The sequence below is a fragment of the Anser anser genome, assembly GCF_964211835.1.
Source record: "Anser anser genome assembly, chromosome: 16".
In the NCBI taxonomy this organism is placed as follows: Eukaryota; Metazoa; Chordata; class Aves; order Anseriformes; family Anatidae; genus Anser; species Anser anser.
Window position 1 is genome coordinate 11708274 of NC_139737.1, and position 1135981 is coordinate 12844254.

At 45.4% G+C, this 1135981-nt stretch overlaps 8 protein-coding genes and 4 long non-coding RNA genes across 50 annotated transcripts; 6 read left to right on the forward strand and 6 right to left on the reverse strand.

Moving 5' to 3' along the window:
- Positions 1-82560: 82560 nt before the first annotated feature.
- LOC310882426 lies at positions 82561-91569 on the forward strand. Of its 2 annotated transcripts, none has more exons than XR_014572956.1 (3): positions 82561-82658; positions 85257-85374; positions 85638-91569. It is a non-coding gene; the product is annotated as an uncharacterized lncRNA (long non-coding RNA). The 2 variants fall into 2 exon arrangements; XR_014572957.1 differs by having other exon boundaries at positions 86066-91569.
- Positions 91570-130154: 38585 nt separating this feature from the next.
- LOC310882463 (ER degradation-enhancing alpha-mannosidase-like protein 2) lies at positions 130155-138597 on the forward strand. The gene is made up of 11 exons (XM_083801252.1): positions 130155-130453; positions 130573-130683; positions 130757-130796; positions 131038-131143; positions 132205-132330; positions 133048-133259; positions 134437-134578; positions 134907-135031; positions 135736-135880; positions 137025-137146; positions 137912-138597. The coding sequence occupies exons 1-11, from the start codon at positions 130170-130172 to the stop codon at positions 138395-138397; spliced, it is 1899 nt and encodes a 632-aa protein (XP_083657378.1). The 5' UTR covers positions 130155-130169; the 3' UTR covers positions 138398-138597.
- A 4937-nt stretch (positions 138598-143534) lies between these two features.
- On the forward strand, positions 143535-179433 carry TRPC4AP (transient receptor potential cation channel subfamily C member 4 associated protein). 2 transcript variants are annotated; one of them, XM_083801250.1, is made up of 19 exons: positions 143535-143693; positions 152889-153017; positions 153275-153391; positions 155937-155994; positions 157143-157198; positions 158796-158924; positions 160098-160299; positions 162517-162705; positions 164354-164496; positions 168397-168528; positions 169194-169252; positions 171687-171788; positions 172877-172960; positions 173299-173389; positions 173737-173877; positions 175519-175627; positions 175973-176085; positions 176325-176531; positions 177381-179433. In XM_083801250.1, exons 1-19 carry the CDS (start codon positions 143550-143552, stop codon positions 177516-177518), a joined length of 2343 nt encoding a protein of 780 aa, XP_083657376.1. In that variant the 5' UTR covers positions 143535-143549; the 3' UTR covers positions 177519-179433. The 2 variants fall into 2 exon arrangements, with proteins under 2 accessions (XP_083657376.1, XP_083657377.1); XM_083801251.1 differs by lacking the exon at positions 143535-143693 and adding an exon at positions 152675-152772.
- A 1144-nt stretch (positions 179434-180577) lies between these two features.
- On the reverse strand, positions 180578-208841 carry MYH7B (myosin heavy chain 7B; the record flags this gene model as incomplete). Of its 3 annotated transcripts, XM_083801248.1 has the most annotated exons (43): positions 180578-180699; positions 180801-180938; positions 181084-181179; positions 181546-181650; positions 181876-182046; positions 182205-182330; positions 182416-182619; positions 182713-182905; positions 183051-183166; positions 183446-183570; positions 184179-184528; positions 184698-184894; positions 185130-185248; positions 185701-185827; positions 186259-186648; positions 187271-187361; positions 187917-188062; positions 188418-188594; positions 188979-189221; positions 189780-190035; positions 190458-190594; positions 191097-191220; positions 191817-191934; positions 192403-192490; positions 194147-194223; positions 194717-194849; positions 194934-195113; positions 195841-196011; positions 196348-196497; positions 197294-197412; positions 198263-198401; positions 198983-199086; positions 199913-200011; positions 200133-200196; positions 200980-201072; positions 202426-202449; positions 203315-203411; positions 204419-204446; positions 204612-204768; positions 204873-205016; positions 206863-206966; positions 207885-208040; positions 208794-208841. In XM_083801248.1, the coding sequence occupies 42 exons, from the start codon at positions 207979-207981 to the stop codon at positions 180691-180693; spliced, it is 5826 nt and encodes a 1941-aa protein (XP_083657374.1). In that variant the 3' UTR covers positions 180578-180690. The 3 variants fall into 3 exon arrangements, with proteins under 3 accessions (XP_083657374.1, XP_083657373.1, XP_083657375.1); XM_083801247.1 differs by lacking the exons at positions 206863-206966; positions 207885-208040; positions 208794-208841 and having other exon boundaries at positions 204873-205226; XM_083801249.1 differs by lacking the exons at positions 200980-201072; positions 202426-202449; positions 203315-203411; ... (4 more) ...; positions 207885-208040; positions 208794-208841 and adding an exon at positions 200445-200552.
- A 6525-nt stretch (positions 208842-215366) lies between these two features.
- On the forward strand, positions 215367-223638 carry GSS (glutathione synthetase). The gene is made up of 13 exons (XM_083801255.1): positions 215367-215406; positions 216204-216334; positions 216480-216625; positions 217345-217420; positions 217675-217814; positions 217902-218018; positions 218292-218372; positions 219326-219403; positions 220545-220611; positions 221201-221395; positions 221573-221654; positions 221881-222070; positions 222633-223638. Exons 2-13 carry the CDS (start codon positions 216206-216208, stop codon positions 222754-222756), a joined length of 1425 nt encoding a protein of 474 aa, XP_083657381.1. The 5' UTR covers positions 215367-215406; positions 216204-216205; the 3' UTR covers positions 222757-223638.
- A 1351-nt stretch (positions 223639-224989) lies between these two features.
- ACSS2 (acyl-CoA synthetase short chain family member 2) lies at positions 224990-258053 on the reverse strand. Of its 2 annotated transcripts, XM_083801253.1 has the most exons (19): positions 257851-258053; positions 257434-257629; positions 240352-240443; positions 239546-239649; positions 239179-239251; positions 238294-238369; positions 237118-237232; positions 235494-235532; positions 232616-232753; positions 232220-232390; positions 231193-231326; positions 230550-230682; positions 230120-230176; positions 229928-230008; positions 229156-229264; positions 228944-229012; positions 228032-228208; positions 226954-227028; positions 224990-226746 (listed from the first exon to the last, which is right to left on the reverse strand). In XM_083801253.1, the coding sequence occupies exons 1-19, from the start codon at positions 257972-257974 to the stop codon at positions 226619-226621; spliced, it is 2091 nt and encodes a 696-aa protein (XP_083657379.1). In that variant the 5' UTR covers positions 257975-258053; the 3' UTR covers positions 224990-226618. The 2 variants fall into 2 exon arrangements, with proteins under 2 accessions (XP_083657379.1, XP_083657380.1); XM_083801254.1 differs by lacking the exon at positions 235494-235532 and having other exon boundaries at positions 257851-258051.
- A 5853-nt stretch (positions 258054-263906) lies between these two features.
- MTCL2 (microtubule crosslinking factor 2) lies at positions 263907-289973 on the reverse strand. 2 transcript variants are annotated; one of them, XM_083801257.1, is made up of 15 exons: positions 289576-289973; positions 283634-283858; positions 282505-282663; positions 280226-280288; positions 277132-278361; positions 275771-275887; positions 275469-275594; positions 274912-275142; positions 274688-274795; positions 274358-274525; positions 273393-273644; positions 273167-273238; positions 272704-272774; positions 271019-272468; positions 263907-270930 (listed from the first exon to the last, which is right to left on the reverse strand). In XM_083801257.1, the coding sequence occupies exons 1-15, from the start codon at positions 289705-289707 to the stop codon at positions 270781-270783; spliced, it is 4554 nt and encodes a 1517-aa protein (XP_083657383.1). In that variant the 5' UTR covers positions 289708-289973; the 3' UTR covers positions 263907-270780. The 2 variants fall into 2 exon arrangements, with proteins under 2 accessions (XP_083657383.1, XP_083657382.1); XM_083801256.1 differs by having other exon boundaries at positions 275771-275890; positions 289576-289965.
- A 30365-nt stretch (positions 289974-320338) lies between these two features.
- Positions 320339-892358, forward strand: PTPRT (protein tyrosine phosphatase receptor type T). Of its 29 annotated transcripts, none has more exons than XM_083801726.1 (42): positions 320339-321048; positions 322503-322561; positions 323952-324101; positions 326591-326778; positions 342023-342234; positions 350743-350875; positions 352074-352342; positions 385539-385590; positions 559141-559266; positions 607588-607859; positions 613453-613534; positions 616959-617074; positions 619434-619608; positions 665845-666138; positions 734649-734945; positions 737532-737641; positions 770388-770589; positions 773924-774026; positions 792421-792694; positions 801382-801418; positions 816437-816571; positions 822671-822737; positions 830108-830155; positions 832581-832729; positions 839220-839267; positions 849158-849345; positions 855403-855490; positions 863131-863207; positions 864143-864179; positions 865518-865615; positions 867382-867498; positions 868792-868946; positions 871724-871859; positions 872868-873017; positions 876064-876237; positions 878382-878513; positions 881593-881718; positions 883111-883274; positions 883777-883912; positions 884611-887192; positions 888520-888617; positions 889491-892358. In XM_083801726.1, the coding sequence occupies exons 8-40, from the start codon at positions 385545-385547 to the stop codon at positions 884662-884664; spliced, it is 4413 nt and encodes a 1470-aa protein (XP_083657852.1). In that variant the 5' UTR covers positions 320339-321048; positions 322503-322561; positions 323952-324101; positions 326591-326778; positions 342023-342234; positions 350743-350875; positions 352074-352342; positions 385539-385544; the 3' UTR covers positions 884665-887192; positions 888520-888617; positions 889491-892358. The 29 variants fall into 29 exon arrangements, with proteins under 29 accessions (XP_083657852.1, XP_083657851.1, XP_083657849.1 ...); XM_083801725.1 differs by lacking the exon at positions 320339-321048 and adding an exon at positions 321714-321784; XM_083801723.1 differs by lacking the exon at positions 320339-321048 and adding an exon at positions 321791-321937.
- A 145044-nt stretch (positions 892359-1037402) lies between these two features.
- On the reverse strand, positions 1037403-1063709 carry LOC310882670. 2 transcript variants are annotated; one of them, XR_014573075.1, is made up of 5 exons: positions 1063508-1063709; positions 1044782-1044939; positions 1042791-1042827; positions 1042386-1042453; positions 1037403-1041884 (listed from the first exon to the last, which is right to left on the reverse strand). It is a non-coding gene; the product is annotated as an uncharacterized lncRNA (long non-coding RNA). The 2 variants fall into 2 exon arrangements; XR_014573074.1 differs by lacking the exon at positions 1044782-1044939 and having other exon boundaries at positions 1042791-1042831.
- A 5294-nt stretch (positions 1063710-1069003) lies between these two features.
- Positions 1069004-1076817, forward strand: LOC310882811 (uncharacterized protein). 4 transcript variants are annotated; one of them, XM_083802074.1, is made up of 11 exons: positions 1069004-1070593; positions 1070986-1071107; positions 1071223-1071280; positions 1071645-1071941; positions 1072323-1072467; positions 1073058-1073221; positions 1074045-1074176; positions 1074641-1074748; positions 1075061-1075139; positions 1075752-1075864; positions 1076203-1076817. In XM_083802074.1, the coding sequence occupies exons 3-11, from the start codon at positions 1071230-1071232 to the stop codon at positions 1076719-1076721; spliced, it is 1608 nt and encodes a 535-aa protein (XP_083658200.1). In that variant the 5' UTR covers positions 1069004-1070593; positions 1070986-1071107; positions 1071223-1071229; the 3' UTR covers positions 1076722-1076817. The 4 variants fall into 4 exon arrangements, with proteins under 4 accessions (XP_083658200.1, XP_083658202.1, XP_083658201.1 ...); XM_083802076.1 differs by having other exon boundaries at positions 1069004-1070381; XM_083802075.1 differs by lacking the exon at positions 1070986-1071107.
- Positions 1076818-1085378: 8561 nt separating this feature from the next.
- Positions 1085379-1089779, reverse strand: LOC310882380. The gene is made up of 3 exons (XR_014572930.1): positions 1089612-1089779; positions 1089031-1089170; positions 1085379-1086340 (listed from the first exon to the last, which is right to left on the reverse strand). It is a non-coding gene; the product is annotated as an uncharacterized lncRNA (long non-coding RNA).
- A 3625-nt stretch (positions 1089780-1093404) lies between these two features.
- LOC310882381 lies at positions 1093405-1098809 on the reverse strand. The gene is made up of 3 exons (XR_014572931.1): positions 1098699-1098809; positions 1095941-1096136; positions 1093405-1093811 (listed from the first exon to the last, which is right to left on the reverse strand). It is a non-coding gene; the product is annotated as an uncharacterized lncRNA (long non-coding RNA).
- Positions 1098810-1135981: the final 37172 nt, after the last annotated feature.

A 1135981-nucleotide genomic window follows, 5' to 3' on the forward strand; every position in this document is an offset into this window, starting at 1 on the left:
GGCAATCCCCACACTCTGCAACTCGCTTTCTGACCACTTCAACTTGCCAAAAGAATTTGCTGAGACACAGTATGGGGAGGACTTGTGGGGGAAGGCAGGCTATGGATGATGAAAATCAGGCTTTTAGATGGAAGTCAGGTTTAGGTTTAAAAGAAGTTAGGTTTAATGGCTTCCACTCAGCAAGCATGCATGTGCTGGTTGACACATACACATGCAAAACTGGTCCACACTGAAGTTCTGAAACACCCACGAGCTCCTGTTCCCACAGCTGCTGGAGGACATCGTGTGTGACCGCAGCAGGAGGAAGGAGGACTGACCCCATCCTGATATGCCAGGAGGAATTGCTGGGAGGGGGTGGCACATTGCACTGACACAACCTTTTTCCACCATCACACCAGGCTGTGGGCAATATATCACAGCAAGAAGTTCCCTGGGATCTCAGGATCTGCAGAAAGCAAGGTTTTTCCACATAGGATCACTATAACAAAACGCCAGATAAACAAAATACTTCAATATGGTCATGAGCTGGAGGTATAATGTCTTTTATTTTTTCCCCTGTTATTCTTGTATTTTTTGTTTGTTTGTTTTGTGTGTTTTGTTGTTGTTGTTGTTGCTTTAAGCAGATAAAATAGTTTCAGCAAATTAAATGCAAATAAAATCAAATCGAGACATTGTTTCCTGTGGATGCGTTGCTGCCTTCACCCACAGGCTCTGGGCTGGATGAGCCCCCCAGCTGTCACATCGTGTCCCAGGCCATGGTGTCAGACCAAGCACCACAATGCAGAGCAGAGCCCCCATCTCCCGGAAATTTGTGCTTTCCCCTGAAAGGGGGAGTCTCGAGATTTCAGACAAACCTCTGCCAGCTGACTGTGCAACTAAAGAAAACACTGATGTAATTCAATGAACAATGAGGAACCCAAACTTAGCACAATGATCATTCTGGCTTTGTTTTTGATTTCGGCAGCTCTGCACAACATTGATTACATTCACAGGGGCCGTGCTTGCTGAAACCAGGGGCTGCAAAGGAGCACATTCTTCCCTTGTATAAGAATATATCCCTACTCCATGTGAATGAGCAGCCTTTTGCAGGATGAAACCCACTCACACAGCACAATTATATCAAGTTTGAGCATGTGCAGCAGCTCTGCTTATTCTTTTTGCCCCTTTATGCAGAAGCTCAGCCCCAAACGATATTGAAAGGCACTGGGCTTGGACACAGCGCTGTGACAAGCGAGGGCTGTGGGAGCTGGAAGGGATGGAGAAACCTGCTCCATCCACTGAAATTCCAGTAGTGAAATCAGTCCTGGCCCAGGCTTCCCCCAGTCTGGTTTCTAGCACGAATTTCAGGATTTCTGCAAGCAGTACCCTTCAGCATAAAGGTTCTTGCATTTGTAGGCATTTGTGGTGTGAACTGTTGCAATGCTACTGAGCACAGCAGCAAACACTGGCCACTAAATCCATGTTAAAATCCAGCAAACAAAACCCAAAGTCAGTCTTCTCCAAGTTTTTGAATTTAGTACACACATATATATGTGTTTTTGTTTTCTTTTGTTTTGTTTTCCTGCAAGAAAATACTTTTCCCTCTCAGATTTTAACTGGGAGCTAAAATCAGCTGACAACATATCTTAAAATAATGTCATAAACCCAGTGTGAGTCTTTCCCTTGGCTGGCAAGACAGGGCTCCCAGCCTGTTGACCATCCTATTCCAAGAGCTTGTATCAATACCAGTCTATCAGCATACCAAAGGCATGGTAAAGAGGACTTGAGAATGATGGAATTCAGCTCTTTCAGCTGAATGCAAGTTTCTGAGATGGTGGTGTGGAACAACCACCCCAGTAACTGAATTGAGTGGCAAGAAATGAAATGACTGCAAATGAGAGAATAACACCACCAGCCTTACTTGCACAACCATGGCTCTAGCATCACATTTACTGGTCAGGAAAGATCCCAGAGCCATGCAGGTGGTTCTCCAAAAACATCAGCTCAGCAATCAGGGGTGGTCAAAAACATGACAAGAATGCCAGCGATTGTCAGGTGAGACAGAACAGAAAAATTCAGTTTGTGTCTAAATTCTTGCTGTGCCATCTTCTTAAGTACTGCAAGCAGTCCTAATGTCACCTTCCAGAAAGGATATGGAGGAACTGAAAAAATTAGGCAAGTTTAAGGCATTATCAGAGTAGTGAGCAGGTTTCACAGGGGGAGCAACTGTTAGGGTAGGTAAATACATCTAATTTTTGGCTGAGAGAAGAAACCATTGAGGGTGTTCTGATACAGACGTCTCAAACCATGAACAGTGTGGAGAAAGATGCTCAGGAACAACCATTTATTAGCTCTTATAATGGAAAAACCATTGGGACCTGAAGGAAATTATCCTAAAGAAAGTAGTTGTCCATCTCATAGGAAATTAAATTGAGGAATTCATTGCTATAGGGCGCTGTGGGAGCAAACATACAGGTGGGTTTAAAAGAGACAAGTCCTTGAAAGCAATTAGTAGTGATGACCTGAATATTTAACTTCGGGAACTCTCTACATTCATATTTCCCTAAATCTGAGATAATACCCTCGGGAGGTGTCATTCAATACAGGCTTTGTCTCTTTTACGCTTTCCTTAAGCAGTCACTGACTGTCACTGCCAGAGATAGGATGCTAGGTGACACGGATATTTAGGAAACATTTATGGCTTGAAAATCATGGAACCAGTAGGAAGAATGTAGCTGTTATGGGCCTTGACCACCGAAAGCAAACGAGATGATCAATTTCTGCAATTCTGGGTTCAGACTGAGAAGAAAACAGGAATTGAGTATTAAATGTGAGAAAGTGCTATTAAAAAAATACAATTTGTATTATTGTTGATGAATGTGGTTGTTGTTTATTGATAACATATTTGAGGAATATTTGAGGAATATTTACATTAGGCTAGTGACAGAGTTTACCCCAAAACATAAAACTTATTCATGCTCTGATTTTTTTGCTAAGCAGCAACAAGACCCTGTCAGTAATTTGTGAAGCAGCCTCCCAGCCGCACAGGCCAGGCAGAACCCCATCAACAGCATTTGGCTACACGATCCACTTCTGCAAACAGTGGGCCAGAGGTGTCTCCTGTGCACAAGCTTGTCTGTGTGGGGTTAGACAAGAGCAGAGCCTGCATCTCTGTGCAGAGTCATGTCTCTCATCCTGCTAAGCATCCCTGCACTGGGACTCTTGGCCAGGGACAGGGACCAACAGATTTAACTGAGGTTCAGGTCATGACCTGAACTGAGCACCGCTGGTACAGGATACCCGTCCTCTCTTCACCAGGGTATTTGGTATATATATATATATTTTTTTTTAAAAAATAAAAATTGCATCTTAATTAAAAATCTTTAAACAAGATCACACCCCTTATTTATTGACTGACAACTTCTATATTTATGTTAGAAATAGGCATGAAATAGGCATGGCTCAAGGTGTGAATTCTTTGTTTAGAGCTGCACAGCATTTGCTGGTTTAATCCTGATGTGCTGTCCTGAGCAATGGGTGTTTGCCTTGAAAGAGCAGTGCTTTGATGGGTAAGACAAGACCTCAGAAAGTTGAGCCATTAACTAATCTATAGATGGTTTCCTGACTGTGAGAATTCACTATCATAAAATAAATGAACAAAAAATGACATCTAAATTATACCTCTGATATTAAGAGCAGCTCTGCTTGCGTACAGCTTTTAAGTTGCAGAATAAACAGGGAGTGAACCAGGAGCCGTGCAAACCTTCCAGTTTTGCATTTACAGACCCGCAGATCTGAGACGAGACTTAAGTTGGGCATGTGGAGAAACGCAGAAATCTTTAGATTTGCATATACAATATTGAGATCATGAGAATGTCACATTTAAATGCAAAACTCACGTGGCTCATGAATAAAGCATGAATGGTGGCAAGACTGATTTATTCTCCCCCCCGCCCCCTTCCAATTGTCATCTCCCCCTTCCCCACCACTGAACAGACACTGATCTGCCGAGCAGACAATTCCTCCTTCCCTTCCCCAGGAAATGCATTGATAGATGAAGCTTGATAAGAAGCTGAAAGCTCATCCAAAACAAAAACATGTGCGTGTGTTTCTTGTTTATACTTGGCTAGGAAGTAAAGAAGCATCATTTCCTCTCTTTTTTTTCCCCCTCTTCTTTCTCAAGAGATACCTTAATACCATGGCAACAGCCTTCAACCCTTTTCTTGTATGACACAACCAGATTTGAAAAAGGTTAGCTGTGTGTTGTAATCAAATCCAGGCAGGTCAATCATGTAAAGAGATGACTTCCCATGCACTGTGGAATAATGAATGAACAGATCACAGAGGTCTCCCTTCCTTCCTTCCTCTCCTTCTCCCCTCACCATCTGAAGTGCCGGGGTATTAGCATTTTGTCTCTGGTGAATAAAATGGAAGTGAACATTTCCAAAGGTTGCAGGAAAACAGCGCTGGAGAGATGGAGAACTGGCGGGTATAACGACAAGAACAGGAAAGGTATCCGACATGGGCACATTCCTCGTTGCACCAGTAATGAATAGAGAGGTTGTATGTGCAAATCAAAACAGAAATGTGTTGATGCTGTGAAACATGCCATCTCACAAACTAAGCAGGTCCCCGCTTCCTCTTGCTACATGTGTATCATTCTCAGGCTTAAGATATCACTGCCAATTTCACGCTTTGAAAACAGCAATTCAGATCTCATTAACATCAGGACGTTGTTGGGTTTTTTTTTATGACACTTTCAGAAATCAGACATTTAGGACTCATCCAACTTATGGGAATGTATTTATTCTGACACAATTTGTTTGCAAAAAGATGTCTCTGGTCAGTGATGAAGTTTTGATTGAAACTGGGAACACTCAGCCCCAGCTACCTAAGCTCTGGATGAAGGATGGGAATATGGGATGGAGGGTAGGGGGGATGTACAGCTCTCCCCATATCCCCTGCTGAAGGATCTCTACATGGTAGACATAAAGCCTTCATCAATTTGGGGACTTGAAACTTAATTTTCCATACCCAGGGCTGGAAGTACTGGCCACTGACATTCAACCCCCAAATCAACCCTACCAAATACGAAGCTCTGTGGGAACAGCTGTGCCCAGCCCGCCCTGTTCCAGCAGCCCCACAGCCAGTCCCACAGCTGCTGCCTGCATCACTTGGCTCCGAGCTCCCAGCCAGCTGGTCAGAAGTATACTTTATCTAAGGTGCTTCATAGTTTAAGGGATTATGTGCTTATTCTGGGGTATGAGGGAGTCTCTGCCTTCTCCAGCGTTAGTAAACCCCGAAATACTCGCAAAGGACTCTTTGTTCTGATGCATGAACATTTGGGGAACGTTAGAAGGTTTTGTCAGGCAGATGTTTCTCACTGAGCTATACAATATTCTTACCACACATTTTTTGTCAACAAAGAACTCTGCAAGCTTTCCACGTGCACAAACCTGGTATTTGTCAGGGCAGTGCATCAATTTGCAGAGAGCTTTCAGCATGCGCGTTAGTGTCACCAACCCTTTGCTGCCTGCACCTGCAGCGTGGTGCCGCTAACACCTCCATTTGCAGCAGGAGACTGGATGAAGGCAGTGACTTGATGGCCAGAGCCACGCACACTGCAGCAAGCGGGCGAGATCCCATAGCAGTGGTCCCAGTGGTATCAGTGGACTGGTGGCAGTTTGGCAGAGTCCTGCTGCCACTTAAATAGGGCCAAGGGGGGCTCCAGTTGCCCCCGTGGCTGTTTCTCTTGTGAGCACTGCGTTATCAGTCCAAAGGCAGTGGGGTTGATCCATCAGGTGCTTGCAGACATTGATTTCAGGTTGGTGTCCAGCAGGGGACAGAGATGGGGAAAGCAGAACCCCAGAGGCCCCCCGCACCACCACTTCCAGGGCTAATATTTCCAGTGTACTTTTTTGTGTTAATCAACGTATCATGTTCTGCATGTAGATAATATGGCTGGGTGTTGGGATTGTACATTGTCACAGATGCTTTGTTTCACCCTAGAAATGGACTAAATAGTTACAGCATAATCAGGCAGGACCTTCACCTCCCTGGTTCCCTTCAAAACATATGTATTTAACTGCATCTGTATTGTATACATATGCTTTTTTATGATTTTGATTCAAGGATCTCCATCTGGATTGCTGACCCAGCTATTAGCTCTAGCGAAGTTGTACTTGCCAAGTTCGTTGTGTTAGACCAGTTTCTTCCAAATCCTTGGAAGAAACTTTTGAGATAATAATATAAACATATCTATCTGTTATTCCAGTGGGAATTACACTGAAAGACCACTGAATTTGAAAAGTCAAGTGTTCAAGTCTACTTGTGCGTCCTCAGTCAATCTCCCAGTGAGTACATAAGGGAAAGTTTGACCGCTAGTTAAAGCAGGTGATCTTTTAAGCATCTTAGAATGGTCTTGCTATAAAAGCAAGTAGCAACCTTAAAGCTAAGTTCACCTACAGCTTTCTCACCTACTGGAAACTTTCAAGACCTAATTTTGGCTTAACTTCAAATTACAAAGACGGCTTTGATCTCTGTTAGCTACTGTAGAAAGACAATACATAAAAGTAGAAATTTAGAGTGAAAGAAGAATCTTAGAAAAGTATGCGATACTATTCCAAGAGAAGGCCTTTTAGTTAATATGCTTTGTTCAATCTACAGTAGGAAAATATCTATGAAAATTGCAATATTAACCAATGCTTGAAATTGAAATTCATCATTTTATTTTGGAACAGCTTATCTTCCAGCACTGGATCCGAGTTCTGTGTCAGAAAAATTTTTATCATTCCTCCTCAGCAAAGGATAAGAATGGAGAGCGTAAGAGGGATTAGGATGAAACCATTGCTGGCTTGATAATGGCAGAGAGGTTTTTAAAGATTGACTTTGAAGTGAAAAATTAAGCAAACCTTTAGAAAAGATTTCTTCTTAATCAGAAATGGTGTATTTATAAGAGGCATCAAATGTAAACAACTGAAATAGCTAAATGCCAGGCTGAATGAATGTCATCCATCCCCAGTAACCTGGAAGCTGAGTTCATTTTTCTTAATTTACATCCTGAAATTAAGGGAAGCAAAGTAGAACTGCTCAGTACTGAGCAAACCTGGGCACTAAATGTTCTGGTGTCATTACTCCCATCCCATCACCATCCCATCTGAAGCAGCCAGCTGCAGCTTCTTTCAAGCTCCCTTCTCAAAGAAGTTATTATGGGAAAAGATGATTTTAGTCCAGTTTCCACAAGAAGCCGTTGGAGCTCACCACAGGCCCCAGACAGAAGAGTCTTCTATCTCTGAGGACCACTTCATTTCCAGGTGGGCACCAAAACTGCATGGGGCTTTCTCTAAAAATCACATCTGCTAACATGGTATGGCTCAAGGCACAAAGCCTCACACAGCCAGGCTGCTAGATGGGCTCGTGAACAGAGCTGCAGGGCTTGGCTGGACAGACGGACCCAATAGGTAGTGGTGCTGCTGAACATCTCCAGGAGATATACAACTGGATAGCTCAATCATACACAATTTGTTTTAGCCTCTAATTAGAAGTCCAAAGCTTCTTTCTTTAAATAAATATTTTCTAGCCCCAAATTATAGGCACACATTCTTAATTGCTCTGTATTAATGTCTTATGTGACTATTAACAGTAGCAGATAGAGCTCTGCACACTGGCAGGGGGAATTCTTTCAATCCCTACACTTCAGGGTTCAGGGAATAAACATTCATACTGTTCTTCAGAGACCTCTTCCCTTTCCATGGATTAAGTTAAAAAGTTATTACCTCAGCTCTGCACCCTTAAACTTACTACCCCTCCTCCCTCTTTTTTTTTTTTTTTTAACTACATATACCGGCCTGATTTTCCCTTCTGAGTGTTCTCAGACCTTGAACCCAAAAGGCACAAAAGAGCCCCAGAACAACAGAAAGCCAATAGCATGTACCTACCTGGTCTGCGAGAGAAAGAGTCACGCATATCTTGTAAAGCTGGAGAATGAGCCCCTCGTACGGCTGTACATTTTTTCCCCCTTTCTTTCGGACGATGAGGCCTTTTCAAAACACTGCTTGATAAAACCCCTCCCCTTACCTCACCCCACCACAGGACCACCATGCCACAGCCCCACTTGCAGGATGTCCCCACGGCCCATGACTGCACCCAGGGCTGGCTGCCCAGGGCTGTCACACAGCGACCATGCAGAGCCCCCTGCTCCCCAGCAGCAGGCGAAGGCTTTGGGTCGTACGGTGCCAAAATCTAGTTAAAAAACCCTTCTCGCTCTTTGCTTCCTGTTATGCCCCTCTGCTTAATCGTCTGTTGCCTTTTCAGTTCAGTTTGGTGCTTTTAGGAATTGCTCTATGTGATGAGCAGAGTTTAGTCCCTCGTACTTAATTAAAAAGATTTTGTCATTTCAGCTTTACTGCTTTCTCCCTGTTATGCCCACTTACAGCCAACAGTTGTTCCAGTTTTGCTTGAGGGATCATTGCTGGTCATGGGCAAGATCAAAATTAGTAGACGTAGGGAAGCACTTCGATATGCTTAATTTTAAGGGTTTGTTTATGTTGCACTGTTTTCAAGGAATTCTGTCATGAAAATCAGGTTCCATGTAAGATTGAAATCCTGGTCATGAGATCTAATGGGTGCAATACAGGAGGAGCTGACCGCAATCTTCTGAGAATAAATATCTCTCACATTTAAATACCAGGTGTCTTCTGAACTGATCTGGCCATGGTTTTGGGTGCAGTGTAGAAGTCCTTTGCTACTGCAGCTTGGCCTTTCCCATAGCCGGAGCTCATTTTAATTTATTTTCCTGAATTTTAACATACTGAATCCCTATTCAGCTTTGAAAGTAATTATTTTGTCAAAGCATAAGGTATTTTGAGACCTACTAACAGATGCTCTGCTGTTATTTCATATCCACCTACAGCACTGAAGCCTCTTAGGCATTAATGAGTACCGTCTCTGAAGGGGACTCGTAAGCAGCCATGTGGGAAGGAAACAATTTCCTAGGCTTGATCTCTCAATAAATGCAAAAATCATCCCTGGTATCTACTCCTCCCTTTGGGCTGACTTCATTCCCCTCTCATTTCCAAAGGATCACTGCATCAAAGATGTGAGAGAAGATCCGAACTAGGAGTGCTCGTTTCAAATTCAAGCCTAGGACAAATGAGCAGGATTTCCAGCAAGGTTAATGATAGCAGGAACCACAGACACCAAAGATGCCACTGCGCCTCATGCTTCAGTGAGCTCTGAGTCTTTTTGTATCCCCTGCAGCAGGGTGGATGGAGATACTTAACGCATGTTTGTGCTCTTTGATTTGTTTAGCAAACTTTGTTTTTCTCGTGGTTCCTCCAACCAAGGAAATCTGCTGATTGCCAGGTGCCCTTGTGGGACCAGCACTGATGTCACGGCTTGTGGGCACTGGAGGGCTAGACCATCTTTACTTGGAGCTGAGATCACAGAACAGTGTCATTCCCTCCCGTGGTTACCTCAGTGCAAGTCTCTGTGCAGTCACTAGCAAGGAATCTGGGTCCCTGCTCAGGATACAACTGCATTTTAATTGAACTAAGCTATGTCAAAGTAAGCCAGCCATCATATAATCACACTCCAGTCTTGCCCTGAAATAGCTAACGGAGTGATTCACAGCTCACGCTCCCAAGCAGAAAGGACAAAATGAATTTTTCCCTCATTTACAGAGTGAAGTTTTGGTACTTCAGTTTTTCAGAAATGATTTTCTGCATTCAGAAACTGCGGACAGCAAAGAGCCAGGTGAAGAGTGGGACATGGAAGTTCACACCGATCGCAGACCCTCTTAACCTCTTTCAGCACTTTTTGCTTCCTAATGCTCTGAGAAAGTTGCAGCTCAGGCTTATTATTTCCTTTCATTTGCACCTTTTACATTGATCTTAATTTTTCTTGTGTCTCCGATCGCAGAGCGCCATGCTTTGCTGCAAACACAGACAGTTCTGCCTAAAGGCCACGCGACCAATGCTCATTTATTTGGCAGAAGAGGGGAAGATGAAGGCAGGTGAGGCATCCTTGTTTGCTCGTGCCCTTTCTGTTAGCTTTCTAAGCATCTGCTGAGTCCTCTGTGATGGGCACAGACCAGGAGAGGAGCCTCTGACCTGGCAGCGCAGCGTGTCCCCTTTCCCCGATGTCACCCGAGCACTGAGCGCGGCGTTCCCCATGCTCGCTTGGCACAGCGGGAGCTGAAACACATCCTGGTGGTCCTAGGGCCAGCTCCCTGATTTCTGGGCCACCACATGGTGTGCCTCAGGCAAGGCTGGGTGCTCTTACTTTTAGGTGTAAATCCTGTTTCAGTTTCAAACTGCACCTCTCAGTTCCACTTCCATGGGTGCACTCAGAGGGGAAGCTTCTTCCAGAAGTAACTCAGTCCCCACATGTCGAACCCTACTGGGTGGGTGGCGCTGGCTTAAAAGCCCACCTGAAGCACACCAGGGTCATTCGGCATGGCTCCTTTGGGTGCCTCCTGACCGAGGGGTGATTGTCCCCGGAGGGGTGGCACCGGGGAGGAACCAGAGGGCTCCAAGATGACCTCGCCACCGGCAAAGCTCACCGCTGCTGCAGGGAGGTGTTGCAGAGCCCCGAGGCCATCATCCCTCCATCTCGGGCTGAGCAGGTGGGACCTGCCCTGCCTTCAAGCCTCGGTGGCATCGGTGCTGGGTCAGGCGTTTCATCGTGACGTGGTTGGTAAGGCAAACGCCACTAGGCTACATTTTCCTTCCAGTTTGAGGAATTGTCTGGATTCGACTCCCTCCTGCCCGCCTGCTCTCCCACAGAAACCAGGCAATTGTGATTCATCTCTTTTTAATGTACTTTCTGCTGCGGATTTCAATATGATTATCCCAGAGCTTTGGCCAACCACTTCTAGCCTGCATCCTTGGCCTTCTTCTTTCATGAAAGGCTGCTTTTAGCTCTTTGGCCTAGTTTTAACCCTCAAAGATAATCTCTCTGCAGCACTTGGCTTGTTGCCAGTAGGATTAAAATCTGCTGGGGTTATTTACTCTCTTAATGAAATGCAATATACCCAAGTATATCAGTTCTAATTAACACCCCGTCCGCAACATCTCTCCCTAGCTCTGATAATTATGAAAAAAATCCACCCTCTCGCAGTCACCCTGCCCATTAGAGAGGAAATGAATTTCGGTAGTTTTTCACTTTTATTACTTGCAAAGAGCGCTCTTCCCAAACTTCATGCTGGCTCACTCATCGTTCTCTAAGCTGAATTGCTGCCAGGAGTTGTCTGACACTTTTCAATTTTATTTAGGTTTTGGCTGAAATTTGGTTTGGATGAGGCTGGGAAGCTCAGCACACCCTTGGGCCACCAGCTGCAGGGTGGCATGGGCATGGTAGGTCAGCAGTGGTGGGTGTCCCAGGGAAGACGTGGGGGCTGACTTTGGTGTGCAGTGCGTCTGAACAGTCCTTGCCTCGGGGCTGGGGTGGGTGAAACCAGCCTGACACAGGGATGTGGGAAAAGGGCTCCAAGGATGCTTTGGCAAAGCCTAGAAACCCTGCCTTAACTTTTCACTGTCACAGCTGCTGATAGAACACTAATATATTAGTAATTTGGAGGAGAATAGCTCCAAATAAGCACTGTAGCCTCTCAGAAGCCCTCATCTGTGCTAGATTACGTCAAGGGCTCTTGAATTAAACAAATCTGAAGTTTCTAGGCCAAGCCATATTTGAGATATGACATGAAAAAGCATTAGGAGATGCTTCAAACACTCTGATTTACACTTTTTTTTTCTTTTTTTTTTTTCCCTAAGACCTATGTCTCAGAAACGGATTGCCTGATATGCCTCGGGTTTTGCCAAAAACCTCCCTCCTCTAGCTATATATCGCATGCATGCTGTCCAAAGCTGCACCCAGCCTTCATGCATGTCCCCAGCAGCTGGGCCAAAGCCAGCCATGGAAAGCTCACCATAAGCTTCAGCATGGCGAGTGGAGAGAATTGGGAGAGGGGGGTCTCTGCCAGGCCCCAACATTTCTCTCTTGGCACTTTATGAGAGCTGATCCCCCTGTTGCTGCAGAAGAGGATGTTGTTGCTAAGGTGCCAGAAAGAGAAGCATTTCTGATGACCTCCCTCCCAGGAGGGGTTTAGGGAGGTAGAAGAAAGCAGAGACTTTGGTCAAACACCCATGTTCCCGTGCACTTTTACTACAGCAATGAACTGCCAGCAGAGCCCTACAGACTGCTGTCACTCAGGAAAACAGTGGCATACAGAGACAGAGACAAAAACAAAAACAAACGAACAAAAACAAAACAAAACAAAACAAAAAAGAAAAAAAAGACAACCCCTATCGTGTCCATCAGTGACCTCTCCACACAAGGAAGGGCACGCTGCAGACTTATCCCTCTGCTGGGCCCTCCCCATGTCTCAGCACCAGCAGCAGCGGAGCTGGACTCGTTCCTTAGGAACATGGGGTGCCAGAGCCTGAGAAAGAGGAGAAATGGTGTTATGATAGCCCAAGGCCAAGTGCTGCACTTGTTCCAGGGTGACAAGTGCACACAGGCTGGGCTTCTGGCAGGGGCCAGGCAGTTGGGTGCTGTGGTAATTCAGCAGAACTTCAGCCTGGCTATTTATGGACAGAAATTATATCCAGAATCCAGGCTACAAACGTGTTTAAGTGCTCTTTGGGTATCTTCCAGGCAACGTCAGAAAATTCTGACTAGACAAAATCAAGATTTTTCAGGGGAGCGTGGCAGGATGCCCCACAGCAGAGAATGGGATTTCTGACAGAAAGCAGAGCCAGGCCGGGGCTGGGCAGGCCGCTGCTCGCAGGGAGAAGCTCCTCCAGGCCTGGGAGGGCGGCTTGCTGCTCCTCCGGGACATCACGGTGCCCCTCGACATTCAGTCCCGAGGGGATCAGCCCTGAAAGCTCCACCAGAGAGGTGAGTCTGAGGAGAGGGGGCGTTTCTGGCAGGACCATACCCTTGGACGACGGCTCCCACCTCACGTCAGGACTGCCACAGAAGGCTGGGTGGGGGAAATGAAAACAAAAATGAAATTAAATTCAGCCACTGTGTGAATGTTAGTGAGAGACCGCAGCTTTAGGAGAGGTGCTGCAAGATGCCCTTTTACTGCAACCCTATGGACTAAACAAACGTGAGTCATATAGCCCCGAACTGAGTCTCTGCCTTACAGAAACAATCTGCATGTATTTATGCATATCTCTGTGTGAAGAAGGGATGGGGAAGTGTTTTTAATTTGCTTTCTGAATTTTGAAGACCATATTTTTAATCTTTTCCTGGCAATACTGAGGCTCAGGTTTTTTTTGTTTTTTTTTTTTTATTAGAAGCAGAGACTGCTGGGCAGTCACCAACTGCAGGAGCCCCAGCTTCTGAGGAATACCCGTAATGGAGAAAACAACAATGCCATCGGAGATTATTTGCAATCATGCAGCCAGAGTGGGATTTCATTTGAGGCAGAATTCTAAACACATTCCAAATCAGGAGTATGTGAAAAACCTCGTGGTCCAGAAGAACTGATTTTCTCCTTCCCCTGTTAAATGCTTTCCTCAAATTCATCTTCCCTGATTTCTGGCACTGAGACAGTAGGGACCTTGGTGGGCTGGGAGCGCAGGCCAGGTGAGGAACCCACAGCATCTCAGCACTCAACAGAGAGGAGCAGCTGTAAGGGCAAAATCTCTGCGGTGCGGTGTCTTCCGCCAAAACCTTAAGATCTAATCTTCTGGGTAAAGTTTTCTGTAGGGTGGTGAAAGCCTTGGCGTTGTTGAGATATCTCTTGGAGCCATGCTCACAGGTTCTGTTCTGGGTCCAGCAAAAGAAAACTGGGCAACAGGGAGCACTGTCTCCAGCCATTGCTGTGCATTTTGCAAACACACCAAGCCTCAGGCATCAAATGGAGCATCCAGGCGGGCGTGTATGAAGCCATCGAATCAACTAGCGTATGCTTCCATGCCTTAAATTCACTTAATCCTCCTGAAATAAGCAAGGCAAAATTAGGCCTCAGAAGAGTACTTTGGGGCAAAGTATTTCAGCAGGGTATGCCACGATCAAGAGCAGCCTTGTAATGGAGGCGTGCGTACAGCACCTGCAGGGCTGCATGGCAGCCCTGAGCCCCTCACCTCCCCGCTCCTCAGGTCCAGATAATTACGTTACCCTAATTGCTGCCTTCTGCTCGCGAGTTATGAGAGGTGTTTACCCCAAAACAGGCAGCCGGGCAGGAGCACTGCATCCTAGGAGAGGGTTAACGCGGCGCGGGAGGCAGCATGCCCTCATGGGAATGGAATGTGTAGTGGTGTAAGTGGTGGTGCCCCAGAAGCCTTTGAGAGCCCACTGACTACTGCATGCTAACGATTGGTATTATTAAAGAACAATTGATGGCCTGTAACCAAACAACAGAAACTAATTACTGGAAAACTTTTATTGTCCTTTAATTACTGGGCCTCTTTGTCAATTAGCAAAAGAGAGAGAGAGGGGAGAGAGACAGACTTGCTTTAGAGCAACAATAAATTTTCTAAAACTACAGTCATCAGTAGCTGAAAAAGCGAGTCTATTAACACACAATATTAAGGCATGATATTTACTCTGGCTGCTAAACGTAGGTGCTTTTCTTCTGCAAAAGCGCAGAGCTCCAGGAATACTAATCAGGGCTTTCTTCCTGGGGCCCTGCTGCTGCCCGACACCACGGCTTTCCTTTTTCCGAGCAATTTTACCCCTTGACCAAGGGGTTCTTTCTGGAAGCCTCCTCTGGCAAGCTGGCCCTGTGCCCACCGTGCAGCATCGCAGCGGGAGGACAGGGGCGCAGAGCTCGCCGCTCGCCCCTGCCCTGCCTGCCCGCAGCACCGGGTCCACCAGGAGCCCGTGGCACGGTGGCCCTGGGACCCGCTGTCCCCAGCGGCCTGGCTGCTGCGAGGACCCTCGTGCCCACTGCTCCCTGCTCCTGCCTTGCTCACGCTATCCAAAAATAGGTTATTCAACCTTTTTTTTACTTTTTTTTTTTTTTCCCTCTCGTCCAATGCCAAATGAATTATTTCTGGGCACATTGTCATGAGTAGTTAACCTTCTCTGAGGAAGTCTGAACTACAGTTACCCCCCCAAAATGAATCACCATTTTTTTTCTGTCACTTGGCAAATAGCGTTCACCAATATAGCTTGACTTTCTCACATTAACCAGTTGCTGCCTGCTCCTGAGGAGGTGCCGTGGCTACGACCGCCCCTAGCATGGTGCGTGTCACCAGGGCACACATCCTGCTCTGCATCCTGGACCTCCTTTTGGGTCCCCTCTCCTACGTGGGGCTGTGGAACCAGACCTGGAGGCACTTTTCTCAGGGATGAGATGCTTCGCTTTGAACAAGAATTTCCAAATTCTTAGACGCTCCAGAAATTGGGATCCATCTTTTTTTTTCTTGTTTTTTTTTTTTCTTGTTTTTTTTTTTTCCTTGTTTCTTTCTTTTTTTCTTTTTTTTTCTTTTTTTTTTTCTTTTTTTCTTTGAACACCAAAGAGTTTTACAAAGTTTTACATCAGCTCCTCCGTGTGTGTTGACAGAGTCAGGGCCAGCAGTTATTGCAAGGAGTTAAATTACTCCCAAGAGTAACTGCTCTTAAAAGTAGCTTGCGAAAGAGCAAAGTACCAGCCTTTTATCATAAAACAAATATCACTTCAATTCGCAATGGCAAATAACAGGAGACGCCTGGTTTCCCGTAGCTGGCCTGCCGAGCCCATGCCCATGCTGCCAGGATCTGCTCCAAGAGGCAGAGTTTGTGGCTGTGCCAGGACAAGTGATGGAGAAGCAGCTCGTGAATTTGCCATGGCCTGTCTTGGTTTATGTTACTTGAATAGACTTGGGTTTTGTGCTATCGGAGAGAAATCCAGAATAGCTCCTGCAGGGATGGGGAATCCTGCACACCTATCCATCACAGCTGGTTTGCAAGCTTCGTGGACCCACAGAGCCTCCAGAGACAGCACAAAACAATAAGCTGGGAGGAAGAGGATGGTTTTTCTGGCAGAGGTCCCACGGGCTGCTGTGTGCAGAGCAGGGCAGGATGTGGGCATCAGCAGCACGTGGCTGCACAGCCCCGCAGGTATGGGGAAGAGCTCCCGGTGCCAGGTGGCTTTGTCTTCCCCCACACCTTCATCCCTCCTTTTTTCCTTCTTCTTGCAAGCCCTCACCGTCTCCTTCCCCATTTTCTTTCACTTTTCGAGCTATTATTTTTCCTTTTTCTTTTCCCCTCCCCTTCTTGCATAACACTCTTTCTCCTCCTGTTTTGTAATTTTTTTCACGTTCTGAGAAGAAGGGAAGGTGGAGGATGTCCCTTTGTCCCAATTTCCTGGCAGGACTGATTTGAGAGCTCCCATTCCAGAGAACTTCTCTGCGCTATACCTGCACCTGATGCTGGTACAGATGGAGGTGCACAGCCTCTGCAGCATGGGTGACCTTCTACAAGTAGGAAACTCTTTGCACTAGAGTACCTTCTGAGGAAATTGTACAAATAATGTTATCCAAACTAAGGGATAGGAAAAGTGGAAAAGGGTTGATGGACTCCCTGAAAGCTGGGAGGAATACTAAGAAAAAACACCTATGGAGGCAGCAAAAGTTACACAGAAACTGAACCTGAGTTTTGCCTCCCCAACTCCGTAGAGCCTGTGTCACGCTCAGTGCTAAGGGAGCTCTCCTCTGGGGGCAAAAGTGCCTCTTTGCCCCAGGCCAGTGCTGGCACAGCCTGACAGGAGGAGCTCTGATGGCAAAGAAAGCCCGGGACCATCCAGGCCAGGTGTGAGTGCTGCCAGCAGCTCCTGGCACTGCCATGGGGTGGGGGGAAGAGGGGGACACTGAGCAACCTGGGCTGGCTCCGTCCCTCCCTGGTTTGCTACACCTGCCTCTCCTCCAGCATTCATCAGGAATGCAGGTCGAAGCACTCCACCATGGACCCGTTTTACAAGTGGGGAAACTGAGGCACAGAGGCGCAGTGTCTTCCACAGCAGATTTGGGGATCCGATTCCGTCAGCTTCAGCACTGAGTATGGCACTGCTTACCTCACCCGGCCTTCTCTGTGAAGGTTACATTTCCAAATCATGCCTCCACCATCCCTGAGATGCGACCATGCCTCATGCAGGAGTACTTCAGCACGAGCCAAGGATTTGGGAGACCTAGGACCTATTTCCCACATTTCATGGTAAAAGGAACATGCTTCAGGACTTATTTCCCTGGCAGGGGAGTGTAGGTGGTGTGCCGGTGTGTCTGTGGAAGCATCTCTGGCAGTGCTGCTGTGCCTCCAGAAACTCAGCTGAGAGCATGGGGGCTGTGGGATGGGTGTTAAATGGCAGTGCAGGAAGAGACACGGGATGAAATGCTGGCTTTGGCTGGATCGTGTTTGGTTTGGGTACCCCTAAACACAGCATGGTCACTTTCAGGGATGAGCGGACACATGGGAGACTATCACTGTTAGGAAGCGATTAAAAAATTCATTTTTCTTCTTCTGGGGCTTTCTCTGGTGTTTTCTGGGGTTCTTTTGGCTGCGAGCATCAACAGCAATCACGTATCCTGCTCTGGCCACTGCTGTCCTGGCCCCCAGGGCCACCAGTGAAGGTGACAAGCCCCATCCTCCCTGCCCTCACTGCAGGGACGTGTGAACCTCACAGCTCGCCCTGCCCCACTTAGCACAGGTGGTTTTCTCAAAGAGCAGGAGGAGTAATTTCCTCCCACGGAGCTCAGTGGGAAAGGACAAAGCTGCATTTCTGGAGCTGCTCAGGGGCCGAGGAGCAAAGAGCAGCATGAGGCACTGCCGCGGTGGGGTGACCCCTTTTGGGCACCTGCCCCATGTCACGATGCTCCCCCCCCCACCGTGACATTTCGCAGAACCCCCTCTCCTGCAGACGTGATCACACGAGAGGCTCAAGTTTTGCTTGTAAAAACCAGACACTTTGTGCTTCTGCGACGCTTGTCTCTGCAGATACGAACACGACCTAGGAGCTCGAAACCAGAAGGAAAATAAGAAGGAGTCCCAATTAAAAATGAAAATCTCATGACAGTTTGGCCGGTTCTGTGGTTGGGAACCTCAGAATTTTTCAGCAGTTGGGGTTGGCAGCACTCTCAAATTACAGGGAATGACTTGCCTTTTTATAGAGTCTTTCATCTCGAGGATCCCAGCCTGCTTCACCAGCTACACCCAGAAATATCTCCAGCCCGGCACAGCAGCACACCTCTCCCCTCCACACCGCAAGGTGAGACAGGGCTGGCAGGGCACAGCTGCCCAAACGGCCAGAGGCTCCCTCCCAGCCAACCCTCAGCCCCCTGCTCTGTGTCACGGACCTTTGCTGACCAAACCCTGCTTTCAGAGGGGCTGCCAAAGCTGGGAAATGCAACCCAGCCCCACGAGATGGGGACACCCGGGTGACACGCGGGGGTGCTGCAGCGGGGGTCCTGCAGCCCTCCTGTTCCCTGGGCTCTGCACGTTGAGAGCTGTTCCCCAAATTGCTGCTTTGCCTGGACCCGGAGGACATCGCGTGTGCTCTGGTGCAGCCTTCTCACAGCAGACTTGATTTTTAGACTGCTCTGTCCCGTGCTTTCACAGTCACTGGATTTAAGCGTGAAAGCTGAGGGACACATGGATATGGATGGAACTTGTTTTAAATGCAAGCTCCATACAATAATGAACACAATTCACCAGACTTATTTATATAAAACTAGTTCATTATCTAATTAGACTACAATTTAATCTTAATTTTCATTGGAATTTATAACTATAGGAAATTACCAGAAACACACAAAATTCATTATGTCACGTAGTTAAATGTTTCAGAACCTGGGTGACTCCCCAGATACCAACCTGAGGCTGGCAGTTTGGGACACACACTTCTTACCATGTCCAAGGACATGAGAAACCTCCCCGGAAAGCGGGAAAGCAAAGATGCTAACTACTTCACACAAGAAGCTGGTTTCAGGTCAGCCTCCGAAAGGACTTTTCAAATAAATTTGTCAAGCTTGGGCAAGGAAGAACTACCCATTGCCAAATCCCAGCATGCAGCCCCATAAAGTCCTGCACCAGATCATTTTGAGATGCTGCTGATGTTAATCCACCCAGCACCGAGCTGGTTTGCTCCTGTCTCTTACGATGGCTGCAGTAGATGCTGGAGCAGGAATCCCATACAGAGTACAATAGTACAATAGACCTGCAGTATATAATTATCATGCTGTATCTGCTTTCATATCATAGGTATTTTTAGATGTGTCAGTTTGAAATCTAGGATTTAGTGCACAGAGCCTAATGGATTGTTCTTTCTTTCTCTCTCTTTTAATGTCAACTCTCAATATGCATGAAGCAGACATAAAAGCACTTTTGTGCAGGTGCTGTGAATCTCTTAGCACGGATGACAAGGGGAGATGGTTTTCTAGATTCATTGAGCTTCAGAGGAGACAGGGCTGGATGATCCAGCCTGAGCTCCTGCATAGCAATAGCTCAGGTGTCACCCACCGCCCCTCCACAAGCCAAGCAGCTCTGCACACCCCCTGAGAGGCACAAGGGGTGTCCCTTTTGGTGGCTTGTTCCTCCTGTGTGGGACCACGCTTCAAGCTTGCACAGGCTAGGAAGGAGAAGACGGAAAGGACTCCTGCTCTGTGCAGTCCTCCAAGGCCACCCAAATTCTTCATGGCTTAAATTCAGCAGCATCTCAACAGGAGCCAAGAGCAAGAGATGCCGTGGCCAGGTGACAAGAAGCCCTGCACACAGAGCTGTATCCAAAATCCTCCCACCTAGCATCAGATTTGGTCTCAGAGACTTCAAACGAAAGGCAGGTCTTCTCCAGTCTGTGGGCACTTAGCCCTGTCCAGAAGGCAAATCACAATGCAGCGCCAGGTATGCCCTGTCCCACTAGGTGCCGTTCTCTGAGGTTTTTTGTCAGGCACACCAGAAATGTGTTGCTTTGACAACCGACCTTGTGACAGTCCAATTGTCCGAATTGCACAGAGGCCACAGCCACTTTTACACCACTGATCCCCCACAGCACCCAGCCGGCGGGTCCAGGCTTCCCAGGGACCTCTGGAGGTTTAAGCACAGGAGCAAGTTCACTCAGCCCAAAGAAGCATCCCAGACCCAGCTGACCCCACTGACACGTCATACAGATTAGGTTCATACACCTCACCTTTCAGTGGAGCTTCTCCAAGCACTGCACATATCCTGCAGACCCAGCAGGCTCATCCCGGAGCGCCCTGGAGGCTCTGTGCAATGCGCTCTCTGCAGCCACGTCTGCCAGGACAGGCACACAAAGCCAAATACTCTCATTTATTCCTAATTGCACCAAAGATTACCACCAGGTAGACTCCTTATTTTACTGCCGTTTTATCTGGTTTCTCAGTTCAACCTCAGGTAGGAATCAGCCATGCTTTTTTTTTTTTTTTTTCCCCCATCTTACTATTTTTTAAACCAACTCAATATCAACACAGCTTCAGAGTAAATAAAGGGGCAGCTCTAACTGGCAATTGCAGTACCCAGCACACTGGCAATTTCTGATTGTGTGAATGATGCTCGGGGATCGTAGTAAAGGCATAATTGAGACAAAAAAGAAAATCCTTCCAAGAAATTTCTGCTTATTTTAGCTGTCACTACCATCTAACTGAAGCCGCTGTGGAAACCAGTAATTCATGGGAACGGATTTTCAAAGTCCCCCTATTCATGCGCTGCAGCCCAAGGTAAACAACTCCGCTCCGATAGCTAACCCCACCCTGTTTGAGGTTGAAGTGAAGCACTTTTTTCCAGCGCGTGGTATTTACTTAATAGCCACTATCGGGCTATTATGAGATCCCCCCCTCCACGCCCACGGCTGTGTGCTCCAGGTGCCCCCACCAGCCCCGCAGCCAGGAGGCACTGAGCAAACAAGCAAAGAAGGAGGTGGCCAGAGATAAGGTGGAGATGGGGGAGGGAGAAATTCGTGCTTAGCCATGGTGCGAGGACAGCAAACGATGGGAAACCAAAATGATCTGGAGCGAGTTGTGTGTGCGCAGGTCGGCTGCACTGAGGAGCGCTTTGGTTTGGCATGTCCTGGCTTTGGCCTGGGATGCACTTGGGTGAATTTGTGCTCCAGCACACTAGGAAGAGGCTTTTCTGGGGGGTGCTGGAGTGGGGAGAGTCCTGTGAGGACCTCCTGTGCTGCCTTTCATAGCAGGCTCTCCTGGCAGGGACAAGCACAGAGCCCAGGCTTTGGGTTTAGGACGGAGCTAATGTTGTTCAGCTACGAGGGGGACCAGAAACGGGGTCCTGAGCCCAGCAGCCTGCACCTGGGGGCTGGACCCAGCCCTGTGCCTCACCACCCACAGTCCTACCAGACCTGTGGTCGGGCATCAGATCCAGAGATGTACACCAGATGTGCCGTGTTAGTCATGATGCCAAGTGCATTCTTCTGGGGAGACAACAATACCGGTTGGTCTATTTTTAATTCAGCTCCTTGACAGAACATTTAGCTGTTCCTCTCAGAGAAGAATTTTGTAATGGGTTCCTATCATGTCAATTTGGAAAGCGTTCCAGCCTCCCACTACTGAGAAGTGTAAAACTATTGGCAACATATGGCATCCCCGTGGAGCTATTTAATTGTACAAAGGGCTGCCAAAAGATAAAAAGGGACTCAGAAAAAAAAATATAATAAAAATACTACAGCTCCATTCTTCCCCTTTCAGCATCTAACAGCAAAACAGCTTGCTAGATTTCCTAAATCCCCTCTCAAACAAAGCTGGCCTGCTGCTTCGGTGCTTAATAAGCTGGGACTCATGGCAAGACAGAGGCTCTGACCCCAGACCAGGATCTCTCACCTGGACGTGCCTCCGAGTAGACCCCAAGACACACCTTGCACAGGCTGTTTTTCAGGGCCTTAGGACATGTTGTTATTTAAGGACACTGATGTGCAAACAGACAAATGCCCTGGATCTCTTGCTGCCTGCTTCGCTACGGATTGCAGTCTCGGCTGGGACAGGGGCCTCACCTTCACCACTGCCCCCGAGCCTGGGTAATGCCTCCCCTGCTCCATGGAAACCTTGTGAGCAGAGGGAATGAGCCACCATCACGGGGACTTGGGGGCTGAAACTGCATGAAAATGTGGGTGTTGAAAGCACCTGTATTGGGTTAACAGTTTCTGGGCACAACGGGTGGGAGCTCCCCCTTACACAGGGGTGCAGCCCCCCAGGATGGATTCTCCCTACCCCAAACCTGCCAGTGCAGCGAGCAGGGCTGTGTCCTAGCCCCATACCAGAAGCTGCTGCTCTGTGCTGGTCACGGGGCCTTAAAGCTGGTGTGGGACACACCACCCAGGGGTGCACACCGGTGTCACGCTGCTGGGGGACACAGCCAGTGGTCAGGAGCACCACATCAGCCTCCCAGGCACGAGGCCTTGCTCCCTGCTTTCCCACTCAGCAGAGCACCACCTCCTACCCACCGATGTCACTAGACTTCAGGAGAAATAGTAATGCAGGGACGTTATATGAATCATATGTATAAAAAAGAATTTCAAGTAACTTGAATCCTTAACCTTCTCATGAAAAAGACAGCAAAGAAGCAAGAGAGCAAGCGAAAAACAAGCCCCATTTAGTTTAGTGAGAAGTTCAAGAGATTATTAATCTGCAACCATTCTCCTGAAAATGGAAATCCAACTTTAATTAATCCCCTAAAAGGGAGCATTGAGGATGACAGGCAGCAGGTATGTTCAAAACTCAGGTTAGGAGCGGATGGAGGCTGGAGGCCAAAACAGACATCCACAGAGAAGCAGGCAGCAAGAGATCCTATTATATCAGAAACTGGAAGTCCACAAGAAAATTTGCAGCACCACTGAAATGCCAGGAAAGGGAAGAGAGGAGAACGGCAGGGAAGCTGCATTATTCATCAGGAACAGCACGAGCCCCACACAGCCTTGGCCTGTTGGTGGGCAGAAAGGCCAAAGCTCCATCGGGGTTTTGTAAAGGGACATGAGAGGGAGTTTAAACAAGAAACAAGAAAAGAAGAAAAAAAAATAAAACCAACACATGAGGCAGAGAAGGTGTCAGCCAAAATCTCAGAAAGAAGAGGTGGAACTAGAGCCAAAAATAACCAGTCTGTCGCTGAAACCTCCCCCTGTACTGCAAACCTGGAGAGCCACAGACACAGACACGAAGAGCACAGCTCTTCGGGAGGAGCTCCTGCATCCACCTGGGCTATGCCCAATCTACTGCTCTCAGATGGGGGAAAAAAACCACTCAGATGGATTTTCTGATAAGCTTTTTCCCGCATTTCTCAAAGTTGGTTTTGAGAAATAACGTTCTCCTGTTGCAGAGCTAAGGCAAGGAGCTGGCACAGGTCAAGGTGAGTCAAGATGAGTCCTCGTGCCCATCACAGCCCGGGGGTCAGCTGCCTCTCCTGGGGTCTCTCACAGCATCCCTGTGGACAGTGCCTCTGAGAGCATCCTTGCCCTCCCCTCCTCTCCTCTCTGGGGACATGCTGGTGCTTACTGGAGTGACTGGGAAAGCCCATGGGAAATCCTCCTCTTGTCCTTGTGGAAAACCCCAGCGCATCTTTTTGCCTGCTTTCTGCTTTTTAGTGTCTCCTGCCAATAAAGGAAGAAATAGCCTGACGGAGCTATAAATATCCCGACTGAGATAAAAGATATCTAAATCCCCATGACTTTCCTAAAATGATCCTAAGTCACTGGGGTGGTTTTGAAGAGGTTCTCCTGTGGTGCCAGCAGGGAAGTCAGGTTTGGCCTCTGCAGGAGGAAGAAAGCTTTAGTGCCTTGCTCCATGAAGGGCCATTGCGGTTCCCTTTGGCGTGCATTATTTATAGCAGGAATAGCAGTAAATTACTAGCTGATGAGCTCTCGGATTGAGTCTTTTTGTTGGCTCCCTCCTGCTAATGCAGCCTATGGAAAACTCAAATTTACAGAGGTGAGGTGGTGAGCTCTGTTATGGCCAGGACTTCCCTCTGCTTTTAACGAGACAGTTCTCTGGTGCTTATAATATGAATTGGAGCAAAAGGTGTCATTGTCAACGCTAAGCTGGTCTTTATCAGTTGTTGCACTTCATTATGGAAGGCTTTTATATTTTTGCCTGGAAAATAAGTAGATCTTGAAGATCAGATGGAAAAAAAATACTCAAGAAATTACATGTTTGTTTAATCTGAGGAGTTACAAAAACATCTGTTGAATGGAGTTACTCCCTTTTGTTATAGTAGGTTGGATCGTATCAGTGAAGAAATTATTTTACTCTGAAGGGAGATGAAAGTTTGAACAAAACTAGAACTCTGCTTGACCAAAAGCATTTAAAAAATTCTCTCTCTCCACCTTCCCTTTTGCATAAGATCTGACTTGTCTTTTCAATAACGGATTTATTTTGTTATTCTAACAACATCTTGCTTTGGATTGGATTCAGTGCTGGTAGCACCTTCAGTGAGGTCTGCAGCACATCCTTTGGCAGACACAAGCAGGGGGGGAGCCTTCTTCAACAGCCCTGGTTTACTTCAGCATCATGGTCGGACTGGGCACCCAAAATGTTCACCAGAAAGCATCCCCCCCCAGGCAAAATCAACAGCTGGAAAATCCTGGGCACCAGAAATTGCCAGCACCCATGTTTTTCTATTCAGGTACAGAAATGCAATGTTCCAGCTCTGTTGCTCCTCCTTGTACAGAGGGTGAGGACAGCTGGTGAGTTATACCCCATTTTCTGCAGAATATCTGAGCATGGAGCAAGACTACCAGGGTCTCTCCTATGCCCTTGACCTATCTTCAAATCCCTTCTCTATGGTCACTTTTGGCCCTTTGAAAGCTACCCTGAGACATGAGAAATCTGCAAGTAGAAGAAATGCAGATGAGATACCTCAGCTTTCTACAGAGGAGACTTTTAAAAATCAGACCTGAATTGTAGCATCAGCTCATTTAAACATTAACCAAACCACAAGGGGAAGGTTGCTAATTTCTTAGAAAAGTTTCTTGCTTCCTTTTTTCTTTGTTGGTGCTGTAAGACTTTGCTGTAGAGCGAGCAGATGAATGAAGTTGTTCTTATTATTACAGAGTAAGATGTCCTCAGGTGAGACCATGAGGTGACCATGAATCAAAACCACGGAATCAGAGGAATCAGAGAATGCTATGGCAGATGTTCCTGATGGCGGCCACGGATGGCCATGATGGAAGTGGGAGATCTGCAGGGAAGGGGTGGGAGCAGGAGGCAACCTCCAGAGTTCCTTGGGAAAGTGAAACCCACGTAGGGGGAGCTTCTGCCAGTGCTAGGAGGGATGGGAAGAGTCGGGACTTCTCTCTCCTAGAAGAGAGATTGCCAAGAGGCAGAGGGCCTGAAAGGGACAGAAGAAGAAACAAATCTTCAAACCCCTTCAGAGTGCAAAAACCGCAAGACTAAAACGAGACATGCCAAAAGTCAAGCTGAGTTACGACCTACAAATAAAACATGTAAAAAAAAAAAAAAAGTAAAAAATCTCAGGTCACACAGCCAAAAAATAAAACGAGAAGAAACATGGAGCTGCTGTACTGGGAGAAGGATGAAATAAAAGATAAATGTAGTTACAGCCAAAAAACTAAATGAGTACTTTGCTTCACTTTTCAATAAAGATGATGCTTCAGGACACAAGGGCAAAGAGATGATGGCTAATGGGCATAAGATTTATAAAAATGGAAATTTCAGCATCCAAGGTGAAAGCAAAACTGAAAGAGCTTTAATGCACTGAAGCCAGGGGGAACAAATAATCCAGCCCAGACTCCTGAAAGAACTGGCACATGAAATCATGAGTCCACTGTTAAGGATTTCTAATACATGAAGCGAGCAGGAGAGAATGGCAACCCCTGTTCTCCTGCTTAAAAAAGGAAATAAAGGACCCAGGCAACTAGAGACACTGAGAATATGCAAAGCTTGGAATAAATTTGCGAGGAGAGAATAATTAAAAACCTGAAGGTAAATGGAAAATAGGATCAAATATAACAAATAAAACACTTGGATGATCCTGACGAGGGAAGTAATAGGAACAGAATGAAATGTAATGGTACAAAGTGCAGAGCTGTGCACTCTGGGACTAATAACATGAATTTCTGTTTGAAGCTTGGGCTTCATCACTTGGAAATGACAGAAAAGGAAAGAAACTTGTTTCTGCTCATCTGTCACAGGGGGACGGTGAGCTGCCAGCACCGTGCAGCTCTGAGGAAGGCGAACGTGCTTGTCCCAGGCAATGTTTTCCCTCCAGGAATGGGTCAGTATCTGTGCCATGTTCCTGCCCAGGTGCGACCACATCCAGGAGGACATCCCACCACCCCTGCTGAAGAACAAGGAATGGAGGCTCAGAAGGGGCCAAATGGCCTGAGAGGAAAGGCTTGGAAGGTGTGATAGGAAAAAGCAATGGCCAAGGGACATGTGGCTACAATGAGGGAAAGGGAAATACACAGAGCAGAGAAAGGAAGATATTTGAGCTAAAGGACTAACCTGGAACAAGAACAAATGGAACGTGATGGCCATGAAAGTGTTTAGGGAGTTGTAAGATTTCTAAGAGCAGAGTTGTAATGATCTGGAAGTGTCCTGAAGATTAGGGCAAGGAGAAAGGTAAAACTGGCCTTGGAGAAGAGGCGGACACACTCCTGGTGGGCTACACAGTGTGGACGCTGGACGTCCTTCCTCATCCCAAGTCTTACAGCTTGGGAAGGGAACGTGAAACAAGTGGCTGGCAGGAGGTGATGGGTGGGGGTCCCAGCTCCTGCAGCCCACCCAGACGTGCCTTGAGCGCTTCACCTGGTGGTGGTCACGGTGCTCACCACCCAGATGCTGCAGTGTCTGGGCACATTCAAGCCCTTGCGGGCCTTCATGGTGACCTTCCTGATTCAAAGCACATAACCAAGACCTGAGCAGGGTTAGCTGAAGCAGGAGGCAGAACAGAGCCTTGATCTTTAAGTCGCAGGTGGGCCATTGATCAATAGAGGTGGGGACACCACGGCTGGACAGGCAGGATGAGGCCCTCATTGTGCTCCCACAGACTGAAGGCACACTGACTTTTCATCACTTGGAAGCAGGTCTGTGAAAAGTGCTCTTCTCCGTCACTGGAGCCACTCTTTAAATTCACTTGGATCACAGGGTAATTTTTCCACTCTGTTAAAGTTTTCTTTTGTAAGTGCCACTCCATGTCTCTTGATTTGATTTCCTTGTACCTTTTTTCATCCATTTTTAATAGGCTTCCAGATTTTTAATAGCTTTAGAGATTTCTTTTCTCCTTCATGTCTATGTTGTTGATTGTAAGACTGGCTTTTGGATCTCTTCTTTCTTTGATACCCCGCTTGCCTGGGCCGTCTTTGCACTTATCCTTTAAACATATTCTCAATGTACTTGGTTTACTTCATTGAGCATTTTTTGAAAGCGTTGCCTTTGCTTTTCCTCTCAACTCTGTTATCTGAATACATCTTAGGTAATTAATCAGCTCCCATTGATCTGAACATAAATTTCCAGATTTTTCAGACATTCATTACATGTGCTGAATAGATGTGAGAGTGGCTGGATGAGAGAATTCATACCTGACAAGCAGCCCATCCAGATCTGAGCTGTTCCTTCTCCTCAAGCTCCTCTCCTCTTTGAGTAGCTGGGTGGAGGAGGGACACTTTTCAGACAGCTGTGAGTGAGAAGTAAAAGTTCAGTATACGAATTCACCCCCTTAAGGGCTCTTCTCCCCTGCTCCTCTAGATGAGCAGCCATTTCTGAATTAAAACCTCAGGACCAGCTGGCCTGCTAGTTGCTGTTTATTGTTAACCCCACTCTCAGTTATAATGCATTTGGGTCCCACAGCACTGGTGCTGTGGGCACCAGTCTCCTTCTTTCACCCTGAATGCCAGACAGGTCCTACAGACCATCCTGCAGCTCCTTCTCTGTGCCCACAGAAGAACCAAGGACAGATAACAAAAACTCACATGAGATCCCAGTTAGAGTTCAAATACAGAGGCAGAGGAAATCATGCAGTAATCTTTGTCCCTCTGTGCCCACTGACATGGGGGAGCAGGCTGTAAACGAAATTAAAAAAACCTACGATTTACTGTATCATCGAAGAAAGTTTGCAGCCGCACAGCAAAGCTCTTACTGCAGCACATTAACATAAGGGGCTGAAGACGTATCTGCATAAGCCCAAGATTCAGCCGATGTAGGCTTGTCATCCAGCTATAACATACTGATAATATTATCCTCCTTTCCACCATCTTCAGCACTCCTGGAGGTGCAGGACTTCCCGACAAGTGGATTATGATTCATCCTCAGCTTCCACTCGCCTTGGCCAACTGCGGCCGCCGTTATCCCCAGTGGGATCCCACAGCCCGGTGGCACCAGGGTGGCTGGGTCTGCTGAAGCATTCCCGTGCCACCAGCACTGCACAGAGCGGCTCCACAGCAGGGAATGCTCTTCGTTAGGAGAACATTTCCTGCATATTTAAAGAGCTTTAAGTCCTACACGCATGTACGTCCCTGCGTTTCATTGCCAAAAATGCCATTAATAGGTTTGCTACTGCAACACAGGGCAGCCATAGCACTGCCTTGCTTCTTGGGCTTTATGTACACTCATGCTGTGAATAATGAGGAAAGTATTGTCAAAGTGAAAAGAAAAAAATACATGAATTGCACATCTTCCTGAGTGGGCAGGAATGGCAAAGGCCGTAGGTGGGGTATGGATCAGATAAACTATGGAGCATCTCATCCTTATCTCCCTGGCAAATCCAAGTGGAAAGTGTTTGCAAGGCAAAGAGCTCAATTTAATTAACTCTCTCTCTCTGTATATATACGTGTTTATATGTATACCAGCTAGTTTATCCCTCCACTTTGGTTTCAGCAGGGACATTTTCAGAGTAAACTGCAAACCAGCATGAATCAGGGTTCTTGAAACTGGGGCTGAATTAAAAAAAAAAAAATGCAGTTTAGCAACAAAAGGAACAAAGCCACTCCACATCAGCCCAGGATGGCCAGTACCACGTTGCAGAAGGACCATGTTTTTCAGTATTTAGTTTTGTGATGAGCTATATCACTTATTCATCTTCTCTTGATCCTTTTTTCTCTAGACATTGAATTTGCTCATGCAGTACAACTGCTTATCAGAAATCACTGTTGCAAACTGATTTCCTGTGGCAAGGGCCAAAGGTATTTTTATTTTAGTCAAATATTCTGTTCCACTAATTCATTCTGCTCAGCCACAAAACTTAAAAAAACCCTGATTTTTGTCCTACAACTACTCCAGAGAATGTGCAAATTAATATGATTTTCCAGTCTTCCTGCAGCTCTGTGCATTGCTTTTTGAAATGGCCTGTGCTTGGTGTCTGCATGAGAGTGATTTAATATTTAAGGGGAGTGGAGAGGATTTGAAGAATCCTTACAGCTGAGGAAGTTTGTGAAAAATCTCTTTTCTGGTTTAAAATGGATCAGAAATATGGATCCTGTGTATTACTGTGGACACAGTTTTTTCAGTGTTCAGACTTGGAGACAGTCTAGGAAAAATATCTCTTTTCTTTACGCAGCATGGATCTGATCCTGCAAGAGCCTAAACAACCATAAAAAGCCACTGAAAACAGTGGAAAGGTTCCCATGCATGGCAGCAAACAGGGTTTTCCATGCATTGGGGTGCGGAGACCAGATTGTTCAACATGCAAAACCAAACCATAAGGTACAAGCTTGGGGAAAATGCTTTTCAGGGCTTGATGGCAGGCGGTGGGTGGCTCTTGCTTCATAGCCATCTCCAGCTGAGCCTCACCCAGAGGAGCCCTTCCTGCCTTCTGCAGAGAGCATTGCAGAGCGTGGACAGGGAGAGCACCCTGCTCTGCCAACACCTTGCCCACCTCCCATGCCCTCTGTTCTGGTCTGGCTCTGCAGACGTACCCAGTTTTATTCCCTGGTCTCCATGTCTTCTAATGAGCTTAGCAAAAGCCCTCCACTGCATATGGTCAGATTGCAATTCTTAAATACTTGTAGCATGGGCAAATCAAACCCAATTTCCTGCAATACAAAGCCCTGCACTGCTCCCCAATGAGGGCTATTTTCCTGCCAAATTGCATCTTTCAAACCACAGCCAATTCAGCTGTAGAAAGCTGCCAAGAAAAAAAGGTCAGAAGGATTTAAAAAAAAAAAAAAAAAAAGAATTTCTCCTCTTTCCTGTATTCAAAAGGAGCTCTCCTAATTCTTCTAAAACTTTCAAAACAAGGGAGAAATCACTGCGGGGTAGGTGCTGATTATAGGCAATTTCAGCCCAAAGGACAACATTCTGCAAACCTATCGAGAGTATAGGAAAATAGCAATTTGTAATGGGGCCAGGGTTGGGAACACTTTCCGTCTACTCCTGTTTATGAAGAGTTGCTCCAGTGAAGTCAGTGGAATTGTGCAAGGGGAAGTAAAAATGGGATCTTCCTTACTGCAGTCATCGCTGCTATCTGCACAGTATTTTACATACATCAGTTTTATATGAAAGACTCTACCATGAGTACCTGCTTAGCAACATACTTTATGAAATAAGTATGCAGTAAATGGGAAGATGGGAAAAGCATCTCCTTTTTCTGTAGGGGGGAAAATGGCTGCACTGGAAGGTGATTTGAGCAAACAATAAAATATGAAGAAAGAGCAGAGTAATGGAAGACTTTAAGTACCTAGGCAGAGAGTGCAGGACATTAGGGAGAGAATGCTAGCTGGAAGCTTGTTTATGGGATTGGCATAAGATTGCTTTTTAACTTACTGTGTGTATCAGCTGAAAAGGAAGAGAGCTACGTGACTCATATTAAGTGCTGCGCTACATAGGTGATTGAAGACAAGCTGTACTCAGAGGGAAAACACGCTGCCAAGCACCCATGTCCATCGTGATAGGCTTAGATTAAGGGAAGATTTTGGAGCAGGAAACTTGGAGAACTTGCAATGTCTGCTGACAGGTGCTCTAGCAGCCAGCACAGAAAGCCAGCATGAAGGTTTAGGGTCTGATGAAATCGTAGTAAAAAGCTTTATAATCTAAAGCACCCAAAGAGATATAAACACCCAAGCCAGACAGATCATATTAGTGTGAAGGCAACTGTAGGGTTCAGGGCAGGTGAGGTAGGAGCCTCTCCATATACAGAAAATGTGAAGTTTATTGTTGGCTGAGGTGGGGGAAAGAAAAAAAAAAAAAACAAACTTACGAAAACCACTGAAGGCTCAGCCTAGACAGCTCTGCAGGCAGCGCAGTCCGAGATGACAGAGGCAGAAAGGTGACGGAGGAATCCATGTGGAAAGGGGTGAGGCACGAGAGGTGAGCAGGTGCTGCTGCCTGGGATTCGCTGCTGCAGGCTTGTGTTTTCAGATGTAGGAATGAGAAGGTCACCTCTCAGCGACAGGGATTCATTTTGCCAGAGCAAGGAGCCTGGATAAGCGGAGAGTAAAATATTAAAATGCTCTACCACAGCTCTTGAGCAGATAATTAGGCAATTAGTAGTATTAAAGGATGACAAAGCACCTGGCCTTGCTGAAGGACATTGCTGGTCCCAGGGCCAACAGCAAGGGTGAGGGAGGAGCTGCCAACTGTGGAAAAGCCTCCTGGAGGGTTCCCTATGTAGTGTTCTGGTATTAGCAGTGCACAGGACTGGTGCCTGAGTTGGTTTGATGGAGGATCAAGGGGAGGAACAGCAAGGGCAGGTGTGAATAACCCCCCCAGTGCAGGAGGACATCCATCCCTAAAGCAGAGATGCACGTGCATCCTTCAAAGCTGGAAACCAGGGACTTCTCCCAGCCATGGGTGGAGCAAGGTCTGGAGAGCCCTCTCTTGGGGCTTTTCTGTTCTCCAGACTCCTGCTGTCGCGGACGAGGGTAGGTGGCAGCAGGGGTTTGCAGCATGGTGCCAAGAGGAGGGGATGGGCCTCCGAGCAAGGAGGTCTCCACCAGTGGGACCTGCCTGGGCTGTTTGCCTGCATTTTTGTGAGGCTGCAACTAGATGATCTTTAAGGTCCCTTCCAGCCCAAACCATTCTATGATTCTATGATTTTTTTCTTGCCCCCTTTCTTAGCACAGCTTAACTCACAAATTTGGTTTACTTTTTGACTGCTCCTGCACACCAAGCAGATGTTTTCATTGCATTTTCACAGTGACAATGAGCTTTTATTGAGCAGTTACAGTCAATTTAGAACCCATTAATGGATGTGAATAGTTCAGATTGTCCCTTCCAATTTCCATTACTTTGCCTTTTATGCACCAAATTTGTTCAGCCACTACACTGCCCCATCGTGAAACTTGTGGCATTTCCTAAATGAGCTTTCAAGACTTGATCATTACATATTGTTTCATATTTATCCACAAATTTTCTTTTCACTGCCCGTGTATTAAAGTGAATGCTCAGGCATCTGGGCTATTAATAAATACACTTGATAACAATGGTCCTCGTGTGAACCATCAAGACATCACAGTATTAATAGCCTTTCCTTTTGGAGAAGGACTATTTATTCTTACCCTTTTCCTTTCTTCAGGCTGGATCTGATTGAATTGTTCATTGTGAGTAATCTCCTTGGAGAATAAAGTTCTTATTTCTCTGTGAAAATCATTCATTAATTCATCCTGTGAACTTTATGCAAAGAAACTCAGCCTTTTGCTTTCACTCCTTGCTCCTTATTACTCACTGGTGAGTCTTGGCTCACCTTTGTGCCGCTGTATGGCTCATCCTACGTAGCTGTATGATGAAATGATTAAGCAAAGAGTGACTGGTAGCCAGTAGCCAATATGTTTCTTCAGTGATTGAATCAGTCTTTTAGCAAAGACATGAAGCTTTAGTGGCCTGTGAACTTTGACAGACCAGTAGTTGTCTGCTTGTCATGAAAACCAACACGATGACTCGATGGGCAAGTGAGTGGCTGCTCTCAGCCTAGCACAGAAAATGTCTTTGGTATTTCCAAACCACAGCAGCAATCTTGAGACATTTTCTGTTATTTGCCAAGACAGTGTAAATCACAATGTTTTGGGGTGAGATTCAGCTCCCCACAAGAGGCCCGCAGTGTTGGTGATGGCTGAGCAGTGCCCAGACCTCCAGCTCGTCCTCTCCTTTGGGTGAGTTATTCTGTGGCCTTCTTTGTGTGTGCATCTGAAAGCATCTCTGCAGGGGCCTGGAAACGTTTCCATGGGTCTCTTACCAGCTGCAAACCTGGAAGAGCCCCAGAGGAGTGAACCCAGCCCAATGTGGGAGAAGATATTTTTCTGTAGGGAAATTTTAGCTAGACTTTTCCTTAAGTGGTGGGATAAAAAGAATAAGACGGGGTATCACTGGAATGCAGCACTTTTCCATGATTCCCTAAAGGTTCATGAAAAGGGTTGGGGAACCAATTTTGCCATTTTTTCCCCCACTTTCCAGAGCCTGGGCAGAACCAGGAGCACCTTGAAACCCTCTGATCAAAATGCAGCAGTTGCCATCCAGAAGTCAGTATCTGCTTCTGCACATTTCCTTAACACTCGCCCCCTTCCCTTCCAAAAAGGTGCCACATCAGTCACGCCGTTTGCCTGCCCATTGGTAAAGCCCATAGACTATTTCTTCTGACATTAGCTCTGTTGGTTATTGAGCGTGCTTTATGCAAAGGGTCTGGATAAAACAATCTGCCCCCAGCGTGTGAGGGGACCTGACAGCTCTCTCTCTGTTACAGTTTGTGCCTTTACGCTTTGTAATTTAGAGCACTGGTTGGTGGGGAATTTATTTGCAATCAATGAACTATAATTTCCTGAAGTGCCAAGAAAAGAAAGGTTAACTTAAGAGCATCTTGTATTTACTTGGATTGTTGCTGTCTGACACCACACAGGAGCAAAGACAAATAAAGAAACAACCTTAATTAACCACAGGTTAAGCACTGGGCTTACAGGCTTGAATTCCTGTGGCTTTTCAGCTCACACTCTGATAAATTATTATACCTCTTTAGACATAGATAGTAGTTTGGGATGATCAGCGTGCTCAGTCAAAGTGCCTTCAGGCTCCCAAACCTGACCATTTTGACCATGGTTCTCACAAAAGCCAATAAGTATGTCAGTGTTGATTCAGCAATAGAAAAGCTCAACATTTGTGTCCCTAAATTATATTACAAGACAAGGGGACAACTGTGAAGAACAAAGGAAAATATCCTAGTCATTCCAGTGGGAAGTAATCTAAGCACTTATTAGCCAGCACCCTCATGTGTAGATTCACCAATCAAAAATATGTCACAACTAATTTAAAATGTGCATCATCAACATCATTGTTATTATTATTTTGATTGCACCTAGGAATTTGATTAGAAGACAGCACCTCTGAAACGTACAGCATGACAGTAAAACAAGGGGAATAAAATAAGGAGTACAGACAGGAGGGAGTACAAGCAAACAAGTTGACTTTATGGGTGAATATGATAGACGGTGCTTATAGTGCACCCAGGACCTGTGGGTTGCTGCCAGGGGAAAGGAAAGTCTTCGGGGTGGATTTGCAGAATGGCAGTGAGGTGGTTTGAGGATATTCATGAAGACAACAACCCAGAGCAGACATCTCTGCCAGGTCTTGCAACAACCAGCTCAACAAGATCTTCCTTTTGCCAGTCAGAGATGCTCACCGTGGCTTGCTGAGCTGCACCCTCCTCGCTGTGCAGCTCCCTGGGGAAAATGGTGAATGTCAGGCAAGATCATCCAGGGTAGAGTGTTTTCTGACCATCATGCAAGAGCAAGTGTGAAGCCAGGAGAAAAATCAGGAGACCTTCTCTTCAAACCCCAGCCTTGGTCACAACCATGCACAGCTCCCAGTCCCAGCCTGTCCTGGATCTCTCTGCAGAAGAAGTCCTCACTTGGGCCTGGCAGTCAGGCAAAATAGTAGCTTCTGAGAGGTTAAAACTGTGGAATCCACTTTTTGCTGGGTTTGAACGTCCCCCCTCCACCCCTGTTTGTGGTAAAAAAGCTTTATATGGTGCTTCAACCCTTGCTCTTTCATGGGTACCAAATGCAAGTGCATCGTTCTAGAACAAAAAGGCACAGCCAACAGCAAGCAGGAGCTGGTTTATTATTTCAAGAATTTCATTCTCATTTTGAGGTAGGTGTAAGTCTAAATTTGCTGTTACGTAACAAACTGCATTTAAAAGCAATTGCTTTTGAAAATACACCATTGAACTTTGAAATTACTGTGATAATGCAGCCTAAGTCTGTGAATGCTCCAGTCTGGGAGGAAGCACAACAGCAGCTTTTGATGAGGACATGAATTTGTTATGACAGGCTAATTTTACAAATCCATGGCTGCCTTATGGCAAAATTATAAAGGTATATATTAGAAAAGCAAAGCCCAAGAACCAAGAAATGTATCATGTCACTAGTGAGAACATGTTCTCACGGAGTCAACTCCCACAGGTCAGTTCAAGGTAGTATCCAGCTGCCTTTGATAGCTCAGGGATCAAAATGTTGTGTACGCTGTGCTTGTTTAGACTGATGGGTGACTTCAGCTGTTTGGTACGTGTGTATGTGTCTGTGCACACTGCGATAGGAGCAGCCTCATGTAAATAGCAGAAGACAGATCTTTGGGAAAAGTGCAAGGGGAAGAAAAAAAAAAAAGAAATCAATCTACCAGACCCCCAAATAAAATCTTAAACAATAGAAATCCTGCCCAGGACCTTCCCGCTGCCTCTCTGTGCCTGAGCAGAGCTGACAGTGTGAGTTAGCATCAGAGTGGTGTAAGTGGTCTCCTAGAAATAATCTCATTGCAGATATCCTCCCTAATCCTCTGTTGGGAAGGGGCAGGAAGGCTTTTCTGGATAGGGTTGGGAGAGATGTCTGCCGAGGAGGAAGTAAGTAAAGAGGCAGGGAGGAGCATCTCAAACGGCAGCCTGGAAATGCAGGGACAAATCTGGCTGCCTGGAGAATCAGCGAACAGGGACCCAAACTGGAGGGTCTCTGCAGGGCTGGAAGAGACATCCTGATGGCACAGCTGGGGCACAGACAAGCCAGGGGCCCTGCAGCGAGAGTCCTGGCCAGCCTCACCGGGAAACAGGGACAGCAGAAAGGTGGAGAGCATGCAGGAGAGAGGACTCGCGTGGAGGTGACCTTATTGAGTGCTCCTTGGTCCTGTGAAGCTTTTGTGACCAAGGGTGCATCAAAAAACCTCTTAGCAACGTCTGCTGCAAAGGCGAGCAGAGCTGTTGAGTTTGAAGTGATCCACTGTGGATGGGAGCCAAGCTGCACTCAACTCCTCGCCACTAATTTTCGCAGCACCCTATGATCGAGTGGCCAAAGCAGCCCGGGTTGTGCTGCTGACAAAAGCTGTGAGGCTCAGATGGTGACTGGGGGAGCTATTACGGCGAGCTCACATCGCAGTGTCACTGCGTAAATCTCTCCAGCCTGTCACTGACGGAAGGGCCTGCGTGACAGGTGTCACCCATAAATCCCATTTAAATACATCCATTACAGCACACTGTATCACTCACAATCACCCATGAAATGTCTCTTTGGAGTCAAGAATCAGACAGGGGTGATTTAGGGCTGTTCTGCTCGTGCAGTGGGATTAGCTGGGTCTCGCAGCTGTTGGGATGCCCAGCGCCAGCCCAGGAGTGAGGAGGGGAGCAGCAAGCAGCTCCAGCAGCAGGTTTCCTGCGGCCTTTCCCGTGCGCAGCCGGAGCTGCTGCAGAACAAGTCTTTAAAAACTGGCCCCGGAGGCTTCAAAACTGGGTTCCCACGGGAATACACGTGTGATTGCTGCAGGTGCCTCACGTTGTGCCTCTCACTTTCGGTCATTATTTCCACCTTCGCGAGAGGAGCGCAAGCAGCTTCCCACGCACACCCCCAGGCAAATGTGCACCCTGACTCCCGCACAGGGGTGAGAGGTGAGACACGGACAGGATGAGGCCTGGTGCTGCTCAGCAAGTGGGTTTTCTAGTTTCTCCTGCACATGGAGCAGACAGTTTGAGACATCAGCCTGCTCCAAACAGAAAATTCGCTAAGGGTGTCTCTGTTCAACTCAGAATAACACAAGAAAATTTGTGAACTAAGTAGGGCAGCTCAAACAGGCAAATGCTCTTTGCGAGACAACGGTCCGATATTTAAGCCTTTGCCAGACAGGATCCGTGCTGATACAAGAGGCTGGGAGACATCCCCGATGAGCAACTTTCTTAGATACAGCTGGGTAAAAGCAGAGGAGGAGAGGTGACCACGTATCCTGTCTGCGGGCCTGTCTGGCAGCAGCAGGTTCAAAGGACGAGGAGCTGAGAGCAGTCCCCACACGACCGAAGCAGCCGGTGCATTCCTGGCCCTGATGAGAAGCTTCTGCCCTGAGCACCCTGCTGGTCTCCAGCCCAAGCACCAGAACTTCATTCCCCTGTAGCAACTTTTCTCGTTATCCACAGAAACATCCCATGCTTTTTAGAAACCTTCTGGCATTACGGCCTCGATAACATCTCTGGTGCTGAGATGAAATGAGCATTCATTTACAGGAGAGCAGCTGGGCCTGAGTCACAGGTTCAAGCAGCAGCAAAGGGTGGCCAACGTCGGTGTGAGGGTCGTGGGCTCAGCTCAGCCCAGCTTTGCCAGAAAGGCCACTCTACAGGAAAAGCTGTCACCATTTTTTTTTTTTGCCCGTGGAGCTCAGGATAAGCTCCTGGACAGGGATCGGATCACCCAGCCAGAAGCTGGGGGAGATGGGAGGGAATGTCAAGCAGTCACACGAGGAGAGGGTGTGGGCGACGTTAGGAGCAGGAGCACTGTCACTTTTAATGAGGAGGGTGATTATGTCCCAGCAGCTGCTTGCAGATTAGACGGAGGACTTGGTCGATCAGGGATAATTATGCCTCCCTGGAATGAGGAGATTTGCTGTTTTCTGGCAGGGAAAGGAGTGCTGGGCAGCTCTGTGCCAGTGTCCAGATTTGCCATCCCAGGGGGGAAGCCATCAGTATCTCTCTCCCCAACCCCAGCGGAGGAGGAGTCCTGTCCTCAAAGCTGCCCAAGAAAGATTTTATTACAATCCGTGGATTAAGCTGGTGTCCTGGTCGTCCTTAGCCCCGCAGCATGGCACAGAGGCATCCTGGCATCCAGGCAGCTCTCTGCGGGGTCCTGCATGGGGTACTTACAGTCTGTAAAACATCCCGACCGCAGTGCACCGGGACGATCTGTGGTGTAGGTCACGCATCTGCAGGAGCTGGTAACGGGTGAGAGCAACACCAAGCATTTCTGAAACGGCACCCAAAGGTGATTATTTTTTTCCCTATTAAATATGGAAAAATAGGGTATCCATTTAACAAAAAGCCTGGTGCCAGCAACAGTGGATTTGTTGAATGATTTACTCTAGGAAATAAAATATTCAGCTGAAAAACAAAAGTTTCTCAGAAGAAAAGCCATTCATTTTAGTTTCACCAGCAATGCAAACTGAGACAGTAATTATGGCATACTGAGAGCATTTCAGCTAGCTTTTATTAAAATCCTAACCCCGACTCTATAGGTAGCATGGAAGTGTAGAATGTGATCTTACTGGCTTAAAAGCTGTAAGCGTATCGGCTCATCTACTGCCAAAAACTGAATAGAAGGGATCTGTTAGATGTGCTTCCCAAGCACGTTATGGGTGATAGATGATCCATCTTTTTCTGCTTTAATTAAAAGAGGTTGCCTTGATGAGCTGGTTCCTGACCTGCGTGCAGTGCTGAGCTGGGTCCAGGCCCGTGGTCTGCAGGACGAGTGTGGCAGCGGTGCGGGTGGGAATGCCTCCCCATGGGGCCCTCCTCACTCCTCTCCCCTGGTCTGAATACGGCGATTATACAGAGGTTGTAATGGCAATCTCACCCGCAGAGCTGAGAACAGCCTAGGCACAGTGTTAACGTCTTTGTGGAAAAAGATCCTGCAAAAATTATTGCTCCGAGATGTTGAAAATCTTCCTAAGCTTGGCTTGAAAAAGCTGGAGGTGAATCCAGGCTTTTGCCAAGTGGCCTTGCTCTCGGTACAGGATGAACAGAGGAGCCTGAGTAGAAGACAGTACTTATGGGAGCACCTCTTCTCCCTCTCTCTTCTATCTGGCACCGGCGGTTAATAGAAAATTCTCCCTATTACAGAAATGTTCTCCTCCAGAAGCACAGTAGGTGGGGATGCAGACCCCGAGGAGGTGGCAGTGAGGAGCGAACCCAGCAGGGCACAAGAGAGCAGGTGTCCTGAGACAGGGCTGCTCTGGTGGCAGCATGTCTGGGTCCTCGTCCACCTCCCACAAATTTCTGAAGTGAGTGGGATAGTCATAAATTAGATGATAATGGTGAGTGTTTCTCTCTGCTCTGCGTGACACAGTGAGCTGACAGTTAGCTCAGGGACTTCTCCCATCCCTGTGCTGCTCACTGACCTTCCTGCCTGCTTCCCAGTGCACTTACGAAGCTGCAGGGAAGGTACCAGACTTCCTAGATGCACTTTCCTTGCATTGTAAAGGTGTAAGACCAGACCCTGATCCAGGTTTTGGTACACAAAGGACTCAGCAGAACTTATTGCCCCAGAGCACAGACCTTGCCCATTAGAGATGCCAAAGGAACGAGCCCAAGGCACGAGGTGAGCAGTCCTCTACAGGAGCTGGCCCTGCATCAGGCGCCCCAGATGTGGCTACACGAGGCACTTTGAAACGTTGCCAGATCACAGAACATACAACATAATGATACAATTCCTAAAAAGCAGGGCTAGGAGAGACTTCACAAAGTTGATCCCAAACAGGATCGTCTCCACTTATGTTCTTTCTAACAGGAGTCCACCTAACCTATTTCCTTTAAAACTCAGTGACGAACGCTCCCAACCACAACCAGTCCCACTGGGTGACCCTCCCAGTGCTTCACTACCCACGGAGCCGAAAGCCACTTTTCCTTACACCTTTACTACCTTACTGGCTCTTCCCAGAATAAGCAAAGCCTCCCCTTCACAGGCATGGAGAACAGATGGTTACTTTCCTGTTTGGAACTCATTTCCAAATTGAGGACATTTCCCCTACTTGTTTTCTCCCCATCAATAGGTTTACTCAGCTACAGGTGTGTGGCTTACCAACAGTCCAGAGATCAGTAGAAAGTAGTCTAAAAATAATAGAGAAAAACCACTTGAGGAGTCCCCTCCCTTACTCAGTATTGCACTGCCATGCAGATGACAAGTCTGTTAGTGCTGACTGGTAGGCGTAATTGGCAATGTCTCACTGAAATGCTTTTAATTGCAACACTCAAATTATGATTTTACAAAACAATACCATTTTGCTTATCTGAAAGCTAAGTATTTATTATTCTCTAACTGCCAAATATTAGCCAAGTACTAGCACACCCCTTGGATTTCTCTCTGAACGACTGGGTGATCTTTGCTAGCAACAGGCTAAGAAGTACAGGTGCAGGATAAATAATCTCAGATACATCTTTCCTGGAGCCTTTTTCCTCCCCTGCCTATTTGGGGTTTTCTCGTCTGGGCTCTCTCCTAGGTCCCATTCCTTCTGGGCTCCCCTGCACACGGAGAGGACACCTGGGGATCCACCAGTGCTGAGCCCAGCAGAGGAGCTGCTGCTGCTGCCGCCTCCCAGGTGCCCTTCTGTTTGAACATCTCAGTGTGACATCCCCCTGCAACATCTGCCTCCTTTGCACCAGCACCAAGCCTCACTCACCTTGCAATCCCCCATTTTTCCAGGTCTTTGCAGTAGTTGCTCATTTAGTCTGAAATATGTGGCCATTGTGCACTGCAGAAGCCCAGCTGTACTTCCTGCAATCTGCTGCAAGGATCTTTCGCCTTTTCTCTGCCCTAAGAGGTCAGGATGTCAGCTGCTGTTACCACCAAGTCTTTTAGAGCTGATGGATCGGAGAGAGAAAGGGCCCCAAAGCATCAACAGGTGGATGAACAGGAGTGCTGAGCCTGTGGTGCTACCGACAGAGAGGGACAGGGCCAATGCTGCCGCTTTGTGCTGCATCTAACCTGTTTTTTGTTTAGTTTAGTTTTGTTTTGTTTTTTCTGCCACACCTTGAAGGGGCCCTCTCTGTGCAGGTCAGGAAATGCGGGCTTTGAGAACAAGCAACCAAACTACTCAGTGCAGCTCACTGGCAGAGCCCTGCAATTCCAGCCCCTCACTGGCAAAGTTAATTTATTTTCTTCTGTCAGTGCATGTCAGATCCTTGATGACCCAGAAACACTGCAAGAGACACTAAGATTACTACAGCTTAGAAGAGGACTTTCTTTCCCCTGCAATTATATGACTCCTTATAAAATATTTTAAGCGGTTGGCACACAGTTTTGTGTACGGCAGTGACTGACTTTGGAGAGGGAAGGGACTGGGAGAAAGCAGAGTTTACGTTTGTGAGACTGCAGTGTGGGGGAGATGGAAAAACATGTGCTTTGCAAATTCCTCTTATTATGCTCAGTGAAATAAGCTCTTAGCCTCTTTGGCATATGACAAGAAATGCTCTGTTAGGAAACCATGGATGTATTTTCTGCCTCTGTAGCACACACATACACACAGACATAGAGAAGCAGCCTTTTTTTTTTTTTCAGCATTTTGTTGTATAAGTTTTGTGTTTTAGAGCAGAGGTGATACATCATCTTTTTTCTTCTACCCTTTAGCTACCAGACCAGCTACCAATTCTGCGAGATTAGATCTACAGCCAATATATATTGAGAAGACATCAACCTCTTGCAAGAGTGACCTAAATTACTGTTAATTGTAGTGGCAGGACTAAATAGCTGTCCTCGGTCTGTTTACAACTGTAGCAACAAACAGTTTGTTCTCAAGATAATGACAAACCGCTTATATTTGGTCTACAAAAGGACTGTTTGTTCCCTAAATACCTGCACCAGGATCTGGTTTGTGATTGAAAAACAAAATGTCTTTGTGACCAACCCCCAGCCTGCAGCTGCCCAGCTCTGGCCAGCACTGGGAAGCAGATCCAGGTCTCAGGCAGGGAATGGGGACCTGGAGCAAGCCCTGGGCATGTCACGGATGTCAATACACAGCCTCTTGAGCTCCTTGGAGATTTTTTCACAAATTTCTCAGGACTTTTAACCACTGGAGCAAGCCTGATCCCAGGATTCAGCTGCCTCTGAGATGCTGGCACCCCTGCACCAGAGGCTGGGTGGGAAGTGCAGCCCTTGTGAGCAGTGCCCCTCACTTGTCAGCACAACACACATCCCTGAGAGCTTCTGCAAAATCTTGCAAGATGGGTTATCCAAGAAGGCACCCGCTGAAACAAGCTGAAAGACAAGCTGATGCTCCACAATCTACCCGTAAACCACAACTGATCTGGAAACCCACCCTCTATCCTGTAGTGAAGACGTGAATAAAATGTCTCTTTCCGAAGCCAGTGTGATTCCTTGGTTTTGAAAGCAGCTAGTGACCCAAATGCTGATACATCCTGCCCTGGGTGAAAACCCCAGTCTGTGCCCATGTCTCACCTTTCCTGGATTGTTATCAAGCAGGAGAAAACCAACTTACAGAAAGAATGATTTTCTGGACTGGAGTCCCTTAGGCCTGTAATTCTTAATGCAGACTCAAAACTGAATTCACTGTCAGACATCTATGTGTATCTCTCAGACATGTATCAGAGACTGAGCAATTTATTGCAGCAGCAAAAATACATCTGCTCTGATTAGATGGAATAAAATAATGCCACAGAGATGGAAGTGAGTACTGAAAATCTTTAGCAATGTAGTTTTCAATCCCCTGCACGAATACACATGTGGGTATGAACTCCATTGCATTGTGCATGCAGATGACTCCAGTTTAATCTTTTCCAACCTGTGACACCCCCACAGGGGCCACGTTTTAAGTTCATGTCTGTGTGTGGGGCCACCTGGCAGGTGAGAATCTATAGCAGAGCTGGGGGCTGCCAGCTTCCAGATATCCTGGCAGTCCTTTTTCCCATGCTGAATGGCATCCTTAGGGTCTTCCTTAGCCACAGGGGAGTTCAGCGGAAATCTCAGGGATGACCCTTCCCCTCCACTTGTGCCCCATCCACATCTGCAGTCAGGCTGCAATTGCACCGCTTCTCCTTGCCCCAGACCCATAGGGGCTGTTGCCAGCAGCCCTGTGCTTTGCTGGCTTGCTCCTCGTGGCAGGCCTGCGGGTCTGTGTGGTCTACAAGGAGCTGGAAAATGTTCATGCACACTTGGGGCTTGGCACAGATGTCACTCCTGGGAGGTTGGGAAGTCATGGTGCTTGGTGCACGCAGCGCTACGGTGCGCATGGTGTGACGCTGGCTGCTGTGTTGGCAATTTCCTGGGTCTCAAAAGTCTCTGCAGGTCTCCCGACAAGCCCAGGGGAACTAGATTCTTCCTCTGGTGTCACCCGCAGGACGGCACATGAAGGCCAGCACTAGTGAGACCATCAGTCACCAGGCAAAGCTGCTCAGCTCCGTAAATAATGAGCTTCTGTGCTGCTTGGACTGCTCCAGGCTCGTGGAGCCTGGTTCCACCAGAGGTCTGCAGTGCTTCCTTAACACCAACTTGCCTTTGAGAGTGATTCACCTTGAAAAGTGAATATTTTATTTAGTGTCTTGTTCTGACCGGAGCGTTTCCTCCAACCTTGTAATCTGCAGCTCCCGTAATGCTCTAATGGCACCCGCTTACCCCGGCCGGCGGGACGGTGCCGGAGCAACCTGCCCTCTGGGACTATGAGCTCTCTGGGGCTCTCTGGGAACCCCTTGCTGCTGACTGCTGAACAGTGGGACTTCGTTCTGCTCACTGCAAAGTACAGGCTTACAGACCCCTCACCGCTGCCTGTAAAAAATCACTGCCTCATTCAGATCCAGCTATTTACACTTCTGTTGTTGGTTTTTTTTGTTTGTTTGTTTGTTTGTTTCCCCCCTAAAATTGCCTCTTTTGTAGGACAGAGCTTTCTTTTTCTCCTTGCTGCTGGGCTGTCCATATGCATCCTTCGCCAGGCTGCTCAGGTGCATTTCCTTCAAAAGCAGGAAAAGAATCATAGAAATAACCACCTTTAGTATCCCGACTAACCCTGCCTCTACTCCTGTGCGCCTGGCAGGAAAGGCTGAACCTGTTCTCATTCTGCTGGAACTGTATTTCCAATGCTGGCTGCAGCAGCCCAGATCTCTGCAGCTCCCCAGCAGAGCTACTGCAGTATTTAGGTCTCCAGCACATAGTCCTGTAATGAACAGTCAATATGTATTTAGGGCCCCTGCTTTCATTTCTTGGCTTCTACAAAAAATTTGGGTGCCTTGAATACAAAAACCTTGCAAGTGCACAGTTTGTCTTATTAAGAGGCATGCGGCAGTGGGTAGGACTAGCTGAGTTTAACATTTCTTTCCCAAGCCCTATTTTCACTGTGCTCAAAGGAAGTCCTTGCACTAGTTTTTGCACTGCTGGCCTTGCAGACCTGCATTTACCTCGCCCTGAGAAAGCAAGGTGGGGTTAAATGTGAAATTTAGAGTCAAATAATGCAAAGGGTAGTTCGGATGTTTGTGGGAGAGAGAGCACAGGCCATTGTGCTCTCACTGCCTCCGGAGCATCTTCAGCTTGAAATTTCCAGTCACTGCTGCATTCTCTGGCAGCCCAGACAGAAGAAGTACAGATAACATAATATGGCACAGTGCATCGTCTACTGGTCAGGAGTAGGAGGAATTGATTTCTGACTAATAAAGAAAATTCATTACCCGGACTGAATGAGTCACAAGGAAATGAAGGCTGCTGTAAAGGCAGAGGATGGACCTGTGCACCCTGTTGTTTTGGGTTTGCTTGGTTGCAGGAAAGGCCTGTCTGTACGGCAGCACAGTCTGCTCAGCTTTGGCCAGTGCTCTACAGCATGCCCAGAAGGATAGGTCTTTGGAGTAGCTGAGACTTCAGCACAGTTTGTCTTCCTTTCAGCAGACTCATACCCTCACACATTGCCATTGCTCTGCGAGGGCTGAAGGAAGTGTTTTACTTGCCAGGCAGAGCCAGCAGGCACATAGAGGGCAGGCTAAAGGAGGTGGCTCCTCAGGAGCAGGGGGATGCTGGAGAAATGATGCCTGCTGCTCCTTCACTCCAGGGTGTGCTCGCCTCTGTAGCAAGGCAGACCTCAGGTCTGCCCTCGGGTACATGAGATTAGATAATGATCTCATGCATGGGATCTCATGATGGGCTACGTCAGGTCCAGTTTTGGCCCCAGGTGAGGTTTTACTTCCTCAGCAGCCTTGTTGGAAGATGCTGCAGTGTGCGTCAGGGGCTTGGTGGCTGCAGCGTGGGGATTTCTGCATTCTGCAAGGCAGCGGCAGTGCGGTCTGAGCGACCGGAGCAGACCAGGGGGCTCCTCCATGCCCACAGCTCTGCAGTCTCCCAGGACCAGTGGAGCCTGGCTGCTCGAGGCAGGAGCATACATGGCCTGCTCATGGGGCATCGGTGTCCTTGCCTCCCTCCCAGGCAGGAGAGGCAAAACATTGTCAAGGGGCTGTGGGATTTTTGATCATCAGCATCATATTTAAATGTCTCTTCTCCTTGAAGACATCTTCCATGTCCCTCACTGCTATTTGTGTCAGGACTGATAGCATCTCCCGTGGCAGAGAACAGTATCTGCTTAGTTAAAAGCCTCCTTGTTTAGTCTTACAGCTGTCAATTAATCCCACGTTTTTGCTATTCAGACTAGCTGGTGGGCAGCGAAGTTTCCTGCTGCAATGAAAATTTGTTGTGAATAAGGGCTGGAAGGGGAACAGCATTAATATTTGACAGCAGTTAGTGCTGAGGGAGGCTTTGCACTTTGCAACTCCAGACCCACAGGGGTTTCTCAAACTAGCAGTAGTTTAACAGCATTTAAAGAGGCTGCTGCCACACACAGCCCTGCTGGGGTTGCTGCTGGCCCAGGCATGCTAGTGCTATCCACTGCTCAGCCTGAACCAGATTTTGGGACACGGGAAGAGTAAAAGCAGCCGATGAAATCTGGATGCTTTTTTTTTGCCCCCCGATTTACATTTTTTTTTGCTGCTGGCCACATCATCTCTCTCTCTCTCAGCGTCTGCTGATTTCTCTCCAGTTTGGAGGAGAAATCGGCCCCTTCCCAGCCCCAGCTTCTGGACTTGTGGAGTTGGGGACTGAAGAAATGGCAGTTCTCCTGCCAGTGGAGAGAGATCCAGGGTTTCACTCCAAAAGCCATTGTGAATAGGCAGGAATGCCTGTTTTGTCTTTCTGCAAGTTAAGTTTTTCACATCTCAGCTTGAAATTTCTTTGTAATTTTCTTCAGTTTTCTATATTTCAAACAGGAAGGGTCTGAAACCTGGCTGTGTCTTAAATTTTCCCTGTTCGGTCTGATCATTTTCTAGTAACAGGCATAATTTTCAAATCCTCATGCTTCTCTGCGGGGTTTTATAGCAAGACCTGTCCTAGTGAGTTTTGCGGGAGCCTGACATGTAAAGGTTCATTTTACCAGCTTTTGCATTATTTGAGATTGCTATTTTTTAGAAGGGAAAGTTTACATGATATATTGCCGTGAAGAAACTCTTCCATTTAAATCCGTGGTAACAGAGAGGCCGAGAAATGCCCATGGTCCTTTTTAAGACCATCAAGAGGGGCTCCCCTGTCCCCAAGACAAATGGATGAAAGGAATTGCACACAGCAAAAGTAAAACTGCACTTGCCTGCAGGTGCCCAGAGATTGGGTTTAGGTGCAGGATGCTGTTCTTGTGGCTTCCTCACCAGCAAAATTGGGTAAAAGGGGTTAAAATAGGAAGTATGCCATATTAAATGGATTTCAAGTTGTGGAAATAACATGGATTTGGACACTGTGAAGGTCTCTTGAGGGTGTTGGGATGGGACCAGGGAAGATGGGAGCAGGACTTGCATTCACATCAAGGTCAGCAGGTGTGCAGTGAAGGGGCTTATGACAAGTTTTGTGCTGACAGGGTAACAGTCACCATTTCCACTGGTAAGCCAGGCGTCTGCAGGGCTCAGCTACTTGTGGTGTGCATGCAAGGCCCCCACGCTGACTGTGGCTCCGAGCATGGAGCCAGCCAGGAGACAAAACTGCGTCTCAAGGGGCCACGGGTGCATTTGGTTCAGTGCTGGCCACAGGTGAGTGGCAGCAGGTGAGTAAGTGTGTTCTTGGTTTGCAGCCATGGAAAGTAAAGAGGAAAAATCCAGCCAGTGAGTATAGGAAGAAATCTTCATGGTGAAACTGAACGTTTTGTTTGGCCCAAAATAGCATCGTTCATTTCATTTTTTTCTTCATTTTTACAATGTTTTGAATAAAACTGCATTAACTTCAAATCATAAAAGGAATATGTTTTGTGTTTTTCAGAATTTGAAAAAGCTTTCATAACCATAATGAGTCTGAATGCATTTCATGTTTTTAGATACCTGCAATTTCTTCACCCAAATAAGGCTTTCTCTAAATACACTCACCAGTCGTGCTGCTGACAATGTAGTATTAAAAGCAAAAGAAAATACACAAAATGCCCCTACCAGCTACTCAAAAAGGTAGAAAACACAGAGGTGTGAAGCGAAACCCACCCAGTGTTTTAGTTCCTCTGTGAATGTCTGTGTAGGGCAGAGCTTGTCCCCAGCCCTGCACTCCAGCCAGCTCCACACCCCCAGAATGCCCCTTTTGCACTTACCCCAACCCTTTTAAACCATGCTGAGCTCAGGGCAGAGAAGGGGAAGTGTGAGCATGCTGTATTTGGGCTGGGACATGGGAAACCCACTCTGAAATCAGCCTGGGGACGGAGTTCCAGGGCCTCAGTTTCCCCCTTTTGGGAAGCAGAGGAGGTGGCTGCAGCCACCCGAGGAACCTGGGGCAAGGCTGTGCCTTGCAGGAGGAGTTTCCTTCCCATCACCTCATGGAAACTCCCTCCGGGAGACTCCTGAGGCCATGGCAGAGCAGCGGAGCCTCACGCTGCCTCCTCAGCCCGTGCCAGACATTCACACCGCCTTCACGCCCCCAGGATGGGAGCCCAGGGGCTGAGACAGCGCGTAGCAGACAGCAACAAGTGTGCGAAGCAGCCGCCCTCCTCCAGCAGTGCTCCTCTTGGCAGAGATACGGGAGCCCAAGGAAAGACCTTGGGAGACGAGCCACGGATTTATTTGGTCTGGAGGCAGCGATAGGCTGTTGGCTGCTGTGCGGTCTTTGATAAACCCAGGGATGCAAGCAGCCACGAGTTCGCTGAAGCCCCTGCCAGCAGCTGACACAGATGCTTTCTGGCACGGCAGCAGTGAGCGGTGACACTCATTTCATCGTATGTTTACCCACATGTCCCACACACACTGATATAGTCACCGCGATGGCCTCTGGCTCTGCCCTCGCAAACAACGAGCATCTGAATGGCTGTGCTTGCACACAGGTTTTGTAAACAGTGCTCTTCAAAGGCCTCTGTGCAGACCTTTCCCAGTGTCACTGGGACCCAAAGCATGGAAATATAGATTCTGTCTTTGCTATGGGAGAAGTCATGTGAAGGCTGGGCTTTGTGAGGGCCTAGTCTGAATCTGCTCCACGGAGTTTCTCCAGGAGTGGCTGAGCATTGCCGTGCCCAGGTGTTAGCTTCACATTTGCTGTTTCTACAAAGGATTTTTGCATTTTTCTCCCTTGTTTCCCAAGCCCTCCCTGCTGAACATACTCTCATTGCCAAGCAGCCCCAGCACGGTGCTCCTGCAGCCCCACAGCATGAAGACAACAAGCCAGCAGGGACCTTCTGGGCCCTGCAGGACTTCTCCCATCGCTCTGAAGCAGCAGGGCCCGGGCCAGCAGGCTGGGCGAGCAGGCGATGCTGGCTGTAGGCACCCAGGGCTGGAGGGTGTCCAGTGGGGATTTGGACCTGTGCTTTCCACACGTGTAGCTTCATGGTCTCCCAGAGCCAAGGCATGCTGTCTTTGGATCAGTTGCATGGCCAGCTTCGCTTTGTTCCACTTATAAATTATTGCTAGTCCCCATAGCTGTTGTCAGAGCTTCTCCATGTCTTGAGGAGATGTTGATTCACACACCAGCATGTCCAGGCTTAATTACGCTCATGTTCCCTTCCTTACATCCCTTCTCTTCTGCATGCACGGAGGCAGCTGTCCTGCTTTTGGTCAACTGCAAATGCACTTGTCCCATCTCCCCTGCTTTGTGCACCCTGTGCTAGCTCTGAGCTCAGGCTGCATTGAATTTCAAAAGTTTCCATCCCAACTTGAAATGGGTCCATGAGCTTGCTTCGTCTGAAGTCCTCTGTTCGCCTCTGCTGTCCTGTACCTGTAGCCCAGAGCCTTTGGGTGCCCAGTTGTCTGGGCTCAAGCCACACTGGCCTTTCATCGCTGGATAGGATTATTCTCCACCTTGCTTCCACCAGCCATAAAAAAATGGTGTATCACCAGCAAACTTGAGATCAAAACTGACAAGCAAGCTTTTTAGATGAGCCTGTTCTGCTGTATGTAATTAATGTGTCTTGTTTTCTTCATTTATATTTTATTTATATGCTTTTATGTATTGTGAGAATTTCCAAGAGGGTTTTCTTTTTATGAATTATGCTTTGTAAAACAGAAGAACTGATGTTGATGAAATAGTTATTATCAGCTAAAGACTGCTCTCCCAGACTGTGCCTGTCTTCCCACCGGCAATCTGTCACTCCTCAAACCGCACCAGCTCCCCCTGACCGACAGACGGACAGACAGGCAGCTCCTGCAAGGAGTCTCTGAGCCAGGAGGGGAAGGATAAAGCAGAGATGATGATGAAGGTGATTAAAAATAGAGAAAGATTCCTTCACCACAAATCACAGAGGGAAGTTTCAGAGAGGAATAGAGTGAAGCTAAAAAGATGTTGCCTAAGGGGGCTTTTACTGATTTCAGACAGTGTTGCTCAGCTTAGTTCACTCCAGTGAGTGGATGCACCAGGTTTTTAGGATGGAAGAAATAATTGCCAGTATGGGGGCTGGAGGTAGAATTTTTTATTCTTAATTTAGTACCCCCAAACATCCTTTCTGCAGTTAAGTCTTGGGAGCAGAAGAGTATCTGAGGGAGAAGATGATTGAAAATGGATCATTTAAAACCTAGTTCCCGTCCCTGTGTTGATTAAGAATCTGCCAAACTATTTCCCCAATGGGAATTTTGTCACTCTTTATGAGAACCCCCTGAAAAACATGGGTTTCAGCTGGGAGGATGGAGGTGGCCACCAAGGCTCGAGGGCAGAAGCAGCAAAGAGGAGCACAGAAGCTCTTTTAAGTCATTCACCCAAGAAAAATGAGAAACACCTCCCCCAGCTCAGCAGCATCCTTCCTGCTCGGTACTCGGCTCACTGGGACAGCCGTTCTCCCAGGGAAAACCCGAAGCCTCACTGCTGTGCTTCCAGGGCAAGGCAGCAAAGCGGGGTGGGAGCCAGCGTCCCCCTCCCAGGGCTGGGAACCCGGACTGAGCCTGAGCTGTGCCAGGAGCAGCGCTCGGAGGCCTGGGGTGAGCGAGCAGCAGCGAGGGTGGTTTATATCCAACCCCCGCCCATGAAGTGCTCTGAGAGGAGCCCAGACACACTGCGGCAGCCCAGGGCAGGGCAATGGAGAGCAGTCCCTGCAGACACCCCGAGGAAGGTGTTGTGCCGTGAGTCAGGCTGAAAACACCCCCTTTTAGGCACAGTTTTGTGTATCAGGTGCCCTTTACCGCATGTCTTCCGATGAGGCTACGCTCAAGAGACTCGGGCCCTCTGACAAGCTCCTGTGAGCGCCTGCTATCGAGATCGCTGCCTTGAATAATGCTCTAAATGTCACTGCCGGGGCAGGAAACCCAGCCATTCTGATACTGTTGCTTCTGTCCTGATGATTCACGTTGACATTTACATGACAAAATGAAGGGGGGAAAAGCTGCCGAATGTGTCGCAGCGCCTGTGGAGAGCTACACGGTAACATGATTCAAACCCGCAGAGCCCCAAAAACTCCCAGGAAATACCCTCAAAAGGCCAGAAGAGCTTGAGCAGGCTGCGGAGAGCTGCATCCCCTCCCTGCTTCATGAGGGGCGGGTTTTTTGCCCGTCGTGGACTCCCCAGAGCGGAGGATGCCAGCAGGCACCCAGCCTCCAAGACCACGGCGCCCTGCTGGCTGAGCCCTGCACCGAGAGGGGTGAAAGATCATCCCAGGAGATGTAGCACGTGGGATAGCGTTTGCCTTTTTAGGATGCTTTTCACTACGTTATTTTCTACGATCTATTGGGGTGACCCCCAAGCAGGCCGTAGGCAGACAAAGAGATTCAGGTTGGTTTAAAATATCTTTTGGGGAATGTTTTTTGAAAACTGGTGGACTTTCTACCCGTGACCCTATGAGACAGAGGTTGTATGACCATTTTATAACAGCTCTTATTGCCCAGCCTCCATTTATTGTCTTTCCAGTGAGATATCAATAACTTCCATTGGTGAAAAACACCTCCCTGGCCATGGCACGCACTGAACCTGTGCCCACAGGAGCTGCCTGCGGCTGCAGGCTGGGCAAATCCAGACTGCAACGAAGATGGTTTGCAGCAAAAAGCCAGGGGTGGTGGGGAAAGCAGCCCCACCAGCAAGCAGAGCGGAGCAAGGAAGCCGCCCATCTGCCCGGTACCTCCTGATCGTCCCTCAGCTGATGTCGGAATACAAGTGGTCGTATAATCCTGGGCTTCTGCTATTCAGAAATTGAAACTTATAAAATCTTCAGGCAGAAAGAAGGGTGGGTGAGCTCACCCAGCACTCAGGTAAATCAGCAAGGCATTGGAGGAAGAGGCCTCCACCAGCCTGGAGTCACACCATCAGGGGGCAAAGCCCACAGACCCCTCCCCAGCACCTCCCATCATGTCAGCAGCTCCTGCTTTGCTCTTTTATCAACCCAGCAATAAAGCATCTTCCTGACCCTTGGGTACTTCGGGGCTAGCAGGCAGTGAGGTCTCATCATGCCGTACATGAGGGGTTTAGCTCCTGTCTTACAGGTAGCGGCACTAAAATGTAACCACTGCATCACTGAGTCTTTCTTCTTATGAATTTAGGCCCCCGTCTTCATTCCTAGCTCTATATTTAGCATGTTGAGCAATCACAAACATATGAGTTCTTGTGCCATCTGCATCAGTTGTTCAAAAATAAGGCAAGTGAACGGCAAGCCATGCGGTACTCTAGGAAGAGGGATGCTTTTAGCACATTGTTGAGAGTCTTCCTTCTTCTGTTCATTTTTTTTTTCATTATTTATTTTGCTCTGAAAGAGGTATCCAAAGACACAGAAAGCTTTCATTCAGGCAGCAGGCCCAGCAATTTTATTTGTCAATATCTGGAGAGTGGCTGAAAGTGATGTATTTGCCACATACATGGTCCACTGCCTGATTAACTCAGAATGAAAACCACCCAAGCTTTGCACTGAAATCAGTTAGCAATACAATATCTCCAAAGATTGTGCAATTACTTTTATTTTTTTTTTCTGAATGGATGCCAATAACTGCAACTTTCACAGAAGATAAAGATCTTTTCTGCTTCATTACTTCTGAGATGGCACATTAGGATCAAATGTACCATCCTATTAAATAAAACTCCAGGAACACTATATATAGCACCATACCAAATGTGGTCTGCTAAGCAGCATTGATCAGATCAGCCCCGAATGCTGTTTACATGTTGAACAGTTAAAATATTCTTGCTATTAAAATGTATCCTCTTCTTGGTAAACCTGTGTGCACGTGTTGCATGCTGTGCTCACACAACTGCTACTTGTCCCCTCTGTGCTTTCAGCCTTCAAGCAGCCTGGCACAGCCTCTGGGGGGAGAAGAGGTGATGTTGTACCCCACTTAACCTCCTCGTGATGTGCACTGCTAATTATCACGGCCATACGTGTTTCACCAGTGCAGATCCTCTGTTGGCAAAAGCTGGGATGGGTGAAGAGGCTGTGTTCTTCCTGCGCCTGGAGAGGCTGAGGTCCTCTTGCCCTCGCGTGCATTGTAAGGAGTGTTATCGTGTAATATTTTTGTGGGTGAGGAACCGACAGCCACCTAAGAAGAGTGGGTCAGACTAAAGGCTTGGATCCCGGGTAGCAGCCTGGTCTTTCTCAGAACAGCAGAGGCCTACGAGTCATTTCTCTCAGCTTTACCACCCCAACCACATTCTTGTAGATCAGAGCCTGAATCTTATCCTGGTTTTGACCCACTAGAGCCCACCTTACTCTGGCAGGTTATGAGCACATCGCTGGGGGTCCTGAAACGACCCTGGCTTCACTCACTCAGAGACGGCCAGACACAGCCGTGGGGCAGCAGGGCCAGGAGGAACAGCGTTTAGACAGTCAGCAGGGTCTGGGCACGGACCAGGCTCACTCATCTCTCATACCTTGCTGCTTGTAGAGCGAGCAGAGAGAGCAGGCTCTGCCCTGCTGCACGGGGACTAGATCCTTGTCCCGGCACCTCGCCGGCCCTTGCTGCCTGCCGGGTTGGAGCACTGCAAGCTGGAGGTTAAAATATGGCTTGGGTTGTGTGAGCACTCACATCATTAAGGGGCAGATTCTGAAATGCAGAACCCCCACTCCCTGGAATTATATTCCAGTGCATACACAAATTAAGTAAAGGCACATTTGACTGGATGGGCATTTACATATTAATTGCTCTCTAATTGCACTAATTGTACACCCTCACAGATGTGCTATTGCACAAACAGGTTTTGCACATGGGTGTCAGGTGTCTGCTTTGTTTTGTAGCAAAGATGGCTTTAAATCAACAGGAATTATTGGTACCTCTCTTGCCAGCCCATGGCTTAGATCAGCAACTGTCCAAGATGTCTAGGAAGACCTTTTGAAGTGATTTTCCAGCTTCTGTCCTGAGTCACCCTGATTTCATGCCCTCAGGCTTGCAAGCCTTCCCTTCCTTTCCAGGTCATAAATACTTGTCTTGTATCAGGGAAACATTTGTTGCCATTAGGTACTAAGGGCACGGTGTAAAAGTCTAATGTCCTGGCTTTTATTTTTATATTGGAAACCAATCAAATAGTAAAAATGAATCTTGGATCAAGAAAAGTTTAGAAAATAGTAACCAGGAGTTAATGTGCCTCAATAACATCGTTTTTGTAGACTCGTTACCTCTTTATTTACCCTTCAAGATATTTGCTCCTGGTTTATAGCACAATATGTATTGAGGAGAGACATAAACTGGGCAGGGAAATGCCAATGAAATGAGAAAATAGAAAGTTAATGGTGAAACTAGAGTAGGCTAAATTAATTTACTGATTATATGACCATATCCCATCAGTAAGACATGAATTATTTTGTTTACAATCTTCAGGTTGTTGCCTGGCTCTGCTACCCTTCACTGTTTTCAATTTAAACTGCAGTGATTGTAAAGAGAAGAGAAAATAAACCAAATGTTCCCATTCCACTTATAAATTTTATGTTTATAATCTTGTAGCCATCCATGGAAACCATGCCTGTTATTCAAGTGCCTCGCCTCCCCAAGCTGAGCATAATTATTACTGATACATCTGGATGTTTAACTACCTACTACAGACTCTTGAATTCCTTCCAGATTTAAAATATCCATTAATACTGGAGTGGAGAAGAGTGGAGTCACAGGGGGAAGAAAAGAGGGGAGGGTTATGTCTATTACTTCAATTCTCCAAGGATTTATGACTTGCTTAGCACCACAGGGAGTAAAATACTGTTACCTAAGCTAGTGTCATTCAGTTAAAAGGATGCAATGTGCTTCTTTCCACATAATTTTACAAAGAGTTCTTCCTAATGAGCCATGCAGGTCTGCTCTAGCCTGGTGTCCGGTCAGGATGGAGATGCCCTACCATTGCCTAGCTCCCCCAGCCCAGGGGTGTCACTGGAGACACATCCCATGTACAGGATTGAACAGGCAGGTTTTTTAAGCCCTTTGAGTTAGGCTTTCACTGAAAACACCCATTTTTGTAGCAAGTAGATCACTCTACAAAAACACAGCTCATCGTTTCAGGCCTTGCAATGTGCCCTCCTTGCTCCAGTGCTAGCTCCTGGGCAAAGTCACTCCAGACCTGGCAGCTCACAAACTGCCCATGAAGATCCCAACAAACAAACAAAGAGATGTCATAAACGAATGGAGTTGCTTTTGAGCAACATCACTGCAGAAGTTGGTCCCTGAGTCGACAGTGATGTCTCTAATCAGGGAAGACCCAGCTTTTCAGCAGCATCTGTGAAGCCCCCCTCCAAGAGGTGCATCCCCAGGTGCAAGGTGTTCTGCTCAGCCCCTTTTGAAGGCAACCTGGAAGCCCCACATGGGAATTTGAGCTGTTTTGCAAAAATTGTTCTGCTTCCCCATGCTTCTTCACCATATCAGCTCCATTAAGGCTACCGTCCAGGCTTATTGATTACTTTCTAATCTCTGCCCTATTAAATTCACACATCCGTCTCACAGTTACATACGTGGCATCATTTACTCTGCAGCCATGCCCCATTAGTTCCTATTATGAAGAACACAATCGTGGTTGTGTTGTCACTGCCTCATTAACAGCAGGATGTACCTGATCCACGGCACGTCATGCTGGCCCATGTCCAGGCAGTGGATTCACCACAAAAAGCGAAAGGTGACTATTTGCCTGACACCCAGCGCTTGGATCACGATTTTCAAATGTTCTGTTTGTGAGCAACACTTAGGTACAGAGAGCCTCGGATCCTGCTCTGTGAAGCTATTATTTGCCTCCAGATAGAATGGGAAACAACTCTGATCATAGCTGTTACTTATAAGCTGCCAGACTGGAGGGATAAGTGAGATAAATTAAACTGTGAGAGCTTGCTTTCCAAGAAACAGTTCAGTATATTTGCTCACACATTTAAGTACGCACACAGCTTTTAGCCTGTAATCAAAGCATGGTAGCTGAACCAAAAGGATCATATTTATTACATCAGTTCAAACAGTAGGTACCCTGGAGTCATCTGCCAGTACAATCCCTCCTGCTTTTTCAGCACTCACCCACTGCCACTGCTACCTGAAGCAGGAGCCTGCAAGACAGTTGCATTTTGCTGCCCGCTAGACCTTATTGTAAATAGGACTTGATCAGACTCGATAAAACAAGCAACCAAAACCTTATTCCTTCACCACCTCCATCTCTTCCAGTCTCATAAAAATTTTCATTTGGCAGCCATGAGAGAGGATGCAACTGGTATTATATGAAAGGCGAGGTTTTTCTGCTCCTGTTCCCTGCAGTCTTTGATGGCGCTGTGAATGGAGCTTCTGAAATGCCTTCTAGAGCTACGTAATTTGTCTCCACATAAATGTATTTCAAATGCACATGGTTACCAGATGGAATGTCACATTCGGTGTATGAAGGGGACCAGATGAGTATGGAGAGGCTGCACAGGCCATGCATTGTGCTTCTGATATTAGTAGATTCCTTCTCTCAGAGGAAGTGGCCTGTAATGGGAAGTCCCATCTGTCACTAAAATACTTGTTGAAATTGAATGTTCAGATTGAGTGGTGTTTTTTTTTTTTCTTTTTTTCTTTTTCCCATGGATGGAAGTACTTTTGCCCCATAAACTATCCCTTTAGCTCTAATCCCGCAGTGGAGGTACACAAAAACCACAAGAACATTTGCTTTATTGTAATCACCAAAAGGGACAGTGCTTTGCTACTAGTGGTTACAAGTTTAAAAGGTGGAACAAGATCAACTTCACGTGACCTCGAAAACTTTCTTACAGGAGATATTGATGTGCTTGGTACTGAGATTTCTGTGGCTTTAATTTTTTAACTGAGATTCCCAAATCCTTCTGTGGAGCCTGCCCAAAATCAGTTAAATTGGAATGATCTTTAGCAAAAAAAACCAAGGACATATGAAGCTGAATGTTTAGAGCCAAAGGGGACTGAAGGTACACAAAGAGGACAGGAGTCTCGGGAGACTGCTATTAGTAAACAAAGCTAATATGAACATAAAACCTATTAACATTCTGGTTTAGATCAAAACTGTCATGCTGTGTGAACCCAACTAAAGTTTCTGAAGATTTTCTAGAAGCCAGAATTTTAATGTCTAAGGTAATCCTGAATTCAGTTTTTCCTTATTTCGGTTTCAGTTTTGAAGAGAAAAAATTGCTGCGAGCAGAAGGCCAACAACATCATAGCTGCGTCTGGAAATCCTGCTGGCAGGATTTGGTGAGGAAGAATTGTCATCTGTGAACCAGATCGGGCCATCCACCGTGAGCCTTTCCACCAGGTGTTGCTCAGCCCATTCAAGTCCCTGCTTTGACTTCTGCAGAGTTCCTCTAGCAAGCCAGCATCTCACTTGCCTGGCTTACAGCTGGGAGTTGAGTTCTCAGTGATCTTAATCAGCATCATCTCCTGACTCAGCAGCATTAACCCAAAGGGCCAAACAACAAGGGAAAAAGAAAGGTTAACTCAGTGAGACAGCAACAACTGACAAACAAGGCAAGATTGCCATCACCCACCAGTACAAGCTAATATTGGACTAGTCCCTGAAAGGGGTGGAAGGCTGTGGAGCTGTGCAGACACTGCTCTCTTGTACACCTTGGGGGCAGGATGGCCCCGTGCCCTCACAGACAGGCTGTTAGTGGGGCTCTGCCACCCAGCCCATAGGGAGCTCAGTCGTGACATGCTCCTTGCAGGTGGGACACCACAGCTACTGTGGGAAGGGTTTCAACCCATGCTGATGGTGCTGTCACCTTCCTCACCCCATCCTAGCAGTGCCTCGCTGCCTTTGCCATGCCTTCTCTCTGCTAGTACCTCAAATACGCTCTGCAGGGTCTGGTCCTGTAGGAAGGAGCCAGTGGCATGTAGGACTTCCCTTTCCAGAACAATTACCACTGGGTGGACAATCCCTTCCATTTCTTTGATTTCAGCTTCCCCGGTGTTGCCACCACAGGGGCTCTTTAGGGATTGGGCTGAGCACCCGAGACAGCTTCCTTCTGTCTTTGTCTGGAGGTACTGCATGCCCTCCTTGATTTTCCTGCCATTTGCTTTTCTTTGAGCACTCCGAGGCCCTAGGCACCCTCTGTTCCCCCAAGGATACTGTCACGGCCTTGCCTTCAGGGTGCCCACTTTCCTTCCTCACTGCTCAGTTGATGGGACAAGTTCCAAAACCCAAGCAAGATTGTCTCTGGTCTTGTCAACAACAAGTGATCCCAGATCACAGTTCATGCTCCAGATCACACTGCCAACTTGAGTTTTAAATATCATGGGATTTAAAAATATTTAAAAATGGCATTTCTCCTTTGCTGTCAGGTTGTCCAAGAATCACATTCTTAGAATCTGCTTGGTGATTGGAATGGCACTGAAAGAGAAAGATGAGATGAGTTAATAACACCTGATAAGCATCCTGGTAACAACAAAGACCCATCCAATCCTGAGTGCCAAAGCACTGTCTTCTCCCTGACCATTGCACCTCTCACCTGTGCTATCCGCTGGTTTGGAAAGGAGCTTCCCTCTCCCAAAGCAAGAAGGAGCTCTCATGTCCATATGTTCTCTGCAGCCTGGAATTCACAAGACAAGAGTGACCTTGGGTCAGGTGGCACTTTGTGCCATTTAGGACCTGATTCCAGGAGTCTCAGAGTACAGATGGTGAAAGAGCCTCAAAACACATGAAAACACAGACTGCAGATACCTTTTTCTCACCTTTACATTGCTGCCACATTGTAGTGGGAGGGAAATAGAGATAAGAATCTCTTTTGCGGTGATGAGCTGCTTTATAACCTGTTCAGGGACTGGATTCTGCACCTGAGTACAAGGGGCACAATCCCTCCCACCCCTGCAGCAATTCTCCTCCATGCTTCTTCCCTTTCCCTCCTTCCCCTGGAAGTGAAGCGTGGGGAGATAGGTCCAGCCTGGCCATGCCCAACCTTCTTGCTCATTTGCTTTCTGGGGGAAGATTACAAGAGAAGAGCTGCAGAAAAGAGCAGGGAAAAGCAGAATCTGTTCCAACAGTGCGTTCCTTCTGTGGAGTGAATGTGGATCCCTCCACAGCTGGCAGGGGTGATAGTCCTAAGAGGGCCCTTCGTGTCATCAGCTGCACCCATGCAGGTGAACCTTCAGTGGGAGAAGCAGCACGTGTCCTTTCCCAGGTACCTACAGGCCTGTCCATTAACCCATGTGGAAAGAAACCCTGGGCTGGGCTCAAGATTGGGGAGCCATCGTTTTCCAGGGAGGTCTGATAAACGCATCAGCTCCGGAAACTGCCGCGCGCAGAGAACTGTGACTTTCCGTTAAGTCAAGATTTCTGTGGCTAAAAGGCTGCTCTGTGAAGGTGCCGATTTCTTATTCCTATCGCGCCTACCCCTATTTCTGATGACTGTTTTCGTCTCAGACCAATACTGAAAAACCCTATTAATTAGTGATATCTGCATGTGCTGTTCTCGGCTGGTGCTAGCCAGGGTGTAACTTATTAACTGATTCTAGCAAAGTGAAAATCGGTGTGTGGGAAGTGAGCGCTTTATCACCAAATGACCTTTTCACTTGGTGCTGTGCTGCTTGCCTCAGCTCAATGCTTCAGTGCTGTCAAATGGCGCTCCAAGACCCATTGGCAGGGAAGAGGGAGGACGGGACGGCCTGTCCTGCCTGGGCCAGAGGGACTGCAAGGACTTATTTTACCTGTGGCAGCATGCCTGCCTGACAACACACCAACACACACTTCTTCTGACAGTGGGCCCAACAGCAGCAGTGAAGACCCCAGTGGGGTCCTTGGGCAAGCACTGCCCCGCAGCAGTAGGAGCTGAGAGCTGCGGTGTCTTGCCCAGCAGCAGGGAACACCCACTCCACACAGATGATGGAAGAGAAAGCCTTGAGTCCCAGCCAGATCATCAAAGGATGACCTGGGCTGGAGTGAGTCCCCCAAAGTCCTACAGGATTGGACTTTTTAAAAAGCATGAGGTTCAGCTCGTGATAAATACCAGTAGTGGGGAACCAACACTGAATCGTGCTTTATCTCCCCTTCACTATTGGAGGTCTGGTGCTGTAACACGTTCTCCCTGCAGAAACAGTTGTTTGAAACCAGCAGCCTTCATGCACACCTTTGAAATGGGAGCGCAAATCAGAACTATCCCTAGGAAGGCTGGAAAGCACTTGGGATTATCCATCATGTTTGCTTCAGTCTCTGTATAAGGCTTAGCAGGATTGGACCCCGTTCCTGTGAGTTCTGCTGACCTCCATGCAGGAAAACTGTATGCTAGCAGCTGAGGAAGCTGGGACAACAAATATGTTTACAGCAGAGACTTCAAAGCAAGGGCTGATTTACTTGAGCTAATTGCAAATCATCTTGTTCTACTGGGTCCAAGCATCCCAAGACCATCTTTCAAAGATATAAGCTGTGAAGATAACTTCGACTGACCTATTTGCAACTGCACTCTGCCATTTGCTGGGGTTGTGTCCCTGTATTGAGTTACATGCCCCATTAAAGCAGACAGCTCTTGTGTACCCTTTTTTCTTGCCACAGGTCTAGAAAGGAAAGATCATGGGCTTGCTGTTGTAAGAGAGCTCTCAGGGACTTCCGATAAGCCATGTGTTTCATTAGGGCATTTCTATTATTGTTCGTTTTCTCCCCCGTGTAAGCCCTTCTCAACATGACAAAATCTTTATTCACCCCTCTAAAGCAGTTGGTTTAGTCACTCAGTAAATATACCTCCTATCTTTTAAAACTATTTTTCTCCCCTATTTACCAGTCTCGCATTTTCTTTCAGAACTTCTGTGAATAAAATGGTGATTGTTAAAGGATGTTATCAAAATGAAACCAAATCTCCATCCTGGATTGAAGTGTTGATAAAGTAGTTTCCAAATGCCTTTGTTACCTCTGAGCATTTAGGGGCTCAGGTGCTGCACAGGGAAGGAGGTTTTCTACCACTTCCCAGCAGCCCAAGTCTTTGTGTAGGGAGGGCCTTCAGGGTCTGCAGCCAGCTCCCTCCAATGCCTCCCCATGGCAGTATCCTCTAAAACCTCCTCTAAAGCCTTGAGCTCACAGTCATGTTAGATTCAGCCTCCTTTAACACTGGGTTCCCAAGTTCTCCTAACTCAGACCCCATAAATCTGCATGCTGTACTGTTCTCCTGGAGAAACTGCTCCTCCCTAACACTCAGGAAACCTGCACAGGCACTTCAGAAGATCCCAGGGCACTGGTGCCTGCAAACACCTTGGGATCAGCCAGCTCTGAGATCAAATCTCAATGCACCCAAATCCTGTGCAAGTCCCTAGATGGTAGCAGAGGGGCTGTCTGGAGCACATCCCTTCTTATGGTTTGGACAGTGTTTTTCACCTTGGCAACTTGCTAATTCACAATTTCAGGGAGAGGCATGCCGAGATAATGAACTTAAGTGAGTGAGGAAATGGAAAGAGTAGGACAATTTTATGGGCTGTCTTCTATGTGCATTTTCCACCCAGCAGCTGAAGCACAGGCAACTCGTCTCTGCAATTTGTGGCACAGCTTGTAGACAATGCTCACGTGCCTATGCATGAGATGGGGCTGCTGGAGATGGTCTTGCAGCAGCAGGATGGGGTGGCCGTGTGAGTAGTCATGGGGAGCACACAGAGGGGGAAACTTTGTCTTTCCGAAAGAAGCAATGGCAAAATTTCATGATAATGCAGGCTTTCTAGCTTCATGGTGGGGCCCGTGCACAGCTTATTAGCAACTTTTTTGTACACAACAGACACCAGAGATACTTTCTCGAATCTGTGTGGGCTACTAGCTTGTGTTATTATTTTCCACTGTCTTTGCTCTCATTCACATTTTAAGCCTTTTCTCCTTTTTATGTGCTTGAGACCAGAATCCCACGCAAACATTTCAGAGCCCTGAAAAAAAAGTTTCAAACCCCTATTGTCTTCAAAGGTGCCTTTTATTGTGCTTTCCCACTACTTTAGGGAAGAAAATGTCCCTGGCTTAGGAACATTTTGTAGACACAAGTCGTGCCAATGGATGTTAATCCAACTCTCTTGAGCAATCTCTCCTGAGCACCTTGTCGAGCTGCAGGGAAACGCAATACCTCTTTGTTCCATTTTGCACCATTTGTTCCATTGCACAATCAGACGAGCAGAGCACACTCAAAAAGGAGACTGGTTTTGTCCCTTTCACTGATTCGGTTCTGGCTTCATGAAATTTTTAATTCTACTGTGAACCTTCAGAACACTGCTTCTCAGTATGCGCACCTGGTCCTTGTTCTTCCCTGCTCTGACCTCCTTATCTATTTCATTTCAAGGCTCCATAGACTTCCCTTACAGACTTACAGGCTTTGGAGGAAAGTAAAGAGTGGATGACTCGAGAGCAGGCCCCATCACTCATCCTTAGGCTTTCAGAATCCTATACAATGTTAGGGCTGCCTTTTGAGCTAGGACTCGTTGGCATGCAGATTGCAGACTGACTGAAACATCAACATTTCAAACACCGTGAATCTGAAATTCAGTTCATACAGTTTGGAATAGCTACAGCTTTATATTTTGTGATTCTATTTTTGATTTCTTACTAAAAGCCTTCATGATTACTGTACTTTCAACATTTGAAACCAAGGAATCTATTCGAAGACTTGCAAGATTTTTTCTTACATTTTCTCCGAAATAAGTTTTTACACACAGGAGTCATTGAAACTGACCCTCAGTCTCCACAAAGATTAATTTCTAACTTTAAAGAATATTTTGTTGAAAATATCTTTTCCCCTTCAAGGAGCCCAATGGAGTGAGGCAGGAAACACTGGTCCTTCCAAACTAAAAAGTCAGAAGGCAAAAATAATTAGAGTGACTTAAATTCCTGTTCTGTTTAAACCAGCATGACCCTATATTACCATTATCTTTTTTGTTGTTGTTGTTGTTAATGGGTGAAGGTGGATGCCCATTCAGATAGGACTTCAGTACCTATAAGAAATCCAAGCATATGGGCAGGGCTGATGGGGAAAGTCAGCGAGTGCATGGATCAGACCTCCTGCCCACACTGTGCTTCAGGAAGGGCTTCTTGTTCAGAGAACTGGATGATCCTTGTTGGAATCTCTTGGACTAAACCAAGAGGGATAAAGCCAACATAAGGTGAGACACTGCTCTGTGTTCATCCCAAGGCTGACTGCCTGCTTCATCTGACGCAATGCCCAGGTTCTCCATGTGCTCTGAAGGAAGCTACAATTTCATGTAGACCAGAGCAAAGCCTGGTGATCCCATCGCAGATGTGAACTCAGGCTGTTTTCCAGCCACTGTCAGTGACCTTAATCCAGAACAGAGTGGAAGGGTGGCATTTATGAGTACATCAAAACCTATGGAAAGAACTGAAAACAACATATTTCCTGCTCCAGGTCGTGACCTGCATCAGAAAACCTCCTTCCTGTGTTTTACACTCAATAGCTAATTTCACAGTCTTTGTCTCGGGCAGCACTGTCTGTTACAAGATAATATGCCGCTGCCTTTAGCTGCTGGAGGCTTCTGCGCTCACCCTGTGCACAGGTCCATGGCTATTGATTAACTCCAGAAAGATTTCTAATAACAGATGGAGAACTGCCTCCACCCCGTGCCCGAAGCGGGCCCTCTCCCCTGTGCGGAGGGAGTAGGCCTGCCCGCCATGGGGCCAGGCCCTGCCGGGGAGGCGTCGCTGCAGGGAGGACACAGGGAAGGGCGGCTGGAGGCTGCCACAGGGTTTGGTGGTGGGCAGAGGGATGCCCCCTGCCACCCCTGCCACCAAAGGCCTGAGGTGCACCTGAGAGGCCTGCCGGTCGCAGCTGCCGCTCACACAGAGGCAGGGGAAGCGGTAAGCAGCAGGGACCGGGCCCCATACGCAGCCCCATGGAGCCATCTGGGTCACCTGGTAAACCGGGACTGGTTAAGGAAAAAGAAAATAAAAGCTTTTTAATGCAGCCAAGTGCAAATTTATCCGGGAAGAAAAGAGTACAGAGCAAGCCTGGAAAAGAGGAGCTCCAAGCAGGATCTCCCCGAAGCCCACCCTCTTCAGAAGAGGCTCAGGGGGGGTCCTGCTGGCACGCTGTGGCACACAGGGCACCTCCAGCAGGTAGTGGAGGAGGGAGGAAGGGAGGTTGTGCTCTTATCTCTGGTCCTGGCACTGCTGACACGAGTGTGGCAGAACTCTGCAGAGCTCTGGCATCCATACTTTAGATCAGATGTTGAAATGTTCAGAAAACAGCCAAAGAAATCATGACAAGGCAGGACAAAAATGTCTTGAAGTGAAAAGTTTATAGAAATCTTTGTTTATCTTAGCAAAATGAACAATGAAAATCAACTTGATGACAGTGGTAAAGAGAAGTCTGGTATTAAAGAGCTTAAATGTCTGGCAGGGAAAGACAGGACAAGAGGCTGAAAGCTGAAGCTGGACCCTTTCAACTTAGAAACAAGGCACACATTTTCAGAAGAGCTGGTTGTTGGAATTACTGGGACAAACTCCCAAAGGAAGAGGTGTTCCTTCAGCTTTTGATGCCTTCAGGTGGAGCCTGGGGACCTTTGCAGAAGATACAAGTGGTCCAGAGGTAGTTGGACTGAAAGAGCTCAGCTCTCCAGCTGTCATGAAGACGGCCACCGCCACTCACAGCAGAGTGACTCAGGAAGAGGATCAGGGCTGGGAAGGTGGCACGGGGCTTGCACCTTCCTGGTAGCCCACCACAGAGAGGTTCTGATGTGGTGCCAAGCACGGTGGGATCCTTCATCCCGATCTTCATCCCAGATACGCACTGCCTCATCAGCAGAGAAGGGGAGCAGAGCAAGAACAAACAAAATGCGAGAAAGGGGTAAAAGCGCAGAAAGCAGGGGTGACAGAAAAGAGCAAGGGCTGAAAGGGAGAGGGACAAGGTGGTGCGGGAGAGCAGGCAGCACAGTGCAGGACCATCCCAGTGGCAGCCCAGCGCCAGTACTTTGGGTGCAACATCCCAGCATGAGCACACAGTGCTTTTGCAGCCCTGTCTGGTCCTGGCGGCTGCAGGCACCACTTCCCTGCTGCAGGTCCCTGGGAGGTTTCCCCTGCTGGTCCCCGGAGTGGGAGTGTGGCAGAGGCTGAGTCAGCCGCCCACCGCCTGGTTCGAGGGCTGGGTGAGACAGGGGCCATGTGAGGGGGCTGCTGGCACTGGAAATCCCTCTTTCTAGTTTTCATTTCCTCGTAGACACGGGCTGCCTCGCTCAGAAATGAAACTTAAAGACACGCCAGCACTGCCTGAAGTGCAGGGAGCTGTGATGCCAGGCCAGCAGGTGGTGGGTGAGTGCAATGTGGGCACAGCCCTGGGGAGCACATGGAGCTGGCTGAGCTCCCTCCCAGCTCTAAAGGAGCGGGCCAGCGTAGGGCAGAGGGGTCTAGGAGGGCTGGAGAGGTGATGCTAGAAGGGAAAGAGCTTTCCCTCTGCCTGCCACTGTAGAAGGTTGTGCTGGAGGGGGCAAGTCTATGGTCATTTTGAAGATGTTATGGATTTGGAGTAGCTTTTACAAGCCTGGAGTATGCCATGAGTGCTCCAGGCAGCTGCCTGCCTTGCCTGTGTTACATCAGGGCTGCCATGTCGTCTCCCATCACCCATACCAGGAAATGCAGCGTCTTGCTCTGCTTTGTTTCAAGGCAATATCATTCAGTCTTAGCCTCAATAATACATTGCAATGCTCCTTTCCCACAAGCAACTTCTGTCTACCAAAGGTTGTCTTCCTTGCCTAGTCAGAGCTAGGTGTGGAGACCATCTGGTAACCAGAGCCATGCTGGGTATGAGCGCTGCAAACCCAGGCATCCCTTACATGAGGCTGCTTGGTGTCCATAACAGGAACACTGGGAAAATGCAGAAAAGGAAGGCAGAGACGTCTAAATTCAAATGTCTATCTAAAGACAGAGGGAATAAAAGACAGATTTGGTGAAATAACTCATAGTTCATTTGTGTGGTGCTTTTTCCTGGTGGGGTAGGGGAGAGCTATGTTTTTACTGCTTAATCTCATAAGGAAGAACTTTTCTCTTAGTGCTGTTTATCATCATAGAGAATAATTTCTTTTGTAAAGCAAAGACAACATCTGTATTCCTTCTCTGTGCACTGCTCAAACAATAAAGCATTCAAAACATAAAACCAAAATGAGCAATGCACCAACACACTGAAATGTTGAGTCTTCAGGCAGCCTGAGCAGGAGTCCTGTGTCCCACTCACAATGTGATGCCCTGGTTTTCTTGCTAGCCATAGGCTTGAGACAACTTGCTAACAGAAGCAATAGGGCTGATCATGAGAAGAGAGGGGTTAAAACTAGAATTTATCAATGAGAAACAAGTGGAAATGCCTGTCTCATCCCAAATACATGCCAAAGACTGAAACACTCTTTTCTCTGTAAGAATCAGACAAAGCTCCACAGTATCACTGTGCACCCACTTTGAACTGGTTTCGATTTCCCGTGCGCCCCTGTTCGTTCAGAAAGAATGAAGACTAAAATAGTTGTCCGAGTGAACTCGAAGGGTCTTTACTAGATTAAACAGATCTACTGTTCAGAAATGAGCATTGTAATGGTGGAGCCATGAGGCAGGCAGAGGTATGGTGTTCAGTGGTGCTTCATAAATCTCGCCGATTTGTACAGTTAGCTTAAAATGAAAGCTGTAATTAAAAGCAAAGGAACAGCTAGTCCCGTTACAGACTAAATGATTAGATTAGATATTATGCCATATCTGATTATTAATGTGCAGGATAACTGCTTAGTAGCTCGCTATTTGTTCAGCAGGTTTTATTAATAGCACCATGGCAAATATTTCCCGTAACGCAGGTTCCTCGCACCAAAGTCAAATATGAAAAGTTGTACAGTTTTCCTTTTGTGGTTTCTTTCTGCCTGGTGATTTCCACATATTTTCTGCATTTTTTGCTCTCAGGTTTAGTCAATGTGACCCCAGGCCATGGCTTGGCTGGGTTTTTTGGCGGGGGGAGAGGAGCTCTCCCATTCCCGTAACTGCAGAGACACAAAACAGTCTGATTTCATTTTTCCCCTTACGTAAATGGAAGGTCCTGCTCCCTGTGACGCACGATCCTTGATTTCAAGAAGAAATATCTCCAAGGTCACCTGAGAGTGAAGAAGCCCATCCTAGCCCACCCCGGCCACCCACCACCAACAGGCAAGGGTAGACCATACGTTGAATTGAAGGTGTGAAACCCCAACCAAGAAGCACCACAAAAGCACCAAGCAAGGAGGAAGAGTGAGATGTGGAGAGGGCTGTATGCCTCCACGCAGCAGATGAGCAGCTGGCTGTGTTAGTTCAGTTTCAGTAACCTCAGAGTCAGCATTTCAGATGTCAGTAGTTTCCACTGACAGCAACTGAGCTCAGGACAAGTCAGTGAGGGACGCAAATAAATAGGGGTAAAAAATTATGCTTGATAGATGGAAAAGTCACATTAAAGAGAAAAGTGACCTAGATGAATTATTACTCCACCCAGCCCACTTTCCTCACGTAGACTGCCAAAAGAGGCCTTGCCCAAGAAAAGGCAGACAACTGACTTATGCTTGTCTGCTAAGACTTCACCACCACCCTGGTCCTCCAGCCATGCTTGGAGGGAGCGTTGCAGAGCCAGCAGTGCCTGGGGCAGGGCTGGCTGTGGCGAAGGAGCACCTTGTTCCTGCATCAGCGTTGACTTCCTCAGCCCTGTTCTGAGTTGGGCAGATATGGGCACAATTTCAAATAACAGTGTCTGACTGTGGGCAGCTCCAGGGCGGGCAGCAGTCATGGAAAGTCGCATCCTCATAGTTTGGGCTCAGATGCCTAAACTGAAGCAAAATGCCTTATTCATTGGGCAAATCCAGTGTTTGGGTCATGGCTTTCTGATCATCCACCTCCTTCTGGGAACTGCTCTGCTCAAGGCACAAGGCAATTTGCCAGGAAAAATCTGTCCTTCAGGTTGTGAGCTCTGACAAACCAACCCATCTGGATGGCTGCATTCAGAGAGTTCAAGGCAGGCACACACCTCCCTCCTTCCCTGACGCCAGCCAAGCAGGAGAGCCTTGCATGGCACCAGAGTAGTTGCATTGGCTGATAAAGAAGTTTTAAATTGATGAATCCCTAAACTATATGTCTGCAAGCTAATTGATGCTCAGGATAAGGAAGAGATGCTGTGGGAAGGACTCTCCACTTGCAACCTTATTACATGGAGCACCATGAGCCCTGGTGGGATCATCATCAGGGCCCCAGGGGGAGGTTTTCTGCTCAGGGCTGGCAGGTCCTCCCCATTGTCATTATTAAAACTTATTTTATTTTAAATGTCTGCCCAAAAGGAACCCAACAGAAAGTCTTACAGACTAGGAAAGAGATGCCATCAAGATGGTGTTGAGAATTCTTATCTCAGCTCCAGAGGATACCATAGCTTTATAGTCTCAGGCGTTCCTTTTTCCAGGAGCTGGCAGGCAGTTAGAGGCCTCATCCTATTTAAGTGTGCTCAGCCATGGCCACCCTCACAAACCTGGGGAGTGAAATACCATCGCCTGAGTTATCAGGGAGGGGGGTGGGAGTAGTTTAACAGGGAAAGGTGAAAAACAAAAACAAAACAAGTTGATAATCAAGGATGTCTATAATGAAGGACCTTGGATAAAAGCTTCTGATTCTCCACTGCCTCGCCTAGGGCTCTCTCTCCCAGCTATAGACCCAACTTTCTCCCCCACCACTGCAGGGGACAGATCTCCCCTTTGCACAGTCCCTTATTTATAGGCAGTATTTCCTCTGCATCCACTGTCAACGGAAATGTCCCAAATTGCTGCAGAACAGAGAAGCAGCCAGGGCCTGGCCAATACACTTTGCTCTCTTTGTCCTCCAGCAGATCCTCCCTTGCATAAGGGCCATCTGGAGACCGTAGGATGCTCCAGACTTCTCTGGTCCTTGCTACGCACAAGGGGCTAGAAGTGAGCTCTCTGCTCCTGTAGTGCTTTAAGCTACTACATAAACCTATGAAATAAAACCATGGGAAATAAAATGATAACTGTCTACCTTTGTTCCCCATCATTCTCTGCTTCACAGTGCTAACAACAACATACCTTGAGATCTTGGAAGGCTCCCAGCAAGAGATGTCATGATGTTTTTATTGCTGTTGTTTTCTGCAAGGGTGGGCAGTAGGCAATGAGAAGGACAGAAAACCAAGAGAAATGTATTTAAGTCTTAACTATACCATCCTGATCCTCTTTTTCTGAATTTCTTCGTGTTTTAAAGTCAGTGCCTGCACCTCCAAAAACTTGCTCTTTGAAGCTGGGTCTATATTATTAGTTGATACTCTAGATATGTTTCCAGATATGTTTTAAAACTCACCTCTCCCTGGGACTCCTTTCCCCAGGCTGTGTAAGGAGAAGAGTAATGAAGGTGCAGGTGTATCTTGCTGGAAGAATCATTTCTGTTAGTCCAGGGAGAGAGAACAGTTTCTAGCAATATTTCAGCTGAATGCAGGAGGAGCTGCTGGCTTCTCAGAATAGCAGGTGTGTCCCCTGAACAGCACAGGTTAAATGGTTTTCTTCCTACCAAGAAAGAAACCTCAGTCTTAATGAGGACCTCGCCAACTTGCATAGCTGTGCTAAGGTTCAGATTAATGCACAGAAACAGTTCTTGGGGTCTCAGCGTCCTTTTAATGTACTTGTGAGTCACACAGTGCTCGCCAAGGTTATATAGACTGGCAGTTCTCCTTCTTAGTGTGCCTGTGGGCTGAGTGCGTGTTTGTGAATTCCCTTGGCAGAGCAGGCTCTGAAAACCAGACCTGATGGACACTCCAGGACCATACATTAAATAGCAGCAGCCTCATGGCTGGGACATCCCAGAGACCTCTGATGGGCAGGTTTGAGTAAGGGCTGGACGGAGGGCTCAGTCCCCCTGAATCCGTTGGTTGCTGTACGTGATCCTAGTGCCCTCAGCTCGTACATCTTCAGATGTTCTTGGTTCTTGCGTGCTACCACCTGGGCAATAAGTGCCTAAAATATGCCCCTCTGCTTTATCTCTGCCTCGTGCGTCTCTGCACATCACTCAGGGCGCCCCATGGAGCTGGCAGAGCCATCTGGATGCTGAAATCGAGAGGAGAACAGGAACTGAAGGGGAGGTGAGACAATGCTGGTGCTAGGGGAAGCAGCAGGAGCACAGACTGGCGTGGCTTCTGCTCCTGCTCCCAAGTCTTGTCACCTCCACAAATGTAACAGAGGGATACGAGGGCTCCTCAATAACATTCAGTGTGGCTCCCACTCCTACAGTCCCTTCCCTTTCTTCCTTCCTATGCTATTTTACTTTAACCTCTCTTTGTGAGGCCTTCCCCAATCTCCTTTGTAATTGTGGCAACCTTTTGGCTAACTCTGAGCTCTCACTTTTCCCTTATCCATCCCTCTTCACTGAAGCTTTCAATTTCTCTCCCTGTTCTACCGTATGTTCTCAAATTACTTATTTCCTGTTTCTCCTTTTCCTACATCTTCAGGAGACCTGCCTTCTCCCTTCTTTACTTCTTCTAAGCCCATGGGGAGAGGAGCTGGAATCCTTCTTCCAGTGCATCAGTTCTTTTTTTCCTAAGTCCCGATCTCCTGAAACCTCCAAAAAGCCGGTGGTGACAACTGTGACTGTACAGGTACCTAGTGATGAGTTTTTATCAAGAGTGTCATGGACCTGTGGGAAGAAAATAGCCCAATGTGAGTCTCTGGTCCTAGACCACACCTGCAAGATGTGCAGTGGTTGGGTTTGTCCCCTCACCCCTTATTTATTTATTTATTTATTTATTTATTTTTAAGTAAAAAGCAGATCTTTTGGGGGTTTGCCTTGTTATCAGTCAATGAGATTAATCCGGAACCCACCTTTTGCCCCCACCCCTGCAGGAATCCAGGTTGCTTGCAATGACAAGCAAGTCTAATAAATAATTTGGATGGAGTCAGTGCATTTAGTCAAACAAATAACTTCATTCAAAGGGCAGAATGGATTTTGTCAAAAGCCTTTTTTCATTATGTCAAAATGAAGAAAAAATTGTGCAGCCCTTTCATTCTGTCACCGCAAAGGCATTTGTTCAAGCTTCTGGCTTTGCTTGATGTAAAAAATGTAGTTGTCAAGCCCCACACAGAGAATTGCTCTTCCCCACCCTGTTAGCACGAGCACATAACCCCTCACATCCACGCAGGGCTGAAGGGGGACATATCCTGTCTCTCCCCAGAAGCACTGCTCGGACGGGGCTCTGGCACGGAGAACCGCAGCAGGCCCATGGGGGAAGAACAAGCACTGCACCCTGAACCACGCTTCAAGAGCAAGCTCACAGCCTCGCTGCCTGCCACGGACATGAGCAAGAGGACTGTTTTGCAGAGGTCTCACTGCAGCATGCACGTGGATGTGGTTGGTGAAGGGGTGAAGCTGTCCTGGCCTCAAGGCCATGCCCCCTGTGCCCAGGATGGACACGGACAAAGGGCAGAGGCAGGTGAGGGTGCTGCACAGGAGGGAAGGAGACCTTGCTCAGAGGTAGCTCTGCCCCAGCCTCCCATCAGCATCCTGTGTTTGTGTTTCCCCTTCGTTTCTCCTGCCTGGATGGCGTGGTTGCATGCTCTGAGCAGTGCCTTCCAGGAATGGCTGTCCTTGCTCAACTGGAAGCACTTCTAGCAGGCATGGTGTTCAGCAGGGCTGTACCCTGAGCAAGCCCTTCTTTAGGCTGCAGACTCTCAGGACATGTATGCATATAACTCTTACACACATATATATATGTCTTTCCAAGTATGTGCAGGCACATATATCTATTCAGATTTTAGTTGCCATATCTATGAATTGTACATAAGCAAATGTACCAGCCGTAGCTTGATGGACATTTTTGTAGCACAAATAGTCCTAATTACAGCCCCACAAGTCTCCCATGAGTGACGGGCGGCAGGTTGTCTCATCAGCTCCGTGGAGAACCTGGGACACAGTGTCACTGACTTCTCCAAGACTGTGCTCCAAGCCGGTTGGGGGGCAGGAGCTGGGGTGCGCTCAGACCATCAGGCTATGCTGGGAAAGCACAAGCACTTGTGTAACTGGAATAAAGGTTGACTGTTTCTAGTGCTGAGGAAGACTCATTCCAGTCATCTTGGGCTTGTGCTCATCTGTCACTTCTGTATGCCACCTCTGATGACCAGCATGGCTCCAGGACTTCAAGGCAAGGCAGACCCTGCTGCTGGTTTTTCTGGAGATTCTGCTCATCTCTAGCCTTTCAGCCCTGGGGTGTGAGCAGAGAACAGTGCACTCACTGAGTGCCCAAAGGAAATTCAGACTTCCTGTATCTTTTTGAAAAATCCTTCTCTGCTTCATTGAAATCACTTTGTTAAGTTAAGCATATGCACATCAAACAAACATGTGAGCAAAAACTGGGAAGTGGGAAATATGGGTATTTTTGGCATGTCTTTCATCATATTTATTAAATTAATTAAAAAGAATACTAGAACCTATGGGCAAAATGCTGGACAATAAATCCAATTTTATTTACAGTCAAAGATGAGAGACAAAGGGAGGGTCTGACAAGCAGACCAGGACAATAGGTGATGGAGCGGTGTCATGGGCTATAGCTCCTGTGTTTCTTCTCAGACTAGCTGAAGCCATCCACGTGCACCGTCTTGGAGTTACATGAGTTGCAATTTACCCCATAAGTCTTACTCGCTGCAGTCAGTAGCCAAATTTCCAGCCTGACATTCAAAGCTAGAAGCCCTGCAGAGGTCTCTGTAGCAAAACCTACAGCTGCCCAGCTAAGCACAGCGAGTCTCAGGAATGGGGCAGGCACTGTACAGTTCCCTCCAGCAAAGAATGGGGCAACCAGAGGGTCATCACATCCAAAAGTACATGCAGAACTTGCCTATCTTTGTGCAATAGGTTCCTCCGACATAAAAGATGCTCACACATATGGCAATAGCCTAATGAGGCAGCTTACTCATAGCTGCTGGGGGAAAGAGAGAAGACATTAATACAACATGCTATTTTTATTTTTTGAGCGGTGCTCATTGCCATAGGGGACACGAAGAGCTCAGGAAGACATGTCACTGTATCGGATCAGTGCAAGATCATGCTACAGCATTTTTCCACCTCACCTGAAGGATCACCACCACCTTCAGCCTCCTCCATCATCTCACATCCCACACCAATGAGCAGCTCCAGACAACTGGCCCTTTCCTCCTAGCCCAAACTCACACCTCTCGACCTTTTCTTGGGCACCGTGGCTCTTGCACTCCAGCCTCTCTATGGCTGCTACAAAGGAGGTCAGTGCTGAGCCCTCCACGCTACAGGTGGTTGGGGCACAGGGAAGAGGGGGTCCACCGTGACTCATGGACACCCACCCACCCCCAAACCCCACAAGGTTCCTGCATCCATGGACAGAGGGACAGGAACTACTCCCCAGGCTGGGAACGGGGCATTTCACATCCTGACCAGAGAGCTTGGGGTGTGAGCATACAGCGCCGCACCTCCACGCTGCGCTACATCTACATACAACCACCAGGAGGATGGCAAAGCAGCCCTTCACTCAGATGCTGCGAAAGAATAATGAGTTCATTAGATACCAATTGATTGATAAAGAGGGATTTATTGAAAGGTCTAATGTGTGTAGCCAAAATTAGTTTGCCATGTAATTAACTAAAAATGACTTAAGCAATGCATTCTTAATTATTATCTTAGTACAGCCAACTTGTAAGAAATTTCAAGCATCTAATTGGCATTTGATAGAATAGCTATAGCAAGCTAATTAGGTACCAAATTATGGAATGCGCTAATTGATATTTAATAAGTATGTCAATTGGTATCTAACTAGCCAATATGTTATAGCTATCTTGGAATATGTCAATTAAGTGCCTAAAGATCTCTTTCAAGTAGATTATAAATGTAATCTATTAAGGATGTAATTTGCAACATTTTTTGATTGTGGATTGTAACTTATTTGCTTCCTGATGATGTTATTGCTGTTCGCAGGCTCATTCATACCACGCACGGAATTTTGCCTACATGAGCAACTTCGACAACCAGCATTTGTCTGGGCTCCACTCCTCTCTCCCTTACAGTGGTGTAAAGATGTGCGCTGCCTTCACAGGACCCAGAGGGGGATGTCCCAAATCTATTTACCAGCGCAACCCCCGCAGCTGAGCTTGATAGCGCTCGCATCGCATCCGTCAGTGGGGAACCAGGGGGAGCTGGGTGCCACCGAGGGCTGGTGGCATGGAGGGAGGCGAGGTGGGCAGCGCCAGCAGCCGTGGCACTGGCTCAGCTCCCAGCCCTTCAGCGCCTTCACCAGTACAAGCCAGGGGTGCTATCGGAGTCGGTGGCATTGCCCGAGTCTCAACCAGGTTCCCCACAGGTTGGTTTCCTTGGAGGTCATAAAAATTGCTGGTCTTGGGACAGGAACACGAGGGGGTGGGGTGTAAGAAGGAGCTTAATTTAAAGGGTAGGATGTACTGGGTACCTCTCAGGAGGCAGGCGTTGCACCTGGGGATGCCAGGCTAGCTCGCCAAGCTCCTAACGGGATTTACCTTTACTTGAACACTGCAGTCAGCCCAAATCCCCAGGGAATCTCACTAAAGAGTTAATTTAAAGCGCGGTGATGACTGTGGTTATTTTCTTTTGATTTCTTTGATACAAGTTGCCATTTACGCTATGCCTTCTGAGGTCTTTTCCCTAAAGCAATCCACACATCTCTTTGTATCATGTGTAAGTATAAGGCTTGTATTATGAGAGGTGCAGCACATAACATTAGTGTTGGAGCGATCTGAGCACTTTATCTTCATGAGTAAAGTACCCAGCTGCTCTTGAATTCAACTGAAAAAAAAATATGCTGCCACTCGTAACAGCAATACATTTTCAGTTACTAATAACAACTGTTGTCATGGAAACAGCTGGTCCAGCATGAATGTAAGGATTTGCTTTCAGGTCAGTGCTGTATTAGTCAGCAGCCTTTCAAAACCTCATCTCCCCGGCACAGAAGTCTCCTCTCCAATTTACTCTCTACAACACTTTTTCTCCATTGTGAATTACTCAAAATTAATTACATTTTATGACAATTGTGAGCAGATCCTTTTCAACTCTACTCTTTGTACAATTACTTGGAAATGTTTTATGGAGGCCAAAATAAAATTTCATAACTATACCCAGGTTCGAGAGTTCTTTTTTTTAAGCTTTTTTTTTTTTTTCCCCCCACAGAAACAGTGATAATAGTAATGGGCTGAATTGTGATTATGATCATTAGTAACAACAGAGCATTCAGTATACAGCTGGGCAAGCACTTGGCGTGAGCCTGGTTTCTGCACCCCTTTTTGGGGCTTTTCCCTGAGGAAGGCACTTTGAGATTATTGCTACCCACTTCTGGACTCAGGCTTCAAGAGTGTCAAATGCCCAGAGCTCCTGTTGATGCCAGGAGGAGCAAGAAGAGTTTCAGCCCTTTTTATTCTGCATTAAATGCTCTGCTGCTCCCACCGGAGATAAGCAGCCCTGTGCAAAGTGTGGGCACACCGAGCCTGGGAGCCCCCACACTCGGAGCTCCTTCGCACTCGAAGCTCCCTCCTACACAGGCATGTCCCTGCTGTTTCCTGAGAGGCAGAACAAAAATTGCATCTATTTTCTGCCCTACTGGCATAAAACTTGCTTGGAAATAACCCCAGACAGCAGTGCAGAATGAAGGGGCTGATGTTACTCCCGTCCATCGCCTGTGACTGTGCTCCACATTTCTCGTGCAGTGAGGAGCAGGGTTTGGTCCTTTTCCCTTCCCAGCCCTGCCCCATCCAGGTTCTGTCCTTGTTGATCCTTTCTCCATCTCCATGTGTTTCTCTTCTCATTAGTACTTTATTTTTCCTCATAGTCAGACCTGTCTCCTCCCTTTTCAGGACCATAGCTCTCCCAGTCAGAGTTTTAGTGACCACAGTTATTATTCAGTCTAAAAAGTGCTGAAAGTCACCCCATATTGGTCAGCTTTGATGACAACATCTTTCCGTTTTCTCTTGAGGCACCAAAATGCTCACCCTAGTTCAGAGCACAACTGGTGCTAGTCTCCCTCTGAGCAGCTCTGTGGGAAGGGGATGTCTCTGAAAAAGCTCCTGATTCCCTGCACCCCATCAGCACCTTGATGCTCCCTTCTGAGATGACCTTGTCTTCCTTCCTGTTTATAGTTTCCCATATAGCTCTTTCCCATGACTTCATCTCCTTCCTCCCTGCTTCATTTTCTACTGCCCTCTGCTTCACAATCCCCTCCTTTCCGTCCTTTAACACTTCACTCACTTTGTTTTCTTCCTCCCCACTGGTCCTAGCTGAAAGAAGGCTGAGTTGAGTGCAAAGAGATGACATTGGTCTTCATCTCCACATGATGACCCACCTGCTCACGTGCTCTCCAAGCCCCATCTTCCAAGGTAATTGAGTGGTCTGAGAGGAGCAGAGCATCCTAGGGAGTGTGAGGACCTGTGACATCAGCTGTTGTAATGTTTGATAGCATTTTTGCTCTGGGACCATGCTGGAAACCTCTGGTTCCAGCTGGAGGCAGGCTAGGCAGAAGCAGCAGTGCAAACATTGATCCTAGGTCTGATGCTCACTCATCCCCTCTGAGGCATGTTGAAGGAAAATTGCTTCTTCTTGTCTTGCAGAGAAACTCTGTAGGTGGACATGGTGGAAGACAGCAAGGGGGTGGTGGTTTGTGAAGGTGTTCTGACTAAAAAGGCAGAATACACCTTTGGGAGCGACTGACATTTTGGGGGAGCTGCAGATTTCAGTCTTTTGGCTCTTTGGCACTTTTTCAGTGCTTGTTGCAGTGGAGTGCCTACGGTGGGGACACATTCCTGTCTTGGAGGCTCACTGAACACAGTGCTGTCCTGAAGCTTCACTGGAGGGTACGTCCCAGCTCTTCAGGGAAGGAGGAAAGGAAAAGATGAAAGACCTCAGACAGAGCCTTTGTGATCTGGATTCAAACTGCAAAGGGAGGAAGGGCTTCAGCTGTCAGGGCCAGGCTACTGCCAGCAAAGAGGGGGCAGAAAGGTTGGGGCTGAAGGGAGCTGAGCTCTCAGCAAAGGCAACACAATGTTCAGCCCACGTACCTCCGCCTCGGAGGTCAGTCTCCAGGCCTGCCTCCTCCACACCTACCCCAGCAAGGCCGAGCGGTGGAGACAGTTTGTTTAACCTTGAGCGCTACGTACCAAATCAATACAGATAATGATAACGGAAAGGGAAGGAGCCTGGCAAAGACTGCTGAAGAAATGTTTGATTTCTCATTTCACTGAAAGTTCTGCTCACCCAGGTGGAACGCATAGTCTCACCGTTTGCCTATTAACCCGATCCTTATTGATTTATTCATGGGTGCTTTGAGGGGCTGGGGGTCCCTGTAGGTACTCCTCTTATATCTCAGGCTGCAGCTGCTGCATTGTCCGCACAAAACCAGGCTGTGTGCTAGGTAGATTAGACTAGATGTGTCGGGTCTGTTTTGATCTTGTTCTATTACCTGAACCACAGAAAGACATTCTGGTTCAGGGAGTCCCTCTGCACCCAGCAATCATCCCCCTCACTCCAGAAACTCTCCTCTTTGCACAAATCACCCAAGGAAATGTAGCACCCATACTGCGCCCCAAAGATTTCTTTCTTCTCTGCCTGAGCAGGACAGCCTCTTCCTCTCACTTGCAGATCAAGACAAATAAATGTGGGGCAAACAGGAATCATGGGATAACCTCCAAGCTTCACGTATTGCTTTACATTTTATAACATTTGACTCTTTGGGTCTCTGCTGAGAATATCTGGGAGGTGCTGCAGTGTCTGTGGTCAGCTCTGAGGGTCTCCACTTGCACGTTAAGAGGAACTGAGCTGGATCAGCACTTGCTCGGGTGCTCAGACACATCTGTGTGGTGGTGGAGGGCTGGGCCTCAGTTCAGGCCTCAGTTCTTCACACTGAGACTGCAGCTGGGGCGGGGGTTACAAGCCCAAGCTTTGGGCTCTTCGTACTGACGGTGGAGTCTGCCGAGGGGATCTCGTGTCCTGGCTCAGACCCAGCTCCAACAACCACCCTGTGGAAGCTGTCAGAGGGGCACGGCCTGGGCCACTCCTGCCAGCACCGCAGGAGGGCCACCAGCACGCAGCGCGTCCATGGCCTGCCCGGGGCCCCTTCATGTCACCGCTCAAGTGGAATACCCCTAGAACCATCAAATGGATCAGGTCGGAAGGGACCTTAAAGATCATCCGGTTCCAACCCCCTGCCCCTGTCATCCTCTCGAAGCCTACTGCAGCTTTGAAACTCTTCTGACAGGCCTTCAAGCAACGGATGGAAGCTGGTCCCAGCAGCAGTTTAATAAATTAAATTTAGAAGCTTAGAAAATCCTGCTCATTCCTATATTGTTTATCATTTACTCAGTGATTCTAAAGCCTTTATCCACCATACATGAAGTAATCTGATATAAAAAATCGTTAACTGAATCCCCAAAACAACCTCTTTGGAATTATGTAAGACACATCTCATAGTATCCCAAACCTCTTTTCACAGTCAAAAGCAGAATGAAAAACTCGCTTAGAAAACATATCCACCATGCCTTCTTTTCAGCTAGAAGACCTACATTTTGAAACCTAAGCTTATCGAGGACCTAAAATTAGAATATAAATATGACCTGTGTCCTGAGAGTGGTCCCAAAGGGCTGGGACACCCAGCCAGCCAGACTGGCCCATGTCGCCTCTCAGCAACCACCTGGGCAGCCTGTGCTGCACTGCAGGGTCTGTGACTTTGCTGTTGAGAAAAACCCTTCATGCTGGAGAAAGTACACATTTTATTCATAGCTCACTACTTTCTGCCTTTTTATTATTCCGTTATGTGCTCTGAAAAGCTTGAAAAATGTATCCTGGACAGAGTGCGGATGAAGTTTTGTTCTTACCAATGTATGGCATTGAAAAACAAGATGACAACAAATTGCGAGTTAAAAAAAAAAAAAAATCTTGGCTCTTATATAATGTACAGGATGCACTGAAATAAATGAGTGTTCAAAATTATAATGTCCTTATTCCCCAGGCCTGCTCTGCCGTGAAGCTGGACTTCTGGCGCAGGAGCTACATTTGCAGCTTGTTATGTATGCTGGAGTTTTTCCCTTCTCCTTTTTTGAATTTGTTTGCAGATTGTAATGGGACCCTTTCTGTTTCTTCCTCATATCCTCTGAATTGTTTTATAGGAGTGAAATGGAGGTTTTTGATATATTGAATATATTTAATATTTAAATTCTGAGAATTTGCAGGACAGAGCAGAGACTGCCTCTTGCGATAAGATACATTATTGTTGTGAAGAATTCCTTTAAGATTCCATCTTAATCATTCTGCTATTGAAATGGAAGAATAAAGTAATAAATGGTTTGAATAGACTTGATTAAAAAGAATAATTATATTGCTTGGATGGGTTAAATATATAAACTCTTTGTGGTTTTGCATTCTCTTAGCATGTGCCTGCTAGAACGAGTTTTTCTTTCCAATAAGAGCATGCGTTGCAAGTGGGACGGAGACGGGCCTTTTGGTGGGCAGGTTTTGGGTTCCCAGTCACCTCCTCAGGGCAAGGGGAGGACCTGTGGCACACAGCAGCCCGTGGCTGAAGCCAGTATTTCCCTGCACTGCTCCAGGGCCAAGTTTCTACCAGAGGTCTGTTATGACCTCTGGGAGGTGTGTCACCTCCCTTGGGACCTTCCCTCTTCCACTGACACTTTGGGGCAGACACTATCAGGATGTGCTACAAGGAGGAAAGACCCACGGTGCTCCCGTCTGCCTTGGGAAAGAAGCAACCCCAGGAATCAGGGTGAAAAAGACAGGTTTTGCGCTGCCCACGCGGCAATGCGCAGCCCCTGTGCACCTTCTGGCACGAGCAAGCAAGTGAATCACCATTTCCCAAAGGAAGCTGCTCTTCCAGTCCAAAAAGTCACCCCCAAAGTCTCCTTTTAACCCCCATGGCACTGGGTCTCCCCAGCTTTAGTCTTTGAAAATTGTTGCAGTGAAGTATTTGCTTCCAACCTACATTTCATTTTCTGCTCACGTCAGAGAGCGAATCTCTGCCTATCTCCCCCTTCCCCTGCAGATCTGATTGTAGATGCTATACTACTAAGGCTTCATTATTTTTACAAAAATCTACTCCAGTACAGTATGAAGTGTTATAAATAATTAAAGAAACACCGGAGTTGTCAAAATAAATGAACAAAGTACATTTTGAGATGCATGCTCTTGGCTTATTTGGGTTTGTTCAGTTGGCAGTTGAATCTGATAATTCAGTCCCTGGAAATACCCACCAGAAATGCAACCAGTGAGGTTCAGCGATGTCAGCTACCAACAAGGAGCATTTGTCTTTCCCCCAGAGTCATCTAGGAACAGGGGTGGACATCAAATAACATGTGCAAAACTCCAAGTGCCAGTTCCCTGGCTTATCCAGGGAAAGTGAGGACCCAAAATGCATCCAACCATGCATCCAGAAGTTAGCAAGACCTCCTGTATGGTCCGCTTTGTGTGATGCTAATGTTCCAAGTGAATGCCTCATTGCTCTGCACAATAAACCTTCTTCTCTCCATTCAACGCTCTTTTCCAGAAGGTCTTCTTTGTCTCCATGACGACAAATAAATTGCTTCTTGTTCACTGAAATCTGCTAAAAAGCTCGTTATTAAGCTAATGTGCCCAGGGTGGCAAGACAGGAGAGAAAGACAGTTGTGTTTCAGCCGAGGACGCTTCCTCCTTCATGGTCTCTGTCCCATGTGGACACCACTTCTCCGGGCTCTCTCAGTGTGACTGCTCGGAGCATGGCTTTCAAAGGTGCTCTGAAAAATTAAAGACATTTCAGAGCAAGGAGGAAAAGCTCTTGGGTGTGAGCCAAAGACACTGATATCTGCCTACTCACCCTTTCCATCTGCCTCTCTGTCGACTGCTGTATTCTTTCCGTGCCAGGCTTCGTGCTGTCCCCCAGCACGCAGACACCCGGCGTCCCCAGCACTGGTGCCGGTGCCACCACAGTCCCGCTCACCCCCCCACCAGTGTCCCCACAGCCTCCCCATACGGCACCGCGGGGGGAAACGCCGACAAGGGGAGAGGATAGGAAGCCAAGTGTGTGTCGGGGAGCTGCCTGCCAACCCGGCCGGCACCGTGCATGGGGGTGAGGACCTGGGCGGGCAGTGTTGCCCCTTTCGGAGGTCTCTGGTCTGCTGGAGGAGGGCCCTGAGAGCAGATGTGCAGTTCAGCAGGGCACGAGTGAAGCTCATGAAAATCCCCAGGAGCTGGTGTCTTCTCATGGGTTGCCCATACCATTTAGCATTTCAGGGTTAGCTTGTTTCTTTACCAACCACAGCGTTTTTTACCGGCTTTCTTGCTCTCCCCACAATCCAAAGTGCTAAAAGGTCCCGTGAGAGTAAATGTGAGAGCTTTCATGTGGTTACTGTCACTAGGGAAACCACTTCCTTGTGATTCACATGTTCTGTGAGCCTCTCCTCGTTTCTCTCTGCATTCAGAGAGGTAATATTGTGCTGGGGCATGTCGGGGGGATGGGGCCGGGAACAGGCAGCAGGAAGATGTATTAGCATGTGATTGATTGTAGGGGGTTGAAAAAACCTGAGCATCATGCCAGGGTGAGGTAGAGGTAATCATTAGGAGAGGGTAAGTATTCAAAACTAGCAAAAACAAAAATCAAACTGACTGTATGGGACTCAGAGTGACAGTCCCACAAAACAAATGAAAACAAACAAACAAAAAGCCTTTTTTCTCCTTCTGATGCTACTTTCCTTTTCTTTCCAACCTGATCACAACGGTTTGAGCTCACAATGAGAGGAGGCAGCAAAATTCAAACAGGTGGGCCAGGAGCAGGCTGCACAGGCACAGCGCTGTGGCTTCTACAGCGCAGGGGGCACCTGGGGCTGGTACCCCAGAAAGTAACAGCAGCGTGTTGGAGGAGCAGAAGAAACTCAGGATTTGAAGAATGTGCCTGAGTGCCCATGGATCTGAAGATCAGAGCCCAAGAACAAGACAGCCCCAGTTCTGCTGTGCATCTCAACCTCCAGGCGGTGACCAGGGCAAAGATCTGCTGAAAGCACTGCTTTCTTCCAACACAAGCAAGTGTTTTATTCTTGCCTGTCCAATAAATAAATAAATAAATATATGCATATATGTATATATATATACATATATATATATAAAATTTTTGATTTTAAGGGTTTTCTTTTCATGGAGATTGATTTTGATCCAAAACTGGTTTCCCAGTTATACGAGACTTCAACAAACGTATCCTTTTTCACAGGAAAATTGTGATTTAGGGTAGGCAAAGTGATGAAACATCTGAAAGCAGAGGGGTTCATGTCAACCCTCTTCTTGACCCATTGTAGGCAGGAACCTGGCTGAAGGAAAGCTGCCAGGCCTTCTAAGGAGCTCCCGTGCAGATCCCCCCAGGTGGGGATGTCCGTCCTGGAGTGGCATCATCCGTGTGCCTGCTCCATCCCTCGCTTCCCCTCCCAGTGCCCTGCTGAAACCAGATTCATGCTGACAAGGGTAGAGTGGGTTAGCATTCAGGTACCTTTCATAGCTGTAGAAGGTGGGTGCTTAAATCAAATGAAGATGAATATATCTGCTGACATATAATTGTTTTCTTTAGTAATTGCACTCAGGCCTCTTTACATCTGATCATTAATGCTGGGCGAGGATTGTTTGTGAAATGTCTTATTGTTTCTGATGAACCCTATGAAAAGTGACATTCTTGATTATTTTGCCATGCAGCGGATTACACCGGGTTTTACTGCTAAGCAGTATTGATGGACCTTGCGCTGTCTTTTACCGTTTAGCTGCTACCAATAAATCAGAACTGGGTTTGTCCTCCATGTGCTGAATCCTTTATCGAGCCCACGATGAGAAACGGGAGCCTTTGGTGCAGCAGCTTCCTGGGGCGTTTTCCTGCAGCGGCTGGGGCGAGGAGTGGGGCAGGGGCTGGACCTCGGCGCTGCCCCAGCATGGGGCTGAGGAGGGGGCCCTGAGCCCCCTTCTGGTGGGGGAGGACAGCTGGGGACAGCGGGTGGCCATGCCTCGGAGGTGACCGTCCTGTGGGGGACAGCGACAAGCTGGCGTGTGCTCCTCATACCCTCAGGGCCTCCAGGAGCAGGTAAGCAATCGGAGAGGGAGAGAGAGAAGAAACATGCATGCACGCCTCTCCCTCCCTCCCAGCCTAATTGAGCTAATTAATTTAGCGAAGACACAGTGCACCGTAATTTGCTTAATTCAGTCAGAAGATCCGCAGCAGCAGAAAGCCCTGCTGGTAAGGGCTGTGGTCCTGCCAGGGGCTGAGCGCCCTTGGGCAGCTGCACAGCCCCCGGGGGTCCCACTGGGCGCATCGGTGCCCATCGAGCATCAGCACTGCACCGTGCCTGGTCCATGTGCAGATACAGATAAAAACATTTAATATTCCTCGTGGCAGAGGCTGCAATTTCTAACCTGAACGAAGTCACTTGAAACCGAGCCTCTGATTGTCAAGAGCAGTTAAACTCTCATCTGCTGGCGCTTGTTTATTCCCCGCGCTAGGGTCCCTTTCCTGTTGTGATTAGAAAGCTCCTGGCAGAAGGGGTTTTGCACAGATCCCCCTCTTCCAGAGGCTGCCTTCCTGCCTTTCTTCCCTTTCTCTCTCTCTCAATGAAAATGTTGCTTGCTCGTCAAAAAAGTGTTTCTGGCTATGGATGAAGATGTAGAAACTGCCATAATAGGAGACCGAAGTGAGCAGGCAACCGCACGCTGATTAGAGACCATTAAAATCCCTTCTGCGACCAGCACCGGTGTAGGAAAACAAGAGGGACTTCTATGCTGAAATGGATTGCAAAATAAAAATTACATCTAGCTGAGGTCATTTCTTGCATGATGTATCTTGGGAAAAGAGGGGTTTCTCTTCTTTCCCTGAGATATTCAGAAATTCAAAATAAAAGCTTTTAGTTTAGGGGAGCGTCGAGGCAGAACAGCACAGACAGAACCTGAGAGCAGTGTTAATTTTGCCTTGATTTTTTCTTTCTCTCTATCTGACAATCTTTAGGAAAAAAATATCATGACATTTTTGTTTCCTTATTTGCTTGTCTTCTCGATATGTCAGGAAGCAGACAAGGTTATAACACAATCCCCGCTTTCAGCAAAAGACATACATTTACCATCCAAACAGGTTGGTTTTTCCCTTTTAATGTAAGCTATCACGTTTGCCCAAGTTATTACTGTAGATGTAGCAAGCTATATCTATTTTAATCAGCTTGTTTATGAGTATCCTTACATTTCCAAATTGCATGGGAGCTCTCTTGCTAAACATCCTTTTCTTTTTCAGGTAAGATAATTTCTAGGACAAAATGTCAGAAAGCTCAACACATCCCTTCAATTACTGCTGTACAGATTTTCTCTGAGCTTCTGGACAATAAGTAGCTTTCAGGGAAGCATTAAGTAGATTTGCCCTCAAGGGTTTGCATTTCAGTAGAGTGACAGTTATTTTTGTAAATACACACACACACAAAAAGGAAGAAAAGAAAAGAAGAGGAAAAAAAACACATACATAATGCCTTCCCCCATCCCCAGTAAAATAGACAGACATGGGCTAGACAACTGCTTATTATCTAGGAACCTTGAATCAGATAGGAAAACCAGAGTTTCTAATGTCTTCAAATGTCACAGCATTATGATTTATACCAGTACACAGTGTACCATGCTTCATTATAGAGAAGAAAAAAAAAATTGAATTACGGCTAATGTCTTCCCCCTTTTTTTGGAAGGCTTCGCTACTAGTCTGAGGATATAAAATACATCATTAGTTGTTTTTAAGCATGTCTCTAATGATGAACAAAATAATGGGGCATGAAACCCAGACTTAACAAAACAAAAATACAAAACACAGCATTTTACAGACTTTACGTAAACATAATGTGACAATGCACTTCCTTTCATTCTCTGCTATGACAGTTAATTCCAGACCAGGAAAACTGTCAAAAATGTTTAGTTCTGCTTGGGTTGAGTTAATTACAGGCCCTGGAGCTGTGTTGACTTTCTCCTGCTAATGGCACTGTGCTACAGGTAAAAATCCATTTGCAAGAATGTTTTCAGAGCTACAGATCTAATTTACTGAATATCAAATATTTATGCCATTGCAATTAAAGTGACAATGTTCCACCCCTCTTCACCATGCAAGCTTGGGCTTTTTAATAGAATTTATTATACAGTAAACATTTGGTAAAAAGTTTTGCTCGAGCTTATAATGTGAAAGCTTTGAATATTTTATTGATTTTATTTCTTTTGCACTCAATTCCTATCAACACTGGAACGTTATGAACTTCTGCAGCACGTAAAAGACCATTTTTTACTGTCAGAGCCCTGCAAGCATGCATGGAAAGGCTGGGGCTGAAGGACTGAGGCTTCGTTATCGCTGTAGTTTTTGCAGGGAGGAAGAGAAGGAACTGAGGAGGGACAAAGTGTCGGGGCCAGTCTGCCAAGACTGGGGAAGCACAAGGAATGCCATTTTTACATTGACACAGGGGATGGGTAGGACCCTTGGGGACCTGCGCTGGTGGCACCGGATGCCCACAGACACCCAGGGACCCGCTCCTGGAGCCCCGAGGTTTTAACGAGCGCCTCGGGAGCCTGCGTGGCTAATGAGGCCTTTGGTGACAAACGGGAGAGTGGAGAGAGGGGAGAGGATTGCTTTCTCCTTTGCTGTTTTGTTTTGCTTTGTTTTATTTAACAGCAGAGATAAGGTTGCAAATTCTGCGCTTGGGGCACTTTGTGCAGCTCCTCTGGATTTACCAAGCCCTCCCCACCCTCACCAGGAGAACATCTGCCCACTGTTTGGCTCTATAAATCTGGTAGGTAACTGTTACTTTTTTCGTGTGACTTGGCGGCCATGAATTCATGTCAGCCCCTTTTGACCCTATTGATATCACCTGCCTTCATGAGGCAGGCAGCTCCAAAACCTCACTGTTTGCTGTGGGAAGCTGTTTTCTCTTGTTTTAACACTAAGCTCCCACCTGCTTTACCGAATTCCCCTTGCACCACTCTGCTCCTTCTTGCTCTCTGCACTGCTCCTTTAGCCAATTTACCTCATTTTTACATAATTCTCTTTCCAAAGCTGAACATCCACATAGCATGGTGGTTTCTAACACGCCAAGCCTGACCGAGCTGTGGTCACCCATGCAAGAGGGATGTCCCACAGGTACACGGTGAGTCCAGACCAAAATCAGCCCAGCATGGCTCCTCGCAGGTCATAGGGCTGCCTGCCCTAGGACACAGTTTCTATCACGTCCCAAAGTGCAATCTCTTCCTTTGGACCCAATGAGGCACTGACATGGTCGGTGTGTGGGTAGCTGACATTTCCCACTGTCGCTGCCTGGCCTAAATTTGCAGCTTTTCTCAGCCCACTTCTTGTTTCCTCACCACCGTTGTGACCGTAGTGCAGTCCTGCAGCACATTTTTATTGCTAGGGCTCAGGTTTTCCACCCACAGGGATTCTCTAGGGCTACTCTTTTCACCTAGCATTTTAATGCATGTTTTTTACAGGCCACCCTCCCACCTACCCTGGTTCCCTGCTGTGTCATTCCCATAATGCTGGTAACACAGCATGACCACGTTTCGTGGGTATCCTCCCTCAACCATGGCTGCTCGATGCCCGTTCAAGGGGGACTGGTGTGGATGCCAAGCAGTCTGGGCACCAATTTTAACAGCAGACCTCGGATGCTGGTGCAGGAGCTCGTGGAGGTTTTGCTATGGCTCTGCTGCTTCGTGTGGAAGTTGCTGGTCAGCTGTACCGCAGGCAGCCTCATTTCCCACATTCATTTATTGCAATCGTGCTGCTCTTGTCCCTGTTGGTCCTTCTGGAGATGCATTGAGCTGCAACCACCAAACAGAACATGTCATCTCCTCCACATCTAGTCCCTAGCCCAAATGTGCCCCAGGACCATGCATCCATGACCCATCACCCTGGCTCTGCGGTGACCAAGGTCCAGCCCAACCCTCCTGCCCTGACTCCTCCATTCCCACCTCTGCCAAATCTCTCCTCTGGGCACCTTCACACCAAGCCTCCTGCCTCCTGCCTGTCTCTCAGGCCTCATGTGGCATCACGGTGTCGCTGAGGATGCTGACGAAGTGGTCCGGGAAGCCAAGCCCCTGCCCAGCACCCCAAGGACAGCCTTATTCTTGCCAGCATCCCTGCTGGGGAGGGCAAGGAGTGAATGAAGCCAGGAAGATGTGAGATGAGTTGTGCTTGGGGCAAGCCAGGTGTGGTGGGACCCCGGGAAGGGGATGGGCGCAGGGCTGACAGAAGCCTTTCTGGGCAGTGAAAAATCTGGAAAATTGCTCCAAATGAAAGGGTCTGAAGATGGTTTGGTCGTTGGCAGTTCAAAGTTGCTGTGGATGCTGCTTCAAACACAGGCTGCTCAGGTGTAATGCTCGGCAGGTATTTGTACATCCCACCACCTCGCATCCCTGCCAGAGGCAGAGGGCAGCGCAGCCTCTGGGGAGAAGCAGGGGAAGAAAGGACATGAGGATCCCATCCTGGAAAACATCCTCCTCGTGGAGCCAAGCTCCGATGGATCTCAACCTGCTCCTGTAGACTTTGTGTTACTCATCAGGGTCACGAACTGCTCACTGCCACCCTACTGAGGAAGATGTCAACGTGGGACAGTCTGTCCCTCACGTCCAGGCTTGGAGGTGACTCAGGTAAAACCGGGGGAGAAGAAAATCTCACCTAACCATTACTGGGCCCCATGAAGTCTCTGTCAGCCTGGAGTCAGGTAGCCAGAGGTCAGGACATTTCTGTCTCTAGTAATACCATCGGGTAGCTGCAGGATGGTGCTAACCCCAGGACATCTCTGATGGGGCTTAGCAGAGGGCAGAGCAGCCATACCTACCTTACCCTTGGATCTTGCTTCCAGCCGTTCCCACACCAAAAAAAAACACGGCCCTGGGAAGCTGCTGAACCACCTGGTGCTGGCCACCACATCACAGGAGGAGCAGAGGAAACAGCATTCATTCCTAAGGCCAAGTGCTGATGTAGAAGTCACAAAAAGTGTCAGCTGTGATGCTTTTCCGCCTGAGCAGCCACCATATAGTTGTTAAAGATATTTGCAGGAAAGTGTGCCCAGAGCATGAGACGGGGATGTCCTTTCCCAGCCTGACCATGGGTTCGGACGGAGGAGAGGGTGCATAGGGTCTGCAGGGAAGGGGGTGGCAGTCTGGGAGCTGGGGAGGACTCCCAGGCCTGGAGCCTGCTGGAGCAATGAGCAGTGCCAGCAAATTTCCAAGATTTCTGGGCTTTAGCCCCAGCTTGGTTGTTCCCATAGCAGTCCTCCTGCTTGGGGATAAAAGCTTGGAATGGGCCTTATGGAGACACCAGGTCCCTGAAAGAAGGACTGGCTGATAAAGCAGCGCTGAACACTCCCTTACCCCTTGGTGTCCAAGCTTGCAGCAGAATGACCAGAGCCTCGTCAGGAGGCTGCCCTACCTTGCGTCTCTGCCTGGTCCTTGTGCTGCGAGGCCGGTTCCCGGAGAGTCCTCCTGAGCCACCGCAGGGAACAGCTCGTGTCCTGCCTTCATCACAGCCGTGTTTTCATGAAAGTTTAATACGTCTCTTATCTCTCCCTGGAAGTGAGCCGGCTCCTGGTGTCCTGCACGGAACAAAAGCCAGGTGCATGGCCAGATCCAGCCCTGCCTTCTGCCTGGGGCTGAGCTGGATGGCTGTGATGAAAGATCAGTGGTTAAATCCTGCCCGCCGGTGAGGAGGGATGTCATGAGGAGGCACCACACCGCTGCTTAAATAACCAGGGCCAAGGCCCGGGGGAGCTTCTCCGAGGTCTTGCCGTGCTTCAGGAAGCAGTAGGACTTAATGAAATCTTTCGTTTGTCAGTAAATGCCACTGTATGAAGTGTAATTAATGGATTTCCTAGAGCTGGATGTAGCCCAAACTGAAATGTAAGCACCCGGGGAGCTGGCCGGGAGCAGCGTCTTCTGCACCGCTTCATTACAGGGTCACTGCCAGAGCGGTGGGAGCTTTGCTGAGCCTCCCGCTGGGGAGGCACCTTGCCAGCTCCGAGACCTCCCCCAGCGATGCCATGGTTTCCGTGGCCGGAGGCAGGGAGCAGAGCATGCGGTGCAGGGGTTCGGGGCCGTGCGGCGCTGCCGGGCTGCAGGCAGAGCCCCGCGGTGGGGCTGGCGGCGTGCAGGGCGGCCGGGACGTCCCGGTCCGGTCACAGGGACTCCGGCGTGCTGTCAGCTCTGACACACAGGGACATTCGGGTGTTCTCCATGCCTGACAGGTTGTCCATCTGGTCCCCCACGGGGTCTGGTCTCACCTGTGGGCGGTGGGAGGGCGTGGAGGATTTCCTCCCCTTCTGTCAGGCTTTCAGCAGGGAGAGCCGGCTTCTCAGCACCGCAGGTCTCCAACAGCAACTTTTTGCTGCCTGTTTTCTCTTTTCGCCGTGCCCCAGCACCTCACCTCGGCAGCCTCCATCTGTTTGAAGGGTGGCCTTGAGAAGAGCTTGCCCTTCTCTGGGGAAGGGTGTCCTCCCAGCACAGCCCCACTTCTCCGTTTGGGGAACCGAGCATCAGTAACTCCCATCCCTGTGGAGATGGAGCCCCAGTTATTCTACTACAAAAATCCTCAGTGATGGTCAGCAAATGGCCAGAAGTGGGCAAGAGACAAAGGCAGACCCAGGCGCAAGTCTCCGTAACCTGCTGTATCCCCAGATGAGGACGTGCCTCCTCCGCAGCATTCTTCAAAGGACCCAAAGCCCATTATGAGAAACAATCAGCAGCAGATTTTAATAGATGCATTTTGCACTCAGCTGTCACCATCTGCGTTTCCCCATTAGAAATGCGGGATGAATGAGCTCCACAGCCACAGCTGCGAGGCTCTGGGAGGGACGGCAGCTCGCAGCCATCCCAGGGAGGATGCTCCCAGGCTTGGGGCATTGTCCTGTGTCCCCTGCCTACCTTGGCCACGGTGAGGGGACGGCACCTGCAGCGGGCTGGGGGACAGCCTGGGCAGGGACACCTCAGCTGGAGAGGGAGGTAAAGGGTGCAGGGGGTGCCCAGGCTGTGGACAGGGACATCAGATGAGCAGCCCCAAAACAGCCCCAAAGTTCGGCCAGGGGAAGAAGGTGATGTGGGTTGGAGATGCCCAGCCACGAGCAGACAGAGCCAGGGGAGATGGAGGAATCCGGCAGGAAGTGGGAGCCCACAAGCCAGTGGGATAATTACTTTTTTAATCAAGTCTTTTCAAAACATCTAATTTTATTACTTTATTCTTCCATTTCAATAGCAGAACGATTAAGATGGAATCTTAAAGGAATTCTTCACAACAGTAATAATGTCTCTTATCGCAAGAGGCAGTCTCTGTCTGCTCTGTCCTGCAAATTCACAGTATTTGAATATTAAATATATTCAATATATCAAAAAACTCCATTTCATTCCAAAAAAAAAAAAAGGGGGAAGAAAGAAAGAAAGAAAGAAAGAAAGAAAGAAAGAAAGAAAGAAAGAAAGAAAGAAAAGAAAAGAAATAAACATATAACATATGTTTTCCCCTGATGAAAAATAATAATAATAATAAAATAACACCCAACTCTTTTCCCCTCCAAAGTGGCTTCTCAGAGAGGGAGCAGGACAGCGGGGGCTGTGGGGTCACCGGGGTGCTCCCAAATACTGCGGGATGTGTTTTCCAGGCCCGTAAGTGGTGAAAGGAAAAGCCATTGTGCAAGTGGCCAGGGGAGGAGGGGGACACTCGTGGGGAAGGAGGAGTGTGTCTGCTGGGCAGTCCTGGGTTGTTTCTGGTAGCTCCGGGTTCCCTTTGCAAGCCCAGGCTGCTGGGCATGCAGACTGAATGGAAGGAGAAAAAAAAAAAAAGAAAAAGAAAAAAGAAAGAAAAAAAACCCACCTCACTTTGAAAAAGCGAACGAGGAAATAAGATAAAACATTGGAAATAAACACAGATGACCCTGAGCTACTGTCTCATTCCAAAAGCACGCCTGTAATTTCCTAGCTTGTTTTGGTTTGCTTTGCTTTGCTTTCCCTTGCTTTTTAAAGGAAAGAGGTGAAAACAAATTCCCCTCTGCCAAGCGTCCCTTGGGTGACCTGCCTCCCTGCCCCACCTCTGCCTGGGTCTGCCACGGGAGCAGGACCCCCAGCTCCGGCACCCCCTGTGGGGAGCAGCCCAGCCTGGGGAGGGGGCTGCTGCCCCCAGCCCTGCGGGACAGGACAGCTGCTGCCCCCAGCCCTGCAGAGAGGGCGCCAGGACCCACTGGCACCGGCCTCTTCCCCCGGGAGCCCAGGGGAGACCTTGGCCGGCCCCTCTGGGACCCGGCTCCAGGGGCACTGGGGGTGGTTTCAGCCCAAGCCGCAGTGGAAAGCGAAGGGGAAATGGCAATTTAGTGATCAGCTAAAGGCGGTTTAGGTGCTCGCCCCCTAAATCGTCCCCTCGGCTATTTCATAGCCGAGTCCCACATCAGGCCACCGCCAGCCCACACCCAGGGCACGGTGAGTTTCAGGTCTGACAAATGCCCTTCGGGGCCCCTTGCAGAGCACAGGACTACCAGCCGCTTCCTAATAGCTGGGATTAAGGACCTGAGGCTGGAATCACAGAATATCCTGAGTTGGAAGGGACCCACGAGGATCATCGAGTCCAACTCCTGGCACCGGGAGGCTTACCCAAAAATTCAGACCATATGACTAAGAGCACAGCCATATGGCTGCTGAAGGGCGAAGGATCCCACAGGTGCTGGCCTGCAGGAGCAACCCTCAGGACCGCCAGGTTTACTCCTGTGATGAGCTGTGGATGGGTTACCCACAAGGGTTTGGCAAGGCTTTGCTGTGCCTCAGTTTCCCCACCAGCAGGATGGCATTTTCACTTCTCCTTTGGGCACGACTTCCCTGGGCTGCTGGTGGGGGGCCCTTTGCCACAGGTCTCCAAAACTCCTCCCCAAACACAGCACGAACTGTGGAGGTGTGATGACCCAGGAAGAAATATCCCCTTTCAGCAGCTACCGCAACAAGCTGACCACAATATCATTTCATTTTTAGGGCTGAACAATGAATCTGGATTGGCTATTTAATGACCCAGTTCTGTATTCTGCACCCTCTGCGTCAACGCTGCCTTAAGACGAGTGATTTTGAATTGATGTCTATCTCTAATAGACTTTCCTCGGGCTCCCCTCACACTAGCTGCTGGTTGGAGATTAAAACCCACTCGAGCCTGCCCGGCAGCAGTTCATCAATGCCAGTTGTTTCATTAGTTGATGCAAACCCGCTTAAAATAAATTCTAATTAAAGCAGGAACTGAAACCGTACATTTTTGGAGCAGGGATGGCTCCTGCGCTGGTGCCACTCTCCTCCCCGCGCTCTGCTTCCAGGCCTGTTATTGCTCAGGCCCTGCCGTGTCGCTGGAGATGTGGTGCAGATGATGCTAAATAAACTGCGCTTTCATTAGAGTCTTGGGCAATCCAGCAGCAGATTGGGTCATTGGTTCCTCGAGCTTCCCTGTGCACGTGAGCGAGAGGGGGGGAAAGGAAGAGAGAAGGCAGAGCCACTCAGATGTCCTCTCCTCCCTAGTGCTGCTGCCTGAAAAAGGGATTTAAAGAAAAGTTTCTGCCCCAGACGTCAGGAGCCCGGTGTGTCCCTGGGCTGGGACAGGTGCCTGCAGCTGCTGTTAGAGCTGAGGCTGCTTTGCCCCCATTGCCCTCGGGGAGCTCCTGCTGGTGGTGCTGGCACACCTCACGGGTCACGGCCAGGAGCCGCACAGCAGCTTTTGCAGAAAGAAATCTTACATTTTTATTTTAAAGGTGCGTTTAAAAAAGAGCTGCATAAAGAAAAACCCTCCAGGAGGAAAGCCTTTCCAAAGCCAGCCTGCGATGCTGCCCCCAATAAAATGTCTCAGATGGGAATTTCTTCCCCTGGTTTCTCGGTCTGGGGCCTGTCCCTCTGCTGGGAGGGTGTCCCCATCCCACGGGAGACCCCACAAGGCACAGAGCTGGGACTGGCGGCCACTTCCACGGCCAGCACACCCACCAGAAATTCCCCTCGTGCTGACTGATGTGTTTGGGACACCGGGACGGGGACTTGTGCAGAGCCAGGCTGTTCAGTGTGTTCCCACAGACTGTGCCTGCAGACTTTCGGGGAAAGAAAGAGACAGAGAGGAACACTCTGATTTCATCAAAATCAGTTTTCCTGCCCAGGGAGCAGCTCCTAAGTCTCAGGAAGACGATTCTATTTAAACCACGGGATCATGTTGTAGCTACTTCTTATTTACCAGACTGGAAAGTTACATTAAGAAGTTATCACTTATCTTGCAGGAGAACAGATTAGGAGTGAAGGACCGTTCCCTGGTTTGCATACAGCTGCACTTCCCAGGTTACTAAAAAGACAATTGATGTACCAGTTCAGGAAGAAATATGATTTTCATTATGATATGCAGGCATCGGGGATTGTGTTCTAATGGTCCCCTGTCACCAGTGAAGAGCAAAATGGCCTGTGACCACTGTAATGGAAAAAAGGTTTCTGTGATATTTTGCATAGCATGGAGGGCTTTTTTTTTCTTCTTTTTTTTTCCTTGTATCATCCTGATGGCAACATTAAAGGGAACGGCACCTATTTTTGCTAGAAAATGATTTTTTTTTTGTCCCATAGTGAGAAATGTTTCTCCCATGTTTCTCCCCACTCACAGAAGTATATTTATATTTCAAAGTAATTTTCAGTTAACTATAAGACTAATTAGTGGGCCACCTTTACAGCAGTCTAGGGGGGCTCCTGGAGATCTTCTGTGCATGCACATTTATTTGGGCAGAAATAAGATGATTGCATGATGCTACCTGACGGCACCTCCCTTTTGGGAACCCTTCAAGCTCTTCTGACAGTGTGGTGGTGCCCAGGGGCTTGAGCCTCTAGGAAAGCATCAAAGGGCAAAAACCGATTCCCGCTGCTCACGCCTCCTTGGCTGGGTACCAGCATCAGCCGGGCTACAGACAGGAACGGGCAGATGGCTCACGCCACCCATGTGAACCAATAGCAGTAGTTGAGTATTGACTATTCCACGTGAATTATCCGGGAATAACTCCCAGAGAGAAAAAAATTCCCGACCGCATTTGTGGATTGCAGAAATTCTTAACAATTGGTAAGTTAAAGAATTCCACTATTAGCTTCAGGACAACAAGAAAGCTGTGGAAGATCTCTCAGTAAGTGATTTGCTGTGATTTTTTTCCCCATTTAATTACTTGACTGCTATAAAAACCAAACCAAGTTTCAAAGACAGATAACTCCAATTCCCTCCTCACTAGACAGCATGCAGCCCTTCCCATCCTGTGAACCTCCAGACAGCTGGGCTGAGCAGCTTTCCTTTAAACCCACCTAAGTTAAAGACAAACAATTTAGGTCCATTGATCTGGAGCTGCGGAGCCTCCTGTTTAAACTCGGGGAGATGGAAGAAGCCTAAAGCTAGTGCATAGGATTTTCTTTGCATTGCTTAGATTAAAGGACATGAGGATGAGTGGTGTGTGTGATGATCAAAAGATTTAACACACTCTGCACCTGTCACAGGTACGAGCTCAACTCCTTATAGATAAAAACAGAGTGGAGCTGGCATAGCATGAGAGACTTACAGGAAGGGATGTGCAGGGAGTATATTTTAAACAGGCTGAATATAGGATTAAATGCCAGTATTACATGATAGAATGCTAATTTTCCTTAATTAGGCCATTTCTAGCATGAAGTTCCCGTTGATCAGAGAACTCTAGCAGATAAAGAGGGGGATCAGGAATTGTCCTCATAGAAACATGAAAAAGTTTCTAAACACTGACTTGGGAAAAAAAAAAAAGAAAAAAAAACAGTAAATGGCTGTGTAGCTTAATGCCATTTGCACTGAGGCTCCTCAGCCTGACTAAAATGAAGGAAATGGAGGAAAAATTCCTATCCCAGGCAAACTTGCAAGCTGCAATACGAGAAGTGAACCTCCCTAAAAAGGAATCCTTTGTTAAGTGATCTCCTTATGCTAAATTTACATTTCTACATGCTCACGGCAAGTTAAACATAAATAAATTAAGTATAACAATTAGGCAATTAAACAACACCCAGATAAAGATGGAAACCGGCATGATGCCAAGGAACAGGCTGCTGGGAGATGCTAATTTTGCAATACCATTGTTTTTTATACTATTTCTTTCTCATCACACATGTCACATCAGGCTCACTGTCTTGTCACATCCGTGGTCCCCGTATCTATCAAAAGGCACTAACGGGGACGGGAAGGACGAGCTGGGAATGAGAGGAGGTGCAGGTGCAGCGCCTTGTGCTCAGACCATGGCCAGTGTTTTCCTTTTCTACTCAAGGACACTTGAATCAGTCCCGAAGTTTTTGTTTCTCTAAAAATTAACTCCTTAAATACCAAACCCTTAAATTCATTAGAATTAGAACTGGACACAGAACCCCTCTTAAAAGACATTTTTTTAAAGGAGTAAAATGCAGAAAGGGGCTGCGTGGGACACTGGCACAAAGCAGAGGACTTGGGCTGACCCAGCAGGCCACCTCCTGCCTGCATCTGCACGGACCACCCTGTATCATTGCCATTCTGTGCACAGGCACCCCATGGAGGGGCTCACAGAGACCTGGAGGCAACACCCGTACTTGGATTTTCAAGGTACTCCAGGAGAGTAAATGACTCATTGATGCCTTCTGGAAAACCCAGACCTGGCCTGCGGAGAAGGCTGTGGGTGTCGGGCAGAGAGCCCACCGGCACAGGCTGAAGGGGCGATCTGAGCAGCAACAGCGTGCTCAGCCTGTGCCCGGCTCCTCCCCACCCCAGGGTGCCCAAGGGCAACGTCTCTGCGTGGCAGCACACAGCAGCCCCTTCCCTCCTGCAGGGATCTCATTGCTGATCCCAGGCTGTGGATCCCAGCTCAGGAGGTGGCCGAGCCGTAAGCCACCACAATGAGGTTTCCCCGTTCTGGTTTCAGCAGGTGCTTCACCAAAGAAACGTATTTCAGGCAGAAATCCTGCCTCTGGTCAGTCCTTGATGCATGACTCCAAATTATAGCACTTTACAATCTGATCAGCACACACAAGCAAAGTGGCCAGATAATTTCTGCCTGGGTGTTGGCCTCCAACAAGCAAGTTCACAGCCCTCTGCAGAATCACAGAACCATCTAGGTTGGAAAAGACCTTCAAGATCACCGAGTCCAACCATCAACGTCCAAGATCACCAGCCATTACTAAACCACGTCCTGTAGTGCCACATCCACATGTCCCTTAAACACTTCCAGGCACGGGGACTCCACCACTTACTTCCCTGGACAGCCCCTTCCAGTGCTTGACCACCTTCCCTGTGAAGAAATTCTTCCTAATATCCAACCTAACCCCCTCAACCTGGCACAACCTGAGACCACTACAGGGTCATAAATAGATTATAGAAATATATATAGGTGATAGAAGCATCCCTCCTTCCCCATGCCCGACACTGGGAGGTGACACAGAAACAGCCACAGCTCTGCCGAGCCACTGCAAGCACCCGAGCACACATCACGGGCAGCCTTCATTGCTGGTAAATAAAGCCATCCCTCTGCTGGGCCTGGAAAGGGTTATTCTTCATAGAGAAAAAAGAATATTTAAGACTGCAAAACTTCCTTTGACAGGGCTGTCTTTTAATTACCCTGTGGAATGATAAAATCCCAGCACTGAAAATGTGTCTTTACAAATCTCTAGCTGGAGTAATTAGTCCCGTGCCTGGCTCTCCTGAGAGATTATTGCTGCCTTCTTTTCAGATTACTTACCCAAATAGAAGTGGAATCACTGCTATGTTTGACAGTGAGATATAAAATATCAGATAAAGCTGTTAAAATACTGTTTCACACGCTGCGTTTCTGCAGAGTAAGGAAGCATCTGCTCTCAGTATCAGCAGCAGAGCTGAGCAAAAAAAATCACAGCTGAGGGCTGAGAAGACGGATCTCACTTCTTTTTTTGTTCCTGGTCATTCCTGGAAGTAATCAAGAATTTAGTCATTATTCAAGTGACTCAAATGGCACAGTTTGCAGCTTGTGTCCATTTTAAGGCTCAAACATGCTCACAAGGTTTTAGGTCTGATGAGTCCTCAGCTATGGTCTGAGGAACTTGGCTGCAAATGCTTCTGAGACAAAAGCAAAGTTACTTGGGGGTGACACTGAACTCTGAGAAATCCAGGTTTTATAACACCCTGCGGAGGTGTTAGGTGGGTACCTCTGTAAAAGCGTGTCCCTTTATACTTACATATAGGGGATGCAAAATGCAGGTGGTGTCCCTTCTATCATACACCTAACGGCGTGAGCTCAGAAGGAAGTTTTCATTTGATATGGCACAGATCGATGGTCACATTTCCTTTAAGGAAATTTGGAAGCTCCTCTATTTTCCAGTGTCTGTTCACCTGGCCATGGTAAGACCTTGTAGTGTTAGGACAAGTCACCTCGAGGGCTGGGAGAACAGCCCTTGTAAGGGGGTAGCTGCTGGCTGGCTCTTGAAGCCATGAAATGAGGGAATCTTATAAAAATCTGGGTCAGAAGTGTGCTATGAAGGCCTCTTCTGCAACCTCTTGCTCCAAGCATGTCCATCTTGAACAGCTCGCTCAGGGCCTTGTTCAGCTGGGTTCTGAGTATCTCCGGGGTCAGAGACTCCCGTTTCCCTGGGACTCATTTCCAGCGCCTCAGCACCGCCTGGTGATAAAATCCTGCTGCCAGCTTCCCCTGCTGCACCTTGTGCCCATCGCCCCCGTCACGCCAGCGTCTTCCTCACCCTGCAAAGCCCCAAAATGGGCACAGCAATATGAAATAGTTGGGTTTCCCACACCGGGAGTCGAACCCGGGCTGCCTGGGTGAAAACCAGGAATCCTAACCGCTAGACCATGTGGGAGCTGTGGTGCTGGGCTGGGTGTCCGGCCCTGGGCCTACAGGGCCAGCTGGCCCCACTCCTGGGCCTGGAGCCCTGTGGCAACCCTAATACTGACCCCATCTTTTTCTTTCCTGCTGCATCTTTCCTGGGAAAATCACAGCCAAGTGGAAAAATAAATAAATAAGTGAATGAAAAAGCAACGTCTAGATTTCCTGGATCCAGCTGGGGCTCTGCTGGGACCCTCCTGCAGCTCCCCCTCAGCAACGTGCGGCCCCACGTTGGGACATGCAGGGACAGAGCTGGGGCAAGCCCGGTCCCAGGGGTGTGTTGGTGCTGTCCCCAGCGCCTGCCCACCGGCAGGATCTCGTGGATCTTCCCAGGGAGTTACGGTGCTGCCCAGCTGCAACGAGGTCCCACACGGGGCCACACGGTGTTACTAGCGATAATTGGTGGCAGAGCATCGCAGGAGCTAATTCCACCCAGCACGGAGGCACACTTCCCCTTTATTTTATTTGATTACACTTTTTTTTTGTTGTTTTTGCATGATTCCCTCCAGTAAGTAGCTCATAATTAACAGAGGATGAATAACATTTCTGCCACTCTGCGTATTAACTTTTCCCACAACAAATGAAAACATAATTGCCATCACGCAGCACCCTTATCTGAGGAAACACACTGCAGTTGGGATGATGGAGATTTACTGATAGGCACACGCACTTCAGCTACTTAGAGATGAAAACAAAACCTTTGTGACGGGCTGGGGCTGCTCTGCACGCTGAAGAGCTTCCTGCAGCACCTCCCAGCCCTCGCCCCCACTGCGGGCTTGCAGCCACGATGGCAGGGGACAGCTCCATGGAGCTCCTGTGGAGCAAAGGACAGGGTGAGGACACCCAGTAGGTTATCTGTGGGACACGGTCCCTCCTTCCCCTGCCCAGGGAGACCCTAAAACTGATGGCATGAGCAAGGTCTGAAGGGACCCCTCCCAGGAGCCTGGTATGGGCACGTCCTCCTAGCAGAGGAGATGCTGAGCAGGGCCAGACCAAAAGACTTGAATGACCAAAAGCTGCTTCCTTCATCTTTCAAAATAGTCAAAGTTTTCTGAGCTCATCCCAGCTGGAAGTATGGAGGAGCATCTGATGGAGGTGTGTGATGTTCACAGCATGCTCCCTTTGCTCTTCTAAAGCTCTTGTCCAGCATCAGGCAGGGCAGAATTCTTCATAGCCATTCCCAAACATCACACACCTTCCTCTTCCTCTTCTGCTGCTACTAAGCCTTGGAAAGGCTGGTCTTTGCTCACTTTTCCTTCCTTGGTAGCTTTAGGTGAAATACAGCCTCTTCACCCATGTCAGCTCTGCCCTGGCTGAACCTGAGGCCTCTCCAAGGACATTTATAAAGCTTCCCCAGAAGAGAACAACCTGGAGCATTTCTTGGTGTCCTGCTGTTCTTTTTTGCTCATTTAGCAGCCCAGGCTTCCCAATTGCTGTCATAATGCTGGTGTAGCATTGCAGACAAAATGTTCAGGGAGGATGTAATTGCCAGTTGCTTCATGTGTGGCCTACCAACTTATTATCTGAACTCCTTGAAAGTGGGTTCTCATCACAGAATAGGAGAAATGAGCTTCTGAGAACAGACCTGTCCTGGCTGTACTTTCTGAGCAAATGGGGGCACAGAATACAGACATGGCAGAAAATGCTGAACTGTACTGACGTGTTTCAGAAAAGAGCTTGATCACCCATGCAGTGGGTGTAATTAGTACTCATTAGAGCCACTTATCATACAGACGCTCCCAGAGGCCCTGCCAGGATTTCTGCTGGGCACTGAGCAAATCCATGGAGAGAGCCTCTCTGCTCCCAGGCTGTCTCAAAAGGAAATCTCCCAAGGGCACAGAACAAAGCTAGTGTTAAGGTGGATCTTGGTCGGCTCACCAATGTGACACACAACAGGGTTTCCTGGAGAAGCAGAAGACAGGAGCTGGTGTCATGGTGCTCCTTTGCTCCAGTTCTCCTCCAGACCCACTAGATTGATTGTTTGGCCTGGCAATTACCTATACCCAGGCCAAAAAAGTATTTCTTGTCACAAAAGCTGTTGGCCCCATTGTTCTACATCCAGTAGAGCATCCCCTCTGGGATCCCATCCCTTGTGCTCTACAAGGTAACCCTGGGCCCTTGGAGCAATTGTGGGTGAGTGGACAAAGACCCCCCAATATTCACATGAGATGATGCAAGCAGAAGAGTTGCAGTAGCCAGAAAACTGCACTGCAGCCTCAGAAAGCAGCAAACGGTTGATCCACGGGCACCTCTGCTCTGAGCTAGCTCATACCTGGCTCAGCAGCGAGGCTTATAAGGGCCTGCTGGAGGTCCTCTGCCACCACAGCTCGTGTCCTTCCAGCAGCATCCCACCATGCCTCCTGCAGGCGAGCTCTGCACACAGGGACGGCTCTTGCAGTTTCCCTGGACATCCAGGAAAATAACCACTCGTTTAACATTTTGGAAAATTTGTTGGAAGCCTGATGCCATCTCTCAAACAAGTCAGCTGCATGCTTTTCTACTCGTAGTTTTTAGGCTGGATTAGAAATAAACAGAAAGGTATCAAAATAAACTTCAGTGCTCTCAGCACTTTATTCCAGTGTGAGTGCACATACTGCAGGCTATGCCTCTGTGCAACGAAACCAAGCACATTGCCTTGGGAGGGTGCCTGCCAGCCCCCTACCAAAAGCTATTTCATTTTTATTTGTCAACCGCAAGTGATGAGCTGGAATCCAAATAAAACACAAATGAAAACCATCCCTCCCAAAGGGATTTACAGCCTTTCGAAGATTTAAAACAGATCTTCCAAAATGTTCTGAGGGCTGGGAGCTAAATAATTTTCTCCTCACATAAACTTTCAGGATTAACACGCTATTTTCAGCGTGGTCGCGGGCTGCGGAACAGCAGAGGGAGTGGCAGATCTTCAACGATAACCTTTCAATGCTGCAGGGGTACACCCTGTCCTCAGCAATTTGCATGTGGATCTCATCAAAAGGCTCCCACTGCATGTCAGTGAAGTGGCAGTCTCAGGACATGTCACAATAAAGTACTCTTCCTAATTAAAAGAGAGATCTCTATGCTTTTGGAATAATACAAGAGCACCTAAGAAGCCAGAAGCAAACAAGAAATTGTTCAAGATCTTTTGAAAATGAAGAATTCTCTTGATAAATAAATCTCTTAATGAAATACAAGCAATTAAACTAAAAGCCCTATCGAATACTGCTTGTCACTCCACACATTGACATTTAATTGAATTTTTTTCCATCCCCTGGTCCCTTTTCCCTGATAAACAAATTCATTCACAACGGATCAGGTTTCACTAACCCAGAAACCAGATGATAGTCAATCAACTAATTGACACAACAAAGACTTTTATATGAAAAAAAAAATATGTCTAATTAAAGCTCAAATGAAATTTAATGATACACAGACGTCTCATAATAATGAACAGTCTTCTTATATTAATTACTCCGTTTTTAACCCTTTCCCTTCTTCTGGTCACCTAAACTGTGAGAAGTATGATGGAAGCACAGGCAGGGCTGTTGGGCCCAACCAAGCATTCGCACCATCACAGCTGAGAGATGCTCCAGATAGAGCAGGATGTGCCTGGGTGACCCAATAGCCCTTTGCCCACACCTGGTTGAATCGACAAGGGCCATCACCACTTCTTCTTCCTCTTGACCTGCTGCCCTGGGCAGAGCAACTGTCCCTCTGCTTGCCCCATGCCCCCACGGTGCTCAGGCCTGGTGGTGTGGGGCTGGAAGGGGCGGCCCAGCTGGGTGGAGGGAGGGGGAGACCCTTTGCTCCCACTGCCCCCTCTCCCCATCCCACCCTCTGTCCCTTTCCCGATGTGTCTCAGCATCTAAACTGAAAAATGCAAGAGCTAAGTGGATAAAGGGAAGCACAGCAGGTATTTCGTCCCTAACTTACTTCAGATCTTTGAAAAAACGTGGGGAGGTGAGGACATGGTGCCCAGAGGGGTGGCAATGGTGCCTGGTGGGGCAGCAGCACACAGCCCTTGGCCAGAGGGAAGCTTCGCCCACATCTTTCCAGGGCTCAGTTTCTGGGTGCTCCCAAGACACATGCATTCAGTCCTGATCAAAGGAGGAGGGAAAAGCGTTCCAAAAATAATGAGCAGCCGTTTGACGAAGAGTCAAACAGAAGGAAGAGAGAAAAGCTCACCAAAGGGAATAAGAGTTACATTTCTTAAAATGTTTAATTGCTTGTGCAAGCTGAACCCACGAGAGATGTCAAGTGCCTTTTCCATTCCAGCTCTTTGCATGCAGTGCTCTGGCCCTTCTTGCTGCTCTTGGCTCTCTCATTAAGAAGTAGCTATTATTTTCACAATCATTTTCTAGTGCGCTTTGTACCATTAACGGAGCAAGCTGTTGTGAATGGTCATTTTGTTTGCAAGCAAGTTTGGACACAAACAGCATCCAGCTCTTTCACCAGCTGAAAACACACTGGGCTCCTCTCCGCACACGAGGGCTCAGATACCCGCAGAGCTTGTCAAGTGCCCAGGGCAATCCCGAAACACGCTGCTCGCTGGGGCATGCCGCTGCCGTGAGAACTCAATTATGCTAAACAAAAGCTAATAGGGCACCAGAGGGAAGAGGAAAGGGGAATTAGCAGCCCTGTCAGACTCCTCCAGGTAATTATGGTTTTTCTGTCTAAAAATTACAACTGCTCTGGAAATGCTGTTTTGTTATGCTGGTGCTTTTGGCACAAACATGAATGGAGAAGATTTGGTTCTGCAGAAAAACATTTATCTTCGAACAGGTTTGGCAAAGGTAAAATTACTGCAGAACTGATTGCCAGCAGGAAGAAATCAGCTTTTGGTTGTTGCCTGACCCATGAGACTTAAAGATACCTGAGCACACAGAGCCCTTAAATAGCTGGATGAAATCCTGCCTCACCATCCCAAAGGGGAAGTCCTCCATCTCCACCCCCTAAGGAGCTCAAAGCTGTGTAGCCTGGATAGGAAGTAAAAATGACACTGCTGAAGAGGAGAGAGTGATGATGCAGGGAGAGCATCCCTAGAAAGAGCCCACCAGCCTTTTTTCAGAGCCCTCGATAAGCAGGACAACTTGTCCTGGTCCCCACACACTATCAGCCCTCTCCAATGAGTCTCAGCCCCCCGTCCTAGCAGAGGTTCCTGGGCCCATCCATGATGTCCCCAGACGTGGCACTGGGACATGTCGGGAGGGGGGCTCAGGCTGCCAGGCAGAGACGTTCAGCCATGGCTGGTGGCTGAGCATGATGAGAGCCCCCCAGGAGTGTGCCAGAGGTGCCCAGCACTCAGGGATGCTCCTTCCAGCATCCTGGGGAGGTCCCTTGGGGAGGAAAATGCCAGCAACAGGGACTGCAGTGCTCGTCTGCGACACAGTTGAATTTTCCCTGGTATATTTAAACACGTTGCTTGGCATTCATGGAAGTGGCAGCCTGACAAATGCTAGTACTCTAAGGGTTAAGCTCTTTTAAATGTCTTGGGAGTTATTTGTAAAGCTATTACTTCTGAGTTTGTTAATAAATCAGGATTTAATACACCTGAGTTACATTATCTCCTGGTTCTAATGTATAAATCCTGTCACTAAACCTTCAGCCCCAAGTGCTGTGTGCTTTTAGTCTTAGATTTAGCTACCTGGTTTCTAAAACATTAGATTGTTTCACAAGTCAAGAGATGGATTTTTAAATCCTTCAAATCTCACAGCAAGTATACAAATCTGTGTCTGGAGTTACAAATCCGATCAGAAGGTTTGTAAATCCTACAAAAGATTTATCTGAAAAAGTTTTCATTTACAAATTCTTGCTTTGCCTTTGGGACACGTAAGTGACTTATTTACAAAGGAGGATTCGGCAGGCCTGCCGCCGTTTGGGTTGGATTGAGAAATCCCTCTCTTCCATCGTCACACGCAGCAGCGCTTGGCCTGAGGCTGTCGGTGACACCCCCACAGGGGGGTCCCCCAGCCGTGGACACGCCGGGTGTCGCTAGGCCCAGGCTGCCACCCCCCAGCAGTGGCCATTTCCCCCACAGTCAGCGCAAGCCTGGGCAAAGTCACCCAGAGCACAAACCCAGGTTTCTACCCCCAAAGCCAGGCTTCTTCCACCATGGCTTGGCTCTTGCGAGGTAGGGGCAGTCATGCAGATGAAGTCAGGCCAGGGGTGGACACGCAGGGTGTAAGAGCAGGCCTGCAGCAGGATTTCTGCTCGTGCATCCAGCCCATCTCAACCCCAAAGCAAAAAACCTCATGAATCAGGCAGGCTGGCAGAGTGGTATATCTCGCTTTGCAACTAAGTCAGTTCCCACAGCTCAGTCATTTCTGTAAGTGCTTGGATAAGCAGTATGCACCAACATAGGTAAAGGAAGCAGGAAGATCAGTTTGGGTTAGCTTAAATGCTAGAGTTTTTGTTTGTTTGTTTGTTTTCTGTGTTGCTTCCCTTTCTGGTTTCAGGCCCTCTCATTTGTCCTAGAAAACATTGTTAAGACAGGGACCTTGGATGACATGAAGACAAATACAAAATGAGAGGAAAAAAATGCAGGAAGGTTTTATCAAAGTAGATCACATTAGACTAATTTAATATAATTTCAATAGGAAAACAGACAGGAGCAGAGGAGCTAATCTGTCTAGGTTTAAACAAAATATTGCATACAGGGTCTGATGGGAAATTATTATTTCAATAGAGATTCTGGGAATGAAGACAGGAGTTACCAAGTGGATGTGGGTGCAGTTACAAGAGGTTGTGCGGAATGAAGTTCCCAGGCCAGAGAGCAGCACTAAGTGCTGCTGCTCAGGAGCAGGAGGAGCAGTGCACTCTGTCTCTGAGCTGTAGGAGACCAAATCCAGGGATGCTGGGAATGTTGGGGGTGCTGAGGATGCTGAGGATATTGGGGATGCTGGGGATACCGGGGATGCTGGGGATGCAGCCGCCCATGGTGCTGGCTACCCGTGTCCTGGGCTGTCTGAATACAGCAGCAATAAAGACCAGTCCATCTGCACCCCATCGTTCAGCTCCACAGCAATAAGGGTGGCCTAATACAACAGGGCATTTTTAATTATTGGATCACCAACAGCAAGTAAAAGACATATTAAACCTTCCAGGAACAGATGCAGCTTTAAACTTTGGCTTTAAATTAAAATAAAAAATAAAAAATAAATGCAAAAAGCTAGTTCAGTGCTGCTTCTCTGTGTGCTTGAAAATCCGAAATGTCTCTGCCGTCTCATACTGCTTCTGTTTGTCCATTCTTCCTGTCTCTGTTTTCATGTTTTCATTTTTCTATGGCTATGTGGAACACATTTCTCAGTTAAGTACTTGCTTTTGAGAGTTGTTGCCATAACAACCGTTTCATTCCACGATATGCACACTATCTCTGAAATACAGAATTTCTCCTTAAAGGAGCATGTGCCACACACATCAAAGAGGAATATGGACTCATTATTTTTACATTATTTTGTGGGCAAATAGATGTTTTCCAATACATTTTTTTTTCCTAACTGGATTTTCTTGTTCAGTGGAACTATGGCAGCTTTTTTTAAGCATTCCTATCTTATAGTATAATTTTTGCCTGAAACCCAGAGCATTAAGAGACAAGAATCTTTATTGTAGTTTCTTTTCTCCAAAGGTCTGAGGTAACTATGCTGCAGTTAATGCATTTAAAGCCCATCTTAATAGACAGAAGAATTATGTAAATAAAATCTATTAAAAATGCACAGCTCTTGAAGTAAAACCTCTACTGTACGAACTGGTGGTAATAGGAAAGAGGGGGCCGAGCACAGGGAGGTTTACTGCATTTTTCATCGTCTTGCTTTCAGTGGTCCCTGCAAGGCACATTACAGACGCAGCAGAACTGCAGCTCTTTCCAAAAAACTCCCCTGTCAAACTTTTTTGGGTCAGAAAGACCCAAAACCCAGAGTTTTGCAAAGCAGCAGGACCTCGCTGCAGGGGCTCCCATTGGCTCTCAGTGCAAATACGAGCCTCAGGCTGGCCAGGAGCCGTCTGGGCTTTGGGACAAGGGTTTGGGCAGAGGGCTTGGCTCTACCCTTGAGGTGTGTGCACCAGGGTCGTGGTGCTGGGTGTTTGCTGCCCCCAGGGATGCAGACATTTCTGCTTGGGGCAAGCCCCCTGCCAAGGGGAGCGGGGTTGAGCTGCGGGCTGAGCCACGACCAGCCGAGCTCACAGAGGGCTCTGCTATCAGGTGGTGCTGCTTGTGCTTGGATGAGACCATGGAGAGAGGCACGCTGAGATGTGCTGCTCAGACACAAGTCCTTGGCGCATGGTTTGGTCACTGACGAGGCACGAGGCTGTGAGCACCAGACTTAATTTTTACTTATTACATTAATTTCTAGCATTTTTTGGAAATTCACAGGCTTCAGACTACAAACTCAGGGAGATAATGGCCACAAGAGCAATGCAGGGCGTGCATCCTATGCCCTGTGCTAGAGGACCTGGGGCTGGTGGATGGCTCAAGCTCTGCAAGCAACATGCTATGGCCCAACCATTTGCCAGCTAACGTCCCCACCGGAGCCATGCCCATGTCACAGCCGCTCGCCGTGACAGTGCCATCAGCCCGCGTTACGATCACAGGGGGCAGCTCGACTGCAGCTCGTGCGGCATGGCCCAACAGCACAGTGAAGGCAGTGTTCCCCTGATCCCAAAGCCTTGCTGCTGTGCCACGGGCAGGATCAAGGAACTGCAGTTCACACCAGTCCGTATTTTAGGGTAGCCAAGCTGAAAATCCCAGCAGTGAAAGGATGCTGTAGCTAAAACTGCTGCCAGGATGGGAGCTCTTCAGAAGCAGGGAGACACCCAGGATGTACTGAAAAGGTGTTTTGCTCTGCAGGCAGTGGCTGCCATGGAGGGGAGGGCAGCCAGAAAGCACCTTTATTTCTGTCCTTGGCTGGGCCTGCTCCCAGCCCACTCAGGCAAAGATCAGGGATCTGCAACCCACAGCTAACTCAGGACAGGAGCAGCTTGCCAGCTCTGTGGTGAAACCTCCCAGGGTTTCTGTGAGGTCCCCGAGTGGGACAGGGGAGGGCTCCTGCCCATCCTTTAGGGTTCAGGAGCCCACTTGGTCCCTTGGGTGTGCAGAAGGTCCCGCAGACAGAAACCATCTCTGTCCGTCAGGTAAGCAGCAGCAGAAGTGCTGAGAGACCACTGGAGGGAGGCACCAAGAGGAGCAGTGGAAGTTCAATCAATTATAAGAAAACTTACATTTATAAAGGGACATTTCACAGGTCCTTCTGGCATGCAAGCCCTGTGTGTGTCTTCTAAATTTCTGCCTCCCTTGACCCACGGCATTTCTCCAGCTGTCTGCCAGGCTTAGAGACCTCTGTAAAGAGACCCCTGGAGACCTTTGCACAGCAGATACAGGATGAGAGGCAGGAGTTGGGCTGCTGGTCCTGTGTGCACCCCACAGATCACTCGCTCTGCAGGCAGTGCTCTGCAGCACCGTGTTCCTGGCAGCCAGCTCCCAGGGCCATGACCCTGCGTGGCTGCTGGACACCAGTGGAGACGCTGGTGTCCCTGGGTGCCCCATGGTGTCCTCCCCACCCCATCAGAGGCACAGCCACCTCCCCCAGCAGCCCGAGATGCAGCCACCTCCTCTGGCAGCTCACCAAGGGCTTCTTTGAACCCGCTGCCAACACGAACATTTCATTGATTTATTAATGAAGGGTGCTCAGAAACACATGTTTGGGAGCTCTATGGAATAGCCTTTAGCTTTTGATGATTACTCATGTTTTACATCAGACTGATGTTTTCTAGATGCATTTCAATCAATACAATAGCTTTTTTAGCACACATTACTGCTTGCCTTTGGCTAACCAACCATCACATTTCTTTTCAAGTGCCCATTTGCATCAGACGAACCCCAAAGATGCATCACATCTCCCTTGACTGTCACCTGAGCTTTGGCAAACACTCCCATTCAGGTTTCAAAATGCCCTGCACACTCCAGCTTCATTTCTGAGTGCTTCAGACAAGACGCTGGATGTGTTGTGTCATTCATGTCAGACAGGAATTCTCTGCACAACTTTCCTTGCCATGGCAGCATGAATATTCAAGCTTACTCTTTTCCCCAGCCTCATTGCTAGCCCACGCTGCAGTTTGGGGGTTAAGGCAGCTCAAGGAGGTAAGCCCAAGAAGTAAGCTGAAAGTAGGGGAAATATCTTGAGCAAGGATGTGCTGAGTTGCGTGCTGCTGTGGTTTCACTGCTTTTGGTGCCCACGGGGACCATTTCCAGGCCAGCTCAGATCCGGCCTCAGCAGCTGCTTTTGTCTCCTTCACTCGGCACAGGCATGGTAACCTCTGTTCTTTTACTGCATCCAAGGTCTTCATTGCAAAGTAACTGTTATGAGATCTGAATAACCTTTAGAAATTTAGTAACAATAAAGATATGGTTTTTGTTTTGCTTTTTTCCTACTTTGGATCGCTTCTTTGAATAACCACCAATCCTTAAGGTTTGCCATTATTGCAATATGTGGCAAACAGCTCAGCGTAATCGTCCTTTTGATCATCACTCAGATTAGTCAAGCCAAACCCAACCATCCTTGCCACCGACTATATTTTTAATGCTCCAGCTGCACTTTTATTGTTTGGGTCATTCTGTCCAAACCTGCAATTCCACTTCTCGCTGGAAGGGCACACAGCATTTTGCATGTTTTAAAGGACCGTTCTTTGTTGGTAGCAAAACACACTGTTAAATAACACAGCTGTTGTCTTCATTTGCTCAGTGGTAAAATGAAGGCAGAAGTTAATGCAGTGGAGGGAGGGGGAAGGGACCTTCTTCTGCTGATGCTGTGCGTTGTGGACCAAGTGTGTTGGGCACGTCCAGCATTTCCTTCGTTAGGTGGTGACTCTGGTGAACTCCTCCAGCCACAGCTCTGGAGCCTGTGGGCATATATTTAAACCCAGCAGCCCCCTGTCAGAGTGACAACAGCCCAAGGACGGTGGCATTCCTGCTTCTCCCTCCCACCTCCACTACATCCATCCCCACCACGGACCCCGGCCATCCAAGCCCGTGCGACCTGCTCCCACTGAGCTGCTGTTTTCTCTTTGGCTTCCAGAGAGAACGTGTTAACGCCTTACACCTGTGTAACACGTGCAGTGGGTGCGCTGTAAGGTGACCGTGGGGTAGGACTATGGTCAAACACTGACCTAAGCTGTGAGTGGTTTGAAATAATACCATAGAAAGTCTTGGCGACAGAAATACTCTTGCAGGGAGGCTGGACTGACGTGATGAGGCTGGATTAGGAGACTGTTGGCTCACCCATCGTGCAGTCTGTTCGTGTCATGTTTCCAGGCTTCTTCATCACCTTTGTCTCCAGCCTGTTGCTCTTCCCCAAGATTATATCAAAGGAGGAGAGCTCCACCTTTTCCTGCCTTTTTGAGCATCTTTCACAGGAAGCAGAGGAGTGTCAGTACCTGGTCTCAGGGCTCACCCAGAACATCTCTCTGCCTTGGTACCAGAGCTGAGCTTATGACTAGAACCAGTTCTTTCTCTAGGTTTTCCATGCAAGTTTTTCTTCAGACCCCAAGACAAGAGGAGGGTGAATATTCCTGCCTTCCCAGACTGCTCTGAAACAAGAGCCAGTGCTCCTCTTTACTCCACAGAGCTCCCAAGCATTCCCTGTGTCAGTGTCTCCATGGGATGCACTGTAGCAACCAGATGTTTGAGGACCTTAATCCTTGGAGATGCTTCTGCTGTGCAGGGATATTTGGGACCACAACCCTAACACGGGTGCATCCTTCTTCTCTGAGCCCAGTAAAGGTTTCTGGGGAGAGGGGTTCAAGCCGTGCTTCCACATGCATGGCACATGGGCAATACGGAGGATACGTTAAATATATTTTTACTCCATGAAGAAGGTGAAAAGAAAGACCACCTCCATTACTGGTGGGCTCTCAGCTTGGGCAGATCCTTCCTACCCACAGCCCCAGAGGTGCTGACCAGCAGAGGCATTCACCACTCGCTCTGGTGAGCTTCTTCCCCTGGTTTCTGCTGTGATGCAGCTGGTTCCTATGGGCCTTTTCTCCTGGAGTTGTTCTGGCCTCCACACGGGCTCTGGTTTCCTTTCCTCGGTCCGAGCTGCCCAGTGCTCCGTGCTGAGACAGAAAGAGCTGAGCGTTAGCAGCCCCTTCCTGCAGGCCAGGGCTGCCTGCTGCCTTCGTCGGCCTGGGGAGCTGCAAGGGGACAGGGCAGGGGCTGGAGGGGCTGCCTGTGCTGCAGAACCCGCCGTGCAAAGCGTCTCCTCCTTCGAGAGGCAACATGTCAAGCTCAACTGAAAACACTAAGCATAATTGCAGTTTGCTCTAGCAAAACACATCTTCAGCCGTCTGCAAGAAACATTTAAGCACTGAGTGCTCCCGATCTAAAGATTAGCACATTAGTGGGATCGCAGCCTCATCCCACTGCAGATGCGAGCTTTCCCACTGATTACAGTGGGTGGTTGAGGGCTGGCAGGGCTGGGAGTGGGAGCCCAGAGACCCCAGGGTGGGGTTAATGCATTTCTGGATGCAACGGGTGAGCAGCATGGGGTTGCAGTTCCTCCAAGGGGAACAGGATGACCAAGAAGGTCTCTCCAAGCCCAGAGCACTTGTCGTTGCCCTGCACACCACCAAAACCACTGACTTCAGTGGGAATGAGCTGGCCCACGAATTCCAAAAGCTCCTGCAAATCCAAGTAGGGGCTCTGTCAGCAGGGAGGACTGGGATGGCTATCAGCCACAGGGTTAGAGCTGGGAATAATGAGATAAGTTAAGAAAGGGAAAATGTGAGGTGAGTAGCAGGAAGCATTTCCCAGAGTGAGATCTAACATCTGTTGAAATAATCTCTCCAGGGAAACAGTGGCAGGTCCATCACTTTAGAAATTTAAACTAAATAAAGCACAAGGCAATGCAGAGGGAAAAGCTCATGCTGGATGGTGAATTACCTGGCAGTATTTCTCTCTCACTCCCACACTTTCCCTGGTGCCACACTACTGACACGGTGTCAGAAGAGCCCGGCGGTCCCGGGCAGCAGCAGTGCGGGGCAGGCATCACCCTTCCAGCACCTGCTGGCTCCAGCAAGGAGACTGCACCCGGCCGAGGACCGGCCCCGGGGGGTGAGCTGTTGAGTGAAAGATGCTCAGGGGCTGAGCTGATCTGTGAAAGGTCTGCCCAGCGAGAACTGTCTTTATTTCTCTGCTCCCAAGTTAAAAGAGCTCCTCTCAGCACGTAGTTGTGAAAAGCTGCCTCCTCCATCTCTGTCCCCTGAGAGTGCCAGCCCTCCTGCCTCCGTCCCTAAATGCGCTCCCTGGATGCAGGCACTGGGCACAGGACCAAAGGAGTCAGAAACTGAGCCCAGCTCCTGCCCAGCCCCACCGTCCTGCAGACGAGGGGTCTGGGCGAGGTCCCCATTTCAGCCCCAGTGACAACCCCTCCTGGCGCTGGTCTCAGGCTCTGTGCTGGTGCTGCTACCTGACGTTTTCCACTTCCAGCTCCTCTTGCAGAGGAACAGGAAAAAGCCATCTCCCTGGAGGCCAAGATGAGCACCGCTAAGCTTCCAGGTTCCTAGGAAGGTTAACACACGAATTATTTTACCTGCTGAACATGGAGCCTGAACCTATGTTTCCAACTATGGTGAAAACTCACTTTGACATTGTTTTTTTGTTGTTGTTGTTGCTGAAAATAAGACTGAACTGAGGGCAGGATGTTGTCTCTAACTAGGCTGAGATGACTAATTATTAAACTCATTTTCTAAAGGTTACCGTATACAGAAAAGCAATTATACAGATTAAAACAAGTTCAGAAACCTGATTCATTCTGAAACTATGGTAAACCCAAATCTTGTACTATTTCTGATTTTTAATGACCTCAGGAACATTTTATTTAACTTAGATGTCAGAGACAACTCCAAAATGAGAGACTAAATATATTTCATGCCCTTATTTTCCTAACACAGTGCAGTGCACGAATTCCCAGTGCCAATCCTGTCAGCAGATTCCAGCAGGCTGGATGCAGAGCGGTGCAGGGAGGGACAGTCCTGGCTAACCCCTACATGCCAGCACCGCTCCGGGACACCCAGCGGGGTCCAGCACCTTCCTGCGGTGCTGGTGCAACTCTGGGTGGGGTATGGGACCGTGCTTTGGGGGTGGAAAGCGAGGTGGGTCTGGTGATGTTTCTTCTCAGCGGTGCTCCCTGCCTGTCCTGCCAGTTTGCAGCTCCTGTGCTGGCTCCGTGCTCCTGGGTGGGCTGGGGGCAGCACAGGAGGGCAGAGGTCTGCACGTCCCACGTGGTGCTCTTGGGCATCTTTCCTCGGTGGGTCTCTGGAGGAGGATGAGGAGGGGAATGCCTGGTTGTCCCGTGCAGCTCTGTGCTCCCTCCACAACGCAGGAGCTCACAGGAACAGCACCGTGGCAGATCCTGCAAGAGGACAGACATTGGGCGAAGGCAGACGAACACCTCTGCGTGCTCCTCAGGCTGCCACCCTACCGCCACGTCGAGACAACATCCCTTTCTGCACCAGGAGAGGAGTGCAGGCTGACAAGGCCAGTCCTGCAGAGTGTGCCGGGGTGATGCCCTGCAGATCCCCTGGGACCCAGCAGATCTCCCCCGCAGCTGTGCCACCAGGCGTGAGGGGCCCAGCAGCGGCTCATGAAGCCTGACATTTCCCAGCTGGAATGTCCTGGGTTAAACAAACCGGGGTCACCTGGGGTCTCCAAAGCTCTAGGCAGCAGCAAGCCCCAGCTTGGCACAAGGAGAATGCTGGGTGGCTTACACCTACCTAACCCCACGCAGGTGGCTGTGGCACGGGGCTGTACTGCACCCCTGGCCTTCTCTGCCATCAGCTGCCCTGGGGCAGCCCAGTGAAGATGCCTATTTCTGAGTAAGCAGAATACTTTCTACCAAAGAGGTTGTGAATGGGAAGACAAAAACATTCCTAAGAGGAGGAAAGAAAACATTTTGGAAGCCTGGTCTCACAAAAATGAAAGCAGCTGAGCAATAAACAAGGTTTGATGTGATATCAGCTGTGAAGGAGGAGCTCCCCGAACATAGCTGCATTAAGGAGGCGATCACGCAGCACAGCACACATCCCAGTGCCGCCTGTGCCTCCCACCACCGACCTGGGACCCCAGGGGCCTGGGGCTGACAGGGAGCTCCAGCTCAGATGCGCTCATCACAGGACATGTTTTAAAAAGCTGCACGTTTCATCTGGAGAATTGGTTAAAAAAAAAAAAAGGTTGTGTTATTGCTTCAAAATGGACTTGTAGGGAGAAAGGTGCCTCGGTTTGCTGCTGGCGATGTCAGGATGAAAGCTGCTGCAGAACAACGTGAAACTCTCCATCTTAACGTAAGCCAAGGGTCACAATGGCCTCAGCAGCTGACTTTACTTTTTGGGGCCGCATTTAGGGCGCAGCCGGAGCAGCAGGCAGGCAGTTGTCTGCCCACCTCCAGCCTGGAGCTCCACTGCCGAGCACGGGTGGTGGGAAGGGATGGGGATGCTGCGGCAGGTCCCGAGCCCAGGCTCCGGCTGTGACAGCGCTCCAGGATCTCGCAAAAAGTTTCCAAGATTACACAGGACCCAAGGCTGGAAGGTTTTCCCCATCCCGACACGCTGCTAACGCCGGGCAGCCGCCTCCTGGGTCCCGGCCAGCACCCCCTGTGCAACGAGACCCCCTCCTGCAGGCAGCGTTGTCCTCCCAGCAGGCGGTTATCAATTAGCGCATCGGGCGCTGGATTTAAGGTGCACACTGGCCTCTAGTGGCGCACAGGCGAACCCTTTGCGATATAACTCGGTGGGTGGCAGCACGAATGGTACAGATAGCGTTGATACAGATATATACACATATATCCCTATATTTGTTCATTTATTTATGTATGGACACATATATGACATATTCTACGCATGTCATGCATAACTGCGATGCACCCTGGCATGCAATTTCTCTCACTGCCTGAACTGCAAGAGTTTCCTTTTGGCTAAACCCTGGAAAGGAGGATGTCAAAACTGGAAGCAATTTTGGCCTGAGCTTATAATGCTGAAACACAACACAACAAAACAAAACAAAACACACCTTTTTCTGTGAAATTCAGGACGAATAGCAGTGTGATGAGGTAGTATTTAATGTTTTCAGAGTGACAGTGGGAAGGAGAAGGAGAAGGAGAAGAAGGAGAAGGAGAAGGAGAAGGAGAAGGAGAAGGAGAAGGAGAAGGAGAAGGAGAAGGAGAAGGAGAAGGAGAAGGAGAAGGAGAAGGAGAAGGAGAAGGAGAAGGAGAAGGAGAAGGAGAAGGAGAAGGAGAAGGAGAAGGAGAAGGAGAAGGAGAAGGAGAAAGAGAAGGCTCTGGTGGGAGGGCATATTCAGAGCCCTCTCCTCACCCAGCACATCCTGGCTAGACAGGTCAAATTTCAATTTCCAAACACTAGGTTTTACTTCTTATTCTTTTTCTCCCCTATTAAATATTTCCAGACATTGGCATGAATTTCCTAATATTTTTGCCATGGAACTAAATTGGCAAAGATCCTTGGGCTCCCCTTCCGAGCTGGACTTTACGACTCATGGCCACACAGAGACGGCGCCGTGCTAAGACCTCCAAGCCCATCCCCATTGTTCTCACACTGAGTCCAAAGCCAGAACTGACCTCGTATCCCTAAACCTCTTCCTTGCAGTGTTTTCCTGACATTAAGCTAGTTTGGGGTGATTCCTGCAGAGATGCTGAGGCTCCCTCGGGTATTTGTTGGGCTCTTCTCCAGGGGAACACCCCGCCCCAGCCCCAACATCAGCTTGCAGCCAGGGACGTGGCAGCACCGGAGGCAGATTTGGGCACAAGTGCTCACTTCCCATGAGCCTGGACAATGCGAGCTGAAATGTGAGCAGGGGACACCATCTCAGGGCCAAACTTCCTCTGCACAACTTCTCCCCTTACCCGTGGTGTGACAAGGACAGCACACCCTGGGCAGCTCCATAACCCAGGGCGGTGCCGCCTTCCTTGCCATACCCAGCTGGTGCCAGGTCTGTGTTTGCTCTTTTTCTCCTGTTATTGTGCACACACTGAGATGTGCACTGGCCACCTCCTCCTCAATGCCCTGAGGTGGTGTTTTCAGAGTCCTTTGCCCTGTCCCCTGCTTTGCAGGACTGTCAAAAGAGTTAAACCCCCCGATCCCGGAGCTCTGCGCTAAATGTGTGCAAGGGTTTTTGGGGCTGGCATGATGGGGTCGGGGCTGAGCTCGAAGGCTTTGCCCAGCTCCTCTGGGGAGCTCACCAGCACCAGGCCCACCTGGCGGGGGGCTGAGGCACAGGACACATCCAGCAAGAAGAAATGTGGTGGATGTGGAGCAGGCAGGGCAGCTCTGGCCCTCTCCCAGACATTGCAGACCTCCCCCCATGGCAGGAACATCTCAGTGCCCTTCTGCTCCACAACGGGAGCTCAGGAGAGGTGATACAAGTCAAGCCTGAGAAATTAAAAGATATCTTTCAAACCACAGCACATTAGTCTGGATATCATTGTGCCAAGTAATTAACCTTATTAATCAAAGATGATAATAAACTTCATATGGTCTACCTCTAATTGCTGCTGCGAGGTATCTAGGTGAACATTTTTCGTATCTATGCATGCATCGGGCTTCTTCTCATCATCTTCTGGGTTCAAAGCCTTTAAACTACATCCAGATCACTTTGCGCTTTTCTCTGAAAACATCAGGACACAGAGGTGATGCAGAATAGAAAATGAATCTTGGTGGTGCCTGCCAGCTTGGATGCTTTAGGAATGAACCATTCTAGTTCACAAAAAGCTGCACTTTTGATGGACCAAAATTTTAAGATTCTGCTACCACCAGAGAGTTTTGTGCAAAAACATTCACCAAGCTCTACTGGATTTTTTCTTCAGCTGCATATGGATTTTTGGTACACTTACAGCTTCAGGAGCTGCAGCTATAAGAAAATTACTGGATGTCATGAAGATCACTGGACAGTTCAGGAATTCCAAGGACCAGGTATATCGACAGGTAGGATAGAGGGGCTGTTTGCCAAGGGGTTCATGCTCAAAACTCCTGTCACATCACCACGGTCCAAGGGCAAGCTGCAGTTCATCAGAAGGCGATCTGCCAAACCACTGAACCCCCTGAACAACACTAGAGACAGTGGATAAACATTTGTGGGTCTCTACAGTCTGGTGACTATTAAACTAGGCTTGAAGTATTTGTAATTCTAGCAGCCAAAGCTGGCAAAACTTGAGCTTCGCTCACCTCAACGCAGGGGTTTCCCCTTTATTGCCCCAGTCCCGACCTCCCTGCAAGGTGCTCGGAGAGGCTGTGGGTTTTGCTTCAAGGGCTGGGTGTTTGCTTCAAAAACGAGCTGAGCTGCAGCAGCCGTGCAGCCCCCGGCCCTGGGGACGTGAGGCTGGAGGGGACGCCCAGCGGGGCTCCATCCTGCAACGGGGTTTGGTAACCACACGTCGTTATGGGCAGAAACTCAGGGCAAAACGCTGGTCCCTGCGCTTGTCGGGACTTTGCGCCTCCAAGGCTTTGGGCAAGTTGGCTGGGAATTAGTCATTGGGTTTAAAAGCTCAGTGGGGGGCTGACAGACAGATGGCAGAAAGACAAATAGGCAGCTGGCACGACTGCAGCACTTTGTCACCTCGGAAAAGCAGAAAGAAAATGGGATGTGTGTTGTCCTGAGGCTTTTTAGAAAAGGCTTGATGCAGCCAGAGTGGTGGTGGGGAGCTGGACCAGGACCGCAGGGATCGGCAGCGCTCGAGAGGATGGAAAGAACAAGGACCGGAGAGCCAGACAGGTTATGGAATATGAAAGGCTTGGAAAAGCCAAAGAAATTGCTCTGGAAAAACCTGCAGGAGGTGCAGGGTAGACCATGGACTGGAGCAAACGGACACAAAAAGATTTCCTCTGGCTTCTTCATCCTGTGGGATGCCATCCTATGGGATGAGAAGCCAAAGTGAGACAGCCGCAGAGAGGGAAGGTAACAGCAGAGGACCTGACCCCAAATTAAATCTGCCTCCACAAAGTAGATTTGACCAGCTAGCGAGCCACACGTGTTGTCACAAATATTCCTACTTAGCGGCCAAGAAAAAAGTGAGCAGCAGTCCTTGATTCAAGCCCCGCAAGGACAGGTTTGTTGTTTTGTTTTTGCGTTGTTTTTTTTCTTTTTTTTTTTTCCCCCAGTGAAACAGGGCCAAAAAGCTGAAAATGTTTTGACTCCCATGGAAACATTTTGACTTCCCCCAGAGAAACTCCCATGCAGCGCCTGGGCATTATTTGAAACCTGCCGGCGTGCCTTTGTAGTTTGAGCTCACACGTGCAGGTGCCATCTCTAAACACAAGTGGGAAGGTTTTGCTTTGGAGACTTTGAACCATTTTTTTTTAATTTTTTATTTTTGTCAACTACCAAGTGAAACATTTTGTTTAAAAAATGCCTAAACACAATATTTTGACATTTTCAAAATGTTCTCCTGTTCCCTTTAGCCAAAACATGCTGCTATGTTCAAAGCAAATTTGCAGATCCCTTCAGCCCTCCCAAAACACCCGGGTTTTGCTGAATTTCACACTAACTGCCACTGGGCAAGGGGCAGGGAGGAGCGGGAGAGCCAAGACGGGGCTTTAGGAAGCAGGGAGAGGGAGAAACGAGGGGGGGCAGAGGTTTTTGGGGTGCTAGGAGAGTGGTGGGGAGAGGCTGGGAGGAGCGGGCGGGGGGCGAGGGGCTCCTGGTAGGGACGGAGGGAGCCTGGGAGCCAGGCAGCAACACGGATGCAGGGCAGTGGGGCTCAGGGGGGGGCACGGGGGGCAGAGGGGCTTGCCCCAAATGGGGCCAGACACAGAGGGGCTAAGACACAGCTCCGGTGCCCATCACCTGCGGGACAGCAGACAGCCGGTCCCTGCAGCCACACAGGCACCCGCGCTTTGTCGTGCACCCTGGGCTGTGAGCCCCTTTCTCATGGCGCACCCAAACTCGCAGCTTTCCCCTGGGAGGGAAAAAAGAAAAAAGAAGGGAGAAAAACAAAATAACCACATCTGAGAGGCTGTAGCGATGCTGCTTACCGGCAGCCGTGCCCTGCCACTGCCTGCGGCGCCGGCACAAAAACTGTGTCAGTGGCAGCAAGCCGCCCCGGGAAGGGTCCCCAGCGCTCCGGCCTGGAGCCCCTCCACGAGGAGGGATGGAGGTTCGGGAGCTCCAGGCTCAGCACGGCTGTCAGGGCTGGGTGGAAGCTCTCTGAAGTCCTCCCCGCCGGACCGGTGAGCCGAGCAGGGAGGCAAGCCTGCAGCCTGAGCTCGGGGGAGAGGTATCTGCAGAGCGTTCGCCCCGTTGGGTCCCATCCAAACTTGCTCCCGTGGCAAAGGGCCGAGCACGGTGCATGCTGTCGGCACAGTCAGCAGTGGGGTGACATCTCGGTATGCCTATATTTCCTGTTATTTTACCGGAGTTACATGTGGATTCAGAGGTGATTCACGGGGTTCGTGACCTTCTCAGATACTTCATTACTGGGGACACTGTGGGCGGCTGCTATAATTAGCAACTAATTTCTTGAATTCGGTAGCACGAGCATCACATCGCCCTCCCAAGCCAGTCGGCTGCATGCAGACCACGTGGCGGGTTGGCCAGAGGACACTGCATGCTTCACATCCCACCTCTAGTGTCCCTGCTTCACAGCATGGCTGTAGGGACACACGACAGGAGGGTGCTATGGGGCTGTAGGACCCCCGAAGGGCTCACATCCAGACCCACAACAACCCTTTCTAGCTCTGCTCTCATCACAGCTGGGGCTGTCCTGCCCCAACACACAGCACGCAGCAATGACGACCTACACGTGGCCAGCAGCCCCACGGCAAAGCAACCCCCAGAGATGGAGAGACCACGGAGAGGTGAAGTAAAACCAGAAGGCAAAAAAAAAAAAAAGAGTTTGGGGAAGATAATGGGGTATCCTTCTTAGTTTTGCAGCAACACCATTGGAAGACAATTTGGAAGTCCAAAATTTGGCTTGACTTCATCCCAGGATGGCTAACAAAGATGAACCAGACTGAGAGCTGCAAATAAAAGATGTGAAGTCTGCTGAAGTGTCTGAGTGAAGACGACCATCGTCTCTTGAAGCTTGGGGAAAACTCCCCATTGGCCAAGCCAGATCAAGGAGGCTCTGCAGGAGGCTCTCAGCCTTCCTCTGGTACAGATCGTGAGCCAAGATATGACCAGGTGGGTCCTCCTCAAAAGCATTAAAGTGACCCAGATTCCCAGAAAACGCAGAGCTGACCTCTAATCCCTTTACCACCCCTCTGGGGTCACCTGGTACCACCAGCGCCTCCCGTAGAACAAGGCAGGGGAGGGTGATCTCCCAGGGAGGCCCCAGCAGCTCCCCATCCCAACCATGCCACTCCTGGGCCAGCTTCCCCAACAGAAATTCTGGCCCAACAGTTTATCCTCACATCAACAGCACAAAGCTGCACAGATGGAGGATTTCAAGGGGAAATTATTTAGATAAGAGATTATCAGGTATACTTCGATGTCAGCTGAGCTTCTGGGCTTAATGCAGAATGATGGATCACCCATCCAAATACATATTATTTTCCCTGGAGGCACTGCCCTGCGAAATTTATTTCCCTCTGAAGGGCCTTGTAAATCATTTGTAACAAATAATCCACAGCATCGCCAAGCCCACATGCTCAAAAACCAGGAGTCATGTGTTAGGAGATTGGCCTAAAAATCATGAGATTTTTCTTTTCTAGCAGTTTAGGAGGTGGACCTTCCTCTGCTTTGTGACCCTTTCTTGTTCACTTGCCTATTTCTCAAGCTTTCCTCTTCACCCTCTAGTCCTGGCAGCGTATTCCCATATGTTAAATGCAACCTGGGGTCTACTTCATACCTCTTAACTCCCATACCTGGACCTTTCAAACATGAGCACCACCACGCTGCTTATTCATTGCTGCTCTCAAGGGGCTGGAGAACATGGTTTGCCCCAAAGCATTTGCCATCCAAACCCAGGCATCAAATCACTCCTGCCCCAAGTGTTCACCATGGCTTTGGTATCACCCTTCCCCATTACAGCTGCCGGACTTGCGGACCAGTGGTGGTCTCACGTCCCGCATGCACCTGAAGCGAGGAGAGCAGAAAGTTTCCTTGCCGAGGTGCTGCAAATGTTCAGCATTTCAATGGGCATCACCAGAGGATGCTTCGTGCTGAGCAAGGGCTGCAGCAGTTTGCTGCCCCTATCTGATCATCTCCCACGACTGGCCCTCGGCCCTATCTGATCCTGCAGTTATTGAAAACTCAGCTGGGTGTGACTGGGATCATTTTTCAGGGTTTTCATGTTGTTCTTTGACCACAGTGAAAATTAAAGAGCCAGGAACAGGAGAAAGCGCTGTACTTTCACTATGATACCTTCTGGTAATGAGATATTTATTAATGTTCATTTCTTCTTAAAGGAAACAAACCAAACCCAATCCCTTATCTCTCCCTCGGTGTTTAAGTTATGAGTAACACAGGAAGCTATTAAGCCATGAGACAGCAAATACACCCTGCTCAGGAGCCTGTGGGTGTAGGAGATACAGTGATAAAACCAAGATATATCTAATCACTCCCAGTTACCTTGAGCTTTCTGCAACTCTTGAAATGATGTAGGGATCTAAAGATGCTTTGTCTTCTTTATGAGAAAAGCAGCTGTGATTTAGCAGTTTAATCACTTTTGTCACAAAGAAATGCAAAACAAAACGCATCACCAGGATATATTTCTTTTCAAAGCCGTGTTTTGTTTCCCATCAGTAAAGAACAATTGTAACACCTAACGGTGGGTTGAGATAGATGCATGTTCAATAAAGCTGATACAGTGGCCAGGCTTAGATCAGCTCTCTGAAACTGCTGACCCACTGAGGGTTTAGTATTGATGGCCACGGCCAAAATCTACTGACTTTGGGTGCTCACCAGGTCTTGAGAGGCAGCTGGCTGACCTGAGGGTACTAGCCACAGTATGAGGAGCTGTCTCAGCACCGGGCAGGATTTGGTTCACAGGATTTTTTCAACCCATGTTGACTTCCAAACAGCCTTGTTCGACCTGCAGGACTCAAGCCATGCTGTTGCAGCTCTTGCCCTCACCGATGGTGCAGACGACCTGCGCTCCGGCAGGCTGGGCTCACTCCCACACTCTGGATATGCAAACCTCTCCCCGCTCTGCTAACAGGCACCAGGGTGTGAAGAGATGGGTTTCTGAAAAAGAGAATGCAGTGGAGTAATTATTTCCTTTGTCATTATAATCACACCCATGTGGTTCATTAGCAGGGCTGGAAACTTCACAGACCTCTGCCAAGGAAGCTGTGGGTCCCACCGAACCTCGTCAGCACCGCTCCTGCCCCAGCCCCAGCTCCCTTACCAAACAACATCCCAGCTGCCCGGCTCCAGCCCCAGCTCCCCACAAGCTTTGGGATTTTTTTCTTCCACCCCTTCCCACGTCTTCTTCCTTGCTGCGGCCCAGCTCTCCTGCTAGGTACCCAGGAAAGGGCCAGGAGCACCCATGGGAGCCCATCTCCCAGCCTTGGCCAATGCAGACAGGAGCTATGGAGTTTTTAACTGCTGAACTATTGCCGAGCCCCCTGCTGAGTGTATGTGCAATGTGGTTTCCCCAAAGGTTTGAGATACAGCCAAAGTGTGGTGTGTTTCCATAGGAAAAGCAAAACATCCCCACAGCAAAATGACTACCCCTTTCCAGGCTCCAAAGCCTCGCTGAAAATGCCCAAAGAAAGGGCCACCAGTTCATTATGATTTTGTAATGTATCTTTTAATCCTGTGCCTTAGAAATAGCAGCTCATAAGCTGCTGCCAGCCCCTTATACAGGATCCAAAAGCTTTGTTTCCTCAGTAGCCATTTTCAAAATCAATTTTGTATTTCATGTTTGCTGGCTTTGATGTACGACTGCATTTCCCTGTGTCAGGCCAGGGCAGTGCGATAAAAGGTCTCGGTGCAATGGTTGCTGGACACGTGTCCAGTGAGACTCGGGACAAAGACTGGAAGAGGGAAAAGTCTTTGCATGGCTTTTGATGAAAATTCATCCTCTGACTCTTCTCCTCAGTGGCCAGTGAGGGATTCCCACCTGGGCACTGGTCAGGTTGGCCATTGGTCCCCAAGTCATCCCTTGTAATAAGGGGACAATGGTCCCAAACCAGGTCCCTAAACACCCTGGTCCCTGCCGGAGCACACCTCTGAAGGACTGCAGCAAAGTTTGGAAATGAACAGCAAGGACTCTTGGAAATGAACAGCATGGCCTCTGCAGCCATGATGAGCTCATGGACGTGTTTCAGCTCAAGTCCATGTGAAGGAACAGTGATTTGCAAACAAATCATCCCCATTCTTCTTCACTCACTCCTACTCTCCTCATCACTGGTGATGTTTTCTGCAGCTGCACCAACGGGACATACCTATCTAAATAATTTGACCTTTTCATAAGTCCAGGTCAGGCAAGACAATTTGTGTGGTTGATGGTTACAAACAAAGCGGGTTATGGCACCAGCCCCCGCAATGCCACCATCCGGAGATGGTCTAAGCCACAGCTGGCCTCAGCAGCACACTGAGGTTGGAGGAGCTGGCAGCAGCCACGCTCTTAATGGAGTAAACATGCAAACCCAGAACTTTCTATTTTAGTAAGACGCAGCAAGGTGAAGCCAAATGGGAATTTCCTAATTACCCTGTTTTGAGGTTTTTGAAAGCATTACTCTATTTTGGAAAGCATGGATTTTTTACAACTGGATTTTTTTGTAACCTGTGATGTGCTAAGTTTTCTGAAATTTGTGTTGAAAGAGGTTTCTCTGGTCTGAGAAGACAATCTGGTTAAAATCAGAAACAAAATCACCATTGCTTAGAGGCTCTCATTATGGAGGCTGATGACCAAGTTTGAACTCACTTCTCCAGCAAAAGAGCATTTCCCTCTTTTTGTTAATGACACGGAGAGACTGGAGGCCCTCACCACAGCACGGGCCTCACAGGGGATTTGGGGAGCACCACACGAGGACCCCCTGGTTCCCGGTGGGTCTGGAAGGAGGCAGGAGACCCGCAGGAGGCACAGCCCCAGCCTGGCCACCGGCCATGCTGTGGCTGGAGCGGGCAAGTCGTGCTTCTCATGAGAAAAGTCAGAAAGCCACGTTTCCACCGCAGCCCATCACGGGAAGGTGTCTGATATCACACGGGTGCTGCAGGGCAGAATAACCGCTCCTCACCCCCCGCCCGCGGTGCTGCATGGAGCACGAGCACCTCTGATCTCTATCGCTGCCTCGCTTCGCTTCCCAGCGCCGCGCAGCAATGACAGCAGTTGTGAGATGAGCTGGCCAGGCTGCCCCAAGGCGCTGCTGCAGCTCTGGTGGTGGCAGGTGTGACACGGCTACGGGGCAGTGTAGGTGACACCAGCTTGCACCCAAAAAGTCCCAGCTCCAAGCCCTGTGGGGTGGCGGTGCAGCCCCGCACATCACGGTGCCTGGCTCTGGATGAGGCCCAGGCAGTGTGATGTGCCCCGAATTCCTTCTGCCTTGGGCAAGTACCAATGGTTCCTGTGAGACTGGCTTTTTTTCCTAAAATCTCAGCCCTGTGGGTCAGTTAAAATTCTCATCTGTCAGTAAAGGAAAATGTTACATTTCTAACATTGAGGGTAGCAAGAGAAAGTTGGACAAATTTCAGTCTTTGACCCTTCAAGACTCTGAAACAAGGAGACAAAGAGGACGAGCTCAAAAATTTTAAAACTTCATAATTTTGCAGCCCATTCCCTGATTTCAAAGTCCCGAAGCCTAAGGATCATTTATCATCAGCTCAAAATGGCCTGCTAGGAACTCTTGCAGAACACAGTTGGGGCTTTCTTTGACTACAGGTTATCAGATCCCTCCCTCAACTACAAAAGAAACCTCTCAGAGTGTTTTCCATTGGACTTTTTATTATTATTATTTCGGAGAGAAGGGGGAAGTTTCAGAATTTTGGACAGGTCATATTTTCCCCTTCCAGCTATGAAAACTGCTCTTTCACCTGAACACATGTATACAAATACAGAAAGTATATGTTGGTACAAGATACTACCCACAAAGGCTTGTTAGATAAAAATCTAGATAAGCAGCCAAGCTTAGTCAGCTGAATTTTAACTACATTTCACTAAGCTCACTACATTTTGAGAGTGAATGATACAAAAGATGTTCTCCAAAATGCCTTTAGAGCATCCAAGCATGGTTCAGTAAAGCCCTAACCCATTTCTAATGTTAAGCTTCACAGAGTTTTGACACATCATGAGAAAACAAGGAAGAGGAAGACAGGAAACGAGCCCCAAAAACTAGGTCTCATAATGAGCAAAAATCAATTCAGATCCGTTGGCAGAATCCAAAGAAACCTGGTCCCAAAACTGCAGTGTATTTTTGCAGTAGGCTGGTATGTTGTTGTCGTTATTTGCTTGTTGGTACTCACCCAACAAGCCTGAGAAATCACAACCAAAAACTTGAAAGACAGAAGCCACAGCGCTAATATGTTTGGCACAGAAAAACAGATGTGGCACAGGCTGAAATGGGGACTTCACGAACGCAACAACTGATCAGGTATAAATGCAGTGCACCCTCAAAGTGCTGCGGGAAGGTTCTGTGCACCGACTGCCCACAGTGTCCTCTGCCTGCTCTGAGATTCAGATCTCCGTGCCATAACGGAGGAGAAGCTGGGACGCCCCCTTGTACCACTGCTGGCTTCTTCACCGTACACAGCTAAACAAAATGGTTGGGCTCACCGTGGATGAGAAGCTCAGAGGCAAGCGGTGGTTCTGTCTTCTGCTCAGTCACGTCCAGAGCCACGGCCCACCTCCAGATGTCAGACCTTCTGCCGTGCCGACATCAACAGGAGCCTGCTTCTGTTTCAGTGGAGCTGGGAGGTCATGGCAGGGGGTTCTGCACGGCCCTTCACATTGCCAGCCCGTCATCTTCCCCTCGGGAAGTCTGTCTTTTCGAAGCTCACTGCCAATGTGCCACCTCACTGTCTCAAATTTGCTCTGCAGCTGGAGCTGGGAAGGATGCCTCAACGCATGCATTTTGTCTGAAGGGAAAGCAGAGCCAGCACTTGTCTTTGAGCCTCTCTAGCAGGCTCTAGGAAAAACATCAACAGAGTAGAAATAAATATCATCTTCAAATGAGAGAGGCAGGAGCCCTTCAGCCCAGTGACACCTGAGGATGCAGACAGCAGCAGCAGAACTGCCAGGAAAACAGGCCTCTTGAGACACAGAAACGATCAGACCACTCATAACAACAACAAATGCACGCAGTCTTCTTTAAAAATAATTTCCACGTTGACAATTCTGGTGGCTGCCTGAGCTCTCTGCAGTGCTGTGGCTGTCCCTCCGCACACAGACAGTGGCAGATCAGGCTTTCCCTGGGAGAAGAGAGCATCAGCAGGGCCTAGCAAGAGCAGTGATGCGCCCATGGGCCAGAACATGAAGAGCCCAATGGTCACTGCCAACACCCAAGAGCACAAGCGCTACTCCAAAGAGATACTAAGACCAACTGGAGCACCAGCACCCCTGTGTTACACATGCCAATCTCTTGTGCTTCAGAGGAAGCTAAAATAAACAGCAGTTGCCAAATCATCCTTCCATGAAAGAGTCTGCAGGCAACCAGCAGAGCCCAGGCCAGGCCCTGCCAGGGAAAGCATGCTCGATTTCTACCAATAATACCAAACTAACAACTGAAAACTGAAAGTTTTGTTTTTAAAGCGAACTTTTCATTCTTTCTGTTCTCTATAAGCCACCAAGTGTGGCAGAGAGCTGTCAACATAAACATCTTTGTGAGCAGCTCACTTTCTGGCTGGCACCTCTGTCCAAGCTGCTGCAGAAGTGGCCAATTCCGGGTGGGTTCTGGCCATCAAAAGCTGTCCTTGTCCACAGCTTTGCCAGGCAGCATGAAAAAAAAAACCTATGGGAGAGGCAATTTCGCTCCATTGAAACCTGTGACAAAACCCTGCAGACCTCAGCAGCGACAGGGCCTCCCTCTGCTCTGATGTCCACCTGCAAGCCACCCCACTCCCAAGCACCGCAGGGCCGTCGCTTCTGCTGATGAGCACTTACGGAGACAAATTGTGCTGTCTTCACGGTAATTTGAGCGTCACAAAATTAGCAGTTATTTAATATCAAAGTGATTTTCACAGAGAATACAACCAGGGAGGAGCTTCCTATTCACTCCTGTCAAAAAACAGGTCTAGCAACAGAAGGCAGCCATCGGGTTGCCACCTGACCAGCCGTACCGTGACATAACCGGTGTCGTGGCAATAAAGTAATTTTAGGTTGAAAGCAAAAACAGGAAATCAAAAAGGAGAAGAATGCTGGACAGAAATGGCTCCAGTCCCCAGGAACCCTGGGACAAAATTTGCATTTCCCCAGCTCCTACAGCAGTTCCAGATCCACCTGCCCTGGCTCCCCAGCCTCAGGCAGCATTACCTGCTCATGCACGTGGTCCTTGTCTCCTGCTTTGAAAAACAAACTTACCTTTGTTCTGACCTTTACCTAACAGCAGGAGCCCCCTTGTTCTGTGACAAGTTTCAGTGGATTTATTTTACACGGTCATAAACTAGGGAATAAAATGTCTCTGCGATCTCTCCATGTTTACAGACACGGAAGGATTTACTCATTGCTTCTTGGCAGCTGTAAACTCCATATTTTTTACCACATTCAACATGTGAATGTGAAAGCTGGGTGACTTTCCCAGACAAAAAAAAAAAAAAAAAAAGCGTTTTGAGCTTCTAGGTCAAAATCCCAGCTGCACTGGAGCTGATAACCAAACTGGATTTCCCAACCCTTTCCCACCATGCGTGGAGTAAGGCTGAATTTCTACAGTCTCAAGGCCCCTTTTTTTTTTATATCTTTGCTGACCACAGGCAGACCCACGCCTCTCCCTGATGGCCGTGTCATTTGGGAACATGATGAACTGATGTAGAAGGGAAATGCAGTCTGTCCTCTGCTCTGCCTATCTGCATTCTACAGACACCAATCAACTCAACATCTCTAAATCTTCGTGGTAAAAGAATATCAAAGCCACAATCCCTATGGGAAAATCCTAGCACTCAGATCAAGAAAATGAAACCTCATTCGCACAAGTTGGCAGCTTTGGACTTTATCAATGTCATGTAACACAGGTGCCATAAATCCCCACACTAAAAACCAAGACACATTGATGTTAACTCCATTTTATTTTTGCTTTCTCACTTGTCAAAATCCCAACAGTAAGCCAGACTTGCATAAGATATTCAATTCTATATGGAGCCATAGTTCTTTGTGAACACAGTACAAACAGCTCCTGCACGAGCCCGTTTGGAACAGGAGCCCTCACTGCATTAATTCTCTGCTTGCTGCCCACCAACAGCTTCTGCAACTACATGTCAGTTAAGTTAGTTAAGATAGTGAAAAAAGAAGCAAGGATGCGGAGATTTAAAGAAAATGAGCTGAAGCCGAAGCTGCACAGTGGAGTGCTGCAGCATCAGCTCACCTTTTCTCATCTTTTGCTGTCATTTCTAAATGCCGTCTCGGTGGGATGTTCTCTGTTCACCTGCCTGGGAGTGTGGAGCTGCGCAGCACTGTGACACCTTGCCAGTCACAGCTAGAGTTCAGATCCCAGATCTTTCTTTTTGAATTTGCAGCATGACTTGATATCACAGTGCCAAGAGGAAGGACAGAAACCTGGCAGCCTGTGAGTTTTCTGTCTTCTGTTTGGCCATATGTCTTCACTCTTTTATTATGTTAGTCAGGTGCTAAACAAATAAAATCAATTCTGAACTTATAAAAAGCAATTGGAAATGTCTAGTCTTTTATAGTGAAATCTCAACTGCAGCAGCCCACAGCACTTGGAGAAAAATCAATCATCGTTTCCATCCCGCTATGCGTGCTACTAAAATTAAGAATTGATGTTTGGTTGCAAAGGAAAATTATTTCAAGAGAACCACCTTAGCAACAGTTTTCAGTGTTCATAGAACTCCTGTTTATGTTTCTTCTCATAACAGACAAACTCCTACCTTCCACCCTGAATTATAAATATTAATGGTTGATCCTGATTTACATATAGTTTCCGTCTTAATGGGCATCAAAATTGCAAGCAGGGCAACAGCTCTACTTACAGTAATAGCAAGTAGTAAACAAGTCGTCATCCTGAAGATGTCATAAACCCTGTGTTAAACGCCCCTATAATTACGCTCTCCCCCACATCCAAATCAAACTTTGTATTATTTTGCCAGTGGCCTTTTCATAAAGACTGAATGCCTGATGAGCTGGAGACATCTGAAGAAGCACTTATCTCTGACGCAGCCTAAATATTTTAACGTGCTATGTCCATTTGAAAGCACCACTCCCCACATCTCCAATTTATGGCATGAAGGCCAATATAACTTGCATGATCTGAGGAAATATGCATACTACATTAATATTCCTCTAGTATATGCTACGGCCACATCAGAAAGCACCTATTCCTACAAGTAATTCTGTTTTACCAGCTGTATTTGTGTTTATTTACATGCAGGTGCTTGCCGCAGTGCCAGTTTATTCCAAGCAGAGGGGCCGTGCAGCATCTGCTGCCCAGGCTCTCCAACCCGGCCAGCCCCAGCACAACGCGCTGTTTCTGGAAATGGGAGCTGCTCCTTCCCGGCTCGCCACAGCCACTTTTTTCAGCCTCTGTATTGTGGAGCTTGTGGTGTAACAGCACATTCCCCTTGTTCCAGTGGGGCTTGCAGTGAAGCTGCAGCTGTGTCAGGAGACAGAACACCAAGGGTGCATGAGGAGATAGCTCCCTCTGCTTCCCAAATCTGCCCCAGGGTGCGCAGCAGCCAAAAGTACTCTCAGAAAACGAAGGTGATGGGCACTGCACTAAACGGGGCTTTTTCACAGCCAGCTCAGTTTCGATCCAGCTGGTTCTCCCAGCCACTGCCCATCGGTGTCCCTGGAGCAGGGAGAGTCTCATTTGCACCATCCTCTGCTCGTTTTGGTTATGGACACCCACTAGCCCTCACAGGTTTAGAGACAGAAAGCTCTTTTGTGATTGTCTGCTCAAATCTGTTATAGTTAGGATACAGCTATGCTTTTTCCACGAAAATATTTTCCAAACATTTAGTGTGGTGCATTGACTGATCACCAGGCTTCAGTTAGTGCCCATAATGTGGCACCCATGGAATTTACCTACCCAGTGGCCATGGTGGCAACATGCTCCTGCCTTCCCTGCTCTCCCTTTGAAGCTGGTGGAGACACGCACAGCTCTGTCCTCCTGTTTTTCTTTCAACTCACATGCTGTATCTGTTTGAAAAACAGTCAACTTTTAGAATTCAATAACTGACTTTGATAGAGAAATTACTGTTCCAGTATATGGTAAATGACAGTGGTCTAGAACACTGTTAAATTTAAGTCTGGAAAATGAACTTTAATAAAATGTGCTCCAATAATGTATTGTGACAGCTTTTAGTGAAATCAACTCCAATACTTTGATTCTCCCAGGAAGGCAGTGAGATAGATATACTCCAGCAGCCTTGAGCCATGGAATAAGAAAGCAGACAGCTTTGTGATAAATGGCCCTAGAAACCTAAATTACAGCTGCAGCAAACGAACAATATATCGAAATTACTCCGTGGCTTTTCGTTGCAGCCACCCGGCAGAGCCAAGGGCAGCGTGGCGGTACACGAGTGTGCACTGACACCTAGTGGGATAGCCCCGGGCGAGGAACCAGCCCCACACTGCCCTGGAGCCACCCTGCAGGGAAGGCTGTGCCCCAAGGAATTCGGTGCAGGAAGGCCCCTGGTTCCCAGTACCTCACCAGAATTTGCTGTGCAGCACTGCCTCGGGATAAAGACGTTTTATTTTGCTAAAGAACATCAACAACAGCCCTCTGCCTTGCTAAATGCTAGCATGAGGTGGCAAAGTGTTAGGTTGTGTCCCTTCTCCTGTGAGCAGGCTGGTTTGACTTTGCCTTCTACACGCTGCACCTTTGCCAGCCTAAGGCCTCTCCTCTCGCCTTCCTCCTTACTTCTGTTCTCCCTGCCAGGGTCCCACCTCGCTGCCCCCAGCCCTCAGGCACAGAGGGGGGAGAGAGGGAAGGATTTGTTGTGAATCAAAGGCTGACAATGTTGGAGCAGAGAGAGCTCTGCAACCCCGAAGAAGAGTCAAAGGATGTTAAATGTAACCTGTTGGTGCAGCAACAGCATGGTCCTGAACCATGTTAGCTAATCCCACTGGCACTGGGTGACCCACAGCAGCACCCTGAGGTGGAAGGGTGACACGGCCCCATTTTGAGGCATCTGAAGCCCCACACGACTCACAGAAAACAGGGTTTTAAGCAAGAGGCGGAAGAGTCTGGGGGCAGTTTGCCAGGAGGAGGACTGACAGACCACCAACAGCTGCTCTGTAAGATTTTTGCACCACTCCCAGCCTCCTTTCCAGGCAGAAAGAGGGACCAGCAGCACCTCCCCTCAGGGCAGCCATGACCTGTCCCAATGGTAATCACAGAATCCCAGAATGGCCGAGGTGGGAAGGGACCTCTGAAAATCATCTAATCCATCCCCCTGCCAGGCAGGATCACCTAGAGCACACTGCGCAGGATGGCATCCAGGCAGGGTGTGAATATTTCCAGAGAAGGAGACTGCACAGCCTCTCTGGGCAGCCTGTCCCAGTGCTCTGTCACTATCCCAGTAGAGAAGTGCCCCCTCGTATTGAGCCGGAACCTCCTGCTTGTGCCCGTTGCCCCCCGTCCTGTCGCTGGGCACAACTGAAGGCACACCGGCTCCATCCTCTCGCCACCCTTCCCCCCAGATATTGATGTACGCTGACGAGCTCCCCCCTCAGACCACGCGGCCGCCGGCCCCGGGGCGGCGCAGGGCGGCGGTGCCGAGCCGCGGCCGGGCGGAGCCCGCTGAGGCGCTGCCGGCGCAGGCGCTGCCCGCTCAGCCCGGCTCGGCTCGGCCCGGCCCGGCGCGGCGCGGCGCGGCCATGTCGCTGCTGCGGGGCCTCGGCTCCCTGCTGTGCCTCTGCGCCCTGCGGCTCCCGGGGCCGCCGGCGGGACCCGGTGCGGCCGCCCGGGGGCTGGACGTGGCTTCGTACCGGTGAGCGCGGGGCCGGGCGGCGGGCTGGGGGCGGGCGGCGGGGTAGGGGTAGGGGTAGGGGGGTGCGAGCAGGCTGAGCCGAGCCGAGCCGAGCCGAGCCGTGCTGTGCCGTGCCGCAGGGAGCGGGTGCGCGCCATGTTCTACCACGCCTACGAGCACTACCTGGAGAGCGCCTTCCCCTACGACGAGCTGCGGCCGCTGACCTGCGACGGGCAGGACACCTGGGGCAGGTAGGGGCCGCCGGGCTGGGCCCGGGGGGGCCGCCGCTGGGCCTCGCCTCAGCTCGGCCCTCTCCCCGCACAGCTTCTCCCTCACGCTGATCGATGCCCTGGACACGCTGCTGGTGAGTAGGAGCCGGCCCCGGCGGGCAGGAGGCCGGAGCTCGCTGCCCCGACACCTCCTTGCTCCGGTGTGAGGGCCTGCAGCGCTTCGGGATGGGGGGAAGCTGCTCGTGCGGTGTCAAGTGAAGATAACTCTTGCACAAAACCCTGAAACGAATCTAACGTTAGCCCCTAGCGTTAAATTCCACCGTTGTTTTCTTTGCTTTGGACGCTGAGCCTTGTTCTCTTGTGGCCCCGCTGCAGATTCTGGGAAACGTTTCGGAGTTCCAGAGAGTCGTCACCGTGCTGCAGGAAGGGCTGGATTTTGACATCGATGTCAATGCGTCCGTCTTCGAAACTAACATTCGAGGTGAGGTGTGGTTGTCCGTCGTGGTTGTGCTGCTTTACCTGTCTGTACAACTCTCAGGATTGTAGGCAGGGGTAACACAAGGTAGCGGTCCGAGGGAGTTTGTAATGCTGTGTAATACAGCATGTAAATGCACAGAAAAACACTAAACAAGTGTCACTTCCTTTTTGTCTTTGTCCTGCACCTTTCTGCTTCCTGCCTCAGTATAAACGGATGCAGATGTGGTGCTTTCAGTATTCTGGTGCCAAGCTTTAAGCTTTGGAACAGATGTATCTTTCTGCTGAAATGGTACAAATTTAATACTTTATTTTCTTTACGTGCTGTTTTGAATCAGAGATTATTAATTTCTTGCTTTAACTCTGTAAAATGAAAGTTGTCTTTTTTTTTTTTCTCCTTGAAAATCACAAAGACCTTTGCCTGCAGCGGGGAGGAATCTTGTACCCTATTGAGCACCTCACTGCTTTTGCACCATGCAACTCCAAAACACAGGCAGCGAACATAACAGTTATGCTTTTTTGTTTCTCCTTTCGGCTACTACTGAAACCGTTTTTGCAGCGCTGCAATTTCTTCCTGCTTGTTATGCAACAGCAAGCAAGGCTGTAAAAAGAATTAAAAACTCCCAGCTTCTGTCAATCACACTAAAATTCTTGACTCTGACCTAGGCATTTTCCCGTAAGGAATTAGGAAGGAATGCTGTATTACATTACAGAAACATGGTATTAAGCTGTCTGGAAGAAGTGAAACAGTTTCTCTCTTAGAGGTTCATGGTCAGTATACTTTTAGCTTGTTTTGATTGTCTGCAGAACAGTGGAGGTGTAGGAGGGCAAATAGGGTCTGATGTGCATATTCTAATAGAAGTAATATATCTGGGTACCTACTGCAAACAGACAGGAAGAAACAAATGATTCTTCTTCTGTGGCATATTGAATTATGCCATTAAAAATAAGCCATCTCACTTTTCTTCTCCATGAACATTGTCCCTGCATCACAATAAAATAAATCTGGTTTTGGATTTTGTTCCCCTCCCAAAGTGTTCTTTAATGGGCTTCTTGCTTGTCTTCCAGTGGTGGGTGGTCTCCTCTCTGCTCATCTGCTGTCGAAGAAGGCTGGCGTTGAAGTGGAAGTGGGATGGCCGTGCTCTGGACCTCTCCTGCGGATGGCAGAGGAAGCAGCTCGCAAACTCCTGCCAGGTGAGAACTTGTCTGTTTTGTGCTGCTGTGTTGTAGCTCCTGAGGTAACTGGTGCGTCTGAGGAAGATGGCACTGCCTGATGCGTAAGCTCACACAACAGTCCCATGTTCCATGAGCTCAAAGAATGTTCATCGTGTGGGAAAGCATCGTGTAAGCGCGTAACACCAGTTGTCTGCGTGCGTGCCAAGTGTTGTATGTGCTTCACACATCAATTTGTTAAATACTCATTGGGGGGAAATATATTTTATTTACATGATAAATAAGGGCTTTGAAATAACAGCTTGTAAAGACAAGACTGTCCCTCTGTGGGCTGCTGCTAGGATGTGTGCTCTGATAGCATGACACCATTTCCATGTCTGTTGTGAGCCCTGGGCTACCCCTGAGTAATTATGAGCTCAGTGTTTATATGCTGTTGACCAGCCTGTGCAGTTGTCTGTTTAATTGACTGCTCTGCTTGTGCTGGAAAAAAAGTAGGGCTGCAGTCACCTGCGCTGGGCAGGGGGGAAGAGATGGAAGATATCAGTAGCTTCCCAGGATTGCGTGTGTAGTTTGAGAAACCCCCTCCTCTGTCCCCTGCAGGATCACGCTGGACTTCTCATTTGCAGTTGCTGCAATTGCCCCATTTGTTACCACTGTAGGTGCGGGGGAATGCAAGGCACGGGTACCTGACAGCTTGTCAGGTGTAACAGTGGATGTGAACCGAAAACTTTGTTTCAGCTTTTCAGACTCCCACTGGGATGCCATATGGAACAGTGAACTTGCTGCACGGAGTAAACCCTGGGGAGACCCCAGTTACCTGCACTGCTGGGATTGGTACGTTTATAGTGGAATTTGCCACTTTAAGCCACCTTACTGGTGACCCGGTGTTTGAGGATGTTGCCAGGAAGGCTCTGAAGGCACTGTGGAAAAATCGCTCTGATATTGGACTGGTGAGTGAGGAAACAGACTCTGAACTTACAGGCTACTTTTTGTAAAGTTTTGAGGGATGCAGTTCCAAGTGTAAAAAGTACAAAGAGAGGAGACAGCACTGTGTTTGTTTATCTAGTTCTAATTGCTGGGCTGAAAGTTGTGTGTTTGACATTGTTCCGGAGCACCTGCAGCACGCACATCTCTGCTTTAGTGGTACAAACCAACATCATGCCATTGTTCTGTTCCATAACAGATGTGGCTGGGAGACAAATGTCTTGTACTGGGCAGTGCAGTTTTTGTAACAGCAGCCGTACAGGATTAAATAAAAGGTCTGTCTAATGCCTGCGTGACAGTGGCCTATGGAAGAAAATAAGAGCATAGCAAGTGTACCAGAATATTTCAGGCCTCTGCAGCTTTGGTGTTTGAGGGATATCCAGAGCTGGAAGTGTCAGCTCTGTGTTCACTGTCTTTCGATCAGTCTTCCATCAGTTGATGCACCTACCTGCTTTTAGAACTTATGTGAGCTAGGGCGCTGCATATGTGAGGTGAACAGATGTATTCATGCGCTATATAAAGAAGTGTTTCCTTCTGATTGCTTTGGGATCTGTTTATTTTTTGCCCCTGATTTTTTTTTTTTACTGAAAAGAAAATAAATTTTTGTTGTTTTGTGAGGTTTTTTCCATCTGTGCAAGGCAAGTAGCAATCGTGTGGTGAATTCTTCATCAGCTGGGCCTCTTTCCAGGCTGAAGAGTCCCAGGTGTGAAGGATCTATTTAAATATTAACATGGCAGCTGTCTCATGCCTCTGACAGCCTTGGCATCCTTTTCTTTATCTGTAGCTCTTCATTCTTCTCTATGCTTTTGTAATGTGGGAATGGGTACCAGACGCATCATGTTGAAAGAGTGGATTTTTACAGTAGCATAATGGCATTTTGTTTTGGCCAGTGCAGTGTTTACAGTGGAAGCGTAAAATCCCAGAGTGACTGTTTTCTATGGTTTGTACTTCTGTGGTACTGATGAAGATGTCTTGTACTAAAGAAAATGCTCATTGATATGATTATTCTGAGTCTGTTCCCCTGAAAAAGGTCAGGGGCTTCTTGTGTGGTGGTGGTATGGGAATTTCTTTAAATTATCATTTAGATGACAAGCTTTATTTTAACTTTAATTCCCTCTTTCCTTCTCTCCGCACTTTTTCCAGGTTGGTAACCACATCGATGTGGTAACTGCCAAATGGGTGGCCCAAGATGCTGGTATTGGGGCAGGAGTGGACTCCTACTTTGAATACCTTGTTAAAGGAGCCATTCTCCTGCAGGACGAGGAGCTGATGTCCATGTTCCTAGGTGAGCAGAGTTTTTTCTGTGTGAGGGGTCCCAGTAATGCCTCCTCGACTGCACCTGTAAAAGTTTCTTCTTCTCCCACTGTGTGGGACAGTGGGAGAATAAGAAAACTTGAATAGGTTCCATTAAGGACTGTTCCCAAAGTCTTTGTTTTAAGGGTTTGGAATGATCTGTGGTAACAGAATTATCACAGCACACATCCTGAGAAGGAAGAAAGTGTGAGACATTCATTTGACATGGCTCAAGTGAAACAGGGGCTTCTCTCATGCTTAAAAGATTTTTTTTTTTTTGGATTACCTACCCATCTATGCCTTTTTTTTCCTTCTAACAGAATATAACAAAGCCATCAAAAATTACACGAAGTTTGATGACTGGTACCTCTGGGTTCAGATGTACAAAGGAACAGTGTCCATGCCTGTTTTTCAGTCCCTGGAGGCTTACTGGCCAGGCCTACAGGTAAGAGCTGTCATACCAGGAGGCATGTAGTGATTTTTTTCATCTGTCTTAGGTCAACCTTTAAAATAAAAATTAGGAATACTGTGCTAGTTTAAAAGTTTGTTCCGATCTCTGATGAAATCTGCAGTATTCTTGAGTCTGTAAAAGAGCAAATGTTGACTCCATCTATGGTCTACTTAAAAAAAAAAAAGTCGTCATAACGTGACAAGAGAGCAGTTTTGTTGTAGCAAGCTCTACTGATAGTGGTCTCATAATCCAGATGGGAACCTAAAGGAAAAATGGAGCTCTTTTACCACCGCAACGTACATACTTTCTTTTTGTGAATGCTTTCCATCAAAATACACTTAGAGGTTTGCTTTCCCATCGGTGCTTGTGTTTGGTCTGGGACTTGGTTATCCCCACTGAAGCAGAGTGGATGTTGTGACTGACTAAGAAACTTAGACTGAAGAAACCGAGCTTTCCGTAAACTAAAAATCAAGGCGACTTCATGTTATCTCAGGTGTACAGAATGTGATCCAACAGAAAAGCAGCATGTAACTCCTCTTTGGTACTAGCTATTACTAAGGCATCATGCCTAAATACTAATCATACCATTCAGACTTCCTGAACAACCCATTTCACCACCCCTTGCTTTGACTATGGCAGTGTTATTGAATAAATTCTTATGTTGTTTCTTCTTCACCCTGATGTTCCTCCTCCTCCAGAGCCTAATAGGGGACGTAGATAATGCCATGCGGACCTTCCTCAACTATTACACTGTTTGGAAGCAGTTTGGTGGGCTGCCTGAGTTCTACAACATTCCCCAGGGCTATACAGTGGACAAGAGAGAAGGATATCCACTCAGGCCAGGTAAGCAGAAACGAAATAAAAAGGAACGTAGAGTTCTGCTTTTGCTCTGATGGTGAGGTCAGACGTTAACGATAACTGCCCTCCAAAAGCTCCTCCCCAGTTTTGCTTTGGCTTAGTTCCTAAATGTGTTTTACCAATGATTTCCATGGTCAAAGCGAAGTATCTTGGTTCCTATCATTCACAAAGGCACGGTTACCTATTAAAGGAAGCAAACACTAGTGTTACTATATAAAGGGGTCTTGTTAATGAGTTGTGTTCACAATGTAGGATTTGGCAAGTTTATGTTAGATTTTCTGGTAATGGGATGTTTTTAAAGTCATGTGAAATGTTACCGTGACTGTATCCTTTAGATTTAGGAAGTGAAAGTGAGTATGAGTAGACCACTGTAGTTCTTCTGAGTTCCTGAAATAAACTAATTCCAGTTACACTAGTAGAGTTCAATATGTAATTGGATTAATGTTGTCTGTGATACTGCAGTGAAATTATCCTTTTCCTGTTGTGCTTTTTTTTTCTGACAAAAGTTTCACACCTGATTATAGGCCAATAAAGCTTTGTAATGTGTGTAAATTGATTTTGTTTCTCTCTTTGAGTGTTAAGATGAAATGCACATTAGACACTTCCAGCAAAAATACTCACTAGTGTTAACAGCGTCCAAAAGAAATCATAAAGAAAACAGTGTATGTGTCACCTACATAGAGTATGTCCATATTGCTTGTTTTCATGGTGTTTTAGATACCCCTGTTTCAGAAGCTTAAGACACTGTTTAAAGATTATATTTGAGAGTTTGAGTTTTATATTTGTTATCCTTTCTAGAAGTATCTTTGTTTGCCAATTTCAACAACTGAATTCTCTCAGTTGCTCTGAGTTTCTCTGTTGCTCCTCTTCCCCTTCTTGAATGTGGGAGGGAGCATTATTCAGTCTTACCTGAGCTGATGAAACATTGTTAGAGTGATTTTCTTTGTAGCACATCCTCCGTAAAAGCTTGTGTTCTTTGAACCAGAGGAAAAGCAAGGCAAACCAGGCTACTTACCTGATTTTATTAAAATAGTATTGTTAAATGAATTCAAGGAGCATTTTTTCTTCACCATATGCATGGTTGATAATATATATGCTTGCAACTGGTTTTGGTTTTTGTTTTTTTCAGAGCTAATTGAGAGTGCAATGTATCTGTACCGTGCTACACGAGATCCCACGCTCTTAGAACTGGGAAGAGATGCAGTGGAGTCAATAGAGAAAATCAGCAAGGTGGACTGTGGATTTGCAACTGTAAGTGTGGCTGCTAAGTGTCAGCTTTTAGGTAGAAAGGCTTCTCATGAATGATGGTTTACCATTGAGTTAAATGATCACTTTGGCTGCAGTGTGGCTTCTTTTTTTCAAAGAAATCTTGTTTTCCTCTGAAGCTGTTTGGGTAATTACTGGTCATGTTTCTGGGAGTTAACTTCTCCTACAGCCTGAAAAGTGGGCCAAAATCTACACTTGACTGTCACACCAGCGCATTAAAACATGAGAAAGCATCAGAATCTTCTCTACTCTCCTGTATCTTGGTAGATACGAGGTGTCCCAGATTGGCAGGAAGGCTCATGTGCTCTGTAGAAATGCAGGGATTCTCTACCTGCCAGTTGTGTGATTCTGCTTTCCCGTTATACCTTGAAAATCTGATCAAGCGCAAGACATCTGCAGTAAGGGATTTCTTTAAAATCTGTTAATAAAAGATTTCAAACATGCTATCAAGCTCCCTTTTACAAAAAAAAAAAAAAGCTTATTAATATTGGGAAGGCCTTGTGATTTGGGAAGTAGGTAAAGCCTTCTCCTGACTTAGTCTAGTGACTAGGTACTGAAAATTATGCTAATTCAAAACGTAGGAAAAATTGTTGATGTACTTGCATACAATCACTTGAAATATGGAGTGAATTGATACCACACTGTGTTGTTTGACTTAAGTAAATTGCAAGCTGATCTTACTCTTTCCCTAAAGTTCATAGTTTCTTGAATTTGATATAACTGTAACCCACTGGTTCTCTTTTCCTATAGATCAAAGACTTGAGAGATCACAGACTGGATAATCGTATGGAATCCTTCTTTTTGGCTGAAACAGTGAAGTATTTGTATCTACTGTTTGACCCAGACAACTTCATTCACAACGATGGCTCGGTCTTTGATGTGGTGATCACACCATATGGGGAATGCGTCTTGAATGCTGGAGGGTACATCTTCAACACCGAAGCTCATCCCATCGACCCTGCTGCACTGCATTGCTGTAGGAAGCGGAAAGAAGAGCAGTGGGAGGTGGAAGACTTGATGCAGGAATTTTACTCGCTTAAGAAAAACAAGAAATTTACTTTAAAGCGAGCGTCTGAACATGGTGAAGGGGAAAGTACAAAAGATGCCACAGATGCCTCTTCAGGTGGAGAGAAAAGAACCTCTAAGAAGAGCTCACACTCCCTCTTGAGTTGCCCCAGTCAGTCTTTTAACTCTAAGCTTGCAGTACTGGGACAGGTCTTCCTAGACAACACCTGATCCTATTTTTATTGTCAGTTTAAATTATTGAACTTGATTCAGACTCTGGGAATATATTTTTATAGTTTCATAATGGAAAAAGTTGTACCTCACACTGAATTGTATGAAGTGAAGCAGCTTCCCATTAAATTCTGCTGCTGTTGGTTTGTAAAATGTGATTCAGACATCAGCTGTTAATGATGTAAAGTTGCTAGCCTCAATCCGACTGGTTGCCTGAATAACAAACACGTGTTCAGAAAGAAAGCCTCTCCAGGGTTGAGAGGTGCTGTGTTTAATTCATGGTGAGTTTGAAGTTTTACAGACTTATGCAGAGTTCACAGCTTACCCTGCCCCATAAAAGTGAGCCTAGGTGGCTCCCGGTTGTTAGGGAAGAAGCACAGGATTACTAGCTCTAGTTTTAATTCTGAGACTACAGGTCTCCTCTGTGATATGTTCTACTTTTATCATTGCCCTCTTTGTGAATATGTGGTTAGCCTGTGAGACCCATGATTAGTCAGGAAAACCTTGTGATTCATGAGGTGAAGGCTCAGATTTGTAGATCTGGCATGTCTGCCGAGCACGAAGGGTGGCGTGGTGAGAGGAAGGGACGTGTGACAAAGGAAACTGCTGGGTTCCTCCATATGTAGCATCAGCGTGGATCAGTGCTGCCCCCCTGAAACAGTAAACATCCAGGTAATGCATCTGCAAACCAAGCTGGAGCATGGACTAGCACAGGCTGATTTACCCTGTGGCGGAGCTTGCTCTCTTCTTACAGAACCTGATGGGCTTTTTCTATGAAGTTTCCCTATTTCCTTCCTCTTTTAAACTTCCCTTTGGGGGCTCACTCACATAACTCCACATCAGCCACCTCAGTCAATGAAGTAAGCCTCAGAGCATGCCTGCTGAGCTGTGTGTAGCACCTGTGAGAGTAAAATGGAAGGAGACTTGATTCAAACTGAAATGCAGCTTGCCCTTGATGCAGGAGACAGCTGAACACAAGTTCAGGAGCTGCTCCCTGCAAGAGGAAGTGAGAGAGCTGGTTTTGGTAATTCCTGTAATGGAAACCAAGCTGCATTTCCATCACTGCTGCAACAGGTGAAAAGCATGAAAACTTCTGGCATTCAGCTGACTTGGCAAACCGAAACTATTGTTCGTGTCTGCTTTCAACAGGTGCATGCAATGATGAGAGAGCAAACTCAGTAGTGTTGTGAAGAGGTTTTTCTTCTTTAAAGAGAATTAAAAAGGGGCAGAAAAATGATGGTCTTTCTCCACGCCTGCTGGATGGCAAGCAGCCCGGAGCAAGCACAGAGAAGCCAGAATCTGGCAGAGAAGCTCCAAGCTGGCAGTTTGAAGAGAATGTATGGATAGCTAGTAAGAGGGTATCTGGTGGCCTTACAGAAGCTTTTGCATAGATTAGTACTTAGACAACCAGGAAAGTCCTGTGCCTCCCTGTGTGCAAGCCACTGCTGCCTCACTGCTGTATGCGTTACAGCTGTTTCTTGTGCGTCTTTAAAATGCACCCCTGGCAGCCTAGGAATGTTTGGTTTTGCATCTAACACTGTTTTTTTTTCCTCCTCTGTGTTGTCTATTACAATGCCGTCAGTCTGACATGGCTCTGTGAGGTGTGTTGTAGCCTCTTATCCTGTACCTAGCCCACTCAGATAAGTAAATCCATCTGGCCAGTGAAATACTGAAATGGAACTGAGCCAGGGCCCAGTCTTTGCTGGTGCGGCAGGATTACTGCTTTGAGGAGCTACTCTTGTTGTCTCTAGCAGCACTGGTGCTATAAAGTTAGATAAAACCTGAACTCCTACACCGAGGATGGAAATCCTGTTGCAGTTATGAGTAAACTACAGTAAGAGGCATTTCCATCTGCGGACAGACAGAAGATGTATTGGATGCATTGGTAACTTCTACAGTCCCTTCTAGTTGTGTGCTTTTCAGCCGATAGGACAGCTGTCCTAGAAATACTGCATGCAAGTGTTGCAGGCAGGTACTGAGAGTGGAGCACCCTAAAACATTGTTAGACAAAGATGGAGCTTTGCTTGTGGCTCCTCATTGTAACCACAAGGTTATATTTTTTTTCTTTTCCAGCTGTTCGTATCTCTCACTATTCACTGCCCAGCTTGTAGAACAACAAAATACAGGTGTTCAACAGCTTCACTCAGTGCTCAGTCCTGATTCTCAGCATTGCCCCACCCTGAGGAACATGAAGGACTTACAGGATAGGCTGCAGATTACCAACGCAGTAGATGTGTGGTAACAGTGGAATTTTGGTACCCTCACCTAAGAGGCTCCATGGCAGAAGCAGGGGCTAATAGCCTTAGGAGGTAAGATCTTTCCTCAGCACAGCTGCAGCTGAAAGAATTAATCTGTCCATAGATGTTGTTCTACTGTGAGAAATTAGGTCTTGATTAGCGTTACAGGACAGATGAGTTAGAATAATACAACCTCAATTTTGGCATGCTCCAGTTTGGAGTGACTACCATCTTAGTAAAACTTTATTTAACAAAAAGTTCTCTGATGTGGTTTCGTAGGATCCTCAGTAAACCTTTTCTTTAACTGGAAAACTGACTTGGCCTAGCTGCTGGAAGGCAGGCAGCGTGCTCAAACCTTGCTGACGTGCAAGTTGTACTATTTCGTAGGCAGGGTGATGAAGGACAGATGTTTGGAAATCCCTCCCTAAGGGATGGCAGGATGAAATGGCTGGTGTCTCACTGTCCCACTAGAGGTCAGATTCCATTCCCTGTATGCGTAGCTTGAGAGGTTCTGCGCTTAGTGAGAGCCGGAATCAGAAATAATATCACAAGACAGTTAAAAAAAGAAGAAAGATGCGGCTTGTAGTGTCCTGCTGCCTTTCCTTCCACGAGCCTTATGATGAAGGACATCTGTGAGAAGAGATGGCAGGTCTGTTTTGGCATATTCCAGCTGGAGGGAGAGCTCCAGTCAAGCAATATGGTGCGCACTTGGTCACGTTAGCAGAACGTGGAGGAGTTTTGTCAGGAATCCAAAATGAGATGTGCATGAAACACAGATGGGTAGTGGCAATTCTGGATGGCTTCCAAGTGAGGCAGGTCAGAACTCAGAAGGTCCCACCTACAGTGCATACTCCTGGCAGCTGTTGAAAGCTGGAAGGAAACTGCGGATTTCGTTGAGCTGTGAAAGACAGCACAGACACCAAATTTAGCATTTGTTTTTGATGTTGCCCTTGTAATTGTCTTATTATTTTTCTCCACTGTAGGCAGCCTGCAAAGCTTAAGACCAGATTTTTCAAGGTATTTTGAAAGGAATTGTTTGGATTTGGAGGGGCTAAGGATGTGGCAGGATTGATGAAAGGTCAGAGAAGCATCTTGTGAAAGACTATTTTAGTGGAGCTAACGAAGGAGAAGATGGAGGAAAATGAGTCAGACCTTCGCATGGATTCCTGGCAAATGGCAAAAACATACGTTCGTTTAAAAAAAAAAGGAAGGGGGAAGGGATGTAGGGGAAGCAGTAAGAAAGTGGACTGAGAGCTGCATTTTTTATCTATGAAGCAGCGGGAGTTAGGTAGTAGGTGAAAAGATGATTGTGCTTGCATTTCTTCAAATGCAGTGCTCAGTGGTTTTCTGTGAACAGCAATTCATGTAAAGAGCAAGTCATCCATTAGCAGATCGTGCATTTTACCTATAAGTGTGATCAACAGCAGGCCCATGGGTTACTCATGTTGGTGACTAGTGAGGTAAGATGTGATGCTGTAAAACTATAAAATACCTCACCTGGATCTCACACCACTGGTCAGACAATGCTGTTAAGCAATATATTAATCCCTGGTGTCTTTACTTTCTATTGTTCTTTGTACACCAAGGGCAAGTTAAAATGGAACATTGCAATCCTTGCTGTCTTACAAGAACCCCATCTGCGCTGCTTTGCTGGGCAGGAGACAGTAGTAAAAGTCTAGGAGAGACCGAAGGAAGCAAAGGAGGGCAGCTGCCAGTGATCTTGGGGACTGTAATAAGGAGCCGCTGTCTGTATATGTGTCAAGAACATGCTTTCAAGTGTCTGCAAAGTGCTGTGACCTCTGGCTTGTTTTTGCTTGCTTTGTTAACCCTCAAGTATTTCATAGAATGATAGAATGGGACCTCAAAGACCATGTAGTTCCAACCCCCTGCCATGGGCAGGAATGTCACCCACTAGATCTGGTTTGCCAGGGCCCCATCCAGTCTGGCCCTGAACACCCCCAGGGACGGGGCACCCACAGCCTCTCTGGGCAGCCTGTGCCAGGGCCTCACCGCCCTCAGAGTAAAGAACCTCTTCCTAACACCCAATCTAAATCTCCCCTCTTTCAGTTTAAAACCATTCCCCCTCGTCCTATTGTTATCTACACAAGTAAAGAGTCCCTCTCCATCCCTTTATCTTGCACCTGGTTAGCAGCATGTGCGAATCCAACTTTTTCCCTTTTCTTCCAGGGGCAGAGCAGCTTTGTCACGAAGGCCTGTCTTACGGTCTGGGCTCTTCCACTTGCCATATTGTACTTGAGTCAAGAAGCTCCTGGGGTGATGCACTATGGATTTCCGTTCTGTGTCTGAATTGCTCCCCTCAGCTAGCAGTAGGGAAGCATGTGGGTATTTTAACGGAAATAACCATGTTATTGTAACACGGCCAGGCTGTTTCTGATATTACTTTCTTCATAGGGACTGTTCTTCATGTGCTTATGTAAGAAGGATATTAGATTGTTAGAAAGAAATGTATCAAAACAGGACCCTCGTAAGTTTTAGTCAGGTTTCTTTTCGTAGGATTGCAGCTGAAGTAACAGCTTTACAGGGTGTGGAGCGGCTGTGGTGAAAAAGGTGCGATTCCCCCATCCTGACTGCTCTGGGTGCCGTGCGGAAGGGAGGAGGGCTGACAAGCAGCCCGCACGATGCGAGCCAGGGAAGACCTTGGCTGAGCAGACGAGGTTATCTGCGGCTGGGCTTGCCTGATGTTACTTAGGGCCAGCTTCCCCGGTGCTTGCCACGGTTTCCCCGCGGCTCCAGCCCGGCGGGCCGGGACTACATTTCCCAGCACCCCCCGCGGCGCCGCCCCTTCCCCCTTCGGCGGCCCGCGCGGGGGCGCTGCGGAGCGCGCCTCGCGCCGCTGGGTCCGCGGCGGGGGGAGGGGGCGCTTCCTGTTTGTCTCGGCCGAGCGGGGCAGCGCCATGGCGGCGGCGGCGGCAGCGGGGGGCGGCCCGGGGCCCGGCGGCGGGGGGGGAGGGAGCCGCCGAGGAGCGCCCACCACCAACATCCTGGCGCAGCTCCGCCGCGGGCAGCTCAGCGGCCGCGGCCTCACGAGGGGGGCGCAGGTACCGGGAGGGGGAGGCCCGGTGTGGAGGGCGGGCGGGCGGGCGGGGGGAGGTCCGGCGGGGCCTGGCGGAGCTCGGGGTGCGGGGTCCGGCGGCGCTCTGGCGGTACGAAGGGGGGGGCGGGGGGCTTGGTGGGCCCCCCCCCGAGGCTACCGGGGGCTTGGTGGGCCCCCCCCGAGGCTACCGGGCACTCCCCGAGGCTACCGCCCCCACCCCCGAGGCAGCGGCTGCAGAGCGGCCTCCCCCGGCCCCCCCCGTGGCGGCCCCGACCCGGTGAACGAGGGGCGGCCTCGCAGCCCCCCCCCACCGGGCCGTGAGGGAGGCCCCTCGCTGCCCGCCCGGGCCGTGAGGCGGTGGGGCCGGGGGAGCCGTGCCCTGCTCTACCGGAGCCGTTTGTGGCCCGGTTGGCACCGGGGGTGGGGGGCAGCTCGTCCTGCAAACCGAGCCGAGCGCACCGGGAAAACGCGAGCCGTGTGTGCGGGCCGAGGGGAGCCTCCTGAGGGAGGGCTCCGCAGCGGCCGAGGGTTCGTGCTGGTGGTTTTCCACGAAGCCGTTCCAGGGCTGTTGGAAATCGTCATCTTTCCCAGCTGATGCTGTTGGGAAATACCGAGGAGTGAAATCAGCTCGGCTTCTAGCATAGGTTGCTTTTTGGAGAAGCTGCCGGTGGGTACTGGCCTCGGCTCTTCTTATGAGGAACAGCTGGCACTTATTTTAAAGATTGAACGTGAAACCGGTGCAAAGAATTGGAACCTGGAGCATGGGATAAAGAATTTACATTTTGGTGGTGATTCATTGAGCTAAAGTATTATAAAAGGGTTGAAATTTAATTTAAAAAAAAAAAGGATTTATTTATGTAGTTTTCATTAGTACAGACAACAGAGTATTTTTCTTGATTAATGAGGATTCTGAGCAATTTCTACAAGAAGACTCGCTCACCTAAATAAGCGCCCGTACCCATAAGTGAGGTAGGTAAAAGAGCAGGGGGTGATTTTTAACTGCTCTTTTTGCCCCGGTTGTACCACTCGCTCAGATACTGCTTTGGTAAATACTTCAGAAAAAGCAAATCATCTGCTTGAATTTGACCCTGTAACTCTCAGTTTTTTAGGAAGCTTTTTCTTGGGATTGTCTCAGGAATGTATTTTGCAGGGCAGGCTGACGCAGCGGCATGTTGTCTCACTACCGTGCCTGCCCACCTCTGTGGGCTCGCTTGCTCGCTCCCATAGCGATTTAAGTCAAATAAACCCATAACAATGTCGTGTGCCAGCGTAACGCGTTGGGCCGCTGCGTTCGCTCCAGGCTTTGTTTTGCTCGGGAAGCACAGTGGTGCTGGGTTTTAATTCGGGGCTTTTGTGAATTGTTCGAAACAACTGCTGAAGCAAACGGCAGGGCTTTCACAGAAATCAAGGAAACTTCTGCCCGCTCTGCCCTCCTTCTCATAAGGCCTTGGTTTGGGGCGGATTTTGTTGCTTTCTTGGTTTGCTTTGTAAATTTCAGTGTCGCTATGCTGCACTGAGAGAAGCTTGGACACCTTGGGCTCCCAGTGCTTCGTAAGTTCTGTAGGAATGCATTTTTAAATCACTGAGGGGAAAAAATCAACTCCTTGAACGATTTTCAACTTTGTAAATTGTCTATGTCCTGTTACCTTGAAGCAGTTTTTTGTTTGTAGAAGGTCTAAATATAAAACACTTTGACGTAATTTTTAAAGAAGTACGAGGCAGGTTGGGGTACTTTCTTCTTTGAAGTTTTATTTTTATCAAGATGTTAACAGTTTTCCTTCTGTTGACTCCTCAGTAGCAGCGTGGAGCCCTTGCTTAAGTTTCTCAGCTCATTTGTTCCTGAAAAGCACGAGAGCAGATCAAGTTTCCATGCTGCCGTGTTGGGGTCTCCAAGAACAAGTCAGGAGAATGTCCTTCCAGTTCGTCGTACTGTTCTTTGTAGGGAAGTTCTGAGTCACAAGCTGCACGAACTGCACCCCTGGCATCCTGTGAGGAGGAGAAACTCTTCAAAATCTTCGGAGAGATTGGGAAACACCAGTCTGTGTCGTGGCGCTGCCATCCGAGTCCTGTTCTCCCACCATACTGTCACTATTTTAGCATCTGGTCTTTGAGAGGCAATTAGTACTCTTCTGTAGGCAACAGTACTGATTGTTTTCCAGTGAAGCTCGGAGTACTAACTTCAGGTGATCTCAAAATCAATTTTTTGAGGGAAGTGGGGGCTTACCCTCGACACAGTAAGGATAGTTCTCGACAGGCCTGTATCGGAACATTCATTGGTCTGATCTTAGAAGGACACAAAAATAGTTTGGACAACAACAGCCACCTGAACGTCTGGCAGTTTTGAAGCCAGCTAAACCTCTAAAATCTGCATCTTTGTCATGTGTTCCTGCTGTGCTCACCTACCCGAAGTCACGGCTTTCTTGTCGGTTGGTCTGTCAGCGTTAGGGCTAAGAAGGCTGATGGATAAAACACGTTTTAGTGGACGTTGCCATTATCTGTTCGTATATCCATTTTAGCTGTATTGCTAGCATCAGCGGCTGCCCTGGATGTAAGCATCAATCACTGGTATCAGATTGTGTAACCTTGTGCTGAGCGCAGAGCAAGTGAAAGAGGCTTTTCAGATACCGGTAAACTAGGAGTGGGCCAACTTCCCAGAAGTGACACGCATTTTCTAATAAGGAAAAACACTGCTTGTGAGCTGGCTGGCCTGGCACAGCTGTGCTGCGCGCACTGCACTGTAAGACGTGGTGGGGTTTATGCCGCTGTTCTGTGAAGGCAAAGGAACATTTTGGTTCACCTGGTCGAGCTCAAAGCAGGACTTCATCCCTGTGGCAAGAGGGCACAAACTTCATCTGCTGCAAGCCGACTGCGAAAAGCACATATGTGACATGAAACCAGGAGATGTTTAGGTGCAGCTATGTGAATCCCTGTGGAGAAGTAGTATAATGACGGATTAGCCAGAGATTTGCTGGCAAATTAGCATGCTTCTGGTGCAGCCCCAGGAGCAGGTCACCAGCGCTGGTCTCTCAGGATTGCCAAGGCTTAGCTGAAACAGTCAGAATGGAAAAAGAGTCCATTTTTCCAGCTGTATTTCATGATCTGCTATTCCTAGGCGTAGATGCTTCCCTTAGCAGCGTAGTCCCTAACCACTCTGAAAGATCTCTCTGTGAAAGGAAAACATTTTCCGCCTCATCGTTCAGATTTCCAACTCCTACCACCATAAAGTATCAGTTGTATGGAGTAGTTTCTCTCCAAGTCCGAGAAAATACTTAGTTTTCTAATCGATTTTTGTTTCTTCCTGACAACAACAACAGCAAACATTCACGTGAATATAATCCACTTTAGTAGCTCTAATTGTATGGGTCTTAGCAGGCTTATGGCTCTTGAGGAGAGGACAGCTAGCTGGTATTGAAATCCTGGACACGCTTTTTATGTAACGGGGACAGGAGCTCTGTCTTACACTGGAAATGTTCAAAAGTGCTAGTGTTAGACTTCGGTAATGTTATTTTGATTGACTGGAGACTAGTGGGAAGAGAACTGTTGCAGATGTGATAGTTCCTTGCTTTGGTGTTTTTGTAGCTATCCTTAAGATTTTTATTTTTTTAAAAAGCAGCTTAGCACTCTAAGGAAAGAGTGATCACCGAAAAGTTAATATAATTTTACATACTTGTTGATTTATTTTTCTCTGAGCGTAAGATCGTCAGAACAACACCAGCAGCCTAGCCAGGAAATTCTGCAGTGGTTCTGAAGAACTGCTGCTGCTGGTCTGCTCCGGAGCTGCTCTGCTCGCAGGACTGTGGCTCTCTGGGATTTGCAGACCTGTTCTGTCTCGGTAGGCCAGCTCTTCCTGCAGTGCCAGCGAGTGGCACACGTCTTGGGGGTTGCAGGGATGCTTACACCTGGCTAGCAGCTGCAACAGGGCTTGTCCTGGGGCACGGTGCCACCGGGTTCATCCCCTGCTTTTGGGGTGGCCGGAGAAAGGCCTTTAGAGAAGCGGTGGTGATGGGAAGCTTGAGCCGTGCTTTGAGGGATCTTGGAGCTGGCGGGAGGCTGGGAGCGGGGGGTTCTTCTGTGGATTTTCACGGTGTTAATTCCACCTGCAGAGGGTTTCTTTTTGGAAATAAGCGTGGGGCCTCTTACTTGTTCTTATTTGGAGCGTTGTGCAAAAGACCCGGCAGGTAACTGGCAGCAGTCACTGTCCTGCAGCTGCGGGGTGACCACTTGCAGGTGCAGATTCACCACTTCTGCCTTAAAACACTTCGAGAATCGCTGCGTCAGCCTGCAGTTGTATTCCTGTGTGCTGTTAACGTGAAAATGGGGGTGGGGGCTGCTGTGGTTCTAGGCTTCTCTGCGAAACGTCATGTGAGGAAAGAGACGGCGTAGCCAAACGCATGGTTTTTTTAGTGACTGGGAAGGAAAATATAATAAAGAACTGAGATGACTGGGCAGTCCCCGAAATACTGAATAATCATGTTCCTGGCAGTGCGTCAGAGACAACTTCCTCAGTTATTAATGTTCCGAGGAAAATTAAATATTTAATTGCACAAATACTAGTTTCCTGTTTTTATAAAGGTGCAGCCCAAAAGGCTTGATGGAAAGGGATAGAAAGGCTTTGATTTTTGTTGAAAATACAGAGGCCACGCGCTTGCATGTTTCTTGGGATCCATAATCTTACGCCTCATTTCCTCGTAAACTTGCAGAACTTTTGAACGCGCTTCACAAGTGATCAGGAAGAATACTGGGAATGGAAATTCTGCTTTTTTTTCCTTAGAGAACTTCTGATCTTAACTTGATGCACAATAGCAACAACAAAAGAATTTAAAAAATTACGAATTATGTGCCTCAGCTTGAAAATCTGTCCCAGAACGAATGCTGTAGCAGTGCAGAGGATGCCTGGACACCTGGGTGAACTTTTTTTCCTTTTCAGAGATCAGCCTCGCAGAAGACACTGTTAGAACGCTCTCCTGTAGTGAGTGTTGAGTAAGACAGTGATGTTTTTGAAGGGTAAAACGTGAAATCAAGACAAGATTTTATTAGAAAACTGTTACCCTCCCTCTGGAGAGCAAAGGGGCTGGCTCACAGTGCTTCTGGAGCTGTTGTCGCGGGCTCCTCGGCCTTCGGTTCGTCAGCATCTGCGGGAGGGCATGGATGTGTCCCTGACCACAGCTCAGAAACGCGGCGGAGGCCAGGTTAGCAAAAATAAGGGCTTCTTTTGTAGGATGGTGAAGATCGTTGGAAAAGAGGAACACAAACAGAAGGGAAAATTGTTGCTGGAAGGGGAAGCAGTCACAACTTGGAGAGACCTTAGGCTGGTAACAAAAGTTTGAGCACGTGGTGCAGCTCTGTGCGTGTGCGAGGGCGCTGGCACGAAGCAGCAAGTGCTGTAGGTGGGGGTGAGAGGAAGGCATGGATTTAGGTAAATTTTAACGTGGAGCTGCATATGGCTTGGTGAAGGTTTAAGCGTTGTCTGTTATACTTGTTGACCATTAGGAACTGCTCGTGGATGCTGGATTTGCCTTAATCCTAATGGATAAAGGATTTCTAACACAGGAGGGGTAAAAGGAAATTTAAGAGTGGTGCACTCATCTACGGTCTCTATGTTGAGTACTTTTTATACTTCGAGGAAACATTACGCACAACAATCAGGTTGAACTGTGGTATTCCTGCTGTAGCTGTCGGGCTCTGGAATAAACCCCTGGAGGTGCTGGGCTGCAGCCCTGTGGGAGAGGCTGAAGAGAAAAGGCTCTGTGTGCTCTACCTGCAGGCACGGGTGGACGTGCCGACCATTTCAGCTCCGTGCTTGAATCCTCTCGGCAGTCGGATCCCTCGTGCCCTCCCAGTGCGCCCATGCTGGCTTCAGCAGCGTGGGGTGGCTGGGGTGCATCCGCCTGGCGGGGAACCTCCGGTGTCCAGCCAGCTCGGTGCAGGCACTTTCGGGTGCTTGACGTGAGGTGGTTTGGCAGCTGGGTGCTCAGGCTTGTGCCGGTGCGTGCCGCTTCGTCCCGGAGGCTGCCCGGAACAAAAACCGCTCCGAGAGCTGGGGCTCTGAGCTGGGATGAGTTACAGCAGGCTTCTGGGAAACGTGCGCTGCCCGGGTGTTGGTACCGGTTTGGTGAACTGTGCGTGGGTGGCAGGGAAGTTTTGATGTTGTTTCTTTTGTTTTCCCAGTAATTGATACTTTGCCGTCTCTTCCCACTGCCGGTAAGGCCTGACAGCTCATAGCCCCGGCCCCCGGCCTCGAGTAAACCTTTTACTTTAACCGATGCCGCTTCCAGCTGGGCTTCTGCAACCTCCTCTTCGTGCTAGCTGGGACCTAACTTCATGGGCTTTGTGTGCAGCTTTGTGTGCAGGATCTCCGAGGTTTTCTCCACGGCTACTCGGTGAGCGAAGAAAAGTCCTGAAATACCGGTGTTGGATTGGGCTTATTCCACTCGGGTGAGACCAAAAAAACGGAGAGAGGAGGGGGCCCCAAAAGACCCGCTGCCAATTCGATGCGTGCTCGCTGCCGTCTGCCCAACAGGAGAGCAAGAGGGAGACCAGCTCCGCTTGTAAATGAAAAATGGTGACTCACTGCTCTTACAGAACTCACGAGATGCAGATCTTAACCAAGATGGTTGCAGGGAAAGAGAGCTCCATCCCATTTAATTGAATTTGAATCCCTCCGCAGAATCCAAAGTCTTTCCGCTGGCAAATGCCGCCCCGCCACAATGGAAATACTCCGAGCCAGGGCAGCCTCATAAGGACCACAGGCTGGAGCTTGCAACGAAACCAAAGACGGGCATTAAATCAAGAGAAAGAAAGAAAAGCTTTTTTTTTTTTTTTTTTTGAAAGCAGTTACAAGGAGATGAGAGCAAGGAAACGTTTACTTCAGTCTTTCAGAATTTCACGTCTGGAAGTTTTCTGCAGACCAGCACAGGCGGCTGCGTATCAGAGGCCAGGATGGGGAGAGGAAGCCCTGCTGGTACAGAAGTGAGGACGGAGATGGGTTCTGCCCCAAACCAACACGTGTGTGTGTGTGTGATTACCAAATGCAGCATGAAGCCCAGGGCAAAGTGAAGCACAGAACAGCACTTAAGGGCTTTTGGCCTGTTCTGAGAGCACTTGGATGCTGAACTCTGCGCTGCGCCGCTGGAACCTCAGGCTGCAGCCTGCTCGCGTCATCGCTGCCTGTGGTATCTCCCACATCGGCTGGAGCCAGATAGTTGGATCCTGTCCCTGGCATTTTGCTACGTGTTCTTTGCACTTTACCCAGCAATTAATTGGGTTCCTCCTGCAGCTCGTGGGGTTGGGGTTGTGTGCTCCTCCCGTGGCGGAGACGGGGTGGTGGCAGAGCTCCTCGCCCTTTCTGCGCTGGGTGTTACAGGGAGAACTGGGGATTGGTGACTTCAAAGAGGCTGATCCATTACTCACAGTCCAAATAATGCGAAGCCATTTCGACTTTCTGGTTTTCTCCTGCCATTTCTTGTAAGGGCGGCCTCCGCAGAAGGAATTCTGCCACATTCTCCAGCGATGTTGGTTGATGACTCTTACTCCAAAGTCAGAAATTAGAGAAAAGTTTAAAACTGAAGAGAGTGTTACATGCCAGGCTTGCTTGTATTGCTTCAGTCACTCCTTGTAGCAAGAAAAACTGGTGCTTACGAACCTTGAAATTCTTAAAGTACAAATTTGAGTATTTCATCAGGAAAAGAGCCCTAAGGATCTGGGAAGCAAGGACGGGAGAGGACCCGTAGGAACTAGTGTCAGTCTGAGGTTTTTCATGTGCTTGCATCAGTTTTCTGGCCTTCCCGTACGCTGTCTTACAAGCAGAGAAAAGGGTTAAATTCTCAGTCAGAAATGGGAGGATATTTGCATATAATTGTCTAATTGGAACCGAATGGCCCATCCCTTTGGAATGGTACGCTGAGGTGTAGCTGAGAAGGATGTCTTGGCTGAAACAATAAGGAAGGCGATTTCCTGGCTGTTAACTATTAACAATGAGCATTAAAGCAGGCTGGAAGGAAACAATGCGGGTTAACTGACCCAGAGTGAGAGCAGCTGAGAAGCGTGGGTCTAGGAGCGAGGAAAAATTCACCAGTGTGGCACTGAAGTAAGGTCTTGCTGGCCTGAGGATTGGCTTTTTTTTTATTTTTTAATTTTTATTTTTATTTGAAAGGTATATAAAATTTTGTAAAACCAGCCAGAGGTCTTGCTGGCTTATTGTTGCTGGTTATTGTTGTCTCCTCTCCTCTTCTCTACAAGGATAAATCCTCACTTCAGGTTTGTCTCAGTACCTCCAGTGAAGTAACGTTAAGCAGAGGGGCTAAATTCTGGTTCACGTTAACTGGACCGGGGACTTGATGAAGAGTTCCTCCTTCGGAGCACCCGCTGGAATTAACCTGCAGTGTTCAGCCTTTGCAACGCCTGCTGTAGATTTTTCAGTGCTCTAAGCAGAGTATTCACTAGTCTTGTGCTGCTACTTCGTTTGTTCAGGTGTAAAATACTGTGGAGGAGGAAGAAAATCGGAGGACGTTTGCAAACACTGCAGTAAGAAATGCTAAGGTGTTGTTGGTGATCGCAGCCTGCTTCCCAGGGGTAACGGCGGTGCTGTTCTGCCGGTGCAGCTGTCGGTCTGCAGTTACCAGCAGCCCAGGGCTGCAGAGGGACTTCTCACTGGGGTGTTGATACATTCCTCAGGAGTGCTTGTACATCTTCGTGGTTTGGGCCATTGCTAGGACCAGCAGTGGCTTCAGGGATTTGACCGAGGAAATGCTCATTACTGGTTGAACGTAACGAGTAATGAAGTCTTTCTGTCTTCAGTGCGTGCTCTCTGCTTCAGTCCAGTGTTGTTTGCGATAGTGTCAAGGTCCCCAGTTTCCTTCTTCAGTGACCTGTCAATCAGAGGTACACTAGTGGAATTATTTAGAGATTATTATGTTTCCATAATAACTAATAACTAAGTATATATTTGAATAAGTAAGTATTTGAAGTGATAACATCTGCTTTAAGCCCTGTCCCACACGAGATACGTCGACCATCTGTAAAATTCTGCTGCTACCAGTCCTGGATAGATTGCTGTTTGGGAAGAGGTGCTGCATTTTCTGATGGTACAGACTACGACATGTGATTGTCTGTGATATTCCAATATTGGAATTATGGGCAGGTTGTTTTCCTGGGTGTTATGCACTGGACATGTGGGAATTATATTCGTCCTTTGTTGCAGATCACAGAGGCCTTGTTAAAGGAAAGAGATAAACAAGCAAAATGGAATGGGATTCCCTTACTGTTGCAAAAGCTGTACGAGCATAGCCACCCAAACAGCGACTTCTCCCAGTGCCAAAGCATCTTAAAGGTATTGCCTGCTGTGTTCTGGAATGGGGTGGTTTTTTTGTTGTTAACTTTCTTTAAAGGCTAGTATGATGATACACTGTGACTTTTGAAAGTGTTTGCATGATAGTACCTGTGAACTGGATGCGAATAATAGCTAGGAATGTGTGTAATTGATTAGTCACTAGATCACATGGATAGTCTGAGAAAGTTGTGTTTATACTGATGAATAGTTTTCTCTATGAATCATTTCTTTTGTTTGTATTTTTAAACTGCATACAGGAAATTTCTCCACTTCTCTCGATGGAAGCCATGGCATTTGTTACAGAAGATAGAAAAGCTGCTCAAGAGTCCACTTTCCCAAATACGTACACCTTTGATTTGTTTGGAGGAGTTGATGTAAGTGTGGCTGGTTGTGTTTTTGTTTGGTTTTGTTGCTTTTTTTTTTGCTTTTTTTTTTCTCTTTTTTCAGAGATACCAGGGCATTTCTGTATGGTAGTCATGCAGTTGCTAAATCTGTAAATGACACCTTTGAGACTCGTGAAGTTTCTAAATGCAAGCTACAGAAGCATTTTACTGATTTGATGTTAGTAATTACAGTTGTGCCTATTTGAGTTGTTCAAAATGTGAAAAAGGTGTATTTTCCAATGTATTACATCATCAAAAGCAAAATACTGTTTTTTATGTTGTAAATTTGATTGTTTCTTCAGGTAGCCTGCTTGTAACTTGAGAGACGAGACCTCTAGGGTCTTCAACAGTTTCAAATGATTTCTAGTTGAAAGGTTAAATACTACAGTCACTACTAAAGCACCAAGAATGACACTGAAGGGAATGTCTTTGTTTTTAAGCATACTAGTACACTCCTGGCAAGGTTGTCTCTTTATTTCTGCCATGCAATGCGCGCTGCTTCATCTATGGAAAAATTTTTAAGCAGGGCTGCTAGGTTTATGTGTAGATGTTTTGGCAATTTATCTCCTTGTTTATCTGTTGTAGTTTGGCATTACAAATATATCCAAGTTTGCTCAATTTTATTGTGACAGACACTAGGATCTTTCCTTAGAAATGTATGATTTGTGTTTTTCAGGCAACTGATGAACTTCAGTTTTGTTTTGTCTAGCAGTCTTTGCTACTTCTCTCTTGTTACGCTTAATGGGCCTTTATTTCAACAAGACATCTATTTAGGATATGTTATTTTGAAAATAACACTAGCTTAGTTGCTGGAATCATGTCATTTGAGGACAACATTCTTCAGCTACCCAAACAATTTAGAACGTAGTATGAAAATGCTTAAAAACAATACTTTTTATTTTTAAACAGAAAAAGTGATGCTTTCTATTAAAGTGTTTTTACCATAAAAATGCACTGAAAAAGGCCTTGTTTCATATTTAAATGTGTATGTATATTTGTTTTTTTGATAGTTAAGGGGAGTGATTTGGTGGTTTGTTTTTTTTGTTTGGTTGTTTTTTTGTTTTTCTTTTTAGCTTTCTTGGGTAACAGTCAGCTTTCTGACTATAACAATAGATACCTGGTTCCTAATTACCTGGTACTGTGGTGAGAGATTTGGCTGGTCCAAGTGGGTTTAATCTGGTTAAAGGTAGTGTTAGAAGGTAGCGGTAGGTGCTTTTGAAAGTCCTACTTTAGGACCTGAAAGGCAGTTAGTCTGATCTACTAGTTCTGTGTGTGCCACGTACTGATTCTGTGTTGGGATATTTCAAACCATGAAGTATCAGTAACTTCGGAAGACACTAGACTTGCAGTGTACTCCATAGCATCACACTAGAATGTGTGATAGCATGTTTGTGTAGATACTTTCAGATTCAGACAGCCTTTACATCAAAGAAGAACAAAAGCACATTTGTGCATCATCCCTTTATATGAATTATTGTAAAATACTGCCTGAGAGTACGCGAGCATGTCAATTAATACATGAGCTTTAGGGACTTTGGACATGAATGTGACCCATTTCAAGAAATGAGATCTCGTAACTCCATTTCTGTGGTTTTTTTTTTGTTTTGTTTTTTCTCTGGGTAAGTGAGGCACCCTCTTACCTATGCTCTCTCTGCCTTTGGCCTCTTGCACTTCTTGCTGCATATTGTCGCAGTTTCAGTAGGATGGCTGAAGAAAGCCCTCTCCAAGGATTGTCTGACACCACTGCAGTCCAGTCTCTGGAGTGTATGTGCGAAGCATACCAGTGCTCAAGGATAAGATGATAACTATGTGGTGGATTATAGTACTGAAAAAGAAAGAGATAGGGTATGCTTCTGTGGCAGGATAGAAGAGATCTATACTGCAGCCACTCTTAAAAGACACACTGCTTGCAGTAGATGTTCTTTCCCAGAAGAAGAGCAGGTGGCCTGCATCCCAAGTGTTTATGGATATCTTTGTGTGCTTATCTCGGATACCTGGCCTTGAGGTGTGCATTCTCCTCCTAAAAATTAAGCTGTTAATATGAGCACTACATTAGTGCTGCTGTCATTTTGCTACCCTATTAATTCAACAGTTGCTCTAACAAACACTGAAAAATATATTTTCCTCTTTCAAGTTGAAATATATTTTGAAATCCAGCAAGATTTAGGAAGAGCCCTTTCAAAATCTGCATTTCTTTGCAGATTATTGCTAAAGATTCATTATTTTGGGAAATGCGTGATAGTCATCCTTGATGTTATCTGGATATGTGTGAAAATACATTCTTTGCAGACTCGTGCTTAAAAACTTGCCGGTGGGAGCCTATTTTATACGTATGTTATTCTTTCTGCAGGGTAAATACAACTATTTTTTGGGAATGTAATTTTGACACCACCGGGTTTTTGATTGTAAAATTCCCATCATTCATCTTAGTGACTTCAACAAAGATGGGTCTAAGTTTGAATTTGTCACTGACAAATTAACTATTTATTTGTGTCCCAATGATTATTCCCTTAATTCTTTATCTATTGTTTTACAGCTTTTAGTAGAAATTCTCATGAGACCAACCCTTATGACACAAAAGAAGAAACAAAAAAGTAAGTAAATAGATCTGCTCGTTTTTTTTCCATTTTTGCCTTTTACCCTTTAGTTATTCTATTATATCTAAGGAGTTATTCTATTTTTCTGTTGCTCTTTTCCTTCTATACCACGGATTTCATGTTCCAAAGTGAATCATTGGTTTCTTTATTCTCTGTAGTAGTGATTCATGTTGAGAATTAGGGTAGTAACCTGCTGCAAAATCAGGAGTATTCATGCTGTCAGCATAACTTTTCTCAATGCAGCAAATCTGTAGTCACTTGAAACTTCATCTTACTGTGGCTATAGCTACTGTTAACAATTATTAACAATAAGCCACAAAGCATTGTTTATGTAATAGGAGTTATAGAGATTGTGAGATAATGAAAAATATGCTGTTTTCCTGACCAAGTCACAGTGACTAGTAATTTCCAAATTGCCGTAAAGAGAACTTGCTAATGGGGAGCAGTAGCTTCAGGTCAGCTTTCCTGCTGGAGCAGCTTCAGTTTAGTGTTTCCATTTCTCTTGTCTGTGATTCTGTTGACTCCCTGCAACTCTCCTGAGGAAAGAAAATGTCATGGTATGCGCCGTGGTCCCTGCCCACCAGCCAGGGAACTTCAAAGGTGAAGTAACTTGAACTTGAGCTAGAGGCAGCTGTTCTATGCCCATATGTTTTTTAAATATTAAAATGCTGGAATAAATCAGATTGAAAGCTTTTCTACCAATTCCTGATGCTGCCTGGAGAAAAACACATGGACTAAAGACTGACTTCTTTTCACGTTTAATAATTGGAACTAATTTGTCTCTTATAGCATTTTTTCCATATTGATGAATTTTGAGTTGATTTATGACTTCTTTCCTTCTCTAAAATACTGTTTACAAACCCTGTAATTTTCTGTGCGTGACTAAGAAGTGTGCTAGACCTCAGGTACGTCTCCATCTGCAGTCCTAGGCAGTGGTAGTTCTGGAAGAAAGCAAGCAAACAGAGCAGTTACAGAGTAATTTACTGTGTTTTTTATCTGCAAGACGTTTGCAGGTATGATCCAAGTCAGTAGTTAGCCTGAAATTCTCACTCAGTTTATAGCTATTCATGTCACTACTGTGGATGTTACTGAGCAACATTACTTGTCAAGATAAGACTAGTGAATGTCTGTTTTCTTCTTTGCAGTAAGCGATGACCTCATCAAGGACTGTTTAAGCATACTGTACAACACGTGTATATGTGTAAGTGCAACTGCTATGAAAATGCGTTCTGGCTAGACCAGTGCATCTGCTGTTTTTCATTTGATGTGATTGTTTTATACTTGACAAGACAACAGACAGACTCTTTTAAACATAATTTAAACTTACTCTGAATCTTTTCATTAGAATTCCTTTAGTTAAATATAGGACCACCCTGTATTTTGGATCATTGTTCAAATAATTTGTGTCGTCTTAGGTACGTTGTTAAGCTTAATCTCTCTTGTTTGGATCTTTGTGTGTCCGTGTTCCCATAGGAAATCCATGTCAGCATTTGTTGTATTCAGGCTTAAAATTTGAAACTAGAAATGGATTCCTACAGTCTAACCCAAGCTACAGCTCATCTTGTTCAGTAACAGTGCTCGCAAGCTCTTTAAGTTTGATCCTGCAAATTCTTTGTATGTTGAATCAGTCCAGTTGCGCATTGATGGCAGATCAGTGCCAGCTATTGAAATAGCTTCAGAATTTTAATGGAGAGCTAGAAGGGCATGCCTCTGATTATGCTTACAGGGAACATCCTCAGCATTGTTTAGTTAATCACACAGTTTATTAGGTCATAACCTAGGGAGCATTGTTTAATGGAAAAAAAAACAAGATGATAGTCACTGGACTGGAGCTCTTCCAAAGACATCAACCTTATCTGGAGAGTTTGAGTACTAAGTATCTGTGTACAGATGGGAAGGAGAACAGAGGGAGCACCACCGCCTGCTTGACTTAATAGGATTTTATTTTTTTCCTTAAACTAGAGGTAATGCAACTTCTGCAAACTGTGATTATTGTAATAGTGAAGGAACAAGTTTGCATTTTTTTGGATTAGCTGCTGTTTGATTGATTCACTTTATTATTACCACTCATTTGAATGAGAACTGTTCAGGATCACAGAGGTCTTCTGTGTGCAACATAAACTGTTCTTATGTTTATCTGTAAATATTTAGGAAGTATGTAAGCTAGTCTATTTCTGTGAGCAGTGGTGATAGGTCAGTCACAATAGCCAACTTTGCAAGCACTGAGGATGTAGTTTAAGTTACATTTAATTCCAGAAAAGACTGTCCGTGCTATCAGCAGAGATCAGAGCATGAAAGCTAGCATTACTTAACTCTGTGATGAACCCAAAACTCATGCCTTAGTGTGCTGTAGCATGGCTGATGTGTTCATCACTGAATTCATTAAGGCTGATGCTTTATTCTGGTTGCTTGAAGTCTGCCCAGCTGAGAGGAATGCTAACAGTTAAGGAGGAATCTGGGGACTGCATTTGCATATTATGAAATGGAGCTGATTATAATTTGTATGGGAAACTAGAGGCAAGCCTCTCTGACATGTTTCCAGGCATTCAGTGTTTACTCTTGATTTAAGCAAGTAAACGACTTGCCTTGAGTGAAGGCTCTCATCCTGGAGCCTGTAGTTTTTGCAAGCCTCTTGTTGACTTCAAGCGAGGATTGGAGTTACATTTGGTCACTATAAACACAATGTTTTCAGGAACGGAGGATTTGATAATACATCATCTTAAAACTGTTGTGCATGTGCCTGTAGCATGATGTGTCAAGGTGGGCCCTGACTCTGTGCGCTTCTTGTTGCTTTCTAGACGGAAGGAGTCACAAGGCGACTGGCAGAAAGAAACGACTTTGTGCTGTTCCTGTTTACACTGATGACAAACAAAAAGACATTCCTGCAAACTGCAACACTCATTGAAGATATCTTGGGAGTAAAAAAGGTTTGTTAACTGGTTTCTTATTTTTGCATGGCTTTTCAGGCCAGTGGAGAAAATACAGCTGTTTCTGTGAAGGGTTGCTGAAAATAATTCTCAAAGCTAGCATTCTCACTTCTTGTAGCTTCTTTGAAGCATGCCTGTTTACACTGATCATTAGCTTTAATCACAGATCAGACAGAAGCCAAACTATGTATGTGGTATCATATTTGTAATGCTTTTGCGTAGCTTGCAGAGGATGATGGGGGGAGTGGATACGTAGCTCATTATTAAATCATGGCCAATATTTCAAATAAAGAAAATGGAACTCATCCAAATTCATCTTTTTAGTCCTTTCCTTTTGATTACGTTCCAGATATTTCAGTAGTCTTGCAGACATCCAGAAAGCTTCCTGTGCTTCTTTCCCTTACCTTGGGTTTTGTTATCTCCCTGAGATTACTTGAGGTTGTTTGCTGTAGGCAGGGGGAACAGACAATGAGGTCTTCTGTGTGAGCTGGGTTTTTGAACTTGTACTGAAAACCTTGCTGATGTCATTACAGCGTAGTACCCTAATGTGGTGCAAAGAAAACTTCAGAGGTGGAACCCTGGGAAAATTGTCAACAAAATGTATCAACAAAATGTACATTATGTGGAGAGGGTCAGGGTCTTGTAGCTAGCTTGTCACTGTTTTTTTCAGAGTAAAGTCGAGGATATTGCACTTCTAAAGAAGTAAACAAGCTTAGTTTATCTGAATGTAAATAACAAATTTTGAAAATAATTTTTATATCTTTTAATGAACAAGACTGAGGGAGGGAAATCTAGGAGCCTGTTCTCATCTGTAAGCTTCTAAGAAACTACAGGCAGAAGCGGAAAACTCAGATTTGAAACTTTAAATGCAAATGGTCTGTTAAATGATTAAAAAAAAAAAAAAGGCCCCCAAATTTGACTTAAATGCAGAGCCCTTAAAGTCTTTAAAGGATAGATATATATGCTTCTGGAATTAATAAACATAAATGACACCAGTTGTAAAGTAACAGCTGTTTTCAGAGTTCATTTGCCACTGCTTGTGTGCTTCTGTTTTACTAACATTGAAATAACACAGATCTCACCACAGAGAAGCTGTAGATGAAGCTTTCAGGCTGTGTTGTACCTTCTCCTATTGAACATCATGCACAACTTAGATTACATTGCCTCTTTCAGGAAATGATACAACTGGATGATATACCCAATCTTGCAAGCCTTGTGTCTAGTTTTGATCAGCAGCAGCTTGCAAATTTCTGCAGGATCCTCGCTGTCACAATTTCTGAACTTGACACAGGAAGTGATGACAAGCACACGCTGCTTGCCAAAAATGCTCAGCAGAAAAAAAACTTGGGACCTTCTCGAGCTGAAGTTAATCAAGGTAACTGTTACATTGTGAACAAATGCAGAATAATCACAATAATGTAAAATTTCCCTCTTCTCAACCTTAGATCTATAATGTGTGTTTTTAGCAGTTACTGTAAGCATTCTGTCTTACAAAGCGTTTGTCTTCAGTTTCTTTGAGCAATTCCTGGAGACAGTCTCTGTTAATGAAACTTCCTAGCTTTCAGTTTCAGATGCAGTTAGTAGTTAGGTGAGTTGAGTCAGTCATTTCAGCAATCTTTGATCAGCTGAATGGCTTAAAATAATTGGATTTGTTTTCTATTGCTTGGTTGCTTCCATGGCCTTCCCTTTAGCAGCTCTCAGTAATTTCATGTCCTCCTTAACATACGAGTTCCTGAACTAAATCTCTACAACCATCACAGTTGCTGTCAGAGTAGTTCCTTCTCTGATTTTTATCGGGCATTGTCATGAGCAGGATGTCTGTCTATCAACAAGAAAAGTATGTTTGTTAGTCACTTGTCTACCCTTACCATGCTAGCCTTTGAAATCTGTGGGTCTAATCTAAACTTTAACTGTGGGCAGAGTGCAGATTTTCTTATTTTTCCAAGTACAGACGCAGGAGCCTTGCTCAGATGCAGAAGTCCTAAATTCATACTCAACCTTCTAGGCAAGACATTAAATTAAAATACCATCAAAGGTGGAATCTGCTGTTTTCAGCTCTTGATATACTGAAAATCTTTTGAGCTTCTGAAGCAGACATTTGCATAGGTCCAGGTCACACCATTTCAAGATGCACAAAAAGGGGTTTTGGAGCTGTTTTTCCCGTCTTCTAATGTTCTGTATTAGCCATGAAGAAGAAAGCTCTGTTCACAACCACTGCCAGCTATAGAGCATCCAAGTGAAAGATGGGTAGAATAATATGGCAGGTGGAAGCTGAGAAACTTTAAAGGGGGGTGGTGGTGTATTGTCTTCTGCCTTGCGATCACCAGAGCTTGCTTGTAAAGAGCAATGCACAAGTATGTCTAGGTGTGGGTACAAAGTTTAATTTAAATTAGTTGAACTGAATAAGCTTGGACCCTGTAGAGCTGAACTTGGCTGAGCAAATGTTTAACTGACCATTTTCTGTTTGCACAGTCAGAGACTGTATCTAAGACTGAAAAGCATATTCCATTTAAAAATCTTTATTAGGGAGTTTATTCTTTCCAAGATGGTAATAGTGGGCAGAATCACAGCTTTTTTACATAGTGTTCATGGCTAAATTCTTTGTCCTTTTGTACGTTATGTTGCGAGTATGAAGACTTAGCCGTATATTTACCTCAGTGTGACTTGACTTCTTTGCCCAGAGAGGTTGTGGATGCCCCATCGCTGGAGGTGTTCAAGACCAGTCTGGATGAGGCCCTGGGCAACCTGATGTAGTGGGTGGCGTCCCTGCCCATTGCAGGGGGTTGGAACTGGATGATCATTGAGGTCCCTTCCAACCCAAGCTGTTTTATGATATAATAAACAGGTCCTGTAATTAAGTCATTCTGTGAAAACTTTAGGACAAAATGCATGTACTAGCACACACTAAGCCACCCAGAGATTTTGCAGATCAGTGACTTCTGTCCTTGAACTGCTGTTTCTGAAGGTGCAGTTCACAACAATTACAACGCTCTAACTTGGAGCTGCCATCATGTGCTCCCCTCCTATTCTACTTTCTGATGAACTAGTTTGGGAAACAAATACTTAAAATGCGAAGAGCTTTCCAGCCAGCTACAGAAGTGGGCTAGTTCAGTTTGCTATGAGGCAAACACCGCAGGAGGCAAAATGAAGGAGGTGGCATCACACACAGAAAGGAGGAGGGTGGAGCTGGCCCTTTCAAGGGCTGCTGCTTTATTTCTGCCTGCTTAATTTTCAGCCAGATCGGTTTCTTGATATTGACTCACTATGGGTTAGAAAACAGCAGTGTCAGCGAAAGGGAATTGTCCAGAAACAAGCAGTTAGAATGGGTAGAATTGTTTTTTTATCCAGTGTAAGTCCAACGTAGACCAGTTTAGTGCTGATGGAATTATGCCTAGCGTATGTACGCTCTCTCCCAGTTCTTAAGAGGAGAGCGTACCAACTACTTCAATCTTTGGATCTTTTTAACTAGATAGAATTTGTTCATGTGTACTTTTCTGTATTTCTAATGTAGGTATTTTGGTACCTGTCAGTAGAGAGGTTTTAATGACTGTTGTTGGTGATCCTGAGTCATAATATAATTTTTCTTTTTCAGCTACGCTTCTGAATATTCCAGGCTTCATTGAGCGATTATGCAAACTGGCAACACGGAAGGTATCTGAAACAAGGGGTACTTCCAGCTTCCTTCAGGAGTTAGAAGAATGGTATACCTGGCTGGACAATGCGCTTGTGCTTGATGCACTGATGAGAGTGGCAAATGAAGAGGCAGAGCAGAGCAGTACAGGTATCTGGCTTGCATTCCTCTAGCCACCATTAACAGTGCATATTTTATTTTCTTCAGTATTTGTCATTTGTTGCTTTTCCTTTCAACCAGTATTGATTCCACATTTCTTGCATGCAAGACTGCCATATCAGCATTTAGGTCTGCCTCTGTTTTGTTCTCATGTAGCACTGATTAATTTTCACGAGCTGAAGCTAGCAAAAGGAAAAGAAGTGTTCCAAGGTAAACTGTGCCCTTTGTATGGCTAGATAACGCTTACTTATAATGCTTACTTGTAACACTACATCCTTAGAATTAGTCTTCCCCCAGAGTGACAAGAACACGTCTGAGGTAAGTGACTTTACCAGAATTTGCTCTAAAACTTAGGCTGATGGAATTTATTCCATATACTTCATACCAAGGAAGTGACCCCTTCTTTAAAAAGGAAAGGTTGTTCCAGAGGAGTGTATGGAAGTGTTAATACAAACTTAGGAAAAAGCTTTAAAGCAAGTGCCTGGTTTGTTTTTTTCACCCTTCAATATTACAAAATTGCAATGTATGTTTTACTTAATTCAAAGCACTAAATAACGGAATGAAAATTATCCCCAAAATTTGATAGCTAAATCTTTGTTTTTTACTTCTTTAGAAGTTTTCTTCTTTATCCATCTTTGTTAGTTTTGCAGAAACTATTTTAAAAAATTGAAAGTGCACAAAAAATGAAGTATATGCTCCAACAGCATCTTGTACATACCTTTATACACCATCTTGGTGCAAACTGGAGACCGCTTAGTAGTCTGAAACAGAATTCACCAGGCAATTTCGCAGAGGTGCAACGTGCCCTGTTGCAGCTCTTGACCCACAAAATCAGTTAGCAAGCAAACCTAGACATACTTTCCCAGAATACTGCCTCAGTCTCTAGTGGCTTGTGGCTTAGGGATTTATGAGTCAAAGGTAATGTCTATACTTTTTAGCCTTTGATGGTTTTGTTCCTCTGTGTTCTCGTCTGGTGACTGTTCCTTCCCATGGGTTTAAAAAGCATTTACACTGTCCTCTGGCAGGGCAGTTCGTGGCTTAGTTATGAATTGTGTAAAGAGCTAACTCCATTCTGAACTGCAACCTGCAGATTTCACTGTCCCCGTTTCTGTGTGTCACTCATGATTTCATCACATTTTCTACTTACAGTTGTGGCATGTTACATCCAATTTCTCCCTTTAGCAATGTAATAGGGCTATGAAAATACTTAACTGTGGCCTCCGTATGCTTGTATTGAGGTACAAAATGGAAGTAGGCGAATAATAAATGCTTCTGATAATCTCACACTTATTTTTATTACCTTTTCTGCCAAGTTCTTTCTGATGCAGTATTCTATTATTCATATTAGGTGATCCTAGTTATTTTATGTAGGTGATGCCATTTACCTTACTATAGAAAACTTAAATAGTTTTAAAAAATCAAACTTTATCTCTTCTAAAGTTCCAGCTATATTTTTCCTCTTCTCTTGCATTTAATTTAAATTGGTTATTTGTTGTATGCCAATAGTTTTAGTTGTGAAGAGGATTCAGGCAGACTTGCTGGTCTTACATCTGTGGTGTCTGAGTGTAAAAGTAATAACTGTAACGAATCCTTTCCTGTTGAAACTGCCTCAGGCTCACATCTTTGCCATCTTGTTCAGAGTCTTCTGATGAAAGTGGATTGGCCAACACCTCAACACGAACACAGCTTCCACAGTCTATGAAGATCATGCACGAGATTATGTATAAGCTGGAGGTGTTGTATGTTCTCTGTGTGTTGCTCATGGGGAGACAAAGGAATCAGGTGAGCATTTGCAAATGATCACACATGCAAAAGTTGATGATGTCTCTGTAAACCTAAGTGCTTATTAATTAGGTCATGGACAGAGAAACATGAAGGGCAAAGCTCAAGGCATAAAGCTGGACAAATCCTATCATTGCAGTGATGCACAAACAAATAGGCAGTGTTTTGTTGCTGAGAATGAGCCATTGGGCAGGACTTGTTCAGCACAGCTTGTGACAGCGTGGGGGTGGAGAGCTGCTGTGGAGCTGCTGCTGTGGTGCGAGATGGATGCAGAGCAACAAAAGCTAATGGCAGGCCTTGACCTGGTACATACGTGAAGGTACTCATGAGCTGCCCTAATCTGCAGCATTAAGTGACAGAAGTGCCTCATCCAGGAAGCCTCCTGGATCTGGTTTTGAGAAAGTGTGTGGCCATACCTGCGGGAGTTGCCTGGTAGGGTTTTCCTCCTCCTCCCAACATGCTGCTGACCTGCTTGGACAGAACCCCACCAGGCATTCCACTTGGGCTTCTTTCACTTTTGGAAGTCCTCTGGGGTCGTTTTTACACTGGTGACTTTTGTGGTACATTTCCGTGCCTCAGCCAAGTGAGCATGTCATTAAACTCTCAGCTGAGAGGATACACTTCAGTTTTGTCAGGACTAACTTTTCACTGCATAGAAATCCCACTCATCTGTTCCTTTTGCATTTCTTGCCTTTGAAGTGAAAAATTAATAATTTGTTCCCTACCTTACGTAACTTCTGGAGAACCAGTCACTGCAGCTTGGCTATAGTTGGGATTTAAACAGGTCAAAAGCATATTGTGAAGGGAAAGGAGAAGCAATCTGTTGGTGCAGTTTTGACAGATTTCCAGTGCTGGCAGTCTGCTCAGCTCAGCAGAGCAGCTTGGAATAGCTGGGTATTAGGATGCCCTAGAGACTGGGAGGATCACATTTTTTCAAGTTCTTGCAGGGTTGTTGTATTGGGCAAGAGTAGCTGTGTTTGGGGGCTGTTGCTTGAGCACATTCATCCTGAGCATTTTGTTCTTTGCTAGTAACCTCCCACCCTATAGGACTCACAAATACTCATTACAGGCAGTCCTTTAAATTTCTTAATCTGAATTCAAAGTAAAAGTGTGTTTGAAGTACAGTTTTGCAACATAACTAACCTGTTGACAGTAAACCTACAAATGGATACTTAGCATTAAAATTAAGTAGATTCTGTTTAATACTAGCCAGAGGAAGCTAGCAATTCTTGCAGAAACCACAATTGCTACCATAAGAAACTTTTATTCCTGTTGTTAGTCCTTTTAGGAGGAAAAAAAGGGTAAAACTGGCATGCAGTTCTCTTCTTCTCCAGGGTTCATTCAGGACTGGAGTTGAATTGTTGTGAGATTTAAAGTTACTCACTCCCAAATGTTTTTTGTCCAGAGTCAGGTCCTTTTGTAAAATCCACTGCTTCTGTTTGAACATAATAATATCCATCGTTCTTTATCTGCATTTCAGGAACTTGTGTGGCAGATGTAAATCTATTCCCCTTCTTGAGAGGAAGTCAGATTAAGAATCAGAACTGAGCTGTTCCTTGTTGAGCTGAGCTTCTGTAAGCAGGTAGTGGCAGTGTCTGCGACAGCACTCATACTGACAAGCATTTCAGCTGCTCTCTTTTTCTATCAGGAGATAAAAGCATAGGATCTGTAACATCAGTCTTCCAGTCTGAGCAGCCAAAGATCTTAATAGTTGAATATTGGAATAATTTTGTGCAGTTTCTAAAGGGCGTCACAAATCTGCTTCAGTCCGCTGTGGTAATCAATATAATGGTCTGACATTTGCTTGAAGCATGATGCAGCTTCCTAAACTAAACCTGCTGCTGGATGTTTACTCTAAATCCTTGGTTTGAACTTGACTGACTTGCGTAAATTGAAAACTGCTCACAGTGACTTGGCTCCTACCTGCTGCCATGTTGGGAATGATCACACCCTTGGGGATAAGTGGTGTGTCACTGCAGATCTCTGCCTCTGCTCCCTTCTCATTATGGTCACACCCTAAATTACTCTCCTCATACATTTTTCTAGGCTGTCTTGCATGTCTCTATTGTGACAGATAATCAGTTGTTTTACTTGCTCCTGCTACAGGGAGACAAACCGTGTACAGTAGAAGCTCGTAATAGCTTTAGGGGCGAGAAAGTAATAGAGCAATTTATGAGGCCGGGCAGCAACAGGGGAAAGAAAGGCAAAGGAGTTTGAAGGATGGGTATGGAGCAGGGATTGTCTTGGCATCCCTGGATGCAGTTGTTTAATGAGCTTGGGGTCATGGGGGGAGCATGATCCAAAGGCAGTGACTGTGACTCAGGAGCTTTGTCACGCAGCAGTCTGTCAGGGGAGAGCTTAAGAGTTCAGCAAACTAAAAGTAAACTGAATACATTTCAGATCAGGGAGGTGTCAATTGGATTGAGTGGTTCACGCTCTGTGTGGGAAGGAGCAGGTTCCCGAGCTAAAACAAGGAATGCAGAGAGCTCCTTCTGTAGCAGGGGACTGAGGCTTTCACAGACAGCTCACACACTTGGTTTCATCCTGTGGGGCTTGTGCCAAGCTGGCTGCTGAGGGATGGGACTGCAGGGGAGTGCTTTGTCCAGACATTCATAGAGTCACAGAACAGCTTGGGTTGGAAGGGACCTTAAAGACCATCAGTTCCACCCCCCTGCCACGGGCAGGGATGCCATCAGGTTGCCCAGGGCCTACGAGCTGCTTTCCTCAGAGCTGCTTCTGTTGGAGGCTTGTGACTGGATCAAAGGACTAGAAAGTGCCCTCAGATAAGGGAGTGCAGGACTCCAAGCTTCACAGTCTGTCAGGGTGGCTTGAGTGCGGTGGGAAGGAGCTGCGTGCTTCCTCCAATGCGATACTCACAGAGATGCCCAGAAGCAGGAATGTTTCCAGGTAGATGGGAAAGTTGGTGGCTGCAGCCAAAAGGAACACAGAAGCCCATCAGCTATGCTGCTAACAAGAATAAGAATGAAAAGCTGTAAAATAGTGCTGGCTTTAATACTTTTGATTCATTCAGGTACTTGAGGAAAACAGAGCAAAGTTGAGTGGTCTGCTTAAGTACTGCTAGTTAGGATGCTACATCTCAAGGACGGCCTAGCTTAATGTTTAGGTGACTTAATTTTAAGGAACATAGCCTTTACTGCATTGGGCAGGTGATTTTTACGGCTTGTTGGGCTTCACAGTCATGCATGATTTTCACTTACACTGCCTCTCAAGGGATGCTGCTTGTCATAGGCGTCCAACTGATGAGGATCCCATTTATATTTCTCATACTCCTCATCCTCCTAAGTGCTTACTTCAGAAGTATCAAAGCTTGGACTGTAGGTCCAAGCCGTTCACACCAGAATTATTAGCTCTGTAGTCTGTTTCAAATATGTTGAGGTTGTGTTACTGCTAGGCTCTGCTTTGCTAAGGACTCCTGCCTAGGTTACATGCACAAAAAGTGTATCAGTATTTTATGTTGTCTTCAAAGGGCTGCCTCGGCTTTAGCTGTGTGAACTAGAAGGGCAGAGGATGCTCAGTGGGTGACTGGCAGCAGAATGTTTGCAGCTTGGTTTTGTGATGGCACAGAAGTTGTGTGTGGATGTATTTTCAGTGCCTTACAAGTGATCGCCCAATTTCCAAAGCTTGTCCTAGAGTCAGAGTGGTTAATTCAAAAAGCAGCTCACAGTTTTCTCACAGAATGTGTTTCCTGTCCATGACCAACAGATTGAAGCTAATGATGCATCATGATCAGTATGCATGCTACCATGCACACATGCTATTCAATAAAGAATTGACTTTCTGTTGTCAGAGGATGATGTAGTTGTGCACATTTGTTTTCCAGACTGTTATATCTGTATTTGAGGCTGAAGCAAGCGAGTACTTCCTTCTCTTCTCTTCCAGGTTCATAAAATGATAGCGGAGTTCAGACTGATTCCTGGCCTCAATAATTTGTTTGACAAACTGATCTGGAGGAAGCATTCAGCATCAGCTCTTGTTCTGCATGGACACAATCAAAATTGTGACTGTAGCCCAGTGAGTAACTTTTTAAGTACTGTGTTGGATTTTGATGTTATTACGTAATAACTCTGAGGGATTGTACTGAGTAACTGAATGCCTTTATAAGTTAAGTGAGGTACAGTAGGACTCAGGTTTTTTGGTTTTTCTAATGCAAATTACTGTTTTCACTGAAGTCTTTATCTGTGGTTCATTCTAACAAGTTAGCAGAGGGCAATTTAGCCTCTCTCCAATCTCTCAGTTTGGGAGTTGTGAAAGGGGTAAATTTTTTTTGTCTCTGGAGGCAAAAGTGGAAAAAGACCAAAACTAACGAAATGATAGCTGCTGGGTCTAGCAAGGAGAGCCACAGAGCAAAAAACAAATTGCAAAGAGTTGCGTTGTTTTTGTTATTCAAAGCTAGATACCCTAAACCAGTAAGTATAGTGAGGATGGTTTTTTTGTCTTTGTGGTGAGAAGAAATTAACTGTTACATACATAGGCTTGCAAGTAGCCTCCTCTTCTGTTCTATTTTTGGGAAGCCTGCAAAGTGCACCCTTCTCCTTTTATGCAAGTCATTTGCTCTACTGTCCAAATGGGTTTGATTTGGATAGGTTTTCAATTCAGCTGTTTCATGTCAGCGTGGTAATTAATGATGGCCAAAAATACCAAAGCAGTTTTGTTGACCGTTATTCTCTCTTTTTTAGGACATTACTTTAAAGATACAGTTCTTGAGGCTTCTTCAGAGCTTTAGTGATCACCATGAGTGAGTATGAAAAGCTCCAGTAAATTGTGGCTCGGTGCTAGTTTGTCTGGTTGCAGTTACAGCAGGTCTCCTAGGCACGGTGCATGCTCTGTGAATGGAACATTGTACAGTCCTTAAACATTTGTTCAGATGTTATGTGCTTTCCAGCTCCTCTATGAAAAGGCTGTGCTCTCCAGTGGGCAAGTTTAATATGTCCACTGATGATTAAGACGAGCCTGTTTTGCTTAATGTTGAATTGACCTGAAACATTTATGTGATGAGTTACCACTTCGTGGCTGCAGGATGAAGGTGGCAGCTTCCATGATGCCGTTTCTCTCTTTTTCCTGAGAGTCGGTAGTGAGGCAGTGTGCTCATAAGAGGCTTTTTCCCTGTGTGTACACATTCAGGCTTAATTCAGAGTGGAACAAGCCAAAAAAAAGTCTGTTGAAAGATCAGGGCGAAAGACAGCACATCTGAAGTTAACCTGAAGAGGAAGATGCAGTTGCTGTCTAAATACCAGCAATGGAGGAAGACCTGATTAAGCCTGATTATGCAGTGGAAAATGTTAGGGGAACAATTATCTGGAAGCTAGGTTGGAAATAGGAAGAAAGGCTCTGTTTGCCTTCAGAAGGCATATTTGTGAAGCTTGATTCTGCCATAGTAGTTGAGGGGTGATGTAGGGTTTTTTTAAATGCCTCTACTCAAGAGACGTACCTCCTCTGATGCAGAGAGAATTGTTGCTGTAGTTTGACTTGCAGAATCGCATTTTGCGTTCTGTAAGTGTCCTGCTGCTCTAATTCAGCCCCGCAAGATGGTTTCATGTTCCTTAGCAAACCTCTGCATTTGAGGCGTATTGCACTAAATACGCATGTGCATATTCACTTCTTGCCTAGCTGGTGTTGTTTACAGCCAAGGGTAATATTTTTTATAGGATTTACCAAATCCCATTAAATTTTTTAGATATGCATATTGGAAGTGGCTGTCTTTTTGATTAGGGAATATTAGTTATAAGAGTGGGGAGCTGCTGAACATATTTTACATGCAAGGGGAAGGCTGACCTGTCGTAGATCCTTCATTGAAGACATTGTTTGCTGAGGAATCACTCCAGGTTTTCCAGTAGGATCTCTCTAGATTATGTTCTTACTGAAGTGACTACTACAAAGACGTCAGGCTTGTTTAAATAGAAAACAGCTTTCATCTGTAGTGTTTGAGCAGATGGAATGTGTGGAATCTGGTTAAGGTTTTTAAACAAGTGATTGCATAAACTCTATGAAATTACAGTCTGGTGGAGTTAGCTGAGAACACAATGGGAGTAAGTGCTTATATACTGGTACTGACTTCAGTAAAATTGTGAATAAGCTAAACTTGCAGAACTGTTCATGCATGGAGAGAAAGGCTGTGTTTTCATTACAGAGACCTGTTGATCCAGATCAAAAGAAACTTCACATGACACTTGTTGAGCGCTAATCTGGAAGATAGTGTTTGAAGCAAGAGGGCATCCTTGTCGCCTCTCTGGTCTAATAGCTTACCTTCTTTGTAGTTGCTGTGTTTTTGATGAATAGGTTCTACTTCGTACACCCTCACAGCCACCACTGCATCATATGCTCCCCTTGGTTTCTTGAAAATAAAACTTTGTTGGCTGATTCTGAGCAATTTGCAGTAGGAGGGCATTAAGGAAACATGCTGGAACTGGGGAAGGAGTTGGGCAATGGGAGCATCTGGAGTACGTTTCTACATTGTCAGACCTGTCCTGCTAAACTCTGGACACTTCATTTGTTCCACAGATAAACTCACTGGCTTTCATAAAGAAAAAAATATCTCTATTTGATAAATCATTTTACACAAATTCCTTGTTCTAATATCCGTTCCTGTTCTCTATATTTTATAAAGTCTTTAAATATTTCCAGAGTAAACAGTTTGCTTACAGTTTGCTTAAAGTAATATAATACTAGGAAGGCTGAGTACTCCTTTGCAGTTTCTTCTTTCTAACTGAGGCTAATTACTGATGAACAGCAAGATCACTATACGGCAGAGAAAAAGTGTTGGAAGCTGTGAAAAAGTTTGCTGTTTAAGTCTACTGAAACTCAGCAAACGCTGAGATTTTCAGGAACTTGTGCCATCTGGAAGCAAATATTTACAAAACAAACCATAAGATCCTGAACAGATCAGCAAAGAATAGGCATCTCAAAGCAGGTTGGTGTTGGCAAATTGTGTTTGGCAAATTTCAAAGACAGCTTACAAAACAGCAGCTAGTTGGCCTAGTTTGGGAGTGTGCTGTGGTAGAGGGGAGGTAGAGTGTGAAAGGCTGTGAGAGCTGGAGAGGTGAAAACTTACTGCCTAGTCCTGCAGCCCTTATAGGCCTGTGGCATTTCTTTTCATAGAGTTGCACACTTGTCTGCCTCTTGAATGGATTCATCATGTTTTTCTCCCCTACTCCCCAACTGTCTTGCTTTAGGAACAAATATCTCCTTTTAAACAGTCAAGAACTTAATGAGCTGAGTGCTATCTCCCATAAAGCCAACATCCCTGAAGTTGATGCAGTTGTCAACACCGACAGGTGAGTAGGGATACAGGATTTAAGGTCAGCAGCTTCTAGCATTGTGCAAACACTTACATTGGAGGTTTGGTGTCACCTATTTTGTTTGAGATCCCACGGTCCACAACACTTGCCTTAATTTCAGTAACGTGCTTCAGCAGGAAGTGTCTAGCTGGGTTTGTACAGTGTGGTCATTAGCAAATTTAAACTGTGTTGCGTTGTCTGAGTAAGGCCCTTTAAAAACAGAAGCAACTTAAAATGGGCATTTTGGTTTCATGGCCCAGACTTCATTATTATGTGCTCAGTCTTCCTGTTTGTCTGGCCTTTCTCACTACTAGCATTGCAGACACAGCTGGAAAGTAAACTGTGATCCCTCCAGTACATGAATTGCTGCTGTTAATAAATCTTAGGTTTTTTTGAGAAGCAGTGCACACACAATGTCCATTACAGGTCTGCATATTTTAAGAACAGCTAATAACTAGAATAAGCTAAATTAGGTTAATGTGTTAAAACTCCTTACAGAATCTCTAGTATTATATTTGATTATCTGTTCAATTGACTATTTTGATTTAATGAGCACTTTAATATACAACTCCGATGCACAGACCTCACAAAGTGAAAAATTTTGTTGAATTCAGTTGTCAGAATACTCCTAGATTACCAGCAGGGACTTGGTCTGCACAGAGCAGACTTAACTCACTTTGAAAGGGAATTCTCTGAGATTTCTAGATTATAACTATTATCATAATAATTTGCCTAATTGGTAAGAAATGGCATCCGTATTACTTGGATCGTTTCCTTCTAAGCACAGATACCTGCCTGACTTTGTCTGGAATAAGTTGAATAAGTACTTAAGGGGAAAAATTCACCCTGTTGTAAGTGCACAGAAAGGAAGTAGAACAAGGGTGTCAGCATCTTTGTCTGCCCTGCAGAACGCTCCCACTGGTAGAGCTAAGTCACAAAAGTTAATGAATATTCATGTTGTATATTTAATTCTAGTCATTAATTTATCATTCCAACCTCTGGAGAAGAGATTGGATTCGGTGTCCTACAAGGGGCAGTAGAAACAGCCCTTCCACTCATACTGTCACTTCTTCATGTGCCTTTAGGAGTCTTGTCTGTGATGGGAAGAGAGGTTTGTTGACCAGACTTCTTCAGGTCATGAAGAAGGAACCAGCTGAATCCTCCTTCAGGTAAGTTCATTTTACATTGCTGTGTGCTGTTTTGAGTTGATTGGAAGGTCAGTTTGTTTTCATACAGCTCACAACAGTTGAAAATGCTTGAAAACCATAAGCTGTGAAGAGCATGTGGCTTTGTTGCACTTGGCATTCTCCCTCACCTGCACTACCACTGTAGCCAAAGTTTGCATTGGACCTCATACCCAATACGGTCAGTGATTTTCTGCAGGATCAACAGATCTCTCTCCAGCTTCAGAATGGAATGAAACTGGTTAGGAAATTTGGTTAAAATTGTAGTTGTGATAAATTCCTACCCTTGCTCCAGAGTTAAAATGTCTTCTTCCATTTCTTAGGTTTTGGCAGGCAAGGGCAGTTGAAAGTTTTTTGCGAGGCACCACCTCCTATGCAGACCAGATGTTTCTGCTAAAGAGAGGACTACTGGAGGTAATGAAGTGCACATTCAGCTTCTTCTGTAACACATCTCTGTAGCAATCAAGAAAGATTTATCTGTAAAGAATTCAAAGGGGGGTAAAAATACAGTTTTTATCAGGCAATTTTTGAAAGGTATTTGTGAATTCTACTTGTGGCAACCAGGCGTGCATGGGGTGGCCCGCTCTATGGCCTGCATCATTGGGAAGTTAATTTCATAAAAGACTTGTCTGAATTGTTGTATTTAGTTCTGTTATTTAAGAACTAAACCTGCAGATTAGTGTTTGAAATAGTGATTAAATCAAAGTCTGTGCTGTATTTGGGCTAAACTGTGGCAATAACATGTTTTCCTCCCATGACAGCATATTCTCTACTGCATTGTTGATAGTGAGTGCAAATCACGGGATGTGCTTCAGAGTTACTTTGACCTTCTGGGAGAACTGATGAAATTCAATATTGATGCATTCAAGAGGTTCAACAAGTACATCAACACAGATGAGAAGGTAAATATTTGTGTTGTCCCCAGCAGGTCAAATTACACCCTCTTATAACAAAATACAGCACTAGGAAACTCAGATTGGTTTGCTGCTTTTAGTGCATCTGTTGAGCCTGGTGCACAATAAACACAGAGGAGTGAGCTGCCAAAGTCTCTTCACAAGTGCGTATGTTGCTGCATACAATCGTGTTCTTAGAAGTGTTCCCAGCTGCTCTGAGTCAGCAAGTGCTGAGCTGTTCAGAAAATGTTGCCCGTTACATGATCACGCAGGTCCAAGGTCAGGGCTCAAAGATGGTAGAACAATTTGTGTGATATCACTTGGTTTGGGGTTAAGCTGATAGTTACAGAAACTCAGACAGGCTCCAAAAAGTGTTTCACTGGAGCTTCTTTAAAAAAGAGAGGGAGGGGGGCTGATTTGATGTACATGAGTTAAAACACTATTTAATATTTGATAATGTAAAATTATATACCTTTTCTTTGATATTATTTGAAGTTCTGAGCATTTTAAGATGTCATGGTTGACATAGTTACCTAGAAAACTGAGTTGTGCATGTACATCAAGAATGGGCAGCTCTCTCTGCAAAATGATTTCTTGTTTTTATGCACTTCTGTGTATGTAACATCAGCTGTTGGGAAGGTTTTGAATGGTCTCACGCTCTTGCTTACGATACGTTAATTTTTCTCTGGTTGCTGTCAGGTCTGGCAGATCTTGGAAAATAGTAGCAGAGATGCATTTCCAAGAAAGGTGTGTTTAATATCAGGTTGTTCTTTGGTGAACTGGCCTCACACATTCTAGAGAATCTATCTATATACTTCGTGATTTCTACCTTCTGATCTATAACTTCTTAAAATTTTGGGTTGGTAAGAATCCCTCACCGTATTCCTCCCCAGCACTACCTGATGTGCAAAGCAAGTGTAGGGAAATAGGGAGCTAGAGGAACTGCAGAGCCCAGCAGCCTTCTGTCTCATTTGTCTCTTTCAGAAGAAAGTGTGAAATCCTGATGTCATTGACATGACAGGGATAGCTTCATAATAGATTTTAGTAATGCCAGGACTGTCTTGGAGGTTTTTCTGATCTTTAACGTTTTTAAGGTACTTAACCGTAGGGATCCTTTGGACGGCCTTCAGTGCCAGTATTGGCTTCAGCCGGATGAGGCAGATCGGGAGTGTGTCTCTCCTGTTACTCTTGTTAGAGTTAATAAAAAATATCGAGCATATGTATTGGTGTGGTAAAGAAATGACCGGGTGTATTTTGGCATTCAGAACCTACCTTAGGTCTTGCTCTCCTTTTTGAAGGGAAGGGGAAATTGTGTGCATCAGCGTTTGCTTTTGTTGATGTGTGTGGTTTAGGTGTTGGTGCTCAAAATTCAGGGTGTGGTTTCTCCTGTAACCTTCAAGAACTGTGTTCTTCCAATGTTGGAATGCACTGAGTGCCCGACTCACCAAATCCTGTCTGTAGCTCCTCCTGCTCAGGTTCACTAGCCTGTTCCCCTTGTGCCAACGAGGTCATTGGTTAGTGCACCTCTTGGCCATACACATTCTGAAAATGTTATGAAATGCTGTTCCGTCAGGCCTTATTTCTTCTGAGTGCTCGTGTACAATGACTTTGCATTTTTTTAATGCGACACTATGAATTTCTTCTCTTTAGTTCCAGATATTTTTGAATCAGATCAACAGTTCATTGGTTGACTCGAACATGCTGGTTCGCTGCATTACACTGTCCCTGGACCGATTTGAGAATCAGTCTGATGCTAAAGGTAAAGAATAAGAAATGGCATGGGTATGTGGCTGTGATAATGCTCATTTTCACAGAATCGTAGAATATCCTGAGTTGGAAGGGACCCACAAGGAGTATCAAGTCCAACTCCAGGGTCCCCAAAGGACTACCCAAAAAAACAGACCATGTGTCAGAGAGCATTGTCCAAATGCTTCTTGAACTCAAATTTTAAGCCTGGGCTTTGAAAATTTTGGTATCAAACAGAAAAGGTCACCTTGCAGGTTTGTTCCTACAGCCTGAGCACCAATTCTTACTGCTGAGTTGCTTGGATCAATGTGTCTGAACTGTTAAGTACCTGATGATTGTCTTTTTCCTCTTGCTGCAGTTGCAGAAGTCCTATCAGAGTGCCGCCTGTTATCATATATGTCCCAGATGTCCATGAGAATGTCCTTTCTTTTCCGTCTCATTAATATTATTCATGTACAGACACTTACACAGGTAAAGAGCTGACAGTAACTTCGTTGTTATCTTGCTGGTACTGTGTACGGATGAACTGGGCTGGGAACAGGGAGGAACCTGGCTTCTCTGAGGAGACCCGTGTCCCTTCTTTCTTGATACAAATAGGAGCACTTCCTCTGCATGCTTACTGTGAGCACATTTTGTAAGGACATGTATACAACTGATATCTCAGGGTTTGTTGTTGTTGTTGTTTGACCTACTGTCATTTTTATTTTTAGGAAAACGTCAGTTGTTTGAACACAAGTTTAGTTATCCTAATGCTGGCCCGAAGGAAAGAAAAGCTACCTTTTTATCTGCGCACTTTGCAACAGATGGAATACACAGAAAAATATCCAGGTTTCATCCTGAACAACTTCCATAGTCTTCTGCGATTCTGGCAACAGCATTACCTCAACAAGGATAAAGACAGCACCTGCTTAGAAAATGTACGTGAACCTCTTACTGTAGCCAGAATCCACCATAGCAATATCTGTCTATTAGCCACCCAGCAAAAATGGGGTGGCAGGGTGCTGTGGGTCCTACAGCGCCTGGACCCTGGGTTGCAATGTTTGTGCCATGGTTTGCAGCGACCCTTCTGTGGCTTCCTGGGCTGCAGACAGGAGGAGATGATGCTGAGAGCGAAGTGGCTGCCGTTGCTGCGTTTCAGGGTGCTGTGCTTGCGTGCTGCAGTACTTGCTGTTTTCAGCTGCTGCTTGGCACTTGGAAGCGGCTAGTTGTCCTGGGTGCAAAGGCTTTGGGCAATCTGTGGTGTAGACTGAGACTGCCGGCACTTGGCTGTTGCAGGAGAGGCTTTTTGGCCTTAAAAGAATGACATAAGGGGGATGCGAGCAGGGACGCTGTCTTGTCTTTGTGTGCTGCCTAGGAGCGGGAGCTGCTGCCAGCACTGGCTTCAGCTGCGGCCCTGCAGTGTCCCAGTTTGTGTTTGGACAACAGAGGAGGAGTTTAGGCTTGTGTGTGTGCGCACTGCTCCCAGACGGCCTTGCCTGCCCACCCGTGCGGGTGGTGTTTGCCCTGGGTTGCTCCCAGCAGGGTTACGGCTGCCCCCGCTGCTGGGCGTCCCTGCCTGAAGCTGGGCAGTGCGAGGCTGGCAGGCTCGGCACCCTGCTCTGCTGCCCCGGGAGGGCAGGCTGGGTGGGAAAGTGCGTGGCTGGGGAAGTCAAGCTGAATAGGAAGCAATTTTCAGTTTTCTCTGCTGAATGCCTGTGAGATGTCTCTTCTGCTACATGGCAGTACCTGCTGAGCACGCTAACCGGTTTCTTCATCTCTTCCCGCAGAGCTCATGTATTAGTTTTACCTACTGGAAAGAGACTGTATCTATACTGCTCAGTCCGGACCGGACATCCCCCTGTGCCATAGTTAGCTACATCGACGAGGCATATATGGACATTGACAGAGACTTTTCTGAGGAGTAATTCTTCGCTCTGGCTTCTGATGGACAGCGCTTGGAGGGTACCTCGCAGCCCGTGGATTTTCAGGGATACGCTGTGTAGTGTGTGTGTGCGCGTGTGCGGCTTGGAACCGCTGACTGTTACTGCATTGTCAAAACCCCGGTCCCCATCTCTGATCTCTAACAGATGAGACTTTGAGAGCTCTCTGGGCAACACATTCAGGGATGTATCTTCCAGTTGTTCTGGGATAAAAAATAATCACCCGCAAAAACTGATCTTTTTTTTCCCCTCCTCCCACCCCCCTGCCCCGTTAAATGTGGCTGGTCAGAGCTCTTTGTGCTGACGGACGAGGATTCTCTGTACGTGCCAACTTAGTGATGGCTCCTTTTCATGGCTACCAGGACTAGCAAGTCGCAAAGCACAGAAATTGCCCTCCAAATGTGAGGTCCAAGGAGCCAGTCTGCTTGGGACCCTGACACACCAGCCACATGCAGAGCCACCACGAGGACTCCCTCCAGGTGCACCTCTTCTGTTGGGGTTTGGAATCGGGGGTTTAGGGTTGGTTAGTGTGTGTGTGTGTGCATGTGTGCGCGCGCGTGTGCGCTTTTAATTCCTGAGAGCCCTAGCTCCAGTCACCTCTTTCTCATCTACTTTTGGATCGTTTGGTACTAAATCTGTTCAGCCGCTGTCTGTGTGTTAGGAGAGAACCTCTGCTCCTGCTGTCCTTCCTGCAGATCCTTCCTCTCTGAAGGTGTTTCACAACGGTGCAGAGAACAGAGACATTTCAGCAGTGGTGGAATTGCAACAGGGGTTGGCTTTTTCACAGAGCACTAGCATTAAAATATACTAATTTTTTTAAACTTGGGGCTTGTCCCTTCTTGGATAACTAATTGGGTTTTAAAATACTTTTCAGGACCATTGCTCTTAATGCTAACCTGCTGTGCCTGGAAGTCTTATGTCAGTCTGCTTTCAGCCCTTAATATCAACACACACACATTAATCTTGAAGTGCAATATTTATTGGAAATGTCAGTTTTTCCTGGATCTGTTTTAATGAGAATGTGTTAAATGCTGGGAATAAACACTCCTAGTTGAAAGTAACTTTGCAGGATGTGTTGGGAAAGGGAGAAAGCAGGTTTTGGCGGTCACGATTGCCAGACCTGTGCACACCCTGCCTGCTCACTAACAGTGTGTTGCTCTAAGACAGTCACATTCCCAGGAATGAAATACAGCCTGAAGTCCTGAGCCACTGCATTTAAGTCAAAATGTATGAATCTTGCAGCTCCAGCTAAAAGGAAACCGGTTTTCTTTTTGAAACATGCATCTGAATTTTTTAAAATATCTGTTATTTGATGAGACAATTTGGCTTCAGCTCTCTCTAGGGTGTCCCCGAGCTGTAGCATTTTGTCTCTAATCCTTGCCCCGGAATGAAACCCCCTCTGAGGGGTCCCTGTGGTGGGGCCTGGATGAGCGGACGAGGCTTCCAGCCCCCAGTGCAGGACTTGCTCTCCAGCAGTCACCCCTCTCCTCTTGCTTATCTCACACTTCCATGTCCTGCTGCAGTCCTGCAGTCGGAACTCTGCTTGCAGGGTGCTCAGAGCTGCTGAGCTTGTGCATAAGCCTGGAGCCTCGCGGGAGCCCCTGGGGAGCCTTCGGTGTCCCAGGGGCTGAGTCCCTGGGGCAGGCTCTGCCCGGCTCTGGTGAGGGTCCCCAGTCACCCCCCTTGTGTCGGGGACCTCTTCCAGTGGCAGCTGCACCTCCCTGCTCTTCATCAGGTCACCCCCAGCCTGTCCCCTCCCTCCCCCCAGCTAATTTCTTTCTCATCTGTACTTTTTTGTTCTTGGGTATTTGTGTTTTTGGTGTATCTTTGCTTCTTCTTAACTGTAATAGATGTACACTTAAAATAAATGCTTCAAATTAAAAGGCTTTTAAGTTAAGGGATGCCTTTTCCATAGTCTAGTTAATTGGTGCATCCAGTGATTGCTGCTATGAACCTGCAGAGTCTCATTTACATCTCTGTATTTATGTAACGTACCGTTAAGGGCCAAGCTGTGGCTGTCCTTGGCTATGGGCCTGCGTGAGGCTGAGCTGAAATGACCCCAGCCTGCCTTCTAGCTCATGGGTCCCTCCTCCCCAGCATGGGAGCGCGGCCATTTACACTTGGTCCTGCATTTTGGGTCCTTGCCTGCTAGAGGCAGCTTGGCTTTGCTCTCACCTTCAGGCTTGTGCAGGAGGCTGAGCTGGCTGCCCGCAGAGGGCACGGGCAGGGAAACCGCGGCAGCTCTTCCAGGGAGGGAGCGCCCTGGGCTCCGCGGAAAGGCTCTGCCCACTGAGGGCACGGCCATGAGCACGCTGAGAGGCTGCTGCTGCGAGCTCATGTGTCCACGCCAGGTACCTTCAGCAGCTCTTCTGAGAGGGACCAGACCGCTCCGTCCTTGTTGTGTCTTATTTACGGAGCGCACAGGGAGGAAGGGTCCTGCGCGGGGCCGGGGGGCGCTCGCTGACCCCAGCCGAGGTGGCAGCAGCTCTGCCCAGGGACGGGGTGGAGGTGGGACCCCATCACTAACCTACAGCTGGAAGTCTGCACTATCCCCACGGATCGCTGAGGTGCGTGCTGCCCAGATTAATGCCAATTTACTAACTGCAAATAAACCTATTAAATGGAAACTTATTAAAGAAATTTATTTTAAAGAAACAAGTGGAGATGTCTTTCTTTGTAGGCATGTTGCCTAAGCAATCAGCAAGCCCTTTGCCCTACAGGACTGTATTTTACAGTCTCCCTGGGAGTAATGGGATTAATAAGGTCTGTTTTGCCCTCTGCCCCCGTGCCCCTACCCTGCCTTGGCTCTGGCCTGCCCTTGCTGAGAGTGGGGTGGAGAGTTCTGATGCGGGGAATGTGGGGGCTTTTCCCAAAGCCCAGCTGAAGCCCAGAGCAAACCAGCACCGCAGAGCAGGGCCCGGGGAGGCCTGTGTCCCTTCTGCCCCCGCCCGGCTGTGAAGCGTGTTCCCCAGAGACCCCAGCTCACCCATCCCTGCTCGCTGCAGCAGCCCCGGTACCCATCACAGACACAAAGGAGCCGCCCCGGCAGAGCTACGTTTATTCACTCAGAGCAAAGCTGGCAGTGGCTGTTGCAGCCATTGGCCTCCAAGGTGCAGCAGGTGGCTGGGGACAGGCAGGGCAGGCAGCCCGGCGCCTGCTACTCGTGCTGGTGGAAAACAGAAGGGTGTTGGCAGCACCGTGCAGCCGCTCCCCTGGCAGCAGTGGGGGGTGGGGGGGGTGGGGGTGGGCTGCAGCGCCGAGCCTTACCTTGGAGGTGATCGCCTCCCTGGTGCGGGCGCGCAGCTTGTTGACCTGCGTCTCGGCGATGTCAGCCCGCTCCTCAGCGTCATCCAGCTCGTGCTGCACCTTGCGGTACTTCACCAGGTTGGAGTTGGCTTGCTGCTCCTGGGGGGCCGTGGATGGGGTGAGGTGGGGGTGTGGGTTGCGCTCCCCACTCCAACCCCAGTGCCAGTCCTCCCAGGCAGCCCCGGGGAGGGCCAGCGCTGCCCGGCACTCCCGGAGGAGAGCTGAGCAGGGGACAAGCACTTACCGCCTCCTCGAACTGGCGCTTGTAGCTCTTGACCTTGCTCTGCAGCTTGTCAATCAGGTCCTGCATCCGTGTCAGGTTCTTCCGGTCTTCTTCAGTCTGCAAGTGCCCCCGACCCACTCAGCAGGACCCCACTGCTGGTGCGAGCCCCCTCGGCCCTGCTCGGGCTCCAGCTGCCCCAGTACCAGCAGTCCCAGCGGTGCCAGGGCCCTCTGCAGCCACCAAGCCCATGCCCTGTGGGCCGACCCCCGTGTGTCCCACCCTCAGCCAAGGAGGTGCCACCAAAAGGGGCGGAGGGACACAGAACCGGAGAGAAGCTGGAACAAGCCTGGCCCCTTGCCCTGCAGGCCCCAGCACCAAGCCCAGGGGCCGGACTGGGGGTTTTGGCTAACGTCAGGGGCTGAGAAAGGGGAGAGCTGGGCCCAGATGCCTGCGGGGCCTGAGCTGTACCCGGTGCTGCCGTACCTGGTAGGTCAGCTCCTTGATCCGCCGCTCGTACTTGCGAATGCCCTTCTGGGCTTCAGCCATCTTCTTCTGCTCCATGTCCAGCTCTCCCTCCAGCTCACGCACCTGCGGCAGGCAGAGGCCAGCTCACGCTCTGCTCCCCAGGCAGGGGCACCCAGTGCCAGCCCCAGCCACGGCCACGCCACTTTCCCAGCTGCAGCTGAGGCTGAGCCACCCCAGGCTTACAAGGCCCTGGGGCCTGCCCCTCACTGCGCAGCAGGAGGGATGGGGCAAATGCAGGGCCCTGCAAAGCCCAGTGTGACCTGGGGGGGCTGCCCCCTGCCTCCTTACCCTGGCTTCTAGCTTCTGGATCTGCTTCTTGCCCCCCTTGAGAGCAATCTGCTCTGCTTCGTCCAGGCGCATCTGCAGGTCCTTGATCGTCTGCTCCATGTTCTTCTTCATCCGCTCCAGGTGTGCACTTGTGTCCTGCTCCTTCTTCAGCTCCTCTGCCATCATGGCAGCCTGCAAGGCCGGGGCACAGACATCACCCTGAGGCCGGGCAGCCCTGCCAGACACAGGGACTCCACGGAGGAGCCCTGAGACCCTCCCCTCTCTGCCCAGCCCCCAGCCCTATGAAGGTGCTGGGCACCCTTGCACCACCATCCCCACCCCGCTCTCACATCCGTGATGGCCTTCTTCGCCTTCTCCTCGGCATTGCGGCACTCCTGCACGGCGTCCTCCACCTCGCTGCTCAGCTGGGAGATGTCGGTCTCCAGCTTCTTCTTTTGGTTGATCAGACCGGTGTTCTGCAGGCAGAGACAGGCAGTGCCATGAGGACCGGCCGTGCCAGACAGGCTCCTGGCTCTCGGGTGCGGGTGGGCAGCCCCTCACCTGTGAGTGGAGCAGGTTGACCCTCTCGGTGGCCTCCAGCAGCTCCTGCTCCGCCAGCTTCCTGCTCCTCTCGGCCTGCTCCAGCGCCGCCCGCAGCTCCTCCACCTCCGCCAGCAGCAGGTTGTTGCGGCGCTCCAGGGCGGCCGCCTGCTCCTTCAGGTCATCGTTTTGGCGCTGGGTGTCGTCCAGCTCGATTTGCAGGTCCTGCGGGGCAGCGTGGGGTCAGTGGGGACAGGGGGTGACAGGGGTGGCCCCGAGCTGGTGGCAGCAGGGCCAGCAGCAGCCCCTCCGCCCAACCTTGATCTGGGCCTGCAGCTGGCGGCCCAGTTTCTGGAACTCGGCGGCCTGGCGGTTGGCGTGGCTCAGCTGGATCTCCATCTCGTTCAGGTCTCCCTCCATTTTCTTCCTCAGCCGGACAGCCTCGTTCTTGGCCCGGGCCTCAGCGTCCAGCGTGGCCTGCATGGAGTCCATGGCCCGCTGGTGGTTGCGCCTGCAGGAGGGACAAAGCGTCAGCCCCCTCTGCCTGGGGACACCCGGCCCGGGGCAGCCGCGGGAAGATGTGCTTGTCCCATCGTGGCCGTGGTGCCAGCTCTGCCCCGCAGCGATGGCCCAGCCTGTCCCCTCTCCCCACACACCTCAGGTTCTCAAACTCCTCATCCTTCTCTGCCAGCTTCCTGTCCACGTCAGCCTTGATCTGGTTGAGCTCCAGCTGGATGCGCAGCGTCTTGCTCTCCTCGTGCTCCAGGGCTCCCTGCAGACAGCAGCAGCTGTGGGAAGGGGCCCCCGGGGAAGCTCTCCGGCCACCCGTCAGCCCCCAGCCCAGAGCTGCAGGGAGCCACCCCAGTGCCTTGCTGAGGTCGCGCAGCCCCCATGAGCAAGACCCGGGGAGCACCCTGGCTCTCAGGACTGTCACATCATCAGAGTGGTGCGAGTTGCTGCTCCAGCACCACCCCACTGGCACTGCAGGGTGGGTCAGGGGCTCTCAGGAGCAGCAAGCACCTGTGAGCATCGGTGGGAAGCACAGACCCACCTCGGCCTCCTCCAGCGCTGCCTGGATATCGCTCTTCTCACTCTCCAGGGCTTTCTTCAGCTTCTCCAGCTCATGGATGGTTTTGCCACTCATACTGATCTGGTCGGTCAGATCAGCGATTTCCTCTGGCAGGAGCAGAAGGTGTTTGGTCAGGAGCAAGTCTGCGGGGCCAGCCCCTCGCAGGATTTCCCTTAACCCCCACCCAGGCTGGGCCTACATCCCCCCAGCCCCTCCGGGAGCATCAGTCTGGGTGCTGAGGTTGTGCCTGGAGAATGGGCACCGGCCCCCTTTGCTAGGCTGTGCTGCACTCCCCTGCAGCCAGGGTGAAGGAGAGGGAGAGAAAGGGCACGGGAGAGGTGTGAGGAGCCAAGGAGACCCACTTGTCAAAGAGCAACACTCCCAAGGCAGTGACATGCCACAGCCACAGCCCTTGAAGCAAAACATACACCATTTGGAAACAACAGTCAGCTGTCACTGTCCGTCTGCCCAGAGCGTCCCCATCAAGAGGACAGGACCCGTGCTGGTTTCCTGGAGAGATGCAGTGCCTCACAGCCCAGCCCGAAGAAAATGGGCCACATGTGGCTTAGCACCAAGGTCTGTTCCCTGCCCAGAAGGACGCCCATCCCACCACACGTCTGGCTCTGGGCTGAGGACATGGGAGCCACAGGCTGCCCATGCCAGCAGGGCCCCGGGGAGCCTGCAGCCCAACAGGAGAGCCTTAGCCCAGCCCTACCCTGCAGGTTCTTGTTCTCCCTCTTGAGGGTTTCCAGGTTGTCCAGAGACTCCTCATAAGCATTCTTGAGCTTGAAGAGCTCTGTGCTCAGGCTGCGCGATTCCTTCTGTGATGCCTCCAGCTCTGCCTGGGTCTCCTCGTACTTCTGCTTCCACTCAGCCAGGATCCTGTCAAAGTTGCGCTGCTTCTTGTCCAGGGCAGCGCAGGCAGAGTTGGCTCGCTCCAGGTCCACCGAGAGGTCCTCAATCTCTGTCTGCAGCCTGTGCTTGGTCTTCTCCAGCGAGGAGCACTTGGCGTGGGCAGCCTCCACCGCCTCCTCCGCTTCCTGCAGCCGGATGGCCAGCTTCTTCCTGCAGCCAGCAGCAAGGGGTGAGCGCTCCCAGCCCCAACGCCAGCCCACCCTGCTGCTCTGAGGAGGGAAGGCCACGGCCTGCCCAAACAGCCTCAGATCTGGGAAAGATCCATCCTTGAATGGAAACCTGTCACCTGTAAGGAACCTACTCCTGGCATGAGACTTACTTGGCTTCCTCCAGCTCCTCTGTCCTCTGGATGGCATCTGTCTCGTACTTGGTTCTCCACTGGGCCACCTCTGCATTGGCCTTGGACAAGTTCCTCTGGAGCTCACTCTTGGCCTCCACCTCCTCCTCATACTGCTCACGCAGCAGGTCGCAGTCGTGGCGGGAGGCTTGCAGGGCATGGGCCAGGGCATTCTTGCTCTGAGGAAGGGACAGCTCATGAATGGAGCAGCTCCTGGATGTGCTGGGATGCAGGGGTGCTGGGGCAGCAGGGGAGGACTTTGTTTTCCCAAGGCTAGGGGCTTATGCATGTACTGTGTGTCCCACCTCGTCAGTACCAGAAGCTGGCTTACTGCCACAGGTGTACACGTGTCCCTTCCCCTGACATCTGCGTCACTTGGAGCCACTCAGATCAGCTGTGCCCCAGCAGCCTCACCTTGGTCTCCTCCTCTAGCTGCCTCTTGAGCTCCTCGATGTTCTGTGTGAACGAGGTCTTGCCGCGGCTCAGCTGGTTGATGAATGACTCCTTCTCCTCCAGCAGCCGACTCAGCTCCCCTGGGTTCAGACAGAGCCAAACAGCCACGTTGGGGCTGAGCAGCCACGCATGAGCCCGCGCACAGCTTGTGGCCTTCAGCTGTGTGGAGACCTCCAGCCCCCCGTTGTATCCCCAGTCAGGCAAGCTGGGGCTCATGGGCAGAGGCGTCCCTCTGCAGCTAAAGACGAAGGAAGACAGCCAGGAACCCTTCCTTCTGATGTCGGACATCACAGGACGTCCCGCCCAGCACCAGTCAAACCAGCATCACTGCAGAAGTCCCCCCCCTTGCCAAGCCACACGGCACCTGCAAGGCCTGGCCAGAGGCACAGCATGGACACCCCGCCCCCTCCCCGCCAGACGGAGCTCCCCCTGATATTTGCCCGTGGGAGAGGCAGGACAGCCTGCACAGCTGCACCACGGCTTCCTAACTCGGATGCCCCAGCACAGGAGCAGCCACACGACCCCCACCTACCGTTCTCTGTCTGCAGCCTGCCACGCTGCGTGCTCACATCAGTCAGCTGTCGCTGCAGCTCGTCCACTTTGGACTTGGCTTCGCTCAGCTGGTCCTCGTAGGTGCGGCACAGCTTCTCGGCATTGGCCTGCGTGCACCAAGCAAGGCCCACATGAGACCCAGCTCTGCCCCAAGGGGCTCAGTGACTGCATCCCCCTGGGACCTTGCTGCCCTGCTCAGCAAATCCCACGTGCACACGATGCAGAGAGGAGGAGCCCAGCAGAGCTCTCACGTCTCTGCTAGGCTCAGAGCAGGTCTCTGCAGTCACTCTCACAAGTAGTGTCTTCCCCAAATCCTTCAGACTTGACTAGGACAAGCAAAGCATCCTGCAAGCACGGCCACAGTGGCATGGGGACATGCTATACTTAGTGAGTAAGAGGGACGTGGCCATGGCAGAGAGGACAACAGCCCAAGGACACGGCCGTGCAGAACACACTGCAGCAAGTCGCACTGATGCCAGAGTCACAGCTACCTGTTCACAAAGGAGCTGAAGCTGCCCTTTACAGAGCTGGAACCCACCTTGTTCTTGGTGAGGTATTCGATGTTGGACGACAGGTCGTCCACCTCCATCTTCATCTCGCTCTTCTCCTTCTCCAGCTTCTGCTTGACGCGCTGCAGGTTGTCGATCTGCTCGCTCAGCTCCGCCACGCTGTCTGCGTGCTTCTTCCGCAGGGCGGCCGCTGTGGACTCGTGCTGCAGCGTCGCCTCCTCCAGGTCCCTCCGCAGCTTCAGGAATTCTGCTTCCCGCTTCTTGTTCATCTCCAGCTGTGCAGCCGTTGCTCCACCGGCCTCCTCCAGGCGCTCGCTCAGCTCCTCCAGCTCCCGTGACACTTCTGCCCGCTGCTTCTCCACCTTGGCTCTAGCAGCACGCTCAGCCTCCAGCTCCTCCTCCAGCTCCTCAATGCGGGCCTGGCAGAGACAGGATGAGGCAGATGCTCCAAGCACCAACTGAAGTTCCAGCATCTTTGCTCCCCACAACAGAGCAAGGCATCTCCTCTGATGCTGGGGAGCAGCAAGGCACTGGCCCAGATCAAATGCTTGGGCTGCTTTGGGATTCTCGGAGGCCGATATGCCCAGTGCCCCCTGGTAGCCTACTTCACTGAGCTTCTGCTCTCCTCTGTACCGTGCAATCCAGGCTGATATTAGCTTCCCATCACTGGGAAGCCTCCATGCAAACAGCCTGAATCTGAGCATCTGTCTCTGCTAGAAGGAAGCCCAACATACTAGATTTGGTCTGGAGACCTTGGGGACTGTGTTCATGATCTTAGTCTGGATAAAGAGCTACACCCCAGAAGCTGTTCCTCATGCTGGTGCTAGTGCTCACCTCATGAGTTCATTCTTTCATCTTTCTGTCCACCACATTTAGACTGAGGGCTTTCCTTCAACTAACATTGCCAGCTTTTTTCATAGTTCCACTGCTGAAGAGATGTCCCCATGCTCAGAGAGGAACCAGCCCATGCAGATTCCCCCCACACATTCTGTCTGATGAGAATTCAGGACTCCTGGGCTGTGAGAACACTTCCCACCATACCTGGAGCTCCTTGATCTTCTTCTGTAGCTGGGCCTCAATCACTTGCTGATCTTCAATCCTCGAATTCAGTTGACTCATTTCAAAGTCTTTCCTGTACGGAAAGAAGGCAGAGCCTCTGGTCAGACAAGCACTGTCCTGCCAAGACCCTCCAGGTCCTGAAGCCAGAGGAAGATTGTTCCTTGCACTGTGACGCCCAGATCCAGAGTCAAAACAAACTAACCCACACAGGAAAGTGGCCGCTGGGGTGAAGAGCAGTGCATGGACTGCTCTGAAGGAGGCTTGGAGTGGCCATACTGGCAGACAGCCTGGCTGAGTTTTTCCCTGTGATGTCCCTCGGTACTGTTCTACAGTTCCCCAGCTAGAACTGGACATGAGGTCCCAGCCCTGCATTAGGATCCTGCCAGACCAGTTCGTACAGAGGAAGCGCTATAGCACCATGATCTGTTCGTCTGTGCAGCTGAGTTCCTCAGGAGAGCAACTCCCACATCATCACTGCATAGTACCCCGAAAAACTAAGCCCATTTGCTTGGACTGCTCAAAGCCACATCCCAACACGCCCTGCAGAGAGCACGTGTCCGCTTGGTTTAGGAGCGGGCACTGGCCTGGCAGAGTAAGAACACAGCCCCACTACATGTCACTCACTCACTTTTTGAGTTTCTCCTCCAGCTGCTGTTTGTCATTCTCCAGATCCATTATAGACTCCTGTGTCAACTTCAGGTCTCCTTCAAGCTTCCTCTTAGCTCTTTCCAGGTCCATGCGGATTTTCTTTTCTTGTTCGAGAGAGCTTTCCAGCTGGAGAATGAAGGGAGACAGGCTAGGGAGGGAAAGGACCCCTGGTAGCCACTGACCTCCCCCTTGTCCATTGCTGTGGGAACTTCACCCAGCCCTGAGAGTCACCGCTGTTTCCCAGTTACTCCAGTTCCATTCCCTCAGCCCAGGACTGCTCTCCATGGGGTCCTCTGGACCATCTCGTGGTTCAGGGGAAGTTTGGCAATGGGGTTATTTATCACCTGGCCATATTCAACAGGGATCTAATAATGATCACACTTTCCAGATCCCACTCAGAGGCAGCCTTTGTGCTGGAGATCATCCTGGAGATGTGTGACTCAAACCTTTCCCACTTCACTGTCACTGGCCCATGACTCACATCATCCACTTGCTGTTCCAGTTTGACTTTGGCTTTGGTCAGTGTGTTGACCTTGTCTTCCTCAGCCTGCAGGTCATCCAGGGCCTGCTGATGGGCCTCCTGCAGTGCTTTCTTCTCTTTCGTCAGCTTGGCAATGATCTCATCCAGGGCAGCCATCTCTTCAATCAGGTTTTTAACCTAGATTAATGAGGTCAAAAATTGAGTGCATCTTCTCTGAGACAAGCGATGCAAAGCTAGTACAGCAGCCTGGCCCATGAAGGGCAGGAGTTCACGTTCAGCAACAGCTCGGCACCTCAGCAGCAGCCAGCTCCTCTCCACTTGGCCAGGCTTCTGCCAAAACCCCAAGTCACTTGCCAATACACAGAACCCTTTGCTCATTCCACTCCTGTGCAATAAGGCAGGACACTGGAGGGTTTTGCCCTCTCCCACACCTTTTTGCCCTCTGCCCAGCCTCACCTCCCTCACACCAGCAGCCTCGTCCCCAGCGATTCTCTTTTGTGCCCCCACAAGCACTGAGGCCCGTTGGCAATGAGGCTGTTCTCTACAGAAAGGGCTACTGACCTTGTTCTCCGTGGCATGCTTCTCCTTCTCCACCTTGGCCAGCGTGATCTCTAGGTCATCGATGTCTTTCTTGAGCTCTGCACACTCATCCTCCAGCTTGCGCTTCTTGGCAGTGAGGTCTGAGTTCATCTCCTCCTCATCCTCCAGACGCTCTGTAAGCTCCTTCACCTTGGCCTCCAGCTGGATCTTGGACTTGATCAGCAGGTCGCAGCGCTCCTCTGCATCCGCCAGGTTGTCTTGCTCCTGAGAAAGGCAAAGGAGAGTAAGTGCTCACCCACTGCCCCAAGAGCATACTGGCAGGATCAGTCACACTGTCCTGGCTAAGGGTCAAGCTCTCCTTGTGGAAGGGGCAGAGCAAACTCGAGGTTCGCAGGTGTATCAGAAGGAGATCCATGCAGGACCATGGGGCAACAAGTAACACTGACTGGGGTGAAGAGCTAATGGCAACCAAATCTTTCCAGAAGCAGGAAATACTGGACTGACACTTTGTGACACAGAAATGCCACCAGTTAGCCACAACTGAGAGAGCAAACATTCCCATCCCTCCCACCTCCATGTGAGAAGATCACCCTTTCCAGAGCCAGGGGACCATGAATTCCCATAGCAGCCCTAAGACAGCAAGTCTGTGATGTAGCTTCAGGTTTCCACTGAGACCGGCACTGCACTTCAAACAGATTGTGGCAATGAGTGGGCCTCAGAACTGCAAGAGGCTGAAGGAGGGATCTGGTGCTCTCTGCTCCTTCGTCCACCCATGGACCCTGCGCTGTCTGTATGCTGCCAGGCACACGGTGAGGCACTCACTGCTTGCAGCTGCAGAGCCAGGTCATTCTTCTCCTGGATCATGGAGACCTGCTTCTCTTCCAGCTCCTTCCTCTTAGCCTCTGACTTCTCCAGAGCCTCCTTCAGCTTCTGGAACTCCTCCTTCAGGTTGGACATTTCCTTCTCAGTCTGAGCAGATTTGAGTAAAGGCTTGATCTTGAAAAACAGCTTCATCCAGGACCAGTTCTTAACAGCATTGAAGGCCCGGATGTTCCACTGGATAGTGTAGAGGGCTTCTCTGCAGGGATACAAGCACAGCATCGTCATGGGTGCAGATTCCCATCCTCACTGCAGCAGAGCCCTAGCCTGTGCAGGATTTTGGAGATGGCTCTGTTCCCCACCAGCAGGACAAGTGGCAGAGAGTTGCATAAATGGCACACTGTCAGCACACTGTAGTGGCCTTGGTGGGATGAGTGGTGTGGCCTGGCTGCCACTTCTCCATCTGCATCCCACTGAATCCTCCCAGTGGAAACCAAATTTCCCCAGCCCAGATACAGGGACTCTCCCTGTCAGGCCTGTGCTGCACCCTGCAGGTCTGCCTCCATCCCCTCCATTCCCACCCACTGCCAGCCACAGGCAAGACCCACAAACCAAACCCACTAAAACAGAGGGAACAAGAAGAGGTGCTCACAAAGCTCTGTCTCCCCCTCAAAACTCTACCTCCTGCTGATGATCTTCTGATACTCAATGCGCATGAGGTGCCCACGGATCCTGGCCTGCAGCATGGTCAGGATCTTGGCCAGCCGCTCATCTCGCATCTCTTCCAGCAAGCCCAGCAAACCAGCCTTGAAAAACACCTGTAGGCAAGGGCATGAGAACAGAGTCAATGGCACAGAGGACAGAGAGCTCAGGGGTGACGTGACCTGTCAGACAGGTCTATAAAACGTGACCCAAAGCAGGGATATACAGAGCAGAAGGAATACGCCCTGCATGGGCAGACACCCACGCTCTGTACTGGTTGAAGATTCACCCACACAGGACACAGAAACAGCTGGGCACCAGATCTCCCAGCCCCATGCCCTTCCCCTCACATCGCCCGTCAGGGACTAGCCACTGTGTTGGATGATACAAGCTCAGGCAGCAGTGACCTTCTGCTCAGACCTGTTTCTGCCCAGCCTGCTTCTCCCCCTGCCCTCCTCAGTCCCTTCAGGGGCCACACTCAGCCCACAGAGCATCCAGAGCTTCAGCAGAGCTGTGGTCAGGCAGAGAGCAGGCTGGGCAGTGACAGCAAGCTGGGGTTGCAGAGAGACAGGAGCCACAAGGTCTCCCTCTTGAGGACAAGCAGTTTCCTGACCTCACCTTGGTGTGACCAAACTTGTACTGGGAGTGATCCAGCTCCAGGGAGCTCAGCAGTTTCTCTGTGGCCTTCCTGCTGTCCACAAACTTGTCATCTGGAATGGCTGCTGGGTTCAGGATACGGTAGCTGCAGGCACAGAGCACAGGGACGGCATGCAAGAGAACCCCGGCACAGAGCTGATGGCTCTGTCACTGTCCCCCGGGCCATGCCACTTCCCCTGGAAGCTGTCACTGCAGCATGTGCTGGAGCTCCAGGGTGAAGCATGGGCTTTACTGCAGAGCAGACCCCAGGGATCCCAGCCAGAACTTAGTCCCTGTACCCAAGGGGACCTATGCAGGAGGAGGTCACTGGCCTCACCTTGCCTGGGCCAGACCCAGCCCAAGCAGGGTGGATGGGTTCGGTCTGGGGAATGATAAGGATCCCAAGTGCAAAGGGAAATCAGAACCAGGATCAGAGGTCCTGAGCCTTTCCACCATCCACCTGCATCAGCCCTGCATGCAGCATCTTAAATATCAGCAACCCTGCTGTCTCATCAGGCCTGGCATCAAACTACCCCTGACTGGCACCCCAGAGCCAACAGCAGAGCTCTCCTGAGCTGCGCACACCCTGTGGTGGTGGCTCACAGCAGCCCTGCACAAGCTGAGGAGCAAGTCAGAGCCACGGCAGCCTGCTTCCCCCCAGAACACGTGCTGGCAGCTGGCGAGGGGAGAGGAGGCACTTACCGCTGCTTGAAGTCTGCGTAGAGGATCCTGTTGGGGAATCCCTTACGGCAGATGCGGATACCTTCGAGGACACCATTACACCGCAGCTGGTGCAGCACCAGGAAGGCATCCATGGCTCCTAGGGGGGAGAGCAGGGATGGAGCAGATGCTCAGCCCAAGCAGATGGGGAAGTGCTGCTGCACCATGGGCCTGAGCTCTGCAAACAGCCTCTGGTTTTGAGCAGGGGTGTTAACCTGTCTTGCAAGCCTATGATGAGCACCAGTGCTGCAGCCTAGGCCCCACAGGATGGAAGTTGGTCTGAAAGGTTCATCTGTGCCTGGTGCCAGACAAGCACAAGGCAGCCCAACTGCCAGTGCAGAGCCCAGCTGGGAGCCTGGCAAAACTCCTGTTCCCCAGTAAAAGAGACTGGCAAGGGCACAGTGGCTTCCACACAGAGATGGGGCCGGGGCTCAGCAGCAGCAGAACTGCTGCGAGGAAAGGCTTGGGGAGCTGGTGGGTGCAGGAGCTGGGCAGGACACCCTGCCAGCTGCTGTGCAGGGATGTCACCCGAGGGACCTGCCAGGGCACTCTCTTGTGCCATGCATACCTGGGGTCTTTGTCTCATTGGGGATGATGCAGCGGACAAAATGGGGCTGAGTGGAGCGCAGGTTGGTCATCAGCTTGTTAAGATTCTCCTGTAGGGCAGACATGGGGGATGAGGCATGAGGCGATGTCTCTGCCCCTACAACACTTCTCTCCAGCACCTTCCCCCCACGGGCAGGAGAGAGCAGACCCTGTGAGCCCCTTACCACCGCTCATGGGAGAGGAGGGATTTCCCCCTGCTTCGCTGCTCTCAGTGCTGTCCTGCTATCTGGACATCCCCTGCCCCATAGCAGCACCACTTCCGCCAAGGTGGGTGCAACAGCAGCAAGGACTGGGCTGGCAGCCGTGCCGATAGGCACCTGCTAGTTTTGCTATGCCAGAGAGGAGCCAGATGCTTTGCGAGTATTTGTAAGTAAAATTTGGCTACAGGGAAGAGCCAGGAACACAGGACTGAGCACATTTCTGGCATACACCTCTGCTGGTGTCCACCAGCCCTCCCTTCAGCACCCTGCAAGTCCAATGCTGGCATCCACACTGCCTGCAGCCCCCATCTCGTTGTGTTTTCCCTGTACCCCACAGTGCTGCCCATGCCCTTTGGCTGTGACAAGGCCCTGCGAAGCCAGCCTGGGCCTTCTGCATCCTGCCAGCCAGCTTTGTCCCAGGTCTGGCTCACGGGGGTTGCTCTGTGAACACCTGCTTCAAGGCCTGTGTGCCCTGGCTGGACTGTGGGATTGGGTCACTGGGATTAGAGCCCTGCAGAGCATCGTGATGGGCCCTGAATTCTGGGATGACTCCTGGCTCTGCCTTTTCTTGTGGAAAAGACATCTGCATCTCTGGTCTTTCGAGGCGGCCTTTCCCTCCTCAGAGGCTCAGCCTGTCCAGGACCAGCTCTGGAAAGCCTCAGTGTGGGGCAACTTCTCACCACAGGCACCTTCCCCAAGGTCTGTGACTTGTCCAGAAGGAAGAAAATCACATGCTTCCCTGGACAGGGCTGGGTCAGGGACCTTGCCCTCAGGAAACTCCTTGGCTACCAGAGCTGTCAGTGGACCTAACAGAAATGCTGCCCTCTTTGAACCATAAAGTTGTCACAGCAGGACTCGACTTTGGGCTCACAGACACCCCTGAGCTATTTTTCAGTTGCTTAAGCTCTGGGGTGGACAAATAACTTCTGTTTCGAGCATGGGATCAGGGGTGTGAGCTATCCTGAGCTGTCACATAGCCTTCCCTGAACAGGAGAACAGAGAGCCGCCTGCTCAGAGACCCATAAGATGCTCCTCCATTTTCTTCTGCCCAAAGGCTGGCCTTCCCGCCGACAAGAATGAGGAGAGAAGTAGCACAGACTTAAAGTGATGTTCATGTAATACATTATCTAAACATCACTACAAGTCTTAACTGCCGCTCTCTCAAAGGCGAAGGAGCTGCCGGGCAGCACAGGCATCACGCGGGCAGAAGCAGCACCAGCCCCAGCTCAAAGGGAGCCATCGCTCTCCCAGCCTGGAGCCTCATGTCCTTCCCTAGCAGCACGGGGACAAGGCCTCTGCCAGGATCAGAGCCAACCTTTGCCAGGGGCAAGAAGATATTCAGGAGTTTTTGCCTAGCCAAGACAACTCTCTGGAGGCTTTGGGGTTCTTCAAGGCCCAGGAGTTGGTGTGTAAGATACCCTGGAGTCTTGAAAGGGAAGTGGGATTGATACTGGGATGCTCTGAACATGCTTCCCTCGTGGGTTTGGATGAGGGTCTGGCTCTTACCTTGTGTAGCTGGGACACTGTTTGGAAGGAAGCTGCCTTCTTACGTTTCTCCTTGGTCCCTGGCTTGTGAGGTTCCTCTGTAGGGTTGAGATATTGATTAATTACATGACCAAACATGCAATTAATGACAAATAATTACATGTCAGCTTGCTTTGGAGGACTCAGGAGCACCTCCAAGCAAACCTGCAATGAAAATGTCAGTGAAATGCCCACAGCCCCTGCTCTCTGTAAAGTGGAGATGGTAGCACCACACTTCAGAGCAAAACCTTAGACTGCCAAAAACTCCTCCCACAGCACCCAGCTCTGGGTAACAGGACTGCCCTTCACACATCCCACGTTACCTCTGGCAGGGCCACCAGCACAGCACTGCACAGGCTCAGCCTGGTCTTGCCCACCCGCCTAAAGCCCCTAGGCCAGCACTGCTTATCCAGAGCCAATGTGGGTCTTGCCTTTGCCCAGGCTGCTAGGTGCAGGAATGCTGCACCCACAGCTGGGTGTGCATATGATAAGGCTTTGCTATAAAAGGAGGGAGGGAGGAACAGCTAGAGGGAGGATGAAGTTGTTCCTCACCTGAAGTGGAGCTCACATAGTTCTCGTAAAGGGAGGCCAGAAGCTTGTTTTGGGATTTTTGAAAGACGGACACCACTGTCTCATTCAGGGGGTCTTTGTTTTTGTCCAGCCACCCAATGATGTTGTAGGGCACCTGTCAGCAAACGAGAGAGGCAAAGGTAAGCACAGCTGTGCAGGAGGAGTGCGAGTGCTGCAGAAGAGCTGACAAGGGACGTACCACACCAGCATAGTGCACCAGCTCAAAGTGGGCCTCGTATTTCCGCTTTTTATCCGGACGGGGCTTCTGGAAGTTGGGTGATTTCCCAATGTGGTTGTCATAGAGCTTAGCTTTGAACGACATGTCAGAGGCTTTTGGGAACATGCACTCCTCTTCGAGGATGGATAGGATTCCCAGTGGCTGCAGGGAAAAGGTGGTATAAAGAGGTCTGAGTTCAGCGTTGCCAGATGCCATCCCAGAACGAGGGATTCTCTGTGCTCCTAGGCAAGGTGAGGCAAGGTCTAACCCAGGAGGTCATGTCCTCATTCAGACAAATAGTGCAGAACATCTACCACAGGGCAAGCTCTCACTGCTCCTCTGGTGTACCTCAGGCTTCACGGTCTGCTGCTGTTTTCCAGCCAGTCAGAGTGGGACTGGCCAGGCCTGCAAGACATGGGTCTTGCCCAGATCCATTCTATTGTAGGGGAGGCCCTCTCCTGTATCCTGGCAGGTGTGCCCCTTTCCAAAAAAGGATGGGTTTCCTCCATAAAAGGTTTCCAAAATTTAATACAAGCTGCTCTGAATCAGTAAACACCCCAATGAGAAGCAATGAGGGTGGGGAAGAGGGGGAAGAGATAACTGTTCTCTAGAGGAAAAGGCCCCACTAGGTGAGTAGGCCCCACAAGGCTCACCAGTGAGTAGGAACAGAATTTCCATGGTTTTACGAAGCCAAAATTTGTCTCAAAAAGGATCTAATGAGCTGCAGGTTCAGAGTTATAAATACAGGGAAAACAAAGTTGTGTACTTGCTACTGACTGGGGGAGGGACTTGCTTCATTTTTGGTAGCAGAGCACCTCTCACTGTTCCAGTCTTTGCAAACAAGCTGCCTACCAAAAATACCAATTTTGTGGCCTGGCTTATACTTTACCTTCTCAATCAGGTCGATGCAGGCCTGCAGGTCCAGGCCAAAGTCAATGAAGACCCATTCAATGCCTTCTTTCTTGTATTCTTCTTGCTCCAGAACAAACATGTGGTGGTTGAAGAATTGCTGCAACTTCTCGTTGGTGAAGTTGATACACAGCTGCTCAAAGCTGTTGAACTGCAAGAACAAAACCAACCTGCTTCAGCAGGAGGAGCTCCAGAGGTGAATGGAGTCATTGTGCTGCTTTGTCTGGGTGTGAAGAGCAATCTCTGCTAGGATCAGCTGGATTGCTACATGAACAAGTAGCCAGGAGCTCACTGGAGACGGGCCCACAGCAATGTTAGAACAGTAGTAGTGAGCTACTTGTTTATTCTAGACAAATGAATTCATGCAAGAGCTCTTTTTGTTATCAAGGCCAACAGTTTCCTGGAGGAGATAGAGCTGTCGGACACTAGGGGACCTAGCTGTCTCATTACAACATTCCCCTGATTGCAGAGGGCCCACAGAACTCACATCAAAGATCTCGAAGCCTGCAATGTCCAGTACTCCGATGAAGAACTGTCTGGCCAGCTTGGTGTCTAGGGTCTTGTTGATCCGAGTCACCAACCACTTGAACATACGATCATAGGTGGCTTTAGCCAGGGCTCCCACAGCATAGACAACCTGCCGAAGCAAAGAGAGACGAGGTCATGAGCACTCATGCTTCTCCCTGGTTTTGTAGGGAGTAGACTGCAGAAGAGAGCTCCTCTTAGTACGCAGAGGGGACAGACTGGCAGATCTAGGGAGTTCACGGTTGCCATATATGCTCAGAGATGAGCTTTCACATGCTCACCAGAATGTTTTTGTGCCCCTGGCCTTGTGAGCACTGAGACAGCCTCCAAGGTCTTGGGATACAGACTCAGTCCCAAGTGATACTGTCAGAAGCCTCGTGCATGGCTGGAGACTACACCTCACTGAGTTTGGACAGGACTCCAGTCCATAAGGTCCTCTTAAATTTTACTTGGGGATCAGCTTGGACCACCCGTGCCAGGTCTAGATTCCTAACTGTGATGTGGCCGACAGGATGCCTTTTTGCTGCATTCGAGTTTCCCACAAGATCAGTGATTTAGATGAGATTTCTACTGTCCAGAGCTGAACTCTTCATGGGATTGGGACTGACTCTGAAGAAGATCCACAGAATTTGGATTTCTTCTGGCTGTGATCCAGCCCACATTGCAAGGACACTGAACTGAAACTCCAGCCCTGGTTAACACTCAAAATTATCTGCCAGCCCTGCCACCAACTTTTGCAGCTACTAAAAGCCAGTAACTGTAGACTGGCACTCTGGAGTCTCTTCCCAAGCCCAAGAGAGTGAACTGAAGCACGATGCACCCTGCACAGAAAACATTACACAAAGGACCTGACCACAGAGGAGACACATACTGGTATGAGCAGGGAGCCTGTGTCCTGGCACACCCACCTGTTCCACATTCTGACCTTTGGTCACGTATTCATTGCCCACTTTCACACGAGGATGGAGCAACCCCTTGATGAGGTCAGCTGAGCTGATTCCCATGAGGTAGGCAGCTTTGTCAGCACCTGAAAAACAATTAGAAGGCATGAGGAAGCCAGCAAGTAAGCCATGAAAAAAATATATATTACCAGCTCTTCTGCTGATCAACACTAACTATATCATTTTATCCAGTTGCTTCATAGTCTGCTCCAGTCTCTGTATTGTGATTTCCTACTTTGGGTATCATATTTTACTTTTAAAGTCTGGACCTTCTGCCTGAGAAGTTAGAGTTTGTTGGAGATAGCCTTAACAGACCTGCTGCTCCCAGTACGGTTTCCAGTCTTCTTGATCTAGGAATCTCTGTGCATTTTCCAGTGGGAGCTTGGATTCCCATGCGGAAAATTTCAACTGATCAGATGAAAAGCGATTTTCTTGCTTATCTTTCATAGACTCTTTATAGTAGATTGTAGCAAGAAAAACAGCTCTGTAGGGAAATAATTTCTACTAGATCACAATTTTCTTTAATTACCAGGTAGCAGCAGAATCCTGTGTTCACATTCCTGGTGAGCAAGGGCATGAGAACACTGAACAAGGTGAAGTACTGGCAGGTTTCTCAACATCTGTCCAGCAAACAATCACAGCTCTGTGATGGGCTGTGGCTGAGACAGGTCTGATGCAAATGAGAACACCTACTTCTTGCAAGAGTCTGTCCCCAAAAATGCCTGCTTATAGACCAGCCCCTCTGTGTACCCAAAGTAGGTCCAAAGACCTACTGCTAGGGATCTGACTGCTGGGGATCGTGATCATGGACCTTCACAGACCAGGCCAGGGGTGTGATCACAGTCTGCTCTCAGAGAGTTTTGCATGTCAAGGCCAAACTGGGTGAATCTGGTATCATGGAGAAAATAAATAAATAAATAAATAAATAAAACTTACTTTCAGTGCCGTCAGCCTCTGCCTGCTCTTCCCGCTGCTTTTGCTTGAACTTCATGTTGCCAAAGTGCATGATGGCGCCCACTATTTTATAGGAGCCGTATTTCTCATCATTGCTGAAGCCCAAGATATCCATGGCATGCTGAGGAGAGACAAAGCAGCATAAACAGGACGAAGTCATGGATCTGAGATGAGGGTCGGTGCTCCTACTGCCTCCTAAGGTGCTCTCCCTATCCTGAGGCTCTACTGGCTGAGTGGGGCAGGATGCTCTAGTTGGTGGGTACCTAGCTGAGCAATCCTGCTCCACAGGAGTTCGAATGTGAGTTCAAGAGTTCAACTCTCATAAGATCCATTTGAAAAGAAAAAGACTAGCCTAGCATCCACAGCTAGGAAGTTTTCTGAGTTGAGGTCTAGGGACCGTATTTCTCATTTTCTCATGGAAGCTCTGTGAAGTGCTTATGCACTACAGGCTCTTCTTACTGCAGAGACTTCCTGTCCCTTCTGTGCCTGGGAGAGGCTGTTCACAGGGGATCAGTCACCCTGCCATTTCTTGTAGGCTCACAGCACATGCAGAGCAACTGCCAATGAACCAGAGGGAGCTCATAACTAATTTAGAGAAGGACAGAGAAATGCCAGGACATGTCCTTATGAGTGTGGTTGTGAGGTCGTGCTCTCCCTAAGGCCCCTACTTCTAGTTCTGTGGCATGAAGGAAGCACACGTACATCTGTCGCCATGAGTTCCTCGCCATCATCCAGGTTGTCCACAGTTGTTACACCCTGAGAGCAGAAGTGGTAGTCGTAGGGGTTGAGGGAGAGCAGCAGCATATCTGTAGGGGGGAAGACGTGCAGGGGGTGAGGCCAGACAGAGATGAAGCTGGGTAAAAGAGGGGTACCACTGGATGTAGATGAAGAGGTAAGGCTGCAGTGGCCTCAACTAGATGGCACCAACCAGTGGGACAATCTCTGCAAGCCCAGGCAGGCCCTCATATGGGTCAATCCCTTCTGTGATGTTCCTCCTGCTTGCTATCTTGGGAGATGGCTTGGGTGTAGACTGATTTAGAAGTGGCCTTCCATGCCCTTGTGACCACCAGATAAGATTACTGCTCAGCACAGCTCTCCAGAACTACCTAATAAGGTATCGTACTGGAGCCAGCAGCAGGCTCAAGAGCCTGCAGCCAAAAGGCTGACCACCCCAGGGCATCGTGCCAGCCATCCTTCTGCAGTGGGCAAAGGTTTCCTGTGCACTCTGTGCAACCTGGCACCTGGAGGGCAGGGCTGCCCAGAGCACGAGAGTGGCCCCAGGGCAAAATCAGGGTCAGCTGAGACTGTCCTGGGGAACACATTCAGGATATGTCTGCCCTGCTCCCAGACAGTTGCAGAAAGGGCTTTAATTTTCAGACTGAAGTGACTGGTTTCTCAGTTTGTGAAGATAAAGGAGGCCAGACTAGACAACATCTTGAAATCCCTTCTACCCTGAATTATCCAACAATCCTACAGTCCTGCACAGCCATCAGAGCATTTGAGGGCCATACCTGCATGGTAAGCTGGGTTTGTTCAGCTCTGTGGAGAGCAGGACCCTGACAACAGAGCTTTTTCTGGCTATTTTCAAGCTGCCACACTGTAAAGGCTATGCTGCAGCTTTTGCTGCCTTACCTTGCAGCTCTGGTTTCTTCCCAGAGAGGATCTGGTAGTAGATGTGGTAGCTTCGCTCTTTGGGTTGCTGGAAAATCACTCTTGATTTTTCCAGAAGATCTAGAAGCAAATAGGGTAGAGGAGTTAAAGGAGGACTTGCTTTTCCCTGGAGCTGACCCAGCATCAGCAGAAATAGTGAGAAAGAAATCCCTCCCCGCTGCAGCTGGCACGTGTTACTCACAGATGTCGATGTCTGCAGAGGCCAGCTTCCCTGAGGGGCCAAAATGGATGCGGATGAACTTGCCCTGAAAACGTTTACAAGGAGGTAAGCACTGGGCTTGGCTACACAGGCACGATTCCAGGCAGCTCCTAGAAACCTCAGATAGCTACAGGACACTGGTAATTCCCCACTTCTTAGGTTTCTGCTGATACCAGGCAAATTACTGTGCTCAGTGAGGGATAGGTTGGTGAAGTTCTCTTGGTTGTAGTGTGCTGAGGGTCAGTCAGTATTGCCTAGGTCTTTAAACACTGGGTAGGCAGAAATTCTACTCACAGCAGATAAATCCCTGTCCCCAGGCCTGTTCCTCCTGCAGGGCAGTATGACACTGAGTCTGCCCACAACCTCCTGTCCATCGTGTGCTGGGCAACCTCAGCCCCTGAGCCCCTCCTTTCCTCTCAAGGCACACAAACAGCCATCAAAGCCACCTGTGGTCAATGAGCTCCACATCCCAGTGCAGACCCAGTCTGGGCTTAGCAAAAGGGCTGATACTGCTTGGAAGTGGCATGCCTGTCTGCCCCAACTCCAGCACTCCAAGCTGTGCTTTCTGGCCCCTCAGCTTTGGTCTTGTAAGGGACTTGGCTGCAGCCCCAGGCTGTGACACGGGCGATTCACACTGACCACCGCAGCACCCACTGCGTTGATTTAGCCAGCAGAAGCCTGGCCCTAGCAGTCCAACCCTACTAGAGGAAGAGCTAGGTGTCTGCTCTGCAGCTAGATATTCCACTGAACAAAAGCACTAATACCACAGATGATGCATTCAGTTACATAAACGCTGCACATCAGCACTCTGTCTTCGTACGACACTTACAAAACGCGAGGAGTTGTCATTTCTTATGGTTTTGGCATTGCCAAAAGCTTCCATAGCTGGGTTAGCCTCAATGATTTGATCTTCAAGGGTTCCCTGGAAAACAAAATCAAAGGATGTGTCAGCTCCCGCCCAGCTGGAGGGGATCTGTCACCAATGTTGCAGGGAAAGGGAGCATGAGGCTCCTTGTCCCGTCTGCGTGCTATGCTCATTAACTGTCTTTAGAGCCTGCTGCTTTTGAGGCCTCTCCTTTTCTCATGAGGGGATGCAGCTGGATTTAGGGGCAGAAGAGCTGGATTTTGCAGCAAAGTTCTCTCGGAGATTCTCCTTGCCTAAACTCACCTCTCTGCACAAGGTCCTTAGCCCCGTTCCTAGGCTGCTGCAACATGCAAACCAAGAGCAAGCACACATTGCCACCACAACAGTCGGAAGCATTTCAGGCTTTTTGCCAGGCATTTCCCCTTCCACCAAACCAAAGTCTTGGAGAGTTCCAATCACAGCAAATTGCAAATAATATTTGCAAATAATTGCAAATAATGCAGAAAAGAAGCTTGACTCCCTGTGCTAACAAAATGCACAGCAGGGCCACAGCGTGATGGGAACACATTGCTGGTCCCAGCTGGCGTCATCTTCTGAACTCTCTGGAGCTCTTTGGAGAAGATTTATCTCCCCAAGATTTATCTCCCCATAACCTTGTTTTTCTATTCATGTTTCATACACATAGCTCAAAGAGACAGAGACAGTCACCACCTAACACAGACAAAGCAGGAAAAGAATTAGAAAAGAGAGAAAGAGACTCCTGCCAAGCCACATGAAGGACAGTGGGGTCTGACAACTGCAGCAGAGTTTGGTAGCACAGGCACCTGCAGGACTTGTCAGGAGAGAGCCTTTCAGTGCCCGCTCCCTGACACCGGGATCACAGTGCCTTCCTGCTGGGCGTGAAACACCAGCTCTGGGCTTCCAAGGCTGGGGCCACAACTGGTCCCCACCTCTGCAGCTCCAGGCGTGTAAAGGGCAAAAGAAACAGGAAGCTGTTGTGAATCACGGCTTTACTAGCAAACCCTTTGATCTATTGTATTTAATTTTAATCTCATCAAAAATTGCCTGCAAGATGCCAGGGGGGCTGCCCCATGGGCCGCCCCAGAACCACAAGCTCAGTCCTCCAACTAGCTGGCTCTTAGTAATAGTTCTCCTGAGTGGCCTGAGCCTCATGTATTAACAAGCATCTCCCACCCAACAGGGCATGAATGCAGCTGGCCATGTGCATCAGCTGAAGCCACCCCTCAGTGTTGGATGGAGAAGCTGGGGGCCAAGGGCATTGAAGTGAGCTGCTGAAATGGCTGAGCCAAGACTGCTGCCCCACATTGGCATTCCCCGTTGTCCTGCTGTAGCTCTGGTGCAGCTGAACTTTGCCCTCAGCGTTAAAGATTAAGAGTCCGTAACACTTACCCCAGTTTTAGTGGCAATAGTTGCCTAGAGAAAAGAAAGAAAACTGTCTTTAGAATCTGGAAAAGCCAAGCAAGAACCACAAGAAGCATGGTCAGAAAAGCAGGACACGGCCATTTAGTGTCAAAAACGGTCCAAGAAAAAATGGGAGGATTAAATTTTTTAAGATATGCCAAAAAGTTGTTAAATAGATTAGCTCAAGAAAATGAAGAAATGCATCAAAAAGCAAGAACAGTTAAATCCAAACCCAAAGAAGAGTAAAGAAAATAATGCTGAAGTATGGCTTGTCTGATACCTAAAGCAGCCAGTTTGCTTCTGTAAGGGAAAAGCAGGCTGGAGCCTCAACGTGTCAAGAAGAAATAAGCAATTGCAAGAGCAGCTCAAAAATAACCAGCACCAAAGAAATGCAAGAATCAAAACAAAAGCAAGAAAAGCACAAGGTAGAAAAGGGTCAAGATGAACAAAAGAAAAAAATAAAAAGGATAAAAGGACGAAAAGCAAGGCTTAAAAGAGACAAGGTGGGTAATGGCAGCTTTACTCCATTTCTTTAACGGTCCTTAAGAAGATTTGTAGGGTGTGGAAGAAGGAAGAGAAGATGAAGAGGGCATCTAACGCACCTCTTCCAGGCTGCTCCATCTGAGCAGCCACTTAAAAAAACATCCATTCCCCCTTGAGCAAGATTGTTTCAAGCCTTGCTTGTTCAAAAGTCAGGGAAAAGCCAAGCCCTGGGTGGGTCAGACCAAAACACGCTTCCAAATGCAAAAAGTTGGGGGAAGAAAAAGAAAAAAACAAAAGTAAAAAGAAGAAGAAAGAGGGAAGGGGAAAAAAAGGGAAAAAAAAAAAAAAAGGAAGGAAGAAAACAGCAAGAATTTCTTTCAAAAGAGGGTCTTACTAATTTCTTGCCCGGTGTGTCGCCCAAGGCTGCGACAATGGCAAAGTACTGAATGACCCGCTTGGTGTTTACAGTCTTACCAGCACCAGATTCTCCGCTTAGAGTAACAGAAATACACAGATCAAGGACATGAGGCAAAGAACAGGCAAAAACACTTCAAACAGAGACCCTGCCAACCTGCCGGGGCTGCCCAGCCACCCCACGCATCATGCTAGGTAGGAGAAGCAGAGCACCAGGGAGAGACGGGGCTATCGACTTGCCATCCTGGGCAGCAGTTTTCGAGGCGAGGGCCTCTGCTGCGGGGCCACACGCAGCCAGCTGTCAGGGGGTGCCAGCAGACACCGAGGCGGTGCCGAGCTTTGTCTGGCGGGCACACAGCCCTCGCCCCAGGGCTTCAGCTGTCCCGGATCAGCGCGGGGCCGTGTGCTGGCTGGTTTCAGCACGCCCCGCTTTGTTGGGGGAGCTTGGAGACGGCCAGGGTGCTGCGGCGGGGCCGATCTTGCCCAGGCTGTGCCCACGCGGGGCCTGATGAGCATAGGGTCTGGCTGGCTGCACAGGCCCGGTGAGCTCATCCCTATAGATAGCCGCTCCCCTATTGTAATCCCAGATGACAAAGAGCGGGGGGAGCTGGGGAGCGCAGCGCCGCAGGACCAGAGCCAAGCATCTCTCCTCAGCCCCTGCGTTACCTAATTAGGCTATGGCCGAGGCTAAAAATGTCCGTGGCTCCTGGCAGCGGCCGGGGGTCCTTTAGAGTCCTTTATATAGCCCTTATCTATATGTCACTTGAAATTAACCTGGCCTACATCCTCCCACATCGCCCGCCACCCCTCCGCCTGCCGATGCCGCCATCTCCCTCCGGCCTCAGCCTCCATCTCCGCCCGCCATGGTCCAGGGACAGGCACCGGTGGGTGGACGGGGAGCCCGGCGGCAGCTGTTGGGGTGCGGGGCAGCCTGGCACTGTCACCTGGCGTGGGACGGGCTGACAGCTGCCGGGGGGTGTGTGAGGTGCCGGGGGCCCTGCTGAGGCAGGGGGTGCTGCTGGTGAGGGCAGCTGGATGGCGGCTGGGGGCGAGACGGGGGCAGGAGGCGCAGGGAGAGACTTACGTGATGAGCATGGACTGGTTCTCTCGGTCTGCAAGGGAAGGAGCAGGCAGTCAGTTGGGATGCCCGAGGGTTTCGCCCACTCCACCATTTTCACCCCCCAGGCTGGCGGCAGTGCCCCCCTCGTGCCTCAGCCTCCCCCCAGCCCCACAGCCGCCGCCTCAGCGCCCGCCATGGTGTCCGGCCAGGCCCTTACTGCGCAGCATGTCGTTGTAGGCGTTGTCGGCGATGGAGTAGATGTGAGGGGGGGCCTCGGAGCGCCGCTTCCCCTTGTAGGCTGCCACCACGGGCGCGGTGTAGACGGGTAGCCACTTGTAGGGGTTGATGGTGACGCAGAAGAGCCCCGAGTAGGTCTGCGGGCAGGAAGGGGGCAGCTGAGGCGCAGGGGAGCCCCAACACCCCTTCCCTTCATGGTGGGGCGAGGGTGGCGGGGTCCCCCCGGGCAGCGGTGGCTTACGTAGATCATCCAGTGGGAGTAGCGGCGCTTGAGGTTGTAGAGCACGGAGGCCTCGTTGAGGTGCGTCAGCATGGCCATGTCCTCAATCATGTCAAACTTGGGGGGGTTCATGGGCTGCAACTCGTCCTCCTTCACCACCCGCGTCTGCCAGAGCAGGGATGGGGGCGTTGGGCCTGGCGCCAGGGCACCTTTTCCCCAGACCAACAGGCTGCCCCCCATTTTGGGGTGGCAGGGTGGTGGCACCCCAGGCTGGGAGGAGCAGCCCCAAACCTGTCCCTCCCCAGGGACACAGCTGAGAAGGGCTCCAAGCCTGGGGGCACCAAGATGCCCCCCCCCAAACCTCCAACCCTTCATTGTCCCAGCTCCCCCATGGAGACATTCCCCTGCAGGTGCCTCCTTCTGCCCTCCCAGAGGTGCCACCAGGATGGCCACACACAGGACAGGGGAAATGGCACTGCACTGGCTCCGCGAGGTGCTCAGCACCCCTCAGCCCACCAGAGGGGTCTCTGGTTATTTGGGAAAACAGCTGAAATGAGACCCCACCACTTCTAGCTGGGTCTGTTTAATCCCATAAATCCAAGCCCTGAGAAACTATCGCCTCACATATCTGGATGGAAGGAGCTGGATTTAGCAAATGGGCTTGTTAATGCATATGAAACAAAATCTTTCAAAGAGATTTTTTTTTTTACAGGTATTGAGCATGTGATGTTAAAAGGTGTTAGGTGTTAAAAGCCAGAAAGTGAATAGAAGAACAAGGGTGGGGTTTCTCTCTTGAAACTGTTTCTGTTGGAGCCCTGGATCCAGTGGCAGCAGGTATAGCTAGAGATTTTGCAAATCCATGACAAATTTTAAAAAAATATTTCCAAGAGGGAACAGCAACAGGGTTTGGAAAATTTTTCGTTTGCATAATCTGAAGATCTCGAACCAGAGCATTTTAAACAGCAGAATAAACCTTTCAAATTGACACCCTCCTCCATAGTAAATTATCTTTCATGGAGGGAAATTTTTCTTTTTTTTCCCCCAATTTCAGACAAAAATCTTTTTAAAACCTTTACACTTTTCATAGGCAATTGCATACACTTAAATTGGGCAGACATGAGCACTTCTCAGTGTCATTAAGACTAGACAAGAAATAAAAACAACCACGTCTATCATTTACTGCCAGGTCAGCACCTTGTTCTTTTCCCCATTTTACACCAGCGCAAGTCTCTGCACAGCAGCAACGCTGCATGGGCATGCAACTCCCATAGCCGAGAAGGGAATATTAATTAAGCCCATTTGTGGCTATCAATAATGGATGTTATCTTGAGCAATACCAGCTGATGGCTGCCTGCTTTGCCTTCCCCCCACTGCTGCGGAGCTGGAGCTGCACCTCCCCAGCCCGCCAGCCTCAGCCCTGCTCCCCACGGCAGCGGTGGGAGCAGCCACTGGGCTGCGGGAGGGAGCACAGGGCTCAGAATCAGGCCCTCAGTGCCCAACACTACACTAGCATTTGGCTAAGAACAAATCTTCAGTCATGTTCACGCAGCAAGTGGCATGGTGATGGCTCCTGTACGGTTGTTCTTTGTCTGTTCCCCCAACAGCACCGCTGTCTCTGCTGCAATTTCAGGCTAAAACAAGCAGGACTTGGCTCCTTACCTCTGGTTTCAACCTTCGAGGTTAGCAAAGCAACAGTTCAGCAGCACAAGGGGCTGTGCTGGAGTCGGCCCGCTGTCCTGTCCACCCATCTCGCCCGGTAAACTGAGTTTGAAAGCAACCCCTCGGTGGGGGGATGTTGAACAGTTGGCATGCTCAGAAAGCCATTGGCCTATGTGTGCCAACACACCGCGGTGTGACAAACAGCACGGCCAGCCCTCAGGGGACAACTGACTGCTGAGCGTGGATGGGCTCTCAGGGAGAGCTTGGCTAGGTCCAGACGTGATCTTGTCCCGCGTATCCCCCCTCTGCACACACTTGCTGGCTCTCGGAAAAGGAAAGGTATTTTGCTTACTTGCTTATCTTTGGTTTCCACAGTGACTTTGCCACCGGTGCTTTCTTTGATTTCCACTTCAATGTAAGCTTCTTTCTCATCTGGGATCCAAGCACGCTTCTTTCCTAGAGGGTGGAAAAAGAAAGGAAAGGAAAGGAAAGGAAAGGAAAGGAAAGGAAAGGAAAGGAAAGGAAAGGAAAGGAAAGGAAAGGAAAGGAAAGGAAAGGAAAGGAAAGGAAAGGAAAGGAAAGGAAAGGAAAGGAAAGGAAAGGAAAGGAAAGGAAAGGAAAGGAAAGGAAAGGAAAGGAAAGGAAAGGAAAGGAAAGGAAAGGAAAGGAAAGGAAAGGAAAGGAAAGGAAAGGAAAGGAAAGGAAAGGAAAGGAAAGGAAAGGAAAGGAAAGGAAAGGAAAGGAAAGGAAAGGAAAGGAGGAAACATATTGAAAGTGTCAACTGAAAGCTGCATCAATGAAGTCTGATAACATGGCAGGACAGCGATTAATCCTTCCTACGCTCTTGGTCATAGGAGTGGGGATTTATTTGCCTTTTCCATGTTTGGCAGCTGTTTAATTTGCCTGTATCAACTTTTAGTGTGACAGAAGTCTGCTGCTTCCCATGTGCTTGCAGTCAAAGTCTAATAAAAAAGGAAGGTGAGAGGAAGAAAAAAAAAAAAAAACCCTCTCCTGGTTTGTAGTTTTGTAGTGCCCAGAAGTGTGGGATAGAGCGGGTTGCCTCACAGCAGGCTCTGCACACCTCCAAAATGAAAGGGAGCAGGAGAAGGCTTTGCCACCACCAGTCCCTCAGCCCATCTTCCCCAGCCCTTCTGCCCCTCAGGGCCAGGGGAAATGATGGGCCACCTCCTCCCACACCTCAGAAGAGAAGGGGACAGTCAGAAACCTTCTGAGATCCTCCTATCCTCTAGGGTGCTGGGGGCAATTCTGCAGCACCTGCAATGCCCCGGGGAGCAGCCCTGGGGAAGGGATGGGGAGAATCTCCAAGGAGAGCCATGGCCAAGGGTTCCTCTGGGGCTGTGCCTTGGGGCTTACCATCAAATGGAATTGTCTGAAGCTTCAGCTGCTCTGTGTAGCTTTTCCGGAGGTATTCAGCAGCCTCCCCAAACTCGCTCATGTCCAGCATAGACATCTTGCCCGGTTGGAGGAGGACTTGCCAACAGCAAAGGAAGAGTGAACAACACCTGAATGCTGAAAAGAGGGAAGGGGCAAGAAGTCAGTGCACAGAGAAGGCATCCACCGCTGGGCTGCTAACCCAGAGGAACAGTCACCAAAAGTCCTTTTAATTTTAGAGAGTGAGAGAAGACAGCGACAACAATACTAGCTAATAATAACCATAATAACAACACAATCACTGAACACTTCTCCTTCTGCTGCTATCAGTCTCGCACTGCAAGTCCCCGCTATGTGAGCCTGCATTGCCTTGGTATCAAAATCATTCACATTTAGGGCTTGACCAGAGATCATCAGCAGCACCCCTTTTCTTGATAAGCCCAGCTAAGAGCTATTCCAGCTCTGCAGACCTGCTGGAGCCCTGCTGCTCTGCACAAAGCCTCTGCAAAGACCCGTGTCCGTGCTGCAGAGCAATATTGCAGGACAATAAAAGCAAGAACGGAGGCATTATCCCTTGGAAGACCCCTTCTAGAGGACCGCGCTGACAGCTGCTTGGAAAGGCACTTTTATGACACTGCTTTCTAACATCCATCTAACGCAGTGTCCCGCGGCAGGACGCCGAAACGCCGCCGCTGTCACGAACGCGACCAGTGCTGCTAGCCGGCGAGTTGGCAAAGTGCACAAACCGTAGCAAAAATACTCTTGATTCGGGTCTGTCCCACCCTGTACCAGCAGTCAGCTCCTGTCTTCCAGGAACATCCGCCCTGCGGAGGTGAAGCGGGTTAGTAGCAGAGGAGAAGCGTGCACACAGCCATGCTCTTTCTTACTAACCTTGGTGATAGGACTGAGTGGCTGTGTGCGTGCCGCAAAGCCCCTTTTTATTGTGTCTGTCAAGGTCAGAGTGGGAAAAGATATGTCAGAAATTCCCATGTGTCATGTCCACACAGCTCCATTGGTGCTGCTGTCCCACTGCCCGGAGAGACACAAAAGGCAAACTTCGCTTTTATCTCCCTGCAAATGCAGCCTGGTTATTTTTACTCCTGTATTGTCAGGCGAGCACAAAGGCAGAACGAGGGACTGCAGCCCCGGGAGGCAGCACAGCTCCGTGAGCCTGCTCTGTCGGGAGTGCAGGTTCAAAATCTTTGCTTTCCGCCTTCCCAGGCTGGCACATCCAAATCTATGGCTCAGCTCTGGTCCAGGCTCTCCTCGCTGGACTGCCCGGGAGCAGGGAACCAGGGCAAGGACCTCGGGGTTGGCCCTTGATACCCCCTTGCCTTCTTCTCCACGGGCTTGGCTGGTTTGCCCAACCTCACTAGCTGCTTCCCATTTAACACCAAATGTCATGAATTTGCTTTTCTGGTTATAGGCAATGGAAATGCAATGGTTTTGCTGGAGGGACTGATTCTGGACGGGCTCTGCCCAGCACTAAACCCCTGGGTCCTGCTTCCTAAGCATGCTCACCTCAATGCAGGAGCTATGTCCATGGCTGAGACAGATGAAAAACCACTCTGTACAGAGAGACTTCTGGGTTTCCTCCACATCATTTTACCCAGTCTGACCCCAAAGAGTCCATGGACAACGTGGTGACCACCACTCAGAGCACAACTCCATCCCAGCAGCAGCACCATGAACTTTCTGAGATGGGAATGGGCCCGGTGGGAGCAGCACAACCCAACGGCTGTGTCACAGGAATTTCTGTGCCAGGCTCAAGGAAGAGCCATGTAGTTGCTGGCATCTCAAATGGTTTCTGCCCTCCTGGCTGGCACTGGCACTGCCCCCCAGAAGACCCCCACACCTCCTCCCAGCCGGCTCGCAGCTGGTCCCCTCTGCAGCCCAGCTCTGCTCCGTCCCAGGCACCTCACCCCCTGGGGAAGCAGGTGGGCCTCAGTGCAGACATGGGGGAAAGGAGCTGCAGCAGCCTCCAAAGCTGGAAATGAGTCTAACCAGAGCCAGGTGATGGGGGTGGTGCCTGGCCAGGAACAGCTGGCTGCTGCCCGCCTCCTCAGCTGGCGACACCTCGGTGCTGAGCTGCCTCTTGGCTGCCCAGTCCTGTGGTCATGTCCCGGGGACACAGAAATGACAACTGATCCCACCAAGGTGACTCTGGAGTGAAGCCTGGGAGGTTCGTGGGATGGAGGAGGACTCCAGACCTGCCCCCTGGGGTGTGAGCCCTGGTGGAGGGGATGGCTGGGCTCGGAGATGGGTCGGTACTGTCTTCACTGACTGCACAGTGTAATGTAAGGGCTTTGCGTGGTGCAATGTAAGGACTTTGCATGGTGCCAGTCTTCCCATGAATTAAAATGGAGATGAGGCTGTGGCCTGGTGCCCAAGGCATGTTGCTTTGTCACTAACAAGGTGACCTTGAGCCCATCAGGATGAAGCAGGCTGCAAGCCCCCATCTCCAAATACCATGTGGGCACTCCCCCACTAGGGTGGCCAGAAGTCCATGTCTTCATCCATCGGGATTTGAGAGCAGCTGCTGCAGAGCTGGACTCCACAGATGTGTCTACTCCATCTCCCCTGGGGAGACCATCAGGGGTCCTGAGACCCCACTTGGCTGTGGTGTCGCAGAGGTGTTCAACCTCGCCAAGATGGCAGAGTTGCAGTATCTGGAAGGACAACAGGCGGTGGTGGGCCACAGGTTCCTCTGAGGTCAGCCTGGTGGTCTTCTGCCTCTCCGTCCCAAGCTCGGAGTCGGGTTTCCACCCACGCCCTGGAGGGGCCCGAGGCCTGAGGCGGGTGCGGTGCCAAGTACCTTTGCCACGAGCACCCCGGCAGTGGGACGAGCGCTCGGGCAGGGCCTACCAGCTGGCCCGGCCTCGCACATTCTTCTCAGGGCACGTACCCACCCCGCGCTCTGCTCACCCCCTCCCTGCCTTATCTTTAAAGCGATTTTATTTTTGGAGATTCCTTCTGCAGTTCCTTCTGTTCGCCCTAGTTTCTCTCCCTCTTTGAAGGTGTTCCAGCAGGGTCCATCAAAGGCCGAGCAGATCTGTAGAAAGGGAAATGTGGAATGGTCACTCCGGCAGCTGCTGAAATGCACTTCCTTTGGGTTCGGGTGATTTCAGAACTGGCCTTTGTGATGTGGTTTTCAGGGTGGTAGGAAGCTCATCCTCCCATTCCTGGCCAGGCGTGAGCTGTGCCCTGCTCAGACAGGTGCAGCGCGGCACCCTCAGCGGGGCAGCGGCTGGAGAGGGCTCCGTGAACCTCCCACGGAACCCCACGGGCACGACGAGGAGCCCACGGCTGTAGCTGGAGCAGAGAGGACTTGCTTTAGGTGGCTATCGCCTGATGCCAAGTCTGCTCCGACATCCCACCAGCTCTCCACCACCACCCTCAGCACTGTGAGCATCTCCCCTGCCATCGAGGCACCCCGTTTCTTCCCCCTACAGCTCTCTGCTTGACGTATCGACATCCCGTGAGGTGGTAGGTGAGGATGGGGCTCCTTGGGCATGCCCTTGAGGGCTGGACAAGCCTCTCCCCATGGGCCAGGACACCACCAGCACCCAACTGTTTGGGTGTTTTGCAGTCAGATCAGCTCCTCATCAGTCCCAGAGAGCCAGGGGGTGCCAGGGGCTCGGCCACCCCCCTGTGACCTCCCTGCTGCTCCCCGACCCCGTGGGAGGAATGCTTCCCATTAGCAGGCTCTGATAAGTGGCAGGAAGGAGAATTACTCTCCCCGTCGGGCCATTCGCTAGAGGTTTCTTTCCACACTTAACATATCACTGCTATCAGCTCCCTGAAATGCACTGGAGGGGAGTGCGAAGGCGTCTGATTAGATAAAGACAATCTGCAGAGGGGCTATTTCAGGCATATTTCCATGCAGCAGGAATGTCTGCGTACAGGCGGAGGTGACAGCCCAGCGCTGCCACCCGCCAGCGTCCCTCTGGCTCAGCCTGGCCCCCGAGCCTGCGGCTGCGAGGCTCCCTCCAAAGCCTCTAAAACCCTGGCTGTGCTCCCTGCAAAGCACTTTTTCACCAAAAAGCCTTCAGGAATAATGCTGCTGCTTGCTGTAGCATGAGGCTTGGGCAGCATGAGCACACCAGAGCCTCTGGGCACTGTACTCCCACAGTGAGTGAAAGAAATGAATGTACAAAATGCATCCAAAATGAGGATCAGGACTGAGAATGTACCTGGAAGAGGCATGACATGGGAAATCAGGGGCTGGAATTAGTAAGCAACGTGCTGGGAAGGTCCCACTCAGGCAAAGAGACAGCAAGGTCACCTGGAGATGGGGAAAACTGGGGTGTTTTTATTTGTTTGCATTTAATTTCCCAGCTTTGAGGTTTTAGGGACGTTCTTCTCCAGAGGGATGGCCACTGGAAAGACCCAGCATCTGTTTAGGAACAAAGGTTGTAACAAACACTGCAAATATTACAGGAATGTGTGAGCCGACTTCAGTGAAGATGCTTGAGGTTTTGGCAATGCATTACAAAAAGAGATGAGAGAAAAGAGCCTCTCGCCCCACTCATTTGAACACTTAATAGCACCTCAATTGCAACTGGCTTGCCGGGACAGGCCCCGGCACACAGCAGCCTTTGGAAATGAAGCCCAAGAGCTGCCTTGGCCTTGATTTCCAAGGTGTTTCAGCACGGTGCGGGACAGGACACACACTGAGCCCACACCACCCAGCTGCTCCCAGAGCATCGGTCCCCGGGCCCAGCCCAGCCAAGCCCCCTGCTCTCTGCTCCTCGCACACCTCCCTGGCTAAACGGGAAGCTCAGTCAGAGCCATGGTGAGGAGATACCTGACAGAAGGGGCCATGCCAGGCTGGGACTTCAGCATTTGTCTCCTCAGCCTGGCAAAGGCCATGGCTCTGCCCTCCCGGTCCATTAACCCCGCACTGTGCTCGCTGCAGGCTCAGAGCTGCTCAGCCTGTCTTCTCCGCTGCGTTTGGTCGTCAAGCCTCCCACTTGATCAACCTCAGCTCAGCTCATGACAGGGGACAGCAGTTCGAGACGGAGAGGCGACAAACGTGGGATTTTCCCATGGGACCTGGTAGGCTTGGGCCTTCCTCAAGCCTGGCCGCCACCGAGGAGGGAGCAGTATCCCTGCGTGTCCCCACGCTGTGCCAGGAGACCTCCCCACGTCGCTGTGGCCCATCAGGCGGTCACAGCAAGGAGGTGGCTCACTCCTGGCTGCCCTGCCCAGGTGAGGGCAGCAGGAGATGGTGGCCACCACCCCAGGACTTCTCCTGTTTTGGCCGTGGATTCCAGGTTTCCAGTCACCAGCCTGGAAACACCCTGGTGGGCTGCCAGCTTGAGGACAGCAGTTTTCCTCTACAAGATGTTCTCTGTCCCCAGGCAAGACCCATGGGGCTTGGGCTCAGGGGCTACTCTCAGCACCCCCAGAGCAGCAGCTGAGCGGAACACAGCCTGTGCTACCCCATTTGTTACCGGATGGATGAAACAAACCTCCCAAAAAGCACCCCCAAGGAGCAAGTCCTGGTGTTGGAGGGACCCTGGCTCCATGCATGGCCAGCATGGTGGCTGTTGGCGCTGGGGAGCTGCTCCCCGCAGGCTGAGCCCAGCAGAAGTGGGTGAGCATCCGTGGCTGTGGAGCAGGGCAGAGTGCTGGGCCGTGTGTGTCCCCATCTGGGAGCTCGGGCGTCGCTCCGGGAAGCAAAAGCGCAGCCAAACTCAGGTGGAAGGCCCCAGCTTGGTTTTCCACCCGCTGGTCCCGCTGGCTCCCTCGCAGCCCGGCTCGGTGCTATTTATACCTCTCTCCACAGCACAAAAAGGCCTGGTGGAAAAGCTAAGGAAGTGAAATTACTTTGGGGAAGAAATGACACTACCCGTTTATAAATAACCCGGGTTTCATTGATCTTGTGGATGCTCCCTTGGCAGAGAGTCCAATGTCATCGCTCCAGTCATGCAGACAATACTTGGGCATTGTTTTATTCTCAGTTACAGCGAAAAGGACAGCACCAGCTGCCTCGCTATCTTTAGCCCATGAGAGCACCCTTCAATTGTTCTGCACTTCAAACAATAGGCACACGTGTGGGGGGTTTAAGATTGCTGGCCTTAGCAGAGCATTTCGCATTGAAACGCGGCCTCAGAGACAGTAGATTTCTTTCATACCCTTGCTGAAGCTGGCATTCATACGACAGAGAAGCCAGGGCGCAGGAGCTCTGCCTTGTTTTTCTCCTGCAGGACGGGCCAGCGAGGGGCTGGGCTCCCCGGGGAGCCCTCTGAGCTCTGCCCACAAAAATAGCCCTATTGTTCTGTCTTTATTTGGCTGGTGTCACACACCACATCAACCCCTCTGCTCGTGGGGTCAGGCCAGCAGCTCCGCTCCTACTCTATTGCAAAATGCATGTCAGCACCGGTGCTCAAGTGTCTCGAGATATGAGACCATCGGCCAAAGCCCTATGAACTCTCCCTGCAGCTGGAAGAGCAAAGCAGGATGTTTATTTTTGTTGGGTTTTTTTCCACTTTTCTTTTCCACGGGGTACCGGGGGGACCATGCGCGGAGGATGAGCGATGCTTTGAAGGCACGGCCGGGCGGCCAGGCACCCGTCCGGCAGCTGCGCTGTATCAAACGCCCACACGCACCGTGGCAGCGCGGCCGGCACACGGCCCGCACGCTCTGGGGGCTCGCACCCCGCGCACCCGGGACCTGGGCACGCCGCGGGCACCCCGGGGCAGGACGGGGCCACTGGGGTGGCCCTGCCGCTGGGGCTGCTCTGGAGGATGAGGAAAGCGGCAAAGCCTCCGAGCTGTTTATTCCCTCCCCGCTGATGCTGTGCTGAGCTTCTGCTGTCTGCACCCTGGGGGGCTGTTTCTGAGGGCGGCCGCGGCACCGACAGCCCCCTGAGCCCCCAGGCCCAGCGGCCGGGGGAAAGGTTTGCCGCCACAAAGCGCTTTTCCTCTCGGCCCCGCTCGCCTCTATTTTTAGCACGTGAAGACAACGGCCCAGCTGCTGTTGTTCGTCTGTTGTTGCGCGGAACGTGCCAGATGCTTCCCGAGCCTGCCGTGTCTTATCGGTAACCTCCCCCGAGCCGCCCTGCGCCCCCCCCCGACGCCGCAGGCCCTCCGGCCCTCCCCTTCCACACCCGCGACTGATTAATTAAGCCGATTAACGGCGTTAATTACGGCAGGGACCCACAGCTCCCGACCAAAGGGAAGAAAAAGGAAGAGCCCCAGGAGCAGGAGGGAGGCGAGGCCGCGGCCTCAGCCCCCACCTCACGCCGGCCTCCCCCACCCCCCCCGGGGCCTCCCCCCCCCCCCGAGGCCTCCGCGGCCGCACGGACCGGAGTGACGTCACGGCGTGACGTCATACCACCGTGACGCCAGCCCCGCCCCCGCCCCCCGGGCCCAGCGCGCGCGCACGCACTAAGCCCCGCCCCTCTCCCTCCGCCGGCTGCCAATCAGCGGGGCAGGAAGCGGCACGCGGCCAATCAGCGTCGGGTGGGGGCGGGGCGGGCAGGGAGCACTGGGAGCAGGTACGGGACGGGCGGGGCTGTGGTGGGAGGGGGTTCGGGGGGCTATGGGGGCTATGGGGCCTATAGGGGCTATGGGGGTACCGGGCGCAGGGGGCTGTGGGGTGCAGGGGGACCACCGGGGACCGTGGGACCACGGGGTCTGGGGGGGCTGCAGGGGACTGGGTGGGCTGTGGGGTGCAGGGGGGGGTTATGGTGGGGTTATGGGATCCTGTGGTCGCTATAGGGGCCTGGGTGGGCTATAGAGGGCAGGGGGGCTGTAGGGACTGCGGGGCCGTGGGGTCCGGGGGGGCTGTAGGGGACTGGGAGGGATATGGGGTGCATGGGGGCTCTAGGGGACTGTGGGGCCGTGGGGTGCAGGGGGCTACAGGGGGCTGGGTGGGCTACAGAGTGCAGGGCTCTGTGGGGTGCAGGGGGGCTGGGGGGGACTGTGGGGTCCTGGGGTCCGGGAGGGCTACAAGGGACTGAGTATGCCATGGGGTGCAGGGGGGCTATAGGGGGCTGTGGGGCCGTGGGGTGCAGGGGGGCTATAGGGGACTGTGGGGCTATAGAGTGCAGGGGGGCTGTAGGTGGCTTATGGGGCGCAAGTGGGCTGCAGGATGCCGGGGGTCTATAGGGGGCTGGGTGCAGTGGGCTGTGGGGTGCAAGGGGCCGTGCAGCCAGGGCAAGGGCTCTGTGGGGCACCGGGCAGGGCAGGCATTGCCGCTCCCTGCCCCCCGCGCTGGGACCCTGGGTTTGGGGCCGGCGGGCGTCCCCCCGCCAGCGGTGCGGGGCCGGCGGGTGACGCTGCCGTGCCCCAGCCATGGCGGGGCTGTGGGACGCGGCGCTGCGCGGTGAGGCGGCCGTGTGCCGGGCGGCCCTGGCGGCGGTGGATGCGGCGCTGCTGGAGGGCGTGCTGATGCGCACCGAGGCTGAGCCCAACACCTCCGACGTAAGCCTGGCCTCCCCCAGCCTCCCCCGGCCTCTCCTGGCCTCCCCCAGCCTCCAAACCCACGCAGCCTCATGCCGGGTGGGCCTCGGCTGGTTATGGGGGGACGGCCGGGATCGGGGTGGCACTGCCTCCGCTCCCCGCACAGGTGGTGAGCTACGCGCCCTTCACGCTGCTGCCCTCGGCCGTGCCCAGCGCCCTGTTCCGGCAAGCGTACGCCGTGCAGCAGGACTTCAACCTGCTGGTGGACGCCATCAGCCAGGACGGGGAGTTCCTGGAGCGCGCTCTGGCAAGGTAACGCTTTGTGCTTAACTGTGTTTAACGAGGTACGTTAATTGGGAAGTGTTTGTCACCCTCCAGGCGTCCCTGCCTTCCATCCGCCGCCGTCTTTTGAGCTGAGGGGTGCCGTGTGCGCTCCTGCCCTCGGCAGGCACCCTCTCCTTTCTGCTTTGTTTGTCCTCACGTAACTCCGTCAGTCTTGGGGTCTCCTTGGGCCAGCAGTTGTTTTTTTGGGGTCTCCTTGGGCCAGCAGTTCCTTTCGCTTTGCCAGTGTCTGAGCCTTGTGGCTTCTCGCTCAGGAGCGTACTAGCACCAGGGCTTTGAATTCAAGTTGCCTTAGGCTTCTTTGAGTCCCGGACTTAGGAGCCTGCTTTGGCCTCATTTTGCCTCTGCCGGTGGCCGGCCGACCCCCGTGAAGCGCTCGGCACCGCGGTGTGTGGGCTTTGGAGCCGGGCAGGTCGGGGCGATCCAGCGAAGCTCTTGTAGTCTGGTTCCTCTCCCGTATCCGCAGACTTCTGCTGTATTTCTTTTCTTTTGCTTGTCTCTTCTCTACCCTGCAAGCCGATGTCCCCTCTGCACAGAGGGGCTTTTCGAGGCGCTCGGTTACACCGCGGGGCTCGGCCTGGCCGCTGCCCCGCAGGCTGTGCTGGGGAACGTGCCCAGCAGGGCATCTGCTGGACTGATGTTCTCGTTCCCCCGGCGAGGGGGCTGACGTGGTCCTGCTGTTCCTCCAGCACTATCAAGGTTGATGACTTCACGGCCCGGCTCTTCAGGATCCACCTGCAGGTTCTGGAGGAAGGACTGGCGCAGGTAGCGCGCGGGGGCTCGTGGCTGCTTGGGACCCGCAGGGCACCGGGGCTGTGCCTGCCGCAGGCTCCACGAAGCCCCGCACCCCCAGGCTCGCCTTGTGTGGGTGTTGGTCAGTGCGAGAGCGGCCAGATCTGCCTCGGGAGGGTCTTGGTGCCTGGCCGCCGCACGGGCGTGTGGTCGGAGGCAGCAGGAGAACGGTGGGGCTGGCCCGGAGGTGGGCGCGGGTCCCACTTCACCCCTCCTCCCCGCCTCAGTCCGTGTTTTTAGGCATAAACCGCTCCGATTACATGTTCGACTGCGGGGCGCCCGGGGCACCAGCACTGAAGCAGATCGAGATAAACACCATCGCCGCCAGCTTCGGCGGCCTGGCCTCCCGCACTGCCGCTGTGCACGGGTGAGGGAGCGGCCGCGGCCCCGTGCCCCAGCCCAGCCCTGCGGGGCTGCCCACGGCCAGGCACTGGGAGCCGCTCTCGTTCCACAGGCGGGTGCTCAAGGAGCTGGGGATGGCCGAGGAGGCGTCGCGGCTGCTGCCCAACAACCCCTCCGAGGGGCTGGCGTCGGGCATTGCCAAGGCCTGGGAGCTGTACGGCTCGCGGAGGTGAGGAGCCCGTCTTGGCTTTACATCCATGCGTTGTGGACGGTGCCTGTCGGGGTAACGGCCCTGCGCAGAGCTCAGCTTCCTCCTGCCTTCCCCTCTGTGCACGTGCCCAGCGTGTGGCAATCACGCGGGATCCGTCCTGCTCCCCGTGCCAGCCCGTGGAAATGCTGGAGGAGGCTCGGGGGAGCCGTGCGGGAAGCCTGGATCACAGAGATCAGTGGGTGGGGGTCCCGGGGTCTCTGGGTTTAACGGTGTTCTGGGTGTCTCTTCTAGCGCTGTGGTGATGTTCCTGGTGGAGGAGGTCCAAAGGAATATCTTTGATCAGCGATGCGTGGAAAATGAGCTATGGAACAGGTAAAGCAGAGTCCGTCGGCTTCTTACATGGTCACCTACCCGAGGGTGAAGCCAGAACATGTCACGGTTTCCGAGGCTGTGAGGGGGCGCGCCTCGGTGGGTAACGGGGCAGCCTCTACCCTGGACTTCCCTCCGGGGTCTCTTCAGCCTTCCTTTGCCGGCCTCCCGCCTAGCCTCCGCGCCCACCTTCGTCTTCACCCGAACCTCCCAGAGCCCCTCGCTGGCTCTTTGCTGGAAGCACCGGCGGCCTCCAAAGCCTCTGGTGTCCGGGGCTGGTTCCTTGCTGATGGGGTCCCCACGCAGTCCCCAGAGCGCGCTGGGACTAGCAGTCCCGTGGGCCAGCCAGCAAGGAGCAGAGCGGGGGTAATGGGGTCCTGCTCGCTCTAGCTTGGGACTGGCCAGAGGGTCTTTCGCAAAAGCTTCGTTAACGGAGCTTCCAGCCCGCTGTGGAGGATCTGTGCAAAGTAAGCAGGTCTGTGGGGCGAAGGGCTGCAGAAGGGGGCGGTTGAGGAGCTCGAGCCCCGAGGCTGAGCCGGGGAGAACCCCGGCCCCACCAGCAGTGGGGTCTGCGGGGCCACACTGCCGCTGTGTGGAGGACGATAAAAGGCGCTCCCAGGGAGCACAACGCCTGCTGCTGCTGGCTGGGAAGCCGGCAGTGAGCGACTGCGTCCGGTAGGGATAAAAAAGCAGGCTGTTGGCTTCCAGCAGAAACGCTTCAGGAGGTGAAAGGGGAACGCAGGCGTTTCGGCACACGCTCTGCTTCCTGCGGCGTTTGGCCTGGGGATGCGGGTTGGGTGCGGGCAGCAGGAGCTGCTGTGACCCGCCTGCTCCGCGGGGTGCGTGCCGAGGTGCTTGGTGAAGGGGCAGCAGCTCCTTGCTGGTTCCACCTGAGATTTCCTCCTCGAGTGCCTCCGTGCCCAGCCTGGTGTGTGACCGTCCTGCTCCTCTTTTAGGAACATTCGGGTCATCAGGAAGCGCTTCCGAGACGTGTTTGAGAAGGGCTCCCTGGACGAAGCCAGGAGGCTGTATATGTGAGTATGAGCTGTGTGCGCGCCTGGCTCTGTGCTGGCACTCAGGGTTGTGCCTGGCAGCGTTCAGTCGCAGCCAGTGACAGTTCTGAGTGTAAATAGCGGTGTTCTGAGAATGTGCTGCTTCTCCGTGCTCCAGCCTGCTGCTGCTAATTCCCCTTAGAGCTGAATTGATTTTGTTTTCACTGTGCTAGGATTTTGCACACGCACATCAGTCCCTTACAGCTGGAAACCCCATTTCCCTCCTCCAAACCGCAGCCTCCTGAGCTCTGCATGGTCTCCTCTTCCTCCACGTACACGCAGCGAGAAACCCTGGCTCTTTCAGAGGTTTCCTCCAAGACGCTTCCTGTTGAGCCTCCACGTGATGCCCTGCCGGCAGCAGGGCTGGGTTACCCATGCTCAAGGAGGAAGCGCCGCGCGTCCTTGCGGCCTCCCTTGGCTCTGAGCGCGCTCAGGACCTCACCCCGCGGAGGGCTGCCTGTGCCGGCAGCTGATCCCAGGCGTGTCGCTCGTCCCGTTCCCAGGCTAACGTGCTTGGAGCCGCACGAGGAAGATTGGTTGCCTGCCAATGTTTTTCCTCTTGTTAGCTGTTTTTTTTTATTTTTTTTTCCATGCTCTGACCTTTGGCACCTCTGCCATGTTTAACGAACGAACGTTTGTCATCACCAGACAGTTAAGGGGAAAGTATCTGCAGATACTTCCTCCAGAGCATCCTGTCTCGCTGTGAATGCCGTTATGTCGTGCTGCCTGGCTGTGGCAGCGTCTGTGCTGCTTTCCCTGCCCGTGCTCCGCTGCTGAGGCTCGTGTGCGTGGTACCACGGCTGCCTGGCAGGCTGCTCTGGGGCAGGTTGCTGTGTCCTGCCTGGAATCGCCATCCAGGAAGGATCCCGTCCCCACCTCAGCTGCAAGAATGCAAGGCTACTAAAAAATGAGGTTCTCGCCTCCCTCCTGGGCTGGGTGCCTGAATTATTGAGACGTTGGTTAGGGCAGAGGCCTGGCGCCAGCTCCCCATGCCTCAGGCTGGTGCGCCCTCGAGGAGGAGCAGAGCAGCTCGGGAGGCCAAGCAGAAGGGGCAAACACCGTCTGAGCCCTGGCAGCCCCCTTGGTGGCTGCTGGCTCTGATGGCTGCTGCTTTCTGTTCCAGGGATGGCCAGGAGGTAGCAGTGGTGTACTACAGAGAGGGCTACGTGCCGAAAAACTACGATCAGCAGGTCAGCACCCACTGCTTGCTCCCAGAAGCTCTGTGGCAGTGCCAGAGGGTTTGGAACACCCTGTGGTCCTGCCCCAGGCGGGTCAGTCCCACCCAAGTGGCTTTGGGAAGCTGACACACCTTTGCTGCTCATGCAATGCTCCTGTAATAAGAAAAATGAGTGGATTTCTTCCCCAGTCACCATGCGTGTGGTCACCCCCCTGTCTGCAGCACTGAGTTGTGGCTGTGTGATACGGGTTAACACGGATTAGCGCCTGCTTAAAGAGTTTAGGCTTGAACTACAAATAATTTTCTGTCCTCGATTGTGCACTGGGACTATTGGCTGCAGGTGGTAATAACGCATGGCAGATTGTGCTGTTGGCTGAAAACACCAGCGCTGGACGAGCTGGGGAGGGGAGCGCAAGGGAAGGCAATGGAGCAGCCTGGCTGTGCTGCTCCCCGGGGCTGTGGCAGACCCACGTGTGCCGCTCTGTCTCCAGCACGCCATTGCCGTCCCTGCCAGGCAGGGCTTCTCTGTCTGTCAAAAACTGAAGAGGAAGGAGGAGAGAGAACCTGGCTCTGATGGGCCGGTCGCTCTCCCTCTCTCTCAGAACTGGGAGGCGCGGTTGCTGCTGGAGAGGTCGAGGGCAGTGAAGTGCCCCGACATCGCCACCCAGCTGGCCGGCACCAAGAAGGTGCAGCAGGAGCTGAGCCGGCCGGGGACCCTGGAGAAGCTGCTGCCCGGCCGCACCGAGGCCATTGCTCGCATCCGAGCCACGTTCGCCGGGCTCTACTCGCTGGACATGGTGAGCGGGGCGGGAGCGAGGGTGCAGGCGCTCTTGGCATGCGTGGCGCTCCTCCTTGGTTAAGAAACACGAGGGGCTTTGCTGTGGCCTCGGGAGCCTGGTGGTCCTGCTCACAGCAGGCCATCAAGGAGCTCCTGCTCCTCCCTGATGCATTGCTGTTGCCTTCTTTCCTGCCAGGGTGAAGAGGGTGACAAGATAGCTGCTACGGCTATCGCCAACCCCGACCAGTTTGTGCTGAAGCCGCAGCGGGAGGGCGGAGGTATGAGCTGCAGTGGGGTCTTGGTGTGGCTCAGGGCTCGGACAGCCTGTAGCTACTTTGGCCATGGGGACAGGTCACAGCGGGGAGGGAGCGCTGCTCCGGGTCCCAGACCTGGGGGGGAAACACGGGCAGCACGTGCAGAGCAAGCACTGCATCTGCTCGGGCTGCTGGGGCAAATGGCTGCTGCTGCGCTGGGGGGTGCCTGACCTGCCCATCCTGTGCTCAGGGAACAACCTCTATGGCGAGGAGCTCAGGCAGGTTCTGGAGAAGATCAAAGACAGCCCTGAAAGAACCTCCTACATCCTGATGGATAAGATACAGCCACAGCCAACAAGGAATTACTTGCTGAGGGCTCACAGTCCCCTAAAAGCATCCGAGTGCATCTCAGAGCTTGGTATCTTCGGTGTTTATGTCAGGTGAGAAATCAGCTTGTGGTACGGGGCGGTTCGTGTCCCTGCTGCAGGGGAACATCATCCCTCGGCTGCCTGAGCCCAGCAGCAGGGCAGGTGTCCCGGGGAAGGGACGGGACAGCAGTGGCTGTTCGGCCTCCGTACCTGCCAGCAGCTTTCTGAGCTCTGCATTCAGCCACAGAGCCGGTGGTTACTGGTGTGAACTGGAGTGTCCCATCCCTGGTTGCTGGGGGGGGCCTCTTGGGACTGCATGCCACTGTATGCTTTTCGGGCCAGCTCAGAAATCTTGTAAGGCTTAACGTGGTTGTGCCCAACCCTGAATAGCTGCCGCTTTTGTTTAAAACTCTCGGGCCCACAGAAATGTTTCCATAGGTTGTAGAGTGAAGCTCTCGTGCAATTTAAAACAAAAGCGCTCTGGCAGCACACGCAGCCCAACGTTGCTCGCGGGCAGAGCAATCCAGCTGCAGTGCCCCAGCCAAGAACGGGAACATGGCTCAAATTGTCCCGGGTGGTGGAAATGCCGTGGGCTTTCTGCTCCAGCGCTCTCCAGCTGCTCTCCTCTTTGCAGGCAGGGCAAGGAGCTGGTGATGAACGAGGCGGCCGGCCACCTCCTGCGGACGAAGGCAGTGGAGCACGCGGACGGTGGGGTGGCGGCCGGGGTGGCCGTGCTGGACACCCCCTACCTGGTGTGAACGCCGCGCTGTGCTGCGCCCAGGGCCGAGCTGCTTTCCTCAGGGTGCACTTACCGGGGGGGGACAGGCTGGGGCCGGCCCTGGGCTGTGCACGGGGTGGGGGGTGTCCCCTTGGGGTCTGCTGCAGGGCCAGAGGGTGGCCCTGCCCTGCCCCAAACTTGCGCTGGTCCCGGGTTCATGCCACACTGTCTGCAGGCACCGAAACCCAAAGCCCAGGGAAGGGGAGGAGGAAGGTGAAGGTGCGAGGAGCAGCCTTCAGCTGTGGGACGCGTGGCCCCTTGTGCCTCCCCTCCCTCTGCGTTGCTGCTTCCATGGCGAAGGTCGGAGACCAGCTCTGCCTGGCCCCGGCCCCTCCAGCCCTGGCTCAGGCGCTGCTGCTCGGATTTCCACCTTCCCCTGTGTCTGAGCATCTTCGTGGCTCCTGCGCAGCAGCCGGCTGCCCTGGTTTAACTTTGCCAAGCTTCCATCACAGCCAACACGTTCGCTTAGCTTCATTGTGGGACCATCACCGGTGGGGGGACGCATCTCTCCCTCCGGGTTGCCTGACTCAATGGGAACAGTGCGGGCGCTCCAGCCCCCAGGCTCGAGCCGCTCCCTCCAGCACACCCCTCTTCCCCCCCGGCCCTTCCTCAGCCGAGGAGGTGCCCTGGTAAAGCAGCCTGAGCTCTGCTGTGTCAGTGGCACCTGTAAAGCCACTGCTCCTGAGGACCGACCTCGCTGGCTGCGCGGCCACCCAGCTCTCGGGGTGCTTCCGTCAGTCACTAACCTAGCACTTTGCAGTGGTTCAGTTCTGTGGCTAATCCCACAACTCCCACGTCAGGGTTCATGTTGGGGGGGGCTGATTACCCCCAAACGGAGATTAAAACGTACGTTCAATCTGAACACGGGTCTGGGGGCAGTTCTGTCTGACAGGAGCCGTGGGAAGCGGGTGCCCAGCTCGTTGCAGGGTGCCCAGAGCATTGGGGTGAGGGCCTTTTGTGTCCTTGGGGTTACAGCTGGAGGAGTCTGTCACTGCCGGCTGTATTGTAGTGACCGGACGCACAGATGGGCACAGCTGCCCCCGGCTGGGTGGGCACCCAAGCAGCTGAGCTGTGCCTGAGGCTCCAGGTGAAGCTGTTGGGGCTGCTGGGGGCTCTGGGCCCTGCTCAGACAACCCCCATCTCCTCCCAGCAATTTTAGTCAAGGTGGTTGAACTCACTGCTGGGACTCCAGGGAGCTGATTCTGCTTGACATGACCCCTGCGAAGCCCAGTCTGATCCAAAAAGCCCTAGCGGCAGCTGTGAGCTCGCTGGAGCCCCTCAGCTTCTCGTTATCCTTCTGTTCTCCCACCTGGCAGGAGCCAGGCTCAGCCTTTAAGCAGCTCCTGGGCCAGGCCTGGCTTTTGGGCAGCTGCACAGCTGTGCACAGACCTTACACGAACCTTTATTGCAGGGGCAGTTTTTGCTCTGCTCGGTGCAAGTCTGCACAGCTCTGTGTTGGAGAGGTGTCCTGGCACCCAGCGCTGCAGCTCCAGCCCAGCACAAGCAGCTGCTGGCGTGGGGTGAATGCTCTCCAGGAGGAAACACCTTGGCCTGGGTCTGCGGGCGTGCGGTTTGCTGGAGCAATGCACAGCAAGAGCACGAGGTTAGCAGCAGCTGGGAGAGGCAGGATGCAAGCACTGGAGCTTCCCTGAGCTGCTGGAGGCAGCTGCCTGGGAAGGCTGAGCTGAAGGTGAGGCTGGGGACCGTGGTGCAGAGGCTGCTGCCTGTCACTGTGCCCAGGTGAAGCCCCAGGCTGCTGTGAGGGAGCAGCAGCTGTCAGCAGTGCCGCACCCCCTGGCTGCTCGCAGCACGTGCTTTCTCCTGGGCGTTGCTCCCGCACCCAGCCTGCATGCAGGGGCTGCTGACAGGCGGGTGGCACAGCCTCGTGCTTTCCCTGCACCTTGGTAGAGCGATGATGGCTGGAGACCCGTGAGAAGCCAAGGCTCAGGCTCCGGCCCTGGAGCTTCTGCCCTCTGCCCAGGGCAGGGGACAGCACAGCCAGCCCCAGCCTTCATCACCTACCCCTGTACAGCCCCGAGCCCAGGAGAGCTGCCAGGGGCCAGCCCTGGTGCAGGGCCCTGCCCCGCGATGCTCCTGGCTTCCAGGGCACTCCCTGCCTATGGCCCTGAGGTCCAAAGAGCACCCTCTGACCACACCAGCCTCCCCCCAGACCAGCACCTACAACCCCCACACATGCTCTAAGTCTGCTTCCATTTTGTTTCCTTGCATTTTATTCCATTTTGCATAGAATTCTAGCTGTCTCCAGCCAAAATTACGTAGCAGACCGATAGTAACATAGGAGGAGGGCAGATGTAGGAATTCTTGTCAAAGAGGTGGCACAGAGCAGTAGGTGGCACACGGGACACACGACTGACATTACAGATCACAGAACAAGTACCATGCCGGTGGGAGCAGCAGGTAAGAAATGAGGCTCCGACAACAGCCCTCAGAGCACCTGCAACACCCCTGAGCCTTGGAAGAGCCACCTCTTCCTTTCCAGCCCAGCCAAAAGTCAGCTCAGTTTACAGGCAGGGGTGGCATTTGCTAAACAGCTGTTGCAGCAAGATTTAAAGCCCATTTCTCCTTTGGTTTGAGTATAGGAATTCCAACAGCTCACGTGTGATTTCTTTACAGACAGTACAAGGAAGTAGCTCCCAGCTCAGCCCAGGGCTGGGGGTCAGTGTGAGCGATTTGAAGAGGAAATGCTAGCTGTGGCAGTACCCGGGTGATGCTCAGACTCGGGAGCTGGAGGTGTTTTCTCTCATCATCCTAAAGCCATGTCAGATTAAAGCAAAAGATGGCTTTAAACATTTTTTTTTCCCCTGATGAAAAATCACCTAGGACTGACACAGCCTTGTGAGCCTTGGGTTCTTTGCTGTAGCAGGGGTCACAGTGCACTGTAACCCAGACGTGGTTTGCTTGCAGTGGGATAGGTGCCTGGGGACAGCTTTGTGCCCCTGCCTGCTTTGGTATCAGCAGCACCCACCCCTGCCTGGGCTGTGCTGCCTCGGCCAGGCTGAGCCCACAGCTGGTGGCAGCAGCGCTCCATGGAGCATGTCTGATCACGCCCCCTTCCTCTGGCTCCTTATTTCCACAGCCAGAGCAAAGGAGCCAAGGCTGTGAAAAAATAAACCAGCTGACACCATGCCGTTAGACAGAGCAGATCTTGGTACAAGAGAGCTTTAACTCTCTTTATAAACTTTATAAAGTCCCCCTAAAGCACAGAGCTCCCTCAAGCCTTGCCTCACTCCCTTTCAGGCTAGGGGACCTCCACTAGCAACCAGCTTGGACAGTGGATGCAAGACTAAAACTCAGTTGTAGTTATGATGTGAAAGTGTTTTTAAGTCCTTCCTCAGCTCACAGCAGTCTGAAAAGAAAAGGAAGCTTACTCCGTATGTGGGCAGTAGCAGATGAACTTCCCTTGTCTGCCAGCGTTGAGTAACTCCAGTACCACTTCCCCTACAATCCCCCAGTTCCTCCCCACTGAGGGGAAGACACCAGGGCCCCTCAACTACATAAAGTTAATTATTAACACCCCATCTCCCCTCCCAAAAAGAACAAAAAAATAAATCAAGAACAAGGTGATGAAAAACAGAGGAGCACAAGTCCCTGCGTGAACGAGGCCGAACCTCAGGCGGACGATTCCCACCTGCGACACAACACGCGTGCTCCTCCAAAGCATGGGCACGCCCACGAGATGCTGCCTCTCCGGGGCCAGCCTTCCCTTCGTCTCTAATATTTGTACATTCGATTCAACAGGTGAAGGTTTCTTTCCCAGGGCAGACAGTGGTTATTTGAGGGACCTGCTCATCAGGATACCGCTGCTGCTTCAGCTCATGCTGCTACAGTTTAGTGTCGCATCTGCTGTTGAAAAGATGGTTTATGATGCCTGGGTTTGCCAAGGTGGAGATGTCCCCCACATCTCTGTCATTTTTGGCAATCTTCCTTAATATCCGTCGGGTGATCTTCCCTGTAGAAACAGCCACAAAAGGAAAGCAGGACTCAGGATCTCTTCAGCAGCCCTAGCAGAAGTCGGTGCCCAAACCCACAGCATCCCGCTTGCCCCGGGGTTTCTCCCCGTGGATCTGAGTAGCCTCAGACAAGCAGTTTCGGGATAATTCCCTTCCACTGGCAGGAACTGCTCAGTCCTCCCCAGCACAGTAACTGGACCCCTTACCTGACCGGGTTTTGGGCAGGCTGGGGGCATACTGGATGTAATCTGGCGTTGCTATCGGTCCAATTTTTTCCCGGACTAGGGAGAAAGAGGGGTGAAGGGAGAGAAAAAAATATTTTAATTGTAGGTGCAAGGAGATCCCACATATCCCTTTCAGGCAGGATGACTGAGCTCAGACACCCAGAGCACAGCTCCCAGGGGAGCCCGGCGCTCACACAGGGCAGGGCCCAGGGCTGCTGCACCCCAGCCTCAGAGCTGTGGGAAGGGGCAGCAAGGCCTGCAGTGCCAACAGGGGTGCAGCACATCTTCCCAAAGGCAGCAACACTCCTGTTTTCATTCCCTCAATTTTCAAGAGCCCTCTGTAATGGCCGTAGTAATCGCTGTTACCATTTTGACAGAGCACTGATTCACTACTGGATTGCTGCAGAGACGAAACTCCCGTGGATGCATTTCTTGCAGTCCTTTGTGGCAATGTAAGAGCTGCCTCGAGCCCAGAGCACAAACCACCAGAGCCCCACCCTAGGCGGGGAAGTATTTAACTACGGCAGTGGGGGACAGCGGACTGGATTTGAAACAGTTTGCATGAACCCCGTAACCTCAGTCTGCCCTGCTTTGCACACCCACAGCAGGAGCACGCTGGCCTGAGGACTGCACTACAGCTGATGTTCAAATGCTGCCTGCACCTCCCGGCTGCAGGAGACAGGCTTGCAAACGTGCCCCTTTCCCACCCAAAGTAACCAAGCAGCTCTGTGCAAGTCCCAACCCACCAGGGAGAGCCACGGGAGCCATGCCCACAGCTGCAAACAACAACCCGTTGGCCACCCCAGTCCTCGGCGCGGCCGCCAGCTCCCGAGAGGCAGAGATGGCATCACATGAGCAGCCAAAGGCCGGCAGAACTAATTTTAGTCTTTGCCAGCCGTGCTCTCTAATCAGAGGGGGCACCTTGTCACAGTTGTCCATGCTGCATTCCCCAGACCACACGCACCCTTAAGCGCCCAAGCCCTTAACCCCTCCACTGCCTACCCAGCACCGCCCTCCCTCTCCCTGCTACACAGCCTCCCAGACGTTTGGCTGTTCCTACCTTGTTTTTTCAGCTCATCTGCCAGGTTCTTGGTGAACTCGTGGCCATCCTTCAGGGTCACGAAGCAGTAGAGACATTCCCCTTTCAGGGGGTGTGGGTGGCTGACCACCGCAGCCTCAGAGACGGAGGCGTGCCCAAGCAAGGCTGACTCCACCTCCGCAGTGCTCAGCAAGTGGCCTGGAAGGAGAACGGCAGTGCTTCGCAGAGCTGCGTGGGGCTGGGGGCCTGCAGCCTCCCAGCAGCTGGCAGGAGGAGCTCTGCAAGCCCAAAAGGCCCCGAACTGGAGGTTTGAGAGGTCGGGTTCCTGTTCCTTGAGAAAACAGCTGGAGAAACTCATTTCAGCAGTGCAGTGGTTGGGCTGCCCCAGAAGGCTGCCAGGCATCACTCCCAGGAGGACAGGCTGCAGAGCAAGGCCACCTCCCCGGCTGTTCTCCCTCCCATCTTCAGGTTTCTTTCTTTAACAGGTCTGTGAATTGTCTCTGGCCGCAGGATTAAACAAAGCACAGGCTGAGAGGGAGCTGGATTTGGAGGGAAAACTGTCTCTGGGGACACAGCACTGAGCGGTTTGATGCAGCTTTGCTGTTAGCCCTACCTGGAGCTACAGCCTGGATCAGAGACTGCAAGGTCCTGCCCTCCCTGACTGAGATTCCCCGTGGCCCCACATGCTCCGACACAGAAGCACGTATGCTGGTTGAGGACCTCCTCTAAGAGATTACAGAAGGCTCCCTCCCTCCAGTGCACCGTGTCTGGAGGCATTAAACCACAGTCACCAAGTTTCAGGCTTGTCTGACTTGTGGACAGGTTGCTGGGCAGGCTCACAGAGGCAGAGCTGTCCCCCATAAAAGCAAGGTGGCTCTTTAACTAGCATCACAAAGCACACCGGCTCCCACTGAAGACAAAAGTTGTTCTTACCAGAAACATTCAACATGTCATCAATTCGCCCTGTGATCCAGTAATAGCCATCTTTATCTCTCCTGCAGCCTAAAAATAACCAGAAATGACAGCGTGAGGAAGCAGTGCCAGTCCTCAGAGCAACCGATAAGGGATCCTAAGGCCAGGGCACTGCAAGATTTTAATTGCTGTCCTCAGGCCTCTGCACCCACACGCCGCCCAGACCCCCTTACCGTCGCCTGTCACGTAGTACCCAGGGAACTTCTTGAAGTAGGTGGTTTCAAATTGCTGGTGGTTTCCATACAGCGTGCGCATTATTCCTGGCCAGGGCTGCTTAAATACCTACAAGGAGAAATGCAAACCTGAGTCAGTGGGAGCAAAACCAACTCTTAACCAAGCCAGCTCTCGGCCTCTGCTGTCGGTCAGTGTTTCTAAATCTAATTCAACCATCAGTGGCCAGCAAGTTCAGTTCCCACAATGCTCCAGGGCTTGTTGAGATTAACATAGCCCTTCTGCGGCTCCTGGGGACATGGAGGAAACCACCTCACTGAGGAGCTCTTCCAAAGGCTAAGGTAATACACGCTGCTTTCTACCTCCCCCAGGGATTTTATGAACTATTTCTTTTGTAAGGAGAGGGAAAATAACCTGGTCTTTCCAGTGCTGTGCAGCTACAGAGATGCTGCAGAGGCAGCCCTGAGCGATGACGCTCAGCTGCTGCCCTGTGCTAATCTATTGGGAAAGTCTCTCCACACTTGGCATAAGGAAAGGAGCGTGGCTGACAAGTTGTTCCCTTCCTCCTGCCTTGCCCGTGTGTGCAAGTGTTTTCATGGATCAGTTGAACAGCTTGTTCACAGCACAGAACTGCCAGTGAAGGGCAGCTCCTGCCACCCAAAGGGTGCCTTGTTTGGGTCCAGCGTAAGCAGAGAGGTGCTTACGGTACCGGGAACGTCCTGGAGCTGGTGGGGGCAGACAAGGGGAGGGTGGGGGAGATCAGCCCCTCTTTACCAGGTAGCCTTCTGCTTCTCCTTCCAGCTCTTCCCCCGACTCATTCACGATGGCAGGGACCACGCCGAAGAAGGGAAACGTCTGCCACGGGGACCAGACAGCAAGGAGACAGGCTGGTGAGCCCAGGCACTGTAACGTGCTAACTAGAGGGAGTGGGGATCCTTCCCTCCGGGGAGGAAGGGAAGTACTCACAGCAGAGCCTGGCTTCATGGGGGTGGCAGCAGGGAGAGACGTCAGCATGTGGCCACCCTGTAAAGGGAGGCAAAAAGGAATGAGTCTAGGTGATGCCAACCTGCTGGGGAGGATACAGCAGGGGACAGGGAGCCCATGTTTGGGCATAAAGCTTTGGAGATGCTGGAGAAAACAGAGAACAGGGTTCAGAGCAGACCTTGGCAGGGAACCTTTTGAGGTCTCCCCATGGACTCTCTGAGGCCCTGAGAGAGAAGGGGAACCAACACTTGCAGGCTACAAAAGCCACTATAGGAGTAAGCTCCTGGGCAAGCAAAACAACTAGTCCCCACAGCAGCACAGAAATATCACAGCAAACCTGCCGAGACACCCTGCTGCCTGCCGGAAGCACAAGGGAAAGAGAAGTCCCAGAGACACCCAGGTGAGGACTCACCGTCTCTGTCTGCCAGAACGTGTCCACAATGGGACACCTCTCTTCTCCCACCACACGGTAGTACCACAACCAGGCTTCAGGGTTGATGGGCTCCCCAACGGTCCCCAGCACCTTCAGAGTCTTCCTGCTGTGCCTGCAGAGAGGAGGGGGCTCGCAGGGGCTCAGCAGGCCACGGAGGGAAGCAGCTGTGAGCCTATGGCACTGCAGAGCCTGCAGGAATCCCTGGGCCTCCCTAACGTATCTGGGGTTCAGCCCCTTCTCTGCCCTCACCCGTGGGGGAAGAGGGGAAACCTCTGTGGTTTTGGTGTCTGCAAGATCCCACTTGGCTCTGCTCCTTCCCTTCCCTTGGCCAAGTTGCAGCACAGAGGGGCTATCGGCCCAGCTCACCTCCGTGAGCTTTGGGTGGGGAGCAGGGAAAAGCCGCAGCCTCCAAGCTGATCCGCAGCTTGGAAAAGAGAAAGAAGAGCCTGTTCTGGAGCGCCATGCTGAAGGGAGGGCTGGGGGCAAAGCAACACAGCCTGCAAGCTGCTGGGTTGAAGGCAAAAGGTCCTGGTTTGTTCAGAAAGCGCAGTGGGGAAGCCGCTGCTCCGAGAGGAAGCTACGCCAGAGCCAGGGGCCCCCATGCCAGCGGGGACTGACTCACTTTTTAACGGGCTCCTCCCCGTGCTTCATCAGCAGCCGGATGGCTGTGGGTGCTGTGTAGAACTTGGTCACCTTGTACTTGTCAACAATGCTCCACATTCGCCCGATGTCCGGGTAGGTGGGGACACCTTCAAACTAAGCGAGAGAGGGCAGTGACACAGCTGATCCTTGCTGCTCCCTCCCAGCGACCTGAGGCACCTTCTCGAGCACGAGCAGCTGAGAACAGCTGGACCCCAGCAGTGTCCTTAGAGGCATGCCAGGGGCACCATGCATGAAACCAGTCCAGCTCAGGACTCTTCGTACTGCTACCTCAGGATGGATTTAGCACCCTCCCGGTGCTGGTGTCCTAGCAATTGTCCCCCAAAACACCCTACCAGCAAGGGCAGCTGGGTGGCTCTCACAGTGATGTGGTCCCATCAGCCCAAATGACACTGCCTGTATCACATGGCGCAGGTGATCGGTCCGAACAGAGTGAGGGAACCACAACCAAAAGCACCCAGAACCCTACTAAGAAGGGTTCTCCCAGCATGACATTTCCCTGTTTGCATTTCCTCACGAGAGTCTCGGACACAGGCCTCTGGTTCCCGATTTGTACGCTGCCAAAGGAGATAGAGGCACAGGAATTAAATGCAGATTGCCAGATCCACCTCAGATGTCAATAACATCACTCCCTGGCTCCTGGTCCAGCTTTCACGTTAGTTTGCAGCAACCCTGGCACCCCAGTACACAAGGCCTGCATTTCTAAGGGAAAGAAACATGGGAACATTTGCAAAACTAACCACCCAGCCGCCACGCAGAGCCTAGCACTCCCCAGCACCACTGGGAAGCCACCCACATCTTCCCTGGGGACTGCCAGCTCTCTGTGCAGAGCACAGCGCACTGTGACGTGGCAGACAGCGCAGTGGGGCTTTGCACGAGGGAGAACAGCACGTCCTGCTGCATTACCACAGAGCAACGCAGGGATGCAGCTCAGCGCCACCACCTCTAATTCCTTGGAGTCGGGCCCCCAGAGGCTGCCCAGCACTTACTAACACGCTAGTCGCCCCGTTCGCCAGGGGTCCGTAGGTGAGGTAGGAATGGCCCGTTATCCACCCGATGTCAGCCGTGCACCAGTACACATCCTCAGGCTGGTAATCGAAGACGTACTTAAAGGAGGTGGCAGCATACAGCATGTATCCGCCCACGGTGTGCAGCACGCCCTGCGGGGAGAAGGCACAGCGCCGTCAGGGCGAGCTCCACCAAGGCCCCCATCCTCGCAGGCCGAGCTGAGCACCACTGGTCCCCTGAGCTCCAAGAGCAGCTGAGCAGGACAACCAGCAGAGCCCCTCCACAGCTCCTCTGCCCACCGGGGCCCCCCGGCACACCCCTCGCTGTTTCCCAGCACCGAGGGGTTGCTGTAACTCAGCATTACAGGCGAGGCATACCTTGGGTTTCCCCGTGGAGCCGCTGGTGTAGAGGATGAAGAGTTTGTCCTCCGAGTCACACCACTCGGGCTCGCACTCCGTGCTGACACCGCTCACCAGCTCATGCCACCACATGTCTGTGCCTGGATTCCAGGGGGTCTGAGAAAAGCACAAGATTAGGAACAGCCCTGGCCCGAAAAGCAGAGAGAGGGGACAAGGGGGCTGCAGCCCCAACCTCGTCACCCCTCTTGGCCCAGAGTACTCACAGCATGGCCTCTGCCCAGAGCTGCTTGCTGCAAACCGTGCATCGGAGCTGCAACTCCCACTCCGGCAGCTCCTTCCTCAGCCTGCAGCCAGCAAGGAAAACCTTTAAACGTTGTCTGGCTGCGAGACTTGAAGCGGATTTTCCGAACCATTGGCAACACAAACAAACCCCTCTCAGGAGTGGCCAGGAGAGGTGCTGCAGCTCCAGCTGCTCTGCGCTTCCGCAGCAAACAGGCCCTCTCCTGCCTCCGAGCTGCAGTCAGACAGCGAAGCAGCGAGCCTCAGCACACCGCGTACCCACTGGTGGGCCCCGGTCCCGGCCACCTGGCAGCGACCCCCATGGCAGCGCAACCCGAGACCAACAGAAACACATCAGGCTCATACCGTTTTGCCCTGCAGCCCAGAAAATCTGTTACATCCAGGTTTTAAGCTAGTTACCCTGAGGAGAAGTGACTGCTCTGACAGGGAAACACCCAGCAGCAGCTGCCCAAAGGTGCCAGAGCTGCAATGGGGCTACCAGCACCCATGGGTGATCGGCAGAGGTCACCCTGAGAGCCGCGCTGGCTGGCTCCGTCTCCGGGATGGCACGGTTCAATGCAAGACCCGAATCCACCTGACCTTCTCTCCTTTCCCTGGAGGAGCCTGGGGACAGCCGCGCGGGCAGCGCTCCTCAGCCTGAGAGCAGACCCCCACTTTGCGCACCTCCGCGAGGCCAGGCACGCTGACCCCGAGCCTCGCAGCACCAGGAGGCCAGCTCACAGCTGGGACACATCTCCGGGAAGAGCAAGGGTCCGTGGTGTGGGACAGCCCATGCACGGCCCCCAGGCTGCCCCTCGGACAAGACCGCCCCACGAGCGGACAGGGCTGGAAGGTGCCTTTGGTCCAAGAGGCAGAAACGCAAACAGGAGGACGTCACCCCAGCAAAGCAGGATGGAAACGTGGGTTAAGGGAACTTCTGGTCCTCAGCAGTGAGCTGGATCCCAGTGGCTCCGAGCTGCAGGCTGCACGAAGCAGCCTGAGGGCAGCAAGTGCCAGTGCTGCAAGTCTTGCACCCCAAAATCCCCTCGGCTGGAGCATCTCTGTGCAGAGAGCAGCCACGGGGTGGCACAGCGACTCTCTGCATCCCCAAAGCTGTGTGTGCACCGTTTGGAGGCGCTGGGATCCCACAGCCACATGGCAGTGGTGGTCAGCGTGCGGCTCCTGCGCACGTGGTGCAGGAACACCAGCTGCTCCGGCCCTTCGCTGACAGCACAGCATAGCTGAGGCCACTGGTAAAGCTCTCACAGATCCCCAGGGCACCTGTTTGGGTTTTCTTTACCTGGGAGAGAAGTTTCCACGCCTCCGGCGCATCAGCAAGCTCCCAGCAAGGCACCACGGCACACACTCCCAAGCTCAGCTCGCAGCGGCCCAGCAGTCACCTTCCGGCACCCCTCCCTCAAGGCCCCCTCAGCTTTAGCACCGCACTTCCACCGCCCCACGGAGCAGGTCAGAGCTGCAGCACAGCACGCAGCCCCTGGAACCAGGCCTGCCCGACAGCTCCCAAACCAGGGGGCCCAGCAGGACGTGCTGCCTCTCCCCGACCCAGTTAAGCTGTCAGGGTAAAAAGGAAGGAGACCCAGAGCTGAGGGATGGAGCAGAGACAAAGGTGCCTGCCGTCTGAGAGCTGCCCCGCACACCTGAGCTGGGCAAGCCGGGCTGCCCTGATCTAGGTAGGTTTTTAGGTAACTAGAGCTCGATGTAGCCAGGCCAGGAGCCAGCACTCTCCGGAGGCATCCCACTGGGGCAGTCAGCAAGGCCCTGGGGCGGCTGATGCTGAGGGCCCCCAGCAGAACTGGGGAACACCTGAGCCTCCAACAGCAGGCGGCGATGCTGATCAGTAACAGCCCATCCCAGCACGCAAGCCCGGGCTCTCAGGGTGCTCCAGCAGAGCACCCGTGCTGGCGGGCCTGCGCTTGCTTTACGTGGGGCCCTGAGGCTGCAGCTCCTCGGCCTGGACGAGCAGAGTCCGGGCCCTGGAGCCCCAGGCTTCCTGCCCCCAGCACACCGCCAGGGCCGGGGAGCTGCACGCGACTCCTGCCAGCCTTGCGACGAAGGGAAGCACATTGCGAGAACTGCTTTTAGAGGGAAAGGGGTAAAACGTCATCCCAGAGCTGGCAGCAAGTCCCAGTGGTTCTGCACTTCACCTTGCCAGCACGCTCATGTGCATTCAGGTGGCTTTACAGAAGCAGATTTGCTTCTGGCAGCAAAGTCGGTGCCGCTAACCCCAGGCTGTGCCGCACGGCCTTCGTGAAAGAAAACGAGGGGGCTGGACTGCTCCCGGTGAAGAGGAAACAGAAGGCAGGCAAGCAGCCCTGCACACACACACCTCCTCACCCTCTGCTTCTCCTTCCAGAGGCCGTCAGAGCCCCCGCAGTGCTCCGACCGCCCTCATTCATCGCTCCCGTGCCGCTGGGCAGAGGGAGGCAGAGCCCGGTGACTGCAGCCAAGCAGCGAGTGAGATCTATCGCTAACATGCAACTGCTGGCAACCCGATTAGGGGGGCACGTGTGGCCACGCAGAGCCGGAGCGGTTAGAAAGGTGGAGGGCTGGAGAGGGGAGGTGCTGAGGGGAGAAAGGCAGAGCTGTGCGTAAATACCTTGGGATGGAGTCTCTGTGAGCTCTCAGCCTTTTTTTCCTGTTAAAAATCCACAAAGAGGGTGTGAAAGTTGAGAAGCGGAGGATCCAGACCAGGCTTTGCAGGCAAGGAGTTGGAAAATCGGCCTGGCAGGCTGGAGAGGGCACGGCCCCAGCACCCAGGCCAGGAGAAGCGCTCTAAGCAGCACCCTTACCACTTCCATCACCTTCCCTAGGTACCCGTCACCTCCAGGCAGGTCTCAGGGCCAGCTGGGTACAGAAGCACAGGGCAGGCACGCAGCCCCCTGACAGCGTTACACAGGCAAACGAACAGTAAAAGTGCACTCACAGGGGAGGGCGATCTTTATTAAAGTGTCTGAACAAGAACAGCAGCAAGACCCAGAGGGTAACAACAGGCAGCCCTGCTCCTGCCTCCGCCGGGAGGCCGCTCAGTAGCCTCAGATCACCAAAAGCAGCAGCAGCGCGGGGGCTGGCTGCGCCGCAGCTTCCCAGCTGGGTAAGCACAACAAATGCCGGCCTGCTCCCGCCTTCCCACCCCTTTGCAGCTCCCCTCTCCTAGCGAGAGGAGGGGCAAGGCAGGCCAGCGTAATACGGCCAGGCTGGCAAACAGTGAGCGACACCCCAATAAAATCAACACAGCTGAACAAGCAAAGTCAACTGAAAGACACTTCATCTGCTGGGCTTGTGCCAGGGTGTGCAGGGACCTTCCCTTTGAAGGCAGAGCCCAAAGCTCAAACACGTCCCCCACCCACAGCCCATCTCTGGGCAAGCGCCAGCCTGCACGGGCCGTATCCCAGCACCTAGGGACAACTCGATGCACTGCTGTGAATTAATTACCAAACATTTAGGAATTGCCAAATATTTAGGGACAGAAGACAATGCCACGCGACACGGAGCACGCTGTTAGTGCTGGGTGGTGATGGGAGGATGAAGGCAGTACCTGGCTGCCAGGTGCAGCAGGGCTGAGCCCAGCCCCAGGAGCTCAGCAGGATGCCACGGCTCCTGACACCTTCTCCTCCTTCCACCCCCATCTAGCCACATGTCTCTGGCCCACATCCTTTCATCTGGTTTCAGTTGCGAGGGAAAGCCCCAGCCCCAACAGCTGACACAGTTCCTGTGCCAGCTACACAGTGACTGCATTATTCCCAGCTTACGATTGTTTCCGTGGGGCCTGGGCTCAGGCCCCAAGAACAAATCTTCTCTCTCCCGTTCCCACCGTCACAGCTACAGTGCAGGAAGTCATTGCTCCTTGCACAAAAGGGGAGATAGACACAGGATTAAAATGGGAGAGTCCTTCACTGGACAGAGGAAAGCACCATCTTGTCCTCGTCCTAGCAGCATCCAGCCTGGGGAAGCTGCGCCCTGCTGTGCTTTCAGGGATCCCGCAGGTTGGCGGCTAGTGATGGTGTTAAAGAAAGCTGCAGGGAAGGGATCTTGGGGAAGACAAAGGAACCCTTCTTCATACCACTCACAAAGCAACAACAGCAAGCAGGGAGAAAGCAGGAACAGGAGTCAGAAAACAGGAGCATCCAGGGGAGCTCTACAGTGGTTTCACACTGAGCGATTTGCTGGGCTCTGACTTACAGAAGACAAAACGCCCCCAGCCCCAGCCCCAAGGAGCATACCTGTACGTCCTGGCACAGCCTTTTGAGAGGGGGAGACTTGCTGCACGTCCCGTCCGCTGCTATCTCTTCCCTCCCCATGTGCTTCACCACAATGCACTTTTTCAAAGGGGAGCCCCTGTAAAGGGAAAGGGGCCATCAGCTCAGGCTGCTCCAGCTAAGCCTGCCCTTCGGGGGTTTTATGGGCTGCACTGAAAGCAGAGCAGAGGCCCTGAGCTGCGTTTCTTAAGCATCATATGCTGCCTGTGTGCCCACACTGTCAGCAATGTCAACAACATTTTTCTACAAATTTGTTGCTTTTATTCTACCTTACCAAGCCAGGAACACTTCGCCTGCTAAACAAAAGGTTACAAACAAGTCATTACCAATGCCTGTCTTCCCCCATCCCAACCCCCAGGGAACGCTATCTGTTATCGTGACCTGCATCTCTTGCCAATGAAGAAGGGAGAGCAATCGGAAGAGGAAGCTTTGGTGTGGAAGTGTAAGGATCTAGGTGTGGTCTCCAGTGTGCCAGGCTTACAGATGCGGTCACTATCAAAGTCATTTCACCCTGTTTATTTCCCTTTCAGTAAAGTGTGATGGTATCTGCCTGCCTGTGACGTACCAGTATTTCAGCAAAGACCCTTTTAAAATGGAGCACCTTAACCACACACCTGTGCGCAGCCAGGCACTGATCCTAAGCACACGTTGGTGCATGCCAATTAAAGTGCTGCTTCCTGTTACACAGCCATTTCCCAGAGCTGAAATAGTTCTGTTTTATTTCATTATTGTAGAACAAGTGGTTTTTAGGCAAGATTTAAGCCCCATCTCAGCATGTACCACAGCGTTGTGTCAGACCACGCACACTGTGTACAGAGGTGTGTTATTCCCTCCCGCTCTACAAGCTGCTGCTACAGCACTGGGAGATCTGCCACGGGTTGCAGGGATTTGGGATTATACAGTACATCTCCAGCAAATCCTCCCATCCAACACGCGGGCCTCCAGGTCAAAATGGACAAGAGCAAAGTTTAAAGATAATATTTTTAAGACAAGGTAGTTGAACTGCGTGTTACTTTTGAAAGGCTTACTGCAGCTTGTGTCAGACCTGCTCCAGTCTGCCCATCTACAAAAGTTTCCGTTCCCAGTTGTGCGGGAGCAGATTCCAATAAATGCCCTTCTCACAAAGGAATCTGAACTTACTTGTCTTTACATTTCTGGAGGGCTTCGTCTGCAATCTGCTTCAAGTTGACCAGCTTGTCTCCTCGATAAAAGGCATCTACAAAACAGTAAGGAAAACTTGAGAGAGGCTCCTCAGCCAAGGCAGCCTGGGACAGCTAGAAACGACAGGCAGCTTCACGAGGGCAGAGCAGAACTCATGCACCAGAGGGAGGGAAAGACGACAAGCAGCTGATGGGAAAGGTTTCCTAATATATCCCTTTGGTCTAGAGAAAAGGATGCCAAGAGAAATGGTGAAATTCTTTCCCTGGGAGAGGTTCAGATTTGACCCAACAAGGCTTTTGGGAATATCCTGGGGGAATAATTCAATGTGGCCAGAACGCAGATTGTAAAGTTTAGCGGGTCCTTTCCATGCCATGGATCTATTAATAGTAACAGCACTGTCTCAGAAAACAGCTGTGGAAAACGCAGTGGGCTTACATGCAAACACCACCACTTTCCGTATTCTTTGCTTTACAAGTTTGGGAGTTGAGATAGGAATTTCCTTGAAACCGGGAAGGGAGGGAATCCTCATATTTGGACTGCCCCATAAATGATACATCTTGCAAACATCTGGCTTATTTTGGAGAGAAACATGGATGAGAAGCATTTGGAAACATGTTATTATCAGCTGGTGACATCATGCTGTACAGGACAAAGTGGGCGGGCTGCTTAGATGCTCTGCTGTACATTCAAAGTGGAAAACTGTGCTCAAGCACAGCTACAAGCAGCGTAACTGCCTCGCAGCAGCTCAGCTGAAGCACCGCCCCTTCCTCTCCCAATTCCAAGCACATCTGGCTTTTAAAATACAGACCTTTCAGACAGCCAACAGAAACAGCTCAGGGTCAGGGGCACTGAAGCGCGTTTTACCTGCCGTAATGAGGAGAGAACAACCGCAGTCAAGAATCCGCTCACAAAGAGAGTTCGCTGAGAAACCTGCAAACTGACAGATCACACGACCAAGTTAACAAGCGACGCAACAGGGATGGCCACAGCTGTGCTGCTCCCCCACCATAAACAATACCACCCAGCATCGATGGAGAGCACTAGAGGAGCTCATTCCGTGGTGCAGAAGAGGGCTAGGAAACAGAGCATTACTTTAGTTTCCATCCATCTTATGGTCAGTGCCCCTCTTTTCAGCTCTTCCAGCTTCTCTCTCTCCTCACCCTCCTAAAACCAGGAGCTGCTCCCCCCCAACAGCCCTGCACTGAGAGCGATGCGCAGGGCTTGCTCCTACCACAACGGAGTGAAGAGCCCCGATCCTGGCACAGGCGAGCATGGCTATCACCAGCTCCAGGATCATCGGCAGGTAGATGGAAATTCTGTCTCCTTTCTTCACACCTGTGGAGGGAAAACAGACATGTCATTCATCAAAACGAACACGTTACATCGAAGGAAGCATCTATACAGGAAAGTCAATGTTTATATACACACAGTAAAGCTTCAGCTGGAGCTAGAGCTGAACCAGCCTTGCGTGGAACACCTCAGCTCTCCAGGCCAAAGCAAGTGTCCACAGGCATGAGCTTCCACTGCCATCTCCCAGCAATGCCCACGCAGCCATGGCAGACACTTGAAACGTGAGGAACTTTACACCAGTGGTGACCAGAAAGAGAGCCCCAGCCTGTCCAGGAACATCAGGCACGTGCACTTTGCCTTTCAAGCCCCACAGCTCTTGTAAGGTGACTGCAACGAATGCTCCACGTTCTGATCAGACAGGTTCGGTCCCTTGAAGGAGGCAGAAACGTAACCAGTGCCCACTGCTAGATGGAAAAGTCCAAGAGCAGGAAGCTTTGAGCACAGGTTCTTCCCTAGTACAGCTGACACGAGCAGCACTGACGATCTTTCACATACAGAACTGGAGATGAACGTGCAGAGCAAACCTGCACATACCCTCCTCTACAGCTGTGGAAGCCAACGGAGAAGTGAAGCACTTTGCACAGAATTACTCAACAGCCTAGCAGCCACGCAGAGAACAGACACAGTGTCAAAAGCCAGCCTAATGCTTTCCCGGTACTCAGCGCTCCTGTTGCTCCAGCCGCCTACCTTGGTTGCGGAGGACATTGGCAAACTGACAGACTTTGTGCAGCAGCTCGCTGTAGGTGATTTTCATAGAATCCCCAGGCTCGTTCCCTTCCCTGGAAAAAAAAAAAAACCAACAAGGTGGTGTTTGTTACTGTACAGGCACTACAACGTAACAGTGATCCTGCAGACTCAGAGGTACTTACCCTTGTGGGCAACACCGATGTCCTCACCTGCCCTTCCAAGCACAGAGTAACCAAACCCCAGAAATCCAATTCCGGACTAAAGTTTTCCAATAGTGGGACAATTTAGTCCAAAGTCCCCATCCCCACGTAAGTGACTACAATTAAACACAATCGAACGCCCACAGTGTAAATACGTGGTGCTTTCAGAGAGCAGACGGAGGAAGAAGGGGCTAAGAGAACCAAAGCCGAGAGTGCACAGGTCACGAGGAAGCTGGGATCTGTGGTATGGCACCCCTGCTCACACACACTTACGCCTGCAGACTTGTCTGCATGAGACATTGGCCAGTGTTGTCCTGCAGCACCACCCAGCCCCTGCATGCCTACTGCCTGATGAACTGGGACGGGATGCCAAGGGCTGTCTTATATTCCAAGGTCATATATTTATACACACGTGTATTTGTTAAGTGCCAGGCCTGCTCTGCATTATTTTCTGCCTGTGGTCCTCCCTGAATGGTTGGACTTGATGATCTTATGGGTCCTTTCCTAGCTCAGTTACTCTGTGACGCCCCGAACCAGCCCCGGGCTCCTGTAACTGCGGTGCCAGTCCAGCGGGACCTTGGCATTAGGCACCCCAGTGAGAAGGGCCAAGAGCTGCACCCAGAGATGGAACAGAAATGTCACATCCCCAGGGAAACGGTCTGTTACCAACATAAAAACACACCTAGTTTTAACGCAACACAAGGCTTCAGCTACTGCAGAGAAGGAAATGAGGTGGCACCCCCGACAGATCAAGAGATTAGCAAGGAAAAGTTGACGTGACTTCCCACGCAGCAGGGCAGCAGTCTCCCACAGCCGGGAAGGAGGGAGACACTTCCCCTGGTCTCTCCCCAGGCAGCCAGCACACCAACACGAGTGACCCCTAGAAGAATAGCCGTGGCTCTCAGCTGACAGTTCCCCTTGAGAAGTGTCCCCTCGACTACGTGCAGGGGAGTGAAAGACAACACCAGTGCTGGGGAGAGGCCAGGGCGCACCTCCACGCGGCTCTGTCCTCAGGACTGCGGCCAGGCTCCCTCTAAGTCGGGAACACAAACCTCACACCTTTAGCATCCCAAACAGCCCCGAGCACGCACAGACACACCAAATTCTAGCTAAAAGCAGCCACTGCTCTCCCCTCCCCCAGCAAGGCAAGGGGAAGGAGAGCTGCTCTGGCACAGGAACGGGTAAGGGAAATACTCTCATTTCTCACGTAATTCCCCAGGAACGGCTGCTCTGCGTCGGCACGACAGCAGCAGGGAGCCACGTGCTCTGCTGGCAGATGCGCTCCTGCTGGGAGCGGCGCAAAGGCTGGGGGAGCCCCACAGACGCAAGCCCCGCACCTCCGCCCCGGGCAGGGCCTTTCAGGACCGGTGGTTACACGCGCACGATGCCCTTCGAGAACCGCTCGTGGATCTGCCACCTACAAACTCAGCTCGTCCCATTTATTCCTGTGGCTGCCACTGGGCTCTAGCAATCGGCTCCGCTGATACCTGCGCTGATGTGCAGCACACCTCCAACCGGCCACTCCTGAAAGGGGATTCCCGGCCGGATCCTTTAGGCAAGTTTGCCCCTTTGTAAGCACAGAGGAAAAGAAACGTGAATACCAAGACTCCTGAGAAGGAGCAGCAGTGTTTGGGGCAGGCAGCTCAGCCCTGGCCTGAGCAGCTTCCTCCCCTTCCCCTCCCATAACCGAGGGCGTTGCTTCACGACAACTCAGCTGCGTGACATGAGACCGTTCAACGGGTTCCCTCGCAGCGGGGCTCTTGCTAGTGGAGAGGAACCAGGAAATCAGAGGATTTCCTTTCCGATTTTATTACTCGAGGGTCAAAGAGCTGGGCCGAGCAGCTGTGGCTCAGCTGACTTGAGGGAAGAGCATCTCCTCCCGTTACTGTCCCTCCCCGCACACAGGGCTCCTCGGGGCAGCAGCGCTGGGGTGAGCAGTGCTGACCAGCTTGGGCCAGACACGCAGGAGCACTGCGCCTCAGGGACAAGCCTGGTTCTAAAATCTCTCTGCAGTACAATTATAAAGCTTCCCGAGAGGAGCTGGAGCACTGCAGCCCACTAACCCCTCACCTGAAGGCCTCGCTCCCAGGGCTGCTGGGCGTTGTGCAACCCCGAGCCCAGCCCAAGCCTGAGGAACGGGGCAGGGAGGGGGCACCCTGCCGTGCCCACGCTCTGCCCCAGCACAGCGTTACAACCTTCACTGGAAGAAAAGCTCTTCAGGAGGAAGGACTAGAGCAGGCTGCCCCAAAAGACGGCTTCCCCTCTCGGGCAGGCAGCCCACGGCTGCTGCAGCTGCTTGGGGACTGCACGAGGGGCAGGAGCTGAGCCCTGGGGCTGCCTTAGCCAGGGGCAGAGCAGAGAGCAGCCAGCTGCCCGGGGCAGGGAAAGCAGCTTCGCCCATCGGGTCAGTGCCACGAGAGCGGCCCGGGAAGGGGCAGGAGGGCGCTGCTCCGGGTGTACAGCCCGGGAGGATCAGGGCCGAGCCCGGCAAGGTTTGGCTCCCCACTTCGAGCACTTGCTGACCGCGTTCCTCCCGCGGGTTGCGACAGAGCCTGCCCTGCCCTGCCCACAGACAGGCCTCCCAGGCACCCATTTGCTCCGCGGGATGAGCTGACGGTGGGACGGGGCTGGGGCCAATGGGGACGGCACAGCCCGGGGCCGCCGCGGAGCACAGCTGCTGGGGTGAGCAGCACCCGTCCCGGGCCTGGCACCTCCACGCTGCCTTCCCGGGCACAGCACCCGCTGGGGACACAACCCCACCCATCCGTCCTTGCCCCCATCTCACGTGTCCTGTAGCCAGGTCCTACTCTTTTCCAGGCCATGAGGAGGGGCTGGGGACGGGGCACACGGCCAGGCTCATCCCTAACGCCAGCACCCACAGGGCACGGCCAGAGAAACGTGGGGAGGGAGTGCGAGGCCCGAGGGAAGTTTAAACTTTTGCAAGGGTTTTCCAAGGGCTTTTCAGAGTCCTCCCTGGGCTTCATTCTCGTGACTGCAGAAGAGCTCCACCAGCACGAGGAGGGGGAAACATCAGGCTTTGGGACGATGAATTCAGATTAGGGCGGCCCTCGCCTTCAGGGAGCCACGGCCACGCTTCTGCAGAGGACACCCGCTGCCAGCGCGCCTCCTGCGGAGACCTCGCGGACCTCTCAAGAGCAAGCGATTGTTTCGAGTCTCCCTGCGTCTGAAAATAGCTCGCAGTGCCCGCAGCTACACTCAACGGGCTGCAAGAGCACTCAGGGATTGTTCTGCCCTCTTCTCTGGCACAAAAGCCACCACAATGAAGCATTTCAGATGGGGCATTTAAAGGAATGCCTGCTTGCATGCTACGAAGTGCTGCGTGCGTCAGAAAGGAGCTTGTGGATTCCTGGAAGCAAAGTTCTGTGAGCATCTTCCCTCTGGTGCCCAGCAGGTAAAAGCAAGAACCATCAGTCCTGAGCATCTCACACAGACTCACTTGTCCAAAAAAATCAACTGAAAGATACATAAATAGCACTCAGAAACAGCACGAAAACATGACCAGAGTGCTCACCTCTGAGCAGCCCAAGTCCCCAGGTATGTCTTTAAGCACTGCTGATGAAAACAGATGACAGTGGTGGTGCCCGCGACTGCCGGTGTGTGATCTTGGAGCTAACAGCAAGCCTGCCTCTGAAAACAGAAACCAATTTGCAACCCCCCAGGCACACCGCTAGATGAAACACCCGGCAAAACCCAGCTTCAGCTGAACAGGTTTCTTGTCTCCCCCAAGCTGAACCCTGCATTTAACAGCTAGGGATCCAAGTGTCACAAGGTCATCTGGACCACAGCAGGGACGCACAGAGGTTTTAGCACTGGAGGAGCCCTCAGGTAAACGGAGCCTTAAACCAAACCCCCAGCTACGCCCCTTCCAAGGCCGGGTGTTGAAAACCTCCAGCTCTGTGCACAGCTGAGGGCTTCCCAGCTGCCCGCAGCCATTTGCCACCAGGAGCAGACAGCCCAAGGGCAGCCGGTGCCATCGCCACAGCGGCACCGAGCCCCGCACAGAACGGAGCCCCGGCCACGCGTCAGGGGCAGCGCGGGCTCTGCAGAGCTCCTCCGCCACGAGCGGGGCCCAACGCTGCGATGTGAGGGAGGAAGAGAGCTGCAGGTGGGAAGCCCGAACAGTTCTCGCCTCCGCAGCTAAACCACGCTTACAGCCAGGCTGCCTGCTCAGCCGGCAGCCCGACGCTGGCGATGCAGAGCCGCAGCCGTATTTCACCTGGCACACACATACGGGGAGGCTACCTCGAGGTCGAGCCTCCCCGTAAGAGTGATCACACAGGCTAGCGAGAGATTTAGCATTGCACATTCACTGCACAGCAGGGAAGAGGGTTTGTAGGAGCAGCTACGCGACCTGAGACGCATCGACTCCAGCAGGGACCCTGGGGAGCCGCGGCGGCTGAGGAGCGGTGGTGTGGGAGCGGGGCTGGGGCCAGATCCACGCCCGGGCACCTGCGGCGCAGCAGGTTAAGGAGTTCGGCGCTCCCTCGAGCATCGGGACTGACTACAAGGTTTTTTAGAGCACCGCTCTGCTCCAACCACACATAACCGAGAGGGCACTGCGCTGCCATCCCAGCCAGCTGAGCCCATTTTAGCTGCCGCAGCTCAGCCGCAGGACAACAAGCGGGACGGGGTGGGGACTTCTGGACCCGCTACAACTCCCCGGCCAAGGGGACGCACGCTTCCAGAGCGCCCAAGCGGACCGAGGGGAGCTGAGCCAACAGTAAGCCAATGCTCTTTGGTTTCTCTTTCATCACATTTCTAAGTAACAATTATTTACATAACCTGGTTGAATCCAGCTCCCTTATGCAATGACGCAGCGTTTGTGTGGAACAGCAGGAAGCGCAGGTTGCATCAGTGGAAGTTATGGTTTTCAGGGTAATTGCTGATGATAATTGTGGTTTACAGGGGTTATAACACCGCTAAGAGAAGCTGGCGCGCAGGAGAAGATGATGGAAGCTGAGCAACTGAAGTGTTAGGCGTCCTCAAGATCTGCCAGAACATCCGCAGATCTGCAGGGTGTCAGTTCACATTAGACAGGGGAAGGAGAAAAAAAAAATAAAATCATACAAACCACTGCAGACAAAGTGGGGCACAATGCCAGAGCCTACCCAGCCCCTGTAAACACTCCCCCTGAGGACCAAAGGGGCTGAAGATTATTTTGTTCCTCCCTTAAGCTTCTGTGACCGTATTACTCTCACATACAAGCTCGGCCCGGAGCTCACAAGCAGAGGGGTCCCAAATCACCGGGACTGCCAGCTGTCAGTCCCTGAGGGCAGTGGGGTTTGGGGCATGGCTTGGCTCCGGGCAGAATCCAGCAAGGAGGTGGCAGCAGCAAGGAAGAGAGCCCCAGGGAGCCAGGTAGAGCTCCTCTCACCTCCCCTTAAGGCCTGCTGGAAGAAGGGGGAGAACCAGGAGGGTGTGGACGATGCAGAGGAAGTGCTCCGGGGATGCTCCTGCAGCAACCAGTCCCTCTGGGGACCCGGCAGGTGTTTCCAGAGCAAAGCAAACCACCTCGAGGCCAGCAGGGGTCATTCGGCAGGCAGCAGGGAGGTTGCAGAAGCTCCCAGAGCAGCTCTGCTTAGTGCAGGGGAGAGGCTCTGCATCTTAGCTAGCGGGGAGCACCCTCCAAGAAACAGATTCCAGTTGGAAGGAGGTGGTGGGAGAGCAGAGGACCCTTCCCAGTGATGCAGTGCGATGGGGAGAACTCGCTCAGCAGAGACCTGCAGAAAGCTTCCCGCAGAGCAGACGCAGGCACTGGGAGAAGGTCGCTGCAAAGCACCCCCGGTGCCACCCAAACCGGAGCACGGTCGGAGCCCAAAACCCCTCCTGAGCGAGGGACCAAGCTGGTGCACGAGGGGACGCGGACAGCAGTCTCCCAGCTCCTCCCCGGCCAGCAGCCCGGCCCCGGAGCAGGAATACAAGGAGGACGGAGCGCTTCCCGGAGCGCTTCCCGGGCCACCTCACGTGCGAGGCCGCAGGGGGCAGCCAGCCAGCCCTCGGCTTCCCGGTCACCCCGGCTCCAGAATTAGAGCCGCCGAAATGCCAGGCAGAGCTTGGCCGGGCCAAGCCGCTGCCGTGTGGGGAACGGGCTCACGTGCACGCCGCGTGGGCGGCCGGAGCCCCAGGCCCTCGGAGCCGGCGCTGACACGCGCAGGCTGCGTGCAGCTAGCGGGGCTCTCACCTGCTCGCAGCCTCCCCCGTGCCATCTGGCCTGGGCTGCGCTCAGAGGGCCGGGAAGCCGGTGGCCTGCAGCAGGGTCTGAGACGGCCTGGTGGCTTGGGACAGCCACTGAGGCTAAAGGAGAGGTGGGTTCGCACCCTACACCTAGCCTTGCTTATCCCAAACGGCACAGGAACAGTACTGGAGTAGAAGGAACCCTTTAAAAGTCTCACTCCTTGCAAGAACAGACGAGGCAGAAGTGGAGGTCTGGGGAGGCCAGCTGGGCGAGCTAACCCGAACAAGACAGCTTCACGGAAAACAGAGGATGTATTTGCTGGCACATGGGTTGTTCAAGATGGGAATGCTCCTAAACAGACTGCTCGGAACAGAAGTGCTTCCAGCAGGGTTCTGCACTCTGGGAGAAAGCTGGGGAGCTCACGCAGGTTTGCAAAAAGCATTCATGAAAAAGTTTCCTAAGAGCAGGACAGATTGGCCACCCCTGCCGTGCTTACCGCCCCTATCACCCACCTCAGTGCTGATACACGGCAGGAAATACCCCGAGGAGTTCTGGGAAGGCTGAAGGTTTTTACGAGAGGTTTGCCAGAAAGCTCAGCCTCCACATTCCCTGCAATCACACTCAAATCCTGTTGCGTCATGACACAGATCGAGAAAGAAGAAGTTGTGTAATGACAGAGCATAGCCTGGGAGGGACTGGTGAAGGGGCTTTCAGCCTCTCCAGAAACACTTGGCAGCGCTTCACGAGAAGACTGCTAGGCAAACCTGGCAACAAATCCTGGGGAAAAGAAAAAACATATCCACTTAACACCACCACTTTTCAGATCCATACAGCTATCTCAGAAACCCTATAATTTTCCACTCCAGTGCCCCCATACACACAGGTAAGACCTAAGACAACTCCACTGCCAGCTCTGTCTCTGAGCCAAACCTTTTCAGCTGGAAGTTGACCACGTAGCTATGGAGAACAGGTTCCTCCTGCTGCAAAGAAACCCAAACAAGGCCGGCAAACAGTGCCCATGCCCTGCGCCAAAGCAGCAAAACGGAGCTCGTTTCCAGAGGGACCCTGGGCCACCGCCTGCTTTCTGGCCAGGGCCTCGGCCCGCTGATTGCCTCTGGAAGCGGCGGGATGGGAACAGCCTGCAGTGAAAACACCCAGCACCCTGCGAGGTTGCTAGTGTCCCACAGCAAGATCCAATCCATCTTGCTGTCCTTCCTTCTCATTAAGGACATTCTCAGCTCCTCGCAGCCCTTCAGAATCTGAACAAGTACCAGAGGCACCTAAAGAAATAATATTTATTTTTTGCAGTCCAAACACCATTCGCTTCGCTGTGCCCTGAGCACCGCCTGCAGCACACAACCCAGCCCGAGGTGGACACACAATTCCCCACGATTCTTCCACTCATCTCCCTGGCTGTGCCCTAAAACCTGCTCCAAGCCCCTTTCACCAGGCTCTAGGATGCTCGGACAGCTCTGAAGGAGCCACCACCAACTGACAGCACCGCCGGTGTCAACCAGCCCACATCAGCAAGTGAGGAAAGCCGACGGATGGGGCTGGTGCTGCTCGTGTTCCCACCTGAGCGCCTGATGCTCGAGAGGCACGTTTTTAGCACTGCCAGCAGCTGCTGAGGCCCTTTTCAAGGAGGATCTTCTATTGCTTTGGCACATTTGCTCAAACAAGGCAGAGAGCTGACAGCCCCCCCAGACGAACCCCCTGGTGGTGGTGCCAGCGGTCCTCCTGCGCTGACGGGAGCGGGTTCAGCAGCGAGGGGAGGCCTCCTGTCCTGCAGCTTCACTTGTTCCTGCCTTTTCTTTTTTTTTTTTTTTGAGTAACCATCATGTAAAGAGAACGCGCATTAACCCTAATTAAGTTCTTTAAGTATTTTACAACACAAGACAGCCAACGAAGAACAGCAATTGCTTATTACCTGTTTTATTTAGAGCCAGCTCCATTCACCCTTAAAACAAAAGGCCTGGGGATCACAGGGCTGTGACAGAGCTCCTGTGCAAGGTCAGAGAGCTTGGCCGACCTCAGCCACCGCCGCTAGCCCTGCGAGCCAACCCCTCTGCATGCTGCAGGACAGCGAGATAGTTTGACACGGGAGGAAACATTTTAGATGTTTACCATAAGTAATATTGTCAGAGGAGCACGGACTATTTTTACCAGCCCAGCAGAAGGAGAGCTTATTTCCAGCACCACACAGCTGATGCCTTGTTTAAACAGTTTGCAGCCGGGCTACGAAACATATCCTGGGCGAAGCTGGGGTAAGTAAACTAGCCAACAGGCTGCCCGCAGCTGGTGAGCACCCCGTTTTGGAAAGCGGTGCAGCTCTGGGTGAGCATGCTGCCGGATTTTCAAGACACAGAAACACTGAAGGCCAAGTAAGCTGGTTTCACTGGGGCTCAGAAGATATCCACCGAGCCCACGATGAGGAGTCGTGCCTTCAGTCAGGTTTTTGGAGGGCTGTCAACATCATGCCTCAAATCCCTGCAGGTGATGGGCAGGTGTCACCTGCTGGCCTGCCCTCTCACTCTGTATCACACACATCCCCCAGAGGATGGGCAGTGGCACCAGGAGGGCTGAACCAGCGGGTATGCGGATACAAAAAGGCAGCCAGGAAGGCGGCTGATCTCCCTGCGGGATTCCCCTGCAGAAGGGAGGTGGCACCTGCCAGCAGGACGGGCTCTGAACCCGCAGAGAACCGCCAGGGCTCCTGACTTCATCCCACACCACCTGGTGACATCTCCAACAAACAGCGTGCAGAAACGCAGAGACGGAGAGCCTGCCCCAGGCAGGTGTAGCAGCTCTGACACGGGACTGACTGAACGTCAGCTCCTCGTGCTGCTGAAAGACTTCATCAGCGCCTCGGTAAATTGATACTGCAGCCTCACAGCTCCGGGCACAGAAAGCCCCCCAGGCACAACAAACGCAGCTCCCCATGAACAAACTGCCACGCTTGTAACAAGTACCCATCTGCACTTCTTGTAAGGCCTGACCACTCTGTCCCCTGTAAATGCCCCCACTCTGAGCAAGCCTCATCCGCTTCAAGCCTAATTCCTTGCCTGCGTCTTTGCCTTTCACACAGCGGTGCTGGAGGAGAACACACAAACCATCCACGCAGCCAAAATAATCAGGTTTTCTAGCCCAGTGAGCAAACTGAAGGCTCTGATCTTCCCTGCAAAGGAGCACGCCCTCGATCTGTACGGGAGGTCAGCAACCTCTCTGTCCTTGAACTCCATTTATCCACCTGCAGTTTCAGTTCCTCTGCCAATCCTCACAACGTGCAACCCTTGCGTAACCCCAGCGTCCCTCCCAGCAGGGAGCAGACTATTCTAAGAACATACCCAGGTGCCTACAATGTCTGCCAGAGTTGCAAGATGCAAGTTTCACAGGCTGTGAGAAAATCCAGGAGCTCCCGTACTTCCCCGGGTAGTTATTGTGCAACGACACACCCAGAAGTGTGCACGGAGGTGGCTTTGGGAAGGAGCGTTAGGGCAGAGGTACAAGAAGCAGCTCCAGGAAAATTACTAAGTTGCTTGTGCTGAGCTACAGCCAGACCCTGTCAGTCCAAAGACGAGCATGATAAAAAAAATACCAGCTAGTAAGACAGAAGCAGCCGCAGGTCTCACTTACCCTGCTGCACTGCACTGCAGGCAATGGGACGCTGACAGCCCCGCAGGCAGGATCCCGTTAGACGAAGCCCCAGCACCGCGCCCGTCAGAGCCAGGCCCCGGGCTTGGTCTCACCAGCAGCAGCAGGAGATGCTGGAGGGGGCACATGAGCCTGGCCCCCGTTGCCAGACCAGACAGCAGCAACACTGGGGAGCCTGCTGTGATCCTGAGAGGTGACCGCTCAGAGAGGAAGCAAAGGGTGAGGCTAAACCAGCTTGATTAGAAGGCCTCTCTTCTCTCCATGGCTAAATTAGTCTCTTGATTAATATCTTACAGGAAACCTCACGAAGGCTGCCTGACGACAACTCCGTCCACATGCTCACCATCACCGCAGCGAGCCCCAGCAGCTCAGCACGCAGCCCTTCTCCTCGCAGCAGCCCAGACAGCGCAGGGGGCTCACCCCCATCCCGAGGGGACACGAGGCAGGTCACCCTGCTGCTCCCAGCGCCAGGCAGAGCCCCGCCAGCGGCAGCAGCACGCCGCACACCCCGGCCAGCAGCCCCGCAGCTTCACATTCAGCTTCCTGCAGTCCTCTGGAGCACGTGCCATCTAATCCTGGGCACCCACTGACACCCAGCTTGTTTCTCTGTCAAATACTTCCTGGCTATTCCTTCATATTGCTACAGACAGTGTAACCCTGTCAGCAGCAGCTACCAAGAGCTGCAGAGCAAGCGGCTGCAAACAGACAGCTGGGACGGCCCAAAAGCAACCTGCTCTGCTCAGCGTTGCCACCAGCTCGTGCTCCCCAGCAGGAGAGGCTGCTCGTACAGTCCCTCCCTCCTCAACAATCGCACCCGCGCTGTCCACAGGCTCCCTTTTGTTAAAAGGGGAGAAAAAGCCCCATTCTGCCAGCCTTGGCCTCGCCAGCTGCTGCTGCAGCCCGAGAAGCCCTCACGCGTTGCTGCGCCCCTGCACCGCCGCCAGCGGCCTGCCAGCTGCCGGAGACCTCCCGGCAGAACCAGCACAGGCTCCGGGCTGAGAGCACGTCCCAGTTCTCCCTGCTCTTGTTCCTGCCCTGCCAGCTTCCCAGAGCACATCCTGAGCGGGACAAGGCTCTGCAGAGGGAGAACAGGGCTTGAGATCTCAGAAACAAACAAAGCATCCTTCCCAGCACTTCTCAGCCAACTGGCACGTGCACCTGCTGGGGACAAGTCGAGCTCTGCTTCCAAATCTGCCCTCAGAAGGGAGCAAACTTGGTGTGCCTGCACCTGCCTGCTGTCTGACTAACGTGGGGCTTCAGCACTGACTCACAGCACCCAGGAAAGCACAGCCTGCACATCGCTCCTCTGACTGGAAGGGACAGCAGCAGCCCGAGGAAGGCATTTTGCTGTTCTCACACGCTCAGTTCATCCTTTGGCACAATCTCTTAGGCGGAAACTGCCTCAGACTTCACTAGAAACAAAGAGGATGTAGGACGCAACATAGTAAGCATGAGCCATTAACAGAAACGCTCAGGACACAACCACCTCAAGATACGAGAGCAGAAAGCTGGCAGATGCCAGATCTCAGCACAAACACGCAGCCCCCAGAAACAGGCTTCCGACCCCGACCAGTGTTTTCCATCCCCTCGGGCCAAACCCTCGTGCAGGTCTCACGAGGCTGCCCTGGGGCAGCACCACCTCCTCACGGCACCTGTACCTATCAGCATGACACCAGCCAGCGCTCGGAGCAGCCCGCAGCTGAGGACAGAGTGCATCCAGCAAGAGAGAGAGGCCCCAGCACTGCAGCCGAGGACGAGCTACCAGTGCTCCTGTCCCAGCCCGCACTCACACAAGCATCCAGACAGTCACTGCTTGCACAACTGCCACGGCATTAACCACACCGGGGTGTGACTGTCCCTGTACTGGTGCAGGAAGGATTCCAAAGAAATAAGGAAAACCCCTCCTCGACACCTGGAAGCATCCGACCTCCTTCCTTTGACACCAGGCTTCTGCTGCCGCTCCCCATACCCCCAAGCAGCAGAGCCGGGAAGGGCCGCGCAGAGCAGAGGTGCCCTGCTGGAAGGACGGAGGACCCTTGTTCTCACGGGCTCAGGTGCAGCTGCTACAGAGAGTTCTGTAACGCCCCCTGCCATGCCGAGAGAGGCCACAAAACCCACCAGCGACAGCTCTGCTTCCTGGGGTGGAAAGCTAGGGCTGTCACTGCCCTTGAAGGAGCACACAAGATGCGTGGCTTCACAGAGCAGGAGCACACTCAACGCACGTTATTACCCGCTTCTGGGGCACCTAACCCGCCTGCCTGCTGGAAGCAGAGCACTGTACCGCCCAGCGATGCCTCCAGGATAATTAAGATCTGCCAAGACCACAGATCGATCACCCTGCTCTCAGCACGCAGCAGGGAGACTACCCAGCCCCCTGAGGACGTACCCCAAAAGGCCCCTCTGCTCTGACCAGTAGGGTCACCCCCCTCCCCAGTGCGCATCCCCACCCAGAAGGGAGCTGTGCAGAGCCTGGGTAAGACCCCAAACACACGGAAACTTCTCCATAATGGCCCTCGCTGCTGCAGCACTTACCTGGGCCCCCCTGCAGCAGCACCGGGTGCAGCTGTTTGGTGGCAGCCACGCTTTGACTGCTCTCAGCGGCATGCAGGCACACGCCTGGAGGTGCGTAGCAGCAAACACAGCTTTCCCAGGGCTGCTTTGATTATATATATATATTTTTTCCCCCCTCCAGACCAGCTGTGTGATTCAAGGACGTGCTTTCACTACCAGAATAGTGTTGAAAGAGGCTGTGTCACTCAAGTATGACAAATCATCCAGGAAGTTACCAAAGAAAAGTCAGTTTGGCACAGGACTTTCGGATGTCCTGAAGCCAGCGGGAGTAGCAGAGCTGAGAGCACTGCGTAGAAGCTGGCTATGATTAAGTGCCTCTGAAACTCTTGGTGTTAACAGCCACCACCTTCAGTCACAGCATCCGTGTACATGACAGTAATGGAACACGGACACCTGTGAAGTTATCTAAAGGAAGAAAAGAAAAACCAAACACAAACCCACACTGGGTTCTGGAGGCAAAGCACTGATTGTTCTCAGCAGTTTAAGGCAAGCTCATTCCTGCAAGCAGAAGAGATCCAGATCTTTGCAGAAGTGCAACTGAAATACAGCAGCATCTGGCTTCATTTTTGGCTCAGAGGTGGCTCATCCCAGAATCAAGCACTCCACCGTGAGCTGTGGGCTGCCACTCTGCTAACAACAGCCACCAGATCAAGTACACAGCAGTGGAGACATCGTCCCACCGGGCCCCAGCCGCATGCTCACACCAAACAGGCGTTCAGCTTCGGCTGAGCACTGAGCTTCCGAGGACAATCTGTATCCTCTCTGGAAGACTGCTGCCAAAAAACAAAACAACAAACAAACACAAACCACAAAACTATTTCCAGTTTCTTAAAAAAATCTAGTAGCGATCAGGGAGTAGTGTTTTGCTTTCCAGATGATTTTATTTTACTTAAAACCATTCTCTAAGTTTATTTCTTAAAGAAAGATTTATTGGAAGAAGTCTTACGACTACAACCCCCTAAATCTTCTTCTACATTTAGAAAAACAGCTTCATTTTATCTTTGCATGTTACACTTGCTCAAGATCCAGATTGGGATCGATTAGCAGCTATTCTCTCCTTTAAATAAAGCTGCAGTAAGCTCTGGCTGCCTTCACTACCCTTCGCTTCTCCTTTCTAAACGCGTTACTCCATATGAAAACACAAGAAAACAAAAAACCTACGTTCTTCCAAAGCTGGCAGAAACCAGCACCCTGCTAAACCCACGCACCTAGGCAACAAGGAGACAAAAAGTAGCACACTGAGCTCCATCTCCTGCCCCCTAGTCCCACCAGGGCTGCAGCTGGGCTGACTGGTTTGGGAAACAGAGCTCAGAAATGAGTGCTTCAGCTGTGCCCAGGTCACACAGACAGGTCACACACAAACTTCCTCTACGTACCTCTGCACCCCAGAGCCTAATTAGCAAGAACATGGCAGAGCTCCACACTAGGTGTTTGGCTTCTTGAATTCCCACCCGGTTATATTTTTACTTCCACAGCCTCACCAGGCAGAGGTTTACACTAGATCATTAACAGGTGTTTCGACACAGACGTGAGGGTTTGTCTGTGCACTGCCCCGAGTCCCACGCAGATGCCCTGTCCCAGCTGGCTGCGCAGAGCCACGCGCGTGCAGTGCCCACGAGCGCCAGGGCAGGTATCTACCTGCAAGCAGCTGCAGCGCTATTGCCTGCAGACTTTCCACACAACGATGAAAGAGATGTCGCTTTTCAGACCAGCACTTTATCAGAAACATTTCCTGGCTCTTCTGTTCCTTTTTAGGCCACCCCAGCAATACCAAGCAGAAAGAGGAATCAAAAGCAGAGGGGACAGAAATACTTGTAACGTTCGCAAGCAGCAAGAGACATCGTAGCGAGACAGGCAACAGAGAACCAGCATCTCCTACAACTCAGGGTGGTCATTTTGAAGTCAGCAGCGCTAACTGCACCCAGGGGGTGATACCACAGCAGCGTCACCTATGTACAAGTCCCCCAGCGTGAAGCAATCTCACAGACCGTCCTCTGTGCCAACAGAGCAGCCCCACGTCTGAGGCAAACAGCTCGCCAGTGAACCTGATGATGGCGCTGCTCCAAGAGCCTGGTGGCCAACGCACATCCCTGGGCTTACACCCTCCAAGCAGGGCTGAGCTGTGCCCTCTGGGACTGGCAGTGGTACAGGAGCCTTCAGAGCAGCTTGGCGAGAGCCCATGGGGATGAGCTGCCAGCTCCTTCCAGCCCACGCCAAACTTAACACAGCCATAGTGAGCTGTTCTAACTTTTGTCAGGACACATTTCTCCTCAGATACACTCAGCGATGCCTGGAAATGCTGTTCATTTTCCTGCTTTCTCTCTGAAAGCAAAGACCATGACCTCGCATCTTTTCAAAGCTTTCATACAGCTGGGGCAGTCAGTGATACCTCAGGGTCATCTCAGCCCCTTCTTCTCCTACCCAGCTCTACAGACATCCTTAGAAGCAAGAAGTTGGCCAAGGCACTTCAAAAACCCAAGTTTTTCCTTGGAAACCTCTTTGGCTTGCAGAGGCTCTCATTCCTCTTCTGACCTTTCAACCAGTCTGACAAGTCTCAAGTGTTTTTAGAAAGCCAGGCTTGTCCAACAGAGTTTTTAAAGGCAAAACGTGGAAGGACAAGATGACAACAAGTATATTTTGTTACTGAAGATAAAAGCGTGTCTCCAGAGAGGCATGTGCATGTTCCCTGAAGAGTGATTCTACAGTTAACAACCCTTAGCCCTGCTCCTTGTACCACAGGTTTGCAGGTCAGCGCTGCACACATCATGCTCAGTGTGCCTCTTCCACCCCTTGCGCTATTACCTCCACAGCTGACAGCTCCAGACACAGAATCAGCCATTCGCAACAGACCCAAGTTGGGAGAGTTTATCCCAAAGTTGTCATCAAAAACCGCCTGCTAAGGATGAAGACAAACTTGTTTTTAGCATTGTAAACACCACAACTGACACCCACCTATGCACTGCAAGTATTGCTCAGCATCAAACACCCCGCTAAGGCTGCCAGAAAAGCTAACAAGAAAAGCCTTTACTAAGACAAAATTAGAGCTGTAGGCTGCTGCCTAACTGCCACAAGGAGATTTATGTGCACGAAGAAGGATGCAGGATGCGCCCGCTCCCTCCAGAACAGCTGGCTGCTCTGGCTGCCCAGGAGGCTGCCAAATGGTGCTGTTTGCTGCCACACCTTTACCGGAATGAGTTTACAATTTCATTCAGAAGCTGAAGTCATTTTACATCTGAGTGAGCTGGCACATGTGTTTGACTAGCAGGGAAGTAAATACTTTCCACCATTTCACCTGTGTACTATCATCAGTATGATTATTTGCTAGGCAGCAAGTGTAATTTTCTTTTGCTGAAGCAGTAGCTGTATGGATAGAAACAGCTTATATGAACCCAGTTTTACAATCACAGCCACAACAACACTTTATAAGCACGTTTCTTTTTGTAGTAGAGTAGCCACAAATCACCTCAAGGTAACAGCCACACATGGTGGGGATGACTCTTCAGCTGCACACAATCACTTAGAGGACCGCTGATCACCATTAGAGCACCTGGTGTTTTTACTGAAATAAGGATAAGACTTCTACAGCAGCCCCTCTGAAGGGACTCAGATTAACACAAATGATTGCATCCTAACAAGTTGTATTTGTTTCATTTTGATTCTGCGCTGCCCCACACAGTCAGGGGAACACGGATGCAGAGTAAACACATACTAATTCAAGGGAGCAGCCAAACACGAGTGGGCAAGGCACTGTTCTCAACCTGGGGGCACAGCTATGATGCCAGCTGAGCTCGTTCTGCAGTGGAGCATTGGTTCTAGACCTCACATATCACTAGAGAAGCTTATTTGGTATCAACATGAAAAATTCTACTCCACAGAGCTTTTCAAACTATGAACTACTCTGGGGGTAGAAAAAAATACAAGCACATTTCAGATAAGGCTGGGAGTTAACTTTTCTTCCCAAAAGGTAAGCTCTGAAAAGCCAGGCTTTTAGACGGTATCACAACACCACATATGCTCAAGTGCAAGGAATCAATACAGAAGGTTTGGGAAAGAACCTTTCTGCCACAGGAATGGAAGCTTGCCAGACCCACGGAACACAGCAACAGGCTTAATTTGCTTTTTGACTGTGGATGTTGGCTGTTCCTGACCCCATTTCTTCCATCCCTGTCTTCCTACTTCCCAGGGGCTTTGTGGCACCTGCCAGGAGAGCACCCGAGGGCTCCCAGCAGGTACAGCCCAGGAGAGCCGGGAGCTCCCCGCCACCACGCCGTGCTGGGCAGCGCAGCTCGGTCACACAGCCCCTTTCGAGCACACAGAGAGCAAACACCTGCTGTATCTATGCCAAGATTAAAGCCTCTCAGGTTTTATCGTGTTTTAATTCACCTTGACAGCAATCAATACCATTTGTACACTTCAACATTATGCTCACACACTTCCCACATCGTAATAAAAACGGGTATTTACCAGTAAAAAGCAACTTTGTCCCCAAGCTTCTTCTCGCCGACATTCCTATCCAGGAGGTTGTAGCAGATGTTGGTCGTCGCCCCTTTCATCCACTCAATGAAGATCTTCCCCTTCGTCACATCGAAGTTGTACTTCAGAAACGGCCCCGAGTGCTGGCGCTTCCAGTAGAACTCCTTGGCAATGTCACCCCAGAACTCTGCAAAAGCAACGGCCGGAGCGTATCACCCGGGAACCCAAGCGGATGAGGGGAAAAATTAACAAGAACGCTTCGCCTCCCCGCGAACACCTCAGAGAACTAACGGGCAGCGCGGCCGCCCCCTCCCGCTCCCCTCACCGAGGCCGCAGCCCCCGGGCGGCTCCGGCGGCGCCGTCTCGCGACCGCCCCCCGCGGCCCCGGCCCCGGCCCCAGCCCCTCACCCTGCGGCTCCTCCACGGAGCGCTGGTAGAGGCGCTCGTAGTGGGGCAGCGAGGGGACGTGCGCCGCCGGCAGCAGCTCGGGCCGCGGCGGGTAGAGCCGGGCCTGCTCCTCGGGCTGCACCATGGCGGGCGCCGGCGGCTCTGAGCGGGAGGGCGCCGCCGAGCCCGCTTCAAAGCGGCGCGGAGCCGGGGGCGGGGACCGCGACGGGGACGGGGACGGCGGCGGGGACCGCCCCTCACCGCCCGCCCGCCCGCAGCCCCGGCACCGCCGCCGGGCTCGGGCGCCCCGGAGCAGGCGCGGGCAGAGGGCGGTCGCCCGCACCCGGCTGCGGCCGGGGGGACGGATGGCCGAGTGGCCCGCGGCGGCGCGTCCCCGCCGGTGTGCCCGCCGGTGGTGGCCTCCCGTCGGCCGTGTCCCCGCTGCCGGTCGAGTGTCCCTGTCAGCCGTGTGCCCCTCGTCAGCCCTGTGCTCCTGTCAGCGGTGCGGCCCCTGCCAGCCGTGTCCCCCCGTTAGTGGTGTCTCCTGTCAGCCGTGTTGTCCTGTCAGCAGCTATGTCCCTGTCAGCCGTGTCGTCCTGTCAGCCGTGTCCCCCTGTCAGCAGCGTCCCCCTGTCAGCAGCTATATCCCCATCAGCCAGTATGTCCCCCTGTCAGCCCTGTCCCCCTGTCAGCCCTGTCCCCCTGTCAGCCCTGTCCCCCTGTCAGCCATGTCTCCCTGTCAGTGGAGTCCACCCAGTCAGCCATGTCCCCCTGTCACTGGTGTCCCCCCACCAGTGATGTCCCACCATGCCATCGGTGTCCCCCCCGCTAGCAGTGCTGCCCCATCAGTGACACCTCTGCCATCAGCAGTGTCCCCATGAGCTGTGTCCCCTCAGGGCCAGGTCTCCCCTTGCCAGGCACAGGGGAACAGCACAGGGTGCTGTGGCTGAGAACCTCCTTCACCCACCCCAAATCCTTCTTCACCCACCCCAAATCCTTCTTCACCCAACAAAATTCCTCCTCCAGCTACCTCAAAAGCACTCAAAGGACAAGTCCCTGAGCAGCCCATGCTCAGGGGCCAGCTGGAGCAGAAGGTTGGACCCAGTGTATCCCGAGGAACCAGTCCGATTCTCTGCTCTGAGGGAGAGGAGCTGGTGCCTACCTCAGCAGACCCATTCTCAGCTTAATCCTTACTATTTCCTGCCTTGAGCTGGGGTGTCCTGATTGCATTGCCTGGGAAGCCTTCTGAAACCTCGAAGGTCCCTTCTGCAGTGAGGAATATCATCCCTCCGAGACAACTCCACTGCGTCTGGGGAGCCGCTCACTCTGGAGACAGAGGCAATTTCTGTGGTGGTTTGGGCTGAGGGCCAGGAGCACTCAGAAGATAAAAATCCAGAATCTTGAACTTGGCACGTATTCCTGTCAGCGATTAGGTCCAGCCTATTCTGGGATCCTTGCTATTTTCCATGTTTAACGCACTCCCTGGGAGCTTCGTGTTGCTGTACGCTACAGGAACACAAACCCACAGTTTCCCAGCCCAGGCTCTCTCCACAGGCAGATGTGATACAGACACAGCCAAACTCTGCAAGGTGCCTCCTCCCCCCCCCCCAGCCAGCACTATTGTTTCCTCCGAGTTCCCTATTACAAAAAGGTGTTTCTGAAGAAAAATTGAATTCATCCCTGCAACCTGGGCACCCTGGCATGGATGTTTTAGGAGTTATGGGACACCCCATGGAGATGTGGGCCAGGCACAGCCCCAAGAGCTTTGGGGTACACATTGCACATTGTTCAACTGCTCCAGCTGGAAAGTGGACTGGTCCTGTCCTGCAAAGAGGGCCAGTGTACCCCACTTACACTTAGCCCGACACTTCTAAAGCCCTTCAGAAGCCACCTCACACTGAACATTTTCCATTATGAACTGCCAGCCCTCAGAATTAGCAGCCTCAGTCTGGAGGATTTTGCATTTACAAGCAGGGCTTGGTGGTTCCCTAACGAACCTCCTGGCTCCCCACGTGCCAGGCAGGCCCCCCCCCAGTTCACCCCACTGCTGGGAATGGGCTTTTTGCTCTTCTGCCCTGGGACAGGTGCCCTGACACTGCTTTGCATGTTTGGGAGGCACCCTCTGGTTTCCTTCCTTCCTTTCTGCTTTTGCTTCCAGTGATTTGCCCAGCTGAAATTCTCCACCAGGCTCGGTGACAGCATGATTTCTCACAAGCAACTGTTGCCTGCTGTGGGCAGGACGTACAGAGCCCCGAGGCCGGGGCAGCGCCGTGCCCCAGCTGTCCTCCATCCAGCATTGCCCGGCGTGGGCTGCCACGGCTGGAGGAGTTGTTGTTGTGCTGCAGCCGTCCCCAGCTGTGGCCAAGAAGCTGCCTGATGGGGAGCAGTCACTGCACCTCTCGCAAACCACCTGCAAGGAGGAAAACTGAGAATAGCCTCCTGGGCACATTTTCCCATGCTGTCTCACAGGAGCCCGATAATCCTCCAAATGCCAGTGCACAAGGCCGGGAGCCACACTGTTGTTTAGACAGCACTGTGGCATAGACATGACCCTTCCCAAACTTTCATTTCAATGGTCCACAGCCAAAATACGGACATGTCCTGGCCTCCCTGCAATGATTTCTTGCTGCGTGACCATACTTTGCTGCTCCAGCTCCCTCTGCCCCAGCGCAGCTTGCATCCAGCTGGGCTCCTGCCCTGGAGCTTGGTGGGGCCGCGTGCTGCAGGGCGTGCTCGGAGCTCAGCTCCCAGCTCTGCTCCTGACTCACCAGGAAACCCCAGGAAATCAGCTTCGCTTCAGGCCCTTCGCTTCCTCTTCCTGTAAAGGAAAAAAAAACCACATAAATAAGACACGTTAATGCACATTAAGGTTGCTTGCAGAAACTCAGGGAAAAAGAAACCAGTGCTGGGCAGGTTATGTGGTGCCTTGCTCGCCCTGTCTGCGGGGGTGCTCTGCCAGCAGCCTTTGCGTGCAGCTCCCACCACAGCTCAGTGGTGGCTCTGGGACACTTTACTCCACGGTTCCTGACATGCAGAACCTCAGTCCTAGAGATCCTGGAGGGGGAAAAGAGAAACTGGAATAACAGAAAATCAGGCCTCCCGTATGAAGCAGTGCATGGGAAGCATCTTTGCATGGGGAACTTGTGTTAACTGGGACAAAGCAGTGCTGCAGTAGAACAGCTGACTACCTCACCCGGGTGGCTCCAGCCAGGATTGTGGGGTTGCCCTTCTTGCTGGTCTAATTACCCAGAAATGGGTGGGAGACACATCCTCATTCTTGCAAACAACCAAGCATATCAGAAGTGTGGTAGCTTGAAACAAGCAGCATTCTCCGCCCTCCACCCATCATCCTCCTTGCTTCATCCAAGCTCCCTGTCACTCTAAAATCTGCTTGCTGATAAATGCATGTCAGCTAGCAGCAGCTTAAAACCCCATAATCTGTTGAGTGCCCGCTGCTGGTACACCTAAAGGGGCTCCCCGTGTTCCTCACCCCCTCTGCCACCACGAGGACCCTGATGAGGCACATCGCAGGGGGGCTGCGTTGTGGTCCTCCCGCAGGGGTGCACGACTGGGTCACTGGGCTGTGCATGGGGACAGGGTGCGCTGTGCTCGGGGCAGGGCTCTGCTGAGTGTGAGATCTGCACAGGGCATGGCTCGGGTCAGCTCTGGGGTGTTCTGGGGGTCAGCTGCTTTTGGGACCAGCTCTGAGCAAAAGCCATGACAGGGTGTCTTCTGCAGCTGGATGTCCTGTCTTCTTTGCCAAAATGCGGGCGTGCAGGATGCAGCACAGCAGAAAGGGAGCAGCTCTCAGCCATGGAGGAAGCAACCCAGGGAGGCACTGAGGTGTCTGAGCAGCACCGAGGTCACCAACCTTCTCTCCTGCTGGCTGTCCACTTGTCCCAGAGCTCCCAGAACGTGCTGAAGGACTCAGCACATCGCTGCAGTGGGGTTAAATGCTGGAGCGTGCGCATTTTGCCACACTTCTAACTCCTCTGCGTTGGCTGCAAGAGGAAATTTTAATCAGCACCGCGATAACAGCCTTTCGGTCCTGCTGGGAGTTATCAGTGCCTTTGTTTGTAAATGGAGCTGCTTGATACTGCTGCGGCTCTGGGCATGGCTGCAGCCCTTGGGCTTAGCAGCCCCCTCCTGCTACTGGCCTGGGGAGCAAAAATGGGCCCAGCTGGGCAGAATCAGGCCCGAGCCATCCCATCCCTGCCTCTGCTCTCACAGGGAGACAGACTGCTGGATTTCAGTCCGTTGCAAGCTTCAAAGGGAAGCTGATGAATATCAGAACCTGGTAATTTAGCCTCTGCAGAGCACACACAATATATTCATAATCATTTTGCATGTAGATGAGCTAATAACACAATCATGGTTATAAATCAAACCCAGGAGATGCATTACTGCTATTCGCCTGAGCTTTATGAGTGTGCAAGCCAAAGAAAATGTCTGTCTGTCTCCTAGATAGGGCCAATTAACCTTATAAAGATGCTCTCCCCTCTCACAGCAGCTTGTTTGTTTACTTGGGCGCTGCTGCCTGCTGTTATTTTCCATCTGGAAGATGGGACAGCGTTGGTGAGGGATTCAGTGGAGGCCAGGGATAAAGATAAAAGGAAACCAGGCTCAGGAGAGACAGTGCCTTGATCAGCAACACGTTAGAGAGGCTGGGGTTTAATAGCTGCTTTCCCCATAAGGACAGTTGTCCCAGAATTGGTGACCCAGAACTCCAGAGAGTGTCCTTGCCCGGTCATAAACGCAGCCACCTTCTTTTTTTCCCTGTGCATTGGGCTGCAGGGACAGCTGAGCTTGGGCGTGAGCGATCCCTGCGAGCTCCTGCCTGGCTTCGGGCAGCAGCAGCCCAGGCAGCGCGGGCAGGCGGCAGCTGCGTGCCCTCTGCTGCTGAGCTGCCAGCCCTGCAGGGGCCGTGGTGGCACGGACACAGGGCCCTCGGTGCCAGCAGTGCAGGGTCTGCGGTGGCAGTGAAGTGGGCTCTGCCACGCTGGCAATGCGTGGCCCACGGTGCCAGCAGCGTGGGCTCCAAGGGGCCAGCGATGCAGCCTCCAGGCATGAACTCATGACAACCATGTGGGGCACACCCTGGGCACAGCATCTGGGCACACATCTCCCTGCGCTGTCCCCCGGCACCATTTGCTTCTGCCCTGAGCCCGGAGCAGCCAGGAGCTGAGCTGCACAGGGATGCTTCTCCAGCTCCCCGCGTTAGGAAGGCCGCTGGCTGCCTGCACAGGGGTGACCCCAAGCTGCTGCCCAGCCCTCCACCCCAATACCTCGCTTGAGCATGAAGCATGGGCAAGGGGGAGGGCTTGTGTATGGGTGTACAGGAGCCCATCCCACACTCGGGGAGCTGGGGGGTGGCAGGACTGCACCAGTGCTCGGACTACGAGGGCTGGGGACACTGGGGACACAGCTGCTGTGAAGCCCTTGGTCATGGCTGGGCCACCCTGTCTGATTATGGTCCTATCCTACCAGCCTGGCCAGGTCCCACATTTGCTTCCATCACCCTGAAATCAAGATATCTCCCTGCAAACAGGGTCTGCACCCCCACAGCGATGGGTGCAGACGAAGGCAGGGAGCACAGCTGGGCTCTGTGCACCCTGGGGCACCTGGGTGGGGATGCTGTGGTCCCTGAAGCAGCAGCAGGGACCTCTGTTGCACGACATCCTCCACAGCCCTTCCCTGTGGCACTGCAGCCTCCCTGCACCCATGGGAGATTAGGGACAGGCAGCAGCGATGTCCTCTGGACCCCAAAAGCAAGCTCCAGGCATTGCTCACCACAGCTTCAGCTGTGCCCTGCCTGGGTGCAGGCACGGGTGAACCCCCACATGCCACCAGGCACCTGGGGTTCAGGGCCTCCACAGGGCCAGGCCAACACTGTGAGGTGGGGACTGTGCCCTTCATCGCCCAGGACGTTACAAAACCACAGGAGCTGTGTCTGCACCGTGGTCAGTGTCCCCCAGGGCTGTGGCAGGCAGGGGCCAAGCAGCAGAGGGAACAGGAGAGGCAGCACTGGAGGTACGCCACTGCTTGACACATCGGCGAGAAGACGACTTGGAGGCAGCTTTTCTTTCTTTTTTTTTTCATAGAGTTTTTTAATGTTTATTTTTTAACAGACTTGGTTTAGATTTTTGTTTTCTACAATAATTCAATGTAAAAATCCCAGTACAATATACAACAGTTTGAACGTTTGGAATAAGAAATCCAGCTTGGGGAGACACGTAAGTTCAGCTAGTTTCTAACACAGGTAGCAAACTCCCTCCACCCTCCCCCAAATTCACCAGCCAGGAAGGCATTTGGATGGGAACCCTCTACAAACGTCACCCCCGCCCCACCAAGACACTGGCTGCCCTGTCCCTGCCCGTGCCACAGTAGGACACAGCATGTGGGATGTGGCAGGTCCCCTGTGGGATGGCTGGGAGCCTCCAACGTTGCAAGGCAAAGTCTGCAGTCAAGTGAGGCCGCCTGGCCCTTGTGCGTGAGTGGTGTAGGATGCTCTGAGCAGACCCTCCACGAAGGTCCCTCAGGGTCCGGGGCTCCCACGGGATGGAGAAGAGGCCTGTCCTCCCCTTGGCAGCAGCGCCAGCAGCCTCGTGCCCTGGCGCAGCCGTAAGGTGGCTGGAAGGGAAAGGCCTTGTCCCTGCACGGCCCGGTCCGAGGGAAGGAAAACAAGGAGGTGCGAGGGTTCCTGGCTCTGGGGTCTGAGGGGTCATCTCAGGGGGATCTCACTGGCCTGGGATCTGGCAGTCTTTCAGGAAGCCACTTTGGCTTGGCTCATGGTACTCAAGCAACATGGGGTGGTCCTGCTTGAGTAGCCCGGAGTGGTCCTGCTCAAGCTACATGGGGTGGACTTGCTTGAGCAACATGGGAATGTCACGCTTGAGCTACATGGGATGATTCTGCTTAAGCAGCCTGGCATGGTCCTGCTCAAGCAGTGTGGTGTCATCCTGCTCAAGCAGCCTCGGCATGGTCCTGCATGAAGAGCATGGAAGGGTCCTGCTCAAGCAGCCTGGGGTGGCTGTGTTTGAGCAGCATGGGATGGTCATGCTGGAGCAGTATGGGGTGGTCCTGCTTGAGAAGCACGGAGTGGTGCTGCGCAAGCAGCCTGGAATGGTTCTGCCTAAGCAACACAGAAAGGTCCTGCGGGAGCAGCATGGGGTGGTCCTGCTTGAGCAGTGTGGGGTGCTCCTGCTCGAGCAGTATGGAGTGGTCCTGCATGAGCACCATGGAGCAGCTGCAAGTGGCCAGGATGGTTCCTCACGTCCTGCAGCATCCCAGGCACGGCACTCAAAGCCATGTCTTGCCCCTCTTGGGCAACCCTCCACTGCTTGGAGAAGTCTCCTACAGACGGGTGTGCTTCAAGAGATCCCAGGAGGCTGAGCTCCCTGGTTCCAAAGGGTATTGCTGATGCAGAATGAGGACACCGGTGGCTTTATCTAGCTGAGTGTTGAAACCTTCCAAGGGCAGAGGTCCTCCCACTTCCCCAGTGACCAGTTCCAGCTGCACCAGCCCCAGGGAGAAGTGTTCCCTGATGTCCAGCAGGAATCTCCCACCCTGCAGGCTGCGGCCCTTACCTCTGCTACGAAAATGCCTCGAGCAGCGGGGATGGGGCGGGAGGCTGGTTCTCCATCCGTCCTAGCCCCACATCCCATCCCCAGCGGTAAGGGCCCCTCCTGCTTGCAGCAGGGATGGCAGTGCTGGGGGTGGCTTTCCTGGGCTGGTAAGGGATGGGATACAAGGCACGGGAAGGAGAAATAGGTAGTAACAGCAGGGGCCAGATGGGCTGGGAATAACAGAGTGCAGGAAGAACAGAGGAGAGGAAGAATGGCAAGAGGTCAGGCTGGGAGTAGAGGGGAGGTCAGGATGGAGTTGGGAGGTGACGGAGAATGAAAGGATGGAAAGGAAGGGAAGGGTGAGGTAAACGAGGATGGCTGGAGGTCAGGAAGAGGTGGAGGGGAACCCATGTGGTAGGTGGGACACGTGGACAATGAGGAGGGATGGGGAGATGGGGAGAGGTGGAAGAATGTACAAAAAAGACAGGGATCTCCTGGAAAGAGTCCAGCAGAGGGCCACAAAGATGATACAGGGCCTGGAGCATCTCCCCTGTGAGGAGAGGCTGAGAGACCTGGGGCTGTTCAGCCTGGAGAAGACTGAGAGGGGATCTTACCAATGCTTACAAACACCTGAAGTGTGGGAGACAGGGATTTGGCCAACCTCTTTTCAGTGGTCTGTGGGGACAGGACAAGGGGCAATGGCCACAAGATGGAGCCCAGGAAGTTCCGCACCAACATGCGAAAGAACTTCTTCACGGTGAGGGTGACGGAGCACTGGGACAGGCTGCCCAGGGAGGTGGTGGGGTCTCCTTCTCTGGAGATATTCAAGGCCCGTCTGGACGCCTACCTGGGCAACCTGCTCTAGGGAACCTACTTTGGCAGCAGGGTTGGACCCGGTGATCTCCTGAGGTCCCTTCCAACCCCTACAGTTCTGTGATTCTGTAATGTGAGAAGAAACAGTGAAACTGGGAGGTGAATGATAACCAAGGATGGTGAGATGGCTGGAGGTCAGGTGTGAGGAGACAGGCAACGGCAAGAGCTGAAAGTGCATGAAAAGGGACGGGGAATGATGGAAGGGGGAGGTTGGCAGGACAGACAGGGAGACTGAGGTGGAGGAAGCAAGGGTGGGAGATGGAGGATGAAGAAGGTATAGGAGATAGGGGAAAGCAGAGGAGGACAATGAGATACGGGATATGAAAAGCGAAGGATGATGAAAAGAGAAAACGGGAGGTTGGAGGAGGATGAGGAGAACCAGGCAGGTGGGAACTGGAAGATGAGGAAGAACAGGCAAACGGTGGGAGGTGTTGGGAAATGGAACTGGGGACAGCAGGAGGTGGAGGAGGATGGAGTTTGACAAAATGATGGACAGTAGAGGAAGAGGAGGGGAGAGATGAGAGGAGATGAAGAGATGGTAGGTGGTGGAGGACAAGGAGGGAAGGAGAGATGGATGAAGAGGAGGTATGAGGAGATGGGAGATAGAGGAGGATGACAAGGAGGGATGGAGACATAGTTAAGGGGTAGGGGAAGACAAACTGGAGAGAGATGGAGGAGGACAGATGAAGATGGTAGGAAATGGAGGGGGATTGGAAATGTGTGGGTGTGAATTAAGAGGAGGACTGGGAGATGTTGACAACTGGAGGGACAGGGTAATAGTGGGAGGTGAGGATGGATTGGATGGGGAAGTGGAGGAGGATGAGGAGATAAGAGGCAGAAGAGGATGAAGAAAGATGGGGAGAAGATGAGAAGTGGAAGAGGTTAAAGCAGGTTGCAGTGACTGGAGGTGAAGCAGGTGAGGACAGATAGGACAGGGTGGAAGCGGAGGAAGACGAGATTAGGAGATGGTGGGAGGTGGATGAGGATAACAAGGGATGGGATGTGGCGGATGGTAGTGAAGCACGGCAGGGAAGGATGCACCATGGGGTGATGGAGGGGCATTAGGAGGAGGGATGTGACGTGGTGGGTGATGGAGGAGCACAGGAAGGATGAATGGGAGGCGATGGGCGATGGAGAAGCACCGTAACGAGGGATGGGACATGGTGGGTGTTGGAGGAACATGGCAGGGAGGGATGGGGTGCAGGGGTGACAGGAGCACAGGAAGGAGGGATGGAGGCAGTGGGTGATGGCAGAGGACAAGAAAGGATAGGATGTGAGGGAGGACTCAGGAGCTAAGGAGGAAGAGGATGTGGCAGGGATGGAAGGACACGTGGGACGACACAGATAACAGGAACGTGGCAGGGAGGGATGGGACACTGGGTGACAGGAGCACGGGAAGGAGGAACGGGACGGGTGGGTGATGGAGAAGCAGGGGAAGGAGGGATGGGACATGGCAGAAGATGGAAGTGCACAGGAAGAGGGAAGGAATGTGGAAGGGGTGGGACATGGGAAGCAGGAATGAGCTGGGTGGGTGACGCAGAAGCAGAATAATGAGGGGCAGGACATGGTGGGCAATGGAAGAGCACACAGAGGAAAGAGATGCAGCTGAAGATGGAGGAGAAGAAGAAGGAAGGATGGGACACGTTGGGGGACTGAGGAGCAGGGACAGAAGGGATGGTACACAAAGGATGATGGAGGAGCAAAAGGAGGGGTGTGACACGGGAGGTGATGGAGGAGCTCAGGGAGGGAGAGCTGAATGTAGCGAGCCCGGAGGAGGCTGGGACCTCCGGGTGACGAGGGGCACAAGGGTAGGAAGCCAGGGCAGTGATGGGGACACAGCTGGGCAGGCTGGGACAGGGGAGGTGTGGGGAGCACCAGCGTCACAAGACCACCACGGAGCCGAGAGGAGCCCACGTGGGGTGAGAGGCCACGGAGGACCCAAGGGTGATGGCAGGGAAGCCACGGTGGTATGGCAGATCTGGGGTCAGTCAGCACACAGGGATGGGGAGAGGATGGGCCACCGCGTGCGGGCAGCTGGCGGGGACGGGGTCTGGGGGCACCCCCGGCCACGGGCCACCCCCCGCTCCCCTCCGCAGCCCGCAAAAGCGGCGCCGAGGGCACAAGTGAGGGTCTGCAGGGCCTTTATTCATGACACGACAAGCAGGCACGGCACAGGGTGCGGGTGGGCGCCGTCATCGGGGCAGATCCTGCCCTTCATGCGACCTTGGGGGGGGCACAGGGACCGTGGTGAGGACGAGGGCAGAGGCTGCAGGGGCTGAGGCCAAACCTGCCGCCTCCCCAGCTAATGATTTGTTCCCATTGCCCCGGGCTTGGCCAAAGCAGCTCCTGCCTCTCTGCAATGCTGCCTTTGCAAAGCCCCTGCCGCCCCCTGTCCCCGTCCCCATCCCCGTGGGAAACACCCGGCACCGCTATTTACAGAGTAAGACAGAACTGACCGATATTACAAATAATTAAAAGGCAGTTGTAAAAATGAGAAACCACATTCCAAAAGTAGAGAGTCTTTTAAAAACAAAACGAAAACAAGACCTAGTCTTCGATGAAAATGCTAAAAAACACCCCGAAAGGATCTATGTACAGCAGGAGAGTGCTGGCGGTAGCGCTGCGCCCGCCGGGGACGTGGGGGTGGCAGGTGGGGACGCTGCCTGGCCCTGGCTGCTGGTGACGGAGGGCAGCGCCTGCCCCACGCCCGGGGGACGAGGGCCCCGGGGGGCCGGCCGGCTGCCCCCAGAGCGAAAGGCCATCGGTGCTGGGCCGGCTGGCCCTGGCTGATGCTGGTGTGTCCGGAGACACAGGCAGTGAGCGGCTGTCGCGGAGATGCTGACGGAGGCTGCGACGTGGCAGTGATGCAGCCGTCCTGCTGCGGGCAGCGTGCGGCTGGACGGGAGGGGGCAGCAGCTGCGGCAGCAGGAGCATTTTTTAAGCGTGGCTGCAAGATGACAGCAGTGCACAGAGCCCCTGGAGCGATGTACACAGCCTCAGAACAATGCGCACAGGCTCTGGAGCAGCGCACAGAGCCCCCCAGGGTAGTGTACAGAGCCCCTGGGGGCTTGCACAGAGCCCCCAGAGCACTACACACAGCCCCTGAGCCATGCAGGAGCCTTTGGAGCTGTGAATAGAGCCCCCAGGGCACTGCACAGAGCCCCCAGGGCACTTTCCAGCACCCTTGGGTAATGCACAGAGCCCCAGGAGCGATGTCCGCAGCCTTAGAATAATGCTGAGAGTCCCTGGGGCCATGCACAGAGCCCCTGGAGCAGCGTACACAGCCTCAGAACAATGCCCAGAGGCTCTGGAGCAATGCCCAGAGCCCCCCCGAGCAATGCCCAGAGCCCCTGCAGGCACAGGCACCTGCAGGCAGCTCCATCTGTGCAAATCCTGCCCAGCCCCTGGCACGCAGCTTGAAAATGGGTCAAGCAGCCGTCTCCAAAATCACCCTTCTCGCCCTGGGCTGCGCACAGGGGCACCAGCGCTGCTGGGATGCTGCCCTCCTCCCTCCCCAGATGAGGCTTTTCTCGATGGCGACCGCCCGACCGCTGTGCGGCGGAGGCTGCGAGCCGTGCTGCAGCCGCCCAGCCCACAATCTCTTAATCCAATTGGTGCATCTCCAATTTAGCTCATTTCGGTATGTTTTGTTTTCAAAAAATGCACTTGGTTTACATTGCAGGCTGTCCGGAGTTGGGCAGAGCCAAAAGAGGAGGAAGAAGGGGGGAAAAAAAAAGGGGGAGGGGGGAAGGGAAGGAGGAATATTTAAACTCAGCACTTGGAGGAGCAAATAACTACACGTGGCCCCGGGCAGGGAGGTGGGCGCTCCGCAGGGTGGAGGCTGCTGGGGGGGTCCCACCGCGCTGCTCCCAGCCAAGGCCCCTTGGGATTAGGGTAGGAGAGGAGACAAGGACACGCCACACATACACCCAGCTTCCCCACCACGCCGGGGGCTGCCCAGACCCTTCCCAGCAGCGGAGGAGCCCGGCAGCCCCCCTGCAGCGGGAGGGCGATGGGGACAGATGGGGACAGCCTCCACGTGCCGCCCAGCCCGGGGACTCTCCCCGCCTCCCCCTGGCCTCCAGGATGCAGCCGACGGATGCGGCTGATGCAACCGCCCCGCAACCGGGGCCCTCAGGGACACGCCGGGCAGGCAGCGCTGGTCATGGGGCCGGATCCAGCCCACGGAGCTCCAACCCTTGACTCCAACCCCGCTGCGCTTCACCCCTGGCCGAGCAGCACCGCCACCTCGCACGGCGGCCGTCCCCTTCCCGAGGCCACCATGGGGACCCCGCCGCTCCCCCCCGTGCCGGTGACACGGCCACCCCGGCGGGACGCCCCGCTGCTGCCGGCAGCCTCCGCCGCCCGGCGCCCTTCGCCATCTGCTTCTTAAGCGTCCCCAAGGGTGAGGGGACGGTTAGGAGACAGATGCGTCCCCGAGAGGGGCCCCGCGGGCGCTCTCGGGGCAGGAGAGTGGGAAGCAGGCAAGGCTGCGCGCCCCGTCCCGCCGTCCTCACTCACTCAGGGGCCCCGGCTTCTCCTCCGCCCTGGGGGGGTCCGCGGGGTGCAGCCTGCACTTGGAGGGCGAGTGGCGGGCGGCGGAGCGGGACGGCCGGGCGAAGCAGGAGGTGAGGGACTGCGAGCTGCAGTCGCACGCCATGTCCTGCAAAGAGAGAGTGGGGGGCGGTTAGAGGGTGCCGGAGCCGTCCCCGCGGGACACCCCGGTGTGCGGGGGGACCCCGCCTCGTTACCTCGCTGGCTAGAGCCGAGATGAGGTCGGGGTCCCGGGGGGCCGCCTCCTTGCTCCCTTGGCCGGGGGATGACGGCTTCGGGTCCTCGCAGCTGCTTTGTTTGAGGACTTTCTTGCTCAAGATGCGGGAGGCGCTTTCGGCCGGGTGGTAGGCGGCCAGGCCGGGGTGCTCGGTTTTCTTGGCACCCTCCTCCCCGCTGCCGGCATCCTTCTTCTCTGGGGGGCCTGTGGGGCTCTGCGCCCGCCCGCAGACGTTCCTGAAGAACTCCTGCACCAGGCCGTACTTGGGGGCCTCAGGCTTGGCCCTGCTGCCCTCAGGGCAGCCCGGCTTCCAGATGGACTCAGTGCTGCCCGCGTGCTCCACCACGCTGAAGAGGCTGGACAAGCCGTCGTTGATGTTGCTGAGCACGGGGCTGTCGCGCGTGGTGGTGGAGCGGGCCCAGGCAGAGCCGTTCTGCTTGCCCTGGTGCAGGTTCCAGAGGCTCCTGTCCTTGGAGGCGTCCAGTTTGGAGGAAGACCTCCTCTGCAGCTTCGGAGAGCCATATTTTGGGGAGCAGCAGGGCCGCTCGATTCTGGAGTGGACCTTGTCCAGGGAGGAGGAGATCTGCTTGCTGCGCACGGAGACGAGGGAGGAGCTGCGCGGGGACCAGCTCTTGCTGTGCACGCCGCTGCGCGGCAGGTCCGTCTGCAGGCCCACGCTGACCGTCTGGATGGTCTGCGTCCCCACGTGGGCCAGCCCCACCGTCTGGCTCGAGGCGCTCTTCACCTTCCTCTCCAGCGAGCTGGAGCGGATGGCCTGCCGCACGCAGTTGGTGATCTCCTTCATGTCGTCGCTCATGTTGCCGGAGATCTCCAGGTCGTGCAGTGAGGGCGGGAAGTGGGGCACCGGCGGCACCGCGCTCTCCACCGCGCCGCCGTCCAGCAGCTCCCGCTGCTGCTTGGAGAAGTTGCACAGCCACTGGCTGTACGTGCTCTCCGCGCTGGCTGACTCCTCCGGCTCCTTGGGCTTGGCCATGGTGAACAAGAAGCCGGGCTCGATCATGATCTTCCCCTCCTTGTTGTGCACCAGAGGTGCCTCCAGCCGCCGCGCCACGGGCGGGCTGTAGTAGATGCGGATCCCCGTCTTGTCGGGCGCCGTGTAGCTCCTCTGCATCTGCTTCTGGGCCGTGTCGTGCCCCGAGAAGCTGCTGGCCCGCGAGTAGTCCCAGGAGGAGATGCCCAGCTTCTCCTTGGCCAGGCCGTCAGGGGCAGGTTGCTCGATATTCACATATGTACAGTTTGGGGGAGGAAGGCCGGTGCTGTCCCGGATCCCGTTGGGCAGCAGCTGGGCGGCTGCAGACACCTTTTTGCCTCGGGAATGGTCGCCCAGCCCGGGCGCAGTCTTTCCAGGGAGGTAGGGAGAACAGTCGAGCAAGCTTTCGAACTCTGACATGGAGGAAACGGACTTGGTCCTGCGGGAGAAGAGAGGACAGGGCTCACCGATCGCCCACCCAGCAGGACAGGGTGACGGTGTGGGGACAGCTGAAGGCACCGCCCCAACTGGACCTGCTGGGCACCCAGTCCTGCTTCTCGCCTCCGGGACAATCCTGGGCCACGTCTGTGTCCAGTCAGAGCTGGAGGCAGGCCTGGCCCTGAGGGCTGCTGACCTCCTCCACGCCCTGAGGATCACACCACTGACACACTCACCTTTTTAAGTTGGTTCCCTTGGCTTCTTCTTCAGAGATTGTCTCTTTGTCTGTGATTTTTTCATTGAGAGCCTAGGAGGACACAGAAGCAAGCTCTGGTGGCAGAAGGCACAGGCCCATAGCACACGGATGTGCTGGAGCAGGGGCTGCACCCTGCTCCTTTCTGGCACCTCCCCAACATCCCCAAGTCCTGCACCCCACTCCCAAGGCTACACAGGGCTGGCTGCAACCAGAACTATTCTAAAATCAACTGTCTGAAGCCCATAGGGTTTGCCGCAGCAGGATGAGCCATGCTCTCTGCTGTCTCCATCTCCCTAATCCCAGGTGGCCTCCCTGCAACCATTGCTGGGAGACTGCTGCTCAAGGGGATGCTATTTTGGGGTGCGTGCAACCTCCTCCTAATTTTTAACACAGACCTGAGCCCAATGGGAAGCCAAAAGACCATGCCACCCTCTCTTGCCCACCTCTTTCCAGTTGCCACCGTGCTTCTCCATTTCAGAGTGCTTCAAAGCCCATGGGTTGGTTCCTTTCTGCAACTGGAGAACACGCTGGTCACTCAACGTGTGCATGTGCCCCTCTGGGCAAGCAAAGCATCTGCTGCTCGCTCGCCGGGTGTGCCCCAGGAGCATTCAAGCACAGCGAGCAAGCAGCAGAGGCTGGAGGACACGTGCACGGTCGGGGACACCATACCTGGTTGAGTTTGTTCTGCAGGTCCTTCGCTTGCTGCTCCGCCTGCTGCTGCTCCTCCTTGAAGCGGGCCAGCAGCTCCACCTTCTCCTGGTTCCAGTTCTTCTCGCTGATCTGCAGCTGCTTGGTCAGGTCCATGACGGCGCTGTACGACTCGGCCAGGAGGTGCTGGTGCTCCTCGCGCTCCCTCTTCAGGGCCACCTTCCAGTCCGGCAGCGCCCGCTCGGTGAGGCCTTTGCCCGCCTTGGCCTCCAGCTGTGGGGACACGGCGTTGGCAGCCCCGTCGTGCCAGACGGACCGACGGACAGTCACCCAAGGGGACGGGGGCTGGATGTCCCCACGGCACTCCTCCCCGCCCCGTGAGGGTGGCACTGCCTGCGGGGCTGGCAGAGCGCTCCCTGAGGACACTGCCGCTGCTGGCCCTGAAGGCATCTGGAACAGGGCTGCCGCCCCCACGGTGGCTCTGCTTGCTTTTGGGGAGGAGACAGGGGAATTGGGGACCGTGGATGGGCACCATGGAGAAACACCGCCCGGGAAGCGCTGACACTGCTCTGGTGAGCAGATGCACAGCCACCGGCTGCTGCCAGCGTGGCACCAGGGAGCCAAAACCCCTCACCACCACGAGAGCAGGGCAGAAGGGGCCGGGGGACCGAGAGGACAGGAGAAGAGGGCTCTGGTGCTGCTCCAGCAGGGGACGGGATGAGCGTGGTGCATGGCCAGAGCACGGTGAGCCCCGGCACCATCCCACCCCCCCAGACAAACCCAGCAGAGGAATAAAGAGCATCCTCTGCTCCCGCAGTCGGGATTTTCGTGCCAGCCCCGTTGCTATAGAAACTCGCCTGCCGGAGCTGCTGCTCATTGTGATTCCCGCCGTGCCATCCTTCCTCCCAGCCCTCCCCAGCAGCCACGCTTTGGCACCCGGCGCGGGCAGCCCCCCAGCCCCACATCCCCCGCCCCACGGCTCCCACCTGGGCGATGTGGCACTTGAGCTCGGCACGCTCCATCTCCCAGGCGGCCTTGGCCTTGGTGAACTGCTGCTGCAGCTCGCCGGCGCCGCGCCGCTCCTCCCGCAGCTCGGTGCACAGCTCCTTCAGGGTCACCTTCATGTCCGCCAGCGTCTTGATGCACTCGTTGGGCTGCCGGGGACCGGGCGGTGAGCGGGGGCTGCCGCCTCCGCGCCCCGGTCCTGCACGCTGCCAGCCCCGGGGGGAGGGACGTGGGGTGCCACCAGGGTTTGGGATCACCCCACCGCCTGACAGTGATGCCCGATGGGGACCGATCCTGCCCACCCCGCTCACCGTGTTGGGGGTCCAGGCGTCCCCAGCGCAGGTCTTGTTGTCCGCCTGCTGCTGCGGGGCGAGCTCCTCCTCCTCCAGCAGCAGGTACAGCTCCTTCATGCTGTTCACCTGCAGGGGACGGCACAGGCAGCTTGCTGAGGGTCCCATGGATCCCGTGAGGATCCCACAGCACCCAGACGGATGTCCCCTGTCCCTGAGTGTCCCACCGCCCGTGCCCACGGTACCTCCAGGAAGTCATCGCCCTCGCTGTGCACTATCTTGCCCTGGCGCCAGCGCTTGAGGAACCACTTGAGCTTCATGAAAAGCAGGAGGAAGCTCTGCCTGAACTGCTGCGACTCCTGCACCAGCAGGTTCTTCTCCTGGCTCCAGAACTTCTGCTCCAGCCGCCTCTGCAGGTTCAGGCTCTGCAGCTCGAACTCACGCCGCAGCAGGGCTTTCTGGTGGTCCTCCTTCAGCTGCGGAGGGATGCGTTGAGCCATCAGCACCCATGCAGACTGTCGTGTCCCCTCCCCATAGCCTCAGCCCAGCATGGGACCCCAGATTTAATGTCCCCAGCTCAGCCTACAGGTAGCTGCAACCCCCCTGGGACAGCGGGGCCATCAAGGCAAAAGGTGTGAGCCCTGCACGGCTGCACGCCCACGTGCACAGAGAGGCACGCTCAGCCCCTGCGCCCCTCGAGGATGGGAGGTTGTGTGGTCTGGGTGTCGCCAGGGGGGTCACCAGCCTGGGGCCGCGCACGTGGGGACCCTGCCTCCCGGGGCCACCACCACCGCCCGCTCACCTGGCAGATCTTCTGCGAGAAGTTGTCCACCTCGTCCTTCCGCAGCTGCCTCTCCTGCGAGAGCTGCTCCTGCAGCCCCCGTAGGCTCTCGTTGGCCTCCGACAGCACCAGCTGCAGCTCCTTCATCTGCAAGGGCACAGGAGGGACGGTGGGTGCCCAGCGGGCAGGGGGACGTGCTCAGCACCCCCTCTCCAGCTCTGCAGCCCTCCCACCAAGCTGCTCCCCGGGCAGCCCTGACCCTGCCAGCCCCGCTGAGGGGACACGCACGGCTCCCTGTCCGTGCTGGGCAGGTGGCTCCATACCTCGGTGGCGTAGGAGTCGTTCTCGTCGGGCCGGCAGGTTTTGTAGCTCCGGGGATGCGCGGGGTCCGTGTCCTTGGTGTGGGTGATGCGGTAAGGGTCGGCGTCCCTAAAATCAGGCTGCTGCATGCGTGGGCAAGTTAATGAGAACAAACCAAAAGAGCGGGAAGAAAAGAAAGCCAGAAAACAAAACAATGGGTCTCCGAAACAGTAAAGGACTACAAGACAACAAAAAGGATGGTGAGGAGAAGGAACTTCATCACCATGGTGGGAGACAATGCGGAAACCAAAAGGAAACACAGGATGACGAGACACGTGGCCTGGATTGTTTGGGGAAGGGGAAAAAAGAGAGAAAGAGGGAAAAAATGTGCAAACACCAGTTACGGTGCCATGCAGTGACTGGGGGAGACCGGGACCTGGGGCTGGTGGGACTGCGGTCCAGCAGCATGCAGAAAAATAGGACTCTGAACAAGCGAGTGTGCTCCAGAAAGGTGCCCTGTGTCCACAGTGGGACCTGTGTCCCCAGCCAGGTCCCCATCCCCGGCTGTCCTGGCATGAACTGGCCTCCCCAGGCAGGAGGGCATGGGCTGCTCTCCATGGGAGGGTTCCCCGTTGGAGACAAAGTTGCCCTGGGGTTTTTGCTCTGCGAATTACCCTGCCTGGGAACCGTCTCAGTGCACACCAATGGGGATGAAGCTCCTTCTAAGTTGGGTGCTTGCAAGCCAGGTTGCAAGGGAGGTTTAGGTTGGATATTAGGAAAAACTTCTTTACTGAAAGGGTTGTTAGGCATTGGAATGGGCTGCCCAGGGAAGCGGTTAAGTCACCATCCCTGGAGGTCTTTAAAAGACGTTTGGATATAGAGCTTAGTGATATGGTTTAGTGGAGGACTTGTTAGTGTTAGGTCAGAGGTTGGACTGGGTGATCTTGGAGGTCTCTTCCAACCTAGATGATTCTGTGATTCTGTGAACTTGGGGTGCTCTTACGATGCCGACTGGACAGGCTTTCAAACCAGGGGCCCATCCCAATCAGCAAAGAGCATCACAGGTGGGGACGCTTGGCTCTGCGAGGAGCCTGGCCACAGATGGAGGAGAGCAGCCAAGCCGCCCCACCGGGGTGGGACATCGCTGTGAGCCCCCCGGCCCCACCTCCCGCCCGGCGCACACTCTGTTGGAGCAGAGTCCTATCCTGTCCCGGGTGCCACGGCATGCAGCGAGGTGAGCGTTAGTTGGGGGATTGCTCTGGGGAGCCACGAGGAGGGGAACGTTACGGGTCAGGGTTTGTTCCGTTAAAGCAGGAGAACAGAGCAAGAAGCAGCAAATAAACCAACAAGTGCTGCGGGGCAGCCGTGGGAAGAAGCCCCGTACCTGGAAGTCGGAGCCGTTCTCCTTCTGCAGCCCCTCTTTGGTGGCCTCGTGGCTGCCGGAGAAGGGGAAGGAGTCCGCGTGCTCCTTGAGGCTGCCGGCGAGGTGGTCCACCTTCCTCATGAAGCAGCCCAGGTCCTGCTGCAGCACCCCCAGCCTCATGAGGAGCACGTTCATCAGCTTGGCGTCGCTGGGGCCCTCGCTGCTGTTATCCACCGCCTCGGCCAGCAGCCCCCCCACGCACTCGTTGTCCAGGCACAGCTTCAAGCCGGAGGTGAAGCCGTTGGCGTCCGAGATCAAGACGTCGATGGCTTTGCTGACGAGCGCCGCTTGGTCCCGGATGCCCAGCAGGGTCTCGAAGTCCTTGACCTTGAGGAGCTTGGCAGCGGGACCGCCATCCAGCGCCTTCCCCCCGCCAGGCGCCCTGTCCTGCTGCTCGGCCTCGCCGCCGTGCCCGTCCCTCCAGCCGGCGGTGGGGACGCACTGTGCCGAGTCCCCGGCCTCGGCGTCGGTCTCCAGCATGGGCCGGGTGGTCTGGCAGGAGGCCAGGTCGCAGCGCTGGAGGTTGGAGAGGAGGACGCGGTTCTCGTACTGCAGCTTCTTCACCTTGCCGCTCAGCTCGCTGATCTGCACCTTGGCCGTGGCCAGCTCCTCCTGCGAGGGCTCGCTGACCACCGAGCAGCTGTCCTCCGACAGCGTCACGTCCAGCTCGTGGTCCGACTTGTACTTGTTGAGCTCGTTCATCAGGAGCTTGTTCTGGTCCTCCAGCTCCAGCAGCGAGCGTCGCAGCAGGTCGGCCTCCTCCTCCACGAACTGCAGGTGCCGGCGCAGCTCCACCACCGTGTCCCCCGCATCCCCGCAGCCCGAGGGGCACGCCAGGAACCGCAGGTCCTGCCCCGGCAGCTCCCTGTCCCCCTGGCCCTTCATGTCGTCCATCTCCGCCCGCAGGCCGCGGTTCTCCACCTCCAGCTCCACTATCCTGCGGCTGAGGATGTTGGCTTCCTCCTCCACCAGCTTGAGGTGGACCTTGAGCTCGGCCTCACGCGAGTGGGGCGAGTCGGCCAGCTCCTCCACGGACAGGGAGCTGTCGAGGTCCCCATAGAGGGACCTGTACTTCAGCAGCTCCTCCTTCATGCCGTCGTTCTCCTTGGCCAGCTTGGTCAGCTTCTTGCACATCAGGGCCGACTCCTCCTTGGCGAAATGCAGCTGGCACTTCAGGTCCGCGCTGTCCTCCTGGGGACCGAGCGGGGACAGGCGTTAGGAAGGTCCTGGTGGATCTGAGGGACATCGGGCACCGACACCGAGGTGGGACGTGGGGACCCGGCCCAGCCCTGCCACCACGTGTGACGGGGAGGGAAAGCTGCCGGGTGCCTGCAGAAGTGGCTGGAACGAGGCCTTCTTCTGGTCGGGTTTTGTTTTTCACGAGGGCTGGAAACCTCCCCAGGTCCCACCTCTCGCCCAGCCCCTTTCCTCCCAGCCACCCGTCCCTGTCCCTGTCCTGTCCCTGTCCTCGCTGCCCCCCCTCACCACGCCGGGGGGTGGCAGCCCCAGCCAAGCCCCCAGCCCTGCCTGAGCCCTTTTGCTTCCCGGAACCGTGCATGGGGTTTTGCTCAGGCTGCTTTTAAATTTATCAACAGCCAGCTCCGCTGTTTGCCCTCAGAGACCGTTTCTCAGCTACGGAGCAGTTTTTGGACAGAGGGCCAGGATTTCCTGACGCCCAGCTCGTGGTTTCCTGTGCCGCGGGGTCACTCCAGCCCACTGACCGCCAGGAGGGGACCCGCTGGTGGCACCCACCGCCAGCTCACCCCGTCCCCAGCACCCCAGTCCCCCTCCAGCACGGGCAGCGGTGCCCACACGGCTCCGGGAGCCACCAAACGCTGCGGTGCCTCCAGCCCCGAGGGGCTGCCCTGGGCTCGGGGTGCTGCCTTATTCCCCTGTATGGCCACGGGGACAGTGGAGGGGGGGCCAGCGCCACAGGGCCGCAGTCCCAGCTGGGCAGACGTGACCTCAGTTCCTGTTTTTTCCAGGAAAAAAAAAAAAAAAAGCCACAAGCGGGCGCCTCCCCCTGCCCCTGGCATGGCCGGGGGGACGCCCACACCCCAGGCAGCACGGGGAGCACCTCGAGAGCTCCTGGGGTGGGGGACAGAGGGGACGGAGCTTGGTTTTGAGCCTGCCCCTTCCCCAGCTCCATGTTCTGTGAGAGCCCAGCACGGCCGGGCAGGAAAGGGGCCCAGGAAGGCACCGCTGAGTCACGGGCGGCTGCACTGGGGCGGGAGGGAGGGAGGGAGGACGGGGACCTGCTGCCAGGGCATCGGCACCCCGGGGAACCCGGGGATGGCTTCGGCTTTGCACCCGCTCCTGCCCTGCCCCACGGCCAGCCCCACGGCCCCGCAGCGGGGCTCTCAGCTCCGTGAAGACGACAGCGAGGGGAGCAGCGGGGTGTGTGCTCGGCTGCGCTTTGCAGGGACACGGGGACATGGGGCCAGCCAGGAACCCCGGGGTCCCCGTGATGAGACCTTCACGGGGCTCCCCGCCAGGCTTTGGGGGAGCAGGTCTGCTGCGCAGAACGGATCACACGGGTCTGCCTTCGGAAGGGGACTCAGGGGGTGTTAAAGCCCTCGCGCTCCTACCGGCAGCAGGCAGCTCTGCCCCTCCCCGCTGACAGCATTAGGACTCACAGCAGCTCAGCACAACAGCGAGTGACAGATGAAATCCTCCTGCTGCTGGCACGTCCCCCTCCCCGCGCTCGCCCAGCAGCCTGTCACGGGGCAGGGACAGGGACAGCGGCCTCCAGCTGCTCCCCACAGGGACCCCGGGCCCCCCGGGACCACCCTGCAGCCCAGCCGCTGGCACAGGCAGCCCCAGCACGAGGAAAAGGTTCAAGCCACTGCCTGCTCTGAGGCCCCATTGATAAAGGGAGACAAGGGATCCTTGAGGACAAGGAGGATGGCCCAGCACATCAATCCCTGCCTTGTGCAGAAGACAGAGAAGCCCTGCGAGGAGGGGATGTCGCCGCCCTGCCCGGGACTCCCCCCTGTGCCAGGCTCAGCGGCCACTGGCCGGCACCGCTACCTGGGGCGGGCACCGCAGCCCGTACCTGCACTGACGGCTTCTTCTCGGCCTTCCCGATGGAGCGAGACCCCCTTTTCTTCAGGGAATTCTGCAGGGAGAAGAGAAGGATGTTACCCACGGATGCAGCATGGCACGCCAGTGCGGACACAAAGAGCCACCCGGCCACCCCCCAGGGCTGGGGACACCGCAGGCAGGGCAGTGCTGACGGCTCCACGGCTCGTGGCAGCCAGAAAAATGCCAGGGCCCCACGGGATGAGCCCCTCGCCACGGGGGAGCCAGCCTGCCAGGCGTCGTGTCATGGGGCTTGGCCAGAAATACCCCTGCGGGCACGAGAGCAGGGAGGGAGCAGGAAGCGAGCGGTGGAGAGGCTGAGTCATGGCGGGACGGAGCGGGGAATCCCAGGCCGAGATGGCTCTGGGGCATCCCAGCTTGGGAGCAGCAGCCGATGCTCCCCACCACCTCTTCCCTGCGTGCAGGCAGCAGGGGGACACGTCCCTGGTGCCTTTCTCCCTGACCGGCTGCAGCTGCAAACGGAGACCTGGGATCAGCCACTGGCTGTCACGCTGCTGGGGACAGCCTGCGAGAGCGTGACAGCGGGATTCCCATCCCTAAATCCCCCAGAAATCACCCTCCTGTCCCTCGGACTGCCCCGGCACGAGAAGCACCCAGCGGCAGTCAGCACCAGCGTCCCTGGGGGCACAAGGGATGACCCCCAGGCTAGCGAGGACAGCTGGGACACGGGGAGCCCAGGCAGAGCCATAAGGGTCTAAAAAAACCCACATCAGTGTGAACCTGTCCCCGGCCACGCACCCCATCCCGCTCTGCCGGGGTGGGCGACGCAGCGGGGCCGAAGCCCCCCCAGGCACGGGGGGCCGGGGGCCGCCCCGGGCGTGCTTCCAAGCTGGCGCTGAGGCCCCAGCAGCCAAAGAAAGCAGCTGTGAAATGTAAGCGGCTGCCTGTGCCAAGGTGCTGGGCTCCAGCTTTCCTATTAAGGCCAAGACCAGCGCTGGAGCTGCTGCACCCCCCCGGGGGCTGCCTGTGCCACGTCGGCATCCCTCGGCCCGGACCCGCTGGGGACGAGTGTGCCCTCGCCCCGTGTCCCACGCTGGAGGTGCTGCGGTCCCTGAGGCTGGCATTGATCCCAGGGGGGCGAAGGCACCTTGGGGGACACACTGCACGTCCCACCACGGAAAAACCTCGTGGAAGCGAGAAAGAACCAGCCCGAGGGGCAAGCCCAGCCCTGCCCAGCCTCCTCCTGTTTGCCTTGCTGCTAACAAGCTGTGCCGCTGCTCTGCACCCTCCGGCAGAAGGGAGGAGGCGGCTGAGGGTTGTTAACTCGCTCCTTTGCCTAATTAACGCTCTGGAATAAGTGAGTAACCCCAACGCCTGGGGACGTGCCCTTTCCGAGAGTGGAAGCAAGCCCCTGTGCTCAGTGCGGAGCCCAGCAGGAGCTGCAGAAGCACCCAGCACACCCGGCTTTGTCCCCACAGGGCTCGCCTGCAGTGACAGCCGGATTTGTCCCCAGCGATGTCCTAGCACAGGCCTGCCAGCAGCCCCACGCACCCCAGAGAAGGTCCCGTGCCAGCCGGCAGCGTCCCCTTCGGGCTCACGTGGCTGCAGAGGGGCAATCTCCTGTCCCATGCGTGCAGCCCTCTGTCCCTGTCCCCACTCCTGGTGGCCCCAAGCAGGCAGCAGGGCTGGGCGATGCCACCGCGTCCCCCCCCCGGCACACTGCCCTGCGCTCAGCCAGCGCCGCCTCCCCAGGCTCCCCGGGGACCTGAGGCATTCGGGGCAGTAGGGAAGTGGGTTACAAGCGCCGTGATTGATTGCACGGCCGCGCTGGCACCGGGATGCCTTTCCTGTCCCCGAGGATGGAGCGGATGGGATGTCCCCTTGCTGCACGGGGACCAGCAGCGCTTCTGGCTGGGAGCTTGTCCCAGACCGACGGCGCGGAGCACCCTGGTCTCGTGCAGACACGCACGTGGCTTTGCAGGACACCCGCAGGGGACCACGTGTGTACCAGCCGAGCCCAGTCGTGCCCTAAGGGGACGAGCCCAAGCCACACGAAGCCGTGGTGCAGGAGCACATCCCTCCCGCGGGCGGTCAGGACAGCCCTGCTGTCTGCACATCACGGCGCTCGCCTCGCACAGGGCAGCGCTGCTCGAGTTTCACGAGCATCTGCAGCACGGTTTGGGTTTCAGCGATGCGAGCAGGGCCAGGGGCTGCCGCGGCACAGGGCCAGGACACCTGCTAGGGGCTGAGCCCCGGGGCCGCCCGCTGGTCCCCCCTCCGTGTCCCTCTCACCTCTCGGAGCTTGTCCATCTCGTTCTGCACCACCTGCTTGGCCAGCTCCGTCTCGATTAGCCGCTGGCGCAGGTCCTCGTTCTCCTCCTCCAGCCTGATCCTTTTCTTCTCCACCACCTCCAGCTCGTTGTGGAGCCGCACGGAGACGTCCTTGGCCACCTGGGGACACAACGGGGCTGTCATCGGGCCGGGTACAGCAGCACACTGCGGCCACAACACGTGGACAGGACCTCGTGGGCACCTCCCATCCCCAAACAGCACCCACAGAGCTCACCAGGGTGCTGCTGAGACCCTTGGGAGCAGACACCGCGCTGGGTGACACCCTGTCCCCGGGCCACGCGCACCGCGTGTGTCCCCTCCATCACACGCTGTGACCACCATTCCCCTGCCCCTATTTCCACTGGCCGAACCCTGCTTTCCTCCATCGTATCGTGGTGCTGCGGGATGCTCGTCGCCTTTTTGAGCTTTTTTCCAGGCCACCACGCTGGAAAAGCAGCGCCAAAGCCGGGGGCTCGCCACGGCGCAGCAGCTGCACGGCCGGGAGGGGGGCGAGCGGAGCAGGGAAAGGCGAGCTGCTGCATCGGGTTACGGAAAAACCTCACAAGAGCCCCAAGAGCCGAGCGTGCCCTGGCTCCAGCCCCTGCGGGAGGCATTGCTGGGGGTCAGCACTGCATGAGCATCCCTGCACGGCCCCCGAGCCCCCCCCCCGGTGCTTGGTCTCGGGCTCCTCTGTCACCTCTCGAAAAACCGAGCTGCTCCTCGAGCCACCCCCCGGCGCCAGGACGTCCCCGGCTGCCACCGCACCCCTCCGGCAGCGGCTGTGTGGGAAGGAGTGCTCAGCAAACACTCCCCGGCACCGGGCTGGCGGCTGGGGAGGGCGAGGCAATGCCACCCCACAGCAGTCACCTTGTCCCCATGCCAGCCCAGGGCTCTGCAAGGTTTCCACGATGGCCAAAGGGAGAAGCAGCTCCCAGGACCCCAGCTTTTGGGGGAGCTGCACCCCAAGACCTTGCACATCTCACCCCAAACCACTCTGGGACCAATCCCCCCTCGCTCCGCCCCTTCCCCTGAGCATCCCCCAGCACCTCGGGCTGGGGACACGGGGGGACCGCCGCCCTCCGAGCATCACCTTGACGTCCTGCTCCAGGCTGTGGATGAGCTCGCCGTCCACCTGGCCGGTCTGCGCCACGCGCAGGCTGCGCCGCTCGGCTTTGCGCAGCCGGTACTGCAGGATGCGGCACGTCTTGCTGGCCTGGTCCAGCTGCTGCCGCAGCTCCTGCAGCTGGTAGACGTCCTCCTCCATGTAGACGTCCCTCATCTCCAGCATCTCAGCGCGCAGCTCCTCGATCTCATCCTGCGGGGAGATGCACGCGGCACACGTCAGACCCGCAGCCCGTTTCTCGCTGCCTGGGATGGCACCGGTGGGGACACGATGGGACGTGCCAGTGCTCAGCCTGCAGATGGGGGCTACCACCTTGGTCTCCTCCTTTTCCCCCAGGACACCTCCCCGCTGTGCTCCCCATCCCTCCTGTTCAACCCCCTGGGTCAAGCCCCCACTGTCCCTGCAAACGGGGCAGGACTGCTTACGCCAAGGCTTGGAAAGACCCCAGACCTACGGCTGGCTCCCTCCTCTACCAGAAAGACCCGTGGACACCATCCCCCTGCTCTGCACACGGTTGGGACACCCACGGAGCCAGGGGACGGCACCGGAGCGCCTGCAGCCCATGCACATCAGCCCGGGGAGTCACCGGCACCGTGCACGGCCCACCTGTGGCACCGGGGAAGCAACCAGAAGCACCCGACGTGGATGTGAAATCCCATACAAGCCCCGCACAATACGCAGCCCTGCAGAGCCACACACCAGGGAAGGGGGTTGGATTTTGCAGGGCTTTGGGGGCTGCGGTGACGCCGTGAAAGCCCCAGCAAGCCAAGGGGCACGTGCACCACTCCCGGCAGCGCCTGCTTAAATAAACTGAAATAAAGAGGAAGATGGGGGAGGAGAGGATTCACTGCAGGAGCAGCCCAGGCAGCAGCCGCAGCGAGAAAAATGTAGGTCGTCTTGGAAAAGATGTGTCAGAAGGAAGGAGGAGACGGCAGGCGCGGAGAAGAGAGGAGAGGCAACGCGGGGACAGGAGCGAGAGCCTGCCAGCGCCGGGGACCTGCGGCTTCCCCTCGTTTTGCCACCGGGCAGCCATCGCCGAGCCGGGTCCTCCTCCACCTCCTGCCCGGCCCCATTAGCTCTCACACTGACAGACCTCTCAGCCTGGTGAAAACCCCCGATCTCAACCCAAATCTTCCACGTAAATGCTCCAGCCACGGCAGCGGGTGTTATCCGCCTCGGCAAGACCCGTTATGATCCTGAAAGGGCCCGAGCATCCTTTTCCCTGCCCCCATTTCAACGTGAGATGACAAACCGGGGACGTCACCGAGACAATCCCCGATTATCCCCGAGCCAGCCAGCGCCACGACGGCTGCGTGGCTTTGTGCTGGGGCTCCGGAGCGGGCAGGAACGGGGGTGAACCCGAGAGGGAGCAGAGTGGGAGCGAGATGCTCCGGGAAGAGCCGGGACGGCCCCACCAAAGGGCATCAGTGCAGGCACGTGGCAGGCACTTCCCTCGGGCTGGCTCAGCCATAAAACCCCGCGGGGACGAGACACGGGATGTGCACGAGTCAGGAGGCAGGGCTGCGAGGGCTGTGGTGCCCCCGGGGTGACAACCCCGATGGAAACCCACCACCGACCTGGGGAGACCAGCAAAAGCCCAGACAGCCCAAGGAGCTTTTGGGGTGGGGTTGGGAAGAACTTGGGAGTTTTCACAGAAAAACCGTGTTATACGTCACAGGTGAGCAGGCAGCTTGCAACAGCGCAGGGGAAAACAACAGCCCGTGGGCAGGGACTGCTGGAGGGCACATCCTGCACGGCAACCGTGAGCACTTTAAAACCAAACACCCTGAAGTGCCTGCGAGAAAAGAAGGGGGCATGAAATCAGCCTGGGGTCCGGTGGCTCGGGAAAGCTTCCACCACCAAAGGCATTTGAACACCTGAACACGGCTGCTGGGGCAGCCGGGGCGCTGCACGGGACGCTTGCCCCGTGAGGCCGGCCGTGCCTCTGAGCCGTGATAACTGGATTACGATGGGAGAGCGGAGAAACGCCACCAGGCTGGGGGAGAGCTTCGGATGACCAAGCTGATGCCCTCGCAGGCAGAGCAGCCCCGTGGCACCACCAGACACACTGGAGAAAACTCCCGGGAATGGCATCTTTGCAAAATCCAACCAAAAAAAAAAACAGATGGAGGCGAGGACAGAGCCAGCAGCTGGGAGAAACCCTTCGGAAACAGCCCGGATTCAGGGCTGGCATTGGAAGCGTGGAGCACCGTAAAGCGATGCTGAACAAAGCCATGGAGACGAGGAGGACAAGGAGAAGCAGGGGGGAGAACAAATCTCCAGAAGACACAGTGAGATGGCACAGCTGCGGGGGACACGGGGACATGAGGGACAACAGGAGTGACTTCTTCCCGACACGCCGGGCTGCAAGGCTCAGCCATTCCCCCGGTAACACGAGGCACCACTTCTACCCAAAGCCCCCGCGACCCTCGGAGCAAGCGGGTCTTTGGGTGACGTCCCCGCAGGGTGGCACGGCCGGAGCAGCTCGCAGCTCCCCGGCGGGATCTCTCCCGTTATTTAGAAGCAGAAAGCAGCCGGAGATGCAAAACAGAGCCACGCAAACAGCGGCACCGCTGGCAGCGCCGGCACCGCCAGCTTTGGGGCACAGCCAAGCAGCAACCGCCGGCACCCAGGGAGCAGCGCCACGTGCACCCCAAAAAGCACCACGTGCACCCCAAAACCTCGGTGCAGGATGCAGAGGAGGAGAGGGGAAGGATGCGAGCCATGGGTTTGTTTTGCATCGGGGCCTTTGTGCCCGGCGCCTGCCGTGCCCCGTGCCGAGCCGGGGTCACCGCCCAGCAGCAACAGGCACCGCTCCCTGCGAGATTACAGGGCACGAGCAGCAGCTTCCAATTAACTCCGAGCCCCCGCCAGACAGAAGAGGGAATTATGCTGTAACTTGTTAGGGGGAAAAAAATAAAAATCAATATAAAATCAGACTGGATTTCTAAGGGAAATTATCCAGGGTGCCCTGCCAGCGAGGGGGTCCCAGCACAGCGCTCGCCCCCAGCCCCCAGCGGGGTGTGGGATCAGCGAGGGACGCCCCACGGGACAGCCCCGGGGGTTCCTTTAGGTGCAGAGCAGCAGCTCTGAGAGCAAACGGCAGCCTCCCTTCCCTCTGCACCAGGCTCGGCGCAGCAGCCCTCGCCTTGCACCCTGCAGCGAGGGAAAAAACCACAATTCCCAGCTTTCCACCTGCCCCAGTAAATTATCAGGCAAACAGCCGGGGGCTCACTGGGCAAGAGCCGGCGGGCAGGATGCTGCCAAGCCCCTCGCAGGGTGGCTGCTGGGGGGGCTCCCCCATTATCAGCACCTCGAGCTGCATCCCCACAGCACCCAGCACAGCAGAGCCTCCCTGCCCGCCGCGGGGCCTCAGGAGGCCGGCTGGGACGATCCCGACCCAAATCCTCAACCCGAAAAGCAACGCTTGGGCCCCAAGGGCAGCGGCTGGCAGCGGCAGCCCTGTGGCTCGTTTCAGCACTGCTGGTGTTTTTCTGAAAGCCTTTGTCATTTTTTTTTTTTCCCCATCCAAGCCTCGTGAAATCACTGCTGCAAGGGGAAGCGGGTGAGGCGTGCTTAAATATGTACATTTGATTATCACGGCCGGGGAAGGAAGCGACACGAGCCGGCGCCTCGCCCTGCCGAGGCTCGGCAGCCCGCTGCGCACCGCGGCGGCGTGGTGGCACCCGCACGGCCCCCGGGGCGCGGCCGAACGCCCTCCTGCCCCAAACCCTCACCTCTTTAAACACAAATTTCACCTGGCTCCAACAAATTAAAACATCACCTGCAGCTATTCTGGTGAGTCCCAGGACGTGCCACCGCCGACAAGTTGGGTTCATCGGTACCCGAGGGGAGGGGAGCTGCTGCCTCTATAGGGCCCCTTCTCGCTGCTCAACAGGGACAGGTCCCACTACCGTTTGGTTTGGGGTTGGCTTTTTTTGCTCTAAAGCCCCAAATCCACAGATTCACAGCCAAGCCAGCAGCTCCCCGTACCCTGCTGCAGCCCAGCCCCATGTTCCGCTCCTTGCTGGAGAAGCCGGGCACAAACTGCCCAGCGACTTCTGCTTTGGTTTTTGGAGCCCCACGGGTGCACGTGGCCGGGGTTTCTGCCCAGCTGGAGCCGGCGTGGCGTGCCTTCGAGCTGGGAGAGGGGAGCAAAACCCCCGAAGCTGCTGCTTCCCCACCCCGTGGGACAGCGGGGAACCGTGGGGGACAGCTGGCGGGACCTGCACGGACGTCCTGACCGCAGCGGGGGGGGGACACCAAAGTCCCTGCAATGGTCCTGGGCGCCGTGCCCTGCCTGCCAGGAATTGAAGCTGTTGCTCCTCACGGCTCACAAAATACCCCGAGCCCTCCAGGCCCGCAGCTCGCCGTGAAGATCACGTGAAGATGGAGTAAGCAAGCGCGCGCTCGGCCGGAGCAGCAGCGTTTTCACACGCATTCTTGGAAACTGGAGGGGCCTCATCTGTATTTTTCCAGCTCTCAGTAAATCAAAGCCCTTAAGCTCTCGCTGCTAATTCTGGCAGGAGTTTGGACACCAGCTGCGAGCTGGGGCTTTGCTAATGGACAAAGGGCCTGGCTGAGCATCTCCGGCGCGGCACCCAGCGCCCAGCCTTCACCTCGCAGCACTAATCCCAGCACATTCGCAAACTCTGGCACCTGTGCTCGGGAGCTGGCCCGTTTTCCAACCTGCCACATCGAAGGAGAAGCCACCGAGCCTGCTATCGCCTCCTGACCCCCTCCCAAGGTGTTACTGCAGCCCGGGTGATGGCACAAACATCTCACCCAGAGCTGCACCCTGAAGAGGAGCAGAGGATACAAAATGCCTGCAGCCCGTCCACTGTTTGTGCCTCCCTGTGTCCCCAGCCCCTCGTCCCCAAGCCCGCCCTGGCTCCACCACGTGCCTGCGAGCCAGCCAGGCTGGAAAAAGGCCCCAGGGAGCTGCGGGCCCTGTGGAGAGCGAGCACAGGGACCGGTGGAGGGAAATGAGCTGGAAAATCTCCCCCTTGGGGCCTGGCAGCGTCAGCAGGCAGAGAGGACAGCAGCTGCATCCCACCCTGTGCCGTGCCGAGCCATGCCACAAGCTGGGCCGTGCTGAGCTTGGGTTTCTCCTTGCTGAGCCGAGCCGAGCCGAGCCAGGCCATCCCCAGCTGCACCAGGCTGAGCTGAGCTGGGCTCAGCCAAGCCGTGCCAGGCCATGCCTGGTGATGCCATGCCAGGCCCAGACAAGCCAAGCCCTGCCCCAGGCATGACACCAAAGCGAGCCGTGCCAGGCCGTGCTCAGCGATGCCATGCCAGGCTGGGCCAGGCCACGCTGGGCTGAGCTGAGCCGAGCCCACCTGTGCCATGCCCACCATGCCCGGGGATGTGACCCATGCTGTGCACAGGGATAGGAGCCATGCCCAGGGATGCCGTGCCTTGCCCAAGGATGGCCAGAGAGGCTGAACTGCACTACACCCAAGGGTGCTCTGCCATTCCCAGGGATGTCATGTCACGCCAAAGCATGCCATGTCCAGCGATGCTGCGCCACGACCAGGGGTGTCCTGGGATCCGGTGCCATGCCCGAGGATGCTCCGTTACGGCCAAGGATGCCCAGGGATGCTGTGCCATGCCCAGGGATGCTGTGCCATGCACAAGGATACCTAGGGATGCTGTGCCATGCCCAGGGATGCCCAGGGATGCTGTGCCATGCCCAGGAATGCTGTGACATGCACAAGGATACCCAGGGATGCTGTGCCATGCCCAGGGATGCCCAAGGATGCCCAGGGACGCTGTGCCATGCCCAGGGACGCTGTTATGCCCAGGCACACCCAAGGATGCCCGGGGATGCCCCGGGATGCCGTGCCACGCCCGGGGACCCCCAGGGATGCCCAGGGACCCCGCGTCAGGCCCGGGGGCGCCGTGCCCACCTTGAGATAGTCGTTCTCGGAGCGCAGGTCCTCCAGCTCGCGGAGCAGCCCGTCGGTGCCGGCGTCCAGCAGCTCCTCGGTGAGGTCGGAGAAGGCGAGCGAGGTGCTGAGCTGCAGCCGGCTGCTGGCCATGGAGGCGGCCGAGGGCTCCTCGGGCAGCGGCGAGGCCTCCCCGGCCGAGGGCGGCGGCGGCGGGGCGCCGCCGGGGGACTCGCCGTCGCTCCCGCTGAGCTCCAGCGACAGCAGCTTCGCCTCCTCCGAGGCGCTGCAGTCCGACGCCTCCGAGCTGCTGTCGCTCAGCCCGCACCCGGGGCCCGCTCCCGGCGCCGACCCCGGCGCGGACCCCCCCGGCCGCTGCCCCCCGGCCGCCGGCCCCGCCCCGCGGCACCTCCCCTTGGCCCTGGGCGCCCCGCGGCCCGAGGGCCCCCCCCGGCCGCCCCCCCCGCCCCGGCCCGGGGCCGCCGCCGCCGCCGCCGCCCGCGGCCGCTTCTCGGCCCTCGCCTCCTTCCCCGAGCCGCCGCCGCCCCCCGCCCGCCGCGGGGCCGCCGGGGGGTGCGCGGAGCCCCCGCGCCGGCTCCTGGGCAGCGACCAGCCCGGCACCTCCTTGGGCCGGGCGGGCGACGGCGCCCGCTGCAGCTTCTTCTTCTCGGGGAGCGGCGGCGGAGGAGGAGGAGGAGGAGGAGGCGGAGGAGGCGGTGGGGGCAGCCCCGGGGGGCCCGGCTCCGGCCCCGCGGCCTCCATGTCCGTGTCCCCGCGGCGCGGCGCTGGGCTCGGCCCCGGCTGCGGCTGCGGCCCCGGCTCCGCCCGCCCCCGCCGCCGGGCGGGGACGCGCACGGGCGGCGAACAAAAGGCGGCGGAGGGGGGGGGGGGTGAGGGAAGGGGGGGCCGTGCTGGAGGCAACAGCGACCCCTCCGCCCGCCCCCGGCAGCCTCGGGGTGAGGGGGGGGCGGCCCCGGGGTGCGGGTCTTTGGGGTGTCCCCCAGCACCCCCGAGCATCCCTGTGGGTGCGGGTCTTTGGGGTGTCCCCCCCAACACCCCCCGAGCATCCCTATGGATGGGGGTCTTTGGGGTGTCCCCCAACACCCCCCAGGCATCCCTGTGGGTGCGGGTCTTTGGGGTGTCCCCCCCAACGCCCCCCGAGCATCCCTATGGATGGGGGTCTTTGGGATGTCCCCCCCAACACCCCCCGAGCATCCCTATGGATGGGGGTCTTTGGGGTGTCCCCCAACACCCCCGAGCATCCCTGTGGGTGGGGGGTCTTTGGGGTGCCCCCCCTAACACCCCCGAGTGTCCCTATGGGTCAGGGAGCTGGTGGTGTCCCCAAGAACAGGGGTACCCCCATGGGTGAGGGTCCCCCGTGGTGTCACAAGGGTTGGGGGGGCCTGGGAGATGCCTAAGGGTGAGGGTCCCCCTGGGCGCTGCAGGTCCCCCGGGGGTCCCTGCAGGTGTGGGTCCCCTGGGGCAGCCTTGGAGGTGAGGGTCTCTGGGGTATCCTCAGCAGTGCAGGTCCCGAGGTCCCAGGGGGTTGGTTGGGGTCCCCAGGGTCCCCTTAGGATGAATGGGACCCCCCCCCAGGCATGGGGGTCCACCAGGGCACCACTGTAAGCACAGGGCAACCTCAGAGGCAAAGCTCCCCGGGGTACCCCACGGGCGGGGGCTCCTGGGGACCCCCACCCCGCACCCCAGGGCCGCCTGCCAAGCCATCGGGGCGCGCGTGGCCCCGTGGTGCTGCTGCACGGTGCCTCTCGGGGGGGGGGAGGGAAGCGCCAGCAGCGCGCGCTCCCACCCAGCGGCACGCGTCTCGTACGTTAACAACCCGGCCCCAAACCCACGGCGAGCATCCAAAGGCTGGTTTTGAAAAATGCTCCCGCGTGCCTGCGCCCGCAGCAGCGCAGCACGAGCGTGGTGGCCGGCCGCGTCCCTGCAGCAGGAAGCGGAGCCCCGGCCCCCTGCGCCGCGCGGTTTGGGCTCTGCGTGCCGGGCAGCGCGACCCCACTGCACCAACAACACGACCCCAACGCACCAACGTCTCTGCTCGGGGGGCAAACCCGAGGCTGGCCAGGGTGCAGAGCCCTGCATGGACCTCAGTCAGTTTCTGACGTAGACCCATGTCCCCCTCCTGCCTCAGAGCCTCGGGGACGGTGTCCCCGTGTCTGCAGCAGTTATTTTGGCTGTGAGTAATGGAGAAATGGTGAACTGCGGGCTACCCCTGTGTGCCAGGGAGTGACCGATGTGCTGTCTCCACCAGCCTCGCCGGGGGACTCTCGCCTGCCCCAGCATCGTGCCCAGCAAGGCTGTGCTGGTCCCTTCTGTCCCCAAAGTGGCTGCACAAGGCACAGCCCCCCCAGCAGCTTCGGTGCAAAGACAGCAAGCAAAGGGCTGCGGCCCCAGCTCGTGACCTCCAGCATCGCTCTGTGGGTTTGCTCCTGCTGCACGACTGCCCTGTGCGGGGTGCCGTGCCCTGACTGCCCAGTGCCGCGCTCATTAACGAGGATCGTTATTGTTCCGCTGAGCAGTGGTTAATTGCACAACACAAGGCACGCCGTGTGCTGCCCTCACCGAGCCACGGCGCAGCGGGGGGGTGCAGGGGCCAGAGGCGAAGTCCCCAGCCCTGCACTGGGGACAGCCCCCATGGTGCCATGAGGATGGGGCACGTGCTGCGCTCCCAAAACTGCCCCCAGCAAGGGGGAGAGCCCAGCGCTGGGTGAGCTGGGGCTGGGGCTCCCTGCTGCCTCCCGCCAGCCAGGCTGGTGCAGCACAGCGGGTGGTGGCTTGCACGTTGTCCCCCGTGCTGCCACGTGCTCCCAGGGGACACCATGTGTGTCAGCACGTGCACAGCTCCGGCGTGCATCCATGATGCCCTGCTTGTACCCGGGTGTCCCCAGGCTGTGCACCCAGCGCGTGTATTTCCCCACATCGGAGCCTGGTGAGAGCGGAGCCAGCCACGCCAGAACTGCTGCCCCAGGGGAAAACCACTCAAAGGCACAAACAGGTTTGGGGTGGAGGAGGGAGGGATGCTAACAGGCCTCAAAATGCTCCCTGGGGCTGGAGTCAACGCAGGCAGCCAGGATTAGAGCCGAGCCAACGCCGCCCCGAGCCAGGCGCCCGGTCCTGCGCTCGCCACCCCCTTGGCACGGTGGCAGGGATGTGCTGGGAGACACCGAGCCAAACCCATCTCATCCAAGGGCTGGTTTAGCGGCTGGCCTTGAACTAGCTGATCCCGGGAGAATTATTCAATAAATTTGAATTAAAAGCGGGCGGGCGGCTTTCTGAAGCCTCTGGAAGAAAAGCAATGAGCTTAAGCAGCCCCCTGGGCCCTGGGGAGGTCTGGCTGGCAGCCAGCCGGAGCCAGGATGCGGCACGGCCCCGGGCAGCACCGAGCAAGGCTCCGCTCAGCTGCCCCGTGCCCACCTGAGCACCCTGCTGGATAAGGCTCCGGGCACCGACTGCTCCCAGCTCCCTCCCTGCTGGCTCCCCTCCAGACCTCTGAGGCTGCTGTCAAGTGCGTTTTGGGTTAAGATGCTAAAGATCTCATAGCAAAGAGCCCTGGAGCAGCAGCAGCAGTGGGTGTAGCCTCCGAGGCTGTAGCAGGCCCCCAGGTGATGGCCCAATTCCTACCAGCTCGACCCAAAGCCAAGGAACTGAGGATGCCATAATTTCTTTGGGAGGGGAAAAATATTTACAAGTCCTTAACGTTCGGTATCTCCCTTATCCCAACTACACTTGAAACTGCCATGGAGCACCTACGTGAATATCTCAATGACAAAAATCCCAGGGGGGTCATTTCCAAACACCCACACGCACTGCCTCGTGTAAGCGCCGTGCGTGGATGGGGTTTTTGCTGTTTTTTGGGACAAGGATGGGGATGTGCCGCCGGGGGAGCAGCCAGCACCTCGGGGAGGCTGAGGCCGCGGGGACGGAGGTGCTGGGACCCCTGCCCGGCCACACCGCGGTGCCGTGCTCGCCCCCAGATGTGCCAGCCATGCACGTCCCCGTGCTGCTCGCGGCAGCCTCACACCAAGGCCGGCTCTGCGGCAGCCATAGCAACCGGGCTGCCTCCCTTCTCTACCTTTCCCAGCACGGATAACGCCGACTTCTCCCAAATTTGCTGCTGCCTGAAAGACGCCAGCAAAAGCCCCTGCCCAAGGCAGGGGACGAGGGCTGATGTGCCCCCCGAGCCCTGAGCTGCGCCCCGCCGCCCGGCTCTCTCCGTGCAGGGGGTGGGGAGCGCTGCCTGCCTGCGAGGGGAGGAGAGGAGGGAGGAAAAGCCGAGCACCAGCATCGCTGGGGCCAGCGTGCAGCACCAGCACGGCCTGGCGCAACAGAGCACGAGGGTGTTTCTCATCCAGACGGCTGCTGGGGTTTGGAGATGGGGTCCTGAGTTTGGGAACGGCCACGGGGGTTTGGGGGGATCAGAGCAGCCCCGCAGACGCTGACAGCGCCCTGGTTTCCCAGGCACGATACCAGCACCTCCCCAGCCTGCCCTGAGGTGTGAGAATCCCCAGGGACGAAGCAAACCCAAGACCCACCCTGGGCTCCCCCTAAGGTGTGCTCGGGGGGGCTCTGGGCTGTGCTGCTGCCGCCCGGAGCCCCCCTTTGCAGCAGCAGCAGGAGGCCCCCGGCCTGCCGGCCCCCCTCGCTCCTCCCCAGGGGAGCTGCTCCGCTGGTGGCGGGGACAGGGACAGCGCCAGGGGCCAGGGGCTCCCGCCACCCGCCAGCCTTCCCCTGGCCCCAGAGCAAACCCGGGTCCCCGGGGTGCCGCTGCGATCCCCGCCCCGCCAGCGCCTCCCGCCCCGTTTCGCACCCGGCGTCGCCGCCTGGTGGCCGAGCGGAGCAGCGCAGCTGCCCCCGGGGTCCTCGGCAGCGCTCGGAGCGAGCTCCCGGCGGCAGGTCCCTAAAAACAGGGCACGGAGAGCAGCTAACAAAGGGAAGCGAGGCGGGAGGATTTATGCACGTGGATGGGCCCGTATCGGTGCTGGGAGGACCGGGCCGGCGCCTGGAGCTGCCCAGGGCAGCCCAGAGGCTGAGCCGGGAGCGCGGCTGCTCCAGCTCCCCGCAGCCAAAAGCGGCTGGGGGGGACAGCAAACCCACCCCTCAGGCAGGGGGCCAAACACAGATAAGGAAAAATCAAACCAGATTCTTCTCCTTCACTAACTCGGCCGTTGAGAGGCCGTACCAGCACTCAGACCTCTCGGGTTTGACCCCTGGGCGAGCCCCGCTGGGGTCACGCTTGCCTTTTGGAGATTTTGCAGCCCGGGGTTTGCACGGGGCAGCCCCTGAGCAGGGAGGGCTGCAAAAGCCACCAATGCCTTTCTGAGATGAGGTCCCTTAAGGAAAGGCAGAAGTTGCACTCTGTAGCTCTATAAGTAGATCACATCGGGCCAACGTTTAATACCAGAATACAGAAAACAACTGATCATGAAGGAGAAAAAACACCCGTATTCAGTCTTCCCTTTGGGTTGCCCAGTGCATCCTGGCTGACCTGCTGCATCAGCTGGTCTGGAAGGAGCACATCCGAGCCAGACTCACCTAAGCAGCACCTCTGCCTACCAGACCTCTGCCAGCCTGCCCAGAGGGCACTAATTCACCTGCACTGCCCTGGTGAGCCTCACCTGGGACCCTACTCACACCCTCCACGTGCGGGCCAGAAGCTCTGTGTAAGCTCAGACCCAGGTTCCTCCCACGTCCTGGGTGAGGTGTCTGCTAGGAGCACCTTCCTATGGTGCCTTCTGCCCTTGGGGCCCTTTGTTTCAGCCTTGCTCTGCCTCTGCTGCCCTTCTGGAACGTGGTGCGAGCCCTGTTGTAGTGGCTCTGGGGTTTAGCAGCTGGCTTGCAGGCAGCCACCTCTGTGTGTGGCAGAGAGGTTTGCAGCTACCAGGCTGAAGGTGGGGGGAGCTCAGGGTGTGCTTGTGTGGCTCCCATCGGGAGAAGAGCCCCTAAGGGGAAGCTGAGCTGCAAGGAGGGTTTCCTCGAGTAGCTGGCCGCCCTAGGTGTGGCCCTTGATGGGACAGTTCAGGTGGCTGCTGCTCCTTGTCCTGAGCCCCACGACTTGCTGTGGTCTGTGCCTTTGTGCCTGGTGCTGGTGTGCATCCTAGGGACGCTCATCCCAGGTGTCTTGGTATGGTTTTAGTTCAGTGGGCAAGCAACCTTGTTCAGCATGAGCTTCTTTTGGGGAAATCCTGGGCACAAACCATGAGGGTTTGGAAAAGGCGGTGAGTGTTTCTGCACGTCTCTATACCTGGGGCCTCTTGTGTTCAGGCAGATATTGCTGATCTGGGCCCTGGAGATCCCTCCTGCCCTCGCAGGGGAAGGGGAGAGGGCTGGGAGGGCTGCGGGTGGAGGCTGGCAGTGAATCCCCGTGAGGAAGAGGAGTGAGGGGTCTGTGCGTGGGGAGGAAGAGGAGGGCTGGCTGTTAGCGAGAAGCAACCTAATGACTTCAAATTAACTTTAAACTTTAAATATAGCGAGGTGTCTGTGAACAAGAGAGGGAGCCCTTCACCGCCCCATCCATGTGTCCTAGGTCCACCACTGCCTCCTTGCCTTTCACACCTGCTTCGCGAGCTGCCCCAGCAGCGTGGGGCTCAGGCTGCGAAACCCAGAGAGCTGGCGCAGAGACCAAGGGGATGTTTGAGGGGACTTGGTTCAGCCAAAGAGAATGGCCTGCTTACCAAATCTCTGTGAGTTTGTTACCAGCAGCCTGTGTACCCCAAAGTGCTTGCCTTCAGGGTACGAGGAAGGCCCCATCTTCTGCAATTTGAGTCGGGACCCTCGATCCTGCACCTTTCTCTCTCTCCTTGTTAGTGAGTGGGTGCTGTACAAGCGTTGCTTTGTCCGATGCTCTCAGCTCTTCTCCTAAGTTAAGGTGCTTTTTGTCAGGTCGGTGTTAAATAGGGGATCTGGGGTTTCTTTATAGGAGTGCCTCTTCAGGAATAAAATTTACACATGCATCACTTTTTCTTGAACTTGAAAGAAATGGGATTTGTTTAAGATTTAAGGCATTTTAAAGCCTTTAGAGTGCAAAACATCAGTAAAATCAAGACAATTTTAAAGTAAGGGATGCTGTGAAAAGCAATCATATGGAATAAAAAACAAATACCTGATAAAAAAAAACAGACTTCCAATCCACTTACTTACAGCCTAAAGCCCATCTCACCTGGCTCAGCTCTATTACTGCATCCTCTTCACCTGGCCCCTGTCTGTGGTGTGGGGGAAATGCCATGGCAAGAAGTGATATTGGCAGCACCAGTTCTGCATGGTTTTGGTGTGAGTGAGGCTTCCTGAGCAGTTGCGTATGGTGCTGGCACTGCAGCACGCACGGTGAGGGCGTGCAGGAGTCTTCCTTGTGCCTGCCCCCAGCTGGAGCTGGGGCTGGGCTGGGGTTCCCAGGAGTTTCTCTGCACTGTGTACGTAAGTATTTTTATGTATACATAGATGTGGTGTAACCAAGTTCTGGGTGCTCTGCCTCATCGGGAGCCAACGTGCCTGGCCCATGTCTCCCACTGGGTGGCTGGTGGCAGAGGAGGGGAGAGGTGTCTCTGATGTTGTCTGTGCTGAAGATGGCAAATAAAGCAGCTGTAATGAGCTGGCCAGTGCACGAGAGCACAGCTCCCAGCTTTGGGTAGAATCAGAGTTGCTCGGCTCTGCAGCAGCCCTAATTACTGCTCGTTAATGGAAAGCCTATTTTGGGTTAATTTCTGGGAGTTTGTGCTTCTGAAATGGAGGGTCTAATCTCAGCTTTAAAGCTCTAAGCAAGTCCTGTGGCATAGGCAGAAATTTTGGTCTCTCACCTGATCACAGCAGAGTTTGAAGTGGGGTGGAAGCTTTTCCATGCGGTATTTGAATTCCCAAAGCAAACCCCTTCTGTCTTTCCTCTTAGCCACATGTCCCATAAACAAAGTGTGAGCCAGGCTCAAATACGTTGTGAGTTTGGGGTTTGGAAGCACTGGGGAGCTGATGGGCTGCTAGGCTGACAAATTGTTAAATAAACCTTGAAGAAAGCCCATGAGAGTGGGCTCCTGGGGTGTTTGGGGAGGTTTAAGCTTGCAGCCAGTGCTCTGTAAAGGCAGGTCAGACTTTCCTGGGTGGTAGAGAGCACAGGTGCACAGGGCTGAAGGAAAATGTACAAAACCAGCCTCAGGACGTGAGCTGGGAGAACTTATCTGCCAGGGATGGCTTGTTGAGAGCTTGGACAAAGCACTGGGGTGAGCCTTGGCTTTGGCCACGCTGAGCCCCGCAGGGTGGGTTTGTGGTGGCCACGAGTCTCCGCAGAGCTCAGAGCGTCTGGTGGGGAGGGATAAAGCACTGCCACAGCATCCTCTGTGCTGGCCCTCTCCTTTGGGAGGTGTAAATGGGGAAACGAAGGTGCTTCCCCTGCTGCCTGCACATGGTACTGGTTTGGGGACCAGCGCGTGCAGTGCTTTCCCCCTGGCCAAGATCTCTGAGCTCAGAAGAACAAAGCGGCCTGGACGCTAGCTCAGCAGGCTGTCTGAAAGCTCAGGGGATGCTCGATACACCCCGCTTCCAGTGTGCTGGTATAAATTGAGCACGCTAATAACCCTTTGGGGCTGGTGTATAAAGGACCTGGAAGCACTGAGCTCCTACAGTCACAAACCGGAGGCTAAATCTGAGTTTTGGGTATGTGTGTGGGAGCCCCCGAGCAGATGGCTGCTCCCCAAATGGGAGTCCCAGCACGTGGCCGAGGGCGATGTGCTGCTGGCTGGGGTAGGCTGAGGCATTACTACGGAGTTGTAGGGCTAATTTGATGCGCTTTATCTCAAATGCTTGTAGCAGACGCAAGGCAGTGAGCCGTTTGCCACTCCTCCTGTGTTCCCACTGCAGCGCTGGCTCAGGAGGGAGATGTTTTGTAAAAGGCAGCAGGAGATGTTAGTGCCGAGGAGCTGGTGTGTGTGTACGTGAGGAGAAGTGGTGTCATTGAAGTGCCCTCAGGTGATTCTTTTCTGGGAGGAGGAAAGCCACAAGTGTCTCCCTGCCCTGAAGTAGGACCCAGGCAGTGATCTGTGGCCCAGGAGACCTGGAGTGTACCTTCCTCTGATTTCCCTTGTGTCCAAGTGAACTGTCTGCAGCTGCAGGCAGGCTTTTTCCCATAAACCTATGCAGAAAATAAGAGAAACTCAGTTAAAACCTGTTTTTCACCCTTCTGTTGCTCTGAGGGGTGGGGATTACACCCTCCAATGTGCTCTCTGGGATGCCGGGGAGGACCCTGGCACAGCCCCGGGCAGGAGCAGCCACCGGGTTCCTCGCCCTCGCTGTATGGAGTGCTGCTGTGGGAAATCTCTTAAAAATGGGGGAAACTGGGTGAGCAAAGGCTGCTCTGCTTCAGTTGTGGCTGCCAAGCAACAGAACCATAAACAGAATATTTCAGAAGATGAAAATCTTTTCTAATCCAAATTTCTTTTTATATCCCAAAGATGTGTGCTTTCGGGTTGACTGTGTGATCTCCCAACCTGCCCAAAGATGCTTCATGAAACTGGAGAGGCTTTTCAGGGATATTTGGAGCTACGAGCTGAGCAGTTGGAGGCTTTGCAGGCTGTTGGCATGACCTGCAAGATGCGGGGTCTTTCACGGGCTCTTCCTCCCACTAATCGTGTCCCAGGAGCTGAGCACGCAGAGCTCAAAGGGCTTCAGAGGGAAAAAATAGAATAGGGCACTTCCTAGGTGGGCTAAATGGTTGCTGAACTTCAAGCTTCTGCTCTGAGCCCAGACCCTTCCCAGCATGTTAAAGGCCATGGGTTTTGCAGTGTGGTGCAGGATGCTTGGCTTTCTCCTGGAGAAACATGCTCTTGGTGATGCTGTGCCCTGGTGGGGCTCTGTCCCTCCCCCTTTAGGATGCGCTCAGGAGGTGGTGTGAGCCCTGCAGCGTTGGTCCTGCTGGGCTGCGGCAGCTTCTTGAAGGGTCTTGAAGCCTTGGGAAGGGCAATGAGATGCTTGGAAGTAGATTTAATCTAAATTGGTGGTTTTGCTGGTTCCTTTTTATCAAGCTGCAGTCTCCCACGAGATGGTGCTGTGGGATAGGGACACTGCAAATAGACGTGCCTGCGGGGCTTTATGGCACTGAAACACAACAAAATTAATTTGTGGCTTTGGCGGCAGGCTTCTCGTGGTCTTTGCAAAGGTTTCTTCAGGGAGCACAGACGGGGAGCGAGCAGTGTCTGCTGTAACTGGGAGAGTTGTCTTGGTGGGCAAACCCAGGCAGAGGGAAAGTACCACCAAATCCCCCTAAAAGTTCTTAAATGACCTGTGCTGAGCCTGTGTTCACTCATGTTAATTGCTGCTGTTGGGCTCAACGTTTTGTAAATGGGCAAAGAGCACGCTTTATATGTAAGTAGAACCAAGAATATATTGTTATATATAATCATTTTTAAAGTTTGGTTGTAACAAGAACTAACAATTAAAATGGTTTTATGCACCGAATTTTCACTCACGTGGGGGCTGTGCTCACCCCTGCCCTGCTCCTCTGGCTGCTAAGGCCAGCAGTTTGTCTGGGGGTGATGTGGGGGCGACAGCAAGTTGTCACCAGCTGAGCCCTTTGCTGGCAGGAACACGATGTGCAGGTTGGGGATTTTGTTTTGCTTTTTCTGGGATCTTCCTGTGCCTTCCCCTCTGTTTTCATGCTTTCTGCACAGGAGGGCTCTTTGGAACAATTTTTATTTGATGCTGGGTTCCTGATCTGAGTCTTCTTACAGGAAAAGGTTTTTCTGAACATGTCCTGTCAAATGATGCTCTTCATTAATAATGACGCTTTTGATCAGCATCATGAAACATGTGGACAGTTCTCGGAAGGTTTTTGTATTACAAAGTGAATGAATGAACAAAATGGGTTCCTGTGGCAAACTTCTTTCTTGTCAAGCAAACGTCTGGGTCATCATAGCTTTTAAAAAAATCTAGAAAATACGAAAAGGTCCAGGTGTGAAATGCTAACCTGAACTTTATTTTAATTTCAGATGTTCACTCTGTAGAAATAAAGTTATTGGGATTTGATCTGGAGCCCTCTGAAGTCAGAGGAAGGCTTTTTCCTCAGTGACTCAGTAACAGCCAGTACTGGACAAAGAGGCTGAATAATTTACAGAGCGTAATTCCCACCGTTTGCTATCCAAACAGGTTCTGAGCCAAGGGGTGCACTGAGGCGTCCCCAGATGCATTGCCTTGCCTTCCAGTACATACGCTGGGGCTGGTAGCTGCTGGCTGGGCTTCCCGTTGGCACAGGGTGATCTTGTCTGGGTCCTTAAAACCTCCACCTGTGGCAGCTGCGGGGTTTTGCCCCTGTTCCCATGTGGTGTGGGGTTTGTCCCAGCTTGGTGTGGACAGTGGTGTGCGCTGAGTGGTGCTCGTGTCTGTGCCCAGGAGAGCTGCTGGGCTGCCAGAGGCAATGAGGTTTCATTGGTACAATTAATTGATTCAGATGAGTTTGGCTTTTTCTTTTTCTTTTTCTTTTAATTAATTTATTAATTTATTTATTTCTTTTTATTCTGAGGAACAGGTTGGCCAGGTAATACACATCACAGCAGTGGCATTTGATAACATACCAAAATCCAAGTTTGGGTTCTTCCTCCTTCGGGGCCCTTTCCTAGTGCCCTAACAATGATTTTCAAGGTCCGTTGCTATAGCAGTGAGAGATGATCAGTTATATTTTTCAAAGCATTTTTCCTCATTTATCTAACCCTGTCTCTCAGGCGTAACCTTCCCACAGATTTTTGCTTTAATAAACAGCATTGTGGCTTTTCCGCACGTCTGCTCTAGGACCGAGGTGACTTGCCCCTCGCTGCTGGAGCGATGTGGCCACGCCGGGCTGTGGTTCTCACCTCGGGGCTACTCGGCAGCAGCACGACCTGGCCCCACACCGCGGTGCAGTCCTGCTCGCTGACTTTGTGGCGAGGACATCCACTTCTGACCAGCATCTGCTCCTCAGGCCTTACCCGGGAATAACCTGCTGCAAGGAAACATCCAGGTCCCGGTCTTGTACTGATGCTCCGAACCTCATCAGGCCTGTCCTGTCTCCCGTGCGCAGGGAGAGCTCAGGCTGCCTGTCTCTCCTCCAGAGGGGCTGCCTCTCACCAGCTCAATCCCAACACTGCTGAACGAGCCCACGGTCTCCTCCCCAGGCTCTTCCCTCCATCTTCCTCCCTGATCTGCCTCTTTCTCCCTGCCCTTTGCCTCCTGCTGCTCCCAGCCCCGGGCTGTGAGGTCTGGCCCCCAGCCCCTCTGCCCCCTGTTAATTCCACGTGTGGTACCTTCATCTTCCAGGGAAGAAGTTGTCCTTGCTCAGTACACTGAGTATCTAGCACAGCTGAGTCAGAGCCCAGTTTAGGTGTTAGTGCAAATAATTACTAATTACACCCCTGAGAAAGCTGCCTGTCTCCTGTTTTTCTGCAGCCAGAAGCTTCTCTTATCAGTACGCGGGGAGAAATTGGGTGTGCTGGGCAGGGGGCTGTGGCCCAGATACCTCTGGCTGGCTTTGTCTGCGCATCTAACAGGCTTTGTTTGCTGGTGCTAAGTCACAGTGCCTTCGGTCACCACAAATGCAAAGTGGAACAGTTGAGACCATGGAAAGTGGGTCAGATTGCTAGAGAGGAATACAAAAGAATAGTGTGTGGGCCTGGGAGAACAGGCCGGGGACTGTCAAAAGGCCCAGGCACAAAATGATTACAGAACTAGGAAGGGCAGAGAGGATGAAAAGCTACTGTACGAGCATATTAGATGCAGGAGGAAGACAGGGAGTGTTGGTCTCAGTGAGGAGGGGAGGCTGTGGTTGGGTGATGCCCAGCACATAGAAGTATTTCGTGATGAATTGGCTTCAGCTTCAACTGAGATGTCCAGCAGCTAACACAGAAGAATGCAAGAAAAAGAATGGATTGTTTTGAAATCAGTTAGGTGCACTGAAAATCACTGTGGGGTATGTAGAGAAAAGCCTGGAGCAACCTCAGAGCTGTTCACCACTGTTTTTGAGACCTAATGAAGAATGAGGGATGTCTCCTGGCAAAGATAAAAAATAATTCTCTTTAAAATGGGGCTCCAGGAAGGTACAGACCAGCAAGTTTAATTTTAATTTCCAGGAAAATACTGTAACAAATAATGAAAGTTAGCATATAAGGTCAGCAGCACTTTTTAAAACTGTGTTGATTTTCTCCTGTGACAGCATCATCCAATTTTATGTTCTAAAGAAAAGCAGTGGATATCACGTAACCTGACATTAATGAAGCTTTCGATTTTTATCCCATTATATTTTCATAATCAAGGTAGGGAAACTTTCATTTGATGGTTGAAATCTGGCTGGGAAACCATGATAAAAAGTTGTTTCTTGTGAAAACAAGACTTGGTAAAGTGGGGTCCTGCAACTGTTTACTGGGTTTACTGCCAGTCAGTGTTTTCACTAATGATCTGGAAGATGCCAGAGATTGTTCTTATTAAATTTGCAAATGAGGTCAAACAGAAGATCTCAGCTGCAACTAGGTCAGAGGAGGGTTAAGACTCAAAGTCTTGAACAAGAAATTTCTGGACTAATGCATCTCATCACATTTTTTCACTTCCAGTTTTGAACTTGAAAAAGATTTCAAGTTGAAAGTGAATTTGATAAACAAGGATTTTCCTCTTGGATTCTGTTGGTAAGTTTTGCTGTGGGGAAACTCTTGTTGTTTTCTGGAGTGGTAAATTTGTCTTCAGGACAATAAGACCACCCTTTGGTGCAACGTGATGCTGAGATGGAGCGAGACCTGACGTCCTCCAACGTGGGATTCACTCGGCAGCTGGGCTGTACTTCTGCAGCAGGAAGCCCTCCTTCCCAGAGCCATGCAAGAACCTTCCATGGGGCTTTTGCAAAACCTTGGGTTAAGTGGGTTTTGGAAGTTGGACCAGATCCTCGTTTTGAATCTACTTTTACAAGGAGAAGCTGTAAGGGGAATCTACAGGCAAGGAGCACACTGTGCTACCATGTAATAAGATTTGAGTTTCCTCACTGTTCAGTGCTAGTGCTTGCTGGGTGGTGTTACAGGCTAAGCAGATATTGCTAGCGCCAGCTGTTGCTTTATAGCAGTTCTTCATGCTTAACAGTAGGAAACTAAACTATAGTACCATGCAGAATAGAAAGCTATTATGAGCCATGAGCAACACAGTATGATAAATGCATACAAATCCTCCTTTACTCATCAGTGGGTGTTTGACTGCCTCGAGGAGGGGCAGCCTGGTGGTCAGGGGCTGAAAGGAGCAGGCGTCTCCCTGCTGCCAGTTTCTGCGCAACTTGGACAAATCCCTAAAGCATAATTTTAAGATAGAGGCTCACAGAGGCTGTTACTTTAAGGTTGACTAATGCACTGGCTTTTAAAACTCCAGCCCTTAGACGTCTTGAGGATGTTATCTAAGTGTCTGTCACATATTACTCCCTCAGGCTACGGGATGCTCACTCCTTGGCCCTTGGGCTGGCAGCATGCAGTTCCCTGGGGCCTTGTCACAGTCTGTACAAGTGGTACCAGGGAAAAGTGTCCTCAGGGTAGGTGCGAGTGACCTGCCCCAACCCGCCTTCCATGCTTCTACATGCACTATGCCTTCTCCTTAAGTCTTATTCCTCTCCTTTGCAGACAGACCCTGTAGGTCTCTGTCCTTTTCCCAGCAAAGCAGAGGCTTTGCTTGCTTCTGCTGTGAAGCCCAGCCAAAGGCTTTGGCTGGCACGCAGCCTGTCCCGGGGCCACCAGCAGCGTGCTGCAGCCAGCATCAGGAAAGGTGGATCCAGTGCCCCAAGGGTGCTCCGTAACGGTTGATTCCTTGAATAACCTTGCCCAAGCTACCCAGTTGCTCCAGGTCTGCGTCTATTATGTAAAGCAGTAAGTCTTCCTTCTTCTGTTCACTGTCTGCCTTGAGTAGTCAAATAGAGAAACCCAGTCTCAGGACGGTCTTTTACTTTGTGATTGATCCACTACGTAGGGGAACTCAGGTTGGTGTGATTTTACAGCTAACAGGTATAAAGTGCTGGGACTGATCTCCAAAGGGGGGTGGCAGTGGGTACTTCACAATCCAAGCACAGCTAGTAATCCCCTTTCAGATTTATGTTCACAAAGCATCTATGGTAATGTTAAGAAAAGCTCTTTTGACTAAAACTACATGATGCTCTGAAGCTAGAACCTGCTTTGGTCGCAGGTCTGCACAGTGAAGTCTGTACGGTGTTTTCACAAGTCTCTTACCTGAACGGTTAAGACATGGTCATCTCCCCCCTCACCCCCGTTACTGTTAATGGCACCACCTCGCTCCCAGAGCTTAACTTTATGGAAGCATTTCTTTTGAGAACAGGTCTCCACGTTGACTGCCCAAAAGCATCAAATGACAGTTAAATCAGAGTTCAAAATTTGTTGTAATCAGGGCTCTTTGACGGTTGCTGTTCCTAATTTGTGTAAATCAAGATGTAAGAGTGCTTCTAGTGTAACTTTAAGCTTTACTTCTGTTGATTTTTCTTTTACCAGAAGACTAACTTGGGAATTGTTAAATTCTACTTGTGATTTGTGAGGGCGAGGGGGTGACACAGAGCAGCAGTTTGCATAGGCTCTGGTCAAACGACAAGACGGTGCATCTGCAGGAACGGGAACACGCTGGGTTATGTGCTGTTCGCTGGGGGAGGAAGCAATCTCCCTGTGGTGACTAAAGGCCTCCATTCCCCTACCAAGGTCAGCAGAAGCATCCCCTGCCCTTGGCTACATCATAATTGCATTAATAAAGACTGCGGCTCCCAGGGGCAGAGGCTGCAATTAGAAGCTGTTTCGGAGGTTTCATTGCTCTCCGCAGTGTTCCGCTGCAAGCAGAGAGGCTGGCTGGATTTATTGAAGCCATTCCCTGCCTTTGAACATGCAACTCCCACTGTGCTTCAGCCACCTGGCAAATCTCTCTGTGGTTGGCAATAGGCGCTGGGGGTGCCAAAGTGGAAACCAGATCCTCTCCCCACTGTCTTCAGCGCGGGGAGGATGACAGAGGAGCTGTCCTCAGGCTAGCAAGGAAAAGTGATTTGGAGGATCAGCTGGTTCCTGTCAGGAAGGAGTGACTGTCATCACCATGTGGGGGTGTCTTGGTGCAATTTCTGCCTGCTCTGAAGTTCAAGATGTGGCCAGGAAAAATATCTGCACAGGCACGCTGTGAGGGGCTGCAGTCTCTGGCACCCACTGGGGCTGCCAGCACGTTGCAAATTTCAGCTGGGTTGCCTGCAAGTGTCTTTCCATTTGATTAAAAATCCTTGCATATCATGTTTGAAGAGCCGTTCCTGCCTAAGAGCTTGTAAATGTGTGTACATCCACATGCATACATACAAGTAACAGCATATACACATGGAGGAAGAAAGGCACAAGCCCGTATGAGCACGCAGTGCTGGGACCATCAGTGACCCGAGAGCTGTCCTGCCCAGCCTCCTGCTGTCCGTCTGCCCAGCAGGTGAGCTCTCCGGGGGAGCTTCTGTCTGTCAGAGCTGCCACAGAGCTTTCCTTGTCTGAAAAGTCACTGCAATGTGCTACTGCGTGCTCAGTAGCTCATCAATTTTCTCCAAGAGGTAAAGACACTGGGAAGGTCTCGAATAGGTTCTTGGCCTCTGCTTTGGAGTTGTTGCTCTCCTTCATTTTAGCTGAAGTAAACCTCCTTTTAAAGAAAAAGGATAGAAATAGAATAGTTTGGTAGCTTACTCCCTACCCCCATGTAGGAAGCGTGGGCAGATTTGAGGGACAAACTGCAGGAGAAACAATATGCTCAATGTGTTTAACAGTTTGGTAACCTCCAGTGAGGAGGAAAAGAGGATGGAGGTGCAGGAGACTGGAACTTATCCATAGCTGGAGTGAGCCAGCCAGGTCTCCTGCCGGCTTCAGTGGAAAAGAGGGAAGAGCTGCTACCCAATAACACCCTCTGAGAAAATGCGTACTCATACACATGAGCATCGAGCACTACGCTTAGTCTGTAATGCTGTTTCATCCCACGTCAGGCTCCACAGAGCTGGGAAAATACTCCTGCTTCTTCCTCCCCTCCCCATCACCACCCACCAACCTGATGCAATGTGCCATTCCTCTGCCTTTTCCCCTTGCCAGTCTGAAGAGCTCAAAAAAAAATTAAATCATCAGACACCATCTGGCTCCCACAATTGCGATCAGATCTTGGGCCACTTCCTCAGCGTAAGCTGGCAGGGATCCATCCCCCACAGCGGAGCAGCTCCTCTTGCTCTAGGTTTGGGTTCAGTCCCAGGGAGTCGGTGCCCAAATTATTTATGTTTATGCTGCTGTTGTGCCTCAGGTCCAGGACCTCTTTATGGTGGCTGCTGTGCAGTCAGAGCAGGAGACTGGCCCTGCACCAGAGACTAACGCGTGTTAGCACCGACTACGTTCATTTACCTGGATGTGGTTTTGGGTAATTTCCAGGGAGCTCTGTATGCCTTCTGTAGCCAATCGTGGTGGCTCAGAGCTTTCCTTTTGCAACATTTGACCAGTTTCTTCAAATGCCAGGTTCTGGAGTCATGTATTTATACGAAAATTGCTGCTTTTAAAGGAAACTTAAGGTATCTCCATGATTTGTTTTGAAGTCTTAACCTCCTAAAGACTCAACCCAGTGGGTTTGGCAAACTGCATGAATTTCTTGTAAGCTCAAGGTTAGGGAGACATTGACTTAGTCCCAGTTCTCATCTTAGTCTAAGGTTGACAAATAATCATGACTCTACTCAAAGAAGGTCTGTTAGCTTGCTATGGAGTTGTTCACATTTTTCAGACTGTTTTGTTATCCAGTAATTGGATAAATGGATTAAATGATGTTTATCAAATGAAATATCTGTAGCTTTCTTCCCTGCAACAGTCAATGAAGAAGCAGTTGGAAACGATTTCTCACTAATCCACCCGGTCATTCTGGCCGAGGTGTCTGCTCTTTGAAGATAGCAGCAATCGAGTTGTTCAGACCCGCAGAAACGTGGACAAGTTTCCATGCCTTTGGTGGAAGCTGAGGACTTTCTGATGGCCACTGTGACAACTCACAACTGTATCGCACGGGTCAGTGGAACTGAACAGAGCATGGAGGGAGCTGTTTTACTTCTCGTGGTGATAATGGAAAAGATTTGCATTTTCTAGATACTTCAGAAGAGGCTGCTGGGTCTGGGGTTATCCTAGTTGTCCCCACCCAGAACTCAGAACCAAAGCAGTCTTCTAGATTTGACAGATACTGAGAAGCACTGACGACAATGAAGAAGCCAAAGCTAGGCAGAAGCTGTTTCAGAGCTAAGCGAAGTCTCCACAATCATCTGGGTATGGAAAAGTTGATCAGGAGGAAGGGTGGAAAGCAGCATTACTGGAAGGAAAGCTTCTCAAAATTACTTTGTTTTGGTGAAATAATCAAACAGTGCAGCCAAAGCGAGTAGCAAAATAACTTCAGATAAGCTTTGATTATTAGACAAACACTAATAATACTGGATCAATTCTTGAAAGTCAATTACATTTCATTTAAGCTGTGGCCTTTAAAACCTCCCGGAATTGCACTGCTGTTTTCTCCAGCGACACATTGAAGCTCCCAGGTCTGCTCAGACAGTGGGAAGCTATTTTCACTTCCAAAGCCTGCACTTACCTCTTTGATAAAAAAAAGAAAATAGTCCTTAGAGTTCTTTCTTCTGGAAGAGGGCAGAATTCCTTAGCAGCTGCAGAGTTGTCAAGGAAAAGTAATGAAAAATCACTTGCCCATCTGAAAGAGAACACTTTGACATACTCTCCTACCACCTCCCATAGTTGCTCGCTAAGTGACATCCATTTGTGCCCTTAGAAATGAAGCTGCCACCGACAGTGTAGAGGATTTACCAATCCAGAAGGCCTCTTCAAGAAAAAAAAAAGAAAAAAAAAAACACCTGGCAATTTTATGACCATAGGCCTGTTGTATAATCTACTTCTCTCCCCGCTGCCACCAGCAGATTTCAAGCCACATTTCATAAACTGTTATTAAAGCTTTTTGGTAGGGGCTGCTTCTTTCCTTCCTTATGGAAGACAAAAGCATCTCCCGGGGAAGGGAAGCTGCGGAGTGTAACTGAATGTGGAGCTCAGAGAGGCATCAAAATGCTGGTACTGGGACATTCCCAACAATCAGCATTACGGGGCAGTCTTTGTAAACCTTCCAAGCATTTCTTTTTCCAGTTTAAACATATTAGATCGGTCTTAAAACTCACCGAGGAGTCAAAGTGGGTGTGGAGAGCTTAGTGGAGCCCCCGGACCAAAAAGGGGTTACTGATTTGTGGGAACCTGAGCTTTGCCCAACATGTGCTGAGGTGTCCTTCATTATGCAACAGAAGGCACAACACTTGGATTTTCTTTTTGCTGTTGAAGTATTAAGTAAGGATTTCTGCCGCAAGGACTGTGTGTAGGACAGCTTATGGGGTGGTGGGAGGAACGAATGGTCTGGATGCTGCCCCCTGCACCAGCCCCAAGCGCAGCACTCGTGCCAAGGTCTTGCTGATGAGCCATGCAGCTCCTCTATCTCCGAGTTTTGGGTCTTAAGGAAGACCTGACTGTTTTAAAAGAAATCAGCACTGGAGGATTGTGCCCTGGTGAGGACTGAGTATGGCACATCAGCAGGGAACTGCGCTGCCAGTCACTGGGAGCCAGCAGGCGCAGTGGTGTTTGCAGTTAGGTACAAGTTGGGGGTAGGTATGGATGTGGAAAAGTAGCACGTTACAGTGAGATTGCTCTGCAGTGAGGCTTGGTGAACAGCTTATTTCTCAGCCTGTGACTGTCCCATGCTGGTTTTGTTGTGTGTGATGAAGCCTCCCCGCTGCAGGCTGCACGGGGTGCGGTGGGGGCGTTGTGCTGTGTGCTGCGGCTGTCTCTGACCGTCTGTGGCTCACGGCAAAGGGAAGGGGAAAGATCTGTCCCTAATCAAAAGTTAGTCTGTGCACGTCCTGCTAATTATGCTGCTGTACATAAGGAAGTGAGCGAGCATCTATATGCACCTTGACCACGCTGATGCACTAACGGACCTGCGATGCTTTATACAGAGCAGAAAAAGAAGCTTCTGGAAAATGTTTCTGCTGAGGCTTTCCAGTTGCTGCTGTCCTTTTTGGTTTGTTCCGTTTGCATTAAGTTAGATGGGTTCAGAGATATCAGGTTAGCCAGGACGATAAATTAACCTTTATTTATTAGACTATTTAGGATGATTAATCTACTTCATTTCAGTATTTGTGATTCACCAGTACTGTTTTTTTGCTCTGTCTCTGCCTTGCAATCTGTTTCTCTTAAATTTCAGTTTATTGTTGCATCTGTTTGGGATCTTTTAATATGGGAGAGAGTTATGATTCTATCATTACAAACATATAAACAATACACGAATAAACTGAAAGGCTTGGCGTATTACCGTGGGCTCCATGCCATGCTAACAGGACTACGAGGACTGTCTGGCCTAGAGGTGCCTTGTGTCTGTCTGTTTTGGGGAAAGTGTTGATAACAGCTGTCTGCATCTGTCCTTGCTGGTGTGTTTTGAGCATGGCTGCATCCACCTCAGGTCCCGACATACCCGACTGAACAATTCCTCCCTGCCCAAACCAGGAATCGCTCCCTGCTGGAAAAACAGCACAGGCTATAGCACGTGGCTACCTCTCGGTAACCTGGTTTTGAAACTATTTTTGGTTCAATGGATGCACATCATGCAGTTTGTTTGGATGCACCTGATGCTGAGCAGAACCTTCCTGCCTCTCAGTTTTGTAGATGTGGACAGAGGATGGTCTGAGCTCTATTTCAATGCCGTGGCAAGGCCACAGATATGAAGAGCGAGGCTCAGACCTGGGCTGCCCTCCTCTGCCACTCCTCTGCCTTGAGCCCCAGCCAAACCCTCCAGCAGACAGAGATAAGCCCGGGGTCGCTGTTACTGCTCTCACCTTGCCAGCAGAAGCAAGTGAAGCTTTGATAATTATATTTGCTTTTCTCTCTACTCCAGGCTTGTCCTTATTTGTCTCTTCCCGATGAGTTCAAAACATTGCTGAAAATGTATTTCCAGGATGGATCTTGAAATGCTTCCTTTAATTGTAGGAAAGCTGCTTGGGAGGGGGATTCAGGGAGCTAAAAGGCAGCTGTTCCACCAAGTGCAGCTTGTGCTCTGCAGGCCTCCGAGCAACTGCATATCCCAGGGATTTGGGTGCGTTTCCTGAAGAGAAGAGGTTTCTGGTGTGCACAGTCTGTTATTCTCAGAGGTCTGACTTAGCACTGGCCATGCTCCTAGTTATACCACGGGCAAATCCTGGAGGTCCTTGCAGCACTGTGCACACAGCCAGGCTCTGCTGCCTATTTATCTTACTGCTGGGGTTGAGCCTGTCATTGCAGAGAGGTTCTTTATCATGGACAGTAAAGCAGTGTCTTCTTCATGGGATCAGGGTTGTGTTTTGACAGGCTCTAATAAAGCCATTTTTCTTCTGCAGCCTCAACCAGGCAGGTCTGCTCTGGATGCTGGTCAACAATTTACCTCTACTCGGGTGACTTGGAACAAGCCTGACTCTTTCAAGGCCAAGTGGAAAAGTGTGCCCAGCATGTCTGGGGGAAGACCCCAAAGATCTGCCTGCAGTTCCTAGGGCTGGTACATCCCACTGTGCATTTGATTGCCATGTTTAAATTCTGAGCAGAGAGCCTTCACCACAATACTTTCTTTTGCAACCCCATCAGCATATCTGAGAGCAGTGTTAATACTTGAAAGCAAAGGTTCCAAACACCCCGGCTCTGCTAGGAGTAAGCAGCAGGCTAAAGCACCCCCTGCCATAAGCTTGGCAGATGACTTGTAGGGAGTAAGGAAAGGGCCATGTTGGAATGAAAAACATGCATCTATTTGCTTTTTCAAATTTTCTGGAAAGACATAAATGGTTCGCACATAGCACTTTGTAGTTTGCATGTCTCTGGTTTGCTTATATCAGTATTTGTCTAACAGAAGACGTCTTATACTTCCCTACAAAACTTGCCTTCTTCAGGCAGCAGTAGGTGTCATTGTATCACTGCAGCCCAACCAGACATTTGGGTTTTGTGCGTGGTTCATGTCTTAAGGTCTGTCTTTAGACATTCCTCTAAATAAATGGAGATATAATGTAGACTACCTCTATATAGGGTGCAAATGGGCATACAATGCAAATTTCTTGATATGCTGCAGGGATGGACATGCTCATTCCCTCCGGAGATGGATGGGATTAAATCCTCTTCAGTAGTGAGTGCTGCTGGGCTTTAGCTCAAACAATGGCTCTATCTCAAGCTTTGAAGTGTTGATTTCTTAACAAAAATATCATTAGGTTATAGCTAGAGTGAAGTTCTCAGAAATCTAACCTTGGAAACGTAACTTTTCTGGAGAGCGCGATGAATTCAGTTGTCTTTTAAATGGATAAACTACAAATAAAAAAAAATACAATCTTGACTCTAAACAGTTTTTAAAATTACTCATGGGATGTCAAGGTTGCCTTTTGTCAAGATAGGCTGGTGAGACACGAGCTTGTATCAGTCATACTTCAGTGGTTTTGTGTGTTGAGTAGGTGAGAGGGTAAAGAATACATACAATAGAGGTAGTTTTGGCAGCTTGGTTAATGGGACCAATAACTCCCTTCCACCCACTCGTCCCCCTCCCCTCAGGTTCCTGCAGGCAGAAGTCAGAAAAGCAAGAATTTTTCTTTTTGCCTGTCCCTTACAACTTGAGCTGTGAAACCATCTGGATTCGTAAAACAGTAAATTCTCATCTGGTCTCCTTTGCAGGCTGTTTTTATGGGCAAATAATTAATACCGCACAGGATTTGAAAACAAAAGTGATAGTTACAAAAATGTTTGCTGGCAGGCTTGCTTCACTTCCAGCAGCCTTTGCTTTATGCCCAAGGACTGGAATAGCATACAGCTCCTCTCCTGAAATAGCCACGGTTAAACATGCCTAAGGTGTTTTAGCAGTGATGCCGAGGAGGAATTGCTAAAATGTTTTTCATCTCAACAGTGAGTGGCCTCTGTTGTGTATATACCCTGCAATTAAATGGGAAAGGGGAGACCTTGGATGAAGTCTGCATCCTCAGACCTAAGGCATGGCCACACATCCCTGTGAACAGTTCTTTGCTGTGGCTACTTAGGAATTCAGATAAAGTTTTCTGATGAAGAGCTTCAACTGGCTGAACAGAAACACAAGCATTACGGTGCTGAAGAACCACTGCTTGGCGGCTCCTTCCCCCTCTCCAGGAACACAGGCTTCTGAAAGAACAAGATTTTGATATGCTAATATTTAGTATCATTAAAATATAATGCTTGTTTGTCCTTTATCAACAAGCTTGTTCATCTCTGAGGTTCCTGGGCTGTATCAGCTGTCCTTTGAGGCCATGAATGAGGGTGACTATTAAGACCAGTCAGAGCTAGCTAACCGCACTCGCTTGGATCTCAAATATCTCTGTCTGTGCCAAAAAAAAGGCCCTCATCGCGGAGACTGAAACTGGGGAGGAGCGTTGGGGGGGTTGTGAAATGGCCTCCAGGAATACTTTCTGGTCATGCTGCTGAGCTGCCAATCTGACTTCAGTGCTTTGCTCTTGGTTTGTCAAAGGCAGATCAAACCACAGCACTGCTTTACCTCTCTCACTTGATGCATCTGCCCCAAGGTTTGAAAAGAACAGCTTGGTTTTACAGAGAAGCAATAGGTGTGTAACTGCAGAGAAAATTCCATTGGTGGAACTGGTGTTAGCACTGGGATGGACCAGAGCTGATAATTTGGGTCTCTGGGTTTGTAAATATTCTGGACTTTAAAGATTTGCCATCTGCAGTTATATCAAAGCAATGCGATGTCATTTGTTTCATCCTTTTACAAAGGTCAAAATTGCCTTATTCCCCCCTCTATTATTCCATGCTTGTCCAGCAGTGCGTGGGGTTAGCTCCCTCCTGGCATCCCAGAGCTCCTCTGCCGATCTGCGGAGCCAAGGCCAGTGCCAGCAGCAGGGAGCAAATCCTGTGCTGGGGCTGCTGGTCCTGCGCTGCTTCCAGCCCCGGTGCTCATCCCTGCAGCCTCTGCCCAGGCGCTGTGCAGCACTGGGGGAATTTACGAGTTCTCACCAAGAGCAAAGGCGTTGAGCTGAGCGGCTGCTGTGAAGTACTGAGTTTGTCCCTGACCATCCTGAAGCTCAGGGAGTTCCTGAAGCTCACGGAGTTCTGTGTTGGTCTGGACCAAGACGGGTCATGTGTATGTGGCTATCTGGCCATAAAATGACTCAGAGGCAAATGACTTGGAAAAACAAGGCAAAGGGTGATGCATGTGTTCGTCCAGCCTCGAGTCCTGTGAGGATGAGTGGAGAGTGGACGGAGCTGCAGCCTGCCTTTACCTCCAAGGGGCAGGGCCTGGCTACTTCTGCTCTGCCCGTATCGGTGCTGGTGGGCAGAGCCTCAGCCACCCACATCAGCGCCGCACCGAATCTCACAGATTTCTGCCCATCTTGTGGGGAGGGATCCTTGATCTAAAAAAGTCCTACAAAAAGGTTTTTGGTGCTGATCTTTCTCACACGATAGCTTCCTGTCTCCTGCACCACATATCCTGGAAGACCAGAGTTCAGACTTCTCCCCAAACCGTTCGTTATAGTTTTCCCCAGCCTCTGCTGCTGAGAGAGGTGGTGTCTGTCACATGAAGACACAAGTAACTCATCCATTTGTGGCTACAGGAGACAAATCAAAAGCTTTTTCAAAGCACAGGTGGGCGCAGTCTGTGGAGCACCACGTTCACATGCCATTGCTGCTCCAGAGAAAACCTGCCGAGCACCACGAGGCTGCTGCTTGGCTGACTTCATCTACCAGGCTGGGTTACTGGAACACAAAAAGGCTGCCTGTATGGGAAAGAAGGGTTTCCAGCACATTCGCCGTCTATTTATGCTGTGAATTTGCAAAGAGTGTATAATCGGGGGATTACTTGAGGAAGATCTCCAGCTCCCCGCTTCCTCCATACTCCCAGCACTGATACGCCCAGGGACCCCCACGTCCCCTCGCTCCCCTGCCTGTCCCCGTCCAGGCAAAAGCCCCCAGGTGCTGTGGCAGGCTGGTGGCATCGCTGAGCGGGTGCCCGGCCGGCCGGCGGGAGCTAGGTGCAGGCAAGCAGCCGGGGAGCTCGCCCCTTGTGGGGCCCAGTCCCTCGCTGCTCTGCTGGCAGGAGGTGGGTCGAGCAAATTGCTCCGGCTGGCAAAACAAATGTTTTGTGGGGAGCAGCGCGTTGTGCGGGTCTGGCTCGGTACAAAGTGATATCGATCCTGGGTTAAGGTATTCAAGAGCGGCTGCAATGCAAAGAAATAAATGTCACACCCATAAATAAGAGTCAAAGTAATTTAAATTACCCCTGCAAGATAATTAGAAGCTATTGCAGTTCTAGACCTGTGTGATCTGTTTGCAACGTGTCACTTGGCAAGCAGAGTCCCCTTCCGCTCTATTTGTTCTTTTTGTAGCCGTTCAAGGGCCATAGCAGTCATAGTGGATAGAAATGAGAAAGATGCTTATAGCATCAATGGTACTTTCCTACAAAGCACCCTGAAAAAGCTCTTTCCTCATTCAATATCAATAATAATAAAAAAAAAAAGCACTAAAGATAGAAGGCAGAGAAACAATGCTTGAAGCTTTTAGGAGCAATCTTTCTAAACTTGCTATCCCATACTGCTTTCTGTTAATTAAAAAATTACCTTCCAAATTATTTCTGGTTTCCATTTGAGCTTGGCATTTGCTTGCCTTTCAGCCTGCTTGAGTGCTGGCACCCGCTTTAGGAGGGGAGAGGCGCGGAGGGGTCAGTCCATGTGCTCCTTGCTGTCAGCACGTGTCCCCCTGCTTACCTGGGGCCTTTCATCTCGCTCCCCTGCTGCATGTGCTCAGCATCTGGCTGCTAACCAAACGTGCTTGACTACTGTCTACAAATAATGCCATTCCAAATATAAAATATTCTGTGACTCATGGTAATTAAAAAAAAAAAAAAGGAACCAAAAAAGTGGATTCTAATGAACTGGAAGCTTTCCTGGGAAGATGAAGAGATCTATCTGATTGCCATGAGCCAACTAAAGAAAAAATAAATCCACAGAGGGAAGAAAAAGAAATCTCAATTATAATATAAAAGGCAGTGTGCTACATATTTTAGATAATAGATTTAAAATTCTTCTGTCAGGCTCAGTGATGGCAAAACAGCTGGGGCTGAGCATCAGCCACCCTGGAGCTGTAATCAGCAGGGTTAAAAGCAGAGATGCTTTTCTGACAGCTGTGCTGAGGGGCTGTGCTGCGATGTCCCCATTATGTTTGCTGGTGCTTGCTGAGCCCCCTGCAAGGAGCCACAGCTGATGGGAGCTGCCAATTGCATCCCCCTTGCCTTGCTCTGTGCCCTTTACCAAAGCTAAGAATAATCTCTATTTATTTGCAGGCATTTGGCAGTCCAGGGCTATAAACCTGTTTTAAATTTATTTTGTGCACCTGTGTCTCTTAAAGGTTGGGGTAACGTTAAATTATTGCAGCTGCCCTTTCTGCTGCAGCCCTGGGTTAGCAGAGGGGACGTTTCTCCAGCGCTGTGCCTTCTCCGAAGGCAGGCTCCTCGTTGGCAGTGGAGGCTCAAGCCCGTATGGAAGGGCAGCTCAGGCTTTGTCACGTGGAGAAGGTTGTGTATGATGAGATAAGAAATGTTATTTTCCAGCTTATAGTCAAGTATTGCAAATAATTACAAACTTGAGCTCTATATTTATGTAGCTTAGTGATATTTTAACTCGTATCGATCAATGCTTGCCTCCAATCTAATGCATGAAAAATTCTATCAAGGATAATGCTTATTCGGTGTGAATCTCAGTTAGAAACAGATCCTCAGGTGCTGCATCCATGATGAGCCATTTTCAAGAGGGTATTATACATCTCTCAAAGACTTTCAGGAGGGAGGAGGAAAAAGTACTTTGAGACAAGGGAAAGCTGATTCAATAGCTGCACAGCGGAGAGGCAGGCTCGTGGTGCAGCCTGTGCAGCACGAGCAGAGTGCTGCAGCGCGTTTACGCAATGCAAATGACTTAGATGCAATGGGGAGAAGAAGGAAGAGAAACAAAGGCCAGACCCAGTGAAGGGCAGTTAAAGTGAGATGGATGCAGATCTCTGCGGGAATTTGGAAGGAAATCTGCAGAGCTGCACGTTGCTGCTGCTCCTTGCAGAGATGTTGGGGTCAGACTGACAGCCGGGGCAGGTAGCAGCAGTGCTGCTGTGTTCTGACAATGCGTGGTTTTGTGGCCTCTCCAGGACTGCCTAACAGACCTACCAGGCTGGGTGAGCCTCAGACATGTCTCCCCCATCAGGGACTTGCTCAGGCTTTCCCTACACACACAGGAAGCCCCCAGTTAACAAATTTTAGCCAAAAAAGCAACATCTGAAAGATGCTTTTCACCCTTCTCTAAAAAGTACAGCTGAAACGTGGCACAGCTAGAACTGATTTGCTTTAAAAGCTCATGCTGGTTTGTCTACCTGTATCACACCGCGTAAGTCTCTCTGCTTAACTAGGAGCAACTTTTGCAAGGCAAAGCAGTAGCACGTGCATCCAAATGCTAGGTGGCCCAATTGATGTGGCAGTGCCGTGCGGAGCGGGGATGCAGCTGCATACAAAACACATGCAGGCATTTAGGGGACTCAGCCCTGCTGCTGGGTTCCCACCCTCAGCCTTGCACAGCATACCCCTGGACACTGCGGACACCCCTGCAGAGCAAACCCAGTGACGACACCTTCGAGTCTGGTTAATCATCCCTGTATGAAACCGTTTTGATTTTTCCCTGAATGCCCTTTGCTATTACAGGAGTTCATGACTAGGAGTGGGTGAGACTGAAGATAAAATTAGAGGTGCATTCATCACTCCTGCTGGTAATTGTTTTCTAAGAACCCATAAAAAGAGAAATTATTGCCTTCTGAAGTGCTCCATAGTGCTGCAGGTATGAGCTGCAAGCGCTGTGAAACGGGTGGTCCCTGTCCCCGTGATGGACCCCACCAGCCCCCTGTGTCCCTGGGGGAGGTGGGGGCAAACTGGGGCTGCGAGTGCAAGACAAACAAAAAGCCATTGGGAGAGATTTATGGGGCTGGAAGGAAAACCCCTGCAGTCACCACAGCGCTCAGCATTGCCTTCTGAACTGCTGAAGCCTGCAACGTGCAGGGTGACAAAGCAACGGAAAAGGTAGAAAAGGAAACAGAAGAGTTTATTCAAGTTTGGGATTCAGCCTCCACTCTCTCTGTGACAGCCTGCATCAAAACAAATTTATGTTAAATAACTGACTGGAAATAATGTGTTTCTTGATCTGGGGGTGGGGGGAGAGGTTTAAGAGTCTCCCTGTGAAAATGAGGCCAGTTGATCTGTGCCTTGGTTGTTTTTTCCACTAAATCAAAGTGGGTATAAAGTGCTGCTGGATCAGAATGGCACCACTGCTACCAGCTGCAGTGCCTCCCCTTGGCTCCCCGTGCTCCAACGTGCACTGATACCCCTCTCACTGGGAAAAATGCCGGGGAGAAGCAGCCACATGGGGCGGTGAACACTTCTCAGTGATGGACTGGGACATGCAACTCATATGCTGCTTTTATAAAAGTTTATTTATACAGAGCTGAAATCAGTGCAGCGGATTGTGCAGGATAGCATGCTCCTGCTTGCTCTTCAAACATGTTACTTCTACTGAAAAATGCATGCCAGCATTTTAGGAGCCTTTTAATGGGCTGTGCATTGCATAATGCGTATTATTGTACCCTGCAAAATAACTTTATTGTGGTATTCCAGCACGTGTCATCAGAAGGGGCTTGCTGCATCCCTGTAAATGCTGAGTTTTGCACTTGGTGTATGTGCTGAATAGAAAAATCCATTCCTCCGTGAGCTTTCCTTATTAGTAAACACTAATAAGCTATTGAGCATCATTTAGTGCAACTGTCAAGAAACCTGACCATAATAGCAACGCCTTATTGAGCCCCCGGCACGCCACTAACAGACAGCCCAGTGCTGTGCAGCAGTAGATGGTGCTCGTGCTTTGCGTTAGCTGCCTGCAGCCGCAGCATCAGCAGACGGCCGCTGTTCAGCCTGTCCCTAGCGAGACAGTCCTTCTGGATGCAACACTGGAGATGCCCAAGCTTTTTATGGGCTGTGCTGAGCCTCCCGATGGCTGCAGCACCCAAATGCCCATGTAGACGGTCCACCACCGTGTCTTTCAAGAAGGTGCTGAGGCTAAAGGTGCAACGTAGGCAACAAAGCAGCTTTTCCAGGGCTTCTGGCAGCCCCAGAAAGCTCCAAAAAAAGGGCAAAAAAAAAAGAGGGAAAGGGCCCTCTGCAAAAGAAAGCTAGAACCTCAAGAAAACGCATCACGGGTGCAGTGTCGTGCACGTGGTGTGTCCCTGCATTGCAGCCCGCTTTAATGTTTTTTGGTGCCCTCTTCGTAGGAAGTGGTACATGAGTTGGCTTTGGAGCGGGGCTGGGAAGTTTGAGAGAATTTGGTAAGGCTTTAAAAAAACAAATGTGCTGTAGAAGGCTTGGGTGCCCAGCACTCCCATCAACATCTTTTCAGTTCAAAAGTACTTCTAACCCAAACGTGCTCTGTGAGTGAGTTACTGATTTATATGAACTACATGCGCACACTGTTGTCCATGGATGAGCACCATTGGTTTAAGATTATATATAATCTACAAAGAATATTTCTGCTTAAGCAAACAGTGCTCCATCATAAAAGAGAATAGCTGTGTGTGGATGTAAAGGAGAGCAGCGATGGTTATATGTGTGCAGATGTATGCATGCATATGTGCCTGCATGCATATGAGGCACAAGTGGTGTCTTTTAAATCCACCCTGTTGCCTGGACATTAAAAGGCTTAAAAAAAAGAAAGAAGAAAATGAATGCTTCTGCAGTTTCATCTGCACTAATTGAATTTCTGTCCATAGCATTTACAGACTTTAAGAGGAGCCCGCATAATTACCTTTTCTCTTGATTTTTTTTCTCCTCTCTGTTTAAAACTCATTGTATTGTGTCATTTTATAGGCGCCAGGAATAAATCTTTTGTCAGCTCTATTGCATTATTATGCAAAGTACACAAAAAGTGTAGGAATAAAACAGCCCAAGAGAAGCTGAGTGCTGCTCCTTTCAGCCCTCCATTCTGCCCCAGCAGCAAGCCTCCAAGTTTGCTAACACAACCTTTTTCTCAGAGAAACTTCCTCACCCTTGGCCATTGATTGCAAAGAGTTCACTTGACCATGCTAATGCCTGCTACGAGGAAGTGTATTTACTGCAAGAAGAAAGACTTGATGAAGGAGCCATCCATTACCTCCACAGAATTGATCCCAGGGGGGTGAAGGAGCCGCTGAAGATTTCTTGGCAGCATTAGAGGGGTCAGTCCGAGGCAGCTCCCTTCTCCCTAGGAATGCAGAAGTGTCCCAAGAACTGTTTTAGGACAAAAACAACAACAAAAACAACCAAAAAACCATTGATGCTCCACAGTATTCTGAAGGACAAAGCTCAGGAGGTATGTGGGAAGCTGTCAGCTCCGTCAGGTGGTCTCCATGGGCTTTGATTGATTTGAGGAGCTTGATGTAGGAAGAGGGACCTTAACCTGGGGCTGACCCTGCCCCGTTGTGCCACCGCTGGCATCTTCCAGCTGACTGCAAAGCTCCAGGGAAGAACTCATTTAAACACATTAGTGGGTGCTTTAACTTCTCTCTGAGGCTCGTTAGCATTGCTGGAACGGAGCTCTGCTCCCACAATGTATCAGCAAAATGGAATTAAGCAACTTAATTAGGCTGGGTTAAACACAAAGAGGGATGTAAGGGGGGGGGGGATGTCAGGCTGGGAAAGCTCACCCACTGCGCTTGGCTGCTGGGAATTTCCTCTGCTGGAGGATGTCTGCTCATGATTTGGGTTTTGGGTTACCCTCCCATGACACTGCAGAGAGTGAGACCCATGGGGCAAGAACGTACAGGAGCTCCTGTCACCCATTTCCCTCCCCGTTCTTGCTTCACCTTGTGTAAATAACAGCCCTTTACTTTGGAGAAGAAAAGCACGGCGACTGGCTGTGCTGGTGGAACGATGAAAAAATCAAGAGAGAAGATTCAGAAGAGGGCCAATGGTAAACTTATTTTTTCTTGGGGGATGATTCTATGGTCACTTGGGAAGCTGTCTGCAGGGCATCACCCCAACATTTATCCACTCTCACCTAGCTACCATTGTCATTACTTTCTGAGTTGATAGCATGGAGATTTCAATATGGTGGGAGCAACCCATAGTCCCCGTGCCAAACTGAAAAGTCTGAATTACTCGATTCCTCATTAATTATTTACTGAAGAACAGCTTCAGACAGAAGGTTGAGCGCCCTGCACGCATCTCCCAGAGCCATCTGCTGGCATGGGCCGGCGTGGAGCACCTCTGTGGCGGACCCCAGGCACCACCATCAGATCCTGCTCAGGGCTGGGTCTGAGCAGCGGGGCTGAGGTCCTGGGAGCCTGATGGTGTGCAGCGGCCTACATCCACACTGCAGCGCCCTGGGAAAGGCAGGGGGCTGCTGAGGTAAGCGCCCGGCACGATTTCTTGGACAAATTTGGTGTTTCTGGAAGTTGAGGCGGAGACAGGCGTTGTGGGAGATGGTGGCTGGCTGTGTGGGGAGTGTGGTGCTTGCTGGAGGGTAGTCCTTGCTTGGTGTGGGCTGGGTACCACAGGGACCCCCCTGTGCTGCTTCTGCTGCCTCCCATCTGCAGAGCTGGAGAAAAAAAAAAAAAAAAAAAGTCCTGACTTTCATAGAATTACAGAATGGCTTCGGCTGGAAGGGACCTCAAAGCCCACCCAGCTCCAACCCCCTGCCGTGGGCAGGGACACCACCCACTGCACCAGGTTGGCCAAGGCCCCACCCAGCCTGGCCTCGGGCACCCCCAGGGACGGGGCATGCACTGCTTCTCTGGGCAGCCTGTGCCAGGGCCTCACCGCCCTCCGAGTGAGGAATTTCCCCCTAGCCTCTAACCTAAATCCCCTTTTAGTTTAAAACCGTTTCCCCTCGTCCTGTCAATATCTGACTGAGCAAAGAGATGCTCCCCATCTTTTTTACAAGTCCCCCTAAGGAAACGAACGAATTTAGCCCCGGGGCATTCCTCCAGCTCCGTGCCCTCACACACAACCCCCCCCGACCCCCCCCGCGCTGAGCCGGGCACGCTCCGGGGCAGCGCCGGGCCCGCCGCTATCGCGAGAGCGGCTGACGGCACGGGGACGGGGCCAGGGGCGGCGGCACCGCCCCCTGCCCGCGGCAGCCCCTGTGAGGAGCCGGGGGGGTCTCAGGAGGGAGCCCCTGCGCCATGGAGCCGGGCCGGGGGCGCTGGGCCTGGGGCAGAGAAGGCCCCGGGAGAGCTCCCAGCGCCTGCCCGGGCCTGAGGGGCTGCAGGAGAGAGGGGAGGGACCCTGCCAGGGGGTAGGGACAGGCCGGGGGGGATGGCGTTACACTAGAAGAGGGCAGGCTCAGCTTAGATGTGAGGAGGAAATCCTTCCCTCTGAGGGCGGCGAGGCCCTGCCCAGGCTGCCCCAGGAGCTGGGGGTGCCCCATCCCTGGGGGTGCCCGAGGCCAGGCTGGGTGGGGCTGGGGGCAGCCTGGGCTGGGGGCAGGGGGCGGCCCTGGGTGGGCCTTAAGGGCCCCTTCCCACCCCAGCCGTTCTGTGGTCCCATATCACACAAAGTGCCGATGAAACCGGACCGATCGCCCTTTCCCGTGACGGGAACACCCCTCTCGCCGTGCCTTATCTTCTCCCTTTCTGTACAGCCGGTGGCAGCTCTTAAATCTGCTTCCAGGCTGCTGCTTGAGAACAGCGATGGGAAGGGGCTCGAGTATTGCTGCACAAACAGATTTCTGTTTGCATAGCTGTTGGGGAACGGCTGCGCCAGGATGCGCAGAAACAACTATTTATGAATTATTTACATTTCTTTAGTTGCTGCTCATCGTTTGTTATTCCTCTGTTTAAACAGTTTGTCCTCTGTTCCAGGAGCAGAAGGAAAGCCAAAATGACTTCAGTGACAGCTCAGATATCCCACAGAATGACTAGTAAGTAGTCAAAGTAAACAACTTAGGAAGAAAATGCAGCCGGAAAAATTATTCATCTCATCCGCACAGCAGATTGGTCAGAAAGAGGAATTTCTGTTCTGCAGAAAAACTTTGAGTTTAAAAAACAAAGAAGAGAAAAATTGTTTACCTTTCCGACAGAATGAAAGTGTTACAAAAAACGTTAGTGATATAATTGTGGTTCTTTCTTTCTAAAATGTGAGAACATCAGAAACACGCAGGAAATTAAGAAAAAAAAAAGGATTAAGTGAGTTAAATAGGTGATGTGATGTGTTTTTTTTTTTTTTCCTTATCAAAATGAGAGAGAAGTGCTTTATTTTGACTTTTTCCCATCAAAAATTGTGTGGAAATCAGTGGTTTGCTGTGCAACATTTGGATGAAAATGAAATATATATTTGCTAATAAAACATCACTACAGCGACAGCTCTAGTGCTTTGTTTCAAGTTACAGGTCTGATCCTGGCACTGATTTCCCCAGAAAGTCTGTCCAGTTAGGTGGAGCTTCTCTGGACATGCACAGGGCTCTACCACCTCAGAGATAACTCTGATAACAGAGGCTTCCTGTGCTGGGAAGGGTCTGTGCTCATCGCTAATTTATTCACCATGAATAATTCAACCACTTCTTGTCATTGCTTTGCCACACATGTTTCTGCCATAGCCTGCATTTGATTTTATCATGAAAACCTCAAAACTGGAGACAGAAAGAACGTAAGATGTTTTCCCACCCCCCCAGACAGAGATGCTCCTCACATTGTGCTGGTGGGATGGAGTGGAGAAGGCAAACACGGGATGTAGAGAGCTACGGCATTATTAGTTTTGAATATTTGTATTTTAGTTACAGTGTTAGGCACAAAAAATAATACCTGGTTTCTAAGCATAGGTGAGATACAGAAAAAATTGCATTTTTAAGTAAACAAAAAAAATGCAGAGGAAAAATCAGTTCTTCCTCTGTCTAGCTTAAATATGAAAACATACTGTAGGATCTATTTTCCAGGTGAATTCTTGTTGTTTTAACTATAAATAAGCCTAGCTCCATCGATCTCAATGGCGCGATGCTGATTGACACCTACTGAGGATACATGCAGAAGTATTTTTCCTAATGAGCTCCTTCTGAGCCCACGATTGCCAATTGATGTGGCAATTACATATTAATGTGTGCGGCTGTGCACAATCAAACTGGGCTAGATGCAACCTTTTGTTTCTTTAAATTAATAAAATATTTATTGCAATCAACTCATATCTCCCAATTTGTTGCCAATTAACTAAAGTGTTTGGCGTGCAGCTGATTGAGGCTGCGGCACCAGAGCTGCACTCAGGGAACAAATCGGAGGCTTCTTACGCTGAATTTCTCTCTTTTCCTTCTTTCCGGGTAGGAGCAGAACAGCAGGAGCTAGAATACAGTGAGGACTTTCCCCTCCAGGGAAAGCCATTTCCAGTCATCAAAAGGAGTTGAAGGTAGCAGACGGCCAACATGCCCACCATCAAGGCAAACTTCTCTTGGTGAAGACCAGAGATTTTGGTCTGTAAGTGCGATTTTTAAAAACTTTTTTTTTTTTTTCAGGAATATTGACTTAAATGGGCAGAAGGTGGAGAGGGTTGCAATGCAGAGTGAGACCAAGTTTTGAAATGCGTTTGTCATGGAAATACAAATCTTGTTTTTTAGCTGGCCTGGTTAATGGAATAAATTACTCCAATTTTATGGAACCCCAGTATTATGAGACTTCAAGTCATGGTAGCACATGCATATATTTATACAGCAGCTAAGAAAGGACAGGGAAAGTACTAGGGATGTTATCTTGGAGTGGTAAAGTACCTTCAGAGCTGCCCTAGGCTGCACCAATGTTGCTGGAAAGGTGACTTGGCTGCTTGGAAGGCAAGCAGAGGCTTTAGTGGTGATGTGGCAGCTCTGGAAGTCAGTGACAACAGGTTTGGCTTGAGTATGAGTATTTAGTGAACATCCACCCCTGTCCAGTGCTCTCCTCCTGGTCCTTTCTGAGCGTGCCTTGCCCCTGGGACTCAGCAGGAACAGCATGTCTGATGTGCAAGCCCAAAAAAACCCCAAAGCCCAAGTTCTTCCACTGCCCCAATTCTCACTTGTGTCCCATAGAAGTCTGTTATTTAAATTATGTTCGCAGCCTTAATGCTTTGATGGCTCCTTTTTGGAGCATTTTCCTCTCACTTGTTTGTTTTAATTTAAACTAATGAGATATTTCTTCCTCTGCGTCAGAGAGCCGGAGAGATTCATTAGAACTCCTGCAAATTCTGGAAATGAGTTTTTAAAATCTTTATTTGGGACATTTCAGATGTGCACATACCTGCTGGAGGAAGAGCCAGACCCCCTTTTTTTTTTTTCTTTAAACAATTTTTGTTCAGCTCGTTCAAAGTCTGTGATGAGGGACTGTCTCTTCATAAAATCTGTCTAATAGGATCTTTGATCTCTGTTAGGAACTGGAGCTAAACGAGGAGGGAATCAGCATCAGTAGCGTATTTCATCCCAATTTCACAGCTCTGATGCAGGAATGGTGATTCACCCCCCAGCCAGGCCAGTTCTTTCAGTGAGCCTGCCATTCATGTGAACTAGGTCTAGTGCACGCTACCATTGCTCACATAATTATTAATAAACTGAATGTCTGCATCTAGAATAAAAGCAAATCACGTCTTATTTTCCAAGAATGGCTAGGCAGAACAAAGCTAACTTTGTTCTAGCTAAATAACAATAATAATAAAAAATAATAGATAATAAAAGCAGCCTAGTGCCAGCAGGGTGAGTGTTCAGTGTGGACTCACACCAGCAGAGTGTGAAGAGCCGGGGGACATGTGAGGTGTCAGCACTGCCACTGCTTCTTGGCTTGCACCCTTGATGAGCTGCCTTGAGCTGAGCTGCAGACTCGGGTCTGTGGAGCTCTTCAAGTGTTCCCTTGGAAAAAGAGCATGGGAAGAGGCATGAAGGCTAAGGGACTGGAGGAGGACAGAGATTCTTGTAAATCTCCCCTCCTTTGCTTACGGTAATTCCATTTCATCAGCCTTCTGCTGTGATAGAGCCTTCCTCTTTTTATATGAAATTAGCACTTCGTAACCTCTGTACGGAAATGGGGCATCGTTTAAATACAGTTAGTGCAGAAGTTTTGACTGATTACTGGATCAGAGCCAAGGAAACTTAGTGATCAGATATGGATGGCTATGCAGCACTAAGTGCCAGGGAAACCATCCCTCTGGAGCTGTAAACAGGTCAAATATGATAAAAGACAGCAACCACAGAATTCCTTTTTGCCAATTTTCAAAGGCACTTTTCAAGAGTAGAAAAGTACTTGCAGTGGTCTTTATTGCTTGCGTGATACGTCTCCCAGTAAATGCACTGAGAAACGTGGTACAAGTATCTAACGTTCAGCCAGCTACCGCTAGGTGTGTGCTTTTACAGGCCGTTGTCATAGAAAGTAGAAGAAAGTTTGGTTTTGTTTCTGTTTTTGTTTTTGTTTCATCTAGGTGTAAAAATAAGTCAATCTGGCACAAGCTATGGTAGAAGAGAAGGAGCTGGTGGTTTCTTTAAGGATAGAAAGAAGTAGCATATAAAATAAACAGTCCCTTGCAAGCATGCTATTGCAGCAGATACTTGCTTCTTTGCTCCGTCAGGGTGCAACCCTTTGTATACTTCCCACTGCAACATTATTTCTGATGAATTATTGAGGTAGGAAAGATATTTTACCCTCCCAACCAGCTCAGGCGAATCATTAAGTGCATCAAACCCTCTACTATTATATCGAACCTGAAAACATTTTAAAAAATGAGAGAGGCATGTCTGCTTTTAACACAGATTTTATCCTTTTTACATTTTTCCCAAAAGCCCTCTCTGGACTTGGGGAATTTTCTTCATTGTTCATGGGGCTTTGGTTGTTTTTTTTTTTTTTTTTTTTTTTTTTTTAAGACAATGTTGAATTATTGAAAAACACTAAAATATTTATTTTCTGATCAATAATACATTGGATGCTCTGCTACTTATTTTTATTATTGACAGAAGCAAGTTGGCCGCCTGAGATGAGAATACACTAAGATGAGGAAGATGCTGCTGTAATCAAGGCAACAGGGAACCAGATACGCAGTGGCCACAGGCTGGGCTATGGACGTCCTTCCCCAGTAGTGAATATTCAGTCTCTTTGGAAAGAGGTGGTTCCTCTTCTGCGGAGGAAAGTCTCACAACACAGGGTATGTATGTCCTTACATCAGGCTATACATTAGAGCTGAAACAGTCTCAGGGAGAGGCTATGATGGAGTGAAACACAAACCCCTGATGTGCATCATTCCAAGAGTGGTTTTGGGAGATGGAGATGGAGTTGGAGATGTCCCTGCCAGCACATAGCGGCCAACCTTGCAGGTGGCACAGCGCAAGGGGCATCCATTTCATTGAACAAAACAGGTTTGTGCAGGCTTTCATGGTAGAATATGACCTGTATGTTTATGCAGTACAATCAGGTTCATATTAAAGATGTTTTATACATAACTGAACAGAAAGCATTAAAAAAAAAGAGATAAGGCAAATTAATCAAATCCTCGCAAAAATGTAAAACGCATAGAGACCAACTAATTGGAGAGCTATGCATCCTAGGATGATAAAGGGATTACCAGATGGAGTCACTTATTTGAGTTATTTCTGAGAAATTATATGAGGAGGAAATGTATAGGAAAGGAGGAAATGTAAATACTGTCCTACTCATCAGAAAAAGTATGACACAGTCAGCTACCATCCATCGAATTTCTAAATCTGAAATAAAAAAGGAGAAAAATATTCCTTTGACGGTGGGTTTATGCAGAAAAAAATAATAATCTTGAAGACAAATTCAATATCTTATTAAAATAGAGTTACAGTTACTAGCTGAAGGGAATGTGGTGGGCACAGTCTATTTGAATTTTAGAAAAGCATCTGATGCAATCTCTCATAAAATTTTAATCTTGAAATAAATTAAAACTGCCTTTGATATAAGCACAGCAACATGGATCCATAACTGGCTAAAGAATCATTGAAATAAGAATGAAAAGTGGCATTTACATTGCACTGCAGGAAGTAGTGGTTCTTAATGCAACCCCGATAGGAATAATTGGCCTTATTTATTATCTCCCTAGCAATAGAGAATAGGAAGTGCACCGGCATGTTGCCAGACCAAACAGGAAGGCATATAATGGACACCAACACTGGGAGGAGGTAACAGTGTTTTTCTGCCCGTGGTGGACCGTTACAGCAGGCAGACAAAGTGCTTTAAATTCATGGCTTTTCTTATGCAGAGGTAGCTTGGGCAGGCAGAGACTGGCGCTGCAGGCAGCTCTGCTGTTTTAAACCAACATGAATGCAGGAAAATGAAATGCTTGTCTTTCACAAATGGTAACGTATGTGGTATTCGTGATATTTATACATTTAATGGTGTTCTCCCTTAAATTGGTATTGCCTGCAAGAAAGAACTAGCGGTGACCCATTAGGAGACCCTGGGGGAGGGGCCGCATGTGGTGGCTCAGAGCTGGGCTGGATTTTGACCATCTGCTTTTGGGGGAAAGCTAAACTCTTCTCCCCTTTTGCAGAGTTCAAACCAGATAGGACTGGGGTTGCCAGTAACTTAGCTTATGAAGATGACATTTGGACCAAAGCGCACAAAGGTATTGGTGAGGTGTTTTATAATGCAGTACAGCAGTTCTGGGATTTGGGACTTGTTTTAAAGTTCCTTGCTCTAGTTAATCCATGTGCACAACAGAGGGGATCCCTTTCTAGTTTGTCTGGAGAAAAAAAAAAAAAAGAAAAAAGAAAAATTAGAAATTCTGGGGAGAGCAAAAGTTGAGCTGGAGAGTCCAGATGAGACAGAAGTGAGAAGCAGCTCCACACAGTGGTAATTGACTCTGAAGACACTATTCATCTGAATTACTCGGTTTGCAAGGATTGCCATCCTTTCCATCTTCACAGAGGAATTCAATATATTCAAGAGTAAAGCTGTGCAAAGAACTGATTTTTCTCTCTGTTGCACAACCTGAATAAGGAAATGTAAAAGAAAATCATTTCACATCAACTTGAAGCAATTCATAAAATCCACTTAGTGAAATTAAAGTAAAAAATATTTCTCGTGAAATTAAAGACTTTCATTATGCAGCTTTTAATTCTTTTAAAATAAAATCAATGTCCTGCTGTTATGTAGCTTAAAAGGCTTTGTTTAAAGACATCAAGAAAAAGTACCCTAGTTTAAATATTTTTTCCTAGCAATTTCTTTTTCCAAAACAATTTCTCAAATCAAAATATATTAGGAGAATCTTATCTTTTCTTCAATTTCAGTCTTTGTCTTTCTGATGGAATATGTTCCAAGGAAAGTCTTCCCCAACTCCAGCTGATTCTGGAGGCTCCCAGATGCTTCTTTCACTTTGTGCAATGCAATGGCCGTGGGTAGGCACTACCTTCTCATTGCTATTTCTTAGTAAAAGCCCCAACGGCTTTAGTGTCAGAGAGGTGGCAGGGTCACTGGGGTTGATTTCTGTTACCGAAGTCAGCTTCAGATCATCTGGGATCTCCACAGACGTCCTGTTTCTTCCCACCCATCCTCTTAGGCCTTCCTTGGCAAGGCTCCCATTGCAGCATGGACTGAGGCTGAGCTCGTTAGCACAAAGAGGAAGCAAGTTCATTAGTTCATGTTTAGCTTGATGGAAATCACAGCTCTGGGTCTGTGAGCCCATAGCTTGTGTGACACCACAGCCACATGCCTGTGCTCTATCTTCCTGCCCTATAAAGCACCGATTGTCACATCTGGAGCTCCCCGCTCCGGCAGCCTTTACTACATTCTTCATTTTGATGCCCCGTTCCAGGTTTTAAATTGCTGAGTCCCCTATTGCTCATTAGCAGGCGCAGAGAAATGGCTTTTATAGACCCATGTATTAAACAAATAAAAGACGTCAAGGAAACTTAAAAACAAATCCAGCTGCTCGCAAATTTACTGTGTGAACATTAAACTCTCATTAAATGTACTTTCATAAAGGGTGGCTTTATTTTTCAACTCTGAATACCTGTGACAGCAGGAAGTAGGGTTATCAAAACATGCCAGCTGAATGAAAACGTCACCCGGCCTAGGGTTTATAAGTCTCAGTGATGGTGCAAAGAAACCAGAGATTTCTGCCTCTTGTCTTCCTTACAGCCAAGGCCGATAGTGCCCCAGGAAAGGGCTGTGGAGAAGGGACGGCTGGTGCCAGCTCGGGCAGTCCTGGCAGAGCTGCGGGTGCACACACAGCACAGAGCGCGGCGCTGCCACCCGCATTTGCACTGTGCAGAGGCAGGGAGAGGAATCTGCTTGCTGTGGCATATTTACGCATCAGACGCTGTATTGATATGGACATATGTGAGCAAATAGAATTGGTTTATTCTCTATTTGAATTTTTATCTGCAAGAATAACCCATTTATTTCTGAATAATCCAGGCTATTGAATACTGAAAGCCTTCCTTTGACTGCGAAAGTCACTGCTCCACAAAATGCTGGCAGAAGATGCTCAGCGAGCCCTGGGACGCATTGGGCTTGTTCCTACACGGCTCCTCTGACCCCTGACCAGTGCCAGGCAGACCTGCAGCCTGATTCGATGTGGCCTTGCTCATTTTCTGATAATATTTTTCTAATGTGACTCCTTTATTCCATTTCTGGTTGCAGAAGTAAAAAGTGATTTGATATCAGAAGAAGGGATTTATATCTTTGGGACCCAATTTTCTGAATACTGCACAAAAATGTACATACAATTCTTGGCAATGAGCTGGATTTTGTATGCAAATTGGGTTGCTGTGTGTGTAATTGCCCTTTCAATGCATAATTGCCCATGGGCAGTTTTTGCAGAAGATCCTATCAACTGCGTGTGTAGATAAGTCCTACATTTCTATTCACTTCAGGAAATGTGCCCAAGCAGGAATTTAAAACCAGACACCCAGGAGGGATGAGAACTTCTCAGCGATCTGGAAACAACGAACATGCGGGCTGTAACCAGCAGGCAGGATTTTGTGGACATGATGAGCCCGAGAAATGGAGAGAATATTTCTGCTGCAGGTTCAGGACAGCCCGTAGCAGCGGCAGGCACCTGGAGGGGACAGCAGAAGCTTCCCAGATCTCACCTTGCGATTGCAGCGCTTGGAAAGCATGGCTCAAATTAACCCTTCCCTCTTCTGCCCAAGTGCTGTGCCACAGATGAGGAAAACCCCCAAAATTATTTTTGGGTATTCATTCCTTGTGTGAATGCTGAGATAAGGAGGGGCTGAAGCCCTTTCCTTCAAACCAGATTGGAGAAAACCTGCTGCAGTGCCTGTAAGGAATTTTCAGAAAACTTTTGTGAGTTTTTACTGAAACCACAAGCCTTTATTTTTTTTTTTATCCTTCCACAATTTTTCTGTCTAACTTTTCAAGGCACTTTTACTGAAGATTTACTGATAGAAAGCTTCTACTGAGTGCATTTGATCGCTCCATATTTCAGAAACAATGTAAGAATGGAAAAAATCTCTCTCTTTAGGCTCCATTATCTTACACTCCTGTTGTCAGCACTGAGTTATAAAGAACCGGTGCTACGCTTAAAACGCTGAATGCCTTAACTGCTCAGAACATAAAATGAAAGCACTAAACTTATCAGTTTTGTGTAAAAAACATGCACTTTTCCCTTACAATAAACAAATAGATATATAACAGCAAGCGAAATAAAGCAGGCAAATGCCTTGTCTTCTCTCCTTGTTGTGCTGGGCTGTAGCTGCCTGCTGTAAGAAAATACATCGCTGGCATTGACTTTAAGCTCCATGATGGGAATGAGAGTTGCCGTCTATTCACAGCCTCGGTGGCAAATTGGGTCATTTCCAGGGGTAGTACTGTAAGAGATTTTGTCTCTGAAATTAGAGCCCCCTCTCCAAATGCACATGTCCAGCATAGCTGTAAGAGAGCACCCCAATTTTGTGTTGCGGTCATGATCGTCCTGCCAGCGATGAAAATCTGCTGGGCAAGCTGTGTCTGCTTGTGATAAAATTGATAAGATAAATGATTTTTGTAGACAAAGGAAATGCAGGATATCTCATCTATCTGGACCGAAGAAATCATTTGATATAGTGCCACATGGGAAATTATCAGCTCAGCTGAAAGCGTGGAGAATTTATACAGGAACTGTAAAGCGGGTACAGCACTGGCTAAAGGGAGGCCAATGACAGGAAACACCTAAAGGGGAATTATCGCTCTGAAGTGAGGTTACCAGTAAACATCCCCCAGGACCAGGAGCGGGACTGAACATATTTCATTTCTGCACTGACCTTGGAAGGGAACGTGGGAGTGTGCCAATGACATTTACAGCTCATGCAATGTTGGGAGCATCGTCAGTGCACACCAGGATGGGGCTATTAACTGACGACTGACCTTGAAAACTGAAGTAAAATAAGTGGGATAAAATGCAATAGTATATAACGTATGGACAAGTTCTTATGGAACAGTAGCAAAAATTTCAGCTATTTGTTAGAAGTGACCAAGTGTATTTGAATGTCATGGGTTAACCATTAATGGCCAATTATATGGTCTCAAGAATAAAATGATTAGGTATATCCAAGTGGGATTTCCAGCTAGTGCTGGAAGTCCAGGGAAGCACTAATTCAATTTGACAAAGGTTGGCCTCATCTCATCAGAACTGGGTGCGCAGCTCTTCCAAAAAGTGTGAGAGCTACGAATTCAAACTGCAAATGGTCCAGTGAAGGGATCTGGGACAGCCAGAGGAACACAAGGACTATTCGTCTGAGAGAGGAAGAAAGCACTTTGTTGATTTAGGTGAAGACTGGGTGTGCAAAGTATGGGAAGGACAAATTATTTAAATAAGCCAGGAATTAATTTAGGCTTGAAATTAGAGGAAAATCTCCGTAGCAAGAAGTGAGGACAAAACCCTCAAACAGCTGTGTCAGTGGTGTGTGAGCGGTGCCTGACAAAGTTCTCTTAATGGAGCTGCAAGTGGCCAACAGGAGCTGGGGGTCAGGCCAAGGAAGACACTGTACTAGTTGGCTTTATCATTTTACACCTGGATCTGAACAGCTCAGTTATGCAGTGAACGGGGCCAAAATGAGACCACGAGATTCACCTGCCTGCAGGCCACGTGTATTGAAAACCCAAAGGGGCAGCCTGGGCACCGCTGTCAGCTCAGCACTCTTCAAAGGATTCAGAGGATACATACAGAAAACGTGTGCATTTGCCAAAACCGGGCTCAGGCCATGAATGATTCATGAACAGAAAACAAGGCTACATTCATCGGATAATTTATATGTAAACCACTCATTCCACCAGCTACAGAAAAAAGCCCAGATCCCTGCAGGTCAGGGCTGTAAAGAGCTGCCAGCGGTGGGAAGGATGCCCTTGTATTTATGCCCTGTGAGGTTTTCCCATCAGGCTGTCACCAGCCCCTCGCTCCCCAGCACTGGGGATGCTTGTGCCCGTTACCACCATGGACATCCTGGGTGCACAGCTCTGACGTGCAGATTTCTGGGGTGCTGAGCTTGCTGCAGGTGCTTTGATTTGAGCGGTAATGGCAGCGCTCACCAAAAGCCAAAATCCTCACATCCAAAGTCATTGGGGGGCTGTTGGCATGATGGCTGAGGAGACATATTGCAATTTATTGGGATGGAAAGAGGCTTTGGAGGCATCTGTCCACAAACCTGCTGTATAACAGAGATCAAGGGAAGAGGCACTCGAACACAATCCACATGTAAAAGCGGACTATTTTCTGTGCTGGAGGGTTCTGGGGTCTCTGCAGATAGGCAACACTAATTACTGTGCTCATTTTAGTGTTGCTAACATCCATTCCTCATTATGAGCATGGTCCAGGGTCACCAAAGCCTTCTTATTAATTCCACAATTCTACGATGGGTAATGAACTGCAGATAAAGCAGGAAGGAGACCTCAGCTCTGTGTTGGGAGTTTGCCATTGCCCTGCCTAGGACAACCCCAGCCTCGTGGAGCTACATGGTTCCTCCAACGTGAGTCATCCTGCTCATCCTCCCCAAGCTCTGTTTGTTAGGATCCTGGCTCTTTCTGTTTGCTTTCTGTGCAATGCAAGCATTTGCCCAGCAGCTGGTCAACAAACAATCAACAGCATTCTGTTTAAGAACATGTTTTTAATATCCTTCACTAGTATTGATCCGACAGTTAAGTCACTGAATGGTCCCGAATCTGCTGAAGAACATAATAGACAGCAAAAATATATTACGACCTCAAGCAAATGGCTTGAAACCTATGAAATTTACCTGAATGTGGTCACTGACCACCACTCACCTCATACCAATAGGAGAAGCAACTCCACCAATTAGCGTTTTTAAACCTCTTTATAGCAAACGGGGCCAGATGGACAATGGCTCTGCCCCAGTAGTGCTGCTGTTATTTATCTTTTATTAGGAATAGGCTGAGCTAACAGACAGTTTCTACTAACTTGCAGCTGGAGATGCTCCAAAGCTGTCCAGCAGCAGAGCGGTGAGTTCATCGGGGAGAGGCAAAAATACTCAGAGTATCAATGGGCAAACCAGGAAAACCTGTGGCTTGGAATTCCTTGTAGATCATCTGTCTTGGAGCTAGGATGTCAGCCAAAAGGCTTTAAGGTCATTGGTAATGGGAGTGGGATCTAACACTGCTTCGTCCTGACCGTGGAGAAAAGCGTGTGGGCTGAGCCCTGCCGCATGGTGTGAGCGATGTCGGGCAGCCACGACCGCCCCTGTTGGCTCATCGCAGGGACTTGCTGCTCGCGGGCTCTGCTCTGCGCTGCGTGCACCGCACGTGCTGCTCCTGCAGTCCAGATGTAGGCAGAGGTGCCGACCTTCTCCTTAGCAGATACGTCAGACCATTTCTTTTGGTTTTAACTTCTGAGAGCGTGATTGCTGAGTTCTGATGAATTTCCATTTTTTTAAGAAATTAATTTCATTTAACATCATAAGCTTCCTAAGGCATTTGCTTTCAAAGGCCTGTCATATCTGCCTGTGTCTGCTACGGATTTCCATTTTTTCACATCCATATGGTAAGAAATAAATGAAAAAAAAAGCAAAAATGCCCTGTTTGATTCTAAGTTGCAGGCTTTTGATAACCAAATCTTTTTTTTTTTTTTAAACTGATAGAGGCAATGGCCACCTTCAAATTCACAGCATTATTTCCGTTCTGCAATCTCCATGGCCCTGTGCCGTGCTGCCAGAATATGCAAAGAAGTTTCTTGATTGTCATCTCTACCTTGCAAAGCTGTTCTTGACTTTGAAACTGCTGCAGTTCTTGCAAGGCTTGTTTTCAACCTGAATAATTCTCAGTATTTTCCCCACAGTTCTGCATAGCCTTCTGGTCCTCACTTCAGTGTTGGCTAAGCTGTCACTTACAGGAGCGATGCTGTCATTACAATATTTGATTGTTTTTTAGTATAGCTATCATTGAAAGCATTTCATAAGGAAAGTAGTTAGTTATTTCTTGTAGTGGAGCTGGTGGCAATGCCAAGTAGTGGGTGGGGAAGAACTCGTCTTCAACTTGAGCATTGCTGTAGCATCAGGCACACAAGCTGCCCCTGCCTGCATCTGGACCTGAAGATGGCACCTGGCAGAAGACACACATCTTCACTTGTGCTGCATTACTCCTCCAGACCCCCCAAATGCACTTGCAATGGACACCATTACCACTGAATGCTTTTTGCAATGCAGAAGTTAAACAAGGATGCTCCCCTGAGCCCCCAGAGCTTGCTCTGTAACAGTTACTGGTTTTTGGCTTACTATCAGTGCTGTTTTGATTTGTTCTTATGGTAAATATGTGGTCTTATGAGCCGAAACACAATACTTCTCCCCCAGGGCTTACCATAACCAACTCTTCCATTTTGCTGAGTGACACTGCTGAAGACCTTTCCAGTTTACCAGCTATTTTTTCTTTCCTATTTGGAGCATGGAGCCATTTTGCTGTTTCCTTGCAAAGCTTTGCCAGTCCCTCATTTTGTAGAGCAGTCATTTTTTTTTTCTCCATGTTCACATTCCAGCAAACAGTCACCATTTCAGCAATGCTGATGGACTTCAACTTTGAGAAAACTGCTGTTGAGTTTTCTATGTAATATTTCACTGCTGTTTTTATTAATGATGAAAGTTTGAGTTATTTTCCAAGGTCACTACCTTCATGGACCTTCTATCACATAGCTTCAAAAAGCTTCTACCTGCTTTTTAAAACTGGTTTGGGTGCTGCTTCTTTTGTTTTGGTTTGTCATTGTTTTTTTTTTTTTTTTTACTGTTAAAATCTTTCTTTGTTAAGGCGTACAAGGGGGTCCAGCTGCTGTAACCTGAGAGTTACAACCTTAGCGTGTGGATGAAGGGTTTTTCTGTCACTTCTTTGAGAAGCCACTTTGCCTTCATGATCCATCTCCTTCCTCTGGTCTTTACTCAAACGGCATTTTCCAGCATTGTTCTTTATTTTGTGGGGAGCTTCTCCTGCTGCTTTTGTGAGTGTATGTTGGAGAAGCTGTTATTGCCTTTCACCCACCCTGACTCTAGGGTTACTTGCCTGTAACCTGGCAGTGGCTGTTGTGGTTGACAGCAGCCTGCTGAAGATGCGTGACCTGCCAGTCACAGCCTTGTAGCACCTGATTTACTCTTCAGTTCAAACAGACATTGAGTCTGTGCTCGTCTTACAGCCTTACACTGTTGATTTTGTTAATTTTATTTGGTTCTGTTATTTTGCGGTGTTTTATTTTTTTTGTTACACTGAACTTTTTGGTGCAAATTATGGTTCCTTCTATTCTAATTCTGTTTCTATTCTGTATTCTATTCCATATTCTATTTCTATTCTGTATTCTAATTCTATTCTAATCCCTGCCAGTGGTCATTCTGGAGCTGTGGTTGTGATAGCAGGTAAATGCCACCAGTCTTTCACTATTTTGATTTTCATAACCCAGCCTGCTATTTGATTGCTTTTCCCTCACACTGGTTGATTTTTCCTGGCTGAAATATCTCATTGTTTAGAGGAAGTCATGCCTGGATTTTCATTAGAGCCTGGAGACAACAGAAGAGCTGACCCTTACTCTCATCCCCATAGCTTTCCGTAGGTGTGTGATATTAGATAAATTACAACCACCTAACTGCCTCACAGATTATAAGCAATTTTTTCTGACATGCAAATTACTGCAAATTATTAGTTGTGTAGATGTTGTACTAAAATCAGAATCATCCATATAACGTAAAGAAGATTTCAAACTCAGTGCAAACTTGTGCAGAAGCGTTCCTGCTCTCAGCAGTGCTTTGTAGTTGCAGTAAGGGCAACTCCTGAGAAGCACACCAGCAGACATTATGTTGTTTTATGGGTCACAGGGCCAGCTCATCACACATCTCGTACATTTATCCAGTACAACGTCCTTGGTATTTGCCTGCATACCGGGATCACAGGCTTTCTGCCTCTCCCTGGATATGTCTTCTCTGAGGCTGTAAAATTGTTTGAAATCAAATACAACATTTTAATGATCTTATGAATTCTTGGGTAAAGTTACTGCCTAAAATAACCCATCACATCCAGTCAGAAGCAAGTGTCCTGATTCAAGTCTCATTGCCTCAAATGAGAGGCATGTAAGGAAACCCTCTGTCATGTAAAGAAATTCTTAGAAGCAGTGTGCCTAAATAGTTGCAATAAAGGGTGAAAGCTAAACGTTAGGTCAGGGTTGGCACTAAAATTTGCTGGTTGAACACTCCATTAATGATAATGGTTTAAGATCTGGCTTCCATACCAGGATGGATTTCCTGCATCTTCTGGATCCCAGTAAATACCTGCTTGGAAGAACAACATCCCTGTCAGCTCCAGCTTTAGAGCTCTGCACTGTGAGTGTACAAACAGCTCAACCTTGAAGTTCAGTGCTTTACATTCAGTTTGCAGTTTGGGTGGTAGAGGAAAGGCTCTACCTATTCTGCTGAGAATTGTCATTCCCAGTGTTTTGGAAGTGGCTCCTTCCCCCATCCCCAGCTGCACGTGACAGGCTGACATGCCAGCTGAAGCCCTGAGTGCAGCATCTGCTCTCCTCCCCCCTGCATCACATGCGCTGGCCCTATTTATAGCAGGAGAGGATTTTTGCTCTTATGCATCATTCCATCCAGCAGAAAGCAAAACAGAAGGAGAAGCTGGTGCACGAAAATGCTCCCTTGAGCCAGATTTTGAACAGAGAAAGGAGGAACAACCTCCTGCCCCTTGCAGTGCTCTCAGAGCAAACAGAACCGCACGTTGGCCGCTGTGCAATGCCCAAGAACCTCTTGGAGGCTACCATACCATAGGGATGAGCAAATTTGAATTGAGCCAAGTGTATTTAGTTTTTAGAAGACTGGCATAAGTCATCTTTATTGAATATAATTTAGTTTTAACATATTGCTCTGTGCTTGAGTTATTATCTTCACTGTGCTTGGAGAAATAAATTACATTGAAGCCTTTATTTTTGACCTGTGACATCAATACACGCCATGGACAGATTCCAAAATCTTATCAGCTTTGGCATGGCTATTAAATTACAGTAGTGAACAAACCTCTTTAGAAATGAAAAATGCTTTTGGAGCTTTGACCTTTTACATTTCAATTCGTAAAGAGCCCAGTGCAAATGGGAAATGCTGATCAAAATCCAGTTACTTTAATCTTGCAGGGTGTCCTTTCTGCAGAAGAAAGAACAAAATGTATCTTCTTGCTTTTTAGCCCTTCAGATCTCGACACCAAAGTTTGCCTGGACTATGATATCTGGTGCTAGAAAGCAGCACTTATCAGCAGAGAACACAGCAAATTAGCCAGAGACAGAGAGTTTCCAAAAAGAAACCTACTCCAAAATGAAGATAGGAATTAAAATTGGACAAAGGCACACAGCTATTCTTCTGGCAGGCAGTCTGCCTTAGTTGATGTGCAGAGAACACGCACGAGGAATCTGCAGTATTTTAACCTCCGCTCCAGCGCTGCCTTCAGCGTGCACCGAGGCTCCTTCTGTTTGGAAGATGGGGAATTGAACCGAAACTGGCATTTCGTGTGTTCTTAAGCCAGTTAGCAGTTCGCCAAGATTTGGGTTGTTTTCTCACTTCTCCCACTGTGGCTTCTGTCTTCACAAACCATTTTCCCTCTTCCAAAAATTCTGCATTATTCCTTGTACAGCACATGGCAATGTGAAGCCTGCAGTGTCAGATGGGGAAATAGATTGGGATCAAAGGACAAGATTTAGAAGCTGTATTGCGGAGCAATGTGTAGCAGCTTGAGTGAAATAAGGTGTAAATAAAGGTCTCTGTAGCAAAATTGACCGGTTTACAGAAAATATTATCTAGCGTTCCCCATGTTTTTTGACTTTTTGGCTCTTTTCAAGCAAGTGGAGTAAATGCCTTAGTGTTTCCAAATCTTTCAAGGAAGCCTAAGATATCAGGTGCTTTTCAGAGGGGTGTTGGGTATTAATTCCTTTCTCACTACTTCTCCTAGCTCAGCTTGCTTTCAACATTATTCAATAGTGCTTTATGTGTTTCTGACAATTTTTGGAGAGAGACAACGTTTCTACTGTCAGTAAGAACAAAAAGCAAAAGTTACACTTAAATTAATGAATACAACTGGACAGTCTTCTACAAATTTGTCTTTCCCTACTAAGCTCTAATGAAGCAGTAGCACTAAGGAGATGCAGAGGAGTTTCTGGATTGTTTGTGATTTTTCAAGAGAGCAGTTCCATCCTAGGACATCCATCAGCAGCATTCATTTATATTCCACTTTAATCCTGTATTACCTTTTAATAGCTGGTGAAAATCTTGACATTCACTGGAAGGCACTAGCTAGTTTCCTTGCTGAATCAGAACGAGGTGAGGTGCAACTGTCTGGGGCACAGGAGGGCCCCTACGTTAGTGAAGGCAGCAAGATAATTGAGTATACTGATGCACCAAATGGGACCTGCACTTCTAAATGGATAATTACAGGCCAATAAACTCATTAAGAGCAGCTTTGCAATTAATTTTTATTTATCTATTAGAGGTGCAATATTGGACCTAAAATTATGGACAGCAAGTAGTTAACAAGTCTGCAAGCCAGGTCTGTTAGCCAGACAGTTAAAATAGAGCACTGAAAAGCCTAATGTATGTTAATTGAATGCCAGTTGATTAAACATATTCATTGAGGTTTCACATATAGGTCATAAGTAATCTATCTATTACATACTTGTTAAACCTCATTAAATAATTGCCTAGTGGTATTTAACATGCAATAAGTATCCCCTGAAATTCAACTAAAATGTGTTCTTGCATCTTCTTATGAATTTGCCTAAGTGAATCGATTGAAGAATGTTAAAAAAGACTTGTTAAATCAAATACTGCAAGTGAAGTTTTTAAACAGGAGAGATCTGCTGTTCTGTAGTGCAAGATATTCCAGTAAGCCTGCTAAAAGACATACAGTATCTGCACAATTATCCATGTAATTCTGTGCTGAGGAAGAGGATTAGTCGCTGCAAAGCCATGCTCAGGAGCACGGAGCTGGAGTCTGCAGGACAGAAGCAGAAACCAGTGCCTAGGTCGGGAGAGGCATTGCAAGGCATTTGCAGGATGAAAAAGCCTGGAGCTGCAAACCTGACGTCTATTTTCATAAGTAAAAAACATTTGCTAAAAATCTGAATGTTTTTCCACAGGTACAAGGCTCGTTCATGCCACTTGTCCCTTCTGGATCATTAATATGATCTTGCAGTTACAGACTCTTGAGCGGAACAAGCCAAGTCCCCTTCCAAACATAAATTAAAGCCTCGTGGAGTCTGTGGGAGGCACTCACTTTAAACCACACATTGCTCATCAAAGGCTTGAGTAAACTTAGGCACCGTGTCTAAATGATTTGCCTAGACTGTCTCAGAAAAATAGATGGAGAACATCATCAAAAACCTTCAGAAATCTAAACCTTGCACCTTGGTGGTGTCAGGGAACGCGTGGAGTGCACTTAGCCTCAGCTTGGGAACTGCTTCTCTTCCTCCAGAACAGACACTGCAGCAGAGCTTGAAAACTTTCCCCTCCTCCAGCCAAATGCATGTGGCTTGCCTCAGCCATAATTGATAATAAGCAGCAAAAAAAAAAAAGAAGAAAGTTTATCAGCTAGAGCTTAGTTGTTGATGGATTACCGAGACATCTGGTTGTGGCACAAATGACCAGCTCATGCAATTTATAATACTTTCTGTGATGCCCAGCATCATGGACCAGGCTCTTTTTAAGAAGATAGATGCAGTTTATTCTTCCCTGGGTCTTCCCAGTGTGTTTCAGAGCCCAAGAGCACTAGCAGGCCAAAGCACCCCCTGCCTCCTCCCTCCAGGTTATCTCCAGGTGCCGGCAGTCTGGGGGCCATCCACGTTGGAAGTGACAGCCCTGGGAGCTCCTCTCTTGTCTCACACAGGGCCAGAGAGCCAGAAATATGGCACTGAATTAGAAACCTGGAAATCTTTTCTAATATCTGAGAGACATTTGGCATTTAATACAGATGGGATAGAAATTTTGCTGAAATCTGCTGATTTTTTTAAACTTACAGGGAATTTTTAGCCAATGTTATACCATGAGAATGAGAGCAAACACCTGGGGGAGCACGTAGACTGTAACAGGCAGGAACCTGTTATTCAGTGCAGCTGGCTAGTATACCTGAAATACCCATTTCAGAGGAAGAATGTGCAAAACTTTCAAAACTCTGCTTTGCTCACCACTTGCCAGAAACCCAAGATGCTCAGCAGAGCTTTCTCCAGGGGCTGTGGGGACCCCAGGGTCAAGTTTCCGTAAGTCTCAGTATCCTTAGCAACAAAGAAGTGCCAAATGGGGAAGCCCATTTCCACTAGCAGCCATCCCTACTTTGTAACCAGCTCTAGTTTTGGAAATATATTTCCAGTATCCTTTGCACTTGTTTTAGCTTGCCTAATTGCCTAGTCTTTAGCATATAGCTCAGAAAAGTTGCCTCATTTAGAAAGGCACCTTCTAAAATGTAGTTTTGAGGCTTAAGTGGGTATTTGGAACGTCCACCATGTAAATGAAGCATGTGGCCACCATGCTAAATATCCTGTGCTTGCAGACTGGTTTTGTCATGTTTCTGCGGTAAACATTTGTGAAATAGGTGTAATGATTTAACGTTTGGTGTAATTGCAAAGAGAGGAAATCTAGGAACATTGCTTAATACACTTCTAAAACATAAAAACAGCCATTAAACAATATTATATAATTAAGTTTCCATTTAATGGTGTTTGTGCTTCTAATTCTAATCTGGAAACGTGATATATGCACCCACTTCATAAAAGGTGTGCTGTGAGGTTATTAGTAGGCAGTGATGATAAGACTTTGAGTTTCTTTAATTTTTGCATTATTAAAGAATCCCTTCCTCTTGCTCACATAAAATAATGGCAGAATTACCCTCGCAGAGGTGAACACCAGTAACACAGGAGCATTGTTTCCGTCCCTCTGCTATTTCAGGAATAACTTCTGCCTTTTTGCTTCACCCAGGTGTTGCAGCTCCTCCATCCGCACCAGCCTTGCCCCTAACGAGGGACTGCGGAGTGACTCTGCCTTGTTTAATAAGACCCAAGAGAGACAAAAGGGAAGGAGAGAAAGGCTTCTTGTGCACACAGAGAGGAAATCACACTGGAGCTGCATGGTTGGAACAAAGAAGTGATTCATAACTGAGGCTGAGGAAGAGTGTGTGAAGGGAGAGGAAGGCAGGTATTTTTCTTACCTATTGGAGTGAGGAGTTAATTTAAGTCATTGAAATCAGTTATTCATTTAACTTATTTATATAACTAGTTATTTTTCAATGTTAATGCATTCAGTAACACTCCAGAAATGGGCTAAAGGTCTTACAGCAAGCAGCTGCAGATGTCAGATACCCAAAACTTTTATCACATGCTGGCTTAGGCAGGTGGTGAGTGCTGTGGTCCCTGGAAGCCTATAGGCAGGCTCTGGTGCCTACACAGCCTCCTAGGGTGTTCAGAAGGCTGTGTTTATGAAGTTCTTTAAACGACAACATTTCTTGTCCTCCTGTCACTGACGTTGGGATGAAAGAGGAGAGGTTTACTGGCAGTCAGTAGGGATAATGAAAAATCAGAATGATGGTGATTTAAGAATCGGTTTTATGGAAAGACAAAAAGACATGGTAGCATGTGCATGCATCAAGTGGTTAGAGGCAAAGGGCTTTATATTGTGCTTGGTGTGATGGGTTCAATGCGCTTCATAAAAACAGGTCGGTATCATCTGCATTAGCCATAGAGGGAAACTGAGTCAGAGCGTGTGACTTCTTTGCGTTTAGTACTAAGTCAGCGTCAATCACACGAGCTTACTTACACAGCGTGAGGTGCATAGCATGGTGAAGGACTGTCAAGTACATAATATGTGCAAATTTCTCATATCAGGAATCATCTGGACAGCACAGAGAAACAATGCTCACTTTAATCAAATAAATGAGCTAAAAATACACTAGTTATGAAGTGCTCCTTAATGTTATCTCCTGGACAAAATTGTGCTATTCTGTAAGAAAGAAACCACTTCTCTCCAGTCTATTACACTTCTTTGTGTTCCTGCAGCAGGGTGGAGAAAAAACTATCTTTCAAACGTTGCCATCTGCAGCAAGGTTTTAAATGGTCTCTTACAAACATTTATTGGGAGGTAAGCAGCTACGTGGGCATCAGTCCTCTTATGAAGGAATGACTGATAAGCATGTCAGGACAAGGTTAGTGGAGTGACGCTCCAGGACCTGCCCCACTGCCAAGCCAAAATAATGATTTAGATTGCCAACAGTATCAGTGAGGTAGCAAATAATTTTGGTAGATCCTTAAGTAGGCTACGTTTTTCCTGAAAGGAAAAAAGAAGAGTTTAAACTACTCGTATGTGAACTTGGTGTTAAATTAACCGTAGGTAGTCAGGAAAGGTGTAAGGCATCATTGCCAACAAAATATCTATTCACCAAGAAACAACAGCCAGGGAAGCCAACGGAATGTTTGCTTGCATTAAGAAAGGGCTAGCTGATAGTACAATATTGTGTTGTAGCTTTTATATGAAGTGACACCAGGACACAGACACTTTGCTCAGTTTTGCTCTCCAGTCTTAAAGAAGGATTGGGCAAAAATAAAAAAGGTCCAGGGAAGGCACTGAAAATGATGAACAGAATGGAAAACTGCAGTGTGTGGAGAGATTAAAAAATTAGAACCATATATCCTAGATGTTAGAGGAATAAGGGGTAATGATAGAGAGAGATAAAAAGTAACAAAGTGTTTAAAGAAGGTAAGGCAAGAACTCCTATTCCTCGAGCAGAAGGCACATAAAATGAAATTAAAAAGCAAGTAGTTCAGACCTTTATGGATACCGTGCAGCAAGGTAGCAATACCCTGCAGAAGACTGACATCTGTGTAAAGTGTCCAAGTGTACATTGGGAGCACTGACCTTACTATAACAAATAAAACCCCTCATGGTCCTGAGCTCGGCCCAGCCGTGAGTTCCTGAAGTCCGAACGATTATGAGGCAGCTTAGTTCATTAACAAATTTGCTGCCTCCACTCCTCAAGCAGCAGACAGAATAACTTTCAGAGAAAAATACAATTTTATGTATCTCTGTACTGAGATAGAGATGAGTCCCCCCCCTTCCCTTTATTTCTTTGTAGCTAATGAACTGGAAACCTCTCTGTGTGAAATCTGCAGTGATAGGAATTATCCTCAGTGGCTGGTGCAGCAGCTATCTTAGACACCACATTAAGTAAGGCACCCCGTCTCTGCTAGGAGACTGTTCTGACTGCTAAAAGGGTGAGCGGTTTTCTAAAGCGCGTCTCAGCTTCAGCTGACCGGGTGCTCCCGGTCCTGTCCTGAGCAAACCCAAGCACCCTGGGGTGCGACAGCCGCAGGTAGTGCAGGGGTGGGTGCGGCATGCTCACACCAGGTACTGCGGGCCTGCTCACAGGAGGGCAGTCAAAGGAAGGCACAAATTCCGAAATCATGTGCTCAGCCTCACAGCGAGGGCCCTGGGCAGCTCCTTTGACTCTGTTTCAAGCAGCCTGGGAGACTGATGTGAGTCATGGGGCACTGCCGTGGGCTCAGGGAGGAGCTGTAATGCTGGTCCTGCTCTCTGGCGTTTATTAAATTATTTTTCATCGCAGCAACGGCACTGTGGGCTGAGCACTTCCAGGGAATTGTTGCACTTCTCAGATGGTTAATCACTTGGCCTTTGGCCTCCTGCCTTATAACTCAGTTTGACATGTCCTATAATTACTGCTTGGAGAGTTTTATTACTTAATTATGGTATCAGCTATTGCAATTTAACATGCCATCAATCCCTCCATACCAGCCCCCTATATACCCCCAAACAAAACTCCCCTTTCAATCACACTTTTCTGCAAATTTCCACAAGGGAAGGAAGTGCAGATTTTGTCCTTTGATCCATACCTTGTAAAATTTGCTAAAGTAAAAAGTTCTTGCCCATTTTCCATGCCTCGCCCACTTCTCCACTGCCGAACCCTTTGATTTTCAGACTTCCATAATATATGTACATCAAGCAGCCAAATCGCCTCATCCTTTTTAATATATCTCCTAAAAACAAATGAAGGCTCCACCACACAAGCTGTTGGTTTGGTTGAATGTCTGTCTGGTGCTTCACAGGCTGCATACTGAGCGTGCTTAATGCTGAACTGTGTCCTCCTGGGGACTGGTGGCCCAGCCCTCCCCAGCCAGCACGTGTCTGCTCCTGGCACAAAACATTTCAGCGTGCTTTAAAGACCAGCTTCACCACTGTCGTGTCGCAGGAGGTAGAAACCATTGCTGTGCCGTTTGGTCTGGGTTTTGAGGAAGAGGTTTAAGCCACCTCCTATTTCTTGTGGTCTTTTCTTCAGGGGAAGTGTGAAGCTGAGGTTCTGTAGTGGCTCCTGAAGGCAAGATACTTGTGATAGCTGAAAGGAAAAGCATTGGTGAAAGATGATTTTAAACTGTCTTAGCTCTCATCAGCAGACCCCAAAGCGAGGGTGCGCTGATTTATGACAACCTCTCAGAGCTGCCCACAGACTGTTTGACAGACCAGACAGACACAGATTTTTAATAGCACACGGTGCAGCTCCATCCCCTTCCACCTCCAACATCTCTCCTGCACCAGGACCAGAGCTCAGCATAAATCTGCTGTGTGTGAGCCAGGGGAATTGTCCCCCGGCCTCCTGCGGCTTGGAAGGGCTGCTTCAAGAGATAGAATTAGTACCTTGATGCCCAGTATTGATCTCTCTTTGATTTATACTCCCTTGATCTGATTTCCTTCTTGGCGTCATGAGTATAAATCAAAAGTAACACCCACAGGAGTCAGAAGTTAGGCTGGCATTAAACTTGTGTAAGTGAAATTGAGGTTCTGCTTCCTTAACTTCAGCCTCTCCTGGTGTGAAGGGAAAGCAGATTTGAGTAACGTCAGCTGTCTGAATCACGGGAGTACAGCACAGCCAGGCACTGCAGGATGCAGTCTTCAGCCTTTCTTTTTATTTACTTCTTGAACCTGGATTTCAGAGGAATTAATCCCTGGATTCTCTCCCATAGCATTAGTCTTTCACCCTGAAACATCCCTGCCCACAGCAGGCAGCAGTCCTCCCTTTCAGACTTCATTTGGGGGTTGAATTAAGTTCTCCTGGTGGGATGTGAGGAGGGAAGTGAGCAGGGACAAGAAAACTACTTTTGCAGAATGATGTTCGACGCGTGACCATTTTGTGTTGAGTCATTTGGGCAAGAGCCCACAAAGAGAACAGAATTCCGTAACCACTCAGTTTTCATTCCCAAGGTAGCTCAACAACTAACATTTCTCCTCCAATTTCAGTGGCGTTTCATAGCTTTATCCAAGGGATTATTACAGCCTTGAGACTCTCCTTAGGAAATTCACTCTGTCTTTCTAAGACCACTCTTTGGATGTCCTAAAATATCCATTAGTTTGTCCTGAAACTCTCTCTTATGTACTGAAGAGGTGCTGCGTAGCGAAAAAGAGAGGAAGAGTGGCCTAGGTGTGCTATTTTTCTTCATCATGGCATGAGCACCGAGGGTTGCTGAAGGTCTGGGGAGATCAGGCTATATTCTTACGGTGTGGAAGTCCACTCTGAGTAATAGAACCGGGGTGAAAAATTTATAAAGGAGAAAGCTTCCAGCACTCCCCTGGCAACTCTCAGCAGCAGCCCTGAGGTTGTGATGCGACTGATGGAAAAAGTAAGTGGATATGAGCAAAGGCCGTGGACCGTAAAAAGGCTTTGTAGACAAAATGGGCCTTTCTAATTAAGTTGTGTTTTTTCACTTTGCTGGGAGGGAGTACTGCTTGGCTGTCAGGAGTAAACAGCCTGCTCCTCACTGGTTCTTCTTCCTGCCCAGGTATTCTTCAGCATCTCCCTCTTGGTGCTCGCTGTCAAGGCACAGAGACAGCTTTTAATGAAAGCATGGCAAGATTTTGAAAGTTTTATTTATTTTTATATCAAACATTTAAAAAGCAGGTACCTGTGGATTTACAGCTGATTATTCTTACAGTACTAGTGTTACCATGATTTATCTAAATATCTGTTAAATATGAATGGTCTACAGTCACAACACTGCTTTTGGGAATAATTCCAGCCTTTTTAAATCCTGTACATTAAATTATTGACTATCGTGCTTAACTCTCAGAAAACACAGTAAGGCTGTTGAAGAAATATATTTGCATGCCAATGGTCTGAAACTATGTTGAAACTGGCTCATTAGATTATTTGAAGTTTTGTCTGATATCACGTTTTTTACGACAAGCCTTGAGACAGCTCCACCACTGGGAACGTGCCCTGGGGGAAGGCTCTTCGTGCTCAAAGACCAACCCGGGGCTGGAGGCAGCATGCCAGACTGCACATGCATGAGAATTTTGCAATATGATGCCATGAGTATCATCTTATAGCCTAGGGGAAGGATAAGAAGAGAATCAATGCAGGCAAAGTGATGCCCGTTCAATTTGTTTTCAACACATTGTCAGCTCTTTCTTATATTCTCTAACCTCTGGTAATGACAAAGGGAAAAGAAGCTGATGAGAGATTGGTTTCTCTGGTGTAAACCTCCAGGCACCTCGTGTGAGCAGCACATTATACGCACCGCGTTGTCCTAGGTACACGAAAGCACTGGGATCTTCCATTTTGATGATGCCTCATTTCTTAGGGTAAATAAGGAGCATGTTTGGTGGAAGTCCAAAGAGCTTCTCTGATTAGTTAGAGCCTCTGCTGAGAAACCAATTAGTCTAAAGTTTGAATGCTCTTTAGGATTGTGACACTTGCTAAATTGGGTTCAGAGAGCACTGGGTGGCAAAAAGGTGCCTGTTTTTATTATTCTGTATGGGAGCATTTGTTTGTGCTCAGACAAAAAGGGGCAGGTAGAAAAAGCCGTTTCCCTTCAGACACCAGCCTCCATTTCCAAGCAACATCAGAGGGAGCTGAAAGGAACAGAGGGACAAGAAGAGATTTGTGATGAGTTTTGCTCGTCGCTGCAGGGTACAAGATGGAAATATGAACGGCTCCCTTTGATTAATGTATGCCCAAGGTCACACATGCAACTGTAACAGTCAATAGCAATCAGATTAGTGTAATGTATTATTCAGTGTTTATGATGGTAAATTTGTATAGCGCCCGTGAGGCAGCTTTTATCCCCTTGAAATGTTTTCTGAATGCCATTTGGGATTGACACAGAGCTGAGAATCTCCAGCTGACGTTCCTCCTGTATAATTACCCACTTCCATTGTTTCTGCATGGACATATGCTTGGATGTAGTTGTTCTGCAGTTGGTTACCAGCCTAATGGTTTTTGCCCTCAAGAGTTATAATATGGAAAATAATAAAAAGGAATGCTTTCTACTGAAGGTCCCAAGTGCTTTACAAGTACTGCTTATTAGGCTTTGCTGCAAATTGGTGATAGCTATACGTACGTGCAGTTCTTGGCCCATCGGTGAGCACGCAGGATGCAGTGCTGCTCCGTGTGAAATCCCTGTCACCCCCTTGTTGCCAAAAGGGCTGTGGATCCTGGGCAGGGCCTGATGGGGGCAGATCCAGGCAAGAATGGGAAATCCTGAGGTGCCCCAGTAGGCAGCTAACATCCAGGTTAATGACGTGCAGCAGATAAGTGGATCTGCATAAAACTCAGGGCGGAGGAGAACTCACTGGGTTAGTCATTTTATGAAATTTGTAAATGTAGACACATCAAACCTTTACAGGGTTTGGTCACTTTGAACTCCAGTAAATAATTTTATGCAGTGGCTCTCAAAACCGCTCACTTGAAAACTAGCTCTTTTTAATTGGCTTGGAGGCAAGCCATCTCTCGTGGACTGCGAAGCATCTAGAAAGCTGTTGGCAGTGCACAACAGACATCAGCATGCTGTAGCTAGTTAGGGGAAGCAGTACTAGGAGTACTGTGGGGACTTTTATTATATCCAGTCGTGTTCAAAAGTGCTGTTAATGACCTGGAAAAGCAGATAAAGAGCACATTAATTAAATTCCCAGATGATACCTAAATTGGGAGGCATAGCAAACAACAATGGGGAACCATCCTGTAAAAAACTCTGCTGGACCAAGGGAGAAAATAGATGAGGCAAGATGCAATTAAGTGAAATCTGTGGATGGGTGGATCGGTGGGTGGTATTGGTTGGTGTTGGTACGTGGAAGAAGAGGCAATGGGGGAAGTCCAAAATGGCTGATATTTGACAGTATGTTGTTGGCAAGGCAGCATGGCCACGAGTCAGACTGTCACACAGTTAGGTCTGAGTGAGCAGAGGCATTGCAAGGGAGAAAGGAGGTAAATATTGTCCAGAAAGCACCAGCTGGGCACAAGTAGAAAATTGCATTCAGCTATGACCACTTCAACACCAGTAAGAAGCTAACAAATAAAAGGTAATTAAAAAGAAGTGACAGAAGGTATCTGATAGGTAGAAGATTTATAATGGCAGTTTTGCTGAGCTGAAATTTGGATGGAGGAGGGAGAAATATAGTGAGCATCATCCATTTAAGATATAGATAGATGTATTAACATGTAGATAGAAAAAGAGGCAGGGATTCCTGATGGCAGCCAGAAAGCGCTCACTAGGGAGGATAGGAAAATATTGGCTGAACATCAGTGTCAGTTTCCTATTATCAGAGCAATTAGTCCTGTTGAATGAGCTCTCAAGAAAAGTGCTGAGTGGTTTTAAACTGGTACAGACCGAGATGTGGGAAAAAAAACATACTGCAGAAAACAGCTTTCCACTGGCAGCAGGTTTTAAAAAATCCTCCTTTTCTGGCAGTTTTGTTTATAGCTCTGACAGTTAAGTCATCCTGACATTCAGTACTGTGACTCTTAGGACTTTGCTATTTACCATTTTTAGTTTTACACATAGGAGGGCAGCAGTTAATAAGGAAAAGCCTCCCAGAGCAGGTGAAGGACCTCCCCTATTCGTTCCTTGCAAAATTGCTAGCAGGGGAAGTCTCCACAAACTTTTATTAAACTTTCTGCAGCTCTAAGCTGGTGGGAACGCTTCTACAGCTCCCTGGTGCCCTTCTGGATGGCTCAGGGCCCCTCATGCTTGCTCATGGAAAGCTGTAGGAGATAGGTAGGAGTATTTCAGCATGGTGCACATTTGTGGTTACAGCATTACTGGGCCCCCAAGACACTGCAAGCCCTTAATGGTCCTGAGCATCCCCCCGATGCCGGGCTCGACTTCATATCTGGCCCCAGCACCAGGCCAGTCCTGGGGGGGGCAGGTTTCGTCAGCAATGAACCCTCTTGTAGATACTCCAGGGTAGCCCTCTGTTTCTTTTTTTGGTTGAAATAATATCAATCTTTGGCTTTGCCTTTCTTTTTGTTCCACCCCCAAAATTATGAAAAGAGTGAGCATTTAAAGCAAGACCTACATCCTTTTCCTTTTGCAGTAGATATTAGGCACTGAACACGGGGGCTTCAAACATAGTAACATACTTGCATGGAAAGAGTCATCTACAGAATGCTCATTTCTGTGGCTGCAGGAGAGAAAGGGGAGGTTAGATTTCGGAATGGTGTTCCTGTGGTCTGAGATGTGGCAGAGCCTAATAATAAGTTCCTGAAGCTCATGAAAATTCAGTTCCTTTTTGATTTTACAATACTTTGAAGTTAGCCCTGCTCTGAGCAGTGGGTTCCAGTGGCTTGTGGATGACATCCAAAGGCTCTTCCAGTGTGAATTATTCTGATTTTGTGATTGTTATTCTGCCCTTTCATTTTGCAGACACAGACAGAACTGCCCAAGGAAGAGCAGGACTGGTCCCACAGTATGTCCTGCTGACCACCTCATCCTGAGAAAAGGGACGTACTTGCTCCTGAGACTTCCAGACCTTTTTAAGAAACTCATAATGCTCTGTGTAAGTCCCCAGTATTTGGCATTCAATGTCAGTGCAACCTGCAAGGCCAGGTACCAGAACCAGAAGGAAAATTTGGCCTTCCAGGGCTGCATCAAAGCGAAACTGAGTGCTAAGCTCTGACCCCGTGTATGCAGGAACCTCCCCGGCATGAATCCTGACCCAGCGTTGGGATCAGGATGCCAGACCATGACCTTCACCCATCCCCCAGGCACAAACACTGTGGAAGTGGTTCAGAAGGGTCTCCTTGCACAGTGCTGGGACGAGAGCAGCGTACACCACCAGCCTCTGGCCGTCCTCTCCTTCCTCACTGTGTGTCACCCTGTCTGCCATGGCCCGCCCGTGCTGTCACCATCCAGCGCTCCTTGATCCCTTCTCCAGCGATAACACACAGCCCCAGGGCTGGTACTGGACTTCAGCTCTGTGTAAGCAGGCAGGCAGCAGGTGTAAGTGCTCCAGCAATCATATTATTGCTTACACAGTGATTGTACTGCACTGCAGGATAAAAAGGTTCTTTCATATCAAGTACAGGAGCCAGACTCAATCCCTATTGTACCCTCTCACTCACTTTATTAAGTTTACTTCATTTCTGCTCTGTCTCTGTACCTCTGTGCCCTCTGCTGTGTGTACCAAATCTTATTGACATTTTAATATTAAATTATTATGACAAGAAGATATTCCACTTGCTAAGTAATTTGTTTTATTCTGAGGAAGATTGGAAGCTGCAGAAAAACCATTATGAAAGATTTAGACAATGGAGTGATACTGACTGATACAATATAAATTATTATTTTGTCGGCAGCACACCCAAATTCCCTACTAAAAATTTAAGTGATAAAGGCAAAAAGTTAGAAAATTAAATTTGGGGGGATGAAGAGAATATTATGCACAGAGGAAAAAAATGTAACATTCAGACACAGATATTAAAGAAAAACATACCCCAAAGAAATCTAGAGCAACAAAAGGGGTAATCACTAGATGAGCACTTGGCCCCAGTTTTGCTCGTTCAGAGTGTTTTTGATGAAATTGTCATTGACTTCGGGACACAATTAGTTCTCACAAATACAGATTTGTAAGAATGAAGTGGGGATGGAATTTCTTCCTGTTTGTGTTGAGAGGTATAACAATATGTTATTAGTATAATATTAAATAAGAGGCAAAGTAATAAGGACGTATTCTGTCTCACCTTCTCTTTGTGTAGGACTGACGATCAGCTGTCATAGAGGAACACAGCTCCTGCCCCTTACCTCCCTCCGCTTTCCCTCTCCAGAAACCCTTGAGGAGCTCCAAGAACCAGAAGTTTTTGCATCCTGCACTGGCCCGAGTGAACCTCACATCCTGAAAACGAGGTGACCTGGCACTCGATATTCCATTGCTTGAAGGCAGGCTGGGGACCAGAGCACGTGCCCTCGCTGTTCCTGTGGTCCGTCCTCAGCTGGGGAAGCAGCTGGTGGAGACAGTGCTCCGGCAGTAAGTAAAGCTCATGGGTTTTGGTGATGTCTTCCTGCTTCCAGGGTAAATCCAAGCTCATAGCTAGCTGAGAAATAAACACCCGGTGAACATGGCTGTTAAAGAAAAGATTGTTGGACTTATGCTCCTAGAGCATCACTGCCAGGCCTTGCAGTTGGGATTTCATTTCAACTGCATGGCCTTTTCTATAAAGAATGATTAGCCAAACTGTTGCTCCCACTTGGCAATTAACCTAGATACCAGTGGAACTGTAATTTAAACAAAAGTAACTCATTCTTTGTCATCGTGATATTTTTAAGAGTAAGGTTGCTGTTGGCTTTCTGGATGGAGGCGAGTGTTGGAGTCACTTCTGATTTGAAAGCACTATTGTGTGCTTAACTTAGATACAGTTTTCTTTGTTGAAACAACCTTGATAACACCCAAGGGAAGCAGCTTTTTTGTATGACCGTATTAGAAATACTGTGCATGGCAGATACGTTTGGGAATGAAATGTCAGGATTTTTCCCATCTGTCAGTGGTCTGAACTGGGGAAAACTGGCAAACGCCTCTGTCCAACTGTAACCTTGTGTGGAAGCCGAGGAGTCATATTGGGCCAGCTTTGGTGAAGTAAGGTGAAATGCTGAAGGTTTCCGTGAGAGTCAGTGGAGCAGGCTGGGGAGGGACGAACACCAATTACTGAAATCCAGCCCGCCTTGTAGTGAAAACCACAATAAACTACAAAGGTCAGTGCCCGATGTGGGTATGAACCTGTCCCACACAGGCTTGTGTTCAGCACCTCGGGAGAAACCTGAGGGTCATCTGTAGGTACCTGCTCACGTAGCATCTAAGGAAAGCCTTCCTACAAGGCAGAAGTTAGGCATGCGCATTTTTGTGGACCTGATAGATCACAGGGGCCAAAATTCTCATATGGATACACTCTATTTGAGGAAGGTGAGTTGATACAGGCATCATACCTAGCTCTTGACTCTACTGGGATTTTTTCTCCTAGATGATTACAGCAGCTCTGTGACTAGAAGTCACTGTATAAGCAGCTTTGTCCTCTACTAGTTGGATTTATTCGTAATCTCACTGTAGATTAGAAATGAACCCTCAGTACTAACACTCACTGTCTGCAAGGCTGATTTGTTCCAAACTGATGGACACGTTCCTGCTGTAAATCTAAGCACAATGGGGGGTTTCAGGATTTTTGGGTGGCTGGAACGTCTCACCTTGGAAACAGTGATCGTTTACTTGCTAGCAAGGGAAACGTGACTACTGGTAAGAAGGTAATCAAGTCTTTAACTAACTGGGTTTGTGCCTAGAATCGTGTCTTGCATGCAGCTCTTCACACTCTGTGGTGTGAGATTTCGAATTGCGTTGTGCAGGGAGAACAGAAAGGAGGCTGAGAGCACCAGCACTGCGAGAAGGACTCACTGCTGTCTCCCTTTAGGGAAGAAGCAGCAGGCAGTCTCGAGCTGGCTTGGTCCCACCTGTGCTTCTCAAGAGGACTGTGACACCAGGGGTAATGTGACACTTTCATGATGAGTCAATTTAAGATTTTGTCCTCTCTTTTCCTGGGCAGCCTGGAGCAGTTATGTTCTCCCTTCTTTCATGGAGAAAAAGCAGACTCGTGCTGTCTGGGGAAATACAAATTACGGCAGCTATAAAGCAAGGGGAAAAAATCTAGTACATGGACTCTTGCCTTTTCTTGTTGTTTGTAAGTCTTAGAGACTGAGCATCTGCAGTGTTTGAATGACATTCCTATAATAAGGACATCACAAACATTCTCCTGTATTAGACAAGGGGTCCCAAGACCCCTAACAGATGGAATTAGGTCAGCACTGTTTCCTTTTAATCTTGGGATGATGACCTCAATTGCAAAGGTATTACCTGTCATCTTGTCCTGAGAGCGATCCGGTTCCTCGCAGCATTTCACACTTAGAACTCAACAGTGCTGATATGAGTTGAAAAGAAAATAGACAATTAAAAGTGTTAGCTCATTTTTTAAGACTCACAGGAGCACCACCCTTGCCTGTAGAAGACAGCTGGGGAATTTAAGAATCACCGTGTTCATAAGGTATTGTTATCATATTGAAGTCTAACTTTTGTAGGTCTGTGATGATAAAGTTTTGAAGATGAAAGATTGGCCTGTAGAAATTACATTACAGAACAGCCATTAAATATTAATCCTTGCGCACCTGAGAGATTTCAGATTAAAATTTATGATCCAGAAACAAAACCATGCTCCCTTCACATAAAAGCACCAATTGTCGTGGTAAATGCAACTACATCCGAGCAGAGAAAACAATCCAGGTTAAGACACAAGTGCAAATAATCTTCATGTAAAAATCTGGGGATTCGTGGTAAAGTACCAGGCTGTGGCGTGGCCACAGGAGGGCAGCAAGGAAACATTGTCATCTCCTGCTGGGCTGTTCACAACAGGTACGTCCCAGCCCGGAGCTCTGTGCCCAGGGACAGGGGGCTGTGGAGCAGGGAGGGGACAGGCGGAGCTGGGGGGGAGCTTTGCCGTGCCCCCAGACCTCGGGGAGATGAAGGCTGTGCAAACGGCTGACGTCCCGGCCAAGTTCGTGAGAGGAATCAGCTGGGGTGGAGCTGCAGTGAGAGGTGTGCCGACATTTTTGGTGAATGAGAGCAGAGAAAAAAACATCACTTTGGGTGGAAAGATTCATTTAAGCTCCAAGTTTCCCTTCCTACTTTTGAAATAACATTAAAATAAGTCTCAAAATTAAATTTTGTTTTGAGCGTAGAGTAAAAAAAAATAAAAGCAAGCTAGACTTGCTACTGCACGTATCCAGCTGAGCTAGTTTGGTTCACCTTGCTTTTTGTTTGCTTTTAATATGGTCATGTTTCCAAAGTAAAACTGGAATTCATGGCATGTTTTGGGGCATCCTGTCAGCAGCGGCCCCGACCTCGGAGCTTTGCTGCCCCGTGGCACAAGCCTGCAGCAGGCAGCCCTGTGCGAGCCCTGCCTGCCGCGCAAAGCATGCTGCAGCCCTGCTGCCGCTAACTGGCCCCAGCCTCGGGTGAGCAGTGACAACCAGACCCTCCCAGGCAGCAGCGTTAAGAAGAAATTAAACAGGATAAAAGGGCTTCAAGAAATGATGCGCTTTGGCAGGCGGCAATTAGGCACAAGGGCTGAGTGAAGAGCAGCTGTTTAATAGGGCTCCAGTGTAACAAAGATGATGTGCTGTATTAATACTTTTTTTTTTTCCATTTTCTATTGATCTGAAAAGCTTCAGCCCAGCAAAAGGGAAAAAATACCGTCCACTGCAGACTGAACAATATACTGAGCCTTATCTTAACTGAACATTAGGGGATATTCACGTGGCCAGCTCAGGGCTTTTGCTAGTTCAGCGTTCACGATGATATCTTCCAATTTCTGCAATTAGCAGTGTGCTTAGGGGAAGCGGTTTAGTCTTTTCCAGGGAAGCTGAGCACCTGGAGGTGTCACTGTGGGTGAGCAAGGGTGCGAACTTGCAATTTGTTAGCTACTCTGGTGTAAGTGCCCTTGTAGCTGCTTTTAACCTCCTGATAAATGCAATGTAGCTCACCTGTTTTCTTCCTGGTGGTAAGATGTCTGAAATGACCTCACACAAGGCTGTGGCGTTAAAGCATGTGTGCGGGCAGATTCCAAGTTACTATGGAGAAGACAGCAAGCTGTAAACTCACATCCCACCGTATACTGCAGTAACTTCTGTACACACACAGCCCTTTCTACCCCTCACCTCCAGCGCTGCAGATCTGAAGCTGCCATGGTGACTGGACTACTGAGAGAACCAGCACAGCCAGCAGTGCTTTTCTGGAGGCAATCTCTGCCTATTTGCACACAGGAGTTTTGCTGGTTTATTGATTTACCTATTTCTTCTAGTCAGATTCATTCCAATACCAGAAATCCAGTTTGTCACGTTATAATTTCCCCTTTAGAAATGATTTGTGACTAGAGCACTACAAAAACATATACTGGCTGCAGAGTTGTTGGAAAAATGTATTTAAAAATATCTATTCTTTCACCATCCAAAGCTTAAGGAGACGGTTTTCTGTTCATCCACTCCTTTTCCTGCTGGGTGGAAGTGCTGTGGTACTGTGGCTGTCTTACGTTATGACCAGTCTTGAAGACAGCAAAACAGATATTTTCCTGGTAACTTCGCTCTTTCCTGCCTTTTGGGGATGTTGCGGTGTGTAGTAACTCTCCCCAGCTTTGTTTTCAGCCGGAGAAGTCTCTGTTCTGAAGGCTGACGGCTGGTGTGCCGAGTCCATGCTGCTGGGCTGGGTGGCGTGCAGCCTCAGAGGTTTTGCTCATCATGCTGTTTCTTCGCCAAAATACTGAGGATGACGTTTTTCTCAGTTCTTTCCCAAAGATATGCACAAAGTGATAGATGATTGTCATTTTGGATAGCTGATTGCCACCCAAGAGCTGCGAGTGAGTGCTCGCAGGCAGCTGCATAGCGCGCAGCTTTATAGAGAGGTTTGCTGTGCATCGCTGCCTGGGGGAGCAGAAGGGACACGTTTCAGATGTAAGTTGCACGTGACTGGAGGGATAACATCCCCGTCAGCTGGCCAGGAAGGACACGCTTTCTGACAAGAAGATGTAGGAAGCAAAAATACTTCCTTCTTTGTAGACACGTTTTGGGCTCTACAACAATGTGGGGGACCAAGCATGGGCAGCGTAGGCTTTGGCGAGGAAAAGAGATCGTAGCGGAGTGTTTTATCTATCGAATGTGCTAAGGAGAGTTAGCAACTTGATGCTAATTATACAGTATTCATTTACCACCTGGGCCAAAAGTGATTGAAACAGACTTTTTTTTTTTCTGTCATGCAGTTTTAATTGCCTGCGCCTAACTGAAGTTTGTCTTTGGAAGTCTCTCCGTACTTCCAGTGTCTTGGAAACTGAACCTCTTCAGGGAAGAAGCCTAATAATATATCTTTCTTTCCCAGCCAGAACTTAGCTTAGCAAACAAAAATGATTAAACTCAAAGTTCCAAGTAATTATAACCAATCAAGACGTGGAGGCTCTTTTAAGGGTAAGAGTTTTGTGTGTCGCTCTGTGCTCTGCGAATTCCCTCTGTTCTCTCTCCAGACTTTCAAGCTTTAAACATTCACATTCCCTGTTTTTCTTTAACACTTTGTATTTTAGCAGTTAAGTCTTGATCAGGGTTTCCAAGCAAACATGTCCAGTAATATAATTCCCATTCTTTTTTAAAATGCTGATTTATTTAAGGAAAAGGAGTGGAAATAAGCTGCCCTATGTTACCAATACAGTTGACAGGGCATATAGAGCATAGGACAACTCTTGCGTTACCTTATAGCTTTTCTGGTTCTCCTTTTAGTTTTCTTGTGGAGTTGAAAACACCTTCCATTAATCTTTCTCTCAATCATTCTCTAAGATCTTTGAGGGCATCCTTCCAGCACTGTTAAATCCCATCCAGGACTGCAGCCTCCCCTTCCTCCCCCTGCTCACTAAGCAGTGTAAAGGCAATGCTGCTCTTGAACTTAGTTTTTTTTGTGTGTATTTCTATCCCAAATAGTTGATCTTAAAATCTGTTGCAGGGGTGGTGTGTGTATTTGTGGTGCTAAATCAAATAACTGTTTTCACCTTAAATTCTTTCTGTACCTCACCTTTATCCAATGTTGTCGCCTTGCGCCTGTGATGGACACGGCGCGATCCCTTTCCAGTAGACACACAGGTTAATGAGAACGCCCCGTCTTTGCCGTGTTGGGCAGGAAGGAGATCCTCTTAGCAATGACTGTAAGCAGGCTACAGCTTGTTTCAGCCAACACTGACTTCTAATAAACAAGGATATGATATAATTTATATCCATACCACCCATGATTTTCTTTAGTGTTTTTACTCTTGACTTTTGTAAAGTATGTGAATGAATTTCTAGTCCTCAAGCTTGATTGTGCCATTTTAAGACACCCATCTTATTCACCTTGCAAGCTCCACGCAGAGATTGTTTCCTTGCTCACTGTTCTGGCATACAGTGCTGTGGTATTTTTAATTAACCCGTGTTGTTTCTCAACCTTCTTATTCAAATTTGCATATCCTACCTATTATATATTTGCAGACTATTACTGTATGCTTCCAGCAACTAGATTAGACACATTTTTCCTTTATAGTTCCTCCATTATGGAAATCGTGAATCCTTTTTGTTCTTGGCATTGAAAAGCTGGTGAGGATTTGGGGTATAATGCCATCTATGTAGAAACCTTTATTTGTTTTCTTTTATTTTCTCTCACAGATACATCACATTAGTCACTACAAACAAATTAAAACATCACCTATGTTAACAATTTCTGTATAAACTTAGTACAACCTGATCATCAGCTGTTGGTTGTATTATTTTAGGGAGAATTGAAGACACGATCACATAGCACAAAAGGCCATTTTCAAAAAGACTGTCTCATTACAAGAGTAAATATATTAATTGACAATTAAGCTAACGCATCTGGCATAGAAAAATGCTTGGCAATGTTACCCCCAAATTAGTGAAGTATTATTTGTTCATATATTTAGCTCCTCTTAAGTGCAAAAGTGAAGCTGTTCCCCACACGTATGCTCTGACTTTTTCTGGAGTCAGTGCCTCTTATGGCCCCTCTCGTCCAGCAAGTAACTCATTTCCAGGTGTGAATGGACAATTGGGCTTTTTCACCTCTGGTTTGTACTCTCAGCTCTTATTACAGACTCTGCAAGACTTTATGTATCAAATTTTCTCTTCTGTTTTGCTTTGGTTTTGTATTTACAGATGAAGAACATGACCTATTGTGTATTAGTTTTGTGTGACATGGAATACGGCTCAGATTTGTGTAACCCAGGTTTTTAGTTATCCTAGTGGCCAGGAGAGAACAGGAAACTCTTACACATGCAGCTTGTAAGAACGTGTTGCTGTCAGAAATGTATCTGCTTTCTCTCCCCTTCCATTTACAGTACGGCTTTGCACTCCCAAAGTGCTGCCTAAATCCATTCTTGTTGTCTTCCATGTTTTCAGATTGCTTCAGCTGTGCTGGAACTTTTCTGCTGATCCTGTCTTCCATTTGGGATATTTTCTTTAATTTCTCTTCCCACCTGATAGCTTGCTGTATTCAATAATTTCTCAGGATCCCAAACTCTTGAAACAGGTCCTCTGTGTGCAGCCTCACACCTACCACTGCTTCTGTTTAAATGAGTAGGAATTTTGTCTGCAATTCATGCTCAAAACCCCTGTTATGAGAACTGTCTAAGTTACGGCCCCCAGTGCTGTAGTTAGCACCTTTATTAGTTTTCATTCTCCATTTTGGGGGGAGGAGTTCTTTTTGAGGGACTCCTGAGGGGAACAAAGAGCCGTAAGACCCGTTAGTCTCAGGGCCAGGGCAGAGCAGGTAAGGAACTGGACAGGCACAAGGCTGGTGCCACGTCCCTCTGTCTGCAGAGGTTCCCTGAGCCAACGAGAACAGTCTCAGTGTGTCGTACGCACGTCAGACGTACGTTGTGCTGAGTTGTGTGCCATGCTTCCAGGGGGAGCTGGGCAGAAGCTGTTGGCCATAGTGGGCAAAGCTGGTAAAGCTCCACTGCATTCACTCCTGGGCTGCCGTGGTTCTGATGAGCTGCAGCTCCAACCTCAGCAGCTTCCCTGGGGTTTTCTGTGCTTCCCATGACAAGTTAGACAGCCGTAGCATAACAAATGGGGAGAAATGCTGGTCACCACCTGGTCATTCTGAGCAGGGCTCCTGATACAGCTCTCTTGGGCCTCCTCTCTGCTGCATCTTCCAGAGGGAGCCTTTGGCCTTGGTCCCTCTAACCTCTCTGCAGAGCTACCTCACTCTTGGCAAGATACAGAGAATTGGTTTGAATATGGCTACACCAGTTGAGCTAATTTGAGATCCTGGCGTGAAACCCATCTTATTTATATCTTGATTTCAATGCTTGCACTGGGAGCAAGCAGTGTGCAGATGCTACAGGGTAGGTGAGGCCAGATGGAGGCCGGGTGGGACCAGAAGGACTTACTATTCATTCCGTTCCAGTTTTGTGCCTCTACAAAGCTTCATCCTTGGCTGTAGCTTCCTCCTCTGACTCCTCACAAAGCTCTGGTGCAACGTGGTGCTTTATCCAGCAGAGCCATTGAGCTAGACAGTCTCTTGCCTTGCTCTGCATGGGCTTGGGAGTAATAGAATGATTCATCGGCTGGGAGCTTAAAATTACGATGTGTGCCACTGCTTTTGAAAAGCTAAAGAGATTAATATTTAAAAAAAAAAAAAAAGATACTATTCACTCACTGGTATAATGAAGAGGTATTATACACACCAGGCACCTGTTGGTGAAGGTATACATTTAACAATCTATTACCATTTGAATGCAGAGAGATTAAATACACATTAAAAACTAGGCAGGGGGGAAGTTACACTGTTGTTTCTCCAGGACTGCACTAAGAAAAAAAAGAAGCAGCAAGGAAAATTGTTAAAGAAATGAAAAAGAAGACTTAAAAGGATATTGCTGTTCTATATATTGGGTCTCCTTAATGCTCTCAGCACTAGTTATTTTTGTATAAAGACACAAATTCTGTGATAAAAGGCAGGAAGTGTACATGCGGTGTGCTGGTAGGAGAGGTGGGTCCATCATCTGCCCAGGAAAAGCGGGAACTGGTTCTAAAACGCCTTAACCGAGATCCTCCCAAGTGAGTTTCCAAAGTCTTGACTTTCCAGCACCCTTAAATATGTCACTGACAGTCGTGTTTTGTTGGAAATTGCACTCAGGAGAAGGTAGGTCTTCTGTAATAAATGCCTGCCAAGCTCCAAGAAACTAATATTTAACACACAATGTCATCTTACCACACACTTACAAGAAAGTACTTCTCTTGCATTTTTCTTCCCATCATTGCTGATAAATAAAATAATTTTACTTTTATCTGGTGCCTTTTTGAAGTGCTATACACACTATTTGTGAAAGAAGAATGCCAATGAATGCATTCTTTTTTCCTTTGATACAAGGATAGAGCCCAATTTCTCAGAAGAGGTAGTAAAAGCTCTCTAGTATCCAGATGGGGCAAGGCAGATTATTTTTCTATTTTTAACTTGAAATTTAGCAGTGCTGAGTTTTCTAACACTAAAACTACAAAGCTTTTGGAGTAGATCACTGATGTAAAGAAATGTGACAAAGTCATGAGCTTCACTGCAAATCCCACACAGTCCCAGCACCATCTAATGCTGACAGCTGAGGGGTAACTAGGTATTCTGCAGCTCGAGGTAGGTTTTATTGGTGTCTATTTCCTTCCTTCCTTCCTTCCTTCCTTCCTTCCTTCCTTCCTTCCTTCCTTCCTTCCTTCCTTCCTTCCTTCCTTCCTTCCTTCCTTCCTTTCTTCCTTTCTTCCTTCCTTCCTTTCTTCCTTCCTTCCTTTCTTCCTTCCTTCCTTTCTTTCTGTTTCTTTCTTTCTTTCTTTCTTTCTTTCTTTCTTTCTTTCTTTCTTTCTTTCTTTCTTTCTTTCTTTCTTTCTTTCTTTTTCTTTCTTTCTTTCTTTCTTTCTCTCTTTCTCTCTTTCTCTCTTTCTCTCTTTCTCTCTTTCTCTCTTTCTCTCTTTCTTTCTCTCTTTCTTTCTCTTTCTTTCTTTCTCTCTTTCTCTCTTTCTCTCTCTCTTTCTCTCTTTCTCTCTTTCTCTCTTTCTCTCTTTCTCTCTTTCTCTCTTTCTTTCTTTCTTTCTTTCTTTCTTTCTTTCTTTCTTTCTTTCTCTTTCTTTCTTTCTTTCTTTCTTTCTTTCTTTCTTTCTTTCTTTTTTCATTGATGACATGCCTGACCCACCAGAAGGTATTCAAAAGTAATCTCTTACGTGCTCAACGTGTGCCCCCTTGCCCTCTGACTGCCATTTTATGAGCAGAAGAGTTGGATCATGTTGCCACATCTCTCAGTCTCTGTTTCTGTTAGGAGCTGTGGATGTCAGTGTAAGCCAAACTGTGGCATTGGATGAGGCATAACCTTGGGATTATAGCCATGTTCAAATTTCTTTACATGTAATACAGAAATCTTTTCTTCTGTGCCCCACAACTGTCCTGAGTTCTCTTTGCGTGGCAGAGTTTTATCAGGGTATCCCCCAGCGGTCCTGCAGATTTGCTGTTTTATTTTCCTTGAGAAAGACGGGTGGTTGAAGAGGAAGGATGTTGATTTTTTTGCTGCATTAAAGTCTGCAAAGAAAAGAAAGCAGCTGAAACATAAGAAAATTGCACTACTAATCATATTTTCATAAACAGTCCTCTGTAGCATTACAGTCACAGAGTATATTTATAATTTGGTTTATATGAGCAACAGTTTAAGTTGAGGAAAATTGGTTTCCTTTTCAAAATGTCATGTTTCTCATTTCCTCGGAATCTCAGGCTGCTTCGAGCTCTTATCAGCCTTTAAATCATTCAAAAACACACTCCATAATTAAAATGCTGTAAATCCTCATGAATCAATTTAGGATTTTTGATTTGTTCTAAAACAGTTTTTAAATAAAGTTGAAAGCTAACTAAAATATGAGATAATAAATACATGTGCAAAGCAAAGGAAAGATAAACCCACGTGCAGATGGCTGATGGTGGAGTCGGAGTTGGGATGAGAACCAAGACTTCTGGACATGAGGGAAGTGGTTCTGGGCTCCCCAGAGCAGGAACAAGGTTGCTTTCCTTTCAGGTAAGGGGCTCTGATGGCTTTTTTCATTTGCTACTGTTTTTGTTTTGGCTTCTGCTCCTATGAGCATCCTGTAATGCAGATATTTTGTTCCACTGAAGGATCATAGTTTCCATTTGTCTCTAGACCTTGTGCCACTGGAATAACAGGATTAGTAATTGCCTGCAATTACGTATATTTTACTTCTTACTCCATTCGCATAAAGCAAACAAATTAGACGTAAGTATCTACAGGGCTCCTATCTTACTTCAGCAGTGGTTCCTTTACTTGTCATGCACTCGTGGTGTGCTTTGGCACCAACCTCTCCATGTGGTTTGTTTTGCTTTGGATATTTTTTTCCCTCACCTCTTTTTTTTTCTTTTTTTTTTCTTTTTTTTCTGGACTATTTAAAGTTCTGCCCAGCAGCCACGGTACCCAAGCACTCTCCTGGCTCCACAACCCCCCTCTGGCCCAGGCGACATTCTTTGCTGGGCATCTGCTCGTGCCTTTGCCAACACTTAGAGCTGTTTCTCCCAGTGTTCCCCTGGATTTATATCATATCCGTATTCCAATCGATATCTGTATTTTGTAGGGGACTCTGAGGTTCTGCTCCCTTCAAGGGATAAAATAAAAAATTGCAAAATTGTTTCTTCAGCCTTAGACAAATTACGAACTGTGTTAAATTTTCTCTCTCTCCTGTAAGTCTCATATGTTCAATTTCTGGAGTTTTTCTATTCCTCCAGTGTATGTATTACAGTTAGTATCTTCTGCTAGACTAACCCAAAATCTATTAAATACACGAAGTGTTTCATATCCAGCTGATGTCAAGAAAGGAAGACATTCAGAGAGTAGCTTTTCAAAAACTTATTTATTTCAATTCTTGTCGGTTTTGAGTATCCTATTCTGATGTATCACCTTAATTTGTTTTAATCCTGATGCCAGAACCAACGAGTTGAGCAGAGATCTGGCTCAGTCATTGTTAAAACATTTTTGAGTAAGGGATCTGAAAACAAAAGTGTTTTTTTTGTGTGTGTGTGGGTGTTGTTTTTTTTTTTTTTTTTTTCTGTTGTAGTGGCAGAAAGAATGTTTGGGGTAGGCTGGTATAAGACCCAGAAGCCCCGGGCCCTTATCGTTCATTGATTCCCGATTTCCTGTGGATTTTAGGAAGAGTCATTTTGAATCCTGTCTGAAGCAGGCATTGAAGTTGCAGGTGGGTTGGGCTCCTCTCTCTGTCATGGTTTCTGGTCCGTGAAATGGGACCGATGTCACCATGTTCCTTGAGCTGGTAACAAGGGGACAAATTCAGTGAGGGCTCTGAGATGCTTTGCTGGGACGCTGAGGGGTATGGTTTTGCCACAGTTCACAGATGCTAAATAGATATTTTGGACATTTATCACCATGAGGGATAGGAACAAACCACAAATTAACACAAGAATCTGCTTCTAAAGCATTACATAGTCTTGTGGCATTTGGTCTGGGGTTTGGACTTGTCCCGTTTGTAATTATAAGAATGTGATAAAATCATAGTTTATGAAAAACCACGGAGACAAAATCTGTTGATTCATAGGACAGAAATTCTGAACTTCACAATGCCGTGTTGGTCAACTGTCCCTTCCTTAAGCCTACTTTATGTAGCATGAAAATAGGTGGGTTTATAGCATTACAGGAGCTCATGCTAAGGCTGCATCCAATTATTGGTAATGGTATTTAGATTTATTCAACCTGAGTAGTTGCCTTCAGATCTCCATAAGTGATAGAATAAGGGAAAATAAATTAAAATTAAACCAAAGAGAAATGAAATAGAAAACAACTGACCCCTGGGCCCCAAGAACATCTTTGCTGCCTACAATTCTGGTTGTAGAAGCAGATGCAGTAACAAGCTGGTTGTATAAGAAACAGCAAATAAAGATGCCACCCTTGGGGGAACAAAACATTAATATTTCAGAAAGGATATCTCCAGGAAAAAGACGTCGGGCCTTTTTTGTTAGGACTTTTCATGCCTGTTGTTTGGGTGGGTAGGACCAAAGCGAATCACTAAACCCTGTGAAAAGATGTAATCCTTTTTCTAGAAATTTACCTTCAAGAAAATGTGGTGAGGGAAAAGCAGATTGTTGAGGATAAGGACTGTTAATGCAAAGCATCATGAAAAAGAAAAATGAAAATTTCTTGGAAAGGCAGGAAGACCAGGATCCTTGTATGTTTCTATTAAGCTGTGATAAAGCCCCGCTGTCCCAGGTTGCAGGACGTTGACAGACACTCTGCATATAGATTTCTCTTTTCTTGCCAGCACTAGGCTGGATGAAGGCCCAGCGGTGCATTCTGTTAAGGAGCTTATTCATACAATTAAGTTTAATTGTCAGCAATTTTGATACTTCAAACTAAAATGAAACCTGGCTCCATTTGTGCAGCTTAGATCCACCTGCAGCCTGGGAGCATTCGGATGGTATTAATATCAGAGGCTTGTACTGCTCAAAGAGCAGCAAGTTGCAAGGACAAGTTCTGCATGAATGGGCTCTTTCCTCCTAGAGCTCTGGGTAACCGAGCAGCAGGCTTTGAATGGAGTCCGTTTATTTTCTGTAAGGAGTAATTTCTCAAATGTTGGAGTGTAGGGAGAAAGTCTTCCCTGCTTACGTCAGCAGCGTGGTCCTTCCACAGCCCAGCAGGCTTCAGAACAGTTTTTTGAAATAAAGGCAAACACACCGTGTTTCATATTTACTTCAGGGTGAGGAATATGGAATTTTGCAACTACTAGACTCATATTCAATGCAATTATGAGCCTTAATCTTATTGTTTCCCTTAGTATTACAATAGGAAATTTGAGGAATGCCCAACTTCTGCTGTTGCTCCCTCTGACACTTTACCCTCCTGCTCTCAGTCCTGACAATTTGTATTCTTCACTTCTGTTTCATTGTAAAACAGGACACAACAAATCACCACCTGCAGTCCTTGAGCATCAGTCGTTGCCTTAGGAATCTTGGTGCTCACACACGTTTCTCAGCCTGCTAACGGGCATGCTACAGATCCTCTACGCTTTCCTCTGAGGACAGCGTCAGCATGGGGAGAAGGGAGCTCAATATCTGCCTCTGCTCTTAGGGCAAGATTATGGCCATGACTGGACACTTTGGGCTGGAGGATAATAGCTGAGTTGCATGTTCTTTGTTTGACCACAAATCGAACGTGAGTGCACTCCTTCATACAGCGCACTCCTCTGTACGGGAGTGCCTGAGGACCAGGCCGCAGAGCCTGGCCATGGGACCACGCAGCAGATTTGCAAGTCTTGTGGTGGGGATGCTCACACAGGAGCAGTCAGGGCAAACTAGGGTCTGGACCTGAATTTCCATCGCTTCAGCCGAGTTCTTCAGCAAATGGGATGGAAGACCAGAAAGGCTGTATCCTGCTTCCCCTGTTGTTTTGTAAGTGGTGGCAAAGTCCCTGTTTAATTTAACTTGCATTTACCCATCACTTTTTTCAGTACCCCCAATCGAAACAATCCGTTTTGTTTAATGCAAACCATGGTTTCACATGTTCATATATTAAGTCCTTTATCCAGCCAATCTTAATGGACTCTTTTTTCCCAGACCTGTCTTTAAAGTCACCTTGCTTAGACATCAACAATCATTAATTTGCACTATAATCAACATCAGAAGAAGTACTTCTTGAAAAAGAGTTTAGTACACAGTTCAACTCAACTTTTCTGTGATAGGAGCAGCAATTTGCAGAAGCAGGGTGGCCACAACTAATCACATTTTGGAAATCTCAGAAAATGTGACACTAGTTAACTAAGTGGCGCTGTAAACACCGAAACCTCTGTCCTCTTTTAGAAACCAGATTACAAGAGAAAGACAATTTCATCAGAGCTTTACCTGCCCATTATAGTACTGCTGGCTCATTAGGTAGAGTAATTAAACATCAGGCAGAAATAATTATTATAATTATAGGACATTTGAGATTTCATTTGCCTTCATGAAATATGAGTTACATAAACTAATTCCTTTTGCAAGGTCCACTCACAATAGCAACGAATGTCTAAACAGCTATGCTTTTTACCTACTTCTTTTTATAGTGTTATTGGGCCAACCTTAAACTAGCCATTAAGAACTCAGTAATTACCAACTGTTGTATCCAAATAGCCTTGGTGTAGTTAGAAAAAAATGGAATTATCATAGTAATTGTGTTCATTTGTTCTGTGCCTTGTTCCTGCTTCTAGAATGAATACAGAGGGGGAAAAAATTATAGGGGAATAGTCCAGTGTTTTCTCTACCATGTTGCTTACTACTAGAAAAAAGTTCAGTTCTTGTTGCAGCAGACACTACTTGCACCTTTTTTTAAAAAAAAAAAATATATATATATATAGCTGGATTTCGGTGCTGTGATTCCTTTCTTAGGAGTTAATTCAGCATTGCAGCCCAGCGATATCCTTTCCCCTACCCGCCCATAGCAGTTTGCTCTCAGTCTCTCTACCTGGGCCGTGTTGGCTAGAGATCCTTTGCCAGCATGTCTGAGGCAATCTAAATTGATCCAAGCTCAGACAGCAAAACATGGCACTACTGAAATATTTCATGATGAAATATTCTTTCCTCGCAAGGTTGTTAAGGGAAGCAAGCCCTCTCATATCAAAATGCAGGGCAGCTTCCCCAGAGACACTAATGAGCGTGTTCTGCAGCTAATCACAAGATTGCTTTGTCATGTGTATAGAGAAATATAGATGTTGCCAAAAGAGTGCATTAAATTTGGACACTGAGACTTACGCAAAGTACTTCCCTCTAGATTTACCCCAACAGACCAGATGACAATGGTGCTGTGTCAGGTAACCTCCCTGGCAGGGGCCTGCGGTAAGATGGCATGGGTTCTGCAGTAGCAAAGTGCATGCATGGTAAGCAAAAATGAGGAACAGGAACATCAAAATCTCCATTATAATACTGTCTTATAATTGAATTTCACTAAAAAAGGGAAGGTGTCAGACTAGTGGGGATCCAAGGCAATGGAAAAGATAGAAGTAAAACGGGAGACATTGCATTTATGTAAAAAGCTTAAAATAGTTACTGTAGCTTGGCTAAACAAATCCTGTGGGCCTATATTCAGAGCACTCACGCAAAGATACCGTTACTACTGCCTGTAACAGCCCTGCATCAGTTTGCAGATGGCAAGAGGCTTCACAGGCATGGTCCTGGGAGAAGGATATGGACTTGGAAAAACATCCAGAAAAAGATGCCAGCAATAAGGCAAAGCGACTTTATATTGCCTAATTTTCACTTAAGGCACTATCAGCAAATGTCCCCAGACTCACTAGGAAATGCTTCCTAATGTTGAACCAGCAAAGCTGGGCTCCGGGCCAGTGGTGGCCGTTTCTTCCTGTGAGCTGTCACAACCTGGGCATGACCAAGCAGTCAGAGGGCGAAGCTCAGGTCAGAGGAGGCTACCTCGTAACTCTGTCTCCCAAATCATGAATCCGGATACCTGCTAAGCACTGGCAGTTTAACACCAGCTTTCCGATCTCTTTCCTTTCTGCCCTTTCATGGCTCAGATCACCTATGGGCACCCTACTGAGCTGCTCCAGCCCCGACTTGCACCAGCTGTCCTTTCAAATGGAAATAAGCACGGACTGGCTCGTGAATGCAGATTTCTTGAAAATTTTCCAGGATTACATTAAAGCAGATGATCTGGGCATAGAAGATCAAAAAGAAAGTCACAGTCAAAGTTTACCTTGGTTTCCAGGGAGCAACGTAATAAAGCATCGTGAATAATACCCAACAAGAGGCAAAGACTTCTATTAATTCATTTGTTTGCTTGGCTCCCAGAGAAGCTCCTGCTACATTATTCTGCAAAGGAGGCTCAGGTGGCTTTTTATTTGCTTATTTAAGCACCTTCCCACCTTATGCTGAGTCCTGGTGGGTTTGTGTGAATATGTCAGGCTAGCAGTGCTACCATTATTCCCTTGAATGTCTGAGTTTATTCAATCCTCCCTGGGATTATCAGGCAGGGAAGAAGATAACAAAGAGATCCATCTTCTACAGGTAGGAGAATAGAGACACATTTAAAATGAGTGTAACATCTTCACAAAAGTATTAGCTCTGGCAGAATGTATCCCTTCTCCTCATGTAATGAAAAGGGAATTAGAAAGCATCAGTGAGAAACCAAATTAATGCAACAAGCTACTGTTAATGTACGAGCTCAGTAACCTCACTTTTTATGTTTTTTTTTTTCATATTCAATTTCAAATGCACATAATTAATTACTGCATTTAATCTCTGTTCTCCCTCCAGTCTGCAGCAAGCAAACCAACACTTAATGGTGTCAGAGCTCATGTCAATATAAGACAAAAAAATATATGGGTTCTTGTTGTACAATTTCTAGGCATCTTTGGTATAGCTAGTAATTAAGATGTGATTGGAAAGAAATTAAATGATATAAGTAAGTTGTTAGCATCACCTTTGACTAAGTATAATCAAGATCAGACTGTACATGAGATATTGATTGCCACTTGTTTTTTGTAAGTGTGATTGTAATTGTAGCATGTCTTGCCTGTGCATGGCTGGACTTTTATTGTTATAAATATCCAATTGAAGCAAGAGATTAAATTCAGTGCAAGCTTTAAAATGTCTGAAATAAGGAGTGTGACACCCTTACTTTCATTTGTTGCTGTGAAGATTTAAATAGAACATGAAGGAATACGTTTCTCTTGCCTGGATTAGATTACAGTTTCTGTCATAGTTGTACGAGGCTAACAATCTCTGGACATGAGGCAGGTTTATAGCTGGAGCCAAAATAGGTCTGCAGTCTCTAGGGTTGTGTCTGGCAAAGCCCACTGGAACTTGCCTAGCCCAGAAGAAGCTAGTTGTGCAAGACAGATGGGCAACTATATATGCACAGTTTAACTTCTTGCGTAAACTCTCCAATTTATTGACTGTAGGGTTTAGCCAGTGCCTAACACAGCAGGGTTTCAGTCCTAGCAAATCTGGAAGTGCTGCCAGTCCCAAATCACTGTGTCTGATTTTGGCTCGTGTGCTTGTGACCACTATAGGACATTTGGACAGCTATGTTACTTGAAAATTTGGCCACATATTTCATCTGTTGTATTTATGGCACAAGAAAAATAAAGACCTGATTGGGATGATTCATCCTTTCAAAGAAAATACCAAGAATTATAAGTAGAAAAATACAGTAGGTGAGCACAATGGTTAATTAGAATAGTTATGTAGTTGCTCTTTTTTTTTTTCCAAATTGTTATTTAAAACCCACTTGTGCTTTTTCCACTCTGCACACAATTCTGGGCCTTGCTTTACCTTACTTCTGCAAACTCAGTGCAGAGCAGCAGGGGCTGCCTGTCCCAGAGGGTCAGGAACTGGCTGCAGTCTGAAATTCCTGCGGTTTCGGGGCAGCTTGGCCAAAATCTCCCTAAGTCCGTGGCTGAGCTGCTCCCATCCATCTGACTAGTGGGACACATTTGGCAGGACCAAATATCAGCACCCAGGGCAGTTAGCTCACCCTCAGATGTTTTTTTAGCCACAGGAGAAAAGGATTTTTGAACATTTTAGCTTCAGTATTGTTTTTCCAAACCAAAGACGAAGCACACTGATGAGGCAAGGAGAGAACCTCTGCAGAGCTACTGCGAGCGCTGCCTGTTCTGCGCCACAGAGATGCCATTCTCCAGCTCTACTACTGTGCATCTCTTTTACTTAGTACTAATCAAATAATATAAATAGTAATTTTCCCTAATGGCATTGCTGCTCCCCATGTCTGGTATCAGAGATGCAATCAGCTAAACTGGAGCAGGACGGACGCTTCTTCCTAACCTATTTAGGGCACTGGGTGCTCTCAGTCCGAGCTGGATTGAGCTCTGCAGGCAAAGAACAAATGTAGGTTGTCTGAGAAGGGCTTCCAGAGCTGTTTCTTCACCCTCATCAGCAAATTTAGAACGAAGTTTGAACCGAATGTGTTCGGCTCGGGGAGTTGCCATGGTTGCAACACAGACGATCTAAATGTGGGAGATTATATAATCAGCCAGAATGACTATTTATACAAAGAGTTTAATTTAAACAAAAAAAGAGAGAGAGAGAGAGAGAGAAGCAAATGTGCTGCACAATACATGACTTTGTCACTTTCCGTTCCTGCCCGGCAAAGCTGCTGTAGCGCCGACGGTGTTAAATCACAGCACTCACACATCCGCTCTGCAAGGTGTTTGTAATGCGCACTAAATCTAAAATAAAAATAAAAAAAGCATTAAGTAAAAAGTAACGGAGCAGATCCAGCCAGGCAAGAAGGAGGTTGTTTTATTACACCTGGATCAGTGGCAGCAGCTTTATGGCAGATACAAAAGCTCTTCTATAATTTTTGTTGTTGTTTTACTATAGACCTTTAAAACCCACTAGCGTGGGTCTCTCTTCCTCTTTAAGGATCGTCCTCTGAAACACTGTTGCAGGGACTAATTTGTCTTCCCGTAGGAGCAATTAAAAGTATCGGAGCAGATGCTGCGGCCCGTAAGATGTTGCACGGACATGGTAACTTCATTCCTTCTGTGCAATTCCTTCTGTCCAAACAACCTCAGCGCCTGCTGGAAAGGGAAGTTTTTCTTGAAAGGCTTTCGTTGTGTTCTGTGCTGGGCTCTCGGGAGAGGCAGCACTGAGTTGGAGCATGGTGCTCAGGGTGGTTAACATTCATTTTGGACAACCTGGTGGGCAGGAGCACTTGCTGGTCTCCTGGTAGTGCGCAGTGCAGGCAGGAACACCAAGCCAGCATTCAGCGTGGCTTTGACCTCCCCGTTAAGCGAGGTCTGTGAGCAACGTGCTTCTCTAAGTGACATCGTTCCCTTCTTGTTCCCTTTTCCATCAACACAGCTTGTTCTGCTCATGCAGATGGTCTCTTCTGGCAGTCAGCTCCTCACCTGCTCCCTCGGGGCTGGTCGCTCTCGTCCTCCTCTTGCACACATGGGGCACCGCAGCGGCTGCCGGGGGCTGGCTGCAGCGAGGGTCGTCCCCTGTCAATTCCCCTTCAAACAGCCCGCAGGGCTGCATGAAATGATTGAGCTGTGTTTGGAGCAAGGGGAGTGCTCCTCCAGGGGCAGCAAGAGCTGGGACAGCCAAACTAAGCTGGTGCTGCCTTTGGCATCGATCAAGGGAGCCATTAGCTGGAGTGGTGAGCGTCCTTCTCTCTGCCTTTCAGCTCCTGGGATGATAAACCTTCCGTGGAGGTATGGTGCTGCTCAAGTGACAAAGAGAAATGGGCTGTGTAACTGCAGGGAGCAAGGACAGAAGAAAATCTCTATTGCAGACACAAAAATGATATTAAAAATGTTAAAGTTGAGCAAGTAAATCCGGTTAGAGGATAGAGATACACGGCAGAATACCTCTACCCAACAGGCCATGGAGGAAAGCGTGTGCCTCCTTTCATCCTTTACCGAATTTCTAGGGTTTTATTGCCTCGCAGCAGAGTACGAATACATCAAGGCTGTGGCTTGAGTATGAATGGGCTCTTCTCCTTTTTTGCAGAGCTAGGCCGAGAGCTGGTGTTTGACACCAGCCCCCAAGGTCAGTGCTGGGGCTGCCGCAGCTTTCTGTAAGGGGGACGTGGGGCAGCCCTCACCGCTCATTCGCGAGGGCAGGGCTGTTCCCCCACGGCCGCAGGGCACACCACAGCTGCTGGCATCGCAGGGCTGTCTGGGGAGGTGTCTGGGCAGACAGCTCCGGCCTGGAAGGAAAATGAAATCAATGTCAAGGAGTTTTCCCTGACGGGTTGTGCTGTCCTGGGAGCTGCACCGTGTCTCCCTGCCGAGAGAGATCGCGGATGGCTGGGGGCTGTAGAACACGGGGCCTTTGGTAGGACTCCCTGCTGCTTTCTGTTCACTACAAATCCTGTAATCTGTGTCCCTCGCCAAGGTAGGGTTCACCTCCTGAACTGTTTGGAGTGAAAAAAAGATTTGCAAACACGTGCTCTCTTCTGTGAAGTCCATTTTCATTTTAAGGGAGTACAGAGAGAAAGCTCACATTTATAATTCAAGCAGGGAAGGCAGGCTCTGTTCTGGTTTTCTAAACTGCAAGCACTGTGTGAGAGGGGCCTTGCAGCAGCCCAAAGCAAGTTCCTGCTGCTCTGCAATAAATCTCAGCAAACAGGGATGATGCAGCCTCAGCTCTGGTTTTGTGCAGAGCTGCTGCCACTGGAACATTAGGGGTTTTTAAAGGTGATTAATGGTGCTCTCCCATACCCTGAGCAGCCACACACTCGCTGTCTTGCAGGGCTCGTTTCAAAGTAAGGGATGTTTGAGAGCTGGAGAGCAGCCTGCTGGGGGAGCAGGACACGAGCATCCTCCCGGTGCTCAGAGGGCTGCTGTGGCCGTGCCACCGCCGCAGCCTTGCAGGGAGCTGGAGGTGTGATGTGCCTGGGTCCCTGTCAAGTATTTGGTGGTTTCTCCTCCCGTGGAGACTGTTAGCTAAGAGCTGTAGATGCTGCTGCTGCAGCCTTACTGCTGTGCCTGCCTTTCTACCATGTCCCTTGTGGTAAAGATAGCAATCAGCTGAAATGGAGATGAGAGGTGATCCTTGCGCGAGGTTACTGGCCGTGGGAAGCGTTTCCCATGCACTTGCTGTCTGCCAGCTGCCGCTGGCTCTCCTTAGCTGTCGGTCTGGAGAGAGGAGCAGGCAGAGAGAACGGTCCTAACTTGATGTGCTTTCTAATCAAAGTCTAGGAGGAACTTGTTGTCCATTATTGTATCTGCTGCACATCCTGAGGCATGTCTCCGACACCACCTGCTTCCTTCGAGTCGTGCTTTGCGTTGGAGGACGTCTCTGGTGCTGCGCCTCGGTCCTTCCAGCCTCCCTTTAGCAACAGCTGTGGATCTAGAAAGACGAAAACAGAACTACTGGACAGGTCTAGAACTCAGAAAGCCTTATAAAGTCCATAGCTTCCCATGAACTAGCCTTTGGCAAATAGCAGGATGGTCACTTGAGCAGGATTTGTGGTTTAGAGGTCCGTGGTGTTGGCATGTCGTCGGAGTGAGTGACCCGTGGCTCACTAGAGCTTTTATGGGGGGATTCACCTGACCCAGCTGTGCTAAAACAAGTGAGCATCACACCCTAAAAATACTTATTTCTCTCCTTTGACTTCAAGGGCTGTCCAAGATGATGTTAGCTCCATTAGGGCAATGACTCCTACCCTGATGGACCAACAAATCCATAAGTCTGCTGTTCTGAGAGAAGTTCATATGGAGAGATCATGAATTAAATTATTTGAAGGCATTTTGTTGGTTTTTATTGGGCTCTAGGGCAGTATGCTTTGCATTGATTTCGTTTCAGACATTCCTTTTCATCAGGTATCTTCCCGACAGTCTTTCATGTTTATTTCACTGTCCCCCAAATCCTAATAATTTATATATGTTTCCTTAGTGGCATTTCTGTGATGACATTGGATTGTACTCAGTGTCTTAAGAGGTCCTTTCTCATCTGGTCTTTTATCTTTCTAAAGCCTCGTGTTATCTAAGAAGTACTTCAAACTGAAGTCCCATTCTCTTCTCATGTCTTCTAAATAAAAAGTATGAAATAAGCTTAGTCCAAATCTCTGGAGGAATTTTTTTCTGATTGACAAGTCCTTGCAAATATGTCCTGGGACCTGTCTGTTCTGCCTAATAAATCATCATTAACTCTCACCAGATAAAGAGAGATTCTCTTCATCTGACAGGGTATCAGTTCAGTTGCCTTAATGTATATAAGGTTTTAGGTCCCTCCACCAGCAGGCTTCAAGAAAGGCTTTTTGTCAAGTGAAAAATGGAATTCGTGAAGCAAAATTCAGCTGCCAAGTTTGCTGGTGATGGACGAGGCAGATGGGAATGCAGCTCTTTCCTTCTCTGCGTTATTGATCCTGTGGCTCTGACCAGCGTAGCAATGTTCTCGGATCAGTAAAGCCAAGCAGAAGTGACCTAGGGGAGCAATGGTGGTTTAAAGCCAGGGTCAAAGCCAGAGCTCTCTTGGGGAGAGCTTTTGGGAGGTCAGTGGCAATGGCAGCTCTGGAGCTGGTCACTCCTCGACCTCACAGGACCACAAGTTGCAGTGTGGTACCCGCCCCGTGCCTGGCAATACTAAGCGGAACGTTGTTTTCCATTTGCTGGGCCATGTCACTCAGGAATCAGTACATGGCATGCAAGCCACAGTGGCAATGTTCATTGTTGACCAGAACTGTCCTGTGCTGGGCTTGAGAGGTTTGCTCTGCTTGCTGGGACGTGTTCTGTGTTATCTGCCCTTCCCTCCGGTAAATCCCACGCTTCTGGTGTCCGAAGGTTTAAGAAAACAGCACTGTCCTTCTCTGCCTAGGCTACGATCCAGAAGGAGGCTTTCTTATATGCAGATAAATTAAAGCTAAATTAAACTGTGCTGATAGGAAAAAAAAAAAAAGTAGTTTAGCATGTCAATTTGTGCTAACATTGAATACAGAGTCCAGAAATTTCACTGATTCATTTGCTTTCCTTAGTTGTCTCTCTTGGTCTTAATTTTGTTTAAACTATAACAGTAGATTAAAAAAAATCAAACAAAAACCATTACTGCTGTGTGTAATTGCAAGCTATGTTTTTTTGCATTTTTTTTCCTACAAACTGCAAGATTAAAAAACAAAAAAGGCTTCGGGATTTTTTTTAACTTAATCCTTTCCCTGCAAGAGCTGAGCTATTAAGAAATGCACCAACCGGAAGTTTTGTCCTGCACTTGCAGAAATGGCAGTTCTGAAATCGCTGCAGTGTTTTAGTGCTTGTACCTAAGTAAAAGGATCCTGCTTAGAAAAATCTATGCATCGATACCCAAAGTAGTTCATTGTCTATTTGCTAGCTTAGTTGCTAAAGCAGAGAGTTCAATGTGGGTGAATCTGCGGGGAGGCAAATGCCACCTTGCGTCTGCAATTGGGCTGTGGCCTTGGAGGAACACACCAGCAGGATTTCTGTGCTGCCTGTCAGGTGAGACATGGACAGGGAAGAGGTTGACTGGGTGTCGCCTTGCAGAGTCCAGCACTTTGCTGAGATGCCGATGTCCCAGCTGCAGGTTGGTGCTTTCAGACCCACGGTGACAATAACGGAACCGGGGGAAGGCAGATGAATGTGCTGAGTCGCTTGTAATGGATTGTCTCGAACCGAACAGGAGTGATTAAAAGGAATATTCAAGGATTTTCTTCCTGATTATGCAAAGATTTTAATAGTCATCCTCTTACAACTGTATTCAAGATAAACCAGCCTTGTTAATGTACCTACAGAACTTGCTTCTCAGGCTTCCCTGGATGCTAGCCCAGTTCCTCAGGTAAACCGAACGTCTGAGCCTTTGGAGCCCTGCCTCTATAAATAAATGAAGATTATTTCTATTGTATGGTCCAATTCTTCAAGCTTTTGACAGGGCTTTTAAAGGAAGCTACTTGAAATCTATGTTAAAATAGAACATAAAAATGAAACGCCTATATCCCTCAAGGCTGTGGAAGTATCTTTGCCCAGTACTTAAGATCATGAGAGAACAGCAGTGCAGCCAGGGCCTAAACCCAGCATTCAGGGAGCAGAGCTGCTGCTTGGGGTGCCTTGGGGGCTTGAAGGAGAAGCACTAGGTGGGGCGTGGGGCAAAACACCAAAGAAACACATAGCAGATGGCCTCCAACCAGCAGAAGAAAGGGTGAAGAAAGCAGCTCATATGCAGCTGGTCAGGCTGTGTTGAAAAACATAGTCTGGGTGCCCAGATAAGGGTGTCATCGTATTGGAATGTAAAAATAAGTAGTTTTGTTCTGTTAGCTTCAGTAAAGGTAGTGCAATGGGCAGACATGGAGTGAGAGATCTCGTAACACTTCTGTGGTGCAAGGTAAAAAGCCAGGCTGAATGTGTCTGTCATTGGCCCTCTTGCTGGAGACTCAGAGCTGACAGAGCACCAAGGTATGTTGCTTATCCAATTCCTCAGCGAGAGCAGAGAGAAGCATCAGCCTTGTGGAATAGGAAGTCCTGAGTTCTGCTCCTTATTTTGTGTGTGTGTGTGGCACGTACGATAAAATTCTGTGGGGTTCCCGATAGCACAAATACTGGCAGAGCTGGTAGAACATTCCCTCCTGCTTGGAGCCAGGTTAACTGCATCAAACCAGCAACAGCAAAAATTGAAGAAGCCTTCCAAAGTTGGGTAGAATTCATAGCAGAAATTAGACTAGACTTTATAGTTCCCATTTCTTTATCAGGCTCGTGAATTTAGGCCTCCTTTTGTAGCTTAGTTATTCTGCAATTTTCAGTGTTTGGGAAGGGGTTAAACGAGTGTTGCTGTCTTACCGTATGTGGTGGCTGCATTTTCTCATGGCTTGTTACTGAAACCCCACATCTGTTACCTTTCTGTTGATAACAGCTTCAGATTCACTGGCCAGTCTCCAGAGCAGCACCTTTTCTTCATCACTGTCTGCTTCTGTCAGTTCATCTCTCAGTCATAAAAATTATAAAACAAAGTCCATTGTCTGTCTGCTATTGCTTCCATTAGAGACGCCCTGCACTTTCATTACAGGGATCTGACTTAGTAATTTTTGGCAGACACGGTGTTTTACAAACCTGAAAACTCCTTGCTGTCACTAGCTGACCCTCCCTACACTCTTGGGAAATTGCCGTAACTATCTCTATTTGCAGAAATGCCTATAGGAAACTCAGACAGAAGTGATACCCCAATTTTCATTCAGGGCTTGTAATTTAGGTGTCTTGTTAGCTGTGCTCCCAGCACTTCAGCCTGAGTTTTGCTGCTGTTCAATCAGCAACTCTAACAGGATGCATGGCTCCTTTATTCTCCGAGAGACAGAGTGTTGCTAATGGGATGTCCCCAAAGGATGTGCACACAATAGCATATCTAAAACCTGAAGCTTAAGTCTTGAATGATGGACAAGGATCTTAAGGAACCTCGCAGATCACCTGGAAGAATTTCAGTGTGCTTACAACCTCTTATTACCTGGCTTTCACTTACTTTTTGTCCCTATCTGTGCTCTTCTCCTACAGTAGTGCCACAGCCGTCTGCTGAGGTGTGCTGTGTCCCAGCTAGCGGAGGTCTGGTTCCTCAGTATTGCCTGTGCTGCATTATTGGATCCTGTGGTTCAGTTTATAACCCCTCATATTTTCCCTGACTCTCTCCAGAGGAATAGTGCTTCTGATTAATTTTATTAGTAGGTTTATTTTAGTTCAAAACGAGGCGTGGGTTTCCAACTGACAGAAAATAGTCCTTTTCTTAGAGTATAACACTGTAGTTCAGAGATGTATTATCCAGAGAAAATGAGAAGATTTTAAAGGTTTCTCTAAAGGTAGAAAATTTCAAGCTTGATTAAAAACAGAGATGAAATAAAAAGTTCAACAACAATTCCAAAACAGAAGTTGCAAGGACCGCTTCCATGGGTTCCTGCTACAGGCCCACACTCACAGCGAAACTGTCCTGAACACGAGGGGTGAAAAACATCCTAACTACGAGATGGTGTACAAAATTCAGACATTTCCAGACAGAAGAGTTGTGAGAAGCTAGGAACTTGATAAACGAAGCCTTAGTGCAAGACGGAGAGGAAGGAGCAGTAAACTCAGTGGCAGCCCTTTGATCCAGGACTGTTGCACCAGAATTTCCATCAAACATCCCCTGCCTTAAGTAAGCCTGTTGATCTTAATTTCTTCCTCTTGCCTTGCAAATAGCTGAAGGAATTGTCCATCTAATGATCAATACCCGAATTCTTTCCTGTTATCCAAAGACACATGGTGCTCTTGATACGCAGAGGACTGTTCCTCACAAGATGTTTGCTCATTCTTATTCGATTCCCACCTTTACAGCTGAGCTCCTTTTTTTTTCCAATCACGTGCGTTGCCTCTGATACTAGAAGTGCTGTGACTCCTATATCTTGCTTAAATTCAATGATCTTCTTTACCAGCCCATCTCTTTTTAAAGCATTCACGGAGCAAATTACGGAGTCTCATGAGCAACCAAGTCTGCCTGTTCGACCATTTCCATCACTTTAGTTAAAGTTGTGAAGACAGAGAGCAGAACTCATTTACGGAGAACTGAATGTAACTTTTGTCTCTGCCTTGGCTCCAGAGAGCTCTTAATACTGAGCAATTTCCTCTCATCAAAAGCTTTCTTCAAGGTGGTGCTCATTTTACTTGGAGTGAGCTTATGTGCATTCATCTTCCTCAATACTTCATTAATCACACAGGGGAGGTCTGTTGTGGAGGATCCTGCCTGAAATCCTGCCTGTTCTCTTGTTTGGTTTAGAATGGGAGTTAATGGCTTACTGTCTTTGTCCAAACCCACTACGGAGCAGGGAGCGCTACGGGGAGGCTGGAGGGACTGGAGGCTCTGCTCACAGTTGCTGACTCCACCTTGACTCTCCCACCCCGTTCACACCAGGAGTTTCCATTAAAGTTTTTAAATGTTACAAAATATAGCTTTGCTTGATTCTAATCTCCTCTGCTGTGACTTGCAGAAGTGCCTTACTTTTCAGGGTTGACATTTATAGTAATTGTCTTAGTGAAAGATTAGATTGCTTTGTGGTTAAGACATTGTTGACAGCTACATGTATTTAAGTTAATTTTCATGAATTATTTACAGAGGCAGAGTTAAGCATAATTGTTTGCAACACAGTTTGCATACAGTATACATAGACACACAGTTCATATGAAGTACTTATGATCTTTGTGAATTTTTCTAAATGGCAAAGGTTGAACTAATGCAGAAAATTAAATGCAAATGAGTAACCTCTTTACTCAAAAGCTCTAATTTAGGCTGACTAAGTGTCCTCCCCAACAGTTACAGATCAGGTAAAGACGTATACCATAAACACTTTGCACTTGTTATATATTTCTGGTGTTGACATGCACCATGTATAAGATATTCAACTTTTCAGCCTTTACCAAAAGGCAGTTCCTTTTGGTGTCACCAAAGCAAAGCAGAACAATACAGGGAGATTTTTAAAGTACAGCTGGAGTACAAGACTGAATTTCTCTCTCATCAGAGAGCTTATTAAATTATCAATTATTTAAGACTCCTCAGCAGCTCATTGGTGAGTCCCACATACCAAGGCATAGCTTGGAAAGGAAGAGGCAGTTGCTCAAAAGAGGAAAGGAATTAAACGGGTTCAGAGTCAGTCATAGTTTAAGACAACTTTAAAAGCATTTTGCATATGGAGAAAAGTATTGTGAAATTCCAGATCTGGCAGGGTAAATAGGCATTACCCATTAATATCTTTTATGTTATTTACTTTTTTATGAAGGAAAGAACTAATGTCAATCTTAGCATTAACAAATACTTTGTATCAGACCCTAAATCAGCAGAGGATTGATCTAATGAGACATAATGTTTTCTCATTTGGCTTTGATTTTTTTTTTAAGGATTCAGAACACCAAGCTTTTTGACACAGGCTAATAGATAGAAAGTTCACTTGTGAACTTCAGTTTAAATTTAATTGTAAGTCATCAGGAGTAGTCCAATTATATTACTCGAAAAGAGGGTTGAAATAAGGATGTCAGCATGACCCTGGTAGTGTTGCACACTAACTAGTTAAACAAACTGCTGGGAGTTGAATTAATAGACTCCAGGCTGCTTAGTCCCATGGCAACAATCAGCCTTAAAGATCTTTTTAACCTTTCATTAGAGATATAGGAAAAAGAAAAATGGTTACAGAATTGAAGATGTTGGGTATTAAGTAGGGCTTTCATTTTAACAATATCCCTTAATCCTTTTTCCTTTAACTATTGAGATAGATTTTTTTTTTTCCTAAGGAAAGCCCAAGTTGGAGACTTTCAGGTGGTGCAAAAACAATATTTGGGAGAAAAGAGCAATGAACAGAGATAACAGAGCCGATGTTTCTGCTGTTGCTATTGTTCCTGTTGAAATCTAATTTGGCTTCCTTGAAGGAAAACAAAACAAAAGGAGGACTCCCACAAGAGGAGGAAGAAGAGATCTGCAAAGAAAACGTGCATCCTCTGTCTTCCATGGGACAGATTTTTCCTGGCAGTCTTACTGGTGGAGAACCAGCGCTGATGTGATCTGCTCAGCCTCTGCAGCACCGGTGTGGTGAGCTGATGGCTTTGCTTTTAGCTCCATTTCCAGCAGCAGATACAGAGATGCTGCAAAAGAGTTAGGGAAGTCTTGCTTGGCTGATGCTGTCTTTTCTGTTCTATTAGAAGAAGAAAGTGGAAACAAAGAACAAAAAATACAAGTAGGTTTGTGAGTACTAAAAATAATGAAGCCTCTTTTTCATTGGTGGCTGACTGAATTTTTAGCCCAAGAAGTTTATGGTGGAAGGTCTTGCATAGTTATGACCCTTCTCATACATTGACCACCTGGTATCCAGTGGCATTAGTTTACACTCCAGCCTTTCACTCCGTACGGGACATTAAACAGGGACATAAATAAGGCATTTCTCTTTCCCTTTCTCTCAGTGTCCTATCCTCACAAGACTTTTGAGGATCCAGTTATTTTTGCGCTTTCTACTAATCTGTCAACTCAGATTGAGATGGTCCTACAGGCTTAGAAGTTGTAAGTGAGGTGAGGGGAATGAGAAAGGCAGGAGGATCACACGAGCCTTGTTTCCATAGCAAATGAGGCTACGATGGTGGAGGAAGAAAGAGAAGACATATGGCAAGTGGTGAGAGCAGGAACCAGCTCTCCTTCCGAGGGTGGCTTCAGGGTTTAGTCATACGCTGGAGACGGTGATGTAATTTCTCTGAATCAGCCAAGATGCTTTTCAGGATCACATGAAGGTGCAAAAGTATCAGGGATCCAGTAAATGATATTTGCTCTTGTGGTGCTTCCTCTTCTTTTCTATCCATTGTCACAATACCTAATTACCTCCCTTTTATTATTTTTATTTTTTAAAGATCACCAAATTCTGATGGCTTTACCTATTTTTCAAGGGTCATTTTTTCCTGCTTTTGCAGTTCAACACGCTATATAATGACAAATATTCATTTGCCTCTTCATCCAGTTGTATTTAATAGCAAGTACCCTTTATTATTCTTAGACCATAGACCTCTGTGTTACGGGTTGCAAAGAACTATAATAAATATCAGGAATTCATCGTATTAGGAGGATGGCCAGGGTGCAAGTGTTTGCAGTTCTAGTAGAAGAAACCTAATAATATTGCTACATTATATAGATGGGATTTACTACTTGCTGTTTACTACTAATAATCTGCTTTATAATGTGTTCTTAATTATATTCATTAAAAAGAGCTCAGAAAAATCTTGTTTACAGCAGCAATGCACTTATTGCCAAAAAAGCAAAGCATTTTCCACACATTCTCAGGAGAAAATAGGTTTTAGATACACGACTAAATGGTTTGGATCACACATTGGAACCAGCCAGAAAGAGATAAATGCTGTAAAGAACACATGAATTTTCAGTCCTGCACATACAGGAGAAGACAGGTGATTCTGTGCACCCAAACACACTACGTGGTTGGAGAAGGTCTCCTTAGGTCACAGCCTCCTGTTGATGCAGCATAATTGATCTGATGGATCCATGGGGCTGGGTTTCCCCCACCCACCACCAGCAAGAGACCTTTTGGGAGCTCAGCCCACCAGAGCCTCCCCCAGACCCCAGCACTTTTCGGGAGCTGTCATCTGATCAGTGTTTTCTGCCTCCTCGCTGTCCAACCCCAGCGTCAGGTTAAACCCCAGGGCACATGGGGGTACTCCCGGGGTGGAGGAGTTAAACCGTGAGGGTCGGTGCTACGGGGCAGGTGCTATGTGTCTGCCCCACGTGTCTGGAAGACGATGAGCTGGAGGGGTGCGTTTCTTGACATGCCAGGCAATTTCATCACTGCGAGGAGAAAACCAGTGTGGGTCCTTCAAACCGTGGGCAGAGAGAGGGAGGGAGAGGCCGCCTTTTGCCAAGTGGCGAAGAGTGAATTAACACAGCGGGGGAAATTGTCGTGCTTTTCGGTGATTGTGAAGCATAATGGCAGTTACCTGCCTGTTTTCTTGAGGGATTTGTGCTGAGCAAGGGGGAGAGCTGCTAACAGGATTGCAGGGCTGGGGAGAGATTTGGGAGGAAGAATCAGAAGAATTAAATGTGCGGCATGGAGCGAGGAAAGATGGTAATGAATGGATATATCTGCCTGGCTGCACAGTGCCAGCCGCTTCAATGAATTTATTTAAGGAAGAGAAGCAAAATAGCTGGGTTATCATGATTTTCCATCCTGAAAAATACCTTTTTTTTTTTTTCTGGTAAAAAATGTCAGGTAGCTTAAGTGAAGTCTTCCTTCCAGTCCTGTGGGACTGATTTGTTCCCATGGGTGTACTTTTGGGATGATCCAGTGGTGATTTAAATCACTGGCAATGCTTCCTTTGACCAAGATGCTAAAACCCAACTGCTAGAACCGAGGAGGAAGGAATATGATAGAGCTCTGTATATCCTGAAGGTTTTAAGTGCTAAAGTGAGAGGAGGGGGGTTGTTTTACACAGTACAAAGAGATCTATTTAAGCTCAAAGTTGCACTAAAATAGGAATTTTTATATGAGCCATAAGAGTGTCAGATGGCTCAGATAATAATAATATCACATAAAATAAAGTAATTGTATTGTATAAAGGTTGTCAGTTTATTTGCAACACATCTAGTCATAAAGCTGATCATTTTCTGTTAAATTAAGGTTGCACAATTTGCCTCTGAGCAAGAAATAAAGGGGCCGGTACTTTTTATTTTGTATTTATTGCCTTTTTTTCACTGGATTTTTAAGTCATTAACTGAAAAGCAGAATGACAGACATTCACTTGCTAAAAGACAGCGTATTACAACTGAAAAAGTTGCCAGCCTCAGAAAGTTATTCTTTTTTTTTTATTTTGAGATCAATTGGATTAGGGGAGAGTGCCCAGAGGAAGGCAGACAGGCATCGTAAGCGGGCCCAGCCGGGAGGGTGACAAACCAGTGGCCTCTTCTGTTCACTCAGCAGCAAGTCTGATGGCTTCAGTCTCAGAGCATCATATAAAAGTCCGTTTGGTGGCCTGCATTTAGTGGCACAGCAAACAGCCACTTACTTTTATTTACTCTCTGGACCAGGACATATATAATTGTCAGAGCTTATAATAAAATCCTTAAATCCTTTTTTTTTTCCTTTTTGTCTTTGCTAAGTAAGTTTAAGATACCAGCCCTTCAGATCAGTGAATAAGGAAGATGAAGTAGGAAAGCAGAGAAAATACTTGTTGGCAAATGGATTAGGAAGTGGAGAACTCTCTCTATATAGGCTATAAGCCCCAAATCAGATTTGATAAATCAAGTGATATTTGCAGGGCTCAGTAGACTTAAATATTGCAAGGAACTGTTACTCTCATATTCATCTCAGCATGCAATGTATTCTGAATATTAAATGGTGATAGATCAGTCTCTTGTCAGTCACTTGTCACATTTCTGAAAGATAACAGATCAGTAACTTGATTAATAAACAAAAATCAGGATAAATTTCTATTTGACTAGAACTGCATGAAGGATGTTTTTTATTTACTCATTTATTTCAGGATTACTTTTGGGTAGCAAAATATACTTCACAAACTCCTCCCCTCCATGGGTGCAACGCAGCCATGGTCACATGTGCCAGAAGGGTGCAGAGCATGGTTAAGATCTGCTCTGAGACTCATATGTGATTTTCTACACTGTGTGAAATTATTTGAGCTAGAAATGGGAGCAGGATTAGAGCGAGCTCTCCACCTGCAGCATGTTCAGCCAGCACGCTCAGGGAAGCTGCACCAGCCCCGTAATGCCTTCTGCTCTGAAAACACGGACCTGCCCTGCGTGGGGTTACAGGGAAAATCCTGCTGGGATTCAAGCTCATTTAGCTTGCGGACATTTGTTTCAGGTTTCTGCAGTGGCGTAGATGATCTGTAAAGAAGCCCCATGTGTGTGGCATGCTGTACAAAAAGGACACACCACAGGGAAATTATTTAGTTGAGATGCGAAGACGTAGCTTCAGCATGCACAGTGTTTACACACACAAGGTTAGGAGTTTAGCGTGCTCTGGTAAGGATTTGGACCAGTAGGGAGGGCATCACTGTTCTTATCTTTTTTTTTTTCTTTTTTCTTTCTTTTGTGCCTAGTGCTTAATTAAAATAAAACATGGCATAAAACTGCCTTGCTTCCTGCCAGCCTGTCACCGGCAGCACAGTGCAGAACTGTGAGCAGCAGCTCTGGGCTCAGGGTGACAAAAGCTGCCCTATTCCCTGCATCCTTCAGGGGAAGGACTTCCCTGATACTCCCTTCCTGCCCTGAGGAACAGAATTCTTCCAGGTTTCCTGGAAAATTCAACGCAGAAGTTGTTTAGACCAAGTATGATGAGCTGACTCGTTTTGAGGCTATTTGTGGCTTTTCAGGTGTATTGCAGAGCTATCCTGAACAGCCCTCTGCTCTTTGTAGAGAATTTTATCTTCCAAATGTAGGCGCTCTAAACTTCAGCTTTGATACCTGTAGTGCACTGAAGCAGAGGCTGCTAACAATATTCAAACGACTTATTTATTCACAACCAGCCCAGTTTTTACTTTAATCGGGGTCCAACAGCTAAAGTCTTGTTACCTCCCATAAAGATATCAAAATAACAGCACTTACCCCCGATAAGCCAAGGATTATTTCACATCCACTTTTTTTTTTTTTCTTCCAGCCTCCCATGAAGTGTACGAGTGGCTGCGGGAGAATCTGCTTGAAAAAGAAAGGTAAAAATACTTTTGTCAACTGAGTCTATAACCTGTCTTAAAAGCCTGGATTGAATTGCACAGACAGTATATTTCTCCCTGGTAATTATGATAATTTTTCATTATTATCACTATCATTTAACTGAAGATATTCCCTGTAGAAATTTCTCTTGCTGTCATTCACCAGTTTACTTGCATATGTATTGCGAGCACCTTTTCTGGCGTGCCCAGATAATGGAGGAATAAGTGAAGATTGGCTGGGCACAAAGTTTGTGCAGGTGCAAACGCGTGAATGACCCCGTCTTGAAAACGCCCCCTGTAAAGCCCCTTAACGGAGGGAAATGTTTGTGTAAGGAAGCTGTCAGGTCGTAGCAGAGGGCTCCAATTAGGCTCCGAGGAGAGAATACGGTGTGATGGGACACGCACCCTTGGTGCTGAAAATCAGGCCCCGGACGTGTACAAATGTGTCCATATGATGAGCCTATTTAAAGGGAAACTAATTAGAAGTATAGACAATCCACCTTTCTTCAAATGAAATTATTGTACTCTCTGATCCATAAAGCTGACATTTATCCATATTTATATGCTATTGCTTAGTGAATACCTGATTAAGGAATACAGCTGCCAAGTGAATAAATTTGTTGTTAATCAAATGGTACTATAAAGACAGATCATCAGACCTATTAGAATATATTCATTCAGCAGATAAATCTGCGTGTTGCTGTTAGTGCAACGCGTAATGCAAATCTAATTGTTCTTTGGAGCTAAACCTTGAGCTTTGCCAGAATAAAAAAGACTTTGCATGGATGCAGATGAGACGAAATCCTATATTTTTGCTGAGGGCCTGAGAGCCCTTGGCGTTATGTCTTGTATTGAAAGTAAATTTCATCCTAATTGAACACTAAAGACTGAGGAATGCTTAAGTCTGTGCACTGAAGATTTTACTGCAGTATATAATTGCCTCTCTCTTTTGTTAGTGTATCTAATTCAGCAGTATAAATTACCAGCTTAATTTTTTTCTTATTGTGTGATGTACTAATACTATTATTTTGTACTGGTGAGAATTAGCAAGTGGCATTTACGTTTATAGAGCCTTTCATCCAGGGAAAATCTAATAACAACATTGGTCTAAATATTACATTAAAGGGCTGAAGCATGTTGGAGATGAGAAGATAGCCCGGGGTGACTGGTAAATGGCCACAGTGTTTACAGGGATCCTGCAAAACACTACAGTGACTTTCAGGAGCTTTGAAATGCTGGTGCATTTGTGAATCCAGATTTGAAGTACTCTTTGCAGGATTGTGCATTGTATTGAACTATGGCAAGTATATTTGTGCTTCAGATATTAACAGGGAGCAGATACAGCACTTCTAAAATGGTCCATGATGTGAGTTGCTTGCTCTTCTCCACCAGGCACCGATTCTGCCAGTAAGCAGAGATAACTCCAGTTTGCAAAATCTTCTGCCCATGCCATTACGTCAGTCCCTTGCTGAATCCAGGCAATGTTTTGATAAGAAATGCCACATTCACACATAGCTGAAGTGTTCAGGGCAGTTTTATACTCAGCATAACCCATTTTACCCTAGTCCTGTACAACACATGCAAAACTTGCATAAAATACGGAACCAGGCAGATGGCCCATTTTTTCACCTCCAGCCTACTTTTATTTGTATTCCCCATCTACTTTTTCCCCTCAGTCTACTCCTCACCTAATGAATATTTGCCAATGGCCTTAAATGCAATAGTCCTGCTTTAGGTTGTGTTCAGTCAGAGCTGTCCCTGCTGGGTTTAGTTGTGTCTGTGGAGAAGGCCATAGCATGAAGGGAAGACCAAGAAGAAGAGAAAAGCTATTAGAGACTGAGAGAAAAAGGGGGATGTCTCAAACATTCGGCAAGAAAGGGGTGTTGCTGCAATTTAAATTGGCTCAGAAAAGCGGCTCTCTAGAAGGCAGGATAGCACTTGTCTGAGGCCCACCTCCTGGGAAGCACCTGAGACATCTTTGCACCTGTGGTTCTGCCAGTGGGGAAGGGAAGATCTTAGCACACACAGCTGAACCTCTTTCCAGAAGGTTCTGGAGCACCAGCTGCACATGAGGGGCAGTTAGCATACGAGATCTCATTGCCCAGAGAGGTTGTGGGGTCTCCTTCTCTGGAGATATTCACACCCCATCTGGATGCCATCCTGTGTGGTGTGCTCTGGGTGATCCTGCCTGGCAGGGGGCTGGGCTTGATGATGTTCAGAGGTCCCTTCCCACCTTGGCCATTCTGGGATTCTGTGGGATGAGGCCTGGAGGCGAGACCATGGCACTGCCTTACAAACAGCGCAGGCCCAGGGCCTGGGGGCCTGGTGCTGCCGGCAGGCCCGGAGCAGAGGCACCGCTGCAGCCTGTGGTGGTGGTGGTGATGGTGGTGATGATGATGATGATCTGTTTCTTTTCTCTACTCCTGTCTGTCTTACTTTCTCCCCCGTGTGTTACAGTCCTCTCAGCCCTTTGTAAAACAGCAAGGCTCAAACAGCTCCTGTTAGACAAGTAGCTCCTGGTAGAAACAATGAGGTTTAATCAGCTTCTGCCATCTCTGAAACTTCTCAATGCGTCGTTTGTTGTTATCTCGCCTAAGGGTACTTCAGATGTGGTGGTCTCTGAGAGGAGCGTGCAGTACAGCCCTCTCTGTCCCCCCACAAAAGCTTCTGAGGGGTTCAGCTTTGCAGCTGCTTGACCAGCATTGGGGATGGGCAGAGCAGGTACTGCCCTGCTGTGCTTCGCTTCCCCTGGTGGTGGAGAACTTCAGGGGAAGGTGGAAGGGTTGGGAACTGCGCTGGAGCTCTCTCCCAAGCCCTTGCCAAGGGAGCTGGGCTGGTGCAGGGGACACTCTGAAGAAGACAACACGTCCAGGGAAGGGTTGTAGACCATTGCTCATCTCCTGGAGCGAGGTGGAGGAAAGCATCGTGGCTGCCCCGTGCTCTGCTCCTGGCACAACAGCGGTGTCCCACTTCGTCTGCTACCCAGCACAGGCTGTGAAATGTAGTGGCCTGTTAACTGGGTTTGTTGCTTACCTTGACCATCTCACCTGAAGCTTACCTGTGAATTTGCTGCTGATGGATTGCTCTAAAGAAACCTTTGGAGCTGTTCCAGGAAAAGATTTTCACGTCAGATGTTCTGGGTAATCTGTTCTTAAACCCCTATTAAACCCTCTTGGTCTACTCCATTCAATGCTCGCCAGAACTGTGGTGGCAAGCGCACTGAATGCAGTTCAGGCTGCTTTTTATTGCCATGAATGTCCCCCTCACCACTGCCTATCCAGTGGGGAGATGGCTGCAGTCAGCTCCTCACAGCTTGAGCCAAATAATCCAGTAAATGCAGTGAAAATGAGAAAATGAAGACTCAAGTAGACAGGGAGTTTCTTTGTCTTCCTTTGACCTTTGGCATTCCTATATAAGCATGCAGATGCGTACATGCACACATGCTGCAAGTGCTTCCTGAGTGCTTCGAGTGGGTCCTGGTGGTTTCCCTGCTTTGTGGGGACCTGTCCTTCTACTCCCAAGGAAACTCTGTTACTAAGAAGTTTTCCAGTAAGACTAATTGTCTTGATGAAGGCTTTAGATACTCTCTTTTTTCCTAATATATAATACATTATCTTTTTCTCTAGTATGCATTTGGAGTCTTGATGGGCTTTGCTCAAAAACTCGCTGAGAAGCTTGTCTTCACTGTGAGAAGTTTCAACTGAGATTTGTTTTGAACTCATCAGCATTTCTCAGGTTTGCATTAAAAAAACTGAAATGTTGGTGAGAACAAGAAAAATCAGTTTTGAAGAGTCCTGGCAGTTCTGCAGACAGTGGAATCTGCCCTCATGCCTCAGTTGTGCCAAAAGGTCATTTTTTTAATTTTAGGAGTTGACAAAACAAAACTGAGAGGTGCTATTTTGTTTGAGAATACAGGGGCTCGACTGTAGAAAAATTGGAAACCCGTATTCGGAAGCATACAATGTGTATAACCTTGGGAAAAACAAGACCTCTCCTGAAAGCAGTGGGTGACACTGGCAACAGAGAAGAACAAGTGAGAATTGATTTTTTTTTTTTTTGGGGAGTTGCATATCAAGAGGAAGAAATTGGAAAAAAGAAAAAAAGCTTATAAAAATCAGAACAGACAGAACAGGAAAGATTAAGCTGTGATTATAAGCATGCTGTGTGAAGAATCAAGTCGTGCATATGCTGTGGGTATGCAGAGCTCTGAGATCTCACGTCACCGCCACCCGTCTCCCTTCCTGTTCATCTTCCTTTGTGTCATCTGAACCTCCACGGCAGGAGAAGTGTGAAAAGACCTGTCTGCCGCCTCGCGTTTATATATCAGCCAATGCAAAGGCTTTCAATACCAACTGGAGTTTCCAAATACTGTTGTAATACAAGTTCACCCCTCCTTTTCTCTGTACGTGGAATCAATACGCACGTAGATTAGTGTTCTAGTATTTCACCGAGGAACATGCAATTTGAGTAGTTTTATAATTTCGGTTCAATTTTCAGCATCATTTCGGCTCAGCAGGACCTTATCAGCGGTCCCGTTGTGCCGAGCCATCACAGCTGCCAGCTGACTCGATGGGCACGGATCCGTGACAGCTCGGCAGTGTGGGTGCCCTGTTCCCCTCTGCCCAGGTCCTCGCTCTCATCACCCTCACCTGAAGGCCACCGTGTGTGCTGCTTCTTGCTGTCTCCCATGGAGAAGAAAGATGTGTGGAAAGGCTGATGAAACTGCAACAGTAGCAAGTTTGAGGAAATTATTGAATTCACAGTGATGATAATCATAGCCTGAGCAAACTGACTGAAATTAATGCACCAGCTGAACTGCTCTGTCTGCTCTGCCTTGATGTTCCTCATTTAAAATGAATCTCTCCAGACCTGAAGGCTGTTTGGAAACAGCTGATGGTGCCCATAATGAGGATCCCAATCTTCAAGTCTCCAAACTGAAATTAGACATATGTCCTGACATGTTGACATTAATTTGAGCTGTTATAGCTGTAATGGGTTTATTTTGCTAGCATTTTTAATAGAATTTCAGGGGAAACAGGCTTCGCTCCATGAGTCGAGTAGGGGAAAGGCTGTGAGCAGCCATAATTTCAAAGGTTAATTTGAAAATGTTTTTCTTGACAGAATTTTTCTGAATTGTGAGGTGGCTTGAAAACGTTGTATTGTAGTAGCTGACGCTGGTTGGAGAAGAGGAACGGGTGGGTGTCGCAGCGGGGATGCACCAGCCTTCCACTGACCGGGACCTGTGCCCAACTCCAGCTTGACTCCAAGTAACATACAGTCATAGTCAAAGCAATAAGAGTATATAATTGGTCACTAGTGACTGTTTTAGTAATTTACTGCATGGCATCAAAGGATTAAAAAAAGACCCACAAGGGAAAGCAGGCGAGCCATGGTCCCGAAAGTTTCCCTTGAGCAGAACCCAGCAGGTTTCTCCGAGACGCCCCCACCTGCTCCAGGAGCACTGGTTCTGATGGCGATCAGCCCTGCTGGACCCCAGCCCCACAGAAAGCCCATAGGCGAGCCAAAATGATGCCCAGGTCTTCGGTTTATTGGGTACCGTTCCAATCCCACAGCCTTCCCGAGGGGAGGCTGGATGGGGATGGCTGCTGCCACACTTGAAATAACTCGATTTAGGCCAATGGGATGCAGCGCCTGGCTGTTGTTTTCGAAGGGTAAAATGTCACTGATGGCAGATTTTTAACCTAGTGCAATTCAGCAGATATTTGATACTTTTATTTCCTTCTGCTGACTTTATACGGTGGAACAGGAGGCGGTTTGCACAGATTAAACAGTATTCTGTCTGCAAATTAAAATCAATAACTTATTTATAGGGCTGCCGATGTTCCCACAGCAAAACAAGCCTGCCAAGTGGCTGTAAAAGTCCTGAATCAAATGCCGTGTATCTCCAGCCCATCTACGCAGTTGGCTGTCTGTGGCCATAGATACGACGCAACTTATCTAGTAATCGTATCGCCTGGTAATTGCAGGACGTAAATAAATATGATTCCTGAACCACTCAGTGGTGGGGGTTCTTTCCAGATCTCTGTGATGGCTGGTTGTTGCCCACGTACATTGCTGTTAAACCTAGTATTGCTCATCGGGGTTTTTCAGGAATCCATTTATTTTCATGAAAGGGGGCTGGCCAGGTAGTGCACCATGTTTTAACCCCCTGGAGACGCTCAAAAGAGCAAATCACATAGCAGTATTGGGAGCGTGACAGGAGATCAAAGCCCAGTAATTGGTTTTCTTTCACTGTTCCATCCGACAGCCCCCTTCCCACTATGGCAACTGGTAGTTTGAGAAGATGGGCAGCAAAGTTCAAGGGGAGTGCGGCTCTGCACCGTTGGCACCATGTCATTGTGTTCTTCTGGGGCTTAAAAGGCCTCTGAGGTGGTGCAACAACGGTGAGCTCACGAGCTGGGTAGGAAACCTGGCAGCAGCAGCTTCAAACAGGAGAGCAACCAGAAGCGCTCCCTCCTTCCAGGAGCTGCCTCTCCGCATTCAGCTTTCTTGAGGTCTCTGGGCACAGAGTGACCTTTTCTGAGTCACCAGGACCTCTTGGAGTCTGCCCCAAGCCTTGCAGTCTGTAGTGGTTTTACACTGAGATCCAGGGTATGAAGACAAGTGCTTATACGAGAATTGTTTTAAACAGTTTTATCCCTCTGAGTTGTGAAATGAACATCTTGGAAAGGTGAACTGTGTTTTCAGAGAAGCTTAAAATAGGAATCACATATTTAGGTTGTGCTTTTGGTGGGCATGATGAGATTTATTTACCAGAGACTGCATGAAGTAAATACTTCTTCGAGGCTGGCCGGTCAGGTATTTGTCCAGAAGAACCAGCAAGTGCTTGAATGTACAGACCTGGTGGTGGCGGGTTATCAACAACCCGATTTTAGACTCTCTTCTATCTCTTTCAGACTGGGACCCCAGCCTCTAACAGTTTCCGTGAGCTGTGGCAGAAGCAGATGCATATTGAGGTCCTTGTGCGCTGGAGCTGTAGCCTTTCATTCCCTTTGCCTATGAATATACGTTATCCTTAGGCTTATGTATCTCATCTGAGACAGCTCAAATAGAGAGTAACTTTCCCATTGTGCTTCCTCAGCAGCCTTTGCAGAAGCCCTGCAGCTTTCTGCCCTTTGCTTTTCTTCCTTCTGTGTTAGTGCTCTGGGCAGTGGCAGCGCCTGCTTTGTTAGCAGCAGAGGTGAGGAAGAAATCTCCCCACCTCTGCCAAGAAACTGGAGTGAACAGGCATGGGAGGAGAGATGAAAATAGATGCAACACAAATTGTCATTTTGCAAAATGACTTTTTGCCAGAGCACTGCTCTGAATACGCAGCGATGCCGTACAGATGATTCTTGGCCAGTTAAATAACAGTTTTCCTCATATTTATTGCTCTTGAGTTATGCCTGACAGTTTTATTGCGTGCAGACTGGCACATTATGAAAAGAAAAGTAAATAGGTCTGTGGAATCATGGCCGCGGTATTCCTGGTTTAGGGGAAAAGAACTTGCTGCTTTTACCGCATGTTTGAAAAGAGGAGACAGTTCTCCCTCAGTGTTTTATAGCAGCTCTCCCTCCCACCTCCCTCTTCTACCTTAAACAGTCTGGATTTGTTTGGCTTGTATAATTAGGCAACAGCAGCTGATCGGATTTGAATCAACGGCATTATATCATCGCGAAAGCTGCCTCGATTGATGGACGAGAGAGGCAACAGCCTGGTTATTTGCAAGAGCTATAAAATGGCCCGCCTGTGCCATGCACACAGAGAAGTACATTAGCTTCAGCTTTTTTATAATTCTTTGAGAGTAGATATACTGCTAAGGCACTTGAACTCTATTATGATGTCAAGCTTCTGTTATTTTCTATTATCCTTGGGACAAAAGCAAAAGAAATCCTGTATATGGTCTCATGAAAGAGAATGTATTCTTTGAAAATAATTGTGCCCATAGCCCTTAGTGCACAGTTGAACCTATACAAATTAAAAGGACCATGATCAAAGTTAGTGCAGTATTTATTTAGGCTACGATGCCTCTTTGCAAAATAATTGCAATGATGGTACACACCAGCAGTGCTGAAAATGTGTTTTACTCTCTTATTTCCTTCCTCACAAATCCTGCAAGAAAAGATACAGCTATCTTCTTTTATCAGCCAAGATTTGGATTTAATGACTTGCCCTTTTCCTCCCAGCTTTTTCTGCCTGGTCAGTTAAGAGCAGAAGTAACTTTTTTTTCCCATGTATGCCTCCCTATTTTGGACCTCAATTGCTTGCTATTACCTCCAGCTGTGAACATCTTCTAGATAGCATTCCTCGGTACGCTTGTGAGTGCAACAGCACCCCAAGGATGGCTGTACATAAGGATGCTGCGAACCCCAAGAGGCAAAATCCTGCAAAGCCAGGAATTTTCCACCACTTTACTTGAGACTTAGAGGCTTAACTAGTTGGGTATAGAGCTGTGTCTACTAGTTCAGGTGTATCCCTGCATGCAAAATAGTTGAGATTGTCTGCAGGAACTCCTATAGGACTATAGGATAAGATGCATATATATAAGATGCTCACGTAGTCAGCGGCAGGATACGTTTCCTAAACCTAGACTGCCCGTGTAAATGAGTGCTGTAGGAACTAGCATCTTTGACGCTTGTTGTATGTGGATGAGGTGGTCGGAGGTCTTGGAAGACTAGGTTTGGGGAAAGGGAGGGCTCACTCTCACTGTCAATTGAGCTTGTTTGCTTAGCTTAAGAAATTGGGCTGAAATCAGGCTTTTCGCCCTGTCATTCCCATTGCCCTGCTGTCTACAGTACAGCTCTAGGAGTCTGCGGAACCGAAATGAGCAGATATGAAACGCGTCTTTGGAAGAAAACCCCTGTAGCCACAGTGGGCTCAGCGTGGTCCTGTGCTGTCCCTGCGTCCTGGCTTCGGTCACTGCTCGGGTTGCTGCCAAAAAGGCAGCTGTGACGCTCCAAGAGCGTCCTTGCTCGTGTCACCGCGTCGGCCAGCCTCGGGGCAGGCTGCACGGGGGGCCCTGCAGGGCTCAGGGAGGGGTGCAGGACACGTGTGCTGTGCTGGCCGGGCTGTGCCTGGCCTGGCTGGGGCTCATTTTCACAGATACCAGACTTCTTGTGACATTACGGCGGGTGTGTTTCTCTGAGGAGGGGGAGAGCAAGCCAAACAACGGCACTCGGCTAAACAGGCTCTTTCCATCCAGCTGTACAAAAGGCACCTCGGCACACTTGTAAATATGGGAGAGAAAATGGTGTCATCGGTCTGTAATAAGGTATTCCAGCCTCAGATTGCCGTCTGTCAATGATATTTTAGCTTATTTTCTTTCAGGAAGGAAAGTGAGCTTATTTTCTTTAATCTCCTGAGAAATTACTCCAGTTATTTACAGCATTGGATTTCCTTAAAAAAGATTGTGCTGCAGCCAAGGGGATTATTTGAGCAAATAGTGTTTTGTTTTGTGTTTTTTTCTCTCTTTTGTTTCACTGCATTAGCTTATTTTAACGGAGTAAAGAAAACCTTAGCAAGTGCATTGTGGAGACTGCTACAGGTTTCTATATTTTCCATTTCTTATTTCTCTGCAAGAAAAAAACATGATACAGTATTATCAGCTACACACCCTTTAGAAGTAATGAAACCCAGACTACCTGGGCTGACTTTAAAAGAGCCAATTTTTACAGTCATATTTCCATGCTTCTATTTGCTTTCTGTTTTGAGCCTCAGCTCATCGAAACTGCTGTATCATTTGGATGAGATCAAGCTAGAAACTTTTGGAATGAAGGCTGGGCTTTTCAGTCACCCCAGAGAACTGCTCCAGATGAACTGCCTGAAAAACCAGAGCCGGGGGCACCAGTTAAGGTCCTGGCTTTGGTGCGGATGTGCAGAAGCAGGACTCGGTGCAGAGAAAGAGGTGAAGGAGAAGAGCCCTTTTTGCCTCCAGCTGTTCAGGGCTACCTCAGTGAGGAGTGGTGGGTGAACAGAGCGACAGGGGGTGGCCATGGTTGGCCATGGTCCCTTCCATCGTTTCTGGGTCCTTCCTGAGAAATGTGTTTCTCTCTTTAGACGTGTAACCTGCTGCATTTAGCAAGCTGAGGCAGGATCAGGAATTCAGGCTTTTAATTACACTCGAGGGACTCTCGTGAGATCAAACCCCACATCCTGATAGAAGGCAGCAGGGAAGGCACCCGAAGGCAGTCGCGTGCAGCTACTGATGTGCAGATTTGAAAACTGGGAAACATTTCCCCATAGAATCGCTCTTCCCTAAATATTGCAATTGCCACTTACTAATGCTGCTGATGCTGGAAAAAGCTTAAAGAATCAACTCCAAGGTCCATTATTCTTTTCGCTACCAGCTAATGAATTTTCCCTCTGCCCTTCTACATTAATTTACTTTTAGCAGGAGACTCCTTTTCTCGTATGACTTTCAACTATCTCCGGCGTCGGAGCTCTGATACCTAGTTAGTGCAATCTGTAAATGCGACTCTGAAGATACTGCTCCAGGGCAGATTTTGACCCTGAGCACTCCGGTGTTTTCTCCCTTCAAAAATAAATCCACAAAGAGCTGTGCAAAGAACATAGGCTGGGGCTGCACCAAGAGTTGGTGTGGGAAGCAGGAAGGGCAGTGTGGTGGTGGTCGAGTTTACCCTGGCACACACACTTGTTTCGGCATAAAAATACTCCGTTATGCCAATGTATTGCCAAGTTGTGCAGCTTTAATATGGTTCACAAGTTATATTTGTTTGGGCTTTTTCCCACAAAGTCCCTGTTACTGGAGTTATGCCATCTGAGAAACTCGGCTTTTTTATTTTTTTCCCCTAAAAGTAAGTTTCTACTTCATGATTAAGAACAAAAGCTTGAAAATATGATTTAAATGCATTTTAGAGATTCAGAAAAGCAGAAGATAAATAACTCATCATGTATTATTTTTCTGAAAGATAATACCTCATGTTTTTGTGAGGGCTGACTCGTGACTTAAATGCTGCCGGTTGGCAGCACTGTTGTTATAATTTATGACTAAGTTTGATTATTTTTTTTGTTGTTATCAGTCATATCTACATATATATATATTTATATACATTGCAGAATGAATACATGTAACGCGTGTTTGTACTGCAGGAGCTGTTTTCTCTCTATTGGGACCGATAGCTGTAGAGATACACTGTTAGCGTGAAGGGGGGAAGGGGCATAAAGAGGGTGGGGAGCTTAGACCCAGCAAGCATCTTCTGCTTCCCACATTGAGCATATCTATTTCAGACTTGCTCAGGAGTTACTGGCCCTCTTCTTGCTAATTTAAGGTTGCCTTACCTCGTTTGAAGCAGGATTTGCTGCTCATGCAGAATGAAGGCCGCCTCCTGCGCTCCTCCGAGGGCTGAGGGGCAGTGCTGGAAAAGGAGACAGAGCTCCTTGCTCCCTGCCCCTGCCTCCAGGACTGCGACTCTTCACAGTTTTTTTAATGAGTTAGCCATCTATTAGCAGGTTTTTTGCTGAGCGAGGTGCCATCCGTCCTCTCGTAAGCAGCCTCGCATAGAGCAGAACCTTGATGCCATGAGCTTTGGCCGATCTGATAGCCATGGGCCTGCAGCTGACCCGGATAACCCACGCTTGGTGTGCACGTGGCAGTGTGAGTTATCCCTGTCTGCAAAGCTATGTCTCAACGCATAAACCGCTCAGCACCCTCGCTGCAGCACCCAAATAGCCCTAACTCAGTCCATTTGCCACTGGCCACCTCTGAGTGGTGAGGGCAGGGGCCAGGCTGGGGCAGCATCCCCTGCCCGGGGCACCCCGGCTCTACGGCACCTGCAGGAGGGATGCACACGTTGGCAGGATTCGGCTTGCTTTCCTTCCACAGCGCCTTCCTCCAGCCCCAGGAACCTCCTTCCTCCCCATAAAAAAACAAAATACTGTACCATAGATAAATGCATTTATTGAGATGCTGCAAAGTGGGACATGTTGTCGTAAAGTACGTTGCAGAAAATCGCAGTCCGGTGAGCAGTACTTTTTCTGTAGGTTCTCTTCCATGTGGAAAATACAGGATTTCGTGTGCAGAAATCTCTTGCTTGGTGCAGAACTTATCAAGGGTTTGCATTTTAGTAAAGCCTTGGCTTTGCAGCAGTGAGCAAAATCTATGCAGGAAGCCCATGAAAAGCTATAGTAAAAAGGACTCGTGCACCCCAAATGTGTTGAACGGTGACTGCAAAGCAGCACTTCCTTCACTGAGACCTTTTGTCTGCTGGGAGAACAAAACGGAGCTGTGGATGTGCAACGTGCCGTGCTGCGGTCGTGGCACCGCAGAGCAGCGCTGGGCGGAGGATTCAGCTCTGCCTGCCCCAGCAGTGCGGCGTCAGATGGGGCCAGGCTGGTGAATACCCTGAGCGTGTGCCTTGCTGAACTGCCCTTAGCTTCTTTAATTAGCTGCTTGTCTCCTTTTCTGATCCCACAGTTCACAGCTGTGTCTTCCAGTTTCAGGAGGGCTTTCTGAAGCCCAAAGTTCAGCACTTGCCTGGCTTCCTGGTGTCCCTGATGTCCTGGTGCTGTGGCATTCGATCCATCAGCTCACCACGTGCTTGTTGAACCAGCAACCAGGCAGCTACTGCGCTGCTAATAAATGCTCTGCAGGAGCCAGGAGAGTTTGTTTGAATGCGTATAGCAAGAACACTGGAAATTTGATTTACAGTCTTCAGAGCCTCCTAAGGATTGCATTTCAAAATTAGGAAGGGAAAACCTATTTTTAACATCTTGGAGGATGCACAGAAAGGAGTAACTGCTTGCTTTTCTTGCTTAACTTATGCTTTTGTTCCCTTCTATCTAAACACGTTCTTGGTGCTTCGTTATTTCAGCCTGTGAAATTCCTGAAGATTGCCTAGCTGGAAAGTCTGGGGTGACATTTAGTTTAAGCTTTTAGACTAAAAACTATTTGAATGAAATTCTTCCTACACTGTTTAACCACTTTGCTGATGTTCTTTCTCTGTTCTGGTACAGCTCCACAGATTTAATCTGTACATATACTTTTGGGCCAATAAAGAATCGTTTCCATCAATTTATTTCCCCAAATAAATTGAATTAAGTTTCCATTATATGCATTTGATTTTTTTTTCAGTGATACATCTTTATATAAACCTCTTGATAAAAAGGATTCTGTAATTTCAGTTGTGACAAATAACATGGGGACCAACAAACCATTCAGATCAAGGCAGCGCTTTGCCCTGTGGAAGCACAGCCTCTGCTCTTTAAAAATTTTATAAAGTTACAGAAACCATGATGGCATGAACACATCTTCCTGCTCTCAAGGTACCCATGACATTTTCCAGTATAAAGCTAGATCCTTCCCAGACACTGAAAGTAAACGAAGGAACTCATGGAAAGTTTCACGTGGCATAATGAGTTCTCCTCTGCCCTCAAAGGGGAGCACTGGGCACCCTCCTAACCTGATTCTAAATCATGCTGCACTGGCATTGGCAATTTGGCCATGATGGTTGAGCAGGATTTGGAGCATGACAGAGAAGTGTGTGACCATTTTATTGTTAGTTCAGAAGGCCAGTGCATGGGCACACAACAGCAAAAGGGGTTCCGGACACAGAAAGCGCCCATTTGGGTATATGTGGTATAGTCAGGGAGCCTGAAAATCAAAGCACAAGCTAAAAAGCAGATGAAAGAATACTTGCGCTTTAGGTGGTTTTGTTGTTGTTGTTGTTTTGTTTTTTCTATTTTTACTGTTAAAAATTTGAAGAGTCCTAAGGATTGTTGGTCTCTGGAGGTTGGTTATTTTGTAATTGTATAAAAAAAGAGACCCAGGACTTTGCTTGTATGGTAGGATCTTTAGTACACATGTGAATACTGAAGGTAAGTAACTGTGTCCAGCTCTCTTGAGAGACAAATTCATTGCTGCGGCAAAGGTTTTCCATCATATTGCTATAATTTGATAATTTCAGTGCTGCTGGTAAGGGAGTCTACAGCAGAAGCTTAGAGAATTATCAGCTAATAGCTCCTGCAGGCCTGCAGGAGATATTAAACTCGAACTTTTATGAAACTGAATTTTCTTCTACAAAGCGGTAAAAAGCATACTGAATCTGTGCTCAATGAGAAAACATTCTCTCTGTTTGCAGGGGGAATGTGGCCCCCGCTGCTTCAGCGCTGCCCTGGGCCAGCAGCTCACAGCGTTGGCCAGTCCCGTGGGCAGACCTGGCGCTGGCACAGCTTTCCTCCGTGTGCTGGGAGGAGAGGGGGCAGTTCGTGCCTGGTTTCTCAGCTGCAAGGATGCAACCACAGCCTGCTTGGTGTTGGTGGAGGGCAGCAGAATGTAGAAGGTTCTGGAGAAAATGTGCCAGGCACCTTTAATAACGGCAAGAGTTGAAGTTAGTAACAGCGTACCTGCAACCCCAGAGCTCAGGGGCTGTACGTTTTTGCAACACAGAGCTGTGATTCAAGGCTTTTGCTACTGATTTCAGTAGGCTTAGGGTCATGTGCAGAAGTTGTAATAATGAGGAATTTAATAATGAAACTGTAGTTTGACAAGCATGAGGAAATAAAGGGCATAAGGAAAATATAAAAACACTAAAAATGGAATATAACCTGCACTGGCACATTCTTGCTTGTAGCTAATGCACTGAGCAGACAGCATTATTAGGAACAGAGGCAAATACTTCAGTCACTATCTCGTTGGATAAATTTGGAATTGAGATGAACAATCAGGCAACATCCTTGCTATCATGTAGGCAAAGAAGAAAGATTTCACTGTCAGAAAAGAAAAAAAAAAAGGGAAAAAAAACAGCTGAGGGAATACTAGGTATTTTGAGTGACCTTCTGTTTTAATCTATCTGTGGAATATGGGAAGTTGCCTTCATAAAAGCAATACACTGCAAAATTCATTATTTCAGTGCCAGCCATAGTGTATCAGCTGGCATTTGTGTGCTACTTTTGTGACTTGCACGATGAGAATAAATCACATACCATATCATATTTTAATCGCCCAAGTTTTATAGAAGAGCTCTCTGCGAGCTAAATGAGGCATAGTGAATACCCTTGCAGCTACTTATCAATACCTAAATTCTCTGCCTTGGTAAAGTTGCTTTGGTCTACAGGTACGTGCTTGAACAAGAGAATTTTAATAGAGGACGAGCAAACCTGGGCCAGCTGCTTGCAGCACCTGCATTTTAGCCTCTGAGTGAGGCTCCCACCGCAGAAGATTCCTGCAGAGGATTCGTATTCTAAAATATGATATGGTGATATGGTTCAGTGGAGGACTTGTTAGAGTTAGGAGAGATAGGACTCCTAACTCTAACTAATAGGACTCCAGAGATAGGACTAGGTGATCTTGGAGGTCTCTAACTAATAGGACTCCAGAGATAGGACTAGGTGATCTTGGAGGTCTCTTCCAACCTAGATGATTCTGTGATTCTGCGATAATGTGGCCCGTTCGGAAGATGGCTAGGTCAGGAAACCCCCATAATGGCATGAGGCCTAGCAGGAGGCATCTGAGCACTGGAAGTCACCCCACTTGGTAGGCTCCAGGGCAAGGAGAAGAGATCTCCATTGTTAGAAAGCTGAGTTTCACTACATAGTTTGGTTTGATGGCAGCAATCTTGTGGTGCATGTTTCTCCCTGTAGTCTACAAGATAACCTACGAAGTGATCCCTGCCAGAGCGCAGAAGCTAAGAAACCCTTAGTAGTTACCAAGCCATGGCAATATAAGAAAGGAAATCTGTTTGCACTTCCCCCCTAGGTTTTCACAAGGTTTCTCTGACCACTGTGAAAACACAAAACCACACCATGGGGTTGTTTGCTTGTGTGGGTAAAGGTGTGCTGCGCTCAGGGGGATGCGGTTGTTCCATCACAGGGGCAGCCCTGCAGGGCTGGGGGAGGCTGCTCACAGGGCACAGAGACGGGGAGGGCAGGAGAGCGAATCGCATCGAGGAGAGAGCAGAGGGAGACAGGTATTTGCAATCAGGGAAAGGGGAAATAAATTCCCAGCAGCTGAAAAGGGCTCCTTTGGCTCGGTTGCAGCGTAAAGAGCAGTGAGCTGAAGCCGAGTTTGTGGAGGAGGAGAGCTCACCTGGACTATGGTAGGCTGGAGGAGAAAGTTTTAAAACTTTTACAATTTGTTTTGTCTTTGGTGTTTTGTGCTTTTGATGCTGTAGAAAAATTAATTAGTGTAACTTGGTTTCTATGGGAGTCTGACTCTTTCAACTTGAAAGGTATTCTAGTTTTTTTGTGGTTGCATGCAATAAGGGAAAGGTCTAGGTAAACTTGCCTCAAAGCCTTGTCTGATTTATGATCCTGTCTTCCCTACCTTATTTTTGATGTGAACTTGCGGGCTGGTACCCAGTGCTACTTGCATGTGTGTGTGTATATATATGTATGTGTGTATATATATATATATATATGTATATATATATATATATTGCATTTCAGCAAAATGAAAGAAGGCTGGAAGGAAATGAAATACCAGTCTAACTCATTCCAGGTCAGTTTGGTTAATTAAAGAGAAAAATGTAGCCTGAAGCAAAGACCAATGGGGTCTAAAGTGTAGAGAACAAGTAAAGATAAAAATATATGTAAAAATAACTTGCTTTTGATCATCACAGAACTGCCCTTCTTGAAGTCAAATCCCTGTCCATCCAGCACCGTTAACAATTCCTGCGAACTTCAGTAGCCGTTCAGCTGTTTGAAGCCTGCTGTGATGGACAGCGTTTGTTTACTGCCTTGTTTGGTGGAGCTGGGGGATAGATGGTGGTGTTGGGGACAGTATTTCTGCAGGGGTGTAAATGGGGAGGAGAGCCCCCCAGGGAAGGGATGTCACCATCCGCGTGGGGAGAGCTGCGGGGCGAGGGGGGCAGAGGAGGCTCCAGGGGCTGGGGGAGCCGGGCGAGGCGAGGGGGAGGCCTGAGGAACCTGGGCAGCCTTGGAGCATGCTGAAATGGGGCTCAAAAAAAAAAAATTTGGGGAGACACAGGGTGTTTCATGGGGTTGGCACCAATGCTGGAAGTTGTTAAACCGGATTAAAAGCAAAGCAGGCTTCTTTTTAAAACCCTACTGTGTTTGGTTTCCTCTGTTTTAAAACTGCACCCTTCGATTGCCTGTTCAAAGAAAAAGTGGTTTTCATACTCCAAAGCTCTTGAGGTACAGAAAGCTGTCTCTTGCTCTGACTGTGCTGCGAGCCTCTTTGGGAGGGCAGTCCTGTGCCTTGCTTGCCACAAAATGTTAGTCAAAGATGTAACAAAGATGTGGAAGTTAGTCTGTGAACGGAGGTTCTGACTTCAGGGTCTTCATCTTGCTTGTGTGTAGCTTTTTTATCTTTCCAGTGATCCTTTCTGATAATGAGAATGTGAGTTATTCAAAAGGATTTATAAGTGTTGACAGTGAATTATTATTGGTCTATTGAGTGTTTAAATTGCAAATATTATACTCAAAAGCATGCTTTACGAGGCAAGCTCTTCTTGAAAGATTTATGACTACAGTCACATAGGGTATAGTAAATTCAGCATTGAATATGAAGCTGTATCAGTCATAACCTTCCTTACTGGATTACTGTTTGCATTACTTGTGATAGCTGCTACCTGTTCTCGACTCCTCAGCAAATTTCCTTGAGCGCATGGCAGAGGCAGGAGAACTTTCTGGAAACCAGAAGTTGTCAGCTGATGTGTAAGGGCTGAAATTTGGTGTGTGTCTTGGGGCACGCTAGTGGAGGCGTGCCGCTTCTCTGTGCGAAGTGGCAGGCATTGAAGTCAGGCGCGAGTTGCAGCCCGTGGAAATGATGCCTTCAGCTGTGCTTCTGGACACCCTGCTGGTGGCCAAAGCAGAAACAAACACAGAAGTTTAAGTAATGCCGTGTCCTTTGAACTGTATGGCTTTGTGATGAACTGGCTGTGCTTTTTGGGTGCTTTTCTTCAGAAGTAGATGGGATTTACTAATAATTCATTAGCACCTGGGATTCGCTTGCTCACTTCTAGTTCTTCAGTGTGATGGCAACAGCTGATCTGCTGCAGCAGAAACATCCCCTGCCCCATTGTGTGACACTGAACTGAACGCTGCTGAACAGTGACCCTTGAAATCCAATCTAATTTGAGTGAATTCCTTGGGTACGTCTCTCGCCTTTCCATATTCATGCGTACCAAAAGTAATCAAAGTTGCCTTTCTATTCATTTTCTTTTGTATGTCAGCCTAAAAGAGTTTTGGAGTGTAATTTACAGTACAGCTTCGGTGCTCTGCTCCATTCTGAAATAATTAGGAGATTATTTTGGTCAATATGCCTGAACTATGATTTAATGCTTTTCAATGGCTAGTTGCATTAGTGACTCTTTAAGGATTAGAAGCTTAATGAAATGCACACATCAGAGCAGTGGTTTAATCTTTTTCTCATAAAATCTTCACAACAAGATGATAAACCGTAAGAGCAAAAAATCATTTTGATAAACCTGTCTAGCTTTTGGGCTGTGTGTAGTCTGAGATAATTACCTGTGGGCCACTTCTGTCATATGGGGGATTTCTGAAAGGGCAACTTTCAGTTAAATATATAAATAAAGAGTAAGAAGTTTCTTACTCTTTATTTCTAGCCTTGCTGTTGCCTACGGAGCAATCTCCCTTCCTTGCGTGCTGTGATGGGTACACAAACATCTCAAAGCGTGTGTTTGCTAACAAGTCACTTGGAACTTTTCAGTGTTTTCTTAAGAAAAAATCCTTAAATATTATACTGAAAGGAATCGTTCTTGTAAATCAACTAGTTTTGGGTCCATTTTCAAAATGTAACAGTGGAACAGCATGGAATTAACAACCTGACAGGCTTGGTGACTTTACTGCTCTCTTCTGAAGCAGTTTAGTCTCATTCTTATCAGTCAAGCAAAATCTCTTGTTCACCAAGCTGAGCTTCTCCAAGGTTGAGAGAAGGGAAAGGCTTCGTGTGGTAGCTGTGCATGGCCTGTGTGAAACCAGCTTGGTGTTCTGGTCCGGTGTGCAGTAGATAAGCAGCTCTTGCAGCCTGCATGAATGTGGTCTGCTACTTCATGCCTGTACTGAAGCCCTTTTTCCCTTTATTTTCCTCCATTAACTGGGGGGATACAGGTAATAATAGGTAGAAGGAAGAGTCCTCTTGTAACTGATCCTATACCCTGCAGCCTTTCAACTCATGGCGCTTCTTGCAAGTATTTAACCTCTGAATGCAGTTGGAGAAGGGATTTATGCTACAAAACCAGAAATTGAAAATTTGAATAACTTATTTGAACTTGCAAAAAACTGTTTCTGACCTTGGGCTAGATCTTTAGTGCTGGCCTTCTGCAAGCTGTGATTTCTGGAGGAGGACTCAGAGGCTACAGGACTTGGTCTCCCATCTCCACAGAAAAAAGATACCGTGTCCCCAGGCTGTGCTTCAGGTGTGGAGATGTTGCACGTGTGCACTGGGGTCCTTGCTCCTGGGCTTGGAAGCCTAGAATAAAAATATATTCGTCAGGAAGGCAAACGCTATGTTGTGAGCAACATGCAGGAACTTAAGCATAACAAAAGTTACACTCTTTAAAACACAGCTTTAAAAAGGATGGAGTAGAAAAATAAGGTGGCTGATGTTAGTTTCTCCTTAGACTTCATTCTGAGCCTTGCATGTTGTTCCTTTCTATTAGAGCTTTTCTGTGGGCACTGTTGAATTGCTTTGTAAATGGTTAGAAAGTGAGTAGTGTCCCTTAAACGCTGTGGTTTTTCCAGAGATAATGTGGACGGACAGTCTAGGGTGAGTATAAGAAGTTACGCACTTTAATATCTTTCCAGCAGTTTTTGCATGCTTTTTTTTGTAGCTCAAACACTGGGGAAGCTGGGGATGGAAGGGGAGCATCTTTTTCTTCTTAGATTTATATAACGGTTTGGGGAGGAGGAGAACTAGCATAGGGGAAATCTCATTTATCATTGGTACTACTTCTAAACCTGGACTTGTAAGACAGATGTGAGGAGGATGAATAAGACTCCAGGGAGGCTGAAATGTATTTTCTTAGGGATAATGGCAAGACTTGCTACAGAGCTCCTGTTTCCGCAGACTGGATGCCCTTAAGCTGCTATGCTGACATCTCTCTCTGTATTTCTGTCTTCCTAGTAATCAAAGCCAGAATAATTCTCAGTTGCTACATTTAAATGAACTGCATTCTGGTATTGTGGTTCAGCTGAGATTTTTCTAGCAAGTTAGATGTTGTAGTGTACTTTGAGCTTGAATGTAATACAGAGAATGTGTATCTACTGGTTACCAAAGCGAACTCTCAGTCCAAGGAATATTTATGTATTTGACGTGGTGACGTTGTGTCTGAAAACTAAATCAGTTATTTAAACTGATTTAGAAAAAGGAAAATATCGTTATTTTTGAAAGTAGACAGGTTATAAAATACATGCCTTTCATCAGAGACATGTACCAAAGCAAGTAACTTAGAAATTGTTTTTTGACTGTCTTTTTTTAAAGCCATAGTTTAATATTTACCTCCCAATAATGATCTAATTGACTGAGCTCAAATGTCGTGACCTAGGTCTATGACTGTGTTTGATGCACAATGTGCTTAGCCTGGCAAGATGCACTATTGCAACCTTTTTTCTTTACTTCTGGGGTGAGGTGATGCTTGAGTAGCTCTCCCCATCTCTGAGATGCTACCAGCAACTACTCGTGCTTTGCTAACTGGGCTGCCCAGCCACACTGCCTCATCCTTTATGCTTGTTCACTGGCTGTCCTTCCTTGCCTTGGTGTGCATAATAAGAAAGTAGTGGACTCCAAGTAGTATTTTGAGGGCACGGTCCTGGTTTGGATGCGAATTGAGAGGTGGTGTGAATGTAACCAGATCTAAAGGTTAGGGAGGGGGGTGTAGATGATGCCAGGTGATCAGGACAAGTTAGGAAACAGAGGAAGGGGGAGTGTGATCTTGTTGCCTCCATAAACAGAGCCTGTAGTATAATAAATGGCTGAATGAACCTGCTGGTAATGAGGAAAATAACAGCTATGGGAAAATCATGAGCTTAATGTATCCAAGGTGGAACAGTTTAACAGGAGCAGGTAAGAGCCATATTCTCAAGCTTCTTGAGAATGAAGTAATGACAAACAAAAATCAATTTTTCTTCAGTATGCCTGGTAATAAAAGCTGTTCCCTCTTTAGAAGTCTAGCAGCCCCAGAAATCAGGAGATGAAAGTACAGACCTGGGAAGGATCTTAAGAGAGTAGTACCTGCCACAGACGAGCTGCCCTGGAAATCATTTCAAGTTGGCTAACGGGTGAGGAGGCAAGGTGGGACTGTAGCTGTGCGTGGGGGAGAGCTTGTTTGAAGAGAAGCAGCACACAGCTCATTAAGGTATGTGCTGCACGATAGACCAGTCTGTGGCATTTATAATGGGAATTCACAGGTGGCTGCTGGCAGGAAGCAGCTGAGAGGGGCTCAGAGCTGCAGGAATTCGTGGCAGCAGAAGCCAGTAATGTGCAAGGCTTGTGCATTGGCTGCAGGGGTTAATAAGCCTTCCCCTTATAAAGTGCTCAAGTTTCTAAGGGGTGTTTCCAGTGTGGATAAGGATTAATTCCCATGTCTCCTCATCTGCTGAAATCATAAATGGCCTAGTGTCCAGGACTGAGGTATTAATGACATGTTATAAGCACAAAGAATTGGCTTTTACAAGCTCAAGTAAATAAACTGGGAGCAAGAAGGGAAAACAAAGGAATGTTGCCTTGCCTTGAAAGAAGGCAGGCTCCTGTGAAGCAATAGAATTGGTCATAAAATGTTAGTATATGGACTTTTGTTGTTGAAATCAAATAATAAGCTTTTCAGCAGTGCAGAGAGGAATTAAATATCCCGGTGAATGGAGAAGTGGCCGTGCATGCTAACAGAGGATAAGCCACGAGCTGGTCCCTGCTGAGGGTGTGTTGCAGTAACAAAAGAAGGAAATTGCTGAATTCAAGGATTCTGGGCCAAAGGCAAATCTGGTTGCAAGAAACTAAAACTACTTTTGGGGATAGCTTTCAGAATGGATTGTAGCCAAAGCCAGGGCTCTGGGAAGAGCTGACTTGCAGCCAGCCGTGGGTAAAGGAGGCTAGGTGTACTGAGCAGACCTGGTGGGGGAGATGCCTACCCGGGGAGGAGGCGGGGGTCCAGCTGAGATGCTAGAAAACAGGGCTGCTGCTTGTCTTCAGGGAGGATGCTGAGACACGAGTGTCAGAAAGTGAGGACAGCATCAGAACGCTTGTTATGAATGGGCCAGTGCAGATAGCTGAGCTAGACGTGCCTCGGCACATACAGGGTATGAAATTGTTCTGAATGAAGTCTTCAGCTTAGGTGGTTCCTGTGCTCTGAGCGCACCCAACTTGCTGCATACGCTACCCATTAGTGTCCTTGTGGCTGGAGGGGGAAAACTGGTAGTCAGCTGACTGCGATGCATGTGAACAGCTAGGCAAGGTTTAATCCAGTTTAAATGCTATAAATAAGAAGGTTTATCCCAGGGGAAACCTGGAATTTTCTGAGACGAAGAAAATCTGTTGGAAGACCTGTTCTGTAGCGAGGCTTTCCATACAAGCTTTCTCTGACAAGCTTTCCATCCTGATAGGAATGACTCTGAGCATTCCTCACTGGAAGAGGTGGCTCAAAGATGATGACAACCAAGTTTTTCCTCTTCCTGGAACCAGAGGTGAAATCCTTGAGAAGGGAAGGATGCACTTGGGGCAGCACAATGCCCTAGCCATGTTGCTCTCTGAGCACACATACCCTACAGGCTTATTAAATGGGTTATGCTGCTATTGCAGCTATCTGCTGTGTTCAGCTTGCTTAACATCCGTCACCTGCTTGGCTGCATCACGTGCAAAGAGGGTTTTCTGGAAGCCTAAAAAATACTGAAGGTCCTCGGACCTCTTGAAATCATTTCTTGCTGGCATGCGAATGATGCCAGCCAAGCTCTTGTGTGAAGCAGTTGCTTTTTTTCTCCCGGAGGTATAGGTTATTGGCAAAGAGTCTACTGGAAATCCTTCAAGGAGTATGTAGGTAATGAAGATCAGCTTCAGAAAGTTCATTTTTTAAAATTTTTTAGGAGTTTAAAACACATCTAAAATAAGTGTTTTTGTGGTTTGTGTGTTTTTCTTTAAGAAAGCCGCCTGAGATTGAAAAATCAAATGGCCTGTGAAATAATGTAAATGAGATTGCAACATGTAAGCAGTGCAGAGGGACCTCAGGCTTGCTGAAGACGTCGGCTGTGACCCTCCTGACAGGCACAGGGCTGCAATAGCAAGCCTTGGGGTCAGCGGGGCTCACGTGGTCCGGTAATGGGGACCTCAAGGCATGGGTTGAGGAGCAGGAGGAGGTGAGATGAGAGAGCGCGGCCAGGTATAGCACTGCTCAGTGTCTGAATAGGCTTGGTATAGTGTTCTGGGGCAGGGACCTGCAGGAGACGTCCCGAGGCTGTGCAGGGAAGGTGTGTGGTGGAGCAGTGCTGCGGTGTCCTTAGCAAGATGCTCGCTGGGGCACACCCTGACGTCAGGTGTGTCTATGAGCAAACGAAGGCTTTCTCCTCTTTTTTTCTCTTCCTTTAGCACAATGATTGAGACAACTTTGTGCATACATTGAGGTCTCTATTCTGAGCTATTGGTTGGGTTTGTTGGAAAGTTCCGTGCTGTGTGAGTGTATGAAGTCCAAAAACTGGTTTGAGATGGCAACTCAGATCTAACTGGATTTTTGTAATTAACCTGTGGGCTGGTTGGACCACAAGATGATGGCCGGGCCCAGCACACCAAAGCAGCTGTGCTGAATCCCATAAGTTATCTGTCTTGCACGGGATGCTCATCCTTCTCCAGTAGCTCCAGCAGTAAGTTAGAGCAGGCAGTCCTTAATGCATGAAATGACCTGAGATTTGTCACTGAGTACGATTACCTTATTCACCTGAAGATGATCTGCCAGCCAACTGCGCAGTGGCTCTAATACATGAGAGCAGAGTATGTAGAGCAAATAGGAACCTGTACCAGATTGAGAACAACCTTTTTCAGACAAACATTTCCCAAGTGCTCCCACGTAGGCAGAGGATCTCTGGAAGGCAGCTAAGCGGCTCTTTAATGGAAACAGATACCTGCTGGGAGGATATGGAGATAAGCAACTTCCCATTACCTAAAAGTAGATGTAAGCTGTTTGCTAGTTGATGCTAGGAGGGTGGCGAGCTGTGACTGGCTGTGCTGGGAGAAATTTTCCCATAGCAGAGCATCTGTAGTGCACTGAGCAACCCGTGCACGCTGGCATTCACCAGCTTAAAGGCTCTGGAGAGTGTGATCCACGTTAATGCAGTTATTTACTTGTGGGAGCCTTCAGTAGGGATAACTCTTAACCTTGTGTTGCCTGACAGTTGCAGGTGAAGTTCTTGTAAATAGTTTCATTTATTTTTGCGCCTGTCCATTTGGAACAAAAAGTTAGTCGTTGCGTAGGAAATGAATGGTGGTGGTTCTTCCGCGCTGACAGCTAAATGACTGGATCTGCATCGCCTGCTTGCTTCAGCGTACTGCTATCGTAATGGAACATTTTCAGTGGATTAAAGATTTGTTTTAAAAACAGTTGATTTGGCCTTCACTATAGCATTAAATTCTGTTATTCTGCTTCCTGTGAAATAATTTCTCTTTTGTGTCTCAGAGCGAAAAATATTTCAGCCGCTTGGCAGGAGAATAAACAGGCGTAGCTTCCAGATAACTTGTTCAAAGTTGCAGAAGTCTCTTAAAAAAAAAAAAAAGACACAAACAGCTGGAAGTGGGGAAGCTTACTGCTTGCTTACTGCTTAACACCTTCCTACGGTAAGAAGTTGCTCAGTTCCAATGCCTTTATTACTGTTATTGACATAGGTTCATTTTTGAAGTCATCAGATGAAAGAAAATCAGCTTCTTGAAACTCCCACTGTAATCTGTGCTTTGTGCCACTTCTTAAGGAGTTTGGGTTTCATGTATGAGAGCAGGGAGAGCTGGTAGACTTAAGGTGAGGATATATTCAATTTAGAAGCTCTTAATCCTGACATCTTTTCTGTAAAATAGCTATTTCTCAGTTGTAAGCGTAAATGTCAGTGTTCTGTTGTGTGGGTTAGCAGCACGTTGCACAGCCTCAACTGTTTTTTAGCAAACACTCATTTTATTCAGCACTACTGTGTGCGTACGTTTGAGCTCCCGTGGGTAAAAAGTGGGAGAATGTTGATATGAGCCAGATCGAAAGCGTTCTTCAGCATGGTCACTGATCTCTCTCCTAGTGGCAGGAAGATTGGTAAATGCAGGTGGCCTCTGTGCTTCAGTCACTTCAGTTCCAAGGTGCTGGTGGGATGAAAAAAACAAGTTTTTATATCAGAAGAATGTTGATGCTGGTGAGAAGCCCCCGGTGAGCTATTTGTCTGGGTGGATTGGAAGACAGCTGAGAGCCCTGGAGCACAGGGTTAGTGGTGTGACCAGCTGGTGAGTCCCTTCCCCCAGCTGAAACATGCTCCTGGGTAGTTGGTTGTTGGCTGCCTCTCTACAGCTGAGCTTTGATCCCTTCCTGGATGAAGTGTGGTGTGCTAGGAGGAGTTCCCCAGTCTAGGTTCCCTTAATGTTACCCTCCTGTGTTTCTCTTTCCAAGTTTTCCTGTGGGAACAGGACCGACGGTTCCCAGCAGCCTGCAGGTGAACTACATCCATGGAGCGTGCTCACAGTGACTTTCGACACACTTATTTTTGAAATTATTTATTATTGCAGCTCACATAAGGCAATGTGCAAGGCCCATGATGGAGTTCTTACCTAGATCAAGGTACTGCGTGTGCAGCAGGTCTGAACAGAGCTCCTCGCTGTGTTGGCATCTGGTGCTGCTGTCACACTGGAGGTGTGCAAGATGCAGGTACTGGGCTGGCAGTCTGTAAGGCCTATGACAAGCGACTGATGTGCCGTGGTAACTTCTCATTGCCTGCTAACCCATTTCCTCTGGAATCACTTGTCTCATTCGAGATTGTGTAATTAAATGGATGGATGCCAACAGACTGGACTGCCAAGTCTGCATGTGCTGTCTGAACCTGCGCTTTTTTTCCAAACAAAAAAAAAAAGGAGGGGGGAGATCTATGGCTTGTGAATGCCTAGGTGGGAGGGCACTGAATAAGCATTGTGAGTGCCTGATATTCAGGGTGGTTTGAAATCAAGTTGTATTTTGTGAGTGCCTGTTGGTATTTTTCATTGTAGGGCTCTAAGTATTGCTACGGTGCTGTTCCTGTGCTATAAATTCCTGGAGCTGAAACTAGAGAAGTAGGCAGAGCCACCTCTCAGAAGGAGCCTGTAATTGCATTTTTGATGACTCAAGGCTGGTGTTTGTCTTTTGTGTTTGATGCTGGCAGGTAACATGTAACAAAAAGGCTTTTGAGTTAACACCTAATTAAGATGGATGGAGAAGGTCATAGCCCTGGTAGAGCTATTGGTTCAGGCTGTCAGCTGCCTCAGTAAGACATCAGTGAGAAGATTTACAGGGAACTGTTTTGTGCATTCAGGATGGGAAATGTTATTTAAAAATCAATCGGTAAACAAAAGTCCTGAGTTCTGCACACCGAGATAGCTGTCTGCCAAATGCAAAAGCCAAGGTACTTGGCTTATTTTCTTGCAGGAATATTGTTGTAGCTGTTCTTTGAAAAGCAATATAAGGGGGTTAGATTCACGTGGGGGAGCTGGAGATGTCGCTATGTTCATAGGTGTGTGGTGTAGGTGCACCTACGGTTTGGGTGTCAGGATCTATCTAGATGGGGCAGCCAAGAGCTTTGTCTGGTGGAGCCTTACCTCTTTGCTGTGGTTTGTAGCCTGTAGTGCCATCCGTGCTGTTACTGCTGGGACCCAGGGCAGCACCGTCCTCAGGGCATGAGCACTGAAGTAGGAACAGGGACGTGTTCCAAAGTAAGCACCTAATCCTGAGCTGATGCTAGGCTTTGGATGTAAGCTGTACACGGGATTTAAGTTAACTCTGTACCATATGGAACAGGGGAAAGGGAAGCAGAAGGTGAAGTTTTGGATAAAGCTAGCTAATGCTTTTCAGAGCCTAGCTGTGTTGTTTCTGCAGCGTGGATGAGCCAACACTGAGATACGGTCAAATCATCTCATTAACATCAGGTGGGCAGACCCTGTCCTGATATGGTGGAGTGTTTTGTGCCCTTAAAGTAGGTGGGGACTGGGTTCCAGAGCCGCGGGAATTCATGGTGCTCTTAAACAGGATGTGCAAAAACAAATTAAAATGCATAGACTGCTTTAATCTGCTGCACCTGCCTGTGAGTTTGTGGCAAACAGAAGCATAACCTGTCCACTTTCTGAATCGAATCCTTCGCTTGTACCTCCAACCTTATTGCTCTTGCTTGCTTTTACAGTGTATCTAGCTGAAAGCTTCTCAAGCCTTAGGTAAGGCATTACAGCTAAACTAGGGAAACCTTGCTGCAAAGCAGAGAGCTGAAAGAGGCTGGTGCTACCAGGTGAGCCATACTCAAATTTGTTTGCACAGGCAAATGCTTTGCACCACTTCAAAATTCAGGATAACCGAGAAATGCTGTTAGGTAATGGCAGTACAGAAACTGGTTTCAGCCTGGATGATCCCTTCTAGTTGAAAATGAAGTCTTGTTGGTGTCTTCTGAAGAATGAAAGTGCTTTTCAGGAGGGTGTGGGTAACCCAGATGCAAGGCTCCTTTGCACAGGGTGTCTCAGCCGTGTCAGCAGGACACAAGTACCTCGGTCTAGTGGTGGATGGCTGGTAGGTCAGAGGAAAATCCCCCCCCAACTTTTCCATGTCATTTGGTTTGTGCTAACTGCAACCTCGTGCCTTCGTGTCAGCTTGTTACTGCAGCCTCCTACGTGTTACTTAGCAAGTTGGCCCTGTTATGGTTTCTCCTGCTGCTTCATATAGTTAAAATATATATATATACACTCCTGTATACAGTAAATGTATATGGGTAAACAAGGAGAATTTGGAGCTATTCACAAAGATGTGGAAAGACAGGAGACTTAGCTATTCTGTGAAGGTGTGTGGGTATCATAAGCAGCTTTATACTGGTTCAGATAGTTAAGAAATGCTATCTTGCATATATATTTTCAATTTTATTCTTGCCTATGCAAATAGGTACTACAGCAAAATCTTTAAAGAGAAATATAGGAAGATTTAAAAAAAAAGTCAGTCCTTCAATAATATGAAGAGGGCAAAACTGGGCAGGGGGAGGAGGGAGCAATAATATAGGACTTTTCAGCACTTTTGTAAGGATGTTATTACTGATTTTAGAGAAATTTTAGCTAGAATTAAATCAAGTCCCTTTATCTTTGTCCAGCAGTACCTTGGATTAATTATGGGGAGATAAACAGCAATTTTTCTATGCTAGCAGATATTGGTGTTCTCCTAATCTAGATACTTAGTGGAAAAGAGAGAAAAGTTGAGAATTAAAATTTGATTATTTGGACAGTGACTCAGAGCATCCGTTAGTAATGCACCTCTTTAGTTTTTACAGGTCCTGTTTGGGAGTAGAATCTGTCCTGATTAGCATGCAAGAAAAATCCTCGATCTGAAGGTGTTTGTGTTTCAAGTCGACAGCACAGGTTGGTGGTAGTTAGCAAACAGACCTTGCATGGTAAGGACTTACAGCAGACCTGAGGATTTCTTCCTGTTTAAAAACCTGGAAAGTAGCAGTGAAGGTTTGAGGGTGCATGACTTTATTGAGCAGACCTTGTTTTCATTTTAAAGACCTTGCTTTCATTAATACCCTGGCTGAGTGGGAGAGGCTGTGTGGGAATGTGGGCAGCACTCTGTCCCGGTGCATTCAGAAGGTGTGTGTTGCTGGGAGGATGGGGGCGAAGGAGCTGGGCTGCTGGAGTGGTCAACCAGATGATATGCTGGGTTTGAGAAGGGATGGCTGCTCTGGTCACACCTGAGAAAATAGAATGGGAGTTTAAAAGCGTATGAGGAAGAGTGGAGGAAGGTGTTCTTGTTTTGTTTCTTTAAGCCAAACATTGCTAAAGAATGAAAACTCAGACGGGTTGACAAGAGGAGCGGCTACAAAACAACGCACATGTGAGGCTGAGGAAGTAGTTACTATAAGCAGCACTCAAAGGCAATGATCTAGTGAGAAAGACTAGAGGCCTAGAAATTGGTTAGAGTATTTAGGAAATGATAATTATAACACACTTCCCCCGTGAGTGAAGAACCCCTAGGTTCCCATTTGAGGATCCCCTTGGGGACCTGTGAGTTGCAGTGAGGGACGGTGCCGGGCTCTGCCCTGCTGGGCACCACATCTCCCTGGGGATGCCCCAGCACCAGGGGCTTGGTTTTGGGGCAGAAGAGGCTGCACACTTCCTGGGGCTGTGGGCTCTGGAGGAGACTGTTCTCTGGTGTAAATTCACTGGTTTTCAGCCAGCCCAGAGCAGTTGCTCAGCCGGTGCTGAGCAGTGGGACAGCGCTGACTGGGGATGTTGTTCTTCAGTCTTCTTCCTCAGGTGGTTCAGCCTTCCTTTAAACTGCTGTTACTGATGAGGTGATCCACTGGGAGGAGACAGCAGCTGCCGGCAGCGTGCAGTCCTCTCTGCCCTGGTTCTGTGTAGACACGGAGGCTGGGCAGCGTGGCACTGCTGGCCCCCTCCCGGCCCCCTTGCCATCGGGCACAAATGAGATCTCCACGGCTAACAGCTATTAGCATGCTGCACTACAAAGTGCCTCGTAGCCTTTCGATCATATATGTTTCAAATGATTCTACTTCAGCCAAACAAATTGTCCGGGCTTAATTTCCAAGAAATCACTGTCAAAATTGCTGAACCAGTTTAATTCTAAAGCCCATATTTATACTGAGCTGCACAAATGGCACTGCCGGCCGAGGTTACAAATGGGAGAGAGGAAAGTTTAATCAGAAATGAGATTAGATTTGAAAACATAGAGTGTTAGTGATTGCTGAGGCTCAGACAGGGTGTAAAGTCATAGATTTTCTTAGCGGGCTCAGAATAGCTCGCTCGAGGAAGCTGAGGAGTGCATATGCCCTGGTGCTGACAGCGGGAGAGCGCGGTGGTGGCCTGAAAGCAGGAGCCTGTTATTTGTGGCGGGTTGCTGTGAAGTTGTGTCTTGGAATGAAGCTGAAGTGGGAGGAAGAAAATCATTCAGAAGGCGTGTCCTGGTGCCAAGTGGAAATGGGGGGGGACGGAGGAGAAATGAATCAGGTTGTGCTGATGCTTTGGGAGGTCTGACTCACCCCCCATGGCACACGGAGCCCCCGTCTCCCTCCGAGGTGAGCAGCGAGGGGCTGCTGGCTTCTCGAGCAGTTGCTCAGCCTCTGTGTGAGCAGAAGGACCCACGTGCTGGAGTTAGGAGAGGTTGGTGAAATGGCATCGCTCAGTGGATGCCAGCATCTCCCCGCTGCAGCAGTAAATCATGAAATGGTGCTCACTGACACCGAGAGTCAACTGTAAAGGCTGTCCTCACGCAGCCTGACCTGCGAGGTGCCTTTCTATATCCCTGTTCGTGTGACTGTGGTTGGATGGAGCCTTCTTGCTGTTACCTGTTAACAAACAGTTGTGTAAATGCTGTGTCTGCATCCCCAGACCTGGTCTGCCTGGCGTGCTGCTGTACTGCGCACCCAAGCACCCGCTCCCTCTGTACGAAGGAGCATTAGCCTGAGGCAGGAGGAGCAAGAGACATCAGCGCAGGGAAACAAACTGTTTTCTCAGTTAAAAAGAAAAGAAAAAACACATGCTTGGCAGTGCTTCAATGTTTCTTGGATAGCTGTTGATCGTTTCAGCTGTGGGAGGAAAACTGAACCTTGAAAAGGAGTGTTTTGTCTTGGGGGAAATGGATGGATTTTTTTATTTAAACACTTTCTGTTTTTCTAAGTCACCTCTTGTACGTTTCTAAATAGGAAACAAGAATTGGTACAAACCTGCTGTCATTGCAACATCCCCCACGCTTCATGATGAGCTGCAGAAAGCTGCAAAAATTCCTATACTTGGGAACTGAGCAGATCCCTGTCCTGATACTTGTACAGATTGTGCTAGCTTATAGTCACAGCGGGGAGAAGCAAGGCATAGTAGCAGCTTCTTTTCTTGCATGTAAACCTGGCTGTGGTCAGTCATCTCCCAGCCCGTATTAAATCTGGGAGACAAAGGAGAGGCTGATGAGAAGGGCAGCCCAGGAGCAGCACTGCCATCAGTTAGAGGTGTAACACGTTGCATCAGCCCCTGCCAAACTGCCAGTGTTGACCCAGGACTGAAATGCACATCTGGCCCCGGCAGAGGTCCTGATTCTTTTTTCTGTTAAACATCAGTGAGATTGTTCCTTTGACTGGTTATTTCCTAGGCCTGTTGATGATAGCTTGTATTATTCCCTTGCACCTCTGTTTTTTACCTCTTCTCCTAATATTTGTTCATCAGGTAGGTCTGTCTTGCTCATGTGCATTTCCAGTGTATGGTGGGCTGTGAATCAGAGGTGCCACCTGGATTTACAGAGGTTGTGCAACTGATGTAAGGGATTTTCCGTGTAGCATGAAGTTACTGCCACTTCTCTTCTTGGACCTTCTTGGAGTATGTTTGCTGTAGGGGGTAGGATGGAGAGAGATGGTGGAGTTTAATTCCTTGGTGGGTGATAACTGCATGCAAAGTGAGCCGACAGGACAGTTGCTAGTAGTGAACAACACAGAAATGGCAGAACCCCCAGAGATACCAACCATTTATCTGGATTAACACAGCAGGCAATGACAAATGCTGCACGTCAAAATAACCCTGCAGTAGGCAGAGATGGTGAATAATTCAGTCCTGGGGAAGCCTCCTACCTTGTTTAGATCTTGGTACTCAAAGCTGTGCTTTTGAGATATCTATAAAAGTGCCTGGGGGTGCGCTGAGTACAGCCATTTCCCCCAGAAGCGGGGTGCAGTGTCTGAGGAAAAGCCTTTCACTCCTTTTCACACCTGCGTTGGGTATGTCGGGTGGGATTTGTGGTGCAGTTGTTAGTGGTGCTGAGTTTACAGCTGCAGACCGGATTTCATGTTCAGGTCCTGTGGTCGCATGGAGTGGGGTGGCCGGGTGCTCAGCAGGGCTGGCTGCTTCATGCAGAAGTGAAGGCTGGGATAACGCACTTCATCACTTAACAAAAGTCAAAACGGATATAATAAGCTCAGCCCTTCCCTTGTGGATAGGTAGCACAGGTCTTCTGAAGTGTCTCTCCTCTTGTAAGCCAAGTATCGGGTGGGCTGATATTCGTATGTTTAAAAAAAGTTGCCGACACGCAGACACCTGATTGCCCAACTCCTGTCGGGTTGTGTTCTTGGTGTAGCTTCACAGGATGCTGGTTAGGCATAAACTAGATTGTGGAGCTGCTACTGAGAATAACTATTGCATTTGGTCTTTGAAGCACAGAACTGGGTCTAAAAAACCACAACACCTTTAACTTTCAATACAATAGTGGTAAAATCAGTCCAGGGATTATATTGTCACTTCTACCTAATGTAGAATTATTAAAGCATACAAGGAGAGGAGCGTAACTGAGGGCTAATACATCATGCAATAGACTTTGTGTCAGGCTGCTGCGAGAACGATGCTCGTGGAGGCAGGGCAAAAGTGCTCCTTTACAAGCAAACAAATTGAACAAAGCAGCAAAAACCTGTGCTAATGTTAAACAGTGGCCTCTGGTAAGGGAGGGATACCGCTTCCACGGAGCAGAGGAAGCTGGTGGTCATGGCATAGACCGAGCCATGGGAAGGAAGGGCCGTGCGTCACATTAAAAAGCAAACAAAACCCTTGGAGCTGTGGAGAGAGATGTAAGCATCACGGAGGGGCCCGTTAGACAGTAAACACTGGATGTGGTCTTGCATTGGAACAGTTGTGAAAAGCAGAGGACAAATAATATTTTGGATATTAAGCTGCTTGATAGCATGTCCTTAAGTGCAATGATTGCTGCAGAGTGAAAGTGCCCTGCATAAAGCAGGCTCTGATGTACTGTATATATTTTTCTGTGTAGCTCTAAAGAGGTGGCACTGTCTGTGCATAACAAGAATGAATGAAAATGTCAAGGAAAATCCTAAGAGCTCTTGTTTCTTAGGAAGTGATTGGCTTTGCATTGCCTGAAAGGAGAGCTCCTCGGCTGCGGGAGCGGGGGTCCTCTCCCCGGGCACACCGAGACTGCCTGGAGCTGCGGCGTGGGGAGGCAGAGCAGCCTGGTGTGCAGCCCGTGGTTGTGCTCTTACACCACGAGTGGATCTGATGCCTGACTGTGTGAAGCCAGTCCAAATTGGCTCGGTTTGAAAGAGCTGGCCCAGGCACGGGTTAACCAAGGCCCTGAAAGCACGGCTCTGTTGTGCTGCGAGCACCCTGTGAAGGACACTTACAGTTATTTCTCTTCAGCTGTCCATAGGAGCGTATGAATAGAAAGACAATGAAGGCAGTAATTTCTTGGCTTTACAAGGACTCTTACTTTGTTCAGTCCTTTCCTCCTCTCCCCTCGATGTTTTGTTTTGCATCTGCTTTCCCTGCAGGTCCGTGCTGTGGCTCCTCGCAGAGGGCACGGCCCCGATGAGGCTGGTGGGTAAGCTGAGGGTGGCCGCTGGTGTGGAGCAACCTGTAAGGGGTGGGGGGCAGCTCTGGCTACGGACACAGTTCTGGAATCATCTTTACAAGACTAGAATAACGCTCGGATCTCAAGAGCTTTATCAAATACTGAAGAAATCATTGTCCCCCCCGTGTCAGGGACGCCAGCAGCCTGAAGCCACGTGGGAGGCTGTGCCCAAGCCGTCCCCCCAGCACTGACCACGGGGGCTCCTGGGAAGACCCGGAGGAGCTCCGTTTCACTTTGAGCTTATAAATCGGTATGACTTTTTGTGAACCTGGCTTGAAAGGAAACGGTGCCAAGCAGATCGTGTTGAGACCTGACCTCGTGGCTCTGCTGAGCCCCCCGAGCTGCTGGGAGCCGCCCAGGGCAGAGGAGGGCAGCAGAGTGACCCTGCCGGGGTGGGCTCTGGTACGGACAGCTCTGCTCTCCTGTCCACCAGCTGCAGTGGAGGATCCTGGAGGAACAAGAGGACGGACCCCGGGCTTTTGTCGGCAGCAGAGCTGCTGTTCTCTGGTTGGCAGCCAGCAACTTGCCGTGCTGCTATCCTCATCCTCAGCTGGAGTTCCTCAGACAAATAACAGCAGTGGTGATGGAGGAAGAAGTGGAGGCAGCACCAGAAGATGCCCCTCAGATTTGCATTTGCTTATTGAACCAGAAGATCCTGCAGAGCCTTATGGGGATGGAAGTGGCAGTGCTTAGCTCTGCTATGACATGATTTTTTTTTCCTTTTTCTGTTATGACTAAAATGGGAACTGGGCTATGTTCCAGACCTGTAGCCTGTGGCATTGGGCTGAAGAGATAAGAATTTGCAAAATGTAGAGCACCACAAAGTGTAGAAGAAAAATTGAAATGACAAAGTTCTTAAAGTACAACTTCCATAACTGGAAATACTTCCAACTGTTTTGTCCTTTCAGATAAATGCAGCCAGCTTTCACGCTCCTTTTGTATCATCTCCTGCCATGTATGCAGTTATCAGCATGTTTTAAAGCCTTCCTGGCTCGTGTTCCCTGTTCTGCAGGAGATCCTTAGAACCAAACTGTGTGCACACAGGCGCCACCTCCCCAGAGGTCCGAGTGGTGTGTTGATGTCTGTGTCCATGTCACAAAAAATGGTTGTAACCTTTATACAGTGGGGCAAGGCTCAGTGTTGGGTAAGTCATGGGCATTGTGTGCACACCATCCCGTAGAAGATACTGCTGCTTTGCAGACAGGGAATTGTGCCCACGTGAATTATTTTGCAGCGCATTTTTCTGCTGAAGAACAACCTGGGTGGTGAAATACAGCTGCTACTTCCCTGGCACTGGTTTGGCATATTGGAAGAACGAAGATGAGCTGGGCGAGCATCTTCATCACCCTGCTGTGATCTTCCCCCCAGGCCCCATGTTTGCTTTTCAGTGAGTTGTTCTGTCTTGTAGTAAGTTGACAGCGTTTTGGGGAAGGAAGCAGCGCTTGGCACAGACGAGCCCTTAATCCTTCCCAGTGAATCCTTTATCTCTTGCAGCTTCAGCAGCAGAGGCGATGGGGCTCTGCTGCCCCTGGTCCAAGTAGAGGTGCGGCTGCGTTGTCCTGTGACTGCGGGTATGGTGCTGCAGCGCTCGCGGGGGCCAGGAGCCACAACTTGTAGGTTTTGGTGTTCTCTTAAACTCATTGGTTGCTTTCCCTTTGGCAATGGGCAAGTCAGTTGACTTCATGCGCCCTTAAAAATGAGCTGCCAATTATCAGTGCCATTTCTCATAGTCACAAAATAGCATTACTAACCAACAGGTCTTTCCTCACTAATAAACCTGTTCTTCCAGCTGGCTGAAAGCTGGGGGGATGATTAAGGTATGATCTTCACCCCACTGTGATGTATCGTGCTTTTGTTCTTGTTCCTTTCTCCTCTTCTTAGAAAGCAGGGTACTTGCCTAAGACAAGTGTTTGGGGCTGTCTCACTGGAAGGTGCTCATTTCTATTCACATCTTTGTTTTCCTTGACTCAATCCTGTGGTTGGGTAGGATTAGAGGCTAATTGAGAGAGGAATTCAAGGATAAGTGTACCCATCTATGTGCTTGTACGTTCTCCATCCCTAGTGATGCTCTTCTTCTAGTAGAAGAAAGGGAAAGGATAATGTATAAATTTGCTAGATCGGGCTGATCTGATGAATGTCATCAGTCTGACAGAGCTCTTTATGACAATTCAATAGCTGGAATAGATTCAGTAAATTTTCCAAGCCCTGTAGCTCAGAATACATTACACGCTCATCTATTGCTGGACTCCTGGCATTGTAACTATTGACAGTTGTGTAAAGTGAGCAACCCTGTGCAGCTCCGTAATGTCATTCCGTGGTGCTGTGATTTACATTACCAGGTGTAAGTGGTGCTATCTGTTGGAATTACAATGTTATTTTTTGCTTTTATACCATAGCGGGGGTAAATCTAACATCTGTAAGGTTATCTTTATTATATGCTCTGTTCTCTATAACGTGTACATACGTGCATACACCCTTCCATCATGCTGCAGGACTGTGCAGGACTCTGCCTTAAGTCTCCAGCAGAGAAATTGCACAACTGCATTAATCAGACAGGGCTACTTTTTTGGGGTGGGTGAGGAGGAGGAGGAATGAGAGGGTGAAACAACATGACATTTGAGTGAATAGATGGTAATGAATGTATGTTGTAACACGAGACTCAGCGATACTTTTCTCCTCTTACTGACATTCAGTGATGCTTTGAAGGCAGCAGGAAGCGTTGCTTTGAATCCTGAGCATATCAAAATTAGATAATTTAAATTTTTTTCCTCCAAATATACCTTATCCTCAAGCAGTTTTTATTAAGGATGCTAATTGCTCAGACCCTGACTAATGCAGGCTGTACTGTGCTGCTGGATTATTCTCCTTTGCATCTTCTGAAGTCGGGCATGGCAAAAATTAAAGGAGAAGATGTAAGTGCTCCTTCAGTACTTTGTATTGCAAATGCCATTGCAAGTGTCATTTAGCCTGAAGCCATGGCACCAATGGACATCTTGCATGGTGTTTTTGTAGCTGTATTCCCTATCAGTACATATGAATATACAGTGTTGGGGACATCTCTTCTATATCCTAGAGCTGGCTACGAATTTTTTTATTGTCTGCAGTGTATACAGATATGCAGACTGAATATATGCTCGTGCCGATCTATATCTGAATTGGGTCACAGTTACCATACTTCAGCTTCATTATACCACACAATTTAATTAGGTAAGTGCAGTAAAACAGCCATCCTGTGGATGCATGTCCTTCAAATGTGAGGGGTCTCTCTGCTCACGTTCTCCTGCAAGCAGCCGCTTGCCTGTGTCAGTGTTTGTCTCGGATAAAAGGGACTTTAAAGCACAAGTGACAGCCCGCCATGTGTTTTCCTTCCTTGTTGCTTTAAGGCAGCCTTCAGTTTCTCCTTTTAACTTCCTTGCATTGCTAAATCTATTCTCAAAATATCAAATATATTAATCTAGTCTCTTAAAATATCACGGTTTTCTAATGGCATTTTTCTTTCAAATCAAGATTTGGTTTCCCTGTAACCTTTCAAAAATCCTCACACTTATTGGGTTTATCTGTTTGAAGTAATTCAGTACCTCTTTAAATAAATTCTTTGACCATTTCCTTTTCTATTGTTTTCATTGGTAAGAAAGACTAGAAGTTTACAGGGCAAGATAGTCAATAGGTCAGTGTTCTTATGCTGGATAAGAGCCTGGAGAGCCTGGTGACTTTCTTCATGGAGACTATAAGTACGGCTGTTTGTGAATTGTGTCAAGTTTTATCTTATTGTTCTTAATGCTTATTTAGATGAATTTTTGAAGGGCACAGGATGATTCCATAGCATGCACTATATATTTTAAATATCCTTGTAATTTTTATTTCAATTTATTTTTGCTCTTAAAAGCTTAGTCAGTTTAACTGGTGACTTATCTTGCTACTTTTATATGGAGAAGAAACTAGTTAAAGATTCAGTTCATCAGCTGACGATGTGCAGCAGCTCTGCTGGGCACCCACAGGACCTAACCTGGAGTGCGCAGGCAGCTTTGTCTCCTTGCTCCTTGGATTCACTCCAGTGTTGCTTTTTTCTTCCTGTGCCCCTCCAAGGCATAAATCTCTTATTACTGACTATTGCTTTGTTAGCCCAGGGGTTACCTCAGAGGAGAAGCAAAATCCATCATTGCAGAAAATGCCAGATCCATCTCATCTCGAGTGGAAGTTCAGAAACTCAGCAAAAGTTTGGATGCCTGTGGTTTACTGATGAATAACTGCCCTTCTTATCCTTCCCGAACTCAGCAGCCTACAGGGTATCCTACAGAGTATCTTCCTATTGTCAGGACAAGATAAGGTGTTTTAAGGAAGTGTTCCTTTTACTCACTCACTCCAGAACAACTGTGGGTACAAAAAGGCTTGAAGTTGGTGCTTTCGTTCAAAGAGCAGTTTTGCTGCAGAAGTGGTAACTTTGAAATGCAATCGTCCGGAAGAACTGGGATCAGTCACATGCTGACCAAGGTGTAGGTTTGTTCCTAGAGTCTAAACCAAGCAGTCTTAACCTGGTGACCAGTCTAAATGGTAAAAGGCAAGCAGGACTTTTGCAAGAGGGGGCTGAGAAGCTGTCATGACAGTGGTGAAATTTTTGGGGGAGGACTAGAGGAGAGAGAAGAGGGGAGGAGAAGATCAGGAGTGCGTTCTTTTCCTGACTATCAACTTCAGCCCATCACGTTCAAGTCTGTAAGTGGCTGAGCTGCCATAGGAAGAACCCTTGTCTGTCACTAATCTACTATTAATCTTAATTTGTGTATTCTAGAAACTTCCAGTAGAAGTGTCAGTGAGAACAGACACGGAATGGTGCATTTTAGAGATGCATTAGAAATAGTTCTTGGATCCAGAGAGCTCTGCAAACCACTGTTTGGAAGTCCCCGTATGTGACATCCTGCAGCTTTTTGCTCACCAGAGTTGGACTCTGGCTCCAGTGAAGGCAGGTGCTGTACAGACAGGGGTTGGGAGAGGTTACAGAACGCCTTTAGGAACTGGAAAAAGAGTTGCAGGTCAATGCTGGCATGCTATGAACTGCTTCTTCAGCAGTAGGATCCTGCCATTAATATTAATGGCTTTGCCTTTGCCAGGAACCCAGCTTGTACAACATTGCAGTTGAGGGCTGACAGGGAGGCTAAATTCTGGTAAAAGCACCCTGTACTCTACTGCAATATATTCCTAAAATGGCGTTCCTCAGTCCTGTTTTGAACTGAGTGGGAGTTTGAGAAGGAAGGTAGACGAATGCACTTGTGGATGTACCCAATCAGTGCTTGCAGTGTGCCTCGAATCTTCCACATGTAAGATGCTACAAAAGAGTCCAAATAGCATTAAAAAAAATAAATATACACCTGCTTGGAAAATACAGCATTTATAAATGAGCTGAACAGCTGGTGTATGTGCTTAGCTGAAGCCTCTGGGACAGCCCTCAGCTTGCAGCAAACTGACTGAGCTGGGGCTTGGGGGAGAGGGGCAGGGGGAAAACGGAGCACAGGCTCTGTGCGGTGAGCGTGGGTGAACTTTGAAGTCGAGGAGGGAGCTTTTATGCTCTGATTGCTCTTTATTATTTGTTATTTTTATTGAGTCTTCTCACTAGGTTGGTATTAGTGATATAAAATACATCTTCATGAAGGTGCAGAAATGTGTCACAGGCTCCTTTCTTTTTTGCTTCCTAAAAGGCACTGCGTGCTGGGCAAAGTAAGACAAAGCAGTGTGTGTTTACAAACTGCGGGTACAGGAGAGAATAATAGGATGCTTGTGAACTTACTCTGTATATAGTTTTAGCTTCTTAATAGAGAAACTTATCTTGAAACCAGTTTTGTTCATCAAGGCAATACCCCAGTGTTGCCTGGGCCTAGAGTGATGAGTTTTGGTAGATGTAAGCTTGCTGACTTTGGAGAAATCCATTTTGGTTTGTGTGTGCTGTATTTAAGAGTTAAGCTGTCAGCCCAGTTTTCAGCCAGCTGATACGGCATCCCTAATGGCCACTCTGCACTTGAAGGTGTAATATTTATTAAGGATGGGAATGGGGGTGTGAGGAATTATTCCTTAGTGGTTGGATGCTGGGGAGGGGAGCAGAACTCACCAAACACCTGAACTTCCCTGGCTTGGCCTTCCAAAGATTGCTTCTTGTCAGGTCTCTTTCTATTGCAGTAAGAAGCTCTTTATTAGCTGATATCATGTCCCCAAGGGCACATCTGTAATCAACTCCCTTTCAGTCTTTTCTGATGAAATAAACAGACTGATTTTTCTTAATATCCATCATAAGACACTCTCTCCTCTGGTTTAAAACAATTGTTCTGATACTTGCCATACCATCTCTCTTTTTTCACGTCTTACCAGAATGTGGCCGTCAGCTTTCACCATTCCAGTAACAGTGTCTGTTCTGCCATGTGCTGTGGTGGCAGCGGCTGCTGATTGTTTTTAACATGCTGTTTCCTGTTTCATATATCCTGGGCAGCCTCATTGCTTTAAAGTTGCTTGGCTAGCTTTGGTACTGGTTTTGTTACTCATCTATAGTCGTTCTTGACTGCTTTCCTGAACAGAATCTCCCTTTCCTCAAGTACTGATACCTTTTCTAGAAATAATGTGTAGTACAAAATTACAAAATAGTACTAAAGTAACTTTGTGGGAGTGGATGGGCACATAGCAAAGCTCTACAGGCTGCTGTACATGACTGCCCTTCCCATCATCATTTACCATTCCTTCAAACACTTGCTGTCAATGTGTTTGGGCTTATACCAGATTATTGATAAATATGATGCTGTTTGATGTGCTTATTGTCTGTTGCTGGAGAACTCTATTACAACTCAACCTGATCGGTTTCCTGGATCACCCCCATTTTGGGGGAGCAATCAAAGCAATCATCTTCCTACTGCTTACTGTGTTCTTTCATTATAGCTTATGGCATCAGTTCTGCAGTAGGAATGACGTGAGTCATTGAAACAAATACCTTAACATTTGGAATATATCATGTTTAACATTTGGAATATGTCTATCAAGGTCAATTTTATGAGTGGGACTCAACCCAAGTTCCTGTAGATTCCTGTCCCATAACTCTTCCTTGGATAAGTAGTCAGGGCTATTTTGTCCTTTTTGTGGAAGACTTAGCCCAGACCTTACCAATTTTTGCAAAGCTGAGTCATTTTGCTTGCCTTACTTGGCTGTTGGTATGATGCTATCAGCCTTCGGAGATGTATAAAAATCAGTACCAGGGCATCAAACATGCCCCAGGGTGTTTTCAGTAAGTTCCTGTTGTTATCCCTTCTGAGTTGCTCTTGATTGCAACTGCAGAATGAAGTGCTTCATCTTTCTCAAGTGATGCAAGTATATCGAGTATATCTTCCTGCTTCTTTCTAAATGCAAACTAGAAATATTTATTGAACTTTTCTGTTGTCATTAATAACTTTACCCTTCCCGTGCAGTAATGGACCTATGCCAATGATAAAATCCCATTATGCTTTTAAACAACGACTTTATCATACTGAGCCCTTTAACCATGAATTTTTCCCGAGTGTCTCTTGATTCTCCTATCGGTTATTCTACATTTCTGTAGCTTTTAACATACATTGACTGCCCTTTGTTCATTTGTAAACGTTTAGTTTTATTCTGAGCTGCTTCCTCTGGTTTTAGCTGAAGCAGGATGGATTTCCTCTCCCGGTTCTTGCTGAGAGGGACGTCGGCTCCTTGTTAACCACGTCAGAGGTGGTGGTGATAAAGCTGTCCTGACGGGAGGGAGGGAAGAAAACAGCTGGGTATTGCTGCAATGCCATATACAACTGATCTATTACATGCGATAGCCAAGTGTTGGCTAGCCATTAATTCTGATGCTGGAAACTGCTTTTAAAACATTGTTTTAGAGCAAATCAACTTTTAAGAAGTTTCTTTTTCTTAATGTCACCTAAGGGAATTCATCTTAACTTTGGGATTTAGTGGAAGCTTAATGCTACCTCTGAGTCTCTCTAAACTCCCAGCCTAATTTCTCTTTTTTCCAAATGTCATGAATATATGCCTAAGTGCTGTTGACTTTCAATGAGAAAATCCTGGCTCTGTTATCACTTCCAGAATTGTAACAATCCACTTCTGTAAATTGTTGCTTTCTGGTGTTGAACAGTCAATTGTCTATCACTTACCCCCATGGAGCACAAAACCCGTGTGCTGTATTAGGAGGAGATGAAACTGGGTCACTCTAGATGGGACATTTTGCACTGCCAGTTTTCAGGGTGTCTGGGGTTTGGGGGTGGAAGAGATGCTGGGTATTGTAGAGGGCTGAGGTTTTACTGCCTCTCATTGTTAGGAGTACTTAATTTGCCATTATTAGTGGGGTGAACAGGATCTTGTAAACCTTGTTTTGTGCTGTGGGTTTGCCCTTAAGTTCAGAGGAAATCTTGTCTATCTGCAGAGGGAAGCAGAACTGAAGATTTCTGCCTTCCATCAGCTGTTTTCCTGCTGTTATTTCAGTCTGTGATGAAGTATTATCTTTGGCTTGCTTAACCTCAAAGCCCAAAACGGTTAGCCTGTCATGGAAAAGGGGAAAGTCAAATACTTTTAACTAGACTGAGATTCTGTAATGGGGGGTGCTATGTAGGTGGAGGTACTGGACAGTATCACCTGCTCTTCCTTGATTGCTTTGTCCTTTCCCTAGTGGGGGGTCTGTTAAGTGGGTGAAAAAGAAGGAATCCTTTTCTGCTGCTGGCCAGGGCAGTCAGAGCTTGGTGAAACACCTAACTGGAAAGGCACTTGCTTGTATGGGTATTACACTTAGTTAGCAAAACGTTCCCATCAGAGATTTCTCTGATTATATAGATTTTGGAAGTTGTGCTTTTACAACTTAACTTGTCATGGTATTGCTTTTACTGAAGACTTAACAGGCTTATTTCTGGCTCCAACAGAAAGCAATTACTACAGCTACCAAAATATTGAGTGCTGAGCTAGAACATTCAACTTCACAATTCCCGGGCTGATTTTTTTCATGGCATAGCAGAACTTGGTGGCATTATATCAATACGAATTTGTTCCTTGGAGGGTGGAGTGAAAAAAAAAAAAGCCTTGAGGCTTAGTGTGTGTTGGAGTCTGGTGGTGGTGGGTTTTTTGGGACCTTAAGTTTGGTACAACTGAGTTTTGTTTTCATTTTTTATGTATGATGGCTTGCTTGGAGAGCTGATTTGTAGATTTGATCCTCAAGTCAAAGGTAAGATGAAATCCTGGCTAAGGATAGTGTTTCTTACTTAAGCATCCGATCTGAATTCAGTCTTGTATTTGCTGAAATCAATGACAGTGCTCCTTTTAGGTTCCCGGGTGTGCAACTCTTAGTGGTTTCAACTGCACCGTTGTCTACAGTTACTTACAGGGGTAGAAATAGTGCAACAAACACTGGATGAATGCTCAAGTTTTTTCTGTAAATGTTAGCTTGTAAATATGCTCGTGGAGAGCTCTTGCTTCTGAGTTCCTTTGCATGACTCTTGTTTCGTGAGATCTCGTGAAATGACTTTTCTTTCATGAGATCTAGAATATGCATGCCTGAAAAGTGGCTGTTTTAATGGAATGCTGCTCTGTGTTAATAGTACCCAAATTGTGGCACTCCAGCTTGTTATGCAGCGTGACTGTCAGCTGCAGGCAGGATTGCCCTGGATGATCTGTGTGGGTTGAAGCTAACCAACAGCACAAGAAGAAACCCCAAGTATGAAATCAGTGCAACGAGCTACTTTCAGAAAGTGGTGAGATTGCTGCATGCATCTGTCCTGTGAAATGACTCAGATGCATGGAAAGCCCATCTGTTTGTGGCTGCTGTAAACACATAATTGAAACATTTTTATATATTGTGTGCTTACTGCGAGCTGGGCTTCTGGAAAAGGAACTATGATCGTTTGCTGTTTTCATTCCTTCGTTTTTGTTTGACTACTGTGGCCCATAAGCCAATAAGGATACTGATGGCATTGTAATAGCAGTAATGATTATAGTTTTTAATCCTAGTTCTGCTGTGTACCTTTTCTGTGTGCAGGAAGAACTTGACCTCTTCCATTTGACACCTGTAAAATGGAGATAACAATACTACTCTGTTTAGCAGGGTTATTAGAAAGGTAGGTGCTTGAGTGTGTGTAAAAGGATGCTGGCTGAAAAAGCAGCTTTAAAAAAACACCTGTAGGTATGTCTATATGTCATGTATATAACCAGAGGAATTTGTATTCTTAACCTGAGTGGGAGTACAATAGGCATACAGCCTGGTAGCAGGAGGGCTGAGAATGAGGTTAGAGGCTTTTATAGGGGACTCAATAAAACTCTTCTCTGTTAGGTGGTAAGGCTGATGCTTTCTGGTTACGGAGATCCTTCCATGCTCTTGGTAGGGGACTGATTCTTCACACGTCTGAGTGCACGGCCACTTAGTGACTTCCTAGGCTGAAATGTTTTCTCCCGTTAAAAGCTTAGAGCTTTTGTTCTCTTCCTCTTTGAGGCCCTATGCAAGTGAACTGGAGGTATCACTAGTAGCTTCGAGTGATTCAAGTGAAATTCCTGCTGCTAATTACACAAGCTTTTTGCTAGAGGTAGTAAATAGAAATCATTCATGTGTCCTTAGAGGCCTCAGAATCATTCAGTATTCATGGTAAATATATTAGGGAGCTTCATAAGAGAATCATTTTAAAACAAAGCCTGGTCAGCTGTTTAATAATTTACTGATAGCGATAGCAAGAAGAATATCTAATAACTAGCAAGACTGGCTTTCAAGTAGGAAATTAGCATTAGAGGAGTTTTTTCTAAAGAGTCATAATTAGTATTAGGGAAACATTTGGTTATTGTGTCAGTTCTTGATTGCTTTACAAGCACTTACTAAGGCAAAGACACTTGATTACTTAGGAAGCTGAAAAGCTAAATTCATTCACATGTTTATCTGAAATGGGCAGCTCTTTTAATAGTTTTATGAAGTCCAGCCTCAAAATATGTGTATTTTTCTACTGGGCTGGGTACAATGCCTGATGCCAGGCTGTATTCACTGGTCTGTAGTGTGGGATGACACTCCTTGACTTCAGCTGCCTGTATATAGCTATATTTTAGCTTTATTTTTAAAAGCTATAATTAGAATAGCTATAAGACTTCAGTGGGAGATACAGGCTCATAACAAGCCAAGACCCCTTTATTCTGCCCTCGCTGTAGGACATCCTCTAATGCTGGTGACCGGGGGGGAGCCCAGGTTACCAGCTTGAGCCTTTCTTCCTCCTTAATAAGCGTTGGCCATAATATCACCCGATATTCTTCCTAATCGATTACTTGGCTCCTAAGGACGAGCTGTTTGGCTTTATTGGTGCAGCAGTGTGTGACACAGAGCTGTTAGTGTGAACGCACAGTGAATGGGGACAGAAGTGTTGGTTGCCCTGTCACCCTCTGACAGACCCCATGTTAATTGCTGACCACTTACTGGGGTTGCTCCTGATGGGCCCGTTACCCTTAGCATTGTATCCACGGGGTTTCTGTGCCAGAGGAGCCCCTATTTCCAGGACAGATGTGACAAAGTACACGTGTTGCCATGCCTTGGTTTAACCCAGCCCCTGTTCCTATGCCCCAGTTGATGTTCTCTGGAGCTTCCAGCTCCAGGCTCAGTGTGCTGCTGGTGGAGGAAGGCCGAGGCTCTTTCCTGGGACGAATGCATTTGCCCTACAACCACGGCTGTCCCCTGGGGGCAGTCCTGTTCTCACCCCGCACTGTCAGCCCAGGGCAGCGAGGCTCTTGATTGTTGCTTGTGTTGGGCTGAGCCCTGTAAGACTTAGCTGTGGTGACAGCACGTGGTGTGTGAGGTCTGTTATTCGTAATACATTCACCTGAGGTAAGTAAAATAAAGGGGGAGGGAGAGTGCAGAAGGAAATGCATTGGAGGGTGAGGGGAATTAAGGTAAGGAAACAGAGCGAAGAAGTGAGAGCTGATCCATGTTGGCATGGAGCTGGAAAAAAGCTGGTACAAATTCTAGAAAGCTCAAAATATCTGTAGGGTTTTTTGTTCCCGTTTGCTGAGATACCTCAGCTGGCTTATTTTTTCCCTGTAAATGGGGTATTTATTGTCTCCAAGAGTGCAGTGTCTGAGCATGGCTTGTTCTTTCACCTTTTCTTAAGCAGAACCCCCTTTGGTATAGAGATAAACTAATGGCATGTCTAGATGCGAGGCTGAAGCACAAGGGTTAGGAAAAGTTTCTATTTCAAAGAAAAAGGTCCATGGCAAAGGGTAAAAACCTGTACTGGGCAGGGGAATATGGTTTGATCCAGAGGTGCTCGTGTGATAGCCCCAGTTCTGTTACTTACCTCTGTTATGGCAGTAAGGGAGGTTGGTCGTCATATCTGGGGGAAGAAAGCTCCCAAAAGCAGAGAAGTTGCATCTGAACTTGAATAAGATCACTTTTCTGAATTTAAGTGATCTTGAAGTACCTTGACCACAAATTTTTAGAAATGCTGGTTAACAGAGCTCGTGCTGCTGAGCGCTCCAGAAACCACTGCAGTAGCCTGAACTGGAATGCAACTGCTTGGCTTCCCTTCCTTACAGCTGACAAACTTGATATCTATTTCTGGAGATGAGCAACAAATTTGTGCCCTACCTGGAGGAGCTGTTCCTGTACCCTGTGATTTAACGAGAAGGCACCTGCTTCCCCATCTGCTGGCAGCATCCTCTGGAAAATTATGTAGAATAAATGTAACCCTGTGCTGGTGATCCCTATGCAACCCAGATCTCTATTTCGGTGTTAATACAAGAAAACTTTACATCAAATGTAACTTTCTTGGATGATTTTAATGGGAAAAAGGATCAGTGTTAAGGACTGGTGCTCGGAAGGCATCACAGCATGTGCACGCAGTGAAATCTCGGTAGAGCATGAGCTGTACCTGTGCAGTGCTTCTGAAAACTGCTAAAAATAACAATTGCTGGAAAAATATTTTATGTAGAAAAATATGCTCAAGGTACTACTGAGTCAGAAGATGGCAGTAATGACACCAACATCCCTCGTCTTTGTTCTTTACCATGGAAGCACTGTTAGTAGTGCTAGAATAATGGACTTAGTAAAATACTGAAAATTTGCTAATCTGGAAAGTGTTGGTTTAAAAAAAAGTTAGGTAAGCAAATCTCTCCCTGCCCACCGTGTTCCCTCAGTGTCAGCCTTGTCCTTCGGGTTTGCTTTCAGCAAATACAGTGGCTTCCTGCAAGCGCTGCAGCATCTATGCTGGGTGCTTGGTGCTGAATCCCCCCGTGCCTGGCTGTGCATCTGCTCCTGCTCTTCACGGTCCCTGAGCTGCGCTGCTGACGGGGGCTCCCTTTTGGCTGGCTCTGACTTCTCTCTCCCTGTTACTTGGACCTGCACGTGATGAGCTTTCTCCACTGCGTGCGTTCAGGTGTTTTCCAGAGGGAATATCACCTCTCCCTGCACAGGGTCTCATCCCTTGGCGTCAGCAGGCAGGGCAGAGACCCAGGTGCTGTCTTTTTTTGCTGTTCAGCCCTCCAAAACCAGCACACTGGTAAGCTGCAGACACCAAACCAATTACTGTGCATTACAGCTGTCTTTGCAGTTTCATTATCTATAAATTTTTGAGCTGCAGTCTCAAACAGGTGTTTCATTTGCAAAGACACTTAGCAGAGGACACCAACACTGAAGCCCCTGGTCTCCCTATATAATGCGGAAAGTGTCCAAGTTCAAAATCCCCAGCTAATGGGGAAGAGCTGTTGGGCTGTTTGACATTTTCAGCGCTGCTGCTTTGCTGTACCTTTCTGCTTGCTTGTCTGCCTGCATTATTTAATATATTGCTTTTCCATGATACGGCCATTGTCAAGATAAACTGCTACGTCCGGGCTGCTTTGGCATTTCCTGGAAAGTGTCATTGTGTTAGTGTAAAGGTGAACTTGTATTTGTGAATAATTGATGGTGGGCAGTTCAGGTTTTTCTCTTCAGAAAGGGAGAAACTTAATGAGGATGAGGCATAAGAGATCAATGCCCATGTGTCTGACATCGATTAATGATTTCATCATGTAACCAGATTAAAAAAGACAGCTGGGGTCTGTATTTATGCACATAGTTATCTACAAATGTGCTGATGCATCATGTGTTTTTCCTTCCCACCAAGTTAACACCTGAAGGGTACAGGCAGCTGGGCACGGGTCTCCTCCCCAGTAATAGCTGAGTTTAGCCTGCTGGTAGCTGCTCTGTCTGTAATGTGGTGTGGGCTGCTGTTTTCTGCGGGTGGGCTGCCTGCATGGGCACGTGTGCACGTGTAACAGAGGGTTGGAGACAATGCTGGAGACAGTTTTTAATAATAAATTTAAATTGGAAGGACAGATGGGTTAAAGTTGGAAGTAACACAACACCTTGTGCTGTTCTCCTGGTTTCCTTTATTTAGTGCCCTTCCACACACCTGTGACAGCCAAAACTTAGCAGAGCGTGCTCTAGACCCAGATTTATGGGGTACGACAGAAGGAAATGGAAACTCCATGTTGCCCCTTGAGCTATAGGGGCGCTTTACCTGCTGCTCTCTTCCATGAATTCTGGCTGACTTGTAAGAGATCGTGGAACAGGTAGTTCTGTGCTGAAAGCTGCACGTGGGGCGTGTGTTTGTAAATTTGTATGTGTAATACTTGCCCTAGGGGAGGAAAAGAAGTTTTCCGAATTGGATTAGGCTGATTGTGTACCAAACATCACATCTGCCTTATCGAGGCAGAGGAGGATTTTTGTGCTCTGGTGGGGGAAGTGATGTGGTTGTGGAACAAAGCTCCTCAGGCATCTCTAGGACTGCCTGTGCCCAGGTACTGCAGTTGCAGGCGTGTTTTTGTGTCCAGTGCATCACCAAAGTAGTACGTTGAACTGCAAAAAGATGTTTTCCTATCCTTAAAAGCAGCACAGGTTGCAGAGTATTCCTCTTATTTTAGGAGCTGTGTTGTCTATGGGGGGCAGCAGCAGCCTGGCCACTGCCTGAGCCAGCCTTCTGCTGGAGGCAGGAGGGATGCTGCGTGCTACAGGGGACACGCTTCTATTTTTAACCTGGTAGCAGACTAGGATACTTAAAGGCTAATTTGTTTGTTAAATATTTAAAAAACATATATCGATTCAAGTCCATGAGAAGATTTTTTTTTTCTTGGGGGTTAAATTCATTTAATGTCAAAACGCGGTAGTGCTTCCAGTTGTTCAGCACTTTGTTTTCCGGGGGCAAGTTGTATCGTTTGCAGGTGGGTAAAACTGAGGATTACATTTCCTTATCTGACACAGTAAGGGAACGGTTTTGTGGAGTCAAGAAGCCTCAAGCGACAGGCTCAAGAAAACTTTAGAACTTATGTTAATGTTTTCTTTTTTAAGCCACTTGAGACCTTGCTTGAATTGCTAGTAACAGCAAAATAAGTGATGTTAACACGCACCCAGGATGGAATTAGAGCTCCTCTTTGCTATTTTTACAAGATAATGTCACATAGGACACTATCTCAGAAAGATTTAGGGAGACCATTTTGTAAGCTTTTCTTTGCGATAGCTGCAAAGGCCACTGCTTATATATGTACATATATCATCAGGTATGTTAATTGTTACTTCGTGTCAGTTTTGGAGCACAGCTTGTCCCTGGTTTGTTTGACTTGTCGAACCGCTGTTGTAGCCGAGTGAACCCCTGAGCTTCAAACAGGGCTGTAAACTACTTACTTAGCATGTCTTTTAAAGATATATTAAAATATCTTTATTTCAGCATGTCTTTTAAAAATATATACGTGGTCTGCAGCATGTGTTCTCATGGCTGATCTGCAGAAATGCAACTTTTTTACTTTATGGCTGGATTTCATCCCTCTACTATCCATCCAGTCCTCAAAGACACCGTCGTTGTCTTGGTGCCTGTTACAGTCCTCTTGCGTTACTGATGGCTGTTGGCTGTGTCATCAGTACACTTCATTGGAAGAGAACCAGTGTTATTAATCTAAAAATTAAACCTAACAAGACTCTTAAAGGAACCCTAATGTTAACCATACATCCCGGAGACTGCTTGCAGCCCTGTGTCTTGCTGCCTTTCTGTCAGGGCAGTTCCTCGCTGCATTTTTCTGTAGTAAAGCTGGTTTTTTCTGTGCTATTCCATCGGATGCTTTGGTAAAATCTTGATAAACGTGACCTGATCACACTTGTATTTACAAAATTACCTGTTTAATTTGGGGGGTGGGGTGTTGATTTGCTTAACTTCCATTCGATTGTATTGTATTTTAACCTATTTTTGTTGAGCTCAACTTTATTCCTTCGTAATACTTTCTGCCAAGGCCCTTGGATGCTGCTGAAGGCGCGTGGCTCCGGTACTGGCCGCATCCCTTCCCCTCGCTCAGTATGGGTACTGCGTCTGCTCTTCTGCAATTAGGCTGGTACTGGCTCAGCATTGTAATGAACAGGAATCAAACTGAAATATTCATACCAGGCTTTGGCTCTTTTGTGCTAATATCTGCGTAACTTCAGTTTATCCTGACTCTTCTGCAATCAGCCTGCATCTTCTCTTGTTCTTTGTTTTTCTTTCTCATAAGAAAGTGGATTTGTGTTCAGACAAGCCTTTTATAAGGTGTTTAACTCAGCCTAAGTTCGTTCTTTGCACTTTTTGATGTTTAAGACATGGCTGTCCCTCCCAAACAGTCCTTTCTCCAGACCCTTGTAGGCTGTTCATTTCTAACCTTTCTGGTTACTAGTTGTAGAGGTAAGGATCCAATCTTCCAGTGCCTTTACACTGCCTGGGATGCACACCTCTCTGAGGTTAACACCTCTACACCTCTCTTTGGAAGAAGTTTTAAGCTTCTCTTTCTACTCCCTAAGCTCCTTGGACATCAGTACATGAAGCTGTTGTTCTGAACACATTGCAGGCTCGCTTGTGCTGCTTCTTGAACTTGTGTGGAGACAAGTGGGGATCACTTGATTTTAGGGTTGCTTTCTGCAAGTTGCCCGCTGATCCTGTTTTCTTCAACTCTCGACATCACCTCCATGGTTCACGCCTCGGTCCTTAGCACTTTGAGAGCCTCTTCTGCAGTTCCTGCTCACACCTGCTTGACTGCTTGGATCCTTTCTGTGACTTAGCTTAGAGACATTTTCCATCTCCTTGTCCCTCTGTTCTGTGCTCTGCTTTCCCTTTATCTGCAGTTGTATACTTGTTTATGGGATTGTCCCATTTACTCAGCAGAAGACAGTGGCACGCCACAATTCTTGAAGTGATGCTGACACCTACAGAAAGGACTGCACGTCAGTGATGGAGGGCTTTTTTGGACTGGTGGGGATTTGGTTATGAGCAGGATGCTCAGACCTTTCAAACCCCTATCTCAGTGGGGTGCTCGGTGCTAGTGAAATGTAGCTCTGCATCTGTTTCTACTCCTTTGCTACTGTGAAATAACTGGTACCCGTGCTCCTCATGCCCCCTGTTTCTGTCTGGTCTGTGTGGAGGTGCAGTGATCCTGCCCGTGAGCAAGGTGTGTGAGGCCCTCACCCTGCAGCAATGGAGCTGCCCTCGCATGGCCTCAGCAGCGGGCAGGGGAGCTCCTCTCTTCCCTCTTCTGAGAGGGTAAATAAACAGCTCGCTCTGCAGAACAAGCGTGCCCTTTGGAAGAGGAAATTCATCTCTTCGTAAATTCATCTCTTTGTAGGTGGTCTTGCTGGCTCTCCGAAAGGAAGGTTGCACCAGTGGAAGTAGTGCCTTGCACTTCGGCAAGAAACAAATTGTGTGTGGGATGCGGGTGCCAGCCCTGGCTTTGCTCTGTACTCAAAGTCACCTGCACTGGTGGCTCTTGGCTGCTGCTTCCCTCCCCTGGGGAGCAGGTGGGGCATCGGCAGCTCCTGAGGGCTCCGTTCGGTGGGGTTTGGCTGGCAGGGAACTGCTCTCACCTGACCCGACCAGGGCTGCGATGTGAAATGCTTTAACAGGGACTTCAAAATGCCAACCTTGACATCTTGCAGTGCTAAAACCTCACCTGAATGACTCTGTGGTGGTTTTGGAGTCTTCTCTACCTGTTGCGGGTGAGCTGGTCAGTGGGGCAGCCAGGCAAGTGCTTTGTCTGCAGGTGTCCCCTCCCTGCTGTTGCAGGGTGCTGTGGCCCCGCTGCTCAGCCCGCAGGGCCCAGGAGCGGGCTGCAGCGCCCTGCCCCAGCCACCTTCCCGGGGCAGGGACCTGGCCTGGACCCGGCAGCACATCGGGGTGCTCCTGCAGAGAGCCCTAAAAGCTCAGAGGAGCTCTCCCAGCTGACGAGGAGCCTGTGTGCTGGTCCCAGCGCTGCTGGCTGGGTCCTGCCGGCAGGCACAGCTCCCTGCCCTCCCAGCGCAGCTCCGTGAGCAGGGAGCTGGGGGTGCCGGTCGTGGGATGCCCGCTGAGGGCTGCCCATGGCAGCCGGAGGGGAGGGCGGCGGGGGAGAGAGGAGGGGGGAGGAAGGAGCCAGAGGAGGCACGGGGAGAGGGGAGATGAAACTGCCCCGAGAGCAGCATTAAATTTAATGAGGAAGCAGCTTTCTATTAAACCTCAAGTAGTCGGGGGAAAAAAGCCTACCTAGCAGCGCTGGAATTTCTTTGGGAAGTTGAGTTACTGTCGGAAATAATCTCCTGTTGTGCTGATGATTAAAGAGGCTCTTTATCCCGGGCGAGGTGGCCATCGCTCTCTTCTCGCCGTGCAAATCCGAGCTCAGGTGGCTGATCGCTATTGATGTGTCCTGATTTTTGTGCTTACCAGGCATGTTTTTTTGGTGAAGAAGTTGCCCGTGGAAAGCGATTCCTAGCGTTTTGCTCCAGATTGTGTCTGCCCGTGTACAAAGCCTCCGAGCGCGGCGGTACATGGCGTGACTTGGTATTTAGCCGTTAACTCTCCTGAAAGTGAATAATGATGAAAATTACTATTTTCAGCCCTGAATGCCGAGTAAGCCGCTGCTGACAAGGGGCCCCCTGCGACCTGCAGCTTCTTGGGGCCCGGCTGTAGCCGGGGGGGCGGTTGTACCCCCAGCCGTGGTGGATGCGGCCCCCACTGGACCCCCCCCTCCAGAATTGGGGACAGGGGCAGGGACCCCGCAGCTCAATGGTGCGCTGCTGTGCTTCAGCCGCTGCCCAGAGCAGGGTTTTGTGTGCGCAGCTGGGCTTGGGTTAAGAAAAATAGGGAAAAGGAGGAAAAAATAGGAAAAAGGGAAAAAATAGGGATAAGGGGAGTGGAAGGAAAACGAAAAATAGGAAAAAGGAGGGAAAATAGGGGGAGAAAAAGGGAGAAGAGGAGAAAATAGGAAAAAGGGGAAAAAAAAATAAAAAAAAAGAGGAGGAAAAACCCCGCACCCCCCCGGCGGAGGGAGGCTTTTAACCCGGAGGGGAGGGGCCGGGGGGGGGCTCCGGGTGCCTGCCCGCTGCCCCCAGCGCGGCGGGGCCGGCTCTGCGGCGGCTCGGGGGGAGCCCCCCCGCCCGTCGCCGACCCCCCCGCCCCCTGCCCGCCTCCCGGCCGCTCCCCGCGCCTCCTCCCGCCGCCACTCCGGCGGCTCCTCCGAGCAGCGCCGCGGCTCCGGCTGCCGGGGCCGCCGGTGCGGGGGATGCGGGGCGGGCGGCGGCGGCTCGGCGGCCCCGGGGGGGGCAGGTGAAGCCCGCGGAAGGATGCCCGGCGTCGCCGCGATCCTCCTCCTGCTGCAGCTCCTGCCCAAGGCGGAAGGACAGGGCTTCGCAGGTGAGGGGCCCGGGGTCGTCGTCTTCGCCCCCCCACCTCCCGAATTCCCGCAGGGGGAGCTCGCCCGGAGCGCCCCCCCCCAGCCGGCAGGGAGCTCGGGCCGGCCCTGGGCAGCCTCGGGGCGAGCTCCCCTGCCCCGTGCTGGGAGCTGCCCGGGGTCGCGGCGGTGTTCGGGGGGGCGGCAGCTCGGGAAGTTGTGTCTGTGCCTGTCCGGGGGGCTGTCTGTACGGGGGCAGCATCTCCCCTGCTCCTGGCCCCCCCAGCGCTTCCAGTCCGGTTTTACGGGAGCCTGGCGAGGGTGAGCAGCCGCTGCCTTCCTCCTCCTCCTCCTCCTCGTCGGGCAGCGGGCTTCGCCTCTCCCCAAGTTCCCCGACGGCTCCTTCCCTGCCTCCCGCAGCCCCGGGAACTTTCTGCGGGAGCTGCTCGGGCTGGCCCCGGCCCGGCCCCGGGCTGGAGGAGCGGGGCCCCCCCCCGGCTCCTGTGGGCACACCTCGCGTTGCTGGGGGGCGCCAGGTGCCAGGTTTGTCCCCCCCGTGCCATTTCGTGGGGAAAAGCAGCGATCCGCCTGGTTTTGGGCTTCCCTTGGTTCTTGTAATATGGAATTTCCTCCCTGGTTTTTCGTTCTGTTAGAAACTAGTTGTCGTGTCCTGCTCCTCAGACTCGCTGTATTTAGGTTTCCAAGTTTTGGTCAAAACCTTTCCTGTCTGTGTATTTAATGGAAATCAGCCCTCCCTGTGCCATGTTGCTTGGTAGCGAGCATTCTCCGTGCTCGAGGCTTGCTTCCCTGCCTGCAGCACGCCGGAGCCCACTTCATCTCAAGCAGCGATGGATCGTGCTTAGGACTCGGGGAGCTCCGATGACTTTGTCTTGCTGCTTTGGAAGGGAACTGGCGCGCAGAGCAGCAGATGCTGAGCATGTAGCCAGCTCTGTGCATACCTTCAAATATCTCCAGCGCGGTCTGGCCAAAAAAGTTTGGTGTTGAGGGGCCGGCTGGGCACAGGACCCCCCAGCTCAGCAGAGGGGCCGCCGTAATCGGTCAGCACGGGTTGGGAAACCACAGCCCTGCGTGTGCTGCTGGGCAGCTGCACGGGTCCGCTGATTTATTAGGGAGGCTGGGAAGTCTAACCTAGTTAAATAGCTTCTTCACTGAGTAAGCAATACGTGGAGCTATTCTTCTTCCTCTTCCAACTGCATTTTTGTCTTTTCGACACTTGCCATATCAGTTGAGATTAGATCCTTGGCTTTTGATAAATCACTTAGCCAGATGCTTGGGAAAAAGGCTGATCTGTGAAAATGGTAAACTTTTTAGGGGGCAGAAACAATTTGAGGGAAACTAATATAATATGAGCTAAACACATGGGAACTTAAACACCTGGCAAATCCCTATTTTCAGAAGGCCGTTAAATGTTTTCCATCACCAGTTCAGCAGCAATAGTGACCGTGAGATTTCGTAATCGTTAATATTACCTTCTGCCTCCTATTTCAGTGCACTTTTTTACCATTCAAAACAAGGGCAGCTTATTTTAATCTTTCTGAGCTGCTCGTGTGAATGAAGCTAAATGGAACTTTCCTCCTCTTAGGCTGTGAGTCTGGCGTTAAGTGTAGCGGTCCCTACTCTGTCCATAGAGTCGTGAGTTTTGCGGTTTAAAAAAAAAAAAAAGCTGCTCAGATGCGCTTTGTCTCCTAAATTTCGGTGAAGTTTGTCGGGTCCTCAGCAGGGAAGCCACCGGCGCGTCCCCGCATCGTCCATCGGGTGGTGCTGTCTCCATAAGATTAGGATGCAGATGCTTCCACTCTCCTGGGTGTTTTTTTCCTCCCAAAGCCTAATCGGTTTGTTCAGCAGCCTTTTGTCGAACATCCCGAAAAACCGTTGTGCAAGAAGTTGGCCGTTCTCTAAATTTATTTTCTTACCTGGCAGCTGGGTTAACAAGTAGCAAAGCCACGAGTCGAGGCAAAATAGCATTAAATTCCTGCCTGACTCGCACGGTTTCTTCTTCGTGTTACCCACGACATATGAAACCAGAAATATTCCAAAGCTACAGCAGCCTGCTGATGGCTTCTTGCTTGGAGTATCTAGTTTCATACCGAGGAAGCTGGTTCACATTTATTTCCTTATGTAATGTCGCTTTTGCTCTATTTATAACTTTTCCCCAGCAATTGCTCTCAGTTGCACGTGGGCTCTGTATGTATTTATAAGTAGAGGCATGCTTTTAATTCTAAACTTTTTGTTAGCTTTAGGGTCAGGTGCTGATTTAATTCCTCTGCTGCTCCTCAGAATAAATAGAAGTAGCACCAGATAATTCTAGTAACTGTGGATTCCTTAAGATCACAGAAATAAAGGCACTTGGCTTAGGGGGAAATGCTGTTTGCTGCCAGCATGTGTGCGGCATTTCTCCCACGGAGTACATGGAATATTCTTGCAGTTGCTGGGCACTTTGCTCCAGTCTCTTGTGTTTTCCATGCCAGGGAGTGGAGAAACAAGACTCAAGTCATTCCCAGCTGCAAAAGACATTGGGGGAAAGTAGGACGGGGGGTTTACGCTGGGACTGTTCACCTGAGCACCAGACAGCTTGGACACTTGGTTTTCTTCTGATGTCAGTGTTGATTTTAATTTTCTTTCCTTTTTCCTACTGCTTGTTTCGCTGTGGGAGAGCTCTGGGATGCTTGGGCGTGCGGCCGGCCGCCTGCAGGCTGCTGCACCTCATGAGGCTGGGGCAGTTAGTTCGTTACGCACGGTTTGGCAGGGAAGAGGGGAGATGAATTTTTTCTTTTGAGGAAAATTAATTCATTTCCTACAAGTTCATTTGGTCGTGGATTTTTGCTGTTGGTAAATTGGCAGTGAAAAATGGATCTCTGAGTAAGCTCCTGCGTGTGGCAATTGTTAACAATGCAGCCATTTAACTCAATAATCACTTTTTGCTCCCTCTGGGGAACTGTTAGCACTACGATTCAACTTTATTTTTCATTCCTGGCTGCCTTGATTTGTTTTCTAACAATTATTATTAAGAAGGTGATGTTGTGAAACGGCCTGTTTCTTCAGCGGCTGCGAAAGGTCACGGAGCGCAAAGGCATTCGTGAGGCTGAGTTGCAATTCCCTTACAAACAGAGCTCTTATTTACCACCCACCCTCCTGAAGGCCCCTCAGCTCTGCTTGTTTAATTGTACTTTTTCAGAGTCTCTAATTCTCTCTGTGCAGGCCCACGTGCTCCAGCTTTCAGCAATATTAAGGGAACGGCTCGGGATACTTTCTCTAGAACATAATACTATTTTTTTAGAAGGCACCGCCATCTGTTACCATGGAAACCTGTATAGTGGTAAAGATGTAGGTCTGAGGCTTCGTGAACCTCAAAAAAATAGGAACAAGGGTTGTTTCTTACGGGAACAACTACTCTTGTATATAAAATCCAGTTAAGTGGAGAAAAAAATACTGATCTGTTCAGCATTGCACTGACAGTCCTTGTGAACAGCGTTCAGCGTAGGATTCCTGTGCTGCTGAGTCTCTCTGTGTTGGCTTTCTTCAAGCTTGTTATTTATCATAATAGTTGTTATGCGGCTGGTAACTTCCATTATAATTTTATAAATGAGGTACACTGATATGTATTGGCAGGCATTGTTCTGTGCCTCAATGGGAAGTGCTGAGCGTAAAATGGAGAGGTGTGCAACGTTAGCACCCGAGTTCAAATATTTTGGCAATGAGCAAATCTGAGGCTGACTTAACAGAAACCTCCTAAAAAAAGAGCAGAGATGTCTGATGTGGTGGGGGTGTATGTGGGTTTGCTTGCTCCTGCGAGCAATAGGAATACCAGTACTCCCCTGTTTTGCTGTAGAAATCCTGAAGCTTAGCTGGCATTCATAAAAACTCACGGTATTTGGGCGAAGAGCAGCAGGACTGTATCTGTGTATAAAGCATACCTCCTTTAAAGAGATTTCTTAATTTATTATGGAAACCGCTTCAGTGTGTTTCCCCAGTGTCTTGTAATGCACAGCTGCAATGTGCTGAAGCTTAAAAATGTGCTTGTAGGTGTGTTGATGGATGAGGCTCTCCTCACAGAGGATTTACGGAACAGCAGTGCCCAGAGGTCGCCTGCTGTTACGGACCCGCTGGGGCTGTAGCCCGGGCTCCTCGTGGCTCCTGGCCTCGGGGTACCGGAGCACTCCGCTTCCACCAAGAGCAGCTCCTGGATTGATGCTTCCTGCTTCTGCGGTGTCGTTTCTGGGAAGACGTTGGTGTGCTTGGCTTTTATGGCGTTTCTGAACATTTTATGGAGCAGTATTATTTGCCTCATTTAAGCCACAGTATTTGGACAGGAGTCACTTGTCTCTGGTGGCACTCACGTTTCCCAGTTCTCTTATTTTTCTACTGCTGGTGCGCTCCCTGTTTGCTGTCTGGCACTGCTTGGATATCACTCCATTTAGATACTTTTTTTTTTAAAAACCTTATGTTATGACCTGTGACCTCCATGGCCCTGTGTTGCCTCTTACTTCTGGATGTCACTTGCTCAGTTGTGGCATCCATACGGGCTTTGTACTGCCTGTTCCTCTCCCTCTGCACACCGCTAACAACACAGTGAGCAATTGCTTCTGGTGTTCGTTACTGCATGCAAGCCCTAAAGATCATATATCTTCATGGTAGGAGGGATGATTACTGTGTCTTAATCAGACTATACATCACTTAATCAGGCCCACTTGTTTTTTAATATCTGGTAAATACCTTCTATCCATCACCGTGGTCCGGAGATGTCGGATGCTCTGCAGGCTGGCTGGCAGGGCATGGCATGCTCCAGGAGAGGCAGCGTGGTCAGCCAGTTACAGGAAAGAAGGACCTCCGGAGATGATGACTGTAAGTGTTGCTTAAAGCCCTGGTTAATTAAAGACGACATAATTCCGGGGAGCGTAAGCTACCTGTGAACAAGCCCCAGTCAAAGGGGCAGCAAGAAACCCCAGGAAGAGTGTGCTTAGTGCTTGGCCTCCTCTGGCTTTCTCGTTTTCTGTTAACTGGCCCTTGTCAGTTGCTCCAAGGGCAGCTGCTGGATTTCCTCCTTTCTCCAGACAGACCTCGGGGACTCAAGGTGTGGGGATTCAGGCGGGCTCGGGGAACTGTGCCGCCGCTTGGAGCGGTGCAGCTTGTGCAGTTCCTGCCCAAGCTGCTTGTGAGCTCTGGGCGGGCGGGACCTGGCTCTTGTTTCCTGAATCTTGAGTTGATCTCTCAGAAAGGCAGTGGGGTTTGACAGCTGATGATGATGTGTGGGCACCGAGCAGTGCTGCAGCCTGAGCAGCCTCCAGTTACGTGAACATCTTTATTCAGTCTTTATTCTGCTGTGCCGCCTATGGTGTGCTGGAAGCGCTCGGCGTCCTATATCGCAGCTCGTGGTTAGCTGAAATGTCTCCACATCCTACGTAACAAAACGAGTGGAGTTTACCATGGGCTTTTTTCATGTATGGCCTTGTCATTATCTTGGCTTTGATCCCAAGGGGCGACTTTGGATTGCAGGGAAGCAGCCCTGGGCTGCGAGTTGGTGACTGTGCCCGTACAGCTCTGTGCTAGGCAAGCAACAGCCGAGTTCTGCTCATCTCGTCCTCTGTGGCACTATGCAGAGCAGCACTGCCACTTGAACCAGCGTTCATCTCTTATGTGGGCATCAGCCCTTCTCAAATGGGAAGAAAATGCTATTACCTGCTTGAGCAGGAGTAGGCCTTTGCACTGTACTGGGTCTGTTCTTCTTGAAACGTGCTTTTGGTGACTTGCTGAAGCCAGCCCTGTTCCTGGAGGGACCCGTGGCTGTGCGGCTTCGTTCCCTGAGTATCAACTCAAAGGTCAGCTCCTCAGGGACAGAGGCAGCAGCTTTGCAAATGGAAAGAAAGGCCTGAATAGGCAAGTACAGTGGCTGTGTGCGTAGTACTTTCAGGCTCCTCTTCTTTTAAATGAGAAAGCACCAAGCTGAGGATTGTATCTGTGCTGTGCAGCTCTCTTTAAGACAGTGATGACGGCTGATGGTATGAGTGTCTGGTGAAAGAGCACGGGGCTGTCACTGCCCAGTAGAAGAATGGCTGAAAGCTGGGGGGAAGAAGGGGATCAATGGAATGTGCCTGCTATAGGTGAGGCTCTATAGGAGTATTTACTGGAATCGCAGCAGTACTTGTTGGGTAAGCAGAAGAGTACTTCTGTCAGCAAGATGGGAAGGTGCTGTACTTGATGGTTCACCTCTCCAGAACGGGTATTTTCTGTCAGCATGTCCCTGCCTTGGTGCCAGCAGCCTAAATCTCATTCAGTATTTCTAGGTGTAAATTAAATGCCCTAACAGAAGCAGTTGGTGATGAAACTGAAGTGTTACCTATTTCCACCACAGTCAGTTGTTTCTTGTGGAAATATGCCATGTCTTGGTATTTTTTTTTAAATTTGTGGATGGAAGTTATATCTTCAAAAATGAAGTTTTTGTTCCTGAGAACTAAACAGCACCTGTATAAACCTGGCTGGGCTTATTCCCGATGCTGTCTGTGCGAGTTGCTCCGTTTCCAGGAGGTGTATGTGCCTGCCTTTCTGGCTGGCAGGAAGACCTGCGTGCTTTGGATGCTCAGGAGCCTGGTGGCACCTTGAGAGGTGGCTGTCAGCTTGTACCCCCAGTGAGCATCTTTAATAGACAGTCCTTTTTTTTCCTTCTCTTTACAGTTTTAAACCTGATTTGGTTGCTTTATTGTGTAACAACTCTGAAATAGCTGAAGAGCCACCTGTGTTAAATGCTTCAGAGGCACAAATGCTTCATTTTTGTACCCTGAAGAAGGCTTTCATCTCTAAGTTGTAAAAGAACAGAAGAAATAGGAGCAGTGAGGGTGGTGGCAGCTGAGATGTTGACATGTTTGGGGCAGGGGGATGCTCCGAGGAGGTGATGGAAGTGCTGTGTGGTGGGGCTATGGCAGTGGGAAGAAGAAGGGACAAAGCATGGAAAAAAATGGGAAAGGTAAGGGGAGACTGGGACGGGACTGGGAAAGCAGACAGGAGCTACAGGTCACAAGTTGGCTGCTGTTCCTGATGCTTGTAGGTCCAGGGCATGTCTGTCCTGGAAAGGAGAAGGCAGGGGTGATGGCAGTAAGTTTGTCAGCTAAAATTATCTCTAGAGAGCTTGTTGCTGTGAATATTGGCCCTTTGGCCAAAACATGGGCTGCAGTGCCTGGCTTCTGTTGTCCTTCCTCAGCTGCGCTGTGGTGTTTTATCAAACTGGTTGAGCTTCTCTTCACAAACCAAAAATATTTGCTGATGCAAATATCTTTAATTTACTAACAACCAATTCCACGTTTGCTTAGGAAAGTGAATTTCACTGTTACATTTGCCAGTCACTGACACTTTAAGAGCCTAAAACACGACAGGAGCAAGCTTTCCCTGGTGTTACTCTTCTTCGACTGGTGCTTCAGAGATCTTTCTGTGAATGCTCCTGTGTTCGTGGTAGGGTCACACGCTGCTTATTTCAGTAATGAGAAAGGATAAGCATGTAAAAGGCAAAGGCTGACATTTGTTTTCTAAAACACTTACCTGCTGCTGCCTGTACCCCAGCAGCTATGTCCAGGTACCTCCCTGCCCAGCTATGACATGCAGCAGCCAAACCGAGGTGAACTTCTGGGAGGCGTCACTCCCATCAGCAGGCTGAAGGTAGCTGCATGTTCCTTGCTGCTGTTTCCTTCCAAAAAATGCCAACAACCAAACCAACTAAGCCCTGACTTTTTTTTTGAAAATTGATTTGAAGGAAAAGAGCTGCTCTGAAATGAGCAGTTCTGCTGTTCTTGAGGTTCAAACATTCCAGCATGTGTGTGTGTGGGGGGACAGTCTGTATTGTCTAGTGCAAAATAACAGGTTTCATAAGTTTTGTAGGAAGCCTCATGTATACTTTTTAAAGGAATTTTTGCTATGAAAATAATAGTCGAAGCAATGTTCCAGCTTCCCAATTAAATTGCCTCCCTTATAAATAGGGTCTCCTGGAGAAACAGTGTGTGTATATATATTTATATGATTTAAAAATGGGAGATGGTTTATATACTAACAGATATCAGCACGTGGTAGCAATAATCAGAGAAGCGGAAAGCTTCGAAATAAACAAATGCTGTCTCTGTTGGCACAGGGATAACCCTGGAGACTGCCAAGGCCAGAGCCTGCAAAAATAAGAAAGTATAATTAATTGTCCTTAAATGAACTTGCAGAGCAAAAGTAACCCTTTTAAAATAGTCTCTACTTCTCATCGTTTTAATAATAAAAACTTCTGGCACATAGGAAAGCTTTGTTCTCTAATATGCTTATTTACATTTCTTTGTGTGTTTAGTGTAAAGTATTAACATACTGAGTATAGCTGCATCGGACATCTGTTTTAATCTTGCACTCTGATGCTCATCTATCAATAGTACTAAGTAATTTTTGAAAATGTTTGAAAAGTAATGCTTTGGAACCAAGTCTTGGCGGTGGCTGAAGGTCACTCAGCAGCTAGCCACATTAAATCACTCCCTGCTTTCTTTTTTAAGAGACTGTCTTCATTCCAGTGGTTCCTATGTCTGTATCTATGTAAGTGCTCTAGCTCCTGTGGTAGGAAAATAAATCCTTTTCCTTCACCCCCTAAGAAGATCCTCCTGATCGTTTATTGATAACCATGTTAAATACACACAAGCTTTTTGACAGGGCTCAGTTTCCCTGTGTCCCTTCATATCTTCCCCGTGGTTACTGGCTTCAGGGTGCCTTGCAGGTGTTTGGGACCTGAAGTGTATGAAATGGAACAGATGTGCTGCCAAGAGGTGATGCAAGTTCAGAGCCTATCCTGCTGGCCTGGTGTGATTCCTTTTAACATCTAACATCTCTTTAGAGTGCAGATGAACACTTGAGCAATTCGGTGTATAGCAGCATACCTGTAACATGGTAGGCATAGGATAGGTGATGGTGGGAAGATTACTTGTCAGGATCAGGCTTTGAGTATAATCTTCATTAAAGGTCAGGAAAAACTGAGAAGTAGTTCCTTTGTAAGCTTTTCTTAGTGATGGTAAACTTTAAAACTGTGAAGAGTGGAGGGTTAACATCAGGTTGAAGTTAATCACAGGCAAAAATTTAGCCCCAACCTTGGGAAGTTGCGATTTTGCAAAATCACAGTATAGATCTGGCATAAATGTATAGAAAGCTAATTTGAGTTGGATGGGAAAAATCTGGGAGTGCTGCTGAGAGTTTGAGAGGACTGATGGGTGATGGTATATTTGAGTGTGAGCATGACTTCTTTTAGAAGAAGCGAGTACGCTTTTCAAACTGCATGCGCAGCAAGTGAAATGTTCTGCCTTTACTAAATGCTTGGGATTTTCCTTTCCTGCCTGGAATATTCCCTGGCATTAATCTTATTCCTGAGAGTGACAAAGTATTGAGAGGACCTAGAAGTGACCAGGAGTTTCTTCCCTTTTGAGCAAACGTATACAATGTTTAAATATATTTAGCTTCTGGACCTGCAACTGAGAATTGAGCTGTGAAAGGGAGAGCACCTCGGAGGGAAGGAGGAGGAATTATTTAATGTGCACCAAGGGTAATAGAATAAGATTGAAACAAGAGCATAATTTACTTTGAGCATTAGGAAAATCTTTTCACATATCCATGCGACTGTAGAATTGTATCCCAAAGGAGATGGTGGAAACCCTGTTGCCTGAGTCGTTTTAATTGAGACAGGACAAAATAATTGACTGTCTTCTGCGGAGAAAAAGTAATGCACTCCTTGAGAAAAAAATTGATTAATCCACTGCAGGCTTTTTTCTCCCAATGTCTAACTTCTACAGCTATTGAAGAGGGAAAGGTGGAGGAGCTATCCTAAGGAAAAAGAGCATGTCATATTAAGCATATAAGAAGTGTAAGTGATGTTAACACCAATGCTTCCCAATTGTTTTCAATTCGTCTGGTTAAATATCTGCTGAGGCCAGTAAGTTTCTGACAGCACTGGACTTTGGGTCAGGATCACAACTTGTGGGAACTCAGAGTTCCCAAATGATTCTGGGTAAATTGTTCAAAGCACAGTTTTGGTAGGTGGCTGCTGCCTGTCATCCCAGTGGGGCCTGATTTTAGACACAGGCTTTAATATCTGAAGGGCTTAAGAAGACATAAGATAGTTGCAGCTGAAATCAGCAGTGCTGTTTCTCATATGTGGCGATGTTGCAGGTCGAGGATTCTGCAAAGCCCTGGGTGCTTCAAATGAGGAATATGGAATTAATGGGAATCTTCCCTTAAAATCTTCCCTTAATCCCCAAATCACTAAAGCAGGGAGCAGTGGGAGATCATACTATAGTGCTATAGGGCTGTGTAGTGAATGTTTGTGAGGGAATAGAAATTTTATAGCTATAGAGAAATTCAAGAGGAAATTGATAATTACCTCTGTAGAGATCAGTTTGCATAGTGTGCAGTAAATAACGCATGGGGTCACGCAGCTAACAATAAAAATAAAACAAAATATTGAATAGCTGCTCATTCAGTAAGTACCATCCATCTTTTGCACAGAACATCAAAAGGTCCCATGGCAGAAAAGAGTATGTGACCAGGTAATTTTTTTCTTTAATGTCAGAACTACAAAAGGGTTGATGCGGGGTTTTGTGGATGACCTTTCTGCTAGAGCAATTAATACCCTTCAGAAAGCTTGATTTAAAATAAAAATAAAAATATCCTGTTTTCATTAGTACTGTTTTAGTCTTGCTTTGAGATGGGGAAGCCGATCGCCAGCCAGAGGTGGACCGTAATTTGCGGGCTTCTCTTCTGGGACTGCAAGAGTGCGTGGGCAGGGGCTTTTTTCTGCTGCTTTGCAATTGTGAGCTGGTCTGCACGATACCCCGCTCCCCTTTTCCTGTACAGTATCACCCCAGAACCTATAAGGTAGATGTAGGAGCAAGAGTTTGAATGCTTGTCCAGCGAGCTGTGCAAAAAACTGCTTTGTAAGGTGCTGGAGGAGGGTTGTGCAGGATGGTGTTGAGGCTTCGGCTTGACCTGCAAGCAGCCAGCTGGACTGGAATGAATTGCGGTTTGATGTTGTAGGACTGTTTGTCTATAATTGTATTTATTACATGATGCTTTGTGGTGCAATCATTTTTTACTTGTTTGAATCATAAACAGCCTGTTATATGCAATTAAGGTCATCCTGTGCTTTGTTCGCTTGGGTGGGGAAAATAGTGCTGTTGCAATTAAAGTGAATTGATTATTTGAATCCCATTAAAGAAAAAAGGAGGTGAGAAATACTGTTGTTTATCAGTCAACTTCAGGGAATTCACGTCTTCAGAAAACTAGCTTCAATTCCGCTCCCTTTTTTATTTTTCTCTATTTACTCTATTGCACAGTTGAGAACGTATGGATTTTGACAAACTTTTTCTTTCTTTATACACCCTCAGGCTTTCAATTCATTACCCTTATTCTGCTCTCTTCTTCACGAGCCATATCTAGTGGCCATTTGTTCCTTCTGTGTCCAGCGTGCCTCTTGTAATGCCCCTCGGTGCTGCTAAGTTAAGTTCTAGAAATTTATTATGCTGTGGCAGCAGGTGTGTGCCTGTGTGCTCACAACATGTGCCTAATAAATATGCAGACTAGTGCCTATTCTGAGGCCGTAAAGGTGAATGGATTTATTAGAAATCCTCTTTAAATTCTCCTCTTCCCTGCAACAGCTCTCTGCTAAGAAGAGTAAGAAAGTAAGAAAAATTAACTAATGCAAACAGTTGTAAAAGAGCTTTATCTAGGACAGGACTTTTCTTAAAGAATCCAGTCTTAAAACTTCAATGTTGTACGTTTGATAGATGGAAGCCTGCACTGTGGTGGCCCCGTGCCACGCTGCTGGTTCGAGAAGGGAAGGCCTAGCACAGCGGGTCTTCTGGTGGTGGGGGCTGCGGTGTCCGCTCACGGGTTTCATTTTGGTTTTCCAAGGCTTCAGCTTATGTTGTGTGTCCCAAGGAGCCCCGAGTGCCTCTGCCTGCTAGAATATCTTCTGCAGGGAGCGCGTGGCGAAGAGCCTGGTGCTGTGGGAGTTGGGGCTGGCCACTACAGGGCTGGGAGAGGTGTGGTGGGATTAACGCACTCCTGCTGCTGTGGATTTAGTTTCAACTGTTACTTAATTTGCAAAGGAAGGGAAGGCTGTTGCTTTCGGGATATGCCAGAATGGTGACTTTGTAATTGGCATCTACTCTTTTTTTTCATGGGATTTCAGGACAGGACAGAGGCCTGGAAAGTTGAACTGCAGTGTACTGATAGTACGTGCCCATAGGGCACAGCAATGCAATAGCACGAGGTGATGAGGGCAGGAATTGCATATTCAAACTGCTATGGTTGTACAACTTGACATTGACTCTGCTCCCTTCTTTCCATTTCAATGCATTTAAAAAAGAAATAAATACAGATGAATTATTTGTTGTATTGAGTACTGTTCCCCAGGGTACCTCTCTTCAGATAATTTTTATTCCAGAGAGATTGGGGAAGAGAATATGTTTACACCCTCACTTTATGGTGAGGCAAATTGAGTGCAAGAACACTGTGTAATATATGTGTAATTACACAGGGGAAGGATTTAAAATGGAATTTAAGACGAACATGAATCAAGGCCTTCCCCTTCCCCAGTCTCTTGTGGTACCTTGTTGTTAATTAACCTTTTGGAATTAAGTGTATTGCAGCCCTCTGTGCCCCTGGTTTTCTGGGAGAACCAAAGAGCTCTGACTCAGTGCATGTATTTTTGTAATCTCACAGGTGAAGATGAAACCTTGTCCTTAAATCTAACTTGAGGTTTTCTTGCTGGCGAAGAAGCCTTTGAAATGTTGAACCAAAATCATGCCGTTGAGAAGCGTGCTCCCTTCACAGTGCTCATCTGTTCACAGGGATTTCCACATTGTGTGGCACCTGGGGAGGCTGGGGACTAGGTGAATATTTTGTAAGGCTTTGATCAGGGATTTGGGATCTGGAGGCCCAGGTCTTCTGTTCCCAGCCCTGTCCCCATTTTGTTTTATAACCTTGGGTGACTTAATATTTCCCTGTCTCAAATCTAGTGTAAATGGCATGTTTCTTTTCTGTCTCAGGAGGGCGTGGGGGAGCTTAATTAGTATTTGTGAAATGCTTCGAGGTCTCTTAATGAAAAGCAGTGAGTGCAGTGTGTTCTCAGGCTGGCTCCTTGTCTCTCCCAGTGTTGGCGAATGCTCTGATCCCTAAGAGGTTTGTTGAGATCTTGACTGATGTCCATGAATAAGTGTTGAATGAAATCAAAGCCGCTGCTATTACCTGGCAGAAGCTTTACATAAGCACAGCGAGCGGTGCGTAGTACCTCCTGATGGAGAGAAGTCTTCCAGAAAGCGGTGCACCTGTTGAAACCACTGGTGGTTCCAAAAAAAACACCTGTTGAAAATGGTAGGCTGAGGCCAGTGTTCTCCAGAATGTGTGAGACAGCTTGGTATCTTAAACTCCTGTCCTCGTTGCCTTTTGTAGCCAAAGCATAGAAGTCAAGGTTTGGATGCAACTCTGCTTTCATTATAGAGCCCTGTGTGCAAAGCAGGTGAGATAAATCATGGTTTAACTGCAGCTGTGTGCAGGAGGAGGCTGTAATAATCTTTGGGGAGTTCCTTTGGGTTAGGAACTGTATGCAGCCTTTTTAACAGCAGAAATGAAAGAGATTCACTAGAGGATGTGGATGGTCTTCTCCTGAAAAGACTGTTGTGCTCCCTCAGGCAAAAGCAAAGTCTTGGAAGCGAGCCCCTGACCCGAGTGCGTGACCATGTGTCTGCTCGTGCTCCTTTCCTCTGTGCAGCTGCTCAGACTGATCTTACGGACAGCTTCAGGGAGGCTTTTTGGACTGGCACCTCAATGAGCAATGGAGCACAAAGTTACCTTGCAGAATCAGGATCAGTGTCTGGAGATAGCACCTCCATTACTGGGTTCTGAAACTTGCCTTTTTGGAGGGTGCTCAGTGGCTGGTGAGGGAAGCATTGAGGCAGGGCAGACAATTTTTCACATAGTTGACAAGTATTCTTTTAAGAAAGATGGTTCAGAGAAAAGGTTAATGCAGTTAATGCATTTCTTTTGGGCATTGGGGGACTTACAATGGACCAAGGTCATTGTTTGTTATTTTGTCATAAAATAAGTTTGAGTGGTGTAGCACAGTGTTATTTGAGTACATTGTTTTCCTTCCTGAGTAAAAGTAGCATCTAATTGGGCTTCTGAACCTCCATTTTCCCAACAAATTACCAAGAAGTAGCTCTTAGCTTTATCACATGCTCACTATACATTTAAAGATGGTCTAAAAGGTTACTTTTCCCCCTTCTTGATCTACAGTTAAGATACATGTAGAGAGCTGTCCAAGTGTCCTGTTAAATGGCATTGACATCAGAATTGAATTGCAGTTGGGTTGAGGTGAGATGGGACCTCTGGAGATGGCCTTGTCCACTTCCTCTACTCAAAATAGGGTCATCACCCATGAACCTCTGTGGGCAAGGGCAACTTATTTCACTGTTTGACCATCTCCATGTGTTTTAGTGTGGGAAGTCTGGGTCACTCATCTTTACTCCTTCCCATCGGGTATTTATAAGGAATTCATATGATCCTTCTTGAGCCTTCCTGCCTCCAGGCTAAGCTATCCTAGCTCTCTCAGCCTCTCCTTGTATGTTCCAATCCTTTAATCACCTTCATGGCTCTCTGCTGGTCTTGCAGCAGTATATTCCATGTCTGTCCTTAGTGCGTGAGCACATACGCGCTGTGGTTCCATGTGCATGCTACTGGAGTCCTAATGTATTACTTAGCTGACTTGCATACGTTCTTTTAAACATATGAAGGATTTTATTTGGAGATGATTGATATATAGGGCAGGATTTCCCAGGTGGTTCTTGTCTGATTATATTTCAATTTGTGTGTGCTTCATCAAATATTTGGCTTTGAGTAAGTTGGTATTTTATGTTAGCTCATCCTGATTTACTGTCTCAGTTCTGTCCACTAGGTATGGAAAGGTAATAATCAGTCTGTCAGCTGCTATTATATTTTCATTTGAGGAAAAACGTGTTACTTGTATATTCACTCAATGAAAAAGGGAGAGATTTGTTGGTGAAATACTGACACTTCTAGAGCGGTTTCTTTTAGAAGCTGCAACTTTTCTAAGATGTCTTGAATGACTTGGTTCTTTTGGAGACCTGTGAAGGTTTCTAGTACTTGAACCTCCTTAAAATCTGGAGGCATCCCTGTTGTCCAGGTAGATTGGCTTTGTAGAAATAAACTTGGGGTGTGCTTTGAATTCTGTAAATCGGAAAAAATCAATAATTCTCTTTTATGGTCAGTTGAATGACTTAGGGCTGTTTGTGGTTTAACTTCACTAAATTCTTTTATTGAGAGTGCTGCTACAAAGTGATGGTTGCTTATTTGATACCTCCAAGATTGTAGGAGAATTTTTCCGCCAGTACTGTACTTAAATTTTTGTATTTTTTCACATGTAAAAAAATTGTCACAGTCCTTGTAAGAAAAAAGGGTGGGCTCTTTTATTGCTGGGTTTAGATGGCTACAGAACTTTGTGGAAGTGGATTTCTTGTTTGTAATGCAGATACGGGTTGTCTGCCCAAGTCCATGGTGACTTTAGCTGTCCTGTGGCTGTTTGCTTCTGTATGTTCATGTGCAGCTCTATTGGTACTTCCAGTTCCTGTTATGGGACTGACAGTACTGCTGGTCTGCCTACTTGGGCCAATCTTATTAAATTGAATTAATTAATTAAATTAATTAAATTGAATTAATGTTTTGCAAAATGACGATTTTGACTGCTTGCTTTCAGTAGTGTGTACACACCAAGTAGTCTTGGAAATGCACTGAATAGTATTTAAATTCATGCATTAAGCAGAGTAAGGCAAAGCTCCCCTGGGCAGGCCAGGCCTCTGCCTGCTGTGAGCTCCTGGTGCTTTAGTGGGGGAACGTGTAGGGGTTTATGACCTCATGTTACATGCACAAGCCTACAAAAGTCTGAGTAGTTTAGTAATCTTCTTCCAGTCTGAATGATCTCCTGGTTTATGGTCGTTTTTGTCTGGTCCAGCCAATAGCAGAGGTTGTACAGGCTCTTCTCTGGCTATAGAGAGGCTTTGGTTAGTACTGACTGAAGTGCTCGCAAGGTAATGGCCGTCACTGGGCCACGGAGTCTGCCCAGACGATGGATGCTCCCCAGTCAGGATATCCTATCTTCTGCTCAAAACTGGAGAACTCTACATCATTATTGGCCATACTGGGGAACTTCTTGTCACTCTGGGCAGAGAGAGGAACAAGTCCTCTGTCATGGCTACCGTAAGAGTCTATGAAAGTGTTCGTGTTTGTTCTTTCCCTGTGGCCCACGTCCTGGGGAGCAGGCAGCCTACTAATGCAGGGCTGCCGGGGTGGGCAGCAGACCTGGTGCCTTAAACTTTGCTTTTATGGTACTGACCTCCTGCAGACTCACCCAGGTAAGGCTGCTGGATGGGTGCTGAGTGCGACCAGGGGGCTGATGAGGGCAAAATGCTGAGCTTGGTGGCCTGGCCTAGCCGCAGGCCTTTGGGTCTGACTCGCAGGTGGAGTGAACTCTTTAGTTTGGGCTATAGACTGAGCAAGTTTCCTTCTGTGGAAGAAAACTTGCAAATGTCTGTGCAAAGTTGTCACGAATTAGCAGTAATATTGGCTGTTAATCTCCTTTAGGAGTGGTAAAAGGGAAGGACAGCTGCAAAGAAGTGCCAACTGTGAAGTGCAGGGAGACTTGAGAAGCTCAGGAGGAGGAGAGGGAATGGAGTCATGAGGAGGAAAATGGGCCCTGCTGACCTGAGGCACTATTAAAGTGTTCGGTGTTTTTTCTTTTTTTTTTGCTATTTAAAAGAAGTCTCATGCCTCTTTCTGAGAGCATTCCAGGCCGTACTCTGATTTGTATGGCTCACTATAGGACCTGTAGCAGCTGTGCCGGTGGAGGAAGATGAGGACTTGGGCTATCCTTAGTCTGTTTGGTGGCTTGCCATTCCACAGATGATTTAGAGAGCTCCCTGCAAAGATTTATGCTGCAAGAAGCATTTCTTACAGACTTGAAACAAGTTCCTTTCCTCAGTGGAAGATAGGAGGAGGGAAAAAGGTAGTGCTGAGTAAGTCTGTCTTCTGAATGCATGTTGAAAGCTGTCCTGTTTTTGTACCTGTTTTGAGTACTTTTTGGGTGGGAGGCAGATGTCAATCATGCTGATAAATGGCCTGAGATTGATTTACTTTGTAAAGCTGCTTCAGGGTTCCTTAGATCTGATGGTTGGTAAAGGGAAGGAGACAGAAGGAAAACTGTGTTGTAAAAGTGAGGAGTGAGGTAAAAATGAGAGGAAAATGCAACGTTTTGGGTCAGATAGGTGAGAACTGGTAACTTACATTTTGGCATTTTCTGTGATTCTGGTATGCTGAGTTATTTCAAACAAGCCCAGTTCCCTCAGCCTGTACACTTAGGGCAAGTGCTCCAGCCCCTGACCATCCCTGAACATCCTCCCCTGGGCTCGTGCTCCTGTGTTATCAGCGCACTCCTGTACCTGCAGCTGCCATCTCCAGCCTTGTGTAGATGGATGCCCAGCAGGAGGGCAGACCCGGCAGAGCTGCTCCTACCCGCTCTGTCAGGTGGATGCAGTCCTGCTCATGGTGTCCTGTCCTTGGAGGGTCCTGGGGCCATAAAAATCCTGCCTGGGACAGCAGCCGTGCAGCCGCCTGTTAAATGCAACCTCAACCACTGTTCCTAGATGTTGAAATTGTGTTGTAGCAGTGGTCTTGAAAACTAAATGCTGAAAAGGACCTGTGATATCAGGTAATTAAAGAGCTATAATTTGTCTTGTAAGTTGGTGTTTCAGAGTTATAGTTGTAAAACTCCTTAAGAGGCTTTCTTCTGTCTTTTTAATTGGGAATCCAGAGATGCATTACCTTGTTTAATGTCTCTATTTTAACTTCCTACCACTGAAACTAACTAAATCTATTAAAAAAAAACACCACAACTGTTAAAAGAAGTGCATCCTTTTGTTTCTTGTCTGCTCTGAAGAATCTTAACAGCTGCCCAGGGACTCTTGGACAGAACCATATTCTCTTAGATGTGTAATAATGGTGAAAATATGGTTGATAAACTAGAGATATTCTGTGTATGTGTGGGGGGGAAGACTAAAAAAGTCTTATTTTTTTCCAATATATTATTGGAGTATTATTTAATTTTGTACACTTGAAAGCTGATACAAGGTTGAAATTGATCTCACTTTAGTGACAAGAAAAATCTTAATACCAAATAAATACTTGTTGGGAGTTTTCTTTAGAGAACATGAAAACCTTTTGCTTCAATGCAGAGCAAAACGTTATTTTCCGCTGAGCAATTAAAATGCATTGATTTTTAACTTGCAGGTATTAAAGCAAAGGAGTTCATGTCAGCTTCTAAACTGTTAGCTTATATAGCACTGTTCTGCATGTAAATAAAACCCTGCTTATATAGCTGACTTCTGTTTTTCAGCACCTTTCTCTCTTAGTGTTTGTGCTTAATTGCAGATATGCACAGGCTGAATTTGGTAGTTAGTGCTTTTGTGCTGGCTTTGGGAATCTGGTGAAAACTGAACTTTGAAAGTAGACTTTGACATGCTTCTCTGCTCTGTTACGTGTCCCGTCTTGTGTCTTCTGCTGTGGTTGGAAAAAAAAAAAACCCTGTAAATTCCATCCCAAATCAGAGACTGAGTCAGATAATGCTTTTGTTTCTCTTGGAGTTGAAGGATATTAATGTGCACTAAAACTCTCCACACAAATTAGTGATCCCTGCTGGGAATAACCCTGTTCTCACAAAGCCATGGGGCCTCCTGCAAATTTTTTCTTACTGCCTCAAAATGATCTTATGCACTCTTCTATCTTGACTTTTTAACACTCCAGGATTTTCTGTCTTCATTATATTTAACTATAAAGGTTAAAGAGAGTGTTGTGTTTACATTTGTGCGCTTAGTCCAATGCAGAAGAGGAGGAAGGTCTTGAGAGAGTTCTTCTAATGAAGCTGGAAATGGGATTAGCAACCCCGTAAGCAAATGCTGTGATTTTGTTATGAATTCCTTTGCCATTAATTATTAAAGGTAAATTATAGTGTTATAAAAATTCTGAAAAGATTGCAATTTAAATATGTGGGCCAAAGTGTCTTTTTGTGCTTGGCAATTTCCAGAAAAAGGGAGAATGGTTGCTTAAGAGGAGGCTTGGGGTAGAGTTGGTAGATTAATTTTTAGATTGAAAAAAGCTATTTCTGATCAATTTTGTTTTGCTGCTTGGATATAAAATATAAACAGCTGAATTCTGTACACCTCTTCAGTCATATAGAGGAGATACGAAGGTGTTCTCTGGGTTTATTTAAAGGTTTGCATATTAACAACCGAGCAGCTGCCTTTGAGGGTTTGCTTCATAAACCCTTCAGAATATGTGGAAAATCTCCTGTGGCTTAAATGGTTGTGGGTCAGCTCCAACCTGACTTTCGGCTTTGTTGAAACAGATGAGTCCTGGTGATCTTTAAGCCATCTTTCTTCATGTGATCTTCTCTTGTGAGTCTGATATCTCTGTTTGCAGTCCTTAGACAGGATTATTACCAGCAGTTCTGCCGACAGACTGAGTGCTTTCAGGAGGTGAAGGCGCTTAGCTCAAGTCCTAGTGGGGACAGAGGTCCTACACCGATCTGATTGCGAGTTCTCACATCCTGTCAATATTTGGTTCTTACACTCTTCATCTGTTGGAATATTGCCTTTCTCAGAAAAAGCAAACATTTGCTCTTCCTGTGTTTCAATATTGGGCTGTGAGAGAAAGGTTGTGATTACTGCTTCATACCAAGCGCCTGAAGTGTGTCTAACTGTGCTTTTGAATTCACTGCATCGCAATACCACTTTTTAAATGCCAACTTGTTTTTCTGCTTGGATTGCTCAAAATGTGTATGTGTAAGTGCTCTGTAACATATGCAGATGGAGGCCCTGACTGTGTATGTTTTTGGGAGTAGCTTGGCCTGGTATTAAAAGGATGAATCATATGTAAAGAAAGCTATGCGTGTACTTTCACTTTTCCTAGTGTAAATCTTTATCTGGAATGTACTGCATCATATTTGGGATGATGTCCAGATATAAAAAAATGGTCAATAACTACTGCCAGCTCCTGTGGCAAGGAACCAATTACCCCAGTCTGTTTTCATCCCTCTATGCACATGTCAATAAATACTCACTCAGCCATAATCCTAACCAACTCTGATTAAACGTACGTGTCTCGAAAGCTTCTAAACTGTAAATGATGGCAAACATCAAAACGCCTTTACTCGCTTGTTTCTTTCGATCTGTTAAAATACCTATTGAGGCCTTAAGGTGTTTGACTACACTTAAAATATGCTATAGAAAATCAGTTACCTGCTGCATGGACCGATCCAAATTGACACAGATACCCATGTATGAGCTGTGTAATAGCTCTGGGGAGGCATCTCCGTCCTGAATAATGGGATCCTGTGCTGCAAGTAGTCAGATTTCTGTCTCTTTTGGAGCTCTGAACTTTCAAAGTTGTACAAAAGTGACTTTGTAGTTGTTCTTGCTTGTGAGAAGACTTATAACAAGCTGTTCTGCATGCAGATTATGCATTTTAAGGACTAAGATTAAAAGAATTACTTCAGTCAGTAGATACGGTTAGCAGTAGATGGATATGTTGGTAGAGATAAGTGATTTTTCATGATTGTGGGGTCTCTTTAGTGGTAGTCAGGAAGGCAACAAGCTCTCAGCACTGCCTGTAGTTTCCCCTGGGCTCGGCCATGAGAGCTTCAGCCCCCTGCTCCACACCAGAGCTGCAGCGGGCAGCATCAGACTGCTGCTCGGGCCCTGGAAGGAGAGCAGCTGGGACGGCACCAAAAAATGAAGGTGGTATTTGTTTCCCCATGTCTACCCTGTACTGCAAGCAAAAAACAGTTGTAGGGAAAACTGATGACGAGTGTTTTTATCTGGGGAGCTTTTGTGCAGTTGGTGTGTTCACATTTGCTGTAAAACCTAGGACATCAAGCGCTGTGAAGCATCTGTAATTTTGATGCAGCGACATCAAGTATTGTGATGCATCTTTAATTTTGATGTATTTTCCTTTGAACTTTCAAGAGCAGACGTCCTTTCTCTTGTAAGGGTTAACATGTGGATGTTGAGTGGTGCAGGAGCTGCTGCTGGAGTAAGACTGAGGCAGAGAATGAAGCTTGCCAGGAGCACAATCTAATGTTAAATGTAAATGTAGGACTGCAGATGGTATCCTTAGGTTTTAAGCATGTGAATTCAAGCTGCTTTGAATTGTCTTTCAGCATGGAGAAGCTGCAGCTGCACAGATTGGACCTTGGGTTTTCCTTTGTTTGAAGAACAGATTGTTCAGTTCACAAGTGACAACGTTTTGTGCTGGAAAGAAGTTCTCAGTTCCAGCTGCAAGGTGTCTAGGCTGCGACAGACTTTGTCTTACTGCTTTGTTTACCTGATACAGCCATGTGGTTTTTCGTGCATCAGTAATTATTTAAGTTGTAATGATCCTGCACTTCTGTGAACCTTGTGCCTGGTTTTCAATTAAAATTTCCTTTAAAAATTATGCTGCTTCTATGGACCTTTCCAAAAAAATTCAGGCTTAAGCAGTAGTAGTCTCCACCTGTTTGCATTTGGCTCTTTCTATTGGATTTGTCACTTCTTTACAGTCCTTGCTCCAAACTCTTTCTGTCCAGCGTTAGCAACCGGCTCACCCTTTTCCCTCCCCTCCCCAAACCTCCTGGCACATCTGTTTCAGTAAAGTGAATTAGTTATAATGCTATCAAGTTTTGTAAACCTTACCTTGAGATGACCAAAGATGTTGATTGTAAATTTATGGTATTTAAATTTGACCACGTCTCAAATCTAGTAAGTTTTTCTCTGTGGCACCAAAACCTTACCCGCTAACATTTATTTTGGTGCTGTTTTCTGGTGTTTATATGAATAAGGTATATTAACATAAATCAATTACTTGATATACTACGCAGTATAGCCTAGTATATCAAGTAATATGTAATACTACTACACGGTAGCTACTGTGGTTTAAAAAGAGGAAAAATGCATGGATAAAGTTTATATTGCAGACTCAGCTTAAAATTGAGATCACAGCCTAAACATGACTATACTGGAGCAAATGACATCTGAAATAACAGCACAACGTAGATCTAATATTTTTTCATCAGCCTGCTTATTTTCATTGGGAGTGAACTTGAACATAGCAGGAAATGTTAAACTTTTTTCATACAAAGAAAGAAATGCTTATTTACCGAATGGTCCCTTCTGAAGATCAGTCTGCATACAGCCCTTCCTCTGAGGCTCTGCTTTTGGGACTGCCTTACTTCTCCTTCTCTGAACGTGTCCAATTTCATGTGGAAATCTTGTCTGTGGTGGCTTAGGTATAACCTGCCTATTTCCAGTTGATCTGCAGACCGGTCAGCTCAATAACTGGGCTGCAAGACGCTTTGATCATGCATATCGTGCCCGAAGTGTATTATCTAGAGTTTCTCAGATGCATTAAATGGGTGGTAAAGGTGGTGTGCAAGTAGCATTCCTGTGCACAGGCAATCCAGTGCACTTGTGAGGCTTCAGATAAACACCCGTGCACAGCCCTGGTCAGGAGGTGCTTGCCCACTCTCCTGTGAAGCTACATCACACCAGCTTCCATGTCCATGAAATCCGCACAACTGCGCTGAGTTCTGGAAGGCACTGTGAGTACTTCCAGCACCTTTGTGCTGCTAAGGCACAGTCAAATACAAACCAAGTGAAAGGAATGTATTTAAACCGTGCTCTTTTAAAGAGTGATTTTTTTGTGCCCGAAGACTGAAAACTGGTGTACAAACTTGGCTGCATGGTGGTGCAGGGTTCTTTTGCCCTCTCATAGAGGGGCTGTGAAAGAGCACAGATGCCCTGTGATGAGTACTCATACCTAGAACCCATTTAGTACCTGTGGTGGAAACAATCCAGTGGTGTAAGAACTTCTAGAACAGAATTCTGGATAAGAATAACGAGTAGAAGCCGCTTTCACAGAAGCTGAGAGGATTGCTTTCAATCCCTTGAAATTAGCTGAGTAGCTCAGCAGGAGCAGCTTTAAAATTCAGGCTGCCTTGGGTTAAACAAGATGTGTCAGTGGCTTTGAGAGCGCTTCCTGTGCTTCACGAAAGCATAAACCATTTGCCTTCCTGTATGGCCTTTCAGATCCTGAAATTTGCCAGCCGGTTACTTTATTCTTTCTGGGGTAGAGCCCCTTGTGTGCTCCGTGAGCCTGGGGAGGTCTTGTCCCTAGGAAATGGGCAGAGGCCCTGCTGAGGTGAACGATGCCCCGTGTTTCCGGGGGTTGTACACAAAGTATTTGGGAAGTTTGGCTTTTATTACTTTGGGGCAAGTTACTAGCAGTTGTCTCAATAGTGACCATGGAAAAATGCATAATCTGAACACGGTCTGTGCCAAGAGGAACTTGATTGTACTGTCAATGACATGATCAACAGAAAAAGAAATATGAGCAGATCGATAATTTCAGGTGGTTCTTCTGATACAGGCAAAGGCACAGCATTGATTTGTAAAATAAGAGTATGGATGCAGCAGTTAAAATACACTCTGTGTACACACATTAGATAATAAAATAAAATGAAATGCCCTCAGCCTCTATCAAAGGCAAACAGTAAATCATCAAACAGCAGCACGCAAGCCCTCTGACACAGGAGGCTGTGAAGCATGCAGACGAACGCTGGAGCCCTACAGGATGAATCATGTTAAGGGAGAAAATAAAACCCAGAGATGTTCTCCATCAGTCAGTAAGATGAAGGGTCCTTGCTCTGCACGGTGCTGTCGTCCTGCATGATGCCACGTGAGGATTTTGGAAGTGTGGGAGGACCTAGCACAGCACAAAGCATCTAGATTGTTTTGCCATTGTGAACGTTTCAAAAGCTTTAGCAAGCAAACTCAGCTGCTTTGTGAGCTACTTCAATATGTAAAACAGAAAATTCAGCGTGCTTGCCTGACACTTGCGTTGTACCATGCCTCTTGCCAAGACAGAGCTACAGAACTGAATTTAACTGAGATTCACTGATGTGCCAGCAAGCTTCACTTGCTGGACTTGTTCGCAGCCTAGCTGGCATGCCCTTTGGTAGCCTCAGCTCCCTGCCCAGGCCCCAGCAGTACGGGGATGGTGGTTGCACGTAATCCCACTCCTAGGGAGTCAGGTGGGGAAATCCCACATTGCAGAAATGGGTGAAGGTCTGAAGGGCCTGCTTGTCGTCATCAGTAGCAATGCCCTGTGTTGGGATTATAGAGATGCTGATACTGACCAGATGTCACTAATGTTGGTAGAACCGTAAAATCCAGTCAAACCCTGCGTTCTCTGGCACTTCTCAGTGCCCCTTCCTCACATCCTGTCCCACTGGCTTGTAGCACTGCTGTGTTTCTAGATCAGCGTTCTGGTTTTATCATGCCACTGGACACACACCTACTGGTTTGAGTTTTACTAAGCTAACCTAGATGGATTTTTGTGTCGTGTGGGTTAACGTCTGCTAACTTCGGTTACAGGCTTAATGCCTTTATTTCCTGCTGTGGCTATGGGATTGAAGCTGGGTGTCTGGGACCCAGGTGATGTGGTGCGCCACAGAATTGCTCGGAATTGAATATCAATCTGCAGCTTTTCTGGTAGCTTTCATTGCAGGTAGGCAAACAGTTGTTAATAATTGTATGTGTAGCTGTGATGTTTGATTTTTCTTTTTTTTTTGAGGTGGGGTTTCGTCTTTGAGTGCTTTTTTTCAGCTGAGTAAAATATTCACTTCATTGTGGAGAAGCGTATAACTTTAGTGAGAATCAAAAGGCGCAATTGGCTGTGAAAATATCTTTGCAGCAGTGGACAGTGACAGCTTTTGAAATGCCAGGTTTGGGGATTTGTGTGAGGCTCTGAGAAAAGCTGCAAGGGGAGTTGAGGTGGTGGCTGTGGGTGTGTGTACTCCATGCAGGTGTGTTCTGATGGCGTATTAAAGGAAAAAATACCTACAGATAAAGTCCCATGGGCACAGAATCTTTCCTGTCCAGCCATGTGAGACCAGCCCATGCTTAGGCTTAAAGACGTGGCAAGGTAAGCAGGGTTTTCATCATTGTAACTTAAGCCACAGTGGGCAGCTGTGTGGATTTGTGTGCGCAGACTGGGGGATTTGGTAGCATTCAGCAGAGGTGGTAAATGGCCTGGCGCTGCCCCTTCGCAAAGCAAGCGCCCGCGTGAAGTCCGTGGGAGGCTTCTGCACAGAAATCTGCACAGAGACTGGACTCGAGGATTCGGAGCCCTCTGTGCTAAAGGTGGTGTGATTGGGTGAGCTAAAAACAAACTCATCCTCCCCAAACTGCTTCTGAATAAGCAATTTTAATTGCACAACTTTGCTTTGCATCTAAATGATACCTTGTCAAAGATAATGTTGTACAGAGATGTTGAAGTATAATAAAAATGTTATTGAATTAAAATGCAAGCAAGATCCAGCCCAAGCCATTCTATAAATATCTTATTATGAAAGGCTCAGAGATGTTTCTCTTAGCAAATTTAAAATAATCATTAGAATCCTTCAGCAGATTGCTGTTAATTGGATTGAGAATTAAACAGCTTTGTATGAGTGCAAAGTTAATTAATAGCTCATTACCTTTTTAATAAGGCAAATTCATTTGGAAATAAAAGAGATGCCATGGAGTTTACTGCAGATTTTATGAGATTGGGAATATTTCTATTATTTTTGTGGGAGAAAAGACTTGTAACCAAGTCCTAAAGGCTGGCTGGTGCTGGGGGTGATGGAGGGGACCAGAGCTGCTCTCCCTGTCCCAAGGGGCCTGAGCCCCCTCTGCGTGCCCTGTGCTGCTGGGGAGCCCCCAGTGCCCCCTGTGTGCGCCCCCATGCTGCTGGAGAGCTCGGTGCTCGAGGAAGGGCAGGCACTGCGGAGGAGCGGTGGGAATCACAGAACCACCTGAGGTGGAAGAGACCCCCAAGGACCATTGAGTCCAGCCCCTGGCTCTGCACGGGACCACCCCAAAATCAGACCGTGTGTCTGAGAGCAGTGTCCAAACACTCCTTGGTGCTGTGACTGCTGCCCTTGGGAGCCTGTCCCAGTGCCTGACCACCCTCTGGGTGCAGAACCTTTCCCTAACCCCCAGCCTGACCCTCCCCTGTCCCAGCTCCATGCCGTTCCCTCGGGTCCTGTCGCTGTCCCCAGAGAGCAGAGCTCAGCGCCTGCCCCTCCGCTCCCCGTGAGGAGGCTGCAGGCTGCTATGAGGCTTCTTCTCAAGCTGTAATGCCCAAGTGCTGTGTTGTAGGGAAGACACATGGGGGGAAAGCAGGCAAGTACCTCCTATGTATCAAAATGTTGATGTGTTTTCTTTCCCTGGCAAGTATTTACCTTTCCTGCTCTTTTTGACTAGGATTAGCTTGCTTTCTCCATTACTTCCTTGTATTTCTCCTCCATCCCATGCCCGTTTCCATGTGCATACACTTGTATGGCTTTTCCTAGTCCGTTAAGCTGCATATCTCTGTATCTCTATGCCTAGGACTTGCCGGTTCAGCTCCGTATCAGCAGATGCTGAGGAAAGAGGAGCTGCCCTTCAATTATTGCGTTTGTCTCTGGTTGCTTTTACTTACGCTGTTGTAGACTGCACCAAGAAAATGTTTTGTGCCAGTGATCCTGAAGGAGCCCTGGACAGCAGCCTGTCTGGTACCGGGTCCTGACTAGCAGGACCTGGGAGAACGCCTTCACTGCAGCAGATGAGGGTGAGCAGTCAGTTCTGGTGTGTCGGTGTGCACCGTGCTCTTTCGGCAGGCTGGCTAATGGGGTGAGACGTCGCACCATGCCATGTGCACACCTTGTGAAAGTGGGGAGTATTTTTGCCAACTCTTACCCTTATTGGTATTTAATATTTTTTTATGGAAGAGATTGCATTAATCTGCCAAGGCCTATTATTTCAGTCAGTGTGGGTTTATGGATGAATTATGTCGGTACTTTAACTCTTCATTAATTGAGCTCTGTATCAGCTGTTCAATTATTTTTACCTGGGATTAATGCCAGCTGACAACTCCATGGCTGCTCAGGTCATTTAATTTGCCCTTTAAAAACATATTAACAAAAAAAGTCCTCTGCATGTATTTTCTCTAAGTTAAGATGTAATTTCTGCTTTTTATTCTGTACATAAAACTAGTTTGCATAATTCTTTCCCTGCTTCTCTCCTGTGTGCATACACAGGGCGTTCCTGGGCTTCATGTGTTCTAAAGCCGCATGCTGCCTCTGCTTCCCCACCTGCAGGGGTAGGGATCTGCCTGTGCAGTGAAAGAATTAAAAGCCTTGCCTTTCTGTATGCCTCAGATCCAGAAATGCCTTTTCTTTCATGTTCCTCTCTATTTTCTTCTTTGACTGCAGTGACAGAAGTGGTTTCCAGTCATTCTGAAATATGGTTAACTCTTTGTACCATTCACTAAACCTGCTTGGACTTAAAAATGATTTTTGTCCTTTTTATCCTCCCAAGTGAAGTCAGGATATAACCACCATCTGCTTCCCCCTCTCCCCAAATACAACCATCATAAAACTTAGCCAGTGTAAAGCTTATTGTGATGGTTATAAAGAAATCTCTATTGCCTCTTGATACCTTTGAGAGAAAGGAAATCCCCGTTGTGTTACCTTGCCATGGCCCTCCTGGGTCATGCTGGGCAGGATCAGGCCCTGCAGCAGGACCAGCCAGTTGGTTAACGAGCTGCTTTTAAAAGCAGTAATGGGAAACAAATAAAGGGTGTAAGTAAGTTCATTGCTCTTTATGGCTTCTTGAACAGTGGCTGTTGTGAAGGTTTGAGACTTGGATTAAAAAAAAAAAAATGCTAAGTCTGAAAGCCGGGAGACCTAACCTGGTGTCTTCAGGGAGTGGTACACCACCAGATAAAAGGCAAGCATTAGCACTAACTATTTTTAGAGTAAGAACAAGGAAGGTAATTTGAATATTAAGAATCAGCTTTGTTCCTTAAACAAGCAGGGTTGCACTGGGATCTGTCTGCTAATCAACATCAGTTCAGGACTTCCACCCACTGGTGGACATCCGACCACGTTCTTCTGACTGCCTCGGTGCTGGGGGACATCTCGCGGGTGGTTCCTGGTGTGCACAGACCTCACGTCTCCGGCAGTCAGTGGTTTGTAGTTTGAAATCACTGCTTAGGAATTTCTCAGAGCATCTAAAGGAATTAACCATTTCCCACCAGTTATCTCAGTTAATCTGTTAGTACTACTTTGAGAAGTGTACGGAAATCATTGGGTTCGAAAACACAGCTAAGGATTTCCAGCATTACCTGGAGGGGGTGGGGATAGAGCAACCCAAGCCCCTCTGGGCTTATTTAGAAATAATTAGGCCAGAACAAATGTCTGAACTGCACAGCTGATCCTCAGCTGTTTCTAGGCTGTGTAGCTTTCCTTCCAGGCCAGCATCCTGAATATCCTTATACAGAGTTCTGAGAGCCGATCCGCTGGTGAAATATTGCTGTATTGGTGACAGCAGCTGAAAGGCTGCTACTGAATGCTTGGAACGGGGGAGGTCTCCAGTTGGATCGTTGTAGGCATCTAGTCAGCTTCAGTGGCAGCAGGGTTGGGGGGGTCTGCCTTTAATAACGGGATTTCAGCAGCCTGCTCTCAGTCTTAGTTTACTCACTATGGGAAGTGTCGTGTGCTTTTACTATTTAGCACCAAGTGCCCATCAGCACCCACTTCACAGCCAGGAGAGCTATGCTAAATCCTGATACGAGAATCCCCAGGACTGTAATTGCTGTCCTTTGTACACATATTAGTACGTTTTGCTCCAGCGGTAGGGAGAGATGACGGCTCAAAGATCTGACGTGCACCTTCAGGTCCAGTGGTGCAATTAGAGCAGGAAGAGTTGGGGGTTGCATCTTGGGATGAAAAATGAAATTCATCCCTGATTAGTGCTGCAGGCAGTGGCAGAGCAAGCACCGAGAAGCTGGTTAATACAGTTCTTATTGCTTAAAGACGTTGACTGGGAATCGGTATCATTTACAGGCTCTGAGACATTGAATCCAGGCTTCCTGTAAGTGTATATATTAGTTTAAGATATTTCAAAATACAATGAGGTTCAAGCAGTGTTTTTGACTCAGAGGCTGTATTCCACGTTACATGAAAGGAGTGGATTTAAAGGAGCTTAAAGTAAAAAATGTTTGCTTGTATTCTTGTAATACTCTGAGCAAAATGTCTGGATCTTTAAATGTACTGAAGCAGTGGCCTTAGAGCCAGGATAGCAGCTATCTGCTCAGCATAAGAAAACTACTTATTGAACAGAAGTCCTTAACTGTGAATAGTTTTTACGGAGCTATTTAACTCTCATTTTTGACCAGAGCTGGTGAAAGTCTCTTGAGCACTAAGCCACTACAGAGACTGCACCATGAAGAAAAGGGCCAATGGGGCAGATGTGTAACACGGTGAGAATATATGGCTCACCTTAGATAACTACAGGTGTCCCTGCACTTTCGCTGTTGTGTAGATGTAGCTTAGAGGAGATCTTCCTTGCTGTTCGAGTACCTGTGCCACCTCCAGTGCCTGCTGGCTGCTTTTTGGAGCACCTTGCCCCAGCAGGCGTGTCTGGGGAGGAGCAGCACCGGCTGCTGACGGGGCAGAGGCAAGGCTGCAGATTTCATCTTCCTTGTGGCTATCGGGGATGCTGCTTCTGCAGCTGCTCTGGAGAGGTGGTCTTCAACCCAGAATAAGCCAAACAGTTGCAGGTGTTGGTATGTTCTCTATTAACGCAGTAGGTTCAAGGTCTGTACTAAAGGGACTTATCCCAGAGTCTTTTTGTTCCTTCTGCACTGTGCTCTTGGTTAAGAGCAGGTTAAGCTGTCTGGATGTTCGCTGATGGCTTTGTGCAGCCCAGCCAGGGCAGTGGGCATCAAGATAAGACCAGTGGCAGCATCACCACTTCTAACCAGGTTGGGGGTTTGGGAGCAATAGTGATCTACAGAGTTGTCCTGGTTGGTATGCAGCCCCTTGTTTGGAGAGGGGTGGTGATGAGGTATGGCCTGTGCTCAGTTTCATTCTCTCTGCTGAGAAGTAGAGGCAGCAAGCTGGCTTTTTGCCTTAGATAAGAGTTAATGGTGTGTGGTCATCGAGAGCAGTGACAGATAGATATACAGGTGCGAAACAGCCTGCTCCTGTGAATTGTCTTTGGCAGAACAGCCTGTGATTACAAAATCTGGTGTGTGACATCCAAATCACTTCTCAATTTAGGGTCAGTGAGAACCTTTCCTTGGTGATGTGTCTGAACACCTTGTGAATACCCAAATGACTAAAACAAGCAGTTACCTACCCTTCGGTAGCAGCGCATCTAAAACTTGCTATAGGAGTAGGGTTTTCTTGGGCTTGTCGGAAGGACTTTCCTTTGTTTTCTGACTTGTGATGAATGTTTAAGTAACAAACAGTAAATTAGGCTTGCCCTTGTGCTTCTCAATTTCTTGATTGCAACTTTCACTAATTTTACTAGGAACTTAATCCATGCAAGCTCTGAAAATCTTAAGTTGAGAGCGTTGTTATAAACAAAAGCATTGACCATCCTACAAGCAAATGAATGGAAAGTGAAGCATCTGATGTTTCTGACAGTTATGGAGAGGAAAACCAAAAAAAAAAAAAAAAAAAGCAGAGTTTTCAGTTTTGGAAAAGCACCTTTCACTTTCATTACACTTTTAATACATACATGAAACTGAGTCGTTCATGTAAAATACATTTTGGCATTGGTGTTCAGATAGCAATACTGCTTTATTCCCTTTGATTTTTGGAAAATGAAATTGTCTTGATGTTTTTCAAGAGAAATTGGTAACAAATTTGTAATATGTCTCTGTGCCCAAGGCAAGTGTCTTTCAAGGTGATAAATAGCTGGAAAAATGAAATTTGCACCTTCTGCAGACTGTTTTCCACCACTTACCTCTAGACACATAAATCTTCCAGTATATTTCCTCCTCCAGCATCTCTGTGAGATGCCTCAGTGTCTTATCTGGCACTTTCATTACGTTTCAGGAATGTTCGAGAGCGATTGTTCGATACCAGTGAATGTAGCCAGAAGTTGGGGGCTTGGTCACTGGTTTCCTTCCTCATGGTTTACTCTTGTCTGCTCTGTATTTGATACTTCCCTCCTCGCCCAACACCCCCCCCCCCCCCCCCCCCAAAAAAAAGCGAGGATTTATTCAATTTTAAGCCATTTAAAACTGTATTAAGGAAAAAGCACTTCTCACAGGTGAACTGCTAATACTGTGTGTGGTCGGGCCTAAGGTGGTGTATGGCTGCAGGGTCATGTCCTCAGCTGTCTCTGGGGACACGCAGGTGATGCTGGAGGTCGGTTTGACTTGTCAGAGTTTTGGTAGCAGTTCCGGTGGCTTTGTATCACAGCGTCCCGTACGTGTGCTTGTTCCATTGCCTACAACTTTTTTTCCCCTAAAAAGTAAGGAATAATAGTTAGTGCTGAGTAATAATGACTGAAGCTGGTATGCGATATGAATTGGAAACAAGAGTTTAAAGGCATTAATGGCTCTTCTGTGCTATAGCAGGCTCTCAGTCAAAAGGGAAGCCGAATCTCTAGGTGTAATCAGTGTCTGAAAAGCATCTCATGGCACTTTGGTGCCGTGGTGCTTGCTTTGAGTTCTATACATCTGGTCCTAGAGGCAGATGGATGGCGAGGGAGCACTTAGTGCTGGCTGCAGTGCTTCTCCAAGCAGCTGACCGTGTCGCTAGTAAAGGTCTAGTTGGCTCAGCCTCAGAGCTGTTATCTTGCCATTCGAGCTGAGCAAGTGACCACAAACGCTGCGTGGTTGGTGTTGGGCTCAGCGCCTTGTTCCGACAGGCGCCTGTAAGTCCCGTGCTGTTCAAATCCCGTGCTGCTCCCAGGACTGAGCGCCAGCGGGAGGCGTAGGGCAGGGTTGAGGAAGTTGAACAAATACTTCAGATCCCTTCTACTTTACTAAAACCTCCCCGTCCCAAAAGGGTCTGATTAAGGTGAATGCTGCTCAAAGGCAACGGTGGTGCTGGGAAGGGATGTTTTGCCTCATGGAGATGCGTGTGGCTCGATACCAGCTAAAACAACTGAATAATTTATGTTGACAATAAGGTATCATTTTGTGTATCTCAAGTGCAAATTTTTGTTTTAATTTACCTGAATTGTCATAAATTTATCAAGTAATTGAATAAATTAATAGGTTCCTGCCTGTCGGGTGGTGCTGTGCTTGGCGTGTTGAAGGGCTTTTTTTTCTCCTAGATATTTATTAGCTAGACTTGCTTTCCGACACAGGGATCTAAAGAAAACCTAGCTGTGGGTACCTATATGCAGTGTTGGCCTCCAAACTCCCCTTTAACCACCTGGTCCAGCCAATGGGACCGTCCTGGCTATGGGATATGAAGGCACGAACTGCGGGTCACTTAGAAGCTACACCCAAAGCCCCACAGCACTAGAATGCAGACAGAGCTGAGCATCGCTGGTTTTTGAAATGAATTCCCTTGTGCCCTGGAATTTTGGCTGATGCACGGCCAGTCCTTGTGGTTACTTACCAGAGGGGAAGGTGTTTGCCCTGAGCTTGAATGGCTTTATGGTTTCTCTTTTTTGTACAGATAAATGTCTTTCACAATGCTTGTAATCCCTGCAGGCGTGTTCCTGCTCCAGCAGGAGCAGAGGCAGACTGCTGGGGAGAGTTCAGGTGGAGACGACCGGGCTGAGCTGTGCTGCTCCTCCTGGAGCAAGAACCATGCCGCATGAAGACGTTGCACAGGGAGCAGCTGCTGTTTCTGTTTTGCTTAGCTGGGCCAGGCAAGTCATTGGTGATTCATGGAAAAGAAATTCAGTAGTCTGAAAACATTAAAGCTGAAAGAACGGGGTCATGTGCTTTGTTATCTATGCTTATGGGGCAGAGAGAGGGGAGAAAGGTGGCCCTTCTGTAAGGGTGTCACTGGCGAGGGAAAACAGCGCTTCTACAGGATGGTTTATGAGCAACTTGCATAACGAAGCAGTCACTCCCATATTGTATGGGTCTGCTTTGGGAACGTGCAAGGATAAAACAAGTGGTGTTGCCCAGGTCGTGAGGGATTGCCAGCCCTGTCCTGGCTGGATGCATCACCCAAAATGCTTGCTGTCTGATTGAGCAAGTCCTCCGGCCTTCCGCTCTCCTACTCCTTTGCCTCTGTGTGGTGTTTTTTTAAGATGCATTTAGGCATTCAGAGCTGAGAACAAAACAGATGCTGATTTATCCCATCTGGAAGGGGAGCTGCCGCCCTCCTCCATCTCCCTTATTGAGCTCCCACAGTGCTGTCTCTGCCTGACTGAACATGTCCATTTATACCTATTTAGCACCACTGACAAGATAGCTAACCTGCATTTGATGGATTTTTGGCACTCCCCCACTCCACAGCATCTTATTTCTTCTCTGTTGAAGCCTTTGACGACTTAAGGATTTGATCTACCTTTTATTTCCATGTGGATCAGCGTTACTGCCATGCAGAGCAGGCACATCTGATGCTCCGTGCTCTCGCCAGCGGGAGCGTGGTGCCAACTGCTGCAGATAAGGCAGCTGATGTAAGGCAGGGGTGTCTGTGGTGTGTGGCTTTAATGGTAAAAACACTTCTACATCGCCTTTGGTCATCTTTTAATAAAAAATTTAACTGTCGGTCTTGGTGCTGCTATGAATTGCCACGTGTCAGCTCTGTGGCTGCTTTGGGGAGGAGAGGAAAACGTTTTGCAGTGACTTAATGCCAGCTCTGTCTTGGTCTGCAAGCCTCCCAAACGTGCTGTGTGCCTGGGATCGTGAGGGGAGGGAGCTGCCAGGTCCTCCCTGTGCTGGTGGTGGGTGCAGTTGGTGGTGAGACCCCCCACTCTGCTCACAAGCCCCCCAGCAGGGGGGTGCTGGTGCCTGTGGGAGGACTGGTGAGGGCAGGTGGAAGGTGCTCCTGGGCTCAGCTGCTTGGGGCAAAGCCCATGCTCCTTCCTCTTAATGATTCTTGGGGGTGAAACAGCTGCTTTGCCAGAGCATCACCACAGCACTGTTGGGTTGCTGGTATGGATGGTTCAGGAGGGGCTTTGGAAAATGGGCTTGAAATGCCTTTTACTGGTTCTGCTTGCTTTTGGCAAAATGACCATAAACAGATTAACGCAGAAAGCTGGATGGTGCGTGTAGGGGGCAAGGTGGGGGTTAAATTAATGATCCAAATTTAAGGATGCTACTTATCTTTCTCCTACTATTGCAGCCTCCAAATGAATTAAATTCAGGAGGTTTATTGGCCTGTAGTTCTAAAGCATCAAAAATGTTCCCCTTGGCAGGCTCTTGTATGTGTGTATGTGTATGGTGAACAGAGGGAAATGCAATCTCCAAGTTATCAAACTGTTTTACAGTGTTCTTCTGAACTGCAGAAACCCTTGGGAATATTTATGTCTCTCCTAGGTCTTATTACTGTGAAAATTATATGTTTTTATGGGATAGGAAATATATTGTATTTCTTTCTGATAATAAACAAAACTGAAATATTAGTTCTTAGCAAAAAAAATAAAATGGTGGATGCTTTTTGGGCTTGTTTCAGTTGTTGCATCTCTTAGCGATGTCTTTTCCTTGGTTCTTCGTGCTCCCACCCGTGAGACAGAGCTTGGGTTTGTTCGATTCCTTCCCCTTGGGTTGCATCACGTAAGCTGGGTGCTCCTGCGCCTCCCTCACAGAGCTGCTCCCCTCCTGAGCAGGGCAGGCAGCTGCCCACAGCCCTCCAAAGCACCTCGTGTGTGAAGGGACAGACCAGGCTGCGTGCTGACTTCAGTGTGTTTTCCCCAATAAATTGACATGGCACAATGAGAAGAGACTGCAGATCAGAGACTTCACCGAGAAGTGCAGAGCTTATTGCATCGCAAGATCAAGCACCTAAACGTCAGCTGCGTATTTTTGCTCTGGGCTCTTCCTCAGGTTGTGTATATTCTGCCTTTCCGCATGAAAGGGTTGTTTAATGATGTGAGGCTAAACTGTGGACCTGGGTTCGCTTGCCTTTTCTCTAGGCTTTTCGGTTAATCTTAGATAACTGAGGTCGTAGAGCTATCGGAAATGCCCATGGAGGCCCTCTGTGCTTAGGCACCTGCTTGTCTGGAGCAATCAGAGCTGTGGGTCCTGTGACTTCCTTACAGGCGTAACATCAAAAGCAGCTTTCATGTCCAGGGATCCAGGCAAATTTAATAAAAAGAGGACTTGACGTGTCTAGATGCTATGGTCGTAGGGAACTATGTGATTAATGTAGGTAGCAAATTACCAACAGTCTGTTATATACAGAGGGGGTGCGTGTTCCTGCTCCCGGACTGCGTTGAGACAGAGGTGACTGAGCACTATAGGGCGTGGAGGTTTTGATGGTGGTGCTATCTTTGAATTTTACCTGCGTGAGAATTAAATTGGACTGTAAGGAAGGGTGGTGGGGAATAATCTGTCCTAAATCTCTATTTAACTGCTGCAGGTCTTCCTGGGGGTGTGACCTGAAAAAGCAGTTCTGCTGCTCCACAGATGGCAGAGATGTGAGCTGGTGGAAGGAGTGTTCAAAAAAATAGTTCCTTTTTGACTGTTTGTTACACAATCCATCTTCTGTGAAATTTACAGAAATGTTGTCTTAATTCTGAGGACACAAGGTAGTTATGATCTTACTCTTCTCCTCACTTGAAGGAGAAAGAAAACTAATAAACTGGGATCTGGGGCAGAGCTGGGAGCAGGGAACGTTGGCTTTTGGATCCATGAGCGTGGTTGTGGCCTCTTCTTCTATTTGGCTCTGTGTGTGGGAATGCCGAACTTGTAGAACAAAAGTGAGAGTCCTGTCCTTTCTTTAAAAACAAAGCTCCTACATATCGGGTCAGGGAACGTCGTGTGTTCAGCTGCTAGCTGTGCTGGGGAGCAGCAAGTCTTCCTGCTGCACCACAGACGATGCGCACCTCATTTTTCATGCTTTTTTTCCAAATGACTTTTTAAAAACTGTTTTTCAAGGATAGTGAAATTAAAGAGAGGAGGGGGGATCCTAGACTGAAATGCAAGAACAGGTGAGGACGTTTTTGCTAGCCTGGCGTGTTGCCCCTGAAGTTTGTTGGTAACACCTGGGCACTATTGTGTCTGTAGAGGTGCTAGTGGGGAAATTGGGATGAGACCCTCTAGTATGAGGCAAGCTGACTTTAGATAAACCTTTTATCAAGAAGCTTACTTGTTTTCTGCCCTAACATGCTATCAGCAAGGCATAAAGCATCATTCTGATAGTAGGGGCTGCTCCTTTTATCCTAGCTCAGTTTCTCTATAAATACTGTTGAAAGCCCTTTTTCTTCCCCAAAGAAACCCTAAATATTTTTGGAAATTGCACCGGATATTTTTTTTTGCAGTACTTTTACCATGGAAGTGCAGCTACCTGGAGAGTGAAATATTGTTGTGGCCCCATTAGTGTAAAGCTGCTCAGCTTTTGGCCTCGTTCCCCCTGGCTGGCCAGCCAGCTCTGCATCGCAAGCCTTGCTTCTGGTGCTGGTAGTGTGCGAGCAATCCTGATTAGCAGTGCCTTGTGCCACGGTTAAGAACAGAGCAGCGAAGTAGGGCAAACAAACATGCAAGTGACAATACAGTTGAAACTGCACGGGAATATAGCGGGATTAGTTTGCAAATGTCAAAGAAATTCAGCAGGGGCACTGAGGAAAACATTACTCTTAAAACTTGCAGCAGGAGTTGTCTCTGACCATCGGCTGGCGGGACCTCTGCGGAGTCTTTCGTGCATTTTTAATTAGCTGGCCCTTTCTGACTGCTTGCCTCTTGCAGCCTCTGTTAACAATCTTCTCGTGTCCCTGCTACTGTGCTGGCTGAAGTGACCCCTCGGTGTTCCCGGCTGTCCCGTGGCAGCCCAGGTGACATCCTTGGGCAGCCTTGTGGGCTGCAAGGCCCGCACAGGGTGGTTAGAGGTGGATGCAAGTTCTGGCGTTAAGTACTAATTAAGTTCCTGGACACGAACCGCTTCACAAACTCCACTTAGAGGATTTGTCTAATTGACTGAGGGAAATGGTTTGAAGTGGAAGAACCTTTCTTTCCATTAATGTTAAAATGAACTGCAAATTACAGAAGTTTGAAGCTTCTGTATTTCCTTAAGATAAAAGCATTTAAAAAAAAATAAAATAGAACTTTGAAATCAGAAACAGATGCATTCGTATGTGGTAGGGGGAGTGGGGAAAGCCAAGCTGCTGCTGAGTGGTGAAGATGGGCTGTAATGTGTCTTCAGTCTTAGGGTGTGTATTTAAAAAAAACAAACAAACAAAAACAATGAAATGAGTACTGAGAGAGAGGAAAAGCTCACCGGGCTTAGCACATGTCGAGGCACCTGAACTGAGTAGTGCAGAGCTGTACCCTTTGTGCAGCTGGGGATGCCCTGTCAGCTCTACCCTGCTGTCCTGGTGTGGTAGCAGGATTCAGCTGTGGGTTACAGAACAGGTCTGTTCCTTATGGGATGGAATATTGTGGGGAGAGGGGTGCTGCTGACCTTAAAATAGCAAGGAAGGGGCAGGACCGCCAGGTGAATGCCTGCTTTCCCAGTGACTGGGGGGAAGTATGCGAGACCTCCGAAAGCTGTGCTCTGTGCGGTGAAGTCAAGGTCTGACACCTGGCTGAAGTGTTGTCTCAGCTGGGTTCTGGTGGTTGGCTCCTAGCAAATTCAGGGTACTGCTACATCTCTCTTCCGTGGCAGGTCATTGTCATAGCAATTCCTGAGCTGAGCATTCACACGTGGTGGCTGTGTGCAGTAGCCAGGTGAGGTGACAGCTGCCTATGAGCAGCTGTGGGTGTTTCCTTTTGGTCTCTCACCGATCTTTCCCTTAGTGGTGTGGACTAATGCAAAAAGCAGGGGATTCTGGCAGGTCCCCTGAATATCAATACTAGATCTTGGGCTTCTGGAGGTGTGGTGTGTCCTCTCTGTTCTGCTGGTATAGACGTGGGTAGGAGGTAGAGGTCTAAACCTAGTTTGAATCTTTACCTGCTTTCCCTTGTTCTCCTAGGATTCTTTCCTTACATAAAGGTGTCTGTTTGTGGTCTACTGTGTGCGTACCCTATAATTTGCTTCGTCATTATTAGGCAGGAAAAGTTTCACTCAATGGGTTGCCTTGTTAAGTTGAATTACCTGCATCCTTAATAACAACAGACCTCGTACCAACGCTGCCACTGTGCTAACTACAGCAAAAAGAGGGCTTTAGATCAAAGGAACCACATAAACATACCTCCTCGCCCTCACTCCTAAAAGAAAAAGGTCAGTATATTAAGATTTGTTTCATGGAAATACTGCCTTTAGCTGTACATTAGCTGTTTTTAGCTGTACATTAGCTGTACTTAAACTAAGACGGGAGATTTAGGTTAGAAATTGGGAGAAAGTTTTTCACTCAGAGGGTGGTGAAGCACTGGAAGGGGTTGCCCAGAGAGGCTGTGGGTGCCCCATCCGTGGGGGTATTCAGGGCCAGGCTGGATGTGGCTCTGGGCAGCCTGCTCTAGTGGCTGGCAACCCTGCCCAGAGCAGGGGGCTTGAAACTAGATGATCTTTAAGGTCCTTTTCAACCTAGGCCATTCTGTGAGTCTATGATTAGACTTCTGAACGCAGACTTCTGTCTTGCATTTCTGACTCTTCCAAACCAACAGGAGCTAAGAGGCAGTTTTTGTACTGAGAAACTTGTCAGGTGTTTGGCAGCACTAAACTTTGTAGGGATTTTTTCTGTAGTCCTTTTGGATTAGGTTACCAGTGCTTGTTACAGCAGCTGAGCTGTACCTCTACAGGAAGCCTTGCACAAGGTGTGTGTTTGTGGCAGAGTAGGGGTGTGGGCGATCACTTTTTAGATTCAAAACAAACACTTCTTAAGATTTTTGTGGTATCTCATCTGATGAAAGCAATCCAAGAACGTGTGTATATTTCTCCTCTGATCAGCCAGAAACCGAAGAGGTAAGGATGCTTCAGTTTAAGCATTTGGCCCAAAAGAGCCAGCGGCAGGTGGGTGCTACAGACCTCCAGGCATGTGCTGAGGGTAGAGACGAGCACTGCCAGAGCAGAGCAGGCTCACTCTCTGTGACTGTATTACTTAGTGAGAGTCACTCATGAAAAAGGCCACAAAGATGACAACTATTTTACCACCTTCTAGTGATCCTTTTCCTTTTAACCCAGTTTACATATGGAGCATTTAAATTATAAGTGTGCACTTTTCCTTTGAGGGATGCTTGTTAATATCTGTTTTATGTAACTTTAAAATTTCCAGAAGCTGCAGTGTGATTCCACAAATTATTCCTGGCCTCCTATGATTGTATGAAGAATAAAACTCTTCTCTGTAATATGGGCTTGTCCTGATAATAGCCTTGTATTCTGCCCCCACCTCCTGTTTGTTCTGCAGCTGTTATTTCTGTTCAGAGTCATATGTAAGGAATGGAATCTTTACCTAGAGCTAAAGTGTATATTCTCAGGGGATATAAATATCATGACCCTTATTTGGGAAAGGGTAACAAATGGCACCTAGCAAATACATGCTTTGATTTTTGTGAGCTGTTTTGACACTATCTCGGGGAAAAAACTTTAGTGTGAAGCTGCCCTCAGTGGCCAAAAATCTGGAGCGAGCTGACCTGCAACGAGCAATGTCAGTGTGGTGAGAGGTGGTGACAGGGACGTGTTCGCACGTGCTTTCTCTTTATGGAGAGAGAATGCCCTTGGATTTGTGGTTCTTGGTTGTAAAAGGCTGATGGATACTCACAACTGCATCAGCTCACCCATGCCCTTAAAACAAAGATGAAAGATGCTACCTAGGGAGAACAATGATGCAATATTTACTCAGAAGAGAGAGGCAGATAAAAGGAGCTGCTTTGTTCTTTCCCTACACCGTATGATGCTGCTTTGTCTTGAAGAATGTTAAAGGAAACTAGCTGTTCAAAACAAAGCCTAAAGGGAAAAAAATAAGATAGTAAGGATTGACTTCCCTGAGGCTTATTTAGCTCCCTAGCTCTGCATCTGCTTCTTAGTATGGAGAGATGACTCCTGGTTTGCTTTAACTTAATGTCGATCTCTACTATGCTGGCTTGATTCTAATCTATAGCATGTGTTGTTACCATCCTTCAAACTGCTTCAGCTCCCTACCTTTCGGAGTTAGCTTTGTTGATACTCATTTAAGTTTTTACATACTGTTTTCAGCCCTGGGCCTGGATGTGTTGACTGTCAACCTTTGGCCTAAGAGCACTGCTGGTGTGAGCTGTTGCAGCCGTAGTTCAGTGGGCTGGGGTGCCTGTGTCCCATCACACAGGGAGATCCCTGGTTTTGGAGACAACTTGTTTAGCTTTTATGTATGTGGTAGTTAGCAGAGGTAGTTGTAGAGACTTTACTTTTCAGGAAAGAATGAAGAAGAAATGAGGACTATTGTCAGAAAATTCTCCAGCTCTAGAGGAGGTGGTACACACAACGTTCCCTACAACATCAATTAAACATCCTGTGGAATGTTTCTCCCTGGGACAAGAAGCCCCGAATATCTGGTAGCCTGACAAGTAAGCTACAGGCTGTAGCATTTAGTACACGAGCTATGTGAGAGCACTGCAGGCTGTGCCTTGTCGAACCAAACTTCTGACCAGACCCAAGTCACATCCATCTGGGGTCTGCAGGTGGGATGCAGCCCGGCTTCAGGTCTGGGAGCAGAGCTTGAGCAGCATCCTGTGAGCCAGCAGCACTGCCTTGCTTTGAGTCCAGTGGCTGTTTAAGGAAAACCCATGTCTTGCTCTGTTGAAGACCTTGAATTAGCTTGTTTAGGGCGTACCCAAGGCTTTCTATAAATGTTGCTTCCCCTTCTCTGTCAGAGCACTGCTTGGTGCGGGGTGGATGGCTGAACTTTCTGACCATATAAGCTTTCTGACCCTGTAAGAAGCCATGTATGGCTGGGGTTTGCAGGGTAGCTGCTGTGTCCCATGGTGAAGAGGTAAGTATGAGCTGGGGCAGCTGGTTGCAGCTGGGGGAGGGAATCCAGTCTTTGCACTCGGGCTGGGGCTGAGGCTTAGGGAAAACTACAGCTCAACCCACAGTGGGGTCAAGCTTGGCCTGAGATGGAGAGTACCCATCAGCAGGGCGAGGTGCCCCAGCCCTGGCGTGGCTGTGTCTGCTCGAGGCTTCTGGGCAGGTCATGGCTCCAAGGGTTAGCCATCTAGCTGTGACATAATGTACAGGTAACATCCTATAGGAAATGGGTTTTCTTTATGTATAATGTCTTGGGTTCATTCATCTGCTGTAAGGGAATGATTATTATAATAATGGCTCTAAATGCCCTGAAGTCTTTTTTTAGTTCTTATCCAGTCCCATACATCTCGTTTTCCCCTCAAGGCTGCTAAGGAAAAGCCTAACTGATAAATCTGTGGAGACAAGTAATGGGAAATGATATTGATCGTTCTTTTGGAGTGCTAACTTACGTGAATGGCCTTGTGTTGGTTATTCATATTCAGGTTGGTGTTTAGTTTTTTATACAAGTTTTGTTATGGGACCTTAGGGATGTTTGGAGTGATGGCAGGTGGTGCAGGGAGCTGGTAGGAGCTTGTTTTAATTGACTTTAAATTCTGTGTTTGAGATATCCAATTCCTGAGTGTGTCATTTCTGTCTATTAAGTATTCTTGATCTAAGTGCTTTTTCTAGCTCTATGAGGACAATTCCTTATTTCAGCCTTTTATGTCTGTGGAAGGAATGTTTTGCTGGTTAACACCACAGAAATGTGGATGTTCCTGAACGGACAAAGCCTATCCATACCTATGTTACCTATCCACACACAAGTGTAACTGGGATATAGATTCTGCTGATACATCTGCAGCATCTCATATTGCACTCTTTTGTGTGGCATTGACTCCAGCCATGTCCTTATGTGAAATTTAAGCTTTGTCAGTATGTCATAGTCCTTGGTGGGAATGATTGGTGTCTAGGACAAGCATAAACACTAGAAATTAGTCTGTAATGCTAGCAATTTAGCAAATATTCTGCTTTTTTTAAAAAAAAAAACACCTTCCCTAGTTAGGATTTTCTGTCCATCACAAAACCAATTTGCATTGCTGTCTTCAGCAGCTCTCAGGACCAGCCAGGTATGTTCCAGGTGAGAACGGGCAGCTGAGGCTGACCTCAGCCTCGCTGCTTGCAGTGGTATCGATGAGCGAGTGTAGATGCAGTGCTGTTGTGTTGCCGTTACGGCCTCTCCTGAGTGTCTTAAGCCAGTTAGACAGCTATTGCCTTCCTCAAAATTCGTGTTCCGCACCCTTGATCTACTTCGGATGCAATCACGACACCAGTAGTAAATGACCTTCTGCTATCTCTTTGTTACTGCCAATGCTAGCAGAAAATCCCTGAGTAAAGATTTTTTTTTTCAGCCCTTTAATAGATAACTTTCTAAACAGTTCAAGAAAACACTGTGCTATTGCACAATTAGCAAAAATTTATATAGATCTCTTGGAATATAGATGCTAAGGCTACTTTCAGTGGTATAAAAATGATATAGTTTGTTTGTCACGGGCTGCCCAGAAAGAATAAATGTCTGTTACTGGAATTCCTGGGAAGAGATCGAGTTGTACTTTTGTCTCCTTGAAACGTCATCTTTAAAAAGATACTGTCGTATAACTCTGGATGCTGTGCTGTATAGCCACTAACATTGAAAAGTTGGCACTTCTTTTGTAATTTCAGATGCTTGTCTGGAACAAGTGTTGTGAGAGTGGAAGGGAAGCCATTGCAGTGAAGAAATAGTTGAGGCTGTTCTGTGTGGGCTCAGGATGTCGTACTGGCTTCACCCTTGGAAATGTCTGAAGCATTGCTGTAGTGTGGGAGAAGTCACAATATTTGGTACGGGCTTTTTTTTTCCCCCTTCAAGTGTTTGTTCTTCAACATGTTGTGAAAGCGTCAATTGATGTTACTACACTTGGTATCCTGTACAGTAAGATTTCTAAAACAAATTGTACAATTGAAAAAAACTTCTTTCTCTTAATAAAGCTGACTTCTGATGTGAGATCTTTAGGGCAGGTGCAGCTGTTTGCACCGGAAGCAGGATGCTGCAGCCCCTTCTCAGCCACTACAATATAAATATACTACCACAATTAGATTGTTCTGGAGAGGAAAGGGGAAAAAAAAGAATCAGCCCAATCTTAAGGTTTCTGATGCACTTAACCCTCTGCAGCAGCAGTTTGAGTCCATATCTCAAAGTATAGGAAGCTGAAACGGAGTGCCATTTATTCTGCCATACTCCTCAGTTAGGGTGAGGGTTTTAGATTTGTTTGCAGCAGCCCTATGTTTCAGGGCCCTGTTCTCTTGCCTTGTACATGAGATATTGTTGCTTCTGTGCGCTGAAGTATCTTGTGCAGATGGTTTTGGAGTGGGAAAAACAGGACCCCAGTTATCCATGGCCTGTACATTTGTACAGACGTGACTGCCCACTTACAGCAAAAGCACTTGTGTAAAGGCAGAGTGAGTTTCAGGTTCATGCAATCACTGAACGCTGAAGATTCTATCTAATAAATAAAATAGAAACCCGTAACTACCTTCACACCCTGTGTTTTAACCCCAGGCACTCGACGTGAAAGTTGCTCTCAAAGAACTGAGGAAGGTACTGCGTGAAAGCGTGCTGTGATATTTAGCACCCAGTTGTGTTGCCTGGAGTTGAGCCTCGCATCAGGATGAGGCTGGATGCGCGGCGCCCTCAGAGCCCCAGTGTTCCCTCCCGGCACAGTGGCGCTGTGTTCCCGGCTCTGGCCGCTGAAAGCCGGGATTGTTGTGGCTGGGTGCTGGCAGCCGCGGCTCCTGCTGCAGCGTGGCTCCGGAAACCTGCAGCTCCTGGGCTGCGAGAACAGCCAGCGGGCTCCTTCCAGGCCCTGGCGTGCAGCTGCGCCTTACTGGAGTGCTGCGTGCTCTGCCCAGTGGCTCGTGCGGGTCGTTCCCGCGAGCTTTGGTGGTTTTTAGGTGTACGTGCCCTTGCGACCAGAAGCAACTCCTGCATTGCCAAGGTTTAACTGTACTTTGTATTTGCTTATAGCTACTTGGCAGGGATTTCTTTCTGCTTCCCTTGCCTTAAAAGCTTATAACCTTGTTTTTTATTGAAAATCCTTTCATTTAAGACTGTAAGCATAAAAAAGTAACTATAGTTTTCTTTCCAATTATAGATTTGTGAATGTTATAGTAATGGTGCAAAATGTACTTGCAATCTGTGTTTGTTTAAAGTTTGAGTTGTGTCTACGCGTGTAGACTCTAAAATCCTAAACTTCTAAAATCGCTCTATAGCAAATACATTGCTGTACGTTCTGCATGCGCTGTGTGTAGCCACGTATCTGTGATCATAACTGCAAAGCAGCTAAATTATTCAACAGGGATTTTACTCAGGAAACGTGGGCTTACCTTGTGCTCTAATAAAGAGTGGCTGGCAGCCCCTTGAATTTTTTATGGGTTCTTGGTACAACTGTGGTCATTGAGTGCGAGGCAGATGTTAAACACTGAAAAAACAATGGTAGTATTAAAACTCAAGCTCTAATTGATGGTTCTGTCTGCAAAGGACTAGAAGGTGCCATAGCCCTAGATGAAGGGGTTATTCCGAACTTTGGGCTTTGGGCTTCTAGTGTGGGTTCAGGCTAGGTGTCCTTTGGTTTATTTCTATGGGAACCTATGTAGGATAAGAAAGGGAGGCTATTTGCAGTGTGCTGAGGAGGGGGGAGAAAGAAAAGAAAATAGTGCTCACAGGGTGAACAGAAAACCAAGTCCAAAAGATTTCTTCTAGAAACTTGGAGGTTAGCAGAGGAATATGTGGTTATACTATCACAGGGCTATTGTATCTCTGGAAGCTCAAGAATTTGCGAGGAGGGAGGCTGTAGGTTTTTTTGGTCGGCTTTTTTTTGGTTGCTTTTATACCCAGGCAAATTTTGGAATCAGAGCTGTGCAAAAGTGGGATTCGTAGCAGCAACTTGAGCACATGGATGGTTAATCTCATATCCATTTAAACCTGAACTTTAAAATTGAAACAGACCATAATAATTCTGAGATTGGGCTCTGCTGAGTTTACAGCCAAAATAACTTAATGTAGTCTTTTTGCTTCCCCACCACTACTGTTGTTCTCAGAATATTACCAGTGCCTGTTATGATTTTCCTTCAAAATCAAAGACATTTGTATCAGGAGGCAATAGGAAGTCTCTGTAATAACAGCCACTAATGGATGACAAACTCATTTTCTTTAGTGAGAAAAGTCAAGGTCTGTGGTAACCTTGTGATAAAAGCAAGTCTAGCATCAGTTCTTCAACTTCAGCATCAGCCGACAAATCGGAGGAGTGTAACAAAAACTTTTGGTGCTAAACTAGTGCTACCAAAGCTTGGGGGAGCGAGTGAATTGCAGACCTCGTGAGCTGCCATACTGACAAGCACGGGGTGATCTTTGTCTCCTCGGGGCCTGCTTTTGTCTCTGCGCTGCTTTGGCAAGTGACATCTTCCAAAACTAACCTGTCCTATGGCCAGGTCTTGTTCCTGGTGGGATGACCAAGGTAGAGGAGGAGGGGATTAAAAAAAGCGTGTTCTGATGGGAATGTATGTTTTTTTTTTCTGGATGCGTTCAGATAGCTTGTGTTAGAAATAGTTTTGAGTGGAAGTAAATATTTCTGAACAAGAAAATCTTTCCGTCTTAGGGGAATTCATAAAGGGATTTCTCTGCTGTAATCAGGTCGTTAGTGTTCAGTGGATCCTGACACATCAAAGAGACTTTTGTGTCAGGATGCATCTGCTTGGAAAGCAAAGCCATTCTGAGGAAAACTTAGCAGGGAAGTTCTTCAAAAGGGGGAGCGTAACCCCCCGGTCAGCCTGTCACAACGTGTGAGTATGTCACAGCTTTTCCAGCCGAGTCTTCGGCTTCGTGTCTAAGACTTCTGTTTCTCTCTGGTTCAATCCCCAGTGGTGCTGTCGCAGGAGGATGTCTGGAATGCTAATGGGGTCTCCTCAGAACTTGATTTACTTCAGGTGGCCATATTTGCTGCCTTGGGGAGGCTGTGTGGGAGTGCAGGCCATGGCCAGCGGCATGCTGGAGGTGTTGGTTTGGAGACTACCTGCTGCAGGTCTTTTCCTGTGTTATTTGGTAAATGGTGGCAGTGCTTTAATAAGAAGAGGGTGGACAAACAGGTGCTGTTGTGGAAGCAGCTTCTTGACCAGCCATGACCGGCCAGATGAGGTGCCGCAGGGGGAGGCCTGTCCTGCCTGGGAGGCCAGTGTCCTGGGCCCAAGGGCTTCTCATTATGACTCTGGAAAGGGGAAATGAGGAAAATATTGCACATTAAGAACAGTTTCACGGTCTTTCAGAGAAAACAAAGATGGGGCTATGGTCCTCGTGTGCTGAAGTTTTACGGTGGTGGGTTTTTGTTATCTTACAAATAGCATTTCTATGAGTGTGTTTATCAGAAGTGTATTTGATCTCTTTCTAAGCTATAGAAACCTCATGTTCTATGCAGATCAAGGCCAGCAGGCTGGACTGAAAGATTTAGGAAAGCTTGCATATTAATGTCCAACACATCTATTTACTATTCTTATTTCTTGTTTTGTTGGATTTTGTTAAATGGCTGTAACTGTAAAAAATTCTCTATCAAGCATTTGCAGCACTGCATTAAGTTGTTCTGACCTTGCGAGTGCTGTGCAGCACCTAAAGCAGGGACACTCTGTAAATTACCACAAAAGGAGTAAAGAAATGTGGAGACAGATAATCACAATTATTTAAGTAGGAAATAACTTTGGTCAGGTAAAATGCTAACTTCTTTCTTTTTTTGTTTAAAGACCACTAGAGAATTCTCTGTAAAACAGCTTGTCTCCTGTATAAATTTAGCACAGAAGATTATCAGTTAATTTGTCTCTACTTCATAGTCAAGTATGCAAAGCTGCTAAAGCCTATTTTTGCCTTAAACATCCCTGGGCTTTTTGTCCTAATTTATTCTGTATTTCCAATTAAGCTGTACGTTGTCAAAAGAAAAAAAAAAGTTACGTCTTTTTTTCTGAAAAAGAAATTCCTCTCCTAGTTGAATAAATCCCGATGGAAGCCTCCTGCAGCCTTTACTAAGGCATTTCCTGGAAAATCAGGATCTATTCCAGAGTAAGAAACACAAGACCGGTCCTGTAGGAGCCAGTTGCAGATGACAATAAAAACATGATGTGACTAGTACAGTATTCTTATATTAGCCTGAAAATTCAAATGTGGAGCCCTTGAAAAGGAGGAAGAGAAAACAGTTTGGGGGCTTTATTGTTTTGTTGATAATTGCAGTGAAGTGTAGCCACATAGATGAATCTTGAGTGGAGTCCTTGCAAACACTGATCTTACAGGTCTTCCTTTGTCAGTAGACAATGAAGAAGCAATGGTGGCACGCTGTAAGGACAAACCTGTGAGTCAGAGGCACTTGGTCTGTGCTGGCCCTTGGGTCTGATGAGTTATGTCAAGTTCTCATCTCATTTGTAGTCTCTTCCTCTCTACCTGCCACTTCTGTTGCAGCTGCCGGAGCTGGGGAATCCCAGAACTCTTGAAATACCTTTACTGCTGATTTACATTCACCTGCTTCAGCTATAGAGGAATTAATTGCATATCTATATGATGGAGGAGATCTTTGTGCGGCTCAGGGTTAAGATCCTTAGGACACAGCAGAGGGGAAAGGACACAGCTGAAGGGGACTAAATCTTGTACAGCTAAAGATCTGCTTTGATTTCCTAGGCATTTATTTCCTAGGATTTTTCTAGGTATTTCCAGGACTTAACCTCTAGTATTTATATCTTCAGAAATGGTAAAGCCAAGAAGTAAATCTCTTCCAAGGAAGTAGAAAAAAGCCTTTTTCTAAGGCAAATTCTGAACTGAGGCTGTGATGTCTGGGATGTAGGAAGGTGAGATTGAACCCTGGGATGTGGGTGAAGTTGAGAGGCTTACATCCGTTGCTTCAAGGACGATGCCACAAATTATTTCCTTGCTCTGGGGCTACTTTTTGTCTGTCCTGATCTGTGTCCGCAGCAGAAAGGTGCAGCACCCGCACGTGGATGTGCGTGGTCCTATGGGGAGCACAAGCACAGCTTTGTTGGAGTTTCTCAAATTGACTAGTGCTTCCCTTTGCCTGGTTACTTGTGTACCAAGTTTCTGAGCCTCTTGGCTGTGATGAGAAGTTACTGGTGATGCTTAGTCATTGGGAAACTAGGGATCCATTTCAGGGTGTTACTCAATGTTAGGCTTGTTTTTTCCTAAAACAGCTCAAAGTTGTAAGAAGGACATCTTATTTCTATGTTCATGTGACTTTAATGTTATTTTTAGGTGTTTTCAAGAGTGTGATAGTGAATATCTTTTTTTAAATACAGGTAACAAATACCTTGTGATTTACATAATACTTTCAAATGTCTGTATGCAGAGGAAAAATTAATTACTGCACATGGTACTTACAAGGCGAAGGCAGGGCGCTTTCTAGATAATTACAGTACCACTGCAGAGTAAATATATCAGTCTTCAGCTGACAATATAATTTATAACAACTATTGAGTGATTTGACTGCTGTACGTTGTTATTGTTACAAGAATTATTTTTTTCAGTGGTGCTGAGCAGCTGTAGATCCTCACAGCTGTAACTGGAGCTGTTTGCTCGGTGCTGCTGGAAATCGCACCGGTGGTGCCTACAGTTCATGGATTTCTTTCTGAATGAGGAGTTGATGAACTCAGAGTTGGGATTAAAGCAAGCTTGCTTTTTACCTTTTTAATCTTCCTGCTCAATCTGAGAGGCAGAAGGAGAAACCCAGGAATACAAATCTCTAATGTAGAGTTTTGGTGCCAGATATTTTTTTTTTATTTTATTCATGGAAGCCATGAATTAGATCACTGACTTTTTTTAAAAACTAAAAACCTGTGCTGAGGACTGATAATTCTGGCTTTTCTATTCTAACAGGGGGTGCTACGTGGGTTAACTTCAGGATGTGTCACTGGAGGAACAAACAACTTGTGTTTTGCTCTGCCACCCTTCACTGACTGCAGCAGCTGTCCACTCGTGTGGCCTTTACCACTGCTGTCCCATTAGTGGTCATAACACATCTTTGTCTATCGCAGTGATGCTAAGAGAGGGCTTGCTGATTGCTTCTGTGCTTAGACTGCAACAAAGGAGGGGAAAAAACATCCTAGGAAAGGACACTACTGCTCTCTTTCCAGTGGTTCTTACGTCTGCAGTTGTCTTCAGTGACAACAGCGTGAAAGGGTGTTGGACAAAGTGCTGTGTTTTGTGACAGTGATGCCTGGGGAAGAGTTGTCTTGTTTTTAATTCCTTTCCCACTCTACCCACTCTAGTCTCTGCTTTTATAGCTTTCGCTCCTGTGCGTTGTCAGACGCTACCTCAGAAAAGTGTGCTTTGGCTAGATCTGTGAAACTTTAAAGCCATGCTTCTATTAATTAATACCATTAAGATTATATTGCCTCATCATTTTTTAATGTTCAGCCTCAGGTAACCGTTAATGGTGCTGCAAAGTATATTAATAAAAATTACTTGTAGTAATTAAGGAAGAAGTGAGGAGTATGTGGGGAGCTCAGTGGTGGGTTGAGAAGAAACGGGAGCGCAGCCCCAGGGGCTGCTCATCTCTGTCCTCGCCGCTGCGGGGCTGGCCACGGGTGGGCACACGGCCACGGAGCTGCGTGGGGACGTCCTCAGCCCCTCGCCTGTAGCAGTCTGTGCCTCGGTATCTTCTACAAAAAGGCACCTGAACAATGGGTTGATCCCGAAGTGTTAAGTAAGGATAGAGTAGTTTTAATCCTCTCTTCGTTTACTGGGAGGAATTAGTCATGGATCGTTTGTGGTGGTTTTGTTGCTTGTAGAGAAGTAGGGTAAAGACCTGAAGATTGATTCCCACCGGTTCTTTGCAGGAAGCACCTTGGGTAGCTGTTGTCAAAAGGTATCCTCCAGCTTTGTCCAAAGGCTGTATTCAGTCACTCACAGCATGTTTGGTAGCACATGCATGAACAAAGACATGAGTGGGTGAGATTTTGAGCAAATCAGGCCAATGCTGGTCTATTTTGCTTCTGTTCTATGTTCAGCTTGTGTAACTGTATGCTCGTTTACAGCTAATTGTTAAAATCAAGTGGTTTTCACTGAGGCTTGCCCATCTTGTTAGTTTTCCTAGTACATGGCTGTAAGTGCTTTGCTTATTGTTGTGCTCATTGGTGTGGATGAGCTGCGGCGCTTTCTGGTGGTGATCAGAAGAGGCAACTGCTGGCCCCTGCTTCCCTCCTACGAGCTTCAGGCACCTGTTCACCAGCCCCACGGTCCTCTTCATGTTACAAACCCTACTCATCTGGTCATCTTCATCTCACCTACTTGAACCATTAGGGAGGAGAAAGTGAGCTCTGTATCTTACTCGGCAGGTTGTCACGTTCCTTTTCTTGCCCTGGCCTAAAACGGTGGCACTTGCCACCCGCCTTTGTTTAAATGTTGAGGAATAACAACCACTAGGACAGTGCTGGACTGTGGTGCTAAGGAAATCTGCTTCAGGATACAAATGTGCCACTGGGGTGGAAAAAAAGATGACCGGTGCCCCCAAGAAATAGAAAACTTAAAATTTTGCTTTTGGATCTCCTTTTTTTTGTTGTTGTTGGCTGGAGAAGCTACGTAGCATTGTGCCGTGTCTCAAACCTTGCAATTTTGTGTTCTGTTGGTTTTTAGGAGTTGTTATTTTAATGTAGAAGGTTTAATATGTAAAGTCAGCTTCCCTGTGGAAGTCTTAAGCCCCAGAATCTTTAAACAAATGAGAAACTCTTCCCCCTCTCCCTTAAGCAAACAGACAACAAAAATTAAGACAACTGAGAACACTTTGTTTCAAGCACTGTATGGAGAATATTGGCATTTAATTGAAGATGTCTGACCTGTCTTCTAGTGTTTTCCTTTTGAACTGGAAAAACTTTGTGGCTTTATTTTTGCTGTGAACACCTTACCATTGAACCTTACCATCTACCATCTTGCAAAGCTGCTGAGAGATCGGCTTACGGATGAAAGGCTTGAACTTCATCTGCTGTAATAACGTTCCAGACTTCTGATGCACTACCGGTGCTGCAGCACTGTGTCCGTGGAAGCGATGCTGGTGCCAGCCTGTGAGGAGATGAGCTCTGTTGCAGTAGGAAACGTGACGTGGTAGCACAGTGCCTTGTGGTTTTGCGAACTGAAAACATTGCTGAAATATCAAAATGTCAAATTCTGTTTTGAGAACCTTTTTCATCAAAATGACAATTGCTATTTTAGTGGTTAAAAGAATTCAACTCCTTACCCCGATTTGGGATGCAAAGAGAGATTTTAATGTTTGAATCTCCCCTGGCCCAGAAATTCTGAATTCCCCTCAACTTCCATTATAGCCTGGCAAAAAGCTCTGGTATCTTTGATCCTTCTGTTCATCACAGAGAAATGTTAAATTAAGATAAGACTGTTTTCACTTTATCCAGATGAGAAATTCTCCATCTAATTTGGGAATTGGAGCAACAATCAATGCGTGCTTTCCAATGTAGATCTATTTCCTCTTTGATAAATCTAGCAAGACCAGAAGAGATCCAGATTGCATTATCCTTTTGGTGGTGCTATCCTAAAAGCCTAACATTGTCTAGCAGATAGGAGAACACCAGATGGCGAGGCTGTGGGCAGGGTCTTCAGTTCAGCCCTTGTCTGTCTTATGGGCAAATCGCTGCTGCTTAAATCGCTGCTGCTTTCTTCGTTTGTAAAGTGTGAATAATAGTACTTAACTCCCTGGAATGCTAATGTCCTAATCTTTCTGCAGACACTTGCTTCTATCATAGAAATAGAAAAGACAGTAATGCTCAAAGCCAGGTTTCATCATCTTTTCCTTCAGTCTGTCAGTTTAGGGTGGAATTTGAAAAGTAGTTGACATGGTCTTAGTTTTATTCCTGTCTGTAAGCCAGTAGCAGTACTCGTGCCAGCTTCATCCTGACTGGGATTGACCTTTGCTTTAAAAAAACACAAACAAAACAACTACAATTCTCTAGTTATGTAAGGGAAATGATATTTACTGAGCAAAAAGTGGAAATAAGTTGTCTTTCAAACTTTCAAGCAGTATTCTGCAATAATAGATTTTTTAAAAACAACTCTCCAACTTTTTTTGGCTGACTTGGGCAGTAAGTAGCAGAGCAAGGTCAGGGTGGGTCAGAATATTGCTGTTGTCTGGGCATTTCAGCAGCCGATATAATATTCATTGCACTGGTAGCAGCATTGCATTTCCTGAAGTTAATACAAGGCAGATTAGAGAGCAGACCTGTTCAGAGCTTCCTCCGGGTCCCTGAGCTAACAGGAACGCCTGAAACCCTCGGTCAGGTTGGTACCCGACAATGAGGTCAGCAGGGACAGATGGACATACACAGGGACAGACGGGTAATGTGGATAGATTGAGCCCATACGGGCATGCTCTCTTCTCTGCCAACATCTTGTGACACTGCCATTTACTGGGCATGATGAAGTTTGGGATGAGGCTTTTACTGGAAAGGCTGGAAAAAGTGCCAGTTAGCTCAGCCTCTCTGAAGTGACTGATATGGATCATAAAGGATGTAAATTAAGTGTGTTGCTACTGCTCCTGCAGCTGCTTGGTGTGCAGTGTTGCTTTGAATGGGATGTTCAGGCTTTTGTCTCATAAATTCAAAGTTGCAGTTCCAATTGTAGGCTCGATCAGTAACCTCTGAAAGTCACGGCCATCTGACAGCTCTCTTGCGGCCTATGTAGAAATTATTTATTGACTCATATATTCTGACTTAAAAATAAATGCACCTGTTCAGTGCTATACTGCTCTGGTGTACACCCATTTCAAACGTGACCTGTGATTTTACCTCTCTCCATAAATGGGTTCTTTGCTTTTTTGAGTGTGTTCCACCCTAATTCTCTTTTTGTTCCTGTTACTACAGATGGATAGCCGCTCTGAGTCGCAGACACACTATGCTTTTTCTAACCTCTTAGAAGTATGTGCCTTGGATTGCCTTCTGTGCCTGATACACAGCAGGTAAAAGTCTATTAAAGCTCTGGCCAAGGAGTTTCAGATGACTTCTGTTGCTGCTTTTCCTTCAAGTAAAACAAAAGCCTGCTGGAGTGGTGAGCAAGGCATTTTTCCTTTAACATGGAAACCTAATGCAGACAAGTGGCCATGTCGTAACAACTAGCAGAAGCCATCAGTCAGAAGGGGTCATAGGCTGAGTGAACCCTGTAGCCTGAACTGTACTGTGCGTTTAGCTCAGACATGGTACCAAGTTGAAATATGTCTGTAATGGACCATGGGAAGCTTCTTGTTGCAGTTCTCAGATTGTTTTCCTGGATTAGCTGGAAGAAGGCTGGGCTAGCCGCTGCTATTTGCAGCAAATTCGGTGAGCTCTGAGCTCCATGTAGGAAGAAGAGCCTGATACAATCTTGTGCTTGCTTGGAGAGTGCTGTGATGTCTGAATTCACTCCTTTGCTAGCACATCACCAGCTGCCATTGTGAAATTGAATCTTTAGATATAGTGGAGTGCCTGCTCTATATTCTACTTGCGGTTCTGAGAACTTCCCTTTTAATGGCCAGTGTGGGCATCGTAAAATCCATATACTTATGCAGGCTGTCTGGAGGCTTTTAGATTTGTGAGGAGGCACTAGAGAGCTAAATTTGGAGCCACTAAACCATGGCTCTTCTACTGAGAGTCTCCCTAAACAACAGCAAAAATGATAAAGATGCTCATGTTTGTGTTGCTGCTTTCAGTTTCTGGAGGATTATTTCATTAACATGTGACATTCACTGTAGATTTGGGAAAGTGATATTGAAAATGAAGCTAAAGGACAAATGAATTTGAGTGTAAAATACTTAGTGCTTCCCACACAGGTGTTACATGGAAGGCACTGGGGTTCAGAAGGATGGGGTGCTGAAAGATGGAGAGGAGCTTGGGGTTATGGTGTAGTAGTAGGCACAGCTCATTTTTGGAGCCCAGTACATCTTAAAGGCATCTTGAATACTTTCCTTTGGATTTTAGGGATTGAGGTCAGAGGAGCTGGTTCCTGAGAGGTGTGAGGACCTTTCCCTTTCCATACATTATTAAACTGCAGAATTGTTGAGTTTGGACGGCGTCTCTGGAAATGCAGTCCAAACTCCCTCCTCAAGGTAGTGTCAGCTAGAGCAGGTTGTCTGCTTTGAAGCTTCTGCAAGGATGGAAGCTCCACTGGCACAAGTTGCCCAGAGAGGTTGTATTAGATCAAGTTTGACTAAGAAAAGGATATTATGCTTAAATGGTGTTTACTGTATTTTAACTTGTTCCTGTTGCCTCTTGTCCTTTGACTGGGCACCACTGAGAAGTTGGGTCTGTTGTCTTTATTCCCTCCCACCAGGTAGTTGTGTCCATGGGTGAGTTTCCCCCGGACCTTCTCTTCTCCAGGCTGAGCAATTCCAACTCTGAGTCTCTCACCCCTTGGACCTACGAAGAATGCAAAGAGTCGGTGACATAAAAGGCCTCAAAGGAGTTGGGGTGTGCGTGGCGCATCAGAGGAGGAATGGGAAGGAGGAGGTGGCCGGTGTCTGCGTGGAGAGGACACAAGGCAGGAGGGTTATCTATGTTGTGGATGTGGCTGGAGGTCCAATGCTGAGGCAAGGAGCTCCGTTGAAGTGTGGGGAGGTGGGAAGTGGTGCCTTGCCCAGGGAGCGTGTGGGTCAGACTTTGTAGTCAAGATGCGCGTCCTTCGCCAGCAGCTCACTGTGATGTATTTTCAGTAGCCTGGGGCTCTGGATGCCTAGAGACAAAGCACTGTGCACCAAAGGTTCCTTAGGGTGATGGAGAGGTCTGGAAAGGCTGGAAATAGATTTTTATGTTGTGGGAGAGTGGGAAAGGACTGAAAGTCAAAGTGTTTTCCCTGGAGAATATATTCCAGATTTACTATAATTGTACATAGCCAAATCTGGAATATATATGAAACATAGCACTGATGGCCTATCAGATCTGTTGAACATCTATTTTTGGTTATTTCAGGTGGGGTTGTTAGTATTATTCCTTGATAACAAAATCTGCAAGAGTGGAGATTACTGCTGTAATTGCAAACTAAAGTAAAAACTGGAAGCAGCCCTGATCCTGGCAGTCAATGTTTGTCTTAAAAAGTGGTCAGGAATATCTTGAGCATAGCGTTGAAATTCCTCTGTGATGTAGGCTTTTCAAAATAGGCTTTTACTACCTTAATCTTGGAGAAAATGGGAACTGAAGAGTTGAAAGTACTTTAAACTGAAACTTGTGAACATCCAGCCGTGCAGAGGCGTGTGCAGGCGAGTGAGATTCAAATGACTTCTCCGTAGTCACCCAGTCCGTCCGTATTGCGTGCAGTGCGCGTGCTTCAGCCCATTTTCTCTCGATGGTTTGCAGTCTCATAATGTTGATCACTGGAACATTGCAGTCTCTCTGCTGGCTTTGTTGTGCAGGCAGAGCTGGAGCACTAGCACCTGATAACGGCACCACCCTGAGCTGTGTCTTGCAGCAGTGTTTGGGGAACTTCACCTTCCTGTCTGTCTGGATTTTAGTGGGGGTTTAGCCCGGCAGGTGGCTAAGCAGCACACAGCTGTTCTGTGCCCCCTCACTGGGATGGGGGAGAGGATCGGAAAAAGGTAAAACTCATGGGTTGAGATAAAGGCAGCTTAATAAGACATAAAAGGAAGGGAAAACAGCAATAAAACCACAAAACAAGTGATGCACAATGCAGTTGCCCCCTACCAGCTGACTGATGCCCAGGCAGTCCCCAAGCAGCGACCTCCACCCCTGGCCAACTCCCCCAGTTTTATTGTTCCCCACAGTGCCCTGTGGCACGGGATGCCATTTGGGCCAGCTGCCCTGCCTGTGCCCCCTCTGCTCGCTGGCAGGGCAGCACGGGGAGCTGGGAAGCCCTGGGCCCTGTGCAAGCACTGCTCTGCAATATTGGCGTGTTATCAGCACTGTTCTCACCCTAAATCCAAAACACAGCACTGTACTAACTACTAGGAAGAAAACTAACTCTGTCCCAGACAAAACCAGGACAATTTTTCACTTAGCTGTTGTCAGGTTCACAGGCTTTCAGACTTCTTGCTGCTCCTTGATCTTTTACCATACTGTTGGCACATGACTGAAATGATACTCCTGCATCTCCAAAGTGTGTATTGGCTACTTTCCTTTGATCTAGGCTGTCCAAACCCTCTGAGATGCAGGAGAGCTCTTAGTGCTTTAAACCACAGCGCCTGGTCTGCCAAACTGCTCTGGTAGTTTGTTCCTGGGTCAGTACGGACACCAAACACCCTCCTGCTGCCCTGTCCTCGCAGCTCCTTCCTGCTGACTGTCTCCTGGAAGTGCTGTACGAGTATGATTTTTGTCAAATTGTTCAAATCTGGAAACAGATTTAAATCAAGCAGTGGGAGTTAGCATGCTAACATTAAAACACAGGTACCTGAGAGTCACTGTCATGGGTAGTTGAAAGCCTGGTGCCAATTTATTGTGTGAATCAAAGGCTTTTTAAATGCTGTACCACTAAGTGGCTGTAAAGCTGGAGCTCTGACTTCAGGAAGGTGGGAAGAATTCCCCATAGAACTACTGCTTTGTCTCCCCCTCCCCAAAGGTAATATTTCCCAGATCTTTTTATTAGTATTTACGTAAAAAGATCAATTACATCTCAAATAATCAAAATTTAAATTTCTGTCGTCTTTAAAAGCACTGGGTAAATAAACCTGGGTGTTTTAGGGCTGTGATATTGCTAAGAGATTTGGATGCATGATCTCAGTAATCTTCATGAGCTGTTATTAGCAGAGCTGCTCAGATTCCCAAAATGTTATTTTCAGTTTATGGGGAGAATTAGGATGAGGACGCAATATAACCAATCTAAACAAAATTACCCAGCCCTAACTTCTTAATCAGAACGTGGGGATATCTAAGGAGGAATTTCTTAAAATAACTGCTCAGAATCTGGGGGAGGAGGGAAATCCTCCAATCCCGATTTTTCACTACAAGGCCCATGATAACTTCTCTTGCATTTCATGGATTTGTAAAGCATCTCTGAGGAAGGGGTATTAACCCTTGCTGCCCCAGCTGCTCAGGAGGCTCTGATTGCCCTTTGCAGTAGGAGAAGAGAGGTTTGCAGCTCTGACCTGCCAAATTTAACTTGAGAAAATGTCCAGAAGTGGCAGAAGCAGCACACATCCATACTGGAGCATCACTGCCTGGTGTGGCCTTGGTGCTGCAAATGTGTCCAGTTGCTGTCTTGCGGTGCTCAGCCTGAGTTGGCAGAAAATGGGTCAGCATCTTGCTAGTTGGAAAATAAGGGGGAAATTTCAATTCCATTTGTGAACACAGCTTATGCATTGCAAACACAGAGTAGATTAGAAGATGTGCCTGTGCTAGTGTAATGATTGTTTCCATGAATCTTACCCCAAATCTCCATGATAAGAGGACCATGATAACAGGGGACACTGGAGGTAAGAGATGCACTCATGGTGCGCCCTCACACGGGTGAGGTGGGACCTGCTGCAGAAAGCATTCTCATATGCACACACAGATTTTTGTTGCTTTTGTAACCAATTCAAGTATTTGCCATATGGCTGCTTGGTAGAATTTCTTCTTCCCATCCTTCTGTAGTAGGAGGGTGCGAAGCTCCCTCCACCCTGGGCTCTCTCAGGTCGATTCTCACCAGCTGTGTTCTGCCACTGCTCCATCTTCTGTCTAACCACAGGGCAACAGCCGTTTTGCCTGTGAATGTCTCAGTCTCTGCAGGGAAAAAGGCAGGTATTTCCCCTCCCATGACGCTCAGACACTTGTGTGCTATTTTTTGGTTTTCCCCTCAGCTATGCCCACAGGCTGTTACCCTTGGTGACGGGGTAGACTTTTCAATGGTGTCCTGAATTGGGCCTGGACAAGTTTAGATTGCTGCCCATATATTATATAGCTACTTCCCACAAAATCAGCTTCTGGGGATTTTTTTGTCCTTCACTGGGATAAATAAGTCAGTGGCAGACTCATTTTTATTTGCCAGATGTGCCCAAGCAGCTGGAGCTGCGCTCTGCTGCTACGTCAACATCTTTCCCACTGACTGTTTTTTCCTTTATTTCCATGGTGGCATATTTTTAGCTTAATTAGTGGTGGCAGTGCTGATCTGCTGCCTATTGTTTTCTGTTTATTTTCTTTGTCTTGGCATTTAGAGGCTGTGGCACAGATCCTTGGAAGCTAATGGGTCTATTCCCACCTTACCAGTACAGTTGGCAGTACACAACAGCAACCATTTTGATGAAGGCTTGTAAAATGGGAATCTTCTTCCAGAATCTGAGTAACATGGGGAGGAGGAAAAAGCAGTTTCCAAAGTAATTTTGAATGTTATATTGAAATCCAAAGAATCAGCATTCCAGGGCATATTTCTGCTGCAGAAAAACATGTGTATTTGGTATGTGTACTAAAGAAACATTGAAATTGCAGCTCAGTAAATGTGCCCCTTATCTCTCAGGTCATTCTGCTCTTCATATTTTTCCACGTGCTCTCTCAGTTGCACATTAACCTGTATGCTTCTGAAGCCACAAATAGCAGAGTCAGCAGAGCCTAACTTTGGTAAAGCAGGACTAAAGCAAAGACCTTGTATTTGCTGTAACAGTTTATAGCAGTTGTCTGTCATCTTCAATGTCTTATTTCTAGCCTTGCCCAACATTTGATTCTTCAGAGAAAGACAATGCTCCTCCCCAAAATAGCAAGGTAATTCTTTGGGAAAATAACCCTGCTGTGATGTGTTTCATCCAAAAGCAAATCTGAATGATTCTGTGCTTTGCTATGTGTATACAGTAGAAAAAAATGACACTTATAACATTCTACTTTGTCACAGCGTTCAGTGCAACCAATTATTTCAGCTGATGGATCCACTTATTCTCCAGAAGTTATAGCTAGCTCTTTGATATCTAATGAAAGTACTTGCCACTTTTGGTACTTTACATCTTCAAAGCGCTGTATAAACATTTAAATTAATACGAAACCCACTGGGGATGGCAAATGAATGAAGTATGTACAAACTTGCACTTACAGGACTAAAAGGCCTTTCACAAAATGGATAGAAAGCTAAGCGTGCCTTACGTGGCCTGGTAGCAGTGCCAGCGCTGCCCCTGCCCACCAGGTGACACATGGGTGCATCTTCCTGCAGCCTCCTTCACTTCCCTGCTCAGGTGAGCACAGATGAAAGCCTCTCCCCCCTCTCCTTGCCACTGCTTGCAGCCACTCCTTTTCTTGCTGTGAGGCACCAGCCTTGTTCCCACACCAAACAAAGTGGCTGTCCTAGGAAGGAGGTTTGTGGGCCTGTAAACTGCTGGCTGAACCAAGCCCACACCTGTAAGTCGTGCTGCAGATCTCACACCCTGCTTCAGTGTCCCGGGTGACCATTATCTGCTGGGTGATGGTACCCGGGGTTTTGGCTTGTGCCACGTGGTGACATGCGCTGTCGTGCTGATGGTTCTGGGGAAGGGTCTCAGGAGGATGCCAGGGGATTCCCAGTGTACAGCAAACGTTTCTTGGAGGGTCTTAGATGCAGCTCTAAGTCCTAATGTCTGTAACAATACAATTCTCTCTGTATTTAAAGCTTTTCATCCTTTTCTGAACAGTCTGATCTACCCACAAAAGTGCTTTTTCAGCTGCTGTTAGCATAATCTAACCTTCCCTGATCAGCCATCGCCTGCCCCGTCCGTGAGCAGCGCACGATGCCCACGTGGGGTTTTGCTCTGAACAGGCCGAGGTGCAGGCTCCCTCGGGCAGTGGGGCCAGGGGTTGTTGGTAGTCCTGTGCTGTTAATTGCCACGGGCCGAAATGGTGGGTTTGTCCTCTGCTAGTGCTGCCACCCGCTGCCATGCTACATTGAAAGATGTGGAGTGTTTTGGTGTTGGCAAATAAACTGCAAAGCCTAACAAAGCCAAGGCTGACACGTAAGCTCAATATGTTGCAAGTAAAACTGCTGATTGCCAGCTAGTTGTGGAGGTTGGAAATGTTAAAACAGCTTCCAAAGAGATATTTAATTTTCTTTACCTTAAACCAACCAAAGATGCGGAGGACGTGGTCTATCTTCCAGCACACAGGAGGTCTTTGTGCTGCGCCTCTCTGCTGTGCTCGGCAGCTAATAATTTTTAGAGCCATTTCTCTGCTGTAGCTTCTGGTAAGTAGATACCTACAGAGACACAATTAGAGACGGGGCTCTACGAGGTGGGGTCACTGCTGGCTGCCAGTGCTGTAGCTCTGCTTTTGGCAAGAGCTGGGCTGAGGATGCTCGTGTCGGCGCTTCTTGACAGCGGTCAGTGCTCGAAGGCAGCGAGCTGCCGGCTGCTATGCGCGTTCAGCTCCCACCAATGCAGATGTGTCTTAATGAAAGGCTCAAAGCAGGGAACTTTGAACCCATGCCTAACAGATACGACGCATGTTGTTGTAAGCTTTCTGCTGTATGGCGTTTCTCGGGGGTGCCTCCATCCTGTTGGAGGTGTTAGGTCTGATCTGGTTCAGTAACGAATGCCATCGGCTGCTTCCTTGTGCTGTGTTCTGAATTCTTCATGGGCCTGTTGGTTTAAAAAAAACAAAAACTTAACACAAACCGCCTTACTAATACCTCTCTTGTAAACATTACTGAAAAAGGAGCAAACTTTATATTCATGTATGTTCTCCTTATTATGGTAATTAATTTCCCTTTATAACTACTTACTGCTTTCCTGTATCTAACCTGCCCCTTGTTAGCAGTAGCAAGCAGGAAGCGGGCGTGCTCGGGTTGCAGGCGCTGCTCCGAATGCTGACAGCCTGGCAGCCTGGCAGCAGCGCTGGGTAAGGAGCCCAGCTCGCCCCGAGCTGCTGCTGCGAGGCTGTCGCTTCCCACTGCTCCCCACGGTGACGGACGTGGCGGGCGCTGCATCGCCGCGGTGCGTAGGGAGGAAGGGGAGAAGCGAGAAGGAGAAGCGTCTCGCAATGAAAAGTACCGATTCAGCAGACGGAGCGAGCAGAAATGCAAACCGGTCTCACGGAGCACGGAGAGGGGAGGAGGAAATACAGTAATGCGATGCACGGATGCTCTTTGATCTTGGCTAGGATTCAGAGCGGCGTGGTCCTGCTGCAGGTGGCATTAGATAAGAGGATGTATTCCCTGGACGGATTTTTGCTGGCACTCTGAAGCAATTAGATTTTGCTTGTTTGTTAAGTGAGCATAACCAGGTGTTCCCTCCCTCCCCTTCCCCAAAAAAGGGTTTGAGATCCCCATCTCCCGAATGGATTAATTATGGTTTCATCTCCCTCCTGTATCAATTACAGCAGTCTATGCTCCTGGGCTTGCTAAGGGGGTTTCTTGTTCCCTTTCCCTCTCGCCTTACTGAAAGGTGTTCTTGAATTGAGGTAGCTCTTAATGGGTGTAAAGCAAAGAGTTCAGAAGCCCTGTAGGATTAAAATGAGACCCAGATATTAAGATGGGTTTAGTTCAAGGGCCAGAAAGTTTCTTGTAGGCATGCACTGACATTTTGAAGACATTTCGAAGGTGAGGATGAATGGGATGAGATGCAAGAGGGGTACCTGCAGGGAAAGAAAGCATTCTTCAGAGGGCAGAGAAACTGTGTGTCCTGTGTCAGCGATGCACTCTAATTTTCTAGACTCTCTGCTATGTGATAAGAATCTGTGGGGTTGCTTTTCTGCTTTGTCCTAACTTCATGCTGGATCATCCTTGTGAGAAATAATGATATGCATTCGGAACTGTAGCTGGGCCAGCAGCAGGGACAGAAAGCTGCTCAGGCTTTCTCTGCGTAGACCAGAAGAGACAGGTAAAGCAAGCAGAAGGATATATGCTCTAGCATCCCCTAGGAGGTTTTGAGCTTGTGTTTTGAGCCATTGCTTACCAAAGTTCTTACCTCCAGGAATTAGTCTAACAAATCAGCTTTCTCAAAATCCTCAGCCATTTGCTGCCTTACAGTGTAATTGTGCGTGACTGTTGCTCATTAGACAGCAATATGTACCTCCAGGGAACGGGGCTTTACAGCCTGGGATGAATTAAACTGAAACTTTGGCAAATGTCTCTGCTTCTTTTCAGGACTTAAAAAAAGTGTGGGCTCTGTGTGTGTGTACCTTCAAGCATCTGGGTATGGTGTTGGTGGATGCTGTGTGCTATGGGAGGAGGTGGTGAAGCTGTGACAAAGCTGCTGCTCTTAAATCCATCCCTTTTCCTGCGGAACCAGGAAAACAGAATTCAAGAGCAACATTGGAGTGTGTTATATAGTGCACACTTGCTTTGCACTGGAGACCAATTGGCAGGGATGTCTTATTCATGCCAATGCTGCCCAGGCTGCCAAGCATGTTAGCAGTTGTGGTTTAGGATACACACATCTGTGATTCTGACTGGGATCCAACCTATTAGCCCATTTGTGCATGAATGCAAGGGGTAACTTCCAGCCTGAAGGTCGTAGTTGTTCTGTGTTTGTCTCTGCAGGGGAAGGGTGGGAATTCCCCCCCCCCCCCCCGCTCCCCCCATCTTTCTTATTAGGGCTTTGGCAGAAACATCTTGCTTTGCTCACTGTATTATGTATTTCATCACTTTTCGTTGTTGCTTTCATACAGTTCTGCTCTAGAGAGTGGATTCCTATCTCCAGGGTCCAAGCACAAGTGGCTAATGAACCATTTGAACTCAGTAGCCACTGATCTCTGTTTAAGCTGAATGATGCAGGGTGCAACTGTTGGTGCTGCTGTAATCAGTGCAGAAGGGCTGGTGATATGGTGGGGGTGGGTGGAGGGAAAGGAGGGATGGGGAGTGCATGGAAGCCTTCTGGCTTAGAATATTTTTCAATGACTTTTACCAACAGTCCGTTCTGTAGAGCTGCTGCCTTCCATTGAAGGAGAAAAGTAAAATCAGAACGGCTCCGTGTGGGTCCTTCGCCCCTTCAAAATGAATTTTGCTTCCTTTGGACTTGGAGTGTGTTTATAAGGAGATATGAGAATACTGTTGAGGTTGTCTGGTGACTGCCTTATATGTTTTTCTCCCTGAATGTCATATGTGCCTACATGAATAGGTGAAGGCCCTGAATTCCCATGTCTCAACCTGAGTGCTCCCTGCACTTTGGCACTTGAGCACTCCTGGTAACGTCTGGTGTTCAAATCTGGCAAAGAGAATTGCCAGCTTCCAATGCCAGAACTTTTTTTCATGAGGCTGCAGGGATTCTCATCTCTCCCTCTGCCGTCCAATTTTCCACTCAGCAATATTACACCGGATATGGATTTTGTCTCATTAACTGTAGGTTTCTAAGCATAGTGTACAGCAAGCAAATACGTTGTTAGGATGTCAGGCTGTTCCGCTATCCTTCCCAATAGTAATTCTCAGTTTAATAGAAAGTATTTAATCTGGCATCGTTATGAACTTAAAATATATATTATATATATTAAAATATATATATATATCCAAAATAAAGCTAACAAAGCTATGTTAGATCAAGACAGTTGAATGAAGGGAATCTTGTCATGGAAGAACATGACTGCTGTAAGAACTGAGTTGGTATGTTTAATCTCTTGGCCAAATTTCAGTGGATGGATAGGGTACGTTGGGCTTCTGAACCACGAAACTTGAAGGGTGAGATTCATCTCACTTGCTTTTAGATGTCTGCAGCGTAGACAGCTGTGCTGGAGTGAGTCCTCAGCTCCCTTTAGAGTCAGTGGAGAGGAAGAGGTAGTTCTCAAGGATGATTCATCTCACCTAGACATCTACGTGAATGCTGCTGCTGAGATGATATTCAGAATAAAAGTACTGGTTTCTCTTCTCTAGCTGTAAAGACAGCATAGATGATATGGGTGTCTACATTACAAACATTTAAGACTTAGATGAATCCCAGCTGACATGCTTTCCGTTCCTCCCTGAAGTTGGTAGGATTTCAAAGCATTCAGTTTGATGTGAGGGATGTACAACATTGACAAAATCAAGCCTGAACTGCCTGTGAGAGATGTGAAAGCCGTTCCACATTTGTCCTAAACTTCTGTGGGTGGCGAATGCGTTGCTTTTACTTGTCAGGTGGAAGAGCATTACCGCTGGGTGCTCTGACAGTAAGGAAAAAAAGTATGTATTATTTTGATCTCCGTACAAAAACGCAATGTGGAGATTTGGAGCGAGCCACTGTCCAGTGACATTTGAGCACCGCTCAGTATATCAGCTTAAATGCTGAATATATCCAGATATCCGGACACTTTAAAAGATCTTTGTTATATTCATTTTTTAATGCTTTTCTAGGGCAAGATAGTTCATTCTTTTCCTTGCATTTAGCATGCAAAGCATCCAGTTTTAAATACAAATTAGTTTGAAAACAATCCTCTTTTTGCTTTTTTAAACTTTTAAAGCTTGGATTTAGCTTTTTAGGCTCATTAATATTCACACACACTGCTTAGTTAAGCTTGCTTTAATTTCTGTGTGCTTTGTTAACAGGGATTATAGTGATGTTCGCATTTGCATGCGAGACTTTGACTATTGTGTAAATTCTGGTCATTATTATGGGGGGGAAAAAAAGTGTTGAAAATCTACCTCACTTCCTCCAGTTCTTTAGCTGTTATACTTAATAGCCTTGTGAGAGTGTTTCTTTCCATATTTATTAGGTGGATTTTTCATTTCTCTTTGAAAGATGTTTGAGAGCCTTGGAAGCCCCGAGGAGAAGGCAGGCTTCTGGTCTCCAGGTATGCCTTTGGCACACTGTATTGACAAAGGAATATATCCCTTCAAATCTGGAAAGCGAAGACAGCCTTGGATGAGTCCAAGTTGTACAATATTTCGCTCGGCTGTGACAGTTGGAGGCATTAGTTACCTGCCTCTGTTGCTGTGGCCAAATGAGCTGGAAAGCACAGCAGCTTTCTAACGATGTTCCGGAGCCAAAGCCTGCTCTCAGCAAAACACCTGTATTTGCAGCCAGTGGCTGGCTGGGGAGGCTGCTGAAGTGTTTACGGAAGGATAATCTGTAGCTTCTTTTTTCATTTAATTCTAAATGTGCTCAGAGTTCATAAGTGGCATTATCAGATCTTGAACCTGCAGCCTGCCTCCCCTGAGGGAACACGCAGCCTGGATGGCCCCCGGGCTGGTCCTGTGCCAAAACGATGGGTGCTGTGCCGCAGGTCTGCCTGGCAGAAGAAGTGGGGGTGCCAGAAGTCTTTCAGGCCCTGTGTGAAGACAGTGAGCACCCTGCCAGCAGGCACTTGGCTGCCAGAGCCCAGGTGGATGTCACGAGCCCACTTCAGAGTGGCTGGAGCTGGTCTGGTGACACCGCCTTCTGAGGAGCCAGAGGGCTCCAGCCGCCTTTTTGGGTGTGGTCATATCTCAGACCATTCACCTGTATGTCACCGGGGTGCTATTTTAACGCCTAGCTTTTGTGCTCGTTTCAGTTCCCGAAGCCGACCCTCCCCTTTCGTTGGGTGCCGCTGGCACCTTGCCGCTGCGAGCCGGGTGGGCAGGGCGCCTGGAAACGGCGGCCGGGAGGGGAGCGTTTAATGGTGGCAGCCTTGGGCCTTCGGTCAGTCCTGGCCAGGCTGCTGGGCCTGATGACCCCACGACCTGGGGAGAATTCGGCCAGGTTTCCCCTGGCATTGGCTTAGTGCTGGTCGGTGAGAGGGAGGGCATGGTACACAGAGCGTAGGGGGAAACGAACAGGCTTGATATTAAAAGCGTAAAGTTAGATTTCTGAATCTCACAGGGCTCTTTGGGTGCATTTCCTTGAGTCGTAGAGCAGTTTGTCATTTTCTTTCCCCTGCCCTGTCAACCTGACTTACAGAAGTACCTCAGTGTGGCTTTTGTGAAAACTTCTAACCCATTTTTTGCAAAGAAGCGAGGTTTTTAAAACCTGCTGCGTGATCTTCTGGCAGCAGTTGCCCATCGAGACCTCCACCTCCTGCATTAATGGCACAGACAACTTGGTCCTCGGAGGACCCTGGCTTCTGTTCCTGTCATGTATCTGCTGGCATTTCTGTGTATGTGGGTAGGTGGCTGCCGAGCACTGACACAGGCTGCTGGTGGTGTGAGCCGTGGAGGAAACCCGTGCCTGTCCAGAAGCTGTCAGTGCACCAAGACAAAGCTTGAGCCAAGCAATCACACTTCGCCTCTCAGCTGGGCTTTTTTATTGTGGAGGTCACAACGTTTGCTCATAATACTGTTTATGTTAGTAAAAAATAATAATAAAAAATAGTGTGTATTTCCTTTCCTTTCCTCCTTTTCTTCCACAAAAAACCCGAACTATCAAGTCAGCAGTCAGAGGGATCTGTACATCCAGGAGCTTTTCATGCAGAGAGCTTCCCTCTCCCTGCCTGTTCTGAAGGCATGCACATTGCATCTTCCCTTGGCATCTTTGACAACGTGTCCCCTGTACTCTGTAATTTCATGCATCCCTGTAATTTATCACTCTTACAGTTTTGGCTTGTGTAGCAAGAGATGCAACAATCCATAAATCAGATAAAATATCTTGCATAATAAGTACCTATATTTATCTCATGTTATGTTTGCAGGGAAAAAAGACTCTTGGTTGGGTTTGGGGGCAACAGGGGGTTCAGAGTGTGTGCCGGGGGTGGGGGGGGGGGGGGGATAATTCTCTGGCAGTCAACCACGACATCCCTTTGCTTTTGTATTTCATAGGAAAGAACTTGTTAATTCAGTAACTATTTCAGACCAGCATCCTCCTGCTGCGGACGCCCGCTGTGGTGGTGGTGGTGCGTGGCACAGGGAACACGGGGGGACGGTCACGGTGCAGCTCCTGGGGACGCTTTCCTTCCCACTTCGGCTGGAACGTGCTGCGTGCTCCGAGGTGCAGAGCTGTTGCACTTTCCAGCTTCAATAAATAAATCCTATCTGGTGGATTTAGGGTTTAGCATTACCCGTGTCAGTATCTAATCTTTTGTTGAATCAGTTGCTGGATGCAGTCTTTGTTTGCTCAAACTTATTCTGACTTAAGAAATCCTGGGAGAAATCTTAGGAGATGGAGGGGAGGGAGGGATAATAGCTTCCGTACCTCTCTTGTGGTATGGAGGGCTTCGTCTGAATTGTCTTCAAACCACTCTGTCCTGCCCCAAAAGATGCAAGACCCTGAAGATAGCCTTTGCTGATGAACTCTGAGAAAAATAACCCCTTTGTTCATTAAATGCACATACAACTGAAATTGTAACAGGTATGAGAGTTCTGCACAGTTTGGGGCATCTTTCTGCATTCGTGAATGAGAAGCACATCAAGTTTTTCTTGCTCAGCCTATTCAACTACTTTATAAAGTCAATTTGTAATGACTATTACTATGGAGAGACTTGTAAATTCGTGTAATATCTGTCCATATAAACAGAAATTGTAGGCTCGGGAAATGTAGCTTGAAAACAATATTACCAGCTGTTCACTGCTAAATTCACTTTTCTCCTCTCATTCCATAAATTAATTGTTAGTTTCCTCACTGCGGCTACTGCTGTAGCCTGAACCCCCCCAGCCAGTCCCGAGGCACGGGGCTGGGTCTCTGCAGAGCCCTGCTGTGAGAGCACTTGTGCAGATGTGCTATGTGAAGTGGACTTCAGGGCTGGGATTTGTGTAGTAGAGGAAACAAACACCCTGAGATGCACAAACCTGGTCTTCTTTGCAGTTCCAACCACCAGAACTTTGCGGTTGGTCAGGGGGAGGAGTGGAACATGGCACTAAAAATCTGTTACCTTTGGCTTTTATGGCAGAGGTTCTGGCTTTCTGATGCTGATGGGTTTTGTTGTTTTTTTCTTTAGTTTTGTCGTTTGAGTAGGCTCCAGCAGAATAATGTGTAAAGATCAGTGCTGGAGAGGCAGAGCTTGATCCTGTCCAGCGTGTGCGCGCTCTGCCTGAGTCCTGCTGGTTCAGATCAGAGCGCTTTACGCAGCTTAAATGAATATCAACATCAGTTGAAAGACTTGGAATCAAATAATTTGCCATAACTTCAGTGAGAAACACTCTGTGGCCAATAACATAGGCTCAGGCAAGGATCTCAGTGAAGCAGCAATTTTTTTCGTGATTGCAGTGGCGGGCATCCCACAAGCAGGAGCGCACCTCCCAGTCACGTAGTACAGTTTATATTCTTTATTTCTTGACGATTGCGACCCTCCCCTGTTTGCCCACTGACTGGGTAATCCAGGTTCACAACCTATCCGATGCTTCACAGACAACACATGGCTTTCAGTTGCCGGCCTGTTGTTTTTCAGATTTCTTTTGACTTTTTTACTCTTTGAAGTGGTAATGTTTCTTCACTTACCTGACTTGACTTGACACCGTGATTTTTACCTAATTGCTCTAAGGAGTCTGCTAAGCTTTCTTATCACTGCAAGCGTATCTCAATACCACAACCCTTCCCTTTAAACCATCTAACTGTGCAAAACCAACCTTTTTGTTCCCACATTACTTACTGGTTCTCATGCTCCAAGAAAAAGTAAACCTGCCAGAAAATAACACAGTTTTAAGACTTAGAAGACTTAGTGTTCACGTTCTCAGGAAAATTAGTTTTTTAGAACCGCAAAACTATTTAGCATCAGCACAGTGGAAGAGGAGGCAGAATCCCGAGGTCTTCCACAACTTGCTTTGATGCAGTATTGCTTCTCTAAACAGGCATCTCTAAACCCTGTCAGTATGTCGTGGCTAAGTAGAGATTGATCATTAAATGATGGACGCTAGTTCTAATTATCACTTCTCTGGGACCTGTACTCTGTTTTCATTCTTTATCGATAGTTTTCATTGTGGTATTTCAAGGTGGGGAAAAAAACCATGTGTGGCCCAATATTAAGGGGTTAATTATCTGAAACTTTATATCTACAAGTAGTTTCTTTAAGTGAAGGAATTGTCAGGGCTTAAAAGTGTTTCTTGTATCCATAGCATGCGAGCAGGTGAGTAACTGTGAGCCTGAGGCATGCTGGAGGTGTGCTCGTGCTTCTAGGTGAAGCTTAGCCTAGCATCAGGGTTTGAGAATTCCTCTCTTGTGTAGCTGACATGGTCGTCTGTTACTGTGAGAGAAAAGGAGGAATATAAGAAAGTGACTAACGATCTTATAAGAGCCATAAAAACATTCAATTGCACAGATGTATAAGCTCTAAAGCTCAGCGCTGGTACAGATGAGATTGTTTCTGAAAACGTGCTGAAATAATGCACTGTTTGCATCTGAGACCACGGCAAGGCCATTCGTACCCTTTTTCATTTTAAGAAATGAGAACTCCTAAGCAACAGAATATTTTAGCTTTGTACTAGCAAGATTTTTCTGATTATGTAGGAAGGTAATTTCAAAGTGATTTTTTTGAAAGAAACAGCACTAAAACATGCGTCCAAAGCCAAATCTCTTTTTTTCCCTACATTGAAAAAGGTTTTAAAGCATTTGTTCAGTCTGGAATAGTTCTTGCTGGCTAAATCTATTCTTTTTTTATACATTTGAATTTGTGGTATCCTGTGAAAGGCTCATTGTTCGCAGACATGTTCTTCTGAGCACACTGCAACTCTGCTTATGAGTTAGCTTTCTGAAGGAAGCTGGAAAAACTGGCTGTAGGTTAGAAATACAAACCTTCAAGGCTGGGTGAACTGGAAATGAGACTCTTGTCTGGACGGTGGTGCAGTTAGGAACTGTGAGATTGAAACGGTTTGTTTTTTTTCTTATAGCTCAGGACACTTGGACTGGTGCATAGAAGACTGAAAGATTAAATACTTTATTGAATCCTCTTTGCTTTCATGCTCAAGCCATAGCAGCCACTTATTTGAAACAAAGGAGTAGTTCATACTTCCGCGATGGCTTATCATACTGTAAGAAAGCACTTGTTAAGTACAGTGGAATTGTTATCTAAAGTAAGGGCACATTGACATCCTATGGATCTGTAGACTTGACTTCTCAAGATATTGCCTTAAAACTCACTCTCATAAAATGCACAAGCTCAATAAAATGGATCTTGTTCTACTCTCAAAAGTGGGCTCCCTTTGGTGGCCCACTGAAGCACATTAACATCCCAAGGAAAATTGTGTAAAAGGTGATGAAGCATGCGAGCATGTTGTGACCTAACGCTTCTAATGGGTATCAATCTAGTGTTAAAGTTGTGCTGTGAGATTTGTACTTCATAGAATCAGATTCATTCAGTTTGGAACAGACCTCTTGAGATCATCTAGTCCAACCCTTAACCTGGTACTGACAAGTCCACCACTAAACCATGCTACCAGGTGCTGCATCTACACGTTTCTTGAAGACCTCCAGTGATGGTGGCTCAAGCACTTCCCTGGGCAGTCTATACAGTTCTGTACAGCCATTTTGGTAAAGAAATTTCTCGTAATATCCAAGCTGCTACTTCGGTTTAGGGAAGGAACCCCCCACCCACCAGTATTTTCAGCTTTAACACATTTGCATGTTTCCCACTTCTTCCTTTCTCTGGGATGCCTGTTCTCTTTGCGCTTGTCAGAATTCAGCACTAGGGCTCACATGTGGCTCTATACCTGAAAATACAAAATAACAGTGGGAAGGGCATCCTTGAGAATGAAAGGATTTCCGCAAACATCGCTTTTCATGTGTATTTATTTTAGATTAGTGCATTTTTGATTGTTGACCTTTCCAGTCCTCTGCTTTTTTAGTGTACTTAAGTACACTTAAACAGCATCATATTCATAGACCGGCCCTAGGGAGAATCTCACTAACGCCCGATTTTCTAGCTGAGCCTTCTGGAAACTTTGACCGTACTCCAGAGTTGGAGCATCCTTTTTGTCAGATTGTGCCTTTCCTTCCTGGATCTCTCGTCTTACCCCGTGTTTGCGCTATTGTTGCTGCTTTAGTGGTACAAAGGAATTAGCAGAATTAACAATATATTTGAAGAATCAATAGGCATGTTTTTTGTTTAGTTTTCTTCTAGACATAAATCCCAGTATGCTAGCGTGTAAACAACATTAGTATGGGTTATGTCTATATTAATCTCAACAATGGTAACATTTATTCCCAGTAGCCAGGTTATGTTTTCAGCAGCAACTTCATTAGAATCATTTTTTTAAGCCTCCTTGTTAGCTCTTTGGGGTCTCCCTTTTACCTATTTCTTGAAATCAAAGCTTTTTTTTTCCCTCATATAGTCACCTTCTGAAGAGTTATTAGTCTATTTCTTTCTCCTTTCCTTTGCTCTACTGCTTGCCTATTAATTTTTGCTGAGCTTCTGCCGTGAATTTTGAAGCTCTTCATCTAACCAATAGGCTTCAGTAAATATCTTCCTGTATGAATTTTCCTAAACTTAGTGACTGCCTTGATTTTTATTGAAACGGTCTTTCCCAGGCTGTTTGGCTTCGCTCTTATTTTCATCGAGACGGTGAATTTATTACTTTCCTCCAGTTTGCTGTTTCTGAACCAAGGGGCTTTATGTTATGATTGAGTACAGAATCACCAAGGAGACTTCTCAGTTTCAGCAGTTTCTTCTTGTTCTGTTAAGGCATAGAAAGTTCAAATGTTTGCAAAATTGTGTGCTAGGATAGTCATTAAAACTTGCAGGTTCCCAGGATTTAGCTGTAGGAGGGACCATCTAGTACCACTTCTGGCAGGTGGGCTTTTACTCATTTTTTCACTTATTTTCTCTCACTTAAAGCCAAGAAATGAGCTGTAACTGTTATCAAAGTCTAACTTACCTCTTGGCTTACGTATTCCTTCAAGAAAATCTTCATCTCAGACGTGAAGGCTGGAGGATACAGCCCTTCCTGTTGCATATTCCAATAGTAGTTAATCACCCTTACTATTAAAAATGTGTCCTTTCCTTCTAATTCGAAATTGTCTGAAATTCTGTGCAACAGCAGCTGTGAATCTGACAGAGCAGTGTTTCATGATCTTTCCCTGAAGTGATCTAATAGCGTTTAACATCTGTGGACCACTTGGGCTGCCAAGATTTTACAAGCCTTCAGTGAGAGTGTTTGAATACAAAGGATACCCCGTTTTTGTACGTGCCATTCTGGAGACCGATTGAAAATCAGCTAACAGCCTGGTATCTTGGTAGGTATGCAGTAGATTTATTGTGCTTTAGAATATCTGTTGGTATGTTTGTGGTGCTCCTCATCCTCCATCCTTGTGTCCATTCTGGCTCCCTGTTCTCCCTGCTGCACTAGTAAATAGTATGTTGGACTGAAACAGTAACTTGGTTTGGGCAAATGTTGCAAAACTTGTCAATCCTGGAAAAGTAAGGATTAAAGCCTGGTGTGTGCCCTGGCAGTACTTGAGCTCAAGACTTTTTTAAAGGGGAAAAAAAACGCTATTGTTATTTCGAAATAGATTTGCTTCAAGGACGTTTGTGGTGCTTTATATTTTTCATAAATGAGAGTTTTGGTGGCACTGAGAAAGAGGTTGTTATGTGCTGAGGGATGTGTGTTTGGGGGCAGAATAGAGGCCTTGTGCCTGAAGGCTGCTCGTTGTGTCCTCCTGGGTTTCTGAGGTGCCCTGGAGGCTCTTTGGGGCATCTTGGTGTGGTGCAGCACAGCTCCTTCTGTGGTTATGAGAGGTGTGAGTGACATCCAAGAATCTGAGGCCCAGAGGTGCCAGTTGTGTGCCTGCCTGCAGAAAGCAGGGAAGAGGCAAGAGGGGGCGAGGGGGAGGGAGTCAGGCTTGGGGCCCTGTGCGAAGGCGAGGTGGAGCGGGCCTGGGGTGCCTTGGGGTGCCTGGCTGGCACAGTGAGTGTTCGGCACTGCTTGGTGCTGCTCTTCTGAAGTGTCGTACGTGAGGGGTGGTGTTTGTGGGGGTGTGATTTGGGTGACAGCACAGATTGCTTCAAAGTACCCTAAAACCATGGACGAATGATGTTCCTCGCACTGTGAGCGCTCTGCTTAGAGAGAGACAAAGGTGCTGTGGCTGTTGCAGTCAAGCACTGGTGTCTGGTATAACAAGTGCAGAAATATTCTCAAAAATAGAAATAAGAGAAGGGTCCCAGAATTTTATTACTTCTGAGTACAGCATCTTTGCTCCTAAATGGCTTCTGCTCTTAAATTAATTTCTCTTTGAGATAGCCTGCCTTGAATGCATGGCTTCGCCACTGAGCTGGTGTAGGGCCTGTGGATCGGTGGCACAGAAATGCTGAGCACTGTGCTGAGTTACTGGCATCTGCTAAGTTACGAAGCTGACTTGATGACTGTGGGCAAGACCATTTCTGAAGGACTTCTTAGGAGGATTTTTGCTTTCTTCACCCTCCTTTGGCACAGGCTGTTATCCCGTGTGTCTGGGGATGGCCGCTCCAACACAGCTGCTCTGTGCTGAGTAGAGTCACTCTGGTCTGAGCTTGTAAGCTACAAGCCCGCGCTCCCCATCTCGTCCTCTCTCGGCTTTCTGGGGCAAGACCAAGTGACCTGGTGGCAGGTAGGTAGGAGAGGAGTCCGGGCATTGGGTATCTGGGTCCTGTTCTCTAATGAGCTGTAGAGATCTTGTGCAAATTTGAAGGAAAAAAGTTTTGAAGGTGTTAAGGATGTGGGAGGTGGACAGGTATTTATTGGGAGTTTCAGAAAGGCGTTAAGTGATTTAGTTCCCACTGATCTTCAGTATGAGTTATGCCTGGCTGCTGCTTCAGATCTTAACCACTGTCTTTTAGGTGTATAGCTCTATGTATACCTTTAGAAGTACATGCTGTGGCCTTTGTTTGACAATTTCTCACTTGTACAATAGTGTGTGCAATAGAATGCTTCTTCATTTCACAATAAAAGGGTGAACATACAAAAAGTTGTTAGGTTCATGAATCCCACGGAATCACAGACTACACGTGAACAACACTTGATCATAAGCATTTCACAGCTCATAACCTGTACTTGCTTGGTTTTCTCAGCACCACCTGAAAGGTTTTCTTGTCTTTCATTTGGAAGTTGAGATGTATATGAGAAATGAAAGGTTTGTCTTCCTCCTGCCCCTGGAGCAATGGCCTACAAGCAAAAAACACTAAGGTAGAGGATCCTGCAGAGAACTACAATCGACACAGGATATTGAGAGGGGAGGGGATGCTTGCATTAATTTCATCTTGTTTCAGGATACTTAACAGACTGTATCTCTGCAATCTCGCTGAGCTTCTGGGGGGGATGGGATTAGAGAAATAGTGATCAAGATTATCTTTTCCTTTTAACGCTAGTATTATGTCTGTATTGGAATACTCACTGTAATTATCTGTATACCCCAGGATTGATTTCTTCTTGTCCTGTGAAGATGATGGAGTAGAAGTGTAGCTTTTATGTATAAATATTACGAGTGTCAGACAAACTCAATATTGGTTATGAGCTGAGAGGATCTTTCTTCAGGCACTGGTGTGAGATGCAGTCCCCGTGTTTTGTTTTTACACAACGTATCTGGCCTTCAAGTGAAGTATTTTTGTCCATTCCTGCTCTTGATCTTCTGCAATGTTTCTTGAAGTGGAATCATTTTTTTCAGACTTAGAAGTGCTGTTTTGTTGGATACCAGTCCATAGTGCATTTAACTTGAAATTACATTATATTAAAGTTTAGTGAAGCTGAATCTCTTTGTTTATTTCTCTGCCAGTCAAATCAATATCCTTCATCTATTTGCTGATGGGAGGCAGGAAAAAAAAGAATAATTTGTGTAGGTGGTAGTGACTTGATTGGCACATGATAGGAACAAACAGGAGATGTTTTCTTTATTTTTTTTCCCAATTTTGTTTTTCTTTTGAAAGTTCCCAGTTTTCCAGCAGGGTCTTAAGTGGTTCTCAAAGCGATGCAGTTTCACCTTTGGAGAGGTGCATGCCCCACCAGTGTGCAGCTTGTTGGTGCCACAGAAGGCTCTTCCATGGTGCAGCCATTTGGGACCAGTTGCTCCTGCAGGTATCTGTCTTCCTCTTATTAGCCCAGTCAGAGATCCAGTTAATTCCTTCAGTTTCACGTGGATGCACATTAAAAAAGATGAGCTTGTTTGGAAAGGAAGGCATGAGTATGAGCAACTGCCTAAATCTATTCCTCCTTATACAAAATGTTAAGAAAACCTCTTCAGTTTTTAAAATGGAGTTGTAGGATTTTATTGCTCTTTTTGAGTCGATTAAAGCTGAAATACCACTGTGGCTGCGGAACAGAGTAGAAACTAGGATAAAACTGTAACATGTGGTGACTACGGTCATAGCACCCAGTGGAAATATTAGCAGAGGCCAAGATTTTCAAAAATATGCTCAGTGGTGCACTAATTCTGCTTCCGTCAAGGTCAGTGGTGAAAGTCTCCCTGGTGTCATTTAGAGCAAATGTAAGCTAATGAAGAGCGCTCGGACAAGTCCGTGCTGTAGAGGTTGGCCCCTGCAAAGCTGCAGTCAGCTTCCTAAACCTGCTGCCTCAAGAGAGCGTGCACTCATCATGCCACTCTAGAGCTGGTTCTTTTTATAATTTTAATTCTATGTTTTAATTTCAGTCTCTACTTGTGATTGTAAACTGGCAAGCAGGATGTAGACTTGCTTTGCTTTCCTGCCTAGTTATTTTCCTAGGTAAGTGTTGATTCTTGGTGGATGATAAATCAGTTAATGCAGGGTATATCCTTAGAGTTGAGTTTTCCGGAGCTAAGGCTGCAGCATAGTTATAACCGCTTATTTAAGCAGGTTACAGATCAGTATGGATTTTCAGTTGGTTTTTATCAGTTGGGTAAATCATGTGGGTTGTTTTTGTTAATTTGGCTGTTACTTTTGATTTATGGTCTACATATTGCAGTTTAATCATGGAAAAGAGTATTACTTAAATATTTAGATACAGGGAATAGTCTTTAATGTACTGTCTACAGAACAAGAAAATAAGGTGTTAAAATGTTTCACAGGGGATTTATCAAAGTAGCTTATTAATTTGGAGTTAAATTAGATGAAGATTTAATGAGCCACACAGACCCTTTAGCTGACTTGACTCAGAAGAAGCAGGGAGGTTGCTCTGGGTTTGCAATGAGAGTAGGGGTCAAGGTGTGCGGAAGGGAACAGGAGGAGACAGGATCGCTCCGCTCGGCCCAGCCCTGAGTGAAGGGCTGAGGCCTTCCTCTGAACCAAGGAGCTTTATCATGCCTCAAGATCAAGAGTTATTTTCCTTTCAAATTCTTTCCCAAGCTAGTAAGCTTTTGCTAACAATCTGTAATACCTTCCGAGTCATCTTCAAGATGGTCTTTTGGATGAATCCACTGTTCGCATTTTTACTTAATTCCCACGTTTTCACTTCTCCTGGCCTCTGCTGAGCATCGCAAATCCGTTTTATCCTAGTGAACTGTGAATACAGAAAACTTTTTAAATAATGCTCTGTAGAAGCACAAGATAATTGTGTTTATCTATTTCATGCAAACCCAGCTTTAACACCACATTAAGTTTGAGAAGTCAAGCATTCAGAAAAGGCAGTATTAAAGCCGAGCAGCGAATCCGTGTGCTGTTTTTAGTGCCACTTCAGAAGTCAGCTCACACCAGCTCTCCCTCTACCTTGTTCCTTCCTGTGATTTTTTTGGTCAGCTTAACTCAAAAGGCTGTCCTTGAAGAAGGAATTTCTCTACTGGAAACCTTCCACTTTTCTCCTATGCTGCAGAGTAACTTCTGTAGTGGAGGAAGCGATGACCGCTGTAGCAGGTTCCCTTCATGCAGATGGAAGCTGACCGACAGAGCAGCACTCATTTTTCATGGCTCATAGTCCTCACCTGTGAGGCTTCCTGCGTTACTGGGATGAAAACTGGAAACTGTGCCAGAGGTAGCAGAGCTGGTTTCTTTTACTTCAATGTCTGGGAAGGTTGAGAACTGGCTCTACACAGTAGGTGTTGGGTCCACCTGCTGGGGCTTTTTAAGAGCTGAGAAGTGGGGCTTGCTGGCGCTTTACTTCCCAAATCCGTGTTTGTCTTAGCTGAAGTTTTCCTTCTGTTCTGGGTAAGTGTGGAGACAGTGAACTTTCAAGTAACGTAAAATTCATCTGTCTGTGAACTCAGCTATTGGTCAGGAACAATTTTTTAATTTTTTAACAGACTTAAGATTGCAACTGCCATCCCATAACTTCAAGCAAGGCTGCTGCAGTGGATTATTTTATACTTCATGAAACTGTACAGAACGCAAGTGTTTAACGAGATTGAACCCAGTAGACATATCTGACAGCAGTTTTTATAAAGTTGGTGTGTATATTGTTTAAAAAATAATATGGAAAGGGCAAACATGCTTTTCAGACAGATTCAGACACTGCTATTGATTCATAGACGCAGGTACCTTCAAGTTGTGAGATGAGCATCTGGCACAGAGGTAGCTGCCTCTGACAGAAAAGACGAGTTTTGCCCTTTCACTGGCAAATATGTAGTTAATAACAGCTCAAGCTCACTTCTGTTCCAGAAATCAATCAATCATGCTTTTACTCAGCTCTTTGGTAACCTCCTGTTCCTTAGTAAATGAGACAGCTGTCCTCTGATGCCTGGATTATAAATCAGGATGAGCATCCCTCTGTAACAGTGGCTGGTTTCCCTGTACCTCGAGTTGGGATAATTCACAATTAAGTTTTGGCGTGTGCAATACAAACACAGAGTGAAGAGAGGATCCGTGCCCCGCGGTGTTCACAGCCTCAGGTTAAGGTGAGAGCTCACAGAGATGCAGCTGATGCGCAGACATATCGCGGGTCGGCATGGCTTCGTGCTGCCTGGGAGGGAGGCGAGGCCGCGGAGGCACTGAGCTGTCACCAGCAGCTGAGGTTCCTCCTGCCACCGAGCAAATGCTGTTCTGTGAGGACACGGCTTCGGCAACTCGTGCTACGCGTTGCTGTGCATGGATTCTCTAAAAAGGGTAACCTTACTATGGACTCGGCAAAAATTCGTGCAGGCTAGTATTTTTTTTCCCTGCTTGTAAAGATTTCTTTTTAACTGCTGCTGTGCTTCTTCAGGTTTATGGTCAAGTTTAAGATTACAGCGAGAACTCCAGGGCTGCTTGTCCTGAGTGGGTATGTCATGGCTTGCTGTACAAGATGGATTTTCACTTGTTGGAACAAATCTGTTCCTGCTTAACGGGTGGTAAAGCTTCAAACTTCTGCTGGCAGGAGGACAGTGAACCCATACAAAGGGAATTTTCATATTTCCTCGTAACAAACAAACAAATCTACTGGGGAAGACGATCTGTGTGTGCAGTGTGTTATTCTCTGCCTTGCTGCTGCTGTGTGACGGAAGTGTTAGCTTCCTGGCTGACTTTCTCCTTGAGCCATTGCTGAAATAGACTTTTTATTGGTGCATCTACCGTGGCATCAGCTGAAGATGACTCAAATGCCTTGGGCAGAGTTCTCAGCTATGGGCTCTCTTGCTCAGAGCCATTCTTTAATGTTTCGTATGAAGTTTGAGGCATCCAATGATATAGTAAGTTTGCATACCTGTAAAAAACCTGAGTAAGAAGACAGCCAATTATGTTTGGCTTTCTTAAACTTTTCCTTTTTTTAATGTGAGCCCATTGTCCCACTAACGATTTTTAGATACTCTGACCAATTGAGCAATTGGAAACTTAAATCCAGTTACTGCGAAAGGTGTTTTTTCCTCAGTGCAATTGCTGTTAGCTGCTGGGGGAGAAACTGAAATGCACATACAGCTGCAGGACTTGTGGTGCTAAGCAGTTCTGCCCCTGATGGCTGCAGCCTGGCCACGGTGCAGAGCCCTGGCTGCGGGGAGCAGTGTGCCTCTCCTGAAGCGGTAGCGAGGCCTCGAGGTTTGCCTTGCTACGAAAGCAGCTGTGGCAGAAGTATTTCAGGAACCTAACAACTTCTCATGAAATAACCAGCCAAACTTCAAAACCGGTGCTACGCAAGGGTTGCAGCTGCTGAACCAGTCACTGGAGTTGTGGTGCAGGGCTGCGCTTGGTGGGATTTGTCCGGATCGCATCAGCTGAGGCTGCAGCTCTGTGTCCTGCTCTCTGCTCTCAAGGACAGAGGTGTTAAAGGCTGTGGGACATTGACTGTGGGGTGTTGGGAACTATGAGCAGCAGGGACGTAGAGGGGACATGGTATCTAGCTGGTGTCTTGCTTTGGAAGAGAAAAGCTTTTCTTCTGATTGTTATGGGCATGGGAGGACCACGGCTGACAGCATGCGCTGGAGCCAAGTCCTGTTCTGAAATGTGTTAGTACAGACATAGAGCTGCCACTTAAAGAAATGAATGAAGACATCTGGGTTTGTGCTGCTGTAACAAAGCAGAATGTTATCCTCTGGGTATATTTTCTGTGCACTGAACAGATCGAGACTCAAACACTTTAAATATTGAAGCATTATGATGTTTCAAGGCGCTTGTTTAGCAAAAACTAACCAGGGATATGGAAGGTGGCAACTGCTTTATCGTGTGCCTCCAGGGAAGAGAATCCATCCTCAGAGTGTGCAGCAGCTCACCTGAAGACCTGGGAGTGCTTGCTCCTGTGCTTTTTCTTCCCTCACGCAGACAAAAGGACTCTCCAGTCTGGCTGTGGTTTTGTCCCTGCCACTGAATGCGAGGTCTAGGGGCTGGAGCTGTGTCTGTAGGACCGTAGTCTGAAACCTTGCCTCACAGTCTCATCTGATGCACTTAGTTCTCTTCTCTCACGTATTGCCTTATCAACAAATAAATAGAGCAGAGTTTGCATAAATGCTCTTTGTTCTGCTGCTGTTGGGTTTATTGGAATTCATAATCATGTTGTATATTAAAAATAATGGTAAATGTTGACACAGCATCTCCCTTTTTAATTTCCTGCCTTTTCCCAGCAACCACAGCATCAGATACTTGCTCTTCAAGCACTGCCACAGTAGACTTGACCTGAAGACTGATCCAGATGTTCTCGCTGTTCTGCCAAGTCGGGCTTTTCTGTTTGCTCTTCTGTATGCAGTTCACTCCAGGAAGTCCCTTTCCTTTGAGACCTCAATGTGCCCAACCTCTGGGGGCTGAATCAAGCTTGCAGTGAGGCTCAGCAACCAGGAGGCACTACCAAAGTGATCTTTCCTTGTGCGTAATTGAAGTGGACACTCATACTTTTTAAAAATCAGTTTAATTACTTGTATCATTCTGTAGTACATTAAGCCTTCCTCTGTTTAACTGCATGGCTTTGCTGTTGTAGAGGTGTCCTGTTTGTCAGTGCATGTTTTCCAGGTCTCCCCAGTGATACAAATATCTTGGCTGTGTCTGGGTATTTTAGAAGTAGGGCAGCTCTGGCAAAGTCAGCACCTTCTGTCAGCTTTTAAGAAGCTGGGTGTTGTGTGGCACTCCCGGGGCGTACTTGTGTGCTGAAGAAGCTCCAAGACTAGAGGAGACTTAGGTGGGTCCTGTCGTTTTACGGGGCTTGTTAGCGGGATGTTGAGAACAAGCTTTCATCCTCACTAGAAGTTATTGACAGTGGCTGGATCAGGCCCATCTTGAATTATGACGAATTATGACCTATCTCATTATGTCAAAGACAGGCACAATAACCCATTGCATTTCTTATATGTCTTGGGAATATGATAGATTTTTCTGCAGTTTTTCAAAACCTAGCTTTTTCCTGGAGATGTGCTGTATGTTTCCTTGATAGCTAAGTCAGTTTTTCGCTTTATTAAGGAAGTCAGGGATAGTCTTTGATTTTTCTCTACCTTTCCTTTCATTATTTTTCTGGATAACTGTATTTTCTTGGCCTTCCATTTCTTAGATACAAAGTGATTGACTTGTCATTTCTGTCTTGATTTGTCATCTGCAGCAGAGGCGTTTCATGCTGGGAAATGCAGGAGCTCAATATTTTGAGGGGTGAAAAAACAAAACCTGTATCTTGCAGCCCTCTCCATGACGTTGAGATGTCTGGCTTTAAACTGAAGTTTATGCATCCAGTTAAAAGCAAATCACTGTGTGATGAATTGTGGTGTATTGGTGGTCTAAAAATCTGAAAGCCTGGCTTGTGGATGATGACACCACTTCAGTTTTCTCTAACTAGTTATATGAATAATGTAAATTCATGGGATGTGTTTTGTTCCAGTAAATGCAGGAGACTTTTGCCTTTTTGAAAATGAGACATCTAACCTTTATGAACCAGCTTACTGTATTCCTGGACAGAACAACACAGGTTTTCTTCAGCAGCTGCTGCACTATAGTTACATCAAGACTGGCTTTGGCTACTTCAGCTTGCTCTTTCTTTACCTTTTTCACCCATTGTCCAACAAAAATACTAGCGGATGTTTTCAGTTTATTTTGCCTAAAGCAGAAAACCTACTAAATGATTCTGTCTGGAAATAAAAGCTTGAATAGAAATGTAAGCATTTGGAAGTGCTTTGAGTAACCACATTGCCTTCTTGCAATTTGGGATAAAACGGAGAAAAGAAATCCTAGTCCTTTTGTAATGGGAATTTTAATTATCTGTGTCTGAGGCAGTACTGAATTGGAGATTTTCTGGCTGGGTCTCATCTATGAGAGTGGAGGGATTGTTTAGAGGGAATACTCCCTCCCCCACCTTTCACTACTGCTGTTAGAAATCCATCTGATTGTTGTTCTAAGAGGATTTTTAAGGGAATTTACCTCGTGAGTCGGCTCTGCTGCTGAATACCCTGCAGAAGTGATGCTTCCCTGTTAAATTGCAGATACCTCTTTTTTGAATATTGACACTCCACTAATAGAACAAGGGAGGAAAAAGTTTATAAATTAACTTTGCAATGAAGTTTGGAACAAGATTCAAAGTTAAAGAGGTGAAGTTTGATAATTAGGAATGAATATTGTGTAGCACCTTCTTGTGAAAGTAGTTTTGTAGTCAAATACGTGTATGTTGGGCAACAAGTTGCTTGACTCTGATTTCAGTGCACAGGTGAGGCTATCAAAGATGAAAATGAACTCATGGTTATTCTCGAAGGCTTGTAATCAAAAAAAAAAAAGCCTAAAAAGGAATGATTGTCTAAGCAGAATGAGAGGACTAGTTTTTAAAAGCAATTTCTATTACTGCTTTTGAAAAGCTCCATGTAATGTGAGGAGGTCAAGATGAAACTTCGCACATCCTGCCTACAGGCTCCAAGGCTTTTCCTGCCATGGGTGCGGACCTGCTCGCTGCTAAGAGCAAAAAAGGCTGCAGTCATTAGGTAAATGCTTGCACCTTATTTTTGATGTATAGGGCGTCAGCTGAGATGAGAAGTTTTTGTCATATGAATGAGGTCATCTCCTTTTGTAGCCTGTGAAGTCCAGAACTCACTTTTTTTCTTGCATTTCCCAGTCTGTGTCGGTTTGTGTATTGGTAAATCTGGTTTGATTAAGTTTGCTTGCTTTGTTGGTTAATTCAAAACAATGTTTGCTACAGGCTTGAACCTTCAGCAGTATCCTGAAGCACAGCTGCTCAGAACAGATCTATGTAATCAAAGCTATATAGGATTTCACAGCATCTGCTGACGGGGAGCTGCGGTCAGGCAGCCAGCTTCGCCTGGGAAAATGATTTTTCACTATGTATTCAGCTGATTTCCTGGAGGCTGTTAGTTCTTAAAGAAAATGTAAAAGAAATCATAAGTGGCAGCCAGGGCATCTATGACAAACTAGTGCTGTTGAGGAGAGGTGGTCAAGAGGAAAAGCGAAGTGTGATCCTGCGGCATTCAATCGGCACGGAGCGAAAAGAACTGCAGGGGAGTTCTGCCAGGCCTTTGTGCGGCGGGGAGAAGAGTCTGTGACAAAGGGAAGGTGGATGTGGAGAAACATTAATGAATAAAACGCTGCCTCGGAAAGTCGTCATTGTCTTCCTTCTCCCTGTAACAAAGAACACACGGGAGCGTTGGATGGATGGCGATGCTCTTGTTAAATGAAGTAGGGAATGAAGGGTTAGTCCTGGCCTTTTAGTGACACACGTGAGACAAAAAAAAAAAGTATTACTGCTAACTAGAGTATAGCTTGCTTTTTCTTCTCCTTTCTGGTCTTTCTCCAGTGAGATTGCACACATCTGCGGCTCAGAGGTCAGTTCTCTTACCTTTTACTTCTGCCTTACACCTGTCTCTTTCTTGCCTGGGCCTGTTCTTGCCATCCTTTTAAACTCAGAATATCTAATTCATGTGTTTAACCAAAGTCAGAAGAGGCTGTATATTTTTCAGAGAGATCCGTTGTATTTAGTTGTTGTTGTTGTTTTTTCTCTCACTTGAGTTATGGGCATAGGCTACAGACAAACTCCAGCAATAGGTTCCTGCATCCTGAGCCAGTGTGGGGGGAGTCCTTGGTGGGCTGCAGTGCTGAGCTTTGGTTAACTTGAGCTGGGGGGGCTTCTGGGATTCTGCTTTAATGTGGTGACATTTGAAATATGCATTGTTCCCCTTCCCTAGCTCTTCATCCAGGAAAGCTTTTGTTGTAAAAACAAAACGCTATCCTGCATGTGAAACTTTGCAACAAGAAAATGAAAAACCAAAGCTTGAGCGACAGAAGCTAAATGCAATACTGAATGCTCTGTTGGAAACACAGCAGTGATGAGGGCTGGATGAGAACCCACAACTGCTGATTCTCCTGTTTTTGTACATGGAAGAATTATCTTTGTAAGGTAATTGATATCAGTGGAGTGGCTCTACATTTACAGTGATGTAACAGTTTAAAAAAAAATCATGCCCTTAATATTTGAAGTCTGGCGAACTTATTTTTTTTCTTGCTGATTGTGATTGCATCACTTAAAATAGAATCATAGAGCTTTATTACCCCTGCTGCTCTTACTGCCCCTTTCTTTAGGCTTTCTAGGGACCTGAGAGGGCCCCTTTCATCTCCTAATTGAGGTAAAGAGGGATTCTTTTTTGCTGAATTCTGGTTTTGCTTGCTTAAAAGCTTTTCCTTCAGGCAAAAGTCTGTGCAACACTCTATTAACACCAAGTGGCAGAGTTTTTCTTCCCCTTCACTTGGGATAAATCACAGGGAAAAACGAAAATTAGCTGTTTCTGTAAAACTCTGGAAGTGGTTGATAACTTTTCAATTTTCGTCTGAGTGTAGTGGGTATTTATGAATTTCAGGAAAGTTTGTACTTTAAGTGCTGAGTATGTAGCACAGAAGGAACTCTTTAGAAGAGACTGAGGTAAACCAGTCTTTCAAATTTTACCGGGGTGCACCACTGAGTCTCCGTTAAGTGCCTTTTGCAAAGCTTCCCTTTAACCTTTGGGGTTTACATACCTTGCAAAGAACGCACGGTGTGCTTGATACACTTCTTCTGGATAAAGTGTTTATCCCTAAGATCTTTGTTGTGTGCAAGGATGCTCTACTCCTATATTGTTATAACCTGATAGTGTGTCACACAATCACAGATCTGTAGGGGTTGGAAGGGACCTCCAGAGATCACCGGGTCCAACCCCGCTGCCGAAGCAGGTTCCCTAGAGCAGGTTGCCCAGGTAGGCGTCCAGACGGGCCTTGAATATCTCCAGAGGAGACCCCACCACCTCCCTGGGCAGCCTGTCCCAGTGCTCTGTCATACACTTTACACTCTAATGTAGAGCTGCTCAAACTGTTTGAAATTCTAGTAGACCTTGAATATTAGAAAGGTTTGTCCAGAAAAACTAACAAAGTTGAAATGGAAGTTGGCTTCTTTAGAAACAATAATGAAAGAAAACAGCAGATAGTAGAATCCATTCTCTATAGAGCACTCAGAGTAATGACTGATGTCCATTTTTTAATTTAAAAACAAAAGAGCAGTGTTGAACCGTTCCAGCACACTCCATTAGATTTCCCACCAGAATTGATAGCAACTTGTCAGCAGCGTTGAGCCAGCTCCAAACTTGCACTCCTACCTGAAAGCAGAACGGTTTAGTCAAAGGCAGGGAAGACTTCTCTGTACATACAGATAGTGTAAATATACCTAAATGTGTCTATGAATTGATGCCAGATAATTTATTGGCCTAATAAATTGGCAAGCGGCCTGCCCAGGCCTGAAGGGCTGCAGGAGAGAGGGGAGGGACCCTGCCAGGGGGTAGGGACAGGCCGGGGGGATGGCGTTACACTAGAAGAGGGCAGGCTCAGCTTAGATGTGAGGAGGAAATCCTTCCCTCTGAGGGCGGCGAGGCCCTGCCCAGGCTGCCCCAGGAGCTGGGGGTGCCCCATCCCTGGGGGTGCCCGAGGCCAGGCTGGGGGGGGCTGGGGGCAGCCTGGGCTGGGGGCAGGGGGTGGCCCTGGGTGGGCCTTAAGGGCCCTTCCCACCCGAACTGTTCTGTGAAACATCTCCTGCCCCGTTCAGCCACCCATTTGTTGAAGATAAGCCTGACAGTGTGCTGCCAGCGTAACGAGGCTTAAGGAAGGTGAATTCTGGAGCTGGAGGCCATCGACAGGGAGTGGATTGTGTCCTGCCCTCATGTGTACGTTTCTCTCTGCTCCTGTCTCAGGGCGTGTGCAGAGAAACTAGGCAATTCTGGTTATTCCTAGGAGGTAGCTCTAGTTTTCCTTTTAGCAGACAAAATGCTTCATTTTTTTTCCTAAAACCCGGCAGACTTTAATTTACAGAAATTAGTTTCTTAAACTGAAATTAGTTTAAGTCCATGAATTTTGCAGAACTTGAGGAAGCCATAGTGCATAAATAAAACAGCACAGAGTTGAAAGAGGTTGAGTGTGCAGGACCTGCGAGCAGGTTTCCTGCAGAATGATTTGGGGTTGGTCTTCTTCAAAGAAAATAGTCTAGCGACACATGATGTGTTCATATTGAAAGTGCCTCGCACAAATTCCAAGCTAATCCTTGCCCAAACCTTTGCAATGCTTTGGAAATAGGAGAAAAAAAACTTCCAGGTTCTGGATGGGGGAACTGGACTGAAAAGTGACTTAAAGTTGTAAGGCGCATCTGTACTGGAGATGGAGGTGGCATTTGAAAATTCATTGATCTTTGCTTAGGTTTTCTGAAACAAAGTCCAGCTCAAAGAGACTGGGCGTCCTAGTTAGATTTTTTTGATGTACAATTGTTGATGTCGAATCTTGGATCAGGCCAACTGATCACATGGTGTAGTGCAGTGAATTTTCTTTTTTTAACTTAAATTTCTGGAGATGCATAAGTGGTGTACATCTGTCTACAAAGGAATTTTTATATGTAATATGTTTTTGGAAATTACCTCAGGTAACGTTTGTATTAAGAAAGAGCTTGGCTTTGCCTTGCTGATTTTGAAAGCTGTCTGCACTTTCTTGCAATTTTAAATGCCCTGAAAACCTATCAATCCTGTTTATGCAGGAAAGGAAGATTAAAAATGAAAATAAATTTTGCATGCCAAGTCAAAGTAGTAACAAAAAATGTATGTAGGTATAGCAAGTGTCCCTGTTCCCTATTTTTGTGAGACAGCCTGGGTTTGTAAATGTAAAAAACAAAAAAAAAAAAGACCTTTTCTAATTTATCACCTTTAAATCAGAAGTAAAACAATTAAGGCTGAGTACACAATGCAAGTGTTGTGCTGCTCATTGCTGTTAGAGTGGCATGGGCTTTGGTGCGCAGGGAATCATCTCCTGGTGCTGCACCGCCCTGTGCCTTTATGCTTAAAGGAGTGATGCCAGATTATTGCAAATAAAAACAGTGGAGTGTGCTGCAAGTATGAGGAATTCTGGCTAATCTATGAAGTGCTCTGCAGCATCAAAGATTAGCCCTTTGCCTTTGCAAGAAGGGCACTTCCCTGAGGACACTACCCATCAGTCCATCTCTGAATTCTGCCTCTAAACGAAATGGATGCTACAGGAGCTTTATTTGTAGCTTTAGGCTTCAAGAAAGCCTCCCTTGATCTTTCACAGCTGACGAGTCTTGGCCAACCCTTCCTGATTGTGTGCTGGTTCTAAAAAAGCTCAACCATGTTTGTCTCTGAATTCTTTACATTAACTTTAGGAAGTGGCTTCCTCAAGGAGCTGAACTTTATCCTAAAGCAGGGGTCCATTGTGTGTATAGGGTACTTTTTCATTTCCCCTGTGTAATATATTTGGAAGGTGTGTACAACATAGCAGTGGGAGACTAACCCGTGATGTGCACCACATGCCGTTGAAGGTTCCGTTAGCCATGGCATCCTTTTCTCTTTTCTGGTTACAATGGAGCAGACTAACCGCAGAGGTGGTTAGGAAACTGAGCAGTGGGGCAGGTCACTGTATGAGGCTTGGGTGTAAGAGCAGAGAAGGTAAGCATGGGGACGTTTGACAGCAATTTGCAGATCAGCCCTCGGATATTCATTGCTGTTCACCTGCTGTTACCGCAAATTGAGAAATAAGATTTTTCCATGGATGACAGCATTGGTGGGCTCTTTCAATCTACTGAACAATCGAGGGCTCTTGGCATTTTGATCCCTTTGTATAACAATAATGTCATCTTAATCAAACCGAAGATTTCCTGTTGTGTACATCAGATTGTTATATCTGTATTAATTTACTTTTACTGCCTGTTGTGCTGTTCATCATCCTTGGATCCTGTTGCCATTCTCAGGAGAAGAGCTTTTTCCTTGCATCACTTTTTAATCTGGTAGAAGTGATCTCTTCTGCCATGCTTGGTTTTCTTCAGCATCGCAGTCTTCCTTTGCAGCAGCAGCCTCCCTGCCTGCCTCCCCATCCTGCTCGTGTTCACTGAACATCCTCTCTGGCCTAGTTTTCTTTTCCAAATTAATTTCTTCACTGCATTTTTCACTGTGCATACCGTTGATTAAATCATCCATAATGAAAATACAAATCAGTGGTGTTTACTTTTTGTGCCTCTCACTTAAAATGTGCACAAATCCATTAGAGGGAATGCAACATCTGTGCAGTTCTTTGTTAGTGGCTATTCGCTGTTCTTGCAATGCAGGAACAAAGGGACATGCAAGGAATTTGGAAAGTAGTGCATTTAAAACTGATTTAAAAAAAAAAAAAGGCGGACGCTTGAGCCATTCTGTCTTGAGGCATTTCAGGAAAATAACTTGCTAGGCTTGGCGAAAGATCAGACATTTCCTTGGAAATCCACAGTTAAATTATGTAGGATGAAGTTCTAGAAGAGAGATAAAGCCGCCTGCGTTAGGATGCCAGCCAGCCATTCATCGCCTGGGGTTCGGAGCTGCCTTCCTCCCCACGAGCCTTGTTACTGCGAAGGCAGCGGCTGCCGCTGCTCCCGCCTCCCTGCGCAGCCAGCTCCTGTCGCGGGCTGAGCGCTGGACAAGCTGCTCCCTCGTTTTAATCCAATATGTTCCTCTTGCTTTCGTTTACCTAAGTACACCAATTAATTGGTCATAAAGTTGTTCAGGCTTTCCATTAATAGGGAACATGAGTGATTTACAACCCACGGGAATAATACATCAGAGGAGCCGTGGGTTCGGTCGCGCTGTTTGCTGGAAGCGGCTCTGTGCGGTTATGCCACTTGCATAGCAAAGAGCCGCGCCACAGCCATTGGTATTCAAGGAGTGCTGCCCAAAGGGAATTTTTTAAAAATAATTATGACGTTTTATCCTTCTCTTCCCCTTTCCGTAGCACTCTGCCTACACGATTTGATGGAGTTGTGTGCAGCGCAGGGCTCCCCCCCGCGAGGTACCTGGGGTTTTTGTCACCGCTGCGGAGGGAGGCTGTCGCCACGAGAGGGAAGGAGGTTACTGGATCACAGCGCTCATCAACACCAGATGAGACCAGCGGGGAGGAATTTAGGTTGGGAGTAAATGACACTAAGCCCTGTGTTGGTTTTACACAGGTGGGGGAAGCTTAAACAATCAGTCTTTCTGTGCTGACAATTGAATATTTCTTCCCTTTGCCTTACTGGGGTATTTCAGTTTCCATGACAACCAGCGGTTTTTGCAGGCTGGCAAACCTCCCAAAGCAAATCCAGGGGAACAGGTGTTGGCCCGGGCTTTTAGGTTTGCCCGGGATTCTCCAGCCATGGTCTCTGGAGGAGGCTCTGGCCCCGGATCTGTAGGATGGCCTCGTGAGCGCTGCCGCGAGCTGCGCGCAGCGTTGCTGCGTGGCCCGCTGTCAGCATGTCGTCCCAAGGACTTGAGCTGCAGATTGAAATGAAGCTGATAGGGTTCCAGTTTCAGGTGGTCAGTTAAGCATACGGCAGGACTCAGGAAGCCATGCCTTATCCTCCTCACAGAGATTTGTGTCGTTGTGGCATTTTAAGAAGGTATTATTTCATATTAACTCTGAGTCACTATGGCTGCAAGCTCAGTCACCTCCTTGCCTTGTGACTTCCAGGTTGTTTCATCCCAGTTGTTTCTAATAAGCTGCGGTAATAATTGGCACATCTTACCTCTGGATACTAAGAAGTATAAAAATGGGCGAGCCTTAATAATTAGGTCTGTTCTTTACCACCAAAATAAACAGAATCTGGGCAGCTACAGTCAGAACTGTGCTGCTTTGTTGTTGGTTTTTAATATATTCTCTGTTAAGAAAGGAAAAGAATCACAAGTTTTTTCTTCTTGGCTGCCTAGAGAGACAAGACTAAAATGTCTTGCTCATGATTTTACCAAGGCGAAGCTTTTCCGTAAGCACTTTGCTGTGGCTGCCCAAGCCCTGGCAGGCCTCCTGGCAGCTCCCGGCTGGCACAGGTCTGCTGCCACGTTGGGTCCCCTTCCCAGCCGCCGGTGGCCTCGGCATCACAGCTCTGGTGGCTGCTTTTACTGGGAGAAAGGACCAAAGCAGGAAAAAATAATATCAGGCATGTGAACTTTTACTGTAAAAGGACCTTGGGGTTTCATTATCTCTGCATAAAGAACGGCTTGCACGTTGCCACAACTCACCAGCCACATATCAGGAAGAATTATACTGCACTTCTGCCGTGACTGTGGCGTTCTGCTCTCCACATATCTTCCTGCTGCTGGCTGCGACGCTGAACGAGTGGGAAAGGGGGAAGAGGCTTGTCTTGCCAAGTGTGCCTCGGTTTCAGTGGCAGCAATGAACGAAGCACAAAGTAGTCACAAAAGAAAGGTATCTTGATGCAAGATGATATATTGTTTTCTTGCTGAGGAAAAGAGGTAACATAAAACTATTAGAGATTAAAATGGATCGCTTTCCTCCCAGCGCTACATTCAGTAATCTGAAGACATGAACTGTAATGTATGAGCTGGTGTTTGTAACGTCCAGGAAAAGCTTGCCACTCGACAGCAGCATGGGCTTGCTTGGCCTGCATGGTATCCAGTCTGATGCGCTTTTGTAAGCGATAGGTGAAACTAAAAAATCTTGATTCTTAGCAAAGTGCGCAAATTTGTGCCCCTGAGTCTCTTCAGAGCTGGGCTAAAAGTGCCCTGGATAGCAGACTTCCCTACCGTGGCGGGATTGAAAATGCTCTGAGCACCCCTAACAGGCAAACCCTAATGTGGGTGTCTCGTTCTGCTCCCAGGTGCCTTCTGGAGGCACAGAGCCCGATGGGCAGGGGGAGCTTTAAGGTACTAGGTAGCAGCTTACATGTGAGTGTTCTTCTCTGCTCGTACCTGATGGACAGAGCAAAACCTAAAGGTCTCAAACCACCCAACTGTAAATGTCTTCACTGACAAGGACATGTAGCTGGGTTCTTACTTCAGTCCCTTGTGGAGTACTTTCATCTCGTGGTACAGTTACTGGTTTTGAACAGTTCGTGTGTTCTGCAGGTCACACTCCAGAAAAGTATCCATCAGTAAATGATTCCTTAAAATCGGTGCACCTATCTGTTCACTGGTGTCGAAGCAGGATTTGTTTCTGCAAGACCTGGAGGGCCCCCTCGGATGAAGTGCCAGGGTACAATCCCCAGCGCTGGGAGCTGAATCCTTTCAGGCAGGGCTGATCTGAATCTGATCCTTCTGGATGTTCTTGTCCTGCCCATCCCATTGCGACAAGGATGAGAAATGGAGGGATGTAGTACTTGTTTCAGACAAGCTTTCAGCTGAGTCCCTGTGTTGGCTGAACAAATCAGTAGGGCCTACAATTTCTCCCTACTGAGTAGAAAAGAGAAAGTTTTGGGTAGAGGGCCAGCCACTTATCCCCTTTTTCTAGTCACAACCATAAGAAAAAAAAAAAGCCTTTTGCTCCCTCTACCCCTGCAGAGATTAAAGAGCACCAGAAATAATCCAGTCTGAGTGCTCAGAGTTGCAGGAATATTCACTGCTTGTTTTTGGTGACAAAACCTTGAACTAATCAAAAATCACTTGCCCGGTTTAGCCATCTGTGCAGGGAGCTACTAGGGGTATTTCTTATTAGCACTTATAAAACATTTTCAGGTGATCAGAATATTGAAGCTGGAAGTTCAGCATGGCATTTGGTCTGTTCCTCTCCTAACACAGCCTATTTAACCTTCATAGGACCAGCCTGTTCTCTAAAAGAAAACCCAAGCAGCAGCAGAAACAACAAAAAGAGTGATTTGGGCAGATGTTACAACTTTTCAATGAAGAGGAAAAATGGGAATGTGCTACCGTCTTCTAATTACTGGAGCGCTGCTTAATGTTTCACTGCAGGGGGGCATATTTTAGCCAGTGGGTTATAGAGGGCTCAGGGCTTTGATTTTACCTTGAAGTTGGACATTCTTATTTTCAAGAGCCACGGGGCTGGCCTGTCCACACAGAAGATTAGGATGCAGGAAATCTAGAGCTCACTGAGGAATACCTCAGATTGCTTCAGAAGCTTGTAGGTGTTTGGCTCTGATTTCAGCTTTTCTTCCCGTGATGGTCCCGATGTGCTCTTTGATCTCGTGCCAGGCAGGAAGCCCCTTCGCCGCTGCCCGTGGGGTGACAGGTTGCTGGAAGTACAGGAGCTGCGTTTCTCTTCGTGGCTGGCTGAGAAATAACGAGCAGCGAGTTTGGGGAAAACCTGACTTAATAAGAGACCTTCAGCAACGGGGGTTTTTAAAGCTGTGTTATGTACCTTTAATGTTTCTGAAGATTATAGGGTGACAGGATTTTCTAGAAATGGGCAGGATTGTTAAGACACTGTATGGAGATCAGCTGTAAAATGACTACTTTTATCATAACCTCTCAACGAGACCTCTCTTTATGCTGTTGGGAGATAAGCGTAGGTTGTACCTGGGAAGTTATAATAAATGCTAATTGAGTTTAAGAATGGCTTCTAAAACTGCTGCTTTTTCTATTTCCAGGGAGGAAGAAAAAAAGGGGTAGAGGGTAGAATTGTGACTCCTTTGAATGGCGACTGAGCTAATTGACAAAACATGTTATTAGACTGTGCGTAAAAATATTTTTCTGTGCTTTGTAATGGATTCCTCTAGTTTACAGAAACACGCTTTGTTTAGAAACAGCTATGGTCACACAAGATCTTGGTTCACCCACCCCTGTGGTTGAAAACACAAATCTATGAAGAATGAGGGGGAAAAAAAATGCTACCTTTCTTTGTTACTAGCTGGTTTCATGACACCTGCTGAGGTGCGTGCTCCCTTCCCTTGCAGCAGACACCAGAAAGCAAACACGTGTCCTGCTGTCACCCATTATGCACCAGTTGTTTGGCTGTGCTGCTCTGGTTGATGTTCTGCGGGTTGAGATGTTCTCTCAGAACTGACAGCGCAAGTTTGCGCCTCTCTCATGGCGGCGTCTCAATTTCCCTGCTTTATAATCTGGGACGTGAGCAGTTACTGTGACTGCCCGGGCTGACCCATAAAGGTGCGGTGCCTGTAGCAGTTATGAATGGGGCATGTAGGATGTAGAGTTGTCTTAAAAAAAAAAAAAAACACTATAAAGAATAAAAGCTTGGGTCACCTCATGGCGTAGGAGACCAAGGCTTAAAAAGATGGCCTATATGCAAATCCTTGCTGTCAAAAAACTTCAGAGGTTGTAGCCTGGCCGACCTACCTGGCTGAGTTGCTGCGTCTCAGCGTGATGTCCCGAGCTAGATGTGCTGCAGGCCCTCTGCTCTCCGGAGAGATGCTCGCTGTTGGCTCTGTCTCACTTCTGGCTGTGACAGAACACATCCTCGCTTTGCTGGAGCCGAGGCAGGTTTGTCCTTCCCAATAACCAACAGCATCCGTTGCATCTTTCTGACGGTTGAAATGTTTCATTTGAGGCGTCATCTTTTTCATCTTTTCATCCTCTTTTGCCTCCTGCAGCTTCTAATTAATTTTGGTAATGAGGTACATTGCCACAAGAGTATTTAAAATGTAGGTACTATTAAGCTATTGAGAAATTGGCCCTCCTCCTCCATGCTTTCCGTTCAGGATGGGTGTTGTCACCAGGAACTCCGTGCAGCTTCTTCCCTTTGGATTTTGTGGCTGCTCTCCTGTCCAGCATACAGTGAAGGAAACTGTACCGAAGCCTCCTTCTGGTGGAAGGAGCAGGGTCTGCAGTAGCTCAGTCTTCCCTATGGGCCTTTACAAATGTGAGGGAAAAATATTTTGTGGAAATTCTACTTGAAGTATGTGTAACTTAAGCCATGCTCCTGCTGCCAACTCTCCCTCGAGTCCCCATGCCATCTGAAGAGCTTTAGTGAGGCTCAGGTAAGCAGGAGGCTGAGATGTGGCTGTCAAATATCTCCAGAGGTGTGGAGCAAGCTCTTCTGCCAGCAGTGAGAGTAGCAAAAGAGCACATTGCTTATTTCAGTGTGCCTGACGGTTTGATGGCTTATATGCACGTAAACTGGGACCAGTGATTTATTTACTGTAAGTTCCCCTTTCTATGGATGCCTCCACTGCAAGCACGGTGTAAATGCTGCGAAACCCCTCTGTGGGTTTCTGTGTCTCTTTAGGAGCTGTGTTGCCAGCTAAAGGTGAGAACTGGTGCCTGCCCTTGCCCTACTTCTGGAACTTGTGTGTATAAATCCATCCCATAGTATCCACTCCCCTGGAGCAGACTTCAAGCAGAACGTCATTACACATAAAACAGCTACTAGGGAAAGGAGAAAATATCAAAGAGCTGATGTTAATGCGTGATGCAAAGTGCCATGTGCCACAGAAATGTAAGTATTCTCTATGGCTACGGGGACTGAACTGCGTGCTTCCAGGCACAGCAGCAGCACCACCCAGCACCGGGACTGGGTGAGGTAGTGTCATAAATCCTAAGTTCAAACCTACAATAGGTAGACCAGGAGCTGTAAAGCAGCCGGTGGTGGTGGTGCAGAGGTTACAGACTCCTGCTAGTTGGGAAGCTTGAAATACGTTTTGTGGAAACAAAGAAACCCGCCGGCTTCTTAACCCACCAGCCTCCCTGCCTGAAAACAGAAGAGTGGAAGGGCTGGTCACTTTTTTTTTTTTGGAGAGGAATGACGTTCGAGTCCTGAGATAGCTTGAAATTGTACCTTTTTGAATTAGTCGGATAAAGGTAGGAAGGCTCTGAAATCCTGTGCCAACAAATGACTATTGTTAGCATGAATGCTGTTTTGATGGGGTCCTCCTTCATGCAGTTATGCCTACTGATCATCAACAATGTCATTTATTAATTATTAACATGATATCAAAAGCTTTTGTACTTTAAAAGCCATGAAAACCTTCACTGTTAAGTAGCATCTATTGCAATTTGCAAGTTCTCTGGTGCAGAGAGATTAACCATGCGTGATCCTTTTGGTCTCTTTCTTTTGATGGTTGAAATGTACGAAGGCCTGCTTCAAAGAGAAAAAAAATTACAGCCACATGGCATGATGAAACAGCTATGTTTAACTGCCTTTCCCAGCGCAAACTGCCAAAAACCCGCAAAATTGTGGTTGTTCACAAGATGTAATAAACACCTTCTCACGATGCACTGGGTTAAGGTTTATTCAGCTTTTTTATGGCATTACAGCAGAAATCCTGTTCAGCCATTTCTGCAAAAGGAAAGCACTCATTACAGGAAGGGAAGTGTAAATATAGGAGGTAGTTTCTTGCAGGTCTTCAGGGAATCTTCAGGGAAAGATGTGGTTTGCAGGGAACAGAGAGAAGGCAGTCTAATGGAGGTATAGGTTGGGAGATCTGGCGTTCAAAGCTCATCTGGTCAATTAAAGAAATGCTTTCCTGTTTTCTTTCCTCCCTGTTCACGTAAAGAAAATAGGGCAAAATTCTTCAGATGTAATTCTAGGAAGATGACTATCCTCAGTTACGTACAGGACAGCGGAAACGCTTTACCATAAATTGCAAGTAGAGGACCAGAAGTGTAGTGTGCTCTCAAGCTTTAGCCCTCCAATGGAACTGTTTGCCACAAAAGAAAATTTGAGATCTGTTCCTAATGGTGTTTTGAATGCAAAAAGTAGAAATCATTTGCAATTTCACACTGAATTTCCATGTTTAAAATCCCAAGACAGTGAGAAATATGTTTGCATGTTGTGGTTATAGCAAAGACTTCTGAGGTCATACACTTGCCTCTCTGCTCTAGGACAGGCAGAACAACCTATGTACTGCATCTGGGTACTTTGGGGGATTTTGGAGAGCCTATAGGGGTTCTAGAGATACGGCAGACATCCTTAGCTGGCTCTGAGTCAGTGTCTTCTGTGACCAAAAAGTAAGAACAGGATCTTACACGTGTGGGTAACAGCCTGTGGTTTAGTTATAGCCTGAGAATCCTGCACTTACGTTCAAAACAATATAACTTTACCAATGTTGCTCTGACTTTCTCCTGATGATTTCTGAATCACCTTACCAATTTCAGAGAAATTCCAGATAGGACGTAGTCTCAAGTAAGCTTTTGGCAGCACGGCAGCAGGCAGGAACGAGGCACCCAAATTATCCGGCACTCACTGCTTTTCTGTCCTGCTCCAGCTGGCTCGGGTCAGCTAGCTGCTGCTTTGGGAGGGGACAGGGAGGTGTCTGGTTCAGTTGTGGGAAGGTGAAGGGATGAGAGACAACGCGTTGCAGTGCTTACTTCTGCTGAATATCGCGCCTTGGGTTTGGTGGGTGGTTGTTCCTGTTGCTGGTGTGTTTTAAAGATGCTAATGATTCCCAATGTATTTGCTTTGTTTCAAACGACTTAGTTACTTCTAACAGCTCTTTCACTGTGACCCTTTTTGAGAAACTCTCTCCTTTTTCAACCACTGTCGGTATGTGTTTGTGCTTTTCTGTTGCTGTTTATGTGTACCCTGCCAAGAAGTGGGAAGGTATTTATTCGGTTCTGGCTTGCAGTCTTACATGGCAAATGCTTTTTTGCTGCACTCCAAAAGGGTAACTCCAGCTCTGAAACAGTTTCTATGGTTCCTTTCAAATTAGCTTTGTATTTAGCGGCTAAGTTGCACCACATTAAAAATAGGGATATTTGACTTCCTACGTGGAGAGGGTTTGAGCAGAGTATACTCATCCTCCTGAGGACTTTTACACAACTGCTCAAAAAGAAGTTCTTTTTGGCTGGAACACTTGAGACTGAAATTGCTGGTTGGGAGTGTGTAGAACCGGCAATTTCTAGCTGAAGGGCTTTTGAAATCTTCCTAACAGTGAAGACCTCCAGCCTGTCTTTGGCTTCCTGATAAAGTAGTGCTTGTCTTGAGGTATGATTCCTTATTTTAAGGTCATCAAAGCTAATGTTATGGCCATGTCTGTCGTGGTTGCTATTTCTCTAAAGTCTATTTCACTTACCTGATTATTTGGCCTCACCAAATAGGAAAAAAAGGCAATGAAATCCCTGGAGATTTCTGTTTTGGGTTATGTTGGACCGTACAGTGCTGATCTGCCACCTGTTGAAGTCACATTGATAATGGCTTTTCCAAGGCCTTCAGTGAGCTGTCATAAAAGGCTTTGTTGTTTTTTTCCTTATGAGAGCGGATCAGTGTTTTCTGGTCTTTTTAATGTTTACTGGTTTGTGTATCTCTGTTGGAATGCAGGACAGAAAATACTGTTTTGTTTCTGAAGTATGGCTAAACACGTCTCCTTTCTGTGTAAGGCTCTCCTAACATTACTTGAAAACAAAACATAAAACCAACAAAAAAAATCAAATGCCCAAGACTTCCCTCCTTTTGTCTCTCTGATACGAACTATCAAATAAAGTTTTACTTGAGTCTTTACTTTTGAGAAAGTGATCTCGTTAGCCTTCTGTCTGCATGTTTTCTGGGTGTCTGTGGTTAGGGATATTTAATTGAGGAGAGAAGAGCTCTGCTCTGACAGCCATATGCTTTGAAACAAATCTAGTTGATTAGTTTTGCTTTTTTAGCTGGAGTTGTCTACAGATATCAGCACTTAGTATTTTTGCTTCAAAATATAGGTATTTGTTTCAAAGCTTGTGCATATTTCCAAGCCTAGCTTTGTACACAGTTGATTATTTCCATATCATTTCCCACCTGAATGAAAATCATCTCAGGCAGTATTACGGATTCAATTTTTATTGCAAGTGCACATCTGTAAATATATTTTCTGTGAATATTTGTACACATAGTTTAATGTTTTCTTTCTGCAAAGTGTGTGTGCCAGGAATGACTATATTTAAGAGTTGTACACCTGGAATCAATATAATTAGAAGCAAGATTGCTTTGCAGTTTTAGAAGGAGTTTACACTGTTTGCTCACTTGTTGCCATGGTGGCACTGGTTTTGTTTCTGTAAATGCACATTGTGCATTCTTTGTAAAGGCCTTGGGAGTGCTGTATTGGCTGCTTCGAGTAAAGATTGAGTTCTCGTTTAAATAGGTCTGAAGATGTTGTAAATAGACTGGGCAGATAAATATTTAAGTGGCTTACCAGAAAAATTCTATAGCCATAGCCCCAGAATTCGGGACTTTTAGTTGTTGGTTCCAAATCAATTTCATTCTCGCTTTCTTGTTTTCTTCAAACAAGTAAGGGTAACGTTGGAAGGTCCCGTGCCTCTCTGAAGAGCAGAGACCTGGCTGCAGTAGGTTTTCCTCTTACTCTGAACAACTGGTAGACATTAGAGAAAGAAAGTACTCTTGCCATTCTTTCTATCCTCATCGTTTCAGGAGCTGAACCGTTTGACTGAAACAGGGCATCTGCTTCAAGGAGCTAAATATTCTTCTGGTGTCAGCATTATGGAGGTGATGGGACAGCTGAGAAACAGTAGAGTAGAATCCTAGCAGGCTGAAGGGAAACCTGCACATCTCTGCCTTATCCTTCTGATAGCGTTGTTAGGTAATTGAATCTGTGATGAAGAATGATGAATGGAAAAGCTTGACTGTGTAAACGCTCCAAATGAAGCGCTAACTTCATTTTGGGTGCTGAAACAGTAGTAGTACTTTTGTTCCAGTCTCTTGTCACTTAAGTCTGGGAATCGAGATTACTTGGGTTGTCTATCTTCCACAGTGTCAGGAAAAACTTTCTCCTTTAAACTACCTGCTGGCTGTGCCTCAGGGTCTGTTCAGGTCTGCAAAGCTTGAGGACTTGGGGTTTGGCTTGCTGTTTACGGAACAGATTGGGAAAACAGCAGATGATCTGGTATGTGCTTGTTGCGCTGTTGAATAGAGAGACTGACATTTCTAATGAAACATCTCCTGTGGAGGATGTCTAAACAATGCAGTTCACAAAGCAAAGAAATTAATTTTCTTTGCTCATCTGAGGTTTTCATCTCATGTTTGTCTACATGGAGAATTTTACACAGGAGAAAAGAGAAGGATCCAAAGTAACAATTTCAGATTTTTTTGAGCTGCTAAGAGTACTTGGCACTTCCAGTAAGTGGCACTTTCTTGAAATCATCAGAACAGTTTTATAACGTTAAGGCTTGCAGCAACAATTGTATGGGCGGGGAAGGAAGGCCCAGAAATCCCTGATGATGTGAGCAGCGCAGTGGTTATTCTTTCCAGGAGCTAGTCCTGCAAATGCATGCAGTTTGCCTTGAGACTTCAGAGAAACTTAATATTTCTCACCTCGGTCTTTATTAGAATGTCACTTCCATTTCAGCCCCCCCAGACCCTCAGCACCTGAACCAGCTAATCCCAGTTCCCTCAGCTTTGTTTCCCAGTTACTTGCAGCTGCAGGAGGTTTGAATGACAGTTTTCTGAATATTGACAAATTCTGAAGTGTTTCAGGGCGGGGAAACAATAGATATTGTGACTCCTGAGTTGGGTAAAGCTTTACTGGCTTAAAGGCTTTGTAAAAATCACTCAAAGCTAGGATTTGTCTGCGCTTTCATTTGTAGCATGTGCAGGGTCACAGCTGTGAGTACAGAATTGTCAGAGTTCAGCGTGTAGGAGCCCGGAGCGTTCAGCAGAGCTGTTCGCTCTTTGCTGGTCGTTCTCTCTTGCACTGTTGCTGCTTTGTCTCCTGTGTCCTGCCAGCAATTGCAGGCCCTGGAGAAGGGGTTAAAATCACAGTGGCATGTGCTGCGTGGAGGCAGCTGCTCTTCTGGGGGTGAATATATGCTCCTTAGGGGTGGTTGCCCAGCCAGGGTGCCGGCTCTGCCCCTTCCCGTTGTGCTGAGGGTGTGTGCAGCTCCTCAGCCCCCGCTGGGGCTGCACCAGGCTCATTCTGGGGCTCTTGCCCCAGGATCCTGTTTTTTTTTTTTTTGAATATAACATAGCATTTCAAAACGATGCTTTGATTTGTGGGAAGCATTAGAAAACTGTCAAATCTTATATTTTCCACAGTACTTGCGGATTGTCTCAGTACAGCCCGGGAAGCAGTGGCTTTAGCTGACGTTTCCTGTGATGTAAAGCAGGCGCGTATCTATCTCCACCTCTGGGGGGAACTGATGCTTTTTCCTTTGGAAGATAGTCACTTGTTTTCCTCTAGAACAATCAAATCCTCCTCTGAGGAATTCTTGAATTACAAGAGCAAGTCATTGCTTGAATGCACTGAGCACGAGGATGCTTCTCGTGAAGCAAAAGCTTCTTGTATCCCTGCATTGTGCACACGTAGACAAAATCCTGGCTTTCCTCATAGCAGCTCAGATGGCAGAGGAAGGTGATCTCTGCTCCCGATGGCCACAGCTCGGGGTGGTGGCAGGGAAGAGTGCACCAGGCAGGAGTGGCTGTGGTTATTTCCCCCTGCAGCTTTCTCTTCCAGATGACACGAAGAGCTGCGGGTGGTGGTGGCATGCGGTAAGCTCCTCTGGAAGCTGCACCAAACCAAGTGGCTGTTTTACTGTCACGCTGTTCCTTTTCCTCCTGGAACCACACGATGGGCTGTCTCCAGAGTGCTTCTTGCGAAAAGCAGCTGTTGGCTGAAATTTTTATCAGGCCTTTGGTAACTAAGCTTCAAGAATCTTCAGATATTTAAGATCTGGTTTTAGGGGAGGGGGGGAGAGTTCCAGATGCTTTGTCTGAAGTGGGATAGGGAGAAAAGAGCGTAGAGATTTTGAGCAAGCAAATGTTGCATGTGGAGCAGAGGATGGCTCCATCTGAGGCAGCAGGTTGAGGCATCCGCAGGAAATTTGGGTTTTGGTACATTGTGTTCCCCTGTAGCCCCAAATTGTTTCTAGAGTCAGTCACTGCTTAAACGTACAGCAAAGAGGTCTTCGTGGAGTGACTGTGCTCCTAGGGACTGCTTTGCATTTAAGTTGCTACTGAGTATGGTTGAGCTTTGTGGGCAGGTGCACAATCAAGAAATTCCAGAGTCTATTCTGATTTCTGAATTAAAAGCAGCTCTGGTCTGGGTTTGTGTGTGAGGTTAGTGCTGCAACTGTATGCCGGAATCGCGAAGCCAGCAAAACGCCAGGAAATCGTGGAACAGTTGCAGAGCGGGCTCAGATTGGGTTTGGTGCTTCTGGGTCCTGTTTCTCAGAGCTGGAGATTGTGTCTGATGTCTTAGAGCTGTTGGAAAGCTTTTCATACCTTATGATTTTTTAAAGCAGTGCTCCTGGGGGATTCGGTGACATTAATCCTGTTTCAAAGACGGAAAAGTCAGAAACTTGCAGGAACTCCTGTGCAACGCCACACCAGGTACTGGGTTCAAGACCAACATCCTACCCGCTCTGCTGGAATGGCAGTAGTTGGAAGCAGGGATCATTTTCCTTACGTGGTCACAAAGAAATCTTTTTCTGTATGATTTTCTTTATCTCTCAGGAAGACTGAAATTTTGCTGGTCAGAGTAGAAACACAAGGAAATGGTCTGTACGAGCAAGCAGAAAGTTGCTTTTGGGGTCTGTGCATGAGCCCCATGAATGCTGGAATGGAACAGCAGTGTAGGCTGAAAAGGAGTTAGAGCTGGTAGGAGCTGTGGGATGCTTCCCTGGGAGTAAGCAAGAAGGGATGAACCTCACACTGTAGTGTGTGTCTTGCTCTTTATATACCAGCCATCCTTTCCACAGCCCTGGAGCACTTATCAAGTTAAGTGCTAAGTCTCTCCTCACATGTAGTTTTAATATGGCTACTTGGAGGAAAAAATGCAATTAAACCCTTGCTTTTATTAGGGCGCATGTACAGTGAGAACATTTCTTCGCTTACAGCACTGACGAGGCCACAGGTTTCAAACTTGCTGCAATCTCATTTTTCTCCTGTCCTGGCTCTGTAGCTGCACTGCTTTAACTGAACTCTGCAGCTCCATAAATTAAATCTGAGCGGTGATTTTTCAACCTAGGAATGTTGCTTAAAAAGGGGGAGGGGAGGGGCACAAGCGTTGCTCTTTGCTTTTGTTTCTTGACTTGACTTCTGCGTGATGTTGTTGGGATAGGAAAGAAAACGGAGGTGTGCGGAAGGTGCTGTAGGAGCTGAAACCTGATGCTGCCGCTTCTGGCGACAGGTGAAAGGAGGGCAGGTCTGGGCTGTGGTCAGTTCAGTGTTAACAGGGGAAAGGAGAGGAAATACAGTTGTTTCAGTGGTAGATAATCCCTTCAAGCAATATTAATTCAACTCAGAGTTACAGAAAGCTGTAAGTCATTCTTCAAAAAGTCCACCATCGGAGGCCAGTTCTGAGGCTAAGCTCCGTTTTTGTAATGTACTGAGCAGTTGTCAAAGGAAGCCTTCAGAATGATTATTTCTTGTCTCTCCATGTGTCTCTCCTGCTTCTTATTTCTTTGGCTATTTTTATGCGTTTATTTTTCCAGCTAGCTCTTCCTGGTATGTAGAGTTCTCTGCAAATAAGCCCAAATTAAAACTCTATCAGTATTTAAGTTTCTCACTGTGAAGTGAAAAGATTTAGCACTCATTTTATTACAGCATTATCCTTGATGTCAGATAACTTCTGTGAAAAGGTATTAAAAAAGAAAAAAGCCTTTTTCACATAATTGAAACTGAAAGCAAATATTGACCAAAAATATTGCCTTTTGTAGAAATGCTGCTTTTCCATCTGGAAGAGAAATCTGGTTGTTCTTTAGGCTTCTTTGCTAAGATCAAATTTGGAGGGGAAGTGACTCTGCCACTTCGGAAACTGCTGACTTGCTAATTGATCTTGATTTTAACAAAGTTACCCAAGGATGCATTTGAATTGTCTGCAGATGCATCTATCCCACGTCATGAAAATGTTTCCAACATCATTTCCCTTTCAGGGAATTTTAAACCTGAACTGTAAGTGGAAGCTTTACAGTCACAGGCGTGAAACGGTTGCTCTCTTGGGAACGCGAGCGTGATGGCAGGATGTGCACGTGGATCCACTCCTATACCAGAAGACAAAAACGCCGCATCCTGCAGCTGCGCTCCGCTGTGTCGAACGCGGGAGCAGAGCTGCCTGTTCTGCCAAACCCAACGCTTACGGTCTCTTTGCCGAGCTGTAGAGCAACAGCAGTATTGGGCAAGCTTGGTGCGTTAACTGCTAGGGAGATTTCTTTGAGGAGTTTGAAGGAAAAAGATGTAGGAGGGAACGCCTGTGGATGGAAATCTGTGTTCTGGTGTGTTGTAAATGAAGCTGTCCAAAGAAACAGTAAATGAATGGTGTAGGATCATAGCATTTACTTCATTTGAAGGCAGGGTTTCATACACCCCACAATAAAGGAGAAACAATAACCCTTTCCTCAAAAGCAGTATTTATCTTGAAAATGCCTGTGTGCTGTTGCACAGTGAACATTTGAGGTCTCCAAGGGAGTCAGTGTGTCCATTACTTCCTAGTTTTCCAGGAGTAGCAGCACAGAAAGTGGAACATTACTCTTACAGCCTGTCTCCCTTTATAGACCGCTGGATAAAGGTGGTGGAGTGCCGAACTTCTAGTAAGGTTTTGCTGAGCCTTTTGTATTCTTCAGGTAAAGCATGTGTTTTGAGTGGGAACAATGCCATGACTGTTTTTAAGAGAAATTAAAATATTTAATGTCCTAAATTAGGTAAAACCACTTTTTAATTACTTGTATTTGTAACACTGCAACTCTGGGGTGTGCTGTTTGGGATGTAAGTACAGAGAACGGATGCTAGCATTTGTACTTAGCAGCTGGCTGGTTATGCGACCTCTTGCCCCACGATGCCCTGTTGGTGCGTGTGGGGCCAGTGCAGGAACGTAGCCTAAAAATGAGAAACAAAGATGAGCTTAAAGGAGTTGAGCATTGTTTTTGGCTGGTACCAGTCAAACCTAAACCATGTCTTAGTAAACCATGTCTTAGAAATGAAATTACCCTGAAAGTAAGGTGGTCTGTAACCCTTCAGCTCTCCCCTGCAAAGCCTTTCCTTCTTGTGAGGGCTTCCTGCAGGAGCTCTCTGGTCAAACTACAGGAAACCAAATTTTTAGTAGATAAATTAGGGTTATTCTAGCAACAGGGCTTAAACTAGTATTTGGGTTTCTAGGATTAATCCTTAATTCTCAGCCTCCCAGCACATTACCAAAATCTGTTATCTAGGGAATCCATTACAGATTCTCAGTGCGTACTTGACAGCGTATGGTGTATTAAAAATTCCAGAGAAATGAAGGAGTTCAGCAAAATAACATGAATTTGCTCAGCTCTTGGCCATCGTTTAGGTCTCTGGGGTGCTGTGTTAATACAAGTACATGGCAAGTTGCATATTCAGCTGGGTATAGTTTTCATCTCTGGCAAAACGAAAAAGGATGAATATCCATTCCAGGAGACATTTCTGGAAAAGACCTGTGATTGATATCTTAGTCAAAGAGATTTAAGGCTCTTGGAAAGCACTTTATATTTGCCCAGAAATGCCAGTGCTGAAAGGCAGCAGTTTTAATAATTTAAAACATTAAGAATATAATCATTTATAATCTAAAGGTGTCTTTTTACATTCCTTTGTTCTTGGGGGTTTCAAGCAGATCATGCTTATTTAAGTCATACAGAGAAGGAACTTAATACAAAGATCTTAACAAGAGGTAGAGTGGTTAGTTCAGGAATCTGTTTTGCATATCTTTTGGCAACATTTTCACTGTACCATGTTAGGCAGTGGTTAGTGGACGTATATAATAGCTTAAGAGTTCATGAAGTCTGCAGAGTTAAAGCTCGGGTGAAGCATTTTTGGTCTGTCATAGAAAATCGCATGGTAATGGATAGAATTAAATGACCTTTGCAGGAGCCTAGAAATATGCAAAGCTGATTGAAAAATCCTACAACACATTGAACAAACAAAACCTATGCTTTTGTATGTGCAATGTGCATGCCTCCCCTTTCTGAGAAAATCTTATATGATTAATAGTTTAAAACTGGGTGTGGAGGAGCCTTACAGTAGGCTTTCAGTTCACTGTCTTGAGAGACAGCCCTTCCACTTGCACGTAAACGCGTTGTGGGCCAATAAAGGGAGATGATCATCAGACATGACTTAAACTTCTCATTGATATGTCACTGTTCAATTAATAATATTTAAGTCTTGCTTGTTTTGGTATAGGCAAATGATAGGAAGAAACTTCCAATGTTTTAGTTGTAACAAAGAGACTACTTCTGAGTGGAAGGCTTTATTTCTTTATTTTATAGTAACTAGTAAAAGTACTTACAACTTACTAATTCATAAATTATTGATGTTTCATGTCAAAACAGTAACTTTAAATTTGAGAAAATCAAATAGGAACTTGTTAAATGAAGGGTATAGAGCAAGTATACTTGTTCTTATGTTTCTCGTCATTACTTTCCTATCTGTTTAATACTGTATCAACTTGTCAGTACTGAAAATCAGATTCTGCTTAATAATTACCCAGTTTTAGCTGTAATGGCATGACAGTCCGCTGCCTTTATCTAAGGTCTTAAATAAAGTTGTCAAAACCTTTAGTATCATAAGCTCTAGGGGACTGGATGGATGAAAGACTGGCTCAAGCTGATACAATTTTTTTCAATCACTACTGATTCTTGTAATGTTGATTGGTAAGACTAGATAGAGGTTTAAATTAAAGTCTGGGTTTTTGGAAACACATTTGCGTAGATCCTAAAAGATAGACTTCATGAAGGAGCCAGTACCTGGACATACTGTTTGACTGGATGTTGCTGAAAAATTGTTTGTGGGCTGGAGGTGCAGTGCTAGGGATAGGCTGCTTAGATCTAACACTCAGGTTTTATAATATTACCATAAAAATATTAGATTGCTACAGAAGAATTGTGTTAAATGTGCAAGGGTGGGACTAACCTGGGTATTATTAGCTTTTTGTATACTTTTCTACTATATCAGACTGGTGCTGGACTAGCTAAAGGTGTAAAGGATAATTCTTGAGATTTTTTACACTGATGCTCCCAACATAAAGGAATGTGCTAACATAGGCAATGAAACACAGTTGGAGGAGGATAAATTAATCAGGCTGGAGGAATTAGGACTTTGAAATGTGGTGAAATAGAAATGGGATGTAATTTAGTATCGCAGTGTGTAAGGTCATGCATCTTGGGATTAATTAGTTTTTTGCTTTAGGATGGAAAATCAGTGGAAAGTGACAAGAAGCTGTTGGAGCATTCATAAGAGGCGATTGAGGTGAGTCAGAGAGATTTGCTCCTGAAATAGGGAATGTGATTGTGTAAGGTGATAGATAAGGATATTTAGATCAAAAACAACTTAATCTGGAGTATTCCGTACAACTCAGGTACTCCTTTAGAAGAAAGATTGAGTATGTTACAGGTGCAAAGAAGGGCTATAATGATGATTAAGCCAAGAGAACAGAGGCTAGGAGGTACTACTTATGGAAATACAGAAAGAAAAGGAAAATCACTGAATGCTCTGAACACTCCAGATTAATCCTTTTTCTAATGGGCCAGCCCTTCACTGACCAGTCTCCAAGTTATGTGCTTAGTTACACATCCAGAATCATCGCCACAGCACTTTGACTTTCAGAAGAAAAAATACAAGGTAGAAAAAGGCCCAAGGACAAGAGACAATGGTTTGCCTGTGTTGGTGCCTTCCATGGGCTAAGACAACTCAGTATCTTACTTTCTGTCGTTGTGTAGGTACACATAAACTTGTTTGTTGCATCCCCAGCTCTCGTGTTCAGCAGAGAACAGTCTGTTGCAGGTTTGAGCATAACATCCTCACAACTGTGGTTTTAGATAAGTCTTTTCTTTTAGACAAGTCTTTCTCTGGAAACCTCACTCTTGGTCAGTCTGAGAATTTCTGTTAAAGTGAAACTGGTTTGTACGTATTTTCTTCTTTTCAGTTCTGCTTTATTCTGTCCTCATAATGGTGTCCTCTGGCCAGCCTGAAAAAGCCATGCTAAGATGGTCTCTGGTGACAGTGACAAGAAAATGAGATGTTACTAGTGGATGACATGCCATTGGTCATAGTTCTCTTGAGTATACCTTGCTCTTTTCTTCCTCAATGAGTGTTAGGTAAAAAGATAATCAGATAATTGGGCTGGATTATCTGCTGATAGATGATGCAATTTTTATTTCTGGCAAACGGCTCAAACAATATAATCTTGTAGGCCTTCGTAACTTGCTGCCATCGTGTGTACAGTGTTCCCAGTGGGTGCTGTCAACTCTTAAGGGAAAGAAAAAGTCACTTTGTAGTAGGTCTTGTTTCCATTTTCTTGTTTTCGGAGTTGAGTGTAATCAAATTCACTCAATGCTCATGATAACATTCCATTAAGGAAATGTGTCCATTAGCTCTACGTGTATGAGAAATCTCACTGCAAAGATTGCATTGAGCTGCTGCGATTCTGTGAGGAGTGACATCACTGAAGTTGGAACAGTGTTTTTAGAAGTCAGTGACATAATAAAAAGTCAGGTCAAATATGTTCAGTAAAGTCAATGTTCCCACCTGGTCTCCAGTTGAATGCAGATGATTTATGGATGTATAATCTCTCTGAGGAAAAAACAGGATTGGAAAGGGGAACGATTTCATTAAAGACAAAACCTGAACTACGCAGCTCTATCTGGTATAATCTTTAAATTTGAAACCAAGTCCCTTCACCTTGATTCTTTTTATTCTTTATGCTAATAAAATTATAACTGCTAGTTAAATATTGCTTTTTAAAGTCCATATTAATTGTAGTCACAGTTCTGGGAAATTCTATTAGTTTCTGCCACAGATGAGTGTTTTCAGATGTAGTTAAATAACATCTTTATTCCAGCTGGGATCTCATTGTCAGGTTTCTATTCATTAGCTAATCTTAAAATAGCCTTAAACTGCTAGAACTGCTGCAATACAGTCAAGTATACCATTTTTTTTCTTCCTGTGAGACGGTTCTTTAGAAGGTAGGGAAAAAAACCCTGTAGGCTGATAGCCTAGTGAGAAGTCTGTCTTGTCCCTAAGTGCAGAATGGGATATAAAACAGTTATGCCTCTTGGGTACAGCCCGACGAATACTGTCACCTGCATGGGAAAACAGTACATCGTAATCCCTTTCTCATCACTGGAGTGCCAATTCAGCACACGAGGCAAATGCCATCTCTGCAAAGACAGTGTCAGTGTCCTGTGCTAGGATGGCTTTGTGTAAGGGCAGAAACAGCCCCCTCTCTGTTTCTGACTATCCTCAGGAAAGTAGTTGCCAGAAGCTGTCAGAGGATGGTTAAGCTGCAGAAGTCATCACAAGTGCTTGCAGATTCCCAGAGTTTGTGTAGGTTATGAAAATGATCAGCGGATTTGTTGAAAAAGAGCAACTGGTGTGACCGAGGCGGCTTTTGAGGCTGGGAAGGTGTTTCAGGGAAGAGTCACTGTGTGCTTGTCCTGCTCTTGCATCTTTCCCAAGTGACATCTAGCACTTGTCTGACCTTTGGTCTGACGGGCTTTCATCTTTCTTTTGCTTTTAAGTTGTGCGAAATGCTTTACTGTCTTTTCCTTCTGCTTGTCTCAGATATGTGCTGGTCAGGTGTCGATGATGCGACCCTAGGGTAAAAAAGAAGGTCTGACGCCAAACTTGTTCGCGTAGGCTACAAAGTGCATGCATAACAAATGGCGATACCTGACTAGATTGCTTTATTTTTGTCATTACCATACTTCAGGCAATGTGCTAAAGATTGCACGTGAAGTCCTAAAGATTTTAGGTTCCCTCAGCTTAAGAGAAGGATCATATGGAAAACACTGAGAAAGCATTACCTTAATTTAACTTTAATTTTTGGCAGTAGTGCCTAATGTGGGGTTATTAACTGAAGTATCAATACAGTTACAGTATGGTTCTAATTGGATAGGTATACTTAATACCAATTCACTTGATCAGAAACTGAATCTAATTTCTGAATTTATATTACAATTGTAATGTTGTGCATCATATATTTAATGAATCAGTTTCTTGCACAATTATTTTAAAATTACAATGACCTGTATAAAGACGTTATTGAAGAACACTGAGTTTATTAGAAATTTTACTCTCAATTTTAACTATGCAGCTGAAATCTTTAGGATGACACTTATTGTAATGTCTGCCTCTGAGTATCTGCACTTTCACCTGGGGACACTGGGAATGCATTACATTTTAATGAACTTGCCTGTGCCAGCTTCTGGTGAAGCTACTGTACGCAGCTATACTCATAAATACCCTTCCCTGTACCAAAATCAAGTGGGAGAGGTATTTTATAGGGCTTGATGGGGATGCGGATAGAACAATATCATACACAAGCTGTTTGTCTAATCTACAGAGACAGTGTCTTTCAGCTCCTAGCGTAAAGAGAAATCTTTTAAGCAAAGGAATTATTTTCTTAAACTAATGCTAAGACCTTATTTCCAGAAGTAGATTCCATCAAATGAGGTTTTTGTACATCCGAATTGCACCTGTGAGCCTGGACTATTTCAGTGTAGGGACAGCAATAGGAAGGTTGGCTACAAAACTTTTGGAGTGTTTTGTGTTACATCTTATGTAGAAGGTGTTATAAAATCCTTGAAGGATACTAAAAGGAAATATCAGCATATTGTCAGTTAAATGCTATTTCAAACCATGTTTTAAACTTAAATTTTTAGAACCTGGTTTTAACCGGGCTGTCTCAGCTGCACCAAGTCCGATTGCTCTGCAGTGTGATGCGTGTGTTGTACCTGTGTGTACTTGGGATAAAAAGCTCAGAGTACCTGATTCATGTCTCAAATCAATGAAATGAGGATTAAATTATGACTGAAATTACAGTTTATATGACAGAAAAGGGTTTTGTGTTAGAATTTGGTCATTCAGTATCCTGAGAAATGATTGCGTTTAGATTCTTCCGTATTGTGCCTTTTCTGTCTTAGGAAGAAATGCTTTAAGCACTTGATGCTTCCTGACCAGGTTCAAACTTGACGATATTTAAAAGGAAATAAAACTGGAGAATTCGGAAAATCCTTCTTTATAGATCAAATACATATTAAATGGAAACTAAATTTCAGCCTCAAACTGGATAAGATACATCCCAGAGACAGGAAAAAGCCCTTAAATGATGCTATACAAATTCTGTTGCTCTAAGTGTGATACCAGTCGAGTTTTATATAATAAGGGTAGCACAGCCTGAACCCATTTCGAAATGAAATGCGTAGTGAACTTAAAGCATTAAAAATTAGCCTATTTGTACAGTTTTCAGTCTGAGCAGATAGTATTGAACTGCTCACAACCTCTTCTTAGCAAATAACTTCCCCTCCATCAGAGGATGGAGGCAAGGTGCCTTGTACTCCCCTGGTGGAACAGCCCCAGCGAAACATGGCTGATGGGCGTTTTTTTTTGAGATTATCTGTGATTTGTTGCTGGTTGCAGCTGGCTGAGGGTGCTTCAGAACAACACGGAGTGGTGAGATGTGCTGTGATGGTCTACTTTTTAACAAAATATGGGCTGTTTTAGAGAACTGCATTTGTGTTAATGCCCTTAATTTTCTCTCCTTTCCCCTGCTGTCCTTCTCTAATACGGAGTTTAGAACACAGCAGCTGCGGCTCTGCTAAATGCATGTTCTGGGTCAGATCTTGTAAGTGGAAGATTCATAGCTGTAATTAGAGAGGCACTTTTGCATGTATGCTCACATACCGTAGTAGGAAATTTGGTTAAACAGAAAAGGAACTCCATGTATTTTCAAGAACTCACATGTGCTGTTAGGCAGGGATCTATTTATTCTTGGCACGTATCTATGTTTTGCTCCTTGCACAAAAAAAAAAGTTTGCACAGAGGACTCTGGAGGCTAAAATAAGTAAATCTTCCCATCATCCCCATGTTTACAATGTGCTACAGAGGACAACAAGGCTTCTGGTGCGCTATGCCCCACTTTACTGTGATTCTGAAAAACATCCTGGATATTGCAATGCAAGTGGTACACTCGAGAGCATCAAGGGAGAAAATGTGTGAAAAATAGAGAATAAATGGACTTAAAACTTAAGAAAACAATAGTAAAAATCACTTAACAGGTTATTAAAATTTGAATCTAGCCGATCATTACTGTCTCAGTCATCAGTCAGCTGACCAAACTTCGCAAGGTCTCCTGCATAGTCTAGCATTTGACATCCTGCCCCCTAGTCTGACTCCAAGGCACCTGAAAACAGAGCAGCTGGCTAGCCGCTGTTATTTCAGGGGTTGACTTGCTCCTGACACATTGAATGAAGATCATGATTTAACTGAAAACAGTTTAAAATGCGGATCTCCAAATATCCTTGACACTGCACTTCATTTGTAATTTGAAACAGTAACTGCCAGCAACGAGGTATTTTGTGAACCTCAGTCTGAAGAATCTACAAACTTGTACCTGTAAAAAATTGTTAGACTTCAGTAAAAGTTATTTCTGCAGCCAGACACTGGGAATAGCTTCCCGTAAGCATGAGATTAAATTCAACAAGATAGGTCAGTTGTGGCACTCATTGCAAGTTAGTACCGTTGCGTTAGCCAATGAGATTTTATTGGGTGACTCAGTAACAGATGGTATGCATTTTTAGATATATTTCTGATATTTGACCAGTGCACAGTTGAGCTAGTACATACTAAGTATGCTAGGTCAAATTTCAAGGAGCAATCTTTGGAGATCCACACAACGCTAGAGATTAAAGTGCATGTGTTCTTCCGATGCAATTTTAACAAAATCAGTGTTGATCAACAAGAATCAATCCACCACAGTATTCTACAAGAAAACTTTTAAACTGTTGGCATTTTTTTGAATCACTTAGATTACGGATTGTGTGTACACACCTTCTTGTCCTTATGCATACTGTAGGTAGTTTTCTGTGGGTGCAAAAGTGAGGTGTGGTCCCTAGATTATGGTAGGTGTTAGTGGGGTTTAGCTTTGCTAATGTTTTAGTGAAGCTTCAGAGAATGCTTTACAGAAGCTTTTGCAGACTTAACGATGAGAACTACCAAAGAGAAGAGGTGACTTTTCCTGAAGTTGAGTGTTATTTTAATTTACTTCATTTGGGAAGAGCATTGAGCTAATGGAATGCTTCTGAAAATGTCAGTCTGATAAGTGCTTAATTTCATCTCTAAAATGATAAAAATCTATTCTAGTTACCTCTGATTGCAACCAGATAGTGTTTAATTGTATGCCTTGTTCACTGGTTTGGCAATAAACCAGACTTCCTACCCTAATTTAAGCTACTCTTTTCATGATTTCTGGCCATGTTGTTTTCAAAAAAAGCATCTCTGCTACAAGGAGACTCTCTTCCAAAACAGGGGCCCTGGGAGCACTACCGGGATGGTAGCACACAGAAGGGAGAAAGGTAACACTTAGAGAAGCGCTTGGAGTCCCTGAAATTCTATCTCTTTAGACAGTATTTCATTCATCACCAAGCATAATATGAGTCAGTCAATGACAACTTCTTGCCTAAAGTTCAAACACGTTAATATGAAGTTTGAAGAAAAAAAAAAAAGCTTATTAAGAAAGGTAGGCTTCCTAATAGAATAAATCCTAATAGAATAAATTAGAGAGTGCTATCTTCAGACAGCTTTTTTGCTGCCATGGTGGATGGCAAAAGTCAAATAGATACGTAATTTAAATGACTCTGTAGCTTGAATAGGTATTCTGTGTGACATTTTGTAAATGCTGAAACGAAGGCAGTGAATAGTGTTCTGACTGATCAAGACTCCAGTGCAATAGCTGATGTAGAATTTGGTCAAAATGTACCATAAATACAACGTTGGGTAACTCTGTTTAGATATACTGAATAATTACACCCAGGAGTTTTCAGATGCTGGAAGGAATAAGCAATGTGTTTGTTTTTTTTTTTTTTTGTCTCTCCAGGAACAATGAATATCCACAATTTTTTTATTTTTTTTTTTTACTGACAAATATGTCTAAGCACAACTTCAGCAAGCATAGGTAATCATTTTTGGAATACAAAGCAGCATTATTTTAGGAGGAAAAAAAGGTCCTGTAACTTTAAAGACAAAACAAAAACAGAAATTGAAGCAAAGTAAAGGTTATGTTATATTTAGGCTACAAAAATAAAGGCAAGTAGGTGCTATGAATTTGCATTTTAAAAAAGGATTCTTAATTTCATCATACTGTGAGTAAAGCAGGAGCCTGCTTCAAGTGTGGAAAGCTACTTGACTAATGAATTAAGAAGATATGATTAGCTGGAAGTATAACAAAAGTCATTAGGCAACTTCTATTTAAGCATCTTGCATGATTTTGAAAACCTGTGTTAATTTTGCAAGTTTAATTACATGGGAATAAGGAAGTCTTCGTGTAAGTAAATCTCTGTTTCAGCAGACTGAAACTAAACTTAGAATTTGCAAAGCTAGCACTGCACTGGGTTAGCTGACTTGGTTCTGTAGCTTAAAACCAAAAAAATACTGATAAGCTTATAGGTATGTATATACTTCAATAGACCAACAATGTTAAATGATTGAGCTATTGAAGTACTGACAGCTAAGTGGTCAGAAGCAAAAATGATATTCTTGGTGTTAAACAAAGGACGCATTCTGGCAAGTGAAGTTAGATGAGTCATCCTTGATTTGGAGGTATCAATTTAAACAAATGACATTTAGTGTTGTACTCCTAGGATACGTTAAAGTGATTTCACTTGTCTTTGGTGGATTATGAGGTGCAGAATTAATAATGAATGTATGAGCTGGTCTAGGGCTCAAATTATGAGACATGTGGGCAAGCTTTTTCAAAGAGCAGCCTATAATAATGAAGTTAAGAATGAAAGCTTAGCCTAACCTGACAAGTCCAGAAAATGCAGCTTAAATGCTTGTTCGATATATAACAGGATCCTAGCCACAGTGCTTATTTTGCAGCAGAGTGGTTCCATGGGATCAGGATGATAACTGAGAAGGTTTGTCAGACTTTATTCTACATTCGAGGCCAATAATTTCTTTGGAGTAGCGCTGGTAAAATAAAATAAAAAATAAAAAATAAAAAAAAAAACTACTACTGGGAGGATGCTTTGTCTTTAGGTGTTTCCTAGACTATGCTGCAACTATTCAGTCTGTTTCTTTCATAACACCGAGCTATTATTGTTGGTGAGGTTAATCATGAAAGACCCTAGGTGGCCTCTTACACAGCATCAGCAATATCGGGTTCATAGCAAGGGGTTTCTATGTGAGGAACATCCGCACAGTGTTTGTATCCAGGCACGTGTTTTGTGTGACTGTAAACTGTGCTCATAAGCTACAAATCTACTCCCATGCACTTTGAAAGAATATTAAACTTGAACAGATAGCAATTTCGTGGCAAATAAATTTGGAAAAAACTTTCAAAAAACATATATCCTTAGTACTGTAGTCTTTCTTAATAGGTTGATGGTGCTTGAAAGCACTGATGCAAAAAATTCCAATCTTGAGTCTACTTTAGAACCACTAGAGATTCAAGTTGAAATGAAATGCTTTTCTAAGATGCATTCATTTTTTTTAATGGCTATCTTGATTTAAAAAATAAATAAAACCTATATATACATATATATTAATCCCAAAATGAAGTTATTTTCATCATTGCAGTAAAACACACATTTCCCCACCTGCTCCCCCATCTGAAAGATCAGATTGCTGTGAGACAGACCATGCAAAATAAATGAAATTGAGTTAAATCTAACAAGAATGATCCATACCTAAGCAAGGTAGTTGTTAATAACTTACAGGAGTAGCACCTTCTAGAGTAGATAAAACCACCTTTGCTTATAAAATCAAATAACTATGTATTAAAAGAAATATGGAAAGAAAAGAAATGGAACTGTGCAGTGGCAGATGAATCATCCCTTAACAATGAGGACTGATAGGTGCAGTGGGAAGCCAACAAAAGTCATTGTACTTGCAGCAGAAACTAAAGGAATGTGTTTGAGGCACTGGAGAAATCACTGATGTTTACTTATAAAACCCAGAACATCTGGATACCTTGAGAGACGCACTTCTGTGAGCACCAGAGGTAGAGAAGCTTGGTTTTCAGTGGATTTGTGTTTCATGGTTGAGTGACTTACCTGAATTTCTGCTAGGTATGAACTCAGTTCTTGACAAAAGTATTGACATAAGAAAAGAGGTTATAAGCTCCAATGTAAAGCATTTGTACCATATTATACGCTGGGGAATCAATTCCTTAATTTCTCCTGGTGGAGATCCTCTGGTTACTGAGGTATAAGACCTGATCAGAGCTTTCCCTGCAGTTTAAGGAGTCATAGCATCTTATTTTTGCAGAGACTGTTTTCTTTGAAAACCTGGGAATACAAAATAAGTGTAGTTTAATAAAATCATGAGATATTGATTGAAATTGGCCAGTTGCATCAGCAGATTGATAACATGGTGGCAAAAGGATGATGTTCTGACAAATGAGATACTAAGTTACTGTTGGCCTTTCTGAAATTTCTCTTTCTGTACTATGCAGGTACCTAAGAATATGCAAAGCATATCGCTTCCAGGCTGTTACATTTGAAACTAAAGTTATCTCAAGTGACAAGTGCCCTCTGCCAGTCCCTCAATACGTGTCTTCCTCTTCGGCATGATGCCTGTTGAGAGCTGAAGTCACTGAACAGTGCTCATTAGAAATAGATCTGGTCTGCAGAAATTGGATTGGATTTCTGGTTCGGGTTAGCCTTTTCGGTTACATGTATGTATATGTCTGATGTCATCTGTCTTAATTTTTCTGGGCAGAGTAAAAGACACATAAAACACTACTCCTTCTGGGGGAGGAAACCTCAATATCCCTTGAAAAGATTTATCCCATCTTAAATGAAGTGACTCAGAACAAGCACTACATGCACATTTCTATTCTCCTTTCCTTCCCACCCCCATAATAATATATAATAAAGTTTTCAAGGATATACTGTGTGAAGTCTGCAGTCTGAAAAAGGTTATAAATGGATTTTTGAGATAAATCCCATAGAAGAAGTAGTTATCCTAATCAGCCAAATGCATCTCTTCCAGTGTTGTAAACAAAAATGTTGTTGGAATAGACAAGCATGAATTATCTAAGTGATATTTTAATTTCTGGAACTCTACAATTCATAAGCACTACCTCATCATGAGAGCACTTGTTTCTTCCTGTGCTCTTCATATTTTGTGAGGCTAACATGGTCTGTACTAAAGGACTAAATTTCAATTGAGTTTCAAAAGTGATGTTCCAGAGAAAAGCCTTGGTTGGAATTATGTATGCTTTCACAATTTCTACTTTCTTACTATTTTTTTTAATAAGGGAGAAAGCTAACAATTTGTGCCTCAGAAGAAAGATCTGGAGGAGGACAAATGAGATGGTTGAGATTCTTGCTCTCTGCTTTCCTCCCCACCATGGCAATGCCATAAATGCTTGATCAAACTGCCTGATGCTGTTGTTTGCTGTGTGTATCTAGAAACACAGGATAACCAATGAGGTTTCTCCCATCAGTATGTTTCTTTATCCCTTTTTAGAAGTGTTGTTTTTTAATCTGGTGAGTCCGTGAGAGTTTGACATTGGATGACTTTATAAAACATTCTACTAATTGGATTTGTTAAAATAAATAAATCAAACACTAATTGGAACATGCCCTGCCATTATTTTTGCTTACTGAATTAGATATAATGGCGTGAAGTCCTTTTTATCATATTTGTGCACTTATTTAAACACCCCCCTGGCACACAGTTCTGCAAATTCAATTATATATTCAAAGGAGGCATTCAATTTATGCAAGGCTGGTTTACATTTAATCCAGGGGCAAGATTCAGTAACTGATGATAGGTCTGCTCAAGATTAATTAGCATCACTCAGATGAGCAGTGGCATTGTTACAGGCCTGCAGTGTAGAACAAGGGATATTTTATCCTTCCTGTGTGAGCTGTTATTTGCTTCAATATGACCCTTTTCAGGAAGGGAAGGACTTCATTCCTGTTTAGGTTTCATTTTGTGAAAAGAGGAGGTCAATACCACATGCATTATCTAACAGTATCAGTCTCATTTCAATTTCCTTTTCTTTTGCCCTACCTAGCAGCTGCATTTTTCACTGATAATTTTTAGCTGATCAGTGGAAAGATTCCAGTTTGCTTCCTGAAATCCCCAGTCCCATTAACAGTTAATGAAGACGTAGAACCCCCTTTTGGTTCATGTGCAAATGTTTTACTTTTCCTACAAGCTGCTGTGTGATGCTGGGGCTAGAACTGTGACATGCAAACTTGGTATCTAAATTCACTGCATGGTATCTTTTTCTCTCAATTTGTGGATTATTTTTTTCAGTTAGTGAATAACCCTGTTCTGCTGCCAAGTGCTTGTATTTGTGATGGATAGTTTTGTATTAAGATGGACCTTCTCCCCCCCCCCCCCCCCCATGTTCCTGTAGCTCTTTAGTATCCATGTAGGTGATACCTTAGGACATGCTAAATATTAAGCTTACGCTGCAGTCAGTGAAAATAATACATCTGTTAGTTTTAGCCTGCTGTGCCGTTTTGGCGTCACAGTCCATACTTAAGAGGACATTTAAAGACTATAATTAAATTTCTAGTTTAAACTGAAATTCATTAGTGGGGAGTAATTGAATTTCCAAGGATCTTGCAGCTAGATGCTTGTGTAGTAGAGTGGATCACTCGATCTCATCGGGTTAGTGTGAGGAGTGCCTGTGCAAGCGCAGTCACATCAAATGCACCTTTACCCTGTGTTTCCTCACTGTCTTGCTCGGGAACTCATTGTCCTGAACACACACTTGAACATAAGGGTACTTTTCAACTACCAGGTCAACAATATTCCACAGTGTAGGTGAGAGGCTTTTCCTCAGTCTCTCCCTTCTCCTCCCAGGCTACCTTCCCCACACAGGGCCCAGAACATGGGGCAGGGCCGGCCCAGGTGAGGCTGCGGCCAAGGGGCAGCCTGCAGGTCCCCCAGCCTGCCCAACCCTGCTTCAGGGAAGTGTGGGGGAACAGTCCTGCCTGACTTGGAGGCTAGATTTACAGATTAAAGTGGAGCTTCGTGTTTTAAAAAGCTGCACTGGGTGCCTGGATATGGGTGCTGGCAGCGGGGCCTGCAAGGGGAGGCTTCCTGAGGAGGGGCCACTCTGAGGAGAGTGAGCTCACGGCAGCGCGCCAAGTGCTGAGGGGGACTGGGGAAGTGGTGTCGGAGGGGTCTTCTGAGGTGAATCTTGAATTTCTGAGGTGAATCTTGAATTTCTGAGGTGAATCTTGAATTTCTGAGGTGAATCTTGAATTTCTGAGGTGAATCTTGAATTTCTGAGGTAAGGTTGGGGTGGGATTTTAAGGCTGCTTTTCTGACTGTGACTCAGTTGTCTGTAGCTGTAATGCAATGTCTGTCTTCTGTGAAGATGAGGCTAAGACCATCTGCAGTATGTTTGTTTTGCGGATGTGAACAAAACCCATGCTATTAGGGTAACCTGATATTATGCCGTATTTCAGATGTTGTGATTCTTTCCCTGCACATTCTGAAGTTATTCCTTTTTAATAACACAAAGTATACTGTATTCAACGGTGCTAACAGAGGAGTTGCTGACTCTTTTTGCTCATGAGTTAACATGGCTTTGGGTCCAAGCTCGGTCCCTCTTTACATTCTCCTCTCTTTTGACACACCTAGCAAAAGGTGGACAGACCCTTTCCTCTTGCTGAGCTCTAAGAGTTCAGCCTTCCTATGCTCACTGTGCAACCAGTCTGCTTTTCCAAGCCTATAAAATTGACTTGAGTTTTCTCTCCCTGTTCTCATTTCCTGCAAATTCATCTCTCCAAATTCCAATTCTGTTGCTTCTAGTAAATTAATCCTTCTGGCTTATTGCCTTGTCACTTTGCATTTGGCAGTTCCTCTGCTAACTTTTCTTTCTTTAAAAATGTAGCTTGTCTTGTTGTTACTTTTAAGGCTCTCCATGGTCTATCCTTTTCATTCTTATCCAGTCTTACTACAAGGTTAGCCATGAGTTTCAGACAAGACGCTTTCAAACTTCCTAAAGTGTCATCTCTTATCAGTGGCAACTCCCAATAAACTTCTAGAAGCTCTCACTGTATCCCTTTTCAGTTCATTCTCCGACTTCACCTACCTCTGCATGTATAAAACAACCTCTTCTGCTGATTGTATCAAAATCTCTGCAAAATCTCTCTTAAAGACTCCTACCCCATATTTTGTTGTTGTCTTATTTTGCTTCTGGGACTTTATAGCATCACCTGTGCAATTTTCTGTGAACATGAGTCCTTGTAAAATTGTTGGGCATGATCAGAGTATTTGTTTACAGACCCTTCGAAGTAATAGCTGAGAGACAGTGCCATTTATTGTACGCTGTAGTATACTGAACAGAGGTTGTGTGTAAATGGAATATGTCTGAAGTCCTGTTATTAAAGTGAATCTATCAAAACTAGAATGCCTGACGTGCAGACTGAGAGCAGAGTATTTGATATCATCTTTTGTACCTGCTCACTGTGAAAAAGGTGATTTTCAGTTGTCGCATATTCCTCACAGGTGATCCAGAACACCTGTTTTCCCTTAGACATTTTCGTAAGCATATTTAACATTAAACTTGAACTTTTTCACCTAAATTAAATTAAAACTGGGGAAACAGCTGAAGTGTAATCCTCACTTTGACAGCTGGGAAAGCTTCACAAGTATGGTAAATTTAAAGCAAAAATTAATCTGTAAAAAAAATAAAATGCAAGGGCTGATGAAACAGGCAAGGTTGCAAGGGTCATAGAATCTGTCATCAGACCTATTTATATTAAAATTACACAATATATTAATTTTTTCTTTTAAGAGAAGTTACATCTTTAAACTTATCTTTAGCAACATGGTATTTTTTGGGGGGGGGCATTGGATACTCTATCCATCAAATTCTTTGAGTGTATACTGAAATAGAAATAGTTTGTGTGAAGTTTTGTAGAAACTTAGAAATCCAGTTGCAGTCGGAGTACACATTAAGTCCTTTAATGGAGTAGGGATTTAGTAAATATTAATGATTTGGAGTGATTTGGGTTTGTCATTTATGAGGAATTCCATAGGAACTGAGACAGGTTTGGGCTTTCTTGAGAGCTAGAGAGGAGAAAATATAGGTGAAAACAAAATTATGCCTAAATGTCCCCTCTGTTGGATAACTGTTATTGAACAGAAACCACAGATCTCTTATGTACTTACAGTCTATTGTGTATGTGTAGGCAGTGCAGCCTGTGGGAAGGAGGAAAGAGTCAGGAACATCTCTGTGTATGTAACTCTGATTAGCGTCAAGAGCAATCGGCAGTTTGGCTGGCAAAGCAAGTTAGTGTAGCCCTGAGCGTTGCTCAGTCCTTGCAGCTCCAGAGGTGTTAGGATGTGTCCAGTTGACTTTGCGCTATTAGTAACTGCAGAGAAATTTCTCCTTGCTTCTCTAAGAGGGAAAGCCAAAGCAGGAGAGAGACACCATTAGTGTGATTAAGGTCGAAACTCAAGGACCCAGTCTACCTGATCTAATGGATCCGGTACTGCAATATGTTTGGCAAACTGAGTTGGGTGGATATGAAGAATGTACCTGATGGAAGGGAGGTTCAGCAGAGTAGGAGTACCCTACTCAGGACTAAACTAGTTTGATTTGCCTGCCTGAGAAACAAGTTTTGAAGTCTGTGTAGGAATACAAAATTTTGTTCCACTGTTAATGTGTTTCTCTTGATCCTCAAGTATTCAGACAGCTCTTGGATGACAGTTAACCACTTCTTCCAAGTTATTTCAGGAATTGCAGAGGAAAGATCAGTTAGCAGTCTGGAAGGTGTGAATGCTCATTCCCATCCACTTCTTGTTATTCTCCTGTGTAGAAAAATTAAAGGCTTGCACTCAAAAATGCTGACCTGGGAGACCTGGAGGAGCAGTTGTATGTCACATAAAGCTTCACGTTACTTAGCATGAGAGTTAGCAGAAAGGAAGGTTGCCTTTTCTGTAGGTGGAACCCAGCCTTGTGAAATTCAAGGCTTAAAAGTGAAATGAAGTGAGGATTCCCTGTGGGAACAGTGTTACTATGCTTGTCTTTGCCACTTGGGTTCTTTCTTCCTCTCATTTTGAATATCTGACATGGAAAATTTTGTGAAGTACCAATTACTGGAACCCAAATGCAAAGATTTGCACTGCTCATCATGTGCAGCTGTCCTTGAAAATGTTAATAGGTTAAAATAAAGGGAAGAGGTCTAGAGAGGGAAGAGGGGCTTTTAAAGGATACAAAGTGTTGAAAATTCAAAAAGATTTTCTGGATACCTTTTCTGCTGTCTGAAATCTTATACGCAGGAAATTTTTTCCTGTTTTCCTTGTGTAAGCCTAGGTACAAAATACTAAAGTAAATGAACTTACTGTAATGAGAATGATTGATTAATGTAATGATGTATGCATTTTTCTTGTTTTTAGGTGGATGCTCATTTGATGAGCACTATAGTAATTGTGGTTATAGTGTGGCCTTGGGAACCAATGGATTTACCTGGGAGCAGATCAATACCTGGGAAAAGCCAACAATGGATCCTGCTGTCCCAACTGGTAAGTAAAAAGCCTCAGCAACAGCGGAGGTATTGCTCTTTGTGAGAATCAGCTGTTATTCCTGTATGGGTTGCAAACATACAGTGAGAACATCCGATAATAGCATAGTCTTCCATATGATGCTTTTCAATATTCTCTGAAGAGCTCACAGTAATGTAATGGTAGATTCCAATGGTTTTATTTCTTATTGGAAATAAACGTTATGTTGTGGATGTGTATCGGAGTAAGTTCTCTGGAATGCTTTGTTCATGTTGAAGAAAACCTTCTGACAAAGCACACTAAAATCTTCTAAAAATCAATGTGTGTTTCTTAAACTTCATAAGTTTAATAGTTTTTAATTTTCTTAAATTAAAATAGTAGTATAAGCTCCTGTAAAGCAGTTGACACAATGGCAAACAGAGCTGACCAGCCAATGTGATTTCAGTATTAAAAATGTATTTGTTCCAGTTAATTCATTGCACTGTGACAAGTGTGCGCTAGTTGACAGAATCAACATTTTGTTTTGTTCTAGAGGTATTCTTATGCCTGTAAATTATTGGGCTAAGGAACTTCAAATTGCTAGGTGCCTGTTAAGGGTACCACATAGAGCTGATACAACAATAGCACCCTGCTATAGCCATGGATAGACAGGCCAGTGTTCATCCTGGTATGTTGAAGCTGTCAGTAGAAAACAAACACCCAAGATAACAAGCTAGCTGTTGGGTTTTTTTCTGTTTTTAATTACAGCTTAAATTGGAAACTGTTCAGAACAGAATCTTTCAAATTGTGTAACACCTAGGGCTGCTTGTTTTGGCTCTGGTATTCCAAAAGCTAATTGTGAAGTTAATTTTCCGGTCTTGTCTGTAAGAATGTATTTCATCATTCTGGATGTGTTGCCATTTTAATGAGGGCGATTTTGTCTCTACAGTTCCTCAGCTTCAACCCTCCTGTGTCCCACTCCCTGTCCGTGGTAGACCTAACTAGAGAGACATGACAGATCTTTGAATTTATGGATCTCAGAATGATCTGAAGGAATAGGAATACCCACAGCTCTGATGCCATTTGTTAGGCAAGGAATAAATAGGAGGGCTTGTACTGCTACAAGTTCAATACTTTGCCAACTCTAAATATTAAGGTAAACCTATCTTCCTGGCTTCCATGTGAAAGTGTATTAATCTGAAGTATGCTGGAACCATGGAGAAATCGATAGATAAACAACAATCTGGAATGGCAAACAAACCCCAAAACAGTACAGTGTGATTTTTAATGAGCTTTTCAGAATTATTCCTCCTAAAACTAAGTAAATGGAGACATGTGGCCCTCTCCCTAAATACTTCAATCTATGATATCCAATAGCACTGATAATTTGCAGCTGCTCTAACACCTTTATATATTAAAAAGGAAGAAAAATGCACAAAGCTTTATTGTATAGAAAAATGGAAGAGGTAAAGCAGCTAACAACCTGGAATGTGCTGCTAATGAAATACTATCTAAAGAGACTTTCAGAAATATGGGGGGAAATGACTCAGTGCTTCACATTACTAATTGGTGTCTCAGGACTATTTACACAGAACAAAAGGGGAAATCAGTAGGTAGAAAAAGAAGACTGACCACAGCAAATGTGTATAGAAGGCTCCAGTAACAAAAACATGTTTTCAAGAGCTGTCCAAATCATGCTAACCTTGAAGTAAATTAGAGTGGTCAATTAGATGGCCTCAAGCTAGCAGGGATGCTAGAGCTGTTATTGAGAGGCTGTCTTGCTGGATGGAATCTTAATGCCTGTTGTTTGTATTGGTTACTCATTGAAAATCTGTTTCATGAGAATAAAGGATGTTTACTTAAAATTCATCTAGTGGCAAAGCCAGCCGAATAAACTGATGAACAGCACGTTCCGCTCCTACAGGCAGGGACAGCTTTAAAACCAGAGCACTAGAACATTTGGTGATTGACTTTCCATTCCATTTAATTTCTCCACAGCAGCTGAAAGCAGCAGGGTGTAAATCCACTGAACTACAGGGTGCAAGAGGTGGTAACAGCGTTTGGCGTAGGCATCTTCTGGTGGCCAGCCGTAGGCAGGAAAGCTCCTCCAGCGTGGAGAGTAGTGACGGGAGCGCGTAGGGTTCTGGTGATGCAGGTGGCAACGCAAATTTGATTTATCAGGAGGATGTTTAAGCCACTATCCAATTTTTGTGGTGGGAAATAGATCAAAATACTATATTGTGGAAATTGGTGAAAGTGAGTGAGCAGGTATTAAATTGGTTCAATGATGCTAAGCAAGGCTGCAGCGCAACCTAGTGGGAGATGGTGGCAGAAAGGCGGGGCCTGACCCTGCCCTGGTCAGCCCACATTAACATTGCCGTCAGAGCTATTTTCTTCTCTAAAATGTCGGCTTTCATAAGCACCAGCAGGTCCCTTTGAATTCAACCAAGCCACAGAATTCCAGCCTCTTGAATACTAATGATAATATCTAGGACTTTTTTACAGTACTTTTCATCGTTAGATCTGAGTGCTCTTCAAAGGAGGTCAGTATCATGAGTGAGAGCCTGAGTCTGTACTACTGTGTAATTCTCTGCTGACACACTGCTGCAAAGGTCTCTGCCAAGGGACGTCTTTCCTAGGCTTTATTTTTTTGAATTAAAATGCCAAAAAAAAAAGGCAATTAAACTGCCCTATTAGTAATGTAAAAGTTTGTAGGCAATTTGTTTTACACCATTGCTAGCAAATAAACTGTTTTCCGTAAATTCTATGATTAATTCCTCAGGGCTGGAAACAGTGTTAATTGGGGGATTAAGAACCAGATGTTTGTTGTTTCTGAATAAATGTTTCAAAAACCTGAAAGAAATGAATTGTAGGTATCCAATCCCCAGACTTTGGGACTCTTATTCCACCTCCTTGCATAATAACAGGAGTGATTATAACAAAATATTTTTTAACAGATGGGTGTTTACTTAAGCTTGAATACCCTCAGTGATGAGTATTCTGCAGCCTCTGGGCTACTCGTTCCACTCTTTGAGTTGTAAAGGTTCTTAGTATTCATCTTCCATTCTCCCTTTTATGGCTTAATCTCATTATTCTTTGCTCCATCTATGACTTGGGAGGATAATCAGTTGTTGCTCTCTTATTATCTCTCTTACATAGCTGTATGCAGTTAAATTTTTGTATCCTAGGTCTAAACACGACCTATCCCTTTTAACCTTTCTTAATTCAGTGTCTTGGTTCCTTCCCTCCCTTCCCTCTACCCTGTTCAGTCATTTCTTTCTTATCTTTTCTGGGTATTTGCCTAAAGCTGTATTACCGAGCTGGGACTCGATACTCTGCGTGACAGTGCTGGCAGGATGTAAGGCTGCAGTTCTGTCCCAGAAGTTCAAGCTACAGCAAGTAGTTGCCTCCTTCTTGCATTGCCTTCATGCGGTTTTCATTTCCTTTTTTCCGCAAATGTTCAGTCTTTATGTGCTGGTTTTAGATGATGCGAGATGAGCATGGTCTTGTAGCTTGTTGGACTGCAGAAGATATTTCCTTGGTAGTAAAGTAAACAGGGCCTGAGCTTTTCTGTATTGTAGAGTCAGACATTTGGTTAGTAGAACAAGTGATTGTGTTGTCTTAAAACCAGCCTGGGAAAAAATATTTGCTTTACTTTTACGTTGTAATGTTGCAGCATTCCAGGAAACCCTGAACCTGCCTGCCACTGCAGCAGTTGTGAGAGCAATATTAATGTTATGGAAGTATTTAACATTTGCATATTTGAAGTATTTTACCAGCATTTACTAATTAACTCCAATGGAGACCTAACCAGGGCTGACTAGACTGGAGTAATTACTTTAATTGTGTTAAATACGATCGTACTCTGAATACAAAGCCGTTGTGCAACGTGTGTTTCTGCAGCAGCGTTCCTCAGTGTTAGATTGACTGTTAATCTCCTGGTTGCTTGTGTGAAGTTTTCTTGTTCCACGTCAGCAGATAAGCGACTGGCACACAGAAGTGGAAGGTCTGACCCCATCTTCTGCGCTTTGTGTGTATAAATTAGCACCTACACCATGCAAGTTCCGTATTTTGTATATATACGTATACACATAGATGTGTCTATATGCATGTGCAATATCACTGCTGTTTCTTGCTAAATTATTTAATTACGCATCTTGTTTGTCTAGGAAACTAATTTAGTTACTGAGTTTGGAGATGAGTGAAATGTTCAGAAGAAATTGAAACAATCAGAATTAGCGTCATAGCACTTGTACATTACATAGCAAGTGCATGTTTGCTTATCTTTGCTCGCTTATTCCACAGAAATTCCACAAATTTTCTACAAAGAAACAAGACCCATTATCAATCAAAGGTATTTTCATGCTAAAAATAGATGCATTTTTATCTAAGAGCCGAATTTGCTTAATATATATAACTTGTGGTTTGTAAGGTGCAAAATAGCTGTGGAAAAATGCCACTAATACATGGTTTTATGAGTTTTGTTGTGTGCATTAATGTAAAGCTTTTTAAATAGCAGACAAGTTGTGTTGCACCATGGTTTGGAAGTGAGCGAGTAGTGCATTCACACTTCTGCTGTTAACAGTTGAGCCAAAGCAATTCAGCTGCTGTGTGGTGCTTCAGGAGCCAGGACAGGTCAGCACCAAGTGACTGCTGACTACGCTGTTAGTGTTTCGGAAGCCCTGATGGCAGCTCGAGCACTGAGGTCAGGCTCGCCCTTCAGAGAGGCAGTCAGCAGTTCTTCTGAAGCGTTCCTCATGTGGTCTTGGGGAAGTCTTTGCTGAGTCCTCTCAATGGTGGACATTTTGAGGTAATATTTGGTGAGGTTAAGGCGCAGCCAGGTTTGGAGTGCTTTCTTATGCGAGTCCGTGTTGCTTAGCCCAATGAAATGAACACAGCCTGAGAGATGTTCAGTGTGTGCAACTCATCGCTTCCCTTGAAAGCGTTGCACCACCTTGCTGAGAACTTGTAGCAGAATTTCTTTTTCTCTTGCAGCAGAGATAAGGCATGAGGACTCTTCTCTCATGTAATTGGGTGTGTACTTTGTTCCAGTAACTGGAGGGCTCTCTGAGCATCTTGCTGAAAGAACAGAAGGGTTATCATCATTAGCGATGTTTCGTGAAATAACCATTTAGCAGGCGAACATCATAGGCATGATGTATGGATGAATACCAGATCGCTAAATTCTACTTGGACTCCTCTGAACTGAGTGAAGTTTCACGTTAGTCTAATAGGCCGAATACTTTCCTGTGTCACCTTCCTCCTTTTGGTGAGTGGCACCATGGAGTTTTGTGAATGAGTAATTACAAACCAACTTCCTCTGAGGAAGGTGATAAACTCCACATCTATGCACACATTGAAGGTGGACAGGATCCTTTAATTTCATTCAGAAGAGGACTGATGGGTACTTAAGTGTTAACCTCTCCAAAGAACAGAAAACCTCTGCACAGATCAGATGTTTGTCGTCATTTTCTTCAGGCTAGAATGAACGCCAACAGGAGTTAGACTCAGCATTTGTAAATTTGAAAGGCAACGCAATAAAATTAACATTTTCCCGTGTCTCAATGTATTAATACTTGCTTACAAGAAAATAAACAAAATTGTTAAAAGAATAAATTAAAATCCAACTGTGGGTATGATGAATCATGATCCAATTTTGTCTGAGAGGGGAGAAGGAAATTTGGCTCAGCTGTCTGTGTATATTGTTTCTCCAAAAAATATTTTTTGCAGGGGAAATTACTAAGAATGAGTTAAATGTGTTTGTCCCCACTATTTTACTTTCATACAAGTAAATAGATTAGTCTGGGGACTAGGTAATGAACTCAAAGTAATTTCTCAGCTTTTAAGGTTTGAGCAGAAAGGGATCTGTGGAAACCTTCTATGGTGCCATTGTCGTTTTGCTCTTTACTATCCGTCTTCATGTCTGTGTTTTGGGATTGACTTTTAGAGTTGTGATTGTAAATAATCGTTCTCCATTTCCAGAATTTCATCACTATTTTACAGTAACCTGAGGCTAGAAGTTGATTTCCTTATTTTTCCTGTTGTATTTTGGGTGGGCGTGCCTAAGAATGGTTAGACTCTTGGGAGAAAAAAAGCATGATTTTGGGACTATTTATGAATACAGCTTTGGGAGGGATGTAACCTTAGGATGCAACTACAGGGAACTTATTTTCACTGTGGCTCTTAAATTGCTCTTTCTTATGCTATCTGGTAAGACCCCCATAAGTCATTAATGTAGCTGATTCTGGAATGGCTGCTGTAATGGTATTAGGATCCAGCTATCCCTCAGAGGGAATGTATTGTCACCCATGTTTTTTGATTATCTTATATCAGGTCTGGGTTATCTGTCAGTCACACCTGTGTTAATATACAATTTGCTTTTCAAAGAGAGAAAAACAGCAATGAAGGCCATGAACAATTGCTTCTGTTTCATGCAACTGCATCCAGAAAGTTGTTAACTCAAAGCTTTGTGGGTGATTCTTACCAAATGGTTGCTTTCTGTCTTGTGTTCCTGTGTTCTAACACCAAGTAGAAATTGTCCTCTATGGGTAGGCCTACTGGCTTTGTTTGAACCATAAATAGTGGTGGACTGGTTGACCTAAGTACGTGTGAAATTACAGATGTGTAAATTAAGAATCCCACACTGAAAAACTGAGCAGAAGTTAGCTATTCTGTGCTGTAAGATGCGAGAGGAGTTGATTCCATTAAGAACAGTTAACCGCTCTAGGGGCTTTCTCTGAAGGGAAATTACATCTTCATTTTTAATACTTTGTCAGTCATATTGTAAATGTGAAACAGGATTCCTCCTTATGCGCCACTGAGAGAGCACAGCAGAAGTGTATTTCCATGTAGATGGTGCTTTGGTACTGAACTCTTCCTTACCGAGGGAGCGTTGCGTTCTCTGGATATGCATGGTATAAAGAAATGTTATCCAAGGAATCTGAAAGAATGACTTCTAGGAAGGCCTTTCAATGACCCTGAAGGGATTGCTGTCTGTGGCTTCCTGCACCTTGATGTGTTAAATGGTCCATTTGAACTGTTGTCAGTCTGTTTCTGATCCTTTTTTGTGGAAGCCGTCAGCAACAGGTCTGTTTGCGGATGTCAGGACCTTTCCATTAGCACCATTAGTGAGACCGTGACACCTGTAAAGCACCGCTGTAACATCTTTCAGCATCACGCTAGGAGGAAGGACAGGAAAGCCATTGTCGTACATGTTTTTCCTCCATGGTTTCAGTACTGAAACACGTTCCTTCTCAGAACCTGTTGGCTCTAACAGGAGCTGATGCCTTTCAGCATCTTAGATTAGGGAGAATGCAGACTGTGTCTGATTAGTTTGAGCTCTATTAGGGCATGCTGTCCAGATGCCAGGTGGTATTAAAACTGTTTTTTTGTTTGAGAGCCAGGTTATTGCATTGTATAGCTACGGTAATGGGGAAAAAGAAAATCTAATTTAAAACATTAAAAGGTTTGAGAGTTGGGGGTAGAAGGAGGTTTCTTGTCATGTAAAATTTCTTCAAAGCAGATGAAAACTTTTATCTAGTTTAAATTCCATTGAAATAAATTTAGTTGCATTGAAATAAGGCCAGCATGTAAAAGCTATGTGACCTGTTTTAAATACTTATTTCTGTGGAAATTCTTTCTATGGTAAGGGGAAGATTGATAATGTAATACACCTTCACTCCTACTAGAAAATTCAGAGCAAGAAAAGAATCATGCTGAAGGAAGAACAGCAAATAAACAAGGTGCAGAGGTAGAAAGAAAGGATGGGTAAAGGTCTTCCTGATGAAGTTGGGTTGGTGGAATTGATGAATGTGGAAGTAGTGGACATTAAAGAACAGAGGAAAAGCAGTGCATAAGGTAGGAACACATGTTTTTTGGGAGAAGGTAGAGGTAGACTGGTGATATTAGGGAATACTGGAGGTCTAGTCAGAGCTAAGGCATTTGTTACAACCTTTCAAGTGTGAATTTTAAGTCCATGGTATCTTGTGTTATTTCCAAACTGTGGACCTCCTCTCCATTAAGAGTTTCTTCTTTATCCTGGAAGGCTGGTTAGTAAGCCAGAGGTGAAAAATCTATCAGGAAAGAAGTCTGAGAGAAGACTGACCTGAGCAGTCTGCATGGGGCAGAGGGCGGAAGTTAAGATAGAGCAGATTTGAAAAAAAAAAAAAGGTGGTGAATGAGATGGCAAACACTGAAAGGTAAGGATTTACAAAAGGAAATGCTGAGGAAACAGCAGGCAAAATTACACCTCAGATGTGATCTGAGAAAGCAGCTGCTGAAAGCCTTGAAGAGGCATTTAAAGCAGAGGCTGGGCTGAGTACACCAAAGGCACAAAGTACAGTCAAGGTTGTCATTCAGTCCCTCGTGCTTTAGTAGCAGAGTCTTGCCAAGTCTGTCAGTATGAATTTTCAGCTCTTTGCAGTTGATTAACATCAAGTCAGTGAAATCTTCCTAAAGTCCCTTAAATTCAGTAGGAACTGGTTATAATCTCTTATGGAGACTGTATGCTGTGGTGGGTTGTCTGACTAATGCAGTACTTTTCTCGTTTGTTTTGTTTCTTCCCAATGAACTCATCTTTCTACTTTTTTTTCTTTTACTTTTATCATAAAACCATCACACTGCATAGCAGGCTCTCAGCATCTTGAGAGCAAACTGTGTTGTAGTATCTAAGATTTCAGTGTCATGAATTATTTAACTAGCGCTTTCTTTACCACAGGCCCAATTTGGTGTGTAGTGAAATAAGCAGAAGTCTTTCCCCGAGCTTGAAAATAAATAGGATGGGGATTCATAATGGTCAGTGTACACAGTCTAGATCTTCGAATACGTAGTTAAAAGGATGCAGGTTGTTTGGATGGGATGGTAAATCCTCAGTTCTGCTGAGAACTGTGGCTACCAAGAAACCCTGGGAAACAAGGTCGTTTTTTATGCTTAAGAAATACGAGCATTTGCTATTCCCAAAGTTAGTTATTTAGTGCATGTAATTTGACATAGGAAAAATACTGGCTTTCAATAAGTATTTTCCAGAAGTCATTTGTATGTGTACAAAAAGCAAGCTGATGGCAACACTGCTGACATATTCTCATGGGGGGAAAATAATGTATGTATCTCTTGCATTAGGCAGTCCAACCTCCTCCATATCGTTCACCTCTTTTAGAAGGAGTGGAAACCGTTGTGGTTGTATTCCTTTGAGATGAAAGTTGTAATACTACAAATTATTGCTTGTTTTCAGTACTGACTGGAAAAATAAATGCAATTATGTGTATGAATGTTGAAAATTAAGCAAAATAAAGCAATTGTATGTGTTTGAGGATCTTTTCAACTGAAAAGCTGTATTCACTGAGTTCCCATCGGCTCTTTTTCTCACTGTCATGTTTCATGAAGTGAACACTGAATTGAATGAACAGCTGCAGTAAAGTAGCAGTAGTCAAGTCACAGGGAATTCACAGGAAATTGAGACATTTCAGGCTGTAACACAAGCCCTTTTGGGCCCTCATTTACCTTGAGAAATGGTTGACTTTTAGCATAATGTCTTAAAATACAGCTCACACAATAGAGAGGTGTCAGGCCCTTATTTGCAGTACATACACGTGGTACATAGCGATAGGCCTTGTACCAACAGAACAAAGCCTCTTACTGTCACTACACAGGGTTTATATTTCTGATGTGGCAACAGGTTTTTCTTGTGGGCTTCCCCTTCAGATTTACTTACAGTGCAAACATGAGAGTTAATATGAAGGAAGTGTCAGAGTTGATGGTAAGGGTATTTATTCTAAGGAAAGCAGAATAGGAAACGTGCAGCACAGCTCAGGTGTCTAAGAGCCTTCTTGGTTCATCTAATTCTTATAAAATGAGGCCATTCTCAACACTAAAGATGCGACCACGTCCCTTTGATCTTTGAAAACAGCATCTATTGCAGTGTGGGGCTGAGTGTCATGGCTGAGCCAGGTTGTAAGCTCCCCCCGTGGTCGGCCGACCTTCCCGCTGTGCCTCTGCGCACACCACGGCGGGAGCTGTGGGTGGGAGCATGCTGTGGGAACACACTTAGGGGCAGTAAATGGCCTGCCCTCTTCCCAATCGTGAAATAGCAGATCTGATTAATTTTAAGATGCTTTAGAACAACTGTTTTGTGTGCTGAGAGTTTAAGCAGTGCTTCCTTAGTTTAAATTTTATACGACGTATGACTTTAATACCCAAGATAGTAACTCTTTAAGTAGTATGATTAACGTTTTCATAGGATAACTTAGTAATGCTTTCTCACGAGTCAGTGTGCCCTGTAAGCGGATGCTCAGTTAATTGTCATTCAAATACCCCATGAAAAGATAAACACTTCAGCATTTCCCGTTCACTCTACCCCTCTGTCTGCAGTGTGTAGAAGAGGTTGTTTTTTGTGTTTTTTTTCTTTTTTTTTTTTCCCATGCCATCTTTTATTCTGCTGCAGTTACGGTAGTGAAGAATCTTGGCAATAAAGCCAAAATCACCTTCTCCCTCACCCCTAGCCAAACTGAGATTAAAAGAGAAGGGGGGGGAAACCCCACCTAAATTAACTCGCTGAATTTGATGCAGTCTAGGGTGATTGAGTGAAGGTGCACCACAGGCATCGCTGCGTGTTCTCAGGGCCAGTTTTACTACTCCATCTGTCCATCTCAAACAAATGTTTTTCCCCCTTTCAGTTTTATAGATTTAAGTTGTTTAGTAGTATAGTTACGGGAATATTCAAAGGAGGAACCATAACCAGATACTGTTTTAGCTTAGTTCTCATTAGCTGTTCATCTAGAACAGATTGCATAGGATGATCTTCTGGAGTGTGTCTAATTGCTGCAGCATGGTAATTTAATGGGGACACATTTTTATAGGCTTGTTTAACTGCATCTGTGCCAGCTGACCTCACAGCTTGGAGTGCAGTGATTCAGCTCTAGAAAATTGAGTTTAAATATAGGATCTGATTTGCATGGCCCTTTTTGAACTTCATTCACTGTTATGCTTTATTTAATATGACATCTAGCATCAATGTGAGATATGAACTAAAATTGTTTATTCTCTATCCCCTTCACCACCCCTTCCAGGAACTAACTTTTATTCTCGGACTAAGGACTATTGTTATATGGTAGCAAACAAAGCACCTCTCAAAACTCTGTAGTCCTGCTGCTCGTACTGGAAACCATACCACTTCTGCGCATCTTTCTTAAGACTTTGCGTCTATCTCTGTTCTTCCTTGTCCCTTTCTTTGGCCTCATCCCTCAGCTTTTTGCCACTCACAGCCTTAAATCCAGTGGTACGCATCTGTAAAACTTTCCTTTGGGTTGCCAGGAAATCAGGACATGCACACTCTGTTGCAACTTGGCCGAATTGGTACAGAAGGTGTCCCTCAGGCTTGTATCCTTTAAGCGAGGAACAGGATTTCAAAAGCTAATTTACTTGTTTTCATAGCATGATCTTAATTCTACAAGGGAGAGAAGATGATCTAATCTAATTTAATTTTTGCTCTTTGAGAAGAAGGGAGATCACTTGGCCAGCTGCTGCTCTGAGCAAACATGGAGTATGCAGGCTACAGGATAAGCTTTGAACTCTGTCAAGTCTCTCGGCAGTATATGCTAATGTGTGCTGTTGGGAGATTTCTGAAACTTTTGCCTCTGATTGTATTAATTAGTGTGCTGCTCCAAACCAGCAAAGCAGTCTGAATGAGCTGTAACACTGTAAAAACAAGTGCATGTGGTTACACATAGGGCTGCTTCTGTCCCTGATGCTTTAGTATTTTGGCAGGGTGGACTGTGAAGATGTGTATTTGGCCTGATTTGTGAAATCACAGTACTCCTGTCCACTTGATTTCTTTTTTAAAAATTAAACTTGTTTTAGCACTTTAATCTCTTCTATTCAAGCTGTTTGTTTGTTAGAAGTGAAAAAAATGCATGCTCCAATCCTGCATTTGAAGAGAAGCCCTTTTCTCTGCAAATACTTGAACTTCTAACACAAGGTAAGGAAGCATCTCAGAGCTTCTGTGGTCATGTTATTTAATTTCTCTAGGCTGTGACAAACTCTCAAAAACCAACTCCCCTATAATTTAGGGTCTTAGGGCTCTTAAACCAATCATCCACCAGGGTGGATTTGTTTTCTCAAACTAGCACTTTTCAACTAGCACTTTTCAGTTAGAGTAAGTTTGCCAGTAGTGTCTGTTAAAATACAGCTTCATGTCTAATGGTGTTTGGAAAAAAAAAAAGGTAATAAAAAAGATCCACACACACAAAAACATGCTGCCACCTTTCTCCTGCAAGAGAGGAGAGAAGACCTTCCAGTCCTTCCACTAACTGGAGTTTTCCATCGCCGCTTCTCTCCCTGTTCTGCAGCCACAGTGTGAGGCCTGGCTTTCCATGGAGTCTATAGATAAGTTCTACAAGGTGCATAGGGGGTGGCAGAGGTGTGTTTAACCATGTAAGATTTTTGAGACTCTTTGGGGTGGAAAGAAATGGAGCTCTTCAGTGATTACCTACTTAGTTCTTGCTTGGATTTCCAAGTTAAGCTAGCATCTTTGTAATAATCTGTCTGCCCTGTCTTCTTGCATTTATAGAATCATAGAACCATTAAGTTTGGAAAAGACCTCCAACATCATCTGGTCCAACCATCCCTCTACCACCAATGTCACCCACTAAGCCATGTCCCCAAGCACCACGTCCAACCTTCCCTTGAACACCCCCAGGGGTGGTGACTCCACCACCTCCATGGGCAACCTGTCCCAATGCCTGACTATTCTTTCTGAGAAGAAATGCCTCCTCATTTCCAACCTGAACCTCCCCTCGTGCAACTTGAGGCCATTCCCTCTAGTCCTATCACTAGTTACCGGTGAGAAGAGGCCGACCCCCAGCTCCCCACACCTTCCTTTCAGGTGGTTGTAGAGAGCAATGAGGTCTTCCCTGAGCCTTCTCTTCTCCAGACCAAACACCCCCAGCTCCCTCAGCCGCTCCTCACAGGACTTGTGTCCCAGGCCCCTCACCAGCTTCGTAGCCCTTCTCTGGACATGCTCCAGGGCCTCGATGTCCTTCTTGTAGTGAGGGGCCCAAAGCTGAACACAGCACTCGAGGTGCAGCCTCACCAGAGCAGAGCACAGGGGGACGATCACCTCCCTGCTCCTGCTGGCTGTACTATGCCTGACACAAGCCAGGATGTCGTTGGCCCTCCTGGCCACCTGGGCACACTGCTGGCTCATGTTGAGGCGAGCATCAGTCAGCATCCCCAGATCCTTTTCCTCTGCACAGCTTTCGAGCCACTCTGCCCCGAGCCTGTAGCACTACATGGGGTTGGTGTGGCTAAAGTGCTAAGCTATTATTTTGTATGTGAGGTGTACATCAAATAACCAACTTTCTCATTGCTTGTGAGACCCTGGCAAGCACTGGTGCAGACTCCAGCTTCCCATCTAGTCTGGCTTATTGCTAAACTTGATATATCACCAGCCTGCGGGTTTGAGCTTGTGTTTAGCCTCCTTAGAAATCTACATAAGCAGAACAGTCAAAACATTTAGCTAAAATCTTGGCACTGAAATGAAGATGTGTGAACTGCTCATAAACTCTTGTTTGTATCTAAACACAGTTCTGTGAGAGCCTTTCTGATCCAAAAATTATTTAGGGTTTCGTATTGCTTCAACTACCTCTTTAGCTTTGTTTCCTCTTACCTTAGAAAGGTTTAAACTCAGTCACTGACATCCTCCCTCTGAAATAGAGATCATACGTTCCATACTAAACATAAAGCATTGCATCAATTCCTTCGTAAGGACTCTATACCATTCCCATCCTTATGGGGGAAGAGAAGCCACCAACAGTTCTAACTGAAATTAACTCTCCCCTCATACTGAAATCAACCTAATGATTCTCCCCTACTACTTCAGTTAAAGGAAGGTGACCAGCACTAGGGTTCCTTACTAACCCTTAACAGCTCTAGGCTTACTTTCTTTTTAGCTCTTCAGATACCAGGATACTTAATCCTTCCACCTGCTCCTCCTAAATACTTTTTCATTATTCCAAAATAAAAGCAATAAGTAATATTTCATTTGATGACAACTGTATTTAAAGCTTTCTTGAAGTAAGTTCAGATATGAAATCTGAGAAACATGCCTTGGGGTCATAAATGTACAATGTAATAGCCCATACAGAATTCAGCCAGCTATGGCAAATTGTTTCCACAAGCATGAGTGCAGTGCTCTGTCTTTTATGCATGTACTCCCCTACATCTGCTTGAACTTGAAAAAGTGATAAAAACCTGTCAGCCTTAGAGCCTATTCAATACTTTATTTAATAGGTTTTTACAGGGCATCGACTAAGCTTTTTTTTATTTGGTTTACATATACTTCTGGAAAGTAGTTGACTGCGTAGGTGTCTGCTTGTTTGATTTAAGAGATGTCACTCTCCTCGGTTGTACCTCTGCTCATCAGGCACAGTTGGACCACAGCTGAGCCTTCTGGTGCATCTATGGTAGAAGTATAATTCTGCAGTAGAATGATTACAGGGCTATAGAACATGTACCAAATTTGCAATTAAATGTGTTTTTTCTGCCATTACCTAATGCTGCAGCTTGGGATCCAAACAGCAGTCTACGTTTTTCCTCCCTGTTTACATCACCCCAAATAATAATGTTTTTGCCAACCAATTATGTTTTCAAAAGTGCATGTGTAATCACTGTTGCCTTCAGAAGTCTCTAATTGAAAGTTTACTACAAAAACTGTTACCCAGGACAGTGCTGTAATTTCTATTTTGTTGACTTTTTAGCCTGTATTATTAAGGCAATACAACAGTACAGCGGTGGTTGCTGCTACGCTGATATCGAAATGCAATAAAGAAATCCCTATGCACATGTAATCGCTTTGTACCAACACAGCTGCTGCCATGCTAAGGGAGGGCAAGTCTTTAGGTGTGTAAGTGAAAGAATGTGTAAGTTTGGGGAGGCGTTTGGGCTAGTTTAGGTACATAAGAGGATTCAGCTAATTTTTGGGTAGCTAGACGTGGGGCTAACAGTGAGTGGAGAGTTCAGTGCAGAACGAAGAAAATGGTTCCATCTTCCTTCCATACAGAGTAAGCTATGTTTTCCTTAGTCTTTTCATTGTAGCTTTACTTCAGAATACTTAACAGTTCAACATACTTAAGTCTAAAGATCTGTAAATGAAGGGTAGAAAGAAAATTTGGAGGGAGATGCTCGTATAACCACAACAGCAGTCAGTCAACATTACAGTGGTGCAATCTTACGAATTTCTGCCAGAAATGTAAATTAGAAGCCATTGTGTTTTAAAAACTTCAGCTAATATTAATTGCATTTATTTTCAAGGTGATGTCTTACTTGTTGGTGGGAATGAGCAATAGAGAATAAAAAGAAAATTTCATCAGTGATTACAAAAGAGAGAGTGATTTACTAATTGCCTTTTGCCATTTCCTGACAGTTTATCTCGTACCAGTGAAACAATCTGCCTCAAGTCGTTGAAAACATTTGTGTTGTTGAGAGATTAGGATAAATATACTGCATGTAATTGTTTAGTTGTAAATTTGTTCTTTTCTTTTATGAGGAACTGGATTTGTCGCCTGTGTTCTGTGGCAAGTGTAACCCTTCCCCCTGTAACCCTTGTGCTTCAGATTGAAATATGTTCAGAAGATCTCAGGATCACAGCAGAGCAGAATGTAGCTGAGAGCAAACCGCCTTTGCTGGTTTTGGTGGAACAGGGCCCTGCTAACAGGTCTACTACCATGTTTTCGGCTCCAGGAGATATTAAAAAGCAGTAGTAAACATCAGTTAAAGGCTATGAACTACTGCAGGTTCTGCATGTGTCCCCATAGTGCTGCCTTATCTCAAAACTCACTCTCCCACAAACTAAATGAATGGAATTGGGCTTTGGTCATCTCACTCAGCTTGGTGATCTCTAGTAGAGCAGCAGAACACCTACTGGGATGACTGACCCCTGGTTCCTTTATTTCTTCACTGATGTGGAATTTCATTGTGTAGTCACCTGGATTATTGTGTCCTATACACAATAAATGATCTGTTCACAGGTGTATATGCTAGGATTGTGAAGAAACAGATGTTTACCTTATTCTTAATTTCAGAGAGCTGAGCATTTAAGGGAAGCATTCCTTTTATATGAATATAAATGCAGCTGGATCTCTTCACCACATCCCCTTCCACTTCAAAGCTGTCTTAAGGTGTACAAGACAAATCTTAAAAAAAAAAAAAAAAAAAAAAAAAGCTTCAGCATAAGAGAACCTTGAGAACAGATGTGATAGTACATTCAGCGATGCTTTTTAACCCCTTTCTCCTTCCAATGCCCTGTGTGCCTGAGCTGGGAGAGGGGTTTGTGCAGTTACACGACTGTAGCGCTGTGCCCAGGGCAGCACTGTCTGCAGCCTGCCTTCTCTGTGCTCTGGTTTATCCTTGCTGGCAGTGTGGATAACACATTAATCTGTACAATGAGCTCTGTTTGATGCTGTAGGAAAACATATTGAATGTAGATTGGATCATGGAAGTGAAGGCTCAGGCACGCGTCTGACATAGGGGTTTCTTCAGGCGTTTCAAAGTTTGCACACATGTGGAAAAGGGGTCGGCTCTGTGACCCTTGTGAGTTGGCATGTTTGGATCCACGAGCCCGTGGATTCAGTGAGGCAGAGACCCAGCTGGTGCCATCAGTAACCTAGTTCCAGGATGTTCAACAAAATACACCAGGAGCCTCTGAAAACATCAGTTGATATACAGAAAGTATCAGAAGCTGAATAAAAAAATAAAAGATAGAACAATGTATAGAAAAAGATCACAAACTACACTTGCTGGTTCTCTGCGGCTTAAATCATTTCCCTGTAGCCAATTCTGCTTGGGAATGAATAAGGAAATACTTGGTACTGCAAGACTGACTGGTTCTCTAGTGAAACCATATTCACTGTCCCCTCCTTGTCGTGCCCCCCCATTTTTTTCTAATTGAAATTGATGTAAAAGTGTAGATAGATGATTTCAGAAGTAACCCAGGGCAATAGTGTTTGGCACCTTGTAGCTGTGTGCCAGGTCTACCTCTCTTGCTGTTCGTAAGAGTAATGTTTGTACGTTCGTGTTGATTTTGAAATTATCCTGCAGTACTTTGCAATCTGAAACAAAATCACCAAACGCTGTTGTGATCACTCAAACCTCGGGTTCGTGCAGTGTGGTCAGATAAGATAATTCTGTGAGGAACCAGAAGTCTCTTTTAATGAATGCTTTTTGGGAAATAAACCATCAGCAACAACAACAAACGCAGCCTTTTATGCCCAGTGTGTGGCTACTTCCATGCACAGAGCTGGGCTGTGTGAGCAGGAAGAGGGTCCAGTACCTGGGAGGACAGCTTGGACGGAGGTTACCTCTTTGGATACTAGTGTGTGAACAGAACCTGGTCTGCTAGGGGTCCTTACTAGGTTGCAAGCCTGAAGTATTGCTTCCCAGAAAAACTAGACAGTGCTATCCGTAAGCTAAAATGGGATGTTTTGGTGGAAGCTGGCTGTGTTTGTAAATGTGCTTCATTTTCCTTTGGTTCCTCTGCTGTTCTTCTTGAGGGAAAAGTGGGGCAGGAGGGACTGAAATGGTAGCAGTGCCCTGGTTCTTTGTTACAAGCTTGTGCATTGCCCATGTCACCTAAAGTGGCAGCAGATATCTGGAACTACTTAGAACACCCACAGAATTCAGCACTTGTTCTGTTTGATCCCAGCAGTTGCTACTAGCGTTTAAAGCCCCTGAGCCCAGTTGAATTAACTGTTGAGACTGTCACCCAGTTGCTTTCCTTTCCTGCCCAAATGAGATGTCTCCCCTGGAAATAACATGAGTCTCAAATGCAGGAGGCACAGCTTTCAAATGTTAAACCAGATGGTAATTATCCTGAATTAGTCTCTCATTTGCAATACTCTTTTTTTTTTTTGAACATGGTCTTTTCTTTAAAAAAAGCAACAAACACATCACCACAAAAAAAAAAGTAAAAAAAAGATGACAACAAAACCACCTACCACTTGTGATCATTCTGGTTTGGTATTTAAAGGCTTGTTTGCTTTTAACAGGTGGCAAAAGTCATGTACTGTTTCTTGTACATTGGAAAGGCAATAGAATCCTGCTGGGGACAGCACTTGTGGACATTCGGTGGCAAAGATGTACAGGAGGGACCTGGTTTGTTCCTAATCTGTATGGAACATTAACCATCCAGTTCGTAACAGGAGAATGCATGTCCTGTTTTTGCATTTGGACAGTCTACATTATTTCTCTCTAAATGCCGTGTCTGCTATATACCAGACTTCTCTGCTTTTGGAGCTCTTGTTTTCACACATGCATTATTTAGGGCTATAACGCAGAATAAACGTCAGAAGGCAGGAGACTCCCTGCCAGCTTAGTTGACTTGGTTTTGTAGGCTGAAGACGGGCTAGGGAGTTAGGGAGTCTCTGGGCTGATTTCTGAAATACAAAAGTCTCAGGTATCTGCAACTAAGTCCTTTCAACTGGAACAGGAAAATATGGGAGGAAGCTGCAGCCTCCCCAGAATCGTTCTGCATTTGGTAGTTACTCCATGATCAGTTTGGGGTTTGGACTACAAAGTGAGAAATAAGCGATGATCGTTTCAATCTGATACCTTTAGGAATGTTTTTCCAGTTTGAAAAACTCAGATATTCCTATGCACGTTCCCACTTGATTATTTTTTTAGAACATGCATTCCAGTGCTGACTATGTTAAATAGCTTTATTTAATATTTTGAGGCAGATTTTTTCTGTATCAACTTAAATATCTCGTAATAGAAATTTGCAGAGAATTTTTGGCGAGTGCTCCAGGAATTCAGGTACCTAAGTGTCATTTTCACAGCTGACTCAGTGTTTTGAAGTGGAAGTTCTGTTGGTATCTTTTTTTAAAATCTATTAAGAACTTTTCAGAGAATGGTACCTATAAAGTGTTTATATGTAGCTGTAGGCTGTTTTAAGTATGTGCCACAAGATAGTGCATACTTCTTATATAATTCCTAATCATATCGTAAGAGCCCACTGACGGATTTCCTATATCACAATCAATGAGTTCGTAACAGGATTAAAATGTTCAAAGATGCAGATGAAAATTTTAAACAGGAGAGTAGAAGCTGTGAAAAGATTCTCCTCTTCTTCCATATTCTGTACTTCCTATCCAGATGTGAAGACATATTAAATGCAAGAGGAAATTAGTTGTTGAATTCATTCTTGAATCTAGCTGGACTGAGCAGGCAGCACAAGAAGCGGGTTAGTTCTTGTGCAGTGTTGGAGATAAAAGAACGATGACCGTAGTCTGAAGGAGGGGAAGGAATTGCATCACTCTCTGCAATGATGGTTGGTGTTTGTGTACGTTACAGAAACTAACTAGAAATATTTGCGGAGGAGAAATCCATTGAAGATCTAAAGTTAGTATGTGAGCTAGGCTTAAGTATATATTTTAGGTCTTTGTTATACAGGAAATTGTCAAAATGAGAAGTCCAAAAACTGGCCTATGCGATCTTTCACTGGGACATGGGAAAAGTCTGTAGCAGGATGCTGCAAATACAAACTTAAGGCTTTTTAAAAATCATATTCATAATCAAAGGAAAAAAAATATGTGAGAGGTTGTTCCAGCCAAGAGGTGAGGATGATAAGTGAAAGGAAACAAAAGTTTTAAAAGCTGAAAACCAACAGAATATAAGTAATTATACAGAAAGATGCACACAAAGTCAGTAATAAGAAAAAAAAAAAAGGTTATAAGGGATAAAGCTGATGCTTTTAATGCGTTACTTGGCAGTATTATAAGCATACTAAGAAGCAAACAAATTCTGGAACAAATAAGTAGAACTAGTGAAAATTTTAATGTTATCTTCAGGGCTCCTGGGGTGGAACTCGCCCCATCACAGAAAGACTGTTAGAAAAAAGGTAAGGGTACAGCAAGGGTCACCCTGGGATGGTCTGGGGTCCTGAGGATCTAAAAGAGAGAATAGAAGAATATTGGTCTAACAGCATTTAGAAAATAGAGGGGGAACAGCGATTAACATTCAATATAACATTGAATTACAAAACTGCTCTGCTGGGAATAAAATGGGCAGATGCTACAGGAACATCTGAACTGGTGATGCGTTTAAGAACAAGGTATTGTGAACTAGAAGTGATAGGGGGCTGTGCACATTAATCACAATTCCGTAGAACAAAGCAAAATACATCAAATGTACTTTCAAGGAGAAGAGTAGGGTAAATGCTCCAAGCACTTTTAAAATATTAGCTAAGCTTTAACTTTCAGAGTGTGGGGAGGAAGAAAGTGGCTTTCTACAAGCCCTTTACTCCTCTGTGAAGATTTACCAGAATTTCTTTACCAGTTTTACAATCCTAGGCTCTTCTAACTGTTGGAGTAGGGTTCATGTAGCTACTGGGATTGTTAACGAAGGTCCAGGCTAAAGAGAGGAACAAGAGAGGACACAAAGTTATACTGAGAATGAGCATCCTTTTGACCTGGATGTTAAGCTGGACCTTCCCCCCAAAGTCTCTGTCATGTGGTGGATTTAGAGGTGTGACGCTCTTTGCTTTTTTTTTTAGCAGATACTTTTTTGAAGACACAGGCATTTTAACCCAAATATAAGTTAGTAAACACGAGGATTATTTGAACTTTGCTCAATTTCTGCAATACTAAGCACTGGACTTTTAGAACAAGCATAGAGAATCTTTCCAAAAAGGCTGCAGATGGATTCATTCTCCAGTAATATAAAAGTTTCTAGATAGGCATACTCCTTTTTAATTTAAGATGAATGAGTTTAAAACTGAAACTTTAATGCCTAAAGTTAATTTCTACCTGTCCTACTGGTCAGTCCCAGCTCTTTATTGATTATGGGCTCACTTGCTACGGTGCTCCAGTATTTGCTTAAGTCCTGGTCTTTTACTCAGCTTTCCCCAGCCACAGAACTCATTTGGGTTTGTTGTTCTATTAAGGAACTACCATGTAACACTGTGCTGCTGTCAGAAAAACCTATAGTAGACGTGAAGGCAAAGACCCCCAACCAAGTTTCTTCTTTGTGTGCATTTACTTACTTTAGCATGCCGTGTGTCATACACAGTACTATTAGTTTTTCTCAGCTGTATTTTTAATTGATTATTTGCTTTAATTAGGCATCCATTTAGGCTGCAGCCACCATCAAAACAAGGTTTGGTACATTCTGTGTATCCTAAGCATTACATTTGGCCAGTCTTTGTGTTCTCACTGAACAATCATATGGGGGTATTTTATGAATTTTTGGCACTTGTTTGATTAAAAGACACTCTGCTCGTTAACTTGTCCAGATACTCGCTGCTTACAGGTCAAATTTTTCAATGCTTTGGTTGTGCAGGTGATGTTTTTCAGACTGTGAAAACATTGCTTTGTGCTGAAGCAATATTTGTCTTGGTCAAATTAGAATTAACATATCCTGGTAAGTAGAACTGAGTTACAAATTCTGACTTTTACATTTAAAAAAAAAGTATTTTTAACCATGTTGCCAAACTAATTCTTGGAGGCAAAAACTAAACACTTAAGCATTATTTTTGTTTATGAAATCATCGTTTTTCCTAAATGTGTTCTTCAAATTCATAGTCTGTTACTGACATCTGTACATGGGTTGTGTCAAGAATGCAATTACTACACCATAAAATTGTCTGGTAGTATTTGACTAAAATACTACTCTTTCACCTACAACTAAAAACGGGACAGTCTATGACCCGGTTCTTCTTTGGACACTAGTCATTGGAATATCCCTCCTTTTCCATCTGTTTGTCCTGCCTTCCCCATGTGTGTGAATATTTTATCCATTCCATTGCAATGACCCCAGCGGCAAATATTCTGTCATTTCTCACAGGTGACTTTCACAGCTTAAATTGACCTTACTCAGAGAAAACACCATGTGATATCCAATGTAAATATTTCTTCCTTTAGTTGTATCTATCTGGAAAAGTGTTCTACTGTAGAAAGAACATTTAATTTTTTTAGGCAACTTTTTTCTAAATCATATTGACAGATGTGAGGGATTGACACCATTATCTAGAGCTGGGTGGTTAACAAAAAGTAGCTGTGCAGCAATAATTGCACCTCAGCCCTGGCCTGGAACTCTCTGCTTTTCACCGGTGCAGTAAGGGCAATGCAGTGCGTATCTCTTCTGAAAGGAACGTGTCTGCTCACTGTGCTCCTGGCTACGGTGAACATAAAAGTGCAGATTTTTCTCCTCAGAATTTTTATTTTTGTAAAGTGCCTCAGTTTGGGAGTGCTTCTTAATCCTTCAGTGTGTTTTCATTTCATCACCATGAGAGCATCCTGTAATTTCTCCACAAGTAATTTGCAGCTTGGTCCCAAGGAGAGCTGGATACCATGGTCCGTTCCCCTTCCAGTAGAAGTGCTGGTAGGGAAGTTAGAGATGGCTGTTCAGAAACTGTTGGCAGTGATCCACTGGCTTTGGTGGGCTTTTAGTGAAAGCCAGGAAGAAAGATTTGTTCTTATGAATAATTTTTTGGGGAAAAAAATAAGTTGTTTATCACCTTGGGGCAATCTTATCACAAACTTTGTTGTGCCTCTTTGCCATTTGACGTCTGCCGATTAGGATGAGGTTTTAACTCCCATTAGCAAGGAAGAAGCTGTACTTGGGAAGTGTTGAAGATTTGTTACGGCTTTTAGGCATGTGGTATTTGCAAATAACAAATGCAGCATTGTACCTCAAACCAAACTGAAGCGAAGTGGAGCTTTGTGGGCTTTTCTGAATACGTGATTTCGTTATTTTTTTTCTTGGCTGTCGTTTTTTCTTCCTCATTCTTAAGTTTTCCTCTTACCCAACGGGCCAGAATCGCACATGCTGTTTTCAGTGTATCTCACTTGGCTTTCTTGGAGCCTGGCCAGTTTGCGTCAGTTGAGGATTTACTTTTTTCTTGAAGGGCATGCCTCTGTCAACTGCAGTTGTTTTCCCAAGAAAAGAACAGTCATTCTTCCCATTCTGCATCCTGCCTTCTCATTCATGGCGCTTTTCATAGGTCATAATATCTTAGCACGCTCTAAATGTCGTGAAGGATTTGAATAACTTCTACTTCAACATATGGCATGTATCATCAGTGAGCTCCACTACAGATTCTGAGAGCTGAAAGCAAGCTGCGTGATGACGGAGTCTAGGCAGAAATTAAATAAGATGGGAAAAATTAAAAATATGGAATTAGTGGAACAGTGAGTTGAATCAATAGACCCGTTTTAAATATTTGGATAAAATAATTTGCTTCAAATGCCCAGGAGAAATTACTGGCTTGTGTTTAATCTATATCCCATATTTATTTAATTTTGTCATCTGCCTGCTTGTAATGTACTTTTGTCTTTTTTTTTAAAGTTTTAATAACTGTGCATATTTGAGGTAACGAGAGAAATAAATACTTGCAATATAAAAGTAATTGTTCTTCTTAATTAACAGCCAGAATACAAACCAGATAAAATTTGATTGTGGTCAGGGAAGATCTTAGACAAACAGAGAAAGGAGCACTGCCTTCCATGTCCTTAGAAAAGCCCTGTCCAAACACAAATTATTTATCAAGAGCACATAGGTTAGTGAGCTGCTTGGTACTTAATGGTATTTGGTGAAATTTGTTTCTTTTCATTGTGGTCGTTTACAGTCATTGAAGTTACTCTATTATGCATGAGTGTGCTATGACTATGTGTATCTATATCTATATATCTATAGGCATTTTCTGCAGATGAGAGATGGAATGAGTAGGACTGTGTGGGAACTTACTGAATTTCCACGTAAGCAGTTCTGAATTCTAGTGTGCTGACTCTTTCTGTGGTATGGTATGACCCTCGTCTTTCTCAGCTGGACTACTGTAATTGGATTGCTGAAATCTACTGTGATGCTCTTAAGCATGCAGTTGTGCTTCCCAAGCCTGTCTCTCAGCAAATAGGTGAATGCCTTTTCATAGTTGGCCAAGAGATTGTTTTGAACACTTGCCCGTATCTCAAAAACTGGGGGAAAAAAAGAGAGATGGGGAACCCCCCAAAACAACAAAAAATAATTCTCAAGTGTCTTGGGCATTGAAACCACCTGTGGAGGTAAAAGAGTAACTTTCAAGATATACCAATCCTTCTTTACTTACAGCTTGCTCTGCATTCCTAGTTGAGAAACTAATGCTTCAATTACTGTGCCCCCTAGCCTCTTTGATGCCTTAAACAGAAAACCACTGCACCCTTTGGGGCTTTGTTATCTCCTGTGTACTTTGTGATGCATCAGCTTGTGGAGAAAAGATAACGGTAGGGAGGTCTACAGATTTTTTTTTCGTTCCTGTAAAAATGCTTTCATTTAATTTGCGGCTTTTTCTGTCCATTCCAGTCACAGCAATGTTCACTTGTTCAGTTTTGCACAAAAGGTGAAAATAATGTGCGTAGTTTCTCTTAATCCACCTCAGTCATTGAATTCAGCACATTGAGGCAAGCCATCAGAAGACAAATTCCTCTTACAGCAGCAGCAGGAATTAGGACTCTTTAGAGGGTCGCAATTTATCACATGCAAGTACAATATGTCTTGCTTCACTTGAACTGGACTTCCAGAGATTTAATTGAACTATGTTGCCGTTGGCATTTTTTACTGCTGCTTGGTCTGACTTTATTGGGTATCCAAACCAGAGCTGTTAAAGAGCAAAATTAAAGCTGAGTGAAAAATAAAATTGCAGAAGAACAAAGTGTTACAGGAGGCAGATATCCCTCTGTTTTATAGAAATAGGACTTAAGTTGCCAGAGGCATTGTTTGTGACTTTATAGCTGAAGTTGGATTCTCTAAAACATGTACAAAACTAAAAAGTGACACAATATAATGCAAGATTTAAAGATGTAGACAAGCACATATCTGTTAATCTGGCCCTGAAGCTTAGAAAGGACCTGTGGTATATCAGGAAGGAATCACCTTGGATGAGTGACATAGTTGATTCTGATAGCTAAATGTTTTTACAGTTCTTCGGGTGTGCTTTCTGTTGAGGCAGAAAGTCACAGTCCTTAAGTTTTAAACAGCTATTTAGAAGTGTGTCAGAATTTAGAAATATATTGAGAAACTGTTCCATGTGTTTTAAAACAGCATCTGCAATGTATGCTGGCACTTGTTTTCTAATAGCTATTACAGAAAACTTCTATATGTGTTTCCACGCTTGGTTGCTCTTTTGTGAGCTGACAACATAAATGTTTTTCGTGTCGTTGTGAGATGGTGATGGTGGAGACACTCGCAGCATAGATAAGCTGTTGTCCAAAATCCCGAAGGAGACTGAGGCACAACTACATGTGATTGTCCCTGTTGGATCTGTTAGAAATAGATACACCTGCTCGGATGACTTACAAGTGTGTTTGTGTAGGATTTGTCTTAAGTTGTAAGCTATTATGTGTCATTGCAACGATACCGGGCAAATTTCTTTTCTGTTCACGTTCCAGTAAGTGGCGAGAACAAGTTGCCTTAGAGGGGAAAAACGGATATGGAGGGTCGTAGCAGTCTTGCGTAGCTTTGAATGATGATGTAGGCTACACTGGTGCAAAAGGATCAGAAGGGAATGAAAGGTTAAAAGGGCACTTGAGACAAGCACTGTGCTCAGTAGTTTGATTGAGATCCACAGCTAAAGTAGTCCTTAAAATAAATTTGGCATTGAGCACTAAATTAAAGATTTTCTATTTGTACTTCAGACCAGAAATCCCTTAAAATATAAATACTTCTAAGGTTATTGTATCTTGCAAATGCAAAGCATTTTTAAAGCGAATATAGCATTAATTGTATTAAAATATTTTGAAGGCAACTTGTTTACATAGTATGTTGGGAGGAATATGGTTGCTGCTCTTTGTTCCCTGTGCATCAATGGTTATGTATTTTTTTTGGATTGGGTCTGTTGGTAAGACAGAGCTGGTGTTTGTTTCTCCATCTAAAGGCAAAGATTTGTTCAGGAGCTGGAAATGCTATTGTTGTCTGCAAATGCAGTTCCAGCTCCCCAAACTGCTACCGTCCATTCAAAATCTGCGTTCACACTGTCTCTGGCATTCCTGTCAGAGCTTGCTGACTCTGGGTGATGATTGTCTGCATTTTGGAGGCTGATCATCTTACTCTCTAGATCCAAGGCCAAATAAAAAGTGAAACAGAAGCAAGAGAAATATTGGGAAATGAGTCAACGTGAGTGTGTTTGGGGTTTTTGGGTGGTGGGAAGCCTAGAAATTTGGGCAAATGGGTAATGTTGAGAATTTTATTGCCAACCTAAAGAAAAAAAAAAAAGACTGTATATTTGCTATTTGTTATGGAAGCAGTTGTTCCTTGCTCATAAAAGGCTCAGTGATCTGATCCAGAAATAGAAACAGCGCTTTGTTGCTTAGAGGCACAAGTTGTGATGAGTAGAAATGAACAGTGAATAACCCATCAGCTGAAAAATGCCACATACAGGATCCGAACTATTACAAACCCCAAACAAATTCATAGGTGTCAAGCTAGGTTTGTGAATAATTCATAAATGAGAAAAGTTTCTGTGTTACAGGGTAAATCACTCATGTAAGCTTCTGCTCAGCCCCTTCTCGCAGTAGTGACTTCCGAGCTCATGCAATCGCTATGTTTTTTGGTTTTGCTTTTTATTCAAAACAAGCTTTTTTTGTTTAATTTAGCTGAATAGCTGTGTCAGGAATGCAGTCGGCATCCATACCCCTCCACCAGAATTTCACAAGGAGCTGAGACATGGACCTCTGTGATCTTCTGTTGAACAGATGGCCTAACAGGAAAAAAGAGTCTAGTTCATGCTGGGATGGCCACTTACATTGCTTCCCCAAGATCCTGCTTCCATATACACAGAAAAAGAGTAATGCAAAGAATTTCCTATCATATTCATTGCAAGGGTTTGCAGAGCAGTGTGGTATGGAAAGCTGATCTGGCTTAGAGAGCTGGTAAGAAGGGATGGGTTTCTAATACTTACACATTTTTCTATTTTTTTTTCTCTTTGAGAGACACAGTAAAGTAGCAATATCAGTGTTTTACTCTTTTTGCCAAGCGTAAGATCACCGTTGCTGAGATTAAATCCTCCAGTGACTTTTAGTTTGATGTTTGTTTTTGATGTTGCAGCAATGAGCAGAAGTCTGGCCTTAAATGGGCAAGGAAGGCATTGGCATATGAGGGGCAGAAGCAGCTAACTACTCAGATTTTTGAATGATTTCTAGTGTATTATCACCGTCTTTGTCCATATCATGTTAGAGTTCATTAAAAATGACTTTTTTTTCTTTGAACTGATTGACACAATGTTCACTGAAATGTTTTTCCCAGCTCCTGAATTTAGCTTGCATTTTAATAGATGAAACTGTCTTACCCTGGGTTTTGATCCCCTCTGGTAGCATCAGTACTGTGGTTGGATTTTTAACAGATGTGCGTGTTTTAAGTCCCTCTTGAGCTGTGTGAAAGATGGAACCATACCAGTAAGCAGGGAAGAGGCATGTAAACAGAATTTTGAGCACAGGGATCCCTGTGTATCTGCTAATTTCTGATGAATTCTGTAGGATGCTTTTCCAGCAAGCACAAATTGTCATGGTCAAACAGCCGCTGTAAATAATACTAGCGACCACTTTCAATGAAGATTCAAGTGGGGCATAAAGGCATTCTGGATTTTTTGCCTATTTCATTATCGAACATAAAAGATCAGTGTGTATCAGTGTGTTGCACGTGTTAACAAGGTTAGGCAAAAGTCCCAAAGATCACAAATAAAACTTATGAGTTAGTTCGTAGAGATTAGACAGTATCAGCCTTGAAAGTCCTTGTTGTGAAAGTAAACAGTAGGACTTGGCTGTTGTTATCCCTAATGACTTACTCATCAAATAGAAGAAAATCTATATGGGCAGGATGAGATAAATCCATGTTTCTTCACAAACATATGCATCAGCACATACTTCAACAAGCCCTATAAAAGTGTGTGCTCTTCTCTAAGCCTGTCATAAAGGACTAAATTATGCTGCTGCACTGTGTGGTGGGGTAATATATTTGAGCAATCGAGACTTTTGAACGCTAACCGCATGTCTGTCCATTAATTAGGGAACTCATTCTGTCCCATTTGCCTTTAGCCGAGGAGGCTGCACTCGTTGGACACTCTGAGGATGAAGGATAGCTTGTCTTGCTGGCATGCCTTTCCCATCTGCTTTCTATTTTGGGACATTTATGGGTTAGGCTGGGTAGGGGCAAATCCCCATTGACATTGAGGTGTCAAGGTGATAAAACATACGAAAAGTGTCTCTCCTGATGTGTTAAAGGAAAGGAAATTCTGAATTTCATGGGGTTGGAGGTGGCCTTTGGACTCTCTAAGTTATTCAAAGCTTGTTTTAGAAACAGTTCTCTGGTAGCATATCTTCAAGCAGCAGCAAATCTGGGATTCTCAGTAGCTGAATAAAGTGCTGTTCTTTTTTCTTTTTTTTTTTCCCTATATAGTAAGCCTCAAAGATTTCAATGTTGATAACTAATTACCCAATCTTAGAAGAGTTTCTGTAAAAGGTGTTATTCTGCAAATGTTCAGTATAAAATTCCTTGTACTTTTTTCTTTGGAAGGTATTACAGGCTAGCTGGTTCTAAAGAGAAAATACCAAACTAATTAGTTGCTTATCTAATATTGTTTGACAATTTGTATATATATTTGAAGTTAAAAAATAAATCTCACACTGACGAAACTTAAAACTGCTGGGACTGATCTCTGGTTGACCTTAATGTTCACTCAGCCTTTGAAGGGAGAACTGATCCTCAATATTTATATTTATTAGGGAAGTGTTGGCTTTTAAGGAGCTGGTAGGAGCTTTCCGTGAGGTTGCAGCAACAGGCCTTTATTTTGTTGTTTCACTCCTTGTTAGCTGGCGCAGGTGCTCCTGGTCCAGCGCTGCCAGCCTTGAGACTAAACGCATATTGTGGTTTCTCCTGTGGCCACCTCGGCTACTTTCTCAGTCTGAGCAGAGCAAGCATTGCCTCGCACGTACCTGCTGACTCCAGGAGCTGAACACGAGGCATGAACATGGCACGAGGAGTGAGGCCTGGAGAGGCCGCCCTGCTGCTGCGGCCTCCTTGGGCCGGGTGCCTTGGCTCTGATCTCACCACAGCCTCGTGTACTGAAAGCTGAGAGTTACAGGGCACGGTTTAACAAGTTGCTGGGCATGGTCTTGAAGTATAGTAGCTGAGACAGGGAGATTTGATGTAAAACATGTTGCTTAAATACTTCTGAAGACTATTAGGGGGTGTTCAGTGTGGGAAATATGAGTGAATGGAGGCTCAGCAGGGCCTTCGCTAACTGCCCAGCAGCTCCCATGGAGACTCGGTGTCTGGCCCTGCCTTTCCTTGTCTGCATATGCCTGTGCCCTGCTGCACATAATGCTTGGTTGCGCCATGCTGAGGAGGGAAAACTGAATTTTAGAGGGTTAGCTGTAAGCTTCATTTGTTTTTGTATGAAAATCTGTTTCATGTTATATATGGATGGAAAACTCGCTCACTATAATATAAGTTGATTCAGAAATAGGAGAAGAACTGTAATAGTTGTGTAAATTATGCCGTGTATAATCTTTCTTTCGGTGTTCTCCCAGTTCCGTGTTTTGATCTCTGAGGTTAGCTTTTCTTTATGCTTCAGTGACTTCCATTGCTAAATACGAGACAGCACTTCTCCTAAAGTTTTAGAAAGGCTTTAGAGCCTTTTTAAGGCTTGTAGCATGACTTAACAGTAGAGCATCTTAGACATCGAGGTAGTAATAACAGCATCTTCAAAAGCTTGATGAGTAATTAGAATTTACACTTTTTTTTTCAGAATTGCAGATGTGTAGCTATACCAAGGTTTTACATGTTAACATATACTGTAAGTATGGCTGAGACTTTTGCCATACAATAGTGCAACTGAATATGTGAAATCCTGCCATGCAGCAAGCATATGTGCTTGAGAATGCAGAAATGGGCACTTGAATCAGGCACTTGAAAATTGTTCCTGTAGTACCACATGTGATATAAAGGTGTCTAGAATTGTAAGGGGTGTGGGCACCATATTTTAGGTCAAGAGGGAGTGGCCTCAAGCTGTACTAGGGGAGGTTCAGGTTGGAAATGAGACATTTCTTCTCAGAACGAGCAGTCAGGCATTGGGACGGGTTGCCCAGGGAGGTGGTAGAGTCACCGTCCCTGGGGGTGTTCAAGGAAAAGTTGGATGTGGTGTTTAGGGACATGGTTTAGTGGGTGACATTGGTAGTAGGGGGATGTTTGGACCAGATGATCTTGAAGGTTTTTTCCAACCTTAACAATTTTATGGTTTAAAAGTGTTTTGCTTTCCTTGATGTTATTAGTGTTTCGTAAGTGTCCTTAGATTTGAGTACTGTCATGACATTGATCAATACTTGGAAACATTTTTGCTGCGGCTTAATACCAAATGTTAACGCAGCAGTTTAGCTGTTCACAGTTTATTTCATGTTTCTGAAAAAACAACAAACTTTCGCTGCTTTGTGCTATTTGGAATTTTAGATGTTCCTTGACATTTGATTTCTAGCATCATTGTGTATGAAATGGACTTACTTGGTAGTTTCCTAAATAGCAAAAGATTAAAACCTTCTTCCTTATTGAGACATAATGGAAATATACCAGGGAAAACGTACGTATGCTTGTGGCCTAGAGAAATCCTGTAAGATTGAAAATGCATACCCTTTGTTGGAAACACAGTGCTTAAAAAACTGATAGGCAAACTGTTGCGTGCTGAGTCTGACCAGTTCTGTGACCAGGAAGAAACCAGTCTCCCCCTGTTCTTCTAAATTCATCCTTGTGACGGAGGCTGCATGAATGCAAAGTAGAGACTGACCCAAATGGGGCAAATGATCTCAATTCTTCTTAGCTCCTTAATGCATTATTATTAATGCAGTGGCTAAAGAATCTTGAACTGATTCAAATAAAAATGGTACTGAATCTAATACCTTAGAAGAAAACTAAAACAGGGTAGGATTCATAAAGATTGTTTGGAGGAAAGGTTACGCTCGGCATGGAGTATCTACAGTAGTGTGAAATCAAAATTTCATAAAGGTATCTGTGTTGAAAATGTAAACCTGTGGCATGTTACCGGTTTTTAGTGGAATATGCTGAGCCTTTGCCTTACCAGGGTGAAACATAATTGCTTGTCCTCAAAGCAAAAGCTGCAAGTGGTGTGCGTTCAAAATGGAAAGATGTGTTTTAAATGGACTGCCTGTAGGTTTGGAAATTGGATTCCTCCTTACAGTATACAGAGGCAAACTCGCAAAGGAAATTGAGGAGGACTGCTCTAATTCCGTTCCTCTGGTGGCTCACATCATGGTGCTCTGTATACCAAAAGTAATAGAGAAGGCTAAACAAATGGAAAAGCTTTGTTTTTTAAATGTAGTTTTTATATCACAAGCAGCAGTGGTCTGTCTCAGGTATGTTTCTCACTTGAGGGATTAATGACAAATGCAGGATTTGAGTTCTGCATACCAGTGAATCTTAGTGCTTTATCAAATAACTAGAGAAGGCAGTCTGCATGCTTTTTTATTTTTCGAGCAATTTTGATAGTCTGAGAAATACTCAAGCTATCCAAACACACTACTGCTGTCCTTGACCAGTTGGTTATCCTGGCAATATTATAGGCTACCTGTACATGTGCTCACATTTAAAGGAATATCTTATGGGTTTCGTGAGATTACTCATCACAATGAGTTCAGGTCAGTGGAAGCTTAATTAAAGTTAATAAAAAATTTATAATGATACATTTTATGTTGTATATGACCACCAAAGGAAGAAATCTCAATTAGGCGTTTTGAGAGATTTTCTTATTTCTCCTTGGGATTCTGTTTCCAACGCTGGATGCATGTAATCAGGGAAGCAGAATTGGCACTCAGTTTTCATTCCAAGTTGTCTTTTTATGCAAAGATGGTTTCAGTTCAAATATCCCACCAATTCCTGTGCTACTTGTTGTCTGTGCATGTTAGAAAACAGTTCTGCACAATTACTTGACAAATGCTATAATGCTTTAGGGGACTTATCTGCAAAACAAAGTTTTCAGGGTGGTAGTTTTTTTGTCTGAAGGCATTTGAAAAAGCGTCGATCGCTTTAGGGAAATATCAGCATCTTTAACTTAACAGGCACACAGATGTACATGGTTTTTAAGAGACTATACTGAACTACTTCCTTGCAGGCCAGGTTATCTTTTTATGGCTCAGTTTGATACTGTGAAGACAACTGAAGGGGAAAGGGACACCAAGCTGCATTTTTAATTGTAGTAGAAGCACAGTGTGAATGTCACACAGCATATGGTTTTGATAAAAACTAATATACACCTGGAATTACTACATTACTGTCAGTGTTTGGAAACCACGAGTGAAGTCGAATGAAAATCATCCCTGGTTTCTGGAAATTCATTTGGCTATTTAAACTTAAAAAAGAGCAGGGTGTGGATGCCAGAGAAATTGCCATCCTCAAATCTGTGTCAGGACAATGTTGTTGAAGCTGTCTACAACACAACTCTTGCTGCAAGAATACAATTTGATATATTAAGCCAGGAGGAATGGAAATACGATCGCAGACTACATTTCTGTAATAGAGATTAATGGGAAAAATGAAAGCTTGATTGCATCCACATGCTTGGAAAGTTAGTCTGCATGAATTTGTGAAAATTCTAGTTAGCTCAGTGTAAATCCTGCATAAATTGCTCGCTTGTTTGCAAGGCCATGAGGAGCAATTATTTTACAAAGATAGATAATCCTACTGAGAAACTACATGTTAATAATTTGGCACTGATTCTGATCCTGCTGAGTTTGGGAGGAGGCTTATTTGTCTGCTTCATTTAAGAGAGGATCAGGACCCGGAAGAACTGCTCCAAGTATATTTTAAGTTGAGTTCCTTCTACGTGAAGTATTTACAACCTGTTTCAACTGCAAACTCTTGAAATAGTGAGGGTAAGCCTTGCCTATGGAAAAATCTGTTTCCTTTTGAACTTAAACCAGTACTGAAAACTTCCTTCACGTTCTGAAAATGTGACTGAAGTTTTCACTTTACCTCTTGGCCATCTGAAATGTTCGTCTGTAATTGCCTGACACTCCACTCAAGTCACAATACTTTAAGTTGTTACAAGACTCTCATTTAGAGTTTTAACTTTTATTCCTGCTTATGCTGGGAACATCTTATGGTATCATATGATAATGATTAAAATGTGTAGTCCCAAAAGATGTTTCATACCTGCTTAAATTACAGCAATTTTAATACAAAGAACTAGTGAAGTAAAAGCAAGTCAGAGCGCTGTCCTTCTACTGAAGTTCACGTGTATCTTGCCATTGGTTTCAGTTGAAGAATTAAGAAATTTTATCTGTAGGAAACCATGCTACCATTTGTACCACGATGTGTAGTTTGTATATGAGAGCAACTTATTCAACCATTGCTACTTTCGGTGGCATTTTTGAAGACTGAAAGTACCTACTGAGAGTGACTGCTGGGACTGCAATGAAATAAAGCAATGTTGAAATAAAGCAAATAAATGTAAACTTTGAAGATAAAAATGGCATTCCACTTAAAAAAATAAATGAAAAGAAGCCTATTAAGAATAATTTTGAGCTGTAGTATAGACACTTGAAATTGGGGTGAAAAGATAATTTCAGAAAAAGGTAATAGAGATACTAGGTTTATTTAAATCTTCTGGCTGCAGGAAATGAGAACCGGTAAGTCAGCTAGAATATCAGTAATTAGCTTCATCTCTTTGTAAAAGAAAAAAAGAAAATAAAAGAAAAAAGAAAAAACAACAAAAAAGTACTCTTCAGACTATCTAAATGATTATTTGCACTAGTCTCAATTCTAGAAATTATTCTGTCCTGCTTTGGACCTTTCCTCATGGGTGTCAGACCAACGTACTGTGGGTCAAACAGCCAGTTGTGGTTTTGGTAAGGAACAAGAAGTCTTTTTGATATTCCGAGAAAATTTTGAAGTGAGGTAGATGATTTGCTAATGTGTGTTTTCTTTCATAGCTGTTTAATTGGTTACTAAAAAGAAGAGCTTGGAGTCTTTTTCTTTAACAAAAAGAAAAGGGATGATCCTAGAAGGCTTGGAGGTAAAAACAACCTAAACAATAACAAATAGATGTATCCATGTAGGTGAATCCAGCATGAAAGGCTAACAAGCAGAGTGCTTGCAGGGGACAGCTATGACTTTCTAATGTACAGAAATTACTTAGATGCCAGTGTAATAATGGATTAAAAAGTGGATTTAGCAGGGATTTTGAAATACCTCCTGAGAGTTTATTAAATAAAGTAATCCTTGGGGAGTGGGACACACAATTCTATTTGGGATTTGAAGACTATTCAAGATTGAAAATAGTCAAATATGGCAGAAGGTTGACAACCGATGGCCCAAATGTCTTTCCTAAGAATGCATTCAACTGTGCTCTGTAGGAGGAAACGAGCAATTAAATAAGTGGCTTGGCACTGACTGCAGAGTTTGTTGTGAGCTCTGAGGAACTCGAGGCAAACTAGCAGCTTGCATAGCTGGGGTGGCGTAGGGGCTGTGTCTTACAATTTTGGATTAATGGTATGAACTCTGTTTACACTGCATCTTAAAAATATGTTCATGTAGACTCAGTCCTTCTGTAACTTTTAGCTCCATCCACTTAACCAGAGTGCCACGACTTGGTGTGATGTTTGTAATACGGTTAACTAACACCCTTCATTTAAATGAAGTCCTGGTTGGTTCAGCGCACTCATGACCACGCTAGCTAGTCGTCTTGTGTGGCAGGTACTGTGTGTAAGCTACCCAAGGGAGAGAAAGGTGCATTTTGGTTGGATCCAGGGACTCGCCAGGTACGACACTGGAAGCTTCTACGCAAGAAGTGGTATCAGGTCAGTCTGTCACTACCTGCTGAGCTCGGAATGGGTGATGTAGCATACAGCCATTTTTTCCCCCTGGAAAAAACATGGCCAGAAAGCATGTTTTGGTAGATACCATTAATTTCTGACCAAAATTTAATATTGTGCATATGACACTAAGTTCCAAATGAACTGCAGTCCACAGGAAATAAATGTGTACCCACTGTTGGACAATTCAGTTTAAAAAAAAAAATTACACAGGCATCCAGCTGGGCTCAGAAAAACCCATGTGAATAATAGCCTCTGTAGATATTAATAATTCTGTTTCTGCTTATTATCAAAGAGACCAAGAAGTGAGTCATGATAAAATATTCCAAATTATTTGTACATTAAATGCACTGAGCTGAGCATTTGTTTGATTAAAACACAGGGATGTATCCAGTGGCTCAAAGGCACAACTGGTTTTAAGCTACTCAAATGCTTTGTTATTGAACGCAACTGTCAAGTTATTTGAGTAAAAATATTTGTCAAGTTTCAGTAGCTATCACATGTTAACTGAGACAACAATTAGAATTCTGTGCAGTGATGGATCCAGTTTAATAATCTTCAATTGCAACTGCATGGTTTGGAGTTTAAGCACTAATACTGTTTTGTGTCATCATGGGTCAGTCGCAAAATTCCCCATGTTATGGAGAAATTTCTTCTGTTTGGATTAACTTAGTATTTTATTGTGGAGACTTCTGCACTTTCTCTGAATGGTGGTATTAGCCAGCGTTGGCAAGTGAGCTGCTTCAAGGTAGCATTTCATTTTCTCTTCTTGAAATCAGTAACGTTTAGCTAAGAAGTGTCTACCCTAACAGGACTACACACTTGAAAATGAGGATGCTGACAGCGACTCTTCTGTTTAGGTTGCTGTACTTGTAACAGGAGTTTCCATAGGCAAACAAACATTGCCATTTCAAAGAAAAATCTGGTTTAATTTAGTTCCCATGGGAATGAGCAAATCAGAGCGATCGCAGCTGGTAAAGATGTGGATTGAAACGACTGAGGCATCTTTCTCCTGTGCCACTACGCCTACACAGTGGCGTGCATCAGCCTCTGCTTTGCAGCTTTGAGCTGCTCCTTTTGAGAAATTCTTGCCCTGCCACACTGTGTGGTGGCTTGTGAGATGGTCTTAATTACGTCCTGAATTCCCTGTGCCAAACTCCATCCTTGGCTATACTGTGGTAAACCCAGAATAGCATCACTGACTTGAACAGCAGTTAACGCTTTCTGCTGAAACCAAGCTCAGCAGCGTTGAGAATTTGTTGCAAAAATAACTCCACGTATAATCTTTAACATGTTCGGAGTTTAGAGCTGTAGTGCTGATTTCGTAAATGTGCAAATAAGTGACCATATGGTTAGAGCATTCTTATGTAAAAACAAACTCTTTCAGAAACAATTCTTGAGACATCGCTATAGTTGCCTTTTGGCATTGCATTTAGTATGTGTTTTCTGACACAAATATAAAAGGTAATAATCCCTCTGCAGTTGCCTAGAAAATGTTACGTATATAAGACATATGGAAGTTTTACATGAGTCGCAGAGGCCATAAATGTTGGCCAGCAATGTAGTAGCTGCACGTGTGCTAATGAGATATTTAATTCTGGCTGGCGTGTACAACGCTTCTAATTCTCTGGAATTGTGTAGGAAATTATTCAGCCATTTGTTTTCAGTGATTAAGCAAACAAAGAGTCTGATATAATGAAAATAAGACTGCTTGGACAACTTGGGGTCCAATCCTTTCTAGTGAAGTAAATTTTTCACCAAAATACTTCCGGTTGCTGTCCTGTTGATATGACAAGGGATTCTAGAGTGTCTTCCAGAAAATCCACATTGGTTTTGACCCTTGGGGTCCAACTCGCCCAGCAATTCAGATTTTATGTCAGTTTTAATTAAATACATCAGCAAAAATATAAGCATGGCTTCTTCCCTTGTCAAAAACAGGACCCTTACAAACACGGCAGTCTCACCTGGTGATCTCCTGAGACACTGGAAGGCGCAGTAGGTTTTGTCTGATGCACACTGATGCTGTCGATTGGTGTCTGGGAACCTTCAGGTACCCTGGGGTAACCATCTGGTGGCATTCAATCTCAGTGGCTTTAGAGCAGCCAAATGAAAGTAAACTGAACTGAACCTTTTCATGAACCTCAAGCCATCCATCCACACACCTCTCTCAAATGAGCCTGCACCCAGCAGGTACCCGTGGCTCACCTGGAAAGGGAGGAGAAGGCGTAATGGAGTTTGTAGTCTGTGTACTTCGTCTTTCCAAATGTGTACAGAGGAGAGAAGTAAAGCAGGCAAAAGTGAAAAAAATGTGTTCAGAGACAAACCAGAAGTGGAAAACATGGGTCAAGACAAAATAAAAATAGGTAACGTAACGGGTGTGCTGGAAAAGGGCTGTTGGTAAGTTTTTAGATGTCTTAATTGGTCAGCCACTGTGTCTGGATAGTGCAGAGTAGGTGGTTTGTGAGGATAATCATGAGTTGTTAGTTATTTCATGTCTGTTGACCATTACACATATATCAGACATTCAGACATAGCTTTCAAAACCAAAAATAACTGTTATTGCAAACTTTGTGCATGTCATGTCTGTTTAGGCATATCAAAGCAGGTTTCAGTTGCCTGTTTTGGTACGGAGAGGCAGCAGACTTGACCTTTGTCTTGCTGCCCCCTGCCTCCAAGAAGAGCTGATGTTGCAGTAGCTGTGATATACTGATTTAATTCTTTAATTGCTTGCAATCAACAACCTACAACATGGTTTCCTTGAATATCTGTCTACTTGGTGAGAGAGAACTTTATTTTTAGCCATTGAGTTTTAATGAGATTCGGAATTTTATTTTTAAAGTACGTACCATATTTATAAACAAACTATGAGGCACACATAATAAATAGCAATTACTTTTTCAGAAAAGTCTTCACTGACTGCTACCTCTAAACTCGTTTCTTTTTGGCATTTCCTCCTGAGAGAGTTCTTTAGCATCTATTTATAAACGATGCTTGTTATACAAGTAGGTGTATGCCTTGAACTTAAAAAATTGATCAGTTTTTTCAGAGGGTGTATTCAGAGGCTGCGTATTGATATCCAACTATTTCCATGAGAGAGAGGCATTCAGCAGCAGCCAGTTGGTCACAGGTTAAGTCAGGTAAGGAAGATACTTAATATTCTGCTGAATCCTGAGCCTTCTCGGAACTACATTTGCAGGAGGCTTGGAGGGTTACTAATGTCCCTGCAGCTCATTTTTGTGGGCCTTCTCTTTCAAGGCTCAGCTGTAATAAAGCTCTTGGGTCCTAAGAACAAGATTTGTAATGTCTTTAAACAAAGATATTAAGCTGAATTATGACCATTCCCTCTCTTTTGTTTATTTGCCCATTTAATAAGCTATACTTTATTAAGCGTTTAAATCAATTGCCTATTTTATCTAGGTGTTAAGATAGTAATTGATAGGATAGATAGTTATCAGACTCCTGGAATTGAAAAGCAATAACACCTCTTCAGTTTTAGTGTACATTTTCATGTGTTTTAAAAAATGATGTTGCAAACAAGAAGTTATAATTAAAATTATAGAGACTTCTGGTCTGTTGACTGTAGAGAGGAACATGTTCATTTTTACAAGATTCATTTACCTGATAGACTGGAATAGCTTCATTGCTAATGGACCTGTTTTTTTATAGTACTGCAAAGCGATTTATACCATATTTATAAATAATGGAATAAGGACAGTCTTGAAGTGTACTACGGCAGTGACCTTAGCAACATTGAATGTTGGCAATGAATCTATTAAAAAGTTTTTCACTGTTGAGATTTATAGAATTGTTTATGATTCTACAGCACACACCACTGTTTGTTTCTCAGTGAACCTAGGCTTATGGCTGTGTCAATCAGTCTTTTATTAAAGAAACATTTATGAAACATGGGAAGAAAATTCTAGAATTGACTGTAGAGCCTTGAGAGCAGAGCATTTGCAAGATAGCTTTAGAGCAATGGCTCTCATCTGAGATTTGATAATGATTTCTGCTTTGTAAATCAAAATTTGAGTTTGGTGTTGGAAAGGAGAAGGTGATTTGTCCACTGATGCTATTCCAGCAAACATCAGCTGCAAATGCTCTTAGGCTGATTTGTGACGGAAGGACCTGCTCTTGAGATGCAGATGTAAAGCAACACTGGACATCACCTTGCACCAGCAAAGAGAGAAATTTTGTCATGAATCTTCATGATAAACTGCATAGTCCTTGTTACAGACCAAAACTGTTAGGTGTCAGTGCTCTCAGGAATCAGAGCCAAGGTTTAGAATGAGCTTTTTGGGCGTGGGAAGTGTAGTTAAGTGTCACTTCCATGTTTGTGCTCTATACAGATGCTAATTAATTTTTAAGTGCTGATTTTCCACGCTGAATCTAACAGTAGTTTGGGTACAAGTATACCCGTATTGAGTACAGGCTGCTAGGGACCACTCTGAGCTGTAGCTGAGGCCAGAAACTAGCAGTAGAGAAAAGTCTGTATTTTTTTTTCTAGTCATTTGTGTAGCACTGCAGTCAGTTGTTGTACAGAGCCAGGATTTCTAGCCCAGTGACCATGCCTTCACTAGAAATTGAGATGACAAGAAGTCCCTCTGCTGTGTTGGATGCTATCTCTCTCCCAAGTGCTTATTTTCGTTGCTGTTTTGTGCCTTCACGTTGTGGTTTAATTTTCTTCAGGACAGTGAAATAATCCTCATTTGTAAGTGGGGGAATTATGAAGTCCTTTGTGTTAACTTCACATTGAATCCCCTATGCTAACTTCCCATTGGAAATATGTCAGTCTCTGTCTGTCCTTGGTAAATGCCATGGGACTATGTGAACAAGAGCTACACGTTACATTATAAGAACAATGCTTTTAACAATAGAGCAGTGAGAAAGGTATTTTCATGTGATGATTTAAATATTCTTGTAAGGTTAAAAGCGCCTCCCTTTAACATATAAGGTCCCTTCCTAAGCATGAAGTGGGGGAAAAAGCAATAAAATATAGAAATAAGAAAAATGAGCAAACAAATTTGGGGTATGTTGCAAGATTCTGTAATAACCCAGAGTGGCTGCAAAGCTTCTGGACTCTGGGTGTCATCTCTTCCTGAGACCGTTTCTCTGTTGTTGAGAGCTGGGATTCTGAAACTTCTCACAAAACATTTCATCCCAAAGTCCCTGCTTTACAGCCTTTTGCAGAATCCCATCATCCACCTTAAAGCCCTCAGCTAATTAGGCTCTGGTTGGCTTTTGCAGTCACTTGATCTTGTTTCCATGTCTGTGGGTCACCATTACGCAGCCCTTGGAAAACATTTGTAAGAGGAGTGGAGTTTGATAATAGCTGTGATTTACTGGTGTCTGGATGCCACTGAAAATGTCTACGTTGTGGCTCAATTGGTGGAATCAATGAACAAGTCTGCAGCGTGCAATTATGAAACTGTGGGACACTGGTTTCCCTACTTCTGAATATTGTGCTGCAATTACTTGGTTTTGTATAAAACAGGAAGAGCTGCAAGCATCCTCCTTCCCAGAGAATCTGTGAAATGTGGAAACCAGACCCATGTTTGTTAAACACCCAGTTTTCATCAGCAGAGGGGTGGGCAGCAGGGGAGGGAGGGGATCGTGCCCCTCTGCTCTGCCCTCCTGAGGCCCCACCTGGAGCCCTGCGTCCAGCTCTGGGCCCCCAGCACCAGGAGGATGTGGGGCTGTTGGAGCGGGTCCAGAGGAGGCCACGAAGATGCCCAGAGGGCTGGAGCACCTCTCCTGTGAGGGAAGGCTGAGAGAGCTGGGGGTGTTCAGCCTGGAGAGGAGAAGGCTCCGGGGGGGACCTCATTGCAGCTTGTCAGTACTTGAAGGGGGCTTCTAAAACAGACGGAGAGCGACTTTTTGCTTGGTCAGATGATGACAGGATGAGGGGGGATGGTGTTAAACTGAAAGAAGGGAGATTTAGATTAGAGGTTAGGAGGAAATTCTTCCCTCAGAGGGCGGTGAGGCCCTGGCACAGGCTGCCCAGAGAGGCTGTGGGGGCCCCATCCCTGGGGGTGTTCAAGGCCAGGTTGGACGAGGCCCTGGGCAACCTGATGCAGTGAGTTGGAACTGGATGGGCTTTGAGATTCTCTCCAACCCAAACTATTCTGTGATTCAGTAAAAGTTGGTGAAGTTTTATGCTGCAATCTTAACTTCCTTTAAATTAGTACAGCAAATATTTGCAGTTGCTAAAGCAATATGTGATCTGTCTTGTTCCCAGAGAAGATTTTTCTTACAAAAAAAAGCCCAGCAACGTAATTCTTTTCATGACATAAATTTCCAGAAGAAAAGGTCTTTACAAATAAAGGTTGTCTCTTTAAAAAATATTTTCCTATTATTCAACAGTTTCCCAAGCAAATGAATTGTCCTCATGAATTATATGGAACTCAACTTGCAGTTTATATTCATATTTATCCGTGAATCAGGCTCTTTTTATTCTGTGGTAGATTAATTCAGTATGGCCCACGTTGGAGAAATAAAACCCATGGGTCTGATTTTGTCCTAATATTTGAAAAAGGGATAGCAGCTGTGAGATATGCCTTGTTTAATTTTGAGTTTGTACAAGCGCTGCTGTCTGGGGTACATCAGTCAGGGAAAGAGATTTCTAAGCTTTCGTCAGTGGTTATACACGAGTATGAAGAGTAGGGATATAAAAATGGGGGAAGTATGAAGAAGGTGGGTAATCATAACTTTACATAAAATAAGAGCTGTGAATTTCATGGCAGTAGCTTAAAGCCAGTATATGGAAATACTTTTTTTTTTTTTTCCTCCTCCAGCAGCACAATGCATAATTAAACTGTAGAGCTTGTTGAGACAGGGTATTATGTCTGGCTGACTCGACAAGAATCGTGGAAGGAAGATCCACCTGTGGCAAATCAATGAAAGGGGGAGATGCTGCTTTTCAAGTTCAAAAAAAAAGAAAAAAGAAAAAAAGCTGATGAGCAGATGCTGAAATGATAAATTCTACCACATACTGTTGTGATTGTTCTTTTCAAAATAGCCACTTTGTCACTACTGGAGGGCCCAGTATTGAGGTAGATTGACTTGTTTTCATATATTGTCCGTATACAAATTTATTTCATACCCAGTTTAGATGCTTTTCAATATCCATCCTGTGGTGTTCAGACTGACTTGACAGCATTATAAATGTGCTTTACCAAAAGCTGTGCAAATACGTTTTGTATTTGGGAACCTTACTAGGAAAGGCATGAGCTTCTGTAGTTGGCTGGCATAGGTGCCTCTTGCTAGATCTCTCCTTCTGTAAAAATGCCAATGATTACAGACTTCCAGGTCGTTTTACAAGATAATGAACTGGCTTCAACCCTAATCCAGTGCGACTGAAATACTGGGAAAGTCAAAGCACTCCTGCGAAGGAAAGTCACAGCTCACCGGTCTGTTGAATTAAAAAGCTGTTGTTGAAAGAATGACTTTCAAATGCAGAGGATTTCCAAAAGGAATTTTGAGAGGACTCTTCCTTAAAAGAAGTGAGGCTGCAGTAGAAGAGACAAAGTGCTCGAAAGATGCACAGGTAATTAGCCACGACTAGCTGCAAACTGATTTTCTCTGTAAGGGAGGCTATCAGAGGTGCCCCTGTAGGGTCTGTGCTCTGTCACACGCTCATAATAACCTAGAAAGGATGCTGAGAAATCGTACCTGCCATTGAAATCAATATTATTCTAAATAACTTCAGTCTCCTTGGCCATAAGCTGTCCTCCATTTTGGTATCCATCCACACAGACTGTGTGGCAGGGTGGCTTTTTTTGTGTGTTTATTGAGGGTTCATAGAAATAGACCTTTCTTCCCATGTATGAAAACCACAAAGCTGTTTAGTCATACACTTATGTATGTAGGGTAAAACAGCTGGTGTAAACTGATGTTACTATTCTGATAAGCACCTTTCCTAGGATGTTTTGGTTTTGCATCCTGCTAGAACAGGTACATTTTCTCCATATCTTTGAGATGTGAAGTTTCCAGAGCTCTCCTGGTACTGTAGTTCAGCTGCAGGAGGCTCCGTGCAGTGCAGCCGCTGCCGTGGGAGGCAGGACGGGGCCTCCCACCTGTGGGTGTCGTGGTCGGGCTGGGTGCTGGCAGCGGGCTCGGTCCGAGGCGATGGGGTGGTAGCAGCGGGTGGTGGCTCTTGTCTGCGGTTCACTGAAGGCCCCCGAGGGGCTGGAGCTCTTGCAAGAGGCTGAGGAGTTGCCCAATGCGTGGGGCAGGGAAGGCTTTGGGGGGACCTAACAGCAGCCCCCCAATGCCCCCCCCCCCCAAGGAGCGTTTCGGGAGGTCTGAGCTGGGACCTTTGCTTCAGGGAGTGTCTGGAGGATGGGAGGCAAAGGGTGTAGCTGCACATGAGATGTTTCAGACCAGCTGTAAAGAAAGCCCACGAGGGCAGCCAGGTGCTGGAGCTGGTTACCAGCGAGCTGGGCAGTCTTCCTGCGGGCTGGGAAAGGCTCCGTGGGTAAAAGCTCCAGGACAGCCCAACGGGGCCTCGTGGCTGGCCCTGCTCTGAGCGGGGGTTGTGCTAGGTATGGCCCGAGACCCCTTCCAACCCGAATTACTCCGTGTTGAGTTCATTGTTGTGTCAACAAGGTCAGATGGCAGACCCATACCTTCTTGAGGATAGAGTTGCTTTGTGAAGAAGCAACACTGTGTGTTGTGGAAATAGGCTCGTGCATCAATGGAGCTGCTGGAAAACCTTCCCGGATTGTGGGAAGGAGTTTGCTATTTAAAAAAAAAAAAAGTTCTGTACCAGATTTTGGTTCTCAGGGTTTTCGAAGCCTTGTTTTGCAGTTGAGCATTCTGACAGTTTTCTTTCCAAGTTTACGTTCAGTCTTTAATGGTTGCTATAATTTCCCTTTTAAACGGCACAGTTCTTCAAAGCCAGCAGTGAAGGAGCATCAGCAGAGGTCTGTGGTGATCACGAGGGCTTCTCAGTGGCTCATTTCTTCAGCTGTCATTTGTCAGAACACACTCATGTAATCTTAATGAACAATGTGCAAAGCCATTAAAAACTCAATTACGGCTTTCTTTTTACTGCAGACGTGAGAAAATGCAATCATAAAGTGCTGATGTGTAAACACAATAGCCACCATCTGCTGCAAAGTAGCATTTCAGCTCAAAAAGAGGATATATGTTGCAGATGCATCAATAATAGGAGGCTTATCAAGGCATCATTATGCACCAAGCAGGGGAAAAATTGAAATTTATGGCCAGCTAGAGAGCACTTCATGGTTTAATTCCCCAATTTTCAGTGGTATGTTTAATAACTATGAGAGAGTGCCTTTTTATGTTCCCTGTCGTTTGAATGGATTTTTAAAAATGAATTTATTTACCATCTTCCCTTCCTCCTTGCTTCTGACTGATCTGAACATAACACGTTCATTTTTAGTTATTCAGGAAGCTGGTAAAATCAGCAAGATATTAATTAATGTAACCTGTTGATCCAAGAGCACTAAATTTAATTGACCTGATATTCAGCTGCTTTAATGAGCATGTGCTTCTGTGTCCAGTAAATATATAGTAATAAAAACAAACAAACCAAAACAAATTTTCACACAGCATAGGTAATGTCTTCTCCCCAAACTTTTTTTTTTAGTTCAGTGTCTGTTTTATGACATTTGAACTTTCCAGATGGAAGTAAATAAAAAAACAGAGCCAAATGATTTTTCTGTTATTATTATTGTTCAAAATCGCTCTAAATAAGAGTTTCTCCAGGATACCTTTTGTTTTATTCAAATCCTTGCCTGGAGACATTTAAGTGGCTTTCAGTCATGCATCGATCAATAATTTCCATTTGTGACATGTTAATTCATTCCCTAGTTCCTTATATGAGTGGAAAATGTGACAAGTGGCTTGTTGGTGCCAGACCAGATTGTACCTCTTTTATTTGCACATACAGGCCTATAAATTGAAAATAAGTCCCATCAGCTTCAATTCTGTATTCATTCTAAAGAAGGCTGTCAGGCTCTGAATCACAATATGTCACTTTATTTTAAAGATAATAAGGAAAAACACATTTGTCCTTAAAAGGCTGTTTGGAATTATTATTTTTTTTTCTTAGTGAGAACAATTTTTGAGCTCTTGGACCTGCAGTAAGTGATGTACCCTGCCCACGGGAGCTTCACTGGGCACGGACTTCCTAACAGATCAGCGGCTCCCAGCTGCAGGTCGTGGAGCACGCAGAGCAACCTTCGGAAGGTTCTGGAGGTTGGGACAGGACGCCCGTCCAAGTCCACAGTGCAAGAACAATGCAAAGCATGTACAGCTGGGCATATTTGGAGACCAGTTTGTAGTATAATTGATAATACGAACGATTTACATTACAATTTATTCACAACAGCAAGATTTTGTAGATGGATGTATTGTACCCAGTATCAGTTTCAGTACTGATGGGACTTGAAACGCCCCTACTGAGGCCAGGCTGGACGTGGTGGGTGCTGTCTTGACCAGCCAGGGAAAGGGTTTCTTGTGGGAGCTGCCCTGTGACTTCTCCGTGGAAATAAGTGCAGGTAGAGACAGATGGCAGATGGAAGGGTGTGAGTACTTCTCTCTGCCAGAGATGGCACCGTAACTGGAAATTTTTCATCTTTTCCACTGTCATATAAAATAACTGTCTCCAGTAAACTCCTAATAAGAGATAGTAAGTCTTTATAGTATTTTCTCGTTTATCTCTAGGTATGCGATATTAAAAAAAAAAAGGCAACCATAAATTATAACTAAGAGACTATGAATAATTTGCATATGGCAATTACTTGTAAGGCTATTCTTTTAGAAACTAAGACTATAATTATTTTGTTAAATGTTTTTTGATGGATGGCTATTTCACTTGCTCCTGTTGTCAGTCACTCCATCCAGGCTTCGTACTCTCTCTCGAATTGTCAGCAGTTGCACAAAGGGCCATTGTCATTCTGCGAACAGCGTGTGATTCACTTGTTTGGTGGGCGGCAAAAAAATAAAATTGTAATTATTGCTTTGAACTTTTTATAAGAGCTGATGTTTTTCTCCCGGAGGAAAGCTCATTATTTTTATACATGAATCTGTAAAAGTGAAATATTCCCTAACTCTATCACTGAAACACTTGCCTACCCTAGCACAGTTCAAGGCCCTACTGCGTTACACATAGAACAGCTTCAGAGTAGATCTTCAGGGTAGAGATGCATTTATTATCCAAATGCAACAGAGAGACGGGTTGAGGAGGTGAACAGAGGTGAAACGACGTGCCTTGTGATCCCATCAGGGGTGGAGCAGAAATGAATTTTCCTGGGTTCCTACCCAGGGTTTGCAGACATTTAGTCCAAATCCTTGTTGATGCCCAGCATCTCTGCTTTGCTTTACTGAGTGTTTTAATCAACTGTGCCATCATCCTCAAATGTGAGATCTGGTCAATGTACAACTTGTCTTCATCTCATTTTGTACTGTTTATGAATATGGCACTGAAACGCTGCAAGTGGTGCGTTTTGCAGCAGCCACTGTGTTCCTCCACAGAAAACAAAGATACACTACTGTTAATCAGCGGTTACACAGTGGCTTTTCTCCCAGATTCTCGGCAGCAGTTTTTACTGTTCTTACTTGATTTATAGGGGAAGATGAGGCAGCTTGTGCACACTGTCAGAGGTCATGGAGGTGAGTGTTGTAATTAGTCTTAGAAACCAGCCCATCAGATTTCCAGCTGCGCTGCCTCCTCAAGCCTATTGGTAATTGGACTTTGGGTAAGAAATTATTGTAGGTCATACAAACTGCATCCAAATCTCAGGTTCTCAAAACTTTAGTTTATTTGGGTGTATTTCTAAGAATAATATAGCACCCACTGAAATCTCTTTAATTGAGGGAAGGGGATTTTGTGGTTGACTGGGAGCAGAAGCATATCAACAGTTGAACATTTGTCAAAATCTCGTCTTGCAGACTACAATTATTTGAAAGAAATTAAAAAGTTTGGATTCAGCTCATGTGTTTCTTCAAGGTCCTTGCTGTGAATCTGGAATTTCTTGATTTGGGACCTTTGGGATTTTCAGCATATCAAAATGAAAGATAGGGTTGCCAGAGAGCATCTTGCCTGTAGCTTTTCTTATTTCTTAGTACAGCCTCTTCCCCAGCTGTGCTTGCATTGTACTTGAATTTTCCAAGGTCTCTAGAGTGTGTGATTTCTTTATGAAAGATTGACTTTCTTCTGCATCCATGCTTTTCAGTACTTCACAAAATGCATGTGTGCATATATATATATATATATACGTGTGTATATATATATATACACACCACATAAACACAGGAAAAAAAGTTTTGTGGGAGAAAGTTGCTGGTATCTGCTGATTAAAAAGAAATTAGAATATATGGCTGTTCAGTGGACAGAATTGATCAAAATGTTTATCTGGCTCATCTGAGTGTCTGTCACACTGCTGTGGCATGGAATAGGGAAAGTCAATAGGTTAGAAGTGAGGCAAAGCTTTTCAAACTCAATCTTCTGCAAACTGCAAGAGGCCAGTGGAGAAATACATTTGTAGCATGACTTGGCAGCTGCATCAGAATTCAGAATGTCAAGAGGGCTGCATTTGATTAGAAATTATTATGCCTGGCTGCTGACACACAGATTCCCCCCACCAGATCTTGGTATGTTCTTCAGCTTTTTCTGCGAGTGTCTGCACACACACAAAGCAGATCCTTTAAACAGAATTGAATCAAATAACTCTCATAATGTTTTTCCTTATTGCTAACATTTGTCACCTTGATGCATCTGTGAAGAGATGAGTTGAGACACAACGTGCTGTAAAATAACTGCCTGATGAATCAAAACACAAGTTCAACATCCAGTGCCATGGTTAATATGATGCAAGCTTCGGGGTTAACAAACTCATAAATTGCCTTAGTATCTATCTTCCTGCTTAAATTCAGCCGGTCCTTCCCTCCTAGAAATGTAATTGTCCTTGTTGCGTTATTTCTAGCTCTGATGTTGCTGTACACTAACAAGCCTAATTTATGTGGGTTCTGAAAACTGTGTATTTCTTAGCGTATTGCCACCTTCAAAAGATTTCGGTACCAAGATGCAGAGTTAACAGGTGTAGATTGGCATGAGGTGGGTAGGGGCCATGGAGACTAATATCAGCTAAGAATTTGGTCCATTGTTCAAGTCCTTTGTATTGAATGTGCTTTTGGGAAACTAGGTATTTGGGACTGTACGTGATAGGAGAGTCTTGTGGCGAATATGATTTTGTTTAGAGGGACTCTCTTATTCCGTGGTCATAAAATAATAAAAGCAAAGTAGTATTTTTAATTTGAGTTTTAAGTTATCTAATTAAGGCGGTTATAGTTGGCCCTGAATCTATTTGTATTTATACCCTGTAATTTTAATATCCTTTCTTTTCTGTTACCTAACAACTAGCATAAAATAGCTAGTTTGAGTTCTTCAGATAAATGTTTTGTTTCCTGGCATCTAAAGGAATCATTGACTTTTCTAAGGAAGCTGGCTTTACTGAAAGAGCTGAAAAGAAAATGCTTTTGATTTTTCTTCCTTTTCTTCTCTCTGTAGGCTCCTTCATGATGGTGAACAGCTCTGGACGGGCATCTGGACAGAAAGCTCACTTGCTTCTGCCTACGTTAAAGGAAAATGACACACATTGCATCGACTTCCACTATTACTTATCCAGCAGAGACCGTTCGAGTCCCGGCTCTCTGAATGTCTACGTGAAAGTGAATGGAGGACCACAGGGCAATCCAATATGGAATGTCTCGGGGGTTGTTACAGAAGGATGGGTGAAGGCAGAACTTGCCATCAGTACGTTCTGGCCACATTTTTATCAGGTATGAGTTTCTAATATTTTTCTCTCTTTTTCCTCTGATCATCTCTCTAGGTATGAGCTATAAGCTATCAATAGCAATACGTATTCTGAAAATTAAATTCAGATTTTTTTTGGCTTCCTCCTTTTGCATCAGAATAGGTTTACATATAGCAGTTCCTATAGCAAGAGATGATACAGGCATCTTGACACTTCAAGATCTTCACTCTTCAGCCTTAAGATGTTGTCAGGTCACAGAGAAAGTTGGTCCGCTGAAGTTAAATTATTGGAAAGTTAAGACCCACTTGTATATTGTGAAGTATGCATGTAAACAGACTTGTACTGGCACTTTCCATGGTTCTAGATAACAATAAATACAACAGGCTGTCTAGAAGTGTAACTGCCTCTGCATAAACTTGTCTGACCTACTTTTGGCCTTTGGTTAATTCCGTAAGAAGGAATGATTAACATTTCTCCATTCAGCTTGCATCTGGATTATTGCTGCCTATATGAGGGCTGTAAGTACATGACATACTAGTGAAATCTTGTACCATGTTATCAGCATAAGTAAACTCTTCACCAGATCCATTCTCTCTCTCCATCCCTCCTGTTTTTAACACTGTGCCTGTAAGGTAGTTTGACTTGTTCTGTCTAGAGATTTTTTATTTTCTATTTTTGTTAAGCAAGCACAAAGTCAAAGAAAGTAATGCATAAGTTATTTTCTGGTCATATTAATTTTACAGCTACTAGTTAGTAGACCACCTCGTGGGGCTACTTCAAACTTCATGCAGCAACTTTGGAGTCACTGTTTTAGTTTTAATTAGAGAAGGTTGCACACAGTGGATTCGCTTCTTGTTGAGCACTGAAGGTTTTTATCTTCAGGTTTTTCTTGTTTTGTATTCAAGAAAAAAAAGCCTGGGAGGTAATTGCACCCTACACCTTGCAGGAAAAGGAGAAATACATATGATACTAATAAAAGCATGAGTGAGACAGGAATTATGATAGAAGAAACTATGAAAAGGCAGTGAATACTCTGTGGATAGAAAACAGCAGGTAGAAAAGCTTTTGCTTTTTTTTTCTTTCCTTTTAATAACTGGGTAGGAGGTCTATAAAATCTGAGCTGAAGTAGAATGCTTTAATGTTCTGCCTCCGAAAAAGAGTTGGGAATATCAGCAGAATAGATAAAGCACATTGTGCAGGGTGAGAGGAAGGGATAAAGAGATGCAAATGCACTGAAAGTGGTGTTTTAAGGGCTGTGCACAACTTGTAACTTGTTCTGAAATCACATAAAGTGCTTGATATTCATATTAACATGAACCTGGTTGTGAACCAGAATTTGCTTCGTAGTAGGTGCTCTACAGAGAGAACAGAAATGATCTTTCACCCAGATAGTCAGTGCTTGAAAAACCTGGAAAAGAGTCTGATCTCAAACTTAGAGATCCTTCTTTCAGATACACCAATACTAGACTTCCTGAGCCTTAGTTACATCTTTTGCAAGTCTTCTTAGAGGTCAAGTTTGCTTTTCCTGAGCCAAAAAATCCTTTAATTCAAACAAGAATTTTGTACTGCATGCTGCGCAAAAATGAAGAGCCTGGAAGCCAGCAGTGACTGGCTGGGAGTAGTTCCTTTGCACAAAATGCAAGGATTCTCTCCTTCTCTTTCTTTTCCCCAGCCTCAATTTTTGATGGATGGGGTGGTTGTTTCCTTCTACTTATCCTTGTATTTTTATTTCTTAAGTGTGGCCTTTAAAAAGTGAGATCTGCCCCACAGATCATGGGGGATCTGATAGACTGATTTATCACCAGTCCCTGATTTTATAAACCACTTTTCTATTGGTGATCTGCAGTCTAGTGACTCTTTACATATAAGTTTTAAAACAAACAAAAAAACAACAACCAAGACTCTAAGCTCTTAAATGCAAAGGGAAAAGCTCAATCAAGGACTTCTGTTAAAATGATTGTTGTTTGACAGCCTGATGTAATGTAACGCTTCTGGGTAAAGGAGTCCAGGGGTGGCAGGACGACAAAGCTTGGGAGTACTGATGCTTAGGGAGTGTCTCATTTTATACTCACATCTAGGATATGCCATAGGAGCATTATTTGTCAGCTTTAAATCAAAACTGAATGCCTGGAGAACAATTTGTGCACAAGAGGCCTGAAAGTATTTCAAAAGCACCAGGTAACATGAGGGAAAAAAAAAAAAAAACAGAATTTATCCAAAATAATGAAATCTGTGTCAGGCAAAATGCGGATTGTTCTCTTTATACATGGCGATCAACTATCATGAATTGCAGTGTGCGCTGAAAATTCTGTTAGGCAGAAAAATCTGAAACCATCTGCCCTGGGTCTGAGGCTTTGACAGGTACCTGGAGATTTGGAGACGTGACCAGTGGAAAACAAGTAACCGAGCCACTTGCCAGAGGGTCATGTTTTAGGTCTGGCAGCTATGCTCAAGGGTCGTGTGAGTCATCCAGCTCCAGAAGCACTCTGCTGAGGTATAAACATGGGGATGGTGGAGATTTATAAATTCTACCCTAGAGTTAGTCGCACTTGGATTCCCAGTCTGCATACATTTTTAGTGTAGCGAGAAAAAGCTGTAATAGTACTTGGAGAAAGGTAATACGTGTAATCTTGAGTTACTGCTTGCCATAAGGATGAACTTAGTCCCAGAATGCGCCAAGTGCCGCGCTACAGTCTGCCAGGAAGAGTTTTTTTGATGTATAGCAAGGAACATTATTGATCCACGCCTGAAGAAAACTGTTGTACCACAACAGATGAGCCAGGCTACATTGCTAACACAGACATTGTTGGTATATAGCAGCAGTGAAATGTAGGATTGTTTATGGGGAAGGAAACATGAAATGACTTGGTATTTGCAGTTCTCGGGAGTGTTTAAGAAATGTGTAAGAGTAAAGCTTTGCATTTTGCCAGCTACATTAGGTTCTGAGAGCTTCCTTAAATATGAAGTAGTATTAAATGCCCCTTCCTCAACCATTATAATACATTTCAACTGAAGCTAAAAGGACATGAGAGAGACTTGGTCTGAAATGTGCAGAGCTGGGCCTCCTACAAGCATGGATTTCTGCCTGTTTCTCATTGTTGAGTCTCAATTCCCAGTTTTCAGGAAAACCTGTGTGCTTCTGCGCTTCTTGCTTTAACGGGGCTGAGATGCAGCAAAAAGACATAGAGGGACGACCATGTGGAATTTCGAATTGGGAAATAAGGAGATCTGAGCGTAGAGTGAACCAGACAATGTTGTTTTGACAGAGTATTTTATTGTGTGAATTGCGAGGAACCCTTCACTCCTCAGTGGTTTCTTCACCAATGTGAAGATTAAATCCATGGTCCTTTTAGGAGCTGACTCAGTTGTTAACTGATTCCAGGTTTAGGTTATATTGTGCTGTATTAAGACCACCGAACATGTCACTAATTAACAGAAGACAGTTCTCCGTGTATTGGTACTTACTTTTGCCATGTACAAGTAGCCAATGAGTTGGAGAATTTTTCTTTCCAGGTCCTTGGCTTTCAGGAAATTATGTTGTAGCTTAGCATGGCTTATAGTTTCTTACAAATGCAAAACAGAAATAAGGTTTTTATAGCTAGTAAGTTGCAGTTCAATCTGAGTCGGAAGGCAGTCACAGTTGTTGCTTTATATGATGCTACCAGTAAGTGCCATTTTTATCATGAAGATTTTTTTTCATTTATAAAGTAAATTATCCTTTCCACGCTAAGGACATGCATTACACTCTTGGTTTATACAGTCTGTTGAGGTCTGTTGAGACTCTTGATCACATGAAACACTCGTAGATGGTTTTGGGATCATTATATCATCTTCCAGAGATTTGCTGCTGCTTCTTGTCCCTTGGACAGCCTATTTTTTGTCCACCTTCCAGTGGTGTAGAACTCTATTTCTAAACATTGTTAACTCTTGAACTTTTTTTTTTTCCTGTTTATTTTTGTACTCTACCTGTTTTCATCATGGCTTTTTCCTAATGGACATATTTCAGGAGATCTCCAATTTGGATGTGCTGTGAAGTGGGGGAGCAGATCTTACGAAGTCGTGGCAACATGAGCAGAAACAAAGTTGCAGAAGCCCAAATGCAAAATAATTAACAGCAACTTGGTGCATATGAAGTCCACAGTGCTCCATTTCTGTAGCATGAGCGTGTGGTGATCAGCATTCAGGCAGCTGAATTTTTAGTGTATTAAATCTTCTGATGGAGAAGATGAAGAAAAAGCTAAACAGTAGCAGTCTGGGAATGCCAGCTTTTATTTAAAGTGGAAAAAACAGTGTTGAAAACTGGCTTTAAGTAGCTAACAAACTTTGTGGTTTTCTAGTGATGATTTAAGTAGTCATGAATTACTGAAATAATTTATCCTGCAAAACAAGTAGCTGCACTAGAGTGCTGCTGCAACAGTAGTAACTGTGCCAGCTGAGCACATTAATTAACTCTGTCCTTGAAAACATTACTGTATGCTCATGCAAAAATGAGCAAGTTAGTAGAGTGTGAACATTGCCTTAGTAAGAGGAAACAAAACTGGGGAACATCCCTTTCAAATGCCAAGGACAGCAGCCATTTAATCTCTACATATGCATGACTTTTTAAAAAATAGTTAAGGATAGCACTTCATTCCTTTCCTTTGAGGAGGGAATCGCTAACTCAGGAGTTTCTGGTGGACGAAAAGCTCAACATGAGCCAGCAGTGTGCACCTGCAGCCCAGAAGGGCAACTGAGTCCTGGGCTGCAGCAGCAGAGGGGTGGGCAGCAGGGGAGGGAGGGGATCGTGCCCCTCTGCTCTGCCCTCCTGAGGCCCCACCTGGAGCCCTGTGTCCAGCTCTGGGCCCCCAGCACCAGGAGGATGTGGGACTGCTGGAGCGGGTCCAGAGGAGGCTGTGAAGATGCCCAGAGGGCTGGAGCACCTCTCCTGTGAAGAAAGGCTGAGAGAACACTTTCATTGTCCAGATACATGCAGAAAATAGTGTTAAGTAGTGTACTGTTAATATAGAGAAGCGTTACATATGTTTTCAAAGAGTACTCGGAGTCTGCTAGTTCAATCCAGGGAAAGGCAGAAAACAACTTTATTATTTCTGGGAGAATCTTATTTCAGTCCAGTAATTAGAATCCAGGGTCATCTGTTGCTCACTTACTGCTTTCTGATACTGCAATAGCATGCATGCCAAATCAAGGTTTTCTCCAAAAGAATCCATGCAGAGTTATTGATTCAATGAGAACATTATCTCGTGAATGACATTCTCCAACTTTGAGGCACACTAATTAGAAAAAGATGTCAAGTGATTACACACGTAATGTTCTTGGACTGGCACTTATAGTGAATACAGGAGTATGTGTATATAAAGAGGGTATTTTTTGCTTTTCCACGTGGAAATACTTCTTGCTAATCCTAATTAATGTTGCTCTAACTTTTCGTTTTCCATATCAAACAGATTTTCAGTCTTTGATATACATCTGCATAGTGAGTTGCAAAGGCACCCCTCCACTATTAGGGATAAAATGCCTTGAATGTATCAGACATCGGAATACGAGCAGAATGTTGTGACTGGCCAAATGACTACTGCTGTTTCTCTTTTCAGAAAACCTTTTCTTATTTTGTATTTCAGGTGATATTTGAATCTGTCTCTTTGAAAGGACATCCAGGGTACATAGCTGTGGATGAAGTCAGAGTTCTTGCCCATCCATGCAGTGAGCATTCTTTGTTTTTCTAACTCTATCAATGTGTTATATACCAGGCTTTGTGGTCTGAAGTAGTGATATACCCGATTCAGTGAGCTCTAAAATTTCTTTTTATGTCCCCTGAGACACCTGATGACAATCAGCCTTGCACAACTACTTAATTTACCAAGTTGTACAAAAAGCAAAACTGAGTCTGTAGTTAGTGCCTGAATGTCTGGAAGTTTCTATTCCTATACTGCCACAAGAACACAAAACTCTTGATTGTTTTGTTATTTCTGAATCATACTGCTGTAGAAAAAGATCTAAAAAGTTTTGGATAATGCCCTGTGTGGTTGACTTAACAAACAAACAAAAAAAAGAAATCAAATTGGTTCAGTATTTCCTTAGTAAAGGACATATCCCAAAGGTATCTCTCAAAAGAAATGTTAAACCCACTCAGCATCTGCATGAGGATATTAAAAATAAATCTCATTCAGACTTGCACAAGAGTGAAAACTAATGCAGGTTCAAAGGTATTTGGGTTATGTTTCTTCTGTAGTGGTTACCATATGTCCAGCTTACATTTTTCGTACTTAGACCTTAAACCTCTACGTTTGGGCGTGAACTTCTTTTATTTCTCTGTGCAGGCACAGTGAGGCTTGAGGACTTTTGTATGTCTATATTGTGTATGTAGTACACAGTCCCTTCTAAAGATTTTTAACAGCTTTCATGTTCTTTAATGAGTTTAGACATGTCTCCTTCAAATACGTTAATGTTCTTAAAAGTAATCTGTAATTACCCTGTGTCTTTTAATGCTCAAATTATTAGCTGTTATGTAGCATACTAAAATGCACTTTTGGGGTGGTACTTTGATTTATTAGATTATGTTTACGTTTGTTTATATTTTGGTGCTGGAAATTCAACATTTCCAGGTAGCCTCGTGTCATTTGGAAAGGTAGCCCACCACCCTGCCACTTCAGTGCTTTACAGCCTCTTTCACTAGCTCGTAGTCTCAGTAAGTCAGCAGTGGCTGCACACAACAAAATCACGTAGATTGTATCAGCGGAGTGAAATAGACTTTTATTCTTGCAGTACAGAATTTCAAAGAATAGCTGCCATTCAGTGTGACAGACATGGATGGCTCTGCTCAAGTTTAACAGGACATTTCTGATAACTGCAATATGGTTAATTGCTGTTTAACTAAATTATATTTGTATTTACCATGTGCTCATTGCTCAGGCCTTTGGGTGCATTTACTTCATTAAGAAATCCTTACAATCTGTGTTGACCAGATGTTGCTGATAACTGGCAGCATCCAAACAAATCCCCCAAATGATGCGCATGTATTCCGCTGCATATCGGGTGATGACTGATCCCTTTACTGGGAAAGAGGCCATTGAACCAACTGTGTGGCAAAGCCTAGGCAAGGTTATGGGATTGAAAAAATAATAACAGAAAGACCCCTGCTTAGTGAAGTATTTAAACTGATGTTTAAATCAATGTCTGCAGGTATATGCAGGTCCCTCTTGAAAACTGAGCGCAATCTTGTTGACCCCAAAGTGGGGTGATTCAAACTGTAACCCCTGCATTTTGAGTCAGTTTGCAACCTGCAGCGTACAGAGCTCCCCACAAGCTGCGAGTTCTGTGCAGTCTTTGTAAATGCTTCTCCTGTCCGATCGCCAGTGTTGCCTTTGTTGTTCAGCAGTGACAGCCACCAGGGTAAATGTCACCAGAGCGTGTTCCATCACTTGTACAGGCGTTGCCCCTTGCGTTCATTTTACAATTGTTACAACTCAAAACACAGGAACCATGTAGCTCCTGGTGAGCATGGATGTGACTTGAAATCATTGGTGTTATTTTTTCATGTCTGCTTCACCTTCATAGATAAGTGTAATAGTCACACGTCAGTAGCGGTTAAAAAAAGAACCCAGGAAAATGTGCCTCATAACACAGAGATGGAGGAAAATTCCTAGATGGTGTTGCCACTTTGAAATCCTGAGAAGGGAAGCAGTGGAGTATCCACAGGCTTGCTGTGCTGAGCACTGGCAGGGGTAGGATGGCCGGGTGCCCAGGATGCGGGCAGACCCAAGGGAAGGGGGGGGTTGGGGTCGGGGGGGGCTGCCCTTACCCAGGCTGCGCGGTGCCCACTTTGGAGCCCGCATGTACCTACACACCTTCGCCTGTGGGCGGGAATTACTCATATTGGCCTGCAAATATCACACAGTACATCCCATCCGTCACCCAAAGGTTGTTTTCCAGTGAACTTTGAGACATGTTTCTGGCCCCCAGAAAGCATGACAGTACAGAATCACTGCGTTTTTGCAGCCTGTGTGCTGGAGTTGTCAGCAAACGGAGTGCATGGAGAACACCATAAGGAAACTAGATAAAAGCATTCAGCATAGCGTACAGGCAAGTGTTTTCTGTTCACGTGCCTGTAGCGGACACCTGCCTGTATGCCAAGCCTCATACATATGCTTGGGCACAGATGCCCACGCCCTTTCAAAGTTATTTATTTCCAATAGAAGAATATAGGGTAGTGTGTGTTATGAAATTTTGTATCTTTCTGGTGGCTAATCGTATTAGGAAATGCAAAGATGAGTTGAAAAGGATTGACCTTTACTGTCCTACAAGACTGCATGTCTTACTAAAAGTATTTAATTGGAGCACAAACTTTCTTCTGAAGCCCTGCAAGCACTAAGGTCATTTTGAAGTGTCGGATTCACCACTGCATTTTTTTTTCCTTGTAAGTTTTCTTACAGAAGTAGATGAGTGGTGTTTAGTCAAAAAAACAATCCTCTGATCTTTTTCCTTTGTCAACAAATGTATATTTAATATTGATGATATTGCCACTTTGGTATCAGTGGTTTAATACTGAACTAATACTGAATTTAATGTCAGCAAAAAAAATTACGTTGTTCTTAACTAATATGGTGATAAAATACTATCAGTAATACCAATATTTCATTTAATATCAATGATTTTATATCAATGACTTTGTTATCCTAAAATTCTAGGATGTAGTTGACAGTCAAAAAAAAATGAAAAGGGAAAAAAGGCACTTAGGAGAATTTGGGTTGGGTCAGTCATGCTTGACAACCTCAGAAACATTTGATTTCTTTTTGACCTTTATAAAAACACAATTTTCTAAAGAATTTACTCAATTACTCTTCATAGCAAGGAGTAAGAAATTGTTTTGATGACCGTGAACTTGTGATCTGACAGTCTATGTTTTCAGATGTGCCAGAGCTCTGTATTGTTATCTTGGGCTGTTCTCTGTAAGCTCACCCACCTTGCTCTGCAGTGAATAATCAAGTACTGAAGGACAGCTTCATTTTACTAAATCGCCTGGTCAAGGATAGGCCTTAATGCTTTGCTGGGTGTTATGTCAGTGTTGGTGTAACACAGTCAGTTGCTGCCTTGCTCTACCCTTCCTATCCTTTGCATCTTTTGTTAGGAAAAGCACCACATTTCCTACGGCTTCAGAACGTGGAGGTTAATGTGGGACAGAATGCGACGTTCCAGTGCATTGCTGGGGGGAAGTGGTCGCAGCATGACAAACTCTGGCTCCAGGTAAGGTGATGCAGTGTTTTCAAGTAAAATAAGTAGACGGAGGACAACTAGGTGGTGAGGCAAAATGTTATCACCGAGATCTTTTGAGAACTGCCTTAAAGTGTTTCCAGATGGGAGTTTAGGGTGACAAAATACAGAATCATGCAATAGAAGATGAAAAAGTGGCCAGTAACCGCAAAATATTAGTTTCAAACAAATGTGTGCACACCTGTAAGCGCTCAGGCATAAAACAGAAAAGAGAGCAAGTGGAGAAGTTCCTCCCTCATGCTTAATTTGCGGTCTTCTTTCCCCTTGCCCTCCAAAAGTGTCATTGACAAGGGCTGAGGACAATAAGTTAAGATGGAAACGTACCATAAGGTCTGAGATTGCTATCTGGTTGATAAAAATAGGCAAAAATCATTTTATGCCCCCTTTGTTTCTTCCTCTCAGTTTCCCTTAGCTGCGTTGATAGCAGACTGTTTCTTCTAGTTGCTCAATAAAAGACCAAAGCATTCCCTCTCTTAATACCTATATTTTCATCTTGCTGGGTGGACTTGAAAGACTGTGTAGTACTATTCGTGTAGGTATAGTAACTGTAAAAACTGTTTTTCAGTTCTAGAGTTAGAAATGGAACATTTAGCAAACCAGAAGGGTGGAGTACTGTTTGCCAGTGAAGAACAAAGTTATTTCTTCTGCCCATTCAAGTGCTTGGCTGTGGAGAGTCCCAGAACTAACATGTTCTATACATAGAGTTCTTCCAGAAACTTTAAAAATAAGGGAGCTTTCATATTTGTCTAAACTTCTGCACCATGAAACACCTAATGTCCCAAACAAGGATTCTGTTACTGCATGCACTGTGCATGTGCATAGGGCTGACACATACTTTCAAAACGCTAAAGCCAGTCAACAGTTTTTTATTCACAGCTCAGAATGATGTGATGGAGGACCAGATTTAGCAAGAATGTGCTTTAAGGACTTTCTGCATACAGTAGAATTTAAACACACATCTTTTCTTAAATTGCTGTTCTGATGGCAAAATTCAGGTGCTCTTTTTTTTTGGTGCCTAGTAAAACAAACAAAAAGCCCCCAAATCAAACAAGAAAAACCACCACAACTGCAACATCATCAGTGACAGACCCTTGTCATAGTTTCTATGGTATTTGTGGTGATATAAGTTACAGATTTTCTCAAATTCTTTTATTGATTTGAGAAATTTTAATAACTTTTTTTTTAAATAATAATTTAAATTCTAGTCCAAATACTAAGAGAGGAATCAGTTTGTCTAATACTAAGAATTAAAATTAATGCTGGGAGGGAGGTTGTGTTGGTGAGAAATGCGGTTGGCATTATCTAAAAATAACTTGACAGTCATTTTAACTGTACTCTTATCACAGCCATTATCCTAAAAATTATCTTTTAATCTGAAGTTTATTAACCTGTGTTGTACTTCTAGCATCCACTGAGGTATATCCACTGAGATATATTTTGGCTTATTTTATATCTGTTGAGTTCTTTCCGTGAAATGTTTCCTCAGTTATGATTAGATGTGTGTAAAAACACTTCTGATCTGAAGCAGTATGAACCTTTTCCCGAGAGAAGCAGGGGTTTGGGAGGAAACCATTGTTGCTACTGGGGACTTGTTTTCCATTCTTTAAAATTGAAGTGTTTAATGAAAATAGCCTTGGAAATACCTCCCAAAATTGATTACTGGAAATTGGCAAAATGGCAGTGTATTTTCCTTTGAGCCTCCTAATAAACTAGGCCAACTGAACAAGTTCAGGTGTTTATGCTGATTTCTAGTTAATTCATCATCTGTCACTCTTCCAGTTGGGAAAATGTAGTCTGGCATTGGCGGAGAGAGGTTTTTTGAGGAGTGTTGCGTGTACAAGGATTTCTGCTCATCCAATTCATTTATTTAAATTGCTTTGGAAACAAAGTTTTACACCTGAAAATGCCAGGTTTATAAAATCTGTTGATCTTGTAGCATTTTTGTAGGTGTACAAAACCTGTTCATTTGTAGTATTTTCATGTCCTAGCTAAGTCTTTGGATATACTCTGTACAAATGCAGTCTGAACTGTCACTCTCCAGACTTTTCAATATATATATAACACATCAAATGCACAAAAACATTTCAAAATTTAAGTAGACATGAAAACTTAAATATACTTGTAAGAATATGTAAGCCCATTAGTTCACGAAATCCAAAGCCCTGTACATTTTGCAGGGGCATGACTAGCAGTGTTGCCCTGAAAAATTGGGCTTATATAAAACCTAACCTAGAGTAGTGTGAACATGGAGGTTTGAACAATTTTAATAGTAACAAAGAATGAATAATCTGTGTGCCTTTTGACATACGTTATTTTCTGTCTGCCTTCACAGCAGTGGAATGGACGGGACACAGCGTTAATGGTCACTCGAGTCGTCAACCATAGACGTTTTTCTGCTACTGTCAGTGTTGCTGACACCTCTCAACGCAGTATCAGCAAGTACCGATGTGTCATTCGTTCAGATGGTGGATCTGGAGTTTCCAATTATGCAGAATTAATAGTGAAAGGTAGGTTGCATTAAAACAGCAAGTTTATGTAAGATGAGTATTTCCTCCCACATGGCAACTGCGTATAAGATTTGACATCCTGTTGGACCTTCCTCTTTCATTCATATTAAATTCAAGTAGGAGAAAAAGGTAAAAGAGACAATCTCAATCATTTTCTTAAAACAAGTATTTGAATCAAAACTTCACCCAGATATATCCCTCTTCATAAGCTATTGTAGTAACACATGGTAGCTATGGATACTTTTAATGCAGTCAGCTGAACAGTTTAACTGTCAGTCAGCTTCATCTGCCTTCCTTTACAGTTTATCAGGCATAAATAATCCTGTGATGGAGCATTGCATGTCAAATGAGTCTGCTCAGGGCTGCTGGGAGTAAATGGTGGGGGATGATTCTGCTCACGTCCTAAAATACACAGTAGAGACATCAGTAGTTCTCAAAGGAAGCTTAGAGTTTTTAGCCCTGTTATTTACTGTGATTCAAGAGGTGATACTGTGCCTACATTTGCAAGGTGGTACTTGCTTAAGAGCTTCCACAAGGCATCTAGTGAGGTGTTATTTACTGTGCTACTTTTTTAATCTTACTTTGAGCTTCACCACAGGGACGTTCTCTGCGTCTTAGGAGAAGAGAGCAGAAGGTGGCAAAGTCACCCCGAGAGTGCTTCATTCTGTATTTGGGGTGGGGGTGACATGGGGTGGAAGGAAGTTGAAGTACGGATCTGCTCAAGGAGTATAATTTTACTGATCCAAATGTTTTTATTTTATATGAAAACGGAGGACTGTTGCAGAAACAAGATCACTTTCATCCACTATATCACTTTCTGCCAACTTACTCTGGCACCTGGTGATCAATATGCTAATGCTTTCACAATGCCTTAAATATCAAGTGTTGAGTGTTGTAGATATTCAGACTACACAGATCATGAAGAGAACATTCACACTAGATGCCAAGTGCTTTTAATTCCCACTGGATGATCTTGAATTGTATTTGTTCAAATCTGGAGAAATTAATTCACAAAATGGAATTGAGTTGCCAAGAGTGGTGTATCTAGTGTTGTATCATTGCTAAGTAGAGCTGATCTTCCAGAGCAACCAAATATCAGAATATGCAGAGTTGGGCATGTGCCTGACACTTCCATGTTTAACAGTATGAGAAGGAGAAAAATGGAAGAATGAGTTACAAAAGTGAATGGTTGGACATGCAACACGAGACATCGATAGATTTGTTGCTGAAGTACCCAGGCAGACACCTAGCCAGAAGAAACTCAGGAGAGTAGTGTTGTTCTGGGAAGGTACACTCCTCTGCTCCTGGGTAGTAAGCAGGCAAAGTTAAGTGGTTCATTTGAGGTTAGCTTGATGCAGCACTGTGAAACACTGGGATTGCATGGGTGAGTGCTTCTAGTCTGACTAATTTTAGTGTGGATAATAGCAAATCTGTAATGCATGCACACAGGCTGAAATGAGAGCAAATTGGAATTGTCTACTTCTGAAGAGATGTTTATTGAATTGCAGTAATGTACTTGTGTATGCATCAAATTAGTCTGTAATTGAAGTTTTGCTCAATTGATAGTCCTGTCCCTAAACCTACTAAATTCAAGCTAATACTCTGCCTTGCATGCTTTTGCTTAGTCAGTTGAACATAAAATCATATGGGATTTCTTCAACAAAGGTTAAGGTTTAAAAAAGGATCAGTGTATCTTTTTCATGTAAAGATCTGTTTGCTTCCCTAGGCATAAGATATTTTATTATAGCAATGAGAAAGTGATTTACATTTCTCAATATTGCATGATTAATATTTGGTGGATACAGGAAGAGAAATTTTGCTTTGGAATACATCATGTTCTACTTCTACTCGGCACCTTAAATCGGAACAGTAGGTACCTCTTTCAGCAAATAAAATGATCACTGAAATTAAACCCCCTACCACCCAGTCCTCTCCTTACATGTTTATGTGGACATGTTTGTTAATGTATTATATCGTAATTAGTGGAAATCTTACACAAAAGATGATAACTTTATTTGCTTTAAATTATTGCAAAATACTTACTGGTAGGTGATACCTTTGTAGTACCGAGAATGCTTTTCAGTAGAGTCTATGCTAATGCCTTTCTGACTCTGTTACAAGGCTTGTGTAAATGACAATACATTCATTCTTCTCTCTGCACTTTAGAATCATAATAGTAAAGCCAGAGAAACCTATCATTTCCATCCATATACCTTACCACCCTTTGGTGTGCCCGTGGAAATAGCTCTTCTCTATTTCTTATCTCTCACTGCTGCACATACAGTAATTTAATACAATTGTGGATAGGGCAGTTTTCAAAAAATCCAGAGCTGCTACATTTTGCTGTACTGATTGAATGGAATGCTTCTTGTCTGTAATTTGGTAAAGTAAAAAAGTAAGTCTGCATGGCGGTCATTCGTATTCTGAAATAAGTGTATGTTTTGCTTGTGTAAAGATTGTCTAAAATACTGTGAGGTTGGCCAGAATCTGATCTGTACTAATGATATAATTCGAGTGTCCTTCCAGGAAACTTGTCCCTGTGTAGAAGTGTAAATAACATTTTAAACTGTGTGTATATAGCGGTTTGTTTGCTATTTCTTTTTTTCCTCACTGATTTCGGATATTCTGAGTGCCCAGAGTAATTACTGAATGGATAGTAGAAATCTATAATCTATTTATCGTAAACCATTTTTCTGCTATTTTTTCTCTCCAGAAAGTCCCTCAAAATTTTGTTGCTACGTGATGCAATTTTGTTCAGACTCATGGCTTTTTCCTAAAATCTGTTCTGCTGCAACAGGGGTTGGAATATGCAACAAAGCCCCTCTGCAGACCTCCTAGGATATGTTCTAGTACTCCTCAGTTTTGTCTTAGCTGCTTTTCAAAGTGTTTGGTTAGTCAACACAGACGAAAAGCAGTCTGCCTCTTAACTGAGGGGCTTTCTGTAATCCTTGTGGTATTTGGGACAGCTTGTCTTTCATCAGTTGCTTTTTTCTTGAGGTTTTTAGACATGAAGCTGATACCTTCAGTGACACCAGAGGGAGAGGTGGTTTCATTTTCCAGAGTTGCTTACTATTTTTTCTCTAGTTCTTTTCTGGTGTGATGCTTGTCACTGTAATTGCACCATCAATTTATTTAACTCACTGGGTACACCGTGAAAACTGCTCTAGTGCTCATAGTACACCCTGGAATTAAAAAAAAAAAAAAAAAAAGAGAAAAAAAAGCTGTCAAGCTATCAGATATCAGAGCTGAAATATTCAAGTGTGAAAAGCATGCTAAATAATTACACGTTAAAAAAAATAAAAAATCTGTATGGTTAGGCTGCTCCAGAATGCAATGCACCACACAAACTCCTGGTTAGCAATCATAAGGCAGACTTGACCTCTACAGGTATTTTGACCTGTCTCAGTATTGTTGTATCTGGAATAGCTTCAGTTACTTATTAAACACCGGGAAGAACTACTAGGAGAAAGAACTTTCTAGAGCTTAAAAGAAGTAAGTAATAAAAACATCTGACTCGTACAGCTGAGACTGCTGTTGGGCTGGAGCTGGCCCTGGAAGTGTTACATCAGGCCATCCGTAGGTCTGCTTGTAAAAGAAGTGGAGTGTAAGTGTGAAAGTATGTTGTACGGTGTTATACGTCTGCTCTAGAGTAGAGCCTGTGTCTGGGATGAAAATATAATCACCTTCAACATACTTGCTAAGGTTGATTGCAAACTCCATGGTCTTTCACTTTGTATGAAACAGTTATCAGGAGGGGTGGTAGATGTTCAAGATTCTTCAAAACTTTTTATTTTTTGATTTTTTTTTCTTTTATTTTCTTGCTCAGCACATGTACGGTTCTATACCCCAGGCTATTTGTGTGAAATATGCTTAAAAGTAACATCCTTGCCATCACAGGGAAGTACAGCAGCTCTTGTCCTGGTGGTACTTCAGCCCCTAGGCTGAGGGCGCAGGTAGGAGAGGTAGCACTGCGTCACAACTGTCCTTCTGCCATGGGGGTGGCTGGAATGCGAGCCCAGTACCACACTTGGAGCCATTTAGGAGATAAGCTCATCCATGGTCAGAAGTATATGCATTTTAGATCTTGCTGTTACAAATATTTTTCTAGTATACATAATAAGTTCAGATAGCAGTTTTCGTGCCTTGCAGCTATTTATCAGACTCATCCAGACTGGATAGATTTGAATTTGTCTGCCTGAGTAACGCACGTTAATCAAGGTCCTCAAAGTTATCACCTTGTGAACAGGAAGAAGTCTCTTGCTGGCACCGCCAACGGTATCAGTAAAGCTGTGATTACGAGGATCTCCCTCAGGCTGCGTGCTCGCTCTCTCTTTTCCAGTTTGCACAACTAGATTATCTGCAGAATTTACATGTGCTGCACCAGGAGAAGTTAAGTGTAGGTTTGGTAAGGTGTGCAATGATGTTGCTGCTCCGAACCCTGGACCAGCACAGAGAGTTTTTGCCCATGTCAACCATTCAGGAAGGTTTTGCTGGCTTGGAAATTACAGAGCATGGGAGAATGGCTTTGTGATTGTAGGGTGCCTGAAAAAGCTCCCTGCATTCCTTTATTTCTTTATAGTCACACTGATATAAAGAGTGTAATGCTCGCTTCCTTGGTGTCCACATCTGACTAGTAATTACTCAAACTCTTCGTTCTGTTTTAACCGTCTGGTTCATTGTCATCTGCTGGCTATTGCTTTAACTCAGCATCAGCTGGGGGTGTGGTGAGAAAACGGGAGATGGGATTTCAAACACTTGTTCCCTCTCACCAAGAGCTTTACCTTCCCTTCGCCTTCTTTCACTCCAACTTAGTGTTGTTGTGTTGAGGGGAGAGAGATGAGGACAAAGCCATTGTTTCACAGAAGCAGGCAGTTAGGAAGAATGATGTGCCTTCTTTCAAAAGGAAACATTTCCTTCTTCTGTTCAACATCCAAAATAGAACTGGGAAATGAAGCCTTATCCTTGAGAAGTGATTGATGTGCCATTTGTAGGCTGGATCCCATTTTCAGAACTGCACGCCTGCAATGTGCATGTATTCCTTGTTTCTCGTGCTTGCGTTAGCCAAGGAGGTATGAATTAGAAAAGGTGTTCCCAGGAAGAATGCAAAGCCGCAGCTGGGATACAGGGGAAGTTCATAAACTAATGGTTAGGTGTCAGTTTTTTCCTAACTTGGTGTATTTGTTTCTTCAGTAGCCTTCCGTTTCTATGCCAAACAAGCAGGGAGTTCTGTGTAAAAGTTTATCTTCATTGCAGCCACTTGGGAAATTCATATGGCTTTCCTGTCACACCACTGAGTTTCAGAAATTGTTTGAAAGATTATTAATGTACATAATTGTTTTGTTTTGTTTTATTTTCCTTCCAAAGGCAAATGTAAGTCCAGGGTTCTGTTTTTATCCTGAATGAAGCTCTACCTGAGCCTGGTAGAGGGGTAGGCAAGGGATGAAGTTGCTTGGGCTTGTTTTTAATGTATGGATTTCTAAGTGTGATGTTGCTCATGATGTATATATCATGTTCTTGATCAAATACAAGATATAAATAATGAACTCACTAATAAATGAGAAAGTATATATAAAAAAAATCTTTTTGAAAGCAAAGAACCTGAGTAAATATCTTTGTTTCCCAAGAATGGTGTCATGGAAAGCTGTTTCCTCTTGCCCTGTTTGTGAGGGAAAAGTCTTGCCCACTTTGTCCTGTACTTTCTTACATCCGTTCTAAGGGAGGAGAAGGAACCTCCAAAGAACAAAAATACTGAAATGGAAAGCACCGCTGGGTGTAGACCTTCTCAGCTCTCTAGACTCCTTTGGCTTTGCGTGACTTTTCCATGAATTCATCTTACAGGGTGGACCTCTGTAGAGAGGAAGATAAGCCATGTTCTCTTGTCTGCAATTCTGAGAAGTGTCTTCGCCACCAGACAATATAAAGGAGATGCCTAAATAATACCTAAATAATAAAATGCCTAAATAATTTATATAAGATTTTGGTCTTCAGATGAAAGATATTATCCAAAAATTTGTGGAAATAAGATGTTATTTATTGGTTGCTGTTCCAGTTAGTCATATCTACTTATTAACTTCTATTTTAGAGGAAGTTCCCGGCAAGCAGTGCAGCTGGTAGAAGTAGGGAGGCTGGCAAATGCAAATAAATGTGTTCCAGCCTACCTCGGTTTACACTCCTGTTTGAAATGTACGGACAGGGTGATTTCATACGTTTCATGCTGCCTTACTTCTTGGAGAAAGATAGCAGTAATGTGACTTCCCAGCATATTGCAGCTGGGGTGCAAAGTGTATTAATTTGGGTTGTCCAGTTTTCCCTGCTGGTGGCTTCCTTTGTTCTGTAGTATCCGTTTGTCAGTCTGCAGGGTCTTGCAAGTACCAGTTCTTTCTTTTTTTTTTTTTTTTTCTTCTTTTTGAGATGAAAGGAAGGAATAGTGGTTACTTGGCCGATACTGTTTCTCCTTGCCATTAGCTTTCTCACATGCTTGGCATACTCAAAAAACAGAATTACCACTTTGTTACTTGTTCTTCAACCTATGATGCTGTTGCTGGTAGGGTTTGATTCTGCTGGATTATGGCTGTGGCTCCTGTTCTGTGATCAGAACATTCAGCTTTTGCAGTGTCTAGTTAAAATTATCAGTAAAAATTAATGCAACTGCACGGAAATTAATTCAGGAGTGCTGATATCAGAAACAAACATCAAATGCTAAGGGCGTATCCCAAATGCCTTTGCTAACTGAAAACTTCCTCTCAGTGGATAGCTTGGCAGCTCAGATCACCAGATGTGTGCCATTGCAAAATGTATTTGGCAGCTTTTCATTGTTCTCCTTTCTGATGTACAAATTTTCATAGGAGTCGATTGCTCATGGTGCCATGTGACGTTACCATTCAAAATGACACCTATTTTTTGGTTATGACTCAGCTAAAAGATTTAGCAGAGAAGTTTGAGTCACATACATTGTTAACTCTCTCCTGGTAGTTTCTTCTGCCTGTTTAATTGTAGAGAAGTTATTGATGGGCTTCCAAACCTCATGGTGAATGGAACCTATTCTTAACTTGCCCACTTGGGGTGGTGGTGGGGGTGGGGGGTGTGCTAAAAAGTAGTGCTTTACTTAATTTGAAATGTGGGTGAGGATTTCTTAGTAGACAAGGATGGCCATTAATGTGAAAGCCTGCAAGAATAAACTGGCTAAACAAAGCGCTTACAATACAGTGATCCCTATGGATCCCATCTATACAGGAGAACGGAAGGAGTTTCCAGTGAAGGGAGTAAACTCAGGCTGTGGACACAAGTGAGTGAGACCAAGATGACTGGAGCTTTAGAAAATTGTGGTGCTAGACATACCGTGTAAAGAAGCATAGTTACTGATCTCTTTCAGAAATGCAGTGGTTACTGCAGCTAAAGGGCTTTCTGCAAAAATATTATATTTGTTATTGGACAACTGAACTAAGGAGTTCAAAATCACCTGTGCAAGTGACAGTTTCCTCTCCTGAGCAAAGTGCAAGTGAATTCCCCACCTGTCTTTGCCCTGATTTAGGCTTTACTCTGTTGGCAGCGTGGTTTGAGTCTGCTCAGTTGCAGTCAGCCTTCTTGGGATGCATGGAGTATTTGCCCAGCTTTCTTTTTAAAAAAACTTTGCAAGCCAAAATACAGAACAGTTAGAAATATATTGTTTCTCAGTGATCTGTGCTAAAGATGACCTTACCTTAATTTTCTTTTCTACTTAGCTTTTTCTCCTTTGTGTACCTACAACCACCTTTGGTTGTGTTGAGGTGGGAGCCTTTCTTAAAAAATGTCTTCCATGTGCATACTGAACCCTCCTATGGACTTCCAGGTCTTCCATGTGCAATACATGCCTTTCTACCTGCTTTTCTTTTGGCATACTGCTACATACGCTGCAACTGTTCTACTGTGTGGGCACTTCTTAAACTCGTCTGCTGGGTTGGAGGTGGGCATTTACAAGCTGAAGCTGTCATTCTAAGGTAAAGAAGCTTGCGAGTTTTGTTTGAAGGAACGGTGGACCCTGTTAACGCTGAATAGTTGAGTTCAGAGCTAAGGGTGTTTGCATTGCACTGTCTCCCTTCGACTTCAAAGCTAGGAGTTCACAGAAGTCTCTGGAAGTCTGTTAGCTGTGCTGAATGGAGGCCACTCAGCAAACATGTGCTAGGTATTGAGGTAAATGGGGTTTTTAAAGTTTGTATAGTATTTACCTCTGAATGGTGGAGCTGAACTGCTTTGCTTTCAAGGCCAGTAGAACTGAACTCCAGGGAAAAGCTGGGTGTTGGTTTTGCATTTGTCCTATCTGAATTCAAGGATTAAATAGCATTTTTCAGTGTTAGGCAAAGAATGCTCACTTTGCAGTTAGTTCCCCACTCAACTGTGAGATTATTTGAGGCAAGAAAATAGCCAAAGTTGTAGTTTTGAACTGAAATTTTGCAGTCCTTCTTCACTTTTGCTCAGAAAAGTTCTTCAGTTGGGCAACTGATTTCCCAGCATCCATTGTAGCTGTCAGGAGAGGAAATGCAGTTCTCAGATAATTACCACCCCAAAATGTGTTGTAATGCTTTTTAGCTTTAATCTAATGTATTAACCTTCTGCCATGATTAACACCACCACTTGTTCCCCTCTTACTCGTGCTGGGATGCTTGTTCACATCACATCCTCACTGTTCTCCGTGTCTTTGACTTTGAAAGAAGGATTTAGATCTAGGAGCAGAAACCTGCTGGGCATCAGTTAAATAGGATGATTACAGCAAGTCCTGACACTATTGTAATCATTAGCCTATTAATTTGAGAGGGGAAAAAACCACACCATAATATGAAGTTTCCTAGCTCTCTATGCAGTCTGTACTGCCTTCTGAACCACTGTGCCATAGCACACTTATCTTCAAGGTGGAAGTTTGTAAAACCTTGGTATCTTAATCTCTCTCCTAGTCCCGTTGACTTTTTTCCTTTTATTATAAATGATTTAAATTGTAGCATTGTACTCTATGCTGCATAATATATCTAAAAATCAAAACCAAACCAAGAAGCACCCCTGCCACCCCTCTCCAGAATCTATGCCAGTCCTCTTTCTTCCTTTCCTTTTCTTCAATGAGATTTCTCTCCAGAGCATCTCTTCTCTCCCTTCCCCTCCCACCCTCTCTCTCTCTCACCAGGAAACTTCACATCAGTCTGTGTTTGTATGCGAGGAAGATGCAAATAGCTGCAAGACTTAGGCTATCTGTCTTTGGATCCTATAAATCAGTCTTTGCATATGCTTTACTGTCCTATTTATTAGCCTGCAGCTAATACTGAATTACATGACAGAGTACAACTTACAAACTGCTTGTTTCCTCAGCAGGATACAGACACAAATTAAAATGGGTTGCTTATTTCCTTAATTTTCTCTTTTCCTTCCTTCATGTTATGGCAAATGTTTCTTTTGTTACTTCTGCTGCATCTGAGATTTTGAGTGATCCTTGTGACCAGTGCTGAAAATATCATATTGCCTCTTAATCATCAGTGTGGTATTATTCAGTCTTTTGTCTCAGACTGCTCACTAAATAACACTTTCTCAGTATTTTCAATGATTTTGAGGTTGAAACTCTCAATATAAGCACTCCTGTGCTTGCTCTTGCATTGGTTTCTACCATCAGTCTTCTATTTAACTCACTCCTGCCGCAGACCTTTGTTCCACTTGGTGTGTCTTGCCAAATCATTTACTTTTGTTTGTCTTATGTCAAGGATGTGGTATTTTAGGGATGACAAGAAATTTTGGTAAGTTAGTTTTCTTGCAAAATGGTTGGGCCATTCAGAGCATGCGGGAGTCGTGCTCAGCTTATGGAAAGTTGTGTGATTGCTGTAGTCACTAACTCCCATGCTCTCGAAAGCTGAAATCTTGTTTGCGGGCAAGTATTTTGTTTAAACTTTTGTGTATCTAAAAATGAGAAGTCCTAAACGAGTACAATGTTTTTACAGTATTTTTTTTTCAGGTTATAAAATTGGGGATATTCACATGATGCTAATATTAAATTACATATTTATAGCTTTGAGTGTGAATCTTAATTTTGCAAATGGCCTCTGAAAATTGTGTGCTCTATTTATTTTCTGCCAACTAAGAAAGGGCAGGACTACATTAAAAGTGGTATGGATCAGCTGTCACGTGTTGAAGGCAGACAGGGCTTTACTATCTGGAATTGGATTGCACGCTGACAATAATTAAGAAAAATATATTCTATCTTTCCAAGATAGAACCGTTTCACTATATTCATGGTCCTCTCAAAAGCTTTGCCAATTGGATATAATTTAGCATTAGTTAACACTACACTTATTCGAGGAGTCTGAGGAAACTCAATGCAATATAAAATAATCCTCAAATTTTCCATAATTCCTTTTCCTGTCTCCTCCTTGGAATTACTGTACTGTTATAGTCTTTGCAGTGGGATTATTGGTATTGGGGGGAGCCAAGGGGGATCTTTATATTCTTTATTAAAACTTTGATAGTTTCAGTAGGAACTAGACTGTTTCCTTTCTCAAGAATTACTTTCAAACTGGAAGATCTTAATTTTTTTGCATGCCTCATCCCCAGGTATAACAGTTCTATACTCATAAGAAAGCTTTGTCATTTTTTATCTCTCATGTCACTTGGAACTGTAATGATAGAAACAATATTGAATCTTGTTTGACCTTCTACAACATGCAAGTCATAGAATTTACAGGTCATTCGTGCATCCTGTACAATACCATATGCATAAAGCAGAATAGTTTTTGAAAGACATTGATCGTGATTGAAAGAGTTTAAATAGCGGAGAATTTTAACATCCTTAGGTAAGCTCTTTCAATGCTTAATTACCTTCACTGCTTAGTGTCCATACCTTGTTCTAGTCAATGCTTCCAGCTTTTGCATCTGACCATCAGGTCTTAAGTCTTTCTGCTAAATACAATAGATCTTCAAGTATCGAATGTTTTGTCCTTGTGTGGAAACTTGTATTGACCGTGATCTTGGCTTTGTTTGATTAACTTAAAAGAAGTGGTATTGTCTGTGACCCTCTTGCTCTGACAGCTATGAACTGGTGTATGCAGTGGGGACCGGTACCTTGTCTAGGAGGAAGATTTCCTGGATAATTAGCTGGATGTTAACAGAAGTTTTTCAGGATTCCTGGTGTTTTTCTCCGCATTTATGTGCTTTAAGCCTGAAAGGAATAAAGCACAAGTGTTTTTTTTTTTGTGAGCATTTGTGAGGAATCTGTCACCAGCAACTAGGTGAAACGGTAGTTAGCCTGGCCATGATGGAAAATGAAATGCATCTGCTTCTGGAATAAACGAGACTCAGGTCTTGTTTGGAATTGACTCTCCCACCGTTTTCCTTTTTGCAGGAATATTATGTGGTGGTTTCAATCTTCCCGAATTTCTGTCGGGCACTGGAATGCTATTTGTGGAAATACCAAGACCTATCACCTACCATTACAGCTATCACAGAGAACAGCGCTCTGTGAAGATATTGGAATTTCTAGCGTTTATTGTGGCCTCAGAATGCATTTTGCGAGGGAAGAGAGAGAATTGATCTTTCAGGGTAATACTTTGGAGTCTCCTGTAGGGAACAACCTAAATCAAGAAACATGTTTTGAGGCTGAGCTTTAAGCTGAAAATAAGCAGATGTATAGCCCAGGTGAGGTGAAAGAAGGAAGGTGTGTGGTGATCTGCAGGGTATTCTGAAATTCTGTGTATTACCAAAAAAAAAAAAAAAAAAAGGTAAGTATTGAGTGGTGAAAAAGATTAATCTTGTTTTCAGATGACTTAAAAGGATAGCACGCACTTCTGGTGTGCCTGCTTATTACATCAGCTTACCAGGGAGCAGTGATGATACTATTTGGTGCACTAAATAGTGTAGGGGGTTGTGTGCACTAAATGGGGGGTGGGGGTGGATTTTGGCACAGGTCCATTGGGGCATTTTGGGTGGGAAGGGAGAAGGGAAGGTTCCCAGCCAGGGTAATACGTTTGTGGTCACTGCAGACATCGTAAAGAGATCTGTGCTGCCGGAGCAGTCAGACCAAGGGAGCAGAGGCGGTACGGTTATGTCACCTTTCAGTGCAAGGTGCTGAAAGGAACTCAAGCATGTCAGAAAATCTTAAGGTTAACAGTAACCTTAAAGGGCTTCTCTTGCTAACTTTAGAACAAAACTATAAGATATGCAGAATCCAGCCTTGGGCTGGTCTTGGAAAACTTGGGGTTCGTATGAGCATTGAATACTGCTTGCTCACTGCAGAAATTAACGACTAAAATTTTTACAGCTAAAACTTACTGGTGCATAACAAAGACTCTCTTTTTATTAATAAAGTTTTACTTCTGCTGCTCAAAACTCAGTAGGTTAGCAGCCCTAGCTAGTTTTTTCTTCCAAATTTGATTTGAAAGTTTCAAGCAAGTAGACTTATTTAAGGTCAGTTTTTAAACTTTTTTTTTTTCCCCTCAGTGGCTCACAATGCTACTTGCTTTTAGGTGAGGTGGAATGTCTCTCGTTGTTATAGCTAGAAGATAGTCAAATGAAGCAAAACTGAGGGGAAGGAATGGAGCAGATGTATTTACTTGAAAAATACAACTTAGTATTCACCCTCCAAGCTGGCTTGTCTAGGAAATGGCTTAAATTTTCTACAGAAACAGCATATGAATTAGCATATGCATAACTTGGAATGTCTGTGACCTCCAAAGGCATGCAAAATGCTTCAGAAAAAAAATTTGTAAGATACATGATTTGCTCAACTCTATGAAGTCTAAGCAACCTCAGTGCTGTCTTTACTCAGGGACCGTCAAGTTTTCTTCAGGAGCCTGCACCTACCTCCAGGGCTTTCTGTGGCGAGGGTTGTTCCTGAGTTTTGGCAGAGGATTGCATCTCTGCTTCACAAGCACTGCAGCACTAATGAATGGCAGTGACGGATCAGATTCCTCTGAAAAGAGAGGTCTCAGCAAGAAACAGTAAGTGGTGTGGAGGCAAGTACTTCAGCAGTGGACTAGCTGCTTATCTGGGTAAGGGCTTCCGCAGTGATGCTGGCAGGAACCACAGGAAAACAAATTGTCCCACTCAAAGCATGAGCAGAGGATCACATGAGAGCATGAAAGAATGACTTCTGAAGTTTAATATTATATAGTTGGCGAGATATTCTAGATGACAATTATTTCAAGTGGTTTGTGTATGCTAAATTAGCAACCACCAGGATTTACTGCATTCATTCACTGCATGTATGCTGTAGTGTATGCTATCTACCTGCTTAAAAATAGAAACGGACTTTTCTATCCTAGATAAATCCATTGTACATCTTTTGGTCAGTTTGTACGTTTTTATATGCACCTGCTACTTCTTTCTTGTTAGCTGCTCTCTAGAGCAGCAACTCAAGTGACAGGCCATAATGTTATCCACTCATTGACATGTCTGTCCCCATCAAAACGTTATGCTGCAGGTAAGGTGGTAATTTTCCTTACATCAATCAAAATTTTGTCAGCAAGATCAGACAAATGGCCCTCTAGTTTCTGCAAGGTATATTTATCCTGTTTCCAATCTGAACAAAAATACAGTAGGTAATTCTGGTAGAACTGAATGGAGCAAATGACTAATAATTGGCAAATAAGACACTTGAGTTGCTAGGGTTACTCCAAAATAGCAGAGGTTTATTTACAATTACAGAAGTGCAGTTCCTTGTGTGGGGCTGCTCTGTTGATACCCCTTGCTTTAGATGTGTTTCTGCAAAAAGCAAAAGAGGAAAGTGACTTTATTTCAAAACAAGTAATAAGAATATTGTACACAAAATGCTTTTTTTTTTTTTGTTCCTCTGTTAAATGAGATTTGGGCACTGCTAAGCAAAGTTTGGTGTCACGTTTGTAAGGTTACAGGCTCTGATGTGTTCTTTTTGTTACCATTTGTATCCAACAAACTAATGTTCCAGGCAGTCCTATCACAAGTTGAGACAAGTTCAGCTTGTTACTGGATATGCAAGATAGTGTGTTGCTATCCATGGGGAGAAATGACTCAACTTTTATGATCAAACGATGATTCAATAGTGCTTTACATCAACATGTCTGAGTAAAACAAAAAAAAAAAAGGAAAGAAAAAAAACCAATATATTAATACGAAGTATGAGAGAATCTAACCTACAGCTGTTGATAGCTACATGTGTTCTTTTTGTCCTATCTACTGCTGCAGATTCCATCCTGATTTCCTCATCTTAGAAGTTCATTTTAGGCATCTATACCTTACAAGTCTTGGCTGTGTGGTATACGGATTGGCCAGTGGAAGTATGCTTGTCAGGGAGGAGAACACTTAACTCGCTTCAGGTGCTTTTCCCCCAGACATTACCTAGTGGTTATACCTTTGTACAAGGTATGTAATAACTAGAGACCTAGGCAGTTTGGTGTTTGTTTTTAACTGCATATTTTCTGACACTTCTTATATATCTGGTCTGGGTGGCAGATACTACTTTCAAATTCCTTATGTGTCACCAGTGGATGTATTCTGCACTTCAAGAATTTCTGTGCTTTTAGGCTCCTTAAAGAATCATAGATTGGCCTGGGCTGGGAGGGACCTCAAGGATCATCTAATTCAACCCCCTGCCATAGGCAGTTTTTTTTTAAGGAAAAAAATGTTTGTTTTTTTGAAAGAAATATTCCACATGCACAGTAGTGAATCAAATTGAGTATTTGCTAGGCCTTTGTAAATAGATGGAGACAGGAGACAAGCTTTCACCAAACTCCAAATATTTACTGTAATTTTGTGGTGGTTGTAATTCTGGGAAGCTTTCAAAGAGAAATTTGGTTGTTAGTTGACAATAGGTGGCATTCAGTCACCAGAGGTGAGTTACCTAAACCTGAGCAGACTGGATCTTTCTCTCAAAGGCTTCAAAGGCATCTGCTTTTCACAATTAACTGTATAAGTGACTGAGGCACTTGCTTTCCGAGGCCGTTTCATTATACCTCAAAAACGCATCCTCAAGGATGCTGTAGTGCATACCACTTAATGTTCATGTTATTTCTAAAGTGGCTGTAGCTGTATGCCACAGCAAGCTTAAAACAGTCTCTGTATTAGGACAGGGGATGCCGTCATCCAGGAGTACAGGCATAGGTACAGATCTCACTCTGCCTTTTATCACATGTGTAAAAGTAAGCATTTAACCTACTGCAGATCTAAGCCTGTATTTGTTAACGTTTATGAAAAACTGAACCCAGGGGACTTTAAGATGGTATCTGACTAAATGGCTGTGCTTGGGGCCCTGAGGCTAATGGCATAAAATGTGGCAGTGTATTAGGATCACTTACCTGAAATAATACCTCAAACAATTTATATGTTAAATGAGTTGTCACATATCTTGCTAGGGTCTGCAGCCTGCTTTTCATTATATGTGTTATTATATTCCTGTTTGGAACCGTCCCTTGGGGGAAAGAAGAAGTATTCAGTAAAACCCCGCTGGGTTCAATTTTCAGGAAAATTAACAAATGCAAACTTAATTAGAGTAATAAAATTGTGAAGGATGGGGTGTGGTTAATATTGCATGAAATAAAAACCAAAGAAGAAAAGGAAAACAGAATTTGGTAGTAATGCATATTTGGATTCATCCCCGAGTCCTAACAAGTGTGTTGTTGGAATCTACGCAACCTCCTCTGTGATCCTGGAAAGTTAATCTGGTGTGGCAGGTATACACATTTATTTTCTGTTTAAATATACCATTTAACACCTGCGTGCCCCTGCCTCCCCCTCCATGCTCTTATTAATACATGCTATCCTGTTACAGTGAGAAAATTCACTTTTCATTTAGTTATATCGAATTCATTTGCACTAACGGCTGTTTTGGGATGAGGCCTAGGTGGATGGTGGAGGACTTGACAGTTAGTTGAGAAGTGGTCAGCTTCTACCATCAGGAGTGTTGGCCATTCCTAGCTCTCTGTGGGGCTCTATATGCACTTAAGACAATCTATCTTTCTTGTATTCTTCTGCGTGTCCATCAGAACCTGAGCTTTCCACATTACTTACCTTCCTTCTGTACCTCTCCTCCATCACCCGGCTCTTCCTGCTTCACTCTGCTTTGGTCCTATTCCTGTATCCTAACAAGGAAAACACGTCTCTGTTGGGCATTCTGGACTAAATGGATGAGACTTGGAGCCAGGACTCCGTGATGCCCTTAGGAAGGAATGAGGCTGCTTAGATAAGTGTAGTCACACTGACCTACAGCAAGGAAAAATCTGTTCGTCTCCTGCTCCTAGCCACAACTTCTGGGAAAGTAAACCCTCGTATTTTCACTTGAATCGCTTCTATTGCAGAAGTTCCTGTGGAGTGGGAGTGCTCAAAGGAGATGTTTGCTAGATTAATATTGCTGCTTGTTGGAGTCACTGCACCAGCCATCCACAGGCTAATCCTACCAGCCTGGAAGAAGGTTTGAATTGTCCAGCCTTTCCAAGTGAAAGGCAAGCAGATCATTAGCACAGTGACTGGGATGTCTATGTTCACATTAGTTATGGCCAATTAGCGTTTCATTTTCCAATTGAATAAACGATTTCAAATCCTATTAGTCAACAATAGCCTTTCCTGTTCTTTGACTACAGCCTTAGGGAGTGCTGGCTTCAAGCAGGTTAAAGTTAATTCATTTTCAGTAAGGTCAGCTAGAATGTTGTTTATTTTAGTGCAAGATGCCTTACTGTTGAATAGTTAAGAAGAAAGAAAAAAGCACTTGAAAACAGCTTTTTTCTTTGTGGATTTTTTGAGGGAAAAGAAAAAAAACTGCAGTAAATATCGCTGCCATCTGTTTCATATAGGAAATCTTAGGTTGTGAATGTCATTGCAAAAGCTGAAAAGTTAAAAATGAAGTCATTTTAGAGTGGTTTTTTGTTGTTGTTGTTTGTTTTATTTTGTTGATTTTATTGCATTGAACCAGATACTGTTTTTTTCCTAAGAGCCTGCACCAAATCCCAAATTTCTGTGTGTGTGTGAGAAGTGCTTTGAAAAAGCACAGGTCAAGGAAATTTTAAGAGCATGGTCTGCAGACCTGAGGATGCAGTGTGTCACACATCTCTTAACATTAAGTATGGAAATAGCTGTGAACCTGCTGTACTGCCTATGACAAATGAGTTCATTTGTCCAAACAGTTTTTCTTTGTATAATGCACATTTTTAATGTATCTGTCCACTTTCTTCCCTAGTGTATTCACCATGAAAGTAAAACAATTTTGGTTGTAGAAAATCTTTCACTCTCTGAGGTAGTGTTCATCACTATTATGTGCCACGTGAATGGGAATGAAAGCTGTGTATCAGATAGAAAAAGTAAAACTTGCATTGGTTGGAAATTGCAGATATAATCGCGAATGCTTTTGCATATCTGGAAACAGTGTGTTCCTCTAAAAGCTTGCTAATTTTATTTTAAAAAGGGAACATAAATATCTGACTCATTCTCTCATACGTCTGCTGTTCTTCTATAGAAAATGCCTTCTCTTCAGTATTCAGGGCATCTAACAATACTTATTCACATGCCACTTGTCTCTTTAATAACTAAATAAGGATTTCTGAATAAGTACCATTAAACAAATTAGTACAGAACATAAACATTTATTGCATTGTTCCTGATAAAGGAATACCCTATATTTTCACTTCCTGACTCAGCCGTTTCCTTTATTACTAAATGCCTTCTGAGGAGGCTGTCCCAGCAGACCTGCTTGACCTCTCTCATCTGCTGTACCGAACTGACACGTAGCACGTCCTTGGGAATGGATTTCAGTCCTTACTCTGTGTGGTGGATTAAATAAGTTTAATAACTGAGTTTCTGAGCACCTGCCAGGAATCGCCTCTGAGTGAACCTTAGATAATCCCTGTCTCTCGAGAATGTGGGTTTCTGTTGGAGCCGTGGTTGCTTGGTTTGGACCTGAATTGTCCCGCTTGGAGCCCCTCAGTAGCCGCGCTTGGCGCAGCGGGCTGACCTTCCGTTCGTGTTCATGGGGCATCTCTGCTTGGCATCCACTGGCTCTCTGAAGGCCTCGGATGATGTGTTCCATGTTGTTCCCTCTAGAGTTCATCTAATTTGGCTTCTTGATCCTGTTCCTGTATTTTTCATGTCACCATTTGGCTTCCAAAGTCTATTGCTGTCTTTCTGAACTTCCTTCCCTTTGTTCATGTCAGGTCTTGCTTGTGGGTGGTCCTAAGTTCCAAGAGGTTTTTTCTGTAGATGAGGCCTATTAAGTAATTACTGAATTAATAAAGCCCTTTAACTGGGTTGCAGTAATGATTATTTCCTCACCATCCAAACCTTGTTGCTGGGGACAGCATCTGTAGGTCCTGCCAAAGCCTGTGGCTGTTTTCCTAAGCCTGCTGCTTGATTTGGGCGGTACCTTGGCTCTGGTTTTTCACCTTGAAGACCCCGTTGCTATCCGTTGGGTGAGATTGCCCACGCTCTGCTCCCTGTGTGCTTCATGTCACCACCTGTCTGGTTGTGTTCTGCTCATCATGCCATCATATTCGTATCTGGAGTCTGATGAGTGTGTAAATAGAATCAGAAAGCCATCTTTTTCTGGTAATGCTATATATGGCACTAGTTAATGTGTATGAAATAATGATTTTTTATTATCTTGCTGTTATACAGTTTCATCCAAACCCTATATATAATAGACATGTTTCTGGGTGTATTAATAAGGGAAGCACTTGTGTATGGAATAGTTTTCCTCAGTTATCCCGGTGGCAGGGCAATTAGTGTGTCTCCACTGGCCACTACCTTTGAATCCTGCATAGTTATAGTGCTTTTATTCACAAGCTGTCACTATTACTCTCTAATCTATCTAGTTCACAGGCAAATAAAGTATGCCATCTTTCAGGACTGCCTTATAGAATGGAAATAAAGAAAAAAAGGTTTAGTAAAAAAAAGTAATGCCTAAACAGTAGCCTAATTCTTCAGGGAGAAAATAAAATACCTGCTGACAGCTCTTACCTTAATGATGTTCTTGCTTCTGTCAAAACATCAGACGCCCCATCATTTCCATTGGCATTTGCAAGACTCTTTAAAGACATGCATAGGGAAGCAGAATGTTTTGATGGGTGCTTTTTTTAGTTGGAATCCCTTTCTGTAGCCACTGTTGTACTTGAAAGGGGATCTTTTCCCATCTGTCCTCTCTGATTAGAGAAGGAGGGAGCAAGTGGAAGCGAAGGGTAGATAAGGTATAAAATTTAGCGAACTCACAGGTTTTTTTCCTGTGGTGTAGTTAAACTGTGAGAACTGATGCGCAATATCATTGTGATGATTAGGAAAAAAAGAAAATTATAACCTGGACAAGCTGGCAATGATGATCTGGGATGCTCTCCTAACCCAAGTCACTTGGGGTCTGTGTGTATTTACAAGATACTGAAATTCCTCCTTTGTAGAAGTGTAAGGTGCAGCGAAGGAGGTACCAATGTCCACTTTGAGATAATTATAAATTTTCAGCGTTCTGGATCAGTCTTAGCTACTTCCTCGCAAGTTCTGGTGCTCTTTGCAAGTACTACTGCCTTCTTCGCAGGGTGTGTGCATCTGATGCTGGCAAATCTGGAGTAGCACCGCATGTTGCAGTGTGGATATCAGTACTCGGCCCTGTGGTACTTGTGGTGTGTTGGAAAGCTGTCAGGAGAGTAAACTGTGACCCACGCTGCAGGATTATGTGGTTCAAATAATGGAAAATAAAGCCCATCTGATTAATAAAGGAGAAGTGAAGGGTGCAATGCAATTGGGACTGGGGCACTGAGTACAAGCATTTGTCTGAGCTGTCATTGAAATAGGAGAAGGGTGGTTGACTATGGGGAAATAAAGTATTTCATGTGTTTTCCTGTTTGAACAGTCTGCTCAGCTTTACTAGATACGGGGCAACCAGAATTCCTCTAGTTAGAAGGAAACAGCATCCGGTGTTTCCTGGTGGGCTGCATCAGCAGAGGGGTGGGCAGCAGGGGAGGGAGGGGATCGTGCCCCTCTGCTCTGCCCTCCTGAGGCCCCACCTGGAGCCCTGCGTCCAGCTCTGGGCCCCCAGCACCAGGAGGATGTGGGACTGTTGGAGGGGGTCCAGAGGAGGCTGTGAGGTGCTCCAGCCCTCTGGGCATCTTCTCCTGTGAGGGAAGGCTGAGGGAGCTGGGGCTGTTCAGACTGGAGAGGAGAAGGTTCTGGGGGGACCTCATTGCAGCTTGTCAGTTTTTAAAGGGGGCTTCTAAAACAGATGGAGAGCGACTTTTTGCTTGGTCACATAATGACAGGATGAGGGGGAATGGTTTTAAACTGAAAGAAGGGAGATTTAGGTTAGAGGTTAGGGGGAAATTCTTCCCTCAGAGGGTGGTGAGGCCCTGGCACAGGCTGCCCAGAGAAGCTGTGGGTGCCCCATCCCTGGGGGTGTTCAGGACCGTGCTGGATGGGGCCTTGGCCAACCTGATGCAGTGGGTGGTGTCCCTGCCCACGGCAGGGGGTTGGAGCTGGGTGGGCTTTGAGGTCCCTTTCAACCCGAGCTGTTCTACAGTTCTTTGCTTTCATAGCATAACAATTACTTGTGGCTTGCTTTCTTTGGGATATAAATTTCTTTGAGTTCAAAGGTTCTCTTCCCTTTTCTAGTAGTATTGTGTAAATAGAGGGTGTCGTTATATCCATCTTTGATCGTGCCAACATCTAGGCAGTACTGGGGCAGGGTGCCACGGCTGATGCACTGCTGATCTGTGATAGCTGGACATTTATACTTTGTGCCTGCTGCTGATGGGAAGGATGGCAGACTGAAATACAGAGTATATTAAGTAGTAACGTGTTTTACTTCATATACTGTTTATCAATAGCAAACCCCATAGGACACCAATCTTTTCTGTCCACGTCCACACACAAGGCAGGGAGAAGATGAAACTGTAGAGAAATAGACATCATGAAGCCTAAGAAGTGAAAATAGTATAAAGCGACTCCCTGACCAATTACCCCTTATCCAGACAGTTGTTGTTTGCAGTCACTCCGTCTGGCTATGTCGTGCTGACTGGCAAAGAGATGCAGACAGGATAAGAATGAATCCATTGCAAGTAAGACTGCGTTTTCTGTTTTGCAATGTACACCTCACAATAAGTTAGGATTGCTTCTCTGAAAATTGAATCAGCCTGTTCTTTATCACAGTTTCTTTACATGCCCCCCTGAAGCTTTCTGGTTTTTGTTTCATTTTTGCTGTCCCTCACTGTTCTCCTGGCAGAATTCAGGAGCTAGAAATGTTTAAAATAGATGTCATCAAAAGTAGTTATATTTTTAGCTGACACAGAGGGGAATTCTAATTCTGATTTTGATTCATGTCATGGCTTTTGCTGCTTCCCACAGGTAGTATTGCTTTCTAAATTATTTCTCTCTCAGGACTTTCCTGAATCTGTTCTGCAAATTTTTGAACTCTACAACCCCCAGAATTTAGATGCTCTCAGTGTAGGACACAAGACATACGGCTCTGATTCATTGAAAGTTTTCACGTAATGCTTTATGAAAAGTGTTTTTCTTCTTAAACTTTTTCTTCATCTATCTTACTTTCTTGATGAGATGGAGTAGAACTCAAATACAGTCAGCTCTATGTTTGTTCTGAGGGGGCTTTTAAAGGAAATAACTGATCATGGGAAATTATATTCCTCCCTCCTAGTCTCTGCTCTTCAGAAGAGCTTTAGATTGCCTCATTATAAGTCCTATTTTCTCTACTCTGAGAGCTTCCTTGGAAGCTTTGTTTTCCATTTTGTACCTCTGCTGTGTGGAAGTCACCTTTTTACTTTATGGATTTTTTGCGTGTGTGTGTTTTTAACAAGAAAGGTTAATAGGGCCGATATTTTAGAATGCACAGACTTAGGAAATGCACTTGGGAGGCTTCTCTGTGGCTGTCAAAAATGTAAACCATTCTAACACTTCCCTTCACACTGCTGTCATGGCATAATTTTTAACAGCTGCCCCTTTACTGTGAATTCTGCCAGACGTGGCAATGTATATTAAAGGCTAAAGGTCTGGATCCCTCAGGCCTGTGCTTGGGAAAATATCTATGTAAAAAATGGTATTGTGACCACAGCTGCAGTAGCAGAACCTGCCACATTATTAATTACTAAAATGGAACTGTTGTCGCCATTTCAAATACATACTGCTGGTCCTCACTCATCTGTTGGGTATCTGTCTTATTAAAGGAAGTAAAACAAACAGTCCTTGAAACCATTACAATTCTTTAAATTGTATACAAGGGACACTGAACTCTGGCAAACAATCAGAAAAGATAACCTGCTAAGCCGGCTGGCTTTAAAATTGCCCATTACAGGCATAAATCCTTGAGTGTACCTGTCAGTCCCTAATGCCACATGCTGAAGGGAAGGAAGACGATGTATTCTTTGGCCAGGGTGGGCCTGTGTAGTTGTGCGTGGAGGCGCTCGAGGTTTGCACCAGGTATTTCTTCTTTGGTATTCGGAAATGTGTCTTATAAATATGACTATGTAGTGGGTATATAGCTGGTTACGTGATGAGAAAACGTTGATCATGAAATACATGGCCCCAGCTGTGAAGTGACTGGTCAGACGGAAGGTGGCAGGGCATCTAAGTCACAGAATCATAAAAAGGGGTTGGGTTGGAAGGGGCCTTAAAGGTCATCTAGTTCTTTGGGAAGAGGGGGCAGGACAGTTCCTGCGGCACCATGAGTGAATCCCTGTCCGTTTTTGTCAGCCTAGTAGGAAAAAAGGAAAGGTATGATGTTTAACATAGGTGGGCTGAATTAGCTAGTAAGGCTGGATCTACCTGACTTTAAATTGGACACTGACTTGGATTAACCAGAAACTATAAAAACCAGGTAAGTAGGAATGGCATAGTACAGGTCTTCCCTGTTCTATTTTTTTAGGCTAAAGCATGTCATGAGATTCATCAGTTACAGAGTGAGTTTTTGTGCATTAGTGTATCATCCAGTCCTGATGGTGGGAAAAGAAGGGATTGTATGTGTATTGCATATTCATTCTGCAATTCTTAACTGTTCCCTGGGTGGCTTGTCATTTGAGCAATCATAAATGATCCATGATCACATTTTCCACTGCTATTTCCAACAGATGAAGCAATAGTAGTGTATCCTGTAAATCCTATAATACAGATAATCTTAGGGTGGAGGTAATGAGAAGATATTTTTTCCGGTATAAACCATATGGCAGTTCTTTAGTGTGTGTTTTGTTTTTTTTTTTTCTTTTTGCATCAACATTTGTATCTTATCTAGCCACAGCTACATTCGACTGTTGTGTTCACACATCCTTCATCTAGATTCTCAGTGTTTTATAGACAGGACTTGTTAAGTTTGCCTTGAAATTGGCTCTGTATAGGATAGTTGTGGTGTCAAAGTGCTTGCTTGAGTCATTGCATTTACCTTCTGTATTACTCTAGTCTACGGTTAGTTCTACTGCACGATTTGTAGCAACGTTCCGGAAGGTGCTTTTTAACAAGGAACACAAGAATCCCTGGGCTGCTGATTCCTCATCGTATACAGCTAATAAGATTTTTTTTTTCTTGTTCACATACAAGATAATGGTGCCTTTAGATCTATTTCATAACAGCTTGTAAGATGCTGTCAGTATCCACATAAATTAGTTTTCAATGAGAGATCTTACATATAAATGGAACTTAGTTTAATGTCCAGGCCCTTTTAACTGAACAATGAAGAATGAATTCCCTTTAAGCTGACATCACATTGGGATATCTTTTTCTCTTTTACTTCCAATGATTTGAAAACAAGACAGGCTGCCCAGAGGCAAGTGAGCTGGTGCTGCTCTGTCTAAGCTCAGTTGCAGGAGCTACTTGTCCTGCAGAGGTAATAGAGGGATAGATTTTTATCACTGGGTCTTTGATGTCAGGTTAATATGACTCATTTGGAGAATGTTGACGCTTAGCATCATAAGTCTGTACTGTGATTTCTGAAGAAAGGAATAGGGTGCAAGTCAGTGTTAAATTTGCCTAGCCAGGTAATTAATTGTATGAGATGAAATTTTTTAAAATCTGAACTTTCATGTACCTGTACTCCTTTCATGTGGTTAGCTTAGGTCTCCTTAAGGATTACACTGATTGAAGAGCCAGATACTGCTGTTACTAGAAGTGTGAAGGAGGCATTGAACTTAATAAATCAAAGAAATAAAAGGGTTTGTAACATCCAATTCAAGTAAAAGGCACTTAAAAGATACTTGAAAAGCCATGTGGGTCAAGTTAGCTAATTGTAGATATTAACTTGTGGATTGTATTCTGGCCAAATGATACGGGCACAGCTTTGGATACCTGTGGGAGCATGCCATGGGAGCAATGTGTGAGCTCCTTTCTTCATGGTCTGTTATGCTGCCTGCTGTCTTTACACAATTAAAGCTTAGTGAAAGCCTTTGCGTACCATACACTGGTAAGACAAACTGTGTGCCATAATTCAGGTTTGTTTTATTCAGATTTATTTTTCCTTGTGTTAGATAATGTAAGGAAATGCTTTTTTTTTTTTTAAATCAATATTTTCAAGGAGCCGCAGACCTCTTAGCAGTTTCCTTTTAGAAGGTGTTACAGGTAGGTCTTCAACGAAACAAAAGAATAAGAAAAAAAAAATCCTTGCTTAAGCCTGCAGTGAAAATAGGCTTATTTGTGTAAGTTTAAATTTTAACAGTAATTCTGATAAACAAGTACATAAAGTTGTCATGAAAATTTTGTTTCTCTGATGAAGAAAATGTTTAGTATAGTGCAAGCTCCAATTTGACAGTCTGTGGAACCACCTGCAATGAGCTACACTGCTTTGAACCCTTGGTGGCTTCATTAGGTACAGTATTCTTTCCTCTGCCTGAACTGTGGCAGACTGCTGATGTGTACGTGTGCTTGAAGTTTTGTGCTGTGTCACTGATCAGTGTCATCTGGAGAATCCTGAAGCCAGGTCCAGTAATTGTATGTCATTGGTTAGTAACGGAACAAGCAGCTTATGTTCCTTTTAACATTGAGCTTCATGGACGTAATCTTTAAAAATCAGCTAGCTCACCTGTACCTCTCTTTTGTCCAGGACTCATGGGATTCTTCCAAGCAGGTCATTGAACAGGCCAAAGCCTGCTCTTCTGGCAGCTGGGGCATGATTCTGCTTTAATGCCTTGTGCCTGTCTCTCAGGATCATGGAATACCAGAGGGTGTCCTACTACAAATGCAGTGTGCTGGGTTTGCAGCTTCCTGTTCTTGTTTCCTTCATAAAACACTGGGCAATGTTCCATTATAAGCACACCTTTATTTAGGAGATGGTATGAAATGTTAATATTGTGATTTCCACAGGATAACAAGATGGTTTAAATAGTAAGCAATGGGCTTTAAGGACTAGAATCCAAAATCGGTACCACAGGCAGTTAAGAATTGTAAGTTAAAATTGCGAGGGGTTGTGTAATGGATTGGCAGCTAACAGAGTACTTGAAATTCATTTGGCATTTACATGCACGGTAAATTCCAAATGAGCTCCTAAGAACCCTATAAAAAGAAAAAAAAAAAGTGCATGTGTGGACTGCTTGTTTCTCCCCGTAAGTTATATCCTCTTAGTTCTAGACTGTATTTGCTTTTGCATCACTGGGACTTTCTTAATGTACATAAAGAGGTGATTTACATTCTTAGATATAGTGCAGAAATTTGCAACAATATCAGAATAAGTGGACCGTTGTTATCTTCGTAACTGAAGCTGTGTGAATATATCTTAATTTTTCTGCCCACGATTCAGGGCAGCTTGCTTTCATGCAATGAATATTGGTAGATCCCAAGGAAATATAGCCACAGATTTTATTAACAATGAAATGCCTGCCTGCCAGTTGCATGGCAGATCACGTTCAAACTGGCAGTTTGTGACAGATGTGCATGTAATGGTTCTAAATCATTGTGTGGATTCACTGTATTCTGTATTTTACTCGAACAAGTTCCAATAACAGTTACACAAATAAATTAAAGTGCAGCTGTCAACATCACCAGCGGGAGTTGAAGGCATAGGCATAATATATTAAAGAGCTGATGCCTCGTGGAAAACTTTTGAAATTTATTTTGCTAGATGAAAGCAGCAGCAGATTAATTTCCACTGTTTTTCTTCTCTCACTTTTAATAATCAAGATGACTTGTAATTGAGCTGATTCCAGAAGGTTTTGTTACAGTTCTGGGACTGGTTCTATATCTGTTTCATTAGTCCCAGTGTATCCTTTTCTGGTTATTTTATAATTTTAACTTTCCTGGAAGTGAAATTCTGTAATGCTTTGTTTAGGGTGTATAATCCCTGCATACAAACCATAGTTTCTCAGAAGGTCCAGAAGGGTTTAGCTTCCAGACATTTTTCCTTTTACAAAAATTTTGCATAGTTCTTAAAATCAGGGTTTTGTTCTTAAAACAAACAAAACCCCATGTCTATGGACAGCTCTATTTAAAACTCTGTTATTTTAACTTGGTGGCCCTGAGATGCCAGCTTTAGATGTCGTCAGTGTGTGCCTGTCAGTTTGAGCAGCTCTCCAGCAATTTCTTTTCACTAGTCACTTTTTATCCAGTTGGCACTGCTTGTTTTGACTCCAAACTGCTGGCTCTTCTTCTTCCTGGATTTGCTAGGGAGTTGAGACAGGCCCTCAGAGGCAGGCTTCTCTCCACTGCCTTGCTTGCCACAACTGTGTTTGCATCCTTTCTTAACTAACTCTCTCATCTCCTATTTCCCAAGTTTTAATCAGGTATTCATGTTGTGGTATAAAGTGCAGGAAGCCATGCGGTGGTTTCTTTTTCCCTTGTCCCCTCTTTCTGCCACTGGTCATTGCAGAGTTTCTGACAGCTTTTGGTTAGTGGAAATAGGATGCTTGGGATCCGTTTGTACTCATGTCCACAGGCTGTTGTTGTTCAAACATTTCCAGAAAGCATGAAATATTTCTACCTAGCAGACAATGGTTTTTGTTTCCCTCCAGGCTGGCTATAGCCACCTGTTCAACAGACTAAATTCATCAAATCATTTTTAATCATGTTCGTTGGACTGTGGAGCTGTGCCAGGGTCCTACTAAGCAACAAATGGGTTCAGAGCAGGCACAGTGCAGTTTCTGGTAGAAAACAGTTCCTCTGGTGCTGGTTCTTATCAGCTTGCCTGTGAAGGGTAAGAAATCATCAACATTTCAGATTACTCAGGGACAAAAGAGCAGAGATTTGGCTTATTTGCATCACAGTGGTAACTCCATTTATTTTGGATTTGTACCAGCATAAACTAGGGGAGAATTAGGCACAGAGACAAATAATCTTTGTGTTTCTTAAATAATTAACCAAATCCACAAGGAGCTAGGCCGATGAATGGTTAACAAATGAGTGAAATGATCAAATGCTATTCATTAAAACTAAATGTTATACCATATCTGTATCTTCCTTTTCTCAACCCAGGAGATTTTTTTAGGGATATACTTTGAAAAAGAGGAACTCTGAGTGAAGCAAAAAGACTTCGGATTAAATATCCCTTACAAAGCAATAGATTTCGCTGGTGCAAGTACTTAGGGTAAGATTTGACCTGTAGTATTTTACTCTCTCTCTTCTAAAGGGCATGATTATCTGTAACAATTCACTTGTAATTTGGACTTGTGGGAATATAAAATTACAAGTCTGAGAAATAAATGGTTTTCTGTAGCACTGAAGAAGGATCTCATCGGGTATTAACTGGAGTTTATTTGGACAGTGTAGATTTCTGCTTGTGAAGATAGAAAAAAAGTCAAGGAACCGAACACTTTACTATGTATAATCAGGTCAGGTTCTTTCATATAATCATGCAAGTCTATTCCAGATATTGTGTGTTGCTGTTCTTCATTCATAGGTCCTGTGTTTCAATGAAATGCTGTAATGCCATTTCATGCTGGGAAGTGTGCAGGTACCTAGCAGGTATTTCTGGCAGTAGTTAAGGTGCAATTTGACCCCATGCTTAACAATTACGTAAAGAGAAGTTTCCGGACTTTTTTAGCACAGATGTTCATGATTATATAAATGACAGCTCATAGGGGACTTCTCTGCTTAAAGTTTCCCATTGATCTGCGTTAACAGGAGTTCCACAGGTACACAATAATGGTCAAAAAACACACACACACACACACACAAAACAACAAAAAAACCCACCACTGTTATGTGTCCTAGCTCTGCTTTATATACCTAACAAATGCTGGAATAAACAGCATATGGCCTTTGCTATTTTGCTTCAATGTCCTAGAATCACAGAACAGCTTGGGATGGAAGGGACCTCAAAGCCCACCCAGCTCCAACCCCCTGCCATAGGCAGGGACACCACCCACTGCATCAGGTTGCCCAGGGCCTCGTCCAACCTGGCCTGGAACACCCCCAGGGACGGGGCACCCACAGCCTCTCTGGGCAGCCTGTGCCAGGGCCTCACCACCCTCGTGAGTGAAGAATTTCCTCCTAACCTCTAACCTAAATCTCCCTTCTTTCAGTTTAAAACTATTCTCCCTCATCCTGTCATTATGTGACCAAGCAAAAAGTCGCTCTCCATCTGTTTTACAAGCCCCCTTCAAGTACTGAAAAGTTTTGATGAGGTCCCCCCGGAGCCTTCTCCTCTCCAGGCTGAACAGCCCCAGCTCCCTCAGCCTTCCCTCACAGGAGAGGTGCTCCAGCCCTCTGGGCATCTTCGTGGCCTCCTCTGGACCCCTCCAACAGCCCCACATCCTCCTGGTGCTGGGGGCCCAGAGCTGGACGCAGGGCTCCAGGTGGGGCCTCAGGAGGGCAGAGCAGAGGGGCACGATCCCCTCCCTCCCCTGCTGCCCACCCCTCTGCTGATGAAGCCCAGGATGCAGTTGCCCTTCTGGGCTGCAGGTGCACACTGCTGGCTCATGTTGAGCTTTTCATCCCCCAAGTGCTTTTCTGCAGGGCTGATCTCAGTGAGTTCTTCTCCCCATCTCTGCTCACATCTGGGATGGTCCCGGCCCAGGTGCAGCACCTTGCACTTGGACTTGATGAACCTCATTCGGTTCACGTGAGCCCTCTGCTCCAGCCTGTCCCGGTCCATTTGGATGACATCCGTTCCTTTCGCTGTACCAACCATGACACTCAGCTTGGTGTCATCTGCAAAGTTGCTGATGGTGCACTCAATCCCAGTGTTTGTGTCATTGATAAAGATATTAAACAGCACTGGTCCGAGGACAGACCCCTGAGGGACACCACTTGTTACCGGTCTCCACCTAGATGGAGAGCCATTGATCACAGCTCTGTTGGTGCAGCTGTCGAGCCTATTCCTTATCCACTGAATGGCCCACCCATCAAACCCATCTATCTCCACTTTAGAGATTAAGGTGTCGTGTGGGACTGTGTCAAAGGCCTTGCACAAGTCCAGGTAGATGACATCGGTCAGTCTTCCCTTGTTGACCGATGCAGTCACTCCATCACAGAAGGCCACCAAATTGGTCAGGTAGGATTTGCCCTTGGTGAAGCCGTGCTGTTTGTCTCAGATCACCTCCTGGTGAAGAGACAGCTCTAGAGTTCAAAGCTTGCATTTCCATATTCTGTGTCTTTTTAACCAAACTTGTTTATCCATCAAGGCTTCAAACCACAGTATAATGGGATTTAAGATGTTTTCTCTACTGAGTTAAAAGTACAGTTCTTGTACAAAGTGATAAATGTTCATTACCAAGAAAAGAAAAAATTCCAGTCGTGATTTCCTTCTAATATAGGAATAAAACTTTTCTTAGCTACTAGTATGCTGGTCATTTTGCATTTTAGTTGCTGATTCTTCAGATTTACAGCATGATGTGTTGTTGAGGCTGCTGCTAATTATGTATTAGTTATTATGGTAATTGACAGCTCTCAATTTTGTTGTTGTGACTACAGAGTACCTGGTAACAAGCTGATAACGCATAAAGACTACAGCCTGTTTTGCTGGCAAGAATCATCAGAGTTTCTCTCTTCTCCTGTCTGCGTGTGCAGTTACGAGCTGTTTGGCATAGAGGCTCTTTTATTTGTACAGTGCTTATCACCACAACGTTAGAGACTTTGTGGCAGTACAAATACTTGCAGGTATATACATATATAAACACACATAATCCACTTCTCTCAGTCAGTAGGAAAATCAAATCACACTTTGGAGTAGTGTAGTGTTTAATCAGATCTTGTTTCAGCCCGAAAGCAGGGGCAAATTGCCGTTCCTTGATGATTCTTGACCTGTTTGATAGCCATTCTTAGGGAATGCTGCAATTAGAAGTTGGCAGATTGTATGCCAAAGCTTTTACACCACAGAGCATTGTCCTGAAAGGATGGTGAATCCTTAGGCTGTTGATAGTGTGGTGTTTCATTTTTGTGGGGTATGTGTATGGGCGTCTTTCCACATCTTAGGAGATTTCCCATCTAATTTTCCTTGGTTTTAATTTTTGTGGCACACACTGAATCTCAGTATGTATGTCTGTAGGGGTCTAAGTTATTTAGGAAACTCTCAGCTGATTAAATCAGTAAATCCAAATTGATTCTGAATGTACTTAGGAAAGCCTAGGTTCAATTTGCATCGGTAAGGAGAGTAATAATATGCTTTGTGCAGAAAACCCTGAACAGAGAAGGTGCTTCAGTGAACTAATTACTAGTAATCTACGTAGCCATATATGCAGATAACTCTTTGACGTCCGCAGGTTCTGTTTTGGGAAGACTGGTGGCAAAGTTAAATATTTTGTCTGTTAGTTCCTCTGTAAATCATTTTAACCTATCACTTCTACTCCTGGAACACACATTTCTATAATAGAGTTTTTCTTTGAAGGAAGTTGATGTGAGGTCTTACAGGATATGCACAAAACGTGGTATAACACGAACTAGAAATAGCTACCTGTTAAGAATAGGATTCTGTTGCTCAAGCTTAAATGTAGAATCCTGCCTATGCAGGACTCAGGTTGGGTTAATGCCAACTTCACACTGGTTTCCAGATACAGGACACTATATCAAAAAAAACCAAACACTTCTGGAGTCTAATCTCCAGAAGCCATGCTATAGCTGTCCTGAAGTCCAGATAAACTCCCAGGTTTGTCTGATGGTAGGAGATCTTGTTTCTTACTAACTGCCTTAGGGACAACACAACAGCAAGCAAGGAACATGTACTTTAACAGAAAAAGTAGAATAAAATTTCTTAACTAATTGCAGGCATTCTTGGGAATATTGGGAGACTTATAAAAAAAAAAAAAAAACAAACAGTAAAACTGTAACATCTAATTTGAGATCTTGGTTCTCTGGTGGTCTTCAGGTATAGGGGAAATATCCTGCCTGCCTTTCCCTAATTGGGCTATTAGATTTAGTGATGTGGTCTGGCCTCTTGGTTAGGGAATTGCACTCTGTGCTTGGGACATTTTCTCCATTGTGCTGCAGCTGGGGAAATTACCAGCTCTCACTTCCCATCCCCTGTAATTTTTCTGCTATTGGCTGCTCACTCAGTTGGTAGCTCTAAGAATAGATGAGCAGAAATGTCATTCATTGTTCACCACTGTAGATTGCTGTCTTAGGCCTTCAATCTCTTTTCTTTAATGGCTACAAAATAGGTTCTTTCATACACAAAAGAGATTTTGAAATGTCTCTTTTATGCTCTTTCACAGGGAAGGTTGTGATACAGGGTGAGACTCGTGAAGTAAAACGGGGGGTTTATCAGACCTGAAGTTCCCGATGTCAACAGGCACGGCTTCCCAAGTACAGTGCTGTCTTAGAGCTGTGCACATAGTGTATGGGTTTTGCTGTACGTGGGTTCCCATGCCCCAAACCAAGCCGTGCTTCAAGAAATTATCTTATTTTCTGTATGCGATTAAGAAGAAAATAAAAAAGACAGAAAACAAATTGAGTGTAGTTTGCATTGTCTCTAAAGCAGCAAGGTTTTTAGGGTTATGTGGATACTGTCAGATAATTTTTGGACTGTAACATTTTAGTAGGGAGAAGATCTCAGTCTAAAAGCTCTGTTCAACTTACATTGAGGTAAAATGGACTAGGCAGATAGTTTTTTTGAAAAATTCCTCATACTATTGGAGCATATTTGGGGTTAATACGATTGACTCTCAGGTATTCTTTCAGTCATATTCAGAAGTAGAAAACTTGTTCCTTCAGAAAAAAAATAATTACCGGAATTCATAAATACTGATGTAAATACTCAATTTCGGGAGTATTTCTCTGTCTACTAGGGAGGACTTATTTCTTTGTGGCTAATGTAAGACGCGCACAAGAGACTGGCTTATACCTTAAGGGTGGAAGAGATCCCTTTATGATCTGGAAATTACCATGGAGCTTCAAGTTGTTCTTAATGTATACCATGCCACCAGATGCAATGACCCTTGCCATACTGATATTTTTATAAGTGGTTGGATTGCTCAAATAGCTGTGTAAAAGGTGTGGCCTTAGTGGCAGCACAGTGGCTATTGGCAGCTACTTGGCTTTTTCACACTTTGTGGTGTACTTGTTGTCAGAAAAGGTGGATTGGTAATTGATCTCTATGTTGAATTTCTGGGATGAAAAATGATGCTTTGGATGTAAACCACAGTAAAATTTAGGTATTATTAATGTACGTGTTTTTGGAATATGCATAAGGAATATCTGGATTGATATCTAGATTTCAAGTCGTTTCTTTAAGTTTCGTAGGGTGTAAATCTATGCTTACTTTCAGCAAGAGAAGTAAAGAGAGAGAACTTTTAACTTTGAATGAAGCATAACTGTGATAACAGGAGAGCCTATTCTTCTTTGTGCTGACCATGTTCCTCACAGTTTGCCCAAGTGTAAATGTCATTGCAGTAAGGTCTTTAAGACATACAGAGTGACTTCCTGACATAAGCACTCCGTGAAGCTCCTATTAAAATTAGTCAGTCCTGATTCATCCAAGTTTCATATGAAAAGTGAGCTCTCAGTTGCCTTCTTGCTCAGATAAATGTCAAGAATGCATGCACACAGGTGGCCATCCACTCTGAAACTTGACTCCTGGATAGTTTGTTGGATGCTGCTTTGTGTTACACAGGTGCACTTGTTTAGAAGCCCCAAGGTTGCTGCTTTTGTGGTGCATGGCCACCACGGTGGCTGACCATGATCCCTGCTAGCATTGGTTGCAGTGTACTGCTATTACGGCCTCAGCTCCTAACAGGCTATGTCAGATGACCTGCCTTTTAATAGTCAGTGTGTTTTTCACGGGTCTGTCGTGGGAAAATAAATGCTTAAATGAGAACATTTTGTTTTATGGGCTGAAAGCAAACTAAATTTGCATGTCAAGCTTGGCATGTGTTTCTTGTTGGGGATCGTAAAGTCTGTTGACTAGAACACAGGACTACATTCAGTCTGTGGCCTTACAGCCATCTATTAATCATTATTTCCACTTATAAAACAACATAGTAATACTTGCTTCACCAATATGTTGTGAGGATTAACTGTGAGCATACGGTTCCTTTAAATGCCCTGCCTGTGCACACACCAGTGTCCTTGCTCTTTATGCTGACCCAGCTCTGGGGGCACACAGTATTTGTGAGAAGAGAGATTACTGTTGGTGGTGCAACAGCAGAACAGACACTGATGAGTCTACAAGTCTCCGCAGTCGTGATCTCTTATGTTTAAACTCCAGCTTGGCTGTTGTCTCAGCTCTCCTTACTGCTCTTCATCTCTTCCGTGTATCTCTAGGTCGTGAGTGGAGTGGTAGAGGGCAGTGGGATGTTGTATTCCCCACTTCGCCTTAAATGAAATGAAAAATCTGCCTCAGGCTTTTCCTGCCAACCTAGCAGGTTGCTATGGATTAAGCTACTTAATCAATCCAGACAAACCATTCCATGGTGCTCACAGTAGTCAATACCACCAGTCACTTGCCATTTCAGCAGCTTAGAGACAAACGATCCTTCATTCTGCAGACAGAGATGTGCCAGAAAGCAAAAGTTGCTAAATAGCCTCTCTAGAAGAAGCTATAAAATCTCGTTGCCTTCATCCTTTCCCACCATCATAAGCTGGTAGCATAGCAACTGATGAAGCTGCTTGAACTTGAGTTGACCTGAAATTACATGTTTCACGGTTTGTGTTTACTCCCGCCTTTCTACTTTTTTCGGTGCTTGTTGAGTTTACATTTGCAGTCCCTATGGGAGATTAGCAGCTTGTTCATGCAGAAAGCTGAAATAGATTTAATAGCACATGATATATGAGCTTAAATAGTCCATGGAGTTAGCATCATGAGATGGAGCTAAAGCTGGCCCTGACTACTGACTGTGGAGAACACCTTATTTTTGGTAGGGTGTGGATGCAGTTCTCAGTATTGCAGTGTAGACTTGGTGCAGCCATAAGAATGGAGGGCCTCCCATAGAGCAGTGTTGCAAATTTTACTGGTTTGGACTTGACAGCAAGGCAATGTGGAGCGTAGATATGCGCAGGTTACAGTAACCCTGGGGCTTCTCACATTGGAAAGACAGAATTCAGACGCTGGTTCAGAAATGAACTGCAATTTGAATGGCTGTTGGTGCATGCACAGTTGCAGCAGTTTCCGGTGAAGAAGTCAGTACATTTTCACCAGTGTCCAGTATTTTCATTTCCCTTGTCAAAAGTGTCAATGCTCAGTTCTCATGCTTTGTGTTACTTTTGTAATTGCTGCATTCCAACATTTGTGTCTTCAGTTCTAAACCCTAACCTGGTGTTCTTCTTTAAGTGATTGCAGACCAATTTGAAATGTTAATCCACACGTCTGATCCGTCTGTCTTCCCCCAAACGGAGGAAGAAGTACAAGTGAAAATGAGTAACCATTGTGATAGAAAATATATTAAGGATGTCTGGACATCAGGGTTTGGTTCAAGTGCTCGGGACGTGCTCCTGGAGAAGCAAAACAGAGCAGTTAGATGCCAGTTAGAAAAATGTAATTGTTTTTGTGTGTGAAATGAAGATCGAACTTATTTCTGTTTGATGCAGCCTCAACAGATGAGGTTGAGATGCCTTAGCTTCAGAACAGTCTGAATAAGAGAACGAAGTTATTTCTTTGACAAGCATTTTAGTCACTGAATTATTAAATCAAAGGGCATCAGTCACTAGTGCATGCTCTGGCTGCATATATAAAAGGAAAGTGAGTTGTGCCTATCTTTTCCAGAGAAAAGCATAATCATTTATCTTTGTGATGATTTTGGACCGCAGCACCTGAGTTCTGCTGCCTTGAATTGAGAGTATTCAGAGAACATGCGAAGGGCACACAGGTTTTTTTTACAGAAGTATTACTTCTTGACAAGCAGTTTTGTTCAGCTTGCTTTTTGGCTTCCCCTTTAATGGACTGACTGGTCTGATACCTCACTGTATTGCACATTGAAGGCCAAGCACTGAAAACATAAAGTTAAGGAAGTAAAATCCATCTCACCTAAATTTGAGTACCAGTCAAAAGAGAGAAAGTTCAGAAATTGATTCATTTTGTATTTCTTAGATATGAAACTTACCTTGTACATTCTCTGAAATTGTTCATTTCTCTCTATTGACTATAAAGGGAACTTGAGACTACTAGCACAGGCTTGAACATACAGAAACTACACAATAAAAGTTCAGGGTATTTGTCACCAACTCATGGGTGCCTAACTTCTTAATACACAAAACTCCTTTTGTGTTGGGCCCCTCATGGTTCACGAACGATCCCTGTAAACAGTGATATTCCATAATAATGTCACTCCATAAGCAACAAGGAGTATAGTACTGTTCTTGTTCATGATGCCATTCTGTAGCTGTTCTGCAGTTGAAAAAGTCAGAAAATCACACACACTTTTAAAATGAGAGTTGAATGTCTCTGACTCCCAACCTCAGGGAGTTTGTCACTCTTAGAGATTAGCTAGAGACTGGCTGTGCACTGTACGGGGAGCTCTCCTACCCATGTAAGGAAAGGTTGCCTTCCAGCACTCTCAGAGCATAAGATTTAGGAATGTGTTGGTGTGGTAGTGGAGATTCCTATGTATCAATGCTGAGTCATTAGGGAGCCATGGGAGAGTCTACAATCACCTTCTTTTTTTCTTCTTTTACAGTACAAATGATGACTCAAAGAGAAGCATTCAGTTCTAATCTGTGAGTTCTTGTAATAAGCTTTACAATTAGAGCACAGAGTCTTCCATCTAATTCACTTAATTTACTCTGGGAAATGAGATACTGTTCAACTAATCCGATGCTCTTTTCTTCTTTATTAGAGAATGAAAGCACCCTTGGAGGCTCTGGTGGGATTCAGACTAAGCTTCTGAGAGACAAATAGTATGAAAGGCTAATGAAATAGTTCGCTATGGTAATTCCCAATTGGTATCTGGTGCCCCTCTTCTTTAACCTATAATACAAGTAGGGGAAGAGTTGGTAGGATGCAGTGGGCCTGTACCAACTCTTTCTGGTCACAGGGTGAATTCATAAATTTTTGTATAGTAAGATGACGCTTCTACAGACCAACTTTGTTAAACCAGGATGTGTTCTGTCTGCCTTGCATGGTGATTGCAGTGCTTTTGGGAAAGGATTAAGAGGTTTTCTGCTGCTTCATGCTAACTCTTACAAACATTATCGAGTTCCTCTCTTTAAACCCAGGCAGTCCATTTGCTTAATTTAGAACACAGGTATTCAAATCACTAAGGAATGTTTTCACTGCTTCTTAAGGGAAAAGTACAAAGATAATGCATTCTTCTTTTTTGTCAGGCTGCATCAAGTTCTCCTTTAGAACATAAGTACTACACCTACGCTGCTGTGAGATGCAAAGGGTGTATTCCATAGCCTTTGAATTTTGGGTCTTTGGGAATGCTGGAAGATGAGCATCCTGTCAAGTATTGGGTCTCTTGCTCCATTGGCTTTCTCTGGTGATATCAATTGCCATCCCTTGAGGTCTGCTCTTCTCTTGTTCTGCATTGCTGTTGTGTTAATTCTCTGACCACTGTGCTTAATTCTTTCACACCTTTCTGGATCATTTTTATTTTCTCCCCCCTGCTTCTTGTACATATACTGCTGGGCTTTCTTCAACTTTCTTATTCTCTGGGTGACTTGCTGTGCTTATGCCGTTTCAGTTCTCTCTTCTGTCGTTTCCTTCTCAGCCAGTTCTCTCTGATTAGCTTGCTGTGAACATGCGATTCCTTTGCTACATGACCAGAAGCAACAGTCCTTTCCCACTGTAAATATCAGCAATCTACAAGCCATTCACAGATCAAACTTTGGTTCAAACTTGTGGGGCTTTATTCATTGATGCAATATCATTATGGCTCGGCCTTACTATGTCCATATTGCTGAAATGCTTCTCTAGATCCTTAATTTCCCATTCTGACTCCAAAGCCATTTTGTAGTAAGCATTTGCCTGTGACCCATCCGGTGGCTGTTCACAGGATCATAGGTTATTGCCAGTTGGAAGGAGGCTCAGTAGGTCAGTTTTCCAACTAAAACAGTGTCAAAGTTGGTTCCACTCCTCGCGAAATGATCATTCCCCTGGCCAGTCGTTCAGCCTCCTGGGAGCGGTTCCATCCCCTTAGAAGTGCCACTCCATTTCTTGCGCTTCATGGAACTAAAGGATTTGCCAGCTCAGTCTGTCACATAGAAGTTAACACTGCTGCCTCTGCTTCCCCATTCCATTGGTACCACTACTTCTGACTGGGTCATTTACAACTTCATTTTTGGGGGAGGAAGAAATTCCTGCCTCTTAAGATAGCACATGACGGATAATATGTGTAGGCAACTTTTTGTTGTAAGATACCAGAGAGCTGATAGTAAGTAGACAAAAATATTAGCATGTAGACAAAAGTATTAGCTGTGAAGGGAGAACAAGTAAAGCATATGACATGCTATGATGTGTGCGGTCTATATTGTAGAGTACTGAAGTTACTCATCACTGTGTAAGTTCTGTGTTGGGAAGGAGTATCAGAGCATGCTGGCACTAAATCTGCTAATCATAGAACAAAATAGTGTCTAAATGCAACCCCCAACTTACTGTTCCAGTGTCCTAGATCTTCAGCTAAATACTAAACTGCCAAATTTCCATTTTTCTGTCAGTCTTTGATTTTAAGCACATAAGCATCCTCTGATGGTTCACAAGCATGTCTGTAGGGTTGGCCTTAACAGGGCCAAGAAGAAACCAGAATATCCACAGGGATATATCACATGGTGTAGGAGGGCTAATGGGGGAGGAGAGACTAAATGTTCTGTCTAAGGGTGGTGATTGCCTGCTGGGACTGCTGTGTTTCTTAATGGGATACAAAACCAGCTTTTGTGCCTGTAAAATGTATAATCTGTGGCACAACTGGGCCTTGTTGTGTAAAGTGCAGAAATCCTACGTCTTCCTCTTCTCTCACTTTCCTGGATTTTGGCTTTAATTAAATATTCAAAATTATTGATTTCAGAATCAGTTCTGAGCACTTGTCTTTGGAAGTAGACTGACCATATCCCTCACTGGTGTGATTTACCCATCCAGGTGAATTAATGAATCACTTTATTAATGCCACGGGCACATTTCTTCAACACAGATGACATGTGCCACTGCTGTCAGCCTATTACATTACTGTGAGACAGATCTGAATGTCTCTCTACTAGACAAAAGAGCTATTAGTACAGTGTCAGTGCAGTGAAATGGTGTCATGCTAAATATTGAAAAATCCTTGTGCCATTTCTTCATGCAGTAAATGGAACTGGAAGTTCAGACAGTCACTGGAAAACAGAATTCAACTTCTGTGTTTGTAACAGTAGTAGGTAATGTGCTAATAAGCAATATAAATACTACAATTCAGAGCTCAGATTGCTTATTGCAAAGGTGTAAAACTAGAAGGGGTGCACGCGAATGCTGCTCAGACAGTAAGGTGACTGGCTCTAACAGCCAGCGATAAACAAGGTGTACAAAACAGTTCTGCAAAGGTGACAAATTCATCTTCAAGGATAGAGATTCAAAAAAATCAGAACAGGGGCACTTTGCATTTTTTTTCTTAAAACAGCTGGGTTTCTTAAATGCTAATTTAATTACCTGTGTTTTCAGTAGCTTTAAATTGATACTGTTTGTGGATATTGTCTAAAAGCTATACAAATATATTTTGTTCTGCATTTTTTAAATGTTCTGAGGAGCTTGAAATTTGCTTTTCAGCCTCATCTTTACCTATTTAGCGCACACAGTCTACAGCCACTCATTTAGGATGCTGTGAGAAAATTGCTGTGTTACAGTTCCCATTAGTAGAGGAATAAGCAGCATCAGGTTTGGAAACACAGATCTTGCTTGTCAGGCAAGTGTCTTTAGATAGCAGCTCCCCATCCCTGCCTTTTTAAACCCCAAAGAATGAAAAACATTGTGCGTCTTCTGATCTTAATTTTGGAACTTGTGCTCTCTGTTGTATTCACATGAGAAAACAAAAGAGAGCCGTCTGTGGGCATGTTGTAGCTATCTTCCTGCGGTTCTGGAGGTCTGGCCATGTATGAGGCATGCACAGCTGATGGTTTGGGAGGATTTAAAGGGTCATCAACCAGTGTGAACGGTACAGGCTGGATGGCCCAAACAGTTCTGTTAGGGGTTTTTGTCTAAAACCATCTGTAGACCAACAAATACAAGTGAGAGTTCATGGTCTTCTTGGTTGTACATTTTTTCAGGTTATGTGATTATTGTTATGAACAATTATGAGTAAGGAATGAATTTTCAAATAACCTAAAGATTTTATTTGTATAAAATCCATAACTTAAGAGGTTTGTCCAGCTGTTTTAAATTTTCTATAATGCTTTTCTCTTACAGATTATATTACAGAAGACAGTGTTGTTGGGTATTTCTCTCTTATGTTTCAGTCTGTCTTATTATTCAGATGCAACTGGGAATTGCACAGAACTGGGGAGGAAAAAAAAAGATTTTCAGAATTTCAGATATTGGAATTTCTAAGCTCACTTATTGCAATTCATGTGTTTTGAAGCTTCATGCACATTCTTCAGGCAGCAGGTAGCTGTCCTGTGAAATTTCATTTGAAGTGATGATACAAGTGCTGAAAAATTATTTTAGGAAGTTCTTAAGTGGTAGTATGCTATGTAGAAATTTAATATGTAATTCTGCTGTTCTTAAACTTCCCTAGAAGTGCACATGGGGCTGCAGTTTGAGTGGTGGTATGGGGTGTGATGGACCATTGGTCTGATCAGGTAGAGCTGTTCTCAAGTTGTGTGTTCTGTTTCTATGAAACAACACACACTATCCTAATAAAATAGGACAAGATGAAAAAAGTACTGTACCCAGTATTAACACTAACTTTCCCTAAAGAACTCAACTAGTTTCTCTTTGCTTTTACTCTTGGAAGAGCAGCCTCTGCCTTTTCCCTGTTGAAAAAGCAGTATAATGGCTTCACTTCATTCATAAAATGGCTTCATTTTTTTAATATTGAATCTTTTGCAATTGATATAAGCTGCTCAAACAAAAGCACATTAAAGACCAGCTATTCTGCCTTCTGTAATGGCATACTTACATGAAGTTTCAAAAACACAACAACAAAAAATCACCCCGTCCTCAACAACAAAACCCCCCAAAGGAAAAAACTAAAAACATAACACCCTACTGTTTTCAGGCCTGATTTCTTTGGCAGCTCCTTTTTGGTGTCCAAAACACTAGAGTCATTCTAAAGGTCTCTTGGGAATGAGTGACCTTTTTCTCTGGATAGGCTGTGGTGATGGGACTTCAGTCTTCTTTTGCAAGTATTGATATGGCAAGCACAGTAAGCTCTCAGCTGTGCTTATTTCCAGCTTCACACTCCGGAATTTTTTCTTAGATGGAAGGTCATTACTTGACGTCTGTGACTATAGTGGTTTTGAACACACACTGAGGAGGAGCATGTTCAGGAATTTGTATGAGGTGAAATTCTTGTCTCTTGTGTTCCCACCCCAATCATATGAAGTATACCCTTAAATATGTTTTCTCACATCTCATATTTATAAGCAAGACTAAGTGGCAACACGATTTCAAAGTGTAACGTGTAGGATGCGACAGCTCTTCATGTTGAAAAAAGGTAAATGTATTTGCCATATACAAACTGTCACAGAGCTTTAGTTTATCTGCTTCATATAGATTAATGTACAGGTATACCCTTTAGTTTCTGTCAGTATTCAGTATTTGCACTGATGTTGCCACATTTGTTTCAGTTGTAATAAGAAATGCACATGTGAGAAAGCTAAGTGAACCTTCCAATTTGAGCATCCAAAAGAGAAGGTATAAACTTCCAGTAAAATTTTGTGAAATGGATCTCTGTATCATACTGTGATTCAGACATGCAAAACAAAAATTAAAATAACCATTGGTATCATAGCAAAACTTGAAACTTCAGCCAAGATCAGGACATCACTGTTCTGATCTGTGCCGTGTCAATAAAAGTATAATATTTCCATCCCACAGATAAGACTGCTCCGTTTTCCAAATTTGTGGCTGACGTGGAACTTCGAAATCAACCATGAACCATAGATAGTCCACTCACAAAAGTAATCATCACTTGTAAAGAAATTAGTGCTGATGCATTAATGTAATTCAGTGAATCTGAATGGCAGATGGGCATTACACTCAAACATTCTGTTCCCGTCTTTCTGTGGTTGCCTTCTATATCAGTCCATTAGATCTTTTTAGCTTTCAGTGAAAGTTGTCATTTTGGTGGATAGTTTGAACTTCATCAACTGTCAAGCCAGCAGTCTCTAACTGTAACACATAGAAACTTCCACACAGAATTAATGCAGGTGACAGTCACTGAGACATTTAGATACCTTCTTAATTGTCCTAATCTTAGAATGTTATCTCCTTATTGAACATAAGCATGGGTTTCTGTGTATAGTAATTGACAATAAAATAAATAGCTTTAGCTTTGTTTCAATTAGGACTGAGCATGTTTCTTGCAAATGCATTTTCAAGTAAATTTTTTTTTGCCATGCCTGCTTCATCATATGCTCTTGCCTAAAGGGAGCTTTCTCCTTAGTTCTTTGTGGCTTTTGAACAATCAGTCTGCTTAGTTTTCAGCAATCTCGTTGTGCTCTTTCAAGCAGAGGTTTTAGATGTGAGAGGTAAGTTGGGTTAAAGTTGGCAAAAAGAATTCAGAAAAAGCACTCTGTGAAATAATCTTAATGTACCTCTGGGTGCGTTTCTGAGATGAAAGTCATTGCTGGCTGCGTAGTATTTGTCACACTGCTGGGAGAGCGACTTCCACACCTTTTACTTGGATGATAGTCAATCTACTACATTTCATAGTTGCTTACACTTCATAGATCTACTGATATTACTTACAAGATTACCCAACACTTCCTGTAGGGAAAATTGGAGTTTCTTGCAGTATAGTAGCCAAAATCTGAGGCATTTCATCTTTTCCTGAGGAGCTTTTGGTTCCATGAAGGAGCTCCAAAACAGCTGAGACCACTACTGAGGACTGACAGACCAGCTGCTTGCTGCCACGTTTCTGATGGGCTTGTTGATTTTCTCCAATATAAGATTTTCTTACTAACAGTACATCATCTTTATGGGAGAGGGAAAAAAATAAATTGTACAGTAAAGGTGACTGGAATGAATAATTTGTCTTCTATAACATCTTTTTCCTTCCTGATAGATCCCAACTGTCAGAGTTTAGCTGACTTCTATTGACTTTCTCCAAATTCTGGTCATTTCCCTTCTGATGTTTTACCACAGGACTACAGATATCTGGAAAACTAAATGTAGAATTCATATTCCTTTCATATTTCATTTTTTCCACTCATGCTGCATCCTGTGTTTTATCACAGAGCACTTGCCTGTCCTTTTCTCTCCCCTTCAGAAAATCACATAGAAAAATATTTGAGTAGCCAGGTGGAAACACTCAGGAGCAGTTGTCCAAGGTTAAAGTGCATGTGTTACTTCACATCTTCCCTCTTGTAATGGGAGCAGGCAGTCACAGCCTGAATTCTGTCCAGACTCCATAACCGGACCAGCCTGGCACATACAATAAAATCTACTCGTTTTCAGTAACACACACACACACACACACACCCCTGCTTTGTGGCTTTTTGTGGCTTGTACACCATACATCTTTTGGTTCCATGAAAGAAGTCATCTGGGAACCCCTTTTTCTGTCCTTCCTGAGACTGGGCTTCGGGCTGGGTCCAGGCTAGGCCGCTGAGCTGCAGCAGGCCGGGCGCAGGCCGCCTCGTTCCTGAGGGGCCTGGGGGAGGTGGGAGAGGGCTGAGGGGGAGCACCGGGCTAGGCAAAGCCTGCAAGATAAAATACGGGCTGGATGGATCAAATGGGGCTTAAAATACGGTTGATCACAATTACACGTGTATAGGCCCAATCTGTCACCGTGTTTATTTAATCAAGATCGCATAGAGATTTTAATTAGAATAGTGAGCTTAAAAAATCAGGCTGGTCATCTGTAACTGACAAGTGTGTTTAGTTACAAAGGCCAAAAAATGGTCCTTATTTATGTGTTAGTTTTGCTAAATGAATAATTTGTTTAGATCGCTTGCAATCACTTGGCACAGAGTGATGTTGAAGAATAGTTTCTCATCCAGTTGGTGCCATTAGGAAAGAGCCCATTATTTTCAGTGAGGTGGTATCCAGCCTTGAAAAATTGCTATAACTGCTGCTCGTCTCAGTTCCTTGAATTTGGAAAATGGGAGCAAGAGTTTAAATTTTTTAATTTCTCAGTATTCTGCAACACCTGATTCTGAAATGGTGCTTAGAAAGGGAAAAATGGGGGGGAGGGTGAGCTGGGGCTGGAGTTGGAAACCACTATTCTTTTTGGGGGAAGATAAGGGGAGCTGGTTTAGGTCTGGCCTAAAATAGAGAAGACATCACTGTTGGGTGTCTTAATTTAATTTGCTTTGGCAATATTAGTTTCTAAACTGGCTAGACAAGACTTTCATGTCTGTTTAGCAGGACAAACTGCTCTATTAATTAAGCTCAGTCCCATAAATCTCTTTTTAACTTGCAATCAAATCCCAAAGTAACCTGGATCATGTTGCTGTTGAAGTATCTGCAGCCCAGGAGAATGGGGCTTAATATTTCATTTGTCTTGTGTTCAGATGTGATGTGACTTGTAAGATGTCATTTTTGCATTGGGAATAAAAATCACTAAGTCTATCTTTTAATGGTCTTGCACCAAGAAACAAGTAATATACTGTGATTTATAGTAATCTGATTTTTAATGAAAATGTATCTACATGCATTTCTCGAAAACAAATTTCTTGGAGAAATAACCTTACTGAGTCAAAACATAATCAGCCTGACATTTCATATCAGGAGAAAAAAAAATGTGCCTGGAGTTAGGGGAACATTGCAAAATATAAATGGCAGAAACAAATACTCATGCAAAAATTTAGCTCAGGACACTAGTTTTTGCTCATGTTGGATACCTGCTACAATTACAATGCAGATGGCTTTTTTGGAGGTACAATGTGCACCTACTGCAATCAATCTCAGAGATAGTGTAGCTCATTGTAATTAGTTAGCCAGAGGAAATGAAATTAAGTACCATTTCAGTTGGTAATTGTGTATAATAATGGTTTCTGTGCATTTGTTTCTCTTCACTGAGCAGATGTTAACTGGCAAAACTTCTCTGGAGGGAAAAACTCTGGAAAGTCCTTTGATCCTCCCATACTTTGGTGCTCAAACTCCTTTTTTCCATGTTTCTGCGGGTCCTGGGTTCTGCCATTTTTCTGGGCTCTTTGAGGAAACACCTTTGGAAAGGGGGACAGGGGAAGGGTTAGAGTAATTCCTCCAGGAACTGGAGTAGTAATTCCTACAGGCATTCACAGCAAAGAGTAATTCCTACAGGACTCTAAAATTAATATCATGCTATAACATTCATAGGTTTATTTTTCTGAGAGAGAAATGTGCTTTTTGTCACCTTATTTTCACAAGACAATAGAGTTTGTGTCCTTTGTGCCCAGGGCAAACCACATTAGAGTGTGACAGAGGGAAAGCTAGACAAGATTAATGAAATTGCTCATAATCTTGCACAGTTCAGCTCAGGTTTTCAAAACCACAAGGCATATGCTATTCATGTGGCTTCCAATATGCAAGTGTTATTTATACACATGGTGGGGGGATCAGGCAGGCAGCCAAAGCCCAGTAGACGTTTTGTAGCTTTTGTCAGTGTGCTGCTGAGATGTCTTCTGTTGGCTTGCTTTTTCTTAACCACATAGGTTATATTCAGTGGCTGGGTTCCTCGTGATGCTTCTCAGATATCTAGGCACTCTTCAAGTCTCAGACTTTGTTTGAGTAATTGTGCTCATGTAGTTAAGCAAACTTTGTAGTCAAACACAACAGGGTGTGTTGATTCACTGGTGCCTTAGTTTTTCTTAAGTCTTTGTTACCAAAACCACCAGTCAGTTTTAGCAGCATCCAGACTACTAGACCCCTGGAAGATCCCCAGTGTTCATATCTACTAGTATCTTCTCAGACAATTAGCCAGTCCTTTAATTAACAATACATCCCATTTTTAACTTTTATTTTGCTCAGTAAAATCCTGTAACGAGCAAGTGATTTGAATTTTCCACTCATTGGTAGTTGTGCCATGTTCAGCATTACCCTTTGGCTGGGTATTATCCTTTGGCTATTACAATAGCACAGTCGATGATCACGATACCCTGCCGTGTCAGGTCGCAGAGCAGAAGGACTGTTGTGCTGGAGCGTTTTTATACGTGGGGTCTGAGCGTACTCTGTGTTATGCAGGACTTCCTTTCCTCCCTCATCTTATTATATATTATACAAATATATAATATGTTATATATAACTATATATATGTATATATATATCTTATATATTAGAAGAGAGAGAGGGGTAGATTTAGACTAGAGGTTAGGAGGAAATTTTTCACCCAGAGGGTGGTGAGGCCCTGGCACAGGTTGCCCAGAGAAGCTGTGGGTGCCCCGTCCCTGGAGGTGCTCAAGGCCAGGTTCGACGAGGCCCTGGGCAACCTGATGTAGTGGGTGGTGTCCCTGCCTACGGCAGTGGGTTGGAACTGGGGGACCTTTGAGGTCCCTTCCATCCCAAGTCATTCTATGGCAAGATTCTATGATATGATTATATTGACTACCATTGTGCATATGCATGAAAGAGGAAATAAGCATAACCTTCTGATCTTCTAAATGTGACTGTTGCTGTCCATTTTCAGCAGAAGTTGCCTTGTGGGCACTGTATTTTTGAAGTATATGTTTCTGAATTGGTCCTGCTACCAACTACATCGGTATACCAGTGCAAGGGGGCAGAATCTTTAGAGCAAATAAGATGTCAGATTTTTTTTTGAGTAACATTAAATGACAGGAGGAACTCTGCTTCTAACAAAAGATATTGAGATCGCGTTGCTATACAGGTACATTGTGAAAAGTTAATCCTTTTGATAAAGTGGCTTCAGGCCTCTCATGATTTCTGTTTGTCTACAGAACCCCCAACTCCTATTGCCCCTCCTGAGCTGCTGGCGGTCGGAGCCACCTACCTGTGGATCAAACCCAACGCCAACTCCATCATTGGAGATGGGCCCATCATACTGAAAGAGGTGGAATATCGGACGACCACTGGGAACTGGGCAGAAACGCACATTGTAGATTCCCCTAATTACAAACTGTGGCATTTGGACCCTGATGTGGAGTATGAGATCAGAGTGTTGCTGACTCGCCCTGGAGAAGGAGGCACAGGGCCACCTGGGCCACCACTCACAACAAGGACAAAATGTGCAGGTAGGGTTTCTGCTGTTTTATTATACTGCATGGATGTTTTGGTTTAGTTACTAATGCATAAACAACTGGTACTCCACCTATCCTTACTGTAAACATTCTTCTTTAGAGATCTGGAGGCTTTTCTGCAGCTAGGCTGTGTTCTGGATGTCCTGGCCTGTTTGAGAAATTGGCACATGCTCTCCTACCCACCTTTTGGCTGTCTCCTTATTCACTAGCATTGTGGTCAAATTCTCTAACCTTCATCAGAAATAACTACAGACCTGACCTGACACTATGCATATGCATACGGAAATGCGGCATGCTGGGGTTTGGTTTCTTGTTCATGCCTTGCAGCTTTGTAGGCACACTTTCCAGAGCAGCCAAGCTTGCAAACTTGTCTGGTAATACTTTCCAGGTACTACAGGGATTAAAAAAAAAAAAAGTCGTTAACTTTGTGCTTAATATGATGTCTTGTACTGGATCTCAAATTGCTGAGCTGCTTGCTCCAACTGGGTATTGACTGACATCATGAAGGATGATGCAGATAATCTGTTCAAATTGGCTAAGTGGTGCCACTTACTGTTTTCCACCCTAATTTACTAATGAAAATCTAACTGGAGAAGGTCATTCTATTAATGTTAATTGTCATACAAAGCTTCTTGAGATTGATGGTGATGACATTTATGTTTTGTGTAGGGCACTGGGTGGGTGAAATTGTAATGATCTTGATCTAAACATGGACTCAAAGGAAGGAAGGGACTTGCACAATATCTGAAGATACACAACTTCTTGAAAATACCAACTGAAAAGTTAAACAAGAAAATGCAAGTCATTATCCCAATTTTCATGTGTGATGGTAGAACTCCTTTAAAATGCTCTATTTCCAGTATAATTTACACAACTCTTTCATGATAAAGATTTTCAAAAATATGTTAAACCAAGGAAGGAGCACAACCTCCTTGATTTTTCTTGGAGTGCCTGATGAATGACATCAACTGAAACTGAGGTTTTTTCCCTTTGTTGTTGTTGTTTTTCTTTTTGTCATTACATTTTCTTGGCAAGGAGGGAGGTTTATAGGGGATTAGTAGATGGCTGAAGTAGTCCTGTTTTACAGTGTTGGTACTGTGTTTATTAGGCCCATTACTACAGGTAGCAAAATTGAGTGCAGAAGTGATAGCAGAGAATATCACCTGTACTGGAGATGTAATATTTACTTAGTTATTGAAATCGCAAGAAATCTGTGTAACCATAAACAGAACTTGTTGGCGACTTTCTGAGAATCAGAAGCCAACACCCTTTTTACTAACTGATCTCCATGCCGTCCTTTCACATATGCATCATATACTTGTGTGCTAGGGAGTCTGAGTATGTCCTGGGAGAGCTATCAGTTAAGGCATACCTTAAAATGATTTATTTATTTTTTTCTCCAACTTTGAGTTAGAATAGAATTTGGGAAGGATCAGGCTTCTCTCTTGCTTCAATTCAAATGCTAGAAACTCATTTACGAAGTTGCAGCTGTCTGGTGTTTCTTGACTGCAGGCCTTGCATCAAAGCTCCTGTGTGACCGGAATGGCTCAGCATGAGCTCAGAAAGTCATTACACCATGACAAAACTGTTATCAAAATCATTCACGATTTTCAGATTTTTTGATGAGAGTGAAGGGAATTTGTTTACACAGACTTTAAAAGTTTTTTTTTGATTAAATGAAATCCATAAAAACTAATTATGAAAGGTTCTGCTTTAAATGAGCACAAAGAAGTTTTATTAAACTGGATAGTATCTTATCTAAATTTGTATAAACAGTATGTACCTGGGCATCCATTATCCCTCTGGTGATGCTCTTGGTTTTCTGCAGGGCAGCATTACAAGACTTCATTTATTATTTGATTTTTAGAAATGATACTGAAAATTGGACCCCATCTTGCCTCTGTTGAGGAAAAGCCAACTGCAAGAAAATATGGCAAACCTTGTTTTTCCAACTGAATGATGTATTTCTTTTGTTCTGTAATTTTTATTTTTATTTCGATAGACATTGATAGGTTGTGACTTGGGGCAGGAGAATACATGGCCTTGAGACATATGAAGCAGTAAACTGTCAGAGAGGAGTTGCACAGCAGGAACGAGGAGAACAGAAAGCTAGACTGCGTAAGGTTAAAACTAGACACAGGGTTGAGGGGTAGTTGAAGGGAAGGAAAACATAAGATACTAGCTTTTTCCCCCAGAGATAACGGGATCAGAATAGCTGTTGGACTGCAGTTCCTAGTAGTGGTCTGTTCAGCACTGTCTTCTATGTGTAGCTTTTTTTTTCAGCCATCCTCATTAGTTAAAACAAGTTCCTTAAAATCCTTTTTTTTGTGGGCTTCATTCCAAAGAATGTGCTTTGGAAAGCTGTGCTTTGGGAACGTTGGGGCTTGTTTTCTTCTGTGTGCTTATTTAGCAGTCCTCTGCTTTCTTCTTCCTCCAGTTGCCACAGAAAGGGAGAACAGGGGAGTCTCTGTTCCTCTGGTGGGTGGGAAGGAGAAGGGAAGACCTTGCAGGTGGGGTCATTGTTATGGGGAAAGAAAACCTCATCTGGAAAGTGTTCATCTCGTAAGTGGAAGAACTTGCTTGCAAAGCAAGGCTGAAGAGTAGGGGCAAATTAGAGTTTATTTGAAAATATTTTAGAGCTGGTTAAAATACTACCTGAAAAAGGTATAGTGAACAATTGCTTCTCTGCCTTTGTGGATTATGGCAACAAGTGACTTGCTAGAGGGAGGATTTTGTGTCCTTGGAAGCAGTGAACTTTCCAGTCTGGCAGAAGAAAGTCCTCAGAAATGCTGTAATCCCCCCAAAAAAAGGTGTGACAATGATTCTTTATAGAACAAGCATATGAAAATAAAAGGGTTGTCCTGATAAAAACTTCATATGGATCACATGCAGCTTGTCTTTTAAGCTGAGCAGCTGAGACTGGTTTCTTCAGCAAGGCAACATGATCCAGTTCCTGGAGAAAGGACCAGTTGTGAGAATCAATACTGTCTTTGTTCTCGGACTAGAGAAATAAGTTATGCTTGAAGGATGTGACTGAAATGCTTCTTTTTAAAATACAGTAAAGCAGCTGATATAAATGTAAATAATCTGTACTTTCAGAGTTTGATAAGATGTTCATAAGTAGTCAGAAAACCTTTCCCTCCAGTTATTAGGTATTTTGTTGCCATGAAATCTTGCAATGCTTACAAATAATAACCTGCTTTTACCATTTTTTGAGGTTTCATATTTAATGGCAATGTGTGTATTGCTCTTTTACGGATGTTAGAAAAAGTAGGTATTTGTATACTGTTAGGAAATGCACAAACCGGACAACAGGAAAGTTAGGTTGTTGTAAGGTCACCAACCTATGAATTGTTACAACAGTAGTTTCAAAAATTATTTATTTCTGATTTAATTTTAAGGTGATAGCTTGCCTTAAATGGGAATTGTTTCATCTTGATGTTGAAAAATAAGATTTATGGTGGCTTTAATTTTTTCCAAGCTTACAGGAACTGTGGAAAAACAGCAAAAAATCCAGCACGAGTCAAAGCTCTGTACCAGTGGCATACCAAATGATTTGAAAGAGGGCCCTGTACAACTGATGTGTAGGTGTTGTTAGAATAACTCATTCACAGACTAATTCAGCTTAGAGTTGCTGTACGTTTTCCCTGAAATATGAATTTGTCATTAATATTAATTGGGAAGTTAATTCAACTCTTCGATCCTCTGTCTTCCATAGTTTTAAACATAGACAACAGGGAAAATAAATGTTTATTTAGGAGGAACGCTTACTTTTGAAAAACGCTTTGAAAAAAAAAAATCAGCAGTGAAAGAAATCCTCACTTGAGTTTCTTTCTTTTTATTAGTAAAATTCTAGAAAAAAAGAAAGAAAAGTATTCTTTTCTTGCCTATAATAAGACAAGCCTCTGTGGCACATGTTCAGTTTGTGTTCAGTTTTGCTCTCTTGCTAAATTCCCTGAAACAAAGGCTTGTGTAGCAAAATGAAATGAGTTGTTCTGCTCTTGATAGCGTCTATTCCCAAGAGCCGGGGAGCACTGCAGGTGAGCTGTTGAGAACGGCACAATCTTGTGTCTGAGTTTCGATATGTGGATCCTGCAAAGCCTGTGGGACTCCTACCTGTTTTAGTGACTTTGTCCGTTAGCTTCGGCGTTTTGTTGGTGATTGAAACTCTGCTTTCATTCCACCTCAATAGCCTTTGGCATGTCAGCTAGAGAGATAAGAGTAGGCTTAGAAAAATATGATATTTCTTCTTTTTGATCCTTGATCCCTAATTTGTGCTTGGGAAACAGACTGACAGTGTTGTTGAAAGATAGGAGCTTCATCTGTATCACGTCCTACTAGCTTAAGTCGTTTTACATATGAGATGTTAATTCTCTCTGTGATACTGATTAAATAGTTAACATGTTTCTTCATTTTTACTTTATCCTTTTTCTTATTAATTTTTGGGGAGTAGAAATACAGCATTTACCTTTTAAATAACAGCTGAAAGAAAGGGTGCAGTATTTATTCTCTAGGGAACCTGCTTTGGCAGGGGGGTTGGACCCGATGATCTCTTGAGGTCCCTTTCAACCCCTACAATTCTGTGATTCTGTGATTTCCTGGTCATGTGTTTTGTGGCTGTGAGCGTGTCAGAGGGGTACAATTCTCGTCTCTCTTTGTCAGGTTTTAATTTCTGTTAGACCATAATGCATAACTTCAGACTTTCTGGGCCATCCAGACACTCCCAGTTTGTAATGTGGAGCTCTGTAAGAAATGTATTTCTGGTTTCTCTTCAAGCTGCAGAGCTGTAGCTGGTTGCTGGTGGTGACTCTTTGAGGAGCTGCCAATATAAATTTATAGATGCATTGGCTGTAGAAATGTGATCAAAGTGGAATGACAGCTTTCAAAGAACAGAGGGTAGATTATGTCTAACTATGAATTATAGTTACCAGTAAAGAATTACAACAACAACAACTAAAACCCAACCAGAACAACAGCTACGTTGTCTGGGATATAACAACGGCAGCAACCAATACGGAACAGAAAGAATTTGGGAGCAGAAGAGGAGGTAATCAGATGGTGAAATAGGAAGCAGGCGCCTTGGTGTGCTGTGGGTGACTGACACGGTGCAGGGCTCCTGGAAAGCCAAACTGGAGCTGACAAGATACCTGGGTTGGCTTGAGAGCCCAGTCCATCCAAAGTTCAGGCATGAAATTCAGTGCATTGGAAAGCGGTAGTGTGCAGAGGGAAAGCTGGGATTTACTGCTGAACCAGGTCGGCGTGCCGTAAATCTGCTGGTTGTTTCTAGCAGTGACCGGTGCCAGACAATTCCCGAGTCTCGCAAAGCGTGTTTCCTGTTGCCTTGAACCAGGGCACATGTGGTGAGGAATTTTTTTATCCTGACCCCGGCAGGAGATCGGCTTTTGTCCTGAGGCATGTGGATTGATTACCCTTATCTTAGTCTGCATAAATACAGTCATGAATGTAGAGGCAGTCGTAATAGTGCTGTGCTCTGGAGTTTTTTCTGGAGGGATTTTGCTCATGATGGATTTAAATTCTAGGGATTTATTTCTTTTTATCTGCAAAGGCAGTTTGTTATCCAGAAATGTTTTTTATTTTTATTTATTAGTATGAAGTCTAGTTATTCATTTCCACATGATGCTGTTTCTGCTTGGTGGCGTTGGTGTTTAATTTAATGACTTTCTAGAATGTGGTTTGAATACAGCATTATATCCTGAGTGGGCAGGCTGGCCAGTAAGATGACAACTCTCATAAAGGCATTAGGCTTTCATGCTAAGAATAGATCTTGCTCATGATGGGACCTCATGACTTTTTCCAAAAGAATTGAACCTGCCTAGTACCTGTTTTCATGCCAGTGGAATTAGGGCACTGCTCTTTTTCATACTCTGTGGCTCTCGAGTTCTGTCCAGGTTTCATCCCAAACAGACCGAGCATACCTACTCTGAAGAGGCAAAAGTGGTGGTGGTGGGGAGAGAGAGTTGTACGATTCCTATTTTGCAGTTCACTTAAATTGTGAAAGGAGAGACACAAAAAGAACAGATATTTGACGTGCTAATAGCTTCTTTCCTCTTCGCTTATGGAGCTTCATTTTAGCATCCTCAATTTGAGGGTCTCTGCAGCGTGGTCCTGAAAAGTGCGATTCCACAAAATTGTACCCGTGGTTTGTGTAGAACTGGCACTGGTATACCAAAGTTACCGTTTTACACCAGTTGTAAATCCAGCCCCCAATTTGCAAAAACGGGCCAGGCATTTTTTCTTGATTGTCACTCAGTCCTCTGCTAAAAGCAATTTATTTAAATTGCATGGTGTCTTTTAGTCTTCAGTTAAGTGCCATCTTTCATAAAATTTCATCCCTTATTACCATATTATTACTGCTTCTGGTAGCTTTTTGAGGGTGCGATGAGATGATCATTTCCAGATGTCGCTTTATAAGAGAGTGAAAAGCCCAGTTAGTGGGAGGAAACTGGAAAGGATAATGCTCTGTGTGTGTGCCTGCAGTGTGTGTGTTAAGCATTGAACTTCCACTGAGGAGCAACCAAAGGGAGGTGTCTGTTTTCCTTCTCTATGTAATATATACTATAACTCATCCCGGGACTGAAATGACAGATCCAGTCTTGCAAATCATTTATTAAGCTCTATGGATTTGCATAGTCATGAGCCTATCTTTGTCCTGGGACAAACCCTGCTCACTGCTTCCTGCTTGTGCTTCTCTTTTTGCTTTTCCAAAGACAGCTGAAACATAAATGCCTTTCAATTTTAAATGTGTTTTTAATGTACACAAGTCTGCATTAAAAAAGCACTCAAATAATAAGAGGCATTTAGAGTTTATACACTGGAAGTGCCCAATTTTAAACATTTTGAAGAATAAAAGGCACTTTAATGGGCTTTTTTGGAAGCTCTAGCATGTAGTACAAAAGCAAGGCAGGGGCTGAATTGAATGGAATACTACGTCTTTAACCTCGTGTAGCGCTTTTAACCCTGAGATATTTGTAAGACATTTGGAAACGGTTTTGTTCCTTGTATTTTTTAGTTCCACGTTGTCATAAATATTTGACACTTATTTTTTCCCAGTGGACACTGAAAAGTTAAGATGAACATGGCTTCTTGTTTAACACTTGTCAACTTACCCGTATCAGCCAGGTTGTTGTTGCACAGCTTGGGAGAGGAGAGAGGGAAACGAATTAAACAGAAACACAACTCAACCCCACTGAGGTCTTAAATACTGTTGCAGAACCAGCAGATGGAGTATGAGAGTACAAAACCTTTTCTGTGCTGGTTTGTACATTTGTCTGCATAAGTGCATTGCATTTTTGTTTGGTTTTCATGCTGGTTGAGCTTGAAAATGTGACATTGGTGGTTTTGGTTTTTTAACGACCTGTTTTGTTCATAGATGTTTCTGTGATGTGTTATGTTGCGGCATGATGTACCCAAGAGTGAATCCAACCTCTTGTTCCTCCTTGCGGGTTGCAGGGATCCCTTTGTATCTCAGTTCACATTTCATAGGCAGACAAGTAGGGACCCTCATTCTCCACAGGCTTTGGGTTGTGGTCCACGTGATTGCCAAGACCATGGCACTGGTAAGGGATGTAAACTTAGTCGCCATCTTAAGACTTTGTTATTCCACTGAGAACAGAGAGAGAAAAGGGTAATGCTTTCGAGTCCTTTAAACTTAATTTTGCTTTTTAGTTTTATAAGCTAAAAAAAACTTGTAAAAGCTTTCTTTCTTTTTTTTTTAAATTTTTTTTTTTAAAGCTGTGCTTTTAAAAATATGAAGCAGTAGAACATTTTACGACTCTGGAAATAGTATTCAAGTAGACCGTAGCTGTAACCATATCAAAGTATTCAAATATTGCTGGAAAGGCATACAGACCTGAGCATCAAAATCAGACTGACAGTTGTTATTACAATGCATTTCATTCAAGGTCCACAAATCCTCATTTTAGCTGCCAATAATCCTTCAAATTATTAAAGTAAAATCTTGGTGCAGAGACCATTGGAAAGGGGTTTATAGTAACACCACAACTCACAAGATAACAAAATCTGAAAACCTTGACATCACAGCCCTGCTGGCACTGCGAAAGATTTTCCAGCTTATACTGTAGAATGAGAAAAAAACACAGTAGGGAAGTAGGGTTTGTAGATTCACCCAAACCTCCAGAAACTAATTTTTCAATAAAGGAAGGTTGATGAAAATATTTGGTGAGGTTGAAAGATTAGACTATTTATCAAGCAAGTCCATCACTTTTAAGATAAAGCCTTAGAGAGATCGATTTGTCCAACCTGGAATTCTTAAAATAATTCTAAAATTTTAGCAATGCTTCTAATAGGTAGATAAATTGTTAGCATTAAATTATTTTTATCAGAGGAGGGAGTGAGGCAAAGGAGTGGGATATCAAATTCAAGAGAATGAATGCTGCACCAAAGGCAGTCTTAAATACAAAGTGCTGTTCTGCAGGTAGACAAAGTTGTACATATTAATAACCGGTTCTTCCCAGTTGGTTTTGTTCTCAGATGGATTATTTGTTAAACTACAGTAGGAGCAAATCTCTCCACCTGCTGTTTTATGGGTCACTTTGGTACAGTGTTTATTTTTACATCCATAACATGTTCCCTTGCCAAAAGATCCATGTGATTCTTCCTCCTGGGCAGAACCCCATTGTTGCTAAAATGAAACCTGAAAGCAAGTCTGATTTTTTTTTTCTTTCATGCAAAACTAAAAGAGCGGTATGCCAGTTCAGATGCATACCCTTAATGCTCTAAGAGAGCCCAAATGTTTTTTGGTTGTCTGGTGCAAGTCACATTAAGGTACTGATGTAATGTCCACTTGTATCACCATTGCACGTTACATTCTATAACTTGCTTTGTGGCGATAGCAGGGTTTGGGGTAATGGATGTGTTCTGGTTCTTGTGAGCATGGTTTCTCATCCCTCTGCACGTATTCTGGTCTGTCTGTCTTCTAAAGCATTCCAACAGTGCATGCACGCTAGTTTCAGTTGAAAGACTTTCCTATGCAAAAACTCAACTTTTTGGATTTCTGTCTCCGTCCTCCTCTTCTGCAGAAATCAGGAAACACCAAGTTGGAAGATAAACTCTGAAATACCTGACCTAAAACCCATGGAGTAAAAATCAGCCTTCTGTCTGCTGCTTGTGCTTCTGCTTGATCTATGGCTGTTTTCAATAGTAGTTGGTTTCAGCTAGTGTTGTGCATGCGAACTCCAGATAGGAACCTTCTGCCAGCCTTCTCCTGTCTATGAAAGGCGTAGGCAATTTGTAGCTTTCCCTTGATCCAGCTGGCGCAGCAGAGCAAATATTTACTAATTTTTACACAGAAGCAAATATCTTGGTGTAAAGGAGTTGGGATTGCATTCTGTGCAAACAGGTGCTTGCTATAATACCAGTAAACGATGCTGCAGCCGATCAGGAATTGCTGTTGCATCTTCCAAGCCTCTCAGGCTGCTGGCAGCACAGCTGGACCGAGGCTCATGGGTTAGTTAGTGTCAGTGCTCTTTGGGCTGTAGAGATGTACCTGAGTGCTGAAAGCGTTATCAGGATCAGCTCAATATTCCTGCCTTTTCTTTGTGACAGGGTGGTCCCTTGGCAGTAAGATGCTGAGGTGTTTTAAAAGCAAGCACTGATGATAGAGGGGAAGGCAGAGTGTTGCTTGTGATGTAGATGTGTTAAGCAAAGGTAACGTTTGCAAAAATGCAATGTAAGAACCTAAAAAAAAGGAGTGGAGGAATATTTTTCTCTACTGAAAAGTATTCTACAAAGTCTAGTCAAATCACATGCTATGTGCTGGAGGTGTATGTTTTTTGTCCTGAATTGCTTCAGTGCTGTTAAGTTTATTTTGCAGGAAAAGGATTTTTTTTTTCTTCTGGTTAGAGCAATTTAACTTTTAATTTAACTTTCATCAAGCATTTCTCCTAAAGACAATAATTAAAAATGAAGAATCTTCTGCTCATATATTAGTCCTTAAGCTGTGATATTCCAGTAGCTGTGAGATCCTTTGACCAACTCCTCATTTGCAGCCACAGCTGTGAATATTCGCCCTTTGTCTTGTCTATTCAGCTTGTTAGGGTAGAATGTCTGCCATGAAGAATCTGTGTGGTGCCTGGCACAGCAGATCCTTTCTTATTTTTATGAGAGAGCACAAACTCATTTTTCATGATAGGTGTCTAAAGGTTCACCATCCACAGCTGTAGTCTAGCATTTGCTCCTTTTAGGTTGTAGAATACAGCCGCAGGGTATCTTATTTTCACCCGCTTCTGGTGGGAGAAAGGATAATACTAGAGGTATATGACGCCACAGCCCACTGTGGAGGAGGCACCAGAGGTTTCTGCAGTCGCGTCCAGGATCTAGAACCATGCATTGGTTTTTCAAGGTGAAGAAACAGCCCTCCTCTTCCCTGATCTGGAGAGCAGGGTCTAGCAGCTGTGGTTTAGGTGCCCTCTGTGTTACTACTGCGTGGAAATAGGATCGTGGCCCAGCCATCCCAGGAGCTGGTGCTAATGCTGACCCCTAACCTCGGCAGCCTGGTGTTTGAAGTTGAAGTGTGTGATTTCTCAGAGCTCCCAGCTGGGGGAATTCAGGGTTTATAGCTTTTGTGTTGGGAATGGCCCATCATTCAAAAGGCATATGATAGGGTTTTATAAAAGGAATTTAATGTAATTGCTGCTATAAAGAGTATGAAGATTTAAACATCCATGTGCATTTTTATTTGCTCCTCAGTCTCTGCCTCATTTCTAAACGGGTTTTGCACGTGAGGCTGTTTCAGCAAATTCCACCTTCTCCTTTGTACCATGTTTTCTCCGTTTGTCTCTGAGTTCCAATATCTGGGTCTGAGTTTCCTCTTGCATGACTAAAATCCGTAACCTCCAGTCCCTGTAATCAGCTTGCCCACACTCAGGGATAAATTTCTCTCTTGCTGCGGAACCTGTCCTCAGCTCACCAGCCCAGTTGGCACGGCCGGTTCTATCCATTTGTCCAAGTTCAGCTGGATCGCTTGGACCTCTCCAGGTGTCGGCACCGTAACAGTTGCTCTTATATACCCAGACATGCCTACCTAGACACAGGTGCTTGTCTGCTGACCACATATTTCCCATTGCGGGTAAATAACTAAAACCAGTTTATCCTCTAGGGACTGGAATTTAAAGCATTAAACTGCTGCCTGAGTCAAACTTCATGAACATCATGTAGAAATCTCCCGTGTTCTCCACAGGAGGACAAAAACTGCCACGTTGTGCATGATAGTCGCACAGGAATCGTGAAGTGGCATTGCCTCAGATAATGTACTTGAATGTGTTGACAGACAGGAATGCTTTTGAACTCAAACAGCTTTAAGAGTTTATGAAAAAGATGCTACCTTAGGTTGTCCCCTGGGTTAAGGACCAGGGCACTGAAGGTGTATCACCTTCAGCATTTTCTTTAAATTGGTCTTGCTCAAAGGAAGCAGGCTGAAAAATAGCAAATTGTAGCCTGCAGCACTCCATCTGTTCCCTCTTGAGAGCACAAGGACAGTGTGAGATGCTCTGGGCACCCTTCGAACCGCTGCAGGTTGCCTTGTTGTGTATTCAGAGCACAGAAGTAACAATAACGTGATCAGATTCTGGGCAGCAAAGCTGAGCGATCGATGCCCAGATTGTGTTGACAGGTCTATCCTTAAAAACCCTTCCTGTTTTGCTTTTGTGATTTTTATGACAGTTCAGTGCTGTTGGTCCAAGAGCTGAAAAATTCTGAGTCAGAAGCCAGCTTCTGTTTCCCCACTCCCTGCATAGTGGAACCTCATGAAATTTGGTCTAGTTTTTGTTTTGAAACCTTCCTTTTGCTGATCCTTTCACATGTATGTTACAGTCACAAACTGGTGATTCATTCTCCGTGCAAAAGCACAGGCATTGGCCTGATGCTTCCAGGCTACGTCCATCCTCTCTTTTGTGTTGCTCCATCTCAGGACTGAAAACCTTTCTCTAGGAGTAAAACCGACCCTGAGCATAAGCAGCAGAGAGCAAAATGGGAGTTCATTTTAGTCGGGCGCTGGGTACATGTCTAGTTCTGTGAAGAAGGAGGGCAGGTTGCTCCAACTGCTTTATTGGATCTGCTCCCTGTTTGCCCTCGTGTCCAGCCTCAGGATGTGCAGCCAGAGCTTTGTGGGAGCGCTGCTCTCCAGCCTCAAAGGCTGCTGAGGAGGCAGGATTCCCATGCCACTATGTGTGCTATGTCTGCGAACCGGAGGGGTGATGGCAGGAGGGCTGGTACCAGTTCCTGAGATCTACGTGGGGCACCAGGGACATCTTTGCTGCTGCTGCTGGGAAGGTGCAGCACTGGGGCCTCTACTGGTTGCAATTAGCTCAAGCAATTCCTTCGAGCTTTCTGGGTTTCTTGCAATGGTATCTGCCAAATCATAAATCTCGCAATAATTTTAGCTTTACTCGCACTAAAGTATTATCCTAGACTATCTAGGGAGCTTTGTTCTGTGTAGTATGTTGTCTGCTTGAAGGGAAGCATGGCAGCCTCAGGAACTGTGCCAGTCTGTGATCTGCAAAGCTTTACATTTCCTACATTGCTGAGACAACATATGGGTGTCAAGATGTACCATACTAGAGAGACGTTTATAAGAGGAGGTTTGACATGAAGTTTCAGAACAGCACAGCTTCTTGGCAGCCTTTGCATTGCATTGTACCAGTTTTTTACTTTTTTTTTTTTTCAGAGCTATTATGGTATTAATATGCAGTGTTCAATTTAGAGGAGAGGAACAGTGGACGTCTATAATGCTGTTGAGTTCGCTGTGGATACAGCAATGCTGGCTTGAGTGCTGTTCAACTTTCACATTATCATCTCTCACTTCTGTTTCTTTTCTCTAAATTTTATTATCTCTTTCTTCTAGTGAAAAAGAAGTATTTGAATTTCAGAGCTGAGCTGATGCTTCATCCTCGTGGGAATAAGAGCTCAGCTTCTCTTCCCTCAAAGCACAGTTTCAGATCTCTGTTTTCTTTAAGTGCTGTGCCAGCTTTCAGCTCTCGAGTGCCTGCTTGCTTTGACTGGTGTGTTAGGTGGGTAGTGAGTCCTGCTGCCTTCAAATTCTAGGTATTGTCCTAGGAGGATGAGGCGACATGGAATACGGTTTTTCATTCTGCAGATTGTGTCATCTGTAAGACCTCTGGCTTGTAATTAAGCGCCTTAGGAACTTGCATGCCAATGGTGTACAAGGCATTTTCAAATAATTCAACCGTAACCATGTTCCTTAGATACAATTTCATAACTTGGGGTCAAATTGCCTGAGAACCTTAACTTTAAAAATTGTTTGTGTGGGAAGAGGGGAAAAAAACCTCTGAGTAAAATGTATGGCAATTAAGTATCTAAGCAATGTCACTTGCTTAGTAGCAGCTTTGTGGAAGATCTCATTATTTGATACCATATAGTGTATTCTTATAATAATGCAAGTTGGAGACATTTTGCTTCTACAGTATATTGTATAGAAACCCTGGTGCATATTCTCTGTGTGCACGCATACATATATAAGTGCTCAGCAGAAGCTGCGATTCATTTCAGTGGCATTTCTCCCCCTACTGATAATCACTCATCCATTACACTGCTGTACTCACTGACATGCTAAGACCATTATCTAAACTCAGTCTCAAGATTTTTATTGTTTTCATTGTAGCTGAGGTTGCAGTAACATGCAGAAGGGGATGACTCTACTAATTATCTAATTCTCAACATTGGTGTTCAAGTATGATGTGTTAGTAAAGTAATTAAAATGAAGAAGGAGCAATGAAACGTTTCTGTTGTAGAAATGCTAAGCTTAATGTGTAATGAGGAAAATACAGAAACTTTGTTAAACTTTCTGTGAGACTCAGTACTGAACAGCTATTTTCTGTATAACATCTGCAAGTATCTATCAATAGCGTGCAAATGTTTATTGTATGTTACAATACTTCATTTTAATTAGACTCCATAGGAGATAGTTAAGGGGTTGATGGGGAAGGATATTGTAGCAGTAAATATTATGGCAGATTTGGAAATGGAAACGGTAAGAACATGTTGGCCTCAATGTTCAGCATAACTAACACTCTGCACTCTGGGACACACTTGTCACTGCTGTTGGCTGTAGAAACTCAGTGATGTATCGCATTTCGGCTTGGTAAATCTTCTGCAGGGGACCAGTTTGTCATTGAAACGCCCTGTTGAGACAGCTGCGGCAAGCCTTGCCTCTATTAATCAGCGACTGCTAGGTCATGCTGGCAGACAAGAGACCGCGATGTGGGCCCATGGCTGGAGAACAGAGGACCTCTGGCTGGACACCAGGTACAACACCAGCAGTGCAGCCAGCCCCAGGCTTGCTGCGACCAAGCAGGTTTCCTTCCAGGGCAGCTCAGCCGAGGGGAGCAGCTCAGCAGCGGGAGGGGACAGAGGAGGGTCCCTGTCAAGGAGAAGGAAGATAAAGGCATGCGCTACAGCAGCTGTCCCAGTCCTTTAGCCCCAGGGTCTGTTACTGGTGTTTTCAGTGCCATTTTGCCTTGATTGATTTCTTTCTGGCATGCAGCCCATTCATTGAGTCTGTCACACTCTGCATTGTGCTTTACTGAAATCAGAGACCTTTTTCTTTCTTCTTGGATGCGACTCATTGCAGGGTCAGCAGGCTGTGGTCTTTATTCACTCTTAAAACTAAACAGACTCTAAAGCCTACATAGAAAACTCAGCAGCTTCCTTCCTGTCCCTGCACGTGGTACAGAAAATAATTTTATTGAAAAAAATAATGTTTTAGGTTCTAAAAAAATAAAATAATCTGTGGTAAATGTGGTTTTAAATCTGACTCCTGGCCCAAGCAATAACAATTGCATTTAAAATGCAGTGCAGGTTCTCTTCTGGATTCTTAGTTACTGGTGCTGCCATCCCAAGATGAGACAAAATGAGGTTTCGTCTTGTATAGTAGGTGGCAGTTTGAAGCATTAACTGCTGTGGAAGAAGATTTGAAAGGCAATTTCCCTTCTCAATTTTCTCTTAAGTCATTAAAATTCATCTTTGGTTCTTGAAACATCCAAATTTCTGTTCTGCTTAGGTATCTGGATGGGAGATCTTACAATTGTTCACTGCACCGAATATCCGTTAAATTTATAGCAAACTGTTTGACACCATTTTTCAAATTGTCCCTGATTCTACAGATTTATCTTCAGAAGTTTAATTTTTTTTCTGCCAAATCAACGCTAATCTTGCTATGAACGGAGTTTAGAACTACTTACACCTGAAGCAACTACTTTGCTTTTTTTTTTTCCCTTTATTAGAGTTTTGCGTTGTTAGGACACTTTATTGTAACTTATTGTACTTCACATTGGTCGTATTTTGACTCCTTAGTCCTTCAGTTTAATACATTTTTCTGTGGTGCTAATGACTATCATCAGTAAAATGAATGGAGAGAGGAAGTGGAGTGCACTGTTTACTCATCCCTGCCTCAGAGCACCTATTTGGGAAGTGAAGAGACTTCAAGTTTGTCTTAGAAGTGCAGAGGAGTATAAAAATAACTTAATAACTGTGCCACCTTATTTGAATTTAAAATAGCTCTTTTTTTAATTCATAAATGCTCATGGCAGGAGTTGTCAGGCTTTAGGTGTCAGAAGGGTGATGAATTTGTGTGGGAGTGTGGAGGCTAGAAGAATACATAGGACTTTCTGTGCATCTTTTCTTTGGGAAGCTAGTGGAAAGGGAATAGCCTTTTGTCATACACGTGTCGCATTTTATTTTGTTTTAAGACTGATGAGAAAAGAGAGCAATCTGGCTGTCAAGAGCAGCCTGTCTCCTCTTGCCTGTCTTTTCTTGTTCCTCCGGTGTTCAGCTTCCGCTCCTCCTTATAGTGTGCAGAAGAGGCAAAGCTCTAACTAATCCAAGCAAAAGCATCTGGTAGGGTGCTTTGCTTTTGGCCTGTGATGCTAAACAGCCCCTGCTCGTACTACTGACTTTTAACTAATGCGCTGATGTACTTTGATCTTTTCTTAAGTTGGCTCCAAGACAAACTAGTTTTTACTAGTTTTGTTTAACTCCACAACTGATTCAAGTGTGGACGTTCTGGGACACACTAATTCACCTGGGATTTGGGAGCGGGATGTGGTTTCTGTGTCTAGACAAAAACTCTTAAAAATGATCATTTCAAAAATGTAAGGTTAATGACAACACTCTTTTCATGATGCTACAATAATACATTGCTAGGAGGTGAAAGATGGGTATACACAGCAAGTACTTGTACCCTAGATGTGATGCTTCTTGGTCATGGAACAGATTATTGGCAATCCTTCCCTGTTTGTCAAGTACAGTAGAAAAGAGGGTATCAGGACGTTCATTTTGTTCTCTGAAGTTACTTTCTGTTTAAAGGCAGGCACTAAAAAAGAAGGTTAAATAAATGGTGAGAACCTCTTTTTTCCTTTATTCTTTTCTTCAATTGTGCCTGTAATTGTGTGCTGCTCATTAAGTAGCCAAAGGCCTTTTGAAAACTCTTTTCATTTGAGAACGACGCCAGACAGAACTGCTTGTGAAATAATTATAGAAAATGAGTGTTGATGCATGTTTTGACTCTGCTGCAGAAGTAATTCTGTCTTCTCTAGTTGAAGTAATTACATTTGTTTCTAAATAGAGGAAAAGAAACGGTAATTGTCAAAAAACGCATAGATCCAACTTCTACTTTATGTAGTGGCAGATAGATGGGAAGCAAAAAACTAATTATTATATTAGTGTCGTCATTATTGTGTATTATTCATTGAGTTGAAGTACTGTTATTAAACACATTGAGTCGTGAAAGACTTGTGGGATTTACAGAACAGTTTGCCTGATGGTTACTTTCTTTAGCTCTATGGAGTATAGACGTTTTTGCAGTATGCTTGGATAATCCTAAACTTGGTGTAGAACTCCGCAGGAACTCATTAGCCATTCATTACATTTCCAGTGTTTTTAAGGGAAAAAACGTCTTCTGCCGTTTAAACCAGAACCCTCACAGAGGGAAGGAAGTAGACTGTTGTGTACATTTCTGTGCCTGCAATGTCTCTGCTCGATTCAGATGGCCGGGGTTGAAAATGTGCTGGCAGCTGTGGTGACTCACTGACTGTTTTTGGGGTGGGCTGGAACCACCGTGGTCTGTGTGGGTCTGCAGCGGTCCGCAGGCAGCGATGCTGCTGTGGTCCCTTGGACAACGTGGGCCTGGCAGCCCTGCTTGTCAATTCCCCTTTCACCGACCGTCTTCTCAAAAGGATGAAAAGTATGGTTGGTTCCCCAAGCCTCATCTCCCCGAGGTTTTGGTGCAATATCAAACTGAGAGCTTCCTGCCTTCAGCGAGGCAGGGCTTACATGCCCCTTTGGGAGGGGAGTTAGGGAACGCTGAGCAGGAGAGCCCAGGCTGCAACGAGCTGCTCAGACTCGCTGATGGTTGCTGTTGGTTCTGTCACGAGTGTGGGCCTTGCACATGTATGCTTAGTCTGCAAGACAGACTAAACCTCCTGGTGTTTCTGGAAATACAGATGAACCTTCAGTGGCCTTGCCAGCAGTCCTGGCGAAAGAAACTCCTGCCAGAGAATACTGCTCCTTCTATATGAAAACATTAAAAGTGTGTCTATCAAAATACAGCAGCCAAAGAAAACAGGTTATTGTGCATGTCATAGGTAGCACATCACAGCACTGTGGGAGTTCCCCCATGTCCTTGCAATAACCAGCTGGAACAGGCAATTACCTGTAAGTAAATGATGGCTGCGTGGCAGGAGTAATTTTCCCCATAGTGGCTCTTCTAAATGTCATTGTGCTCCTGCCAGCCCCGGTGCTCAGCCAGGCCTTGATGTGTTCAGGGTTGCTCACGTTTAATGTGCTGGACACTCAGTTCCTCTTCGTGCCATGCTGTGGTACTTAGTCTTCTTGATTTTACCTTCAGTCCTCCACCGTCTGGGGGTGTTGGGCAGAAAGCTGTTCTGGCTGGACTGACATGATTCTCTCCAGCTAATTCCTCCAATAATTCTTCCATTCCTACATGTCAGATGCCTTTTTTTTTTTCCCTGAAAAATCAACTGTCACACCACAGCTGAAGTGCTGACCTTAACTGGAAATACAACTTTCACTGGAAATTGGGATTAAGCTTTTTTTGAGATAAACTTGGGCTGCATTTTGGCCTAGCGTACTAGAGTCTTATTGGTACATATCTGAAAGCATAATTAGACATCTGGAATGCAGATTGTATGCTAATGTGAGTTGTTTAATGATAGAATTTTAATTGTTGAGTGTATAGTTAAATTTAGAAGTTAGTGAAAGGAAATATAGTGGAATGTTGCTTTACATTCTTGATGAGACACCTGATACTCTGTTCTGTATTAGTTAATTTATTTGCTTCCTGAAGATGCTTCTTAACTTCTGTCTTTCTAATGTGTTTACTCATCTGGCAAGATTCATTTGCATTTCCAGGGTTTGATAGCCCATATTTAACAGGCGTACAGCAATGCAGTGTCATGGAATTCAATGGCCATATATCAGTAATGGATTTGACCTAGCATTTTTTGTGTTTCTGAGATCTGTCACGATTGGGAAAATTCTGCATCACCCAATTGGTCACAGATTGTGGAAAGCTTGTCCATGTAAAATCACTTAAATGGTTCCAGCATTAAAGTTGTGAGCCTGCTTTGTTTCAGCATTTTTCCAAAGAGAAAGGTATTCACAGCCAACTGCTCTTTGCATGGGGAAATGAGCAGCAAAGTAGGCAACAAACCTCTCTATTCCAGACTGCTAGCAGGACACATGACATTTTAAACAAATAAACATAAACCAACTCTGTTAATTTCAGTGGACTTTGTCATCCTCCAAGGGTGAATTCTATCTGCAAGGCAGCTCTTTCAATTTTTAAGGGATAGCTGTCAAAAGGGATGCAAGAACCCTCCTGACTTTTTGGAGATCAGAAGGTCAGAGTCGTAAGAGCTTTGTTTTGGTGTAAAATTTTGATGAGTTAACCAAACCTCTGTGCAGCCTTGCATACGAATCGTCCCTTAGTGAGTCATGAAATAATACTCAATTTCCATTTTTACTTTTTTTCTTGCTTGTGCTGGAAAGCTTTGGATGACACACAATGCTGTCAAGACTGTCAAAACTTCATATAGTAAATTTCTGCTACAAAAAGAAAAAAAACCACAACACTGGTGTGAATGGGAAGGAGAACCTGCCAAGCTCTCTGACATCAAGGAATAAGAAGGGCGTTGAGAGATTTCCTCCTGTCCAAGATCATCAGCAACATATGTTCAATCTGTTTTTTCTTGTTTCTTGGGGAGTTTAAAAAGAAAAAAAAAAGACATTTCCCCAAAATGTTCTTTGCTTGTGAAGGAAAGGAGTATACACTTAATATTTGTGCTAACGTAGTTTGAATGGGGAGTGTTGTCTTTCTGTGTAATGGGTCACGGTGATAACATTGAGCTGTGGACCGGCAGGGCTCCAGGTGTGAAGTCTCTTTGTGGAGCCTCACGGGAGCCTGTGGATTACTGGACCTTTTTGGAAGTGCTCTTCTCAGTCTGAGCTTTAATCATTCCAACATCTACTGGAAGGGCAGCCTGCAGGACTTTAGCACTCCAAGAAGTTTTTGGAGTGCAGCAAGAACAATTTTGATACAGGTTCTGGATGAGCTGAAAAGAGGATGTTCTCTGTTGAACCTGCTATTCATGAACAGCTGGGGACTCTGAAAATTAGCGACAGTCTTGGCTGCTGTGACCATTAGATGGTGTTATTTAAGGTCATGAGGGAAGTGAGGCAGGTGAGTGGCAGAATAATGTCCTTTGGCTGTAAGAGTATGGACCCTGGTTGATCAGGAGACTGGCAAATGGGATATGATGGGCAGCTGCACTGATGTAGGGCAGAGGGCCAGAGGAATTGGTGAATCTTCAGGGACGACTTCCTCAAAGTGTAGGAGCTGTCCGTTCTCATGTTCCCTAATCTTAATGCACTCCTGCCCTAGCTGAACTACAAAATTTAGGAGGTGAAAGTAGGGATGTGCTGCGTAGGAGGAGTACAGACCTATCTCAGTGCAGCAGTGATGTGTAACTGCATGCTGGGCTGCAGCCAGCTGGTGAAGAGAAGTCATCGATCCCCTCTGGGCAGCACGTGTGCAACTCACGTTTGGAGCACTGTACCCAGTTCAGAGCGACCCAGTGAAAGGCAAGCTAAAGGTAATATGTTGGAGGGCCACCAGAAAGGTTAGAAGGTTGCATCGTATGACAATCTAAGATGGGTTCGTTCCACCTGAAAATGTGGGGCTGGTGGGGAATGGCATCCGACTGCTGTTGTAACTGTCTAACGAGCTGTAATAAAGAGAACAGAGCCAGAATGAGCGGGGGAGGCTCAGAAGAAATAGATTTGTTTGAATTTCAAAGTTGAGTATAACTTTGAAGTTAATTGTGCTTCGGATGGGGAGTTGGACCAGATGACTTGCAGAGGTCTCCTCCAACCTGAGTGATTCCATGGCTGATTTTGTTCCATCTTTATCATTACCTTAGTGGGGTATATCGCAGGTTCTCTTGTCTCTTCCTTTAACAGGAACCTTTAATTTACCATTCCTCTTACTCAACAGATTCATACTTGTTGTGGTTTAACCCGGCCGGTAGCTAAGCACCACACAGCCGTTCGCTCCCACTCCCCTCCGTCTCTGGGATGGGGGAGAGAAATAGGAAAATGAAGCCTGTGGGTTGAGATAGAGACAGTTTATTAAGACAGGGAAAAAAAATAAATAATGGTAATAGTACTACTACTAATAATGTGTACGAAACAAGTGATGCACAGTGCAATTGCTCACCACCCGCAGACCGATGTCCAGCCCATCCCCGAGCAGGACAATACTTCTGATCAGGAGTCTGAGTTCTCTCATCCTTCATTTTTAATCTTGCGATATCAGCTATTGGTATGTGGTGGGGGTGAGAGGATGAGTGAGGAAGCTGTAGACTAAATCAAGGACCTGAGGTCTTTAGTCAAGGGTTGAGGAGAACTGGGGAAGAAAACCGGGCTTTGAGGTCACCCTGCTGGAGAATTGCTGTTCTATTCCAGCCAAGCAAAGGCAGCTGTTCTCCCGTAGCTGTTAGGAACAAGGGCCTTGCTGCGTGAGGAACTGCTGCAGAGCTCTTCATGCAAATACCTCCTTTACACTGCTCTTAGTGGAACTTCACTGTGTGTTTTTAACTCTGAAGCAACAGCATTTTGTGTTAACTGTATTATGCAAACTTTATAAATTGCCTGAGCTACCAGATGGATCTCAGACTACTGAAGAGCAGCTATATGAGGAGTGCTGTGATTTTACTCAATGGGGAATTGCAGACACTGGACTTTGAAAGACTCCATTTAAGGGAAAAAGAGATCTTCAAAGCTGGCATTTTTCAAGTAAATAACTCTTTAGCTTTGATATGCCTGCTTCATGCTGCCTTGTCAAGCTAGAGGAAGATGTACCTTAAATCGAAGTGGACAACTGAGAATGAAAGCTAATAAAAGATTACAATAAAAGAAAGGAATCCCTGACATACAAAAATAAATGTAGGAGGTTTTTATATCCATTGTGGCAAGCGTTCATAGGAGCGGATAGCTAACGTACAGCCTGGACTGAGATGCTTCTGGGTGATGTGAAAAATAATCGGGGTGGGGGAAATCCCTAACCGCAGGAAAATCTGCAAGGGGACAGAAAACCTCGTGTTACCATTAGGAAAGAAAAATCTCTATTAGGCTGATCATAGTTTTGCTGAGCAGTCAGGTACACTGTATGTGTGAGCATGTGGATGAGGACTCAATAGCCTCATATTTTATAACAGAAATCAACATGATTAATATTTAGCAAAGCAGTAGATCATTGACCTTGAGCAGTCCTGTAGAGGCCATAGTTACAGACCGGTCACGGAGGAGGCAATAGCACTTTATTGTAATGGGGGCATTTATCACTTTTACGGGAGTTTGCCTGAGCTCCTGAACTTGGGCGTTTCAAGCGAATAGTCACCGCTGAAAATAGATTAAACCCGTTTGGAGTTTAGTTCTTTCTCCAAGTACTTAACGTTAATGCTGGGTTGGGATAGATGAGTTGTTCTAGCTTGGGCACGCTTCCACCTCTAACCCGGCAGCACAGCCGGGTGCACACACATTGCTGTAAGCCCGAGGCAGGTTTTGTCGTGTTTTCGTGCAGTGGCATGGCTCAGCCATAACCCTCAGAGCTGCTCCTTCCTGTTACAGCTCCAGAATGGAGAGAGCAAAGGGGATTGCCAAGATGCGTCTGTCCAGGTACCTGGGGCAAAGGAATCCGCCTGGGTAAGATTGTAATGTATGTTACAGAGGTGGTGGGACAGAAGTCTGTCTAAACAGGCTTTTGAAATCTTGCGGTGCACGGAGGACATCTCAGTCTGTTTTGCCTGTCCTGGGACCACTGCCAAGTGCTGTTCCTAATGCAGTGAAGAGAAAAAGGGGCAGAAAGTGTCCTTGCCATCCATGTTCCTTTGCTTGTGAGTTGGGTACGGTTTGTGGGAATGAGCTGGCTCAGGTGTAGGCCTGAGGTGGTGAGAGACCCAGAAGGGCCTGGAACCGATTGTGAAAATACAGAGTAATTGCTTTGCTTCATCTTCCCATCTGTAAAATAAGGATTAGCAATGGTTCTGCTTCGCATGGTGGGGGGTTTGTTACTGTTTTAGCTACTGCAATTGTAGCAGGAACCCCACAATAGCTGTAGTTCTTGGTATCCTCTCTTCTTTGGTATGGTAAATATCAACTGCGTGTTACTGCAGTGGTGCCGGTGTGTTCACTTCCACCTTGTTCTTCAACTGGGCGCTGTTCTGGTGTTTGTTCCCTTCCTAATTTGTGTAATAGTGGTGCACAAAGGATGCTGAGGCAGGCTTACATGCAGAAAGATTTAGTGCCATCTGTGCCTTCAGTGTCACTCTGCAGTGAAGCTCTGTAATACTTTGTCCTATAACGGTGCGATTTTCATTGGGACCTCATCAAAATCCCTGCTGGTTGCAACAGCTCGAGCTCCGGTTTGTGCCAGCTGGTGCACAGTTTGGGCACGGGGAGGTGTTGCCTGCTGGGTGTAGCTAACAGAAGGCCCTCGGCATTGACAGGTCCAAGCACTCGAGGCGCTGTGCACTCATACGTGTGTCCCACGTGGGTTTCCCTCGCTGGCGCAGGGGGGAGATAGGCCTCATCTCATTCTGGATTTTCCATACCGCATGCTTTCCTTACTGGGCATTCCATAGGAGAAGTTGGTAGTATGAAAAATCCTTTCTTCCAGATAAACACCTTCGTGGCTTCACACGGGAAGCTAGATGCCACGATTCGGAAGCAGAGGATGACACAGTATGGCAAAGAGCAGGGTTCGGCTGACCCTCAGCCACTGCTGGTAATTTTGTCTTTTGTAGGTAAGGGCCCTGCAATAAAGCATCTCTGAAAAAGCAATAACGTAATAGCGTTGGTAGATTCCTCTTCCACTAATATCCTGCTGTTTATACACATCCTAGAAAACCATTCTCACAGTGTGGAAAATTGTCAAAGGCTTTCAGAGTATTTTGTGCTGAACTGCAGCAGAGCTGTGCTGCACAGCCCTCTGAATGTCATAACGGCTCATTTTGTTTTTATAGTCAATGTCAATTAAATTAATAATGGTTTACCACTTACAATAAATAATGCCCTATTTCCTCTGTGCAACTGTGCAGATCCTGCAGAACATCTCATTTTTGACAGGCTGTAGGCCCAACAGAGCAGTTTCTCCAGAGACACGTGGCTGGGCTGGTGGAAACGGCGAGTGCATGGGTTAGGCATGGCATACCTGAGTGTCTCCTGCAGCAGCTGGCTTTTGTTTCCTTTTCTTCTGTGGTATCTCCTGCTGCATTAAAACAAAACCTACAGTCAAGGGACCAAACTCCATTTGGCAGAGACTCGGTTCTCCTGGAAAGAAATAAAAGTTTGGAGCTCAGCGAGTGAGCGAGTGAATATCGGCTGGGGGCTGGAATTCACCGGCTGCTAAAGGAGCAGGTGAGGAGTGGTACAAGAGAGGAAAGCTCCACTGGGGAGAAGTAACATGCAATGTGCTGTATGTAAAATACGTTATTTCGTAGCAAACATTACTATTCCTGTGTGTGAGAGTCCTTTAATAGATTTATACGAGCAGTGTTTGGCAGGCACTGAGTTCTATCCAAGCCTATGGAGATCTCCTCGAGTCTGGTGTACGTGATCGGATCCCATTGAGGCTGCAAATCATCAAAGAAGGCACTTAGCAAATTCTGGGGTATTGCATAAATAATCTCAAGACAGAATACGTTATAGGTGATATTCATTAGGATGCTGCAAAGCAGGGGATTGAAACTACCCAATATAAAATGTCTTGGGAAATAAACTCTGGCTGTGTTGTGCCTGATCAATCACACATGGCTTGTTAAAGCAGTCGGAAGAAAACACTACTGGTGTTCTGCTGGAGGAAAAGCTTGTCTGAGGTATGGAGATAGCAGCAACACCAGGCAAAGGTGCTTTTGTCAAGAGATACTGGCAGGCTCCTGTGTCATCCTCTGAGAGCAGCGATCCACGTGTAGCTGTCTGCTGGAGCCCTCCCTGGGAATCGCGCGGGGAACCTGTCCCTGAGAGCACCCAGCGCTCCCCGACACCGTAACCCTGATTTGCAATGCATAAAGGTGTTTTAAGAGGGGTAAATTCTGACAGTTGAGGTGTGTGGCATGACCCAGTATCTTTAAAGTATGTTGTTCTCAACCTGTAATGATCTTAAAACAAAGGGTGTGCAGTCCTAACAGCATACTGTGTACAGTGGTGTACTAAGAAATGTGTAGGTTGCAAAGTGTTTGTAAATGTTTTCTTTAATTTTAGAAATAACATTTAGTGGAGAAGAGAAAAATAAAGAAACGTAGGTTGAAGCAGCCATAACAGTCATATTTTTTTTTTTACAGGGAACTGACAAGTTTAAATGTCAAGGCCATAATAGTAATTAATTCAAAATGCTTAATTATCATTTTGTATCCAGATCTCCTCTCCATGCCACAATGCCAGAAGTAAATTAAATTGCCTACTGCTGAAATGTGGCCACTAAGAGAAGCCATTACAGGCATTTTTCTTTACGAACATTATATAATTACCAATAATTTAGGTTAAAATGCGGTGGAAACATCTCTTAAGTCTCTGCTTTAGAACACAAAAAGGCAACATGTCTAATAACTGTTTTTTATCAGCCGGAATGGCTAGAGACTTACCTCGAAATGCTGGATGTTGCACTAGGGATGAATTTTTGTGGTTAGATACGTTTACAAAGGCATACAAATGCTTCACTGCCCTGGGCTTTATGGTGTGTGTTTTGAGTAAGAGAGTTTGTCAGCAAACAATGCAGCATATTCCAAGAGAGCAGGGAAAGCAATTATCTTCGCTGGCACCCTCAGTTCGAAAAGCAAGCAATATTGTGGGGCAGGGAGCTAATTGCTCCATCTGTTGCTTTGGGTCTCTCGGAGGGAAGACGAGCTCTGTCTGCCGCGCTGTCTGCCGCACGGCGCGCGGAGGGTCGGCTGTCCAGACAGGCTGGGACTCGGAAACAGGCAGAAGCAGGCTCTCGATGGAAGTTTAAAGTGCAATTTCACTGTTATTGCATTGGCTTTATTATAACCTTAATGATTTTCAGTGCATTGTTGTGGTAGCCAGGATTTTTTTTTCTGTTTTATCTGTCAGACTGGAATCAATGAGGTTTCTTGGTTGTTTTCAATCAGAACTTGTGCTGGGGACATTTCCCTGCCTCTTGGAACATTGTGAACAAAAGTTTTCTGTACATGCAAACTGCTGTACATGTTGGTGTCTGCACAAATGTTGGCAGCCCAATATCACAACTACATTTACAGAAAGGTGCCAAGTACCCCAGTTTGTAATTATGGTCTATTTTACTTCATGGTAGAAAAGAAAACGTGCATCGCCTTTTCCATCTTAAAACTCGTCCTGCAGTGTCTTCGTGTCCTTGTTCATATGTATGATGTTCTGATACACATTAGCATTGTTTTGTAGTCTTAATGTTTATGAACAGCTTTGGGATTCTGGAATGGCAATTGCAAAATATTTGTGACTTATAAATATGGACCAATCTGTTCCCTGGTAAACACTTTGTTATTTTCACACAACAGCTTTCAAAGTGAAAAGGCCTTAATGCATGCTTCATCCAGGTTTAGGTGATGTGCAGCTGGAGCCTGGAGCCTCAGCTTTCATCCAGTAGGAATGATAGATCAGCCCCGCACACCAGGACTTTGGCAGCTCATGTTGTGCTTTTAGGTAGCTTAAAATAATACAAAGAACAATGAAATTCACCCTCTGATAGGGAGAATTTATGATTTTTCAGATTTTTTTTATTATTTTTTGCTGATCAGCATCTTCATTTGTTTAAAGTGCATGTGAACATCCTGCCTGTAGCCTAAGATGGGTCTGGGGTGGTGACTGAAAAGTCACGAAATTGGATTTACGCTCTCTGAGCCACCTTCCAAACCAGCACTGCGTTGTATTCTTGCTTCTTTCTGGGAGCTTCTCGGTTTAACACAAATTGTAGAACATAGTCCTAACCTGCTTATAAATGGCTGTTGGCAAGGTTTATCGGTCATTTGCAGAGCAGACAGAAAAGGAAAGGGAGGAAAGTTATTAGTACTGAAATACCAACTGCAGCCTGAATGGCTTTAACAGGACATAAATGCGACGTGTGGTTACACATTTCTGGGAAGGTAGCCTGGTCAAGTCCTGCTGAAGTTGTCTGTGCAGACACATCAGTAAGCCATGGGTGAGATGGCAGTAGTGGGTTTTTTTTCCTCAAAGCAAGAACGTCTTTTTGAGCCTGCATATATAAATATTACCATTGAACTTGTCGGGGTAGTTTTGTCAGGGAATGTTGTTGAGGGTGAGATCTCATAAGCTTTGTGAACATGGCCAAGGGACGTGGGAGAGTTCATTGTCCTGCCTCTAACGTGAGGAAAATGAGTCCACGAAGGCAGGAAAAGCAGTTGCTATAGGTACAATAGTTTTGAAATAACCCAAGATGGAAGAGACCTGGAAGAATCGCAGTGCTTCTTGGTTGTACAGAAAGCTGTACTGTTCTGTGGTGCATCCAGCTGAGTTTTAGATTGCTAAAACAGTGGGGTTGTCACTATGTTCTCATACAAATTGGTTTTTAGGCCTTTTGCTTTTGTTGCTTACATTATGCATACCCCCAAAACTTGAGTCAGTTCTGCTTGATTGGCTCATCAAGCATATCAACTGCTCAGCACCAAACTTTGATCTTTGCTGTGTTAGAGATTTAAATGATAAAGCAAGTCTGTGATTTTCTGTTGAGGAATCAAAAATAAAAAGCACACATTTAAAGAGCCCAGGAGGTTTCCTAGTAGACTAACATTCTACTTTATGATATTTTATTTTGCAATATGTTCCAGTTACATCTCTCTCCTTTTCTAAATACCATCGTTAGCCTTCCAACCAAGGACACACTGACGTGCAGTTTTCATCCAACCCAGGCTGCAGAGGGTATCTGCAGAGAAAGCAAACCTGAAGCTCCGCCGTGGAGCCTTCTTCCCACCTGGCTGGCCCAGCACACCCAAGGGAGCAGCAGTTCCCTGTCTTCCCAGCTAGCCGTGGGACAGCAGGACTGGCTGCACTGGAGCCCCTACCACAGCCGTTCTGTGCTGTTCCACTGCTTGTCAGCCCCTCAGTGGTGGTGGCGGCAGCAGCACTTCAGAGTGTGGGCTGCAAGCTCTGCCTCAGAATTGCCACCGTTAGAGACAAAGCACCTTAATCTGAGGAGCCGATACCACCAGGTCATTACGTCCCTCTCGTTACGTCCTTGCCTCCTGCGTGGCCCTGACAGAGGTTGACGCTGCCTGTTTGCAAAACTCACTCAGTTCCCAGAGCCCCATTCATCACACAGGTTGTGAACCAGGCCGTGGTGAAAAGGTTAATTTGACTTTATTGACTTGTTGAATTGTTGTGTTTTACAAGGTTGAGAAAAGGATGAGTTACGGTTCTTGTTTGCAAGATTAATTTTTAGAATTTGCAGTTTATGTGACTCTGCCTTTAGACAAGTGCTGATATTTTCAGCTGAAACTGTTAGAAGATTGACGCTTTAGAGTTGGGGTAGATGTGATTGAGCTGGCTACAGGAGAAAAACAAAGCCAGGTTTGCATTCAAGGATGCTTTTTTTCTAGAATTGTTATCTGTAGTAAGTAATAAAAATTTATTTTCGGAGACTCGAGAGTGCAGAAGGAGCACTTTTCTTCTTGTGCCTTGTTTTGCAGTTACACAAAGGAAAACTGGGAGGGGTTTTCCTCCTAACCTCAGCACCCAGATACGTAAGTTTGACTGAGGTGTCCCACTGAGCGACATGGCTGCAACATCTGTCTGCCACCTGCAGTACTTGCTGCAGCTTGTGCTGCTCAGAAGATTCAAACAACCGTGTTCCCAAATAGTGGGGGACTTAGGTCTGGGATTTGACTTTGTTTAAAAGGTGCCAAGTATGTACTGCTTGAAATACCAAATAGCCTGGAAGAATCTGTAATTAAACTAAAAGCAAACAAAAAGCTAAAAGACCCAAATAATTGAAGTACTTTAACAAAAAATAATGAAAAGCTTACATACGCTGACCGATACCTCCCACATTTTCCCTTACATGAAATGAGTTTTGTGACCTCGATGCTATTTCCTAAAGACCCGTGAGTCTGTGTGTACTTACGGGCTGCTACAGCAGGAAGGGCAGTGAGGAGCAAGTTCTCGAGGCTGCAATGACTTGTCCTTTCTGGCAGAGCTGCATCCAAAGAAAGCTGAAGCATCCCAGCAAAGTGTGCATAGGGCGGAGGAGGATTTTTACCTCCTGTTGCTCATGTGCTCCCTTTGTTGACATCAGTTTCCACAAGAGTCAGAACAGATTCCTCTAATGTCACCTCCACAGATCAGAAGAAAGAAGAATCTGAGACGATAACAATCCTAGGTTTGATTTTTTTGTAGCTTAGCGTACAGCAGACGTGACAGGCATGAGCTTACTCTTTTTTCTTTTTTTTTTTCTTTTTGGAAACAATATCTTAGGTGTTTGTGCATTCCATGAAGATTAATTTCCTCTGCCAAAATCTAAAGGAATTAAGACTTCTGTGTAGAGTATGGCTTGCTGAAGAAATAAAATAGGAAGACACATGCAGACAGGCATACGTGGGCATGCGTACGTTCACGTGGGCTTTAATAGTTCATTTTCTATACATGAAAATCAATGACATGTAGTAAATGTGACCTGACACACTTTAGGTAACTTTGTGGTTTGGTGGTGTTCCATGTTCTGAAACTTGAAACCATTGCTGAAAAGAGATTTTGGAACAGAGATGATCTTGGCAGAGCACACCCTGAGTGTTTGATTGGCTCCGAGAATATTGCTAAGAGGAGCCGCATAAAGACCAAGTTTCAGTTCCTGCGAGAACTTGGATAATATGAAGGTGCAGATAATTTGACATTCATCCACTTTGAATTTTGATTCATTTTTGTCGCTGTAGATGTTCTGTTGATGGAAGTCTGTGTGTAATCTGCATACCAGCCTATGGGGAGGAGCTCAGTAATTTGCAAAGCTTTCAGGAAGACTCGAGCATCAGGCAGGCGGGAGCGGTGCACAGGCGGGCAGCTCTGTGCTGAGGGCTTGGGGCGTGCGCAGCCCCTGCCAGGCCTCACTGTGTGCACACAGTCCCTGAATGGCACTCGCCCTTAGCACTGAAGACCCACATCAAGGATTTCGGGGTTTTGCTTGCCTTACCATCAGGACTGGTTGTTTGAAATCTGCTTGGACCAGGCGTTAGATGGAGACTGTGGGGTGAAGGTGCTGCGTGGTGCTCTCCAGGCTTTCCTGCACCGACCGCTTGTTGCCCCTGCCCGAGCTGGGGCAGCAAACCAGTGCCCGCAGACAGTCAGTGGTCGTGGGACTGGAGGCAGGCGGGAGCTTGGTCAGCAGCCATCCTGAGCGTGTGGCTTCTTGCTGTGCACAGCAGCTGGTAGGAGCTATGGAGCAGTTAGGAGGAGCTGGAGGAGCGGTCCACTCAGTGACAGGGCAGCTCACGGGGAGAAGGGGAAACGGTGCCTTCAGGAACACCTGGTTGGAGTTGGGTTGGTGTCCTGTAGCCCCATTACCGGGGGTATCCTGCGTGCAGCCAGCTACTTTGGCTTTTTGTAAGCCCCTTTACGCACATGGTGTGAAGAGCTAGGTTGTGTTTTGCATCTCTGAGATCCCAGAAGAATGTAGAATTCCTTTTAAAAGCTGTATTTGAATAGAATAAAACATAGTTTGAATAGAAAACATAGTTTGAATAGTCCTGAGTCAGTGACCCTGAATCTGGGCTGGTTCCTTAAACTTTCAGGATGGGATTTAAATGGGAAATGACTATGGTGCTGGATGGTGTGGAGATAGGTGGAAGAGGGAAAAAATGGCAGAAGGAAGAAATAGATTGGCTATGTCAGTGCAGGCAAATGTACAACGCTGCAGTGCTAATATAGCACAGTGATGGAGCCATCAGTAATGGGAATGCACAGAAAAACAAGGCTAGGGAACAGCAGATTTCTTTTTCACTATTAAGCCTATAAACCTTTAGGCTACTTCCTATTAAGGCCATGCAATAAAACATTCCCAGCTGTTTCCAGAACAAATTTTGTGGCAGTGACCACAGCAATATAGTAAGAGCATTGGCTGCATTTCATAGAGGCTTCTGGAAGCATGAGATACTTGAAAAATACACTGGAGAAATGCTTGAAAACACTTAGGGTGTGCCCTCAGGCCACTACTATAATGTTAGGGCTGCTTGCTTCTTTCTTATATTGTTAATCTTCCCTTTTTCTGTGTACTTGGTTCCACGCCAGTCCTGCAGTATAGAAAATCAAAATGTCATTGATGACAAAGATGTTTGAAGAACGAGTGCGTGCTGCCAGGGAGCTGGGTGGTGACCACCCTGCCAGCACCATCCTTTCCCTGTCACTGAAGCTTGGTATTAAAATAAAATTCAGCAATGCATTTTCGTAGCTTCTGAGGATGGCTGAAGTTGATTGTATTTTGATGAAGAAGCCCAACTGAATTGCACTGCCTTGTTCTTCTAAAATACTTTTTGTTAAAGTGGGCAGTCATTTAGTTGCCCTTGCAGGTCAATGGTACGGACTGTTTTCTTTTCCCATCCATCCCTCGAAGTCATGGCTGAGTTTTAAGCAAGGTTTCCCTTTTCCTCTAGCGTTACATATTAAATTATGCAGTGGATTGCGGTTGTTTTCATATCTCATTCTATGTTTCTCCTGGCAGTTGTGTTTCAAACTGTATTTAGAAGAAAGGGACACATCAATCATTTTTAAAGGAACTGTCGTTTGGTCAGAAAAGGATTTGGTACAGGTTCATTGTTTCACAGTTTCGGCCCTTACTCGTTGGCCTGTGGTCTGTCAACAAATTCTGTAAATATTCACTTTTTTGGTTGAAAGATCTGCCACTTCCTAAATAGTATGTTTAAATGTTTGGAAATCCAGTGATGTAAAAATTGGAATTTTTTGAGTGCTTCAATTTGTTCTGTTCGAATAACCATATTTTCCTCTGGCCACAATAATATTTGTTTAAAGCAGTTATTCATCATGTAAAATGATAGCTAGCCCCTTGTGATCATAGTATTGATAAAGTACAGACTGTAGGATGACAAAAACAATTTTAGAGGGCCCAAAATAGGATATGGTTCAATATATCGTACAAGAGGGTAACTGAACTCTTCCTGAGCATGCAGTAAATGAACTGGCATGCAAGGCTTGGTGTCTCTGATAGAGTCAGCAATGTCTGTTCAACACTTACCAGATGGGAAGTAGCATCTCAAGTCATGTGCTGGAGAGATAATGTCCTTTCTGAAAGGAAAACATTTTGTTTTGTGTTAAAGAAGCCAGAGCTTAACACCAGGGTAGGTTCTTATTGGCAAATCAGAGCAACTAGGCAAAGAACTGAGTGACCCTTTGTAACACATCGCGGCTTGTCCCATCCCAGCACGTTGAAGACACCGTGGTCCACATCATCTCTGAATGTTCAGTGAACCTTTATGACCTGTAGCTGAAGAATTTGTTAAGGATGAAACCAAAGAGGTCCTATAGGAATTTAAAAGCCAGTAGAAATTAATAAGGAATGTCTACTCCTAACATTTTTTTTTAAGACCCTATAAAATTCTGTAAGAGGAATAAAATTAAGTTCTATGCCATGTTATGAAAACACTGAATATAGAACATAATAAAATTAAATGTTTTGTTAGGTACTTCCCAATAAGAGATAACTTGACATCACTAGTCTGCCTGGACTTCTAATCAATATGAAATTCAATTTGAAAGTGAATAAACGGGCTAACAACTTCTGCAAAGAGAAAACCACAATATACCACAGTACTGGGAACATACGCAGCTCTAAAGTATAAATGTTGTAAATATAACGCAAAAATGTTTCAGCAGCAGAGCAGAAAAAGATAGGGAAAATGTCCCCGGAACGATATTTGCACACCAGAAGAGGACTGCCGCTGTCTGAGTGCTCCAGCGCTTCATGAAGAGAGCAGAGACATCAACTGTACAGAATGTAGAATGAGGAAAGGCCAGGCTCTGGGATTTGTAGCATCAAATAGAGGTGACTTTTTTATTTTTTATTCTTTTAAAATAGCCTCAATAATTTTACTGGTGTTCCTTATTCAGTTGCAGAACAGCGACCAGTATTCCACGTGGCTGCCCCCAGGCAGACCTGGAATACAAAATAACTCCCAGCTCCAGAAGCACCCAGACTGCAGAGGTAAAAATGCAGTGGCAATGCACCAGCCCTTCTTGTGGAAATGGATGTTGGCTGTTATCTGAGGGCTACTGGCCACAAACTTTCATGTTCAGGCTATCAGTGATGTCTGTGAGGTGTTACTTATTTTCTCCTTAGTTGTACAAAACTTAGAAACTCTGTTATAAACAACATCCAAGTTCATGATCTGTAATATGTTGGAGGATTTGCATTTTCAGTGATCCTTACTGTGAAAATGCAGATCCCTCAAATATTTATCAACAGATGGCTTTGGTTTTTTAGCTCTTCAGTGAAATTACCAAAGTCCTCGTACCACTGATTTGAAAGACTCAGTCGTTGTGAGGGCATTAAGTACAAAAAGCATTTTTTCAGATAACTAACCTTTTCCAGTTCTGCTTATTATAGATGCAATTAATCCTCAAGTTTCTTTAGAGCTACAAGATACAGAAATGTCAATAGTGTGCTGTAGCTGGTTTGATGCTGTGAAAAAGATGTATATGTAAGAAAGGTAAAAACAGAGAATAAAACAGACAACCGCATATGAAAGTGGGTACTTGTAGAGATGCCTCTTATCTGTACATGTCATTGTAGCATGCTCATATTGATTTTTCTGTTGTTTCTGTTTTGTTCGGACTTCAGCACAAATGTGGTAGATGTGTTTTAGCCCAAAATCTCTCTCAAATCACTTGATCTTATTTTAAAAACTGGTTTTAAAGGTGATATGTTAAGATATGTCAAAGGTATGTCAGCCATTGTGGCATGGACCGTATCTTACTAATATCTCACAGTTCCCTCACATCATATTAAAGTCACATGAATCATTTCTTCTTCCACCCTGTCCTTCTCCTATATCAGAAATAATATTGCTGTGGCACCTGCAGAACTTGTGTCTCTTGGAAAATGAAAGCAGTAGTAATCTGTGGCCAGCATTTCAAAAGGAGACAGTGGAATGGTTTCAGGGTTTTTTTAGCTTTTGAGATGTAAATTAATTGCTGACCAAAATACTGTTGTGGGTGTGTGTTTTTTTTGTTTTGTTTTGTTTTTTAGCATTTAGGGCAATGAACTTCTCTAGTGTGAACTAGAAAATGGAAAAAAAAAACGTTTAGGCCATAAGAGTAGCTATAAATATTTTATAAAACCATGCCCAGCCAACAAGCAAATATTCGGTCTGCCCGTTGTGACTAATTAGGAGGTGTCTGAGCTGCCTACTGACACAGTGCCTTCAAACACAAATGGCTAGCGGTGTAGCAAAGAACTCCTTGTTATTGACTGGTATTGTTTTATGTTTTTCCCTTTATGCTGTATTGCTGCAGATGACATTAGATGTCTATCTGCTGAAACAGAAATCTAATTGAGCTTCCTGGTTTAGTATTTAGTTCTAATAATGTTAGAATAGATGGACTAAAACTTTGTTATTGCTCTCTATATATTTAAAATTAAACAAAAGGTGGGCACAATCTCTGTATTTTATAGCTGTAGCCTTTGGCAAGAGCACTGTATGCTTCTATAAATTCTGTTTGATATTGTTGGATGTCTTATGTGACAGCAATGTTGAAATGAAAGAGTATTACTGCAGAGAATCCAGGCATGAATAACACGCCAGCCTAGCGGTGTTCAGATATGGAAAGGTGGCCACAGCTTTGAAACTGAGGTATTTGCTTTGTTTTCCTTTCGCCTTCCTGGAAGATGGGGAAAAATACATTTGGATGCTGCTCATTTACATCCAGCAACTTGGTTGTTCACACAGTTCTCATCTTTTTTTTTTTTCCCCTTTTTCCACAAATAAATTGCTAGAGGAAAATTTGGACAGAGATGTTTTTAGATGCCTTTGAAGATGTAAAAACAGCAAATGGAACCTGCAGTGGCATAAACATCAAATATCAGCCCAAGAAAAATCAAAGGCTTTTTTTTTTTGAGTATATCAGCTTGCCCATAAATTGAAATGCTTCAACTGCTGTATGTTTCCTCTGTACTGAGCACCTTACTTCTGATTGTGGGGCCGCCCACACGTAAAAGGATGTGCGATACTTAACTGTTTTTCTGCAAAATTCTACATTTCAATTGTAAAACAATAGTTATCCTAAATGACACCAGATGTTCTTCCTTGAATTCCACATAGCAGCTGGGATAGTTACATTATTGTTGTTAATCTTGGTACTACGGTATGTTGTTATTAATGGCACATGTCAATATACTTGTAGAGAGGGTACTTTATATGCTGTGTAGTGTAGTGCAGTATTAAATGCATAGGGGTAGTGCTTATTAGCTGGGTGCTTCTTCTGGGCTCCTAGTTTCTGTGCCATGTGGGAGGAGATGTGTGCCAGGCTCGGCTGAGATGGGAGGGAAGGAGGAACATCTTCCATGAGCTGGATGTCACAGGCAGTACAGATTGCCGATAGTGTAGAAAATCACCGCTAACTCCTGTGTCCCACTCTTCTGCTTCTCTCCCACAGACTCACTGCTGTATCAGGGCAGTCAAGTATTAATGTTGATGCTAATAGGACACGCACATTTTATTCTCATTGTATTTTTATGAATTTTTTCCTCTCTGTGGCTTTTCAGATTGAAAAAGAGAAACGTAGCTCTGCAAATTTGACCTTACATTAGTTACTAAATCTTTGTTTTGGAGACAATGATCTTGTAGGGCCAGCGAGAGGAGATTCTCAGTACAGTGCAGAGAGAAGTCCCTTGTGTTGAACCTGTGGTTTTAACAGTGCAGGTGTTTCATCAAAGAAGAGTGAAATAATGCTTTGACAATATTTTATGTAATGATTATCTTAAGATGTGTTCCTAACTACTGGGTATGGGAAGACATTTTTTGTCTCGTTTTAATTAACTTCTGTGAGTTAAGGGTATTTTATGCAATAGCCACTGATTTTTTTGCTTATGTCACTAGTTTTATTTTGATGAGATTCTGTTTCTGAAGAGCAGAACCAAGAAGAGCAATTTATTGGTTGAACTCTGTTTGTGGTGCTCCAAACTCAGTTTCTGAAAACTTTAAACCTGAGGGTGCCTTTAGGGTCTGTCGGTTAGGGGATGGGAGCTCTCGAGGCCCCTTGTCAGAGGGGCAGCCCAGGGGAGCGGTTTTCTGCGTGTTGGTGGGGCTGCAGGCCTCCTGTCTCTCCTTGTCTGAAAGGGATCATCATTACTGGAGGAACACCATCTTGATAAACACTTCACTGAATTCTGGACGCATGTAGGTTTGATAGAGGGTCTGATCTCTCTGTCTACACCAGCAATTCCTCCCCTTTTCAGGCGCCGCACGTAGGAACCGGGCGCTGGGTGCCGTAGGGACCCTTTACATGTGTGAGGACCGCCAGGGAACAAGGTTGGGGCACCATCAGCAGGAACTGCAGCCACGGTTTCTGCATCGTGTTTTGTTTGCTGGAGGTGCAAAAGGGATTTGGTCAGCACTTCTTCCTGGAAAATAGAGCTCCCCAGTGTTGGTACTACCAGAGGAAGGAAGTGGATTTTATTTTTCAGGTGCAATGCCTTTTTGTGTGTTACTGAGCACTGGTAACTTCTATACTGGACTGCAACAAAACATCCTTATCCAGCGTTTGTATGTGCCTGGAGAGTTTGGGGGCCTGGTGGAGAGAACAAAATGAGATGTTTCTGGGTGAAGTCTTTGGAACCGTGATTAGGACTTCTTGAGAGGCTCTCAGTTTGATACATGTAGGGCTGTGGCTCCGCTGCACACCAGGCGGTGGTGTCCTGGGCACGAGGCACAGCAGGGTGCTTGTGGCATCAGTACCACCTGGGGAGGAGTCCTGCTGGCCCCTGCCTTGCACTTCGGGCAAGTGTCGCCCCAAAGCAAGATGCTTGAAGGGAAATGCCAGTTCCTCGAACTTCAGATATTTTGTTGTTTGTTTTTTTTTTTTCCCTTTGGATAATTTTCAAATTGTTTTAGTCTCTGTGCCTATTGCTCAAGTTTCTGTGCCTGCAGCACCACAAAGGCAATGTCAGGGAAAGATGTTGATGTTAAACTGATAAAAGAGTGAAAAGAAGAGAAGGAACGGCTTTGACAACTTGACAGTAAAATGCCAGTTTAATAGCTGTACCCTGTAAAGCTGTGCTGCTGGCTCTGGCATAGTGTCCCTGCCAGCTTGGCCTACAGAAGCAACAAGCAGTGTGATCCACTGGTTTTATTTCTTCTATAAATGAGAAAATTCCTCTTATTTTTCCCCACACACATCTTGTCTGGAAGCTGCTCGATCCGTTTAACACCTCTCCTTTGGCATTAATGGAGTTAGGAAGGTGTGATAAATGGAAAGCACAGGTTGTTGGCTTCCTGTCTGCTCTTGCAGTCACCCATGGTTGGCCCATTACTGGGCTTCCCTTTGTCAGGCATTTGTGCGAATGCTGAAAGATGGTTAGGTGCTTGATCTAGTTACATTTCTCGCTGCCTGAGCCAAAAACCTTATTTCCTTTCCTTCGGATCACCCCAGAAGCTTTTCCCTTGTCTTATGAAGGCTTATTGCTTTCAAAGGCTGCAAAGTAATACCCTGGACCACAAGGTCGGAGGTATGTGGGAGTATTTACAGGTGATTGGTTTGGGAGGAAGAGGGAAGATTGAATGAGATTGGTTCCTTCTGTCAAGCTAGATTAGTTGGAAATGTCTTTCCAAATGAGCTGGTGCATGTTGGAGCATTGCTGTGTGTCCCTCTGCTGCCCCGTCTGCACTCATTCTGTTTAACACGTTTTCCAGTACCTCTCTAAGAATGGTTTTTAATAATAATAATAATAAATCTGCTATCAGCTGATGCTCATGTAAGCAGGTGGTTCTTCACATTACTGAACAAAGAAGCTAACTGAAGACTTTAAGCTTTTCTGTTGCAGAAAAGGTAAAGGCTGGGCACCAAACTTAGGGTGCTGATTTCAATGGGACATCTCTAAATGGCTGTAGTGACCGAGAGAATCCTTATTGCTTCCATCCAAGGACTTCTGTAATCCTACTGAGGTGGGGGAGAGAGGAAGAGCAGGAATTTCCTGCCATCGAACTTCACGAGGTTCACAACTTAGTTTTGTTTCTATGGATATAATCCTCTGTGTGCACCAAGTCCCTATTGTTTTTTCACGGCTGCCTTTTTATCTGTCCCCCTCAACCTGCTTGTATGCAGAGATTCTTGCTAAAACTGGAGACAAAGGAAATGAAGCCACTTAGAAACAGCTTTTGTTTCTGAAGGACAAGGTGCTACGCGCTTGTCTTTGTGTTGCATTTTTCCCTAGAATAACTGTAGGATTATAACAAATCCTATCAACTTTATATTTGACATTATTATTAATCAATACTCGATTTTTAGAGTTGTTCACTGAAGGCAGAAATGCAACATTGAATGTACCAGGACTATTCAGACCGTATATGTAGGAGTATCATTAAAACTGGATTATGTTGCTGACCTGGTGTTGTATGCCACTTTTTTCATTCCCAGTGAGATAGGAAGCTAATACAATTATCTGGCTGTATAAACTGACTTTGGGAAAAATTACCTCTTTCTATACCATGCCTTGGTGGCAGAAAAATGCATTCGGGGTTTTGTTCTGGTCTAAGAAAAGATGTGGAAGTAAGAAGCCTAAAACATGGTGGTGGACTTGCGCACAGATGCAGAGGAGCACAGAATTAAGATTTGTCTCTGCACCACTCAGGAGTCTGTAGCGAAGGACACAGTGTTTACGAAGTTAACATTGTGTGTCAAGTGTTTTTAATGGAGATTTCTCTGAAGTGGTTTTGTTCTAGAGGAACGGTACTTTGCTTCCTCACTTCTTACTTTATATGCATGCATTTTCTTTGCTTAGTGGTCACTGGGATGCTAAATTTGTCAGCTGTAATAGGCTTAGTCACAGTGAAGTGGAAGAAGCTTCTTTCTCAGCTCTTCAGAGGCAGGGATGAGAGTATCCACCAGAGAGGAGGAAAGGCAGGAGGCGAACATGAGTCCACGTCTGTGCAAGCTGCAAGGGTATATTCGGCACTTCTGTGCCTGGGGGAGGGTGGGACAAGTCGGTGTCAGAGTGTTGCATCGCAATTTAAAACCTCCATACTCCATTGTATGCTCCACAGCTTGACGTGTTTGGGGAATATATGCTCATTTAAGGGAGGGGAGAAAAAAAGGATTATTTCCTGTTGTTTGTGATACAGTCAGCTGAGGAGAAATACTTTGTATTAGGTAACAGATGGGCTCCTTCTGAAATGGGGAAAATGGGGAAATGGGGAAAAAATAGCAGGACCTGCTATAATTTTTTATTATTATTTTTTTGAACATTCATGCATTTTCCCTCTGACCTCGAGGAGGTTGTTTATTACCAGGTCCCTCTTTTCATTCTTCTCTTCAAAGAAGAGAGCATACAGTGGAGTATGCTCCATTGCTTCTCTTCTTCAAAGAAGAGAAGAAGGCCGGGAAGGTGCTTTTATAAATGAAACTTCATTATCTACGCACAAATAAAGTGCCTGTCCTTATTAATGCTCACAACAGAGCTAAAATTAATTCAGTTACTTCTTGGGAGAAAATACACAGCTCATTCAAGGACTGTCCTGAATGCCTACCAGGTCAAAACCAACAGATCACTCAGCCTAAAGCAATACCAGGATTACGTGTAAAATTGCTAAATATCAAACTCACTGTCTTACATGGCAAAGTAAGTCATCTTGAGCTGATCAAAGAATACCACCCCACCCACCGACAGCAGTGCTTTGAATGAAAATCTCTTTAAAAATAGCTTCCCAAGATTACATTTGTTCACTGTTGTGTACAAAGAGAGTTTTGTGTGGTGTGTTTTGGGAAGAAAGGGGTAAATTTGGAAAGAGACTGGTATTTCAGATGCAAAACCCATATTATTTGCAATAAAGAGGTGTCACGGATCCACCTCGTGTCTCAAAGATCTTGAGCTTATACCTGAATCACTGGAAAATGTTAAGAAACTCAACTACACAAAAGAGTCCAGGGGTGGTAGAGTGCCCTGAAGCTCAGTGGTTTTCCTGTCCTACCTTCACACAGCCTGTCTGATTGACTTCTGCTGCTTGTCTGCAGCGCTGGGTGCACAGAACACGTGGTAGAGATCATACACCTGGTTTTAGGGACAGTTTCCAACTTCTGGTGGAAGTTTAATGTAAATTGGGTAACTGTTTTCTTGCTTGCAGTCATGTGATTAATAAAATAATTTTATTCCCAGCACAAATGTGATAGCTCATGATGCAATTAACAAGAATTTAAAAAAAAAAAAATCACTCCAATAGAAAATGCATATCTACGGATATCACAGTGCAGTACGTGGTTTGAGGTGAGAGTTACTGCCTCCAGAGTAACTGCCCCACTTGCAGCTCTGTATTTCAGCTTACCATAAACTTTGAAGAGAATTATAGAATCATTTAGGTTGGAAAAGACCTTTAAGATCATCGAATCTGTGATAAGTGTGGACCCTAAAATACTGGGGGAAGGGAAAAGAGGTGTTAAAATACTATTTTATGCCTCACTCCATTCTGTCTAAATTTGGAAGGCAGAAGCATAGGTGGGGAAGATTGTCCATTGTGGTAACCTCCAGCTGGCTGCTTGGTGGGTGGATGGGATGCAAGGAAATTGCTGGAAATGTGGAGCTGGGCACAGGGTGAAGGGTTGGTGAGGGGTGCCCGGTTGGTCCTCAGGGTGGCAGTTGCATCAGGTTAAACATAACGTGGCCACGTCCCCTTCAGGCTCACTGTGTCTGGTGAAAAAGCAGTGACTTGAACGAAAGGCAGGCTTTATTTTCCTATGTTGCCTGTACCTGCAATGTACTTGTAGGGGCATGAAAAGAGAAAGGACTGTGCAGAACGGCTGCACTAAGGGGTAGATGGGTAGCATCCGTCACTGATTCAGTAAACCCACCGTGATTTATCCCCTCTCCTCTGAGAGTTCCTGCTTGCTCTAGAACGTGGAAATGAGGCTTGCGTTTTTTTCCCCTCATTTAATGCTATAGGATATCGGTTTTCTTCCTTCCTATTTTATCAGCTTTTTTTTTTTTTTTTTGTTACAAGTAGTCCACTGCTCCTTTTTTCAAAATATATCCTGAATCTTGCAAATATGCAAAGTGGATCATTAGTATTCTAGCTGCCACAGACTATGAGGACTGAAGCTCTTCTGTTCTTGGTGTTCTCCTGATACTTTAGAAAAACAACAGCCCCATATGATTCATTTGGTGTTGCAGGACTGCCTTGCTCTGTCTTTGGTTAAATATGTTAACGAAATATAAGATTTGCATTATTTAGTGAATTTCTGTGCTGTGTTACCAGCACAGAAGTGTCTGGAATATGTTCATTGCACCATACTGCAAAGTCTGAAATGATTAAACTGATCTCTCTTTCAGGAGAGCGAGCTATTAACTAGGAAGGAAGAAAATAAGCACCATGAAAAGCCCCAAAAGCAAAGAACTCACCAACCTACGGCTGCATTTCTGGCAGCATGTATTTTATGGCAGGTTTCTTACAGCAAAGCCTTTGAGCTCCTCAAGCAGATCTCCTTCCTCCCATCTTTATACATGACTTGTGTCATAGTTGAAACATCCTAAAGAGATAGCATTGCTCACTCTTAGACTGGTCTTTCAAGAGTAATGCAAAAAATATTCCTATGTAAAAACTGGCCTGCAGGTGTTTGGGAAACAGCACGATATTAACAACAATTGAATAAGTCATTTCCCAAGGCTTTCTGTACATCACTTTTACTGTCGGCTGTTGCTCCTAGGGAAACTTCAGACACCGCAGTCAGTGCCGCCCAGGTCTTATGGCACAATGTGCATCAGTTTGAATGTGCTGGGAGAGAAATTGTCTGTCACCCCTTTACCCAATAAAAAAATGTTTTCTATTGTCCTAGCAGCAGGTCTGCCTGAACAGCTGCATGGTATTTGCATGCTAACCTTGATTATTTTGTCCTCTGTCATGGAGGACAAATTTTGTTTTCTTTTGTGACATGAAGCTGTTGAGCTGAGTTGCCCCTTAACTTTGTTACCTCCTGGCTGTAATAAGGCATTAATAAGGCTTCAGCTGAAGAATCAAATCCAGTTTTGGATGCAGTAAAGTCAGACGTGGAAGGCAATAGCAAGAGCCCAAGGGAAAGCAGTAAGAACAGTCAGAGATCTGGAAGGCAAGGTTAATCAGTAGGGATGGTTTCATCTGGAGACCAGCGTATGAAGAATGTAATGTTCTTCAAGAACATAAAAGGAAAGAAGAGAGTAATCTCTTTCCCATGACTGGCGTGGACAGGGAGAAAAGTAATTGGGTTAAATAGCAGCAAGATTCAGCTTAGGCTTTAAGAAAAAGTTTGTAACAGTAGGGCTACTGAAGCACAGGGCTGGACTGTGTGAGGAGGTTGCACAGGCATCACACCACTGAAAAAGAAGAATTTAGTCAGGCATCTGTCAGGAACAACACGGGTAGAGGTAATTATGGCATGAGGCTAAGAAATGGAGTGTATAATGTTTCAAGGCTCTGTCCCATCGTATGTTTCTATAGCCTCACACTGAGCCTTAGCTCACACTGAGCCTTAGAGGCCTGCTGGTAAACCTTAGGAAGGAAGGGTTTGGGAGGACATGCTCCACCTGTTTGGAGCTGACAGACAGACCCACATCTTCCCTATGCAGGTCAAAACTTGATAAAGGGTTTTATTCAGCATAACCAAGATGAGTGCAGTAGTACTTACGCATTGATAGTTTCCAGTTTGAAAGAGGTGACGCCCTGGCCTGGACTGCCCCGAGGGGCTGTGGGTGCCCCATCCCTGGGGTGCCCAAGGCCAGGCTGGATGGGGCTGGGGGCCGTGTGGGCTGGGGACAGGGGGCCCTGACCAGGGCAGGGGTTGGGGCTGGGTGGACTTCAAGGTCCCTTCCCACCCAAACCATTCTGTGATTTAACACTCAAAACAGGTTTGGATTCGATCCACAGGACTAGGTGAGGTTGTGATAACCTTGAGTTGACCTTATAGGAAAACTAGCTGAGGAGAGCCCTGCAGTTTGACCCAACATTACTACATAAAATCAAAGCTTGCTATATAATTTCTGCTTCAAGATCCATTTGGCAAAGTTAACAACTGTACTCCAAAGTATAATTTAATATCATGCAAGAACGGAACAACAACAGCAAAAGATAAACGATATTATTCAGCTAAGCAAACTTTTTTGGTAGTAATACTTAGAGATCTGTGTTTATGATTAAATGCCTAATTAAATATGAGCATCTCACCTTGATAATTAAGCAATAAAGACACATCAAGCAATGCATTTCTGGGTGGTTATAGTCTGTCTTGGGTATTACTGTAAGGCATGAGGCCAAAGATTAAGTGGCTTAAACCACCTGAGAAATTCATTAATATCCAGAAATTTGCTGCTTGGAGTATTTTGTTGCTATTGAGAACTAGGTTCATACATAAAAGCAAGGAAAACAGGTCTGTTTATTGGGAATTTTAGGCAATGTGGCTAAGATGGCTTTAAGGTTCTTGCAACAGTTGGCATATCTAGTGCTAGCAGAAGATTGGTTCAGGCTTTATTGTGCTTGTTTAGGAAGACAATCTAAAAGGACAATGCTGTTTTTAAGGGTCTCAACAGATGGCCATAGACCAAAGCTGTGCAACGTTGATGAGTATGATACCAAAAACCCTCAGCGAAGATAATTTTTTCTCCCCTTCACTTCCCCTCACTTCCTTATCACTTCTCATACTTTCCTTCACGGTTTTTGAAAAACCTAAGAAATATGCATGTATTCCACCTAATGATATGCTCCTTATATATAGGTTCTGTCTTTAACTGTGTGTGACTTCTCTTAATATATTCTAAGTCACCGGATAGCCCCTATGACTTCACAGAGCTCTGTACACGTGTTAGTGCATTAACCTTGACTGGATTCTCTAGGTACCACTTTGAGATAAACATGAGGCAATAAAGCATATTGTGGCTGGTGTTAAGCAGAGAAGAGAGCTGAATGTTTAATAGCTTTGTGATTCCATGTGTTCGCTTCATAAAACAACCTGCATCACAGTCTCTTCTCCTGCATCCAGCTTTTCACCAGAGAACTAATATTTTAATGGAGTTACTCTGGCTTTACAGAAATCAAAAAACAAAAAACAAATCACTGTAATACAGTTCGACAAATCAAACCATTGTAAATTTTGTTGTTGTTTTTTCTCTTTTGATCATTCAATATTTGTTCTTAATCTACCCCTGCTCCCATGCCCATCCCCTGGACAAATATGTTAAAATTTTGTTTTCTGACTACTCCAAAGCAATACATTTCTTTACTCTCACAAATAGCTATGTACAATTTTGTGTCAGTGGGGACTTGAAGGGAGCCCTCCAGATGATATTTTTGTCTGTCATCAAATATGTGATGCCTGTCTGTCTGTTTTTGGTTGGATGAAAGGTAATTGCTGTTCTGGTTGACATTGATAAATGGTGTTGACTGGAGCGCATTCTTCTGATTGCTTCAATGAATGATGTGTACCATGTGCAGATTTTTGACTATTAAACAAACATCTCCTTGAAATAAAGTAGATTATTAACCTCTTGCAATGGCATGCTAATTAGACTCTATAAAAATGGGAGAAAACATGGGTCTCATGCTCTTGGTGTTTAGTGAGGATGAAGTTTCATAAAGTTCTTAATAAGATCACCAGGAAACAAGCAGTAATTAGTTCATGCTCCCAGGATAAGAGGCATGCTTATTTTTGATGCTGAATATTACAGAAAGAAATGAAGCTAAGATATATACAATGCCACGGAAACTTTTGAGTTGAATCAAATTTATTCAAAGTCCTCTATTTTGCTTTTTAGTGCAAAGCTGGCATATCTCAGCACAGATGTAATTGCTGTTTTGGAATTAGAATTGAGATTTGGGATGTAATAAATGTCTTTGGTTACATTTTGGCACAAATTCTGCTTAATTTGAATAAACAAACTTTGGAAGGGTTTTTGGGAAGTGATTGAAAGGGAAAGATGAGAGTTTCCTTGCCATCTCCGATAAAGAACATCTTCCAAATCTCTCTCCACTTCTGCCTGCAGTGTTTGAAACATCTTACCCTTTCTCTTGTGGTTCTGCAAATGTTCTGCCCAGCTCTCATCTCATCTCCCTCTGTTTTCTAAATTTATTTCCTCATGATTTATTTGTGACGATTTTTTATGCTTACTCATATTCCCAAAATAATGCCTAAATTTGTGCACTGAAATGTTGGCTTCAGATAATTTTTTTCTGAGGGTATTTTGTGATCCCGAGTTCAAAATCAGGGCAAAAAGAGGCAGGTAAATGCCTGTTTTCTGGTATGAATGGCGTACATGCTAGTTCCCTTAGTTTTTCAGAATTTTTCCTGTGCGCAAGAATTTCCTGAACGACAGTATAAATGCTGCTTGATAGTAATTGAGTCGTCCATTGCTCACTTAGCCTTACTTAAATTGTTTTCTGACGTTTCCTAGGATGATTTCATTTGTTGCATTCGTTTTACTTTGCAGGCAGAGCAGTTAGGGAACGCTGCAGATCCTGACATAACTAAAATGCTGGTAATCAGCAAGAGTGTGTTTCTGTGCCAGCTGATTTATTTCTTGTCTTTTCTTGTGCAACTTGAATTTAGAATGTGTTGTTTTTTTTTCACATTTACTCACATGGCATTCCAGATATGACTTCTGGACCTACCAGTCTTACGAGTTAGGAGGCATATCTCATTCTGGATGAAAGCGTGAAGAGATGTGAAGGAAAGAAACTATGTTCCTGAACACGCTATAATAATCAGTAGGTATCTTCAACGTGCTGAAAACTGGAAGAATTAGATATAATAGTACTCAAAATGCTCCAGGAACTGGAAAGAGACATGGGCTGTGAAGAGGTAATTAGATGTACATATAGTGCTTCTGTTGGCCAACATCTGGGCAGAAAGTAAAAAATAATAATAATTTAGGGTTTTGTAAATATTTAAGGGGAAGAAGAATTGGGGATGATAACGAGAATATGGCTATGAATAGTTGAATGGAAATTAAGAAAGAAAAAGCAAACTAATTCTATTAAACCTCAATCTCGGGAAATATATTAGAATTTGTAGTCTCTGCCTGGGGCATTTAAGCTCAGAATGGAAATTGCAGTGCCAGCTCATTTCCTACAGCATGCTTTACAGAGACAGAGATTATCTTAATGATCTATGGTCCTCTGAGGCGTATCTAAATTAAACTTCCTTGTTCATGTAAACACGATGTTTCGGAAAAGAAGAGTATTTATACTTTTCTTTCACCTTTTCTGCTATGTGTTGATGTCCAAGACTGTATGAGTATTTGTGTTGGCAAGTTAGGAGGATATCACTTCAAAACTTGTTGCTTTGGGAACAGTGATTGTGCTACTGAACCTCCTACACGGAAATGTAATGGTTGTGGTGTATAATCTGAACACTTGCGCTAGTTCACTTTAGAGCAGCTTTTGAGTTAAAAAGCCTTGACTAACAGGTGGCCTAAAACAATTCTAAGGAAAAGCTGTGTTTAAAAGTATATGTCTTGTAATGCAGTTTGACGACTTCTGATTGTGATGCTACTGATCTCATTGACATCTTGAAGAATTTTCATCTTCATTCTTATCCTCTCTGGTACTGTCTATGCTATTGATCACACATTGAAGGCCAATGACAGGTCAGTAGCTACTAATTTGCAAGTGTGCTTTCAGTCTCCAGAACTCCTGAAACTCATTTGGATGCATTAGATAATGAGCAAATCTGAGTGCTTTAATTTGACTGCAACAGAGAAATAGCCAAGGCATTGCCCAGGGACCATTAGAAGGCAGGTGCGCCATCGTGTCAGAGAACCCTGCCTTACGGTACTGCTTGCATAATGCCCCTTGGAAGAAATAATTTTTTGTGTTGCTTCCTAACGCTGAGTTTTTCCATCTCTTTGGTCGTGTTTTTGATGCAGTGATCTCAGTATTGTCTGCATAGTGCACATGTGGGCTGCAGTTTTTCTGTTACTTTGGGAGAAATGTGAGAACTTTAGACTTGTTTCTTGTTTTAGTTGCTCTAAGTATTCCAGCACACACCCCATTTATATTGTTCAGTCTGTAGCATAATGTGCATATGAGTTCCTATAATTTGAATGTAAAGTAACCTGTGAAAGTAGATGGAAATAAATGTGTTCAGTTTGCATTCAAATGCAAAAGGAAAACTATTCAAGACAAAAACCATACTACAAATTGCATACAAGCAAACCAATGCATTCCTGTTTAGTAAGGGTGATTTCAGTGCTCTGTAACACTGCCTACCATAGCAGGGCAATTACACAGCAACTAACCACCCACCCTGAGTCCCTGTTCTGTGAGCCTAAGCATGTAATTGAAAAAGCCACAAGTACGTTGAAGAGCCACCTGTTTCCTCTTAGGATTATATAAGGATGTAAATATCTCACTTCAGCAGATCTTAAGAACACATGCAAGTATTTGCTGATTCACGAACAATTTTATCTCCAAGGTTACCTGTCGTGGGGAAAGAAAAAAAAGGTGCAGAGGTTTTACTGAAACACAATCTAAAATGTTTTATAAGTAGCATGGAAACCTCAGAAACTTCACAATGGCTCTCACTTGAGGGCTTATCCTGTGCTCCATCTCCAGCACAGGCATTTCCTTCCCTGGGTTTTCCTTCCATTCTCTTCCTTATTGCATGTGAAAATCTATAAAGAGTGAAGATACGTTAAAGGCACGTTCAATGGTGGCTGCTGGTGCTGGGGACAATCAACTTTCATTTCTTCTTGAGCAGGCTGAGGCAAAATGGTTGCCCTCTGAACTGGGGTTGAAGTGGATTTTCAATGTCAGCAGCAAAAACCTGAAGAGCAGAGCTGTTCTGAAAGGAGGACTTTGTCTGAAGACTATTTGATGCACCAGGTCTGTGCTAAAGGGCAAACTTGCATTTTTGACAAATGGGACCATTATACTTTTGAATAACACTTCTGCCTTTTAAAAAGCTTTGCAGTCTTTTATAACCATTTGAGATTCTAAATAGGTCAATATAAACACGTCAACTGTGATTATCAGCTGGCAAAAGCCCTGCCTGGAATGGACAAAAGAACATCCAGATATGAAGCTCAGTCCTCGCTATTAAAAACAATGAGAATGGATGAAACAAAAGTTTGCTAAAAATTCAAAGGAAACAAAAAGCATATAAGGAAGCTAAAAGACTGCCCATGTATTTATATAAGGAGTATTAAGGTTTGTTTTAATTTCAGAATTCAATGGCAAACAGAAATTTTCTTGGAACAGCAAGAGGTGGGCTGGGTCCGGATCAGTGAGGCAAAGACGCTGCTGCTGTGTGGGTCAAATACAGAGCAGGGGGAAAAAAACATCCAAGCAAAGGAGGGGAGCCTCTTCCCTCATGGTTTTTCACAGGTCTGTCTCATGTTAGCTCTTGGCCGATCCAGGGTTCCAGCTACCTGCAGCTGAGCACCAGCAGCTGAACTCCAGCAAGGCAGAAATCGCGCAGCACCTCCATTTCTATGCCAAAGTTCATTTATAAAAGTGGGCCTTTCAGGAATCTCCCACAACAGAGAGAAACTCACAGGACCAATGTCTTTAACGTTTGTGGTTCTCCTCTGTGTAGAGGGCTTCAGCTGCCTTTCATTAGTACAGCGTGCTCATTAAAGAAACCCCTTTCTATTCCCATTTGATCAGTATTGCAGTTTTGGACTATGAATTGAAAGTTTTGAGATGAAAGCGGACTTCCTAATGAATGAGAGTGATTTCCCTCTGTCTTCATGAAGCTATGGGTGGATCTCTGTGAGTCTTTATTGGTACTGCAGTAGCTGAGGCAGAAACCTCAGCCCTTGCATGATCGAGGGACTGGGAGGGGAGCAAATCCCCACAAATAGCCAGTGTATATTTCTATTGCTTCTGTTGCAGCAGCAGGATTTTCCCAAACTGACTGACCTTTTACAAGAACGTCAGTTGAAACAGAAATATCAAGTTACAGCAGTCTTTGTGTCAGGATAAGTTGGAAGCTTCCAAGCATGAAGGAGAATGGCTGTCTCTAATAAAATGATTTTGGATTCCTTCATCCATGTATTTATTGTATCTGTGGGCCAAGGTTTTTTTTCCTGCTCAACTTCAAGGATATCTTTTCCTCCTGGATATAGGTAGAAATTGAAATCCATTTGAATGTTCCCTTTTCTCATGTCATGCTCACTTGATGAATAGCAGACCTAAGATTTTTTTTATTTTTATTTTTTTAGTATTATCAAGTACTCTGTTGAGAAGTTCTAGGGAAAAAATTAGGAGAGGGTTTTTTACTTCCTATTCCAAGAATGGGACTTGTTCGTTAGAGCTTCAGCCTCTGCCCATGCAGCCCACATGTATGACTCCTTCTGTACTGTGCTGTGCACCTAACTCAGGGTGGTGGTTTTCATTTCTTTTGAAGCATTAGGCATAAACACATGAAAAAAAGTCAGTTATGGACTTTCTGTCAAATATGTTAGATCTTATACACCTCTAATCAAAGTAGAGACATCAAATTTCATAGTTCCTTTTACAACACCATGTATTGTGGACAAAAACATCCAGGACTGCTTTTTCAGAGTATAGTCTGATCCAAAATACAGCAGCTGTCTTCCCATGAAAACTCTTTTCATATTAACATACCGGCATAGTTTTCATCACCGTTGTTTACTGTCCAAATTCTGTAGATCTTTATGCATATATAATGATTACTTGCATAATAAAATCCATTCCACTTGTGAATCAGGCCTCAACTGCTGAGCAATACATTTGATCTGCTTCGGGGTCATCTGCTATTTGTTACTGATGATTGTAAATCATCAAAATTGCAATTTTGGGATTACCAATTTGGAAGCCTGTTACTTTCATACTTAATTCAGGATGTTATTCCGTATCATTCCCAGCTTCTAAGATGGAGACGAGCATGCACAGAGTGGAGCAGCCTTTGGCACGTCACCGATTCAGATGGGAGCAGTTGGATGCAAGCTCCACTTCTCAGGTTCCCAGCCTTCCTGATTAGCAGACCAGGATTAACTGATAAGGCTGGCTTTTTGTCACAATGAAGTGTAAGATTGGCAATGCCAAAAAAGTATTCTTATGTAAAGGCTGGTATTTCAGCTGATGAGCTAAGACTGATTTATGGTTATTTCTACCTGAGCATTAATTTCTGCTTATTATAGAAGCACCAGACATGTTCTGTCCACTGCTGCTGAATGCAGCTTTATTTCACGTCTCAAAGCCATCTCCTAGGAAGTTGGATTTGTCACGTCTTGGATAGGAGGATTATCTTCACAAGAATATTAACCCTGTAGCTGATTTTTAATTCTTAATTTCTGGTTCTATCCTCATACATTACTTGTTTTCTGGCTGTTCGACTATACATTTACAGCATACCCTATACTTTTTTGCTCTTTAGTGTTATTGCCTGCTGGTTTTGGAGATGTCCTCAAGCTAGCGTTAAACTACCTGTTGGAAGTGTGGCCCAGAAGAGGATGGGATTCAGCAGGAGTTCACAGTCCAGTATTTACTGAGTTTATGCAGTAGGCTTTGCAGCTTATATGGAGTTTCAGTAGCTACACTGCTAATGATGCTCAAACCATCCATTTTAAAGCTAGTTGGATACATACTTATAAGCAAGCAGGTAAGCGTGGTTAATAGATGACAAGTGTGTTGCTTTGTCCTAGACAGACAAAAGAGATTTTATCTAGGAGATCAAAATCTTATTCTTAGAGGAAGAAACAGAAAGACTCAATAATTTGCTACAAGATGAGTTAGTGCTTTGTGGAACTCTGCATCGATAGTGTGATGCATTATGAGAGGAGGTTCTTCCTTGCTTTGTGGTTTTCCCAGAAGTTCGCCAGTGACTGTTGCAGTGTCAGTGCTTCTGTTTCATACTGCTTTGCTTTGGCTATAAATGAAGCAATAGTATTAATTGACATGTTTTATGCAGGGCACGTGAAAGAGGATTTTACATGTAACAGCAATATTCCTTGCATCTCATCCAGCACAATGACGTCTTCTGTTTGCAGGGTTGGAGTTTTATCTTTTGGCATTAAGAAGTTCCTATATTTATTAAGCTGAGATGTAATGGGCCTGAAGCCCTTAACTTCGATACCTTTAAAGAACTTGGCTAGATGGTAGACCCTGCTGCACAGTGAAAAGGTTATTGCTTTGCTTCCTTTTCTCAGTCTGACACCCTGGGAGCTGTCGCTGGATGCATTGCCTCTATAATGAGACTACCTGCAAGTGGATGTGTTATTCAAACTGACTCTGATGAATTTATTCCAATCAAGTGCAAGTCTCGTTGCAGTAATACTTTTGACAAAAATTGAAGTTACAAATTTGAACTGCTATGAGTTGGTACAGAAATCTCCTTATACAGCTTCCTGTATAATAACTGAACTTTTTTTGGTGTACTTTTGTAGCAGTTGCTATGGAAGTATATAAAGAGATTAATACTGTATGGGTAATCTCTAACTTAGAAACTGTTCTTAGAATTTTTTAAATCTTGTTCATTAACCCTTATGCAGCCATCTGGCTTCCTATTATATACATGGAGCTGGAATCACCTTTACCGTACCCAGGCACTGTAGACTTTGGTACAAAGTACAGCATGAGAATGAAGAAGCACCCAGAAAAATGTTCAGCAGAAGTGAAATGGCAGTCCAGTGATTTTCTTTATTTGTATACACGATATCAGTTTTGAGCTTGAGTTCAATTGTAGATATAATCCTTCTTAATATACTTTTTCTTAAATTGATAATCCTGTCATAATTACTGTGTGAGAAAGCAGCACTTTTGTTTTTTTCCAGCTAGTTGATGCCTGGCACATTTATTTAAAGAAACTCAGCCTGAGCCTCTTCTGTGCCAAAATAATTGCAGACAACACCAAGCTGGCGGGGAAGTGTCGATCCGCCAGAGGGCAGGAAGGCCCTGCAGAGGGACCTTGGCAGGATGGGTCGATGGACCCATGGGATGAGGTTCAACATGGCTAAGTACTGGGTCCTGCACTTGGGGCACAACAACCCTGTGCAGCGCTACAGGCTTGGGGCCGAATGGCTGGAAAGCTGTGCAGAGGAAAAGGATCTGGGGGTGCTGACTGATGCTTGCCTCAACATGAGCCAGCAGTGTGCACAGGTGGCCAAGAAGGCCCACAGCACCCTGGCTTGTATCAGGCATAGTGCAGCCAGCAGGAGCAGGGAGGTGATCGTCCCCCTGTGCTCTGCTCTGGGAGGCCGCACCTCGAGTGCTGTGTTCAGCTTTGGGCCCCTCACTACAAGAAGGACATCGAGGCCCTGGAGCGTGTCCAGAGAAGGGCTACGAAGCTGGTGAGGGGCCTGGGACACAAGTCCTGTGAGGAGCGGCTGAGGGAGCTGGGGGTGTTTGGTCTGGAGAAGAGGAGGCTCAGGGGAGACCTCATTGCTCTCTGCAACCACCTGAAGGGAAGGTGTGGGGAGCTGGGAGTCGGCCTCTTCTCACAGGTAACTAGTGATAGGACTAGAGGGAATGGCCTCAAGTTGCACCAGGGGAGGTTCAGGTTGGAAATGAGGAGACATTTCTTCTCAGAAAGAGCGGTCAGGCATTGGGACGGGTTGCCCAGGGAGGTGGGGGAGTCACCGTCCCTGGGGGTGTTCAAGGAAAGGTTGGACGTGGTGCTTGGGGACATGGCTTAGTGGGTGACATTGGTAGTAGGGGGATGGTTGGACCAGATGATCTTGGAGGTCTTTTCCAACCTTAGTGGTTCTAGGATTCTAATGGCAATGGTTGTCTTTCCAGCAAAACATGTAAACCTCAGTTCCCATTTAAATGGCTGTCTTAGGTCAGATGTTTCCTTGTTGCTCTATATGGTGCTTGGGAGCCTCCGTGTTTCATTTTTGAGTTTTGCAGAGGATTTCACCCAGCGTTATCACAAATCTCTGCAAACACCAAGTGTAGTGTTCTAATACGGAATAATTAGAAAGTAGTTCGTGCAAAAGGCTCGAGCTTTGAATGAATGTGTCTGCTACGAATTGTGACTTGCTTCAAGGTGTTTTCTCATTTTTATAAGATATTTTCAGTGTGATTCATCTAACTGGAGAGGGTCTGTTAGACTAACAAGTCTCATTGCCTTATTTTGCTACTCATGATGCAAAATCTTTTTTTCTCTGTACAATTACTGAGGTCTACTTTAAAACCTGATAGATTTTTCTTAGCTACATTTTAATCAGAAGGTTATTTCCCTTGCCATTTGCTAATACAGAGTGTATTTTTTTAATGCTCTATTGGTTACTACTGGCCCATCATTATAAAAGAAAATATGAAAATGATGGTAGGTGACTTTTTCCCCATCAACTATCTTCACTCTTATGCAGGACCAGGTCACAAGATTATTTAGTTGTCTGCTTTTAGACAAGATGCTTCACCAGCAGTGGTTGCTCTGGATTAAATGCTTATCAGACCAGCTCAGAGATTGCGTGAAAGAAATAAAATCAGCGACTGTTGATACTGATTGATCTTATATACTGTCTGTCTTTCACATTGAAGGTACCACCACTGCTGTCTGTCTGCAGGGAAAAAATATATCTCTTTGATTTGAGTGGAGTTGCTGGCAGGTAAAAACAAACAGAAGATAACGCAAATGCCACACTGGAAATGAAGGGCAGTATGATTCATGGTAAATTTTTGGAGATTTCCTGCTGAGTTCATTCACTTCTGTATTTGAAAGCCATCAAAGCATGCAAAGTATTCAGATGAATGAGAGTTATCTTACGAATATGTTAAATATGCTGTGCTGGGATAATGGGATGTGAGCCAGGACGGAAGGGATTCATAGCCTCTAATGTTATTTCAGCACTGAGGTCAGAATCTGCCATGCGTGTGAGTCAGCCAGCGTACAAGGATACTCCAGAGCAGAATTTATAACTGTAGAAACTATGCGTTGCCTATTTTGCATATCGATTCATGCATGTATTTGAAAACTTAGCTGAGAATGAGCACGACATCAAAAATACAGATGCAGACTGTGCCTGTAGACAAACTGCAGCTGGCAAATGCTGTGTTTGTCCTTGTGTTTGATGTGTACCCAACTAGCGAGCTAGTGTTCAGGCACCGAACAGCATCCTGGGCAATACTTATAGGGCAGAACAAAACCCAACTCTTGGTCTACTACAGGAAAAAACAAACAAACAAAAAAAAAACAACCAACCTACACTAAAATGTTCTGCAATTCATCATCCCAGGAGGTGCACGTAGTCTGTTGCTTCTTATTTCACCAAAAAAACAATTTTAAGTGTTTAAGTTCCAATGCAAAGTTATTCTATGCTTTACTGTTTTCTGCTACTTTCTATTCACATAACTTCTGAGTAAAATAATTCCCTTTGGCTGATTGATTCAGGAATTTGACTGTCGCGTTCAAGGCATGACATTTGAAAACGCATACTAATGGACTGTAAATGTGTTGCTGCAAGTTCTCAAGTGATTTTTCTTTAATGTAGAGGTGGAGCACTAATATCACTTTGGGTAAAATCTATTGCCCCTAGAAACAATATTTTAAAGTTCAGTAATATTCATGACTTAAGGATCGTAATTGCATCACTAAAAGAAAAGCAATGTGCTTTACATTCCAACTTTTTCTGAAATAGCTTTGCAGGGACCTCATTGTACAACAGCTTGTTGTAAAAAGACAAAACACCTCGGCAGATGAGTAGCTCAACTGCAATAAAAATCCATCTGCAGTGGTCGGGACCTCCAGTGTTCCATTTCTGTCTGGTCTCAGAGTGGCTTTCTGGTCCAGTCTATAGCTAAACATGCTTCCTCTGTGAATTCAGGGAGCACTCTTCCTCTTACCTGTATAGGCAAGCACACAGTCTGCTCTAGGAGCAGCTAGGAGCCAAGTCACGGTACTGAACTATCGGTATCTAAAATGGATAGTACCTCTTACAGCTAAGAAAACAATTACTCCTCAAAAGTGTACGTTGGGAAGTGTGTGTATTTTTTTAAATTCACAATTTTATTGCACTCCTGCCTTTAACAAAATGCATGTTCATGCTGTCAGTGGCTATGTGGTTGCTAGTAAGGTCATCTGTCTGATGAGTTTTACAGTTGAGGGTTGTGATCACTGAGGGTACCACTTGCAAGTTGAACTATGGTGCTAATGTCCCTGCCGCATAAAACACAGCAACTATTCTGCTGGTTCACTATTCATTATAAAATCATCCTTGTGGAGTTTTAACTTTAGAGCATGCGGCTTTTCATATTTGAAGACCTTAAGCCAGTTTCACCCGATGGCTGCGGAGCAAAGCTCACTTCCTGCGGATGGAAAGGAGCACTGTTCAATTCCTCTTACATGTGCCTCTCAAACGAGACAGCGAGATCCTGATTCCATTTGCTGCGCTGGTCGTGATGTGTGTAGCAAAACAAAAATGACAAGGGACTATGTCCCATGGTAAGAACAGAGGGTTGGCAATTATAAGAATCTATTTTTTTTTCATGCAAACAGAGCATGAAAAGCTTTTAGTGAAGAATGAATGCAGACCAGCAAAATGTCATTTTCATGGTCTCTTGACCACCACCATGCTTAAAGCTCTTTAATGGTACTACAAGTTAGTAGTGGAAATTTTATGCTGTGTTTGTATTTATAAGTGGTGATAAACTACTAATCATATCAACGATTAGCAAGTGGCTAACCTGATGAAGGGAGCTGTGGTCAGGTGGCTTCTGCAGGCTGTCATTTGCTTTATGGAAAAGATGCTAGCTTCTGCCAAAATAATTAAGAGAAAATGTAGATGGGTTATATGTCTGATGCAGTTACCCTCCACTGTTGCTCTCAGAGGGCTCTCTTGAAAATCGGATCTGTAATGGATATTATGCAGATTTGAAAGAAAAATTGAAACATGCGACTTTTTCTATCCGCTTTTGATGTTACATTCAGCTGCTTTCATCTCCGAGGATAAAAGTAATTGAACAATAATCCCAGAGAAAGTAAAATACACAAATCAATAAACTGCTCTCACCGGAGAATTTTATTTTGATGAGTATACTGGTACCGAACGCTTCCCCGAGCTGTTAGGTTTCCATTAGGTGGTCTTGTACTATTTAATACTGCTAGCAGTGTCTGCATTAGAGAACATAGACAACGAATAAGGCAGATACACTGAGTATCAGAAAACAAGAACAGCTTTTTACCTGCTGTGATTGACCTCCTAAATTTTAATTTGGTGCTGAGAGCTGGTCATTGTCTTTTTATTTTTGTGTTCTTTTGGGAAGTATAATGAAGGCAAGGGTTAGTGTTTCCATTAGATGTAGTGGTAATGAATGTAGGCAGTCGTTAGCCAAGCCTTTTGTGTCGAGCGTTTTCATGTCTCCACTGTGATGTGCAGAGGAATTTGGGTCCTTTGTAGTCCTTTTCTCTGCAGTGTTTTCCACTGAACTTGAGCCTTACATTATTTTCCGTCTAATAGTCTTGATTTTTTTTTTAAACAATTTCATATGCGTACTTCAGCAAATATTGTGAAAGCCTCCCGTTTTGTGTGAGGTGCTATGATAGGCACGTAGAGAAAGGGAATCCGTGCTCCAGGGTCTTAGCCTCAATATGAAAACCAGCTGAACGTTCCTCTTGTGTATACAACCTTAACTATGTTGTTATGTACACAAGGAGAGTTTGCCTGGGAATATAGATTAATCTAGACATGATGTAAAGAGGAAACACCGGGAAGGGCTGGAGGTGCAGCAGGCAGCAGGTCTGTGGCCTGAAGCTTCCTGTGGTCCATTGTAAGGACTGTCTCGTTAGGGCCTGTCAGATTGTGTTATTGGGGCTGAAGTACGAAACCTGCAGCATGGTGAATGCTTTGGAAATCTTTAACCATTTCCATAACCATTATTCAGTTTTTAAGCTTGAGCTTACGTCTTCCAGAGGAAGCAGTTGATGATCCATCTCTAAGGCTAACCCTTCACTCTGCATTTTGTGGTGTAGTTTTTTTTTTTTTCTCCTGTCAACTTGAAAACCTATCACAATCTGTGCAATTAAATTAGATGAAATGGAAGAAAAATTATAGCCCATTTATATGCAGGAGAAGGTTCACAGACGGTAATAGCTAAATTTTGAAAAGGATTCAGTTTCTCTGAGTTGCTCTTGGCCTGTCCAAGGTTGAGCCCAGGACTGGAAGTGAAAGGATCCTTAGGCCTCTAGAGGAAAAGGTGTCCCCCGCTGTGCTCGGTCGGTCTGGAGGAGAAATCTGCTGGAGCTGAACTCTACACTGGAGAGTTGGCAGAGGGGAAATGGGGAGGTAGCTTTAAAGAAGAATTGGGAGAAGAGGATAGGAAAGTAGATGTTTGCATAGGGCAGCTGGGCATGGGGAGTGGGAGCTGGGACATCTTCTGAGGATGGAAGAGGAATGCATGAAGGAGGTCTGAGACTAAGACCCAGTCTCTGATGGGGATCAGGCTGACACCCTCGTACTGGAGGGGTTAGACGAGCTCTTTTTGTGTCCCCTGATACCTTCGGTGCTTAAAAATCTCAGGCCCACCACAGGCACGGTATGTATGCACGAATAATAAACGTTCACATTGCACATGCAACCCTAATACCAGCTGGTCCCAACAACTGATTGCTTCACTTTGTAGCTGTAATGCTCTTGGATATTGAGCTTCACAGGAGGTTTTCTGAAGATTAATAGGGAAGAGAAAGTGGTTGCATCTGTAAGTCTTGAGAGAGTGGAGCTGAGTGGATGCCAGTTGGAGATCCCTGACATATCTAATATTCTGCTGCTTGAGATGAATTATAACTATCTAGGGAGCAAATGCTAATGCCTATCTGGTAGGAATATTGTTATTTTAATAGTAAAGCAGTAACTATTTTTTTCTCTGCCCTTCTTTATTACCCTCTGCTCTGAAGAGAAGGAAATCATTAACAGCTGGAGGACAACCAACCATCAAAGTGATTTTTTTCAGCACTTGTTTTAGGTAGGAGTATTAGAGGAAAAAGAAATTAGTAACACAGTCTTTTCTGTATATTAATTCAAGGCTACATGAAATGAACAAAAAGGGTGTCTCGCCATAAATGCTGCTACAACTAGCAGACCTGTGATGCCAAGCTGTGGCAGTGGTTATTGGAATGTTTCAGTGACATATTAACAGATCTTTTCTTAGAAACTTAGCTTCCTTAACACACTTTCAGCAAATGGATTTCCAATAAGAATCTACATCCTTTCTCCTCTTTCCATTTCAAAATAAACTCTTTCAGGGCACAGTGGTGTATTTGTGTGGAAATAGCTTTGCTGAGAAATTGAAAGGCAGGATCTGGATCAGTTCCCTGCACGAGCTTTGCAATATCCCTGAAAAGTGTCGTGATCTGTATTTGGCGCCCAGAGCGTTGCTTAGGCTAGTGAGGGGAAAACTAATCTCTTGCGCTTTCATTTGGCAGCACTGTCTCATAGACTGATCCTAATGGGGTGGAAATGAGCTCAGCTGCCTAATTCTGTTAAAAACATAGGCTTTTTTTAACACATGAATGCTCATCTACTTCCTTCAAGCCTTGTTGTTAAAGCCATGGCAGCAAAGAATCAAGCCATAGTTGCCGAAAACAAAACACGCTGCTTTTTTTTCCACTTCGGTTCTTTCTTTTGTATGCAGTAAGAAATGGCAAGTGCAAGAGCTTCATTCACCCAGAAGAAATCAACAACAACAACAAAAAAAACACTTTAAAGTATAAAGATCTTGATGTAGACAAATGAGCCTTGCCCTCACTTTTAGGGCACGACTAACTAACTTGCTCATTAGCATTGTAACCTCTAGACGTCGTTTCACCACCTATGTTTTGGAACCCAAAGAGGGCATTGTGCCCCCAAAACCAGATGCAGGTCTTGCACTCCAGCCTCGTGGGATCCACGTGAAAGCCACCAGTCTCCCACTGTCTTCCAGTGTCGTGTATCTGAGTGGCTGGTTGTAGCAGCACAGCTCTTTGGTCATGGTGAAGCTCATTTCCTGCTGGTGGAGGACTGATCGCCTGCTACTGCCAATGAGATGAAGAAAGTAAGCAGAGCCGTAAATCTTCCTCTGTGTTTCCATTGGGCTGTAGATGAGGACATGGCCAGTGTCTGTCATACAGACAGTCCATTTTATGCCTCTATACCTCTAGGTCCATTAGGGTTGACCTTCCTTCATTAAATCCGAGGCTCAGGTTTCTAGTTCCAAGAGAAATGCACTAGTATAGGACTTTGTAGGGAAGCTTAAAAACTGAACACCAGCATCCTCTGCAGGGCTCTCGAATCTTCATTATATTCTTCACCTTTTTCCCTTCTGAAGACTGCAGAAAGTTTCCTCATGACGGCCTAGTTTCATTCTCTGAGCAAGCTATAAACAGCGTGGGTGAATGCTTCCAGCATGGAATTGGCCATGTGGAGGGACGATGTGTGCACACGTGTAGGTGTGCACAAGTTCATGCAATGCTGTCCCCTGTAAGTGCCTTCCATGGCTATTAAAAAAAGCTCTGCTAATACCCTTGTAAAACTACAGCTGGCTGCTAATCGCTTGCTTTGCTATGTGGATGAGCTCAGAAGAGTTTTAAAGGATGTGTCCCAGCCTACACAGCAAATAAGGATTAAGAATGGGAAGTTAACAGCTTTCTGTTATAAAATAGTGTTGAGCAAAAGAAAGCAGCAGTAATTTGATATTTGTTGGACAACCCTACTATTTTTTTTTTGGTTTGCTTTTAACAATAAGGTGGTCTGAGGTTTCCCTGGGGTATCTTCCTGGATAAAGTCAGCTCTGCCGTGAGCCCAGAGGAGAGCTCACCCACTTGGTAGCCTTCCTGAAGGAGCAGCACCTTGACTGCTGCAGGCTCACACCTCTTGCAGCATGGAGCACGGAGTGGATGAATTCTGGGCATGGCTGATGGCAGGAACCTGTAGCAGTGCAGTGGTGCCCTGCAGCAGCAGGGAGGTTACAGGTACTGGGAACAAGTTGGAGTTGTTTAGAACTGAGTCGCTTCTGGGCTGTTAATCCATCAAAAAAAAAAAAAAAGATATTTTGGGTGAAAAGAAAGACTTGGATTTCAATGAGACTTTAAAAAGTGAGTGTTGGGGCTATTAACAATCCTGACACAAAGGCGTGTATGTTCCGATTACACTAAGAGCCCTACCTGCATTAGAAGCTATCTCTTACTAGGCTTGACAGTGTTCCTAAAGAACTAGTTTATGTGTATTTTTCTTGTGCATAATGTCTGTACAGAAATTCTATGAGTTTTTTTTTAGTGGTACACCGATGAGATATAAATGGTGGTAAAGTGCTGTCCTGCCCCTTGCACTCTGCTCTCTTGGAGCTTTTCTCTCGCTTCTTCCCAGGACTCCTCCTTTCATGAGACATTTGCTTGCTTCTTCGCTGCAAAGATGAAAAAATGCAGAAAGAGCAGAGATCCTGGTTCTCTGTGCCATTTGAGAGCTGTGGTTGTACTGAAAGCAGATGAACTATTGGTGGAAAAAGTCCCAAAGGCAAAAATTTGATCAACCCTGTTCTACAATGCGTCTGGCTGCTGTGATTCTGGCAAATACCTGGAGAAGTTGCATGTTGATGCTACTGCCTAATGACATCCCAATGAGTTCAGAAAGCTGAGTTAAGTGCTTGGAGCCAATTGTAAAGCAAGTGAGGGGACATTTGCCATTTGTAACTTAGTGCTGGATAATTGGCACCTACAGAAAGATGCTGGAGGAGGTTTTTCTTCTGCCCCTCTTGTGAGCAGGTGTTGAAGCACAGCTGGATTTTTGCTGATGCACTGTAACAAGTCTGGCTCATTAACTGAAGCAGAAAATCCAGAAAAAATGGGAATGGCTTCCTGCTTGGGGACATGGACATCTTTGAACAGAAATTCTAGGACCAGATAAGCTTAGGGAGGAAGTTATTCTGTTTTATTTTTTGTGTAAGTTAAAAGTGCAACCATATCCTAGGAAACGGGCAATTATTGGGCTAAATACGGTGCATTGATTTTGGTCAGAGCAAACTTTTATCTTTCTTCCACCATCCCAAAGTGTATCTGTAGCATTTTGAAATGAACATTTGTTCAAATATGTACATTCACATAATCGTTAACCATCCATGGCATTAATGGTATTGCATTGCTGACTTCAACACTCTGGTGTAAGGAAGACATGAGCATGAAATTAGAATTAAACAGCTGGCCATAAATTGCATTTAGACCCTGTATGAAAATAGGTTTCTGAAATACTTTGCAACCAGTATGCAGCCGCAGGAATTTGAAAGACTCCTGGTCTAGTTAAAGGAGAAACTGGGGGAAGAAACTGGTTGACATCTCTGGATACCATATCTGACATCTCTTACAGTAGCTGAATATCCAACCACCCACTCCCGAGGACTTCTCCTTCGTCCAGCCTTATTTTTACAGTTGTGACATTATCTACTTTGCCTAAGTAATTATTCAATCTTAGCATTCTTAGCAATTGAAAATATCGTTTTTTTCTGTCAATATGGTATACTGTAGAGAGAAAATCCCTTTAGATATCATCAAGTACAGGGAAATCAGCTAGTCCTTATCATATAGATATTCCTCGAATCTGACTGCCCATTGCTGGTGAAAAAGGGAGTTGCTGCTTCTCTTGAACCTCGAGAAAACCGGACAAGCCCCATATGGCTTAGGGCAATTAAGTTATTTCAATAGCCCACACAGACCCCACGCTTCACAAGCTGATAGCTCCTTCTACTAGACTGAGAAGTGGAAATGGAAAAATATTTTCCACGGCTTTCGTTTGTTTTTGAAAGGCTTCCAAAAGAGCAGAGAGAATTTCTCTTGCAGATTGCACAGACATAAAAGGAAGCTGCAGTTACAAATGTGAGGGAGCCTATCTGAGGGAGCAATGCCTCTCTCTCTGCTCTTCGGAATAATTCAACAGACCCGCAACTGTGTAGAGAAAACCTCTCAAACATTTGCTTACCCACTATTTTGATTACCTTATTTATTTTTACGGAGATAATTTATTTTTTTGTCAGAAACTAGCTTATGTATATATATTATTGTAATCTTTTCCACATATTCCATTTGAAGCTAACAGCAGAAGTACACACGGAAAGAGGTGGTAAAAATAAATGCACATGCGTGTTAATAAAATAGCTAAAATAAATATTTTATTTATACATAATAAAATAAACAGATTTGTGGGGAAAAAAGCATTTTATTGTGCTTGCCAAAAAAGTGGTTTACCTGCTTTGTAATTTCACTTTCATTAGCATATTTAATTATGCTTTTGTATTTAATCATCAGAATGCTCAGTAATGTACATTTTGTTCCCAGCCATGGAATACCACCACTAAGTGTATCCATGATAGATGTTTTTAATAAAATCAGTAATTACCCTTTATTGTTGCTTTAAATGATTATTTTTAAGTTTGTTAGGGAACAATAGTTTTAGGTACAAGAAGAAGAAAGCTTTCTCTTTACCATTTCAAACTCTAATGAAAAACTCCATTTAAACAGATGCTAATAAACCTCTTTTTTCTTTTCTGTTTCTTTTTTTTTTTTTTTTACAAAAGGTAGTGCTTCATTATCTTGAAGTTGTTTACGAGTGGAGGTTTGGCAGCTCAGCTGTGGGTGTGGGTTAGAGCAAGCACCGGCGGTGCTGGGGTAGGCTCTGAGTCGCCTGCTGGTGCGCCGGACCTGGGTCTGCAAGTATGAGAGGTGCCTTTGGGAACAAGTTGGAAGGTCTCAGACTTCTCAGAAAGATGGATCTCAGCTGAGTTTAAGGGTGTTTGGGTCAATTTTTTTCTTTTTTTTTTTTTTGTCTTGGTTTTGTTGAACAATCTCTATGAGATTAGAGGATGTTTATGGGTTTTGTAACCCATGAAATAAGTTTCCGTTTTTAAAAAAAAATTGAAATCTTGGGTTTCTTTTGATGCAGAATTCAAAGTAAAATTTGCAACTGAAACAAAAGCAGATCAATAAAAAAAATGAAGAAAATGTACTGTGAACTGAGGTGAAATGCTCATGTTAACTGTTGCGAGAGCTCAGTCCCTAGCTTATCTAAGCATGTACTCCATTATCTAACTTATCTTTCTTTTACAATAGCTTCAGCTATGCGACAGTGCTCCTTCTATATGTCTCAGAGAATGCCATCAAATGGCCTATTTTAGTTCATCAGCGTAATGACACCTATTTCTTTGTGTGTGGCTTGGGGTTTAGGTGATTGTAGATATCTCAACAAACAGGTTGTTCTGTGGCCATGTTGTTGTTTTAGTCTGGACTGTTGTCTTCTTTTCTCTGTCGGGAGTCTTGAAGATTTTGGAAGTCTGTGATTCTAGGATTCTTCTCTCAACAAGCAAGAACGTGCATTTCTCTGTAATCACCTTCAGCTTTGTCTGCACTGTCTTTTGAGCAGTGGCACCCAAACTGCTTTAAAAAAATGTTTCAAATTTTAGGGAAATTTTCTTTATGCAAAAAAGGGCAAAGCTAAAGCACTTTTATGGTATTGGCAGACTAAGGAACTCTGCTTAATCAGTGTTTTTATCTGTCATGTCTGAAAAGGCATTTAGACCACATTCAGGCTAGGAAGGCATTGAAATATGATGAGCAGCATCTGAATGAGTTGTGATGCTCAGCACAGGATCTCTGTCACCAAAAAGACATGCTGCACTTCAGGAATGCGCAGAGTTGTCCGATGTTCTGAAATGTCCCCGTGTAGGACATTGATAAGGAAGGCATTTATAGAGCAACTCATCTGTCAGTGTGTCTTTGAAGAGGTGAACAGCACTCACGGTGGAGTTGGCTGTTTTATCCTGAGCCATCACACAATTAAATCGGATATTTAAGGCATACCAGCTGAATGCTTTTGCTTTGTTTTATCTCACTATGTTAGTTTGCTAGTAGGTATGTTTCCTTAGGCTTGCTTCATTGTATGGAAATTTAAAGAGGAAGATGAGAAATAGGAGATAAAGGTGAGATAGAGAGTACCTGGAATCGAATCATTGTCAGACATATTACTGTTTGGTTTTCTATCTGCAGAACAAGAATAATGTCTTTGTGGAACTGGTAGGAATCTACAAAGGGAAACATCCTATTTACTGATTCACTGATGATCAGAATTGTGTTGTTGTTGCGTGGAAAGTAGTCACTGTCTCAACTCCTTGGAGTGACTGACGATGAGCTCAGGTGTGGCTGTGTCAAGTGGAAGGCAGGAATTGGACTTGCACACGTTTTCCTTCTCTGCTTTCTCAGAAAACATCAGTTAGGACTCTGGGAAAGCTGCTACACCTGTCATGCTTGTCTTTGTTCCTTTTGTGCATTCTCAGTCCCTGTAACCCACTGCGGGGAAACAGGATTCAATCAGTGGTCACCTGCACTGCTAATGAACTCTGCCTCGTGCTCTCTGTAGGGTCAGCAGACATGGGCGATGGGGCCTCAGAGCAGTATGGACATCTTCCACTCAATGTCATGTCTGCACTGACAGTAACAATTTCTTGCAATTAGGCTCCTGCAGCAGGTAGTTGACCTGAAGGGCAGCAGCTGATTGTCTCTGTTTAACTTCACTGCTCAGCCTTAGCTCCGTGTTCAAACCCTGGTGCTTTGCTGTTACTTCCTTTCCTCGCTGTTCTGCCCTGCATGGCGGGGTATGAAGCAGAGACAATTGTTATTAATAACCTAAATCAACCTTTGCCTTTTCCACACCTCACCTTGAGTAAGGCAACTACAGCGAACAAAATTAGATCTGTAAAACTCAATAAGAAAATTATAAAACCGGTCGTAAAAGTCAACTTTCTGTGAAATGGTGATAGCAGGAGATGCAGTCCCTGAACAGTGCAGGTTGCTGTTGGGTCAAAACCCTACACTTGCGTGGACTGAGGACTTGGAGCACACCCGAAGGACCTGTTGGGAGAGTTTGTGTCCATCCTTGCCACGTGCCCATCACGGCCAGTTCAGAAAGGTTCCTGACCTGAAAAGTGCTGCGGCCTACCAAAGTAATGATAGATATTGAAGCAATGCTGGGAGATGTGGTATTAAAAAATGCTGTTCAGTCCTTGGTTTTGATGTAATTAGCAGTTCAACCAGGCTGAAATGAAAATACAATGCTTGCACAGTGAAATCCCAGAGAGTATGATTTCTTTGCATGGATTCAAGACTAGTTTTAATATGTCAGTGACAGCTGTTCCATTGCTGCTGCCTGCTAAGAATTTCCATGGGTTTTCCAAGGTCTCAGGACAGTTAGAAACTTCAATTTATGCAGGTTACTCAGATGTCTTAATATGTATGATCCATAACTGTTCAAATTGGGTCAGTTTGTTTGTCTTGCTTTGGTGGTAGTTGTTTTTTTTTTGTGCAGCTGAAGTTGAAATCTATATTAGCAGCGTCTCTTAAACTAACCAAGTAATAATTTTTAGGTTTCTCCTTGCTTTATTGTGAAGCTATAATTCCAGGAATACAGAAATGGAGCAGTTCATCCAGTCTTCAGATACTTAGAGTAGCAGAGGATTATATAGAATAGAATAGTTCAGTTCAAAGGGACCTGCAAAGGTTATTGAGTCCAACTGCCTGACTACTTCAGGGCTAACTAAAAATCAAAGCAAATTCTTGAGGGCATTGTACAAATGCCTCTTGAGCACTGAAAGGCATGGGACACCACCTCTCTAGGAAGCCCGTTCCTTTCCAGTGTTTGACCACCCTCACAGTAAAGAAACTTTTTGCTAATGTCCTGTCTGAAGCCCTCCTGGTGCAGCTCTGTGCCATTCTCTCAGCCTCTCCTCACAGTACGTGCCTTCCAGCTCTTTCACCAGCGCTGTTGGCCTCCTCTGGACATGTTCAAGTACTTGAACATGCTTTTTTTTATCTTGTGGAGCCCAGAATTGCATGCAATATTCTATTGGGGAATTGGGGAAAATAAGTGATTATATGAAAAATAGTTGATGTTATACAGTAGATTCCCAGGGGAGGTACTACAGAAATTTTGAGATTAAGATTGAAACAGAAAGGTATATACACTTTTAAAGTGCAGAAGGAATTAAATAGAGAATCTAGTAGAACCACCGTCCTTTAAAAACAATACAAAATCTCATCTATGAAAATGAGTTTCAATGGCTTATGCTGGAGTGTGTGACTACAGGAAAACATTTTCAAAGTTATATAGTTTGTTTTCAGAAAAAGGTGATTGAAAGTGAGAGAAGGGAGCCAGAGTGAATATAAAGCTCTAGGTCTTGCTTCAATTTGTTTATTTAATTTCAGTCTCGTTTGTTTCTCTCTGAACCTAACATTTAAATAGTTTTTACTTATTTATTCATTCCCCTTTGTTCAAGAATCTGCAAGGCCATTAGATGTCAAATCTTGACACCTGCTCTTGAAAACTCCTGAGGCTATGGGTATTTCAGAAATGTGCATCCCATTCCTCTTTTCGTGACAGCATCCCGATCTCTTCCCACCCCACTGGACTGACGAATCTCGTATTTTAAGCATACATGTGCAGGATGTTCTGCGTTCATGTAGGGGGGGGTCTCTGGACTGTCTGTGAGATCTGTAGTTTAGCTTCTTGCTTTGTAACACTAACCTGTCTGCTGTTTATAGGCAGGTTACTGTAATGAAAGTCTCAGGGTATATCTTAGAGCATTTAGAGTAATATTTTGAGTCATAATTAGAAACCGGTCAGCATGAACCAGCTTGTGAGACTTAGTTTTATGTAAGAAAGGGAAGGGCAAATGTGAACAAGGTGAGATAACTGAGAAATTCAGGTAATCATCCATAGTCCAGGTTTTGGACATACAGCTTGATGAAGTGATGCTGAATCAGTCGCGCCTTACCCTTAGAGTCCTTACCGTTCCTTAGAGTCGACACATCTGACATCAATAAACCAAACACCCTCTCATTACCCATTCATTCTATAACATGACTGACTTAAAGAAAATAACTGTAATTTAAAAAACGCTATAACATTAACATGGAGGTTAATTGCAATCTTCAGCTGCACCATTGTTGTGGCACGAAATGTTTCTGCTGCGTCTCAGCCCCATGCCGATGTGGAGTCTGAGGTTGATTACGTCAGAAAGTTCTGAAGGACGAGCATCTGCATCTGGTTTTGGTTTTCTTTCAACACATCTTAAAGCATCTTGTGCTTACTCGTACAGTTTTAGAGGCTGAAAGCTGTCATACAGCCATTCTTTGGTTCACCTTAATTATGTATATGAGCCGTCTACAGAAACGCTCTTTCTGTGGTTTTAGAGTAAAGGGATGATTATCACCTATGCAGAAGTATGTGGGTATGTATATGCATACAAGCTTTCTAATTTCAATATATATATATGTGTGTATATATATATATATATACACTTTTGACACAAAGGGCTAAAGATCCTTATTTAAGAAGTGTTTTCTGTATGCTTGGGGAATAACATGACTTATGTGGAATACTAAACCAGTCACTACCTTTAGACCCCTGGTTCTTTAATAACCATACTAATCCAAAAGTGGCTGCACATATGTGTATCTGTATAAATACCCAGAATAATGTTCACTTCAGAAGTAGCTGTTTCCCATTGACAGTTACTGTGCTAGTCACTGGGGTGTGATTTTTTTTTTTTTATATTTTTTTCAGGAGTAACATGGAATATACTGGTTGTTACAGTATGCTTTCTGCCCATGCATTAGTAGGTTAAAGTCAGCGTGACTGGTGTGTGCTTTACTTTCAAGAATTACAGGAAGGCCTTTTCTCTACTTCGAATGTCTTCCAGAGAAGTGTAACTGGTATTTAGGAGTCCATATGACTTGTTTTGTTTCCATTAAAATGTTCTCTCATGATTTCAACTTGTGAAAGGAACAGAACTGGAGAAGTGGGAGAAACACTAAATTGTGCTATAAATCAAGAAACTGTGAAATTATGTATTTTCTAATTACCTTGCTTAGATATATATTGATCAAAAAAGCAAACGAGCTGTACAAGCTGAAGAAATGTCAGATAAACTGTGACATGTGTAGTATTATTACCATCTGACATATCTCAAACACTGATTTTACTAACTCATCCTTCATTCTTTATATCTGCATGTCTAGCGATGCATGCATTTATATTTTATGTAAAGGGCAGAGTCTGTAGTCAGAGCGTTTGAGTTATGCTGTTAAAAATAAATTAAGGAACAGCAGGTGAAAATGATTCTTACACATGAATATTCAAACTTTACCTCAGACAGATACTGTAGAAAGAATAATAAAGAGCAATGAAACTTTGCTGAGGCCAAGGCATTGATATGCTCTGAAATAAAACTTTTATTGGCACAAGGTTGAGATGACTCAGAAAGCTCACTGAAGGAGGGGCTTGGCCTGCTCGTAGGCCCCACCGCTGAGGCATTTAAGAGTGCCTGCCAGGAGCTGAAAACTGGAGGGGCAGTGGGGCTGGGGCAGGGGCAGGCCGACAGCCCGCCCCACAGTTCTTGTACTCTTGTACCAGATGACAAGTTTGTTCCTTCTCCTCTGACAGCCGTCTCCTGTGTATTTGCATCACTTAGGGCTGGATTCACCAAGCTACTGGGTGGGGAGGGAGTTTTGTAAAAATGAAGTGCAACATCCACGCTACTTAAATGGTGCTGCCGCTGTTGGATTCAGTGATGTTTCACAGGATTCGGAAGCCTGACCTCTGGTCAGTGCCCTCTGACAGGATTTCCAGTGAAAGCTCAGGAGCCAGAATCCATGTGTGGACTGGACATTAACCTCCTCATGTACTTGTTCCTCCTCTCCAAAAAGAGGCATATGAATGGATGACTGATGACTTTTAAGGTTGAATTAATTTTTTTCTTCAGTTATTTATTTTGTTCTTCTTTTCTCCACAGATCCTGTCCACGGACCACAGAATGTGGAAGTTGTTGACATCCGTTCCCGGCAGCTGACGTTGCAGTGGGAGCCCTTTGGTTACGCTGTGACCCGCTGCCACAGCTACAATCTGACAGTCCAGTACCAGTATGTTTTTAACCAGCAAAAATTCGAGGCGGAGGAACTCATCCAGACTTCTTCCCACTATACTTTGCGAGGTCTTCGGCCCTTCATGACCATCAGGCTGAGGCTGGCCCTCTCTAACCCAGAGGGCAAAATGGAGAGTGAGGAGTTGGTTGTGCAGACTGAGGAGGACGGTAAGTTATGTCGGCTTTGCTTGCTTGGTTTTTGTGGGGACACAGTAATACTTTCAAGTCATAAAGAACAGCATAATCCCCTGTCCCACAAGACTTATAAACAGCTTCTCTGGACAGGATGTCTGTTACACAAGTAAAATTTGTAGGTGTAAATAATTTCCATTTCACAGCAGTGTTCTTGAAAGGGCAGGGCTCCCTGAAGTGCCTGGAAATGACAAGCGCCAGTCTGAGCTGTTACTGAACAGCAGTAGGTTTGCTTTCTATAGAAGTTGTGTCCTGAACTACCCAGGACCCCCAGAGCATGTTCCTTTATCGTATGGGCAAATGTGATTCTGGCGTTAGTTGCTTTTTTTCCTTGTGCCTTTACATCACTGTCCCCCAAAGAGTTATGGTGTCTTCCTTTCCGGAGTGTCTCTTTTCTTAATGCTCGATCTACTGGATGTAACATATGCCTCAGATGCTAAGTTCATTTGGTGCTAACTCTTCCGTTCCAGATACAAAAGAACAGTTTTCCAGAAGTACTGATGGAAAGCTTTAAAGTGTTATTATCCCATCTGAGCTATTTCAGACCAAGGACTCTCCTAGACTGCAAGCCTCCATTTTGTCTAATGTGTTAAAAAGGAATGTTCTTCCTCTGCCAGAGCCATAAGGAGTTGCTGTCCTAAGTTTCTGTCAGCTGAAAGTGGCTCTAGCAGCCCAGTATATCATACAAGGGACATAAAAGGATGGCAGATCTTTCAGAAAAATGAACAGGGTTTTTATCAGACAGGCTTGGAAGTGTATTTAGTTATCTTTCACAGCATTAAAATTTTGCTTTAGTAGGTGGATTTTTAGCTGGCCTTGTAGCCATAATGAAACATAAATCTTACATTGTACTTAACTGAGGAAATCAATCTATCATATTGATAAGGATGTGCAGCCCAGTAGATCTTTATGCCAAGGTGCAATCTGGCTGCTGAGGTAGATGGAGCTTTGCTGCTGTGGGGGCAAAGGAGAACGCATGCAATTCCTTGCTGTGTCTAACTATCCTTTGGCATTACAAACAGAGGATTCTGTCCTCAAACCCTCACCATCCTCTGTATCTGATGGGAGGCTGGTAGATGGACAAGGTGTAGGTTGTAAATAAAATGTAAGTACCTAGCACTGCAGTCTTACAAATTAGGGGAGAGCACCCGAGGCCTTTAAAATGGGGCTTTGTACATATCCTGCCTTGCCAATCTGTGTAATGCCTCGAGGTGTTACGTGCATCTCTGCTGTTCCCAGCTGGAGGGCATGAGCTGGGGTGGGAGTTGGGAAGGCATTTGCTGAAGAAAGTGAAAGAAGAGCTGGAGTTGCTCACTGAAACTAACTTCTGAAGGAGGCTACGCTGCCTACATTGTTAGTGATCTTTACAGCATGTTGAAAGGGCAAATCCTGCTTCCTTGTGTTTGTGCCTTTCTTCCAGCGCTGGAGGAGCATTTTGTTGATGCAGCGGAGTGTAGGCTTGTTAAAGGCCTGATGGTGTTGAACATTTTCTGGATAAAGCACGGTTCTCTTGGAAATGTCTGTGTATTACTCCACAAGGATGTTGAGGTCCAGAACAGGGAAAGGCTTAAAGAGAGAGGAGGCTGCCCATTACTTCGCTGCTTGATATTCTGGTGGTATTGTGGACATTTCTGTAATTTTCGAGTGATGATGGAATGGCCTGAGGAGTCTAGCTCAGGACAGAAAAGAGAAGATGGCATTTAAATGATCAGAGGGTTGTATTCAAGCTCGGAGTAAAAGACCAGTATGTAACGTCATCATTCCTTTGCACCACTGGGACAGTCCTAGGTTATGTTCCCAGTTCAATGGCTCACAAGACTTCTGGAAAGGCAGTGCAGCTGGGATGTAGCACTGCCAAATGGATCAGTGAGCACTACTGGTATTCTCCTTTGGCCAGTTTGCTAAGTTGTCTCAGTGCCTTCCTGTGTTGTGCTGCATGGACGTGCTCTGAGGTTTTCCAGTGGTGCGGCAACACATGTAAGCAGGACTGTGATCTTCATGCATTGGGGCTTGTCTCAGAGAAGTGCCAATGTTACTGCCTAAATCGTCTTCTGTACGTGAATCCTTATCTGCAGAATGTTAATTACTATTATTTTTACTAGTGCAAATAGCTATATTTGAGACAAAGTTAAATTGTTGAAGTTCTCTTTATTTAAAAGGTACCTTTTTGCATTTTTATATTTAAATAGAAAAATATACACATACTGGAATATTGTTGATTTGAGGTAATAAAGTGCATAATTTGGGGGTGAAATTAGACATTCATTGTGTGATGTCATGGAGTCAGGAAACAAATCTATGTATTTATGCAAGAAAGACACTTTCAGGTGATTGACCGGATAAACTAATAAATTCGCCTTCTGTAGTCTTCAGTTCCCTTTTAAGTACTCACTGATTTTCTGCTATGCTGTGCTGGAATAAGGGCATACTGGAGCTAGCTTCATGTTTTCATGGATTCTGATTTTGTTCATCACTTAGCGGTTTTCTTACTTGATTCAGTGGAGCTGGTGGTAGCTTATAACACAGTGTTGTGATTTTTTTTTGTTTTTAATCTTTCTGTAGTTCCTGGACCTGTTCCCTTGGAATCCATCCAGGGAGGACCTTTTGAAGAGAAGATCTATGTTCAGTGGAAGCCTCCAAATGAGACAAATGGCATCATTACACTCTATGAGGTGAGGAGAACAGATTGTTGTCAAGGAATACATGCCATAGGGCCCTTTTCATATGTGTGTAAGCCAATCGTGAGCTCTGAGAGATTTCAGAAGGTGCTAAAAGAAGCCTGATTAAAATAGATAAGAATCTTCAAGATAATCTGCTGCTGTCACTGAAAAAAATTTCCAGTTCAAGGCAGGTGGGGAGGGGGGAGGAATTCCTCATCAGTATTTGTGGCAAAATGAGCCAAGAGATAATCCTTGACTAATGTAAGGAGTCACGTTTTGTTGGTCAATGTTGGAAACACTTGGGAAAACTTGTGCAGGTTGCATATCACCTGTCTAGAACTAGAGCGAACCATTCCAATTTTACGGTTTTTGAAGGTGTAGCAGGCTACCCTGTGTATAAGTGTAAGGAATCATGTAATAAAGTGTTTGGTTTTTTTCCCCCCTCAGTATTTTTTAAAGGAATTAATCTGAATAGAGTCAGTTGCAAATGCGTTATTTTTCTGGCAACAGAGGTGACCTATAATGGAACACATTTAAAGTAATCCCAGGCAAATGATGCAAAAATAACTCCTTTTAATTTTTAAAGAGGCAGTTTCCTGCTAAAATATTGCCTTGGGCTCTGCTCATTGAAAGAACTTCAGCAATCCAATAGCTTTTCTGGCTCAGCAGTTGCGTAGAGATACTTTAATGCCTCCAGGGGTAGTGATGCATCATGACTGTGCCTTTGCCCCTCAAGTCATATCATTGCTCGAGTCTCAGTGGAGGCACAAACAAATTTTTTCTTTTCTGATAATGACTCTACGTATATTTGACAGCTGAAGCCAAAGAGAAGTCAAGGTGAGTTCCACTTTTCCTCCTTTTCCTCCTCCCCAAAAGGATGAAAGTCCAAGTGTTTAAAAGTACCAGGGGAAGTGGAGTGCCTGAAGTTTGCCAGGAAATGAAGCAATTCATACAGAGCATTTCCATTCTCTGTGGCACACTGAGACAAGTGTGCTGATGTGAATGGAATTCATCAGCTGGAGACCAAAATACAGATTAGCAGTTACCTGTCATTTGGAGAGATGGCCAGAGCATTTTCAGAGTAGTTGTCAAGCTGTTGAAGGCCATGTCACAAACAAATACGAGCACCTGTTCCAAGTAGCAGGAGATTCTGGTTTTAAAATTGCCCGGTAAATAAAGCATAGGTCTTCGAACAGAAAAGTCTCATTTTGCTACCTGCAATTGAAGTTTAATCTTCCTGGAAATACCGAGAAGGCTCCGGTACTGCCTGGTAGTTGCATCTTTTGTATTGTTTACTTAATGCCTAGCCCACTGTGGTTACTTTAACCTGCAATTTAGTCTCTACTGGTATTGTTTTAAGACTTCACGCCACGTGCCTAGGACCAATGTAATCCCTCACTGGTAATAACCTCTAAAGTGTTATTTTAGACAGTATCATCATGGCCTTTTGCTGCTTTAACAGAGTTCAGCTGACCTATTGGTTAAAGAGAAAGAAAAATCTAGTGGTTAGTCTGTGATAGGTTTTCAGTTCTAACAGATATCTGTGGTCTGTAGTACTGATCCAGGTAGAAATAGAAGGCTTTAACTACAACAGGAAAAAAGGAAAAAAAAAAAAAAGGTCAAACTATGAACCTGTGCAGCGCTACTTTAATGAGGTCTCTGTAGGGAGCACAGTTCCTGAAAACCAGTACTGGCAACGCTACCCTATCAGCAACAGGAGCAGGGAAACTTGGAGCTGTGCTAGCAGATCTGCAGCTATCTAGAAGCTCTGCAATTGTTGCTGTCATTAGGGAGAAACAAGACGAACAACCTACTAAAATTTATGAAAGAAAAATTCCCTCCAAGGTGCAGATTAAGAATTACCACTTTATGAGTTTGAGCTAGCGATGTCAAGTTCCACATTACACTTGGGAACAACTGGCTCAATTCACACAAAGGTATCCTGCAGGTGATGATCTTTCAAATGCCCTTGAGCACAAACCCTCCTAATAAAAATACAAATAGAATCCTCTTCTCCCCCTAAGTAACTAATAGTTCCTTCCGTACAATGCTCTAACTGTATTTCGTTGTATTTTCTGCACTGTATTTTCTTGCTAGTTCTGTTTTCTCTTCTTAAAAAAAAAAAAAAAGGTCTCTAAGCTTCCAAATGCTTCCAAATAAACAAACTGTCTATTCTACTTCCATCCCACTTTGCTTTTCCTTGGGACAGATTTTCTCCTCAGATCCCTAATCATTCTTGCAGTTCCCTGCCAGACAGACTTCCATGTCACACACGTTGCCAGTGCAGTTTGCACGCACACTGCTCACATGCCAACTGGGCTGAGATCCAGCAGCACAGTCTTCAGCAAGTCATTTGGCAGGCAGAATCACTAAGTTCGTAATGACTGAATAGTTTCTGAAGAGCCTAAGCAAAATGCAAGGACTTTAATGAACCTTTTTTTTTTACTTATACAAGAGTACTCAGATTGATATCTGTCCTTCACACTGCTATTGCAGTCTTAAATGCGCCTATAGCATTGCATTTAAAATGGGTTAAAAAAGCCCCCTGTATTCAGTGGAAGAATTAGTTGTTTCACTGGGTACAGCCACAGCTGGAATTCTGAACAAAGGAATCTTGTAGATCCCTAAATCAGTGTGTAATTGCAGTCTGTTCCTGGGGAGCAGAAAGCTCTTTCAAGGGAACATGGAAAGTTTAGGGAGCTGCAAGTCAGTTGATCTGCGTGCTGGAAAGACGAGGATCTGAGCCATGCAGAAGGCCCAGCGATCATCCTAGGGATGCTGAGGGAGCACAGCGAGGCAGTTAATGTCAGGAGGGTGTGCTGAGTTAGCAGGTGTCAGTCTGTCTGGCAGGTCAAGCAGCCCGTTAGGGAGATGCTGTTGAAAGCAAGCTGTGCAGTGGGGATAAGCTGAAGAGCTCTAGCTAAAGCCAAGTCCCCAAGTAGCCTCAAGGTGTGTAGGCATGTATGGAGACAAGTAGATCAATCCGTGTTTAGAAACACAGCTAAACAATGCTAATGGGTTTTGCTGGCACACTGGTTCGGGTAGGAAGCTCTGCAGAGGTGTTTTTGCATGTGCTGTTGTGAACGAGGTGTTGTTACAGCTGTCTGGTAGCGAGCTGTGAGTGGCAGAATCTAACGGCTCTGTAATGAGCCCTGTCCCCCATCCAGTCTCCTGGCAGACTGAAAGCACCACAACCTCTTGAATCTTTAACCGATCCTGTAAAAGCTGCTATGCTTTAAAACCCCTAATAAGCAAATGATGCTTATTGTGCTTATGCCCATGTGGGAGTTCAGCTTCAAAGCCTTTGTGTACAAAGACATGCAACAAAGATTTCTTTCTTTATCCTAAGCGTGTGTAACGTCAAACCAGCATCAAACACTAGAAAGACCTATGCTGCCACTGTAATGCAGGAACAAGCAATCCAATTCAAGGTCACGGACCAGCTTTGGCACTTAAATTTTCCTGCTTCTAGATCATGTGAGGCTGTCTCAGGCATTTGCTCCACAATTCAGCTTGAAGTGCTTCATGTACACAAGTGGACCCAAGTATTTTGTGCAAACTTGTGTTAAGTCTGTAAAGTATAAATACACAAAACTTGTTTGTAACTGCATTTTGGTGTTTATTTGGGCAACTGGGAGCTTACTGGTGCACTCAATAAGTGATATTGGCTCTCACCATTGTGAATATGTTCTGTGTGTGTAATCATTTTTTCCAAATTGTCGTTTTTTAGAATATTTCTTCCTTAAAAGGAGAAGAAGGAAAAACAAATAGTAATAAAAACACTTTAGCATTCCTGTCTGAAATATCTGTAATGTTTCCTGGAGGGGGAGGCCTTGTTATAATGCATTACAATCCTAGAAGCATTTAAAGTGTGGCCCCATGATATTCAGTTCCTTGGCTAGAAAAAATGACTCTCAGCCTGTTGAAGTCCTTACAAATGAGCCATGCTTAAAGGCAACATTTAAACAGTAAACTGTCTTTTTAAACATCGCAAGGTGTAGTCTTGTAATCACTTATGTTCTCATCTTTACGGTTATTAAGTCCCATGTGGGTTGCACATGGGGTCTTGGGAAAATAAGGATGCATTTGCAGCTTCTAACTAGCTAGTTTTTTCGGTCACTGTTTTTGAAATGCTTCAAATCTCTATTTAGATGCAAGGAATAATAATATAAAGGGCTTTCATAAACAATTTCAGCTCTTTAATAGGATGCTTGAGACTAGTTCCCCTAATCCCAGTGGATGTGAGTTTAAATTGCACATCAAAGGTTACAGATTTCCTCTGTAACAGAAATCCTCTGATTTTCCATGTGAAATTGCAGTCTGCCCTTCATCATCTCTCCAGCTGCCGATATGCCATTTCTTCTCAATCCCTTCACTCACTTTTTCTCTGCAGGAGAGGTCGTTACATGCAAACCATCTCTTAAAGGGTCATGTATAGGGTCAATATCTGTGGGTTGCACTGTCTGCATTTACAGTAGAGTGGGAACAGATTGTTCCTGGCTTTGACCCCTGGAAGTGCATGCTTGCTATAAGACAAAGTATGATTATGTGTTGTGGTAGCTATCCACTGCACGGTTATGCTTGCATTTCTTTTCATAGCCCTTTTTTAAGCTATTCATTAAACCTGATTTTTTTAGAATAAAATCTTCCCTACTAAAAGGTGTAGCAAATAAACTTTTCCTAGAAAAGATGAAAGGGTTGGGATCTGAACTTGCCTGAGTCATTTGTTTGTTTATTTAAAGGATTATTTTTTTTTTGGTTAAGAGTGAAAAATGGCTCCCACAAGAAGAAAAGCAACAACCACAAAATCTTGCAACCAATTTATATGAAGGTCTACAGTCAAAATAGTAGAAAAATGACAATTCTCAGAAATTGCCTTCAGTGAGAAGTGGCTTTGAATGTTCCCATGAAAATCAATCATGTTACCGCTTCTCAATTGCATTCTGTGGATGCATGATACTCCTGGGACGGAGCTCGCTCACTAAGCTCACTAAGTGTGCACTGAAGGAAGTCCATGCTACACACAGCTGGCTGCTGCATTTAGCTGAACATTAAGAGAACATTAAGGAGACACAGTTAAGTGCTCAAAACCCAGGAAATGATCAATTAAGGATTGCATATTTGGTTGTAGCATTATCACCCTTCTGTAAGGGCATTTGACAACGCAATCTTCCCACAACTGGATATTATTCTCTGTTCATCTGCAGCACTAATGGTTTCCTTTGACACTAGTTGTATATAGTGTCACGTGCTGCAGTATATTGTTTGTCCACAGTCCATGAAAGTCAATTATGTGAAGAATCAGTGTTTTACTGCATTTGTGGTACGTTGAATAGAATCCCTTAATCTACAGTAGCAATGAAACTGTGTGGCCATGCATAATCTGTTTAAGTTTGAAGCTCTGTCCGCTCTACAGTTGGCTGCTTCATCCTCTTGATTACATGTAAGGAAAGCTGTACATGTGCACAGCTAAAGTAGTTCCGTAGTTAACAGGTTTTGTGCAGGAAGAGGGCTGGACTGTCTGAACATGAATTATTTTTTGTGTGGTTGCTGACTTGTGTTTTCTGAACACTTGGTGGCAGGTTGGGCAGAGACTGCCAGAGTTCTGCTCCCCTCTTAGCCAGGATTCAGGCCAGAAGCTGGAAAATGAATGGTGCTGATTGCACTGATCTATTCTCTCTTCTTGGTAACAGGGAAGGCCTGTAAACCTGAGCATTGCTCACTTTCCTAGCGGGTTTCGATGCCATGTCAGCACAGGCTGTGTTGCTCTGTCTCTGGGACAAGGCTGGGGTCAGTGAGAAACTTCTGGTGAGGTCTGAGGGGAGCGTGAGCTCACAAGAAGCACCTGGCTCAGTCCAGTTGTTTGCCAGCAGAATCCCATAGAGAGTCTTTCCCACTTCTCACCATGCCCTCACATTGTTTAATAGACTAATACGGCTTTTACGCTCTCTGTCAGACCTAGAATTCGAGCATGAGCCTGAGAGACCCCTTAGCCATGCTCTGGGCACTGAGTAGCTTCGCTGACGCTGCAGGGAAAGCCTGCTTTACCCATGCACAGGGGTACAGGAGCCAACGTGTGCAGGTGCCGTGCTGGTGAAGCAAGGGATGGCTTTTCTTATGCTATCACGGTTGGAAACAAAATGCTGTGGCAGGACTGAAGTCAGTTGGGGATAATAGGACTTAAGCCTTGCTGTATCTGTGTGATGCTTCCTGCGGCCGTTATGCTCCTGACATCCCAGGAGGACGGCAGCAGGGAGGATGCAGCAGATGCAGGCTGCTCTGCAGCCCCGGAGTCTGCCTGTGTGCTCGGGGGCTAACCCCTGTCGGACACAGCCTGGCCCATCCTCGTCACTGGGGTCTCTCTCCATCCTGTCCTAGTTAACTTAACACAGCCTTAAAATCAAGGACATGTTTAAAGGATTTCCTAGTTAGGGATGTTTTTTGGAATAAGCACCTTAAAGCACTTTTGAACAAATATCTTCAAATTACATAGGATTCTTAATCAGGTGCTGCTCACTCATTGTTACTCGCAAGATACACTTAACTCGGAAGCAGTTAATGATGCACTTTTAAATCATATGGTTTCTAGTATGAATGTGAGAGGCTTTTTTGAGAAACTCAGATGTCAGGGCTTTTTTTTTAAATGTATGACAACCTCGAGGTAAATAGCATACTCGTGTTATAAATAGTATGAATCAACTGTTAAAAAAACTGCTTGATCAAGCTTTCCAGAAATAAAAGCATAATACAGTCCCCTGAGCACAACAATTTCTTTGATTACCTTTTTATTGTTCTTTTGAAGCCGATAGACTTGCAGCAATATAAATCCAATGCAAATGAGAGAAGATGTTTGGCTTAAAAAAAAAAAAAAGAATTTTCAAGAAGGAACTAAATTATTTTATTGTGTATGTTGGACTCATTCTAAGCCAAATGATAAGAACAGAAAAAACATCACTTATTCTTCTTATAATGAAGCTGAAGTTTAAAAAAAATAATAAAAAATATATATATATCCTTTTGTAGGTTTGTGAGCATCTTCTTTTTGCCTTCCAATGCTTTATTTTTCTTTCTAGAAAAAAAATAGTTTTGGTCTATTCTCCTTTCTTCTTTCAGACACGCTGTTTCCCTTTATCGCTCATCTAGGAAACCAGTTGGTTCTTAATCCCATTTCTTCCAGCTGGTCTTTTCAAGTGGCAGTGTACCTGTGCAGTTATGGTAATATAAAGTTCTTTAACAACTCCATATTCGGATCTTTCAATATCTTGCTTACCAAAATATGGTAAATACCTTGAAAGCAAAGTCCAGATACAGGTTTGTACTTGCTTCTGAGGTGGTTATTTCCCTTCCATTTTGAGTACTGCTTGATTTAGAAAATAGGCAATATCGAAAAATTCAGATTTAGCTTTCTTCTGTGAACTGGTGCAGCTGAGGAACTGTGTAAGAGAGGAGAAGCCGGTCAAGGTGATGTTCTCATGGCCTTCAAAGGGAGATGCCAGCATTATGGTTCCTTTGGGAAAATGAATGTTATTGCTGTCCCTGGTGCATGTCTGTTAGACCCAGAGTTTTAACTATGATCCCACTATCCAGTGGACAGGATGGATTTCATTTTGGCTTTAGTTTCCTGTGCCTGACTCTCATTACCAACCTCTTCCCTCCTCCTTCTGTCCTTTCCATTCATCACTATTTTTCCTGCTTCCTATTCTCCCTGCTGTCCAGGTCGTATCACTGACAGCAAGGCTGAGACAGCTTCCAGGAGGATGCTGGCAGCTGCAAGATTTTAGCATGAGGATTGTTTGGGTTCCTTGCTTCTCTTCCTTTCTAGTTCAACTGCTTTTGTCTGAAATTTTGTAAAGCAACCTAGAATGAGGCAGTCGCTTGACTTGGAAAATAAATACAAATGGATAGTTTTAATATTTGCATCACTAAAAAATGCGGTCTTAGAATTTTCAGCTACTTTAGTAGCAAGGAATTATATTTTATCAGTAAATGTGGCGAAAACATTTTATGTGCACATGGTCCTTGCTTCTGTTACGTTGTGGTGTGTAGCAAACACCAGCTCTAAGTGATGTTGCTGTTACTCCTTTGTGTTGGTTTGGGGTTTCGTTCGCTGCCCACAGCTTTCACTATGGCAAGTGTAGCACAGCAAACCAGCTATGAGAGAGATTAAGCAGTGCTTTCAGCATCGAGAACTAACTGAGGAACGAGTATGGGATTGAATAACCGCCTCGATGCTGCAGTCCTATCAAAGCAATTTCTACAGTTGTCATTTTCTGCTATTAAACTGAACAATGAGGCTCTCCAATAAAATCATATGAAATAACAGCTCATTAAAAACTCTCTTTAATATATAGCATGCTAATTAATGTCAGTGGGGTGCAAGCTTGAATGGCAGAATAGACTATAATGTTTAGAAAGTAGGTAAAATAAAAGAAGATATTTTATCATTAATGACCTTTTAGTAAACCTAATGAAATCCTTAATGGCCTGAATACATTACTGAGGTGCTCCCAATTGCTTTGTTACCTACTCCGTTCTTCCTTCCTTTCTCATAGACATTAAATTTAGTTTTATTTATAGAAAACAAAAAGCATTAAAGTCCGAAGGAAATATGAATGGGAAGGAGAAGTCTGGGCAAGAAGGAGAACAGATGAGACTTCCCAGCCCTCCTATCCCTGTACCTGGTGAAGAGGAAGGCTGGGTATAGGACCATGTTACATCCTCTCTTGTATGCGTGTTGTCTGTGTTTGTATTCAGGTTTAATTGGCTGCCTGTTTGTGTGACTCACAGTAAATAGGCTGGGGAGCAAATGGACCTCTTTTGTTCGCAGGGTCTCCCTGGGTTAACCTCCACAGTTATTCCTAGAGCTGTACTATGGTTTTCATCCTGTTGTACTAACCATGCTGTGCTTTTGCTGTACTTGAATTAAGGGGCTTTATTCTCTGGTGCTTTTTGTCTGTCACTTGTTGCCAGCCTTAAATATAACTTCCGGAAATGCCATTTAACTCTCCCTTAACCTTCATTAAAAAAAATAGTACACAGATGGGAGAACAGAAGTCATTTGCTTCCTCCCATCTCCTGGATGAAATTTATTGGGATGGGGAGGGTCATAAGTAACAACAATCATCTGGCTTAAACTGAGTTTTAAAGTGGCAAATGTTCCCAATCATCCAGTCATAAAATATATTCTTCAGTTCTGAAGTCTGGCGCTGGCAGAAGATTGTTCACTAACCTGCTTTTCCCTGTTCATTAGAAGATAACTTTCTTCAAATTATTTCTTTTGTGTAACATTTGGCACAATTAACTTTAGTCTTGTACCCCCAAATGTCTGAAACTTCCTGATAAGATTGAAACCAATGTCCATCCCAGCAGCAATCCGAATTCACCTGCAGTAGTAATTGTTCCTAAGAAGCACGGGCGGTTGGCAAGTCTTAGAAAAAAGAACCCATGGCTTGCTGTGTAATCATGTTTCAATCAGCTTTAGAGAACCATGAAATTGATTGTCCCCCTGACGTACCGTACACTTCGGAGCAGATACTGTGCGAGGCAAGTTAATTCCTTACTTGGCTCCAAGCACGCAAAAGAGAGCTCTCTTCTTTCCCTCCCATTCTTACAAACCAAGGAGGAAGGGAGCACAAATCACCTTGAAATCAGAATTTGAGAGCATAGCAGCATCAGCCAGCCCTGTTTTGTTTTCCTAATCAGCCAGTGAAAAACATGGTGATTTAGGAGAAAGATGTCCAGGCTGTTGGCTGCATACAGGGGAGCCTGGATGAATTACAAGGCCAGTGGTGGGCATGACCAAACAAAGAGGAATTAGAAAAGTCTGATAGAAAGAAGAGCTGAGTGAATGTCTCATTAATGTAGTGTCCTTGTTGGCCTCTTGGATACTGGAGTCAGCTTCTCTGTTCTTCTGATGCTGAAAAAAAAAGGGATGTGGGGTAGATACAGTCTTGAGGCAATGAAGAGCATTCCTTTTCAGATATCTGCAAAGAAGGTCTGGCACTGTCTTCAGAGAATTTAATTCCTGTTTCAAACTCCATCATTTCAGGAATATTTTGGTTTGTCAACAGAGGTGAAACCCAATTCAAAATAAATCCTAAATCTAACCCACCTATGAAAATTCCAGGAGCTCCTTCTTATCCTGAGTCCTGTCCCTAGGAGATCCAACATCGTCACCATTCTTGTATTTTGTGTTGCAACATCCTAAATCAGTCTGAAATGTGTCCTGTACTGGAAGCAGTTCATTAGGTCCTGAGCATTCATGGGCTAATTGTAAAGTTTACAAGAAGGACTCAAGAAAGGTAATGCTATTGTTGTCATCCTTAAAATCCCGTGAGGCCCATATCTTAGGTGGAAAAAAAAAAACTAGAAAAAACACTGAAATAGTAAAAGGTCTTTCTGTCTAGATTTACGCTGCCTTTTAGAATGAACAATCTTTCTCTAAGGCACATATTGGCAACTTTTCAGAGTCAGAAATGTGGTCCTCTGAAATGCCGGGCAAGTCCAGGCCATCTCCGTGAGCTCCTGCACAGAGCTGCTCCCACAGGCAAGTGATGGTTGCTCTGAGCTGTGCTGTCAGTGTTAGCTGCACCGGGGGGTTGTCATCTCCTTTGGATATCCCATTGCTATGTGTGTGCCACCCCCAGCTTTTCTGTAGCTGGAGTTCTGGCAGCAGAGCAATGTCATGTAATGTGTTTTTTTTTTCCTTTTTTTTTCATGATTTTTGTTTTGTTTTGTTTTGCACAGACCACAGAAGGCTTGTGGCTGCAGATTAATAGTTCAGTTATCGGCAAAGAGAAATATAAACACGACTTGTGTACCTAGACCTCCCTCATTTTACAGTCTAGGACACTGTTTCTTTTAGTGCTTGGATTCTTTTCCCACTAAGCTAAAAGCCTTTCTAAGCTATTTAATTTTCCATGTCTTTGTGACAGCATGAAACTTGTATTAAATTTAGAGGAAAAGACAATAATGTGTATACAGCATTATTAACTTGCCATTTTCTTATTTAGGACGCAGACAAATAGGAAATTATCCAAGTTGTACAAGGTTTCCAGACAAAAGTTTACATCCTTACCTAGCTACTGTCCTTATTAAGGATGAACTATGTGGTCCTGTCTCTGCTGCTGCTGAGCAAACGGCACTTCTTGATAGATACAACTCAATCCTTTTCCTGGCTACCGTCATCTTTTATATATATATTTATATATATGTAAAATCTGTCTTGTATAGCTTCACTTTTCAGAAACATTTTCTTTCTAAACTTCTCTACACAGTAGACTGTATTTTCCAGCTAAATAAAACTGTTTTAGGAGGCTACTGCTTTAGAAGGAGTGCCAGCAGGAGACAAGCCTGTTGCTGAACTGACACTGAAGTTCCAACAACCTTGGCATGGGCAGGAGTAATGAGACATAGCCCTGGGCTATAAATTGCATTGACTTGGGAACATGGGGAATTCATTCTGCTTTGCCTGAGGCAAAGGTCTGCTGTGCTGTCAGCTGAGTTTCTTAGGCTCTCAGTACCCTCTGTCATGGTAATCAGGCACCAAGAAAGCTGCTTCTGAAAGAGTTTTGAGGAGGTCCCTTGTTACCTGCTACTAGTTTAACTTGTATAATCTCAGCAGCAGCAACAGAACCACAGCAGCAGCAGAGGGGCATCTACTCCTCGCTGCTTTACTGAGAGCTTTAAATAAAGACTTTGTGGCCCTTTGCAACAGCCTTTCTGGACCATGAGAAATTTCCTACAGCTACAGCGGTGTGCTAATAGTTGTCATGCGAAGAGATGGTATTGATGAGTTGCAGTTCTGTCTGCTGCATGGAGATCTTGGCGTTTTCCTTTGTTACTCTGAGCTTCTCAGCGGCATTAGAAGAAGAAAGATGTGAAAGTGTTTAAGTGTTTGACATTTCTAATGGGGGAAGCATGGTAGCAATGGCATTTGTCTTTTTTTTTTCCCCAAATAAACCTGAGACAAAGAGGAAGCCCTGGTGAAGCTTTTGTGCATGAGAAGAATCGAGTCGTGCAGTTTACCCACTGCTTTTTCATGTCATTACATAATTGTTTTAGCGGCTTTGCTCCTAAAGGGATCCACGCACATCTCAGTGACCAAATTATTTGCTGGGATTTAATGCAGTGCTGTCTAAAACAGAGTATCTGTGAACATAATCCGTAATGATATGCTGGGGGCACACGCTGCTTGTGGAAGCCTTGCCTGTGATCAATCAATTAAGAATAACAGAAGCCCAACAGTGGTTCCTCTGTTTTGGTAGACAATCAGAAACATGCTGAAGCTGAACATGTATCTGTACTTGTCTGCAGTTCTGCATAGGATTTTCGGGGTTGTCTCAAATTAGATAAGCACAGAACAAAATACTCTGCCAATTGTTGCTGTGCACAGCAGGTCCTTTAAGAATGATGACATCTGTTTTTTGGAGATGCCTACTTGGTTGTGCCAATAGTCATGTTTATGCCACAGACCGGCACAGCAGTGTTTTTGTGGTATTATCAAATAGTCTGTGTGGAGGTGTGTGCGTAGGTAGTTCAGAGAAAGCATTTTATGTTTGCTGATCTGCGTTAATGGGGGGTTGTAAGTTGAGTCCTCAGCAAGATTGGCTGACTTGCCATCTGGTGAGGAGATTCTTGGTGTGTTCCCAAGTCTGTTAGGAGACTGTTCTGAATTTACAGGCTGTGTCTGTGTAGGTAAGAAAACCAAACTCTGAACCAATACGCTCTCACCGTTGTATGACACTGGGCATTTGGAGAGCTGCTTGCTGCATGTCTTCACAGCACAATGCTGGCACGTTGTCCCTGAGCACTCAGCGCTTGCATCATGTGCAGTGCAGGTCTCTTACCCGCTTCCCTCAACAAGCAGAGTGAAGTAAAATAATTGCAGAAGCAATTAACAGGTTTGAGTTAATTTTCATGAACCATATTAACTGTTGGAAGAGAAAGGTGGAATGTTAGAAGATACAAACGCGTATTGTTTTTCACTTAGTTACCTTTAGAAAATTTTGGAGATCCTGCCAATATTTTTGGGGGAGTTCATAGTAAAGAAGGACAAGTATTAGTTTGTGATGAACACTTTCCTCAGCATCCGCTTCTCACCTAAGGGGATGCAGCATTTGGGCGCTGTACTGTGTCATGTTCAGCACAGCTTTTAGCACGTCAGCCTCTCGATGTACTGCTTATAAATATTTCTGCTTATAAACTTAACTGATTATAAACACTGCCAGCAGCTAAATGTGCTGCGGTCTGGTACAACCCATTCAGCCTCAGCTGCCCCTCAGAGAGCCACTATTTTAAAGAAGGTAACAGACGAGGTGACAGCTCTTCTCTAAGGTGGCACTTGTGTTTTCTACTACTTGCCATTGCGAGGAAACAAGTCCCTGGATTTAAATGTAGAGGAAGATATGTTACCTTCTTTTCAACAGCGTTTCCTTTTCACACTGAAGTCCCTGGAGTGAAATATGCTTCAGTGGATGGGGCTATTGCTGGGTATCATTGCAGTCTCATGCTATTAGTTGAAGCTTAACAGCAGTGCCACGAGCCTGCTGCATTAAGAAGCCAATGTCGTGCATCCAAGGGAGGGACAGGAGACGACCACCCAACAGCTGACAGGTTCCTGCCCTCGGACAGAAAGTTTGGAAAGTTGGCTGTTGGATAGATACAATTTTGTAGCCCAGCACCCCAAATCTCTTCGTAGATGTGTCTGTGAAACTCTAGATAAATCTCACCCCAACTCGACCTCGGGAGAGATTTTTGAGGCCATCGCCTTCATTCCAAGCAGACACGCTCTAAGAACAGCCTTGGTGGTTGGTGGTTTTTGGGGGGATTGTGTCTGCATCCAAATTCTGACTAATTATGGTGAGAGACTTGTCTAGTAACAGTGGACTTGAAGCTTGATCATTAGTTTAACACGGCTTTTAACCAAAACTGGTTTTTCTTCCCTCGTTTCTTGGTGTGCAGCTATGGTCCTTGGTCAGTACCATCCCTTGGAAATGTTACAACTTTAGCATTGTTCACGTGTTACAGGTGCTGCAAAGGGGCAGCCTGTGCAGAGGGCCTTATCTTGCATCCAGTGTTTCTAGTGACCATGCCCTCAGGTCGTTGATTAGTTTTCAGTGTTATAGTAAAGGTAAAAGTAACTGTGCTTGACACACACCTGACAGGACATGAGACTAAGCAGGTCCTCATTGCTCTGAGAGGGGAAAGTGTGCTCTCTCTGCAGTTGAAATTTGTGAGCAGGTCATGCAGACATCAGAAACTGAAAAATAATAACCTGCTGTCAGAGCGTAGCTTGTGCTCTCATACTTGCATTTCTTCTGTTCCCACTTAGAGTACTTGTTGTACCCTTCTTCTAACATGATAAACATATCTGGCATGAAAATGCGTAGCTAAATCCTAATTATAGGAGCAGTGTTTCTTATTTTAGGAGCTATCCTGAGGTTATGATGACATGCTGAATGAATGCAAAGTGGTACCTTTCTAAAGAGTAATTCTGGCTTGTTTTATTTCTGTTAATGTTGTTGGCGTTTTGGGGTCAGTCTGATTCCGTGGTGTGGCTATGTTTTCAGGTTTGCATCTGGACTTGTGCAATGCCGTTCTAGGCACGCTGTGATTAGACCCACCTCACCATTTTCATTTTAATAGTCTGTCAATGTTTGGACCTGCAGAATGTAAGTTATGAAGAGCAGATCTCTGTGGGTCCACTAGTGGTCTGAATCAGCACGAACAGAGCAGCTGGTTGTCATTGGGGCAGGTAGATGCAGTTGTGAGAAATGACTGGGAACTGGTGCTTCTGGAAGGAGTAGACCTGTCTGGTTCATGGCCATTTTAGCTCCTCATGGAGCTTCATTTTAGCTGGTGAGGAGTAAAAACTGTGGTTGTTAGCCTTACCAAACCAGCGCTCTGCAGCAGTGCCCTGTATTTCCATCGCTCTTTGTCTTGTTCCGATCGCTTTGGCTTTGTGTGACTTAATTAAAAGCAACAGGGTTTGAAAACAGACTCACGGGTGAGGTGTGGCCCGCAGAGCAATTACCATTAGTGAGACATTAGAAGAGCTGAACCCAGCCTGGCCCTTACAGTGAAAAGTGAATTTGTAGGGCTGGCGGCTGGAGAGATTGGGGTTTTCTGCAAGAGGACCAGCTCCTACAAACTGCCCAGTGCCACCAACTCTGCAGCTTCAGGAAGGTTTTCCCGCTTGTGGCAGATGAGAATTTGGTTCAGTATTTTTTTAATTAATTTTTTATTAATGTATTTTTTATTAAATTCAAGCAATTAAGTATGAAAGCCTGTAATACATTTCTAATTTTTAGAAATTGCTTAAAAATAGGATCATAACTATATCAGCAGGAGGTAATTTTTTGAACTTATTGCACCATGAAAACTAATAGCAACTTGATGCAATAATCAAAGTACTTGGCTCTGTTTTAAGTTGTGCTAGTTTTCTCCAGAAATGGCCCATAAAAATTTATATAATTTTTAGAGCTTTAATTATCTAAGTATGTAAACTGAAATAAATTTGAGTTTTGGAGACCTTCAGAGGGGGAGAGGAGACAATATTATTAAGTGTTCATTCTAATTCTTATTTATTTGAAGAGTAATTATTTCCTTTGATGCTAAATCACTTTTTCTTCTCACTTGATCCATAAATTTTCTATCTGCTAACAGAACCTTGGGATTTTATTCCCAACACTTTGGCTCTGTCATTCAGCTGTATTAAACTGGCAATTTGTTTGAACACTTCAGTTATTCATTAAATTTTACATTTTCTCTAACTGTATTAATTACTCCTTTTTACGAACAGGGAATGTAAATTTTCCCTTTGCCATCTTTGCAGTGTGGTAATTTGCCTTTGTGAGAAGCTCCTCAGCATTTCACGCAGTTTTCCTAGTCACAAGGTGGTTTTTTTTTTTCCTTCACTGTAAGATTTACATTGGATCCTGCTTCTTACTATTGTTTTCCACAGAGCAGTTCCCCCAGAAGTCAGATTTTCATAAAGCTGCCTAACATTTCTGTTTACATGCTTCTCTGCTGTTAAACTGGGCGTATGCAAATGGCAAACCTAGGAGTCTGTTCAAACGAGCTGCTCTGCCTCAGCGAGAGTAATTGCTTCCATCAAATCCTTGAACTCTCAGAGCATGTACACGCAAATGAAAACTGGCTTAAGTCCCTTGTGAAAATTTAGCTTACTGAGATCAATAACTTGCATGCTTGCCCAGCGCGCCGCTCAAATGGCCTGTTCGCAGAGCCTAAATTTCTGATAAACTTGTTTGTGGTTTGACAGCGGTAACAATAGCACAGTAACATGCGGTGAAGGCAGGTGAATGCAGTGTTTCTTTTGGTATTTTACACTCGTTTATTGACATCAAATTTTCTTGCAAACATGACTGCTTCGCAGTGAAGAGCTCCAGAAGAAATGGGCTTGGCGACTCGCGAGCCGGGGTAGGCCTCAGCATTTCTGCAGCTTAGGCCTCATTTGCGCCTCAGCAGCTTGCTGCCAGAGCTGCTGGTGGTGGGAGCACGTGGGAACCTGCTCCTTGCCTCAGCTGAGGACAATGAGGAAAGAAATATTCTTCTGGATCACCAGTGCTGTGCCTGCCTGGTCCTACTGGCACCCCAGTGAATCCTGGTGTTTGTAGCCTGCGGCTGTGTCCCCATACCTCTGGCGGTAGGGATCCTGGTACTGGAAAGGAGACAGAGTATTTAGGCTAGGAAATGTTGGCGTGTTGAGATGCACGTGAGTATCCCAGGGATTCTCTAAATCTGTGACTCTCCAGTGTCACAATTTGTCTAGGTTTATCTCAGAAGATTTAAATCTAAGTTTGGGCAACCCCAGGAACTGGAAGACTTGTGCTTCCATATGGAGAGAGGCTTCTCTTAGCAAGTCGGTTTGATATGGGAAACTCTAATACTGCTGGAAATGAGAGATACACTCAGATGTCCTCTACACTAACACAAACTCCCTGGGAGTAGTTCAGATTTGCTTTCTGTTTCCTGTGGTAAAGAGCTGCACAACAAAGGCTCCTCAGATTGCCCATAAGGACAAAAGCAGCTGAGGGGAGGGATCCTCGGAGTCAACGGAAGCCAAATTTCATTGCTTGGGAGGGCCAGGCTGGGTAAGAATGACCAGACTGCTCCTAATAAACTAAAAGTAAGAGGAGAGGCTTCACTTGAAGTGCACGAGGATTGAGTTATCTCAGAGCAAAGTCTTACGACTGATGGGTTTTATCTTGCTGGTACTGCCAGCTAATTCACTTAGCAGAGTGAGTTGCACCAAACAGTTTACGTGTGTATGTATATGCGTGAAATATATCAAAACACATTTAGACTGCTGTGTCTTTAGGCAACATCTTTCATGCAAATCATGGCTTTTTTTCCAATAAATTACCCTTAATTTGAATCAATAAAAAAATCTGCCTATCCATTACTGTGTGATGACTCTCTCCAGTTCCCCAGTGAATTCATAAATCTGTTTCACTTTCAAACCTCCAAATTATTTTAACAAGGAACAAGAAGAAGCAGTATAAACTAAGTTTTTTGCATGACTTTTCAGGACCAGGTGTCTGCACTCCAGTTTGACACATTTTGATGCTAACCTACTCGTGTCTTATACTTATGAGTCTAAGCTGAGCCACAGTCAAGTTTGCATTCTCATTATTACTATTCAGAGTCTGAATACTTGTTGGTAAAAAGGCAGTAATATTGCATGAAGTTCAGGAGCAGCTGCTAAATCTGTTCGAGCTTGCTACAAAGTATGATTTAAGATGTCAATGCAGGAGCCTTTTGCTTCTTTAAAAGGCCTGTACTGATATTTTTTCAGGGTAAATTCAGGCAGCACCCACCATAAGTTCTCATTACCTTTTACTATGGCTAAATGTGGTGTCCCTATGTTTCTCTTTCAAGACCTATTGCCACCTACCAGCTGATAGAGTACATTTGGAGAGCACACAAGGAGTCTGGAAGATCTTGAAATCAGGCTAAAAGAACTTAGTACAAAACTCTGTATTCAGCTTTGTTGTGTCCAGTAAGAAGCAATTATTCTTATGCTGTTTTGGGGCCGAACCCACTACAGGCTTTTGGACTGAAACCATGAATCACTTGAGACTATCAGAAACTTCAGGCCTGCAGTTAATCAAGAATTTACTACGTGTTCATATTGAAATTACTGCAGCTCAAGCTTGGAAAGACAGCTTTTGTACAGTTGTCATTTAGATTTTTGAAGCCTTTTTTGTGAGTCCTATGTATGTGAGTCCTGAGTAATGCGTATGTACTCTACCTAGTTTTGATTTGTGGAAGCCCCTGGCCTAATTAATGCCTTTCCCTGATTATTTATTTATTTATTTAATGGAGACACAGACCACTCTGCAGCAATTTAAACTATTGTGATCTGCTTTTTCTTCGTTACCTTTAAAATAGCCTGCAGAGTGTCAAGCATCCAGGAACCACTTTTTGCAGGAACCACTCCCAGCAAACTTGTTAGGGTACTTGTTAGGTACTCTGGCATTAGGGCTGTTGTATGAGTCCCCATGATTTAGTGTCCTTTCCGTACTTGCCTGTGCAAAGTTTAATGCGAAGCTTAATTCTACATCTGCGCCCGTTAACCTTGATTGCCTCCTCACCATGGCAAGTTACAGATCTTGTTTTCCTCTCTGCCACCCGCTCCCACACTGTGCCTGGGCAGTGACACAGCGGCAGTGCTGGCGACGTGGCTTTCCTGGCCCTCTTTCCTGGCCCTTTGTGGCAGCGTCACTGAGAATCCAAGCTCTTTTCTTCTACTTCTGGCCCCTCAAAACACTTCAAGAGTTTTGGGGGTAGGAATGATGAGTAGATGTGCATCACATAGGATAGATTTGGTGCAAGTTCCCGTCGGTGCTAATGGAGCACCAGTGGAGGGCTCTCAGCAGAGGGGACCCAAGAGCCAGGGCAGAGCTTTTATAGAGATTTTGCTTCTTATTTATAAAGCAGAGTTGGAGCTAGTCAGAGTTGCCTGACAGCTTGGTGCTTGATTTTCCAGCTCATTAGTGAAAGGGAAAGAAGAAGCAGAGCTAGATTATTCTAAAGAGGGAGTTGAAAGAATAAATTGGACTATTATAAACTTCATCTTTTGAGACTCTTCTAACTGGGGTGCCTTTTAATGTAGCCTAAAACAATTCAAAGAATCTGGAGCATTGTGAGGAATGCAGTTATAAGAAAGAGGGCTGGAATGGAGGCTGCTTGGAATATTGCTACTACTGTCATGAAAAACAAAGAAAAGGAGATTGAGCCATTCTCGTGTATTATCCAGTGAATGGAAATTATGGTTGATCATAAGGGAAGATGACTACGTTCCTGCAGATGATGTAAAAGGAAAATCCAGCAGACCATTAGACAAGAAAACAGAAGTGTATCTTTTTTACTCTTGTTTTGAACACAAGAGCTAGCAAGCGTAGTGAAGTACAGCAAGTGTGTTAAACCAAGAGTTTTGCGAAACATTTAAAATATTTTAAAAGTGCAATATAAGTGCTATCATGTGGATTGTAAGTTGATTGCAGGACCGTAAGACCAGAATTGGAATTGGGAGGTATCTAGAGATTTTAACAATTTACTTTTTATTCTTGTGGTCGCCACAATGTGCATTCAGGAAACAAAATAACACAGCTCCAACAAAAGCTTTATAATGTAAAATATACCATAATGTGCACAACCCAGTTACTTCTGCTCTAGTCAGTACTTGAGTGAAAGCCTGTATTTTATCAAATTCAATTTAAAAAAAATGAATATAACCTGGGGACGAAGGTGTAATGTTGGCTTTAGTTTGCCCTTATGCAGACAAAATGACTCAGTCTCTGTTGTGAGTGCTCTCTGCGAGGCCTGCAGCGATGCTGTTCTCAAACTTGCCCTTCAGATACGTACCTGTCTCTTCTGGCCAGGCAGTTTGATCTGAAGAAAGCAGGATTTCAGTGCTTGTGAGAACTAACTGCCTTTGAGCTCGCTCTGCACAAGTTCCCCCCTGCAGCTGTCTTCCATGTCCAATGGCATTCAGAGGCCGCACCGTGCTCCAAAGTACATCTGGGGTCCTGGTTCAGTTGCTTGGAGCAGGTGAGAGAGGCAAGCGCATTCAGGAGAGCCAGGGTGACATTCGGATAGGGAAGAAGAATTATTTGGGCATTGTGCAATGGTTTTGCTGTTGGTTGTGTGGTGGGAAAGAAGAGTCAAAGGGAACAGAAGAGTTTTTCCCTGGAGAAAGCAGCTACAGCTCGACCCTCAAAGGAAACCTGTGTCCCGGTACAAGTTTTGCACATTCTCCGAGCAGGTCCAAGGTTGGTGGATGCTTGATTTGTAGGCCCTACGCTGTGCACAGCGCAGTCTGCCCAGTTCTTCCCACTGCGTGGGCACAGGTTGTGCAAGATTCCCCCGCTGTACCCAGCCCTTGGAAGGGCTGGGGGGGTGGGGCGGGTACTGGCTTCAGTCAGCTTCAGCCCTTTACACGCATTTTCCGTACTTAGGAAAATGTTTTTTTTCCCCTCTGCAAAGAGTATTTAGTTGTTCGCTGAGACGTTTCTCATTTTCAGCTAATGGATAGCTCAGAGACACCTTTGTGTGGAAAGTCGCTTAAAAATTGAAACATTCATTTTTTTGGTGGGAATTTTTAACTTGCTTTATACACCATGTGTTTTATGGCCTGTGGCTTTTGTGAAAATATAGTTCAGGTGAATAATCCGGAAAACTTAACTGTGGTAAACCTGATTGGAGAAGGCCTCTTCTCTGATAGTAATAGGATTTTATTCATGTAGCACCTAATGTATCTGCAAAAAAATACATCCGAGGTATTTCCTCTAATGCAGTTATGTCTTGAGGAACAAGAGATGTTGTTTTTCCAAGGTAATGGAAGATTTCCAGCTCTCTTCTGACTTTGGACTCTCCCCAGGACATTAGAAAATTAGGCACAGGATTTATTCAAGAGGAAACCAGCAACAGTGCCTTTATTCGGTAAAAGTCATAAACAGTCTGTGCACAAATGAAAGCCCTCTGGGTATAAATGCTGTGAAGTCTCTTTAAAGGCCCTGATGTATCAGGCACAAGATTCGTTTTTTTTTCTGATGAAAGATTTTGATTAGTGTGGAAAGCAAAATCACAGCCTCATGCCCCTGAGTGAGAAGGGGAGCAGGAACTTTGCAGCAAGGGTGGGAAGAGGGGGAGGGTGTTGCGGTGGTGATTAGGAATTCATGGTTTTAGGGGAACTGCCTGGCTTTTTCAAATGAAAACATAGGACAAATCCTTTAGGGCTTAGATGATATAAAACAAGTATTTTAGTGAGCTGTAGCAAGATTGTCAGAAAAGATTTGGGGGATTGAGGGGCTGTAGGCTGTGTGCCCCACAGGTTTGGCTTCTGCATTTCTCTGAAATAGGGTTTGTGGTGGTGGGATTGCCATTGTGCCCCCCTCTCCACGGAGCCTGGACGTGGTGCAGCCTCCTCGTCCTGCACTGAAGCTTTTAGGGGTGCTTCATGTCCACACATTGCAAAGGATCCTACAAAGGTGGGGGTGCGTTTCACCCCAACAAGGCTTGGGGCCTCAGCTGTGGTGGCACTTCTGCGTGTTCATGCAGCCGCAGGGCTCCTAATGCTTTATCCTGGCGCTCTTCCAGCTGCCGGTGGCACAAGCTGCTGGGCTCGTAGGTGTTCCCAGTTTGGGGGTCCTCTCCCAGTTTCAGAGGGGATGATAGTGCAATGGGAGGGTGGGCAGCATTCCCTGTGTAACTCTGGCTGCAGTACTGATAAAACCACCTCCTGCCCATCCCTCCTCTGTTTCCCCAACTGCCCACCTGAGCGATGGACCTGGATCCTTCCACATTACAGCCCTGTTCTAGGAGGACCAGCCCAGCAGGTGTGGTCTTCAAATTGCAGCTACGTGGAAAGCTAGGTAATATTCATGGGAACCTCAACCTTGCCTACCTTTGCAAAGCTACTCAGGAAAATACGTTCCGTCTTGCTAAAAATACTATTATGCAAGACAGCATCTTAACCACTAAATCCCAAGCAAATATTTAGCATGTAAAAATTTATTCAGTCCGTGTTATCTAGCTGGCAAAGCTGGCCATTTTTCTGCAAAAATCAACTTGGCTTTTTTGCTGGCTGAAGCGGTTCAGGTGGATTTATTTGCTATTAGCTAGAACATTAAAACAAGGATTTTTACATTGGCTTCAGCAATAAGTTCTGTCCCTCTTATTTATGGCAGGTATGCATTTATGGGCGAGCCAGGCTGTCTTCCCTTCAGCTTCACGTGGCTGAATTTTAATGGATTGACTCGTAGCAGTTTTCAGAATCTTTGTAACTGGCCAACCTATATTTTGGGGAATTATGCTAGACAGGAAGTGTGGAGGTAACAATTTAAAAAATAGAAAAATGGGCTTGGAAATTGCACAGCCTATTTCTAGCCTTCACTTACTGTGCACAACAGCTTTTTCATCTTTCCGATGAGGAAAATCCAAACCTGGGACAGATGGATGGCATGTCTTAAGAGAGATCTGTATAAACTGCAAAACTGTAATCCAGGGTCTTTGTTATTAACAGACAATGCCAAAAAAAAAAAAAAAAAGTCTTACCATCCCTTTTAATGTATTCTGGCATGCTATGGAAAACTCATCTTAGAAAGCTAATAGTGTATGAAGAATATGGCTAGGTACAGACAAGCAGATTATTTGAGGAGGAGTAGCAAAGCATGACAGCCCTTACACCTTTTATTCACATGTATTTGGTGTTTGAGATGCCGGTGTTTTCAGTTCTGCTCTAAATCTGAAAATTGAAGGATCCAGGCAAAAAGAGAAGCACCAGACAATCAACATATAAAAATGAAGTTTGCTTTACAGGTGCCTGTGTGAAAAAGGAATTACAGGGGTCCTGGTCAGAACTGATTTAAAAGTGAGTTCTGATCATTGGTGCTGTCCGTTTCCTTTTTTTTAGGGTAAATTTTTAATTAATTTTTTTTTTTTTGGTACAAGTTTTCATAGGCTGATGTTTCTTACCCTAAGAACGCATCTTTGAGTTTGATTCACTTGTCCTTTCCTTTTGAGATGAGCATGTAGTCATGTACTTACATTGCTTTAGCAGTACAGGAAGCCAAATTTATGCCTGAGTGGTTTGCTGAGCCCAGAATGTTCGGTTAGGTGCTTCTAGTTTGTGTACTGTGTAAAATATTGTCAGCTGATGAGATGTTGCTGGTATGTATTCAGGTGTATAATCAGGCTTCTTACATTTTTGTTCGTTATGAATATCAAGACATTTGCAAGACTTCCCCCGTGGCCCCGTGTGGGTTGAGGCCATGATCTGACCAGTCTGCGCTGCTTTGCCGCGGGGGTCGTGTTCTGACTGCTGCGGGCTTGGTGACTTTGTAGGAGCTGGAGGTATGCACGTTATTTGAGTTAGCTCAACTGGCACCTTTTTCTCCCTGCCTTCTTTGTGATAACCTGTTCCAGTTAGCTGATGGAAAAGGTGCCTGCTTTAGTTTGTTTTATGAAATGAATTGAGGTTTTACTGCTTCTTGCTGTTCCTAACCTGTGAAGCAAGGATGTTCTGCAGCATCGCTGGGTGGCACGCCGGTGTAGGGATCATGGCCCTCTCGTGTTCCCTTTGGGGAAACAAACACCTCTGCTACTACATGTGGAAAAGAAAGGGTTCCTTGTGTTCTTCATGTCTTCTCTCTTACTTGGCCATGAAAGATGCTCACACTGCAATGTGAGGATGGAGAGTTGAGCTAGATAAAATGTTTGCATGCTTTGAATGAAAAGTGCAGGGCTGAGGCCCCTACCTTTGACGCTCTCAGCTTTGAACTTTAAATCAAACGTGTAGCCCACATCCAGAGCCCTGCTTGTTTATGATTTGCACTCTGCTTGATATCAGCCTTGGAAATGTAAGTGGCAAGGGTTATCAGGCAGCGAGGCTGTAAACAGGAGTGGGGAGCGCGCGGGTTTTCGTGTCACTGGGAACCTCGAGCAGAATCTGTATCAGGAAGAATATTCTCTTTACAATTCTACAAAGGAACGATTGTTTTTCCACCTTTAGATAGCAAAAGAAAATATCTTTAATTGTCTACTGAAACTGCAGTTTTGCCAAGACTTAAGTATAAAATTAGTAACAGAAGGTAAGTAATTTGCGGAAAAATCAGTGTATCAAAAGTTTGGGTTCTGTCCCATGCACCTGTAACTGCTCTTTGCTGGTGGGTTAAGCTGACAGTGGACAGTGACACTGTTTTGTAATTTGCTCCCTGTATTGCATCAGCTTCTTAAAATGCTTGGTTGTTGGCCATGCTGTGGTGGTGTGCCATGGCAGGGTGGTTCTCAAGATGCCCCTGAGCAAGAAACTGTGGAGAAGCAAAGAGCTGATTTTCAGTCTTAACTAAATTTCAGGCTGGGTGATGGTGTTGGACTGGCAGGTTTGAATTTGGCAATATTAATTATTTCACTCAGCTTAAGCTTTGATCCTATAAGATGTCACTGAAGAGGGCAGGGCAATTAAATCATCGTAGCTTGGTCTGGCATGCAGTGACCAGGGAGAAGCAGATCCAGCTCAGTGGTGCTGTGGGGCTGACCTGTGTAAGGGATGTGTATAATTTTAGGAGCATCTTGCTACCCATCTTGTTTTCAGGTACAGCTAGAAGGCAGGAGGAGAATCTGCGTTTGGGACTGGATATTTCTTGCTCATTTGTGTTGAAATCTGAAGCTGTTTTTGATACTAGCTATTTTACGAGTACTGCACACTCAGGTTCAAAAAGGCATACTTCAGGAACTTGGGTTATCTATGGGGGAGTAATCTAGGTGTAGCATGAACTGAGGAAGAGCCTTGCAAAATTTCTGGTCTTTCTGAGGTCAGCGATCCCTGAAATGGTAGTAAGTGAGCTGCTCAGTACAACAGCTTCACCTGGTGCCCCCTCTGGCCATGCTGAACTTGAAGAGAACGTTTCCAGGAGACACCATGAACTCGAGCTGGTTTCCTTCTGCAATAAAATAAAGTCATTTGCACAGTTAACTTGTAACGCACATGACTTCTTAACACCTGGCTTGGGGAACACTGCTTCCCTCAGGCAGTGGCTTGGGAAATGAAGGAAATGTTTTGATAACTTCGAGTTCAAGGATATTTCTGTCAGACTTTAGTGCGTCAGTTTATTTGTGTTTATTTTTGGGAAACAGGGGAAAAATGAAGTTTGCTTGCAGGCTTTATTAGAGCATGGAGTGGAATATGTAAAGCAAGATTAAAAACTAAATTGCCTATTGTTTCCCAAGGTGCTTTCAATCATGGAGCTTTTCAGTTGGTTCCCCCTCCCCTCCATCTGCAACGCCAAGGCCGGTGACGCACAGCCAACTTTGTGTGCTGATATCCCACTCCCTTATCTCTGCACCCTTATGGCTTGCATAAAGATTTCTAGCCCCAGAAAATCAGGCTTTGCCCGTGACAAACTTCCTTCTCATCTGCTTGTGAAGTTTTGTGCCAGTGCTGTTCTGAAACTGAAGCAAGTGGCATGGAAAGGTGCTGGGGGGGTCGCTCTGTGTGCAGCCTGCGGGTGTCAGGCAGGTGGGAGCACAGCCCTGGGAGAGGAGCTGCCCTGCTTTGGGGTCGGTGCTTTGGTGATGGGCCCCAGGCAGCTGCACGTTGAGCCTCTCTAAAGCTGCACCAGGTGAGATTTAAACACCGCTAAGTCAAACCTACACCACGAAGTCTGCCTAGTTGTCTTCTGGGTAAATAGATGCCATTCCAATGCAAGGAAGGATTATGCACCGGGAAGTAGCAACATCTCTCTAGTTCAACAATTTTCAAAAGAGGGGCACCTTTCAGAAAAGGTCAGCTGTGGCTGATCTCCAATTTTTACTTTTCTGGGATGCCAGCAGCTTTATTTTCTTATTTCAGTGATTTTGCTATCGGCCTTTTCCATCAGCTAAAACAGGACTGCCAGAGCTGGGGAGTGCTGGCAGTGTCCGATTTCTGCAGGGTAGCGGAGGCGAGCCCCAGTGTGGGATGCAGCTCCCAGCTCGTGGGCTGTTCAGCCAGACAGCAAATGGGATAAGAACCAATGAATTAAAACATCCCCACAAGACAGGAGTTCAAAACCCATCAGTAATTCGGGAAAAGCATTGTTTTCTTTTGGCTTAGTAAAGTGTAAGACACAAGTCAGGGTGTCCCTGCAGACCCAGAGCTTGGTGGGGGTATGCATATGGCAGTTTGGTGACATCCCAAGCTCTGGCTCCCCTCTTGTCCATAGCAAGGAAAGGTTTCGGTCTCGGAGCATTAGTAACTGGGAAAAAAAAAGAAAAAAAAATGCTGCTAGCTGTCAGCTCTAAAGTACCCCCTGAAGTTAGGGATTGTGTGTTGTACGAGGGAGAATGGAGAGGCAGAACAGGGTGTTTTACAGAGACAGGGATATGAAACGTCAATGGGAACACTGGGGATAATGCAATGGATTTATAGGTTTCAGATGCCTTCCCCAAACTGCTATGCAGGCTGTCACTAAAATGGAAAATAGATATGAAGTTGCATAATGTATCTACAAAGTAGTGTTTGATTTAACAGCCGTACTTACCATTTGCATTCCAACAGGCTGCAATTGCTGAAGTCAAGAGGGGAAGCTCAAGGTTCTGATGTTTGATGGTGAAGATGGTTGTAGAGACCGAGTTTTGCTCACCACGGTTGATTAATTCTATATGACAAAAGATGTAAGACAAAGTGCTGTGTATAGTGGTATCAATTGCAGTGGAAAGAAACATCTGAGCACATTTTTTGCCTTGACTGGCAAGCTCTCAATCCAGAAACATTAGAGTTCGCTGCCCTCAGTTTTAAGGTTATGCACACATGAAATCCTGACAACTCGGTTATTCATCAGCGTGAAAGCTTACTTGAATGTACCAAATGTACAGGAAGACTAAATGGATACATCAACCGTGATTTGAGCAGAATATTTTCTTCTTTACTTATTTGAGTATTGAAGAGCATCTGAGCAGCCACCCAGGATTCCCAAGGGATTTTAGTGCACTGTAGAGGAGAGCAAGAAGGACTGTTAGAGCAAAGTGATGACTTCTTTATCACGGTTCTTTGTTGTATTAAGCTTAGGTCCTCAAGATTATGCCATAATATATCCTTCCAAAGGAATGTCTAAACCTGAAGGGTAATTGATCACATCCCTTGATGGTCTGTTTCACTGTTTAATTACCACATTCTTAATAATATATATACCCTTTTTTCTACAGGGATTTTTTTTAGCATCCAATTTTCAGCTATGCTTACTGTTATTAATGTTTTTATATGATATGCCTGATGAACCCATATAGTAATACATTCACTGTTACAATATCCTTTTGCTTGTGCGGACACGCAGTTGCCCATACATCTGAGATGTATGGGAAGATCAAGCAAGTTAAGGATATATGTTTTTTGTTAGTCTCTTTTATTACATGCTTTCTTCTGAAGAAAGAATTGCAGTGGAAAATGGCCTTGTGCTTCCTAATTTAGTTAATATCTCTGCTGTGGTCTTTCCCTCCACCATGAAAGTTTTAGAAGTCATGTATTGTAATAGAAGTTTTACACTTATAGATGATGACAGTTGGTAAAGTGTTCACATTTCCCTAGCAAATTGTGTTAAATTAGGCTCTGTGAAGGAGAGGAGAGCTGTACTTCTGCTCAATATTATAGCTTCATCATTGTGGTTGTTAATGTAGCATTTGGACAGTGATTTAAGGGGTTAATATTCTGAGTTTTTAAATGTATATAAAACAGAGGGGAGGATGGAGTAAGAGAGGGTAGTTCTGGTTAGTGGGGACTGAGTGCACTGGCATATGTTGGATGTCTGCTTAAATAACAAGGAGTGAACTCACTGACCGTCCCATTTCTGATGCTGATCTGTTCTTGGTTTATTTTCCACAGTCTATCACAGCAGATGTATGTCACTGAACACTTAGAAATTAAATATACAAACCCCTTTCTGGTAATTTCCAGTAGGCTTGAACTTGTACTGTTGACCTGTTTTACGTTTTACTCATGAAGATTTGGACTTGCATTGCCAAATTTTGCACAGTTTGGATGAACGCTGGACTGACCAGGGACTGGGTGAATGCATGGCTCAGGGTTTCATCCCTCCTCTTTCGTGACAACGTGGCTGTTATTTATCTTCCTGAGTTTCCGTGCCATCTGACTTGTGATTTCCTGATTACTTCAAATTTACTGCTCCTGTTGCTTCAACTTAAGAAACATTTCATTAGCTCAGTTCCTTGCAAATCGGGAAGATTTAGAATTTATTTGTCTATATTTGTTGATCTCACTGTGCTTTCGCCGAGACGGGTGTTTGCTGTGATTAGAACTGTAGCAGTGTTGACCACTAAAACTTTTCCACGAGACCATCAAGTTGCCCTGGAGCCAAAATGTAAATTCTAAGTAACGTATGCAAACTCAGGACAACCGTTCCAGTTTGCAGAGGAGAGAGAGGACTTTCAGATGATGACAGCTGTCTGCTGTGCAGGAGATAACCAGGGAGCTGGTTAAAAAAACATAGAGTTTCAGTCTTGTGAGAAATTTCCTCATCTTTGTATTTGCATTTATTCTGCATCAGAATCAAAACAAATATTTTCAATATTTTCAATCAAAGTGAAATTCTTATTTTTGAGCCTCTTCTTGTTTGTTTTCTGTCTAGGTTTTTAAATGTTTAAATTAATTTTATTGTCTCCTTTTTTTCAGAATACAGAAGTATTATATGACATGGCTTGTCTTTAAAATAGATTATTTTAAAATAATTTAGAACAGCTGCTTTCTAGTGATTGAGTCATCTCATTTTCTTAGATTAGAATCTCTTGTTTATTTTGTAATGAAATGGTTTGACACTTGGAACAAGAAATGAAGATAAATACTCAGCATACCAACTAGAAGAGCAGGTGCTTTTCTCAGCATCCTCCTTATTCTAAGGAAGTGCCATATTTCTTCTCCAGACATGTTTCAGTGCTTTTCCAAATGACTCCAGAGTTGGAAATTTCCATAGTTTTATATTGAAAAATGTTCTGTATATGATTCCCTGAAATTGCACTAGCTTCAGAACTTTTAGTTTAAATTGATTAAGGAGAAGAGCAGCAACTTTTGGTGTCTTTGTCTCTCCTGGTCGTAATCTGATCAGAGTGTTCACAGCTGTGTTTTTGTCATCCTTACTAAATAGTCGTGATGCAAGACCTGATATATGATTGGCCTGACAAACAGTCCAGGCTCAGAAAGGAAGTTCAGCATGTTCTTTTCTTCCTTCCACTGGTAAAACCTTAGGGGAGCACGGGGGTGAGAATGCAGTCCCTCCCTGCAGGAGCGTTTCCCATCGAGATGCTTTGCCTTAAGTTAGATCAGCCAGCTGAGGTACATCAAGGTCTTAAGAAAAGCAGTGGTGCTGAGTGTAAAGTATGCAAAAATAATCAAAACAACCAAGCAAACAACCTCCTCCCCACCCCACCCCCGAGTTATTTATACATAAAACCTGATGTATGTGGTGTGTTACAGCATCTTTCCTTTCTGTAAGGAGCAATCTGCCGACAGACACGTGCATGCAGACAAATACTGTAGCATGTTTCACGTATTTTGGTGAGGAAATACCAAGACTTCTGTACCTAGAGATTGTCCTGGCTATGAGAAATGTTGCAGAGCTGGATGGAGAGCCTGGGCATTGAACAGCGCGGGTGGGTGCCAGGCCAGCCAGGGCTCTAGGAGCTGGTGCTGGCAGGCCCCAAGGGAGCCGGAGCCACCAGCTGTACTGGGAGGGCTGGGGAGGACCGGGCTGAGCAGAGCTCTCAGGTGGCCGTCCTCGCTGGGTAGTGCTAATATCTAAGAAACAGCAGCTACCTTACTTGGGAGGGAAAAACGGTTCTCTTGTGTCTGAGCTGGAAGAGAATTTGCCTCCTTTTCCAAATAGTGCGCTCTTTGTTGGGCTTCTTCACATTTCAGCTATGGTTTTGGTGCTCAACCACCAGCACTCAGCAACTACAGGAGTCCATAGAATCCCTCAGCCGCAAAAACATTGGTATAGAGGAGCGTAACAGCTCTCAAATGGCAAGGTGGAGGTTCAGGGAACGTCAGCTTGACGTGGCCACGAAGGAAGTGAGCAGCAGCGGTGGGACCATGGCCCGCAGCTCGGGGCCATCCGGCAGCAGCTGCAGATCCCTTCCTCACCACTTCAGTCGTTCAGGGCTCTTCCTGAAGGCAGAGAAAAGCTTGAGACTAACTCTGCCAAGAGCAATAAGCAGGTAACTAGCTGTATCTGCTGACACAGTCGTGTAACAGTCTCTTAAATATTTCTGCTTATGGGCTGAATGAAACAGGACCCACATAAACACCCCCAGGTTTGTACTACTGCTTTTCTGCTCTCTGTGTATTAAAGTGGTAAGTTTTGGGGACAAGGTTTGCTTTCTCTCAATGTCGGTACGTCACCTGGTTTAACGGGGTTCGTATCCACTTGAATAGCGTCTGCTGCGGTAACAGACTCACGGTTTGGATGTGCCATGAATGGGCCTTTACTACAGTTTTAAAAAAATTGGGGGGAAATATATCTGATCTGAGTTTGCGGTCTTTCTGAAAACTGACCCAAACTTTAATGTCAAATTTTGGGCATGTTCTCTCTCAAGTATTTTCTCCTACCTCACTTTTCATGGGTTGAACTTAGGCTCTTTTAAGGTCCCTTGTGCTCATTTTCTATGTTATAGTGAGCAGCAAAAAAAAGATTTTATTTTTTTTTTACGTCAGTGACTTTCCTGGTTGTTGGTTGTTGTTTCTGTTCTCTCCAAAACATTTCTATCTGTTTGCTTTAAGGATTTGTGCGTATATACATATTAATGAAGAAAAATGGCTCATTTTGTAATTTTTGAACTGGTATAGGTAGGGGTGAGTACTGTTATTTATATGCAGATCAAGGACAATTTCATCTTCCACTTAAATTTGTAGCCTTTTGTATAATGTGTTCAAAAATAAATAGCACTAATTTTGCATAGACAACTAACAGCATATCATGTGAGCGTGATTTTTGGTGGTCTAGTGGTAGGAGGCTCTCTTTCCTTTTCCCAAATTTTTAATTTGTTCATTCTCCTCTGGAAGTTTTTAGAATAGAGGTTTCTCTCTCATTTGTTTCTCAACAAGAGCATACAGATGGCATTGGTTCATTCCTACAGAATATAATAAATACATTTTTTTCTTTCTGGAATTTGCAATGGCATTGACTGGGTCACGTCTCTTAATTTATGAGCTCTGACCCCCATTCAGATTCTGATGGTGGTGCACAGATTGTCTTGCCTTGAAGTGCCTTCATGCAGTAGGAATTGTCCAAATATTGTCTTATGTTGAGGTGCGTTGCATGGACCTCACCTAACCTGAAGACAAGGAGCGAGAGTAAAGATTTCTCCTCCCTGCAAATAGTTTTCTTACTTTAATGAACATTGTGCTAAGATCGGTTTCTTTTCAGATTTCAGGCAGGTAATAAAAATTCAAAAACAGCTTGTAAGTCCTGGAAAAATTAGCAAATTTTCAATGAAATCACCTCTACAAGCTGCTTAATATAATTCCTTTTTTTTTTTTGTTATCCTGTTACTATTAAAGCCTCATCTTTTTAAACATTGTATATGTATTTTTCCTCAAATCACAACATTTTCCTCCTGTCATGAAACAAGTGACTTAAAATTTTTCAAAGACTCTTTCAGCAAAGCTGGGAATTAGATTCACATGGAGTCCTTCATAAAAAATTGAAAACTTTGTATATTAACATACATTGATTTATTCATAGTGTTTCATTACAAATAAGCGAGGATCCCATAATATCAGGAAAGGTTAGGAGAGCAGTGGTACATGTTATATTATATTGAGAGCTCAGTTGAAATTGAGCTGCCTTTGGATTGAATTTGGAAGGTGGGGAAGGAATTGGCTGGTAAATAAGTCATGAGTTCTCCTTGCAAGTGTCTGTATATCAACAGGGTTGTCGTGGGTAAGCATAATGAAGCTCGAGCAGAATTTCAAAGGTGTGCGTTCGGCTTGGATCCCTCTAAAGATGTGTTAGTGTATGTATTCCTGAGGAGCTCTCCAGGTCTGTAACCCCGCCGACTTGTTTTCTCAGGTGAAAACTGGGCATGGTACCACGTGTAAGCTTGCAAAGTGAGGCTAAAAACGGGGAAGAAATTGGCAGGAATTGTCTCACTAGCTCAGAGAAGATGAGGGTTTTTTTCCTGAATGCTTGATGATATATATTTGATGTAAACCTATCATTTAATTTCAGCATTTCATTTTGGCATAATCTCTTTAGCATAGGAAAAGAATTCAAAAAACTGTTGTCAGTAAAAGGCTCCTGTAGTTTTCAGGTGGCTTTTGGGGAGAAAAACTACTTGATAGAAAATGTATCTAAGTTTGCACCAGAAGTTTTCCTGGGCGGTGGGGGATCATGTGGGAAATTCTCATGAAAATTGTGCAGGTCGTGCTGTGCGTGCTGCTTCAGCTGCACAAGTTCTGAATTTTGGAACAAAAAGCAATTCTTTGCATCTTTTGTTGTAAATCAGCACATGCTGAGGTTTTAGCGGAGAGAAGAAATTAGTTTCTTCCTAAGTAAAGCCTTGGAAAAATTGTCATGTTTGCTTGCCAGTATCCAAACACAGAATTGTTCGCTGGGGATACTGAAATAATATCTGCCCTTTCATTTTCAATCCTGAATTTCAAGAGGGAGCAAAGTAGGGGAAAGCAGAGGAAGGCCAGGTGCAGAAGGCCCCTTATCACCTTACTTTCCTTGTTCTTTATTTGCAGATTACATACAAGGCCGTTGGGTCTCTGGATCCCAGTGCTGACCTGTCCAGCCAAAGAGGGAAAGTCTTCAAGCTAAGGAATGAAACACATCACCTCTTTGTAGGATTATACCCAGGGACTACGTATTCATTCACCATCAAAGCCAGCACAGTCAAGGGCTTTGGGCCACCCATCACAACACGGATTGCAACTAAGATTTCAGGTACTGCTTTGGAGAAAACCACAAAAACAAACAAACAATCAAAAACTTTCTAGGGCTTTGTTCTCTAGACCCACAGCTGATGCATAAAACAATGAAAAGGCTTTTGGCTTAGTGTCTCCTCCACAAGTTTCACAAGGCAAATTTCTCAGGGGACCGCAATCTGTATGTGTTTGTATTTGCGTTTGTTCAGATTACAAATGCAGTGGTTAATTTGTGGATGTGTTAGGAGCATTGGAAGTGAGTACCTTGATTAGTTCTTCAGAAGAACTGCTGCTACAACAGAGTATTAGAATTATATGCTTAGTTAGAGAAGCTCCTTCAAAAATGTGACTTTTATCTTAATGCACCAGAAAGGGATGTAATGAAGTAATTGAATGAATAGTGGTAGGAGATCAAAATAAAGAAGGTAAACTGTCTTTATGTGGTTTTTTTTTGTTTTCTTTTCTGATTAAGAACAGAGGGAAGGCTGGAGGTAGGTAGACAGGTACGTGAAAGGCACTGAAATCATGATGCACTGCAAAGAGAAAGTTCCTGGGTGTCTGGGAAAAAAAGAAAAAGGAAACTTGGTCTAGCTAACAAAAGAAAAAATTGATAAGGGGATGGTAGAGGGGACACTGGACAAACATATGTGAACTTTAATTTTAAATTTTAACTTTTATCTGTTTTCTCAGTGAAGCCAAACCAAATTTTTGGGATGTTCAGGACACTTGTAATGCTGAAATATGCAGCACTGCATGTTTTCCTTAACCCCATTTCAAAACATGTTAATAAAAAGTTGTTAGCAATAAGTGACAGTGTAAACTTTAAGGAAGTAAAATATGTCCATTCTCTCCACTGACCATCAGCAAGGTTTGAGACCTTTAGATTTAGTGCAAAAGCCCATGTCTCACCCCTTGCAGTAAAGCATTAACTGTTGTAACAGCTCCATGGGCTGTTAGGGTTTGTGTAGCCCTGCTGCGGAGGGAAGGCATGGTGTACCCTCTGTTCACCTGTGACCGGAGGACTAAAACAGCACAGGAGTGGTTGTTCTTTTTCTCTCTGATTCAGTTTCTTTTCATTTTATTATTCAGAGAGTACTCAAATCTTGTTAGGAGCCTGCATGATTATTAACTGTATGCACACTGAGCTCAGTTTATTGTCTCTTTTTTTTCTGCCCTTTAAACATCTGGTTCACAATAGGTAGGCACAGACTCCATGCAGGCATTAGTGTAGTCTCTGACATGAGATTTTCTCATGGTCAGCCCTATACATGGAATTTTGAAGTTACTATTAAACTTAAGATGCAGTCAGAAAGGAAGTAAGGAGAAAAATGATTTTTGCATTGACTTATTTTCGCTTATAAGAATGGTCTTTTAAGGCTTTCTGAAAATAGATCATTTTTAAATGAAAAGCTATCTATATTCTAGGAGTGTATGTGCTTGTATGGGGGGACATTTCTTTATTTCTTAATCACACCTAAATGCCAGAATTACAGAGGACTTCTCTTTGGGCAGGACTGGAATCTTAACAAAATCAGCATTAAATTGTTGAGCAGTGCTTGCTCTTTCAAAAACGTCACTGCCAAGTATCATTTCATTGAGGTGCTACACAACTCTTCTGCGTTGGGTACACAAGAATACTAGGTTGTATTGCAGTGTTATACGACTAATATGGAGCAATTGCTGAATTACACCTGATAGCATTAGCTAGTCCTGCCGAGACCTATGTTTCTTCCACTTACTTCTCAACTCTGTGGTGTCTGGCAGTAAAACTGTAAATTCGCTTCAGCAGGTGCAATGTTTTGGGTAGAAGATAACTAAACAGGTCTCATGCGCAGCCAGAAGGAGCCATCCGAGCTAGCTAACATCAGAAGCAATTTAGTCGCAGCAGTGCAGTGCTGCAGCCAGGCTAAGGGAAGCTGCTGCTTCTGTTTAAAGTAGGATTATGGAACCTGCAAAGGTACAGCCCAGCCTGTTTCTGGTGTCTAAAATGGCCCTGCAACCTGTTGGTGGCACTGTGATTGTTGTGGCACGATCCCTTTTGCCCCGAGCAGGTGCTGAACGATTCTCACTGTAAGTATGGTGGTACCTTTTATGGAAGACTGCTGGTGGCAGGCATCATTTTTAACTGACTACCCTTGATGCAGAGCAATTTTTTTGGAGAAATCCTTGCGAAGGAATTGGCATTCATTCTGAACTCATTCCTAGCTTATTGATGGGGAAGTCAGTTGCTGAGCTGATGATAGCAAACACCATTCTTGACACTTTTCAGGCATTTAGATAAAAATCCTGATTGTAAACAGGATTACAGTGAAAATCTCTGTGAGAGGATTAAATATGGGACCCCCGCAATGCAGCTTGCCCTTGAGAGCTACAGCTGAACTGAGCGGACTACTCTCTTTGTGTAAATTCTTCTATTTGCTTTATAGTTAAGTGTATTTCAACAAAACCTGCATCTTTGGAATAAACATGATGCTGCTCTGATCTCATGATCTCTTCAGTTCTTCCACAGTAAAAATTATGTCTGCTATTGGGGAAGGAACAGAATAAGTAAAATGTGTTTCCTAAGGAAACCTATCCTGCCTTTATGAAATGACCGTAGCAGAAGATAATAAAGCAGAAGTAGGAGCTAGACTTTGGCTAAGTGTGACCATTCAGTGGTTTTCTGTTTTGTCATGAGGAACACTCGGTGAAGTGACGGATGCCATGGCTGGTTGCTGTCCGAGTATACCACTGGAAGCAGTGCAGCCACCTCTTGCTTTCAGTGTTCAACAACACTAAAGCACTGGGGGTTAAATACCTTGGATTTGAGTGCTAAAACAACCTGGCTAATTCCATGCTCCTCTCCTTTGATGCTTTCCTGCTCTATAATGTACCCTCAGCTAATCAAGGAGACACAGCTCAAGCCTATGTATTAAAAACTCTAAGGTGTGGGAAGTCTAATCATTGACATGAACAGTGAACAAGAGCCCGGCTCCTGGGGTGCTGGTCTCAGCTCTGCCACTGATCCATTGGTCCTAGGTGGCGTCTTCCAACTTCCACGTGCTTTACTTTCTTCACCTTTAAAATTGAAGAGATGATCCCATCTCAAAGGATTGCTAAGTCTTAAAAATTCATGAGAGGATTTTCAAAGCCAGCTTGAAGATTTGGGTGTCCGATTCCTGTTTAATTTTAATAGAAAATGAGTGTACAAATTTTTAAACAGTTTTGACAATTTTGGTCATAACATTTAGAAAGCATTTTGATGTTTCATTTGAGAAATGTTAAAACACTCTCCAAGAAATGTTAATATTATGTTGCCATCACTACCAACAGCAGTAACTGGTGTATACGCATTGCTCTTTGTTCTGCCGCAGCACCATTGATGCCAGAATACGACACCGACTCCCCCTTGAACGAGACTGACACCACCATTACTGTTATGCTGAAGCCTGCTCAGTCCCGGGGAGCCCCTGTCAGGTAGGTGTTTTGTCTTCCCTTTTCACAGTTCTCCCCTCTCCTTCCTCCCCAGGTTTCACTCACGCCTTTCGTTCTCGTCTGGTAGTGTAGCCGCTGAAAGCAAGCGCTTACTAAAAGGCTAGCTCTGCTGTTGATTCAGCCTTTCACGGTGTCCTTTTATAAACGCTTCAATCTACTTGCCTCCCGCTGGTAACCTCCCAGAAGGATTGCTGATGGCATGGCATGGGGTTATTACCCTTTCAGCATCACTTCAGATGCCTTTGCAATACTGGAGTTTCAGTACACAGAGCTGTGTGCTGTGGTGTGAATTCCGCATCGCCCTGCAAGGGTGGAGGAGGCTTCAGGCCTCCATCTCCTGCCCTCGTTCCTGCCACGGACAAGGCCTTTTTTGTAGCTCTGTAAGATGAATGCCTGAAATATTTTTGATGTTTGCGGATGCATTTGTTCAATTTTACATCCAGCCAGACTCTTCATATGTCAATGTTGTAATCCAGCTGTTGCCACCAGGCTGGATGCAGAGTGAGCGAGTGATTGAGACTGGAGAAATCTCACTGATTTAGTGAGACTTTGCCAGTTGGAGGTGAGCACAGTTTCCATTTGCAGAGTGGAGGATTTAGGGGGGCAGGAAGCTGTACAGATGAAACTTGTGGAACAGAATGACCTTGTAGCAAACATTTCTGATTAATCCTGAGCTGGATCACATTCTTACTACTAAGATGTCCAATGCTGAAATGGGGCACTTCATTGCAGATCACTCCCTGAATGTGGAAACGTGACTTAGAAGCCTGTACTTCACTGCCATCTTTTGCCTTGGTAAATTTATACATGGTGAAAAGTATGAGCACAGAACGAACTCCCCTTCTGAGCCAGCACTGATGGCTGCTTTACCTGTCTGGCAGAAATGCCAGGCAGTCGTTCATCCTGCCATTCTCTTCAGCTGAGTGTATGAATTATAACCACTTACAATAAAAATAGTTGCCTAGTTTACCTAGGAAGATCTGGGCTGCTTTGCAGATGTGTTCAGCAGCCATTACCTTCCTGTAGGCTTTTCAGGATTTACCTCAGGTTTACACAAGACATTTCTGAAATTTCTGCTCTGGATGATATTTTAAAAACACATAGTCCCTTCTCTCAAAAATGACTTGGCTTTGCTAGGTTCTTTGTGCTATTTAAAGGATGTCCCACAAAATATTCAAGAGCAGATTACTCACATGTAAACCTATTTGATTTAATAATCCTATATCAATTAGTTGTCCAACGTACGTCACAGCTTTCCTCCAAATTGCAGCGATACTTTAAAGCAAAAAATGTGTGTTTTTTTTTTTTAAACTTAGCACCACCCCCTTTCTAGTTTTTCTGAGGGATGGGCTTTAATGTTTCCCTTTTAATCTCTGGTACTCCATATGAGCGAATTTAGGAGCCTATTTTCCGAGTCCTTTAGGGATGTTGTTCTGCTGGAAAATAGCAGCAAAATCACACAGCTCTGTTTTGTTTTATTTCTTTATATGGGGGAACATTCCTGTATCTCGTTGTACCACCTGCTGTCTTAAGAGTGTTGCTATTTTGTCTTTTTATTGAAAACTCATGTGATTTTTCTCGAAGTCAATTTACCATACTTTAACCTCATTCACTGAATAATGTCTTTTCCGGCAAATGTGTATACTATAAAGAACAAACAAAAAACTGTAAAGATTTTTATAATTTTTCAGTCTGGTTTCTTTAATTGTATTGTAGTCTATTATACACACATTTGCAGAGTGTAATATTTACATGCCATGTCTAAATGATAAGATTATTTCCCAAAATGAGCCCATTTCATTGACTTAGATGTGTGTATAAAAAACAGAATGGAACTGTGTGTGGCAGGGGGAGGCGGCCTGTGGAGATGTTAAACGTTTTATTAGATATGACAGCTTCACAATATGTGAATACCTTTCACTGTATAAACAAATAGTCTGGTTTTAGTCTAATCTCAGCAATATTATTATAAACAACCTCGTATCATATTTTCCGTACCTCTTCCCTTTTCTTTCAGTTTGTTCTGCACACTCTCCAATTTGTGTAAATCCTCTTGTAATATAACATCCAAAAGCAGGTAGCACTGCCTCAGGGGCTTCCACAGCATCCAGCAGATTATAAGAACCTTGTCTTGTGAACTGTTTGTGACACTCTTAACACACAAGAATGAGGTGTTCCTCCCCCGGCCCCATCTTTGTTTTTCATATTCAAGCTGAGAGCCAATATATTGTCTTGTGTGACCAGTGGTCTAAAGGGGGTGTTGAGGATAGTCACCATCCCCGGGGATGTTCAAGGGAAGGTTGGACGTGGTGCTTAGGGGCATGGTTTAGTGGGTGACATGGGTGGTAGGGTGATGGTTGGACCAGATGATCTTGGAGGTCTTTTCCAACCTTAATGATTCTATGATTCTACGATATCCCCTTTGTTGTTGTTTGGTTAGTTGTTCTCTGTTTTATGTTTATTTCTCCTTCACAAGTATAATATTTTTATTCACTTCCACTAAATATCGTCAAATTGATTTTCAAAATGCTTTTAAATTCTGATGCAAACCCAAAGGACTTCCAGCCCCTTTTAGTCTGATGCCATCATCCGTTGAGTTACCCAGGGCCTTTGTGAAAATACAGGATCAGAGTCGAGACAAATGTCTGTAGGCGGTCCTGGTGCTAAGCATCAAGGCTGCACAGTGGCAGGTGGAGGGGAGGCCACAGGATGCAGCGTGCCAGTAGGATCTCTGTGCTCCTGGCCCCCCTTGTAGACATGGCTGTGCTTTCCTAAATCCTTTCTGGTTTGCACACTGACCACCCAGCCTGCCTGGCATGTTTCTGAAATACTGCTTAAAATAGGCTGAAATAGATTTTCCTCACACTATCACATAAAACCTTGGATCTTCAGGTCTTTCACTGTGCCCGAAGAGGTAGGCCCCTCATCTCATTGTCCCGACAGTTCTCCAGGGAGCCAGTTTCTGCTCTGCATCTCCCAGGTTTTCAATATAATCCTTCCAAACTGTGTAAATGAGAAAACCTCAGTACACAGTAATTATTTTTAATATTTCCTCTTAGATGCTAGGGAGGATGAGTTAGAGTATGCACAGTGATGCGATTGTGAGCTAGTATCCATACATAAGATAGTTCTGTGCCTTTGTCTTGTGTAATTTCATTCTGCTGTAGCATGAACAGCATACAGATGGAGTGTGGATTGCAAGATCATTTTTAGAGTAATATTGTAGAATATTTCAAATAAGATTCATTGTACTTCCGCTCATTTGAAATGCAGGTACACCGAATCCAAAGTCACTTTCAACATTAAGACATTTCTGATGTTTCCCAGTGCTCAGGATAAATAACTTAAATGAGGTTGTTTATAAAACTAATGGTCATGAACTTGACATTGTTAACAATCTATAGATAACAATCAAGATGCTTTCGTATGAACTAATAGGAATAATGTAAATTTAGATATTCTTTTATATATTCTGTCCTATTGCCAAAAAAAAAAGTGAAGTATCAGCAAGCCATAAATACTCTCCCTTGTGGTCTGGGCACTTCATCCTTGCCTTTATTTTCTATGATAGAAGCTGCAGAGCTTGACTCCATATTGCCCTTTAAAAATAACTTTTAGGTGTTCTTATTATCAATCTAAAGCCCATGAATGGTGTTGTGATTGATTGCTGAAGACTGACATTCATCTATAATAGATTCAGAAGAGGAAAGAAGAATGCAAGTGTTCCCAATTCTTAGTCCTCGACTCTTTTCTGAAAAAAACTCCAGTGAGATTTGGAGGATAATTCTGCCTCTGAATCTGTTATTGTCAGGAGGGCTGAGTCAGTCCTTCATAGATTATTCACATATGACATCTTCAGACCTCTGTTTGAGAATTTATATCTCATTCACTGCTTGAAAATACTGCTGTGAAGGATTTTATCTCCATGACAAGTCTACCGGGATGTTTGCTGTGTGTTGGATATTTGAAAGTCCATCTGGTTTATTAGCATACTGTTGGTTGTATCAGTCTACCTATATTACTGTTATGGAGGAAATCAAATTTCCAGAGCATGTTTTAAGGATTTCAAAGTTTAAATAAATGCTCACCTTAAGTGTGATTGCACTGTTGGCATGCTGTTCTATGTATTGGTGCTGCAGGGCACTGTAGAACGATGTTAGAGAAGAGTATGCAATTATATTTTGGGGTTTCAGAACGTGAAGAACTTCTTTGCTGGAAAAAGATGGATTTGATCTCTATCTTGCTGCAGTTGTCCAAGGTGTATCGGTATACAATCTGTGATTTTTCTTTTGCATGTCTGTCAGCATGCAGGTACCTGATGGTCTTTTAGACACCTGAACCTGTACTGGGCTAAAGAGGAGTATTTTTGGAACATTGGTATTCAAACTTTGCACATAACCTCATGCGTACATACATGTGTGTGCCTATATGTAGATGCTGTGTACGGAGTTGGTATAAGTGATTCTGGACAAACATATTCAGGTCAGAGTCATTTATGATGCATATGTGCAATAGTTGGATACACATAATCACTTTGGTGAGGATGGGTGGTTTGTTGTGTTCATGTACATCTTAAAAGCAATAAGGAAATTAAATAGGAGAAGGAGACTTTAAATATTTGGAGTATATTTAGAAGCACTGAACAAAGGTGAAACAAGTATTTTCATATCAACAGTCAGCTGGTAGGAGGCAATTTATATTAACCAAGCCCCATGTTATTCTTGAGTATTACCTGGTTTTTGGTCTCCCAAGCATGAAATAAAGGAAATATTTTTGGTCTATGTGTTGCTAAATGGATCAAGAGAATACAGTTGTGTTGCTATTCAACACAACACCTAAGAACACACTTCTTAAGAAGTGTGGTTTTTTTTTCTATTTTTCTGCTCAAGCTATTTTCCAAGTAAACGATTTGTGAGGTATGTGTGTATTTATGTTATACCTACACATAGTAACAAATGAAAACTTCCTGTGATGCAGGGCAGTGGCATTGCTTCCATCCTATGTTGGAGAACTGAGGCTTTGGATAAAATTTGCCTTCCATTTCAGTCTGCAACAAAGTAGAAATTTTGAATCTCTGAATTTATAGGCTGTAACTTTAATCTCCAGATAATTTCTTCTCTTCTTGTGGTTTCAGCCATCATCTATTCAGGCTGAGTTTCTCTTTCCTATATCCCTCTCACTGGCACCTTGATTTTGTTTTTAAAGCATACTAGTTCTTTCCATGCCTACGAAGGAGTGGTTTGCAAGCCTCGTGACCTTGATTTTGTGGTGAAAGAGGAATGGGATCTACAAACAAGAAGCTATAAACTTATAAAATTTGCTGAGTTTTTGTTTGATTTGCAGATAGGGGCTTTGGTGTTTATATCTCAGTAGCTACATGGGGAGCGATGCTTTTCAGCTTGTTGCTTTGCTGCTTCTTAGTGTTATTGCACGAGTTTGCCTCAGGCATTTATGTTGATAATTAATTCATTAATGCCAGGAAAGGGTGGCAATTTCTTGTTCTTAAAACTCCCACGCAGAATACCTTTTGCTTGAAAATAAAGACTGGAGTCAAGGATCAGCGAAACAATAAAAAAGGTTCTAATGTTGAAAGCTGTGGGGAGCATAACAAATTATCATGCCCTTGGTAATTCTGAAAGTTCAGTTGCATTGATAGGCATGTTATAAATACCTAGGAAATAAAAGTCCTGGCCTGCTTTTTCTAAACTCATATTCAAATGTATGCATCACATGGCGTGGTTGATTGAACACAGGGCAAACAGTCATCGCATCAGATCTTTTAATTTTGTAGTATCTAATGAGGAATGAGATTATCAATCTAGGCTTCTGATATTATAAGACTAATTATCTGTATTAATTAACATCTCCCATAATATACCTCAGGGACATTGTTCTGAAATCATTCAAGCTGGGCTTCTCCCACATAGCGTTCTCTCTTTAATTTAGGCAATAGTTTGAAGGTAAATGAGCAGTTTCTTTCCTCTTAAAGGTAAACCAGGTCTGCTCTTTCATTAATAGCATGTGATTGTGAGAAAAAAAAAAAAAGGAGAATTTACAGGAAAGGTTAGGAATAATGGCAGCTGCATAGATGGGTGTGATTATCACCCCCAAAAGGAACAGAGAAGAGTTGCAGCGAGCGTTTTCAGGCTTGACCTCATCAGTGTGTCCTAACCCTGGTGAGCTGACCAGAGCACAGCAGGACTGAGCATACGCTTCCATTTCAGCTGGAGTTGTTGCATGGTGGGTTTAGATCTTACAGGATGACTTCAGTGATACTTGGAGTTAGTCTGGATCTTAAAAGTGCTTTGCCTACTGTATCAGGAGGGAAGAGCGATGGAAATGTAGGGATATATCAGGAAACAGGGTGACAATTCTCAGTATCAGGAAGGATTTTTTTTTTTTTTTTTTGTATAGCATGGCGTAACTAGTTGAATTGATATTCCAAGGGTTTTTAGTTCCCCTGAAGAGTCAGGTGTTGGCCCTAAAAAGTGAAGTGGCGTTTTGGTCAATTGTCTCATCTGGTACAAAAAATGCATTTTCTTGCTGCAACGTCTGAGTGTACTGTCCCTTAAATGTCATAAAACTGCCTTTGCCCATTATCAGCCCTAGGAACATGCCTGTTCTCTGAGCCTGGGTGACCTGCTGTGTCTGTCTAAACCATTCCACTGAGAGTTTGGCAGTAGCTGGAAATGGGAGAGGAAAGACATAAAATTTACATATATTTTAATTATAATATTTTAACAATCAAATTACACATAGAGACAATTTTTTTGTGTGTCAAGCAGCGTTTTATTAGCTGCACGGTGAAGCTTTTGCTAACATTTTTCAGTGTTTTATGAAGGCCTGAGGATATTGAGAGTGGGGGAGTGAGTGTTTTTGCATAAATCTTCTATGCTGTCCACGTAAACTGTCAGATTAAATTCCAGCAATCAAAAGGTTAATGAAGTCTGAACTTTAAGATGAGAATCACAAATTGATGGCCATTTTCTCACATCAAGCTGTCAACCAGTGAGACAAGGAGGGAACAGGAGAAAATACCCACAGTTGCCAGTTTGAGGGTTTCTTTTTCCAAGACATTTCTCTGTGTGTTTCACAGCTCCCAAAGCCCCTCCCGTGTTATCCCAGAATACAATAACAATAGCAAACTGCATTAAATATTTTAAAAATTGTAATCTGAATTTCTTGAGACGCCGACAGGCCTCCTTTTGCCTACGACAGCCCTTGGGTCAGACCCTTAGATGGGGTGAGCTGAGCCTGACCACAGCTACCCAGCGTGGGAGCTGCCCACAGGAAGAAGGGTGCTTCTCTTCACGGACCATCGAGGAAGATTCATCTAACTGAAGCGGCTCCTTTAGGTACTTAAAATTAAATGGGGTGAGTCTGGGCTCTAGTCCCTGGCAAGCGTGCACCCCTTGGAAGCAGAGCACAAGCTTTACCCAGCCAGTCCCTCCACCAGGAGCAGGGACAAGGAGTTCAGAGGGCAAGCGTCCTCCTTTCTGTTGCATGTGGCAAGCAGTGTTTGCACTAGCAGGTGCCCCTCAATGTGTCTATAATACCACAAAAATGCAATAAAAGGGAAGATGAGTAAGCTCTGCTTTGCTGGTGCAGACTAAGGCGTTTCAGGATTTAATTATACTACAGGTATATAAATTCCGGAAACATGTTAATGCTCCCGTGATTAAAATTATAGAGGGCCTAATTGAAAAAGCATAAACCGAATTGAAGAATTCCTAATTATAGTTTGCTTTGAGGTGTTAATTTCCTACATAATGAATGCATAATTTCTTGGAACTAGAAAAGGGGGCTGCTGCACCAGTGCGTGGGCTGCAGATGGAATGAAGGGATTATCATAAATGCAGCCAGACAATTCAGAAGAGCAAACCTCTGCAGCCATGATGCTGTTCTGCCTCTCTGTAATTTCAGTTCCCCTTGCACAGCGCTTTTCCAAAGCAAAAGGCAGAGCTAGGAGATGGTGCGAGATTTGCTTACTGTGCAGAAGAAAGGGGAAATAGGACTGGTTTAATTAAAAGTAGTCACGGCGCAGACGAGGAAGGTGAAGAGAGAGGAGGAGAGCAGTATTTCTGCTGGAAAGGTCAAGCAGCAAAACAGACAAGGAAGCAATGCTGACTTCCCTCGGTACCCACCTTGGCAGATTCCAAAGTAATTGCAGGAGCTGATGTTGATGCCAGTTAAGTGTATTTTTTTTCCTCCCAAAGGGTGCACCCTGTATTTCATGTTTTCTGTTGCATAAAAAATATGCTTAGCTTTGAAGGGAGTTGGTGAAACATGTCTTTATCAGATACAAACTCCTGTTGTTTAAATTTGCCTCGTTCCCACTCTGGTGGGAATTCACAAAGGTGTTTACAAATGACGACAGGCCAGCTGCGAGGTGCTGGAGAGAAGCCCTTGCCCTCGGGACTTCCATTTTCCCCTTTTTCCATTCTCAATTTACTTGTGATCAGGGAAGATGTAGTGAAGGTGCCACTTACGACCTCCCCAAGTGGCAGAAGCACAATCATTTTGCACTTTCCAAAAAGTACGAAGTGTCCAGAATAGGCAGAAAGAATCTGGCTGGTATTCCTGCAGCTTTCAGATGCTGGAAATGTGTATTATTGCTTCCCAGGGGAGCTCATCTTTTCTGTTGTATGTTGATGATATGACTGCGAGTAGGCTGTTAGCTGACCATGTTGGCCTTACCTAGTAATGAAGCTTCTCCTGAGGTTAGAAGCAGAGAGAGTTCTCCTTGTTTGTGTTTTTCTAAGCCTTTTAGGCCAATAAATAAATAAGTAAATGCTATTGTTCTGTTTTAAAAATATATATATTTTGGATTCTTATGTATGGGTTTTCCCTATGTAGTCTAGTAGCCGTGGCTCTGTAAAATGGAGAAAAAACTTCAAAACGCACACTAGATTGTTTCTGTATGGAAATTGGCCTAATTTCATGGAAGCTATTGGAAATGGCCTAGTCTCATTCCAACTGAGAACATGTGCAAATATCACCCATCCCTTGTCCAAGCCACCGCCTTTATGAAGGACATGGCAGAACGCGCTGGGTAGTCCCAGGAAGGGATTGCCACCTCCTATCCTTATCCTACAGGCTGCTAAAGAACTGCTTTGGCTCTTCTTGTCCTTGCAGCTATCTTCTGGTCTCAGAACAGACCAGTGATTGCTGAGGATGGTAAGACCTCAGTCAGCGATGCCTCTTTAATGCTAAGCGACGTTAACACAAAAGGGTTGTGTATGTTTTTTTTCTCCAGATCAAACAGATGGCAGGTGGTTCAGGAGGGAAAAAACACCTCCAAAGCCACTCACATTAGCTCCTGTTGCAGCGAAAGCCATATCTGTCTGCACTCATTATCTTTAATCTGCCAGCACAAAATAACATTGAACTGGAGAGATAGGGACTGGGCCTGTTCCACGGGGGAACAGCAGCTATTATGTCTAATCTGTGTTGCAAGCCAGGTCAGGCTTATGGAGATGGTTGAGATAATGGAACACAGAGCTTTGAAATGCCCTCTGGTTCTTTATTCTTTTTTACTTTTTTATTATTATGATTTCCAGGAAGGTTAAACTGAGAGAATTTAAGGCATTTAAAAGAGTGATGCATATATAATTCAGGTAAATAGATGCAGCTGCAGCGTTCCGGTGGTCTGGGGATGGAAGGAAGGCAATATTGTGAGTATGGATAGCATCTTTATGAGACCAAATGTTATAGCTGGAAAAAATGAGCTTTTAAGCATGCAAATCCTTCTTTTGGTCAGTAAATACTGACTCTCAATACAGTTGTCTTCTTGACAACCGTTTACGTTTTGTGCGTGCTACCACATTTGTTTGCCGTGCACAGGTACTGCTGCGATGATTAAACTTGCTCACAACTGTAGGGAAATATTTATGGTTTTAGATTTCATTAGATATTTGTCCTTCCTCGAAAGGATTTTAGTCACCGTTAGAAGTAACGGTGAGTGGAACATTATGAGGTTGAAATCACTAATTTTAATGTGTGTATACATATATATGTATATGTATGTATACATATATATATATATGTAGATATATACAGACACACAACATAACTGTTTATTTAAAGCATCATTGTATGTGCTTAGTGACACAACATTGTTACTGGTGGTTTTGGAAGATTGAGGCATTGTACCTTTGTGGGGTACAGTTTTAAGAGAGAGGCTGTCTCCAGGTCACCTCTCTTCCCCAGCACTGCTGTCTGCTGCTGCTCCATCTCTGCATGTCGCATCTCCAGGGATGCACAGAAGTAGCATGTCTTTGATTTTGTCTTTCTTTAGAAGACTGTTTAGGATTAGTGTGTGTTCAGGCTGGAAACTCCAAACTGTATAAGAAAGGACGTACTGTCTGGTAGGTGGAAGATGGGACAGGAGTATGGGGATTTGTTTACGTGCAGCCGATGCTGTGTGACACTGGGCAGGACGCTCGGTGCACTTACTCCCACAGGTAGCTGTCACATATTCTGGCTGGGGACAATATGGGACCATGGCTCTTCTCTTTACATAGAGCATGCAGAGAGAGGCTCAGACTTTAAACTTTCTTACCTTTTTTCTAGTATCCATTTCAGTCACCATAGAAATTTACCAAAGCTTGGAGTTCTAGTGATAGAAGAATGCCCATAGCGTTAGCCAAGTGTGAAATTACCACCCTTTGTTTCATGAGTTTCAGGGTAAAACATGCCTTGGTAGGCTAGTAAATCTAGAGTGCTGAGCTGAATATGAGAGTGAATAGGAGACTCTTATCAGACTTCTTGATTAAATGGATTGCATTACTACTGGCTCTATCTCAGCTTTTTTTTTTTCCATAGCAATGTCAGTAATTACCATCTTTTTTTTTTTTTTTAATGTGGCTAAATTCTGATATTTTCCTGGTGTTCTTCAACTTCAGCGAATATAGTAGAAGAGTTGTTTAATTTAAATGAGTGTTAAAAGAGCATGCAAAAATAACTTCAAAATGAAGGATCTCGTGTAATAACTGCAATATGAGAGACTATTTCCTCAAGTAGCGTCACTATTATAAGCTTTATTTTTGTGAATGCCTTCTTGCAGATGCCAAGAAGCTGATTTCTTTTAATGATTATATTGATGGCAGTGCAGCCCAATATTCATAATGGACTAGTTTTTGAATCTCTGAAATAGCCAAGCATATTGCAGGAGATGACATTGCAGGAAATCTTTATTTCATATTTTTTTGCATAAAAATGTTTATTGAAAGCTAATCTTAACTTCAGCATATTGTGTTCCGCGTGGAGCTGTTTCAAAGCCGTTTGGAAATTGTAGCAATCTTTAATTGATTTTAATGGGTTAGAATCAGCCCCTAAATAGAGAGAAAATTGGAGAACAGTGTACTGGGTCCCTGTATGTACATCCGAGATGGCTGTGAAACCCAGTTCATTATGTTGTGTAGATTAGTTTCAGAGCTTCTGATTAAAGGTGCACAGAAGATATTAAGGGTGAAATTTTGGAACGTATGAAGCAGGTAACTCGATTCCCAGGAGTATACTGGCACTTGTTTGAACCTAGAAACTGTCTGCAGAGTCGATTCTAATTGCTGAGCATTTGATTACAAGGTTGTGGGAGAAGGCTACTGAGGAGATGTTCACCCTTATACCCAAAGTAATGTGGAGCTGTAGGTGCAGTGTATGTTCAGACCAGCGAGACTCAGCATCTGGCTTTATGACTGTTACACACTCAGTTCTTGTAAATTTTATTAGAAAATCACTTATGTTCTATAAATCTTTTTTAGAGTTGGTGTTTTTTGGTTGAATTTATTACAAAATCCCTTCTGTGCAAGTTCATGGGAAGGCTGGGGGCATACTTTAAGAAGGGTCTCATTTACTATTTAATTTTACTTTTTTTTTTAGAGTGAGCTCTATGGAGAATGGATAGATTTTTATATGATGTTTCTATCTTCTGTCCGTATTATATTTCATCACATTTCCCATTAGAGAAAACGTATGCCTGGATACTGAAGTATTTCTGGCTCGCAGAAACACCCAGTTTCCCCAGAACCTCTGTTTTCTGTCTGCGACTGCTACGAGCTCTACTTTTTGTGGGTGGTGCAATCTTGTTTCTTGCTGCCTGTGTGGCAGAATTCAGGTTTTTAGTAGATACCTTTAAGAAACAGAAAATAAAGACATTGATGCTACCTTTCTATCTCAGTTTGCATCACTGAAATCAACTTGGCCATAAAGTAAGCGTATGCACATGCAATAGTTAACCTAAGTGCTAAATGGAGGATCAGGCACCACATCAACCCTCTCATCCTAGTATCATCCTGGGAGATGGCTCCTTGCTGACAGAATAAAGGCACTGAACTTCCTGGTTATATTATAAATATACTTGCAGATATGTTTAAATTTGTTCAACCAAATTTACTAGAGCATTAAGTTAAATGATAAGGAAAGAAGCTAGCGTGAGTACCTGTAGCGTGGATGCTTTGCCATAACTGTCAATCTAAAAATGAAAGTTTGGCTTGGGGTCAGGACTGCCATGTTTAAATGGCACGCAGGGAAGTTGGTCCAAGGGTGGGTTTCAGGGAGTGTTTCCAGTGAGGCCTCGTGTCTGGTCAGCCTGGCGATATCTCTGCCTCCTGTGGGTTGGGAGTGCTCCACAGCGGGAAATCAGCCCGCAGTGTCTGGGGTTTCTGTGTGATGCGTACCGAGGGTGTGAACCAGTATGCTGAGAATACTCCCATGGTCTTAAGAGTATGAATCTTAAAAAACAATCCATTGTGAATTGGAGGAAAGAAGCTGGATTGGTTGTTGGCCGTTCTAATTATCGTGCCTTTGACCCTGTTCATATGTACTCAATGCATTTTGCTTGTCTCTGTGCAGCGTTATGTCTCACAGATTGGTCAGACAGTATTTGGGGTTGATTTTCATGTGCTTGGGTAGCCTTTTCAGAAGCGCTGCATGTTCTAACTCCACAGAAGAGGTGCCACAAGGGAAATGCAATGTATAGCTCCACATGGGCTGCTGCATACGTTCAGTCTGAGCTGGCACAGCTATTAGGATGGAAAAGACGAAAAAGACTTGCCCCATTCATTTGCCCTTTTTGTCTTTCATCTTTGAATTAAGATATCTATTAATAAGGAAACCACTACCGTTTGGTGCTGTCTTATTTCCTGTAGCCTGTGAGACAGTTATCCTGAAAATACTGCATTCATTTGAACTAAAAATGAGAAGTTCCTGCTCTCTGTGGGGTGAACTACAACACTTGCTCACAATAATCTGCAAAAAATGCATTGCAAAATCAGGCTGTACTAATTGCCACTTGTTTTTGTTCCCCAAGAGAAAATACTGTTGGAAATAATATACAGCTGATAATGTATTTGTGTGTTAAATATTAAAATTAAATGAAAAAAAATTAAATCTTTTAAATTTAAGAAAATTCAGTACAAAAATGGGTCTGCAGGAATTGCTTAACTGCTGAAGCATTGTTTCTTAAAAGCGTTCGTAAGTCAGGTGAGGAGATCACTGTAGCATTAGGAAGAAATTGTATTAATTATCATACCCTATCGTTGTCAGGGGTACAGTGAAGATTTCACCTTGATGGGAAGTAACATGCTAGGATACTGAAGAGCGCAGACCAGATGTCAAATACTTTATGGAAAGCTCGGACACAGCTTTCCCTCCCGCATTCATGTGCATCATACATCCAAAACTTGAGTCTGGTTTAAATCCACGGGTAGATTTCTAGACAATTGCTTCCTCAGACCATCCTCAAATTGTGCTGCAAGCAGCACAAAAAGAAAAGAGCAGGGGAAAGCGGAGTCTAACAGAGCTCAGAGATCTCTCAGTAGCACAGAGACGGGGCTGTGATTTGGAATGTTGATTATCCACACTTGTGCTTCTACACTGAATAGAGAACTCAAAATTTAAGAGATTACCTCGTAGATGATGATAAGAGCACATTTTCTTCCTCTGCAGACAACATTTGTGCTGTGGCGACCATTATGGCTGGTGCTTTTATCAGTGATTTAGAATGGAGCTGTCAAAAACTTTAAAAAGCTTCTATTAAAGTAATGTGGTTTTATCTATATAAAACCTGTGAGATTTATCAGGAAAGTCAGTTTTGGCCTCCTTTTCTAATAAGTGTGTGCAGCTGCACAACAGGGCAGTGAGCTCTCCAGCCTTTCAGGAAGTCAGGCATTCGATTAGCAGCCCAGATTTGAGAATCCCTAGAGAGTTTTCTTTCGAGCAAAGCTATGGATATGTGGAAACCATTCTTTTCTTGCTGTTTATGAGGATAACAGTGTTGCTTGTTTGCAGTGAGGTGGCTTGGAGTAGCTTAGCACTAGGAAGGCAAGACCCCTGCTTCTATTCCCCTGCAGCATGCAGATGTGTGCCTTTGATTGCAGTGTTTGCAAATGCGCCTGAATATTAAAAATTAAAATGAAATAGTTAGTTTAATGGTGCCTGCTTCCAGTTTATTGGTACTGAAGTTGTTATATTGTATTGCTAGTTTTAATGCTCTGCTTTTGTTGTCTCTTTTAATATGATTTCAATGTATGACAGTGAAACTTTCTTTTATCCAGCTGGGCGTTTTCAACTGATGTATTGATTCCTGCTATGAAAGCAGTGTTAGCTGATTCTGGCTGGGAGCAGTAGCTTTGAAGCTTGAGAGGAGGAGAGCCCCAGGAGATCTATGTTACTGCCTACCTGGTAGCCAGAATAAGAGCTAATAGAATAGTTTGGATATCTCCGCAGTATTTCCATTGCCCCCTTTTTGCCTTCCATCTAGCACTTCTTCTCAGAAAAGTACTCCTCTTTTCTTGCTTGTAATCACAATGCTGTGTATTGCAAAATTGTCGGTCATAACAAGCTGCAAATGGTTGACCCTGCTCGGCATCGAAACAGAAATGGGTCTGCAGCTGAAGTGCTTTTGCAGACCAAAAGGGCAGATCATGCTTACGGAGTTTATTTTGAGTTAGTGCTTGGCTGCAATCTTAGGGGTCACGATCTGTCACAGAAAGTTATCATCTGCTGAGCAAAGTTGAATTACTTTTGCTCTTTTAAGAATTATTGTGGTAATGCACATGGTTTGGCCATCGTGCTTGCTACCCAGAATTCCCACAGGAATGTCGTTTGGTTGTAGGATCGTTGGTTTTTGATCCCATGAAAAGGCAAATAGGAGGGAGCCTTAGTGCTGCTGGTAGCAGGCACGGAAGCCCTCGATGTGCCTTACAGCACCTCGCTGTTTAATGCAGAGAAGCTGATATCTGGAAACGTCCTGAATGCAGTTTAGGAAAATTCTGCTCCTAGGTAAAAAAAACAAAACATGAGGAAAAAAACATAACCTGGAAAACAAAAATATGGCAGAAGAGAAACAAAACAAAAAAAAAAAAAGAAACTGTGCTTGTCTGTTTACTAGCTAGGGTTGAATTGTGAATCCTGCAGTTGTGGAGGGACTGGATCAAAATATCTGGATCAAAAAATGAGACGCAGAGTAATCATTTGGTAAAGAAACAATTTCCCAGAGTCATAATCTTCAGTGCAGAGTAATCTTTGAGAGTGGCCTCTCTTTTGGCCACTTGACCTTTGGGAGTGCCCGATTGACAGCTACAAATAACGGAGAGCCTGAGAAGAGTGAGGCTGAAGGATGACGGTCACTGAGTCAAGCAGGTAGGGCACACAGAGGTACGAGTGCTGTATCAGGTGGTGTGAGCGACGGCACAGAGGAAAAAATGCAAAGTAATGCAATCAGTAACTCATTCTAAGTTTCACCAGAGAGTAGTTTTTTAGACAGAGGGAATAATGACAGCAATGCTGGCTCAAATACTTGTTTCACAGGAAAAGAAGGCAGTATTCGAGTAGGAGATTAATGGTGTTTTAACGTGAACACAAATGGGATATCTATTACATTTCAGTTGAATGCTCATGAACGTGCCGTTATGCTTCCAGAGACATCTGAAAAGATTCCAAAAGAAAAAAAAAAAAAAAAACATTAAAAATAAGAAGTAAAATTTCAGGTCATTAAAAGGGTGAGTTATCCTCATGAAAGGAAGAAATATGCATTAATGGCTAAGTAGGAAAGCTAAAACGTGAAAGAATAGAGGCAAAAGAGTATTTGTTATTAGGTTCGGTGTGCATCAAAGCTGTTGCTCATGATAAAAACTGCATATAATAATGGAGTAGGTATGGGAACAGTCAAGGGTGAAACCGAGAACGTCTTCAAAGATAAAGAAGTTCTCTGATTATGGAAGGAGTTCATTTGTCTGGCCATTAATGTCCCTGGGAGCTTCCCCTTCTAAAAGAGAAAGGTTTGTGGACTCACTACGTGCAAGGGGGGGGTAACAAAGAGAAGGAGGCTGTCCTTTGGACACTGCAGGGATGGGGAGGTAGGAAGAGGGAACCCTTGGCCCATGTCTAGGCTCAAAGGAGATTTTATTATGTTTATATGATGATTTATATACGCGTGTGTATTACAAAGAAAACTTTTTCTATAACTGGCAAAGACAGACTTTTATGATTGTATACAGCAGAAAACAACCGCTTCCTAGATAAGAAGGCATGTGGCAAATGCCAATAGAAAGGTCTGCCACAATTTTGCATGTTTTTATTAGGAAAAAAAAAACTTCCTTTTGTTTGGCAGCAATGTAAATTACTATTGCCAAAGTGAAGTGTCAGAATACGAATCTGCAGATCGCCTCTTAGTAAAGGGTGTCCAAAATGGCAAAGTACAAGTTTCTATTGCTAAGGTTTAGGTTTAAGTTAAACAGGCTTTTTCTTACAGCTCCCACTATGTCCTCCATGAGGGTACATAAAGTGTTGCTGAGAAACCTGGTTATCGTTTTAGAAATCAGCAAATAAACACCGGAGAAGGTTTAAAATATTTTATTAAGACTTCCAATAACAGCAGGATTGAGGAAAGCCTTCCAAAGCACTGACAGGACATCAGTGAAGAGTGTAGTCTGTATGGCTGGTGGGTGCTCCTGCTCCATTAGCGAACATTAACAGCATCCTACACGAGGACAGTTTAAATTGTAAGCAATTCATAAGTTGGTCGTATTTGTAAAGATTATTTGCTTTCGTGTCTAGCAGTGGGAGCCTGCTTTGCTGCGAGTTTGCCAAATGGTTCGCTGACCTCCTCATTGTGAGCAGTGAGCGTGCCAGATACCCGCAGTCCTGAAATCATAGTGGGTTCGAAACCACGAACAAGGTTTTGTTTCCCTCCTGCTTGCTGAAGGTGCCAGAACTTTGCTTCCCACAGAAGCACGGGTGAGCCATTACTATGCTCGGAATTTTTCACACCAATCTTCCCGCAACAATGAGCCTGTTAAAGCAGGGACAGTGATCCGCTGCTGGCTGTTTCCAATCTTTTAATCGATCTCCCCTGTCCAGCTAAACAAAGGACCAGTCTGACACAGACAGGTGAGGGCTGTGTATGTGAATACCCTGACAAAAAGTAAAATGACTGCGGCGCTATCTTTCTTTGTCAAAGGGCTGAGAGGTGTTAAGCAGACAGTAAACCTGCCTCAGCTGTAGCAGCACTGAACTAAAGGGCTTTGTTAACTGTCTGCGGAAAAAGCAGAGTGCATTTGAATGCAACCTCCTTGAGCCTGCAGGAGTAAGGTAGAAATGACAAGATTGCTATTACGTATCATACAGACCAAAGGCTTAGCAGAAATCGAAAAGTATTAACATTTCATAGAGCTAGAAAGAGTATCAAGAGCTGCTGTTGTTTCCTGAAACAAAAGTGAATTGGAAGAGAGATGAAGCCACCTGCTCATATGAGCTGCTATATAAACCAGCCTTTTAGTGATGGAGGGTAGGAGGAGACTTGCACACCAGGAATTACTGCTAGAGAACTTCTTATTCCAGAATATATCTCAAAAAGAGATGAGGCAGAGCCAGAAATAGGTACGGTCTTAGAAGTTATGGGACACTTTTTTGTCTATCTGAAACAGTTCTTGCACCCTGAAACTGTTTCAAAAGGGAGCTGACAACCTGTGGACATTACCACTTGTGGATGCCCACCTCCAATGCAGTCACCATTTGGCCCAAGCCAACAATTCACGTTTCAACCTGGTGGCTGGAAAGGAGATAATCTGCTTTCTAATATTCAGCACATTAAAAATTTGCTGTTGACTGGATGTTGGGGTAGTTACTCCTTTTCCCAAAGTGTGACATGATAGAAGTCTTTTCTGACTTCCACTAAATCAACAGAGCAAGTGAACCAGCGCCTTGCCCACATAATGGCAGCTGCCCCTGTTACGGGGTGCCAAGTGCTGTTTGCTGTCATGCCCTAGCTGTGTTTTTGTTGCTTTGCCTTTTGCTTTTGTTGTTGGAAACCTTCTTGATACCTAAGGCTCACAGGGCTCTAATCTCACCTTCCTCTCTCCCCCTGCTCTCTTAGTGTCTACCAGCTTGTTGTCAAGGAGGAGAAGCTGCAGAAAGCCCGGAGAGCTGCGGACATCATTGAATGCTTCTCTGTCCCCGTCAGCTACAAGAACGCTTCCAGTCTGGACTCCCCGCACTACTTTGCAGCCGAGCTGAAGCCCATCAACCTGCCCGTCACACAGCCGTTCACAGTGGGCGACAACAAGACCTACAATGGCTACTGGAATGCCCCGCTTTCTCCTCTGAAGAGCTACAGCATATACTTCCAGGCTCTAAGCAAGGCAAATGGAGTAAGTGTAGAAAAAAATGAAGCTGGATCTGTACAAATGGCTACCTCTACCCTCCCCATCTTTCTCCTTCCCTCTCCATCAGATGCCAGTTTAAATCCTCATTACCACCCTTTTGCAGAAGTTTGATGAAAATTAAATGTGCCACTACCTGCCCTTCATTCAAGCCTCTCTCTGATGCCTAGATGCAATGAGAAACCTGTAGGGGAGTCAGTTGATGAAAAGGGCACCTGGTTTATGAAGTGAATTGTTTAGATTTTTTTTCCTTGCAATTGCATTAATGTTAGAGTAGGGGCTATTGTCGTTATGAAAAAACATAACTGCTCCATCCTGGCAATCGTCAACTCACTGTGCTTGTGATTTTTCAAGATACATTATGAGACGAGAACTACCCAAAAGCTATGAAGTTGCATTACCTTGTAGCTTGCTTTTGGTTGCACTATAATTTTGCAGTTATGGTTGAGATTTTCAGCTTGAGCGAAATGTAAGTTATAATGCAGAGGGAATTATGTGCATGTCTTTCTTAGTCCCTTGGGATATCCTGGACTATATTTTTGTATATACTTATTCTGTGATACAAAGTTTAAAATGGAGACTTTATAGGATCACAGAATGGTATGGGTTGGAAGGGACCTTAAAGTCCGCCCAGCTCCAGCCCCCCTGTAATGGGCAAGGACCCCACCCACCAGCCCAGGCTGCCCCTAGCCCCATCCAGCCTGGCCTTGGAAACAGTCTGCTCTGTTCTCAGACTCAAATGCCACATATGTCATGCCCAGCAGGTACAGTTCCAGAAAAACTGAAGGCCTCTTTTCCCACTTAAATTCTTTTATTCCAGCCTAAAGTAGTTTGTGACCTTCTCTTTTAACTCCCCTGCTGCAGGTCTGCTCTGCTAACGGTGCACAGGCCAGATCCAGTCCAGTCATTCTCCTTCCTCCCCTTTGACTCCCCTAATCGTTTTTTCTTATCACATACATGCTACAAATTGACACTCCAGCCTCCTGAAGAGGCAGCATTAACCTGTCATCAGGACGTTGGGCTGCTGACTGTGTCATTAGTGCATTTGCCAGTGCATTCATGAATCCAGTTTTTACATGGGTAAATTCTCTAAGACATCACCTCTGAAAGAACAAAATTAGAAAAGTCAATCAAAGGTGGATGGTGTAGGTGTAGGCTTTGATCTCAACTTGGGATAGTGTCTTTTATACCCAAGAGACAGCCACACATCACAGAGAACTGTGCACTGTTTAGCAGGCTAGCAATGCCAATGAGTGTTCACAACATATCTTGCTGTTTTACTGCCTCCATTTATCACTATTCTCCTGCAGAGTTTCTGCTGTGTGGCTGACAAGCACAAATCTCTTCAATACTGTGCTGTTTTTCACCTTGGTTTCCCTTCTAGTTGGTACAGTTTCCATTCAGCACTACTCAATTAATTCAATTTTGGATTTGCCTTTATAAAGGAAATTGTGAAATATATGTACATGTCTCTCTGTGTCTAGTTAGTTCCCCCTTATGTGATAGTTAATTGCTAGTGAATGGATCCCCAGGGAAGGAAAAAAACCCTTTATTTGCTCAAGTACAATATAATATGCCATAACTGGGTAATATGAATGGAAATGTAGGCTTCCCTTGGCATTCTAGATTAAGGCAGCAATAATGTGCAGCTCCTGCTTTTTCTGGAGCTCTGTAGCTGACAGGTTGCACCACACTCTGTTTATACAAGGTCATAAGGACTCAGAAAAGTGTGGCTTGCTTGGGCTGTTCAGATAGGAACATAAGGCTGTAAAGGACCTTTTAGGCTTAAGTAATTAAGTCTATATGCAGCAATACATAGCTTGTGAGGGTATGTATAAGAAGTATCCTGCCAGACAAACACATCCACGGTTGAGCAAGCAACTGCTTCTTGTGTTACTAATTTATATTAGTACAGTATATGGGTATGTATCCTCAAAGTGCAGAGGTACTGGGAAAAATAGAGATGAATTGTCCCAGAGTGCAGTCTGAGTCTTCAGATGAGTAGCTGTGGAACCTCCTTTTTTTCTGACAGAATCCTTAAGGCCCACATTTCAAACACTTGGGCCTGATTTGCATAGTGTTTTGCAGCCATAAATAATAAGTTTCCTGTCATTCCCAAAGCTGTTTACAAGTATATTATGTATTTAAGAGTTCTGGGTGTTCACTTAGCTCAACAACCTGAGCGATTTTGACTGTAGTCTTCATAAAGCCTACCAAAATCTGTGGCTGCAATAAGGCTTTTTTTTTTTTTTTTTTGCACATCTGCAAAATATCTGAGGTAGTGACAATTTAGCACAATTAAAATACAGCCTTATGTTCCCTTGCACATGAAAAACTTAATAGAACATTGCCACTCGTTTTTTAATTAGGACATTGTATAGTTTCATTAATCACTGCCAGTCCTGGAATGAAGAAACTTCTTTCCCCACCTGGAACTTGCAATGAGAAGTCTTCGTGCAGTGAACCATAACGTCTTCCTTTGGAAATGTAGGGCTCCAGGGGGAGCTTAATTTGAGGAAACATTCTGTGTTTGGTCAAAAAGCTTGATTAGGAGGAGGTAGTGGTGTTACAGGAATTCTGCATTGTTTCATCTCCTCCATACGTGGAGGGTTGTGCTCATTTGGTGTTCTTGTCTGCTCTGTAACCATTAGCCATGATTGTTACATTGAAAGGAACATAATTAACAGCTGGATGCAAAACAAGTGTAGCAAATTGCTGCAAAATCAGATCACGAGCTTTCCTGCCTTCTCTTGTGCGGTGTTGTACTCGTTTTTTGAGAGCCTGAATAAGATAGCTGTAACTTGCTGAATTCTGTGGACAGTTGCATGAAATGTGGTCGGCGTGGTGTTGCTTCCAGACAAGGGTCTGAATAGAGCATGTGTGGAACAAAGTAGTTTTCTGCTTTGTTGTACAAAACTCTTCCAAAGTCTGTGAATTTCCCTCCTGGGCTGTTGAAAGCGAGATGCTGAACTGAAAAATGTCGGAGTTTAAGGGGGGGGGTAGAGAAAAAGTAAACAGAAGCTCCGGGCTTTGCAACAGGGCGGGTGAGAAGCACGATTAGTTCCTGGTTATTTATTAGGAGCAGTTAGTACACAAAGGGACACAGAAGGAGGAGACAACTGGCCTTGCTGTCCTCTGGCAGGACCTGCACACACACCGTCCCCACCATCCAGGTAGCTAGGGGACGTCTGCTGTTTGTCTGAGGGCCACCTGCTACAGATGGCTGTCTGACAGAGCGTGAAGCTGTCTGTGCCTGTAAAACCTCCCCGTGCTCAGCCCCTTTAAAGCACCAGCCCTTGCAGTGTTTCACCTTTGAAAGGTGAGGCCTGGGTGGCAACACCATGACACCCCTTATCTACTTTTGTCCAGATACAGGCTTAATAATCAAAGCTAAATGTTGCCCATGTTTTTTATCTGAGCCGTTGTGGGTGGCTGTCTCTGCTTAGTGATCCAGCGAACACACTCAGGTGGGGAGGAGTTTTTGCTGCTCTGAAGCCTGCCTGAATTTTTGAGTGGCTCAGAAAATGGAGCTTCCTAGAAATCCTTTCCATAGTTGCTGCATTTTACCTCATTGAGTTAAAATGAAATCCGTAATGGCACAGTTGCAATCAATAACCTTTGGCCATTTTTCCTCGAAATGGGAGATGCAGCAGGAGCCTTTGTAACGCAGCTGGAGATGATGTGGAGGATGATGCCAGCTGCTCCTGCAGCCTGGTGGTCCAACAGGTGAATGATGTTTTCAGGCCAGAATTGTGAAAAGTAACTCCACAGGAATCAATGAGAATATTATTTTTGAAGGAATGATAGACTCTACAGAGTTTCTCATTGATTTTTTTCCTCTCTAATGACTTGTACTACATGCACAATCGGGCAGTTCATTATTGCCAGGGGACTTCAGGCTGGATTTCTGGATGCTGACAGGTCTGCTCACAGTATACAGCATACTTCGTATGGACGATTTTAGAGGTATGGGTAGAGCTGCCAGCAGGGAGGTGACATTGATCCCTGTGGAGATGGCCCACAAAAAGCCAGTGAGATACTTCAGTTCAGCACGAGCCCTATTCTGAAAACCAGTGTGGTACCAAGGCTGCCTACATTGCTTTTGCCAACAGTCGAACGGCTCTGAGGAGCTCGGAGTTCAGTGGGATTTCAGGCGTATAGTTTTGTCCAATGATGTTTACGGCTCCATACTGTCATGTTGGGGCTCCTGGGGCAGAAATGAAGCAGTTGTGGATATACATCACTCTTTTTAAGCCCTTGTTTCCACATTCAGCTGGCCATCTTGGGCCAGAAGATGTGGGCCTGAGACTTTTCTTGGTAGTTCTATTAGTTCTGCGAATAAAATCCTATAATCGGCCTCAAGTTTGGGAGACACGGGTAATCAATGATTAACTAAATATGCTTGAAATAACTTTCTGTTGTAAATAATAAAAGTCCAAACCATTTTGTTAAAGCTCGCTTCTCCAAATAACACAGACTAAAAATAGCTGGTAATTGGAAAGGCAATGCTAGGCTTAGCTTAGTCTCACGGAGAGCTAGCAGTTTCCTGGAGTTGGCAGTAGAAATTATAGGGGAGAGCGTAGACCCTGCACAGATATGTACACGTGATTGATTTTAAAGACAGCAAACAGTGGGCCTCAGTGGAATAAAAAAAGAAACGCGTGATGTAGAGCTCTCCTGAACTTGGGAAAAAATTGTTAAGAACAACACCCCCAAAACTGATGATGGTGTTCAGCGGCCAGAAGAGTGGTTCCTGTCCCATGGGGAGCCCACAAGCACACTCAGTAGGGGTCTGGGACTCGGGGTGTTGAAGCTGAGGCCAAGTGGGAGGTCGGTAATTACCTGTGTGTGCACCAGCAGAAGTTCAAGTTACCTGTCTCCAGGGTGAGCTGCCTGATGAAACTAGTGCCCGGGGCAGGGCAGCGCTGAGCGGGACGTCTGGGGACAGCCGGTTCCACCCTGGTGCCGGCAGGTTCTCCCTCAGACGAAGAAGGCACTGCCTAACTAATGCAGGGTCATAATAATAGGAAAGGAGAGGAAAAAAAATGTGGCTGTGAAAACAGATGGATGAAGAAGCTCTGCTTCTTTTATTGTTCATAGGCTGTAAACAGCAAGCTGTCATTTTAAAAGAAAAGAAAAAAGTCATTTGGCCTTTTAGGTTGTGAAGATGCAGCTGTCACATAAACATATGTCCTGCTGCCCTCCTAGCCCTTGTCTGCAGAAAATTGTTCCCATCCAAACACTAAAGAGACAGAGGCAGAACTTGTCTTATTATCATCCTGCGCACTTCAGTGAAAGGTGCATTTAGGAACCTAAGTAATTAGTAAATGGCATCAGCTCCCTTTCTTTGAAATGGAAAGAAACAAACTGCATTAAAGGAATGAAAATTCAGAGTGATGTTAAAGCAGGCTCGTGGCATGTAGATGCGAGTCTGTCTGTGTGAGCTGTTGACAAAGACTGCTTACCCGGCTTCTCAGCACCATTTATATCCTCTTCAGAGTCTCCAGCTCATCCTAACAGTAGGTCCAGGTCTGCCCTGCAGGAACAGGCCACCAGCGCTTCCAAACACGGTCTTCACGTGCTGTATGTCCATGGTACATGCACTCAAAAATTTAGGGTTCAGCCTTGAGTACAGGCACATTACAATCATGTCTTGTTCGCATTAAAGTAAGTTCCAGAAAACTAACCCTTATAACTATGTTATAGTAAACATATAGATAGCTATAATGCACAGTCAGCTTTCTGGATGTGAAGCAAGTTGGAAAAATGAAGGTCGAATCAAGAGATGTAGGTTGTATCCATGCAGGTGAAAATGAAATTGTTTTCTAATTCCAGGATGTCAGTTAAAATATGCTTATATAGTTCTCTTACTGCTTGAAAATAAAAAGTCTGAGATTCCATAACCTGGCAGTGCCATAGAGTCAAAGCAGCGGTGATACTGGGACCTTAATTTGCATTATTCCCGTGACTTAACCCATAATACAAAGCAGGTGTCTTATTCCAGATATATGGGATCTTGGGTCATCATTGAGATTGTTTTAGGCATAAGGTCTTGTAAAACTTCTGTGATATAATAAAATGGGTCTTACGTATCCAAATGCTCGAAAGAACATACGGATACAATCAGGAGACTGAAATTCGGGGAAATTTTTTTTATTATCCCTTTATCATTATTTATCGCGTAATGGCTTTAAGCCATCTGGATGGATTATTTATTCCTGTTTTGCTATTGGTTAAACAGAAGCATCTTTACTGTGAGGAGGTAAACACCTTGTCTGAATCAAGAAGAGTTTTTCAGAAAACAGATGTGATTATGGGAAAATGGTTTTTACTGTTTTGAGATAAAAATGTGTTCTGTTTATTGGCAAAAGAGTTCAGACAGACAATTGCCAGTACCAATCAAAGAAAAATACAGTAAATGGAAAGAGAACTCATTTTTTGTGAGACACCAAAGAGATGAGCAGTGGGTTGATCAATGAGGTGGTCAATGGAAATCAGAGGAATAATCAGCCCTCATCAGGAATATGGGCTGAGCTCTGTTCTTCAGACTTGGCATCCCTGGTAGCTGGATGCCTGGTGTCTGTGCAGGTTTCTTTTATGTTTTCCTTCTCAGAAGACACAATTTGAAATAAATTTCTGAAGTCCAGATGTCTTGTTCCTCTGGCGATTGATTACTCTTGCTTTTGGCAGTGCCAGATCACTGTCTTCTAATAACTGCGATTAGCTGTGCTAAATACAGCAATTAGTAGATGTAAATGCAAACAGAACACACTGCATCCTGTCTGCTCAAATTACCCTGTGGGAGGGTAATGTGCAGGAATATGCACATGCTCAAATGAGATCAGTTACAGCATCATTGACGAGATTTCATTTTTTGTTTTCTCACCTCTTCTTTTCTCAACATTGACAAGTTTCTCCAGCTTTTCGTTGCACTTTGGAGCTAGCAGAACTCAATAGATGCACAAGAAAATTGTCCGCAACACAATGTGTGCAAGTGCCTACTGACTCTTAGACTGCAAAAAAATGCTATCTTGGTATTTATAATATTTATTTTATTTTTCATTACTGATTTTCCAGGTCATCTTTACTCAGATTGCAAAGTACATCAGATCTGTCTTCTGATTCCCAGCATTATTTGCTCAGACTGTGCTCTGAAAATAAAGCTGTGTTTTTCCTGCTTCATATAACATCACTAGTAATAAAGATTTTTGATTTCCAGAATAGCTGGCGGTTCGAGCTGGTTATACACAAGGCAGAGATGAACGTGGAGCGAAGTTGTACAGTCGTGTTGACTTTGCAGTGTCAACAGCTGTACAGGTTGTGTAGAGGAGCTTTTTTTGAGGGAGAAGAGAGGTCAGCGCACCAAAGAGATGCCTCCAGTTTGCTGGGACAAACAATAACTCAGTGCCTCACTGAGGGCTGTGTGGCTGGGAAAGAACAGTTGTGAGGCTGCTTTTTGTGAGGAGGGCATGAAAAGAGGTCAGAGGAAATTGGTCTTTTGTTCCCCAGCGTGTGGGTCCTGCACTTTTCCCAATCCTGCATGCAATGTAAGTGTGGGGGGAGCAGCACGCTGGGACTGCCCATTTCTGCTGGAGCTGAGGAGGGCCTGCTGCCGGTGGAGCAGCTTCCCTCTCTGTAAGAACAAATTCAGACTTCACGGTCTTCATCTTACTGCTTGAGGCTGGAACAAGGTGCTCAGCAGTGCGCTTGCTAGGATGTTGTTCCCAGGGCCCAGACAGCATCCGTATTAATGTAGTATTGTTCCGTACGGTAATTTATGCAGTATTCATTACACCTGAGACATGTACAGGAGCATGTAAAGGCATAAAGTGCTAAGAAAACCCAGCAGCAGATTCCTGCCTGACAAAGTCAGGTTTTTATCCAAGGTAACACACTAAGATGGCAGTGGTGCATTGGACAGAAGCAATCCATGCCAGTAAGTGATGCAGGATGGGGAGTTTGGGATACCAGAAAGGATTTATTTTCAGTGGAGATGGCCTGAGAAGGCTGCTGAATTTGAGCTTTTAGTTAAGCCAAATAATACAGTGTTGCTGTTCAGATCCAAGCTCCTGTTTACACAGATCTGCGGACTCTGAGGTGGATTGCACAAAAGCGTTGGGTTTTATCCCAGCTCTGCAATGAAAAACTGCAGTGGTTGGGGTTGTGTTTGAATGGCTCATTTGGCAGAACTAGCCATACAGCATGCTGTTTTGCTTCACATACATATCAGAGAGCTGAAATATTCAAATGACTGTTTAGGTGTCTGTTTGCCATGTGTTTAAATAAATACCCAATTTGCAGTAATGGTGCATGAAAATTAGATGTACAGATGCATGTGCTTTTGACCCAAAGCTTGTCTGCCTATTACAGACCAGGTCATTTAGCTGGTAAATTCTATTAGTTAATCAGGCAGTTATGCAGGACCCATCACTCACACACTGAGTGTGGAAACATGTGTCACTCTAACTTCTCAACAGTTAGAGAAGCAGCTGCATGTGAGTCCGTTAGGATGGAGTATTTTCTGCAACTCAAACTGTTGGTGGTATTTTCAGAGGTGAAGTATTATAAAAATGCTTATTTGTTTTCGTACCTTTATATAAGGAATGTATGTTTGTAGCAGATGGGCAAATTACACACCTTGATGTTTTCCTTTTTCTATTTTTTTTTATTTGCAGGAAACAAAAATCAACTGTGTCCGGCTGGCAACGAAAGGTATGTGGGTCTCTTCTTCCTGTGAAGCACAGTGCCAGTAATATAAAGGCTGCAGTGGTGACACAACTTGATTACGGTTACTATTCATGGAGGAAGCCTATTATTATTGTTATTTATTATTATTATTATTATTTTATTTTTGAAGGAAGATACTGAAGACCGAACATGTTTTCAGAGCCACTTCACTATGTGTGTAGAACCTGTTATTTTTGAAGACAGGGTATTTCTCTCTGTGGTTCCTCCTTTCCCTTGTTCTATCGACAGCTTTCCTGCCCTGAGGACCATTCTTGCTATTGGCAGAATGTGACTGAAAAAGCTTCCGATTAATTTCGTTCTCTCCGTAACTGCATAAAGTAGATAAGTAAAAGAGGATCTCACGTAAGCCTGACTTTTAATAGGTTTTGAAAATCCTGACCTTGAACACAGCAGGGCACAATTCTTATATCACACCATTTTCATGGTATAATTCAGCAAACTCATAGAGCACATTTCTTATTTTCATTGCATTACGTTCAGAATAGACCTAGCGTTATCACTGAGCAAACCAGATACAAATGATTTGGCAAAATGTTGTTAAGATGCAATGCTTTGATCCCCAGGCTGCTTCATAAGGTGTAGCTCTTGGGGGACCAATGATGACAATGTCTGGGTTACTTCTTGGAGTTAGAGATGCTTTTAACAACTCTTCTAAGGACTTCAAAATCACCCCAGGGAACACTTTGCCAGCAAAGGTGTCGGTAAGGCAATTTACTTGTAACACAAACAGAGTAGCTGTAAAAAGACTTCCTCAACACATATCAAGTCTCAAAATGAGTTGTAAGGAAATTATAGGATAATTACCATGGGCCATGCTAGAGGGAGCTCTCCATTTCCCAAACAGGGGAATGTATCTTGTGTTCTCACTTCTTTGTTGTAATGTGGAAGAACCATTACTGCCTGGGGAGTATTTCTAGAGTTTAAAAAAAAAAAATAAAAATGGGCAGGAACCCGTGGCCCTTTTCCCTAAGAGGCACCACCCTGTTTCACCCTCCACTCTTCATTCTTCTCACTCCTGCCTTGTTGCAATAACAGGAGACAATTCTAGTTAATTTGTCACGTTCACTTCTACTTCTGCACTTACTGAGGAGCTGGGAGGGATCAAAGGAGCCCCAGCTAACAGCTGCTGGGTAGCAGCAGGGCGTTTTCTGTCTTAATGTGGAGCCACTGCCCAGTGCACTCCTGAGGGCAGTGCGTCGGGGTGCAGGCGCTGCGTGGGGTTCCCACCTGTGCAGCTGCAGTCAGTGCTGAGACCTGGTGCTGCAGCCTGGGGGGGCTGTAAGCGGTTGTGTCACCACTGAAAGCCAAGGAGGAAAGCCAATTTCTGCCCTCTCTCCCTTTCATTTATGGCTCTGGTGGTCCCTATATCCTCTTGTTGTTTCCTCTTTAGAAGTTCCTCATAAAATCTTCCTTTAATTCATTTCTCTGGGTTACTGACATTCTGTGTGTCTCAGTCTCCTGTCCATTCCCCCTTGGTTTTTCTGGTCTATGGGTAGTGGTGTGACCATTTGGGGCATCTTATTTTGGCTTTCTGGTGGTAGAAAGATAAAGAGCAGGAGTGGGTAAAGTCTGGGTGAAAAGAGCCTGCCCAGGGTTTTCCCAGAGCATGCCTGAAGGTCTCTTCGTGAGCTCACAGAAACTGGATTAATTCATTTTTAGAAACCTGTAGCTTCTCCCACCTTAGTGGTTGCTGTTTTTGGAGTTGGTGGATGAATGTTGTCACGTTAACAGAAAAGATACTTGCTTTATGATTATTGTTCAAATGAAAAAAAAAAAACCAACAGCTACATAGCTTGATAGCTTGAAAAGTTCAATTTTTAAGTGATCTTTTGATTTGCACTGTCTGATTTGGGTACTTCAGACAAGGCTCACATAAGTGTTTGACCCTGAACTGACTTCTGCTAATGGATTTAATTTTCATTAACCTGTTAGGTCATGAAGAAGAGTCAGCAAGCTACCCTTATTCTATTGTTTCTGAAGGATGGCTCCTTTTAAAAAACGATCTATTACTAATATTAATTTGATAAGAAAAATAAGAGAGATGGGTAGAGCCTGAGGATGCTTAGAACTTTTTGGTGATCTTATTCTTTAGGATTTTTCTTGATTGACATGAGTGGGAAAGGACAAAAAAAATTATGGTAGCTCTAGTGTTGATTACTGTCTCGATGGATGTGGCTTTTGATTTATAGGCACGTCTTGTTTCTTTATATGTGGAGTGTGGAAAATTCTGTAGAAATCTCCACGCTCCCTGTCCTTGCTCTGAGTGTGGCAATTTTGTATTTCCTAATGTCTGACCATTAACAACTGACACTGGAATGTAGCTGTGGCTAATTTTATACCAGTTTTGGCTTTCCAAACATATAGTGCTGGCTGCAGCACACAAGCAACATAGCACCACAGGCAGATTTATAGCCTTAATAATTTAACAGACCATTAACAGTCCATTGCTGGCAGCTGAACAGTAGCTAAACAATGGTTTTGTGGTTTGTAGATTTTCCATAATTTAAGATTTTTGTATGTCATGGGGCTGTATTCCATCCTTATATCAACTCTGTATGAACAGAGGGACTCAGCCACTCAGCATCCAAACCCCTGTAGAGGGGTTTTGTATCTGCCCCATCTCTACGGGGTGGAGAAACAGAGGAACTCACAGAGCTATAATTACACTGTGATGTGACCAAAGACTGGGATGTTCTAGCTGACCTACTCTGTCTGTGATGTCTTCTGTCTGCTCATTAGGTTGATTATCTTTAATAGCATTGCCCTGTATTTACCTTCATTTGCATTGCTGTCTCTGAGGATGGAATGAGCGAGCCTGTGTTCTCCCCTGGACAAAATGATCAGAGCTGCTAGCAAAGATACCACTGTGGTGTCTTCAGTAAGAGGCAAGAAGAATAAACTTTTTGGAGTTAGGCTGAAATTAGCTAGGCTAATCTCAGCATTGACAGCTCTAAAGCTCCACTTGGACTTCATACAAAAGAAAATGAATAGTTCGGGGTTTTTTTGGTTGTGTTTGTTTGTTTGTTTGTTTTCTCAAATTGACACAAGAAAATAGACGCATACTACTGGTGCCAGACTAAAAGTTCATTTCTGGCTATTGGCATAGTTTTTTCCATTCCTAGATATTTGACACCGCAATAGCTCCAATAGTGTTAGTGAAATGGGTTCTGATTTACACCAGTAACAGGAAGATTAGAATCAAGTCATGTTTAAGCGTGGCAAGTATTCTCCTGAAGTGCTGGATTAGCAAGGGCAGGAAACATGAGTGTGGGAGTAATTAAGCAATAAAAAGTGTTAGGCAGTGTGGTACTGGGGGATTGCAACACTTCTTGGGTGTTGCTGCAAGGCACCTGCTCAGAAGCTGAGGAGCTTTAATTACTCGAGAAGTGCGTGAGGCTGTTCTGTTGTCGCTACTTCAGCAGGCTGAGAGGCAATTTGCTGTGTATGTCCCATTGCCTCAAGACCAATAAAATGGATTTAGACAACTCTTTCAAAAAGTGTTCTAGTCCATTAGTTTTTGGATTTTTCCCACTTTGTCCTCCTCCTGTTTTGTGTTGCTGAGATGTCATTTTCACCATAGACTGCTCACATCAACCCCTGGTCAGCTCAGCTCCACACAGGAGCTACTTCTCATCTGTCATGGGGTGCCCTCTTCAGCAGGTTTTTCCCTGTGTGCTGCTCCTTGTTAGATGAACTTGATCCTCGTGGTCCCAAGAAAGCTCTCATATCTTTGTGTGTTGGCTTCAGCGTCAGGGAGGGTGTCAGCATGTCAGAGCACGAGGTCGTGGCACCGGTAGTGCACCCTCCAGAGCAGAGCTGGTGGGTGCCCAGGCAGGCAGGTACCCAGGCAGGCAGGTGCATGGATTGAGCTCGCTTCCTCCTGTCGGGCATCTCGGTACGAGTGGCTGATGTCAGTGAAAGGGGCCAGTGGCAGAGACTTGTCACCAGCCTTTGCTGTGGTGACATTCGACAGTCCATCAGAAAGCTCCCTGTGTTTGCCCAGTCTGTGTAGCCATTTCATGTTTTGCCAGTGAGTTTTCAATCCACAAGCAACATTAACCTTTTGTGTCTACATATGTGTTTAATTTCAGTTTCGTTGGTCTCAGATTTCTGGCCACTTCCAGCCATAAACATCTCTCCTCAGACGGGCTACTTCTCTTTTTAAATTACTGGTGCAATGTCATCCTTCATAGCATTAGTCACTTGGATGCATATCATTAGCATAAAACACTCTTTAAAAATAAGCTTATAATTAAATTCCAATTTATTAGCTCTCTGCCATACAATTTGCATTCAACCTGTTTGTTTATTAATTTTGCCATTTGGTTTCCTTGATGGCATTTGTTTTAATACGTCCCATTCTTTCTGAAATAACTTACTTGTTCTCTTTGTTTTAAAACAACGTATTTATATTGACACTTTATTAGAGAAAATTGCAACCTCTTACCAAAGAGAGCGATTACCTCTTGTATTCTTAAAGTGCATTAAATTACTTTCACAGTGTAATTGAAACCAAGGCAGAGGGCTCATTAATGGTTCCTTATCTCTTGATATTTATTTCTGCTTTTTTTAAAAATTGTGAGTTCTTGCAAATGAAAGAATAATAACCATTATGAGGTACATTTTTATTTTTTTTTCCTTTTTTTTTTCTTGTGCATGCTGCCTGGGAACGGTTTTGCTTGTTCTTAGCAGCAATAGGTAGGCAAGAGGTGACCACGCGAAACCCGCCCAACCTCTTGAGCGCAGGTGATTATCAGCTCAGGGAAAGGAAGACTGCTGAAACTTCCAGAAGTCTGAGCAGCTTCCTGACTTCTTGTTTCATATTTTGTTTGCACGGCAAAATGCTTTTACAATTATTCAATCTACACTATAAAGGGGGCTTTCCTTTATGCAGCACTTCTGCACTGATGTGGATCAGATGACGCCTGAGCAGAGGGTCAGCTGGGGACCCAGGCAGCACGTAAACCTTCACACGAGCATTTGAGCGTGGCTGAAGAGGCCCGGGGACCCCTTGCTGGCCCTCTGCAGAGGCTGAGCATGCGTGGGGATGATCTAGCATTTCTGCATCAAAGTAGCTACTGCGTTTCGTGGGGCTGCTGCTTACACTTAGGCTTCAACAGCCTGGTTCTGCTGTTGAAGAGGTGATGACAGGAAAATGAAGGCTTGATTCTTTAAGTACTTCTCATACAAACTTCTGCAGGAATCAGAGACCTTGTGGAATCGAGCCTCAGTAGCATGGTATAAAGCTCATTCTCAGAAATGGAGACGCTCAGAGCTTCCCGAGGATTTTACAGTTTGAACTTGATGGTCTGTGTGTCCTAAACTTGCCTCATAGTGCGTAACACTGGAGCCAGTACCACTGCTTCACCCCAGAAAATATCAGTCTAGAAGAGAAACCCATCAGCTTGCAGAAACAGTTTCTGCTGCTTTAACTTGATAGGCATAGGCTGACATGCTGGGACATTGTGGAGTTGTGTGTGATTAATGTAAAGGGATGGGAAAGGAGGGGTCTTCTTTCAATTTTGGGATGGATTAAGTTTTTGTATGAATGTTCCTCTTCCAGTGCTGCGTGGTTATCCCTCTGTATATGTACACATATATGACTTTATTACTCCACAATTAATTTACACATAAGGATGGCTGTTATGATAATGGGGCAAAAAGGTACTGGGATTACTCTGTAGCTCAATTGTTTTTAAGGTTAAGATAAATAGTCCTGTTTTTTTTGTAGTGGATTAATACCGGCAAAAGGGAACTGCCTTGACGATGAGTGTATAGCAATCTTGAGACCTTGGACATGAGCTTGAGTCTGAAAGGTGACCAATGAAATCACAGAGGAATAAAAGTGCAAAAAATTGGAAAATTTAGGAGGAAAAAATTCCTACTGTACCCAATTTTGCTACATGTGAAAGCTGTTTCTTAATAGCTTTTGTTCCTCAGATTTAAGAGGGCTCTTTTTTTTTTTCTGAAATGTATTCTAGTTTTGTAGACAGATAATGTATTTTTTAAACAGATCTAATCCCACTTCAGTTCTGTTTGTTATTGCATTTTTGTCTTTTGATACACTGGAATGTTATTCCTGTGACAGGTCTATTTTGTTTTGTGCTATTTATTTCAGAGAGTTTCATCACACTTTTTAAGTTGGAGGCATGAAGATGGCTTTTTTTTTCTGTAACCCTGAACAAGTTTCAGCCTTCTAAAAGTTATTTTTTAGCATAAGTTCATGTATCACTCTAATTAATTGTTAATAACAGACACACTTATGTTGCTCTTACTGAAAAATATTCCCTGCTGGGAAGACAAATCAAACTTCCTGGCATTTTGATGCCCATTCAACTAGTGAGCATCTTTATTTTCATCAAATTTGGTACTGAGACTGACACAGAGGGATTTAAAATTTCTGTTCTGGGAGCATCCTTAACCCAGGGAGCTAATGAACCAACTTCACTTAATGAGTGAAGAAGCTGGTGCAGAACTGGATGAGGCCACAAGTGAACTGAGTCTGGTAACTGCGGCCCAGTTTCTCGAGGACATTGTCTATTCCAGAGCTCTGCTGCGCTGACAGACCCCAAAACTAGGGCTCCACAATTAAAATAAACAGTGGGAAAGGAGAGGCAGAAAGACAGGCACAATGTTTAAGGTAAGATTTGGAACAGATTAGCAACAGCAGACTGTGGAAAACATCGCCTCTGTAATTGAAAGCGTCCACTGCTGGGAGATACTCGGAGCTGTTCCAGCAAAGAAGGGTTTTCAGGATAAAAGTGGTTATCGTAGCGGGAGCCAAGTCCTCCTGGAATCAGCGCAGGCATGGATTTACCTGGGGTGCCCTGGGGGCTGTTGTCCCCTTTCAGCAGGACTGCCTGGTGAGAAGGGATGCTGTTAGCCCTGTGTTGTGGTTGTGGCTGGTTGTGGGCAGACAATCAAACCTTTGTTTGCAGCTGAACCACTAGCCAGGCAAAAGAGGAGAAAAAGGCATTAAAAATGAGGAGAAAAAGCTGGGCATTAAAACCAGAAGTGACAGGCAAATCAGTTAGGATTTGATTTGGTTTGGTTTGGTTTGGTTTTGAACGCAGGAAGCAATGGATGATGACTTGCTTGTGAAATTCAGGTATTTTTTCCCTCTCTGTCTGAATGTCCCCTGAAGCCTCCTGCACAGGGCCTGAGTGATGGGGTGGATGTAGGGGAGCTTGAGGACAGAGGAACGGGAGGAGGGGGGCCCTGTTTCAGAGGACAATGGTGTTGCATATTCCTAACCCTTATGTGTTTCCATCACCTTAGTGGGGTGGTTGGTATTTCTTCTGCATTTCCCTATATGTGGAGATGCATTGGAAGCAGCTGAGGCATGACACGAACAGCGACTGCTGCTCAGGTACTGTGGATCATTTAAAAAGGTTTTCATGAGCAATTATTATTGTCAGTGTCCTTAAATAGCATTTTCAAAGGCATGAACAAACCCAAGGCTATTACAATTAGATTGTTTCTTTTTCCTTAAATGGGTTTCTCAGCCCATGTTCAGAATCAGGTTATTATTAACACAGTAGCTTCTCAGTTTCTTCCAGGAACTGGACATTTAAAAAACTACACGGTAGCATCAGGATAGGTGACAATGCCATAAAAGTGGTATGTGTGGAACAGACCATTTCTTCATACCACTGTAGACAGAAAATAAAAATCTTCATTCAAGACATGTCTGAAAGTGCAGCTTCAACTCGGCAAAGTACAGAAGGTTTCCCAGTATTTCATGCAGCACACGTAGAGTGTGTATATGCAGACTCCCTAATGCATTGCCTACACGACTCCCTTTTTACTGTAAAACGGCGAATATCCTCCTTTGCATGCTGCTCAGTCCGCTTACGGGTGAGGTGTTATCAGCACAGGTTTTGTAGGCCACCGTGGTGCTTAAAGCACCTTTGACCAGCCAGGCTCAGAGGTGGCATGATTTCAGCGTTCATTATATACCCACCTCTGGACTTTGCTCACTGTTTTTGTAATTTCTGCAGCTGGTCTGGCTGTGGATTTTTAATGATCACCATGATGAGAGCAGAGTAGGTGCTTAATGGGAACTGGCTGGTGCAAAGGTTAATTAGTTGTTATTCGTAGAGTGTGATGTCTGTTACACATCCGTGGCATCGTCATGCACGGTAATGTTTTTGTCTGTATTGGTCAAAAGATTGATCTCTCTCCTCTCTGTGTATATAAGACCATACAAAAATTAAGTCACGTCTGTAAATTTGGACTTTTGGAACATCTACTTTTTTTTTTCCTTTTTCCATTTTTATAATTGAAAGCTGAATTTTAAATAGCTCTGCAAAAGTGGAGAGCTAAAATGGAAATGTGCTATCACCCTCTGAACCATCACATCACTTGTAGACATCGCAACGGCTGCTCTTTATCCAAGCTCTTCTTTCAAGTAAACGTAGTAACCTTTCTCATTCTTGGGGCCATATATCTGCCTTTAGCACAAATTAAGTGCTTCTCTTCTGAAGAGAGAGGAAGAAAACAGAAGGAGAGAAGAAAAGCCTTTGTGGTAGATTTGCCTGGAATCTCTAGAATCAATTATTCTCTTACTGCTGTTTTTTAATTCTCATTCAGTATAGTAACACTAATCTTGATTCCTCGCTGTGTGTTTACCCTCATCCTCCTACAGATTCAACCTGTATGCCTGATAATCCCTCATATAAATTCAGGTCTGTCTTTCTCTCCAAGACTGCTTTGTTTTGTTGCTCTCTCCACTTACAATATGGTTGAAAGCTTTTGGCTCTCATCATTCTTTCCACTCCTTTTGAGCTTCTTTAAAGAAATGAGAATGTCTCATTGTACTCATAAGCCAGAGTGAGTAGGCCTGTGCTGTTTGCAGTCTTCAATAACTGGAGGTGGAAGACTGGCGTAGTGACGTGATGTCTAGTGATCGTGTTGGGGGTGTTCCTTTTTGATGAATTGCAACAAGCAAAGCTGCAGCTGAAGTAGAATCTGCCTTAGAATCATAGAATCATTAGGGTTGGGAAAGACCTCCAAGATCATCTGGTCCAACCATCCCCCTACTACCAATGTCACCCACTAAACCATATCCCTAAGCACCACGTCCAACCTTTCCTTGAACACCCTCAGAGACAGTGACTCCACCACCTCCCTGGGCAACCCGTCCCAATGCCTGACTGCTTTCTGAGAAGAAATATCTCCTCATTTCCAACCTGAACCTCCCCTGGTGCAACTTGAGGCCATTCCCTCTAGTCCTATCACTGGTTACCTGCGAGAAGAGGCCAACCCCCAGCTCCCCACACCTTCCTTTCAGGTAGTTGCAGAAAGCAATGAGGTCTGCCCTGAGCCTCCTCTTCTCCAGACCAAACACCCCCAGTTCCCTCAGCTGCTCCTCACAGGACTTGTGTCCCAGGCCCCTCACCAGCTTCGTAGCCCTCCTCTGGACACGCTCCATCTCACTTTGGTCCCTTACAATACGTAGAAGCGCCGGCACTGCGGGTAGCTCTTCATCCCAGTGCTCTGGTGTGCTGCAGGCGGTTCTGCCTGACACAGCCCATGAATGAGGCAGCCAGAGCAGAGGGCTAGCTAGCAGGTATTCTTCATCGAGATAGGGAATGGTGCCCTTCCACCTTTGTCTCAATGTTTCTGTTAGAGGTATCTGGCTATCTGAGATGGTGTTTCAGAGGTTAGATATAATCTGGATCTGAAAACAGGGGAAAACATTTGTACGTGTGGAGATGCTTTAATAATTTGTAGGCAACTTGCATAGAAAGTGCCATGAAAGGAAAGAAAAAGAAAAGGAAATCATGTTTACAAGGGATTTGAGAATAGCTGTCTTTTGAAAATCAGCCTCTAGGTCTATTAAGAAATTTTACATTCAGCATGCTGCCAAGACATTATATGCTGCAAAGAAATTACTCTGATTAATTGAGCAGCTTATTTGAACTCATAATGACTTTTAACCCATTACTTTTCATTAATTTTTTCTGGGTTAATTATTGCTTTGAAGTAATTTTTCTGATTAGTTTTTGTTTCAAGAGCGGCTTTCTGCCCAGAGGAGTTATATCCTTTGTTGTTACAACTTTGAGACCAAACGTAGTCATTGCTAGGCTTACTTGCCCCTCCGTTATTTACACTTGCTCTGCCTTGTTGGTTGGTTGGTTTACCCCCAGGTGTTTGACCCACCTGTCCCGTGCCATTTCATTTGCTTTCTTTCCTACTCTTGCTGTGGTCTCAGATACTTCTCTCTCCTATGCAGTGGTGCTGCTGCTGGTTGTGGTACCACTTCCATTGTGGGACTTTGTTCTTTATGCCCTCACCAGTTGCAAATTTGACTTAAATACCAGTCTTTACCTCCTGCCTATGGCTTTTTCGAATTCTTTTCCCTGCCAGTTACATTTTTAATGTAATCTTGTAATTGCTGCTTTAAATACTGTTTCAAATCAGACTCTGTGAAGTAAGCCTTATAGAAGAAACTTGTGTTATCAGTCCTGCTTATACACTTAATAATCATTCTTTCCTAGATGCGCTTAGTATGCCACCTCTGCAGAGAAGATCACTTTATATCTAGTGGCTTATTGTTTTCAAATAACATATCTGTCCCCAGCTTGCTAGGTGAAAGATTGCCACTGTGTCTTTTTTCACTTAGCTGCTGTTTCTGTTTCTCCCTTTTTTTATTTTTCCTTTTGTCTGTGAGAAGTTGTGTGGTCTGATAGCACTGTCACAGTGTGTCGGTCCAGAAATGTCAATCCTCAGCTCTGCTGTGTGATACCAAAGGCATATCCTTAATCTTTCCAGATCTGTAAAGTAGATAGTGTAATTTATTACTTACCTTGCATGAGCATTAAGAGGGTTTAAAGTAGATATGAATTTCACTCTAGAAATGTATAATGCTACAGGTGAATACTTGCTGGTAAGTGGAAGCTTTTTCACTTTCGAGCATAGAAGGGCATAGTCTCCTCTTCAATTATTACTGACAAAAACTTGAATTTCTGCTGTTGGAATCACTTGCAAGCCATTGTCCAGCTCAAAGTAGCTAAACATGTCAGCTCTTCCTTGCGGACAGAAACACTTTCAGCTGAAGAAACCTTCTGAAAGATCTAACTCTGGAATACAAATGGCAGCTCTCTCCACTGGAATTCATTTTGGATTTCAAAATTCCTGTCCTTAAGTTATCAGCCGCAACAGTTCCGGCTTTAATCGTGATCTGAAGCAAGGGGGAATTTAAAAGACTATGAAAGCCCCAAGAATCTGGCACAACATCAAACCATTTTTTCATTCGTTGCACCTTACTGAAATAGTGTGGAATTCAGGTATCTCTGTATCCACAGCAGCACAGCCGGATTAGACGTTGGGTGCCTGTGAGCGGATTACTGAAGCTGTCCCTGCTCGATGAACCATAAACCTGACTTCTCGTGGGCTGGTGAGCGCATGTGAAGAGCGCATTTGCTCCTGCTCTGCTCTCTGCACCTCTGCAGTGTCACAAGAACACTATCTCCCATGAATACATGGCTTATATCGTGTTCTGTCTACAAGATGTTGGACCTCTTTATGAGAATCCTGAAAGGGTTGAAAAACCAAAAAAAAATTAGATCAGTGCGGAAGGACTATGATCTTCAAATAGCTCTGAACACATAACGGAGTGCTGGGTGAATGATGATACCTGTGAAAGTTAGATTCATGCCACTGACCAAGCTTTAAGAGCAGTGTATTTTGTACAGTACATGAATGTACATAAAAGCAATTAAACCTAAATCCCTGAAAGTATTAACTTGGTCTGGTAGATAATGCACAGATAGGGAGTCAAGGGAGCTGTGGTCTTCACTTCTCTGTCTGTCTTCTATCATTTGCCTTCCTTATTAAGAAAGCAAGCTTAGGGCAGAAAATTGTCCTACTTCATGCTAGTGCACTGTAATGGGGTCCTGACCTTAGTGGGAGCCTCTGGGTGCCACTGAAATACACGCAGTAATAACAGTAGTGACCTGTTCCATCTATATCCTATTATACCAGTATCCAGCTTCAGTTACGAGGAACAATTTATCCTTGGAAATGTGGTGGAAGTCACCGCTAGAAACTGTGGTTATAGGGTGTTTTTGTTTCTTTTTTTTTCCCGCTTTTCATATGAGCAGTATATAAACACTGTTTTTCAGAAAGAAAATTGTACTTAAAAGCATTTGTATGAAACAGAGCAGTTTTTATGGGCTCCTGTGCTCAGAAGATTTCAGGTCTGCATGCATGCCTGTAAAGGAGAGAAGCAAAACTGAATTCTAAACTATTACTGTCAGGAGCAGCAGAAGTCATCTTCTGCAACTGCACTAACAGCTCATAGACCTCCTGCTCCCAGGATAGAAATGTTCTTGCCTACAGCTGGTGGTGGTGCAGGTGGGAGTACAAGCCACCACAGCAGATTTAGGCATCTACAAGAAAATTATGCAGGAATGGCAGGAAAACAGTGGACTTCATGGGATTGCTTCATTGTGCAAAGATTTAAGAACTGAGACTCAGGAATTTACTTACCCTGTCATATTATCAATTCCTAGGTGCTATCAGCTAAGACAACTTACAAATGGTTGGACTAGTAGCCTGAAGGAATTGTTGGCCTTTGCCAAGATGGATAGAAAGAGTTACATAGAAGATTCAAGTGAATCAGTCACTACAGTGTGTAGGTGTCAGGATGGATAATGAGCCTTTATTCTCTTTCTAGAACTGCAGTAGTCTACAATGGGAAGAGAAATATCAAATAAAAACACGCTCACCACACATTGCCTGTAGTAATAAGCAACAGCCTGGCAGAATCAAACCAATCCAGGGAATTAGAGGATGGAGTTGACAGCACATTCTGATTTTTTATTTATTTTTTTTATAACATGGCTCACAATTCATGAGGGCATTCAGATGGTATGAAAAAAAAAGGGGGTGGGTCTGACTGCTGTTTGGTAGAAAGCCGTTCTCCAACACTTATCATTTAGGGTCATAGGAATAACTGCCACTTGAGTGAAGGGTAATTCGGAGTACTTCTTAGTTGCACATCAAACAAACACTTTCAGCCATTTTCAGGATAAAAATTGCACCTTTATCACTTGTTTTGTTATGCGATAGTGTCAGGATTGCTTGTGTGATGGCATATAGCTCAATTCTTGGACAGATTTGTTCTAAGACATGTTGTCAAACAAAGATGGTAATATGCAGCTGATACGCTATTTTATTTTCATGCTCAGAAGTCCTTTTAGTGTATTTTAGATATGTACATAGAAGTTACTGGTGAACTCTTAACTGAATGGGAAAATTGGTGGACACAGCAGAGCAGTACAGCTGTCAGGGACAAAAAGCTGAAAATTATACGTGTGCTTAAAACAGCAAAGAAAATTTTTGCTTTGTAAATTTTGTGTTTTCCTGTGGCAAACTAGATTAACAGCTTAGCTTTAGGAAAACTGAAATCATTCCTTTATCACTGCATGTGGTGTGTTTTACTGTTTTGCATTTATTGTGTCATTGTTCCATATTTACCCTTCAAGATAAGATGAGAGGAGCCTATAATACATCATTCAAGAGCTGATCCTCATGCAAGGAAGTCCATCAGCTAAGGCCCTACTCAGAACATATTGGAAAGCCCTAAATGACATTATTTGATCATGGTCACCTTTGGGAATCATCTTTGCAAACAGAGGTCTTTTAAACCACACACAGATTAACAAGTGACAAATGGGCAAAAAATAAAAAGTGCAGTGAGGCTTTCCACTGTCTCACCAAAATACAGACTCGGTTGAATATCCTTCCCACAAACAACTGACTGCATGGACAGAAGTGATTCAGCTTTTCCAGAAGGTCAGCAACACAGCTGTGAAAAGAGCAAAACATTACTGTCTTCTAGTGACGACACTGTTTTCACCTTTTATTGCCTTTTCTTACAATGTATAAACTGTAGAGGAAGATGTGGCTGACTCCAGCAGCAAATGTGAAACCCAAGATAAGGCTGTGATCTCACGTAAAATGAATTCATTTAACTCCATCCGATGTAAATGTGGTATTTTTAGTAGTAGTAAAGTATATTAGGAATGTAATAAAAATAGGCTAACTCAATCTTTAGAGTAGCCACAACTCAAATCTTTCAGGGCTTTTGAAATCAAGCTCTGTGGTTTAAGCTGTATCTGGGAAAATTCTGTGCAGCAAGCGGTGATGTCTGTAAAGCTAAGGGATGTAACAAGCACCATGTTGAGTAGTCCCAGCAAAGGGGCAGAGGGTGGCATCGTGCTAGGCCCAGTTATTGCACAGGCTAAGGGCCATTGAAGTCAGATCATAACAAGTAAAAGAAGAAATGCTTTGCAAATCATGTGTCTAAATACGCTTTATTTTTAGGTGTGTAGGATGTTCTGTTTTAAAAAAAAAATGAGGTAGAAATTTTGTTGCCTTGCCTGGGCCACAGAACCCACGCACAGAATACATTAGATGATGTGGAAGGTGCTCTGTGTGCTGGATTAATGCTTATTACATGTATAATTGCAGTTGTATGTTTATAAAAGCCAGGCCTTCGGTATAGTGAGAAATACAAATGCGTTCTGGTTTTAGAAGAAAAAGTTTCTGCAAATAGTAGTATGGGATATATAACTGGAAACTTTCACATTCAGCATTTTGATGAGTAAGGATTGCAACTTGGCTTAAGCTGCTTGGGATGAAAATTATAACTGCTATTAATCCTTCTGCTTCTGGGTGTATGCTGAATGCATCAGAACATTAAATTCCCCAAAACAGTATAATGTAGGAAAATATTAGTCAGTTGCTTTACATGGTTTTTTTTATACCCTACCACTGGTCTGAAATATCTGGCATTAGCCATTATTAAAGGCAAAAAGTTAGGTTAGAAGGTCTATTGCAATTTAATTGCAAATATATTTTTAGGTTTTCAAATGAATGTGAAAACAGAATCACTGCAAGGTTGTTTTTTTGTTTTTTTTTTTTTACAAGTTCTCTTCTTCTCTTCTCCTTCCTTTCCCTCCATCTTTTAAGGAGCTTCCACCCAGAATTCCAATGCAGTGGAACCTGAAAAGCAAGTTGACAGCACAGTGAAAATGGCCGGAGTTATAGCTGGGCTTCTGATGTTTGTTATCATCCTCTTAGGAGCAATGCTTACCATCAAGAGAAGGTGAGTTTCTGCTTTGCCTCCATCTTGGCCCTCCTGGCTAGAGTGCTGCTATTTTAATATGAACAACAAGTTTGGCAGACATAAATCGTTCCATTTGTGTTACAGGGGGCAGCACTTAACATATATTTATGTAATACTACCACTAAAGTTGCAGTCCCAGAAGAGATGCCCGTTCTGCCAGGTACTTTATCACAACAAAATAATGGTTGGTACTCCAGAGAGTTAATGATCTAAGAGAAGGGACAACAGATGAAAACGCAGGGACAAGTACAAAGACACAATGAGCCAATACAAGCATGCAGAAGAGAAGAATTCTTTCTTAACAGCCAAGAAAAGTAATGTCTTCAAATGATATGATCGGGGGGTCTTGTTCCCAAGCGAGTCTTGATGAGACACATTTCCACACAGCAATTCCTTTGTGGCCAGTGTTCAGCTGGAATATTATATGTTGCAAAGGGTTAGAAGTCCTTGGAAGAGTTAGATTTAGTTCATAGGAGGATGAAACTTTAAAAAAAAAATAGTGTATGGTAATGAAATTCACTCAAACAGTTCATTTCATGTGATTTTCTGTGGACCATTTGCACTTATGCTTTGTAGAAGGCCATTGTAACAGTTACTGTTTGAAGAGCTCCACATTTACAGTGCAATACACTGATTCAGCAAGCCACTTAGGCAAGAGATTTTCTTAAGAAAAGGATGCATTCTGTATGTATTTTTACCAATTACATTTCTGAGGTGAATTGTACTTTTTCAACAGTAATTTGATTCTACATGAAACATGAGCTTGCTAGCCTGGTGGCCCCTTGCCTAGGGAGCAGGTAGCGTTACATGTGAGAGCCTTCATGATGTTATTTGGTCTGCTGTAAGGAGTGAGGCTTGGCAAAATAAAACTGCTCCTCTAAGATCTCTTATCTCGATGACAAACAGTCACACGTATTAGCCACACAAAAATAGGAGTAGCAGTTAAATCTAGATATGGTCTCCTCTATAATAATCCAGGGCACACATGCAATGGAATAATTTTATGATACAGATGCTGGAGTGGAGGCTGGTATTCCCAAGGACCTTGGGAGGCTGGAGAAATGGCCTGGTTGGAACCTTGCAAGGTGTAGCAAAGGCAAAGGCCTGCATCTGGGACGGAGTAGCTCCACATAACAGTGCAGGCTGGGGTGACCAGAAGGCAGGTTTGCAGAAAAGGGCCTAGAGGTTTTGGTGGACAAGTGACACACAAGTCAGCAGTGTGCGTTAGCAAGAGTGTAGGCAGCAGAGTAAGGCAAGGGATTATTCTCTTGCTTGCTGCTGGTGTGGTTGCTCTGGTTGTACTTGTGTCCGGTTTGGGGAACCTCAGTGCAAGAAGAGTGCAAGTCCAGAGGAGGGCTACCAGAATGGCTGGGAGTTGGAGATTCTCCATCCTTGGAGAAGTTCAAAATTTGACTTGGACGAAGCCACGAGGGGCTTCCTGTAAGGGAAACTGGTTTCAGCAGAAGGTTGGACTAGATTACCTTCGAGTGGCCTTTCCAAGTGATACGATTCTGTGATTTTTTAAAACCGATCACATATGTACTGACTATTGTGAATTTCTGTTGAATTAAATGGAGGTGTGGATAACCTACATTTTGAATCCAATTTTCGTTGTGTGCAAACACTTGAGATTTTGTGGACAGATGTGCATGCATTTTGTAGTCCTGTCTACTGCAGTTTTACAGTGTAGAGGTCTCTGATTCCAGTCTCCCAGGAGCTTTTCAGTTCATAAGCAGAGAAAATTTGATATCTCCAATTAAAACCAAACAAAAATCAGAAAACTGGTTTCAGGAAAAATTGACCTAGGTTTCTGGTAATGCCCAGCTCTCATCCATTCCTTTTACCTTCCTAAACACTCCTTAAGAAAAGTCTTTTTTTACAGCTTGAAAGGGAAGACTTATAAGGAAAGCTGTCATGATGTGCAGAGTAATGCTACGTCTGAACATCCTGGTGTGTTTCACATGCTATTAAGAGCTGATAACATCTTTCATTTCTGTTCCACAATGTGTTATTATTGTAAATCATGTATATCGCTGGGCAGAAAACAAATGATGATTTTTCATGACAACTGGAAATTCATTATTTGAGAACAGTCTTTCTTGTGGTGCAGCCTGCCAAGAGCTAAGTCAGAGAGGTGAGGATACTCTTAGGAGCCCCCACACTCCTCCCTTCTGAATGCAAATTGGCAAAATCACTGCAGTCTGTAGCTCTGCCTGCTTGCTGTCATTTGCGAAGTTACCCACTGGAATAAACACTACTATAAGAAATAATCTGGCTCATCGACTTTAAAACCGTTTCCCATTTAGAAGCTATAACAGTGCATGGAGAGGTTTGGGAGGCTTGTGCTCTCTAGGTCTGTGTAGCGTTCCTCCACATCACTGATGAACCTGCTGATTGTATCGGTTCTGGGTTTCCCTCGAATGGGCACCACCAGTCGCCTCAAATTGAGGCTTGGAGCTGCGTGTGGACAAGCGTTCCCTGAAGATTAACTTAAGCCTGCTAGGCTTATTTTGTCTGTAACCTAATGTGGTTTGGGGCCGGATTTTATAAAAGGAAAGGCCGCTTTGGGCCACAGAATTTCTGGGGGAGCACAATGGAAAAGTTGTACTCTGAGAGAGCAGCTTAACAACAGAATTGTTCTTTTTCTATTTTACAAGGAGAAGTGTTAGGAGCTTAAGCTCTGGCATTCGATTTTTGCATTAACCTTACTTGAAAAGAGATCCCCTTTTCAGTTCACTGAGGCTAATGCCTCTGTGTACGAGACAGCGTTGTCTTGCAAGGCAACAATGCAGAAAAATAATTTAATTAGACGAACTTGAGGCATTTTCTTCAAATGGAGCTGGAAAATATCACAGTGGCATTTGTTCATGGTTCAGGACATCATAGTTCATTGGTAATAGACACAGACATGGATATCCTGAATGAAGTGGTTCGCTAACCAGTACAAAGACTGATGGAAGGGGAGAGATTAGAAGAGGAGGAAGCACTGAGAAGGAAATTTATCTGAGATTAGGATTGGACAGATCATCAGCAAGTGTGGGACACCTCAAATCAATATATTTTTTGAGCCTTTCATATGTAATGTGGTAGCAAATGTTTCAGTAGAATGCATTTCAGAATCTCAAGCAACCAGGAAATTCCTGGGAGCTGCCAATATTTCATGGGGTTTAGTCAGACATGTGAAGCTAAATTAAGCCAGCCAGAATATTTATACAGTGGACAATTTGAGTGATTTTTACATGTGTTGTCTGAAGTGTTTTAGCTGAACCCTGGGATCACAGAATCTGCTACGTGTTTGCGTGTGTGTACATCTATGTTGAAAATGTGTGTATGTATATAGAGTTCTGTTTTTGAAAATGGCTGTCCTCCAGTATTTAAAATTAAAATTGTGAACTAAATTTGTTTTCCTGGATTTGGGGACCCACTGGCTACATGAGTTACGTTTTTGCAGCTCCAATATCACCGTATGTATAAGGGCATACAAATTCCTGCAGTGTAATTGAGCCTGTTAATTTGCAGCATGCGAGTTGGTGATCATTTGAACAGTGCCACTTCCTTTCATGAACAGATAGATACAGAATACCTCGAAATACCTTATTTTTGTTGTATCAAGGTATTGCTAATGCTCTAAGGAGCTTGTTTATTTGTACTTAATATTAATTAAACATATTTGTGCAAGAGATTATATAGGACTGGTTAGTAGAAAACATGATAAAACAAGAAAAACAAGGCATTTGTAACCTTCTTTGTGGAGGAAATACCCTTTGACTTTGCACCCCAGAAGGATTAGATTTTGGTCAATTCTGATTTCATCTGGACAGCCTTAACTCCTCTGTAATCGGGACTCGCATTTCCCTGGAGTAAAGGATGTGACACTTTTCAGGCTTGTGTGTTTGAGTGGACAAAGTCTCTACTGACCCCTTTAAGTATAAGACTGAATAAATTGGATCAGACAGCCTGTCACGGGTGCACTGTAAATAAATTTCTTTAAACTGCTGTTGGTAGCAAAAAATGAGATTTGGGGCTATGTAGGGTCTAGGATTAGTGCCTTCTGTGAAAATTTAGCTCCTTATTCTTGATTAGGATTTAGATTGTTACCTTAAACTAATTAAGACTCAAGAGCCTCTTGAGCAGAACATATCCAAGCTATAGGATGGAATTACTATAGGCATATTTGCACATTCAGAGACCCCTGTCCTTTGTGTGTCCCTACTGAAGACAGATGGTAGGCAGGCTCTTCAGCCTGTGTTGTACATTCTAGGATCAAGTCACGTTTTTAGTGATCTCTAATTCTGACCAGTTTTAACAGCTCTGAAATATTCTCTAGGAAGTCCTTATCCTAGGTTGCATGTTATGGCAGAATTTGAGCCAAAATGGCATGTCCAATTCCAAAATAAAAACCTCCTTTTGTTTGCCTTCCTCTATTTCCTGTCCTTATGGAATTAATCTTACATAGCTTTCCTCAGCAGCCTTGAGGGATACGCAGCTTTTAGCGAGAAGTGGGTCTCGTGCGATCACACATGCCCAGTGGCTGAGCATGAGAAAAGCAGAAAGTACAGCGAGATGTTCAACAGAGAGATTGCAGCTGGGAGGGCTCTGTGAAACCTGACGCTGGTGTAGCTGAGGAGTTTAATTAAGGAATATTTTGGGGTGTGTAGGGGGGAGGTTCAGCTGTGTGGGCTCTCATTTTTCCACATCCTGGTGATTTTCTTTTTGCTTAGAGGTTCAGAGGAGCTCAGTGTAGCTCAGTGGCAATTGCTACGCCGTAACTGATGCATTGCTGTCACATGCAGAATTTCTGAGTTTCAGGGGATTCTGGCATTAGGTTATCAATATATTTGGGTGTATCTTGGACTCAGTCATTCAAGTAAGTGGGGATTTATCAGGAATCTGACCTGAATTTCAGGTCTATAGCAAGGGCCACCACCACAGACGGTGTCATTTCAGTGTAATCCTCTTGTACGTCTGTAGTCAGCTGTCTCTTCCCAGGGGAAACCTCTTCATGGGACAACAGACTGGAAATGTATGAGGAAATGGGGCAGGTTGTATTTTTAACAACAACAAGAGAAATGCCAGTCGTGCAAGTTGTGATATGCTCAGTCAGTGCATAGCAAAGAGAGCGGTTGTGCCCAGAGAGTAACCCTGCTGAATCTAGCTTCCACATGTGCTTATGAAAGTTGTATTCGCAGCAACCATAAAAGCAAACACTTGAATCCTATGTCTATACTTGTAAGCATTTCCTAGTATTTGTAGTCCTTTGAAGTCCCTTCAAAGATGGGACTTCAAAATTTTGTAAGAGGTTGAATTTGGTTTCTCATTGTTTTGCTCCATCTTGACTGTGACTGCCACTGTTGAGGCTGCCTTGTGCCTTGCTGTTAATCTGTAATAACATGTGCTATATCTGTTGCAAAAGAGCATTTTCAGAGAAGCTCTTCTTAAGTCATAAAATGGGAAAACATCACCGTTAAGTTATAACTGGTTGGCAGGACTCATTTTATGTTGCTCTGTTAAAATGTTCTGAAATCACAATGATGCAGAAAGCTAATACATAACCCAAGTGATCATCTATAAATATGTAGTGGTGTTTGAATTGTTAATGATCTATTTGCATTTTAGAGTTTGAAGCTTTGTTTATCGTTGCACAATTTGTTCATTGTCTAAACATTCTGAAATCGAAATATTTTTATGTTGCCATTTTAGTACTTGTTATTTAATTGATAGCACTTGGGTAATCCTTTCCACTCCAAAAATCTCAAAGCACTTATAGGCAAAGGTAAGTCTCATTATCTGTGTTATTGACATGGCAAAGCTGAGGAAGAAATTGGTGAAGTGATTCATTCATGTGTGTGATGTGAGTCAGTAGCAGAAGAGGAAACGCACCCGTGTGCTCTGTCTTCAGTTCAGCACACGTTCCTTGTGACCGTACACCTCCTGAAAAATGTGTAGAAAAAAAAGTAGCTCAGTACCAATGGCAGCACAAATACTTTGTATTTTCTTTTAATAATAATAATAATAAAAATAATAAAAAAGAGGTCATATAAATCTAATTATGTATTCTTCTTTCTTTTTCCTATTTTGGATATTTTGTTCATCTGACTGGCCACCAATATTTAGAAGAAATGCATACTCCTACTCCTATTACTTGTAAGTACCTAGCTGGGGATGATGCTTCTTGAGCATGCTCACTGTGGTAATTTTGTGCTTTGTTGTATTCTTTCCTTTTATCACTTTTTCTTAACCATTTCATCTTGTCTTTCCAGCAGCTTATGTTTTATTTTTCTTTCACGCTACTATGTTTCCCGTTTCACCATTTCATCTTTAACTATGCCTGCAAACACATAAACATCCATAGATTTGTCAGTTATGATTTACAGATGTTCAAATGCTAATAAACAAATACAGAATGTCCCAACTGCACCTTTTTTAATTGTCCACTATATTTAGCCAGACTGCAGGGAAATTCACAACTGAAAGGGGAATTTCTCAGCTATGGATATAAGTATTTTAAAAATGTAAGGTTTCTGGAAATTAGGACTTGATGTTATCTCAGCCAATATCCCTGTTCCTGGAGCTCCCAGGTTCTGAGTGCCAGTTTAGACCTGTGGATGATGAAGCGGTTCAGATGTTCAGATCTAAATCACCTGTCCTGTCCTAACGACAATGCTGCATAATTAGGGCAGTTAAGGCACATGAAAATGCTTCACACACCAGTACTTTCTGGAGCCATCTGTTGCCTAAAGGTTGAGGGGCTGGAAAGTAATCAGGGCCAAGCTGTTTCTGCCACGATAACAGTTGTCTGAGGATCAGGAGGAGGGGAGGACTGGATCAATAATTTGATGAAGGATTCCTGAAGAATTGAGTTGGATGCCTTTGCTGTCACCAGAGAGTTGGGAGGGATGGAGAAGGCAACTGTTACTGCTGAGAAAAACAGGTCTCCTCTCCATCTCTCAGAACCATCAACCATATTGCCCTCAAAAGCAGCAACCTGCCTGACTTTCTAGGGCTCTAGCATAGACAAAGTTGTCAAAAGGGCCACGTGTGTTTTGCCAGGGCCTCTGAGCCTGCCACACTGGAGCCTTCTCCTTTGGCTGTTTCTGCAGTTCATCTTTGTCTTGATCTTGTGCCTTTATCCTGTGAATTCATCTGGAAGTTGTTCAGTAGGTCAGTGAAATGAATGCATTTATGTTCTACCATTTTAGTGGAAGTTGACTTCTTATTCATGAGAGTCAAATTTATATCCATCCTAAGAACAGGGCAAAGAAGCATTAGGATCCCTATTCACCTGTTAGAGTGGTTTTGCTGCTCAATGACCTATCAGGAAATAATTGAAAGAGGAACATTCACTACTTGCTAAGTTTGTAAGGACCCAAAAGACACCCTAGTGACACTTGAATTTGTCCAGTTACATAACTGTAAATGTGGAGTAACTCAATTTTGTCTAAATTCCACGCTAGTTCACCAAGAATAGAATTTGACCACAAATGGAAAGATTTCAACAAAGGTTTAACTTAGTGTTAAAGTAGAGGACATTTTAGCATGTAGGTGCTACTAGCTAGTTGCATTTATTGCCACAGCCTTTCCATGTTTCCCATAAATATCAAAAAAGTTCCATCTGCGCTGTTTTACTGTTATTTCCTCACAACCAGTCAGCACCATTGCCTGAAAAATGCAGTCCCTGTTTTACCATTACAGTTTTGTCTTTTTCCTGCAGGCAGTATATGGTCAGAATGTTTCCTGCCTTAATTATATTTTGAGATTTGTGCCTTTAAAAACATGGCTCAACTTCAGAGCCCTATATGACCCCTTTTTACAACTGCACCACAATGTTGCTTTAGGTAGTCAGCTGAGGATTACTCTGCTACAGAGAAAGTAGAGGTGTTCTTAAGCAGTCTCTTTGCTGTCGTTCGGTGGCTTCTGTGGATCAATATACTAGTACTTTTTCTTGGGTTACAGGAGGTTGACTCAGGAAAAGTGAAGAGGCTGCAGCTAACCTAAGCCTGAGGTTGAAGTGAAATTCAGCAGTAGCAGGAGCAAGTGGCAATGGGCTGCAAAGATTTAATAAAGCAGACGTGCACCACACAGCATATCACAGTACAGGGAAGCCAGAGGTGTCATCAGGCAAGCTTACGTGTTCATAGCACCTCGCTGAAGCACTGAATGGAGATTTTAGCTCAGGATGCAGAAATCATAGAACTACCTCTAGTGCTGCACCCAAAACTATTTGCAGAGAGCTTATTCTTAGCTCCGTGCTTACGGTGTCCCAGGTACCACATCAAGCATGAGCTCTGCTAGCTGGAACATCTCTGTGGTAGAGGTAACACACAAATAGTTGTCACACGATATATACTTCCAGCATCAAGCTGTGCTTGGCAGCATTTGGGTTCGTATTGGCATTTGGCCTGTACGCTGATCTGCAAAACCAAGCTCTTTATTTTTCTCCCAAACAACTGTCAGCATATGAGGCACATTCCACTAAGTTAGGGAAGAAAGCAGGAGAATCCATCAGGGAGCATATGATGAAGTTTTATTGAGTTTCATGTTTCAAGTTTCACATGAAATAGGGTGTTTTATTATGATTGCAGATGAAAATCCTAAATTGCTAAGGATTGTGTAATTCTTAGCAAAAGCTGATAGAAATTGCTACAGCCTCTTATGAACAGAGAGGTTTGATTTAAGTTTATTTGAAGTGTTGTGAAAATAAGAGCAGCAATATGTATATAGAGAGATTTTTTAATAGAATTGGCTTCCATGCTATGACCTTGTCCTGAAGCAAAATTGAATTCAATGAATTACCAGTATTGAAAAGCAGGTTCTCAAATAGATCTGTTGGCAGACCTTTAAATACAACCATATGGACTACATCACTTTATTTTTAGCTTCAGTGTCTGGACTTCAGATTTCTTGTTCTTGGAGTAGTCCTTGTTTGCTTTAGGGTAATTCCTTTTACCCCTTTGTCATCTGCTGCACTGCCATTTCTTCTTCTTAGGGACCATAAATCTCCAACCCTAACTCTTCTTAACAGTTCTTGATGATATATCTAAGCCACTGAGATTTGAAGTACTCACTGCTTCAATGAGACCATCAAAAATACCCATTTATGAGGAGCTTCCTCCAGCTATTTTGTGCATATTGGATGAATTATTATGGGAGTTTTGTATGGCAACACTTCATTAATAGCTTCCTACAACATATGGGAACAGATATTAGTCTGACTGAAAGAGAAGACCATAAAGATCTTTAACACGTATAAAGTGGAAATACAAACCCAGGAAGCCCCTGTTCCTCTCTTGATAAGTCATGATGCAGGGCTGACTTCATTTTGGGTACTTCAGTCCACTCATCACTACAAGTTAGTTGCAGACGCTTTGAGATCGTTGGACAGAACTTGCTGTACCAATGGAGTAGGCTAAGTCCTCGTGGTTTTGTGATGGGAAAAGAGAGATGGAGAATTGTGAGCTCCTGTCCTGATGTGCTCCTTGCACCACTGTCACCGCGGTGAGGCATGAGTATTCTGAAATGCTCTGTGTTTACACCAGTACAAATGTTGCCTAAGTTTTCTACAGAATTGCTCTCTCTGACACATTGCATGCAAGTTTAATGCATTGTAAGATACTATGTACTGTATAACAAAGCAACCCATCCACCTCTGAAAGTTTTTTGTTTCTTTTCTTAGATGAAGCAATAAAACATAGGCAGCATTGTGTCTGCTTTAAAGGAGGTTCTGCATTTAATGACAGACACTTCTTTTACAACAGTATTTTCCATTGCAGCAACCCTTATCAAGGCTTTATTATTTCTTCACCAGGAAAAGGAGTGGAAATGTTTTATTTTCTGTGTGCAGTTGTTTTTTTGTTGTTGTTTTCTGTTTGTTTGCTTGCTTTTTTCCCCCTTCTGCTGGGCTGGGCAATGGTTGCAGACTGAAATTTAATCAAGAGTGCTATCAGACCAGAGAAGTGTTTCTGGAAATTAGTAGATTCGTGTATGTATTGCAAGCACTGTTTAATGTTATTTATAAGAAAAGGGCACTCAGTAGCCAATACATCGCTTTCCTTTGTCCCTGATCTGGCCAGAGTACTGAGTACCCTATGGCACTGCAGGAAGCCCCTTCAACTCCCGTTGTAATTTCATACAAGCTTTAATTGTGGTGGTGGTTTCAGCTGGGAGTTTCTCTTCATGGGACAGATTCCATCCAAGTTAGCAAGCTGAATTTATACTTGCATTTTCTGAAATAAGTTTGTGCTGAATTTATTTCCACTGCCTGTAGGACATTTGAAAAGAAATAAAACATTGATTTTATTTATGGGTATGCCTTTGTATAAATACCTACATGCCTAAAGATTTCCATGTATTTCCCTGGATGGTGGGATCTGCCTGCACAGGTCATCTTGCTAAATCAGAATGTTAAGAAATTGTTTTTCTCATTAGATACTGGAAGAACAAAGTCATAAATCAGTGGCCATGTCGGGCTAATTAAAGCAAATTTTAAAAGAAAATTCAGAAAGTACGTGAGCATTTATTTAAACATGTCTGTGAGGTGAGTGCAAACTGCAGCTTTGCAGAGGGCTGTGCTTGCTGACTGTTTATATCAGTATATTCTTCTGCATGGCTCTCATGTCCACTTGCCTTGTCCAAAGTTGATGTTGTTGTGAGTAAAGGTCTTCCACAAACAGTGATTAATTTGCTCAAGTAAAGCTTAGAGAGTGTAGCCCTCCATTTTCCCTGATGCTGAGTTTGTATATGCAGAGTCAAAAATGTTCAGAGCATCTTTGGACTTACACCTACGTTACAGCCCTTTCTCATGTCAAGTAGTGTTTGCCTTGTAAGCAACAGTGGTGCAGTCCTCACAGCCTCTGCCTTGGTGAATTCCTTCTACTCAGGCACTGAGTTTGGCTTCGCCATGGCATGCACTAAAGAAGAATAGGCAAAACTGACTCTGTGCTTGCTGGTGTAGAGGGTTTGCCCTTACAGAGGCTGTGAGAACCAGTGAGATGCCTGTGCCCTTAGAGCAGAGGCTATTTCTGAGCTCTGCTGAGGCTACAGGAGGCAGAAAGAGAGCGTGCGATGTGCTGTGGTTTTAAGCATGAAGATGACAGTGCATAGTGCAGGAACAGGGAGAGACACCCACCTGCCCGGCTGTCAGAAGATTTCACAGCCTACCTGCCCAACCTGCCTGAGTGATGGGCAGTTCCTGCGGTGTATAGTTGTCCCAAAGTCTAAAATGAACTCCTTTTCCTGTAATTTAGGCCCATTACCTTTTTCCCCAGCCCCTATAGACTGGGAGAAGAGCTTTCCTGTGGTATCCTCTCATAGAGATTTGTCAGCTCTATTCCATCATCTTTGCTCTAGATGAAAGAACCATGCTTCTTCTGGCCTTTGCTTGTAGGTCACGTTTTCTAGATTTACCTTTCATGTTCTGCTTTTGTGTATGTCCCTTTGGTACACATCTTTTTGAAGTGCAGAACTGGATGCTGTACTGCAGCAGGGGCTTTACCACTCCTGCATCAGAGCAAAAGGATTACCTGTGTCCTGCAGACCATAGAGCCATGTATAATCCCTGCCTCATTTTCGCACCAATATGAAACTGTTCTTTCAAGCTCAGCGTATGCTCTAGTACAGATCGAGGGGACAGACATCCTTTTCAGTAGATCTGCTGTTTAACCAGGGCTCTTAACTGGGTATTTGCATGGTTGATCTCTGCCCTGCATTTGTGCAGGTTCCATAATAAATAGTGTGTGTACTCCCAGCAGGCTGCTGCTCACAAATATCTAATAGGAATTGTATTTTGTAGCTTTCTTAAATTGCTTATTTGAAATGAGGGCAATATGCAATTTTTGTCTGTAGGAGGAAATTTCATGTTTAACTTACATACTCTATACCTAATGTCTAAATTACCTGTGCATGCAAATCTACATTATAGTATATATAATCCATCCTTGTGAAACATCTAAAATTAAATCTGTCAGCGTACACGTACCAGAGCTTTTTAGGAGTGGCAGTTACAGATTTAACATTCACGCATGTAAAATTGATATAAAAATTTAGAGAAGAGCTGCTTTTAAAAATATAATCCTTGAAGTTTACCCAAGCCTCTGCAAAACTGGAATCTGATCCTATGAATTCTTCTAACTGAAAATATTCCTTGAGTTTTCTGATCAATGCCTATGGTAATAAATGCTTTTAACTTGATACTAAGTTTGTATTCCTGGACTGTTAAACTGGAAGCCCCACAGTTTTAATATAGTGTTTCAGCGTTTTATATATATTCACTGATGAGTAGAATTTTCAAAAATAGCTAAATCTAATCTCCATCGTATTTTTTTCTAAATTTGCACTTAGTTTAGGTTCACTGCTAATAGCTCTTGTCCTTGCTTTAGTTGGGTCAGCTTCAACTTCCTGATTATGCAGCTGGTTTCATTTTTTTTATTCTGCTTTGAGCATCTTTCTGTCTCATCACTCCTTTGTGTGTATAATGCCCATAAACATCATCTCTTCATTTACAAACCCTCTTGAACTGAAAAGGGCAACCCAGTAAACCCCATCCATGGATTCTTGTTTTCTTCTTGGCACATTTTCCTTACACTTAAATGTAAAACAGCCATTAATACCGCCGTACTCACATTTTGACATTTCAGTCTCTTCACCCTATGTTGATTGTATCAGACTCTTCTTCCAAGTATCTGCCCAGTCTTTTATTTCTTCCCCTTTTCAACTGCATAATGCATGAGACAGAAAGTGTCTTCTCGGTGCCTGGTGACAGACTGTGCTGGTTACATGCTCAAGGCAGCCTGCAGCTGGCCTGTGATTGACACTAATGCACTGATAGCAGTTTCCTTGGGATGTTGCCGTTGTTGTGTTTAGGGGAAGCTGGTCAGTAAGGAGAGCAGGAGCCGTGTCACTGATGCAGCTTGTCAGTGATTCACAGAGATCTCTTGAAGTGCACTATTTTTGGAAACAGCATTTTCAGATAAATGCTTTTCCAATTCCAAAGACATTTTGACATGCTGGCAAATAAACCTCTACCTAGCCGTGGGTTTAAGTCACATCCCTAACATTCTAGAAAGTGCTAGTCATTTGATTTTATAATCCTTTCTATGAATTATAAAGATGGTAAGGACCAAATAGGCTTAGTCCTGTGCTGCCACTCTATCCAGACACGTAACTGAGACAGAAAAGGCACATTTAGAAACTGAGAGCCCCTTGATGTGTCTGGCAAGCTTAGCTCTGAAATCCTCAAAAGAGATCTGTCTTTCTTTTCCCTCTAAATTTAGATGAAGAATTTTTACATTCTTGGAAGAGAGAGGAAAAAAGGTGGAAACTGATAATGCCATGTCGAAAGCAAATTGTAGCGCTGTCAGATGCCAAACAGTTTTCCGTGTGGCTTCTTCTGTGCACTTCTCTCTGAACTTGCATCAGCTTCAGCTGGTCCACCTGTGAACAGCCTGCGCAGAGAGGCTGCCATTTGTGCGTGCGAGTTAGGTCGAGAACTTTAAACTCATGTCACCTTTTCTTTTTAGGCATTCAAGCCAATGTTTTAGGGGCCTCTCTGTCTTCTACAGGACCAGGTAGAACTGCTTTGCACAGGGCTTTTGTAAGCAGGCCTTTGGGGACTCATGGGCTTGGGTTTGGGGTGATTTTTTTCCTGCGTAGAACATGCAGAAATGTTATTGCTTGTCCACTGAAAGAAAAGAGGAGTTTGCCAGCTCCAGCTCTTTGTAGCTTATTGGCATTTCTGAAAAGAAACCGAGCAATGGGACTTAGAGGTAATAACTCTCACAAATAATTTAATCTGGATTTAATAAGAAAGTCACCCTTTTTGACTCGCTATTTTTAAACATCAGTAGTGGTAGTGTGTAATGGCTCACCCCAGCAGTCCAGAGTGCTTGTTATTAAGGACTTGTGCATTTTGGATTAGTGCTTCCCACTGAGAAATTTTAATTCCTGTTGCCAAAGAATTCACATAGCCATGTATGATTAGCAAATCTAAAGGATTAAAATAGCCACATAGCAGGGTTAATACACTCCAAGACTATTGTTGTTACCTCAGGTGCCACAGCACAAAAAAAGGGGGCTCACATGGCTGTAGCTCATAGCTAATAAATCTGGCTGTGCTAGCATTGCTATGTACTGGAAGCAAAGCTTTTAACATCATTAAACACCAGCTTTTTGCTTCATCATTCAAAGCCGATTCCTCTGTTTGCATCTTCATCTACAGAAGTGGATACATCATGGAGATTTTGTGAGATCTAAATATGCACTCTATAATTACGTACCCAATTTGAATAGCTGTGAGTTGGAATTGAAAGCACAATGCTGAACCTCAACTGGCTGAGCAGATGAGAGAGATGTTCAGAAGTTTGTAGCAGATATTAGACATTTCTACACAATGTTGTGCTCTCCTGGTCTGGATTATGCAGCTTGCCTTACGATAGTCGTTTCCTGCAGACATGGACAAAGGTTTTAGTTCTCTGACCTTTCCTTGCAAATGAATGTCACTGGCCCAGCTGCCCCACCTCGTGAAGGGCTGGGGCTCAGCTGTGTTCTTGAACTTGCTAGTAAATGCCACTCTGACATGTGCTGTGAATAAATAAAGCCTGTTGAAATATGTTGCAAGGAATATCCTTTTAAGAGTCTAATGAAGTTTAAAAGATGGGTAGTACTTACCGTAAGCATGTCATCTCAGTGAAGAAAAACCTCTTTGCAAAATGATTTAGTTGTTAGTGTTTTTTTTTTTTTCTTTGAGTTAGGGGGGGAAAGAGAAAACTAAAGCTCCTACTTAACAGTAATCTGTTTTTCTCCCTTTTATTTTGTTTTATTTTCTTATATACGGAAGCCATGTAAGCAAAGTTCTTTGCTGGTTCCAGGCATTTGTATGATATTTTTTCAAGGTGCGGGTTGTAGAATGTCACGCATTCATTTTTAAACAGTTTTGTTCTCTGATATGAATGAAGCACAGGGCGGCCAAATGTCAATGGAAGCTTAGCAGCTCACTTTTCCTGCTTTTCTCCATTTCCTTATTATTAACTGTGTTTGCAAAAGAGGAGCCTCGTTCTTGGCTTTGTTACTGTTTTTGGAGCTGGCACTGTTTCTACTTTCACCAATGTTTTTGAATCGTACAGTCACAGAATGGTTTGGGTTGGAAGGGATCTTAAAGATCATCAAATTCCAACCCCCCTGCCATGGGCAGAGACACCTCCCACCAGACCAGGTTGCTCAAAGTCCCATCCAACCTAACCTTAAACACTTCCAGGGATGGGACAACACTTCAGGGACTGGGCAGACACTTCCAGGGATGGGGCATTTTGAGTTCTCTACAAAATAAGAAGAGGCCCAGTACGCACAGAAGCGTCTCTGGGCATAGTCATTTTTTAAATTACTTCAGCCTTTAACTTGCCCCACTCTTCCTCTGACTGTCGATCCTCAGTGCAGTTTGTGTGTTTGTCAAAATCTAGTACAGACTGCTGCCCTCAGTGCCCTGCTCGGGGACAGGGCAGGACTCCTGCTCCAGCCGCCAGGTTGCACAGGGTCAGGCCGCACTCTTCACCAGAGCCATCAGAGAAAGTCCCAGGTGCAGGTGGCCCCATGGGATGGATGCGGACATCCCGCGTACCTCCTAGCGAGCCGTTCTGATCACTGCCCTCGCCCAGTGTCCTCTACTCTTCCTGGAGCAGATGTCACCTGCTCCAGGGGCTTTCCTTATGCCACCCTCTTCAATGGTGACGTAGTGCTCCTACTGCTGGGGTGATGCAGGCTTGTGCACGATAAGCTACTGGGAGGGACAGCTAGGCTCATGGACTGGCATCATCGTTTATTGTACTCCACATCAGTTATATTAAAAAGCTGTGGGGTTTCCTCTCGTGCGGTTTGCCACGTGCCCTGCATGTCTGTCCAAGTGGGATAATTGTGATTTTTCAAGATATTTTCTCATTGTTTTCTTTCTAATGAGGGAAAACTGACCTTGGTTTCTCCCCTCTTCAAAATACCCTAAAGGAAGCTAGCCAAGAAGCAGAAGGAGACTCAGACCAGCACACAGAGGGAGATGGGTCCCGTGGCTACTTCAGACAAGACCTCTACCAAACTCAGTGCTGTTCACAATGAAGAAGCTTTCTCTTCCAGCTGCCAAGATGTTAATGGATTCAGTAAGTTTAACTTGCTTGCAGTGGATATGTCCCCTTTGGAGAGCTCTAGGTTCTTGAAAGGACCTATTCCTATGGGCACAATGCTGAGGAGCTAGGAATGACAGTGTGAGGGTTCGTTGTGAAAGCTCGTTAGAAATCAGTTGTCTGAAATTCTCTCGCACTGCCCCTACCTTAACTCTCAGATGGGTGGAAAGCATTCCTTCTCACTCTAAATCTACCAAGAATAATTCATAAAGTCTGTTTTAAAAACTACGTCAGACATTCAAAAAGATGTGATCATTTGTTCTTCAGAAATACAGATACAGTTTTTCCTTTGTGAGTAGAAGAGTCGAATCACATTACTTAGCAGATTTCTAGGGTGGTAGTAATATTTTCTGTATGAAGTTGTTATGAAAGAAAGCATGGTCTCATGGTTAGAGAACTGAAATGGAAAGACAGCATTTCTTCTTTTGCCTGTGTTCTCACTTTATTTTTCACATCACTTCCATAAAAATAATTGTAGTTAATATTTGTAAAACATGCAGACCTCTGTAGCTGGAAGACTTTTGTGGGAAAAGCAGCACAAAGTTATAATTTAGCCTTGCTAGATCCAGATTGAGTGCATGGTGGATTGCATGGTGGATTTGTAAACTTTTTGGTATTAAATAAATTTTAACTTAGACACTATGGGAATGTCACTCCTTCTTTTGACACTTAGCCTATAGTTTGAAGAGGGACCAGCTTTAAAAACAAAACGTGCTAGAACTCTTCTGTCATTTTTAAGCATCTGTAGTGAAGTGTTTTTTCCCTAATTACTAACAAGGATTTGCCTGTGATAAAAAAGGTTTTTTTGTTGTTTTTTGTCATTGAAACCTTGCTTTGCGATCTCAGATTGATTGGGACAGGCTGAGTGAATTTTTCTTTTCCCTCTGTAGGTCATGTCAAATTCCATCTGCATGCATTGCTACTGTCACTCTGTGTAATGTACCTATGAGATGGATAAATAGGTGTTTGGGACCGTCAAGGCTAGCAGTGAACACTTCTCTCTGATATTAAATTGACTTGAGTCAAGATCTAATTTTCTCAGGTGCTGAGTAGCTATATCTCCTAAAGAAGACAACACGAGTTGTCAGTGGCTCATATCTTTGAAAGACAGGATAGCAGAGGCCAGCATTGTAACAGGCAGCCTAGAAACAGCAGAGGTAGCTTGTTTGAAATGTATGGGGAAAATGAAGTTTTTCACACTTTCTTCAGATTTTGGCTTTTTGAAATGTTTTTTTCCACCAGAAAATAAGAGAAGAGTTGAGCCTATACTGTGACCTCATTTTTTTTCTTGGTATTTTGAGAGACAAAATAGCTGAGTCACTTAGTTGAAATGGCAGCTCTAGAAAAAATGTTGTATCTAATTTTGTAAAAAAAAAAAAAAAAAAAAAAAGAAAAAAGCGTACTTTTTTTTTTTTAATTCAGTAAGTCCTTTGCTTGTCTGACATCATTGCAGATTTTATCACCACCTCCCTCTGTAACACAAGCCTGTAACACAGTCATGGGCTGATTCTTTTCTTTTTTTCTTCTTTATATCCATGAGAAATAATTACCAATAAGCTTTCATGATTTCTCCACATTTTTTTCCGCCAAGTCCAGGATGCCGAGGTGTTGGAGGTAAGTTCTCTTCGGTGCAGTAGCGTGCACATGCTGATACAGGAATTTTATGGGTTTGGCACTGATGATATAGATAGGAAAAAAAAAGAGTAAAAGCCTTTCTTTTCAAAAAAAAATTGCCTTAATGCAGTTTAATACTTGAGGATTTCTATACAGGCCTACTCTAACTTTTGAATAACATAATAGGATTACTTTGTAACCTTTCAGCTAACTAATAGAGTTTTACAAGGGGTTATTCATCTTAGCTTTTGAAATCATCTCTCTCTCTCAAATTCCTTCTTAAATTTTCTTTTTACTCACAACAGGAACTAGTGTTTGTGAATATCTCATGACAGGGAGTTGTCCTCTCCATCTTGACCTCGGTTATGAAAGTCCAAGTTTGCTGTAGCAGTAACATGGAAAAAAAATCCTCTGTTGTTAGTAAAAATGCATATTTCTTCACCTACTTCATCTCAGTGCTTTAGAGGGAATGTCTTTCTAAATTTTCAGTGTCAGCTCTTGCAAATAGTGCAATCCATAAAGTCAGGCTGAAATGGGGTCTGTAGAGGCCAGTGCACTGCAGCAGGAGCACGCAGTCCTGTTGGCAATTTGCAGTTCTGAATTTTGTCACTTGACAGAGATGTCTGCTGTTGTTAAATGTAATCATGTCCTGGGAGATCGTGAGCATCTGGGTAGTCTCAAGCACGAACAGAGGCTGGGTGGAGAATGCATTGAGAGCAGCCCTGAGGAGAATGACCTGGGGGTGTGGGTTGATCAGAGGGCTGGAGCACCTCTTCTGTGAAGGCAGCCTGAGGGAGTGGGGTTGTTCAGCCTGCAGAGGAGAAGGCTCTGGGGAGACCTGATAGAGGCCTGCCAGTGAGTGCCTAAAGGGGGCCTACACGAAAGCATCAGGACGTTTTACAAGGACATGTAGTGGCAGGACAAGGGGTAATGGTTTTAATCTGGAAGAGGATAGATTTAGATTAGATACAGGGAAGAAATTCTTTACTCTGAGGGCGGCGGTGAGGCTCTGGCCCAGGCTGCCCCGAGGAGCTGTGGGTGCCCCATCCCTGGGGGTGCCCAAGGCCAGGCTGGGTGGGGCTGAGGGCCCTGCCCATGGCAGGGGGTGGCACTGGGTGGGCTTTAAGCTCCCTTCTCACCCAAACCATTCTGTGAACTGTGCTGGAGCAGTGAGACATCAGGTCTTACTGAAAAGTGTAACAGAAGTAGGCCCTTGTCTTTTCTGGACCAAAGGGAAGAAGCTCTTTATCCTTCTTTCTGTCCCACACTGATAGCCCTTATTCAGGCAGAATTCTTACTGGTACTTAAAAAAGAGTTTTGACTGGAGAGATTTTATGGACTCAGCCTGTGTATCTCCCATGATACAGAATCAGAATAGGTATTTGCTGAAAGATAAATTAGTCCAGCATTATTCCAGCTCATCTAGTTTTACCAAAGGGTCATGTGAAGGTGAATTGTTCATTTTTCTCAAATACTGTGCTGCCTTTTTTTTTTTTAATATAGATATATATCCTAAATCCATTACAAATAAGCGATGGTATTTGCAATATTTGAGACTGCTGCTCAGTTTGCAGGAGGGTTTGGAAAGCAGTGTCATTTTCCTTGGAGTGGCACAGCACAGTCACATGCAGGCACTGACTCAGTGCAGGGTTATTGTGAAACGAGGTGACAAATGGGAGACAAGGTGGACCTAAAATTATCCACCAGCATCTGTGTGCTGACCAGAAGGGTGTGCAAGGGGTTGTTATTGCACATAAATTTTGTGCAATTTGGCAGCCCATCTGTGTGATGGGAGAAGCAGTAGTATATCATATCAGCAACGATGTGCTAATATGTCCTGCACAGAGGAACTGCTCTTCCAGCTTTGCAATGATAAAATGTCATGGATAGGGCTGCAGATAACAGAGATCAGGCAGATTCTCTCCAGGGAGAATGCTGCATCACCAGCATCACCAGCTCCACATCCTTGGGAGCTTGCTGTCAGGAACTATTTGATTCTGGGATTTGATCTCTTAAAATGCACCCAGTTTTGCTAGAGACTGGTTATAAGGGTATGTTTAACTTTTGTGACGTCTCAGTTTGGGAGAAGACTGCTTTCCAAATAATCTAAAGGACTGACTTCGATACAGATTATTAGATAGGTAGCCTTAACGTTACTGTCAGAGGCACAGCGTGAAGACAGCATTTAGGAAGCTGTAGGGAACTGAGATCTGCATGAGTGAGCACTATTATACTTACCAAGTTACTGTGCTCTTACTAGCAAAAACAAGAGGAAGACATAGGTGAGTGGCACTCAGGTTTTTAATTATCATATTTAACCAAGAACCATCTAAATTCACACCTCTCCATATCCCACGTCCTTTTGCAACGAATCAAATGCAAAGGCCTTAAAGATTTGCTGTAAGTCAAAACAGTTGCATCAAGATCTAGTTGTTGTTGTTACCCCATAGATAATTTTTTCATTCTCAGGTAGGATGCCTGCTAAATGCAGTCTGAGGACTTGTAGGATCATGACCATGAGACATTTTCTTTAGCCAAAAAAACTAAAATAAAGAGTAATAAAGCCAAATTTCATCATTTAAAAATTAAAAAAAAATTAAAAGGGCAAAATACCCAAATCCCTTTTGTTGCTTTTCGTGCCAGTTTGGAATGTTTACAGGGTTGGTTTCTTTACAAACACTTAAAAAAAAAAAAAAACAACAACAAAAAAAAACAGTAGGGAGAATCATTTCCAGAATAGGGAGGAGCTTCCACCATTCTACATGACTAGAGGGAGCTGTATGGGCTCCCATGACATTCCAGATCATGTAGAGGGAATTTTAAATGAAGTCTTTATATCTACCCTGATGTGAAATCCTGTCTGAAAGTGTATCCTGTGATGTGCATGCACTAGTCCTGGTGGGAACCTCTGGTGAGGTGGTGGCCCAGAGTGTGCATCTCGTTACACAAGCCAATACTGATTTTGAAAATGATCTCTTTGAAAGTCTAAATTTGCCTCTCTGTCTCACAAGTATTGTTCATTTCAGAAACCTCAGCTGGTAACAATTTAAATCAAGTTTACTGGAGTGAGGCGTCTACCTTCGGATTCCCAAGTAATTTGTAGTTAGCGATTCCTGGAAAGGCAGGCTGGCCCCATAAGTTCTTTTTTCTCCCAAACTCCAGAAAATTCCAATACTGCCCCAAGTCCTGACTGTTGACTTGCTCTGTGACCCAGGGCAACCAAATTGCTCTTTATAGGCCTTACCTGCACATCTGCAAAAGTGGCTATGTTCCAAGTACGGTAGAGGAGAGGGTCTGATTTAGACTAACAAACACGGAAGAAAGCGAAAGAGGTCCCAAATGGGAGATGTGTTATGGACTGAAGGCAGACTAAGCTACGAGAAATTTGATTATCTTAATGTGTTTTCAAGTGGTTTAAGCTTGAAAATATAGCAGGAGAATGCAAAACCAGAGCAAGTTCATTTACTGGATGGTTACAAACTGCTTAGGAGGTAATTCTGCAGACCTTATGAAACTTCCTAGACTAGTGACTCCTTTCATTCACCTCATAGAAGGACTTGAAATTTTTAAGAGGTGTTCTTTTTTTTATTTTCTAGAGAAAAAAAAAAAAAGAAAAAAGAAAAACTGCTTCTGAAATTACTTTGATGTATACTGAGTTTTATCTACTTATATTGGATTATGGAATAGTTTTTCCTGTGTTATCTATTGTCATCTTTCTGATGTACTGAGATTTGTACTAGCTTGTTTCCCAACATTTTGAGGAGGAGATAAATGTAAGTGTAGGAATGAATGCAGAATGATAATAGAAGAATATGCATTCAGAAATGATTGATTATCACAAGAATGTACATGTATGCTATTGTAGATATAAAGCAACCTCGTAAATTTACTAGCAAGAAAGGAATCTACTGTGCAGACGTGGAGCCCTGCCTCTGTTCCATAAATAATTGATTAATATGGGAATAATTTGTGGATTTTTGTCCAGAGAAAGCTAATGCTTTAATGGGAGAAAGTTTGTCCTGCTAAAAGAACCTGTCTCTCAGGGGAAAATATTATAGGATTTGCTATGAAGTGTTCTGGGTTGAAGAACAATTCCCTTGTTATCTTGTATGGTTTTAACAAAGAATTTGCTATCTTACCTGTGTATTTTTGTGGTACTAGTGTACATTGTGTTTGAGCAGGCTTATTTTACTGTTATTAATGCATTTGATTCTCTGTAGTTTGTATTTTGGGTGTTCTTTTTAAGGATCTTTCTCCTAGATGTTCCTTTGGTTTAAAAAAAAAAAAAAAGAAGATATATATAGGATATAGTCCTATACATGTATCCTGTGTAGGAACACATTGATTTACAATAACTATAATATTATATTTGGGGTCTGGAGTGCTTATATTAAAGAAAATCCATCATTATGACATTGTAATAAATGTAATATGCATGTTGAGATGAAAAATATAATTCATTTTGATAAGTGTTATATATCCCATATTACTGTGTTCTTTGAGGAACATTCTCCCTGTTCTTTCTCTCTCTTAATATATGTCTAAAGTCTTTTCCTTATGTCTTTCCTACCTAGCATCACCCTCTCCTTGTTCATTTTCTGTCCAAAGCAAAACCCTTCAGAGCAAATCTTTGTTGAATTCCTACTACTCAGGTACTAGTGCCAGACTTTTTTTTCATTTCTAAATTTTCTTTGCTTTTGTACATTTCCCAATATGACCTATAGACTGAATCTTCTGAGTGTTAGATGCGGCTAACCTTGTTTTCATTTTTTTGTAATTTTTTTTTCCTATTGATCTTCTGTTGATTTTCAATGATCCGTGTCGTGTGGGTGAACGGAATTCCATCTCAAAGTATCATCAGACACTGTTCCATCGACCACGCTGTTAGGTAAGAAGCCAGGTATGGTGTACTGCACTTCATTGGAGAGAAAACACACTCATTGCATCTTGATAATAACTTAGAGAATGCTACAAAGTGGCTGGGCTCCAAAATCATAATTAATCCTGCGGTCATGTGTGCTGTTAATTGGGAAGCCTTTTGTTTCACTTGTGCTTTATTGTTGTTATTAATTGATTTTTATTTTATTTTTTAAGGGAAAAAACAGTTCAAAGTATAAGAATTTCTTTGGAGAAATCAGAGGCCGAGTTTGGGCAAGTGGCCCCACCTTATTCTGTTTATGCTTAGAATTAAATTTTAAATGTTCAAGCAGTCTGGTATAGATTTGAGAGGATAATAAAAAGGCAGGTTATGAAAGGTGGAGGCTGTGCTGTGGCTGCTGGTAACTTTAGAGGAAGAAGTTAGTGTTCAGCATCTCTGAAAATTATCTCTTCTTGTCCAGGAGATAAATAAAGCATAGAGTATGGAGCTCTTAGCTTTGGGATTTTTAGAAATAAAATGTTTTTACATTAAGTTAACAGAGAGCAAAATTGGCAGAAACTGTAAGCTGATAAAAGAAGTTATTCAGAAACTTATTGGAGGTGTACCCTTGAAAGTGAGTAATAACAACCTACAACTTCAGGCTCTCCCTGGAGGATGCTGCCTGTGTGCGGAATTTGAAGAAGGCAATTCCTCTGCTATGAATCAGAAAGATGATGTGTAGTTGATCAGAATCTAACCAGTGGTATTTATCAGACCTGTCATTTTGGATTATCTACAGTAAATGTTCACTTCCAGACATAGTAATCTACCGTGTCTGCTTTAAACATTACTCTGAGCACACTGAAGGCCCATAGTTAGACCAGGAAGAAATTACAACTAAGCACTTAAGTGCCTTGGTTTACAGACTAACAGCCAGGGCAGAGAGGCTCAGAGGGTCTGCCACGATACGTGCATTTATCCTGTTGTATATCAACATGGCCGGTGGCAATGAGTGAGCCCTCTTCTGAAGCAGTAGAGAAGGAGTCTTCTTTTCTACAAGGTTTGTTCTTGTTCCCCAGAGACTCAGTGCTGTCAACAGAGAAGTCTAAAGGCAGATTAATCTTTTGGCTGTACTTTAGAAGCAGGGCCCAGACCTGCAGTTTGCTGGAAGATGTCGAACTGCTCTCATTCCAGCACTCAGCATCTGTGAAAATGGGGACCCTCATGTGAGGGAGACGTTTTCACCCCTGTGCCCCGATAGTGAACCAAATGGGTCAAGGAGTGAGACAGATTCAACTATGTCTCTTACAGGGAAAAACAAAAAACCTCCCAAAGCTTTCAAACCCCCAAATTTTAGGGGAGGTGGGGGGGGTGGGGAATAAGAATTAAAGTAGTCTTATGTATTCAAAACTCGTTCAAACTTACCATCTTCTAACCGCTATCTCTGATCTGAGCAAGGATTAATTTCCCTGTTTTTACACGTGGGAAGTTAAGCTCAGTGCATTTCCAAGACATGATTTACACAGACTGGTCGCCCCCTCAGTCAGTTGCGTCTGACTATAACAGCCAAAGGTGCTGTGAAACAGCCCATAGCATTGAAGAAATTTCTATCTTATGACTTGAAGGCAAGTGAAAACTATGGCATTCTGGCTTCTCAGACAGATTCACCAGACATTGGGTGATGCTGTATGAGAAAAATAAGTTTAATTTTTTGACGTTTATTAATATTCATTCCTGGGAAAGAAAAAGATCTTAAAAAGGGCATCAGTTATCCCACCACCAATATCTGTCTTTGGGCGTTACCTGCAGTTCAGTGCTATTTGTTCCCATCTGTTATGCCTTTTGCTAATAAATGTTCTGTATCTGCAATAGTAGATGACTCCCTAGGCTTGGCTGTGACATGATTTGTTGATAATAAGATACAGGGGATTTATTTATTTATTTATTTTGCCTCTACCCTATCTTGTGCCTGATTAATACTTTTTTATGTAATGCATGTTTTTAGCTCTGTAATTTTACCTTATAGTTGTAGACATCTCTGGATTTAATGGTTTTCACATCATCTTTGCTAGGGAAGTGAATATTTAATACTAAAAAGTAAAGGAGTTAATTTCCCTGGTTTTAATATTTCAGTAAGGCCCATGTTGTACCACTAATGTGAAGTCTGAAGGGGAGATAATACCACAGTAGAGGTTGTTTTGGGTGAAGATGTGCATGGCCAGTGGCTCTCAAAGATATCCAGCATATGTCATCAGGGTAGGTTCCTCAGGGGAGCCAGCGTGCCTTTCCCTTTATGGTGGTTTTACTCAGGTGGGCAGCTGAGCTCCACCACAACCAGTCTCTCACTCCTCCTCCTCAAAGGGAAAGGGGGAGAAAATGCGATGAAAAGGGCCCAAGGGTTGAGATAAGGATGGGGAGATCACTCAACAATTATCATCACGGGCAAAACAGACTCAGCATACGGAGATTAAAGAAATTTATTACCTATTACTAACAAGCTAGAGAAATTAGAAACAAAGAAAACAAACTAAAACCACCTTCCCCCCATCCACGCTCTCCCACTTCCTCCCCCTGGGTGTTGCAGGGTAACGGGGAATGGAGGCTGCGGTCAGTTTATAGCACTCACCTCTGCCGCTCCTTCTCAGTCCCTCTCTGCCCCTGCTCCCCGTGGGGTCCCTCCCAAGCGATGCCGTCCTTCCCGAACTGATCCCATGTGGGCTGCCCACAGGCAGCAGCTCCTCAAGAACTGCTCCCATACGGCTCTGTACCACGGGGTCCGTCCATCAGGAGCAAACTGCTCCAGCACGGGTCCCCCACGGGCGGCAGCTCCCCCCAGACCCCCTGCTCCTGCGTGGGCTCCTCTCCACGGGCTGCAGCTCCGGCCCGGGGCCTGCTCCTGCGGGGGCTCTCCATGGGCCGCAGCCTCCTCCAGGCCACATCCACCTGCTCCACCGGGGGCTCCTCCACGGGGGGGCTGCAGCGTGGAGATCTGCTCCGTGTGGGACCCGTGGGCTGCAGGGAGACAGCCTGCCCTACCATGGGCTGTAGGGGAACTTGTAGAAACCTGCACCACTATGGTACACCGTGGGCTGCAGGGGGACAACCTGCTTCACCACAGTCTGCAGGGGAACTTCAGCTCCGGCACCTGGAGTACCTCCTACCCTCCTTCTTCAGTGACCTTGGTGTAAGCCTGTTTCTCACTCCTCACTCTCCCAGGTGCTATTAAGCAGCAGTTTTTTCACCCACTTTCTTAAATCTGCTCTCACAGAGGCACAAGCAACATCGCGTATTGGCTCAGCTCTGGGCAGCTGTGGGTTCCTTTGGAGCTGGCTGAAACTGGCCCTTATCTAACGTGGGGCAGCTGCTGGATTCTTCTCACAGAGGCCACCACTGCAGCCCCCAGCTGCCAAAACCTTGCCACATAAACCCACTACACCCTTGTGTCATTCTCATTTCACTTAATCAAGAATATCCTGATAATAAGAGTCCCTGCCCTCCAGAGAGGATGGACTGTGATGCCTCGTAGTTCCTTGCAGATGGGTGGAAGCAGAGAAAGGTCACTGTTGTGACGTCTTGCACAAAACCTGGTTTGCGTTTAGAAAGACAAAAATTTGCTCTGAGGTTCACTGTTCTGTAGCATGGGTGGGCTTTTGCCCATGCCCACCTATTCTGCTCTGGATTTATCCACAACCTAATGTTTGAAGAACTAAAAAGATATTTAGAAGCTGATACTGCTTCATTACTGTCTCACATTACTGACATAAATTGCAAGATGAGTTATTTTTACATATTGAAAACTTTAAAATGAGTGGCTTGATCTGTTCAATTGTATCTGTAGCCTTCTGGTCCATGTAAGTCTGTAAGGGGCTGTGCGAGAGGCTTTCACGTCCATTCACTGTGCTAATGTTGATGTGCAGCGGAGGAGCATGCCACTGAGGGCTGTTGCTTGAGCTGAGTTTCCCTTAGGTTTCTTTCCATCTGCATATGATCCTGTGGCTTGGAAAATTCTTCTTTAGTGGCTTCTGGTTTTCTGTGCTGTTTTGAAGTTGCCAGTAGCTTTTCAGCTAATGTATTGCTCTGTAAGGAAGGCAGATCTGACAGCATCTTTTCACCTACGAGTCAGGTTTGGCTTGGTGAGGTCCCACAAATCTGAACAGCTGCACAGTTATACAGGTACCCAGTAGTCCCAAGTTTTAGCCCATATCACCAAAGCATCTTCCTCACATCTAAAAACAGTGCTTTTTTTCTATACGAAAGAAAAAAAAATCAATAATTCTTATAAGATTAGAATATACTTTTGCTAGTATTTATCAAGTGATTCTTTAAAATCTATAGAAAATTTTCTCCAGCCATGTGGCTTCTTCATAGCCTGTGAAATGAATGATTTGTTCTGTCAAGAAGGCTTTTGGTTAAGGAACTTGCCTTTTCTAGCTCAGTTGATATCATAAGACAGATGATGTTTCGACTTTGGTTTGCGTGTGGTATATTATAGCTGGATATTTATCATATAATAAAGCGTTGATGCACTCAAAAAGCAAATTAGTTTACCAGATACCACCATATCCCTGGTGGAAGGCAAGAGATATTAGTTGTCCTGTAGTTGTACGTGGAAGATGTCAAGTAATCAACAGCCATTGCTCTAGTAGAGAGAGATTGGATGTGTGTAATTAAATCTGTCACAAACACCGCTCAAAATATAATTTATTTTGTGCAAAGGATGTCTTACTGTGTTACACACTTACCAAGGCTAAGAGAATAAAAATATAAACAGAGACAATACGCCTGTCATTTCAGTAACAAGTGGAATTTGGGGATATTAAAGTAAAAGTTTCGAAAGAAACTTCCCTACATACTGAAGGTTGCACATCAGCACAGCATTGCTTTCAGTTGTTTGAGGCATTAGGTTAGTTTTCTAATCCGAGGGCAACACCATAATATGTGTCTAGGTATCTCTCTCTCAGGGTACCAAAACTGGGTTTATGAAACAAGAGAATGCCTGTAAAAGGAGCCAGAGCTTCAGCCCCAGAGGTGACTCTCCCAACAGCTTTACTGGGATGTTGCACAGGGGTCTGGCTGTACGCAGCCACTTGCAGGCTGCGACTCGGAATTTCTCAGCTGCTCTTCACTTTATTGCTGACATGTACAGAAAAATGTATCATTTTTTGCCATGGAGGGAGACATTTATTTTAGTTGTCTGGGCAGCAACAGAAGTATATAATAGAAGGTGGTGTAGCAGCAGGCAGGCAATAATATCTCACCCTCAGGGCTACTCCCCAAATGAGGGAAGATGCCACCTTGCCAGCCTCTGCTGGGGCTTTTCTCAGCACACAGCACTCCTTTGTGTTTCTCTTAGCAGAGTAGAACCTCACAGGTTACTTCAGCAAGTTTATGATTATTTCTCCAGCAAAGGAGAGAGTCACAGAAGTACCATTTCTTGTAAGCAAGGAGAGCTTGTGAATATTATAAGTGTAGTCGGTGTTGTTAAATATGATTATCTGCAGTTACACCTCTAACGGATAAGTTGAGATGCCTGAAGAGTTTCACCATCAAGGAAGTTATGTGGGAGCCAGTGAATTGTTGATTTAATGTCTTCTACAAAATTTCAGGGTGTTCTGTGAACTATTAGGCTGGTAATGAAAGTGTCAGCTTCAAGAAAACAAAATTCCTGCATTGGCAATGGGCATCTCTGTGTGGGAACAAAGCATGTTGTACTAAGAAGGGTTAACAAACAAGCTGACAAAATATTTTTCTGTTGCAGCTGCTAATATTAGAAAAAAGCCTATTACAAACAGTGTGTTTGTTTCCAGCAACATGCAGAATAGCTGTTTTGTTTACATCTGCACAAAAAGAACTTTGCAAAATCAGAAATGGGTCTAGGAAGGAACTGGAGCCCTGAACGCTCTGCCATAATGAGAATTCAGAAGCTCTCAATCAAATTACTTTATCAAAGAGAAACTGGAGAAGTGATTTGATCAGTGCCTACGTAGGTCAAGTTTTCAAATACTCAGAGGGCTTTTTAATCTAACAGGAGGTATAATAAGATTCAGTGTCTGGAAACTGAAGCTAAACAAAATCAAATTGCAATTAAGAAATGTTTAGACAACAGGGGTAATTAACCATTGCCACAACTTTTAGGGTCAGGATGGAATCACCATCGCTTGCAATCTTTGGGTTTGGATTATTTCTCGATGCTGTAGCCCATTTTCGGTATGCAGTCAGGTGTGGTGGTTTGTGTTCCTATCAACAGAATGAGGACATATTGCTAGAAATAAGATGGGCATATGAAATATAATCCAAAAAAAAACCTGATGCATGACTATGTTTACTAGTTTGAGTATTTCAATTTCAGTTAATTATTTCAAGCATCTTTCAAAAAAAAAATGTGTTTTCTTGATTTGTTTTTCTCATTGAAAACTCACTAAAGGCACAAGCGCTCTAGACGCACCAGAAGAACTTCAGCGGAGGTCATGGACAGTTGGTCCTACAACCTCATCCCTGTTTGCAAAAGAATAGGGTGGCTGTGAGAAGGGGACAGACAGGAGGGACTGTGGAGGAGTGCTGTGACTTCCCATCAGTGCAACAACTAAAGCAGAATCTGAGGGGTTGAGGGGCTGGTATTTTGGTTGGCTTTTCCAGCAGTAGCAGTGCCAGAAGGCACGAGATGCCTTTTATTGCTGCAGCCTGCAGGAAAAGCATAGCCTGGTTGTAAGCATTTGAAGACTCTCGGTTGATTGTCCTGGTGAGAGATGGGTTTGCTGCTACCTCCCCTCCTGCCCTGCGTTTTGAATTGTTCACAAATTGCTGTAAACAGCACATCTTGAGAGAAGGTGTAGTGCCTTGCTTGAGCGCCTCATTAACCATGCTTACGTTCAGACTCGTGGTGTGATTAGACCGGGAAGGAACAATATGTTTCTTGCATCAGGCTTTATTGGCAGAACATATGAACACTAGACTCACCTCATACATTGTAATTTATCTCCATAAAAGCCCCTCCAACCTTTTCCTTGTCCAGATAAGATGCTTGTGGAAAGAACCAGCAGCCCTCCTGAGTTGGTGCAAATTTCTGTGCCGATTTTCTGTGGTTTTCTTTTGGATCATATAGTGCACAGAGGGCATTCAAGATGCTTTTGTTACAGAAATCCAGCAGAGGTGATGTTCCCAGTGTCAGCTCCATGTGCTCTAGGCTTGAGAGCAGGATGACCCAGATTGTGTGACGTGGGTTTTTCTTAGGAGAAACACTTGACTGGGTGAAAGGTGATGCTGCAGACCACACTGCAAGAGCTGTTAACAACAGTCAGTGGATTTTGTAATATTTCTGTCTGACCCAAGAGACCAGAAGCACAGTTGTCACTGTAAACTTAGAGGGCAGAGTCAGACCCCTCTTTGCTGCTGAGCATCTTCTACTTCCAGATTCAGAACATGGGTGGAGGAAGTTATTCTGGAAAGGGGGTTGCTTTTCTGGCTTTCACCTCTTCCTAGGATGCTGTTGGGAGAAGAGAGCCAAATATACCAGAATTAAAGGATCTGAAGAAAACGAATAATATCCCATGAAGAAGCTGACTGATCTGAGCTCCGTTTTACAAGTAGCCTGTGCTCTGCGTGTGCCCTGACTGTATTAGCACTAGAACCACACATTAGTTTTAAGACTCCCTCTCGAATAGGGATATTGTAATGTTTTTTAATTGGGGCTGATAAAAATGTGGCATTACATGTACGTTCTTCAGAGAAGCCAGTTGTGAAATTGGGTTTGTATTAAACCTAATGATGGAAAATTAAGCATAGTACGTCTGTTGGAAATGGTCCGCAGTAAAAATCTTTTCCTCTCCATTACAGGAGGTTAATAGGGAATAGGAGAGGAAAGATGCACGGGGAAAGCGAATCCAACTAGGGGAATTAATAAGCCTTGAAATTCCCTCTGTTCAGAGTTCTCACACTGTCATTAGTTGGAGCATTAGGGATGATTATACAAATGCTTTGGATGTTACTCTTCCTTAAATCCCAAATTTATTCACATTTTGTATGTGAGGGTTGCTTCGCTAGAAACATAGCTATAAATCTTGGAGTGTCCAAGGAAATGTGACTATGTTTATGAGAAACTGGGCTTCAGAAATCCTTAAATCGAGTAGCCTGATCTTCAAAGCAGGTGGTCACCTTGATGGTAATTTGTTTCAGAAGAAGCAGGATATGTTCAGCATCTGTGATCATTCAGCCACCAGTCTCGTTTATCTCACAGCTTGCCCTGTGGCCGTGCGTCCACTGCTGTCATTCCTTTCTCTTTCTCGTAGTCCTATAACTTCAAAACAGAGCATATGCCTGTCTTGGTATCTTCCCTCCAATATAACAGGAAACCAGCTAAAGCATTATTTGTCATGTTTTGTCATGTCATTGTTTTGCCATCTGCTGAAAAGGCGCTCTAATGCCCTAATCTGTCTGCTCCTGCCCAATTTTGCAGTGAGGGACAGAGCAGAGATCCTGACTGCTTGTGATCAAATCTTCATGGTGATTTCTCAAGGATAGTAATGTTTACAATAGCACACTGGCCATATTTCTGTCTCTAAAAATCACCCTGAAATTGCAACTTGATTTATTCATTCTTTATCCCTTCTAAAGCATGACTGTAGTATTGCTGACAGGGGATAGTGTTCAGGCTCCTTTTCAGTAAGCTTTCTGTACGAAATGAGCCTTGTGTATGCGATTGTCAACTTTTTTTTTTTTTTGAGCGGTTGAAGATATATTTTCTCTTTGCTAACAGGCTGGCTTTGGCTAAGACCAGAAAGAATTGATGCAGGATGTTAAGGCCAAAGAACCCAAGCACATCAGGAAGCACTTCTGTGCTGCGTGGGTAACAGGGCACTGGCAGAGGTTGCGATGAGAATTTGTGGGGTCTCCTCCTTGGAGATCTTCAAAAGTTGCTTGGGCTGGGCACTGGACACCCCTCTACAGGTGTCCCTGCTTGGGTGGGGGGGGTGGACCAGATGGACCCTAGAGGTCCCTTCCAACCTCAATCATCTATGGTTCTGTGATCTTTAGATACCTGTAATCATAGGGAAAAAAACAACAGTTGATTTGGCCAACTATAAATCTGGTCAATTCTAGTAGATAAAAACCTAAATTTTTCAGCTACTCTTAGTTTCTCTTGTTAAAAATAAATGTTTTGGTAGTCAATTGTTTGGCTATTCATGTTATTTGCTTTTAGTTCAACAGGAGTATTTTGCTATGTATTTGCAGTTTTGCAGGGAGTATAAGAGGTTATAATTACATCTATGTAGTGATAGAGATTTTAAAAGTATTTCTATCAAAAAGGAATGCTTTATGTTAAATTTATACATCTGAATTTTAAGATTGTGCATACAAGGAAAGTATTTTTGTGTTCTTTTATTCTTTCTCATAACATCACATCTTTGCAATTGACATAAATTTTAGACCTGAATTTGCAGAGCAGTTTAATTTGCTTCTAACATCCTTTGTGGTTTATTTGAAATGCTAATAATTTGTTTGCTATTAACTTGGACCCCTTTCACTTATCTCGTATTGTACACCCCAAATCTCGCTTGAATATCTTGCTCATCTGTATGTATCTTTTGGTCCTGTTCTTTGCAGGTCTGTGAAGAAAGGTATGTAACTCGAGGGGAGTCGTTACGCAGAACTCACAAATTTGCTATTTCACTATACGTGCTATATGCTTGTTGTGCCTGACAGGCTGTTTATTCCCGTCCCATCTCTGGGTTTGTCTCCTTGACTCAAAAAACATTTGAATGTGAGTTAGTGTTTCTGGGCAGCTGTAGGCAAGTGTGTGTTTCTTACTTATTTCTTTACTTTCTTTTGCCTGCACCAACCTATGGGGTGGTGGAGAAACAAAGAAGTGGAGAAGGAATGAGAGTGGAACTCACAGATAGGTGAAAGCTTGTTTTGCCTCCCTGTCTTTAAAACAGACAGTAGCCATGGAGAGATGACCCAGCCAACCCTGACTATCCAGACCCACCCGTACCGGAGCTGTGAGCCGGTGGAAATGTCCTACCCCCGGGGGCAGTTCCAGCCAGCCATCCGAGTGGCCGACTTGCTGCAGCACATCACCCAGATGAAGCGAGGACAGGGCTATGGATTTAAAGAGGAGTATGAGGTGAGAGGAACCTTCACTCACGTGAATAAGTTGAGGAGTGGCAGTCCTAAGGGATAGATGCTTGGGAGGGGAGGATAACCATTTTGAAAAGCTTATTTTCCTTAAATTCACTCACCCTCCTAATCCTTTCCTTCCTCCATCTTATTTCTGTTTATAAGGCTAGGATTTTACAGCACTAGCAATCTTTGGTGGCTCTCTGGTCCAGAGGAAATGTGTTTAATACAGTGGTAAGAGAATGACATTGTGTTCGTGTGCACTCTCTCCAATAAAGAGCAGAGAGTAAATATTTAATAGGTGCTGAACTCCATGAAGGATTTGGAGTCCCATAGTCCCTTACTTATTGGTGTGCTTTAGTAGACGATAGGGCAAAGCAGGGTTTACGAAAAGAAAGGGTTTTTGCTTTTTTGGGGAGCCCCAAATACTCTGTAGCAATTGATCAAGTTAAATCACAGCTTAATGACCTGCATGCAGAACTGTAAAGGCAAAGGCAGCGGCAGCAGCTTTGTGTAGCTTAAATGAAGATGGAGTTTTCCAGTATGCTTAAACCTCTGGCTCAGAATATGTTCAGCAGACCTGCTCTTGCAACTCTGTGTGAAGAGAGGGGCAAGGAGTAAGCTGAAAATATGAAAGCAGCCCTTCCACCCTGCAGCCAAATAGCTGGAGTGACCAGGAATTTAATCCAAATGCCAAGAAGAAGTGTGGCACTGGGGAGGAGTTGGAAGACAAATATACATTTAGAGGAGAGAGAACAGAAGAGGGAAATAGCATCAAACATATGTGAGACTTTGCTGTAGCAAGCGATAATTATAATGAATGTAGTAAGCTTGTGGGAAGGCAATAAGTAATTAATATGCATAGTGGCATTAAAACTACTTAAAAATAACATAACAGCTGTGAAAAATAAGTTACTTAATGAAAACAGCTCACTTTTCCACCCTGCAAGTTGGAGTCCATGGGGTTTATATCATTGATGCTGGGGTTTGCTGTAATTGAGAGGCAATCTTTTCCTGGTTGTCACCAGGGAGTATTTTTTTTAATCAGACAGCATCAAAGACTGTCATAACAAATGATCCTGGTAACTGTATGTTAACCAGGGCTAGTCACTCGTGCCCCACAATCAGGGACACTAATTAAAGTATCAATACAAAGAGCTTGGTTTAATATGGAAAAAGGGTATTAATTCTCTTAGGAGATTTACTTAGCCCCCCTTGGCCTCCACTTCCATGAGTAGTACCCAAAGCTGAATTCAGCTCAATTACAGATGCCCTAAGATCTAGTTCTTGATGTTCAAGAAGAAAACAGGTGCTGGCATATATGTAATTTTCTGGCACCGGCATTGGTAATTATCAAAATAACACATTAGCATGAAAAATGTCAATGCAACTTTCAGCTCCACAAGTTCTGCGTTTCCCAGAAAGTGCTATCTACATACGTATATAATGATGATGACATTATATACATTTGCATAATTCCTTTCTTTACAAGAAATAGCCTGGAGAATGCCACAAGCTCTTAAATCACTTTTGCTGTTCTACCCTTCAATCAGAGGCAATTGCCCTAAGTGGCAGTCCTTTTAGATGGTGGAATTTGGATTTCAGAGCATGGGCCGCAGGTAGCACTTTGGCTCCAAGCAGCTTTCAGCCACCACCAGCAATACTGCAAATTGCAGGGAGGATGTCGAGGACTGTTGTAAATCCTGGAAGGTAGGAAGGGTAGTTTTAAGTTGGCTGAAATCTTGAGGAATGCAAAGCTGGAAAGCCTGCTTTGCAAAACATTTTGCAAAATGGTTGATAAAAGCTTAAAAAAAGAAGACCTGAAATTTTATTTTTGTGTCTCTTAAAATCTGTTTTTAAACACTAATATTAGTGTCATCTGCCTGTATGTTTTTTCCTCTAAGAAGCTGATTTTCTGTTTACTTTGCAGATTGATAGCATAAATGAGAGCCTACTTAGTGACATGTTAGCAAACAATTTTACTCTCATAAAAAATCACTTTGAACAGAATGTATCAGTCATACATGACAATCTCTTATCGCTGTACGTTCCCATTTCCACTGAGGAACCAGGGAATTGCATTCAAGATTTGTTTGGTACCCCTTCACCTGCAGAGCACTAGGGCACAGGTAATGTGTTTTACTGGGGACATCTTGGAAAATTTTTCGGGTGCTTGCATCTTACATCTAACTCCACACTGAGGTAAAAACCAGGATGTGGTTGTGTAAGCGGTGTCACTGCTTCTGTGAACTGGCTGATAACTGTGTGTGTGAACACGGGAACCTGTCAGCACTTGCAGCATGTGTGTTATTTGGGGTCTGCCTGCTGCACCTGAGGCCAAAGTGACTGCTGTTTGTTTTAGCAATAAAATTCGTGCACCCCAAGAGAAAAATATATCACTGACACTGGATGTAGATGGCACTGTTTGGGATTAGGCACGGCCATAAACATTTACACGGGGCTTGCTTAACTGTCACCTGTTCCTTTTTCAGAACATATCAGCCCTGATTTGTTGTGAGCTGCTAGACTGGTCCCATAGCCATACTGCGAGCACCAATTACTGGCTGCAGAGATAATAAGCTTAAGTATCCAAACTCATTTTCAAATATGATTTAGGATGTCACTAACGTACATTTCACTTGCTGTATTACTGAGACTGTTAGTTATTTTGGATTTTGTGGCTCCTTCCTCAGGCATCTTGCTACTGCCAGGCTTCAGTGGATTGAAGTCACCTCTGGATTTTAACCCGCTCATTTCTGGCTGGCTGCACAGCCTTTGTCTGATCAAAAGAGTAGATCCGGGAGCTCAGGCTATCAAGTGACATTACAAAATGTTTGGCAGTAGGGTTGTCACTATATATGCTGTCCTTGGACTATGTTGGCTTAATGCTTTGTATGTCCTTGCTCTGTACCAGACTGGGGAGCTGAACTGGCTGAAATATTTCTCTCCAGGGCTTTTTGGGGTGTTTGGTTTTTTTTTTTTTCTCTTTTTCTCCCAGTTTCTTATCCTGGGTCACAGCAGAGTCATGGGAAGAGTTTTGCCACCAGTGTTGAGAAGCTGGAGGCTGCAGGGAGATGCTCAGGACTATGTTGTGAGCTCTGAGATGAGCGGCAAGGCTTTTAATTGATAGTGTTGCCTTTGGCAAGAATACAGCAGCATCGGGGTGCATCAGAGCAAATGAATGATTCAGGTTTTCCTACTTAAATGAAAAACAAACTGCAAATTAGCTAAATGCATCCATTGGAAATGTATATTGGCTTGCACTGAGTCTCAATTGAATGTGAACTCTTCGGCTATGTTTGGGCCACGGTGCTTGGAAATTTTAATTGAGATAAGGGGACTTTTAGAGATATGGCCCTGCAATTTCAGATAAAAATTAGATCATTTTAGTTTTAAAAGCTTCATTATAGCATAAATTCCACTACTGAGATGATATTTCAGCATGAATTTTACCAAACTTCTCTAGAAGAAGAAGAAAAGAAAGAAAAGCTTAAAAATTAAACCTAGATTTTTAAACACCAGAATTTTGCAGGTAACAAATTGAACAAAGAAGAATTGGGAGTGTTTCTTGTAGAAGCATCACACGTGGGTCAAATACTGGTAGCCAAGAGATCTATCGATGCTGGTTTGCTATTAACGATGCCACACAAAGAAACAGAAATATTCCTTTTTGAGATCATGGAAAAAAGTATTGTACAAACCTAAACCCAAGAAATAAAACGTTAGGAATGCTCCTCTTTTTCTGGATGCAAATTATATTAATTATAATTGATATTTTTGCCTTTGTATTTCTAATGCAGTTTCAATTCTCAGTTTTTAGTGGTATCACAACAAAATTGTCAATGCTGTACCACCTGGATGTGTGCAGTTACTCCGATTTGTTCATCTGGCGTGTTATGGAAGCAGGGGTATGGGTGCACTCTGCAAAGGCAGTTTTTGTTCCTCACCAACCAGAACCCCCCTTCATTTCTTCAGAGATGGGTAGTTTCACAAAACGCAGAGAATTCTCTGGTTTTGAGTGAGATGAAAAATCGCACATTCTGAAATCTTTGGAGGCTATCTCAGGCAAATATAAAAACATGAATTTCAACGGAGACTTTCATGTTCAAATCACCTGAAAGGACAAGGTTGGTTGAGAAGGGATTTATTGGACCTAAACATATTTTATTTGGCCAAGATGGCCTCCCCCACGTGGACGTGATGAGGGAGAAATTTACTTATTTATTTTCCCTTTTCAGATGGCTGTGATGACATGTTTAATGACTGTTGCCATTCTCTGGTCAATCTGCTGTAATTTGATATTAGCAGAAAAATAAGGCACTTTTTTCCTTAGTATTTGAAGATGAAAATGAACCTTCCTCACCTCTTTTCTTTTACTTAGGGATTTTTTGTTGTCATTGTGTGTAGGTTTTTGTGGGGTTTGTTTTGTTTTGCTTTTTGGTTTGGTTTGTGTTTTGTGTTTTTTTTTTTTTTTTTTATGTGCTCAGGAGATGAGCTGCTATTTGGAAACAGCTGTCTGTAAAGGAAATATATGTGCGATCAAAGCCCTCACCAATTACAGTTATTACTCTTTCTCCTGGGCTTTTGAATAGGAACTCGCTGTCCCTGTCTTTTGTCAGCAAGGCTTGTGGCAGTGCTGCACTGCCCGACATTTTCTGTCCTGGAACCCCTTTGGGGGAAATTCGCAACGATCTGGTCTGCCAGGGGATTGCTCATATTAAGTTTAATTGCAATGCCGGTGTTGTAGATCCTAATAATTGTGTCTCTCTGCTATTGCATTCAGGCACCATAATAGACCTGGATGGCTTGTGAAGATGAATATAAATTCATTTTCCAGTACAGCTGTGTCAAACTACCTGCTGCTAGCTAAGACAGATACGATTCCCCAATGAGAGCAGTATAAAAACTGCGCAATTCCCCGGGGACCCATAAATAATGCAATTTGTAACGTTGCTGTTGTTTTTAGTAATATAGGCTCGTGTTAGGGAGTAGATCTTGAAGGAGGCAGATCTATAGAGAAAACTCAGTGGAAGCCGTTCTTTTCCCACCTGTGTGTTCCGCACAAATGGTGGCTGGGCTGGGTGCAGCTGCTGCCAATTGTCTGCAGCTCGTTGGTGGCTTTCTGTTCGAGTTGTGGTGCCAGCCGTGCCCAGCCGGCCGGTGCCGCTGCGGTTCCAGCCGAGCACTGCTGTGACAGCTGCTTTCAGCTGCTGCTGCTGGCATCCCCGGCGGTCCTGAGACAGGGAGAGAGGTCGTCCTGCTTGTGGGTGGATAGTCCAGGCCATCTTCCAAGGAAGGCAGGACTGTCCTCCAGCCAGACCCCGGCACAGCTGCCGTTTTCCTGGCTCTGCCTCTCCAATCCTTCCTGGACTTGTGTCAAGGAGAAAGTGGCTCGTTCACTTGTGTTCAGAATAGCTGCAGGACCAAGCTGTGTGGTAAAGCAGCGCTGTCTGCTGCTGGTTTCCTTAACCCATCCTTTCTCGACCAAAAGGGCAAATTTGGGGAAAATGATTATTTATTTCCATAGTTCATGAGTATGCTTTACCTCCTTTTGCCTCTTGTTTTTAGACATAATCTAAAACCCTGAGCTTTTTATTTTTCCTCAGAGAAAACCAGCTAGTGATTTGTATTACATCACCCCATTGCTAACATAGAAATAGTTTAAACCACTGTACGTGCTGAACTGAGAGCCTGAGCCCCGTGTTTCTGCCATCTGGGTTTTCTTAGCAGTGTACATATGTGAAATCTCCACAAACCCCGTTCTACAGGAGAAATGAGGTTAACCTGTGTCTGTGCAGCCAGAAACAAATTCTCCTGATCCTTTTAGATCTGAACTCGCAGGAGGAAAATGATTCTCAGCTAGCAAAAGCCAAGAGATGCAAATGGACTGCACCAAGCTCTGCTTTTTGCGATAGTAGATGTGCCCTTTCCTCGAGAACAGCTGTTTGCTTAGTTGACTACTGAATTATGCAGTGCCTTTATTTTTGCCCTCGTCTGTCATCTTAATCCACCTGAAGGCATTGGCCAGATTTTTATAAACACTCCACTATTGTTTATTTTGCAGGCGCTACCCGAGGGGCAGACAGCATCCTGGGACACAGCCAAAGAAGACGAAAACCGCAATAAGAATAGATACGGAAACATAATCTCCTGTAGGTGTTAATGCACATTGCACTGAGCTTTCTGTATGGTTTTATAAGCATCTTGTGGAAACGGTGTGCTTGAGAACCTCACTAAAAGCTGGTTTACATTGCTGAGCATTCAGTAGTTCAATTGGATTGTTACGTGTTATGTTTATTTCTAGGATATATTTTTTTTTGGTTTATGGTTTTTTTATTGCTCTATGTAAACTTAACGCATGATTTTACCCTTTTTAATACTTGTAAAATCTACCTTACTTTGTATTTGATGTCTGTAATTTAAGGACTAAATCTGTTTGTCAGATTTTCACAGTGGATGACGATGCCCATTTTCTATGCATTTTTATTACTTAACTCAGATCTTTCAGTGCCACAAGTGGGAGTGAAAAAGGAGATGTGGATATATCAGGTTTTTAGATATGAAAGATATAGATAGAAATCAGGTTTTCTCCTTCCTTGTGGTCAGGAACCAGTGGACCAGTTGCTACTTATCTATACCTGGTTTGATGACTAGGACAAACTTAGCTTCTGCTTCAGAATCACAGTAAGGCAGTTGAAAATGCACTGGAAGCTTCTTAGTTTTACTTCTTTCCGTAACCAATTAGTGTTGGTGTTATAGGGATATTAACACTTGCAGGACTACAGGGCACGGAAGGCTCCATAAAACCACTGAGGTTAGTTTTAGTCTCCAAGTCAGGACTAGCTCCACCTCTGTCATTTTTATCAGATCTTTGTGACACCTTTTCCTAAAGATCTCCAAAGTTAAGCTTTCCAACAACTCTCCAGGCAACTTACCCCAGTATTTCAGTATTTGCTATAATGACTGGGACATATGAAGAGAAGTGTGATAAACCATCCTTTTTAAGGGTTGCTGAGCAGCATCAAATTGGAGAAGCCAGGCCTGAGACCATCAGAACAAGAAATAGGGATATAAATGGTTATGTCATAGATTTATGTGACTGGATAATTCTATGGAACACTACAAAAGCAAAATTAAGTCACATGGAGTGACGTATTGAATAGTATATTTTTTCTCAGGTTAAATGTGTACTTCCTGTAGGACAAACAGACTTTACTAAAGAAGTGGAAAACAAACAAACAAAAAAAACTTGTCACAAAGAAATCTCTCTCACATACCTTAACTTCCCTATTGTTCTTTTAAGACTTGAAAGAAGTGATTCATGTAACAGTTTTGGGGTAATGGCATAGAACAGATCAGGAACCCTATGGCAAGGGTGAAGTCTGGAAATGAAGATCAGAAGTTTGTGAGCCCTGATCTGATCCTACTTCTGCCTGCTGCCTTTCTGCCTTGGTTGTGAGCAGGCCACCAGTTCCCATAATTTTTTGTTTCTCCATGTGGAAAATGGAAATGGTACTACTAGAATATTACAGATAGCATGGAAATCATCCCCCTTATCTTCAGCTGCCAAAAAGCACAGCCTTGCTGTAAGCTTCCCGTGTTGCTAGTGGCAGCGAGATACCTCCAGACAGAGGTTCAATTTGCATGTCTAGACAATTAGCTTAGATCAAATTATTCTAAGAGGTGAATCATCCAGCTATAACAACTACACATTTGTTTGAAGGTGGAAGTGCCATAGTATGATATAAGGAAAGAAGCATGAAAGACTGTGTGTCTCTGCGGGATTTTGAGGAAGCGGTTGACATAATGTCAAAGTGGAGGTGAAAAGAGGCAAGACTGTGCAAGAGCCACCATTTAATTTGTGTTGAAGGTGGTCACAAAGAAAACACTGAACTCCAAGTGAAACGTGAGAAGAAATTAAGGAAGCAAAATCAAGGAAGATAAATGGGTTGTTATCCAAAGGGAGGGTGTTCAAAAAGATTAATTGTTGTCTAACAAAAAATGATGTTAGCCTTTTGCTATAAATATAAATACAGTAGGAACATAGATAAGAGGTGATGCGCTTGAATAAGGAAATGCAAAATGTAATCAAAGCTAAGAAAGAAGTATCTGCATAGTACAAAACATCAGAAAAGCTCAGGTTTGAGAGCTTGTTGTTGGGGAAAAAAATCAGAACGAGGTTGAGAGGATGGAAAGGCATAGTAGGGAAAGCAAAGGTCATGAAAGAGAGCAGGGGTGCAGAAGGGTTGAAGGTAAATAACAAGGCTGGGATGGTTTTCTTCACTTCAAATAAATATGAAATAAAGACTTCGAGAAGGAGACAAACTTATAAAAGATGGCACAGAGAATTTAGTAACATGCCATAAAGAGTGATGAAGTAAAATGGACTGAGGTATCTGCTTCTCTTTGAAGGTGCTGGGGAGAAGGAAGAGAGGATGCCCAAGGAAGGGGCATAATGTTCATCAGATGTTTTGTAAAACCAGTGCAAAATTATCACTGCTGTCTTTGGCTAAGCCTTGAGCCAGACCATACTGGTGGGTAACGTTGGGCAACTTCCCCGAGTAAAGGCAGTGACAGAATCCAGAATAGAGAATTGACAGCAGAGCTGAAAATAGCAGGAGAGCAGTTCCATCCAGGCGGATCATGAAAATGAATTGTGCTTGGTGGGTACAGACTGTGCAAACACCTGAGCAGAGGAGAGGAGGCGGAAAACAATTACACCCTTAGCTGCTTTGTTGTGCTAGAGCTGCAGTTGCTGGTAAAACCCAGAGTACGTACTGATTGCTCTTACTGGTGCATTTGGTAAAACGTTGCAGATGTCAATTAATATTATTTGTTTAACCACAGTCGCCGTGTCATTAGTCCTGAAACAACATAGTGCATGCTTTCTGGGGGACTGAATTGAATAGTCAGGTTTTGAATCTAACTTTTGTAGCTGCTTCAGAGATTTCTGTTAAAATGTGGGTTTATAAGGTCTTGCAACAAGTAGCATTGCTCAGTGATTCACAGCAGATTAGATCTTGTCTTTACGGCCTCCTGGGTAGTAGTACACTTACAGGACCATTTTACTCAGCTCACCACTTTCCCAGTGGTATTACCCTGTATTAACACTGTGCCTCTGTGAAAACGTCGATCAGCCCCAACATCTGCTCTCCTTAGATTTGCAAACCAAAACTGCAGGTGTATCAGTTCACTGGGAGGAGATGCAGGAGAGCCCTAAGCTCTTCCATTCTTTAAACCCTGACTTTGCAGGGCTCCTTTCAGTCTGGAACTTTTGGCATGATTTTAGAGAAAAGGGAAAGCCGGGGAATGGATTTGGTGTCTGTATGACCACAGAGATCCATTGCTGATGGTGAAAAGATGGTTTCTTTTTGCTAACTGTAATTTCACGGATCCACCATGCTTTAGGGAGCTGCTCTACTTGAAGTTTTTGATACATCAACAGGGTCCACGGTCTATGCACTGGTGCTTTAGTTGTAAAAACTGGTGAGTTTGTCTTTGCAGACCATCTTAGGGAGCAAGGGCAGGTAGTAGATGCATATGTGTACTGAATCTACATTATTTAAATTTGCTTTAGGGCAATTTTAATTGATATTGAGACTTTCAAAGTGCATCAGCAGGTGATGGTTAGGGGAGAGGTGTTGTACTTGCGAGTTGAGCTGGACCTATTACATAGAAAAGAAAACATCCAAAAGCTATATAGGATCTTTACTTCTATTTCTCCTCATCCCCAAATTTAGTGTAAAAACACTCAGGTGAGAGCTGAGAAAGTAGAGATGTAGGATTGTGTTTTACTTTAACTTACAGGAGAGCACCATCTTTCCCTTTTGTCTTATCCCTTTTCTGAGCATATTATTACAGGAGGAGCTTAGCACTCACAGGGATGCTTGTACCAGTGCTTCTTTAGACAGTTCTCCCATCTGCAGTGGAGCTCCACCATCTTCCCACTTAGGCAATGACTTTAACGTTTTGTGATGGTCCCTTAAAAACTATGGAGTTGGTAACAAAAGACAGTAGAGAAACCCGCTTCATTTTCTTTGTGCTCTGATTGCCATATGCTTTGGGCTGGAAGACTGCGAATTAATGAGGTTTTTGCGGTGGAACTGACAGACACTAGAGAAGGATAACAGAGCTCCCAGCTGAAACATGGGTAGAATGGACTTCTTGTCCATGAACAAGGATAATGCTTAAAAAACAATAACAACAAATGTCAGTTTTGGAATTAGAATGTAAATCTCTTATCTTCCAAGCATTTTTATCTCATGGTTTCTTCTGTAGTGCCTAAGTTCTTGCTTGTCAGCGCAGTGTCCATGGTATGTGATCCTGGGAGCGTGGTAGGTTTCACACCTTGCTGTTACCCTGTTCCCAAGGCACAGTGTGGGATCGCTGGGGATGGGATTGGAGGACTGTGTTGATTCATTGCAAAAGATGTCTGCATTTCTCCATCAACTATGTGGGGAACCATGACAGACAATTTAGACTAGCTGCATAATATTTAGATGGCGAAAGTTGCATGAGATTAATCCAGTGCTGGTGTCAAAATGGTATGTGGAAAAATTGCAATGATATTTCAAATGATCACTAATGGGAATTTTGACAGAAGTTTCAAATGATAACATCTTTGTACTAAAATGGGAGCACAATGTTTTTCAGTGAAATTCTTGTCATTTTTGAAATCTGTTTTAAGACCAATTTTCAGTCAAAGTACTCTTCATACGAATTCAGAGTTCTGCTAACTTGCATACCAACTATAGCCAACAGAGAGAAACAAAATCAAATATACATCTGTAAATCTACTCCCATTTTTTTGCAGCCTTGAATATTACAGACATACAATTTGTCTTGTTACTCTCCTTTTTTAAAGTTTCTTATGATGCATTTGTACCGCATGGTGATTTTATGACGTCTGATGAATGTACAGAAGAGTTGAGCAACACTTTACATTTCAGTATGCTTAAATATGTTGTCTGTATGGCTAGTGTTGTCCAGTGGAAAAGATGTGGAATCAGGAATACATTCTAGCCATTGGGAGTAGATATAATGAATATAATTACCATTCTTTAAAAAGCCCTTTAAAGTCTGTAAACGAAAAGACTGAGTACAAGACAATTAGTACTGCTGTTAATAGTATAGTAAGTTGCATTGTTTTTTTGTCGCTCTTGATTTAAAAAGAATATAAAAGTTTTGGAAAGAAAGTGATTTACAAGGTAAGTTAGTTCATGAACTTTTATTCAGAATGGTCTCCTAAACTTATGAACTTATGATTAAAGACACCGTTTACACATCATTAATATTTTGTGTATATGTACACATATACAGTTTTTCTGGTGCACTGTTCACACTCTTTAGAGAAGTAAATCTCCCACATGTATTGTCTCATTTTTATAAAACATGAGATGACGTACTGTAGATTCTATCCACCTGAAGCAAAGCTCAGCTAAAAACATTTTTCTTTTGAATCCAAAATATAAGATGACCTAAACCTGAATATCTTTTTTTTTTTTTTTTTTAATCATTCATTTCCAGTGGTCATTTCTTCATCCTTTCCTGTTCTTTATAGATAGATAGGATAACTATCTTTGGCTCAAGTGAACAAAAGAAACACTTGTTAATAGCTACAGAGCACCTTTTATTTATGCATAACTGTCTTAAATTCATAGACCTATGCTACGTCCTTTTCAGGTCTTTCACAGCGAGGTCCCTTGGGGACGTATTCATCCTGTCTGTTTTAAGTTTCTAATTTAGGAGTGGCTCAAAGAGCTGAAATGTGATTTGTGATTTTGGCTCTATTAACTGAAGAGAAGTAAGTTCTTCCTTAAGGGCTGTTCAGAGCACTTCAGCCACACCCTGTACGTAGACAGTGTCTTGGTCCCACTTAAACAATTAACTTGAGATTCTTTTCACCTGTCATTAGGGTCATTCTGGGTCTCATGACTTTTCAAGTTATATTATTGCAATAAGCTCAGACTTTCATAACATTATTATACTGTGGCATCACAGGAAGGATTAGCAAATGTTCTCCTCACAACCATTAGCCCTAGGGACTTTTTTCTTTGCTTTTGTTCTGTGTGATTCTTAACTAGCTTAGTTTCCTGCCTTGAATTGCAAGTGTGAAATTGTCTACAGGAGATTTTGTGTATTTCATCAGATGTCCAGCTTAATCAGCTCGTTGTCTGTCTGTGTGAATTGCTCTAAGTATAAATTCCTTTGTTGTCTGTCTAAACACATGATTTAGTGCAACTCCTAGTGTGCTTGCCTTGAGCATGGGTAATTGTCTGGAGCTGGGAGCAACATCAGCACTTAGAGAAAGATACCTCCTGCATTTACGAAGTTTGTATTTATTAATACAAATATAGCAGAGCTTTTGAAGGATTCACCAGCAAAACCATTTTGGAATGCAGATATGGCATTTGATAAATACAACAACGTGGCTGTATTTTTTGGGTGTGAAAATTTCACCCAAACAATGAGCAGAGTATGAGAATCATTGCTTTACATGAGCAAATGAATATTTAATATACATCCAAATCCCGTTTTTCAGAACTGTATGTACATCTGTCTTCACAATTATTATCTGATTCCATGTTTAATTAAGTCACGACTAAAACCTTTTTGACTGAGTTACTGCAGAATCACACCTCAGGTTTTTATGTTTTATTGTGATGATTCTTTTTAATTGAATCTAAATCATGCCTACGTCCATATTTTGCAAAGTGCTTCTAAATATTAATGCTTTACTGCGTAGGAGCTACTGTCTACATAGCTAGCAGGGAGGAAACAAACTTAATGGAATCTGTATTCTGCTTCATTATAAAACCCTTCAGAAATGAGCCCAGCAGGCCTGGCTGTGACCTCCGTAACCCGACTGCCTTTCCCAAGCAACTGGTTCTTAGATAACACTTTTGCAATGAATTGGATACCGGGGCTGGGATTGCCTGACCAAATCAGATCAATGGCCCAGCTCGCTGAGTACCTCCTTTGACAGAGCTCAGCACCAGCTGTTCCAGAGGAAGATCAAAATATTCCCTTGGTGGACAGTCATGACATAATCTGCCCGCTGGGGTGCTTCCTTTCTGTGCCTGAACTGCAGAACATACTGGGAGAGTATCAAAAGACTGATACCTGTTATTTTATTGCCTTATCTAAAGTAACTTTGAATGTCCTTAAAAATATGAACTTTTTTTTTTGTCTTGAACACAGCTTCACACTTTGCCTTGCTGTCATTTTGCTGCAGTGGTTTCTGCGGGTTGTATGAAAGAGCATTGCTCTGATTTCCTTTGGTATTTTCTTTCAGTTCCTTGGGTTGCCCCACTTGTTAGTTGTAGGATTTCATTTGTCATTTTATCCTCCTTTAATCTTTTATACCTTTGTCACAACCTCATTTTTATCCTGGTTTTGACTGTTAGTTCTTGCCTCAGTTTATGTGAACCTGACGAATCCAAGGCGGCTGTTACTTCCCAGGGTGACGGTGGCTCTGGTAAAGGAGATGCTCTTCCTGCAAAGACCCCAAACCAAGCAACATCTGTGGTCTGCGTATAGCTCTGTAATAATTTATAGAGATGGCAGTGAATTTAATGAACGTTGAGTTTGAGTGAACACTAACTTAAAGATCTAAACATTACATCTTAAGTACAAACAAGAGGGCACGTAGGAGCAGGAATAGCTCTGATACTCTTTCATTTTTTACTACTATAAGTATTCAATTACCCACTTGAAGGAATCGGCAGATAAAATAAAGCACTGACAAACTCCTCTTTATTGTTACTGTCACTTTTTTCTTTCCTTCTTTCAGATGATCATTCAAGGGTGAGATTGCAACTGCTGGATGGGGATCCTCACTCTGACTACATCAACGCCAATTACATCGACGTAAGGCTCATGGACATTCCTGAAGTGACAAACACTCCTGCTGACAAGTCTGCTTACCAATTTGGTGCATCTCATGTAGGGACAGACTGCTGGTCTGATATGAATGACAGCTGAAAGTTATACAGACATCATGTTGAGACAGGGAGAAGGTTCTTGGCCTCCAGTTTATTCTTTCTGACCAGTCTAGACAGATGGAGATTTCCTGTGTCTGACAGATCCACAAACATAAGTGGAATGTGGGCTAAATGCACGATGTATGTGAAAATCAATATCAGCCCCTCGCAATAACGTTAACAGATATCTGATATTTACTGACTGCATACAAAGTCGTAGGACAGAAGGCATGAGTGGATTGACATTTTTTTTTAGAGTATTGTAAAATAACATTTAAAAAGCGAACTCTTGCACACGCAGAATTGTCAAATGAACGTGCATTTCTTTCATGCATCTCCTAATGCTTAGGAACATGATGCTGTTCAGAAGAGTTTCTTTAATAGAAGAAACTGAAAAATGCACTTCATAAAATTACATACTACTAGCATTCAGTGTTATCATACAGGGGCAAACCCACCCCTTTCTTGTTTTTCAAACACGAAGATGCATTTTTCTGTGTTAGTTTTCAGAGCTGACCATGGATTAGTTATAGCACTTTTATTCTTTGAACAAATAGTGAAAACTGCTCCGTTCCTGTTTTCTCTTTGCTATGATGAGATCTTCTGATTTTGTGGGGGTTTTATTACTCAACCTGAGTGAGATACCATCACTTAAAATTTCACGGGGCAGCCTAGTTCTTTATCTTCATGTGTTCAACAACCATTGTTAGTACACCGTTAAGTGTATGACAGTCGTTGGTATCTGGAAGGTATAAAATGCATGCTCTTGTGCTTTGTTTAACTGTGATCTCAGACCATCACCATATTTTTCATGTTTTCCAGGGGTACCACCGGCCTCGTCATTACATTGCAACTCAAGGCAAGTTCATTCTTGTATGTCTATATATTTGTAAAACCTCTGCTGTTTTAAATTGCTGTAGGAGTTATCTCTAGGGTGACATCTTCTGTTCTGGGAACATCTGAAGTTCCGAGATATTTAAGACACTCAAACTCAAAATCTCAGCTGCAGGAGTAAGACTTAGAGGTGGCAGTGCGACCTATAATGTGCCCTTTGTGCATGAAGTATGTGATTCGAACTAAAAGGGACTTAACGGAGCTTGGGTTTACCTTCTGGAGTGAAATTGCTTGGGGAAGGCAGTATGAATATGCCTGAGACTGATGAATTTTTGTTGGTGGGAACTATTAGAAAATGCATTAGAACACCATCTTCTGTAAATTAGTTGAAATTTCCTCTGCCTTCAGGGGTTTTTTTTAAAAAAAAAAAAAAAAGGAAAGAAGCTAACCAACACAATTCAATGTTGAGAGCTATCAACGTTAGATGATGAGCCTCCCTACTCCTGTTCCGTGCACTAGGATGCTGTTTTCCTGCATCGCTGGGCAAACTGTTTTGCTGTGACCACTTCCTCTACCATTATTTGTTCTCATTTCACTGCATTCCTTCCTTTCCTACATATGTGTTGTTACTATAAATGACCCCATTCTTAAGTTCCACTTCATGACTTTCTTGCTGGTTTGTCCCTGTTGAAGGAGTAAAGGAACATATCAGAATAAAATTGGTATATGGGTTTATAAGGGTATAGGGAATGCAGCAATGCAAAGAACATGGAGGATGGAATTTGGACAGGATTGGGTGACGTTTGGGTGAAGGATTTCACCTGCAGCATAGAGGAGAAGAAACAGTCAGAGAGAGCTTCTAGTCTAATAAATCTGTTGCTGTTTGGCTGTTGGAGCCTGAATTTTTTTCCTCTGGGAGGACTTCAAAAAATGGTGGATTTATGCATGTTTTCTCCTTCATAATTAGTAAATATTAAAATGTGAAATAGAGGAATTTGTGTTGCATCACATGAAAAAATTTCAATACAGCCTTAATTCCACAGTGACTGCATGGTGCATCCAACTCCCATTGCTTATATGTGATTTCCTACAGGAGCTATCTCCGCTGTTTACAATACAGCCATCACCTCCGTTTCCAGCATGCTAGAACTTTAAATACCTGCTGCAAGGAAGGATGAGGTGTCTGATGCCTCAAAGAGCTCTAGGCTGTTTAGTGTCTATAACCCTGAATCGTGGAGAGATGCCCTGAAAGGGAGAGGAGGATCATGTTGGAACAGGACAGTGGCTAGGAAATAGCTGAAATGGGTTGTTGGCATTAATTACACTCTCTGAAGATGTCCTTTTGTCTTTTCTGTTGCCCCAGGGCCGATGCAAGAGACAGTGAAGGATTTCTGGAGAATGATTTGGCAAGAAAACTCTGCAAGTGTTGTCATGGTCACCAACTTGGTGGAAGTGGGCAGGGTAAGGGTACCATTTTCCCAGCAAATACAACCAAACCAGTATAGCACCATGTTGCTGCTGCAGGCACGCTCGGCAAGTGAAATGCTTTTTGCTTACTGTAGTGAGGGAATGAATTAATCCATTCAGGGTTTTTTCCTTTAAAATGCTAGATTTTGTAATACTTAGCTGCATCCATTCCAAACTAATAAGGATCTTGTTTCTGGTGTAAGCCTTGACTTCAGCGGAGTTATACAAATTTATGCTAGCTGAGGAGCTGTCTCCTTTTCAGTACAGAGGGAGAAATGTGCTTTTATAATAATTATTCTTTATCTGTATAATTTGAATACTTCCCTACCCACAAAAAAAATCCGGAGGGGAGAGGACGTGTGACTGGTGTTTGAGCTGATCAAAAGAGCTCTTTAAATGACGCTTCAAAGCCAAGAGTTTCTAATCATTTCAGAATATCACTATTCCATGGTGGTGTGAGACCATGCACAGCTGCATCCTGGGGCCACCCAGCATCCTTGGCCTCCTAACCATCCACAGCTTCACTCTGTTGGACGCAGGTGGACCAGGAGTCCCTGTGTAAGCACAGAGCGATTGCCAAAGACCAGGGTGGGAGCAAATGTGGATAACTCAAAGGGCACAGGCTCACTGTGGCCAGCTCTAGGGGATAAGAGAATGGCACACCTGGGGTGTGCTTTCCTTAGTGTATTCTCCCCACTCCTGGTAGTGAAGACTCTTTGGTTAGAGAGATTCTCAGCCAGAAACCATAACTTTAAAATGTTGTCCTTCTGTTTCTCACCTTCCTGTTGTACTAAAAAAAAAAAAAAAAACATTTAAGCAATTGATTGTTCACAACTGTTAGTAATTCAGCTGCTTTTTATTTGATTTCCTTTAGATCTCATGGTTGAATGCCACCTGATTCTGTTCATTTATTGTTATTTATTTTATTTTACTTTCTACTGACACTTCAATTTGAAATAAACTCTTCTGTGTAAAAAACAAAAAACCTAAATTAATAATGTTTTATATTTATAAATCCTCTTCCGTTCATGACTAGAACTGGAATATGAAAGCTGCTCTGTAGCGTACCTAGTCAGCTCAGCTTTTAGGTGCTGTTTCACCCTTTCATGATACAACATTTAATAGCTTCATAGCTTTTTTTATCCTATATGTCCCTTCTAGAGCTTCACAGCCCCAGTTTTTATTTTTTATTTGGTTTTGCACATGGCTTCTGAAAGTAGCTAAGCTTAGGATGTGTTCACATGATCAGGAGATTTCTTTCAGGAGCCTAAGCTCAGGCATATCATAAATGTCAAATTTGTGTCCTTATCTGATAAGGGATGCTTTAAACTCAAATAAATTTAATGCATCAGCAAGTGTTGCACAGTCCCTATGAACTGAAATTGTTTAGCTGTACAGAGACCGTTTGAAATCACAGTAACAATAACAAGAACACTTTTTTCTTAAAGGTGGTGATGGTAGTGACTGCCAGGTGTTCTGTAAACCTGACATATGGTCTGGGCTTCTGTGGAAATTTAAGAAAGGCTATCCTAAAAAAAAAAAAAAATTAAATTAATGCTTTAATTTGTATTCACTACAGAGGAAACTTCTGTATTTCTTAAGGGAGTTTTGATCTCATTTATTTACTCAGTTTTGGCATGGTCTGTACATCACGAGAAAGTCCACTTTGTGTCATCTTCAGCTTGAAAGTAGAGTAAAATGTGTCAGCTCTGTCTCAACTTGAATGACTTTCTCTCAACATTTTCTTTCCCTCCTGCCAGGTGAAGTGTGTTCGGTACTGGCCAGATGACACAGAGGTCTATGGCGATATTAAAGTCACACTAATTGAGACAGAACCACTGGCAGAGTATGTCATACGCACATTTACTGTACAAAAGGTAAGGAAATCTTCAGTCAGCTAAAATTTTGTTATAACACTCAATTTTTGATCTGACATGAACTCTGGGAAGCATATCCAGAGATACGGAGATAGGAACATTTACAGTATGGCTAGGTTTCACCTCAGAAACCTAAATTTTTGACAGGTATTCCAATTTTGGACAAATGATTTTACTCAAATATTGTGATATAGCCACAAAAGTAGAATCCACAGTGCATGAAGTTTAAATGCATGCAAAAGCCAGCAGGTAGTTGACTGTATGCCAGGAATAATAACTATCCCATTTCACAGTGGAAAATTATAGATGAAGAAAAGATACCAGTTAAATAGATGCCAGAGGTGATCCCTTTTCAATAGAAATAAAATATGATACAGGCTCGACTACAAAAATTGTCTCTAAATCAGCAGGATTCAGAAGATTTGTTATATATATTTAATAATCAGATGTCTAAATATCAAGAGTATTCCAGGTCTGTCCAAATCACTCTCCAAACACTCACTAAGTGGTTTTAAAGCTTTTCAAAAATTCCTACTAAGACAACTTAAGTTTAACCACAGTGGGAATATTGTTCCAGTTTACTAACATACCAGGTCCACCTTCCACTGAATCACTAAAAAACCTGTTAAGAAATGCTAATGCCAAAATCTGACAGGTTAGTGGACTCTCACATATGTTTTCTGTGCAATAAAATGTCACAGCTAACTGACACTTGTGTGTTACCCTTGGCAGGACGTATACAAGTGGTGTCAGTTTTCCTGCACCAGTAACTTGGTTTTACCAGGAAGGCCAAGTGATGGGGTTGAGTATCAGTTTCTGCCCTATTTGGTAGGAGGTAGCAGAAAATCTCCTGTTGCCTAGGGTGTGTGTATTATTTAGGTGTTCATTCCCCAGTCTGTTGCTTCAATGCCTCAAGAAAGATTTGAGAGTGATGGTTTGGAGATATCACCAAAGCAGACTGGATAAGTGCAGGCCTGGTATGCTGGGATTGACATCACTCTGTAATGGTCCTAATCAGCTGGTTTTGAACCCTAAGACCACAGGTTTGACACAGGTGCTGACATTCACCTTCATAGTCCTTGGTTGTATGTTACCCGGTTCATTTGTAGTTGGAACGCATCTCAATCCTTCACCTTGAAATCTCTTGGAGTGAAAAGTGGTATAGGACATGTTCCTGCGCGTAATTAGAGCTAGCTGCTTGTTCAGCCCTCTGCGTGAGGGAAGGGAGCACTGATGAGAATATGCTGATTGCAGTCTGATGGAAGAAAAATAGAGGCTGTGTTGTCTCCTCAGAAAGGCTACCATGAGATCCGAGAGATTCGGCAGTTCCACTTCACCAGCTGGCCGGACCATGGGGTTCCTTGCTATGCCACGGGCCTCTTAGGCTTTGTTCGGCAAGTGAAGTTTCTCAACCCCCCAGAAGCAGGACCTATTGTTGTGCACTGCAGGTATGCAAACTCTCTGTCTGAGCCTTTCCTCCATCAGCTTTTTCAGCTTTTTTCCTTCTTCTCATCTGACAATAACCATGTTTTGTTTGTTTAAGAGTATAATTTGTGGGCCTCCCAGGGAAACAAAGTAGAATCTGGTTTTCTTTTCTAATGTGGCAGCTCTGGAGCTTAGCTGGCGTGAACTGGAGATGATATAAGTAGGTCAGAGAGGGCTATTCGGATGTAGAAGACTCTCTGGTGGCCCATACTCTCTTAGATGCTCATAGTAGAGCTGGGAAAATGGTAAATATCTGGGACAGCCAGTCTAGTCATTATCTACAAGAAACCTCACGTGGCAGTAGGGATGATGCCTACAAACAACAACAACAAAAAAAAAAGAGTTCTGCAGACAGGGAATTTTAAAGCAACTTTGCTTTTCTGTACCCACGTGCACTGCAGTTCAGCTTTGTACTAGGGTACACTAGGTTTTATCTCAAATGTTTTTTTTGTCTTCCTGGGTCTGGATACCTGCCATATGCATCTTAGCCTTCTCAAAGCCCAGGATCTGGAATGGGGATTTCAGACTGAAAACCTGCCCAGTGTCTTCCAGCTAGTAAATAAGAGGCGAATGCCTGAGGAAAACTGACTGCTTGGTTTACAGCCATGAAAATTCAGATTATTGATTTGCATGCTGGCTACCTCCCCGGCTGCTGCTGCTACTGGTGTGTGCTCTTTCAGCACCATCTTCTTCCAATTGAGCTTAAGACCCTACTGTGCAAGGCAGTACATGAATATGTAGGAGAGTGTCCCGATATGCAGAACTAACAGTCAGAGATGCAATCAGACATGCTAATGGTGGAGGGAGAGCAGAGACTCCCAGGGCTGCCATCAGAGCCAGGAAGAGAAACCAGCTCTCCTGACTTCTTCTAACTCTCCTAGTATTATCACCAGCAACTTGCAGCAAAGGAAAAATTGGGGGGAGGTGTTATGCTAGATTGGATCAGTAGTTTATATAATTTATGTGGATGATGCATTGTGAATCAGAAGACGGTAACAGACCTCAGAAAGAATTTTCTGTGTTAGTGAGTGTTGGACATAGGTAGGTGTCCTTTCTTTGGCTTTCCAGATAAAATGATTGCTCCTGTAACACACCATAGTTAAGCAAACCCTCGTTGTTATATGACTTCAAATTCAGAGTGCCTGGCTGCAGAAAACAAGTTTGGATTTGGAGCAGCTACTTGTGCAGTGCTTTGGTCAGAGCTCAGTGCACCTGTTCTGGAAAGGAGCCATGGATGGAGCACGAGGGTACGGAGCAGAGCTGGCTGCCCCCAGATCTCACCCTGAGCACTCCACAGGCACCTACCTCTTAGTGCCACCCTCTGAGATCAGGAGGAGAGAGAGAGAATATGCCCCACAATCGTTTTAAAAAGGAAAATCAGCTAAATCTTTCAACAGTTTGGGGTGGTTTTTGTTTTTCTTTTTGTTTATTGGTTGTTGTTCTTTTTTTTCCTTTTCTTTTTTTAATGAGCAAGCAATGAATCGGATTTATAATAAAATATGGCTAAACCAGAGGAGCTGGCAGGAGGGAATTCTTTCAGAGATCTCAGGGCTTGAATTTGCTGCCTTGGTGCTGTGACATGGGTCTGGCCTTGGAAGGAGTCTGAACCTGATTCATCGTCACCAAGAAAGCAAGGAGAAATTTTTCATCCTTCACATTTTAATGAATAAATGCCATTTCCTCTCCGTTATTTATCTGCTTTTGAATTTTAATGACTTGCTTTAAGTGGTAATTACCAAATTCTCCCTACCGATGCCTGGCTGGATATTATCACTATTCGATATTTATGAAGTGCCAGGGTCCTCTAAATATAGAAATGTTATAACTATTTGTTAAAATTCTGAAAAGCTGAGAGATAAAGAGAGAGGAAATGCCACTTATTCATTAAAATTCTGCAAATGAAAAATATCTTCTCTCTATTCAGCAGTTGATTAATCTGGTCCATTAATTTATGGTCATTCATATCTCCTTGCTTTCGGCTCTGCTGGAGTTTTCATGCAACTGAAGTTTCCCTGATTCAAGCTGAGTTTTCCTTCTTTCTTCGGCATAATGTGAAGAGACGTTCTCCTCTTTTCATCCTTCACACCTAAACAGCTTTGGATGATTTTTCAGGTGGGAAGGAGGACACAATGACAACACACTTTGCAGGAGATGGTCTGATTCTCACATGCAGCTGGGAGTTCTAAACTGAAGGGTTTGAGTGGCCTCAGGCTCCCCCCTCTGTAATTTTAAAATCCACAACTTGAAATCAGCCTGCCTGGGACCCAACCTCCTCCTGATTAAAAAGGGAAAAGAAGCGTTTGAGGCAAAGGACCGTTTCATCATGCCCGCTTGAATAAATGGGCATGCCTTTTCCAAGTCCCATGGAAAGAAAACCCTTGGAAAAGCCCCCCCAGCTCCCCTGCCCTCCCAGGCTATATCTTTTTGCAACCTGAAGGCTGCTCTCCCACAGTTTGATGAGAGGTGTGCAGGTGAACTGACCCGTAAAACCAAAACAAATGTTTTTCTGAGTAATGTTTCTGTTGATTTTCCGGAAAACAAAACTTTCTTTCCCCCTTCCTGGGTCTGTTTCCCTTTCAAGAAACATTCTTTCACCTCATTCCCTTAAATCCTAAGCCAATTTAACTGGACACGAGAGGGGAGCAGCTTCCAGAAGACAGCTGTGTTTGTAATAGTTATTTTCTCCTCCATAAAGCCCTGCCTCTCCACAGTCCCCTGATCACTGTCTTCTCTTTTTTAGTGCCGGGGCCGGGAGAACAGGGTGCTTTATTGCCATCGACATCATGCTTGACATGGCAGAGAACGAAGGCGTGGTAGATATATTTAACTGTGTGCGAGAGCTGCGCTCCCAAAGGGTCAATTTGGTGCAGACGGAGGTAGGTGCCAGCAGGTCTCCTCTTACCATGTGCTGCTTTCCCGTCGGCTCCTCTGCTCGACAGGAGCCCAGCATTTCATTAAGTCAACACTTGCCTCCTCTGTGATGAGATTATACACAACTTTCTCTGCTAAACATGGCCAGATGTACGCTGAATCACATTCACCCGCAACTACTCAGGGTCTCGAGACAGGAAGGCAAACCTTGAAGTTTAGTTCTTAGCATTGCTGATTACTTTTATTCTCACAGTAGAAAAGCCAGCTCCTGAATCCTCTCATGGCTCATTCATAGGTGTACTGCAGACTCAGATAGTACCCATTTTGTATAAATTGCAAGCTAAAAAAAATGAAGCATCTTTGATTTAAGCTTAGGGTGCCAATGAAGCAAGCTGCTCCATCACGTACCATTTAGCAGCTACACAAACTCCCATGGGACTGCTATTCCACTACACAAGCTTTACGTGTGTGCTTCCCCTCCTGAGGGACAGAGCAGTCATCTGGAACAGAGAAGGACTTAAACTTTGCTGGACTTCCCATATCCCATATTTTGTTAAGGGAAATAACTTTTCCCAGAAAACCAGATTCTCCAGGAGTTTTGAAAAGACAGGTGGAGCAGACTTGTTAGTCCTGTAATTTTTGCTGCTGGTATCAGAGGTCTGAAGCACAATCCATTCCTGGCAATGAAGAGACCATTGCCTCGCGATTGCCAACAGACAAGCTTTACACCCTGATTTCCTCCTTGGCCCAGTCCCATTTTGTCCCAGCATTTCTGAAACTGGTGACTTCCCATTTGACTTGTAAATTTGAAACGAATACATGAGACCTCACATTCAATGATGGATGAAATATGCTCACAAAGCTGTCACATAGCACATTGTGTAATTTGTCTCCACATGAAACAGCGCCAAATATGCATAGCAGGCATGACTTAAGGAAAAAAAAAAAAGTGTGATATTTCATGATCTATATTGAAAATACAACTTTAATATTTTATCCCCTCCCCTGTACAGGAGCAGTATGTATTTGTCCATGATGCCATTTTGGAGGCATGTCTCTGCGGCAACACGGCCATTCCAGTTTGTGAGTTCAGATCCATATATTACAACATCAGCAGACTAGATCCACAGACTAATTCCAGCCAGATAAAAGATGAGTTTCAGGTAATTTCATGTATCTATCTCGGTCATTGCAGCTGGTGTACTGAAGGTGTTTAACAATTTCTGTGTGTCATTTTATGGTTTCCATCACAGCAGGGAAGGGGGACACTGAATTGAGGTCTGATTTCAGGTGATTTTTGTTGTGTTACTACTGGATCAGGCAGAGGTTTGTTTTTAAGCTTGGGGTTTTTCAGTCTCTGGCAAGGAACGTTTCCCATCACTTCAATAGAGCAAGGATACTAATTTTTACGGATAACATTGTACTTCTCATTTCAGCAAATATTCAGTTGTTCATTTCCTTCTGTAATTTATGCAGAAACATTTATGCTTCAAGGTGCCTTATGCACTGTTCTTGTGGCTTGTATGTTGCTTCAGAGTCTTGACAATCAACTTGTTGATGTAATACCATACAAAGAGAGAGTGAAGAGTGAGCTCAGTGAGCATTACTTTCTTTAGTACTAATTCTTGATGAACTGAAGCCCTCAGTTCACTCTGTATGTTTTTACAAGTGCCTGGTGGCCAGAACTGGAATGACATATAATAAAGCAAGTGCTGGAGTAGCACTGTTTACCTGGGGCAAGTGATGAAATGAGGAATGCTCCACATTGTGTTAACACCACTGCTTATCCCACCCTGATAAACTGAGGCTTGGAACACACAAGCCACTAGCTCTGTGGAGTTGTTCCTCTTGCATAGCAGAGAACTCACCCTCCAGAATTGTGAGCTGAACTTTCTACCCTTATTCCCAGTATATCTTTAAGTCCCCTCAGGATTTTCAACTGACACCAGCATGTGGAAAAACGTAATATTGTGGGCAATTTGGAGGAAGGTGATTTGGACTGAAAGGAGAGAGAGAAAGACCTCTGCTATTTATTAAGAGTCTGTTCTAAATCAACAGTGAAAAGATGGAGATTCCTTTAACTGTGGGAGATGTCCCTCCATTTCCCAGCAAAGTGCCTTTTCAGGAGCCCCAGTCTGAGTCAGGTGTCTCTTTTGCTCCCTCTCTATGCAACAAGAGAATGTGTTTTATCTGAAACCTTGCAGAGAATCATCAGGGTTGATATAGTGAGATAAAGTATGTGGATCTCAACTGATGACAGTTCAATTAAAAAAAAATCTGGTTTTATCAAGTGATATCAGATCTGTAAAAGTGTTTCTGGTTCTGGATGCTTGGCGTGAAGGAACCAAAGCCTAACTTCATCAAATGCTGTTATGGTATTAAAAAATGTCACCGTTCAGTGTGCTTATTTTGTCATGATACGAAGTGAGATTTGTTGCCTGTGTGCTTGTTCTTTTGAGCTGCTAGGGGCTGGCAGCTCCTTTGGGAAGGAAATGCTCCTCCGTACCTTGCATGAGAAGTTTGTTTGCTGTCTAGTTGTACAATGTTATTTTTACAGGATTTTAGCTTGGAGCATTCTCCATCCCTAATTGTCTGAATTTAATGCAGAAGATGGTATCTTTTTCTACAATCTTTATGAACCACTTGATCTAACTACATGTGTTGGTGCAATTTGTATTATTTAGGTCTCACTGTCCCTCAGGTAAGACTGGATGGATTTCTCATTCACTACACATCGCCTAAACATACAAGAGCTCATCCAGGAGAGCTTTCATAATTTGAGTAAGCACAAATACAAGGGAGTGAGGGGAAGGACATAACATAGACAGGAGTAAATCACTAACAAGTCACCTGCCTAATTATCTGCACTGTCAGAGATTTCAAATTTCATGTTGCTTCCCCTGCCAGACTGGATGCTTCCCATCTCTAAACAAAGGGACTTTATGTAGAATAAAGTTTTTGCATAAATTCAAAAATTATGCATCTACTTTATGCATAATTTAGAGCAACTATATTATTTCAAATTTTACTTACTTTGTGTATGTTCCTATATGTTTGTCCTTTCTCCATTCATAACCTCCCTGTAGAAGTCAATCTCTTTGTAAAAATTGTTGGCCCCTAAATATTCTGTGTTCATCTGGTGGTTGCAAAGAACTTCACTGTTTGACTGCGTGGGCTTTGCTTAGGAGAGGAAAACATGACAAGTAAAAGAGGAATGCCATCAGATAGCCACTGATCTACCACAGCTTAAGTGACAGTGTTAAGATGCGTTCACTTGGATTTGCTGTTTTTGACACCTGCTGAGTAACCTGGGGCTGGTTTGTCAGGAGGCATCCGCAGTGGATAACACAAAAGAAAATTACATTTAAAGAAACACATTCTGTCAAGCTGTGGGAAAGATAGATAAAGGGTAAAAGACCGGCAGCAAGACCCCAGAGATAAGGTATGGCTAGGTAAGGCAAGCATACCATGTGTTTCTCCACAAGGAAAGGAGCAATCTAAATAATAGAGGCAACAGCTCGACTTTCATGTTTAAAAACAAACAAGCAAACTAAAGCCCCCTTCCACACACACACACACCTCCTTTCTCTTATTTTTTTGTGTGTATTGTTCAGACAAATCAATAGTTTGACCGAGGAATCACCAGAGGACGTGAACCCAGTCAGACGGGTTGGGCGAGCACAAGGTGCTCGTGCACAGGGTGCACTTGGAGGGACAGGACGTGTGTGTCCACCCCAGGGATGGCAGACACGTGAGGAGGTTTCACTCCATGACCAGATCAAAGCTGCAACTTGTCCACCCCAGGGATGGCAGAAACATGAGGAGGTTTCACTCCATGACCAGGTCAAAGCTGCAGCTTGTAACCGTGGTGGCTATTTCCAACCTCTAGAAAGAGCAGAAGTGTTAACTAGCTGCTGTGGGGTTTTACAGCTGGAAATCGTTAGAAGGTGGTTAGTGCCCTGCATTTCTGCTGGAGCTTGCCGTGTTTGGAAGAGCACCTCGGGAGGATGTGCAAACTGCGATGTATTATAACTGCAGCAAGCTCCCCCGTGCTCATTCTTTTTCATTCTCTGGGATCACAAAGATCTGCTCTTCTAAGTACCTTCAGAATAAACATATTGTGCAGATGGCATCCTTTTTGGATGTGAATTCAAAGACACTCAGCCTGCTTCTGTCTTTCCTTCCCTTCTTCCCTCCCCACTTTCACAGACTCTCAATATTGTGACACCGCGTGTTCGGCCAGAAGATTGCAGCATCGGGCTTCTGCCAAGGAACCATGACAAGAATCGCTGCATGGATGTGTTGCCCTTGGACCGGTGCCTGCCTTTCCTCATCTCGGTGGATGGCGAGTCAAGTAACTACATCAATGCTGCACTCATGGATGTAAGCAGCTCTCCGCGGACCCCACTGATCCTAGTCCGCACCAGGTTTATTCATTCTTGGGTTTCTCTTCTGGGAGAAATGGATCCAAAGCAAAAGGACTTTTATTTTCCCTGCAGTTTTTGAGTCTGATCTGTCCAGGCTGGGCAAAGCCACATGGATTTTCTCTGCTTTACAGAAGTGTGTCACTTGGTAATGTGGTAAATCACAGTCTATGTCATTCTGCCTCAGGCTGCTGCAAAAATTTTGTCTAAGAAGCCTTTGAGCATGCTGTCTGAGGTTGTATGTTAGAAAGGCAGACGAACAAAGAAGTGGTGGGCCAACTCTTCCCACTGGTTGATGCATAAGTTGGAAAAGAAACGTTCACGGGGAGCTGCCAGGTCAGCTCTTTGAAAAGAGTAGTTTGCAGTGTGGAGAGTGATTTATTTGAGCTACTGCAGTTAAGAATATGGGAGTACAGGGATTGGATGTGCAAAAAACTTCAGGGCTGAAGGACACGAGTAAAACTGATGCGAATCTGTCTGAAGGCGTTTGCCCTCGCTTTGTTTATAGGCTAGAACCTCACAGCACAGGTCATTTTTATGGGGTGGCTTATGCTGATGGTTTCTTTTTGCTGTGGTGCTTAGCTGCCTTTGGATAGGGATGCCTTTAAAGGCACTAATTATTGCAGTTGGAGTGTCTGTAAATACAGTCTGGGGTGAAGTGTCATCATTTTTTCCCAAGTGATGTTGAATAGGGTCATTTATTATTTTTTTTTAATTTTGTCTGTTCTTTCAGTCTTTGGGGAACAGTGATAGTACTGCATTTATGAGGTTAAGTCAAATGGTCATAGAACTAATTTTAGAGAATTTCTTTTTTTCTTCAGAAAATTGTGATGTCTTCACTGCAAATATGCCCAAGGAACTTTTTTTTTTCTTTTTTTTAAAGTGTGTTTCATGCCTTAGCAAATCTGTAGAATCAATTCTCTTGTTTCTTAGGGACTGGGAAAGTGCTTGCACATTTTGGCCCTCATTACCACAAAGCACTTTGCTAATATTTGTATCCTTCCATACAGAAATCCTAATTGCGTTTTTTTGTGTATAGAAACTTTGTATGAAGAAAGAGGGAAATCCCTTCCAGACTGATCATTTCCCAACAGCTTTCCTTTTCCCACCAATTTTTCACTTCCCATCACCCTGCCCATGCGTGCAGCCACCCCACAGAGCGGTGCAGGACACGATGCCCTGTCCCCCTCCCAGGGGGACACTCCCTGGGCCACTCACACTTGCACCCACAGCTGGCTCATGTGGAGGAGAAAAGGCAAGCCCCCACGGCTGCCATCTTAATACAATGGGTATTTATTTATTTACTTACTTTAAATCCAAAATCTTAATCTGTGTCTTTGCTTTTTTTTTAAAACCAAGCATTGTACCTTTTGATTCATGTCTGCTTCACAGAAGTACAGCACAAAGGACGTAGCGTTTGTAGGCTCGTCTGAGCATTGCCTGCTGTGGTTGGAAAGCGATAGTTTTGAGCTTCTGTCCTTTCATCTCCACGTGCCTCTCAAACATTCATTAACACAGCCCCGCAGAGGTTAGGTTTCCCCCCCTCATAGTCAGGGAAATTGAGGGCAGAAGGCTTTTTTGAGGTGGAAGAGTAGGAACAGAAGTTGAATGCCAGTGGTGCAGACTCTGAATACTCCCCCCTATCCTTTTAAAGGATGGCTGTGACCCAGCTTTGCCACTTCTGGAGCACCATGCCACCAGGGAGCAATGGCAGATGGGGCTAATCCTTCCACTAGGTCCTGGAGTCCATTGCAGCAAAAAGGAGAGCGTTTGCTTCCAGCTGTTTTGTTTCCCATTATTATTATTACTGATAGTAGTAATAGTAGAATTAGTATTATTTGCTGAGTCTCAAAATATAAATAATTGATTTAGGTAATCTCTGCTCTTGTGACACTTCTTTAATGAAATGTCTTCATTGGGAGCAAAAGAATCCCATTATGAGACGTTCATTCAATGCGCAGTGATAACAAGGAGAAAGATATGTGATTTGTATAATCTGGTTAAATGGCTCAGATTGCCTAGCCATAGCCTCCCGGGTATAATATTCATTTGAATAGAAGTTGATTGATTTTTTTTTTTTAACTAATCTTATTCTTTTGTTAGAGCCACAAGCAACCTGCTGCCTTTATTGTAACTCAGCACCCTTTGCCCAACACCGTAGCAGACTTCTGGAGGCTGGTGTTTGATTATAACTGCTCCTCTGTCGTGATGCTGAATGAGATGGATGCAGCACAGGTAAGTGATTTTTCATCATTCAGTCATGTAGCTTTATTCTCAGATCCAAAGGGTTTTAAGAGGGTTTCTGCTGCCATTTTCTTGTGGTCAATAAATAAAATAAAGGATGGGAACCAGAATGTAATAGGTAATGGTTTAGGGTATTAAGAAGGATAAAGGCCCAGGTCCACATGCTTGACTCTTTCTAAGGCAGCTAATTCTCACTGCATTTAACAGGGATGAGATATCTAGTATATTGCCTTTGTTGCGTATAATTTCTCCACCCAAACCGATTTCCATTTCTCCTGTTTCCTCCCTAAAAATATGTACTTCATGCTTGCCTGTTCACCCAGCATTTCCAGAAAAATAAAACCCAGAGATACACTGAAAACCTAGGAAGGATCTTTTCCCTGAGCTTTCCAATGAAATTCTGTAGCACTAAGAGGAGCGGCTTGCACCATTTTTGGAGAAGCACATTGTGCTGTGTATATTTTTTTAATTATTATTTTTTAAGTGTCATGTGTAAGTTGGTTTCTTGGCCACCAAACACACCATTATTTTCAGAAGCTGAGCTTGCAGGGGGAGGAGTCATTGCTGTTGCTCCTGTTCCAGAATTTCCAGCCACCTTGCTGATGAGTGGCAGAAGATAACAGCTTTCAAAAAGGCGTAATCATGCAATTTGTGTGAAGAGTACGTTTGGCATTGCTAATTCACCCATTACAGCACTTGTTAAACAGGAGAAGAACTCTCAAGTAGTTGGTACTTCATGGATTAATTTTTCATTTGTGTCTTCGCTGTCTTCAAAATTTTACCACACTCGAAGGCAGCAGGATTATTGGTCTCTTTTTTTTGGATGGTAATGGAGAAACCAATCACCTGGTCATAGAGGGGAGCTCCCTTCAGGGTGAAAGCTGAGGGATTTCATTTCTGTCTGCGGTGAGAGCTCTGCTCAGAAGTGGGCTCTCTTGGTGACCGGCTGAGTCTCAGCCCTCTGTGCGAAGAACTGGAGGTCCTGTGCATTTGCTGCCTCCTGCCTGATTTACCCAGCCTGCTTCTGAGTCTTGGCATGGCATCCAGAGGCGGATTTCATCTTTTCCTTTTTCTCAGACACTTTAAAAGAAAAACAGAGCGTTTTCTGGAAACCAAGCATACTTTCTCACACTTCGTTCTCAGAAACCTATCAGCCTCAGACGGTGTTATTCTTGCCGACTATCTTTCTGTAGAAGACTTTACCTGCTTTTTTTTTTCCCTAGAAAATTTCAGTTTTTATGAGGTAGTTTTCAGGCATGGAAAAGGAGGTTTGGCAGTGAATTAAGTCACTTTGACAGTTATTCTAGCATGGTGTCACCTACCTCAAGTCTGCAGCCAACGCCAAAAACACCCAGCTAGCACTGGAAGTTAAGGATAGCTTTAAAGTTTGTATCTTATGAGCTCTTAAGGCAGGGTGTGAAAGTTTGCTGTCAGTTGTGAAAGTGAGATTTCTGAAAAGGAAGCTTAACTGTGTTACGACATCATGCTTGCACTGTTATTGTACAACAATGTTATTATCTAGCTGCTCATCGTTGCCTAATCCAAGCACGACACCATAAGCACAACAAAACTGTCAGTGTATATGGTTGCATGCAAATGCCACACTTGTGTGCTTAAGCAGGATGTTTTACTCATCTACATGAATAAAACACAAAAAATTACTTACACAAAAGCTGTAGTTAAAACCAAATAAGTGGTTAATAAATAAAAATGTGGTTAAAATAAATAGGTCAGTGAGCCTGTAATGTACTGTGCAAGAAAAAAGTACAAATAAACCATCTGGAGTTCAGAGAACATAAAAGGTTGTTTTAAGCACTGTATAAGCAAGCGTATGCATTTGGGTGGATGGTCATTCACAGACCTGCTTTATGAGAAGCAGGTTTTTTTTAATTCAGGTAAAGTTTAATCTTTCCCTTCTTTCTGCTGCACCTTGAGGTTGTTTCCTAAAGTATCTGTTCAGCTCCCATCTCCATTTCCTTGTCTATTGGACAAATGCTTTGAGACAAAATCTGTAGGATGCTTGAAAGTCTGGAGGAAGAGTAAAGACAACCTTCAAAGGAGGATTTGCTTATGTGGTCTTGACTTGCTTCTTAATTTTGAAAAACTAACAAGGGCAAAGATGCATACAATTTCATCCCGCCCAATTTGATCCCATATGATCAAAGGAATAACAGGAATACAGAATTAATGCAGTAGCATGCACACATATGACAATATTACTGACAGTGATTGAACCTGAAAAGCCTGAGATCAAGTTCAAATGAGCATCTAGAGGTTTCAAGACTTCTCAAAAATTACACTTGAAAATAGGAAGAAAAAAAAAACACAGAAAAATGCAATCTCAGCAGAAATTGCTAATGAGACCTCATGCAAAATATTTTCTTGCCGTGATCTATTTCCAGACGGGTTTGAAATACTTAGATTGTAATTTGTGTGAATAGTAGTGTGTTTTTTTTATGCTTTGAATTCAGTAGCATCAGCATAAGAAAAATGACTTCTAGCCCGCTTTACAAACTTCAGAGGTTCAGTTGTGGTTCACCCAGAAGTTGAAGTTGCTCTGGTTGCTCTCAGAGCTAACTTGTTTTCCCTCCCCTGCTCGCTGGCAGAGTCAGAATGCCGGAAAGTTCATTGCACAGAAAAATTCCACCTTGCTTAAGGTTAATTTTGTTGATGTGTGTACAGTTCCCTCATTAACTTCAAACCTATGTGATTCCTACTACATTTACCTGCAGACACTGGTCTTTTAATGCTCATTTTAAATCTATGCCCTGTTTGTTTGCCAGCCACTTTTCTGCACCTTTACATCCCAGAATTCAATCAGAAATTGTGTTCATACTGAAAGAGGAAAAAAGTCAAATGTCTAAAATATGTTTGTTTTTGTCTTCACATTCATGATATAAAAAAGTTTCGCAGAGCTAGAAGGAGGTATTTTCTGAGCAAATACATTCTGTAATAAGGGATTTGCTATGGATTTTGAGCTGGTTATGAATTTGAAGTGAAAGAAGACCGATCATGCATTGCCTTGTTAATATTAAGGTGCTTTCTGCTTCCCTTTCGGTGTTCTCACTAGCTCTGCATGCAGTACTGGCCAGAGAAGACGTCATGTTGTTATGGCCCCATTCAAGTAGAGTTTGTTTCAGCAGATATCGATGAAGACATCATCAACCGGATATTCCGGATCTGTAACATGGCCAGGGTAAGATCAGTAAAATATCAGATTCCCTATTTATTCTCAAAAATATATTTAGGGAAGGGGAGGAGGCAGAACCTAGACTATAGTTTAGAGATGCTGAATCTCTCACCTAGTAGCAGAATTCCACTGCAGAATGTAGTAGCTACTTCCTTTAATTAACATTTAATTGCATCAGTCTATATTGGTAAAAGGCTCTTGGCTGCAAGTAGAAAGTGGATGATATGAGCTGAAAATCTGTATTTAAATGGAATTCATTTTTCTATGTATATTTGAGAACAATTAATCACTTAGTAGCCAATATAAAACCATCAGTATCATAGGAAATAAACTGAGACAGTGTCAAATGCTCTCCATCTGTTACCTACTGTGCATCGTCTCTGAAGACAAATGCAATGTTTACTGGCTTGACTGGACTCCTAGTGGCCACTGTTTTCCTATAAATAAGCAACTACTGTTTCTGTAAGCAACTTTTTGTCTGTGTTCCTCATCTCCAATATAGCTGAAATGATAGAAACAAAGTTTATCTGCATGCTGGACCCAGGCAATGCAACTTCAGGGCTGCAGGGAGAGGGAGGGTTTCAGCAGGGAATTTTTCTCTCATTAGTTGTTCCCCAGATTGATTATATCTCTTTATTTTTTTTGTTCCTTTTTTTTTTTTTAATCAGAAGTGGAATCAGGCTCCAAAAATTACATTTCCATACTGTTTAACACATCTGTCTCTGTGTGGTCAGAGCCTGTGCAGCAGTTCAATTACGCCATTATGGAGTGAACCTTGAGGTCTAACTACGTGAATGGCTAAATCACTTACCTATTCACCACCCCATAGCCCAAGCCGATTGCCTCTGAACCAGGGACAGCTGTGAAGTCCTACAGCTAATAAAAGTATGGCCCTGGGACTCACACCAAAGCTGGCTTGTAAATGCAGTGCTGGCAGGATGGATCCTGTGAACTCCTATTTCTCTGCACCCGTCTGTATTCACCACCAACAGCCACTGCTAAAATCCTTGTGAGGATCCTTTCTACCATGGTCCCCAGAGATTTTTTTCTGAGGGCCATCTTTGTCTTTAATTCTTATGGCACACCTGACCTCCAGCAGAGGCTACCAGGAAGGTATATTTGATCTGTTCTTACAATTTGATGAGACTTTTTTCTCTAGTGGAAACAAAACAAGGGATCCTTAGCAGATGTTTTCTGCCTGACTTTGTAGTGTCTGAGATCATGGTTATCATGCAGAATACTGCAAAGTCCTCGTTCGCGACTCAGGCATCACATACCCAGAGCTGGAGGATGCTAGCATTAATGATATGAAATTTAGAGGGGAAGATGTCATGTAATTGGTAACCCCTGCTTCCTTCCACGTTCCCATTAGCATCTTGAAAACGCTCTTTGTTTCAGCCCCAAGATGGATATCGCATAGTTCAGCACTTGCAATACATTGGCTGGCCAGCATACAGGGACACCCCTCCTTCCAAACGCTCCCTCCTGAAGGTGGTCAGAAGGTTGGAGAAGTGGCAGGAGCAGTATGATGGGCGAGACGGCCGCACTGTTGTCCACTGCCTGTAAGTAGGACTGGAAAACGTCTGTAGCCTCACAAAATGTGTCTGACAAGGACCGATTATGGATCTGGAAATCTGGTTGCTTGCCAGGCTTCAGCTGCGGAAAACGAATTTAAATTACATTTGTAATACACTTCAAGTTGAATATTGTGCTATATTACCTCCTGGCCCAGAGATTTTACTGATTGTGGGGAGGAGTAGCCAAAAAGTCTCTGCTGTTTTCTGCTGTGATCGGCTCTGACCATGGAGCCCCAGAGGAGCGAAGAGGAGCATGGCAGTGCCCAGGGCTTCCTCTCTGCCACTGCCAGGGATGAGCTTCCCTTCCCTCGTGCCACAGCGCTGCCAGCTCTCACACTGCCCCTGCAGAGCTGCTTTTCCACAAACCCATGAGCTTTGTCAACCAGACTGCTGAATACAGACCTCTCTTGGTGTACGTGCTGCTGTGTAAGTAGTGCTTTCTTCCCTTGCCTGGCTTCATCTGTTGCCTCTTTTCTTCTGCACCCAGGAACGGTGGGGGACGTAGTGGCACCTTCTGTGCCATCTGCAGTGTGTGTGAGATGATTCAACAGCAAAATATCATTGACGTGTTCCACATAGTGAAAACGTTACGGAATAACAAGTCCAACATGGTGGAGTCACTGGTAAGTTTTTTTTTCTACACTTTACCCCACCCAGCATATGCAGGGGGACTTCAGTATAGGTACAAAATTTCATGGCTTAGCCCAGCATGAATCAAACCCAAGCATAATATGAAGCCAGCAGAATAAAATTCAGTCCTATTTTAGTATATGCAATGAGTCCCTCAGTCCCACTACTTCTCGTCTTGAGCAGCATGGGGAGCAGAGCATCCCACACCCAGCTGCCTCCAGGAGGCCAAACCCCAAGTTGCTGTCACCATGGCTATGGGAAGCGGGTAGGATTTGTCCTTTTGCATATGCATATAGCCTGGTGCTTATTGCTGTTACATGCCTTGAAACCAGGCAGGGAGAAGAGTCTGAAACCCAGACCATGCTCCCTGCAACCAGAGAGATTAAACTGTCGTGAATTCAAACATCTCAATCGATCACACTAAATTCTTCCTCAAAAGCAGTGAGGGCATGGAACATGAACTAATGAATAGTCCATAGGGTGGCTGTCTCTTTGAGCATTTTTCTCTTCCATTGATGATAACATCTCTTAGTAATGCTTGTTCAGTATCACATAGAAATACAATTAATGTTTGCCTAGTCCTGCCAAATGTTTAAGAAGGAGAGAGGAGGTATTTTTGGCAGCTTGTGGAATGAGGCTCCAGAGAGTTCATCTGCATCCCAGCGTCACTGACTTCTGTTTTGTCTTTCAGGAACAGTATAAATTTGTATACGAGGTTGCACTGGAATACTTGAGTTCCTTTTAGCCCAGCGAAGGGAGGGGAGCCTCCGACATGGTAGACCCCAACCCCTGGCAGACGCTTCTCCCCTCTCCCACGTTAGAAGGCAGTAACAAGTGTGGGAAGGAAAACCTCTCCTTCCCGGAGCAAGAGACTGAGACAGACAGAAGAGACAGACCTCGCTGGAAGGAGGAGATGATGCCTGTGTTTGCTGCTGCCTGCTTTCTACTGGAGCATCTACCGCTTCTTAAATAACCTACTGTACAAATCAGCAAAATGGGAGACAGACTGAAAGACTGGACTTTCTAATCCCCTCTGACTTCTCTCCTCTTTGGGATTGTATTTTTGCTCTCCTTGCCGCAGAGTGGGGAAAGAATGAAACCCTTAGGAAATTCTCTTTTAAATGTTTCCTTTTTAAGTTATATTTTTATTTTCAAATCTCAGTCTTTAATTTTTGAATTTCATGCAGCAGTCATTTGGGAAAAATGAGATAGCCATAGGGGATCTATGACATGTTTCATTACAATATGCCTACCTTACCTGTGTTTGTTTTATTTTCCAAATGAAAGGCCAACACCAAAAACCACTGGAATTATATTTCTGTATCTGGTTCCTCTTAGCATGAAAATAGATGATGGAGATGAGAAGTTGTTCATGGATTCACTGCCTCGGCTTCTACATGTTTCCTCCCAGTTTCTGCTAGACTCCCAAGGCTGTGTGCATGAACTGGTTACATCTCTACTCCGTGTTCATTTCAGTGCTGGTGAAGCAATAGCATTAATGAGTTTCCCAGCCACTTAAACCCTAAGGTTAAATATTTGCATCAAACAAATTGCATTTGTCTTGCAACTTTGGTAACTTTGTTACCATATTTTTCAAGTATTTGCTGGGGTGCAGTGTGTCTTTGAAAAACAGGGTATAAAGTAGGTGTTATCGATCATATACTATGTATTATTATTTTTTTATTTATTATTTGTATTGCCGTAGAACTTAGGACCCCTAGTCCTGACAGGACCCTGCTGAACTAGGCACTGTGCAAAGAGAGAACAAAGAAGGTTCCTGCTCAAGAGCTTAGAATCTGAAGGTAATCTTAAAGTTGGGTTTGATCAAGGTTTCCTCACTGTTTCCAAACTGTTTTACAATCAGATGTAGCTGAGTGATTTATTCACATTTCCAGCCCCTGCAAATTTCAAAATGGTAACCCATCCAGGCTGTAGGAAAGGTGATGTACATACACAGAAACCTGTTCTGACATGTGCTCAGAAAAGTCTTCGACCAGCACAGCAACTTTCCATCTTAAGCAACACAGCTTTTGTTTTTTTCTGCAGAAATGCCTGTGCAGCTCTACTTCTTTGAAACAAACATCAGGTGTGTTTTGCCATGGTTCTGGATCTCATTCTGACTTCCTAGAAGCTAAGAAATTGCTTTTCTAGAAGAGTATGCTTAAGTAGTTGATCACTAAGGTCTGCAGGATAATCTTGGAGAATTTTAAATGAACAAGGACTGCAATATTCAGTATTTCAGTTTAGCTGTTTATTTATCTTGAGGGTGCAGGGATACAGGGTTGCTCTGTGTGTAAATTAGATTCTGGGAGATGCAGGTTTCTTCAAATACAGACTTGTTAAAAACTAGACTGAATGTAAGAGTTTAAGGAAAACTCTGCTTTCTTACCACTTTGTAGTTTTCCACCCCCAAGTAAATACTCAGAGACTGTGCTAGGAACTCTGTTGTGTTAATGCCTGGCATAGAGAATGCCAGAAGCTCAAAAAAAATGTACTAATTCCACGTGTAAATTGAAAAGGCACCTCTGCTTCATAGACATTCTTTTCTAAAAAAATTATACCTTTGACTTGACAATGAAGTATGAAAATTAAATCTGATAAAAGCAACTCGACGTAAATAGACCAGTATCTAACCAAAAAGTTGTTATCTCTGTCAGGACTTGCAGCAGACTTAAGAAAGGATGCTGGTATTTGCAAATTGAACAGCAATAATCCTCCTTCCTGCTAAGCAGAGAAGGGGCTTGCAGAGGATGCTGAACTGTTTAGCTCATGTTCTTTCCAAGATGCTTTGGATTCTTGGCTTCTTACAAGTGAAAATCTTGAAGGTCTTAAATGTGGTGGACTACAGCATCCTTTGATGCAGCTAGAGTGCCACAAAGTATTGATGAGAACCCCCTCACAAGTTCCTCTGCTCTGTTTCAGGTTGGTCTTCTCTGTTGCCTACAGAAATCCCCTTTAGTTTATACTGGGGCTTCAGGTGAATGTCTGGTGTTACAGGAAACAAATTACTTGTTTGATTTACTTTTTTTTTCTTTATTTTTTTTTCTGCTAAGCTACACAAGCAATTCCTCAAAAGAACAGAAGACAAGGCAAAATTATGATATAAAAATTAGAAGGAAGGCAAAATACAACTGTTTGGATTCCAGGCATAATTGCTGTAACCACAGCTTGCTGTAACAGCGTAGGTCAGTAGTTGGGGGCCAGTTGCAAAGAAGAGGAAGGAGGGAATCCTGATCCCAGATGGGATTTTTCAACTGCCCAGGTTGAAAGAAGGTAAGGAAGAACTACCAGTGAAATGTTCATGACTTCACCAGCTCCAGAAAGCCAGAGAGATTCACTCCCTGTAGAAGCTTTGGAAATATTAATTAGTATTTAACATTCTGTTAATTTTACGTGGAAGCTAGCATACCTCTAGCTACTGAAGGACTAGTTCAAGCTCTGAGGTTAATACCCAGGATAAAGGGAATAGAGAGGTAGAAGAAATGGCAATATAACCAAAAAAATAAGTGTCAGAGGTGATTCCAGGCTTAACAATAGCATAGAGGAAAGTAGATTTAAAAGCCAGAAGCAAGCCTAGAGGAGGGATGTATACATGGAGAGAAGCAGGTGTTAGATGAGCAGAGCAGAATAGCTCTTGCAGTGAAGTTGTTTAAGGTCTTGAGGTAGGTTTGAACATATTTTCATGGTTTGAAAAATACTAGTACAGGGTCAGTGGCAAGTACCAGCTGACATGTTTCGTGTGCTTGTAGCCCTCTGAGAATGCAAAGTGATGTTAGCAGTGAAAGGTGTTTAAGCTACACCTTACCTTGTATTTTCAAGAAACAAGTTTAATGCAAATGTTGTGAGTTTGCACAGCCCAACTGTTAGTCACAACTGATTACGTGCCAGCTCAGTTCAGTGTTTCAGCTTTCTTCTAATGTTCAGCTGACAATCAGCATTGAAGGATGTTCAGCAAACACTACAGGTGGTTCTGCGTATGGACCCAAACTGTTATATCAGCACACAGCTGCATTGCTTTCAGGGGACTGACCTGGGTCTGTGTTGGCTCAGGGATTTACACTGTTCTTTGCTACTCAGTGCATATATGTTGGATATAAATTAATGATGAAGGGAAAGAAAAGAAGGCCGCTTTAAATAACCTTGTTATCCTGAGGTTCTTTAAACCATAGAGAACAGCCAGTAGCAAAATAGGTAACGTGTTTGAAGCAAGATCCTGGGCATTGGATTTGTTTTCACTGGGAAAGAGAAACGATGAGGTAAAGGAGGCTTTCTCACTCCTCATAGGGTCAGGGACAAACTTTCCAACCGAAGTATTACTTGCTGTGGTTGGGGAGCAGTAATGTAAGGTAGAACAGGTGAATTCCTCAATGACTGAATTTTAGGCTGGGAAAATATGATTTTGACAATATTTGAATGGTGATAAGGAAAACATTTATTCCCATTCCAACATCCTGGCGGAGTTGGGTGAGAATTGTTTATTGATAGCACAGTATGGATCTGAAGTGTAATCTGAAATTCAGGGAACTGGAAATAAGTCAAGAAGGCTGGGGGTATGGGGACTATCTCATACACAGGGTAACTAACATCTTAAATTGTTAAGGGATGTAACTGAAGCAAGAGATATCGAGGCTGGCTGCTGGAGAATGGAGACCCTGAGTTGTTGCAGAAAAGAGACAGAGAGACTAAACACCCTGCAAGGTACAGTAGGTTTCGAAAATCTTTTTTTTAAGTTTTTTATTTTTTTCAAAATTAAGATCTCTGCAGGAGCTGCATCCTTTGCTGGCACCTCCCCACCCCTAGACCCCCAAAAAAGGCTGTAAAGAAAAAGGTATTCGAGGACCTGTAAGTAGACCTGAGGTACTTGTTTATTAATGTGAAGAAAACAGACCATGGATGGGAGCATAGTGTCCGTGTGAAGGCAACTGAAACAGGTGGCAAACAAGCAGATGGGGATTTAGCGGGTTTAGGTCTGCGGACTGAAATAACTGGTATTCTCTGATCCAGTAAGTCTGTGGTGAGTAGGAGGCATTTCAGTTCACGACTGAAATTTTTTAGCCAAGTTGCACAGAGTTCTGTCTGTTTTTGTCATGCTTAGCTCCAACACTGGTTGGTCCCACTTAATTTATTCACGTTTCAGCCATTTATGTGAGCTAGAGTTGTCCGTTTTAGTCCACAGTCAACAGGCGGCTAGAAGGAAAGATTTTTACAAGCATGAAAAAGCCATAGACTTTGTCACCTTTCCCCCCCAAAATCAAGCCGTAGTTCCTATACCCCATCTCTCCTGCTCAGCGCCAACCCATTTTACACCCACACGCCCAGAAAGTAGACAGATATTTTGGGAAATGCTGCGACCCCTAATCAGTCTGGTCCATGTAACTCTGTAGGCCAAAGGAGGGAAACCCAAAGCGTAGCTTCTGGGAAGAGAAACATGGATTTGCGTGTCAGTAGGTTTCTACCTTTTATTCTGGATCTGTAAATGCCCTGTAAAAATGTCCAGTGGCAATATAGACCCCACAGTAGTAGATTTAGGCTTGTAGATATTAGACTTGTTTTTCCACTTACTTTTCACAGGTCCTTTAGAATTAGGTTAGAATTAGGCCCACAGGCCAGTCAGCGTGGGTCACTGCTTGTGAGTCCTGTAAAGGCAGAGAAAGGAGAGAGGCTCCTGCCTGCAGCAGGTGGTTCCGAAGGCATTTCAACCAATTGCTATCTGGAGGAGAGGGAAAGGAAAAGAAATGTCCTTTGGAGAAAGACAAACATTGGAGGTAAAGGAAGATTACACGGAATCCTGAAACAGGTAGGAAACTTCCACTTTGTTCTCCCTCTCATTCTCGCAGGGGTTTACTTATGTCATTCCTACTTTTCTGAGTTCATGCCAAAATCATAAAAAACCAGGTGGTAGCACATTCCACCTTGCGGAACTCTCCAGAGATGGAGCAGTCAGTGTAGCAGAGGGAATAAATCCTGAGGGACAGAGATAAAAGGCGATTTTCTTGACAGGAATCTTCAAGTACAAGGTGCCCCTATCTGTCACGCTCACAGGGTTCTTTGAAAGTCATCAGAGAGCTGTGCACAGTCCTGGCGTGTTCCTGCATGTGCAATACAGTGCAAATGTTGCACTCGGAAAACTTCTTTGTCCTATAATACGTTTAAACAATCAACTGTGTTATACTGGCAGCAAAGTTAACTTTTAGCTGTTGGAAAGGGCATCTTCTGAACTTGGTATGAGCCTGTTGGTTCTCATTTGAGATCCTTCCGATTGTCTGAAGTGAACAAGCTTCAGTCAACCCGTTAGAAACATAAATGGGACCATGTGACAAAAGGTATTCAGCGTGACTCTTGGGTCTAAAACTCAGTATACCTCTTAGAAAACTGTGAAGTGGTAAAACAGAGTATTGCATGTTCATTGCACAGACCTTTTCAGGAGCAGGAACTGAGGAAGCCAGCTAATTAAAGTTAGGTATACAGAAATGAGTAATGAGTACTCTGTTAACCCTCCTGCGTTCATACTTTATTTAGACTGCAGTCTTCTGTAGCCATACATACATGATACACAATTTAAATGCAAGTGCCCTTTCTTTCCCTGTTCCCCAAAATACCCATAGTTCTTCCTACAGCATAGCAAGCAAGCAAAGCCCACTTTCTGCAAGGGCCGCTAGGGAAATCTATCATGTCGTATCTGTTTGTTGACTTGGAAAATATTAGTCATCTTCCTCCTCATACGTATTTGAAGAATATACAATTTGGTATAGCAGTTAAGTAAATTCATGCATTTATATACGGCAAGACCAAATCCTGGTGATACTGAGTTTTATGGAAAGACAAAAATCTTGCTGAGTTCCAGTGGCCTTTAGTCTATAATCCTTATTTTCTGTGTTAAAAGATTCTAAAAGCCTCCCTTGTAACCAGTAGACTACACTTAGAATATCCTACAGTTTCAGGTTGGAGTAGCATAATTGTGAACACCTGGCGGCTTGTTCGGTTTGTAAAAAACGAGAGATCTAAATGAGCCTTCCTAGCCTTGTCCCAGTGCCTCTAACAGATTTTTCACCCTTATTTTCTGTTTTCAACCTAACCCTTAAAAAACAAAATAGTGCAGCAGACTGAATGACAGATGCTGGTGTTCCCATAGTGTTTCCTGTTGGGGGGGTGAGGAGAAAACTACTTTCTTGCAAGTCAATTCAGCATGAGCTGTTTCTAAGCAGTGTAGTCAGAGACAGTTTCGTCTGGAGCAAGGATTTGCTTGTTGTTGCAAGGTGGAGGTACACTGTAGATGTAACCTTTGGAACCAGTCCTGATCTTTTTGATACAGGTTACCAACAGAATAGGGGTCACTTTAGCAGAAGTACTTGTTGCAAAATGACAGGGTTTCAGTGAAGACTTTTTACTGGGATATCTGATATCCTGGCACACTACTGCTTGGGGGTCTTTGTGAGATGCTTCAAGCATGTTGCTCTGCGAAGGTTTATTTCCTTGTGTGAGTACATCATCTTTCAGTGGGGACCTCCAGGAAATCTTCCTTACCCAAAGTTACAGAAAGGAGTGCGTTCACAGGGGTGGAAGTGGGAGTGTGGCCAACACTTTATACATCTTTCAGCTTTCATGAATTCATAAACAGCTTTCATGAATTCAGCTATTCTAAAAGACTCCCGAGGACAGATGATGATGGGTTGTTTGCATTGCTGAAAGTGTAACTAGCTCTAACGCTTCATGTGCTGGACTTCGGTGTACCTGGAGCAGAACTGGCATTATCCCCCTCATCACCCCTGGTAGCCCTTTCTTATGTCTTCAGCACTTACGCTGCTCTTCCATGCCGAACGTTGCGGCTGCATCCTTGACACATTTAATCCATACTGACTAACCGCATTGACAAAATTCACTCCTGTATTGATTTAATCTCCTTCACCTCCTTCCCCTCTGCGCCAATCCTGTTGAAATTAAAACGTACTAGCATCACTTGTTACCAGACTTGTTACTACTTCAGACAGCAATGCTGCAGCTGCATCTGGATCAGCAGGATCCTATCCAGCTCCCTGGATGCATTCTGCCAGCAGGGAGGAATGCTGCATGAGAGCAAGTCTCTGCTGTTGCAATTCTGCCCCCATCTCCCCTCCTTTGGCCTTTATGGATTACTGGTGAAACTCACTTGTACAGTTTGGATGTTTGATAGATAAAGCACGTACGGGAAAAAAAAGGAAAAATTATAAATACAAAAATCTCAACACTGTGCATTCAGTGTCTTTTCTTTCTAGCTTAAAAGAAGGAAGGTAAATAATGTCAAGTCAATGAATATCAGATATATTTTTTGACTGTACATTACAGTGAAGTGTAATCTTTTTTTTACAACTGCGAGTCCATCTTATTTATTCTTGTAAATGTTCCCAGACAATGTTTGTAATATGGGCTGTGTTGCAAATCCATAAAATAAATCTGTGATCTGAGATTAATGTTTTACTAAGAGACTCTTGTACTTGTGCCTTTTCTTTGCACTTACAGGGGACAATATATTGCAAGTAATACTATTAGCAATGGCGGGGTGATGGCACATGAAAAATCAAGACAAGCTTCTTGTCACGTTGATGGGCAGCTCGCTTTACATTATGGTTATCATTCAGAAGTAGCTTAACAGCAGCAAAGAGAATTCACCAAGCACTTGAATTTAGCTGAAATTTTTGAGCCAGCCCTCGCAGAAAGCCAGTGTATGTGAGCTGAGTATTTTTTAAAATTATGGTCTTTGAAGGATGAGTTAGAGCTAAGCATATTCTTGCAGTGTTTTCCTTCTAACAGGTATTACTGTCTCGTTTCCTTGGTATTCAAGAGCTGAATAGAGATCGCTAATGTTACTGAGATTTTTCTGGTGTTTCCTATAGACAGGCACACGAGGGTATTTTGTGTGCAGGTGTTGCATGCCAAACTTGAATGTAGGATACGGATGTCAGTAACAAATATTTTCACACGTTTACCAGCAGGCTGCCGTCTTCTGCCCTCATTTATCAACAGCCACATGGCAGTGCTTGCCATCCAAGTCAGTTTATACAAAGTAGGAGGCTGTAGGCAAGAAAGTAGACGAGGCTCCTGTGCTCTGAACACTGCTTTGTTCCCCCAATGCAAGCACAAGCACATTCACAGCTTAGTGTCAGAATAAGAAAGTCCTGTCTTGCTACCCTCATACAACCCAAATGGTAAGAACTGATATCTTTTACATTGTTAATTAGCCTCACTAAGAAGAAAAATAATAAAAATCAGGCATCTGAACAAGGATGATGTAGCTCTTGTTTTTCTTAAAGCGTGGTAAATCTGTCTTGGAAGCATAGTTTTGTACTCATTTCTGTATAGATTCATTTTTTTTCTTTTCCAAATACTTTGTTATAAATCTTCATTGGTATGAAGAATTATTCTGTAACTCTGCACTAGGTGTGGGCTCAAATAAAGGTGTTCAATCACAGAGTTATTGTTATGGTGGGGAGCCAGTTAAGAGGAAAAAGTCGATGCCAGAGCAAGCTCCACACCAGTATTTGAGAGGAAACTTTACTGGTGCAGTCCTGAGTGTTTAATAGAAACAGTTGTATATTGGTAGTGATTTATTACAGTTCATCTTGGTACTTGAGCCTGGTTCATATTTTACAGACACCTGATATTAACAACAGGTTGCACTTATGGAATGTAAACAGCAGAGAAAGAGACGTATTGCAGGTGGTCCTATAAGGATACACATTGAAGTGCCAGCATTTAGAAACACATTCACCCTTCTGTTCTTTTCTTGTCTTCCCGGCATAAGACAGCAATGGGTTATGAGCTGGGGAATGCAGAATTCAGAAATGCCTGGGGTTCGAAGTGCTTCACACCCTGCTCCATGGTGTTACCATTGCAGGGTGCGAACCCGTAGAGATTTAATCCAGCTCAGTCAATGCCTTCAAGTATCAGCTGCTACTTTTCCATCCATTCCCATGATAACCAATATCTTTGTATTGATACCGCTCTGCCTAAGCTGAAGCTCTCATTTTCACGGGTTAAACCTTCAAATACCACACATCATGCTGAGCTGAATATGCAGCTGTTGTATAGGAGCAGATGTTAAAAACGGGGCTTGTTTTATTCAGGCATGGCTGTCCACATGATAGTCATCCTGCTCTAGAGAGGGAACCTGGACAATGGCCTTGATGGTGAGAAAAAGGCCTCTCCGGAGCATGAAGCTGCCTTGGATAGAGCCATCTAAGGCAAATGTGTTGGGCTGTCCTCTGGATGTTACTGGTTTCTCCACTGATCAAGGTAGACAGGTGACCAGTGCCAACTTGGACAGCTAATTCTGAGATCTCTTTGGTTAGATGAGTTGCATTCCCTCCGTTACTGAATATACTGCAAGCAAATTACGTCATAAAATGGCATAAAGAGAGAAGGAACAGATTTAATGCTTCTTGGTTATTCTTGGAAATTCTTCCTCTGATCCATCTAGGTTGGCCATTTCAGGTCCTCCCTCTCTTTCATCAAGTTCCACATTTGAAAAATTATGAAAACTTTTTTTCCTTAAAAAAAAAAAAAAAAGAAAAGGGCTGTTCTGTGTTTACTTTTGTACACCGATGTATAACTTTAATTTTACAGGAGGTAAACCGAATTAAAAAAGGCTTTTGTTCTTTCTTGTGTTTTGGTTTTGTGCATTTGTTGTGGTTTGTGTGTGTGTGTGAGCCATTTCTGTGTGTGTTTGGGAGGATGTCATATTTCTTACGAAGAGAGAGTTTGTAACTCGCCTGTAAAAGTTTATCCACTAAGTGTTAGTATATGGTGAATCAATAGCTACAGAGCATTTATGGTGCAGGTCAATAGGGTTACTTAAGTCCATAACATTTAGTGATCTGTTTATAAACACCTATAATGGACTCTTTATACCAGAAGTAATATAATATTTAGTTCTCCTTTATTAATACCTTGTAAATGATATACTGTTAAGATACGCTGCAACTTGATGGATTTTCCGGCAATGTGATAAAATAGCTCTTTATTGCTTGTGCTTGTATAAATGGTTCCCTCTAAAACATCTGTGAAAGAAAGTCTGGCTTGTATATAAAAATTAATGAAAGATGCAGAACGTTTTTCTGGAGAAAAGTAAGGCCAGAAGTTGCTAGCGGTAACTCCCTCAGTGTGCTCACATATAGGATAGTCCACGTAGGATCAAGAGGCTGAAGAGCTTGTACTAAACATCCCTTTCTTTGAAATCTCTGAAGGTGTTCCTAGGACTATCATTTCACTTGTGTTTCATGACTGAGTGCGCTGAGCAGACAGGAGAGGGTCCCAGTTACCTGCAATGTACCAGGCAACATCAGGCAATGTATCAGGCAATATCTACAGTGATCTTTCTTCCAGGTAATGTTTTGAATTGTGCTCTCTCCATACATAGGACCTATGTAGGGCTTCTAACCAGTGCTGGAGCATGCCAACAGCACATCCAGCGGGTGTCTCCCTTCAGGATTAGACAGTCCTGTTTTGTGCATCTTTCTTGCAAATCAGCCTGTCCCATCAGCAGAGCAGGGATATGACTGTGTGCACAACTCTGTGTGCGTGCATGTCTCCTGTCACCTTGTCCTCCTGCTATAAAAGCTGGGCACAAATACTCCTCTAAATTAAGAGCTACTGGAAGGGGTTATTGGCAGTGTTTGTACAGTCATGAGTGCTGACGATGAAGGAATGAGTTGTCTAGGAAAATGCTGATGACGTGCAAAGAAAGAAAATTATTGTTTATTCTCATGCCATAAGAACTATCTTGCAACAAAAAAATAGGCTTTAACAAAGGAGGTAATGAGCAACCCCAGTTCTCTGTGCTTCTGTGTACATGCCATTGAGCTGTAATTACACCACATGGCTGACTGTGTGAATACACCTCTAGTAAGCAGCCAGCTCCCAGCATGTTCGTATGACAAAAAGCAACACAACACGCAGTAATAGTTCCTCTGTTGGTTGTAGTTTGAAGGATAGATTAGGTATGGACTGAGTCAAAATTAATACCAAAAGCCAAAATAAGCAAATATTTTTTGTTTCTACTTTGCATCTTCATTAAATTACATGAATGTAGAAATTACGTTTGTGTTTACAGATTTGATTTTGAGTTTACTCCGCACCATTGGTAACATCTAAGGTATCTGGGGGGATTTACTGCTTTTGGCTATGGAGGTCCTCCAGAAATGTGTGAAGCCATCTTTTACACAAAGCTGAGGCCCATTGCTTCAGTCTTGTGTTGCTCATGGATGTTTTGTATCCAGGTGCAGAAAAACTTAAGTGCCACTTTCTTTTTTTTTTTTTTCCCCAGTAAAATTTTACACTAGATTCTAAAGCCTGCAAGCATTTTTTAATGAATGGTAGCAGTTCCATACATTAACTGCTTGCTGTGTTACTGGTATATCACCCTTTTATTTTAATCTGCTTCACTCCAAGTTCTATCATCTAAAAGTGTCCTTGTTCTTGCAGGTGTTGAAATAAAAAAACCCTACCTATATAAATACAAATCCTTCTCAGTGCGGATCTGCTTATGTTGCAGCAGGGTCAGGACTGACGTGTGAATTGGTGGCTTGGCCCAAGCTCAGGAGTTGAGAAATGAGAAGTGAGCATGTCTGGGGATGAGGGGGGATTGACCCAATAGTGCCTTTCCCCATAGTGGTGTTGGAGCAGGCTGCTCCCTCGGTCCTGACAACTTCCAGTGCTTTCCAGGGCTACAACAAATTTCATCCCTCTGGGATTTCTCTCATTTTTCATCACCTCTGAAGGTGGCCAGGGACCTCCTGCCTGCTCCTCCCAGGTGTTTGCCAGAGGTGGGATCCCACATGGGCTCAGGGCAGCCCCCTTTGCCCCTCTCCAGCCTGCCCAGCACCTCTCAGATGCATCACAGCCTCTTGCCAACAACTAATGTGCGGTGCCCAAGGCAAATAGGCTCCTTCTCCCAGCCTCACACCCTTGGTAAGCAGAACAGCTGCAAAAATATCAAGCAGAGAGGAAGTATTAACTCAAAACCAGTTTGGGCTATAAGCATGCAAATAATTCTCGTTTTCTCCTTGGCAGACTCCCGCTGCTACTGTTGCTTTTAGGAATCAGCTTTGCAAGTTTGGAGACTAATTTTGAAAAGAGCAGTTTGGGAACGATAAGGCCAGGCTTAAAAGACACTCCAACAGCGTGGAAATACAAGCAGATACCAGCTTGCTAAAAGAGAACGGATTTCTATCCGTCCCGGATATTGTAACAGCTTGTGGTCTGCAAGCATGTTGAACGATGTCAGAATTTTGTATGCATCAGGCTGGGGAAAACACTGCCATTGCTTCAGTGCTGCTGCTCCGTCGTTTTTGACTGCTGCTTTTAAAATGATTTTCCCACTGTGGCCCCAGTACGACACTGTGTAAGCAGTGGTAAGTCTTTGCAGGCAGGGACCAGGAGGAGTTCAGAGAGGAAAGTTTATTCCAGGGAATCTGCCTGGATTTTGGGGGAGATAACTCCATCACCTCAGGATGCAATTACTTGCATTTTTTGTGCATTTTCACAGACTTCTGAAAAAAAAAAAAAAAAAGCATAGGCTTAGAAGTTATCAGTCACACATCAAGCTCTGAGGTAGTGATAAGAACAAGCTGCACCCTTTGAACCCAACAGGCAAGCTTTTAAAAAAAATTACAGATTTAACCTTTTTGGTAAATGAATTCCCATGGAGTGGAAAGATCAAAATGAAATGTTTTGCTAACGTGTTCTGTCCAATTTGAAATGACCTAAGCACTGAAATCATTTTCTGTTGCTTTTTCCTTACGCTGTTTGGTGGTCTTCATTGGGAAGCAATTTTCTTTGGCCAGCAGAGCTGCCTCAAGCCTCCCCCCCCGCCTCACTAATGGACAAGGTAACATCGCTGCATAGGATGCTCCCACAGCCTGGGCCCCTGGAAAGGGAGACTCATGATCATTTGGATTAAATATTATTTTAATTCTACTGCCATTTTGCACCTTCACTGTTGGGAAATTTAGGCTTAATTTTTTCTCACAAGTTTAACTTCTGTAATTAATGAGTCTTGTGTCAGTTGCATATACTGTCTGTGTATATATGTGTGTGTATACAGATTTATATAGGGCATACTATATATATATACAGCTTGTAAACTCTACTTATATAAATGTGTGTATATAGAGAAGTGTTTGTGTGAATATATACGTAAACAGCTTTTATGCTACTGCACGCAGGGTTTTCTAGGAAGCTCGAAGCTGTGTATGTTATCTGGGGAAGAGTTAGCCCAGGTGGATGTGTGCTGGAGAGATCCCTGTTGGAAGAGACGTGGGGTGCTGTGTCTTTTGTCATCGAAAAGGCCACAATTTCACGTCTTTGGAATTTTCTCCCAAATCTTTCCAAATGTCACTGCTTGTTTTGAGACCTCTGAGCATGGCTGCTGCCTCCCTTAGCAAGCACTGTGAGGACCTGGCTGAAGAGGTGACGATGATTTAGTGTCTGTTATGACTTCCCAGTTCCCTGTGGGAAATCACACGGACCTAAAACCTTTTCCCCTTTCTGCTCTGTCTAGTGCCCACCACCCCAGGCACTTCCTTCAAGCTGGGTTGAGTTAGGACTTGACCTTAATTCATACCACTCCTTTTGAGGGGATGTGTGTGCACTAGGAGGGGGCTGTGTTCGTTCGTCAGCACGGTGTGTGCTGAGAAGCAGAGGAGGCTACTGGGTGGTAAACAGAGAATTTAAATTTCTGAAAGCTCTCTTAAACCTGTTCAAATCTCTGTGCTGTGCAGATAAGGCTGAGCTGTTGTATGGGCTGACACAGTAGGAACAAACTTCTGGCATACGCACAGCAGTTACAGCATTAGAATTGTAAAACACCTTTTTTCTTTTTTTAATCAAGGTAGGAACAAGTTTGAAAGGATGATTTGTGTGGTGTGCTTGCAGTTACAAACAGAAAAAAAATCAAAAGGATTCAGAAAGGAGGGGAGGAATCTGAGCAAGCAGGAACAGCCTGACCAAGTGAATCTGGTTGCCTCAAATGTCATTGCTACTTTCCCTCAATTACCTTCTAGTCTCAGGATATTGCAGATTTTAGTGTCCTCTAAATGAACAGAAGTCCACTGTTCCCTGATGCAATCTTTCCTTCAAGGAGGCATTAACCTAACAGCTGTGCCTAAACTGACCTTTACCTTTCTCTTGGAGATAAAAATGTGCAATGAGTTGGAAGCAGGTGGATTTGTTTTGCTGCTCAGAGACTTGTTTGGGTCGGTGTGAGCAGGTAACAGCAGGCAGCCTGGGCTTCTGCCAGAATTCCAGCAGTATAAAGGCTTTGTTTTCTCTGGCTCTGCAGCCGAGTAAGAGTCTAACAGACCTAAAAACTTTGGAGATGCTGACTTCCTCCCGAAGGAGAACATGAGCGTATTGTAAAATTGTGACCGCTTCAGGTTTTGCAGATATGCACAAAGCAAACGTCCCCAGGTCATGTGTGCATGCTGGGCATCACTCAGCAAAACGCCTCCTGGCAAGTGTACCCTCTGTCTTTTCCTTCTTCCCTGCATGCTCTGAGACGGGTAACCTGCAAAGTTCAGAGTTGTGTTTGATGCGCTGCTTGTACAATCCAAGTGGTACAGTCTAGCTATGGTCATAGTAATGCCATGTGAAAAAAAATGAATGCATTAGTGTAGTTTCTGATTGCAAAAGTACTACAATACCATAAAAGTCAGGTTTAGCTGTGCTGCTTGAGAAATTTAACAGCCAGAATTTTCTGTCAAGATATTAGAAAAACTGCTTGAAAAGGTAAAGGAAAAGACTGTATGTATAAGGTCAAGTGCATTACCCCGTCGCTGTGTTCCTGGAACGAAATACTGGGATGTTCCCAGGAGGTGGCAGAGCCTGGAAATGCTGCTAAAATGGTGGGAATCAGGAAAGAATAAATACGAGCTAAATAGGAGCATATCTATTTATCTAGCTGTGGATACTTCAAAGCACAGATATGTGATGTCTAATTAGACAGGAGGCAACAGGAAGGCTACCCCGATGTGCCAGAGCATCTCGGTCCACCCTGGGTGCCTGCTTGGTGCTGCCAGCACCACTGCCACTGACGGCACTGCGGGATCCAGCCCCTTCCTGTCCAGAGACCCCCGTTGGTGGGGTGAACCTCTTACCTCTGGTCTTGGAGGGAAATCCTTGAGCTAAGTAATGAGAAGGAGATGCCGATGGCTTCTTTTGTCACATTAGTGGAGAAAGAGATGTTAAAAATGAAGTAATGAGCATAGTTAAGAACAAAACTGCTGCTCTAGGCAAAGTTTTGCTAGCTTCACTTTTGCTCCCTTTCAGCTCAATGTACCAATTAAACTATAGCCGAAGCAGAAAATGACATAGTTTTATTTTTAAAGGATATAAACAATAGCATTTTATAAATCCTGCAGTTTCCCTTTGTCCAGAAGGAACGAGGATTTTGGCTTCTTCCATGAGATACAGTTGCCAAGAGGTGTTCAGCTTCTGTCCCAGCTTCACGATCCCTGCAGCACGTACGCCTAAGAAATATAATCCTTCTGCTATTGTCTGCCTGCTCTCTCTTCTGAATACACTTGCAATTGCAGGCATGAAAAACAATTGGAGATGGGAACATTTGTTGGCTTTAAAACTCGCTGGATGACAGCTCAGCCTGGCTTCTAGCACAAATGATCAGGGGAAGAGCTGATTCTGCCAGAGAATGGGGGGTCCCACATCTGCGCTGGGAGGACTCTGCTGTGCTGCATGTAAGGACCGTCTTTCATTTTCTGCTGATTTTAATTTACTCTGCTTGGTTAGAAACGTTAGGCTCTGCACAGTCTTGTTTTTCTTTTGTCCACCATTGCTCCGACTCTTTCCTAAATACAAAAGGACTCTTGGGAATAGCATTCCGTTGAGCTGTCATGCTGAACTGTCTCCATATCCAGATGCTAATGATGGGAAATGTAGCATTATATGGGATCGGTGGGTAAGCAGGAATTACTTTCCAGCACAATTTTTTGCTTGAAATCATGGCAAACCTTCTGAAATGACTGTTTTCAAGATCATGTCTCCCTTTTAAAATATTGGTGTTTGATGGTGTTGATATGTGAGCATTGGAAAGGAAAAGTACAGGGAAAAATCAATTTTGAAAACCAAACAAAGGTTTCTGCCTTTCCCTTTACTGAAAACCCAGCTTTCCTTCTATTAATTCTCCCGTGAGCCTATAGCTACCTATTACCTTGGACTGCAGTGCCTTCGATGGAGTTTTGTAAACCTTTGGCCCCATCGCTATAAAAACCTTCCATGTTTTTGCCAAATCTCCCTCAGAAAGATTACTTTTGCTTTGAAGATGCCAATAAAGGAAATTGCTTTCACAAGGAGAGAGCTGGGAAGACAACCCTAGCCCCTTCATTTGGCTTCCCTCCAACCTTAAATGTATTGGAACCGGAGAGCAATCCTAAATATACGATGAAAGGCAGTGTAGTCCGGGCGGTGAGGTCTCCTGGGGCAGTGCTTCGTCATGTTCCGGTGCCCCTTCACCATTCTTCAGCTTTTGAGCAAAAGCGGTGAAAGAAAAGAGCAAAACGTGCCCGGGTGGCTTGCTGGGATGGAAAGTCCCGGATGGCAGACCCCATCTCCAGCGGCCTCGTGCCATTCTCTGCCACCGCTGGAAGGAGGTTGGTTTCTTTCTTTCTTTATCTGCAGAGTTTTTGCTATTTGTTCCTTAACTCAAATCCCTTTTGTGCGGTCTTATCAGTGCCATATGCCACCGGAGCGCCTGTGTCGTGGCATAGACCTGGAAAGACGAGCAGAGAGCAGTCTTTAGCCACAAAGAGATGGACAGGAACAGCACCGGGAGTCTGGTTTAAATTGCAAAAATGAGCAAACTTGGAAAGTGAGCCTGAGCGCTCTGGTCAGCCGGGCCAAGCTAAAAACTTGGCATGTGCTTTTTGCCCAGATTTCCTCGATGGAGCCTGGAGAACTTGAAGCAGTGCCAGGAGCCCAGGGAAGTGAGAGGTGATGCAGAGCAGTGCAGCCTCTGCAGGCTGCACATCCCCGCTTCTCCTCTTGCTGCTGTTCCTGGGAATTTGTCAGCAAGGAAGTTCCTTACGTCCGGCACGCAAGTAGCAGTGTGGGAGGACATCCGTGGGCATGCAGGGGAATCTCGTGTGTGTTGTTACCACAGCCCCGGCCCGAAGGCAGGTGTGGGGACATGAGGGTCGCCTTTGCTGCCTGACCTCCAGCAGGACCATCCTCTAAAGCTGGATGAGCTGCGGTCAGTCTGATAAACCTCCCAAACGTGGCCTCGGTGGTGTCAGTGGGCACATGAACAGGGAATCAGCGCTACGTGTGTACAGATACCTTCTAACCTCGGGCAGTGAACAGTGGCCTCAAAATGGCTTTTGTGTCTGCAGGGGAGGGGACACCAGTACCGGGGCCAGGAGGCAGCTGAGATGAGTCCTTCCCATGTAGGGATGGGGGGAGCTTGGGCAGGAGCACGGGGGCAGCAGGAGGGGGATTTGCTGGACTGGCACAGCTCTGGTCCTGCTCCGCATTGCTCCAGCTTGGTATCGGTGTGAGAGATCTCCTCTGCCCATCCCCTGCCCTGAGGATCAGGACACACTGAATAATACTGTTTCACACCAATGAAAGCCACCTAATTTTACTGAATATTTTTTAGTTTACCTTTTATTTTGGGAGTGAGTATGATGGATGGCTTGATGTTTTTAAAGACATTTTACAGCTGTTTGACCACAGGAAACATTTTGTCAGCAGTGTTTTGTAAAGAGGCAGGGGGACTGGTGATGCCAGAAAATGGCCTGCTCTCTGAATATACAGTGAGACACGAGGTTTGGATGCACCTTAGCACATCTAGTGCTAAAACAGAGATGTAGCTCCATGGCTGATGAGAATTACTGTGTAGAAATGGGCAGCTTCTTTCTGGTCCCCAGGGCAGCAGCTGTTCCGGAGGCTCCCAGTGCACAGAGTCCAGCACCATGGTTGAGAGCAGCTGGGTCCCCTGTGAGTCCTGGGGTTTCAGATCAGAGGAAGGAGCTGCAGGAAAAACGGAGCCTGAAACGGCCAGCTGAACTGCCAGGTAAGATGCTGGGAGCTTACAGGGTGTGTGAGCTCCTTCAGCCTGGGCGGCTTCTCTGTCCGAGCTGGTCCAGTTCCACTGGGAGCTCTGGTATCCTCGGACGTGCTTAGGAAAAGCTGCGGTTAGCTAAGCACGTGCATGAGATGGGCTGCTTCCCTCCACCTTTCCAGAGCAGCTCACAGACTAATTTAGGTCAGAAAGGGGCTTCTGGAGGTGTCTCCCCCAGCCTCCTGGTTAAAGCAGCACTACTTTCAAGGTTAGATCAGGTTGCTGCAGACCTTGTCTGGTCCAGGTCTGAAGATCTCCACAACGGAGATGTCACAGACTCTTTGGGCCCAAGTTCCAGTGCTGCACCACTTTTGTGAATGTTTTCTTATGTGCAATGATATTTTCTCTTGCCGCAAGTTGTGTCTGTTGTTTCTTGCCCTTTCCCTCCTGTCCACCTCTGAGAAAAACCTCTCTCCATCTTCTCTATAACCTCCCTTTAGATTCTTTGTAACTTTGAAATAAGTCTCGTATAAATACTTTTTTTTTTTTTGTGGAGCTGACTCTTGGTGTTAGGCTCTTCTTACCTTATCATCTTCAAAATACATCCTTGTTATCAACTTGTTATGCTACAGCTGATGTAATGGCTGGATGTGCAGAAATACCTGCTCCCCCTCAGCTTCCCAGATCTGTAGTTATCTGCTCGGAGATGTGTGGAGCTGCAGGGCTCAGCCTTCAGGGAGCTCTTCCAGAGCTGCACCCTTGCTGCTGCATTCATCAGCTCCTCTGCCTTTCTGGTCCAGGTGTTTTCACCCATTTTTGAGGCCAGCTCAATCAAATCACCACTATCCAAGGTCCCAGGATGCGGGGACAAAGTTCTCTTCTGATAACACATTCTTCAGCAATAACGGCGACACCTTGGTTTGCCTTCCAGTTATCAAGATGCTTTTCTGTATGCATCAAAGCAGTAATGATTTGACTTGTCTTCCCTGAGTAATGATTTTGTCTTACACTTTTTTTGGTTACATTTGTCTTCAAGGCATCGATTTCATTCCTTTCTAAATTTTTTGGAGTTCGTTCTACTCGGACTTATTTTGTGGTGATTCCAAACGAATTACACCGGCTTTGCAATTATTTTAAGTAGACACTACTTTTGCATGTAGTGCCAAAAAATGGTAAAAACCTTAGGCTAAACATTCTACGTATAACTCTCCCTGCGCTCTCAGAAGGTTTCGGGTTTTTTTTTGAAATACTGGTGTGTTGTTAGTTTCACTGAATATATAAACTACAGTAATTGGTTGTTGCCTTGTTCTGAGGACACAGTGTTTGCTACGTGTTGCGTTAGTGGTATCTAAGAGTGGGTGATAGAGAAAAATTCTGTGATTTGTCAAGAAGCTTGTGCAAAGCCCTGCTGAGAAGATACAAGTTGAGGTGCAACAGAAAACTTGGGGGCCTGAAGTGAGGTGTTTGTCCTGCCTAATTGTCTGCCATCCTCAGGCACCCTGCATGGGGTGGGTGAGCCCCCTTGGGCTGACCCTGCGCCCCTCGGACTCTTCCTGCCCCGAGCCCAGCAGGTAGGAGACCTCTGTGATGCCCACAGCTCTTCCCAGGGCAGCACGGAAACGTCTGGTGCATGACCTAGAGGACACCGGTCTGATTTAATTTTCCCAGATTTCTTGGTGGGGGTTTGAGCCAGCAATTTAGTTTGCTGAGTCCCTGGAAATTGCGTGCAGATCTGTACGCTGCCAGTCGCGGCCAGGCAGAAGGGTTACAAGGAGGAGAAGGCAGGAGCCTGCATGGATTTACCAAGCAGCTGTCGAGCTTTGTCAGAGCACCAAATTCGCATTCCCAGCGTACAGCTGATGGTGCATTAAGCCAGTCCCTAAAATCGGTGGGATAACTCGTCTGCAGAAGTTTGGTTTCCAGGACTGTGTGGCAATGTGGATGCAGCCAGATAAGATGGTCTGGCTCAGGACATCTGTGCAGCTCTAACCACAAGCCTTGGTAGGAGTTGTAGGAGAAATTAGAACTGCTGTTTAGGTAAGAGCTGCACTGGAGAATGTCGAATGTCCTCAGGTACTTCTCCCCACCTCCCCCCCCACACCTTTTTTTTTTTTTGGTCGTCTTCATAACTTTTTTCTTTCAATTCTTTGATGCTTTATGTAATGGTTCTAAATGTTTCATCGTTAGTTCTGTTTAAACAGAATTTTGCACAGCACAACCAGATGACCACAAAATCCTATCATTTGAGACGTAATGTTCGCTGTAATAATAGCTACATCATGTAACTTGTGACAGTGATGGTCCTGGCTGTCACGTTAGGAGAGACACAGAAGTGTGACAGGGACTGGGTTTTTATTATGGTAAAAGAAAAAGCTTTAAAAAGTGTATGCCATGAATTTACATCCATTTGAGAAGTTTCACAGAATTACCAGTGAAGAAAATTAACCCATTCAGACTTCGAAATGAGGTATTTATAGTAAAACATGTATTTGCACCTCAAGACATCTACACGGGCCTCAGAGAAGCTAACATGCCACTTTCAAACTCTGAAGCTTAGGTACCATGTCCAAAAAGGGCCTGGTTATGGAAAATACTTCCAGAGGTAAATGGACAAAGGCAAACTCTGACCAATTTAAGAACTGCTGTAGGTCCTTCCTCATACGTAGCACTGCAGAAAAATGCTACATGCTGTCACCCTCACTGGAAGCAAGCACACATGGGCTCCCTTGGCATGGGATTCTGTGGGTGCCAAAAACAAGAAAGAGCCAGAAACCCCACGGGGACCCCGAGGTCGCTCGCCTGCTTTACATTTCAGATGTTCTGATACCATGGTGATGGGCAACAGCGGAAAGGCCTAAAATAGAGCATAAGTATTTTCAACAGCTTTCTCTTACTAAGTGCACTTCATACTATCATGAGAAAGTCCTCTTGATTTTTTTCCTCTTTCTTCCACTTCAGATAAATTGTCTAGTACCTAAAAGGTCATTTTGAAGAACCTTGCTTTTCTATAAATTACTGGATTTTGTAAAAACACTGAATATAAGTGACAATCTCTTGTCTGACTGTATTTAGTGTCTTACTTTTAGAGTCCTAAGAGAGAGCCTTTAACCATTCTCTCAGAAGGAAAGGGATGAGGGAGGGGGGAGTACTGTACTGCATTTTCTTTCTGAATTTTCCATGTTTCTTGAACAAGAAGGGAACGACTATCCCAGAATAATTAGTGTAATGATAATAAAGAAGAGTGTGAAAAGCCTTATCTTCTAAAAAACATGTTCGTTGTTTCTCTCAGTGAAGTGTTGTAAATGGCATCCAGTCTGCTGTGTGAAGCGTTTTGATAGAGTTGCATTTGAATAAAAAGCAGCAGTTTTGTGGGATTTTGCTGATCTTGTAATAACTTTTTTTTGCCTGCCTCTGGAGCTAATCGTATGCCTGACTTCAATAATTTTGAAGTTATTTGAGACTAGTATGCTACTTGATGGAGTTCAGCCTGCTTCTGTCTACTTAAAACCCACGACGTGATCCCAGCGGTGACAAAGTGGCACCCACAATTAGTGCCGATAATTGAGTCGTGACACACTGCACGTGGAGGGCTGACTCCCAACCTGCTCCCGACCATGCAGCGTCTGCACAGAGCAGTGGGGCTCTGAAAGCCTGGGTTGATGGTCAGGGCAGGTGGCTTTCTGCTGAAGAGGCACGCTGTGTGTCTGTGTGCTATGTCTTCTGCAGGAGCAAGTCTCTTACCTTGCAGTTCTCCCTGCCCCTTTCCATTTTCCTCTCTGCGCTCCAGCTACTTTCCTTTTGGGGCTGCTGTGATGCTCAATGGCCCATTGCAATGCAGTAGTTAGGTGCCTCCTGGCTGTGGTTTAGAAGTTGCTTTAACATTTTCTGCACTAAAGTAGATTTTTCGTCTAGCCTATCAATTCTCAGCTCTTATCTCCTCAGGCTTCTGTAGTTCAGATTTCCAGAGCTGTGCCAAAGCTGGAGATCTCAGTGGGTCGTAGCCCACTTTCAGCATCAGGGATTTTTATCCGGTGTTATCGTGTCTTTTTACATCATCAGTGTTGTTGGTGTTTGTTCCTTCTTATTTTTCGAGTGCTGCATGGCAGTAGGAGGCAGATGGGCGTTTGTACACCGCTTGCCATGTCACTTTGTGTATGCAGGGGAGCGGCACGAGGTGCAGGCTGCAGGCAGGTGTTTAAAGCTGTGCTGGGAGAAGGTGAACAGACTCTGTGAAGGCGGGAGGGTCCTTCCTTTTGCTTCAGTTTAACATGTAAGCCATCTCCTTGGTTTTCCAGCTCCTACTGAGGTTCAAGCAAGAGCAGAAGGAGAGCTCTCAGTTCCTACTCAAGGTTGTTCCATTTCAGAGGTAATCAAAGCCCTGCGTAAATTGCTCCTATAAAAGCACAGGGTCTGTTGAATTTCTGGTGCTCACAGTGAATGTTTTGTCAGCTACTCTTCATTACAACACCATTTTCGATAGTATAATGCTTGCAGAATAATCTGCTGCTCCAACATTGGGGGCAGGGCCCTTCTTGCTTTCAGGGCTGTCAGTTTCAGCAGGTGTTGGGAATGCTCTGGGGAAATATTGGAGCTCAGGCTTCAACAAGCTGATCTGCACCACAGTGGAGCCTTAGCATTGATTTGCAGGGACTTTGCTTCAACTTCAACTGATGCAATTTGGGATTTTAGAAAGAGGGGATCTGTATGAATTACCGTTTGCATTTCTTTCTCGCACACACCCGTTCAGAGAGTCCCATAACCATGGCAACAGAGTGCTGGTTATGGATTTATCCGTGCCAAACCGTGCGAGGCTGGGATGTATCAATAACCCATTTTAGAGAAAAAGGAGGTAAGAAAGATTAAACGATTTCTCCTGATTAACACGTGCAGGATAAGGCACTGCTGAAGAAGGCGGCTGAGCTGATGAAACGGCTTGTCACAGCTCAGAGGTGTGATCCTTCCCCATCCTTTCTTCCTTCTGCCCAGACACCGGCCGTGCTGTGTGGCTGAACCCCTACTGAGCCCATCGTGTTTCTGAGCTGCAGAACAACGTTACTTGTCCCAGGTCAGCCTTCATGCAGCAAAGGGCACTGCAGGGTGAGGTGGGGCTTTGAGGGCAGGCTCCTGCCCCAGGGATGGAAGCCAAGGGCATCCCTTCCCTTTCCAGTATCCAAACAGAAAGACTTCCTTTGTGAGAGGCATCTGGCTTGGGCGGAGAAATAGGTCAGTACACAGACCCATCTCTTCCTCCCTCTTGGCCTCCTTAGCTGGTGTCTTAGTCCCTGAACTACTGCGTGGCTGCCGAGTAATTGCCACTGAGACAAGAGCAGAGCAGACCCTCTCACCACACGGTCACTGCTGACATCTCTCAGACCTAGGTGGTTGGGGCAGCGTTAGGCGCAAGCAGCTGAAGCCTCAACACCCGGGGGTCTGCAGTCCCCTGCTCCCTCGCCTCATGCTCGGCCACAGCACCTCTGAAAACCTCACCACGTGCCCGCCTCCCCTCTGCTCCCCGGGGTGCAGGCAGCTCATCTTCCCGGCGGTGTGCTTTATCAGATGGCATATTTGTTGTCAATTCCGCGCTGGAAGCACACCCATCATTCTTGGCACCATATGGCAACTAATCTGTCCTTAAGCAGTTAATTAGGCACCATTTGTATGCACGTCGCCCTGCGCACGCCAGGGTGGCTGGGGATCCTGTTGGAAGCTGTTAGTTCTGGGCTTTCACCTTCCTTTGTGCGGAAAAACGAGATGGTTCCTACTCATTTTGAGGGTGTTCTTTTTAAAGGACAAAAGTAACAAGGTACTGCACTGGGATGCAAGGCTGGGATGAAAGTGGTGTGGCCTTACGGTGCTGGGCTCGGGCTGAGATGTGCAAGGGGGCAGATTTTCAGCCGTGTGTGACCATCGGGGTAGTGGCCAAGGAATCTCCCTCCCCACACACTGAGGGGGGCAGGAAGGACGTGTCTGGGCAGAACCCATCACAAGCAGGCTTTTTTGGAAAGCACTTGTGGCTTAAATGCAATTTAGTAGCCGGTGCTGCTGATTTCTAAGTTTAAGAGCACCAATCCACACTGTAAAACTTAGTAGATGTTAGTGCTTAGTCTTTCAAAAATAATAATAATAACAAAATCACCCTAAGTTTGTGTTTCGGTACCTGCACGTCTTTTACTGACACTTTTATTGGCTTACTTGTTCACGTTGCTGAGCATCATTTAGAGTGCTACGTGAAGGCGTTTTATGGAGGGAGAAATAAGTATTGCTGCAAGGGTCTGACAACAAAACTCAAAAAATGAGAATATGGAGCCATCCAAGACAGGAGGCAGAGTGCATGATACAGAACTTAGAACACCCTTTGCCTGTTATTATTATTTATTGTTTTGTATTGCAGTCACTTCTGCAATCCCCAAATGCGATCCTTTCTGGTTTAGGCACTCTCCATAGCAAAGGCTGTGGAATTTGGAGGCTGGCATTGTTGTTACTTTGCTGTTAGGAGTGGGGAAAGGCAGCAAGGTGAAATGTCGTGGCGTGGGTCATTGGCTCTTGAGGTAACAACTGGGTCTGGATTCTTGAATGTCAGACCCAACGCTGCAGCAGTCAGCGATCTTTCTTCCCTAGTTCAATTTCCAGTTTAGGATCTTGTCTGACGCCTGGATGGCATTCTAACAATTTCTGAGGAAAAAAATGTGTAACAGACAATCGATAAACTGTTTGTTGGGGAAATTTTCTCCTACCAGAAAGAGAGAATCAGGGACTGAAAGGCATGGGAAGACGTCTCAGTGCTGTTCATCAATTATCACTGCTATTTAGTTCCCTGAAATTGGAATGGAGAGCTCAACATCTGACTTGGTTTAAAGCCACAGAAAGTGCACATTGTTCCATTTCTTCCAGCTTTGGTAAACTCCTTGTCTATGACAAATTGCTAATACGTCCGCAATTTTTCATACCTGTCCTGTTGCTCTTTTGCTGTGCTTTGGTTGTGATTACTGCATATTCTATCTCGCAGCGTCTTGTAAATGATATATCAGCTTTATTGAACGTGGTGGTACCTCGAGCATTTGATGAGTGAAGTCCATCCTTGGTGCTTGCCTGCAGCTGAGCTGAGCCATGTGTGTGTGAGTTTTCCCAGCTCCCTTGGTGCAGGAGGCAGATCTCTGAAGCCAAGTTCATAACTAAAAGTTTCTGAATTCCCCCCCCCCCGCAAGCTGGACTTTCTCCCATAAATAATAACAGCAGCTGCGTAGCGTTTCAAATAGTTTCAGACTTTCCTCTAGTGTTTACTGTATTCTATTAACTTTAATGTCCTTTTCTTTAGAAACAAGTATAAATACCCTAACTACAAATAACTTGCAGCAAAAGTGATGTTGTAACATGACTGGTTCGTTTAACGTCTTTGAGTGATTCTTCCCCCCATCACCAGACTCGTTAACCCGTCTAATTTTTGGTTCTCTTCCACTGTGATTGCTTTTTTTTGTTGTGTACAGCTGATAAATTTCACTACTGCAGTGTAACATGCCACAAATTTCTCTATGAATTCCTTAGGATCCTTCCAAGGAAAGCTTGAGACCCAAAGTGCAGCTGGAGAGGGCTTTTCATCATTATTGCACCATTGCTGCTGATGAGCCCCAGCTGGATCCCGGTCCTGTTGAACTGGGTACAGTACAGACAGGAGGGCATTGTCCCTCCTACAGAGTCTTTAAAGTCTGCGTACACAAGAGAGTTAAGGCATAGGAAAAGATAAATTGATGGGGAGACCCACCAAGGCTGATTGCATTGAAGGTTCTGGAAGAGTGAGTTACAAATAATAGAGAAAAACCATGAGGCTACAAACCAACATTACGAGGCACCTTCTTGTACTAGGGACAGATAAATGAGATAGCATTTTTTTTACAGCCATCATTGCAACATCTCCTGGCTGCTTTGGGAACAGCTGACTTACTGCATCAGTTAGCAAATGGGACAGGTTTTCTGCCTTTCAGGGACAAGGGCGTGCAGGCACAGCCCCAAGGCTGACCGTTTTAATGGGCTCGCTGCGCTCCCATCACATTTACACCATTCTGGAGCAAGGAGGTCCTGTGGGGAAGAAGGGGTGACGCTGCCAGCCCACAGTTTGTTGGTTTGGCTTACTTTCCCTCGGGAGTGCAGAGTGATGGGATCATTGTAGCGTAGGTTATGAAGATAAAGCCTTAAAGTTTGAAAGATAGCCAACGGGCATGTATTCAAGGAGTAGAAACTCCTTGAGATCAAGGAGGACAGCGCAAAATGAAGAAACCCTCAGTCATGGTTGGAGGTCCTTTACAACGGAGTCTCGAGTGGTGAAGTAAGTCCTGTTTGCTTCTCTACCACAGGGATGAAGATGGGTTACAAGGAATTTAGAAGTAACTCAGCCCACGAGGGAGGGAAAAAATCAGTGGGATTAACATAAAAACAGCTATTTGTACGCCAAAGTGACATAGGGATGAATCTAAAAGGCAAGAGGTGGGCTTCAAGTGTCGCCTGGAAAAAAAAGAAGAAGAAAAGGGGGAAAAGGTGGCAGAGGGAGGTGAGAGGTTGCTATAACTTGAAAAAGACATTTGAAGTGCTACTAGATTAAACGAGGGAGGGCATCAAGGGGGGAATATTTCGCTTTGTCAGAAGTTCTAAAGAACTGCACTAATAAAGTAAGGTGAGCAGCAAGGTCAAGAAGGCCAAAAATGAGCAATGAGACAACTTTGCTGTTCTGACAGATGCATGGCTTTCCACCTGCCATGGTCCAGATGTGAGACAAAGACCTGGAGTAAGAAGCATAAGATAAATAGTGGTGCAGGAAGGCTTTAAATTACCAGGGATCAATTTCTTTGACATAAATAAAGTTTCTTTAACCTCAGTTCCCTCATGAGTCAGCACTTCTGACTGAAAAGGACTTACAAGAAAAAAAAGAAAATAGAGATATTAGAGACATGATTGCAAATAAGGAAGGCAATTTAAAAAAAAAAAAATCAGTGATTAGCCAGGAGGGATGGAAAAAGACGCAACGATTCTGTAGTTAAATAAGGCTATGTAGTCATTAACCTGTGAGTGGAGGCAAAACTCAGAGCTTGTTTTTCCCCAAATAATGCTTCCAAACTTCCTGAGTTCAGACAGTCTCTGCTCATTCTGCTTCTGCTAAAGGCAATATACATCTTATGCCAGGCTCCCAAGGGTCTGGACTTTCCTGGGCTCAAATAGATCCACTTTCCTGTGCAGGAGGGTAGGGCGATGACGCTTGCCTATTAACGCATGAATGTGGCATGAGCAGGGACAGGCCTCTGCTGTGCTAGCACTTATGTTATCAAATTTTAGCTCATTTGCCTACATAATTTGCTGCCAAAGTGCAATTATCAAGTGCTCCTGATGATGAGGACATGTTACTTAGGGCAAGGGAAAAAGAATAAACATGGGCTGGAAATCTGAGCTGGAAATAAGGTCATTTGAAGGGACAATGGAACAGAAAACATGAAGATAGTTGTAGGGTAGGGCTTGTTTGGTCTCTGCTTGAGATGCCTGTGGGTCATGAATCCATGCAGCTCAAACTGCTTGTATGATACCCATAACTTTTTAGAAACCTTGCTTGAGATTTGGTTTGGATTTATTTTTGCCATGTAGTGTTAAAAGTTTTTTTGTTGTTCTGTTTTTCCTTGCATGTTTTTTATTCTTCAAAGATGGAGAAAGACCAACAAAGCTCTCCAAGGACAATGACTAGCCCAGGACCAGTTCAGACTGAGAGTGTAATCAAATTGTGATGGTTTGTTTGTTTGTTTGTTTTTCTAATTCCTGTACTCTAAAATATTTTTTACTTAATATTACAACCCTAAAAGCTTTGACTATTAGAGGTATTTCTTGCACATTACCAACTTTCTCATCTTCGTGCTTCTTTTTCATCCCACTGTAAACTGATCTGGAAATGCCTTCGGTAGTGGGGCTGTGCTGCCTTGCTCCAGCAGACCTGAGGAGCTGGAGGCTGCCAACACCTGTGTGTGGCCGATAGGGCAGCATCTCTTAGTCACACAACAAGCAGGAATCTTGCTCAGATGCAGCTTGAGGATGTCTGGAGTATGATCTGCTCCATGACCAGTCGGCTGTCTGTCCTGGAGAAAATGCACAATGCTCCAGCTTTTGTTCTGCTGCCCAGATGAACAGATCCTGGATCGCAGCTGCAGTGCAGTCAGTGGCCATCAGGAAAGGCTCTGAAGCTGTCCCTGTGCCGACGCACTGCTCGGACTGTGGGCTTACCTAAGGGACGAAGGAGCACGCACACTATTTGGGGCACCTGAGGTCTGCTGCTCAGCACATGATCAGTTGATAGCCAAGCTGAGGTAACCCTCCCCATCCATATTCCTAGACAATTGTTACCACAAAATAAAACACGCAGTTCTACTCTACATACATATATTTTAAAGCCCTTCAAAGATATATATATATATATATGTGTGTGTATATAAATGTTAATAGCCTTCAGAAATCAAAACCATCTTTCAGTTGCATGGGTCCCAAATGACAAAAAGCTTCAGAGGAATTGTGCATGCTGCTCACATTGCCCTGCCCTGCCGTGCTTGGCAATGGAGTGAGATCAAGACAAGCGAACCGGACATGGAGCTGGTAGGAACAGCTGGCCTTGGGCCTCCCAGAGCTGTCTCATGGCCAGGTATCACTGCTGCTTCTCTTGCTGCTGCTAAGTCCCAAATGTGGGCACATAATCTCCTGGAAGAGGGAAAAAGGAGGGAGGAGAGCCAGAAAGGCTAAGGTTGGCTACCATTTTTGTATTGCTTTGAGCTATAAAAATGAATGGGGGAAAACCACCTTTTTTTTTTTTTTTGTAATAGGGAAATAAATCCCAATAATTTTACATATTTCTCCTCATTTTACAGCATTAGCTGTGAGTACTTTTAATGAGTCTTTTTTATGAAAAGCTCTTTTGGTGTGGGGGGAAGTTATTAAGCCTCCTACAAAGGGATTTTATGGTTTTAATTATAAACAGGTAATGGAGTCTATGCAAAAATTACCTTTTGACTTTGCAATAAAACCCGTTTCCCCCAAGGTAAGAACTCCATAAAGAGAGAATTACGCAGCAAGGCAATGGAGAATTCAGCTCCAAAATCAAAAGGTGCCTGTGCAACAGCAGCTTTCGAGAAGCCCTGGGGAGCCATTGACCTTAGTCTGGGAGCCTGTCCATTGTCTGCAGGCCAAAGAAACTGCAGAAGGCAGTGCAGGATTGCGAGGTTTTCCAGATGCCTCGTTGCATTGTTAGAGCTGCATTGTGTTACAGCAGCCTCAGGACTGCTTTAACTTGGTTAATAGTTGCAGGACCCCCCTAAAACACACACCTGTGTTTTAGGAGATTGATGCATGGTGTAGGCACTGCTTCTCCACTTTGAACTGCCGTGGTTGGAAAGATTTTATTTTTTTTTCCTCTGGTAAAATTAATTGCTGTGTAAGTCAAGAATATACTTAACAAATTTGCATTCATTTTGACCCCTTGTTTTTTTGTCCATCCCTGCCATGGGTTTGGCCCCCGTTGTGCTCAGCTGTGCCTGGAGAACCTCTGCATCAGAAGTACCGTGAGCAGGGAGAAGGATGGAAGAGCCTGCTGCGACGCGCCTGGGGATGGGATTTCTCCAGTCAGTGCCCCACAGCAGGTGGCAAGCACTTGGTTGCTCTCCTCCCACTTTATCACAGCTTTAGAGTGAGTACGAGACTTGTTCCTACTCCAGCTGCTCTGCTGGAGGCAGAGATCACCGCAAAGAAGTCAGAGGCTTTCTGTGAGCCCCGTTCTGGAGGGGTTAGCCAAGGTTTGAGCTGCAGCCAGGGCCCATAGTTAGCACCACCTTTTTCCCTGTCTTGAAGGGAAACTGGTGGTTTGCCACCTGACGTGAAATGCATGGTTGTCTGATTATTAGAGGCGGCGTTTTCTTGGCACTAAGTCCCTGAGCTGGCGTCCAACACTGAGCTCAGCCGTGCCGGTCCTGCAGGCTTCTTATGACCTTGAGCGAGTCACTTAATTTTGCTCTGCCTCATCGTCCGCCCCCTTCCTTCCCTTCCTTCCTGTCCACAAGGAGGTAAATTCTTTGATGAATGGGTAGTCTTTTAGCATAAAATCAAATGATCCAAAGATACCGAGTTACTGTGACTTAATGAGTTAATTACGTCACTTGTCTGTCAGCAATAACTGGCCGTACGTGTGTGCTTAGCTGGCTCCTGCTGGCAAATACAGGCGGTGGTTTAGACTGCCATAAATAGAGTTACTTCTTCTGCACTGGAAATTAGGAAAGAAGGAGAGGAACAGGAGCAAAGACCCCAAATTAAAACATTTATAGAAAGCATAAAAGCTTCTTTTCAGCAGAAGGTTCACTTTCTTTTCCTGCAGCGGCAGGACCTTGCTTTGCAGCAGAACATCTCAGCAGACATCAGTTAAGTCTTAGAGATAAGGAGCAAAACCAGGCAGGTGGCTGCAAGCTGGCTGAGGGGGGATCCTTCCCGAGGGACGAGCCGGCACCATGCCAATGGGCCGCTTGCAGCAATCGCACCAGTGTCAGCACCACGGTGTGTGCTGCACCGTCATGGGGCCTTGGGCTCCTTCCAGGTCCCTGGGTGTTGCTGTCATGCTCCTGTCTAGTCCATGCCACCCACCACAAGTGGCTAGTTGTTTGATTAAGTTAATACACGGTTGGTCAATTTAAGCTTTAATTGCCTTATTGGAGCTGGAAGACTGAGAAAGAAAGAAAGAGGTGATGAGGGAAAAAGCAGCCCGGCACCAGACAGTGTAGTTTGCTGTCTTTTAGCTCTCCCTGTATATCATTTATAAGGATATATAGACTGTTATGGCTCATCTGTATCCCTCTAATCATTAATGAGGTGTCTTTCATGCCCTAAAGTTAAAGTCATAAAAGCAGTGTGTTTTCTACTGCGGGTCCATTTCTGTTCTTTATACAAATGTCCTAGTGCCCTTTATAATGTATTTGCTATAAATCTTGACAGCGTTATTTGTTTTGTTTTTCTATCTAAATACAACGTTGAGTGGATACAGGCTCATTATCTCTCTATTTCTGAAGAGAATTCTCTGTCTTTGAAAAGGTGCTCTATTAATAGCCCTGGAGAGAGAAATGCCTGTGCCTACAGGAGAGGCACAGCGCAGGCAGGCAGCCCGAGCCACCCCTTCCTTGCTGTTGTGCTGTGAGTGATGGGTACATGGTACTTCCCTTCCCCATCCCGGACTTGTGGCTTCAGCAGCAGGTAGGCTCATCCACACCTCATCTTTTCCCTTGCTAACAGCAATGCCAGCTGAAAAGATTTTGCCAAATCTAAGGGGAAAAAAATTTGCTTTTTACAAACTCATTTCCCTCTTCTTTGACTTTGAGGTGGTTGCCTTGGAACAAGCTGACCCTTGAATTCTTATTTGTAATGGTAATTTTGATCACAGAAGAATCTGGCGGTTTGGAACCTGATTTGACAGGGGTGTTGGACCTGATCATCTCTTGAGGTCCCTTCCAACCCCTACAATTTGGTGATTCAGTGATTACCTGAGACTGAATCCCCACAGTACCAGACTCCCTTTTAGCATTTTTGAGGTCTCCCTCCCATGGTATTTTTATAGCTATCTCTGACGCTTCCTTGCTTTCTTGTATTTTGCTTTTAAACCCTCCAGCAAGGGACAATCCCACCAGTTGACGTTTGTAACCCTGCTACACCCTCAGCGAAGTCCTCCAAGTGCATTCCTCCATTTCTGCACGAGCCAGCCTGTGCGGCTGTAACATGGGGGTGCTTTGGCCAGGGGAAGTCTCACTGCAGCCCTCTAAAATCAGGGTGTACAATTTGTTTTCAGGGAGGTTTGTCTCAACTCATGTCAGTATTTTACCCAGTGCGAGGAAAGTAATTTTTCTGGCCGCATATTCAGAAGATCTAGCCCAGAATTTTAGTGCCAAATGGAGGTTTGTAACCTTTTGCAATGCATTTCCTTCCTTTCTGAGAAGTCTCTCATTACATATGTGGTCAGCCCTGGAAGCAGGATAGGTCATTGAAGAAGCAGGTGGCATGCACTTGCTTTTTCTATCCCAGATTTCTTTATAAAAAAACTTTGTTTCCTGGCAAGAAAAGGAATCTGCTGCCAATAAATAAATAAATAAGGTGTTAGAGAGAATTGGAAGACAGAGAGTAATAAGGGAAAGGAGGTTAAGGAGGGAGACCGTTTTGAACGTCTTTCTACTCCACTAAAAGCTGCTGTTCTCCAAGGTAGGAACATCTCTGCCTGCCCAGCGGCATCTTTGCTGCATGATAAGGATTGCCTTAAGCCCCCGAGCCTCCACAAGGCCTGTCCAGGATTGCCTGGTTGTCTATTTAGATGGAGCCGATAGTTAATCCCCTTCCTCCACAGGCGCACACACGTGCCCCCTTTCATGATACTCCATGTATTCAGAGAGCCTTCAGAAGCACATTCAAGGTATCATTCAAAGCCCTTTGAAATCAAGGAGGGTCTTTCTTTTTCCTCCAGTGGGCTTTGGCTGTGGGGCTTATCCCTGTTTAGAGCAAGTTTATTTTCTTCTTAAGAAATTCCTCTGAAGATTTCAGAAGAGGTGAAAGAAATGCTATTTATACCTTGGACCTCTCCCTGGGAGGCACGATACTGTCATATATCAGCATCAGTTCCAAGTTGCAGATGTTTGAGGAGTTAAGAAGTAACAAGTGATTTGTCTAAAATCGCCTGTAACAAAGTCCGGCTCAACAAACCACTCATGAATATGTTTAAATTTTGTTAATCTCACTGGGAATCTGCTCCGTGTTTGTTGAAACACATCAAAACACAGACCTCCTGGTTCCCACGTACCCAGGAGGAAGGTTTGGATTTATTTTCTCTTTCAACATGTTTACCAAAGGTTTTTAAAACTTGCTTCTAAGTTGTAAGTGTGCAAGGCCTTGTGAATTTTTGTCGCAGGGTCATGTTGCTGGAATCCAATTTTAGAAGAGCTCTCCTCTACAAGTAGTATATTTAAATAGTTGGATACACTATATGCTTTTTCCTCCCACCTTTTTTTTTTTTTTCTAATTTTCCGTCATCTTTTCTAGTCCGCGAAAGCATTAGCCTTGCGATCCTCTTTGCACAGCTACTTTGGTTCAAAGAAATGCAGATTGGATTGTTGCTTTACTTCAAAGGACCGGGTGAGCAGGCGGAGAGAAGGCACTATGCTTTGTCCTGGGGAATTGCTGGTGAGGCAGCAAAGTGCTCCAGCACCTCAGAAAATCTTGCACCAGAGAATATTTCTGTCACCGAAACGTACTTATCAATTTTGATCTTGGCAACTAAGCATCATAAGGTTTTGTGGAGAAGGTATTGTTGGAGAAATGCATCTTGATGGGAAAAACATTGTCCCCAGATGGATTTTTTTCTTTTGTCCTCCATCTGCCAGTCTTCCTGCGGACAACCACACAGCTCTTTCAGAGCCCTCTCTTACAGAACCTGGGATGTCCCCAGAAATCCTGGTAATAAGGTCTATTCAGAGGCAAATCTCTCTTTTATTCAGAATTATTCTCTCTGTTCCTGTATTTCTTTATTGTAAGGGAAGCTAACCACATGCATAGAAATAAACTAAATATTTATCTGTCACAGTTCTTATATCCAGGTAGATCCCCAAGTGTGATTTTTTTTCATTAGAGGACAGGAGGTTGAGTGCTAGGCTCTTTTTCTTAATCTTACATCTATGGCTCAATGCATCTTTCATAAAAACGGGTGTTTACAACTAATGGGCATAATTTTAAAAACACAGCAATTGCCAGACACTGCTGAATGGTGCATCAGATATGCAAGTTTTTCACAGCTTTGGAGCTAATGAGTTGTAGACATTGGCAAATACTGACTTTTTAAATTAGAGCTACTATAGTTCAAAAGAGACAGATGGCTTTATTTATGAAAAGGGATTTAAGGACCACACACAGAAGACTCCACAGAAAGACAATGTGTTGTCGGAGACCATATATCATAAAATGTGATATTTAAAACAGTTCAAATTTCAATTCCCTTTCCATTTCTGCTAGCCAAATCTGATGCAGATGCTTTTTTTAACCCAGGAATATTTGTGGCTCAATTTTCTGTAATCAAATAAAAACAAACACAAAACAAGAGGAAACTTGGAGAGGTCACCTTGAGGCTGGATGCATTGTAGAGTTCACCTTGGGCCTGATTCAAACCCCTCTGAACACATTTCTGTTAATGCCAGCATGCTTCTGTGTTTTATTATCATTTTCATGTGATGGCCATTGGCTCAAACTTTGCAGACTTAAGTGCGGTGATCCATCCTTTGACTCATTTCCAGGTTCTTCTTATGCAACATTCAAGGTATCTGGAACATGTTGGTAGTTCCTTGGTAGAAAGGGTGTGATGACAATTTGCCCGTGTTGTACTTGGCCATCACTTTACAATACAGATTTGATCAGAGATTTAAATGGCCTGGTGCCACTGAGATGCCAGCTGTTCTGAACCCCGAGCAGAATCGGGTAGCGGTATGTGCTGTGGGGAGGAGAGGAGGAGAAAGCCATTCCTCTTTGGAAGAAGCTGCCCAATGACATATCACACAGGAGAGATCAGAAAATTTTAGAGACTGATGTAGACATCGACAGCTTTTTCATTCATGCACAAAATGCAGGCTGGACAGATTCAAATGGGAAAGATCTCCAGAGGAGACACTGCTCTGAAAGCTGCTTCCATGTGGAGAGTCAGGGGATGAGATAGCACAGTGATGGGCAGCAGTACAAAACTTGTGCTTGATTTCAAGTGAGGAACAAATCATAACCAAGAATAGTACATATCTGTTCATGCTCTAAGGGGACGAACTCCTCTGAGGGGAACATATTCCTCTTCTGCCGCTTTTATTTTCTTTTCCAGCTTTGAGAGCAGCTCCAACAATCTCTTTCCTGTCAGCACAGCATATGTCTCCTCTGCTCTGCTGTTATCTGAACAGAATACAAAATGGAAGCTATTTCCAGAAAGCACAGCTAATATTAAGACATGCAGAAGTGCAGGGCACAGGGAAGAAATATCCCAGCAGTTACTTGGCTCCCCTGAATATAGTGACAGGCCAAAGATTCATCGATTCCAGACTGTTCCAAACAGGGAGACAGATTCTGACCCTTTTGTTATATGAGGTGAATCATTTGTGTGTCTTACAGCCTCTGCACATCAGTTTTACCTTTACATTTGTTTGGTTCAGTGCCTGCATCCCCTAGAAAGCTGGGATGCCTGCGCTGTCTTGTCCATGCATCAGGGCCTGGCACTCATGTTGCCATTTGCGGCTATTTGAAAGACAAAGGTCATTAGAGTAAATTGCCTTAATGAAGCGCAGAGCACTGTGCCTCCACATGAGGAAGATATTGGCATAGTGGCGTGAGTCTGGTGGAGGACATCAAGAGAGTTAGGAAATTTTGAAACCTTCAGTCTTTGAGACATTCAGAGCTCAACAAGTCCCTGTGCATCATGACGGAAGGCTTACGGCCATCCTAGGGGATGGCAGGCAGGTGTACCCATTGTGCCTGCTGCCAGTTAAAGAATACGTGGGAAGTCCTGGGCTGCATGACGATTATTCTGTAAGAAAACAAAGTTAATGAGTAGGTTTCCACGCTGGAAAACAAGACTTGATACCACAGGGACAGACAACAAGCTGCAAGCTACTGTGAAAAGAAAGGTCTGTTGTGCTTGGCATGCTGTAATCTTTAAATAAATCATAGTTTAGTTGCTAAATATGAGCTGTTAGTGCTTTAACAATAAGACCAATATGACTACTGGCACTAACTGTAGCTAGGGATAAAGGCAGTAATAAGAAATTGCAGGAAGATAGTGTGACATAGTTTCATTTCCAGCAAAACTCGGGGAGGGTGGGGGGATCTATTTATTTTAGGATTATGAATTTGCAGTGGTTTTTGTTTTGTTTTTAAACAAGATTCCCGCAGAAGAGGATAAATGAAGATAAGTGGCTGACTCAGGCATTCTGAAATTAGCACCGAAGCTTTCTGTTGTAGTCCATCATTACTCTGTGGACTTGTGAAGCAAGAAAAAATTGAAGTATTATGTGAAGATGCCATTGAAACAAACTGTTCAGTTATAAGGGCTAAAAACCAGCTTGTTTTTATTGGCCCTTACACATTTTTATTTTGCTACTCATTTCTCGTTATACAAGGCATAGCTCTCCAGGGAGAGAGAAAATAGACATATGGAGAACCTGCTGACCTGTGTCTAGTATTTAGACTTTGTACATGTGTTACTGTGCTACATGGATTTATTATACACTAATAAATAATATAATAATATCTTAGATTTATATAGCACCTTCCTATTCCCAAAGATTCCAAAGCACTTTGAAAACAGCAGGACTTAATTGTCTTCTCACTTTGCTTTTATGCACTCTTGACTTCAAGGGAATTACTCTTGATTTACACTAAAAATATACAAGAATTGGTTATCTTCCCTCTGGAGCACAGCTAAGAGGAACCATAGCAATTATGAAAGATCACTTAGAAGCATCGTAAGCCATTTAGGACAAAGAATTAAAATGATTTTGGGGGGGTTTATAGAAAAGCAGAACACAGTTAAGACACAACTGGAATTTGTTTAGGAGCCCATGGTTCAGAACCATTTTGTGCAAAGCATCTCTTACAGTCTTAAGTGGCCAAAGTTGGGTTAACACCTCATGAGAGAGGGGACACTTTTGGTACAGTACTGGAATATCAATTTGGTGCTTGCATTTGCTCTCAGGCATCATCTTGCATTTTTAGGGGCTTCACTGCATCCCTCCCTATGTGGCTGATGCCTATGTGAGGTTCAAAATTTGTAAAGTTCGTTTCTAGCAAAAGGTAAGTCTCTGTGAAACAGTCTTTGAAAACAGTATTCCAATTTTTCATTAATCTCCGAAGTGTGTATGATCTAAAATGTATAGTAGGGAGATCCTATAAAGAAGGACAGTACATACTGCAGTTTCGAGAGTAGTGTTCTCCGCTGACAAGTGAACTTTTTTTGTCAGAACATTTAAAAAAAGTCAGATTTCCATTTCTGCAAAAGCTGATGCTTTAAAAATCTATGCCAAACTATTCAATTGATGCAGAATTATTCATTAGAAAAGAAATCAGAATATTCTGATGTTTTAAAAGGCTTTATTGTTTTGAACTTTCAAAACAGTGAAAGTGATTTATTTTTTCTGCTTGATCTTCTAAATGGCACAGTACAAATAGCATTCAGCCAACACCAAAATGGGGGAAAAAAAACTAATTGCGCCTCTGTATTTTTTAAATTTTTGGGCTTCTTAAAAAATCTAATATTTTTTGCTTTGATTAGAAACACTTTCTTAATTCCTAAAAAAAAGCATGATTGTCTCTCTAATGTGGAAATACTCATTACATCATTCTGTTTTGATATTTGACCTTCAGAACCAGGAGGAACTAACTCCTCCTGTCTGCCAGCTCAGCCTTGGCTGAGGCACAGAAAGAGGAGCGAGGTGCTTACGGCTGGGGGTTGTGGAGGCAACACACAGCTGCTGGGGGCTCGAGCTGGGGCTTCACCTCCTCTTCCTGGGGTGCTTACAGCCGTGAGAGCAGAATGGATGAGGAGCAAGTTTCAGGGGCCCCTGGCTGTCTCTACCACTGCCTCAGTCCTGCCGCGCGGTGCCTTGGTTTTCTGAAGGGGGAAGTAGAGGCAGCACAGCGGAGACGATGAGAAATGGACAGAGCTTCTACAGCCAAATGGGGTAACAGCGTTCCTGTGGGAAGACCCTTCATTTTCTAGCTTGTGCAGTTTTTGTCCTTGAGAGCTGTATTCATCCATAAGCTTGGTTTAGGTGCAAGGTTGAGACAAGCTGGTTTTTTTGGCTGTTAATACATTGATGCTTCGAAAGCATTGATGCTTTCAGGGCCAGCAGGGCAGGACCTCCCTGCAGTGGGCTGCTAGAAGTGACTGGGACAGCAACACCTTTAGAGCAGGGCACCGCATGTGTCTGCACAGGGAGAGCCGTGGCTTTGGCTAAGATGGCAGCTGCGCTTTGGCAGTGCCTGCGACCCACCGTGCACCAAAAGAAGGTGATCTGAGGCCAGACTGCTCAGGTCCTGGTGGGCGCGATTGGCTGAGGTGACTGGGAGGTAGCAGAGACCAAAATCCAAATTGTGGAGATGAAGTATGGAACAGGCTGAGGAAACCACGGGGCCTGTGGTGGCAGGGGGAGGGCACAGGGTCACATCCCCTTAAAGCGCAATACAGGCAGTATGGGGCCTGTCCCATGAAAATGTCACTGGCTCCATCCAAGGTAATGGTGGGGGAGGCAGCTTTGTTTTTCCCTGTGTGCCAGGTAGCTCTTCCCATACAAACAGCTTCACCCTCCCTGTCCAACCCCTGTTCTGCTGTAAGGCCGCAGGGCTGGAAGCATTTTTGTCCAGGCCGCCGTAAGTCCAGTGAAAAGCCAGGAAAGATTTGGAAGCAGGAATTACGTCTTCTCTGAGGAAATTATTGAAGATCTGCAAAGTTTACCTCATATAAAATGACAGCCAGTGAGTGAGGGCAAAGTGCACTGGCTATTTTAAAAATCTGCTTGTTTGTTCTAAATGCTGAAGTGGTGCTTTAGAGAGAAATAAAACAAGGGTGAGGAAGCAGTAATAAACCAGGACTCTCGTGCAAGTGGGCAGTTGCCTTCCCAAGGGAGCACTTAGAAGCCCTACCGGTATGTGATGGCACTTGGTGTCACTAGCCATTGTCATACCAGTAGCTTTGTAATGGCTGGGTGGGGGCACAGCGGTAATGATGGGGTAATAACTGTGCTTCTGCCATCCTGTGTGGAGAGAATTTACCAGAGAACTAATAGTGTATTGGTCTAAATCCACGTTTCCAGTTTGCTGTTTATTGATCTCCAAGCAGAAGACTCCATTCTGGGTATTAAGGGTAATTTCTCTCTGCCAGCAAGCTAAATGATGGCACAGGGCAAGTGGTAAATACCAACAGAAGAAAGAGGTTTCAGTGCATGCACAGGAGCTTGAAATGTGATTGTCCTTCACAAATGAAGAAGATGCTTATCTCAGCTGCATGATTCTTGAACCTGTGGTGTTAGACCACTTCGTGTTGGATGCATCCACAGTATTCAGAGACAAATCCTTTTAAATGGCCTGGGAAGTGAAAAGGCTGCAATAACGTCATTGAAGAAAAATCAGTTCAGAGGTAGCATTAAATACAAACTGAACTTGCTCTCAGGAAGCATTTTTGTGAATTCTGCCAAAATTTGTTTCAAAGTTCAATAAAGAGTCTGAACTCTTCCTGTACTGAACGTCAGCGTTAAACAAAATGGTTAGTTATAAATAAGTTGAACTGCTCCTTTTCCTGGTCACTCCCACCTTCTGTGGACATGAAATCAAATGGGCTCCCATGTATTTCACAGAGCTGGAAAATGGAAATTTGCTGTATTCTTAACCAGAGCTCTTATTTTCTCACTTTTGTCACAGGAATGACCTGGAACAGGAAGGAAGGCTGCCCTCCAGAGCATGCATGAGAGACATCTCCAGACCCCAGGTAAGCCCCCGGTCAGGCATCAGCTTCAGGCCACTTCTGATGCTGAGGGAGTGTGGGCATGGCCAGGTACGTGTGCCTCTCCTCCACCAATTGCTGAAGGAGCCCATGGGGCTTTCACAAACTATTTACGTGGCTGACATTATGTGAGGTGAGTCTGGGCCCTGGGGAGCTCTTGATGGCTTTCCTGGGCTTTCATCCAGGCCATCAGAATATATATTCACAGTTACTTTTTGCTGACAATAGCAATCATCTGCATTTTGTCCATAGGGAAAAAGTGTTTGCTACAACACTGGGTTGAAATCCTATTTTTGTGTGTGTGCTTTTTTTTTTTTTCTTCTGTGGAGTTATGGAACATCACCTCCAGATCGGAATGTGTCAGCTCAGGCTGTCTCTAGGTGCCAGGTCATGGTGTAGGAGGTCCAGAAATGCCCCTGAGTGATGCACTGGGAGGAAAGAAGGTTTTTTTTGTTTGTTTGTTTGTTTTTCCTGTTCAGACGTGTTGGTGTTCTGTGATAACACCAGCATGCAGAGTTATAGAGATACTTCTAATTAACTTCTTACAAGGCCTTTATCAATACAGTGTTTGAACAGCTCATAAAGTTCTTAGTTGTCCTTCAGACACCTCTGTAAAGGGAAACTCTTTTCATTAAGGTATATGAGGATTCTGAAAAAGCTGGAAATCAGTCTTGAGTCCTAGTGTTGTTCCCTAACCACTGAGCCTCCCATCTGTAGCATTCTGGGACAAGGCTATAGAGCACCGCATGTTTCCTAATAAAAGTTACGGAGACTTCACAACACTTCTTATCCTGTTTGCAGCCTGCTCCCCTTGGAGATGCTTTGGCAGGAGTTCAAAGCTTAGATTTTCAGAAGTGACTACCAAATTCTGATGCCTTGGAGTTTACGAAATAAATCCAAGAAGTAGCAAACCTCAGTCTTTCTCTTCTCCCAAAGGACAGAACACTGCCTTTTCCACAAGTTCCTTTTCATTAGCATTGTTAAAATAGCAAAAAAGTAATTGGGAGTTTACAAGTTTTTCGCTCCCTCTGCCTTGCACCTTGGTTCAACAAGGCATGGATGGAACGTCTCTTTACTGCTCAAGCCTATGGAGAATTAAAACAACAACTTCTGATCAAGAGATTTTGTATTATAGGAATAATGATCCTCATGTTATAAACGTAATTAAAAGAACTCCCAGTAGAAGAAAGTCAGCAGTTTGGGAAAAAAAAAAATCAACCTTATGTAAATGATAATAAGAAAGGGCAGGATAGGGACTTTTTAATGCTTAATTTTGCATAGTCTCTGTAGCATTTCTGCTTTTATAAAAAGATTCTGTAAAACACTGTTTCTCCACACAGATGCCACACAACTATGCATTAGATAGTTGAGTATTTAGCAGGAAATTGAAGGAAAGATAGCTTTGTCTCATTCAACCACGGTTAGGGGCATCATATTTGGAGGACTTGTTAGTGTTAGGTCAGAGGTTGGACCAGGTGATCTTGGAGGTCTCTTCCAACCTAGACGATTCTGTGATTCTGTGATATTTCTGCACTGTTAAGGACACATAAGCATCTGTCTCTGCCGGCTTGCTCCCAAAGAAGAGCACTGTGTTTCCAGCACCTGCTCGTAGCTGCTGGACATTGCTCACTGTATAGGGCAGGAAGGTGCCCCTCAGCCATTCGCTCTGTGCCCACCTTCAGCTTCACTCATTTGTGTGTCCAGGTAACTCACTAATAACTCCAAAGGATGTTCTCCTGCATCTCTGATGATGCAGCCCCTATGCCAATTCTTCATTACGTTGCTGCACATTTGCTTGGGCAAGTGTGTGCTCTTCTGAAGGCGCAATGGGGGAAAGACCACACCAACGTTTTGGAGAAGTATTTTTATTCACTCAGACTGAAAGAAAATGTGCATGCCGGAGTAGGTGTTATTACCTAAGTCCGTAAGTTTCATTGTAGTTTCCAATAAACAATCACATTTTTAGTCAGGTGGATAAAGGATGAAAGTTCTGGTTTTTGTTTTTTGTTTTTGTTTTTGTTTTTCTCCTCAGGATAACATGAGCCTTAAGCTTTGTGACCAGCAAATCCCTTGCAGAAAAGAACTTTGCTCAATCTGCATTCAACTACATGAAATTGGTATAACATAACGGTTCTGCCAGTTTATTCATACATCTGATACTTGCTAATATGCTTTGATTTATTGGCTTTCTCATATCACAGTAAAACTGTATTTTCACATACTTTATTTCCACCCCAATCCCCAGCATGCACAGTTCCTGCTGGGCCTTCACAAATTAATCTTTGATATTTTTTCCTTCGTCTTGCACAAGCAGGGAGCACCATCCATCTCGGTTTGAAATTGGCTGTGCTCCAGCTTTCTGCTTTTCCTTGTTCTCTTTTCTGCTCCCCATCCCACACCAATTTCCAGTGGCCACTTCTGTGTGTGTGCTCATCCCAGCCATTGCCCTGCATCTCTAATGCACAGCGTGGCAGGGGGATGTGGGGACAGACCTTTGAGCAGCTGTGCTGCAGTTGTTTAATACAGCACGCGCAGACACACAGGACTACCTGTGTGTGTGGTTTGTTTTTGGTTTTTTTTTGGTGGTGTGTTTTGTAGTTGTTGTTTTTTGATATCTATATATTTGTTCTCTCTGCCTCTGGCATGAAAAACTCAGAGAAACAAAGAAAAGAGCTGCCACCTTTTCATTCATCAGCAAAACAATTTAATCGACTGAAGCCAATCTCAGAGATGATCTCAAACTGGGGAAACCAGTCATGCTGTCTGAGACTCCATACCCAGCTGGGCTCCCAGGTACGATAGGCATTGTGCAAGCTTACCGGTTTGTGGTTACAAGGCCTGTGTGTTAGTCTTCAGTCCCTGTGCAGATAGCAACATTGCTTGTGCTGCCTTGTCTCTTCTGGAGGCACCCCAAAGTTGCTGTTTGTTTAAATTTGTGTGTCCAGGGCATGGAGAAAGAGAGGTGTATTTTTAGAGGATGCTCAAAAGGAATTACAGGTTGACTGGGGTGCTGAGGATAGGTTTGTATTTAGATTTAATTCATTTTTTACTTGTACTAAATTGGATGGGTGATAATATCTAGGAAATTGGTCTTGCTATCATTGTTGCTGCTGCTGTTGTTGTTTTGAAAGGCTTTGGTTGTTGCATGTGAATATGAATACCTAAAATAGGTATGGCCATTATAACCTCCATTCTGGATAGCCCAGGAGCGGAGGAAGAACATACAAAAGCAGCAATAAAGGCACTAATTTTGTCAACCATGTTCGAAAGCTGGACTCACAAAATGGCTTAATGGAAGGACTAAGATGCTGGATAACTTTTCCCCAATACTTTTAGGTGCACTAACTGAGAGAAGGATAATCAAATTTAAGCGACTCTGCTTAGTTCATTGGAAACCATATGATCCACCACTGTGACAGCTCTTTTAAACGACTTGTTCCATTATCACAAACAGTTTGGGACCCCTGGTGCACAGACTAGCGCAGAGCCCAGGCAGCAAAAGCCAGCAAGACTATTTCCCAAAGCTGCTGGATTTTTTATGATTGCTGTATTTTAAACTACTTACAAACATACTGTTAATCTACTCCCAAATACACCTATGTTTTAGGATCCAGATAAGTGCATTTGAATGCAAATGCGGGTAATGCAATGCAAATTGCTTTAATGAAAACGAGGCTGCCTCTTTAAAAGCATTGGCATTACTGAAAGAATACAGGCTAATATAACTTCCCAGAGTACACAGCATCATGAGTGTGCTTTCAGAACCAGACACTCACCTAGGAAGGCACATAAAAAAGAGGAAAGTATAGTGAAAAGGGAATAGATAAGTGAATAAAACTGAGATGAAAGGAAAGATGGGGAGAGAGCAAAGTGAAAAGGAATGAGGATGCTACAGGATTCAGCAGAAGATGAAATGTGTTCGGCCACAAAAAAAGATGGGACTATGTTGGTGCAGTCTAGGTGCAGCAATATATATACAGTCAACGAAAAGTGAGGGTGGGGGGAATGGTTTTGAGTAGACATTGCTTTGTAAAGAAAATCCTGTGGCCATTGCTGTCCCAGATCTGAACCTACGTTGAGTGCAATGGATGGGATTTCCTTCCAGTGTTCACAGGCAGAAGGCTCTGTCCCTGGGGTTCTGTGGCTGCCCTGGGAACTGGATCCTCTTTTTAATCCAGCAGCTGATGTCAGTCTGAAAATGTAAATAGGAAGAAAAAGAATCAACCCACTCTTCCCTAGAAATCCAGAGTGAATCCACTTGGTGTGAAGTGAACTGGGGTCTTCATGTGAATGGCAGGGGAGACCTGGGATCGCCACGGTAAGCGAGAGCAGTCTTGTCTCACTGCATTACACCAAGGGGAGAAACAGAGAGGGGCAGAAGAAGCTGTATTTGCTCTGAGGACCTTGCTGGGTTTCCATCTCTTTTTCATTCAGCACTTAAACTCCTGAGTAATCCCACTGATTTTGGTGACAAGGTTGCAAATTTCCCTTTTTACTTTATGGTTTCAAATCTGGTAATCTATTAACAAACAAACAAACAAAAGAAGTGTGAGCAGGGAAGATTCATTGGAGAGAAAGGAGGGAAGCACATCCTGGTTCCTGTTCCAGATGTTTTTCTCCTCCTGCCATCTGGTTTCTCTTCTTTCTAAGCACCACAAGTTAATCTTCTATGGTAGAAGTTACAAGAACGAGTGGCTGCTGTTGCCAACACCTCTCTGCCTAGCCATGGAGAGGGAAGTCTGCTCACGTATCTGTATCGTATCAATGCTGACATTTGCATTTATTGATATTCAGGTAGCATCTTGTTGAGGGAAAGGGATTCTCTTTGCCAGCTGGGGCAGAGAGGAAGAGGCAAAGACAGTTGCAGGCGTCATGGTGTGGGGTGACGTTTTGCTTTGCAGGTGCATGGGGTTATGGTGCAGCAGACAAAAGGTTGCACTGCAGCAGGGTTGGCTCCAGAAAATTGTGCATGGGACTGAAGCTGCGATGAGTTGCCCTGCAATCTCTTTGCTGTCTTGCGCAGCAGAGTGGGTGTTTTGTGAACCTTCCTGGATTTAAATGATTGATTACATGAGTGCCTGTGACTGCCAGGGATGGACTTGAAGACTCAGGTGGTAATTTTCAGACCTGTATTCACTGATTATTAATTCCCTCCACCAATCAGTTTTCAGCCTCATGCCTTCAGTGTGATTCAGGGTTGTTGCATATAAAATGGGTGCAAAGTGGCCTGATGAAGAAGAGCAATCCTGGGGCTTGTACGCTTGATGGGGCTATGCAGAAACCCACAGAATCATTAAGGTTGGAAAAGCCCCATGTTCTCTTCTCAGATGATTTGTGTGGGCATAACCAAGTGACTTTCTTCCTTTCTGCCTTAGCCTGCCCATCTGTAACTGAGGGCTGTGAGGCATGCTGCATTGCTCTCTTGCATGCTGTTGGATCCATCTCTGTAATGTTCAGGGAAGTATAACTGTCATTATGCAGTCTTTTCTCTAATAAACTGTTTTTGGGGCCAGGCTGGTGTAAAACACATTTGTATGAGTCTGGTACCAGGCTGCCATTTAAAACTGGATGGTTTTCCATGGGCTGGTGCACTGCAAGTTGAGCGGAGGGCTCTGCTGGGTCCCAGTGGTTAAAGGTCAGTACTAGTGTAGGCAGTCTTTTGTTTCTTCTCTCAGCTTCCATGGTGATATATTTTAAGGACTTTTTTTTTGCTTTGTCTGTCTGTACAATGAGCCTGTATGGCAGTAATGAAAATGTGCATTCTTACCTTTTGTGTCTGACTAATCTTCATAGGTCAGATGGGAAAGGAAGAGGTGGAGGTGAGAGCAGGGAGTGCCCACTCCCTGCAGGCAGGACAGCAGGGTCCCTTCATTGCCTGCCCTCTCCACATGGGCAGCAGGACAACACAGGATAGCAGGTTATCAACATAGCGAGCAGCTTGCAGGACTATCCCTAGGGCAAATAGCAGTAATCAAAAGAATCAGATTAGATCGTGACTGACAAATGAATGGCTGTTGCACTACCGAAGTGGAGATATGTGCCCAGATGGGCTGAACACTGCTCTGAGCACTGCAGTCTGGCTTTGCTGAAGAATGTATGAAGAATGTATGAAGAAGCTTCACAGAGCCATCACATCACCAAAAAGCAAAGCCAGCACCAAAGGGCTGTAGAAGGTGTGCCCTGGGACCTTGCAGCATGTCTCTGGCTCCAAGCCGCACTGAATGTGCTCCCTCAGGTTGAAGGGAGACGAACCAAAACCACGCTGCCTTCACAGGAGGCTTGTTGCAATCTTGCTTCTTCTGTGCCAGGGTAGTGTCAAATCAGTCTTAGTGGGTTGTGTTGGCTTAATAAATGTAATCCCATTTCCTTCAGCTCCAAGGCTACAACCCTGTTACCGCGAGCAGCTTGTGGAGCTCAGGATGGAGGCATCTTTTACTGGCGCTGGGGGTCATAGAGTTGGTCCCTGCTATCGTTCATCCTGGACTTCTTAAGCAAGGCAAGGATGCGCTGCTTTACCAACTGGAAGCCAGTACAGCAGAGATGCTTGTGCAGATGGATGCCTGGCCTCAGGTCTTCAACTCGGCACTTCCCTCTGCCCCATGCTGCATGTACCAGGAGCAGTGAGTTTGAGACCCTCAAATGTCAGTGCCAGGGAGCAGATGCTCCGTGTGCAGTGCTGAGCCCACCTTCAGCCAGTTCATTGCCAGCCCCTTTTGTTCGGTGCATTTTTCCTAAAGGGGCGTGTGTAGAAGTTAGTGACAGCAGCAAGAATAGAGCTGGCTGTCCTGCTCCCAGGACACCCTGCCCCTTCCAGCACTGAATTACCTACAGACTGATTGATGAAGGGAGGCTGCACACAGCTTTTTCTGCTTCCAAGGAATTTGCCTTAAAAAGCTGGTTTCTGCACAGTAAGTTGCACACCTTTCTAGCCATTTCTTCCCAGGCCCCTCAGTGCCTGGAGGACATAGCTGGAAAACTCATGACTCTGGACCATGGTGCAGGCAGTGTGGGCTGAGTGGTGCAGCAGGAGGGTGATGATGGGGACGACAGCTCTGAGATAATCAAGGCTGATACCAGTTTTCTCTTCTGTCAGTTTTCCTTGTAAACCCATTACCAAAGATTGAGGTAGAGATCTTTTCCCATAGGGGTCTTTCCCATGTCGGCTTTACATTGAGGTAGATTCTTGCTAAGATGCTGATTTCTGGGTCTGGTCCTCCCTGGTTTCCAGATGTCCCAAAGACGTTAAGAACAAGCTGTGGAGAGCAGGAGGAGGAACAAAACTATCACATTACTTTTTTCTTCTTCTTGTCAATTAAGCAGGATTTATGTCTGATTTCTCTGTTCTGTAATTATCCCCCAGGATTTATTTCAGATGGTTCAGGAAACCAATATACCTCCAGAATTTTCTGGCTGCTGAGAAGAGTTATTGCTGTACCTCCTGATTGTCTAGCAAAAAACAACTCCCTTCATTACTTGCTTTACTTTACTGAAGCAGAAGAGGGTATCCATTGTAATTTTGTTCCCTTTCAGGAGACTGCATAAAAAATGGCCCTGGACATGTCAGGTAGAGTGATCCTCTAGGATAAATTTAATCTCAGATCACAGAGAGTATTAATTAACCCCTGTGCACATCAAGCTGTGAGAGCTCCCCTGTGCTAACCTGCCGAGGCAGGCTTTGCAGTTGTCATTAGTGACGAGCGAAGGCCAACCTCATGTTTCTGGTGAAATACTAAGGATGTTCTGATGCTGCAGGTTGTTTGTTATAAACTTATTATTATTATTATTTTATGTTCATTTTTTAACAAAAAGAGAGTGTGGTTTTTTTATATTTACACTTTGAAAGGAAATCAACTGGCACTTTAAGACGATATGTGGTTGCTTTTTTTTTTTTTTGAAAGCTAAGGAGCTAAGGGGTGGGAAAAGGAATTTGTTTGCATTTGAAGGAGGGCTTGACAAAGAATGAGAGAAATATTGACATAATTTAGGTAACACTCCCTGTAAACAAGCTGCTAGGTTTTTCTTATAATAATTTACATCCATTCCTCTGCAGAGCGCAGCCTGTGTATTTTTCCTCATCCAAGACAAAGCCAATCGTTCTGACTTGCAGGCTTTCTCGCACATATTTTTGCCATATTTACCCTGAACTTTGCGCTTGATGAAACCCCATATCGAGTCAAGCTCAGCTGAAATCACAGAGGGTTTAATACAGGGTAATAAATTGGTTTGTTATATTCATACGTAGCCTTGCTTCACACAGCCCAGCCTAAGTTTGTGGCCACTTTTGCTTCCAGCAGATTTGTTTGGAATTGCAGGTAAGGTTGAGGTCGTGCAGGTCTATCCCTGGAGAAGCCAACACACAATGGAAATCAGACGAAGGGGGAATGCGTCACTTCTCCCTCCAAATGCAGACCAGAGATTCTGCCTGCAGCCATCCCGCCCGTGAAAAGCCCAGATGATCATTCATGAAAATGATCCAAGAGTCACTTGAGCAGGGCCAACCAGATCTAAGAACTGCTCACACTGCTCCAGTGGGTGACAGTGGACACTCCCAGGTGTTAAGCACATTTGCTCAGTGGGATGCTCAGGCCTCAGCTTTTTGGACAGGACCTAGACTGGACACGTTCCTCATTCCCTCCCTTTAGATGGCTGTGCTGGCCCTGCTGCTGCTGCATGGCAGCTCTAGGGGAAGAGAAGACAGGCTGTGAAGAGCATGCTCGCAAGAGGCAGTAGAACAAGTTGCCTTGCTCCTGTCTCCAGCTCCAGCATCCTCCTGCTCAGCAGAATTAGCTCCATGCCAGAGGCAGCCTGCGAAGTACTGCTGTGCACGTAACGCCTTTTCTTCCCAGCAGTCACAAATCATGGTGCATCTCATTGCTCAAGGTACTTAGCCATAGCTTGGCTATGAAAGGCATGACATAAAACCAAGTTAATTCCTGTCTCAGCAGTGCCTTTCTGTAGCAATCAGGCCCTAAGTGGGTCATCCTCAAGGGCGACCTGTCTACGTTGCCTGTCCACCTACCCAATGTGTCACGAGTCTCTTGGAGCAGCACAGAGGAACAGCCGTGAGGGCTGTTCGCCTTTTTTTCTTCTCGGTTGTTCTTCCTACTCTTCTGTGGCAGTCACATGTTTTGCTTTCCTTAGATCTCCACGCTGCTGTGTTCTTCTGTGTTTTGTAAAGCCCTGGTCATGGCCCAGAGGGCAGAGGAAAGCGTAGGTGGCTGTGGAGGAAAGAGCTTTGCTGTCCTTGGTGCCTGGGGAGGGTTGTAGTGGTGAGGGAGGGATGAGGCTCTGTGTTCACAGCAAAATCAGGGTGAACCTACCCCACTGTTTCTGGCTGTCTCTGTTGCTTGTTTCCGTCAGACAAGTACTTCTAAAATGAAGTTAGCAAACAGTCATTCTTCCTGCCCCCAGAAATCCAGCCCTGGGCTGCAAAGGGTATTCTGGCTGGTAAAAGTGCTCGAAGTCAGACCAGCTGCTGCTAAACTTTCCTGCTGGTTATTCCAGAAGAAGATGCTTCTATTTGTTTGCTATTCTGAACAGTGCTCCATTCAGAACTTCTCATGACAAAAAAAAAAAAAAAAAAGTACTGTTTTCTTATTAAAAATAACCGACTGACTTGAAAGGTACCTGGGAGCAGCCAGAGAGAGAACAAACGTAATTGTTTTTTAGATTTCCAAGTGAAAATGAAAGGCCCAAATTAGAGCTCTGACATGTATTCGTTGAAGTCTTCATAAACAGTGCTCACACCACAATTCAAATTACAAACGCCACATCTGTGAGATCCTTCTTCTGTCATCGCTGCAGTGTTTGTAATGTTAATGCCTGTTTCTGAAAGTGTTTTTGCTGAAGGGCTTCAGGCATTTTCACTTGTTGTTATTTTCCCACTGATGTCAGCAAGGTAATAAGTTCTTCTGGTTTTGCACCTCTCTCTCCCTTTTAAATGTACCTATAAGTAACCATCAGGTTTTCTGGGGGAAAAAAATCATTAGTATTTTCATCTAAATGAGTGAATAATATGCTGGCAGTTTATGAGCTCCCTTTTAAGCCACTGTCTTATGATTTCCTTCATATGATAGAGCCAGAGCCAAATGAATAGGGTCAAAGCTCTGTACAGCGGACCTGTGCAAAGTAAATGGTACCAGGATGACAGCTGCTCATGGTGAGATGGTGCTCTGAGCAGTTTGCTGAGCAGGAATTCTTCAATGGATTGTGATATAATTTTGCCCCTTTAAAAAAAAATATTTCTTCTGAAGTGAGGTGAAAGTGGGCATAGTTTTCTTCAAATAATCAGCCATTGAAAATAGATTCCCAAGTCCACAACTCTCACATTTAGGTGCAGATTGGACTTTAAACAAGACTGGGGGGAAAAAGAAAAAAAGGTAAAGAATTTCAGAGCTGCCACAGGTGACCCACATTTGTCCTGTTGTGGGCAAGCACTCCTCAGGTCCTGCAAGTGCCTGGCAAACCTAGAAACGAGAAACTCGTCAGTTCACAGCCTCCTTCTGTATTTCTGGCCTCAAAGGTCTGTTAGCTGTGAGGAGTTCCTCCATGGCTTTGGCACGTGTTACTGAATAAACAAAAACGTTCAGGTTTCTGTCTTCGCTCCCTGCATCTTTAAACTCTTAGAGGTTCTGCGAAGGACCCTCTGCATGGTTTACTATCTGCTGGGAAAAGCCATCTGCTCTGCCACTGCCTGCTCTACGTGCCTCAGGAGGAGGAGGTGTTTTACTGCATTTACTTATTTCTGTTGTAGAGCCAGTTTGAAATTTAGCCTATTAACTTCATGGTTTGATACAACAGAGTTGGTACCAAATATTGGTGAGGTTTGGGTGTAGGGAACAGAGCAAGGAGGTACTTTTAGACAAGAATATATAAAAATTACAGAGGGGGAAGGTGGCAGACCTGGGGAGTCTGAGGGAAACTGCACGGCATCCAAAGGAGCTGCAGCAGGAGCTGGAGCCACAGGAGGAAAAGCTCCCCCGGGCACCCCGTATGGCTGCCACCTCTGCTTCCTTCTTGGGTCTGGACCTTGGTCCCAATGTTTCTATACGGGCACGATCACTTCTCAAAACGTATCAGACTTAGTGCTCCTTGGGGAAGATGGCACACATTGCTTTTCCCTGTGCCTCGGGCTGAGCCACCATTTCAGGTAAGCAATAATTTCTTACCTCTCCACCCTGCAATCTGGTACCATCCTCTTTTCTTTTTGGTAGCTAATCGTCACCAAGGTAAATTGGAGCAGATCCTGCGCTCTCTTTTCTCTGTCACTTGGGGAATTCCTCCACTTCATACCTTGTTTGGGTGGTATAACAGCTCTATATACAGTGCTGCTGGAAACAGTAAGAGTTGCAGTTTCCAAGCATGTTAAGCCCTTCGTGGTTAAGACCATGATGTTCTTCCTCTTCGGGGTTAAGACTCCAGATCTGTGCTTTTAGTGACCCTGGTCCCTAAGTCTCTCTGTGCTTGCAGGGAGACATGGTGTGGAGTTGAAAGCTGCTTCTGAATCTTCCCAGATACCCTGCTTCTGCCACCCCCATTTAACTCGGACAACAGGATTGCTCAGTCTCAGCTGTGCTTGGCTTCCACTTCACATGCTGTCAAATGACTGCTCCAGAAGTACATAAAAAAAAAAAAGGTATGAAATTTCTGTAGTGTATTAAATTACTGTTAGCAGGTAACTCCAAAATTGGACTGTGTAGGTAGGCGAAAGGCAAGGAAATTTAACACTTTACAGATTGCCACAAAAAAAAACAGGTGGAAACATTCAGCAGAGGAGCACAAACTCAAAAGAGCATCGCAATCTTGCTAGCAATTGTATAGCACCCATCATTCTGCTGCCATTAGCGTCTGCAGCCATGAGCCCCAGGGGATGCTTACCAGGGGTATGTATTCATTATACGTCTGCATATTTATTAACGTTGCTCAGCACCAGGTTGCTTTTTAGCTGGGCATCATTCCATTTTGACTGAGGCCAGTGTGGTGGATGTGCCACTGACCCTACTGGGTGTCCGTGCACAGGGAGAGCCAGGCAGGTTATAGAAACTGCTTAAATACTTCCGAGTAACAAACCAACCTGAGGGTTTGGTGATCTGTTCATAGAAAATTTATAGGCGGTGAGAGGTAAAGCTAATAGATCTGTCTATAGCAAAGGATTAATTCAGTCGTACATCCCTTTCCTCTTCTCTAACTCTGGTCTGTGGTCAACAAAGCAATCAAAAACTGCATGCGAGTGCCAGCTGCTGGGACTGATGCCGTCAGGGCTGAGCTATTCATCTGCTCCTGAGGTTTAATGAGTGCCAGCTCTGGGGGCTATCACCAGGCTGCAAAGCACTAGGGCTACAGCCAGCTTCGGTTTCTACCATCCCACGAGAAAGGCTGGGCAGCACCGGGATGCTGCACCCAGCCCAGGAAAGGTGGTTGCTTGCCTCCAGGTTTTCTGCTTCGGCTTTGTCTGGAGGAGCATATGGCTATCTGAATCTCGAAACATGAGATTAGCCCAGCCCTTCAGCCTGGGAAGGAGGGATTTGTTCACACAGACAAGTGAATTATTAATACAATTTGCAAGAGGTAACCTCACTGAATCACTCGCACAGCTGCTTCTTAGCCTGTGTGGAGGGCTACAACTGTGGAAAGGTTAATACAGAGCATCCATCATTTCCATTAATAGATGGCAGTGCTGTGTGGATCTCTTCTGTGGTCTGCCTTTAATTATTTTTTAAGGTGGCCTCTGTATGTTTCTTTGCAGCGAAGGCTGAAGCGGAGAGAGGAGGTCAGGTCTGTGGGCTGACTGATTAAACCTGCCCGTCACACCTTCTGTACAGGGAGCTTTCCAATGCAAATAATGCCTTGCAGCAGAAGAGAGAGATAGGAACAAACATGGTGGTGCAGCTTGCGTTTGTGAAGAAGCAGTTTTTGAATAGATTATTTTTGTATTTTTTTGCGTCCCCCATCCAAAAGACAGAGGGGCCACTGAGCACTTGCCTTTTCTGGCTCCAGATCCCAGTTGTGCTGAGGGAGTTGAGCACTGTGGGCATCCCTTGTTACTGCCCTATTAGTGGTCAGGAGTGCTCTCAGTATTTCAATTTAATATACAGCTTATAGTGCACACTGTATTTTTAAAAGGATGTCCATTACCTGAGAATGTTATTATACACAAGGATCTCAGTTGCCTTTATCTGTCCTCTGGGCATCTGACTGAATTCATGTGGTTTATGCCACATGCACCTGAAGCACAGAAAGGAATTGGGGTTTGCTAGCTTAGCACACCTTACCTTATGGATTTCACGGTAATTTTAACATCTGGTAATCCATCCAGAACAACTATTTCTTTCTTGTGTGCTGGTCTGGCCAAGAGGGAAAAGTTCAAGTGGGGCTTATGTGCATTCAGGAGCTTACGAAAAAGCAAAAATGAATATTCCAAATAGCAGTCAAATAAATTCACCCTACATGGAAAAATCTTACGAATAACAGGTAGAGTGGTAGCAGGAACAGGACCCCTGGCCCAGACGTAAGGGGAAAAGACTTGAGGCCAGGGAAGAAGATCTGAAGGTCAAACTCAAGTTAGTGTGATGAGTACATAGGTAACCCCTGTTGTCATCGCTTTACGGTCTCTTCTGCATTTACCCTTACAATAGTCAGCAAGGTAGGACTGTAGCCACTCTAATATGAATGATGGTCATGCCCAGGATGAAAAACAGTGGATGGCTTCGGATTTGTGTTGGACTTAACTTTTCCTGGCACCGAGAAAGCCCAAGAGTGTTTGCACCTTCTCAGCTTTGGGTCTGCCATACAGACTGCATCTCTTCATGGGGCTGTGAGGGCTCTCACATCACAGTCTGGAAAGCAATGGAGAACAAGGTGTGTGTGAGGACAAACTAGGCAGCCCATATCTGGACCCATGCTGCACCCCTGGTAAATGCATGCCTGATGCCTGTGGAGTCAGCACGTTGCTATCGCCAGCCCAGGGTGTGGGAGACATCCCTACAGGTACATGTCCTTAAGATTATCCCTTATTTATCTATCTGTCTATCTATCCATCCATCCGTCCGTCCTTCTCTATATAAAATATTTAAGGACAGAAATATACCGCTGACAGACATTTGGTGCTAAGTGTTGTACGCTCCCATCACACGATGCACTAAAAGCGTAATCCCTTATATTGAAGAGCACTGGGAGCTACTTAAACTTTTATGGCTGGACATGCAGTTATCTTGTAGTGTGCTTTAGTTGCTGCAAATTAGGGAGTCATGAAGTATGGAGAAGACTCGCTTGCCAAGTAGGCATCTAATGCACTGTTCTGATCATCCCAGATACTTGTACTCCACTAAATAACATCCAACCTCAAGTCAATGTGAGCTGCTAAGGGGGTCATTAAAATTCCTTTTCAGTCCTGATCATTAAACAAACCATACGAGAGGCAGACTCCATACCTGGAAAAAGTGGCATGTTAATGGAGATGCACCCAGCATAATTGCTGTCATCCATCACCCCTGCCCTGCTGATATTGACAAAGTGCAGCTAAATATTTAAATAAGCCATTTTTCTTCAGAAGCTGAAGGATTAGACGCAGCCAAATTTCTCAGTCTAGTCAGCAAACGATACAAATCCAGGGATTAAACAGGATTTGCCAGAGTGAATGAGAGCTGCTCCTGCATTATGCTTTATGAAAAAAATATTCTTTGCTGCCAAGACTGTTGCTTGGGGCGAGAAGGGGAGGAGAGACTATTCTGCTTCTTATTGAAAGCAAGCAAAATAGAATTAGTTCCTCTTTACTCAACACTCTTGATTTACTTTGAGGGTGTAGCTGAAGGAAAATGTGGCTTTCCCAAGCCCCATTAGACACCCACACTTCTAAAAACACTGCATTTTAAATGACGATGTAGGGCTTTGTGCATTTGTTTTGCGTCAGAGTCAGCTCCTTGGAAGGCTTGTCAGGTTACTATCAGTAAAATGGAAGGGAGATGTTTGTTGAACTCATTTTTACTTGGATACACGCTTGCATGCTGAACTTCTTCGACATTTAATGATGGGCACATTGAATTTTTGGGGATAAGAGAGGAGGTTGTCATAGAACCACACCAGGCACTTGCAGAGGTAGACAAAAGAGTTTAGAAATACAGAAAGAAATATTTGCTGGGGTTGGTTGGGAGGGTTTTGAACAAACCTTTTGGTTTGGAATGTATCTGTTCATTAAAGGTGAATGAAGGCATTCATGGAAAGAAATTGCTATTGATTTTTTTTTTAATAATCTGAGGGTAAGTTTTTAACCTTTGGTTATTGCTTTTTTTTCTGGGGCAAAATAACTTGTTTTTATCCATTTGTCTTTAACCGTAATTATATTATGGATACAAAAAAGCAAAACAAGAGAGGAACAGAATGAACCGAGCTGATTCTAATTAAATTGAATTATTTGATTTGGCCCAGACCAAGAGAGTTAAAAATTTCCCTCAGAATCTTGAGGTTTCAGAACAGACTTGAATTTCAAGCTTTATGGTGAGCTAACAGGAGGACAATGTTGATATCTACTATCAGTTTTTATGAAGTAGAAAAATCAGTTCCCTTTTTAGTGGCCACCTCAGCACAGACTGGCAACAGGCAGAAGATATTTGAGTTTGTTTTTTTCCTCTGAAAGTGTGAAATTCCCTGTAATCTTACTTTTCCAATGACTTACTTGTTGGTAGGGGGAGGAAAAAAGATATTTGCATTTGCATTTATGGTTTAAAAAAGATGATTTAAAAAAGGTTGCATGTCATAGCATTTTTTAGGTTGTGTCCTAGATCTGTTGGTCTGAACTGATTTGGAATCCTGTCCGTTCACTTTAGGCAAGGTATGGAATTGCAGGAAGAATTGCAATAAATGAATTGGCCAGAGCTATTCAGCATGTGCAGTATTTGGGGGGATTTTTTACTCCCACTACTTTATCTCTCTTTGCATATTCACAGTCATTTCGTGTAGAATCTGAACTCGTATAACATCTGAACAGAACTCTGTCCAGGGCTCCAAATATTACCTCTCTCCATGGTACCTCTGCCCAAGGAGGGCGTGTGTTTGCCTTGTCAGATCAAATGTTACATACTTTTTCCCCATGAATCAATCAACGTCAGGAATCGAAAACTCATGCCCATCTCTGGGGAAAGACACCAGAGTTTATAAATCATGGAGAAAAAAAATGAAAATAGTAAGATAAATGTTGTTCAGCTCAGGCTTGCAAGGGACTATGGAGTGAATATTTTCCCCTAAATTATGAGAAATAAAACTGTTCTACCCTGATATTATAGAGAGCAGGTTTGGGAGGAAATTAAGTAGATTATTTGTTATGACTTTATTGAAATTCTACAAGGATGTCTAAAAATGCACGAGCCTGTTGCTTTGCAGGGAGCTCAGTGTGTTTCATCTTTGTGAATTGATAGTGATACATAAATGTCAGCTTTATTGAACATGTCTCCACTGTCTGGCTATCCAAACAGTATTAATTAACTCCCAAAGTCCTGTTCCAGCATGCATTTAAACTCATTTAAAAACTTGCACTAGAGCAGTAGCTAGGCGAACACGGACTAGAAATATGGCGCACATTTTTTTAGTGAGAGTAATTAACCACTGAAATAAATTACCCGGCGGCAAGGTGGATTCTCCATCATTTGAAGTCCTTAGCTGGAGGCTAAATGTCTTTGTGAAAGATGTGTCATAGCTCCAACAGAAGTTATAAGCTTGAGGATGTGCAGTCTGTAGGACATGCTTGTATTTACGGCTTCATTCAGCAAGGTCTGTAGGAGACCTATTCATGTTCTGTGCAGTAGTTACAGAAATCCTGGGTGGGATGCAGCTCTCCTGCTAGCTAGGACCAGGACCTAACACTTGGCCACTTCTTGGAAAGACTCTCAGTATCTTCATACTCACTTAAATCAGCCGCTCAGAGCACCAGCTTGCTTTGTTCTCTGCATTTCTCACCAGAACTGAGCAGAACACAAAAATCTGTTAAATGTCACCAATGTGGAAAACATTTCAGAAACACCTTAAACAGAATTTTTTTTTTCTATGAGCTCTTATTTTGACTGGAGGAAGTCTGGGGGATGTCACTGGGGGTTAGCCTGTTATAGTGGTGAATCAGTAAAAAAAAATAACAATGTTCTTTGGATTTTGTCTTCAGGAAGTAAGGGGGCTTCACAGAAAAAAAAAAAAAAGAAAAACACATTTGAGGGGGGAATCAGAAACTCTTTTTTGTGTGGTACCTGTTTGCTGCTGCCCGCTTTCTATCCAGCTGGGTGAAAAGGCTGCATCCACATGGGCCAGCCAACCAAAAGGGTGGGAATAAATAAAATAAGGCAGCCAGATTAAATCTGAAGGGGTGTACATGGTGCAGCCCCAGAGACTCCAGAAACATCCTGATGAAACCAAGCACCTGGGGCAGCCCCAGCCAGGAGGCAGCTCCATAAGATCCTCAGTGCAGGTCAGTGTCAGATAAACTTGTCTCAGCCTAGCTGAAAGCTGGCAGATAATGTGATTAAGCAATAAGCATTTTGTCACAGTAATGAATACTGGCATCCATCTTTCTGATATGATTAAATCAGTCTGGAGACAAATTCCTCATTCCTCACACTAGGTCACTGCACAAGTATGCAGTTTGTTTCTTTTTTATTATTATTTTTGTTGTTTGTTTAGATAATTAAGAAAGCTGCCACAAGCAGTAATGGGGTCACTCAGGATTAATTTCTACCTTGCTAAATGGCAGGGAGCGTTGAGCATGTCCGTTTGCTCTGCTGTGAATGTTTTGACGAGTTTCTGCCTGGCAAAATGGTGTCTGTTTCCTTTCTCCAGAGAGGGCACTCATCCGGCATGCACAAACACAAAGAAATAAGTTGTTCCAATTTGCTTGGCTTTCTTCAGCTCCACTCATTGATAATACCGCACAAAGCCCAGCGTGACTCGCTGAACGGGATCATGCCATGAGGTATGCAGAAAGCAGTTAAAGGGCCATATAATTATTGTCATTGATGAAAAGTCCCTTTCACGGCAGTTCTGATTCGTGCAGGTTAAAGCAGGCCTTGCAAATACACAAGCAGCCATTCACAATTAACTTGGTTATTGATGGCACTCCATAAATGTTTAAGAACACTGAAGGAGAAGTAATAAATGGTTGATTTGTTTTCTTGACTGCAGCTGCTGTAGGCTTGCACTGTTTGTGTATAATTCTTTATTCCACTTAACACCAGTGGATATATCTTCTCTTACCTCCTCCACTTTTAAACTGGGCTAATGAGATATCCTCTGTATTTACTGCAGGCTGAAGAGAAGTGCCTGCAGTTCAGCACTGATAAAAAAATCCAGCAGGCTAGCACTCAGTTTCACCTCTGCTTCCCTGGGATTTAAGGGATTGCTCAAATTCCACCTGTGGAAACATGGACATATTTCCGACCTTAGAGCCGGCCACTTTTGAGAGCAGTGCCTAGAAGTTTTTGCCATCTCCTGAAATCTGGCTTCTGGTTCTTCCCTGGCCTCAGTGCTTAGCTGGAGAACCTGGGCTGATGAACAGAAACGCTTGGCTCTGTCATCACGGAGTGCCTGACATGTATTTTCATTAGCTAGTGCAGTCACCCCTCCTCTAGATCCCTTGTAAGTCCAAAATCATCTGGCCTTTTTTTGCCAGCATAACCTAGGACTTCCTCTCATTCATCATTAAGATCTGCAAATGCAATTTGCGCTCAGAAACTCTGCAGTTTAAAGGCCAGTGCATGAATCTTTTTCTCAGACTTGTGTTTTCTTTCTCTTTGGTTGCCACTGTAGCAATTCACAGGGCACAGATTACAAGTTTGGTTACAGGTCTGAAGAGAGGGAAAAGTAACTGCATGATGAACAAGAAATTATAACTTTGGTGCTGTGGAATCAGCAGGCAACACTGCTGCATAGCTTAAAAATAGCTGTCCTTGCTCTATGTCCTTTTTCACTTGCAGCAATAGTTTTTAGATGCTTCTAATCACTCAATTTGCTTTCCTGTGGGCTGGCAGGGGCATCAGCTACTGTAAAAAATAGTCTATTCACTGGAATATATCTCCGCAGAAGGACAAGATTGTTCTTCTTTTCTCTTCAAAAGAAATCTCCGGAAAAGGGAAATGTTTGGTAAAATTCTCTTCAGAGTTACTGGATGCTTGATCATGTTTGTGTTGGTTTATGGTGAGCTTTCCTCTTCCTCCGGCCTTTGAGCACCCAAGGCCCCCCTGCACTGAAGCCTTCCCCCTTATTGTTAGAAAGCAGACTGGTAATTAGCACCAGCTCTCTGCCTGCAGTTTTCATGCACATCCACAAAGCTGAGCTCCTCTTTGTTGTTCCTTTGGCACCAGGATGAGCAGTGAGGAAGGCTCGCTGTGAGATACCTGCAGCAGCTCCGGCACCTGCCTGCATGCACCTTCCCCAGGCTGCCCGTTCCCATGCCGTGAAGGTCTCTGCTATTTTCTCAGTGGAGTCAGCCACTGACGTGCCCCAATCTATGATGAAGAAATGCGGACCCTGTTCTGGTTCACCAAAATAGTCCAGCCTTTACACTGTGTTGCTTCATCATCTGCTGCGGGGAGAGCCCTGACAGCAGCAGGAGAGGCTCCTGCGAAAGCGGTCACATCGCTCGGTTCAGCGGTGACAGTCTGAGTGCTTATGGTTAAATAGCACCAGGTCTAAGGCTGAATGTCATCGGAGTTCAGCTGATGCACCTGGAAAGGAAAATTATAGGAGAGACTCATAGAATAGACCATCTTGGGAGATGGTGGCTCTGGGATGGATTTGGGGTCATCATGGAGAGCAGCTGCAATGCGAGCTCTTGGCACTGCAGCAAAAGGGCAGCCCTGTGTGCACATGAAAAGAAAGCATCAAGGGAATGAGGGGAGAAACCTCAGTCCTCAGGACAGCTCTGATAACTGCTGGAGGATCGCATGCAATTCCGACGTGGCTTCTTGGCGAGCAACATGAAGATCTTACAGAGACCTCAAAGGAAGGCTATGAAAATGATTCAGATGCTGGGAAATGAGTTACATGACCTGAAGCACAGACAACTCTATTCATTAGCTCATTAGAAGATTGAGAGGAGATTCTACCATTCATTTTAAGAACATGTACATGGAGAGGAGTCTTGAGAGTCAAAGGCTTTTTGACCTTGCAAAATAGAGCCTAACAAGAAGGCTGGAAAACCGAGCCTGGAGAAATTCAGCCTTGAAATAAGACAGCATTTCCTGGCAGCCAGGCTGAGCAGAGCAAGCTGTCGGCTTGCAAGTGGATTGTGTATAATGAGGTTTGGTAGTGTAAAAGGAAAGAATTTCCTTCCGATCTTAGTGAGAACTTCTCCTTGTGTGTTAGTGCTGGGGAGAGCCTGGCTTGCTGGCACGCTCGTGTGGCCATTGAAATCTCCGAGCTGCATCCCTCAGCACCGGCCCCTCTGCTGCGTTACGGGTTGTGATCGCACGTCCCTCCCTCCCCAGGGCAAGGAGCAAAGCTCGCGCCAGAGCTCTGTCAGATGCATGAAGGGAGCAGAGCACTTGAACTCTGCCTTTTTGGCTTTATTTGATGTTTTTTGAACTTTAATTGAGGTGCAATCCTGAACTTTTAAAACAAATTCAAACCTCTCCCTAGGTGGTTGCAGCAGCCAGGCAAAAGAAACAGAGAACTATGCTACTTTTTGGAGGCTATTTTTTTCAATCTACTTAAGTGGCATGGTGAGAGCTTGGAGGGAGGCACCAGGCATGAATTTAACCCTTTTCCTAGGAAGGGTTTGGTAAATAGCATTAACAGGTAGGAGATGATAGATGTAACTACCTCTCCCCAAATGCCTCACTGCAGAGCGGAAACATCACATGCTGACCTTCTGTGGAAGGGAAGCCAGGAAGAGAGGTAAGGCAGCTCTTTATTTAGTTCCAGTTATTTGTTCTTTTCCCTTTTTACTGCTGTTTCACTTGCCCAGCAGCTTAGATCTAAACAAAGTATCGATACATCCCATCAAGTTACACCGGTGATGCATTTGACCCATTTATTTTTAAGTGCTTACACTCTCTTTTTTGGTATCTGCTCCAATGTGTGCTATTAAAAAAAAAAAAAAAAAAAAAAAGCGCTTCATTAAAGCGAGAGGTATTTGATCCAGTCAGCCTAGATCTGTGTCCCTCCGTATAAAAGAACACGATAGGAGCTAATGGGGGATTTCAGGGGACTTGACTGTACCAGTGATAATTGAAACAAACAGACCTCCGTGGCCTAAACTAATTCAGTGGAGCTATATTCCTCTTCCTTTTATATTAAACATTCAGTAGTTTAGCACTCCCCAGCTCCCCACTGGCATTAAGAGACACTTACAGCTGTTCTCGTCTCCCTAATAACAGCACTCCGTAGAGTTAATGGTGGCCTCCGAGGGCTGATGAAGTGATGCGGGTCTCTGCCGACACCAGCCAGAGGACTTGCCATATGCCTGGGGAATTTCACCTCTGTTTAGACTCAATTCAGCCGAAACTCCCAAGGTGAAATTCCATTTAGGTCGGTGCATTTCTGCTCTAACAATTATAGTTATGTGTTGAGCGCTGTCTTTTATTTCTGCTGACCTGGTGCCTGTTGTATGTAGCCAGATACACGCTGCCTTCACCCCTGCCGTGGTGACCCCAATTGCAGATGGAGAAAGGAAATTGGGATTTAAATGGGGAATGCTTTACTTCCAACAAAAGTAAATAAAGAAATACAAGAAATGTCAAAGACTTCTTATGCTGACTTTCTCTGCTGCTGCATTCAGAGAACAGCAGGGAAAGGAGTGAAGTAGTTGACCTTTCTGCCTGCTACACTCTTATCAACCGAAGAAAACTTGCAGAGGATTGATTCTGTTTTTATAGCAGCTGTACAAGAAAGCAGAATTTGAGGTGGTCGTAGTCATTACTAAGCATGAGCAACAATGCCCAAATGAATAAGAAAGTATCTATGGAAGGTGGAGAGCCTGTGACCTCTGTAACAACTTCTGTGCCTACCTCTGCAGAGCCTTGAATGGGTGGTGACAGCCCGGGGTGCTCCATAGTACGGAGGACAACCTGGTGATGCTGCCTCTGGGGGTACAGGTCTGCCTCTCCTCCCAGGACACATCCACTCCAGTTTATCTCATCAGCTAGGGAACATCAGGAGCTGTGCAATTTGTTGCTGCCCCCCCTTGGGGTTTCCCATTGGGGCCCCCAGCACTGAGTCACTGGAATAGTCTACGGTACTCCAGCGGTTCCTTACAGGTAGGTGTCGTTTTCTAGCTTTCCTTCATAACTGCAGAACTAGAAGAATCGTATATTCATTTTCTTGCACTCTTCTTTTGTTATTTTGCTAATTGTTAATGCTTTTTTCAGTACAAGGAAGCTCAGGTCCAGATATAATTACAGAAATCCCAGTTATCCATAGTTAACTGTGTACCTAATGGAGCTTTGAATATTGTAAAATGTTCTAAGCCTGAAGTACCTATCAGTGCAACAAATCTAGTTTAGAAGTGGTTTTTTTTTATTATTATTCTTAAAAAGAAAAAGTATTTACGTTTGTGTTTACAGAAGCTGCTAGGTGGGCTGCTGTGTTGGGATGGGCGAGGGCAGCCCCTGTGTGTTGACTGCGGGAGTGCTTCCAGCAGGGTGTGGGTGTTTTCGCAGGCATCCACCAGGAAGGGCTTTAGCCCTTCAGGGGGTTTCATCAGCAGGATCTATGAGCCCCTGGACCTGGCTATTGTATAGGAATCGGGGGTCTGTTCATACCACGTATGTCTACCTGGGTCCAATCTGACAGTTACAAACGTGAACCCATTTATATCGGTTTTAGCTCCTTTCAAATCTGATGCTGTATTCAGATACTGTGAGGATGAAAACTTGTCTCTGACCTTTTGAAACTGTAACTTCTATCAGTCATGTCTCCTACTAATTGCTGCTGCAGTTCATGGCCCTTGGTGGAAGTGAGAGCATTACAAAACTGCCCTTGCAAGATATAAATTATTTTAATTACAATCAACATGCTCTTAATGTGAAACACAGTGAATTAAGTTTCCAGCTGGCTTTTGTAACTGCATCTATAAAATGCACCAGCATATCTTAGCTGTGCCAAAGAAGGGCATGCTTGTGTCTGGGTTTACTGAAACAGCAGTTTGTAAGCTCTGGAGCTCACACATGGACTCCTATTGGAGTATGTCTCAGTGAGGATTGTCCTTTCACAGAATAGACAGAATTTTTGCAGATGCAGTCAGGAAAGTCTGCTAAAGTTGTGATCTAATATGTTGCTTTTCTTCTCCGTCGTTTTTTTTTTTCCTAGTGGGTAGATGGGCATCAATATAAAGTATTTTTATGTCGAGATGCAGCAGACAAATAATGAATTTTTTTGCAGGCTGAGGCTAAGTTTAGCTTTGTACTACAGATACCTTCTTTTGAAATAATGTCTTTCCTCTGTAGCAAGGTTCATCAGGAAGGTGCAGGTACTAAAACCTAAAGCAGCTGCTAAAGCCCTGGCTTGTAGTTCATTCCTATTAAGCAAAGCACTTAAGCAAGCGTCTTTACTGAAAGCCTAAGATCTGCTTTGGTCTTCACTGAATACGGGCTGATTTAAAATTGTGCTTAAATACCTTGTATAAAGAAACACACAGCTGGGGTTTCTCTTCTTTTACATGGGTATGAATCAGGCATAAATTCCCAGGGACCAGTGCTACGTGTGAGAGAAGAATCAGGTCCTTGGTGTACCAGAAAATAGCTGTGAATGTTTCAATAGTCTTACAAAACTAAGCCATATTTTTAGGAAACTAAAGCTATCAGTCATAGCTCTGCTTAAAAAATCAACCCTTCACCTGCCAGAACATGGCCCCTTAGCTGTTCCATTAGCCCATATCTCCTTTCCAAAAAAGATATATTTGAATGTACATGCAATCAAGCTATCATGTTGGCTGAGCGTCCTTCAGGGCTCTCTAATATAAATAATATGGCTGTCACTTTGTGCCTAATGCTTCATAAAAATGCCATATATAATGCTACCTTCTTGGCTTCCTATCTCCTTTAATGAAAGGTTGTAGGAGTTTCACTTCCAAATGGTAACTCTACCAATCATAAGAAAAGAAAAGGAAAAAAAAAAAAAAAAAAGAAAAAAAGAAAGAGCAAGGATACTATTGTAAAATGCTCTGTAATTGTGGTGCTGAGGAGGGAAGTGAGCTTCGTGTTCCCTATAGCACTCAAAAGCAGAAACATAATGAATGTATGATCAGCAACAGTAATCATCACATCTCATTCCTGCAGTTATATCCTACATTTGTGTTTATGTTCAGTGCTTCTTATGCCTCCCATGTATGGTCATATGAGAGATGCTGGGATTTGGGAAGTCTAAATAGACACACCAAGCCCTTGATTTTGGTAACATTCCTCCCAAGTATTAATTTATAGAACAGAAATATATGGAAATGTAGAAACTGATACAAACAGCTTCCTGAGAAGCAGACGGGTGTGATGTTTGTGCCTCCTGCTACCTGGCTGCCCAGTAATGTTGTCCTATGTATTCAAAAAGAATTTCTCATGAGCAATTACTTCTCTGCGCCCTGCTTCCCGCAGTTTTCAGGGACAAGCTGAACTCCAGATGCTGAAAAATAGGCTTGTGGGAGACTCATTCTTTCCCCCAATCATTTCTGATCCCTGTCTCCCTTTTTATAGGCTTGGAAAGGCTACACAGTCATTTATACTCTGACTTTTCCCAGTCAAATATTTCAGGTACCTGACTTTGCCCGTTTCTAATAAGTAGGCAGACATCTGAAAGGCTGTTCACCATTTCTGTGGGTTCATTGACATTTTGAAAATGTGCTTCTTTTTATCATCTCTAAAATGTCTTCCCCTACAAACATCATACTTAGAATGATTTATTAGCCTTTCTGGAGATTTCTGCCTTTTAATGCCTGCTGGGGAATTTTCCAGGAGATTGCAAGGATGTAAAAATTTTGCAATGGGACACATACATGTATGTAGACATGTATACATGTATATGCACACATGTGTATCTATGTCTATACAATTGCACTTCGCTAACAGCATGATGGATTATTCTAGACATCTGAAGAAAAGGAATATAAGAGGACAATGGGGCAAGAAAAGGACAAAAAAAACAAAAACACAGACTTCCTAAAGGTCTATGAAGAACTGATTTGAAGATACATCTTGTTTAAGTAGTACAGGGAACATCTTTATTGTCACATCTACATCTCCATGTGACTAAAGCACTGAGATTTCTTGTCCTGAGCTCTTTCACAGCTGCATCAGGACAGCAGTGAGCCCCAGCAGCACCATGTGGCCTCCCGGCAGGGAGTGCACAACTTTTCTTGCCACAGAGGAGCCTTGACTCTCCATCAATGTAGTACTGCTTTGAAAGTCCATTTCATCCAACAGAGAAAAGGGCAAATGGAGTTCACCCTTCAGTCCAAGGATACCACTATTGAAAATTCAGATGCAGATCTATCAATGTCGGAAATTTAAAAAAGCAGTGACTCCCATATGTCAGTCCAGATTTCTTTGCTGCTTCCCAGATGGAAGTGCAGATGCTGTGCTAGGTTTGCAGAGTCAGCCCACTGAATCCAAGAAAGGCATGTTTCAGGACTGTAGATACCCAAACACCTCTGAAAGTATCTGTGTGTGGTGTCACAAGATGCTCACGTGCCCTGCCCCTCACGTGCTATCGGCTCTCTGAAAAAGCCGGACAAGGGGCTTTCAGCTCAGGAAAGAAGTCAAAAGCTTGTAAGAAGTGTAATTTGTGAGCAAAGGAGAAAACATGACACATGAGGTCAAGAGAGGAGATTTCAGTCTGTTTCTAGTACAACACCTACCTTTGTCATCAAAGAAAGGGCCAGATTTAACATTGCTCTGTGATAACATGTTCTGTTGGGGTGACATGAAGAGGCAGGGTATGAAAGTGCAGCTCTTCCTTTCCCACACCTCTCCCGAGCTATCGTAGTAATCTTCTACATCCTCACTCGCTTCTATCAACCCTACTTGCTTTCTTTAACCTTAATAGGATTTTCAAAGACTCAAAGCTGTCTGACAGTCTCCCTCTCAAATCCTTTTGGAGATAATCAGACCGATGTGTTAATCACATTTATGCTGTATTTAAAAAAAGTGGGATAAAGTCAGAAAAGTGCTGAGCAGCACTCTTCACCTGCAGCTTGTTTACAAGCAAAGCAGAAAGAAAGGTGGCAGACAGCATACCAAATAGGGGTGTCCAGATGCTTTGCATATGGATTAGAAGATAACCCAGACCCTGATTAATCATTGGATTGAGGTTTCTTTGCTATGTTTGAGGGTGAGAAGTAGAGAATGGTTGTCTCAGCTTGATCACATCTGAAGACAACCACCCCAGGCTGATCCTTCCTCAGCCCTGTGAGCAGCCTCTGATCTGTGGGATTTATGCCACACATGGTTAGGTGTGAAATGGAGAGGAAGTTTATTGCAGAGCACTTGGCATGGGCCTGGGGAGTAAATTGATAAAGACGACATGTACATTGTCAAGTCGGGTGTTCTTAATTTATAGAAACCCCGAAAGCCATTACTCAGTTCCACCCTGTGAAGTTCTCCCTGCCAAATCCTGGTGTATTTATAGGAATAAAAAGGAAGAACTGGTTGAAGACAAAGGAGCCACTAACACACACATACAAAATGCCCAGGTTTTGAGGTCTGACAGAACCTCTTTTTTAAGGGAGCTCTTATACCAAAACCTAGGCAATGTAGTGACATGTAAAATGACTTAATTCTACATTTTTTCCCATTCAGAATATCTCCTGTATATATATGAAGCACTCTCTTCAGTCTTGTAATTGGGTGCAAAAGTAGAATGAAAAAGGTAGTGCACTTAAATTTTCCTAGAACCACTAGAGCATGTCACACCCTAAAGGATCACCGGTGATCTCAGAGTGCTTGCTTGCAAATGGGGCGAATCTGTTGCTCTGACTTCCAGGTGCATTTTAAACAGTGAGGGCAATAAATAGGCTGCAGTTCCCTTTCTGCTGTCCTGGTCCCAAGTGGGCACAAAGAAACAAAAGGCTGTAGGTCTCCTTAATCTCTGTGGTGGCAACACCCTCAAGATACGGCCTAGTGAGCCAGAGATGAGGGTCCTGCACAGGGAAGGGAGGATGTCAGGACACATCTACAGCACCTCAGCTGCCCTGAGCTCCACTGCAGAAATGGCTCAAGTCAGAGGAGCTTCAGACACGTTAGTTGCCCTTGGTGAGAAGGCACTGTCCATGTTAGTTTTGGATGTCACTGTTAATGAGTATGATCATTCTGCAACTCACACGTCCGTTCCCATTAGTTGTGGTGTACAGCTGCCTGACACCCTGAACATGTTCTCGGTCTGTTTTGCATCGTGCAGCCTGCTGCATAAATGGCAATGCAAATGTTTCCTTGATAATTTTGTCACACCAAATCTGATCAAATTTATTCTGTCTCATGCACACACATACACGCTCAAAGACATTTGCCCTGAGGCATTAAAGCCAAACTCTGCACTCTTAGTTGAAGAAACCCAGCAGGAAGCGGTTCAGAATGCTTGTGCCTTAGCTAACCTGTTTTAATAAGTTTTGTGGGCTTTGCAGTACAAAAGGTAGACATGGTGGTAGTGCTCTTGAAAAAAAAAAATCTTTGTCTCATGCACAGAGAATGAGTTCAGCGGACCAGCCCTAGCTATAGCCTTGCTTAAATCACTTTGTTGCTCTGTGCCTTGATTCGATAAACCTTCCCTATAGGGTTTGTTCACTGGACGCTTAATTAATCTGTTGGCCATATAGTTTCAGATATTGTGCTCAAATAGTGTCAAGATGACAGTAAGAAGAGTTTCTTCTTAGTTAAAGGGCATCAGCAGCCATTTCTAAACCTGAGCTTCCCAATTCCAGCTCTCATGTGCAGATTCCCTGAGCAAACACGCAGGTTTTGGCTGGTGTCAATTCACAGGCTGAGCAAGGCTGGACTTGCTGATGTGGCTGCCTTTCTCCAGTTCCTTCCCTATGCTTCACCTTTCAATGGAGACATCCCTCAAAGGCTTTTTTGAAGCTTTTTTGAAGATGAAAGTCAGTCTGAGCCAGGTTTTGAGAAGGAGCTATCAGAGTTTGAGCTCAACTGCCAGCTTCTCCTCCTGACATCAAAGCCCATCTATTCTCGTTTGCCATGGCCCCCATATTTCAAAGGGTGACTAATTCCACTTTCTCTGTCCTCCTGAGACCTGTAGTTGGCTGCTTGGTTTTTGTTGGTGGTGTTGTGGTTTTTTTTGTTTGGTTGGTTTGTTTTTGGTTTGATTTCATATGTACTGCTAGAGAAAGAGGTGAAAGCCAGTTGTACCTGGAGACTGCTGGCGCTGTCCAGCTTCATTCAGCCATTGGCCCCCACCTGGAAAACTGTGAAGTGAAATCAGAAAAAAACCATAATGTGGGAAAGCAGAAAAAAAAAAAAAAAAAGCAGTTTGGCTTCCTGTGATTCAGGGAACAAAATCCATCTCTTTCTGAAGTGCAGAAACAAAAGAAGACAAAAAAGCATTCCCTGCTTGGAAGTGCTTTTTTTCCTCTTTTCGACAACAGATTTAAGATTGGAAATTCTCTGCAATGTGATCCCAAACTCCAGGACTCTTTGAAAGCCCAACAGCTGGAGCTGATACGAGCAAGGGTTTAGATGAGGCCTCACCCTATGCTGTTGTATTCAATCCAGTGTAGCAGCAACAGTGCTGGAGATAAGCATTGCCCTCTGCTCTACAGCCCGTGCACAAGCAAAACAGAGCATTAACAGCTGCTCAGTGCATTGCATCTCTATTTCCAAAGCATTTTACGTAAAAAATTAAACATTAGCAGCTGTTTGCGAGTGAATATGTAGCAATTCCTCATTTGGCATAATAGCCCTGAAGGACTAGTAAAACTTGTGTCTATTCCACTTGGTGATATTATTGGGCTGACACAGATCTGAGCAAGGGCAAGGAAGGAAACATTATAATTAGGGGCTTACTGATTGCCTTAAAAAATTAAATAAAATGCTTTATGCAGTGGAAATGTGGCCCCTTCTTGTTAGCCATTAGATGAGTCAGCCCGACACAGTTTGGGTGTCTTGAGCCTTGGTGCTGCCTTGAGGCAGAAGGCAGCAGAGGGCTGCAGGAAGATCATCCCTGTGGAGCTCCTGTGGAGCCTCCTGCTACATTTGTCTCCATGGCACTTGCTCTAACGCCTCTTGTTTTTCCTCTCATTAGCATGCGGGTTGATAAATGCCGGTGTGCCCACTCCTGCGTCTTTGACTTGTTCTCCTTCATGTCTGTCCTTGGGAAATGATGTGCCTTCTCGCCTTTCCCTCCTGCCTTGGGATGGCAGGGTTCAGGGAATGGTCTCACCTCTAAGGACAGAAAGTAGACCCTGGCTTCTGAGTACCTCGATTTAAAAATGCCCTCACACCTCTGTCAGTGATCTGAAGCCAAGGGGATCTCGTGCTGCTCCCCAAATGATGTACAACTGGTTCCTTAGAGGGTGGCTTTCCATCCTGGAGCTTCAAAGAGGCAGTTTAATGTTTTAGCTCTGTTATACCTGAATTCCTCCTCATCTCCAGGGTATTTTAAGCATGGGCAAACTGATATTTCTCTGTCAGATCCTAATGTGTCTATATACTGACAGACATCCAGCTGATGTAAATCATTACGTTCCACTGAAGTCAAAATTAGGAGCTGGCCAAGTGTTGCATAAGTCTGTGCTAGGTCATTTATTTTTATTTAATTATTTTTGGAGGTGAATCATGCAAATCCCTTTCCTGTAAGACTTGTCTTTCTTGGTATTCATGTTTCCTGTTCTGTGCCTTCTTTTATATACCAATCGCGCACAAAGTTTTGCTGCTTGTGTCCCCCATGGAGCTGCCAATATGGGCCATTCATTTCTGCATTAATGGGGATCCTCTGGATTGCATGAAGTTCTCCGAGCTGTCTCAGCAGGCCGTTTAAGTGGGCTTTAACTTCTTGATGTGATCAGCTGGCACCCAGGGATGGCAGAGCTTAGGTCCAGGTTTTATCTGGCTCTTTCACAGGCAGGGAATGAAAACAAGAAGCCCCACCTGAACCCTTTGGGTTCATCATTTTGGGGGAGTATGGGTTCAGATCAGGGAAGAGTCTGACAGCAAGGACATGGGGAATGAATGGAAAAAAATTCAGTAGTGGCAACATCAAAGATCTCTGTATCAAAGGGTAATAATTGCCAGAACAGGAGAGATTTAAAATATCTGATAGCTCCTTTATGAGATTTCCAGTTATCAGAATGAAAAAAGAAAAAATCAAAATTTAAAAACTCATACGCAGAAAATTAAGGAAAGGAACAGAAATGGCAACATGGCATTTTGAATCATGTTTTCAAAAGCAGAGCATCAGTGAGTGTCTGCGTAGAGACAAAGCCAGCACTGAAGCTGTAATACAGATATTAGCAATCCTTCCAGACTGGCAGAAGTTCAAGGATTTGTACATGTCTGATGGGGGGATTGCTCATTTAACATCTATGTTTCTATGAGGAGATGATCCTGGCATCGAATCCAATCTCATCCTAACCCATCCAAGTATTCTTGTCGATATGAGCAGGTGGAGGCTCTTTCAGGGCCGGAGGACGACCACACTCCTCGTGCACAGTTACAGCACAGGAGATGACACAGACTTCGGGGAATAAATCCTCAAAAGGAAGATGCAGACACTTGGTGAAACTGGGCAAAGCTTTCAATCCATTTTATCAAAAAATGTGCAGTTCACCTTTCAGCGCAGATGAGGCGTTAATGATAACTTCTGAGTGCAGAAACTTTATCTACATCCAGAACATTTTTAATTAATGTTGTGCAGCTGCCAAAGCCAAAAGTCAGCAGACTTATAAATTTGGTGTTGGTTCTTGGATGATATCAGGCTACATGCTTTCTTCCATGGGTTATTTCACTCCTCTTCACTAGTCCATTGAGCTGTTCTGTGCAAAGTGCGCAGAAATATAGCCGTTGTGCGCCTGATTTTGCTGCGCGCAAATATAAAATTTCCTTCTCAAGTTAAGGGGAAAGCACACGGTGAAAATTTCAGTCTTTACTTCACTGTTGTTTCAGTTGCTGCACTGCAATACCAAGTGCTAAACTTGAACTCGTGTGACTGAGGGGATGGCAGTGAGCATGTAATTGCCAAATTTACAAAAATGGGGGGGGAAATATAAAGGGGGTGATGGAGAAATATTAAATGATCTCATCTTTCTGAGCCTTAATGGAAATGAATCGAGGCTGCTAGACAGCTCAGGAAGGCAATTATAGGGATATAATCTGTGGTGTTTAGTGAAGCGGTGATGTGGGGCATGCTGAACATGATGGATCTGGCTGCTATTTCCCATTAATAATAATGCACTTTAAGAAAAGGCGGTGCTGCACGTTTGTGCTTTTGTGTCTGTTCATGTAGTAGAGGAGCCAGCCAATTATTATTTTTATTTATTTATTTATTTCTGCACTGGGAATTGCCTTGGACCCTGTGACTGAAGTGGCTGTAGCAGCGCACAGTTCCCCTTAAGGCAAAGCCTCTGTAAGACAGTGTTTGCTTTTGTGAAGATCTTGGCCTTCTTTCCACCAGTCCAGCTGCTGGAAAATTGTGGCTTAGGGAGCTGTTATGCTCTTTGAGAGTTGGTATGTGCCCTGGTTGATAGCCATCGTTGGCTGAAATCCCTGATATAGGTCAAAAGCACTTGCTGACAATAAAAAGTGCTTGTGCCTGGGGAAAAAAAGGAAATGAAAAAAAAAAAAAAGTACTTATTAATAGAGTCAAGCAGGGAAAGACTTTTCCTCTTCTTAAACCTCAGGTCCTCCTTTCTGCTGCAGGGCTCTAAAGACAGGTGGGCAAGCTGTGACAAAAGAACCTATTAAAACTGTCCCAAACTATTTCTGAGGTTTGGAAAGCTTGGCTTTTCCTGTGCTCGGTCTCAGTCCAAAAAGCACCCACTCCCTGGAAGCAGGACTGCCTGAGGGATGGTGGTGAAGGTGTAGGTGGAAGGAGATGTGCAGGACCTTAGTGGAGGAGCTTCCACGCTGGCCCTGTTCAGTTGTGAGCGAACCACGGGGCTGGCCCTTCTTTGCACCAGGGTTGCTTTGCCTCTGTCTGGCAATAATAAAAGCAACCCTCAAACTGGCTTTAAACGACCATGGGCAGATGAGTCTTGATAAAAACAGCAACTGGACCTAATGAGTCTCTCCGTGCAGTTCCTGTAGGTACAAACAAGCTCTCTTTCTGCTTTCCTCCACTGTAGGTCCTAAATCCAATCACACCATGCCTTGACAAGCTACCAAGTGCAACAAGTGAGCATCACTGGTTTATTCTGCATTTGGTTTGTGTGTTCTGCCAAACTGATTCAGGCTTCCAAATCCTCAGTCTCATTTCCAGACCAAATATATCCCAAATATATTGGGATAATCCCAGAGAAAAGTACTAAAGACAAACACAATTAAACATTTATCTGGAATGAACTGAATGAAATTGCAAACTCTTGAGACTTACTTCTTGCTAACGATTTGCTGATAAGTCAGTCTGATGCAGGCTGACAAGGAAATGCTTTTCCCAACATGAGGGACCTGTGTTTGTGTCTTACACCGATTACTTTATACAGTGTCTTCTTTACCAGCAGACACTTGCAAATCAGGTGAGAAAGGAAAGAAAGAACCAAAATATGATGCCATGAGAGCATATCCAGAAAAATGCATTGCAGAAGAGTAAATGGAATCCATGAATTTATTATTCAAAGATTTATACATGAGTAGCAGTTCATAAACTATCTAGGATGTGCTTCATTATTTCCCAGAAAAGGAAAATAACGATTTCTCTCTCTCTCTCTCTCTTTTTTTTTTTAATCAAGCTGTTTTGAAGGTAGTTTAGTGGTGGTGGAACGTTGAATGTTGCAGCCTGTCAGGCCAATAGATTCAGCCCCTCCAGTTACCCACCCATTATACTGAAACCTTTTCCTGTCTGTAGATCCCGGTTCCAACCCAGTGGTAGATGAGCAAATGTCCGTTGCTTCAATATCCAGTTGTTGGCACCAACCATGAGTGGTAAGACCTTCTGCATTATCTGTGACTACTGGAAATGGGCATTGTTTGCTAGTGGGATCTTCACTGCTCCACAAAGAGCTCCAATTTGTATTTATAGAGAATCTCTTAGATTAATTGCTCTAAGCTGGACTCCTCCAGACTTCGATTTCCTCAAGGGTGTTTAAGGATGCTTATAAAGGGAGAAAAATGGCATAAACATTAGGAGTGAATGATTGGTTATGAGGAGTAAATCTAAAAAACTAAACTGAAAATTAGAGGGATGAGATTTATGCACAAAATGGGCTTCAGCTCTTTGCAAATCTTTGCTGGGGAACAAGAAAATATTTGCAGATTTTGAGACTGTCCACAGCTTTCTTTTTTGACATTTGAGAGTATAACTTTGCAACCTCTTTGTCTTAAAATAGCAACTTTTAAAAATTAATCTTCATTGTAAATATTTTTAAAGTAAAATAATCTGAGAATTGAATGAAACCAAATTGCAAAAGAAATGTTATATACTGGCTGTCAAGAAAATTATTTTAATTTTTATTTCATCAAATACAACCCGATGTAAAATACATACATGTTTTACATACTTTTTTTTTTTTTTTAGTATTACTATTTTATTTCTACCTTTATAGCAAACTGTGAAGTCCACTGTCCATCCAGCTCTAGCAAGAAATTGAATTTGAGAAGGGAAATTGTCATTTAGTTGATTCTTTAGTACCTCTATTTTTATTCTGGTTTACAAGTATTAATGTTAAAAGAATTTATCATTCAGCTGGATATGTTTCTACAGAGATTTATTTTACTCTGAAAAGGAAGGGAAAAGGCAGCTATGCTAAAGTAGCAGACTCCTGAGCCACTGACGGAGGAGAATAACCAAATAAGACAGCACATGGTCCAGAGTGGGAGAAGCGACCCTGTCCGTGTGCGGGGTGTAGATGGGGAAGAGCCTATGCAGTAATGAAACATCAGGGAGCAGAAAGCAGGTCGGGAAGTAAAACAAAAAGGAAAAGCTGACGGCATGGGTAGGCATCTCCAGAATAAAGTACCCCAACTCTGTGTTCAGACCAGTCAGAAAATCAGTCACCCCCCAGATATTACTTTCTGATAGCCACGGGGCACTGTCAGTGCTGGGAAGAGAAGCTGCCGGTGGGAGCAAAACTTCAGGAGGGATGCTGCCCAAAACCAATTCCGTCACCTCGGATCCCCATCTCAATTCCTTTAGATTTCCAGTCAGGCCCTTGGTCTGCAGACCCTGCCATCAACACCTGCTTTCCTGAAGTGTTTGATGCTCCGAAAACCAGGCTGCCCGGGGCCTGTCTTTCCCAGAGCCAGGCGTGCATTTTGCATTGTTTGTAGTCTGTGTCTTGGAGTCATTACTCAGTGGTACAAGCGTGCGTGCACGCGTGTGGAGCAGGGAGGGGGGGAATAATTGTGCCATTAATGATTGCTATTTTGATTACAGGATGCAATTGTCACTGCCGTTGGAAGCCAATCAACGCGTTGTGAGTGGGAGCCCGCTGGTGCTTTCCAATGGTCCTTGATTAAAAAGGAAGCTCTTGGCTATCTTCAAGCAGCGGGAGAGGAAACAGCACGGGTGAAGGTAAGGCAAGTGCCAGACTCTTGCTCCCGATGGATCACAGCTCATTTTCACCCTAGTTTAGTCATGCAATCTGCTTTTTTTCTTAACTCTGAGGCCTTCTTCCCCCTTTGCTCCCTACCAGGCAACGTCTAGAACAGCCTCTGCTTTTCAGTGACAAAATCTGAGTGATCAGCTCTGTGCTCTGGTGTATTTTCCTGCAAATTAAATACACTGTGTGCCTTCACAAACCATCATCAGTTTATGTAGGCTGTTGCTTGCCTCTTGACACCCGTTCTCAGTGCAGTTGCAGAAGTACGTAACTGGAATCCAGCTCAAAACAGGTGACAAATTACAGGCAAGCTATTTTTGTACAACAACAGGGCATTTTAATTGAAGTGGCAGCTGAACGTATAAATATACAGTGTTTCTCCTCAGATTTTCAGATGTGTGGATTTTCAGACAGAGAAATTTTCCAGCATCACGTATGTCAATTATTTTCCTAAGAATGAAAAAAAAAAAAAGGTTTTGTTTTTCTGTTTGTTAAAAACAAACAAGCAAAAGTGAGCGAACTCATCCAGACTTCAATATCTGTTGGATTTAAGTCACTTACCCATTAGCTCACCCAAGTGTATTATGGGGGCAGGATGTGGTGGGGGGAAATCTGCACTGAAACTGTCACAGATTTTTCAATTAATGTCTCTATGTCCTATGACCTTCAAATGAGGCATCTAAAATATCTCCTCACCTTTAGATGCTGTGAAAGCACAAAATGGTCAGTCCAACACATAGTACTTGCTGCAGAAGATCACCTCTGAAAGTCAAACTGTGTTTTGGTAACTCTGCGTAGATATTTTTCTATGTTTAATAACTTTGGGCTGGCTTAAGATATAGGAGATTGATAAAGGAAAAAGAAAGGCAAGGGTTCATCCTTGGGCTTCACACTGCAGGAAACATGAGCTGACTGATGTTTGCAGGTCTCGATGAATGCTACAATGTTTGCCTTGCAATCCAAAATGAACACCAGCTAGGCTCATGGGAATATAGGGATGCAGCTTAAAGCTTTACTTAGCTCTCTCCCCTTTAAGTGGATATATGGAGTAGTATTATCTGTATTGTGGAAATCACTGTCGTTTCTAATGTACATTTGTAGATCAACACTGATATCTTGTTCCTAATAATTCCTGGCAGAGAGGTTGGCTCTCACCCCAGCCTACAGTGAGGATTTCAATTATCTGGTGGGAAACACATGGCCTCTGGTACCTGGAGTGTTCTTGTCTGGCTTGAGAGTTATCTGATCTTCTGTTTTGCCACGGCTAAATTAAAGTGGAGATGTATTTGGAATTTAAAGGTGTATGTTCCTGCATAAGCTGTGCTAGCCATTAATGCAGAGTTGACACTGCTGCGTAAAAAGGGCCCTGTCAGACCACAGCTTTGTGCCATGATGCTCTTGTTCCACAATATTCAACACCAGAAAAAAATACGGAATGAAAACAAACTTAAACAGTCACACAGGCAAACTGCAAGCCTCTGTGGCCTGTGCTTTTGAAAGGTTCACATAGCTGCAAAGGGGACTAGAAACTCTATTACACTCTTCTCCCCTTAGAAACCCTGCTAATGCATCCATCTTTTTAGCTTGTTAAATATGGGATAAGGCTAAAAGGTAAACACTCAGATATGATTGTCATAGCACAAATAATAGGAAAAAAAAAATCCAACTTACAAGCTCTCTTAAAATCAGAAATAATTACATGTCTCCAGTACCAGGTCTCAGGCTGTTTTCTATACCCTTTCATTACCTAACCAATTTGACAAGGCAACCCACACACTCTTAAATAACTCTGGGAAAAAAAAAAAAAAAGAAAAAAAAAGAGGAAAAAAAAAGAAAGCCTCTTATGGGATAGAGCGGATAGCTAGCATGCAAAAAGATGGTATCTTTGTTCGTTAATAATGTACAAGTGACAACTATCAGGGGAGTGGTTTTCAGCAGATATCAGAAACGTATGGAAGCTTTGAAGAACTGGCCCGAGTCTGATCAGTTTAGCTGTGCAGAGCAGGCAGCAGGGAGGGGGTATCACATGGCTGTGTGCAGCTTCAGCACAAGAACTAACCCAGCCTCGGGGAACGTCAAACGTTTCTTGTCTCTGGTATCTGGGCAGCTGATTTGGATCTGCAATTAATGGCTGAGAGAGAGTAGAATCGCTTCCCAGGCAGTTATCTGCCATGGATAATGTTTTTTGGGAGCTGAAGCGCAAACCCAGAATGCTGCAGAAAAGAATGCCCTTTGACTTCAGTGGTCTTTGATTAGGAGCAGGGTGCTTTCTGGATGCCCTTTACAGCCAAGCACCTTTCCAAGAAACTGCTAATGCTCTTATGGGATCAGGAAAGGAAGAGCTAGAACTGAAGTAGGGCAGATGCCAGGCTCACAGTCACTCTGCATGGACTCCATCTTCTTTTCTTTAGCCCCCCTGCCTCTATAGATAACCATCCCCAGTCTCCCATGCTAAGTTTGACCTTACCATAGCCTCATCCTTTCAGCTAAGAACAACTGACTAGTTCACACCTCCAGCTCCATTAAAATGAGGGACACTTTTTTTTAAAGAAAGTTAGATAAATAGGTAATGTGTGTAATAACAATGCACAATAACAACTTATCTTGATGGATCTTCTTCCAATCTGTTCTTGGTTTCAGCCTCTGAAATATCTTGTGACAATGAGTGATCCTCAGAGTAATTATTTATTTTGTGCAAAAAAAAAAATTGCATGTTTTAACCCCACTATCAACACATTTCTTTAGGTATTTTCCTGTGGTTTTTTTTTTTTGTTTGTTTGTTTGTTTTAAGAAACTGAATAACCAGTTCATGTTCATCTTCTCCATACAACTGATAATTTTTTAGGTTTATCTCACCTTTTATCCATCTTCATCCACTCCAGCTGCATAATCCTGGTCTCTTTAACCTGAACTTCCAGACTTCCAGGAGCTATCAAGTCATAGATTCCCTCCTAGTAATTTTCTCCTACCATTTTTATTATGTAGTGTCATGGGAGCCTGTTGCACTTCTTTGAAATGAACTTCAGCTTTGGTTATTGCAGATAATTTTCTACCATCAGCAATTTGCCATATTAGTGTTCTTCCCTGTTTTGAGACCGTGTGGAGTTGTTGAACAAAACAAGCTCTAGCAGACATCATTTTAAGACCTCACTGGCAACCAGCGAAAGTCATCCTTACCTTTTGTTTTTTATTTTATAACCAGCCATTAATCCATGAAACAAGCAGTTCTCTTATCCAGGGGTGGTCTCACTTCTTTAAGACCCCTACTGAGGAACTTTAATGAAACCTTTTTTGAAATCCATCTATGCTACATTGACCAATCCTTTTTATTTACAAGGTCATAAACACTCTCAAAGAACTCCAGTAGATTTCTGATCACAATTTGACGCAACAAAAGCTATGTTGACTCATTCCGTTTATTCACATACCTACTTATTCTTTTCTATATTATACTTCTACAATTTTTCCAGTACAGACAGTTATTTCCCTAATAAACGAGAAAGAACGGAAGAGATTAGTCACTGTCCTTTACATTTAAAGATGAGTGATTCCAGCAGGAAAGCACATCTCAATTTAATACACTGTTTTTGTTTGCCATTCCTGGCTATCAAGGAGTAGGAAGGCGAAGGAGCAGCCAGGACTCCCTTACGAGCAGAAACACAGACAGCAGTACAGGTACAGTTACTTACACTGGCATCATGGAGGTAGAGGTAGGGAAAAAGATACCGTTAAAGGGAGGATGATATTTTACAGTCAATCTTATAGTCAATCACAGTAAGATCTTCACTGGCTCAAGTCCTTTAGAACATTTTCTGTGTGGTAGTCTGGTGAAGGTGATGGTACTTAAGTCAGATTTCCTCTGATGTGAAAATGCTTGTCTGACTTTAAATTTTTCTTTAACTTTTCTGTTAGAGTATATTTATTTTCTGGGTTTAGTTTGCCACCTGCAGACAAAGTGTAAACGAGAGAGCTGTAGCACATAGCCATATGTGATGGATATTTATAGGTGACATATGTTTTGCAAGGAGAGTGGTTATTGAACTTGAATTTTATTTTTAGTGTTTTACCCAGAAACCAAACCTAACATGAATGCTGAGGGCCTGAAGTTCCCTACCTGTTGTCGAGTAAATCTGTAATGCTCTAATAGGATAGGAGGAATCTTACTTCTGTTGGAAAATGTAGATTTGATGGTTCTCCATGGCTCTAGCAGTAAATATTCTTGGGTAGAGGGTGTCAGATTGTTTACTCCTGCTTTGTGCACACATTCAACAGCTCTCTGACAGCCCGTCGACTTTCACCCAAAAGCAGTACCTGTTACAACACTGGTGTTGCAAGACTAATAGTAAATCACAAGCTCAGACGCATCATCTGGAGCAGGTTCCTTTTAAGCTGCAGCCTGTCCTGCTCCTATTAAAGTCAGTGACCGTCCTGTGCCCTGTCTTTTTGTCACTGATGCAGAAAATGGACTTTCTCGGCCTTCAGAGACAACCTGGTATCCACACGGCTAGATATATTTTCAGAACTATGTTTTACTCAGCCTGGCTTGAAAATCAGGGCTGTGCAGTGCTGGCAGTGGGTGCTGTTACAGTACACCCTGAAACAAATTCTTTTAGAAAAGAAAAAAAAAAGTTGGTTTTGGGAGGACAAATGAGGAAACTTGCATCAATACTAAAATAAACCAACCTGCAGCACCCAGATGCTCCCTTTGTAGGGAGGTATTTGATTTTTTGCTTGGATATTAATGTCCTAATACAACTAAACCCAAGTGGTTACACTTACTATGGAATTATGGCATGACTAAAAGTACTGGGAATTTGTCATTGAATAGAAGCAGCATTTCTCCCACGTATGAACATGTTTTGCCTGCGTAAAGAGTGAATTTAGGCACCGTTGTGGTAGGACAGTTTTTAAAGGGAAGGAAAAAAAAAGGGAGGGGGGGGATCCACATGCTTGTTTATAGGTGGTGTCAGGAAAAGAAATAACCTCTGCAACAGTGCCTGGGCCTCCAGGACTATGAAGGTGGCACTTCCCACCTGCACAAAATTTACTGGGAACATAAAATCCAACAAGGAGAAATGTATCATTTGTGCTGATAGTCTGCTACAGAGATTCTGCTGGGAATATTACCTCCCATCACTCGTACCCTCCTAATGCAAGATCGCCTATAGTATCTCCATCCAGAAAGGCTGCTTAATCAGGGTCCACATCCACACTGCTGGGTTATCCTCTTGTCTTCTAGTTTGGCCCCAAGGAACTTTTCAGGGGTTGCTTCAGTTGCTTTTCCAGTTGTTTTTTCAGGGTGGAACAAATCACTTAGATGTGAGGAGCTGGTTTGTAGACAGGCATTAGGGTAAGTGAACAGTACCCAGTCTCCAACGTCTTCCTGGGCAAGGCAATCCCCCGAGCGATAGGCAGGGGAATGCAGAGGGTGAGATTTGTCCAGAACACCACATTCATTTCCTCTCCTGTGCAGAAGTGAGTAGTTTTAATGGCTAGATCCAAAGAGGACCATTAAGATATCCAAAATTGTAATAGTTAATCATGAGGGGTGCTTCTGAATGTATTAAGAGTTTCATGGCCCTTTTTTAGACATATTTTATATTATGCTATGGATCTGTTGAATTACTTTCCTGGGTGGCTGGTTTTTGTATTTTCCCATGAAGCTTCTTCTTTGATGGTTTTCTGAGATAAGTCAGGAGGTGAAACGGTCACTGGTTCTTATTCATTCTGGCAGCTTTAATGTTACTTGGAAAGATTTTGATTACCAGCGTGAGACAAAGTGGCCGTACCGCTGCCCCACAGCTGTCCTGTCCCAACCCGCGTGTGCAGTGTTTCTGAAAGGAGCCTGAGCAGACCTGAGCCGTGCTGCCCTGCCCTGTGCCTCCCAGCAAAGGGCTGAATTCCAGCTCTTCTTTCAAATGCTCCTCTCTCTGTGTTGAAGACAAAAGGGAACCAAGGGCTGAAAGAGGAAAGCAGACAGTTACCAGCAAAGAAATCTTACATTATTGCAGAAAAGAGAAAAAATCTCTGTTCCGGAGGAATATGTACATTGACGTATTAATCTTTTTTTGCACTGTGTTGGAAGGCTCAGGCAGAGCTACAGGCAGCAGGAAAACTGTCCCCTGTGCAGTCCTGCTGCAATTTCCATACTGCTTGCTTGCTTCTGTTTGTCGTAATCACTCACTAATTGCTTCACCGTCTCACTCCTAAAGCTCCACAGTGAGAACCTTCTTGATTCTTGCAGTGAGGAGGGTATCAGGCTCTTTTCTCAGGTGACAAGTGGTAGGACATGAGGCAGTGGTGCCTAGTTGCACCAGGGGAGGTTTAGGTATCAGGCAGGATTTCCTCCCGGTGAGGGTGGTCAAGGATTGGGAGGGGCTGCCCGGGGGGTGGTAGAGTCCCCATTCCTGGAGATGCTTAAGAGGTGTGTGGCGTGGCACTAAGGGAAATGGTTTAGTGACGGGACTTGGTAGGTCAGGCTGATGGCTGGGCTCGGTCTTGAAATTCTTTTCCAACCTGGATGATTCTATCATCTGAGAATGCTTTTCAACCGGCTCTTGAACAGAGATGTTCTTTCATCAGCAAACTGATCTTGTCATTCTTTCAAGAAGCTGTGAGGAAACGCCAGGTTTCGGTTCTTGAGGAGCAACTTGGCCCCACGACTCTGCTGCTGTTGGAAAGATGTTGCAGGAAGCCAGGGCTTTTCCTGCTTGAGGCAGCACCACAGAGGTAACCTCACCACAAATGATGCTCAGCTACCATCCCAGAGGAAAACCAGAGTATGGTGGAGACAGCAAACAGACTCAGAGGTGTTTGATGTGATTCTTCATGCTTAGCAAGCCACAGAAATATATTTTTGCTACTCAGAGGCCGTTGTGGTTGGGCTTGAGGATTTTTAAAGCCCTGGCATTATCTTGAAGAGATATGTATAAATGGATTTAGATATGAGTTTAAGTAAAACCTTATTACCTATCTAGGAATTTTCACAATAGGTAATAGAAAGAAATAAGAATATGGTTGGGAATTTTTAATTGAAAAATTGGATGTTTCTGATTGCTATTATCTCTTGCCATTGCTCCCATTAGCCAAAGACTTGAACAGAAATTGCCTGTCAGGGCAACAGATTATTTCTTTTCACCTCAGGACAATATTTTCTATTTATTTCTCTCTCCAGTATTTGTAATTCATATTGGACACTTCTTTATCTCCCATTCCTAGTACGTGCTTGACTGAAAATACCAATGGTTTTAACAGTAGCCTTTGAGAAGGAGGGCTGTGTGATGCAGGTGAGATTCAGGCATCTAACCTGCATTCAGTTCCTGCTGGTGGTGCAGGTTTCCTTGGGGGGAACTGCGTGCATTCGTGCTACCTGCAGAGATTCCTGAGCTGGGGGAAGGAGCAGGCAGCACCAGCACTGCATGGCAGCATGGGGACGTGTGTCTCATGCAGCATGTCGCTCCTGAGTTTGGGTACTTGGTGTGCCTTTATGTCTCTCAACCTCAATTTAACCTCTGTAAAATCAAAATGAGAATTCGTTTCCCCTCCTCTCCTGTGTTTGTCCTCCATCTATGAGCTGCAAGTCTGTGGTGAGCAGACACTCTCGTACTGGGATAGATCTGCGTCTGTGCATGCGAGTGTGTGTGTTTAACAGATTAAGTTAAAAACAATCTTTATCGCTTCATTTAACTAAAGCATTTTTCCAGACAAGTTCCTCTGCTCGAATGTTCCTTCTAATTATCATTTTCCCTTTACAATATGTTGTGTCATGCTGCTTAGGAGAAAGCTCATAGCGAGAGCGAGCGCTGGGGTTGCACAGGAAATATGTCCTGGCTATTAGAAAGTTCAATGAAGCGCTGACTTTTATATCATCATGTAGGGATGGGTGAAACAGTCCAGAAAAAAATACCCCCAGCCGAGAAGTAATATGGGGCTTAAAAATCTCACTTCCACAATGTTTTTTAAGGTTTCTCCATCAGTTGCAAAACAATTTTTTCTCCCCATAAGTGTTTTTTATCCGAACTGATTGGTCTCGGAGGTGGAGGCTGCGTTAGTATGTGGAGTTACAGCCCCTGCCAGGGCGCTTTGCAGGCTGATTGCTCTGTGCCCCGAGCGCCGGTGCCTCTGCCCTGGGCTGCGTGGGGGCCTGCCTTGCTCAGGAGGAATGAGTCGGAGTCACATTCATTTGCTTTTATCCCAATTCCGTGAGCTGTTTGCAGCTGTTAATTTAACAGTTTAGTGCTTCCATCTTCCATAGGCAGCAGCAACTGCTCCAGTGCCTTAGACATCGAAACTTCATCTCCAGTAACAGGACTTGGAGGACTGGGAGAAGGCAGAAAAATGCTTTTGCTCCAGTGAACAGGGACAACGCGGTGGCCACATCTGTCAGCTGAGAGTTGTTCTGTGAAATGAATCTCTGTAAGCTGCAGCTCTACAGGGATGAAACGAGAAGAGAAGAGCTGTGAAAGCGAGGCCATCTTGGGACAGTTTTTCTGGGGCATAGTGTCTCTGCAGTGCCAAGGGAGCTTGATTAGCCCAAACAGCTCAAAGCTGATGCAGGCTGGTACATGTATCTAAAAACATAATATTTCAGTATTTTTTTCTGTAGGAACACAGAAAAAAGCTGAACCTAGGCCAGACCTTTTACCCAAGCAGTAGGTACACCAAAGTGAGAAGAAAGAAGGGAGCTGCTATATGGTATCTACTTATGGAAGAAAATGTTATTTTATGTCTTCTGAAGGAGTGGTAAACTCTCTGATCATAAAAATACATTTGAAAGTTCTTACCCAAAGACCGCTCATGAGCTAGTAGCATTGAAATCAACAGGAAACTTTGCAGTGTTGTCAAAATCATTTTCTCATTCTTTTATAGGAAAAACAAAAAAAAAACAAACCAAAAAAACAAAAAAAAACCAAAAAAAAAAAACAACAACAACAAGTTTTTTTGTTTTCCATCCCTTGTGTTAACTTGTCAGATCAGTTGTCAGGCTGCAGTAGAAGCTGAAAGCTTAATCATTATGCTTATTATTTTTGTTTTGAATTGTATTTATTTACTCTTTGTTTCACCAGGTCTTTTATCTTAAAAGGAGGAATTCATCTTCCAACATGGTTAGAAACTTTTTTTCTAACATCCAAATTTTCCGTTTCAAACACCTACACTTACCACGAGTTCTCCCTTTTAGCACATCCGTTGTGCTGTTCTGTCACCCCCTTGCTCTACTTTGTATTCCAGTACCACTAAGAAGAAAAAAAAAATTTATCCAGGATTCAGTGTTAATTGTGACTTGTATTTTGCTTCAATGCTAAGCCATTCTACAGCACTTTAACTATATTTCTTGCAGTGAATTGTTGTCAGCGTCAGCAATCAAAGAACAGGAGCTGTTGGAAAGATTTTGCAATTTGTGTTGGATACAGTTCAACGTCATTTACACAGCCCTGGAAATTGTGCTAATCTTTCTGTTCTGTGGCACTTTGCAGGGCATTTGTACCACGCAACTTCAGACATCTAATTTAATCAATTAAGTTAGCTACCTGATCTCCTCTAGTTCCCTCTATAATCAATGGGTAGCAGGGAGAGCTCCTCTACAGTGTGACTTAAGGCAGCTAAATTAGGTTCCTGTTTGAAATGTTGCTTCAGAGCAGGCCGAGTTTCTCCTTTAATTACAGAGAAAGTCAAATTAGGCTAGTTAGTCATCTGAAAATGGGCGGTGTGAATTCCTGCTTTCATATACTTACCTTTAGCATCCAAATGAGAAGACTTCAACAGTTGAGTCCTTCCATAAATATATGCTGGCTTCCACTGCAGCTTGCTCCATCAGGCACAAGCATGAGAGTATGATACCGTGAGAAGCCTCTGTTTAACAACAAAGTTGTTAAATTGCTAAAAGCCATCGCGAAGCCAAGTCATGAGAACATGCTGATGGGTCCCCACGACTGTCCAGACCTTTGCAGTTCCAGACCTTCCAGGAGAAGAAGTAACTTTGTCTATCCCACTCAACATCCACACCTATGCAATGCAGAGCTGCAAACCCTGAATTTTCACTAATTCAGCCAGTTCAGTTCTGGCCCTGTGCTACACTGGAAACTGCCAGCTTCGCCCATCTCTGCATTACTTTTAAGCTCAACAGGAACCTCGTGAGCCTTAGGTCCTGGCTTTATCTAATGTTTCTGCATTTGTATATATGATGACTTCCAGGCCGTTGATCAATAAACCTGAATGCCCTTTTCAGAGTCTCTGGAATATAAAGTTTTGTTCTCTTGTCTGGTGCTGCTTGGATTTTTTAGGATCTTAGCGGTAAGAATGTTGTTTTTTTTTTTTCCCTCTGATGTGCTTGGTAGCACTCTGTGCTTTCAGTATCGGTGTTATTTATTGGCAATGCCTTACGCTTCTATAATTCTCCTTTGAATGGTCATTTGCTTTGCTGGCCAACATTTAAGTCCTGAGATCAGTGATTTTTCTCATGGACCATAAAATAAGAAAAACCTACTCTAATGTCATTTCATAGTTTATTTCTGCCTGGTGGAAATCCATATCTGGAAAATGGGGTAGGCTCACAATTCATTGGCAGGCACTGGGGAACTTATATAGTATAAAATCAATGTGCAAAACATTTGTATAAGTAGGTTTGCACATTTCAAAAGAATCTTTGTGATCAGTGGAGTCCTCCAGGTTAGGCAAATAACCCCAAAATATACAAACGAGGTAATTTTATGGATATTTTAGGTTGCCTGGAAAGACAGATACAGTTATACAAGCTGTTACACCCAATGGGAATTTCTCTATGACTTTATTGATTTAGCTTATCTTGGAGCACTGGAATATTTATAATATTTTGCTGATACTTGGATGCAGTGGAATTCAAGCATGAAACTAAACAGCTTCTCAGATATTATCTATTCAGCCATCTGCTTGACAGACAATGGATAACCTTCTGGATTCATGGACCTGCATCTGTGTTTTAATACTGATAAGCTGTAGGTAGCAAGTGTGGGTTTTCAGAAGTGGGGAACGTGCAAGTGAGAGGAACATTCAGCATCTAAGAGCCTCTCCCAGCAGGAGGAGGAGGCTAGGGACCTGTGGAGCCGTGGGTCATCAGAGAGGCTGCAGAGAGTCAGAAGGAGCCAGGCAATGGGGAGAAGTGGGCTTGCAAGCATCTTCAACTGATTGCTTTTAAAGTAACTTTTGTCTAATAAGCTTTCCTCTTAATGGAGGATAAAATATTTTAAAAGACTGTGTAGCCAGTCACAGGTCATTGGCATAACTTCCTGCAGAACAGGGAAGCTGCTTTAAATTTCCTCCATGTTTGTAGAGATGAGTGTCTGCCACACGAAGGAAGAGCCCGAAGCCTCAGGTTTGGGTAGGAAAGGGAAGTAGGAGACTGGTGAGGGACAGGGCTGCAGCTGGACTGGGAGCTCAAGTGCTTCTTGTGTCCTTAGGCTAACTCTGGCCATTGGGATGACTGCTGGACATTCTCATGGGTCAAAGGGCAATTTACAAAATCATTTCTGGAAAGAGAATGTTGAAACTCAAATCACAGCCTTTTGCATTGGAAACCAGTCTCTAAGGCTTCTTCTGCTCATCCCAGCAGAGACCACAGTGATCCCAGGTGATCTTTGACTCTTACAGAACCGGAGCAAGTACTGAACATCCTCGGTGAACTGCTCACTGGCAACCTACCAAGTGAGAATTGTTTACTGGTTATCCAGCAAATCATTTAAATAGTGAGTAAGTACAACAAAATCACCATCTGCCTGTGGATAATTGGAGAACAGAACAAGGGGCCAAATTCGCAGAGTGGATTATTCATCCAGCTCTGTTGGGAATGCTGAATGGGACCTGCTCGTGCTCGTCTTTGATCTAGACATCTAATCTTTTGTTTCTATGAATGCCAAACTCATTCACAAATGCCTCAGCAGATTGCAAAGAACTAAAACTCTGTTCTTAAGCTAACCAGTATGTTCACACACACGTTCAGGTTACTTGTGAGAATTTTTAATTTGTGGACTGTGGAAAAATGTATTCTGACATCAGTGCCATTTGCTGTTCTGTTGCTGCAAATCGTAACTGGTGTAGAAAAGGCAAAAGACAGATATGCCAATTGAGTGATTGCAAATTAAGCAACTGATTTCTTAATTTGTGTGTTAAAAAAGTTAGGTCCCTGATGGAAAAACAAACAAACAAACAGAAACATATAACAACAACAACATCAAACACCACAAGAGTTGCGTTGCAAAAACTAGCAGCTACAGCGGTGCTCTGAGTAGGAAGGCTGAGCAGGACTAAGTCAGTTGGCACGGCTGTTCTCAGTATTCAGCTTAGCCCTGGAGACTGTAAATTTAGGTAAACAGCTTTGGACAGGTTGAGCTATATGCATGTGCTAAGAAGTATGGCTGAATTAGGGCCACAATACTAGCAAAACCAAGTGTTTGGGTGCAGTTTCATAATCAGTGACAATAGGATAAAGAGAGGGCACTCCCAGCTCTACACCTTCCTGCCTCTGCCTTTGTACCAGTGGCAGCAGTCGCGTACCAGGCAGGATGGTCCCAATCCCCTTTCCAGCACTGATTTTGATTCATGTCTTATTCTGCTGGTGAAATTGTGTTTTTTACTTTGTCTGAAATTTAATCTTGACCCAAAGCCTGGTAACATTACTAGAACAAAAACCTCCTAGTTTGAGCTGGTTTTAAATCGAAGCTCATAAGTAATTTTACTCAAGTGAGTAGACTTTGTGAGTGCGCCCATGGTTCAAGGCTCTGTCAAAGCCTGGGTTGGGTGTCAAATGATGAGACTCCTGAAAAGGACATTCTGAATGGTTTTAATGCATCCTTTGGTATTATAATCTGAGATGCATCCTTTGGTATTATAACCTGAGATGTACACTTTCTAGGCATTTTATTTTCCATCTGGGTCCAAGTTACAGTCTTGATTATTTTTATGCAAGAACAGTGATACTCATCTCAACCATATGACTGCAGAATCTGGGCTTTTGGGGGAAAGATTCAAAACTTTCATTCTGATAAGGCAAACCAAATACACAGTTGATAATAAAGAACTGCAGACAAATTTTGTGTCTACCAGCAACCAGTCTTAAAATTATTTTGACTTGAAAGATTTTCTCCCTTAAGGTGAAAAGGCAGAAAGTTATATTTTGGCATCAGGAGCAATATTGGATGACTTAGGGCTCACACGTTTGGCACTCTGACTGTAAGTAACCATTATTTTTATCATTGCTATCATATAATCCATGTTTGTATGGCTGTTCTATAGTTGCCATTAAAACGTAAAAATGAAACAATGGTTTAATAGTGTCTTCTGTTATGGGGACCATATTATATTACTTACGGATTATGTTTATAGTATTTTGCCTAAGACAAAAATGAGATTACTGTTCAAAAGAAGCATTAGGGTGTCAAAGATTTTTCACATTTATAGGAATGTTATAATTTGGGGCAGCATAAACTGGGAATTCTTGGAAAAAATAACAGGATATATAAGATACTTTGTCAGATTACCAGAAAATAAGAACCCATTTCTGTACTTTGGAAAATTATACTGCTTTCTTGATGATAATATTAAGAACTGTGGAAAAAGTTCTATCACTTTTTTTTTTCCACTGTAACTTATTCAAGTTCATCACAACATGGCAATAAATTGAATGGTAAACATGCATTTGGGCAGCCAGCTGATCAGCTTTAATGCTTATTTCACTTGGTTATTTGTTCCATCATTTAAGCAAAGAGAAAGGCTTTTGCTTTGTCTATTGTTTCCTTTAATGATAGTAGTGTTTTGTTTTCTTTCCTTCCTTTTCTTGAATGGTGATATTAAAAAAAAAATACAGTAAGAGGTTTCAAGGGTTGTATTTTACATTAAAAACATAGATTTTTCATTTGTTTGTCTAATCTTCTGCTCAATTCCTTTCACTGCCATGAATTGGAAGGTGACAAATGACTTTGTGAAGGGATGAGAGAAAGCTTCCACAGTGACATTTAAATTGGAACCCATGTTTGATGGCATGCAGATGATTTAAATACATGTCACCAATGCAAAGCTGTAACGGCAGATTTTAAAAATGCTTTTGCTTCCTTTATTGCCATTTTAACATGCATCTGGAGAGTGCTGCAATCCAATGGAGCCATTGTAAATAAGCTTCAATAGTTGTCTTTCCAAGCCTTTTCTTTACTTGCATTAGTCAGGTGAGCTGCATTGTGAGGGCTATAAATAATGATTACAATCTTAATGCTTACTATGCAGATGGAATTGGCAGTGTTAAAGTCACCTCGCAGTAAGTACTCCTGACCCTGTTTCTAGGTTTACTGTTCAGCAGGGGGTCATAGCATGTCAAATTCCTGTAATTCAGATCTCAACATCAACTGCCAGCAAACATATTCGTCCTTTCTCTGAACATATGCAGGGGGCAGGGCTGGGATCACTGTCACTGAAAGCAAGTAAGTTATCTTCTGCAATCAGCTAGTGCCTGATACACGTACTTAACCTCCTCTCATAATTCTCAGGTGGTTTCTGTCCTCCTCCAACGGCAAATATACTGCTGCCACACCTAAATCCAAGAGTGCTCCTTCAATATCCTCTCTTTCCATGTTAGAAGTCAGCTGGAATTAAATTCAAGCCCTTAAGTATCACTGACCTGTGGGAAAACTTGGATCTCTATCCAACTGTGGTAGCTTGTGCCCAGTCTGCTTTATTGATGAAGCAGAGCTCCTTTGTTGGGGTTGTGTGTGTGTTGGTGCAATTATTCACTAGCTGCATAGCCAAAATCCAATTGTCTTGTGACGTGGGAGAAGACCTCCAGATCCAGGGCTATTGATTCTTAATTGGCATGAGAAACCCCCAGTTTCCTTTGTGCTCTATTATATGCTGGAAACTGTGATTTCAGCAGATTTGCAGACTCCATTAAATATATTCTATTAAATAAAGACAAGCCTAACAATTAAAAATCTTTCGGTACCATGCATTAACTGATTGAGATGTTTTAACAGTGTAAAATCTGAATATTTCCTATGAAACAACTGATATGTAGATATCTGATGTGGTGGTGTCTGAAAAGGAATAGCTTAATGCTTTTCTTATTTTATTTTATTTTATTTTTTATTTTATTTTATTTTTTTATATTTCTAGCATCTCCCCTTTAAGGAAATGGGAGATGGAAGGGGAAGTGTCAATTGTGTACTATATGGAAACATATCTGTGATCCATGAAGCAACAATTTTTTTTTTATTTTTTTGCTTTCCATCCCATGCTGCCCTGCTCGAGTTGCACTGCATTGTGCCTTGACCCCTGCCTGATAAATACAGGTCTGGAAAGCAAAGAATCTCCAGAAGCTTTCTGTGAGTGCTTGGATTAAGGGTTACCTTTGCTCTTTGTATATGTAGCAGTCTCATCTTGGCACCTTACTGCCTTTGTCTTCCCCCTCCCCTGATCCTGGCTCGTCAGAGAGCTCATGTGTCTCAGTGCCTGGATGGATGGTGATGGAGCCTTTTCACACCAGAACTCCTCTGGAAAGGCAGCAGCTTCTCCCTGGAGGAGGGGTGTTCATCCTTATGTCTTGACAGTAGACCACCTTTGTATTGATGTACATGGCCTTACATATTGAAAATGAAATTTGACTGTTGTTTGTGTGTCTAGTTATTGTATTTCATGGCCCTTTCATTCTCCTGTTCCCTCACTCTTCACTCGCGCTGTTACACCTTCAGTCATGCTCTCCTTGCTTTGGACATTCCTCACCTTTTCACCAGGCAGCATTTTCTCTCTTCTCTCAAATCCAGCTTCCCCACATTCCCTCCAGCCATCCTTCCATCTCTTTCCCTTTACCCAGGCTTCCTCACTCTTCCAACACTCAACTATTATCCACATTCTGCTTTGGCTCATCTGACTTTGCTGGAAGCTCTGCTGGGCAGGGGCTCAATCTTATTTCAGATTATTAATGGGGCTGGGAAGCCCTGGTGGGCAGCTGAATTACGGGTTTCCAGGACTACTTTGCAGAAGTACAGCATCACCACTTGAAGGCTGTGTCTCCTCCCCACCGACACAATTCGGGGCACGTTTCATTGGTCCTGACTTTTGCACACAACAGCAGAGTGTAGGGGTAGGCCTGCTGGTGTCCTTTCACAAGAGAGATGTATCTGGGAGATGGCTCCACTATTGCATTGCCGAGCCAATTGGAGCCAGCAAAGGCAATCTGGACCAAGACTGAAGCAAAATCTGCCAGAATCGCATGAGAAAGGAGGATTGAATCTCTGGGCATCTGGGCACATGGATGGCGCAAGGACGTGGTGCAGCCAGGAGTCAAGCGGAGCAGCCGGTGGTGCGGCAAGAACCCATAACCAGGAGCAGCCGGCCAGCCTCACCGTGCTACAGGGGAGGCTGCTTAGCTGGGAGGCACCCAAGGAGGAGCTCCAAGTGGGGTTAGAGGGATAGAGACGGCAGCTGAAAGGATGAGCCTGCTACAGAGCTCCAGGCAGCCGCTCTGCTGCCCATCTACCTGGGGAGCGTCTGTTGTGGAGCTGTGGGGAGCGGGTGGTCTGGAGCAGCTGAGCAGGGGCAGGCAGACCTGTGGGATCCACAAGGGGAGCCTGAGCGTGGTGCTGGTGACAGGCACCCGTGTCACTGGGTTGGGTTAATTCGATGCCCAAAGTGCCTCGCTCTGCTCATTGCCACGGGTTTTCTGCCTCCCTGGGTCTGCCTGGGGGCTCGGAGTGAATGGAAAGAACTGGAACGGGTGAGGGAGAGGTTATGGAGGGGCTAAAATGCCTCTGTTTCCCCCTGAAAAATCCCTGCCTGGTGCTAGACATCTGAATGCCTCTGAGAATCTGGACCCAAGCGTATAACACAGGGAAGGACAGTTTGGGGACAATGGCAAAGCGCTCAGGAGAAGGATTCATGGAGCTGAGGGCCAGGAGGGACTATTATCATCATCTAGCCTGACTCCCTGCATAATACAGCTCAGGAGACCTCAGCTAATAATTTCTGCATCAAACCCGTAACTCCTCTTTGAGTTATAGCATCAGTTTTCAAGAGACACGCAGTCTTGATTTAGAGAGGATAAACTTTGGGTTCTTTTTATCTGTTTTCCAGTGTTTGAGCCTTGAGGGTGCACTCGCATCTGGTTTTCAGCGTTTCTCTGCAAACATAAAGGTTCACTACTGACTTATCACAAAAATTAAATTAAATTAAAGTTGAATTTTTCACAGTGACTTCTTCATCCATGACTTGGGGCTTTAAACTGTACACCCCAAAAGTGCAAATCTTTTGATAACATTACAACTGCTGGCAAACCAGTTATCTCCTTCCCAACCAGATTAATAGTTTTGCAAGGAAACCTCTTTCCTGGAGATTTCCATCCAAGAGAGCAGAGCTGACTGGCATCCTAGCTGTGCTGTGATGAAGCACAGCTCACCTGTCCCAGGTGGGATTTGGTCAGCTCTTGCTCCAAAACACCCAGAGCCACAGATTAAAAAGACATAAAAGGGTCTGAATAAAATGAAGGTTAATAGATGCTGATGTGGGAGGAACAGGGGCTGTCAGGGAGCGATTAGTCTGCCGAATAATCTTCCACCTGGAGCTGTCAGGCCGGTGTCTAATGTTTCATTCAAAGAAGAAGCTCCACATTCCTGATGAGCAAATGACAGAGAAGATTTCAATTAGAGCTGCTCGGCGCCTCAAATCCTGACATATCCTGACAGTTTGCTTTCAGTCCTCCCGCTGTTCTCCAGGGGACGCCAAGCCATTAATAACACTTTTTAAGATGTAGAGCGGGGGGCACTTCTGCGGTTGATTAGCAGGTAGCCATCAGCGGAAGGAGGGTTCACCTTTCCCGAGCTGAGAATTGCCTTCATTATAGATATTTGGATGGGGCAGGAGAGGAGGTTAAAACTGCTAATTTGCGGGAGCTGCTCCTGTTATTACAGCCGTGGTGGGGAAGGCAGGCATTGCACCAGGAGGTGCCTGCAGCGCCGTTAATGATCCGCTAGCTTCAGCCGAGGTTATGGGGCCAGGGAGGTTCGACCGGCAGTACAAGTTCCCTTCGCTTTCCATGTAGTTCAAAAACAAATCAAAATAGTTCACAAGCTCCACTTGCATTTAGTGCAGAGAGCTCCAGATGAGAGGGAGGGGTAAGGAAATCTATTTCGGTAGAGGCAAAACCTTTTTCCTTGACAATGTTTTTTGTTTTGAGTTTAGCATGAATTAAGAAATGGTTGAGTACCATGAAAACAAAATGAAAGCTTTCATTTTGGGTCAAACAGGATGTTGCAGTTGATTGAAGGTGAATTTTTGCTCCTTTTCTCTCATTATAGTGGAAAAAAGGTTTCAGGTCAACACAGAACAGCTCTGTTTTATTTTCCAAATGAACTGAAAAATCCATTATGCTCACAGCTGTGCCTGCAATATTGCTGCTACTCTGCTCCTGAGGTCCCCTATGGAGCTGTCAGCAAAACACAAGATAGAAGACATTAAATTGTAATTTTTTTGGGTTTGTTTCTTGATCTCATAGAGGCAAATGAGAGCCACACCTCCCAGCCAAATCTGAACCTCCCTCTGGATCCCACTTAGGAGTTTTAGAAATACAGCTCTTATTCTGACACACATCTCTAGAAAGGGTTAAGTCAAGGTCAGGATTGTGCCTTGCAACTCTATTTTTTTTTGTGTAAAATAACACTAGAGGAGGACTGGCTTCATCCCCGTTACTGCAGGCTACAGAGAAGCCAACCAGCCCAGGTGAGTCCACGGGGCTTTGGGAATTGGATGCTGGGACATCTGGGATCTCATTCATGTGTTGGTGGGACAGGCTTGTGCTAGAAAAGTCTGTGTGCCTTCAGAGTGGCTGGGTTTGAGGAAAAGAGCTCTTGGTACAACTCCTCAGGAAGGTGTGTGTCTGTCGTGGGCATCTGGGCACCCTGCAGTCTGTGGCTGGTGGGGGCTTTCCTGTGGGCTGAGGGTGTTGGTTCGGTTGGAGAGTGGCTACAAGGAGTAAAAAAGTAGTTTAGTAAAGTAATTCAATTCAAATAAGCCACTGTGTCAGAGAAAGAGAAACATTTCACACATGCCCAACTCCCTCTGCGTTTCAGTGTCTCCTCTATAGCTCCCTGCTCTCCCTCCTGTATATTGGGGATATTTCAGGCTGCAGAGAAGTCAGAGAGCACTTTACTCTTCACAGCCAATTTGCACCTTGGAAAGGCTTAGTTTCTCATGCTGGCATGTATCAACAGGCTGCTGCATTCGCTGCAAGGCAATGCTACCACTGCACTCTGCAGCTACAGTGCCTCCTGCGTCTTCTGCTTAATCCAGCTCTCTTGGGACGGGCTGCCCCGGGGGCTCTGCAGCAGAGGCAATGACTGTTTGTCCTGTGAAGTCACTGCAAGTTAGGTGAAAATAATTTCCCCACTCTGTTAAACTTGAGAAAAATGGTTCTCAAGCTGTTTCACTTCTCAGGGAGCAGCCCAGTGTGTCTCTGCCATGTTCCCACACATCTCAGTGCAAAGTGATGGGAAAGTGGGTGGGAAACGCTGCCAGGTGTGAGCCTTCAGATGAAGCCAGTCGAGGTTCATAAGGCGGATGTGAAAACAACTTTTTTTTTTTTTTTTTCCTCTTTGGGCTGTGACAACCCAGCCTGGCTGAGAACAGCCTTATTTACATCCATCTCTCTCTCTTCAGCACCCCTTGGTTCATCCTCATTTCCACTCCCTACGTGCAATAAATCTCGGTGAAGAAGAGCATGCTCATGTTCGGGGCTTTGCTTTCCTCCCCGTTTGCACTCTGCAAAGGGACACACATGCAGCGACACCTCTGAGCTGGCTCTGAACCTCAGGAAATGTTGTCAGGAGGGAGCATCATTTACTGACTCGCTCTTTCCTCTTCACTGGGCTCTGGAGGCTCCAGCAGGGATTAATTGCCTTGTTCTCTCTGTTATCTGCTGGGCTTTACTTTAATGAGTGCTCGGAGGGTCATTCAGCATTACTGTGCCGCGCGAAGGGGCACAACCTCAGTTTCGGATTTAAGACCTGAACCCCCCACTGCAAGGCTTGTCCCTGCCATAAGGTTGGCTTTGCGGCTAGCACTTATGTATAAAAGCCCACAAGGAAAGTGAATGCACTTTTTGCTAGCTTGCAATGATGCTGTGCATGTAGGACCAAAACTATTCTGTGAGTTTTTGACTTATGTCAGGTTGGATTAATCAGTGGAGAGTAAAATTTGGAGTGAGTGTGCTCTGGAGTTTGTCTTGCACCTGCTGAGCCTAATCAGTGGAAGTTATATAGCAGGGATAGAGATTTCCATTTGATCTGCTTATGCAGAGCACAGAAAGAGGAAAAAAAAAAAAAGTGGTCCAGGGTTTGGCTGACATCTAGTAAGTGCCTTTTGTCTACATCAGCATGTGAATGACAATAAATATCGAATAATTCCAGTGATAATTGCTGGGTTCTGGTATTTTTAGAAAACTATTTGTGGAAGCAGAGACATAGCTAAAAACTTCTTTTCCACAGGCTCCTAGAGACTAAAACTTCTCACGTGTTTTAGAAAACAGCAGTAGGAAATGCTTTGTAAGCTTTTTCTCCCTCCCTTTCTTCTCACGTCTGCTCCTGGCACCTTTGTTTTGACCTTGGTAAGGGCTTTCACAGTTTTAGTTTCTTAGTCCTGAAATGCCTCCTGCGCTGCTTTTCTCATCGAGGGCTGCTTCTGCCCTATTGAGCTAGGAGCTCTCAGACAGAAATCCACTGTGCTAGCTATTGTGTGTGCCACATCCACTGGTGGAAACGGCTAATGCATTTGCCACAAGTACACCGGCTTTTTTAGGTACCCTGCTGTGCTTTTCCCAAGGTGTGCTCCCCTCCCAGAGGGTGAGTGCATTTCCAGCATCTTCACCGCATGCACAATGGTCATCAAATGGGATCTGCTGCCTTCACCATGCTGCTGCTCTTGTAACTGCTCCCTGACGAGAGGTCACCATCCCTTCTCCTGCAAGGAGAGGCTGTGGCTGAGACGGGGTGCTACAGGGCCACTACACCTACCGCAGCTCTGCTCAGGTTCGTGGGGAAATTTGCAAATCTTGTTCTTGTCCTCCAGCATGGGGGAGAGGAAGGGGCCTCAGAGGCTGGGCTGACAGCCAGTCAGTAGGGTTGGGACCGCTAACTGCAGCAAGGCTCCATTGCACATCCTTTATTGAGGAGCCTTGGGCAGTGGTGTCCTACCTGTATATTATCAATGGCAGAAGCCTCCCTTCCTCCAAAGAAGTTGGTGTTTTTTCTGTGTTTTGTTTTTTTTTTTTTTTTTTTTTCAGTTTGCAGCTCCCCCGCACACCCCACTGCAAGTACCCATCGATGGGTTCAGTCTTGGGGATGTGCCTGTAATTTTGGGGAGGGGAAGAGGAGCTCCACGTGTGCCTTCCCCCTGTGCCTGTGAGTGATGGCTGCATTGTACCTGGGAGGCGAGCAGCTTATTAGACTTAATGAGGGTTTGCTGCATCCAGTTATTTCACCCTGTCACTCTGCCTTGCTTTCTTTTTGAGTGTCAGCAACAGAAAGATAGGATTTATAGTCACTTACCATGGTGTCCTGTAACTACCCACGCAGAGGAGGCTTTGCTCCTGCTTGCAATACACACACAGCATCAGTTTAACAGAAGCAGTTACATGGGCTCTAAGTGATGAAACTTCACTAAACGGAGCCTATATTTAATAAACTTGAGAATAAAGTGTGAGCAAGAAAGGAAGGAGAGGTGGGTGCAGGAGAGAAGGAGCACGAGACAGTGAATTCCCAGTGATCATTAGCTGGCGGACTCTCTTTGACATGCAGGTCTCTGCCAATGTGCTTGTTGAAAGTTTAGTGGTGGAGACAGTACACCTAATGGGATCTCGGGGGAGGCATCCTCTCGCCTATGGATAACAGGCTGTGAGACAAAGCTGTCAGCTCGCTCTGATTTACTGCTCTCTTGCAGCAGGGAGATAAAAGTTCGCACATCTTGTAGCAAAGCAGGCAATGGGACTTCTTACAGCAACACTACATCGGAAACCAAAAAGGTGTGAGTGACTTCAACCCAGCAGGATGAGGAGGGAGAAAAACAGAGCAAACTAGAATAGCCTGGTGCTTTACATTCAGAATGTGCCCAGTGCATCAAACTTATTTACTGGGAAGTGTCTCCTGTAACTCCCTAGCTAAGTGTCTGCAGACATGCCTACCAAATTAGGCTCTTCACAGGAAAATGCCAATATAAAAAGTTTACTTAATATATGAATATTTATTTATAAGCAGATTTCCAAATGACAGGTTTAGAATTGTGTTTTACCCTCAGTATGACATGGCAATGTGATGTCAAGATGAGACTTTGCGGACTTCAGTTTTACGTTCTGCTTTGTATTTCCTGTGCAGCCTCAGCCAAATACGACTCTCTGCTCCTCTCCTCCCCGTAAAGCAACCATCACAGTGAGCTCACAGCTGGCGAGGCTCTTGCAGAGATGTTTGTTAGAGCCTGGGGGACAAATGAGCACGACAGTAATGGAGACAACAGAAGTAACTCAGGAAGAGTTACAGGCTCGCAAGTGTGGCTAACCATGATGCAAGGTCACAGCTCCAAATACATTATAATCCCCAGGAGAAGCACCTCGCTTTTAATTTTGCTGATAGCAGTTGCTAACAGGGATGAAAGGCCAGAACCAGGGCCAGCTTGAGGGCTTAGTGTTGCTGTAGGGCTTTGGCTTGGAGCGAGCTGAATTTTTCTCTGCAAAGAATACAGGGGATGCATTGGGGGCTGCTGAATCCACAGGCTACATCCATCTCAAAAAAGTTCCTGAGCTAAAAGAGGGGGCGAGGCTGCAGGTGGTACCCTGGGCAACGTGCAGGGCTAGGTGGACACTTTTCCTGCATCTGTAAAAAAGACAAGTCTGAGAGCGGATATGACAAAATTTGAGTCTAGAGAGGGAAACCAAGAGGCAGAAGGGGAGGGAACATCCTTCTGTCCTCATCGCTCATCTTCCCCAGCAACTCATCCTGGGGGAAAAGCAGAGGATGGGCACAGTCAGCTGTGAGTGGGGGGAGCTGGGGGTGATGCCTCCCGGGGAGCTGCTGAAGCAAATCTCTCTGGGCAGGTTCTCAGGCCAGCTCCCCCGAGTCTGTGTCCGGCATCATTGCCTAGGACTGCTGAGCCTTCCCTAACTTCAGGCTGCTGGGATTTATTTGGTTTTTATTTTATTTCAGATGGGTGGCAAGAGGGGAATGCTGTACAGATGACTCTGGAGTGGAATCAGTGTGCATAAACAAACACAGAGATGGGAGACATTTTTCTCTTTAATGTCAACTCGAGGCTTTCTGGAGCTGCCTATTTGTTGCCAGTCTGTAGGTCCACAAGATGATGAGGTGGATAAAATGGAATGATAAGCTTGCTCTGAAAGAGAAACTATCAACAGAGCAGTTGATTTATCGCTCTTCTCAACTCAGGTGCATTTAGGGGTGAGGGAAGGATAAATCTTCCCCCTACTTTTTTTTTTGCTGCTCTTAGGTAGCCATTAACTCTCCATGGACCGTGACTTTCATTTCCCATCAGCTTTGAATTATTCAGTCTGGGACTGAACTGAAAGGTAATTTCAAGAGGCAAAAAGAGGTGGGGAGAAACTCAATATTTTTATTTAATTCTGACTGTGGCTGACTTCAGTTCTGTCCTTCTTCAGGACTTGCATCCAAGACAGGCTGATGGGGAAGCTGCTGTGGGCAAGCAGAGATGATGGGCTTACCCAGATGGGTGAGGAATTGTGGACCAGTCCTGCAAGGAAACTCCAGTGACCAGACTGATTCAGCGGAGGTACAACCAGCATAACTTTCAGGGTAAGGACTTTGATTTGTACAACCGTATATGCTTTTCCAACCATGTTTATCTAAGGTTGCAGACACCAGAAAAGCTTAAACCAAAAGGGTTTAGGAATGCTTTGGGTTCTTCCCCCAGATTCCTGCTTTGTCTCTCTCCTTCACCTTGAAATGGTGCTTAAAGACAGAAACATAATCACTGGTTCACTTGGAAGAAACAAGTGGCTCCATGTCTAGTGTATTTCCTCCAAAGGATTAAAACCCTCTCTCCAAACTGCAATAGCAATCCCCTAGGACGGTTCCAACCTCCTCCAACCATCCCTCACCCTGTCATCCCCAGCATACTTCCAGGCCAGGCACCCAAACTCCACAGAATGACCAGTTTTTACTTTTCTCCTAACCAGAGCTTTCCTCCATGAATAGACCCAAAAATTTGGCATCACTCTCCATTGTGAGAGATTTGCACAAATGGCAATCCATAGCAAATGCTTAACAGGGGAGCTGGCCCACGTACGACAGTTGAGTAGTAGAGAAATTTTCACGCATGCTGAGCATAAAAATGCAACAAACAAACAAAACAAACGAACAAAAAAAAAAAGAAGCGACAATGCCTCCCCGGACATATTATTTTTTCAACAATGGGAGAGAAGGTGAGAAAACTGAGGTGAAAAACCTTGTTCTCTCTCAGTGCTTGTTTTACTCACATCACAGTAGACTTCCCCTTTCTAGATAGACTTCCCCACTCAAACTTCGTAAGTTAGCTGCACAAGCTAAGTGCACAAACCCCACTGCTCAGTGGCTATCTGGCCCGGCTGTGCTGGGGGCAGAGGGGGAATCCCAGCTCCAAGCAGTGGCTCTAGGTCAAATCTGTAGAGAGGGCACTAGAAATTAATTCAGCTCCTCATGTTCCTAATGGTTACTGTGCGCATTGGAAAGTGCCTTCAGTGTTTGGTGGCTCATAGTTTGCTCCATGAAATTGTGGCTGGGGCCACTTTGCATACACCTGCTGTTTACTCCGCTCTTCCCCCTCCCCAGTTAGGGGAAAAAAAAGATTTAATTCATGTTAATTAAAAGCTAATTGATGACAAGATGACAATACTAATATAGCAGCCCTTGGTTCTAAATAACAACGGGCTGCTAAATATCACCGATCCAATTTAGAAAAGACAGCATCAGTGTTCACCTAATACCTAGTAAAAACATTCTCATTAATTGTGGGAAGTGATTAAAAGGTCTGGTTTGGCTGTTACGGGATGGTGTGGCGAATCCCCACCTGCCATGCTCTAGCAGCAATAGATACTCCCCAAGCCCTCGCACCTTGGGGCGCAGCGATGCTGTGCACGTCTGGGCCGTGCAGGGGAAGCTGAAGCCCTGCGAGGCCAAGGGATGCGTGGCATGGGGCTGGAGTGGGGACATACGAGGTGTGAGACGTACGTGCAGCTCCTGCTGCTCCACGAATGGAGGGCTGCTGCTGGGGAGCTGCCATCCAGCCCGTGTACTCCCCATCCCACGCACCGCAGCCAGCCGCACTTTGCAGGCTCTGGCACAGGCGCAGGCAGCGCGTCCAGGCCATTTTGCTTGCCCGAGTGTGCAGCCCTGCCCCTGGGCAGGGACAGGCATTGCAGCAGTGATCGTGCTCTGCCAGAGCAGCTTTGCTTGGGATCTTTCAAACACTCCCTAAGCCCTCGATGGGAGGAAGCCTGGCCTGCCAGCCGAGGACAGAAGGCCAAAATGGGCTGTGCTGCTTGCTGGCTTCCACACTCCCCTCCTGCCTCAGCCACCAGCTGAGGTAAAGAAAAATTAATGTAACTCAGTCTTTTTCTTGATTTTTTTTTCTTGCTTGTTTTTGCTGTGAATCTGCCTTCTCTTGGCTACGTATCCACAGCTGGTAGCTCTTCCAGCCATTGGGAACTGGACTTGTGGAGCAGAGAAGAAGGTAAATGCAACCCAGGGAAGAACCCAGGGAGTCAGCGTGGGTAATGAAGCTGCCAAGCCATCATAAAACACAGAATGGTTTGGGTGGGAAGGGACCTTAAAGCCAATCTAATTCCACTCCCCTGCCATGGGCCGGAACCCCTGCCCCTAGCCCAGGCTGCCCCCAGCACCATCCAGCCTGGCCTTGGGCACTGCCAGGGATGGGGCACCCACAGCTCCTTGGAGCAGCCTTTTGAGCCATCCAAAGAAGAGAGAAAAAACAAACAAACAAAAAACCCACAACCCCTCCCCCCCCCAAAAAAAAAGGAAGTTGCCAGCAGAGCTCTGCAAATAAAATCAAAGCAGAAGGCAGATGAGATGTGTTTTGAGTAACACAGGTGTGGTTTCAAACAAGTCCATTTTGTAATCCAGATTTCATGTTTCCTCTGAGTCAAAAAATATGAGTTTGGTAGAGCTAGTCTGGGTGAGACTTGTGGCTTTCCCTATGATTTTATTGCACCAAAAATGATCATAAACCCACAAAAACACCAACTTCAGTAAATCTGCCTCTCTGTAAAAGACCCATTGCAGCCCATGTAAGAACAGAGTCATGCATCAGCTCTGCCCCAGCACCTGAGAAGACGCCCGTGCTGGGACAAAACTGACCCATGGAGCTGAGCTCTGCTGTGGAGCAGGAACACACAGGCACTCAGCACCCCCTGCTTTGTCTGACAAAACATTCTGGGGGCAGACGTGCAGCATGAGGAGTGCTGAGCATCGCCAAGGCCTCCTTGATCTCCTTAAGCACGGGTCTTTGCAGACAGACCGAGAGGATGACCTCGTCCCCTGCGTTCAGCAGACACACAGCACTGCTGGGTGTGATCAGGAAATCTGCTCTGATGCTCAGCAGAAGCAAGATTTGCACATTTTGTTTTCCTTTTTCTCCCAGGGCTCTGTGCCTGATGTCAGAAGCTGAGGGTGGATAGAAAGCGAGGTGCTGTGGTGCGGCTGGTCCCGCTTGTGTAGCCTATGGTGGCTGGCTGTCGGGAATTATCACGTGCTGCTTTAGGGTCCAGCAGTGGTAGCATTGCATAAATGTCAAATAGTCATATTTTTTGATAAACATCCCTCACAGCCAGGTTTGAAAGTGGCTTCAGAATTATTCCCTGAGGGATTTGGTCACTGTCCTACAGATGGGAAAATAACTGCTGGACCGGGACTTTGTCATGACCAGGCAGCACCCATGGGACTCTCGCAAGGCACGCTGATCTAATCCTCCTAAGCCTGACCCTTCCTTTCAAATGAAGCCTAATCCATCACACCCTGATTGTGCAAAACATTAGCTGTTGACAAATGCGGTGTTTACGGTGGTAATAACAGCCTGACGGATGGCCGGGGCTGGGGAACCGCAGCTGCAGCTCTGCCGCTGGCGAGCAGGCAGCAAGTGTTTGTGCCCAGCGATCCCAGGGTGGGGGTTAGCAGCTACGAGTGCAAATGGGGGGAAGTAAAGGAGTTTTTCTGGAGCTTCCCTGCACAATCCAGCATTTTTGGCTGCTCTGTGCCAATGCCCAGCACTCACAGGGCAAGGAGGAGCAGCCAGGTGGGGCTGCCTTCTGCTGTGGAGATCCAAGCTCTGTTGTGACAACCCACTCCAGCAGCAATAGATAAACTTCCATGGTAGCTTTATTTTTATTATTATTATCCAAATCATGCAAGAAAAAGCATTCACTGACCTGTTCTGCTATAAACTATAAGTGGTTCTGAAGACCATAAAGATGGACAACTTTTTAAAAATGCTAGACAGAAGCATTGCATGCTCTGTTGAGTTTTTCATTAGGATTTTTCTCTCTCCCTATCTGTGTATTTTTCACACTCACTGGATTATGAATTTACATGCATTATAATGAGAAGAACTATAACCATCATAGGATTTTTTTTTAATAATTCTTGTAAAATGTTATAGAACACAAACCATCAAAGTTTGAAGGAATCATCCCAGTTTTGGTCATGCACTTCGATGTTTCTTGTGGTGGAGGTGCAAAGCAAATCTGGGCTGCAGTCTAGATTCTGTGGGGAGTTGTGGCTGAGGGAAATAACCCAAGTGGTGAGGGTGCCACGTGAGCTGGACATAAACATGAATTAAATGCTGCAACTGTGAAGTAACCAGGGCAGTTGGAAAACTAGTACTAAAAATATAAATTTAAAGCCTAAAAGAATGTATTGGAAGCAGATTTAATTGCCTCAGTAAAGGGGTAACATGAAAATTATGAGTGTCAGAGAAGATTAAAAGTACTTCAGAAGTCAGAACAGACTGTCGATGGGTGATGGGTGAATGGTAGAAGCCTGGCAGAGGCTATTGGTGCAGTTACATAGAAAATGTGGCTTAGTGGTGAAAAAGGGTGAGTGGGAGGCAGGAGCTCTTGCTGGGGCACAGCAGGTCTTTGCATCATAGCGTGACCTTGGCCTGAAGCTGCTTCTTTTGGGCTTGTCTAGCTGGGAACCCCTTGCTTGGTTCCTGGGGGTTGTGCTTCCTCGTTCATGTGGCTGGACAACTAGCCTGTTCTTTGCGATGCACGCTCTGTTAATTTGGGCAGAGACAGCGTTACTGTGCCTCACTTGGTGACTGGGGCACAGGCTGATGTCTCTGCGTAGCACTCCATGGGGGCACACAGGTGGGAGAGGAGATAGCTCACCCAGCTTCAGACATCTACATCTGCACTGATCCTTTAGGCTCCCTTTGCAGTCAACAAGGAAAAAAAAAACCCTAGCCACTTTCAGACTGCAATTCAGCTCGTTGCTTTTAGACCTAAGCATTGCAATCAGATGAGGAACTGCTAAGGAATGACTGCTCAGGTTTCCCCAGGATGCACAGGAATAAATAGAGGAGGGCATATGGTGGAGGCGTCAGTGTTAACATATGTGGAGTCACACCAGTGGTGTGAGAAGGCCAGTAGGTAGACTTAATTTAGCTTTGTGTAGGTCAGAGCAGGATGGCAGTGCCTGCTCGCCGAGATCCCGTTCTGCTTGCACTGTGGATGATGTCTTCCCGACTGAAAAAATGGCCTCTGCAAGCACTGCTTGTTGAAATTGTTACAGAAACTTCTTCGGTGTAGCAAAAGAGGTACCGTGACGATGTGGCTTCTGTGGTCCATCTGCGGGTAAAGGATGCTTGTCACCACTCTCTCTGGAGTGGCTGCAGCGGGGGTGGCACTTAGTCGATAGGAGGTGTCAGGGGCTCCCAGGAGTGATGGAGTGTCACCGTGCTGGCAGGCAGAGGCAGATAAATGAGAGGCTTTGAACTGAAACGCAGTTGCCAAATCCTTAGCAATTTTTCTAATAAGGTTGTGACCAGCAAGCACGAGCATCACAAAGAACTTGTATCACTCATTAAAAAAAAAAAAAAAAAAGTTTTCGTACTATATCCCATTTCCAGAAACTGACCACTTTGGCCAGCACTGATTTTCCAGGAAAAAAAAAAGAAAACAACCCCCATCCAGCAAAACAACGAAATCACGTCTGTTAAAGCTAGGTACTTCTGAATATGTGTGACTGGCCTCAGAAACAAATGGCGATATGCTGGGGAGAAGCCTTTTCTTACTAATTTCTTACTAATGTAGTGGCTTTATGCGTACGGACCAAAACACAAAGGTAGCAGATGAGGCACCGGCAGCAGGAGACGCCGTGTCTGCCGCAGGCTCACAGTGTCACCTTAGCCAAATTTTTCAAGCTGTGAGTGTCTCAAGCTTTCTTGGTAGAAGAATATACATGTGCTTCTTTACCCACCATTCAGAGGAGCTGCAGGGCTTAATTAGCATTTAGGAAGCATTTTTGTAGTGGCAAGGTCAAGAACTGATGCTATGCCAGTGCAGAAGTTTGTTCGGATTGGATTTGCTGCTCCCTGATACCTAAACCGAGGGCTCCCGGCGGAGGCTGCATTGCATTGTGCTGCTCTTCATAATCCAAACACAAAAGCTCTTTTTGACCACAGCAGGTCGGTGACTTATCACAGCCTTGGAGCCAGCTTAGCTCCAGAAAAAGCGCAAATGGTCAGAGCACCAAGGGGTCTGCCCCATGAATGAGGCTGGATGAGCAAAGGTGTTGTCACGCGAACCAGACTGAGCAGGAGAAGGGCTTTGACCATGGCAGGGCCTCAGAAGCTGCAGCCTCCTTCCTCTGCGGGTGAGTTTGGTGTGGCCTGGCAGGTGCTCCCTGTCGGGTTGGGAGCCATGAGACACTGCTGGTGCCCTGCAGGCCACGACACGCTTCTATGTGTTGGCTACGGTTTGTCCTGAAACCACGTTGGAAGGATTTTCATGCAGTATCAGATTATAGGATTTGAGAAAAAAATAAAAAATAAAATAATAACCCCCCCTCCAAATCTCTTAGTATAATCTCAATCCCCCCTGATACCTTTCTGAAACTGCAGCAAGTAGCATGTAAACCTCAGGAGGCACATGTATATCCTGGATGTTTAACTCCCCTGGTGTCTACCCTTTTCTCTTCTGTGTGTATCTCCTTCTCTTCAGTTTTGGGGAAATCGTTTTATCTTTGCCAACTCATTTTCTCTGTTATTCATGCCATTCCTGACTCCAGTGCGGGCTGTCAGCACTGCACCAGAGCCACGCTGCCTGTGGATTTCCTGTATTCTTCATCTGCTTTTGAAAGCCCGTCAAAAGCTACCATAGGTAAAAGAACCGCGGGAAGCCACAATTTGGGAAGTTTTCAGAGCCGCTTGCAGCTTTTTTTGCCCGCTGCCATGCCTGACAACTTGAACTGGTGGAATTATTCATTGGAAGTAAAGCATTTGAGGAATATAGCTATTGATTGTTATGAATGATTTATGTATTATTTATACTGCTGTAGCCTCTAATGGCTCCTCATGGGTCGGGGCTGTGCCGCGTTAAGCTGTGCACATAACTGCACTAACACAGCATCTTCAGTCGAGGCCAGCAAAACGGGCAAGGGTGGTGGGAACGGGGAGCACGGGGCAGGTAAAGCAGTCCTGGCTGGGGTGGCGAGTGGCTGTCACAGCACAACCTGCCCTGCTGTTAGCAAGCGTTTTGTAGGCGTCTCGTCATAGGTGAATTGTAATGAGATATTTGGAAGAGAACAACAGCCTTTTGCATTCCTCCCATGGGCAGCACGTTAACGTGCCAAAACAGAAGGAGAAAGCTTGCTGGAAAATGTAACTGATGGGCAGCAAAAGCTGGCAATATCAAGAGAGCAGAAGGCGGGTTTGATATGTTTTACCCTGTCTGCAGGCAGGTTCCCTTTGTTGAGCTGCCCGTCTCTCATGCTTGCCTGTTAAGTGTCGAAGTCCATCTGCACTCCCTCACACATGTTTTAGCCTAGAGGCTGGCTTGCAAAATCAGGCTGATGTATTTTAACAGTCGGTTGTTCGGTCCGCAGGCAGGGTCCTGCGTCTCTCGGCGCTGCTTCTGTTCCCTGCGTGCTTGCTGGGTTGCACACCTGGGCCTCTCTTGTCTGCACAGGGGTAACGCAGCGAGCATCGAGCCGCAGGTCTCTTGTGAGAACAACGAAGTGAGCTTGTGAAGGTGACAGGCACAGTCCTCACTTGGAGAGGGCACTCTGAGTCCAGTGGAAACAGCTCACATTCACTGAGTTGTTACAAAGTGAGCTGAATCTGACCCTGGAAGATTACCATGTGCACACAGGTATCGCTGAGCTGAATGGCATGAAGCCCATGCCAGACCCCAAAGCAATAAAAGATGAATGACAATATCAGGAAACTGGCATATGAGGTTTAAGTGATATTGAGTAGCTTCTCTGGTGCCCCATTGAATCTGTCCAGATGATCAGTGTTTTGTTTCGTGGGTGCTCTGTCAGCAGCCCCATATAATAACCCCTGTTTTCAATTAATGTTGGAAAACACTATTTTGGATATGCAACAAAGCTTCCCACAACTTTCTGACTATTCAGCACTTTTTGCTGAGCCTCATCTCTACAAATACTCATATGACAATTACTTTTTTTCCTCCATTAAGCTTTGCTGCTTTTCTTTCAGGCCAGGAAATTTCCCAGACTTGGTAGGGCCTTTAGTACAGACATTTTTATTTACATGGCTATTATGTTTCTGTCTTCCATCAGGCATCCATCTGGCTGGGCAGTCATGAAGGTATTAATCACAGGGGTGTTTGGACACCCACTCCAGAATGGGAAATTCAGAAGTTCAGTGCAAGAAGGTTTTACATCAATTTTCACTGCTTCAAAATAGTATTGATTTCACTTAAAGAAGTGGATTGAGCGCTTTGAATGTTTTAATAATTTCACCTTTCTGTCTTTGTGCTGCTTTTCTTGTGACCAGCTGGAAAATTTGGTCATTTCATTCGGGGTTTTACTCAGAAAACACCCTAAGCATCCTTGTCCTGAACAAAGCTTGAGCATGTGTTTAACATGTGGAAGTTAATAGACCCCAACGAGGGAAAAAGGCTTATATTTTAATAAAAAAACAATACCACGTTGAGCTGGTGTCTGTGTGAGGAATGGATGTAGGCTTCCACAGGCTGAATGCTCTCCAGAATTAAGACCTATGTACTGAAACTCCCACATACCATGTAGCTTAATGCAACCATAAAGTCTCTGCCTTTTTTACCCCTTAACTTCATGGAGCTACAGTTTAGCTATAACCTTTTATTGTATGTTTTTGCTTTGGTGGATCTGCACTTTCTAAATTGTAGCTATTATTGAAAGTAATATAACATCACTGAAAAGGGATAATAATGCCAGAGCTGTATGTATTTAATGAATACCCAAAGGCCATGAAGAAATAATTTTGACCCAACCATGCCCCTGAATATTGAGTTTTGCCTGGGACTAAAGATAGATTTAAAACATAATTCTGTAGCATCTGTTCTGCTGCCATCCAGCAGCAGGGGATTTCTGAAAAAAAAAAAAAAAAAGGGAAAGAAAGTCTGAACTGGTTGAAAGCAGAGCAGAGGGCGAGGGCAAGGAGGAGGCTGTCAGAGGCTGCAGATCCTGCAGCGGCTCTACCGGCTGCTCCTCGAGAGTGGGAGAGACCTTCTGAAAGAAACATTTCAAAGCTGTGGACCAAAGTTTGTGTGTGTTTGTTTGTTTGGTTTGGTTTGGTTTGTTTTTTCCTGTTTTGAACTTCTTAGAAAATCTAACAGTTCTGATGGGCAGGAGATTGTGAGAATACCTCCCAGGAGCCAAGGTGTGAAGACTCCAAGATGAGTGGCAGCAATCCTCTTTTTTGGGGAAACAGAGAATAATTGAGAACTGCAGGGTAGTACATTGATAGAAGGAACCCAATGTAGAGTCTGTTTATAAAGAGGAAAACCCATGTATTGTGGAAGTGGGTGCTAAAGGAAAGGAAGTATGAGAGAACCACAGAGCTTAATCCAGATTCGATCTAGTAGAGACTGAGATGGATCATGTGGGTCATTCCCTGGAGAAAAATAACCTCACTTCAGTGACTAAATGAAGATCTTCACTAAAAAAAAAATAGATTTCTCTAGAAAACAGACAAACAAACAAACAAAACCAGTTTTCATTGAAAAAAAAAATGAACCTCCTCCCAGAATCAAAGACACCATGAAGGCACAGCATTCAATACCCACACAGCGTGGACCAGAGCTAGTGCGTGATCATAGCTTCACCTCCATCAGCCCCTCAGTTCTGGCTTCACAGACAGAATTCCAGTGCAAAACACACAGTAACACTACAATTTTTGTTATGCACTGCTTCCATCAGAAGGCGAGGGTGCGGTGGTGCTCCTAGAAACATGACAAAACAAGGTACTCCTGTTGGTAAGACAAATTTAGAGCTCAAAACAGTTTATCTCGTTTGGGGCATTCTGATGGTACCTCAGGATATAGGTACTTAAGAACAAAAAGCAGAGGAAAAAAAAAAAAAACACATTTTCTGCTCAGCTTTACTGCCTAGCTGGCTCAAGCTCAGATAAATATTAGGAAGTCCCAGAGAGCTTAGTACACAGTGTGTGAGCTCAGAGTTTTTGGGTACCACTAGGACTTGCAGCTCAGCCCCGGTCAGACAGAGTATTCAGTTTTGCCTCACACCCCAAATGCCCAAATCTCTTTGTAACCCCAATATCGCCCTGTGCATCATTTCCTCCTACTAAGTTAGCTGTTGCCACCTGGATGGCATGTACTTATGCCCCCAAGGATAAAGTTTGGTATTTGTGTAGCTATAATAGCCCCCCTTGTCTCCTAAATATATATTTATTCAACACTGGTCCTCAAATTAGAGCAAGCCTCCATGTGTAGTTAGGCATCATAAGAATAATGAGTTCATTAAGAGGTATTGGATGGATTAAGTCATGCACAAGGCCTGGTGCTATAAGACAAGAGTTAAACAACTGAGTGTATTACTGTAATTGGAGTTACGGGAATTGTAGTAAAGGAGCACCAAAAGGTAATTTCCAATTTGGCTAAAGCCCTCGCTGATTCCCTCTGGCCACAAATTATCATATTTTTTTCCTGAATCAGATCTCCCCCACATTTTCAAGCTCCTGTAAATTCAATGCTGTTAGAGTAATCCTTAATCCTCACACAGACCACTGGAGCTCCCTCTCTCTCCTTTTTCTTTTACACAAGCTCATTTGTGAGGTATGTACAGCTGAGAACTTGGTCTTGGCTTCAGCTCAGGTGATAAGTAGGCACAGAAAGACAGTCAGAGAAGAAAGACAAATGAATATTTGAAACTGATTAAGCTAAAAGAAGATTCAATCATATAATGTTCCAAGGTTGATTTAAATACATGAAGCCAAGAAACAGCAGTGAGAAAGTGATTACAGCAATCTCCTGGGTCTGAGCGTTGCAGAAGCTAATATATGTGACACATGAGATCACTTCCAGTCCAAGATGCTCTCACAGGATAGGCAAAAGGTTGATTTAAGCTTCTTCAATTTGCTGGAACAGGCACAATTGTACTGAGCCAAAGTTGATGGAGCAAATCTAAAGTGTACCTGTTGAGATCTGCCACTGATCAGTATATTTTCTTGATCCTTCTTGTCAACCTAATTAAATTGTACAAGTCTGTAGGGTGACTGCTGGCCCTGAGACAAAAAAATACATTAAAAAAAATAAAACAAAACAAAAAAACTATGCTGTAGGGACAACCTGCCTTTAATACAAGAGAGGTGCACATTTCAGCACCTAAGCTGAGCTCCTAATGGATATGCAAAGCAGATAACTGCATCTGCAGATGCTTTTGGTGAAAAAAAAAATAAAAAATGAGTGTGCAAGTAGCACATATGATTCAGTACCCAGTCTAAGAAGCAGGCCCACATGATCTGTCACTGCTGTCTGTGTTTTTTGCTGGTCCTGCAGCGAGTGGAAAGTCTCCAAATACCTGACATATTGAGCTTTCTGTTTTTTAATGGATATGCCTTATTCCAGAATGATAGTGGCATACACAGTTAGTGTTTCTACGTCTTTGCATTGCCCTCTGGGGGGAGGCAAACAAACCTTAGTGACTTTCTCCTCTTTTTCTTGATCAATCCTTTAACACATGCTACAATCACCCTGAAATGAATTCAGTAAATCATCTCTGATTACACAGTTAAAGAGCACTACTCTATATGGGTCATTTAAAACATCTTCAAGGGTTTCATTGATGAGGGCTTTCCGAAAGGAAAGAGACAACAAGAAAGATCTATTGAATTTTGAGTCACTGTATGCTGGGTGTTACATTAGAACCTAAATCAGATCCAGCATTTCACAAGGAAAAGAAAACAGAAAAGTCAAGTGAGATAAAGGGCTGTTTATCCATAGGAAGACGTGATATGTGTAGAAAGAGCCACCTTACAAAAGGGTTAGCTGTTCAAAATGCCCCCTTAAAGAAGATACAATTAGAGCTTAATCGCTTCTCTCTTCAGTTCAAAGCTCCCACATCTCAGTTAATGAACACATATGCCAAGTCAGCCCTATCTGCACCTTGCTTATCTTGACCATTTAAACAAGCTGGCTCTGTGCTAACACTTCTGCTTGCAGAGATTGCACATCTCGGCATGGGAGCGCTGCTCCTTTCGGCAGGTTGGGTTTCGCTCCATGCAGAGTGCAGAGGATCAGATGTAATTCCTTCCTTCTAAGGAAGTTCTAGCAATTAATTTACAAATAAGTTGATAAAAAGCTAATAGATGCTAAATTAACCACAGGAGGGCTCCTGATCTGTTCCCTGAACCACAGGAACATGGTAGAAAATTACCAGAAAAAAAATCAATAAAGAAAGAAGTTGTAGTCCATGAAGTTCAAGCAAGGTACAATTGTTACTTGACACCAGCATCTGCTTGCATAGTAAATTAGTTTATTAATGTGTACAACCTAGCACACTGTCTTTGAGGCTGCTGTATATTATGGAGAGGCTGGAACAAGGAGTCGAGCTCTCAAAAGCCATGTCTATACTGGTAGCTTAAATATATCCCTTGTTAGTCTCTGACAGCGAGGCTGGCAGGCTCGTGCTCGTACCACGTAACTCTCTTCTCCTTCAGTGTAGGCTACTTTTCGCAGGATGCCTGTTGAAATGGCCCTAAAGTATTGAATCCCAAATCCTGCCTGGGAAATGTCTAGAAATGGGTTTGCAGACCTGGGACAAAACTGGGGACTGCTGTAAAAATTTTGGTCAAGTAACTGCTGAGAGAGTGCAAGGAGGAAGGCAGGAGGCTGGTTAGGACCTGGAAGCAGCACGGGCTTCACATTAGGGAGAGCTGAGCACTGATACCAATTCATAATGAAACGCACCATGTAGCATTGCATAGCACTGACATGGCCCTGCCTCCAAAACAGGATCCTTTTAACGCGCTGCGTCCCAGCCTCGTGCATGCGGACTGGCTTACTTCTCCCTTTTCCTCCCCCAAATCAGTGTTTCCCTTTCCCTGCCCAGGCACAACCCTACAGCTTTCTGTCACCACGTCTTATGGGTGAGCACCTTGCTGAGGCCAGCGGCGAGCAGCCTGCCTGTCCTCGGGGAGATGGCCTCTGGGGCTCACCCATAGCGCTCCGTTGGCTTCGTCCACTTGAAGGTGTGCTGCCCTCGGTAATCTCATCTTGCTTTGCACCTACAGGTACCTGAGCACTTTCCTGTTACCCATGTACAAGACATATGTACACATGTACTTCTACATGTATACACACGTGTATACGTTCACATATCTATACACACACAGAGATATCCCTGTACAGGCTGTGGGCTGTCCATCAGTTATACATCTAAACGTATACACATCTCACTGGATATCTCCTCAAATCTAACTCAGCAGGTTCCTCCAGGTACGTGATCTCTGCCCTTCAGATTTTGCTGTGGGCATATTCATGGGAGCGTGTGCCGTGGGGCTCTTCATGGTTCGTTGCGGAGCACGTTGATACAGCAGGGCAGGAGCACACAGGTTCCTCGCGTGTCGGCTCAACGCTTACAAATTGGTGCCCATCACACTTTGCCAAATGTGTTGTTTCGAACCCCAGGAGCTGCTCATTCATCCTGCAGCCCAAAGTACCAATAACACCTGCAGCACCCAAGGCCTCTTGAAACAGTGAAATCCAATCCCCGAAGCCTCGTAGCAGTGATGAGCAGAAAATCACAGCAGCCAGTGTTGGAAAAATAGGAATTCAGCTAAAGCAACAGTACCTTGACAACACTTGGCACTGCAAACATCACTTAACTTGACAAACAACCAGTAATAGCTACAGTGAAAATAAAGGGTTAGGCAGGTAGAGAGATAAAGTATGAAGAACATGCTGAGCAAATAACAGCCTTTTGAGAATCATCATTAGCATAATTACTAAACATAGGTAATTGCTGAAATAGCATTTGCTGGCAGCATTTATATTTCTAAATGCAACACTTTCTCTCTTCCCTACGTAATTTTCTGCTAGGACTATAGCGTGTGCTTATACTCTGCTTTTAACTGAGAGAGAGCTGGTATGGAAACTGGCACCATCTGAAAGCCGAGGGCGCAGAAAGAAGCAAACATATTTAACACCTTGGAGTCCAAACATCCTTTTTAAACAAGGTTGTCATACTTGGGGCTACATGCTTTGTTAAAATCTATATGTTATACCATCAGCTCAGCAATTGTCCCAGCGCCCTACTCGATACTTGATAAGATTGGACATTCTCAAATCAATTCCCATTGATTTCTGGCTGCTGAAATAGGATAAGCATGTGACAGACACAATGAGCATTTAGTACAGCAGATCAAGCCATTCCAGCACTAGAAAACAACCTGGCTGTTAATAAATAAAATAAAATAAAATACCCCCCAAAGAAAAAAAAATACACAAATGCTGTAACATGCAGTGAATTAGCAAAATTCCTGGCCACAAGCAAAAGCATTAGCTGGTTCTGCATCTGGTCACAGTTTTGAAGGTAGACCAGGTGGAAATTAAAAATACAGTAAAATAAAAAAAAATTAGAATCAGGCAACAAATGAGGCTACATCTGTGAAGGCTATAGGGCTGATCTGCAGTTATTTATGTGTACTGTATTTGACTTAGGCACTGAGATCACGCTGTACTGGCTTACTGCAACTCTTACGGCCTGTCGCTTCTCAAGCAGGTAGGGGCTGTAAGAAGCAAGAGCTGGTCTCTACCCAAGTAAATTACTGATAAATAACCATGGGGAGGGGATATATGTGCACTCTTAGCTGGGAATATTCCTCAGTCCTGGAAAACAAAAGTACTACAGGGACTCAGGCTGTTTGGTTGGTTGGTTGTTAGAAATGAAGCAAAAAAGTGATTTGAAAGTAAATGTAAGTGGGAAAACAGGACCTTGTAGGGATGGCTTGGAACAGACAGGATACTACAGGGACAGCCCCGTGGATAAGGCTGGGGTAGCGGGGCCTTGTAAACCTTCCAAGGGCTAGCGAGATGCCACGAAGTCATGTGCAGAGGCAGTTCTCACTGGCTGAAAAATCTTTTTAATTTTAAAAATTGACGTATCGTAGTTGTGAGGTTGGAAGCTGCTATCCATCTCTCGCCCACCGATCACGGCTCGCTGGAAGAAGCATTCTCGCCAGTCTCAGGTGGCTGAACCGAAATGAGCGTCATCCTGACACGAAGGGGGAAGGACGGTGGGAGCCCAAATCCAGAGCAAAGCCAGGAGACCTCGTTGGCTCCACGGCGGGCTCCCACGGGGGCTCCACCAGCAGCGCCCCCAGCATGCTCTTTGCGGAGCATCCCCTGCGCTCGCCTGAGGGCTGTCTCAAGCCTTGAAAATTTGCGCTTGAACGTAATTGCCTCCCAGCAAATTCAAACACAGTAAGCAAGAGGCTTGGTGATCCATACAGAAATGCAAGATAAAAAATGGCAGACCCTTCAAAGATAAACCAGAAAAGCCTTCTGCTGCTGAACCCTGAAAATGGTGGCATTTAGATAGACAGGCATTTCTTAAGGCAAGAAGATCAGTATTTTGCTGTCATTCATTAAGGATTTACCAGTTTTGTATTGATTTTGTTGTGGCCTCCTATGTACTTTAATTGCTGCAATAGAAAAACAAGTTGCTATACATGACATTTCCTTTCTGAGAAGCTGGCAACAGAATTGCACAAACCACTGGTAGATTCACTGATTTCCCTTGTGAGTCAGTAATAAAATGATGACTGAAACAGCTTGTCCTTTTTTTCTGTTCCAAAACAGCTATTTATTTTTTTTTCAAGAACTCTTGCTAGCTGGATTTAAAAAAAGAAATCTTCCTAATTGCTGGATAATATGGTAGACTTTGCTGTAGCATTTCAAGGTTATTAACTCGGGGGGTTTGTTGGTTTATTTTGAGGGACAGACACCTGAGTGCTGTTGCTTGAGCAAGCAGGGATGCCCAGGCAGACAGCACCCAGGGCTGACCAAGAGCAATAATTGACAGAATGGTTTCTGGTGCTCTCAACATTAGGCTGACACGTGGTGCAGCTCTCAGGTGTGTGGGCTGAAAAACAAATGCCTCCTTCCTCCGGAAGGCAAGCCACCAGCTCCGATTCAGGGTTTCGCACCTGGGAGATTTGCAGCAGCTGGAAACCCATTTGGTGTGGGGTAAAAGACATCACAGTGTGATTGCAGACAAGGCTGATTAAGCTACCTCACCCATCCTTTGGAAGGGTTTTATCTGATGCTGCAGGCTTGAGAAGCCTTCTTAGGGCATCCTCAGCTGAGCAGCCTCCACCTTCCTGAAGGAGCTGCCCCACCAGCAGAAGGCATCTGCTCACTGAGTCCCACTGGGCTGAAAGGGAGGTGAGAGGAGGAGGCCTTATTTTGCTTTCCCTTTGCTTTCCTTCCTCAACTTTCCATGTTTTCCAAACTAATGTTCTAATAGGAGTTTTTCTGTGTTTAGCCATCTACTGATCCCCTCTGTCTGAGTTTCTACAGCTGCACTCCTCTCACTGTGCATTTCCAAACTTGGTGGCTTTGTTTTGTGTATTGTTAAATCTGTGACCCAGGCAAAAGTAAATCCAGAGAAGACAGTAGATGGCAAATAGTGTTTCAGAGTTAGAATTCATGACAATACTCACTGTTCTCCTCAGACTGGTTAGGGATCTGCTGCATGAATTAATGTTGTAAGAAGAGAACTCCAGAGTTCTCCCTCCAGCAGCTGGATTTGTGCATGTTTGGGTACTGTACTGAGAGGTGCTACCACAAAGCGTAGATAGATGAATGACTGTAACCATAAATAAAATAAAGTCTGTGTGTCCATGTATAAATTCTGCAAGAGCCCCATGAGGTAAGTCAGCATTATAGGAATGTTTGAGATGGATAAGCTAGGCTCCTGGTGACGAAGGTGGTGATGTGTTGGAGGCAGAGCCTGGGCACTCTGTTGGGATTTCAGAAGTGGCAAGACTGCTGAGGAAGGAGGGGAGATGTTAGAGTTGGACTATTTGGTAAGAAATAATTATGTGCAATTAAGCAAAGAAAAGCATCCAACAGCTCTAGGAGTGTATTGGGCCTTGCGTGTGTGTTTTGGGGAGACACAGAATCTACTTACTTAAAAGTGTGATTATCAGAAGCAGCAAAAATATGCTCAGTGCAGAAAGCAGAGGTGGGTTGAAGGAAAAAAAAAAACGTGGCTTTCTTTGCCTTCTGCTGATCCTGCTTCAGATCAGAGCTGCTGGAAACCTCCACGAGGAGTATTTGCAAGCTGTTTTGCATGGCCATTTCAGCATGGCCCAGCTGGTTAATGCTAGCAAATCTGGGCCGGTAATGTTTCCTGAAATAAAACCCCTCTTGCCAGAAGAAGAAAGTCTAAGAACAGAAAAGTCTGGTGGTATTTTTTTCCGTCATTGCCTATGTACTTCTCAGAGACGTGTAAACAAAGCCAACTTGTTGATGAGAAATATGTCAATCAAATTGCTGCTGAATGTTCTGGAGACAGTCATCAGTAGATGTTTTGACTAAATGTCTGAGAGCTCACGCTCTTGGGAAATTTCCCAATAGATCTGAAGATAAACACACAAGCTCTTGGCATCTCTCCTGACTGGATGAAAATCTGAGAACTGATAATTATTTACATTTAACCTGCATGCTTCATACATGCGAAGGATGTGGCACATACTTCAGAAGGCAGCACCGGAGCATTTCATACTGGTGTTTGTTAAGGACAATGTCCCAGTGAATATTTAAATTCTGCCAGAGTACTTGTCTGCATTTCAAAGGATATCAGAATGCAAAACCCAAACTTTGTCATATTCACCACTAGTCACTTTGGTCACAGTTGAAATATGGAGGTAACAAAAATCAGATGAGAGAAATGTGGGAAGCTCTCCACCTGGGGGTAACATCGCAGATGTTTGGTGAGTCAGGGAGGAGAAATCTGGTATTCAAAGCAACTTTAAGTTTCATATAAGTCAAGTGTTTAATGATCCCCTTCTGTGAAAGGTCCCCTGCTGCTGCTGTTCTGTGCTGCTGAATGGTCCTTCATGGGGTAAAACGCTGCTAAATGGAGGTTTGGGGCTTCAGGCAGGCAAGATGAATTACTGGGATGCTGGCCTCAGAAAGCCAGAAGTAAAGGTTCGCAACTAGGCACCTGAAAAGCACCAAAGCGCTGAGCAGTACATTGCTACTGGTGGTCTTGTTGCCTGCTTATCCGCACAAACTCTGAAGATGGGGAAGGTTCACTGCGATCCAGTCTTTTCCCCAAGCGTAAGTGCTCTCGAGCAGTGACACCCAGTGCAGCAGACTACAATAGCTACTTGCACAAGGGTGTGGGCAGTGAAAAGTAATACAGAGCACTCACCAAGAAAATAACCTCTTTAATCTGACCAGGGGATCACTTTCTTTTCTCCTATGTTTCTTTTGATACAATTCTATCTGTGAGGATATGGCTAGTGTCCACTGTGCAGAGATCTTGAGGAATGGGCTGAACTCAGGAGAGGAATCATCAAACAGATTTTTTAATTAAAAAATCTCAGATTTTAATCTTAGTTAAGTAACCTTTCTGATTTGTTTACCAGGAGCATGCCCAGGTGTTTCTTTTTTTTTTAAATTTGTGACAAGTCTAACAAAGCATAAGTGGTTTTGTCCTCCACCCTACATCATGGGTATGCTTGTTTTATTTTATCTGTTACAACCTGTTCCTCCCCTAGAGCACCTGTCCAACTGGCAGAATTACAAACATCCATGGCCCATTGAGTAGAAAACATCTGTGAAATGCCATGGTATTAACCAGAATTTCATAGACGAGCACAAGGAATAAATAAGGTTTGCCTATGAGAATTTACCAGGCTCCATTAATGGAGTGAACGACTGACACTCTGAATTCCTGAAACCTGCGGAGTTTGCAATTGTCCATCTCAGCCAAGACTCTATTATTGGTTTGCCCAGACTTTATATCTCAATCATCAACAACATACAGTCTGGTTCAGAGCACCCTACTGCAGGTATACACTGCATTAGTATAAATATCATTGCACAGTGCTGCAACAGAATGAGCATTTCATCTGATCTACAAAATAATATTCTCCCCCAGAGCAGTCAGAAGCTCAAGATGGGCAGTATGGATTGTGTTGTACTGGCCATCTGTCCGATGTTGCCTGGTCAGTGGGGGAAATGATGCTGTCATTATTTATGCCCTGAAAGCTTTCTGGATGGAAACTGCTCACTGTGTTTGTATGTGTATAGGTATACATATAAATATAAAAGGCCAATGCTTAAGCCCAGCTCCAGATCATTGGAGGAGAAATGCCACTGACAGACAGGATGAGGCATTAGGCTCCCACGTTTGTATGTTTGTAGCTTAAGGAATGACTTCCTTATTTTCCATCTGACCCCACTAATGTGCTTCAGCTCCAACAGCCCCCAGTAGGAACAGCTTCTCCTCATTAGCCCATTCAGTTCCTATCTGGCAATATTAAAAAGAGGGAGGTAGACCTCTGTACAAGCTCAGCTAACAGCTCACACATGATATTGATCACACCATGTATTTGTGGATGACTATCTGCCTGGTTATCATGTGCGCCCTTTGATACCAGCTGCGGGTAGCAGGGGTGCTCCAGCTGTCCCCATTACATCCATGACACTGGTTTTGGATGTTATTCCTCCCCTTCGTCTTGAACAACCAATATAGGCCTCAGATCAACAGAGGCCTGCTGTACTCCTGTTCTTGCAGTTAAAATGATATGAACTAGAGCCAGAGAAGAGGATAAGGGCATTGCAGCTTTCTCCTGTATATTTTCAGGTCTGTGTTCTGCCCAGTCTGCAACCCAAGTCAAATCCTTCTGCTGTTGAAAACAGTCCATATCTGCTGACCTTTGGAAGTTTCCACTTCTAAAGACCTTTGCTGAGAAAAGCAGTATCCTGATGAGTTGTCTACATATTTGGACTGTTTCTGGGTTACTCTTCATTTACAGTGGTATTACGGGAGCAGTTAATTACAATAATTTGTTTGCATAAAAAACTCTTCTAAATGCCTACACCTAAACATTCACTAACATTCATAAAAAGTTAAAGCAAACAACTCAAGAACAAATAAACACAAATCATAATGAATTTTTGATTCTTTTAGCATTCCCCAAGCAACCCTGGTACTTGCCAGCCTTGTCAATATTTTAATACGTTCAGGAGTTCTTGAAAGTAAACAAATGGCCATCAGTGGTTAAGCACTTCTGTGTTTGTCTTTCAGAATTAGTTGCTCAGGTAGGTTGCATGTGTGTGACAGACTGAGTGCATTTGCCTCAGAGGCATGGAAACCAGGCTTAGACATCTGTAAATGCTAAAATCTTGAACATGTTCACATCACACCCAAGCTCCAGATTATGTGAGATGTTTTCTCTACCAGCTAATCGGCTAAACACTAACACAGGGCAGATGGGAAACGAATGACTCAGACGTATTAATCCTCCAACTCTTTACTGACCTCTATCAATCCTTTCTACTAGGATTTCCTTTGGCAAATAATGGGAATTTCACAACACATACAAAAAGAGTCTAATTCAGGCTGTACAGATTCAGTTTGACAGTACCCCTTAAAAAAAAAAACAAAAACAAAAAAAAACCACAAACAATATTCTGCAAGCACTGTTGCCCTATGGCTTTCCACGTTAAATCTCTGGGTGATGAGGAGTGGCTGCTCATTCTTCAGGACCAGAAGTCAGTGAGGGAAAAGTCAAAAAAAAAAAAGTCATTGTGGACGGATTATTTGTGCTGGGGAGAAAACTCCAAAATCAGAGCACAGCTCAATGCAGCGAGCTAAGTGAAGAGCCTCAGAAGATGGTTTGATGTGGGTATGAGTGCTGCCTCTGACAGCTCAGTGCACCCTATGCTATCAGGCGGAACGACCAGCGAGGCTGCCACGTGTTGCAGCCCCAGAGCAGCAATCCAGCTCACGCACCTTTGGATAAATTAGGCCCTGTCTCTGCTGATGTTAAAGATCCGGAGGATGCTAAACTGGTGAAGTTACTTCAGGCCCTTCCTCTAGAGCCGTTGTTCTGCGCTGGGCACTTTCTGGTCCTCCTGCAGGTAGCCTTGTGCTTATCTCAGGGACTGGGCTTCGAGGACACCCTGTGCTGGATCACGAATTGCCTTACCTGCATGCTTTGCTCACTGTGAGGTAAGCAGGAGTAATGTGTGGTGATGTTTGGAAATAATTACTCCAGTCAAGTCCTATTAAAGCTCCTTCTTTACTGTTTTTGTAGTAGAGTGGAAACAGCTTTCCATCTTCCCTAGGTCACTGTGCCCCTTATGTCCTGAATTATGCTCAATTGTCATAAAAAAGACAAATGATGTATCTTGCTGTAAAAGCCAGCCTCATGTTAAATCTCAGTGCCTTGCTCCAAGGTACCAGAAATATTTTACCTGGGCAAAATACATGTGTATTTGTTCAGAAATACTTGGACGAGCAATATAGAGGCTTTCAACTTAGTCTGATGTAGTTCTGGGTCACTGAAGAGAGCTATAATGTATAAGCATCAGATGATTATAATAACAAACAGAGCTTTTTCATAGACATTGCCACTCACAAAAGTCAGTGTTTGTGCTTCTGTAAATATACTGATATATATTAAAACCAGCAATGAGCTAGGTGTGTGTTATATGACTGCAGAGCCCCATTATTACATATAAGCACATTTTCTTAATTGCCGTGTGAAATCATTGCCTCCTAAAATTCTGTGGGTGGTTGGAAACAAAATACTGAAGACTAATACAGTTTTGAACTAGCAAATTATTTCCTGCATAGCTTAGTTTAGCTTTATGTAGCTGCAATAAATGTGTATCTTGATGATATGTTTAATATTACATTACATTGTACTGTTTTCCATTGTGCTGAAATACATTTTAGCATTTTTCCACACGGTAAGATGACAGAGATCAATTACAAAACTATTAAATGCCAATTAACATCTTTGCAATCTGAATCCCAAATGAACTTGTTAAAAACACCTTGTTACATGTCACTTATATGTATAAATGCTGCTTAAATGTTTAATGAATGCATGAAAAAGTAATTACCTATTTACTGCTTATGTAGTGGTGAACTAATCCCATCACTGTTAGTTATGTCCACTGGAAAACTAAGATCGAATTTGCAAATGTAAGTGGCTAAAATGGGCTCTGAAATGCGTTGTTCGTTAATCAGCTGTACTTCCATGTAGTGCCGAAATATAGGTTTGGAAATCCAATTTTCAGCACTTCAGCAAGACCATTTTGTCCTATTAAGCCATAAAGTTATTTTCTAGCCTGGTCTAGGTATTGTTGGTGATCCTTACTGTAGAACTTAGGCATTGTGCAGCAACTGCGAAGTTTTCCTGGAAAAGGTCGTCATCATCTAAAAAAAAAATCTCACTTTTTAGCAATAATTTAGACTAAAATGTAGTCAGTACAACAAGGTTAACACCGCCACTCATAGGAAAATGTAGTCATTACCCTTGGGATAAGAACTTTCCCCTTGCAGAATATTTAAAAAAAAAAAAAAAAAGGATTTTTATTTATTGCAAGTAGTCAAGATTTTGCTTTGGCATCTCAGCTGACAAACAGCACCTTCTTGAACACTGCAGAGATCATCACATCGGCTATGTCATGTATCAATCTTAGCCACCTTTGCTCAAAACTCTGCTCCATTTATCTGGTCTCTGGAGAGCGCAGAGGCTGAAATGCTGTGCAGCACGCTCTGCTGGAAGCCTGACCACAGGAAGCTGAAGGTGATGAGGCTCCTGAAATGCTGTGTGAAGGTGGGTGAAAGGGGGCTGAGGGCACGGAGCCCATATTGGCACAGACTGGATCCAAAGACAAGCTACCTCTCATGTCACTCAGGCCAGCCCGGGCTGTTTCCCCTGCTGTTGGAGGAAACGCATTTATTTTCAATGGGTTTTGTTTGCCTATCTTCCTTTCCTGTCCGAGGAGTTACTTGTGTGGGAATGAGATCGAAAGCACTGTTAAAGCCAAGCAAGACCAGTAAATGTACAAGTCCTACAAGAATAAAGAGAGGAGTTGCTAATGGGGAATTGCTTCTGCCTCTCCCTCCAGGCTGCTGAAGCACAGCCTGCCGAGGGCTGAGCTGAGGATCAAAGAGGGATGCTGAGCCCGCAGAAAGAGCTTGGTGGGCAGGTGGAGAGGAGCAAAGGCTCCGGTTCCCCGGGCAATGTGAACTCCATGGACAGGTCAGTCCACGGCAGGCTCTTACCGGGGCTACCGAGCTTCAGGAGTAGGGTGAGTGCTGCTGCAGGTCTCTGTTCCTTCCAGCCACCCTTCTGCTCCTCTTGGCAAACACATCATGCTTTGTCTGGAGAGACTTGTCTCTTCGTAATCAGAAAATACAGTTGGCAAGTCCCAAAGGAGGAGTGTCTGCTAGTGTCATGCAAAAGGGAGGGAGCAACCCTGGGAGCCACAGGGGAAATGTGAAGCAGCAGATGCCTGCAGCAGGGACCAGGACCGGCACTGCTGGGATGAGGAGCCTGGACCTGGCCACAGTGCAGCACCAAAATGGTTTGGGAGCCAACGGGCAATGGTTTGGCATTTGGGCATGTGCACAAAACCCACAGCCCGTCCTGCTGCACCATGTGGTCTGCTGCTGCTGCACACTCAGTGGGGTTCTTGAGAGAAACGCTTTATAGGGAAAAGGCTTCGTCAGAAGTTTGCCAGATAGCCTATGAAGGCAGGCGTTGTTTCAGGCTAATTCCTTCTCTTTGGTGTGCTGGATCATGCCAGCTGAAGATGTTATGGGACTTGCTCACTGAATTCTCATTAAAACAAATGCATATTGGCCAGCAGACCTTGCCGTATGGCTCTGCAAAGCTTACCTTCAGCATCTCCTCTAATTTCTGTACCAGATGACTCCAGACAAGGCTATTAGCACAAACTGGGTAGGACAGGAACCAGCAGTAGCCTCTGCTGCCAGATTGTCCCATCTGCAGGTGTAATAAAGCGCTGTCTTTGGGGAGCCCAAAGCTATCCTTTCCTGTTAGCCTGGGGCAAAACAGAGCAGCAGGTGCAGGGGTGGCTTTGCTACTGAAACCTGTTGATTCAGGAGCATTCGGCGATGTGTTTTTGTGGCTGGCATAATTTTTTACAGAAGAGAGAGCATTAAGAGCGTTGTTAAGAAGTGGGCCTCTGCTGAGAATATTTTGCTCTTTGGTAGCTGCTGTTCTTCTGGAGTCATTCTGGTGGCTCTAATGATGGCAGATGCTTCAATGTAATTTTCAAGGAAAAACACTGGGTGTTCCCCCCCTTCACGTCTCCCCAAGATAGAGTCACACGCAGAGGGTTTTCTTTTTTGTTCAGTTGTTTTAGGAGTGTAATTTGATAATTCAGTTGCTTGTCTGATAAATGTCTGCCCCTTGATCCCAGCTACAAGAGATGGAATAAAACGTAACTGGATTTGACAGACAGAATTTGTCTGCTGTGTTTGAGGCACAGCGAAGCAGCCTGGGGAGAAAAACATTACAGCAAATTATGCTTTGTTATCTGCGTATGTGAACGGTGCCAGGTCAGCTTGGAGTGGGGAGCGAGCAAGTCCTCAAAAGGACAGCTCCCACCAAGCTCAAAAAGCAGCGCCAGCCACCGGTCAGCCTCCAGGGCTGGGGATGCACACAACAGCAAGCCCAGCGTTGCAGGTGCCCTGGCTGCAGTGGGGATGGCTGCGTGGCTCAGCCACTGCAGAACTGCCTTAGCCATTTTTTTTTTTAATTTACCAGTTTTAAATATGTTTTTTCTAATATTACTCTTCGGGATGATTCAGGTTGTAGAGGCTGTTCAAAGCATTCCCCGAACGCATCCATTAATTGCTGTCCTTATTTTAAACAACTCAAGTTTCCTACAAGCTGACCCCTATTCAATGGCACTGGAAGGCCATCATCCAGGCTGAGAAGACTGCACCTTCACAGTGCAGTGAGCCTGCTCTGAGCTTGTGCCGATGGTTTCCTTCTGCCTTTCTGCTTTCTCAGTGCCTCTGTGCTTCAGGGGTGGGCAGTGCTGAGCTGTGGGTGCGCAGCAGCAGGGTGCCCAGCTCAGCACCACTACACTGGGTTGCTTCTAGCAACAGGAGCTCTTTTACTGGTGGTTTTGAAAGGGGTCTTTAGATGCCCCTAAAATTTATCTTGCAAATAGCTGGAGCAAGGTGTGAGAAGGGAAAAGTCTGTTATCCTCACAGGAGGGGAATAACTTGCTCCAAAGCACTTGCATCCTAATCCCTAAATTCACATAATGCCACAGGTACTTTTCCATCAGAACAGTGACTCTGATATCACTCTGATGAGTGACTTTTTTTTTTTTCTCTCCTGTGTTCACTGCCTGGATGGTAGCTATCTAACCTGACCAGATGTCCTCCATTCCTCCCACATCAGAGCCTGCCTGCTCCTTTCCTGCAACATCCATCACGCTCCAGGTCAGCTCTTCCTTGATTTGTGGGAGATGGTTGCCCAGCCTGCCTTACCTTTAATCATTCCTCTGACAGCAGCCGGAGAGATGAAAAGCTGGGGGGATCCAAGTAATCCATTTCCAAGTGTAAAAAGCCCAAAAATATGGAGGGAGAGCGGAAGGGAGCAAGTCAGTCCGCTGAGCAAACAGACCGATTACGTCAAGGGACAGGAAGAGCAGCACTTGGAAATCAATACGGATGAGGCTTTGAAAAGGTTGACTGACTGCACTGGATTAGCTATCGATTTTTGTCATTTTCACAGCTAGTGCCATGCTCTCCACCCGCTGAGGCCATTAAGCTCTCAGGCCTTAAACTTCTAATCCCTCACTAATAACAACAAGACAATGGCCTGGCAAGCTAAGGATCTAACAGGATGTCCGATAGCTTTGGTGCGGCACTGAGCGTGCCAGTGTCTGGAGATAAGTCACAGGCAGCCCGGAGACCACGCAGGAACAAAACGCAGATGCCCAGGAGGATTCGGCTCACACACCGAGGCCAAGTGCAAATCAGTGTTTATTGGTAAGAGCCTCCGACTGGCTTCCAGTTAGCGCGAGCAGCATGAGATGCTTCATTTTTGCAGGAGCTTTCTGAGCGTTGATGGTTTTTGGAATAATCGCAGCCAAGAATTTTGTTTGTTTTCAGGATAACATTGGTAGGGATGCACAAGAGCCTGGGCTCCCTCTCCGATGGCTGGGGCTGCATTTGAGCATCATGCCATCACCGTAATGTTGTTCATTCAGCACACCCAGCTGCAGGGAAGCCAAAGAAACCCTGAGCTTAATTTGAGGTAGGACTGCAAAAAAAGGGATATTGGAAGGAGTAAACCCCGTATTGAGTGGGGACAGCAAACAGAAGAGGATGAACGGAATACCTTTTGTGATGGGAGGTGACTAAGAAGTGATAGAAGAAATGGATAGAAGAGATCTGGGCATGAGTGAGTGCTTCCAAGGCTGGGAAACTGAGCTAGCTTCTTTCTGTACAACCCTTTATACAAAGTAGAGCAGATTTGCCAGGTCACATCAGAGAGCTTGTCCCAGCTTGGCTTCCAAACCTGCAAGCAGCAGCTGCTGTGTAGACATCCAGTCACGGATGTGGCCCCACAAACTCATGTCATACAGCTCCTGTGTAGCTTGCTCTCTGGAAGTAGTCTCAGTCTATTTGCAGCCTCCAGAGCCTTGAAAAGTGTGTCAGCATGTCCCCAGGTTCGATCCCACAAGGTAAGTCATCTGCACGTCTCAGCTTTGCTCCCTCAGCTGTGGAGGTATAAAGCAGATGGGTGCAGCCCCCCCAGGCCCCCCCTACCCCTTCTGCCACCCGCTGCTCCACGCCATGCTCTCGTTTCTATCCAGCTCCAGGGCTGCCAGGGCCTGATACAGCTGTGACTGGCCAAGTATGCTAAGAAGAGGAGAAAAACCTGGAGTTATTCTGTATGTTCTCCAGCAAAGGTTTATTCTTTGAGCTGTGCTCAGCAGCATCCCATTCTTTCCTCTGCTGCAGCCACTGCATCCCCCAAGCCTGTGCGGTCCACTACCTGCTGCACATCAGGCTTTACAAGACACCACCATATCCATCATCTCTGAAAACACCCCAGCACATTCCTAGCGTATACTTATTTATCTGTGGGAGAAACTAAGAGATCTGGATGGAGCGAAGAGATCTGGCAGCGGTGGGGTGCAGAACAGGGCCGTGTCCCCAAGCCTCCCGCAGGCAGCTGTGCGTGCGAGGGGCTGATTAGAGCCCGTCGGGGGGGCATTCAGCCTTTTGTGATTGTGTTATAAATGCTTTGCTGAGGGAGTGCTCAGCTTTCTGAGAATCTCAGTCTAAATGTTGACAGTTTGATTTTGCTCGGGTTTGGTATTTATTTTAAAGGCCTTTGCGGTTCTCAGAAACGAAGGGATTATTGTCAATGTACAAAACAAATGGGCTCTGCCAGATTTCATCCCTTTGGAAGCAGAGAGATAATGCTCCTGGAACAGCAATCATCCCTGCCCACCCAAACGGGCAGCAAACAAAAGCAAGAGGACTTGCGCGGGAGCAGATAGAGCATCCCCATTCACAAATCTTGTGCAAATCCGGAGCATGCAACGCTGTGCTCTTCCTCGAGCCTTCTTGTCGGGCAGCCGGCCAGCTGGCAAAGGCGCGTCAAATTGAAATGTTCTCACTCGTTTTCTATTCAGATTGGTCCTTGCTTTTTCAGGGCCAATGCATGGCTTCAGCCCTTCTGTAGTGTAATTCCTCCTGAAATGCTCCAAAAGTACAGGAAAAGGAAAAGGGATGCACAAAGACATAGGAAACAAACAATTTTATTTTACTTTTTTTAATTTATTGCAGCACACCTGAAGTACCTGTCCTGAAATCAATGGGCCTATTCAGAACCAATCCTGGGGTAAATGACAGGAAACTCTTTAAGGTGAATTACTTTGCGGCTACTGAGATGAAAATAACCCTGTCTGTGTTTGTATCTTTCTGTTTTTTCCTTGCATTAGTTGATATGTGTTTTAACATTGGTTCAGATTTACTTAGAAATATTTTTGCACTTCCTTTTAAGAGTGGCTGGAGAAGATGTTATATGGAAAGTTTCATTCGATCTGAGTTAACGATTTTATTTATTTTTTATAATTTGCTTGGAGAAAACAAAAGACCCTGTTTTCATTCCACTCAAAATTATTTTCCCATTTTCTCAAAATTGAAGAAAACAAATCCCTTAATTTCTCAGCTCTCATCAACATCCCCCCTGAGGCTTAAGCAAAATGTTTCGAAGAAAGCATTTGAAGGGATTATTGCTTTACAGCTGCTGGGAAGGGTCAGACTGGGGGGGGAGAAGAGATTAAACGACATAACCTCTCACCTTGTACAGTTAAATAACTTGGGGGAAATCCATAGGTGGTGCAAATCACTTTAGCTCAAAAGCCCTTTTTATTTTTTAATTTTTATTATTACATTTTATTATTTTCAAAGAGAATATTTATTTAGATGTTGATTATTTTAAATAGCTGTCAGTTGTCTCAAGGAGATCACAACTGGAAAATGAGTCCCGTGAGCAAACAGGCTTGCTTATTAGGTAATGCTGCTATGCATGTTTTGCCATGTTGTTTTGCTGATTCCCTCTATTTATTTTCTTTAAGTAAAGAAATTGTGAGTGGTGCCTGTGAGTGGTACCAGAAGAGGGAGATGCCAGCAACAGCCAGGAGAAGAACCTGTGCATCACGCGTGGTAAGTCTGTGTTAACCCGTGGGAACAGGTGAGTCCCCAGGAGGCACGTGGGATATTTGTGGGGCAGAGAGGGGCAGGTCCCTGCTGCCCTCCTCTGCTCCAGGTGGCCATCCACCACCTCCACCTGGGCCACAGACATCCTCCTCTCCCCACGTGCTCTGGCGGTCACTGGCTGAGAGCTGGATTTGGATGCTGCTGCTTTAGTTTGTGAGTACAGGATGGACCACTTCAGTTTACCTCCTATGTACTGTGCTGATCTGTTGATTTTCCTTATGATTAAAATTAATAGTAAAACAAAACATTTATCACAGCTGATCATAACAGAGAGCACCACCACTCTCCTTTGCAGACCACACTAAGTTTAGACCAGAAACTGTTCAGCACAGAGGTGTGGCACTAAGCACGGGAAGATATTCATGGGATATAATGCTCGGGCAGGGCTTTACCAGAGTAAATACCACCACCATTTCTCCAGACTTAGCCGTCTCCCACCCTGCTGTATTCACAAGCTCTCACACCACTGCTGCCGCAGCTCTCACCACCTTTGGGTGGGAGAGGCCGGGCGGTCTCCGTCCCCGCAGGGAAGCTGCAGCCTCCCAGCCGCTGGCACCAGCGTGTGCAGCCCTGCCGCCCGCGAGGTGAGCGTGAGGCACAGTGTGCTATTTATTTCACAGGAGGCAGAACACTTTTCTTTTTTTTTTTTTTGGTTGTTTTATCTCTTTCCAGACAGTTGGCTCAGTTTAATGGACTGTCTTTCAGGCGGTGCATAATTCTTCTCCAAATTAAATTCTCTTAGAAGCCCAACATAATACAGACCGTGTTGTCAGCTCATTACTTTTACATCCTTTCTTGTTCTGTTTATGTGAGCAGAGGTTTAATTAACTATAATCTACTGTGTAGGCAACAGGAAAAGAACACTCTACTTGAAGGTATGTATTTCTGCTCTATTATATTTGCGAATATTTTTGGTGGGGGAGAGTTAACCTTTCTATCCACGAGCAAGGCTGATTGCTGTAGGTCTCTATGCAAACGCCTGGGGAAGCCTAAGGCATCCACATTCATCTGTCCCCTCCTAGTGACCCTCATCAGCATCCTATTCGGCAGTAGACTGGAGTTAAATCTAGGAGGAAAAGAAGAGCCTTTGTTGGCTGCAGCCTCAGCCCTGCGAGCTCGTGGCACAGGCTGGTGTTTCCTCCAGGGAAAGATGGCTCGGTGGGAGGCAGCAAGAAGCATCTCTCATCCCTCTGCAGCCCCAAGGCAAAGAGCCCAGCTGCCTGCCCATCTGTGCTGCACCTATGATGTCTTCTGTGCCTTTGAGGTCATTTGTCCTTGTCCATGATGGCAAAAAGCACAGAAATTCCAGCTAACAAAGTGAGGCTCACAGCTTCAGCCTTTGCACTGTTTTCATTTCTCAGGCTGTGGATTCAAATGCTGCAGAGGGTTTCCCAGTGACAAGATTATAAAGCAGATTCTTTCCTGGTGTACATTTATAAAGCTGTTTCATCCACAAATTATGCTTTTACCCAGAGAACTCTGAGTGCCCAAACAAGGCCACACACCTGGGCAGAAGGCAATATAGCAAAGGTGCTCGGTTTTGTACAAATGCCAAGGTTTGCCATCAGGCGAGCCCGGGTTTAGTTAGGGGTTGGTACTTGTTATGTGAGGTACATTTAGATCTCACCAGCCAGACTCAGATTCCCTCAGAAATTCACAGGTTTTGTCCAGAAGTTATCAAGAGACAATGCTAGCATTTGCTATGCATTAAAATCAAATTATTTAATTAAAATAAATTTAAAGAAATTGTTCTTATAGTTTTTACCATTTACCATTTTACTGTTATCCCTAGTTCATATGCAAAGAAGGGATGCAACTCTGAAAGTCTGCTTGGCGTTTCCTCTGTGTTAGAGTTTCAGAGGAAAGCTGTTCCCTGTCACGGCTCTGCCCCCAAAAAACCAAAGCTGCCCTCCCGCTGGCAGCAGGTGGCCCTTCCACACCTGCGCCAGCCAGGCTGGCAGAATGGGGTTACAGCTGGTGGGGCAGGTGCTGTCCTGGGGATAGCTGCAAAGAACTCCTGAAATGTGCATTTCTGTAACCGAGCCTGTTGGATTTACGTACAAAACCACACCATCTAGTTGAGGGTATTTGTTTTACAGGTTAAATCACAATCGGTTTATGTTGCTAAGATCACAGGAGCTTTACAAATAATTTATCACAGATGCCAGCGTCAAAGCATCCCAGACATTACAAGTGTCTATTCAAAATAATTTTAACATTCAGTCTCAGCCCAGCTCATGGTTTTGTTGCCTTACGCCCACATAACAATAAACAAGTGGCTTCTGTGCTGAAGGCAAATCATCCTGCTCCCACATCCACTGCAGATAGCAAAGCTCTTGCCTGATGAGGCCCCTTGGGTGCCTAATTTCTTTCTACTCACCTCACCATAGCTGGCAGAAGAATTTCAGCTTATTGACAGCAGTGTGTATGCATGAGTATGGGGCTCACAGGGCAAACAGAGGGCACCCACCACTGCTGTGGCTGCAGTTGCAGAGATCATTTGGCCAATGATATATTTCATTATGGCTTTCCAGACAGGCAAATCTCATTAGATGTGACCTGGTAGGACACGATTCACCAAGGACTGGTGACTATTTTCCAGGTGGTTAGAGGACATGTTGTCCGCAAGCATTGTGTTGGAAATAATTCCCCAGAAAATCCAAGAGGTGCCTATTACTAAAGTCCTGGTGAAGCAAAGGTGTTCCAAAGACCCATGGCTAATGTATGGTCTATTGAAGTCTTGCTGCAAAAGCAAGCCAGGTTCCAGCTGCAGAACTGGGGAGCTGCAGGTGTTGCTTTGCACTCTCATCCTTTGCTCCCAGTAGAGCACTGCTCACCATTAAATTGGGCCAGGTGATTAAGACTTCATGGGCTCTTTCTAACAGTCAAGAATCCTCCCACCCATAAACTGCTCATGAAATGTCATTTTTTTTCCCCTCACTGCTCAGCTTTATTCAGACTCATCCCTTCCACATCATTACTGTCGTGTGGGTTGAATGCGAGCCCTTAATGATTGGTTTTCAAAAGCTCTGGATGGTCACACGTGGCAGATGGAGCTCCCCGTTCCTGGCCGAAGGGGGTGACCCTTGCAGCGGACACTGCCACTGCACGTGTGCTCCCATGGGGACTGACTCTTTTCCATTTAGGCTTTCCATTCAGGCTGTCTGGTTTGAAAGGTTCACCCTCCAAATGGCTGCAGGACTGCCTGTGATGGTTCCTGTATTTGCAGAGCGCTCCTGTGTGCACCGATGAACAAAACTCCCTTTCATGCCAATGAGCACGAGTGAGCTCAAAGCCAATCTTTTTCAATATGAGACTATTCATGCAGCTACTTTCTGGCATTCCTTTTGCTCTAATTACAGCTACTTTTTTTCTTTGCTTCATTAATGAATGAAGACACTCAACCCTCAATTCACAAAGGCATTTAGGCATCCGACTCCTGCTGAAATCCCTGGTGAATCTAAGCATTAGACACTCCTCAACTCTCCTCTCGCTCACGAAATAGCACAGGGGACCTGCATGGCATTTTTTCTGATTTGTACCAAGCTTGGGCGAGTGAAGAATCAGAGCCCGTGTTCACAAGAGGAAGGATGCTCGGTGATTGAAATACAAACTGGGAGGTTGATGATACAAGTGCTGTTTCCCAGCTCCGCACCTGACATTGTGAATGACCTTGAATAAATCACATCCCTCCTGTCTGCAGCCATCCAGCACATCGCTGCCTCGCAGGTTTGCAAGGCTCCATGCTTTCATGTTCATAGATAATCTAGCCTGGGCTGTCCCGAGGGTACTGGATGTTTATGTTCCCTTTGGGACTCTCACTTCCTCAGTCTCTTTGAAAATGCCAATTTTAGAGATTACTGCAAGGAAACAGAGACAGGGTCCAGCGCAGGCAGGAAGAGCCTGTCACTCAACTCGGCATTCCCATCTTTAAAAACAGGAAAAAGGACAGCAGAAAAACATCATAGGCAAAGTTAATTGCCTTATGTTTATACTGGAGGATCTCAAGTTTCCCCTCAAGAGTCACTTTTCATCTGCCCACATCTGTTCATAGGCAGGGCTGTGGTCTCCTGGTGCCGAGCGACAACGCATCTGTAGGCAGAGCCTGTTGACTGCACCGCGGCGCGGTTCGCCTTGTATCTCAGTTGGATTTTTCAAGGGCAACGCAATTTGCCAGCAAAAGATTGTGCTTTAGCTGAAAGTGCCGAGGAGTGGCCTGATCCGTCTCCACATGTCACTGCAGCAATGCGTGGGATGCTCAGGGAGGACCCCAGACACCCTCTGGGGTATGGAAGAAATAATGTTTGCTGTTCCTGCCGTGCCCTTGGTTGCACCGTTGGGTTGTAGAGCACTCTGTGTTCATTAAGTATCAGAGGGAGAGTTTTTAAAGTTTGTGTTTTCCTCCCTTCCAGATTTTGCCTTGCAGCCATCGGAAATGCCAAACCTGGCCTCACTTTGCTGGAGAACCCGAGTTAAAACAGAGAGGGAGCATTGCCACCCCGGTGCAGGGTGTGCTGCTCTCACTCAGCCCAGACTGAGTCCGACAAAAAGTTCTCCAGAAAGCAAACTATTATTGCATGCACCTCTGATGTGCGCACTCTTTCCTTCAGCTGCTTATGCTTTACTTTCTTGTCTCTGCACTGTTACAATCTGCTTGCTCTCCAGCCTGCTACAATCAACAATTAATCACACGCTATCAGACGCAGAAAGAAGAGGGGAGACTAAAAGTCACAGAGGACCAAACTGCAGGTTTGGGGTGTAATCACACCCAAATCTTCACCAAAGCCTAACCGAAATGTGACGTACCCCATGCTAGCACAGCTAAGGGAGGGGTGCTGGTCCTGGTGGTGCTCACCCACCTGCAGCACTTGGCTCAGGTCAGCAGCAGCATGGGGCTGGCCCAGACCTGCAGGAGGTGCTCACAGTTCTGCAAGAACAAGCCATAAATTTCAAGCCAATGAGGGTGTTTTTTTGAGCAGCCGCACAAGACAAGGAATGAATTACTGAACCCATTCATGCTTAGTGAGTTATTAAGTGTAAGGCCAAAGACTGCAAGTGCTCTCTATGCTCAATGTCTGAGTTAATAAACCATCACTCAGACACCAGAGAATCTGACTGCAGCACTGAATTGTTATTATGAAATGTATACTTTTTTTTTCTTTTTTTTTTTTTTAATAGCTGTGTTTGTTCGCTTAGGGAAGGCACTCAGCAGTTGTGTGCAGTCTGTGTCACTTTCCTCTCTTCTGGTATCCACCAGCTGGGTCTGCTGCTCTGGTTTTACAGCCAGAGAGGTGCTCCTTTGAGAGACCTGCAGGGCAGTTTGGGGGTTTGTTGCCACCTCACAAAGGCCATCTCCAAGCAGTCAAACGAGAGAGAAGGTTGCGAGCAAGGCTGTAAGTGGGGAAATGACCCCAGGCCACAGCTCCAAACAGGTTCAGTTTGGCGTCTCATGCCTCCTCCCTTCCTCTTCCTCTTCCTTGTACAGCCATGGTTTTTGGGATTTAGAGGCACCACTTCAGGAAGACCCACATATCCATATAGTTGTACAGGCAATCATCTAACTGAGACTCTGGAAATACTTGTGAAGACTTCCAAGCAAAACTAATGCTCTCTCTGAGACTGTAGCAACTTAAGGCCTGAGCTCCATAAATGCACTGTCTTTCAGTGCCCCTGCTTCAAGGTTTGGGATTGTAATTTGTTTGGGAGCTGCACAAGCTCCACCAAACATCAAAAATTGTCGCTTCTAAAAAAATAATTAAAATTACTAGTAAAACTAGACAGGCCTCATCTAAATACCCTGAAAGCTCAGTGAGGACTCACCAAATACTTAATTGCCTAAATGTTGCTTTTCTAGGAAGTGCTCCTCGCTCATTTTCTGTTGTGAAGCTCCTCTTAGTCCTTTTGCTAAGACTAAGGAGTTATGATCTGTTGCCATAAGAGAATGAGGCTGTATCAGAACATCCTTGCACAGACATTTATGTCACAAAGCACTAAGCAGAGGAAAGGCTGGAACATTTGTCTTCTCTGTAAGGTCTGTTGCTTACCCAATACTTCTTGTAAGCTCTCCTACCATCTCAAAGTCCATGGGGCTCTGCAGTTCCATGAACCTAGTTCTCAGAGCAAAAATGGTGTGTTTTTTTTTCAGACTTAGGGATTACTGATATATACGAGGAAGACAAAGCACGAGGCCAGCTAAAGGAAGGGACCTTTGCAGAAGACATCATTGGTGAGGTCACACCTTTCCCTCACAGTAACACCACAGAGCTTCACGGTGTTCCAGCTGCAGCCAAAGGTGAAAAAATCCCATCTTTTCCTTCACAGTGAAGAAGGCAATAATCATGGCCCAGCCTGGAATCTAGCTTGGTAGGACAAATGGTTTTGGACTTAAAATGATAGAGTATCGTCATTTACGTAAACCTCAGCACCTCCCAGCTTATCAGAAATAAATAGGAAATGCATTCTGATGTTCTCCAAAAATTATTATTAAGGTTTCTTATTTTATTTTTATTTTTTATTTTTTTATTTTTTTATTTTTTTGCCAGCATAATAACCTTTAATGCTTTTGGTGAACTGGCACATCTCTACATATTTCTGTCATGTACTATTCCTGGCCTGAGACACCATCTTTTTGCCCAGCAATGTGCATGTATACACACATTAGAAAGTCTCTTTCCAGCACACCTTAGAATAATACGGTATTATCTGATATTTTTGAATAAGAAATCTAAACTCTAGTTTGAACCTGGAACTTGCATCTCTGTAGTGCATTGGCAATATTCTCAGTGACAAAGAGTTGCAGGATCCTCTTTTTTTTCATCAATTTTAACACAGTCTCATTCATTGCTGTTAGAGGAGCTTTGAAGTTTTCATGCTTATGTGAAAAATCCAAGTTTTGCAATTTGGGTTAAATTCAACTTTTTTCTTTCTTTCCTTTTTTTTTTTTTTTTTTCCACCAGCCTGACAGCAGCTATGTTGTACGGTAGTTTTATAGCATATGTTAACTAGCTCAGAAAGGAGAAAATGCATTTTACGGTAGTTTGGTGCTCTCTCTAGCAAATGAAAAGCCCAAACTTATTAAAGATGTTCAACAACAAACTCAGACAGGGTACATGTGCCTCCAACTTCCACCAATGTCACAGGAACTCTGGGACACATAGCATTTCATCAAGTCAAGGTCCCCCAAAATGAGAATATTAGGTTACTATCCTGTATTTTTAATGAATCGTAATTAATAAAAATAGGTGAAATTTAATTATTTCTCCTTGTGATCGGTTTATAGCACATGAAATTCCCTTGGTTGAGGGTAACATTTCCTAAAATTCCCTTTGTCTCTTGTTCTCTGTTGTGGTTTCACACCAGCAGGCAGCTCGGCACCCCCCAGCTGCTTGCTCACTCTCCCCAGGTGGGTGGGATGGGGAGAGGATCAGGAAGGTAAAGCTGCGAGACCTCGGGGGTGAGACCAAGAGAGTTTAGAGGTAAAGCAAAAGCCACGTGCATGAGCACAGCAAAACGAGGAATTTATTTGCTACTTCCCCGGGGCAGGCAGGTGTTTGCCCCCCGCCCCCCCCCAGGAGAGCAGGGCTCATTGCACATAGTGGTTCCTTGAGAAGACAAATGCCATAGCTCCCAGTGTCCCTCTCAATCCTCATCTTTACCCCACTTTTATTGTTCCCCATGGTGCCCTATGGCATGGGATGGGCCATCTGGGCCAGCTGTCCTGGCTGTGCCCCCCAGCCCCTTGTGCCCCCCCCCGCTCGCTGGCAGGGCAGCACGAGGAGCTGGGAGGCCCTGGGCTCTGTGCAAGCACTGCTCTGCAGCAACTGCAACATCCCTGTGGTATCAGCGTTGTTCTCATCCTAAATCCAACACACGGCACTGTACCAGCCACTGGGAAGAAAATTAACTCCATCCCAGGCCAAACCAGGACATCCTCCCACTACTTGCTGCTGTGAAGAGCCTGGCCCATCTTCCTGATGATCTCCTAATAGGTCCTGGGGGGCTGATGTTAGATCCCCACAGTCTTCTCCTCTCCTAGCTGAGCAAATGCCGATCCCTCAGACCCCCGTGTACGTACATAGGATGTCAATAGGCTATACTGGGGGGCATCTTCATGTCCACACAACTTTATAAAAAGCAGAGTGCAAAACTGTTACTATGGTCTCACATTAGAAATTCAAATCAATTCAGAAATGAAATTAGCACAAAATAACCACAGACAAAATATGGTAATTAATGTCAATTACCCTGGTTGCTATAGAAACGTGACTGAAACAAGCAGAAGTTACTGATAAGTTCAAGGTGAACCACAATTGTAAGTGGTCTTTTTTCTCTAGCTGATTAGGACTTCAGCTCTTCTGGCTGACAACCAGTTATCGATAGAACTTAATCCATTTAATAATCCCATAATCACTTTAATCCAGTTGGCTCAAAGTATTTTGCAACTGGTTGCTGTAGTTGATTAACAACTGTCTTTTAAGACATAAATAAAAGCTATCTGTACACTGCATATGCAGCAGCATTTCAGAAAAGAAAAAAAAATGTTTTCTGCAAGGCAAGATTGAATGTGTAGCAAAATCTCTGTAAATTATAAACGTATAACCCTAGGGCACAAAGGGCTTTAAGAGTCTTTGATTTCATTAACAGGCACCGATATCCCTTTAGCTTTTGCAAAATATAATTAAGAGTGTGCAAAGCAAACTTATCAAAGGACACCCCTTCTACCAGGTACTGTCAGCTGCAAACGTGCAGTGAGGGCATCTGCCTGACAGCACAGTGAGCTCGAGGCATCAGTGTGCCTCGGAGGTCAAGGACATGCAAGACATGGACTTTGTTCCTGGCCTGTCCCTGTTTTACCAAGAGCTGCGGAAAGGGTTGGCGGATAATTCTGTGGCAAATGTTTTAAGACATGTTTTCTTCTGGCTTGGAACAACACCCAGCTATTTACAAGATCTGTTGTAAACTATAAATTCCTTCCTACTCCCTAAAATGCTATTTCTGAAAATATCATCTCAAACATAATTTATGGCTCAGATGAAAAATAAAATGTTTTTAAATCATTCTATTTTTGCACAGCATTTCAGCATGTGTTAGCAGTACTGGGCAGCACATAATAGGACATTGCAGGTTTATTGAGACACCATGTCCCAGTGGAAAACAGCTTAGATGAAAATATGCTGACCAGGTCTGTAATAACACACTTTGTCAAGCGCTTTGAAATCAACTAATGAAAAAGAGCATCTTATACAAGATCAGTATTAATTATTATAATGATTATTTGCTTGCTCAGTTCCTGGACATTTTTGTGGTCCTCTTACCCCAGGATTTATGGTGGTGTGATTTATGGTTCTCAGGACTGGTTATAAATACTGTCGAGCTGGTGATTCTTCCACGTCTGTTCAACATGTCGGAGCTCAGGAGCAGTAGCCCTCAGACTTTTGATTAACTACCCTTTGGCAGATTGTGAGGCTGAACCTGTTAGAAGTTTTAAAGAAAAGGATTTCAAACAGGTTTTCTGGATTGGGGCTCTACCCTTGCGGGTCCCTTCAAAGTCAGGATATTCTATGGTTCTATTATCTGAACAGCCTAAGACAGCTGGCATGAAGGACCGTACAGAAAGATAGCTGGTGGGATTAGATTTGCCAGCTGAGATGTCCTCAGCTGTCACCTACAGTACCTGAGAAGAATAATCTGTTTGGGGCACATTTCCTCACTTATCTGAGGTGTCTCCACAGACCACAGACATCTTTTAACCATCCCATACCTACGGGAGTTTTTGCCTGCAGACGCTTTTCACAGTTGATAGTCACAAGGAAATTAAATACTGGCTGAGGTCGTAGCACCCCACAGGAACGAATTTGGGGACTATCTCTGCTTATTGGACTCAGCTCCACGTTATACAGACTCTTCCAGGCTGGAACAAATAGAAAATAATAAAGACAATGCAGATCGATGGCTGACTTGTGTTTACAGCTGTAGGGAGTTTTCATATTCCATTAAGCTTCCAGCTGAAGTTTTGGCCGAGTCAAACTTAAGATGTGTATGGATCAAGATAGGTCATCAACTCTGGACTCAAACTTGTATCTGGAAAATGGACCCAAGCCCCCAGAGATCCTGGCTCCACTCTTCAAGTCAGGTAGAGTTCATCTCTGCTGTCAGACAAGGTCTTCATAAACTGTAGGATTTGACATGAGCTGGTCCAGAGGCAGGATAAAGGAGGGTTCGTAGGTAAAATAAAAAAATAGCACAGACAAAAAGTTATTTCAGTCAAACTGAAACAGAATATGGTTTGAGTTTTGGGAGATTTTTGTTGTTGTTGTTAGGGATGGGGAGAGAAAGAGTTAATGAAACTAGCCTCTTTTTGAAAAACAGGAAACAAAATCTGAATTAAAAATGTTTTGGATCAACTGAGAACCCTTCATCAAACTTAAAAATTGTAATGTGCTTTTCATTGCTTCATTATTTAAGCCTTTTTTTAACTTTGTAAAATCTATGCCAATTTTATTTTTAGAAGTCAGAGAAAAAATAAGCAGTTTTGAAAGTACATTTTTTTCCTATTTTTTCTACTTCTACAGCAAAAATGTTAGCCAAATTAAAAATATATATATATATGTCCAGAACCTACTACACTATGAGCAGTTTCCTCTTGAAACTCCATTTTTTTCTTGCAAAAATGCTAGATAATTTGATAAATTAATCCAAATATATAAAAGCCCAAACCTTTGCATAAAGAGGGAGTTTGCATCAAACTTAACTTTGTGCAACAGCTTCTTTCACTCATTGCTCTTGATGGCAAATCACAACAAAAATGCTCTGAGTTTATCACAGCTGAATGGGAGTAAATGCTCTTTACCACTGATGGAGCTCTTGTCCATGCCTCACTTGCCATAACTAAGACTTATCTACAGTTTGTACTAGTTCCTGAAAGTCAAAAGGGATGGATTTTCCTCTCTTCTACATGGAAAGAACATTTTCTGTTTCTCCTCAGGGGAAGTAAGTAGTAGAATTAATGGGGCTGCAAAGACATAAACTAGAGTACATTTTTGAAGTGGGTTGCTTGCACCTTGGTTAATATTGTGTATTATTTTATAGATGTGATGAAGGGATTAAAAACAGCCAGCCTGTGCTCAAAATGCTTTCAGGCTGCTGTTCAGACTTCAAGATGGTGTTTTATTTAATGCATTTGCAAAATAATGAAATAGGAAGAGAAAAAGTGTTATGTGCTTTTTCATACAGATTTAGAAAGGGAAGGGCTTGCTTTCAGTGGGATTTATAGGAAGAGTGGAGGGAAAGGTTGGCCAGAGAAGGGAGGCATGTGCCCAGGAAGGAATGAATACCCGAGTGTGGAGAAGATTGGAATGGCTCAGAGGGAAAAGAGCTTAAGCAGCCACCAGAGCATCATTTACAGGAGTAAAGGGGTAGCAAGCGATTTGATGACAGCCTATCCTGGGTAAGCAGCAAAGGCTTTAAAGAAAATACTTCTCCTGTAAGGGAGGAAGGAGTTCCCAGAGGGATTGGGTCATGAGGGCACTGCTTATTTCAGTGTCCACAGCTGAAATGGGGAAAAGTATAAAGCAGCTGGTTGTGAGTGCTCGAACTCTATGCAAGTGTCTTGGTTTCAAGTGTCTTGGTCGTGAAGCCAATGACTGCTGCAGGTTTATATCAGCACCCAGAAGCAACAAGAACTTTGCTTTCTTCCTGTATATGCTCCTACACCTGATTAAAACACCTGGCAAGGAGCATTTAGTTTTTGTGTTCCTTCATACAGAAAGTATCACCTTTGAATTAAGTTTGGAACAGAATCTGGCCACCGTCACACCCCATGAACAAGTGCTGATTCAGACGGACAAAGCATACTCAATCTGTGGGTCTCTGTTACCAGTAGAAGCAAATCTTCAGTCTTGGGGTTCTCTTGAGCTGCATAATGACTTGGCAATTTCATCTGAGGGTATGTTTTTGGGACTGTAGAGGTAGGCTTGATGTCCCAAATGAATTCTAAAACTTCCAGAAATTCGGCTACCTTAGGAAATATCAATGAAAGGGAGGTGAAATAGCACAAAATAAGTCCTTTCTTTGAACTTCCATGAAAATTCTGGCCTATCTCCAGTTCAGGTTGTGGATGAGTATCCCGGTAAGCTCTTATCTGAGCTTTCCCAGTTTCCACTGTTCCTGAGGACAACCCAGGATGGAGAGGTGGGACTTGAGTGCCTGGAATCCTGCGCTGGCCCAGGCTACAGCTCCCTCACTGCTGCCCAGAGGATATTAGCATCTTGGGACTGATGCAAAAATGTACTCTTCAGTTCTTTAACAGGACTTTCTGATATGGCATTATCCATTCGGTTGATTTTCCCCTCTGCAGCTGATATTAGTTTTTATACAAAGATTACAGAGTAAGCGTTCCTGGACATGACATTATTTTGTAGCTGGGTCACTTTAGTTTGATCATTATTAATTCTTCTCCCCAGAAGCAGCGACAGAGAAGAAATACTGCAAACTTCTCATTCCCCACAAAGGGGTTCAACTTCCCAGTAAGTTTGTATTCTGCTTGCTAGCACTTACTGATGCCCAGAAACAACTTCTGCAAGAGGAAAGCACAAGGCAGCAACTCTTTGCCCATGCAATTACAGTGATTGTCTACACAAATCAAGTGTTTTTGTATGCAAATGGCCAGTAAGCATCTAGTGGATGCAATGGCTTGAATTTCAATTTGCTGTGAATAGTCACATATGCAAACACGTGTTAGACTGTGTATGTATTAATATCTTACAATCATCAACCTCTTTTTCAAACATTATTTGGCTCACATCAGTTAAAAACTCTTCAGTCTACCATATGTAACCCCTTACAAGTGAATAGTGGTTCTTCCAAAAGTAATGATCACTGTTAACTCTCAGTCACTGTAATGCTTCCAGATATGGTAGGAAGCTTATTCCCAATAATTAGTAATTAGCAGTAACTATTTTATGGAGCAGAAAAGAGTTGATTACAGTTGTTTTATCAGCTGGTGTAATAATAGAAGAAGTCTTGTTTCAGAGAGGGGAGGAAAAAGGGATGATTTCACAAAGTTGGCTCTCACTTGCCAGCCGTCCATCACCGAAACAGCAGCTTCAGGGATCAGGAATTATTGATTTCAAGGGGATTAACTCTCAGCTACAGATAGTTCAGTTTCAGGGCATCATTTGTAAGCCGAGCTGTAGCCATAAACCAGCTGGCACTGGGGGCCTGATCCAAAACTCACTCAAATGACTCGGACAGCAATTACAGGGAGAACTTTGGGTTAATAAGTCCCCAGCTGGGAGAGCAGCTTGAGAGAAGTCTCAGTTCTCAGAGCATCTGGCTCGAGGGAGAGGCCCATTTACAGACAATTTCTTCAAGACATAAGAAAAGTAGTTTCTGAAATGAGGAACGGGTTTCTTTCACGAAAGTGAGCTGCGTGCACCTGGCACACATTAATTCCTTCGCAGCCTCCAGTGCCTTTTGAGCTAGCAGAGAAAGCACGAGCAGGTAAACATCGTCTCTGCTGACACCAGGCTCTCCCTTCTAATGCTCACCGAGTTAATTATTTTTTGCTCAATTTGATTTGACATTCAGATCTGTGATATGTTTATCCTTCTAATGGGCACTTCTCCCTTTTCCTTGCTTCCTCTAAAAGGTTTAATAAATGACAGGGACTTTTTGGGTGGGTAATGAGCCTTTAATTTTGTACTTATTTATTCATTAAGCTTCAGTAGTATCTGGAAAACAACAAATTGAAATACTGTCTGTCTATTTGGTCTATGTTCTTTAAAAAAATATCAGAATCTCTTGCAGCCACAGGTCTATTATAGCCTTTACTCAGCTTAGACTGAAGCTATCTCAAGGAGTGCATTTGCTACTCTAACTAAGATATATATCATCACAATGAGTCAGATTGCTATGAAAACCTCCATGGCCTGCTCAGTCCTTGGCTTTTCTATTGGCACTTCAAACAATAATGCCAAACAGTGCTGGCTCTAAATGTCCTTGTGCAGACCTGAAACGAAGCTTGTTTCCCAGTTCCAGTTGGTCCCTAGACATTTATGTTACTGGGAGCTCGTGCTAGGCATGGAAGCTGGAGAAGGGGCTCTGTTCCCCACTTGAAGCCCACGGAGCTTTCCACAGGACTGGGGCAGAAATGGATATGGTTATTGAGCTGGTGAGGTGGAAGAGAAAAAATGATTTAGCAAAGGAGGTAGTGAGAACAGAAAAAAAGAATAAGGCGGTGAAACAAGGAAAATGTAAGGCTGACAGATGCAGGAAAGAAAGTAGGGGAAGAGTTGAGTGGAAAGAAATAAGGAAACAGAGACCAGAGCCAGCTCCCCAAAGCATCTTGCTTTGATGGCCATCAAGACAGAGCTCTAGAGAGGATGAGCCCCTGCTGAGATCTAGCTGGACAACGCCTATGAACTTCAGGCAGGCAGCAATATCTACCCCACAACTATAATTTTAGATCTGGTGATGTTAGCAAAAGTTGACAGACAGCTGGCTACCAGGGAGAGAGATTCAGCAAGAAAGCTGACTAGCAAATTATATTTTTTCCCCACAGATAATTTTTCATAAATAATACTAAACTGTGAGAGGCAAATTTTCCATTTCATCAGAAAAAAATAAAAAAATCTGTCCTACTTTTGGGAAGGATTTAAAGAAGCTCTATCTCGCTTTATTAACCTGTTCTGTTCGAGGGCACTAATACCAATACCCTGGGTCATCTCCTGCAGCTCCCAGGAAAATGGGGCTTTGTGGGATCCCCTTTCCATGCAGCTCTCCCGTGGCCACGCAGCACTCCCACCTCCTTTCTTCTCCTCTCTCTCCCTCCTTCTACTCTTGCTCTTCCCTTTTCCCACATCTACACACACGGCAGACAACACAAGTGGGGACTGCTGGAGAGGCAGCAGCAGTGCAAAACGAATGGCGCAGTGAGGATGAAATTCAATGAGGAGTGGGGCTAAGCCCCCTGGAGATGTCTAGAGGTCCCAAATCAGCTCTCCAAACTTTGCAGTTTGGTGATCCGCACAAGGCAAAGGCAAATCAGAGAGCTCCTATCACTCCCAGCCTCCCTTATTCCTGCTTTCCGAAGCACCCCATTTTCCCTTCTTCCCTGGGCACTCCCTCTGCCCATCTCTAAAAGTGGTTTACTTCCGTGATATTGTGCTTTCAACGCTCTGTGTGCATGTGTGTGTGTGTGCGCGCAGACTTGCCCCAAAGGGCTGATGTGCTTTCTGTCCTGTGCCAATTCAGCCACACGCTGTCCTCCCGTGTAGCACAGCTCTCAGGGAGCTCTCAGCTAATCAGCTGATATACACTTGTGATCTTAACACTGTAATTTTACCTGGTGGGTGGCTTGGGCATGGCTGACAGTAATGGGAAAGAACATAATGTTGTGATTGCTAATTGTTTGAAGGAATGCTGCTTTTTACCTTTGGATGCGGGTCTGTGGGTACATTTAATGCCCGATTTCTGTCGTGTGGTCCTTAGGTTCCATGATTATGATGTTTTTCGCTCCTTGTAACAGCATTTCCAAAGCTGATTTGGTTTTGTTGGCTGTTTGCTATTTTTATCTGCCATATATTATATGGGGTCAGTTTATTTTGGAATACTTACTATCCATTGCGTGCCTGGAGACTTACCACTCCTATTACCTATTCTCCCCACTTGGGTGACTAATACTTTCACAGCAGGACAGTATTTGATGACAACTGATAACTAGAATAATCAAAATAATGAATAATTATTTGTAATTATTCTCACTTGCACAGAAGTGCTCATTTGCCCTCCTGGGCCAGAAGCAGGAGGTCCATAGGTGCCATGCTGTGTCACATCCCTCCTGAAGGATAAAGAGGAGCCTCAGGTCTGCTCCTCTGCCTACTGGGCTCCATCAACAGCAGGGGAATAAACACCTGCAGCACAAACCTGTATACATGACTGCATATTAACAGTTAATGTAGTTGCCCCTGTATGTGATGGTGTACAGGAGCCTGATGGTGTACATTTCCCTTCTGCTGCTTTTACTTTGACTTTGACTAAAATGAGTGGTTGTATGGCTCCCTGACTGTCCGCATAGATACGCACTATCCAACATCCACTATCCACTCAGAGGCGGGTGGACCTGGACAGTTCTCACTCAGGTAACGCAGGCATTTCTAAAGGCATCAGGGAAAAAGAGTTTTCTAAATATTAAACTGCTCCACTCCTTTTGGAAGTCCTCAGCAGATGCCATCCTTAGGAGCAGAAGCAAGGTACATCTACCTAGGTTGCCTTTGCCTTCATTTTCAGATTTTTTTTTCCCCCCTCCATGTTGTAGAGCACATGTAGAGCACAAACTCAGCCTGCTAGGGCTGGGACTGCTTTGCAGAAGCACAGAAGCAGCACCAGTCACTTTGGCTTCCCAAGAGCTCCATGTCAGGACCCCAGCATGGAGCACACCGAGAGATATTTGTACCAGTGGAGATACGCAGCCTGAGGTGCCATCAGTCTATCACAGGAGCAATAAACGAACACTGCAAATCGTGGTTCAATGAAGTCCCACGTGGAAGGGATAGGGATGTGTCTCCCACTTCCAACCCTACTCCTGTCTTACTGCCCTCCTGCTGTCTTTGCTCAATCCCATGGTTTGGATCCGGCGGAGGGGGGATGGCACTGACTGATTTGCCATTTGTTCTTCAGTAACAGATTTCTTTTTAGTTTAAAAGCCTGATTGTTTACCACAGCATTTCAACATTTCCCTCATAATTGAGTTGCCTAGAAATTAGGCTGTGCATGTAAAGCAGGAAGCCAAATGCATCTGCCCTGCTGTTAATACAAGAGCCCACCCACACAGCAGATAAGAGCCCGGAGCACACCGACAGGAAATAAATGCAGAAGGTTTCTCAGGAAGGGCACAAGGGAGAGGGCTAAGGGCAAAGTCAATGTCCAAGCACTCTGGTTTCGTCCATCACTCCATAGGGACAACTCCTGGGCTACGTGACTCAACTTCGTATCATGCACAGCGTATTTGTGTTTGATGGCACCTCCTCTTCCTGTACAGAAACTCACTTTTGGGAGGCTTTTGGTGAAAACCTCACCTCCATCCTCCCCGCCAGTCCACACAATGTAGGACATGACCTTCCTGCTGCATCAGATACCTCCTCCAGCAGGAGCCACAGTGCCATGGGAGCTGCCTAAGGAAGCATCAGAAAAGTGTATCTGTGCTCACCTGGTGTGGCGAAGAATAACAAACGGGGGGGCGGGAGGGTTGAAGATGCAGGCTGAATATTATGCCTGAATTTTCTATTATTACTATATCACTGTGTCAAAATTGAAAGCAATGTAAGATTTCTCAAGAGGGGCCATCCATAATGCATTGCAGAGCTGTGTGTAGGTGTTTTATGAAATGTATTTTATTCAAAACAGTATATACAACACTAATATTATTGAAAGAAATTGAAGGCCCAGTCTTCTCTCCTTAAAATATTCATTATTCATGTTATAGTCCTTTAACAAAAACTAAAGCCAAATACATATTCAATTTTTTTTTTTTTTCCCATTCAGTCTTACCTACAATTCATCTCTGGTGTCCAATGGAGATGAAATGTCCTCTTATTATTCCTGTATTAGCTTCTGACAGTTCAATTTCTCTGAGTGCTGTGTTTGAGACAACCCTTAACAAATAGCCACATAGGTAATTGCTCTGATCCAAATTTCTTGCCAAATCTTTTAGATCTAATGTAGATCGCAGGCAGTAGGATGTTGACACATTCTGATTCAGCCCTGGCAGCTGACTCTGTGAGGCTTTTTCTTCTGATAAATATTATTAGAATAGCTTTCAACACATGCACAGTTTCCTTCTGTCCTTCCCAACAGGACCTTGCATAGGGGTGGTGCCAGAAATGCTCTACAACCTTGTTTCTGCCTTCATTGTGCATTCACAGAAATTAGGAAGGTTATCTGGTGGTTTTAAATTGCTACCACTTTTCAGGTGACTTCCTGGAAGAAAGATCATCTCACCGATTCATATAACTTGCTAGCACCCTGAACACCTAATGACTGCTGTAAAATGTTGTAAGACAACTCCATGTCCAACAAGTTCGAAGCTATCTTTAATATTGTGCTTTTCCCTGATGAGGTTTAAGCAACTCATTTGACAGAGTTTCCACTTGGAAATTTAAGGCACTTGCCAAGACCAGGGTTCTCCTGGGAGAAGCACTGTGTATTCAGGAAGCAAAATCTCTCTGCATCAGGTTACAGTCTGAAAGAGACTCAGTAGGAGACAAAGGAAACTTCACAATTTTAGAGAGGGGAAACTGAGGCAGGAAGACATTATGGGCCATCCTTCTCTTATCATATTTAGAGGTCTAAGTTGACTATATATATTTTTTATTATTATTTTTAATGGTGTATAAATCACTTTCAGGATCTGGTACTCTGATGGGCCAGTTTTCGCAGGGAGCCTGTGGTAGAGATGCAGGGTGACACAACTACTTCTCCATTTTAATCACAGGCTCATTAGCCCTTCTACAGATTGCCATAATTTTGCTTTGTCCCCCCAGTGGGGTTTTGTGTTCCAGAAGATTTTGCCTGTGATGAGTTACTATTGATTTTTCCAGGCTGCCATTAATCTTTCAAGCACTTTTAAAATAAAAAACCCTCTGGATTATAAACACGTCTGTACCTTTTTGTCACTGAAACCAGAGCTGAAAATTCTGTCTCCTCCCCGACCCATCTCCCTCACCTTTCCCTTAGCTGGGCGTACTTACATCTATCAAATAAATGCAATGAGCCCTCTGGCAGCAAAAGCTTAATAACAAGGGCTCAAAACAGTCAGGAAGACAAAAAGAGACAGACTCCTGAGCTGCCAGAGCTCCTCCTAGCCCAACGCAGGGTCTTGCGTGGGAGTGGTTGTCCACTGTGCTGGAGGGAATGGGCCTTGAGTTCTCACGGTGCATGCTAGGGAGCTGATGAAAAAGCACTTTTCCACTGGGAACTGTGTTTCTGTAGACTTTTCACTTGCTCTTGGTCCCTGGAGAGAGCAGGCTAATGCATGCCACAGAGCAGGAATGAGGAAGACCCCCTCTTTGCTCTCTGAAAGCCAGTTCCTGTGCATGTGCAGGGTTGCAACTAGGATTTGCTCACAAGTCTAAAGCCAGGAATTAGCTTGCTTTTCCTCCTTGTTCCAGTTTAAATGCAAGTAGCAGAAATGTCTGTCTTGAATTGCAATGTAAATATTAAACTGATACATAAAGATTAGTGCCGGTGGGCGATGTTTTAGCAGCATGCAGATGGCGTGCCGCGGTCTGAGCGCCAAGTTTCCACTGCATTCACATGCCAAAACAGTGCCTGTACAACATAAAGCCATGCAGAGCTGCCCCAGTTTTTCCTTCAGTCTGCCCAGGAACATGCTCTGGAAGGGCCTGAGAGCAGGTAATGGCCCTTTGGTGTCACAAATGGTTTTCCTGATGGGAGGAAAATCACCTACTGGTCCATTAGCAGTTTCCAAGGCTTCAGATACTCAGAAAAGACTCCATCTCATCAGCTCCCAACCACACAGGGAGCTGCTAGCCCACCTTTCCCTGAAGAGCGGGACCAAACTGACAGCAGCAGAGAAGCCAAACCTCATGGCTCAGTGGCACCATTTTAGGTTTCCTTGCCAGCAGTGACTAATTGAAGTGCTGCACTACAGCAAATGCTAGTGGATATGCTAAGGACCATCAGGGTACAAAAAAGTCCATTAATCTGATCTTAGCACCCCAACTACAAATATCTAAACTGCAAAATGCATCTTCTGATGACTCACATAGCTTAAAAATTAGCAAAAAAAAAAAAAAAGGCTATGCAAGTTGGTTATAAAATTCTTGCAAAATCAAGGCCGGCTCAGTGAAAGACATTTGGATGTCCCTGCAAAGCTAACTCGAGTTAAACCTGGCAGATCACGAGCATTTTCCCTTGAAACTGGGCAATATAAAGAACAGCATGGAGGTACGGCTCTGTCTCAGCATCCTGGCCAGCACCAGTAGGAGGTTTCGACCTACTACCCGAGTCAAGACTGATCATCCCTGCACTAGGTCTTCCCTGCAATTTGGCATATAAACATTTTAAAGCACATGTAAGCATTGCAAATAATTGTCTAGTACAAGGAAAATACTAGCAGTTGTTTGATTTATTTTTTTCTGAACTGTCTGCATGTGCACTTCCAAGCCCAACCCACCAGTAAAGTAAAATGTTAGCATAGCCCTTGAGAAAGCTAATAAATGTAGCCACACATTTGCACAGATGATGGGAGAAGACACCTGGCAAGCAGTGGTTGCATTGTACAGCCCACAGCGATTTGCTGGGCTGTAGGACAACAGAAGAGAGTTCATGAAATTATTACGGTTCCCAGTTGCTGTCAAGTCCTATTGTCACTTAGGTGGTGCTAGGCATTATCAAAAATGTCGAGTTACATCTGTTAATATTATAGGGGGAAAAAGAGCACAATTTTTTGTAGAAAAGAAATTATTTATGTAAATATAGTGTATTTACCCATTTTATCAACTAGGAGAAAGCAGTGACGCTCACAAAACTGAGTGGACCTTTTTTTCTTTTCTTTTTCATTTTTTTTCCCCCAGAAAGGCTAAGCAATTTTTAGGTCTAATAAAACTTGGGAAAGTCTGCTCAGAACTACAGAAAAGGCTCACTTGTATGAGGGCAAATGTATCTTCCAAATCTGCCTGACTGAGAGGAAGTAAAGCTTTAAAAAATAATTAAGATTTCCTTCAAGTGCCTCAATCACAATAGAATTTCATAATATAGTTACTCTAAGAGGAAATGAATGCCTCTCATTTGAGGCTATTACCACAAATGAATTAAGTGAGCAGATACCTTTTGGAGCCTGGTTTTAAAATCTGGATTCAGTCAGAAATGGAGCGGTTCCAAAATGCTCCTGTTAGCGCAATGGCACACGAACATGATGTGTAGTACCGAGGTTCTGGTGCCCAGGTCAGGATGAGCCTGCTACATATTTAATGTGTGTGCGCTGCACTCAGTCTGCGCTTCATTACCAGTGGCTTTTGGCAGGATGCAGCCGGTGACTTTATGGCAAAATAAAACAAATGAAAAGATGCTATTTTTGAAATTCATCTGAAATAACAAACTTGGAGCCCCATAGCTCCCATCCTTACCCTACTGAAATCAACCGAAGATGAGTACTGAGCAGATGTGCTGGCCTGGATGTGCCCGTGACCAGCTCCACTGCTGTCTGGCTCTACTTTTCACCATGGGTCTGTTCTAAAAGCAGGTGGGAAAAGTGTGCATTGAATCAGGTTATAACTGATCATCTTGGCTAACTATGCTTACTGAATCACACAACTGGAGTAGTGTAAGTAGTCTAGCTGATACGGATTACACCTTAGTTAATATGAACATTTTGCTTTCCCTCTGAGTGTCCCACAGCTCCATTGTCAGACAACCCTCCTTTTTTAATTAATCTCAAATATGAGCTGCCTGCTTCTCAGTAAGTCAAAATGCTATCCAGGGAAAGATAGGGATTGCTCTGAAATTTAAACCAACCATTTTCCTTATGTAGAGACAAGCCCTTGGTTAGTCCAAAGGACTGTTCAGGGGCCCTCTACAGGAGACACTTGAACATCTTCTTAGGATGCTATTCAGTCTACAAAAGCATAGATGTAGAAATTAGCACTCTAACAATAGTTCAGTCTATAGCAGAAATAACTCTTCAAGCTTTTATACTCATCTTTTGTGTCTTCAGTGCAGCATGATGCAGAGAACCTCCATCTCTGCCTCGTGGTGCTGCAGCTAAGTGCCCTCTTTGCTGGGACTGAGGGTTTCATAATGTCTTGCCTTGTGCTGTGTGCTAGAGCCTTCTCCAAGTAGGATAGTGTTCCTGGCGAGCAAGGCAGACAAAGCTGGAACTCACTTTGTTCCAAAAAATGTTTGAGTTTGGAACAATAACTAGGTTGTTTTGCAATGAATTATTTCAGCTTAAAAATTAATACCAAGAATAAATACCTTCTTGAACACCTACCTTATGTGTTCAGTCCATGAACATAAGGATTTATAACCTTGTTAACAATTAATATCCATTCTTCCTGCAGTAGCTTCTCATTACAGTGGGCTTTTGTCTCTGTACTTGAACATTTTTTAAATAGCATTTGCTGGGTGCATTATGATTTCCCGATAAAAGACATTAAGTCTGAATCTTGTCACTAATTCTGCAAGGTGATCACTCTGTTTCAGCCGCATGCTTTGATAGTATCATTAAAAGTACTATAAAGCTGCTAATTCCTTAGCTGTTCTGCTCAACACACAGAGAAAAAGGCTTTCCAACCAAGGCCAAATAAATAAGTAAAATACAGGTTGACATGGAGACCAGTTTATTAGCTCCTCTGTAAGTACCTCTGCAAATAAATGTGTCTCTTGTGTTTTCTCAATATTTGAAACAAGATGATACAGAGAAGGGCACACAGCCTTCAGCTCTGTGAGACTCAACTGTTGCATAGTCATAAAATAAGTGTCTAGCTGTTGCTTTCTGCATCAAGTATTAACTATGTGGAAAGGCATACAGGGTCCTACAATCAGTTGTTTAATCAGTTTTAAATAATAAAATTAAAAAGAAAAAAAAAAAAGCACACAGACATTCAGACAGCCTACTTGTGTGTAACTGATACGCTTGATTTGTGAGAATTATGGGCAGTAATCATATTATCATTTCCATTAGATTTTTCTCTTCCACACTTTTTATAACTCAAGTGATTCATCTGGCAGATGAATATGCAGACACAGACAAATACTTCAAAATGCTTTTTGGAGCTGTTTATGTTTAATTTGTCACATAACAAGTTCATCTCACCTAATTTTCCAAGAGCTGAAGTTGTTATTGCAAACACAGAGACATAAAGAATGCCATGGCCATGGAGTAGGAGAGGGAAGAAGAAACTGGGCTTAAGAAAAGGACCTAAGAAACAGCAGTGTGTGCAGCAGCAGCTGAAAGTGGGCTACAAAACTGGTCCAGGCTCAAGAGGAAGGAAAGAGGAAGAATGGGGCTGAAAAAGCAGGTTTTGACATTTCACAGATACTTGCAAATCAAGAAGGATCCAGCATGGATGAAATAATGACAGCAAAGAAGTGCCCTGCACAGGAGCCCAGCTGGTCAGGGCAGCCCAAAGCTGCCGTGAGGGTCACGTCATGACCCCCTGGCTGCTCCAGCACCCATGGCCAGGACCCTTAACGTTGGAGCCGGCAATGATCCCCTGCACCTCAGAGAGGGATGGAGATCGACAACTGGAAACAAATAGTTACAACACTTTCATTATCTTTTGTGTGAAAAATTCCTAGAGTATTATTAATTTCTGATGATACTTGCAATCAGTAGAACTCATTCATTTTTTAAGTTTCGCTTATTTGCAGTGAATGGGTCTGTTTCTCAGCTGGGTAGCTGCATTCATTTTGCAATAATGGTGTTTGTTTGACATCTGAGAAATTAACAATGCAAATGCCTTCGTGTCTTCATAACACATTTAAAATAAAATATCTCCTCATACAGAATTGATGGCGTGACTGCTAAAAGGGCTCCATAATAGTCAAACCATTTTTCAAAGCCCATTATAATGTTAGGTGCTTGGCTATGATCGGAGTGTTTCTTGGGGTGCGGCTCTTGCCACATGGGCTCTAACCCCCCAGAAATCTGGGAATTGCTGAGGTTTTATTCCGTCCCCCACAGCTGGCACCCGAGCAGCTTTGCCTCTCCTAAAGGTGGCCACGGCAGCGGATAGCCCCAGAGGGCCCCTGAGCACCCCAATGCTGGACATTTTAATGAGAATCTTGCAGTGTTATGCTTCATAATTCAGATTTGAATGCAAATACGAGAAGGTTCCTGACAATAAGTTTGTTTGTTTTTTTGTTTTTTCTAATGCTCGTATTTGCAAATAAGTCTGAAAATGTTTGGTAAATACTCAAAGTGGAAAAGAGAGGAAGAATAAAAAAATAAATTGAAGATGCTATGTTTTAAAAATCTCATTATTTTTAAGTAAATCTTATTAAGGGGCCTGAATGTAGTCTGTTAGCACACAAAAATAATGGTGCATTACATTACTCCCCTGGCTGACAAGAAAGCTCACAACCATTCATACTGTACAGTTTGTGTTGACCTCCTGTTTCTATAACCCACTTAGGTCTGCTCATTTCTGCATTTTCGTTTGTTCATAACCATGAGGAAAGCCCTTTGTATACAAGCCATTGATAAATTATCATTTACAGGAGGCAATAACTTCCTTAAAAATTTGCATAATGTTTTTACTGGTCATTTAGGACTGTTGCATATTATATTAAACCTTAAATGGCAGATTTTTATTATGCATTAAGCCACAAATAGTATTACAAATCCACCAGCCTCACTGGAATATTTTCTGTTTCCTGAAATTTAATTGTGTTGCAAGCCAAGGCAGCTCATAAGCTTCAATAAGTCTCATTACTAAATGGGGATGTTGAATTGGCTATTTCAGATCACTTACATTAACTAAAATGGACACATTATATTGCCATCAGGTCTGCAAGGACTGAAGTCATGGGCAAGAGCTTCAAGGATGGACTGAGTAGTCCAGCTTGAAGGCACTCTAAAGCTAGGATTCACGTCTTCTTTGTGCCCTTGAAGTTCTGTTGTTGGGAATAATGCGTGTAGACACAGAATAAGATACAGCCTCCAGAGACACCAGGTTTCCCCCAGGAGCTTCCCTCCGGGCAGAGGGCTGCCTCCAGCTGCAGGATGGTGCTAGGGCTGGCACAGGAACAGCTGCTGGCAAGGTGAGGGGGAAAGAGGACTTGTGGAAATTGCACTTTCTCCTCTGGGAGCACAGGTCACTGGGGCTAGTAAATCAGCCGGGGCCACCACTGATTGCTGATGTCGCCCGAGAGCTGCTTCAGGAGCCATTAAGTCAATTGAAAGTCTCTCATGGACATCAGATGGCTTTGAATTAGAGCCCAAGGTCAGGCTTAGCTTAAGTTTACCTGGCAGTGTGATTTGTCCTCATATATGTAACTGGACTCAATAACAAGTGCTTGGCTGTCACGGACCATGTCACCACTTAAATTAACTTGCTCAGTTGGACTTTCAAATAAAGCTGTTTTTAGAATGCAGTGTACCCTAGAAAGTAATTTATTTCTTTAAGATTTAGTACCAAATGCCTAGGTTGATTTTGATTTTAGAGGAGGCAGCAACTGGTGAAGTGGGTAATTTGAAACTTAACATATTTCTCCTCCCTAAGATCCAAACACATTAAAATTAGGTTCAGAGTGCTTCTAATTTGTCAATCATTCCTTATGTAATTTTATTGCTCCCAGAAAATTGCCTGGGAGAGTGTTTCCTTCCCCCTTAGCCTCCTTTCGCCCACTGACTTGAGCCCAGTTGAGGCCGGTGAGCAGCACCCCAGCTCCCACATTCACCTAGTCTCCATCACACCAGCTGCTGCCTCCAGAGGATGTGCCTCTTGCCATATGCAGAGGAGCCCTGTAGACATGGTGAACATAAAGGACAACCACATGAGCCTTCCATCCAAAAGACAGGCTCTGATTCATATCTACAGTTAAAAAATAGCCTTAACAGAGGAAGGAGTGGAAGTATCTAAATACTTCTGAGAAAAAAATGGCTCTGCTGATGTTTCCCATAAAGCCTGCTAAGTGCCAGAAAAGGCACAAGACAACCTTCTTTCTTGTGAAGTTTCCATCCCATGTCTATAGCAAAGAAAGTTCAGCTAGGTTTCTGATTTAGAGCCATCAAAAGTGTTTGCAGCGTTACATAAAACCAAAGCAAAACACACTTGAGGTTTGTCAAAAATGCTTACATTTACATCGTTTCACAGAGCAATTTGGAAAGGTTCATAAAACCTAAGCCCAGGTTTCAGGGCTGCATTTCATGCAAGCTGTGTGGAGAGAGAGAGAGAGAGAGAGTTGCCTGCTTGCTTCAAAACGAGTCCACGTCGAACACAACCAGAAGGCTGGATGAAGCTCGGCGTCGTGTCAAGCTACTCGGGGAAAACCTGCACCGGGCAGCCCTGCTTTCCAGCTCTAACAAACAAATGTAAAGAGAGTTTAACTGACCCACCCTCTGCAACTGCAAGAGATCAGCCCAGCAGTAACGTGTAATTGCCAGAGAATGTCTCTATCTGCAGCTTGATCATAAATTCTGCTCGGGATGTAAATGGACCGGTGTTATTTACAATTTGAGACCCCTAAGCCCAGCCTGAACTACTTTGACAATTTGATAGCAGCTGTCTTTTCTCAAATGCAGGAGTGCTGGCTTTGCTGTAGTGGATTGATTACTCTCTGAGAGTGGCCAATATCAGCTCAGGGTAAAAATACCGGTCTGCTACTATAGTAACAGGAGTGCAATGCTACAAAAGGATGGATGCAAGAAAAAAAAAAAAAAGAAAAAAAAAAAGAGATAGAAGAGCATGAGGAATTCCTTTTGAGGATTTGTGTTTCTTTTATTCCTTTGTAGCCTGAACTTTGGCTACTCTGATGAGTGCTTGTAACTACACATATACTACATGGTGCCAGAATCACCCCTAAATCCAGCACCAGGTTTGGCTCCTTGACCTCCCAGCAGCACAGGGTTTTCATTGACTGATTGCATTCTTCATGAAGCAGCATTTTGTGGTTCCTGTCATAGATTTAGCTGCCATTAATGTTCCTGAGTGCCCCAATGTCTTACAAGATAAAAAAAGAGTAATCAGCAAGTGCCACACTCCAGGCTTAATCCCTGTCCCAGAGAGGGCCTGCCCTCTCCTTGCCCACGCCTGCTGGACAACGAGCACGGGATTGTACTCAGAGGCTTGCTATGCAGTGCCACGAGTACTTTGTTTATAACACATCATGTGCTTTTTAAGAACAGAAGTAGATGGAATGTAGTGATGTTGGATCACTAGTATCCAGAACCAATTTTTCCTAATTCTCCTCCTTTTAGGACCTGGTGGCATCCATCATAAACTGGCACTTATTAAGCAAAAGCAGCTTTTCAGGTTGGTAAAGGATGCCACAAAAAGGCAAAGTTACTTGTCCCCTTTCCTCTTTGCCTCCTACAATCTCTACCATTCTTTTTTGGGAAAGACAAGTCACTTGAGGGAATTCCTCACATTCTGCCTGGACAAGCTGGAGAAGTGGGCCCACATGAACCTAGTGAGGTGCAACAAGTCCTCCTGAGGCCCCACCTGGAGCCCCGAGTCCAGCTCTGGGCCCCCAGCACCAGGAGGATGTGGGGCTGTTGGAGTGGGTCCAGAGGAGGCCACGAAGGTGCCCAGAGGGCTGGAGCACCTCTCCTGTGAGGGAAGGCTGAGGGAGCTGGGGCTGTTCAGCCTGGAGAGGAGAAGGCTCCGGGGGGACCTCAGTGCAGCCTTTCAGTACTTGAAGGGGGCTTCTAAAACAGACGGAGAGCGACTTTTTGCTTGGTCAGATAATGACAGGATGAGGGGGAATGGTGTTAAACTAAAAGAGAGGAGATTTAGATTAGAGGTTAGGAGGAAATTCTTCACTCAGAGGGTGGTGAGGACATAGCACAGGCTGCCCAGAGAGGCTGTGGGTGCCCCATCCCTGGAGGTGTTCAAGGCCAGGCTGGATGAGGCCCTGGGCAACCTGATCTAGTGGGTGGTGTCCCTGCCCATGGCAGCAGGGGGTTGGAACTGGGTGGGCTTTGAGATCCCTTCCAACTCGAGCCATTCTATGATTCTACGCCCCTTGGCATAAATAAGCCTTAACTACTGCACACGCCACAAAGCCAGCAGAGCTGCAGAGGAACCAGCCCCACTCCACCATGCCTCATGCATCAACAGCAGAAACCATTTCTGCAGCAGGAAGAACAACATAGTTTGATTTTCAGGCTTTGGATTTACCCTGAAGATCTAGCAGAGAAGGGTGGAGGGAGAAAAAAAAAATCAAGTTTTGATTTTTAAAATGAGCAAATTGATGTGGAAGTCACAGATGGTGAATAAATATGGGGCACAGAACTGTCATTTGGCAGCCAGTTCTCCTGACCAATTTAAGAGGGATATGCAGTTATCCAGTTTGGTTCAGGCAGAATATATTCTGGGCAGCAGTTAGTCATTTAAGAGTCCTCATTGTTTCATAAAATATATTTGGGTTTGATACAAACATAATTAATTCAGCTTTCTAATATTGTGTTTGAACCAAACCCAAAATATGTGTTGCGAACATTTATTCTTTTATGTCATTTATTGGTTCCAGGTTCTTTTCTGAAGGCTTAGATTTAAAAAGGGATTTGCAACAAAGAACGAACATTTGGGGTGACTTCAGCTGGTGCAGCAAACTCCATTCTTATGCACTGTTTTGAGATGTGCTTCCAAATTATCTGACAAATGATATGTTCCAAATTAAGTCCCTCATTACCCATGCTTTTCTATTGCTATGTGCTGCACAGCATTCTTCATTATTATACCGCTGTATTTTTTGGGGACTTGTTAAGCTTTGCTTGTTGGGTCTAGCAATTGAAGCAAAGGATTTGAATCAGGCATAGCAAAGCCAGCAGTTCTGCCAGCTGAATCGCTGCACAACTGCATTTAAACTCACGCTTTGGTATCCCCAGGGGCAGACTTTGAAGAGATAATGATTTTTTGAAACACCAAGATCTCCAGCCCTCCTGATCCAGAGGCTTCTTCTCTCTCAGCTGCCCATGCAGATCTTGGTGTTGTTTAGCAAACTTCTGCTTCAGATGCTGAAAACAAAGGATATAGCCAAGGAATTGGAATGCAAACTAGTTTTTCTAGGTGAAGTAGCAGCTTGTCGTCTTCCATATTGCCCTGCCAAGTGCTGCAGTGGTTTAAGGAGCTGTTGGGCAGGGCAGGCTGCACAGCGGGTCTGGCTTTGCACCCAGGGGACTGCAGTCCCTGTTGGCCCATGCTGTAAAACACATTGTCAGTTAGTGAGTGCAGCTCTTGCACAACCCAGTAAGCACCAGCAACCAGTAATAAGCACTGGTGCTGGACCCGCCTTTCCTTCTCCAAAATGTTCCCTCATCAACGGCTTCTGCAAAATCCTCTTTTTCAACATACAGCACACAAAACTTTCTGTGGTTGTTAGGTCAGGTTCAGAACCCAAGTTATCTTCAGAAAAATTGCCAGTGACTGACACTAGAGATGGCAGAGGGGAAAAATCAGGTCTCCACTTAGAGATCAGTCACCTCCTCCACACCCACGTAACTCTGGGGAGAGAGAGGGACTGGACACATGTCAAAACTGAGCTGCAGCTTCCCATTCAGGTGAGGGACCTGATGGTGTAGAGCACTGCTGCTGATCCTTCCCTGTAACCAAAGTGAACTGCGCTTTTTAAGACAAATGAACAAAGCCATACGATATCCTTCATCTGGTGGTAAATCAGAACTGTGCATGTCATAGCTGATCCGCAAAACACAGCCCTCCATCCCAGACATCCACGCTAATTAGCAAAATTTCTGCTTCAAATTAGTGACGCCAAAGCACTTCGAGATCCACACATAAAAAGAGTCACAGAGGCCAAAGTGTTACTCTGCTCTTTGGTCACAGTGTTTGAAATAGATATCCTTTAATAGCTATGTTTGCTGCTAACAGGTAGCTCGGTAAATGAGCGCTGATGCCCAGCCTCCCTCAGCATCACAAGGAGGCAGGAGCAGAGCTCTTTGAAGCTCCTCCACAATTACAGCCCTGTGCTGCTGAACCCTGCTGGGGAGGGGGACCGTGGTTTTAACAAGTTTCAAACTACACATATGAACCAGAGTGATTAGGACTTTCAGAAAAGCCTTCAGTGAGAATCCTTGCTGAGACCAAAATAGATATCTAGTTTATTAAATATCTCCAGAGATGAAAGCAACTTCTGATGGTATCTTCTCTGCTCACCACATTACCATATCAGCGATAAAAAGGCCAGTCAAGCTTCCTGTCTTTGGAACTCATAATGCAATTATTAATATTAGTCTTTTTTCCCCCTCCTGTTGGCTGGTGCCTGTGTGAAGGACAGCTCAAGGAGGGGAGGCAGCCGAGGAGGAGAGGGGAATGGCGCAGGGGGACCAGCGCTGCCAGTTCCACCACGCTCCGCACTGCTGCAACAGCGGAGAGAAAAGGCTCCCACTCCTCCGATTACCTGTTGTTGGTGGTAAGAGGCATGCGCCATGCTCAGTGCCAGCCCCATGCTTTGCAAGACACACTATTGCCATGGCTACAGGGATGGGGCCAGGAGATGGAGAAGACCAGGGTACTCCACTTCGTCGAGTGCTTGGCTTCAAAATGCACGGAATCGAGCACCCTCCGAGGTGTGGGTGAGGGGTGTTTGTGTTTCTCCTCACTGCCAGGCTCTCTGAAGCTCACTGCATTCACAAAATTCCTCAGGAAGCTGTTGTGTCAGGTGGTGCTAATCATCTCGGCATGAGCTGGAATGGCAGGGGATGCTGCACGCAACGGAAAGGAGACAATGAGCTGTGCAGCGTGCTGCTTCGATAATGGGCAGTGTGAAAAGTGTCTTCTGCAATAAAGAACTAATAGTAGTTAGGATTAATTGAAGGTTTAGAGCTAGGGAATCCCACTGGGTTGTACACATATGGTAAGCACATCCATCCGCGCCTTTGTGGATGGAGAAATTGAAATATGAAAGAAGATAAATCGGCTGCAAACACTCACCAGCAGGTATAAAGGTGAAATTAAAAGACAACTTTTCAAAAGCACTATCGGATTTTCAAACCATAAATACTTTTTGTTTTAAAAAGAAAAAAAAAGTCCATGTGTATTCAAAGACAAAACATTGACTGTGTAAGCTTCCTATGATTTATTACAGACTTGAAGCTAAAAGTGCTCCATCTGGATGCCCCATGCTTGTCACTGCTGATAAGAGGAGGTCGGACCGACTAACCTGGCTCCCCCAGAACTGATGTTCAAAAAGTGCATAAACTCACCGTCACTTTTTCAGGTAACAAAGAACTATTTTTCTTGATTTCAGCTCGTTCAACCAGTGGTTAGGAATCTGTTATACTGCAAACTGTTATACTGTTATACTGCAAAAGTATAAAATAAGGGTGAGAGAAAAAGGTCTATCTTTCCTACAGTCACATCCCAAGATGACCAGAAATACTGCCCTCTTTCATTGTCTTTTACACACAGGGCTTTGATGAACTGATATTTAATGAATAAAACACAGAGATAAAATACTGTCTTTTCACATCCATGACTCCCACTACCTATCCAAGTACAATCTGGAACAATTAGATGGGAGAAGCTGATTCTTCACTTGTAAAGTATGTCAGTTACCACTGCAAAATGCAAAGATGAAGAATTGGTTAATATAGGGTTAAACGACTTACTTGTTCAGATAAGTTTGTCTAGGTATACAGCAGTCTTCTACCTAGCAAAAAAGAGAAAGCTTGAGTATCAACCATCTGTCTACTAATTATGTATCAAGAAATGTCAAGGTTTTCCATGAAAAAGACACCATTTTTCATTTCATAACACATTTACGCTATAAATTGCCCATCCATCCAGACTTGAAATTTTGCTCTGAATACCTTCATATCCAGGTTGGAAATCCAAAATTCATAGGCTGCACGCGACTCGTGCTGCTCCTACGTGAGCATCCGGACTGCTCTCTGCCCCTGCAGGTCCCTGCTCCACACCGTGGGCATGGCTTGGGCACACACCCTCCTCCTCCTCCCGCAGCCCTGCCTGCGCTTTCCCTCTGCTGGGAGCCCTCTCCCTTTTTGTCCTCTGCTCCACAGACACCAAGAGGTCCTGCACACCTCCCTGCCTGGCAGCCCCGTGCTGAGCTGCCTATTTCAGGCTGCCAATACAAGTGCTGCAGCTCCAAGCCCAGCCTGCCAACAGCTCACTCCCTCGCGTGTGCAGCTCGCTAGCCAGAGGCAAATACATGAACTTTAGAGATTATCTAGCTGGAATATTCCAGGAATTTAGATTCCAGCCACAGCAGTAGGACCATACATCATTAAAGCTGCCTTTCCTGCCAATGTAAAAAGCAAACATCGATGATTTAAATCGAGGTTCCCTGGTGGCTCATTTAAATCACTTGGATGGAAATCAGTCCACCTTGTCACCATGGAAGAAGTAAAAAGGGAAGTTGTGGATTCATGACTCCCAAGTCAACGCTGTGCATCATACATGGACCAGGTGACAGTAAATCCTGCAAGGCACAGGGCATAATAAGCAACTTTATGAGGTGTGGCACTGATAAAGCCTGGTTCCTACAGTTGTGGGGCTTTTGGAGTTTGGAGTTGCCAATGGCTGTGAAGCGTGACTATTGGCCAAAGCTTTTTCTGCAGTCATGATATGCAACCCAGTGATCTTAGGTGCCTTATGCGGGTTAAGCTCATGAACAAGAAGCCTTTCCTTCTGTCAGCACTTTCATAGTCATTCTTTTTCTTTTACATTTTTAAAAATTTTTTAACCTAACAGTCTATTTTCATGAAACCTGCAGAAGAGTAGTTATCTTTGAGATCTCCTACCTGATGTCGGATGTGCTTAAAATCAGCTGATGAATTAAAAATCATTAGGGAGACATGGCAGACAGGCATGAACCCATAAACTTTGTGTTGTCAGGCAACTGGGTTGGCCACAGACTGCCCCATTAGGGCTGTGTGGGCAGAGAACCTGTGCCTCTTGTGCAGCCCGGGCCAGCACAGCCCGGCAGTGGCCCCTGGGCCACAGCCAGGGGGACAGATGAAACCATTCAGACTGCAGCTGGCTTTCCCTCTCGAGACACAGAGGTGGCATTTGTACTTTCTGCAAAGCTGGCACCTCACACATGGGACAACACTTGAAGCCATGCATGGAGCATTGCATGGAGGAGCCTTGAAGCCCATTTCCAATGGCACCTCCCCACCAGCAGCTCGCTCTGGCTGTGTGGCCACCTGGCCCCAAGTGCCCGGACACATCTTGGGATGCTCAGAGAGAGGTGGGTCCCAAAAGAGGCACCTGGCCCACATCACTAAAGCACTGTGCAGGGCAGGCTTACTAGCAGAAGTGGTCTCTGGCATAGAGAAGCCACTGCTCAGTTATAGAAGCCCAAGGAAGGTTGGCAAAGGGAAGAAATGCTCCTGTCACCCCTCAGGTAAGCAACAACAACAAAAAAACATTTTGCACTCAAAGTCAGAACTAAATCCTCATTTCCTCTGCCAGCTCACTGGCACACAGCTATGTTTAAATTGCTCTGAAATCGTACATCTGTACAATAAACAACAAACCTCCAAACCCACCAAGTAATAGAGATGCGCTGACTCAACATTTTCCTGCATGTTTGATTATTTATTTATTTATAAATTGTCAGGTTTCGTTGTCTGTGTACCTACAGGAAGAGCCAGCAGTCAGCATGAAGCAGGCACCAGAACCCAACCCCAGCTGAACGCTGGGTGTGCAGGTAGCTGCTCACTATCAGCAAGGGAGAGGTGACAGCCGACTTCGGTCCCCGTGGCATTGCATTCAGATGGCTGACGTTCAGAAGTGCTGTTAAGAAATTTTCTCAGCTTATGAACAAATACATAAAAAACAGAAGGAAATAAAATGAAACATAGAGGTATTGTCACATCGTTGCTCTCCCCAGCATAGGTTTATAGGAGTGAGAGAGAGACGAAGACACAGACTTAAACGCCTCTGACACTTTTGGCTGCTAAGTTGCCTTGTCTTCTTTTTCATGATGCAGCTATGGCCAAATGGGGCTTGGACAGCATTTAGTTGTCTCCCACGCTATATAAAAAACTGATGCAATCTACACACCATAAAGAGGAGAAAACCTCCACTGAAAACAGCACTCTCAGTTGACAAAACCAATTTATGCTGCTATGCCTAGAGGAAGCTCAGGAGCACTCAGAGCTGGCAGAGACGGGCAGGTCCCATCACAAGAACGTGCTTTGTCTGCAGAAGCACTTCAGTGGCTCAGCTCCTCTGAACTGATTTCAACCTCTACTGTTTAGCACAATAACAGCTCGTTAATGAGGATTTTACTTCCTATTAGGGGATACTATTGGTTCTATTTAGGGAGTCTTCAACCTGTGCTCATTTTCTTTGTTCCTCTCAATGCTTTTTTCTCTCAAACCCTTTCCAGTAGTCAAAGGAAAAAAAAATAAAAAATAAAAATCCTATTTGTATTAGAGCATGGGCAGTGATATTATACTTCTTCCAAAACATCAATTTGCAAGTATTCTTCTTTCTTTCTAATGGTGTAAAACAGAGACAAAGCCTGGCAGCTGGAAAATGCCCAAGATAGCTTGCAGTGCTGGAAAGGGCTTGAGCAAATAGCTGGTGCCATGTCTGAGTGTGAAGGCGTCTGCTCTTGAATTTCTTCTGTTCTGCGCAAGCTGCAGAATAGCCCACCAGTCCTCCCAGGGCCATGGCCCAGGGCTGCCACCTCTCCCCAGGATGCTGAGCCCCAGTTGGTGGTAGAAGTCCTCTTCTGAACTGGTAGTCTTCTACCAGTACAGCTTCCAACTGTCAAGTGACCTACCAACAGCAAGTCAGCATGCTTACCACATCTCTAGGAGGTAGGAAACTGCCTGAGTGTGCACTTGCCATCTCCCACCTTCCTGGTGACACGATGACCTTCATCTCTGCAGCTAGCATTATCATAAGGGATCAGTACAGAAAGATCAGAGAACATTATGAAAAAAGTGGTAGGTTGCAAGCAGGCTGCATATGAACAAGAGTAAGAGGAAACATGATAAATTCATGCTGAGACCTCTGAAGATGGGGATAAGAGGGTAAAACAGAGAAGTCTGCAGAAGGATAGAAATATAATTGGGATATGGCTGGAGCTGTGAGATCTATTAAATTGAATTTCTGTTTGGTGTAACATCTCTTGTATATGTTAATCGGTATGTGCTCTAGCAGCCTGATTTAGTGTTATTATCAAAAAGGGTTCCTCGGCTGCCTTTGTCAAAGGAAGATTACAAATTATTCCAGATAAGTAATGGAACTAAAGACCTTTAAAACTAATTGGCCATTGCGCAATCCCGTTAATATCCTTTCTTGTCTAACAAAAACTGAGAAGGCAATTATGGGCAAATACCAAAAAATCTGTACCTGGTCTCTTGCATGAAAATATGATTTATATGCCTTTGGCTTTTCCTTTCAAGAGAAAAAAAGATGGCAAATGATCATCCATCAATAGCCAACATGTCCAAGATAATGACAACCACAGTGTAAGGCTTGAACTGGGAATGGTGTAAGAACCATCCTCCTAGGCCTGCTACAGAAAAAAAGGAATTTCCATAGCATGCCCTTATTAAATCAGGAGCCCTGATATTTGGGCCTTGACAAGCCTGAGCTGTGGTGTCTGGTGAGCTACAGCTGCTGTCTGACGGCTCAGGAAGGGTTGCTCCTGCCCAGCAGAGCCTTGGCAAGACATAACATGGGCTAGGTGGACATGGCTGTGCAAATATCCCCCCCACAGATGCTCAGGCTCCAGAAGCAGAGGTGAAAACAGAGCTTGGAAAGCTCTCTGAGGCCTTCTCTAATCAGTCAGGTCCTGGCTTGATGCTACAGGCAGTGCCTTGGTCCTGATGAACTTTATCCCCTCTTTTACCTGAGCCTGTTACCTGCTTTGTTCATTTGCTTAGCTGGCTGAATCTCTCCCAGATGACCATATCAGCTGCTAGATCTTTATTTCCCTTACTCCTCTGCTTCATGTCCGCTTGCTCAGCTAAAAGTGAGCTGGGGTCAGGCTGGCAGCCAGGAGTTCAGGAGGCCTCTGCACCCTCACCCTCAGGGCCCAGCTCCATCCTTCCATACCACACTACAGCCGCTGCTAAAATCAAGCAGGCAGAGCTTTCAGCTTCATGTCTGACAAATTCATGAAGGCCATGCCCTCATGGGTTATATGAATGCAGCAGGCCTCACAGAGACTGGTTGAGGTGGGAAGGGACCCATCTGGCCCAGTCCCTTGCTCAGGCAGGGCCACCTACAGCAGCAGGGTGCCCAGGACCACATCTAGGCAGTTTTTGAAGATCTCCAAGGAAGAAGACTCCAGAATCTCTGGGCAACCTATTCTAATGCTACATCACCTGTTTGAGCTGTATATATGTATATACATACCACGTATATGTATGACATGCTCCATCACACACATACACAGACATCAGCAGAGGTGTGCAGCTTTGGGGTGCACATGTGGCACGAAAGGTGATTCCCTGCATCCTGAGGGGCTGCTGAGAGGAAAGGATATGGCTCGGGGACATCACTCTGTGAGCCGGCTCTGGCCATGGGGAGCCTTGGGGGACCATCTGGCTCAAGCTGACAGAAATCAGGTGCAGGCATGAGGATTTCTCATTTTGTAAATGAGATGAGGCAAGATTAAAAGAGGAGTGACTACACTAATACCTCTGATAGGTTTTTTAAGTTGCCTAATCGTTGCAAAAGTTGTTTTATGCTTTTTTTGTTGTTGTTTGTTTTATACCCCTAAACCAAAGCAGTCTCCTCCTGAGTCAACAACTTTGGCATCCCATCTGCAGTGCTGTGTTTGCCTGACAGATCTGGCTAAAGCGTTCCCAGCAGCAAGATATCTCTGCAATGCTGTGCAAGACCTCCGTCAGGTTGTTATCTTAAAGCCTCAAAGCTCTGTTTCTTCCTAAAGCTTGTGACAGAATTGGTTCTGGGAACCCAACGAACTAGGAGACAGGAGAATGAAAGATCAGACAAGCCATGTTTTGACAAAAGTGCTTTCTCTGGAATGGAGCTGTCAGAGCACAGCCTTTGGGATGTGCATCTGGGAGGAACTGCAGCCAGGTGAAATTCTGTGCCCAGAGGAGCTCTGGTCCCTCCAGCACCTGAGAGCATTGCGACATTGGCCACAGCTTGACACAACCTTTATACAGCTGTTTTGCAAGAAAGCTAAATCCACCAAGACACTAAGACCACCAGCTCACTGAATCCACCAAGATTCAGTAAGACCATTATGAGTAAAATATTGCTCCCTAAATGCCACTGGATTTCTAACATTTTCTCATACCTGTACCAAAAGCCATATGTTCTATTGCTGTATTCCTGCCTCAGCAGCAACTCCTTGCAGCTCAGGGAGGCAGTCAGCCATGGCACATCTTGACACCATTGTAAGGGCAAACAAACACCGAGTGTTTGCTGCTTCTCAGAAACCCAGGTGGGCATTTACGTATAAAGACGTACTCTGCCTTTAATGAATTATTGCTTTTTACCAGGCTTCATTTTCCCCATGAGGCAGAATCTTCAACGTCCCTAGTAAAAGGGATCTTAGGAAATCTCATTTAAATTTCAAGGACCTCTTAGGGATAGTTGCTAATGGTTATGCTAATTGGCATAGGGTCTGAGTGACAGTTATGTCCTGGAATGATTTGCAAATCACATTTTCGTGGAGCTTATTAGCAGACTCATTAACTGTACATCAGTACATTACTTTCAGAAATTCAGATCTAAGCAGAAAATTAAAATTATTTGCTAAATGACCTAATAAAATTGAACAAATGTGCTGAGAAAGTGAAAACTGAGGTATATCAAGACTCCAGAATTTGACTAAAAATAATTTCCATTTACCATTGATGTTCACCCCTTCTCTGGAAGTAGTTTCAGTCCAGGTAAAACTTAGAAATCTGTTTAGAGATGAAAATGAATGAGCCTGAATCAACAGTGTCAACAAGCAAAAATCCAGCTTGTCACACCCAGAGCCAGCATTAAGATTTACTGCAGACTTGGCCAGGACTTTTTTCCAGTGATGCATCTTGTGGTCCCTGCTCCACGTCCCCATTCGCAGAGTTCTTTGTAATTATAGAAAGTCTCATTTGAAGTCAAAATAATTAGGTGCAGGCATGAGAGCAAAGGTATGTAGTACTTATAGTCTAGATGGGAATCACTATGAAATCTCCAAGCGATTAGGGATACCTTATCCAACATTCCTCTTTGTAAACAAGGTATGTCCCAAACTTCACAACATTCACCTGCAAAACAGTCTAATGAGCCTATATTTAAAGTGTTGGAAAACCTTCAGGATTTTATGCCATTCAGAAATACACATTCCAGGATATGCAATATATATATTTCCATATATTTAGAATACACTCTTTAATGTCAAGATGCTTAGTGCTGGTCTTTGAGGGAAGCAGCATCTGAGGAATAACCTTCCTGACTGTGGGGGAGCATATCAGAGTGATGCTCCAAGCTGAAGTTTGCTCCCAGGCAAACCTTCGCAGGCTTGATAATTATGGATTGAACCCCCAGATCTGTTATCACCCACAATTTGGAGTTCCCTGAAATTATACCCTCAATTTCTGACTTCTGAAGGCCAGACCGATTTCCAGCATTGGTTATACCCACTTCTTTTCTTGTCCCCCCCCTCTGCCACCCCATATCTCTCTATATGAAAGCAACCAATGCTACTGTAAAGGACCTTAAAGTCCTCTTTGAGAATGCCATTGCACACAGGCTAGGAATCTCTGTTAACCTCTCAGAGAGCCTGGTCTTCACCTCCTATTCAGAATTACACAAGGTGATTTCTGGCTCTGGACTTTATTGCAACCTGTTTAATATCTCTACTTCAGAAATCTTGAGCTGTGGCAGTAGTAACTGATGAGTATACAGTTTTCTTGGCACAGTGAAGTGCTTGAAAAATTCTCTCCAGTTCACTGTTTCTCACGGGCATTGTTATACCTGCAATTTATGTCGGGGTGAATAAAACACATTCTGGTTCATGACACTTTTTGGTTGGATTTTTTTTTAAATGCACATAACAGCAGGTTTTAAATAGAACCCACAGGATTTTTTTTTCATTAAAGAAATCTCAAACTGAAATAAGCTATTTAAATTTAAACGTGCTTGTCAACCGCACAAAACTTTGTTTTACAAAAGAAGCAATCTGATAAGATTGAGGTGGTGTACAATGAAATGCTTAGCTTTTTTCTTGAATGGGCATTTCAAAAGAAATAAAAGGTTTTAAAAAATGAAACTGGAATTAAATATTTTGATGTCATAGAAACAATCACTTCACATGAAAAAAAATATGTTCAGCTCCAGTGTTTTGGAATTGAGATGCCTGAAATCATGATACTCAGTAAACGAGGAAATCTGCCTAAAAAATCCCTTTGTTTTTGAAGCGTGCTATAATTTTAGCACCCAAATATAACATTACACACTTACCTATATTGTCCTTTAGAGGCCAGCCAACCTGTCCTAGAAGAGTGACTGCAGATCGTGAACATAAGCTCAAATAAGAGAAACTATCAGGAGCATCATGAGCTAATGGAAAAGTCACTCCTGGGAATACCACAGCCACATGTGTTGGGATGCTGGGATCAAATAATCCTGGCATGAATAACAGGTCATGAGGTGTGGCAGGCTTTGCTTTTAAAAAATGTAGGAAGGGTCCATCCAGCCTCAGAGGCTGGGGCTGCTCCTAACCTCGGGGACTGCTGCCCAGATTGGTCAGTGCTAGTGCACCACTTGATATAACTGCATTCAGTTCCAGGAACTCTTTTCATCTCAGTAGTCCCTTTGGAAGTTTTTTTTTTAAATTTTTTTTATTATTTTTTCTCAGACTGTGTTTGAAATGCTGTTTTAATCCACGTATTTTAATATGGCCCAAATTGAAAGCACTTAGACACTTATTGAGCAATCCCACCTCGGGTAGATGGAGAGGCCAGATCTTCAAATGCACTAGTGGGAAAGGGGGAAAGCAGGAAGGTTTGCTCTTTAGGTAAATCTTCCACATGCTCCTTGTGACAAAATTCGGCTGAATTTGTCATATTCTCTCTCCCCTGATAAATAAAGAGACCCCCTGTAAGAAAGAACCTGGGAGACTGCAGTCGCTGTGACAGAAGACACAACATAACAGGGAGGCAGTATCAGCTACATCACAATTTGGGCTGCAAAGTTTCCTGACCCAGAGATAAAGTTGTGTTATGATAAGCAGAAAACCGCATCCTCAGGTACCTCTTAGCACACTGAGTGTGGATGGAAGCACAACATCAGGGACTTTGCACAATGGCAGGTGTTGTGGACCGGTGTGGAGACAACGGGACCATGTCAGGAATGAATTAAGAGCATGGATGGACGTTGCCTCAGGATCCAGACATCCCCTAAACTGGGTTAGACAAAGCACAGAAGTTTTGGCCAGTCTGGTCTGACCTGTTACCAAAAGAGGCTCAAAGCCAAAATGTTTGGCTGTGAGTCTAAAGCTCCCTGCTGCACCTGACATGTCTGCCTCCTCGAGCTTCCTGACTCTTCCCCCAGCAGCCAGCTAAGAAACACAGGCAAACAAACTCATGTCCTAGGAGTGAGGTGAAGCTCTTCCTTAGCTAGAAGGACTAATTATAACAGGTAAAATTTAGAAGTTCAGACTTGTGATATATAAGCCTGAGAAGCCCAGTAGTGCTGTCCAATACCTGTATCTTCACACTTGCGTAAGGTCCAGGGGCAGTCTGGATGTCAATAGAGACAAAGCAACCACACGACAGCAACTTTCATATGGAGCCTTTCATCACAGCCCCTTCTCACATTAATGACCCGTCAGTTTCCAGATTTCCACTTGGCTTCACGAGATGCTCAGCATGTTGAAAAATCAGCCTACTTGTTTAGGAAACTGCAAGAAAAGTCAGGAACTCAGCAGTATGCTTCCACATCTGAAAACATCATTCTAGCTTAATTTCTGTTTCCCTAGCATTAACATGGAAGAAAGAAACCTCCAGACTCTGCACAGGTCTACAAGTTTGCTTCAGGAAGGCCCTTTTTCCCAGCATTTTTATTCATATCTATGTCCTGGTTTCAGCTGGGATAAACTTGATGTGGCTGGTATAGTGCCGTGTGTTGGATTTAGGATGAGAACAACGCTGATACCACACGGATGTTGCAGTTGCTGCAGAGCAGTGCTTGCACAGAGCCCAGGGCCTCCCAGCTCCTCGTGCTGCCCTGCCAGCGAGCTGGGGGGGGCACAAGGGGCTGGGGGGCACAGCCAGGACAGCTGGCCCAAGGGACATCCCGTGCCACAGGGCGCCGTGGGGAATAATAAAACTGGGGGGGGACTGGCTGGGCTTCAGTCAGCTGATGGGGAGCAATTACATTGTGTATCACTTTTTTTTTTTTCATTTTTATTATTTTCCCTGCCTTTCCTGTCTTAAACTGCCTTTATCTTGACCCACAAGTTTTACCTTTTTCTGATTCTCTCCCCCACCTGGCTCTGCAGTGCTCAGCTGCCTGCCAGGTTAAAGTACAACAATCTGTAACCTACAGCCACTGTTTCCAGGCATTCAAGCTATCCATAGGCAGCATTATTCCAGTGGTTTTGCAGGAGGAAAATCTCAAACATTCAGCCTTCTAAAAACATACCCAAGTATTAGCAGCCCATCCTGCTGGCTCTTGGAGTTTTTCCCTGCAGCTCCATCTTCCCGCTGCTTTTCTGTGCCCGTAGTAATAAAAACAAGGCAATAATTTAGCTCCCATGATTGTTGTACTGAAGCTTGTTTATCCTAGTCTCTTATCTGTTCCATTCAGAGCCAATGTATCTTATTACTTTGCTGCAAACATGGTCAGAGATGAAAGATTCTGCCATATATTTTCCTTCATATTAAACCACAAGGCTTTGTCCTTCTCTTTCGTTTTTCAATCTTGGACTTTATTGTTTCTGACTATCTCTGCCACATGTGATTTTGGCTTTTGTGTGGATGTGAATATGTGCATTTCTTTATTTATCCTCTTTATCACAACTAAACAAGATTGGGAGCACTTTAAAATAACTGGCCACTGAATGCTCTTTCATAAGTTATTCCTTGCAATAACCTCACCAGGGCAGACTGTGTTATGCAGATACCAGAATAAAACATTTCTGAAGACTTGCAGTATTTCTACACATTCTCTTTACCTGCTTTGTATATAAGTATTTCACAACAAGGGAAAAATCACCTAGAATTGGTAACACCAGGCCAGATCCTGCCCCCTTCAGCCCAGGGAATGGGACCAAGGACAAAATCTCAGGCAGGGCTTGGCAGGACACTGGGGGACTGGTTAAACTGAACGATGTCCTCCTCGTATCAGCTAAACACAGCCCAGCTGCAGGTAAGGATTACAATTCTTGATTACTTAGTAGCACAGTTAATTATTTTTCCCTCTACTCCCATCAGATTTCACGTGGCTTTTTTCTATTGGAAGGGGCTGGGTTTACTCTAGACTCAATGGACATTATTTCTATCCTGCTGAGGCAGAAATGGGGAGTCAGGAGAATAATCAGAGTTTTAAAACTGTTGAAGTAATAATAGTTCACCTTTTTAATCTGTACTTTGAGGATGGAATGGAAGAGAAGCTTGAAAGATCAGGGTGCCTGAAGGATTAGAATCTGATTTGGGTTTAAAGGAGTAATCACATCACCTAATTTAGTCTCCAAATGCCAGAAGCTGGGTTTCTCTAGATGATCAATGAAACAAATTGGTTATTCCAGAGGGAGGCTCAAGCTATGCTTAAACCATGAGACTCATAAGCACTGCCCAGCCATGTCCTATCCTAATCCTTTTTCCTTTTCCAGTGTGATTCACAGCCCTTTCTGCTGCCCAGAAGGGAGCAGGGGCAGGTTCCAGCCAGCAGACCAAGGCAGGTGTGCACCACGAGCACTCCCACCCTGCCGTGGGGACCAGCTCACGTGGGTGGCTGAAGCTGGAGCATGGGTGCCCTGAACAACTCTCAGATGAACACTTGGTCAGTCTATAGAGAGCTTAAGCAATCATAGAATAAGATTCAGACTATCTGCCAGTCAATACCAATCCCCTCCCAACAGCTAGTGCTCTGACATCTGTAAAATGGTGCCAGTGGTTGCACTCATCCAATGTAACACTAGTATCCCAACCACAGCTGCACCTTCTCCTCGCACAGAAAGGCACAAGCGCAAGGCTCACTTATTCATCAGTTTTCCTATGTAAATGCAGAAAGACAGGGATGGCTGGATGTCACCAGGGCTGTGCTGGTGACACGACAGCTCTCCCCTTTTTACATTCAGTTATCTAAACACTGCACTGCACAGTTCAGCCCATAAAATGGTACAACTTTCAGCAGGTACTAACCATACAGAAGAAAAGCTATAGTTTTCCCATGGATGCAGTGCTCATGGAGCCACAATGAGATCACACTTGTGTGCTTACTTTGCTGTTGTCCACCCACTGCTCAGCTGAAACAGTGGGTTGGAATGAGAGAAATGGAGACCCAATGGGGAACATTGCTGGGTGTGAATTCCTATTCACACCTCTAATTAATGTCAGTAGAGTCATCAATGGTGTAGTCACATTAATTACATGTGAATGACAGCTACAATAGCTTTGAGAATAAGAACAATTTCACTAGACTGCCAAAGACGACATATATTCGATATAACACTAATACTGAACATATTAAAAATAAATAGTGATTTAAAGATTTTAGTATTAAAATTATGTGTATTACAGCAGCAATAGAAAAGGTCATAAAAGTGGAAAAGCACACTTTAGAAATATAGTTAGTACCAGTGGTAATTGCTTACCAAAAGTTTCTTACAAGAGGAAGCTATAAATACTTTCATAGTGGTCATTAAGCCTTCCCAAATCTCATCTGGTGGGCACCATCTGTTCTTCTGGCCTTAGCTGTAGGAGGGCATCCGTGCTCTGCAAGCACGAACGCACACGAGCCGCCTGCACACTGCAAGCTGCCCTGCCCAGCACCGGTCCGGGAGCAGTGACACTGGGCACAGCACCGCCACCGCAATGCAGTCCACAGCCGGCGGAGAATTCAGACCACACACAGGGGTTCAGTTCTCATCTCCCTTGATCCCATGGAGCCTGGGGGCTTCTAACACCATTCAGTGGCAACAGTTGGGTGGAAGGAAGCCAGTGGCTGAAGCCCTGGGCCAGGGCGGTTGCACGGCCATGGGGATGTAGGTGAGGAGATGGCAGAGGGTGCCTCTACCAGGCAGCGCGGGGGCATGGGTAGACATTTCGACAGGAGCTCTGATCTGCAGCTGGCAACACACGAACACATCGCAGCATGTCTCTTCCAACCTAGCTAACTGCAGAGATTTGGAAACCGCCATGTTAAAAACCAGCCTGCACTGTTACCCTTCTCCTGCTTCTTGACTGGAAGAAATCCAATTCCGATCACACTCAGTGCAAAAAGAAACACCTTCCAAACTACACAGAGAACAAAAAGCTTGCTACAAACAATATTCTATCACTGAATCTTAGCAATATTGGGATTTTTTATTTCTTCTTTTTTCATTAGGAGGTATTTTCCTGTCCATTAGCATCTCTGGTCCTCCTGTGCAGAAGTGCATAACCTCTAACACAGTAGAGCTGACAAGCAGCAAGAGCTGTGTAGCTCCCCAATGGTTAAATCTATAGGAAACCTCTGGTGTTTAATGAAACCCCTACAGAGACCTCCATATTAGCCATGGTTTAATGCTCCATAATGGCAGCAAGTAATTTATCTATGAGCAACAACAACTCCTGGTTCTCTGTGCATTAAGAGTTATTTATGAGGCAATTTTAACAGTTTCACACTGGCTGGTCATTATGCTACTGAAGGCTAACTGTCGGCTGTTGTAGCCTAGGAGGAGAGAAATACTTTCCCTGTCACAGGCTAAGTAGTAAACAGTGACACAGGAGCACTTGCATGTGGGTGTGTGCATAACTGGGAAGAGATGGCAGAAGAAACAGCTCTACAAGAAACCCTTTGAAATCTCTGCACTGACAACACAACCTATTTCTCATTCCCTCCAGCTCTGCCCCAAAGCCCCCACTGAAGCTCCCATGATGGCACCTTTCCTCTTCCTCCTCCTTGTCAGCTTCCAGAACTCGTGTTGGAGATTGGGTTGTAGAGCAGGGGAAATGTAGGGATCAGCCCAGAGATACCAATGAGCTGCAGAGCCAAGATATGGCACCAGGTGTAGGGAATTTGCTGCAGTCTGGTGAAGGACCAGCTGGAACAGAAGCTACTGAGATGCCCCTAGGACTGGAGTCAGACAGGATTCAGTGAGAAGCTGGTCTTCAGGCACACAGTTTGAGTGCTGGTAGTAGTTGTGGTAGGTTTTTCCTTTACTAAGATTCTTACAAAAAAGCCTTGTAACAGCACATGAACCACTGCATAAGGTTGAAGCAGAGTGATCCTGTACTCAGAGGGCTGCAGGATCTTCCTTGGTGTCCCTAAGGCTCAGATCCTAGCTCAGGTCTCTCCTCTGGCACTCCTCTTCCCCTCAATGTGCTGCTCAGCAGAACTACCCAGTTGCATGGCGATAAAAGCTAGGTATGGTGATAAAATCAAGGTATTTTCTAGGTAGCTTCAAGCCACAGTTTGTCCTGAGTTCACTCTGTTGGCACTGTGCAAGCCAGAAATTAATCCATCTTTTTTTTTTCCTCCCTTCCCAGACCTCTGCAGGTTTTGCTAAATTATCTGGCAGATGTGATGCTGCACAAATTTGTAGAGCAGATGTGCTTACCAAGAAGGTCCTGTAGCTAAACCACTTTTTCAGACTGGAAGCTCACATCAGGAGAATTTACTTTGGGGAAACATAACTCCTTGGATGTACATATGGGTTTGCTGAAGCCAGTTAAAACACATTTGCCTATCAGAACGAGCCTCATCTGGCTTTCTGGATCCAGCCCAACAGAAATACTAAAAATAAACCTCTTGCTTCCACTGTCCATTTCTCCCAAAGTGAAATCTTCCACCCCTGTGGAGCCCTGCTCTGGGGCCCCCCCTTGCTGTGCCAGCTTCCCCCTGCATCTTGACAGGTGCCCCCCTGTGCCAAACCTTCAGCTTGCCCTCTGCCCAGCAGCTGGGTCTCTCTGCAGAGCCAGGATTGCTCCATGAAGGTGTTGGGCTCCTTATCCAGGCCATGGGCACAGGTTGTGATGGAGAATCCCTCTTCCCAGGACAGTGCTGTCCCCCTCCCAGCTCTGGGTCGGGTGGAGCTATCGTGACTGTGGTCACCCTTAAACTCCAAGACCACTTTCCAGCATACAGCTCTCTTCCTTCACCAGCACCAGAAGACACCCTTAACACTCACAAAGTAATACTTTCTCCATTGACTTATTGCCCAGTCACATTTGCCCAGACCTTTCATAAAGGATTCAGACAGAGAGGTTCGCAGCAGAGAAAGTTTCAGTTAAAAGCAGCTTAAAAGGTCTTAAAATGGGAAGCCCTGGGACAGCCTTACAGTGTGTTGTGGCTTTAGTTCATGTTCAAGCTGGCCTATACCATGGAAAAAAACTACTAAGATATAAATAGTTCTATAGTCTTTAAAATATATTGCACATATCAGGGAAACATCTAATATTTTGGACATCAGCTCTCCCAACTGCAGCTATGTGAAGAATCTCAAAAAAATCAGTGTTTACTGAGCAGATCAATACCTCCTGAACTGAATCCATAAAACTCCCAGAGAAATCCCCACCTGTGAACCCACCTTATCACTTATTATATCACCAATGTGCCACCGATACCAACTGGAAAGGCCAGCTACTATATTGCCCTGAAAATGCCAGTTCTAGATTCCCAAAGGATTTTTCAGAAACAATTCTCAATCTGTTCAATGAGAACTGATCCCACATAATTGCTTCCAGAGTTGGACTTCATTATCTTCAAGTAATTGAATTTACCTGGCCAGAGAAAGGCCAGCGATGAGTGAAGACCACCATTTCCTCACTCACAGGAGCTTCCTCAGTCACAGACATCCCTTAATACCGGAGCACACACATTAATTCTATTTCTCCATGCTACTTCCCACTCCAGCAATCCTTCATAAAATAAAATACCAGAATATATTCTACTACCAGTCATTAACCATGAAGTTTACACTGGTCTTGATGCTGTGTTTTGGAGCATTAACCAGACCTCCAAAGTTGTATATGAAGCAGCAGAGGCTCATAAGCATTTGCACCAAAGCTATATTTCTGTATTTGCAAAGCCAGAGCTGTTACTGAGCTCTCTGCAGAGAAAAAGGGAGTTTCTAGAAGAAGCCAACACGACTGTACTGGTGTAAATCTGCATGCAGAAACACTACGTGATTTTATTTTACTCGGAGAGTAAACTACTGAGTTAACTTCCCCCTTCTCTGCCTCAAAGAAGATTTAGCCAAGGAAGCAGGGCTGTGAGAAAGTCCATTTGCAGAAAACCATCAGCACAGAAACCTTTATTTTTTCCTTCCTTTTTTTTTTTCCTTCCTGAGCATCAAATGAACAGATATGCCTAGGAGCATCATATCCGCCTCTCTCCATGTTTGGTGGAGGATCAACACTTTTCTCCTTGAATACTTGTAGGCTTTCTGCCCCGAGTCATGTAACATCAGACGGTGAGCCAGCATTGACACAATGACATCAAAGGTGGGATGGGAGGAACGGCACTTGCACAAGCCCCTGCCTAACAGCAGGACCACGGGAACAGGCTTGTACTTGGAAGAAAAGAGATTTTCTGGCATTTTCTAATCAAGCTTATTCAGGAAAAATGTGGGAACGATGACATGTTGCTAGCAAGAGTTAACCTTGGAATAGCTTCAGTAAACTTTGTTTTCTGTATTTTACTGTGATAGCACAAACAATAGCTTTTTAGTACTTTCTAAATGCTTTTAAGTTGTCAGAGCAAAAAGAACCCTCTTTAGTTGGAATTTCGATATATACAACTGCAATGATTCACACTCGAAATAATTTATTTACACTTGTAAATTGGGTACTTTTACAAAGCCGACTGCTACTGAAATCAATGGAGGTGCTTTCATGCTCTTAAAATTTCTCCCATCCACCCCTGTAAGCCTTCTGGCTTTAAAACACTTCTTAACCTCAGGGCTTTACTTCCATTTAGACAAGTTACATACATGAATAGCATCAGAGGAAGGATATACGCACGTAATAAAGCGAAGAAGCTCATTGCATGTCTGGAAGGGGGGAACTTACTGTGTCAGCTGCAACCAGGCTGCTGCAGACCAGGCCTGCAAAGCCCCAGCTGCCATCACAGCTCTGCCGTGCCTGCAGCCCTGTTCCCTGGAGGTGTGCTAACTCAGGTGTGAGAGATGAAGAATCACCTCTTCCTGTGGCTTCATGCGAAGTCCTCTAATTCCTGCACCAGGGGAAATAGTGAGCAATCAATCTCTATCCATCTTCTCCCTCCCTCCTGTAGTTTTACACATCTCCATGTCCTCCTCAGCTGTTTTGTTCCAAACTGTCACAAAGGGAGTAAGACAGTGTTATAAATGATAAGGCATATTTACAAACAAGCTATTATTTTTTTGTTTGTTTTAAATCAGAGCAACACCAGCAACCCCCCACAGAGTAACATTTGTGTATACTGTTGATAAGGTACTTTTACGCAGAGTATGGGAAGAGGAAAATCAATGTAATTTCAGATAATCATATGAAAGCAGTAACTATATTGTGATTATTGCAAGTGAGTTTTTCCATCTGTACCTAGTGCAAACCTTCACAGCAATGCTAATTAAATCTACAATTTGTCCTCACCACAGATATAAAATGTAACAGTGACAAAAGAACAAATGAAAAATGATGGCCTGGGGGGAGAGTAAGTTTAGGCTGGAAATTAGAAGGATCCTTGCATTAAGATAAATGAAGTATTTGCACATCCTTAACTTGGAGTCAGAAGACTGAAAAAGTCTGTGTGGTTTTCCTTTGCCTGTCATGAATTTCACCCAATTCAACACAAAATATTTGCAAGAGGACATAAAAATTTGAACTTTCAGACCAAAAGCTAGAAGTCAGTAGGAGCTTCTTGTGAATCCAACCCAGTGCCCGTGTGGGAGCTGTGAAACCAGCCAGAGGAGGTCTCCAAGCATCCCTTCGTATCCTGATGCTGCAGAACTCCAACTGCAGGGTGACCCGCAGCTTCTGCCAGAGCTGTGAGCCGAACAGAGGGAATGGACACCTTTCTAGCAGGGCTGCTCACCCCCAGAGGAGGTCTTTTCAAGGCTAAGTCAGGGCCCTCATTCTGTGCATGCACACATGAGAAAGACCAGCTTGACATCACCTGGACCACGTAAGCTGAGCTTTCATTTGCAGGGCTGTCAGTGTTAGCTTTTGTTAGCATGACACTTGGCAGGGGGGCTAAGCTTTTGCTTTTTGACCTTCACAGTAGCAGTCAGAACACTAGGTCCAACACAATAACATGCAGTATTTTTAAGCTGGTTTTTTTTTTTTTCTTGAGCACTGGAGTGGTTTCAGGTTACACAAAAGCAGTCTCCAACTGATGTACATAAGGTCCAAAAAAATTAATGGAAAGAAAAATTCCATTGTGTGTTTACCTTGCCCTTTTAACTGCAGTGTAGGAGAGGCCATTGAAAACATCTTTTTCCAAGCCTGTGCAGTCTCAAGCCAGTCAGCAGGACGCAAGATGCCTCATGCCAAAGCAGAGCCATGTGCAGTAAGTAAGAATCAAAACAGTATGTGCAGAAGTGTGAGTGCAGCGTGGGAACTTTTTTCGCTGCTGCTTTTGACTTGCAGAGTTTAGTGAATATCATTTAAACTCACCGCTGAGCGCAGAATGAGCTGACAGTACTTTGCTGGCAGAATAAAGAAATCCCTACTTGACTAAGATTACAGCAAAATGCAGGAGGAAATCCAAGTGGAAGATGATGCTGAAGAAGGTGCTGGCATGGTCATGTCAACCTGCATCTTGTGTTTCAGAAGAAACATGGATTAACTGGTGGTTGTTCTGAGACATGCAGCGATGGGAAGGAAGACTCACCCCGTGGCCAAACTGGGTAGGAAGGATTCATCAGCTTTGTAGGACTGTGTTTTAGTTTAACACCTTCATCAAGGACAGGCTTTCAGGAGGGATCAATGAAAAAATTGACCACCAATATAGAAGACCACAGCAAGTAAAGAAACCCACTAGCTGTTTTTGGCTATGACATGCCTGCTCACTCTGTGTTCTCGGGTGTAATTCTTCACCAACTATAGAGCAGGCTTGTGTATAATCCACACTCTGACTATAAAACCACAGAGAATCTTTGGTGTTGCTATGAAACATGCCAGAAGTGCAATTATTTGCCAACTTTATGCCCCCAGTACCCTCAGTTTTGCTGTCCACTTTGCAAGATCACCAGCTTGTGCATCTTCACTGCTGCTCAGCAGGGTGTTGTAATCTATGTGCAATATATGGCCAACTCTACTCCAAAAAAAAAAATCACCTTCAGTGCCCGATTCTCAGGACAAGGTTCATACCACAGAGCTGCTTCCCCACCTGGAAAACAGCAGTTTTTTTCCTGAGATTGGTTTGTCCAGTGACAGTTTTATTGGAGAAGGAAAATGAATATTTATATTTGCAGCCCTTGCCATTCCCCTTGTGGGGGAGTGAAAAGCATCAAAGCTGCATCAGAACTGACTCAACTGAAGACAAATCATCACTCTTTCCTCTCCTGCAGCTTCCTTCCTGCCCCTCTCACTGCTCCTGTAACTTATCCTCTTATTTACCTTATCTGTCACTGTTTCACACTGAAAAAGTTATCTGGGAAGACCTTTAAGCATCTTCAATGAGACTCCACTGCAGAGAACATTATTGACAAGATTCTCCCTTTTAGATCTGATTTTTAAAGTAAGACAGAGTTTGCAGTACAGGTTTTTGGAAGCTATTCAATTTACCCCTTTCTAGAAGAACATGAGAAAATCCATATGCTGAACAGCTGCACAAATTTATTAAGTAAGCAATCACTTAGGGATCTTACGCCATATATGTGAGGCTTCGGGTTAGAGGAAACTACAGTGCATCCCTACGCTAGACCCAAGAACATCAGATGTCCTGTAACCTACCAAGGTGAAAGAGCAAAAATAAAAATCCTAAACAAAGATCCCTGAAGAGCTTTAACAGCACCTTCCCATGGGTACTGGGGCAGGCAGTCTGCACACCCAGGCAGACCCCCAGGGAGCTGCCGCAGAGGAGAGGTGCACCCTGCAGTGCCACGGCACAGCCATTTGCTGGCAGCAGAGACAGACCCTGAGGTTCCCAACCACTTGCCAAAAAACAAAAAAAAAAAGCAAAGAATTCATGCTGCAGGACTTCAACTCACTCAGAGATGTTTAAAGGAGCTAAAAGAAATCCTTGATTCTTAGAAGAGTTATTCTTTATATTGCCAACATACCCTGAAACTCCCTTACAAATCACAGACTAGGCAGCACTGCCTGTAGCATTAACCTCAGTACAACTAAGCAGGCACATGGGCAGTGATATTTAGCTTTCCCACCTCCACAAGCCCTTTAGCTCCTACTGGAGCCGCTAGTGCCACAGTAACTATCAGCCTGCGAGGGAGCTCTGCAGTGGAAAACACAAAGCCAAGCCTTAAAGAATGGTTTTACAGGACTAAAGAAATCACACCTCTCTTCCCATGCTTGGTGCAAATAATGCTAGGTTCAATGGGGACCCCTTGGGAGGGGAATCAATCCCACCCACAATAAATGAAGCGTTGCCATTTTTATGTGAAAAGAAGAGCATCACAAGCCAGTTACACTAATAACCCATAAAATCCAAATCACACAGGAATAGGGCTTTACCAGCTCTGTGATTTATACCTCTATAGATTGGTAAATAATGGGGACTCTTGCTGTTTTTTCACTCCTGTGTGAAAGCTCCCATTATCTGAGCTAGAATTGAAAATGCAAAATGAGACAGATGTTTGAGCGCTCTGGTACTGTACCTCTCTGCCCCTTAAAGAAAGGGGTATTGCTTTGCATTTATGAAGCTGTCTATGCAATGTGACTGCCACTAAAAAGTAAACCTGTTAGAAGGTCACCAGCCTCCAGCAGCACCAAGCCAAAGCAGCATCACCCCGCACCCAGTTCAGTGCCAGGAAAGTGTTAAAATACCACTTTCCCAGCTCAGGTGACTGCTACCATTCATTCCTGCTTTTCACTATAGTTTTGTGGAGATCCACACATCCCACATGGGGATTTCTCACACTGCACATGGAAAGGACACCTCCCAGAGGTCAGGGTGTTTCCCTACCCAGCATTTGAATCTCCACAGGTCTGCATACCTACTCCTGCGATGCCCCAACACTTTCTGTCCTAGCAAGCAGAGTTACAGGAGCACCAGGAAACATCAAAAAAGATACCTGCTGGGTACAGCAAGTGGGATCCTCTCCAGAAGGGGCCGAGCTGGAGCCACCTAAGCACAGAAAGCAGAGCAGGGCCTGCAGACCACCAGGCAAATCCACAAGGGTGAGGAAGTGCCAAGACCACAGCAGGCAGTCAGGCTGGAGACAACAAGGAGCAAGGCACAGCACACACACAGCACTGCTCCAAAAGAAGAGGGGGGTTAAGGGCCTGAGCTTAAATACAGCCCTGGGCAAAGGGCTGGTGGCCCAGGCGAGGCTCATCAGGGTGATTAGAGCCTGCTGATGCATGCAGGGCACTATGATAGTAACTGACTTATTTGCATACTTTATTATCACTAATGCAGTGCTTGAGGAATATGTATTTTGTTTCTGGTATCTCTCTAGAAGCTGAATGTTTTTCCCTGCATTGTGTGAAGGTGGAACTGGGCCCCTGAAACACAAATCTCTTCAACAAATTTTCTCCTTGCACTGCCCATCTTAGGTGCAAAGGTGACACAAACATACACGTGGCTCTGGACATCCATTGGCGATGGAAGCAAAGCCCAAGGGAACTCATATCTGCTGATGTCGGAGGCTACGCGAAGCCAGGAAAGAAAGTTTTTAGCCTCAGTTTTAGGGCGGATGGCTGCCTGCAGCAAGCTCATTGCCACCTGGGTTGGGGGTTGTTTCCTGAATGACATTACTTGATTCATCCCAATTTGTTATGCTTTTGTCAGATCCAAGCTAACCAAGTGACTAAAACACACCCATGAAGTACATTGTCTGACATGGCAGATGTAGCCCTTGCAGAGAAAAAATAAGCGTTGTTTTTTTTTTTAGACTTCTCATAAGTAACCAAAGAGCACATGGAATTATAAAACTGAAACAACAAAATGCCCAAGAGACATTTTCATGTTTACCTTGTGTGCATTAAAATATATAATAAGGCTTTATGAAATAGGCTGTATTTCTCCTCCAGACATTCCCGATGTGTAATAGGGCTCATTTGAATTGGAAAACAGAAAAGTCTTGGAATCACTCTAGACATAATCTTGGGGATTTTCCAGTAAATTCAATTTATTTTGGACTTTGCATGTGGGCCTGACTGAGCCTTGGAAGGTGCAGGAGAATTTTTTGGAGCCCCTGTGTTAGATTTCTATCTGTTACACAAGTGGGAGCCCAAAGCAGTTGTATTTATAGCATGAGATTTACTTCAGCATTACATCTGGATGTATTAATCAAGATCATACTCTGGCTCCATCCCTAAATGTTTTCCTTTTTTTTTGAACGTAGATGAGAGGGAAAAAGAGTATTAAAGTTCTTCATATTTATTGTACCCCAACTGAATTTATGTTCAAAAAAAAAAAGGGGGGGGGTAAATGAGTAAAATATTTTCCCCTCTTATAACTTTCTTAAGCTTCTCATTTAAATGGCTTCAGGTATTGGATCACATGAGGATAGAAAGGAGACCACCTTCCAGTGTCCATAAAAATTTTGAATTACAGACAGCTGCATTTTTCTTCTTCATTTCTACTGAAGAACGATGTTTTCTCAGCTTTGTGGCAGTGCCATTTCACTGTCATATGACAGGGCTTTTTCTTCTCTCTTGTTAAATACAAAGAGGTTGGCAAAGCATGTGTGTGACTCCTGCAAGGAGGGAGCACAGGGCTTGAGGGGGCCTCAGGAGATCGTCTCATTTATTTTCTTGCCCCAAGGCAGGATCAGCCCTGCCTGCATCTTCCCTGACAGACGTCAGCCACACACATCTTCAGTCAGACTAAGGGAACAGCACCGAAATTCAATGAAGTATGTCAGGTTCCAGTAACAAGCGACTATTAATTTGAAAGCATAATTATTGTTGGGCAGGATTGTTTCTTCAGAGATGGTCTCTTAAAAGTGATGCTGAGAGCAGGAGGTCAAATCATCCCTAGCTCAGCCGAAGGAGGTGGAAGTGGGGAAAGCTTGAGAGAATTATTGCATTCTGATTTGCACAGAAAAGAAGGTGGGTAAGAGAAATGGCTCTTCCCTTCCCTTCCCTTCCCTTCCCTTCCCTTCCCTTCCCTTCCCTTCCCTTCCCTTCCCTTCCCTTCCCTTCCCTTCCCTTCCCTTCCCTTCCCTTCCCTTCCCTTCCCTTCCCTTCCCTTCCCTTCCCTTCCCTTCCCTTCCCTTCCCTTCCCTTCCCTTCCCTTCCCTTCCCTTCCCTTCCCTTCCCTTCCCTTCCCTTCCCTTCCCTTCCCCTCCCCTCCCCTCCCCTCCCCTCCCCTCCCCTCCCCTCCCCTCCCCTCCCCTCCCCTCCCCTCCTCTCCTCTCCATTTTTGCAGAAATGTAGTTGCTTTTCCAGGAGGGAGGCATTTAGGGAGCTGGATCTGACACTCAGGTGTCTAAGGACCTGAATATATTGCCGTGGTTAAAACCCAGTGTGATTGTGCAAAATTAAGCTCTATGCATGCCTGGGAGTGCATGCGGGTGTGCAGGTGGACTGAACGCAGTAGCCTTACCCAAAACACAGCTGCTTTTTTTTAAGACAGTGAAAAGTTTCTCCTGTCAAAGAAATACTCACAGAGTGCTTATGGAAGGTAGAATCTGAGCAGAAATTAAGGTTTGACCAGACTGCACAGGCTGGATCCTCAGGTGGTATAAACTGGTGCCTACAGTGGCTCTGACTGCCAGGCTACGTGAGGCTTCCTCACCCACCCTACTCGCAGTCTCTCCACGTGCCCATCAGCACCGAGGTTGGGCGCTGAATCAAAAGACCATTTTGACTACCTCATGACTGATTCAGAAGCATATCTTTATAAGAAAGCTTTCCAGGTTCTATAAAGACGAGACATTCAGTGAACGGATTGGGATGAAGTCCCAGGTCCTCGAGGGTTCACGGCATCTTTCCATGGTGCTCAGGAGTGCCGAGGCTTTGAGCTGTATTGCAAGGGGGTGAAATACTACCTCATTATTTCCACAGTCCAAACACCATAGCATAATACTACCACATGGCAGCCAGAAAACGAATCTTAGGAGATACTGACCATAAACAAAAGTGCAATAAATACTTTTCCATTAGGCAGGCAGACGATCCATAAGCACTCAGCCAGCCAAGACAACACTCAGCTCAAAAATGCCAACGAACATACCAGGACCATTTGTTGTTCGGCCACTCACTCTTTATCCAAATGTCCCAGGCTCTCTGACCTGCCATGAGTCATGTCACATTCCTACAGGGCTCCAGGGCAGATGCCCACACAGGACTCTTCCTCCAGTCCCTGCTTGGACATGAATGAAATAAATTTTAAATTCCCCTGCCATAGAATATCTGTTCAGGAGTTTCAACTTTCTTTTTTTGTGGGCAGCTCCACAGAGAAAACCTGACCTGCCTGGATGCCTGCAAAAAGGGGCCAGACCTGGGAGAGGCAAGACTGCATCTTCATCATGCTGAAAAAAGCCTTTTTGCTAGTCTGGGATCTTGCTCTGCACTGCTGTGCTCTACCTCTGCTGCCCCTTCGGCTATTTAGCACAGTACTAAGTACTTTGCTCTGCAGATGTATCCTGAGAGCTTTTAGAAGTGTAAGTAAATATTTGCAGACCTTTTTGTCCTCCCCTACAAATGTTTAGCCTTTATTTGGAGAAGTGTTCAGCATCCAGAATGCCAAGGGTTATCAAACAACTCCATCCAGATTTAAATACTGTTTTCATACTACACTTTCAATGAAAGATCTCTGAGTGCTGTTGTGAAAGTGTGAACTGATGAAGTCTCACAGCATCATTTGACGTAGGTATCATCAACCCACTCTCTTACAGTGCTCGTTTAAGACACAGGATGTTTTCCTTACACACCCAAGGTCAAAGCAAGTCGGTATCTGAAGCAAGACAGCCCAGTGCCAGACTCCAGAATACATTTGATGAGGTGTTCATTAATGCAAAATTAATGACTATCCATCACCGTGCAGTGGCATTTATCTAAAGGTGCTCAACAAGCCAGTAAATAACATATAACAATAAAATGCACATGGATTTGAAGTCCAAATCATCTTCTAGTGTCAACAGTTTCTACAAGTAAGGAATCTGGCTCCCTAAATCCAAACAAACCCAATTAAAGAGACATATAATGAACTGACAGCTCAACTTCTGAGATTGGACTGTTCTCATTTAGGTATGGGTCGAGACTAAATCAATTTAATTATTAGGTACTTTCAGGATGAGCACAAAACAGGGAAATGGAACACAAATAGAAGACAGGAGATAACAGAAAATGCCAACACGTAAAAATAAGAATTAAGGTCCTGTTTTTTGTGTACTTTGTAAATTTTTCCTGCATGTTTATGAAAGATGTTCAGCAATGAGCATTAAAGGTCTGAGTTCTTATTCAAGAAAGCATATAAAGACCTGTCCCCAGCCAAGAAAGGACAGGCTCAGGACTAGGGAAGCAGGTACCCCCCAGCCAGGAGGAGCTGCTGATGGAAAACCTGCACAAAATCCCCATTCCCTGCTACCGCCCTGTACAGAGCCCCAGGATGCAAAATGCATTAAAGAGGAAACTGGTGACTTCTCATCTCATCCTGCCTGACTGTCAGCAAGGGGCCTTAAGGGCAGGGGAGATCTCCTTGCTCCATGAATGCTCTCGGCTTCTGCAGGCTCCTGGTGTCCCATGGTCACAGCCACAGCAGCGGTCCTCCTCCTGCGACACCTCAGCACATCCGCTGCAAATGAATCGGGGATTTGGCATTTGCAGCAGCAAAGACTCTGCAAACCTTCATTATTCCAAATGCATCCTGTCCCCCTTCTTACCTAGTTTAAAGCCCTCTCAATGAGCCCTGCCAGCTCCTGGGCTAGGATCCATTTTCTCCTTAGAGATAGGTGGGACCTGTCTGCGGCCATCAGGCCGGGTGCCGAGTAAAGTGCCTCATGGTCAAAAAAAACAAAATTTCTGTGTTGGCACCAGCCTCTGAGCCACGTGTTTATCAGGTGGGCTTTCTGTGTCCTCTCTGTACCCCTCCCTACCACTGTAGGGATGGACGAAAACACCACCTGTACTCCCGCTCCACCCACTAACCGTCCCAGTCCCCTAAAGTCCCATTTGATAGCCTTCAGGCTTCTCTCTTCAATATTATCACTGCCAGCCTGGACTAACTAAAGAGGATAGTAATCAGAGGGGCAAACCAGGTTGGGAAGCTTTCTGGCAACATCCCTGACCCTGGCCCCAGGGAGGCAGCAGACTTCCCTACGGGTAGGGTCAGGCCGACAAATAGGGCCCTCTGTTCCCCTGAGAAGGAAGTTGCCTACAATGATTACCCTTCTATCTTTCTTGGTGGAGGCAGTCTTGAGGCGTGGAATAGACTTCCTCGTTCTAGGCATCCTCCTGGGTAGATTTTCTACCTCATCCTCACCCACTGATCTCTCAAGCTCCAGGGCCTCAAATCTGTTGTGTAAGGGCACCTGGGAAGGTGGGGCCGGTGGGGGGGGGGGGGGGGGGTGTTGCCTGCGAGGTCGAGCAGGGACCTGTCTCCATTCCTCCTCAAATCCTAGGTCCCTCCCTCTGCCCGACAGTGACAGGGCAGGGGGTCCACCCCCATTTGGGGTGTCCCACCCCGGTACCTCTCCTTCAGGCCCTGCAGGGAGTCGCTCCACCAGTCTATCTCCCGCTCACACTCCCTGATAGCCCTCAACCTCTCCACCTCCTCCTTGAGCTCTGCCACCAGGCGGACCAGGTCATCCACCTGCTCGCACCTCTCACACACAGTATCTCTGCCTCCCTCAGGCATGCAACGATGCAATGATGGCAGCAACAGGCTCAGACACTCCCTGCATCCAGAGACCTGAACTGCCGCATTTTTGAGCGGGCAGTCAGTCTGGGTGGGTACAGACTTTCTAGAGAGAGCTCTCTGCCTCGTGTAGACCATTGCGGCCTGGCTAGTGGTAGACAGCCGCTAGATGAATTGTTCTTATGGGCGGGGGGGAACGCTCTGCCCTGCCTGAGCGCGCCCTGCCCGCACGCACTGGCGCCCAAACTGTCGCGCCCTGCCCTTCTGACGCATCACGCCCTGTTTGCCTGTCCTGTTCACTGCGCTCCTGGTCTCTCGTGCTCCCTAGGGGCTGGGGCTGGCTTTTGAATGTCAGGGTAGAGGGGCGTTGCTGGCTCTGCCTACGCCTCATCAGCCTCCGTCAGGAGGGCTGCCGGGTCCTGGCGGCTCCCTCGAGTGGCCTCAATGCCAGAAAAAAAGCCCTGGCTGTCCCAATCCCCCGCTCCGCTGCAGAACGTGTCTGCCCCGGAGCCGATCGCCTCAGCAAGTCAATATATGTACCTCTCTATCCACTTCCTTTCACGCCAGTCTGTCACAGAATCACAGAATGTGCCACAGGTTGGAAAGGACCTCCAGAGTCCTCTGGTCCAACCCCCCTGTTCAAGCAGGGTCACCTCGATCATGTTACATGGGATCATGTCCAGACAGGTTTTGAGTATCTCCAAAGCAGGAGACTCCACAACCTGTCTGAGCAGCCTGTTGCAGTGCTCTGTCATCTGAACCGTAAAGAAGTTCTTCCTCATAAGGCGATGAAACCTTCTCCTCGTGGCTCTGTTTCGCTTGCTCAGAAATACATTCTGAAACCCACCAGCTGAGTCAGGAACAATTATGAATGTAATCTGTCTAACTTAGCACATCTACAGAACTCCAGCGCCTAACTCAGAAATAATTATTTAAACTCAAGCAACAGGGCTTTGGTTGAAACACCACGGGAAGCTCTTACTGTTCTCTCCCCCTGCAGTGTATTTCCAAGGACATTTAGTAACTGTCAGCTGAACGCAAACGCACAACAGAGGGTACCCCAACACAGACGGGCAGCAGCTTCTTCTGCGTCACCTTTCAGCCCGACCCTGAGCACCGAGTTGCTTTATGAATTCCAGGTATGGCATTGCAACTACAAACTTCTGAGTTCACTTGCTGATTCTCTCTCTAGGTCCAAAAATGTCCATGTCGGATTTCTCCCTTAAGTCCCCATTCAGAAAGAATGGGTTGGCCTATTAGAGAGTCCTTCGATAGTTTTGTTGGCCAAAGAGCTGTAGCCTGAAAGTCAGAAGTCTCCGTCATACTACAGGAAGAGAGAACATCCCCAAGGGTAAATTACCTGACATTTTGATATTTCTCTTACTTGTCAAAACCAACCAAACACACACAAAACCGCCAACATGCATAAATGAAAGAAAACCAAGCACGGCGTGCCAGAGCTGGTCAAACACTTCTGCTGGTTAGCTCTAAGAGAGAATTTGAAGTTAGCTAAGTAGTGGAGAATAAAAGTGAAAACCTGATGCTCTCTCTGAGGGCTCTTAGTATCTACCGCAATGGTCCGCCCAAGAACTTGTCTCTAAGGACACCAAGTTCTTTCTGGGCATGGTTATGCACCAAGTTCTTTCTGGGCGTGATTCTGCCCCGGGGAGTCTCTGGCCGGTCTTTTGGGGCAAGGAAAGCCGGGGTGCCAGCTTGGTTGTCTTGGTTTCCGTATGCCCATAGATGCAGACAGTACCCTGGCAACTGTGGACTGATTGTGTGCCCATAATGCAGACAGGCAGGTTAAAAGGCAGCGCCTCTTCCTGCGGTCATCACTTCTTGGAAGTGCAGTTGTGACAAACGAGGTAGGACAAGGCTTTTCTCCAATGCATACTGTGAACTGTTGATCAAGCTTCACGTTCGTTAGTCAAATGAGACCAGTGAATAAGAGAGTGTTTAAATTTGCCTTCCTTTTAACAGGCACGAGATGAGTGCAGCAATGTCACAGGATGAAAACTCAACTGAGAAAACCCTAGCGGTAAGATTAGCTCCTTAAAAATGCACAAGTTCATGCATTTTTTTGGACATAGGTGGTCTAGTGCAAAGCCTGATACTGTTCATGTGATAAATAGGCAAAAAAAGGGGGCAAAAGAAAAAAAAAAGTGAAATGCTGCAGATAATTGAGGCTCTGCTTACCTGCAGAATAAACTGCAAGCTCTTCAAGTGATGGTGTCCAAAGCGCGCAGCTAGCTCTCACGTGCACTTTCAGGGAGTCTTTAGTGGAGACAAGATCCTCTACTAACATGGCCAGTGAATATTAGTCACCAGATAGAGGCAGAAGCAGCATCTGAAGCTCAGTCTGAAATACAAGCTATGTCATGATGTACCTGTTGCATTGGCAGGGCACGATGGAGTCGCCTGACTTGACCCCACAGAGGGGCTCTGTCAAGCTCCTCATGGAGAAATGGGAGTCCGCCAGTGCTCCAAGACCCAACTTGGTGCTCCAGCACCCACTAGCCCCACGGTCCCTGGCACGAGAGAAAAGGAGCCATGTCAGCACTGTGAAAAAAGTCCTGGCAGACAGCGGGAGCGTGGACATGATCAAGGAGGAGCCCCTGGGCGGCCCTGGTGAGATTGAAACCTTCCCCATTGCTATGAAGGAGCTTCAGAGCCACTTTGAGAGCCTGGGTGGCAGGAAGGTGAGTGCAAGAAGGTTCTGCAGTTGAGAATGATTCCCCCTCTATCACTGTGGACTTGTGATTCTAGCACTTCTGTCAACATGAGGAAAGCATGTGCAACTGCCAAATAACCTTATTTTGCAAGGAGACCACGGCAAAAGAAAGTGCAAGATACTGCTAAGCATGACGGTGCGATGAGCTATCAGCTAAGCAGCGCATGAATCCACCATTCACAACCTGCAGTGCCACAGAAATTTACCATAGAGCATCGTGGAGAACACTAGAGCCAGAACAGCCCCCCCTTCCAATCCACTGCTTCTTCATATCGTTTCTGCCCCCGAGAACCCTATCAGTCTCCTACCAGTAGCTTCTAACTCACATCCCCTTGACGTCTTCTAACAGGGAGCAGAAAGTGAGATGAGCTCACTGTCACCAGCTCGGACTAGTCAGCCTGGGAGCAATTCAGACATGATGGAGTCCAGTGTTAAAAGGAGGAGGGCAATCTTCGAGATGTTCTCAGAAAACGGACGAAACAGCAATGCTGAAGGTTAGTCTTACCACTTTGATCTGATTTCTCGCTTTAGTTCAGCGCACTCGACCTCTGTCGTGACGAGGGGCAACCACACTCATGTCATCAGGGCAGTCCCCAGGCCACCCAGGAAAAGAACATGGTGTTCTTATGAATGCAAAACAAGCTTTCCAGCTTTCTTCATTTTATCTTTGTGTTATGGAGGAGTGCCCAAAGCCCATTAAATACTTTTTGAACAAAACACAACAGAATGGTGTCCTATGTTTAGAGAAGATAACTTTTGATGAAGACAACCCAAATCTAAAAATATGATATCAAAAATATGGGCAGCATTCATCAATTATGAAAAAGCAGTAACTTCCTATTCTCAATTGGTGAAGATAGTTTGGATTTGGTGATGTGTTGCTTCCGTAACAACACATTAACTTTTGATTGTGGCTTTCAGGTTTCCACAAATCAAATGCTCTGTTCTTGATGTGTTCTGAAGTAAAAGTATGACACAGTTGCTAAAAAGTTGGCAGTACTGTTCATTTTGCCTACTGCTTTCTTTCAAGATTTGAAACACATGCACCCATCTCCCTCTCCCCAACCATGACGTCTGTTTGTAGTTTCAGTGGTTGGTCGCAAACCTCTAGGAGGACTACCAGAAGAGAGCCCTCCCAAGACTGGCAACACACCGCTGGTCTTCCAGGAGAATGTCTCCTTAAAGGATAAACTGGCTCTTTATCAGGCTGCAGCATCCAAGGCAGAGACCAGCAACTCCTTTGCTAATGTAAGATACCAATGTCTCATTATCTTCTTAATTCTACGTTTCCTTTGCACAGGGTCAGATCCTAACTGTCTTTATTTCTACAAGCAAGCTATCAGATGGATCACGGGGTGGATCAAAATTTAAATCCGAAATTAGGAAACTTACATAGCGAACATAGTCATCCTTCAGTCTCTGTTTACCAAATGAGATTTTTCATGCTATATGCCTCTGGTCTTTTGGACAATCCCCTTTAATTCATGGAATTACTCTTCTTTATAGTCCACCTTTGCCTGAACTTCATTTATGAGGGCCATAGGCGTGAGAGAGATCAGCAATGCGGTTATCCTATTTGCTCATGATAACAAAAAACAGCAGTTTCTTTATCACAACAAATATTCTTTATTGACAAATAATAAAATCATATTCAGAAGCACAGTGAGTTTAGAGCTCTTGCTGCTCAAACTGAAGAATTTGAAATTGCTGCATTATAAAATAGGGGCTGTTTAAGATAAGGTACAGGAAGAGTCCAGGTGTTTTCAAACCACACAATTCCTGCCCACTGGCTTCTTTATTCCCTAATCGCTTTTGCGTATTCGGAGCAGATTCCTGCGGTTCCTTGGGCAGAGAAGGTTCAAATTCCCTCCTCCTGACACTGCAAACAATGCTGCAGTTAGCTGTCTCTCCCCAAAAGGAAGAACTGTAGGAAGCCTGGCCCAACTGAACCGTGTTGAGAACATATGAACTGCTTCATTTACACTCTAGAACACCTTGCCCTTTCTTGTTGAAATGGACAGTACGTTCTTAGTACAAATGGAAAACACCTGGCCTTATTTAATCACTCTAGATTTCAGAGGAAATCAAGTCCTGCACTGCGCCTGGTGGCCTGGCCGCAGTCAGGAGACAGTTTGAGAACGGGCAGACCACCTCTTCAAGGATCACCTTTGCTCGTTCCCAGCAGCAGCAGAAATCTGCACAGGTAACAATGCCATTTTTAATACTAACAAATGAGGTCTTCCATGCTAAAGAGCTTGAGGGAAAAATACCATTAGTTGCTTTATTCCAGAACTAGTACACGCATCCTCATTAAACAGAGAAGCCGTGGAAAAATTTGCACCCTGTTTTCAACTCGCTAGGGTGTTAACTCTGTACCTCCTCATGTTGTGTGGCTCTCTCAGCTGTTACGCAGACACAGCTTGCACGTGTACGTCACGCTCTGACTTGCCCTCCTCGAGCCTTACCTACCTTCGCAAGTTCAAACTTCTTGGTACATAGGGCCCCTTGTGGTGCTTGTAACCCGCTAAATCACCAGGGTACACTGCCATAAAAGAACCGTTTGGGGTTACACCACTTAAAGTAGAATGGATTTGTGACGGCCCTTCACAGGCAGAAACAAAAATCCAGATTACTGTTAATTATGCAATTCTTTGTATTTGCCTTCAGGAGACCTCAATTACCACTCAGCCCCTGGTATCAACCAGCACCAGGGAAGCTGACTGCAGTGGGATGGCTTCCAAAGAAAGCCCCGTGGAAGCCTTTCAAACAGAAGAGGTAACTTTACCAATTAATAATTATATAATTTGGTGGCAAGTATACCAAGATGTCGATCTTTATCTGCTTTGTGTCTTACTCCAACACTACTTGGTACAGCAAGATAATGATGTTCTGCTGATAGCCAGCCTCATTTGGCAGTGCGTAACAACGGTTTTAGAATGGTGTCCTATACAGTGTTGTTTGAATGTGGTAATGAATGGGGTTTCCCATTCATGCTTCTCTGCAATGTTTCAAAGACGGTGGCAGAAATATGGAAAATTCTTACGTGTTGCACTAAATCCCCCACTAAAGCGAAGGTTTTGTGCACAGGTTTCTCACGAGGAAAAGGTTACTCCGGAGACAAACGGAGACAAGGCTTCTACAGCGGTGCAGCACGCTGATGAAACAGGTAAGAAGTGGCTTGAGAGTAAAGGCTCACAAAGGAGCACAATGGACCAAGTCCTTGGCAACTGTCTTCACTCCCACAAATGTGGGACTGCTCTTAGGATACAGATATGTGACATTGCTCCAAGTTATTCATTGCCTCCTTCTGCAGCTAAGCACATTTATTGATCTCAGTGGGACTTAAGAAATAGGTAGATATGTTGGTACACAGAGAGGAGGTTGGGATAAGAAGGTGGCTTCAAATATGTGTGGAGCTGCTGGAAAGAACTGGGCATTTTAAGAGTTGTCTGAAAACACACGCAAACGCTTGCCCCTGTATAGACAAAGCTGTGGATGATAAAGGCTCGATTTATAGCCAGGCAGAATAGGCCTGGAGACCATGAGCACGGTTAGTCCTGGTATTAGAATTCATGTGTTAGGTTAATTAGGTGAAGACCTAGGCAAAGGTTAGTTAGGTAAAGACCTCAGTCAACTCTGAGCCCGGGCAATGCAGGTACAGCAAAACAGCAGGCAATACCATGTCCCATGTCTCTCAACAACTGATTTCTCTTCACTTTGTTCATTCTGTTCCTTTTTTTTTTTTTTTTGGTATTCTTTTGTATTTTTTCCTTTACAGTTGTCAATGCAACTATGAATGGGGAGATCCCAAAGATTTCAACACAGATTTGTAATATGGAAAAGGCTCTTCACAATGACAGGGAGGCGGCAACATCTGTGCAAGATGGAAAGGTCTGTGCTTTTAGTTAGAGGTATCTTCCTGTGTAAATTAGAAATCTGTAAGATTAGACATCGGTTCATCTAATACAGTCTGAATTTCTATTTTCACTATGGAGTTGTAATTAAAATGTAACCCATGAAAGTGGTGGGAATAAACAGAGCTTAGCAATCAGGGGCACATAAAGTAGTATTTAGTACAGTCTGTAATTCAGCAAGTACTTCTACTGTGTGACAAACACAACTGAAGAAGAAGTCGATAAATACTTCTGCTTTTCCTTTCTTTCTCTGCTGAAGGCAATCTCTTCTTTCCTTGTTTTCATTCTCTAAATGTGTGTATTTTCTGTTGTCAGTTTCTCAGATGCACAGAATCTGTCCATTGGAGAAGTGAAAATAAGTGTCAAAAAGTTGAAGACCAGCCATTTCTAGGGGCACAGAAGATGGAAGTGCTATGCCAGCCAAAATATACAATGCCTTCAGCCGCTTCCAGAATCAAAGCTATTAATGCAATCATCAAGAATCAGCAACATGCTGTAAGATGTCCACATCACCTTGGAGCTGGCGCACCGATTCAGAAGTGTCAAAGAAGTGAATTCTCTGCGGACCAGGTGCTCCCTAAGCCTCAGGAGCCACGGAAGGGAGAGCCATTGCGCCAGCCTAAAAGGAAAATCAGTTCTGCAGCTTCCAGGCTTAAGACCATCAATGAAATCCACAAGAATCAAAGAAATACTCGAAGACATCCAAACCAGCAAGAAGCTGCTTTACTGGCTGACAACGCGCAGTGGTTTGAAACCACAGAATGCAATGGAAAGGACAAAGATGGAGCCCTCACAGGCTGTGTTGTGCAGCAATGCACAACACGTTTCCAATAAAAACCTGTAATGATTTAAAACTAACAGACTTGTCTGAATTTTTGCTGCCTGTCTCTCCTCCTAAGAGTCTCAGCAGTCTTCTACCATCTTTCTTTGGCTAAGGCATGTAGCTAAAGTGATACTCCAAATGTGTGCCTAACAAATACTGATGTGGAGGTTTAAAGCTTTTTTTGTAAGCTGTCCGAACGCTTTCCTTTACTGTCCTTCTTCACATTTAGAAGACCCCAATCTTCACTCTCTGCAGGCACCCTTTGTCTCTGGTATTGGTGACCGCGGTCAGGACACCGGCTGTGCCCAAGGACAAGCTGGAAGGGAAGCACACTTCTGGAGCAGAATGGGGACACAAGCGGAGTCTCAGCCTTCTGCTGCGATGCAGCAGATTGAACGTTTCATTCATGCAAATGCACATTTCCTGGCAGTGCCGGGGCTGGCCTGGAATCCAGACCTGGTCTGCTCAAGGTAGAGCCATTATCCTAAAGTGCTTTTATTGATCTGTTGACTTTCTCTCTTCCTCTTTCTCTTCCTCTCTTCACTCTGCCAGCCTCCTAAAGACTCATATCTTGTCTCATGCAACCAAGCTATTTTAAGGGGCAAACAACGATTTTGAAGTCGGATTAGACAAACTGTACCTGACCAATGTGAAAGCAGATATCTCCTGAATGACATCTGAAGTAGGATCTGTCTCCATTTACAAACCGTCCTCCTTTCTATCCCCCTTGGCTTTTTCCTCTCTAGGTAAGTCCTTGTGAACTTGAAAAATTTGGAAGAAATCAGTGATTAATTTCAAGGCCAAGTACACGTCTTCCTTGTAGCAGCCCATTCCCTGCAGTGGCAACGTCGTATTGTCATGCTTATTTTTGCTTGGTTAAAGAAAGCTACAATAGTAAATTTATATACATGCTTTGATATCTGCCAGTGTTAAAGACTGAGATTTACAGAAAGGCCTAGAAGACTTAGTAGTTGATGCCTGTAGAAAGCCAAAAAGACCTGCCTGCCTTACTGGAAATTTCAGGCCAAATGTGTTAGCGTGCAGTATATTACAGTCACCCAAGCTACAAATCCCTTTGAGTTGGAGATAAAGGGAGAAAGATAAATACTGGAGAAAATGTCTACAGTCCTGTGTATTAACAAATACTCGGAAAGCAGGGTTGAAGTTGGTTGATTTATTTTGATTTGCTATTTCATTGTTCACAATTTCTCAGGTTTCTGGAAAAATGTCTTTCTTTCCTATTAACATTTCTCATTAACTAATTGGTTAATACATGGAGGTTTAGTTAATGGTCTGAAAAATATGTGGGTAAACATTCTGTTAAACAGGCTAAATTTGGTTATAGGAATGCATTCAATTTATAAATCTAAAATCTAAGGTCTTTCATATAGCTGAATACATCCCCATTCATGAATGCAATATTCATTATGAATACTGGATACTTAAAGCCTGGCAGCATTACAAGGAGCCTGCAGCAAGATGTGCCTGGGGACTCACTGGCAGGCAATGCCCCGTGCAGAGGAGGGCTGAGGAGTGGATGGAGACTGAAAGATAGAGGTAAATTTAAAGATTGCTTTTATTAGCAACTTTAAGGGGTCAGAAAAGATTGGCCCCAAAGGAGGGATGTGACTGAGGCTAGCATAGTAAACAAATTAACTCAATATCTAATTATTACATTTAAACAATAACAACAAAAACAAAGAAGAGATTAAGTAACCTCCAGCTGAACCAGCTCTCTGGCAGCTTGTGTTCTACTTGCCAATAAATAACAAAATCTATCAGTAAAGCTTTTTCACACATTCATACTTCAGATACCAATTTCAGCCCAAAGATCAACTCCTGACACTTACTTAGGTGAATTGAGGTGAGAGATGTTTCTACTGATTGAAAAGTCACAAGAAGGGAAGTTAATACCATTATTTATTTGTGTGGATGGAGATCATGGAGCACATGGCAGGTGTGGGAAGCTGGCTGGTGCAGTGCCAGAGCTCAGCATCCTGCAGCACCAGGTGAGACCACGCAGCTGGCAGCAGCTGTGAACATCAGAGCAGACCCAGTGTTGTTGGACTCCACCTGCTACAAAGGGAAATATAAAGGTCCAAATGGCTTTCAGGCAACAGACGTGAATATAACTGATAACAGCTCTTGAATTGAAAACCTCAGCTCCTGAGGCTGGGTTGGGGCCTTCTTTTTCACGGTGTGAGATGGTACACCTCGCTGCTCCCTAGTTTAGACACTGGTGGCTGAATTTGGTAATTAAGGCTGAGCCTGCAGACGTATCTGTGCAGACAGGTCCCAAGGGGAACATCTTCAAAACCATTTAAGCCATTAATTCCCTTTTAAATCAATAGGACTTGGGCACCAAAGTATTTTGGAAACTTTGACCATTGACCTCTAGCATATAACCGAATCATGCCAAATCATAGAATCACTAAGGTTGGAAAAGACCTCCAAGATCATCTGGTCCAACCATCCCCCTACTACCAATGTCACCCACTAAACCATGTCCCCAAGCACCACGTCCAACCTTTCCTTGAACACCCTCAGAGACAGTGACTCCACCACCTCCCTGGGCAACCCGTCCCAATGCCTGACTGCTCTTTCTGAGAAGAAATGTCTCCTCATTTCCAACCTAAACCTCCCCTGGTGCAACTTGAGGCCATTGCCTCTAGTCCTATCCCTGGTTACCTGCGAGAAGAGGCCAACCCCCAGCTCCCCACACCTTCCTTTCAGGTAGTTGCAGAGAGCAATAAGCTCTCCCCTGAGCCTCCTCTTCTCCAGACCAAACACCCCCAGCTCCCTCAGCCGCTCCTCACAGGACTTGTGTCCCAGGCCCCTCACCAGCTTCGTAGCCCTTCTCTGGACCTCGATGGGCCAGGGCCTCGATGTCCTTCTTGTAGTGAGGGGTCCAAACTGAAACACAGCACTCAAGGTGCAGCCTCACCAGAGCAGAGTACAGGGGGACGATCACCTCCCTGCTCCTGCTGGCTACACTATTCCTGACACAAGCCAGGATGCCGTGGGCCTTCTTGGCCACCTGGGCACAGCCAGTGCAGCACTGGAAGAGGTCTGGGAGGAAGGCTTAAGATCCACACAATTTTAACAACCATCAGTTCCACAGTGCCTTGGTGGGACCTGAAAGCAAATGGTTAAGCAGCGGCAGCCCAGGTGTTGGATTAGGAGCAAGCAGGCGGCTCAGGCCTGCAACCACCGGCAGTGAGGCAGCAATTACTGAGCATCACACATCCCTGCTCACCACCCTGGGACCTGGAAAGGGAGGTGGAGAGCTGTGTAAATGGCACCAGGTTGTTATCCCCAGGGCACAGAAGGAGAAATTAAAAGACATTGTTACAGGGCCAAGATGGCATAGTGGCAAACAGCGGCAGCAGGAATAGAAACTGGCTGTTTGCACAAGCTCAGAAACCAAACACTGCTTCTGAATATCCCGGTGCTTGGGGATTTCATTCCAGCCAATGTCTATGAATATCCTTCTTTTTATTTTAATGAATAAAGTCTCCTTTCTCATTGTAGTGAACAATTCCAGTGGTGATTATCATGCATTTTTATTATTTATAGAAAACTAGTGAATATGAGGAAAACAGTAAGATTACCATATACCAAATTCCATTTTCCACAAATGTGGAAACTGCAATTGCCCTGCATCTTATTCAGAATACATAAGGATGAGTGGAACTCAGAAATTTTAAAATGAACTTCTTTAGCTTGAGTCTGCATCCTTACTCCCAGTTTCATATCGACATCTCTGTAGATGTAGATGGAAAGATGGATTTGGTCAGCGTTTTGTGTGAAAAACCTTGCTGGATCCGGAAGAAGTAAGGCTGCATCAGTAGATGAAGCTTGTCCCTGCAATTAGGATTCCACCTTAGCTCCAGAGTTCACACATTAGCTCAAAGGAAGTTTCCAAGGACATTCAGCAGTTAGCAGAGCCCCTTGAAAAGCATCAAAGGTCCCGTTTGCTGACATGGCCTTGGTCAGTGAATATTTTGTGTCCCAGTATTACAGGCACCACTCTACTGGAGCTGACCTGAGTACTTTGCATGCCCCACGTTTAAGCATCCCGTATCTGCCTAATCATAAAGGCACCAAGAGCCCAGCTCCAGCCCCGAATGGTCAGTGGGCCAGTCTCTTGGCACAGTCATTTTTAAACGCGAATTAGCCTGACACTGTACATATTTTTCATGCATAATTATATGACTATCTTGTCAGAAAGCCTGGCCTGGCAGTTCTGCCCACAAAGCAGTTGGTGGTGGCTGGATATATGGGTAAAACATAAAGCTAAAAGGCAGCTTAAAATTAGGAAAAAGAAAAATAAAACAACATAAAATGTTGCAGACAAGTGAGTCCACTAAAGTTCTTAGATCCAACTCTGCCTAGAAATGCCAAACTGACTTAAATTGGAGGATCACATCCTAATCCCATATAATTAATGTTTGTCATCTTGCTGGAAACTGCCAGATTATCATTAGTTCATCTTTTGTGTTTCCAGGAGAAACTCATTACTCAGTGAGTGAAACGTTAGGAAATTATTTACAATTATGCTGCCGAGAGCAGTTGGCTAATTCCATCTACTAATTAGCACCACTTACATAAGTATAGGTAGAGTACTATAAATAATAACAGTAATGTGTGCCATGCTGGCACCAGCTCTCTGGGTCTTCTGTGCAGCGGTGGAAGCTACCCCCTCTGGTGGCCTTTTAATGGGATTTTACTCAAACCACAAGAAAGGTTCCTAAAAATTACTCTTTGCCTAGGGTGGAGAGAGTTGGAGCAATTTGCAGAGCAGGTTTTTCTAGCCTACTTTCTGCAGTGGGCACCTTTGGTTAATCACCATTTGAGGCTTTCCAGCCTGCTCTGGAGGAAAGTACTTCTGCACGGAGCTTTAGGCGAAGCTGAGAGGAAGAGAAAACCAACACCTTAGGTCTAACCTGGAAGCTGTTGCAAAGATTACAGGAAGAAACCACAAAAGTGCTGAGACTGTTGGTTTTGTGCCTCTGGTGACTGCAGTCTCCTTAACTCAACCAACCCCTGAACCAGGATGGAGTGCGTAGCTTCATCACACATCCCCTTTGCACTGGTCCCTTTGTGGCTTTCATCAGCAGCAGCTGTTGCATTTTGCATTCAGTAGTGATTAGCCTCTGGAAAAAAAAAAAAAAAACCACAGAATAAACAACAAACAAACAAACAAACAAAAAGAAACAAAAGCAACCCCCATCCCTTAGAGCAGCAATCTACCTTCCACCCAGCTGGATCAACTAACCAAAAGGCAGGGGAAATTTGTCTTGCTTGCACAGCAGGTGTGTATAGGCAGCCCTCACCCGAGTGAGACCTGTGCTAACCAAAATAACCTGTACTACTTTTTTTTAATCTGACCTCCACAAACCCACAGTCACATTATACTGCCGTTTTGCTCGCATTCACCTTCCACCTCCATTAATCTCGGCCCTCTCTGCACAAAAACCTTGGTTTAGCACAAACTCAAGCTGCAGCCCAGGCTGCTCCATGCAAATCTGTGGAGTGGCTGGAGATGTGCGTTTATATGTGAATTAAGAAAAGACAGATTTATATTACTTTAAGGAAAGAATTGGAAGCACCTTCCTTCAGAAAGCACTGCAGGTTGTGGGCCTTCCATGGACAAATGCAGGTCTTCCTGTCGGAGGTGGGGACTCACCTTCCTCAGGTGCTGTACGGAGCCAGGCGCCTTCCCAGCACTCTGGGTCTCTCTGGAAGGTCTAATGCCTAGAAACAAAGAATGCAGAGCCCACATCCTTCCTTGGATCTGGGCTGATGCATTGGCACCTGTTTGGGAAAAGAAAAAAGATTAACGCACACTCGAACAATATTTTAGTCTCAACCAGCATTTGTCTCATGTGTGGTTTCTTCTCCCAGTGACTTCAGGGACATCTGGGATGTTAGAGAGGGAAGACGAATGGTGTTGCAACACCAAGGCACACACTGACAAAAATAAGCCTGGAGAATAATTCTCCTTAAGGCATTGGAATGTGCAGAAATGAACAGCTGCCACCCTAAAGCACTTTAAATATTAGTGACATAATAAAACACGTATTTTCATTGTTTCATATGCCTCTCAGTTTGCACACTTAGCCACAGCCAAAATTTCCTGACTAAGTGCATGGAATTGGCCAACAGATTCAGCCAAACAGTCTCAGATGCTGGAGTCCTTATTACAATGTTCCCAGCACCAACTGCCTGGAACTGTTTAATAAGATGGAATTGCAGTTTGAATGACACATATAATCAAATTTCTCATTTGTTTTCAGAAAGAAAATCCATCTAATCTGAAGCAGAAGAGAATAGAAGTGGTTTTGAGGCAGGCAGTCCATGTTCCAGTATCAATTTAGATGCAATTCAAAATATAGGATTTGCCTTAATGGATCATCAGGTCTTAATATAGAAGGAAAATGAAGGTATAAGAAGGGTTATTGAATGCGAAGGAAAGGCTATTATTAAAAAAAAAATAACAACAACAAGTCAGAGAGAGAAAATAAAATAGATATTTCTGTGAATGTAAGTAGAAACAATTACTACGTGCAGTAGGATTTTTCAAAACCCTTTGGTCACTTGCTATATCCAGAGCATTTTCCTGCTGTGGCAGGAATGTTCCCTATTGCTCGTGATCCAATTTGCCAGGCAGTTTTTCAATGACCCATGCAACACACCAAAATACTCCCTACATGATTATTGCACCACTTCAATCTACAAGATGAAATCATATAATTTTCATTACATGGAAAAGCCTCCATCCAAAGTGGCTTGCTTGAAGAAGCAGCCAAAAGGAATAGTTTATTGCTTTTGCTGCTATTTTAAAACATATAACCTTGATTGTTTCTAGCTCAGTACTTTCTCTTTTCCTTCTCAGTATCACTCTCAAAGAAAAGCTGGTTTCTTCATCCACTGCTCAAATCCCACTGTTTTTTCTTGTTTCCTGCCTGCTGCCTCTCTCGTTAACTCAGCTTTTCATCAAATATATTCTTTAGGAAAAACATTAAACCAACAAAGCATACTCCCCTCCTTTGCCACATACTTGTTCAGATTACTTGCCTGTTAAACTGATGGGTTGTCCAACGCACCATGGATTTTCCCCCAAACCTAAAAAAGCCATCAGAAGAGCACAGCCCAGCACTTCAAGCCCTTGGCTCCTTGCTGCAGAACCTCAAGCCTTGGTCCCACACTGCTGACCTCCCAGCATGCGCCACCACGAGACTAGGGGCAGCTCTGCTGGCACTGGGGCTGGCTCAGCTCAAGCCCCAGCTGAGGGAAGGCAGTGAGCAGGGGCTGAGGCAATTTGCACCAGTCCAGTCTGCAATGCTGCAGCAGGACCCACGGCACCAGCCTCCCGCAAAAGCCATTCCTAAGGCTCACAGCTCATCCAGTGTGTCCATGTAGGTTGTAGCGCATGAAATTTTAGGATATAGTTCACAGGGTTTTGCACTTGTGCTCACTGGTCTTCCTCATCTCATTTCCCTTTCTTGCCGTGGCATCCAGCTCCCGGACAGACCCCCCCCTTTCCAGATATGTCACCATTCCTCACTGAAAAGGTGCCCAGAACCCCCCAGATCCTTCATGATGATCTTCCACCCTGTGGGGGAATTTTTCTGATTTGGTACAGATTAAATAAGAGCACATTTCCTGACAGCTCCCACCTCTTCAGCCTTCTGCCCACGTGTCCCACAGTCCATCAGCTCACGTGGCCATCAGGCCCTATCACGGGTACTGGAGGAATTGCATTGTTAGAGGTGGCAATGACAGAACAGGAGCAGCATCTGTACCCTGAAAATTATGTATGCAGCAAGTAACTCCACATCCCTCGGTCTTGGTCCCAGCACTGGCTGTGTGGCAGCCCCAAAGTTTCCAGATGTGACAGCCAAGTTTTTGCTGGGAGCCTCTGGGACAGCCAGCCGGAGGCAGGTCTGCATGCAGGCACTTGTGCTCGCATTCTGTCTTGGTAAGTCAACGGCAGAAATGACTCCAATTTGATCCTGCTCACAGCATTCCCCTGGGTCAATGGATATCAAGATTTGCTTTGTTGAGCATCAGGGAAGAAAGCCTGGGCTTTGAATGTTACCTTTATATAAATGTATAAAACCAGAAATGCAGCCGTGGAGACATGCACATTCACTAGTTTTCACTGCAAACTTTAAAGTCATCACAACACTTTTTATATGTCAAATTCAAAGGGCAAAAGTTTGCCGTTGTTTTATTTTTATTCCCTCTTATTTGATTTTGTATTTCCAGCATGATACAAATCAGAGGCTTACACCAGGATATAAACCATAAAAGCATTGCCTCATTACACACACAAATGTTTGGGATTAAAATTATAGGCTACTGGAATACATAAGAGGTGGATTATAATTAGTACCTAGACTTGCGGGTGATGAATCACAACAGAGTATTTTATACCACCAGCCTTGCACTATGTAGTGGGTCAAAAGCTAATGATCCCAGCGATGCCATTCAGCACAAGTGCTGCGGGGCCGGATGCCTGTTGTCACATCTCAGCTAGCGGGTGACATTGCGTTGGACTTTCCTGGAAAGCAAAGGTGGGACTTGTGAAGGGTGCTAGACAGGCTGCTCCAGGGCACAAAGGTGAAGAAGGTTTATCTCTGGCTGCTGCTTGTCAGGAGGGATGAAGCAGAGAGAAAGCTGAAGAAGAATAAGGAAGGGATACTATTAGTGCTGGAAATTTTTCAGTTGAAATGGCTCTTTGCAGGAAAATCACCATCTCTTGAAATTGGAAGTTTCTACAGGAATTGCAGGCCTTCAGGGATCCATTCTGCTGGGAAGGAAAGGGTGACAGATGGGGCAGTGGGAAGGGAAATTGCCCAGCCTCCCTGGAGCATCCACGCGGGCTGGAAGGGACTGTCCGGTGACTGACCAGATGGTTCTCCAGGTTCTCCAGACTTCAGTCCCACTCACCACGAGGTAATTTCCAGATAAAGTTGCTGAATTTAAAAAGAGAAACACGAGCAGCTTGCACCACGCGATGACAACGCAGACCTTCCAGCATATCGTCTCTCGTGGACTCATCTCCACATGGACCCACTTAATATTTAAATATTGCCCAGAGTCACCGTCAGCCTCGCCACACCACTGCTGTTTCTATGTATTTCTCAATGGATTGACCAGTTAAGAAGCTGCAAATTCTGTTTAAATGCATAATTCCCTTTCTGAAGGCATGCTGCTCCCAACACCTACATTTAAAACCACAGCATACACACCCGTGTATGTGCACGCAGCCACATGTCCTCACGAGACACACACACACCCGAGGGAACATGTCAATTACAAAAACACCCTGCATCTCATCTGTCGGTAATTCTGCCCTCACATGTGCTGACAGTGAGACGATTATGAAGGTGATTGAGCTTTGAGACGTATTGCTGCTCTGTTCAATGGTGCTGATTGGCAGCGGTGATTAAATGACTCAGGCGAGGGGAAGTGGTATTCAGAGGCTGACCAGGCGGAGCATGGATGCAATCAGTTTAAGCGTCTGAGGATAAGTGCTGGTTTTCTTCCTGAACAGCGCTGCGGTTCGGAGGAGGATTGCTGGCTGTCTCCCTGCTGCTGTCCCCAATGAGGATACACGTCCTGTGAGTTAGGACAGGAGCATCAGGTTGGCTATTTGTCTATTTGTTGTGGTTAACCCATCTCGTGGCTTCAGGGGAAATCCCAGGTACTCTGTCACTACCTCCTAAACATCAAACTGAACCAAACTTTGGAAGGTCAGAGAGGACTTTGTGTAATTCCCTCTCCCGCCATGATCTGCAGGAGCTGGGCCTTAGGGCTCCTGCTTCTTTTTTCCAGCTCAGTCACTGGATTCTCCATCCAGTCAGTCACTGGTTTGCGGCAGTGTTGGAAGTGCCCATTTGCTAGGGAGAATAGAGGGCTATTGAAAAAAATAAAATAAATAAAATAAAATAAAATAAAATATGACCACCTGAGCACTGACCAAACCATAAGATTACACACTTACCCTGCAAATACATTTGATTTTAAATTGCTCCTCTGAGTTACACATGGTGGCATCTGAACCCTCTTCTCTGGCCTGGAAGAACCCCATTTGACATGTGTGAGGGATAGGTGGCCACACAGCACTTGACACCAAGCTCTGGGCAGAGACCTGGTGCACCAGCAAGCATGCGGGCCCTCCGCAACCCTTGCAACATTTCAGGGTTGGCTGCCTCCTAAATCCTTTCCCAGTCTCCTTCTCATTTCCTGACCAGCCTTCTGGTGAACTAACATAACATATACATCCACGAACACCTCAGTATCCTCAGCATAAGCCAGTTTTCACAGACGAGTAGAAGCACAAGATGTACTGAGGCCATACAGAAATCCCACTGTGGCTAGGGGAGGAGTAGTTTCTGCCTTCTCTCCACACAAAAGTCCCCCTGAAGCCTCCTTTTGCTGTAACATCCCCACTCCTGTCAGTTGAACTATTAACATGGGTGCCCTTGCACAAGCAGACTTTGCACCCCTTCTGTTGCAGAGCTTAAACATCCCCGTAAATATCTCCATAACCAGAGTGAGCTGCCCTCGATGAACCTGCCTTCTGCCTTGCAACCTTGCTCTGTATTTGCTCTGCTGAAGACCTCAGTTGTCCGTGTCCTGCTGGTGGCCACTGCCAGCAGCTCCCTTTGGCAAACCTTGTTCCTCTATATCAGTAGCTGTGACAGGGACTCTGCAGGGCCACCTTCTGCATCTCTGTCCATCAGTCTTCAAAAGAAACCCATCACCAGAGTTCAAACAAGACCTTTTCAAGCCCAGATGGGTCTGGAGAGTGCTTTAAGGACTTCAGCAGGTCTGGACAAATCTGGGCATTAGCTTAAAGCCTGGGGGTAGGCACAGTTGAAGCACCCTGGAAAGAAGACCCTATCCATCCAGTCTCACAGGTGAGGCAAATGAGATTTAAAAAAAAAAAAAAAAAGGAAATCATTTTTAAAAATCACATTATAAGCAATTATCTATTATGCTTATATTATTATAAGCAATTTGTATGCATCTGTGTGCATTCTTGATCACCCTTTTTGAAGTTATCAGAAGTTGAAATATCTGTCTTTGCTTTCTTTTTTTGAGAGGAAGCTGAGATTGTTCACTTCCATTGTCAGAACACAGCCATTGTCAGTTAGACACAGCCATTACTTGAATGAATTTTCCTTTTTTTTTTTTTTTCCCCAACATTTCTTGAAAAGAATCAAGACCTCCTGCTGGGGTCTAAATTAATTGTAAGCCATTGGAAAAAATACTGTGCACCAGCATGAGACAACTCAAAGGAATCAAAGCAAGCAAAGCATCTGGATGCCCATATCAATGTGCGGTTGTATAAACCAACGACATGATCTCACTTGAGCACTGCATTCGGTTTTGATCATGCTGTCTCAAAAGCTGTATAGAAAAAAAAATAGCAGTATTTGTTAAAAAAAAAAAAAAAGCAGAAGTAATGGCTTTAGAAGGACCTGCATATGAACAAAACCCACAGGAATCAGGAGATAGTAACATCTAACAGATGAAATACTGGAAAGGGACACAGGAGGTCTGGGTTCTCTTCCCCACTGTCTTTCACAGACTGGATAATCTCAGAGGAGTTATTTTACCTCTTTACTCCTCAGTTTCCCCTTCAGTAAAACTGAGGAATAAATGACATTTTCAAAGGACATGCTCTGAAAGAACTGTGTAAGAAACCCTCTAAGATGACAGCTATTAACTGATACTTAACGTGCACATTGGCATCATCTTTCTCTCTGGCACCTCTTCCTCTGCAGTTTCCTCTTGCCCCCTCTCAAAGCTGCTGGCCACCAGCAGGGATGGGTTTCTGACCTGAGGAAACCACTTCGCTGATCCAGCGTGGTAATTCCTACCTGCTGTGGCAAATGTTTACTGAGCTATAGAAAATATCAAAGCTATAAGGGTGAAAACAGAGAGAGTATTTATGCAGAATATGATACTCCAAGGAACAGCCTTCAAAATAGACTTCTAATTTAGAGAAGAGTGTCGAATGCCCACTAGGGTTACCGTATCATGCATCAGATTTCCCTTTTGCAGGTTTTAATTCATGACTTCCCTCATAAGGCAGAAAACAGATTAATTATTTTAACAATTGTTGACTGTAATTAGATCATCACAGCCTCAGCTCTTCCCTTGGGTATGACACAGCCACCAGTGCAAACCGCCCAGAGCAAAGGTGACCCAGGCCTGGTCCCCAGAGGAGGGTGCTGCTAGTATTGTCTTGCAGTGTAGTCAAGAATTAACCCTCCTCACCCCATCGTATGGCCACATACCTTCATTCCTAGTGGTGGGAGAGGAAGATGTTGCTCCTCAGCCATGGGTCCAGATTTCATCTGAGGCAGAGGTCTTCCTCAGGAGCCCACAGACTAAATCCTGCCCTACATTTTCTTAGCATTGCTTCGAGGAGGTTTCACTGCAAGAGAGAAGGGCTTTCTGGGAGGTCAGCCAACCTGAGTGAGGTTAAGGAAGGATGGGGAATTCCTGGGGTGCAATAGCACTGATTTAGGATGGAAACTATGTCCTACGCAGGGCAGTTGCTCACACATCTGCCCTGCTTGGCACCCACATCCTACGTGTTTGTCAGCTTAAGTGCTGGGAGGAGGCAGTGGAGAAAGGACCAGCAAAGAAGTGGGAGCCTTGCAGAGGACCACAGCCTCTGCAGCTCCCAAAGAGCACTCACATAGCTCTCAGGACTCACCACCAGTGAGTTCCTCTTTATTCCTTTTCCTAATGTTCGCTTCACAATTTGCAGAAGCATCGTCTTTCAGTATTAAAATGTAATTAATGATTTTGCTGTAATGAAATTAATAATTAACTGGAAAGACATTTGAACCCTTTGTTGAACAAAACTCACTAATATTATGATGTATTAGGACTGTCTGGGCTAGTCTGTGTCTGAAGCAGCTATCCCACAGCTGGCAGGGAGCCAGGGGCTGCAGAAAACATATTTTCTTCCTGTCAGAGCATTTCTGATGGACTTCTACAGTGCAGTAGCAGCCCAGCTCACAGGCACCATCAGATCCTGGTTTCTGGATCCTATCAAAAACAGAGAAACAAAACAAAAGGTTAAACAAAGGTGGGGAGGAGGCAACAGCCTCAGCTGGCTAGCTCCCCACCAACTTGCTGTCATTTGTGGGATGCCCAGGTGAGAGGGTTTTATAAGAACTTAGAGAGCTTCTTTCAGAGGAAGATGTCCATCCAGCAGAGCAGCACAAGGGACCACCAGGACTCTGGGATGATGGTTTCCTTGAACTGGTCACAACGGTACCACACGCAGGACTGGGAAGTTCTTTTGAACTGGAATATTTCATCTGCTGGAAGTACACAAAGTACAGAGGCTTGAACTGGGAGACTGTGTGTGGAAACACATTAAGCCTTTAAGACCTCAGACTCAAACCAACTAATTGGTGGCACAGGGCCTCTGCCACACCACCTCAGCCTGCAACTGAGCAAGCTCTGTTCTTTGGTGTTGAAGCATCTTAAACTAAGGTTTTAGCTTTTCCCCGAAGCCAACTGAATTAATCAATTCCTCCTCAGCATTGAAATAAAGCTCTTTTTCTGCTAGGTGGGTCAAAAAAGCTCAATCTATTTTGACTGTTCTGTTCCCATGAATTCTATTACAATATGTTGCAAAGGGGAAGATTACAGAGAAGGCAGAGCCAGCGGCATGCCTTGCTTTATGAGGGGGAAAAAACACACACACAATTTATTTTTCATTGCTTTATGATGAATATGAATTCAATTACATGCAGAGGAGAACTGCAGTAGTCAGTCAGAATTATACTCAGCTAGTAGCGAATATAATGGCTTTTAACAAGGAGAGCTTATCATCAAGGCTCAGACAAGCTTGAGTCCCTGTCGCACCTGATGAACCTGCAGAAGGACACAATGGCTATCAGAGCTGAGGAGTCATCTTTCATCTCCACGGCTTGAGGAGGGAGGGGAAAGGGGTGTTAGAGCAAGCCTCTGGTCATTGCCAGCCCTCAAACCATGCACATCAGGACCATGGGCACCACGGGCACCAGGGAGCAGAAGGACCATCCATCAGAACATGAACACGTGCAACAAAAGCAACACAGAAATGTGCTCGTCTCCCTCTCTGTTTCTCTCATTTTTCCCACCAGACAAAATACGTCTCTCTCTGCCCCTGGTTAACGTTTCCAACAGCCTGGTAAAGCTCTGCAGAGCTCCCAAGCTCAGCACCCATGTGTGCAGAACACAGTTCTGCCACAATTCAGCCAGGCATCTGGGTCACCGTGCCCCCGTGCACGAGTGCACCTCTTGCTCTTCACTTACAGTGCTCCAGTCACTCCAAAACACCAGTGCTGGAGTTATGAGGTCTCCCAGGAGGCCCTTTCAGCCCTTCTAAGCAGGCTTTGGTGCTCAGCAGACCCCAGAGCCATGGTGCTGCGGCAGCACTGGCAGTTCTCAACAGGAGAAGTCCTCGAGCAGCTGCGAGGAGCGACAGACGAGTGCCACACACTGTGCGTTCATCCCAAGCATGGTGCAAGCCTCCCAGGTTGTCAGTGACGTTTGTGCTGCATCAATGTGCCTAGGTTTTCCAGGTAGCTCTCCCATTGTTTCTTGGGGTGCTTAGCAATTCTGAACCAGAAAAGTGATGCTAATGCAACAAGCCAAGCACCCGCTTCCAGCCCTCCTCTGGGAGTAGGCATGAAAGGATTACACATCTTTAAGCAGCTCTTAATAAAGAAGTCCTAAAGCAGCGAGTCCATCTGATCCGACATTGCTTCTGTCTGATGGAAGCCCTCAGCAGTTTGGGCAAAAACATACACAAATGTGCTGCCGCCTGGTAAACCTGGAAGGAGAGCTTATGTTTCATGGAGATGCAGCCCTCACGGCACATCCCAGAGGATGCTGGTGGACTCAAGCTTCCCGGGAGAAGCTGGTCCGCCTTCCCTCTGCATACAGGCAGTGCACACAAGGCCTTCCAGTTTCAAAAGCCAAACATTATTTCTGGAGTAGCCGCCTGGGAAGGGCTGCTAAAATCTTGCATAATAATAATAAACATTTCAGATTTGCTCACTATTTTTCATCTGAACATTTCATGGACATTTGTGCATTAGGCTTCACATCTTCAGTGGGGAAGGTTGGTGCTGCTACTCAGAGACAGGAGAAAAGAGACACTGGGCATTGCATTTTCTGGCCAAACCTTTCACAGATTGGATCCCATACAAAATCCCAATGTCTGTTCTCCTTCATCCCCATGTACCTGCTCCCCATTGCTGAGATGCCGCATGGCAGCACTGTGGCTGTGAAACAGCAATGGCTCACACACGCTTCTCAGAAAGTATTTATTTGGTGCTGGAGACACTGTCAATTTTTTGCTCCTGCAATTTAAGGAATAAAGTGCCTAATGTCATTTCCATCCAGGTGGGGCTGCCTGGCCCAGGCCCCCCAGCTATGGTGTAAGCGGAGCTGGGCTCTGCCGTAAGGGCAGGGATGGTACCAGGGCTGGAGCCGGGCTGCGGCATCTGACAAAACCTACAGGCTTGAATTCTGCCGTCTGCTTACCAGGCTTGATTGAAAGTGGAGGAATTATAGTAAATTACCTGATTACGTGAAGGCTGACAAATGATAGCAGGTATTACAGCCAAGGTTGAATGAGAGCTTGGCCGTTCCTGTCTCTACAGGAGGAGTGGGAGTTTTGCCCTGGTAATAACAAGCTTTGCAAGTTTCTTCTCTTCGGAGATTTTTTTCTTTTTTCTTTTCTTTTTCTTTTTTTCTTTTTTTTTTTTCTGAAGATGGAGAAGAAAACATACAAATTGCACATAATAAGAAGAACACACAGAAAAAGAGCCAGCTGTACTCACAGATGTTACAATACATCTAAAGGTGCTTCTCTATTTTCTCTGCTCTTAGAATAGGCTGTATACATCTGATGAATAATGCAAGAGATCTCCTCTATAGAATTAATAGCATGCAGCCCTCCTTGGCGTTCCTTTAATCGCACTCAGCACCCAGTGGGCCTGGGAGGGAAGTCAGCATCACCCTTAGGTAATCCCAGTGGGTGCCAGCCATCCCAGTCCTTCACACCTTTAACGCCCTGCTAAATTTTTGATTCAACAAAACCAAAATCCATGAGCAGCTCTATGAGCATTCCTCCTCAATGAGGGCAAAGCTTGAGTTAAAGTCAATTGATGTTTCACATTTCAGTTGAATGCAACCGGTGTTTACAAACGATGTTTGTAAGGAAAAGCCTTTGCTTAATTAGATGGACTCAGTCAACTTAATTCAGGCATGGCAATATTTCAGGTTTGTCTTCATGCAAATTCATAGAGAGAGAGAGCATTTTACTCACTTAAAGAAGAGTGACTTAGAGGTAGATCTGACTCTCCCAGTCTACAAGATGCACACGAACTATTTATTCTGCCTCTGTTAGATACTCACTATTAGCAGTGCAGGTGGTGTGCTTTCCAGTATCACACACACCATGCGAGCATACAGATCAAGACAGGAACCCAAGCTATTCCCAGAAACAAAGGCACAGAAATGTATATGTGAAGCTTTGCAAATTAGGAGATTAAAAGAGAAGTTCAGCTACGCTGAATCTGAAAGTGATTCCGTTTTTGAAAAAAAAAAAAAAAAAGGGTAAGTGGTGGCTCCTGGTCCATCCAGTGCTAGCTCAAACAACCAGACAGCAAGAGGCAGCAGAGAGGGAGTTTTGTGCAAAGAAAAGGTAAATCAAATGTGAGTCATAGGCAAGTGTAAGAGAACATTGCAAACCCCAGCTCCCATCCATCAGAAAACCTGATTACCTTAATGTGTTTTGTTTAGAAAGATTTGTACATACATAAATCAAAATGTTTTGCTTTGCCTGGTTGAACTGTTGCAGCAGCCAAGCAGCTTACCTGCCCAGCCTGGGCTCTCCACCTCAATGCCATCTCCGTCCGCTGGCCGTCTGTCCTTCTGTCCCACCCAGCCGCCCTGGGGCCCTGCTCTGCACCCCAAGGGCACGAGAGCCCCTGCACTGTCGGGCAGCGGGAGGACAGCACAGAGCATCTGAACCCCAGTTCCCGCAGGCACTCAGCCAGCTCTGGCCAACACAAAGAAACACTGAATTAACTGAAAATGACATGTTTTGATTTGGCTTAATATGCCGGGATAGGTCGATCCGGATCCGCTAGTCAGGAATGATGTGTTCCATTTAAATCTTTTTGACAAAACAGAAACATCCATGCGCTTCCTTTAAAATCACTTTTTTCCATGGAAAAAATTGATCTTTCTACAGAAAATGCATTTTCTGTATACACAAACACTTGAACACCTCTAATTACAATACTGGTGAGTTTGCTAACAAATTTCTTGTGAGCTGTAGGGCCTGAGTCTCGATTACTATAAAGCCATTTTCAATCCCCTTACTCCCTGACACTTAAGAGCCATACAATGGGTATAAAAAATAATTTTGGAGAAGCATTCAGAGCCCCCACCCAGAATACCTTTCTGTCTGCAAACTGTGACAGGCACACACAAAAACAGCTGTACACAAACGATGTTGCACAACCTGGCCCCAATCCCCAAGCCAGGTGCAGCTCTCCTGCTGGAGCCCCACGCGCTCCTCCCGTTTTCTTATTTCCCTTCCAGGTGTCAACAAAAAGCTCAGAAAAAAAGGAGTGCCAAAGTTGGAGGAAGGGGGGGAGCTGCTGTTATGTCTTGAAAAATATAAATATACTTTCCCACTCCCATGATGACTAATATATTTGTCAACTGGTCTTTATGGGAAAGTAGTAAAGAAGATTTCCAATGCCTTGTAGAGACATATATTCCCAGTGAAGAGCAAACTTTGAACCAATTTTTGATTTTAAAATTATTGAGAGGAGGGATTACCACAACCTAGAATAACTGTAGGTGAAAGGAAATTGATTTTTAGTCTGCTAATAATTTATTTTACATTCTTCATAATCATGCTCCAAAAAGCATATATTCTACAGCAATAAATAGTTCCACGAACTCTCCTCATTTACTCTCCCCACAGCATCCTTCAGACTTGTTTAATTTCATAGCCCAAGGCTGCTGTGGAATTTAGGTGAATTTAATATAGTGCCTGTTAGAGACGAGAAGCCATCCAAAAGTCACTGTTTCCCCTGCCAGCACAGGGTATCCTGCCAGTGACGGCTCCCACTGCTCTCCTTATAGGAAGCTCTCCCCTGCTCCTTAATAAGCTTTTTAATTTGGACTTCATCTGCAGCATTCAGGTGTTTCTACACCCAGACGGTGTTTCCCTCCCAAGCAGGATGCTGCTTTCTCTTCTGGCTTAGAGAGGCTGCAGAAAGCTTCCCCAGCGCTCCTCGTTCTGAATTAGCTGGTACAGGAACTGAATTTTTGAAAATAGGCAAGCAAAACAACAAGAAACAACACAAAACAGAACGTGATCAAAATGAACCAGAATGAAAGGCAGGGACAGCAGCCATGAAGTTGGTCGAGCTGGTCAGGTTGTGCAGCCCCGTCTGTGCTGTCCCTTCCCCCAGGGCCCCAGAGGTCCCCAGAGCAGGATGCCACCTTTGGTAGAGTGACACCACCTTTGGACTGCTCAGAGGTGTCAGCTCTGCAAGTTCTAGGCACAAAATTAAGGCAAATAAACAACAGCAACTGGGTGAGCTGTCTTGCCGTATTTTTTTTTTCTGGTTGGTTTTTTCTATTTAGTTCTGTGAACTACCAAAGATGTACAAACATTTATTTCCTCGACACAGAACGGAAACTGAGGCACACACTAGTTAAATAAAGTTTTCAAGTCAGTGACAGTAAACAAGCTTCACACTCAAATACACAAGAAAACTTCTGCCTGAAGTCACTGGTTCCTATTTTACACAATCTCTTGCCTGTTGAACAGACTGTCTTATCCTTAGCCCTCTGGGCAGAAAATCTCAGGACCGAAATACTCAGTGAACGTTGAGGACTGAAAATTCATGTTCAATTTATTGTTAAATATATGCCAGAAATGGAAAATGGATGGTATTTAATGATGATTCTTAATTCTTGGCTTTTAAAGCAGTCCAGGGAAGCACTGTGGGATAAACAGGGAATTTCCTGACTTCCATGTGAAGTCACCAACATTACTGTTCTATCTTTGCCTTGTTATTTTTCAGACTTTCTTCAAAGCCATCTAACATATCATTTAATGGGGATAAAAAAGCATTGTATTTAGTTATCTTATTTACCGAGTACCTTTAAGCCACAACTTCGGAACCTCTTTGTCATGACTTGAAACGGCGAAGCAAGCAGCTAATTAGGGCTTTCTTCCTCCACTTCGATTCATCTGCAAAGCATTCAGCCACCTGCGATATTGGAAGCAAGAGGGCATTCACAAAGAGGATGAAAATTGTCCCCAGACAGCTCAATTCAGGGCTGAAGAAAGATTTCTCTGAAAAGAGGATAGATAGCTATAGGAATTCAGAACTGGAAAAAACCCTCCTGGGACATCCTGACCAGGGGCTGTGGGCAGAGGCCCCACAGCGTGTCCTCCTCCTTGCGAGGTCCCTGATCCTCTTCAGCTCTGAGGGGCTCTTGCCTGGGAAGAGCCAAATCTCACCTTGGGGAACCCACTCCTCTTCCCCAAGGGCTGTGTCCTGAGCATCGCCCCCGAGCTGCGCTCTGCCTGCATCCCGTGCCTGGGAGACTTGTGCAAGGGAAAAAGGGCCCCTCGTTGGCAGACAGACCCGAGGACCTACGACATTGCTGCTTAGCTGGGCTTTCAAGGACTTGAAGCCAGATTTGCCCACAGCCAGTCCATATAACCTTGAAGAAGCTGCACTTTCAATCTGCATCTGCTCTGAAGTGACGGACCACCCCAAGACGTGGCCAGAGGCCAGCCCCAAGGACTGTGCTCTTCACTTGGAGGGGGTTTGGGTGCTCACCCTCTGATTACAAGGCAGATGGGCTGCCGGGGCCGTGCCTGACCCCCACATACCTGCTTTGTCAGAGCCACCAGATGGCTGAGGCTGGGGAAATAAAATGGCCCCAGGATCCTAAGCAGATCTTGCTACCTTCCACTACAGCCACTGGGGTTTGCAGCGCAGCCTGCCCACAAGGGCACTGAGGATGAGCAGATGTGAGTTTGGGAAAACTGCAGGCTGCTGTTCCCAGGACAGCTGAGCCAAGGTAAGTGTTAACATAGCTCCTGCGCTTTAATTTGTCTGTAAAATGAATGTTATTCTCAGGGGCTGCAATAAGGTTGCAACATGCTTAAATACTTCATTAATGAGGGCTCTGTAAGTACCACAGAGACAAACAAGATTTTAGAGGGGAAGAAGCCTTTGTGCTTTCCCTTTCTCCACTGGGGAGAATTTCAACTCACTGTCCAATTTACAATTACTAACAGAAAATTTTGCACATGGAAATGGATTTGCTTGCACTGTTTCTGCCTCCATCTAAATGTTTTTAAACTTTGCATCTTGGGAAGAATTGGCAGTCATGCTTTGGTGGATTCCTGTTCTTATTGTCTATGGGTCTGGGGGGGATTTTCTTCATGTGTTATCACACGTTTCTATTGCTTTCATCAGGAACATGACCATGTCATCTCTAACGAATACCTGTAAATTCACACAGCACAACAGTCTACCAGACAAAGCATTTGCAGTCTGTTACAGAAACGAATTTTTCCCTAGTAGGGAAAGGGACACCATGAATACATACAAGTCTTGTTAGCATGACTATTTGTATTCTTTTTAACTATACATGCAGACATTCATATTCTTGGGGCTTTTTTTGAAGAGAGAAGGAATGAGAAAGTGAGACCAGACAGAGGTATGAATAAGGCTACCATGAAGCCACTCCTCTGAGCCTTGCCATCAGGGGCTCAGCAATGCTGGGGAAATGGAGGTGAAGGGCAGCTTTTACCACTCTTCCTTATTTGGCTCCTGCTATAACTTAAAAACACTTCCAGGTTTCTTTAACTGCTAGCAATAAATAACCATTGCCAAATGCCACACCACCATCCAGGATATGTCCCCTCACCCACTTTGACATGCCAACCCCATTGACTTCTGCTTTAAAGTCCCCTTTGGGACCTTAAAAGTGAGACAAAGGGGTTGGATCTTTCAAAGGTCTGGTCTATAATGGCTGTAGAAAAATCCCAAGCTATTTAAACTATTGTGCTTAAAAATAAAATTGGCTCTGTTTTTTGAAGTCTTCTTAAATCCTCCTACTCAGGGAGAGAAGATAAAAATATCCCACTGCACCTGGTTACCTTAACCATTTCTAGCAGCCACTGCTTTCTGAGAAGAGGTGATTCAAGATGTTGTCCCTAAACTACTATTTCCTGACATTTCATGGGTTGGATACTTTAGGATTTAGGCAATGTGCACTGAATCAGAGAAAAGGTCAAGAACTTGAGGCACTTGTGTCCGATGGAAGTGCAACTTGTATCTCACTGCAACTTTCACCCCTTCGGTTTTGCTTCCACAAAAGCCTCTTAACTCATTTCCTTCAAGGGAAACTGGTTCCCTTTCGACTGCTCTGTTGTAGGCTTGAAATCTCAAGCAGGCTCCTAAAAATAAAGGCATGACCCTAACATCTGTGTCATTCTAATACCAGCAAAAGCAGGGCTTGAAGTTCTTTAAATCAGTTTCATTCCTTGGAATAAGGAGGATCGTCCCTCTCCGGTCAAAAGTCACAGCTGGCAGATGTTCGGTTTTATCCCCTTTGGCCATTGGCAGTGGCAGATTCAGAGCTGTTACAAAGTGCTAAGGCTCTGCACCAGCTCTTAGCTCTGGGAAATACCGGCTGTCTGCTCTCATTCACTCTCTCAAAGCAATCTTTAATCTCCCCAAAGTCCCCTTTGGACTCCCTGTTCCAAGGCTGCATCTAGAAGAACGTCTTCACACAACTGCAAAGTCCAAAGTGCAATGCAACCTCAGGGCACCAAGTGAAAAAAGTGAACATGAAAGATTAACAAATAAATAAATAAATAAATAAATAAACCTACCACAAAACTGACATGACTACCAAAATCTCCACCCATGAAGATGCTTGATCTGCTTATTCCTTTGACCATCGAAGCCAAGAAGTCCTGTGCTTTCTTCCCTCATTCTCTGCCTGCAATGGGAGGGAGAGGGTCTGTGAGGTCCAAGAGCTGACTTATGGAAAGCACTTGGGCACACCTTGCACGCACTGCACACACTTGCCTGAATAAGATCATGCCATGAATACTGCTACCATCCTTAAATTTAAGAGCTAAATTGCTTTGCTTCCTTTTCTGACAGGCCCAGCCTCAGCAAACCCAAGGCAGACATGTAATACAGAAGAACACATCTTATTTTTTAAGCTGATGGAAGGCAAAGGAAATGCAGTCAAGAGCTAAAGGAAAGCAGAGAACACGAACAGGGAGAAAATTGCAAGCTGGCAGATCTGCAGGTGAAGTACAAGCCCAAAACAGACCTTAAACTACTGACCAGATCGTTGGAGTCATGTAAGGCGAGACAGAATCAGCAGAGATTTCATTACTCACAAATCCCCCCAGATGCCTTAAATAATTTGCAGCAAACACGGGGACATAAAGACCAGAAGTCCCATTAGGAGTCACATGGAATTGCTTTTGTTCATTAGGGTGAGTCACACAAAACACATTATTACATAAAGCGGGATGTCTCATTAATTACACCAGTCTGGGGGCTACTGGAATTGCTCCAGGAGACTCAGTCCTTGTCCTCAGCATTGCAGAAAGCCCCACGGTGCCCCTCAGCACTCCCACCGCAGCTCTGGCTCCCAGCACCCTTGCTATGACCCTGCCCATGGGTGCCAGCGTGCATTTCTCCAGCGAGGTCACTTGTCTCATCAGCTGCCCCCCGAGGACACAAGTCTCCTTGTGCTCACCCCATGCAAGCAGGGCTCAGCTCCAGCCTGACACCAGCAAGGGAAAATCCACCCTGAGCCCACCTCCTGCCAGCGCCGTCAACACGGAAAAAATAACAGACTGAAGGAGGAGCTTTAACAAATATTTTGTTTGGAATAAGGAGGCAGCACTGCACTATGGCTTTCAGGGAGAAGGGAACTGGAGCATTGCAGCAGCAGCTGCCAGTGTTTGCCCACGCAGGCAGGCGGTGGCTGTGCCTGCCAGCTGCAGGAAGCACCCCAGGACCCACATTTCCCAACACAGGCTGCACGCCTGTGAACAGCCACGAGGTCCAGCCCTGCTCACACGGACAGCAGCGCAATAGGGTGCTATCCACCTCAGTTCTGTCACCCACAGGTATCCGAGTGAGCCTGAATTTCAGGAACAAAAATAGAGGGTTGCCTTCCAACTCCCTCCTACCTCTGCAACGGGGAGAGTTGTTAAGGGAGACATAAACCACTTCGCTTCTCCACAAATTCGGTCTTTAAAAAATCTGGGTCATCCTGTGGGGGCCCCCTGCAACTCCAGGGTTATGGGGCAGACTAAAACCCCCCAGACCTCTTCAAGTTTCCTCTCTGCCATCCCACAGCTTTGTAGGCAGGGCTGTGCCCGGTGATGGATACTTGTACCCTGCAGTGATGTGAGTCAGAGATCAGAGACAGGAACGGGAATTAGATATTGCTGTTTGGCAAAGAGGAGGATCTTATGAATAAGTCAGGGGATCACAGAGATCTGCACCAAAGCGACCGTCCTGAAAAGTATTGAGGCCTATATTTGATTGTAGCCAGAGTCCACAGTATGGATGTTACCAAAATACTGCTGCCAGCATACGGTGCTGGTTGCCTCCACGGAAAATACGGGATTTATTGGTGGGGAGAAGGGAAAAGGTCAGGGAATATCTTCACACATTTTGCTAACAGCTAGTCACTGTGACTATATCAATATGCAACAGCAATGACAGGGACAGATGATCTAAAACTCCCTGCATTATTAATATCTGGTGAAAGATGAGGCAGCTATTGGGAAAAGTATCTGTTTGCATGTTTAATATACAACGCTCTAAACCTCAATGCACTGCTGCAGATGATGCTGTTTGGAAACGCAGCTAACCTTTGAAGAAGTCCCACACTGAACAGAACAAGATATATTTCCTAAGTTCAAGCACTCCTACATGCTCTAGGCTTGGAAATAGGATTGTTAAGAACGGGGGGGGGAGTGGATTTGGGGAGAAGAAGAGAGAAAAAGCGGTGACAAATGCTGATGCAAAATGAAGTAGAAGCAAAGAGGTGGGAAATAAATGTATGGAGACAGTTTCAGGTCTGTCCAGACTCTACCAACTCCCTGTCTGTCATCCAGGTCAGGATTTCAGCCCCCATGAGACACCCATCCCGCAACACAGGGCAATGCCACACCACATCCCACAAGTGGGAAGGTGCTTTCTTACTCCCCTCTGAGCCTCCAGCTCAGTGAGACACTACCCACTTGTGCACGCCTTGCCCAAGATAAGCAGTTCACCCCAGCACTTCATACACCAGATTCTCATCCTGTCACTGCCTGAAAAAGTCTATATAAAGCTCCAGTTTGGCTTCTGGAAGGGGTTTGCCTCCTCTCTCTCAAGCTCAGCCTCACGACGACTAGAGGAACAAGCAGTGGGTTCTCTACAGCAACAGGGGTGCAGGAAGGGAGGACAGGGAGGTGCAAGAAACCAGGAGGTGTTTCTCCTCCAGGTCCCCCTGAAATTGCACCTGATCATGGTATGGTTCAAAGAAAGTATGAATAAGGCAGAGGCAGTGCCCTAAGTTCTGTAGTAACCAACAAAATCCCAGAAAGACTTTATCCTAAATTCTTTAGCATCAAATGACTAAGCAGCACGTGTAAAAGTAAGCCTCAATGCTCACAGACAACAAGGAGTCCAGGAGATGTGGGTTTCATGGGTTTCTTCCTCTGCTATGTTAAGCTTAAATAGAATTATATGGTCTTTAGTTTACCTTGCCATGCAGGCACATTAGGCATGGATTTCTCTAAAGCCAGAACATCACAAGATATCCAAACAACCTTGTCATTGCAATTTTTCACAATTTCTCTCTTTTGTGTATCTGTGAGCTCTGACTACAGCAAAATTTCTTCTCCTCAGCCCACTGCCATCTGGAGCAAGGTTCAGACTCAGTCACAAGTATAATGGAAAAGGATATTTCTGGGGAATGGTGGGAAGGTTAATTACGTGAATGCTTAGAGCTGGTGATCTCTTTCATCATCTCACTGGGATGCTCTGATCTCCACTGTGTGATCTGGATCCAACAAGATGAAGTAACTGGGAAGAGAGCAAGAGCTTTGAGATCTGATCAGTATTGGGGTAACAAAACATCAGTCAACATAGCAGGGAGAGTAACCCCAAGTGATTTCCAGTCTGGAATTATCCTGATTCACCCAGAAGACTGGAGTGGGCTCGAGACATCTGCAGATCATCAGAAGACTCTCAGCAGCTGCAGGGACTCTGCAACAAACAGCTCTGGGCCAGCTCTGCTCTCAAGAGGACAAAAACAAATGGTGCTCAGATGGGTTAATTCCAGGTTGTCTGTTAGGCTTCACAGGGAATACCAAAACCTTAATTACCAGGGTTATCAGAGAATGCCTTGTCACCTCCTGCCATTAAGAGACCAGGTGGCACCCATCACTGTGCACAGCTCAGACATCACACCATCTTCCCAAACTGCCCTCCGGGTACAGGCTGGATCCCTCCGTGCTGGTTTCAGCAACACATGGCATCTGCTCGAATGGCTTCAGCTCTCTGACAACATCCTTTAGCCATTTTAGTGCTCTTTGCTCTTTCTCTGAGGCCCTGGCTTTGAGGGCTACGCTCCTCCAACACTGCACAAGGCAGAGACCAGGAAGGAGAAAAGGAAGAGATGCTAATGCCCTTATCAGAGAGCGTGTTTATTTCTGCTGGGCTTGGCTGGAGGGGTCTGGATGCTTTTATGTGACTTGACATCCACACCTCAAATAATAAAACCCACATCCCCCAGAAGGCCAGAGACATATTATTTCCTGATGCTATTTCTAGCGCTGTCCAGCAGACACGGCTGGGGAAGAAGAGCAGCTGCAGCTCGGGTGGCTTCACAAGCTGCTGCTGGCCTGCCCGTTCCAGGCAATGCCTGTCAGGGCCGAGCGAGCTGGGCTCCCGTAATCAGGCAAAGCTGTTGTTTCTCAGCACCTCACGGTCTCTTGACTTTTCATCTTGATTAAAGACTACACTGAACGACAGAATTAGCAAGGCAGCAATCCCAATCCTTTTGCTGCTCCTGAAATCCAGTCGCCTGCCCACTGCCCACGTGCTCATCCTCCGGGCTACCAATTAGCGGCACCAGCTGCTAGCCTGGATGCCAGGGCCAGGAGCTATTAGTGCACAGACCATTAGCTTTAAAAGGCATTTGGAACTTCTGAATGTATTAGGGTTCATGTGACTGACGTACAGCACAGCCATATGTGGCTCACTGATTTTTCTGTCAACTGTTTTTTCTCCAAAAATGTGCTGGGTTATTGGAGCGTCCTAGGTGGAGTACTCGTGAACACCTCTCACCAAGCTGGTTCAGTAACCACATGCAGTTGAATACTTGTTACCTGCTTTAACTAACTTCCTTGGCACCTTTCTTCCGAGTTAGGCATGGTGATGGGTTGCTTGAAAGGTTGAGTATCTAGACTCTATTTTTAGCCCTATCATTTGCCCAGTTAATGGTTCCAGGGAGGTCATTTCATTTCTTTATGCTTCAGCGATCCCATCTGTAAGATGGTAATGATGAGTCTGTACCATAGGGCTTTGAGATCTATGCTTGTGAAAAACATAATAAAACTTCAAATTGCCATTCCTGTCTAAAGCCAGGGTGAGCAGGAAGCCCCGTGGGTAGCAGTATCTGCACAGAGTTTTTGCAAATCTGGATGGTGGGGCACCAGGGCTAGGTTCCCCTGGTCACCTCAGCAATTGCACTGCTCCACGCTGGGCACAGCTGAGACTTGCTGGGGGCTGCTGGAGTCACCGAGCCCCCAGGAGCATCGGGACCAGCAGCCCATGTCATTCACTGCCAGGAGACGATGACAGAGGGTGCTTTCATTACACACTTTGTGGCTGTCAATCCATCACCACAGCAAGAGGCATCAAGCCATTGACTTTGGATCATCTTCCCCCAACTGCTTTCATCTTCACAGAGGCACTGGGTAAGTCACAAACACCCTCCTTTCCGTTGTTACTCGCATCAACCGTCTCATCTCCCCACCACCTCCACTGCTGCCACCTCCCTGCCTGGCCTCAGTCAGTGTCCACGAGGGATCCTGCCACGTGGGACCCGCTTGTTGTGAAATTAATAGCTGCTGCGTGACACGCCGAGACTGGGGCTGGAGTTTACCCAGGCGTGCTGCTATCACACCACTTGCATGTCACCTGAAGCCAGTGCCAGGAGAGAGAGCCAGGACACCAGGCTGTGCACCCAGTGGCTGTGGGACCCGGGCAGACACAGGTGGAGGAAGCCCATGAGAAGACCACCTGGGTCCCCAGGGCACTAACCCCGACCCACAGGGATGAGCCAGGTTGCAGACCAGAGTCTTGACTCTCTAAACCAAGTTAAAATCAGACTGCCTTACCTGCTTCAGCCCACTGTAATCTGGCCACGGGGCAATTTTCCCATTTCTCTCCCAGCTTTTTGTTCAAAGCAGAGCTTTCATGGAACTTGGAGTTCAAATGCAAGATCTCTTCAAAAGTCTCTAAAAAGGATTTCATAATGTGAAGTTCTGATGAAATTTTGAGGTCTTCCTCTTCAAACAGCTGGCAAATACCAGCAAAGGTCTTTTATGATTTTTTGAAATGTTTTAAATATTATTTTCCATAGCTGGATTCTTGAAATGCAAACATTAAATCAATAACATTCAAACTGGTCTTTTTATCTCAGGTCTGTCAGATTTTCAGGCTTGGGACAGTTCTTTTGTCATTTGAATGGGCTCTTCCCTCACTAAGACACGCAAGTCCCTCTACTTACCCAGATGGTTTCCTCCTCCAATCTAGAATAACGTATTTAAATTTATCCAATGGTTTCCATGAGTCAGATTTCCCATAACTGGAAGGTTTCAAGCCATCCTCTGCTCCACCTGCTCAGATGTTAAAGCAACCCTCTCGCTGGCTCACAACCTGTACTTCGTCACTGGAGCGCGATTGCTGCGGGGCAGGGAGAGGTTTTTGGCTGTTGGTCTGTCATGCAGCAGCTCTAGGGCAGCTTTACGTTCACGTAACCCACAGTCTATAGCTTGGTTCTTTGCAGTCCTGGAGAGAACCAGAGCTTTTAGAAACTACTTCTAAGGTTTGTTTCTTCTGGGGAAGAAGGGTATGTCCTGAAAGCAGTCATTTCAACCTCCTGACCAGAGGGCTGGAAAACCACACCTTCACTCCACCCCAAGCCTCCATCTCCAACATATTTCTCACCAAGCCACACTTCGTAGCTAACAGAAAACTCATTCAGTAACCACAACACGCAACGACTCCACAGTCTACATAAACAGATAATTTTCTGGTTTGGACAACAGGAAAGAAATGCAAATCCTTGCATACTGATGTTCCATCATTTGCCTTCACTTCTTCAAGACAACAGGCAGTGATTTTAAATAGCATATAAGTGATCAAGACACCCTTCATTACTGGTGTTCACTAGGACCTGAGCCCCTGTGCTGCACAGACCATTTTGAAAATGCCACCTGGTGCCTTCCAACTCACAGAAGTCCTCCTGGAGCAAATATATTTTTGGATAAAAGCATCCTAAATGATACTGACATTCAAGAAATCCTTTGAAATTGCTGGCAGGCTTGAGTGGTGGCTCATCATAGCCTGGAGCAGCTGAAAGCCAGACACAGGAAAAGGAGGTGAGGGAGGATGCAATGAGATGAGCAGGCTCAGAAGGAAAGAGGTAGAAGAGGAACGAGGCCATGAGGCTGGATAGGTTTCAAAGCTGCTTGGGTGAGCTGTTAGATTGGTTTTAAAACATATTGGAGTTCAAGAAGGAAGAAGATAACTGAACTAGAGGATTCTGACCTGCCATCACCATGGGTTATTCCCAGCCAAAGAAGTCACAGACATTTGAAAACCTTACTCTACTTCAGCCCAGACCACACAGGGCACTGAATGCACAAAATTCGAGCAAGAACCTGGCTCCAAATAAGAAAAAATGATGACCAGCAAAGCCTTGCTTCAGTGGCCCAGCAACATGCATGGTATGGCACAGCTCGCTGCAGCCTGGGTGGGCTGCCTCAGCCACCCTCCCCAAAATCAAGTTACATGGTGCCTAGAAAGAGAAATGAAGGGGAGATGATACACATTGCAAAACTAAGCCCCTTGTCATAAAATACAACATCGGGAGGGAAGATTGGCAAGGGCAAACCGGCAAGCAGTTAATTACAGAGTAAATTAACTCTCCAACCATGTACATAATCAGACAGGAAACATTATAAGCTCAAGCCAGCAGTTTCAGTAACAAGATTTTGACAAAATTCCCATACATCATCCCCAAGCTCAGGCGGTGAAGTTCTGCTTGAATGTCTCAAAATTGAGCCATGGGGGAGCATCATGTTCACCAAAGCCCTCGCAGTTTGTGGGCTGCGAGCTGTAAGGAACAGACACCACTGAGCCAAGTGCAGGAGGGAAATAACACCTCCGAATTCACTGCTAATTGTCAGAAGCATTTCACAACACGCCCCTAGGCCCTAGCTTCAGCACAGAGCGGGGGCTGGGCTGGCCACGGATCAGGGCTCTGATGGGAGGATGACCCTGGTGTCATTTGCCACTAAAGCTGTAAGAGGAACAAGGCAGAAAAATGCCCAGTCTCAAGCTCTTCCCTAGTAAACGTCCCACAATTTGAGACATTCAGGGCCATATTTGAATTTACAAAAGCCTGTGAAAACCCACTAGAAAAATGAGTGCTGTAAACAGATAAATAATCAGCCTCAGCAATTTTCAAGCTGGGGAAAAAAAAAAAAGAAAAAAAACAACCCTGAGTGGAAAGTTTTCACAGCTCTCCTGTTCTTTGGTTCCTTGGTTCTCCAACTGTAAAACAAGAGGATGTATGATGCTTCTGGGTTATCTTTTAAAAACACATCATGACCATGAAGCACAGAGAAGCACAGCTAGGAAGCAGTGAATCTGGATCCCACATGAGGGTGGTGAAGGACCCCAGAAGAACAGGGAGAAACTCTGCATGGCCCATGCCCAAGAAAGGAACAAAGCAAAATTTCAGCAGAAAAGGCTGCACGTTGCTGTGCATGTATGCAACCACATGGGCCAAATTCAAGTTACACACTCAATATCAGGTGAGGCATTTCCAAATACCTGGAGTCAGCTCTGAGCACACTGAAACTCTACAGATAGCTCTGGTGTCTGCCTTCTGCAGCTGAATAATGAAGCCTGGTTCATTTCCTTAGTGTTCAGCTGGGGTTTCATCTGAACTAGCAGATAAATTAAGTGGTGGATATGAAAAACTGGTCAGGAGCTTGCCTGAGAGTCCCTGACCCTTGCTGGGTGCAAGGAGCAGGTGCTGACTTTGGGGTCCTGCAATTCCTGGCTGGGGCTGGAGCTTCCACCTTCACCTAAAGCAGGTTGTGTGCCAGGTGACAACAGGCCCTGGGATGGAGAAAGGACAATCAGCACATGGTACCAGCATTAAAACCATAGCAAGGGTGAGAGGAGGTGGGATGCACCCAGAAAAGCTTCTGAGGAAATCCTGAGATAATGGGAAACATCTGCAGCCTTCTGGTACACTCTGGGAAGTTGGGTTGTTTTTTCACAGCAGCAGCAACCCAAAACAAACAAAATAAAACTAAAATAAAATAAAACGGGGTTTTACTAGCTGAGATGAAATATACTCTCTTTTGCTTCAGCAGCCTAAGGAGAAACGTGGTTTTTGTCGGTATGCCTGAGGAACATGAAAGGCTTTCAAAATCAATGTGTCATTTCCCATAGCAGCCCATCACGGGGGCATGTCCCACCATCAAGCCTTCACCGCCATGACAGGCATTTCGGAGCATGTTTCTGTCTCTCAGACGGCTCCCCAGGCTGTCTGCTCAGGCTACGGGCTGCTGGCTGGGACCACCTCAGCAATGGCAACCCCACGGCTGGTGGCTGCGAGAGGAACGAGCCTGCGGGCAGCCCGCCGGGAGCTGGATGCTCATCTCATCTCATCCTGCCTGCCAGCCACCCAGGGGCTGTGGGGCAGGGGTACCAGGGCACAAAGCCCTGCACACCTGTGGGTCAGGAGTTAATGGGTACGTGCCTGTAGGTGGCAATCAGGAAGACGAAGCAGCAGTCCTGGGGCTTGGAAACATACTGCTGGGCACTACCAGTCATTCCTTTTCTGCAGATTTTTATGGCATACAAAGGGAACGTTACCTGGATTCCCTCTCAAAGTGTGGCCATGCACCTCCCTGAGAAATTGTGACTGGACTTTAACCAACGTGCCAAGGCCAAAACAGCATCCAGCATCTGAAATACAGGCATTTCCCCAAATCATCCAAATACAGTTGTATTTCTTTGTTGAGACAAAAGGGTGTTTTTTTGTGCTACGGATTTTACTGGTTTTTAATGCTAGTGGCATAGGATCAGATTTGGCTTTTGCTCCCAGACTTGTAGTTTGTCCCTGTGAATCAGCAAGGCTCAGAGCATGAGCGGTGAGGACGCTACTGCAGGACGTTGCTCGAGCAGGTTTCAGAGCAAACACCCAGGGTGACCTCAGGGCTCTCGTGCAACTCACAAGTCGGAGGCTGTCCCAAGTGTTCCTGGGGATCGAGCCACCATGCATGGGGCCAGAGACCCTGGCATCAGCCCGGCCAAGCCAACCAACTTCATCAAAACCTCCACCTTCTCCAGCCCTACCTGAATTTGGCCTGGAGTTATTCATTAACCAGCTGACAGCTTCGTCTCCAAGGCCAGGGGCAGCATGCTGGAAATTTGCAACTTGTCTGTAATGAGTTTGGCAAACGAGGTAATTGCGTGCCCATCCTGCAGGTTCCATTCGTCTGTGCCTGTCCACGGCAGGCTGATCCTGCCTCTGTCCTTCGACGTGGCCTCATGCCAGCACCATCTATCTCCCGCTGTCCTGCGGGCTGCAGAGGCCAGGTTTTTAATGCATGAGGCCCGAAGAGATTCAAAAGGTGCCTGGTGGAGGGAGCGGAGCCGCTGCTCTGAGCACCCTGAAGGATGAGTGAACATTACCAGCCCCATAAATGGCTGTCTGTCTGAGGTCAAAGGATGGAGAGGCATGGGATCACCATGACAGGCATGGAGAGAGAGGGGAAAAAATCATTAACATGATATAAATTTAATCCTAAAATATTCTTTGTCTCTTAAATAAGGACCTGGGAAGGTAGTCTCTGCCGCCCTGAGGGCAGAGCTTAGCAGGGTTCAGGTTTGTTCTTCTGCAGGAAGACCCGAATGGCAGAAAGATGGAGGTGGCCAGAACACACAATTCTTCATTAAATCCTGATGACTTAATGAGTTACTGAAACCATTCATATAGGTCAGCCTAGAAATGCTATTTGGACAGGCAAGGATGTGCTTTCAAAGTGCTTGCATTTAAATTTCTTTTTTTTTTTTTGCAGCTGGGATTTGTGATCAGAGTTTTATTGTCATAAACAGATTCTTTTTGTTTTTGTTTTTTAATCTATTCCCCTTGGCTTCTACTCATACCAGCAAGACAGCATGCATATCAACCAAAGTTTTACTTGAACATCAAGATTTGAGGAACTTCTGCAGTGGGGGTGTACCAACAAGAAATCAACTTTAAAATGAAAAAAATAAAAATTAAAAAAAAATAAAACAGAAGCTGAAAGAAAAAAAATCCAGGTGGTAGGGATTAACCTGATTTCACCTGAACTTTCCCCACATTAAGAATATTCTTCAAAAGTCAAACACAGAGCCCTATTTCATATTCTCTACAATAACCTTTAGAGTTCAAAACGTTCATCTGTTCACCCCCCCCCCCATCCCCTCGCAGTGGCGTTTGCAAATGACACAAACATTTGACTGTGATCTGTGCTCTCCCTAATGCAGCCCAGCCTGTGCCCGCACCTTGTAACAATTTTCTCTGGAGCAAGTTCAAGCGCAATTTGCTCATGCTGGTATCTATCTGTCATCGGATGTGTCAGCCGAATCTCTCTCAGCTCGGGCGGAGAGAAAGGAGACAAAAGGTCACCTTCCACATACGGTGTGTTCTCCAGGAGGCAGGAAGGAGAAGGGGGGAAACTGAGTTTTCATCTACCTGACAGGAATCGTATTTTTTTTTCCCCTTTCCCTTTGCATTTCATCCCACACACGCAGCACGGCTCAGCGCCTCTGAGAACAGATGGAGATATTCGGAGGAAATGAAAATGAACCAGAGCCATCGGAAAGCCAGGAGGTTGGTGTGAATGGTGGCCCCAAAGGTTGCAATGCGTTTCCTTAGAGGAAGGATGGCTCATCAGCCTTTGAACCCTGACAGCACCGTGGCTCCCTGCAGCACGCCGTGTCCTGGAGCTCTGTCTGGTTGGCACAGCCGAGGTGCTTCCAGGAGCCATGGGTTCGTGCCCCAGCTGAAGTCACTCCGTGCCGCTTGGGAGCTTGTCCTCCCGGAGGAGATGCAAGCAAGGAAGATGACTTCAAGTGCAGCTCTGCACTGAAAAGAGGTTAATGAACAGCAACACCTCCCTACGCCTTGCACACACTCATAACTGCGTCCCATCACTCTGCCCAGTGCATGCAAGCACTCGGGGATCTGTCAGCCCGTCCCAAGCTGGCACTGCATCCACTGGGCGTGCCAGGAGGAGATGTGCTCCCTGGGGAGAGGAGGACTTCATGGCCAAGGCCTTGACCTGTGCTAGACACTTAGCTCAGGTACGGCAGCTTTTGGGGAGCCTAAGCTCTCAAAAAGAGCAACTGGATTTCCAAAGCACTTCAAAATTCCGATCCCACCAAGGACCAACGCTGACGTTTGGTGTGGGCTTGTTGTGCTCCAAGAAAGCCATGGTCCAAGGCCCGTCCCAGCTCATCCTGGTGGTTAGCCAGATCCAGCTGCTTTGGAAGAGGTTTGGGCTGGAAAACATAACACAGGGAAACGTGCTGTGTGGTGCTGTGCCACCACTGCCTGCACAGCATCCAGCCTCTGTCCCATCACACACAGGACTGAAATGCCCTGGCTTGGGTGTGAGACAGGAAAGTGGCTGGAGGGAGTAGAGATGCCAGAGCACCCAACCTCTATTGAAAAAAAAAATCCTATCCTTACTGTGGATAGAACTGGAAGGATTTGGGGTTCCTTAAATCCTTGAAGTTAATTTTCTTAGCATTTCTGTATCTGACACCAGCCGAAAAGAATTCTGGGGGGGAAAAAAATATAAATGGTACTTTTAGTGTTCTGTGAGAGGAGATGTATGATCTCCAGCAGTCAGTCAGCGAGAACTGAAGACTTACAGGAGGGTAAGGAATAGAAGAGCCTGGAGATTTATTTCCCATTAGAGAGTGGCAGATGGGGAGGAAGGGGGCACGGAGAATAAATTGATGTGGAACCAGAGCCAAACTGAGAAAAGGCAAAAATCAAACCAAGACAGGCTGAAAGTTTTCCAGTCAAGTGTTCCCCCGCCACCCCCAAAGAAAAGAGGAGCTTTCTACACAATGGCATGTTTCAGGGAGAGCCCCCACTTTTCACAAAATTGTTATTATTTTTCAGTTTGCATGGAGTAACCAGCCCAAAACTGATTAACACCACCAGAAAAAGAAGCCAGGTTGCAGCAGACTTATTTCCATTGAAAATGTGGTTGAAAGCAAAGCCTCATGTGCAACTCTTCCGTCAATAAAATCTAATATTCCAATCATTCTTAAGGTTGAAGTGAAAAAGAGGTTTAAGGAAAAACATTCTCAGGGAAAGCCAGTTAGATGCTATTGACAGCAAATCTGCAGAAACTTTTACCAATCTGGCTGCTGTTGTTACCTGTCAATCTCCCAGAGTCGCCACATGAAGGATAACACTGTCTTCAAAAACAGCCAGCTGCACATGGCAGACAGGCTTCTACATCAGAAGATGCTTTTTTTTTTTTCTTCCACCCCCCCCCGTCATATCTCCTTAACTAATAAAAGGTTTTGCCTCTCCCCACAAACCCTGTCTTCCTGTAACAGCCCTCACTAGCTACCCACATCCAAAATAACCCGTCCTGTTTAGGAGCACAGCAGAGGTCTGTGACACATTGAGCAGGTGAACCAGGCGCGCAGAGGAATGCCTCTCAGCAGGGCCGTGCACAGAAGAGGAAGATTTCCTTTAACAGGAGGGCAGGCTGATGGGGCAGACCCACCCCACTCCCAGGTTTATTCTGCTGTGCCCCAAGCTGCGCTCCCCAAGCATCCCATCCTTATTTATTACATCCCTGATAATCCTTGTTGCCCCATGAGGTCTTTTAGGAGTCACTAAAATAGGAGAATACAGGCAAACACCCGCACAACTGAAATTTAGTAACGTGAATTGGGGGAAGAGAACATTTTTTTTTGAATTACTATTTTACGTGGCAGCTGTTACCAGCACACCCAGCAACGGGTGCAAAGTGGACATTTTACAGCACGTGTCAGTGTGCAGAGACCCGGCCACGGGTTTTTAGCAGCAGCAGGAGCTGTGATGAGGCTGGTTTGTAACAACCAGCTTAGGGTAATGAGGTCATGAAACCACCAATCTACCATTTCACCGTGCAGCCAAACTACGCCCCTTTTAGTCCTTCATGCATGCATCTTGTAAATGTAAACTTTTCACACTAAAAGAGAGAAAATTATCCTTGCACTTTAGCAAGAGGAATGATTCAGATAGCCCCAGGCAACAAAGAGCTGAGCTGATAAGAAACAATGGTGTTTGACTGCCTTTGGAAAAGTATTTGCTGTTTTTTTTTTTCACGTGTAACATTGTTTTAAGCTACGAAAGACACAGAGGTTAATTGCAGTTCACCAAGAAGGTGTTACCGTGTTATTTCTTTTCAGCATGCCTTTCTCTCCTTTTCTAGGGGTGTAGGGGCCAACTGAGAGATGAACTGGCTGTGGAAGCCTCGATCCATCATCTTTAAGCAAAAAAGGAAACGAAAAAGTTCACAAAAAGGAAGTGAAACACCACAGGGTGAAATCCTGGCATGAGCCAATCGTGGAAAAACACCTGCTGGTTTTTATAGGTTCGTATAGGATTCCCCTTTCAGTACTCAAACGTCCAGACAGGCCCAGAAAACTTTATCAGGAGGGATTACGTTCACACCACCACGCTAAGAGATCGGGTAAGGCCACAGGTCCTGCCAACAGCACGGCACTGACATGGAAGGGGCTGCAGCCTTCTGATCTTCTCTGCTAGCTACAAGAGCAGGTACAGGGCCTTTTCATCTCCTGCTTAAGCAGGATTTCTGACATTTCTTTCAGAAAGAGGAAAGCATCATAAAAGAACCCTGTCTCATGAAGATGGCATTTTTTAATGAGTGCTTCTAAACAAACTGATGAGATAGGAGAGAGAGAGAGAGTGATCTCTTGTACCCTGCCCATGAGAGCTTACCTTTACTCCCCTCTGTCACAGCCTCCACAAGCTGCTGCAATGTCCAGGGAGCAAACCTCATCCATGACCATGACAAATCAGCCCCGGGGTGCAACAAGACGAACTGGCCTCCTGCTTAGCATGGTGGCTGGCCCCCAGTGCTCCCTTCCAGCTCCGTAAATCAGCCAGCCCCAGCAGCAGGCTGCCCCAACCCCTCCAACACTCACCGCCCTGCCCTCCTCTTCCAAAGCCATTTATCCAGAGAGGGTAAAGAGAGGGCCCAGCACAGCAATGAGTAATGCCCAGCCGATCCCCAGAGGGGAAGGCAAATCACCTCCCAGGGAAACGGAGCCCTGAAAGAGAGCCCACGCGCCAGAGACCCGTGGCAGTGCCAAAGGGATTAACCCAAGCACAAGAAAATTTAGTGTGACTCACGCCCTAACCTTTCTGGGTGTTAAATGCTGAAGTCATTGGCTGGTTTTCATCATCGTGACCAGGCAAAACTTACCTTGACTTTCCCCGAGTAGTCATCTCCTATTTGGTGTCTGGGCACAAAAACGCGTGGTCCTCACTGCGATGACTGCCCAGTTTGCAGGTGGGATATGGCCCCAACTTCTGCACACACCTTCAGCAGAAACCATTCTGCAATTCCAGCCCAGAAAGCAGGTTCTGAGTGTAGCAAACAAGCAATAGGGCAAAGCTTAATAAATGGAAAATACAGCACACATGAGATGTTTGCAACTCAAAACAATATGAATGAAGTAGAGGATACATCTATTAAAATCAAGAATACTTCAATTTTTCCCTCCTCAAATGTATGTGTTTTAATTATGCACTTTTAGCGCTTTATGCTTCCAACATTACCAGATAATTTGTAAGTTCCAATACCTTTACGTACTTTTTAAGTCACATTTGATCTTTTACTGACAATTAATATCTCATTCAGTTAGTATTTTCACATTCACCAAATACATATAAAATTTTTCATTGTTGCAAAAAATGTTCTTTTAATGGTCTCTGAAGTTCTGCTGCAGGCAATGCTTTGCTGGTGTACACGGGAGCTGGGAAACCATTACAAAGAGCAGAACTGCCAGTGCTCTTCCCCTCTGGAAGAAAGGAGGACTCCAGCACTCCATCTGCTGTATGACTTGTCTTCTTTAGGAGGAAGGATATTGCACGAAAATAGCTGGTTAGTGAGTTAAACTGTATTATGAGTTTTGTCCGTATGAATTTTGTTAGGTTGTCCCTCTGTAAGGAAAACTCAAAACCTCGTGGCCAGTGTGCAGCAGCACTGCAGGAGCTCCCTCCAGCACCCAGCCCTAGGGGTAACTTCTCTTTTGGAGAAGTTCACATGCTTTTTGTGACAGGCAGTGTCCCCTGACGTGCTCCTGCATAAAAAGAATGTGGAGGCTGATGTGAACCTTCTTGCTCTTTCCCTGCAGGTTCACCCTTCTGTAAGGGCTGATTTCTAGGACTTTTACACATTCAAGGGTGTGAGCAGAGTGTCTCTGTGGCATAATTTTCCAAAGCAGAACTGCAAAAGCTAGCTGAGGCTGAGCTGCAGAAGGAATTTGGGTTTGAGCATGCCAGCAAGGCACAGAAGTATCTCAGAACAGGAGCTACACCCAGAAGTGACCCAGGGCTTTCTGTACATTAAAGGAAAAAAAAGAGAGAGAGAGAGAGAGAGAGAGAGAGAGAGAGAAAGGTGGGGGTCATGGGGTAAAATATCACAAGAAAGGACAGTATTTTAACCATATAAATGACAAAAATAGTGTAAGTAAATAGTTTCTAGTTTAGCAGCTTCTGAGCTATCAGTACTTACTGGTATAGAGGGAGCCTAGTATGCAGCTTTATTTTCAGGGTGCGGTGCCATCAGAGCCCATTATGCAGCTTTCAAATTCTTATTTAAGAAAAGAGGCCAGACTGAGCTCAAACAGTTCCTTTATGAAATGCAGCTTAATGCACATTTGACTAAATATCCCAGCTCACTGCCAGTCAGCAGCTTCAGAGATGTTTCTGAGAAAGGGTCTTCAATCATCCTTTGCTTCAATCTTCCTTACTCGAGGAAGGAAGGCAAAGAAATGAGATTGAGGGGTCTTCACAAAGGCAAAATTACAGGGTCTTGCCATGGAAGAGTGGTAACTACCAAGTCAAGATACCCACACTAGACAACGTGTCTGATAGTTTTGCTGCTGGACTGCATCTTACCTTAATGGAAGCAAGGTGAGTTGTCATCTGTAGGTGAGATGAATGGAAAGGTGAAGCCATGTGTGCTGCAGAGATGAATGTTTCACATCAAAAGTTCATTTCAAGCACAGGTTAGTACTGGCTGGAGGGTGATGTAGTGGCAAAATCCTTTACTTGTCCTAATTTTATGGCTAGATCCGTGTAAGAATGAGGACTGTTTTGAGAAGCATCGCCACAAATAGGTTTATTTTTGGTGTGGTTTTTTTTTTTCTTGAGGCTTAAATCTTGACATATTCAATCAATTCTACTGTTCCTGTTGCATTGTGGATTAGTTAATTGCAGAAGCAAAAATGTGTGCCTGATTTATTATGTATAGAGCTTTGGAAAATTACAAAAAGCAGAAACCTAGACAAGCCATCCAACTCCTCACTAATGGCCTTTAGCAACAAGGAAATGAGACTAACTGTAGTAAAAATGCAAATAAAAAACAACACATGAATTCAGACCTCTGACTTCATTACAGAATCATTAAGAAATACTTGAATTCAGGCAGCTAGAAGTTTAAAACCAAAACAGGAGAACAAATCCCAGTCTTTCACATCTGTAGCCCTATCAGCAAGGAAATCTTGTCAAATTCCTAAGCACTTACATGGCCATTTATACCTCCCATCACCCTGTTTGGGCTTCAGTAGCCTCTGACAATGGTTTAGAGTGCGAGTCTCCAGAAACTAGAGGTTAGTCTTGCTTGGGAGACAGGAGGATCTTCTCCTGAGCTCTCCTCCATGATGAGAGCATGTAATTGTCAAGACCTATTGAAACTGAACAAAATTTAAACTGGAATTTTTGACCAAATTTATTCTGGATAAAACATAATTTCAAGAGTTTGACTGTGCTGCGAGCTGGTTTTGAGGACTCCATTAGAGAGCCACCAGCTCACAACAACTCATGGCTTTTAGAGACTGAACCAGTGACACAGGAGACGTCTAAACGCAGCTACCTAACATCAAAGCCCCTTCGTGGTGGTGAAGCATCTGACAGCGCAGTAAGCCTAAATTTATTGCTGGGAAAATGGAGCTCAAACATAAACACAGCTTTTGCTCACTGCATGGGCACGTGTGAGTGTATGAATCAAAATTTCTACACTGCTCTTTGCCAATTAATACCTCCAGATAAAGCACACTAGGTAGCGACTTAAAATTTCACAGATTTTGTGTGCTCTCCTGCCCTGATAGACTTCTTAGCACTTTACTGCTGTTTTAGATGTCCAAATATTTGCCTGGATAAATAGATTTAGAATAGTTTGAATAAGCTGCACTTTCCCATAGGAAGCTGGGTGAGTCACATCAGAAAAAATATATCTTGGAAGAGATCTACAGCACAACTACAGACAGGAAAATGAAAGCAGCAGTTGGCACTGACTTGTTCAGCAAGGGTAGAAATGGCCAATCTATACAAAATGTGAGTAGCCTATGGATTCAAAGAAAACTTGCCAAATGATGCATTTTCACAAGCTTCATTTTTATGAAAACAGTTTGTGTCATAAAATGATTAAATATGGGATTTTATTTTATTTTTTAAATATGAAATTTGTACTTATGTACATATAGGGGAAACCTGCCATGCTGAAAACGCCCCTGGAAACATGACAAATTTCTCAGATTCAACAAAACCACTCTTCCATTACTCTGCTCCTACCACAAGGTAGCAAAGGACCAAAGTAGCACATGCACCACAAAAGAGGGCTGAGTTATAATTTTGCACCTCTTGAGACACAAGTGAGAGCCCTCGTATACTTTGGAAATCCAAATGGAGATCTAGCAGGTTACGGAGATCAATTGCATGCATAGAATTAGGGAAGCAAAAGTGATATTCCCACCATTAAATATAGGTTGGAGACTTAATAAGGCACAAAGTGAGGGAAATGAGAAGCTTTTAAATTGAAGTTATTATGCACTGTAACAACTGCCAGAAATTATATGCTAATGTCATTCTCCTGCTTTTATTCCTCTTCAGTTCAGCAACAACCCACTCCTCAAAATCTCTTCCTACATCTGCAACTGCTACTGTCTCTCAGATTTTTCACCACTCTCTTTTGACACAGACTGTCCCCCATCAGAATGCAACAGCCTCCCTTAAAGCACTCCAGACCCAACAACTTCACCACGGATCCAGCAACCTCTCCTGCTGCAATATCACAGCATTAATCTCCCTGGGACTTCTCCATGCCCGTGCCTCAGTGTGGATCATAACCTGAGATTTCTTTCCTTTCAGGGGTAAACCTGATGCTAGAAGGACCCAATGAGGGATTCAGGCTTTCTTAACCTTGCCTTTAATTTCTATATACAAGAAGTAATAAAAGTCAATTAATATTATTGCCTTTTCCCTCCTTTCCTGATTTGCTTCGCTTAAAAGTAAACAACAGTCCGCCATTTGCTGAGCAGAAACTTGCAGCGTGACAACTTCCATCAGAGTCCTGCCTCCAGGAACACAAAGAAGAATACAAGAAAGAAACTTCCTTTCCTCCTGGTCTTTAAATTCTGGCTCCACATTATGTGTGCATTGCCCAGTCTACCTTGTTACACGCACCCCTATGCCTCCATTGAAACAGAAATTATTTTCAGTGTTTTCCCATCTACGTGGGGGCTCCAAGCCTGCGTTCTTCCTTGTGCTCCATCCAAGGGACAGTTTGATGAGCAGCCGAGGACGGGAGGCTGCTGTGGGATCCTCCAGCAGCTCCGGCCCCGGTGGGCAGCCCCTGTGTCGTCCCCAGGCACTGAGCAGCGTGGCAGTGGTGCTACTGAACACACACCAGGGGGTGTTCAGATATTGCAGAATAAAAAGTGGACGTGGAACCAAAGTGAAGGATTGCATAAGGAACGGGAGTAGAAACTGGTCCGGTGGGGCTGTTAGAGCCTGGAAACTACTTAGAAAAAAAATACTATAAAGCTGTCCTGCGTACAAGCACACTGTGCTCTCCTCAGCCACCACGTCCCAGATCCCCTCTGCAGCCATAGGTAATTCTGGTTCTGCTCCCCCTATGAATAGCTGATGTTCTCCAGTCTCCATGGGCACAGGCATCCAAAATCAGACTGTGGCAGAGGTTCAATCGCATCAACAGTAATAAGCATAAAAAAGGTGTTATATGAGGTGAAGAACCTGTGGAGAAAGAAAAAAAAATACACAAAGATTTACAGGGGAACGCAAGACAGAGGTGAAAAGCAGAAAGCCACAAGTTCTCAGGCAATTATGGGTGACTTTCCTGGCAATCACGACTTGCAAATCGAGTCCACCTCCTGCCCTGGTGGCTGATTGCCAGGAACAAGTTAATTAACCATCACTAACAAACGCACGTCTAGTCTAGACTTTAACAACTCCACTGATGCTGGCCCCACCGCCTCTTGGCAGCTTCCCACGCCCAACCTCCTGCAATTGCCCAGGAGCCAAATTCATCCTTGGGGAAAGTCTTTTTCTTTAGCTTGCACCGGGGATGAGAGCAGCCCAGATAGTGTGCCCTGGCATTTTCCCCATATCCTAAAGGAAATCATCAAATCTTTCCTTTTTTTTTTTCTCTCTCTTATTTTTTATTTTTTTGAACTTCCCCCATTATGATCAGTCCTTTCATCTTCTTCCAATCACCTTCACGCCAAAGGCTTTCGGACAGCATCTTTCCTCTTTCAGCTGATATTTGCAAGCATTTATTTTACGTGTTGCTCATTGAACTTTTTCCAGTTCATGTGTCTTATTTTAAAACCACTATTCGCAAAATAGCCTAATTCTCCAAACGGTGCTGAGCTGAGTGGAATAATTACCTTACTTGTTTTAGGCCTCTGCTGGAGTCCAAAATTATACACTTGGAAAATTATGATTGTTTTATCTTCTTATTTTTTTTAGTTTCAAAAGATGTGTGAAAGACAGGTTTTTATAAAGGACATAAAACCAGCCAAAACTATAATTACAACAGACAGAAAAGAATTCAGAGAAAAGATGATTTTATGATTAAGGCATTGGACTAGAAATTTAGAAATTTAAATTCCCTTTGTAGCTCTGCCAAAACCTCTCTCTATAACCTTTGCTGAGTGACTTAATCCCCTTGTGCCTCAAATAAAATTCTTTGGAACTTCCCTGTTTTATGATAGCTGCTGTGAAAACACATTCGTTCACATTTGTGAGATGTTCAAATACACCAATAATCAGAAAACCACAAGGACTGGGACGGTTACAGTCATCTGGCTGCATTTAATCATCTCTTGTCAAAAGCATATGCATCTTTAATCACGAGCACATGGGATACAGCAGCATCACTCTTGAGAAACAAGTACTGTGCTAACAGAAAAAGCAAGAGAAAAAATTCCTGTTTCTAACAGAAAATATGTTGCAAAGCAGGGCAGAAAATTTCTAAATGTACATTTGAAGCTTAGCATCCCTGCATCACCTTCCCCCAAAACACAGAACAGCTTAGGTCTCTTACAACAGACCAGAAATACCAATTCACGTTGCACTGGAGGTATGCAAACTCGAGAGCAATTACAGCAGCTCCCAGACTTGCATCTTGATTCTGAGGAAAAATAAAAAATAAAAAAAAGGAAAAAAAAAACAAAAGAAATGCTACTAAAGGTATGCAAGATGGTTTTCAAATGACCTTAAAAACAGGATGCCAAAAGTGGGGCATTAAATGCGTATGTTTCCAGGCTGTGATGAGGACACCAAACTTTCAGAGTGAATTCTATTTAAAACCTCTTAAACTGGGGAGCGACTGAAATGAGAACACGACTGAAATGAGAACACAACTGAAATGAGAACGCAGGACCACACGGGCAAAGGGACGATGCCCAGGCGCTCCCCAGCCTGGGCACAGTGAGCACGTGGGGGACTCGTCTCCTCTCTTCCTCCTGGAGCACCAAGGGATGCTGCTATGTCAACCGATCCCCCCCTGCCTTTTTTCATTGCTTTAATAAATTAAGCCGAGCAACAATAGAGATGAGAGAAAGCAGGACAATGTGGTAAATGTAGCAGAAAGAAATTTGAATTGTAATGAGGAGAGCTAATCAGGAAAAGAATGGACTATAGAAGAAGCACTAATGAGTTTCTAAATAAATTCAAAAGGTTAATATTGTTCTATCTAACAAATACGAGAAGAATCCTAATGTGAAATGAAAGGCCACACTCCAATGTCCCCGTGTTGCAGCCACATCCACCCACCCGCTGGCCACCGCAGCCTCCTGATCAGTCTTGGCCTCTTTTGCCTCTATACATAAAGAACCCAAGCCAAAGCCCAACTGGTCAATGTTTGGACTCTCTTTGACTTGCTGGCTTTGCATCAAGGCTTTTGCAGCAGGTTTCTGTTAGCATTAAGGAACCTGTACACAAAGTGTGGTTTGCAAACCACGAGGGCTGGGAATGTGTCTGGGGACAGGGCCGTTTTCAAGCACCTTTTTTAGCACGTGGATTGCCAGGGTGAGTAAAAGGCTGATATAGGTGCCCGAAGGAAAGGGCAAGTAAATACAAAAGCTTATAAAAATAGAAAGCTGGAAGGGTTTTTTTTGTTTGTTTCATTTGTTTTGGTTTTTAATTTATGTGATGCCAGTAATCCAAAATATAAGCTAAGACTTTCTGTCTATATAACCAAAAGTGAAAATATTCAGAGTCCTTTATGCATTGTATTACAAAACACGGTAAAAATTGTATGCCAGCCAAAATATGATATTTTTTAGGTGAGGAAAGCAGCCTCTTTCAAGAAAAATAAAATAAAATCCAATTCCCAGCAAAGTAATAGACTCACAGGTTTTTCATAAGAATAGATCTGCTCAACTATTTTCTTGCTTGAAGGAAGGAAATCATGCCATTATAATATTTTACCCTGAATATAAAAAACCTGCCGTGACATCATTCTTCAGGGAGAAATTCACGTATATTTGTGTACATGGCCGTCCATCTATCTTGTGAACCACAAACAGAACAGGGGGGAAGAGCTGAGGCAGGCAGCACATTTCGTCTCCTCCTGCTCCCACGACGCCAGGGGATGAGTTAGGTGCAGTCCCACAGCCACATCACCTCATTAAGATCAAGCCGTCCCCTCAGGAACTCATCGATCTGCACACATCACCGAGGGCACGGTCACACGGATCCCTCCACTCCTATCGCTTACGGGAAATGAAGGAAATTAAGATATGTACTTTTTTTCTTTCGGGTCTGTGAATCATCCTACAGCTGGTGTAGCACTCCCACGCCAGTGCTGACCAATCGATGGATTATTCATGGGAATTTGCAAAACACTGCTCAGCCACTTGCCTGCCATGAATAATTTTGTTCGACAGACAGGTTAAATACGTTGGCTTTCCTCTCCTCTTTCTCCTCGCAGAGACAGTGGGCATCTGCCCCACTAGACAGACATCTAATAGAGGCTTTGGCACAGTTCAAGGCAAAGATTGAAAGGCAAAACCCTCAGACCCAAGAGACCAGAAGGGTGGGGAATACATGGAGACAGAGACTGGACAGCCAGGACATCAACTGTTTGCAAGCAACCCTTTGTAAGCCAGTAGGAGACGTGCACTTACCCTCTCATCACTTACAGGGAGCTCACCAGAGCTCCTCAATTTTTCCAGCCCAAATCATGAGCGAAATAAAATGGAAAGTAGTGGAGCAACTCGCCCTCCTGAGCCCAGGGTGGAAGAGTCACCAGCTGGATGTTTCTGGCACTGCCCTGTAAATGGTTAAATGCAAAACTCTTCATGAAACAAGGGGCACTGCAATAAAATTGCTAACTGTGAATAAACAAGACAGTTGCACAGCTCATCATAACCCTAATGATCCTCTCTAAATCATGCAGCCCCATCACCTAGATCTATTGGCCACATTAGCAGACTGCTGAGTGCAGGAAATATGGAGAGGATCATTTTTAAATGGTTTTACGTGCCGCGCTCATTGGGAACCCTTTGAGATGGAGTCTAAAGCAGATGGTAAAACAGGAAAATTATTCACATTAATTCTTCAGCAACCTAAAATAAATTCAAAAATAAATGAAATAATGAAAGCCTCATTCAGTCATGGTTTTGTAGCAGTCATAAAAGCCCCAACAGGAAGAATCCAGAGCAGTTCCACTCTTCGCTACAAACCTGCTGCTAGTTAATTGGCTTCAAAGCCACAGGAACATTAATATCCCGTAAAAAAATATATGATCTTCTCCATTCTTTGGCTATCGTTCAATTGCCTAATGAAAGAACAAACAAGCTGAAATATCAAATAAACCTCGCTGTATACAGTGTGCACTGTATCCATTTCAATTTTCCTTCACATACATTTCCTACAGAGCGACATCTTTTGCTTTGAGCTTCTCATCCACTCTGGAAATTGTTATGGTGAGAGATAATTACTGCTCCCCCATTTTACAGACAGGGAAACTGAGGCACTGCTTTTACCCAGAGGGGGAACAGCAAAGGCAGAACTACACCCCACATCTAAGCCAACCCTAACAATGAGTTTTCCTGCTCATCTCGCAGGAGCGGCTCCACCAGGACCAGCTTTATCAAACCTTTAAAGTCCCCCCCGAGCTGAACGAACTGTGGCCCCTGCCAAATAATTCAACAACTACTTTGAAGTTGTCCCTCACCCAGATGAGCCAGAGGATCTGAGGAACATGTCACAAAGGAGCCCCACTCCCACAGCAGTGAGCTATGCAAAACCTTGCAGACAACCTTAAAAACAAGTAGCAAAAAAAACCATTGCAGTATTGATGTTTCTATGTGACAGCAGTACAAAACTGTAAAACCACTGAAAACAAGTGATACTAGAATACTAAAAATGTGAAAGTTCACTTCAAAAATCACTATCACCAAACTTATTTAATATTAAGCAAAGGTCCAAGCACAACACAGGCCAGACAGAAACCTCTCCACAGATGACTATTATAGGAACATCATGCAAGCTGTTCTGCTATTTAATTTCTAACACAGAGTGATTTAAATCCATACCAGCAAGGCGATGTACCTCTCTTGCTCATTGTGGTCAAGGGCATTTACCAATATTTGCTAAATGGAAATCTGCAGTTCTTGTTCCTGACACAGCGTAGCCCCATTGCTTTCTGACTATTTTAGTTCCTATTCATTTTTGGCCTGAGGAGTAAAACCTACCAAGGCTTACAACCTCTTGTAGCTCTCATCTGTATTCCTCTAAGTTCTGCCCATGGCGCCTGACACTATTTTAATTTTATCCTCTTCTCTGTAATGCACTAAGGTGTGCAAAATGAGTTCAGCTCACACAGCGAGAGCTGCCATCAGCGGCGAGCTGCTTCTGTAGGGTTTTCCCCGTCAGGTTAGTGCTGGGGTAAGCAGCCAGCTGTTTTGATGAATGAACATATGTGGATGCACACCAGCTGGATGGAGTGCACTGCCTCATTTCCCAGCGTCCAGCAAGCATGAGACAAGAGTTAACAACTCCAACACCATCCATCGACCAGACAGGGTCATCTCTGCAGCCCAGGCTTAGGGACAAGAGGCATCAGCAGCACCCTTGGCTGGGAGCAGGCTCTGGGAGCAGCTCCCTCACCTCCAACCTCTCCCAGTGCTCAAATGCTCATAAAATCCTTCTTTCCTTTTTGGAGCATCCCCTGTGGCTGAGGCTCTCCTGTCCTGCTCCTGGAACAGTGGAGATGGGAGAAAGTTTCTCTGTGCTGCTTCTGTCTCCACTCAGCATCAGCTGAAAGCTTGGAGCCCTGGAAAATGCACAGCTTGGTAAAGGTCGTGCTCTGAATGCAGATTATTCATGGACGTGAATTTATCTGATGAATTACTCTAAACATATAATTCAGCTGGCTCTACTGAGCACGTATAGGATGCGTCTCTGCAGCTACCCTAAATACAAAGCAAGACATTAAATAAGGACAGTCACTTGCATGAAAGCATAATGTTTTATTTGCCCCAAACATGATAATTCTTTAATTTTTGCACTGTGTACTAACTAGAAATACAATCCGAGCAAGATGTATTTACCTGTAGCTGATTACTAGGTAGCATGTTGCAACTGATACCCTAGGTTTTTATACCCTGATTCAGTGCTTGATTAAGTTCTCACCTAATTCTATCACATGGTAACTTTGAATTGCTTACAAACATTTATGACTACGGTGTGTTGGCAATCTCCTCATCCTGCTCGCTCTTTTTGCCTACTGGGTATATTCATTAACAGGTTTGTCATAAAATGCATCATTCCCTCCCATTTCTTCTAAATAAATACCAAGAGGCAATGAAGAACAGTCTATTTCAGTCTCTACCCCAACCTCTTTCTTTCTGGCCTTCAGTTTAGGGGATTCAGACAATAAAGGAAAAATAAAACAACTGAGTTCCCAAGGCTCCCTGCAAAATCAGGAGAGCTGGGGAAACGTGTGCCAGGTTGCAAAGCATCCTCTGAAGTCCATCACCTTGGCTCCATGCAAAGCCCACCAGGCTGAGCCCTAGGGGATACAGGTACACATAGGGACCCTTTTTCATTTAATGCAGCCTCTTTTCTTAAGCTTCACTGGATCTGCTATTACTGCTATACAACTCTTCATTTTAAAAATGACAACTCTTTCATTTTCTCCCATGAAAGCAGGCTGAGGGAGTTAGGATTGTTCAGCCTGAAGAAGAGAAGGCTCCAGCGAGACCTTACAGTGGCTTTCCAAAACCTAAAGGGGGCCTGCAGGAAAGCTGGGGAGGGACTCTTTGTCAGGGAGTGCAGTGACGGGGCAGGGAGTAATGGCTTTTATGGCTTTTAAATTAAAAGAGGGGCAATTTAGTTTAGACATTAGACATACTTTACTCTGAGGGGGGTGGCACTGGCATAGGCTGCCCAGAGAAGCTGTGGATGCTCCACTCCCGGAGGTGTTCAAGGCCAGGTTGGATGGGGCTTTGAGCAGCCTTGTCTCCTGGAAGGCGTCCCTGCCAATGGCAGAGGGGTTGGAATTAAATGATCTTTAAGGTCCTTTCCAATCCAAACTATACTGTGATTCTGTGATTAAAAAGGCTGTTTTCTGTATCTGTGATCTGTCAGAGTATAAGCTCCCATGTGGCAGGACCACAGGCATCATTTTCCATAGGATCTGGGAAGGTTAGAAACAATTTATTCTGCCTGTTGTAGGTATGTCTAGTCAGAGCTAATCTAATTATACAGGAATTATGGGAATCATCCCCAAGGAGGAAGGCAGTAGGCCTTGGTCCAAGAGGAATAAACTCCAACTCACTCAAGCAAGAAGGCTCAAAGATACAGACCTGGGACTGAAGCATGTAATTCCTATTCAGGGGTGCACTTGCATGTGGTTAATTATACTGACTTTGCTCAGTCAGGTAAATGGAATCACAGGCTTAAAGCTGAGTACACGCTTCAATGCCTTTAGAGGCTGGGACAGTACAAACTTTTCAGCTTGGGTCCATCTTGGAAATTAGCAGCCTTGAGGAGCCATCTCTTCCTTTACAAATTATAAAAATGTCCAAAGGCTTTGAGCCATGTGTGGTGTTTTTTCTTCCTGTGGTGTTTTGCCATGACAAAAGAGAAAGAAAAGATGAAGAAAACTGGAAATCTATCTTAGAAACAAGCATAACTTTTCAAATCTCCTGAAAAGTTCAAGATCATTGTTGTTTCAGGACAAATATTCAATTTAATTTTTATCTTATCCGAACTCCAAATCTCTTTTGTCATCAGTTATTTTCCAAGGCACTGAACAAGAGAGCCCTGCGCTCACATTTAAAAAGCACGGCAGCAGCGCGGAGCGTTTCTGCTCGCCTCCTGCAGAGATAAGCCCCGGCCAGACTGCAAGCAGCTCCCAGACTTTGGGGAGGTTCAAATCCAGAACAAGTCACGGTGAAATCCCCGAAACTCTGAAAATAACAGCAACATCTAAACAGTATAAGGGACTTGTATCTCACACTCTCTTCATCATCTCATCCTGTCACCTACAAAACTGCTTCTCCATTTACTCCACAGACAGGGTAACCAACACAAGCAGGACTTAAGCCAGTCGCTTTTCTTGGCCACCAGTAGAAGTTTAATGCAAACTTCCCTTTGAAAAATGCACATCTATTAAATTGAAAGTGATCAGAAGAGTCACTTACATAAGCTTTCTTGATTTAAAAAAGGACAGAAAGGTATATTTAAAGTTCAACTAAAATACTTAAAGTCAAACAAACTGTTTTAAAAAGACTGCAGAAAAATATTAACTTGTTCAAGTGAACAACAGTAATTAACTGGTTAGCAAAAGCATCCGGATTATCACACAATTTCCTGCAAGAAAAAAATTGTTTCCCATACACTTTACCAATTCAAATACTGTCATCATACTTCATAATCCCTTATTGAAAGCACTTTTCCCATTCATAAGTAAATTTTTTTCTGCCTTCAGAACTATTTGTTTTGTTTTCCCTGATGAGTATTCTGCATGTTAATTTTCCACTCATCTCCTGCATGGTCCAAGGACAAAATGGACTCAGTGAACTTCACAAATGAAAAGAAGAGAAAGAAAAGCATAACCCCATTCCTCCTTTATTAAGCCCAAAGCACAAGCTACTCAGCTTCATCAGTTCCACTGCCAGTCCTTCATAATGCAGGAGGCCTGTCCTTACACAGACACCAAGCGTAGATCAAGGACCCTCAGACACTCCAGAGGACAGCCAGGACTTTGTGGCACAACCACATACCTCCAGCTTTCCATGGGGACCTCAGAATGACAAGCCGGGCAGATTTTTGGATGACATGGGACTTGGAACAAAACATCAGCTATGGCAGTGCAGGTAGGTCCATCAGCACTGTCAAGCTTAATACTCAGCAGGACATGTTATGCCAGCGAGTGTACATGTGGGAAATAAAAGATAAACGGAAAAGAAAAAACTGCTTCAGACAGCATCTTTATCCCACCAGCAGAAAATCAGCAGCTCAGCAATGGGCTCTGGTTTACTTGCGAGAGCTGGGCAGCCCGCACCCAGGGGGATTTAATAACAATACAGCGAGCAAGGCATAAGCACAGGCGCCGCCAGCAGAGGCACTTTCAGCTTTGCTTTAATATAGGGAAAGGGAAGGAGGAAGGAAACAAATGCAATAGGAAAGAGCGGAGCAGCAGAACAAGACGGCGGCACGGTGACAGGAAACAATTTATAACTTACTCAAGAGCCTTTTCCAAGTCATCTGTTCTGCTGCGCCAACAGCAGCGGAGGTTTGTTCAGCTATATTGTACACAGACACACAAGTACACACATATTCAAAGCTGTTTGTAACCACCTCTCTCATCCTGAGTTGCATGATGGTTTCATCGAGCCACATCTGCTCTGATTCGTTGCTGTGCTTAGTGCTGAACAGGAAAAAAACAAACAGATTATTATGACCAGCTGAAAGGGAAACGCAGAGTTCCATGCAAACTTCTCTAACAATAAAGGAATGTGAGCTGGGATCCGTGACTTTTTGTGCAATATGCTGAAGTCAGAAATAATAATGCAAAAGAACATCGCTAAGATACTTTTCACCATCACCTGTTCTCTGCCAGCTTGTGAGGAAGAGGCTGGTGCTTCAGCTCAATAACCCCGACCACCAGGGCTCCATCAAGGTGAACCCCAGTGCTGTCCTCCCTCGGGTCCTCATATAAACCCCAGCACTGCAACATGGGACTTGTTCGTTCGAGCGTCCCCTTGATCTCGTTAGGCACAGTGGTTTGGGTAGGGACAAGGAGACTCTCGGAAGCCTTGCAAAGCCTTCTAACCACATTTGGCATCCCTCAGCCTGTGCTTCGGGCTGGGTCACATCCTGCATCTGCAAACACATTTGCTGCTGCTCTCAGATCCTCCTGCAACCAGGGTTTGGCTGATGGCAGTGCCAGTCCCTGCCGCTCCTCTGTGTTTGGAGCCATTTCCCACTCGGCTTATCACCTGGCTGTGCTTCACCCATACAGAAACCAAGGGAGCACCAAGTGAAGGAGAAAAACTCAAAGGAAAAAGTCTTCCCTCCCAGCGAAGCTGCGCAGGAATGACTTGTTAAATTTACACCCACAGTACCACGGAATAATTACCCAGGCCTTCTGTTCGCACGGTAATTACAATGAAATGGTTTAAGGAGAAGGAGGAAAAGAGCAGATCGGTGCGGTTGGTTTTCTTGTCACCTCCCTTTTGTGCTCCTGCTCCTTCCCCTGCAGCCAGGGGACCTGCTCGTCTGGTGCCCCCCTTGGCCACAGCCCCGGGGACCTGCTCCAGCTCTACGGGCTGCCAGGACGGGCTGTGGGTGGCCCCGTGCCCCATCCCTGACACTTACACTGAGGCCACCTCCGCAGGTGCCACCACGCAGACAGGGAAGATGCTTTCAGGTGTCCCAACAGCACTGTGGGCAGAGCCACTGCAGGCGTGGGAGCCAGCAAGCTCCTGAAATGCCATCCACGCAGAGCCCGAGCAACCACCGCCGTTCCCAATTCTAATTAGATCCATCAGCAAAACACAACGTGAGGAAGAACCGTTTGACTCGAAGTGACAGAACGACTATTTATAGCCCACGTCAGCTCGCTGCACGCACAGCACGAGCTGCATCCGCACTAGGGCTCCTTCCAGAGGCTGTGCCAGGAGGGAGGACATCTCCTCCTCTTCCTCCCAGACAGCCCCAAACACCCAGGACAGACATCCACCACTTTGTGGCCATCTCGGAAAAACATAATGCATTCCTCAGACTCAGACCTTTCTCCAGAATAAACCCTCATTAGCTTTCTATTCCCTGCCACTTGCAGGAGAGGAAGCCCTCGGTTCCCCAGATGGGTGGTGAAGTGCCACACCAGCTCAGCCGGGACCGAGGAGGTGGCACCTTCCCTCCCATCCTTGGTGTCAGCCAGGGAGCTTCAAAGCCTGCAGTGACCATGCCGGGCTGCTCACACGCCTCGCTTCAAATGCCAATGCAAACTCCCAGCTTGAGGCATTAAAATTTAATTACTGGGGACAGCTGGATCCGGGCGAGGGTCTGACTCTGAGGACCTGGAAAAAAAAAAAAACTTCATTCAGCAGCAAGCTGTCCGGCGCTGAGGAGATGGACCCAAGCCAAATGTAATTCGTACGTCTTAGGGTCTCACAACAGACTTTGCTCAAGCAGGCCTGGCCGCCCAAGCAGCCAGATGCAGGCTTGCAGCCTGCGGTGCAAACCCCTGGGGGACACGTGTTGCCCATCTCCGTGCTTTTTGGGAGGGAGCTGAGTCCTGCCACCTGGGTGACCCCCATTTTAGGAGATGTGTGGGACAGGAGGACACAGACTCCTGTGTGCACACCCTGGTTCAGGTACCTGCCAGCGTCACTGCTGGAGCATCCTCCAGCCCATGACCACAGCTTAGAGTGAATGCACAGGTGACAGATTTCATATTTTTGGTTGGAAGTGAAATTCAATCTCACACAAATAATTGTGTTGTTTTCCCTACAGGTTCCAATCAGGCAGAGCTAGCTACTGAAAAAGCCAAATACTCATCAAATTTGCCTTTCCTCTCATTTTCAATGCCAGAAGTTATATTTTTTTTTTTTCCTCCTGGACCAACAGTGCCAACTTAAATACCTGCGCATCAGCTCCAGTCCAGCTTTCAGTGAATCAGCTCAGAAGGGGCAGCAGCTACCTTTCTGCACACAAACAGCCCTTTTTAAGCAGCGCTGCGATTGCAGCGTTAGGAAGGGAAGACCGATCAGTTTTGAAACTGAGTTTGCAACATAACTCAATCTCCTTTACCCCAGCAAACCTACAGCTGTTTCAAGGACAGGCGGTGTTTTCTGCTCGCTCGGTTGGGTTTTTTTGTTAGTTTTTAAAGCACAAGCATCTCTTCCGGGCTGAAGCCGGGGTTGGGGCAGGGGATGGCAGGAGGGGCCGGTCCCCGGGGCACCCCGGGGTGCGAGTGGCACCTGCGGCTCCCGGCCCGGCGCTCCTGGAAGGCGAATTTTTTTTTTTTTTTTGGGGGGGGGGGGGGTGTCACTGCTCAGCGGCGTGCGCGGGGCTTTGTCCCCCCCTGGTGACCGGCCCACGGAAGGACAGAGCGGCAGGAGCCGCTCCGGAGGGCGCAGCCCGGCCCGCGGGGATGCTGCGGCTCCCACCGCCCGGGCCGGGGGTGGCGTGCAAAAGCGGGACGGGCACGGAGACGTGAGCACTGCACGGCTAGGGATAAGAAAAAGCTCAACCCCTCATTAAAAATAAATTATAATATATATAGAAAAATTGCTCGATGCGATGCAACCTCCTCGGGGCAGCGACCGTGCCGAGGCTGGCTTTGCTTTTTCCCCAGTGGCAGTCTAAGCAGAGACGATGCTCTGGGTCTGAAAATACCCACAGCGAGCAGGCAATGCTCTGCTTCTTCAGGAAATGCCTTGTGAGCACATTTGGGAAGGTTTTGAAGAGCAACCTGCCACTCAACAGCCTCTGGGGGAAGTTATTGCTGCTCCACCGAGGGCCACATCTTGAAGGATCTGCTTTACCCCCGCTTCTGGTTCAAGTTAAAGAAAGGCAGAATAGTTCCCATGGAAAGCAAACGCCATCCTCAGAGAAAAGCAAAAAACAGTTTTCCATTCAAGAAAGTTTGTATATATGTATATTATATGTATATATGTATACACACACACACTTTTTTTTTTTGCTAGGTCAACTTTTCACATACACAAAGCACCCGGGAGATTATGAGCATTTGGTGGAGGAGTATTTACCAAGGGGGTTCCCAGTCTATGATGCAACTAGAAAAAAACTCCATCCTACCTTCCAGTGAGAACAAAGAAAATGAGTATATATTTTTGAAAACCACATCATTCCTGCACATTCATTAAGAATCCACCTAAACGTTCTTCAAACTCTTTTCATTCAAATAAGGGGAAAAAAAGGTTTTGAATTTCTAGCTTTTTAGTGTGTTAATTAAGAGAGAGCACAAAAGCTCCACCTTGGAAATCATTTTAAAAATCTTCTGTTATACATACAATTTTAGGCCTGAAAACCTCTGGAAGTTTAACAGCAAAAATAAACTTGGTTATTTCAAACAACACGATGTAATCAATAACCAAAACATTTATTTATTTATTTGTTTATTTATTGCCATCTTGGGGGAAATACTGTGAAATGTATTGGTGGATTTGGTTAAAATTATTTGTAGAAATGCCCTCAGGCTCATCACAGCCCTGCCACTCATGGGCAAAGCTTCTTGCATTAAAAACAGCTCTTGGTGAGCAGGTACTTCCATGCGTATGCTATTTGGTTTTCAGAAGCAAACTCAAAGCCATTTAAAAATGCATTTTGGAGATAAGTGGAACATTTTCCTAGATGCTTTTTCATTCTCTGAAATCTCTGGTATTTGGGGGTTTAGCTGTATCAATGCAGAGAATAAGGCGGAGAAGTTAAAGGCCAAACACAAAACCCTGTTGCAACTGAAGCAATCAGTGGAGCTTTTGCCCTGATCTCCAGCAGAGCCAAGATTTCACCCAATTTACATAACATTTGTGGGATTAAAAGACCTTTAAGAAAACCTCAGCACTCCTTGCCCCTCTAAAATGCACAGCACCACACAGAGAATGTTTTTCCACAAGTGGAAGAAACGTTTGTATGGGTACCACACACACAAGAGTGTCTGTGTTTGTAAATTCTCACATTGGTGTTAGGTCCCAGCCCTAACGGCTCTGTTGACATCATTACACGGCCTTTAAATTTGTCATTTCAAAGTTTATAAACCTTGCATAGCTCTTGAATTTTCTGCTTTTAGGGAGAACCTGCAAGGGAAGTCTGCTGTGTACGTCTCAGAGCCTCCCCAGGTCTATGGGAGAAGCTCTGCACCTCCCCAGGAAGCCTGTCCCACAGCCCCAGGGCTGCGGGGAGATTTTTTGCATTTGCCCCAGATTTGCCCCATGCTCTGCTCCAGTCATGCATCACAGCAGGCTCTCAGACATGCTTGCAGCAGGATCCCAGGCTGCAGCAGATTCAGCCTATGACCAAGTCAGATGTCACTACCCCAGCCCTCTTCTGAATTATTTCATTTAAGCCTAATGTTTTAGGAAACATCAAAACAAAACCAGGTGAATCTCCAACAACTGCAGCCTCTGAGCTAACTGAAACAGCTCTGGCCAGAAAAGGCTTGGAGACTTTCTCCATGCCCAGGCAATGAATTGCTCCTCCAGGCAGATATGCTCTGACATCATGAGATGTAAGGATGAAGAGGTGTTGCAAGGACCTGTGCATTCCCAACCTCTGCATGCTGGCTGACAATAAGGAAATGCTGGATTAGCTCCATCCATCCCCAGGGAATTATAGGAAATAGCATTTCCCCATCCCTACCTTTTTTTCCCAGTTTCTCAGTTTATAGCTGTGCTTATTTGCTTCATGAGTCGTCTGGTGGTGTCCTCTAGTGGTTCCTATCCGTACAAGAAACACCAGATTCCTTGGCTAATTTGTGTCAGCTGCACTGTAAAAAGCATTTGGGGGAAGGAAAGCCACAAACTTATGACACGACTCAAACGAATAGAAAAATATGACATTTTTCTCCTTCATTTATGCACCTACAAGTTACAACAAAATTTAGTCCTCCCTAATACTAAGGAAGTTTTACAAAAAGTAACAACCAGCAGCACAATTCAATACTCTTGAAGTGATGTCTTTCTATAAATATAGAAAAAAAAATCATAAATGGCCAGCAGAACTATTAATTAAAATGTGAAAGTAGATAAATAATGAATAGCAATGTCATGTATTCATTAGGATTCTACAAATGAAAAATATCTCTCCCAGTTATTCCTTTGATGAATCTAGCCCAAATATACTTGAACTGCAACATAAAAAATTCAGGATGCTCGTATTTCATTCTGTATCAGCCACTCTCTGATCCCCAAATCTCAAAGCCAAGAATGGCAAATGTCTAATCACAGCATTCATACTGACCTCTTTCTCCAGCCTCAGAAAAGTCATTTAGTCTGCCACAACTTTAAGACAAGAATCTCTCTAATAAACCCCTGTGAGGTCATACATAATTTTTGAATTTGAGACACTTGCAAGGAGAGCACTTAGCTAGCGGTGGGTCTGGAGTTTTGGATTGAAACCTCAATGTTTGGTCCAAGGACTCCTGAGAGCTGGAACTACACCTATTTTTTCAGGAGATCGCTTTAGGTCCACATCTCCTTGCGGCTCTGGCTATTAGCTTTGTGGGGTACCTATGGACTTACAACTGAAAATTTGCAGGTAGAAATCCACATCGTTCACCCTGCCCTGACAATCTGCAAGCATGTTTTGTCCCTTGCACTGTTTATACTTTAGATACAGAGACACTGGGCAGAGCCAGACCGGCCGTGCTGTGGCCTGCGCCCCACCAGCAAGCCCACGATCGTAATCCTGGAGCCAAGGAGCCCGTGCGTCCCTACCTTCACAGCCCTGACCGCGGGGAGCACTTCCAACTTGCAGGCAACTTCCTCATGTTTCAGAAGGTCAGTGATGGGGAAGGATTACAGCAACTTGTTCGAGTTTCAGAAAACACAGACAGATCCCACCATAGCAGGAGGGACTGAGACGTGCAGCGAGGAGCGAAGCTGTGGGGAAGTGGGGCCGTGACACCAACACCTACAGGGCCTGCTGGAGACCAGCGGCCTCATACCGAGAACGGCAGCGACGTGCACCTCCTGTCACAGCACCACCAGCCCCGGCAGGGTTTGATCTGCAGAGCCTAAACATCAAGGTCTGCGACCGTTTTTAAAAAATAATTTATTTCCCACTCCGGCTTCCAGCCCTGCTCACAGTAACGACCACCAGCAGGGGATGGGGGCACTCCTCCAGCCACGTGCTGCCAGCACAGCACCGTCGCGCAGCACCGTCGCACAGCACCGTCGCTGCACTGGAGGCCCGTGGGACTGACGAGGACGCACAGCACTGCTTGGGGGGGCGTAAGAAGAGGCTACAGTCCTGCATCTCCCAGATGTATCCACACTTGTGCGAGGCAGATTGAAGACAGGAAAAGAACAGGTGAACTTGCTGCGTTATAAAAATATATTTAAAATAAATCCGCAGAGGTATACATGAATAACACGGTAATATTGTTGCTTTGTTGACACATTTTCCAGAAGCACCTAAGCACCTTTTGGAGGACCAGAACCCATTAAGTCACTGGAACCCAAGGTCAGCCTTGGGCCCTAAGTCACCTCGGCACTCAATAAAATGAAAAATCCCCCTGAATATCTGCCACATCATAAGCCTACAACGCAGGTAGCTACAACACACCATGACTTATCCAGGGAAACTCGGCAGCGATAGCCATCACAGGCTGGTCCTCCTCCCACCCCTCCAGTGGCTCCAAACCACCACACAGATGGGAGCAGGAGGGCAAGTGGGCACCAGAGCCTCCTGCCACGTCCAGGGGATTTCTCAGCCCAGCAATTCTTTATGCTCTCACGGAAAACACTTGCACTAAACATTAAAATAAGGTTCCTGAAGTGTACCAGCAGTTGTTAATAAAAGACATGCTTTCCCCTGGGGTTTGTCAGCTCTGCACTTCATAGCTCATTTTACACACGGGCCAATGCTGTATTTCAAAAAGCGAATGTTGACATGAGCTCTTCAGTCAGCTGAATAAAAGTATCAGGAGCCCCCTCTCCTTCCCCTTCCCATGAAATTAAAAATAAAAATAAAAAATCTGTCAGCTTTAGATGGGTTTAACATTGCAGTTGTTTTTCTGATCCATCTCTATTCCTTCACTTTGCTCCCTGGACTTGTGCTGTCCCACTACCACCGCCACCAAAGACTTTGGGCTAAGGCTTCCCAAAAGCACCACGAAGCTCCTGGGGCATTTTGCTCAAGCAGAGGACAGATGACATTTGCCGGCAGCAAGAACAGAGCATGGTTGGGTAGCCTTGCCACCGTCCAAGTACTGTTCCTCCCAGTTAAAACAGAAGATTAAAGGCTAACCAAAGAGCGTACCAGCATCACGGTTCCTAAAGAGAGACATGAGATGTTAGAAGGGGGAGGAAGGAGTATACCCGCTCCAGGGAAAATACATAAAATATCCCAAACATTATGGATATGATTTTCTTCCATAATTGCAAAATAGAAAACAAGACTGTCTAACAGATCGACAAAGTGACTACCTCACTTTCTTTTATTGATGGTTGGACCAGATGATCTTGAAGGTCTTTTCCAACCTTAGTGGTTCTATGATTCTAGGTGAAGGAGCCAAGCTGCTTCCACAACCACATAATAAAGTCTTCCCAGAGTTAATTAAGAGCACAAAAATCAGGCACTGCCTACTGATGGGGCTAAGCTACAGGACAGATGTTGGGTCTGAAGCAAAGAGCAACTCTTAGAGCCACAAAATCAAAAGAGAAATAAAACAAAAATATGCTACTTCTACTTATATGGACAGTTAATTACAATGATATATATATATATACACATTAAGCTTATGTTTATTGTAATTACTGAATAATTTATCATCATGCAGTTGATAGAAATCATATGAAGAAATGAAAATGATTTTAAATTATTTTAAGTGCTTTGAATGTGAGAAACATTTCATAAAATATATTGAAAATTCTAAATCTAATTATAGCACTAAGTTGCAGAAAGCTCTGTTTTGGCTATTTTTTTTTTCTAGCAATTAGAAAGTGGTTGATGATACAATTACACTCTTATACTCTTATGTATAAGTTCTTTGCCACTGAGATAATTTTTTATTGAATA

Excerpts from the sequence above, each read along its gene's own strand:
- PTPRT (XM_083801733.1), top strand. Across the intron at positions 830,156-832,580 it reads TCTGTCTTCTACAGGACCAG|GAAGCTAGCCAAGAAGCAGA; the intron begins GTAGAACTGCTT and ends AATACCCTAAAG. Across the intron at positions 876,238-878,381 it reads TCAATGCTGCACTCATGGAT|AGCCACAAGCAACCTGCTGC; the intron begins GTAAGCAGCTCT and ends TTCTTTTGTTAG.
- LOC310882463 (XM_083801252.1), top strand. The coding sequence starts at position 130,170 with ATGTACGCTGACGAGCTCCCCCCTCAGACCACGCGGCCGCCGGCCCCG. Across the intron at positions 133,260-134,436 it reads ATCGCTCTGATATTGGACTG|GTTGGTAACCACATCGATGT; the intron begins GTGAGTGAGGAA and ends CACTTTTTCCAG. Across the intron at positions 134,579-134,906 it reads GCTGATGTCCATGTTCCTAG|AATATAACAAAGCCATCAAA; the intron begins GTGAGCAGAGTT and ends TCCTTCTAACAG.
- ACSS2 (XM_083801253.1), bottom strand. The coding sequence starts at position 257,974 with ATGGTGCAGCCCGAGGAGCAGGCCCGGCTCTACCCGCCGCGGCCCGAG. Across the intron at positions 257,630-257,850 it reads CTCCGTGGAGGAGCCGCAGG|AGTTCTGGGGTGACATTGCC; the intron begins GTGAGGGGCTGG and ends TTGCTTTTGCAG. Across the intron at positions 232,391-232,615 it reads GCTCCACGGGGAAACCCAAG|GGCGTGCTGCACACCGTGGG; the intron begins GTATGCCTCGCC and ends TTCTCCCCGCAG.
- MTCL2 (XM_083801256.1), bottom strand. The coding sequence starts at position 289,707 with ATGGCCAGCAGCCGGCTGCAGCTCAGCACCTCGCTCGCCTTCTCCGAC. Across the intron at positions 275,595-275,770 it reads ACGACTCCTACGCCACCGAG|ATGAAGGAGCTGCAGCTGGT; the intron begins GTATGGAGCCAC and ends GTGCCCTTGCAG. Across the intron at positions 274,526-274,687 it reads ACGCCTGGACCCCCAACACG|CCCAACGAGTGCATCAAGAC; the intron begins GTGAGCGGGGTG and ends GGTCCCCGGCAG.
- TRPC4AP (XM_083801250.1), top strand. The coding sequence starts at position 143,550 with ATGGCGGCGGCGGCGGCAGCGGGGGGCGGCCCGGGGCCCGGCGGCGGG. Across the intron at positions 153,018-153,274 it reads AGTGCCAAAGCATCTTAAAG|GAAATTTCTCCACTTCTCTC; the intron begins GTATTGCCTGCT and ends AACTGCATACAG. Across the intron at positions 168,529-169,193 it reads AAAATTGTGACTGTAGCCCA|GACATTACTTTAAAGATACA; the intron begins GTGAGTAACTTT and ends TCTCTTTTTTAG.
- LOC310882811 (XM_083802073.1), top strand. Across the intron at positions 1,073,222-1,074,044 it reads CCAGCAACTCCTTTGCTAAT|ATTTCAGAGGAAATCAAGTC; the intron begins GTAAGATACCAA and ends TAATCACTCTAG. Across the intron at positions 1,075,140-1,075,751 it reads GCAGCACGCTGATGAAACAG|TTGTCAATGCAACTATGAAT; the intron begins GTAAGAAGTGGC and ends TTTCCTTTACAG.
- GSS (XM_083801255.1), top strand. The coding sequence starts at position 216,206 with ATGGCGGGGCTGTGGGACGCGGCGCTGCGCGGTGAGGCGGCCGTGTGC. Across the intron at positions 217,815-217,901 it reads CGCACTGCCGCTGTGCACGG|GCGGGTGCTCAAGGAGCTGG; the intron begins GTGAGGGAGCGG and ends CTCGTTCCACAG. Across the intron at positions 220,612-221,200 it reads CGAAAAACTACGATCAGCAG|AACTGGGAGGCGCGGTTGCT; the intron begins GTCAGCACCCAC and ends CCTCTCTCTCAG.